Here is a 1096933-nt window from a genome sequence, read left to right as displayed (position 1 = left end):
GCTATTCATGAGAAGCAAACTGTGTGTCATTGATGAACCCAAAAAAATATACTCAAACTATTGTCCTTTTTTTATACACAGGATGAGTCCATCCAGGAGGAATGTGGGGAAAGTGGCAGGCAGGAGGAGACCAGGCCCATGGACAGCCTGGAGGAGGCCGGATTCACCATCATCCTGGAGGAGGCTGGGCCCAGTGTCAGGCAGGAGGTGGCTGCTCCCAGTGAGGTGGCTGCTCCCAGTGAGGTGGCTGGGCCAAGTGAGGTGGCTGGGCCAAGTGAGGTGGCTGGGCCAAGTGAGGTGGCTGGGCCCAGTAGGAGCCTGACCGAATCCCAAGTGCCTCCCCTCCACCTTCCCAAAAAAAGGGCCAGGAAGGGGATGGTCACACAGGACGCATCCCTGCGCCTCATGCAAGAGGCCACCCGTTTTTTAAGGAGCCCCCCCGAAGCGGAAGAATCCTATGGCTGCTACTTAGCCAGCAGGCTTCTTCAGATGAATAGGGAGCAGCGCCTCATTTGTGAGCGCCTATTTGGGGAAACAATCCATAAGGGGCTGCAGGGCACGCTAACACAAAACACCCAACTACATGAGGCAGCCCCCCCTCCTCCTCCTCCTCCTCCTCCTCCTCCTCCTCCTGCCACAACTGAAACACCAGAGCCACAGCCTCAAAAGAAGGCTACAGGGAAGGCTGCAGGGCAGCGTGGAGGAAAGGCTGCAGGGAAGAGAAGAAAATGATGACCTGGGTTCAGTCTGGTCTGACAGAAGACGCAGGCTGTTGTAGGACCACAGTCTGGGGACATCTAGATCATCTGCTGGTGCTGTTGATCTCTGGGATTCTTGGACCAGATTGTGCTCCCTCTTATATGGACTCCGCAAGATCCCAATTTTCTGGTACACCGACTTTTTCCAGCGTTGACTTCCTCTTTATTTTATTTTGACCATGAATAAATGGATCATTTTTTGAGTTTAGCAAAAGACTTTATGTTTTTTCTTTGAAATCATTGATTTTACACACAATGTTAAATTAACAAGGGACAACAATCTCATTGAGTTTGAAAAAAAACACACCAAAAATACATTACTAATGTTAATAATGTTCAAGTGGTAAGTCTTGAAAATCAAAAAATTTACGTAACCAAAAACGGTGCTTTGGGTTAACTTTATCTAAAAACTAAAAAATAATCACTATAAAAAAAAAAAACAGAATAATGGGTTCTTTGTGGTAACTTTACAAACCTAAAAAAAAAAAAGGGGAAAAAGTATTATTAATATGGAAACATTGTTTTTAAAATGCATACTATATCATTCATGAGATCAAAGAGAAAAAGAATCCAGAAATCAGTTTGGGAGAACTCTGATTATGAACAGCAAAACACCTTCGTTCTTTATAGAGCCTTCGTAAAGAAGAAATAAAATGCGCTGCATTCAACGATCACAGATTTTGCAGCGTGATGAATGTGCTACCTACAATACGAACACTAGTTTTACTAGACCGAGTGCTTCCGTTTAGTTTTTGCTTATGAGCATGCGTCGTTTTTTTGTCCGTCGGACTAGCATACAGACGAGCGGACTTCGGGGTCCGTCGTAGTTACGACGTAAAGATTTGAAGCATGCTTCAAATCTAAAGTCCGTCGGATTTGAGGCTAAAAAAGTCAGTTGAAAGTCCGGAGAAGCCCACACACGATTGGATTACCAGCCAGCTTTAGTCCGTCAGCGTCCGTTGGACTTTTGTAGACGAAAAGTCCGACCGTGTGTACGCGGCATAAGACTTACCATACCTGCAAAGCAAATACAAAAAAAAATAGTACAAAAAAAAAACATTTAACGCAACCTGTGCCTACCTAAAATATATATATGCCGAAGCAGGGGGGCATCCTCCCACAAAAGGCAGGAGCAAATCGCCCCTCCACCCACTGCTGCCCCCACGCTTCGGCATATATGCTGAAGTATGTAAATGTGGTGGTGAAATCACCTCCGACAGCGCTGGAGTCGCAGCTTTATATATCGTGGGAGCAAACGCTGTTGCTGTCAAGATAAATAAATCCGCGCTGCAGCTGAATGGCGTACCTGAAAACAAAAAAATGGTTAAAACACAGTAAATTATAAAAAAATTACATACCTGAAAAGCTAACATGATAAAACATAACAACAATAAAACATTGCAGAATAGAATACAGTAAAAAAGAGCAGAACAATAGAGAGAATATAGAGAGAGAGAGAACAATAAAACGACAACTATTTTTGTTTTTTTTATTTTTTTTTTATGTATTTTTTTTTTTTTTACATTTTTTTTTATAACTGTAACTTTTAAAACTGTAACGGTTACAGGTTTGGGTCTCTCAAAATGCGATGGCATCTTGGGAGACCCTGTGAAAGTGTGTCCTAGTCTGTGCAATGCTGTACCCTACGCTAAAACTCAACTAGTGTATGGTAGCGCTCAAAACATTCACCAATGCAAAGACCAGGATTGCCAGGACAGGAGGAACAATAATACCGGGTGTCACGCCTAAATCCGTGTTTTCTGCAGACACGACATTTTCTTTGGGGGGCTCGTTGGGTAGGGGTACTCGGGAGGACATATTGAAAATGCCTCTCATGCAGCCGGCTTACTGCATTTGGTTGGGAAAGGTGAGGTGGAGCACCGTCTGGAAACAGAAGGGCTCTGACGATCTCTTCCTGGAATGTAAGGAAGGATCCAGTCCATCCTGAAGCTCTGTATAGCACATGAGCGTTCAGCAAAGCCAATTGAAATAAATAAACAGACACTTTTTTGTACCAGCGTCTGGCCTTATGGGCAACTAGGTACGGCGCCAACAACTGGTCGTTGAGGTCCACCCCTCCCATATTTTGGTTATATTCGTGGACACAGAGGGGTTTCTCCACAACACCAGTCGCCGTAGTAATTTGGACCGTCGTGTCTGCATGAAGGGAGGTGAGAACGAAAGCATTCTTCTTATCCCTCCACTTCATAGCGAGCAAATTATTACACTGCAAGCAGGCTCTCTCCCCCAGCCTAAGACGGGAATCTACAAGCCGCTGGGGAAAGCCCCGGCGATTAGGTCGCACGGTGCCACATGCTCCAATCTGCTGATCAAACAAGTGACTAAAAAGTGGCACGCTCGTGTAATAATTGTCCACGTACAAGTGGTACCCCTTTCCGATTAAGGGTGACACCAAGTCCCACACTATCTTGCCAGCGCTTCCTATGTAGTCAGGGCAGTTTGTCGGCTCTACGTGACTATCTTTGCCCTCGTAAACCATAAAACTACATGTATAGCCTGTGGCCCTGTCACAGAGCTTATACATCTTGACCCCGTATCTGGCACGCTTGCTAGGAAGGTACTGTTTGAATGACAAGCGGCCAGAAAATTGAATCAGGGACTCATCAACGCAGACAACTTGATGGGGAGTAAATAAGTCTGCAAAACGTTGGTTGAAGTGGTTTACGAGGGGCCGAATTTTGTAGAGCCGATTGTATTCAGGGTCTCCACGAGGATGACAGAGTTCATTGTCGTTGAAGTGCATGAACCGCAAAATCTGCTCATATCGTGCCCTGGCCATGGAGGCAGAGAACACGGGTGCATGGTAAATTGGGTCAGTGGACCAATATGACCGCAACTTACTCTTTTTATTCAAGCCCATGTTGAGGGAAAGGCCCAGAAAGAGCTTAAATTCGGAGACCGTAATTGGTCTCCAATCTCTGGCAAGGGAGGACTGGGGATTAGCGGCGATGTGTTGACCAGTGTATAAATTGCTTTGGTCCACAATAGATCTATAGAGATCTTCGGTGAAAAACAGTGAATAAAAATCCAGTGGCGTAAAATCAACTGTTTCCACCTGAATGCCAGGTTGGCCAGTGAATGGGGGCAGTACGGGTGCTGCAGAAGTGGTGGGACTCGCCACGTCACCAAGTGTTACCAAGTGGATATACGACCAGGGTGTACTAGGCCGCTGGTGCTTGCCAGTTCACCAGAAGGAATAGCGGCGCTAGTACTTCTCTGCTCCATATGAGAGCCCTGCGGTTCTTGCACTTCAAGGACAGAAGAAGAAGATTGGGGTCTGGTACGCCTGACCTTAGCAGGGACCACAACTCCGTCGTCAGAGCTATCTGTCATGGAGCCGCTGTCCTCTACAGGATCGTATTCTGAGCCTGAATCTGACAGATGAGTGACTTCCTCTTCACTATCTGTCATGCTCAGAAACCTGTAGGCCTCTTCACTAGTGTACCTTTGATTTGCCATTTTGGGCTCTAAATTTAGGGGTACACTAGTGAGACTCACAGGCAAAAAAGCTCCTGACTGTCAGCGACTGTATCAAAACGCTACCAAAAAACTGTTAGTGATCGCAGGGATCAGGCCTGACTCTGCGAACGCTGCAGTTATGTGTGCTTATTGTTTTGTAAGTGTCAGTGATCGATCGATACTGCACTTGGGTGGGCTGGGCAGTGCTGGGCCGAGGGGCAAAACGCAGGTGGTAGCAGGTATCTGGGCTGATCCCGCTAACACTGTGTTTATGGGAACCCTAAACTACTGGGGACGCTAGTATAGATCTGATCGGATCAGATATCGATCCGCTCAGATACTATAGCACTAAGGGAGGTGTATGGTGCGTGCATGGGTGTTAGCGGTACTGGCGCTAACCTGACGCTGCCTGGGGCTACGCAGACCTTATCTGACCCTAAAAACTTAACTTATATCACCGCCGGGCAATTAGGGGGTTAAACCTTTATAAGGTAATAAACGGCGGGTGCCCTAAAACTATAAAAAACAAACTAACTAACCAACGTCACCTGTAACACTTATACGGTGATCGCTGGTGCAAGGGTTAACTAGGGGGCAATCAAGGGGTTAAAACCTTTAGTAGGTAGTATATGGGGGTCCCTGTCGCTATAAAACACTGACAGCGAACCTATATACTTACCTCCCTAACTAGCATCACCTGTGTCACTAATACAGCGATCAGAAAAACGATCGCTTAGCGACACTGGCGATGGGGGGGTGATCAAGGGGTTAACCTTTATTAGGGGGGGTTAGGGGGGTACCCTGGACCTAAAGTGGGGTACCCCAGACCTAAAAGGGGCTAACCTAACTGCCCTAACACTTATAACTGTCACAAACTGACACCAATGCAAAAAAAAACAACCTGCTATTGGTGTCAGTGTGACAGGGGGGACAGGGGGGTGATCGGGGGGTGATCGGAGGATTAATGGGGGGTGAAAAGTGTGCCTGGCGTGTTCTACTGTTAGTGTAGTGTTGGTGTAACTTACATTGATGTCTTCTCTCCTCGGCGCCGAAACGAAAAGACCGGCTCGAGGAGAGATGACATCACTTCCTCTCCCTCTGTTTACATTACAGAGGGAGAGGAAGTCTGTCATTGGCCAGGAGCGATCGCGAGGGGGGAGCCACGAATGAGTGGCCTCCCCCTCACCTTTGATTGCCCCTGACCTCAATCCGACCGCCGCAGGACGTACATGTATGTCCTTTTGCCTGCCCGTGCTGCTCTGCCGATGTACATAATCGTGCGGTGGTCGCCAAGTGGTTAAGAACAGAATAACTCAGTTCATGATACACGCAAAGACCGAAGCAATCTTACTTGACAATTTATCGAAGTATGAAGCCTTATGGAGACCATGGTTTGAGCATTTCCTACCTCCAGGATTTGATAATTCATTATTTCTTCTTTGAAGACATTATATGGACAACTTATAATGTTACTATAAACTATATATATCGTCTTTAATTAGTGGTTTTCTCTGGTAATTCCCCCATGTCCCACCCCCTTATCTCCTTACCCCCAACACTGTGCAGTTACTACCCCCTTCACTTACTACTTGACTTTCTTGAAGTGTGAATAACTAAAAATAGTTGGAAAGACTTATTTAAACTTCAGATGAAGCCAAGCCATATTGCAGGAACTTGGCCCTGGAACTATCTACTGATTCTTCCTCAACTATCTTACTTCCTTTTCTTTATTATACTTACTTTACCGCATCTTACCTCTCCCCACACTTCTTAATAAACTTATTCCAACCCTATTCCTCCTATACTTTACCTTTAATTTGTATAATTCTTGTTTTCTGTACTCACTTATTATGATATAAACGTTTATGATATATTGTGTGTTACTTTTCATACCATAATCACCTATGTGATACTTTACAATTGCCTGTTACCTTATATATACAAGAATGTTATTATCTTTCTTTGTAAACCTGAACTATATTTAACTCAAAACAATAAAATATTTTAAAAGGGTTGAAGAGTGTGCTATGTACAGAGTGCATGGTTGAGGTGTGAGTTACGTACAGAGTGCTGGGTTGAGCTACGTACAGAGTGCACGGTTGCGGGGTAAACTTTGTATAGAGTGTAGGATTGATGGGTGCGCTATGTATGGAATGCGGGGTTGATGGGTGCGCTACATATGGAATGGGGGTTGAGGGGTGCGCTACATATGGAATGCAGGGTTGAGGGGTGCGCTACGTATGGAATGTGTGGTTGAGGTGTGCGCTACGTATGCAATGCAGGGTTGAGGGATGCACTAAATATGGAATGCGGGGTTGAGTGGTGCGCTACATATGAATGCGGAGTTGAGGGCTGAACTTTGTATGGAGTGCAGGGCTGAGGGCTGTGTACATCCAAGTTCTCCATCCCCCTAAGTACAAAGCTCTCCCCCCAGATTCCAATTCAGAGCTCACCCCCATGCCCCCCCCCCCCCCACTCCAGTGTAGAGATTTTTTCCCTCCCCAAATCCTCTCCTAGCATCTAGAAAACATCACAGTCAGAGTGCAGATACAGAAGATCAACTAAACTTACATGACGTCCATCCGTGCAGGCTGCTTTACTAGGAGCTTCTGCCTGTGTACATTCCCCGCCCTCGCTCTCCCCTCCCTCCATCCTCGCTCTCACTCCTCTGCTCTCATATAGATATGTGTAGAGCGGAGAGGGATCGGAGCGGCCGCCGACAGACAGAGGAGCGCTATCACTTGTAAATACAGAAGCAGCACTTCTCTATATCTACAACTGACAGTAGTGACTAGTGAGCAGCTAACAAGTGGTGGAACTCCAGTGGGCAGCAGCGTGGGCTCAATTGGCAGCTGCTTTGGGTCCCCCAACAGTGATTCGGCCTTGGGCAGCTGCCCTATTTGCTCTGCACTAAAGAGGGCCCTGGTGTAGTGACATTTACAGATCTGTTCCCAGTAAATAAGGAAATATTATTTACAGTATGTTGCTAATGGTTGTAGTACATTTTTCAGATGTGTTCCCATTAAATCAGGGTAACTTTCCACACATCGGCATGGGTGTAGCAGCTAGCTTGTTTGAAAAAAAAGAAAAAAAGAAGAAGCAGGGTGCTACCTGAGAAAGATTTCCTGTTACAGGCCTGTAAAAGTAGTAAACATATTTTTTGGGCAAGTTAACAGACACCAAAAAATAGCAAGGCATGCATATATCTAACTAAAACTCTCTGTTGCTTAAAGTTGTCTAATACATGTGACTAGGGACAAGTGTGGCATGTTTATCTCCAGGGAATAGGAGCTTTGCTGTTGATCATTTCTCCTTAATGAAGCTCCTATTAAAGTAACAGCTGTAGTCACAGATACAACAACCTTAGCAAGACTATTATCTAATTCTGGGCCATTGACAAATTTGCTTCAGGGCTTCCTTGGTGTACATTTAACAGAGGTGCATTAATTTACCCTTCCTTGCCTTCCTGACCTAAACTATACTGGAAACTCAGATTATCTTTGAATATGGTTAAAGTGACATATATGCTCAATGCCATCACCCCTTAGGAACATACAATGGTTACATTTGTGAAATAGGATTTTTTAGGCATGCCGACTCCAACACAACATTATAATTAAGAAAATCCACATAATTTTTATTTTTTACATTGCAACGTACTTTTATAAAACTACTGACTGAAATATTGGTGTGTCATGGCAACATTTAATATTATACCCTCATATTCCCATAGCATTCCCATAGCATGAAATAAGATCACAATAACATAGCAGAAGCCTTCTACATTCTTGAGGAAATTTCCCAATGTGTTTCAAAATATATTCTTCCTCATGGGCTAGATGCAAAATACACTTACACTCACTTACAAAATGCATGACCTTTTAGTAGTTATCAGTCAAAAAAGGCAATTAAAACCACATTTCCAGTGGTGCAGATGCTGCCCCCACCATGGCAGTCAGATGAGACCAAGACATCCCAAAGGATCTAGCAGGGTTACTCAACAATGAATGGATCACACTATGTGAAAAGATTCCAAGACTCCCCACAATGGAAAAAAATGTCACGACCCCCAAATGGAGGAATACCCCCCTTTCCGGCAGCTTACTTACTTTAAAAAGGAACTGCAGTCCGCTCACATAATTTGTAATAAAAACATCTTTGCTATTCTAAAGCTTCCCTCCAACGACTGCATATTATTTTATATATACTGTGATTCTGTACTTGCCAAATATGCTGCAGAAATCTCCCTCCACTAAGATTGGCTTCATCCATTTTAACTGTGGGCAGCTGAAGCTGCTGCCTGTTCACTTCCTGGATTTACACAGACAAACAGAGGCACACCTCCAGCTCTGTAGCTTTCATTGACCCTCTTATGACTCACCCCCCTCCTTTCCTGGCAAACTCTCACGAGAGTTAGAGAGAGAGCTGTGCATGATGTCATAAGCCTAGGCTAATGATCAGACAAGAAAAAGGAAGTGGGCTGTATAAGGTATTTACTGTCAGAAAAAATATATATTTTACAATCCAAAGTTAAAACAACAAGGGCAGAAGGTTTAATAGTTGGAAAGATGAAAAAATGACTGAAGACAGCTGGGGCCTGCACTTATTCAGGGCTCCATTAAAATCCTTGGAGCTGCTATCTTCTGTACACTCACTGCCTGTATAGTGAGCCTACAAAGAACTGTATGGGGTCATCCCTAGAGAGTCTCCAGTTTCAGGACATGACCACATACAAGTTTATGAGCAATCAATGTTCAGACATGGAAAGTGATGAAGAGAATTTTAGCTGGAGAGGTGGAAAAGCCATGGCTTAGAGCAGGCAGTGGTTGTCTTCATGAGGTGAGTAATCAGCTAGGTTGATAAAGTTAAATAACAGTTACTATACTAGTCTTTGCTTTAAGACCTTTGTAGCGCTACCCCCGAAGGAGCCGCTGAGTATATTTGGTTCCATACTCTGCCTCTCAACCCTAAGAACAGTCTCAGCCCCTCTGGCACACCTGGCAATAGTGTAAGTGCAAGGACCAATGAAAACACACACGTTGTGATAAAACACAGAATTGTCTTTACTGTGAGGCTTCTGTGGAAAAGTAACAGACAGTAACAGTATGTTTTCAAATGAATTAACTGAAGAATAGTAACTAAGATCAAGAGCAATGTAACTCAATATATTATATCAGGCTGCTTTCAGGGGACTCCACAACTGCGAAAGGCCCCAATAGCAGAAGCAACATTTAAATAGCGACAAATCCCAACATGGCGACTTTAAATCAGATTAGCCACCACTACTTAAATTTGGCTCTATGAGTCCAGGCAGAAGGAGAGCAGAAGAATGACCCTCTCTTATGTGAATCCTCTCTTCTGTCCTCGGACACCACGGGCCCAACTATAAACACTGCACCAATTTCAACATTCAGTGGTTTAACTCCCAAGTCAGACTATCCCGCACACCCACTACACACACACAGGACCCTGAGTATGTGTGTGCATGCCCCTATAACACCAGTAACTTCAGTCCCTTGGAAGAAGGATGAGGCCTTGGATGTTCGATTCTCCATGTAAAATCATCTTTCACATTATACAAAAAAATTGGGCTAACTTCACTGTTTAGGTTTTTTTTTAATGAATTGAAGTGTATTTTTTTCCCAAAAATTGCATTTGAAAGACCGCTGCGTAAATACAGTGTGACATAAAATATTACAGCGACAGACATTTTATTCTCTAGGGTCTCTGCTAAAAAAACATATATAACATATACATAAAATATATATGTTTGGGGGTTCTAAGTAATTTTCTAGCAAACAATACAGATTTTAACTTGTAAGTAACAAGTGTCAGAAAAAGGCTTAAACTTTAAGTAGTTACAGTGGGGACGGAAAGTATTCAGACCCCCTTAAATTTTTCACTCTTTGTTATATTGCAGCCATTTGCTAAAATCATTTAAGTTAATTTTTTTCCTCATTAATGTACACACAGCACCCCATATTGACAGAAAAACAGAATTGTTGACATTTTTGCAGATTTATTAAAAAAGAAAAACTGAAATATCACATGGTCCTAAGTATTCAGACCCTTTGCTGTGACACTCATATATTTAACTCAGGTGCTGTCCATTTCTTCTGATCATCCTTGAGATGGATCTACACCTTAATTTGAGTCCAGCTGTGTTTGATTATACTGATTGGACTTTAATAGGAAAGCCACACACCTGTCTATATAAGACCTTACAGCTCACAGTGCATGTCAGAGCAAATGAGAATCATGAGGTCAAAGGAACTCCCTGATGAGCTCAGAGACAGAATTGTGGCAAGGCACAGATCTGGCCAAGGTTACAAAAAAAATTCTGCTGCACTTAAGGTTCCTAAGAGCACAGTGGCCTCCATAATCCTTAAATGGAAGACATTTGGGACGACCAGAACCCTTCCTAGAGCTGGCCGTCCGGCCAAACTGAGCTATCAGGGGAGAAGAGCTTGGTGAGAGAGGTAAAGAAGAACCCAAAGATCACTGTGGCTGAGCTCCAGAGATGCAGTCGGGAGATGGGAGAAAGTTGTAGAAAGTCAATCATCACTGCAGCCCTCCACCAGTTGGGGCTTTATGGCAGAGTGGCCCGACGGAAGCCTCTCCTCAGTGCAAGATACATGAAAGCCTGCATGGAGTTTGCTAAAAAACACCCGAAGGACTCCAAGATGGTAAGAAATAAGATTCTCTGGTCTGATGAGACCAAGATAGAACTTTTTGGCCTTAATTCTAAGCGGTATGTGTGGAGAAAATCAGGCACTGCTCATCACCTGTCCAATACAGTCCCAACAGTGAAGCATGGTGGTGGCAGCATCATGCTGTGGGGGTGTTTTTCAGCTGCAGGGACAGGACGACTGGTTGCAATCAAGGGAAATATGAATGCTGCCAAGTACAGGGATATCCTGGATGAAAACCTTCTCCAGAGTGCTCAGGACCTCAACCTGGGCAGAAGGTTTACCTTCCAACAAGACAATGACCCTAAGCACACAGCTAAAATAACGAAGGAGTGGCTTCACAACAACTCTGTGACTGTTCTTGAATGGCCCAGCCAGAGCCCTGACTTAAACCCAATTGAGCATCTCTGGAGAGACCTAAAAATGGCTGTCCACCAATGTTGACCATCCAACCTGACAGAACTGGAGAGGATCTGCAAGGAGGAATGGCAGAGGATCCCCAAATCCAGGTGTGAAAAACTTGTTGCATCCTTCCCAGAAAGACTCATGGCTGTATTAGATCAAAAGGGTGCTTCTACTAAATACTGAGCAAAGGGTCTGAATACTTAGGACCATGTGATATTTCAGTTTTTCTTTTTTAAGAAATCTGCAAAAATATCAACAATTCTGTGTTTTTCTGTCAATATGGGGTGCTGTGTGTACATTAATGAGGAAAAAAATGAACTTAAATGATTTTAGCAAATGGCTGCAATATAACAAAGAGTGAAAAATTTAAGGGGGTCTGAATACTTTCCGTCCCCACTGTAAACTGACCTCATTTGCAGACCAAAGTTTATTCCTTTGATCTAAAATAAAACCAAATGGTACAATGGTTCTTTTTATCTCTCAGTGCTGTGCAATGTTGTGATAAACTTTGCCGGCTGCCTTTTTTTTCCTGACGGCTCTGCACTTGTTACACGAATTGTGGAAATGCCAGATTAAGATTGTGAGGGGGGTTGAATCGAGATTGCAATTTTTTAACAATTAATCATGCAGCTCTAGGACTTATACATGAATACCAAGATATTGATGAATGATATTTTTACAGGTAATACTTTACAGAACTTACTTTCAGGGTTTACAAGGCAATTCATCACAATCCAGTGGCTCCTGCAGCCACGTTCAGAAATAAAGACTATTGATGAGTCTAATGTCTCAGTATCTTATTCTTAAAGGTAAAGTCTAGTGTATTTTCAGTAAGTGTATATTTTATTGCAGCATGCAGAGTTATTAATGTAATGTTTCTCTTAATGAAAATTCTACAGATATATATTCAGGTATGGTGCTGCAAAATACTTGTTTTATATGTCTTAATTTAGTTTTTTTTCTAAGGCAGCAGCAGCTCCAGTAGAAATGCCTATACGGCTGCAGGAGACTGCAGATAAGGACTGCTCTATTGTTTGTGAAATCAGTGTTTCAACATGTCTGCCTCTTGAAAGTTGGTGAGGTACAGTACCTTCATTTAATTGCTCATAGCCTGCAGTTTATAACAAATTGCAGCTACAATACAGTACACATCACAATACATATACTAAGTATTTGCAAACATGAAAGATCAACATCACTACCAGACAAATTTGCTTTTGAAGCTTTGGATACAATAGGGAGAGATTAAAACTTGGTCAACATTCCAGCTGGGACAATTCCTGTCCTGGTTAAGGTTACACGGTCAACGGGTACATTTTGGAAATACTTTTTACAGGTGGCGGGTCTTACATTGCACTACAATATCCACTAAGAAATTATTTATATTTCCTTGGTAGATATAAGGATTCCTTTCCTAATTTGCCATATCATACACTGGCTTATTCAGTAAGACAGTGCCAAGAGCCAACGTAACATGTAAATATAGTAACCATTCACATCTCAGAACACTGAGGTATCATTTCTCTGCAGATCAATTTGCATTATTTCTCCTACAGCATTTGGGTATCACCTGCTCCTTAGTCTTATAAACATGTGCAGATCAGGTAACGATTCATTCAGGATTGAAGGACATTCACACGATCAATATTCTGGATAGCGGATAGCTTAAAAACTTTTCACATAAACTTAAAAATTTCAAGAATGGAAATTTCCTGTGAGCACAATCCAATGACATGGATTTATCAGTTAGATCAGGGGATTCAGCAAACAAACAGGAAGTTCAGCACTTCCAAGGTCCATGGAAGCTTCTTTATTTAGGACAGGCAAGGATAGGGCAGGAAGACACCAATGTGTTCTTGGATAAGGTCCTCTGGGAGGGGAAGGAAGGAAAAACGTGATTTAACTGGTTTGGGCTTCCAAAAAAAGGACACAGTGTTTATTTATAAAACTTATGGGAAACATTGAGGTGAGAGATAGGGGCACAATCTCCATGAGACTGGTTTACAGAAACTTTATATGTGTTAGTGTGACAGCTGGCTTATTTTTATATGTATCCTGCAGTTACTGCCCTAGATATATGTTGAAAAATACATAGATTACATTTTTTTATTGAATGTATAAGACAGATTGAATTTCTTCATTAAAGAGAACAACAGAGCTAATACAAATGTAGACCAAAACAATTAAAATATTATCGCCTAAATGCCCACCAAACCTGTGTCAGTCGGATGAGCATGTGAATAGAAAGAAGACAGACAAGATTGGCTTCTCAGGCTCTAGTACACTTCAACAAAATGGTGGCAATTTGCATACAGACACTGACTCTCTATGAATAAGCCCAAAAAAGGGCAAAACACTGCTGAAGACAATGGAAAACTACAGAGCCTTCCAAAAGTATTCACCCCCCCCCTTGGCTTTTTACCTATTTTGTTACATTACGGCATTTAGTTCCATGTTTTTTCAATCAGATTTATATGTGATGGATCAGAACGCAATAGTCTAAGTTGGTGAACTAAAATTAGAAAAATATATACATAAAACAATTTTTCAGAAATAAAAAGCTGATAATAGGCATGTGCGTATGTATTCACCCCCTTTGTTATGAAGCCCATAAAAAGCTCTGGTGCAACTAATTACCTTCAGAAGTCACGTAATTCGTGCAATGATGTCCACCTGTGTGCAATCTAAGTGTCACATCATCTGTCATACACACCTTTTTCAAAGGCCCCAGAGCCTGCAACACCTAAGCAAGAGGCACCACTAACCAAACACTGCCATGAAGACTAAAGAACTCTCCAAATAAGTAAGGGACAATGTTGTTGAAAAGTACAACTTTTCACATGCTGTGGGGATTTTTTTTTAGCAGTCGGAACTGGGAAACTGGTCAGTGTTGAGGGAAAGATGGATGGTGCTAAATACAGGGATATTCTTGAGCAAAACCTGTACCACTCTGTGTCTGATTTGAGGCTAGGACGGAGGTACACCTTCCAGCAGGACAATGACCCCAAACACACTGCTAAAGCAACACTTGAGTGGTTTAAAGGGAAACATGTAAATGTGTTGGAATGGCCTAGTCAAAGCCCAGACCTCAATCCAATAGAAAATCTGTGGTCAGACGTAAAGATTGCTGTTCATAAGCACAAACCATCCAACTTGAAGGAGCTGGAGCAGTTTTGGAAGGAGGAATGGGCAAAAATCCCAGTGGTAAGATGTAGCAAGCTCATAGAGACTTATCCAAAGCGACTTGGAGCTGTGATAGCCACAAAAGGTGGCTCTACAAAGTATTGACTTTAGGGGGGTGAATAGTTATGCACATTGACTTTTTCTGTTATTTTTTCCTATTTGTTGTTTGCTTCACAATAAAAAAAAAAATATTCAAAGTTGTGGGCATGTTCTGTAAATTAAATGATGCAAATCCTCAAACAATCCATGTTAATTTCAGGTTGTGAGGCAACAAAACACGAAAAATGCCAAGAGGGGTGAATACTTTCCAAAGGCACTGTAATACAAAGGTGAAACTGAATTTCAGCAGTAGTGGCCCTGCTACTTAACCACTTGCCAACCGCCTAACGCAGATATACTGCGGCAGAATGGCACAGGCAGGCAAAATCACATATCTGATACGTGATTTGCCTCCCGCGGGCGCACCGCGCCCCCCCATGCCCAAGGTGGTCGGCATCGTTAGGGGAGTGATGCATGCTGAGGGGGAGGCCACTCATTCGTTGCCCCCCCCTCGCGATCACTCCCAACGAATGACAATCTTCCTCTGCTGCTGTAATGTAAACAGCGGCAGAGGAAGTGATGTCATCTCTCTTCGTGTCGGTCTTTTTGTTCCGACGCCGAGGAGAGAAGACATCTAAGTAAGTGCACCAACACTACACTAACAGTAGAACACTCTAGGCACACTTTTCACCCCCTAATCACCCCCCGATCACCCCCCTGCTCCCCTGTCACAGTGACACCAATAGCAGTTTTTTGTTTTTTTTTTACTGATTACTGCGTTGGTGTCATTTGTGACCGTTATAAGTGGTAGGGCAGGTAGTGGTAGGCCCCTTTAGGTCTAGGGTACCCCCTCTAATAAAGGTTTAACCCCGTGATCACCCCCCGTCGCCAGTGTCACTAAGCGATTGTTTTTCTGATCGCTGTATTAGTGCCACAGGTGACGCTAGTTAGGGAGGTAAGTATACAGGTTCGCCGTCAGCATTTTATAGTGTCAGGGACCCCCATATACTACCTAGTAAAGGTTTTAACCCCCTGATTGCCCCCTAGTTAACCCTTTCACCAGGTGACGCTGGTTAGTTAGTTTATTTTTTATAGTGTCAGGGCACCCGCCGTTTATTACCTAATAAAGGTTTAACCCCCTGATCACCCGGCAGATGATACAAGTTAGGTTTTAGGGTCAGATAAGGTCTGCGTTGCCCCAGGCAGCGTCAGGTTAGTGCCAGTACCGCTAACACCCACGCATGCAGCATACACCCCCCTTAGTGGTATAGTATCTGAACGGATCAATATCTGATCTGATCAGATCTATACTAGTGTCCCCAGCAGTTTAGGGTTCCCAAAAATGCAGTGTTAGCGGGATCAGCCCAGATACCTGCTAGCACCTGCGTTTTGCACCTCCACCCAGCCCAGCCCACCCAAGTGCAGTATCAATCGATCACTGTCACTTACAAAACACTAAACACACATAACTGCAGCGTTCGCAGAGTCAGGCCTGATCCCTGTGATCGCTAACAGTTTTTTTGGTAGCGTTTTGATACAGTCGCTAACAGTCAGGAGCTTTTTTACCTGTGAGTCTCACTAGTGTACCACTAAATTTAGAGCCCAAAATGGCAAATGGAAGGTACGCTAGTGAAGAGGCCTACACATTTCTGAGCATGACAGATAGTGAAGAGGAAGTCACTCATCTGTCATTCAGGCTCAGAATACGATCCTGTAGAGCTGTGGTCATCAATCCTGTCCTCAGGGCCCACTAATAGGCCAGGTTTTATGTATTACCTTGGGGAGATGCAGACTAGAATACTGCAATCACTGAGCAGCAAATTATATCACCTGTGATGTATTTCAGTTATCTTGCAAACCTGGCCTGTTAGTGGGCCCTGAGGACAGGGTTGATGACCACTGCTGTAGAGGACAGCGGCTCCATGACAGATAGCTCTGATGATGGAGTTGTGGTCCCTGCCAAGGTCAGGCGTACCAGACCCCGAACTTCTTCTTCTGTCGTTGATGTGCAAGAACCGCAGGTCCCTCATATGGAGCAGAGCAGTACTAGCGCCGCTATTCCTTCTGGTGAACTGGCAAGCACCAGCGACCTAGTACACCCTGGTCGTAGTCAATCCAGCACTGCAGTATCGTGTGGTGACGTGGCAAGTCCCATAAGTGCAGTTCAAGCTGGTGAGGTGGCAAGCACAAGTAGTGTCCCGCTGCCACCAAGAAGGCGAACACAGGCCGATCGTGCCCATAGGGCCCTTCCTGCTGCATTCGCCAATCCTAATTGGGAACCCACCACTTCTGCAGCACCCGTACTTCCCCCATTCACTGGCCAACCCGGCATTCAGTGGAAACAGTTGATTTTACGTCACTTGATTTTTATTCGCTGTTTTTCACCAAAGATCTCTATAGATCTATTGTGGACCAAAGCAATTTGTACGCTGGTCAACACATTGTCACTATTCCCCAGTCCTCCCTTGTCAGAGATTGGAGACCAATTACGGTTTCCAAATTTAAGCTCTTTCTGGGCCTTTCCCTCAACATGGGCATAACTAAAAAGAGTGAGTTGCGGTAATATTGGTCCACTGACCCAATTCACCATATGCCCTTGTTCTCTGCCTCCATGACCAGGGCACGATACGAGCAGATCTTGCGGTTCATGCACTTCAATGACAATGAACTCTGTCGTCCTCGTGGAGACCCTGGATACGATCGACTCTACAAAATTTGGCCCCTCATAAACCACTTCAACCAACGTTTTGTTTACTCCCCATCAAGTTGTCTGAGTTGATGAGTCCCTGATTACGTTTTCTGGACGCTTGTCATTCAAACAGTACCTTCCCAGCAAGTGTGCCAGATACGGGGTCAAGATGTATAAGCTCTGTGACAGGGCCACAGGCTATACATGTAGTTTTATGGTTTACGAGGGAAAAGATAGCCACGTAGAGCCGACAAACTGCCCTGACTACATAGGAAGCGCTGGCAAGATTGTGTGGGACTTGGTGTCACCCTTATTCGGAAAGTGGTACCACTTGTATGTGGACAATTATTACACGAGCGTGCCACTTTTTAGTCACTTGTTTGACCAGCAGATTGGAGCATGTAGCACGGTGCGACCTAATCGCCGGGGCTTTCCCCAGGGGCTTGTAGATTCCCGTCTTAGGCTGGGGGAGAGAGCCTGCTTCAAGTGTAATAACTTGCTCGCTATGAAGTGGAGGGATAATAAGAATGTTTTCGTTCTTACCTCCCTTCATGCAGACACGACGGTCCAAATTACTACGGCGACGTCCACGAATATAACCAAACTATGGGAGGGGTGGACCTCAACGACCAGTTGTTGGCGCTGTACCTAGTTGCCCATAAGGCCAGACACTGGTACAAGAAAGTACAATTTATTTCAATTGGCTTTGCTGAACGCTCATGTGCTATACAGAGCTTCAGGATGGACTGGATCCTTCCTTAAATTCCAGGAAGAGATCATCAGAGCCCTTCTGTTTCCAGACGGTGCTCCACCTCACCTTCCCCAACCAAATGCAGTAAGCCAGCTGCATGAGAGGCATTTTCTTTATGTCCTCCCGAGTACCCCTACCCAACGAACCCCCCCAAAAAAGATGCTGTGTCTGTAGCAAGCACGGATATAGGTGTGACACCCGCTATTATTGTCCTTCCTGTCCTGACAATCCTGGTCTTTGGTGAATGTTTTGAACGCTACCATACACTAGTTAAGTATTAGCGTAGGGTACAGCACTGCACAGACTAGGCACATTTTCACAGGGTCTCCCAAGATGCCATCGCATTTTGAGAGACCCGAACCTGGAACCGGTTACAGTTACAAAAAAAAGTGTAAAAAAAAAAAAAAAAAAACCCCAAAAAATATATATAATAAAAAATAAAAAAAAATAGCTGTCGTTTTATTGTTCTCTCTCTATTCTCTCTCTATTGTTCTGCTATTTTTTACTGTATTCTACTCTGCAATGTTTTATTGTTATTATGTTTTATCATGTTTGCTTTTCAGGTATGCAATTTTTTTATACTTTACTGTTTACTGTGTTTTATTGTTAACCATTTTTTTGTTTTCAGGTACGCTATTCAGCTGCAGAGCGGATTTATTTATCTTGACAGCAACAGCGTTTGCTCCCACGATACATAAAGCTGTGACTCCAGTGCTGTCGGAGATGATTTCACCAACACAGTTAAAAAAAAGAGCATATATGCCGAAGCATGGGGGCAGCAGGGGCAGCAGGGGCAGAGGAGCGATTTCCTCCTACCTTTTGCGGGTGGATGCCCCCATGCTTTGGCATATATATATTTTAGGCACAGGTTGCGTTAAAAAATGTTTTATTTTTTACTAATTTTTTTTGTATTTGCTTTGCACGTATGGTAAGTCTTACTGTTATACTGTAATGTTACTTTGTTTTATTGTTAACCATCATTTGCTTAGCAGGTACGCCATTCAGTTGCAGCGCGGATTTATTTATCTTGACAGCAACAGCGTTTGCTCCCACAATACATAAAGCCATGACTCCAGCGCTGTAGGAGGTGATTTCACCACCACAGTTAAAAAAAAGAGCATATATGCCGAAGCATGGGGGCAGCAGGGGCGGAGGAGTGATTTGCTCCTACCTATTGGGGCGGATGCCCCCTTGCTTCGGCATATATAAATGGTGCATGTATGCCCATCATTAGAAGTGGGTGGATGAAGGGAGGTATTTAGCTAATTAACCTCTAGACTGCTTTTACAAGCAGTGGGAGGGAACACCCCTGCCCCCACCTTCTTCCATGTTTTTCTTTGGCTCTTCTGTCCCAACAGGGAACCTGAGAATGCAGCCGGTGATTTGGCCAGCTGACCATAGAGCTGATCAGAGACCAGAATGGCTCCAATCATCTCTATGGCCTAAGAAACCGGAAGCTCTGAGCATTTTATGAGCTAGATTTCCCCAGATGTAAACATCGCCATTGGGAAATTGGGAAAGCATTTTATCACACCGATCTTGGTGTGGTCAGATGCTTTGAGGGCAGAGGAGAGATCTAGGGTCTAATAGACCCCAATTTTTTCAAAAAAGAGTACCTGTCACTACCTATTGCTATCATAGGGGATATTTATATGATATTTATGATAAAAGAAAATGAAAGGAACAGTTTAAAAATAAAATAAAAAAGCATAAAAAATAATAATAAAAAAAGCACCCCTGTCCCCCCCTGCTCTCGCGCAAAGGCGAACTCAAGCGTCGGTCTGGCGTCAAATGTAAACAGCAAGTGCACCATGCATGTGAGGTATCACTGCGAAAGTCAGATAGAGGGCAGTAATTTTAGCAGTAGATCTCCTCTGTAAATCTAAAGTGGTAACCTGTAAAGGCTTTTAAAGGCTTTTAAAAATGTATTTAGTTTGTCGCCACTGCACGTTTGTGTGCAATTTTAAAGCATGTCGTGTTTGGTATCCATGTACTCGGCCTAAGATCATCTTTTTTATTTCATCAAACATTTGGGCAATATAGTGTGTTTTAGTGCATTCAAATTTAAAAAAGTGTGTTTTTAAAAAAAAAAATGCGTTCCAAAAATACTGTGTGAAAAAAAACAATTAAACACCCACCATTTTAATCTGTAGGGCCTTTGCTTTAAAAAAATATATAATGTTTGGGGTTCAAAGTAATTTTCTTGCAAAAAACATTTTTTCATGTAAACAAAAAGTGTCAGAAAGGGCTTTGCCTTCAAGTGGTTAGAAGAGTGGGTGATGTGTGACATAAGCTTCTAAATGTTGTGCATAAAATGCCAGGACAGTTCAAACCCCTCTAAAATGACCCCATTTTGGAAAGTAGACACCCCAACCTATTTGCTGAGAGGCAAGTCGAGTCCATGGAATATTTTATATTGTGACACAAGTTGCAGGAAAAAGACAAATTTTTTTTTTTTTTTTGCACAAAGTTGTCACTAAATTATATATTGCTCAAACATGCCATGGGAATATGTGAAATTACACCCCAAAATACATTCTGTTGCTTCTTCTGAGTACGGGGATACCACAGGTGTGAGACTTTTTGGGAGCCTAGTCGTGTACGGGACCCCGAAAACCAAGCACCGCCTTCAGGCTTTCTAAGGGTATAAATTTTTGATTTCACTCTTTACTGCCTATCACAGATGGCACAAACCCCCCCCCCCCCAAATGACCCCATTTTGGAAAGTAGACACCCCAAGCTATTTGCTGAGAGGTATGGTGAGTATTTTGCAGACCTCACTTTTTGTCACAAAGTTTTGAAAATTGAAAAAAGAAAAAAAATACATTTTTCTTGTCTTTCTTAATTTTTAAAAACAAAGAGAGCTGCACAATACTCTCCATGCCTCTCAGCAAATAGCTTGGGGTGTCTACTTTCCAAAATGGGGTCATTTGGGGGTGTACTCAGGAGAATCAGCAGAATTTATTTTGGGGTGCAATTCCACATATGCCCATGGCCTTTGTGAGCAATATATCATTTAGTGACAATTTTGTTCAGAAAAAAAAAAAGTTTGTCATTTTCCTGCAACTTGTGGCAAAATATAAAATATTCCATGGACTCAACATGCCTCTCAGCAAATAGCTTGGGGTGTCTACTTTCCAAAATGGGGTCATTTGGGGGGGTTTTGTGCTATCTTGGCATTTTATGGCCTTCAAAACTGTGATAGGTAGTGAGGAGTGAAATAAAAAATTTACGCCCTTAGAAATCCTGAAGGCGGTGCTTGGTTTTCGGGGCCCCGTATGCGGCTAGGCTCCCAAAAAGTTCCAGACATGTGGTATCCCCATACTCAGGAGAAGCAGATAAATGTATTTTGGGGCGCAATTCCACATATAACCATGGCGTGTGTGAACAATATATCATTTAGTGACAACTTTTTTAAAAAAAAAATTTTATCATTATTTAATCACTTGGGACAAAAAAATGTAATATTCAATGAGCTCAACATGCCTCTCAACAATTTCCGTGGGGTGTCTACTTTCCAAAATGGGGTCATTTGGGGGGGGGGGGGGGGGTTGTACTGCCCTGCCATTTTAGCACCTCAAGAAATGAGATCATAAACTAAAAGCTGTGTAAATTCCAGAAAATGTACCCTAGTTTGTAGACGCTATAACTTTTGCGCAAACCAATAAATATACGCTTATTGACATTTTTTTTACCAAAGACATGTGGCTGAATACATTTTGGCCTAAATGTATGACTAAAATTGAGTTTATTGGATTTTTTTTTTACAACAAAAATTAGAAAATATAATTAAAAAAAAAAAAAATTCGGTCTTTTTCCATTTATAGCGCAAAAAATTAAAACAGCAGAGGTGATCAAATACCATCAAAAGAAAGCTCTATTTGTGGGAAAAAAATGGACCCAAATTTAGTTTGGGTACAGCATTGCATGACCGCGCAATTAGCAGTTAAAGCGACGCAGTGCTAAATTGTAAAAAATGCTCTGGTCAGGAAGGGGGTAAATCCTTTCGGGGCTGAAGTGGTTAAAGGTGATTTGTGATTGATTGCCATGGGCTTGTATTCAGCTGATTAATTTTACCAAAAATTTTAACTTGGAGGAATAAAAAAAAAAGTTTTATGATTAATTGATTCGGTAAAAATATCAAGTGTAAATTCTTCCCTAATACCCTCCTATTTAAACACAAGTCTATATTACTAAAGACTAATTTGTAACAATTGAAACGGGCACTCTTGTAGCGTAAAACCTAAATAAACCCAAAAACTAATTTTGATATATTGTATCCTATAAATCATTGGATTTGGTGGTTGCATTTTTCTTTTTTTAAGCTTTTATTCTTTTATTTTCATCTGCTGATTGGCTAGTAGCACACCTCTTGTCTTAGGCCCCATTAACATTTGGCAATTTGGAATCACTGGCAGAATCGCAGATTCCAAATCACGGTAAAATGTATAAAGCACAATGCGCATTTGGATGCCATTCATTCTTCATGGCACTCAAAATGAGGTGCATTTTTGCTCTGATTGTCACACCACTGAATAGCACAGAAATCACGGCTAAACAAGCCCTTAAAAATCACACAAAGCTCATCACCCAAAAAGGAGCAGGAGTTTCTTTCTGGTGACAAATGTGCATTAATTTCAATGGGCTGCCCTATGCGTGACATGTGAAAACGGAGCCTTAGGGTGGCTACATTTACCCCATCCATTGTATCTATGGAGGAGTAACTAAGCCACCTTTGGACTTCTTGTCAATCAGTAGAGAGGGTATTTTTAGATGGACTAGTAAATTTAGATGGACCTTACATAAGTGAGTAATAATTTCAAGTGGTTCTAAAGCCTAAACATTTTTTACATTAATGCATTCCCTGCATTAAGGTTAAAAATGTTTAGGTAAAAGTATTGCCCCCTCACCCCCCCAATACTGATATTGAGTTCTCACTTGATCCAGCACTGTACCTGTCTGCAGTGACTTTCTGCTCTCACTTCCCGATCTCACAGGCATTGCTGAGGCAGTAAGAGCGATCGGCTGTCAGTCAGATCCTGTGATGAGGGAGCAGGGGATCAATTTTGCTGGTGTACTATGGGTCCTGTGATGTGTCCCATAAGACTGCGGGGCAAGGAGGGGGGTGAACTTACAGCTCAGATCACCGCTGTGAATCTGACCATAAGTGGGAGCAGGAACCCATCAAAACCAGATACCCACTCACCTCCAAAAAGTGCCAAATGCGGTAGTGGAAGGGGGAGAATGCAAACAAGTGGAACTTCCCCTTATGCTTTAAGTGCTGGCCCCACTTTCTATTTCCAGGATGGCTTCTATCCATAGCAGGGTCCCCTGGAGCAAGCCTTTCGTGCATGTTCCTGGGATTAAAGGGACGTGCTGATGCAGCCTGCTAACTCAACCTACATTCACAGGCAGCCAAGGATCGCTACATTAAAAAAGCACAGGGCAAGCATGTGCACTGGTGCAAAACATGATGGGATTTGTAGTCTCACTGAATGAGTTTGGGGAACAGTACTGATGTCATGAGTGCATTCTCCTCCACAAGAAGTTTGCGGAAGTGGCTCAAAGGACAGGAGGATAAGGGACTAATCTAGATGAAAGTGGGTGTTTATGACCTGATTAGGAAGCAATCATTTATTAGGCTTGATTAAGCTAATGAGTACTATAGAAAAAGGCTTTAAAGTGATAGTAAACTAGTAAACTTTCCTTCTATAGTTTTCCCCATGTAAAACAGTCTGAATTAAATTACATATCAGTGTCTTTAATAGCGTCCCAACCAGTGCCCTTTTGGAGAAATCGTTTGATGTTTACAGCAATGACGTCACCGGCACATGCACATTTTGGCCCCCATTGACAGCACGCTCAGTGTGCCATTAGTCCATTTAGGCATGCCTCCATCAACAGCACTTATGGCATTGCTTTGCAATCCTGCATGTTTGCTAACCCATCGAGAATTTCCTTAAACACCTCATGTGACAGGAAGTGTCCACATCTGTGCTACAGGTGTATTTAACTTGAATATGTGGGCCTAGGTTGCCATAGTAACTGTGTATGAAAACAAGGCTTGGCTAATGTCTGCTGTGCATGCGTGAGATTATGGCCAAGACGTAGGAGAAAGGGAGGAAGTAACAGACAGGAGCTAAGATGGCGCCAACTTCACTAGGATTAAAAAAAAAAAAAAAAAATAGATAGATAGAAAAAAAAACACTGGGAAAAAAATTAAAAAACATGCTAGGGGGATAATTTGGATTGTGGTGTGTTTGAAAAGCTATAAATTAGTGGCCTTATGGTTGTGGATAATTTGTGCACCAGAGCTTACTACTGCTTTAATATTACTTTAATTATTTTTTCTATTAAAATGTATGTATATTCAAAAATGTTCTTTATTGTTGGAACAAGTAGGAAAGGGTTAAAACCCCTGCCAGTATATTATTTTCTGTCTGTATATGGTTGGGAAAATATCCCTTCACCTCTTGTTTTAGAGACACTGTTTTACTGTAGAGACACTAAAGGTCACTAGAGGAATTTTGAGGAAATCTCCAAAAAACTTGGCAGAATTCCTTTCTTTGACAGTTGTCCACAGAACAGGTGTCCCCATTGTAGGTTTCTCCTTACCTTTTGATCTTGGGATAACTCTAAACTTTTGGGTTTCCTCTCGCCTTTTGCTTTGGTGATAATGGTCATCAAGACAAACAAGCGTGGTGAATCTTCCCATCAGGGACATAGACAGCATGGAAAAAAATATGACAAAGGCTCTAACTTCCCCATGCCATCCAAAACTAAAGTTTATCTAGCACATTTATCCATACACATTCACTACTTAAAGAGGAAGTAAACCCCAATGGGATTTACTTCCACTTTTGCTCCCCTCAAGGCCTGCAAATTAAAAGCATAATGGGCTAGTATGCATCGCATACTAGCCCATTATATGACACTTATCTGCAAACGAAGCCTGCGCTGTCCCCCGTGCAGGCCACGTCCATCTTTCCCCCTCTTCCTTCCGGGGCCGCGGACTCCGGCGCGCGGGAGCCGTCAGTTACAGCACACGCTGGGGAAGAAATGGCACGGTGGTCCGTTTCTTTACAGCACACGTGCTGATGACGATATTGGCGCACTACAAGTGAAATATCTCCTAAACGGCACACGTTTAGGAGATATTTCCACTATCTATAGGTAAGCCTTATTCTAGGCTTACCTATAGATAAAAGTAAGACAAAAGGGTTTACAACCACTTTAATGGCCCAGTAATCTATTTTTTTATAAAATAGTTTCTTACTCTGTTTTTCTGCCTCCTTGTAACAAGAACCCCTGAACTTCTCCTTTTTCCCCTTGCCTTCTATTTGTTTGGAATGAGCAGTGCACATTAGTTGTGGTCCTGTGCACTTTTTTATGCACACTACAAATCCCATAGTCCATCTCAGGTATAAGCAAGAGAGGGAGGCTTTGTTCCCATATACAGTGGGACCATGGGGAATGAATTAAGCCACCCTCTAACAAGAAGTCAGATCACAGCAGCAAAAAAAAAAAGGGAATGTGGAGATTTGGAGGAGGCTGAGAGCTATAGAAGGCACATGAGTAGGATTTTGTTTTGGACCAGAATTTGTTATCACTCTTATTAATTTTCCCAACTAAAAGTTGATGGCCGACATAAAGAAAACAGAATGCACTTTGTGATTTGTGCAGTTTTGTTTCCAGAACCAAGATTAAATTGTGCTTTGCTTTTGTTTTCTGGTCAAGAGTAAAGTTGTGCCAATTCACAATGCTGCTCTGATTCAGATATGTGTCACTATTAGGAGTCAAATATTCCTAAAATGCATTAGGAATAAATAACTCCCATATTAAAGTAAATCTCTAGCCAAAAAGAGTACTGAATGGCTAACAGCTTTGTCATTTTTTTAATGCTTTCTGAGTCTCATTGGGTGAATTCTCTTCACTTCCTCTGCTATTGACACACCAGGAAGTGAAAAAAAATCTCACAAAATAAAAAGGAAATTAGATGTCACTGTGATAAATATAAAATGTAGCATTTCCCGCACACAAGGAACATCAGGACAAATAGCGAGAGTTAATTACTCTAATGGGGGCACAGACTGCTACAAAAAACAGACGGAGATTGTAATGGTTTCCTTCTCTATTCAAAACTACAAAAATAATTCAGCTATAGATACAAAGTAAAGCATTTTGAAACAACTTCATCCTATATGTGATACTGTATGGCTTGCTCAGAACTGAAATTCTTTGCACAATAAATACAAGAACAAGCTGGATGCAGTGGACTGGAAACATTTACAGTGCAATTTCTATTTTTCCATTAATGCTAAAGACAGTCAATGATCCAGGAAAAAAGGTAGTAATATTCTGAAACAAATGGAGTAATCTGCTATATAACAACAAGAATCAGAACAGAGAAGGGAAAGAGAATAAAGAAATAGAGAGATTAGATTTCTTTGAATTATTTGAATTTAACACCACAGTGATTTAATAAAGTAACAGCTCCGGCACACTAGTATAATATGTATACATTGTGTAAAACTTGCAAAATGTCTAACATATATTATACATTATGACATTATATCATGGGATATTACATTACATTTTCAACATTATAACATTCCCTTGAGAAAAACACAGAGGATGCTGTAGCTGGCCTCGTGAAAAATGCTAGCTCCCTGGCTTTTATTAAGACCTTCTGAGTCACTGGCCTGGAATACATACAATGGATATAGAAAAGAATTCCCCCCTTTGAAATAATCACATTTTTTTGCTTTGCAGCCTGAAATGAAGACAGACACAGTTTTTGTTTTATCCAGATGTATTTACTCAGTGCAACTTATAACATCCAGTTGAAAGATAAAACACCTACATGTCTGAATTTTTTTTTTTTTAATTCAAAAACAGAATAACTGAGTTGGAAAAAGGATCACCCCCTTGTGTCAGTATTTTGTTGAACTAACTTTTGCTTTAATTACAGCCTTTAGTCTGCTGGGATAGGTCTCTACTAACTTTGCCCATCTAGACATTGCAATATTTGCCCACTCTTCTTTGCAGAACTGCTCAAGTTCAGTTAAATTTGTGAACTGTAATCTTCAAGCTATTCCACATATCTTCAATAGGGTTTAAGTCTGGGCTCTGACTAGACAATGCAAGGATATTCACCTTTTTCTCCTTCAATCACTGCGTGGTCATTTTTGCTGTGTGCTTTGGGTCATTGTCATGTTGGAAGGTAAACCTTTTCCACTTTGACAACTTTCTGGGAGAGGGCAGCAAATTTTCCTCAAGAATTTGATGGTATTTTGCCTTATCTATTTTTCCTTCTATGCTGATAAGTGCTCCAGTCCCTGCTACAGAGAAACACCCCCATAACAGGATTACCACCTCCATGCTTTACTGTAGGAATGGTGTTATTTGGATGGTGAGCTGTATTGGATTTCCGCCAGACATCGTTTGGTGTTGAGGCGCATAATTCAATTTTGGTCTCATCTGACCATAACACCTTTTTCCACGTGGCCTCAGAATCTACAAGGTGCATTTTGGCAAAGTTCAGTCGTGACTGCGTGTGGCCTTTTGTGAGGAGTGGCTTTTTTCTTGCAACCCTCCCATACAAGCCACAATTGTGGAGAATTTGTGATATTGTTGTTACATGCACACAATGACCACTCTTTGTCAAAAAATTCCTGTAACTGATTCAGAGTTGCTGTAGGCCTTTTGGTGGCCTCTCTGACCAGTTTCCTCCTGGCTCATTCATTCAGTCTGGAGCGACATCCTGATCCAGGGAGGATCTGTGTTGTACCAAATACCTTCCACTTCTTAATAATAGACTTCACTGTGCTTCTAGACATTAATAAAAGTTTGAAATGTTTTTGTATCCATCTCCTGACTTGTACCTATCCACAACTTTATCCCGGAGATCCCGGTGACAGTGCCTTGCCACCCATAGTTGATTGTTTGCTTCAGTTGCAATACCAGGGACTGAAATGCTCCAGGAAAGCGCTTTTTATGCTGAACTAATCAAACTGACCACAGCTGATCACAGCGGAATGTCAAATGGCTTTGCGTGAGAAGGTGATTAGTTACACCTGATTGAGTTTACAAGTCATTTTTCGGTGGAGGGTGATCCTTTTGCCGACTCCAACTTGAATGCTATAAGTGAATACAGCTGGATAAAACAAACACCGCATCTGTCTTCATTTCAGGCTGCAAAGCAACAAAATGTGATTATTTTAAAGGGGGCAATCCTTTTATATATCCACTGTATGCATATCAGAAAAAAAAGCAAAGTCAGAACATCTTATCTTTGTTCTTGTACTGGGTTAAGGACCCGAAACAATGAAGCCGGAGGATCTGTTTGGTAGCCAGGCAGTGGGAACTCAGCAATGCCAGCCTTTATGTCTGTCTCTGAAAGTAACACTGCTGCATTGTTTCGTGACATTTTATAAGATCAGTACTAATTGCTTACCCTGTGAATCTGAGCAAAAAGCATGCACTAGTGATCCTTGAAGACAGGTTTTAAAAAACACTATTTTAGATAAATCTTCTTTAGCAGTTGCATAATTAAAATGAAAACAAGAAATTTGGAATTTTCCTTAACCTTTTGTTGATTACTCAAGCTATATAAGCAGTGGCAAAAAAGTTGAGCTTTAATGCCCAGCCACCACCCATATACATTCACAGTTGCATGAGGTTATGTGCTGAGCGCATGCTTACTGCACACTTCCAGCACCCCAACTGAACTGTCAATGACAGTTCTCGGTCAAGGTGTCTGATTGGCAGACAGCTGGATATACTCCTGATCATGTGGGAGCCAATCACAGTTGTAATATAAGACAGAAGCCACATTGCCTCCCAGACATTAAAATCCACTTAAAAGGGTTTAAAGTGATTGTAAAGTCATATTTTTAAAAATTAAAGTGGTAGTGAACCTTGCATGGTAATTTTTCTTTTTTTTATTAGTTTTACCTACAGGTAAGCTTTATTATAGGCTTTCCTGTAGGTAAAACTAATATCTCCCAAACGTGAACCGTTTAGGAGATATTCACCCTGGGTGCAGCCAGTTATGTCACCAGCGCATGCACTCTGAAGGTCTGGCATACCTTGGCGGACCTTCAGAGCTTCGAGCCAAGGAGTGACGTCATCGCGGCTCTGGGCCAATCACATAGTTGGAGTGCGTGAACCCAGAAGAAAGACCAGGGGAAGATGTCAGCCCCCTCAGCGGTGATATCACAGCACTATTCAAGTTCCAAGGTGATTTTTTCATAATATACTAGCACATTATGCCATTGCCTTGCAGTTTTTTTTTTTTTTTTTTACTTCAACAGTCGTGGTTTACTACTGCTTTAAAATATAGAAGAGGTTTATAACTACCTGCTCTATGCAATGGTATTGCACAGAGTGGCCTCTTACTTCCTCCTTTGGGGTCTCCTGCTGGCGCTCTCCGATCCTTCACTTCTATGTATGCCCCATAGCAAGCCGCTTGCTCCACATGTGGGCGTCTACCTAAGCCAGGCTGTGTACATCCACAGACACACACAGCGTGGCTCAGCCCCACCCCGCACTCTCTCCTCACAGGATTTGATTGACAGCAGCAGTCAATGGCCCCTGCTGTTATTAGCAAAGCCTGTGAGACCAGGAAGAGGGGAGAGAAGACATGCAGCCGGGCACAGTGCTGGATCCATAAAGGGCTCAGGTAAGTGTTAGGTAGGGGACGGGGGAGGGGGTGTATAACAGGCAGTGCAAGGTTTTTACCTTAATGCAGAGAATGCGGACTTGAGTTTAGGGACAATTCTTTATTGGTAAAAGGTAAAGCTGGTCTAAAAAATTATACTGTTGCTGCATATTGTAACATGTCATAAACCAGTCATGGCGAATTATTCTATATTATAAAAAAAAATATTTTAAAAAAATGGTAGTAGTATACACATGTGACATGCATATCTAAAGTTTTTTTTTTTTTCAAAGATTTTAGTTTAGTTAAAGGTATAGAGACTAGATACATTAGATCGTTTATTTAGATAAGCTTTTAAGATATTTATAAAAATAAAAAATAAAAATAAAAAATGTACAACCAAATACAAAACATATGAAAATATAAAAACAAATAAATTACAAAAATTGGTACATTTTGAATCGTTATATATCTTGCATTTGTGGGATATGTCAAATAAATTAACAGAGGTAATTCCAGGTAATTCCAGAGATTAAATCTTTCCCACATATATATTGCTCATTGGTAGCTAATAGAGATTATCTTGGTGGGAGGTAGAGTGTTATAGATGGGATTTACAGGACACAATTTGGGGTGAGAATGAAGGTAGTAAGGTAAAGTGGCGTGTAGTGTAATGAATTCAGGAATCAGAGTGGAAGCAATAGCAGATGACAATCAATAGAGGGAGAAAAAAACTAAACATACATTATAAACAAAAAAAAGTATTCTAATCTCCTTTTTGCACTTTCTATTCCCTTTGACAAACCCTCCTCCCTTAGACAGATATGTTTTGCACTTATGTACAAAAAAAAAATACTTTTTCAATAAATATTGTTTGGAAAAAAAAAGAAAAGTAAATATATACACTATATTACCAAAAAGTATTGGGACACCTGCTTTTACACAAACATGAACTTTAATAGCATCCCAGTCTTAGTCCGCAGGGTTCAATATTGAGTTGGCCCACCCTTTGCAGCTATAACAGCTTCAACTCTTCTGGGAAGGCTGTCCACAAAGTTTAGGAGTGTGTCTATGGGAATGTTTGACCATTCTTCTAGAAGCACATTTGTGAGGTCAGGCACTGATGTTGGACAAGAAGGCCTGGCTCACAGTCTCTGCTCTAATTCATCCCAAAGGTGTTCTATAGGGTTGACGTCAGGACTCTGTGCAGGCCAGTCAAGTTCCTCCACCCCAAACTCACTCATCCATGTCTTTATGGATCTTGGTTTATGAACTGGTCCAAATTATTTGGTGAAGGGGGGGGTTATAGTGTGAGGGTGTGAGGTTGTCTTTTGGGGGTTGGGCTTGGCTCTTTAGTTCCAGTGAAGAAAACTCTTAAAGCGTCAGCATACCAAGACATTTTGGACAATTTTTATGCTTCCAATTTTGTGGGAACAATTGGGGATGGCCCCTTCCTGTTCCCGCATGACTGTGCACACTGGTCTGTACGGCTGTCATCCCAGAAGGAAGCCTCTTCTAAAGATGATGTGCAAGAAAGCCTGCAAACAGTTTGCTGAAGACAAGCAGACTAAGGACATGGATTACTGGATCCATGTCCTGTGGTCTGATGAGACCAAAATAAACTTATTTGGTTCATCTGGTGCCAAATGTGTGTGGCGGCAACCAGGTGAGGAGTACAAAGACAAGTGTGTCTTGCCTACAGTCAAGCATGGTGGTGGGAGTGTCATGATCTGGGGCTGCATGAGTGCTGCCGGCACTGGGGAGCTACAGTTCATTGAGGAACCATGAATGCCAACATGTGCTGTGACATACTGAAGCAGAGCATGATCCCCTCCCTTCAGGGACTGGGCCGCAGGGCAGTATTCCAACATGATAATGACCCCAAACACACCTCCAAGACGACCACTGCCTTGCTAAAGAAGCTGAGGGTAAAGGTGATGGACTGGCCAAGCATGTCTCCAGACCTAAACCCTATTGAGCATCTGTGGAGCATCCTCAAACAGAAGGCGGTGGAGCGCAAGGTCTCTAACATCTACCAGCTCTGTGATGTCATCATGGAGGTGTGGAACAGGACTCCAGTGGCAACCTGTGAAGCTCTGGTGAACTCCATGCCCAAGAGGGTAAGGCAGTGCTGGAAAATAATGGTGGCTAAACAAAATAATGACACCTTGGGCCCAATTTGGACATTTTTTTATTTAGGGGTGTACTCACTTTTTTTGCCAACGGTTTAGACATTATTGGCTGTGTGTTGAGTTATTTTGAGAGGACAGCAAATTTACACTGTTATACAAGCTGTACACTCACTACTTTGTATTGTAGCAAAGTGTCATTTCTTCAGTGTTGTCACATGAAAAGATATAATAAAATATTTACAAAAATGTGAGGGGTGTACTCACTTTTTTGAGATACTGTATGTACACACACACACACACACACACACACACACACACTATATATTTTTATAGGTTTTTTGTACTTGTTTTCCTCTGTAACATACACAGAAAAAATGTCATCATTTGTTTTTCATGGACTTGTGCATTACTTAGGAATCACAGAGACCAACATCATTTATACCCCTGTAATCAGTGGCAGAATTTGCTTTGATCCCATATAAAACAACATTTCCTGTGGTGTTTCTAAGTTTCTTTTGTTTACTCAGAGATAGGTCCCAGCACGTGCTAGCTGTGATATTTTCGTGGCCTTTTTCTCTTGCACTTGCAAATATTTCTGAGTTCAGACAGAGTATCTATTGATTGTATTTGTACCGCTTTTACTCATTCGTATCACAATTATAATACAGAATTTATTTTGTAAACTATTGACAGTAGATGTTACTGAATTGCTTGAATGCTATTGTGTCTTTACTTTCAGTCGATTTTATGAAAAATGCTTTTGAAGTGATAATTAAAAAAGCAAATAAATGTAGCTGCCCAGTTGATGCCTTCATAACACAGTACTGCTTATAGCTATCAACTATGAATGCTCCTTGTTGATGGATGTGTGTTACAGTGCGGTATGCTTGCCAAAAATGCTGCATGCGTGATTTTTGGTATGTTGTGGTGAGTTGGGCAGGTAATTCAAATAAATGGGCTGCCCTAATGCAACGCAGATTAATACCCAATGCATTGTGCGTTAAAGCTAGTGCGCTTAACACACCACAACAAACCAGGCTGGTATGAAAAGGCCCTTGATGCATGCAACACGTCTTAGACATATGTATAATAAGCAATAAAAGTATCTCCACCGTGTACACTAACTCTAACGCCTTGTACACACGGTCAGATTTTCCGACAGAAAATGTGCGATAGGAGCGTGTTGTCAGAAATTAAGGACCGTGTGTGGGCTCCATCGGACATTTTCCATCGGATATTCCGACACACAAAGTTTGAGAGCAGGCTATAAAATTTTCCGACAACAAAATTCGATCGCATCAATTCCGACCGTGTGTGGACAATTCCAACGCACAAAGTGCCACGCATGCTCAGAAGAAGTTACGAGACGGAACAGCTCGGTCTGGTAAAATTAGCGTTCGGAATGGATATAGCACTTTCGTCAGGCTGCAATGTTTAAAATTGTTTAATACAGTGCACTCTCTTCTTCTTTATAATGCTAGAAGAGTGAAGTCGTTTTGCTGCTGATATTCTCACAAACTTCTTTCTTTATTATTTATCGTGGTTTTATCTATATATTTTTATTTGTCACATCTGACAAAAAAGATATGGTTTTTTTTTTTTGGTTTGTATTGTTTTCAAGCCTGATCGTGTTTTTAATTTTTTTTATTTTTTGATTTTACATCCTGAATATTTTTGGGTGTGTTTTGTGTGTCAAGTTACCACCACACCATTATTATCTTGTATTATTTAATCTCAAGGAGGTTGCTTGGTGTTGGTGTCTCTTGTTAATTTCACATTGTATTTTTGAAATGTACCTGCCTCCTCACAAACAAACTGTCCTTTTTGATGGAAAACACACATAGGCAATTATAATTGAAACACAAAATCCTTTATTAAGGGATCAGAACCAAACACAGAGGGAGGCAACGCTGGAGAAACAGCAGAAATTGGCGAAGCCTTTGGCCCCCAGGGCACACATCAATTATTTTACTGCAAAATTGGTGGCCCGAGGAGTCCATATCTAAGGGAGTGCAGTCTGGTCCAGAAGTCCAAGAGATCCTGAATAGCAGCAGATGACATGTTTCTCCCCAGGCTGTGGTCATACAAGAGCCTGCATCTTTTGTCAGACCAGACTGAACCCAGGGCCATCACTCTCTGGTCTTCCTTCCACGCTTCCTTCCACGTTGTGGCTGTGGTGGTGGAGTTGTGGCAGGAGGAGGAGGAGGATGGTCCAACTCACACAGGTGGGTTTTGTGTGTGATTTCGCCCCTCACCCCCTTAGTTAGTGTTTTGTAAAGAATGTCCTCACACAGGAGGCGTTGACCCTCCTGCATGCCCTGCAGTTTTGTGGCAGCCATGCAGGCAAAGGCCTCTTCATGAGTGGGGAAGGCTCTGAGGGACGCAGAAGCCTCCTCAATCAGCCTGAGTGTTGAATCCTGCACGTTACTCTCCTTCCTGGGTCTTTTGGTTGGAAGGCGGAGGGGAGGAACCTGCGATTCTGTCAGGCTCCTACTGGGCCCGGCCTTCTCTTGGCTGCCACTTAGCCCCGCCTCCTCCTGGCTTCCACTAACCCCCACCTCCTCCTGGCTGCCACATTCCACAGCCTCCACTTGTGTGCCACATTCCACAGCCTCCTCGTCCTAGCTGAGGTCTTCCTGTGTATGAAAAAGGGAAATCGTTTTAGTTTTTTATTCATCGATCACACACAATTTTCACCTCATGACTGTTGCAAATTGAATGTTAACAAATATAACTGGTGATCATTCTGAGCCCAGCATTTTTCATTCTTGTCCCAATTATTTTTGGCCACTACTGTCTATTGATATGTAAAACACTTTATTAAATCAGCAATTAGTGATCAATAATAACATCTAGTAAGCATCATTTATCATTCTGTAGAACAATACTATACCTGCCTCCAGCTGGGTTCCTCCACTTCTTCCTGGCTGGAAGTCCCAGGTTGGACATCGGAAGCCTCAGCTGGGGTGAAAGGAAGAGTGGAAGGAAGGGTTGAGAGGGATTCCCTGACTTCAGTGTGGTCTGACAGAAATCGCAGTCTCTCATAGTACCACAGCCTGGGGACATAAACATCATCTGCTGCAGCTCCGGATCTCTGGGAATTCGTGACCTTCTTGCCCTCCCTAAGATAAGTGCTCCTCAGGCCACCAATTTTGGCTTTTAAATAGGGGATGGTTGCTGTGGGGACCACCGGCTTCACCAACTCCAGCAGTTTCTCCAGTGCTGCTTGCCTCTTTTGTTTATTATTGTATTGGGGGTGTTTGACCTGCCACATACAGGGCAGCTCCCTGTATTTGTCTATGAACAGGGGGAGGAAGTTGTGGTCATTGAAGCCATCCATTTTATCTGCAAGACACAACACAAGACAAACCCTAATGTCAGGCAAAACTCTCCTAATCTTGTTACAATATAGGCCTCAATCTAGAAGCAGTATAGGCCCAAGTTTAGATCTCACCTTCGTTAACACGATCGGCGCCTCTGATACTCCTTCCTCCGCTCACAGATCGTACGTACTACGCACGCGTGTTACGCTTTATATACACTGCACATGCGTGAAACTCCGCCCGCCCCTGACGTTCTTTTTAGACTATTTCCCGCCCCTTCTCGTTCGACGCAGTGGGGGAAGAGCACATGGTGGAGACACAGCAGGTGCGTGCTAATTATAGCAAGGAGGAGGAGGAGGAGAAGGAAAGCCCGGAGCCAGAAACGTCCTGATCCCGGAAGAGACGATTTAAGGCCTCAAATATTTCCTTTGGGGAGATGTTGGAGATGGTGGACATCCTGAAGAGGGCCGACTATGAGTATGGACCTTACCCCAACCCCAATGTCAGAAAGGCCAAGATCATGGCCCAAAATTGTTTGGGCCATATGCATTTGAATAGATTTTTCTAGCCTACTTCTCTTAAAATAATTTTGGAGTCTAGATGTGTTTGCAACTAGAATGTAATTCAAACTAGATTCTGTGTAAGGAGAGGACACTCAGCAGCTGTTTACACATCTGGATGCTGGAGCACTAGTGGGGGACACCAGAACATCCTTTTTATTAGGGGGCCCACACAGGTGCTCTAGTGTATACTATAGGGGTGTCTCCATCTGTGAAGCTTGTACAAAACAGGTAAGTATTCAAGCTTGACAAAGGAAAACAATATTTCTTCATCTTGGAACTCTGCCAAAATAGACAATTATACCCCACTTCCAAGCAATGTTTCATATTCCTCTTTCTGTCATCAAATATGTGTGTGCTAAGTATACCTATTTTTTTTACATAAGGGAGAAAAGACTCAGAGGACACCACTCAGCAGAAGAGACAACAGATCCCCCACTTCATGAAGAAGGTGAAATCCCCCAAAGCCAAGCAGAGGAGGAGGAGGAGGAAGGAGACGTGGTGGAAATAGTCACCGCAACAGGTGAGTGTCTGCGACCACAGGCTCAGGTAAGAGATGGATGCCGGCATATTTATAATACATGGTGTGTTTTTGTTTCTCTATTTTTAGGTGATCGTGATGTTGTGGATCCATGTCATTTCACCAGTGAAAGTGCACAGATCCTGATCGGGGAGATCATGGGATGTAATAGGGACTTGGAAAACATCCAGAAAAACATCAATGATGTTAAAAACAAAATAAAAAACATCATTGATGTTTTAGGGAGAGCTTAAAACACCTCCAAATCCCTTCCTTTTTTGTGGTATTTGTAAAGTAAAAATATTTAACATTTTTTGCCATTTTATAGAAAAGCCAAATTTTGAAGATGCACACAGTGCGTCAACATGTGCTATCTGCCATCACGGGAGATCAATGTAGGCATTTTGGGGGTACAACCCCTTCCTCAATAATAAAGTAGCTGAGAGAAAGGGGTTGCACCCACAAAACATGTCCCTTGATCCCCCATGATGGCAGCTAGCACATATTGACATTCGCAAATTTGTGTGCATCTTCAAAATTTGGCTTTTACAGGGGTGACTTCACCCCATCTGAACGCAATATCAAACACAGTTTCTAAATACTCATGTCTGATATTGCCTTCAATTTCTACAAAAGTTGAACTTTGTAAGTTCCATATTTTGTGTATTTCTTGTTTGTTTGAAACATGCCTGTTTTACCTTAAATGGACATTTCAATATTTATTAATGTTACCGAAAAAATTGTTATACAACAAACATGGTGGTTTGTTTTAAAAACCTTTTAGAAATGCACATGTGATTGTGCTGGTATTAAAAAGATTGATAATCAAGAATGTGTGGATTATTGTTTCAATGCTCCTAAAATTTTGTTAAGGTAAAATTGGTGTTTTCAGTGGCAATGGGGGTTATTTCCTAAGGGCAAATCCACTTTGCACTACTAGTGCAGTTTCAGTGCAGGCTCAAGTGCACTTGTAGTGCAAAGTGTATTTTCCTTTAGTAAATAACACCCAACAGTGCTTTTTAAGGTTACACAATCACGACATTTTCAGGACTCCCCACATTTCTGTCAGGGTCAGCTAAAAGAAATACAAGCAGTAAATGTCACCGAAGATTTTAGTAGTTAAAATTATTTTTTTATTTTAAAAATGTTTCAGACATTGTCTGGCATATTGATGGCCCCCCTACCCCCAAAGTAATCAAGGTATCTAAGATGGACCTCGCAGGCACTCGGGGGGGGGGGGGCAAGCCAGGATGGCCACTTTCAAGCACCGTCAGGGTTGGTTCATTTACTTGAATTCTGGCCTCAGGCCCAACTGAGGCAGCATAATTGGCAGAATTTCACCTTAAAAGTTGTGGAGAACACAGCACGCCAGGATGATATGATTCAGTTTATACTCCACCATGTGTATGGGTGTAAGAAATAGGCGGAACTGGCTGGCCATGATTCCAAATGTGTTCTCCACCACTCTTCTGGCTCTGGCCAGCCGGTAATTAAAAACCCTCTGGTCCGGGGTGAGAGTCCTCATTGGGAATGGCCGCATAAGATGGTCCCCCGGCGCAAACGCTTCATCAGCAACGAAGACGAATGGGAGTCATTCCACATTGTCTTCTGGAGGTGGCAAGTCCAAGCTGCCATTCTGGAGATGCCTGTAGAACTCCGTCTGGGTGATGACTCCACCATCGGACATCTGGCCATTCTTCCCCACGTCCACATACAGGAACTCATAAGTAGCCGACACCACTGTCAACATCACAATACTATTGAACCCCTTATAATTATAATAGTATGACCCCGAGTTGGTTGGTGGGATGATGTGGACGTGTTTCCCATCAATTGCCCCTCCGCAGTTAGGAAAGTCCCACCGCTGGGCAAAGTGAGAGGCCACAGTCTGCCATTCCTGTGGGTTGGAAGGAAACTGTGGAGTTAAACAAGAAAAATAAATTAATCATTTTGCATATAAACAGGGAAAGCAGATTAGACACAAACATTCTTGGCCAACATCAGTATAACATTTATTTTAGGGAGTATTTAAAGACAAAGGTATAAGGTCCACCTATCAGATCCCCCCCCCCCCATGGGCCATTTGTAAAATTTTATGGGGGGAGATGTTTTGGACAGGTAACCATCTCCACTTCATTGAGAGATGAATGCCTAAATAATGTGTATAACTTTGGCCAGCCCCTCCTTACTTTACACTATTGGCAGCCCACTGGACAGGTAAGAAGTGTCATAATACAAAGAGATAAATACACACTGTACACATTTTTGCACATTTTTACATTCTGCTATTACCTATCAAGATAATAATAGGATACAAAAACTTTAAACAGTACCATTTGAAAGTATACAGGCAGGCCCTTGCACTACATGCTTTGGGGAATGCATCCATAAATCTGACCACTAAAGAGGTGGGTATAGTGTGTATGGGTTTGGCAAAGTCAGCAGATAGAGGATTGTTATCAGCTGAGTTAGCAGTTGGGGGGAGGGAGGGTTCCAAATGATTTTGGGACACCAAAAAAAAGCCTCTGCCACTCTGCCTGAATTTAAAGCACAAATCACATTTTTACACATTTTAGGGGGTGTTTGGGGTAAAGCACTACTATGGAGCTGACAAAATACATTGTTAAGTGACTACACAAGGTGAATATAGGGCCAGGAGAGCATGCTGGGGAGGTAAGTGATGGCAAATATGTATGAAGGACAAAAAATTGTTTAAAAAAAAAAACAGCATGCATGAGGACAAAGGGGACATTCACAGCATATTACAATCATGGTAATTAGGGAATGAGGAAAGAAATACAATATATTAACAAACATTATATACAATAAAATGTGATGTTAAAGGATAAATCTTATCTTAATATACTTCTTCTGCAGAACCTGGATGATGGCAGAACAGGTCTCTGGGATAATGATCCCCAGAGCCTGGGGGAGATGCCTGTCGAGAACTTCAAGTCCTGCAGGCTTCTCCCCGTTGCCAAGTACCGCAGGGTGGCGACTAGACTCTGCTCCGGAGTGATGGCTTGCCTCATGCAGGTATCCTGCCTGCTAATATAAGGGGTCAGCAAAGCCAACAAACGGTGAAATACGGGGTCCGTCATCCGGAGAAAGTTCCTGAAATCATCAGGATTATTCTCACGGAGCAAAGGCATATGACAGAACTGGTCACGCTGGAGCAACCAATTCTTGGTCCATGAACTCTTCCCCACCCTGTTCATGGACTGGACTTGTGTCAAGGTAAGGACCCCAACACCAAGCCCCCGCACAGTACGAACTCTATGAGGAGTACGTATACGCAACATGGCTAGAAAACGGTCGGCTGCTCAGAACGAAGTAACAGAACGCACTGAAGAACAGCAAGGCCTGTGAAGAGCGACCTGAAAATCAATAACGAACGAACACGAACACAACGACAAGTCAATTGTACTCGCTGCACGCACTGAAGACCAGATACAAACTCACAAGCACAAACTGAACAGTAGAAAATGATCTGAAAACCACGAGTCTGAAAAAGCGCGAATCGTCTCTCACCAAACTTTTACTAACACAAGATTAGCAAAAGGAGCCCAAAGGGTGCCGCACTTGGTACTGAACTGCCCTTTTCTAGTGTCGTCGTACGTGGTGTACGTCACCACGTTCTTGGCGATCGGAAATTCTGACAACTTTGTGCGACCGTGTGTATGCAAAACAAGTTTGAGCCAACAAAATCCATGGATTTTGTTGTCGGAATGTCCGGTCAATGTCCGATCGTGTGTACAGGGCATAAGATGCTTTAAAAGTTTTGTTAAACTGTTCTGTCTGCAATGAGTGAATATGGGATGTCTAGAGAGCCAGTCACACATTATATTTTATTTTAGTGTTACACAGATATTATCATATGGCCCAACAATTATATATACAACTCACACAAGTGTATCAAATTTAAGTGCAAAAAAGTCCATTGTCAGTCTATAGTGGTAAATAAACAGCCTTGCCTGGTCTGTCCAACCTCCACTCCTAAGTAAGTAAATCTCCTGCGCTCAAAGAGAAAATAATATCTTAATCCGTATTGTCAATGCCTAGAGTTGTTGCCCTCTCAAAGACAATGAGCCAGTGGCTCTGAGGAAGAGGGTTCTTCCTCGAAACGTGTAAGACTAGCCATCACAGATGTCACCTGGTCTCCTTGCACGTTTGGAGCTTTCTAGCAGTCTTAGAGATGATAGGTTCACATTGTGTTTGACATGCCTTTTTACTACACACGTTTGTAAGTATTCTGTGTATCACTTTTTATCCTTGAATAAATGGTATTAATTGTATTGCACTAGGTCGGTGCGCCCTTCTCTTGTTTTCTTTGTCTTTTCTAACCTCCACTCCTATCATATGAAAGATTAGATAATCATTACATAGGGAAGAAGTGTTAGTTTTGTAAAAAGGCCTGAAATTTGCCTGGATAAAAATCCTAACAAATTTGATACATATATTAATATTCATATGTGAAGAAACATATTCTCTAAACCAATAGCCACCGACCAATAAAATTTTCCTGGATAAAAAGCTTAATACAATTGATACATATATTAATGTTCATATGTAAGGAAATGTATTCTCCAAACTAATAGCCACTGCCCAATCAAATTTGCCTGGATAAAATTCTTAATACATTTAAAACATATAATAATATTCATATGTGAGGAAACATTCTCCAAACTAATAGCCACGGCCTAATCAAATTTGCCTGCATAGAAATCTTAACAAATTTCATACATATATTATTATTTATATGTGAGGAAATGTATTCTCTAAACCAATAGCCACCACCCAATCAAATTTGCCTGGATAAAAATCTTAACACATTTGATACATACTGTATATATGAGGAAACGTATTCTCTAAACCAATAGCCTCTCGCATATACAGTGCCTTGAAAAAGTATTCACACCCTTAGAAATTTTCCACATTTTGTCATGTTACAACCAAAAACGTAAATGTATTTTATTAGGATTTTATGTAATAGACCAGCACAAAGTGGCACATAATTGTGAAGTGGAAGGAAAATGATAAATGGAATTCAAATTTTTTTACAAAAAAATATCTGAAAAGTGTGGCGTGCATTTGTATTCAGCCCCTTTTACTCTGATACCCCTAACTAAAATGTAGTGGAGCCAATTGCATTCAGAAGTCACCAAATTAGTAAATAGAGTCCACCTGTGTGTAATTTAATCTCAGTATGAATACAGCTGTTCTGTGAAGCCCTCAAAGGTTTGTTAGAGAACCTTAGTGAACAAACACCATCATGAAGGCCAAGGAACACACCAGACAGGTCAGGGATAAAGTTGTGTAAAAGTTTAAAGCAGGGTTAGGTTATAAAAAAATATCCCAAGCTTTGAACATCTCACGGAACACTGTTCAATCTATCATCCAAAAATGGAAAGAGTATGGCACGTCTGCGAACCTACCAAGACATGGCCGTCCACCCAAACTGACAGGCTGGGCTAGGACGGCATAATTCAGAGAAGCAGCAAAGAGGCCCATGGTAACTCTGGAGGAGCTGCAGAGATCCACAGCTCAGGTGGGAGAATCTGTCCACAGGACAACCATTAGTCGTGCACTCCACAAATCTGGCCTTTATGGAAGAGTGGCAAGAAGAAAGCCATTGTTGAAAGAAAGTCATAAGTAGTCCCGTTTGCAGTTTGCAAGAAGCCATGTGGGGGACATAGAATACATGTGGAAGAAGGTGCTCTGTTCAGATGAGACCAAAACTAAACTTTTGGCCTAAAAGCAAAATGCTATGTGTGGCAAAAAACTAACACTGCACATCACCCTGAACATACCATCCCCACCGGGAAACATGGTGGTGGCAGCATCAAGTTGTGGGAATGCTTTTCTTCAGCGGGGACAGGGAAACTGGTCAGAGTTGATGGGAAGATAGATGGAGCCAAATACAGGGCAATCTTAGAAGAAAACATGATAGAGTATGCAAAATACTTGAGACCGGGGCGGAGGTTCACCTTTCAGCAGGACAACCAGGGCCGGACTGGCTTACCGGGAAATGTCCCAGTATCCCGGTAGGCTGCCTGCCCTGGGGCCGCTTTGATCTATGCTGTGGCTACAGTGCTCCCCTCCCTCCTCCTCCCCCTCCTCCTGCCTCATGGAGCTGAGTGTGAAAAGTCCGGCCGTGCTGTGAAAAAAGTCCCGCCCTCCTTCTAGACCAACTCGTGTGATAGACAGAACACTGCGTCTATCACACGAGTTGGTCTAGAAGGAGGGCGGGACTTTTTTCACAGCACGGCCGGACTTTTCACACTCAGCTCCGTGACACAGCTGGAGATGGCCGCTGTGCGTAATGCATGCACTGACTGGTGAGGCTGCAATGAGGGTACAGTAAGGCTGCAATGATGGTGAGGGAGGCTGCAATGAGGGCACAGTAAGGCTGCAATGATGGTGAGCGAGGCTGCAATGAGGGCACAGTAAGGCGGCAATGATGGTGAGGCTGCAATGAGGGCACGGTAAGGTGGCAGTGATAGGCACAGTGAGGCTACAATGATGGGCATCTGAGGCTGCAATGATGGGCACAGTGATGCTGTATTGATGGGCACGGTAAGGCAGCAATGATGGGCACAAAGGTGGCAATGATGGGCACAGTAAGGCTGCAATGATGGTGAGGCTGCAATGAGAGCACATTGAGGCTGCAATGAGGGCATGGTAAGGCGGCAAGGATGGGCATGGTGAGGCGGCAATGATGGACATGGTGAGGCGGCAATGATGGGCACGGTGAGGCTGCAATGATGGGCGCATTGAGGCTGCAATGATGGGCACAGTAAGGCTGCAATGATGGGCACAGTGAGACTGCAATGATGGGCACAGTGAGGCTGCATTGACGGGCACAGTGAGGTTGCATTGATGTACGAACAACCCTAAACATACAGCCAGAGCTACAATGGAATGGTTTAGATCAAAACATATTCACGTGTTAGAATGGCTCAGTCAAAGCCCAGGCCTTTGCCAATATCTTCATGTCGAAATAAAAGTATGATGCATTTCTTAAAAACAAACCTAACAAATTAAAATTATTCAAGAGATATATAGATTACATTGTAATGTTATGGTAGGGGGTGAAGTGGTGGAATTATCATAAGAAGTGCATCTAATTTTTGGATCTGAAGATATGTAGAGATATCCAGAGAAAAGGATAAACAAATTACTATTTCCTATTTTAGGACACAGATTGCAGTGGTTTATCTAGCTGTCACCATCCTATTTGGTTATATACAATCTTAAGGGCTAGTTCCCTAGGATGAATGTCAGGGCTGTGCTCAGCCCTTCCTTCTCTGAGCTGGCCGCTCAGCTGTTGGCTAATTGCCAGCTCCTATCTCTCCACAGTGACTCACCTGTTGATGATATCCTGCTTGCCAGTCCTGCCTCTCTGAAGATCTGAAAATAATTGTTGCTCTACATAAAGATGGCCTAGGCTATAAGAAGATTGTTGAGACCCTGAAACTAGGCTGCAGCATGGTGGCCAAGACCATACAGCGGTTTAGCAGGACAGGTTCCACTCAGAACAGGCCTCGCCATGGTCCACCAAAGAAGTTGAGTGCACATGCTCAGCGTCATTTTCAGAGGTTGTCTTTGGGAAATAGATGTATGAATGCTGCCAGCATTGCTGCAGAGGTTGAAGGGTCGGGGGATCAGCCTGTCAGTGCTTAGTCCATACGCCGCACACTGCATCAAATTGGTCTGCATGGCTGTCGTCCCAGAAGGAAGCCTCTTCTAAAGATGATACACAAGAAAGCCTGCAAACAGTTTGCTAAAGACAACAGACTAAGGACATGGATTACTGGAACCATGTCCTGTGGTCTGATGAGACCAAGATAAACTTTTTTGGTTCAGATGGTGTCAAGTGTGTGTGGTGGCAACCAGGTGAGGAGTACAAAGACAAGTGTGTCTTGTCTACAGTCAAGCATGGTGGTGGGAGTGTCATGGTCTGGGGCTGCATGAGTGCTGCAGGCACTGGGGAGCTACAGTTCATTAAGGGAACCATGAATGCCAACATGTACTGTGACATACTGAAGCAGAGCATGATCCCCTCCCTTTAGAGACTGGGCCGCAGGGCAGTATTCCAACATGATAACAACCCCAAACACACCTCCAAGATGACCACTGCCTTGCTAAAGAAGCTGAGGGTAAAGGTGATCGACTGGCCAAGCATGTCTCCAGACCTAAACCCTATTGAGCATCTGTGGGGCATCCTCAAATGGAAGGTGGAGGAGCGCAAGGTCTCTAACATCCACCAGCTCCGTGATGTTGTCATTGAGGAGTGGAAAAGGACTCCAGTGGCAACCTGTGAAGCTCTGGTGAACTCCATGCTCAAGAGGGTTAAGGCAGTGCTGGAAAATAATGGTGGCCACACAAAATAATGACACTTTGGACCCAATTTGGACATTTTCACTTAGGGGTGTACTCACTTTTGTTGCCGGCGGTTTAGACATTAATGGCTATGTGTTGAGTTATTTTGAGGGGACAGCAAAATGACACTGTTATACAAGCTGTACACTCACTGCTTTACATTGTAGCAAAGTGTCATTTCTTCAGTGTTGTCACATGAAAAGATAGAAGAAAATATTTACAAAAATGTGAGGGGTGTACTCACTTTTGTGAGATGATGTATATATATATATATATATATATATATAGTACAAAGGGATCACGAGTGAGATATTTATCATCACGTCAGTTGCTATGCCACAACCGGGAATAATGTTATACACGTATGGGCACACCCGGTCCTGCTGTTGTTGATCCAGTTATTGTTCCAGCATCATCTTGTTATTGGCTACATCATACTTTTATAGCACACCGGGGTCAGTTTACTAAAACTGGTGCACACTGAATGTGGTACAGCTGTGCATAGTAACCAGCATGAAAGAAGGAAAGCGCCACTAAGTGTAGTAGATTTAAAACATGTAAACATGTAAGGCATGTAAAGGCTCATCTGGTATAGTGGTGCTGGGTACTGTAGTCAGTCTAGCATCACAAGCGCTGTAGCAGCGTGGAGAGGATATGCTGAGGCCAGGAGCCGGAGCCGGGTGTGCGCTGAGACCTGAAGATCCAGGTGGACTGCAGAGTGAAATGCAGCATGGTGGGAGCGGCTTGGAGCAGTGCTGACGCCACAGATCACAAAAGGCAAAGCGGCGCGTTTCGGAGCATGCGCCTGTCAACCACAGACACCTACAGTGCTAAAGACTACATCAGTAAGCAAGTATCCATCCCAGTCTTTCTGCATGGACCAGCTGACTGCTGATCTTAAAAACACTGTTCTCATACCTGGACCTCAAGGCTCCAGGTTCTTGGAGTACAACCTGACTTTTCACTTGTGCCACCTATCACAAAAACACAACTGCACATACTTCTTTATTCTACCTCTATACCAAGATTCACCTGGAGCCCAGCTGGACCATCAGGTAGATGTGAGAATCACCAACAAAGTCCTTCCTTACCTTTCACATTCACTTTATAAATAATCATATGAATCACAATTTTCATTACGGTAGTATACTGTTTATTTATGAGGAAACTTTATTTTTTAAATAGATTAACTAATTATTACTTACAGAGTAAGTAATTAAGTTACAGGATTACAAAGTATTAGTTACTGAGTAAACCTTACATTAATAGAAGACCTTTGCCATGAATAGATATAACAACACATTCTGATAAAAGGTTTCATAAGCAGCTTCTCAGGAAATGGCCCACTGCCATGGTGCTATACTTAATCATACAAATACTGGCCTCTTGATGGAGTAAAAAGAAGTTATGTGATGCGTCATAGGTGGATTATGTTCTAAACCTTTTCACTAACGTTTTACAATCAGCAGCGTCCTACATGCTCCCGTCACTTTGTAGGAGCCATGAAAAAATTAAAAAACGCTACCATTTTTTCAAACACAGTAAAATCACTTATTAAAAATGTGGTAATAGGGAGCATCAATAATCGTAGAATATCAACAATATTCAGTAAAGAAAAGTAGGAGTTTACAGCTCTCTGAGTGTGGGACCTGGAACAAATTGGATAGAATAAGGTGAGTATTGGTCCAATAATTCAGGTGATAGGTGATAAGTGGCTTGTGGTTCAGGCGATAGTTTTGTTTTCAGAGAAAGGCTAACTCTTGCCAGAACTTTGTATTTCATTTTGAATAGAGTGAGGAAGAGTATAAGCTTCTTTCAGGTTTTTATTGTCACCTTATGGTAGAAATTTCTCCACAGAACTTTTTTCTTTTATGGGCATCACAGGGGCTGGAAATGAAGATACATTTTCCTAATGGTCACACACATACAATGCCTTGAAAAAGTATTCATACCCATTGAATTTATCCACATTTTCTCATGTTACAACCAAAAATGTAAATGTTTTTTATTGGGATTTTATGTGAAGGACCAATACAATGTGGCGCATAATTGAGACGTGGAAGGAAAATGATAAATGGTTTTCAAATTTTTTTACAAATACATAACTGAAAAGTGTGGAGTGCATGTGTATTCAGCCCCCTTTACTCCGATACTCCTAACTAAAATCTAGTGCAACCAACTGCTTTCAGAAGTCACCTAGTTAGTAAATAGAGTCCACCTGTGTGTAATTTAATCTCAGTATAAATACAGATGTTCTGCGAAACCTTCAGAGATTTGTTAGAGAAACTTAATGAACAAACAGCATCATGAAGCGCAAGAAACACACCAGACAGGTCAAGGATAAAGTTGCAAAGAAATTTAAAGCAGGGTTAGGTTATATAAAAATATCCCAAGCTGTGAACATCTCACAGAGCACTGCTCAATCCATCATCCGAAAATGGAAAGAGTATGGCACAACTGCAAACCTACCAAGACATGGCCGTCCACCTAAAATGACAGGCCAGCATGGGTAGCATTAATCAGAGAAGCAGCCAAGAGGCCCATGGTAACTCTGGAGGAGCTGTAGAGATCCACAGCTCAGGTGGAAGAATCTGTCCACAGGACAACTATTAGTCGTGCACTCCACAAATCTGGCCTTTATTGAAGAGTGGCAAGAAGAAAGCCATTGTTGAAAGAAAGCCATAAGAAGTCCCATTTGCAGTTTGCGAGAAGCCATGTGGGGGACACAGCAAACATGTGGAAGAAGGTGCTCTGGTCAGATGAGACCAAATTGAACTTTTTGGCCTAAAAGCAAAATGCTATGTGTGGCAGAAAACTAACACTGCACATCACCCTGAACACACTATCCCCACCATGAAACATGGTGGTGGCAGCATCATTTTGTAGAGATGCTTTTTTATTAGCAGGGACATGGAAGCTGGTCAGAGTTGATGGGAAAATGGATGAAGTCAAATACAGGGCAATCTAAGAAAAAACCTGTTAGAGTCTGCAAAAGACTTGAGACTGAGGCGGAGGTTCACCTTCCAGCAGGACAATGACCCTAAACATACAGCCAGAGCTAAAATGGAATGGTTTATATCAAAGCATATTCATGTGTTAGAATGGCCCAGTCAAAGTCCAGACCTAAATCCAATTGAAAATCTGTGGCAAGATTTAAAAATTGCTGTTCACAGATGCTCTCCCTCCAATCTGACAGAGCTTTAGCTATTTTGCAAAGAATGGGCAAAAAATTCCACTCTCTAGATGTGCAAAGCTGGTAGAGACATACCCAAAAAGACTTGCAGCTGTAATTGCAGTGAAAGTTGGTTCAACAAAGTATTGACTCAGGGGGGCTAAAATGCACTTCACATTTAATACATATTTATTTGTAAGAAATGTTGAAAACCAATTATAACTTTCCTTCCACTTCACAATTATGTGCCACTTTGTGTTGGTCTATCACATAAAATCCCAATAAAATACATTTACTTTTTTGGTTGTAACATGACAAATGTGGAAAATGTCAAGGGGTATGAATAATTTTTCAAGGCACTGTAACTAACTCTAATTACTATCAACCACTACCAATGCCTCTACTAAAACATCCAGTTCCGTTTACCTCTAGGGCTGACTTGGATTAGGCTCCTATATTTCCTGTTAACATAGTGCTCATTAAAACCAACTTAATTGTAATAAATGTTGGTAAATAAAGACTTGTGGACTGCTGTAATGTGCATGATGAATCACATACTTATGCAATGTGCTCCATGTGAGAATAACATAAATCAATTTGTTTTCAGTATTTGATGGAGTGCAGTAGAATCCCCTGTCAGGTTTTTATTATCAGAAGAAAGTGGAAAAATAGTGATGGACCTGTAAGGTTATATTATTGTTTTTGCTATCTTAACCACTTCAGTCCCAGAAGGATTTGCCCCCTTAATGACCAGGCCATTTTTTGCGATACGGCACTCTGTTGCTTTGACTGACAATTGTGCGGTCGTGCGATGCTGTACCCAAACAAAAATGACATCCTTTTTTCCCCACAAATAGAGCTTTCTTTTGGTGGTATTGATCATCTTGGTGGTATTGGAGGTATTGATCATCTCTGCGGTTTTTATTTTTTGTGCTATAAACAAACAAAGAGCGACAATTTTCGAAAAAAAAACAATTTCTTTTTACTTTTTGCTATAATACATATCCAAAAAAATAAATAAATGTATTCGTCAGTTTAGGCCGATATATATTCTTCTACATAGTTTTGGTAAAAAATCGCAATAGGCATATGATTGATTTTCGCAAAAGTTATAGCGTCTACAAAATAGGGAATAGATTTATGGCATTTTTATTATTTTTTACTAATAATAGCGGCAATCTGCGATTTTTAGTCTGCTACATTGCGGCGGACAGATCGGACACTTTTGAAACTTTTTGTGACCATTGACATTTATACTGCGATCAATGCTATAAATACAGTGGGGATGGAAAGTATTCAGACCCCCTTAAATTTTTCACTCTTTGTTATATATTTGCTAAAATCATTTAAGTTCATTTTTTTCCTCATTAATGTACACACAGCACCCCATATAGACAGAAAAACACAGAATTGTTGACATTTTTGCAGATTTATTAAAAAAGAAAAACTGAAATATCACACGGTCCTAAGTATTCAGACTCTTTGCTGTGACACTCATATTTAACTCAGGTGCTGTCCATTTCTTCTGATCATCCTTGAGATGGTTTTACACCTTCATTTGAGTCCAGCTGTGTTTGATTATACTGATTGGACTTGATTAGGAAAGCCACACACCTGTCTATATAAGACCTTACAGCTCACAGTGCATGTCAGAGCAAATGAGAATCATGAGGTCAAAGGTACTGCCTGAAGAGCTCAGAGACAGAATTGTGGCAAGGCATAGATCTGGCCAAGGTTACAAAAAAAATTTCTGCTGCACTTAAGGTTCCTAAAAGCACAGTGGCCTCCATAATCCTTAAATGTAAGATGTTTGGGATGACCAGAACCCTTCCTAGATCTGGCCATCCGGCCAAACTGAACTATCGGGGGAGAAGAGCCTTGGTGAGAGAGGTAAAAAAGAACCCAAAGATCACTGTGGCTGAGCTCCAGAGATGCAGTCGGGAGATGGGAGAAAGTTGTAGAAAGTCAACCATCACTGCCTCTCCTCAGTGCAAGACACATGAAAGCCCACATGGAGTTTACTAAAAAAAACACCTGAAGATCTCCAAGATGGCAAGAAATAAGATTCTTTGGTCTGATGAGACCAAAATAGGACTTTTTGGCCTTAATTCTAAGTGGTATGTGTGGAGAAAACCAGGCACTGCTCATCACCTGTCCAATACAGTCCCAACAGTGAAGCATGGTGGTGGCAGCATCATGCTGTGGGGGTGTTTTTCAGCTGCAGGGACAGGACAACTGGTTGCAATTGAGGGAAAGATGAATGCAGCCAAGTACAGGGATATCCTGGACAAAAACCCTTTCCAGAGTGCTCAGAACCTCAGACTGGGCCGAAGGTTTAGATTCCAACAAAACAATGACCCTAAGCACACAGTTAAAATAACAAAGGAGTGGCTTCACAACAACTCAGTGACTGTTCTTGAATGGCCCAGCCAGGTCCCTGACTTAAACCCAATTGAGCATCTCTGGAGAGACCAAAAAATGGCTGTCCACCAACGTTTACCATCCAACCTGACAGAACTGGAGAGGATCTGCAAGGAGGAATGGCAGAGGATCCCCAAATCCAGGTGTGAAAAACTTGTTGCATCTTTCCCAAAAAGACTCATGGCTGTATTAGATCAAAAGGGTGCTTCTACTAAATACTGAGCAAAGGGTCTGAATACTTAGGACCATGTGATATTTCAGTTTTTCTTTTTTAATAAATCTGCAAAAATGTCAACAATTTTGTGTTTTTATGTCAATATGGGGTGCTGTGTGTACATTAATGAGGAAAAAAATGAAATTAAATGATTTTAGCAAATGGCTGCAATATAACAAAGAGTGAGAAATTTAAGGGGGTCTGAATACTTTCCGTCCCCACAGTAGCTACTGATTACTGTGTAAATGTGTAAGTAAAAAGTGTAGCGCTGAAAATGTGTAAGGTAAGTAAACCCGGCCAACCTTAAAAAAGGCTATATAATCAAAAAAAAGGGGTTGTGGTGTAAAAAATCTGTCTCTTCCAAAAAAGAGCACAAAATAAAAATATCACACAGTGAGTATATAAAAAGGACGTTATGCGATAATGAGTCACAAGAGAGTCGCAAACAATAAAATTTACTAGCAAGAGTGATGTGATATTAGTGACTAATTGTTAGAACCACAGTATCATATACAAATACTCAATAGGATAAACTCATGTGTAGTCATAAATCAAAACATAAATGTGATAGCATGAATAATATAATATTAGTGACCAATTAATCGTATATAGATGTTCAAAAGACAAACCCATGTGTGACCATAGATATCTGGTAAAAAAGCAAACCCAATACTAATTGTAATTGTGAAAGAAACTGATAACGTGATAGTCCATGAGGTTAAGACATCAGAGGTAAACAGTGACGTATGATTGTATTAACCACTTGCTTACTGGGCACTTCAACCCCCCTCCTGCCCAGACCAATTTTGAGCTTTCAGCACTGTCACACTTTGAATGACAATTGCGCGGTCATACAACACTGTACCCAAATGAAATTTTTATCATTTTTTTCCCACAAATAGAGCTTTCTTTTGGTGGTATTTGATCACATCTGGGATTTTTATTTTTTGCTAAACAAACAAAAAAAGATGGACATTTTTGAAAAAAAAAAAATCATGTTTAATAGTTTGTTATAAAATTTTGCAAACAGGTAATTTTTCTCCTTCATTGATATGCGCTGATGAGGCAGCACTGGTGGGCACTGATAGGCTGCACTGATGGGCAGGGATAGGCACAGATAAGGCGGCACTGATGGGCACAGTTAAGGCGGCACTGATAGGCACAGTTAAGGCGGCACTGATGGGGACAGATAAGGCGGCACTGATGGGGACAGATAAGGCGGCACTGATGGCCACGGATGGGTGGCACGGATGGGTGGCACAGATGGGTGGCACAGATGGGTGGCACGAATGGGTGGCACGGATGGGTGGCACGGATGGGTGGCACGGATAGGTACCATGGATGGGGGGGCACTGATGGGTGGCACTGATGGGCACTTATGGCCACTGGTAGGTGACACTGATGGGCACTGATAGGTTGCACTGATGTGGGTGCTGATGGGTGGCACTGATGTGGGTGCTGATGGGTGGCACTGATGGGTGGTACTGATGGGTGGCACTGTGGGCACTGATGGGTGGCACTGTGGGCACTGATGGGTAGCACTGTGGGCACTGATGGGTAGCACTGTGGGCACTGATGGGTGGCGCTGATTGTTGGCACTGTGGGCACTGATGGGTGACGCTGGTGGGCACTGGTAGGCAGCACTGCTGCCTATTGCCTTGTGTTAGAAGATCGCCGTGATCGGGACTGATGTCCCGATCACGACCGCCGGTGATCGGGTTTTTTTTTTCCTCCTCGCGCTGTCAGCGCGAGGAGGAAAAATAGCCGATTACCGACTCTGTTTACATCACATGATCAGCTGTCATTGGCTGACAGCTGATCATGTGGTAAGGGGTCGGGACCAACCCCTTACTCTGATCTGTGATCAGGCGAGTCTCATAGACTCGCTGATCACCGAGCGCGCCGCGCGCGCCCTGCAGGGGGCGCGCAGGCCGCTCATGCACGGGACGACGTCAATAGACGTCGTCCCGGCAATTTAGATCCGCGCTTTTGCCGTCATTTGGCAATGGCCCGGATCTGAAGCTGTTAAGAAGAGAAGCTGTTGCTACAGATGTCTGACAGTCATGGGTAGATGTGATGAACAGTGGATAAATACACCCGGGAGTGCTTTCACCTTCCAGGAATAGGGGAGAGAAATAGGTACTCTTACCCGAAGTAGCTGACCCAACTCACCGTACGGTGGTGGATCTGTCAGGCATGGAACCGGAGACGTAGAGTCAAGCTCCAAGGACGAACCATTTGATCCCCTCCTCTGTAAGCCGGTGAAAAATCCAAAATGCCAGTAATTATGGAAATGGTTAAGGCTTCGAACAGTGGGAGGTTGTGAACACGTCTCTCCAAAATAAGTCCCCTCCAGATGACAGTATTATATCCAAGGCTTAAAAAAGAGAAAAAGCCTCCACATAGCGTAAATCCAAATGATGGGATTTATTGAAGTAAAAAATATCCAAACAAATGAGTATTGAATAAAAACAGTTCAATTGAATAATAAAAAAGTGCAGTGTCAGGTGGCTTGTGTAAATGTCACTGGCAGGGAAGGGGTTAACACTAGGGGGCAATCAAGGGGTTAAATGTGTTCCCAAGGTGTGTTCTAACTATAGGGGGGGATGGGCTGCCAGAGACATGCCAGCGATCACTGTTCCTGATCACTGAGAACAGTAAATCCCTGTCATGTCTCCTGTCAGAATGTGGAATTACCTTGTTTACAAAGGCAGTTCCCTGTTCTGCCTCTGTATTAGGCGATCGCCAGTTCGCCGGCGGACATCAAGTACGAGCAAAGCTTCGGCAATTTGCACAGAAGAGCCGACCTGCCACCGTTTATCGACAGCAGCTGGTAGGCAAGCGGTTAAAGTACTGATGTTGATGTAAATAATCTGCTTATGGTTTGTCAAACCAGCTGCTAACAATGCCTATGGTTGTAATCACACTGGAAGACATAACAATAATCACTTACCTATTGGACACTTATACCCATATTGGTCTTTGTGAAGGTTATGGTGGCAGTCATTGAAAATTGATCACACCTGATGTACTGATGGCCTATCTCATTTCTTGAGACCCTAACAAGCCAGGACAGTACAGATAAATGAGGCCTTTTTGGAAAGTAGACATTGCTAGGTATTGTAGTGTAGTGGCACTAATGGCACTGTAGGGGCAGTGATGGTACTCTAATGGCACTGATGGCACTGCAAAGGCACTGCAGAGGCACTGCAGTGGCACTGGTGGCACTGTAGGGGCACTGTAGTGGCACTGATGGTAATGTAGGAGCACTGATGGCACTTATGGTACTGTAGTGGCACTGATGGCACTCTAGGGGCACTGATTAACACTGTAGGGGCACTGATGGCAGTGTAGTGGCACTGATGGCACTGTAGGGATCATGCCAACTCACGCTGATGCGGTGTTTCTCTCTCCTCTCCTCTCCTCATCCCATACAATGTATAAGGAGAGGAGAGACAAACACCGCAGCAGCGTGAGCTGAACCAGGCATTATTCCAGGTTTGTTGACAAAGAGATTGCTCCATCATTGGACAGAGCAATCATGTGGTAATGGGCCGCTGTGATTGTCCCTTTACTCCGATCTATGATGCGCTTGGTCCCGCGGACCCAACAATCATGAACACTTCTGGATGCACGCCCCAGGGGGCGCTCGAGAAGCGCGAGCATGAGACGTCATCATATGAGTGCTGGCTACTATTTGGATTCTACAAAAATGACAAATTCCACATTTAGGCAATAAATCATAATATGAAAAGCAGCTCCCACAATATGTTGACATTTAATAAGGTATAACATGTCAACAAAAAGTGCTGTGCTATACCTTTAGGCTCGGTTCACACTGGGGCGACTTGGGATCCGACTTGTACGCCCTCAAGTCACCCCAAGTCGCCCCAGAAATAGTTTTAATGGGAGTGAACGCTAGCGTCTTAATAGACGCTACTGAAGTCGCTCCGACTTCAGAGCGTACTCCCTGTACTACTTTGATCCGACTTGGTAGGCGACCTGTACCATAGAAATCAATGGAAGTCGCCTCCAAGTCGGATCTCTCTGTAAGGTCAAGCGACTTTGCAGGGAAAACCCCTCCCTCCCCCCCTCCCTCCCAGAGAGCTGATTGGCCACAGGCGAAGTCGCCTGTCATGGAGGCGACTTCAAGTCGCCTTGTAATTTGCTGAAGTCACGCTGAACTCGCGCTGAAGTCGCGCTGAAGCCGCGTTGAAGTCGCGGTACAAAGTCGCGCTGAAGTCGTGTTGCCCCAGTGTGAACCGACCCTTATGCAAACAGATATATACCATAAATAATGTGCAAAACAATCAAACTGCACAATACAAATAAATAAATAAATATTAAAACAGGGTGTGATGCCAAACTGAATTAATCTGCAACAGGTGTACAATGCTGTAGGTTAGTTAAATTTGGGGTCACATCCTGTTTTAATATTTATTTATACTGCACAGTTAGCTTGCACATTTATGGTATACTGTATATTTGCCACCCATAAGTACTCATCAGTGCAGCCTTTCAGTACCCATCTGTATCGCCTATCAGTGCCCATCAGTGCCCACCAGTGCCACCCATGAGTGCCCATCAGTGCCGCCTATCAATGCCCATCAGCGCTGCATATCAGTGCCACCCATCAGTGCTGCCTACCAGTGCCCATCAGTGCCGCCTATCAGTGCCCATCATCAGTGCCCATCAGTGCCACCTCATCAGTACCGCCTTATCAGTGCCCGTCAGTGCCGCCTTATCAGTGCCCATCAGTGAAGGAGAAAACTTACTTATTTACAAAATTTTATAACAGAAACAAAAGAAAAACTTTTTTTTTCTAAATTTTCGGTTGTTTAGCAAAAAATAAAAACCGCAGAGGTGATCAAATACCACCAAAAGAAAGCTCTATTTGTGGGAACAGAACAATAAAAATTCTGTTTGGGTACAGTTTAGCATGACCGCGCAATTGTCATTTAAACAGCGACAACGCTGAAAGATGAAAATTGGCTTGGGCAGGAAGAGGGTGTAAGGGCCTGGTATAAAAGTAGTTAAAGAGTAACTCCACTTTCATGGAAAAAAATAGCAAATAACGAAAAAATAATCTAGCATATACAACTGCTACACAAGTCATATTGTAATTAAATGTTATTAAAAATTAACTTTCATTTTCAATCTGCAGCTCTGTAATTTTCTGTAAAATGCAATGCAATATGGCTACCTGGAGGTGTTCTGTACCCACATGCCGACAAGCCGCCGTCATTATACTGCGGCAAGGTGGCTCGTTCAAATCACTGTAGCTGTACGTCAGCTCGCTTTTGTGGGCGCACGCATGGTCCCATTGGCCAACAGGGGAGCCAATCAGCGGTTGTTCCCTGCAGTGACAGAACGGGGATCTGCTTGTGTAAACAAATCTCCGTTCTGACAGGGGAGATCACACAGATTCTGTCTTTCTGCTATGCAGGAGGACGGATCTGTGTGTTGTCCCAGTGAGCCCATCCCCCATACAGTTAGAACACACAGTGAGGGAACACAGTTAACCCCTTGATCGCACCTGATGTTAACCCCTTCCCTGCCAGTGTCATTAGTACAATAACTGTGCATATTTTTAGCACTGATTGCTGTAATAATGTCACTGGTTCCCAAAAAAAGTGTCAAAAATGTCAGTTAGGTGTCCGATCTGTCCGCCGCAATGTCGCAGTCCCACTAAAAATCACTGATCGCCACCATTACTAGTAAAAAATATAATAAAAATGCCATAAATCTATCCCCTATAACTTTTGCGCAAACCAATCAATATATGCTTATTGCAATTTTTTTTACCAAAAATATATAGCAAAAACCACAGAGGTGATCAAATATCACCAAAAGAAAGCTCTATTTGTGAAAAAAAGGACATCAGTTTTGTTTGGGTACATCGTCGCACGACCACGCAATTGTCAGTTAAAGCAACGCAGTGCCATATCGCAAAAAATGTTCTGGTGATGAAGTGGGTAAATCCCTCCGGAACTGAAGATATGTAATTTGCTGCTTGTGTGATTGACTTACTGATTTTCCCAGATGTCTACACTAAGGTACAATTCAGATTTTGGGTATGCCCTGCAACAAAAGCATAATATTTGGTGTTACTCCCAAGGGGACATCATGTCTAATAGGATGCAGACCCTGCCGCTTTCCTCATTAGAACCCTGCTACTGCAGCAGCTGATAGGTAATTGTAAAATCAATCCCATTAGTTTTACTTTCCACATGGGCACAGAGAAACAAACAGCTTTTTCTTCAGAATAGCAAAAGGTAGGAATATGCAACAGTTTATTAAAAATTCTTTCCATATACATAGATCACCTAGAGGGGAATGTTTTTTTCTCAACAACAGTGGAGTTACTCTTTAATATCACTTTAAAGTCCTAGTTTTATAGTGCTGCCTTTCAAAATACGAGGATGATGGATGGCAGCAGAGCTTCACATCATTCACTCTCTCTGGGTAAAATCCCCTTGCAAAGTGAACAGTTTATTTGCCTTTACTAAATCAACTCCATGAGTTCCCTCTAGCCGCTAATTTGCATTTTACTATATTGCAATAAACAAAGTATGGAAGAATAAAAATGTAAAAGATCAAAGTCACATTCAAAATGACTTCACGTAACCTTCAAAATAAGTGATCACTAAACATACTCTATACTTTCTATTTTGGTAGAAGGTAAATTGAATATATTTCTGATTCACCTAGCCTCTGCCGTTGCTGAGTACCTTTACATATGAATCATGCTGCCCATTCATTAAAATGTATTAACGCAAGCTACATTGCACAGCACCACATGATTGGATATTGTTCAGCTATTTTCCTGCTGGATTGTTTTTAGGCAAATAAATGACATGCTCCTGGAATATAGAAGCTGCACATTAATTAATCTTTGTATAAGCAAGTAGGATTCATGTAATGCAACCTTTATCTAATCACTAGACCTTTCTCTTCTTGTACTCTATCATTAAAATAACATGCTTCAGGAGAAGAATTGGTGAGATCATAATTAGCCCCCATGAAAGAATGAAAGCACAGTGACTAACAAGCAAATATTTACTGTTCATTACTGGCAGAGTTGAACAGTTTATAAGGTCCTGTAATGTGAGTGAACAGTGCCACCATGTGGTCTATTGAGATCATCACTGTCTGTGAAGTCTTTCATTGTGTCAGCCATCCATAGGGAAGAGAAACATACCCTATTCCTATTCTATTTATACCCTTTATTGACAGGCCAAATATATTTTAGGGACAAGGTTTTTAGAACGTGTAGACTCTTTAATCAGGTTTGATGATTGAAATGATATTTTCATGAGTATATATCTAAAGCTAAAGTTTAATAATTTATTTTTTTCCCTACAGCAGCAGTCACATCACATTATGATCATGGAGTTGGGGAGTCAACCACCTGAAGCCAGCACCTATTAATTGGCGGAGCAGGGGTTAACCATCTTGAGTGGCGCAATATATTTTCTCTGCAGTTACATCACCTACCTGTAATGAAGTATGTCACATGTTCTATAGACTTGCGCACAACGGAAAATTTCATTTAGTTTCGGTTCATTGTCATTCGTAAAATACATAATTTCGTTCTGTTATATTCGTTATGTTACGTTAATTTGTTTTTCGATAATTCGTTACTTCTGTAAAGTGTCGATATTAGTTATACTGAATCTTGAATCATGTTGAATTCATTCATTATATCCGCTATAATTTCTTTCGTATTAGTTGAAATTCGATATATATGTATGTATATATATTCGTGATAATGATTCGTAGTTTCGAAAGTCGTTTGTTTATTGAATCTTTTAACACACACAATGACAAAGGGGTCTATTTACTAAAGGCAAATCTACTTTGCACTGCAAGTGCACTTGGAAGTGCAGTCGCTGTAGATCCGAGGGGGACATGCAAGGAAAATAAAAAACAGCATTTTAGCTTGCACATGATTGGATGATAAAATCAGCAGAGCTTCCCCTCATTTCAGATCTACCCCTCAGATTTACAGCGACTGCACTTCCAAGTGCACTTGTAGTGCAAAGTGAATTTGCCTTTTGTAAATAACCCCCAATATCTCTTCTTCTCTGCTCAATTACAATACAACACCCTTCTCACTCAGTTCTCAGGAATGCACTTTGCCAGTAATCCAACCTCCAGCACAAAATTAATCAGCTGATTGGACTGTAAGATTTACTTTGAGTTGACCTTTTGTTTCATTAGATCTTTAACGATCTACCAAATCATGTCGAATTCATTAGTTATATTCGCTATGATTTCTTTCGTATTAGTTAAAATCTGTTATTTTTTTATTCGGACATTCTGATGCATCCTGATGTCTGAAAGATGCAAAATTCGGCCGAATTTCCATTCGTTCCGAAACTAATTGCACATGTCTAATGTTCTATCCTATGCTCCCTCACTTACATCTTCAATCTCCCCCTCTCTAATGGCATCTTCCCCTCCCCTCTAAAACATGCCCTGATCAATCCCATACTTAAAAAGCCATCACTGGACCCCACCAGCTTAAACAACTTAAAGTGATCGTAAAGTCTTTTTTTTTTAATAATAAACATGTTGTACTTACCTTCTCTGAGCAGTGGTTTTACACAGAGCAGCCCAGATCCCCCTCTTGTTGGGTCCCTCTTCACGGCTCCTGGCCCTTTCCTCCTGTCGAGAATCCCCAAAACAAGCAGCTTGCTATGGGGTCACCTGAGCCAAGCTGCAGTTTGGCTCGGGTGCCCCCACCTCCTCACTCAGACACGAAGCTGCCCTTTCGGCCCCGCCTTCTCCATCCTGATTGGCTACCTGACTTTGATTGACAGCCGCGGAAGCCAAAGGTGCGGGAGCAAAAGGTGTCGCTGCTGTGTCTCAGCCAATCAGGAGGAGAGTCCGGGACAGCTGAGGGACTCGTGGACATCACTGGACAGAGATGGGGCTCAGATAAAGTATTAGGGAGTGCTGGGGGGGGCTGCTACACACAGAAGGTTTTTATCTTAATGCACAAAATGCATTAAGATAAAAAAATCTTCTGCCTTTACAACTCCTTTAAGACCCATCTCCTTGCTCCCGTTTGCATCAAAACTTTTAGAACGTTTAGTCTACAACCGTCTGAGCTCCTAACTCACTGACAACAACCTTTTTGACCCCTTACAGACAGGCTTTCACTTACTATACTTCACTGAAACTGCCCTACTGAAACTCACAAATGATCTACTAACTGCTAAAACCAATGGTCACCACTCCATACTCATACTACTAGACTTCTCTGCAGCCCTTGATACTGTTGACCATCCCCTCCTCCTCCAAAAACTCTACTCTCTTGGCCTTCAAGACTCTGCTCTCTCCTGGTTCTCCTCCTACCTATCACAGTGCTCCTTCAGTGTTACCTATAACTCTGTTTCCTCCTCTCCACTTCCTCTTTCTGTTGAGGTACCTCAAGGTTCTGTCCTCGGACCCCTCCACTTCTCCGTTTACACCTCCTCCCTTGGTCAATTAATAAACTCCCATGGCTTCCATTACCATCTCTATGCTGACAACACACAAATCTATCTCTCTACTCCTCACCTCACTCCTTCAGTCTCCTCTCACATTACCAACTTACTAACTGACATATCAGCATGGATGCCACACCACTTCCTCAAACCTAATCTTTCTAAAACTGAGCTCATAATTTTTCCTCCGGCCCGTGCCCCCTCCCCTGACTTCTCCCTCAAGATCAATAATACAACCATCAGTCCCTTCCCTCATGCCAGGGTGCTAGGTGTAATCCCAGACTCTGACCTGTCCTTTCAGCCCCAAATCCAATCACTGTCCAAATCCTGCAGACTTCACCTCCAAAACATCTCCAAAATACGCCCCTGACTATTAAAACCACTAAGCAACTTATTCACTCCCTCGTTATCTCTCGCCTTGACTAATGTAACTCCCTCCTCATTGGCTTACCTCTCCGCAAGCTATCCCCTCTTCAGTCTATCATGAATGCCACTGCCAGACTCATCCACCTTATCAACTGTTCAGTGTCTGCCACCCCTCTATGCCAATCCATCTACTGGCTTCCAGTGCTTTGTTTATACTGTATGTAACATGGTCTCTGAATGGTGGAGAGGATCCTGTCATTCAACCAGCTCTACACTTTTCACACATCGTGTTACTTTCAGTGCCGATCTGTGCTCTGTATAATGTGATAGCTGTAGCCAGTCACAGCAATTATAATATTAAACAATGAGTCATAAATGAAAGCCATTCATGACAGTTAAAACAATTATTTTTAAGCAATTATAGTGTGAAAAAAGAGTAGACTCTACACTATTCTGGTGACAGTATGTAAAAAAAAATAGCAAAAAAAAAAATCACCGCTGCCCCAGTCGCAGTGTCCCTGATCACTGCCGTACCAGTCATATTTTCCGTAATCACTGCCACAGCATTTACAGTGGTGTCCCTGATCACCACCACAGCAGTCATTGTGTCACCATAAGGACTTGTTCACATAAGCGATGCCATTCATGTTCTGAACGCTCTTCAGAGATCATTTCACAGGCAGTGAGGAGGCATTGTATCGCCTCTTCATCACCTACTTTAACTCCTTGGATCCTGTACAAGCAATATATTTAGTTGAATGGGACATGATCAGGGGGAATAGTTGGTGTGTAATTCCTTCCACAGCTGGAAAGCAAAACATCACAGCCATAGCATGTGTAGACTCCCAGCTGCTGCCTCTGCAGCTAAAGGGGGTAGCGGCAGAGGGGTGGTTAAGCCACCAGGTGTGAATGAATCCTAATATTGCAGCAAGTCACAGTTCTCCAATCACCACCACACCAGCCACAGTGTGACCAGACCAGTGTAGCTAGTAGGGATGAGCCGAACACCCCCCTGTTTGGTTCGCACCAGAACATGTGAACAGGAAAAAAGTTTGTTCGAACACGCGAACACCGTTAAAGTCTATGGGGCACGAACATGAATAATCAAAAGTGCTAATTTTAAAGGCTTATATGCAAGTTATTGTCATAAAAAGTGTTTGGGGACCTGGGTCCTGCCCCAGGGGACATGTATCAATGCAAAAAAAAGTTTTAAAAACTGACGTTTTTTCGGGAGCAGTGATTTTAACCACTTGACAACTGGGCACTTAAACCCCCTTCCTAACCAGACCAATTTTCAGCTTTTGGTGCTCTCACATTTTGAATGACAATTACTCAGTCATGCAACACTGTATCTATATGAAATTTTTGTCCTTTTTTTCACACAAATAGAGCTTTATTTTGGTGGTATTTAATCACCACTGGGTTCTTTATTTTTTGCGCTATAAAAGAAAAAAGACCGAAAATTCTGTAAAAAAATAAATTTTTCTTCATTTCTGTTATAAAATTTTGCAAATTAGTAATTTTTCTTCATATATTTTGGCCAAAATTTATACCGCTACATATCTTTGGTAAAAATAACCCAAATTGGTGGATATTATTTGGTCTTTGTGAAAGTTATAGCGTCCACAAGCTATGGTGCGAATATCTGAAAATTGATCACACCTGAAGTACTGACGGCCTATCTCATTTCTTGAGACCCTAACATGCCAGAAAAGAACAAATACCCCCGTAATGACCCCTTTTTGGAAAGAAGACATTCCAAGGTATTTAGAAAGATGCATGGTGAATTTTTTAAAGTTGTCATTTTTTCCCACAATTCTTTGCAAAATCAAGTTTTTTTTTTTACTTTTTTTTTTTTTCACAAAATTGTCATATTAGCAGGTTATTTTTTACACACCACATATGCATACCACAAATTACACCCCAAAACACATTCTGCTATTACTCCCGAGTACGGCGATACCACATGTGTGAGACTTTTACACAGCGTGGCCACATACAGAGGCCCAACATGCAGGGGAGCACCTTCAGGCATTCTGGAGTGCCCAGGCCAATTCTGACATTTCTCTCCTACATGTAAAAATCATCATTTATTAGCTAGAAAATTACATAGAACCCCAAAACATTATATATGTTTTTTTAGCAAAGACCCTAGAGAATACAATGGCGGTCGTTGCAACTTTTTATCTCGCACGGTATTTGCGCAGCAATTTTTTTAACGCGTTTTTTTTGGAAAAAAAAACTGTTTTGTGCTTTACAAAAACCAAAACAGTAAATTTAGCCCAATGTTTTTGCATAATGTGAAAGATGAAGTTACGTCGAGTAAATAGATATCTAACATGTCACCTTTTAAAATTGCACGCGCTTGTGGAATGGCGCCAAACTTTGCTACTCAAAAATCCCCATAGGCAACGCTTTAAAATTTTTTACTGGTTACATGTTTTGAGTTACAGAGGAGGTCTAGGGCCAGAATTATTACTCTCGCTCTACCGATCGCAGCGATACCTCACATGTGTGGTTTGAACACCGTTTTCATATGTGGGCAGGACTTACATATGCGTTCGCTTCTGCATGCGAGCACACAGGGACAGGGGTGCTTTAAAAATTTTTTTTTTTTTTATTGTTCATTTTACTTTATTTATTTTTGTTTGATGCTTTTTTACAAAAAAATTTTTTTTTGACCACTTTTATTCCTATTACAAGGAATGTAAACATCCCTTGTAATTGGAATATGGCATGACAGGTCCTCTTTACAGTGAGATATGGGGTCAATAAGACCCCACATCTCACCTCTAGGCTGGGAAGCCTGAAATAAAAAAAAAAAAAAAAAAAAACGATCCTGGCTTCGATCGTAGCAGTGAGTCAGTAGAAGCAGCGGAGTGCGGCGGGAGGGGGGACATCCCCTCTCGCCTCCCGTAAGAACGCTCAAGCAGTGGAACAGCCGCTATGATCATTCTTATGGTGTAGGGAATCGCCGGCTGAAAAAGCTGATATCTGAATGATGCCTGTAGCTGCAGGCTTTATTCAGATATCCCCGCACAAAGTCAAGGACGTTGTATGACAGCCGGCGGGCGGGAAGTGGTTAAAACGCATTTTTTTTTTTTAACACAAAGTTGTCCATTTATACAATATTTCTAACACATAACATGTACATACCAAAAATGACACCCCGAAATAGATTCTCCTACTTCTCCTGAGTACGGCGATACCACATGTGTGAGACTTCCACAGCCTGGCCACATACAAAGGCCGAGTACAGCCGAGCATGGCTCAGCATGGCAGGGTATGGCTGGGTATGGCGGAGTATTGCAGAGTATGGCGGGGTATTGCAGAGTATGGCGGGGTATTTTAGAGTATGGGGGGTATTGCAGAGTATGGCAGAGTATGGGGGGTATTGCAGAGTATGGCGGAGTATGGGGGGTATTGCAGAGTATGGCAGAGTATGGGGGGTATTGCAGAGTATGGCGGGGTATTTTAGAGTATGGGGGGTATTGCAGAGTATGGCAGAGTATGGGGGGTATTGCAGAGTATGGCAGAGTATTGCAGAGTACGGCGGGGTATTGCAGAGTATGGCGGGGTATTGCAGAGTATTGCGGGGTATTGCAGAGTACTGTGGGGTATTGCAGAGTATTGCGAGGTATTGCAGAGTACTGTGGGGTATTGCAGAGTATTGCGGGGTATTGCGGAGTACTGTGGAGTATTGCAGAGTATTGCGGGGTATTGCAGAGTACTGTGGGGTATTGCGGGGTATTGCGGGGTATTGCAGTGTACTGCGGGGTATTACAGAGTATTGCGGGGTATTGCAGAGTACTGCGGGGTATTGCAGAGTATTGCGGGGTATTGCAGAGTATTGCGGGGTATTGCAGAGTGTTGCGGGGTATTGCAGAGTATTGCGGGGTATTGCAGAGTATTGCGGGGTATTGCAGAGTACTGCGGGGTATTGCAGAGTATTGCGGGGTATTGCAGAGTACTGCGGGGTATTGCAGAGTAATGTGGGGGTATTGCAGAGTAATATTGGGGTATTGCAGAGTAAGGTGGGGCATAGCAGAGTATTGCACAGCATTGCAGAGTAATGGGGATGGCTGAGCATGGATGGATGGATGGCTGGATGTCTCTGTGCAGCGCTGTGGGCACTACACATCCAGCCCACAGCGCTGCAGCCATCCATCCATCCCCCTCTCCTCCACAGTGTACCGATCGGTACACAGGAGGGGAGGAGAGGAACCGGCGTCATCAGACGCCGCCGGTCTGTTTACATGTGATCGCGCCGTCATTTGACGGCGCGATCACATGGTAAACGGCCGCGATCAGAGGCCATTTACCGGGATCCGTGATGCTGAGGACCCGGCGGTCACGGATGTGTTCGGGTGCGCGCCCCAGGGGAGAGGGGAATTCTGAAAGGACGTCATATGATGTCCTCCCAGAGTTAAGCAACCGCCCTGCAGCCGTCATTCGGCTATGGGCCGGTTGCTAAGTGGTTAATAATGCTTAAAGTGAAACAATAAAAGTGTAATATCCCTTTAAATTTCGTACCTGGGGGGTGTCTATAGTATGCCTGTAAAGGGGCGCATGTTTCCCGTGTTTAGAACAGTCTGACAGCAAAATGACATTTCAAAGGAAAAAAAAGTCATTTAAAACTACTCTCGGCTATTGCATTGCCGGTCCGACAATACACATAGAAGTTCATTGATAAAAACGGTATGGGAATTCCCCACAGGGGAACCCAGAACCAAAATTAAAAAAAAAAAAGACGGGGGGGGGTCCCCCTAAATTCCATACCAGGCCCTTCAGGTCTGGTATGGATATTAAGGGGAACCCCGGCCAAAATTTAAAAAAAAATGACATGGGGGGTCCCCCTAAATTTCATACCAGACCCTTCAGGTCTGGTATGGATTTTAAGGGGAACCCCGCGCCGAAATTTTTTTAAAAAACGGCGTGGGGTCCCCCCAAAAATCCATACCAGACCCTCATCCGAGCATGCCACCTGGCAGGCCGCAGGAAAAGAAGGGGGAACGAGAGAGCACCCCCCCTCCTGAACCGTACCAGGCCACATGCCCTCAACATTGGGAGGGTGCTTTGGGGTAGCCCCCCAAAACACCTTGTCCCCATGTTGATGAGGACAAGGGCCTCATCCCCACAACCCCGGCCGGTGGTTGTGGGGGTCTGCAGGCGGGGAGCTTATCGGAATCTGGAAGCCCCCTTTAACAAGGGGACCCCCAGATCCCAGCCCCCCCTGTGTGAAATGGTAAGGGGGTACAAAAGTACCCCTACCATTTCACTAAAAAACTGTCAAAAATGTTAAAAATGACAAGAGACAGTTTTTGACAATTCCTTTATTTAAATGCTTCTTCTTTCTTCTATCTCCCTTCATCTTCTTCTTCTGGTTCTTCTGGTTCTTCCTCCGGTGTTCTCGTCCAGCATCTCCTCCGCGGCATTTTCTTCCCTTCTTCTCCTCGGGCCGCTCCGCATCCATGGCATGGAGGGAGGCTCCCGCTCTTCTCTTCATCTTCTGCTCTTCTTCATCTTCTTTTCTTCTTCATCTTCTTCTCTTCTTCATCTTCTTCTCCGGGCCGCTCCGCATCCATGGCATGGAGGGAGGCTCCCGCTGTGTGACGCTTCTCCAATTCTGACGGTTCTTAAATAACGGGGGGGACAGGGCCACCCGGTGACCCCGCCCCCCTCTGACGCATGGTGACTTGATGGGACTTTCCTGTGACGTCACGGGAATGCCACAGGGAAGTTCCGTCATGTCCCATGTGTCAGAGGGGGGCGGGGTCACTGGGTGGCCCCGCCCCCCCATTATTTAAGAACCGTCAGAAGAGGAGAAGCGTCACACAGCGGGAGCCTCCCTCCATGCCATGGATGTGGAGCGGCCCGAGGAGAAGAAGGGAAGAAGATGCCGCGGAGGAGATGCTGGACAAGAACACCGGAGGAAGAACCAGAAGAACCAGAAGAACCAGAAGAAGAAGATGAGGGAAGATAGAAGAAAGAAGAAAGAAGAAAGATGAAGCATTTAAATAAAGGAATTGTCAAAAACTGTCTCTTGTCATTTTTAACATTTTTGACAGTTTTTTTGTGAAATGGTAGGGGTACAAAATACCCCCTTACCATTTCACACAGGGGGGAGGGCCGGGATCTGGGGGTCCCCTTGTTAAAGGGGGCTTCCAGATTCCGATAAGCCCCCCGCCCGCAGACCCCCACAACCACCGGCCAGGGTTGTGGGGATGATGCCCTTATCCTCATCAACATGGGGACAAGGTGTTTTGGGGGGCTACCCCAAAGCACCCTCCCAATGTTGAGGGCATGTGGCCTGGTACGGTTCAGGAGGGGGGGCGCTCTCTCGTCTCCCCCCTCTTTTCCTGCAGCCTGCCAGGTTGCGTGCTGGGATAAGGGTCTGGCATGGATTTTTGGGGGGACCCCACGCCGTTTTTTTTTTAATTTTGGCGCCGGGTTCCCCTTAATATCCATACCAGACCTGAAGGGCCTGGTATGGAATATAGGGGGACCCCCCACATCATTTTTTTTTAAATTTTGGTTCGGGGTTCCCCTGTGTGGAATTCCCATACCGTTTTTATCAATGAACTTCTATGTGTATTGTCGGACCAGCAATGCAATAGCCGCGAGTAGTTTTAAATGACTTTTTTTCCTATCAAATGTCATTTTGCTTTTAGACTGTTCTAAACACGGAAAACATGCGCCCCTTTACAGGCATACTATAGACACCCCCCAGCTACGAAATTTAAAGGGATATTACACTTTTATTGTTTCGCTTTAAGCATTATTACAATCACTGCTCCCGAAAAAACGGCCGTTTTTAAAACTTTTTTTTGCATTGATCCATGTCCCCTGGGGCAGGACCCAGGTCCCCAAACACTTTTTATGACAATAACTTGCATATAAGCCTTTAAAATTAGCACTTTTGATTTCTCCCATAGACTTTTAAAGGGTGTTCTGCGGCATTTGAATTTGCCGCGAACACCCCAAATTGTTCGCTGTTCGGCGAACTTGCGAACAGCCGATGTTCGAGTTGAACATGACTTCGACTCGAACTCGAAGCTCATCCCTAGTAGCTAGAATCAGTGTTCCTGATTTGCCTGTTTATTGACCATGTTTCTGCTTGTTGCCTGGACTGAACCTTTTCCTGTATGCTGACCATGTCTCTGCCTGCGCCTGAACTGACCTATCTGCACGTCCAACTGACTATGTTCCTGCAAGACACCAGTCCCAGCCATCCCTGTGGACAACTGCACTCCTGGAACCACAGGAGCTCTTTAGCCTCCTGTACTTCCTAGCCAGTGAACAAGACATTCCTGGGGAAGCCACATGCCAATAGTCTAGGAATGCTTGTCTTATAGAAACAGAGACTGCTATAGGTGACACTAAACTAAGCTATATTCCCTGACCACCGACAAGAGGTGACCGTTACAGTACATTGCTTTTGATACAATTGGATGATTTGTGTGATAAACAAGATACAATGTGCTCCGCTCATAGAACCAGATCACATGCGGTATTTAGGTGTTTTCCCAAATACTGCATGCAAGCCTAAAAATGTCAATTCACTATTGCTTTATGTGATATTTACGCTGTAAATATCACATAAAACAGGAGTGAAAATCAGTTCACAAAAGGAATAAAAAAATGCATGCGGTAAATAAGTAGTAGTCCTGGCATGTGATATTTATAGAAACGGTAGCCGTCGGCATCCTTAACAACCAGTAAACAACATGGTTGTTAAGGAGTGGGCGGCCACCGTGTCTGACGACTGCTGACAACTAAATGTAAAGGGAAAAAATGCTGACAATGAAAAATTAAAGTGGATGTAAACCCACCCCTCACCCTGTATCAACTAATGGCACAGTATTAATCTATGCATATATAGAAGCCTCCTACATGTATCCCTTCCTTAGCAATGTCACCCCCTTCATCTGTAGGAGACCCTCAAAATGCCGGAATTAGTAGGCAGGTCTCTTAGCCAGAGCTTGGTGGGCAAAGTCGTGATGTCACACAACTCCCCACCCACCTCTACACTACCCTTGACCAGGCAGCGTCCTGAGGCTGAACCTCATGCCTGTAGAGTGAAAAGCGCGGGCACAGCAGTAGGAGATCGCTAGCACAGCAGCAGAAGAGCGCGCTCACGGCCCCCTGTCATATACACTCCTTTCTGCGCATGTCATACACTCTGTGCCAGAGGATTCCTGTATAGTAGCTTTGAGAGATCATTATCTCACCCCTGAAAATAGCTCAATTTTACGGAAAAAGAGAAAATGGTGAGGCAATTGATCACACCACTTACAAGTCTCTGTGAATATATGCATACATTTTTTTTTTTTCTTTTTTATTGAATGCTAATTTCACCCAATTGTATTGTTGCTGCCACTGTATTCCTGAATCAAAAATGTGTGTTATATGATCCTCAGTGTCCACTCAGCCCATTAAAACTAAGGCTGCGTTCACAGCCAATACTGGGAGAGCTTAAGAAGAAAGGAGGAGGAATGTAAAGCTGGAATTGTAGACACTCTCTGCTCTCATGCTCGTGCATGAGATAAAGAAATCAGATGTCAGTCATAGCAGTGGGGGCAGGGCTGGAACTAGGGGGTGATGCATCTAGGGGGGTGCCGACCCCTACCCGCACTGGGAACCGCTGCTCTAAGGTTTTCACTGCTGCCCGATCAAGTGTTATGGATAGGCAGGTCTCCCTCCTGGTCCTGCTCATTGTCCAAACAGCCTATGTCTTTTCTGCGTGAGGCATCCCAGAGAAGGGGAGGCTACAAAGAAGGCCCTGGACTGGGGGGTGCAGAGGAGGCCCTGGACAGGGGGTGTGCGGAGGAGGCCCTGAGCTGTGGGGTGCAGAGAACGCCCTGGGCTGGGGGATGCAGAGGAGGCCCTGGACTGGGGGGTGTAGTGAAGGCCCTGGGCTGATGGGGGGTGCAGAGGAGGCCTTGGGCTGATGAGGGGTCACAGGAGGCCTTGGGCTGGGGAGTGCGGAGAAGGCGCTGACCTGGGGTGGGGGGTGCAGAGGAGACCCTTAACTTAGGGGATGAAGAGGAGGTCCTGACCTGGGGGTGGGGGGTGCAGAGGATACCCTGGACTTGGGGGATGCAGAGAAGGTACTGGGCTGGGGGGTGCAGAGGAGGCCCTGGACTGGGGGGGGGTGCAGAGGAGGCCCTGGACTGCTGGACTGGGGGGGTGCAGAGGAGGCCCTGGACTAGGAGGGGAGTACACAGGAGACCCTTAACTGGGGGGCGCTGAGAAGGCCCTGGACTGGGGGATGCAGAAGAGGCCCTGGACTAGGAGGGGAGTACACCGGAGGCCCTGGACTGGGGCTGTGTAGAGGAGGCCCTGGACTTGAAAAGTGGGGTTGATAAAGGACCTGGATTCGGAGAACAGGGTGCAGAGGAGGCTCTTAACTTGGGGTGGGCTGTAAAGGAGGCCTTGGACTAGGAGAGGAGTGCAGAGGAGGCCCTGGACTAGGGGGGTGGGTGCAGAGGAGGCCATTGACTAGGAAATTGTGTTTGGTGTGGCAAAGGCTCTTGGATAAGGGGGGGTACAAGGGAGATACTGGACTAGGTGAGGGGTGCCTGGAGGTCCCAGATTAGGAGAGGTGGTGTCTGGAGCCCCTGGTCTAGGGCAGAAGGTGTCTGGAGGCTCTGGACTATGAGAGGGGGATCGTGGAGGCCCTCTGGAGTAGGAAAGAGGGTGCCTGAAGGACCTTCCAGCTTCAGGGAGAAAGAACCTGGATTTAAAGCCTGGGCTGAGGAAGTGCCTGCCTGGGCCCTGGAGGGTGAGTTCACAACATAAATGGGGACATTTATCAATTGTCGCAAGTAATGTCAAACAGGAGCACAGAGACGGGTCGTGTGATAGATTTAATAAAGGAGAAATACAGCCAAAGCCTGTTTGTTTGTACGTATCCTGTTGATCACATCAGTGCAGATTGTTTTGCACTCCTGTTACCCATTTTCAGCTGAGAGCGGGCTTAAAGGGGTTGTAAACCCTCGTGTTTTTTCACCTTAATGCGTCCTATGCATTAAGGTGAAATAACACCTGGCAGTGACCGGCCCCGGTCAATCAAATCCAATGACACGAGCTCCGGGGGGCGGGGCCGAGTCATACATTCGGCAGCTATGGACGCCGAATGATGGACTCGGGAGCGTAACCCCCTGGGAGATACACGATACATTAGTGTGATGGTCAGTGAGAAGAATGCACTTACACTTGTGGTCATTGGGAAGAATTACCCCCTTACAGATAGCTAAAAAGATCAATAGTGTCAGTGGGAATGTATCTGAGAGGCAGACATTGCTCACTGCTCAAGGAACTCCTAACAGATTCTAGAGCAGTGATATGCAATTAGCGGACCTCCAGCTGTTGCAGAACTACAAGTCCCATGAGGCATAGCAAGACTCCGACAGCCACAAGCATGACACCCAGAGGCAGAGGCATGGTGGGACTTGTAGTTTTGCAATAGCTGGAGGTCCGCTAATTGCTTATCCCTGTTCTAGAGGAACCCTATGGTTCCACAGAACACTGGATGAGAATCCTTGCTCTGGAGCTTTCAGAGTTGGATTGCAGAGGAGATCTTATTGTTGGTATTTCTGTAGAGCCTTCTTGTACAACCTGGGCAGACCTTCACCTCTTATTTGGGAAAGGTCACAGTAATATTTGGGAACACCAGCTGCGATGACTCAAATCCTGTCGCCCCTTTGGCGCGGTGGAATACCCCTTGACACAGAGATTGTATTCCTTCTGGAGTTAGTTGTGTCCAGCTGTCTATGGGAACATCTGAACCACAAGGCCTAGAGCATGCGCATCCCTGTTTCCAACTCTGGGGCGATACTTCAGAATCGGAACCCAGATAGAGCAGCCAACCTCCGGTGCTCTGTAGCATCTAGCTTGGCCGTGGTGAGTACATAGGTTAGTGGGTTGTTGTTTGTCTTGACCACAAAGTCTGCACTATACAGGTAGTCTTTTAGCTTGTCTACTAGATAGGTGTTTGTTTCTATCAGGAAAGAGTTTTGTTTTGCCCCAGGAGGGCAAGGATAAACAACTGCTAAGGTATCGAATGTCTTTGTTTTCATGACTGTGGAAGGACCGAACATCAGTGGGACTGGAAGGTACGCATGATATGGGAACTTCTGCGTTCCCATACCCCAAATCTCCAAAATCTCCAAATCTTACAACTTCTGTAGGGATATATGTTTTAGATACTTGTCATAAATGTCTCAATACTGTAATGTCACTTGTGCCCTCATGTCCAGAAGAGCCTTGGTGTAGACCCCTTCTACTGGAATTAGGACTATAGGCGAGGTACCCAACAATTGATCAGAAAACTTGTTCAGAGTGGGCTCAGCAGTCTGCACTTGCGCTCTTCTCTTAGTTCACATCTTTTTACCTCTCTATTCCGTGGCGATCCTAAGGGGATGGTGTGCATTGGCTTCCTGTGCCTATCTACCTGAAAGCAAAAAATGCTGGGCCTCTAGTCAGGAGTCACAGGGGAGGCTTGTTTTGGTACTTTGGACTCCCATGGTAACTGCTTCACTTATTTAGCTTTGGAGCTCACTGAGATGGATGGTCTTTCAGGTGGCTTCCTTGAGGCCCTTTAAAATTTTCCTCTGGCTTCCTAGGGAACAGTTTCCGTAATGCTTTCTGAACTTTAGCAGTTATGTCAGACACAGTCTCTCTGTTAGGGCGTTGTGCCCTGAAATGTGCAGCTTCCCTGCAATAATAACATCTTGGTGATAACATGTCCTCTTGTTTGATTCCTTTCTCTAGAGTTATGCCCCATACACACGGTCGGACTTTGTTCGGACATCCCGACAACAAAATCCTAGGATTTTTTCCGACGGATGTTGGCTCAAACTTGTCTTGCATACACACGGTCACACAAAGTTGTCGGAAAATCCGATCGTTCTAAACGCGGTGACGTAAAACACGTACGTCGGGACTATAAACGGGGCAGTGGCCAATAGCTTTCATCTCTTTATTTATTCTGAGCATGCGTGGCACTTTGTCCGTCGGATTTGTGTACACACGATCGGAATTTCCGACAACGGATTTTGTTGTCGGAAAATTTTATATCCTGCTCTCAAACTTTGTGTGTCGGAAAATCCGATGGAAAATGTGTGATGGAGCCTACACACGGTCGGAATTTCTGACAACAAGGTCCTATCACACATTTTCCATTGGAAAATCCGACCATGTGTATGGGGCATTAGAGTAGACACAGTCTGCTTCATATCTGTCGACTTAGATGTGGTTGGCTGTTCAGCTTCTAACTCCATCATTAAGTCATTGTTAATCATTCGACACTCGTTCACACACAGCATACAATGCCTCAATATGTTCCAAGGCTACACAGTCCTGCTTACTTGGCTCTCTGCATAGAAGTCTATGGGCTTGCTTTGCTTTAGCTCTCCCCCTGCTGGCCGGAGGAGGATGGTGCAGCATAACATCAGTATCTCAGTAAAGGGATAGAAGAATAAAGGGCAAAGTCTTAATTGTTTTATATTGCAATAGTCCAGCACCTGTCTACACCAAAAATTTAATAAATTGCAGGTTACCAATCTTTATATGTGGTGGCTGCATTGTTTTTTTTTTAGGCTGTTTTCACGTGGTGATCTGGCCAGTAACATATCCACTCTGGATGAAGAAGCACATGGGGCAGATTTGGACAGCTGCATCGTCAGTCTGGGAGAAGGACAGTGTTAGATGTACTAGAATATTTAAATACACTAACACATTGAAGCCAAACTCTAGCTAACATTTTATATGCAGTTACAATAAACAGTTTTCTTCCATTTGGGGTAAAGGTTATACATAAATAAATAAAACTGAGCATTGTAGGCACCTCTGCCAGTGGTAAATGGTTTGTCTCAGCCATCTAACTACTACATCTGCAGGAGAGCTTGTTCTGTTGAAAAACAGCAGGGTCACCAGGTGAAAATAAATTAAAGAAAACCCAAAAGAGAAAACAAATGCAGCCATTATATCCAAGAATTGCTAATCTGCAAAATAAATGTTTACTTTTGGGTTTAATACCACTTTAATTTCTCTAGTACATAACGCGCCCCCCAATTGATATATATGTGGAAGAAGCTACATAGGCTAGGACAGTGGTAATAACTGAGGATTTTAACCACCATAAAATTGGCAGTTGTAAGGGCACAGCTGTTACTGCAAAAGGTCAAACATTTTCTTGACTTACTAAAGGGTAATTTTATAGACGCCCCAGCTTCAAGCAAGGTACAGTTTATTACAACTGTACATATGAAAGCATATTTGAGATAAAGTGACCGTGACTTGATTTCATTTAATCCAAGCTAATGTTTCTCAACCAGGCTGCTGTCTGGGTTTTCCCGAGTGCCGCAAGTACAGGACCTTGTTTTCCCTGGATAAGCATCATGAGTTGCCATGGTGTGGGTAGTCCGGTTGCCGGCACCATAACAAACAATATAAATGAATAAGAATCCTGCAAGCTACCCTAAAACACCCCTAGCTACAAACAACATCAGGTGTGATAAATACAAGAAAGAGTAATAAGTGTCAATTCACAGCTGCTATGCAACAATCTCAATCCCCATGCTATGTGAAACCATATACAAAAATAACAAAGAATATGCAGTGCTGTGCAATAATATCCTTATTAATACAAGGATACTAGTACAATAACATCAATAATCCGTAATATATTAATAAAATACAAAAAAAACAAGCAAGTTCACAGTAAAAAAAATTTTTGCATTGGTAGCAAGTGTCCAAAAAAAATCTTCAAATCCACAAATATTAAAGTGCATATGTGCAATAATATTCCATAAAGTGACCCTTGTGATGAAAACATCCTGGTTGATACGAGGGTGACTTTACACACGTGCTCCCCCCTTTACCGTGGGATCCTGCTGAATATATCTGTACTCAGAGCCCAGGAGTGGCTCAAAAGTTTATGTGGACCAAACTTAGTTGTGTGGTCACACAGGTTGAGGTGAGTGCAATTACACAGGGGGGAGCACGTGTGTAAAGTCACCCTCGTATCAACCAGGATTTTTCATCACAAGAGTCACTTTATGGAATATTTTTGCACATATGCACTTTAATATTTGTGGATTTGAAGATTTTTGAGGACAAAGTTTTGTTTTGGACACTTGCTACCAATGCAAAGATTTTTTTCACTGTGATCTTGCTTGTTTTTTTGTTGTTGTATTTTATTAATATTTTACAGATTATTGATGTTATTGCACTAGTATCCTTGTATTAATAAGGATATTATCGCACAGCGCTGCATATTCTTTGTTATTTTTACCATAACAAATAATGACACTCTAACCACTTCAGCCTCAGAAGGATTTGCCCCTTTATTGACCAAGCCATTTTTTGCGATACGGCACTGCGTCGCTTTAACTGACAATTGCGCAGATGTACAATGCTGTACAAAATTGATGTCCTTTTTTTCCCACAAATAGAGCTTTCTCTTGGTGGTATTTGATCACCTCTGCGGTTTTTATTTTTTGCGCTATAAACAAAAAAATAACGACAATTTGGGAAATACAGAAATATTTTTTACTTTTTGCTCTAATAAATATCCCACAAAAAAATATCAAAAAACAAATTTCTTCCTCAGTTTTTAGCCAATATGTATTCTTCTACATATTTTTGGTAAAATAAAATCACAATAAGCGTATATTGATTGGTTTGCGCAAAAGTTATAGCGTCTACAACTAGGGTATATATTTATGGCATTTTTATTATATATTTTTTTTTTTACTAGTAATGGTGGTGATCAGCTTTTTTTGGGGGGGACTGCGACATTGCGACGGACAGATCAGACACTTTTGACACTTTTTTGGGACCATTGACATTTATACAGTGATCAGAGCTAAAATAGCCACTGATTACTGTATAAATGTCATTGGCAGGGATGGGGTTATCACTAGGGGGCGAGCTCAAGGGGTTAAATGTGTGTCCAAGGGAGTGATTCTAACTGTGGGGGGATAGGACTGCCAGGGGGAGGAGACTGATCATTGTTCATACTTAGTATGAACAACAGATGTGTCTTCTCACCCCTGACAGAACGAAGATCTGTCTGTTTACATTGACAGTTCTCCGTCCAGGAGCGATCGCAGGTGCCGAGCGGACATAGCGGTCTCCGGGAACGCACATTGGCTCTGTTGTCGCTCCATGGGCGCGCATGGGTGCCCCGTTGTGGTCTTAAAGTGGTCACTGTATAGCTACGATGATTTGCCCCGGAGAGCCAACCTGCCGCAGTATAACTGTGGCGGCTGGTCCTCTAGTGGTTAAGTGGAGATATCTGAATGATGCCTGCAGCTACAGGATTCCCTGTAAAGTAAAAGCTCTCATAGTGGTTTAGCCACTTTTACAGGCTCTTCCCGGCCCGCCGGTGCGATCAGTGAGCCGGAGAATGAAACTGCCAACAGCGGTGGTTTACCATAAAGCTGGCCGTGGACCAGATGGTCCCCCGCCAACTCTATGACCCTTGGAGGCCGGAAACAATGTTTTGACATCACTTCCTGTGTTGGCAGATGTAAACACTGGATTTTTTTTTTTTTATGCTGGGAAGTCTGAGATCGATTTTTTTTTATCTTGGGCTTTCCAGCATAAAGGAGAGATCTGAGGACTTATAGACCACAGATCTCTCCATAAAGAGGACCTATCATGCACTATTCCTATTACAAGGGATGTTTACATTCCTTGTAATATAAATAAAAGTGATCAAAAAAAATTATTTAAGGAAAAGTTTAAAAATAAAAAAATAAAAGCACCCCCATCTCCTTGTGCTCCCTCGCAGAAGTGAACGCATACATAGGTCTCACCCGCATATGTAAATGGAATTCAAACCACACATGTGAGGTATCCCTATGAACGTTAGGGTGAGAGCAATAATTCTCGCAGAAGACCTCCTCTGTAACTCTAAACTAGTAACCTGTAAAAAAAAATGTAAAGCGTAGCCTATGGAGATTTTAAGTACCGAAGTTTGGCGCCATTCCACGAGTGTGCACAATTTTAAAGTGTGACATGTTAGGTATCTATTTACTTGGTGTAACATCATCTTTCATATTATACAAAAAAATTGGGCTAACTTTAGTGGTTTTTTTTTAATGCATGAAAATGTTTTTTTCCAAAAAAATTACGTTTCGCAAAAATCGTGTGACATAAAAAATTGCAACAAGTGCCATTTCATTCACTAGGGTCTCTGCTAAAAAAAATATACATAATGTTTGGGGGTTCTAAGTCATTTTTCTAGCACAAATACGCTGATATATGAGAGAAATGTCAGAATTGGCCCAGATGGCAAGTGGCTAGGACAAGGGTGCACAGCATCATTTGTTGCTACAGTGCTGGTGACTGGCTTGCTGCACCATGGCAACACATGACTCTGATGCAGGACAGATGGTATGTAGGGCCACCCCCAGCATTCAGGAGAAAACAGAAATTAAAATGGGACTGTGTGATTGGGGGACACTGTGATGGGGGGGGGGCACTGAAGTGACAGGGAGGCTCTAATGTGATGGGGGACTTATGTATAGGAAGTCCTTAATTTATAGGGGCAACTCTTATGTAATGAGGGACTCTTATGTATAGGAAGCTCTGATGTGATGGAGGGCATATGAAGGGGGGTTTCTGAAGTTGAATTTATCAAGCTGGTTGTGTGTTCTAGGCTTAGGCTTCCAAACGGATAAGTAAATGTACTTTTTTTTTACATTTTATACGGGGGGGGGGGTCATGTTTTTTGCATACTTTTAAAGGGCAAACATTTTCTTGACTTACTAAAAGGTAATTAGTAAGAAATATTGAGTCTAAGCTTTAAAAAAAAAAATATACACATGAAAGACAAATTGCTTTAAGGTCTGATGGATGCATTGTGACACATAGAAAGAGACGAAATATGGGAGTGTCTGAGATCAAGTTTAAGTAAATTATGGACAATTTATTCTTATGAGTAAAAAGTAAAAAAGGCCAAAAGCAAAATTTTATTGAGTTACTTAGCAAAAAAAAATAAATAGTACTGAGAAATAATAAATACTGAGAAAAAACAGTACAAATATACATCTGAAGGAACACTTCCCATGTTTACATTTTAAAACTCGACCATGAAAGCTGGCAAACGAAAATCAGGTTTGAAAGAAATTAAAATGAAAAGTGGATTGACAAAGAGAGTAAGAACAATTTTAAAAACATATTCAAATATGATAATAGCAAACCAGAAAGGTCAAGCTTGTCACTGAGGACAAGAAGAAAGCATATTTATTACAAGAAATCTGTACTGAGAGAAGTATGTTTGTTGCCATTGCTATCCTTCTTAAAATGATAGTTGGCTGGCTGTGTCTAGCTTCAGCATCTTTCAGTCACTAATTCAGGATATGTATGCGTCCAGTGACACCTGATAAGTACACTAATTCCAGATAGTAAATCACAAAGTATTATAACCAAAATAAAAATATACAGTGCCTTGAAAAAGTATTTATACCTCTTGAAATTTTCTACATTTTTTTTTAAACTTTTTTTACAAATTAATATCTGAAGTGTGGCATGCATTTGTATTCAGCCCCCTTTACTCTGATAACCCCTAACAAAAATTTAGTGGGACCAATTGCCTTCAGAAGTCACCTAAGTAGTAAATAGAGTAATATAATCTCAGTATAAATACAGCTGTTCTGTGAAGCCCTCAGAGGTTTGTTAGAGAACCTTAGTGAACAAACAGCACCATTAAGGCCAAGGAACACACCAGACAGGTCAAGGATAAAGTTGTGGAGAATTTTAAAGCAGGGCTAGGTTATAAAAAAATATCCCAAGCTTTAATTATCTCACAGAGATGTTCAATCCATCATCATAAAATGCAAAGAGTATTGCAAACTGCAAACCTATCAAAATGTGGCTGTCCACCTAAACTGACAGGCTGGGCAAGAAGAGCATTAATTAGAGCATCATCCAAGAGGCCCATGGGAACTCTGGAGGAGCTGCAGAGATCCACAGTTCAGGTGGGAAAATCTTGACAACTATCAGTCATGCACTCCACAAATCTGGCCTTTATGGAAGAGTGGCAAGAAGAAAGACATTATTTAAAGAAAGCCATAAGAATTCCCATTTGCAGTTTGCAAGAAGCCATGTGGGGGACACAGCAAAGATGTGGAAGAAGATGCTCTGGTCAGATGAGACCAAAATTGAACTTTTTGGTCTAAAAGCAAAATGCTATGTGTGGCAGAAAACTAACACTGCACATCACCCTGAACACACCATCCCCACCCTGAAACATGGTGATGGCAGCATCATGTTGTAAGGATGCTTTTCTTCAGCAGAAACAGAGAAGCTGGTCAGAGTTGATGGGAAGATGGATGGAGCCAAATACAGGGCAATCTTAGAAGAAAACCTGTTACAGTCTGCAAAAGACTTGAGACTGGGGCAGAGGTTCACCTTCCAGCAGGACAACGACCCTAAACATACAGCCAGAGCTACAATGGAATGGTTTAGAACAAAGCATATTCATGTGTTAGAATGGCCCAGTCAAAGTACAAACCTAAATCCAATTGAGAATCTGTGGCAAGACTTGAAAATTGCTGTTCACAGACTCTCTCCATCCAATCTGACAGAACTTGAGCTATTTTGCAAAGAAGATTAGGCAAAAGTGTCACTCTCTAGATGAGCAAAGCTGGTAGAGACATCCCCAAAAAGACTTGCAGCTGAAATTGCAGCGAAAGGAAGTTCTACAAAGTATTGACTCAGGGGGGCTGAATACAAATGCACATCACACTTTTCACATATTCATTTGTCCAAAATTTGGAAAACCATTTATCATTTTCCTTCCACTTCACAATTATATGCCACTTTGTGTTGGTCTATCACATAAAATCCCAATAATATACATTTATGTTTTTGGTAGTAACATGACAAAATGTGGAACATTTTAAGGGGTATGAATACTTTTTCAATTCACTGTATTGCGCTCAGTACTGGTGCAGAGGTGAAGATGTACAGTTTGAGAATTGTTTTGGAACAAACTACAGCTAAGGCCTGGAGACAGCCTCTTTGAACCTTATGGAGATACTTCAGAACACATCTTGCAGCAATACCCCATATCTTGGGCAATTATATTCATAAATTATTACCTGTGCATCCTTTGGGCTACCTGCGCACTGACTGATACATAATCACACCCCTTCATTTTAATTTCTTCTCAATCCATGAACAACCATATCCTCAGGTCCATTTGCTGGCTTTGGTCCATATCATGTAATGTTGTATACAAACCCCTTGTTCACCTCTATTCAGCATACTTGGTGTGCTATAAGTTATATAATGTACAACACTGTGCACTCCATTTTGATTGTACAAAATCTTTAAAAAATATAATAAAATATGTGTGAAAGACAATTGTATTGGCACAACTGCAAATGCATCACAGCTCTAGAACAATTCAAAATGGTAAATTGATTTGCTTAACTTGGAACTTTACCCACAACAGTTTGATAACAATTAAAGGGGTTGTAAAGTCTCATGGTTTTTCACCTTAATGCATTCTATGCATTAAGGTGAAAAACCTTCTGTGCTGCAGCTGCGCCCCAGACCCCCTCCCTTTTTCTTACCTGAACCCGATGGTTCCAGCAAGGAGCACAAGCCCAGTGGCTCCAGCCACTGTCTCGGGGCCTCACTGGATAAATTGATAGCCGCAGGAGCCATAGGCTCCCGCGGCTGTCAATCAAATCCAGTGACACAGGAGTGGGGCCGAGTCCTGCTGTCTGTGTCAATGGACGCAGCAGCGGGACTCGTGAGTGCGCCCGCACAGGTGCTCTCATGGAAAGCGGCTCTCCATGGGGGCTTCTGATGAAGAGGAAGAGCCCGGAGCACTGCTGGGGCACCCCAGAAAAGGAGGATCGGGGCTGCTCTGTGCGAAACCCTTGCACAGAACAGGTAAGTATAACATATTTTTTTTTTTTTTTTAAATAAACCTTTGCAGCCACTTTAATGTTCTTTGAATCAAAACTTTTTTATTAATAAATTGCTCATTCAATGCATACAATAATTGCATTGTAGGTAAGAGAGTATACATATTTAACAGATTGTATCGGACATCCATAGAACATGAGCAATGACAGAAGGTAATACAGATATTGTGATTTACCAACTAAAACACCAACTAGCACTTTCGATCCAATGTGTTATAACAATATTAGACACTTCTTCAGCCAACGGATTATGCGGATTCTAGTGCTTTTCCTTTGAACATGACATAACCTATTCCCCTTACCTCCTTCCCTCTCTCCCTCTCCCCCTCCCAGGTACAGCAGCCTGGTTATCATGTAATACATTCCCTTTGGGTACATCCCCTCGTCAATTGCCCCTAGCAGGTTTACCAGGGGGTTCAGGGGTACAGTTCTCTGAGTCAATCTTTGATGTTCTTTAACAAAAGAACTTACACTACTGTTTAAAAATTTTAGGCAGGTGTGAAAAAATGCTGTAAGAATGCTTTCAGAAATAGAAGTTTTAATAGTTTATCTTTATCAATTAACAAAATGGAAAGTAAATGAACAGAAGGAAAATGCAAATCAGATCAATATTTGGTGTGACCACCCTTTGCCCTCAAAATAGCATTAATTCTTCTAGGTACACACAGTGCTTGTGCACACAGTTTTTGAAGGAAGATCTTCTGTGGATTTTAATCTGCTGCATGGTTTCCTTGGCTGACCACTGCGTCTATGGTCCTCGATGTTGCCTGTTTCTTTGTGCTTCTTACAAAATCCCTGACTTTGTGCAAGTGTACAAAGTGTGGAAATGTAATGCCCCGTACACACGGTCGGATTTTCCGATGGAAAATGTCCGATCGGAGCGTGTTGTCGGAAATTCTGACCGTGTGTGGGCTCCATCGGACATTTTCCATCAGATTTTCCGACACACAAAGTTGGACAGCAGGAGATAAAATTTTCCGACAACAAAATCCGATCGCGTCAATTCCGACCGTGTGTGGCCTGTTCCGACGCACAAAGTGCCACGCATGCTCAGAAGAAATTCCGACACGGAACAGCTCGTTCTGGTAAACTTAGCGTTCACAATTGATACAGCACTTTTGTCACGCTGCAATGTTAAAGATGGTTTAATACAGCGCAATCTCTTCTTCTTTATAATGTGACAAGAATATAGTAGTTTTGCTGCTCATATTCACACAGACTTCTCACAAACTTATTTCGTTACTATTTATCGGGATTCCCTCAATATATTTTGATTTCTCACATCTGACAACATATTTTTTTTGTATTTTTTTTTTTTTTTCGCTTTAATGTAGATTCTTTTTTTGTGTTTGTATTTTTTTGAAGGGTGTTATTTTTTTGGTGGGAATTTGATTTGTACTCCCGAAAAGGTTTGTGTGTGTTTTTTGTGACAAGTTCCCACAACACCATTGATATGTTGTTCTATTTAATCTGTAGGAGATTGTTTGGTGTTGTTGTCCTTTGTTAATTTCACATTTTATGTTAGAAATGTACCTGAATCCTCACCAACAAACTGTTCTTTTTGGATGAAAACACACACAGGAGAGTAGAATTTCCCTAAAAAAATTTTATTAAGGGCTCACAACTAAACAAAGAGGGAGGCAACGCTGGAGAAACAGCAGAAGTGGGTGAAGCCTTGGACCCCCAGGGCACACATCAACTATTTTCAAGCAAAATTGGTGGCCTGAGGAGTCCTTATCTAAGGGTGGGCAGTCTGGTCCAGAAGTCCCAGAGATCCGGAAAGCAGCAGATGACATCTGTGTCCCCAGGCTGTGGTCATACAAGAGACTGCATCTTTTGTCAGACCAGACTGAACCCAGGGTCATCACTCTCAGGTCTTCCTTCCATGCTTCCTTCCACGCGGTGGCTCTGGTGGTGGAGTTGTGGCAGCAGGAGGAGGAGGAGGATGGTCCAGCTCAACCACGTCGGTCTTGGGTGTTAGTTCCCCACTCAAAGGCCTCTTCAGGAGTGGGTAAGGCTGAACGCAGAATCCTGCACGGGACTCGGAGTCGTCTTCCTGGCTCTTTTGTATGGAAGGCGGAGGGGAGGAACCTGAGATTCAGTCAGGATGCGACTGGTCCCAGGCTTCTCTTGGCTGACACTTAGCCCCGCCTCCTCCTGGCTGCCACTAATCCCCGCCTCCTCCTGACTGCCACATTCCACAGCCTCCTCCTGGCTGAGGTCTTCCTGTGTATGAAAAAGGGACATAGTTTTAGTTTTTTATTCATCAATCACACACAATTTTCACCTCCTGACTGTTGCAAATTGAATGTTAACAAATATAACAGACTATCATTCTGAGCCCAGCAGTTTTCATTCTTGTCCCAAATTTGGGTGCCCACTACTGTCTATTGATATGTAAAACACTTTTTTCAATCAGCAATTAGTGATTAATAATAACATCTATAGTAAACATCATTTCTTTATTGCCCAGAAATCTGTAGAAGAATGCTATACCTGGCTCCAGCTGGGCTCCTCCACTTCTTCCTGGCAGGAAGGCCCAGGTCGGACATCGGAAGTCTCATCTGGGGTGGAAGGAAGAGTGGAAGGAAGAGTAGAGAGGGATTCCCTGACTTCAGTGTGGTCTGACAGAAATCGCAGTCTCTCATAGTACCACAGCCTGGGGACATAAATGTCATCTGCTGCAGCTCCGGACCTCTGGGAATCTGTGACCTTCTTGCGCTCCCTAAGATAAGTGCTCCTCAGGCCACCAATTTTGGTTTTTAAATAGGGGATGGTTGCTGTGGGGACCACCGGCTTCACCAACTCCAGCAGTTTCTCCAGCGCTGCCTGCCTCTTTTGTTTATGGTTATAGTGGGGGTGTCTCACTTGCCACAGACAGGGCAACTCCCTGTATTTGTCAATGAACAGGGGGAGGAAATTGTGGTCGTTGAACCCATCCATTTTCTCTGCAAGACACAACACAAGACAAACCCTAATGTCAGGCCAAACTCCCCTAATCTTGTTACAATACAGGCTTCCATTTCGAAGCAGTATAGGCCCAAGTTTAGATCCTACCTTCGTTATCACGATCGGCGCCTCAGATGCTCCTTCCTCCGCTCACAGATCGTACGTAAGACGCACGCGTGTTACGCTTTATACACACTGCGCATGCGTGTAACTCCGCCCGCCCCTGGCGTTCTTTCTAGTCTATTCCTCACCCCTTTTCGTTCAGGGCAGTGGGGGAAGAGCACATGGCGGATACACAGCAGGGTCGTGCTAATTGTAGCAACGACGAGGAGGAGGAGGAAAGGCCGGATCCGGACACGTCCCGATCCAGAAGGAGATTTAAGGACTCAAATATGTCCTTTGGGGAGATGTTGGAGATGGTGGACATCCTGAAGAAGGCCGACTATGACGGGAAGTATGGACCTTACCCCAACCCCAATGTCCGAAAGGCCAAGATCATGGCGAAAGTGGTCAGGAGTCTGCACCGGAATTTCGGGGTACGACGATCGAAAGATCAGCTCAGGAACCGGTGGTCAGACCTCAAATTACGAGAACATGAGCAGTACAGAAAGATCCGGAGAGTGCTGCAAAAAAGTAAGTAGTTGTCCTGTGTTCCTATTCTTTATGTTTATTACGTTCGTGCTGCTCCATGTGCTTTTAGGAACTGTTGTACAGTTTAAAATGGCAACTTTCATGTTCATGGGCACATTATTCGTTCGTATCAAACATTTTTCTTTCCGACTCAAAAATACCATTGTTTAGGCCATATGCATTTGGCCACCATTTTTACGCCCTATACTTGTCGTAAAAAAATTGGATTGTGTAGATGGCTTTGTTACTAGAATGAAATGCAAACTAGATTCTGTGTAAGGAGAGGACACTCAGCAGCTGTTTACACATCTGGACGCTGGAGCACTAGTACGGGACCCCAGAACAACATTTTTATTAGGGGACCCACACAGGTGCTCCAGTGTATACTATGGGGGGGGGGGCTACATCTGTGAAGCTTGTACCAAACAGGTAAAGTATTTGAAGCTTGACAAAGGACACAGAAAATACTACATTTTGGAACTCTGCTAAAATTGACAATTGTACCTCACTTCCAAGCAATGTTTCCTATTTCTAGTTCTGCCATCAAATATCTGTGTGCTAATTATACCATTTTGTTTGACATAGGGGAGAAAAGACTCGGAGGACACCCCTCATCCGAGGAGACCAGAGCCCCCCCTCTGGAAGAAGGGGAAATCCCCCCAACCCAAGAAGAGCAGGAGGAAGAAGACGTGGTGGAACTAGTCACCACAACAGGTGAGTGTCTGCGACCACAGGCTCAGGTAAGAGATGGATGCCGGCAGATTTTTGATACCTGTTTTTGTTTGGTTGCTCTCTTTTTAGGTGATCATGATGTTGTGGATCGAGATCCTTTCACATCAGAAAGTGCCCAGATCCTGATCGGGGAGATCATGGGGTGTAATTTACAATTGGAAAACATCAAGAAAAACATCAATGATGTTATTCCAAAAAATAAAAACATCATTGATGTTTTGGGGCGAGTTTAAAACCCCTCCAAATCACTTTCTTCTTTTGTGTGCTACAATGTGCAAAATGTTTTTGTGATTTTTCACAAAGCCAAATTTGGAGGATGCACACAGTGTGTCAACATGTGCTATCTGCCATCACGGGAGATCAATGGACGTGTTTTGGGGGTGCAACCCCTTCCTCAATAATAAAGTAGCGGTGAGGAAGGGCTTGCTCCCCCAAAACACGTCCCTTGATCCCCCCGTGATGGCAGGTCGCACATGTTGACATTGGTAAATTGCTGTGCATCTTCCAAATTTGGCTTTTCCTGGGGTGACTTCACCCCATCTGAACGCAATATCAAACACAGTTCCTAAATACTCATGTCTGATATTGCCTTCAAGTTCTACAAAATGTGACGTTTGTAAGTTCAAGATTTGTGTCTTTCTTGTTTGTTTTACACATGCCTGTTTTATCTAAAATGGACATTTCTATTTTTGATAATGCTACCCCAAAAATTGTTATACAACAAACATGTTGGTTTGTTTAAAAAACCTTTGGTAAATGCACATGTGATTGTGCAGGTATAAAAAAGTTTGTTAAGCAAGAATGTGTGGATTATTGTCTCAACGCTACAACACTTTTGGGGTGATGTCATTGGTGTTTTCAGAGAAAATGGGGGTTATTTACTAAGGGCAAATCCTCTTGGCACTACAAGTGCAGTTTCAGTGCAGTTGCAACTGCACTTGTAGTGAAAAGTGTTTTTGCATTTAGTAAATAACAGCCAACAGTGCTTTGTATAATAAGGTTACACAATCACGACATTTTCTGGACTCAACACATTTCTGTCAGGGTCAGCTAAAACAAACACAAGCAGTAAATGTCCACAAAGATTTTCTTTGTTTTTTTTATTATAAAAAGGCTTCACACATTTGCTGGCATATTGATAGCCCCCCTACCCGCAAAGAACTCCAGGTAGCGTAACCTTTACATCACGGGCACTCAGGGAGGGCAAGCCAGGACGGCCGCTTTCAAGCGCCGTTAGTGTGGTTTCATGTATCATTCCGGCCTCAGGCCCAACTGAGCCAGCATAGTTGGCCGAATGTTTCCTTAAAAAGTTATGGAGAATACAGCACGCCAGTATAATATGGTTCAGTTTATACTCCGCCATATGGATGGGTGTCATAAATAGGCGGAACCGGCTGGCCAGGATTCCAAATGTGTTCTTCACCACTCTTCGGGCTCTGGCCAGCCGGTAATTAAAAACCCTCTGTTCCGGGCTGAGGGTCCTCATCGGGAATGGCCGCATCAGGTGGTCCCCCAGCGCAAACGCTTCATCAGCAACGAACACGAATGGGAGTCCTTCCACATTGTCCTCTGGAGCTGGCAAGTCCAAGCTGCCATTCTGGAGACGCCTGTAGAACTCCGTCTGGGCGATGACTCCACCATCGGACATCCGGCCATTCTTCCCCACGTCCACATACAAGAAGTCGTAATTAGCCGACACCACCGCCAACATCACTATACTACTGAACCCCTTATAGTTGAAATAGTACGACCCCGAGTTGGGTGGTGGGACGATGTGGACGTGTTTCCCATCAATTGCCCCTCCGCAGTTAGGAAAGTCCCACCGCTGGGCAAAGTGGGAGGCCACAGTCTGCCATTCCTGTGGCGTGGAAGGAAACTGTTGAGGGAAAAAATAAAACATTACTATTTTTGCTCAGAAACATGGCAAGCAGATTAGGCACAAACATTATGGGTCAACCTCCAGATAGCATTTATTAAGGGGAATTTAACAACGCCAAAGTATAAGGTACACCTATCATATTCCCCCTCCCCCCCCCCCCTCATGGGCCATTTCTAACATTATGGGGTGTGTGGAAATCTTGGACAGGTAACCCTCTTCACTTCATTGAGAGATGAATGCCTAAGTAATGGGTATTACTTGGAACAGCCCCTCCTTAGTTACACTATTGGCAGCCCACTGGACAGGTAAGAAGTGTCATAATACCAATATATAAATACACATTGTACACATTTGAGGACATTTGGACATTCTGCTATTACCTATCAAGATAATAATAGAATACAATAACTTTAAACAGTACCATTTGAAAGTATACAGGCAGGCCCTTGCACTACATGCTTTGGGGAATTCATTCATAAATCTGAGCACAAAAGAGATGGGTATAGTGTGTATGGGTTTTGCAAAGTCACCAGATAGAGGATTGAGGATAGATAGAGAATTGGGATCAGCTGAGTTAGCAGTTGGTGGAGGGAGGGTTACTAAAAATTATTTGGGGACACCACAAAAAAAAAGCCTCTGGCACTCTGCCTGAATTTAAAGAAAAAATAACATTTCAAAACATTTTAGGGGGTGTTTGGGGTAAAGCACTACTATGGAGCTGATAAAATACATTGTTAAGTGACTACATGAGGTGAATATAGGGCCAGGAGACACCATGCTGGGGAGGTTATTGAAGGGCAAATATATATGAAGGACCTAAAATAATAATTACATAAAAATCCAGCATGCATGAGGAGAAAGGGGACATTCACAGACATATTACAATCATGGTAATTAGGGAATGAGGAAAGAAATACAATATATTAGCAAACATTTAATATAATAAAATGTGATATAAAAGGATAAAAATCTTACATTCATATACTCCTTCTGTAGGACCTGGATGATGGCAGAACAGGTCTCTGGGATAATGATACCCAGAGCCTGGGGGGAGATGCCTGTCGAGAACTTCAAGTCCTGCAGGCTTCTCCCTGTCGCCAAGTACCACCGGGTAGCGACGAGCCTCTGCTCCGGAGTGATGGCTTGCCTCATGCAGGTATCCTGCCTGCTAATATAAGGGGTCAGTGAAGCCAACAGACGGTGAAACACAGGGTCCGTCATCCTGAGAAAGTTCCTGAAATCATCAGGATTATTCTCACGGATCTCACGGAGCAAAGGCATATGAGAGAACTGGTCACGCTGAAGCAACCAATTCTTGGTCCATGAACTCCTCCCCACCCTGTTCATGGACTGGACTTGTGTCAAGGTCAGGACCCCAACACCAAGCCCCGCACAGCACGAACTCTACGAGGAGTACGCATACGCAACATGGCTAGAAAACGGTCGGCTGCTCAGAACGAAGTAACAGAACGCACTGAAGAACAGCAAGGGCTGTGAAGAGCGACCTGAAAAACAGTAACGAACGAACAAGAATACAATGACTAATTAAAGTCACGCGGAACTTGCTGCACGCACTGAAGAGCAGATACAAACCCACAAGCACAAACTGAACGGCAGAAAACGATCTGAAAGCCACAAGTCTGAAAAAGCGTGAATCGTCTCTCACCAAACTTTTACTAACATGAGATTAGCAAAAGGAGCCCAAAGGGTGCCGCGCTTGGTTCTGAACCGGCCTTTTCTAGTCTTGTCGTACGTGGTGTACGTGACCGCGTGGTTGGCGATCGGAAATTCCGACAACTTTGTGCGACCATGTGTACGCAAAACAAGTTTGAGCCAACATCCGTCGGAAAAAATCCTAGGATTTTGTTGTCGGAATGTCCGAACAAAGTCCGACCGTGTGTACGGGGCATAAGAATTGATGCTGGTTTGAATCCAAAGGGGTGTGACACCAAATATTGATTTGATTAAGATTTTTCTTCTTTTCTTCTGTTCGCTAACTTTGCATTTTGTAAACTGATAAAAAATAAGCAATTAAAATACATATTTTTGAATATTCCTCCGTATTGAACAATACTGGACCACAAAACCCTATGTACTGTGACAAATAGACAAAAGACTTTGGCTCTGACCCACAGCCAGGTGACTGGCTTAAAATGTGGGAGGCCATGTTTAAATCTTCTCGGAATGTCCTGGCTCTTGAAAATTCTTTCAAAGTTATGTCTCAATGGTATTTTACCCCAGCTAGGATCGCAAAATGTCTACCATCGTACCCATCCAACGACTTCCGAGGTTGCCCCAAAGTCCGGAGGTTATGGATTAGGGTATACACTTTGGTCGATACGGTTCTCCACGTGAACATACAGAGAGATCCATGGGAAGCACTTTTGCACAAACCTATTGCAGATGCTACTCGTCGGGAGCGCACTCTAATTACTCATATTTTTAGGCGACGAACCAAACTATAGCGCGGTCATGGAAGACACCACTTCTTAGCTTTGAAGAGGTTAAGAACCGGGTTCATGGCACACTCATTAAGGAAAGATTAACAGCAATTCTTGAAGACAAGTATGACAATTTCCAACTGACTTGGCAGCCCTGTTTAGACCATTTCCTGCCTTCTCGAAGGGCCTCCTGATTTTTAGAACTGTAAGAGTTCCATGTGGTACAGCTCCAAAACCCCTGGGGTACCCGTCTTCCTCTCTTCTCTATATTCCTTCCCTCCCTCGCTTTTTCTCTCTTCTTTATTTCCGTTGCCGATTGCCCTTCTGTGCTTCCTTCCCTCATCGTTGAGCTCCTGTAGGCATCGAATGAACAGTATTGGCCAATTGCCATCTATATTATTCTCCCCCCTCTTTTTTTTTGACCAAGCCTCTCACTCATATCTTCCATTCGAGCCTTAGAATCATGAAGACATCAGTGGTTCGGACTGCATGATATTGCCTCAATTGCCTGGATGTTGTTTTTTTGCCATTTTCCGTGAACAAATTAACCTTATGTCTTAGGTGCTCAACTTATTCTCACAAATTAATGTTTCATTTGTCTTGCCTTATCCGTGATCTGTTACAGTATCAGATTGTCGCTGCTCTCATTTTGCTTTTGGGGAGCAAAACTTGTACAAAGTGTACTGCTATTTTATGGGTACACTTTGTTTCTGTACTGCCTTATTTCTCTTGTTATACTGAAAAAACATTGTACATTCCACATTAATAAGTAGGCTACCAAAATTAGTGTGTGCTGTATTTTGCCTCCAGCATTGCTACTGTTTCTTCTTGCTAGAGGCCACCATTTTGTTGAAGTCCATAGCACTAATTTTCTTATTGGAAACTCTCCTCCTCTCCTTGATCGCAAAAACTATATGTCACTTTCTTCAATTAAAATATGTATATTTCCAGGCTTGATTGTATGCCTTGATTCAATTATAGAGAGGAAGGCTTTACAGTGCTGACGTTCACAGGCTGTGAATGAGGAAGAAAGGAGAGAGTATCAGGAATACAAGATAAGACACTATCCTTGAAAGTTTAACTCTTTTGTGTCTCCTTGGCAGCAGAGTTTGTCCCGTCACCTCTCCTACTTTTATTTTATTTTCTCCTAACCCAATCTTTGTTCCCTTCGCACAATCTGTGTCTTTCCTGTTTCCTCCCCCTTCTGCAGCAGTAAATCTTAAAGCTCTCAGCTCTGATTTTAGGCACAGTGTCGAGAATAGAGAGCAGCTGAATGTGGGCAGAGCAGGGTGAGACAGCGCACTTTCACTACAGTAGGGTGGCCCGGCCGTGTGAAACAACATACCGGTACGTTGTCTCCATCTCGAGGTCTGGGGCGCGTGCACGCACCGCCGGCAACCCGACAACTCGTGATTGCACACAGTGAGAGCCAGTCAGTGGGTCCGGAGGCCGCGATGGCCACTGGGACCCACGATCGTTTACTGGAGAGGCAGAACTGTCAGAGAGGAAAAGAGAGATCTTGTGTTTCTGCTAATCACTGATCTCTCTCTTCCTCCAGTTAAACCATCCCCCACACAGTTAGAAATCACACTCTAGGAGCACACTTAACCCTTTGATCACCCCTGATGTTAACCCCTTCCCTGCCAGTGTCATTTATACAGTAAAAGTGCAATTTTTTTTAAGCACTGATCACTATATTGGTGTCACTGGTCTGCAAAATGTGCCACTTAGTGTCCAATTTGTCCGCCGCAATGTCGCAGTCCTAAAAATTGCTAATCGCCCCATTACTAGTAAAAATAAAAATGCCAAAAAAATATCCCATAGTTTGTAGATGCGATAACTTTTGCGCAAACAAATTAGTATACGCTTATTGGCATTTTATTTTTACCAAAAATATGTAGCAGAATACATGTTGGCCTAAATTGATGAAGAAATTTGATGTTTTACATTTTTTTATTGGGTGTGTTTTATAGCAGAAAGTCAAAAATTATGTTTTTTTTTTTTTCAAAATTGTCAGTCTTTTTTTGTTGAAAAACCGCAGAGGTGATCAAATACCACCAAATGAAAGCTCTATTTGTGGGAAAAAAAGGACATACATTTTGTTTGGTTACAGTGTCGCACGACTGCGCAATTGTCAGTTAAAGCAACGCAGTGGCATATCACAAAAAATGGCCTGGTCAAAAAATGGCCTGGTCATAAAGGGGGTAAAACCTTCCGGGGCTGAAGTGGTTAAACAGTAAAGGGACTTATTTTTAACATTTTACTTAGCTATACCTACAAAAGGGGCCAGCCTCAAGTGATCTAGCAGGACTTAATTTTCTGACTAAAGTTCCACTTTAAAGAAAGCATATAATGACCGGACTTGGAATGCAAATATTCAGCATTCATTACAACTGTGCAGGCTTACTTTATAATGATTTATATATCCCTCCTATTGAGCCTCACAAACTCTGTCCAAGGCCAACATTTCAGCAGGTCTCAGGGACAATTGTGGCTCTTCAACAGCCAGACTTCACCCAACACTCTTAGAATTCTACTACTAAACTAAACTAAACTAACTGAATAAATGGCAAATTAGATTTAGTGGGAATACAACTTATGCATTTGGAAGCTACAATTATGTATGCTTTACACTATCTTATTGGCATGGATTGGTAACACTGGGTATACCAATGACAGAGAAGAATTTGTTGATCCTTGTATAGCTTAGACTCAATACCAACCAGCAGGGCCGAACTTACTATAGGGCTTGAGTGGGCTTAAGCCCATGGGCCCCGCCCAATAGGGGGCCCAGCGGCGCTCGCGCTATAGAGCGGACGCCAATTGCCGGGAGGGCATCCCTGGCCATCCTCCTGTATACTTCCCCTCTGCGCGCCGCCACGGGCGTGCATCGGGGAAGTTCTGTGTTGGCCGTGTCCCTTGGACACAGCCAATCACAGATCGTGCTAAATGACCAATCACAGCGGCCATTTAGGACTCGTCCAATGAGAGGTGATCTCATATGAGATCATCTCTCATCGCCGGCTCTCCCTCCTCACACAGAGACATCGTGTGAGGAGGGAGAGCTTCCATGCTGCAGCGGTGAGTGAACATTCACATTAATTACAGTTACACAACACTACACAACATAGTGCCATCTGTGCCGACTCCCCAGTGCCACCTATCAGTGCCAAATGTCCCCAGTGCCACCCATCAGTGCCACCTGCCTACAGTGCCACCTGCCCCAGTGCCACCTGTCAGTGTCACGAGTCATCAGTGCCATCTGTCAGCAGTGCCACCTGTCCCCAGTGCCACCTGTCAGTGTCGCGTGTCATCAGTGCCACATATCAGTGCCATCTGTCATCAGTGCCACTTGTCCTCAGTGCCACCTGTCAGTGTCACATGTCATCAGTGCTGCGTATTAATGCCATCTGTCATCAGTGCCATGTATTAGTGCCATCTGTCATCAGTGCCACATATTAGTGTCATCTGTCATCAGTGTCACGTGTCATCAGTGCCACGTATTAGTGCCATCTGTCATCAGTGCCACGTATTAGTGCCATCTGTCATCAGTGCCACGTATCAGTGCCATCTGTCATCAGTGCCACCTGTCCCCAGTGCCACCTGTCAGTGTCACGTATCAGTGCCATCTGTCATCAGTGCCAGATAGACATAGAAGGTAGGGCCCGAAAGTGACTCAAGCCCAGGGGCCCCCACCACCCTATGTCCTGCCCTGCCAACCAGCCATATCAATCTGCAACTTCCAAAGCTTGCACAATGCTCTCCTGCCTTTGAGTGAGACACACATTCAAGAGAAGGAATATTTATAAAGCAGTGAATCTGCAACTGACCAAACATTCTCTGCAGGTAAATATTCTGGATGTGTGAATGTTAAATGACAGTGATTGATTCACCATCAGTATGAAATTCACATTCACTGTTTCATTAATATGTCCTATAGTGTTGTAGAAAGCATTAGAAGGGCATGCTTTAAATAAACAGTTTAATTTTGGTGGTAGTAACATAACTACAAATGCGCCACAATGGGCCAATATTGTACGATGTTTAGTGATTAGACAAAAACAAGCTAAGTCTACTAAAGTGTCTTCTGAAAAAAGAAATAGCTTTTGGACCATCCACAATATGTACATTGACTTGCTTGAAGAAAACCTATGATGCCTGGACAACGAATGTTCTTAGTGTGGGTTTTTCAACGCCTAAACACAAGTGAGTAATAAATATTCCCCAAGTGTTTCTAGCATGTAAAATGTTGGCAAAACTTGAGCCATTTTGGTAAATTGCTGCCATTTCAGCTAAATCCATTGATGTCAACGGTGAGAGTGTAATTAGGGCTTTTTTGGGGTGGTTTTTAGGGGTTCAATTGGCTTTATGTGGCTCCTTAGGAATAAAGGAGCTGCTTTCAACAAACTTGCTAATGGCCCCTCATTAGCTGGTAACATGTCACCAATGGCAGATTGGTATCCCACTGACAGATACCCTATTTGCATTAGGTGTTGTGCGTATATACCCCAGGGGGCATAGGACAGGACTGGAAGATAATGGTAAAAGGCAGGTCATGTAGCCTCCTGGGGCATCAGCTCTATCTGGTAGTAACCCAGAGATATGACTGATGACATGATTCCAAAAGTAATGGACAGAATTAGTGTGATACCCACTACAAGTGCCTGGCACACACTGGCATTTGTCTGGGGCCTGTTTTTTTCTGTGGATTGTTAAACAAAAGACGCCCCTTATTTGGAAGCACAAAGTATGATTTTACACATATCTCCAGGGTAAACTTTCAACACATATACTAATTTATCACAAATAAAAGCATTATTTATCAACAGGTTTTTAGACTGATAGTCATTTCCTCAGGATAGGCACTCACATAAGGGCATATCCACATCATCCAATCTAAAGTTGCAAAAATATCTCAGTTTCTAAACAAGGACTAATATCAATTACTCCAGCAGGGCACTAATATATATTGTGTAGCATCTGTATTGCATATACACACAGGGGTATACTAGCATTGCCAACCGTCAGTATTTTTAATGGCAGCCTGTAAAAAATTTGCACTTTTCTCCTGTCAGTAAGTTCCGGTGAGAGGAAAAAGGTTGGCAGTTAAAAATATGGCTATGCTGCTCAGCTCGGAATAGTTCCTGCTACAGTGTGTTCGGGTGGCACCAGCGGGAAGTGGGTCTGGCGGAGGCAGCGCCTGAGCGTGTTGTGTGAAGTCATGGTGCAAGGGAGCCGAGCAGAGCAGCCAGAGCCTAGTGTGCGGTTCTACAGGATGGGAGCAAGGCAAGCCGGGAGCGGGAGTGTCAGTGCTGTTTGGACTGGAGTGGACTGAAGGGACTATCTGGCATAGAGATAGACTGTTACTGTGACTCAGGAGGGGACGTGTCATGTTGATGAGATTTTATCATCATCTGTGCTGCTGTCAGTGTCACTGTGAGAGTCAATGTCATGTGTGTGTGCCTGTCCATTCTAATTTCTTACCCTCCAGACTCCTGTCCCTTAGCTACTTATTTAATATATCAAAAATAAAATAAGAAATGATTTTTGCCTCATTATCCAGCTTTAATCACATTGCTAATTGCACATTGTACTTGCTTGTAGCCTAAATACTAAAATTTATACTTAAAATTTTGGGTGTCATGTAAATTTCAATCTGGTAGGTTGGCAAAACTGGGGTAGACCAACACTGTGGGTATTTGTAGCTCCCCTACTCAACCCTGATAACAAACTCTATATATCTGGATCCAGATACTGATAGGAATATTGCAATATGGTCTGCACAGTGTAATGACTAAATAGGTCTAGGTCTCCCCTCAGCCAAGCAAGCCTCCTGCTGGGAATGGCAACAGAACTTTTATTTTTGCTGAACACTTTTTTGACTCTACCAGAAATAGAGATTAGAGTTATTTTTTATCTGTGGACCCTCACCTTATTTGAGCGCTATGTTTTCCTCCTGGAATTTGACCACATACTTGTCATTTACCATCACTTCTGCATTTCATAGAGGCTGAAAACAGTGCTCATGCAATACTCTACCAGGATGGCTATTTTGGCTTCACTCTCCCCTTTGTGTCTGAATCATCACTGAACTGGTATCTACCAGAGACCCTCATCAGAACCCTGAAAGGATGAGAAGTGGCAACAGTCTTAGTAGATTGAGACAGGGGTCGGAGGAACCTAAGCTAGCATGGGCAGGGGGATATTTGCATGGTAAAATTATCCAAGTTTCTGAATGTCTTATTGCATGATTATTTCAACTAATTGCACTTTGTGAAAAAGTGTGGAGTCTCAAAAAGCGCATCATCATTTAAGAGTGCATAAGACACACTTTTGTCTAAATACAGCCTTACCTTATATGACTAGTATAATTTATTTGGTCGCAATGGGGTTGTTGCATTTTACAACTGATAACTGCACAGTCCACTACAAGTATGTTTGGATTGCCCCATCTCTTTTCAATCTTTCTGCCCCAATCTTTCACTATATATATATATATATATATATATATATTGAGAGAGAAGGAGAGAGAGTAATGTGCACTGCCCCTTTAAACACAAGGGGTTTTCTATTAATGGGCAGCTTCTCTCTGTGGTCTTCTTATTCTATCAAATCACAGAGCCCTTGAAGTATTCTAATGGAGCGATGTTATGCTTTCAATGCATCGGAAGTAATGAAATGCTTCTGGCTGCATATGTGCGCCATTGATTCAAGATAATGAACTGCTGTTTAATGTTAGATCACAGTAATGAAAAGCTGCTAAGCACATCTTCCCTCCTGGTCTATTGACACTGGCTATGGGCTGTTTACCAATTAACCTCTTGCTTGCCACTACCTTCTAAGGCTGATGCAGAATTACAGTACTGTCTGCCTGTAGCTGCAAGGCAATACACAGGCACCTTTTCACCATTACCATTCCATGATCGGATAACAGAGATCTCATTCTTTACAGCAGTACTGGGAGGATTTAGTTTGATTACTGTTATTCTTCTCATATAATGGATTTGTAAAATATGAAGCTTATCTATGAACACAAGAAAACGGTCAGAGTCTATGTCCATTGAATGATAGTGCCAAAACATCACAACATCTAAGCATGCATATTTACAGCATGTTCCATGCAGATGCTTCAGTACTGGCCTTATCTTAGAGGAGCAGACAGGCCTAGTGATGTTTGCATAGGACAGAGCCTCTTGGCTGCTGGTATGTGCAAATATCTGGGAGCACATCATAAAAAGTTCATGGCATGATGCCTCTAAGGGGTTAATTTACTAAAACCGGAGAGTGCAAAAACTGTTGCAGTTGAGCATGGTAGCCAATCAGTTTCTAACTTCAGCTTGTTCATTTCAGCTTTGACAAAAAAAATGGAAGCTGACTGGTTTCCATGCAGAGCTGAACCAGATTTTACACTCTTCAGTTTTAGTAAATCAACCCCTAAAGGTCCATGCACACTAGCTTAAAGAATGTTGCTTTTACAGCAGTTTTGTGTTTTGCATGTAGAAGCAGTTTAATTTTATTCTATGTGTCCATGCACATTAGGACGTTTAGATGCATGTTTTAAGCCTTAGAGGAAGGAAACATTTTTTTTCTTTCTGGATTGCGTTTTTAATTGGAGCTTTCTGGCAGAATAAAACACTAAACACTCCTAAGCTCCTGTACAAAAATGCTCTATATGAGCGTTTTTTTTTCCGCCAAGGAAACTGGCGTTCTTTTGAGCGCAGTGTGCATGGAGCCTAATAGCACATCCTGGTTTATATATCATGAGGTAACATTTTTAACCACATGCTGACCACTGCATGCCAATTTATGTTGGCAGAATAGCACGGGCAGGCAAAAGGGCGTACCCGTACATGCCTTTGAAATCCCTGCCTAGCGGGCGCGCTGTCATCGGGAGCAGTGATCTCTGTCATGTTGTAGTAAGCTCATGCCCCCTACAGTTAGAACACATCTAAGGAACACACTTAACCCCCTGATCGCCTCCTAGTGCCAGTGACATTTATACAGTAATCAGTGGCTATTTTTAGCTCTGCTCGCTGTATAGATGTCAATGATCCCAAAATAGTGTCAAAAGTGTCTGATCTGTCCTCCGCAATGTCGCACTCACAATAAAAATTGCCGGTCACTGCCATTACCAGTTAAAAAAAAATAATAAAAATGCCATAAATCTATCCCCTATTTTGTAGAAGCTATAACTTTTGCGCAAATCAATCAATATACACTTATTGCGTTTTTTTTTTACCAAAAATACGTAGAAGAATATATATCGGCCTAAACTGTGGAAGAAATGAGCTTTTTTATATATTTTTTGGGGATACTTATTATCGCAAAAAGTAAAAAATATTGTTTTTTTTTCAAAACTGTCACTCTTTTTTTGTTTATAGCGCAAAAAATAAAAACCGCAGAGGTGATCAAATACCACTTAAAGAAAGCTCTATTTGTGGGAAAAAAAGGACGTCAATTTTGTTTAGGTACAACGTTGCACGACCGCACAATTGTCAGCTAAAGTGACGCAGTCCCGAATCGCAAAAAATGCTTTGGTCAGGAATGGGGTAAATCCTTCCGAGGCTGAAGTGGTTAACCAGTTGCTGCCGCCCACCGTCATATGACGGCGGGGGGTGCAGCTCTTGTTCTGGGCCGCTGTATGACGGCGGCACAGAACGGCCGCTCTTGTGCACCTGCGGGGGCACGCACCGCGGCCATTGTGGCCGCACCATGTTACTGCTGCATCCACGGCTCTTTAACCATGTGATCGGCTGTGTCCAATCACAGCTGGTCACATGTAAACATGGAGATGCTGTAAATCGGCTCTCCTCGCCTCACACTGGCAGAGTGCGAGAAGAGGAGAGCCGATCAGCGGCATCTCCTCACAGGGGGACAGCTAGGGAAGTAATCAGGGCACTGATCATCAGTGCCCTGATTACAAGATATAAATAAAGTGCCACTAATAAATAAAATGCCATGCCCACCAATGACAGCATACAGTGCCCACCAATGCCAGTGATCAGAGCCCACCAGTTGCAGCAATCAGTGCCCACACTGCCCATGCCAGTCAGTGCTGGCAGATAGTGCCGCCTATCAGTGCTGACCATCATTGCCCATCACTGCTGTCCATCATTGCCCATCAGTGTCGCTCATCAGTGCCTGCCACTGCCGCCTATCAGTGCCCACCAGTGCCGCCTATTAGTGCCCATCAGTGCCAACTAAGTGCCCATCAGTGCCACCTAACAGTGCTCATCAATGCCACATATCAGTGCCACCTATCAGTGCCCATAAGTGTGGCATATTAGTGCCTCCTCATCAGTGCCACCTCATCAGTGCCCATAAGTGCCGCTTCATCAGTGCCCATAAGTGCCACCTCATCAATGCCCACCAGTTCAGCCTATCAGTGCCCATCAGTTCCGCCTCATCAGCGCACATCAGTGAAGGCAAAAAATTACTTAGTTACAAAATTTACTGACAGAAAAAAAGTAAAAAAAATATTTTTTTTCAAAATTTTTGGTCTTTTTTTTTTTTTTTGTAAAAAATAAAAAAACCAGCAGTGATGACATACCAGCAAAAGAAAGCTCTATTTGTGTGAAGAAAATGATAAAAAATTTGTTTGGGTACAGTGCGGTATGACCGCGCAATTGTCATTCAAAGTGCGACAGCGCTGAAAGCTGAAAATGGCTTGGGCAGGAAGGGGGTGTTCGTGCCTGGTGGGCAAGTGGTTAAACAAATGTACAAACAAAAAGATTGGCACTTTAGTGAAAGGAGACCTGACTGTATCACCCATTATCCTTAGACCCCTGTGAAGCAGTGGTTAACAAAAGACCGGATTCTAGTTTGAAATGTTGGAATTTATTAATTCTTTCATTTATTCAATTTATACATTTATTTTCATTGCAATTGAACAAATCAGTGCCAAATCTCCATAGTCTTAGACCCTTAACTTTCAGGAAATTAAGAACCAGGTTAAGGGACAGTTAATTACGACAGCAAAATTATGACAAGTAGCAAAAAGAATGACCAATTGGACCCCTTGAGTCAAACTTTTCCTCAGCCCTACCTTAATATTTAATGTTGGTAAAATATTCAGGTAGTTTGTGCAATGGCATTATAGCCAATAGAGTTTACAGTTTTTAGGGTTTTTTTTATATTTTAAAGTTGCACTTCTGTTTGTCAAAAAAACAATATTTTTTTATGTTTATGTTTATTTTTAAAATTGTTAAACAGGCTAAATCTGTATCTGTAGTGCATGTTCAAACTTTAATACCATAAATAATAACATGTTGTTAGATTATTAATCCAGGAGTATATAATGAGTTTGTCAATTCTAGAGAAATGCTTAAATAATGCATTACAATTTAACTAAACCCATTACATTTTAGTCGACTAAAATGTACTGAAGATTTTAGTAGACTAAAATATGACTAAAACTAAAACAATTCAGATGACTAAAATATGAATAAAACTAAAATTACATTTTAGTCAAAAGACTAAAATACAACTAAAGCTAAAATGGCATTTTAGTCAAAAGACTATGACTAAAACTGAATCGAAATTTGACGTCAAAATTAACACTGCGCATCAAGTGTCTTTGCCTTTTAACTATTTAAAGCGGAGTTCCACACAAAAATGGAACTTCCGCTTTTCGGAACCCTCCCCCCCTCCGGTGTCACATTTGGCACCTTTCAGGGGGGAGGGGGGTGCAGATACCTGTCTAAGACAGGTATTTGCACCCACTTCCGGCATAGACTCCCATGGGAGTCTACGCCTCTTCCCGTCCCCACCGCGCTGTCTCCTGGGAAACACACAGCTCCCAGGAGAGAGCGGGGACCACTTACGATGCGCAGCGTGACTCGCGCATGCGCAGTACGGAACCGGGAAGTGAAGCCGCAACGCTTCACTTCCTGATTCCCTCACCTAGGATGGCGGCGGCAGCTCCCGAGAACCAAGTGGGTTCTCGGCGTCGCCTGCCGACATCGCTGGACCCTGGGACAGGTAAGTGGCCATGTATTAAAAGTCAGCAGCTGCAGTATTTGTAGCTGATGGCTTTTAATATTTTTTTTTTTTGGCGATGTGGGTGGACCCCCGCTTTAAGGACCAGCTGCCGTTGTTATACGTCTCTACTTTGACGTTAAGTACCGTTGTTATGGCAGCAGCTAGCTGCCATAACCCTGGTATTTTTAAAAACGGCAGACTGTCCTCTTTGAGATAAAAGTGGTCTCAGCGGCAGATTCGCCGTGAGATCACTTTTATCGGGGGCAGGATAGGTGCCACCCCCTCTCTCGCTGCGCCACTGGAGCCATCGGTAGTGGCGGCCACTTCCCTCACTGCCAAGTGAGGGAAAGATGGCCCCCGCTTGGCTCCATAGCATTGGAGGGCAGAAGCGACGTCAAATGTGACTTCTGCCCAATGCTCTTAAAGGGGAAATTTTTTCTTGTTAAAAAAAAATGAAATTTCATGTTTTTAATTTGTTTTATTGCATGTCAGTGTAAATATGAGATCTGAGATCCTTTTGACTCCAGATCTCACATTTAAGAGGTCCTGTCATGCTTTTTTCTATTACAAGAGATATTTACATTCCTTGTAAAAGGAATAAAAGAGACCCACATTTTGTTTTTTAAAAGGACAGTGTAAAAATAAAAAGTAAACGCATATATAAGTCGCTCCCGCATATGAAAACGGGGTTCAAACCACACATGTGAGGTATTGCCGCAATTGCTAGAGCGAGAGCAATAATTCTAGCTCTAGAGCTCCTCTGTAACTCTAAACATATAACCTTTAGAAATATTTAAACATCGCCTATGGAGATTTTTAAGGGTAAAAGTTTGTTGCCATTCCACGAGCAGGCGCAGTTTTGAAGCATGACATGTTGGGTATCAATTTACTCAGCGTAACATTATCTCTAATATAAAAAAACTGGGCTAACTTTAACTTGTCTTATTTTTTAAGTCAAAAAAGTGTATTATTTCCAAAAAAAATTGCGCTTGTAAGACCGCCATTTTAAGCTCTAGGATGTCTGAAAAAAATATATAATGTTTGGGGGTTCTAAGTAATTTTCTAACAAAGAAAAATGATTTTAACTTGTAAACAAGAGTCTGAAAAATAGGCCCAGTCCTTAAGTGGTTATTAACTAAGTTGGCGTCAGAGATCCTATGGATCGATAAGCAGACTTAGGGCTGGTTCACACCAGATGCAGTCCAGTGTGTTTTTATTATGCATAAAAAAATGCATCAATGGTTTTTACCATGTATTCCAATGCCCTAGTTCACACCAGTGCAGTATGTTCCAATATAGTCAACTACATTAGAACATGTTGCATTTTTTTCTGTATAGAACGCATCTGGAACATGGCAAAACTCAGTCAAAATGCACGAGAACACGTCAAAAATGTGCATGCCAAAGGATATCCTCAACTCAGACGTATCAGCAGGCTGGGTAACGGGCAGCGGCTCAACAAGCTGGGTAACGGGCACTGGCCCAGCAGGCTGGGTAACAGGCACCAGCTGCAGCAAGCTGGGCGACGGGCACCAGCTTAGCAAGCTGGATGATGGGCACTGTTTTAACAGACCAGGTGATGGACACCGGTTCAGCAGGCTGGGTAGCAGGCACCGGCTCCACAGGCTGGGTAATGGGCACCAGCTCCGCAGGCTGGGATACGGATACCGGACCTTCAGGCTGGGATACAGACACAGGAACTTCAGGCTGGGACACGGGCACCAGAACTTCAGGCTGGGACACGGGCACCGGAACTTCAGGCTGGGACATGGGCACCGGAACTTCAGGCTGGGATACAGGCACCGGAACTTCAGGCCAAGGCACGGGCACTGGAACTTCAGGCTGGGATACAGGCACCAGAACTTCAGGCTGGGACACAGGCACTGGAGTTTCAGACTGGACAGCAGGCAGGGAGTTGGCAGGGTTAGGTGGGTTTTTAGGTTCAGTACCATCAGAGACTAACTTGACCCCATTGGTAATCCTGGAAGTAGACTGGAGCAGGTCGGCCTGTGCGGAAGCAGGCTGGAGCAGATTGGCTGGTGTGGAGGCAGGTTGGGATAATGGCAGGATCGTATGGGTCGGGAAAAACTTCAGTTTTTTTTTTTGGTTTAGCCACTGAAGTTTTGTAGGTGACTGTAGGGCTGTAAGTAAGGGGTGTAGCAGATTGAAGAGAAGGGCTGGAATACGGTAAGGAAGAGGGAACAGTGGCTAGGGGAAGCTTTTGTTGGGTTGGGAGCAGAGAAGAGGCAGGTGGATTAAAGGCAGGATAGGTGCAGCGAGTAGAAACAGGGTATTGATATTTGGTTGGAAGCAGAGTATAATGGGCTGAGACTGAGGTTGCCGTGGGTGATGGGGGAAAAGACTTTTGAGCAGGCAGGTGTCTGGTAGTAGAAATGGATTGTTGTGAGCTGACAGAGGCTGAGTGCAATATATCAGACCATGCTTGGAGTACTGGTTGAACAAAATGCGGTTCACATGCTGCCTGTCTGATAAGGGACTGCACTGAGTTAACACATTCTACTAGCACCTGATGGGAACAAGCTAAATAGTGCTCAAAAAGTATGCAGAGTCATCCTCCAAAAGCCACACTACCCGACTCAACCTGATCAACACTGAAAGGGGGAGAAAAATCATCACTGCCCTTTGGAATACAGGACAGGGCTAGCCCTGCACACATCTGAATCAAAGGCTGAACATCCCCAAACAGCATATAGCCCTGGTCAACTAGGGAATGAGCTAATCGGATACACTCCTTCAATACCAGACAGCAATAGTTATTATCCTCTGTTACCAGTGATGCAAGATAAACAACTATTTCTGACTGCATTTTCACAATGGCTTCTCTGTGCAGCCACTTCTGGTCAGGGATGGCCTTGGTATTCTGTCATGAACAGGTTTGACCAGAACTGCGTGGACTGCAACAGAGGGAGCAAAACGCATGTAAAGTGAAATAATGTAGTTCATTAAGGTAAAGAAGTATAGATGCAAAACACCTCCAATACAACACAGTGCACAACGATCCAACAACCAGACAGAGACCCACAAATAACAGACTAAATAAATATATACAATAGATGAGGAATACCAGAATCGTAAACGTAGCCAGGCCAGGGTCATGCATGGGATATCAGCAGATGGGGGTAAGGAGCAAACAGGACAGGGAGAAGGTGAACGGGATCAGGCTGTAGGGCAAGGGTACGGGATAACAGGATCACAGGAGGGACAGGTTCAGGAACAGGTTCAGGTTCAGAGGATCACAGGTACAGGTCAGGGCTCAAGGACAATACCAAGGCAAATGTGTGAATGTTTGCCGGGTATAAGTACACATCTCCTGCAATTAGCCTCAGGTGACGCTTGATCGCAGGAGATAATGTCGGCTTCACACTGCCAGGAGACACCCGCTGGTAGACTGCGGCCCAAAGATCAGACAGCAGGTGAAACCTTTTCTGACAATAAAACATACTCATGGTAACTCACATTGCCTGAGCAACTTCATAGTTCTCTGAGCTCCCGTTTGCTTGTCACTTGTATATCCTGGTCCTGACAACCCATGTACTGACCCCAGGTTTGTTTACTATCTGTACTTGTTCGCTGCCTGCCATGACCTTGGCTTGTCTCCTGGATTTCCTGTTGTCTCCTGCTGCTTGTACTTTGCACACATGTGTTGTCTCTGCATCCTCAGCTGGGCTTACCTGGGGGCCACGACTGGGTTCCAGCTTGCTGCAAGTCCATCCCCACTCAGGGACTCTGGTGAAGAAGCAGGCTGGGGCTTAGACTTCACGCCTTGGGGAACCCTGAGTTGGCGATCTACAAGAGCTCACTACCACAAATGCTTGACACTGGAACAGGTGCAAATTAATTCTACCAGTGGGGTGTCAGCCTTTGTGGCAGTTATGCCAGGATTTCAGTGGAAGATATATGTGAGACGGCTAGCGTAAGTTCTTGTGCATCCTTCTTTCGACTTTACAAGCTAGATACGCAGTCAACGAGTTTTGTAAATTTTGGGACAAGAGACATAAATTGTAAGTGTTTCTTTTCATGTGTCCTCTCCCACCTATTTATTCTGTTAGCTATATCCCGATGTGTGCTGACGTGTGGTAGGACCAGGGAGGCAGAACATTTTCTGGTTTATACTCACATCATTTTTTTTAGTGTCGCGGGCTAGGTTATCGAACACTGCAGTTTGGAAGGGGCTGTCTTTTATTTTGGAAGAGGTGATCCCGTGTGTCCCAGAGGAGGAGTTAACCCGTGGTGTGCTGACGTGAGCCTAGGCCAAGAAAGGAATATTACGGTAAGTATCTGATAACAATTTTCTGATATATACAATATCTCACAAAAGTGAGTACACCCCTCACATTTATGTAAATATTTTGTGATATATTTTCATGTGACAACACTGAAGAAATTACACTTTGCTACAATGTAAAGTAGTGAGTGTACAACTTGTATAACAGTGTCAATTTGCTGTCCCCTCAAAATAACTCAACACACAGCTATTAATGTCTAAACCGCTGGCAAAAAAAGTGAGTACACCCCTAAGTGAAAATGTCCAAATTGGGCCCAATTAGCCATTTTCCCTCCCTGGTGTCATTTGACTCATTAGTGTTACAAGGTCTCAGGGTTGAATGGGGAGCAAGTGTGTTAAATTTGGTATTATCGCTCTTATGCCCCGTACACACGGTCGGATTTTCCGATGGAAAATGTCCGATCGGAGCGTGTTGTCGGAAATTCCGACCATGTGTGGGCTCCATCGGACATTTTCCATCGGATTTTCCGACACACAAAGTTGGAGAGCAGGAGATAAAATTTTCCGACAACAAAATCCGATCGCGTCAATTCTGACCGTGTGTGGCCTGTTCCGACGCACAAAGTGCCACGCATGCTCAGAAGAAATTCCGACACGGAACAGCTCGGTCTGGTGAACTTAGCGTTCGCAATGGATACAGCACTTTCGTCACGCTGCAATGTTAAAAATGGTTTAATACAGCGCACGCTCTTCTTCTTTATAATGTGACAAGAATTAAGTAGTTTTGCTGCTCATATTCACAGACTTCTCACAAACTTATTTCGTTACTATTTATCGTGATTCACTCAATATATTTTGATTTCTCACATCTGACAACATTATTTTGGTGTAATTTTTTTTTTTTTGGCTTTAATGTAGATTTGTTTTTTTTGTGTTTGTATATTTTGTGTATAAGGGTGTTTTTTTTTTTTTTTTTGGATTTTTATTTGTACTCCCTAAAATTTTTGTGTGTGTAAAATTTGCGAAGCCTTGGACCTCCAGGGCAGACATCAATAATTTTCAAGCAAAATTGGTGGCCTGAGGAGTCCTTATCTAAGGGAGGGCAGTCTGGTCCAGAAGTCCCAGAGATCCGGAAAGCAGCAGATGACATCTGTGTCGCCAGGCTGTGGTCATACGAGAGACTGCAGCTTCTGTCAGACCAGACTGAACCCAGGGTCATCACTCTCAGGTCTTCTTTCCACGCTTCCTTCCACGCGGTGGCTGTGGTGGTGGAGTTGTGGCAGCAGGAGGAGGAGGAGGATGGTCCAACTCAATCACGTCAGTCTTGGGTGTTAGTTCCCCACTCACCCCCTTAGTTAGGACTTTATAAATCAGTTGCTCACACAGGAGGCGTTGACTCTCCTGCATGCCCTGCAGTTTGGTGGCAGCCATGCAGACAAAGGCCTCTTCAGGAGTGGGTAAGGCTCTGAGGGACGCAGAAGCCTCCTGAATGAGCCTGAGCGCTGAATCCTGCATGGGAGTCGTCTTCCTTGCTCTTTTATATGGAAGGCGGAGGGGAGGAACCTGCGATTCTGTCAGGCTGCGACTTATCCCAGGCTTCTCTTGGCTGACACTTAGCCCTGCCTCCTCCTGGCTGCCACTAATCCCCGCCTCCTCCTGACTGCCACATTCCACAACCTCCTCCTGGCTGAGATCTTCCTGTGTATGAAAAAGGGACATAGTTTTAGTTTTTTATTCATCAATCACACACAATTTTAACCTCCTGACTGTTGCAAATTGAATGTTAACAAATATAACAGACTATCATTCTGAGCCCAGCATTTTTGTTTCTTTTAACAATTTTGGGTTCCCACTACTGTCTATTAATATTTAAAACACTTTTTTTCAATCACCAATTAGTGATCAATCATAACATCTAGTAAACATCATTTCTTTATTGACCAGAAATCAGTAGAAGAATGCTATACCTGGCTCCAGCTGGGCTCCTCCACTTCTTCCTGGCTGGAAGGCCCAGGTTGGACATCGGAAGCCTCAGGTGGGGTGGAAGGAAGAGTGGAAGGAAGAGTAGAGAGGGATTCCCTGACTTCAGTGTGGTCTGACAGAAATCGCAGTCTCTCATAGTACCACAGCCTGGGGACATAAACGTCATCTGCTGCAGCTCCGGACCTCTGGGAATCTGTGACCTTCTTGCGCTCCCTAAGATAAGTGCTCCTCAGGCCACCAATTTTGGTTTTTAAATAGGGGATGGTTGCTGTGGGGACCACCGGCTTCACCAACTCCAGCAGTTTCTCCAGCGCTGCCTGCCTCTTTTGTTTATTATTGTGTCTCACCTGCCACAGACAGGGCAGCTCCCTGTATTTGTCTATGAACAGGGGGAGGAAATTGTGGTCGTTGAACCCATCCATTTTCTCTGCAAGACACAACACAAGACAAACCTTAAGGTCAGGCCAAACTCCCCTAATCTTGTTAAAATATAGGCTTCCATTTCGAAGCAGTATAGGCGCAAGTTTAGATCTTACCTTCGTTATCACGATCGGCGCCTCCGATGCTCCTTCCTCCGCTCATAGATCATACATAAGACGCACGCGTGTTACGCTTTATACACACTGCGCATGCGTGTAACTCCGCCCGCCCCTGACGTTCTTTCTAGTCTATTCCCCACCCCTTTTCGATCTGCGCAGTGGGGGAAGAGCACATGGCGGATACACAGCAGGATCGTGCTAATTGTAGCAACGAGGAGGAGGAGGAAAGCCCAGATCCGGAAACGTCCCAATCCAGAAGGAGATTTAAGACCTCAAATATGTCCTTTGGGGAGATGTTGGAGATGGTGGACATCCTGAGGAGGGCCGACTATGAGGGGAAGTATGGGCCTTACCCCAACCCCAATGTCCGAAAGGCCAAGATCATTGCGAAAGTGGTCAAGAGTCTGCCCCGGAAATTCGGGGCACGACGATCGAAAGATCAGCTCAGGAAGCGGTGGTCGGACCTCAAATTACGAGAACATGAGCAGTACAGAAAGATCCGGAGAGTGCTGCAAAAAAGTAAGTAGTTGTGCTGTGTTCCTATTCTTTTGATGTTTATTACGTTCGTGCTGCTCCATGTGCTTTTAGGAACTGTTGTACAGTTTAAAATGGCAACTTTCATGTTCATGGGCACATTATTCGTTCGTATCAAACATTTTTCTTTCGGCCTATAAAACACCATTGTTTAGGCCATATGCATTTGGCCACCATTTTTACGCCCTATACTTGTCTGAAATGAATTTGGTTGTGTAGATGGCTTTGTTACTAGAATGAAATGCAAACTAGATTCTGTGTAAGGAGAGGACACTGAGCAGCTGTTTTCACATCTGGACACTGGAGCACTAGTGTGGGACACAAGAACACCATTTTTATTAGGGGGCCACACAGGTGCTCCAGTGTATACTATAGGGGGGGCTACATCTGTGAAGCTTGTACCAAACAGGTAAAGTATTGAAGCTTGACAAAGGACACTGAAAATGCTACATTTTGGAACTCTGCTAAAATTGACAATTGTACCCTACTTCCAAGCAATGTTTACTATTTCTAGTTCTGCCATCAAATATCTGTGTGCTAATTATACCATTTTGTTTTACATTGGGGATAAAAGACTCGGAGGACACCCCTCATCCGAGGAGACCAAAGACCCCCCACCTCTGGAAGAAGGTGAAATCCCCCCAACACAAGCTGAGCAGGAGGAAGAAGACGTGGTGGAACTAGTCACCACAACAGGTGAGTGTCTGCGACCACAGGCTCAGGTAAGAGATGGATGGCGGCATATTTTTGATACCTAATTTTTTTTGGGGTTCCTCTCTTTTTAGGTGATCATGATGTTGTGGATCCAGATCCTTTCACATCCCAAAGTGCCCAGATCCTGATCGGGGAGATCATGGGGTGTAATTTACAATTGGAAAACATCAAGAAAAACATCAATGATGTTATTCAAAAAAATATAAACATCATTGATGTTTTGGGGCGAGTTTAAATCCCCTCCAAATCCCTTTGTTTTTTGGTGTGCTACAATGTGAAAAATGTTTTTGTGATTTTTCCCAAAGCCAAATTTGGATGATGCACACAGTGTGTCAACATGTGCTATCTGCCATCACGGGAGATCAATGGACGCGTTTTGGGGGTGCAACCCCTTCCTCAATAATAAAGTAGCTGAGAGGAAGGGGTTTCTCACCCCAAACACGTCCCTTGATCCCCCGTGATGGCAGGTTGCACATGTTGAAATTCGTAAATTGGTGTGCATCTTCCAAATTTGGCTTTTCCTGGGGTGACTTCACCCCATCTGAACGCAATATCAAACACAGTTCCTAAATACTCATGTCTGATATTGACTTCAAATTCTAGCAAATGTGAACTTTGTAAGTTCAAGATTTGTGTCTTTCTTGTTGGTTTTGCACATGCCTGTTTTATCTTAAATGGCCATTTCTATTTTTGATAATGCTACCCCAAAAATTGTTAGACAACAAACATGTTGGTTTGTTTGAAAAACCTTTGGTAAATGCACATGTGATTGTGCAGGTATTAAAAAGTGTGTTAACCAAGAATGTGTGGATTATTGTGTCAACGCTAAAACACTTTGGTGGTGATGTAATTGGTGTTTTCAGTGAAAATGGGGGTTATTTCCTAAGGGCAAATCCTCTTGGCACTACAAGTGCAGTTTCAGTGCAGTTGCAAGTGCACTTGTAGTGAAAAGTGTCTTTGCATTTTGTCAATAACACCCAACAGTGCTTTGTATAAGGTTACACAATCATGCCATTTTCTGGACTCAACACATTTCTGTCAGGGTCAGCTAAAACAAACACAAGCAGTAAATGTCCACAAAGAATTTCTTTTTTTTGCTTTTTTATTTGAAAAAGACTTCACATATTTGCTGGCATATTGATGGCCCCCCTACCCGCAAAGAACTCCAGGTATCGTAACCGGACATCACGGGCACTCAGGGAGGGCAAGCCAGGATGGCCGCTTTCAAGCGTCGTCAGTGTTGTTTCAGGTATCACTCCGGCCTCAGGCCCAACAGAGCCAGCATAGTTGGCCGAATGTTTCCTTAAAAAGTTATGGAGAATACAGCACGCCATGATGATATGATTAAGTTTATACTCCGCCATATGGATAGGTGTCAGAAATAGGCGGAACCGGCTGGCCAGGATTCCAAATGTGTTCTCCACCACTCTTCGGGCTCTGGCCAGCCGGTAATTAAAAACCCTCTGTTCCGGGGTGAGGGTCCTCATAGGGAATGGCCACATAAGATGGTCCCAGAGCGCAAACGCTTCATCAGCAACGAACACAAATGGGAGTCCTTCCACATTGTCCTCTGGAGCTGGCAAGTCCAAGCTGCCATTCTGGAGACGCCTGTAGAACTCCATCTGGGCGATGACTCCACCATCGGACATCCGGCCATTCTTCCCCACGTCCACATACAAGAAGTCGTAATTAGCCGACACCACCGCCAACATCACTATACTATTGAACCCGTTATAGTTGACATAGTACGACCCCGAGTTTGGTGGTGGAATGATGTGGACGTGTTTCCCATCAATTGCCCCTCCACAGTTAGGAAAGTCCCACCGCTGGGCAAAGTGGGAGGCCACAGTCTGCCATTCCTGTGGCGTGGAAGGAAACTGTTAAGGAAAACAAAAATAAATGAGTATTTTTGCACATAAACATGGCAAGCAGATTAGACACAAACATTCTTGGCCAACCTCCAGATAGCATTTAGTAAGGGGAATTTAACAACGCCAAAGTATAAGGTACACCTATCATATTCCCCCCCCCCCTCTCATGGGCCATTTCTAACATTATGGGGGTGTGGAAATCTTGGACAGGTAACCCTCTTCACTTCATTGAGAGATGAATGCCTAAATACAGGGTATTACTTGGAACAGCCCCTCCTTAGTTACACTATTGGCAGCCCACTGGACAGGTAAGAAGTGTCATAATACAAAGATATAAATACACACTGTACACATTTGAGGACATTTGGACATTCTGCTATTACCTGTCAAGATAATAATAGGATACAAAAACTTGAAACAATACCATTTGAAAGTATACAGGCAGGCCCTTGCACTACATGCTTTGGGGAATTCATCCATAAATCTGAGCACAAAAGAGATGGGTATAGTGTGTATGGGTTTGGCAAAGTCAGCAGATAGATGATTGAGGATAGATAGAGAATTGGGATCAGCTAACTTAGCAGTTGGGGGAGGGAGGGTTACTAAAAATGATTTGGGGACACCACAAAAAAAAAGCCTCTGCCACTCTGCTAAAATAACATTTCAAAACATTTTAGGGGGTGTTTGGGGTAAAGCACTACTATGGAGCTGATAAAATACATTGTTAAGTGACTACATGAGGTGAATATAGGGCCCGTAGAGCATGCTGGGGAGGTTAGTGAAGGACAATCTGTATGAAGGACCTAAAAAATTAATTACATAAAAATCCAGCATGCATGAGGACAAAGGGCACATTCACAGCATATTCCAAACATGGTAATTAGGGAATGAGGAAAGAAATACAATATATTAGCAAACATTAAATACAATGAAATGTGATATTAAAGGATAAAAATCTTACCTTCATATACTCCTTCTGCAGGACCTGGATGATGGCAGAACAGGTCTCTGGGATAATGATCCCCAGAGCCTGGGGGGAGATGCCGGTCCAGAACTTCAAGTCCTGCAGACTTCTCCCTGTCGCCAAATACCGCAGGGTAGCGACCAGCCTCTGCTCCGGAGTGATGGCTTGCCTCATGCAGGTATCCTGCCTGCCAATATAAGGGGTCAGCGAAGCCAACAAACGGTGAATCACGGGGTCCGTCATCCTGAGAAAGTTCCTGAAATCATCAGGATTATTCTCACGGATCTCACGGAGCAAAGGCATGTGACAGAACTGGTCACGCTGAAGCAACCAATTCTTGGTCCATGAACTCCTCCCCACCCTGTTCATGGACTAGACTTGTGTCAAGGTCAGGACCCCAACACCAAGCCCCCGCACAGCACGAACTCTACGAGGAGTACGCATACGCAACATGGCTAGAAAACGGTCGGCTGCTCAGAACGAAGTAACAGAACGCACTGAAGAACAGCAAGGCCTGTGAAGAGCGACCTGAAAAACAGTAACGAACGAACAAGAACACAATGACTAAGGCACGCGGAACTTGCTTGCACGCACTGAAGAGCAGATACAAACCCACAAGCACAAACTGAACAGCAGTAAACGATCTGAAAGCCACGAGTCTGAAAAAGCGCGAATCGTCTCTCACCAAACTTTTACTAACACGAGATTAGCAAAAGGAGCCCAAAGGGTGCCGCACTTGGTTCTGAACTGGCCTTTTCTAGTCTCGTCGTACGTGCTTGATGTCACTGCGTTCTTGGCGATCGGAAATTCCGACAACTTTGTGCGACCGTGTGTACGCAAAACAAGTTTGAGCCAACATCCGTCGGAAAAAATCCTAGGATTTTGTTGTCGGAATGTCCGATCAATGTCCGACCGTGTGTACGGGGCATTACTCTCTCATACTGGTCACTGGAAGTTCAACATGGCACTTCATGGCAAAGAACTCTCTGCGGATCTGAAAAAAGAATTGCTGCTCTACATAAAGATGGCCTAGGCTATAGGAAGATTGCCAAGACCCTGAAACTGAGCTTGCAGCACAGTGGCCAAGACCATACAGTGGTTTAACAGGACAGGTTCCACTCAGAGTGTTGCCAGCATTGCTGCAGAGGTTGAAGGGGTGGGGGTCAGCCTGTCAGTGCTCAGACTATATGCCACACACTGCATCAAATTGGTCTGCAAGGCTGTTGTCCCAGTTGGAAGCCTCTTCTAAAGATGACGCACAAGAAAGCCGGCAGTTTGCTGAAGAAAGGCAGACTAAGGACATGGATTAGTGGAACCATGTCCTGCGGTCTGATGAGACCAAGATAAACTTATTTGGTTTGGATGGTGTCAAGCGTGTGTGGCGGCAACCAGGTGAGGAGTACAAAGACAAGTATGTCTTGCCTACAGTCAAGCATGGTGGTGGGAGTGTTATGGTCTGGGGTTGGGAGTGTCATGGTCTGGGGCTACATGAGTGCTGCCAGCACTGGGGAGCTACAGTTCATTGAGGGAACCATGAATGTCAACATGTATTGTGACATACTGAAGCAGACCATGATCCCCTCACTTTGGAGACTAGGATGCAGGGCAGTATTCCAACATGATAACAACCCCAAACACACCTCCAAGATGACCACTGCCTTGCTAAAGAAGCTGAGGGTAAAAGTGATGGACTGGCCAAGCATGTCTCCAGACCTAAACCCTATTGAGCATCTGTGGGGCATCCTCAAATGGAAGGTGGAGGAGAACAAAGGTCTCTAACATCCACCAGCTCTGTGATGTCGTCATGGAGGATGGAAGAGGACTCCAGTGGCAACCTGTGAAGCTCCGGTGAACTCCATGGCCAAGAGGGTTAAGGCAGTGCTAGAAAATAATGGTGACCACACAAAATATTGATACTTTGGGCCCAATTTGGACATTTTCAATTAGGGGTGTACTCACTTTTGTTGCCAGTGGTTTAGACATTAATTGCTGTGTGTTGAGTTAATTTAAGGGGACAGCAAATTTACACTGTTATACAAGCTGTACACTCACTACTTTACAGCAAAGTGTCATTTCTTCAGGGTTGTCACATGAAAAGATATAATAAAATATTTACAAAAATGTGAGGGGTGTACTCACTTTTGTGAGATACTGTATATTTATAAATTCCATTTTTTCTTGTTGTATAAGTCATCATTTGACCTCTGCTCTCAGCTGCATAAAGGGCTTAGAGAGGGTGGGGGTAGAGACCGCAGGGCGGGCATGTCAGCAGAAGGCAGAGAAAGAGAAATACATTGATCGTCCCAGTGAGGAGTTGTGCAGGGGACATGTCAGCAGACATCTGACCACTGAAGGACAGGTAGGCAGTTCTCTCTGCACAGTGAGAAAAAACTGACCGCACTGGGATGGATGTGCTTCTATGCCTAGCATGATCAGTTTGAAATAGGAAAGCAGGAGGACTGGTAGGATCACCAGGTATGTCACACAAAGGAAGCAATGCAAAGAGAACAGGAAACTTTTTAACATAAGTACATGGTACAGCATACACATATCAGAAATATGAAATGTTGGGGTAACAAACATTTTAAATACAGTTGCTGTGTTTATTAGATAGCAGTAGCAGTTCACTGAATGCTTTACTTATGCAGAAAAACTAGTAGCTCAGCATACATAGACTAAGACATAATTTCAGGGCTACATTTGACAGTAGCTCCTAATTGCATACAAGATATATTTTTTATGATAGGTCTGCTTTATCAGACAAAGCAGTTTATGAGATTATCCATAACATCTCTAAAATGACTGGGAAATCTCTTCTATTCATTGTTTGAACAGTGCACATGGATGACTAAGATCCTGATTATCTCTATACACCATTGGCAGAAAAATAGGGCTAGCCACACACACACACTGACACCAGAGCTAACAAGACCTAATAAAATGTTTTCGTAAATTGCTTTTACTGCCATAGTCAGCACAGGATTTGTTAGAAAGTTTCTTTAATCTAATATCTAATATTTATCAATTAACAAATATTAACCACTTCCATACCGGGCCTATTCTGGCACTCCTCTCCTACATGTAAAAATCATCATTTTTTTGCTAGAAAATTACTCAGAACCCCCAAACAATATTTTAATCTGACGGTCATAGAGATGACTGGTCACTGGAAATCTCTATGGTTGTCATCCGGCGGCGGCAGATTCTTTGTCCGGCTCCCCAATGGCACAGGAGAGCCCGGAGAAGCACCGGATGACGGCGGGAGGGGGGTTGTCCCCTACCGTCACCTGTAATAATGATCAAGCGGTGGAACCGCCGCTATGATCATTCTTATGGTGCACAGAATCGCTGGCTGAAAACTAGGATATCTGAATGATGCCTGCAACTGAAAGTCAAAGACATCATATGACGTTTTTGGGCAGGAAGTGGTTAACAAATGAATAAATGGATTCGATCTTTATAAAATAATTGAGTTGTATATATATATATATATATATATATATATATATATATATATATATATATTTATATCTTTTAGTTATGGAAAAGGTGAAATGATATAGACTCTTATACTTGTAAAGGTATACATATTGTTATAAGCTTTATAAGCATTTCTTTGGAGAGCTCACATATGGTAACAATTGGTTCTTACATCCCCCATCACAGATGGAGAAGGAAGGATTCACATTTCTTAAGATTTAAAAGTTTATGTTTTAGTTAAGATTATACGTAAGTTCTTTATACTACAATATTTCCTTATTAGGATGTTAATAAAAACTTTGGGTTTTCAATGGATATAATATACATACTGATTTATGTAGTATTTGATTTAGATGTTATAGGAAACTTATATTGTGTACGTTAAATGGTTTCACACATTGTTCTTGCCCACTCCTCAGGAATGCCAATGCATAGAGACGGAGAAACTCCCATCATTAAGTGAGGGGGTTTAAGCCGTAGTTTTCTGTAGAACTGCAAGACATATGAGAACCTTAAACCAGCCCTTTTAAAGATAAAGTGGGGGTCAGATTTTAGGAGTAAAAGCTAGAAACAGATGCACAGTTGGCAGATTGATTCAGGCAGACAATGAAGGAAGCTGCCACAGCTTCACACACACACAAAGACACACATCTGATTCAATCTTCATCTTAAGAAATAATTACATTATTGATGTTATTTTTCACATTTTACATTTTGATATTGTTCTTGTAATATTTTGCTATTTTATTATTAAATCTATTTTTGAGTTTTTACACGGGAACTGAACGGATTTTCTTTGAACTTTCCTCATCAATATAATTTACAGAATATCGATATTAATACCATAAAAACTGTATTTTAACCGAGGCGAGCCTCAGCCAGTTTCATTTTGTCCAAATATTGAACATTTTTGAATTATTTCTCCTTCCGCTTGAAGAGAGGGAAGATAAGCAAGACAAGCATTGATTATGCAGTCAAGCTTCCAGGAGAAATAAAAACAGCGAATGAACTTTTGGCATCATCGAATGATCCTGGAATCATAAAATCATCAAAATTGCATGTTCAATGAATGCTTATAGGCTAATACTAAGATACAAAAAACAAAATTTACTTTTAAGATATTCAGCAAACAGCTTAGACGTGATAAAGTTAGTTAAAGTTTTTGATACAATGATATTAAGAGTTCCTAAAAGGAATGTTGTTTGTACAAAAGGGAAAACAAAGACTCAGCAGGATAACAGTGTATATGTTAATTGTCTGATTTTCACTGAGCGAATAGATGATTTGTGTAAGTTCTAAAGCACAGTCAAGCAAGTTTAGAGATTAATGATAGTGCAGACTCTAAACAGAAGTCATTTGTACCAGATATGTGATCTATAGAGAGTGATGACCAGGATCATGAAGTTTTGCTTAAAACAAAATTAATGAATTAAAGATGCAGTATGCACACAAAGTTTAGACAGACAAAAGCAAAATGGCGATCAGAGAGTTGCCACGTGTATGGCCACACCCAGATATGGCGAGATACATGTCACAGGCAGAACCAGAGTTTTAGAGCAGACAGGAAATGTTATTTGCTTACATTGTAAGAAATGTAGCCATGTACAGAAAGAATGTTTAAAATATAAATTAGATTCACAATGAAAAACTAGAATTAGAAAATGAGGACATTTCTGAGCAATTTATTCATCCTTGTCCAAACAATAGGTTGATTGATTTGCCTTATGCCTCAGAAGTCAAACACATCAGTTCACTGACTGTTAATGACAGTTCAATCAGTATGGCAAGCAATGCTGTCAATGAGAGAGATGGATTACTTCCATTGCCAACATTGGGAGTAAAAAAAAGTATTGACTTCTCCAACATTAAATTATGTTGCTCCAATTGTCGCTGACATGTCTTCAGATTATAATTGGCCACATACAGGAACCAATCTTGTATTGGAACAATTGGTTCGATCACATAAAAGTCTTTGGAGTCAGATCAAAATTGATAAAGGTTTGTTTAAAGATATTGAAATAGAAATTGAGGGCAGAGAACCTGAACCCCAAATTCAATATAAGTTGCCACAAGAATCAATAGGTCCAGTTTCGGACATTGTACAAGAATTTTTACAAGGAATATTAAAGAAAGCACAATCAGTGGTAAATTGTATTTGGCCTATCAAGAATGCTGATGATTTGTATTCTTTATCAGTTGATTTAACATCACTGAATAAATGCATTACAAATAACAAACCTATTGTTCTTAATTTAAATTTAAAGTCACACCTGGATGCCAAGGCCAAAGTATTTTCTGTACTGGAAATCGCCAATAGTCATTTTTCTATATGATTAGCTAGAAGCTGTCAATATAAGCTTGCCTTCAGCTTTAATAAAGAAACCTATGCATTCACTAGAATAATGCCAGGATTGGACAATAGTGACGGTATAGTGCATGAGTGTTTAAAGAAAGTATTATCGAAATTCTCTAGACCAAAATGTATTTTCCAGCATGTGGACAAGTTTTTGTTGTCTACACAGAGTATAGAGGAACATGTCACTCTTTTGTCTGAGTTATGTTACAAACAGCAGGGCTGAAACTGAACCATCGGTACTGCCTCATCAGTGACTATCAGCACAGCCCTATCAGTGCCCATCAGTACAGCCTCATCAGTGCTCATCAGTGGGGAACCCCTCATAATGAGCACAGCAGGTGTTCAGACTTGGGAACTAAGCACAAGGATGGTGGGAACCCCTCATAATGGGCACAGCAGATGTACAGACCCAGGAACTCAGCACAGGAATGGTGGTAACCCCTCATAATGGGCACAGCTGGTGTATAGACCCAGGAACTCAGCACAGGGATGGTGGTAACCCCTCATAATGGGCACAGTGGGTGTACAGACCCGGGAACTCAGCACAGGGATGGTGGGAGCCCCTCATAATGGGCACAGTGGGTGTACAGACCCGGGAACTTAGCACATGGATGGTGGTAACCCCTCATAATGGGAACAGCGGGTGTACACTCAGACCCGGGGACTCAGCACAGGGATGGTGGTAACCCCTCATAATGGGCACAGTGGGTGTATAGACCCAGGAACTCAGCACAGGGATGGTGGGCACCCCTCATAATGGGCACAGTGGGTGTAAAGACCCAGGAACTCAGCACAGGAATGGTGGGGACTCCACATAATGGGCACAACGGGTGTACAGACCTGGGAAATCAGCACAGGAATGGTGGTAACCCCTCATAATGGGCACAGCGGGTGTATAGACCCAGGAACTCAGCACAGGGATGGTGGTAACCCCTCATAATGGGCACAGTGGGTGTACAGACCCAGGAACTCAGCACAGGGATGGTGGGAGCCCCTCATAATGGGCACAGTGGGTGTACAGACCCGGGAACTCAGCACAGGGATGATGGTAACCCCTCATAATGGGCACAGCGGGTGTACACTCAGACCCGGGGACTCAGCACAGGGATGGTGGTAACCCCTCATAATGGGCACAGTGGGTGTATAGACCCAGGAACTCAGCACAGGGATGGTGGGCACCCCTCATAATGGGCACAGTGGGTGTACAGACCCTGGAACTCAGCACGGGGATGGTGGGAACCCCTCATAATGGGTACAGTGGGTGTGCAGACCTGGGAACTCAGCACAGGAATGGTGGGGACCCCTCATAATGGGCACAACGGGTGTACAAACCTGGGAACTCAGCATAGGGATGGTGAGAACTTCTCATAATGGGAACAGCAGGTGTACAGACCCAGGAACTGAGCACAGGGATGGTGCAAACCACTAATAATGGGCACAGACGGTGTACAGACCCCTAGATAGGAGGGGGCAGCATTTATATGAACTTATTGGCTGTACTTTCGTCCTGCAGTCGCTGACTGCTGGAAGAAGGGAGAGGAGGAGAAGACTCCTTTAAGATGCTACAAGTGAAGGAAAATACAGCCTAGTTCTAGTTAATGCTGAATTAATATCAGAAGTAACCAGGAGAATACATAGGGACTGGTGGGCAGCAGCCTGACCTGTAGGCAATGTTTTCTATGGGTGGTCACCAGCAGAAAAAAAAACATAAAGAGAGCCCACACACTAACCACCCTGTACAGCACAAATATCAGCTCCAGTAGCAATTAATAACAGCATGTTGTCTACCAGGACCAGGCACTCACCTACATCCTCTGCTTCCAATCTGCCGTGCTGTGATCTATGCATTGTGACCGGGGAGGGGGACATTCCAGGGAGCTCTGGGTTATCAGGAGGAAGAGCTGAGTTGAACGATGGTCATCCCGAAGGAACTATTTACTGTCCTATAATGGGGGCGGCTGAGTGAGTACAGAGTGCAGTTTGCAGAGCAGTCAGTGTTGCATTTAGGGCGGCATTTACAAGCATCAGTCGGCTGTATTTTTCTCCTCCTTATACACAGGATGTGCAGCTCCCCAGCTAGGACTTTACCAGTGTGTGTGTCAGTGTCGGAAGCTGGTGAACACACTTCCAGGCCAGGCTGCTCTGTGTATTGTTGGTAGGAGGGGAGTGCAGATCTCTCTCATACAGTGCGAAGCAGCTCTATCAAAAATCTTCTGCTTTCCCCAATGACTGAGCCACGCCGTCTACGCACTCCTCCCCCCTTCTCGTGTTTGTCAAACCTCTCAGACCCGGCTCTACACACAAGGCTCTGTCATCTCCTCACCAGAGAACTGTGTACACAGCAGCTGAAGTTGCGCCCTAGGTGGCAGTGCGCCCTAGGCTGCCTAGTCCGCCTAGTGGTAGCACCAGCCCTGCTTGTACAGATGTATTCAGAAAACCTGTAAATGGGGTTTTTAAAACAAGTGCCTAGAGAGGCTTTGAGCCAGTATTTGGTAGTGCTATTAAGAGTCATTCAGCAGGTCTTTCTATGTGTTACCCAAAGAATGGTTATGCTATTCAGCAAAAATTCTACAGAAAATGCTGAATTGGAAGATGCCAAAAATTAGAGTACAGCACGCATGACTCTAAATCTTAAAGAGGAGAAGTGAATGGACACAGTTCACTTCAGTCTTTTGGGTTGTTTTGAAACCTTTCTTTGTTTGTGATAACGAGATTTAGAATCATGACTAAAAGGAGAAATTGCGTCCTGTTATAGTTAAAATACACAGAATAATAGCATAATAATAGCATAAGTATAGGCCAGTTTAAGAAAAATAGAGGTAATAGAGAATAAGGTAATTATAAATGTTATTAACAAAATATGTCTTTCATGTCATAATATAATATTAGAATTGTGGTATGTAAAATGAATAAGTAAATGAAGGTATATTTTGCATTAGTAAATTCAAAATAATGATACTGCATTCTGTTTAAGGATCTGACTTGTAAGTCCCCAAAAGAAGAGAAATTTAATATTTCTAGACCTTCCAGATGAAAACAAACCCTTGAAGCTTAAGAATATCAGTTCTGGGAGAAGATTTGACACAAGAAATTCATTTGTCATAATTATTGTTGTCTTTTAATGTTCAGAGAAACGTCTAAAAACAATTGACTTTTGACTACTGATAAAATAATTTATCCATCAGATATATTGTAGTTTTATATATATACATTTTTATGTGACGTGATATGTTTATCATATCAAGATGAGATATTTTTTACACATCAACTTTTACAATCACATATAGTGTATTTTGAAAGGGTTAAATCTCTTTACAATAGAGTCACTTTAGTTAGGAGGAACATCTGGTGTTAATTAAGATAACAGTACATTTTTTCCTAAAGTACATATAGGCAAGTTAGGACTAACTTTACATCGTAATATGTATTTATTTTTTAAATCATCTCACATATATGAATGAAACATATCTTAAGTTCAGATTTTGACAAGGTTATTTGAAAGGTTTTATGGATTATAGATTTATGCTAAACACAATTAGAGGGAAAGTATGAAACATACATTTCTGAAGTGACATCCATACTTCAAAGTATTGTACAACAATGTTACATTTATGAATTTATGAATATTAAGGGGATTGATTAATTTGGTAAAAGAAAAAGAAAATATATAGAGGTGAAAATATTGTTATGGTATTTGAAGCAAAAGGTTTAATACGTTCACTTTTCCTTATATAGAATCAAAATTGAAAATATATTCAAATCAATTATCTTAAGATCTAAAAGCATGTATGGATATGAATGAGATGCGGTTGTAAATGGATTTAGATAAGAAAATGATTTAATCTATCATTTTGAGAGGGAAATGTTAGAGTTTCTTTAATCTAATATCGAATATTTATCAATTAACAAAAATTAACAAATGAATGAATGGATTAGATCTTTACTGTATATATATATATAAATATATATACATTTAGTTAATTCCATAACTAAAAATATATATATTTTTAGTTATGGAAAAAGTGCAATTATAGAGACTCTTATACTTGTAAAGGTATACATATTGTTATAAGCTTCATAAGCATTTCTTTGGAGAGCTCACATATGGTAATAATTAGTTCTTACCTCCCTCCATCACAGATGGAGAAGGAAGGATTCACATTTCTTAAGATGTAAAAGTTTATGTTTTAGTTAAGATTATAAGTTCTTTATGCTACAATATTTCTTGATTATGATATTAATAAGAACATTGGGGTTTCAATGAATATAATATACATACTGATTTATGTAGTATTTGATTTAGATGTTAAAAGAAACTTATATTGTATACGTTAAATGATTTCACATATTGTTCTTGCCCACTCCTTAGGAATGCCAATGCATAGAGACTGAGCAAGTCCCACCATTAAGTGAGGGGGTTTAAGTCGTAGTTTTCTGTAGAACTGCAAGACATATGAGAACCTTAAACCAGCCCTTTTAAAGATAAAGTGGGGGTCAGATTTTAGGAGTAAAAACTAAAAACAGAAATACAGTTGACAGACTGATTCAGGCAGATGTTGAAGGAAGCTGCCACAACTTCACACACACACAAAGACACACATCTGATTCAATCTTCATCTTAAGAAATTATTACATTATTGACATTATTTTTACATTTTACATTTTGATATTGTTCTTGTAACATTTTTCTATTTTATTATTAAATCAATTTTTGAGTTTTTACACGAAAACTGAACGGATTTTCTTGGAACTTTCCTCATCATTATAATTTACAGAATATCGATATTAATACCATAAAAAATGTATTTTAACAGTGATGAGCCTCAGCCAGTTTCATTTTGTCCGAATATGGAACATTTTTTAATTATTTTTCCTTTTAACAGTACAAATGGTATTTTGGCAATACTTTGACAGTGTAGCTTCTTTTACAGTTGTCACAGCTAGATTACAATTTCCTTACTATATAAACTGTTTGCTTTGCATTTATGTGTGATGGTTTATACACCAAAGTTTTAGAATATAAATATACTTGATTCTATCTATCTATCTATCTATCTATCTATCTATCTATCTATCTATCTATCTATCTATCTATCTATCTATCTACACTATATTACCAAAAGTATTGGAAAACCTGCCTTTACACGATCATGAACTTTAATGGCATCCCAGTCTTAGTCCATAGGGTTCAATATTGAGTTGGCCCAGCCTTTGTAGTTATAACAGCTTTAACTCTTCTGGGAAGGCTGTCCACAAGGTTTAGGAGTGTGTCTATGGGAATGTTTGACCATTCTTCCAGAAGCGCATTTGTGAGGTCAGCCACTGATGTGGATATGGCCTGGCTCGCAGCCTCCACTCTAATTCATTCCAAAGGTTTTCTTTCGGGTTGAGGTCAGGACTCTGTGCAGGCCAGTAAAGTTCCTCCACCCCAAACTAGCTCATCCATGTCTTTATGGACCTTGCTTTGTGCACTGGTGCACGGTCATGTTGGAATAGGAAGGGGCTATCCCCAAACTGTTCCCACAAAGTTGGGAGCATGAAATTACCCAAAATGTCTTGGTATGCTGATGCCTTATGAGTTCCCTTCACTGGAACAAGGGGGCCAAGCCCAACCCCTGAAAAACAACCCTACAACATAATCCCCCTCCACCAAATGATTTAGACCAGTGCAAAAAAGCAAGGTCTGATTCATTTGAGTGTAAATTGGAGCTTGAGCTATTGCTGCTTTTTTAGCAGAGCAGGTAAGACTAGTTTGACAAACATTTGAAAAGGAGCCCACATCTTCCCCTGATGGCTGAAAATTAAAATGCCAAATATTTGTATGCAGCATTTAATATTCGCTTGACAAAATATATTTCATTTTTTTAAAATCTGAATAACTAATAAAGAAAACATTTGATGAAAATAGGCACATATCATTTTAGTGGGACTGTAATTGAAAAAGTAGAGTTGGGTCCAACACCCCCTCAGTTCAGTTCGTGCCAGAACTCTTGTCTGGAAATATCACAAAAGTGAAAAAGCCCCTAACCCCATTGACATGTATGGGACTCAAATTTGAAAACTCAAAAGTCCCCATTTCGAAGGCTTATATGCAAGTTATTGGCCTTAAAAAGAGCATGTGGGCTTGGGTACTGCCCTGGGGGACATGTATCAATGCAACTTTTTTTTTTTAAAGATAATTTTTACAGGAGCAGTAATTTTAATGATGCTTAACCACTTTCGGACTGCCCACCACACATACTGCAGCAGGGTGGCCTGATTGCACGAACCGGCGTACTGTACGTCGGTCCCTGCATGAGATACAGCGGGCATGCGCGACTCGCCGGAGGACTCAATGTCAGCCGGCCACCCGCGATTGCGTAAAGAGAGGCAGAATGGGGATCTGCCTATGTAAACAAGGCGGATCCCCATTCTGACAGGGGACAATACTGAGATCTGCTGTTCTTAGTGATCAGGAACAGCGATCTCTGTGTTGTTCCAGTAAGCCCATCCCCCACACAGTTATAACACACTCAGGGAACACAGTTAACCCCTTGATCGCCCCTAGTGTTAACCTCTTCCTTGTCAGTGTGTCATTTATACATTGATGTCAGGGCCGGGCTCAGCCCTTCCTTCTCTGAGCTGGCCGCTCAGCTGTCGGCTAATTGCCAGCTCCTTTCTTTCCACAGTGACTCACCTGTTGATGATATCCTGCTCCTCAGTCCTGCCTACTTAAGCCGTCCAGCCCAGATGATCTCTGCCTTCGCCTAGGTCACATCTCTAGAGACACTCTCCTGTGTTCCTGTTAAATACTTGTTTGGTTGACATTCCTTCTGGCTCCAGATCCTACTTGCTGTTCTACTACGCTCACCTCTGGCTTCCTAACGTTTTGGCTTGTCTGACTATCCATTCCGGTTCCTGAACTCTGGCTATGTTTTCACTACGTTTACTCTGTTTACCTTTTTTTATTATTATTAAACAAGTGAAATTTAACTGTACTTCTGTCTCAGTCTGATTCAAGGTTTCTGACAATTGATCAGTGCATTTTTTTAGCACTGATCACTGTAACAATGTCACTGATCCCCAAAAAGTGTCACTTAGGGTCAGATTTGTCTGCCGCAATGTCGCAGTCACGCTAAAAATCGCAGATCGCTGCCATTACCAGTAAAAACAATAAAAAGTAAATAAAAGTTCATAAATCTATCCCATAGTTTGTAGACACTATAGCTTTTGCGCAAACCAATGCGATTTTTACCAAAAATATGTAGAATACATATTGGCCTAAACTGGTGAATACATTTTTTTTTTATATGTATTTTGTTATTTTTTCAAAATTGTCAGTCTTTTTTTTTTATAGCGCAAAAAATAAAAACCGCAGAGGTGATTAAATACCACCAAAATAAAGCTCTATTTGTGGGAAAAAAAAGGACATCAATTTTTTTGGGTACAATGTCGCACCACCATGCAATTGTCAGTTAAAATGACACAGTACCGTATCGCAAAAATGGCCTGGACATTAAGAGGGTAAATCCTTCCGGGGCTGAAGAGGTTAAAGAAAAAACAATAAAAAATGAAAAATTCCTTTAAATATAGTGCCTGGGGGGGTCCCCTTAGTGTCGGTTCACACTGAGGCAGCACGACTTGCAGCGCGACTGCCTCAGGCAACCTGGACACGACAGGAGCAGCGACTTGCAAAACGACTTCTGTATAGAAGTCAATGCAAGTCGCCCCCAAAGTCATACAGGAACCTTTTTCTAAGTCGGAGCGAATTGCTTCGCTCCGATTAGAACGGTTCCATTGTACAGAATGGGACGCTACTTGTCAGGCAGCTAAGTCGCCTGACAAGTCGTCCCAGTGTGAACCGGCACTTAGTCTGCCTGTAAAGCGGTGCATCTGTACTGTGTATAGAACCTGCTGCAGTAAAATGGATAATTATAAAGGAAAAAAATGACATTTAAATTGCCGGTGTTCTATTGGATAGTGCCCTCTGTCGAGAAATGCCCGAGCCACGCTGCGCATGCGCATTACGTAACTGCACTCCAGCAGCGTTGCCGATCAGCTGTTGTGATGATGCATGCATAAAGGGCACTATCCAATAGAACACTGTTATTATCAGACTGTGCCCCGCGCTTGTGGGGCCTGTTCAGTATGCTGAAGGGCGGGTTTTAATTTGTTGATGGACAGGTTCAGTGCTGCAAAGGGACAATGTTATTCCCTCTGCTCTCATACTCTGCTAAATCCACTCTGCTAGTCAGCTAAGTATGCCCTGCAAACCACTGAACCGTCCATCAACACAAAAAAACCCACCCTTCAGCACACTCAACACGAACTGCAACCGCCAAAATCAGGGAATAACTGCAGCACTGAACCCGTCCATCAACGGATTAAAACCTGCCCTTCACCAAACTGAACATGCCCCACAAGCGCGAGGCACAATCTGATAATAACAGTGTTCTATCGGATACTGCCCTCTGCGCATGCGCGTTGGGGACGGGGTCACTCATTTATGTAAACATGACCCCGCCCCCTCTGACAACACAGGGAAAGCCATAGGGAACTCCCCGTGCGTCAGAGGAGGGCGGGGTCACTGTGTGGCCCCGCCCTCCGTTATATAAGAAGTGTCAGAAGAACCGAAGCATCACACGGCGGAAGACTCCCACTGAGGCAGATCGTGCGGACGAAGCAGAGAAGAAGCAGGAGGAAGATATGGGACAAGAAGAGCTGAGGAAGAAGAAGGTGGAGAAGAAGAAGAAAGATGGAGGAAGAAGAACACTAAAGGAAGATCAGAAGAAAGAAGATGAAAGAAAAAGAAATTAATAAAGGACTTTTCAAAGACCGTCTCTTGTGTTTTTTTAACCTTTTTCACACTTTTTTTGTGAAATGGTAGGGGTACCCCATTAACAATTCACACAGGTGGGTCCGGGATCTGGGGGACCCCTTGTTAAAGGGGACTTCCAGATTCTGATAAGCCCCCCGCCCGCAGACCCCCACAATCACTGGGCAAGGGTTGTGGGGATGAGGTCCTTCTCCCCATCAACATGGGGACAAGGTGCTTTGGGGGGCTACCCCAAAGCATCCTCCCAATGTTTAGGACATGTGACCTGGTATGGTTCAGGAGGGGGGGCGCTCTCTCGTCCCCCCTCTTTTCCTGCGGCCTGCCAGGTTGCATGTTTGGATAAGGGTCTGGTATGGATTTTTGGGGGGACCCCATTTTTTTTTAAATTTTGGCGCAGGGTTCCCCTTAATATCCATACCAGACCTGAAGAGCCTGGTATGGAATTTATGGGGACCCCCACGCATTTTTTTTTTTTACATTTTGGTTCAGGGTTCCCCTGTGGGGAAATCCCATGCCGTTTTCATCAATTAACTTTTATGTGTATTGTCGGACCGACAATTCATTATAGCCGCGAGTAGTTTTAAATTACTTTTTTTCCTGTACAAATGTCATTTTGTTGTCAGACTGTTCTAAATACGGGAAACAAGCGCCCCTTTACAGGCATACTATAGACACCCCCCAGGTACAAAATTTAAAGATATATTACACTTTTATTATTTCACTTTAAGCATTATTAAAATCACTGTTCCCGAAAAAAACGGCCATTTTTAAACCTTTTTTTGCATTGATACATGTCCCCTGGGGCAGGACCAAACACTTTTTATGACAATAACTTGCATATTAACCCTTAAAATTAGCACTTTTGATTCCTCCCATAGACAATTCACTATAGCTGACACTGCTATTACTTCATGACTTTTTTTTCCCTTTAGAAATGTCATTTTGCTGTCAGACTATTCTAAACACAGGAAAAAAGCACCACTTTACAGGCATACTATAGACACCCCCCAGGTATGAAATTTAAAGGAATATTTCACTTTTATTGTTTCACTTTAAGCTTTATTAAAATCACTGCTCCTAAAAAAACATCTGTTTTTAAATTTTTTTTTGCATTGATACATGTCCCCTGGGGCAGGACCCGGGTCCCCAAACACTTTTTATGACAACCCCATGCATATAAGCCTTTAAAATTAGCACTTTTGATTTTTCCCATAGACTTTTAAAGGGTGTTCCGTGGCTTTCGAATTTGCCACAAACACCCCAAATTGTTCGCTGGCGAACAGCCAATGTTCGAGTTGAACTCATGTTCGACCGAACATAAAGCCCATCCCTAGTCGTGGCGCCACATGGAGCGGTGCCACCAGGTAACATTGGCAGGTGGCTCCACCCCTTACCTATTTAAGAACTGTCAGATGCAGAGCAGGCAGATAGCGGTTAGCCTTCATCACGGGCTGGACTTTTTTCTTTTTTCGGGTTCGGCAGTGGCGGCGGGCGTCATGCTTGACCATGTATCTGTTTTCACATAGACTTTTTGGAACCTGAGAGAGTGTGTTGATATATATTCATTGTCAGGTTTTTCCTTTTCAGATCATATACACGTTGTGTTTGAATTGCATTGTTTATTTTTTTGATTATACACATACAGTCTTAAGATATTTTGTATATCCATATATGTTACAGGTCAATCCAGACCACACACCTGTTTCCAATTTACCCATTGTGTCCACATTGGGCAACATTATTGTGCATTATATTTTATACCACTGTGGGTTTTCCCACCCTTTATATAGAATCAGTGCACCTTTACACTTTCAATTTAATTTGCTTAATTGGCATTGCAGTTTTGTGCATGGTGCTATTTGGGTAGGTAGTGCACGCTCCTTTTTTTTCAGTGGGTTTTTTCTGCTCCTCTCCTTGTTGCAGCAGCCTTTTCCAAGATGGCCATGGCTGTACTTCCACCCATGTGTAACATCACTTCCAGTTTTGGAGCCAGGATCGGATCCCTGCTTATGCTCAGAGAAGGAGTGAGCGGGCATTGCTATGAAAATGTCAGGTCATCTAGAGGTGTTCCCAAAACATGTGGAGATTTTTTATTTAGTGTCTAGCAGACGCAGAGGTGCAACACTCCTTTTTGCTGTCTAGCAGCCTGCTTTATTTTCTGGTCTGTGAAGGTATGTTTGAGTTTTTTTTATTTTGAAAACTTCACTTTCATCTCTGCCTGGCTACATTCTTATCTGTCTTTTCTCTGTTAGGTAGCCCTTCTACCATGAGCCTGCCACTTCCTGAACCAGAGGCACTGAAACCACAAGTTTAGATGTAGGGGGCCTTTTTTTTCTAAAAAGGAGTGTGGGATTTAAACCTAGTGTTTCAGATTCTGTTGTTTGGACTGTTTGTTGGGGAGAAGATCCAGTTCAAGTTCGCTACGGGGAGCTTTCATCATTCTAAAAGACACTCGCACAGTGGAAGTCACTGGAGCTCTTCACACACCTAGCTCTTCCCACTGTGGCAAGTGCTCATGATCTTGGCCCCTAGACCAGATCTTCACCTCGTCAGGTGGAAGCAATGTGTTGGTATTGAGGAGCCCTAGCACTACCTTCAAAGCTTGCCTAAGCTTCATGCCTTAAAAAAGGTGACACAGAACAAAGATAAGGACTCTGAGAAGGTCCTTAGCTACATCTGTCAGATGATAGCAGAAAGTATGAGGAATTTGGTTACCTCAACCCCACCTTTGGAAGGTCTGTGTGATCGGATGGTGGTCATGCCTCAACTTCAGTGGCTCCACCACCTGGGGAATAGGAGGAAGTTCAAGAGCAGAAACAGACTGAATTGGAAGAAGCTAGACAGTGTTTCTGGTTTACTAAAATTGTAGAGTGCAAAATCTGGTGCAGCTGTGCATGGTAACCAATCAGTTTCTAAATTCTGCTTGTTTAACTCAGCTTAGACAAAAAACCTGGATTGGTTTCTTTGCAGAGCTGCATCAGATTTTGCACTTACAGTTTAAATAAATTAACCCCAATATTCTTTGGACTTTGCATTGATCCCTCTTTATGTGTCAGCAGTATAAAATGTGATAAACTGAGAGGAGTAGATTGAAATTCTTGAGAAGAGCCACAAGTATTACCCATGCTTGGAGTAAAAGTTTTCCTCTTTCCCTTTTATGGCCAAAATTAAGGAATTAAGGCGAGTGGCAAAGTTTGGAGAAGAAATCTGACCTCAGTGGCTAGAGCCTTAAAGAGGTGGACAGATAATGTTGACTTGGCCTGACTTGGGAGTTGACAGTTTAAGAAGGCAGTGGAAGAAATTAGACATTGGACTTCATGGCCAAAGCACCTATAGAAACAGCTCATTTCACATTATGGCTCATTTGGTAACAGCAAAGTGGGTACTGAGGTTTGGACACTGGTCTATGGATGCTTCCTCCAAGAAATCGGCACCATCCCATTTAACAAAAAGGTCTTTTTCTGGAAAACTCCTGGATGCGGCCATCCAGAGGGTGACAGGTAGAAAATCAGGGCTGACTCCACAGGCAAAGGTGATCTTCAAAGCCTACAGAGAAATCGTTCCGATGGTCTGCCTGCTCAGGTTCATCTAGTGGGGGCAGGTTAGCTCTATTTTTGGGGGTCTAAATGGTCAGGGAATTGAACCAATGGATTTTGGACTTCGGTGAGATTCCAAAGAGAAAAGGAGGTCATTGCTATCATAAGTTCAAGAATTGCTGCAAATATATAAATGCATTTTGTACAGTGCAGCAGAAGTGAGCAGGTTTTTACGCCTCAATTTTCAAGGTAAAAAAGCCTCCGGGCAATTCAGACCAGTGCTGCATTTGAAGAATTTGAATTGTTTCTTTCATACAAGACCTTTCTTCATGGAGTCTGTGAAGACAATCATTTCAGTGGTTTCCATCGATCTGGGGAATACATATTTACACCCACTAGCAACTTCTCACCAAAAGTTTATTTGCTTTGCAATCCAGCAGTAGCATTACCATTTTTGCTCTCTCCCATTTGACAACCACTTCCTGGACATTTACTAAAGTGTTGCAAATGGTGATAGCCTGGTTTCATCTGCAACACATTCATGTTTTCTATTACCTAGATGACAGCCTCCATCTAACAGATTCTCCTGTTGTCTTAGAAGCCCACATGAAGATAGTTTTACAGACCCTGTTGAAGTTTGAATGGCTTATAAATGGTCATAAGAGCCAGCTCATCCTGGCTCAAAAGATGGAATATCTAAATCTGCCATTTGACACAGCAAATGGAAGGGGGTTTCTCCCTTCAAGCAAGATAGTGGAAGTCATGAGTCTTACCAAATTTATGATGACAGCAATCATTATGGTGGGGAGATGTTGAATGAGTTTTCTGGAAAACTGTGGCGTTCCTTGGGAAAGATGGTATTGAAGGCAGTTTCAGGTATCCTTTTTGCAACAGTGGAACCACAGGTCCCTATCCCAATGTATTTTTTTTGTTGCTACCACTGATTCCGCGGGTTCCACGATGGTGATCAGATGCATGGAATCTAGAGAAAGGAAGATCTCTTAATCCTGACTCACCAATTATCCTTACCTCAGAAGCCAGCCCAGAGGGTTGAGGTGCCCATTGCCTAGGGTAACATGTTCAAACGAAGTGGAACCTCCATAAATTTCAAATCTGTTGGAACTAAGAGTGGCCCTCAAAGCCTTCAGCTTTTTTTTCATCCCTGTTGGAAGGGGAATGGGTGAACATCATAATAGATACCAAGACGGTGGTATCTGAAGCCTTCCCCTTCTTTCCATTGCTGCAGAGATTTTCCAGTGGGAGGAGGAACATGTCTCAGCCTAAACAACTGCTTACCTTCTGGGGTCAGAGAACCAAGTGGCTGATTGTCTAAATTATGTGGCTCACAATGACCGTTCTCTGCACTGGTGTTACTTTTAGAACATTTTGTTAACATAGGGAACGCCATAGATGGATATGATGGCTAGAACCAACAGTGCTTGAATGCTTGTCTATCTTTGTGTCCCATTTCGAGAAACGTCAGGCACTGGATGCTTTTTTTTTTTTTTTTTCAAATATATTTTATTAGTTTTGTAATAGTTTTGACAGCTGGAGTAGTTAACAAACAAGGTAGTCAGATAACGTATACAGTCTCCGCAATGATAATAACAGCCATTGTTACATGGAAGGAGCATTGGAGAAGAAAAGAAAAGGGAGCAGCTAGGGGTGAGAGGAAGAAAGGGAAGAAGGGTGTGAGATGGATCAAAAAGGAGCCACCGACTTGGAACAGCCGATAGCTGTCCCCCTTCGGTGGTCCTAGGTATAACTCTAGGGACATATATATGGACTTTAGAAAAATGAAAACATCAGTTTATCTAATTTGTAGATCCTAATAGACAACGGATTAATTCAAAAGTGAAGTTGACCAAGCAAAAATTACCAGTTTTTTTCTCAGGGAAAGAAAGCTCTTGGTGTCGAGGCTTATGGAGAGGGTAGGCATGCCTGCTTGTGAGTAAGGTGTGAAGTCAGGATGTGATTTTGTTCGATGAGAGATAGTGATGTCGAATATAGGTGATATTTTTCTGAAGGTGTCAGACAGCAGTCGATAAAGGATGACCATTTTCTTGTGAATTTGTTGTTAGGACATTTGTGTTGGATCATGGCATCCAATTTTTCCTGAAAGAGTAGTGATTTTAGGGGTCCAATCGTTCCGGATACTGACGGAGGAGTGGTAGTAATTCAATGATTGAGGATGTTTCTGCAGGCTATGAGCAGCGTGAGGAGGATCCATGGACGGTTTTCTTGAGGTAGCAAATTAGATGTGTTTGGGTAATCCGATTTTGATGTGGGGTATCCGAACAGGAGGAGCATAGGGTCTTTCTCGGGTTGCCAGTTAGTCACTTTGTAGATGAATTTGAGGATCGAAGACCAATAGGCAGAGATCCTTGGGCAAAGCCAGAGGTGGTGGAGTAACGATGGTTTGCGTAAGGAGCACCAAGGAGAAGATGGACCAATTGTGGAGGGGTCATTAGAAGAAAAGGGGAAGTATGCTCTGTGCATTAGCTTGAATTGTGTTTCCCTCCAAGATTCATTCGGTGTAATCCTTCTGGTGACCTTGTAGCCCATGAGGATGTTTTCTACATTGACCTGACCCGGTAGGTCTGTTATCCAGGAGTCTGTTATCCAGGATCTGAGCGAAGTGTCGTGCAAAGGTATTGCAAATTTCCCATTCAGAGGGTGGTACAAGTCCGAGAGTATCTGTGCTCCTCAAGCAGAGTATCCAAGAAGGATAGTTGGAATCTGTTTTTACTTGGACAGGTCTTGCTGATGAAGTCTGAGAATTGCGAGACTGGAAGGAAATGGTGGTTGGGAAGTTTGAATTCTTTCGCTATGAGGTGAAAAAGTTTAAGGGCACCATTTGCACAGTGGTACAGATGATAGGCTCTGGTCAGCCCTTTGTCTTTCCATTTGGAAAACGGTTCATATTGTAGACCAAGGGGGAACATGAGGTTGCCTTGGATTGGGAGGAATTTGGATAAATGGGGTGAGAGGCCTAATTTTTTCCTTACTTCTCTCCATGCTAATATCGTATCTCTAAACATCAGGTTTTGCTTAATGTGGCCTGGGATTTGTCGTAGAGAGCTATGTAGTAGTGCTGACAAATTTATCGGGTGGACCATGGCAGATTCCAGTTCATAGTTGGAGTATTTCGATGATTGTGATAGCCAGTCCATGCCTGATCTCAATAAACATGCAAGATTGTATACTCTAATGTTCGGGAGGCTGGCACCCCCTTCACTCTTTGGGAGAACAAGTTTTGTCAAAGCTATTCTCGGTTTACCCTTTTTCCATAAAAAGGCAGAAATTGCCTTATTTAAAGCCTGTACATCTTTATGTTTAGGCAGTAGAGGTAACGTTTGCAGTGGGTATAAAAGGCAAGCAAAACCATTTTGAAAAGTGCGCATCTCCCAAAGAGTGATAGTGGAAGGTTGGACCATGCCTCCAGTTCGCCTATAATTTTTGAAATCAGAGGAGGGTAATTGAGGTGGTAAAGAGAGGATGGATCCTTCCCTATTTTGATACCCAAATAGGTGATATGCTTCTCGTTTATGTTAAAAGGGGAGGAGGACAACCATGGTCTGAACGTTGGAGCACCCAGGGGAAGGATTTCACTTTTGGCAAAATTTATTCTTAGGCCAGAACACTTGCGGAAGGAGTTGAAAATATTTTGTATGGCTGGAATATCAGTTTGGGGGGAAGTCGTGAATAACAAAATGTCATCCGCAAACAGGGCGGCTCGCAATTCCTCATGTCCAAAAGTGATTCCTTGAATGAGGGCTGTGGTGTTAAGGTATCGTGAAAGGGGCTCAATGGCCAGGTTGAATAGCAGGGGAGAGAGGGGACAGCCCTGTCTGGTCCCTTTGTGTAATCTTATGGAGTTAGATTGTATTCCTGAAGCTATTACTGTGGCTGACGGGGATGAATACAGGTTTTGTATGAAGTGGTAAAAGGGGCCTGATATACCAAACTTTTGCATTACTAGGGAAAGCCATTGAAAACTATCGTTGTCAAAAGCCTTTTCGGCATCTAAAGTTATAATTGCTGGGGGTGTTGTTTCGCATACTCTAAGGCGGCTAAGACCTTTCATAGGTTGGAAGCAGCCGATCTGCCCTTGGTGAACCCTGACTGCGCATGGTGGATAAGAGAAGGCATAATGTTTGCCAAACGGGTAGCTAATATCTTGGATAGTATTTTAGAGTCAATGTTTAGCAGTGATATTGGGCGGTATGACCCTGGATTCTGAGGGTCCTTACCTTTTTTTGCAATCAGTTTTATGTTTGCTTGATGTCTTGTCGGAAGGTATGGGCCTCCGTCCCATATCCAATTATACACCGATAAGAGAGAGGGGATGATTGAGTCTCTGAGCATTTTAAAGAATTCGGGAGTGTAGCCATCGGGGCCAGGGGCTTTACCGTTCAAGAGGCCGTTGATAGAGACCTCGATTTCCTCTGCGGTAACAGGGGCGTTTAAAGTTTTTAGCATGTCAGGTGTAATCTGGGGTAGGGGCGTAGCATCTAGCCAATTTGCTGCTTCAGTAGGGTCTATTGATTCAGGGGCATAGAGGTTGGAATAAAATGATTCCAGAGTTTCACCTTTGGTGAGCCTAGCCAGTAGCTTCCCTGCCTTATTGCCATATTTGTGGTATTGTAATTGGGTATGGGACATTTTTTTTGTACAAAGGGTTTTATTGATCAGATAAATCAACATATTAGTACAGATAGACAATGAAGGACACATTATGTGTACATGCTCAAGTAGATTATAAAATTACAAATATAATGATCTAAGACACTAGGATCTGTATCAGATCACCAAATTACAGTTGGAATCTTATAAAATCAGCAAGCACTAGTAACATGGCGAAACGCTGAGTTCCGCCAATTTACAGATATAGTTGCAGAACTTAGTATAACATTTGTGGTAAGAACACAGAACAAAAAGATAAATGTAAAATATGCCTCATTAATGCGGAAATAAAGAAAGCCAACAAATATTCGCAGTTTGGTTCATAATATGTGTCTAAGCCCAACAGGGCATATCCTGTGGGCTATAAAGCCTTAGAAAAGAGAAGGTAAAAAGAAGGAATAATAGGGGAGAGGACCAGAAATAGGATGAAATAAGAATGTAGGATATAAAAGAGGGAAAAGAAACAGGGAAAGGAAAATGAAGAGAGAGGGGAGTCCACGGGGTGGGGAGGATGGAGATATACTAGAGGGAAAGTAATGCGGAATCAAACCGGGAGGGGTGGGAATACGCTACCCACGATTGCCAGGTCCGAAGAAATTTATTGTGCATATCTGATGCCACAGCCGTCAGCTTCTCATTAACCATGATATAATTTACACGATTTTTAACTGCCTCAAAGCTGAGAGCCAGAGTCTTCCAAGGCTTTAGTATGGTTAATTTAGTTGCAGTAAAAATGTGAGATGCCAAATGGCGTTCTGGTCTTAATAATTCTATGATCGGTTTACCCAAGATAGCTTCAAAAGGATCTCTTTTTATATTAGTATTGAAGAGGTTACGAAGCAATGCATAGACTCTGACCCATAGTCTACATACCTTGGGGCACTGCCACCAGATGTGTGCCATCGTACCCTCTCGAGAACACCCACGAAAGCACAAAGGGGAATATGTTGGGATAAAACTGGCTAATTTGGCCGGGGTGTAATACCATCTATAAAGCACTTTATAGGCGTTTTCCAAAAAAAGTACATTTTTGGAGCATTTGGACAGCGTGATAGTCATGACCTGCCAATCTTCTGGGTCCAACCTCCTCCCCAATTCCGCCTCCCACTGAAGATGGTATGGTCTCAGGGGTAGTCTTAGGTATGGGACATTTTCATACGTTCTAGGTTGTGTGCCCAGGAGTCAAAAAAGTCCTTCACTTCCTGCCATAACTTACGGTTTTCAGGGGTGTTTTGATCATTTAGTCGTTGTTGGGCTGTCCGTAGTTAGTCACTGGCCTCCAAATAATGTATTTGGGTGGATTTCCTGCGGGCCGATGCAAAGGATATAATCCTTCCCCTGAGGAACGCTTTCCCTGCCTCCCAAAGTAGATTGGGGATATCCGCATGTGGGTTATTGTTGTGTGAGTATTCCAACCAAGCCTCACGTAGCATTGTTTTGAATTTGACATTTTGGGTCAAGTGACCCAGGAACCGCCACTGTCTGTATTCTGGGCAGGACTGGAGAGCATCTATGGTGATTGAGATGGGGGAGTGATCTGAAATTGATGTCATGTATAGAAGAGTCCCGAATTCTGTTCAAAAGGGCTGGGGTGCATAGGAAGTAGTCGAGTCTGGCAAGGGAGTCATGGGCTGGGGAGAAGAAAGTGAATTCCTTAGCTAGGGGATGTTGCAGTCTTCACGTATCGATCAATTGAAGAGCGTTAACCATGTGGTAAAAGTGGATGAACTGCTCACGTAATGACGGTCTTGATCTGTAGTGTGGGCTAGATCTATCTTCGCTGTTGTGTAAGACTGAATCGAAGTCCCAACCTATAAGGTGAGGTATGCTGACCTCTTTCGCTACTTGGGAAGTTAAATTTGTGAAATAGGACTTGTCCGGGGAATTGGGTGCATATATGTTAGTTATCCTCATCTTTCTCGATTGCAATTTCACTTGGACTGAGATAAACCTGCCTTCCTCGTTTTTGTCAACTGAGACTAAATCGTATGCTAGTCTTTTATGTAGGAGTATAAGCGTACCTGCCTTGCGTCCCTTGGAAGCTGAGCCTCACACCTACCCAAAGATTTTGCATTCTGGAGAAGTCACTTTCCTCCAAGTGCGTCTCCTGAAGCAGAGCTATGTCTGACTTTAATCTTTTTAAGTGCCTGAGGATCTTCATTCTTTTTATCGGGGAGCGAAGCCCTTTAACATTCCAGGATGTAATTTGACAAGAAGCCATAGGTTAGGAATGGGGTGGATAGCGAAGGTGGTTGTATGTGGGAATTACCTGGATCGTGTGAACGGAGTTAAATTTCTTGCAAAGTAGTGCTGAGTTCTGGATTTGTGACGGGGGAACCATCCCTTCTTTAGAGAGATGGGTACATAAGAGGGAGTGGGAAAAGATAGAAAGAAGAGATTAACCACAAGAGGTAAACAAATACGCGACTTCACTTTTTTCCGTATGCTATTTCACCACCGGCCAAACCGCCATCCCGCAGGCTGTAAAGGAGTGGGGTCGAGTGCAAGCCCCCACCCCCCCCAGACTGCCTGAATTGAAGAGGGGACTTGTCATTTAACTTTAATTTGTGGGGAACTAGGTGGGGTAGAGCAAGTGGTGAAGGAGCAAAACTTCCTCTCCTGTGGGAGGGATCAGGGCAAGAACTGTTGCCCGAAACCATGCCAGAGGGTCTAACACATAGTAAATTTGTATGTCATACTATTTAAAACAGTGAAAGATAAAACAGCACAACATGAACGGTTGCAGTAAAAAGAGCTCAACTAACATGGAGTGTGCGATATCCTTAGGGCAACACTCCCTTGAACCTTTCAAAGGTTAAAGACTCCTGAGGAGTAGAGACTGGTATGAAAGAATACTCTCTTCACTCACGTGTGTGAGATAACGATCACATGTTAACGTCAGCGAGGTTCTTGCTGATCATGTAGAGAAGTGGGCTTCAGACATTTGGGGGGGTCCTTCCTTGGGCTCCTTTGATCTCTGGGCCCAAACTTCACTTTTCTGCGTGCGTTGCAGATGGGTTTCGCTCGGATGAAGATCAGAGTGAGCGCAGGAATGCATTCGCCTTTTTCGGCGATTGGAAGGTGAGCTGTTCTCCATCCAGAGCTTGTAGGCGGAGAGTTGCTGGGTAGGCTAAAGTGAAGCGGATGCTTCTTTTGTAAAGCTCTGCACATACAGATTGGAATTCTTTGCGTTTGCGTGACACTTCGGCGGAGTAATCCGCGAAGATGAGGAGCTTGTAGCCCTCCACCATGACGGATCTAGCTTTTCGAAAGCTTTGTAGAATGTCCGTGCGATCTGCGCAGTTCAGATACTTCACTATGATTGGTCTTGGGTGCTTGCGATCATTGAATGGGGCCCCGATCCAATGGGCCCGTTCCACGGTACATCTGCGGTTCATGCCGAGGGCTTCCAGAATGATGGAGGTGCATAAGTCAAGGAGCGAGCCTGGTTTATAGGATTCAGGGAGGCCGATAATCCTCAGATTGTTCCTTCTGGAACGGTTCTCCAAGTCCTCCATTCGATCGTGTAGGTGCTGCTGGGCTTGGGAATATTTTTCCATATCTGCACTCATATGGTATTGATCATCTTCAATGGAAGAGATTCGCTGCTCTACCTCTATCAGCCTCTGGGAGTGTTCTCCCAGCTCCTTTCTCAGCTGCAATATGCCTGTAGACACTGCTCTGTCCACTGCAGCTGTTATAGTGGGAGAGAGAAGAGCAGCTACAGCCTGAGCGATCTGTTGATGTGTGCTGTGTGACTTTTGGTTCCCCTGAGCACTGTCCTCCATGTCCACACAGGGGGGTTCTTGAGTGCAGGGAGTACCTGATCGCTGAGGCTGGTGTGCGCTCTGTGGAGGAGATGATGGACCTGGTGCTGCGGCCATTTTAGGTTTCCCTGAGGGAGGAGACATGTCCCTCGATCATGACCCGAAGCGGGACCGCGGCTGTGTGAGGTACCGCTCCATGCACGGTGTTCCTGAGCGATCGCGGGGAGGCTATTCCGGGGGGGTGAGGTCCGCTTTAGTGCCTTTATATGCCGATTATCCTGCGGAATGAGCGGAGCCGCCGGTCCCTCCGACTCTCGCATACGGCGCTGGACTGGATGCTTTTTTAATACTGTGGAACTTTTAGCTGATTTCATGTTCCCAGAGGGTTAAGTGTACCACATAACTGAAATGCCCAAAACCTTGCTCAAATTTATGTTTAAACAGCTTTTTTTCCTTCCTCAATAATATATTTAAAACGCAATACCATATACTTACTACACTTAATGGACTTTTTCTTCTCTGTTGGCCTCCTGTTGTTATTTTACAACTGTTTATTTGGAAACAATATGCAAGGCTGCTAGTTGGATTATGGCTATGACTTTCATCAGGCACTATATGGTAGATATGTTAGATATGTCACCCAGGGCCTCTCTCTCCTTTGGATCTGCAGTTCTTATAGCTTCCCTTCTTCCTGTATATATTTCTTTGAGCATTCCATTTTGCATTTCATGTGTGTTTTTTCTTCTATTTTTCTTCTATTGCTAGCTACATCCCATGAGGAAGCCAAGAAAACTGAAAATTGTTGTCATTTACTTTCCGTTATTTTCCTTGCCTGGCCAATCCTTATTACAGTATAGGTTTCCCTACCATTTAGCCTGTCATGAGTATTTTGTATTGAACACTTTGGGATGTGCCTGCTTTTCTTTTATAGTCTAATTTGGTGGTCCTAAAAGGGTCAAGAGGGTGGAGTTGACTCTTGTTGGTATGCTGGGATAAGGATTGGCCAGGAAAGGAAAATTACGGTAAGTAAAGGATAATAATTTTCAGTTTTCTTTGAAAATGTTTGAAAAGCTAAAAAAAACTAAAATTCTCTAAAAACCATAGGAAGTAATCTGATGTTGTATAGCATTCTGCTTAGATTTTAAACTGCTGGAAAATAAAATGTGCTTTACTGTTTTATCAAAGACATAAATGTTAGGTATTACAGCTAAACCAAAGCTTGATGCTTCTCCCCTGGTAAAGATTTTGGCACAGGGAATTGGGCTGTTTTCCATCAGATGTAGTTAGGTAAAGTTATGCCGTTAGGTGGTAGGAATTGTATTATATATTGTTGATTTGCCATAATTTACCAAGTCTTTAAAGTGATTCTGACTGGTCTAAAAAGTGTCCTGGTAACAAAATTCATAAAGTGCAGTCAAGTACAAAAACCTGTGCTAGCCTGTAAACTGACACCATTTTTCTGTTGATCCTAAACCCAAGCTGTATGTACAGCAGACCTCTCTATGACAAAAACAACTATTGCAAAATGTATTCTATTTTAAACTGTATGCAGTAAATTCATAAAATTATAGCATACAGTATGCCAGCCATTCTTAACCAGAGTTCTGTGGAATGCTAGGGTTCCTCCAGAGGTTGTTAGGGGTTCCTTGAGTTATGGTTGTTTGGTCTCTCATTTGATGGTGCCTACACAGTTCCAGAACCAGCACCACATGACAAAGGCGTGGCACTAATTATCTTTTTAGCTGTCTGTAAGGGCTATACCACTACAAAGTATTCTTGTCTACTGACCATAAATGTTTAAGGCATTTTTGCTATAGTCCTCTTTTGAATTTAGGTAAGTGTTCCATGACATCTGGCAATTTTGGGGTTGTTCTGGATTAAAAAGTTGAAGAAAGGCTGCCGTAAAATAATTTATTTTTACAAAAGATACACTGACAGGAGTTGGACCAAACTATACAATTGCCCTTGATATTTGAGTTGGTAAAGCAATACTTGGAAAAGTAAAATCTAAACCATATTATTGAAAAGTGATGGTTTTAACTCAAGATTAAAGTATATGTAAAGACAAAAACATTTTTTTTTTTCATTTTAAATGGAGTTTAATTGCTGTCTGCCAGGAAGGTTCACCCTTCCATATAGGCCCTATTAACCATTTTCACCAAGATAGAATGTGAGGGGAAAATCCTTATTTTCCAGAGCAATAGGTGAGGGCAAATGTTCCAGCACATTCTGATGACAGCTGTCTACGAGGGAAATACCACTGACTCTGGAGTGATTTCCTTCTACTTATAAGAAGTAAAGGAAAATCTTCATATTGGGACTTTTCACCCATCTATCAAACTAAAAATTGATTATTTGAACACACATGTCAACTTCCTAGACACTACAGTATACATCAGGGATGACAAGCTTCACGCGTCAATATACAGAGAACCGACCTACCAGTGCAGCTATCTTCACAGTTCCAGTTTTCACCCCCAACACTCTAAACGGGCCATCATACACAGCCAGGCCATCAGATATCACCAAATTTGTTCAGCCCCAGAAGACAGAGATAAACATCTCAGAACACTGGCAGGCTCCTTCCATAAGAAAGGTTACAAAGACAAAACCATCAACAACAGCATAAACACAGCCTTGAAAACCCAAAGAGAAAATCTCCTCCAATACACAGAGAAAAAAACAAATAACCGAGTACCTCTAGTCACCACATACAACCCAGCACTTGAAGGGATCAAAAAGTAAATCAAAGATTTACAACCCATTATAACAGAGGATGAAACTCTGAAAGGAATATTCCAACAACCCCCATTATTGGCTCTTAGACAACCACCCAACCTCAGACACAAACTAATCAGCAGGAAACTTCACTCTGATTATGAAATCACAAATAATGGAAGCAAACCCTGCAATAAAAAACGCTGCAAACTATGCAACCAGATCAATCTATCCAAAAGTGTCACACACACAAATGGGACCTTCAGTATCATGGGATCTTACAACTATACCTCCAGTAATGTTGTGTACCTCATCCAATGCAAACGGTGCAGCAAAGGATCTTATGTTGGTGAAACAGGACAGAATTTGCAAGTGAGGATGAATTTGCACAGATACCATCCCATCAAGGAACATAAAGAAGACAGTTTATGCACATCTGTGGGACATCACTTCTCACAACAGGACCACACTATAGAAGACCTCATTGTTTTAGTTCTTAAAGGGAATTTCAGAACTATCGAGGAAAGGAAAACGTTTGAACTAAGAATGATAATTCTTTTTGACACAAAAAATAATGGCCTAAATTTAGATATTGGTTTCCTTACCCATTATACTAAAGTTTTACGACCCCCTCTGTGACTATCATCCTCCTCCATTCTATAGCTCTCCCTCTGTCTTATCTCACTAAATCTGCTGCTATCTTTATTACCATTGATTTGTATGTGTTTGTTTTTCTCTTTTTTTTCTCTCTCCTTTCCCTCAGAGAAGTGTTTTTATTTTTTTTAACATTCTGCTTAAAAATTTGTGAATCAGTACTGCTTGGACCTTGAAGAAGGGGACATACCCCAAAAGCTTGTCCTGAAAAATTGTATGTTAGTGCAAATAAAAAAAGTATCACGGACAGTACTCAATTTTCTCTGTTCATATTGGGACAAAGACAGGGGAAAAAATAAACTGGTAGGGGTTTTAACACTTCCACATTCTTTTTAAAACTAAAACAAATGTTTTAGCTTTACATACATTTTAAACTCTTAGGTATAACAGCTATTAATGATGGGTCAGGAGTTAAGCTTTACACGGACAGAAGAGAAGTTCCCATTTACAGCCAGGGCCCTGGATTTGATATGCACTGAAAGACAGAGATCGAGCGGAAGACTAACACAGGTATGCAAAGGCAACATTCATTGCTACTACTTTAGAATTCCTTTAGTGATGATCATTTTTACTATATTGATGTCAGTATGTTTCAGTGACTACAGTGGTAAAGTATAATTTGTGTTTGCTTTTGGATATAAAAGGAAAGCACTAAAACCTCTGCCAACTTTTTTTTTTCAATTTTTCAATTTGTGTTCTACTTGGGAGATCTCCCTTCACTTTCTGTCCTTTAAATTTCACAGGAAGTGAGTGAAAGACTACAAAATAAGGACAATCCCCTTTCAGGAACAGGTAAGAAAAGGGACACAGACATTAATTAAAACCTGACAGTGCTTCTAACCTTTCCCTTTTATGTCCAAAATGAAAAACTGTTTAGGATTGATATATACACTGTACCATTAGGGACTGGAGATATTTTGAGTTTAAAGGGTACTTCTATCTCTTGTTGACTCATAGATATTTATTTGTACATAGCTTCTACAAATAGTAAATACCATGTTTTAGTAAATGGATGGGCTGGTGTCTTTATTTAAACTAACCAACCATTTAACTATATTGTAAAAGAAGTATTTTGGTTAATTACAGTTATTAGTTTTCTTTTTTTGGAAGTAAAGGGAGATCCCCAAATTGGGACGAAGACAGGAAAAAATAAATCTATTGAAAAAAGACAACACGTTCAAAGGTTTAACCATTTTATTACACACACTCTTGTTGGCTGTAGCCACTGGGAGTGTATATATATCTGACAAACTGCCAGCTTTCAGATTACTATTATTATTATACAGGATGGAAGATGAAAGTGATTTGGTAGCCTGATCGCTTCCAAACCCCCTGGTAACAGCCCCCAGGCTCTGAGAACCCAGTGGCATGGCCAGAACCAGCGTGGAGAGTGCCACCGGGTAGAGGGAAGGGAGCGAAGTGGACATGTGTTCATTCTCCTCCTCTTCTTGCCAACCTGGAAGTAACATGTAAAATGTCACTTCCAGGCCACATGTGATCCTTGGAGGACAGGGGTCTTTTAGAATCTGTCACTAAAAAATCATCACATAGGGGAAAAAAAAAAAATAATAATTTGCTACTATTTTATTCTCTGGAGTGTCTGCTTTCAGAAAATATAAACTTCTTAAATCCTACACATGCTATTAAATCTGGATTTAGAATAAATCAAAGGTTTACATTAGAAAAAAATATAAAAACATAACTTTAATTATTGATTCACCAAACGTGTTCAATATTTCTAGTTGTATAGAGGATACTTGTCCTTATTTTAATATACATTAACAGTTGCATATATGGAATTCAGATCCCTTAGTACTAGGTCTCCTGACATTGCAGAATAATTTTAGCATGCAGTATTACTAATTAACCTAATAGCAGTGGCTGGTGTACATGTGTTTGGAAGGTCTGTCATTAGGCAACCAAAGATCTCACGGATATAAGAATGTAATGAATTCTCCTCTTTGTAGGTGCTGTTTAAAGCTGAATGTTTTCTTGTTGCTAATAAACTGTACATATACTGTATTCTGTATATAATATTCAAAGTATATCTAATCCTTAGATGAACATTTATTTTGCCAAAGCATATTGTATCATAATTAAAGTGAATGTAAACCTGATTCATGAAATTTTAGCTTGGCACATACAACACTGTGAAAAAGTATTTACCCCCTTTCATATTTTTTATATTTTTGCATATTTGTCACACTTAAATGAATCAGATCATCAAACAAATTTTATTACTACACAAAGATAACCCGAGTAAATACAAAATGCAGTTTTTAAATGATGGTTTCAATTATTAAGGCAAAAAGAAAGCTATCTAAACCTGCCTGGCTTTATGTGAAAAAGTAATTGCCCCCTAAACCTAATAACTGCTTGTGCCACCTTTGGCGGCAACAACTGCAATCAAGCATTTCCGATAACTGGCAATGAGTCTTTCACATTGCTGTGGAGCAATTTTGGCCTTCTCTTCTTTGCAGAATTGTTTTAATTCATCCACATTGGAGGGTTTTCCAGCAGGAACGGCCTGTGTAAGGTCATGATACAGCATCTCAATTGGATTTAAGTCCAGGCTTTGACTAGGCCATTTCAAAACTTACATTTTGCTTTGTTTATACCATTTGGAGGTGGACTTGCTCTTATGTTTCGGATCATTTTCCTGCTGCATAACCCAAGTGCACTTGAGCTTAAGGTCACAAACTGATGGCTGGACATTCTCCTTTAGGATTTTCTGGTAGAACTCAGAATTCATGGTTCCATCAATTATGGTAAGTTGTGGAGGTGCTAAAGCTGCAAAGCAGCCCCAGACCATCACGCTACCACCACCATGTCTGACTGTTGGTATGATGTTCTTGTTATGAAATGCTGTATTCGTTTTATGCCAGATGTAACAGGACGTACACCTTCCAAAAAGTTACATTTTTGTCTCATCAGTCCACAGAATATTTGCCTAAAAGTCTTGGGGATAATCAAGATTTTTTTGGTAAAATGTGAGATGAGCCTTTGTGTTCTTTTTGGTCAGCAGTGGCTTTGGCCTTGGAACTCTCCCATGGATGCCATTTTTGCAGTTCTGCAGTTCTTTAGATGTTGTTCTGGGTTCTATTATGACCTCCTGGATGAGTCGTCATCATGCTCTTGGAGTAATTTTTGTAGGCCGGTCACTCCTGGGAAGATTCACCACTGTTTCAAGTTTTCTCCATTTGTGGATAATGGCTCTCCCCGTGGTTCACTGGAGTTCCAAAGCCTTGTAAATGGCTTTGAAACCCTTCCTAGACCAATACATGTCCACTACTTTGTTTCTAATATGTTCTTGAATTTTTTTAGATTGTGGCATGATGTGTGGCTTTTTGTGATCTGTTAGCATGCTTCACTTTGTCAGTCAGCTTCTATTTATGTGATTTCTTGACTCAACAGGTCTGGCAGTAATCAGGCCTGAGTCTGGCAAGTGAAACTTAACTCAGCTCTCCAAAAAATAGTGGTTAATCACAGTTCATTGATGATTCAGCATTAAAGGGGGCAATTACTTTTTCACATAGGGCCAGGCAGGTTTGAACAGCTTTTTCCCTTAATAAATGAAATAATAACTTAAAAACTGCATCTTGGATTCACTCTGGTTATCTTTGTGTAATATTAAAATTTGTTTGATGATCTGAATCACTTAAGTGTGAGAAATATGCAAAAAAATAAAAATTCAGGAAAGGGCAAATACTTTTTCACAGCACTGTATATCTGCAGTGTTTTCTTATCTCTCTTCAAAGCACCAACTCCTGTAGCTTTCTCCTGCCCCATTCTGACAAGTTCTCCGACACAGGAGATAAAAGCAGCCTGAGTTTTGTGTTAGGGAAGACGCTATAAATAGATTAGCAGTGTGCTGAACTATTCAACGAACAGCTCTGAAAGTCTCTACCTATGAGGAGAGGGGGTGTGGGCCTTTCCTCCAATCAGCTGTCTTGGCTGAATGCCCAGGCTTCACTGCAGTGCTAACCAGGAAGAGAAGATCTCCTAACACAATCTGAACTTTCTAAAGAATATATAAAGCTGAAGACAGCACATATGCATGTAAAACATATGTAGGGAGATTTGTTTCATCCCTGTGTATCATCTGCGACTGTTCACTTCACTGGGTATATGTGACGGTTTATATCCACTTTCATTTCTATGCCTTATTTTTTTTTTAAATATCATTGCACCATTTTTTAAATAGTTTCCTTCTTTTTTTCATCTCAGTGCTGCCAATCATCTCTAACCTATTTCAGCTACTTAAAGGTGTTGTAAACCCTCGTGTTTTTTCACCTTAATGCATCCTCTAGGCATTAGGGTGAAAAAACTTCTGACACTGACCAGCCCCCCATTTTACTCACCTGATTCCCTTGGCGGAGATGCGCTCCACCTCTCTGCCCATTGTCTCGGCTCTTGATTGGATAGAGTGATAGCAGAGGAGCCATTGGCTCCAGCTGCTGTCAATCAAATCCAATGACGCAGGCACTGGGGGCGGGGCCGAATCCGGCATTCTGTGTCTATGGATGCAAATGCTGGACTCGGGAGCGCGCCCACACAGTAACCCCCAGGGAGAGCGCTTCTCCTAGGGGGTTTACTGATGTGGGGAGGAACTGGGGACCCAGGGGACCCCAGAACAGGTGGATCAGGGCCACTCTTTGCAAAACTAACTGCACAGTGGAGGTAAGTATGACATGTTTGTTATTTAAAAAAAAAAAAAAAAACAAAGGTTTACAACCCCTTTAATTTGCATTCACGCCACCATTGGTAGCATTATTGCTCTGGTCTGGCTTCCTGATTGGGACAATAGTGGACCGTCACTGCACAATGGAGGTGGAGCCGGACACTTGTAGACTCCACCAGAGGTGCATGTGATAGGCTAACAAAACAGGAGCTCAATCAGGGGACAATTGTCACTCTATAACAAGAAGTACCTAAACACAGACTTTGATGGCTGGATCACCAGGTATTATTTTATTTAAATCTGCAGATTCAAATAGACTGAACAACAAATTAGAAATTATATTATGTTTCAGTGCTTGGGATTATATGTACTTTAATACGCAGTTTTTTTTAGTTTTGACTAAAGTGAGGAAGAGTCAGAATCTAAGTCAGGTTGAAAAGATGTTTGTGTCCCTCACTGCTTGTTGTGGGAAAACCTCACAAGCAGGGACTCTGCCACCCATTAATTACACAGAATGTGAGGAAAAATCCAACTCTAAAAAAGCTGGAGTTGGGCTTTAAAGCTGCCATTTGATTGCTGCCCCATTATAAATACATTGTTCTTTCTTATGCAAGCCCATTAGGATAAAACAAAGCATTTTATTCCTTATGAAGTACATAAAGACCTGTGGTCATGGACGTGGCATGGTAAATTGTGGTTCTGGGGGTGGCTGTCAGAGAACTCACACAGCAAGCACCCGTCTCCGTGCAGCAGCTGCCAATCCTCGTTCTGCTAATGCCAATGTGCATGCACGGAACCATAGCCAGAGACAAATGAGATCCAGGGTAGGCATGCACAATGGCACCTCTATGCGAACGTGCTGGATTGTCTTCAGCTTGTTCCTGTGTTCCTGTTGTTACTCTGCCTGATTGACCTTGTTCCTGAAAACCCGGCTATCTTCTGACCATTCTCTTGGATCTCCCCTGCCTGCTGAACCTGCCTCTACCTGCAATACTGACCTTGGCTTGAACTTATGATTACGGCTCTGCCTCCTGATTCTGTACCCCGCTGCCCGTCTGTTGCCAACCTCTGCCTGTTTCTGACTACGGTTTTGCCTTCTGACTTGGTACCCCGCTGCCAGCCTGTTGCCGACTCCTGCCTGTTCCTGATTCTGCAGTTGATCCTGATCTGGCTCCCGCTGAACAAGTTTGGTGATCAGTCTCCACATCTCCTCAGCAGAGGTTCCTGTACCTCCAAGTTCCAGCCTCCTGCCTGCAGGCACCTGCACCCTTTTGTTGCCCTCACACTCCCTGTACCCACCACCAGGGGTGCTTGGACCGGAACCGTGCAAGAGGCCACCCTCATCATTTCGGGCTCCACTGTAAGGGGGGCCTCACCCATGGATGCACTGTGCCAACAGATCGCAGCCCTTACCCAGGCAGTCCAGGGCCTACAAGATGGCTATTGTCAACTTGAACAAAGAGTAGAGTCGCTATCTCCAGGCACCTCAGCACATCTGACAGCCATGGCACCTCCACCCTCTGTTCCTGCAATATCAGCATCGGTCCCCACAATAGTGGTGCCACCTCCAGAACCTCGGGTCCCCACTCCTGAGAGATTCTCGGGAGATCGCAGCAAGTTTCGTGCCTTCAAGAATGCGTGCCGGTTATACTTCCTGCTACAACCACGCACCTTCTCTTTGGAAAGCACTAAATTGGGGTTCATCGTCTCACTACTCCAGGATGCACCCCAAACATGGGCTCACCGCTTGATGGAATATAAGCCAGCCCTCTTTTGAATTATATGGACTCTTTCCTGGATGAAATGGCTAAGTTGTATGATGACCCCCAGCGTACCACAATGGTGGAAGCCAGCCTTCACGCCCTCCAGCAGGGTCGCAGGCCAGTAGAAGACTATGTAACTGACTTTAAGCAGTGGAGTTCTGATACACAATGGAATGATGGCGCTCTCCACTACCAGTTCCGTCTGGGACTCTCTGAAGCACTTAAGGATGAGCTGGCTCGAGTTGGGGTCCCCAGTGCTTTGGAAGATTTGAACCAATTATCTATCCAGATCGATTGTCGCTTAAGGGAACGAAGATCTGAGAGGACCAGCCAATTTCGTCCCATGTGGATGCTGCCCAAAGTACTTAGCAGTCCAACTGTTCCTGCTTCCTCACTACCTACCGCCACTACTGAAGCCCCAGAGCCAATGCAGATAGGCCTGCTTCGCTCTCTGCTGTCACCAGAGGAGAAGCAGCGTTGCTGTCAGAATAACCTCTGTCTGTATTGTGGGGGAGCTGGCCACTATGCAAGCATGTGCCCCAGCAAGACCCGTAAGTGTGACTCCCCTCCTTACGATTCTTGTGTATTGACTTTGGCCAGATCTGCTCACATTGCTGTTCCTGTCTCACTACAGCTTCCAGAAGGGGCACTCCGGATCCAGGCTATAATGGACTCAGGCGCCTGCAGCTGCTTCATCGACCATACCTTCATCCAGCAGCACAACATTCCTCTGCAACCCAACAACAGCGACTCTCCATACAGCTAGCTGATGGGTCAGGCATCAAATCAGGACCTATTACCCATGAAACTCAACCTTTGTCCGCGGACATTTTGCCAGATCACCAAGAACTGTTATGCCCTGATGTCATCTCCTCCCCATTATTCCCGATCATTCTGGGAATGCCCTGGCTGCAAGCCCATAACCCCCAAATTAATCAGGTTACTGGCCAGGTGATTTTCCAGTCCTCCTACTGCCTCCAGAACTGTCTCAAGTCCTCCCACCATGTAGTTCCAGTCATCGGCTGCTTGAAATCCATATCTGAAACCCGTAAACTTGTCCCATCTGTATACCATGACTTCCTGGACGTGTTCGACAAACAGAAGGCAGATACCCTTCCCCCTCACCGGGTTTATGACTGCCCAATTGAACTGTTCCCTGGGGCAGAAATCCCTTTTGGAAGGATCTTCCCTCTTTCAGAGCCTGAGCTCCTGGTCCTTAAAGAATACATCAACGAGAATCTTAGGAAAGGGTTCATCCGACACTCCTCTTCTCCAGCTGGCGCAGGAATATTTTTAGTCGAGAGAAAAGATCATTCCCTCTGCCCATTCGTAGACTACAGGGAAATGAATAGAATAACAGTCAAAAATCGCTATCCTCTTCCTCTGATCCCAGAGCTTTTTCAGAGACTCCGTTCTGCAAAAATATTTACAAAACTAGACTTACGAGGTGCCTACAACTTAATCAGAATCCGTGAGGGGTATGAATGGAAGACGGCTTTTCGGACACGTTTTGGTCACTTCGAATATCTTGTTATGCCATTCGGACTTTGTAACGCACCAGCCACTTTTCAGCATTTTGTTAATAACATCTTCAGGGACTTCCTAGACTTATTCATAATTGTTTATCTGGATGATATTCTGATATTTTCAATTTCTCTAGTGTTACACTGTAGCCATGTGAAGCAAGTTCTCCACAGACTGAGACAGAACGGATTGTACGCTAAAGCCGGGAAATGTGAATTTGAACGTCAGACCATTCACTTTCTCGGCTTGGTAATATCAATTGGGGGTGTGGCAATGGACCCTCAGAAAGTCTCAGCTATAATGTCCTTTCCACCTCCAACGGACAAGAAAGGGGTACAATGTTTTATTGGATTTTCCAATTTCTACAGAAAATTTATCAAAAATTTTTCTGGTATCATAGCACCTATTACACAACTCACAAAGAAACAAAACCATTTCCAATGGACTGAGGCAGCTCAAGCTGCTTTCGACAAGCTAAAAGGACTATTTACCTCCACTCCAGTATTAAAGCATCCTTATCCTGCTTTGCCGTACATCCTGGAGGTGGATGCTTCTGAGAGTGCTGTAGGGGCCATCCTGTTCCAGCGTCAAGGACCTAAGTCTTTAATGCATCCCGTGGCTTTCTTCTCCAAAAAACTAGGGTTATCGGAGAGGAATTACGATGTGGGGGACCGAGAACTGTTGGCGATAAAATCAGCCTTGGAGGAGTGGCGGTACCTCTTGGAGGGAGCAGCACACCCAATATTGATCTTCAGGGATCATAAAAATTTAGAATATCTCAGAACTGCCAAACGCCTCAGACCCAGACAAGCGAGATGGGCTCTTTTTTTTTCACGCTTTAACTTCCATATCACTTATCAGCCAGGGTCCAAAAATGTCAAACCCGATGCGTTATCCCGCATGTTCACAGAGACCGAAGTTTCATCAGCATAAAAACAGTAAAAACAAGGCTTGGGGGTTACTAAGACCGCTGCCCATTCCTGAAAGACCATGGGATAAGATTGCAATGGATTTAATTGTTGAGCTTCCTCCTTCTGAAGGATTTTCATCCATCTTTGTGGTGGTTGATCGTCTTTCTAAGATGGCACATTTTATCCCCATGAAGGGGACTCCATCAGCAACAGAGACGGCCAGGGTGTTCATCAAAGAAATTGTTAGGCTTCATGGAATTCCTGGTGACATTGTTTCTGATCGTGGGGTACAGTTCACGTCAAAGTTTTGGAAAGCATTGTGTGAAGCCCTGGGTATCAAACTCAGTTTCTCCTCAGCCTACCACCCCCAGACCAACGGGCAGACTGAATGTACCAACCAAATGTTGGAGCAATATCTATGTTGTTTTTCCTCCTTCACCCAGGAAGATTGGGCCTCACTACTGCCCCTGGCAGAATTTGCATTCAATAATTCCACCCACTCTACCACAGACCAGTCACCCTTCTTCTCCAATTATGGGTTCCACCCCTCTTTTTTGCCAACACTAGTGCCGGACTCTGCTTTGCCAGCTGTCCAGGATAGACTAAGCTTCCTTGTTACCAACAATCAGGTGTTGAGCGAAACCATCTCCAAGGCACAGGAAAATAGTAAAAGATTCTTTTATAAAAGAAGAAGTGGGAACTGGACCTGAAAACTGGTGACCATGTGTGGCTTTCAACAGCAAACCTGAAACTGGCATGCCCTTCCAAGAAACTGGGACCCAGATACTTGGGACCCTTCCCAGTTAAGAGGAAGTTTAATCCAGTAGCATTTGAATTTGAACTTCCTGACTCATTTTGGATCCATCCTGTGTTTCATGCTTCGCTACTGAAGCCTGACGTAGCGAATCCCTTTCCGGATCGTGAAGTGGGACCCCCAGAAGCTATAATGGTGGATGGAGAAGAAGAGTTAGAGATTGAAGCTATTTTGGATTGTAGGAAACGACAGGGGCAGAACCAATACCTGATCAAGTGGAAAGGTTTTGGCCCGGAGGAAAATTCCTGGGAACCTGAGACCAATCTCCATGCTCAGAGACTGATACAGGCCTTTCATCGTTCCCACCCAGAGAAGATGGCTCAAATGGGCATCCGGAGGCTGCCCCTAAGGAGGGGGCAATGTCAGAGAACTCACACAGCAAGCACCCATCTCCGTGCAGCAGCTGCCAATCCTCGTTCTGCTAATGCCAATGTGCATGCACGCTACCATAGCCAGAGACAAATGAGAACCAGGGTAGGCATGCACAATGGCACCTCTATGTGAACGCGTGCTAACGCGCACCCGCGAGTGCCAAAGCGCTAATGTGCTAACGCGCATGCGCCAATGTGCTAAGGTGCTAATGCGCATGCGTGTACGCACGTACGCTGGCGTGAATCCTGGCACACAGCACCCTATATAAACAGAGAGTCTGCCTAGCATCAGTGCTGGATTGTCTTCAGCTTGTTCCTGTGTTCCTGTTGTTACTCTGCCTGATTGACCTTGTTCCTGAAAACCCGGCTATCTTCTGACCATTCTCTTGGACCTCCCCTGCCTGCTGAACCTGCCTTTACCTGCAATACTGACCTTGGCTTGAACTTATGATTACGGCTCTGCCTCCTGATTCTGTACCCCGCTGCCCATCTGTTGCCAACCTCTGCCTGTTTTTGACTACGGTTTTGCCTTCTGACTTGGTACCCCACTGCCAGCCTGTTGCCGACTCCTGCCTGTTCCTGATTCTGCAGTTGATCCTGATCTGGCTCCCGCTGAACAAGTTTGGTGATCAGTCTCCACATGTCCTCAGCAGAGGTTCCTGTATCTCCAAGTTCCAGCCTCCTGCCTGCAGGCACCTGCACCCTTTCGTTGCCCTCGCACTCCCTGTACCCACCACCAGGGGTGCTTGGACCGGAAACGTGCAAAAGGCCACCCTCATCATTTCGGGCTCCGCTGTAAGGTACGTGACAGTGGCACAGTAACCCGTGGTTATGGAGTTGGCATAGTAACCTGTGGACATGGGTCATATCAATGAAATGCACTAGTTATTAGTGTACAGTTCCCTTTTCCAACAACAGGGAAATATAGAACATTATTGTAACATGTGCCAAAAATATTGTCAGGTTCAGGTTCCATTGTTTTCCCATAACTCAGTTATCCTAGTTTACTTCCTTTACAACCATTTAATTGTTCAGAGCATTGTGACTGGGAGCTTGAAGTGAAAAAATGCGTATAAAGCAAGGACCACCATAGACCCTGTATATTAAAGTGAATTAAATGATTGCAATAAACAACCAACAAAGTAAAAGAACTCATACTAACCTATTCCACTGCCTTCACTCTCCTGCTGAGCAAAGCAACTCACATAATCTTCAGCATCTGTTAGGGTTCGCTTATTGGGCTGCCATGTTACTACTGTGTCCCTGAACCACATTACTGAATTAGGGGACACAGGCATCCAACTCACTCAAAAGTGTATTTGAAATAAATTCTCCTCACTGCTCAAACCCTTTCAGCTGACTCCAATCTAAAGAAAAGCTGCTCTCACTCTTGTTGTATCACCAACACAAATTAAAAATCAATATATAAGCAAATAGTGTAATGCTTTTCCAAAAATAAAATAAAAACTTAAATGATTTCAAAGTACATCTCTACATACAGGCACATCTAGAAAAGCATGTGGTGACACTAGATGGCGTGGATATTTAAACAAGGCTCTATGTTTTCCTTCACTGGAGGAGGAATTTTGTGTGAAGATTCGCATTACTGGATATAATTGGGACATATTTTTTTGCACACGGAACTTTATAACATATTTATATTGGACTTGGACAATATATTAGATTGTAAGCTTGCAGGAGCGGGGCCCACCTAACCCTCTTGTATTGAATTGCATTGATGCTGTATTGTCTCCCTTTATACTGTAAAGCGCTGCACAAACTGTTGATGCTATATAAATCCTGTATAATAATAATAATACACACTTTATCACATTTTTTGAGCTATTACTATGCAATAGCACTGTCAGTTTTATAATCTTTTTATGAATATTTTTTCTTGATTGTGGTACTTTATATTTAGTGGGATTTTGACACTATATACAGTGGGGAAAATAATTATTTGATCCCCTGCAGATATTGTAAGTTTGCCCACTTATAAATAAATGAAGGGTCTATAATTTTATCATAGGTGTATTTTAAATGATAGAGACAAAATATCAACCAGAAAAAACACATAAAACAAATGTTATAAATTGAGTTGCAATTCAGTGAGTAAAATACGTATTTGATTCCCAAGCAAAACATGACTTAGTACTTGGTTAAGAAACCCTTGTTGGCAAGCACAGAGGTAAGACGTTTCTTATAGTTAGTGACCAGGTTTGCACACATTTCAGGAGGGATTTTGGTTCACTCTTTTTTCCAAATCTTCTCTAAATCCTTAAGGTTTCTTGGCTGCCACTTGGCAACTCAAAGTTTCAGCTTCCTCCATAAATTTTCTATAGGATTAAGGTCTAGAGACTGGCTAGGCCACTTCATGACCTAAATGTGCTTCTTCGTGAGCCACTCCTTTTTGCCTTTTCGGTATGTTTTGGGTCATTGTCATGCTGAAAGGCCTATCCATGACCCATCCATGACCCATCTTCAGTGTTCTGGCTGTGGGAAGAAGGTTCTCATACAAGATTTTACAATATATGGCCCCATCCATTGGCCCCTCAATGCAGTAAAGTCAGTCTGTACCTTTAGCAGAGAAACAAAAAGCATAATGTTTCCAACTCTTTACTTGACTGTAGGGATGGTTTCTTAGAGTCATAGTCAGCATTTTTCTTCCTCCAAACAGGGAGAGTCCCCCATCTCAAGAAGGCACATGTACAGTCATGCCAACGAACATCTAAATGATTAAGAGAAGGATCAGGAGGAAGTCCTGTGGTCAGATTAGACCAAGATTGAGCTCTCTGGCAATAACTCGACTCAAGAAAAAAGGAGGAAGAAAAATGCTGACTATGACCCTAAGAACACCATCCTTACAGTCAAGCACGGATGTGGAAACATGATGCTCTGGGGCTGTTTTTCTGCTAAAGGTACAGGCCAACTTTGCCGCATTGAGAGGCCAATGGACGGGGCCATGTATTGTAAAATCTTGGATGAGAACCTTCTTCCCTCAGCTAGAAAACTGAAGATGGGCCATGGATGGGTCTTCCAGCATGACAATGACCCAAAACATACCACCAAGACAACAAAGGAGTGTCTCAAGAAGAAGCACATTAAGGTCATGGAGTGGCCTAGTCAGTCTCCAGACCTTAATCCTATAGAAAATTTATGGAGGGAGCTGAAACTTTGAGTTGCCAAGAGACAGTCAAGAAACCTTAAGGATTTAGAGAGGACCTGTAAAGAAGAGTGGACCAAAATCCCTACTGAGATATGTGTAACCTGGTCACCAATTACAAGAAACGTCTTACCTCTGTGCTTGCCAACAAAGGTTTTTTCACCAAGTACTAAGTCATCTTTTGCTTGGGGATCAAGCACTTATTTTACTCACCAAACTGCAACCCTAATTTAAAGCATTTGTTTTATGTGTTTTTTTTTGGATTTTTGGTTATTATGTCTCTATCATTTACAATGCACCTATGATAAAAATTATAGACCTTTTATTTATTTGTAAGTGGGCAAGCTTACAAAATCTGCACTAATTTTCTCCACTGTATACGAATGTAATTTTTTTTTTTACACTTTGATATTGCTTATGTTTTTTTTATTTTATTTTAGGAAAAGCGCTACACTATTTGCTTATACACTCAAAAGTGTGTCAGATGCTGAGCATGTGGACGGTGATGTGTATATGTAATTCCATACTAACTATCCTAAATCCATTTTATTGCAGAAAAATCCCTAATGGAAAGGTTATTGGCTTAAACAAATGAACATGTGTACATATTTAGTACATATCATCATTATTACCCACCCTGGAATAGTGGTTTAGTGGTTTCATTTGTAGCATGGCTCATATTTTGAACAACTCAGTAAGATTAATTGTAATATTCTGTGGCACTCACATTTTAGACTATTCAACCAGAGGTCCATGCAGTTGCTGACATGAATCAACTTCAGGAAACTATATGAATAAAAAAAAAAAATAAATATAAATGTATATATATATATATATATATATATATATATAGTTACTGTTTTCCCTGCCAAAGGATTTTACAATTCTATATAACCAACAATGTACAGCGAGGCAGGTGACATCTGTATTTCCTGGTTCAACAATGCAGCCTGTTCATTGATTGGATAGTAAAATGAATATCTTTCCAATTAGCAGAGTGGTGTCCAGGAAGCAGTAAAGCTGAACCAGGATGCAGTTAAGTGATTTTCCAATGTGTACAATGTGGGAAATTTCATTTGTCAAGCGCAGCAAAACCCCTTGCTTTAAACCATGACTCTACATTGGAAATCATAATTTTGTAAACCCAACGTTCTTCATCAGGATAGGTCAGTAAAAGTGAAATATCCCTGGTTCCTAAGACACTGACAGTTCCATTCTTATCGATGTGACTTATCTTTGGTAAATTATTATTAAATTACATTGTCTTACCAAAAATTTGGTTCAGTCTTGACCATGGCTACCTGCACTGTGTGCAGATGACAGGTTCTCCTTTTATTCACACAATGCACACATAGTATTTCCTCCAGCAGCACAAATGACGATAGTTATGCCACCTGAGAAGGATTTCCAACCTTCATGAACAGGCCAGAAGGATAAGTGACAGACAATATTTCTAATCGTCTTGAGGTACATAACAGATGAACAACAGTTTATTTTGTACAAAACAGATGCCTAGGCATTGAAGCTGGGCTATTAGTGACATTAAAAAAAACATTTTAGGATGCACATATTCTTTGTATAGCAGTAAGATCCAACACGTTTAATTTCTTTTTTGTTTACATAAATAAAATATTTAAAAATACTTTAAAAATGCCTTTTTCCATTTTTTATTTCTCCATAAATATTTTTTTTCTTATAAGGCTCAGTGTTTTCTGACACTTTTTTTTTTAGTTTTCCTTTACATAAAACTTTTACACTTGTTTGACAGTGCCAAACCCTTTATAACAGAACTGATGAGACAAAACATTTGGAAACAGTAGCTAAATAACAGACCTCTTTGTTCTGACTTGAATTAAACCCTAGAAGTAAAGTCAAGGATTTTTTTGGCTTAGAACAAGAAGTGCAGACCAACTTTCTTTCCTGTGTCCTAAAAAAATCACAATGATATAGATCCATGTACATTTCCACCTGTGTTTGTTTCGCTTTGCGCAATGAAACAAAAGTAAACTCAAGTGTGGCATCATGCAGAACTTATTGTAGCTACGAGAGATTATAATAAGTTCCCTGAAATGTAGCTGCAAATAATATAAACAAGCATTAATAAACAGAGACATGTAAAAAGATAAAATAATGAGAAACACAAGTACAAGATTCAATAATACAGAGGATGTAGCTTAAATAAAACTCTTTTCTGTGTTATATTATATGTAAGCATTATATTTACAAAAGGGTGCTTGTATCAGCCATGGTTTGCAACAAAACATATGAGTTGGGAGTTTTCTTATATACAAGAGCCAGTCATCAAAAGGTGCAACCATTCTTACAAAAATAAGCTTTGCTCCATTGCAGGCTCTATTTTATACACATACTCTGCTTTACCTCTCTCACATTCAGTTAGAAAGATGAGGTCTGTGCTGCCTACGTGAGGATATGGACAGTGAAGCTTGAAAGAGACATCTTGAATGTGGGCCACGCAAAACACAAAATGGCTGACATGGTTATCAATTACACACGTGGTTGCTTGCATGGTGTAAAGATTTAGCTGATGTATATTGTTTTACTTCAGAATCTTTATGCCTAATGTCTTTAATAGTCTACACACATTGTGAAAGCTTGAAGATGTGGTGAAACTAATACTAGAATGGTTTTAGAATGTGTAGATTGCCTTGACCTTAAAATTCTCCTTGCCCTCTTTGAAGGACGTGTTGCCTTATGAGTTTATGTGAAATCTCCATTAATAGCTGTAAAATATTGTAATTAGGAATATATATCATTTAGCTTGTATCTATGCAGGCCGGAAGATAGCATCTTCACACATATCTCTGAGAAGACCAGACAAGATGGGGCCCAGGCTTTTGTGTACAAACAATGGGATTCAAACCTCATTGTTATACACAAACTCACTTCAAAGGATCCCATGCTGGGATATGCAATGAAGCAAGGCCAACCAATAGTGAACTTCCCGGGAAAATTCAAATCAATCTCGGGCTCACAAGGATTTGCATTAAAGGGGGCTGACTTAGGCAAAGTATAGGGAAGCTAACCAATCAGAAGTCACGCTATGCTGACCAATGAGGCATCAGCATGTATTGATATACACAGACTAGCTGGGAGGAAAGGCTCTCTTTTGGGGAGACCAGCCATCAGGATGGAACCTTGGTAAGAAAGGGTAATTATGGGAAAGGTATGCCCTTTACTGCTGTTTGTATTTTGATGAATATACTCTGTATTCTTTTTTTTTTAACCTACTATTTCCTCCTTTGGTATAAGACTATAGATAGATGTTTGTGTATTAGATAGATGCTTTCAACTACTTCCTAATAAATATTATTATGTTAAAGCTTTCACTCTAAGTCAAAAGAACTCTTATTTAACCCCACATCATATCTTTGAGATATTAAAGCTTAAATATAATAAATGGGTAACAGATGTGTGTTAATAGCTCCAGCAAAGCATTACTACACCAGTAGACAGAGAGAGATTGTTCTTTTGCTGTTAGGAAAGCTGGTAAATCAACGATTGGTGGCAGTCATTGAGCATCCCCAGGGAATCAGAGGGGAGGAGAGACGCATCTAGAAGGCTTTGGCACTGGTAGAATAAGTCTTTGGATGGATTAAAGACCATGCAATGATGAGGCAGCGACAGGTGAGTAGAGTCCACACGGGAAGTTCTCATGGCACACAGATGAATAAAGTGTTTTCAATTACTTGTGCAGGATTTACTTTTCACTAGTGGTTAGTAAGTTATGCTGCAATGCTTTTATACCCACCACCTATGTGCCTCCTCAATGTCAGCACTAACTATCATTTATACACACTAAATTTATTTATTTCAGGTACTTATATAGCGCTGTCAATTTATGCAGCACTTTACGTATAAATACCTACTTATACAATCCTAGGTACATTTACTGGCTGCTGTAAAAGTAAAAAGTCTACCGATCACCATAAATAGTGAGGGAAGTCATTTTGTGGCACAGAGACCTATTACCTTTGTATAGAGGGACTGCTAGTGTCAAAGAATGATCATGACAAGTCAACGTGCCAATACTTTGCATCCCAAAAAGATTTAGAACCCAAAAAAGGTATATTCTCTAACCTTGGCAACCCCAAATACAACTCTTAGGTAGCACCTCTGGAATAAACCAACACTCATAGAAAATTACTACTTTGCTGTGGCATGAAGTGTAAATGTTTTAATGAAACATTTGCCTTTCCCACAAAATGTATATTTAGATAAAGGGTAGTACTCTAGGGTGCAATAGTGCTAGGGTACAATAGATTGTTATTCAGGAGAAATGGAAGGTTCCTTGTATCCTGGAACCTGTTAATCAAACACGAGTTTGGTTAACAGCTACATGATTGTTAAAAGGGATTTCAATGCAGAATACGCCTCATGTATAAGACCTGAATTTTTGAAGTCAGACACAAAAATGCAGTATAGGACTTCTGAAAGTTTACATAAAGTCTAATCTAAGTGTGGTTCTTGTACTGTACATCATATGAAAGAATGTACAGAACACTAAAACAAATGATGACATGATGTGTGTGTACACCAAACTCTGTAACTTAGTGATCACATGAAGTAAATAACTGACCAGTCCAAAAGAACTGCACAAAATGTCTGCAGAGTCTTCTTTAATTCTATACAAGATGACATGCTACTGTCATAAATGTTACAAACGGAACTGTTCGCACTAATGCCTTCAATTTCCTGTAAAAATGATTGATTTCCTATTGTATTGTTTTGCTTAATTTCAATTTGCCTGAATGAAAACCTTTCTTTAAACCAACCTCACATTATGAATGCAGGCACCATCAGAAGCTACTGGTCCCTCCTGTGGTCCCCATGAGCCCCCAACTTTAAGGCCCATTTTTAAAAAAAAAACAAAAAAAACTTGTCTTTAATTAGATGCTGAGGCACATTTCCATAATTTCCCTTAAGACAGTAAAGGTCATGCACTGGCTTATCTCTCACTTAGAGAAAAGTTGGAAATTAAATACTGCACATGCCCCAAAGTTAGGGTCTTTTGGGACAATTTTTGAAAGCCAGTGGTGTGTACTGGCACATGATGCTGCCACTCTATAAGGCCATTTTCTAGGGTGTGTTTTTTTTTCTGTTTATAATTTTTTTTTTAATAATGCCAGGTATGCGTTAAATTACCAACTTGTGCAATGGTTGACTGAACAAGTTGCAGGATCTTTTCATACTAGCTCTAAATATCTGCTGCCTCATGAGCAGTACCACGATCCTTTGCCAGCCAGAAAATGTAGCTCTACAGCCACAAGTTACCATCATATGCTCTATCGGTTTTTAAGACTCACGCAGAGTTTAACAATAATAGTATTTGTGACTGACGAGTCATAGTAAATGCAGAAGCAAATGGAGGGTGATTCAGTGGTTTACTAGTAATAATGTGAACTAACAGTTAAAAATAGCACCAAGTTTGGATAAACACCCTGCTTCCTTATCATACTGTACAATAACTTTATTTTACCCTGGTGCAATATTCTTTATTTTTAATGCAATTAAAATAAGCTTTTCGGCATGGATTCTCAAGGGATCATTTAAAAGTACAAATAATCCAAATGTAGCTGAGTACTAGGGGTTCAACCCCCAGCTTTTCCCTGTATCGGTAATATGTGGCACAACACTGTTTTGGCACATTAAAACAATGGCTTCTCTGCATTTTTATAAATAGGTTAGACATAAGTAGGTACAATTTTATACAGTATGGCACAGATCTATGACTTATTGAGTATAAAGGCTACTGTACACTAATGGCGGAGCATCCTGACTCTAAAAGGAGATGTTTTTGTAGCAGCAAATAGGGTGAAGCACTGCAGTGATGCAGATCCTTGTAGATTGCTTGAACAACGCACTACTATCCTGCGTAGTTTAAACACTTAACTCTTGGAATGATTGATTAGGAGAAGATGCACTACACTCCAGCAAAGCAAACATGTAATAGTCCTCTGTCACTATACTAACAGATTGCACATTTCATTAAGCTATTCGTAATGGGCAAAACCAGGGCCATCATGAGACATTTTATGGACATAGTTTTGTACATGCGGGTATTGCAATTTATCCACAAAAACATGTTGCAGTTTGTTTATTGTCTAAAGTAAAGAAAAGAGACCTAGACTTAGGTTGGTAAAATGGGCAGAACATGACAGCCCAACCTTTTGAGAAACAATTTTACATGATTACCAGGGATATAATATAGGTAGGAAAATAGGCTGGATAGTTCATATAGCTGTCTTCCATCACTACCAGCAAATCAGTAGTAAAATACTCAAAAGACACACACATTAAAGTTGGCACTCATCTGTGTCTTACAATTTGGAACAGTCTAAGGTAAGCAAATATGTTACTGCAATAATGTGTAAGGTCTTCACAAAAAGATTGTGTTACCCATCACTATATAAGCGTGATGTCAGATGAAAGAAACTGAACTAAATTACATTCTCTACTCCAATTTTGAACTGAAAAATCCAACATTCTTACAACACGGGTTCTTGCATGTCTTTGTAACATAAGCTTGAAGGAGAAGGATCCATAGCAGAGAAATGAAATAGACGACAGAGCACCAGCATGCAAAATCCTTACAAGCCTCCTCTTCAGAGTAGAGAACATAGGGCTTGATTTACTAAATGCAAATCCACTTTGCACTACAAGTGCACTTGGAAGTGCAGTCGCTGTAGATCGCCGTAGATCTGAGGGGAAGATCTGAAGTGAGGTGAAGCTCTGCTGATTTTATCATCCAATCATGTGCAAGCAAAAATGTTGTTTTTTTATTTTCCTTGCATGTCCCCCTCAGATCTACAGCAACTGCACTTCCAAATGCACTTGTAGTGCAAAGTGGATTTACCTTTAGTAAATAACCCCCATAGTTAATTTAAATATAAGAGGGCAATCTCTACTGCACAACAGCATCACATTTTGGCACTCCTCTTGGTCTGTGCTTATGAAATATATGATCATGAGTTTCTATGTAACTTCTGCCCAAAGCATAAAAGGATTTTACACACTAGTGCTAGTCCTCTTACATTAATTCTTTACCATAGTGTTTCCCTGTTAGCATTGTATTACTTTTTTATAAACACACCTTAACATAACTTTCAGTAGCACTATCCACAATAGATAAAGCTGAACACAGTACTTTTTTGAAGTGGATCCCTCTTCCCCGTGCTGAAAGGCAAACTATAGAAACTTGCTGAGCTGATCACATTTTGCAGCTCAGAGAATAAAGTAAATTATATAAACTTAAACTATGAACATGTAATTACCTTGAATGGATTTTTATGCCCCAGACAACCCCATTAAAACATCTATTCTATTAATTTCTTAAATCTTTTGTTTTTAGTTTTGGATAGAGTAACCGAGGGTTATAACCTCAGGTCAGGTTTAAATGGTATTGTGTGACCCCACTGGGGAGATTTTTGCTAACTTCCTGACCTGGCAGTAAGAAGAACAAGAAATATCTCTAGGAGAATAGAGATAGCAACAAAAACAATTGTATTTTAGTAGAGCAGGGAAAGGTTAGAACCTTTTTTGTGGCTTTTATTGCTGTCCATGTTTTTCTGCTCTGGCCCCTGTTCCCATAATTTCCCTTATGGGTTCACTGAGACAAGAAATGAGCAGAGCATATTCTCACTAGTGTTATCACAAACAGCAATAAAACCCAGACAGAGGTAGTGACTCTTCCCAAACTAAAAAAAAAAAAAAATAAAAAATAATAAAACTTTTGGTTGTAGTTAGGCTTTAATGGATAAATCAAACAGAAAAAAAAAAAAAAGTTATAGCTGTGACCTTTTTCATACTCTAAATTTAGCAATATTTAAATGGCCAAGTTTTAAACTGGAGAAAAAAAATAAAAAAATAAATATAACAGATTAAAATCCCTGCCTAAATATAAAATTTGATTTAGAACTGGTCCTAAAATGTAAAACGTGTAAACACACACGTACTCTGAATCCAACACCAGACAGAGAAACCCAAGGAGGTAGAAAGTCCAGATATGCATATTTCCATGAAAGCTAGGTGTTGCTACCAGGAAGGTGCATTCATTCTTACCGCATACTAGTAGAGCTTAACCTGTTAACATCCATTTACAAAAGATTTACTGATCTTATTGCGCAATCAAGTTATAAAGGCTTTACATAGCTTCCAGGTATTGAGAAGTAGGGCATAAACATAACCTTTGTACATAAAGAGAGGCACAGTTTCAAGAAGAATTGCACATGGCCTATAATTTTATTTTATCGCAATTAATGCAGGCTCAGCACTGCAATCTTCATGCTCTCAATTTCAACAGTTTCAACAGATGTTGAATTGTATTTTGATTCAGTATATAGTTGATATACCGCAATGTAAAATTGACAAGGATTAAAAAATAAACATTTTTTTTTTAAATTAGTTGTGCTATATCTGGACAAAAAACATTTGTTGTTATTCCCTGAATAAGGAATATGATACAAGCTTACCACTGCAGTTTTTGAAATGTAAATACTACAGTGTAGTTCCCTCTGTTGGCTATAGCCACATTACATTCATTGTTCATTCTGTTCATATGATTGTCACAAGTTCATTGGGTGTAATACGCCAATGAGTAGATATCAGTGCACCTATTATGTGTGTTCCTATGCACTGAAATCGCTTAAAGTAAGTTACATATTACATTGATCCCTTTCCATCCAGAAAACCTCTTTTTTTAGGTAATAGGATGCAGCTTGTAGACATGCAGCTCGTGCCATAAAAAGCTTTATCATCTCTCAGTCTCTGCACGAGACAAAAACAGGATTCAGAATTGATATGTCATGTATTTAAATCATGTGAACAAAATCCAATGGACTTGTTTAGTAAGGTAGTGCAAGGAGCAATGCTGATGTTTAAAGTGCAGTAACCCACTGCAACCAATCACATTTACCTTATTTCCATTTCAGACTGATTGTACGTTTTTATGGGTTATTGCCCTTTTTATGTTGCTCTTTACGTTGTCAAATAAACTCACAAGTATGTATTTATGATAATGGTAATAATATAACACAAAGTTGTTAGCTACAAAGAGTGACGCCATTTTTAACTAATAGTAAGAGTGGATGCACCTTCATATCTTGTGAGTTAAGCTTCCGATTCCTGCTGATGGTCCATAAACTGCCAGTCCCAAGGCACCTGACACAGTATCATTTAGCACAGTGAGAGGTGGGTACAGCTGGCAGTAGTGTGCTAGCAGACTAGACTCAATCATCAAAGTGTTGTATATGAAGTGTAGCAGAACGATGAGTGAATGTAAAAACCAGCCAGACTCTACAAACAAAATGATGGGAGCACCTTGGGAAACCAATGTGAGAGATGAAACAAAGGCAACTGTTTAATAAGCTCTGACACTGTCTTCCTCTTTACTCTGGGGGAAAGCAGACCCATTTAAATGAATGCGCCTACATCGTTCTGCAGCATGGAAAGAGGCACTACACTGAATACTAAATATGAGAGAAAGAAGAAAAGGAATGGTGCAGAGGGATTATACAAAAGGAGACCTAAAGTGTTCATATATTTACACTTAAATAATGTAGCTACCAATGAAGGAAGAGTGTGAGATGGGTAGAAGGAATGATTCTTAAATAAAAGGAACAGAGGTTAAAGGGCAGGGAACATGGAAAAGCTAAAAGTACTTGTAAATGGCAATGTACAAGGAAACCCAATGACTTGCAATCAGATGCAAAGAGAATATGTAATACTTGTCACAACATATTAGACCTCAAGCCAGCACCAGGACTGTAAGCAGTTTTTTTTTAGTAAGCTGCTTCCCTTTAGGCTAAAGTGCTCTGCTGAGCACATGTGGAGCCTTAGGGATTTTACACCATAGACATTATTGCCATTTGGACAAGGAAGTATAGCACTAACCACTGCCTCTCCCAAGCAAGCATGGCTTCAGGCAGAAATGAGGATGCAGCATTGAATGATCACCAAATGTGTAAGGATATCAAGCAGCAGATCTTTCTCATTTCACATGTTATTTTAGTTACAAAGCTCACAGTGACCCCAAAGAAAAATAACAGTGACTGGCAGCAAAAAATAAACGTTGCTGCCGATTTCTTCACTCAGACAACTGAAGTGACAGCATTCACTAACCAAAAAAGACAAAACAATAATACCCATACTCTTTGGGAAGAACAGGAAATAAATATCACAATGTGATAAAAGTGTAACAAGCGATGTTTTATCCTTATCTGAGAACATTTACGGAATAGTTAAAGCAATAGAGGGACTGCACAGTAGCTAGCAGACTCACTGGGAACTACAAAGCTCTGCTACAGCTACAATAGTGGAGGATCACCAGGTGAGCAAGAAGCTAAATTTCTACTTTTCCTGCTTCTTTATACCCTGTGAACAAACAGAGATTCAAACAATAAGAGTATTTAATAATGCACAACTAGCGTAGGGTGCTGTCCCTCTGATCCATTTCCAAACACTGTCCATCTAGGTTAACACATCTTTTACCTAGCCTATGCATTCTATAAGCTTCCCCTGTCATTTCTTGTGCAGCAGTGCTTAGTTGAGAATGTGACCACTTTCAAAATGGTTGCTCTTGAGGAATGAATGAAAATGAGGCATGGGCAAACCTTCCAGCACCAGGGGGACTAGCAGCTCTTTGGCAGTCCCACTGGGTCTGCAGGCATGGGAATGTATGTTGATGAATATTATGAAATGAAAGCAGCTTGTAGGTTTTGTTTCAATGATTTCCTTTAACCACCGTGTTTCCCTCCTGAATCAGAGAGAATGTTCTTTTAAACAAAATGTGCAATTTCCACTGGAAACCAGGCGACTCAGAAACGTGAGTGGTCACTAACATGGAAAGCGAGGAAGGTCCCAGAGTCTGAGAAGAGAAACGGTAAAAGTCTTCTGATTGTGAATGAAACTCTACAGAGAGAGAAAATGGTTCATGGGGCTTTTCAAAGCAGAGCAGTTCCTGATGTCCGACGGGGGAAATAAAATGAAATATTTTAAGGAGTAAAAAGTTTTTCGTTTTTAGTTAGTTTTCTTTTTTTGGTCCTTTCATAGAATAATTGCAACAGTGCTTCTCCGAAAAAAGGTCCATCTATAAATATAATTTATTTTTTTCTAATTTTAATACTCCTTTCTCAATAGATATTTATATATTTAAATTTCTGTATTATTTTTTGAAAGGCGTCAACCTGCTGAAGTTTTGCCAGAACGGGGATTGACTTCTTCTAGGTTCAGTGAACTCAAAAACTTGTGGTTGTGAAATGCCGTCGGTCACCATATACTGTCCTTGGATGGCCCCTGGCTCCTGAGGCGGCGGATATGCTGGAGGTACTGAGCGAGGGCAGCTGACACCAGCTGGAAGAAAAAGACATAGTCAGAGATTTCACATTTTTAGAAAGAAGTAAAAGCAAGTTGTACATTTGCAATTAACCCATGCAAAATAAAGACTATTTGCTTGAACTATCGACTTATCACGTTAACACCAAACTTCAGAAAAATGTGTTTTGTTTTTTTTTTGAGCTTTGGATAGAAAGGAGAATGAACTGCTGCCTGTTTTTTATTTCTGCTCATGTGCTCTTCGGAGACATTTTCCCTTGCTTCTTGATGTGTTTGCTACCTGCATCCTAATCTGGACTTGATGGGAAATCCCTCCAAAAGGGGCACAAAGAGCAATAAAAAAAATGTAAATAAAAAACATAAACCTAACAGGGCTAAATTTGGGTCTTTACCTAGGAGCTGAAAAGGTTATAAAGGGTTATGTTGCATTAGCATTTTCATTTTTTTCCTTATATTAACAAGTTATTTCAGTTTATTTTTTAGGACATTTGTAGTTTGCAATTTAGTTAAAGCTTAAAATATAAGGGTTGTATCCATGCAGAAATCTGATTTTGAATATTTCCTGTATTTAGATCCAAAACTTTGTTTTGCCTTGGCCAGAGTATGTAATGGTTAAAGAGGAAGTAAACTTCAATCTTTAAGTTTTACCTATAGGTAAGCCTATAAAAAGGCTTACCTATAGGTAGTGTAATTATCTCCTAATCATACATCGTTTAGGAGATATTTACTATACATGCAGCCAGTGACATCACTGGCGCTTGCGCTCTGAAGGAATGGCCACCCGTGATGTTTCTTCGTTGCCCAGTGCCGTGACAGGCAGCTCACACATGCATGCGAGTGATGTCATCGCGGCTCCCACCATGTACAGAGGTAGAGTTGACGAACCCAGAAGAAAGACCGGGTGAAGATGGGCTTTGTTTTGAGGTAGGTTTCACATAATGTGCTAGTATGCAATGCATAGTAACACATTATGCCTTTGCCTTGCAGGCAAGAAAAAAAGTGCAGCAGTGTACAACCGCTTTAAAACCCTGGCAGGTTTTGTTGCCACCTGTGTCCCTTCGGGGAGATTTCACTTTGGCTTCTGTCCTACAAACACAACAGAAAGTGAGAGGAAAGTTCTCCAAATTAAGGAACATACATTATTGGAGAGATGACACCAAAAGAAGCGTCCCTATTGGAAGATTTTTCCACTTCTCCTTTTAGTAACTCAGAATTTGGGATTTTCTCTTACTTTCAGTCCCAGTGACAATGGACAAATATTATCATCCTTAACAGGGGCTCAGAGGGCAATAAAGATCTATAGACAAAATAGTAATAAATGAAGGGCTCCTTATAGTAAAACACCCAAATAACTCTGTTATAAAAACATTACATCACTTTATTACATGTATATAACCCATTTAAAAACATCAAATTACCACCATAAAAAAAAGTTCTTACCCATACATAAAAATTGTTACTTAACAACCAACTCACATACAGTACATTCACATATTTCAATACACAGTGTATACAGTATATATTATATCTCCATGTATCAAAATGTTATTGCTGGAGCATTTTAGTTTCTATGTATCCAATAGTGGAAATAACATAACAAGTGCATTTAACTTTCAAAGAAAATAGCTTCTGTTATTGATAAATCTATTGCAAAAATCTTAACAAATTTATCTTGGTACTGTTTGCAACAAGCGTAAAATAAGAAAAAAACAAAAAAAAGAATTAACAATTTTCTCAGATGCAGACATATCAAAAATGGCCAGATGCTTAGTGGAATAGTGAATTCCACTGCATAGAGCAGGTAAGTGTAGACCTGTTTGTTATTAAAAAAAAAAAAAAAAAAAAAAGCATTTACAATCGCTTTAAGGATGTCCACATGATTTGCATGTAAGAAACTAGAGAGCATATATGTGTGTCTTTTGAACATATTTGTATGGTAATATTTGGTCAATGATGAGAGCCAACATCCACAGTCTTTTGTTTACTTTTAGCTGCTGACCAGGGGTAGGGGGCAGATGCCCAACAGCCTGACAATCACTTTTGGCCTGCTAAAAACTTGAACCTTGTCCCTAGAACATCTGAGCAAATACAGCAGTCAGTTTAATTATGGTTGCTATTCACTTGTGACATTTCTTTGGACATTCTTGCAAAGTTTTACTGGCAAATGCAGAGAGCCCATAAACTGCACTGTTGCATGATATTCACTAGTTTTATCTGGGGTTAAAGTGATTGTAAAGTCTCGTAACATGTTCTACTTACCTGCTCTTTGTAGTGGTTTTGCACAGAGCAGCCCAGATCTTCCTCTTCTTGGGTCCCTCTTCGACTCTCCTGGCCCCTCCCTCCTGACGAGTGCCCCCACAGCAAGCAGCTTGCTATGGGGGTACCCAAGCTGAGCAGCAGCTCCTTGTATCAATTCAGACACAGAGCACCAGCTAGGCCCCATCCCCTCTCTCTCCTCATTGGCTCACTGACTTTGATTGACAGCAGCGGGAGAGAATGGCGGAGGAGGAGAGTCCTGAGCAGCCAAGTCTCTCATGCAACATCGCTGGATAGAGAGGGGGCTCAGGTAAGTATTAGGGGGGCTGCTGCACATAGAAGGTTTTTGATCTGAATGCATTAAGATAAAAAAACTTCTGCCTTTACAATCACTAACTGCTTGCCGCCCACCCCCCTGTCAAATGACGGAGGGATGGTGCGGCTCTCGTTCTGGGAGGACGTCATATGACGGTGCCCCAGAACGGGCGCTATTGCATACCCATGGGGGCACGCAGTGCTGCGATCCTGGCCACGCCGTGTTGTTAGGATCCGGCACGACCCCGAACTCTGTAAAGAGCTGCGGCTCTTTAACCATGTGATTGGCTGTGTCCAATCACCTCCTCGCAGGGGAGACCTGGCCAGGTAATCAGGGCACTGATCATCAGTGCCCTAATTACAGGAAAGCCCCAGCAGTGCCCATTAGTGCCACCAATCAGTGCCTATCAGTGCCACCAATCAGTGCCCCTAAGTGCCATCAATCACTGCCCATAAGTGATGCCAGTCAGGGCCTCCCATCAGTGCCTGCTCATCAGTGCTGCCCATTAATGCCCATCAGTGCCTCCCATCAGTGCCCATTAGTGCTGCTCATTAGTGCCCATTAGTGTTGCCCATCAGTGCCCACCAGTGCCACCTATCAGTGCCTACCAGTGCCACCTATCAGTGTGTATCAGTGCCACCTAATCAGCGCCCATCAGTGCGGCATATTAGTGCCTCCCCATCAGTGCCGCCCATCAGTGCCACCTAATCAGTGCCCATAAGTGTTGCCTCATCAGTGCCCATAAGTGCCACCTCATCAGTGCAGCCTATCAGTGCCCATCAGTGCACATCAGTGAAGGAGAAAAATTACTTATTTACAAAATTTACTGACAGAAACTATGAAAAACTTTTTTTTTTCACAATTTTCGGTCTTTTTTCTTTTTTGTAAAAAATAAAAATCCCAGCAGTGATTAAATACCACCAAAAGAAAGCTCTATTTGTGTGAAGAAAAAAGCTAAAACAATTAATTTGTCTACAGTGTTGCATGACCGCGCAATTGTCATTCAAAAACGGCCTGGGCAGGAAGGGGGTAAAACTGCCCAGTATTGAGGTGGTTAACTGCTGCTTTTTTATATGATGGTCTTTCCTATAACCCGTGGAAATTCACACACTGTTCTTTTGTTACCAGTGTATGTTTTCATCACTTACACGTTAGTGCAGAGTCCTCCCTCATATTTTTTTCTCTTCTGGTTGAATGTTGTTAACCTATTGTTTTAGGCTATTTTGATCATTGCTTCACCAAACAAATGAGCTTAGTTCACCTTGTAAAACAATCAATTCAGTTTAAAATTAAAACAAAAGGCATAACATTTGTGTTTTTGTTTTCGGCTCCCTCTGTTCCCAGCTGCATAAGAGCTGAGGGGAGGAGAAGCAATAGTACACGGAGCTTCCCATTGAATGGCTGTGCAGGGGATGGGCATATCAGGAAAAGTCTGATCATTAAAGGAGAGCAGGCTGAGTTCCCAGCACAGCTAGAGAACTGACCACGCTGTGCTCTAATGTCTAGTGTGGTCATTTTTTTTATAGGAAAGCAGAATGACCAGCAGGAACACCAGGCATTTCACATAAAGGAAGCAATACAAAAAGAACAGGATACTCTCTCATACAAATACATAGTACAGCAGGCACATATTAGGAATATGAAATGCTGGGGTAACTTCCTGCCTGTTATCATTATACAGCAGGTGTTGGTGTCCTACCTGGGCTTTCATCAGTCCCATGTACTTCTTTTTTTAAAAAGTCAACGCTGGAGCCCATACATACTCTGCAGAGTTTTTTAAATTAACAATCAGGAGGTCCAGCATACTACAAAAAGCTAATGTGTTTTAGCTTACAAATCCTTACTCAATTGGCCAAAAGTTCTCAGACTATTGTGTTATGCTACTTACTTTTCTGGTCGAATGTTTTTAGGTTATTTTCTCTTAGGATCAAAATGTTAGGGACTGTTACATTTACCATGTGAAAGACAACTTGGGTAACAGAAAATAACATATTGCACATGTTAAAAATATTATGGGTATTATTCATGACTTTTGCTGCATAGCTATGTTACAGTTTTATTAACACATGCCAAGTTAAAAAAGAGTTGATAAGATGTGTTCTGACTTTCGTCATTAAGGGGTTAAACTAAAACGTAGTGTTGTTTTTTTTTTTACTATAGCTCTTTTATTAGGAAAAAGTTTGTTTTATTTTTTTTTACTTATTATGTGACTTTTCTTCTATCATTGGGTATAACCAGAGGGCAGCATAGATATTGGAGAAATCATCTGGGAAATGAGACATAAAGGCAACATAATAATGAGACATTATGAATGTGAAATTAATTATGTTTTCTTAGCTTGGAGTGTGTGAAGAATTAGTATCTATCTTAAACACCAGAATAGATGCCGTACTTTATTGCGGCACCTGAAAACCTGCTAAGCTCATGCAAAAAAGATGCAATATGATGGACCACTCCATTGCAAAACTGCTACCTAGCACTAGAAATGATAATCTTTTGTTAGCACAGATGATCACATCTTTTCTGTTCCTGACTTCTTAATTCAAGGGCAAAATAGAGAGAGCTTATCATTTTTTAGAACACTAAGAGATGCTTAAAGACAAGAAGAAAAAATGTTAGTATTCAGCTTGCCAGTCTCTAGATGTGGTGGCTGCATTAGCTTTCCTTTTTAACACTTTTTCCTATACTTTAACCTGGTAATCCTGCCACACAGGACACAACACAGGATCCTGAACACAGGATTTAGAAAGAAAGTGTGTAAGGACTATTTAACAATGTGTTAGGACTACATAACATTTCACTCTCTTCTCCAAAACAAGGGGAGGTGTTTTGTAGCCCAAACAGCTGGAAAAAATGCTAACTGATATCTGTTCAGAAAGCACAGCAAAGCTTACAAGATATCTGGCTGCATGAACAGCTCTGGTTGCAACTCTTGCACTTGTCAAACAGATATACTGTAATAAAATGTTTTTAAAAGTATATGTAACAAAACAAAAGGGAGCAAACACAAGGAATTTATTATTAGAGTTTATATTCACTTTAAAGGAGAACACCATATAAATCACAAGGACCGATCATGAATACATAACAAGGTAAGCTATTTATCTCTGTCAGCATTTACTGTGTGTGTTTGGATGTACTATTTGTGATTAGCATATTAGAAAAGTTCTGCCTGAAACTATGGAAGAACAACGCATAAAGAGACTGGGAATTTTTGCTTGACTTAAAGGCAAATAGGTTTTGCAAGAGAAAGGCGAAGACCTGCCAATTTCCATCATTCAATTGTGTGCAGACAAAAATCTTTCATGTGACTGGTGGTATTCTTTGCAAAGAATGACAAATATCTATTAGCAGTGTTTTTTTGTTTTGTTGTTATTTACTTATTTATTTCTGCAGTATATGATACAGGATATACTTCAAAGCCCCACTCATGGGTGGTCATAGATGGATGGAAATTTGGCCGGTTCAGCAGGGATTGGCTGAATTTCGATCCATGCGTGGCCGCTCCTGCTCAACAGAAGTTGACCTAACAATGGACTTCTGAGAATGGGCTTGTTGGAAAGTTTTTCTCAGCCACTGAGAGTCCCTGATATCAGAATACAGTGTCTCAACAGTGAAGGATTCATCTATCCACCTACGGCCAGCTTTATATATTACACAGTACCTCTACTCTACACAAACCTGGCAGCAGTTTAACACTAGGTTCACACCTATGCATTTCTGAGGGTCGCGTTTGCGAAAGCACGGCAGCCCATTCAAATGAATGGGCTGTTATGACTGCGTTTCCACAAAAAAAAAGTTGCATGCACCTTTTCAAAAACACGGCAGCAGGGAAATCGCATGGTCTGTTTGACCATACGATTTCCCTGCAGTTCCCGCACCTGCACACGCACTGCGATTTTACATGTGTGGGGGTGCCATTCAGAATGCATGCATTTTAGCAGAGCAGTACGTTTTCACTATGGTTCCTGCACACGCAATCACGCGCAGAGGTGTGAACCTAGCCTTTAATCATGTTCAAAGTCTAACAGAGACTTGTGATTGCAACGCCCGGCCAAACTGAGCGATCGGGGGTGAAGGACCTTAGTTAGGGAGGTGACCAAGAACCCGATGGTCACTCTGACAGAGCTCCAGCATTTCTCTGTGGAGAGAGGAGAACCTTCCAGAAGAACAACCATCTCTGCAGCACTCCACCAATCAGGCCTGTATGGTCAGACAGAAGCCCCTCTTCAGTAAAAAATATATGACAGCCCACCTGGAGTTTGCCAAAAGGCACCTGAAGGACTCTCAGACCATGAGAAACAAAATTCTCTAGTCTGATGAAACAAAGATTGAACTCCTTCACCTGAATGGCAAGCGTCATGTCTGGAGGAAACAAGGCACCACTCATCACCTGCACATTACAATCCCTACAGTGAAGCATGGTGGTGGAAGTATTATGCTGCGGGGATGTTTTTCAGCGGCAGGAACTGGGAGAATGGTCAGGATCGAGGGAAAGATGAATGCAGCAATGTAGAGAGACATTCTTGATGAAAACCTGCTCCAGAGAGCTCTGGACATCAGACTGGGGCATAGGATCATCTTCCAACAGGACAATGAGCCTAAGCACACAGCCAAGATAACAAAGGAGTGGCTACAGGACAACTCTGTGAATGTCCATGAGAGGCCCAGCCAGAGCCCAGACTTGAACCCGATTAAACATCTGGAGAGATCTAAAAATGGCTGTGCACCAACGCTCACCATCCAACCTGAAGGAGCTTAAGTGGTCCTGCAAAGAAGAATGTGGGAAACTGCCCGAAAATAGATGTGCCAAGCTTGTAGCATCATACTCAAAAAGACATTAGGCTGTAATTGGTGCCAAAGGTGCTTCAACAAAGTATTGAGCAAAGGCTGTGAATACTTATGTACATATAATCTTTTTTGTTTTTTATTTTTAATAAATTTGCAAAGACTGTAACATAACAAAATGTGGAAAAAGTGAAGCGCTGTGAATACTTTCAGATGTAATATATTTGCAGTTACTAATTTTATTTTTTATTATATGAAATATTAATGTTTCCAGAGAGTATAACTAGGACAGTCTCCTAGAAAGAAAGGAAAAAAAAAATCCTTCCTAAGTGATGCCATCTTTTTTTTTCCAGTAGGAAATTAAAGTTTCATTTAATACATTCCGTGCTGCCAAGTTCCTTGCTGAACATGTGAGCGCCACGTGCCTCCTGTTTTCATGCAGCGAGCAGCTGCACTGAGTATTTCTCCCTAATAAATATTGCAGGCTGTTCATGTGTCTGAGAACACATCACGGAGGCAAAAAAAAAAGGACAACTACAGCTTACACCACTGGGATTGTCACCCGTACAGGAATATACAGTGCATGCTGCTGCAATACAAATATATGATGCAAGCTTGTAAACTGGTTTCAACACATCCTAATGGATTTAGGTAAACACAAATTTAGATATTCTCTTACTTCTCTATATTAAATGTCCACATTTGATTATTATTAAACTATGGAAATATAATCCATCCCCGAGCTGTCATCTCCCGACGTCGTTGTCTTCTTCCACCACCCCCTCAGGTCGTCACCGCCGTCGTCTTCTTCTTCCTTGCTGTTGCCGCTAAAAAACAAAAAAAAGCTGGTCTTCCTCCATTGTTATGTTCCCCGCTCTCTGGCGCCTCTTATATAGGCATGGGGCGTGGCCATCCAATAACGTCGCATGGAGAGCCCGCCCCTTGTGACATGTGACGTCACATGTCGCAAGGGGTGGGCTCTCCGGGCGATGTCACTGGATGGCCACGCCCCATGCCTATATAAGAGGCGCTGGACAACGGGGAACATAAGAACGGAGGAAGACAGCTTCGTGAAAAGACCAGCTTTTTTTGGTTTTTTAGTGGGTAACCGGTGACGGTAAGGAAGGAAGAAGAAGACGGCAACAATGACGCAAGGAGGAGGAAGAAGACAACGACACCGGGAGATGACAGCTCAGGGAGAGTACGGCGTCGGAAAAAGGCGAGGGCACCGGGAGAGACCACACCGGGAGAGACCACACCGGCAGAGACGATATCGGGAGAGACAGCGGCTCAGAGCTATTTTACTAATAAAGGAATTATCAAAAACTGGCTCTTGTTTTTTAAACTTTTCACTGCTTTTTTGGTGAATGGGTAGGGGTACAATGTACCCGATACCCATTCACATAGGGTGGGGGGCCGGGATCTGGGGGTCCCATTGTTAAAGGGGGCTTCCAGATTCCGATAAGCCCCCGCTGCCCACAGACCCCGACCAGCACCGGGCAAGGGATGTCAGGAAGAGGCCTTTGTCCTCATCAACATGGGGGCAAGGTGCTTTGGGGTGGGGGGCACAGAGCCCCCCCGCCCCAAAGCACTTGTACCCCCCCATGTTGAGGGCATGTGGCCTGGCATGGTTCAGGAGGGGGGGCGCTCGCTCGTCCCCTCCCTTTCCTGACCTGCTGGGCAGCATGCTCAGATACGGGTCTGAGGGTCTGGTATGGATAAGGTCTGAAGACTGGCTAGGCCACTCCAGGACCTTAATGTGCTTCTTCTTGAGCCACTCCTTTGTTTCCTTGGCCATGTGTTTTGGGTCATTGTCATGCTGAAATACCCATCCATGACCCATTTTCAATGCCCTGGCTGAGGGAAGGAGGTTCTCATCCAAGATTTGATGGTACATGGCCCTGTCCATTGTCCCTTTGATGCATTGACGTGGTTCTGTCCCCTTAGCAGAAAAACACCTCTAAAGCATAATGTTTCCACCTCCATGTTTGACGGGGGGATGGTGTTCTTGGGATCACAGGTAGCATTCCTTCTCTTCCAAACACGGCAAGTTGAGGTGTTGCCAAAGAGCTTGATTTTGGTCTCATCTGACGACAACACTTTCACCCAGTTCTCCTCTGAATCATTCAGATGTTCATTAGCAAACTTCAGAGGGCCTGTACATTGCGGGTGCTGCAGGATTTCAGTCCTTCGCGGCGTAGTGTGTTACCGATTGTTTTCTTGGTGACTATGGTCCCAGCTGCCTTGAGATCATTGACAAGATTCTTCCATGTAGTTCTGGGCTGATTCCTCACCATTCTCATGATCATTGAAACGCCATGAAGTGAGATCTTGCATGGAGCCCCAGACCGAGGAAGATTGACAGTTGTTTTGTGTTTCTTCCATTTGCGAATAATCGCACCAACTGTTGTCACCCTCTAACCAAGCTGCTTGGCCATGACCTTGTAGCCCATTCCAGCCTTGTGTAGGTCTACGACCTTGTCCCTGACATCCTTGGACAGCTCTTTGGTCTTGGCCATGGTGGAGAAATTGGAATCTGATTAATTGATTGCTTCTGTGGACAGGTGTCTTTTATACAGGTAACAAGCTGAGATTAGGAGTACTCCACTACCAGGCCATTTTTTACACTATACAGCACTGTGTAACTTTAATTGACAATTGTGCGGGCGTGCGATGCTGTACCCAAATTCAATTGATGTAATTTTTCCCACAAATAGAGCTTTCTTTTGGTGGTATTTGATCACCTCTGCGGTTTTTATCTTTTAAGCTATAAACAAAAGAAGACCGACAATTTTTAAAAAAGAAACTTTACTTTCTGCTATAATACATATCCAACAAAAAATGTTTAAAAATACATTTCTTCATCAATTTATGCCAAAATGTATTCTGCTACATATTTTTTGGTAAAAAAAATCCCTATAAGCGTATATTGATTGGTTTGCACAAAAGTTATAGCGTCTACAAACTACGGGATTGATTTATGGACTTTTAATATTTTTATTGTTTTTACTGGTTATGGCGGCGATCAGCGATTTTTAGCGGGACCGCGACATTGCGGTGGACAAATCTAACCCTAAGTGACACTTTTTGAGGACCAGTGCTAAAAAAAAAATGCACTGATCATTGTATAAATTACACTGTCAGGGAAGGGGTTAATTACAGGGACGATCAAAGGGTTGAATGTGTTCCCTTAGTGTGTTTCTAACTGTGTGGGGTTCTGACTACTAGGAACAGACAATCTCCATGTTCTCCCCTGTCAGAACAGGGATCTGCCTTGTTTACATCTCCGTTCTGCCTCTGTAAAGCAATTGCAGGTGGCCGGCGGACATCGGGTCCGCCAGACACACACATCAACTCCTCCTCTGTACAGGTATGTTGCTTCGCACAACAGAGCTGCCCTGCCACAGTATATATATGGTGGGTGGTCCTTAAATGATAAGAGAGTGCTCCTAATCTCAGCTCCTTACCTGTATAGAAGACACCTGGGAGCCAGAAATCTTGCTGTTTGATAGGGGATCAAATACTTATTTCACTCATTAAAATGCAAATCAATTTAAAACTTTTTTGAAATGCGTTTTTCTGGATATTGTTGTTGTTATTCTGGCTCTCACCGTTAAAATAAACTTACCGTTAAAATTATAGACTGATCATTTCTTTGTCAGTTGGGAAACATACAAAATCAGCAGGGGATCAAATACTTTTTTCTCCCTCACTGTATATAGGTAATCCTTTATTCAGTCCATCATGAATGTTGCAGCCAGACTCATCCATCTTATAAACCACTCAGCATCTGCTACCCCTCTCTGCCAATCCATCCATTGGCTGCCACTCACCCAACAAATAAAATTCAAAATACTAACAATAACTTACAAAGCCATCAACAGTTTGGCCTCGAGCTACACCACAAACCTAGTTTCAAAATACAGACCAAATCATTTTCTTCGTTCCTCTGAAGACCTCCTGCTCTCTTTTTTTTTTTTTTTTTTTTGTGCACCGGTCCTGGAGGTACTGCAATACCAGGTCGATGCGTGGAGTGGACAGAGCAAGCTCTTCTTCCATCTCCCTGTTCTAAAAATCCATTTAATATATGGTCCCCAGATAGGGGACGTATCAGATATTAAACTGATAAGAACAGATACTACACTTGATCTTAGCCAAAAGGCCGAGAAGCGATGACCTCCTGCTCTCTAGTTCCCTCGTCCCCTTCTCTCATGCTTGCCTCTGGGACTTCTTTCGAGTCTCTCCCATCCTATGGAATTCCCTACCCCAATCTGTCTGCCTATCTCCTACTCTGTCCACTTTTAGGGGATCCCTGAAAACTTTTCTCTTCAGAGAAGCCTATCCGCCTCCACCTAACAACTGTACTTTTATTTTCTCCATCAGCCCATTCCCCAAAGCTATTACCTTTTGTATCACTTGACCCTCCCTTTTAAATTGTAAGCTCTAATGAGCAGGGCCCTCTGATCCTGCCTGTGTTTAATTGTATTGTAACTGTACTGTCAGCCACATGTTGTAAAGCCCTGTGCAAACTGTTGGCACTGTATAAATCATGTATAATAATAATAATAAATGAAAGGAAATCCAAAGTGAGGGGGAAATTGCATCAGTTCATTCACAGACCACTCTTGCTAGGTCACCGAAACAGTACCATTACAGCCCATGTCTATGTCACACATATTATCTACAAGGCCACTCTCACTTTTTATTGAATTGTAGGAATTCTAATACCTCGAAAGGACAGATAATGTAATTCTGGAATAGTTGTTGGTAAAAAATGAACATTAACATTTTACACTGTTGGGAAATGTAACAATAGCTCACAGCAAAACTCCAGTTAAAAAGGTAAAGGCTGCAGTAACTACTTGCCTTCAACCCAGAGCTGTCCCCTGCAGTACGCCTTTTCTGCCACTTGATATCCTCAGCTCTCTAGACTGAATGATGTCTGGCATCATTCAACCCTCTGAGCCCAAGCGGTCATGGACCTATCCCAAGCTGGACTTGGCCAGCGAAGAAGCAGCAGCACAGTTAACACGACTTAATGCTGTAATTCCCCTATAAGCATGTTTATTGTCGTCACATGCATAAATTGGCTTGTGAAGCTGCTTCATTCTCTCCCATTCTAAGCTCTGCTGTACAGAGGCTGGTACCAAGTCAAGTTCAGGTACACTGTTTGCATTTAAAAATACATTTAATAATATGTTCATGAATGCAGAATTATATTAATTTGTATCTTTTTCATTTGCCTTTTTCATTTGCTTAAGCTTAAGTTCAGCTTAAACACCAACATAAAGACGCTAGTAGTCCTAAATAAACTATTTATACATTTATACGTTATAATATTTGCTAAAATAAAAGACAAATGTGCATAGACTCCAATTTAAACAATGCCCCCCTGTTCTACATATTTATAGGGATGTTCTAGCTGTCTGGCGATTTACAGAAGTACTGAACCCTAGACAGAAGATCTCATTACATTGTGTCTACCAAGAGTAGCTTAGATTACAGCTGCAGTCAGGAGAAAATTAATCAGCTTTAGCCAAAGGACTTTCCCCAAAGATCCCAGTTGTACAATAAAACCAGCATGTATTATTACCAGCAATATGCTGTCACGTGTGTTCACTCAGAGGAACGTTTTGTGGTTTGCAAGCAGAGTTCCCTTGCTTCACGCATCATGCGTGTCATTACACTGCAAAGTGCTGTCTATACAGCTGATAATACTTAAACCCTTTAGTGCCATAGGGACATGGAGTTCAACTTAAACAGTTAATCTAACAGAATGCTTCCTTAGAAGGTGATGACATAAGGGATAGTTACACTGCAAACATAATGGGAAATGTAGCTACTACTGAGACTTGTAACATATAGCTGACAGAAGGTTCCTCTGACCTTAATTGTTTAGATTGAATCTATACCACCACCAGCAAGGAATTACAGCTGAAAAAAAAGTAAAACCTAATGTTTGATTACACAAACCTATTCGCACAGCCACAGCATTAAAGTCCAGCTGTGTTCACCCCCACTCTTTCACTAAAGGCCACCACTACATTGAAGCACCCCTGGCACACTTAAAAAATGACAAACTTACATTTTTTTAAAGGTGCCTTTGGCCAGGTCCAATGACATCAAAGGTCATCTTTGTCCTCCTTTTTTATCAGGCAGGGGAGTGGTTAAAATGTTGAAGCATGTTTCCTATGAGTCCAGGATGGAGGGTAATGCCTTGATGCACTGGGCTCATAGAAAGTGGGTTGAAAGATGCTGGGCATCACTCAAGCTGAAAGAGATCAGTAAGGATGAGTTCCGGCGTGTTCGCACACCCCACATGCAGAGCCCGCCAGGAAGTCGGCACTGCGCTGCGCTAATCACAGGCATTGAGACATTTCCCGATCTCTGCAGCCACACAATGGGGACAATGGGGGTTATTTACTTAAGGAAAATCCAATTTTGCGCTGCAAGTGCACTTAAAAGTGCACTGAAAGTGCACTTGGAAGTAAAGTCGCTGTAGATCCGAGGGGGACAAGGAAAATAAAAAACAGCATCTTAGCTTGCACATGATTGGATGATAAAATCAGCAGAGCTGCCACTCATTTCAGATCTACCCCTTAGATTTAGAGCGACTGTACTTCCAAGTGCACTTGCAGTGCAAAGTGGATTTGCCTTTCGTAAATAACCCCCAATGTCTCACTGCCTGTGATTAGCGCAGTGCCGACTTCCTGGCGGGCTCTGCACGTGGGCTGTGCGAACATGCCGGAGCTCATCCTTAAAGATCAGTAAGTCTGGACTGGTCACCAGGCAAGTAAAGCATGTAGAGCTGCTTTTTTTTCAGCTCCGGTCTGAATCTTTTTATAGGTTAATTGCCCAAACTATAATTAGGCTTTAAAGCAGCCTTTCTCAACCTTTTTAACACAGAGGAACCCTTGAAATAGTTCTCCAGTCTCAGGGAACCCCTGCTAAAAATTAGAAATCTACAACTCATGATACATTAGTGTGATGGTCAGTGGGAAGAATGGTCCTTACACTTGTGGTCATTGGGAAGAAATACCTCCTTACAGATAGTTAAAAGGATCAATGGTTTCAGTGGGAACTTATCTGAGAGGCAGAAATTGCCCAATGCTGAAGGAACCCCTAGCAACCTCTGGAGGAACCCTAGGGTTCCACGCAACTCTGGTTGAGAATCACTGCTTTAAAGTAACCCTTTATATTTTGAACGTTTACAAAAACCATTGTCAAATATGAACTATTCTACTTATTAACAACCTATCACTTCATAATCAATGAACAAAATCCTCCTGCCTGATTGCATCCAATATGCAATTATTTGTCCAGTGGGTGTATACAATTTTGCTTCACACAGCACAGAGAAGGTAAAGATAGACTGGTGATCATAGCATGCACTTCAAAGACACCTTGGCCTTTACTATGACATGTGACACTGCTGAATGCATGGCAGCAAACATAAATGCTATGTAAACCATAATACCCCTTTCACACGACCGTTCTGATCAGGTCCGCCTGTCAGTTTTTCAAGAAGACCTGATCAGATGGTCCATTCACCCCTATGTCTGTTTAAACCCGCCTACCTCTGATCCAATCCAGTCCAATAAAAACAAATGGAAGGGGATACGTTCTTCTCCATGTAGGTGAATCAGATTGGAGGTAGTCGGGTGTAAACGGACAGCGTCCATTTACACCCAGCTGCCTATAGAGCAGAACGGGCTCTGTCTGTGTCAGCTCTGCAGAAACTGAGTGGACATGGACCTGTCATCTGCCCAATCTGCTCAGATCAGCAAGGGATCAGCTAACAGATCTGCTGAACAAAACGGAAGGCGCCCATGTGAAAGGGGTCTAAAAATGAACTTACCCTATTTGCTCCCTTTTGTCTGTTAAATATATATTACTGAAAAAGTCTGTCTATTGTATATGTGTTGGGTGAAATGAAAAAATATCTGTAGACCTCACCACATTCTTATAACCTACATTGTTCTGAAGACTACATGGCCAGGTCTGTCTATGTTTGGCAGCCCACAGACGAGTGTTTTTTTTTTTTTGTTAAACCAGTGGCTTGAATGCAAGAAAAAACTGACTTGGTTCTCCCATCCACACACTCGTGAGCTATCTTCCCTGCTGAGCTATTGTATTCTGACAGTGGGGAGACTTTCTCCTTATCAGAATACACTGATCAGCATTGCAGGCTATAGCCTGCAGCTCTGATCATGCAGGGAAAATCTGACAGTGGACATACAAAAGTTGATTGGCAGATCGACTTCTGTACAACCAAAGTGCCCATACATGAATTGAAATTCAGCTGGTCCCTACTGAAACGGGAAAATTTAGATCCATGTATGGCTACAGTTTAAGGGACAAGAGGATAGGAGAAGTTTTCAGTAATCCTGTCCTGTTTCTGTTGTCCTTTTCTATTCCCCACACCCCTGGGAAATGCATGATTAATGTTCACACCCTCTAAAAAATAATATCACATTTGAGGTTGAAGAAGAGGAAGGTGATGGTTGCACTTACAGTGCCTTGCAAAAGTATTCACTCCCCTTGGCATTTTTTGTATTTTGTTGCCTCACAACCTGGAATTAACATGGATTGTTTGAGGATTTGCATCATTTAATTTACAGAACATACCCACAACTTTGAAGATGTTTTTTTTATTGTGAAGCAAACAACAAATAGGACAAAATAACAGAAAAAGTCAATGTGCATAACTATTCACCCCCCTAAAGTCAATACTTTGTAGAGCCACCTTTTGCGGCTATCACAGCTCCAAGTCGCTTTGGATAAGTCTCTATGAGCTTGCCACATCTTACCACTGGAATTTTTGCCCATTCCTCGTCCTAGCCTCAAATCACACACAGAGTGGTACAGGTTTTGCTCAAGAATATCCCTGTATTTAGCACCATCCATCTTTCCCTCAACCCTGACCAGTTTCCCAGTCCCGACTGCTGAAAAACATCCCCACAGCATGATGCTGCCACCACCATGTTTCACTGTGGGGTGGTGTTCTTTGGGTGATCTGATGTTTTGGGTTTGCGCCAAACATAGCTTTTTTTTTTTTGATGGCCAAAAAGTTCAATTTTAGCCTCATCAGACCAGAGCACCTTCCTCCATACATTTTGGGAGTCTCCCACATGCCTTTTCGCAAACTCAAAATATGCCATTTTGTTTTTTGCTGAAAGTAATGGCTTTCTTCTGACCACTCTGCCATATAGTCCAACTCTATGGAGAGTACGGCTTATTGTCGTCCTATGTACAGATACTGCAGTCTCTGCTGTTGAACTCTACAGCTCCTCCAGGGTTACCTTAGGTCTCCGTGCTGCCTCTCTGATTATCGCCCTCCTTGCCCGGTCCGTGAGTTTTGGTGTGCGGCTGTCTCTTGGCAGGTTTGCTGTTGTGCCATGTTCTTTCCATTTGGTTATGATAGATTTTATGGTGCTCCTAGGCATCATCAAAAATCTGGATATTTTTTTATAACCTAACCCTAACTTGTACTTCTCAACAACATTGTCCCTTACTTGTTTGGAGAGTTCCTTGGTCTTCATGGCAGTGTTTGGTTAGTGGTGCCTCTTGCTTAGGTGTTGCAGCCTCTGGGGCCTTTCAAAAAGATGTGTATATGTAATGACAGATCTTGTGACACTTAGATTGCACACAGGTGGACATTCACAAATTATGTGACTTCTGAAGGTAATTGGTTGCACCAGAACTTTTTATGGGCTTCATAACAAAGGGGGTGAATACATACACACATGCCAATTATCAGATTTTTATTTATGAAAAATAGTTTTATGTATATATTACATATATATTACACAGTGGGGACTAACCACCTAAAATACTGCCCCCCCCCCCCCAGCTGAGGCCGGGAAAGGGGTACACCAGTGATAAAACTCAGCTATGAGTTTGGAATGGTCCCACCCCTTAATGACAGGGTGCTACCATGCACTGAACCCCCATGCGGCGGTGGAGGGATGAATGTAAATTGGCCGCTTCGAAACGCACGACATGCCCTGATCTAAGGAAACCCAAACTAGAGAAATGAGAACAAACAACCAACCCACAAAACAACAACACCCCTACGTACCTGACAAGTATGAGGATGTAAGTGCAGAAATGACAAGACCAACAGCGCATGAATGTGAACTTAATGCTGACAAAACCCGTAGTGTATGTAGTGAGCAAGCCCGAGCAACCTGCAGCGCCAAGACAGGTAATTAAAAAGGAACACTCAGGGCTGAGGTACCCGCAGACCGTGGTGGGTAGTAGTAAAGGTGTAATGGTGAACGTGCACGTATGACGTATGTTATACAGGTGAGAAGATTGTGGGACGACAATCAATGAAAACGAAATCTCAGCCTGTATGGGTCCGAAGGTGTGACAGACCCAGGATGTGAGCCCTAGCTAACAGAAATGCTACGAACAAAATGTACAACAGGAATGCCATGAACGAAATGCAGCGCCCGAAAACAGACAGGTAGCAAACAAACCCTCAGGGCTAGTGTACCCACAGACCGTGGTGGGTAGACGTACAAGTGTAATGAAATGAGCATGCATCGTATGACGTATGTTATGGGGGTGAGAAGGTTGTGGGACGACAATCAAATAAACCAAAACCTCAGCCCATATGGATCAGTGGACGCGACAGATCCTAGATGTGAGCACTAGCTGACAGAAATGCTACGACCCCAAAAGCTATGAATGAAATATTACGGATGAAAATTGCTATGACAGGAAACTTACGACAGAATACGAAGACCGAAAAGCTACGACGACAGGAAAATGCTAACGCTACCACCGGAAAAAGATACAAATGAAATTCTACGGCAGGGAAATGCTGTGACAGGAAAACAAACGCTACAAATGAAATGCTACGACAGGAAAATGCTACAAATGAAATGCTGCGACAGGGAAAATGCTACAACAGGAAAATGCCACGACAGGAAAACGCTACGAATGAAATGCTACGACAGGGAAATGATACGACAGGAAAAAACGTTACAACCGGAAAATGATACGAATGAAATGCTACGACAGGAAAATGCTACGACAGGAAAATGCTACGACAGGAAAATGCTACGACAGGAAAATGCTGCGACAGTAAAATGCTACAACAGGAAAATGCTACGACAGGAAAATGCTATGACAGAAAAATGCTACAACAGGAAAATGCTACGACAGGGAAATGCTGCGACAGGGAAATGCTGCGACAGGGAAATGCTGCGACAGGGAAAACGCTACAACCAGAAAATGCTACAACTGAAATGCGACGACAGAAAAATGCTATGACAGGAAAAATGCTACGAATGAAATGCTACATCAGGGAAAACTCTACAACCGGAAAATGCTATGAATTAAATGCTATGACAGGGAAATGCTACGACAGGGAAATGCGAAAGCTATGATAGAACATGCTACCGACAGACCCGTTATGGCGAAACACGCTGCTGGCCGAGCTGTTGCCAGAACCCGCTAATGACATAACTGCTATGACAGAAACATGCTGACGGCAGAAACTGCTATGCTAGAAACTGCTATGACTGAAACCGTTATGACAAACATGCTGCTGACCGAGCTGTTGTGACAGAACACGCCAATGACAGAAACCATGACAAACACGCTAATGACAGACACCGCTACTGAGGGAACATGAAATGAGAGAAACACTAATGAAAGAGCCGCTACCGTAGAACACGCTACTGAAAGAAACACGCTATGACAAAACATGCTGCTGACAGAACTACTACAACAGAAACAAAACATGTCATGTGAACATAGACAAGGAGTGGGTTAAGCCACACAAAAACCTGGTATTCCTGTTTACTTGGACTAAACACATTGTGAAATCTAGGTAAGAACTGCCCCTACCCTGCTGTGCTGCAAGCAGCCCCCCCCCCCATCCATACCAGGACAAAACAGCTACCCCCCCCCCCCACCTTGGGGAGAAGTGAGCAGGCAGTACTCCCTCTGATGATAATTAAATGAACACAAACCTTCATATTTGGTCATACAAAAACTGTACATACACATAAGCATGCTGGCCAGGATAGAGAGCTGCCAGACACAGAGGGACAGCGGCAGGAGGACCCAGACCGGCCGCAGAGCAGACTGAGCATGGAAACCCCCCTCCCACAGACCAGCAGAATGCACCATGTCAGGGAGCCAGATCCCCAGGAAAAGCGGGAGGGCGGGCGGCCCCCGTGGAATCACCCCCCCGGCGGGCGGCCCCCTCGTGGAGCCAGAAATGTGCAAAATAGAGCAGCTGGCGGGCGGCCGAGTCACACCCCCCAGTGGGAACATCGGGAGAAGCGGGCGTGGAGCCAGATCTGCACAGGCCAGGTGAGCCAGCGGACGAATCCCCCCCTCCCCCGGCTGAACACCGGGAGAAGCGGGCGTGCAACCCCCGTGGAGCCAACCTGCACAAGAGAGGAGCTGGCGGCCGATTCACCCCCCCCGGCGTGAACATCGGGTGGGAGGCCCCCTCATGGAACGGGGTGATGGGAAGGTGGGTGGGCAGATTCCCCGGGAGTGCCTGACGTGAGCACCGAGAGAGCAGCCGACCGGCTCTCAGCAAGGACCGAAGTGACGTGTGTCGTCATGACCCAGAAATGAGACAACAAAGGATCTGAAGGAGGAGGAGGGATATAAAGCCCTCAGACTCCTCCTACAAATTCAGGCTAGCCTGTGGCCAGCCTTCCAACATGCGTTGTTCAAATTTCACGTCAGAGATTTACAACCACTTTAACTGTGCTTTAACCTCCCAGGTGGTATTCCCGAGTCTGGCTTGGGGTGAATTTTGAGTACCAAAAGCGGTAACCCTGAGCCAGACTCGGGATCGCATCGCAGGATCCATGTAGAGGTTACCTACCTTGTCCCCCGGATCCTGCAATGTCTCCCTGCTGTGATCTGCGAGCCGTCGTGTCTCGTTCGATCCACAGTGCCGAGCTCCGTTCCCTGCGAGCGTTGCGACGCACGGGGACGGAGTTCGGCGCCAAATCCAAAAAGTAAAAAACACAGTATAGATACATAAACTAAAAAGTTCTGCGCTTAGGACAATATTTAAAAGAGAACTGCAGCCCCCCCAGAAAATGGAAAAACACCGAGGTGAAATCCAAAAAATTAAAAAACTCTAGTGGGGAATGTGGCGCTGTTCAAAAGTGTATATTAATAAGGAATGTGTGGTGACAATATGTGAGAAAAACTATGAACCGATGTTAAATGAAGCATGTCATGTGTATACCATAAATATAAAACGTCACATAGTATAAAAAACAAAAGTGCAAATGCGTTGTAAATAATCATAAGAGAAATACATGCACTCAAAAAAGTAAAATATAACCAATATATAAATGTGCGTAATATTGGCGTGAGTAAACAAAATTGCAAGAGAAACACACAAAAATGTCTAAAAAATATACAAATAGCATCAATGGTGTAATAAATAATTAATGTGATGGTGCACCAAAATTTTCAAAAATCAAGTCCAAATGGTGTAAGTGTCCAAGCAAAATTAAAATTCTACATCAAGAAAAAAAGAAAAACGGTGAAAAGTGTCTTGGCAATCCAAAAAAATCCCATGAAAATTATTGTGATCGTTGTGTAAACTTTTCTTCTGGAACCCCCACTTGTGTCCCCACTCACCGGAAGACCCAACCCCTGCAGGGGTAATGGGCAAGTGAAAATAAATCCACTGATAGGATTCGATCGGTGTCCCCCTCTATGGATCCGCGATCTCCTTCCTGTTTGGGTTGTCACTGGTCCTGTTGCTCATTTTTACCTAAACAGGTTCTTCTACCAAACACGTGACATCTGCAATCTCCTCAGCATGTCTGACACAGATAATCAACTAGTATTTTGTTTTTCCACATTACTAGTTGATTATCTGTGTCAGACATGCTGAGGAGATTGCAGATGTCACGTGTTTGGTAGAAGAACCTGTATAGGTAACAATGAGCAACAGGACCAGTGACAACCCAAACAGGAAGGAGATCGCGGATCCATAGAGGGGGACACAGATCGAATCCTATCAGTGGATTTATTTTCACTTGCCCATTACCCCTGCAGGGGTTGGGTCTTCCGGTGAGTGGGGACACAAGTGGGGGTTCCAGAAGAAAAGTTTACACAACGATCACAATAATTTTCATGGGATTTTTTTGGATTGCCAAGACACTTTTCACCGTTTTTCTTTTTTTCTTGATGTAGAATTTTAATTTTGCTTGGACACTTACACCATTTGGACTTGATTTTTGAAAATTTTGGTGCACCATCACATTAATTATTTATTGCACCATTGGTGCTATTTGTGCATTTTTTAGACATTTTTGTGCGTTTCTCTTGCAATTTTGTTTACTCACGCCAATATTACGCACATTTATATATTGGTTATATTTTACTTTTTTGAGTGCATGTATTTCTCTTATGATTATTTACAATGCATTTGCACTTTTGTTTTTTATACTATGTGACGTTTTATATTTATGGTATACACGTGACATGCTTCATTTAACATCTGTTCATAGTTTTTCTCACATATTGTCACCACACATTCCTTATTAATATACACTTTTGAACTGCGCCATATTCCCCACTAATTTTTTAACAGTATAGATACAGTATACTGTAATCTTACAGATTACAGTACTGTATCAAATAATTACACATCCCCTTTGTCCCTAGTGGTTTGTCCAGTGCCCTGCATGCAGTTTTATATTATAAATACTGTTCTTTCTGCCAGGAAACTGGAGATTGTCCATAGCAACCATAAAATGTCCCTTTACGTCAAAAGTGGTTTTAGACCAGCTAGAAAACAGCGATAATAAATTAGAATCACTTGCAGAATTGAGCGATAGTGATTTGTGGGGAGATCCGTCATCAAATACTGTAAGTAATGACAGCGACAATTCTACAACTGAGCACATTTCAGTGTTTTTGATTTGATAACATTATTGAATAATTTTTATTATTATTATCTGTTATAATTATTTATCTCTTTCATGACTAATCCTATTTTTGAAATTTGGTGTTTACAAGTTAAAATCCGTATTTTTTGCTAGAAAATTACTTAGAGCCTCCAAACGTTATATATATTTTTTTAGCCGAGAATCTAGAGAATAAAATGGCGATTGTTGCAATATTTTATATCACACGGTATTTGTGCAACAGTGTTTTAAATGCAACTTTTTGGGAAAAGGGACACTTTCATGAATTAAAAAAAACCAAACAGTAAAGTTACCCCAATTTTTTTGTATAATGTGAAAGATGATGTTACGCCAAGTAAATAGATACCATACATGTCACGCTTTATAATTGCACGCACTCGTGGAATGGAGACAAACTACGGTACCTAAGAATCTCCATAGGCGAAGCTTTAAATTCGGTCTAGTACTAGAATTATTGCTCTCACTCTGATGATCGTGGCGATACCTCACATGTGTGATTTGAACACCGTTTACATATGCGGACGCGACTTCCGTATGCGTTATCTTCGCTGCGCGAGTTAGTGGGGACAGGGGCGCTTTAAAAATTTATTTATTTTTTCTTATTTATTTTATTTATTTTTATATTAATAAATTGTGTTTTAAAAACAAAAAAAATGTGATCACCTTTATTGCTGTCACAAGGAATGAAAACATCCCTTGTGACAGTAACAGGTGGTGACAGGTACTCTTTATGGAGGGATCGGGGGTCTAAAAGACCCCCGATGCCTCCTTTGCACTTCAAAGTATTCAGATCGCCATTTTTGGAGATTCTGAATACTGTATATTTTTCTAAAACCTGCGCCATTGGCAGCCGAGTCCGTGTTTACAACTAGGGGGCTGGAACGAAGTCGTGAGCGGCTTCGTTCCAGACTGTCACTAGCCGCTGGAGGCGGCGGATTGGCCATCGGGCCTCCCGATGGAACAGGAGGCCCAGTAAGAGCGGCGTGAGGTGGCGGGAGGGCTCCTCCAGTATAACAGCCAAGCAGCTTTTAGCCGCATCGGTTGTTATACCAGGAAAGCCGATCGGCGGCTCTAAAAAACAGTACTGGGATGATGCCTGCAGCTGTGGGCATCATCCCGGTATAACCCCTGAAAGCCGAGTACGCACATCTACGTACGCTCGGCGGGAAGGGGTTAAAGTTATTTATTATATTATAATTTTTTATTTTGCTTTTCAAACTTTATCATACCCGGGATGTCTACTAGACTCTTGTTTGGACAGATTTAAGTGAGTTGTTCCTAAGAATTACAGGCCTACAATATAAAACGCCAAATTTACATGCAAAATAATTGTACCACTTTCAGCATCAAAAATCTGAAATAATCATACCGCCAGGGAGGTTAAGACATTATATATAATCATTTACACAATGTACTTTATAGTGATTCATTTTAGTATAGTAGGGTTTAAAGTTTTATTCATTTAATAAATAGAGTGACACTTTTTCACAAATATACAGTGCCTTGAAAAAGTATTCACACCCCTTGACATTTTCCACATTTTGTCATGTTACAACCAAAAACGTAAATGTATTCTATTGGAATTTTATGTGATAGACCAACCCAAAGTGGCACATAATTGTGAAGTGAAAGGAAAATGATAAATGGTTTTAAATTTTTTTTACAAATAAATATCTGAAAAGTGTGCTGTGCATTTGTATTCAGCACCCTTTACTCTGATAACTAAAATCTATTGGAATATATTGCCTTCAGAAGTCACCTAATTGGTAAATATAGTCCACCTGTGTGTAATTTAATCTCACTTTTTGGCCTAAATGCAAAACGCTATGTGTGGTGGAAAACTAACACTGCACATCATCCTGAACACACCATCCCCACCCAGGGCCGTTTTTAGCGCAGGGCAAACGGGGCACTTGCCCAGGGCCCAATCTTTGTTGGGGGGCCCGCGCTAGCCGTGAATTGGGGCCCCGATGACAGCTTTGCAGAGCGCACAGAGGACACGGGAGGATGTATTCCTTGCTAGCCAGCAGTGAGGGGGCGGGGCCGGGAGCTCCACTGACGCTCTGACCCCGCCCACGTGCAGCCTGTGTACTCGGAAAAGAGCTTCTGTAGTGAGAGCCAGTGATTGGAGTGCGAGTGTCAGTGGAGCTTCCGGCCCCGCCCCCTCTATACTGGCTGGTGAATACAGAGGTCCAGGGGCGGGGCCGGGAGCTCCAATGACACTCCCACTCCGATCACTGGCTCTCACAACAGGCGCTCTATTCCCAGTACATAGGCTGCACGTGGGCGGGGTCAGAGCGTCAGTGGAGCTCCCGGCCCCGCCCCTCTCAGCTGGCTAGCGCGGAATACATTCTCCCATGTCCTCTATGCGCTCTGCAAAGCTGTCATCGGGGCGACCATTCACGGGTGACGCGGGCCCCCCAACAAAGCATCAGTGGAGCTTCCAGCTGCTTTAGTAAAAGCAGAGAGTGGAAGCCCCGCCCACAGTCCTGAATGCATGTAGTAAGTTTGGCTGGCCAGGTATGTCCTTACAACCATAAAATGCCTGACTGTTTAAACCCTGAGCTGTGTTATTTAACTGTAAAGCTGTGCATTGCTGAAAGTTCTCTGACCATCACCTGTATAATGTCTGCAGCCTCTGAGTGTCTCCTGCCGTATGTCCGCAGTCTCTGATTGTCTCCTGCCGTATGTCCGCAGTCTCTGATTGTCTCCTGCCGTATGTCCGCAGTCTCTGGTAATCTCCTGCAGTATGTCCGCAGTCTCTGGTAATCTCCTGCAGTATGTCCGCAGTCTCTGGTAATCTCCTGCAGTATGTCCGCAGTCTCTGGTAATCTCCTGCAGTAAGTCCGCAGTCTCTGATTGTCTCCTGCCATATGTCCGCAGTCTCTGGTAATCTCCTGCAGTATGTCCGCAGTCTCTGGTAATCTCCTGCAGTATGTCCGCAGTCTCTGATTGTCTCCTGCAGTATGTCTGCAGTCTCTGGTAATCTCCTGCAGTATGTCCGCAGTCTCTGATTGTCTCCTGCAGTATTTCCGCAGTCTCTGATTGTCTCCTGCAGTATTTCCGCAGTTTCTGATTGTCTCCTGCAGTATGTCCGCAGTCTCTGATTGTCTCCTGCAGTATGTCTGCAGTCTCTGGTAATCTCCTGCAGTATGTCCGCAGTCTCTGATTGTCTCCTGCAGTATGTCCGCAGTCTCTGATTGTCTCCTGCAGTATGTCCGCAGTCTCTGAGTGTCTCCTGCAGTATGTCCGCAGTCTCTGGTAATCTCCTGCAGTATGTCCGCAGTCTCTGATTGTCTCCTGCAGTATTTCCGCAGTTTCTGATTGTCTCCTGCAGTATGTCCGCAGTCTCTGATTGTCTCCTGCAGTATGTCTGCAGTCTCTGGTAATCTCCTGCAGTATGTCCGCAGTCTCTGATTGTCTCCTGCAGTATGTCCGCAGTCTCTGATTGTCTCCTGCAGTATGTCCGCAGTCTCTGAGTGTCTCCTGCAGTATGTCCGCAGTCTCTGGTAATCTCCTGCAGTATGTCCGCAGTCTCTGATTGTCTCCTGCAGTATGTCCGCAGTCTCTGTGTGTCTCCTGCAGTATTTCCGCAGTCTCTGATTGTCTCCTGCAGTATGTCCGCAGTTTCTGATTGTCTCCTGCAGTATTTCCGCAGTCTCTGATTGTCTCCTGCAGTATGTCCGCAGTCTCTGATTGTCTCCTGCAGTATTTCCGCAGTCTCTGATTGTCTCCTGAAGTATGTCCGCAGTCTCTGATTGCCTCCTGCAGTATGTCCGCAGTCTCTGATTGTCTCCTGCAGTATGTCCGCAGTCTCTGATTGTCTCCTGCATTATGTCCGCAGTCTCTGTTAATCTCCTGCAGTATGTCCGCAGTCTCTGAGTGTCTCCTGCAGTATTTCCGCAGTCTCTGATTGTCTCCTGCAGTATGTCCGCAGTCTCTGAGTGTCTCCTGCAGTATTTCCGCAGTCTCTGATTGTCTCCTGCAGTATGTCCGCAGTCTCCGATTGTCTCCTGCCATATGTCCGCAGTCTCTGGTAATCTCCTGCAGTATGTCCGCAGTCTCTGGTAATCTCCTGCAGTATGTCCGCAGTCTCTGATTGTCTCCTGCAGTATGTCTGCAGTCTCTGGTAATCTCCTGCAGTATGTCCGCAGTCTCTGATTGTCTCCTGCAGTATTTCCGCAGTCTCTGATTGTCTCCTGCAGTATTTCCGCAGTTTCTGATTGTCTCCTGCAGTATGTCCGCAGTCTCTGATTGTCTCCTGTAGTATGTCTGCAGTCTCTGGTAATCTCCTGCAGTATGTCCGCAGTCTCTGATTGTCTCCTGCAGTATGTCCGCAGTCTCTGATTGTCTCCTGCAGTATGTCCGCAGTCTCTGTTAATCTCCTGCAGTATGTCCGCAATCTCTGAGTGTCTCCTGCAGTATGTCCGCAGTCTCTGGTAATCTCCTGCAGTATGTCCGCAGTCTCTGATTGTCTCCTGCAGTATGTCCGCAGTCTCTGAGTGTCTCCTGCAGTATTTCCGCAGTCTCTGATTGTCTCCTGCAGTATGTCCGCAGTTTCTGATTGTCTCCTGCAGTATTTCCGCAGTCTCTGATTGTCTCCTGCAGTATGTCCGCAGTTTCTGATTGTCTCCTGCAGTATTTCCGCAGTCTCTGATTGTCTCCTGAAGTATGTCCGCAGTCTCTGATTGCCTCCTGCAGTATGTCCGCAGTCTCTGATTGTCTCCTGCAGTATGTCCGCAGTCTCTGATTGTCTCCTGCAGTATGTCCGCAGTCTCTGTTAATCTCCTGCAGTATGTCCGCAGTCTCTGAGTGTCTCCTGCAGTATTTCCGCAGTCTCTGATTGTCTCCTGCAGTATGTCCGCAGTCTCTGAGTGTCTCCTGCAGTATTTCCGCAGTCTCTGATTGTCTCCTGCAGTATTTCCGCAGTCTCTGATTGTCTCCTGCAGTATTTCCGCAGTCTCTGATTGTCTCCTGCAGTATTTCCGCAGTCTCTGATTGGCTCCTGCAGTATTTCCGCAGTCTCTGATTGTCTCCTGCAGTATGTCCGCAGTCTCTGATTGTCTCCTGCAGTATGTCCGCAGCCTCTGTGTGTCTCCTGCAGTATGTCCGCAGTCTCTGATTGTCTCCTGCAGTATGTCCGCAGTCTCTGATTGTCTCCTGCAGTATGTCCGCAGTCTCAGATTGTCTCCTGCAGTATTTCCGCAGTCTCTAATTGTCTCCTGCAGTATGTCCGCAGTCTCTGTCTCCTGCAGTATGTACACAGTCTCTAATTGTCTCCTGCAGTATGTCCGCAGTCTCTGGTAATCTCCTGCAGTATGTCCGTAGTCTCTGGTAATCTCCTGCAGTATGTCCGCAGTCTCTGATTGTCTCCTGCAGTATGTCCGCAGTCTCTGATTGTCTCCTGCAGTATGTCCGCAGTCTCTGATTGTCTCCTGTAGTATGTGTATTAATGTGCCCCTTTACTTGCTCAATTATTTGGGATTGCTCCACTGCTCAGTGAGAGGTAATGATGTGCATGAACCTCTAGCAACCAATCAGCAAACAAGTAGTGATCTGCTTTAATCTCTAGCAACCAATCAGTAAATGCTAATGATGTGCTGTAACCCCTAGCAACCAATTAGTGAGCGCTAATAATGTACATTAACCTCTAGCAACCAATCGGGAAGCAGAAATTATGTGTTGTAACCTCTAGAAACCAGCCATTGAGCAGTAATGATAGGCTGTAACCTCTGGCAAACAATTGCAATCGCTGCCTGATCTGCTGCAGTAAACTGATTTTGAGTCTACCTGCTATTTTTTGTATGTCTCAGAATGGAGGGGGGGCCCCAAGAAAATGTTTGCCCAGGGCCCAATCAAAATTAAAGATGGCCCTGTCCCCACCGTGAAACATGGTGGTGGCAGCATCATGTTGTGGAGATGCTTTTCCTCAGCAGGGACAGTGAAGCTGGTCAGAGTTGATGGGAAGATAAATGGAGCCAAATACAGGGCATTCTTAGAAGAAATCCTGTTAGAGTCTGCAAAGGACTTGAGACTGGGGTGGAGGTTCACCTTCCACAGGACAACGACCCTAAACATACAGCCAGAGCTACAATGGAATGGTTTAGATGAAAGCATATTCATGTGTTAGAATGGCCCGAACAAAGCTTAGACCTAAATCCAATTGAGAATCTGTGGCAAGCAGGGGCGTTGCTAGGTCTGAAAAAGATCTGGGGCTATAGCCCATAGCAGCGGTCACCAACCGGGGGGGGGGGGAGGGGGTGCACGCTGGTGGTAAGCAATTTTTTGCGGGCAAAAGAAGGCTGGTGTTGGCGTTTCAATCTTCATGGCACCATGGTTGATATGGTGTCAGGGTGATCAAAGCGCATTGTTTCTATTGTTATATTGTAATATATAATGAAGTGGTTCAACTCACCATAATGCAGAATCAGTGGGAGCCCTGGGCGTGTCACTTGCCACATCATCTGCCACCATTTGCAGATTGTCACTTGCCACCCATTGCAGATTGTCACTTGCCACCATTTGCAGATTGTCACTTGCCACGTCACCTGCCACCATTAGCAGATTGTCACTTGCCACATCACCTGCCACCATTAGCAGATTGTCACTTGCCACGTCACCTGCCACCATTAGCAGATTGTCACTTGCCACCATTAGCAGATTGTCACTTGCTATGCCAGCCAGTGCCACTAAATGTGCATTCTCGCTGCATTGGTGGCAGGCTGGCAGCACTGGCCCATTTAGTGAGGGCAGGAGAGCGGAGATGCAGGGCGCGCAGTGAGAGATGATGTAATCTCTCTGCTCCCCACCACACCTCCGACATTGAAGAGATCCATATAGTGAGGGCAGAAGAGCGCTGATGTGTGGCAGGCAGTGAGAGATGACATCATCTCTCTGCTCCCCGCCGCACATCGCTCCCACATTGAAGTCCCAGCTGTGAAAGCGGAAGATTGGTGACGGGTGGGCGGAGAGAGATGATGTCATCTCTGCTTGTCCGCCTGCTCGTCTCCAGGGCTGGACTGAGACAAAAATTTGGCCCTGGACTTCATCCAGACCGGCCAACTTTGACAGGTCTCACCCATGCCGGATCTTCTGGTCCCCCTTGCTCCTGTGGTCCCCCTGTGCTTCTCTGGTCCCCCGCATTCTGCTCTGGTCCCCAGCACTGCGCTGGTCCCCCTGTGCTCCTCTGGTCCACCACGTGCTGTGCTGGTCCCCCTGTGCTCCTCTGGTCCACCACGTGCTGTGCTGGTCCCCCTGTGCTCCTCTGGTCCCCCGCGTGCTGTGCTGGTCCCCCTGTGCTCCTCTGGTCCCCCGCGTGCTGCGCTGGTCCCCCGCGTGCTGCGCTGGTCCCCCTGTGCTCCTCTGTTCCCCAGCATGCTGCGCTGGTCCCCCTGTGCTCCTCTGGTCCCCTGTGTGCTGCGTTGGTCCCCCTGTGCTCCTCTGGTCCCCCGCGTGCTGCGTTGGTCCCCCTGTGCTCCTCTGGTCCCCCGCGTGCTGCGTTGGTCCCCCTGTGCTCCTCTGGTCCCCCGCATGCTGCGCTGGTCCCCCTGTGCTCCTCTGGTCCCCCTGTGCTCCTCTGGTCCCCCTGTGCTCCTCTGGTCCCCCGCTTGCTGCGCTGGTCCGCCTGTGCTCCTCTGGTCCGCCTGTGCTCCTCTGGTCCGCCTGTGCTCCTCTTGTCCCCCGCATGCTGCGCTGGTCCGCCTGTGCTCATCTGGTCCGCCTGTGCTCCTCTGGTCCGCCTGTGCTCCTCTGGTCCGCCTGTGCTGCGCTGGTCCCCCGCGTGCTGCGCTGGTCCGCCTATGCTCCTCTGGTTCGCCTGTGCTCCTCTGGTCCGCCTATGCTCCTCTGGTCCGCCTATGCTCCTCTGGTCCGCCGCGTGCTGCGCTGGTCCCCTGCATGCTCCGCTGATCCCCCGAATGCTGTTTTGGTCCCACATGTGCTCTGCTGGTCCCCCCCCCTGCTCTGGTCCCCGTGCTCCTCTATTCCCCCCCCCCATGCTGCTCTATCCCCCCTCCCAGCGCTCACCTCCTCTCCCTGCTTAGATAGGCATACAGACATGATCCTAGGAGTGGACACTGATAAGCTTATTGTACGATCCAGAAGTCATGCAGCCGCACACAGCTGTGACATGAACCTCCTCGGCACTCGTTCTCTTGTTCTTTCCTTCCCCCGCTCTCATCTAGATTCTCCGTGACAGCAGACAGGATGAAGAGCGGGGGAAGGAAAGAACAAGTGAACGAGTGCCGAGGAAGTTCATGTCACAGCTGTGTGCGGCTGCATGACTTCTGGATCGTACAATAAGCTTATCAGTGTCCACTCCTAGGATCATGTTTGTATGCAGCCACGCTGCATAAGCAGGGAGAAGAGGTGAGCGCTGCGGGGGGGGGTGGCGGTCCGATGGCTCAGTGCCTGTACATGCCTGATCGTCCCTCCTCCACCTCCAATGCCGCCCGCCACAGCAGCGACCCGCCGGCTCTTCTCTCCTCCACAGTCCACACCCGCTGAGACTCGGGGCTATGAGCTCCACATTCGGGGCTCCAGCCTCGATAGCCCCCCCCTGGTGACGCCTATGGTGGCAAGACTTGAAAATTGTTGTTCACAGACACTCTCCATCCAGTCTGACAGAGCTTGAGCTATTTTGCAAAGAAGAATGGGCAAAAATTTCACTCTCTAGATGTGCAAAGCTGGTAGAGACATCCCCAAAAAGACTTGCAGCTGTAATTGCAGCAAAAGGTGGTTCTACAAAGTATTGACTCAGGGGGGCTGGATACAAATGCACACCACACTTTTCACATACTTATTTGTAAAAAAATAATTGAAAACCATTTATCATTTTCCTTCTACTTCAAAAAAATTGCCACTTTGTGTTGGTCTATCACATAAAATCCCAATAAAATACATTTACATTTTTGGTTGTAACATGACAAAATGTGGAAAATTTCAAGGAGTGTGAATACTTTTTCAAGGCACTATATATATATATATATATATATATATATATATATATATATATATACAGAGACAATATTAAATCTGAATGCAATTTAACAAAAATCCAAACAGTCTATTTTAAATGTTTTCACAGAAGATTCAAACAACTTCACAGATTAATCTGCTGTTAGCCATGACAATCAGATTACTGTTTTTGCTACTGTATAGTGAAACCACTAAGCCCAGTAAGTTTAACAGCTTCAGCCCCGGAAGAATTTACCCCCTTCCTGACCAGAGGGTTTTTTGCGATTCGGCACTGCGTCGCTTTAACCCGACAATTGCGCGGTCGTGCGATGTCATACCCAAACAAAATTGACGTCCTTTTTTCCCACAAATAGAGCTTTCTTTTGGTGGTATTTGATCCCCTCTGCAGTTTTTATTTTTTGCGCTATAAACAAAAAAAGAGCATCAAATTTGAGCATCAAATTTGAAAAAAAGCAATATTTTTTACCTTTTGCTATTATAAATATCCCCAAAAAATATATAAAAAACAATTTATTTCCTCAGTTTAGGCCGATACGTATTCTTCTACATATTTTTGGTAAAAAAAATCGTAATAAGCGTTTATTGATTGGTTTGCGCAAAAGTTATAGCATCTACAAAATAGGGGATAGATTTATGGCATTTTTATTAATAATTTTTTTTTTTACTGGTAATGGTGGCGATCAGCGATTTTTATCATGACTGCGACACTATGGCGGACACATCGGACACTTTTGACGCTATTTTGGGACCGTTCACATTTATACAGCGATCAGTGCGATTAAAAATGCATTGACTACTGTGTAAATGTGACTGGCAAGTGAAGGGGTTAACCAGGAGGGGGCGCTGCAGGGGTTAAGTGTGTCCTAGGGAGTGATTCTAATTGTGAGGGGGATGGGCTATGTGAGACACGACACTGATCACCGCTCCCGATTACAAGGAGCTGTAATCAGTGTCCTGTCACTAGGCAGAATGGGGAAATGCTTGTTTACATTAGCATCTCCCCGTTCTTCCTCTCCGTGAGACGATTGCGGGTATCCCCGCAGACATCAAGTCTGCGGGACCCGCGGTCGGACTCACGGAGCTCAACAGTCTAGTAGGATCACTTTACAGAATAGGTGAACCTTTAAATAAGCATTCTGCCCCTGCAGCATTTTTTTTAAATAATTAAAATGTCTAAAAGATGGATTTCAAACTGTTCAAACTGTTCAACCAAGCTGATATATTATTTTAGGCCTCTGGCCTTCCTTGTGTTCTTTTTGCAAGTGCAATGGGTTAAACCACAAAGACTGATAGCTGACACCAAAGAAAACGATGGCCATTACAGATGCCCGTAGCAAGTTAGAGACATGAACAGTTATACTCTAAGGCAGTTGTCTCCAAGCTGCTGATCATGGGACAGATGCAGCCCTTAGGGCACTCTTCCTCCCCTTGACACCAATGATGGGGCACTATTCCTCTCACTGAACCAATGATGGGGCACTATTCATTTCGCTGACACCAATGATATGACACTACTTCTCCCTCTTACACCAGTGATTAGGCATTATTCCTCTCACTGACACCAATGATGGGGCACTATTCCTCCTTCTGGCACCATCAACAGATCACTATTCCTTCCACTAGCACCAATGGTGGGGCACTATTCCTTTCACTGACACCAACATTTGGGCATTATTCTCCTTCCTCTAACTACAGGCAACACAGGATGTTTTAATCACATTGCTCACCAACCATGGAACATTTTTTACACCAGACCACTGACACCATTTTATACTCTTACTGGCCAATATTTTGCCCCCTCTCAAGGTCTGAAGGACAGTAAATTGTTTACAAAGTTTGACGACCCCTGCTCTATTTTATCTCTTGGCACATGTGCTGGATTGGGAAGTAGCACTGAGAAACCAGAGGCTTGGAACATTATTCTACCTGGACAGACCAAGAAGAGAGCAGGGATGACCTCATCAGTGTACTGCTGCTCCTTGATTGCCCAATCAGAAGGCAGAGGCACTGCAATTTTTCTTACAGTGACTCAACCGTTGGATGTGTGCCACTATTATTATTTCTGGTGGGTGAAGAGTAATGTTGAACTGTGCACATGAATGACACTGGCAGCTATAACAGTATGTAAATTTGGATCCTCAGATTATGATATACACATGTAGTCCTGCTTTAAATATATTTCTAAATGCCTCACATCTTGGGGACAAAGGCACAATAAATCAATCATTGATAATGTGCAGTATGTAGAGTCAAATTCGATGTTACAATTGACTTGATCCAGCAGCTGCTTTATACAGAGGTAATACCTTTCTGCTTGCTCACTTTACGCACAGTCATTGCCGCTTGCCTCTTCTGGTATTCTGAGATTTCAAAACCTGAAAAAGAGACAACTAATTTCATAATTACAAAACCACATATGACCCTCTAATAACTTTTACAGAAATGTAAATGCAATGTTAAAGAATTGACAGATGCATTTTCATTTTTACAATGTTTATAACAAGCCAGTGCAACTGATCACGAACATCTTCACATGAATTAATTTCACACCACATTCTTGAGAATACATATACAGAATTGTGCAAAAGTTTTATGCAGGTGTAAAGAAATGCTGTAAAGTAAAAATGTTTTCAAAAATATATATTGTATTTGTTTATTTTTATCAATTTACAAAATGCAAAGTGAGTGAACAGAAGAAAAATCTAAATCAAATCAATATTTGGTGTGACTATCCTTTCGTTTCAAACAGCATCAATCCCTACACTTGCAGACTTTGTACACTTGTACAAAGTCAGGGATTTTGTAGGATTAGAGTCAGGTGTATGGTTAACCAATTATACCAAGCAGGTGCTAATGATCATCAATTTGAACACAGTCATTAAGTGAAACAGAAACAGCTGTGTAGGAGGCTTAAGACTTGGTGAAGAACAGCCAAACTCTGCTACTAAGGTGAGGTTGTGGAAGACAGTTTTATGTCACAGGTCTTACACCATGGCAAGACTAAGCACAGCAATAAAACACAAGGTAGTTATACTGCATCAGCAAGGTCTCTCCCAGGCAAAGATTTCAAAGCAGACCCCCCCCCCCATCTTAAAAACCCCAATATGGGCTCTTTTGAAGAAGCACAAACAAACAGGGAACACTGAATACCGCAAATGCAGTGGTTAGCCAAGAAAACGTAATGCAGCAGATGAAAGACGCATCATGTTTACTTCCCTTTGACATCAGAAGATGTCCAGCAGTGCCATCAGCACAGAACTGGTGGAAACCAGTGGGACCCAAATACATCCATCTACTGTTTGGAGAAGTCTGGCCAGAAGTGGTCTTTATGAAAGAATTGCAGCCATAAAGCCATACCTCCAATGTGAAAACAAGGCTAAGCGACTCAACTATGGATGAAAACCTAAGTGCTGAGGTACAGAAGAATGGCAACAAGTGCTCTGGACTGATGAGTGGAAATTTGAAATATTTGGCTGTAGCAGGAGGCAGTTTGTGCGCCGAAGGGAAGTGACAAGTGATGGAGGTTCCTTGCAAGTTTGGGGCTGCTTTTATGCAAATGGAGTTGGAGATTGGGTTAGGATCAATGGTGTCCTCAATGCTGAAAAATGTAGGCAAAGGGTCATTACAACAAATAATAATTTGATTTGAATTTCTTTTATGTTCATTTACTTTTCATTTTGTTCATTGATAAAAATAAAATATTAACACTTCTATTTCTAAAAGCATTCTTAATTTACAGTATTTTTTCACACCTGTCTAAAACTTTTGCACGGTTTATATATATATATATATATATATATATATAGCGGAAGCACAAAAGAAATTTGCTTGATTTCCCCATCAACACACACAGTGTTGATGCAGGAATCCCTCCTGTCGAGCCATTGTCTTCTCCTGAAGTGGGAGCAGGGGAAGCTAGGGGCTAATCAAAGGCAAAATCCAGCATGCTGGATGTACCAAGTTGATCGATCGATTGATCAACTTGGTACATTCAGCCTGCCCATACACAGTTCAAATTCATACCGTGTATGGCCTTTCTAAGTAACACACACAGACCTTGTTCCTCCCCCAGCCTGCGATTAGAGAGTAAAATGACAAGCAGCACACTGATGAGCTCAGAGCTCATCAGATGGCGCTCTGCTGTACAGAGAATTGCAAAAGACTTGCTTGCATTTAAACAAATGTAATTCAAGTTGTATTAATGAATAGAGCGTGTCATTAATTTGGGTATTTTATATCTGCCTAGATTTCAACTTTAAAAGGATTTATGGATATCCTGATGTTTTTCCTTTTACAAAAGCACTAAAGCATTCAATATTCATATGTGCAAGGTCTGAAAGTGTATCCTGCACGGAAAAAACAAAACAAACTTTTTACCATATATTCAATTTAATCCCTTAGCTGTGTAAATTAAGTGTGATGCCTAAAAACATTACTTGTATTATGCCAGTAGAGAGAACAGTCTGGTCCTGTCCCTACATGTTCATGACTACATTATGAAAATCTTAGTGTTAGATAGTGCTAAACTCCTGGAGTGCTGATGACGTAATGTGTGATATCAGCAATCTATTTTCTAGCTCTAGACAACAGGTCCAGTTTATTTAAAGCTCTGTGAGACTTCACAATCTGTGCAAGAGAGAAGAAAGAGGATATACTCTATGTTTATGCAGTGTGCGAAAAAAAAAAAAAACAGATGATGGCAATTGCAAACCTGGTAAGTAATTACATTAAGGCAAAGGGGGATTATATTAAAAGAAAGTGTTTTTTTTAAATGAGATTATATTGTAGTCTGTTTACACTTTAAGAAATTAAATGCGAAACAATATTATCAGCCTCAAACAGAGTGCATTTGTAATAACATAGCTTTCATCCTCAAACATTTACAGCCAATAATAAAACTTATAACTTCTAAATTAGTATTGACCATCAAACAGGTAAAGTACCCTCCTCGGTTGAATTACAAATGCATTTCAGTAGATGTGGATAAAAAACCGGCATTACTATTATCCCACTAAATACCTCTACCATACATTTCCAGTTCAACATAAGGCCTACTTTCTCTTGTGTGCAATGCATAAAGTCAGTATAGAAGGTGTTGTAGAAAAAACTCACAAGAGGAACATGGAGGCTGCTAACTTCTCCCAAAATGCATTATGTCTTAGCTGTACACATCCCCTGGCTTTATGGCTTTTTAACCAAATGTCTCAAAAGAAAAAATATAAAAATTAGGAGTTCTGACATCACCTGCTGCAAGATTGTTCTGGGCCAGCGACTCAGAAAGTCTTGTAATCAGAGGGTCATTAGGACAGCCAAGTAACTAATAGTTTCAGAAAAAGGATAGCAATGAATGCAAACCACTTGAAGAAGGTAATTAATATTACCACATCAATTTGACCAAATTCTGCTACACTCATAATAATACAAAGAAGATTTACTTGTTGTTTACTGCATGCATATATTTTTAATTTCATAAAAAAGTATGGTTTCACTCTAAAATAAGTTCCTCATCTTATTTGTATGCCCAAATGTAACTATGCCCTTACCAATCTTCTCATCTTCCTGCACCATCTTCCTCTCTTCCCTGAAGGCACGCAGCCACCTCAGCTTCTCTTCTAGCTTCTTGGCAAAGTATAGGTGCATCTCTTCTGTCTCCTTGTTATGCAGCTTAAAGGCATTCTTCACGCTGACATTAAAGTCCTCATCACGCCCATCATCCACCTCTATAACGTCATATTTGTCCATATCCAAGCGACCTTTATAATAAAGGATGTCTCTCCGAATCAGGTCCTGGTGAGAGAACAATAAATGGATGAAACACATGAAAAATATGAATTATTACAGAATGGCCAAACAATGTTGCCATCTAAGACTGGAAAAAACAAGGATCCAAATAGGAGCTCTCAACCTCAATAATAGTTATTACAACAGAAACACTAAAACAGCATTATCTATTTTTTTTATTTGACTACATAGTATGACATCAAAACATACATTTGATTAAAAGTGCAATACTACGTTCCCTTTTCCTTTTTCTTCTTTTTTCATCTCCCACTATATAGATACTTATAGAATAGGTATATTATTCTACATGATTAAAATATTAATTTGCTTTCTACAAATGTATATTAATGGTTGGTTACACAAGGTGGAACTTTGTGCATGTGTGTGTTGGGTACCACTGTTTAATTTACACTACTTAAATTGTAGCAGTGGTATATACAGTACTGTTAGGCTTTGGTTGATGAGGAAAGTTTGGAGGTTAAATTATACCCTTTATTAGCCAACTTAGAGCAGCATTAAACCCTAAAGCAAAAATGTATTATTTTGCAGGTTACCAATTCTTAGATGTGATGGCTCTATTAGTTTCCTTTTTTAGGCTCTCTAGCTTCAAATTTTATCTGGTGATCCAGCCAGTAAGCCTGTTGTTTTTCAACAGAAAAGCTCTCTTGCAGTTACAAGGATGACACAGACTAACAATGGCATGGGTGCTTAAAACAACCAGCTTCTATACAAAATCCTTTATCTCAAAAGAAAATATCTGATAGCAGTAACTGATTATAAAGTATTAGCTTGAGTTCAGCTTCAATTTGTTAATGTATTTAAATCTGCTAGTACTTTTAACACTCCCCTCCCCCCAGCCCAACAATAGTGTTGTCCACATCTTCCCCCTGTGCTCATTCATCCAGAATGATGTCTGTATAATACGGGAGGTGTATAGACCTAATACAGGAGATGTGTTACTGGCCAGCTCACCAGGGGAAAAGAGAGAAAAAAAAGCCTAAAAAACAAAACAAAAATGAATACAGCCACTAGAGAAAATGATTGATAAGCTGCAATATATTACATTTTTGGTTTGGGGTTTAATACTGCTTTAAGCAATTAAGGATGAAAGGTTTCCGAACCTGTTTGGTTCCTTTCACAGGCATTATGGAATTCTAGAAATGGTTCTGAAAACTACCTGTTCATACAAAGAGCATCAAAGAGAACTAACTGGATCCAAAGAAAACTAATCCATGCCATAAACATGGGTTGCATCTCATGTTTATGGCAAGTCAAAGAAAATATAAAGCAGAGAACTAGTCAAACATTGAAAAAACTGGTTATACAATCTCTACAAAATCTCCTTTAGATTTACCAAATTATATAATGTGAAGGGCTGCCTAAACAATCTATTTGATGTCTATTTACCAGATTAAATAAAAAATGTACAATTATATTGTAATGTATATTGCCATGAAGAGGTTTGTGGGGTCAACTAAACTGTACAGTCAAACAAAAAAAAATGAATCTATTATTCTTTAAATAGGAGCATGTTGCAAGAATACCTAGGTTAAAAAAGAGTAAAATACATAGCTATCACCCACTGTTTTGTATCGAACCTAAAAGTAGTACTATATATGTTACTTGGACTGCATCAAGCCTTTTTTTTGTAGTGTTTCAGCTGATGAAACAAGTACAAATCTTTTTATGGGTAACATCTAAAAACATTCTATTCCCACTAACCATATTCTTAAACATATTTTAAACATGTTTTACTTTTAGGAGTTTGATTTCATACTGTTTACATGGCTCTCCGCTCTCCACATCCATCAGTCAATGGGTTAATTCCTTATTATCTGTGCTTATAGCAACAATACACTAAAACAAATTGTTCAGAAGGGGGAGGATATGGAGAAAAGTGAAGTAAACATAGGGCAGCCAGTGTGCTTTAAGTGAATGATGTTACAGCCATCTTATTATTGTATATTTAGCCTGCCACAACCCCCTAGTAGGCCAATCTACTATACCTGTTTATAAAGCAAAACGAAGCATTCAAGTTGTTTTAAACATTAATTCACATGCACTTTCAGACTCAAGAGAAGTGAGTACGACAAAACTTAACTGCAGGATATTTATGAATATGTGGTTTCACAAGTGCTTCCAAGAAACCTCCTCTTTTTTTCTGCAGGAGGGGCAGCTGGCTGTTTAGTTTTTGCTCTTAGCTATGGATGTAATGTAGTCATGATTACTGAGCCGTTGATCCAGAGGACACTTCATGGATAAGCGGCAAGCACTACGATACTTATGCCCTTGGCCTCAGCAGACCATCACTTCCTACAGGGACGTACACTGTGCATTGTGTCAATAGCTGCTGAGAATCAGTGCAACAGGATGTAAAATTCCAGATGCCATACTGTACAGGAAAACTGCTGAAACAACTCCTGCAATTATTTGGAGCATATCCAGATGGTTGCAAGAGACCATCTGGAGAAGTCGCTTCTGCAGGTCCAAACACAAACAGGGCGCAGAAGGTTCATGAGATAGCAAGGTGGGTAAGTGACAAAGAGCAAGAAATAATCAACAAAGATATCAATATTAAATGCAAATGCATTAGCCAGCACTGGACCGAACAATACTATACATTAAATACTTCATCGCAGACAGATGAAATGATTTTATCAAGTTGTAGCAAAAGGTCATCATCTGAAGAAAACATGCACGTTGCAAAATACATTGTATCACGTAAACTTGCTCATTAAAGCAAATATACAGACAGAAAATCTTGTGGATGCAACCTGTACACACCAAAAGTGCTAGACATAAGGGTATCTCTAAAACACAAGGCAAACCTTTAGATCAGCAGAAGACCACAGAGTGTTCTACTAACATCAGTTAAAAACAGGAACATTAGTATACAATAGGCACACGATTACAAAGCAGCAAAACATTGCTGGGTCTGAAGAACCTTGATTTCTGCTGTGTCATACAAATTGCAAAGTCCCAATTTAATACACAGCATGAATCCATAGTGCCATACTGTTTTATACCTTGCGCCAACAGCTCAGGAAGGTGATAGTGTAATGGTGCTCAGAAAGTTTTCTTGGCATACATTGGAATTCCTAATAAAAATGAGAAGCTGTTAATTATAAAAATATATGTCAGCAATGTTACCGACTAGGCTCAACTTTTTATAGCCACACTCATTTTCCAGCAACATAAAGCACACATCATCTCAAATATGTTCCACAAACATGACAAAATCTTTCATACAATCCAGTAGCCAGCATAATCTCAATAAAATACAACAAAATTGTGAGGAAGCCAGATAAAGGATAGTGTAACTGATGGGAGCTGAACCCAGCACACATGTAGGTCTAAACAAGAATTCTATCTACTTAGCCACCATTACAGGCGTGGCATGTTATTCTAGTTTATTCAGGCTGTTTTGGTTGTTAATATTAATGTTCTTTTCAATGTTTCTCAGAAAGATTAGATATATATGAAGAAACATATACAAGGCGTTAGAAAGAGTATAGTCTAGTTGCATGCACATGGAAGTGCCATTACTTTGCTTTGACAGTTGAGCGTCAGTAAGTTTGATCATTTCATGATTTCATTCCTCTCCATGCTGCATTTCCATCTGCTGTTTGCGTTTGCTTATTTGAAAAGAACTTCACTCTGTAAATAAATATGGGGTCTATGTTTCCGATCCCCAACGTCGACCCCCCCCCCAATAAAGTTTGGCCATTTTTTTAGGTTTTTTTAGTCTTTTTCTGTTGCCCCATTGCCATTCTATCTCTCCACTGCCCCGCCTCCCCACCCCGTCCAACCAAAGAACGCTTTGCATATCATTCAGAATGGCATCCGTACCAATCAGCCAAACCTCCTGTGTTCAAAATGACGCAGGGCGGCCACTGGGCAAGGGACCAGAAAGCAAGTGGAGATCACTGAAGTAGTTGTGTCATCAGGTATATATTGGTCCAAGCTGGATCAATGTACCTATGTATAAAATATCCACACCTGGAATTGCCATCAAGCAATGGCCTTCAAAAGGTGCCTGGCAATTCTTTGAGAAAAAAACCTGATGATGGATGTATGTAAGTTGAAATTAATTTTATGATTATTTTTCTGATGAAAAGCTGCCTAAGTTATTTAGATGCTGCAAATATTTCTTATGTGCGTTTAATGAAGGAAATAAAGTCACGCTGGTTAAACATAAACTGATGTGTGGACCTCTCACTGCCTTGATAAAATTCTTCATTTAATGCCATCTACTCAAGAGACTGTGAATGTAACCCTGCATCAACACACTTCCTACATTTTGGCCTCATGATTTACACTCTGTGTTTAACTTCTATCCTGTTGTGCTTAAAGGGTAAGTTCACCTTTACAGAAAAATCTGTAAGGTGAACTTACACAGGACCCCCTCCTCACCCCCCAGTCCCACTGACCTGCAGCGCGGCTATCTCCCATTCTGAGCCCCAGTATACTGTAGCTGCCTCATGGCTCCGGGGCTTAGAAATCCCTGAAACGTAATCTCCTAAATGTACCCCATCAGGAGGAATGTTTAGGAGCATTCTAATTGGTTGGCACCGTCATATGGGTGGCGCCAACCAATCAGAACCCGCATAGCCCATCCTCTTAGCGGGGAAGAAGAAAAGTAAATGCAGAGGGGATTTCTAAGCCCTGGACCCATGAGGCGGCTATAGTGGGGCTCAGAATGGGAGATCGCCGCACTGCAGGTCGGCGGGGCTGGGGGGGGTGAGGATGGGGGTCCTGTGTAAGTTCACCTTACAGATTTTTCTGTAAAGGTGAACTTACACTTTAACCTTGTCTTGTAATTGATTATGTTTGCCTTCCATCTACCTCTTCCAGTTTCCACTGGCACAGTCTGTTTTGTGCTGTGTCTGCTCTATGTGTTAAGAAGCTGTGCAGATATGACTCTTACCAGTCAAGATGCTACTGGACACATGGCTGTGCCCTTCTTGTTTTCAATGAAAACAAAAGGAACACAGAAAAAGGAAATAACATAGTTGTGTAGTTTTACTAGAAATTACAATTAATTAAGAATAACACTACTACCCAATGACTACTAAATCATTAGTATAATAGATAAGAATAGTTGTTACGCCTATGTCTGTATGAACAGCATGCTCACGCACCCACGAAGCAACAATCATATTTTTATGTGTATAAGATGCTACTTTTTTCTAAAATCGTTAGACTGAAATTGAGGGGCGCCTTATACATAGTCAGCCTGGGAGAGAGCCATGCGGGTGCATAGCTGCCCATAGCTTGTCAAACAGGCTTCCTCCAATCACGAGCCGTATGTTACTGGCGTCAGCTGGAGGTGGAGAGTGCGCTTATGTGATCCCGTTGGAGGTGGAAAGTGTGCAGATGCAACAGGGACCAGAGCGTTCACAGCCTAAGATATCAGAAAATAAAAAAATAACCAGTAAGCGATAATCAAACTGAATGTAGTCAGCTATGCAAAAAAACATGGAGAGAGACTGTTTGGACCTCCTCCCACTGGTCAGACAGTGGAGAAAACAGGAAGAACAACTCCTTAAGATGCCAAAAAAAGAAGGCGGCTTTAAGAGGAAAACCAGCAAAATGGCCAAACTTGGAACAGGGACTTAAGACTTGGATTATGGAGCAGCGCCAGAGTGGCTTATGTGTATCAACCAAGCTTATTCAATGTCAGGTAAGAATGTTTGCAAGCAAAATGAACATTGTTTATTTTACAGGAAAGGCAAATTGGTGCTTCAATTTCATGAGGAGAGGTTGGCCATGAGAACACGAACACAGTTAGCTCAGAAAATGCAACTAGTTTATGAGGATAAAATCCAACAGTTTCACTCCTAGGTCAAACAACTTAGGAAAAGATATGATTTTGAACCAAGTCAGATTGCAAACATGGATGAGATGCCTCTCAATTTTGATGTGCCTTCCAACAGAACTGTTGATGTGAAAAGGAATTAAAACGGTGGCAATCAAAACAAGTGGCCATGAAAAGGCACACTATACTGCTGTGCTTTCATGCTGTACAGATGGTACTAAACTGCCTCCTATGCTTATTTTTAAGAGGAAATATCCTAAAGAGACCATACCACATGGCATTATTGTGCAAGTTCAAGAGAAGGGATGGATGAATGAAAACCTTATGGCCATTTGGTTTGCAAATGTCCAGAAGACCTGGAGGGCTCTTAAAGAAGCCAGCTCTGCTGGTCTTTGATCAATTCCGAGCACATTTACCAGAAAAGACAAAAAGGGTTGTATCACACCTAGCAATTATTCCTGGTGGACTTACAGGTCAGCTACAGCCACTAGATGTTTCAATCAACAAGCCATTTAAAGCCCTGATGAGAGAAGAATGGAATAGTTGGATGCAAAAAGCAGGTGATAACTTGACACCGACAGGAAGAGTGAAAAAAACAACCATTACTGAGGTCTGCAATTGGGTCCTAAACTCATGGTATGTCGTCAAACAAGAGGTGATTGAAGTCCTTAAAGAAATGTGAATCAGCAATGCCATGGACGGAACTGAGGATGATCTCACATATATAGACAGTGACTCAAAAGAAGTTGCAGAAATTCTGTCTGGAACTAACAGTGATGAAGAAGAGAACAGTGATGCAACAGAGGCTGAATAAAGTGATATGCTGCATAATGTACTTTTATGTAAACGTTACCTGCGGTAATTACTAAATAAAAATGTGTTCTGTTTTATGTTTAAAATATTGATTTCTTAATTTGGGGTTGGAAAAAGGGGGGGGGGGGGGCAATTACGGGTACTTTTCAGAGAAGTCCAAACTTCTTTCAAAGTTCTTCAAACTTTGGCTTTGGTAGTGGCTTACTTTCACACCTGAAGTGAAGTGACATGGCAGCTCCTATATCTAAATGTGTAGTAGTTGCAATGTATCAAAGTGCCTCCATTGTTTGTCTGTACTGTCCATTGTTCAGTAGAAGAGCATCCGACTTAAGGTGGGCTGCTTCCATTGGTGTATCTACCTAGCTTGGAGCTGGTCTTCACCTACAGCTTTAATCCACATTCGCTTCTCATGAACAGGTAGCATTGATATTTCTTCCCATGATGATGTCTCAGACTGTAGCATTGTACAAACCATCTATGACAAGCGTTTAGCCGGGGTACCCTTATTGGATGTTGCTGATTTTCTGATTAATGTTTCATGTGGTTAAAATTCTTCAGTTCAGTTGATAAATCACCACTGACAATTTCAGTGATGTTCTGTTCCTTTTCCTGCAGTACTCATGGTACCTCTTGTTCAGGTTGTTATTCAGACAATGCTGACTGTGTTACTTCATGAGGTCTTTGACACATATTGCAAGTGTTGTATGAATAATTATACTTCTGCTGATTGTTACCTTATTGGTATTTAGATGAACAATGCTTTAACCCTTTTGAGACTCTGTGCAGCTGACAAATATACCTTCCTTAGCACAAGTTTCCCATTGGGTATGCTTTTCTTTTGTAATATGTATGTATGCTCTGCTTGCAAAGATTTTGATGTGTTTCATGTCAGACTTCTTTCCATTCCATAATGCATATGGAGATTTCTCTGTTGCTTTTCCAGGTAAGCAGTTTTGGAGATAGCAGGCCATCATAATTGCTTCTCCCAGTAAGTTGTTGAGATGTTTTTATCAAAAAGCAGTTCATGTGAAAGTGATAGAAGCTGTTCATTCTCTCTGCAACACAATCTTGTTCTGTATTGTATGGTACAATAGCTTGTGTTTTACCACTTGTGTATTGAAGTTTATCTGAAACTGTATGTTTACTGTGTAGCTGGTAGAGCACAACCCTGAGTACCCATAAATGAATGAGAGAAAATACTTTTTGTTTCTTGGAGTCTGAGTTTTCATTAGATCACATAGACCTAAGATAATTAAGTCCAGGGGCTGTCAGGCTCTACTGTTGCTACTTTGGGGAGAATATTTCCTGGTAATTTTTCAATTTATACAGCTAGTACACTTCATTATTTGACTGCATGAGTTCGTTTTTATGTCACTGGCAAGTTTATCTTCAGCAAGCCTTTTTATAGTTCAGGATTCCTGTGCCCAAAATGAAAATGCCTACATTAAATACAGTTTAAATGTCTTTCCTCTTTGACAGTGTTAACCACTTCACTACACTTTAGCTGATACAGTTCATCTGTAATTTTTCCTTTTGTGATAAAAAAGCTGTTACCTCTAATGTCACTAGATGTATGAATATACGCTTATTGGGTTTTCTTTACCAGAAAGATGTAGCAGAATACATATTGGCCTTAATTTATGAAGAAGTTAGATTTATTAAATTTTTTTATTGATGTGTTTAATAGCAGAAAGTAAAAAATATAGGTTTTTTTTTTTTTAATGGTCGGCCTTTTTTTGTTTAAAGCACAAAAAAAAAAAAAAAAAACGCAGTGGTGATCAATTTCTACCAAAAGAAAGCTCAATTTGTGGGGAAAAAAGGACATGAATTATATTTGGGTACAGTGTTGCATGACTGTGCAATTTTAAGTTAAAGTAACGCAGTACCGTATTGCAAAAAATGGCCTGGTCATGAAGGGGGGTAAATCTTCCAGAGGCCAAGTGGTTAAGTACTCTGGCTGCAGCTGGGTCCACAACATATAGCCTCTTGAAAAGCTGCTGCAGATATGACTCTTATCAGTCAAAATGTTGCTGGATACATGGCTGAGCCCTTCCTGTTTTGGTTGAATACAACAGGAGAACAGAGATGGGAAACTACATTGTAACCATGTAGTTCCATTAAAAAGAACAACAGACTGGGAATGACACTACCACCTAGTGTCAGAACTATACTGTATATACTCGATACTGTACAAACAGCATACTAACACTTTGGGGTACAGTGAGAGGGTACAAAATATCTCTGCATAGAAACCAATCAGCCTCCAGTTTTTTTTCCAAAACTTAATTGAACAAATTGAAGCTAGGAGCAGATTGGCTACCATGCATACCTGCACCTGATTTTGCACTCTCCAGTCTGTCTCTACTGCCACTGTTCCTGTTTTACCATAGCACCATCAGCTGGTTGAGTGTTTTTCTGAGCTAACTTGTACTCCAGTTTCTATTTACCTGCATAGATTGTGTACCCGTATTCCAGTCCCTGTGATATTTGTATTGATAACCAGGTCCCTTCACCAAAAGTCCTCAAAAACCCATAAATGGCCCTATTTTTTATTAAATGAATAGTGCCTTCAAGTTGTCTTGACTTACCACACCAAACCCCCTTATTCATTTGAATTAATTTTCAAATCACTATGTGGAATTCTATATTAAATCATCCATATTGTGCTTTCCTTTTATAAACAGTGCTTAAGGAAAAATAAATGTGCTAGCTGAACTACATATTACTTTCTACTACAATCTGTTTAAATAGTAGTAATGAATGGAACACTGCATGTTGCTCACCAAGCATTACAGGCTTTATATAGCGTAGGTGTAATTAATGGGGTTCATATCTGCCTTAATGGTGCATTGTGGAATGCTGGCATAAACGTTAAGAATGTTTATCTGATAATTACTAACACAATAATGCTGCTTTACCCGTTTAATCTCATAATGTTTCCTTTATAGTCTTTAAGGTATTTGATATTACAAAGAAATATAAGACATAAACTGTACAGTATATTGAAAATAAATAAATAAGTGTACAGCAAAATATAGGATTATTATTTTTATTTCTTGAAATAATCATTAAGTCTGTTATATAACATGTTGCTTTGTAAAGTATGGGCTTAAAGAACAGTTTCAAAATAACTTCAAATAAAATGCTAACAACTTACTGTGAATGAAAGTGTCCATACACAATAGGACATAGCTTCTCTACTTCAAAAGGTGTACAGTGCATCCGGAATATATTCACAGCACTTTACTTTTTCCACATTTTGTTCTGTTACGGCCTTATTCCAAAATGTATTAAATTCATTATTTTCTTAAAAATTCTACAAATAAATCCCCATAATGACAATGTGAAAGGCGTTTTTGAAATCTTTGCAAATTTATTAAAAAATAAAATAATCACATGTACATAAGTATTCACAGCCTTTGCGCAATACTTTTGGTGAAGCACCTTTGGCATCAATTACAGCCTCAAGTCTTTTTGAATATGATGCTACCAGCTTGGCACACCTAATTTTGGGCAGTTTCTCCCATTCTTCTTTGTAGGACCTCTCAAGCTCCATCAGGTTGGATGGGGTCCATCTGTGCACAGCCATTTTCAGATCTCTCCAGAGATGTTCAATTGGTTTTAAGTCTGGGCTCTGGCTGAGTCACTCAAGGAAATTCACAGAGTTGTCCTGTAGCCACTCCTTTTTTATCTTGGCTGTGTGCTTAGAGTTGTTGTCCTGTTGGAAGATGAACCTTCCCCCCAGTCTAAGGTCCAGAGCGCTCTGGAGCACGTTTTCAACAAGGATGTTCTGTACGTTGCTGCATTCCTCTTTCCCTCTATCCTGACTAGTCACCCAGTTCCTGCCGCTAAAAAACATTCCCACAACGTGATGCTGCTACCACCATGCTTTACTGTGCATTGGCCAGGTGATGAGCGATGCCTGGTTTCCTCCAGACATGGCACTTGCCATTCAGGCTAAATAGTTCAATCTTTGTTTCATCAGACCAGAGAATTTTGTCTCTCATGGTGCCTTCAGGCGCCTTTTGGTAAACTCCAGGTGGACTGTCATGTGCCTTTCACTGAGGAGTGACTTCCGTCTGGCCACTTTACCATACAGGCCTGATTGATGGAGTGCTGCAGAGATGGTTGTTCTTCTGGAGGGTTCTTCTCTCTCCACAGAGAAACACTGGAGTTCTGTTAGAGTGACCATCGGGTTCTTGGTCACCTCCCTGACTAAGGCCTTTCTCCCCCGATCACTCAGTTTTGGCCGGGCAGCCCACTCTAGGAACAGTCATGGTGGTTCCAAACTTCTTTCATTTAGGGATGATAGAGGCCACTGTGCTCATTGGGACCTTCAATGTTGCAGAAAATTTTTGTACCCTTCCCCAGATCTGTGCCTCAAAACAAACCTGTCTCGGAGGTCTACAGACAATTCCTTTGACTTCATGGCTTGGTTTGAGCTCTGATATGCACTGTTAACTGTGGGACCTTATGTAGACAGGTGTGTGCCTTTCCAAATCATGTCCAATCAACTGAATTTGTGGACTCTATTTAAGGTGTAGAAACATCTCAAGAATGATCAGTGGAAACAGGATGCACTTGAGCTCAATTTTGAGTGTCATGATAAAAGCTGTGAGCACTATGTACATGTGATTTTTTCATTTAAAAAAAAAAAATTTGCAAGGATTTCAAACAAACTTCTTTCACGTATTGTTTGTAGAATTTTGAGGAAAATAATGAATTTTTGCTATAAGGCTACGGCCGAAGCATGTTAGCACTTTAGATGTCGCACTGCTGTTAGTGCTCAATAAAGATTTAAGAAGAACCAATCGAGTTGCCAGCATTTCTTGTTATTTTGATGTTTATGGGACACAACAAGCCTGAGCACCGTTTCTAAAGATGCCCATGACTTGTAATATCTTGAATGAACATTCATATGATAATTCCGATTAGTAGATTTAATGACTTGTCGAATGTCATTCAAAAGTACTTCCTTACATCACTTACAAGAAACTCTTGTTTTTTGTCATTCAGTTTTGGAGTAAATGCACTTTCCCAAACAAAATCTACATTCACTGTTATGCCCCGTACACACGGTCGGACTTTGTTCGGACATTCCGACAACAAAATCCTAGGATTTTTTCCCACGGATGTTGGCTCAAACTTGTCTTGCATACACACGGTCACACAAAGTTGTCGGAAAATCCGATCGTTCTAAACGCGGTGACGTAAAACACGTACGTCGGGACAATAAACGGGGCAGTGGCCAATAGCTTTCATCTCTTTATTTATTCTGAGCATGCGTGACACTTTGTCCGTCGGATTTTTATACACACGATCGGAATTTCCGACAACGGATTTTGTTGTCGGAAAATTTTATATCCTGCTCTCAAACTTTCTATGTCGGAAAATCCGATGGAAAATGTGTGATGGAGCCTACACACAGTCGGAGTTTCCGACAACAAGGTCCTATCACACATTTTCCGTCGGAAAATCCGACCGTGTGTACGGGGCATAAGAAATTTGTTCGTTTGAAAAACACTTTCCATCCTTCTTCCTCAAATTTTCTCATCACTGCAGTTGAAAACACATGTCAATTTGACCTCACTAGCAATTAGAAAAGACAACGCTCTTTTGGTCCCACATTTCCTGGGGATCACAGGAGTGTGCTTTTTTTGCACTTGTATGTGTTTGGTGTGTTTGCGTATTCAGTCTACTTCACTTACCCATTCCAGACTCTGGAGAGATCCTGACCTTAAAGTGGAACTTCAGTCATTTTTTCATCTTTTCATCTATTAAATCTTCTGCTCTTGTTGTTTTAACTTTGGATAGTAAAACATTTTTTTTTTTGCCAGTAAATAACCTTATACAGCCCACTTCCTGTTTCTTGTCTGGCAATTAGCCTGGGCTTATGATATCATGCACAGCTTTCTCTCTCACTCTCATGAGAGTTTGCCAGGAAGGGAAGGGGGTGAGTCATAAGAGGGCCAATGAGAGCTGCAAGGCTGCAGAGCTGGAGGTGTGTGTCTGTGTAAATCCTGGAAGTGAACAGGCAGCAGCTTCAGCTGCCCACAGTTAAAATGGTTGCAGCCAGACTTAGTGGAGGGAGATTTCTGCAGCATATTTGGCAAGTACAGAAGCACAGTATATATAAAATAATATGCAAAGTGGTTGGAGGGAAGCTTCAGAATGGCAAAGATGTTTTTATTACAAATTATGTGAGCAGACTTCAATTCCTCTTTAATGTCAGGGTCCGCCCAAATGCCTGACCGGCAGATGGCTGAGCCAGCCACCCCCACCCACTCCATAGCCCAGCACTCCAGTGAGCGCTGGAGGGGCAGAGCAGAGAGCCGGCGACTGACAGTCAAGGGCTATCTGTTCACCGAAGACCGAGAACTAAGTGATCAGTGGTCTGTGATTGCTCAGTTCTTGGTGCAGAGGCAGCAGGGGACAGATGCTGTATCAGATGGATGTCAGCAGAGCTTCTGCTCATTTACTAAGCTCTGGAGCAACTGCACTTGCAGAGTGCAGCTGCAATTTGCAAAGTGCACAGTCTATTTGCCTTTAGTAAATCAACCAATAAGTGTCAGCATGCCAGCTGCAGACTTTTTCTGGTATATATCTATGTGTATTGATGTTCACCATTTGCTGTAAATTCTGCCTAGATCTTCTCCCTGTTTCAGTAAAAATGTACATAGTGTCCGTGGTTTAGAATCTGCTTTAGTCTGGCTAAATGAACTGTGGGGTGGGATCTTGTGCATGTATGATAACATATTGGTATATCTTTATATGATGCTTCTTTTTCAGTTATTTGTATTGTAAAATATATTTGTCTTTTGTTCTTAAGCTGAAAAACCTTCTGTAGTGCTGCAGCCCCCCCCCCCTGTTTTACTTACCTGAACGCTGTCTTTCTCCGCCTGGGAACAAGCACACCAGATCTAGCTGTTGTCTTGTGTCCTAATTGGATAGATTGATAGCAGCGCAGCCATTGGCTCACGTTGCTGTCAATCAAATCCAATGATGCGGGGGGGGGGCGGGGCCGAGTCCTGCTTTCTGTGTGAATTCACGCATAAGCAGGACTCGGGAGTGCGCCCGCATGGGTGTCCACCAAGGAGAACGCTTCTCCACTAATATTTTTAGTGCCACATGCGATGGTCTCAAAATAATATAGAAAACTACATTAGCTTCCATCAGTCACATAATTTGCAGACACATATTTGGAAACTTTCACCTTTTTACAGAGAACCAACTGGTGATCAAATAGGAAGAATACTCTCTGTTGCTGGCGTCCATACGGCTGGTAGACCCACTGCATCTCTCCAGTGTAGATAAGTTCGGAACTTCTGTCCAGGATATCATCTCCCTGTAAAATGCAGATACAGGTTACCTGACAGTAAATCAATCCACATTGCAGCCCAATTCACATTGTGCATATTTTAATATTACCAAAGGGAAAGTACAATGGAAACAGATTTTTCATATATGGGTGAATGGTACCTACTGGCATTTTTGTATCTTGAGGGGACTCTGGTAGTACCAGTTCTTTACACCTCTATTATCCTCTTATTGAATTTTTCATAATGTAAAAAAAATGAGACGGAAACCACCCAAAGTATTATATCTGACAAATAATTGCGTACCTACATTTACTCTGCAACAATTATTCCACAACACAAAGGCCACACAAATATTGATGTTTGTTTGATAGCAAGTTTCTCCCCAAGTACAGTTTTCTTTTTCTTCACTTGGTTCAGCTGCCTTTTCTTTTCTGCCCTAGAATTTTCTCTTTCTTCTTGGCTACTAAAAAATCTATTTCCTGTGTCTTTTGTTACTAATTTGGTGAACAACTACTTTATCGTACCTGCATGCAACTTGATATAAGAACACCCGTGCACCTCAGGGATCACCAATATATAATAAGCACCTTATATTAGGATCCGAACACGAATGCCTCGTACACACAATCGCACATTCTGACAACAAAATCCATCAGATTTCTTCAGATGGATGTTGGCTCAAACTTGTCTTGCATACACACAGTCACACAAAGTTGGTCGGAAATATTAAACGTCAAGAACGCGGTGACGTACAACACTTACGACGAGCTGAGAAAAATGAAGTTCAATAGCCAGTGGGGTTCTTCTGCTAGATTCTGAGCATGCGTGGCACTTTGTGCGTCGGTGAATTGTCTACACACAATCGGAATTTACGCAAACGAATTTTGTTGTCGGAAAATTTTAGATCCAGCTCTCAAACTTTGTGTGTCGGAAATTCCAATGGAAAAAGTCCGATGGAGCCTACACACGGTCGGAATTTCCAACAACAAGCTCTGATCGCACATTTTCCGTCGGAAAGTCCGATCGTGTGTACAGGGCAACAGACGGACTGAGAGCAGTGGTGCAACTTACAGTTACCACAATGCAAAGTCCCTGTACTGCCATCTGTTAATGTGACCCACAGACATTGTATTGTTTACTGCATGGGGATGCCACAGTTTAATAGACTGTATGACCCTATGTTCAGGATTCCACAGAAACATATAGCCAACCAACAATAACTACTGTTATAAAGGACATCCCAAAAGCAAAAAGCCAATGCAACCTGCCAAATACTGCTGAACTGCATATACAGCACGTAGTTTGATTTATGCACAAAAAGTTTTTTAGTTCGGTTCAGCCAGTGTTGTGATTCACACACCTCTGCCACGTGTATAGCTGGGCAGGTAACACCTCTGGTTCAGTTTACCAGCTTTCTGTGACAGTTGTCTGCTATCTGGACAATGATTTATGAATGTGACAGGGCTGAAAAATTACAAGATGCTGAGTGTGGCGGGTGGCAGAGTTGTCTGAATCACACACCTTTATGAAGAGAAATCTGCTGGCATGTAAAACAATCTGCATACTGTATATCGATTGACACATGTTTTAGGTTTTACCCTGATTTCCTGTAGATTTGCTTTAATGTTTTTGGGGTGTAATGCATGGGGGTTGATTTACTAAAGACCAATAGACTTTCAATAGACAATCTGCAAGTGCAACTGCTCCGGAGCTGTTCCGGAGCTTAGTGAATGAGGTAAAGCTTCACTTTACAAAGAACACCCAATCACATGCACATGATTGGATGCTGGAAGTCAGCAGTGCTTCTGCTCATTTTACTAAGCTCTGGAGCAACTGCTCTTGAAGAGTGCAACTTTGCAAAGTGCACAGTGTATTTGCCTTTAGTGAATTAATCCCATAATGGTTACAGTTATTTGGCAGGTAAAACAGTTCATGTGTCTCTGTTTCGCTATTTGACTGGAGATCTCATTTAAGATCACCGGACAGTAGAACTAGAACAGCTGGTTAACTATGTAGGGATTCCTCAACACTGCATATCTGTTTCACAGCAAACATTGTTGGTCTAAGCTAGGTGTCTTCTCTTTTCCCCATTATGTGTCAAAGAAGGGTAAGGAATCTGGTAGCCAGATATCCAGAATTTCAGCTTATACATTTTCTATTATTTTGTGAACCAGCCATGACAAAACTGCAGCAAAGAGTAGAGTAGAGTAGAGTAATTTGTCCATGGCTGCCCTAGTGGTAGTGTACAGTGGTGCCATAAGACACCTCAATCACAACTCTCTGTTTTCAGCAGCCCTTTGTATAGATAGTCGAAGATGTTTAGTTAACATCTTCTTCTTCTATCAATTGGGGTGGAAGAAATGAGTTACAAAACACCTAGTTGAGTCAGCTTGAAGAATGATTACCATTCGGCCTGAACTACATGATTTGTGCTGAACAGTCTGTGGTCAAATAGACTGATACACCTAGGTGGACTACAATGTACTTGTGAAAAGATTTATTCTTGCTACAAACCGGATTTCTGAATTATTCTTTTTGTACAGTATATTGTTCCATTGCTAAAAACAATCTATAGGTCTATAAGTGCTTCATTGTGTCCCATGCCTTTAACACAGATAAAAGCATAATCCCAAGATGTTGGAAATGAAGATATCCCCCAACCACAACTAAATGAAATCTCATATTAGAACCTATGAAATAAATTGAGTTACCTCACTAATACCCCCTTCCACTTTCTTTTACATTTAATCTGCATCGGTTTGCCTTCTACCAACAGATATGTATGATATGGAAGCTGGTTAATGCTTCACTGTAAGTAAAACAACTTACTCATACGTTTATGAGCTCACTGAATGTTGTAATATTCATTGATAATTTACCGTATATACTCGAGTATAAGTCGTTCCGAGTATAAGTCGAGGCCCTAATTTACCACAAAAAAATGGGAAAAACTTATTGACCCGAGTATAAGATGAGGGTGAGAAATGCACAGCTACTGTAAGTGGAAAAGAGGGTCAACAATGCCCATTTGCAGCATCACTGTGCCCATTTGCATGCCTCACTGTGCCCATTTGCAGCCATAGGTCCCCTGAACTTTAAACTCGGTGGTTAAGGGTTCCTAGATGCCCCCTAGCTGCAGCCAAAATTTGGGGTCTCTGAACCCAAAGGGTCCCGAAATGACATTGCTGCAGATGGACACAGTTGACCGAATTTGGGGCCCCGTATCTCAGGGCCACTTAGTGCTAAGAACTCCAAATTTGGTGTGCAAACCCAGTGGAACTAGCACCATAAAATTTCCAAAGCTGGGGTTTCTAGCACCAAGTGGCCCCGAGATACAGGGCCCCAAAAATCAGTTCAGAAAATGTCAAGAACTTTTCTGTAGCAGAGAATGACATTTTCCAAACCGGATTTGGGGCCCCGTATCTCAGGGCCACTTGGTGCTAGGAACCCCAGCTTTGGATATGTTATGGTACCAGTTCCACTGGGTTTGCACAACAAATATGGGGTTCCTAGCACCAAGTGGCCCTGAGATATGGGGCCCCAAAGTCGGTTCAGAAAATGTCAAGCACTTTTCTGCAGCAGAGAATGACATTTTCCGAACCGAATTTGGGGCCCCGTATCTCGGGGTCACTTAGTGCTAGGAACTTCAGCTTTGGATATGTTGTGGTAGCAGTTTCACTGGGTTTGCACACCAAATTTGGGGTTCCTAGCACCAAGTGGCCCTGAGATATGGGGCCCCAAATTCAGTTCGGAAAATGAAATTTTTTGCTGCAGAAAAGTGCTTGACTCGAGTATAAGTCGAGGGGGGCACTTTCAGCACAAAAAAATGTGCTGAAAAACTCGACTTATACTCGAGTATATACGGTACCTAAATTTCAATAATTACAAAAATGCATAAAAAAGGAACCATGCTTCAGACCCTGTAAAGCCAATTTCTCAGCTTGTAGTAAATGTTTTCACATCAGAGAGTAGTGTAACCAACAAACAACACTTCATGTTAGTAGGTATTCAGGATCCACATGGCTGTAGAAAATGGTGCAGAGGGAGTATGTTGGAATTTGGACTGTCACTGTTCATCTACACTTGCTTGAGTACCACCCAAGAGGTGGTTGTATTAACGCCCTGCAAGTAACAGCTTGGTAAATACAAAGAACTAAACCATTAGAAGATTTCGATTGCTAATAACACTGTTCAGGCACATTGTATGAAAGGGAGTTATTTACTTGTGGAGTGGGTGCAGTAATTCCTGATTTAGTGAGTGGCAGAGCTGTGTTCTAATTAGGGACTCACAGACTGATTAGCACTGCAGGCAAGGGGGAGATCAGACGGGAGGGAAAGCAAAAGCAACGTTTCTCTTTTTTTTTCCACAAGGCTCCCTTTTTGATGCTTTCTGTTGTTTGAAAACCCTGTTGTAGTCTCTGACTTTATTTTCCTCAAGAGATTTGCTGATCAAGCTGGCCCTGTCTCCAGAACAGCATCTTAACGGCACGATGCACGGTTTTCAGCCCAGCGTTTGATGTGAGAAGGCATGAAAAAAAGGGCTTTTAAATGTGAGTTTCAATGCCTTGCTGGAGAATCTGAACACACATGAAAGCATCTGAGTTGACAGCTATGTAGGCAGTTGTTCTATTATGCACAAAACCAGTTAACCTTTTTGCTGCTGGAAACGGCAGCTGAACTCAGGGATGGTAAGGCCCTTGACTAGACATTGATCTTGCTGCTTTGCAAAAATGCTCCAAGGACTATATGGTGGATGGATAAATATATACAGTATGGGAAGGCCTATATCACTAAGCAAGCATGCTCTGCATTAACAGCTATCAAAAAACTGAAAGACACATCTTCAAGAAACCATCTCTAACTCACAAACATTATAACCACAAAACTCAGTGTTAATATAATCAGCCTGACACAAGGCAACCAATAATGCACACCCATTGCACTTGTTTTTGCAGCAGAGTATTCAATTTGGTTTCAATTAGGTTCTCCGGGTCTCTTAGCTGCTAGTCATTGCTCCCTATCAGCTCTGCAGCGGATTATTCGGGGCTCACTGAAGCACACAGCTGTGACTCCATATTTAGAGGGGAATGGCTCAGTCAGATAACAGATGCATCAGGGAATACGTCATGTATACAAGCCTGGCAATGCCGTGGTCTTCCAAGGAGAAAATAATTCCACACTGGTTGTTGTATTAACCCTGTAAATGTATTTAGCAAAAAATGTGTTTAGGGCAGATGTTATTTTTTTATGTAAATGAGAAAGGAAGAGATGCTGCCATTTTTAAATAACTCCAAAATACACACCAGGTCATTTAGGGTCCATGCACATTGGGATTGAAAAATGCTGCTTCTACAAGAGTTTTGCTGTTTTTTTCTGCCTGTAGAAGCAACTCAATGTTATTTTATGTGTCCATGCACATAAGGACATTTAGAGGCATATTTGCAACTCAGCGTTTAGAGGTTAAAAAAAACCCTTGTGGATTGCGTTTTTGAGAGGAGTTTTCAGGGAGAAAAACTGCTAAATGCGCCTAAGCGCGTGTACAAATATGCTCTATGTGAGCACTTTTTTCTGCCAAAAAAACATTGGTGCTTTTTTTTAAGCCCAGTGCACAGAGATGCTTAAGCCCCTTTCACATGGGTGGACCGTTCAGGTCCACCTGTCAGTTTTTCAGGCGGACCCAATCGGAAATTCCATTGCTCTTTATGGAGTGGCCGATGTCAACAGATATCTGTTTGTTGACACCCGCTGACATCTGATCCGATCCTGTCCACTAAAAACATATAGATGGGGATCCACTCCCCATCCATCTTGCAGATCGGATGACAGTTGGATGGAAACGGACAGGTGGCCCATTTACATCTAACAGCCCATAGAGTACAGAGGGCTGTGTTTGTTTCTGCATCAGTGGAGAGGACACGGACCTGTCATCTGCTTCCTCAGCGGGGATCAGAGGAGAGATCCCCTGCTGAGCAGGTGGATCCGCTGGCGGACTCCACCAATGTGAAAGGGGTCACAATCTTCATAACTTTTGATGACCAATGTTGTGTGCTGCCCTGTCCTTAAAGCCCAAGTTTTAAGTTTTAGAACTCAAGAAGAGTAAATACTTCAAGTCAAGTTTTATATAGCTGTACATGACCCTGTTGGGGAAATTGGTTTTCTTGTTCTTGTGATAGCAGACAAAAAAATCAGGAGAGCAGTAGTCACTGCGAAAGAAAGGCACTCAGCAGGACATGAGGATAAAACTATCTACTGGGGGTACAGACTACAGTAAAAAGCTACCAGGGGTTCTTTCCCTACCTAACTCTGTGCAAAAATGCACATGCTAGCCAACATTTGTTGGTGGAAAGTCCGACAACAATTGTCCGATGGAGCATACACACGGTCTGATTTTCCACCAACAGCCTGACATCCAACATTTCCCATCGGAAAATCCTTTTGCATGTACAGGGCTTTAGAGCCAAAGACAGTGCCTAAGGGCATTAGTGCGTTTGGGTACTGATATGTTCTAGGGAGTCAGTTAAAAACATAGCATGTCTGTAGTTTGTGTCTCTGTCTCATTTACAAAAGTCTACAATGAAGGTGTTAGTCCTTCGTGTTGAATTCCCAAACTGTTATTTTATATTACAAAGAAGTGTAAAGCCATTATTTGTTTTACTAATGACAGAGAAAAATGCGTGAAACAGGAATATTCATAGCAGTTATCTATTGAGTTGTGAAAAGTTGCAAGTCTCTCTAAGTTAGTCCCTCTAAGTCAGATCTGGGCAAATTGTGGCCACAGGCCCCATCGTACTCATTTCAGCTAACAAACCTTTCCTTATATTGCTTAATTGATTGGCTTAAAATTATATAAAAATGTTTATTACATAAATATATAAATATAAAAACAGTACATCTAGATATGCTCCAATCTGCGTAACCACCTACAATATGTTGAAGCACAGCTCTTTATTGCACTACATGCGAAGTTTGGATTTATTTTTCAAATATCAGAATATTTTTTTTTTGAGGTGGGATGGTTAGGAACATTTTCAGCACACACTGAAATGTCCTTGGGATTTATTTACATTTCCTGAATGACAGAGAGGAAAGTCCTCATCCTCTTTTTTTCACATAGCGGTTGCTTATGGTTAAATAAAATAGGAAAGTGAAGGTATGACCTCTGAAAAGGAAGAAGCCTGTAATTTAGGGAGTATGAATATCAATCAGGCAGCTCCACAGCTAGCGCAGGTGACAGCCACCTATCGGGGTCACCTCTGTTCTGCTATACAGTACAATGAAAACTAATCATCTCAGAATTGATATATATCCATTTTCTCCAATAGATTTACTGCTGGCTTTCAAAGGCCTCTTATAAAAATGCTTTAAATCTCACATAACTCATAAGGAATAATGATTCAAGCCAAACTGTCCTATAAAAATGTTTTCACTAGGAAATAGCTTTTCTTTATCCGTGCAGTATGATATATATTTTAAACTTGCTTGAAAATACAACCAAAAAGCATGGAGTAGTAAAATTATATATAGCCACCTGCAACACAACTGATTGATGTCACTGGTGGCTCACGTTATTCGCTTTCTTTCTTGGGTCCCAAAAACATGGCTGACCACAAAACTAGAGGTATTAACTGACGAGATGGTGGTTGTTTATTTCATGAAAATCTCCAACATTTATTGTAGCAATGGTGTTCTGTTATCTTCTACATCATTGGTATGCTGTATATGTTAGGTAGCCACCTACAGATCTGGATATCCCATGGAGTCTCACAATCAACTTTGCAGGATTTTAAGAATATTATATATGATTTCACTCTACTTTTGCATTTTAAGACACAACCCTATCTCATTTTGTAGAAATTGTCAACTGTCTATGAACAATGATAAACTTTAAAAAATGTAAAGTGGCCCTTGGGCCATAATAAGAGTGCAAATTATCTCTGCTATCGACTGATAAATCTATATGTAGTATTAAAGAAAAGAATGCTGCCCAGACTAATGATGAATCTGATGATGAATCATGAATGATGAGTCATTATAGATTTATTTTCTGCTGCAGCTCAAAGGTACATACAGGTAAGCACTTTGAACCTGTGAACCTGATGAATGTTTGGGCACACCTGAAATTTTTTCCTTTTGCATATACCTTTAACTTTTGTTTGCACTGCACTGTAAAATAAATATATTGTGTGGATTTGCCATTTGGTAGTGCAACATCCTTTTCTTGGATACTATTTTGCATTCACTAAACATGTATTACTTTACTTTCCCAATCCAGCTCACCCCTATTCTGAAAAATAAATTATATATACAGTGAGGGAAAAAAGTATTTGATCTCCTGCTGATTTTGTACGTTTGCCCACTGACAAATGGTCAGTCTATAATTTTAATGGTAGGCTAATTTTAACAGTGAGAGACAGAATAACAACAATATCCAGAAAAACACATTTCAAAAAATTTATAAATTGATCTGCATTTTAATGAGTGAAATAAGTATTTGATCCTCTATCAATCAGCAAAATTTCTGGCTCCTAGGTGTCTTCTATACGGGTAACCAGCTGAGATTAGGAGCACTCGGGAGTGCTCTTAATCTCAGCTTGTTACTTGTATAAAAGACACCTGTCAACAGAAGCAATCAATTAATTAATCAGATTCCAATCTCTCAGCCATGGCCAAGACCAAAGAGTTGTCCAAGAATGTCAGGGACACGATTGTAGAACTACACAAGGATGGAATGGGCTACAAGACCATCGCCAAGCAGCTTGGTGAGAGGGTGACAACAGTTGGTGCGATTATTCGCAAATGGAATAAACACAAAATAACTGTCAATCTCCCTCAGGCTAGGGCTCCATGCAAGATCTCACCTCGTTGGAGTTTCAATGATCACGAGAATGGTGAGGAATCAGCCCAGAACTACACGGGAGAATCTTGTCAATGATCTCAAGGCAGCTGGGACCATAGTCACCAAGAAAACAATTGGTAACACACTATGCCATGAAGAACTGAAATCCTGTAGCGCACGCAAAGTCTCCCTGCTCAAGAAAGCACATGTACTGGCCCACCTGAACTTTGCTAATGAACATCTGAATGATTCAGAGGAGAACTGGGTGAAAGTGGTTTGGTCAGATGAGGCCAAAATCAAGCTCTTTGGCATCAACTCAACTCGCCGTGTTTGGAGGAGGAGGAGAAAAGCCGCCTATGACCCCAAGAACACCATCCCCACTGTCAAACATGGAGGTAGAAACATTGCTTTGGGGGGGGTTTTCTGATAAGGGGACAGGACAACATCACCGCATCAAAGGGACGATGGACAGAGCCATGTATCATCAAATCTTGGGTGATTAACCTCCTTTCCTCAGCCAGGGCATTGAAAATGGGTCATGGATGGGTCTTCCAGCATGACAATGACCCAAACTACATGGCCAAGGCAACAAAGAAGTGGCTCAAGAAGTAGCACATTAAGGTCCTTGAGTGGCCTAGCCAGTCTCCAGACCTTAATCCCATAGAAAATATGTGGAGGGAGCTGAAGGGTCGAGTTACCAAACATCAACCTCAAAACCTTAATGATTTGGAGAGGATCTGCAAAGAGGAGTGGGACAAAATCCTTCCTGAGATGGTGGCCAACTACAAGAAACTTCTGACCTCTGTGATTGCCAAGGGTTTTACCAAGTACTAAGTCATGTTTTGTGAAGGGGTCAAATATTTATTTCACTCATTAAAATGCAAATCAATTTATAACTTTTTTGAAATGCGTTTATCTGGGAGGACTGATAGTGGTGGTCTGGAGGGGTAGAGGAGAGGGGGGGGGACGAGTGTTATGAGGGTACTCTTTTTTTTTTTTCTGGTGTTTTTGTTTTCTTTGTTTGTTTGTCTGACTGTTTGGCTGTCTGTTTGTTTTGTTAGGGATGATATAATGGTATTCTGGAGATTATCTGAAACTAGAGAAAGGTATTGTAAAGAAGTAAAATGTATAATCTGCAGAAAAAGTAATGCAATTTGGCGATCTTTTGTAATGTTTGAAAACTTTAATTAAAAAAATTAAAAGAAAATTAAAAATTGCGATTATCTGGATTTTTTTTTTTTATTCTGTCTCTCGCTGTTAAAATAAACCTACCATTAAAATTATAGACAGATCATTTCTTTGTCAGTGGGCAAACGTACCAAATCAGCAGGGGATCAAATATTTTTTTCCCTCACTGTACATACAGTAGGTAAACCCAAATACAACACAAGAAAAGAAAAAGTGATTAGAGCACCTAGAACACCACATCAAGCCTTTCCCTGTGCACTATTATTTATTAACCACTTCCCTCCCGGCCTATAGCAAAATGACGGCTGGGGATGGTTACATTATCCTAACTGGATGTCATATGACGTCTTCCTGGATAACAGCCAGCATGCGCCCGCAGGGGCGCGCAGCGCTGCAATCGATGTGCGGCGTATCAGTATGACACACCGCAACATCAATCTCGGTAAAGAGTCTCTGACGGAGACTTTTTACCACGTGAACAGCTGTGTCCAATCACAGCTGATCACGGTGTAAACAGGCTGAGCCGTGTATTGGGTTTTCCTCACTCGCGTCTGACAGACGCGAGTAGAGGAGTGGCGATCGACTGCTCTCCTGACAGGGGGGGTCTGTGCTAAATGCCATCAAAAGAAAGCTCTATTTGTGGGAACAAAATTATAAAAATTTGATTTGGGTAGAGTGTTGCATGACCGCGCAATTGTCATTCAAAGTGCGACAGCGCTGAAAGCTGAAAATTGGCCTGGGCAGGAAGGGGGGAGAGTGCCTGGCATTGAAGTGGTTAATGTAGCAAGTATCAAAAATGTAAAATATACAAAGATGTTCTTAAGTGTGCCAAAATCAAAAACTTGTCCCTCAATAACAAAATCAGGACAATATTGCCCCTAATAACAAAACCCCATGACACTACTTTACATTGTAGCAAAGTGTCTTTTCTTCGGTGTTGTCACATGAAAAGATATAATAAAATATTTACAAAAATGTGAGGGGTGTACTCAGTTTTGTGAGATACTGTACATACAGTGGGGACGGAAAGTATTCAGACCCCCTTAAATTTTTCACTCTTTGTTATATTGCAGCCATTTGCTAAAATCATTTAAGTTAATTTTTTTTCCTCATTAATTTACACACAGCACTCCATACTGACAGAAAAACACAGAATTGTTGACATTTTTGCAGATTTATTAAAAAAGAAAAACTGAAATATCACATGGTCCTAAGTATTCAGACCCTTTGCTGTGACACTCATATATTTAACTCAGGTGCTGTCCATCTCTTCTGATCATCCTTGAGATGGTTCTACACCTTCATTTGAGTCCAGCTGTGTTTGATTATACTGATTGGACTTGATTAGGAAAGCCACACACCTGTCTATATAAGACCTTATAGCTCACAGTGCATGTCAGAGCAAATGAGAATCATGAGGTCAAAGGAACTGCCTGAAGAGCTCAGAGACAGAATTGTGGCAAGGCACAGATCTGGCCAAGGTTCCAAAAAAAATTTCTGCTTCACTTAACGTTCCTAAGAGCACAGTGGCCTCCATAATCCCTAAATGGAAGACGTTTGGGACGACCAGAACCCAAAGATCACTGTGGCTGAGCTCCAGAGATGTAGTCGGGAGATGGGAGAAAGTTGTAGAAAGTTGTAGAAAGTCAATCATCACTGCAGCCCTCCACCAGTCGGGGCTTTATGGCAGAGTGGCCCGACGGAAGCCTTTCTTCAGTGCAAGACACATGAAAGCCCGCATGGAGTTTGCTAAAAAAACACCTGAAGGACTCCAAGATGGTGAGAAATAAGATTCTCTGATCTGATGAGACCAAGATAGAACTTTTTTACCTTAATTCTAAGCGTTATGTATGGAGAAAACCAGGCATTGCTCATCACCTGTCCAATACAGTCCCAACAGTGAAGCATGCTGGTGGCAGCATCATGCTGTGGGGGTGTTTTTCAGCTGCAGGGACAGGACGACTGGTTGCAATTGAGGGAAAGATGAATGTGACCAAGTACAGGGATATCCTGGACGAAAACCTTCTCCAGAGTGCTCAGGACCTCAGACTGGGCCGAAGATTTACCTTCCAACAAGACAATGACCCTAAGCACACAGCTAAAATAACGAAGGAGTGGCTTCAAAACAACTCCGTGACTGTTCTTGAATGGCCCAGCCAGAGCCCTGACTTAAACCCAATTGAGCATCTCTGGAGAGACCTAAAAATGGCTGTCCACCAATGTTTACCATCCAACCTGAAACAACTGGAGAGGATCTGCAAGGAGGAATGGCAGAGGATCTCCAAATCCAGGTGTGAAAAACTTGTTGCATCTTTCCCAAAAAGACTTATGGCTGTATTAGATCAAAAGGGTGCTTCTACTAAATACTGAGCAAAGGGTCTGAATACTTAGGACCATGTGATATTTCGGTTTTTCTTTTTTAATAAATCTGCAAAAATGTCAACAATTCTGTATTTTTCTGTCAATATGGGGTGCTGTGTGTACATTAATGAGGAAAAAATAAACTTAAATGATTTTAGCAAATGGCTGCAATGCAACAAAGAGTGAAAAATTTAAGGGGTCTGACTGTATGTAGCTGTATGTAAAAACTGCAAATATTGTCAATGTGATATCAATAGTCCATGTAGTCTTTAGAGATCTGAATACATTATATTCATCACATAGATAATTAGCCTGTTTAATGTGTGATTCTGAAGCACATAGTATATCAATATGAAGTTCAAACACCATAAATTGCACATACAGGTCATCACAGACATTATCTCGAAATTATCATAGCTATGAATCATAAATACTCTCTAGGATAAGTCAAACTGGTGGTGGGTCCGTAGTGCCTTAGTACCTTTCTACATGTATCAGTGGATATACTTTATGTTCCATCGTTCTCATATTTTGGCACTGATGATGGATATTATTTGTGCTCTTCTTGGCTTACCACTTTTCTCCATCAGCTTATATAAAGAGATTAACCAGAAATAAAATTTGAAGAGGCTTACTGATAATCATATAGTTGTCCAGTTAAACTATTTTCTAAAAAATCTATTTTAAATCTATTAAATCTATTAAATCTATTTTAACTGAAGCTTTCCATGATGAAAATCCTTTTTAGTTAGTTATTGGACATTCCTATTTGGGAATTATAGGGAAATAATCACTTCGGGTTTCCATCTTTTTTAAGTTCCCAATAACTCTACAGCCTGATTGTCTCCTTTAAGTCTGCTCTTTTATTTGACCTATGGCCTAACAACACATATTTATCTCACTGATCAACTTAGTTTATCTAATAACCTATATAGATTAACATGATTAATAATAAAACTTTTCTTATGTCTGTCATGTGTTAAAGGTTTTTTGCAAAACATTTTTATATACTGGATAATATACATACACACGTGTGTATAATATACATACTCACTGTATATATCCTAACCTAAGGGCTCATTTAGAGGGATGCAGAGGCCCATACAGCATTAGGAGTTGTTTGTTTATGTTTTCTGAGCAGCGTGAATTTGCACACAGGCAGGCCATATTATTCAATGTAGATACAGCCGCTCAAATGTACACACCTGAGTTTTTTTACAGGCATGCAGGGATAGCTGTGTGTCCCAGACACTGTATGTTTTACCACAATGGTAACATATTGTGTTGTGGTGTTATTCATTTTGATTTGTGAATTGGCACCCCAATCCACAAAGTTAGTAAGTGCCAAGGGTTCGCACTGCAGCACACCAAAACCTACGTGCCTTGTGGTACACTGCATTAAAAAAAAGGTGCAGGTCACATTTTTCTGTTGCCATGCATTTACACAACAGTTGTACGGTCCAGTGACAATTTTCAATGACCAATGAATCCATGGCCCTGTGCTATAGGATTCGTAATTGGATCTTCATTAGTCTTGATCAATCAAGAATAAGATTTCACAAGCAGAACAGGGAAACATGCTACCTAATGGTTATTACAGGCTGGTGCTACATTTTAGAGTAGAACTATAAAACTTTTTTTCATTTTGGATAGAGTGATACAGTAAAGGAGGCTTATAATCCCTGTAAGGTTTATTTTTGCGAGCTGTGTCCCATTGGGGAGATTTCCCCCTTATTTCTTGTCCCATGGGCAAAACAGGAAGTGGGAGGAAATCCCTTTAAGAAAATCTCTCTGGGACCCCCAGGTCACCAGAACCAAAGTCCCAATTGGAAGTTTTTCCCTTCTTCTCCCAGTACTGTTCTGGGGACAACTCAACATTTTGGATTTTCCTTTACTTTCACATTCAATGATAATGTTAAACAGGACAAATAGAGAGAGTGAATTCCCTAACAGTGACAGAGACAGCAATAAAAACCTGACAGGTATTCTAATCCATCTCCACTCTATCCAAAACTAAAAAAGAAAAGTTTTGCGTTTAGGTATACTTTGAATAAGAAGCATCATTTACTTTGCCCGTTTTCACTCAACATTTTTTTAATCCTTGTAAGAAAAAAGTATAAGATAGATAAACACTCAATAAGGAAATAAGATTATATAAAGGCCTCATAATAATAATCCCACAAACATTTAAAATGTTTTTACAAACCTCCCAGTCTAGAACTGATGCTTGCCACTGTGCAATTTTGTCAATATTTTCCAGTCTCCTCTTCCGCTCATTGATCTGTTGGGTGACATTCCTCATGACAGCAAGAGCAGCTGCCACATACCTGTAATCACTGTGGATACAGAAACAAACCTTATTCAGGAATGAGATATACAACATTTTTCTTTTGGTGCAAAGAAAGGTTCTGACATATATTAACTAGAGACTGCTAACATGACACTGCTGGTCAGATGTGCAAAATTGAGTATTGTATCTGTACATCACACTAGGTGGAAACAAGGATACCTAAACATAGGTCAGATGCCCAAAATCCTAAGGCCTTATCCACATGGGCAGAAAGAAAAAAGCTGATTTTTAAGGAATTTTTCATATTTTTTATGCCTCTGAATGCAGCTTTATTTCAGCCAACGCATTAATGCACATTGTGGCATATAGAATCCTGTTTTAGAGCAGCGTCCAGGGCCTTAAAGAATAAACGCCCCAAACCTGCATTTGGAGAGGAGCTTACTGGCATAATTTATGCACATAAATACGAGTGTATGCACCTAAATTCATTCTAGCAGTTAGAATAAATGAATATTCATTTACCAGTCAAAGCGAGCATTTTTTATGCTGGATTGTACACGTACACGCAACCTAAAGCTGCGAATATTCTCAAGCGTTTTTGTGTGAAAGAGGTATGTGACCTCACTATTTTTTATTATCAAGTGCAGAAGTGGTTTACCTTTCCTACAGTGGGGATAATCTTCAGTACCAGTTTTTGGTCCCTGATATATTCAGGATTTAAACTTGAATTGGGGTTCCTCCCAGAGAGGAGTTATGTGTTAAGTCTAGTACACACAATTGGAAGAAAAATACTGCTTTGAAAGCAATCATATGATAACCTGATCATTAGCCCAGTTTTTCGAGAGCACAACATTTCATCTGAAATTATCCGAAGGGACAAACACGGAAATTCTTCTCATACGATACTACATCATACGATTTTGTTTAATCAGGAAAATATTTGTCCGAAAAAACCCAGAAGAGCAAGACCACGCATGCTCAAAAATTAAGGAATATATTACAATACAATATAACACATTACATCTTTTCCAAAGTTGTATTCTATTGTACAAGAATTTTTGTAGGTTTAGTAACGCCCTCATTTTAGTTATGAGACTAGCATGCAAAAAAAAAAACATAACGGACAATCATTCGTCCAATATTCTCATGCTGTGTATGAGGCTTTAGGCATCTTGTATATTTATCTGTCTGCTGGCGGCCCTAGCTGTCTGCTCTTGGCTCCCAGGGATAGCTTGCATCCCAGTTGCTAGGCAACTGGACTCTCCTAGAGGTTCTTGTCTGCTGCCTTGTACTTTCCCTGACTTCCATGTGAGCTGTCATGTAACTAGTCTGGTCACATGCCCCCAGCTATTAAATTAGTAAATGGCCCAGGCAGCACCTCATTTAGAGTGCCCAAGCCTGTGCCTCTGTGTTTGTGATAACCTTTCTTACTGACCAACTGCACCTGACTAGATTGTTTACTCCTGTTGCTGACCTTTGCTATGTTCTTGAATTCCTCTACTCTATGCCTTGACCTTTGCAAAGGTACTGGACACCTCTACTGGCTGCTGTCTGTCCTAACTATTGCTACATTCTTGGATTCTGTTATTGCCTGCCCTGACCATTTCTGTGTTACCTGGCACTTCTACTTATGGCTGCTTGTTCTTACCATTGCAAGATTTATGGATTATGCCTGCTGCCAGCCCCTAGTCCCGACAGAGTGCCTTTCATCTTGTTTCACCCATCACTCTGCGTCTACTCTCTTGTACCTTGGGTCTACAAGCAGCATTCTAAGCCACATTTAATTACATAGTTTCTTGTATGAACTCCTGGGGCAATCTATTACTGATATGACTGCTTGGCCTAAGGGAAGAGGGGTTGCTAAAAGAGAACCTATACTTCCCTGCATCTTGCTCTGATTGGGATGTCTGTACTTGGACCTTACATTCTATGTCTATGGCTGTCAATAAGCTGTCTTTATCATCACTATTCTGTAGCTAAATAAAGATTTTGATATGGATGTGCGAGTTGCCGGCTCTCCTTATCTATCTACACAGAAGGTAGGGATATATCTCCTCAATATGGACACAGGGAACAATAAAAAATGACTAAGTTCTAGCTCTTACCCACTAATGGAAGTGTAAAAAAAAAAAGTTCTGGCTGTAGTTGGGCTTTAATGTAAGTTACTGGATGGACAGAATTGCCCAAGTGCCTAATTCCAGAATAACAAACAAAAACTGTAGGTTATGTTAATCCAACTTTTCAGTTCTTTAACCTGCTTAGCCATGCACTTGCATATCATTTTTATTTCTCAGAGCTGTCAGTTCTGAACTGCCACTTTGCTGTGGAGATAGATCTGCCACTGCCACAGAAGAGACTAGTCATACTCTACATCACTAGGACACTGCAACGTGACAACCTGAACATTGGGTAGTCTGACTTGAAGATGATCTTCCAGATAACCCAAAGCTGCACATCAGTAAGGCAGTCATGGAGTAGCTGTGCTTCCTTCTTTAATAAATGCCCTAAGAAGCCTTACCTGTTAAAGACAGTTGTTAAACTGTGTCAGGCAAAGATACATTATTGACATTCATGCCACGAATGGACGAAATGTGTTGAGGTGGATGTGAAGTCAGATGCTAGCTGAACCCGGAAGCATCAAGTATTTCTTTGTATGAGACCTTACTGGATAGGTTGGCTTTTGTAAAGAACGTTTATGTAAGTAGTCATTTGTTATGAAAAAATGCTTTTTTTTAAACTCTTGCACTATGGAGTTTATTTGTTTTTAAGTACATATAATGATGAGCAGAGAGGGGAGCTGCACTAGTGACCCTTAATTGGAGAAGTAACTGGAGAAGAAAAAGGCACTGGATGTGACCTGGTCTGTGATTTATGACCTACTTAGAAATAGGAGGTCATACATACCTGGTGAGCCCTGCACATGATTGAACAAACTGTGAAGGAGGAGATTTGTTATTCACAGTGATACATTGACTTGTATGTACATTCACAATGATTTGTGGACTTTATTATATGTTTAATGAGATAATTTGTTTATGAGGAATGAGCACATTGTTTGGATTGTAAGTTTATTGCACATGTCCCACTTATGTGATTGATTTATTCATGATTATAGGATAACATAGGTCAGAAGTATTGTTTTTTTCTTTCTTTTTTTGTGAAACTGACAATCTCTAATCCAGAGGCAGTGAGGAACAAAGTCAGTTTTTCTGCACAATTTGGTCTATGAGTGCTTGAGTCCCCATAGGGGCTATGAGATGAGGCTCCCTTCAGCAGGTAGGACAAAAGATATTGTATCCTTTATGGCAGTAGTCATTAACCCTGTCCTCAGGGCCCACTAACTGAAATACATCACAGGTGATATCATTTGCTGCTCAGCGATTGCAGTATTCTAGTCTGCATCTCCCCAAGTTAATACACAAAACCTGGCCTGTTAGTGGGCCCTGGGGACAGGGTTGATGACCACTTCTGTATCAGGATAGAGCCAGACACTTCGGCACAGACAAAGTGGAGCTGAGATCTTGGCTGAATTCAAAGCACCAGATATCAAAGAAGAGTTTCAGATTGTTCAGAGTTTATGATGGGCAGAGGAGCTATGATGGGCAGAGGAGCTCATGGCTGCAGGTCTCACTAGAAGGAGAGTAGAAGATGCATGGAATTGCTGAGACAGATAGTTCTGCATGGGCTGTGTTTTACTTGCTAGACTGCTGAGACTCACAGGGGTAGAAGTAATTTCCTGACAGACTCCATGGCAGTCTACGTGAGGGTTAACCCCACCTCCTCTCCAATGCTATAGGACCCCATTCCCATAAATTTGAGCTCACCGCTAGAGACTGCGTTCCTTTTTTGTCCTCCACCATGGACCTACATCGCATGTACTCATGTTTGTTCCTGTACGGCGTCCAGTCGGGATGACCCCTGAGTCTGGCAAACCAATCATGCGGTGCAAGCCCAGGGCCCAGCCATGGGCGGGTGGCTTTCAGGCACAGGATACCCCAGTGGTGATGGGGAGGCTGCCTATGTATGCCGGAGATGGACGTCTGGCAAATACGACTGGCTGGCAAGGTCTGCTGTTTCGACTTTACATGGCAGCCGTTTATGTTATGTTATCTTTTTTTTTGTCCTCTGTCATGTGTCTGCACCATTTGTCCTCCCCTGTTAGCCTTTCATCCTCTCAAGGCACCTGGAATGCTCCTGCATTCCAGGACGCCACAGTATTTCCGAGTTGTGGCCGCCACAAGCGTCTGCGCATGTGCGAGGCCATGGTAAATACGAGTCTTGATTCGCACATGCATGGATCGGCAGAGCACCCAGCGGCCTCACAGGCGCCGTTCAGCCACTCTCTACGGTGCAGGCACAAGGTGGGGGGGAGGCGGGAACGTCATCTGGGCGGGGGATTCAAACAGCTGTCAGGTTGGTAATTCCTGTGGGCAGTGAGCGGCACACATTTCAGGGAATCGTTTTATTGAGAATCGGGAATAGTTTTATTGGGAATGGACAACACCGCATCGGTCTGCTATGTGAAGAGGCAAGGGGGCACTCGGAGCTCCACCTTACTCCAGGAAGTTGAGCCTATCATGTCCTGGGCTCAGAAAATCCTGGTCAATATTTCAGCGGTCTTCGTCCCTGGAGTCCAGAACGTCCAAGCGGACTTCCTGTCTCGCACACAGTTAGACAACAATGAGTTGTCTCTTCATGTGCAGACATTCGAATGGATCCTGTCCTTGGGAGTCAATCCCAAAGTAGACCTATTTGCATCCCCGTGCAATTTCAAGAAGTATTACACTCGGGGCCCTTGCAGCCAGGCCTTCGGAATAGATGCCCTGACAGATCAGTGGAGCTTCAGCAGGGCATACACCTTTCCCCCACTCCCGATCATCCTCAGGTTTTTACGGAGACTTCAAATGGAAGCGCTAGAGCTGGTGGTGATAGCGCCTTACTGGCTGAACAGGCCATGGTTTCCCCTCCTGACCCAGCTCAGCTTCCGGGACCCGGTGCCTCTTCGTCTCAGGCAGGGGGGCAGTCTTGCACCCTTGTTCGGCATTACTGAGACCAATTGTCTGGTTCTTGAGAGGGAGAGGCTGGAAACTCTCAGGTGCGCGTCAAGAGTGATTTCCACTCTCATGAGCTCGAGAAAGGCAAGCACGAATAAGGTCTATGGGAGAATATGGTCCAAGTTTGTTGAATTCACATCCTCTACGGGCAGATCGTTCAGAGACCCAGGAATCCAGGATATCCTCAGCTTCCTTCAATCCGGCCTAGATCTGTCTCTATCCATCAGCTCCCAGGGTCCAAGTCTCAGCCTTGTCGGCCTTTTCCGGAACATCATGGGCCGTTCACCCTCTAATCCGGCAGTTCTTCTGTAGGGCGACAAGACTCAAGCCCCAAAGAAGACCAAGATTCCCCAAATGAGATCTTCCCCTTGTTCTAGGCTCACTGACTGGACTCAGTACCACAGGATCCGCTGCGATTTCTATCAAAGACCTTTCTGCAAAAGTGCTGCTTCCTAGTTGCCATCACTTCGGCCAAAAGAGTTTCTGAGATTGGGTCCTTAGGTCATGAAGAACCACTCCTGTCTTCCTGGACCGAGTGGTCCTCATCGCTATGCTCGGCTCAAACCCGAAAGTTACTTCAGTGTTCCATGAGAAACAAGAAATTGTCCTACCTGCATTCAGGGCCCCGGTGTCCACTGAAATCCCTCTGGATGTAGGCAAAATACTGAAGGAATACCTAAAAGTTACCTCCTCCTCTGACTACCTGTTTAACTTGCACTCCGGCAATAACAGAGGGAAGTGAGCTTCAACTAGAACGATTGCGGCCTGGATCGTCCAGTCCCTCCAGCAGGCTTATAGGACCAAGTGCTTGGCTCCTCCAGAGGCGGTGACGGCACATTCCACCGGGGGTAGCAGTCCTTCATGTGGCTCCAGATGCCATCTGCAAAGCAGCCTCATGGGCCTCCATTAATACCTTTATGTCACATTACTGCATAGAACCTGCTTCTCTATCTTCTGTGAACTTTGGTTTAAGAATCCTGTCGATTGATGGGCCAAATGAAATTTTTTTTGATCAGCAAACCCACCCGTGTGGTCTGGCTAATTATTTCCCACACGTAGACTGCCATGGAGTCTGTCACGTACCTGGTCGGAGTCTGAAATGACAAGGTCAGCCTCTCTTGTATCTCCGGCCCCGGTCCAGCTGAGAGTGGACACAGATGGAACCAAGGGGCAGGAGGAACACAAGTATCTGCAGATGTAGCCCTGGAAGCCTGAAGCAGACGATGCGACTCTTGGAAGGCAGAAAGTCGCAGCATGTCACTGGAACGAAGTTGCAGATACCCGGGTTGCAGAGTAGAGCCAAACAGGAGACAGGAGCGTAGTCACAAGGATAGCCGGGTTCGGTAGCAGGTGGGCAGCAAGGTACAAAGACATCAGGCAGGAGCAGGGTCAAATAGGAAGCCGGGATCAGGAACTGATAATCAGAAGTATAGGGGAGTCCAGCAGCAAGATCAGGGAAAGCCAAGGTTCAGCAACAGGTAATAGGCAGGTAACAACAGGATACAGGTACAGGAACAGCTGAAGATCAGTCAGCATCTGTCTGAAGTCAGTGTGCCCCTTAAATAGGCTGTCTGTTGCCAAAGGAAAGCGTGGAAGCGCTCCTCCGGACGTGCAGACTCCTTTGTGCATGCGCATTGGCGCATCTGCGATCTGCTGAGTTCTTTATGCGCGCGTGCGTGCGCCCGGAGCACAATGACAGTTCTCATACAGAGTCTGTCATTAAAACTGAAAATTTATCGTCAAATACTTACCGTAATTTTCCTTTCCTGATGGGCTCCATGGCATTCCATCGGTCAAGAGTTGGCTAGTTATGGAACGCAGTCTCTAGTGGTGAGCTCAAATTTATGGGAATGCGGTCCTATAGCATTGGAGAGGAGGCGGAGTTAACCCACATGTAGACTGCCATGGAGTCCATCAGGAAAGGAAAATTACGGTAAGTATTTGACAATAAATTTTCAGTTTCCCTCCTGGCCCACATGTAAAATATGAACTAGGACTTTGAGGTACTTTATATTTAATCACTCATACGGTACACACAAATAACACTTATAATACTTATAATAATAGCAACCGTGATCATGACAGTTTGTGCTAACTGATAAACACACCATGATAATACTTCCGTTGGTGCAATGAGGGAGAATGGAACATGCATTTCTATATCACAGTCTCAGCTCTACAGGTGTTATGAGCCTGGTTGTGGCTGTCTCCCATGCTATGCTGTTGCTATGCCACTGTACTAATATTATAAAGGGACATATGTGATTCTTCAAGTAGTGGTGAATTGCGGGTAAGTATGGTCAGTACCCTAAAAACACTAGGAGTATACAGATAGAATGGTGCTCGTCCACTGTCGTCCATAGACTGATACAATCAACAATGGAACAAGGTTATTGTTATCAGAAAATGTAGGAGGGAAGAATGTCTCAACATTATTGTACAGAGTTCAAAATCTAAAGAAATGTAAATTGTCTTTAAAGAGGCAGTCCCATAGTTCCTCTCTCTTAGTAAAAGTATAAAGATAAAAATAAAGAGGTTGATAAAATGAGGCGAAACATTATTATAATAAATAGTTTGAGCCTGAAAGCCTTTTTACGTTTCAGAATCAACATGGTAACATAAAGAGAGATAAATCTAAGTGATGATCCACTAATGCCAGTGCTCTTGCTGCTAGATGATGCTTAGGAAACTCTGGCACAGCACTGTTACATAGTTAGCCACCTAGTTAGTCAGGTCAAAAAAAGACACAAGTTCATCTAGCTCAACCAATAATAAAAAAAAAAAAGAAAAAACAACCATGCAATCCCATATACACAATCCTATACCCACAGTTGATCCAGAGGAAGGCAAAAAAACCCTACAAAGCACAATCCAATTTGCTATAGCAGGGAAAAAAATTCCTTCCTGATCCCCCGAGAGGCAAGCAGATATTCCCTGGATCAACTTTACCTATAAATTTTAGTATCCAGTTATATTATGTACATTTAGGAAAGAATCCAGGCCTTTTCAAAGCAAGCTATTGAGCTGAACAGAACCACCTCTGGAGGGAGTCTATTCTATGTTTTCACAGCTTTTACTGTGAAGAAACCTTCCATATTTGGAGATGAAATGTATTTTCCTCTAGACATAAAGAATGACCCCTTGTCCTCTGTGATGACCTTAAGGTGAATAACTCAACACCAAGTTCACTATATGGACCATTTATGTATTTGTATATGTTGATCATATCCCCCCAATCTCCTCTTCTCAAGAGAGACTAAATACAGTTCCTCTAATCTTTCCTCATAGCTGAGCTCCTCCATGCCTCTTATCAGTTTGGCTGCCCTTCTCTGCACTTTCTCCAGTTCCCCAATATCCTTTTTGTGAATTGGTGCCCAAAACTGAACTGCATATCCCAGATGAGGTCTTACTAATGCTTTGTACAGGGGCAAAATGATATCTCTTTCTCTGGAGTCCATACCTGTCGTAGCCTCCCTGGCGGTTTTCCCGAGTGTGGCTCGGGGTTAAAATTCAGGACCATTAGCGGTAACCCCGAGCCACACTCGGGATTACATCGCAGGATCCTGGTGCCTCCTTACTTACCTTGTCCCCGGGATCCTGCGATGTCCCCCGCTGTGTCTGCGGGCTCCGTCCTCCTCCGAAGCCTCTCCGTGCCAGGCTCCGTTCCCTGCGAGCGGCGCGACGCACGGGGGCGGAGCCTGGCGGCAAATTCAAAAAAAGTGTAAAATCATAACACATACAGTACTGTAATCTTACAGATTACAGTACTGTATGAAATGATTTCACATCCCCTTTGTCCCCAGTGCTTTGGCCCATGCCCTGCATGCAGTTTTATATTGCATATACTGTTCTTTCTGCCTGGAAACTGGAGATTGTCCATAGCAACCAAAAAGTGTCCCTTTACGTCAAAAATGGCTTTAGACCAGCTAGAAAACAGCGATAGTAAATTAGAACACTTGCAGAATTGAGCGATAGTGAATCGTGTGGAAATTAATTTTATTACTATTTATTTTTATTTTTTTTAATTATTTATTTTTTTTAATTATATTATAATTTATGTTTTTGTGTTTCAAACTTTATCATACCCGGGATATCTACTAGACTCTTGTTTGGACAGATTTAAGTGTGTTATTGTTAAAAATTACAGACCTACAATATAAAACGCCAAATTTCCATGCAAAATAATTGTACCGCTTTCAGCACCTAAAATCCGAAATAATCATACCGCCAGGGAGGTTAATACAAGAAAGGACTTTGCTCACTTTGCAAACCGCAGCTTGGCATTGCATGCTATTATTAAGCTTATGGTCTACTAAAACACCCAGATCCTTCTCCACTATGGATTCCCCCAGTTGTACTCCCCCTAGTATGTATGATGCATGCAAATTCTTAGCCCCCAAGTGCATATCTTTACAATTATCAACATTAAACCTCATCTACCACATAGTTGCCCAATTAAACATTGCATTGAGGTTGGCTTGTAAATTAGAGACATTCTGTAAGGATGTTATTCCACTGCATAGCTTGATGTCATCTGCAAAGACTGAAATTGTACTTTTAATCCCAGACCCTAAATCATTTATAAAGATATTAAAAAATAAGGGTCCCAACACTGAACCTTGGGGTACACCACTGATAACCTTAGACCCTTCAGAGTATGATTCATTAACTGCTACTCTCTGAATTCTGACTTTTAGCCAGGTTTCTATCCATTTACAAACTGATTTTTCCAAGCCGATAGACTTTACCTTACACATTAGCCACGTGTGGGGAACTGTGTCAAATGCTTTTGCAAAATCCAAGTATAATACATCCACAGCCAACCATCTGTCCAAGGTTTTACTTACCTCTTCATAAAAAGAAGTCAGGTTTGTTTGACAATGTCTGTCTTTAATGAATCCATGCTGTCTGTTGCTTAAAATATTTTTTTACAGCAAGAACTTATCTATGTGGTATAATATTACATAATCTTCCTGACTATAGAAGTTAAACTAACAGGTCTTTAGTTACTTGGTAAAGACTTTGATCCCTTTTTAAATATAGGCACCACATTGGCCCTACGCCAATCCAGTGGTACTATTCCAGTCATTTACGAGTCCCTAAAAATTAGAAACAATAGCTTTTAAATGACAGAGCTCAATTCTTTAAGGATGCATGGGTGGATGGCATCTGGTCCAGGTGTTTTATCCGCTTTTATTCTGGCTAAATATTTCTGGACCATACAATGTCAATACCATCCCCATTATAGGCCATGCTCCTTTGTATACACAGAGCTGAAGAAAGTATTTAATACATTTGCCTTCTCTTTGTCCCCAGTCACCCGCTCCGGATTATTTTGTAGAGGGCCTACATGCTCAGATCAGATCTTTTTACTATTAAAATATTTGAAGAATTTTTTGGTGTTTGTCCTACTATCTTTTTTTTTTTTTTTTAATCTGTTGTTCGTTATGAATTTTTGCGTCCTTGATTTCCTTTTTACATTTTCTGTTATATTTTTTATAACAGTTAAACAATGATAGTGTTCTTTCATTTTTAGATTTTTTAAAAGCTCTTTTCTTATTATTTATAGCTTTTTTAACTTTGGCTGTGAGCCACATAGGTTTTATTTTTAGCCTTTTAAACTTATTGCCCATGGAAATATACTTTGCAGTGAGTTTGCATACATTCTTTTGTTGTTTTTAATCTACACATTACTAAAGCTACTTTCACACTGAGGCGCTTTACAGGCACTACAGCTCTAAAAATGGCATCTGTATAGAGCCTGTAAAGAGACTCTCCTGTCTCTCCAGTGTGAAAGCCCAAGGGCTTTTACACTGGAGTGATGTGCTTGCAGGACGGTAAAAAGGGTCTGAAGTGGTTAAAGAATACCTGAGCTTTCAGTACAGATCTTTTAGCAGTTACAACCCCACAGCCAATATAGAACCTTCATTTGGAGAGATGAGTGTGCTCTACTAACTGTAGCTTCTACTTACACCTTGCCATTCTGAGGAGAAAAATGCTACCTGGAGCAACTAGAGGGAGCTTGGGGCATCAATCTGAATGGCAAATCTCTATAGTGGCTCTAGGGGCAACTACTTAGTTAGCATAACAGAATATACGCAGAAGCTGGGACCTGCCGATTGAAATGTGGGGAATGCACTTTTCTTTTTAATGCTGAAAGAACAATTATCCTTCAAAGCACACTTCTTACTATACAAAATGTGACAAAATGCTCTTTGAATAATGAATAATAATAATAATAAAGGGAAACAGACCAACTCCTGGGCTGGAAGTGAGAAGAAATCATAGGAAAACAGACAAAAGAACCTAACAGAGATTCTAACCTTTCCCCATAAACCGACAGGAAGCAAGGAGAATTCTCCCCAATGTGCAAACTGGAAGCAAAAAAATCTGTGGGGTTGCTAACCCTTCCAGACAAAACAGAACATTAAAGTGTTACTAAACCCACAACAGTAAAATCAGCCTGTATATGCAGTAAAGCATGCTTGTTATACTTACTGTAGAACATAAAGGGTTAATCCTCTGCATTGTGTAAAAAGGATGTTTGATCCTGGCTTCTCTGATCCTCCACTCCTTCCACTGACTCCTAATAATTTCCTGATAACACAGAGCCTATGGAGTCAGGCTGCACATGCTCAGTTTGGTGTGTATTGCTAGAGGTGTTTTTTTTTTCTTGGGAGGATGCATGTGATCAGTACAGGGCCAATCAGCACTGTCCAGACAGAGGTTCAGGGGTCCTGCAGTCTCATGGGACAGTCAGAAAACTCCTCCTACAAGCTTTAACCAGTGGACACGGATAGAAGTCACAAAACTGCTGATGAGAAAAGGTATTTAGAAGTTTATATTTACTAAAATAATTGCATTTCCGTGTTCTGTGAACTGTGGGAGACCAGATACAGCGAATGCAGGGTCCTGGGTTTAGTAAAACTTTAGGGCCAAGAGCGGCCCTCTTTACCTCAGTTTTCTGTTTTGTCTGTATTTATTGGTTATGAGGACCACAGAAAAGATGGGAGCTGGTAAAGTCTCATAAACAAGCTCCCATTAAACGTTCTCTCATGCGGCAATAGTAATGGCAGTGTGTTTTTTTTTTGTTTTGTTTTGTTTTTTTGAAATATCATCTCTAAGTACCTTTTGCAAGGAGTGTTTCTGTGCAGTCACTTGATTCCTGGTCAGAGGGACTGCGGTGGGAGGGGCTGATTTTCCTCTGCTGATGAATGTAATTACATCAGTAGAGGAATCTCTACACTCTGACCTTGTGCCCACACAGCACTAATTGGCGCTGTGCTGGTCACATGTCAAAGAAAAAAAAATAGTGAATCAAATGAAATAAACACCCATATATGTTTTCAAACGTCCTGCATTTATACATACATGTGTCATTCAAACTGTATGATTCTTTTTTAATAAGAGGTTGTGGGTAGAGTTATACATGATAATGTATGAATCTATTAACATGTCGTTTCGGGTTCTTCTCCTTGGCATCAGAGGGGAGGAGCAGCTGCAGGGGAGTACTAAATCTATCCAGGAGGGGAGGGGATCGGATTCACACAGACCAAGGAAATTGCAGGGAGGGGGGAGAGAGAGAGATACAGTCATGCTGTAGAGAGAGCAGGATGACAGAAAGACGTAAACTTATCACGCTATCATGCATCAGCAACCATGATTAGCGTGGTCAGTTTACTGACAGGAACAGGCAGGTATTATATTATATGGAAATGCAAAAGCACTATGCAGTATACTGTGCCGTAAAGAGACAGGAACATGATTTTTTCTTTTTAGGGTTACAACCACTTTAAATTTGATTTATTAATTATTCACCTTCCCCTTGTTTTTTCTTTTATTATTGTTTCCATGATTGGTAACCCTTCCACTGTTTATTCAAAACAAAAAAACAAAATCAGTTCTGGCTGGAAAGGTATTCTACACAAATAATTTGTATTTTTTTTTTTTTTTTTATATATATTGGCTGATTTTAAGTGGAAAAGCTAAAATATAACTTCAACTTTATATGTATTAAAATGCATTTAAATACAAATTTTATAAAAAATAAAAATATTACTTCAACAAGCAAAGAGTTTTGTTGAATACATTATGAGGGGACTCTTACTAAGTGTTCTATAGTAGAAGGAGTGACAAGGAATGAATTCACAAAAACATTCACCTTCATGTGACTGTTTACTTTACCTGCCTTTCTCAAGATTTGTTCTAATTCTCAGTATAAATACTGGATTCCCAGCACACCAGTGGCAGATGTCACCCACCACTCACAGGCGGCACCCCCGTCCCTCCCCTCCCATCGGTCAGTCATCCCATCTTGGGCGGCGGCTTCTCTCCGGGCTGTGGGCGGCTGCTTTCTCGGTTCCCTTGCGTCTCCTCCCTCCCCTCCTCCTCCTGGCAGCCAATCCAATTGGATCTCCTTTTGGCCAATTGGGTGGCAGGTCTCAGGACCCACTTCCTGATTGCCTCTGTGCCCCGAGCCCACCCTTTCTTGAAGCCTAAACTCTAATCTCGTGCTTAAAAAAAAACCCTGATTGGAATCCATGCGTCTGACGCCATGTAGATTAGGGGGCCGGACACATGTATAGGGGGGACAGCACCCGTGCACCCCTAATAGATGGGCCGCCACTACAGCACACTATGGGAAATCACAGCCACACACACACAGGTAGTGTGAGAGGAATAGAGGATGGAACACAAAAGTCACTGTGGCAATGGAGGAAGGTTGATGTCAGTGCACAAACATTTTTGTAGATTCTATTTACTATACATTTGAAGCATAAAAATGGAATAAAAGATAGTAACACAATAATAGAAAAAGAGCTATCAGTGAGAGGCCTACCTAGTGCAAGAACTTTTAGGGCAATACATAAAGGGTCTTGGAAAAGCTCTTTAGAATTCCGTTGGGGCACAGAACCAAAAATATCAGTGCTTCTGCCCAATTCATGTACCCGACAGAGATAGATACATGAATCTGTGTATGTCTGCACTGCAGTCACAGTATCCACTCCTTGCACTCCCTCTCACCCTCCCTTACTAGGGTAGGCGGAGCCTGATGGGGAACTAAAAGACTATTTCCCCATCAGGTCTGCTTTATTTTTAATTGACAGTGCACGGCAGTGGAGTAATTCAAAGCTCCTATTCAGCCATGCACTGTCTATCAAAAGTAAAGCAGACCTGTTGGAGAATTATTTTCTCAGGTCCCCATCAGGCCAGCCCACCCAGTGACATGCCATTTTCCAAAAATGGGCATTGCTCATATTTGGGTAATGATATCATCTACGTCCCCATTTATTTTTAGCTTTTGGTTAAGGGGTTGTAAAGTCAGAAGGAGTTTTATCTTAATACATTCTATGCATTAAGATTAAAAAAACTTTAGTGTGCAGCTCCCCCCTCAGCCCCCCAATACTTACCTGAGCCCCATCTCTGTCTAGCAATGTCCACAAATGTCTCAGCCCTCCGGGACTCTCCCTCCTGATTGGTTGAGACACAGCAGTGGCGCCACTGGCTCCCGCTGCTGTCAATCAAAGTCAGTTAGGGAATTGGGAGAGGGAGGGAGTGGTGCAGCTTGGTTCAGGTGCCCCCATAGTAAGCTGCTTGCTGTGGGGGCCCTCAACAGGAGGGAGGGGCCAGGAGTACAGAAGAGGGACCCCAGAAGAGGAGGATCTGGGCTGCATAGTGCAAATCCACTACAAAAGAGCAGGTAAGGGGGAGCATGCCCGGCCGCGGACCAGGATGGCTGCCTCTCTACGGCAGTGATATTCAGCGACACAATGCAACAATTTCTTCCCCTCTCCCTCGTTCTGTGAGGGGAAAGACAGTGGGACACACACAGGCATGTCTAGGAATCCACCGCTACAACCATGCCACCTGACACAGTATTTCGGCCCCATAAAGCCGCAATCTAATCAAAATGGCGCCGGCAGAGAGTCTCCCTCAGCCGCTGCACGAGGCCAGCAGCACAATGCACAGCAGCAGCGAGATTAGATATCCGTGGGCTAAATGAACTAGAAGACATGGACAGTCTCCACCTCCAGCCCTAGATGCTGCAGAAACATCATCTGACAGAGGTAAGAGGATTGCCTCATTTCCTGCAAACTCCCCTAACAAAACTCAGCTGGCCTAAAAAAATTCACTGGGCTGATTCAAACTCCACAACCCAGCCCCTCTCACATATCCACATTGGCTACCATGCCAGTCACTGACAATGCAGTGTCAGAGAGCATGTTAAAATCTATGCTACTCATGCTGCAAAAAGACCTACATAGAGAATTGCAACCATCTCTCTCCCAAATGCATGATAGGCTTTAGTGCCTGGAAGAGAGAACGGATGCAGAGGAGGAACACATAACTGAAATGGGCAAAGCTCATAATGAACTTCTTGATGCACATGCCCACCACTCTGACGAGATACAGAGAATTAATTTGAAGCTCCCAGGTCCAGAAGGAACAACATAAAATTTAGAAGTATCCTGAAGTCAGTACCCCCCCAACGAGCTGAAAAAATACCTACAACACCTCCTTGTCACTCTACTTCCTAACCTGTCTCCTTGTGACATGCTTATAGATCGGGCGCACAGAATCGCAAAACCTGACCATTTACTTGCAGAAACCCCCAAGGGATGTCCTGGCCAGAATACACTTTCCACATAAAGGAACAAATTGTTTACACCGCTAGAGCCACTAAGCCTCTACCTGCACCTAAGAGCCCTTTCACACTAGGGTGGTTTGCAGGCGCTATTGCGCTAATAATAGCGCCTGCAAACCGATCCGAAAGTGCCGCTGCTTTCATTCCAGTGTGAAAGCCCCGAGGGCTTTCACACTGGAGCGATGCACTGGCAGGACGGCAAAAAAAGTCCTGCCAGCAGCATCTTCGGAGTGGTGAAGGAGCGGAGTGTATACCGCTCCTTCACCGCTCCTGCCCATTGAAATCAATGGGACGGCGCAGCTATACCGCCGGCAAAGCGCCTCTGCAGAGTTTTGGAGGTGGCCTCTGCAGAGGCGCTTTGCGGTGGTATTCAACCCTTTTTCGGCCGCTAGAGGGGGGTAAAACCGCCCCGATATCGGCCGCATACCGACGGTAAAACGCTGCTAATAATAGCGCCGTTTTACCGCCGACGCCGCCCCCGCCCCAGTGTGAAAGGGCTCTTACGCCAAAATATCTCTCTTCGTGGATTTATCACCCTCCACAATGGAGTTACACAGAGCATATGCTCCAGTTATGTCAATCCTACAAGAACATAAAATTGTATATCGCTGGGGGTACCCCACCAAACTTCTGGTTACCTATTAGCAAAAAAATCATCCTAATCCTGTCACCTAAAGACAGCTACAAAAAAATAGCCAATTGGGGCCTGCTACCCATCCCTGCTGCCTCTCAGTCATCACGCAGCCGTTCCATCTCTTCGTCTCCTCCACAACCACCTCCAAAACAGGTTGAAAAAGGTTAACCATAACATTAAGCTATATGTCCCAAGCTTAGTTATATCCTGCCTGGGCACACTCTTGGATTTCCACCTTACCCCCAGCTGAATAGTGTGCTAAGCACACTCAGACGGACATTCTACAACACCATCCACAATACGTATATTCTAGCTTCTTTTTTTTTTTCTTTTTTTTACTTCTTCTCATTTGTTTTGTGTGTGGGGTGTTTCTATCAATCGTTCATATACTGTATTATTTGAATTGTTACTAAAGTATAGCAGTTGTGTTTTTTACAAGCAGTGTTTGTTGCTACTCTGTCCTAGTTCTCAGAACAACAGTTAAATTATCTGATTTACCTTAACTACGTTACATAAAGTGCTATAGTCCTGCCCAACCTTATTAATCTAATTACCAAAATCTAAAAATATGTCTCTCAAAATCACTTCCATTAATGCCAAAAGGCTTAACTCTCCATCTAAAGCAATCTCCCAAAAAGCAGACTTTGTGTCCAAGAGACCCATTTTTCCAGCACTAAACCTCCATCCTGCACACATAAAAAATACTCCCACTGTTTCTTTGCCAATGACACTAAGAAAAAGTGTAGAGTGATGATAGCTATAAGCACAAAAGTCTGCTTTATTCTACACCGTGTTGACACAGATGACGAGGGCAGATTTATAATTTTATCGGCCACTATTGATAATCATCCCCTGACCCTATTAAACATTTATGCACCCAATACTGCCCAACGAAAATTTTACAAAAAACTTTGAAACAAACTGAGTCCCTCCAAAAATACCCCTATTAGTCATCTGTAGTGACTTTAATGACATAGTGGACCCCTCATTAGATTCTTCCAACCCTGACAGACGCAGGTCATCAGCTCTCTCATCATTCATTGACAATGAAGATCTATACCATCCCTGGAGGTGTATGCATGATGTTGAGCGCGACTATACCTTCTACTCTCACTCCAATGCCTCCTACTCTCGGATTGACCTTTTCCTTACAACTAAGGAAACCCTAATGACTACTTCTGAAGCCCAAATAGGCCTCATTACATGGTCAGACCACGCTCCTATATCTGTTAAATTGTTCCCCCAATCACAGCCGACCAATCACTCCATCTGGAGACTGAACTCATCCCTCTTGACCAATCCTCAATATGAGGACCTAATCCAATCTGAGCCTAGGAACTTCTTCAAAGAAAACTGTGAATCCATTACTGATCAATCTATGGTATGGTTGGCCCACAAAGCTTTTATGCGAGGTCTGCTAACCAAATATGAGGCTCAAGAGTGCAAGTGGCAATCAGCTGAAATAGATTTGTTATTGCACCAGATCAAAATTCTAAAACAAACTAACAAGGTTTCGCCCACTCAGACTATCGCTAATACACTCAGGGAACAGCGATGCAAATTAGGAGAACTCTTACACCATAAGTTTGACTATTATGTCAAACGATTAAAGCTACACTCCTATTCCTTAAGTAACAAAGCTGGGGCGTTTTTGGCCAGACAAATTAAACAGCGACAGATCCATACTAAAATTCCATTTCTCCTAAACCCACAAGGGGCACGTATGACTAATCCTCTGGATATAGCCAACACTTTCGCCACCTTCTATGCCAAACTATACAATTTACAGGAATCAGATCCTACCATTCCACCATCTTCAGAATTAATCAAAGCCTTTCTATCATCAATCAATAATCTATCATCAGCTTCCCTCACTCTCTCCCTCGCAACTAACATCTCTGTCGACCCCTTTCACCCAAGTTGAGGTCCGCAAGGCTATCAAATCTCTCCCACTGCACACAGCTCCGGGACCAGATGGGTTTTCCAATGAATATTACCGACATTTTAGTGATATCATCTCCCCTCACTTATGTACAATTTATAACCAACACGCAATCACAGGGAAAATCCCTAAAGAATCTTTGGAAGCCTTAATAGTGACCATCCTCAAAACAGGCAAATCAACAGACTCCCCAGCCAATTATAGGCCCATATTCTTATTAAACACAGATACGAAACTATATGCAAAACTCCTAGCCCTCCAACTATCCTTGGTCATGCCTCATCTTATACATATAGATCAAGTTGGTTTTATACCAGGTAGACAAACCTCGGATGAGACCCGACGCTTTATTGATATCATTCAATGGGTGGAACACAGTCAAACTCCTTTTCTGCTCCTCTCTTTGGACGCAGAGAAGGCGTTCGACAGAGTACAATGGACTTTCCTGGAAGCTGCCCTGCGTAAGTTCGGCCTGTCGAGTGTATTCCTAAGCCCCATACTAAGTTTATACTCAGCTCCCAGTGCGAAAGTGTGAACGTCGGGTGTAGTATCTGATCCTTTCAACATTACAAATGGCACGAGACAGGGCTGTCCCTTGTCATCATTAATCTTTGCCATGATTATGGAACGTCTGGCTCAAATGATCTGTTCTGCACCCCAGGTCAAAGGTATAAACAAACATCAGAACCACAGAACACAAAATTGGCTTATACACGGATGATGTCATAATTTCCCTCACAAATCCTGAAACATCCCTACCCAAAGTACAACACATTCTCAAACAATTCAGTGCTATATCCCTCTACAAAGTAAACCACAGTATATCATTCATGCTAGCTATAGGCCTGGACAAGCCTACCAGGCTAAACATCACAAAACATTCCCCATTCTCATGGTCACAAGACTCATCTCTAACCTACCTAGGAATCCGCTTGACCTCACCCAGTAAACATCTCTTGCACTTTAACCTAACAGACCTCGTAGAAAAGCCAATGACCTGCATCATTCTTTTGTATCCTGGGCTGGTAGAATTGTTCTAGCTAAGATGTTTATGCTTCCACACGTTTTATATATCTTTCGCACCCTACCAATACCATTTCTTCCTGCACAAATAAGAATTCTGATGACGCCAACACGGATAGGAGGATTGGGAGCCCCCAATGTACCCTTCTACTACAAAGCAGTCTTGTTGGAACAACTTAAACTCTGGTGAACCCCGTTCACACATTCAAATTAGAAAGAAATAGAATTGGTGGTACTCACCAAAGATCCAAAATTGTTCCTGGCTGCCTCACTTTTATCCCACACTCCTAAGTACTTTCCTTTGGATACAATAACCGTCTCCCTGAGAGTGTGGACAGCTATCCCTAAGATCCTAAAAGTTATACCTCACTCCATCTTGAAATACCTGCAAATCGAAACCATTGCATGCATACTTCCAGTTCTACAAGTAAAGCCTGGGACAACTGTAAGTATTCTTACCACAGGAGATCTCTTTACTTCATCAAACTTGAGGTCTTTTACAAACCTCCAAGCCACATATGACTTTTCACCTAGATCATTCCATGTTTACCTCAGGATCAGATCCCTGCTTTCTAAAATAAAATGGAGTACACAAGACGATATCCTGTCCCCTCTACTACATAACAAACTACTCAAAGGCATCTTGTACATCTATGGTCTCTTCACAATAATCAGGAGACTCCATTCAGACTCAAATATTGTAATGGCTCACACTTATACCCTCTGCCCCATCACCGGACCAATGGTGCAAAGCACTATCACTACCTTTACGGCTTTCTCATTGTACCACACATTGGGAATCTCTACAAAAATGTTTTCAGCAATGGTACTATACTCCTACCAGGCTTGCTAAAATGTACCCTAATACTTCTCATTTATGTTGGAGAAATTGCGGCCTTTCAGGATCTCTCTTCCACATGTGGTGGGAATGCCCAGACATTAAAGGCTTTTGGACTCAAACAAAGAATCTAATACAGTCAGTCATCCCTATGATAACCAAATTATCATCGTTGGATCTCTTATTTGGCTTAGAAACAACTACATGGCCTAAACAATTCCAAACCATAGCCACCCATGTCCTCATTGCTGCACGATTGGCATTGGCTAGGAAATGGAAATGTCCTCAATCACTGACCATCCAAGATGTGATCATAATACTTAATAATCACTTCAAAATGGAATATTTCTTCTCTAAAGCCAAACTCACCACTAAGAAATTCTACGAAGTCTGGGACCTCTGGCTCAAAGACTCCAGAAGCATAAATTTCGACTAATCCCTTGGTCTCTAATACCCTATAGTACTTTGTGTCTTTCTAGTTCAACATTCAACATTCACTGGTAACACACAAATTACTGCACTAAGCACCTAGTAACGTTACATGATGATTTAGATCGACATGTGTGATTGCCAGTCAGTTCAAATTTTTTAGTCAAACCTACAATAAGTTCTCAATATAGTCTAAGTATTGTTTACCTTTCAATCTGTTACGCCTAAAAACCTTTGTATATGTGCAAAACGATAGCTTAACTTACATGTATTTCTATACTTATATTCTATACTTATTTGTTCTTTGAACTACTCAATATTCACACATACTATAATTTGAGAGTGTATTGTCTTACTCTCTTTGTTGTTTCCTGTATTTCTTTGAAACGCAAATAAAGATTTAAAGTACCAAAAAACAAAACAAAAAACAAAAGAGCAGGTAAGTATAACATGTTTGTTATTTTTCTAGCAAAAAAAATGAGACTTTACAATCACTTTAAGGAATCTCCTGGCTGATAGATGACTACGGCCAGGGCCGATCCTGGACGGGGTGCATGGGGTGCAGTGCACCCGGGCGCCACAGAGGTGGGGGCGCTGAAGCGCCAGAGTGCTCCCCTCCCTCCTCCTCTTCCTTGTCCGTAGGCGGCTCTCTCTGCTGGTCGCCACCTCGACCTGCCGAGTGCCGAATCCCATCCCCCCTCCCTCCTCCTGTCAGAGGAGGAGAGTGAAATGAGATTGGAGTGGCTATATCTGTCTGAGAGACCAGCCGCGCAGTGACGTCACTGGGGGGGGGGGGGTGGTGGCCCGTGCCCGTGCCCAACGTGTTCTAGTTCTCCTCCTCCGACCTCCTGTGTCTCACTCCCGCATGCTGCCCAAGCCTGACACGCTCCACCTAGGCGGCGCGGCTGCACACTGTCCTCTCCTCTCCAGTTGTCGCCCAGTTGTTTTAAAATAACCTAATGAGGGGGGGTGGTTTGTCCTGGGGGGGTCTATACTAATGTAGGGGGGTGGTTTGTCCTGGGGGGAGGGGGGTCTATACTAATGTGTGGGGGGGTGGTTTGTCCTGGGGGGGTCTATACTAATGTAGGGGGATGGGTTTGTCCTGGGGGGTCTATAGTAATGTAGGGGGGTAGTTTGTCCTGGGGGGTCTATACTAATGTAGGGAGGGTGGTTTGTTCTGGGGGGTCTATACTAATGTGGGGGGGTGGTTTCGTCCTGGGGGTCTATACTAATGTAGGGGGGGTGGTTTGTTCTGGGGGTTTATACTAATGTAGGGGGGGTGGTTTCGTCCTGGGGGGTCTATACTAATGTAGGGGGGGTGGTTTTGTCCTCGGGGGGTCTATACTAATGTAGGGGGGTGGTTTGTCCTGGGGGGGTCTATACTAATGTAAGGGGGGGTAGTTTGTCCTGGGGGGCGGCCCGTGCCCAACGTGTTCCAGTTCTCCTCCTCCGACCTCCTGTGTCTCACTCCCGCATGCTGCCCAAGCCTGACACGCTCCACCCGGGCGGCGCAGCTGCACACTGTCCTCTCCTCTCCAGCTGTAGCCCGGGTGTTTTAAATTAACCTAATGTAGGGGGGGTGGTTTGTCCTGGGGGGGTCTATACTAATGTAGGGGGGTGGTTTGTCCTGGGGGGTCTATAGTAATGTGGGGGGGTGGTTTGTCCTGGGGGGTCTATACTAATGTAGGGAGGGTGGTTTCGTCCCGGGGGGTCTATACTAATGTAGGGAGGGGTGGTTTGTTCTGGGGTGGTCTATACTAATGTGGGGGGGTGGTTTGTCCTGGGGGGGTCTATACTAATGTAGGGGGGTGGTTTGTCCTGGGGGGGGTCTTTACTAATGTAGGGGGGTGGTTTGTCCTGGGGGGGTCTGTACTAATGGAGGGGGGTGGTTTGTCCTGGGGGGGTCTGTACTAATGTAGGGGAGGTAGTTTGGCCAGGGGGGTCTGTACTAATGGAGGGGGGTGGTTTGTCGGGGGGTCTGTACTAATAGAGGGGGGTGGTTTGTTCTGGGGGGGTCTGTACTAATAGAGGGGGGTGGTTTGTCTGGGGGGTCTGTACTAATGGAGAGGGGGTTTGTCCTAGGGGTCTGTACTAATAGAGGGGGGTGGTTTGTTCTGGGGGGGTCTTTACTAATGGAGGGGGGTGGTTTGTTCTGGGGGGTCTGTATTAATAGAGGGGGTGGTTTGTTCTGGGGGGTCTGTACTAATGGAAGGGGGTGGTTTGTTCTGGGGGGTCTGTACTAATGGAGATGGTACAGAATACAGATCCGGGCTCTACCCAACGGAGTCGCCACGGGCAATTCAGAGTGAGCTGACTCCAGATCAGAGGAACCGTTGTTGTTGTATCACTGGGTCAGGTGAGAGGGCCGATCGGCCATTATCTACTAACGTTCATAAGAACTGCAGTCTCTGACCATCTCTTGTAACATGTCTGCAGTCTCTGACCATCTCTTGTATTATGTGCGCAGTCTCTGACCATCTCTAATATTATGTCTGCAGTCTCTGACCATCTCCTGTACTATGTCTGCAGTCTCTGACCATCTCTTGTAACATGTCTGCAGTCTCTGACCATCTTCTGTAGTATGTCTGCAGTCTCTGACCATCTCCTCTATTATATCTGCAGTCTCTGACCGTCTCCTGTAGTATGTCTGCAGTCTCTGACCATCTCTTGTAATATGTCTGCAGTCTCTGACCATCTCTTGTAATATGTCTGCAGTCTCTGACCATCTCCTGTACTATGTCTGCAGTCTCTGACCATCTCTTGTAACATGTATGCAGTCTCTGACCATCTTCTGTAGTATGTCTGCAGTCTCTGACCATATTGTGTATTATGTCTGCAGTCTCTGACCATTTTCTGTAGTATGTCTGCAGTCTTTGACCATCTCTTGTATTACGTCTGCAGTCTCTGACCATCTTCTGTAGTATGTCTGCAGTCTCTGACCATCTCTTGTAATATGTCTGCAGTCTCTGACCATCTCTTGTATTATGGCTGTAGTCTCTGACTATCTCCTGTACTATGTCTGCAGTCTCTGTGCATCTCTTGTAACATGTCTGCAGTCTCTGACTATCTTCTGTAGTATGTCTGCAGTCTCTGACCGTCTCCTGTAGTATGTCTGCAGTCTCTGACCATCTCTTGTAATATGTCTGCAGTCTCTGACCATCTCTTGTATTATGTCTGCAGTCTCTGACCATCTCCTGTACTATGTCTGCAATCTCTGACCATCTCTTGAAACATGTCTGCAATCTCTGACCATCTCCTGTAATATGTCTGCAGTCTCTGACCATCTCCTCTATTATATCTCCAATGTCTGACCGTCTCCTGTAGTATGTCTGCAGTCTCTGACCATCTCTTGTAACATGTCTGCAGTCTCTGACCATCTCTTGTATTATGTCTGCCATCTCTGACCATCTCCTGTATTATGTCTGTGGTCTCTGACCATCTCTTGTAACGTCTGCAGTCTCTGACCATCTCTTGTGTCATGTCTGCAGTCTCTGACCATCTCTTGTATTATGTCTGCAGTCTCTGATTATCTCTTGTATTATGTCTGCAGTCTCTGACCATCCCTTGTAACATGTCTGCAGTCTCTGATCATCTCTTGGAACATGTCTACAGTCTCTGACCATCTCTTGAAACATGTCTGCAATCTCTGACCATCTCCTGTAATATATCTCCAATGTCTGACCGTCTCCTGTAGTATGTCTGCAGTCTCTGACCATCTCCTCTATTATATCTCCAATGTCTGACCGTCTCCTGTAGTATGTCTGCAGTCTCTGACCATCTCTTGTAACATGTCTGCAGTCTCTGACCATCTCTTGTAACGTCTGCAGTCTCTGACCATCTCTTGTGTCATGTCTGCAGTCTCTGACCATCTCTTGTATTATGTCTGCAGTCTCTGACCATCTCTTGTAACATGTCTGCAGTCTCTGACCATCTCTTGTATCATGTCAGCAGTCTCCGACCATCTCTTGTATTATGTCTGCAGTCTCTGACCATCTCTTGTATTATGTCTGCAGTCTCTGACGATCTCCTGTACTATGTCTGCAGTCTCTGACCATCTCTTGTAACATGTCTGCAGTCTCTGACCGTCTCCTGTAGTATGTCTGCAGTCTCTGACCATCTCTCGTAACATGTATGCAGTCTCTGACCGTCTCCTGTAGTATGTCTGCAGTCTCTGACCATCTCTTGTAACATGTCTGCAGTCTCTGACCATCTCTTGTAACACGTCTGCAGTCTCTGACCATCTCTTGTAACATGTCTTCAGTCTCTGACCATCTCCTGTACTATGTCTGCAGTCTCTGACCATCTCTTGTATTATGTCTGCAGTCTCTGACCATCTCCTGTACTATGTCTGCAGTCTCTGACCATCACTTGTAACATGTCTGCAGTCTCTGACCGTCTCCTGTAGTATGTCTGCAGTCTCTGACCATCTCTTGTAACATGTCTGCAGTCTCTGACCATCTCTTGTAACACGTCTGCAGTCTCTGACCATCTCTTGTAACATGTCTGCAGTCTCTGACCATCTTCTGTACTATGTCTGCAGTCTCTGACCATCTCTTGTAACATGTCTGCAGTCTCTGACCATCTTTTGTATTATGTCTGCAGTCTCTGACCATCTCCTGTACTATGTCTGCAGTCTCTGACCATCTCTTCTAACATGTCTGCAGTCTCTGACTGTCTCCTGTAGTATGTCTGCAGTCTCTGACCATCTCTGGTAACATGTATGCAGTCTCTGACCGTCTCTTGTAGTATGTCTGCAGTCTCTGACCATCTCCTGTAATATGTTCGTATTCTCTGACCATCTCCTGTACTATGTCTGCAGTTTGACCAGTCTCTGACCATCTCTTGTAACATGTCTGCAGTCTCTGATCATCTCTTGGAACATGTTTGCAGTCTATGACCATCTCCTGTACTATGTCTGCAGTCTCTGACCATCTCTTGTAACATGTCTGCAGTCTCTGACCGTCTCCTGTAGTATGTCTGCAGTCTCTGACCATCTCTCGTAACATGTATGCAGTCTCTGACCGTCTCCTGTAGTATGTCTGCAGTCTCTGACCATCTCTTGTAACATGTCTGCAGTCTCTGACCATCTCTTGTAACACGTCTGCAGTCTCTGACCATCTCTTGTAACATGTCTTCAGTCTCTGACCATCTCCTGTACTATGTCTGCAGTCTCTGACCATCTCTTGTATTATGTCTGCAGTCTCTGACCATCTCCTGTACTATGTCTGCAGTCTCTGACCATCACTTGTAACATGTCTGCAGTCTCTGACCATCTCCTGTAGTATGTCTGCAGTCTCTGACCATCTCTCGTAACATGTATGCAGTCTCTGACCGTCTCCTGTAGTATGTCTGCAGTCTCTGACCATCTCTTGTAACATGTCTGCAGTCTCTGACCATCTCTTGTAACACGTCTGCAGTCTCTGACCATCTCTTGTAACATGCCTGCAGTCTCTGACCATCTCCTGTACTATGTCTGCAATCTCTGACCATCTCTTGAAACATGTCTGCAATCTCTGACCATCTCCTGTAATATGTCTGCAGTCTCTGACCATCTCCTCTATTATATCTCCAATGTCTGACCGTCTCCTGTAGTATGTCTGCAGTCTCTGACCATCTCTTGTAACATGTCTGCAGTCTCTGACCATCTCTTGTATTATGTCTGCCATCTCTGACCATCTCCTGTATTATGTCTGTGGTCTCTGACCATCTCTTGTAACGTCTGCAGTCTCTGACCATCTCTTGTGTCATGTCTGCAGTCTCTGACCATCTCTTGTATTATGTCTGCAGTCTCTGATTATCTCTTGTATTATGTCTGCAGTCTCTGACCATCCCTTGTAACATGTCTGCAGTCTCTGATCATCTCTTGGAACATGTCTACAGTCTCTGACCATCTCTTGAAACATGTCTGCAATCTCTGACCATCTCCTGTAATATATCTCCAATGTCTGACCATCTCCTGTAGTATGTCTGCAGTCTCTGACCATCTCCTCTATTATATCTCCAATGTCTGACCGTCTCCTGTAGTATGTCTGCAGTCTCTGACCATCTCTTGTAACATGTCTGCAGTCTCTGACCATCTCTTGTATTATGTCTGCCATCTCTGACCATCTCCTGTATTATGTCTGTGGTCTTTGACCATCTCTTGTAACGTCTGCAGTCTCTGACCATCTCTTGTGTCATGTCTGCAGTCTCTGACCATCTCTTGTATTATGTCTGCAGTCTCTGACCATCTCTTGTAACATGTCTGCAGTCTCTGACCATCTCTTGTATCATGTCAGCAGTCTCCGACCATCTCTTGTATTATGTCTGCAGTCTCTGACCATCTCTTGTATTATGTCTGCAGTCTCTGACGATCTCCTGTACTATGTCTGCAGTCTCTGACCATCTCTTGTAACATGTCTGCAGTCTCTGACCGTCTCCTGTAGTATGTCTGCAGTCTCTGACCATCTCTCGTAACATGTATGCAGTCTCTGACCGTCTCCTGTAGTATGTCTGCAGTCTCTGACCATCTCTTGTAACATGTCTGCAGTCTCTGACCATCTCTTGTAACACGTCTGCAGTCTCTGACCATCTCTTGTAACATGTCTTCAGTCTCTGACCCTCTCCTGTACTATGTCTGCAGTCTCTGACCATCTCTTGTATTATGTCTGCAGTCTCTGACCATCTCCTGTACTATGTCTGCAGTCTCTGACCATCACTTGTAACATGTCTGCAGTCTCTGACCGTCTCCTGTAGTATGTCTGCAGTCTCTGACCATCTCTTGTAACATGTCTGCAGTCTCTGACCATCTCTTGTAACACGTCTGCAGTCTCTGACCATCTCTTGTAACATGTCTGCAGTCTCTGACCATCTTCTGTACTATGTCTGCAGTCTCTGACCATCTCTTGTAACATGTCTGCAGTCTCTGACCATCTTTTGTATTATGTCTGCAGTCTCTGACCATCTCCTGTACTATGTCTGCAGTCTCTGACCATCTCTTCTAACATGTCTGCAGTCTCTGACTGTCTCCTGTAGTATGTCTGCAGTCTCTGACCATCTCTGGTAACATGTATGCAGTCTCTGACCGTCTCTTGTAGTATGTCTGCAGTCTCTGACCATCTCCTGTAATATGTTCGTATTCTCTGACCATCTCCTGTACTATGTCTGCAGTTTGACCAGTCTCTGACCATCTCTTGTAACATGTCTGCAGTCTCTGATCATCTCTTGGAACATGTTTGCAGTCTCTGACCATCTCCTGTACTATGTCTGCAGTCTCTGACCATCTCTTGTAACATGTCTGCAGTCTCTGACCGTCTCCTGTAGTATGTCTGCAGTCTCTGACCATCTCTCGTAACATGTATGCAGTCTCTGACCGTCTCCTGTAGTATGTCTGCAGTCTCTGACCATCTCTTGTAACATGTCTGCAGTCTCTGACCATCTCTTGTAACACGTCTGCAGTCTCTGACCATCTCTTGTAACATGTCTTCAGTCTCTGACCATCACCTGTACTATGTCTGCAGTCTCTGACCATCTCTTGTATTATGTCTGCAGTCTCTGACCATCTCCTGTACTATGTCTGCAGTCTCTGACCATCACTTGTAACATGTCTGCAGTCTCTGACCGTCTCCTGTAGTATGTCTGCAGTCTCTGACCATCTCTCGTAACATGTATGCAGTCTCTGACCGTCTCCTGTAGTATGTCTGCAGTCTCTGACCATCTCTTGTAACATGTCTGCAGTCTCTGACCATCTCTTGTAACACGTCTGCAGTCTCTGACCATCTCTTGTAACATGCCTGCAGTCTCTGACCATCTCCTGTACTATGTCTGCAGTCTCTGACCATCTCTTGTAACATGTCTGCAGTCTCTGACCATCTTTTGTATTATGTCTGCAGTCTCTGACCATCTTTTGTATTATGTCGGCAGTCTCTGACCATCTCCTGTACTATGTCTGCAGTCTCTGACCATCTCTTCTAACATATCTGCAGTCTCTGACTGTCTCCTGTAGTATGTCTGCAGTCTCTGACCATCTCTTGTAACATGTATGCAGTCTGTGACCGTCTCTTGTAGTATGTCTGCAGTCTCTGACCATCTCCTGTAATATGTTCGTATTCTCTGACCATCTCCTGTACTATGTCTGCAGTTTGACCAGTCTCTGACCATCTCTTGTAACACGTCTGCAGTCTCTGATCATCTCTTGGAACATGTTTGCAGTCTCTGACCCTCTCTTGTATTATGTCTGCCATCTCTGACCATCTCCTGTATTATGTCTGTGGTCTCTGACCATCTCTTGTAACGTCTGCAGTCTCTGACCATCTCTTGTGTCATGTCTGCAGTCTCTGACCATCTCTTGTATTATGTCTGCAGTCTCTGACCATCTCTTGTAACATGTCTGCAGTCTCTGACCATCTCTTGTAACATGTCTGCAGTCTCTGACCATCTCTTGTATCATGTCTGCAGTCTCTGACCATCTCTTGTATTATGTCTGCAGTCTCTGACCATCTCTTGTATTATGTCTGCAGTCTCTGACCATCTCCTGTACTATGTCTGCAGTCTCTGACTATCTCTTGTAACATGTCTGCAGTCTCTGACCATCTCCTGTAGTATGTCTGCAGTCTCTGACCATCTCTCGTAACATGTATGCAGTCTCTGACCGTCTCCTGTAGTATGTCTGCAGTGTCTGACCATCTCTTGTAACATGTCTGCAGCCTCTGACCATCTCTTGTAACACGTCTGCAGTCTCTGACCATCTCTTGTAACATGTCTGCAGTCTCTGACCATCTCCTGTACTATGTCTGCAGTCTTTGACCATCTCTTTAACATGTCTGCAGTCTCTGACCATCTCCTGTAGTATGTCTGCAGTCTCTGACCGTCTCCTGTAGTATGTCTGCAGTCTCTGACCGTCTCCTGTAGTATGTCTGCAGTCTCTGACCATCTCTTGTACTATGTCTGCAGTCTCTGTGCATCTCTTGTAACATGTCTGCAGTCTCTGACCATCTTTTGTATTATGTCTGCAGTCTCTGACCATCTCCTGTAATATGTTCGTATTCTCTGACCATCTCCTGTACTATGTCTGCAGTCTGACCAGTCTCTGACCATCTCTTGTAACATGTCTGCAGTCTCTGATCATCACTTGGAACATGTTTGCAGTCTCTGACCATCTCTTGTAACAAGTCTGCAGTATCTGACCATCTCTTGTAACATGTCTGTAGTCTCTGGCCAAATCTTGTAATATGTCTGCAGTCTCTGGCCATCTCTTGTAACGTCTGCAGTCTCTGACCATCTCTTGTAACATCTGCAGTCTCTGACCATCTCTTGTGTCATGTCTGCAGTCTCTGACCATCTCCTGTACTATGTCTGCAGTCTCTGACCATCTCTTGTATTATGTCTGCAGTCTCTGACCATCTCCTGTACTATGTCTGCAGTCTTTGACCATCTCTTTAACATGTCTGCAGTCTCTGGCCGTCTCCTGTAGTATGTCTGCAGTCTCTGACCGTCTCCTGTAGTATGTCTGCAGTCTCTGACCATCTCTCGTAACATATATGCAGTCGCTGACCGTCTCCTGTAGTATGTCTGCAGTCTCTGACCATCTCTTGTAACATGTCTGCAGTCTCTGACCATCTCTTGTAACACGTCTGCAGTCTCTGACCATCTCTTGTAACATGTCTGCAGTCTCTGACCATCTACTGTACTATGTCTGCAGTCTCTGACCATCTCTTGTAACATGTCTGCAGTCTCTGACCATCTCTTGTAACATGTCTGCAGTCTCTGATCATCTCTTGGAACATGTTTGCAGTCTCTGACCATCTCCTGTACTATGTCTGCAGTCTCTGACCATCTCTTGTAACATGTCTGCAGTCTCTGACCGTCTCCTGTAGTATGTCTGCAGTCTCTGACCATCTCTCGTAACATGTATGCAGTCTCTGACCGTCTCCTGTAGTATGTCTGCAGTCTCTGACCATCTCTTGTAACATGTCTGCAGTCTCTGACCATCTCTTGTAACACGTCTGCAGTCTCTGACCATCTCTTGTAACATGTCTTCAGTCTCTGACCATCTCCTGTACTATGTCTGCAGTCTCTGACCATCTCTTGTATTATGTCTGCAGTCTCTGACCATCTCCTGTACTATGTCTGCAGTCTCTGACCATCACTTGTAACATGTCTGCAGTCTCTGACCGTCTCCTGTAGTATGTCTGCAGTCTCTGACCATCTCTCGTAACATGTATGCAGTCTCTGACCGTCTCCTGTAGTATGTCTGCAGTCTCTGACCATCTCTTGTAACATGTCTGCAGTCTCTGACCATCTCTTGTAACACGTCTGCAGTCTCTGACCATCTCTTGTAACATGCCTGCAGTCTCTGACCATCTCCTGTACTATGTCTGCAGTCTCTGACCATCTCTTGTAACATGTCTGCAGTCTCTGACCATCTTTTGTATTATGTCTGCAGTCTCTGACCATCTTTTGTATTATGTCGGCAGTCTCTGACCATCTCCTGTACTATGTCTGCAGTCTCTGACCATCTCTTCTAACATATCTGCAGTCTCTGACTGTCTCCTGTAGTATGTCTGCAGTCTCTGACCATCTCTTGTAACATGTATGCAGTCTGTGACCGTCTCTTGTAGTATGTCTGCAGTCTCTGACCATCTCCTGTAATATGTTCGTATTCTCTGACCATCTCCTGTACTATGTCTGCAGTTTGACCAGTCTCTGACCATCTCTTGTAACACGTCTGCAGTCTCTGATCATCTCTTGGAACATGTTTGCAGTCTCTGACCCTCTCTTGTATTATGTCTGCCATCTCTGACCATCTCCTGTATTATGTCTGTGGTCTCTGACCATCTCTTGTAACGTCTGCAGTCTCTGACCATCTCTTGTGTCATGTCTGCAGTCTCTGACCATCTCTTGTATTATGTCTGCAGTCTCTGACCATCTCTTGTAACATGTCTGCAGTCTCTGACCATCTCTTGTAACATGTCTGCAGTCTCTGACCATCTCTTGTATCATGTCTGCAGTCTCTGACCATCTCTTGTATTATGTCTGCAGTCTCTGACCATCTCTTGTATTATGTCTGCAGTCTCTGACCATCTCCTGTACTATGTCTGCAGTCTCTGACTATCTCTTGTAACATGTCTGCAGTCTCTGACCATCTCCTGTAGTATGTCTGCAGTCTCTGACCATCTTTCGTAACATGTATGCAGTCTCTGACCGTCTCCTGTAGTATGTCTGCAGTGTCTGACCATCTCTTGTAACATGTCTGCAGCCTCTGACCATCTCTTGTAACACGTCTGCAGTCTCTGACCATCTCTTGTAACATGTCTGCAGTCTCTGACCATCTCCTGTACTATGTCTGCAGTCTTTGACCATCTCTTTAACATGTCTGCAGTCTCTGACCATCTCCTGTAGTATGTCTGCAGTCTCTGACCGTCTCCTGTAGTATGTCTGCAGTCTCTGACCGTCTCCTGTAGTATGTCTGCAGTCTCTGACCATCTCTTGTACTATGTCTGCAGTCTCTGTGCATCTCTTGTAACATGTCTGCAGTCTCTGACCATCTTTTGTATTATGTCTGCAGTCTCTGACCATCTCCTGTAATATGTTCGTATTCTCTGACCATCTCCTGTACTATGTCTGCAGTCTGACCAGTCTCTGACCATCTCTTGTAACATGTCTGCAGTCTCTGATCATCACTTGGAACATGTTTGCAGTCTCTGACCATCTCTTGTAACAAGTCTGCAGTATCTGACCATCTCTTGTAACATGTCTGTAGTCTCTGGCCAAATCTTGTAATATGTCTGCAGTCTCTGGCCATCTCTTGTAACGTCTGCAGTCTCTGACCATCTCTTGTAACATCTGCAGTCTCTGACCATCTCTTGTGTCATGTCTGCAGTCTCTGACCATCTCCTGTACTATGTCTGCAGTCTCTGACCATCTCTTGTATTATGTCTGCAGTCTCTGACCATCTCCTGTACTATGTCTGCAGTCTTTGACCATCTCTTTAACATGTCTGCAGTCTCTGGCCGTCTCCTGTAGTATGTCTGCAGTCTCTGACCGTCTCCTGTAGTATGTCTGCAGTCTCTGACCATCTCTCGTAACATATATGCAGTCGCTGACCGTCTCCTGTAGTATGTCTGCAGTCTCTGACCATCTCTTGTAACATGTCTGCAGTCTCTGACCATCTCTTGTAACACGTCTGCAGTCTCTGACCATCTCTTGTAACATGTCTGCAGTCTCTGACCATCTACTGTACTATGTCTGCAGTCTCTGACCATCTCTTGTAACATGTCTGCAGTTTCTGACCATCTTTTGTATTATGTCTGCAGTCTCTGACCATCTTTTGTATTATGTCGGCAGTCCCTGACCATCTCCTGTACTATGTCTGCAGTCTCTGACCATCTCTTCTAACATGTCTGCAGTCTCTGACTGTCTCCTGTAGTATGTCTGCAGTCTCTGACCATCTCTTGTAACATGTATGCAGTCTCTGACCGTCTCCTGTAGTATGTCTGCAGTCTCTGACCATCTCCTGTAATATGTTCGTATTCCCTACCATCTCCTGTACAATGTCTGCAGTCTGACCAGTCTCTGACCATCTCTTGTAACATGTCTGCAGTCTCTGATCATCTCTTGGAACATGTTTACAGTCTCTGACCATCTCTTGTAACATGTCTGCAGTATCTGACCATCTCTTGTAACATGTCTGTAGTCTCTGGCCAAATCTTGTATTATGTCTGCAGTCTCTGACCATCTCTTGTAACGTCTGCAGTCTCTGACCATCTCTTGTAACATCTGCAGTCTCTGACCATCTCTTGTGTCATGTCTGCAGTCTCTGACCATCTCTTGTATAATGTCTGCAGTCTCTGACCAATTCCTTTATTATATCTCCAGTCTCTGACCGTCTCCTGTAGTATGTCTGCAGTCTCTGACCATCTCCTGTAATATGTCCGCATTCTCTGACCATCTCCTGTACTATGTCTGCAGTCTCTGACCATCTCTTGTAACATTTCTCCAGTCTCTGACCGTTTCCTGTAGTATGTCTGCAGTCTCTGACCATCTCCTGTACTATATCTGCAGTCTCTGACCATCTCCTGAACTATGTCTGCAGTCTCTGACCATCTCCTGTACTATGCCTGGGGGCTCTTTCTAACACTCTCTCTAACAGAAGCCCTCTTTGTGTGCATCAGAGAGACTCCCCTCCAGGTCTCATTAGTGTACGCTCTTGCTGTATTTGCTTTATTGTTAAGAGATCATGGGAGGATCCCAGGGTAACGAAGACTTCTTAGGGGAGCATCTCTGTGTTTGAGTCATTGCCATAGAAACATTTGTAAAAGGGGAGGAGTTGGTAAGATGACCACGCCCACATGGGGGCGCCAGAAATATTTCTGCACCCAGGCATCTGTGACCCTAGGATGGGCCCTGACTATAGCCAGGAATCACATTCATGAGAGATTCCTAGCACAGGTGGGGTCCGCTCTGAGCATTGTAGTACCTCTGTACCCCAGCTCAGAGTTGATTCATTACTGCCAGTTTCTTAATCTGAGAACTGGTGGCAATTCTTTAAGAATTTGTCGCTGCCAAAGCAACAGATTCTTATCATGGCAGTCGGAAGAACTACCTGAATTTGCTGCATGTTTAATGTTACCGACACTGGTGCAAATGCTTGCCTGAAATAGGCACAGGTAGCTCTTGAGGGAACTACTGACAGAAAGTTTCATTATGGCTGTTTTGAATTGCCCTGTTTATGACCCAAACAGTAGTTCAGTAAAACCTTGGACTGCAAGCACAATTCGTTCGGAAAACATGTTTGTAATCCAAAGCACTTGTATATCAAAGTGAATTTCCCCATAGGAAATAATGGAAACTCAAATGATTTGTTCTACAAACATTTATTCACAAGTCCTTCAGTTTATAGTCTATATAAAAAGATTATAGCAATGTGACCAGGTTGTGTAACCATAAAATGTCCATCCACAAATGGAAGCCTCCACAAGGGGATTAGAAGCAAAATCCAGTAGGAGCTACAGAGTATAAAAGGGAAGAAAGGTGCCTCTAAGTGTAGCAATATGGTTACATTTATTGAAGATACAACATTTTGCAACTCACATGGTTGATGATTAAAACAGGCACATCAAAGTATGCAGGCATCCGGGGTAAAGCTGTCCACATAGACCACCCTCTGCACCACCAGCTCTCACCACTGTCAGACTGCAATAATGACCAGAAAGACTACCCTGCAGTAGAGTGATCTGAAAGCGTGGCTTGAAGCGCTCGTGGAGCGCAGCGTGGAAGGGATGACGTCAATGGCAGTGCGCAGCAGTGGTGGTGCGTTCATAAAGGGCGCAGGAGCACCGCCCCCCTTCTGCACCACTCTAATCACCAGAGATAGGTTCATGCATGGCATGAACCTATCTATGGTCGCTGCTGACATCCCCTATTCAGGTGCCCGGACAATTTTCTGAATTACACCAGCGGGGGTGTTTTTGGAAGCAACTGATTAGAGCCACAGGCTCTAATAGGTGCCCAAAAATGTGAGAAGCGGGCGCAACGCTGTGCGTTCGTTTCTCACTTAGCTGTATGTTAGCAAAGCAAAGGAATTCACTTTGCTAACATTTAACCACCTCTCAGCCAATCAAGTTGCCGGGTCAGTGTTACCTGTCACCTGATTAGCTGAAATGACAGGCGCTGTGATGGGACACCTATCAGGTGTCCAATCATACCAGAGGACGAGAGGAAGAGCGGGCAGGAGAAGACATCGGGGTCAGGGAAGAAATGGAAGACAACGGACACTGCTGCCCACCCGAGACAAGGTAAGTGCCGGGCAGATGGCGGGGGCACAGTGGCAGCACTTGGGGCACAGTGGCAACATTTGGGGCACAGTGGCAGCACTTGGGGCACAGTGGCAGCACTTGGGGCACAGTGGCAACATTTGGGGCACTGTGGCAGCACTTGGGGCACTGTGGCAGCACTTGGGGCACTGTAGCAGCACTTGGGGCACAGTGGCAACATTTGGGGCACAGTGGCAGCACTTGGGGCACAGTGGCAACATTTGGGGCACTGTGGCAGCACTTGGGACACAATGGCAGCACTTGGGGCACAGTGGCAACATTTGGGGCACAGTGGCAGCACTTGGGGCACAGTGGCAACATTTGGGACACAGTGGCAGCATTTGGGGCACAGTGGCAGCATTTAATGGGCACAGTGGTAACATTTGGAGCACAGTGGCAGCATTTGTGGCACAGTGGCAGCGTTTGATGGGCAAAGTGGCTGCATTTGATGGGCAAAGTGGCTGCGTTTGTTCGCACAGTGGCTGCATTTGATGGCACAGTGGCTGCGTTTGATGGGCACAGTGGCAGCATTTAATGGGCACAGTGACAACATTTGGGGCACAGTGGCAGCATTTGATGGGCACAGTGGCTGCATTTGATGGGCACAGTGGCAGCAATTGATGGGCACAGTGGCAGCGTTTGGCACAGTGGCTGCGTTTGATGGGCACAGTGAGGCTGCAATTGATGGAGGTTTTTTTCAGAATTTTTCAGTTTGTTTGCGCCCCCCCAAAAATTTTGAGCACCAGCCGCCACTGATGAGGAGGAGGGTCTATGTGGACAGCTTTACCCCGCATGCCTGCATACTTAGATGTGCCTCTTGTAATCATCAACCATGTGAGTTGCTAAATGTTGTACCTTCATTAAATGTAACCATATTACCACACTTAGAGGAGTCTCTCTTCTCTTTTATACTCAGTTGTGACATGACACTACTTGTATATCAAGACATCACTTGTAAATCAAGTCAAAATTTATAAAAAAAATTAGCTAGTCTTGCAAAACACCCTCACTCCAAAGTTTCTCTCAATCCAATGTTTTACTGTATAAAGATAAATTGCGTTGCATAAAAAAAAAAAACAGGCTAAAAATCTGTTATCTAACTGGCAACAATTATTTCATGCAGAAGCTTCACTTGAAAAGCAGCTGCATTAAAAATAAAAGGCAGACAGCAGGCTTAGTCAGATTTTATGAGCACTATTACATGCAACCGTACAGCAATCGCCAATAAATAAAACGCAATCCAAGAAGGTAACCTGATATAACACAGGAAAAGTAATAAAGACAGGACAGACCTATTACATTGTATTCCTGTTGTCTTGCATTGTAATAAAGAGAAACAAAAGGTATTGGCTCTAGGAGCTGGTAGAGATAGGTAATCCATCTTCTCAAAGAGATACTGCAGCCACATTATTGATTTCAGCCTTATGTATTCATTTTACTCCTCCGGACTTCAAAGCTTGTTAATTAGAAGAATGCATTGGGATGAGTGCCTTTAGTGTATGATTAACTAGCAGCCAACACAGCCCTCTAATGAGTGGCAGGCAGCTAGTAAACCACAATAAAGGCTATAATAAAGTAATAGTGAGAAGGGTGAAGTAACCCCATTTCTAAGGAACACATACATTGTCATTGTGAATGCTAGGGATCTGATGATACAAGCTATCAAAATTCTAGCTATCTGAATATGGAATAGGACATGCAGTAATACATATAGCAAACTGTAGAATGCTAAAACTTAAATAGGCTAAAAAAGTAAGATATAAAATGCATTTATTTAAAGCCAGTTTTTGTTCATGAATGGTACCTGTGGTCCTGTGCTGTGTACTTTAGTAGCTCAGCCAGCTGAAGCGGATACTTGCAGATCTTCTGCACAGGTGTCAGAAGGAACCCATCGATGGCAATGTCAATCATTTGCTGCAGTAGTCGGCACGCTTCAAAGAAATGCTGGTACCTGCCGTCCTTCATCAGCTTGGAGAGTTCCATGCAGGCGTCCAAATGATTATTACAGTACTCTGAGTATATCCAGAATCCATCTTGCTGCAGGAATAGTAGAATACATGCATTGATATCAGAATCAGAACTTATTTATTTATTTATTTATTTCAGACCTATCATTATTCTAAACAATCACAATCAAATAATTATCAACTATTGTAACATTTTTTTAAAAATCACTTGGTAGGGTTCTACGTTTTACCAAACCCTTGTATGAATGGCTTACTGCTTCAATATGTCATAGACTACTTTGATCCTAACCTCCTATGTTTTTTTTCTAATTCCTCTAGTTTGGAACATTTTAGTTTCAAGTCTATCTCTAGCAGAACATTTCTTAGTTTTGGATAAAATAGGGTATAGAGGAAAATCCCAGTTAGTTTTTTTTTTTTTTTTTTACTGTCTTTGTACAATCTGAAATATAAAGAAAACACAAGAGGGTGCAAATGCCTAGAGTATTACCAGAGATTTTATCGTAGAAATGTAAAAAGGACAACATGAATACTTACAAAGGTCTTAGCTCTGAGGAAAGGAGTACGCTTCCGAAACATGTCAGTTAGCCAGCGTTGAGGCATTGCATCAAATCTCAGTCACACAAACCCCACACTGGATTGTGCCTAGAGTTTATCATGTTCATTTATCTTCTACCTTTGTGAATATTCATATTTGTCCTTTTTTACATTTCTACAATAAAATCTCAGGTAATGCGCTAGGCTTTTGTGCTGTCCTGTGTTGTCTTATGAGTTGCCTACTGGATAATATCCTGACCCGTGGAGGGCTGCACCGGCTGAGCATTTCTGACAGATGTCCACTTGTTGCTACCTATGGCTTGTTGTATCTCAGGACCTCTGGGCAGTATTTTAACTGCTGGGAGTGTTTGTGTGTTTTGTACAATCTGAAATATGCTTATGACTGATTGCATGTAGGTATAGTTTCTCAACTCCAGTCCTCAGGGCGCCCCAACAGGTCATGTTTTCAGGATTTCCCTCAGATGAAACAGCTGTGGTAATTACTAAGGCAGTGAAACTGATCAAATCACCTGTGCAAAATAATGGAAAGCCTGAAAACATGACCTGTTGGGGCGCCTTGAGAACTGGAGTTGAGAAACATTGGGTTAAACATATTGAAACCTATGACCTGCATACTGTTTCGACTCAGCAATGGCATCTCCTATATAGTTAGCCCAACAAATCATTTTAAAGGAAGTCTATTATATATTTAAATCTAGTATGTCCATACGAACAGCTTTTATATAATCAATATCTCTGTGTACAGTTTGTAAATTTACATGTGCATGAGCCTGGTATTTTGTATTTATAACATGTCCAGGTTGTGCTTACTGCTCAGTAATGCTGCACGTTGGCTGTGGTTTGCAGTTTCTACTGTCTCATGGCAAATTTGCTCACGCTGAAAACAGGTGACCCTCTATGAGGCTATGCTTTATTAGCTATACAGACAGCATCCCTGCTGAACAGCTGCAGGGATAAGCAGGTGGCCACAAGAGGGAGTAGCAACAAATCTCAATATAGAAAATGAAAAGGTCTTTTTACTTAAAAATATACTATATCTAAAACAGAACTATTTTTTATTTAATCTGGAGTGGAGCATGGATTGTGCCCTCTCTGATCAGTTTGATCTTCTCCACATCTAGTCCTCGAAAGAGAAGGGCTTTGCTGAAACTGAACTTCCTGCTTCCCCTCTCTGATATATATTCCCATGGAGAATCTGCCACCCACACGGTTGGTTGCACAGAAATGCTGCAAATGTATGCTTCAGCAGTTCCTTGTCAGCAGCCTGCTTTCTATGTCTCTATAGAAATATGGAAAATACAATCCATGAAAAGAGGGAAGCTTGGCTCACAGTTCTGGCCGTCACAGCAGGACTGAGACTTAGCTGACATCTTCCCACTGGGGTCACTTGCTGCAGAAAATACATGACAGTGCCCTACTCCATTCCAAACTGCAAGCATTTACTGAATGTGAAAATAAAGGATAACATGCCTGATAAAAATAAAACTAATGTAGTCACCAGTAGTATATTACGTTTTTTTGATAAACTTTAAAGTTGAACCCTGAACCCCAGGGAGATATAAAAATAACATAAATTCAGAGTCATTTGTTCAATAAAAATAATTAAAAAATGTAATGCAACTAGTGAAAGTGCCCTAATTTGACCTCCCATCAGCTTCATGCAGACCCTATACAGTGTAAGTCAGATTGAAAGAGGGAGGGGTAGTACTAGGGCCAATCGGGTGTGCTGCAGTGCACATGTGCTGACAAGAACATGCTCACAGGAGGAGAGAACAGTATATGCAGAGGGGGTGACCTGTTGCTGACCCTTCACTGTCCAAACACAGGCTGGTGGGAAAGAAGGTGGTAAGGCTTTACTGCCTTTTACTAATGTCTGTAATACTCACCTCTCCTTCAACAGTCCGAGGCGCCTCAACAGCATCTTAAATTGGCTTGTCTACATGCTGGGCTATGGCCATCTTCACTTGTTGGTGCAGGATGCCGTCGCTTTTATGCATGCGTCGCGGCTTTGACGGCTTTCACACTGCATCTCCGCCCGAGTCCCAGCAGTCATGTCTCCTCCTGGCCAATTGGATCTTAGGACTCCCGGCCAATCGGGCCTCAGGACTTCCGGCCAATAGGGCCTTAGGACTCCTGGCCAATCTGGCCTTAGGAGTCCCAGCCAATCGGATCTCAGGACCCGCTTCCTGATTGGCCCGGAAGGAGAAACAGGAAGACATTAGCGAATATTAATTTGCTAATGTCACACAAGTGGGTGGGCTTGGGGCAAAGGGCTTTGCACCCCAAGCCCACTCTTTTTGAAGCCAATTAGAGCCTCAGGCTCTAATCATGTGCTTCAAAAATAAAAAAAACCCAATGAAATCCATCCATCCCTGAATAGAGATTAGGGGTGGGACGCATGTATTAGGGGGATTCGGCGCCCATGCACCCCTTATGAGCGACGGCCACTGGTCCTTTCACACGGGCTGTCCGATCAGGTCCATCTGTCAGTTTTTCAGTTCGCGAAATCCAGGCGGATGGTGGTCCTATTTTCCATCTGTCTGGCGGATCGGATGAAAATGAACAGGTGGTCCATTTTCATCCTATCTCCCCATAGAGGAGAGTCGGACTGGGTCTGTCTCCGCTTTGCCCAGTAAGTGTAGATGGCCCTGTCATCCACCGGCTCAGTGGGGTTCAACGGAGTGATCCCCCGCTGAGCAAGCAGATCCTGCAAAATGGAGGCACCCGTGTGAAAGTGCCTTTAACTGAAGACGTTTAGCAAAAAAACATCAGGTCACCAACCTGGCTCTGCTGTGTCCTAGCACTGTGTAGATCTCAGGATTGGATGGACAGAAACACCAATTCTTTGATGTGTAAAACAGGCACTATATCTAAGTTTGATGCTGTATTTAGCGGTTTGGTGGTTCAGCCTTATTTATCATTATTCATTAAAATTTTGTAATGCATCCATTAACATATTAACGTAATCTTCACCCAGCAGTTCAGGAAAATGTGCCCATGATTGCCACAATTAATACAGATATATTATATTTTTTAAGTTTTGCACCTGGTAACAGTTTGTATTCAATAAAGTTTGAAGTGTTATTTTGTCTCAGCAGTAATTATTGAGAGTCAGTAAAAATAATGTCCTTGTATTTCTGCCCTCATAACACAGTAGACCCACTTTCAGTCCTCTAAACAAATAAATAGGAAAAGGGAGACACTTGAAGGCCACTTGTTCAAAGCAAAATAGCTTAGGTTTCCAGTGATATTAAGGAGAATGATCTGTCTTTCCACCATCAGCTAATACCACATAATGAGGCACATTGATTAAATGCAAATGGCTTGACCTGTCCAGTCCCTGCCTGTCGTATTCTCCTGTCAGCATATGCAACCTGTCTCATCAGAATGAAAAATGAGACCTAATGATCCCTCATTAAGAACTATTGCCACTTTTTGCTCAATTTAGTCCTATTTCATCTCTGAATATTATTGCCTACACCTGCCTAGAAAATGATGATAATGTTTGGTAAGTGTAAGTACATTTGACTATTATGTAGCCAGGCACTGCTATAATAAACAGAGAGAGGGGGATTCCTGTCTGGATCAGGACTGGTACAGAATGCTGAATGCAGTTTGGACATGTTTCTGTATAGCCATTCAAAATCCATCTTTCGTGAGCTGCCATTGTGGAATGGATAAATCTCTTCACTGGATATATTGACCTGTGTGTGACAGGAGATAATTCTCTGACATTCTGTATATAGCAATCATTTCTCAGCTTGGAAATAGGAAATCTCCATATATACAGCCAATTCACAGACAGGCCAATCCATATATGGATATGTCCATTGCTTTGTACATTATTACCTTAAAGTACAGTATACATCAGAAGTGTTATATTACAATCACTACACTAAGAATATACTGCAAGAGATTTACTTGACTCAAAAGCAAGTATAAAGTTAATATTGTTATTGCAAGAATGTACTCTGCCTACACCAAATAAGATCATGGGTCCAGGCCTTATGGTCTAAAATTTCAAACCACCAGGCCAGAAAAGGTCCTTATAATCCTTAAAATTACCAGAGGGCCTCTACATACTGCTATTTAGAAATGATCTTGACTTTTATGAAAGTTGAACTAAGCACATACTGTATATCTGTAGTGTTTACTTATCTATCCCCAAAGCTCTAAGTGTCATTTCTCTCTGGTGCTTCATTCCTCCGTTATCAGCATGAGTCACTTCTGACAAGTTCTCCAGCACATGAGATAACAGTAGCTGAAAATTTGTGTCGGGCAGGGTGCTTAGAGGGAGACAAGCACTGAGCCTGTCTATTCTGACTACATCTCTGCATGCTCCTTTATTCCTCTGCCTATGTGGAGGGTGTGTGTGTGTGTGTCTTTTCTCCAATCAGCTCACACACAGTGTATGCCCAGACTCTACGCCCACCTCTATGTGCTGTTGAAAGAGAGAGAAAGATTTTTAACACAATGTGCCCTTTCTAAAGCATGTACAAAGCTGAACACAGCTATACATGTAAAACTTATGTAGGCGGGTTTGTTTAATTTCTGTGTATCACCTGAGGCTATTCACTTCACTGGGTATAGTTGAGGGTTTACATCCACTTTAAGCTGACTAAAGATGGTTCGAATCTCGGCTGGTTCACCAGGGACCTGCTGAAATTCGAACCATCTATGGGCAGTTTGACTGATTGATGGATCAATCAATGGATTGACTTGGGAACAACCAGCTGGTTGGATTTTCTAGATGCCAGAACAAAATAGCTAGGAGGAATAGGGTGATTTTCCTTTCCTGAAAATCACACTATCTATGGCCAGATTTAGAGTAGAAAAAATTAATACCAGTCCTAGAGAGCAATAAAACTGGACATATGGGGGTTGATTTACTAAAGGCAAATAGACTGTGCACTTTACAAAGTGCAGTTGCTCCAGAGCTTAGTAAATTAAGTAGAGCTTCACTTTGCAAAGAATACCCATTTACATGCAAGACAAATTTAAAAAACAGCATTTTGCCTGTACATGATTGGGTGATGGAAGTCAGCAAAGCTTCCCCTCATTTACTAAGCTTTGGAGCAACTGCAAAGTGCACAGTCTGATTGCCTTTAGTAAATCAACCCCATAGTCAAAAGTGGGCTTTAAAGACTGATTTAAATGGGCTTCCTTACAAACTAACACATACCAAAAAAGATGCATGCACTATGCTTAGCAATGCAGTGCACCACATAGCAGGGTTTTGTATTAACCATTCATTACCGCAACACACTTGTGTGAATCCAGCCTAAAGGAACCCCATCTTCCGAATGGTAGAAATGAATTGAAATAGGAAACATGTTCATTTAGTATGGTTACTCTGGATGAACAACAAGGCAAATCTGTTTTTATATCTAAGTGTGTGTATCTGTCTTTCTCTGAACTTTAAAATCATAGAACTCATACAGAAAGGAAACTTGTATTGAGAGAAATATTGAGGGAGAAAATGGCTCATCCCCTTCTAAGAATACTTATTGCTAGGCTGTCTCTGACTTCCACTGACAGAACAAGAATTCTGGCTACTACTTGTAGTGGCTAGGCAGAGGGTGATGGCACGATCCTTCTGCAAAGATTTTGGGAACGCTGAGGTACACACGATCCGAAAATCGGACAACAGATTGTCCGACTTTTTTTGCTTACTAGTCACAAGTAGAAATTGAATAGGTTACTAAAGTCACAAAAATTCTCGGACGACAGAAAAAAAAATCGAGAGTGATGTAATGTGTTGTAGTATATTTGTATTGTATTTTCGGACGACAGCTGTACTGACTAAATGAAAACTGTACAATCTGTTATCGTACGAGGAAAAATTTTGTGCTTGTCCGATCAAATAATATCGGATGAACTGTCGTGATCGGCTCTTGAAAGCTCCGATTATCGTACGATCGTGTCGAAAGCGATATCTTTCGCTCGATTTTCGGATCGTGTGTACAGGCAATAAGACTGCATTCACACTTGAGCGTTTCAAAGTAGTTTTTACTGCAATTTTACCGGGATTTTGCCGCGATTTTGTTCAGGTCACCAATGTGAAAGGCCTGTAATCTGCCCCAAAGAAGCTCATATTCTTTTTTGAGCTTAGGGCATTTTTCAGGCGTTTTGCTTCAGGTGACAAAACGCTTATGCCCTGTACACACGACCGGTTTTGCCGTCGGAATAAACTGTGAAGGTTTTTCCGATGGAATTACGCTCAAGCTGTCTTGCATACACACGGTCACACCAAATTCCGACCGTCTAGAACACGGTGATGTACAACACGTACGATGGGGCTAGAAAACGGAAGTTCAATAGCCAGTAGCCAATAGCTTCCGTCTTGCACTTGCTTCAGAGCATGAGTCGTTTTTGGTCCGTCGGAATAGCATACAGACGAGCGGTTTTCCCGATAGGAATTGGTTCCGTCGGAAATATTTAGAACATGTTCTATTTCTAGGTCCGTCAGAATTTTCGAAAAAATAAGGCATACACTCGATCGGAATATACGATGAAAAGCTTCCATCGGACTTTCTCTGGCGGACATTCCGCTCGTGTGTACGCGGCATTAGATGTGAACAGGTGCCATTGAAATGAATGGGATTTTGCTTGTTGGGCAATTTTCAGGCGTTTTACGAGCGTTTTATGAGCTGAAAATGCTCAGGTGTGAATGCAGCCTTAAAGCGGTGTTCTGCCCCCCCAAAAAAATTAAAAGCCAGCAGCTACACATACTGCAGTTGCTGGCTTTTAACAATAGGACACTTACCTGTCCTGGAGTACAGCGAAGTTGGCACCGCAGCTGATGTTTCCATCAGCTGTCGGGTGCTGCCGCTGCCATTGCGGGTAAGGGTACCCGGCAGTGTAGCCTTATGGCTTCAAGCTGGGAACCCTACTGCACATGCGCGAGGCCCCGCTCCTCTCTCCTACTGGCCTGGCGACAAGGAGAGGAGGAGGGAGCCCCGCAGTGATGACACGGGCCACGGCCCGGACTCCCGGAAGTGGGAACAGAATAGCGTGTATCCTGTCCCCCCTCCCACCCGAAAGGTGCCAATTGTGGCACCGGAGGGGGAGAGGAGACAAATGAGTGGAAGTTCCACTTTTGGGTGGAAGTGCGCTTTAAGGTTTAAGATATGCTGTGTTCTCAGGATCTCACTGGAAGGATCGTGTTGTCACCCCAATCAAGCCAGTGGTAATCTATATATATTTTCTCATTTATTTTCCATAGATTTTTACCTGATGTGTTGTTTTACGGGCCACAATTAAAGTAAAGGTGGGGAAAGTCTGATTTAATAAATGGTCCTTTCAGTACAAGATCCACTTTAATCTGACCTAACGCTTCATTAAATATAAAATTAGCAATTCTAAAATACAAAATGCAGACAAATACAATTCTTTTTCCTAACATCATGTATCTTTAGATAAATTAAGTTTAAGAAATAATACAGGATCATAAAAATACTGGTGATTGACATAGATAAACATAGAAAAGTAACAGCAGAAAAAGACCGAGTAGTCCATTAAGTCTGCTCATTTATTTATTTTTTTCCGTTAATTTTATTGTCTGACTATACCGTAGATCTATGTTTGTCCCAAGCATGTTTGAAGCCATCTACTGTCGACTGTCTCACTACCCCTGCTGGAAGTTTATTCCAAGCATCAACTACCCCTGCAGTAAAATAATAAAACTTTCCTCCAGTTAGTTTGAGGTCATGTTCCTGTGTTCCTGATTTTCGTTTTATATTGAAAGAACTGCCCTCCTTCACCTTATTCACCCCCTTGATGTATTTAAAGGTTTCAATAATGTCTCCGCTTTCCCTTCTTTCCTCCTATATGCTTTGTCCCCCAGACCTTTCACCGTTTTTGTTACACGTCTCTATACTTGTTTTATCTTATCAATTTCTATTTGTAAGTGAGGTCTCCAGAATTGGACACAGTATTCTAAATGAGATCTCACTAAATATCTATATGGAGCAGTGGTTCTCAACTCCCTTCCTCAGGATCCACTAACAGGCCAGGTTTGCAAGATAACTGAAATACATCACAGGTGATATCATTTGCTGCTCAGTGATTGCAGTATTCTAGTCTGCATCTCCCCAAGGTAATACTTAAAATCTGGCCTGTTAGTGGGCCCTGAGGACAGGAGTGGAAAACCACTGATCGAGAGGAACCTGAACCTCATTTCTCCTGCTGGTGATCCCTCTAGTGATGCATCCTAGAATTTTATTTGCTTTTCCCACTGCCTGGTCATACTGTTTGCTCATTTTGCAATCATCTACCCCAGAAGCTTTTTCTTCTGTAGTGCTGGTTAACACTGTACCCCCGACGTTGTACTCTCTCAAGGGATTCTTTTTCCTTAGGTGCATTATTTTACGTTTAGAAACATTGAACTTCCAATCTTCCGGCAATGCCAAATCATATCAATCAGGGATATCAACTCGATTACGCGCCTTTGTGTCATCAGCAAAAAGACATACTTTGCCCAACAAACATTTAGTTATATCACTTACACATAGGTTAAATAGAACAGGACCCAGTACAGAGCCTTGTGGTACACCACTAGTGACTGGTCTCTGTTCTGAGTGAATTGACAAAGGGTATATGTGGAAAACTGTACCATTGTGGAAATCCATTGGAAACTCCTAAAGCCTCATACACACGATCGGATTGTTGGCCAACAAAACTGTGGAATTTTGTCCGAAGCGCGTTGGCCCAAACTTGTCTTGCATACACACAGCCACACAATTGTTGACCAACAATTACGAATGTAGTGACGTACTACGTTATTTTTCAGCTCTTTAGTGCCACCCTTTGGGCTCTTTCTGCTAATTTCGTGTTAGCAGAAGTTTGGTGAGTGTTGATTCGCACTTTTCATTTTGCACTTTGACATTACTTTTTTGGTTGAATAATGATTTGATTTTGTAAATTTTCTATATTTTTGGATGCATAGAATGCACTTTTTGGTTAAGTTCTATTGGGAGATAGCATGTCTAATTTTATTTGTTTTCTTTTTTTAATGCACAATAAAAAAATTGTGTAGAATAATACCTAGCTATGTGTTTTACTTCAAATGACAGTTTGGGAGTAGGCAGTTACATTTAAAAAATACAATGTAAAATTGACAAGGGACACCAACATAGTTGTATCTTTGATCTTAAAAACTATGGGATAATGGTGTTGTGGTAACTTGCCCAAATAAAAAAAAAAAACCATAATAATATTATTCCTGATATCACTAGGAAAATAAAAAAGCCTTTGAAAATTTGTTTGCAATAACTCCATCAGTATCACCAGCAAAGCAGCTTCATTATTATCCCATTAAAGAAGAAAAGAATATGCGCTGTATTTGGAAATTTCATAATTTGCCATGTCACGAATGTTAATTCTCCATTACAAACGTTAGTTTACAAGAGCGACCGCTTCTGGTTCGTTCTTGCTTCCGAGCATGCGTGTTTGTACTTTGGACTTTTGTCTGATGGACTCGGAAAATCCAACAACAGACATTTGTCTGCGGAAAATTTATAAACCTGCCATCCAACATTCGTCCACAGAAAGTTGGCCAACAATTGTCCGATGGAGCATACACACGATTGGATTTTCCGCCAACAGCCTGACATCACACATTTCCCCTTGGAAAATCCGATCGTGTGTATGAGGATTTAGTGTACATTTCTATAACACATAGCATGCAATCTTTATTTTAAAAAGAGCTATATATAGCAGAAATCCCATTGCATTCTATACAACATCTGAACAAAGTCTCTTCTCTGCAGATTCACACTTAATATTTCCATGCAGTGCATCAACTTACTGCACCATTCTCTTCTTATAATCCAATATCCCTTCTCTACTTTCTTATCAGCTTTAATGAAATCTCTACTGAACGCTTCACAGATCTGTCATCAGAACCGCAGTGGAAAAAAAAAAAGTCAACTCCATTCTAAGAAGTTGTCACTTTTTTTTCCCTCTAAGAAGCACTTTCCAAAACAATTGCTGCTACGTACTGCACATTTTCTATTGTCCAGACATAGGTTTGTACTGTGGTCAGCATGCAAGTCATATCACTGGACTACAGGAGATGAGGCAGAGAACACACGTGTTTAAAAATAAAATTCCATGCACTGAATGCAGACTGCTCTTGTACAACAGGACTGTGCCCAAAAGGCTCTTACATAATAGTGGTCTATTCATTGTAGATAAAAATCTAAAAGAGGGGGAATAATAATTTTCTTGACATTCCCTGACATATTCACAGATGATGAAGGCCAGACCTGTGTGGCTTATGTAACGGCACATTAAACTAGGCTGAAACCCTCGGGCATTTAGTCAACTGAAGTGTAATGTTCATTCTGCACGATGGACCGGCGCATTTTACTGCTCAGCTGCTGTCATTTAGGCAGTGTCAAGAAAGCAGACTCAAAGCCATTTCCAGCAGCAGCAAAACCTGTGTGGATCTTTAACCCCTTTTCTACCAGGTTCATTGCTCCTCGTCAAATTTCCAGCACTTGAAATTTCTGTTTCATCATAATGACAGCTAATACAGCTACTAGATTCAAATGTTTCCACTGAAAACAGTCAAGCATCCAACATCTACGATAAACAACCTTACCAAGAAAGAGTTCCCGTTGTGCATTTATTACACAGCACATGGATGTTTAGACATTTTAGGCTAGGAGCACACAGCAATTTGTAGAAACAAGATCATGTCACTAAAACTTCTGCAGGTTAATCGCTAGTATTAGTGGTCGCTAACTACATCAGCACACAAAATACATCTAGTAGCTTGCAGTAGTGATTACTCACACACATTGGTGCATTGTGTGATGATTAGCAATTAATACTAATACTAGTGATTTTAGAAGTGTGATCTACAAAAAATTGGTTGTGTGTTCTTAGCCCTAAAGTGAACCTGTCAGACACATCAAAGTTTCCAAGTAACAACACTTGCAAAGTGCAGGTATAAAGAACCTTTGTTGATCCTGTAATCAACTTTTGCACACCTTGAAAAGCCCCTAAATTTAAGATGCACATTATATAAAGGCAGACCATCCAACATGACCCACCAGTAGATACAAAGCACTCTGCTCCTAATCAAGTTGTCTCTATATTTTTTATTTCAACCACCTAAATATATTCAATTAACTCTTATGAAGGGTTTATTTGACTACTATTTGAATAGTTTGTCATTGAAATCATAAAAAATCATTGGATTATCAAAGGTACTTGCATTAGATTGGACGCTGATAGATTTACTTTAAGCTTATGTAACTAAAAGATACAATGGATCGCACTCAAGCATAAAAATTGCTTGCATCACACATGGTATACAATTGGAATTTTTGTATTCTAACCTACTCTATAATAATGACAGCTTAAATCCAATTAATAGCCATAATTGATTGTAGCATAATACTTTATATATGGTTCATCGTCAAACATGAAAAAGCAAGTCATTTAGTGCCATTTCACACATATGCAATGCGGGAACCAGCGCGATTCCAGTGCCCATTCCGGCATTGCATAGAACTCGCAGGCAGTTCACACTTCCCTATGCGAACTGCAGGTGTCAATACAAAGTTAATGACAACCCAGATCAGTTCGCATATCGCAATACGAACTGTGAATTCGGACAGGAATCGGATCGGATGGGTGTGAACACCGATCCGATTCTGGTACGGACAAAAAAAAAAAAAGAGTCTTTCCACGATTTTGGTCCAAATGCGATGCGAATTCAGCCATACAAGCTGTATGGTTGAATTCACATTGCACAGTCATCACATGTGATCTGCACAGCAGTGCGGTTCGAATCACATGCAATGTCTGACATCGCACTGGTGTGAACCGGCTCTTAAGACAAGTTAAGCCACAAAAGTCCCACCATAAGTTCACTTTGCAATTATGATTTATATTCTTATTTCAACATGCATAAACCTTTAGATAACATGTGGCATAATTTATGGCCTGCTATAAACAAAATTCACAGGGGTTATTTGATGGTATAAATGCACTAAGATGAAGGCCATAAGGACATGTGTGGAAAGCATCAGTTTGAGACGCTTCTGAGATCATTCAGAATTCTTTGACAGGTGCATTTGACCTGCAATTGCCCTTCTGATGACCTGCATTTGACCTGCTTTAAATTGGTAGTAACTCTGCTTTATGACTTGTATATACAGGTAAGCCTATAATAAAGATTACCTGTTGGTACAGAGAATGTCTCTTAAACATGTATCGTTTAGGATATATTTACATTTGTAACAGCTGGTGATGTCACTGGCACATGTGCAGAGCGCTCTGAATGGATGGCACACTGGTGTACACTGTCCATTGAGAGTGCTTTGCCATGACCATGACTCCCATGAACATGCATGGGAGTGACGTCATCGCGGCCTGGCCATTAAAATGACCGGAGAGTGTGAACCTGGAAGGAAGCCTGGGTAAAGAGGGAAGGACAGACAACAGTGATAGCACGCGGCTGGAAGGCTTTGTTTTAAGGTAAGTCTGTCACAATGTGTTAGTATGCATCGCATGCATTAAAAACCTTGTAATGTACATAGATCACCCAGAGGGGAATGTTTTTTTCTCAACAAAAGGGGAGTTACGCTTTAAAGCAGTGAAATTCACTGCTATAAGCAAGTATAGTATGAAAAAAAAAAAATCTGATCAACTCTCCAAAGTGGTACAGTGTTATTATGGTAACACTGTATTGCTCTGGTCACAGTATTAAAAAGGAAAAGAAAAAAGATTAAAAAAAAAAAGAAAAACAAATTATGATTTTTTTTTTTTTTTTTTACATACTGTCACCAGTCAGTGTCTCTGGTCATCGCTACGTCAGTTATATGATGACGCTGTACTGCACTGGTGACAGTATGTAAAATAAATAAATAAATACATATATATATATATATATATATATATATATATATATATATATATATATATATATATACACATACACACACACAGTTGTGCTCATAAGTTTACATACCCTGGCAGAATTTATGATTTCTTGGCCATTTTTTAGAGAATATGAATGATAACACGAAAACTTTTCTTTCACTTATGGTTAGTGTTTGGCTGAAGACATTTATTATCAGTTAACTGTGTTTACCCTTTTTAGATCATAATCACAACAGAAACTACCCAAAATGACCCTGTTTAAAAGTTTACATACCCCAGTTCTTAATCCCGTGTATTGCCCCCTTTAACATCAATGACTGCTTGAAGTTTTTTGTGGTATTTGTGGGTGAGGCTCTTTATCTTCTCAGATGGTAAAGCTGATGCTAAAGCCATTCCTCCTAGCAAAAAGCCTCCAGTTCCTGTAAATTGTTGGGCTGTCTTACATGAACTGCACGTTTGAGATCTCCCCAGAGTGGCTCAATGATATTGAGGTCAGGAGACTGAGATGGCCACTCCAGAACCTTCATTTTATTCTTTTGTAGCCAATTACAGGTCAACTTGGCATTTTTGTTTTGGATCATTGTCATGTTGGAATGTCCAAGTACGTCCCATACGCAGCTTCCTGACTGATGAATGCAAATGTTCCTCCAGTATTTTTTGATAACATACTGCATTCATCTTGCCATCAATTTTGACCAAATTTCCTGTGACTTCGTAGTTCACACATCCCCAAAACATCAGCGATCCACCTCCGTGTTTCACAGCAGGAATGGTGTACCTTTCATCATAGGCCTTGTTGACTCCTATCCAAATGAAGCGTTTATGGTTGTGGCCAAAAAGCTCAATTTTGGTCTCATCACTCCAAATGACTTTGTGCCAGAAGGTTTGAGGCTTTTCTCTGTACTGTTTGGCGTATTGATACTTTGTGGCATTTGCATAGTAATTAATTTCTTCTGGCGACTCGACCATGCAGCCCATCTTTCTTCAAGTGCCTCCTCATTAAGCATCTTGAAACAGACACACCATGTGTTTTCAGAAAGTCCTGTATTTCACCTGAAGTTATTTGTGGGTTTTTCTTTGTATCCCGAACAATTTTCCTGGCAGTTGTGGCTGAAATTTTAGTTGGTCTACCTGACTGTGGTTTGGTTTCAACAGAACCTCTCATTTTCCACTTCTTGATTAGAGTTTGAACACTGCCGATTGGTATTCTCAATTCCTTGGATATCTTTTTATATCTCTTTCTTGTTTTATACAGTTCAACTACCTTTTCCCACAGATCCTTTGACAATTCTTTTACTTTCCCCATGACTCAGAATCCAGAAACGTCAGTGCAGCACTAGATGAAAGATGCAAGGGTCCGTCAGGAGTCCAGAAACTCATTGACCTTTTAGACACACACACACTAATTACAAGCAAACAGATCACAGGTGAGGCTGGTTACCTTTAATAGCCATTCAAACCCCTTTGTGTCAACTTGTGTGCATGTTATCAGGCCAAAATCAACAGAGTATTAAACTTTTAATCAGGGTCATTTGGGTAGTTTCTGTTGTGATTATGATTTAAAAAGAGTAAACACAGTTGATTGATAATAAATGGCTTCAATCAAACACTAACCATCCCTGAAAGAAAAGTTTTTGTGTTATCATTCATATTTTCTGAAAAATGGCCAAGAAACCATAAAATTCTGCCAGGGTATGTAAACTTTTAAACACAACTGTACGTATACCATCATTTGTGGACTCTATAACTTTACTACAGACTAAATAATATACACTGATTTGGGGTATTGTAAAAATGTATAATGAAATGTAGCAGAAAAAAATTATTTGTTTGCAAAATTGCATAACAGAAACGGAGAAAGGCGTGTTTTTTTCAACATTTTTGGCCTGTTTATTTAGCAAAAAAATAAAAATCCCAGTGATGATTAAATACCACCGAAAGAAATCTCTATTTGCGTGAAAAAAATGATAGAAATTTCATATGGGTACAGTGTTGATGACCGCACAATTGTCATCCAAAATGCGACAGCGCTGAAAACTGAAAATTGGCCTGGGCAGGAAGGGGGTAAAAGTGCCTGGAATGGAGGGGGTAAAGAAGGTTTTGCAAGCTGCTTGAAAAAGTTTCTGACTTGTCTTGGACGCATGCGGTTCCAAATTTCACACATCTGAGCCTCTATTGAATGGATTCAGAACGCAGCAGAGAAAGCCAACTTATGCATGCATTGTTGATTTATACTGGGTTATAAATTATATTTGGTAAAAGGTGGATGATCAGAAATTTTCAGTGTGTTGTGAATTCATCCTTATCTATCAAAATTATTGTTTCACTAAAGTAGTGCTGGGGCAATGCTTGCTTGATTATGTAAGAAAATACTCTATGCAAGATGCGGAATACATGAAAACACCATATCCATCATGTTACACTGTAACTAGCTTAGTGAGTGGAACATTATTCCCTAACACCTGCTTCTGGCAACAAATGAATATGTTCGGGCTAAGAGTAAAGATTGAGTGAGCTGTAATGGATGATGCACAGTATCCCTATGGATGTAGGAACACTTAAAAAGCAGTTCTAGATAGCAAAAGGTTCATGGTTATTTCATAGAAGAAGGATTGAGTTAAAGAGTCCTTTAGTGCATGCTGATGGTTATATCTACTGCTATGTAAGAGGTTGCTTGTTTTCATTTGAGGATGTGGTACATGAAGGGAAGGTAAACTCATGCACCCCACCTCCTTTGCATAAAGTAAGAAAGTGCTATTAATCACCACACACCATAAGCCTATAGGGCAAATTCACTGATCTGTAGGAGTTATTGTAGCTCCGATCTGTACTGTATCTCTTATGAATTTTGTATTTAATTTCACAAAGTATTATCTCCATCAAAAATCCTTTTGTCTGACTTACTCAATAGTAGGGATGAGCCGAACACCCCTGGGTTCGGTTCGCACCAGAACCTGCGAACGGACCGAAAATGCTAATTTCAAAGGCTAATTTGCATGGTATTGTCCTAAACAGGGTTTGGGGACCCGGGTCCTGCCCCAGGGGACATGTATCAATGCAAAAAAAAGTTTTAAAAATGGCCGTTTTTTCGGGAGCAGTGATTTTAATAATGCTTAAAGTGAAAAAAAAAAAGTGAAATATTCCTTTAAATATCGTACCTGGGGGGTGTCTATAGTATGCCTGTAAAGTGGCGCGTGTTTCCCATGCTTAGAACAGTCCCTGCACAAAATGACATTTTTAAAGGAATAAAAGCCATTTAAAACTGCCTGCGGCTTTAATGTAATGTTGGGTCCCGACAATATGGATGAAAATCAGTCAGACAAACGGCATGGGTACCCCCCCCCAAGTCCATTACCAGGCCCTTTGGGTCTTGTATGGATATTAAGGGGAACCCCACACCCAAATTAAAAAAAGGAAAGGCGTGGGGTCCCCAGGCCCTATATACTCTGAACAGCAGTATACAGGCGGTGCAAACAACACAGGGACTGTAGGTTTGTTGTTAAGTAGAATCTATTTGTAATTTTGAACTGGTACATTTTTAAAGTGTAGCTCCAGCCAAAAAATCTATTTTTAAGCTTTTTGGAACACATGGTGAAGGGTTATTACCCCTGTGACATTTGTTTTGCTGTCTGTGCTCCTCTTCAGAAAATTTCACCTCACTTTCTGTCCCAATGACAAATGTTTTTAGAAAATTTGGGGTTTTTAGTGAAACAAGGATTGGTGATAAAGCATCAGTGGAAAGGAGAAACGTTTTTCCCATATTAACTCTTACAAGAAAGAATTTTCCTTCCTAGGGGTAGATTTCATCTCACTTCCTGTTGTCTCCTTTCATTTGCAAGTTGGAGTCGTTTGTAAGTAGGATGTTTGAAAGTAGGGGCCTGCCCTATATACTCTGCAGAAATTGTGGCCTTAGGTGTTGGTGTTGCCACAACACTGTAAGCCCTCACAGGGCCCTGCTGTATAATATTAGATCAAGAATTGTAATTACATGCCCCTGTTGAACAGGGGCAGAAAAATTGGGCCTTTGGTGATGGTGCTGGTGCCACAACACTGTAAGTCCTCACAGTTACTCTTGGTGGACGCTGGAACGGGCCCTGCTGTGAAATATTAGATCAAGAATTGTAATTACATGCACCTGTTGAACAGGGGCAGAAAAATTGGGCCTTTGGTGGTGGTGGTGGTGCCACAACACTGTAAGTCCTCACAGTTACTCTTGGTGGGCGCTGGAACGGGCCCTGCTGTGAAATATTAGATCAAGAATTGTAATTACATGCACCTGTTGAACAGGGACAGAAAAATTGGGCCTTTGGTGGTGGTGGTGGTACTGGTGCCACAACACTAAGTCCTCACAGTTACTCTTGGTGGGAGCTGGAAAGGGCCCTTCTGTGAAATATTAGATCAAGAATTGTAATTACATGTCCCTGTTGAACAGGGACAGAAAAATTGGGCCTTAGGCACTGGTACTGGTGCCACAACACTGCAACCCCTCACAGATACTCTAGTTGGAGCGCAGGAACGAGCCCTGCTGCAAAGCATTGCATCAAAAATTGTAATTACACGCCCCTGTTAAACAGGGGTTGAAAAATTGGGCCTTAGGCACTGGTGCCACAACACTGCAACCCCTCACTGATACTCTACTTGGAGCACAGGAACGAGCCCTGCTACAAAGAATTGCATCAAAAATTGTAATTACACGCCCCTGTTAAACAGGGGCTGAAAAATTGGGCCTCAGGCACTGGTGCTGGTGCCACAACACTGCAACCCCTCACAGATACTCTAGTTGGAGCGCAGGAACGAGCCCTGCTGCAAAGAATTGCATCAAAAATTGTAATTACACGCCCCTGTTAAACAGGGGCTGAAAAATTGGGCCTTAGCCACTGGTGGCGGCGCCCAGAAACAAAAATATTCTTACAAGCTATCAGCATGATCATTGAGGAGGAAGAGGATAGTCACTCAGCATAACAGGATAGTCACTCAGCATCAGCATAGGCAGTCTTGAAGGGATCTGACATTTCAAAAAAATGTATTCGGTTACATCAGCATCAGGTGCTTGGTATCTTGGTGGTGATCCAAGACTGATTCATTTTTATGAAGGTCAGTCGATCGACTGAGTCGGTGGACAGGCGCACCCTGTGATCGGTTACAAAGCCTCCAGCAGCACTGAATGTGCGTTCCCAAAAGAACGCTGGATGCAGGACAGGCCAGTAGCTCAATTGCATACTGTGCAAGCTCTGGCCAGTGATCCATCCTCAAGACCCAGTAACCCAGAGGATTTTCGGTAGGAAAGGTGTCCAAGTCAGATCTTGCCCCTAGGTATTCCTGCACCATGTAAAACAGACGCTGGCGATGGTTGCTGGAACCAATCATACCTTGGGGCTGTGGACTAAAAAATTGTCTGAACGCATCGGTCAGACTGCCACCTTCTCCACCGCTCCTTCTTTGACTGACCGAAGCCTCGGCAACACGTTGTCCAGGAACAGGCGTTTGTAACCTCCCAGTCTCTGGAACGTGTTGCACAGACCTTTCTGCAAAGCCTCCCGAAGATGTTTCATCCTCTGCTCCCTCTGCAACGTCAAGATAAGGTCTGCAACCTTACTCTGGTAACGTAGATCAAGGAGGGTTGCCAGCCAGTAACGATCCCTCTCCTTGATACCAAGAAAACGAGGATCCTTCCGCAGGCTTTGCAGGATCAGGGAGGCCATGCAGCGTAGGTTTGCTGAGGCATTCGGTCCGGAGTCCTCTGGGTCACTAAGGACGACATGATCCGCAGCCACCTCCTCCCAGCTACGTACAAGTCCATGGGTTTCTTGGGACTGTAAATGATCCCTTAAAGACTGCTGCTGATGCTAAGTGCCAGGCTCCACCTCCAATCCTCCTCGTCCTCTTCCTGTGTGATTGGCGGGCACACAGGAACACTGTCTGGATAAAGGGGGCCTTGAGTGCTAAGGAAGTCCTCCTCTTCCTGCCTCTGTTCTGCCTCAAGTGCCCTGTCCATTATCCCACACAGCGTGTGCTCCAACAGGTGGACAAGGGGGACAGTGTCACTGATGCATGCACTGTCACTGCTCACCATCCTCGTGGCCTCCTCAAATAGTGACAGGACAGTGCATGCATCCCTGATCATGGCCCACTGGCGTGAGGGAAAAAAAAACAAGCTCCCCTGACCCTGTCCTGGTGCCATAGTCACACAGGTACTCATTGATGGCCTTCTGCTGCGTGTGCAGCCACTGCAGCATGGCCAACGTTGAGTTCCACCTGGTGGGCATGTCACAGATTAGACGGTCCTTGGGCAGGTTAAATTCCTTTTGGAGGTCTGCCAGTCGAGCACTGGCATTATATGACTGGCGGAAATGCACGCAGACTTTCCTGGCCTGCCTCAGGACATCCTGTAAGCCCGGGTACCTGCCCAAGAACCGCTGCACCACCAAGTTAAGGACGTGAGCCAAACAGGGCACATGGGTCAGTTTTCCCTGTCGGAGGGCGGAGAGGAGGTTGGTGCCATTGTCTCAAAACACCATTCCTGGCTTAAGTTGGCGTGGCGTCAACCACCTCTGAACCTGCCCCTGCAGAGCTGACAGAATCTCTTCCCCAGTATGGCTCCTGTCCCCCAAGCACACCAGCTCAAGCACCGCATGGCATCTTTTGGCCTGCGTACTTGCGTAGCCCCTTGAACGCCTACAGAGCACAGCTGGTTCCGAGGACAAAGCACAGGAAGAGGCCATGGAGGAAGAAGAAGAGGAGGGGGTGGAGAAGAGAGGTGTGTCAGAATCACCAGTAGTGGCATTTTGGAGGCGTGGTGGCGGAACAACCTCCAACACTAGTGCACCTTGTCCTGCATCCTTCCCAGCTGCCAGCAGAGTTACCCAATGCGCCGTGAAACTTAGGTAACGTCCCTGTCGATGCCTGCTGGACCACGAGTCAGCGGTAATATGCACCTTACCGCTGACCGCCCTGTCTAGCGAAGCCAAGACATTGCCTTCCACATGCCGGTAGAGAGACGGAATTGCCTTCCATGACAAAAAGTGGCGTTTGGGAACCTGCCACTGAGGAACTGCACATTCCACAAACTCACGGAAGGGGGCAGAGTCTACCAACTGAAAAGGTAGCAGTTGAAGTGCTAGCAATTTTGCCAAGCTAGCATTCAACCGCTGGGCATGTGGATGGCTGGGAGCGAACTTCTTTCTGCGGTGCATAAGCTGGGGCAGGGAAATTTGCCTGGTACAATCTGACGTCGGTGTACTGATAGCAGATTGCCCGCAAGTACTTGGCTGTGACACACTTAATTCTACACCTTCATTCTCATTCAGGTCTCAGAGAGGACTGAAGGTATAGTGGGGTTGGAGATCCCAGCTGGTGAGGAGCAAGGAGAGGTCCTCTTTGTTCTTTGGTGTGGGTTTTTTAGGTACGCTGGCCAATGAACTACATGGCAGGTCAACATATGTCTGGTCAAGCATGTGGTGCCCAAGTGGGAGATGTTTTGGCCACACGAGATACGCTTGAGACATATGTTGCAAATAGCAGCGGTGGGTTCTGATGCACTCATCTCAAAAAAGGCCCACACCAAAGAACTTTTGGAATAACGCGCAGAGACAGCAGCGCCCTGCACATGCGGAGTTCTGCGATGTGATGCAGTCAGTGTGCTGCCCTTAGGCTGGCCCCTGGAGGGCATCCTGCCTCGTTGGTGATATGCTTCCTCCTCTCTCCTATCAGGCACCCACGTGGAGTCAGTGACCTCATCATCCCCTCCCTCCTCATCACTGGAGCAAACCTGGCAGTATGCTGAAGCAGGGGGAACATGACTGCCAGATTGCTGCCCTTCTTGGGCACCCCCTCTGTCTGGACGCACGTTACTGCCTTCCTCTAGCTGAGTACCATCATCGGAGCCTTCAAAACGCTGGGCATCCTGGAGCATGTACCCAACACTGTGGTCAAACAGTTCGGGGGACTCTTCAGGAGGACATGGTGGGGCTAGGGAAGGAGTCAGTGATGCCATTGAGCCGAGGGAAGAGGCCGCGTTGGCAGATGCTTTGCCAGACAAAGTACCCTGAGCCTGGGTGAGAGAGGATGAGGAGGATGAGGACGGATTGTTCGTCCACTTGACCAAGTCTTCCGCATGTTGCGGCTCAACATGGCCAGCTGCCGAAAAAAAGGCCAAGCGTGTCCCACAGCCACGTGCTGATGAGGATGCACCGTGTCCACGACCAGCACTGTTGCCTCTAGGCACAGAGCCTGCTTGCCCTCGTTTATTGGCTTGTGACTGTCTGCCTCTCCTTGTTGGCCTTCCAGACATACTATTGGCCTGCAGTGAGATGTAGCTGCACAAAACTGAGATGTATATATACCGATTATACTGCAGCTAGCGGAATCAACTGCCTGCCTGTAGTATTATTAGTATGAGAACACCTGCACTTGTCTTCAGGTAGCTATACTGTAGGTGCAACTGTGCAGGGTACACAGTACAGTAACTGGAAATATGTCAAGAACCTGCACAAGCACCTGGCTTCAGGTAGTTATACTGTAGGTGCAACTGTGCAGGGTACACAGTACAGTAACTGGAAATACGTCAAGAGCCCACACAAGCACCTGGCTTCAGGTAGCTATACTGTAGGTGCAACTGTGCAGGGTACACAGTACAGTAACTGGAAATATGTCAAGAGCCTGCACAAGCACCTGGCTTCAGGTAGTTATACTGTAGGTGCAACTGTGCAGGGTACACAGTACAGTAACTGGAAATACGTCAAGAGCACACACAAGCACCTGGCTTCAGGTAGTTATACTGTAGGCGAAACTGTGCAGGGTACACAGTACAGTAACTGGAAATACGTCAAGAGCCCACACAAGCACCTGGCTTCAGGTAGCTATACTGTAGGTGCAACTGTGCAGGGTACACAGTACACTAACTGGAAATACTGTAAAAACACCTGCCTGCCTGTCAGTATATTAGGAAGAGAAGAAGAGGATCTAGCTAAACTGAATACAGTATATATATATATATATATATATATATATATATATATATATATATACACACACACACAACACCTGGGATGCATATATATATATACACAATACACTGTAAGTGCAGCTAACTGACTCAACCTGCCTACTCTATCTAACTTAAATCAAATGACACTGTCTCTCTGTCTATCTATCTCTCTCCAGTCTCCACTGCAACACACTACACAAGGCCGCCATGGAGGCGGCCTTATATAGTGTGAGGCGTGTACTAAACCCCCTGAGCCATAATTGGCCAAAGCCTCCTTGGCTTTGGCCAATTACAGTTCTCTGTATACACAGCGCTGTGATTGGCCAAGCATGCGGGTCATAGTGCATGCTTGGCCAATCATCAGCCAGCAATGCACTGCGATGCCGCAGTGAATTATGGGCTGTGACGCGCCACTCGAATTTGGCACGAATGGCCCATACCGTTCGTAATTCGGCGAACGACCGAACACACGATGTTCGAGTCGAACATGCATTCGAATCGAACACTTAATAGAATTTACAATTCTTTTCAACCAGAATTTTAATGTAAACATTTCCTAATGAAAATCCATGAATTTCCATTGCTGACCTTCTAATGAAATGTTGGTTTCCTCGCTATTTAGGTTTACCCACTAGATTCCATAATTTCTGAGTAACTGATTTGGAAAAATACACAGACCAGGAGAGTCGGAAAGTCCTGATCTGCATACTTGCTATAAATCAGTGACTTGGCATGATCAGTGTTATTGGTATGACAGCCATGTAACTGTTGCAGAATGAGAAGTCAGCAATGGTTTCTCTATGTTCTTAAGGTTCTCTGAAGAAACATTACTTCTAAAGTGCAAGTTTGGTCAAAAACAAACATTTGGCTTATGCTGAAAAGCCCATTCTTCAAATCCCTCTCTTTGTCTAGTTTTTTACCTGGTGACCCTGCCAAACAACAGTCCTGGGTGACTTCCTGCCTATGTGTGACAATGCTGTAATATGCCTATGGAAAAAAATGTACACAACTGTCACTCTTTACACATTTGGAGTTCAATGTATGTAGTCATGCAGCCACTATAGGAGAAGTTGTCCACTTCCATACTGAGTAGAATCGCTGTCAGCTCCACTGCACTCTCTGCTGGCAGTTAGCACTAGCAGGAGATGCTATTGTGCTGACCAAAAACCTGAAGTAATGTACCCTCAGTGCTTTTTTCTACCCACAGCCTAAGATATTAACATAGAGAAAGACAGAGATAATAGTCATGTGATCGCCGAAAAACAAATGTATTGAAGGTACTGGTTCTAAGGAAAGTTTTGGCAATATGGAAGGTTCTGCTCCTGCCCTACATGCATATGTTTATGTACAGCATCTGACTTCTGCTATGGGGCACCAACTGTACTGTGTGATTTGCAATTCCCCAGAAAATGCATACATCGCTATATATTCACATGCTCCTGCCTAGCTGATTTAGTTATGTACGGCCACATTTGTTGCAGAAACCCACAAATAAGTAGAGGGCACCAGTCAAAGTGAGAGAAAGATGTGGACTATGTAGGAAGCACTGTAAGAGATGTTCAATTTTTCCTCCTTCTTCTAGGATCTCAAAGCAGGTTATTTCGGCACTAAAACCTCAGAGTGGCATGTTTCCAGGGTGAGACTTGCATTCAACTGAAGCAGAGGCTGCTGGTATAGGATGAGTATGTGGCAACGAAAAAGGTTACTTATTAAAGCTTAGAGTATGGATTAGGTTATGGTTAGGATAAGGAGCTCATTGGTTTAATGGTTAAACCAGGGAGGGTGATTTAAATTTAACGGGTTAGGTCCAGAGATAGGATTTTTGGGGTTAAGTGTTAAGGGTGATGTTAGGGTTTGTAGTGTGGAATTAGGGGGCCAGTAAGTGTTAACGATTCATTTAAGGTTAGATGTTAATGTTTAGGTAAGGGAAAGTTATATGTTAGGAAGGCAATTTTCACTTGTACATGACACAGAGGGCCTTCTACCAAAAACTATCAGCATCAGATTCCCAGGACAAAGAACAAATGGTTTGTGGATGTTCTCTAGGGTGCACAAAAAGAGGCAAGTCCAAACAATGGAACAGGAAGTGGTGACAAAATTGTCTAATCAGGATATAGACTGCAGCAAAACATCTTTTTTTTCTATAAAATAGGAAAGGGTTAGAACTTTTATCTGATTAGTATTACTGCTGGTACATTCCTGTACAAGTAACAACTACTAACCGATTATTTGTCTTGCTATCACATCGCAAGAAGTGAGCTTAAATCTCCTAAATGAACTCACAAACAGCAATAAAAACATAACAAAAGAATTTACCTTTCCCAGGTTTTGGCTGGAGTTGGCCTTTAACTAAATTGCGCATTGTATAAAGCAGTGCAGAGTATATTAAAAAATAATAATTCTCTAATGGGGACAGACAGGTGCTGCTGGGATGCTGGGGAACTACCAAAGAGAATAATCTTAGCCCCAGTCTGCACCTCATTATTCTCCACTGCAGTTCCCTGTCATTATTTCAATGCAAGCACTCAACTGTGTCCTCAAGAGTCTCAGTGGGATAGAGTGCAGACTGCACAGCAGAGAGCAGGTCTTTATAGACCCTAAAATTTGTGTTTTTACATGGGTTAGTATTGCTGATGACAGGCTTAGAATATGAGCAAATGTTTACCAAACTGCACTTAGTCGTTATATTTTGATGGCTATACAGAAAAGCATTTTTAAACTGAATATACATCTGAACCTCCTTATTCAAGCTATGCTAAACATTCTAACAGATCATTTAAACCTACGTGTTCTAGAAAACATGGTCCTATTTCACTGAGATGTGGCTCCTCGTTATTGTACTGCTTCTCAAGGTCTCTAACAAAGCCCATCTGGAACCGGTAGATGTCTTCAATGTTTCCAAAGATAACCTTCAACTGTTCATCACTGAACATGTCTCTGCGCTTCCTGCATTGCTTTAAATAACCCTGTTAAAGAAATAAAATGAAAAAAATTACAAAAAAGGAATATAAACACACAGTAAAGAAGATCTAAATAAGCAGACCGCAACTGAAGCAATAACAGTAATAATAGGTCATGACTAGTTTGTAAATTATTTCCAAGGCTATTCTAGGTTACAAGAAAATATTTTGTTTAGACTAAAAATTCTGTTTGGTACAAATAGTACATTTCTATTCATTCTTGCAGCTCGAAAGTGTCTGGCTTGTCTGGATGGTCAGTTTTAGGTGATGTGTCCTTGACTTTGTACAAACATATAGGATGAGCAAATCTGTCGGGTTTCATTTCTAGCTAGTTTTACAAATTGTCCTCAAAATTTGGAAAATCCAAACTTTTCCTTGAAAACATTTCCAAGTCTGCAGGGAGCAAATCTTGATAATCAATTTGGTCATTTTGTGGTTTTAATAAACAAAATATTATCAAAAAATAGGCATAGGAAGTTAGGCACTGCCAAAGGGCTGTGCACCTGTACCAATAAAAAAAATTAACATTGAATGGAGAGAGGGACTTTTTTATGTGGCTTCAAGGACAACGTAGAAAATCATTTAGAGTACATTAAAGCAATAAGTGGTGTCAAGAACAAAAAGGCACATGTGCCCCACCTCAAGTTCAAGTGTGCAGCCCTACCACCACTATGCTTGGATATATATATATATATATATATATATATATATATATATATATATATATATATATATATATACAAATATATACATACTACACTAAAGCCCCAACAACCAACAAGTAGACCACTGGCTCCTTCAGGGTGGCAGAGGGATGCCAGCTGCTGAGACAGTCTCTGCATTTCTGCACTTGGCACTGAAATTAGGCCACGAAGACAGTAGATGTATAGTCCTGGCTCATAGGCATCAGAGAGAGAGTGGCACGGAAATGGATGCTCTAGTACAGGGGTCTCAAACTGGTGGCCCTCCGGCTGTTGTGAAACTACAAGTCCCATCATGCCTCTGCCTGTGGGATTCATGCTGGAGGGCCGCCAGTTTGAGACCCCTGCTCTAGTAAGTAAACACTGAGTGGACTGCCAGTCACCAACAATGTAGGGTGGGAGGGATGGAAGAACAGCACTACCACTGACCATCAATGCAGTTGATTGAGCTAACAACACGGCCACTGATCCCTAAATGAAGAGTGTTTGAAATAGCATTATTACTGACCACCAGGTTTAACAGATTCCATCCAAGTGTAGCGCTGGTAGATTTGCGATCTACCATCTGATAGGTAAATTTAGTAAATTGCTCGTTGGGGAAGTTAGATTTGCCTCTGTTCCAGCTTGGCTGACGTTGCATCTGTTTCCATACTGGGCCAGTGGGTGTCGTTGTTACCATCGGCTAGTGTTGGAAAGGCAATGTGTCAAAGCGTATGGATGCACTTCTGTCCCGGAGACAACTCGGTGGAGGTGGTCCTCCGAGTTGCATTCTGGGAGAGGGTATTTATGGGACAGACGCCATGTTCTAGGGTCGTTTTACAGCCACCTGCTGGCCCTCCTGGCCGACAGGTATGCGTTAGAGTGCTACCTCGTGGTCCTCCATTCCGGAGGCCCACGTCGCTGCGGAGCATGGGTGGGCCCAGAAGCTTGTCTGGGGCCTACTACAGCAGCCGAGGAATGGTCCTGAGCTGTCTATCCAGAGTGAAGAAGCTGGACAACCGAGGAGATCCCAGGGGAGGACCCGTCATGGAAGGATTATGCAGAGTGCTAGTCTGGAGAGGGGCCTGGTGACTCGGTTGGAGGACGTATCCTAAAGTAACTTTACAGCATGGTGCTGCTGGGTTGGCTTAAAGGTTCAAGCACTGTGACTGACATTCACTGCAAAACCAATACATCCTGTGGCAGAGGATCGTACGGGTTCATCCCAAGCAAGTCTGTGGCAGAGATTTTTGTTAGTGCTACGTACTGGCTGCTAGGCAAGTGAAAGAGGCCTATCCAGGCGAGCAAGGAGTGTGTCCCACAAGGGGAGCGCATTCTACTGTAATATTCAACTCTAAGGAACATTTGTCAAGAATCCTACAGAGAGGTATTTGAGCTTCCCTGCAGTTTCCCTTCTGCCTCTTTCCTGCTATTTCCTTCGTTAATTGTTCAAATAAAGCATTGAAAATGCACTCAAGTGTTGGTGCTTGTATCATCCAGAGGTAAACTCAACGGAACCCTAGACCTGGTGCCGGTGAAACGGAGGGAAGGAGAGTGAAGGTAACAAGCCCGCTTAAACCAGCAGCTCCACCGAGAGTTATTGCTACACAAGACATATTTTTATAATTGAATTCAAATGGGAAAATGTGTTAATCCCGACTAAGAGTTGCATAAAAACATTTATAAATAGCAGAAAGTCAATGAAAGACAAAGGAACTAAAAGAGGTGGCACAGAGGGTAGCAAACAAGCACACTTGCTGCTGATACAGAAAAAAAAGAGTCTTAGGAAAAACAGTTGGCTCTATGAAACTGTGAATATGGGGAGGTACACAAGGGTATGTATCCCACCACACTGCAGCCAAATGTATAGCACTTGTAGAGAGGCGAGCCCGTGCCACTGTTTATTTTGGCAGTTTGGTCCAGGTTTTGCAGAAAACAGGCACACTAATGATACAGGTGTGTGCTGGGCTTATGTTAGAGCCAGAATTAGAAGTGAATGACCCCACCCTCCCAAGGTGGAGAAAGGGAGCTGTGAGGAGCACGTTGCTCCATACTGTTTATGCAGAGACAATGAAAGGCCAAGCCTGTGATGATGTAGCAGCAGGGAGCTGCAGGAGAAACAGTCAGACCTGAGGAAGGTTCAGCAGTTAGTGAATGAGCACAGGGACTGTGTGTTTGACGGTCTGGAGGACCAAGGAAGGAGGCCTAAGCAGAGATACTGCAAAGAGCCACGGCTGAGTACTGTTTGGGTATCACAATGATGGTGACAACCCCTGCAAGGGAAACTATTCTAATGTGAACTCTTACTTTGTTTTCAATAAAAGTGGGCAGAAAAAGCCCTAAAACTGACTTTTGGAGTGGAGTAAAATACCACAGATCATCACACAGTGTATATAGCACTGTATTTCTTGCTATACTGTCCCTACATAGATTTGTCAGCTTTCCCTAACATGCTTTAACGCACACTAATGGCTATTGGAAACCTATTCTTTTAAAGGGTGGAGGCTGTCTTGTCCCTTCCTAGAGATTATTTGTTCTTAGAGACCCACCTGACCAGGGGCAAGGGCTATGTGGTGCATAATTTCTGAAATATGCTGAACCAGGAAATTTGCCTCTAACCCAAGGTGATTTTAAAACTGAACTTTATCTCTTACTGATAGAGGGGGTGCTAGCATAAGTTCTGGCTTGGGCAATAGAAGTAGAACCTGTTGGAAGAGCTGGTATAATATAGGAAGAAAAATAATGACCAGGATACTGACCACCAGCACTGAAAGGCAATATCATCAGTTTGATACAGCACTCTCCTGACCCTCCACCAACACAGAACAGTATGTGACCACAGTCAGGAACAAACCTGATGTGCATTCAAAGTTGAGGATGAAGCACCAAAATTAACAGTAACAATGGGGGTACAAACAGAAGCACTGAGCAGGTACAGTAGGTTGTTCCCCTTGTTTAAATGTTTGAGCCTACTTTTCATTGTGTATTATATTTACCTATAATACACAAATTATAAAATGAACATCAGAGGCACAGCTAAACTCCTTTGGGACTTAATGCAAAAAGTTAAACAGCACTTGCAACAATTCATTATGCCTAGCCTTACCATACATACAGTTGCTTTACGAGACACACTTGTGAATATTATTAGAAGCTCTTTCACACTATGTAATTACATTTTTAGGTTTAACGTACTTTGCACTGTACTGCTGAGTGACAACTAATATGGTTTGTAGCAGCATTATTAATATATACCACAAATATTACATCTATGGAAACTTTTGGCAATATACTGTAGCTATACAGTGCCTTGAAAAAGTATTCATACCCCTTGACATTTTACACATTTTATCATGTTACAACCAAAAATGCAAATGTATTTTATAGGGATTTTATGTGATAGACCAACACATAGTGCCACATAATTGAGAAGTGAACATAAAATTATAAATGGTTTTCAATTTTTTTTTACAAATAAATATGTGAAAAGTGTGGCGTGCATTTGTATTCCGGCAACTTTACTTTGATACCCCTAACTCAAATCTAGTGGAACAAATTGCCTTCAGAAGTCATCTAATTAGTAAATAGAGTCCACCTGAGTGTAATTTAATCTCAGTATAAATACATGTAGCGCTGGTAGATTTTCATCTACCGCTTATATGTAAATTTAGTGGGTTATCTGTTTTATACATAGTCAGATTTAGCCTCTGTTCCAGTTTGGCTGTGTTGCATGTAGTTTCACACTATGCCTGTGGGTGTCGTTATTGCCATGGGTCGGTGTTAGAAAGGCAACGCGCTGAAGCGTATGGGTGCTCTTCTGTCCCGGAGATAACTCAGTGGAAGTGGTCCTCCGAGTTGCATTCTGGGAGAGGGTATTTATGGGACAGACGCCATGTTTTAGGGTCGGTTTTCGTTCCACCTGCTGGCCCTCCTGGCCAACAGGTATGTGTTAGGAGTAGTACCGCGTGGTCCTCCGACCGGGAGGACCAGGTTGCTGCAGCGTGTGGGTGGGCCCAGAAGCCTGTCTGGAGCCTACCACAGTGGCGAGGGAATGGTTCTCTGCTGTCTGTCCTACGTGAAGAAGCTAGAAAACTAAGAAGATCCCAGGGGAGGACCCGTCATGGAAGGATCATGCAGAGTGCTGGTCCGGAGAGGGGCCTGGTGACTCAGTTGGAGGACGCATCCTAAAGTTAACCTACTGCATAGTACTGCCGGGTCGGCTTAAAGGTTCTAGTGCTGTGTTTGCTGTCCATCGTAAACCATTACATCCTGTGGCAGAGGATCGGACGGGTTTCTATTCCATTCAAGTCTGTGGCAGAGACTTTTGTTCGTGCTGCATGCCGGTTGCTAGGTTAGTGAGAGAAACCTATCTGGGCGGGCAAAGATTCAACTCTAAAAGGAGAGTACATTCATCTACAAGATTTCAATTCATAATACTACATCAAGAAAAGGTATTTGAACGTCCCTGCAACTCTTCTTCTACCTCTTTCCTGCTACTTCCTTCAGTTACTCTTTATTAAAGCATTGGAAAAAGATACTCAAGTGTCTGGTGTCTACACTGTCTGGTATTAAACTCAACGGGACCCTAGACCCGGTTCTGGTGAAATTGAGGTAACAAAGGTGACGGTAACAGCCCACTTTAAACCAGCAGCTCCACCGTGAGTTATTGCTACGTGTGAAGTATTTCACCGGGAGTTTATGTTAAAAGAGGTTTCTGGACTTTGTCACTTTTTTCCAGGAAAAGAAGGGGTTAAATTACAGGACTTTATTTCTGACTGCGTAGGCTGTGGGTGAGAAGTAAAAGCCCAGGCGCTACGTGATCAGAAGAACAAGTGGGAGGAGCTTAACCTACTTGTTACCGCGTGGGACGCGTGTGTGTTGGCGCCAAAGGAGAAGAGGGGCCTTGTGATCGTGCTGAGAGGATTAGAGTACAGCCATGTCTTCTTTTCCATTGGTACCGTCGACTGTGGGGTCTAAGATGTTCCCTACAAGTGCCGCTGCGGGTGCTATGCTGACCAGAGCCCTGCTGACGGATACCGGCATTCATTTGAAGCTGCAGGGGAGGTTTGTGCTATACACTGTTGGAGATATCGAAGGGCTGGGCATGCTTTGCCGCAAGTGTGAAGGACTGGCCATACATCTCCGTCCATTCGTTCGCTGTATGCAAGGCAGAGAATATTTGTTCACGGTAGAGCAACCTACCATGTTGCCCCGTGCTTATCGTGTGGATTGGGCTACAGGAATTGCCACAGTGGAAACTACTGCCATTGCTGCTGGAGAGCAACAGACTGTGATCTTGTCTGCTACCGTGAGTGCTTCCGAGGAAGATGTTGCTGTTACCGCTTCCTCAGCGGACATCACCTTTATTTCCACGTCTACTACACCTATCCGCCTTGTACCTGTTCCAAAGTAGGTGGGATATGTGAAGGCTTCCCATGGCTGTGGTCGAGGCCTACCCCAGAGACTGCCCGAACCGGAGCCGGAGAAATACATGGATCCGGATAAGTCCACGTCAGGAATAGGTGAGAGTTCAAAGGGGAACATATCTGGGACTCTTTGTATTTGCCAGCAGAAGAGTTGAGAGACTCGGAGATAGATTCTATGTCGGATCTCTCTGGTGATGATGATGTGTTTGAAACAATGTCACAGGAACTGTTGTGGGCCCAGGGTGAAGATGTTGCTTCTGTTTTAACCTTCTCAAAGTGGACAGCCCTGAATTCTGGGAAGACATCACCTTGTGTGGAGCCGCACAGTACTACCAAAGAGACATTGTCTAAAGTTGCCAGTTTGCTTTCGACACCCGTCGGATCTATGGTGAGTAAATCACCAAATTTTTGTGTGCCTCCTGGTTTGGGGAAAAATAGACCTTTGCCTAAACTTGCCCGTTTACAGAGAGTGCTCACCAAGCGAGTTGCTACAGAATATGGTCTGGAATTTCCCTATGTTACTCAGGACATTATGCAGGAAATTGAGGCCAACCGGGAACAGTGGTACTATGAAGCTGTTTGGGACTATTTGTCTGTGCCAAAACCTTTCCAGAGAGCTGGGTATTCTGTTGCCATGGATGAACGCTTCAATGGATGTTTCCTACAGTGGAACTATGGTCGGCACATCTATGCTGACAAAGTGGTCATTTGCAGACCCGGAAAAGATGATGTTGTGTACTTTATCACTACCGTGGATAAACTAGGAAAGAAACTGACATTGCCAGATCCTCGGTTTTATTGGTGATTATGAAAAGTAACTTTGGGGTGTGTAGTTAGAAAGTGTCAGTGTCTAGAGATCTCCGTGGTCAAGAGACAATATTCATCTCAGCGTTTTCAAATCCAAAGATTCTTCGTTAGCTGGACTTTCTTTATTGAAAGGATGTAATCCACTCAAAGATAGGGATGGACTTTTCAAGTTATTTTAGTTTGTTTCCATTAAAAGGAAAATATGTGGGAAGAGAGTGTCATTCTTCTTTGGGAATGAGGCTTTGCTCCTAAACTGTTTAGTGACGATACTGTACATATCTAGAGTGTGTTTAACTTTGTTTTTTTTTCAGGAACAATTGGATCTCCTATCAAGCTGTTAGGCTTTTTAGCCAGATAGATAGTGGGGTTTGTGACAATTCTAATGTGATTTCTTTTGCGAATGTGAACATGTTGTTGTATAAATGTTGAAACTGTAATATTTCTATACTGTCTTTTCTTCTTCCTTATCCAAGTTTTAAGTTCAAATACCTACTCTCAGGCTTGGGAGTTATCTTGTCAGACGTTGAGGACAACGTCTATTGTAGTGGGGGGAGTATGTACCGCTGGTAGATTTTCATCTACCGCTTATAGGTAAATTTAGTGGCTTATCTGTTTTATACATAGTCAGATTTAGCCTCTGTTCCAGTTTGGCTGTGTTGCATGTAGTTTCACACTGTGCCTGTGGGTGTCGTTGTCGCCATAGGTCGGTGTTGGAAAGGCAACGCGCTGAAGCGTATGGGTGCTCTTCTGTCCTGGAAAAGGGTTGGTTTTCGTTCCACCTGCTGGCCCTCCTGGCCGACAGGTATGTGTTAGGAGTACTACAGCGTGGTCCTCCGACCGGGAGGACCAAGTTGCTGCAGCGTGTGGGTGGGCCCAGAAGCCTGTCTGGGGCCTACCACAGCGGCGAGGGAATGGTCCCGTGCTGTCTGTCCTACGGGAAGAAGCTGGACAACTGAGAAGAACCCAGGGGAGGACCCGTCATGGAAGGATCATGCAGAGTGCTGGTCTGGAGAGGGGCCTGGTGACTCAGTTGGAGGACGCATCCTAAAGTTAACCTACCGCATAGTACTGCCGGGTCGGCTTAAAGGTTCTAGTGCTGTTTTTGCTGTCCATCGTAAACCATTACATCCTGTGGCAGAGGACCGTACAGGTTTCTATTCCATTCAAGTCTGTGGCAGAGACTTTTGTTCATGCTGCGTGCTAGGTTAGTGAGAGAAACCTATCCGGGCGGGCAAAGATTCAACTCTAAAAGGAGAGTACATTCATCTACAAGATTCCAATTCATAATAGTACATCAAGAAAAGGTATTTGAATTTCCCTGCAACTCTTCTTCTACCTCTTTCCTGCTACTTCCTTCAGTTACTCTTTATTAAAGCATTGGAAAAGATACTCAAGTGTCTGGTGTCTACACTGTCTGGTATTAAACTCAACGGGACCCTAGACCCGGTTCTGGTGAAATTGAGGTAACAAAGGTGATGGTAACAGCCCGCTTTATACCAGCAGCTCCACTGTGAATTATTGCTACATACAGTTGTTCTGTGAAGCCCTCAGAGATTTGTTAGAGAACCTTAGTGAACAAACAGCATTATGAAGGTCAAGGAACACACCAGACAGGTCAGGGATAAAGTTGTGGAGAAGTTTAAAGCAGGGTTACTTTAGGTTATAAAAAAAATATCCCAGGCTTTGAACATCTCATGGATCACTGTTCAATACATCATCTGAAAATGGAAAGAGTATGGCACAACTGCAAACTTACCAAGACATGGACGTCCACCTAAACTGACAGGCCGAGCAAGGAGAGCATTAATCAGAGAAGCAGCCAAGAGGCCCATGGTAACTCTGGAGGAGCTGCAAAGATGCAAAGTATACTCAGCCATCTGTGTTCTCTTGCCTCCTCCCTATTCTGTTGGAGCCCTCTCATTATTACAGAGTAGGACATCCAAGTATGGGAGAGCATGTGACCTCTCAATGCACCAGTTCTCAGACCTGAGTGGCAAATTGCCAATTTTGTGTGTGTGTATGTGTGTATGTGTTGGGCAACAATGTCTTGCACCCAGGTCAGACCTAGTTTGCAGAAATAACAGTCTGTGCTCTCTTGGAAAGCTTTGCACAAAATTTTGCAGTGTGACTATGGTAATTTGTGCCCATTCAACAGAAAGAACATTTGTGAGATCAGGTGCTCATTATTGTGAGAAGACCTAGTTTGCAGTGGGATTTCCAAATACTCCTTGTTCAGTTGGGTTCAGGCCACTCAAGTTCCTTCATACCAAACTGGTCAAACCATGTCCTTTGGAACTGGTTTTGTGTCCAGGTGAATAGTCATGCTGGAACACAAGAGGGCCTTTGCCTTTATTGAAAACACCTCAATCATTTTGGTGTTGTCCGCATGCTTTTGGCTATGCAGTAAATTTGTAAAAATTCCACACATCATAAAATCTAGGACAGACAGTAATATAGCAGTTTAAAAAGCCAGAGACAAGGCAGAAATTCTGCGCATGAACGATTGCAGACTGGATCAGAAACTTCTGGTCCACTTCTTATTTATTCAGGGTAGAAACCCTGAATATTTCTGCCAGCAACCCAATATTAGCAGCAATGAAGCAGCATTCGTTTCAGTGTCACTAGGGATCAGGCTCAGTGCTATTTTGTCCTGGAGACATTAACTTGCAGCTACTCTGACCTCTGCAGCATCTTTTAATTACGGTGGCTGCTATTTTGTACTTACATATGACAACAATGCAGGCGCCATTAGATCTCATGGGATCCCCGGGAGCTTATGAGACAGGCAGAAAAAGCTTAAGAATCAGGAGGAGCCTGGGATAGTCCAGAATAATATGCATAATAAGCTTTCTTTCTCACATAATCACACCAGAAAATGTGCAGCAAAAGCTTCAGAAAGAATATAGGCAAAAATTATTTTAATTTTACTGTCAGACACTTATTAAACAGGACATTTAGCTTTTATGCAATATGCCTTCAAGGGAGATAACATTTTGTAAACTTCCCAAATGTCTGTGTAAAAATGTATATACCATGACAGAAATAAGCTGTAAAAACCTATGCACTAACCAATTTTCTCAAATGGGGAAAAATATCCTTATGTAAAATTAGCATTTATCTATCAAGACTTAAAGCAGTTATCAGATAAAGGTAGCACAACTGAACAAGGAACATAAAATGTCGGACCATCTTCATTCAGTCCAAGGCTGTTATATTTATTGGACGCCTGAAGCAGAAGCACTAAATCTTATTTTTAAAAGGTAGTGGAGGGTCCCTTGAGTGATCTTTGACCTGGGCACATTTATATTTTAAACAAGTCACATGCTGTATATCAGGAGGTCCATATTTAGAAAAAATGCCTCCCATGGCTTGCTGCCTTAACAGCCAGATTTTAAAAGTGTTTCAATGCAAAGCTGCCCTGTCTAAAATGGACATTGACGACTCATCTTTCATGGGACGGTCAAATTAATTCTGCAGCAAAATTTTACTTAAAAAAGAGCAATAATTTTAAAAACGACGCACGTCAGAAAGTGTCATATTGCAGCAGTTTCGAAGCTTCAGTGTCAGTTTGAAACAATCACTAGATTTAAAGCTATAGGCAGCTGATAAAATCAAATCTCAGCTTCTAATGTAAAAGGTCTGCTTAGACACACCCCTTCCTGGGTCTTTCTATTGGACGTTTATTGTGAAGGATGGCCTTACAGACCAACTGTTATAAAAAAGGAAATATTTATATGCATAAAGGAAAGTTGAATCACAACACTTGCATTATTAACGTTTTAGCAATATTTTTGTTTGCTGAATCAGCATTCTAGTTCATTATGACCCAGGGAAATAACCATGGAAATGACAGGATAGATTAGCCACTGGATCGAAGGGTTTATAAAACCCATATAATTTATTCTGTAACCAAGCTGGCAATCACTCATTTGTTTATATTTTGTGTAAAAGTAAAGTCAATACAAGATATCAGCTTTTGTCAAGGACAGCAGATTGTAAAATGTGCTGTGTTCAGGTTTTATCTTTCATAAAGAGTACAAGGTTGTAAGAACATATTAAAAATAGAAACAAAGGCAAAAAAAAAATTACCATGCAAAATGTACTACAAATAAAGTGAAAAATAAACAGCAGCAGCACACAATCAGGTACAGGGCATACAATAAAGACATTGAATATAATCATATAAAAAGAAGTGCAATATTTAAACATAAATTAAATAAATAGTATTACATAAAGTAGAAATATTAAACAATTGTTCAAGCAAGAGTGAAAGGTTCATGTTGACCAAAGTGAAAAATCCTCTTTTACAAAGAGAAGTGCTTCTTTGGTAAAATTTCTATGGTTTGCCAGTAAAGATACTCATGGGGGTTGCCAACCCAAGGGTGTGATTCAAAGAATGTGACAGATTATGAGGACACATAAAACAGAAGACAGAAGGACCATAATTAAAGAAAAAGTGTGCATGATGGCAAGAGCATGTTTCCAGGGAGCTATGGTTTGATTAAGGTGCAAGAGAAAAACAACATTATAGAAAACAATTTAAGAAAGGGCAGGTATGATAGGGGGCATTAGAGGGAAGATGGGAGGGCATAATGGTGTCATTTAAAGTGGTTCTAAAGGTGCAAGGTTTTTAAACTTAATGCATTCTATGCATTAAGGTGAAAAACCTTCTCCAGGAAGCTGTTCCCAGCCCCCCCCCCCCCCCAATATTTACCTGATCCAGCGTGTACAAGAGCAGCATCTCTCTCGGATACCTCTCTTCTTATTGGAAAGGGAAGCTGGAGCCATTGGCTCCCACTGAGGAGAGAGCGGGGTGGAGGGGTGGGACCGAAACCGTGCTCTGTTGCTCTGTGTGTCAACGGACACACAGAGCTGGATCAAGAGTGAGCAAATATGAGTGCCGTCAAGGCAAGCAGCCTGCTATGGGGGCACCTGGCATGACAGAGGAGCCAGGAGTGCTGGCAGGGGACTCCAGAAGAAGAGGATTGGGGCTGCTCTGTACAAAGCCAATGCACAGAGCAGGTAAGTATGACATAAAAAAATTGCCTTTACTATATAATTACTTTAAAGAACACCATGTTAACCAAGGCTGCAAAGTGTCCCTCTTTTTAAAGTTATAAAATGTAGATATTTATAATAACCTGTTGTACAGAAGGAGTTCTGCATCTAGAGCATTAGAGGGCACTCACCACATACCCACATATTAATGCACACTGTGAGATTCTTTAATATTCAGAAAGGAAAACCTCAGATACGCACTGATGCTGATAGGCATTAACTTACGTGAAAAAACACTATTTAGTTATTAATGCATTTTGTGCACTAGTTGTTAGAAATGAACCTCATGCAAATTATACTATCCAAAAAGAGAAATGTTGTCCAGGTTCAAACTGCCTCTGCATGACAGGCCTGTAAAGTGTATACTTTAACTACTTATTTAGAGCATCACATGATCTTTGCTACTTTAGAAAATGTACTCTTTAACAGTGTTTTTTTAGCCTTCAAGGCTTCATAAATGCATATAGAGCTGGCATCAGATACATAAAACGTGTGACACCTACAATTAACTGGCTTGCAGATACCAGTCTATGCAATTCAGAGGTTGACACAAGAGAACCCACTTTCTAGCCATATGCACAGTCTTAGATCTCAGTACTCACCAGCTAGTAGTTGCAACTCAAAACTCATTACAGGGGCATTCATGACTCTCAGACATGGACATTCATGACATATGAAACCCTTTACCACATGCTTCAGAGGCTAAAAACATTTAAAAGACTGGCCAGCGACATTTTCTCATGCCAGTTGCAAGTAAAAAAATGTACACATTGCCCATCTTCATCATTACATACACCAGATAATGTGTGACACTCCCCTTTGACACTCCCCTTTGGGAACAAGATCTTAAAGATCAATACCTCTTGAGGACTGACCTGACAAGACCTGGTCCAACATACCGAAATGCACCTTCAACACCACTATACTTAAATCTGCTTACAAAGTTTTTCTTTTGATGGCACTAGAAATTAATATTAAAAGCCCTCCAGTCCTAGAATGACAAATCCCAGGCTTGCCCCAAATTGATCTTATTTTGGCCAAGAATATTTTAGATTAAGGTAATGCATGAATGTATTACTTTCTATTGGAGAACACCCTGCTCAGTGTGATAATCCTGATTTTGTTATGCACTCTTCTGCCTGGTCCCATATACTATCAGCTTCAGTATTTGTAAACACCCCTTTTCCGTCATAGTTAACTTTAAGCCCCATGGGGGAGCTACTACTCCTATCCCTCCCAACTCTCCTTTTGCTTTCCCTCCCTGCTTCCAGTCATCTTATGTTTCCCTTCCTTTTTTCCCCACTTTTATTCTTAGATGGTACCAGCGATCAAGTGCCTACACCTTTGGACATCTTCATAGTAGTACCCCCTTCTGGGACACCAGGACCACCTTTTATAGACTTCTGTTGTAATTAGACTGCCCTCCCTGTTTGTCTCTCTTGTTTGTTTCTGGCATATACAGCTATTTCTAGTATGTAGTCCCTGTGTTTTATTGTATACTTCAAAATCGTAATACAATAAGACTTCGGCAAATGACCATTCCTGGTGCAAGTTGCATAGTTTCTGAAGAGTGTATAAGGTATACACTGCCTACTTATTTAGCGCATCAGGTGACCTTTTCTAACAGAGCTGTTCAGCCTTCTAGACTTCATCAGTGCAGGCACCACCAGCATCAGACACTGACAAGAAGGGGGGATTGTATAGGGGAGGGGCACATAACGGGACATATGGCCTCCTGGTGCTTCTCTATGGTGCTAGCTCTGAATACAGAGGCGGAAGTTGCAGTCAGCAGAAGTGAATTTAATAGAGCTCCAATTGCAAATCAAATATATATATATATATATATATATATATATATATATATATATATATATATATATATACAGATATATAGGTATATATAATAAAATGTGTGCGACTCAGCATCTCCAAAGAAAAAAATAACAACTGGTATGTGGTATTCTTACACGGCAAGCCTGTAAAGCAATGTCAATCAACTGAGTTTTCCAATGAGGCCAAACTAGTATCTGCTTGCAGAATTTATTCATTCTAAACTAAGAAAAAACATTTGGTGGGATCGAAGTACACAATTTCCCTAGGCTTGTTTATGTTACAAGAAATTGTAACATTTGGAAATTTATTTGTAATTTATAGAAGCAAAAGCTTGTGAAAGCAACAGACGTGAGGATGAATTTCATGTATGTAATTATATTGCTCATGGCAGAATTCCCTGGAGCCCCTTCATATAAAATCTGAGGGCAAGGCATGAGTGAACTATATTCAATGCCTTAAACATAATAGAAGGAATACAATTACTCACATCATTAAATAAAATGAGCCATTATTTACATTATGCCCAAGGAAACAATTCAATGATAATATAGTGAGACAACATTTCTAGTTGCATTGCCATGTACAGAACTTTAACCGGGGGCTTGTAATGGGCTCAACCATTCACAATGAGAAACAAATGATCTACAGTAATGATGTGACTCACATAAATAAAGATGGTGCTGCCCTGGCTTTGCATCTGGCTATATAAATGGTGGTACTTGCACAAGCGTATATTAGGTTAGACATTGTCCATTATAAATTATGAGTTTGATGAACTAACCAGTGGTTTAAGCTATTCACTAGTTGTAGTAATGGATTAAATAAACTTTTATGACATAACAGGAACAACCAAGATACTAGTATAGTAAAGACTACACCTCTCCTGTACCCCCCACCCCAACTGTCTCTACTTTTCACAGGCAGCCAAATTTCAATATAACCTAAATACATACATAAGTATGATTATGATAATGGTAACTTCTTCCTTGATGCAAGACATATCTTCCCTCAAAATTTGGAACTATTGTAGCTCCTTGTTTATGTCTAAACCCAAAAATGGAATATATTGCAACTTAATAGTCCTTGCTGTGGTGGCTGCATTCATTTTCTTTTTTCAAGCTTTTTCTTTCAAGCTTTTGCTTTATCTTCAAATGGTAATCCTGCAAAAACACACTTTCTGTCCTTTGGGGGCTATGGCACTCCTTCAGTGTATCTATGGAGGGAGCCATGGTTTTTACCCTAGGCTTCTAGGACTACAAACACATCTGTATCTCTTCATTTCTATTAGGGATGAGCCAAACACCCCCTGGTTCGGTTTGCGGCAGAACATGCGAACATACAAAAAATTTGTGCGAACACCGTTAAAGTCTATGGGACTGGAATACAGGCATACCCCACTTTTGAGTACACAATGGGGTTTATTTACTAAAGCTGAAAAGTGCAAAATCAAGCTCACTTCTGCATAGAAACCAACAAGCTTCTAACCTTCGTTTGTTCAATTAAGCTTTGGTAATAAAATGTGGAAGCTCATTAGTTTCTATGCAGAAGTGGGCCTGATTTTGCACTTTCCAGCTTTAGTAAATAAACCCCATTGTGTACTTAAAAGTGGGGTATGCCTGTATGAAAAATCGAAAGTGCTAATTTTAAAGGCTAATATGCAATTAATTGTCATAAAAAGTGTTTGGGGACCCGGGTCCTGCCCCAGGGGACATGTATCAATGCAAAAAAAGTTTTAAAAATGGCCGTTTTTCAGGAGCAGTGATTTTAATAATGGTTAAAGTGAAGCAATAAAAATGAAATATTCCTTTAATGCCTGTAAAGTGGCGCATTTTCCCATGTTTAGAACAGTCCCTGCACAAAATGAAATTTCTAAAGGAATAAAAGTCATTTAAAACTGCTTGTGGCTGTAATCTAATGTTGCCCCCCCCCCCCCCCAGCCCATTACCAGGCCCTTTGGGTCTGGTATGGATATTAACCCCTTCCCACTGAGCGTACGCAGATGTGCGTACTCGGCTTTCGGGGGTTATACCGGGATGATGCCTGCAGCTGCAGGCATCATCCCGGTACTGTTTCTTAGAGCTGGCAATTGGCTTTCCAAGTATAACAACCGATGCGGCTAAAAGCCGCTCGGCTGTTATACCGGAGGAGCGGGAGGGGACGTCCCCCCCTCCCGCCGCCTCCCGCCGCTCTTACCGGGCCTCCCGATCCCCCGGGAGGCTCGATCACCAATCCGCCGCCTCCGGCGGCTAGTGACAGTCTGGAACGAAGCTGTAAGCGGCTTGGTTACAGCCTCCTAATAGTAAACACGGAAGCGACGTCATGACGTCACTTCCCGTTTACTCGGCTGCCAATGGCGCCGGTTTTAAAAAAACATACAGTATTTAGAATCGCTGAAAACATCGATCTGAATACTTTGAAGTGCAAAGGAAGGATTGGGGGTCTTTTAAACCCCCGATCCCTCCATAAAGAGTACCTGTCACCACATATTACTGTCACAAGGGACGTTTACATTCCTTGTGACAGCAATAAAAGTGATCAAAAATTATTTTTTTTAAACACAATTTATAAACATAAAAATAAATAAGAATTTTTTTTTTTTTTTTTTTTAAAGCAACCCCGTCCCCGTGAGCTCACGCAGCAAAGAAAAAGCATACGGAAGTCGCGCCCGCATATGTAAATGGTGTTCAAATTACCCATGTGAGGTATCACCACGATCGTCAGAGCGAGAGCAATAATTCTAGCACTAGATTCTCTTTAACTCTAACCTGGTAACCGTAAAAAAAATTTAAAGCGCCGCCTATGGAGATTTTGAGGTACCGTAGTTTGTTGCCATTCCACGAGTGCGTACAATTATAAAGCGTGACATGTTCTTTCACATTATACAAAAAAATTGGGCTAACTTTACTGTTTGTTTTTTCTTTAAATTCATGAAAGTGTCCCGTTTCCCAAAAAGTTGCGTTTAAAACACCGCTGCACAAATACCGTGTGATATAAAATATTGCAACAATCACCATTTTATTCTCTAGATTCTCTGCTAAAAACATATATATAATGTTTTGGGGCTCTAAGTAATTTTCTAACAAAAAATATGGATTCTGACTTGCAAACACCAAATGTCAAAAATAGGCTTATGCCGCGTACACACGGTCGGACTTTCCGGCGGACTTGGTCCGGCACACTTTCTGACGGACTTTGTCCGCCAGGTGCGCCGGACTTTAAAACGGACGGACTTGCCCACACACGACTGGACTTTTCCGGCGGGCTAAGTCCGCCCGTCTTTCCGACGGACTTTCGCCGGAGGTACGGCGGAGTTTCAGAATGAACTGACTTGCCCACACACGGACAAGTCCGTTCATTTTGAACGTGACTCATGTGCGACGGGACTAGAAAAGGAAATCAATCTTGCCGCTTTTATCGGCAAGATTGACACCTTGCGAGCCCCGTCGCGGGGCATACCAGGCCCTTAGGTCTGGTATGGATTATGAAGGGGAACCCCCTATGCCGAAAAAACGGCGTGGGATCCCCCCTAAAATCTATACCAGACCCCAATCCGAGCACGCAGCCCGGCCGGTCAGGAAGGGGGGTGGGGACGAGCGGGCGCCCCCCCCTCCTAAACCGTACCAGGCCGTATGCCCTCAACATGGGGGGGTGCTTTGGGGGAGGGGGGCGCCCTGCGGGGCCCCCCACCCCAAAGCACCTTGTCCCCATGTTGATGAGGACAAGGGCCTCTTCCCGACAACCCTGGCCGTTGGTTGTCGGGGTCTGCGGGCGGGGGGCTTATCGGAATCCGGGAGCCCCCTTTGATAAGAGGGCCCCCAGATCCCGCCCCCCCACCCTATGTGAATGAGTATGGGGTACATGGTACCCCTACCCATTCACCTAGGGAAAAAGTGTCAATAATAAAACACACTACACAGGTTTTTAAAATAATTTATTAAAAAGCTCCGGGGGGGGTCTTCCTCCGGCTTCGGGGGTTCCTCCGGTTCCTCTTCTCCCGGCGTCCGGTTGGTTCTTCTCCGCTCTCTTCTCCCGGTGTTCCAGTTCTTCGGCCGGCTCCTCTGCTGTCTTCAGGTAGCTCTCTTGCCAGCAGAGGTCCGGGCTTCTGGGCTTCTGGGCTTCTTGGCTTCTTCCCTCTTCTCTTCTCCAGATGTTGACACGACGCTCTCTCCGGCTGGACTGCTCTCTGAGGGCTCCGTTGTGACTTATATAGGCGAAGACCCCGCCCCCTAATGATGTCACAGTCCCTGGGCATGCTGGGACTGTGACGTTTTAGGGGGCGTGGTCACGGGGCGATGTTGACCACGCCCCCTAAAACGTCACAGTCCCAGCATGCCCAGGGACTGTGACATCATTAGGGGGCGGGGTCTCCGCCTATATAAGTCACAACGGAGCCCTCAGAGAGCAGTCCAGCCGGAGAGAGCGTCGTGTCAACATCTGGAGAAGAGAAGAGGGAAGAAGCCCAGAAGCCCAGAAGCCCAGAAGCCCAGAAGCCCGGACCTCTGCTGGCAAGAGAGCTACCTGAAGACAGCAGAGGAGCCGGCCGAAGAACTGGAACACCGGGAGAAGAGAGCGGAGAAGAACCAACCGGACGCCGGGAGAAGAGGAACCGGAGGAACCCCCGAAGCCGGAGAAAGACCCCCCCGGAGCTGTTTAATAAATTATTTTAAAAACCTGTGTAGTGTGTTTTATTATTGACACTTTTTCCCTAGGTGAATGGGTAGGGGTACCATGTACCCCATACTCATTCACATAGGGTGGGGGGGCGGGATCTGGGGGCCCTCTTATCAAAGGGGGCTCCCGGATTCCGATAAGCCCCCCGCCCGCAGACCCCGACAACCAACGGCCAGGGTTGTCGGGAAGAGGCCCTTGTCCTCATCAACATGGGGACAAGGTGCTTTGGGGTGGGGGGCCCCGCAGGGCGCCCCCCTCCCCCAAAGCACCCCCCCATGTTGAGGGCATGCGGCCTGGTACGGTTTAGGAGGGGGGGGCGCCCGCTCGTCCCCACCCCCTTTCCTGACCGGCCGGGCTGCGTGCTCGGATTGGGGTCTGGTATGGATTTTAGGGGGGACCCCACGCCGTTTTTTCGGCGTAGGGGGTTCCCCTTCATAATCCATACCAGACCTAAGGGCCTGGTATGCCCCGCGCTCACCGCAATAGGAAAATCTGTTTTTCCTATTGCAGCGAGCGCGAGATGCAATACCCTGCTCTCGCGTCGTATCTGGTCCGTCGGACCAGCATACACACGAGCGGGCTTTCCGTCGGACCAGCACACAGACGAGCGGACTTTCCGCCCGAAACTGAGTCCGGCGGATAAATTTAAAACAGGTTTCAAATCTTGGTCCGGCGGACTTTGGGGAAAAAGTCCGCCGGAAAAGTCCGCTGGTGCCTACACACGGGCGGATTGTCCGGCACACTCTGGTCCGCCGGACCAAGTCCGCCGTAAAGTCCGACCGTGTGTACGCGGCATTAGTCATGAAAGGTTTAAGGGAAACACCGCACCCAGATAAAAAAAAAAAAGGCGTGGGGCCCCCAGGCCCTACATACTCTGAACAGCAGCAGTATACAGGTGGTCCCCGGGTTACAAACAAGATAGGGACTGTAGGTGTGTTGTTAAGTTGAATCTGTTTGTAATTTGGAATAGGTACATTTTGTAAGTGTAGCTCCAGCCAAAAAATCTATTTTTTAAGATTTTTGAATAACATAGGGAAGGGTTATCATCACCCCTGTAACATTTGTTTTGCTATCTGTGCCCCTTTTCAGAAGATTTCACCTCACTTTCTGTCCCAATGACAATTGGATTTAGAAAATTTTGGGTTATTAGGGAAACAAGGATTGGTGATAAAGCATCAGTGGAGACACCTTTTTCCCATATTAACTCTTACAGGAGAGAATTTCCCTTCCTAGGGGTAGATTTCCTTTTACTTCCTGTTGTCTCCCTCCGTTTCTAAGTAGGAGTCGTTTGTAAGTCGGATGTTTGAAAATAGGGGACTGCCTGTATATACTATACGGCCTGCCCTATACACTCTGCGGAAAATTGGGCCTTACTGTAGGTGTTGGTAGTACCAGAACACTATAAGCCCTCACAGTTACTCTTGGTGGGTGCTGGAATGGGCCCCGCTGTGAAATATTATATCAAGAATTGTAATTACGCGCCCCTGTTAAACAGGGGCATAAAAATTGGCCCTTAGGCAGGGTGGTGGTGGTAGTGGTGGCAGAAAACTGTAAAGCCTCACAGATACTTTTGTTGAGTGCAGGAACAGGCCCTGCTGTGAAATATTAGATCAAAAATTGTAATTACGTGCCCCTGTTAAACAGGGGCAGAAAAATTGGGCCTTAGGCAGTGGTGGTAGTGGCACAACACTGTAAAGCCTCACAGATACATTTGTTGAGCACAGGAACAGGCCCTGCTTTGAAATTTTAGATCAAAAATTGTAATTCCCCCCCCCTATTAAACAGGGGCAGAAAAATTGGGCCTTAGGCAGTGGTGGTGGTGCCCTGAACCGAAAATATTCCTAGAAGCTATCATCATGAAGATTGAGGAGGAATAGGATAGTCACTCAGCATAATAGGATAGTCACTCAGCATATGCAGTCTTCAAGGGATCCCACATCCATAGAAAAATCAATCGGTTACATCAGCATTAGGTGCTTGGTAGCGGGTGATCCACGACTGATTCATTTTTATGAATGTGAGCCAATCAACAGAGTCTGTGGACAGGCACACTCTGTGATCAGTTACAAAGCCCCCAGCAGCACTGAATGTGCATTCAGAAAGAATGCTGGATGCAGGACAGGCCAGTAGCTCAATTGCATATTGAGTAAGCTCTGGCCAGTGGTCCTTCCTCAAGACCCAGTAACCCTGTGGATGTTCTGGTGGAAAGGTCTCCAAGTCTGGTCTTGCCCCCAGATATTCCTGCACCATGTAATTCAGACGTTGGCGATGGTTGCTGGAACCAATCAGACCTGGGTGCTGAGGACTGAAGAATTGCCTGAAGGCATTGGTCAGCCGGCCACCTTCTCCACCGCTCTTTCTGTGACTGAACGAAGCCTCAGCAACACGTTGTCCAGCACCAGGAAATTGTAACCTCCCAGACTCTGGAAACGCATTGCACAAACCTTTCTGCAAGGCCTCCCGAAGATGTTTCATCCTCTGCTCCCTCTGTGAAGGCTGGATAAGTTCTGCAACCTTACCCTTGTAACGTGGATCAAGAAGGGTTGTCAGCCAGTAATGATCCCTCTCCTTGATACCACAAATCCTAGGGTCCTTTTGCCAACTTTGCAGGATCAGGGAGGCCATGCAGCATAAGTTTGCAGAGGCATTCAATCCTGAGTCCTCTGGGTCACTAAGGATCACATGATCCTCAACCACCTCCTCCCAGCCATGTACAACTCCATGGGTTTCTGGGGACTGCAAACGATAACTTGAAGACTGCTGCCGATGTTGAGTGTTATCCTCTACCTCCATGCTGACACAATCCTCCTCCTCTTCTTCTTCCTGTGTGATCGGCTGGCCTGAAGGAATACTAGTATCTGGATAAAGGGGGCCTTGAGAGGTAAGGAAGTCCTCCTTTTCCTCCCACTGTTCTGCCTCAAGGGCCCTGTCCATTATTCCATGAAGCGTGTGCTCCAACAGGAAGACAAGAGGGACAGTATCACTGATGCATGCACTGTCACTGCTCACCATCCTCGTGGCCTCCTCAAATGGTGACAGGACAGTGCATGCATTCTTGATCAGTAGCCACTGGTGTGGCAAAAAAAAGCCAAGCTCCCCTGACCCTCTCCTGGTGCCATACTCACACAGGTACTCATTGATGGCCCTCTGCTGCATGTGCAGTTGCCGCAGCATTGCCAACGTTGAGTTCCTCAGGAGATCCTGTAAGCCAGGGTACCTGCTCAAGAACCGCTGCACCACCAAATTCAGGATGTGAACCAAACAGGGAACATGGATCAAGTGTCCCTGTCGGAGGGCGGAGAGGAGGTTGGCTGGCTGAAGCTGGCGTGGTGTCAACCACCTCTGAGCCTGCCCCTGCAGAGCTGACAGAATCTCTGCCCCAGTGTGGCTCCTGTCCCCTAAGCAGACCAACTCAAGCACTGCATGGCATCTTTTTGCCTGAGTGCTTGCATAGCCCCTTGCAGAGCACCGCTGGTTCAGAGGAGAAATCTGCAGAGGAAGAAGCCATAGAGGAAGAAGAAGAGGAGGGGGTGGAGGATAGAGCTGTGGCAAAATCACCACTAGCATTTTGGAGGTGTGGTGGTGGAACAAGCTCCAACAATACTGAACCCTGTCCTGCATCCTTCCCAGCTGCCAGCAGAGTTACCCAGTGTGCCGTGAAAGAAAGGTAACATCCCTGTGCATGCCTGCTGGACCATGAGTCAGCAGTAATATGCACCTTACTGCTGACCGCCCTGTCCGATGAGGCCAAGACATTGCCTTCCACATGCTGGTAGAGAGCCGGAATGGCCTTCCGTGAAAAGAAATGGCGTTTGGGAACCTGCCACTGAGGTACCGCACATTCCACAAATTCACGAAAGGGGGCAGAGTCTACCAGCTAAAAAGCCAGTAGTTGCAGTGCTAGCAATTTGGCCAAGCTAGCATTCAGACGCTGAGCATGTGGATGGCTGGGACCGAATTTCTTTAGACGGTTTAGCAACTGGGGTAAGGAAATTTGCCTGCTAAAATCCGATGTTGGTGTACCGTTAGCAGATTGGCCGCAAGTACTTGGGACACCTATTTCTATACCTTCATTCCTCCCAGGGCAGGTTTCTGAGAGGACTGGAGATATAGTGGGGTTGGAGATCCCAGCTGATGAGAAGCAAGGAGAGGTCCGCCTTGTTCTTTGATGTGGGTCTTTAAGTGCTATTGTCATATGTCTGGTCAAGCATGTGGTGCCCAAGCAGCTGCTGTTTTGGCCACGCTTGATACATACGCTTCAGACATATGTTGCAAACAGCAACAGTGCGATCTGCTGCACATGTGTCAAAAAAGGCCCACACCAAAGAACTTTTCAAAATATGTGGGGAGTCAGCAGCGCCCTGCACCTGCTCAGCTCTGCGGTGTGATGCAATAGGGTGGCTGCCTTAAGCTGCCCCCTGGAGGGCATCCTGCCTCATTGTAGATGTGCCTCCTCCTCCTCTCTTCTATCAGGCACCCAAGTAGAGTCAGTGACCTCATCATCCCCTCCCTCCTCATCACTGGAGCAAACTTGGCAGTATTCTGCAGCTCGGGGAACATGACTGCCAGTTTCTTGACCTTCTTGGGCACCCTCTCTCTCTAGGCTCACGTTACTCCCTTCCTCAACCTGGGTATCAGCATGGGAGCCTTCAAATCACTGTGCATCCTCCTGCAGCATGTACCCGACACTGTTCGAATAGTTCGGGGGACTCCTCCGTGCATGATGGTGGGGCTAGGGCAGGAGTGACTGTTGACATAGAGCCGATGGAATAGGCCGGTTTGGCAGCTGCATTGGCAGGCAAACTACTCTGAGCCTGGGTGACAGAGGATGAGGAGGATGAGGACGGCTTTGTTACCAACCAACTCTTATGCATGTTGTGGTCAATAACAGGGCCAGCTGCAGAAAAAAAGTACAAGCGTGCCTCACGGTCACGTGCTGAGGATGCACCGTGTCCACGATCAGCACTGTCGACTGTAGACACAGAGCCTGCTTGCAATCTTTTAGTGGCCTGTGAGCGTCTGCCTCTCCTTGATGGTCTTCCGGACATGCTGTAAATCTTGTTTAGCAAAACCACACTACACTGTATTGTGTACACCCCAGAAAAAGTAGTAGCAAGTGCACTAGGGGTGCACGGTACTGTGTACACCAACAGAAGTGTAATAACAACTATGGGTGTACTGTATGTATTATGTACTGTGTACACCACCAGAAAAGTAGTAGTAAGTGCACTAGGGGTGCACAGTACTGTGTACACCAACAGAAGTGTAATAACAACTATGGGTGTACCGTATGTATTGTGTACACCACCAGGAAAGTAGTAGCAACTGCACTAGGGGTGCACAGTACTGTGTACACCAACAGAAGTGTAATAACAAATATGGGTGCACTGTATGTATTGTGTACACCACCAGAAAAGTAGTAGCAACTGCACTATGGGTGCACAGTACTGTGTACACCAACAGGAGTGTAATAACAACTATGGGTGCACTGTATATATTGTGTACACCACCAGAAGAAGCACCACCACAAGAAGAAATTGAGGGCTTGGTTGGTTGTATTTTGAAATCAATCGTGGCACCATCGGATCAAAAAACATAAGAAATTTATGGTTTTTGAAAGAAAATGAGTTTGGATTTCGACCCTTGTACGGCCTACATAAGTGTTTCAGCATCAGAAAAGGTGTTCCAAGATTATATGATCATCAAAGATAATGAGGTGGACAGGTGATTTACAGCTGTGCCTGGATACAAAAAAAAACACGTACTAACCAGGTAGGCAACAGGTAGACTGTACCTTCATGTTTTAAAAAGCCATTTAAATCTGCAGCCAACTATGATTTTTTTTCTTTAAGGCCCCATGCACACTAGCATTTTTTAAGCTCCTAGAAACTGTTATTTCCTTTTTTTCTGCTCCTAGAAGCTAAATAGTGTTATCCTACGTGTCCATGCACACTACTTTAGGCTATTAGCATTTTTTGGGCTACAGCATCTAGGAGCAGAAAAAAAAAATCTTTGGAGTTTTTTGGAGCGTTTTTCCAGCAGAGAAAAAAGTTGAATGCTCCTAAACGCTCCTAAATGCTCCTTACTGCTTCTAACTGTTTTTTTTAGCTTTCTTTTTTTTTTTTTTTTTTTTGGTACTGCAAAAACGCTAATAAAATGCTAATGCTCCTAAAAGCTAATAAAATGCTACTAGAAGCTGGCAAAAAAATGCTATTATCAGCACTTTTCATCCAGCATTTTTTTCTAGCGTTTTTTCAGCTTATACTTAAAGGGGTTGTAAAGGTTTTTTTTTTAAATAACAAACATGTTATACTTACCTCCACTGTGCAGCTCGTTTTGCACAGAGTGGCCCCGAACCTGGTCTTCTGGGGTCCCTCGGCGGCTGTCTCAGCTCCTCCCCGCAAGAACTAAACACCTTCATGCGAGCTCTCTTGCGTGGTGTTTAGATCTTGCAGGCATGCTCCCATGATACAGCCAGTGGCTATAGCCGCCGACTGTATCACTCAGGCGCGCCGCGTCATTGGATGTGATTGACAGCAGTGCGAGCTAATGGCTGCGCTGCTTTGAATCCATCCATTCTAGCCAAACAATGGCCAGGCTGAGCGACGAAGAGGATGTCGGGAGCAAGCGCGGGACTTTCGAGGGGTCAGGTAAGTAAAACGGGGGGGCTGGGGGGGCCGGGGCATTGTTGGATGTTTTTTCACCTTAATGCATAGGATGCATTAAGGTGAAAAAACGTGAACCTTTACAACCCCTTTAAAACAGAATATATGCATGTGCATGGAGCCTAAACAACAAAAGTGGTGTAAAACTTTGGGGTTTATTTTAACACCCATGATTCACACAATTTTTACTTAGAATTCAAATTCTCAACAACTACTTTAAGCATCTGAGCTGTACTAAAACAACAAATTTGTAAAAAGTTCCCACTTATGTACTTAGAAAAACACATCAGCACACACTGTATATCCACTCGAAAATCTTAATATCCAATCACTAAAGCGTGTGATGGACAGTTGCTGTGATTCTTGCCAGCCACAGAGTAGAAGTCAATTCATCCACAGCTCAAAGCATCATGACCAGCAAATCGTTTTCACTTCTGTGGATCTTGCATGCCAAGCAAATTCCCTAATCCTTCTTGTTCCAAGTGCTTAGAAAAAGGCTCAGAAGCTAAATAGTTACACAGCAAAAGGCTGGCGGGAATCTACACTCACAACATGTACGTCAGAGCGTAGAAAAAATTCCCTTGTCTACGCACTCTTGTACGTACTAAACAGAGACTGTTATTTTAGCCTTTCAATACATAACTCCGTCACACTCATTCTGTGTATTTGCGCCTCTGCTATTTGACAGCTCAATGAGCTTCTCCAAGAAGGGCTACCTCCCTTGTCCGTCCTTCATTCAGGGCTGATTCTCTAATACACACCTGTCTGTCTTAGACAATGCAGGGCATACTTAGCAAAAGAGGCACAACAATTGTTTATATATCTAAGCTGTAACTGCTCTACGCAATAGAATTATTCTGTTCATATGTCTGGTACATTTTCCTTGACACATTTAAAATGACTGCATTGTGCTTACATTTTGCATTTTAGTACTAAACTGAAAACACATTTTTCATATTTCACATCTACAACTTAAAAACAGAGGGAAAAGAAACTGAATGTGTGAACCTCCTTTACACTGAGACTGATTTACACCACAATTTTCCCAGGTCAGTTTTTACAAGACACTTATGTCACTACTTTTGGCTATTAAGATGCTCCAGCTAGCTATGTTAACCTAAGGCACTTTGGAACATTAGATAGCTGTGATATCCACAGGTTCAGATGACAGTCAGACTGTCTAAAGGGCAATGATAACCTTTGGAAAATCTTTGCTAGAAACGGTTTTTATTGACTAGGTTGGAAAGTTTTGGCTTTAGACCAGTGGTCTCCAAACTGCAGCCATTTGCATGCTTTTATTCAGCCCTTGGGGCAATATTTCATCCACTGATACCAACAATGGGGCATAATAAAGGGGCACAATTCCTACCAATGACACCAACGATGGAGCACAATTATTCCCAGTGATGGGGCACAATCTCTCCCAGTGGCATCAACAATGAGGCCCAGTGACACTAATGATGGGGCACAATTTCTTCCAATGACACCAATGATGGAACACAATTTCTCCCAATGACACTAACAATGGGGCCCAATGATTCCAATGATGGAACACATATCCTCCCAATGACACCAACCATCAGGGCCAGATTTAGACCTGGTGGGGGGTTGGGCAGTTCTGGTTTAGGGGCCCCTCACACACAGAGCTGGTTTACATTCTCAATGACAGTCACACATTTTCAAAATGCATGACAGCGTCAGTCTGATCGCATGCCTGCACACACACACATGCAGACATAGGCTACCTTCCTTAAGGGTGTAAGAATTCTACAGTGCCTTGAAAAAGTATTCACACCCCCTAAAATGTTCCACATTTTGTCATGCTACAACCAAAAACGTAAATGTATTTTATTGGGATTTTATATGATAGACCAAGACAAAGTGGCACATAATTGTGAAGTGGAAGGAAAATGATAAATGGTTTTCAAATTTTTGACAAATAAATACCTGAAAAGTGTGGTGTGCATTTGTATTCAGCCCCCCTGAGTCAATACTTTGTGGAACCACCTTTTGCTGCAAATACAGCTGCAAGCCTTTTTGGGGATGTCTCTACCAGCTTTGTACATCTAGAGAGTGACATTTTTGCCCATTCTTCTTTACAAAATAGCTCAAGCTCTGTCAGATTGGATAGAGAGCATCTGTTAACAGCACTTTTTAAGTCTTGCCACAGATTCTGAAATGGATTTAGGTCTGGACTTTGACTGGGCCATTCTAACACATGAATATGCTTTGATATAAACCATTCCATTGTAGCTCTGGCTGTATGTTTAAGGTCGTTGCCCTGCTGGAAGGTGAACCTCCACCCCAGTCTCAAGTCTTTTGCAGACTCTAACAGGTTTTCTTCTAAGATTGCCCTGTATTTGGCTCCATCCATCTTCCCATCAACTCTGACCAGCTTCACTGTCCCTGCTGAAGAAAAGCATCCCCACAACATGATGCTGCGACCACCATGTTTCACGGTGGGGATGGTGTGTTCAGGGTGATGTGCAGTGTTCGTTTTCGGTCACACATAGCGTTTTTCTTTTAGGCCAAAAAGTTAAATGTTGGTCTCATCTGACCAGAGCACCTTCTTGCTGTGTCCTCCACATGGCTTCTCGCAAACTGCAAACGGTACTTATTATGGTTTTCTTTCAACAATGACTTTCTTCTTGCCACTCTTCCATAAAGGCCAGATTTGTGGAGTGCACGACTAATAGTTGTCCTGTGGACAGATTCTCCCACCTGAGCTGTGGATTTCTGCAGCTTCTCCAGAGTTACCATGGGCCTCTTGGCTGCTTCTCTGATTAATGCTTTCCTTGCCGGCCTGTCAGTTTAGGTGAACAGCCATATCTTGTGAGGTTTGCAGTTGTGCTATACTCTCTCTTTTTTGGATGATGGATTGAACAGTGCTCCATGAAATGTTCAAAGTTTGGGATATTTTTTTATAACCTAACCCTGCTTTAAACTTCTCCACAACTTTATCCTTGACCTGTTTTGTGCGTTCCTTGGCCTTCGTGATGCTGTTTTTTTCACTAAAGTTCTCTAACAAACCTCTGGGGGATTCACAGAACAGCTGTATTTATACTGAGATTAAATTACACACAGGTGGACTATCTTTACTAATTAGGTGACTTCTGAAGGCAATTGGTTCCACTAGATTTTAGTTAGAGGTATCAGAGTAAAGGGGGCTAAATTCAAATGCATGCCACACTTTTCAGATATTTATTTTTCACAAATTTGGAAAACCATTTATAATTTTCCCTACACTTCACAATTATGTGCCACTGTGTTGGTCTATTACATAAAATACATTTACGTTTTTGGTTGTAACATGACAAAATGTGGAAAATTTCAAGGGGTGTGAATACTTTTTCAAGGCACTGTATGTGTGGTTCGCTTGAGCTGACAAAATTAGTTTTTTTTAAATGATACAATATACCAGTCCAGAGTAAAAACTTTTACAGATTATGATGGCAAGTCATGATGTGGGAAGGAAAAGGAACAATTATGGAGGAAGATGAGAGTGTTTTCCTCTATCCTTTCCCCTTAATATCACAAAGATTATTTTTTGTGGCACGATTTTTGAGTTTTTTTTCACTTTATAAACACATGTAGTAAGGGGAGGTTGGGAGTGATAGAGGGGGAGAGGGGGAGAAGAGAAGGGATGAGGGAGTGAGGATGTGAAAGGTAAGGACTAGATAGAGAGACCTGTGACCCTTAGTCCTATCTGGGGGAAAGATCATCCGGACTATTTGTATTTAGATATGGGGAAACTCCACCTACCATGATGTCTCTTCCCTCCTCTTTGGGGAATAAAAATAAATATGATATACTGTATATGGTTGATATGATAAGGATATACATTTTTTTTATGTTTGTATAGTATGTATGTATTGTGTAGGAGATTTAAATGTTTTTTTCTTTTTTTATCTTTACTGTTTATTGCATGAGTGTTGTCTTATGCCCCGTACACACGGTCGGACTTTGTTCGGACATTCCGACAACAAAATCCATGGATTTTTTCAGACGGATGTTGGCTCAAACTTGTCTTGCATACACATGGTCACACAAAGTTCTCGGAAAATCCGATCGTTCTAAACGCGGTGACGTAAAACACGTACGTTGGGACTATAAACGGGGCAGTGGCCAATAGCTTTCATCTCTTTATTTATTCTGAGCATGCGTGGTACTTTGTTCGTCGGATTTGTGTACACACGATCGGAATTTTCGACAACGGATTTTGTTGTCGGAAAATTTTTTTATCCTGCTCTCAAACTTTGTGTGTCGGAAAATCCGATGGAAAATGTCCGATGGAGCCCACACTCGGTCGGAATTTCCGACAACAAGGTCCTATCACACATTTTCCGTCGGAAAATCCGACCGTGTGTATGGGGCATAAGTCTTTAATGTGATGTATGGTATTTGTAAATCTCTTTTCTAAAAATGAATACAAAGTATTTATACGGATGATGGCAAGCAAAATATTACTTCCCAAGATACGTTTAGTAAAAGAAAATAATTTTTTATTAATATATAGTTTATATATTATTATTTATTTCATATAATTTTTATATTGTTTTATATTATTTTTATACAGGGGGGGAGAGGGCCCTTCTGTCAAGGGGGCCCAGGGTGGCTTCCCCTTTTGCCCCCTTATTAATCCAGCACTGCAAACAATGGGGTCCAATGACACCAATAATGGAACACAATTTTTCCCAATGATACCAAAGATGGAACACAATTCCTCCCACTCTCTCCAATGATGGGGCACAATTCCTTCTACCGACACTACAGATGGGGCATTGTTTTTTCCCACTGACATCGGAACCTTTTCTACTTCCAAAAGGCACAGTCCGGGCCCCCTAAAGTCTGAAGAACAGTAAACTAGCCCTTTGTTTAGAAAGTTTGGAGACCCCTGCTTTAGACTATTAGTACAAAAAATAAAAGCACTGAAAAGTTAGGTTCACTTGCATATTCATAGTATAATGGAATCAATGTATAAATATACAGCACAGTATTGCTGGGTGTGTTTGTGTGGGTTAAAGAAAATTAAACAATTCATGGTAGAAAGTTTTTTCAAAGCTTTTTTCCTGGAAAAAGTTTCCTATCCATTTGCCTTTTTTTAAATCACTGGGCTCATTATCTCCATGTTAATTATGTGCTCTTTACTTGTTCATTTTAACAGTTAATTACCTAATTTCCTGGAGAGGGCTGACAATGCAGCAATGCAGATGCGGAAATTCCAGAGAAGTTGTCACCCTCGCCCTGCAGCATTTCTTCTAGGACTAAAATTGTGTTTAGTTACATTGGCACTACCTAAAATGTACAGGCATAGGAAGTGCCAACACTGCTGGGCAATAAATCTCTGGGGGCATGCAATAAGCATTGTGGGAGAAAATGATTTTCCAGCACAGATAAGTACATGGCCCCAGCCACTGCTGCACTAGAAATAAACAGAGCCAGAGCAGCAGTGTGATTGATAAAAGGGAGAAAAAATGCATTTGTACAGTGTTTTTTTCTTTTGATCTTAGTGTACTATTTATTGAGCTCTACACTGACATAGCATTGGTAATGAGCCTTTCAATGCTTTTTAATTTCTAGCTGCTCCTAGATCCCCTTTATGCAGGAAAATCTTGCACAATTGAAACAATATTTGCAGATCACTGATTCTTTTTACCAAGTCTTTTGGACAGAACAACGTTTTTGGTGGCAAAGTCTTTTTACCTATTCCACTCTAATTAACAATCTTTTTGACTATACATAGATAGGTAGAGACAGGGCCGGACTTACCATTGGGCTTGACTGGGCTCAGGCCCATGGGCCCCAGCCAATAGGGGGCCCCCGTGGGCCCCGTCCGTTTCGAAAGCCGCCGAGAGCGGCTCTGTATCTTGGTGGCGCCATGTTTAAACTGAAAGGCTGCAATGACAAGGCAGCAATGACACTGGAGCAAGGCTACACTGACAAGTCTGCAAATGACACTGGAGCAAGGCTACACTGACACTGACAAGGCTGCAGATGGACACTGATAAGGCTGCATTGATGGGCATTTAAATGTAAGTTTTTTCCTTAAACTTCCCTCCTAAAAGTTTTTTTCCTTAAAATTTCCTCCTAAACTTGGGGTGCGTGTTATACGCCGGCGCATGGTATACACCGATAAATACGGTAATTATCATTTTATCCATTTTTATTGTTTTTATTAATCGTGGACCCAGGACGAATACTAGTACAGTATCCCCCACTTATACGCTTATATATTATCTACTTTTGTGAGTAGCCATTTGGCTGTTTTATCTTGTCCAATTAAACAGAAGTTCTTTAATGCTGCACTGCGTCTGGCGCACCTTGTCCTTTTCTATTTCTGTTTTATAGAGCTGTGCATATGTATAGAAGGGTAGGGCCCGAAAGTGACTCAAGCCCAGGGGCCCCCACCACCCTAAGTCATGCCCTGGGTAGAGAGCTATTTCATGTACAGAAACAAAAAATATCTGTATTAGTAACAAGGTTGATCTCTGCATATAGCTGTTTCTTTTTTGCCATTCACTAAGTCTGTGGCAAGTTCTAAGTGTCAAGGAAGATTATGATGCCATTTTCATTGCTCACAGGAAACAGAAAAATCTAAAATTAGTTCACAGGGAACCTCCATAAAGGGAAGAAGAATAACACACATGGGCCCATGACTCTTTACCAGGGTTGCAGGGTGTGTTGAAGTTCAGGTTCTGTTTGGCCTTGTACATACTTAATAAAGAGTTATATTTTTTAAACCCAAGACAGATTTCTACTATTTTCTTCAGTTTCGCATATAATAACCTAGTCTTCATTACAGAGCTGTCTAGCAAGCTGTAGAACTACCTACAGTAATAGAGTAAAAAGGGCTTGGGGCACAAAATATAAAAGAAAAAACACAGGTAACAACCAAGAATTAACAATGTTGATTTAGATATTGTTTTATTGTTGGAGACCTTTTTTTCACTCTATATATATATATATAGCTCTGAACACCTGTCAATCACTAGTTCCTTACAGTTTGTTATTGATGCCGCAAGCAATGATACACTGTAACGTAATCATGGCAGAAAGAGCAAAGAAGGTGGAGACGGATATTGCATTGCGTCACTGCACTGTTTTCCTGCTTAGAAAAGCCTTTGGAAAATGATTATCTGTTTCTGACAGTGCCCCATATAATGCATACTCACATCCAGCAATAGGCTCAAGATTATACATTAAAATTGTATGATGAACCTATCACAACCCCTTTAAGGGCAAAAATAAACGCAGGAATATAGCATAGGAAGTAATGAAAATTTAATTCAGCCAATACATATATTAATATAAAAATAAGATTTTTGTACTCATCATAAAACCCTTTTCTCTCAGCCCATTATGGGACACAGCTTGGTGATAATAATGCAACCTAAGGTTATACTGCTGGCTACAACAGAAATGAACACTACACCCCTCACATTTTTGTAAATAATTATTTTATCTTTTCATGTGATAACTTTGCTACAATGTAAAGTAGTGAGTGTACAGCTTGTATAACAGTGCAAATTTGCTGTCCCCTCAAATAACTCAACACACAGCCATTAATGTCTAAACCACAGGGCAACAAAAGTGAGTATACCCCTAAGTGAAAATGTCCAAATTGGGCCCAATTAGCCATTTTCCCTCCCCGCTGTCATGTGACTCGTTAGTGTTACAAGGTCTCAGGTGTGAATGGGGAGCAGGTGTGTTAAAGTTGGTGTTATCGCTCTCTCTCTCTCTCTCTCTCTCTCATACTGGTCACTGGAAGTTCAACATGGCACCTCATGGCAAAGAACTCTCTGAGGATCTGAAAAAAAGAATTGTTGCTCTACATAAAATGGCCTAGGCTATAAGAATGTTGCCAAGACCCTGAAACTGAGCTGCAGCATGGTGACCATTACAGTGGTTTAACAGGACAGGTTCGACTCAGAACATGGTCTACCAAAGAAGTTGAGTGCATGTACTCAGTGTCAAATCCAAAGGTTGTCTTTGAGAAATATACGTATGAGTGCTGCCAACATTGCTTTAGAGGTTAAAGGGGTGTGGGGGTCAGCCTGTCAGTGCTCCGACCATACGCTGCACACTGCAGCAAATTCTTCTGAATGGCTGTTGTTCCAGAAGGAAGCCTCTTCTAAAGATGATGCACAAGAAAGCCCGCAGACAGTTTGCTGAAGACAAGCAACCTAAGGACATGGATTACTGGAACCATGTCCTGTGGTCTGATGAGAACAAGATAAACTTATTTGGTTCAGATGGTGTCAAGCATGTGTGGTGGCAACCAGGTGAGAAGTACAAAGGCAAGTGTTTCTTGCCTACAGTCAAGCATGGTGGTGGGAGTGTCATGGTCTGGGGCTGCATGAGTGCTGTCGATACTGGGGAGCTACAGTTCATTGAGGTAACCATAAATGCCAGCATATTCTGTGACATATATAAGCATAGCATGATCCCCTCCCTTCACAGACTGGGCCGCAGGGCAGTATTCCAACATGATAACGACCCCAAACACACCTCCAAGATGACCACTGCCTTGCTAAAGAAGCTGAGGGTAAGGGTGATGGACTGGTCAAGCATGTCTCCAGACCTAAACCCTATTGAGCACCTGTGGGGCAAAACAGAGGGTGGAGGAGCGCAAGGTCTCTAACATCCACCAGCTCCGTGATATCGTCATGGAGGAGTGGAAGAGGACTCCAGTGGCAACCTGTGAAGCTCTGGTGAACGCCATGCCCAAGAGGGTTAAGGCAGTGCTGGAAAATAATGGTGGCCACACAAAATATTGACACTTTGGGCCCAATTTGGATATCTTCACTTAGGGGTGTACTCACTTTTGTTGCCAGCGGTTTAGACATTAATGGCTGTGTTTTGCGTTATTTTGAGGGGACAGCAAATTTACACTGTTATACAAGCTGTATACTCACTACTTTACATTGTAGCAAAGTGTCAGTCTTTCAGTGTTGTCAGATGAAAAGATATAATAAAGTGTTTACAAAAATGTGAGGGGTGTACTCACATTTGTGAGATACTGTAAAAACTGAAGGCCTGCCCCTTTATGGCTATAACCCTTTCCACCTAAAAACTGCTCAGTTGTAGCAAGCAGTCCAAAGACAGAACAATAGGATATGAGAGGAGGGAGCTGTATCCCTAAAAAACAACCCAAAAAATACTTTGAGAGACAAAGCTTGATTATAATTAACCATTCTAAGGAAAAAAGCAATCCAAATAGAGGGGCAGGCAAACACAAAACATAGGTAAATCAACTGAACAAGAGAAAACCAAGACACAAAGGAAATCAAAGACATTACCCAACCACTTACAGAACACCTTAACCATAATTATCAATTGCCAGGGCAGATAAATTGACCATATACTGTGGAACATAGAGAGTATCTATACAGAAGACTAGGTCATATTCCAACAGATTTGCGGCACAAAGGCCCAAAGACGATGTGCAAGCACTCACTGCCCTAGTAAAATGAACTTAAAGTGTAGGTAAACCCTCCTATCATTTTCAGCCAAGGAAGCTGCCATCTTTGCCTCTGTTTAATCTAAAACTGCCATGATGCTGCACATGTGGTCAGTTATGACACCAGCCATTGGATGGTTTGACAGAACACAACCAATGGGAATGTTACATTTCCGGCACGTGCCGGAAATGAAACTGTTTTATGGATGGGTTTACTTCCGCTTTAAACTATAAAAGAGGCATGTAAATTGCAACTCATAGACCTGTGCAAAAAGCTGTTGAAGCGACTGAGAAATAGTGAATCTGGAAGGTACAGAGAATCTCTTTTAGGACCTTCTTTAAAAACAAACAGGAAATATGTTTGCCTAAGGAAGCAGTGACTAAGATCTGATGACCCTCACCACATCCAGGCAATGCAGAGATATCTCCTTGGGGTGAACCAGTGCAGGGAAGCTCACATAATATCCTCACTGAGGTGGAAGGCAGAGACCACTCTAGGTAAAAAGTAGGTCTGTGGTCTCTATGAAAGATCATATAGGGCTCTGTACAGAACAACGCTGATGACATTGAAACCCCTAAGACCTCAGTGAAGGCCACATGAAGTACTGTCACACAGAATAATGTCAAGAAGATGTTACAAACAGGTACAAAAGGAGGGCTTAGTAACAATGACAATACAAAATGTAAAACCCACAGTTAATGTGCAAGCCTAACAGGGTAAGCAACATGTGTAACCCCTTGTAAAGTACAAATGATTAGCAAGAGGACACTGGAAAGAAAAGCCACCTGACTTATGATGGGCCTATAGACCAAATATGGGTCTTCCTCAAACTGGAAGAAAAAAGGAACACAGCCCAATAAAAAGTTATGGGGAGAACTCACACGAGTGAAAATAATTCTTCCATGTGCGATAAACTTGCGGGAAGAGGACGTATAAGCTACAAACAGTTACATAGTTGGTCTGGTTCATCATAGTTAGTCATGTTCATCCAGTTCAACCCAGAGAAAAAAAAAACACAATCCTATACTTACAGTTGGTCCAGTGGAAGGCAAAATACCTCAATAAAGCATTATCCAATTTGCTTCAGCGGGGGGACAAATGCATCCCTGATCCCCCAAGAGGCAATTGGATATTCCCTGGATCATTTTTACCTATAAACATTAGTATCCAGTTATTTTATGTGCATTTAGGGAAAAATCCAGGCCTTTTTTAATACAATCTACTGAGCTGGCCAGAACCAGCTCTTGAGGGAGTCTATTCCACATTTTCATAGCGCTTATTGTGAAGAAGCCTTACCGTATCTGGAGGTTAAATCTATTTTCCTCAAAACTTAAAGAGTGCCCCATTGTCCCTTGTAAATACCTGAAAGTGAATAACTCTACACCAAGTTCACTGTATGGACCACCTACAGTATCTCACAAAAGTACACCCCTCAATTATTTTGCTTCGCATCTTCCACGTCTCAGCAACATCAGACTTCCTTTCATCTGATCAGAGATTGCTGTACTTGAGGGGGTTATCGTTTTCCATTCCCCGAACTTTTTAGGGGTCTTTATCTAAGCCATTTTTACAGTTTCAAAGCCCGAAGAAAATGTTCAAGCCATTTTGGACAAAAAACTCTAAAAGCCTTCAGACTTATTATATCCCTTCAGAGGGGAGGCTTCTTGACATCTGTCTACATGAGGGATATATATTTACATATTGCTGTCCTCCAGGTCCTCAGCTGAGAACTACCAAACCTCTTCTTTTCCCCATCACTTCTATTTGGAATGAGCTTTGCATGTTACTTGCAGTCATGTACCTGGTGGAGAATCCTGAAAAGATGGAGACGGACTATCTTACAACTCTGGATCAGGGTCCCTGGTAAAGTGAACAGGCAATGCACAGGCACAGAGTGGCACAAGTGCCTTTTTAGTTTTTGTCAGAAGCTGAATTGGTCAGTGTTGAGTAGCTTCCTCTCAGGAGTAAATGGACAGGAGACTGGACACAGGAATATCATACTTGAACTCCATAGCAGTGAATAACCACCACAGTAACAGCAAACAGGTGGCTGACTGCTGTAGAGGCAGAGACCTGTGGCAAGTTTGTAGGCAGGAGTGCCTGAGAGACTGCAGGCAAAGGATTACCATGGCACAGAGACTCAGAAGTGGTGCAAAGTTAGACAATCTGGGTCAGCAACTGTAGGCAAAAGCATAGTTGGAATGTTGCCCTGATTGAGCCAGGATACAAAGTACATACTAGATGGTACTTAGTGCCAGAGCACCAGTCTAAAATGTATCCCGGAGAATCATCCTCGTGCTTCAGGGGTTGTGGCCAGGCGGGCACAACATTGCACATATGGTGGACATGGCCCAAGATTCGCCGCTTTTGGATGAGGTTTCATTAATTCATATTTTCAGTCACAATGGTTAATATCGTTAAGGATGAAGGTAGCTCTACTGAATAAACCAGTGGAAAATGTACCCCGACACACCCAGTCACTGATCCATTTTATGTTCTTAGCAACCAAAATTGCAATTGCCACGGCAACAAACAGTGAGTGTTCTACGTGACAAACAATCCCTTTTCGATAAAATATGATCCCCCTGGTTAGCCTACTTGCAGGCCCCTAATACATAAAAATATTTTGTTTTTCTTTTTTATATGTCGGACGACGGGAGTTTCCTGATTGATTTTACCTTCTTCTTATTCCGTTTCTCTCTTTTCATCTCGCTGTTCTTTGCCAATCTTGGCACTGTGTGTGTGTGTGTAGTCCTTTTTCTGCAACCCAGACTCTCCTGGGCATATTTTGGGGAATAGGATCCCTCATATGGGATAATGGCAATGGTGTTGGTCACAAGTGCCTTAATTAACGTACAATGTAAGTAGGAGGCAATGATGACATCAATACTACAGTATTTCATTGTGATTGAACTATAATAATTAAATGCTTCCAAGTTCATGATCTTTCATATATATATATATATATATATATATATATATATATAAATATATGCTTCATCGGGGGGGGGTTAACCTGGCGGTAACCCCCTCTCATTTATGTTATTATGTTATTCAAACACCCTAGTAGTTGTACATAATAAGTTGATGTACGCTATGTACTTATGTACGCTAGAGGGCCCCACAATGTCTCTTACCTATGTACTATGGTCCTCACCACTTGCATTTGTAAGTTTCCCCGTTACATATTTGGAGCAGACAAGGATTATTCGCTGCTCCACTAAATGATCTTTTCATTTAAACAATAATAAACTATTGAAACAGAAAAGCATAGTTGGAGTTCAGGCCAGAGTCAGTAACAGGGAGCAACTCAGAAACAGAAGGAGCAGGCAAAAGTATAGTCCAAGTGCAAGCCAAGGTGGGTACAGGCAGATACCAGGAGCTGGTCAAAGTGAGCCAAGGCAGCAATGAGAAGTCAGGTACCAAGTCACAGATCGCAGGTAATGCTTTAGACAAGACAGCACTGGCTATATGCAGTTGATCAATTTAAATAGCCCGTTTGGTGCTAGCAATAGTGACAGGCATGCATGCATACCAGGGACGTGCGGTAAGGTCAGTGACTGGAGGGGCACTGGCTAGTATCAGAGCCAGATACACACAAGTTACATACGCCTCGAACATTAGGGCGAGAGCAATAATTCTAGTACTAGACCTCCTCTGTAATGGGCCGTACAAACGATAGGATTTTCCGACAACAAATGTTGGATGTGAGCTTGTTTTCGGAAAGTTCGACCGTGTGTATGCTCCATAGAACATTTGTTGTGGGAATTTCCGCCAACAAATGTTTGAGAGCAGGTTCTCAAATTTTCCGTCAACAAGAGTTGTTGGAAATTCCGAACATGTGTACACAATTCCAATGCACAAAAGTCCACGCATGCTCAGAATCAAGCAGAAGAGCCGCACTGGCTATTGAACTTAATTTTTCTCGGCTCATCGTACATGTTGTACGTCAGCGCATTCTTGACATTTCTGTGACCGTGTGTATGCAAGACAAGTTTGAGCCAACATCCTTCGGAAAAAAATCCATGGTTTTGTTGTCGGAAAATCCTATAGCTTAACTCTAACCATGTAACCTGTAAAAAATTTTAAAGCGTCGCATATGCAGATTTTTAAGTACTGATGTTTGGCACCATCCCACAACTGTGCGCAATTTTAAAGTATGACATGTTAGTTATCTATTTACTCGGCGTAACATCATCTTTCATAGTATACAAGAAAATCGGGCTAACTTTAGTGGTTTTTTTTTATTCATTCAGTTTCTTTACAAAAAAAAATGCGTTTAAAATATTGCTGTTCAAATACCATGTAACATAAAAAGTTGCAACAGCCACCATTTTATTCCCTATGGTGTCTGCTAAAACAATATATATATATATAAAATATGTTTGGGGGTTCTGAGTAATTTTCTAGCAAAATAATTATGATTTTTACATGTAGGAGAGAAGTGTCAGATTTGGACTGGGTGGCAAGGGGTTAATTACCATACGTAAGCAATATACAAATAATTATTAAATATTGTTTTTTAAGGTAATTTACTATATTTTTAAAAACTGTACTCAAGCAGGTGGCTTAACCGACAAATTACTGAAGTTTGAAGTTATAACTTCCAATCAGGAATTTCACAGTAAATAGATAAATAATAAATTATTATCTTATAACATATAGCATAATAATATATGATTTAGCTTGTACCTTTTCAGCAGCAGCAGCAGATTCTCATTCTCCCTCTTAACTGTGTGAGAAAAACATGGGATTGTGGGTAAATCTTACACACATAAACACATGTTTTTTCCTTGTAGTTAAGAGGGCTGAGCTGGAAGGGAGCATTTGTCTTTTAGACACATGCCCCCTTCTATGACACTGCAGTGAGAGACGTGCCTCCACTGCAGCATTTTTATTGGACAGCTTGGGCTAATGGTACTTTACTATTGGTCCAAGACTCCAAGCTGTCTATTGAGCTCAGTGCCTCCGACAAGAAGTGAGGAGAGACACTGTGAGCTCATCCTCTCAGTCTGCTGCAAACGGTGTGCCAGCTTGTATTTAAACTGGCCGCTCTGTATGTAGCTTCTGACAAGCTGCACAAGGAGCCCCATATCTCCAGAATCATAGGTCTCTGTGCCATGGTAATCATTTGCCTGCAGTCTTTCAAGCACTCCTGCCTACAAACTTGCCATAGGTCACTGCCTCTGCAGCAGTCAACCACCAGTTTGCTGTTCCTGTGGTGGTCATTCACTGCTGTTGAGTTCCAGTATGTTATTCCTGTGTCCAGTCTCCTGTCCATTTACTCCTGAGAGGAAGCTACTCAACACTGAGTAATTCAGGTACACCTGTCTACCTGTACCAGCTTCTGACAAAAACTAAAAAGGCACTTGTGCCACTCCACCCCCATGCATTGCCTGTTCACTTTACCAGAGACCCTGATCCAGAGTTGTAAGAGAGGCCGTCTCTATATTTTCAGGCTTCTCCACCAGGTACATGACTGCAAGTAACATGCATCACTCATTCCAAATGAAAGTGATGGGGAAAAGCAGAGGTTTGGTAGTTCTCAGCTGAGGACCTGAAGGACAGGAATATATAAATATATATCCCTTATGTAGACAGAAGTCAAGAAGCCTCCCCTCTGAAAGGAGATAATAAGTGAACAAACCATCTGAAACCTTAGAGGGTGCGTTTGAAGGCTTTTAGAGGTTTATGTCCAAATTGGCTTGAAAGTTTCCTTCAGGCTTTGAAACTGTAAAAATGGCTTAGATATAGACCCCTAAAACTCTATTTTGTAACCTTTTAATACTGTGTACCTCTTGCACTGATTGTCAGTTATGGAAGCTTCCCAAAACTCTGCAAAAGCCAACAGCCCCCTGATGGAGCTGATGGGAATGGACATATCTGCAGGTTTTGATCGTTTGGTTTGCTTAGGACGTTTTGAACCCCCTGAGCCTAAGAGGATTGAAGAAGACTTGTGGGTCTGGGAGCCGGAACCTGTCATTAAAATTCTGAAAGAAACATTTTGATGTTGGGTAGGATGGTGTCAACCTGCATTGTTCATCCACAGCTTTGCATAGCTGGGGTAAGTGAGTACGCCTTTAAAGTGGAATTCCAGGCTCTAACTAACTAAACCTAACACTGCTCCCCCCCCCAACTCCTATTCAAACTACCCTGTAGAAGCATACTTACCTATTCTTGGGGTGCTCTAGTCCAGTCACGTGATCTCTCCAGTGGCCAGAGGAGAGGAGAGAACACCGGTAATGGATGGAATGCCTGAGCCATGGTGTCACCCATAGGCTTCTTATGGGGCACCTGTTGTCAGCTGTCCATCCTCTCCCCTGAAGCTGCTGCTGGGTGCAGATCACATGACTGGATCAAAGCACCCTGAGATTAAGTACGTATAAGTATCTTCCTTCTGCAGGGTAGATAGTATAGGTGTTAGGAGGGGTGTGAGAGCAGTTTTAGGCTTAGTTAGAGCCCAGAATTCCACCTTAAATCTAAGTAATCTATAGATTTGAACAGAATAAAGAATTACACAAGACATAATCCGTTTCCTCCACTCGCATCCAATGCTATATAGCACAAAAATTACAAGGCAATGATCATCCCGTCAACGCAATCTGCATCTGCTAGATCCCTGGATTCAGTACAATGAGCTAAGTATGGACAATGAGTGCACCTGCGCAACAGAGGCTGGGTATATTATCTGAGCTGTTCAGCCATTCTGCATGCCATACATTAATGATAGAACGTGAATATCACCAATAGGGGCAACAATTCCATGCTTCTGTGCTATGTGACAATTATCAGGCTGTACACCAACCCTAACTGCTGAAACACTGTCTGTCAGCACAGCACAAAATATGATGACTGCCCAGGTTTTTTTGCCAATAATGAGTGTTGTGGGTAAACCAGTTACTTAGCTGGCAGAGTAGACTGCCTCTGAATCCAAATAAGATCTGTGCTATCATGTTGGTTGTGCAATAACTGTTCAGGCATGAATACTGTTTAAATATAAAACACACGCATGCCACCAGTGCAACTTAGTGCAGCTGTTGTTCCAAACCAGTAAGGTTGTGTAATCTACAAAAATGACTGACAGGAGTGTTAGCTCAGTGTGTATAAACAGTGCTTGCAAATCCAAATCAAATGAATACATTATGTACAATTCTCTATGGTGCAAATATTCAATTCTCAAACAAAAACTATGATTACAAATGGTGAAAAATATTAAAAGTGCTCAGTCCCAAATAATTGTGATGACACGTCCTTTCAACATGTGTTGGAGTGTCTTATGATTTCTTCAGCTGCAGTATCCACTTTAGTACCACCAATTCACCATGTGTGTGATGTAGATCCCCACTCACCAAATGGAGTTGACTCTCTTGTATAACAAAAAGAGTAAAAAAACACTTAGTGGTCACCCAGACCAGGGATATTCTCCGGCCGCTCTTCGATATCCTTTCCTTGTGGTAGTGTCATCAGTGGTTCCGGGAGCAGGATTGTTAGTGGAGGAGAAAGAAAGAGAAGGGCGGGCTTCTTATAGTGTAAAATGCTTCAAGTTTAAAAAAAAAATATCTGTAGCCGAAGGACTTCTGAAGGCGTTACGTAGTGACGAACCACGTCAAGTTGGAATGTACGGTGCATAGGTTCACATGCAAGTGGAACGCTTGCTGGAGTCTAGCGGCCCACGGCTTCCATTGTACTAATGGGAAACCTATGTTTTTAATCCTTTTTTGTATGTACATTGGCTACAGATATTTTCTAAAATAAACTTGAAGCATTTTACACTATGAGAAGCCCACCCTTCTCTTTCTTTCTCCTGCACTAACAGACCTGCTGCTGTAGCCACTGGTGACATTAACACGAGGAAAGGATACGTTGAAATGACTTGTCATGTTATACATCACAATTATTTGTGACTGAGCACTTTCATTATTTTTCACTATTTGTAATCATGGTCTTTGTTTGAGAATTGAATATTTGCACCATAGAAAATTATACATAATTTATTCATTTGATTTGCATTTGCAAGCACTGTTTATACACATGGAGCTAACACTCATGTGGGTCATTTTTGAGGATGTATACTGTTTGGTGCATGTAACATGGCTGGTCAGAAGGCTGCTCTACCTGCTGATCATATATTAGTTGTTCAGGTAACACAACAGAGAAAGCAAAAGCTTTGCATGCACAGATTATGGTAGTTCAGGAGCTACTGGCTGCTGTCTATATGGATCCATAGGAGGGATTTATATATAAAGAGGTTTTCTGCAGGATTCTGCATGACAACAGGATGAGAAAGTATTTACTCTGAAGAAATGGCAACAGGTACAGAAATAAAGATGGCTGCTCTACTACTGAGGCATTTACCATGCCAGGCTGCCTTCTCTTTTGTACAGGAGGACCACCAGTCAGGAATCTATGGCACCGGGTGCTGAATGTAAGGAGGCTGCTCATTGCATGCCTGCTGCAAGAAGAAGACACAGCACCAGTGCAGACAGATGCCACTCAGTCTGCAAAAACAAGCTTATGTCAATTCTCCACAGATATCGGACATGGGCTGACAGACTGACATGGCTCTAGTCCAGATAACTATGCAAGGAATCCCCACAATTCGGGCATCAACAGGAAAAGCTGAACAGTCAATAGAGTCAATAAATTCTGACCACAACCCTGTTTCTTGTTGATTTCTGCTCACATATGTTTAGTATTTTATACACAGTAAAAGTCTGCACCAGATTCTGTGTCACCAGTTTTAGTAAATATTCCTCTTTCAGTCCTAGGATGACCACACTTAAGCGGCATACACACGAGCGAAATGTCCGACAGAAAAAGTCAGGCGGAATCTTTTCATCGTCTATTCCGATCGTGTGTATGCTTCATCGGACTTTCTTTTTCGAAAATTCTGACGGACCTAGAAATGGAACATGTTCTAAATATTTCCGACGGAACCAATTCCCATCAGGAAAACCGCTCGTCTGTATGCTGTTCCAACGGACCAAAAACGATGCATGCTCTGAAGCAAGTACGAGACGGAAGCTATTGGCTACTGGCTATTGAACTTCCTTTCTCTAGTCCTGTCGTAAGTGTTGTACGTCACCGCATTCTTGACGGTTGGACTTTGGTTTGACCGTGTGTAGGCAAGACCGCTTGAATGGAATTCCATCGAAGTTCCATCAGAGAAACCTTCGGAGTTTATTCCAACAGCAAAACCGGTCGTGTGTACGCGGCATAACTCACCCTACTGTATCAGAACAACAGAAACAAAATAGGACTACAGAACGTTGTCCCTCCCATTCTCCATAACATAGAGGGGCAGGGTTCTGTAGCTACAGGAGATAACTAAAAACAACATAAAAAACAGTCAACGAAGGTAGACAGTACAGGAAGGTATTAGCTCACAAGTTTTCTGGTAAGATCAACAGTGATATTTTAGAACTTATCAAGCGGATTTATAAAATTTCAATGGTAGGTTTAACCAAAAGGGACTAAACAAAAGAACGTGATTCTTATGCCGCGTACACACGGTCGGACTTTTCGTCTACAAAAGTCCAACGGACGCCGACGGACTAAAGCTGGCTGGTAATCCGATCGTGTGTGGGCTTCTCCGGACTTTCAGCAGACTTTTTCAGCCTCAAATCCGACGGACTTTAGATTTGAAACATGCTTCAAATCTTTACGTCGTAACTACGACGGACCCCGAAATCCGCTCGTCTGTGTGCTAGTCCGACGGACAAAAACCCATGCTAGGGCAGGTATTGGCTACTGGCTATGAACTTCCTTATTTTAGTCCGGTGTACGTCATCACGTACGAATCCGTCGGACTTTTGTGTGGTCGTGTGTAGGCAAATCCGTTCGTTAGAAAGTCTGCTGCAAGTCCGCCGAAAGTCCGCAGGAAGTCTGTCGGACAGGCTGTCGGACTTTTGAAGACGAAAAGTCCGACCGTGTGTACGCGGCATTAGAGTTCAAGAGATAAAAGGATATGCTGCATTGTATTGTTCAATGAGTGAACAATAAAATACAGTCACTGTGCAGGTACACTAAACACACAGCCTGCATGTGTAATAAGTGATTACAGCTGCCTTTGCATACAAATATCACAAATCACTGAGACTATTTACAATAAAATAATAATTCCATATATTGTATGTCTAAAAAGTCCCCAATAACTCCAAATTCCCATGAATAAATTCACCATTTCTGAACATATTCTAAGATACATGCAAAAGGTTTGCATAAGAGTTGAAAATGAAATTACATTTTTTTTGCCACCTTAGCTGATGCTATTGTTTCCAAATAACATAATTAAGTAACAGTTTTCTCGCCAGCTCTCTTATATTGGCCAAATACACATTTGAAGAATGAACCTGATCTGTCCAAGCTTTATAAAGCTGTCTGCTCGTGCCTATAAACAACACAATGCAAGAAAAAACTCCAGAGTGGAGGACATCAGTATTACTTACCCTATTAATACCCTTAATACCCTTAAATCAAATACCTAGAATACCTAGAAACTATGGTGGACATTAGAAATGGAAACAATTTAACTTGTTTGGAGGCCAATGCTGCCGACACAGATACATCAGTACAATGTTCTATAACACTCCATTTATGATACCATACCATGTGTTGATATCAGTCTATAGATGCTCAGGTGAAACCACACTCCCGAGCCCAGATAAAATGCTGGGGGACATTTCCATTGTCCAGATGGCATGAAGCTCCTTCCCACTCATTTACCAATTGTGTTGCAGCTATTGAAGAAAGGAAACGTGCGCTTAGAGAAATATGTAGGCCATTATTGCTGACCTTCTTCTGAAGATGCCCATTGTATGGCTGTCATACTAATCCCAGCACCTTCAGTACTTTCTCTGTCACTGACCCCTTCACTTGCTGCTTGCTTTTTTCAGGTCCATATGTAATGACGTTGTTGGATCAGTCAGGCAGCTAGGATTTACTGCTGTATTCAAAAAAGTTTGAAAAAAATCATTTGAGTTCAATACTTGTGGCAAACTTTTTCACTGATAAAAGCCTGGTTAGGTCAAGTTCCAGACTTCTTGTGGTCACTTAGGGGATTCTTGCTTCAGTAAGATGATTAAAGACCAGTGGCGGCTGGTGCTCAAAATTTTTGGGGGGGCGCAAACGAACTGAAAAATTCTGAAAAATGAAAAAAAAAAAAAAACATCAATTGCAGCAACTGTGCCATCAAACACAGCCACTGTGCCATCAAACACAGCCACTGTGCCCATCAATTGCTGCCACTGTACCATCAAACGCAGCCACTATGCCCATCAATTGCCGCCACTGTACCATCAAATGCAGCCACTGTGCCCATCAATTGCTGCCACTGTGCCATCAAACGCAACCACTGTACCATTAAACGCAGCCACTGTGCCATTAAACGCAGCCACTGTGCCATCAAACGCAGCCACTGTGCCCATCAATTGCCGCCACTGTGCCATCAAACACACCCACTGTGTCTGCAGACGCAGCCACTGTGCCCACCAATTGCTGCCACTGTGCCATCACACACAGCCACTGTGCCCATCAATTTTCTGCCACTGTACCATCAAACGCAGCCACTATGCCCATCAATTGCCGCCACTGTACCATCAAACGCAGCCACTGGGCCCATCAATTGCTGCCACTGTGCCATCAAACGCAACCACTGTACCATTAAACGCAGCCACTGTGCCATCAAACGCAGCCACTGTGTCCATCAATTGCCGCCACTGTGCCATCAAACACAGCCACTGTGTCATCAAACGCAGCCACTGTGCCCACCAATTGCTGCCACTGTACCATCAAACACAGCCACTGTGCCCATCAATTGCCGCCACTGTACCATCAAACGCAGCCACCGTGCCCATCAATTGCTGCCACTGTGCCATCAAATGCAGCCACTGTACCATCAAACTCAGCCACTGTGCCATTAAATGCAGCCACTGTGCCCATCAATTGCCACCACTGTGCCCATCAAACGCAGCCACTGTGCCCATCAATTGCCGCCATTGTGCCATCAAACACAGCCACTGTGCCATCAAATGCAGCCACTGTGCCCTAAAACACAGCCACTGTGCCATATCAAATGCTCCCACTGTGCCCCATCAAATGCTGCCACTGTGCTATATCAAATGCTGCCAGTGTGCCCCCCGCCCGTCATCTGCACTTACCCTGTCTCGGTGGGACAGCTCCTTGATGCTCCTCAATGTCTTCTCCCATCCTCTCTTCTTGTCCTTGCTATGATTGGACGCCTGGCGTCCAATCACAGCGCCTGTCGTTTCAGCCAATCAGAAGGGTAACAGCACCTGAGCACCTGAGCACCTGATTGGCGGAGAGGTGGTTTAGTATTAGGAAAACGAATATTAATTCGCTTTTCTAACACTGCTGAGTGACCTGCAAGCGCCCAGCATGGCGCTCGCAGGTCACCTTTTTGATGCCTATTAGAGCCTATGGCTCTAATCAGGTGCTTAAAAAAAAACCTGCAGCTGTAATTCAGGCACCCTAAAAGGGGCCGGGCACCTGAATAGGGGGTGGCAGCGGCGGCCATAGATAAATTCATGCAATGCATGAATCTATCTATTGGTGCTAGAGGGGATGGCAGGAGAAAGGGGGCAGCGCCCATGCGCCCTTATGGATGCACCGCCACTGGTCAGGAGTATAAAGCCTCGGCATCACAGGACAGAGTATACAGCTCCAGCATCACAGATCAGGGTATATAGCTCAGCCACACAGATCAGGGTATACAGATCAGGGTATACAGCTCAGCCTCATAGACCAGGGTATACAGATCAGGGTATACAGCTCAGCCTCACAGACCAGGGTATACAGATCAGGGTATACAGATCAGGGTATACAGATCAGCCTCACAGACCAGGGTATACAGATCAGCCTCACAGACCCGGGTATACAGACTAGGTATACAGATCAGCCTCACAGACCAGAGTATACAGACTAGGGTATACAGATCAGGGTAGAGCAGTCTTACAGACTAGGGTATACAGAACAGGGTATACAGATCAGTCTCACAGACCAGGGTATACAGATCAGGGTATACAGAGCAGGGTAGACAGAGCAGGGTATACAGAGCAGGATATACAGACCAGGGTATACAGAGCAGCCTCACAGAGCAGGGTATACAGAGCAGCCTCACAGACCAGGGTACAGCAGCAAACACACCCCCCTGCGGGCCGTCCGGTCTGGCCACACTTACCACTGGGACTCTCCTCCTCCTCTGTGGCGGGGCTCGCTCTTCTCCTCCTCTGTGGCGGGGCTCGCTCTCCTCCTCCGTGGCGGGACTCGCTCTCCTCCTCCGTGGCAGGGCTCGTTCTCCTCCTCCTCTGCTGAAGCGGCAGCTCTTGTATCCGCTTTGGCCCCCAGGATTCCTCCTCCATGCCTCCTCTTTCGCCAAAGCGCTGCTAAGCATCCAATAGGATCGCCTGATGCTTTGGCCAATCAGGAAACAGATTTCACAGACCTGCCTCCTGATTGGTGGGAAGGAAGGTTGGTGTAAAAATAGCGAAAATTCATTCAGAGCACTGCATCCCGATCCCACCCTATTTTGAAGCCTATTAGAGCCTCTGGCTCTAATCACGTGCTTCAAAATACACACCTCCCGTCTATCCCCGCCATAGTAATTCATGTGGATAGGGAGGGCGGTGCCCATATGCCCACAATGCACAGGCCGCCACAGCTAAAGACATAATCGCTAACATCTATTTTCCACAGCAATATTTTTGTTGCAGCAGTGATACATAAGAGCTGGAACCTTCAAAGATGGGCTCCATGTTTTGGGACACTTTTGAAAGGACCCACACACTGCTAAGTGACATAAGAGTTGGTGCCTTAGCAGGGCATCCGCATATTGACAGTCCTTTTGCTATGGGGGAAAAAGTGTGTATGCTTGGTGTAGAAAGGTAGTATCCTTTAGTGGAGGGGCAACAAAGAAATTAATGGATCATCCAGTGGACCCCCTTTTGGCAATTTTTTGTTTGAATCTGGTATGCTACTGATATCTTAAATTGGGACATATGATTTGGCAGTGCCATCTACCATTTCACCCCAGCACCCCTTTATGATTGGGTATGATTGCTGTATGGAACACACTGGATTTTTTATATGTTTGAATCTTTACCCTGAGCACACAGGGGTTGATTTACTAAGAAAGGAGTGTGCAAAATCTGGTGCAACTCCGCATAGAAACCAACCAGCTTCCAGTTTTTTTGTTAAAGCTTAATTGAACAAGTTGAAGTTAGAAGCTGATTGGATACCATGCACAGCTGCACCTGATTTTTGCACTCTCCAGTTTTAGTAAATCAACCCCACAGTGTCTTCTTATATTGCTATGGATAGTTAGGTGATTTTATACCAGATTTACTTGTTTTATTGCATACTTAGATTTTAAAACCCATGTGTTTTAAAAATCTAAGGCTCGCTGTCTGATATGCAAATAAACCAGTCGGATTGGTTTAGAAGCTAAGCAAAGGACAGGATATGATGTAAGTGCAGGTTGGGAGGGCTTAGTATTGTGAAAGAAGCATGTGGTCAGACAAAGGAGAATTGGTTTTGGAAGACAAAGCAAGACATGGCTGCTAGAAGATGGAGGACTTTGGAGAAAGTTGTTGGACTCTGAGCTTATTGCATTCATATTGTACATGCTTATTTTGCTAGAAAGGATAATTGGCTTGTGCATGTTATAGGCATATTTTGTAACTATGAACTGTGTTTTGTTCAGTTGTATGTGCGGCTTTTCTGTTTAGTAAAAGCACTGATACACTACAGAAGTCTAAGATTCCTTAGCTTGTACAGCAAAGAACCTTTTAATAGATACAAAGCAAATCAATTGGGGCTCGTTGCCGGAATTTGCGCTAAAGATCAACTGAAGCAGACCTGTTTTCTGTGGTGTGTTTCGTAGCTTATGACAAAGAAAAATGCTGTGTACACTGTTTAGGAAGAGTTATGCTGCGTACACACGACCGGACTTTATGGCAGACTCTGTACTGCGGACTTTTCGACGGACTTTACAACGTATTTTCCGAATGAACGGACTTGCCTACACACGATTAACCAAAGTCAGACGGATTCGTACGTGATGACGTACGACCGGACTAAAACAAGGAAGTTCATAGCCAGTAGCCAATAGCTGCCCTAGCGTTGGTTTTTGTCCGTCGGACTAGCATACAGATGAGCGGACTTTTCGACCGGACTCGAGTCTGTCGGAAAGATTTGAAACATGTTTCATTTCTAGGTCCATCAAACTTTTGGGGAAAAAAAGTCCGCTGGAGCCCACACACGAACGAATTGTCCGACGGACTCCGGTTCGCCGGACTAAGTATGCCGTAAAGTCTGGTCATATGTACGCGGCATAAGGCTGCAAAGGTTTCTAGTGTCCAGGAGGAGAGGGCGTGTACCCTTCCTACCTGGGCTAGAGATAGTCAATGTCCGTTGCAAAGGAGCTTGCTAGATATGCTTCTCATTTGAACAGAGCTTGGGGGGTTGGAGTCTCAGATTTTTCATCAGATTTTAGTCTCAAAAGTTTTGGGTTCAGTAAGGGAGAGATGCAGGCAGTTGCTGTGTTTGGTTTGCACTTCCTGCATGCTCTAGTTAGAAATAGAAAATAGAAATAGAAATGAAATAGCTTCAAAGTGTGTTCAAACCACGGCAGGCAGAACTGAAGATTTGAATAAGCGGTGTGCAGCCCTCATAAACAAGTTTAATGATGCCCTAACAAAGGACATAGGCCTTAAGCCTGCAAGCAAAAGTAGGACGTGTGCCACTGTTACTTCTCATAAGTGGGAAGCTGGAAATCTGGTCAGCTCAAATAGAGATGGCCGAGTTGAGACAGATAACAAGAAGGCAAGGCCTATGGTCTTCAGGAGACACATGTGGACTGATTTACTTAAGGTGGGTGTCCCTTAAGAGGAAATAGATGGGATTCCAACACCAGCATTCCATCAGAAGCGGAAGCAAGCTTCCTTGGCTTGTACCGCAAAGAACCTTTTGATGGACACGCAGCAAAACACTTTGCCACCAGTTCCTAAGTGTAGTTTTCTGAGCTAGTATTCCTGCTGTGATTGGGAACTGGAAAAAGGTATTGCTATAACTGGGCTGCTGATTGGTAAAAAAAAAACATGGCTCACAGAATCGTAGAATACCATCATACTCTACGTTGTTATAATTATTAACCTCCCTGGCGGTATTCCCGAGCCTGGCTCGGGGTGAAATTTCAGAACCAAAAGCGGTAACCCCGAGCCAGACTTGGGATCGCATCGCAGGATCCAGGAAGAGCTTACTTACCTTGTCCCCTGGATCCTACGATGACTCCCCGCAGTGTGAGCGGCTCGTCCTCCGCTCGATTAATCACGGAGCCGAGCTCCGTTCCCTGCCAGCGCTGTGACGCACGGGGACGTAGAAGGCGCCAAATTCAAAAAGTGAAACACACACAATACATACAGTATACTGTAATCTTACAGATTACATTACTGTATGAAATTATTTCACATCCCTTATGTCCCTAGTGGTTTCTCCAGTGGCCTGCATGCAGTTTTATATTATAAAAACTGTTCTTTCTGCCTGGAAACTGGAGATTGTCCATAGCAACCAAAACCGTCCCTTTACATCAAAAGTGGTTTTAGACCAGCTAGAAAACAGCGATAATAAATTAGAATCACTTGCAGAATTGAGTGATAGTGATTTGTGGGGAGATTCGTCATCAAACACTGAAAAGTAAACACAGCGACAATTCTGCAACTGAGCAAATTTCAGTGTTTTTGATTTGATTACATTATTGAATAATTTTTATTATTATTATATTATTATGTGTTATAATTATTTATAGTTATTTATTATATTATAATTTATGATTTTGTGTTTCAAACTTTATCATACCCGGGATGTCTACTAGATTCTGGTTTGGACAGATTTAAGTGAGTTATTCCTAAGGATTACAGGCCTACAATATAAAACACCAAATTTCCAAGCAAAATAATTGTACCGCTTTCAGCATCAAAAATATGAAATAATCATACCACCAGGGAGGTTAAAGAAACCATGCTGCAGTGTGAAGGGACCACGGCAAACAAATATTGACATTAGACCAGTAAAGGTTAGGCATTTTGATCCCAATTACCTGTACTTGTTTTCTTTGCTGTGTATGTTCACAATCTATGATAACACCCAGATAGTTTGAAGACAGCATGACCACAGACTAGTCATACTGTGCCTACAATTAGGCTTCATTACAGATGAATTCTATCTATTGCTGAAGGACAATTATGGTACAAAACATATTTGATATTGTGATTGCAGAGAACATAAAATTTGAATTAATTTAAATTCTTCCCTCCACAGCTGGAAGACTAAAGAAGCATGAAAAGCACCTTGAGACATAAAGTATATTAATACAGTGTTTTTTTAGGACATTACAAACCAATGATCTATATTTTGATGCAGTGCACACTTGAATACAACATCAGTAATAACTTGTCATTTTAAAATGGCGTTGAACCCAAAAGCAAACATTTATTATATTGCAGCTTACCAAATCCTATCCGTGATGGTTACATTTGTTTTCTTGTTTTAGGCTTTCTTTCCTTTACTTTCACTTTGTGATCTGGTTTTTCAAAAGAACAAGCTGTTCTTCTGATTTAACAGTTACAGGGTTTAGACAAACCATTTATTAGGGACAGGAGTGCTTACAATGATCAGCTTTTATTTATGTACAACCTTTATCCCAAATGGAAAAAACTGCTAGCACATCTAACAATCCCCCCCCCCCCCCCCCCCCCCTGATTAAGAATTCTGCTGTCCAAAAGTGCCCCTAGTGCCCCCTTTAATACATGCAGGGCCAGTGCAAGGATTTTTGTCTACTTAGGCGAATGTGCATTTTTCAGGTGGGACAGGGGAGCCCAGTGAACATGGTGGGGGGAGGGGGGACATTGCGGCGGTGGTGGAAGTAAAAAACCTTCAGCATACACAACCACTTTAATTATTCTCAATATCTATCACATTGCATTTTATTGTCGATGACTTCTGTTTTGTACCCCCTTACTTTGCTCTGTCTCCATGTACTCATCTCCGACTGCCCCATCTCTCTATGTCCCTTGCTCTGTCCCTATGTCCCCTTTCCTGTCCCCATCTACAGTATGTCCTCATGAAAAGCAGACAGCGAGAGACAGAATAAAGCACCTTGCCATACCTGCCACCTCTGATCCCTCCATGCTATTCTAGATCCTGAGCCCTCCCTTGTCTCACACACCTCCAGTTCAGCAGGGATTATCTCCCTGCTGGAATGGTGCTTCTGCTACCGCTGAGGTGGGAGGGAATTTTTATTCATTGCTGGAGTCTGGAGGGAGAGAAGCTGGTGGAGGTGGGTGTGGAAACCAAAGGAAATCGTCTCGTCTGCGAGAGAGGAGGAGGGGCCGGGAGAGCCAGTGGAAGATAGTACGGAGGGCTGGAGGCATCGGCTGATGATCGAAGCATTGAGATAGCCTGGGGCTGTGCTGGCCGTCACCGCGCGCCATGTTGACCCATGCAGTACTCAGCTAGCTAAAGATAGGAGCAGGGTCAAGGCCAGCACCAGCATAAGCATTTCCTGAGGGACCCCTGGCTTTAACTCCCCCCGTCCTGCCGCTCTAAGGTGGTTGCTTAGGTTGCCTTATGCTGGCGCTGGCCTTAATTACATGAGGTATGTTACTGGCCAGATCGCCAGGTGAAAACAGAGTGAAAAAAGCCTAAAAAAACTGATGCAGCCATCACATCTAATGACTGGTAAGCTGCAGTATATTACATTTTTGTTTTTGGGTTTAATGCAGCTTTTATACAAAAAAGGGCTTTGTTTCCTTTGTTTTCATCTGGTGAATTGGCCAGTAACACACAGCCTGTCTTGAGGTGTCACCACTCTGGATGGAGGAGCAATAGAGACACCTTTGGACAGCAGCATTGTCAATCTAGGGAGAGGGTAGTGTTAGAGGCACTAGCAGACTTATTTGGACTTGACTAATGCCGCGTACTAACGGGCAGACTTTTCGACCGGACTGATCCGATGGACTTTCCGACGGACTTCCGACGGACTTTTGAATGAACGGACTTGTCTACACACGATCACACCAAAGCCCGACGGATTCGTACGTGATGATGTACACCGGACTAAAATAAGGAAGTTGATAGCCAGTAGCCAATAGCTGCCCTAGCATGGGTTTTTGTCCGTCGAACTAGCATACAGACGAGCGGATTTTTCGACCGGACTCGAGTCCATCGGAAAGATTTGAAGCATGTTTCAAATCTAAAGTCCGTCAGATTTTCCACTGGAAAAGTCAGCTGAAGGTCCAATAAAGCCCACACACGATCGGATTGTCCGCAGGCTCGGTCCGTCGGACCAGTCTGGTCGAAAAGTCCGCTCGTGTGTACGCGGCATTATAATTTAAAACTGAACTCCATGTAACATTTTTTTAAAAAGATACAGCCACTGTTTTTTTCTTTTTGGGATAAACATTTTATGGTACAAAAACTAATAAAAGCAGACAATAGTAAGCACCCCAGCCAGTGTTACACTTTGTTTCAACACTCTAACTGCCACTGTTGCTTGATAGCATGGTCTGTTAAAGAAAGCTGAAAAATAACAATTACTGACTGGATCAACAGCTGAAAAGAAAGAAAAAAAACTACAGAAAAAAAAGAAAACTATTGCAGTCACCACATCTAAGAATCATTTAGCTACAATATAACAATTTTGTTATTGGGATTAGAAGCGCTTTATAGGACAGGTACAGTACATGAAGGAGTATTACACATTGATCTACGTACTTATCCATTTTCTAATGTTTTCGTGATGAAGTGGGTACCTCAAATTGTAATTTCAAGCATGACTATCTCAGCAACAGGACATTAAAAAAATACCTGCAAGAAGATGACACTGGCCAAGTTTTTTTTTTTTTTTAAAGTCACCTTGTCCCCAAAGGTATTATCTCTTTTACTGAACACAAGTATGGGAACTGCCATTTTTATTGTTTCCTTATCCATGCTTCATTGTTTAGTAAGTTGACCGGAGTAAGAATGTGCATATTAGCTATCCTGCCTCTAAAACCTAATACACACGGGCCGAATGTCGGAATAGAAACCGGTTGACATTCGGGGAGTGTGTATGGCAGCCGGTCCGACAGGGTCTGTCGAAGGGACATGACCAAAAAACATCTACCGACCTGCTCCCCGATCAGTGCTCTTAGCCAGTGGCTGACAGCGCTGACCGAAGTGTTCTGGCGGGGGCCCCTGTGCCCCTGTCAGAAAACATAAGCACAGCAGGGGAGATTGCTGTACCAACATCGGATTGTTAGTAGTGTGTACGAGGCTTAACTCTGGTAACAATTAATTTATTGGTAACTGTTAACTGTAATTTGTGCAACTATAACTGTTCATCTGTGCAAACCTTATCTCTGCCTGTTTTCCATCTTCAGCTATTCCACCCTTACCATAACCAGCAGGATGATTTCAGCAAGCATAATTATTCATATACATGTAAAAGTTATGGGAATAGCTGTAATAAATTAAAAAGAACATAATAAAATCATTATAAATTGTTCTCTCAAAGGTATACAGGGTCTATGGGTTAATTTGTACTGCTTTATTTTGCAGGGCTGACATGCTTCTTAACTTAAATGTACTAGGGCCAGAGACACTAAGTGATGAACAAAGGATGTAGAAGAAATTAAGTGCAGAATGCGCTTGGTTTAGATAAAACAATGTTAGACATATTATGTTGCACCCTACTCCTTTTTAAAACAGTCTGACAAGCAGATGTTACAGGGCTGTTTGCTCAGTAATAAATGAAAAAGAGTCCGTAGAAAGTGACAGGCTGTCCTCATGCAGTGCTAAGTACCATTCTATGTACTCCCCAGAGAACAAAGGAATCGTCCACGATGTTAAGTGCTAAGTTTACAGTGTATGGGTGTTGAGTGCTTATTACTTGTTGGTGAAGTTAAGTTTGTAATACCGCAAGACATAAAAAAAAGTTTTTTCTAGTAAGCATATGTATTATTCATAATTTATTTTAGAAAAACTGTCAAGGTTTATATACTTCCAACAGACCATTAGAAAACAGCCAAGTAGGCATGATTAGTGATTTTGAATTGCAAGTTTAATGATGCAAGGCATCCCTCAATTCCATCGCATAGTTCTTTTCTATAAGGACTTGTTATTTTACCCATTATTTCTTCTTCAAAGAACATGAACGTTCTTTTCCTTTAATTTTTCCTCCAGAGAGGGCAAAAGATTCATATTTTCTCTACAATACATTTATTTGTACTATTTGAGATGCACAGAACAGTGCGTCCATAAAGACCTGGGATCAGTGTGTTTAGCACAATAAGTGACCTGTAAAAAATATGAAACTAAACAGCTGGACCTGCCCACAAAGAAGGTCTTGTCAACACCCCAATTTTAGGAATACAGGGCAGTCAAGAGTACAAAGATAAAAAGAATACATCTTACACTCCCTCAGTAGATTTAAATCTAGACAGTGTATTACATATTTTTTTGTAAAGGCTTCATTTATAGCTCACAGAGTAGGATGCTGGTTACAAGCTGATCAGGCAATAGATTGCAGCGCGCTGTAGTCTTTGTCAGAATACAATAGCATAGTGGGAATCATTCTACATCCACCTTGAATGTGTGGATGGGGGAATTGGTTCAACTTTTTTTGTTGAGCCTGAAAAAGCTGAAACATATATGGCCAGCTTTACAGTAAATTTCATAGTATAGAAACAGTGTTAATTGACATAATTGTTTTGTTTTTTTTAATTCCGATTTTTTTTAAATTTTTTATAACAAAACAACATATACACAAAAGACATAAAGGTCATAACACAAGTAATCATATTAAAGCAAAAAATCCACAAACCAGACACACGCGCAGCTTTGGGGTGCACACCCAAATGCAATAGGCTGCACACACCTATGTGAAGGATTGGACCAACTTCAAAACTGCAATGCCAATAGAGATCAGTTACCTCAGGGTAAAATGTAAGGAAAAGGGACAAGGTTCTGTACTACCTAGATAATATTTTATAGCTTGTCCCCTAAATGTTTATGTATATGGAGGATTTTAAAGAGAAGTGTAATATTCTTTATCATTTTAAGAATTTAAGGGTCAGTTGGAGGTCTGTCTCCCAAACATTGAGATAGAGTGGTTTATAGTCAACTTAAGTTGCAAAAGTAATGTGCACAGTATATAAAGAGAATGTCTCAAAGGGTCATAGGTGTGTGCAGCCTATTGCATTAGGGTGTGCACCCCAAAGCTCAAACACATATGCACGAGTGTGCATGTGCATATATACGGAAGGTGTCAGTAGAGCAGTGAATGGTGTCAGTAGGGCAGTTACAATATCATTTTAATTATTTTTTGCAATTTTTCAGGAGAAAAAAAAAGAGATTTTTTTATTTTATTTGGTGAAATATCATTAAGGCCCCTGATTTTAGAAATTCATTTTTAGGTGGGACAGCTTCCATGTGTGTCACATTCACCCAAAGCTTCGGTAGGGAGATATGGGGACTGGAGAGGGATAAGAGAAGGTCATCAGCATTGACTGATATTTTATGTTGAAAGTCATTTCATGGGAACCCTTGAATATTTGTTTTTTTTTCTAACTATACATTGAAAGGGTTCAAGTGACATGCGCCATGGCCTTGGCAGTTGCCAATTGTAATCGAAAAAGGATTGGAGAAGACTATGTTAACTTTGACTATCGCAGAGGGGATTGAGTAGATCTTGCTGATCCATTTTAAGAAGTTGGTTCCCAATACTATGTAGTGTAAAACAGATTCCATAAACTGCAATTTACTCTATCGAATGCTTTTCTGTGCCAGCTGCCAGAAGAAAGCAGGGGTTAGGGGAAGAGTTGGCCATGTGACTCAGGTTTTAATGATGTTCTCTCTAGCTTCATGAGATGAGATAAAACCTATTTGATCTAAGACTATAATGTGGTTGGTAGTCACGATGAGGTGATTTTTCCAAAATTTTCATCAGGAGTTTCAAGTTTATATTTACATGTAAAATTGGATGGTAGTTAGCACAAGAAAAAGGGTATTTTCCCTACTTGGGGATACCTGTTCTATGGGACCTAAAAGTGTCTACAGAGAATCATAAGTGTTGAGTTAGGGAGCTGAGGGCTTTAAAAAAATGAGGGGCTAGTTGGGGAATTAACATTGAGATACATAGCGAAGAAATGTAAAAAAGAATCCCAAACATTGTTTTAAATATACTGTATTATTAGTAAAAAGGCAAAGCCAGAGCATATTGGTCTCATAAAGAATAGTATGGGGAATTTGGTCATAAGTGACTAAGACAAGGGGAAGTTAAATATATTCTTCTCGGCTTTTACTAGGGAAAAGGAGGGGTATAATAGACAAGACAATATTCATAAAGAAAAAAAACTATGCTTTTACTCCGTGCTGCCAATTGTAAAAATCTACTTATTAAACTTCAAACCAGACAAAATGTGCCAAACCAATATTTCAAATAACTAAATAAACCTAATGAGCGGCTACAAACATAAATCCGTGTTCCCACAATGACAACAATATTATAAAAGATAAATATGTTGTGCCTCCTCCAAATCAAAAGAAAACAATCAAAAATCAATATAATAAACAAATGTGTTATAAACTAAAAGATCTAGAATTATTATTCTCCATATGGCCACAATATTACATGCAATTGGTATATAACCATGCTCAATATTAATTTAAATGTTCCATAAAAAATGTCCTATTCAAAAAGTTGCAAATAAACAAAATAAATATACAGTTCTATAAATTCTTCACACCGTGCTCTAATATAATTTCCAATCCAGTGTTTTATGAATCCTGCTATCTGCCGTGCCTACATGCTCACCTCTATAGATGGACCTGTATAGGTCATAAGCGCCTTCCCCGTTGGGGAACATTCCTGATCACTTTCTGCCAAAGATGTCAATAATACTCCTCCTCATACAATCAAAGATGGTGGGTTTTGGTATATAAATCCTTGCGCAGAAATAAGAGCTTGTGGCCCCCTTTAAGAAATCGGCCTCACCGCATCCTCCAGACTCACAAGACATATGTAGTATGTTTTATAAGATGGTACTATTATGAACACAGCATGGAATGTTCCCTTATGACTAACTGAAGCCAGTGTTCAAATAATACTGGAAAAACTAAATGTGAAAAAAATCACCAGGACCAGATGGCTTACACCCGGGAGTCCTCAAAGAACTTAGCCAGGTTATTACTAGACTATTATTCCTAATCTATAAGGAAAGCTTACTGACCAGAATGGTAACAGGTGACTGGTGAAAAGCTACTGTGGTACCAATATTCAAAAAAATACATTCATGGTAACTACAGATTCGTCAGCTTAACATCAATAGTATGTAAACTATTGGAGGGAATGATCAGGGACTATATGCAAAAATGTTCTGATAAAAATAGTATCATTAGTAGTAACCAGTATGGATTTATTAAGGTTTCTTTTTGCTAGACCAACCTTTTAACATTCTATGAGGGGGTAAGCAGTAATCTGGATAGAGGAAGGCCTGTGGACAAGGTGTATCTAGATTTCATCAAAGCATCTGATTACAAAATGAGGTTGGCTGGCATTGGCTGGTATTGGTGATAGTGTATGTACCTGGATAGAAAACCGGTTACAGGAATGCCCTGACGTTGTGAGTTGGGTGCCTCAGGGCTCTGTCCTGGGACAAATTCTGTTTAACTTGAACATAGATGATATAAACGTTGCAATAAATAGTGTTTGGGGATAACATAAAGCTATGCAGGGTAACAACCTCACAACAAGATATAACTACAGGAAGACCTTAATAAAATAAAGGGGTGAGCAACTGCATGACAAAAGAGGTTCAATATTGATAAATGTATAGTAATGCACTTGGGGACTAAAAATATGAATGCAAGTTGCATGCTACAGGAAGAACCTCTGGGGGAATCTAGGATGGAAGCACAGAGGAGAACCTCTGGGGGAATCTAGGATGGAAGCACAGAGGAGAACCTCTGAGGGAATCTAGGTTAGACCACAGGCTTAGCAATAGCATGCAATGCCAAGCTGCAGCAAGCAACGCTAGCAGACTATTAGCATGCACTGAAAAGAGTATTTATTCAAGAGATGAGACTATAGTTTTTTCCAATTACAAAACTATGGTCTGGCCACATCTTGAGTATGATGTCCAGTTCTGGTCACCAGTCCCCAGGAAGGATGTGCTGAAACTTGAGAGAGTCCAGAGAAGGGCAACAAAGCTAATAAGGGGACTGGAGGATCTCACTTACGAGGAACTATTACAAGCAATAAACTTATTCTCCCTGGAGAAGAGATGCCTGAGAGGAGATATGACTGCAATACACAAATATAAAAAAGGGCGATTCTAGCATAGGGAAAAAACAATTCCGTCTCAGCTCGCTTTAGAAGACATATGGCCACTCAAATCAGTTGGACAAAATGCAGTTTAACCATAAACCAGGGTGTTCTTTACCATTCTCTACACAGCCAGGAAACGCCAGGGATCTCTGTGAACACAATAGTACAACTGAATCACAGACATCCGTCTCTACCAGCAAGGGGTTATCCTTGTGAGCTTTGATGGATCGCTCTAAGGCGGCTATCGGATCTGCTCCCATCCATCTAGCTGCAAATGTTTCAGCTTGCACCCCAGCTATATGGGATTGAATCTTCAAACATCTGAAGCTATACCAATATACTTTGGAAGTGCAGCTCAGCAAAATCTAAGACTTGATGTTTCGCCTTTCCTATTGACTTGTACTGTTGAATATAAAACACAGAGTTAAATAGAACAGCATGCTTTCTTGTAACTTGCTTTCTTGTAAATATACACGTCAAAAAATCCCCCCTCGTTTTCCGAAACATGTTGGGAATCTTGGCTTACACGCCCCATTAGCTTGACGTCCAGTCTTGATCTGTGGTGTGTCCCAAGTTTAGCAGCTGTTTTATCTATTTGCTATGTGTTCTATCTATCTACTTTATATTTTTATTTGGTGCACCCTACTTGTACTTCCCTCTGTATCCGCAATATCCCTGGGGCAAACCTTTTTCTCCATATATTTCTTTGGGATGTGACACAGAGTGTTGGGTCCCCCAAAATTCCTGGTTGGCTTTCACCTCTTCCCTTTTCCTTATTCTTTACCATTCGATCAATTAGGATATGGAATTCCCTTCCACAATTGATGGTGTTAGGAGGAAGTGTTGATAATTTAAAAAACTCTTGAATGGGCATCTTAGCAAACACAATATACAGGGATATAGGAAATGCTAGAGACATAAATACATTCACACTCATAAACCTACACATGTTAAACTAGATGGACTGATGGACTCATAAACCTACACATGTTAAACTAGATGGACTGATGTCTTTATTCAACCTCATCTACTATGTAACATCTTGCAGTATGATAGGGTCAGGCCATCCAGCCCAGGAGATTTGCCAGGGTTGGTGGACCCAATAGCTGTTTGAAGCTTTTCCAAGGAGATGTTTGAGGAAAGGCATGTGTGGAGGTTTACAAAATTCTTTTTTTATGTATTTAGTAGGTGCAGCTTAAAAACCTTGGAAACACATTTTAGCATTACCAGTCTAGCTAGATTTCCTCCAGGTACTCCAGCTTCCTGCCACGCTCCAAGGACATGCTGGTCAGTTAATTGGCTCCTGTATAAATTGGCCCTAATATATGTTTAAAAAATGGCTATGCACTTGTGTTGTCACATTCTGCATGCTAGTCCCAAGCCTGAGCAATTGGGGAGTGTTAAGAAAAGACCTGGCATCCTATCTAAAAAAAAGTTTCAAGAAAAATCTAAGGAATGTATCAGACATGGTGCTCAGAAAGCTGGCCCATAGAATCACCATGAGTTGGATACAACTGAATGTATATATACATAAATACCTACATACAAGTCAGGGTTCCCTTTGGCTGGTCACAGATTCCAAACCTTTTCCATCTTAACAAAGATATATTTCTTTCAGTCTGATATAGGCTTTATCCAGAGTATGATTCAAAATGTTTCCAGTTTAACAAAGAGATTGTTATTCCTCCAATCTGTCTTAGTTCAGGTCAATATCCAGGTTTGGAATGGCAGGAGCAGCTGCAACAAAGCCCTCTAAGAAGAATTTTTGTAAGATACTTAAACCACCCCTCTTCGCTCTTCTAGGTTTATTAGTCTGCCTGGTATGTTGCTTAGGTAACAAAGTAAAAGCATAGATGGTAGCTGTAATAGAGATGCTGTTTAAAACCACAAAATTGGAACAAAAAGTTTATTATGGGAGGAACCCGGGGTGGCATCATGACTACATAACACCTAAAAAAATACAAATGATACCTCCTCTTTATTAACTAGAAACAATCATTTATATATGTCAATCATCTCACTAAAAATAAAGAGAGAGACATATTAAAAGCAAAAGGTGCACATAATCAAGTCCCCTAATAGCAGATTAACGCACACAGACAGGCAGGCACCTTAGGGAGGCAGCATGGGGGGGGACTTGATGGGGATTTGGATTTTTAAAATACTTGTCCCCAAGGGTGCCGGCAGAGGAGGAGGTCAGGGTTGTGGAGGCTCCCTGCTGGTTGCTGGAGTTGCCGTCACCACCGGAATTCCTGCTGGAAATATTCTCCTACCTGCACGGTACACAGCTAACCCTCCTGTGTTTGGTGCTGCAGGACCGGTGAGTTGTGGGGAGATTGTGTGTGTGATGGGGAAGGGGGTAATGGGGGTGTGATCAAAGTGGACAGATCTGGTGGGGGATCTGGAGATGTGATCAGAGTGGAGGAATGGGGGGGCAGGTCTGGAGGTGTGATCAGGATGGAGGGTTGAGAGGGGGTGTGATGTGTGATCAAAGTGGAGGGATCTGGTGGGGATCTGATCAAAGTGGAGGGATCTGGTGGGGTATCTGGAGGTGTGATCAGAGTGGAGGGATCTGGAGGTGTGATCAGAGTGAAGGGACATGGGAGAGGGATATGGAGTTGTGATCAGGGTGGAGGGATAAGGGAGGGGGATCTAGGGGTGTGATCAGAGTGGAGGGATCTGGTGGGGGATCTGGGGGTGTGTTCAGATTGAAGGGAATCTGGGGGTGTGATCAAAGTGGAGGAAATCTGGGGGTGAGATCAGAGTGGAGGAATTTGGGGAAGGGCTGTGGGAGAGGGTATGATTTGAGTGGAGGAATTTAAGGGAGGGTGGTATCTGGGGGTGTTTTCACAGTGGAGGGGTATCTGAGCGTGTGATCAGGTGGGGGGTATGTGGGGGGTGTAATCAGGGTTGGGTGTGATCATAGTGGGGGTATCTGGGGGGTGTGATCAGAGTGGGGGGTATCTGGGGGGCTTGATCAGGATAGGGGTATCTGGGCGTGTGATCAGGGTGGTCCGGGGGTTGGGGGCGCAAATTACTTGCCTTGCAGCGGCTGCTGACAACCCACGCTACGCCACTGAGCGCAGGTACCGCAGCGTTTGAAAATAGCCAAGATAGATGCAGCAAAGAACTGAATGTTCTGGGTGGCAGGATACATATTCAGCAATCATGTGATACCGCACCCTAGCAAAGGTCCCCACAGTTTTGGTGGTTTAACCTGGGTGCTCGATATATAAAATTTGTTTGTAAATCTGTGGTGAATCTAGATGTATTTATTTTACGTATTATATAATCAAGATACATCTCTTAGCTATTCCTGTATTAAACCTTTTTCAAAAATCAACAAAGTACCTTCAAATTGAGCACAAGGTCTCGGGGGGACTTGCAAAGCAAACAAGCATCAAAGATCCCACTTTAATTTGATTGAATTTGCCTTATCAGCAGAAACTGGGCCAGTTTTAAGCAACCTAATAGGAAGGCTTCACAGTTTAAGTCTGTCGGGATTTAGTGTACTTATTCCAAGAAAGGCTGAGCTCATTATATTTTAAGTCGTGAATGACGTGATCCCGAAGGTTAAGAAAAAAGGACTAAAGATATATATATATATATATATATATATATATATTCAAAAAGAAGACAGGAAGAGGCCAGAGACGGCCAAACCTTTATAATCAAAAACACATGAGACCTGGCAAAAGAAAAAAAAAAACAAAACGTAAGTCGGATAACACTGACTTACCATATGTACTCGAATATAAGTCGACCCGAATATAAGCCAAGGCACCTAATTTTACCACAAGAAAACTGGGAAATATTGACTCAAGTATAAGCCAAGGGTGGGAAAATGCAGCAGCTACTGGTAAACAATGCCCATCTGCAGCCTCACTGTGCCCAGTTGCAGCCATACCTTTTATTACTAAAACAGCACGTGTCTCCCGCTGTGTAATGCATTCTGTTCAGCCGTCCATTGAAACAAAGCCCGCCTCCTCCTTGTCTGTCCGTGATAGAGGAACACTGATACGAAGCTGGGAAACTGTATGAATGTTCTGCCTATCACAGACGAGGAGGTGGCAGGGCGGGCTTTGTTTCAATGGATGGCTGAACATTATGCATTACACAGCGGGAGACACACGCTGTTTTAGTAATAAAAGGTACGGCTCACTCAAATATAAGCCGAGGGGCAGTTTTTCAGCCTAAAAACTGGGCTGAAAAACTCTGCTTTTACTCCAGTATATATGGTAATGCAAACAGTTACCCTTTACTCAAACATCAGTCTAATGCTAACATCTATGCTAACATCTTGCTGATATGGGTAAATAAAGAATATCAGTTGGGGTGAAATAATTACTTTAAGGTCTCATTCAGACTTGCAGTTGGGGGGGGGGGGGGCAGCAAAGGCATGGTTGACAATATCAACAGCCGGTGGGAAGTTCTGGGGAAGGTGCATCACTGGATTCAAGGTGAGAATAGTTCAACCTAAAGCTTTGACAAAACAAAACTTGGAAGTTGATTGGTTTCTATGCAGAGCTGCACTGGATTTGGCACTCTCCAGTTTTAGTAAATAAACCCCATTGCATTGAACACAAATTGCTTGCTTCACAGCAGACAATTTACTGACTACTATGTTAGTTGTTTGGTTTTATAATTACTTGTCCTCAAATGTATAATCATTCTGTATACTTGATCTGTGAAGACCACATCTGTTGAATTTATTTATGATACTGAATAGCTGTTAAGCTGTTGTCTGTGTGAGATTTGGATTAACTTTATTGAATCTCTCCATTTATCTACTATCATGCCTAGCCATCTACACCCATCTATCTATTCTGCCCTTGAGCTTCACTATCTGCCCTAATCATCTACTTTAGCCCTGGTTCACACTATGAACCTCATGTGAATCACACAGGAACAGCACCGCATTTTCAGAATTGTATGTACTGTGGCCAAGGTAATTTAATTAGGATAGCCCCATGCTTTAAAGTAAACAGCCGCAAGACACTGCAGGTTGCATGATTCCAGTGACTGCACCCATACTTGGCTTTCAACAGAGTACCCAATTAATCCTGAAATCTAAGAGGGTAAAACAAGTAGACTCAAAATCCCCCATAGTCTCTGTGTAGTCTTCCCCTCTTGTTCTTCTCTCTTCCGGTGCACTTTCCAGGGTCTGGTAATCATTGACAAATAGAGCACCCTTATAAGACAAAATGGTTCATTTTTCTCTTACCTCACATATATCTTTCAAGTGTTTGATGTAATGTCTTTCTGTGCTCATGATTTCATTGATGACATTGGCTCTCATCTGATCCCGGTTCTGGAGGGTTCTGCCAATACATAGGCAGTCGGAACTTGGGTCCAAATGCCCATTTTGCACTTCGCTGGGGCCCTCCTCCACTCCATCTTCCTGATTTACCCAAAGCTGGAAAACAAACCAAGCTGCTTTAGAAAGAAAATATTTGAGCCAGAATCAGTAATCTTCAAGACTAGCACCATTTGCTATCTACCTACAGTATATGTGTATACAGTATATATCTGAGTATCTCTCTCTCTCTATATATATATATAAATATATATACACACACATATATATATATATATATATATATATATATGTTTTGCGCGGTTTGCATGTTTGTATGTCTGTATGTACAAATATACTGTGCATGCATACATGACATCTAAATTCCAAATTTACATATATTATTACAAGTATTATTTTGTATGTATAAAAAAAATATATATTCTTGTGATAGTCACTAGGAAAGCATGATGTACTGTATACATTTTGCATATGTTCAACCTCTGAATCAAAGTTACCAAGTACAATATAAACTATGTTGCAGAATAAGCATGGCAGCCTTTGAAGAATAACTTCTGTGTATGGCTGTGCATATTAATTCACAATACTGGTTGCCCCATGCTCAAACACTAGCCATATGCACACATCCCAACTTTTTGAGATGGGACGAGGGACACCTATTGGCAAAAGTATGTAGGCATAGGAAACACCCCCTGCCACGCCCCATTAAAAGAAAATTATACAAAAAAAAAAAGGTTAATGTCACAAGTGCTTTTTTACCATTACTATTCCTTTGGATTGTCTTTTGCCATTTACAAATGCAACCATTTAGAAAATGGATGAAAGGTTTAGCACTGGGAAACACTTTTTGACAGATAAAAATGTGCATTTTATATCCAACTATATAGATCAGACCAAAATGAAGGACAAATGAGGAGGAAAGAGGGACAAAGGGACATTGCTCCAAATGAGGGACAGTCCCTCCAAATCAGGGACAGTTGAGAGCTATGCATATGTGCCACAGCCAGACATAAGAGCAGAGAGCAGACGAATACCTACCTGGTCAAAGTCTGCGTTATGAGAAGTTCAATGCAAAACTGATAATAAAACCAACAGGAGGGAACAAAGAAAAACTGAAACCGATACACAAAAAGTTGAAAAGATAAAAAGTAGAGTGTGTTGCTCAAAGCTACTATTTGTTGTTCTTGGCAACACTCGCATAGTCCTAACTCAGGTTTTCTACATGTGGATCAACGTAAGTAAAGTCAACAATTAAACAAAATACACTGGGCACTATTCACTTTTGGAGTTTTGCGTTCTTTGTAGAGCTTCTTCTTATTACTCTAATTTAATATCTCTATATCCAGCGAAGTTGCAGCCTTTTATTTAACAAAAAATTTTTTTTTTTTTTTTTCTAAATCCTTATGAATAAACACAAGAGGTCACTTTACAGACCATATTCTTCTCCCAAAATAATGAGCTTCTTCTTTCATGTTTCATGGCTTTGCAAATACTGCAACATCTTCTACTATTAATTCAACACTCTAGATGGTTGGAACACTCTTAATGGGAAGGTCTGAATATTCAGTAGTCTCAGCTCAAGGAGGGAACAATCAGTCCTTTTCTTCAAACACAGAGTAAGCCAATCTCTGCCGCACATTCCTGCCAAACCCACTCAAAACACACACAATGGTTTTCCAGTGTCATGCCAAACCACAAGACATGGGGTCAACAAACGTCACATCTGGATTGTCCAGTCAAGCGCTAATTAAAGGAAACCTGTAGCCAAAGAAACATTTACACTGAAATTACTTTTGAAAATTCTGTTTTCCTGGCTATCTCTAGCTTTACTCCTTCCTGAGCCATTAACCACCAACAAGCAGGCAACAAGTGAAGTTGAAGCAAAGTCAGAACTTCCTATGTGTGCGATCAAAGTATTTAGTAACTCAATGGGGGAGATTTACTAAAACCGATGCACACACATTCTGGTGCAGCTGTGTATAGCAACCATTCAGCTTCCAGGATTTTTGTCAAAGCTTAAGCCTCATGCACACTCGACATTTTTACAGTTGCTGTTTTTGGCTTCAGGCGTTTTTTTTTTCTGCAGCCATTAAACTCCCCAGCATGTTATCCTATGTGTAAAGGAGAGCCAGGAATGTACACGGCAGGTACCGGCAGGGGCCAGCACAGGGGCGGGTGGAGACAAAGAGGTGCAGGCACTAGCAAAGAGTAGATGGGTGACAGTCAGGAAGGGTAGAGGGGGAAGTGCCAGGGAGGCCGATCCAGGACTGGAGCATCCCAATAAGTACGCTCCATTGAGTGACATTGGTGAAACCAGTCAGGGACCAGCACTGCTCGAGCTGAGGGACTCTCCTAGCTGCCGGGGGAAGAACTCCTCCAGTGAGAGTGGGGGGGGGCAGTGAAGGGAAAGGAAAGACAGATTCTGGTGGTAGGGGACTCAATTCTTAGAAGGACAGAGAGGGCAATCTGTAACCAAGACCTGAAGTGCCAAACAGTATGTTGTCTACCGGGCGTTCGGGGTCCGGCACATCACGGCTCTTGTGGACAGATTACTGGGAGGGGCTGGGGAAGACCCAGCTGTCATGGTGCATGTTGGCACCAATGACAAATTCAGAGGCAGATGGAGTGTCCTAAAGCACGATTTTAGAGACTTAGGAGCTAAATTGAGGAAAAAGACCTCCAAGGTAGTATTCTCAGGAATACTACCGGTACATCAAGCCACACCAGAAAGGCAAAGGGAGATTAGGGAAGTAAACAAGTGGCTGAAGAGCTGGTGTAGTAAGGAGGGGTTTGGGTTCCTGGAGAACTGGGCCGACTTCTCAGTCGATAAACGGTACTATAGAAGGGACGGACTGCACCTAAATGAGGAGGGTGCAGATCTGCTGGGAATGAAGATGGCCAAAAAGTTAGAGGGGTTTTTAAACTCGGTGATGGGGGGGAGGGTCCAGAGGTAGAGATAGTCAGCGCGGAAGATATTCCAGAGGGTAGTATTGGGGGCATTAGTGGTAGGTTGACCAAAGCACAAAAACACAAGGTAAGTATAGTAGCAAGTCCTAGTTGCAATCTCGAAACACCCAATACGAGGATAATATGCGACCGGTCTAAACTATGTGGCATGTTCACCAATGCCAGGAGCATGGCAGACAAGATGGGTGAACTAGAGATACTGTTGTACGAGGAGGATTTGGATTTTGTGGGAATTTCAGAGACCTGGTTCAACAGCTCTCATGATTGGCTGGCAAACATTCAAGGGTATACCCTTTACCACAAGGATAGAAAGGGTAAAAAAGGGGGAGGGGTATGCCTATATATCAAGAATAATGTACAAGTGAATGTGAGAGATGACATCACTGAGGGAGCTAGGGAGGAGGTGGAATCCTTATGGGTAGAGCTCCAAAGGGATGAAGCTAAGGGGAAAATAATACTGGGAGTATGCTATAGGCCCCCTAACCTGAGGGAGGAAGTGGAGACAGATTTCCTATCACAATTTGGATTAGCAGCAAGGATGGGAAGTGTTATCATAATGGGGGATTTTAATTATCCAGACATAGACTGGGCGGAGGGAACCGCGCATTCATTTAAGGTTAGCCAGTTCCTCAATGTCTTGCAGGACAATTTTATGGGTCAGATGGTAGACGCACCAACTAGAAATAAAATATTACTGGATCTACTGATTACCAACAATACAGACCTGATCACGGATGTGGAAATACAGGGCAATTTAGGTAACAGCGATCACGGGTCAATTAGTTTCAGTATAAATCACACAAATAGGAAACATAAAGGGAATACAAAGTCACTGAATTTCAAAAGTGCCAACTTCCCTAAACTACAAACCTTGCTAAAAGGCATAACTTGGGATAAAATATTAGGAACAAAGAATACGGAGGAGAGATGGGTTTGCTTTAAGAGCATATTAAATAAGGGCATTAGCCAATGTATCCCATTGGGTAATACATTTAAAAGAGCAAACAAAAGTCCTGGATAGCTTAACTCCAATGTAAAAATGCATATAAAAGCAAAGGAGAAGGCCTTCAAAAAATACAAGGTTGAGGGATCATCCTCAGCATTCAGTCTTTATAAAGAATGCAACAAGAAATGTAAGGGTGCAATTAGGACGGCTAAGATAGAACATGAAAGACACATAGCGGAGGAGAGCAAAAAAAATCCCAAGAAATTCTTTAACTATGTAAACAGTAAAAAAGGAAGGACAGACCATATTGGCCCCATAAAGAATGAGGAAGGACATTTGGTTACAAAGGATGGGGAGATGGCGAAGGTATTGAATTTCTTCTTCTCCTCAGTCTTCACGAGTGAATCGGGGGGCTTCAGTAACCAAAACTGCAGTGTTTATCCTCATGACACAACACAGGAAGCACCTCCATTGTTAACAGAGGACAGAATTAAAATTAGACTTGAGAAACTTAACATTAATAAATCACCAGGACCAGATGGCTTGCATCCGAGGGTACTTAGGGAACTCAGTCAAGTGATTGCCAGACCGTTGTTCCTAATTTCTACTGACAGTCTACTGACTGGAATGGTACCAGCTGATTGGAAAAAAGCCAATGTAGCACCAATATTTAAAAAGGGCCTAAAATACATCCCTGGGAATTACAGAACAGTTAGCCTAACATCAATAGTATGTAAACTCTTGGAGGGGATGATAAGGGACTATATACAAGATTTTAGTAATGAGAACGGTATCATTAGCAGTAATCAGCATGGATTCATGAAGAATCCTTCTTGCCAAACAAATCTACTAACCTTCTATGAGGAGGTGAGTTGCCATCTAGATAAAGGAAGGCCCGTAGACGTGGTGTATCTGGATTTTGCAAAAGCATTTGACACAGTTCCCCATAAACGTTTACTGTACAAATTAAGGTCCGTTGGCATGGACCATAGGATGAGTACATGGATTGAAAACTGGCTACAAGGGCGAGTTCAGAGGGTGGTGATAAATGGGGAGTACTCGGAATGGTCAGGCGTGGGTAGTGGGGTTCCCAGGGTTCTGTGCTGGGACCAATCCTATTTAATTTGTTCATAAACGACCTGGAGGATGGGATAAACAGTTCAATCTCTGTATTTGCAGATGATACTAAGCTAAGCAGGGCAATAACTTCTCTGCAGGATGTGGAAACCTTGCAAGAAAATCTGAACAAATTAATGGGCAACTACATGGCAAATGAGGTTCAATGTCGAAAAATGTAAAATAATGCATTTGGGTGGCAAAAATATGAATGCAATCTATACACTGGGGGGAGAACCTCTGGGGGAATCTAGGATGGAAAAGGACCTGGGGGTCCTAGTAGATGATAGGCTCAGCAATGGCATGTAATGCCAAGCTGCTGCTAACAAAGCAAACAGAATATTGGCATGCATTGAAAAGGGGATCAACTCCAGAGATAAATCGATAATTCTCCCACTCTACAAGACTCTGGTCCGGCCACACCTAGAGTATGCTGTCCAGTTCTGGGCACCAGTCCTCAGGAAGGATGTACTGGAAATGGAGAGAGTACAAAGAAGGGCAACAAAGCTAATAAAGGGTCTGGAGGATCTTAGTTATGAGGATAGGTTGTGAGCACTGAACTTATTCTCTCTGGAGAAGAGACGCTTGAGAGGGGATATGTTTCTGGCTGGAAACCCCCCCCCCCAGAACTAGTGGGTTTCAAGAGAAGTTTTTCAGCTGTAAAAATGCTCTAACTCAGATAAAAATGTAAAAACACTGAAAAACGTGGCTTTTCTGTGTTCATCAGCGTTTTTGAGCCATAAGCTTTTGTGGGAATGTAGTTTTGTTAAAACACACTAAAAATGCTAAAACCGCTTTTGCAAAAACGCAGCAAAACTAATTCTACAGCTACAGCTTTCTACAGCTAACGTGACTGGTGATTGTAAAAGATAACCTTGTAAAACAACCCATTCAGTTTATAATAGAAATGAAAGTCAAAACATTTTTGTCAAGATAATAAAAAACATTATAAATACCTTTTTTCCCTTTTTTTATAACTGATCACATGCCCTTGCTGCATAAGATCTGGGGGGAGGAGAATTAGCAGTACACTGAGCTTCTCAGTGAATGGTTGTGCAGTGGGGGTGTGTCAGGAAAAATCTGATCATTAGAGGAGAGCACGCTGAGTTCTCAGCATAGCTAGGGAACTGACCACGGTGTGCTGTTCTACTTAGTGTGGTCAGTTTTTAATAGGAAAGCAAGGGACTAGCAGGAACACCGGGGATTTCACATAAAGGAAGCAATACAAAGAGAACAGGATACTTTCTACATCAGGCACATATCAGGAATATGAAGTGTTGGGGTAACAAATGCTTTAATTAAACAAGCTGAAGTTAGAAGCTTATTGGCTACCATTCGCAGCTGCACCAGATTTTGCACTCTCCAGGTTTTAGTAAATCAACCCCATGGCGTCTGACAACCGGAAGCATTGGAGTTGATTCATTTATAGAGCCTGCTGACTGTATTCTTCCTAGTCAGACAGCCCTTGTTTGACAGACTTTCACTGAAATGATAGGCATGGTGAAAACATTGTGCAACACTACTATGCAGCAAATAAGAATGTTCTATATATATATAAATACTTGTAAGCTATATGTAGAAAGGAAAATGTTAAAAACAATAAAAAAAAACCTATAAGATTACTTAATTATTTTTATGTTTTTTTATATTTATATAAAAAAATTATTTTCCTCAATTAGCAAGCAAAGATTGGCATAGCTTATACCTGGGCCAGGTAGGATCCTGAAAAAAGTGATATCCTGATGTCGCAGGACCTGAGAAACAGTAGCCATGGTACTACTGTAAAATGGAGAAAAAAAAGCTAGCTGTCAGACTGCGTTCATCATAAGTGGATGAAGAGCGCAGGCCGCTGGGACCAGAATACTGCAGCTGATAAGCACTCTCTGCGGAGGAGAGATATTCTCACCACCACATACAGACCTGAGTATTTTTCACTTTGTGATTACAGCAGGATTTGTATTCATTCTTACGGGGACCTTTTCCATGCAGATTTTGTCTTTCCTAAACTTTAGGGAAGGTCATCTCGGTAGACCCTTTTTTTACATACTGTAATAGTAGTATAGAATTTTATTTCATTGCTGCAACTCGTAGATGGATTTGCTAAAGGTTTTCAAAGTACTAATGCTTTGTTTAAGTTGGCATCTTGGCACAAGACAGGTTTCCCCACTGTAGGGATTTATTACGGTGAGTAGGTTTTGTTATGTAATGGCTCTCATGGTTGACAGATTAATCTGCCAGTTATCACATTCAGAACACTTCTGCTCATACCTGGCATTTTCACAAAGGAAAAACTATCACAGAATTCCTGTCCTTTCAACCAAAATAATCAAACCTAGAGTATGTAAACCCAACATTTCATATTTCTGACATGTGCCTGCTATACCATGTACTTGTATGAGAAAGTGTCTGGTTCTCCTTGTATTGCTTCCTTTGTGTGAAATCCCTGGTGTTCCTGCCAGTCCCTCTGCTTTCCTATTAAAAACTGACCACACTAAGCAGGAGAACACACTGTGGTCAGTTCTCTAGCTGTTCTGGGAACTCAGCCTGCTCTCCTCCAATGATCAGCGTCCCCCACCCCGTGCACAGCCACAGCCTCTTCTGCAGCTGGGAACAGAAGGAATGTGATCACTTAAAAAAGGAGAAAAAAACGATATTTATAATGTTTTTATATCTATACATAAATGTTTTGACGTTCATTTCTATTTAAAACTGAATGGGTGGTTTTCTAAGGTGAGGGTTTACAATCACTTTAGGATTGAGGACAGAAATAAGGGTGCTGTCACCACTGACCTGTTTTGAAAGATTTAGGATCCAGGGCTGTCATCCTGATCGTGACTTTACCACCTAGTGAATCACTGACCGAGAACTAGTATTCAGCTAGTCTAAACTAAAAAGACTAAACTACTATCCTGCATGCCAAAAGAGAGCCTGCATCACCCCAAACCCCTAAAACAGCCTCTCCAGAAGTCCACTGCTCAGGGTGAAGGTCTCAGGGGCTTGTCTAGGTTGGTATGTATATCAAAATCAAAAAAGGAGGCCACACTCCACTAGTAAGTTTATTGTGTATTGCTGGCTGTTGACGCAGTCCCCATCCTTAGGCCAAACCCCTCTGACACGTTTCTTCCCTCTTAGGGCTTAATCAGAGAGGTACCTCTCTGATTAAATTGGTTGTAAAGCCTCAAAGTTTTTCACCTTAATGCATTCTATGCATTAAGGTGAAAAACCTTCTGTCCTGCAGTTCTCTCCCCCTTTTTCTTACCTGAGCCCAATCCGATCCAGCGATGTGCATAAGCCCAGTGGCTCCAGCCACTGTCACTCTCCCCATTGGACAGATTGATAGCAGTGGGAGCCATTGGCTCCCGCTGCTGTCAATCAAAAGCTGTGACAGGGGAATGGGGGGTGTGGCTGTGTCCACCTGTGTGTGTCAACGGATGCAGCAGCGGGACTCGAAAGCGAGCACGCACGGGTGCCCCCAAAGAAAGCGGCTTTACGTGGGGGCACCCAGAAGAAGAGGATCAGGGCTGCTCTGTGCAAAACCATTGCACAGAGCAGGTAATTATAGGCATGTTTGTTATTTTTATAAAAAGAAAATCGAAGATTTAATATCACTTTAACTCCTAGAAGGGGGCGAAAAATGTCAGAGGGGCGTGGCCTTGTTTTTAGATTTTGCTACTATCCTGCATGTTGGTAAAAATGAGTCTCACTATGAAGAAAAGGTAAAGTTTGATCCCACTTTGGGGAATCCCCTTTTTGTGTGGTAGCTAGAGTAAGAATGAGGGGAACTCTTCCCCAATAGGGACATAGATGCCAAAAAATAAACTGAGGTTTAACTCTTTTTCCACTCCAGCCAAAAAAAAAAAAAAAAGAAAAACTATTGTCAAGACTTTAATTTTAAATTCTGAATATGCTGTTGTATGCAGTATGCATTATGTTCCGAGCTATCATTGGACTACAGAATCCACCAATCAATACCTTGTGCGCCTGAACCTATAAGGCACAAAAAAGTCTATAAGGAATCTGAAGCTATCCACCATGGGATCAGATAACGAAAAATGTAATTTAAATGGGCTAAGGAGTTCAATCATTTTATATAAGATATGTTTAACCTTCAACACTAGACTAGTACAGCCACCCGGGTCATACGTTTAGTTGAACTTTCTGCACAGTTATTAATACAGCTTGAAAACCATCAAAGTAATTGGGTTCCTTAGATAAGTAGAATTGCCTTGGATACTGCATGCAGAACCCATCTGGGAAACCTAATTTTTATATTCTCAGAATCAATAGATTTCATCATTAAAATACATTTTGAACCCAATAAAAATGTCTGCTGGTTTCAGAGAGAAGTAATAAAGCGTGTTAAGCCTTTGCACATAATCCTGTCTGATTAGGTGACAGAGCAATTTTTTTGTCTTCTTTTGACTTGTTACTTAATGACAAGGCAGCTCACTGTCATTCACTCACCCATAGCTCTGCTGCAGGAATCTCACAAAACGCGATCACAACTAGCCTATTAACCCTGTCACTGATACACAGGACACCAGCATCGCACAGCGCATCAAAATGACAGTACAAATGGACTGAGTCTAGACACCGTGTATATATTTCTACTGACATGATTAATAACAATTACTTCTTTATACAAGAGCAATGCAATAAAACAGAAAACTATATTTTGGATAGGATATTGCAGGTAGAAGCTCATAATTATGAAAAGAGATATTCCTCTAAGGGCTTTGTTATCACTCAAAGTCTCAAGACCAAGTTGTTATATAACAGCACATTTCTACAATATAAGGAATGTCATCCAGCTGTCGGTTCCTTTACCATCCTCTATTATATGTTTTGATTCAAGAAACAGGGTGTGGAGAGAGAACCGTGTGACTCCAAGAACTTACAATTTTCTTCTTGGAAGTGCAGATGTGTATATAAGGTATTGTATTAATGGATCAAAAGTGAGTCTGAATTGAAGCATGCTGCACCCTTAAGGCAGACCTTGAAAGTCTGTGCCTAGGCACAATCACTTGGCTGTGGCTCAAGGTCTGCTTTTTAACACTTAACACTTTTAACACCTGTCTGAACCTTCATCAGAACAGAAAGCGAGGATAAATTGCAATGGGATCACAAACAGCGACAAAAAACTGACAGAGGTTCTAACCTTGTGCAACTAAAGGCTCCATGCACACTAGTATTTTTTTTATGAGCTCAAAAAACGCTACAAAAACGCTGGATGAAAAATGCTGATAATATAGCAATTTTGTGCTGGTTTGCAGTAGCGTTTTACTAGCTTTTATAAGCTTTTATTAGTGTCTATCAGCATTATCCCGCTTACACACAATCGGAATTTCCGTCAGAAAAAACTTGGACGGTTTTTCCGACGGAATTCCGCTCAAGCTTGCCTTGCATACACACAGTCACACAAAAGTTCTCGGAACTTTCGACTGTCAAGAACGAGGTGACGTACAACACTACGACGAGCTGACAAAATGAAGTTCAATGCTTCCGAGCATGCGTCAAATTGTTTCCAAGCATGCGTGATTTTTTGCGCGTCCGAATTGCATACAAATGCATTTTCGGATAGGAACTTTTCCCAAGCGAAAAATAGAAAACATGCTCTAACTCTTTTTCTGTCTGGAATTCCACCAGCAAAAGACCGATGGAGCATACACACCGTCGCATTTTCCGACAAAAAGCTCTCATCGGAGTTTTGCTGGTGGCATTTCCGATCGTGTGTACGCGGCATTAGAGTGTTATTAGCATTTTTACAGTACATGAAGAATGTACTTCATGTGCACTCAACTTCTTTGGTCGACCATGGTGAGGCCTGTTCTAAATGGAACCTGTCCTGTTAAACTGCTGTATGATCTTGGCCACCGTGCTGCAGCTCAGTTTCGAGGTCTTGGCAATCTTCTTATAACCTAGGCCATCTTTATGTAGAACAACAATTCTTTTTTCAGATCCTCAGAGAGTTCTTTGCCATGGGGTGCCATGCTGAACTTTTAGTGACCAGTATGAGAGAGTGAGAGTGATAGAACCAAATTTAACACACCTGCTCCCCATTCACACCTGAGACCTTGTAACACTAACGAGTCACATGACACCAGGGGGGAAAAATGGCTAATTGGGCCCAATTTGGACATTTTCACTTAGGGATGTACTCGCTTTTGTTGCCAGCGGTTTAGACATTAATGGCTGTGTGTTGAGTTATTTTGAGGGGGCAGCAAATTTACAGTGTTATACAAGCCGTACATTCATTACGTTACATTGTAGCAAAGTGTAATTTCTTCAGTGTTGTCACATGAAAAGGTATTATAAAATATTTACAAAAATATGAGGGGTGTACTCACTTTTGTGAGATACTGTACATTCATGTGAACAGTAAGTAGTAGATATAACAATAAATTAAAGAATATTTTGACAATCTGGGCTGGTATATATTACAAAATATTTTTGAGTAATAACAGATAATAATAAAAATAATAATCATAACAGCAACAGTGAAAATTGTATTGTACGCTCACTATTGGTGAACAGTGAAGTATATCTTAGACCTCATGCACAGAGGACATCTTTGTAGCTCCCCTGGAAGCCTATGCTCCAGGGGAGGAAAAAGCAGCATTAAAAACCTGCCTGAAGCCATGTTTTGCTAACACTTTTAGGCATGGCAAGGCATGGCAATATTAATTTATTCTGACCACTGGAATGAACGAATGCTCAAGCGCTAAACATGCCTACCATTTAAGCACATTTAGACACGTTTATACACGATTAAGCACATCAGTTGTTTTTTGCTGCAATGCAGTGGCTCTGGGTATTTTTTTTCTTCCTCTAAACATCTATGTGTGCAAGGACACATAGGCTAACATAGAGGGGCATTTAGAGGCAGAAAAAAAGGCATAGGTCCTTTAGACTGGGTTCACACCTATGTGAATTGGATGCAGATTACACGGCATCCAATTCACAAAACTTTTTAAAATCTATTTGTTTCAATCAGTCTGGTTCACATATGCAGTGCGGAGAGAATTGCAGGCACATATTCTTCTATTGGAACGCATCTGATTCGCAGATGCGTTCCGTTGTGAACAGGCATTCTCTCCCCTTCCTCACTACACCTCCTCCCTCTCCCTGCTCAGCTGACCCGCAGATACAATGGAGAGGCAACGCTGAACAGCTGCTTTTTCTCTTCGCAGAGAAAACAGAGCTGGAATTCGCCCTGGACCAGTGTGAACCCAGCCTTAACCTCCCTGGCGATATGATTATTTCAGATTTTTGCATCTCAAAGCGGTACAATTATTTTGCATAGAAATTTGGCGTTTTATATTGTAGGTCTGTAATTCTTAGCAATAACACACTTAGATCTGTCCACCAAGAGTCTAGTAGATATCCCGGGTATGATGAAGTTTGAAACACAAAATCATAAATTATAATATAATAAATAAATATAAATAATTAAAAAAATATATAATATATTAATAATAAAATAAATTTCCCCACGATTCACTATCGCTCAATTCTGCAAGTGTTCTAATTTACTATCACTGTTTTCTAGCTAGTCTAAAGCCACTTTTGATGTAAAGGGACACTTTTTGGTTGCTATGGACAATCTCCAGTTTCCAGGCAGAAAGAACAGTATATATAATATAAAACTGCATGCAGGGCATGGGCCAAAGCACTGGGGACAAAAGGGATGTGAAATAATGTCATACAGTACTGTAATCTGTAAGATTACAGTACTGTATGTGTTATGATTTTTTTGAATTTGCCGCCAGGCTCCACCCCCATGCGTCGCAACGCTCGCAGGAAATGGAGCATGGCACAGAGAGGCTGCGGGCGGAGGACAGAGCCCACAGACACCGCGGGGGGACATTGCAGGATCCTGGGGACAAGGTAAGTACACTGCACCAGGATCCTGAGATGTAATCCCGAGTGTGGCTTGGGGTTACCGCTAATGGTGCTGAAATTTAACCCCGAGCCAGACTCGGGAATACCATCAGGGAGGCTGATATGGTGTTTTTGATGTCCTGTGTGTATGAGGCCTTAGATTGGTGGCCAGTAGGAAAAGAACTCTTGACAATGGTTGTCAGTGGGAAAAGGGCCCTCATACACTAACAGTCAGTGGAAGAAAGGCCCCATTACATTAGTGGTCAGTAGAAAAATGCTCCTTACATTGGTGGTCAGTGGCAAGAATGCACCTTACATTTGTAATTAGTAAGAAGAATGCTCATTACCCTGGTGGGAATGTTCTTTACTGTACTGGTTAATGGGTAGACTGCTCCTACAATGTTGGTCAGTGGGAAGAATGCCCCTTACAGACAGCAAAAAAGATATTTGGTATTAGTGGTTTCTTATCTGAGAGTCAGAAATTGCTTATCGCTCAACGAAACCTGGGCAACCTTTGAAGGAACCTTGGTTGAAAAAAGGTTTCACAAGCCTACCAGACGTTTGATAGGCATACCCTACCCACTCTTGCTTCTGATTAATTGATTGCAGAGATGATGTCCGCAGTATTCAGGGTTTAGAAACAGAAAAAGCTATATAATAGATGATACAGTGTACCTGAGAAAAGTGCAGCTACAGAATGACTACTGTTAAGTGCCAGATGCACTTTCATGGGAAGTAGTAAAGCTAAACTAGGAAGAAGTGGAATGACATTTCAGGCTGTGCAGTGTGGGGGACATGTAAAAACCACAAGGATCACTGAACTAAACTGCAAATCCTTTGGTAGGAAAAAAAACCTTCAAGTGATTCATTTAGCTGGTTGCCAGGAGATCCACTTTGATTATGTTTCCTAATATACAGATGACCACAAGAGGGAGCATTTAGAAACCTGTGAACAGAAAACTCGACACTTGTTAAAACACTGATAACTGCAATACAATCCATATTGTCATTGAATGCTTGTGTGATCTGTATTGTTTGGAAAAAACCTCAAATAGTATTTCTTTCTTCTGAAAGGGTGCTTCTTTACTCTACAAAACTAGACTTTCACGTTTAAAATAAGGGCAAGAAAAAATGTGAAAGTAATGTTAATGCATTTTACTAATATTGCTTGTATGTTTCTTCAATGTGCTTCTGTTCAAGCACTCAGGTCAAAGGCAAAAACACATACTTAAAAGAACTGTTTTATTAAAATTAGCACCACCTTTAAAGGAGAAGTATAGCCAAAGTTATTTTGGCTATACTTCTCCTAGGGATCACAGGAGTGATGTTCGTTCTGCATTCCTGTGACCTGTTTTCAGCTGACATTGGGCTAAAGTTCGCTATAGGCTGATGTCACTCAGCAGACCCAGGCTCGGAAAAGATCCTAACTTTACAGTCGGGATCCACCCACATGCCTGGATCAGCAGCTGGTTCAGCCTCCCAGCAAGCCACTAAGAGCCTGAGCCAGCCGCTTCCTCCCCCTCTACAGCTCAGCATTCCAGTGTGTGCTGGAGGGGCAGAGCGAGCAGAGAGCCGCTGACTGAAGACTGAGAACTGAGCAATCAGCGGTCTTTGATTGCTTGGTTTTCAGTCTTAAAGCCAGCTGGAGACAGATGCAGCATCGGAGCGGTGCTGCATCCATCTAGGTGTGTATATATTTTTTCCCAAGCCCATACTTCTATTTTTAACTTTAACTCCCTTTATACATTTTTTTTCTAATGTCTTCTAGCCCATCACATAACATTTTTGGGTCTTCTTCCTCTCTCCTGTCCCTGCTTTGGTGATTAGTAATCTTCACAACTGAACAGAGTGGCGCTGATGTTATTAATACAGCTCTCTGCAGTATTGTACTGTGAGCCAAGGACAACATAACAAAGCACCTTTCAGGAAGTGAGCCCATAGCAGCCTTTGCTTAGAGGAAGTGGGTTAAATTACTATGGCTGCCATTTAACCGAGAAGAGGGCTGGCACCAGAACAGAGTTTCTGCTAGGGACATTACTGGAAAGAGTGGAGTTTGGTTTTAATGGAGAACTCCAAGTAAGCCACTGCTATCCTGAATCTTTCCCCTTATATGTGTTAGAAGCATCAAGGGGCTAAAGATGGGACTTTTAAGGCACAACTGTAATACACTACAAAAAATATGTAAAAAAGTTGAATTTTATTAATAACATACAAAGAACATGGGAAATGGACATGGACATTTAAAAACATCAGATATAGGCATACAACACATGTAATAACACCATTAAGGATCCTATCCTGCAGTCTCCTAAGTGATTCTATATATTCTTATCAATACATTCACTATCCAGATAGGAAAAAAAAGGGTAGACTTCCCCTAAAGAGTTTGAGATTGAGGGAGCGCTGCAGGTCTGGTATTCCAGAGTGGTGTAGTCTCCAATTGCTCTACATGTTTCACGTTAACAAAGAACGCTTCTTCAGGAGCTAGAGGTTCTATTAAAAAATACATACAAACAAAAGAAAACATATATCAAAATCACAAAAAGAAAATTGTTCTCAGTAGGTAAACTGTAGGAAAAGTGCGAATAACCGCTTTATTAGAGAAGATAGAAATGTCCACCCCTAGTGGCCAGGCATGGCAAGGGCCCTATAAAAGATTGAGGTCCAGCACAGACCAGCGGGCCAGGACAGCCCATAAAAAGGGAAGTCTCTGAAAACATTGGGCATCATCATTAAAATTAAAATTTGGAAAGATGAGTGAGTACGCAGGGGGTGATGGTAATGCATGGTCATGGGGTTGGGTACTTAAACACAAGACTGAAGAGAAAAGAGGAAAAAATAATAACTTAACAGACACGGGGGGAAAAAAGAGAGGGGGGGGGGGAGGGAAAGGAGAGGAGAAAGGGAAGGAAAGAGCGGAAGGGGAATTAGAAAAGAGGAAAGGAAGCAGAGGAAGGGAAAGGAAATGAAGAGAGAGGGACTGGGTAAACAAAGTTAATAAACAAGGAGTGACTTACCGATTAAATATAAAAGGGAAAAAGTGTATTCACAAAGGTGGACTTGCTTAATAGATCGCTGAAAACGATCAAAAGTAAAGATGTCTCTGAAAAAAGATCAGACTGGCAGCAAACAAAGACCAAGGCATCCCAGATAGATATCAGATCAGGTAGTTGCAGGTAAGGGGAGAGCTTGTATAGGCTGCAGTTCTGGTATATAAAAGAGACATAGATGCAGATGACGGTCAGAGATCAATGCTGAGGGCAATATATATTCATGTACGGTAACCTTGTCAGAAAGACAAAAAAGCAGCGAGCAGCCTGACTTACCCCACAATAGGTAACAGAGGAGTCTGGGAGTGCACAGCTCAGCTGAGTTGCCGCCTGTTGTATGTCCCACCAAGGTGCAGAAAAACCGCCCCATATATAGGGATATCCCGACCGAGAGCAGCCGGTCCGGGTGACGGTGCTGGTCGGCGCACGCGCAGCTGCCTGCTTTGGGGCCGGGAGACACCGCTCTGTATAGACCGGCTGCTCTCGGTCGGGATATCCCTATATATGGGGCAGTTTTTCTGCACTTTGGTGGGACATACAACAGGCGGCAACTCAGCTGAGCTGTGCACTCCCAGACTCCTCTGTTACCTATTGTGGGGTAAGTCAGGCTGCTCGCTGCTTTTTTGTCTTTCTGACAAGGTTACCATACATAAATATATATTGCCCTCAGCATTGATCTCTGACTGTCATCTGCATCTATGTCTCTTTTATATGCCAGAACTGCAGCCTATACAAGCTCTCCCCTTACCTGCAACTACCTGATCTGATATCTATCTGGGATGCCTTGGTCTTTGTTTGCTGCCAGTCTGATCTTTTTTCAGAGACATCTTTACTTTTGATCGTTTTCAGCGATCTATTAAGCAAGTCCACCTTTGTGAATACACCTTTTCCCTTTTATATTTAATCGGTAAGTCATTCCTTGTTTATTAACTTTGTTTACCCAGTCCCCCTCTCTTCATTTCCTTTCCCTTCCTCTGCTTCCTTTCCTCTTTTCTAATTCCCCTTCCGCTCTTTCCTTCCCTTTCTCCTCTCCTCCCCCCCCCCTCCCCTCTCTTTTTTCCCCCCGTGTCTGTTAAGTTATTATTTTTTCCTCTTTTCTCTTCAGTCTTGTGTTTAAGTACCCAACCCCGTGACCATGCATTACCATCACCCCCTGCGTACTCACTCATCTTTCCAAATTTTAATTTTAATGATGATGCCCAATGTTTTCAGAGATTTCCCTTTTTATGGGCTGTCCTGGCCCGCTGGTCTGTGCTGTCCTTCCATCTGAGACCTCAATCTTTTATAGGGCCCTTGCCATGCCTGGCCACTAGGGGTGGACATTTCTATCTTCTCTAATAAAGCGGTTATTCGCACTTTTCCTACAGTTTACCTACTGAGAACAATTTTCTTTTTGTGATTTTGATATATGTTTTCTTTTGTTTGTATGTATTTTTTAATAGAACCTCTAGCTCCTGAAGCGTTCTTTGTTAACGTGAAACATGTAGAGCAATTGGAGACTACACCACTCTGGAATACCAGACCTGCAGCGCTCCCTCAATCTCAAACTCTTTAGGGGAAGTCTACCCTTTTTTCTCCTATCTGGATAGTGAATGTATTGATAAGAATATATAGAATCACTTAGGAGACTGCAGGATAGGATCCTTAATGGTGTTATTACATGTGTTGTATGCCTATATCTGATGTTTTTAAATGTCCATGTCCATTTCCCATGTTCTTTGTATGTTATTAATAAAATTCAACTTTTTTACATATTTTTTGTAGTGTATTACAGTTGTGCCTTAAAAGTCCCATCTTTAGCCCCTTGATGCTTCTAACACATTATCGGGGACGTTGGCACAAGTGACCTTTAAGTACCTACAGAGTCACCCTGTATATTAGGTACTTCTGTACTAGGATCTCTCTTTTGCTTTCCCCTTATATGTTTACTGGTAGGAATAACCAATCTGGAGAATCAGTGACTCTAATTTTCTAATTTGTGGAGAAATTTTATAGACCATTTACAAACAAACCTGTGGTGAACTTTCCAAACAAACCAATATCATAATAAGTAGACTTCAGCTTGGTTATATAGAGAACTTATTAAGAATTCCAAGACATTACATATTAATGGACCCAGTTCTGTTTTCTTTTCAGGTTCCCCTAAAGGCTTTTTCTGTCATTTATCATTCGAACATAAATATCACTGGTTTGCTTAAATAAGTCCCGTCCTTTATCGAAGTAGCTTTTCTTTGAACACTCTTATTATGCATTACTCTACAGTTACGTTCGTTGCTGTAAAGTTCATTGAGCCCTCACTGCCGTCACAGTAAAATGGTGTTGCCTGTGTAAAGGTCTGCTTGCAAGATTGCATTGCTGCCTCCATATTTTAACCTTTCATACTGGTTTTCCCAGCTGATGTTCATAAATAATGCACTTTTTTCTTCCATTGCTGATTACAATGCCTGCACACCAGCAAACATCCAGCTGTCCTTTCTCCATGAGTACTTGATTTCTCAGGATTCAAATCTCACCGCGGGGGAATTGAATTCTGGTTTGGGTAGAGTGGAAGCATGGATTATTTTTAGAACATAATAAATCAAGATATGAAAGAAATGGGAGCAACATTATGAAAAGGACGCTTGGTTCTCTTCATTTGTGTTTGATTTTTATTAAACAACTTTAACCATTACTACCCAAAGCTACATAGAGACTCAATCAGTATTTTTTTCAGAAGTTTCTTCAGGACACTTCTAGATCAAGGAAATACGTCAAGGGAAAAATATGGAGGTGCCATGCCTATTTCTGTGAATACATTGTCATTGACCTGGAACGAGTATGCTACAAGTAAAGTCAAAACTGCTCATCTGTATACTGATTTTGGGTCAGTGGCTCAGAATACATTGAAGTTAGATGACCAGTATTATAGCCCAAAGTAGCAATGGCCCCCCTAATGTTTCTGTCATGAAGGGTTTCCTTTGGAAAGGTACTTTTCACTGGTGTGTATATTAAGCTAACAGTCAAGGCCGCCGATAAGGGGGTACCCCTGGGCCTCCTGTAGAGGTCCTGTGCCATTTAGTTTGACAGGGGGGCTTGGCCAAGTTCAAGTTTCATAATGCCACTCACTACTGTCACTTATAAACACAGAAGCTTTACATGCGCTATTTTTAGCACTAAAATGCCTGTAAAGCGCCTTCAGTGTGAAAGGAGTCTTAATCTTAATCCTACAATGTAGTAAATAAGTATGAACTCCAAAGATCCCTTTACTAATTCACTGGAGCAAGGGAAATACCACTTAAATGTTCCCACAAGGGCAGATGAATTCCCTGTTGAAAAGTGGGCCAAGCACTCAAGTGCTACAAGGTTAGCCACTTTGCCACTGAGGTGGCCTGGTTAAATAACAATAAGTCTTTATTATATCTCTCCAATGTATCATAGAGATTGTAAACTACTGGGACTGTAAGCTTCATTTTTTAAATGATGGTGTTATCTTATTCTTTACTCATTGATGTAAGAACAGGAGTTGGTGAAGTTGAAAATGGCTCAGAAAGACCCCTCTTGCAAGCCTCTGTTCCAATGCCAGACTCCCAATTCTGCCCTGTTAGTCACACTGTCTGCATTTGGGGACACATACCCACACGGATGTCAAATTGAGGCACAGCAGCTGTGTCCATGTAGCTGCTGTGTCCCAACCGATATCAATGTGACCATCTAACGGGGATGGATGGGACTCCTGTGCATCCCAGTCCAGGTAAACATGGCCCTGCAGAGGCATACAGTATACTACGCCCTGGTGAATGAAAAGAAGACTTGCTATCTAGCTCAGTAGCTCCTCCTATTCTTTACAAGTAAAGTGCATTAGATGCCAGTACACATGCTTTCTTTATGACAGTTGCAAAAAAATAAAGTTCTGAGTTGAAAAAAAAAAACATGTTTGAAAGTTCCAGCTGACCTATATGTAGGCTTTGTATGGCTATATTATACAGCGGGGATGGAAAGTATTCAGACCCCCTTAAATTTTTCACTCTTTGTTATATTGCAGCCATTTGCTAAAATCATTTAAGTTCATTTTTTTTCCTCATTAATGTACACACAGCACCCCATATTGACAGAAAAACACAGAATTGTTGACATTTTTGCAGATGTTTTAAAAAAGAAAAACTGAAATATCACATGGTCCTGAGTATTCAGACCCTTTGCTCAGTATTTAGTAGAAGCACCCTTTTGGTCTAATACAGCCATGAGTCTTTTTGGGAAAGATGCAACAAGTTGTTCACACCTGGATTTGGGGATCCTCTGCCATTCCTCCTTGCAGATCCTCTCCAGTTCTGTCAGGTTGGATTGTAAACATTGGTGGACAGCCATTTTTAGGTCTCTCCAGAGATGCTCAATTTGGTTTAAGTCAGGGCTCTGGCTGGGCCATTCAAGAACAGTCACAGAGTTGTTGTGAAGCCACTCCTTCATTATTTTAGCTGTGTGCTTAGGGTCATTGTCTTGTTGGAAGGTAAACCTTTGGCCCAGTCTGAGGTCCTGAGCACTCTGGAGAAGGTTTTCGTCCAGGATATCCCTGTACTTGGCCGCATTCATCTTTCCCTCAATTGCAACCAGTTGTCCTGTCCCTGCAGCTTCAAAACACCCCCACAGCATGATGTTGCCACCACCATGCTTCACTGTTGGGACTGTATTGGACAGGTGATGAGCAGTGCCTGGTTTTCTCCACACATGCCGCTTAGAATTAAGGCCAAAAAGTTCTATCTTGGTCTCATCAGACCAAAGAATCTTATTTCTCACCATCTTGGAGTCCTTCGGGTGTTTTTTAGCAAACTCCATGTGGGCTTTCATGTGTCTTGCACTGAGGAGAGGCTTCCGTTGGGCCACTCTGCCATAAAGCCCCGACTGGTGGAGGGCTGCAGTGATGGTTGACTTTCTACAACTTTCTCCCATCTCCCGACTGCATCTCTGGAGCTCAGCCACAGTAATCTTTGGGTTCTTGTTTACCTCTCTCACCAAGGCTCTTCTCCCCCGATAGCTCAGTTTGGCCGGACGGCCAGCTCTAGGAAGGGTTCTGGTCGTCCCAAACGTCTTCCATTTAAGGATTATGGAGGCCCCTGTGCATTTAGGAACCTTAAGTGCAGCAGAAATTTTTTTGTAACCTTGGCCAGATCTGTGCCTTGCCACAATTCTGTCTCTGAGCTCTTCAGGCAGTTCCTTTGACCTCATGATTCTCATTTACTCTGACATGCGCTGTGAGCTGTAAGGTCTTATATAGACAGGTGTGTGGCTTTCCTAATCAAGTCCAATCAGTATAATCAAACACAGCTGGACTCAAATGAAGGTGTAGAACCATCTTAAGGATGATCAGAAGAAATGGACAGCACCTGAGTTAAATATATGAGTGTCACAGCAAAGGGTCTGAATACTTAGGACCATGTGATATTTCAGTTTTTCTTTTTTAAAACATCTGCAAAAATGTCAACAATTCTGTGTTTTTCTGTCAATATGGGGTGCTGTGTGTACATTAATGAGGAAAAAAATTAACTTAAATGATTTTAGCAAATGGCTGCAATATACGAAGAGTGAAAAATGTAAGGGGGTCTGAATACTTTTCGTCCCCACTGTATGTTGTAACACATGGGATGTGTGTGCACTACCAACTATATAGCTAACCTGCCATAGCCACCAGCCTTGTTGGCTCTCAATCCAGGCTGTCACTGACAGCTTCTATCCCCATTAATAAAAGGGAACAAATCAGAGTGTTTCCCAATCATGTGATCACTATGACATAGGCATCACATGAAGGTTTGAGGCAACCTATAGACTGCTGTGATATATGTAAAGCCATCTATTTATTACTGTAACTGTCGGATAGAAATGCTGACTCTTACATGAAGAGGAAATGTATTAAAAAAAAAAAAAAACATTTTTGCACATTTGTCAGCGTATAATATTCATACAGTTATTGTCACATTAACTGACTCATGCTGACACTGTTAACTTGCTCTGGGCATCTAGGCCTTAATGACCTCTGGTCAGAAAAGGGTTATTATCTGTAATGAGAGTATTTAGTTTGAGCATTCCCTTTTATTTGAGGGGTCTATATTTGTCTTTTTCTCCACTTTTACGAGCATGCCATGCTGTACAGAAAAAGTGACAGCTAATACAAGGATTGTGACAAATTATTATACTGACTGCGGCGCTAACAGCGGTCAGCAATTAATCACAAGATTTACATTTTTTTAAAAAGGAAAAAAAGTTGCACCTGTAAATGCTTAAAAATGTTCACTGGAGCTGGGCTTTAATTTATTTGTTACTAAAAGTCCATCTAAAACTATTTTAGCAGGATTGCTAAAACTATGATATTTTTTTATTTTGCCCATAGTTCCAAGATTGTCAAAATGCTAGCCAGATGACTTTAGTTAAATCACTGTGAATCAAACAATTGCCATTTTTTTCTAATAATATACTGGGGTTGATCTACTATAACTGGAGAGTGCAAAATCTGGTGTAGCTGTGCATGGTAGCCAATCAGCTTCCATGTTTGCTGGTCAAAGCTTAATTGAACAAGCTGAAGTTAGAAGGGCTGATTGGCTACCATGCACAGCTGCACCAGATTTTGCACGTTTAGCCCTGGTTCACACTGGAGCGTTTTGACATGGCGTGAATGGCACCGTCCTAATCTGCGGCACTGCACTGATTTCAAAAAGTAGTTTCTGTACTACTTTTTGCGATTTTGGGCTGCGATTTACATTGACATCTGTGCGGAAACCTGCACAGATGTCTCTGAAATCGCGACCGAAATCGGAAATGACATGTGGGAGTGAAATCGTGCTGCTTCATTCCCGCAGCTCAGTGTGAACCTTGGCTTAAGTAAATAAACCCCACTGCTTTAACCTTTTTTCTTCCTTACTTGCTGTCGCAAACCCCCCCCCCCCCCCTCCCAGCATTTCCTAGCCACTCATCCCAGCATTGGCTGCATTTCATTATTTTGAATCAACTATAGCGTGGTTGTGGAAATCTCCCACAATACTCTTTGATCTGATTAACCGGTTCAATACAGGGCATTTTCACCCCCTTGCTTCCCAGGCCAACTTTTAGTTTTCAGCGCTCTCGCATTTTAAACGACAATTGCGCGATCCTGCGACGTTGTACCCAAAAAAAATTGACGTCCTTTTTTTACCCACAAATAGAGCTTTCTTTTGGTGGTATTTGATCACCTCTGCGGTTTTTATTTTTTGTGATATAAACAAAAGAAGAGCAACAATTTTGAAAAAAACTCAATATTTTTTACTTTTTGCTATAATAAATATCCCAATTTAAAAAAAAAAAAAAACAAATTTTTTCCTCAGTTTCGGCCGATACGTATTCTTCTACATATTTTTGGTAAAAAAAAAAAATCGCAATAAGCGTATATTGATTGGTTTGCGCAAAAGTTATAGCGTCTACAAAATACGGGATAGATTTATGGCATTTTTAAAAAAAATATATTTATTTATTTTTTTTACTAGTAATGGCGGCAATCGCGATTTTTTTTCGTGACTGCGACATTATGGCGGACACATCGGACACTTTTGACACATTTTTGGGACCATTCACATTTATACAGCGATCAATGCTATAAAATTGCATTGATTACTGTGTAAATGTGACAGGCAGGGAAGGGGTTAACCACTAGGGGGACACAAGGGGTTAATTATGTTTCCTAAGGGAGTGATTCTAACTGTAGGGGGCGGGGACGTACAAGGGGAGGAGACCGATCAGTGTTCCGCTGTACTGGGAACACAGATCGGTCTCCTCTCAACTGACAGGAAGTGGATCTGTGTGTTTACACACACAGATCCACGGTCCGGCCCGGTTAACGGGCAATCGCGGGTGCCCGGCAGACATCGCACACGCACCGGGTCCCGAGCAACGCAGCGGGCGCGCGCGCCCCCTAGGCGGCCGGGAAGCCCAGGCCATCATATGACGTCCACCCAGAATGGGAGATCCCATCTTTGGACGTCATTTGACAATGGCCTGTAAATCTGAGGGGTAGATCTGAAATGAGGGGAAGCTCTGCTGATTTTAACTTTAACATCCAATCATGTGCAAGCTAAAATGCAGTTTTTTATTTTCCTTGCATATCCCCCTCGGATCTACAGTGACTGCACTTCCAAGTGCACTTGTAGTGCACTTGTAGTGCAAAGTGGATTTGCCTTTCGTAAATAACCCCCACAGAGTCTGAGGACGTTCCTGAAATATTGGTATTGAGCTTCTCCATTGCACAGAGTTCTCTAAATACTCTTTTTTACCCCTTTCTTTTAATTCCTATCTATCTTGGAGGTGAAGTTTTGCACCCCTGCCCAGACTAGCTATTTGGAAAATGATCTGATGAGTAGCAGAAATGTTACTATCATGGGGGTGTAGAAGTAACATTCCTTTATAGGCCTTTTATTATTTTGAATGTTACCATTGGCTGATTAGGTTGGATAATGTTTTTTTCAACCATTTGTAACTGTTTTACATGTAACATCTGAAATCTGTCAATAAAAATTATTGGAAACAAAAAAAATTTAAATAACATTAACATGCTAAAGCTTATATGAGTTTTTAGAGATAGGGGCTAGATCTGTTTCAATTATGGACACTGCGTGAGCTGAAATGGCCACCCTAGATTTAAAAAGGCATAAAATACTGTAACTGCAAATCTACAATTCTAATAGAGCTTTGATATAACCATTTAGTTATGAAGGATAAGTGGGCAGTGCAATATCCTGACGAGGAAACAAAAATAAATATGGAAATCCTTGGGTAAATCCTTAGAGGTTTCCAAAAATAGAACTTATTCCTTTGAGATTTGGCAATGCAGAAGCTTAACCAGGTCATTGCTACAGAAGGTAAATGAAGAGATGGGAGCAGAAAATGATGCTTTTACTATTGCTCAAAAACATCCAACACCATCTGTACTGTTACGTTTCTGCATACAGAGAGGGTCCCTGAATGCTGGCCTGGTCTTTAGCACTTACTGTATGTATTTTAAAAGCAGCTGTGCAAAAAATATCAGACAATGGAGAAATGAGAAACAGCAAATAAATAATCAATGCCATTGTGTGTATATAGATTCCATTACATATGGACAGGCAGGGCCTATGACCAATTTTTAAATCTATGCTGCCCATTAAACAAATTTTGGCAGCATTAATGTCTAATGTCGTGTACACACGATCGGACATTCCCACAATAAAATCCTGGATTTTATTTCAAGTTGGCTTAAACTTGTCTTGCATACACACGGTCACACAAATCTTGTCGGAAATTCCGAACGTCAAGAACGCGGTGACGTATAACACATACGACGAGCCAAGAAAAATGAAGTTCGATAGCCAGTGCGGCTCTTCTGCTTGATTCTGAGCATGTGTGGAATTTTGTGTGTTGCAATTCTGCACACACGATCGGAATTTCCGACAATGGATTTAGAACCAGCTAACAAATGTCTGATGGAGCCTACACACGGTCGGAATTTCCGACAACAAGCTCAGATCGAACATTTGTTGTTGGAATTTCCAACCATGTGTACGCTGCATAACACTTGCATGCTTGCCTACAAGCGCAGGTTTTTTTTTAAATTTTTTTTTTACAACCAAAACATACGGAAAGGAAATTACCAAGACTGACTCAGGGAAAAATCTTTGAGTTTTTGTCTTACGACTTGCATGGAATTTATAACAGCATTTCATGCTAAATTAATTTTCGTCCCCCTGGCACTGCTGTTCATGATGCCAGGCTTTCGCTGTCGATAACAATTGTAAGTTAAAACATTTTCAAAAAACTCCCTGACCTTAAACCAATAGCCAGTTGTTAACCTGACCTTAAAACCAAACTAAAACCCCTAAATAAACGCTTAACCTGAACCCTTACACTTAAACCGACATTTAAAATTAACTCCTAAAGGGGAACTCTAGCATTTTTAATTATTATAGATATACGTGACAGAAATCAATTTAATGTAAAAGATCTTGCTGATACTGTATTTGTTAATTGTATTTGTTAATGTATTATATGTATTATATGAAATTTGTACTCGACTATTTATTTAGGGGCAGCCTTTTGATTTTATCTCTTTGCTGATTTAAAACAACAGAATTTGTGCAGTAATGATTTTAAGTCAAAGTTAATATGGCTGAAGCTGGAAAGTAGGTAACAGTGGGGAGAAAGGTGTGTTTTCTAAATGTAAAATAAAAAAATTAGGAGCCCAATAAAGTCTTTATGAAACAATTATTGATCCCACGTTCACACTGAGGGTAAGTTTGAAATTGTCAGAGTTCAGCTGAACCTGCATTTCAGTGCGAGTTCGAGGACGATTTGAAAGACATCTGTGCGGGTTCACAGATGTCTATTGGAATTGCCCCCGAAGTAGGCAAAAGTAGTGCAGAAACGACTTTTGTGAATCAGTGTGGTGCCGCAAAGTCGTCTTCGCACCGATTCGGACGGTGCCGTTGCTGGCAATAGGCTTCGATTTGGCGAGAAAATCGCATGTCAAATCAGCCCGATCTGAACGGGGGCTTACAATTCATACATTTACTAACCCCTTGCCACAACCCTAATCATTAAAGTTGAACTCGGAAAAAAATATTTTTGGACATTAGCCATATAAAAATAAATGACCTCTATTGATGGCTGTCCCATGTCTGAATGGTGCTATGTTAGGTTAATTCATCCTGGACATTACTGTAAGCACCAAACTTCCAGCACTGAAACTGAGACTTTAGTATAGTGAATGATAATGAGTCACTCGCTCCCCACCTTCCTGTCACCTAGAATTTATTTTTCAGGCTTTTTTCCTTTATTTCCACCTGGCCAGTAACACACTTCCTCTCTTATGCCTAGTACACATGGGCCAAATGTCGGGAGACATTGTCCGGATCAATAAAAATGTACGTATGTCAGCCGGTCCGACAGAAGCTGGCTTCTAACAGGCGAGCATGCTGGAAAAACAGCAGCCGGCTGGCTCCCAATCAGAGCTGTCAGCCAATAGCAGAGCGCTGATCGTAGTGTTCTGGCGGGCCCCTGTCGGAGCACAACAGCTCAGCGGGGGAGAGCGTGTACTAACGTTGGATCGTTAGTACAGTGGCCCACTGGGTTGAACTAAAAAGAACTATTAGTGTGTACAAGGCTTTAGTGTGACAAGACTCGTCTTCTCTGTACATCCGTGGGGGAGCAGCATTGTCACCCTTGACTGTCCCCCCATGTTTTGAACTGCATAAAGATGTAATGATGCCTACACCTTCAGCCTGTGTCCTAAGAAGGAGCTAATCTAACATCATCAGTAAGGATGCAGGTGCATGAACAGGAAGCAACCTGAAGAAGAAGCTGATTTCAAGTAATAAAAAGGTAACTATAAAACCTGATGTTTAACAGAAAAATGAAAATCGTTGCTGTAAGAAGAGTAATAAAACATTGGCAGGGCGTCTTTGTCTAGGGTTCAGTGTTACTTCTATTTTTTTTCTATGTGTTCCCAATGAATTAGTATTATACGCATTTGATTTATAAAGCTGTGGTAATGTCCTTTTGATATGCTTCTAGTGCATAAGCTAGATTTTGTCCTGTGCATGCCTAGAATTGCTGTATAACAGATAAGTTGCATGATTTAAAATACTATTTTTTATTTAAATCTTGGTGCAATAAAAAATTTCAAATTTAAGTTAGCAATAGGCATAAAATATACAACAGCAATATAAAATTAGCCTTATTTACATTTAAATGCCCCTCAGTGTAACTTTTAGGCAAATATATTTTCTACACAGAACAGCAATAAAATAATCCAATACCAGCTCAGTCATCTTTGCTTAACACTGATTTTCTGATACAAAGAGGGAGCTATATATTTTTGTGGGCATCAAAGAAATTTCCATTAGGCACTCTATGTACCAAAAATGGCAGTATGGCATACAGTGAAAAAATCCACCCTTTCTATGTAAATGAAACCTACTTTTTATAGCTTTAACAGTCAAGAGCACATAAACTTACCTTTGCTGTTCTGTGCTCAATGTTTAAAAAATAATTACAGCTCCAAACCCATTGGATTTCTTAAAAAAGAAAATGCCCAGGATTCCTTAACATTGCCTTTGAATTCTAATAGCTATAAACCTTTTAACACCTAACTCCATATGTTATCTTATTTATATCCTCTGCAATGTCGGACTACCTATTTTACAGCTATTGACAATATTGACAGCTATGGACAAACTATTTCAGCTATTACTAGACACACTTTGTCGTTGGTTTACTAAAGGTAAATAGGCTGTTCACTTTGCACTTTGAAAGGAAATTTGCCCCAGTGCTTAACCAGGCCGGGCGGTGGTTCCGTTATCCTGACTGGAAGCGGTCGATTGGTGATGCGGTGTGTCAGTCTGACACACTGCAACACCGATCTAGGTAAAGAGCCTCCGTCGGAGGCTCTTTAACATGTGATCAGCTGTGTCCAATCACGGCTGATCACAGCATAAGTGGGAAAAGCCGTGTACCAGCTTTTCCTCACAGACGCGAGTAGAGGTGAGAAGATCGGCACCTCTCCCGACAGGGAGGGTCTGCACTGATTGATTATCAGTGCAGCCCCCCCCTGCAGATGTCCACACTGGACCACCAGGGATGCCCACAATGGATGGCCACCAGGTATGCCAGCCTGGACCACCACGGATGATAGTCAGTGCCCGGACAGATGCCAATCAGTGCCCAAAGAGATGCCAATCAGTGCCCAGACAGATGCCAATCAACGCCCATCAGCAATGCCTGACCATGCCATCAGTAATGCCTATCAGTGCCATCTGTCAGTGTCCATCGGTGCCCATCAGTGTCACCTATCAGCGCCCATCAGTGAAGCCTATCAGTGCCAGCCATAAGTGCCCATCAGTGCAGCCTTTCAGTGCCCATCAGTGCCTATCAGTGCCATCTATGAGTGCCCATCAGTGTCGCCTATCAATGCCCATCAGTGCTGCATATCAGTGCCACCTATCAGTGCTGCCTATCAGTGCCCATCATCAGTGCCCATCAGTGCCACCTCATTGGTGCCACCTCATCAGTGCCCATCAGTGCAGTCTCATCAGCGCCCATCAGTGAAGGAGAAAACTTACTTATTTAAAAAATGTTATAACAGAAACAAAGATAAACATTTTTTTTTCAAAATTTTCGGTCTTTTTTATATGTTTAGCAAAAAAAATAAAAATAAAAAACGCAGAAGTGATCAAATACCACCAAAAGAAAGCTCCCTACGGGGGAAAAAAAATGATAAAAGTTTTGTTTGGGTACATCGTAGCATGACCGTGCAATTGTCATTTAAAAAGTGACAGTGCTGAAAGCTGAAAATTGGCCTGGAAGGGGAAGTGGTTAAAGAATGCAGGGAAGTTTTATTTTGCAAAGAATACCCAATCACATGCTAGGAAAATTTTTTAAAAAACTGCATTTTTGCTTTTACATAATTGGATGATGTAAATCAGCAGGACGTCACCCTCAATCACTAAACTCTGGGGCAAATTCCCTTACAAAGTGCAACTTCCCTTACGAAGTAAACAGCCTTTAGTAAACTCATTTGCATATCATTCAAAGGTACCTATAGCCAATGCATCCAACATGGCTGAGAGGGAAAGGCAAGAATTCTTATTTGAGTCTACAAAAAGGTGTGCAAAAAATTCCCTGTCTGTTTTTTTCATTGATTCCTCCTTTTCTGCTGTGAATGATTCCTTCTACTGCTGGATGCCAAGAGTGGGCTACATTTTTGCATACTGAGTCACCCACTTAGTTCTGGCCAATGACTTCTAAGGAGAAGAGCGCTAGATTTGGTGGCTGGCTGCACATGACAGAGTTGGGAAGAAGAACGCTGAGAGGTTGAGCTTGCCTGCCAGTACTTCACAAGGCACTCCAGTATCTCTATAGAACTATGCAGTGCATTTTGCCTAGAAAGGAAATCAAGTGCTACTCAGTCACTCTCTTAACAATGATGAGGGACTAACTGGCCACCAAGATAATGGGTGCTACTAAACAGGAGTAAAATATGCCAGTGGTTATTATAAAAGGTTAAAAACGTATAGCTTGACAGGACACTGGCTAAAAATGAGACTACTTTTAGGGGTGCAATATACATTGCTAGCCACCAGTGGAAAAGGGCAGCAAAAGTATATGAAATGCACAGGTTGCTAGCTACCAGTTTAAACGGGGCAGCATTAATAGTTGCACAATAGGCCACTAATCATCAATGTTATAGAGGCACTTTATTGGGTTGATTTACTAAAGGCAGCATAGATGCTGTTCACCAATCGCTTAGGCAGCTTCTATCTATCTTTAATAAACCAACCCCTTTGTGTTTAGTTGGCCACCATTAAAAAATGCTGGAAAGAGAGACTGCCAGGAGAGGGGCTGTGACAGATCCCATCAAAACTTTCCTGCGGGACAGCCAGATTTAAATTTACGTCCCTGGGGACTGAATTTCTCTGTTGCCAGATTTCTCAAAACCTAGGCGCCCCTAATTTCTGTTGTGATTCTCTGAGCAGCTGTATGTCTTCCTGATTTATGGACAAAACAGACAACAAAAGGGCTGTTTTAATGAAGGAGCCATTTTTATCTTAGCATGATTTCCCATTAAAAACCCAATTATATAATTTTCCCTTAGTCCTAAATCTCCTAGGATGGCATCAGTAAGAGAGCTGCTTATATCCATATTGTCAGCTCTCCGAAGCTAAAAATCATCCACACAAAACTACATTCAGAGATTGTAACAGCTCACTCTATTAACTTTTATTAACTTTTAGAGTGCATTTCTTCTTTGACACCCTACAAAATATTTTTATTCCATATAAAGAGACTGATCTGTATTTTAGCACACAAAGTGTTTGTGGTTATGAAAAGTAACAATATTCTTGATGTTGAAATGACACTGCTGTGCAGTTTATACATTCTCATAATCGAAATATTCTTGTTGTATTTTGTACATCTCAGAATATAAAATTTATTTCATTACATAGCCTCAATGATTTGGGGTCACTTACCCTCACAAAGCTGGCAGGAAACCATCCTTCCTCATCATCAATCTGACCCCACCACCAATCCTTGTTGGAAGCATCTAGGACTTTGATGACGTCGCCGGCTTTAAATGCCAACTCCCGGTTGGCCATGGTGACGTGATCCCATGCTGCCTCAGCACTTACAATAGATCCACCGCTGATTAGCTGTATAAATTAAAGAGGAAATCGCTGTTAGTCATATTAAGTCATTTGAGCTGCTGCGATTAAACAGGGTGATCACAGTCCAGCACACAGAAAAGGGGACTAACAGAATACAAAAAACTCCACACAGAAGACAGGTAATGAATGATTGCATCAGCGGCACTGCTCAGCCTGATTCAATCCACACCACCACAATCCCAATCAGCCTGTGCTGTAACCCTAACATCATGTTACAATCAGAACCTGGGTACATTCACAGACACAAAAAGGACACACTGAAGTGCATCAAAATTGGAATAAAGCACCATTGACATAAAGGCAATCAGGTATATTTTTATGAATCACACATTGTTCTTAACAATTCATTTCTTGCCATTTTGGTAATGTGACTGAGCGTCTAAAAACCACCCATGTATCATACTCTAAATCTAGAGCTGCACGAATGCTCTGTATTCCCCAGGATTACTCCCAAAAGGACGGTGACTTAACGCCCAGCAATGCAGAAGACGGAGGTAAGGTAAAATAAAATATTTTTTCTTTAGCGGTAAATTTTACACGTACTGCAGGTGGTATTTGCAGGGGGGCCAGGCAGTATATGTTGACCTTGCATTGTATTGCAAGGTTTGCAATAAAGTGGTTGTAAAGCCACTTTTCTTCTTCCTATAATCCCCTCTGCGTTCACGTGGCCGCTGTCTTCCCTAATTCAACAGCTACAGCGGGCGGGGCTGACAATACCCAGCTGACGTCAGTCGGAGTAGGGGAGGAGGGGCGCAGAGCTGCAGGAGGTCACGTGAGCGCCCAGGGGCACTCTGAAATTAGGTATGAAGCAGCATTTTTTTAATAAATAACATGCACTGGGGCACATACTGTTATATAACACTGGGGATTATAGGAATAAAACAATGATTTTTTTCAGCATGATTGGAGTGATTGGCATTGCCATGCTGATAGGCAGGAAGGGGAGGGGGGAGAGGATGGGGAGAGAGGGAGCAAGGAGACACAGCCGATGACGGAGGCACATAAACTGACCATGGTGTTAGGGCTCAGCAGCCATGATAAACCGTGGTCAGTTTACAGGAGGAGAGCATAACCAGGCAGGATCAGCCAGGTATTTTAGGTGATACGGGGGGCCAAATTACACAGCAAATGCACTGTGCTGTTATTCATGCTCTAAGGGAACAGGATCTATTTTTATTTTATTTTTTTAGGGTAACAAACACTTTAAAGTAGCAAGAATATGCACTGCTGACTAAAGTTCTGTTTCAGTGCTGATGAAACTGATTATAGTAACTGGATTCAGGGGACCAGAACTAGTTATAAATAGTCAATACCTTAAGAAAAATCAATACATAAAGCACCATAATTGTCTTTACACATACAATACTTTTCTCTTCTACATACTAGCAAGACTGTAAGCACATCAACTACTCCCTAATTGAAGGCACACATTAAATGATATATAATTAATTGGTAAACAAGTTACATTGTACAATAGCATATGTCGCCAAATTCAAAATATAAGTCACAGTAAATTTGTAAAGCAGTAACAATGAACATTTTTGTTTGTTATTAAAATTATTTTAGTCTAACTTATAAAAACTGGTTGAATGAAAAGCCAGGTCACATCATGAATCACACAGGAGCATGCTGTGCGTTCCTGTGCGATTCACATGCCACCCAGGTGCAGTGTCATTTCAGCGCATTCATTTGAATGGGCTGAAATCGCACAGGACCGCAACACTGCATGCACTACTTTTGAAAATGCACTGCTTTTGCAACTTGCGTTTAGGGTGTGATTAAGTTAACACTGACACCCGCTGCAGATCGTAAGTGCGGTGCATTTGGAACGCGTTTCGGGAAACCTGCTTTTCCTGTACCACATTCTGGTGTGAGCTGGCCCTTAAGGAGTAGAAAATGTTCACTTAGTGAATAAAGTTAAGCTCTGTTTAGGAATGAGATTCAAGCTCCCCTCAACCTTTTTTTCAAGGTGAATACTTGGTATTTTCATTTGCAACAATTCCCAAACTGTTGGATAATACATTTGGGAGTTTGCTCCAGAGATTAGCAACAATTCATAATGCACTGTTTAACCTTTGCCTCTGGTTGCTTAAGTCACAAGAGACAATTATATGAAGGAATATATAACCCTGTCCCCTCACTATGAATGGGTGGACTCACAGCAGCCATATTGTCAGTGGGCGTTGGAGCTGTCAGGGGGAAGCTAACAATACTGTGTAGAGAGATATTCTGTTATGTGCTTTCCAGTGCTATAATGTGGACTGCAGTGGTGGGCTACATATCCTTTGGTACCCAATTGTGTAACACCATGTACAGCTTTAAGGCATGCCCAAGTCTGTACTTTAAAAGATTTGTGTATTTCTTTTCAAAAATGTTTATTGAAGTTTTCAAAAGAACAGGTAAGTCAGGTAATCAGTAGAATAAAACCCATACGTAAACAGTAGGCCTTCTCAAAACCCCTCACCATTTATCTAGTGATGAAGTTGCATCGGACCAACAATTATTTAGAAGTACCAATGTCTAAAAAGAAAAGATGGACAGCAGATTTGCGTATTTCAATGCTGCCATTGAATCCACATTAAAAGGTCCTCTCCCCACTTTTCAACATTTATAAAAAAAAGAATGTTGGCATTGGTACATGTCTCTTATGGCAGCACTCAGCTTCCTATGCCTTGTGTGTGACAATGGCTTGTTTATTAGCAAATGCCCAGAATGGTATAACAAGATTCATCCCCCATAGACTTCAATGAGGTTCACCACAAATTCATTGAACTTTGAGCAAATTTAATAAAACAGTTGATGAAACAAACTCAGGCCTGTTCAATCATTACAATCATTATTTTATTCATTTAGTTAAAGCAGATCTTTGGCCACCTCCCCCCATTCGCCAAGACGAATGACGTGCAAGAAAGAAAAAAAAAAGACAGCCCTATTCTGGCAGAGGAGGGGAGGAGAGGTGGAGAGGAGGGAAGTCCGCTTTAAGTAAACATTCTCTATTCATTTATTAAATCAACCCCATTGACCTTGCTGCAATGGTCTAGACACATCCTACTGGTTTATATAATAAACGTAACAGAGCTAAAATTGATAGTAGTACTTTTCAAGCCTAGAAAACAAATGCAGAGCACAGTAAGTATGAATGAAATTATATGCCCATGGGAAAGTGAAATAAAAAAAAACACTTCTCCACAACTACCAACCATAACATTCAAACAAGTAAAACTTATCCATTTCCTTGCCACTATGAACTTTCCTTGATGTGTATGTGTAGCCAAAACTTTTAATATATATTTTTGGGTAGAGCAGGAAATGGCTAAAACTGCTATCCATTTCTTTTTCTGATGTCTGTGCCCCATTGGGAAGATTTGCCTTCATATCCTGTCTGGAAAATTCCAACAGCAACAAATGTTTCTATCAGGTGAATTCTCAAGGGAAGGAGAGAACATTAATCTACCCACCAGGAACACAGACAGCAATAAAAATGTGACAGTGGTTCTAATCCTTCCCTACTCTCTAACATGGAACACTCTCAAAGGTGGGACTGAAATTACAAATGCAATGTATCCTGTATTATTGTCAGATACAAAATAAACAGTAGCTGTTGGTGAATAAATATAGGTAATGCATAATCCAATTCCATAATGTCACAACTTAATAGAATTGGGGATTTTAGTACATTTCAATCCTTTATGTACCTTTGTGTTTATATGATTACATTCTCCCCTACAAAACTATCAGATGCAAGATCCAAACTCTTCAAGTCAACAATGCAGCAGGAAAGGAACAGTCTTCCAGACAAGGCAGTGCAGCTGAGCAGAGATAACTATCCCTAATGCCCTGTACACACGACCTGTTTTGCCGTCAGAATAAACTCCGAAGGTTTTTCCAACGGAGTTCCGACAGAGTTCCGCTCAAGCTGTCTTGCATACACACGGTCACACCAAATTCTGACCAACCAGAACGCGGTGACATACAACACGTACGACGGGACTAGAAAACAGAAGTTCAATAGCCAGTAGCCAATAGCTTCCGTCTCGTACTTGCTTCAGAGCATGCGTCGTTTTTGGTGCATCGGAACAGCATACAGACGAGCGTTTTTTCCAATAGTAATTTGTTCCGTCGGAAAAATATAGAACATGTTCTCTATCTAAGTCAGTCTGAATTTTTGACGGAAAAAGTCCGATGGGGCATACACACGGTCGGAATATACGATGAAAAGCTCCCATCAGACTCTTTCTGTTTTAAATTCCGCTCTTGTGTACGCAGGATTAGACAGAAGACAGCACTGGATAATGTCACAAGCCTCCAAAACCTCTACTATCTGTTAAAAAGGGTTGGGACCATGGAAGATGCAACTTCAATCTGGTTCATCCCCCAAGAGCTCTACCACATGATACTATGGTAAATAAAAAGTAGAACTATAGGCAAAACTTTTTTTTTATTATATTGGATAGAGCAAGGGAGATTTTTCTTCACTTCCTATCCAATAGTCAAACAGAAAGTGAGAAGAAATCCATGCAAAGTAAGGGAATTCCTTGGGGACCCCCAGGTCTCCAGAACTACTGTTCCCATTAGATCCCCCCCCCCCCCCTCTTACTTTTCTGGGGACAACCAGAATTTGGGGATTTTTTTAAATTTCACTTTCAATGATAATGTTAACAGGACAAATAGAGAGGATAAATCTCCTTAATGGGGGCATAGACAGCAATAAAAACTGACAAGCCTTCTAATCCCTCTCCACTCTATCCAGAACAAAACAAAATTGCCTTTCGTTATACTTTAATGTTTTGCTCAATAGCAAGCACAGTAGCTAAATAAAATTTTACAAATAGTTTATTACAAAAAAGTTGATATACCATAGGCATGATAAATAACTACAGGCATATCCCACTTTTAAGTACACAATGGGGTTTATTTACTAAAGCTGGAAAGTGCAAAATCAGGCTCACTTCTGCATAGAAACTAATGAGCTTCCACGTTTTATTACCAAAGCTTAATTGAACGAGCTGGGGTTAGAAGCTCATTGGTTTCTATGCAGAAGTGGGCCTGATTTTGCACTTTCCAGCTTTAGTAAATAAACCCCATTGTGTACTTAAAAGTGGGTTATGCCTGTATACGTGCAAACAAAAAAGCACACATATAAAGTGGGCTTACTCAATAAAACAATACAACATTGTTCCCATAATCAAAATCCATCTTGCACTGTTCTGGCTTCAGTAATATGAATTTTAAACTATCACTGTGTGTTACTGAACTTTGTATGTTTCACATTGCATTGTTAAATGCCAAAACTTCTCAGTTCCCAAGGACAGCTGAAACTTATTCATAAAATAAAGTATTGTAAAGTACCATAGCAACTTAGCAAATAGTAAGAGTCCTTTGTGATTTTTTCTTTGGGCAAAAATGAGCTTTGTTGCTCTTAAGATAACCACTATTATTATTATGTTTTGTTCCACATTGCTTAAATGAGCGATAATTTAGGATAAGGCATTTCCATTCTATGAGCAATAAAAAAAGCTGAGCCAAAAAAGTATATCAAATCTCAAAGAAGGTTTAATCTTCCAACAAATGTCAAAACTGTCTCTTTGGGTAGGCAGAGGTTGGGGTTCATCCTGGGTCGACTGTATTGCTTTACTGCTGTGTGGTCTGCATGGAGACCCAAGTCCTGTCTGTGCTGTCTGGGCAGGGTGCCTTTATCACAAGAATGACTGAGCAGAATCACAAATCTTTTGGTAGCTAAAATTGTTTACTAATACATATTTCAATTGTGCACTTAGATCTTTCACTTAAATCTTTGCCTGCTATTTAGCTTTAATGAGGTAAGCTTAGTTAATCCTATATTAAGTCAGTTGGTTTCAGTCAATGCCAATGATAAACAACCTCTAATGTATTCATACTTGTTCACTTAGTTTTTATAAAAAGTAGTAATCAGGAGGAAACACATCTGGCATTTTTAAAGTGCAACTATGGCTGCCCCACTGTATAAAAATATAAAAAAATGATTCACAGAAACAAGATGCCAAAACATCACTATCCTCTAGTCTAGTACAACAGTCTCCAAACTGTGGCCCTTTGCTTGCCTTTATCTGGCCCTTGGGGCATTATTCCATCCAATGACACCAACAATGGGACATAATTCCTGTCGCTAAAACCAACATGGGACACTATTCCTCCCACTCACACCATTAAAAGGGTACGATTCCTTCCACTGACACCAACGATGGGGCACAATTCCTCCCACTGACACCAACGATGGGCAGAATTCCTCCCATTGACACCAACGATAGGGCAGAAATCCTTTCACTGGCACCAACAATGTGGTACTATTCCCCACTCTGACAATAAAGATGGGGCAGAATTCCATTGACACCAAGAATGGGGCACTGTTCCACTCACTGACACCAAAGATAGGGAATTGTTTACTCCCACTGGCCCTAGTCCAACCCCTCTAAAGTCTGAAGGACAGTAAACTGATTCTCTTTGTCTAGAAAGTTTGGAAACCCCTGCTCTAGTGCAAGAAAAATGAAGGTACCAGAGCTCAGACCAATAAATATTTTTTAAAAAAAGGCTAAAAAATAATTGGCATGCCTCCCCCTCCATTTATCAGGCAATGCAACCTGACTCATTGTTTAAGCAAGTTTGAATGATGAATTCATGAATTTGGGTGTTAATATAAATCAGATTCAGATTTCCAGGTGATTACAGAATATTCTTTATAACTTTATTAACTTTATTATTCCTCACGTTGAGGAAGAGCTCTCTTCATTCTTTCTCATGTAAGCTACTGCAACCAAGCAAGGCGCATTAAGAAAAGTGTGGCGTACTAGTGTGACCCTAGCCTATGGCAGAATATATTTTGGATGTCCTTGATGATGCCCTGGAGGAGGGGCGAAACGCAATGACGTACTTCCGGTTCGTGTTAACCATTGACGCAAATTTCCATCTCCGTGGAACGCCCGCCATTCAGTGGCGAACTCAGAGTATTTTTTTACCGATGCCTGTTTTTGCCAAAAATCCTGTAAGTTGCGCATTGAATGCGCTTGATAATTGATGCCAAACGTTATTTCACTATTGGTTTTCTCTCTGTTTCCCCATCTATGGAGTGTGGTATATCCTTCCTGTCTTAAAACGTCCCCCGGCAAGATTTTACTGAGGAACCATCCAGTATATTCCCAGATCATCTGATCAATGCCTTTTTGATCCCAGACTGCGAAGCTGAGGATCCAATAATTTTGGTGAGTGGGGACACCAAAGGGGGAGCCGATTCACCAATTCAAAAGTTTTGGAGCACCGTTGCATTTTTCACTGAAGCACCTGAGCACTTTTAGATTTTATGTTTTATGTAACATTGATAGATTAGGCAGTTTATTAGGATGTATATTGCTTGATATAGGCTGCTAGCGCTGTTTTATATATTTTTTTCATTTTTTATGACAGAATAGTACTTAGCATGCACTATGAGCATTAGAAGTCTACTAGAACCTCATGTAAACCATACGCATTTCATGCTGGCATGTGCACCAGGGTCTCTACATTGGAGGGGTATGACTATTTATTACTACCAAACATGTTACTTAATCTCAGTCCAGCCAACCCCAATCCCGTTATTTTTAAGAGTCCAAGAAACATTTTAGCTTTAAAGAGTATAATTATATTGTCAAATGTACGTTTAACACTAAATAACATTGTAAGTAATTCTATCCCGTTCTGTCCAGACTTTGTCATGCTTCATAATAAAAGAGGCATAAACTGATGGCCCAGGACACACAGAGAAAAGGCCAGTGAAAGGAGCACGGAATGTGTAATGAATACTTTCCCATGGTCGAGCCTGCAGGCTGGAGATAAGGGCACTTATACTGCCAGACCATTGTGAAAACCGTCTGCAACACTAACCAAGTGTGTTGGGCTGAGAAAACAAGTCAGCGCCAGCACTCAGCAAGATCTAGTCTGCAACATAGCTGACACCTTTACTTTCCTCTTACTTCACTTGCGTTGTCCTAATTCTTAAAAAGAGCACATGAAATAAAATAACGCTGTGGCTAGAGGCGTAATCTTATAATACTTACTCAGCATCTCAAGGTTGAGAACATACAGGACATTTCCAACAGTTCCCAATCTGAATTTTAAAGGAGCATTAACCTCAAATAACTTAACTGACTTATCATGTCTAAGTACATGCGGGTTGTGACTGCTTGCTTTTTCTGTGCTCCCCTCCTTTGTGAGCAAAGCCACAGTTCAGGTTCTACCTCTATACACCTTCATTACATATATCGGTTGGAGCCATACTTTAAATCTTTTTTGGATGTAAAAAATTGTATTTCTTGCTAGAAAATTACTTAGAACCCCCAAACATTATATATTTTTTTTAAAGCAGAGGCCCTAGAAAATAAAATGGTGGGTGGGGGCTGCAATTTTTATGTCACGCAGTATTTGCGCAGTGTTTTTTCTTCTGGAGAAATTCAACTTTTTTTTAATTCAATGCAGAAAAAATGCAATATAATACCCAATTGTCTCTGGTAACATCTAAAAGATGATGTTACGCCGAGTAAATACCGTACTTATTGGCGTATAACATGCATTTTTTTCCCCCTGAAAATCAGGGGCAAATCATGGGTGCGTGTTATATGCCGACCGACAGCGTACCTCACCGAGCCGTCATCTCCTCTCCACTCGGCTCTCACATCACACACACACAGTCCCGCCTCCGTCACTGGCATTGGACCATGTTCTGCCTATCACAGGAGCTGGTCCAATGCCGATGGCGGAGGGGGGACTGTGTGTGTATGACCTGAGAGCCGAGTGGAGAGGAGATGGCGGCTCGGTTATTTCCTGATTCAGGCTGCTTTTATGAGAGATGGTGAGGCTGCAAATGACAGTAGTTTAAAAAAAAAGTAATTAATCAGGCTGCTTTGAGGACTTTATTTAGCCTGCATTGAGGACATTAATCAGGCTGCATTGATGCATTGATCAGGCTGCAGATGGATATTGATAGGCACTGACCCTTAATTTGCTTAAAAGTTGTTTATTTTAAAAATATGTTTTTTTCCTGAAACTTCCCTCTTAAAATTAGGGTGCATGTTATATGCCGGCGCATGCTATATGCCAGCGCGTGTTATACACAAATAAATACCAAACATGTCACCCTTTAAATTGCTCATGTCCATGCAACGATGACAATTAGCATACATTTTACTATCTATTTGCAACGCTCTTAAAAGCCTTTACAGCTTACATTAGATTTTCATGTATGCTCATTGCTTCCGATTTCCTACATCACAGAGGGGATCAGAGCCATTTCGGTCTCTGATTACCTCTATGAGCAGCCAGCAGAATAGCCGGCTGGTCACTTGGGTCTCCTGGTAGGATGGGAGAGCACAAGAAAGCCGTTGAAGGTGGTGAGGGGGAGGGGCACATCTCCTCCCGCTGCTTGTAAAAGCAATCCAGTGGCTAATTAGCCGCCAGGATTGCTTTTATAAGAAAGTCGACATCAGCTCTAAAAAACATTACTCATCATCCAGGTATAACCACTAGGTACGTCGCTGAAGCTAAAGTGGGTATAGGTTGCCATTTTCTCAACCTCTGAACGTGCTAGTTGCCTGGCTGTCATGCTCATCCTTTGAGTTCAGTACGTTCCGTTCCACTGACAAGGGACACATATATGGAAGTGCTTTATCCTCTTCCATTCACCTTTAAATAGGATTGGGGGGGGGGGGGTGTGTAAATTACTGACAAAACAGACAAATAGAAAAAAGCATCCCAGAAAGGTTGCTTATGCTGTGCTCTTCTTTCACTGTGCTCTGCCCTCTGTTTCAGTTTGTGAGGACAGTAATATATATTTTAATGGATTCATAGTCAAGTACCAGTTTCCACTGACTACCTTATTTATCAAAGTATTTTAAGTCATACATGCTCATTCTTAAAGTGACTCTGTCACTTAAAGCGGTATTAAACTCAAGAGTAAACATTTATCATATTGCAGCTTACCAATTTTTAGATGTGCTGCCTACATTAGTTTTCTTATTATTAAGCTTCCTTTCTTTAATTTTCATCTGGTGATTTAGCCAGTGAGGCTAGCCATACATTATGCAACTTTCTTTCCTTCAACGACGGGTTATCCCAAAAGGAAAAAACTGTTTGTTGAAACTAATTATAAAGTATGAGCTTCTATTTGTTAGTATATTTACATTTTCTAGTACATCTAACATATCCCTTCCCCCAGACTGAAAATGCTGCTGTCTGCTGTGCCTCCTGTGTGCATTCATCCAAAGTGGCGTCTCTCTAATTAATAGGCGTATTCCTAGCCAGATTACCAGGGGAAAACATATTACATTTTTGATTCTGGGTTTAATACCTCTTAAACAACAAAAAAAAAGCTGCTCTAAAGTACTGCCATCTAGAGATAGTCTTGCGTACTAAAAGAAGCTTTCATTACCCGCAAAATGCTTTCAATGGCATATTTAATAGATCAAATGGTAGGTAAAAAGGGACGTTCATTGTTAGTGTTCACATTCCCTTTAATTATCAAGAGTTTTTGGGAATGCTAGTTTCAGAAAGGAAAAACATCATCATCATTATCCCTGTCTCATTCCAGCCAGAGTAACAAGTTGGTGCTGGAGAGGACAATAGAGTCAATAGAAAGCATGGGCTGGTCTTCCTCCTCTTCTACCTCTGGCCAATAAGGACAAGTGAAACCAGAGGGAAAGGAGACCCCTATATGCAGCTGGTTGGAGGCCTGGAGTAAATGTAAGGAAGGCAGATTGAGCTTTAATACATCACTGTTATTTTCATTAGCTGAGTATTGTCACAATTCCCCTGCAGGTTACAACTGTAAAAACACCTATATTGTAGCCCTATACCTAGTGCCCCTTTAAGCACACCATTATTATCGCCACCGTTCACAAGGGCAATGGTGCCCCCTTTCACTCTCCTCCACCTTCCCAAAATCCCAGGCACACAGATTTCTAAATGTTCCCACATATAGCAGTGACTTCAGTGTGCTTGTAAGATTTGCTTTGAACCTTGCTGCTCTTTAAGCATTGTGCTTGCTGTACTACATTTGTAAACCTTCTATGTAAATTTAAGAATGAACTTGCAGTGATTTGCAGATAATAACATCTGCTTATCACTGGTAAGGAAAGCTTGCTGTGATCAGTCACCATTCTCTATCACAGGCTAATTCATACATTGCCATGTCATCTCACTAGCCGTACACTTGTTTAAGACACTATCTAGGAGATGCATAGCGTACCGGGGTAGGACAATTTTTGCCTGCAATCCGCTGGAACACATAACTGGGCCTAATACATCATTTAAGCTTTGCCAGTGATTTGCTCCTGAATTATTGTATGCTCTGTAGGAGATTTTCAGGCAACTGCTGCTGTGTGAGTCACTGATTGTGATTCCTCCTACGCTCCCATCCTACCCTGATCTATATTTAGAAATTCAGGCCAAGAAAGTTAGAGGCTTTAACCCTTTTTTGTACAACTAACTGTGAATATGAAAGTGCTGCAAACGGGGTCATGAAAATGTCAGAAACTGCATGAGAAAACGAGCTAGTATAATTAGAATTTAAGCACTCAACCAGGCAAACACACGCTCCAGAAAAGGTTATAAAAAAAAAAAATTATATTTGCTTGTACTGCATAGAACATCAATAAATCTCCAGACTTGCAAAAGACATAAAACTAGTGCTAAACAGACACATACAGTATGAGAATGATTTTCCGCCAACAAGCAAAAAGCTCTTTTCTATTGTATGCTTGGACATATATATTTTGGTATGATGGACATCAGAGGCGATACTCAGATACAATCTAATTGCATTGCAATTTTAATCTAGGCTTTTTATCTACTGCACAGTCCCCCTGTGGGTTTATGTTTTGGCTGATAGACCTCAATACCGGAATTGTATCATTGGTAGCATATTCCTTTATATACCGTATTTATCAGCGTATAACATGCACTTTTTTCCCCTAAAAATAGGAGGAAAATCGCGGGTGCGTGTTATACGCCGACAGCGTACCTCGGAGGGGAACGAGTGCCGCCTGAATTTACTGAGCCGTCATTTCCTCTCCACTCAGCTTTCCATTTGGCTCTCACGTCACACACATCCTCCTGCCACCTGCATTGGACCAGTGTTCTGTCTATCACAGGAGCCTATCCAATGCCGATGGCAGAGGCGGGACTGTGTATGTGACTGCCGACTGAGAGCCGAGTAAACAGGAGATGACGGCTCGGTGACTTCCTGCGAGAGATGAGAGATGGTGAGCTGCATTGATGGGGGAGATGGGCGCAGATCAGGCTGCAGATGGGCGCAGATCAGGCTGCAGATGGGTACAAATCAGACTGCACTGAAGTTGCAGATGGGCACTAATCAGGCTGCATTGATGCTCACTGCCCAATTATTTTGCTTCAAAGTGGTTAATTTTTTAAAAAGTTTTTTTTCCTGAAACTTCCCTCTTAAATTGGGGTGCGTGTTATACGCCTGTGCGTGTTATACACCAATAAATACGGTATATACAGTATATATATATATATATATATATATATATATATATATATATATATACACACACATAAATACACACAGATACCAGTATCGTTGCCGATACTAAGCATTTACAAGAGTACTTTTACTCGTGCAAATGCTCCAATACTAAAGCAGATATCTTCAAGTCCGGGTTCTTGTGCGGTGCAGTGTGAATTTTTAAAGTGTATGACACTGGAAATCGCATCTGAATCGGACTGAAAATCATACCTTACTTTTTTTAAATCGCACTGAAATGACACTTAGGCCCTCACACGGGCACCTCCGTTTTGCGAGATCCACTTGCTCAGCAGGGGGATCGCTCTGCTGATCCCCGCTGATCCCCGCTGAGCAGGGGGGTGACTGGCCTGTCTCAGCTCACTGTGCAGAGTGGACACGGACACTGTCCCGGACACTGTCCTCTATGGGGAAATCGGGTGAAAACGGACCACCTGTCCATTTTCATCCGATCCGCCTGATGGATAAAAAAAATAGGACCACTATTCGTCTGGATTTTGCAGGCAGGATCGGATCAGATAGTGGCAGATGGACATCTGCCGCTCCATAGGGGTGAGTGCAAGGTCTGACCAGGCCTGCCTGAAAAACTGACAAGCGGACCTGATCGGACAGCCCATGTCAAAGGGGCCTAAAAATTACATTAAAATAGATATCAACGAGCACTTCAGAAAAAGTATTGGTACTCATTCTTAAAAACTAGTATAGTTGCATCCCTAATGTATATATTTTTATATTTATTAGGGATGCATCGATACTAGTTTTTAAGACCGAGTACCAATAATTTTTAATATTTTAATATATATATTACACCTATATCATTGTTCTATATATGGAGAGATTTCAGTAGACTCTACATATACAGGAAACCGAAAGTATCAATAATCATATTAACCTGTGACACAATGGACTCAAACCTCATCTTTGGTAGCCTAGGTGCAGATGGATGCCTTGTGACCACTGGAGTTGACCAGTGATCACAAATTCCTTTCTTTGCTTTTTAAAATGTAAAAAAATCTAGAAGTCAAGCAACATAAGTAAAAAAAAAAAAGAACAGTTACTATAGGATCCATATCTGTACTGTGCCCTGAACAGTGCAGCAGTTTCCAAGGTAATTTTGCAGCTAAGCTAGTGCAACCAAGCTTGTCATGTTTGTCTTGAAGGACAACGGACCATGATATCCCCGGAGATAATAGTCTGGTTGTCTGGTTTAGGAGATCAGTTAATTTGCGTATTAGCATTCATGCCATTGTTAACAAAGATACAGCATTTTGTATAGATTAAAGAGACACTGGGGTTGATTTACTAAAACTAGAGAGTGCAAAATCTGGTGCTGCTTTACATGGTAGCCAATCAGCTTCTAACCTCAGCTTGTTCAATTATGCTTTGACATAAAACCTGGAAGCTGATTGGTTTCTATGCAGAGCTGCACCAGATTTTGCTCTCTCTAGTTTTAGTAAATCAACCCCTGTGTCATGGGGGAAGTAGCTAAATTGCTGCAGGAGCAAACACTAGGCAGCTACAATTGCCTGTGCCTTGCCGAAAACCATCCTGCCCATGACAAATCTCAAGCTGTTTTGACAGGGCAAGGTTCAACGCTTCCAGATAATGTTAGTGTTTGCCACTTAGACCCACCTTTCTACCGGCCTATTGCTGTGATGAGTATCCTTTTTAGCCAATAGGAATATGCAGGAAGCAAAAAAGGACAGGCAAGCTTTGGAATTATGAGGAATTGTTAAAGCTTTGCATTGGCTGTGACTCAAAAGTTTGGAACTGTGCTGTAGGTATGTTCACCTGTAAGTGCCTGCACTTTATACTCGCAGCAGTTTTTTTTTTCTCTACTGACAGAGTATTTCTATTAGAAATGACAGTAACATTTTTGTTTAGGTTAAAATAAGAGTGAGTTCTTATGATCAACTTGGCCAATCATAAACATAATGAACAAATCTAGGGAGTCACATTTTCCAGGAAAAATCCTCAAACATAGGAAAATATTTTTTAGCTTAGTTTTTCTTCCTGTCAAGTCATCAAGGTGTTTTTGTTTTTTTTGTATGTAATTTTTATTGTTTTCCAAGAAACTACAAAATAATATAATCAAACAGAAAGTAAAATAGGAATATAATAAAATTACAAAGGAAAGGCTATAATAAGCAATCTGATACAAATACTAAGATAAAGTGGCTTATGTTTAAATGGAGGAACATTAAAATGGTTAGGTTACTGATCATGGTTGCAATTATTTAAACGGAATAATCATGTTGCAATATATATATAACTAAGAAAATCCCACAGAGCACTGTCTTTGACCTTTAGTGTATCAGTTTAATGACTGAGCCCACTCATTAGTTGACAACATGCCTACTTTCCATACTGTCAAACTGCAAGCTACTCTTTCTCTGGTGTCACTGGGAATAACTGATTGGAAGCAGAGAGCCTCTTTGCTGCAGCGTTGGATAAATATGAAGTGGCAAGAGCGCAGCTCAAAAATACTAGAGTGAGGGGAAAGCTGTCAGAGCTGCTGGGCTTGTGACAAGAGCACCAGGTAACGCTTGTGACAGGCCCATCAAGTTGTTCCAAGATCATTCACACATCAGCTGTGTGACCCTCAGCTTTACTTGTGTTTAAAGGAGTTTCCCAACTATCAGAGGCTTCAGGGTTATGACCACAATGGGGCAATGACTGCCCACCATACATGTAGAAGAAGATCTAGCTAGGCTAAGCACCTCCACACTTTGTACAGCTCTGTACAAAGAGATTGCTTTGGAAAATGTTTGCTATTTTATTCCTTCATAAAAGGAAGCTGGTAAAGCAGTATTAAACCCAAAAGCAAACATTTATTATATTGCAGCTTACCATGCTTAGATGTGATGGCTGCATTTGTTTTCTTTTTTATGCTTTCTTCTATTTTCATCTGCTGATCCCGCAAGTCTGTTGTTTTTTAAAAGCCCAAGCTCTCCAGTAGCATGTATCAGTTTACATGGATAAGACAGGCCATTTAACAATGGCAGGGGTGCTTAAAATGTTCAGCTTTTATTTATTCATGTAAAACCTTTATCTCGAAGGGGAAGGGGAAAGGGAAAGAGATGGGTTGGGGCAAGGGGGGGGGGGGGGTGTGGACTATGGAAGATTTTTCGATCAATGGTTTAGGAATAAATACAAGCTACAATCATCCTTTTGCATAGATCTTACTTTTCATCTTTCATCCGCAGCGGTTCCTCATTTACATCTGTATGGGGAAATGTACTACTTAATAAATTTAACTTAGGAGCAACATTTATTTTCAAATGGGGATTTACTAAAATTGTTAAATACAACCAATTAAAAAGTGTATGTGTGGTCGAATTTTGAAATCGTATATTAATGTCCACATTGGATTTCAATTATTTCTAGCCTACTGCTATTACTCTGAACGATCTTAAAGTTTGTAAACGTACTTTGTGAAAATCACCACATTTATTTTGTTGAATTCTGTGACACATAATCACTATGCCCTGTAAAGAAGAGTCTCAGGGGGCAGAGTCAGTACAGGAATCACTGCTTGCATGCAGCAAGGTACCATGGGATATGGAGTCCTTGGAAATTGAAAGTAAACAGCAAAGGAGAAGCTACAAAGCATGCAGGGAATCCAGGAAGTTGTGGAAAGAGATGGTCAGTAGACATACACATGAAAGGAGATTTTTCAAAAAGCTTATATTGGATTGTCAAAAATAACTATTGTTTGTGTTGTATTACAATGATGATGTTATATAAATGGAAGCTGTGATGATATGACTCCTGTATCTCCTTTCCTTGCAATGAGTGCGTATTTATTATAGAATCCGTGAATTGGCACCCTGAAATATTTAGTGTCTATGCCCCCCCCCCCAATAGATCATGCCAACAGACAGCAAAGTTTACACAAAGTAGTAAAGGGAAAGCCTTAATGCATCAAATAGGCTGACTGATTTTTTGTTCCCAGTTCAGTCCAACATAGCTATAGTGGTAGGCATGGCCACATACAGTAGCAAAAATGTAAAACAGAAGTATGGCCAAGGCTTGTTTGCTCATACTTCTCATGCGGGTCACAAGAGTGCACTTTACTTTTGCATTCTTGTGATCCAGAATCAGCTGACAGCAGGCTAAAGTCCACTGCTGGCTGATGTCACAGCCTGGCAAAAATATTGGGATCCACCCAATGCCTGACTGGCAACTGACTCAGCCCCTTAGCTCGCTGCAGCTCCCACCCTCTCCCCAGCCCGGCGCTTCAGAAAGTGCTGGAGGAGTAGAGCGGAGAGTGGGGACTGGCAGTCGCAGCTTTGTGCTCAGGGAGGACCTGAGATCGTCCAATCATGTGCCAGGGAAATAAAAACAGAATTTTTTCTAGCACATGGTTGCTTTTTCAGTGCGAACACAGCTCTACCTTAATCACTAACATTCACTTTGCTAGATGTTGAACATCTATTATTTTAGTAAATCATCTCCATTATGTTCCTCTAGTCAACGGGCCCTTTATGTGCAACGAGTACTTGGTGCTAGACAGTAGCACACATGGATTTCTTCAGAAGAACAAAAAGTAGGAATCCACAACAAAGTTTGTTATAATCCTTGCAATGTACATAGATCACCCAGAGGGGAATGTTTTTTTTCTCAACAAAAGTGGAGTTACGCTTTAAAGGAACAATGCACCTATTTGTTTGAATGATTTTTATCTTGTATTTTTTTTTTTATGCATGAAAACACTTTGTTTGCAACATGAGCAGTTGACTGCAAAAACAACTGGAGGACTGGCCTAAAATATAGCTATATTGCTAAATCTTCATCAGTATGAGCAACATGATCTTTATGAAATTACTTATGCAGAGGCACTGAAACCTTTTTACATCACCAAAACAAATCCTTACTGTTACTGTCTTTTCCGGACCATGAAGAGCAAAGAGATATGTTCCACATATAGACGACCTTACTGATTTTTGGTTAAGGTATACTTAATACCATAATTCCTAACATGATTTCCAAAGACTTTTGGATTCCATTGCTGTACCTGTAGACCAAAACATTGGCCAAAAACCAAATACATTTGGCTAGTTTTGTTTTTTGAGATGGATTACTTTAGCATTGACGTATGATTGAGAAGGCCCAAAAGTTTTTGTCCCTTTTTCTCATCTTAAAAAATTGAGTTACACTAGAGTTGAGCATACAGTAATGTGGCTGCCTATTTTTTAACATCCACTATAAAAAGGATCCAGATTGTACCCAAACTATAGAAACAGAACATCTATGTGTGCTAACTATATAGTAAGTTAAGTAACCGCACACAAGCTGATGGTTGTCCAATTACATAATTCTCTAGTCTGTATATACAACCCCTGGCAAAAATGATGGAATCACCAGTCCCTGAGGATGTTCCTTCAGTTGTTTATTGTTGTAGAAAAAAAGCAGATCACAGACATGACCAAAAACTAAAGGCATTTCAAATGGCAACTTTCTGGCTTTAAGAAACACTAAAAGAAATCAAGAAAAATAATTGCGGTGGCCAGTAACAGTTAGATTTATAGAACAAGCACAGGGAATAAATTATAGAATCACTCAACTCTGAGGAAAAAATTATGGAATCATGAAAAACAAACAAACAAATTAACACTCCAAAACATCACTAGTACTTTGTTGCACCACCTCTGGCTTTTATAACTGCTTGCAGTCTCTGAGGCATTGACTTAATGAGTGATAAACAGTACTCTTCATCAATCTGGCTCCAGCCTTCTCTGATTGCTGTTGCCAAATCATCTTTGCAGGTTGGAGCCTTGTCATGGACCATTTTCTTTAACTTCCACCACAGATTTTCAATTGGATTGAGATCCGGACTGTTTGCAGGCCATGACATTGACCTTATGTGTCTTTCTTCAAGGAATTTTTTCACAGTTTTTGCTCTATGGCAAGATGCATTATCATCTTGATAAATGATTTCATCATCCCCAAACATCCTTTCAATAGATGGGATAAGAAAAGTGTCCAAAATTTCAATGTAAACCTGTGCATTTATTGAAGATTTAATGACAGCCATCTCCCCAGTGCCTTTACCTGACATGCAGCCCCATATCATAATTGACTGTGGAAATTTGCATGTTTTCTTCAGACAGTCGTCTGCATAAATCTCATTGGAACGGCACCAAACAAAAGTTCCAGCATCATCACCTTGCCCAATGCAGATTCGAGATTCATCACTGAATATGACTTTCATCCAATCATCCACAGTCCACGATTGCCTTTCCTTGGCCCATTGTAACCTTGTTTTTTTTGGTGTTTAGGTGTTAGAGATGGCTTTCTTTTAGCTTTTCTGTATGTAAATCCCATTTCCTTTAGGCGGTTTCTTACAGTTCGGTCACAGATGTTGACTCCAGTTTCCTCCCATTTGTTCCTCATTTGTTTTGTTGTACATTTTCTGTTTTCAAGGCATATTGCTTTAAGTTTTCTGTCTTGACGCTTTGATGTCTTCCTTGGTCTACCAGTATGCTTGCATTTAACCACCTTCCCATGTTGTTTGTATTTGGTCCATGTTTTAGACACAGCCGACTGTGAACAACCAACATCTTGTGCAACACTGCGTGATGATTTACCCTCTTTACCTATATACTAACAAGCAGATTTAATCTGATGCAGCTGTTAGTGTTTGTAATGAAAATTTACAGGGTGATTCCATAATTTTTTCCTCAGAATTGAGTGATTCCATAATTTATTCCCTGTGCTTGTTCTATAAATCTAACTGTTACTGGCCACCACAATTATTTTTCTTGATTTCTTTTAGTGTTTCTTAAAACCAGAAAGTTGCCATTTGAAATGCCTTTAGTTTTTGGTCATGTCTGTGATCTCCTTTTTTTCTACAACAATAAACAACTGAAGGAACATCCTCAGGGACTGGTGATTCCATCATTTTTGCCAGGGGTTGTATATAAATATGACAGCTGGATGGTGTTTTTAGTTAAAATGCAAGCAAAAGACAACCTAAATCTAAACGACTGACCAAAACATATAGGATGGAAATTCACATTTTTATCACTTCTTGCCATCCATTTAAAGTTCAGATATATAGCTAACAACAAAGTTCACTATTTGTGGGGTGTTTACAGGACCTAGAGTGGCTGCATGTGCTGGGTTCTTTATAGATAGATCCTAACCATAAACCCAGAGTACCAATCGATGATATGTTCAGACATATGCATTGAAAGCTGCTCATTCAAGGGTGTCATAGATACCATGGTATTGTGTTTAACATAGCATGTAGACAGTGAGCTTCTAAAGCCTACAGTATCAAAGCCAGACAGCTTGAAGTGGTTGTAAAGGTAGAAGTTTTTTTTTACCTTAATGCATTCTCTAAATTAAGGTAAAAAAAAAACATTCTGTGCACAGCCCCCCCCCCCCCCCCCAGGACCCCACCTAATACTTACCTGAGCCTGATCTTGATCCAGTGCTGTGCCCGAGGGCAGCAGCTCTCTCCTCACTGGACATGGAGGCAGCAGTGGGAGCCATTGGTTCCTGCTGCTGTCAATCACAGTCTGTGAAGAGAGATTGGGGGGCAGGGCCGAGCCACACTGTGAGTGTTTATGGACGCTGTGGGGGGAGATTTACTAAAACTGGCGCACTCAGAATCTGATGCAGCCATGCATGGTAGCCAATCAGGTTCTAAATGCAGCTTGTTCAGTTAAGCTTTGGCAATAAAACCTGGAAGCTCCATAAAAAGACATAGTGCCAGACAGCAGATGTAAACACATTTCAGCCTTGTGGGTCTTGTTATTATGAAATAAAACCTGGAAGCTAATTGGTTTCTATCCAGAGCTGCACCAGATTTTGCACTCTCCAGTTTTAGTAAATAACCCCCACAGAGCATGACTCATGATTGAGCCCGCCCAAGTTCTCCCATAGCAAGCGGATTGCTATGAGGACACTCAACAAGAGGGAGAAGCCAAAAGAGCTGGTGGGGAACACCAGAAGAGGAGGTTCGGGACTGCTCTGTGCAAAACCACCGCCCTTGACAGACGCTCATTTCCCCCCGCTGGGCCGGCTGAGATGGCAACATCACATGCTTGCCGTGATGACGTCAAAGCCAGACGACGCACGAGAAGCAGGGGGCGTGGCGCCGATGCGCTGTGGGAGAAACCACCCCCCGCCTCCCAAAGGCAAAGCACAGGGGGCCGGAGGGAACAGAAACACGCAGAGCGCATCGCAGCTCCCGGCAAGGGACAGAAACAACCCCAGCACATACAACCTCAGAAAAAAAAAAAAAAAAAAAGGGAAGTGACTCAAAGCACAGTAATCTGTGCTGAATCCTCTCACTGATATGCAGAGGAGACCAGTGTCTCTAAAGCATAAGCCCAACCAAAAATGATCGAATGTGCCGGGCTTGATAATCTCACACCTAGGTGACAGAGAAAAAGAGGGACTGTCAATCTAGTCTATGGACCTCCATCCCTAATATCAGCAAACAATGGGAAGAATAAAGGACAATAAAGGAGAAGCAGCGGGCTAGTGAGCTCATCTCTAAGTCACTCTGCCCTGCCCTCCTATTAGAATGTTCTGTGTTACTATATGAGCAATGCATCACAATTGATTGGCTCCTTTTGATGCTTTTCTCTCTCCTAATCTGTGTCCTGCTGCACGTGGGATTGTAAAACTCTGAGGCTGATTTACTGAAATTAGAGAGTGCAAAACCTGGTGCAGCTGTTCATGGTAGCCAATCAGCTTCTAACGTCAGCTTGTTCAATTAAGCTATGACGAAAAAAAAACCTAAAAGCTGATTGTTTTTTATGCAGAGCTACACCAGATTTTGCACTCTCCAGTTTTAGGAAAATCAATCCCATTGATACCAAATCAAATTCAGATACTTAGGCTGGCCATACACTCTGCAATGTTCCTATTCAATTGCGTACACATTGAAAGTGTTTAGGTTTGACCTCATATTATATGGTTTTGGTAAATCTAAAAGAAAAATTAAATAAGAAAATTGTATATAGTTTTATGATTTTTGAAATACACCTCAGTAATGCACATATACCTGAACAAATTGGTACTTTATAGATCTGTCAGCGGTTCAGCTTTAATCAATATATATATATATACCACAAAAATAAACTTTCTCCACACAATTTGAGGTTTGGTGAGCGATAACAAGTAGAAGCCTAAGTTTAAGACTCGTTTAGCACTACAAATGCCCAGAATAACAGCTGTTAAAGCTAAAAACTGCTATGATATAGCAGAAGTCTTATTTTACCTCCTGTAATTAACTGTCTTTTCACAACACGTTTAACAAAATGATCATCACTCTGAAAACATGACCATGTGGATTGATTTTATGCCGGCAGCCCCGGAGGCAACAGAGCCAATAACCGTTCTGTATTGTCACGCAAAACCATTTACAAGAGCGTGCTGGAATTCAATCTGTGGCTTATACTGTGGGAAAGACAATGATTGGCGACATTTGCACTCCAGGTTTCATTTTATATAAACACACACCTTCTATTCTGCCTCCTCTATCAGAGGGGAATGATTAGCGGTGCACACTGTTATGGTTTTATTGTGGGGGCTGAATATTTAATATATATATATTTTTTTTTTTCGTCTGCTGTGCTGGTTTATGAAAGAGACTTTTCCCTGTTGTCCTGTGAGCGCCAGCTGGTCGTTTCAAATGAACACATTTTCTCTACCTAAAAGTGTCATTTTTCTACGAAGGTGCTATTTCATTTATACAGTGCCAAGAGAACATACAGCATCTAACATGACAACAAAATACAGGAGGAAACCACATACAGTAGTTATATTACATAGAAGGATTCCCTTTTAATAGGCATTATAGAAAAGCTTGTATGCAGAATACGCATAATTGACTCAAATTATTACCCTTTTGTTGAACTCTGTTTTCTTTTGCTAGTCACTGTATGCGAAATGCATTTCTATTATAAGGACTCATGTCCAAGAACCTTATGCATAAGCATTAAATTCTATACAATATATCACTACCTCCATCGCCTTCAATTCGTTCTTAAAGTGGAAGTTTTTCAGCCAAGGAAGCTGCCATCTTGGCCTCTGTTTAATCTTCAGCTGCCATAACACTGCATATTAGACATGTGTACAACAAAACAATTTTTGTTTCTTTACGTTTCCGTTGATTCGTAACGATTCGTAATTTGGTAAGTTTTTTCATATATTTTATATTCGGACTCGTTCGTATTTTTATAACAGATATATTTTAGTTGATACGAAAAGATTCGCAATCCTGTTAGTCTAACGATTCGTAATTTCATAAGACACGAGGTTTCATATTCGGACTCGTTCGTATTTTCATAACAGTTATATTTTTTTAGATACAAAACGATTCGTAATTGCGTTAGTCTAATTTTCTTTGATTCGAAATTCGTAATTTTGTTAGATAATAATTTTAGTTTATTTGGTACACTACTTGTAATTTAGTAATTGTTACTTTTGTTAGACTGCCTTTTTCGTTGATTCGTACTTTCGTAGGAAATGAAGAATAATAATCCTATGCTTGCTTTTCTAACCAGTCCACTCCCTCAGTCACGAGACCTGACTCAGTCTCCTCCTCAACTGAATTTAAAAAGATTCAGGAATGCGGTGTGACTCAGACACAAAAGGGATAAGCTGATTGGCTAAAGATATTAAGTAAGATACATCACTCACTAATACACTGTCCATTCGAAAGAACGATTCGAGAACACGAAATCACGAACATACATATTAAGATACACTTACACTGTCTATTCAAAAGAACGATTCGAGAACACGAACAAACGAAATTACGAACAGACGAAGAAACCAAATTACGAACACACAAATGAAAATACGAACATACAAAATTACAAACAAAGGATTGAAAATACGAAATGTAAATCATTCGTTATAGATGTCATTTTCTTTCTTTTACTGTTTCGGAGTTTCATATTTTTGTAAGTTTGTCCGTTCGTAAGTTCGTATTTTCGCATGTTCGTTATTTTGCTTATTCGTAATTTTGTAATTTTTGTATTTTGGTTCTTTCAGCTATTTTGAATTGATCTGAATGTACGAATACTAAAAAACTAATACGAAAATCTATCCGAATCGCACATGTCTATTGCACATGTGATCAGTTATGACACCAGCCATTGGATGGTTTGACAGTATGGTTGAGAGCACAACTATTGTGACAGTTAGCATTTCCGGCATGCCAGGAATGTAATTATTTTTTGAAACTATAAAATCGATGGGTTTACTTCCGCTTTAAGCTAAGCAAAGATGGGTAGAATTTCGAACGAAACTTGTTAGGAAAAGAATATTCTAAGAAAATTCTTTAATTTTTCTAATCAGTGGGTCAAATTGAAGTTCATTTGCGACTGCAGGGATGAGAAGGAGCAAGATGAAAATTTCTAACAGTGTACAGTATTTCGTTTATGTTTGGTAATGTCCTTGTAATGGTAAAAGCAAGCAAAAATCTTTTGAACAACATTTGAATGTTTTTAGATTTTCATACAAATTAAGATTTTTCATATATAAAATTCTACCCATCTCAAGCCAGCTTTATATTTCCTAAACTGACTCTAGGGGGGGAGGTTTTTGCAATACTGGCTACATATAAAGTATTTTCCTAATGCGTTTTCATACTGGATTGTAAGGCTCCATTCACACCATGACATTACGCTTTGTGGGTGAAATCAGCGCGATTCGGAAATGCCACAAATAGCGGTATGCCCTTGCGATTCCTGCTATTTTGAATGGCACCAAATCGCGGCATGGTTTTAACACGATTGTCACCCAACGAATCGCGGTATAATCGTGGTAAAAACACGCAAACAGAATTGCGGGACATCCGAAAGAAGTACAAGAACTTCTTCTGGGTGCCTGGCACCCTGCGATTCACCGGGCGTCCAGCGATTCGCTGCGCACCACGTTTTGGTGCCATTCAAAATAGCGGGGATCCCACGGGCGTCCCGCGATTTGCAGCGTTTCCGAATTGCATGCAGAATCGTGGCGACTCCGCCCACAAAACTGAATGCCATGGTGTTAATGGAGCCTAAGACTTCTTGGGTAAGGGGGTTTTCTTAACATTCTATGTAGTCTAAAAGCTTAAAGTGATTGTAAAGTCTTTTTTTTTTTTTTTTTTTTTTTAAATAACAATACAAACATGTTATACTTACCTGCTCTGTGCAGTGGTTTTGCACAGAGCAGCCCAGATTCTCCTCTTCTCGGGTCACTCTTCTGTGCTCCTGGCCCCTCCCTCCTGTTGAGTGCGCCCACAGCAAAGCAGCTTGCTATGGGGGGCACCAGAGCTGAGCTGCAGCTCCCTGTGTCCATTCAGACATTTCATTCTCTCTCCTGATTGGCTAACTGACTTTGAGTGACAGCAGTGGGAGCCAATGGCCTGGCTGCTGTGTCTTAGCCAATCAGGAGGGAGAGTCCCGGATGGATGAGGGACTTGTGGAAATCGCTGGACAGAGATGGGATACAATAAGTATTAGGGAGGCTGAGAGGGGGGGGGGGGGGGCTGCACACAGAAGGCTTTTTATCTTAATGCACAGAATGCATTAAAATAAAAAACCTTCTGCTTTTACAACCACTTTAAAGGATTAGTTGTTTGTAGCATCTGGGATCAGAATGTCAGCAGAAGGCGAAAAAACAGCAGCACACTGATCTTCCCAGTGATTAGCTGTGAAGGGAGGCATGTCAGCACAAATTTTGGCCATTGAGGACATGCAGACTGTGCTCCCAACCAGAAAAATGACCACGCTGCCTGGATGTGCTTATATGTCTAGTGTGGTCAGTTTAAAATAGGAAAGCAGGGGGAATGACAGGATCACCAGGGATTTCACACAAAGGAAGCAATGCAAAGACAACAGGATACTTTTTAATACAAGTACATGGTGCAACAGATATATATCAGAAATATTAAATATTGGTGTAATATACACTTTTTAACACACACCTTCTTCTGCCATCCCTGCCATTCATATTGCTTCTAATACTACTTTCACACAATGAAAAAAAAAAATGTCATTATTTATTAATTAATATCTAGCTGCAATAGGCTAACAGGTGATTTTTGCCACATTAGTAATGCCAGGAATTAAAATTATATTAAACCTTTGCTTTTTTTTAAAACAACAATAACAGACATGTTATACTTATCTGCTCTGTGCAATGGTTTTGCCCAGATCCTCCTTTTCTGCGGTCCCCCGCAGGTGCTCCAAACCCCTCCTCTTCGACCACTTTCCCTGTGGGCACCTATGTGTGCTCACTCCTGAGCATCTATTGACACAGACTGGGCGACTGTGCCCTGCCCCCCCCCCCCCCCTCTCGTCACAGCATTTAATTTACAGCAGCGGCAGCCAATGGCTGCTGCTGAAATCATTCTGCCCAATGAGGAGAGAAACAGGGAGCGGAGAGAGCCGCTGCTCTTGTGCACGTCGCTGGATCAGATCGGGCTCATGTAAGAATAAGGGGGGCGGGGAGGCTCTTGCAGCACAGAAAGTTTTGTTATCTTAATGCATAGAGTGCAGTAAGGTATAAAACCTTGAGGTTTCAAAACAACTTTAACAACGTTTTTTAGTTAGCGATGTATTCACTAGAGTTGCTAGTGATTTGCCACAGCATTGGCTACAAATCATTCTCCTTCAGTGATTTGTAGCTAAGCATAGCGAATGCTGCAACATTTCATAGAAATGCATTAAGAGTGATTGTCAATAGCAATCTTGCCACCAAGCTGAAACACGAGCGACAAAACACTTCACTGTTAGTGATCCCCAAAAAAATCATTATGATTTTATTATTAAAAATGGCTGAAACAAAATGTGTGCGTGTTTGTGTGTGTGTGGGGGGAGGAGATAATCACTGCAAGCAAATTGCCAGTGTGTTGTCACCCTTAATGTGTGTGTTTTATATCTGCTTGGACTTCAGCCTTATATCCAAATAAGTAACCAAGGATTTAAACATTCTGTATATAGCATAAAATCGAATATTAAATATACAGGTTGTAGTAGCCAACGCAGAGATTTTGGGTAAAAACAAGGGACTTTAATTGCCTGTACACACAATCAGAAAATCATATGAAAAATACCACTTTCGAGTGTGATCGTGCGATAATCTGATCGTTAGTACAGAGCTTTCAAGAGACGATCATGACAGTTCATCCAATATTATCCGATAGGACAAGTGTGAAAATTTTTCTCATCCGATTTTTATCTCATCAGTACAGTTTTCGTCCGAAAATACAATACGAATACAATACAATACATTACATCGCTTCCACCAGATTTTTGTTCTGTCGTACGAGAATTGTTTGTAACTTTTTATAACCTCTTCATTTTGGATATGAGATTAGCATGCAAAAAAAAAAGGGGCGATCATTTGTCCGATAATCTCATTGCGTGTACTGGGCATTAGATGCACCCAAAGATTGTGTTCCCCGAGGTCAGCTTGTCAGTGTTTCTAAGCATAATAATGCATGCTAAATTTTTGCTAATGCTTTTTTCCTTAACCACTGGCTGTCTGGGGCAATGTTGACATTTCTCACATACTGTACACGTTAAGATTAACATTATTATTTTTTTGGGCTAGAAATTTTATTTTTGTATTCAGCTTCATTGCTATCACAAGGGGTGAACACCACCCCTTGTGATAGCTTAGGCAGTGACAGGCACTCCAGGGGTTTATTAGACCCCTGTACTCTTCTCTACTCTCCAATGCTTCTTCCCTGGCCTTACCAGTCAAGGAAATCCTGTCACTTCCGGCTTCATTCATCACAGAGGAGATCGGGGAACCTCTGTGGCACCCAAAGCAACTGCTCATGGTGGCAGGCAACAGCAATGGGGGAAAGGGGTTAATTCTGAGCCCTGTAAAAGGGCTGTAGAGCTGCTCAGATCACTTTTACCTGAGATCCATCAGCAACTACTGTATATAGTATAAGGGCCTGCCTAATTGGATACAAATTCCAAATCCTATAGACCACTAAAATAAAGCATTTTGCTTTTACATACCCTTTATGACTAGGTAGAAGTTTTAGGAGTTTTGCTGATCACCAGTTCTAAAAAACGATACCAGGAGCATGGCTGCAGCTGGTATAACCACTTGCTCCTGAGGCCATAAATACAGTATATACGACCTAAGTGGTTAAAACTTGCTGACCAGGCCTTGACTGCTGAGGCCTAGGTCCCAATTAAAGTAACACCATGGGATCAAATCCCCCACCACCCTTGCCCTTTAACACATTAAATAAGGTTGGAAACAACTATTAGGTTGGAAATGGCAAGGTCACAGCTTAATTAACGCCAACACATAACATGTAAACATATTTAACCAGTGCCAGTCACAGTTGTGCTGTGAGCACTCAACCAAAAGAAGGAAGTAGGGGCCTGTCTTTACCATAAGTGCTGGACAGACAGCCTACTTCCAATTTTCCATCAAGGGCATAGCCCATTACAGCAACATTAACTGCTGGCAAGGTCAAGAAAACCGCAGCAAGCTGTGACATACCATAACAAAAGAAAAGAGGAGTGGGAGGGTGGGCAGCTCTTCCAACGACTTCTCCGAAAGACCCAGAATTCCCTGGGGGCACATGTTCCCTGAGCTCAGGCCCATCCCATCCCCCATATTTTAACCAATCATTCTCCTTGTCCCGGCACCTAGCCATGCCCCCATCAGTCAAGGCTCTCTTTCCCTAGGGAGGGCTCAAGAGGCCTTCATTTTCAGGCATTCTTTGTTTACAAGTAAAAATCTGTATTTTTTCCTAGAAAATTATAGAACCCCCAAACATTATATATTTTATTTTAGCAGAGGCCCTGCAGAATAAAAAATACACTTCAATGAATAAAAATAACAAAAAGACAAAACAACATATACAGTATCTCACAAAAGTGAGTACACCCCTCACATTTTAGTAAATATTTTATTATATCTTTTCATGTGACAACACTGAAGAAATGACACTTTGCTACAATGTAAAGTAGTGAATGTACAGCTTGTATAACAGAGTAAATATACTGTCCCCTCAAAATAACTCAACACACAGCTATTAATGTCCAAGCTGTCAACAAAAGTGAGTACACCCCTAAGTGAAAATGTCCAAATTTGGCCCAAAGTGTCAATATTTTGTGTGGCCACCATTATTTTCCAGCACTGCCTTAACCCTCTTAGGCATGGAGTTCATCAGAGCTTCACATATTGCCACTGGAGTCCTCTTCCACTCCTCCATGACAACATCACGGAGCTGTTGGATGTTAGAGACCTTGCGCTCCTCCACCTTCCATTTGAGGATGCCCCACAGATGCTAAATAGGGTTTAGGTCTGGAGACATGCTTCACCAGTCCATCACCCTTACCCTCAGCTTCTTTAGCAAGGCAGTGGTTGTCTTGGAGGTGTGTTTGGGGTCGTTATCATGTTGAAATACTGCCCTGCGGCTCAGTCTCCGAAGGGAGGGGATCATGCTCTGCTTCTGTATGTAACAGTACATGTTGGCATTCATGGTTCCCTCTAAGAACTGTAGATCCCCAGTGCCGGCAGCACTCAGGCAGCTCCAGACCGTGACACCCCCCACCCCACCACCATGCTTGACTGTAGATAAGACACACTTGTCTATGTACTCCTCACCTGGTTGCCACCCCCAACCTACGCTTGACACCATCTGAACTAAATATGTTTATCTTGGTCTCATCAGACCACAGGACATGGTTCCAGTAATCCATGTCCTTAGTCTGCTTGTCTTCAGTAAACTGTTTGTGGGCTTTCTTGTGCATTATCTTTTGATGAGGTTCCTTCTGGGACGACAGCCATGTAGACCAATATGATGCAGTGTGTGGTGTATGGTATGAGCACTGACCGGCTGACCCCTCACCCCTTCAACCTCTGCAGCAATGCTGGCAGCATTCATATGTCTACTTCCCAAAGACAACCTCTGGATATGACACTGAGCACGTGCACTCAACTTCTTTGGTCGACAATGCGAGGCCTGTTCTGAGTGGAGCCTGTCCTGTTAAACCGCTGTATGGTCTTGGCCATCGTGCTGCAGCTCAGTTTCAGGGTCTTGGCAACCTGCTTATAGCCTAGGCCATCCTTATGTAGAGCGACAATTCTTTTTTTCAGATCCTCAAAGAGTTCTTTGCCATGAGGTGCCATGTTGAACTTCCAGTGACCAGTATGAGAGAGTGAGAGCGATAACATCTGCTCCCCATTTACACCTGAGACCTTCTAACACTAACGAGTCACATGACACCGGGGGGAGGGAAAATGGCTAATTGAGCCCAATTTGGACATTTTCATTTAGGGGTGTACTCACTTTTGTTGCCAGCGGTTTAGACATTAATGGCTGTGTGTTGAGTTATTTTGAGGGGACAGCAAATTTACACTGTTATACAAGCTGTACACTCACTACTTTACATTGTAGCAAAGTGTAATTTCTTCAGTGTTGTCACATGAAAAGATATAATAAAATATTTACAAAAATGTGAGGGGTGTACTCACTTTTGTGAGACACTGTGTATACCCATTTGAAAGATGATGTTACGCCGAGTAAATAGTTAGCAAACATGTCATGCTTTAAAATTGTGCATGCTCGCGGAATGGCGCCAAACTACGGTACTTAAAAATCTCAATAGGCAACGCTTTAAAAAGAAATGACCAGTTTAGAGTTACAGAGGAGTCTAGTGCTAGAATTATTGCACTCACTCTGATGTTATCAGCGATACCTCACATGTTTGGTGCAAACACTGTTTACATATGTGGGCGTGACCTATGTATGCATTCACCACTGCACGCGAGCACAGGGGGACGGGGGCGCTTTAAAAAGAATTTTTTTTTTTTTAACTTTTTTTACGTTTTTACATTGTCCCTTTCAATCACTCTTATTGCTATCGCAAGGAATGTAAACATCCCTTGCAATAACAGTACAGCATGAGAGGTCCTCTTTATGGAGCGATCTGGGGTCCAAAAGACCCCAAATCTCTCCTCTACCCCTTTTTTTTTAAACAGAAAAAGTTTTATTGACAAAAGCAAAAAATACAAAAACATCATCATAGTAACAATCTTTAAAATTGCACGACAATATACTTCACAAATAAATTTCCAAGGTAAACGCCAGCCCTGGACTATACATCATACAAAAGAAAACATTCACCAATATATCTAGAAAATAGAGGTAAATCTCTCAGACAGGACTACACCACTCATTATGTAGCACCTAGAGCAGATGGCTGAGGGATTTAGGGATAGGACATAAGGGGGAGGGAGGGACAAATTGGGAAGGGAAGGGGTAATGGAAAGGAAGGTGAGCAGAGGGAAGGGGAGAGGGGGAAAAAGGGCAGAGTACCAGGGATGAAGCGATCAGTTAAATACACTCAGTGTCAGCTGCAACTTGTTCAGGAGTGAGCTCTTCTACCCTTAAAAGGAAAAGATCAAAAAGATTTTATTTTGGTCTTTTGGTTAAAAAAAAATGGCCTTGTTTACATGGGGCAGGGACTGTAGGTGACATCATGACGTTGCTCTGGTCCTCCTAGGCCATAGAGATGACTGGAGCCCATCTTTCCTTCGCTCATCCCTGTGCTCAGCCGCCGCCAGTGCCAGATCGGTTCCTGGAGCTACCGATCACCCAGGTAAGCCTGGAAACCACCGGAAAGAGGAACCCCTCCCACCGCTTTCAAAAGTGATCCAGTGGCAAATGTGCCCCTCGGAACACTTTTATCAGAAAGACCGGCGCCCGAAGGAAGAAATAATACCAGGGTTATGGCATATAGCTACAGCCATAACTCCGATATTAAACATCAAAGTAATGACATATTCTCCTAGGTAGGCGGTCGGCAAGTGGTTAAATTAATATACTGGTGTAAACAGCCTCTAAATATCTGATTAACTAGCCATTTACACAAACATCATATACTCAGTAAGATTAAAAGAAGTCAAGATAGAGGTGCTGGAATAGGTGCTTACAGAGCTCTGAAAGAGGGTTCCTGTAGTACTGTGTGTGCTACAAATGCTGCTTCAATTATCAAAAATAAGGCAACACTTTTACTACACATATCACAGCAGAAGTTTGTCCCACTACAACAATGACATCTCAGTCGTCCCCAAACATAAAAACATAAGGTAAAGGGCATTATGCAAAAAGGTCTAAAACACTGCTGTGAAATGAAATACTCTACCAAATCCATTAGAAACACAAGCTTTTTCAAAACAATTTCCATTGACGTGTCCCCAGAAATAGAAATATCTTTTGTTCAATAGAACAGCAAACAATGTTATATTTTCTATATCAAGAGGTTAAGACGAATAGACACATATATGTATCCTAATTTCCAAGCATTATATCACTACACGGATTCTAAATTTTCTACGATATCCACAAAGTCTGATAGAGGATTACAGGGTAAATGCTTATATGACTAGGCATCCAAAGGTAATTGGTTATCATTCTTAAAGCACAGCAAGCATCGCTAAGCTGATAACACTGTTTCACCATAAACAAGCTGGAGCAGAGAGGGAAACTGGCCTACTTTGTATGTTAGACATAAGAAAATCTGAATTTGCTGATAACCACTGTGTACTTAAATGTTTAAAAAATACATTATTGTTGCCAGAATTTTTTAATCAAATCACTTTAATGCACATTGCTCAAAAATGTATAAAGTAAGCCTGCATTATTAATGCAACAGAATGTCTTTAAATATAAATTAAGAAGATAGTGGAGGCAGCCATTTTTTGGACTGAAAGAATATTTACCCAATCAATTTCCTAAAACTGGAAACACAACGAGGCATGAAACACAAATTCCACCAAAGCAAACTTATTTTATGGCTATGAAACACAAAAAATTGTGTTTCAATATTATGAAAATGTGGTGCAGCCTAAATAGGTTTGTATTTTTTTTTTAATTCTTTATAAAGAGAAGTTTGAACATTCAGATGTGAGGGTCACTGCTACAAACATAAGAGATGGTATATAAACAGAGGTACAAACCTACATTATGACAATAGTTATGAAAGTTGAGACATTGTACAAGAGATATAACAAAGACCTAAAACTAACACTGTACAAACTGGGTTGTATTTTTCCTACCTCTCTAACCCACTTATTGGTCAGTGAGGCTGCTTGTCACATTAAGAGGTGCTTTACTTCTATGCACTGTGGCAAAGTGTTTTTTAGCATGTGTGTAGTGCCTTCTAGCAGCAGTTGATAATCCAGATCCCGCACTATGGAGCCTAGGTCAGGAACTTCTCTGCTAGGAACATAGGAGACCTCATCCCAATCGCTGACTCACTTTTTATAGCCTACGAGCCAATCAGGGCCCAATCGCTGGCTCATTTATTATGGTCTATAGGCTTATTAGGGAACCCCCAATCCACTAGATTCACATAGTTAACAGGGTCCTATCTCCTGTGGTTGCCAGCTTGTTATCTTCAGGGTTATGCCAACCACCTGGCCTCAAGGTTGCCAAGCTACCGGATACATGGTGCAGACAGGAGACCTATCTCTCCAACATGCTGACCAACCCAAGTCACCTGGACACCACGGCCTCTCACTGAGACATGTTCCAGACAAGCTTCCTCAGGTATAGGCCACCCACCTTAATTGGCAATAAAGAGACTGGCTCCATGTTCTTCTTTTTTTCTTGTTTTACTGAACACGAACTTGCATAACACAGGTTAGTAAAATAAACAGGAAACTCTTCAAAGTTGCATGGAGTCATCCTTTGCCCACTCTGCAACAGTCTCTGACAAATAGTCTTCAACTTTTCTGGTCTAGCCCACTCAGGGGAAGGAGAATTCCCAACGTCTCCAAAAGGTAATACTGGTGTCTGGTTTGTTACATAGTATTTAATGTTGAGGCCCTTTGATTTCCATGAGGGAATCAGGAGCACACTGTCCTCTCCGATTTTTACAAATGAACAGCTAACTCCTCCCAAATCCCCTATTTATATCTGCTTCACCAAGAATTACCACTCAACCCAATAAGGGGTGCTACAGCAGGGTATTTGGGCCATATTGCCACACCGCAATTTTAAAACTACATACAGCAACCTGCCTTCTCTCACATCTGGGCCTGTTGGCACCATTATAAAATAACAAAGGAATGCAAACAGCTCATGTCTTAGATTAGAGTGTTCACTGGGGGGATCTGTCTGGTACAGTCAATGCATTAGGTGTAATGCCCAGATCCATCAATACACTTTGAGAATTGGGGGATCTGTGGAGGCATTCTGTCAGCAACTGGTGTTTCTGGCTGGTGCGCGTGGATAAGAGTTAGAGGAGAGAGACACAATCCAGCATTCCATCTATATTTCCACCCTCATTTCCTTCCTCTTCCCACTTCCCTCCCCTTTTTTTTTTTTTTTTTTCTTATGCATAACCTAGACTTCTTTGTGGCAACCCTAGGTAGGTAAGGCATGGAGAGATGTGATATTATTATGGATGGGCCCTTTGCAGTACCTTTTGGAGCAAGATCATATGCTTACCTTCACCCAGAAGGCCATTCCAGGGAATCACACACTGTTATTGCCTTACTACCTTATTTATTATTTTTATTTTGTTCTGTTTGTTTAGTTTGCTGCCTTTCTTTTTCTGTTGGATTTTGTCCATACTTAAAAATGTATAGATATTCGAAACCGTTGAGATTTGACAATTTTTTCAATAAAAACTTATTATGGAACAAAAAAATTTTGTTCTAAGTGCAGCTCCAAAACTGGTAAAATCAAATGTAATGGATGAGTGGTATTTTACTTTTGACTACAGGTATTTTTTTACATTTGTATCACATTATCTTATTGTCCATGTAATTACAATATTGTTGATCTGGAAAATTATTAAGCATGCAACATAAACCAAAGGTTGTTGCTTTGTGTCTTCTAATTTCTCCTTTACAAACTTTCAAGAAAAGAATGTACTTCTAATAGGTTCCATTTCATCATTCTGCCACAAATTAACAATCAGTCTTTAATAATTAATTACCCACATGAATTAATTACCATCACAAGTAACCAAGTTTTGAACATGAAGCCAGACGCAGTTTCATATAATTAAAAGCCAGGAAAACATTGCCAATAGGTTGATACACACATATGACAACTATGAATTTTAAACAAAGCATAAAATGCAGATCTACGGTAATGCTTAGCTATAAGTAAGGACATCACACTGCCCTTGTTATGAAAAGTCAGAGTAAAGCCTGGTACACACTGTCAGTTTTTTCCTTCAACCCAGTGGATTGAAGGAAAAAAAAAATATCTGACAGATCGCCGTACAACACAAGCTATGTTGGTGCAGTGATTTCTCCGGCTGTGCTATTGTAATCCCCCCCACCAGAATACATGGATCGGAGCTTGCAGCCATTGGCTGTGAGCGCCAATCGCATGCTGGTTTTCCAGTATGTCCTTTTGACAAAAGCTGGTTTCTGTTGGAAAGACTGCTGTACAAACTGACTGATATTTGGATAGTGTGTACCCAGCATTAGAGAATGTGGCAGCCCATGGCAAGCATCAAATATCAGTTTGATTAGTTTATATAAGGACAGATGTGGCCACAACATATGCAGAAAATGCATCTTCAGAGTGTTCCCCTACCTATTGGGGTCTTTCCATAAAGTCTGAGTTTAGTTTTTAGTTTTTTTACCACTCTTGAATAACAAGTCTAAAACAACACTATTTGTTGAGTGCATAACCAAAGGGGAGTGGAAACACTGATTGCACGCGGTGTGGTGAAAGCTTTGAAGATTTCACATCAGGATAATTTTATCTTCCGTTTGAGACATGCTGGTCTCATTTATGGACTGTTTAATCACGGACTTTATTATTATTTTTAATTTGTTCACTAATGTATTTGTTTTCAATCATTATCACCTGTCACTGGGTTTATTGATTTATAGTGTTTATTAAGTCAGCGCTACTATTTACTTTAACTCATATTGTAAATATTTTTTATATATTATCTTATTTTAAAGTAGCCGCTTTTGCACATTTAGGGTACTCCTGGCGCAGTGGTGATACCTAAAAAGTGGGTGTACAGATCTTTTGGACCAACTGTTTTTATCAAAACATTTACTAGTGGGGTTTTATTCAAGTCTGGAATAAGAGGGTTTAGTTTCACTTTTAGGGGTAAGATTGAGATTAGATTTTTGGAGGTTACTTAAAATGAATCTATTCCCAGACATTACACACAAAAGTATTTGCCTATTCTGAATAAGCAGTAAAGCCCCCATTGACACCTACAGTTATAGGCATTGTGGAGGAATTAATCTTCAAAGTTCAAAACAGAGGTACTGAAATATTTGTTTTTCCTTTTACTTTCTGGACCTTATTTATACAGGCTGTTGGTGGCAAAAAAGGTGCTTGAGCTGTGTTTTTTCGGCCCCAACCACCTACGTAAAAAATACTATAATGCCTGGAGGGGGCTGTGCATATGCCACAGCTGCAATGCTTTGCTTGTTGAGTTTGTGAGGCATCTACCCCATCAGAAAGCAGTATTAAACCCCAAAGCAAATATTCATTATATTGCAGCTTATCACTTTTTAGATGTGATGGCTGAATTTGTTTCCTTTTTAGGCTTTATTTCTTCTATTTTCATCTGGTGATCCTGCCAGCAGTTCTTTTCAAAAGCTCAAGTCCTCTAGCAGAATGTTGACATGAAACCGCATGCCAATGTGTAAAAAAACACAGCACAAAGAATCCGCATAAAAATGCAAGTTGAATGTAACAACACACATGCCTTTTGGATGTGTTCCAGTGGGTTTCTAGGTGCAATATGGTGTGAAGTGACCCTTAAAAAATACTTTCAAAAGATAGGTTTTCTTTTTTTTACATTTTTTTTTAGTGTAAATATTATATTTTTATATTATTATTGGTATTCATATTTTTAGCTGCAAATGCTGAAAAAATACCTTTTGATCATCCAAAAATACAGCAAGCTCCTGTGTGCATGTTAGCAGAGATGTAATATTTTTTTTTTCATTGGTGTATAAACTTATAAACTTTAAGGGCTCACTTTAGATGTTAGGTTTAAATTTAGAGAATCTACCAGTACTAGATTTCTGCATTCAAAAAAACTACTGGCAAATCCTAGCTCTGTGTACATTCAAAGAGCCTGTTTAAAAAGTACTTAACAAAATGAACTTATTTTAGTGTATTTACCCCATTTCTGTACTCTATACTTGCAAAACCAAAGACATTGGGGTTTTGACTCTGCAGACTAGTGTTAACATAAACCAGTGAAAATGGAAATTCCAATTGTGTGGTGTATGTGATCTGATTCGGTGAATGTAAAGGCAGTATGTGCTGTATATCTACAGAGAATGATCCAACGGGCAATGGTGTGCAAACCTGCTTCATAAATATGCAAATACATTTCATCTGTTTTGCCTCTTGTTTATAAAAAAAAGTTTGACATTTGCAATGTCAAAGAGCGGTGTAACTGAAATTAATAGTCTGGTGGTGTAAGTTGGTGAATTTTAGCAAAGCACATTTTTCAGCTTTAGGAAGGCCTTATACATTGGAAAAATCTATCCAGAAAATAGATTTTACTGAATATTTTTTACCTTTAGATGCCCAGAGGAAATCTAGAAGCAATGGAACCTGTCATTGAACTTATCTCTGTAACTAATACTTTTAACTGACAGTGGGTTGGTGAACTACAAACACACACCATTGCACATTCCTAGTTTTCCGCTGCAAGGTTTATTAATGTTCTCCAGGCAGGGCAAGTGGAATTTTACATTTGGATATAGACAGTTGTATTACGTTTTCAAAGGGGCTAAATAGTAGGTTGTTAAAAGCGTGTATGTATAGCGAACAATGAGGTTAGTTGTAGGTACGTACAAGTTCTGCCTTGGTACACTGCATGTGTACAGAACATACAGTACATGTAGTGACCCCATTAAGCTGAGTGGGGCATGGGCTGCTGTACTCTTTATAACCTTGGCAGGGAATTGTGGATCCCAGTTCATTTTTCATGTGCCTGCAGAGCCTCCAGCTGATTACAACAGTGTTCAGCAAATCACGTTTTGGCACAAAATCATTAAATTTATAAATAATAGTTATGATAATAGCCTGGAGTTTTAAATTGCTGAAGTCTTCAAAAATTAAATTTACCTACTAGGAAATATTCAGGAGAATCAATCAGTGATGAATCGACAATTCTCCTAAAGTATGCCTAGAACTCAGTGTCAATGGTAGAAAGAAGAAGAGTGCACTCCATACGGTTTTCAGCACAAAAATATGAGGGTTGCAGTGGAAAAAGTGGATGATACAGTTTACCAAAGATCTCAGAACATTGAACCTTACTAGCACATGATAAGCTTAAAATAGAGCCCTTTATTATTCATAATACTTGCAACATTTTGGAGCACTTTGCCCCTTTATCAGTGGTCACTGTTTTCATAATGAAGGGGCTGAGTTCTCAGAAAAGTTGAACATTTTGTGTTTTGAGCTTATATTGTGCTGGTGAGATTAAATGTTTTCAATGTGAAGGGAAATGTTGTCATAGATAAAGCAGAGTGATGACATCATCATATTATGTCTTATGATGATGAAGCTCTCCTGGGCCTGTTAGTGAAAAGTTCCATTTGTTACATTCTCACATGCGAGAAATATATAGGACTTTTTTAGATCTACAGTTGAAGCTGGTTTATATACGATTCTTCTCTTCCTCCAGGTAGAGCACTGACAAAACTACAACATTTATGCAGGTATCTTTTTTGGTCTCACAAACCCCATACAGTAAATAAAATCCCTTAGTGGACATCCATTGTATTATGTGGAGGTAATGCCAGCATCACAGAAGCCCTTGCTCTCCTATTCTTTGATTCAAGCAGGATTCCTCTAACAATATAACCTTTCAGTTTGCTTCATTATTGCAGGTACATGCTGTGTTAGAGGCCTATGGCTCTCCTTACAAGAACTCCCAGGTATCGTGCTGTGCCAGGATTGCTGCAGAGCTGTCCCTGCCCAGCAGATTTTCCCCAGGAGTCTTTGTTGCTACTGTTTTTCATTATCTAACAGTTCATTGTTGTCTATGTATCAAGCAGATCTGTTGTCAAATTGTAGTAACAGCAATAAATCCTTGTCAATGAGTCAGTGCTTACTGTTCTGGCACCTGTCCGATGTCTCGTGTAGCTGCTGCTGCACATGTTTTATGAAGGAAAAAATAATCTATGCAAACTGCTATGAACATTACATTGTTTTATGGGATCCATTAAAAAAAAAATTGACATATGAAATCTTGCTGGATTTAATGCTGTTATGTTGAATCAGTCTAGATTTGATCCTGTAACCATTGTATTTGTGTCCACTCTATTACCTACTAACCTGCATCTCTCCAACTATAGAGTCTATCAGTTTTTGAACCCAAGAGTCACACAACTTTTACCCAAGATTTACCCCTTTTTCAAAAATATTCAATTAGAAAAAAAAGTGTGAATATTATGTGAAAGTTGCGAGAGTCTTAGGTGAAAACATTCATTTATGAACCCCTGTAAATCTTCTTCTCCCTTGGATCTGATCTGCCCCCCGGAGATTGGATTGGATTGTTTCCATTCCAATCAAAGGAAACTAGCACTGCCCCAATGTAAAAAAAAGTCTAATTGTGTCATTACCAGGTGAATACTGTTTCAAGTCAGAGAAAAATTTATTTCTTCAGACAGTAAACTTCCGTCTGTCTTACGTTAGCACAATATTAAAAGATTTATAAGTGATACTGTGCAATAAGAGAGCACACTGTACATATAATCTAATATTAATCTCCTTCTTGAAGATGGCATAGGGCTCTTTCTGTCTCTTGCTAAGATTTACCTTCAGATACGTGTCACTAATTGACATATAACTCTGCAAATGTGTCACTCTGTATTACACAATCCAAATGGATTTCATTAATATATTTGTAGCTCCAAATATAGCACAAAAAGATTGATGTCGTTACATGACTGCTATTGTGAGAGATGTGTGTGGCTGCTTCTTGCTCCTGATTGACACATAATCTGTACAAAATTATGGTGCAGTTCTTACACTGGTCTGGCATAATGATGAGTGTAGATCACAGGAACCAAAGACTTGTACCTTGTATCCCCTAAAATCAGTGGATTCACATTTACACCACCACTCTTTGCAAAATGGCATGTTTTGCTATCACTTAAATAGCTTATACACACAGGGGTTAATTAAAACTGGAGCGTGCAAAATCGGGTGCAGCTCTGCATTGAAACCAATCTGCTTCCAGGTTTTTTTTTTGTCAAAGCTTAATTGAAAAAGCTGAAGTTAGAAGCTGATTGTCTACCATGCACAGCTGCACTAGATTTTGCACTCTCCAGTTTTAGTAAATCAACCCCATAGTCTTGATAGGCTTTACCCTGTAATGTTGGTATGCTCACAGTTTCCTTGTAGATACATAGGGGTGGATTTACTAAAGGCAAATGGATTGTGCGCTTTGCATGTACAGTTGCACTCATTTTCCACAGAGCTTAGTAAATGTGGCAAAGTAATGCCCAGTACACACGGTCGGATTTTCCGATGGAAAATGTCCGATCGGATCGTGTTGTCGGAAATTCAGACCGTGTGTGGGCTCCATCGGACATTTTCCATCGGATTTTCCGACACACAAAGTTGGAGAGCAGGAGATAAAATTTTCCGACAACAAAATCCGATCGCGTCAATTCCGACCGTGTGTGGCCTGTTCCGACGCACAAAGTGCCACGCATGCTCAGAAGAAATTCCAAGACGGAACAGCTCGTTCTGGTAAACTTAGCGTTCGCAATGGATACAGCACTTTCGTCATGCTGCAATGTTAAAAATGGTTTAATACAGCGCACTCTCTTCTTCTTTATAATGTGACAAGAATTAAGTAGTTTTGCTGCTCATATTCACACACACTTCTCACAAAGTTTTATTTTTGTTTTTTTATTGGGATTCCCTGAATATATTGTTATTAGTTGTCACATCTGACATAATTTTTTTTTTATTTAATTTTTTGGGGGATTTTAAGCCTTTTTTTTTTAATTTAATGTTTGTATTTTTTCAAAGGCTGATCTTTGTTCAATGTTATTTTTATTTTTACTCCAGAATATTTTTGTGTGTGTTTTGTGTGTCAAGTTACCCCAACACCATTGATATCTTGTATTATTTAATCTCAAGGAAATTGTTTGTTGTTGGTGTCCCTTGTTCATTTCACATTGTATATTTGAAATGTACCTGAATCCTCACAAAAAAACTGTCATTTTTGAAGTAAAACACATAGGAGAGTATAATTCAAAACAAAAATCCTTTATTAAGGGATCATAACCAAACAAAGAGGAAGGCAACACTGGATCAACATGAGAAATTAGCGAAGGCTGGGACCCCCACGGCAGACATCAATTCTTGAACATCAAAATTGGTGGCCTGAGGAGTCCATATGTAAGGGAGGGCAGTCTGGTCCAGAATTCGCAGAGATCCAGATAGCAGCAGATGACATGTGTGTCCCCAGGCTGTGGTACCACAAGAGGCTGCATTTTTTGGCCGACCAGACTGGATCCAGGGTCCTCACTTTCTGGTCTTCCTTTCACGCTTCCTTCCCGGCTGTGCTGTTGGAGATGTGGCAGGAGGAGGAGTAGGACCTGGAGGAGGACTAGTAGGACCTGGAGGAGAAGGAGAAGGAGGAGGACCTGCAGGAGGAGGAGGAGGACCATCGCAAAGGTGTGTCTGAGCTGTAATTTGGCCCCTCATACCTTTGTTAAGAGCCTCCAATATGAGGGACTCACACATGACTTGTTGGCCCTCCTCCATCCTCTGCATTTTATATGCAATGACGGCAGCAATGTCCTCCTCCACGGTCTGTCGTGCTCCCAGGACCTCTGTAGCCCTCCAAAAGAGTCCTCTGGTAGCCTCCTCTAGGGCACTCCTCCTACTGCCACTTTCTCTTTCCCGGGGGGGTGGAGGGACCTGCAGATCAGCCAGCCGGCTCGGCCCGGCCACTTCCTGGCTGAGACTTCCCTGTGTATGAAAAAGGGACATGGTTTTAGTTTTTGCTTCATCAATCACAATCCTAAATTAGTACTCCCAACTAACATCTAGTTAACATCATTGATTGGACAACCAGCAATATTTAGAGGAATGCTATACCTGGCTCAATCTGGGCTCCTCCAAATGTGGCCTGGAAGGCCCAGGTTGGGCGTCAGAAGCCTCAGCCAGGGGGGAAGGAAGCGTGGAAGGAAGACTGGAGAGGGATGGCCTGGGTTCAGTCTGGCCTGCCAGAAAATGCAGCCTGTCATAGTACCACATCCTGGGGACATAGATGTCATCTGCTGCTCCGGATCTCTGTGAATCCTGGACCTTCTTGCGCTCCCTTAGATATGTGCTCCTCAGGCCACCAATTAAGATCTTTAAATAGGTGATGTCTGCCGTGGGCATCACCTGCTTCACAATTTCACACAATTGCACCAGTGCTGCCTTCCTCTTTGCTTGGTTCTTGAAATGGGGGTGTTTAATCTCCCACAGACATGGCAGCTCCCTTAACATCTCTAGGAATACTGACATGAAGTCATTGTCTTTCAGTAGCATATCCATGTTCACTGCAAGACACAACACAAGACAAAGCCTAATGTCAGACAAAACTCTCCTAATCTTGTTACAATATAGGCCTCAATGTAGAAGCAGGATAGGCACAAGTTTGTCTCTTACCTTCGTTCTTATGATCGGCGCGTCCAATGCTCCTTCCTCCGCTCACAGATCGTACGTAATACGCACGCGTGTTACGCTTTATACACACTGCGCATGCGTGTAACTCCGCCCGCCCCTGACGTTCTTTCTAGTCTATTCCCCGCCCCTTTTCGTTCGGCGCAGTGGGGGAAGAGCACATGACGGAGTCACAGCAGGTGCGTGATAATTGCAGAAACGAGGAGGAGGAGGAGGAAAGCCCGGATCCGGACACGTCCCGATCCAGAAGGAGACGATTTAAGGCCACAAATATGTCCTTTGGGGAGATGTTGGAGATGGTCGACATCATGAAGAAGTCCGACTATGACGGAAAGTATGGGCCTTACCCCAACCCCAACATCAGAAAGGCAAAGATCATGGCGAAAGTGGTCAAAAGTCTTCACAAGAATTTCGGGGTACGACGATTGAAAGATCAGCTCAGGAAGCGGTGGTCGGACCTGAAGTTAAGAGAGCCAGAGCAGTACCGAAAGATCCGGAGAGTGCTGCAAAAAAGTAAGTAGTTGTGCTGTGTTCCTATTCTTTCTGTCTTTATTCCGTTCGTGCTGCTCCATATGCTTTTCTTAATTGTAACGTTTAAAAGGGCAACTTTAATGTTCATGGGCCCATTATTCGTTCGTATCAAACATTTTTCTTTCGGCCTCTAAAACACCATTGTTTAGGCCATATGCATTTTCCCACATTTTTTTTGGGCCTACTTGGATGCCAAATATTTGTTTGTGTAGATGGGTTTGTTACTAGAATGAAATGCAAACTAGATTCTGTGTAAGGAGAGGACACTCAGCAGCTGTTTTCACATCTGGACACTGGAGCACTAGTGTGGGACCCCAGAACACCATTTTTATTAGGGGGGCCACACAGGTGCTCCAGTGTATACTATAGGGGGGTCTCCATCTGTGAAGCTTGTACTAAACAGGTAAAGTATTGCAGCTTGACAAAGGGCAATAAAAAAAGACATCTTGGAACTCGGCTAAAATTGACAATTGTACCCCACTTCCAAGCAATGTTTCCTATTTATAGTTCTGCCATCAAATATCTGTGTGCTAATTATACCATTTTTGTTTTACATAGGGGAGAAAAAACTCGGAGGACACCCCTCATCCGAGGAGACCACAGACTCCCCACCTATGGAAGAAGGTGAAATACCCCCAACCCAAGAAGAGCAGGAGGAGGAAGAAGATGTGGTGGAAATTGGCACCACAACAGGTGAGTGTCTGCGACCACAGACTCAGGTAAGAGATGGATGCCGGCAGATTTTTGATACCTGTTTTTGTTTTGTTTCTCTCTTTTTAGGTGATCGTGATCCAGATCCTTTCACATCAGAAAGTGCCCAGATCCTGATCGGGGAGATCATGGGGTGTAATGTAGAACTGCAAAACATACAGCAAAAAATCAATGATGTGATTAAAAAAAATAATAACATCATCGATGTTTTGGGGCGAATTTAAAACCCCACAAAATCACTTTTTACATTGTGGTCCAATCTTTTAAATATTTTTGCAATGTTTTGAAAAGCCAAATTTGGAGGATGCACACAGTGTGCCAACATGTGCTATCTACCATCACGGGAGATCAATGGACGCGTTTTGGGGGTGCAACCCCTTCCTCAATTAAAAGTAGCGGTGAGGAAGGGCTTGCTCCCCCAAAACATGTCCCTTGATCCCCCCTGATGGCAGCTAGCACATGTTGACATTCGTAAATTGGTGTGCATCTTACAAATTTGGCTTTTCCAGGGGTGATTTCCCCCCATCTGAACGCTATATCAAACCCAGTTCCTAAATACTGATGTCTGATATAGCCTTCAGGTTTTACCTAATGTGAACTTTGTAAGTTCAAGTTTTTTGTCTTTCTTGTTGGTTTTACACAGGCCTGTTTTATCTTAAATGGACATTTCGATTTTTGATAATGCTACTCCAAAAATTGTTATACAACAAACATGTTGGTTTGTTTTAAAAACCTTTGGTAAATGCACATGCAGGTATAAAAAAGTTGGTTACTCAAGAATGTGTGGATTATTGTCTCAACACTACAACACTTTTGGAGTGATGTAATTGCTGTTTTCTGCAAAAATGGGGGTTATTTCCTAAGGGCAAATCCTCTTTGCACTACAAGTGCAGTTTCAGTGCAGTTGCAAGTGCACTTGTAGTGAAATGTGTTTTTGCATTTAGTAAATAACAGCCAACAGTGCTTTGTATAATAAGGTTACACAATCACGACATTTTCTGGACTCAACACATTTCTGTCAGGGTCAGCTAAAACAAACACAAGCAGTAAATGTCCACAAAGAATTTCTTTTTTTTTTTTTATTATAAAAGGGCTTCACAGATTGTCTGGCATATTGATAGCCCCCCTACCCGCAAAGAACTCCAGGTAGCGTAACCGGACATCACGGGCACTCAGGGAGGGCAAGCCAGGACGGCCACTTTCAAGCACCGTCAGTGTGGTTTGATGTATCATTCTGGCCTCAGGCCCAACTGAGCCAGCATAGTTTGCCGAATGTTTCCTTAAAAAGTTATGGAGAACACAGCACGCAAGTATAATACGGTTCAGTTTATACTCCGCCATATGGATGGGTGTCATAAATAGGCGGAACCGGCTGGCCAGGATTCCAAATGTGTTCTCCACCACTCTTCGGGCTCTGCCCAGCCGGTAATTAAAAACCCTCTGTTCCGGGGTGAGGGTCCTCATTGGGAATGGCCGCATCAGGTGGTCCCCCAGCACAAACGCTTCACCAGCAACGAACACAAATGGAAGTCCTTCCACATTGTCCTCTGGAGCTGGCAAGTCCAAGCTGCCATTCTGGAGACGCCTGTAGTACTCCATCTGGGTGATGACTCCACCATCGGACATCCGGCCATTCTTCCCCACGTCCACATACAAGAAGTCGTAATTAGCCGACACCACCGCCAACATCACTATACTATTGAACCCCTTGTAATTATAATAGTACGACCCCGAGTTGGGTGGTGGGACGATGTGGACGTGTTTCCCATCAATTGCCCCTCCGCAGTTAGGAAAGTCCCACCGCTCGGCAAAGTGGGAGGCCACAGTCTGCCATTCCTGTGGCGTGGAAGGAAACTGTTGAGGAAAAAACAATAAACATTACTATTTTTACTCTGAAACATGGCAAGCAGATTAGACACAAACATTATGGGGCAACCTCCAGATAGCATTTATTAAGGGGAATTTAACAACGCCAAAGTATAAGGTACACCTATCATATTCCCCCTCCCCCCCATCTCATGGGCCATTTCTAACATTATAGGGGGTGTGTGGAAATCTTGGACAGGTAACCCTCTTCACTTCATTGAGAGATGAATGCCTAAATAATGGGTATTACTTGGAACAGCCCCTCCTTAGTTACACTATTGAAAGCCCACTGGACAGGTAAGAAGTGTCAGAATACAAAGATAGAAATACACACTGTACACATTTGAGGACATTTGGACATTCTGCTATTACCTATCAAGATAATAATAGGATCCCAAAACTTTAAACAGTACCATTTGAAAGTATACAGGCAGGCCCTTGCACTACATGCTTTGGGGAATTCATCCATAAATCAGAGCACAAAAGAGATGGGTATAGTGTGTATGGGTTTGGCAAAGTCAGCAGATAGATGATTGAGGATAGAGAATTGGGATCAGCTGACTTAGCAGTTGGGGGGAGGGAGGGTTACTAAAAATTATTTGGGGACACCACAAAAAAAAAGCCTCTGGCACTCTGCCTGAATTTAAAGCAAAAATAACATTTCCAAACATTTTAGGGGGTGTTTGGGGTAAAGCACTACTATGGAGCAGAAAAAATACATTGTTAAGTGACTACATGAGGTGAATATAGGACCAGGAGACACAATGCTGGGGAGGTTATGAAGGACCTAAAATAATAATTACATAAAAATCCAGCATGCATGAGAACAAAGGGGACATTCACAGCATATTCCAATCATGGTAATTAGGGAATGAGGAAAGAAATACAATATATTATCAAACATTCAATACAATAAAATGTGATATAAAAGGATAAAAATCTTACCTTCATATACTGCTTCTGCAGGACCTGGATGATGGCAGAACAGGTCTCTGGGATAATGATCCCCAGAGCCTGGGGGGAGATGCCTGTTGAGAACTTCAAGTCCTGCAGACTTCTCCCTGTTGCCAAATACCGCAGGGTAGCGACGAGCCTCTGCTCCGGAGTGATGGCTTGCCTCATGCAGGTTATCCAGCCTGCTGATATAGGGGGTCAGTGAAGCCAACAAACGGTGAAACACGGGGTCCGTCATCCTGAGAAAGTTCCTGAAATCATCAGGATTATTCTCACGGATCTCACGGAGCAAAGGCATATGAGAGAACTGGTCACGCTGGAGCAACCAATTCTTGGTCCATGAACTCCTCCCCACCCTGTTCATGGACTGGACTTGTGTCAAGGTCAGGACCCCAAAACCAAGCCCCCGCACAGCACGAACTCTACGAGGAGTACGCATACGCAACATGGCTAGAAAACGGTCGGCTGCTCAGAACGAAGTAACAGAACGCACTGAAGAACAGCAAGACCTGTGAAGAGCGACCTGAAAAACAGTAACGAATGAACAAGAATACAATGACTAATTAAAGTCACGTGGAACGTGCTGCACGCACTGAAGAGCAGATACAAACCCACAAGCACAAACTGAATGGCAGAAAACGATCTGAAAGCCACGAGTCTGAAAAAGCACAAATCGTCTCTCACCAAACTTTTACTAACACGAGATTAGCAAAAGGAGCCCAAAGGGTGCCGCGCTTGGTTCTGAACCGGCCTTTTCTAGTCTCGTCGTACGTGGTGTACGTGACCGCGTGGTTGGCGATCGGAAATTCCGACAACTTTGTGCGACCGTGTGTAGACAAAACAAGTTTGAGCCAACATCCGTCGGAAAAAATCCTAGGATTTTGTTGTCGGAATGTCCAAACAAAGTCCGACCGTGTGTACGCCCTATTACACTTTGCAAAGGATACTCAATCAGATGCAAGCAGTGCAGCCATCAGAAGTTTTGGGGCCCCTTACACAGCTTTAGGCCTGTGCCCCCCGGGGCCTGACTACCAACATTCCCCAGGGCCCGCCCACTGGCCGTCCCACCAAATCAGCCCACTGGCCATCCCACTGAGTCCTTCGGTGTGGTGTGATACATGAATCAATCAATATAACAACTCTTGACTGACTAAAGCACAATACCTTTATCCCCATCCACGGCCAGCATCCTGCAGAAGGATGGGTGATGCTGGGTGTGGGTAGGGATACATTGTGGAGACTGGAGGGATGGGTGATGCTGGGTATGGATGGAGATACAATGTGGAGAGAGGGATGGGGGATGCTGGGCGTGGATGGGGATACATTGTGGAGAGAGGTATGGGGGATGCTGGGCGTGGATGGGGATACATTGTGGAGAGAGGTATGGGGATGCTGGACGTGGATGGATGGGGATACATTGTGGAGAGAGGGATGGGGGATGCTGGGCGTGGATGGGGATACATTGTGGAGAGAGGTATGGGGGATGCTGGGCGTGGATGGGGATACATTGTGGAGAGAGGTATGGGGGATGCTGGGCGTGGATGGATGGGGATACATTGTGGAGAGAGGGATGGGTATACATTGTGGAGAGAGGGATGGGTGATGCTGGACGTGGATACATTGTGGAGAAAGGGATGGGGGATGCTGGGTGTGGATGGGGATAGATTATGGAGAGAGGGATGGGTGATTCTGGGTGGGGATGAAGATGATGGAGTTGCAATGTGAAAATGGATGAGGATGACTCTGGGTGGGGATGAGAGTTACATAGTGAAGAGTATGTAACTATCATCCCCACCCAGAGTCATCCTCATCCATTTTCACAATGCAACTTCATCCAGCCAGCTTGGCAGCCTCAGGTAACCCATCCAGGAGAAGGATATTAAATAAAGTCCAAATATAAAGCACAGGGGCACAGCAGCGCACACTAACTTTTTGTGACTTACCTTCCATGCAGCTCTCTCGTATCTGCATGCACCTGATGGTGATGAACTGACCACACCCCCTGCCCGAGTCCCAGCCAAACATGTTGCAAACTATCCTAGCAGCCGCTAGGGGCCCCTTACAGGAGTACTGCCTGTACCCACCTGATGGCGGCCCTGGATGCAGATGTAGCACCTTGGAGTTTAGGCAGGGTTGTTCCTCACAAATTTACTTGCCAGAAATAATTATTCTGGTTTATTGTTAGAGATCTATTGATTCTCCCTAAGTTTGGCCTTGTTGCACTTTTCTCTTTTACCACTAGGTGGCCGGGTACTTGGTGGTACTAGATAAGACAAGGGCAACGCAAGGTCAGGTTATGGGTATATGGGGTATCTTCTTGAATCCATTGGCCTGCTGTGAGGGCCTATATATTTGGGTGGAGTCAGGTGATGTGTTCTGTGCCGCCTGGATGGCTGTTTGGGTGGACGTGTGTTGTACTGCCCAGGCTGCTAGGCCGGAGATGGGGCCTGTTGTTTACAAGTTAAAATTATTTTTTTTTTGCTAGAAAATTACTTAGAACCCCCAAAAATTATATTGATTTTTCTAACACCCTAGAGAATAAAAAAACGGTAGTTGCAATACTTTCTGTCACACCGTATTTGCGCAGCGGTCTTTTTTTGGAAAAGATACACTTTTTTTAATTAAAAAATAAGACAACAGTAAAGTTAGCCCAATTTTTTTTATATTAAAATATTTATATTTTATATTATTTAGATGTTACGCCAAGTAAATTGATACCCAACATGTCACACTTCAAAATTGTGCCCGGTCGTGGAATGGTGACAAACTTTACCCTTAAAAATCTCCATAGGCGATGTTTAAAAACTTCTACAGGCTACCAGTTTTGAGAGACAGAGGAGGTCTAGAATTATTGCTCTCGCTCTAATGATTGCGGCGATACCTCTCATGTGTGGTTTGAACACCGTTTTCATATGCGGGCACTACTCACATGTGTTTGCTTCTGCGCGCGAGCTCGTTGGAACGCGCAGAAGCACATTGGAGCGCTTTAAAAAAATTTTTTTTTTTTTACTTATTTATTTTACTTTTAATTTTTTATTTTGACATAGTTTAAAAAAATAAAATGTAAACTAAACATCTCTTGTAATAGAAAAAAAGCATGACAGGACCTCTTAAATATGAGATCTGGGGTCATATTTACACTAACATGCACTAACATGGGCAGAAGTGATGTTTGACGTCGCTTCCGCCCTCCCATGCCATGGAGCCGACCAGGGGCCATCTTCCCCTGAATCAGCAGCCATGCATCCACAGAAGAGGACGCCATCGAGACCACTTTTATCTTAAATAGAAACGCACAGCGTTCCCAAAAATACCGGGGTTATGGCAGCTAGCTGCTGAAGAGAGGTCTGAGAGCTAATTAGAGAGAAGAGACACACCCCCATCCACACAGCATACAAGAACAGAGCTAAGGCTGTCAATCTGCTGGAGGTACCTCCCCGTCACCATTTCTCTCTTGGTGTCAGGAAAAATTGTCAGAAGTGACTTATGCTGATAGCAGAGGAACAATGCAGCAGACAGTAATGACACTTTGTGCTTTTCCAACCACTTTAAATATGGTGATTTCATTACAAGAATGTGTCATGGTGTGGCATTCATAGCTTTGTACCAATCAACATTCTGGTTATGGATTATTTCACCAAATCATGAAGCTTTCTTTTACAAGCTCATTTGTTGTTTTGCCATAACCAATTCAGTATTATAATTCAGACTGAAATATTGTCAAATGTTTATTTTCTTTTCTTGCAAGAAATCTATTTAAATACATCTGTAACTTAGCAAAATTGGAAATGTTGAAGGTTTTTAAAATAATATATTGAGACTTTACTTGTTATTTGTCTCCCTTGGCCAAGCCTTTCAGCCTAATTTGCTTCTCATTCCTACTGCGAATTCTTAACAATTACATGCAAGGTGTGGATTTTAAACTGACAGCACATCAATTCCAAGGGCAGCTACTAGTAATATGTTTCCTTTAGTATACTAATCGACATTCATTTTGCATCTCTTGAATCTTAAAGATGTAATTCATGTTCCCTGCATAGCCGTAAGGCTCACCAAGAACTGCCTTTCTATTTGTCATATTCCCCATCCTTCCTTGTAATGCTTTATTACCATAGAGGTAATGTGATTTATCAACAGCTTGAGAGCCCTTGGCTCTCCTAACAAACCTTTTCACTTCTGGATGTGATAAATCGTCAGGGGCAAAATTACCTTTGTTATAGCAGAACTGCCCTGTTAAGCTATTTTTGTGTAATGAATTAGAAGAGCCTTTACCTTCTTGACACCAGTGTCCTCATAGTCTTCCTATTGGAAGCCCCAGGATAATAAAACTTGGTAAGTTATTGCTTTCTTAAATGGAGCAAACAACCACAGAAGGCAAGCATGTTCTCATATGATGCCTTAATTCAGGAATAACAGTACCCAAATTTATTATACATCATGGATCCAATACTTTTAACAGGTTCAGAAGAAAGCTGTGCTGTTTTTGGGGTAGTTTCTCCTTCAAATAAATTTGAATGCTACAGAACAGGGGGCAAAAGGTGACATTTGGATTGAAAACTTTGCAGCTGATAGCTTATTGTGTAAGGAAAAATTTGTAGCCATGGGTCTCTGCAATTCACATACTTAATCTCAAACATAACATAGAAGTATTACATGAAAACGCAGTGAAAATGGGCAAGGAACAAAAAATATCTTTTAAAATGTTAATGGTCAATTTAAACTGCAATAAAGGTCTATGGAATAATCAGAGGAGTGAAAGAACTTTTATCACATCTGCAACAATAGTCCTACTGGCTAGCACACACACACACACATTGAAGAAAGTCCCACACATAGACTACTCATGTCTTAAAACAATTAGCCAAAAAATTGGAAAAGTGGGAAATAACTTTTTTTCATACTTTTGTCAGCAGTTTGGTTATTCCCATTTAACTTTTAAGTCACTCCTTGATGGCTTATTATGACCCAAAAGAAAGATGCTATAAAATGTCATATGTAAAAATATATCAAATATCAAAACGGCCATAAACCCAAAAGTCCACAGGGCAGGCTATTGTCATATCTTTATACTAGCTCTATCCCATCAAGAAATGCGGTAGCATAAGACATTAGTGTCCATTTGATGTAGTGATAAGATGTTTAACATAAATTAAACAATTTCTAAAGAAATATATTATACAGTTGTGTGAAAAAGTATGTGCCCCTTTTCTGATTTTTTTATTTTTTTTGCATATTTGTCACACTTAAATGACTCAGATCATCAAACACATTTTATTATTACACAAAGATAACCCGAGTAAATACAAAATGCAGTTTTTAAATGATGGTTTCATTTATTGAGGCAAAAAAGCTGCCCAAACCTGCCTGGCTTTATATGAAAAATGAATTGCCCCCTAAACCTAATAACTAGTTGTGCCACCCTTGGACTGCAATCAAGTGTTTGCAATAACTGGCAATGAGTCGTTCACATTGCTGTGGAGCAATTTTGGTCCACTCTTCTTTGCAGAATTGTCTTAACTCAGCCACATTGGAGGGTATTCCAACATGAACGGCCTGTGTAAGGTCATGATACAGCATCTCAATTGGATTAAAGTCCGGGCTTTGACTTGGCCACTCCAAAAACTAAATTTTGCTTTGTTTGAACCATTTAGAGGTGGACTTGCTGTTGTGTTTCGGATCATTGTCCTGCTGCATAACCCAAGTGCACTTGAGATTGAGGTCACAAACTGATGGCATTCTCCTTTAGGATTTTCTGCTAGAGTTCAGAATTCATGATTCCATCAATTATGGTAAGTCGTCCAGGTCCTGAAGCTGCAAAGCAGCCCCAGATCATCACGCTACCACCACCATGTCTGACGGTTGATATGATGTTCTTGTTATGAAATGCTCTATTAGTTTTAGGCCATATGTAACCGGAAACTTAAATTTTTGTCTCATCAGTCCACAGAATATTTGCCTATAAGTCTTGGGGATAATCAAGATGTTTTTGGTAAATGTGAGATGAGCCTTTGTGTTCTTTTTGGTCAGCAGTGGCTTTGGCCTTGGAACTGTCCCATGGATGCCATTTTTGCCCAGTCTCTTTCTTATTGTTGAATCATGAACACTGTTCTTACCTAAGGCAAGTGAGGCCTGTAGTTCTTTAGATGTTGTTCTGGGTTCTTTTATAACCTCCTGGATGAGTCAACGTCATGCTCTTGGAGTAATTTTTGTAGGCCGGCCACTCCTGGGAAGGTTCACCACTGTTCCAATTTATCTCCATTTGTGGATAATGGCTTTCCCTGTTGTTCACTGGAGTTCCAAAGCCTTAGAAATGGCTTTGAAATCTTTCCTAGACGATACATGTATATTACTTTGTTTCTAATCTGCTCTTGAATTTTTTTAGATTGTGGCACGATGTGTGGATTTTTGTGATCTGTTAGCATGCTTCACTTTGTCAGACAGCTTCTATTTATGTGATTTCTTAATTCAGCAAGTCTGGCAGTAATCAGGCCTGGGTGTGGCAAGTGAGATTTAACTCAGCTTTCCAAAAAATTGTGGTTAATCACAGTTCATTCATGATTCAGCAATTACTTTTTCACAGTCAGGTTTGAACAGCTTTTTCCCCTTAATTAAATAATAATTTAAAAACTGCATCTTGGATTTACTCGGGTTATCTTTGTGTAATATTAAAATTTGTTTGATTATCTGAATCATTTAAGTGTGAAAAATATGCAAAAAAAAATCAAAAATCAGGAAGGGGGCAAATACTTTTTCACACAACTGCACAACTATATATACAGTGGGGACGGAAAGTATTCAGACCCCCTTAAATTTTTCACTCTTTGTTATACTGCAGCCATTTGCTAAAATCATTTAAGTTCATATTTTTTCCTCATTAATGTACACACAGCACCCCATATTGACAGAAAAACACAGAATTGTTGACATTTTTGCAGATTTATTAAAAAAGAAAAACTGAAATATTAGATGGTCCTAACTATTCAGACCCTTTGCTGTAACACTCATATATTTAACTCAGCTGCTGTCCATTTCTTCTGATCATCCTCGAGATGGTTCTACACCTTCATTTGAGTCCAGCTGTGTTTGATTATACTGATTGGACTTGATTAGGAAAGCTACACACCTGTCTATATAAGACCTTACAGCTCACAGCGCATGTGAGAGCAAATGAGAATCATGAGGTCAAAGGCACTGCCTGAAGAGCTCAGAGACAGAATTGTGGCAAGGCACAGATCTGGCCAAGGTTACAAAAAAATGTCTGCTGCACTTAAGGTTCCTAAGGGCACAGTGGCCTCCATAATCCTTAAATGGAAGACGTTTGGGATGACCAGAACCCTTCCTAGAGCTGGCTGTCCGGCCAAACTGAGCTATCGGGGGAGAAGAGCCTTGGTGAGAGAGGTAAAGAAGAACCCAAAGATCACTGTGGCTGAGCTCCAGAGATGCAGTCAGGAGATGGGAGAAAGTTGTAGAAAGTCAACCATCACTGCAGCCCTCCACCAGTCGGGGCTTTATGGCAGAGTGGCCCAACGGAAGCCTCTCCTCAGTGCAAGACACATGAAAGCCCACATGGAGTTTGCTAAAAAACACCTGATGGACTCCAAGATGGTGAGAAATAAGATTCTTTGGTCTGATGAGACCAAGATAGAACTTTTTGGCCTTAATCCGAAGCGGTATGTGTGGAGAAAACCAGGCACTGCTCATCATCTGTCTAATACAGTCCCAACAGTGAAGCAAGGTGGTGGCAGCATCATGCTGTGGGGGTGTTTTTCAGCTGGAGGGACAGGACGACTGGTTGCAATTGAGGGAAAGATGAATGCAGCTAAGTACAGGGATATCCTGGACGAAAACCTTCTCCAGAGTGCTCAGGACCTCAGACTGGGCCGAAGGTTTACCTTCCAACAAGACAATGACCTTAAGTACACAGCTAAAATAACGAAGGAGTGGCTTCACAACAACTCCGTGACTGTTCTTGAATGGCGCAGCCAGAGCCCTGACTTAAACCCAATTGAACATCTCTGGAGAGACCTAAAAATGGCTGTCCACCAACGTTTCCCATCCAACCTGACAGAACTGGAGAGGATCTGCAAGGAGGAATGGCAGAGGATCCTCAAATCCAGGTGTGAAAAACTTGTTGCATTCTTCCCAAAAAGACTCATGGCTGTATTAAATCAAAAGGGTGTTTCTACTAAATACTGAGCAAAGGGTCTGAATACTTAGGACCATGTGATATTTCAGTTTTTCTTTTTTAATAAATCTGCAAAAATGTCAAAATTCTGTGTTTTTCTGTCAATATGGGGTGCTGTGTGTACATTAATGAGGAAAAAAAATGAACTTAAATGATTTTAGCAAGTGGCTGCAATATAACAAAGAGTGAAAAATTTAACGGGGTCTGAATACTTTCAGTCCCCACTGTGTATAATATATATATATATATATATATATATATATATATATATATATATATATATATATATATATATATATACACACATACATACACACACACACACACGTTTTCATTTTTTTCCATGCAAGTGCTAATACTGCTAATATCACTAAAGGGCCTTTCTGAACATTCTCCTAGCTGATCAACCACATCACACACAAGTTCATCAGTAAGTCACAAGTAAGCCACACATTCCTACCTTCTTATATTAAAATCACTTTGATCCAATGTTTGCACTACTACCATAAGGCAGAGGTAGGCAACCTCGGCCCTCCAGCTGCGGTGAAACTACAAGTCCCATGAGACATTGCAAGACCCTGACAATCACAAGCATGACTCCTAGAGGCAGAGGAATGATGGGAATTATAGTTTCACCAGAGCTGGAGTGCCGAGGTTGCCTACCCCTGCCATAAGGCTTCATATACACTAGCCTACACTGGCAGCTCCTAAACTTGAGTTTAGGAGCTTTTGGCATTTTTTTTTGCCAAAGCTCATAAATTCAACTCCATACAAGCCTACGTGTCAATGTACACATAGGCTTTTAGCAGAGTTTAGGAGCTGCAGAGTTTAGGTGAGCTTCAACTTCCTTCTGAATGCAGAAGAATCGCGTTCAGGATAGGAAAGTTTTGACCGCGGCTGCGGGAAAACACAAAACGAAGTAAAAACATAAAAAAAGTAAACATAAAAACGATTGTACCGCATTTTGCATTCTACTGTGGCTGCAATAAATGTAGGCCTGTGTACATGAAGCCTAAGGGCTCCTCCCACCTTAAATTAGCAAACCGTTTAAAGTGGAAAAAACAAATAACTTTGCGCTAACTCAAACGTGTAAGCTGCTGACACTGCAAATAGAATTTTTGCTGTAAACCATAGAATATATAAATAAGTGCAGCGCTATAATTTATATAAGTGAAATAACAATTGTGAATATCAACATATAAAAATCCTAAAATAATAAATGTCCATTATCAATAAATCAAAGTCCATTTTGTTGTTGTGAAAAAATGAAAATCACCACGTGGATATATGACTAAAATAGTGATTAAACAATCCCCAAAGTAATGGAGGCGTACCATAGATTTTGGACCTAAAAATAGCATATGCTACATAGGTCAACACAAGCCTTTATTGCCCAATGGCAATGGTACAGAAGATGAGTACCAAAGGAAGATCAACGGTCCTGGAAGTTTACTCAGGGATTTGTGCAAAACCACACTTGTGCAAATACCACCACCCATATGAATGGAGGCTTACCGAAAGGTTGGGACCCAAAACAGCATATGCTGAATGAGTCAAACAGGCTTAGAACTGCCCACTGGCAATGGAGAGGGGATCCCAATGGTACACTGGAGAAGAGATCCTGGGGGTGCCTCACCGGGGTACTTTCTCCATGTGGAAATTAAAGACGTCCTCGAACATGCCCCACATAGGATAAAAAAGGGGCCATATAGTGTAATTCTGTAAAATTGTAAATTTTATTTAAAAAGGAAAACACTTACATTTAAGAAGTAGTCAAGCGCTTGTATACAATAAAAATGGCGGCAGTGGAGTCCTCCCGACGCGTTTCGTCACATAGGACTTCGTTTAAATAACCGTTTAAAGTGGACCTCAGCCCAACGTTTGTTTTTTTAGTTTTGGACTGAGTAGGGAATGGCTAGAAACATTTTTATGTGGTATTACCAAATTCTTGTAGGCCACAGTCTTCTGACTGGCAGAACATAAGTTCTAATGCTATGGTTCACTTGCAACAGAAATTGTCACAATTGTTTTGTAAAAATTACTTAAAGTGGTTCTAAAGGCAGAAGTTTTTTTTATCTTAATGCATTCTATGCATTAAGATAAAAAACCTTCTGTGTGCAGCAGCCCCCCTCAGCCCCCCTAATAATTACCTGAGCCCCCTCTTGATCCAGCGTTGCACAAGAGCCATGCAGTTCCGGGACTCCCCCACCTGATTGGCTGGGGCACAGCAGCAGGCGCCATTGGCTCACGCTGCTGTCAATCAAAATCAGTGAGCCAATTAGGAGAGAGAGGGGGCAGAGACGAGCTGCGGCTCCGTGTCTGGACACACAGAGCAGCGGCTTGGCTCAGGTGCCCCCAGAACAAGCTGCCTTGGTAAGAGGGAGGGGCCAGGAGCACTGGCGAGGGACCCAAGAAGAGGAGGATCTGGGTTGCTCTGTGCAAAATCACTGCACACAGCAGGTAAGTATAACATGTTTGATATTTTTTAACAAAAAAAATAAAATTTTAGTATCACTTTAATTGAGTGCTTAGAGAATAGGATGTACCTCAGCACATGTGAAATGAACGCCCGCTCTCCTTTACAATGATTCTGCATATGTGACATGTCCAACAATGGCCACAGGTAGGCTAGATTATAGATAACTGTCAGGTCACCTGAGTCTAGGTGACAGATGCACACCATTGGAGTCAGGAGTGCACCGCTAAGGTAGTGGACCCTACGGCTGACTGCTGCGGATAGAACTCTGGGTGGTTCAGGAAGGCAGGTCCACTGAAGCACTAGCATGGATCCCACTGGGAGCTAGAGCATAAGATTCCCCAGGGCGCGGAGTCTAAGAGCCAGCAGGTGTTCACCAGAGCCTCTAGTGATGAGGATGGACTGCGCTGCAACTGGCTCCAGGTCGCGGCCCCCAGGGTCTCCCAGCTCACGCTCATGGTAAGCTACAGAAGGATAGGGAGGAAGCAGCAGCCCAGGACTACAAGGGATAGTAAGGAGATAAGCCAAAGGTTGGGGCAACTAGCAGACAAGGATAGACAGAGAACACGCCAAAGGTCAGAGTCACAAGCAGGCAGGGATAGTCAAGAACAAACCAAGATCAGTAACAGAGACAGACGTAGAGCACACGGCAAGCAGGAAACAGGAAACCAAACACACAATATTGCTCGGCAAGGCAGGCTTGGAGAACATGGTGTTAAATAGTAGTTCCTGTTGAGGCTAGGGTGGAGCCACACTGAGGGAAGATTACTTAACTATGCAGGTGTGAGAGTGCAAGCCCTAAGGCTGATACACAGACCAGGTAAGGGACAGACAGGGCATGAAAGTATTACTGCAGAGTCATGACAATATCCCTATCAATGCATCTATTACATTACCTGTAAAAACATCCATCGGCTTTCAAAAAAAAAAAAAAAAAAATACCTCTAAAATCATAGTTATACATTATAATTGAATTAAAATCATAGTGTCATGACAAATGGCAGTAAAATTGATAGTGACATCTAAAGTATGCCAATCAGTTTGAATCATAGATTTGCTGAAAGTGACGGGTTAAACTTGCTGAAGTAAATGCTATTATCAACGGGTGGAAGCTGCATAATGAGCTTGACTGATCTTGCATGAACAAGTGAAGTGCACAAGGGTGTCATATAAATGCTGGAAGCATCAGAGCACAAACAATTCAAAACATTTAGCTGAGTCTTCATTTTTATCACAACTTTTATTTTAAGAAATCAGATTTAGGGTAAGCTCAGACAGAACGACTGAGCACTGTAACTTACAATTACAGTATGTTACGTAAATGTAACTGAACACAATCTGTGTTATTTAGAATTTTTTGTTGTGGTCTTATCATAATGTATTTTTGCAGCATTTTATGAGCTTCATGGAACAGGGCTTGAGTAATTCCCATTTATTAGCGTTGTACAGAATCTGTCAATAGTATGAGGGATGCCATATTGAGATGCTGAGTGTCTTTAAAAAATGTATAAAGCAAAGAAAACAAAATGGTCCCTCTGTATGGTGTGCTCCTAACCATAACCTATGGGAGTCTCCATATTGGAGCATATACTGCATATCAGGGCTCTTTTTCAAGTCCTGAGATACTAGCCAGGCCTTAAGAGTTACTCGTCACCAGTTGTCCCACCCAACCCCTACCCTGCCCCACCCCTGATTCCGCCCCTAAACAAACCCTCATATATTATCTCATGAAATTACACTGTTAAATGATTTATGCAGAACTAAGTTACAAAAATAAATATTAACAACAACTTGATCAGTGCCCATCAGTGCAGCCTCATCAGTACCCATTAATGCAGCCTATTGGTGACCATCAATGCAGCTTATCAGTGCCCATAGCATTGGCTCATCAGTGCCCACTCATCGTTGCCCATAAATGCAGCCTCACCAGTGCTCATCAATGCAGCCTCCCCAGTGCCCATTAATGCAGCCTCATCAGTTCCCATCGATGCAGCCTCACCAGTGCCCATCAATGCAGCCTCACCAGTGCCCATTAATGCAGCCTCATCAGTGTCCATCAATGCAGCCTCACTGGTGCCCATCAGTGCCGCCTCACCAGTGGCGATTAGTGTAGCCTCACCAGTGCCCATCAGTGCAGCTTCATCGGTGCCCATCAGTGCAGCCCCATCAGTGCCCATCAATGCAGCCTCATCAGTGCCCTTCAGTGCAGCCCATTCAGTGCCCATCAGTGCACCCCGCTCAGTGCTCATCAATACAGCCCGATCAGTGCCCATCAATGCAGCCTGATCAGTGCCCATCAATGCAGCCTATCAGTGCCCATCAGTGCAACCTGATCAGTGCCCATCAATGCAGCCCGATCAGTGCAGCCCGATCAGTGCCCATCAATGCAGCCTGATCAGTGCCCATCAATGCAGCCTGATCAGTACCCATCAGTGCAGCCTCAATGCAATGCAGTGGAATTGAAGGCATAGGTATGGGGGGAGGGGATTGGTGTAGAATTGGAGGCATAAGTATGATTCAGACCTATGCGTCCAATTAACCCCCCTTTCCTCCCAGCACACATATTGTTAAATTCCCCATTCAATGCCTCCAACCCCCTCAAGCACATGTGCTGCTTTCAATTACAGCACACTGACAGTTACCTTTCTCCTATAGCCGAGGGGTCAGGCATTGTGTAAACACTGAGGGCAGGGATCAGCGGCAAGAGGGAGGTGGAGACAGGTGGTCCCAGGCGACAGACTGCTCCTTCTGAAATGCTCCTCGCTGTGAGCCTGTGCGAGGGGGCGGGGATGAGCGGCATGAGGGAGGTGGAGAGGGCCAGTCCAAAGCGACGGACTGCTCCTATTGAAATGCTCCTTGCTGTGAGCCTGTGCAAGGGGGCGGGGATGAGCGGCATGAGGGAGGTGGAGAGTGGCGGTCACAGGCGATGGACTGCTCCTATTGAAATGCTCCTTGCTGTGAGCCTGTGCAAAGGGGTAGGGATGAGTGGCATGAGGGAGGTGGAGAGTGGCGGTCCCAAGCAACGGACTGCTCCTATTGAAATGCCCCTCGCTGCAAGCCTGTGCGAGGGGGCAGGGATGAGTGGCATGAGGGAGGTGGAGAGGGGCGGTCCCAGTGGACGGACTGCTACTATTGAAATGCTCCTCACTGCAAGCCTGTGCGAGGGGGCGGGGATGAGCGGCATGAGGGAGGTGGAGAAGAGTGGTCCCAGGCGACGGACTGCTCCTAATGAAATGCCCCTCGCTGCAAGCCTGTGCGAGGGGGCAGTGTTGAGCGGCATGAGGGAGGTGGAGAGGGGCGGCCCCAGACAGCGGACTGCTCTTAATTAAAATGCCCCTCGCTGCGAGCCTGTGCATTCCTGGGACAGCACAGCCCTGTCCATACTCGCATTCCTCATAATTTCACTCGCCAAATGCGAGCAGGCGAGTTGAAATTTTGAGGGCTGCTGTATATGTATATCAATGGATACATTAAAGCAGGCATGCCTGGAGGGAGCCCATTTCCACTTAAAGGTGCAGGGACACACAGACACCCCAAAGAGCACAATGGCATCAGAATGATCTAATAGGCACCCTCCACGCATACTACCTGCCATTAATGTATACATTGACAAGTCAGTGTGGCACTAAAACTTAGCTAGTATATGTGCTGGGAAATAAATTGGGGAAGTTTACAAAAACTGGAGCAGTCCGAATCTGAAATAGCAGTGTAACCAGTCAAATTCTAGCATTAGAGCCCATTCACACAGGGGCAACTTTGGATCCGACTTCAAGTCGCCCCAAGTCGCCCCTAGTCGCCTCAAGTCGCGCTACACGAAAAAATCAATGTAAGTGAATGGATCTGTCTTAATGCACACTACTGCAGTCGCTCCGACTTCAGAAAAGGTTCCTGTACTACTTCAATCCGACTTGAAGGCAACTTGTACCCATTGATTTCAATGGAAGTTGCCTCCAAGTCTGATCACTGTTCATACTGAGGCAACTTTACAGGAAGCAGAAAAGAAACAGAAAGTAATTTCCTCCACTAAATAGCCAGCCCCCTCCTTCTCACACACAGCTGATAAGCTCTGATTGGCCACTTGTAAAGTTCCCTGTCCTGGAGGCGACTTCAGGTTGTGTTGTAAGTTGCCCCAAGTCGTGCTGTGATTCATACTCAAGTCGTGTCCAAGTTGCCTCCCAAAGTCGTGCTGGAAGTCGTGTTGCCCCTGTGTGAATGGGCTCTTAGGTTGTTCAGCTGAGCTTTGAAAATATAGTCTAGAAGCTGATTGGTTGTTATTAACAGCTGATCCCGATTCTGGCTGCTCCAGTTTTGCTTAGTTTGCTTTAAAAAAATGCATTTAATAAAATGCTCATGTGTCAGTATGTTGGATGCATTTACAGTGTAACAAATTAGTAAAAAAAAAAAGCAAAAAAAAAAAAACAACAAAAAACTTTTAACTGTTTGCTTACATCACCCATCATTACCAAACCCATCAGCACCAAAAAAGTTCAGTTTGAGTGATGCTGTGAAATCTTTGTAATTTCATATAAAACCGTGTACCACATTCCTTGTGCTAAACCTCCGGGAAATCAGCTGAATGAACAGCAAACGAGTCAACTTTACAATTCACGACAGATGAAAACAAAAGCCTGAGATTAAATGTAATCAGGTCTCCTTGGGTATATACAGAACTCCTATAATTTAATTAGTAATAAATATATTCTTATGCCCCATACACATGGTCGGATTTTCCGATGGAAAATGTGCGATAGGACCTTGTTGTCGGAAATTCCGACCGTGTGTGGGCTCCATTACACATTTTCCATTGGATTTTCCGACACACAAAGTTTGAGAGCAGGATATAAAATTTTCCGACAACAAAATCTGTTGTCGGAAATTCCGATTGTGTGTACACAAATCTGACGGACAAAGTGCTACGCATGCTCAGAATAAATAAAGAGATGAAAGCTATTGGCCACTGCCCCGTTTATAGTCCCGACATACGTGTTTTACGTCACCGCGTTTAGAACAATGGGATTTTCCGACAACTTTGTGTGACCGTGTGTATGCAAGACAAGTTTGAGCCAACTTCCGTCGGAAAAAATCCTAGGATTTTGTTGTCGGAATGTCCGAACAAAGTCCGACCGTGTGTACGGGCCATGACAGTGATATTCCACATAAGTAAAGAATTAGTGGAAGTAAAATCCAAAGCAACCAATCAGAGATTCCAGTTGACAACAGTAATGCAAGTTTGAACATAAAAGAAAAATATGATTGGGAAGTATGGGAAAAACTTCTAATGGTCTTTTCTTTACAGCTACAGAATGTTTACAAAGATGTGCATCAGGTTGATATACACATAAGTTACTAACCATGAAGAAATTCACAAATACATAAAAATTAAGATTAAATAAGGATGTCTGAAAAAAAGAAATACCTATATAAAGTATTGATATGGATATTATTTGAAAATCTCCTAACAGTGACAGAACTCAATAAGGCTACATGTATAGTAGCCTACCCTGACCATGGCCGCGTGAAAATGCAAAATGCTCATTTGCCGCATTTTGCACTTTCCCGTGACTGGTGGTCAAAACATTCCTATCCTGAACACAATTCTTCCGCATTCAGGAGAGAGGCTTACCCTCACCTAAATGAGGCAGCTGCTAAAATCTGCTAAAAGCCTATGTGTACATGGATACATAGGGGTTGATTTACTAAAAGCAAATAGACTGTGCACTTTGCAAAGTTGCATTCTGCAAGTGCAGTTGCTTCAGAGCTTAATAAATGAGATAAAGCTTCACTTTGCAAAGAATATCCAATCATGTGCAAGGAAATTTAAAAAAACTGAATTTTTGCTTGCACATGATTGGATGATGGAAGTCAGCAAAGCTTCTGTTTATTTACTAAGCTCTGGAGCAAAAGTTTATATGCCTTTAGCAAATTAACCCCATAGGCTTTTACAGAGTTGAGTTTAGGAGCTTTGGCAAAAAAAATGCCAAAAGTCCCTAAACTCAAGTTTAGGAGCTGCCAGTGCACATGAAGCCTTATGCCGTGTACACACGAGCGCAATGTCCGACAGAAAAAGTCAGATGGCAGCTTTCCATCGTCTATTCCGATCGTGTGTATGCCTCATTGGACTTTTTTTTTCGAAAATTCTGACGGACCTAGAAATGGAACACGTTCTAAATATTTCCGACGGAACCAATTCCTATCGGGAAAACAGTCTTTATGCTGTTCCGATGTACCAAAAATGGCGCATGCTCTGAAACAAGTTCGAGACGGAAGCTATTGGCTACTGGCTATTGCACTTCCTTTTTCTAGTCCCGTCGTACGTGTTGTACGTCACCTCGTTCTGGACGGTCAGACTTTGGTGTGACCGTGTGTAGGCAAGACCGCTTGATCGGAATTCCGTCGGAGCTCCGTCTGAGAAACCTTCGGAGTTTATTCCGACGGCAAAACCGGTCGTGTGTACAGGGCATTAGTCTCAGAACTCTAGCAAGATTGTGATGTCAACCTAACTGAGAATTCCCCCTATAACAAATGTATCTTACCAAATACATTCAGATTTAAATCAATGTTCTTTTCATATCCCCAATGGTAAAATCTCAGTGCTTACATTCCAAAGTCTGTATAATTGTCATAGCCTGCTGGAATTCTAAATGTGCTTTATACTATAGAGAATGCAGTAGAAGTGGGAACAACCCAAGGTGGGAAGGAACACTTAAAAAGTTGGTTAATTGGGCCAAAGCTGGACTCGGGCAGGAATTAATAATGTTCCTGTGTAACAGCGTACCCTTAAATTAGATTTGCATACCAATTTGTAATTTGGGCAGCAGACATTGATCAGAGCCTCTGTAAGGATGTGCTTCATTGGGGTCACTTTCTTCAGTATCCTGTTTATACAGCCAGTCACAGGTGCATCCTCTCCTTCAGCAGTGTGACATGTGTGTCAGAGCCCCAAGTATTTTGTTTGCACATCATTAGGGACAAGCTGTTCTAAAAACCCCCTTGCAAAGTGAACAACATATTTGCCGCTAGTGAATCACTCCCAAAGTCTCCTGTCTCTCATTGGCTTGATTGGTGAAATTTCTGAGTTTGGGATTTTGGGCATGCATTCAAGTTTGTGGCTTGTTGATTTTTTTGTTTATTTTATATTATTAAGAATGCAACATTGAAGTGCTGGAACACACAAAGATGGATGGAGGGACACCTAATACCACCCATTCCAAAGCAATCCAAGGTGGGCAGAAACACAATCACAAATTTTAGCAGAAATATGTCACTACTAGAGTATCCAGAACATATTAAAATCCAAGAGCTGGCTCACCTAACAGCTCCATTTTTAACTTAAACATCACTTTTATGTGGTCTGACCCTTTAAAATTAGAGAAGCAGAGTCAATGCGTTTTTCACTGATTTAGTGTCAGCTGTCTATGACAGGACACCTTCCATCAAACAGAATAGCTCTAACCACATAGTTACTGAAAGGGTCTTAACTCTTATCTGGTAAAATCAAAGTCTGTCCTTAACCACTTGCTTACTGGGCACCTAAACCCCCCTCCTGCCCAGACCAATTTTCATCTTTTAGCGCTGTCACTCTTTGAACAATTGCGCGGTCATACAACACTGTACGCAAATGAAATTTTTATATTTTTTTCCCCACAAATAGAGCTTTCTTTTGGTGGTATTTGATCACCTCTGGGTTTTTTATTTTTTGTTAATAAATTTTGCAAACAGGCAAATTTTTTTCCTTCATTGATGTATGCTGATGAGGCTACACTAATGGGCACTGATAGACTGAACTGATTGGCACCAATAGGCTACACTGATGGGCACTGATGAGGTGGCACTGGTGGGCACTGATGAGGTGGCACTGGTGGGCACTGAAGTGGCAATGGTGGACACTGATAGGTGGCATTGGTGGCCACTGATGGGTGGCACTGATGGGCGGCACTGAAGGACTACATTGAAGAGCATTGATAGGTGGCACTGATTGGCACTGATAGCTGGCAATGATAGCTTGCACTGATGGGTGGCAGTGATGGGAACTGATCGGCACTGGTAGGTGACACTGATAGGTAGCATTGCTAGGTGGCACTGATGAGGCACTGATTAGCACCACTGGTGGGCATTAATAGGTGGCACTTGTGGGCACTGATAGGTGGCACTGATTGCTGGCACTTACTACAGTGGCACTGGCAGGCGGTACTTGTGGGCACATATGAGGCAGCTTTGCCTCTTCCTCTTCTAGACCGATGTCCCTTCAAAACAGAAGCCAGCAATCGCCTTTTTTTCTTCTTGCGCTGTCAGCATGAGAAGAAAAAAAAAACTATTATCAATCTTCTGTTTACAGCCAATGACAGCTGATCACGTGGTAAGGGGTCGGGATCGGCTCCTTACTTGGATCTGTGATTACCCGAGTCTCATTGTGATCACTCGGGTGATCACAGCGTGCGCCACGCGCCCCCTCCCGGGGTGTGTGGCTAGCTTGCAAAGGGGAGGACGTCTATTGACGGCCTCCTGGCAAAGCAGATCCACGCTGTAGCTGTCATTCGGCTATAGAGTGGATCTGAACAAGTTAATCTAGCCCACAAGAATATTTAGGAAATACTAAAGGATACAACCACCACCAACACACACAATTGTTACTAAAATTTTGGAAGGTAACAATGGGAGAAAACTAAAACCATTGGGATGATTTGAAAACAAACATACAAAATAAGATAAGAAAATTGTCCAGTTGTCTAAAGAGCAGTGATGTTTGAATTTTCATTACTTACTTTGAATTACAAGAACAGCAGTTGTAATTTGGTTGCTATAGACAAGAGACATGTTTCTTTCTTGTTTTTAATGAAAAATCTACTTATAAGTATTGATGTTCTCATCTCAAACAGCATCCTGGTTCTTCACTACAGTCCACCTATTATGGTTGACAGATGCCAGAGTAGACTGGCCTACATAATAGCCTTTAAAAATCAGCAAGGCTACTACAGCCAGTGGGAAATGCTGCAGGTGAGTGTGGCTGTTTTGATTTTCATGTTGCTAGGCAAATCATCCTAATAGTTTTAGTTTTTTTCTCATTGTTACCTTATTATTATAGTAACATTTGTGTTCCCTCTGTCATCTAAGACAGAATTTTGTTCCCTTTTTAACATGGCTACTAAAAATGAATTCGTTCCTCAAATGAAAAAAAAAATAATAATCTGCAAGTAATTGTAAATATAATTTGTGTCAAATGGGACATTTGTTGTGACTGCAAGTGCCTGTATAAGAGGCTCCTTCGAGTCCTTGACAGCAGTGAAGCTGAGCCTTTTCCAGCTCATTGTGGGGGACATTACTAGCATCCAGTCATTCAGACAGTAGAAAAAGAAAGAGTAGGAGGACAGACCACCAGGGAGGCTCTCTAAAATTTGGACAAAAAAGTCAGGTACTAGGGGTGCAGTTGGGAATATAAAGGACCTTTCATCATGGGGGACTATTGCAAATGTCCTTATAATAAAATGTCTGTGTCTCCCCCCGGTTTTTATACCCATATCCTCCTGTCCACTAGATAGCCTTGATATCACTACTTAAAATTTGTTGTTGTAGATAATCAACCGCTACATGTGTGTGGGTGACCTAAAGTGGCGTTCCACCCAAAAATAGAACTTCTGCTTTAAGTACTGGTGACCCCCTGACATGCCACATTTGGCATGTCCTTTTTTGGGGGGGGAGCAGGTACTCAGTTTTGACAGGCACGCAGCCCCCACTTCTTCCCCTGGCACCGCGGCACGGGAAGGAAGTTCACCTCTCTCTCTCTCTCCTCCCGCCCTGCAATCTTCTGGAACACATCACAGGTCCCAGAAGATTGCCCGGCCATTCACAACGCGTGGTGCGCACCCGGCTGTGAAGCTACAATGCCGGCGCCGCAGAGAGGAGGAAAAGAGGAGCGAGGCTTCGTGCGCCCGCATCGCTGGACCGTGGGACAGGTGAGTGTCTGTTTAATAAAAGTCAGCAGCTACACTTTTTTTAGCTGCTGACTTTTAAATGGGTGGAACTCTGCTTTAAGCTTTGATGACCTATGGAGGAGGCCCCTTCTGGACTACCCCATCAACCAAAGAAGTTGGCAACAGCTAGTCATAGAAAATAATGTTTGATGCTGTTTATGCTGATGTTTATATATACTGAGGTATGTGGAGTGCCTACATCTGACGCTTCATACGCTAGTCTAAAACGATATTATTGATATTGCTAACTGTATATTCTATTTTAGAGCTTGACTGTAACTTGCTTTCCTGAAGAAGCAGTCAGCGACCTATGAAACGCAACTGTGTCAGAAGTCACAGCAAGCCATTCATCACCTGATCTCAATAGGGTTGATGATTCAGTCTCATACTGTGTAGCACAAAAACTATTTACATATGGAATTGCATGTCATGTTATGTCTTGAATATACGCTTCAATGATTTTGAAACTTTACACAATATATTTTTGACTTTTTTAACTATGTGGTACCGGTCCTTAATACCAGTCCATAGGGTCTTTTTTGCGTAACTCACTCAGACAGTAGCCAAAGCTTTTGGAGGATGGAAGTTGCTTCCTACAGGATGGGTATCACCAGCCATGGCAAATGCTTTTTAAACAGCTTGCCTTACTAGTGCAAATCAGCTCTTAACAGTGCATGCAAAATGTTTTGGAAATACAAGGTAGAAATGGGGTAAAATCCCTTTAAACACTGGGTCAAAGAAACAATCTGTAGTCTACAAATCACATTATGGAAGTACCTTGTATATTATTATTTTTTATTTAATCGGAGTTTTAAAATCACTGATTCCAGACACTATTTCAACAAGCTGCAAAATGTACTCCAAAAGCTTAATAACTTTTCTAGGATGAAAAATCGAAAAACAGACTGTTTTGTATTAGCTACCAGGTTTCAACGCAATAAGTTTTCTGAAGAGACAGCTGAATGAGTATGAGCATCAATGAAATGATTATGAGAGCCTCTCGTGGCAGTACACAGATTGTACACTGCACAGGAATCTATAAAACAGTGCACTGCTAAGTCACCAAGTGTCCATACAGAGTTCAACTCATAATGAGTTTAGCTGCTTGCTTGATAATCCAGATACACAAGAGAAATAATATGATCTTCTCATAAAAGCAACTCAGAAATGTGAACGTTTTGGAAAGTGCGTAGGCACATATCCGTGAGGCTGCATGTCTCTTGGGCGCTGCTTACTACAGGAGACTTGATAATGAAACATCAATGGAAATACAGTAAGTGGGTCAGATGCACATGCATTTACATCATCAAATGGACTGCTAGTTCATTAGCTATAAAAATTAGACACACAAATGTTACAGCTACTGCTCAGTGAAAATTTGTTTTGTGATGTTGGTCAGGCTGCCATTTTATGAAACTTGGACATGCACAGCTGTTTGTTAGGGCTTGCTTGTAAGTAAATCCTGTAATCAAATGCAGTTTATTCCTTAATCTCATTAGTTGAAAGATTAGCAACCCAGATTATTTAATTCAATTAAGTGGTTAAATGGAACTGACATTGCAGAAGTCTAGGTATAGCTAAGCATTTTAAAAATACTCTCTCTTTTCACCCTTGTCTACATTTACTTCAAATTTCTAACCAGGTTAAAAAGAGTAAAGAAAATTGGTTTTTCCATCATCCTGATCAGGTACAGCTCTTACAGGATCAAAGTAGAAAAAACATTACATGATTAGAGCTGAGCTGTACCAATGATGAAGAGGGGCCTGTCCCAGGCAAAGGCTCATATTTGTGTACATTGCGTACAGAGATATAAGGACTTCACACACTGTAACTGAAATTGAACATATTTTTAGTTTTAGATAGTGTAAAGAATAGTTGGAACCCCTGTCAACTTTTAATTGATGTCTGTGTCCCTACTTGGGAAATTCAACCTCTCTATTTGGCTTTGTGACCATTGTCGCTGGGACAGAAAATTACGGGAAATCAAAAATTCTACAGTTGTCACCGACATAGAGGGTGCAAGGAAATCTTCCAATGGGAATAACTGTCTAAGAGAGAAATGCCACTCATTTTGGAAAGCTTTTCTTTAGGTTCCTAAATTCCTGTTATACCCCTAGGCTAAAAAATAAAGAGAATTCCCTCAATCAGGAGAAATAAAGAAAAAAAAAAAATGCTAGGGTGCTAAGGGAGATTCTTTAAAGTAATGACTACAGTGTTTCCCCCGAAAAAAGATCAGGTCTTATATTAATTTTGCCTACAAATAACACACTAGAGCTTTATTTTCAGGGGTTGTCTTATTTATTTACGGTATGTACAATAATCTACATTTATATAAATACAGTCATGTCATCTTCTTCTGGAAAAAAAATATATATTCTGATCCTTTAAATCAGGGGTATGCAACCCAGAGCCCTCCAGCTGTTGTTGAATTACATTTCTCATGATGCATTGCAGGGCTGGCAGTTACAATTACTCCTGTAGGCATGATGGGACTTGTAGTTCTGCAAGAGCTGGAGGGCCCTAGGTTGCCTACCCCTGATTTAAAGCATGATAGACAGCACAGTGCTTGTGCTGTGTCATCTGTGTTCTAATAAACCTGGAATAAAACAATAAAATTTTTTTTAAAAAAGTTCCTGTGTCCCCTATCCTCCCTCCCCCTATCAGCTCAGAAGTCAGCATTATGAAATTCTATAATCCCAAAACCTTGGTTAACCACTTCAGCCCCGGAAGTATTTGCCCCCTTAATGACCAGGCCATTTTTTGCCATACGGCATTGCGTTATTTTAACTGACAATTGTGCGGTTGTGTAATGGTGAACCCAAACAAAATTAATGTTTCTTTTTTCCCCACAAATAGAGCTTTCTTCTGGTGGTATTTGATCACCTATGAAGTTTTTATTTTTCGCGCTATAAACAAAAAAAGACCGACAATTTTGAAAAAAATTTTTTTTTTTTTTGCTATAATACATACCTGTGTACCTGTGTATTGTCTTGTTGTGTACCTGTGTATTGTCTTGAGTATTAGTGCCAGGAAGCTAGCTGTTAGGTAATTTGGACAGGGTAAAATCCCCAATCCTCACTAAATTTAATAGGTACGATGCCCGGCGGGCGTGGAGAGGCGGCTCTTTGTACATCTTGCCGCATGTATGCATTCCTTGATCATCCGATCGAGGGCGAATACTGCTGTGCAAAATGTAAGCACATTGTTTCCCTGGAAGCCCAGGTTCTGAATCTGGGGAAGCAACTGTCAGCACTGAGAAGTCCCTCCATACTAAAGGTGAGCCAGGAACGTACATGGCAGGTGCCGGCAGGGGCCAGCACAGAGGCGGGTGGAGACAAAGAGGTGCAGGCACTAGCAAAGAGTAGATGGGTGACAGTCAGGAGGGGTAGAGGGGGAAGTGCCAGAGAGGCCGTTCCAGGACTGGAGCATCCCAATAAGTACGCTCCATTGAGTGACATTGGTGAAACCAGTCAGGGACCAGCACTGCTGGAGATGAGGGACTCTCCTAGCTGCCAGGGGAAGAACTCCTCCAGTGAGAGTGGGGGGGCAGCAAAGGGAAAGGAAAGACAGATTCTGGTGGTAGGGGACTCAATTCTTAGAAGGACAGAGAGGGCAATCTGTAACCAAGACCTGAAGCGCCGAACAGTATGTTGTCTACCGGGCGCTCGGGTTCGGCACATCACGGATCTTGTGGACAGATTACTGGGAGGGGCTGGGGAAGACCCGGCTGTCATGGTGCACGTTGGCACCAATGACAAAGTCAGAGGCAGATGGAGTGTCCTAAAGAACGATTTTAGGGACTTAGGAGCTAAATTGAGGAAAAGGACCTCCAAGGTAGTGTTCTCAGGAATATTACCGGTACATCGAGCCACACCAGAAAGGCAGAGGGAGATTAGGGAAGTAAACAAGTGGCTGAAGAGCTGGTGTAGTAAGGAGGGGTTTGGGTTCCTGGAGGACTGGGCCGACTTCTCAGTCGGTAACCGGTACTATAGAAGGGACGGACTGCACCTAAATGAGGAGGGTGCAGATCTGCTGGGAATGAAGATGGCCAAAAAGTTAGAGGGGTTTTTAAACTAGGCGATGGGGGGGAGGGTCCAGAGACAGTGATAGCCAGCGCGGAAGATATTCCAGAGGGTAGTATTGGGGGCATTAGTGGTAGGTTAACCAAAGCACAAAAACACAAGGTGAGTATAGTAGCAAGTCCTAGTTGCAATCTTGAAACACCCAATACGAGGACAATATGCGACCAGTCTAAACTATGTGGCATGTTCACCAATGCCAGGAGCATGGCGGACAAGATGGGTGAACTAGAGATACTGTTGTACAAGGAGGATTTGGATTTTGTGGGAATTTCAGAGACCTGGTTCAACAGCTCTCATGATTGGCTGGCAAACATTCAAGGGTATACCCTATACCGCAAGGATAGAGAAGGTAAAAAAGGGGGAGGGGTATGCCTATATATCAAGAATAAGGTACAAGTGAGTGTGAGAGATGACATCATTGAGGGGGCTAGGGAGGAGGTGGAATCTTTATGGGTAGAGCTCCAAAGGGATGAAGCTAAGGGGAAAATAATACTGGGAGTATGCTATAGGCCCCCAAACCTGAGGGAGGAAGTGGAGACGGATCTCCTATCACAAATTGGATTAGCAGCAAGGATGGGAAGTGTTATCATAATGGGGGATTTTAATTATCCAGACATAGACTGGGCGGAGGGAACCGCGCATTCATTTAAGGCTCGCCAGTTCCTTAGTGTCTTGCAGGACAATTTTATGGGTCAGATGGCAGACGCACCAACTAGAAATAAAACATTACTAGATCTACTGATTACCAACAATACAGACCTGATAACAGATGTGGTAATACGGGGCAATTTAGGTAACAGCGATCACAGGTCAATTAGTTTCAGTATAAATCACACAAATAGGAAACATGAAGGGAACACAAAGACACTGAATTTCAAAAGAGCCAACTTCCCTAAACTACAAACCTTGCTAAAAGGCATAAATTGGGATAAAATATTAGGAACAAAGAATACGGAGGAGAGATGGGTTTGCTTTAAGAGCATATTAAATAAGGGCATTAGCCAATGTATCCCATTGGGTAATAAATTTAAAAGAGCGAACAAACATCCTGGATGGCTTAACTCCAATGTAAAAATGCATATAAAAGCAAAGGAGAAGGCCTTCAAAAAATACAAGGTTGAGGGATCATCCTCAGCATTCAGAATTTATAAAGAATGCAATAAGAAATGTAAGGGTGCAATTAGGATAGCTAAGATAGAACATGAAAGACACATAGCGGAGGAGAGCAAAAGAAATCCCAAGAAATTCTTTAAGTATGTAAACAGTAAAAAAGGGAGGACAGACCATATTGGCCCCATAAAGAATGAGGAAGGACATCTGGTTACAAAGGATGGGGAGATGGCAAAGGTATTGAATTTATTCTTCTCCTCAGTCTTCACAAGTGAATCGGGGGGCTTCAGTAACCAAAACTGCAGTGTTTATCCTCATGACACATCACAGGAAGCACCTACATGGTTAACAGAGGACGGAATTAAAATTAGACTTGAGAAACTTAACGTTAATAAATCACCGGGACCAGATGGCTTGCATCCGAGGGTACTTAGGGAACTCAGTCAGGTGATTGCCAGACCGTTGTTCCTAATATTTACAGACAGTCTATTGACTGGAATGGTACCAGCTGATTGGAGAAAAGCCAATGTAGCACCAATATTTAAAAAGGGCCCAAAAAACATCCCTGGGAATTACAGACCAGTTAGCCTAACATCAATAGTATGTAAACTCTTGGAGGGGATGATAAGGGACTATATACAAGATTTTAGTAATAAGAATGATTTCATTAGCAGTAATCAGCATGGATTCATGAAGAATCGTTCTTGCCAAACCAATCTATTAACCTTCTATGAGGAGGTGAGTTGCCATCTAGATAAAGGAAGGCCCGTAGACGTGGTGTATCTGGATTTTGCAAAAGCATTTGACACAGTTCCCCATAAACGTTTACTGTACAAAATAAGGTGCGTTGGCATGGACCATAGGGTGAGTACATGGATTGAAAACTGGCTACAAGGGCGTGTTCAGAGGGTGGTGATAAATGGGGAGTACTCAGAATGGTCAGGGGTGGGTAGTGGGGTTCCCCAGGGTTCTGTGCTGGGACCAATCCTATTTAATTTGTTCATAAACGACCTGGAGGATGGGATAAAGAGTTCAATCTCTGTATTTGCAGACGATACTAAGCTAAGCAGGGCAATAACTTCTCTGCAGGATGTGGAAATCTTGCAAAAAGACCTGAACAAATTAATGGGGTGGGCGACTACATGGCAAATGAGGTTCAATGTAGAAAAATGTAAAATAATGCATTTGGGTGGCAAAAATATGAATGCAATCTATACACTGGGGGGAGAACCTCTGGGGGAATCTAGGATGGAAAAGGACCTGGGGGTCCTAGTGGATGATAGGCTCAGCAATGGCATGCAATGCCAAGCTGCTGCTAATAAAGCAAACAGAATATTGGCATGCATTAAAAGGGGGATCAACTGCAGAGATAAAACGATAATTCTCCCGCTCTACAAGACTCTGGTCCGGCCGCACCTGGAGTATGCTGTCCAGTTCTGGGCACCAGTCCTCAGGAGGGACGTACTGGAAATGGAGCGAGTACAAAGAAGGGCAACAAAGCTAATAAAGGGTCTGGAGGATCTTAGTTATGAGGAAAGGTTGCGAGCACTGAACTTATTCTCTCTGGAGAAGAGACGCTTAAGAGGGGATATGATTTCAATTTACAAATACTGTACTGGTGACCCCACAATAGGGATAAAACTTTTTCGCAGAAGAGAGTTTAATAAGACTCGTGGCCACTCATTACAATTAGAAGAAAAGAGGTTTAACCTTAAACTACGTAGAGGGTTCTTTACTGTACGAGCGGTAAGGATGTGGAATTCCCTTCCACAGGCGGTGGTCTCAGCGGGGAGCATTGATAGCTTCAAGAAACTATTAGATAATCACCTGAATGACCGCAATATACAGGGATATGTAATGTAATACTGACACATAATCACACACACAGGTTGGACTTGATGGACTTGTGTCTTTTTTCAACCTCACCTACTATGTAACTATGTAACTATGTAACATATCCAATTAAAAAATATACTGTATATAAAAAACATGTATTTATCAGTTTCAGCCGATATATATTCTTCTACATATTTTTTGTAAAAAAAAAAAAAAAAAATTGCAAAAGGCGTATATTGATTGGTTTGAACAAAAGTTATCACAAATCTCACCCCAAATTACACTTTTTTGGGACCAGTGACATTATTACAGTGATCAGTGCTATAAAAATGCACAGATTAATGTAAAAATTACACTGGCAGGGAAGGGGTTAAGACTAGGGGGCGATCAAGGGGTTAAGTGTGTTCCCTGGGTGTGTTCTAAGTGTAGGGGGGATGGGCTACTAGGGACATGACAGATATCGCTGTTCCCGATCACTGGGAATAGAAGCTCTCTGACATGTCATCCGGCAGAATGGGGAATTGCCACCTTGTTTACATGTTTACTTGTTTTCCCAGAAATCTGCCTAAGATACAAGTCAGATTTCAGGCATACCCTCTAACAAAAATTTCATTTTTGGAGTGATACTTTCTAAAAGGATGCGGCCCCAGCAGATTCACTCATAAATGCTCTGCAGCTGCACAGCTGACAGATAATTATGAAACCACTCCCATTACATTCATTTTCCCATATGGGCACAGAGAAACACAGAGGGATTTCTTCAGAATAACAAAAGATGGGAATATGCAACAAAGGTTGTTATAATGCTTGCAATGTACATAGATCACCCAGGGAGGAATGTTTTTTTCTCAACAAAAGTGGAGTTACGCTTTAACAAAGATGGAACTGCAACCATCTCATAGAGACGTCCAGGCTGTCCACGGAAGTTAACACCTCGACAGGAGCATCTTCTGATGAGAAAGGTTGAAGTAAATCACCATGCAAGTTCACTGCAGTTAGCTAAAGAATTAGAAAGCCAAACTGGGGTGATTATTTCCTGTGACACAATACGGCATACACTGCAGAGGAATGGCATGCATGGGTGTCGTCAACAAAGGAAGCTTCTCCTAAAGCCCATTCGCAAAAAAGCCTGCCTAGAATTTGCCGGGGCCCATGCTGAAAATGAAGAAGACTACTGGGACTCTGGAGTGATGGGATCAAGATAAATGTTTTTGGAACTGATGGCTTCAAAACTGTATGGCGTTGTGTCCTTTGGATATATTGGACCTAACCAGGGTCTTGATCCTGTGTTAGGACCTTTCAAACAGTAACCATTTTAATGAATGTGTTATCTTATTGATAATCACTACTACTAGTACTCGGTATGTATGAATATGTACCCCTCTCCATCCTATTATGATATATTAGAAAGTGCTTTTCATGTGACAACACTGAAGAAATGACACTTTGCTACAATGTAAAGTAGTGAGTGTACAGCTTGTATAACAGTATAAAATTGCTGTCCCCTCAAAATAACTCAACACACAGCCATTAATTTCTAAACCGCTGGCAACAATAGTGAGTATACCACTACGTGAAAATGTCCAAATTGGGCCCAAAGTGTCAATATTATGTGTGGTTGCCATAATTTTCCAGCACTGCCTTAACCCTCCTGGGCATGGAGTTCACCAGAGCTTCACAGGTTTCCACTGGAGTCCTCTTCCACTCCTCCATGCTGACATCACTGAGCTGGTGGATGTTAGAGACCTTGCGCTTCTCCACCTTCCATTTGAAGATGCCCCACAGATGCTCAATAGGGTTTAGGTCTGGAGACATGCTTGGCCAGTCCATCACCTTTACCCTCAGCTTCTTTAGCAAGGCAGTGGTCATCTTGGAGGTGTGTTTGTGGTCATTATCAGGTTGGAATACTGCCCTGCGGCCCAGTCTCTGAAGGGAGGGGATCATGCTCTGCTTCAGTATGTCACAGTACATGTTGGCATTCATGGTTCCCTCAATGAACTGTAGCTTCCCAGTGCCGGCAGCACTCATGCAGCCCCAGACCATGACACTCCCACCACTTGTCACTTGTCTTTGTACTCCTCACCTGGTTGCCGCCACACACGCTTGACACCATCTGAACCAAATAAGTTTATCTTGGTCTCATTATACCACAGGGTATGGTTCCAGTAATCCATGTCCTTAGTCTGCTTGTCTTCAGCAAACTGTTTGCATCATCTTTAGAAGAGGCTTACTTTTGGGACGACAGCCATGCAGACCAATTTGATGCAGTGTGCAGCATATGGTCTGAGCACTGACAGGCTGCCCCACCCCCACCCCTTCAACCTCTGCAGCAATGCTGGCAGCACTCATACGTCCAATTCCCAAAGACAACCTCTGGCTATGACGCTAAGCACGTGCACTCAACATCTTTGGTCGACCATGGCGAGGCCTGTTCTGAGTAGAACCTGTCCTGTTAAACCGCTGTATGGTCTTGGCCACCGTGCTGCAGCTCAGTTTCATTGTCTTGGTAAGCCGGAGGGAGACACTGCATTGTGGCCTAATCTGTAAGCCTGCCCTTGCATTCAACTCCATACAGTCTTTGATTGAAGTTTTATCAGCATATCCTTCATACAGACAATCAGAATACTCATACCATCAATGACCTCAATTGTCCCCCTATCAGCCCTCTATGGCTATGCCTAACTGACCCCCCTGGATGCGGTGTTGTGGGGCGTAGGTAGGGATCATGGGTGCAAAATTTGTACAGGTGGTCTCAGTAAAAATCAAAAATTAAAAATCTTTTGCACATCCCCTGAGGAAGCTATAAAAGGGAAACATGTCGGGTTAATGTGCAATATGCCCTGCTGCGACTTACTACTCACCTGTAACGATTCTTGACCACCAATTGCTTATAATTATCCAGTGCTTTGTAACAATATGTTTATTTTAACTATGTCATGTTAATAAAAATTGTATTTTATTTATAATACGGTAATTGCGCATTCTTAAATTTTGACACCGCTAAAATCCCTTCAATGTCCTTCCCCCCTTGTTTTGTATTCTTATAGCCTAGGCCATCTTTATGTAGAGCACCAATTCTTTTTTTCAGATCCTCAGAGAGTTCTTTGCCATGAGGTGCCACGTTGAACTTCCAGTGACCAGTATGACAGAGTGAGAGCGATAACACCAAATTTAACACACCTGCTCCCCATTCACACCTGAGACCTTGTAACACTAACGAGTCACATGACACCGGGGAGGGAAAATGGCTAATTGGGCCCAATTTGGACATTTTCACTTAGGGATGTACTCACATTAAGCAGTTTAGACATTAATGGCTGTGTGTTGAGTTATTTTGAGGGGACAGCAAATTTACACTGTTATACAAGCTGTACACTCACTACTTTACATTGTAGCAAACTGTCATTTCAATATTCACAAAAATGTGAGGGGTGTACTCACATTTGTGAGACACTGTATATGATATTCATAATAATACTGTTATTCTATCTATATAGCTCTTGGTGGCTTTTTTGCCTGCTCCCACACTCACCCTGGGGGGAACCTTATGACCTCCCATGTATGAGGTTTTCCATCTGTGGTGCATTAAGTATCCAGTGTAAGCAATTGGATGTTTACTACAGCTCATTTTGCTATTTAAATGTTTATATTTACTTTATCAGTAACATATTTGTATGTTATAGGATTACTGTCCCCCCATTTCTGCGCTCCTGATGAAGCAGTTCTAACTGCGAAACATGTCGAGTATTGGCTAACTGTAGATATCATCTGTACTGTATATTGTGCTCAATAGCATGGGTAAAATATTATAGTCACAGTGAAGTCACTGTAATGGTTCAATTTTAATTATTGATTTTATCATGGAATATTTGTATATCTTTTTCAGAAATGTAGTAAAGATATTTTGATCCTATGCTATTGTAATGTTCTTAATGGTAGCAAGAATGTCCTCCCTGCCCCCCCCCCCCCCCCTCTTTTTGCCTAATGGCTTAAAACATATAAAATACTAGATGTAGTCGTTTTTGTTGTGGAGTGTATTCATTTTTGCATCAAATAATTTGAATAAGGCCCCTTTCACACGGGACGGATCCGTGTTGATCCGCCCCGTGTTTATCCGCTGCTCAGCGGAGATCGCTCCGTTTTCCCAAGCTGAGCAGGCAGATGACAGGGCGGGACCGCCCTGTCAGATCTCCGCTCTCCCCTATGGGGGATCGGAGGAACACGGACCGTCTGTCCGTGTTCATCCGATCCGCTCTGCAGACGGATAGAAAAATAGGATTTTCTTCTGTCCGCAGAATCGGATGAGAGCGGAGCCGGACAACATCGGGTGTTTGCGGATGTACATCCGCTGACACCCGCTATCCCATAGGGATGCATGTATGTCCGTATTTCATCCGAAAACGGATGGATGAAATACGGACATACTGTCCGCATGTGTGAAAGGGGCCTAAAACTAAAGATTTTGTAATCGGAGTTATATTATTGCCCTTACTTTCATGTAATGAGCTAAACCAATGTTCTATAAAACTCAGTTTTGTCAAAATTTTGGAAATTGTTCTTGTGTTCATTGAGATATTGATTAAAATCTTCCTTTTTAAAGGGGGTGTACTCATTTATGCTAAACACTGTAACAAGCAGTGATTGGTAACTGAATAGGTAAGCACAAGTGAGTAGCAGCTAACATCTGCAATCACTGTGGAAACAATCGGTAAACCTCTAGAAATGGTAATCGACCTCAGTCATTTTTTCTGCATTATTCTGCGCACACAATGCATACTGTGGTCTGTATTTCATTATTTTTTGTACATTTAATTCCTGTCTGTTATTAAATAAACAAATTTTAAAATAGAGACGGTTTCCTTGGAAACTTGTACTTGACTCAGATCTAGACTATGAAAGTTTTAATAAGTGATTAAAGCATTCTAATTCTGTTCCAGGTTGGCAGAGGGTAAAGGCGCTTCCCCAGTAATTCTTTTTGTGGTCAGCTTCAGGAAGTCTTCTCTTATTGTCTAACTCAGCTTATTGTGCTCTATCCTAAAGAAAGAGGGCCCTCTAAAGAGGAAATGAAGGGAAGGAAGGGTTACTGCGGAAATGTCTTTATTCCACAAAAGGAATAACCACTGCTACATTTCATTCCACAAAAATATTTTCTTCGATAAATCATATCTGCATAGATGTCTGCAAGTTAATTGTTGTGTGTAAGTAAAACAAACACACACATCGTATACTATATAAATGAATTTCCTAAAGGATAAATGTGGCATTTCAAACATCCCAACCACATCCGAACATAACAAATCATCTATTTTATTTAATAACACATAATATTTTATTGAATGTTTCTTTCTTACTTACACACAACAGATCCTTCTATTTTGTGAGCTCATCAAATATCATAACACCATAACCAATCATTTTTCTTAGAACTCTCAAGATCTGCATTTATTTTAGCTATGTGTTTATAAACCCTGTTACACCACTTGTACCTACAGGTAAGCCTATAATAAGGCTTACCTGTAGGTACTGTAAATATCTCCTACACCTGCAGTCATCGGCACATGCACACTGAAGAAACGGCTTGCTCGTGCCGTTTTTTTCAGCAGCGTGCCATGACCTGCGGCTCCTGCGCGCATGAGCGGGAGTGACGTCATCGTGGCTACGACCAATCACATCGCCGGAGCCTGCGAACCGGGAAATAACTCCGGGAGACATGCCGCCGGTCACAGCCGTGTGTGGGGCCACTGCAACAGCTTCGATCTAAAGTAAGTATTTCATAATGAGCTAGTATGCGATGCATACTAGCTCATTATGACTTTGTCTTACAGGGTTTGTTTTTTTTGTTTGTTTTTTTCAGGTTTAAAACCACTTTAAAGAATCCTTAAATATATTCAATAACTCAGTCCGTTTTTATATTAGTTGCTAACAGTGTTGCCAACCGCCCATAGATTTACGGGCAGCCCGTAAAAACAAGGCATTTTTTTCCCGGTGTCCGTGAAAGCCCGTAGTAAGGGAAAAGTGCCAGTAAAAATGGCGGCGAACGGCTCGGGTCAGAACTGCGCATGCGCAATTCCGGAAATCCCCAAGAAGATCCGGCCTTCTTGAGCTGCCACCGAGGCCGAGCGCCGCCGAGTCTCCTCGAGTCCTCTGCTCTGCCCAGCAATAGCCCAGCCCACCCCCCACCCGCGGCACAGCCAGCCAGAGCCAATGAACTAAGCGCATTTTCGTGCCAACACGGCCGCCAGCCCCATAAACAGGCAGAGCCGAGCGGGCAGACTGAGCCTCTTGGAGTGAGACCTGAGCAGCCTCGGCGGCGGGGGGGCGGACCGGACCGGATGGGGAGAGCCCATTGACGGAGAGGACGTCACGGATTCACGGGACGGGACCGTCTGTCATCACCCACCACCACCAACACCCGTGACCCGAGCAAGCAAGTGTCGGAGCCGGAGGCCCCAGGCCAGCCTGCCCGCCCGCCCCACTTTTGCCGACTCCCCGTGTGCCCGGCCCGTGCCTGGTGTCTCTCGAGGCAGGTGAGTGTCAGTCAGTCACTCTCTGTCTGTCTCTGTCAGTGTCTTACTTCCGGGCCCCAGGGGCCGGGCGGGGGTTGTGGTGGTGGCCGCCGGCACGGCGCTCAGGGCAGGCCCAGACAAAGCCCCCCAGACTGTTGGCCATGATGACCCTGTGTCTGTGAGTGCTGCAGCTGCTGTCTGTGGCTGTGCTTGCTCCCTCCTCCACAGACAGTGAATGCACTGCACTCAGTAAGTAGACTGTGGGAGATGCATGTTATAATGCTTGCTGCTGCAGTACTAATACATTTTTTTGCTGGCTGGTGCCTGTGGGACCCTGGGGTGGGGGGGTTAAGAAAATTGGGTTGGACAGCCATGGAGCACTGTGATTGGTCTGATTAGAGTACCTGAGAGAGGCTGAGCAGAGAGACTGGTGGTGCTGACAGTATACATTGTGAAGGACTATCTCTCTGGTCTCTGGGGCCCGGGGGGCAGCATAGCACCACAATCTGTTTGTGTGGGGGGGAGAAACAGTCTCTCTGTGGTGTGATCTGCGTTGGAGTTGGGGACAGCCTGTTTCATGTTGATTTTCCTCTTCTCCCCACTGTGACCAGCCTGCTCCTTCCAGCTGCTTTGGACCAGCCTGCTCCTTCCAGCTGCCTTGGACCAGCCTGCTGCTCCTTCCAGCCACCTTGGACCAGCCTGCTGCTTCTTCCAGCCGCCTTAGACCAGCCTGCTGCTCCTTCCAGCCCCCTTAGACCAGCCTGCTGCTCCTTCCAGCCGCCTTGGACCAGCCTGCTGCTCCTTCCAGCCGCCTTGGACCAACCTTTTGCTCCTTCCAGCCGCCTTGGACCAGCCTGTTCCTTCCAGCCGCCTTGGACCTAGTTTTACTGCCCGGGGGAAAGGGTTGCCTGCAAATACCACAGCTACAGATTATGGTAAATACACAACTTCATTTGTGTGTGGGGGGGTTTTAATCACTTAGCTGTTTTTCTCATTTTAGGTTTCCTCTCTCCTGTTTTTTTATATAGGTAGATTTTACCAAACTTTTCTTCTTGGACCAGCCTGCTCCTTCCAGCCTTCCTGGACCAGCCTGCTCCTTCCAGCCTTCCTGGACCAGCCTGCTCCTTCCAGCCTTCCTGGACCAGCCTGCTCCTTCCAGGTCAGCCACATTGGACCAGCCTGCTCCTTCCAGCCGCATTGGACCAGCCTGCTCCTTCCAGCCGCCTTGGACCTAGTTTTACTGCCCTGGGGAAAGGGTTGCCTGCAAATACCACAGCTACAGATTATGGTAAATACACAACTTCATTTGTGTGTGGGGGGGTTTTAATCACTTAGCTGTTTTACTCATTTTAGGTTTCCTCTCTCCTGTTTTTTTATATAGGTAGATTTTACCAAACGTTTCTTCTTGGACCAGCCTGCTCCTTCCAGCCTTCTTGGACCAGCCTGCTCCTTCCAGCCTTCTTGGACCAGCCTGCTCCTTCCAGCTGCATTGGACCAGCCTGCTCCTTCCAGCCGCATTGGACCAGCCAACTCCTTCCAGCCACCTTGGACCAAGTTTTACTGCCCTGGGGAAAGGGTTGCCTGCAAATACCACAGCTAAAGATTACGGTAAATACACAACTTCATTTGTGTGTGTGTGTGTGGGGGGGGGGGGTTTAATCACTTAGCTGTTTTCTCATTTTTTTCCTCTCTCCTGTTTTTTTATATAGGTAAATTTTACCAAACTTTTCTTCTTGGACCAGCCTCCTCATTCCAGCCTGCTCCTATCAAGTTACTCCCCTGGGGAAAGGGCTGGCTGCAAATATCACAGCTACAGATTACGGTAAGTACACAGCTTAATTTCTGGTGGGGGTTTAATCACTTAGCTGATTTCTCATTTTACTTTTCCTCCCTCCTGTTTATTTTTATATAGGTAGATTTTCCTGGACTTGGCTTTTTTCTTTTTTTCCTTACACTCAGATCAATTTTGATTTTGAAGTTTTTTCCTCCCATAGAAATCAACTTATTGAGAAGATGTAGACCACGCTGTATGGCTCTACAGCCAACACCACCACCAGATTAGAGAAAATGAGCTACTAAACTGTAAGTGTTTTGGTATTATACTAGCACCACACACATTTTAAGGAAAATGGGCAAGATAGACTACATTATTTCTTTTGTTTTTGTTTTTTTGTAGACAACCACCTGCAGAACTTCACATGTGATGCCTCTGAGTGTTAAACTTTCAATAAGTTCCTGTGATCAGTTTTCATAGCTATTGGGTTTTTCTCAGGCAGGCATCTGCAGCACACAAGGCAGTTTTCTATTAGTTCATGGCACATTCTTTTAAGATTTGTTCAAAGAAAGTTTGTACCGTGACCTTGTAATAAAACACTTTTTTTTTTTTTTGAGTTTGCCGTAGGTTGCACTGTCTGTACTCTGCAGTTCTGCTTTAGACATGATGGAAGAGGCACCACAACCCCGTGCAAAAAAACCTCACAAAGTTAGGCTTTGTTCTTTTGTTGCTGCTTGGCTGACAGACGTTGAGCTCAAATTCTGGTTAAGAACAGATGCTGAATCAAAACATAATGCAAAGTGTGCGTGGTGCAAAAAAGTCTTCAGCATTGGATATGTTGGTGTTCGTGATGTACGCAGTCATTGCACAAGTTCAAAACACAAGGCTATTGCTGCAGCTAGGCAAGCCAGTACTGGCATTGTTAGTTTTGCTAAGCAAACACTACCAGATCCAGTAGTGTTGGCTCATAAGAAAAGGACTTTCGAAAGTGAGCTACAAATGGTAAAATTTATTGCACAAAAAAATTTAGTATTAAGCCTGTTAGATGATCTTAACCATAATGTCACTGACTGGTTTCCAGACCCCAAAATTGCAAAAGCCATCAATTGTAAGCAAACTAAAGGTTCCATGTTGGTTAAGAATGTCATTGGCAAGTGTCTCAAAGAGGAGTTGTACAAAAGGCTTACATATTGTCACTTTTCCTTACTGATTGATGAAACTACTGACATATCAACAAGCAAAAAATTAGCTATGGTTGTCATTTATTTTGATGAAGAAGCTGGTAGACCCAAATACCAGTTCTACTGCCTCCTTGATCTCACTGAAGCAACTGCTGATGTTATTTTTGAGAAGATTAAACAATCTTTTCTGGAAGATGGTATACCCCTAAGAAATGTAATGGCTCTTGGTGCAAGTGTAATGGTTGGTCCTAGAAACTCTGTACTGTCCCGCTTCAAAGTAGAGCAGCCTTATATTTTTCACATTCATTGTACCTGCCATGTTGCTGCCTTGTGTGCTGCAAATGCCTGTAAAGCCATACCAAAAACTATTTAGCAACTTTGCAGAGACATACATAGCCACTTTGCACATGGTTGTAAACGTTTACAGTTGTATCATGAATTTCAGGAATTTGTAGATACAGATTGTCTAAAGATTCTACAACTTTGTTCTATCAAATGGCTTTTAATGCTTGATTGTGTCAACCGCATTCTGAATCAATATAATGCCCTCTTAAGTTATTTTCAGTCAAGTGATGATTCAGATCGCTTGGTAACTGTTGACAGAATAAGCATTAAGCTACAGGATCCTATCACTCAGTGCTACTTTTTGTTTCTTCAAGCAGTTTTGCCAAATTTCACACAGTTCGATAAAATTTTCCAGAGCAATTCACCTATGTTACCTGACTTGTACTTCAAGTATTGCCAACTGCTGAAAAGTCTCATGGGCTACTTTATCAGGCCAGACCTGTTAGTTTCCATTCACAATGATGCACTGATTCGATTTGACCACACTAATAGTGCAAACTTCAAATCGACAGATGGCATTTTTATTGGATACCAAACAAAAGAAAATTTGTCTACAGTAGATGATTTGTCAGCTGTTCACCAGTTCATGGTGCAAGTAACGACATTTTACACAAGAGCTGTAACTGCAATTAAAAAACGAATGCCTATTGGAAACCGAATTATGCAGCTGTTGGCTTTACTAAAACCTTTAAACAGGTCTACTGCAAATTCTGGGAAAATTTTAGAACTTGCCAAGCATTTTCCTCAAATTGTTCCCCCATCTGAATTTGACGCACTGCATACTGAATTTATAGAATACCAAGTGACAGATTTTAGTGATCCTGAGACTCACACTTATGATTCTTTTTGGCACATGGTAGGACAAAGCTGCAGTATGGATCCGGACAATCTGAAAGTACCTAAATTCCCACATCTGGTTAAATTTGCAAAAAATATGCTTTCCCTTCCCCATGGGACAGCTGAGGTAGAACGTGTGTTCTCTAACTGTAAAGTTAATGAAATCCGTCATAGGAATAAACTTTCCACTCCAATGTTGGAAGGACTGCTGTCAGTAAAGAGTGGCCTAGGAAAGATTACTCAGCAAATGATTGAAAAGGCTGACGTAACAATGTATGACCACAAGGTTGAAACTTTATCAAAACGTAAACATAAGCAACTGTGTGTGTCTTCTGCTGCTGGCAAGGACAAAGATGATCTGGTGGTGGTGGTGGAGAAAGAGGAATGACTACAGAAAAATGTGATTTCTTTCTGATATAATTGTACAACACATTTTAGACAGGAATTTTCTATTCTGTTACATTTAAATTATTTTCTCACATGGATTACTGTTGTGAAAATGATGGGGGTAACTGTTTGTCTCCACAAAAGCTGCTAAATGTGTCTTTACCAAAAAAAGTAATTTTGCTTCAGTTTTTGGAAGCTGTTCGTCACTGTTAGGAAAGTTTACACTTTGTTGTCAAAGGGACAAAATTACGAATTTACTAAATAGCAGTTGTCAGTGGAACTGGAGGTGAAGCCAAACCTTCACATGGGGACGCCTGTTCCATTGTCCACTGCTGCAAGGTTGAAGTAAATTCTTTCTCACTTTGGTAAAAATGCATTTCTATTTTGCCAGTTATGTTGAAAAGACTGTTTGTTTTTATTGCTGTCTGTGACAGTTAGGGGGGTTATTCTCTATTTTTGTCCTATTTACTTCTATCACCATCATCATCTTTTATATTGTAAAGCGCTGCGTAAACTGTTGGCGCTATATAAATCCTGAATAATAATAATAATAATCACCAAAAGAGAACTTGATTCCAGAGCATAAATAGAGGTGAATGTTCAAAATTTTGTGTGACCATATATGGTGTATTGAAAAGAATAAACTCTCTTTAAATTCACATTTTGTTGCTTAGTCTGAAATGAAGACAGTCAGTTTTCATTTTATCCAGCTGTATTTACTCATAGCATCCAAGTGAAGGATATAACACCAACATGTCCGAAAATAAAGCAAAAACTGAATCGGTGAGTTGGAAACTATCACACATACCCTTGTTGGAGTCTAAAATGTGCAATGTTAGTAGAGACATATCCTAACAGACCAAAGGCTGGAATTAAATCAAAAAAGGTGTTTCAACAAAATGCTGACAAAGGGTTGTTTTCTTTTCCAACTCAATGCTTCTGTTTGAGTTTTTTTTTGGTAATATGTTGGTGTTTTTGGCTGACATGTTCTAAGAGGGGCTCCCCACTGACAACCAATGTAAGGATGTTATTGGGGCTCCCCATTGACAAGTTCAACCAGTGTATGGTACTGGAGTTTTCCCACTGACAGCCAATGTAGGGATGTTACTGGGGTTTTCCCACTGACAGCCAATGTAAGGGGAAGTTACCGGGGTTTTCCCACTGACAGCCAATGTGAGGGGATATTACCGGGGTTTTCCCACTGACAGCCAATGTAAGGGGATGTTACCGGGGTTTTCCCACTGACAGCCAATGTAAGGGGATGTTACCGGGGTTTTCCCACTGACAGCCAATGTAAGGGGATGTTACCGGGGTTTTCCCACTGACAGCCAATGTAAGGGGATGTTACTGGGGTTTTCTTTATGTAAGAGGAAACTTTAATGTAAGGGATGAGTGGGGACTCTAATGTAAGGAGGACGCATACAGGGACAATGATGTGAGTACTTTGATGCAAGGTTGGACTGGATGCTGATGTAAATGGATTTTTTTTTCATTTTTCACTTGGATGTTAAGATGCACTGAGTAAATGCAGCTGGCTAAAACTGCATCGGTCTTCATTTCAGGCTTTTTTTTTTTTTCAAGGGGTGGTGATTCTTTTCTATACCCACTGCAGGTGACAAAAATATGAGTTATATTAACCCGCTCTACCTCTAACGCTCTTACTAATTAAAAAATAAAAGAATATTTTATCTTGAAATCTCCTCTATATTACATTGGTTGTTGTTTGTTGTATTTTGTAGCATAAATACTAAAATTTGCATCAAAAAATGTAATTTTTGTACGTTTTGGAAATGCCAGTAAAAATTTGGTTTTGCCAGTAAAATGTGGGTGTTGTGTCAGTGAATTTTATTCTGGTAGGTTGGCAACACTGGTTGCTAATAAACCGCTGTTTAGCAGGATTCAGTCTGGAAGTGGGTAGCACTCTTAAAGTGCTGTATTTTACATTGTTGTCACTGTCTAGTGACCTCATCATTGTTCTGCTGCTCCTTCTCTATCCACTCATAGGCTGAAGACCGTCGTCTTGCTCTGATGACAAGTGAAGTCAAAAGCTTAACTGTGCTGTCTGGCAAGGGTAAAAAAAACCTCAACCTGCAATGCCTGCTATCACAGAAATGTTAAATAGTGCTAACGTAGATAAAATATCATAACATTATAGCCAATCATTGGTCTTGGAGCTCTTAAGACCTGCATTTATTCTAGCTATTTATTTATTAAAACACACCAACATAAATGCTTACATGACCGGTAGGTGACATTTAAGTGAAAAATTAATAGTAGAGAGAGTGGTATTTGTTCAAAAGTAAAATAGTAAAGACAAAATCCAGAGTTTCTCTAACATTTCTCTAAATAAAAATTAGCATATCCTATTCTTGTTGATTTCCTTTCATTATGGGGCTTAATTATCAAACAGTTAACTTTCAGATCAGGCTGTGCCCCATGCTACCTAGAAACTAAAGAGAAAACTAAACTGTTTCCAGCTAAAACAACTAGAGATAGTCACTTCCTTTTAAGCGTTATACCATCTCAATCTTCAAATAAACTGTATATAGGTCTAGGTTTAGCAATTTTAATATCCAACACCACAGACACTGCTCTATATTAGGTATTACTGCTCTCTACTCAAGTAGAAAAACTAGGGTTTGTCTATAGACATTAGGTTTTTTAACTCCAAATGGTCACATGGTCCTCCAATAGCTACTACTGCAAAACTACTGCATGACTTCAGTATTATCACATCATTATTATTTGATTTTTCAAACTGAGCAAAAAGGGGTGAAGCCTTGTTTTCCTTGTGTACACTCTTACAACATAAATGATAAACAGGGATCTCCCTTTTACTTGCTTTTGTTTTACGTTTAACATCACTCCCCCCCTCCCCCCCTTCCTTGCTAGCTGACCACCCTATATCCTCAAGACTCTAGAGCTTCTGTTCTATGTTTTTAAATATTTATGTGTGTGTGTGTTTTTATTTCTAGAGTAACATCAATTTTTTTTGTGACTGAGTAGGATGTACTATGTCCTCCACCACCACCAGGCCATCAACATGGGGACAAGGTACTTTGCCAGGGTCTTATATGGTTCAGGAAGGGGGGCAGCATACCTGTTCCCCCCTCCTCTATTTCCCTCTCCTGGCCACCCAGGCCGTGTGCTCGTATAAGGGTCTTTTGCATGTTTTTTTTAATTTCCTCCCTAAAATCCATACCAGACTTGATGGGCCTGGTGTGAATATTTTTTTTTGGTGGGGGGGGGGGCCTCACACAATTTTTTTTAACATTATGCCTGCTGTGTACATTCACCTGTCAGTGTAGAGTCATTGTAAGGATTCTGACAGGTGCAAATCCCTAATAACCAGGAGGAGGCTGACACATTTTGCAGTGGTAATAATAATTTCACTACCAAATGTTTTGCTTCACTCTGCAGCTGGAGGTTCATTCAGCCAAACACCCATTTGTTCGCTTGTTTGAACAAGATTCTCCATAAACGCAGAAGTCTCCCTCATTTTATCTTTCCTTCTGGTTGAATGTTCTTAGCCTCAACTCTCATGGTCAAAAGTTCTTAAACTATTGTTCTGTTAGAATTGAATATTAGGGGCAGTTACATTTACCTGCTGAAAGGTAAAAAGGAAACTATAACACACATATTACAAACATTATGGGAGTTATTTTTTTATGCTCGCACAAATGTTGAGACATTCACAAACTGCATTTTTTAACAATTGGCCCCTTACTGTCATCCTTACCCCCTCTCTGCTTGGCCCCTTACTGTCATGTTTACCCCCTCTCTGCTTCTGGAGTTGTTCATGTATACATTCTTTTTGGCTTACCTGTCTGACAATATTGACTTACAATTTCTCAAACTGTCCTGACTCCTGACCAATGCTCTTATGGTTGCTGTGATTGAACTGTGCAGTTTACATGAATGCCCTTTAGTTGGACATTGAAAATTAGATGTCTCTAAAAAGCCATCTCACACTGAAACATAGAACAGTTTTCTAAGACCAAAAATAAATGACCTTTAATTTTTGGCTGCTAAATCTGATTATTGTGAAGTCTTAGAAAACATTCTCCCTAGGTAAATGATCAACTAAGGTTTTATGATCAATGAAAAACTCAGGGGTATACTCAAGGAATCCTATCCTGAGGATCACACTCTTTCTATGCTCATTCACATCTGTAAAATAATAATTTGTCCTCCTTGCATTTCCTTCTTTTTCCACTTTTTTCTCTGGATCTACACTTAAATAACATATCTGTAGTTTAAAAATCCTGATTTAAAATCTTTGACATTAGCTGGTCATTCCAATTCTCAGTTATCATATAAGAGTTATGGAATGTCCTCTCTCACAACATGTCTTCCTAATGGTTGTGACACTTGCACCAATAAGCTTCTCATTGTCAGAGCTTTGGATGACCTTCAGTGGTCTACATGTCCAAAGCAATTTTTCATATATCCAATGGATTTTTTTAGGAGTACAGGCATACCCCACTTTTAAGTACACAATGGGGTTTATTTACTAAAGCTGGAAAGTGCAAAATCAGGCTCACTTCTGCATAGAAACCAAATGAGCTTCTAACCCCAGCTCGTTCAATTAAGCTTTGGTAATAAAACCTGGAAGCTCATTGGTTTCTATGCAGAAGTGAGCCTGATTTTGCACTTTCCAGCTTTAGTAAATAAACCCCATTGCGTACTTAAAAGTGGGGTATGCCTGTATGTTTTTCCTGTTAAAATTTCTCTATTTTCTTAATGTATGTATTTCATACATATTTTATACATAAATGTAATAAAAATATTGAACTCAAATATCTAATCATATTTACAATCATGAACACAAGCTACAATGAAAGCTTATTTAGCAAACCAGCCCCAATTTTAGAACAAATATTTGTCTACCTGCACAAATTAGTCAAGCATATTCCTCAGTCTTTATACTGGGGAGGTTAAATTAGACCTTTTAGCTCATTCTTCTACTGTATTGGCTGTCCTTCCTGATTAACATGTCAGACCAAAAATAGAAAATTAACATATGATGCTGCACAAGCTGATATGTAGGAAGTGTCATAGTAAAACAATTTGCTATTTGTCAGGCAGGTGGTAAATAAGAAATTAACAGAAGCGCAAGCAGAAACATCACATTTGCAATCTAATCCTGCCTCCTTAAGACGTAATACTTTATGTGCAACAATGCAGTATTAACAATTCTAAAACAAAATTAGTAGTTCTTATGAGAGGCTGCCCAGCTTTAACTATCCATCACCCCAGACAATTAACAGATGCACAAAATTTTGTAGGTAAAAGCAATAATCAGCCTAAATATCTTAAGTAAGTTATGACATCATTTAAATGCAAATTATTAGGACAATTGCACCATTCAGAAGAGCCAGCAAGCCCCACACCTCAACCTCAAAAATTATTATATAAATGCATGCCTCAGATCTTGCTAAAAGGCAGGTTTCTAAGCATGAACTGCTTTTGCCCAGCACAGCTTTTACTCCCTTGATGCTGCATTTTCTATATACAGCACCGTGCATTCACTGGGCATATTGCCATTATTCTCTAGGGTCTTCCCAGTCATGGGATGTATGTGGAATACTTGGCACCAAAAGAGTTAAGGGCTGTGCATGCTATTATCAATGCATAAACTGAGGGGGCTTTGCTATTATTTTTTAAGGCACAAAGAATAAGTGCATTGGAAACATTGTAACACTCTAAAACAAGTCTGCCAAGAAAACTTCAGCCCTTTCCCTTTCTTTTGCTGTCTCTCAAGAGATCAACTATCAACTATCACTAGAAATTTTAGCCTTTTGCTCCTGATATGATGAGAATTGTCCAGAAATCGAACTCAGAATAGAACGCACCAAAACAAGGTCAACATTTAGGAAAGTAAGCTTCAGTAGTTCTTCTGTTTTGAACTTACAGTCCAGTTACATAAATCTTAATCAAATACTGGGTTCAAATGTCAGTATATAAAGTATATGTAAACCCTAACCAACCATTGGAAGTATTTTGTTAGATCTGTTTGAAAATTAAAAAGATTCCACCTCCCATCCTATCCCCAACACTTTCACACTCATTCGCTCTTTGGGATGGCCTGAGAAGCAACAACCAACTGACATCCCCCACGGAACTGCTACAACACTTATTCCAAAATCCAGCATTCCCCCCGGGTCTTAAGAAAACAGCCTTCAAGTGGTGGCTCAACAAAGGGCTTTACAGAACAGGACACTTCCTTAGACCTCTTGGTGGCCTGGGAGGACGATTTGTCCCAACACTGGAAACTGGAAACATGGCATAGGAATTTCTCCCAATCTTACAAAGGCATTCTCAATTCCGGCCTCATGGAAGCTAGTGTAAAAGCGTCCCTTTGAAGCTGGCAAAAATATTACCATTGGCATATCCCCTTTGTTTTCGGGGATGAGACCTAAGGGGCGATATGCTACATATATGGTGGACTTGCCCCAGAATACGCCAGTTCTGGTACAAGATCTTCTCATGGATCAGTAAAATCACCACAATCTCTGTCCAAGTGTCCCCCCTCATAGCGCTCCTTAACTTCCCAGTGAAAGAGGCCTTCAGGTATGCACAACGCCTCATTTTCTTTATCATCCTAGGAGCCAAGCTTACACAGGCCAAAGCTTGGAAAAAAACATCTGTTTCAACACTTCTATCAAAAAGAAAGATCTCCTGGATTATGAACCAAGAGAAGATAGCAAGTGTAATCCTGGATCGCTCTGACAAATTCAAACAAATTTGGGAACCCTGGGCAATGTTTGTAGGAGTTACCCTTTGACAATGACCTCGAAATAACTTCTTCTCAATCATTTCCCTCCAGGCGACTCCTATTCTTCTTCTCCAACTCCCATTTCATTTCTTTCTTCCTCCTTTCTCTTTCTCTTACTTCTTTCTGTTAGTTCTTGGACTTTGGCCTTTATCCAAATAGGCCTAGCCAAGGCCAGGGTCAGACATCATCCCAGTTCTGGTCACAACTTATGTCTATATATACAGACGCTTCCTGGTGACCCAATACCCAGCTATATATTCCAATTGTATCCATCAGTGTTTACTAAGTAGCCTCTCTTGTACTAGACTCGAAGTTGCTCTTTCACTCAGGAGCCATTTGACATGTTTAATCACTTAATGTTTTGGGCCTAGTTAGAGTTTTTTTTACAAGAAAGAACAACTCTTGGAATCTCTCTGGGCGGGGGGGCGCTGGGAGATGGGGAGCCCTGCCACAGTATGATCCCTATCGGGGTGGCGGAGCCTTCCCCTCCCTTCCCCTTGTCATTTCATACGACAATGACATTATATGCTGGACACTAAGAGCGTAATTGCAATCCGGAAACTCTGATCAATTTGCACTGCAGGTTTTGTTTGATATGTGTATATATATTTTGTATAACCCTCCTTGACTGATTTGTTGTCCATGTGACCACGTTGGTTGACTCGGGCTTATGGCCCGCATTGTATCTTTACTTATTGATGTCTTCTTTTCTTTTTTGAAAATAAAAATATATTGAAACTAGAAAAATAAAAAGATTCCAATTGATTCTGCTGGAAATGTAGTGTTGTCCTGTGCACTCTGCATTAATATCCCAAACAATATCATGAAGAGACATTCTGGCCGAGAGAACACACAGTGATCATTGCTAGCGGGGCTATAGCTGGTTGTAGGCTGGTTGTACCGAAGGTGTGTCCTATGCCTACATACTTTGCTAATAGGTGTCCCGTCAGAGTTACGGGAATTAAAGTGACCTTCTGAAACATGGATATTACACAAAAGCAAGAATGACAATGAGAGGGTGAAAAAAAAAACACCAAACTCCCATTATGGATGGTATCTCATTTGTATTCCACATGTTTGTTCAAGGTCAGTGACTAAATATTCATATAAGGATTGTAAACCCCTTTGTCTTACTTTTATCTATAGGTAAGCCTAGAATAAGGCTTACTTATAGGTAGTGTAAATATCTCCTAAATGTGCGGTTTAGGAGATATTTCACTTGTAGTGCGCCGATGTGGTAATCGGCGCATGCGCTGTGAAGAAACTGACCACTGTGCTGTTTCTTCCCCAGCGTGTGCCGTGGCTGATGGCTCCCGCTCGCATGCACGGGAGTGACGTCACGTGGCTTCGGCCAGTCACAGAGCCGGAGTCCGCGGCCCAGGAAGGAAGAGGGGCGAAGATGGACGCGGCCTGCACAGGGGACAGCGGGGGTTTCGTTTGCAGGTAAGTGTCACATAATGGCCTAATATGCGATGCATACTAGCCTATTATGCTTTTAATTTACAGGCCTTCCGGGGAGCAAAAGAGGAAGTAAAACGCATCAGGGTTTACTCCCTCTTTAAGCTTGCACCTTTAAAAACAAGCCAGCAATGGCAGCTCCTATATTTTTGTCTTGGCTTGTTCCCTTTAAGTAGATCAGATTGGAACTACATGATTTAGTCATGCATGACACAAAAAGTAAATGTGTAACACGGGTACATGCTCTGCTAAAATGGATCTTCAATATACATATTGTAAGTACATTTTTCTGTGACAAAAAAAAATGACAAACTGCTTTTCTAATGTGGTACAGTATGCCTGAGATCTTTTACTACTTGTCTGACAGCCTTTGTATTAAAATTAATTTTTGTATTAAATTTTGAAACCAAATATACATTATACTGTATCATTAAAGTTGCTAGCTTCTCTTCTGACATCTCATTGTTTCCTAATAGCAAGAGTAGCATGCAGCTGCTACATTTATGATATGGTGTTGTACATAGCGATGAGCTGAGTGTGCCTGGGTTTGGTTTGGGAGGGGTTTTACCAACTTTACTGAAGTTCAGGTGCCAAATCCAAACTACAATGAAGTCAGTGCCAGCTGTTCCAAAGCAAAAAAAAATGTTTTAAATTCCTTTTGGCAGAGAGCAGCAATTTTAATATTGCTTAAAGGGCAACATTAAAATTGCAAAATTCCTTTAAATATCATGCCTGGGGGATGCCCTTAACCTGCCTATGAAGTGATGTCTCAGTGCGATATATACAACCTACTACAGCACAATTGAAATTTACAAAGAAAAAAAATGCAGTTTAAATTGCCAATAAATTACAGCTTCTGGATGCTTCCTTCCAGTTTGTAAACAAAGCGACTAGGGAACTTCTTCATCTATCTCAGGCCCTTATCCCTATTTTAATAAATAAAGCGTACATAGTACTCAATCACAAAAAAAAAAAAAAAAAAAAAGTAAATAAAAACATAAGCATTTAGACAAATCATTAATTAAAAATAAAACCCCCAAAAATGCCCCATGATGTAAATCCATCATTAATCGTCCAGTTATGCAGATCCTCATCAATCAGTATAAATGATGCACCTCCTCCAGTCACTAGAGAAAAAAAACACCAACCTGCTGATAAATCTGATCCCATTGCTAATTCTAAGCAAATGACAGCTTACACTGTAGACAATATGTCTAGTGAAGGGTTACCATGTGGAACATTTTGGGGTTTTTAAATGTATGTGATGTATACCTTTACATGAGAGCAGGGCAGTATCTGGGGGTCTCCTTATTTGTAAAGGGGGCGCCCAGATTCCAAAAAGCTCTCTGCCGTCAGACCTCTAACGACTGGACCAGGGAGGTGAGAAGGAGGCATTTGTCCTTATCAACATGGAGACATTGTGCTTTCGCAAGGGGGTCCCTCTGGCAGGGTACCCTCCCCATTTTAAGAGCGTGGCTTGGTTCAGGTGGGAGGAATGCATGCTCATCCCCCCTTTCTGGCTGCAAGAATAAGCAACTGATATTGATTTTGGAGGGGACCCAATGCTTTTAATTTAGGGTTTTTTTGCATGAGGTTTTTCACCTAAAATGCACACCAGAATGGGGAGGGGGGGTCAAAGTTGTTTTTTTTTTTTCATGGGGCGTCTTTATATTACACCTGAAGGGTCTGCTATGAATTTTTTATTTTTTTTGGGTGGGGGCAAGTTGTTTTTTTACACTATCCCAGCTGACAGCTGCATGGGCTGGGCAGTGATGGCCCACTGGTTGTTAGGACAGCAGCAGCCCTGAGTGGGAAGCGGTCACATTTAGCAGTGGTAGTAATACTGCGGCTAAATCTTTTACTTGCTGTTGCGGCCATTTGCTGGATCTCCAAACAAGCAAAATTCTGTCCGAACGTGGGTTTGTACCAAACCAGGCAGATATTTCAAGTTGTACAGACATTTTAAAGAGAGCTTAGATAAAGTCAAACTAAACTAACAACAGAATTAAAATGGTAACCTTTGAAAAGCTTTGAAGAATTAATCAAACAATAATCAGTTTTTGACAAGACCTTTAAAAAAAAAAAAGAATACGTCCCACAATGTAAATGTATCATAAATCATGTCATCCATGTCAACCACAATGCCGATGCACGCCTACCCACTGAAAGAAAGAGCCCGCCAACATGTCTGAACACGTTGCATGACATGCTCTGAATGACATCTCCATGTATCCTTAAAGGATGGGAATTCCCAGCTTACAGCTCAATGTGCCAGGCAGGTATAAGTCACTGGTTGTTAGGACACTGGCGGATGCCTACTCCCCAACAGCCAGGAAGTTTGCCTGGCTGAAAACCCTTTTTTATTTAATCATTCGCACAGGAATTTCCATTGACTGTGTACACCGTTTCCCTCATATTATTTTCCCTTCTGGTTGAAGGTTCTTAGCCTTTAACGTTAGGCTATTTTCTATATTAGCCACTTGCTGACCACTCTATAGCAATTTTACTGCTACAGGGCGACAGCTGTGTGTAGGATCACGTATACATAAGTGAATCTGTATTTCTGCCTGCAGAGGACACGCGTGTGCTGGCGGGCCACTTCTGCTGTGATTCTTCACAGCAGAAGCTGATCTGCGGGTGCCGGGCACTCAATGTCCTCTGGCACCAGCTGATTGTCGGTAAACAACACAGAATGGGGATCTGCCTATGTAAACAGGGAATGGATTCTGTGTTCCTGCAAAGCAAGGACTAGAATCTTTTTTTTTTTTAAAACAGCGAACCTCTACAACCCATTTAATGTCTGTTTTACCTTAGGATCAAATGATAAGGGAATGTTACATTCACATTTACAGTTGCAGTGGATAAAAAAAGTCTACATACCCCTGTTAAAATGTCAGGTTTCTGTGATGTAAAAAAATAAGGCAAAGATAAATAATTTCGGAAATGTTTCCACCTTTAATGTGACCTATAAACTGTACAACTCATTTGAACAACAAACCAAAGTGTGCACACCCTTAAACTAATACTTTGTTGAAGCACCTTTTGATTTTATTACAGTACTCAGTCTTTTTGGGTATGATTCTATCAGCATGACACATCTTAACTTGGCAATATTTGCCCACTCTTCTTTGCGAAAACACTCCACATCTATCAGATTGCCAGGGCATCTCCTGTGCACAGATCTCCTCAGATCACCCCACAGATTTTCAATTGGATTCTGGTCTGGGCTCTCGCTGGGCCATTCCAAAACTTTAATCTTCTTCTGGTGAAGCCATTCCTTTGTTGATTTGGATATATGCTTTGGGTCATTGTCATGCTGAAAAATGAAGTTCCTTTTCATGTTTAGCTTTCTAGCAGAAGCCTGAAGGTTTTTCTGCCAATATTGATTGGTTATAAAAAAAAAACCCAAGATAGAGTCGAAGCTGCGCTCAGACTAAAAACATGTGTATAAACAATGGTGTAAGAGAAAAGAGCTGCCAGCACCTATAAAAGTCCCGTATCTGACTCTCAAGATATAATAAGCAAAAAAGGATGCAGCGCTATATATATAAATAAAACATAATAAATGAGAACCCACCAAGTGACAACATATCGAAATAATCGATACATAAGTGGAATCATATAAGCAAAAGGAACTTTAACATGTGAAAAAATTATTTTTTAAAACCAGTGATATGCAATAGTCCAAAAACTTATTAAAGTCCATAGACAGAAAAGGAAAAAAACCCTCATCCAGGAGAGGTGTGATGAAGAGTAGATAATCCACCAAAAAGTGTATAAGTAAGGCCTGCTTACCAAACAGCGATGACTACTATTACAGCAGTCTCGCCCAGCACAGGGATTAAGGTCTCCCTAAACCACAGGTAAAAAGCGGGACCAATGTCTTTAACCCTCGACCATAACCGGAAATAAAAAACAGAACAGATCCATAGCGCAATAACGTATGATAAAAGATTGTTTAATTGAGATAAATAATTGCACTTACAATATAGCTGAATCAATGAGGCATAAAAGGCATCGATAAACACTGCAGCGGTGTCTCTGTGTGCCGCGGATCGCTTCCTGTATTGCAAAGCCCGTCTACGAACGTGATGACGTCACCGTCGTAGGCTCCTCCCTACGCGTTTCGTCACGAATGGACGTCGTCTGGGGATTGGCCGGATGACAAGTCATCACGCTTGGGCTTATAAATACATGGGAGACGCCATATTAACTGTTGGCAAAAATGGTATATCTAATGGAGATGAATCCAAAGGAGCCATATTGACTTCTGGCCATTGATATTAGAACCATATGTATAAACAGGAAATGACAAAAAAACAACATCGCCATCTTGTGGAAATAAAAGAGATATACGGACAAGGCTTTGTATAGGAAGCAAAACGAGGCACAAACAGATAAAAATAGACAAATTTATATCTAATCAATATAAAAAAAATTCTAATAAGGAAGAAAAAATAATATAAATACTAAATGAAAAAATTTTTTTTATAATAAATGAAAAATTTAAAAACCTCAAAAAATGACAAAATAAATAATAAAAAATACAATAAAAAATATAAAAAATATTTTTATAGAAAAGGAGAATTTATTTTAAACAATGTATAACTGGGATGAATGTGGAAGGTAACAATGTGGAAGGTAACAAGAAACCGCCCATCATGCATTATTGATGAAGCAGTTTATATCCCACTCCACATTTAACCCTTGTGGTCTAGAGGATAACATGTTAAAGATCCATCTGGTTTCAAGTCTGGAGATGGATCTGACCATGTTAGTTCCTCTCCAGTGTGGACGTACTCTGTCAATGGCCAAAAACAAGGTACCTTGTAATTTTTTGTTGTGATATTTGGCGTAATGCCTAGAGAGGTTGTGTTTCGTAAATCCTCGTTTAATGTTAGCGACATGTTCTGAAAGGCGCACATGTAGCTCACGTTTGGTGCGTCCAATATACTGCTTTGAGCAAGGGCATTGGATTAGATAAACAACATACTGAGTAGAGCATGTTATAAAAGACTCTATGTTATATACCTTGTTTGTGACTGTTGAACTGAAGGTTTCACATTTTCTACCCCTGAAGGAGTTAATCTGGCAGATTTTGCATCTGCGACAGGGAAAAAAACCCTTCATATTTTGAAAAAAAGAGACCGTTCGCGGAGGATCTACAACATTTGAAGCCACACTATGTCTCAGAGAGGGAGCCCCTCTATAAATCAGAACTGGTTTATCTGGAATAACTGTACGGAGCACTGGGTCATTCTGAAGGATGCCCCAATGCTTCCGAAAAATTTTTTTAATAGAATAATGCTGATTAGAGAAACCCGTAATCATGGACCATTCAAATTTATTAGTAGGCCCCGGATTACGCTCTCTATCTTGATTCAGCATCTGAGATCGATCCATAGTGGCAACTTTATTAATAGTGATGTCGATATCATTCTCCAGATACCCTTTGTCCAAAAACCTTTGTTTTAGTACCAAAGCTTGTGAGTGGTAATCTGAAGTATTAGTGCAATTCCGTCTTATACGTTGAAATTGGCTTAGAGGGACAGAGTTCAGCCATGATGGATGATGGCAGCTGGAGAGCGGTATGTAAGCATTTCTGTCCGTCTCTTTGAAGTGTGTACTGGTGAAAAGACTACCATTAGCAACCATGATGTTTAAATCGAGGAAATGTATTCTCGATTGACTAGCCTCAAACTGCAAAGAGATACCCCTATTGTTAGAGTTAAGTTGGGAGAAGAAGTTCTCTAGAGATGGCATATCTCCGTCCCACACAAGGAGAACATCATCGATATATCTTCTCCATAGGCGGAGTTCCTTGGGGGGATTGGTGTCGATGACTTCTTTTTCCCACCTGGCCATAAATAAATTGGCCAGGCTGGGCGCAAATTTAGCGCCCATAGCCACTCCACATATTTGCAAGAAGAAATCACCCCCAAACCAGAAATAATTATGGCTTGTGGCGAAATTGAGAAGCGCCATAATAAATTGTTTCTGTATTTCCGGTAAGGTGGGGTCCAAATCGAGATAATAGTTGACAGCCTCAAAACCCTGTTGGTGGGAAATAATAGTGTAGAGAGAGGCTACATCCGCTGTAGCTAAGATGTAGCCATCTCTCCACTCCAAACCCTCCAATAAATTAATAACTTGGGTAGTGTCTTTTAAATATGAGGGAGTCAGACCTACTAGGGGTTGAAGGAAGTTATCTACATACTTTCCAATTCTCGCTGTGACAGACTCAATGCCACTAATGATTGGGCGGCCTGGTGGGTGAGTCAAATTTTTATGTATTTTTGGTAGATAGTACATAACTGGTACCCTTGGAGCTGAGGGGACCAGGTATGCCTTTTCTTTTTTGTTTAAGATTCCCTGCTGATATCCTCTATTAATAAGGTTCTGCAATTCTCTCTTAAATTTGGTTGTGGGATTACATGCTAGTGGCGAGTATGTAGTACGATCTGACAAAAGTCTATGCATTTCCTCCAGGTATTTAGATTTATCTAAAATTACTACCCCCCCACCTTTATCTGCAGGGCGTATAACTATCTCATTACGTTCGCAGATTTGTTTAAGGTGGTGTTGAAGGTCATTATTAGTATTATTACTTGAAATATTAAGTGCTCTGAGATCTCTAATGACCATTTCCTTAAAGACCTGTATGGAAGGGGCGGTAAAACCTGGGGGATTAAATAGCGAAGCATTAGAAAAAGTGGTATGTCTGATGGAACTGTCAATGGTGTTTATTAAAGAATTAGAATTAGGAGGGGGTATGTTGGTGGAAAGAATCTGACTTCGATTACCAACAGGGTTAAGGATAAAATGTCTTTTGATGTTAATCTTCCTTATGAATTTGTGTATATCAATGAAGGTTTCGAATTTATTCAACCTGTGTGGGGGTGCAAACTTAAGACCCAGGCTCAGAACCCTCTGTTCTCCTTCAGAGAGCTGAACCTGGCTTAGGTTGAAAACTCCACTGATATCTACTGTTTTCTTTTTTTTGGACCTGAGCCTCCTCCCCCCTCTGATGCCTCTCTTTCGTCGTAACCCCTTTTGGTTTTGTAATTGCCCTGGGGAAAAAAACGACGAGTCTGATGGGCTTCTGTATAGTTGTGAGGGGAGTCCTGAGGAGTGTCTTGATAGTCATTTCTAGAAGGACCTGTAAATTGGTTAGGATGTCGAGAGATAACTAAGTTATCCTCGAAATAAGGATCTGAGTATTGTGAAAGAGGTGCAAACCTGTTCTGTAAGGGGATCTGCCTCTCCTGAGGATAATAATAATCTTGTGAAATGGATGGAGAGTTAGCATATGTTGCCCTATTACCATAAGAATTCTGGTAATAATCTCTAGGGTCACCTCGGGAATCTCGTGATCCCTGTCGGGGGTAGTCAGTGCTGGGATTTCTCTTATGAGGGAAAGTCCCTTGACTGTAACCCCTGAAAGGTGGTTTTCTATGTTGTGATCTCTGGGGGGTGCTTTGAGGGGGGTTCCTATATGTCATAGGTCCCTCATTGTTTCTGAAAGTCTTGGGCCTACTGGTGGACTGTCCTCGCTGATTAGCCCGAGGGGAAGAAATATTATGGGGCCTCCCTCTGTTATTATCAACCAGAGGTGGGGGCCTTACATCACCATCAAAAGAGGGCGGTGGAGGTTGTAATGGAAAGGGGTGATGGTTTGCTATTTCAGTATCACCTGTGGAATTCCCTATAAGGGTCTGCCATTTGAAAACTGTTTTGTTGGAATAATCAGCAAGGTCACGGTTGTATTTTTTCTTTTTTTTGTTTTTTTGATCATTATCCTCCTTTTCAAGCGTTTGTCTTAAATGATCCGATTTTTGTTTATATATTTCATGGTCCTTATAGGCCATGAGTTTATCCTTAACTGCAGAAACCTCATCATTTAAATTTTTAAGTTTGATCCGTTTCTTATCCAACAAAAAGCATAAAAATTTAATACCAGTGTCATTAAAATAAACAAACCAGCCTTCTAGATCAGTTTCCCCCTTCTGGGGATTAACCTCCCATCTGAGACTGCGGGGTACCATCTTTAATGCAACATATTGTTCAAGGTAAGCTACATCCCAGCTAGTGTGTAGTTCTGATATAAGTAGGTTCTTAAGTCTGAGAAACAGACCACTTAATTCATCCGTCTGTTCTATCTGACCATTAAAAACTCCCTCAGTGTTGATACTGTGTTGGGATCTGTATTCGAAAATATCCATGACAACTGTCTAGCAGCAGCTTTTTGATACAAAAAAGTGTAAATTATAAAAAAAAACCCAAGATAGAGTCGAAGCTGCGCTCAGACTAAAAACATGTGTATAAACAATGGTGTAAGAGAAAAGAGCTGCCAGCACCTATAAAAGTCCCGTATCTGACTCTCAAGATATAATAAGCAAAAAAGGATGCAGCGCTATATATATAAATAAAACATAATAAATGAGAACCCACCAAGTGACAACATATCAAAATAATCGATACATAAGTGGAATCATATAAGCAAAAGGAACTTTAACATGTGAAAAAATTATTTTTTAAAACCAGTGATATGCAATAGTCCAAAAACTTATTAAAGTCCATAGACAGAAAAGGAAAAAAACCCTCATCCAGGAGAGGTGTGATGAAGAGTAGATAATCCACCAAAAAGTGTATAAGTAAGGCCTGCTTACCAAACAGCGATGACTACTATTACAGCAGTCTCGCCCAGCACAGGGATTAAGGTCTCCCTAAACCACAGGTAAAAAGCGGGACCAATGTCTTTAACCCTCGACCATAACCGGAAATAAAAAACAGAACAGATCCATAGCGCAATAACGTATGATAAAAGATTGTTTAATTGAGATAAATAATTGCACTTACAATATAGCTGAATCAATGAGGCATAAAAGGCATCGATAAACACTGCAGCGGTGTCTCTGTGTGCCGCGGATCGCTTCCTGTATTGCAAAGCCCGTCTACGAACGTGATGACGTCACCGTCGTAGGCTCCTCCCTACGCGTTTCGTCACGAATGGACGTCGTCTGGGGATTGGCCGGATGACAAGTCATCACGCTTGGGCTTATAAATACATGGGAGACGCCATATTAACTGTTGGCAAAAATGGTATATCTAATGGAGATGAATCCAAAGGAGCCATATTGACTTCTGGCCATTGATATTAGAACCATATGTATAAACAGGAAATGACAAAAAAACAACATCGCCATCTTGTGGAAATAAAAGAGATATACGGACAAGGCTTTGTATAGGAAGCAAAACGAGGCACAAACAGATAAAAATAGACAAATTTATATCTAATCAATATAAAAAAAATTCTAATAAGGAAGAAAAAATAATATAAATACTAAATGAAAAAATTTTTTTATAATAAATGAAAAATTTAAAAACCTCAAAAAATGACAAAATAAATAATAAAAAATACAATAAAAAATATAAAAAATATTTTTATAGAAAAGGAGAATTTATTTTAAACAATGTATAACTGGGATGAATGTGGAAGGTAACAATGTGGAAGGTAACAAGAAACCGCCCATCATGCATTATTGATGAAGCAGTTTATATCCCACTCCACATTTAACCCTTGTGGTCTAGAGGATAACATGTTAAAGATCCATCTGGTTTCAAGTCTGGAGATGGATCTGACCATGTTAGTTCCTCTCCAGTGTGGACGTACTCTGTCAATGGCCAAAAACAAGGTACCTTGTAATTTTTTGTTGTGATATTTGGCGTAATGCCTAGAGAGGTTGTGTTTCGTAAATCCTCGTTTAATGTTAGCGACATGTTCTGAAAGGCGCACATGTAGCTCACGTTTGGTGCGTCCAATATACTGCTTTGAGCAAGGGCATTGGATTAGATAAACAACATACTGAGTAGAGCATGTTATAAAAGACTCTATGTTATATACCTTGTTTGTGACTGTTGAACTGAAGGTTTCACATTTTCTACCCCTGAAGGAGTTAATCTGGCAGATTTTGCATCTGCGACAGGGAAAAAAACCCTTCATATTTTGAAAAAAAGAGACCGTTCGCGGAGGATCTACAACATTTGAAGCCACACTATGTCTCAGAGAGGGAGCCCCTCTATAAATCAGAACTGGTTTATCTGGAATAACTGTACGGAGCACTGGGTCATTCTGAAGGATGCCCCAATGCTTCCGAAAAATTTTTTTAATAGAATAATGCTGATTAGAGAAACCCGTAATCATGGACCATTCAAATTTATTAGTAGGCCCCGGATTACGCTCTCTATCTTGATTCAGCATCTGAGATCGATCCATAGTGGCAACTTTATTAATAGTGATGTCGATATCATTCTCCAGATACCCTTTGTCCAAAAACCTTTGTTTTAGTACCAAAGCTTGTGAGTGGTAATCTGAAGTATTAGTGCAATTCCGTCTTATACGTTGAAATTGGCTTAGAGGGACAGAGTTCAGCCATGATGGATGATGGCAGCTGGAGAGCGGTATGTAAGCATTTCTGTCCGTCTCTTTGAAGTGTGTACTGGTGAAAAGACTACCATTAGCAACCATGATGTTTAAATCGAGGAAATGTATTCTCGATTGACTAGCCTCAAACTGCAAAGAGATACCCCTATTGTTAGAGTTAAGTTGGGAGAAGAAGTTCTCTAGAGATGGCATATCTCCGTCCCACACAAGGAGAACATCATCGATATATCTTCTCCATAGGCGGAGTTCCTTGGGGGGATTGGTGTCGATGACTTCTTTTTCCCACCTGGCCATAAATAAATTGGCCAGGCTGGGCGCAAATTTAGCGCCCATAGCCACTCCACATATTTGCAAGAAGAAATCACCCCCAAACCAGAAATAATTATGGCTTGTGGCGAAATTGAGAAGCGCCATAATAAATTGTTTCTGTATTTCCGGTAAGGTGGGGTCCAAATCGAGATAATAGTTGACAGCCTCAAAACCCTGTTGGTGGGAAATAATAGTGTAGAGAGAGGCTACATCCGCTGTAGCTAAGATGTAGCCATCTCTCCACTCCAAACCCTCCAATAAATTAATAACTTGGGTAGTGTCTTTTAAATATGAGGGAGTCAGACCTACTAGGGGTTGAAGGAAGTTATCTACATACTTTCCAATTCTCGCTGTGACAGACTCAATGCCACTAATGATTGGGCGGCCTGGTGGGTGAGTCAAATTTTTATGTATTTTTGGTAGATAGTACATAACTGGTACCCTTGGAGCTGAGGGGACCAGGTATGCCTTTTCTTTTTTGTTTAAGATTCCCTGCTGATATCCTCTATTAATAAGGTTCTGCAATTCTCTCTTAAATTTGGTTGTGGGATTACATGCTAGTGGCGAGTATGTAGTACGATCTGACAAAAGTCTATGCATTTCCTCCAGGTATTTAGATTTATCTAAAATTACTACCCCCCATCTTTATCTGCAGGGCGTATAACTATCTCATTACGTTCGCAGATTTGTTTAAGGTGGTGTTGAAGGTCATTATTAGTATTATTACTTGAAATATTAAGTGCTCTGAGATCTCTAATGACCATTTCCTTAAAGACCTGTATGGAAGGGGCGGTAAAACCTGGGGGATTAAATAGCGAAGCATTAGAAAAAGTGGTATGTCTGATGGAACTGTCAATGGTGTTTATTAAAGAATTAGAATTAGGAGGGGGTATGTTGGTGGAAAGAATCTGACTTCGATTACCAACAGGGTTAAGGATAAAATGTCTTTTGATGTTAATCTTCCTTATGAATTTGTGTATATCAATGAAGGTTTCGAATTTATTCAACCTGTGTGGGGGTGCAAACTTAAGACCCAGGCTCAGAACCCTCTGTTCTCCTTCAGAGAGCTGAACCTGGCTTAGGTTGAAAACTCCACTGATATCTACTGTTTTCTTTTTTTTGGACCTGAGCCTCCTCCCCCCTCTGATGCCTCTCTTTCGTCGTAACCCCTTTTGGTTTTGTAATTGCCCTGGGGAAAAAAACGACGAGTCTGATGGGCTTCTGTATAGTTGTGAGGGGAGTCCTGAGGAGTGTCTTGATAGTCATTTCTAGAAGGACCTGTAAATTGGTTAGGATGTCGAGAGATAACTAAGTTATCCTCGAAATAAGGATCTGAGTATTGTGAAAGAGGTGCAAACCTGTTCTGTAAGGGGATCTGCCTCTCCTGAGGATAATAATAATCTTGTGAAATGGATGGAGAGTTAGCATATGTTGCCCTATTACCATAAGAATTCTGGTAATAATCTCTAGGGTCACCTCGGGAATCTCGTGATCCCTGTCGGGGGTAGTCAGTGCTGGGATTTCTCTTATGAGGGAAAGTCCCTTGACTGTAACCCCTGAAAGGTGGTTTTCTATGTTGTGATCTCTGGGGGGTGCTTTGAGGGGGGTTCCTATATGTCATAGGTCCCTCATTGTTTCTGAAAGTCTTGGGCCTACTGGTGGACTGTCCTCGCTGATTAGCCCGAGGGGAAGAAATATTATGGGGCCTCCCTCTGTTATTATCAACCAGAGGTGGGGGCCTTACATCACCATCAAAAGAGGGCGGTGGAGGTTGTAATGGAAAGGGGTGATGGTTTGCTATTTCAGTATCACCTGTGGAATTCCCTATAAGGGTCTGCCATTTGAAAACTGTTTTGTTGGAATAATCAGCAAGGTCACGGTTGTATTTTTTCTTTTTTTTGTTTTTTTGATCATTATCCTCCTTTTCAAGCGTTTGTCTTAAATGATCCGATTTTTGTTTATATATTTTATGGTCCTTATAGGCCATGAGTTTATCCTTAACTGCAGAAACCTCATCATTTAAATTTTTAAGTTTGATCCGTTTCTTATCCAACAAAAAGCATAAAAATTTAATACCAGTGTCATTAAAATAAACAAACCAGCCTTCTAGATCAGTTTCCCCCTTCTGGGGATTAACCTCCCATCTGAGACTGCGGGGTACCATCTTTAATGCAACATATTGTTCAAGGTAAGCTACATCCCAGCTAGTGTGTAGTTCTGATATAAGTAGGTTCTTAAGTCTGAGAAACAGACCACTTAATTCATCCGTCTGTTCTATCTGACCATTAAAAACTCCCTCAGTGTTGATACTGTGTTGGGATCTGTATTCGAAAATATCCATGACAACTGTCTAGCAGCAGCTTTTTGATACAAAAAAGTGTAAATTATAAAAAAAAACCCAAGATAGAGTCGAAGCTGCGCTCAGACTAAAAACATGTGTATAAACAATGGTGTAAGAGAAAAGAGCTGCCAGCACCTATAAAAGTCCCGTATCTGACTCTCAAGATATAATAAGCAAAAAAGGATGCAGCGCTATATATATAAATAAAACATAATAAATGAGAACCCACCAAGTGACAACATATCAAAATAATCGATACATAAGTGGAATCATATAAGCAAAAGGAACTTTAACATGTGAAAAAATTATTTTTTAAAACCAGTGATATGCAATAGTCCAAAAACTTATTAAAGTCCATAGACAGAAAAGGAAAAAAACCCTCATCCAGGAGAGGTGTGATGAAGAGTAGATAATCCACCAAAAAGTGTATAAGTAAGGCCTGCTTACCAAACAGCGAGTCTGAGCGCAGCTTCGACTCTATCTTGGGTTTTTTTTTTTTTTATAATTTACACTTTTTTGTATCAAAAAGCTGCTGCTAGACAGTTGTCATGGATATTTTCGAATACAGATCCCAACACAGTATCAACACTGAGGGAGTTTTTAATGGTCAGATAGAACAGACGGATGAATTAAGTGGTCTGTTTCTCAGACTTAAGAACCTACTTATATCAGAACTACACACTAGCTGGGATGTAGCTTACCTTGAACAATATGTTGCATTAAAGATGGTACCCCGCAGTCTCAGATGGGAGGTTAATCCCCAGAAGGGGGAAACTGATCTAGAAGGCTGGTTTGTTTATTTTAATGACACTGGTATTAAATTTTTATGCTTTTTGTTGGATAAGAAACGGATCAAACTTAAAAATTTAAATGATGAGGTTTCTGCAGTTAAGGATAAACTCATGGCCTATAAGGACCATGAAATATATAAACAAAAATCGGATCATTTAAGACAAACGCTTGAAAAGGAGGATAATGATCAAAAAAACAAAAAAAAGAAAAAATACAACCGTGACCTTGCTGATTATTCCAACAAAACAGTTTTCAAATGGCAGACCCTTATAGGGAATTCCACAGGTGATACTGAAATAGCAAACCATCACCCCTTTCCATTACAACCTCCACCGCCCTCTTTTGATGGTGATGTAAGGCCCCCACCTCTGGTTGATAATAACAGAGGGAGGCCCCATAATATTTCTTCCCCTCGGGCTAATCAGCGAGGACAGTCCACCAGTAGGCCCAAGACTTTCAGAAACAATGAGGGACCTATGACATATAGGAACCCCCCTCAAAGCACCCCCCAGAGATCACAACATAGAAAACCACCTTTCAGGGGTTACAGTCAAGGGACTTTCCCTCATAAGAGAAATCCCAGCACTGACTACCCCCGACAGGGATCACGAGATTCCCGAGGTGACCCTAGAGATTATTACCAGAATTCTTATGGTAATAGGGCAACATATGCTAACTCTCCATCCATTTCACAAGATTATTATTATCCTCAGGAGAGGCAGATCCCCTTACAGAACAGGTTTGCACCTCTTTCACAATACTCAGATCCTTATTTCGAGGATAACTTAGTTATCTCTCGACATCCTAACCAATTTACAGGTCCTTCTAGAAATGACTATCAAGACACTCCTCAGGACTCCCCTCACAACTATACAGAAGCCCATCAGACTCGTCGTTTTTTTCCCCAGGGCAATTACAAAACCAAAAGGGGTTACGACGAAAGAGAGGCATCAGAGGGGGGAGGAGGCTCAGGTCCAAAAAAAAGAAAACAGTAGATATCAGTGGAGTTTTCAACCTAAGCCAGGTTCAGCTCTCTGAAGGAGAACAGAGGGTTCTGAGCCTGGGTCTTAAGTTTGCACCCCCACACAGGTTGAATAAATTCGAAACCTTCATTGATATACACAAATTCATAAGGAAGATTAACATCAAAAGACATTTTATCCTTAACCCTGTTGGTAATCGAAGTCAGATTCTTTCCACCAACATACCCCCTCCTAATTCTAATTCTTTAATAAACACCATTGACAGTTCCATCAGACATACCACTTTTTCTAATGCTTCGCTATTTAATCCCCCAGGTTTTACCGCCCCTTCCATACAGGTCTTTAAGGAAATGGTCATTAGAGATCTCAGAGCACTTAATATTTCAAGTAATAATACTAATAATGACCTTCAACACCACCTTAAACAAATCTGCGAACGTAATGAGATAGTTATACGCCCTGCAGATAAAGGTGGGGGGGTAGTAATTTTAGATAAATCTAAATACCTGGAGGAAATGCATAGACTTTTGTCAGATCGTACTACATACTCGCCACTAGCATGTAATCCCACAACCAAATTTAAGAGAGAATTGCAGAACCTTATTAATAGAGGATATCAGCAGGGAATCTTAAACAAAAAAGAAAAGGCATACCTGGTCCCCTCAGCTCCAAGGGTACCAGTTATGTACTATCTACCAAAAATACATAAAAATTTGACTCACCCACCAGGCCGCCCAATCATTAGTGGCATTGAGTCTGTCACAGCGAGAATTGGAAAGTATGTAGATAACTTCCTTCAACCCCTAGTAGGTCTGACTCCCTCATATTTAAAAGACACTACCCAAGTTATTAATTTATTGGAGGGTTTGGAGTGGAGAGATGGCTACATCTTAGCTACAGCGGATGTAGCCTCTCTCTACACTATTATTTCCCACCAACAGGGTTTTGAGGCTGTCAACTATTATCTCGATTTGGACCCCACCTTACCGGAAATACAGAAACAATTTATTATGGCGCTTCTCAATTTCGCCACAAGCCATAATTATTTCTGGTTTGGGGGTGATTTCTTCTTGCAAATATGTGGAGTGGCTATGGGCGCTAAATTTGCGCCCAGCCTGGCCAATTTATTTATGGCCAGGTGGGAAAAAGAAGTCATCGACACCAATCCCCCCAAGGAACTCCGCCTATGGAGAAGATATATCGATGATGTTCTCCTTGTGTGGGACGGAGATATGCCATCTCTAGAGAACTTCTTCTCCCAACTTAACTCTAACAATAGGGGTATCTCTTTGCAGTTTGAGGCTAGTCAATCGAGAATACATTTCCTCGATTTAAACATCATGGTTGCTAATGGTAGTCTTTTCACCAGTACACACTTCAAAGAGACGGACAGAAATGCTTACATACCACTCTCCAGCTGCCATCATCCATCATGGCTGAACTCTGTCCCTCTAAGCCAATTTCAACGTATAAGACGGAATTGCACTAATACTTCAGATTACCACTCACAAGCTTTGGTACTAAAACAAAGGTTTTTGGACAAAGGGTATCTGGAGAATGATATCGACATCACTATTAATAAAGTTGCCACTATGGATCGATCTCAGATGCTGAATCAAGATAGAGAGCGTAATCCGGGGCCTACTAATAAATTTGAATGGTCCATGATTACGGGTTTCTCTAATCAGCATTATTCTATTAAAAAAATTTTTCGGAAGCATTGGGGCATCCTTCAGAATGACCCAGTGCTCCGTACAGTTATTCCAGATAAACCAGTTCTGATTTATAGAGGGGCTCCCTCTCTGAGACATAGTGTGGCTTCAAATGTTGTAGATCCTCCGCGAACGGTCTCTTTTTTTCAAAATATGAAGGGTTTTTTTCCCTGTCGCAGATGCAAAATCTGCCAGATTAACTCCTTCAGGGGTAGAAAATGTGAAACCTTCAGTTCAACAGTCACAAACAAGGTATATAACATAGAGTCTTTTATAACATGCTCTACTCAGTATGTTGTTTATCTAATCCAATGCCCTTGCTCAAAGCAGTATATTGGACGCACCAAACGTGAGCTACATGTGCGCCTTTCAGAACATGTCGCTAACATTAAACGAGGATTTACGAAACACAACCTCTCTAGGCATTACGCCAAATATCACAACAAAAAATTACAAGGTACCTTGTTTTTGGCCATTGACAGAGTACGTCCACACTGGAGAGGAACTAACATGGTCAGATCCATCTCCAGACTTGAAACCAGATGGATCTTTAACATGTTATCCTCTAGACCACAAGGGTTAAATGTGGAGTGGGATATAAACTGCTTCATCAATAATGCATGATGGGCGGTTTCTTGTTACCTTCCACATTGTTACCTTCCACATTCATCCCAGTTATACATTGTTTAAAATAAATTCTCCTTTTCTATAAAAATATTTTTTATATTTTTTATTGTATTTTTTATTATTTATTTTGTCATTTTTTGAGGTTTTTAAATTTTTCATTTATTATAAAAAAATTTTTTCATTTAGTATTTATATTATTTTTTCTTCCTTATTAGAATTTTTTTTATATTGATTAGATATAAATTTGTCTATTTTTATCTGTTTGTGCCTCGTTTTGCTTCCTATACAAAGCCTTGTCCGTATATCTCTTTTATTTCCACAAGATGGCGATGTTGTTTTTTTGTCATTTCCTGTTTATACATATGGTTCTAATATCAATGGCCAGAAGTCAATATGGCTCCTTTGGATTCATCTCCATTAGATATACCATTTTTGCCAACAGTTAATATGGCGTCTCCCATGTATTTATAAGCCCAAGCGTGATGACTTGTCATCCGGCCAATCCCCAGACGACGTCCATTCGTGACGAAACGCGTAGGGAGGAGCCTACGACGGTGACGTCATCACGTTCGTAGACGGGCTTTGCAATACAGGAAGCGATCCGCGGCACACAGAGACACCGCTGCAGTGTTTATCGATGCCTTTTATGCCTCATTGATTCAGCTATATTGTAAGTGCAATTATTTATCTCAATTAAACAATCTTTTATCATACGTTATTGCGCTATGGATCTGTTCTGTTTTTTATTTCCGGTTATGGTCGAGGGTTAAAGACATTGTTCCAATATTGATTGGTATTTGGAACTGTTCATAATTCCCTCTACCTTGACTAAGGCCCCTGTTCCAGCTGAAGAAAAACAGCCCCAAAGCATGATGCTGCCACCACCATGCTTCACAGTGGGTATGGTGATCTTTTGGTGATGTGCAGTGTTGTTTTTGTGCCAAACATATCTTTTGGTCTCTTGTTAAAAAAAAAAAGCATATCTTTTGGAATTATGGCCAAAAAGTTCAACCTTGGTTTCATCAGACCATACCACATTTTACCACATGCTTTTGGGAGAATTCAGATGTGTTTTTGCAAAAGTTAGCCTGTCTAAGGTGTTTTCCTTTGTAAGAAAAGGCTTCTGTCTTGCCACTCTACCCCATAGCCCAGACATATGAAGAATACAGGAGATTGTCACATGTACCACACAGCCAGTACTTGCCAGATATTTCTGCATCTCCTTTAATGTTGCTGTAGGCCTCTTGGCAGCCTCCCTGACCAGTTTTCTTCTCATCTTTTCATCAATTTTGGAGGGACTTCCAGTTCTTGGTAATGTCACTGTTGCGCCATATTTTCTCCACGTGATGATGACTGTCTTCACTGTGTTTCATGGTATATCTAATGCCTTGGAAGTTCTTTTGTATCCTTCTCCTGACTGATGCCTTTTAACAGTGAGATCCCTCTGATGCTTTGGAAGCTCTCTGCGGACCATGGCTTTGACTGTAGGATGTGACTAAAAAAATGTCAGGAAAGACCTACTAGAACAGCTGAACTTTGGGGTTAATCAGAGGCACTTTAAATGATGGAAGGTGTGTACTGACTCCTATTTAACATGAATTTGAATGTGATTGCTTAATTCTGAACACAGCTACACCCCCAGTTATAAGAGGGTGTGTACACTTATGCAACCACATTCTTTTATTTTTTTTATTTTTTACTTCCCTCCCCCTGTAAGATTTCAGTTTGTTTTTCAATTGAGTTGTATAGTTTATAGGTCACATTAAAGGTGGAAAAAGTTCTGAAATGATTTATCTTTGTCTCATTTTTTTACATCACAGAAACCTGACATTTTAACAGGGGCGTGTAGACTTTTTATTAGTCGTTGTACAGCTACATTTCGACCAGTGAAAGCAACAGATTGAAACTGACATTGCACACATTTTACAAACATAACGGGTGTTATTCATTACTTTTGCGTGAATAATAAGACATTCACGAAGCAAATTTTTTAATACATAGACCCCATTTGCTTGCACTATTGGGAAAATTTGATTGCTGTTTGGATGGTTTCGACTGCTTATTATTGCCCATGTATTTCAAATAAAAATGTTTTTAGTGAAATGTGCAGACTATTCCTGTGACATTCTGCAGAATGTGCATAGAAGTAAACCTCTGAATATGAAATGGACCCTGCTTCTGCTCCAATAAGAAACTACTCTACAGATTTTTAGCACTGCAAATTATTTCTGCTGCAAAGGATGATCCATGAGGGCTGTGAGAAATAAACGGATTTATTTATAATTAACAGCATCTGTCGAGTTTCCTGGCTGTCTCCCTTCTCCATAGATAACAGCCCAGACACTTTGTGTTCTGTCTTTTAGAGGGACATTTTTACATCGTCTACGTGTGTCACTGCAACTCTATTCTAATAATCTTCTAAATGAGGATTGTCTTAGAACAAATTAAGACACACACAAAAAAAGAAGCCGCTTTTCCTTGACAATCCATCACTTTAGTCTTATTTTATCACCTTAACACATCTCTCTTCAAATTGGTTGCTACTTTGTGCGGAAATTAGATGATTTTTCAATTTAGAAAAAAAAAAAAGGTAACCGTCATTGCATGCATATTCTCTGTGTAATCAGAGAGACAGTGAAAATGAAATCAGTTTGATTGTTCTAATTGCAGCAAAACATGGCAGCAATCAGAAATATTCTATTAGAATGAGTTACCATAAAATATGCGGTCTTACGACATAAAAACTCATAAACTCTATAATCCAGGTAACCTAAAATAGTTCAAAACAATGGGCTGGAAGTATAAAGTGTAGCAAGGGTGACATTTGTTTCCCATGCCAACTACATATAATGACAGAGGGTCTGACGGAATGGCACTGGAAGAGCCAGCTCAGGGAGAAAAGATAGCCCATTAGAAGAGTCCAGGTTGGTTTTGAACATAAATGGGAAGAATCGCGAGGATAGGTTCGGAGCGCATGTCCAGGATTGGCTAACCTAAACAGACAGGCATCTAAATGAGAGAAAAGCTTAATATGAAAGCTAGGGACTGTCAAGAGGAAAGGAGGGTCTCTGTGTGAACAATGAATGGGCAAACATCTGAAAGAGACTCAAAAGGGGTGAGTTACTAAAAGCAATTAGATTACACTTTGCAAGTGCAGTTGCTCCAGAGTTTAGTAAATGAGGTATAGTTTGCCCATTCATAGTAAGGAGCCTCCATCAGAGGCTCCCTACCATGATCGGAGATGCGGTGTGTCAGATTGACATGCCGTACTAGCAATCGCCACGCGCCGCCATGTTATCCTGAAAGACGTCATGTGACGTCCAGTCAGGATAACGAAACCACTTCCCGGCCATCAATCTTCTATAGGCCGGACGGGCAGTGGTTAAGCATTTCTCTAGAATTTCCAAACTCATTATATACTCCTGGAGTAAAAATCAAATAACATGTTATTATTTATGGTATTAAGCAGATTTAGCTGTTGTATAATAATGTATTATAATATATATAACCAGTGTTGATTGCTGCACACAGAAGGCTTTTTATCTTAATGCATAGAATGCATCTTCTGCCTTTACAACTCCTTTAAGAGCGCTAGTTGGGAGGACGCTATGGAAGGGACCCTTCCTGTCTGTAAATGAAGAGTACATGACGAGGAGTTGTAAAGGCAGAAGATGCATTCTATGCATTAAGATAAAAAGCCTTCTGTGTGCAGGAGCCCCCCTCAGCCCCCCTAATACTTACCTGAGCCCCCATCTCTTTTCATCGATGTCCACGAGTTCCTCAGCCTTCCAGGACTCTCCTCCTGATTGGCTGAGACACAGCAGCAGCACCATTGCCTTCCGCTGCTGTCAATCCAAGTCAGTTAGCCAATCAGGAGAGAGGGGGGGCTGAATGGACCCACAGAGCTGTGACTCAGCTCGGGTTCCCCCATAGCAAGTTACTTGCTGTGGGGCACTCTACAGGTGGGAGGGGCCAGGAGAGCCAAAGAGGGACCCAAGAAGAGGAAAATCTGGTCTGCCCTGTGCAAAACCATTACAGAGCAGGAACATCTGAACATTACGGTATCCTTCCTGGTCACGGTCCTTGGCTGATAAGTTTGGCGATTGCATGCTGACCCCCCAGACGGGTTCCTCTGGAGATTTCTTGTGTCCCTACATTTGATAAAGGCCCTGGCTGGGTATAGGCCGCAAGCATCATTTGCTTGCCATCTGGTAAGCAAGCATTTCTCTCAGCACTAGTGGTGTGGTGGAGGTTGGAGTATTTACCGTGGGCCATTAATCCTGTTATTTTCTATACACATATATGAACTTTGTGTCACCATTTTGATATATGTCGCTTAATCTTTTCATCGTGGATTAAGAAGATGGACTATATAGGTCTATTCTGACCATCAGTGATTTATTGAGTGCTTTAATAATTTTACACCAATCTTTGATTATTCACCTTTGATTATTCACTTATCAATTTTATTTAACTTGGGGGATTAGCGCTGCTTTTTATTGTTTATACACATCCACTACCTAATGGCCATGTAATCTATATTTCATGGTTTGTGGCCATGTTCTTTTGCCTCCTTGTTATTGTGCAGAGTATTGAAATTATGCGCTGGAAGCTTCTTGGATACAGCAAACGGCTTTACTTTTATGGATAATTACATTGCATGTCTTACAGCATGAGAAACATGAACAGGAAGAAGGAGCATACAATTACATGTACTGAGATAGACAATACATCCTGTTATAATCATAGAAAACATGAACTATACACTATAATACCACAGTACCATCTGCTGCATAGATAGGTATAATGCATACAGTATTGTCAGTTTTTTAGCAACTTTATATTACATGCTGTTGTTCTTTCAACACCCCTTCTCAACAGCATCTGCTTTGGTAAATTATATTCAGCTTCTTCTGGAAATAACTATGATGTTCCTTTAACAAAGGCTTGGTGAGTGCATTAGCAGCCGTCTCCTCTGACGGGCAGAATTGAATGTCAATAACACCTTGCTCTTGATTGTCCCTCAGTAGGTGATACTTGACATCCATGTGTTAGGTCCTAGGATTGACCCTTTCTGAATGTGTAAGTTTTATACATCCCTGGTTGTGTCCAAAAATAGGAATTGGTTCTGACATGTCTATCCCAATATCTACAAAAAGACCCCCTTCCCCATACTGGAAGCTGAATCCACTTGTAAATTCCTGGTCTGTGTAGTCCCCAGCCCAATCAGCATCCACATATCTGACCAGTTTTGGATCTGATGTTGCTGGTAACCATAACTTCATCTGAATTGTTCCTTTGAGGTACTGCATCACTCTTTTATTGCGTTCCAGTCATGCTGACAGGGAACTGAGATTTTCCTGCATACTATGCCCTCTGCTGCAGCTATGTCTGATCTTGTCACAGTGGCAACATATAGCAGCTTACCTATTGCTCTGCGATACATGTCATTGTTGGGTAGCACGTTTTCAGCTTCATTGCTCCTTTGATAGCCTGTTTCCATAGGAAACAGGCTATCCATAGGAGTTTTTGCTTCCTTTGCATCTTGCATATGGAAATGTTTCAAGATTTTGGAGCTTTTCTGAGATTGGTTGAGAAGATAGGTGTTTCACTTGCATGCCCTTCCCGGCTGCAATGCTAAGAAGCGCTCTGATGGTGGAGTGTTTCCCTTCTGCGTCTGACTTTACTTTGAAAGTTCACTTACTTACTATAGTTTTGCGGTTAGGGTGGAGCTCTGTGATCATCTGACTTCAGACAGTTCAGCAGGATCTGGTGGGAAACTTGATTTAGGCAATGTGAGTTCCACCTCTTGTTCTGACTCCTGCACAGGTTCAGATCGACCCTTTCTTCTGGTTTGCTGGGCATATCCACTTAACAGCTTTCAGGGATCAGTGTTTCTGGTGATAGGCTCTCATCAAAATAAACACTAAAACAGCTTATTGTCACTTTGTCAGTCTTTGGGTGTAGGTTTCTGTAACCCTTTGTTTTCTCACTGTAGCCCACTAGAATGCCCTCTATGGCTCTGCTCTCCATCTTGGATCACTTTTCACTTGGAATATAGGCATATGCTTTACATCCAAACACTCTGATGTGCCCTATGCTAGGCTTTGATCCATGCCACATTTCAAATGGAGTACTTTTAATGGCTCTTGAGGGTAGTCTGTTCTGTAGGTAGGTCAACCACAGGACAACTATCAGTCGTGCACTCCACAAATCTGGCCTTGATGGAAGAGTGGCAAGAAGAAAGCCATTGTTGAAAGAAAACCATAAGACGTCCCGTTTGCAGTTTGTGAGAAGCCATGTGGGGGACACAGCAAACATGTGGAAGAAGGTGCTCTGGTTAGATGAGACCAAAATTTTACTTTTTGGCCTATAAGCAAAATGCTATGTGTGGTGGAAAACGAACACTGCACATCACCCTGAACACATCATCCCCACCGTGAAACATGGTGGTGGCAGCATCATGTTGTGGGGATGCTCTTCTTCAGCAGGGACAGGGAAGCTAGTCAGAGTTGATGGGAAGATGGATGGAGGCAAATACAGGGCAATATTAGAAGAAAACCTGATTGAGTCTGCAAAAGACTTGAGACTGGGGCATAGGTTCACCTTACAGCAGGACCACGGCTCTAAACATACAGCCAGAGCTACAATGGAATGGTTTATATCAAAGAAATATTCTTGTGTTAGAATGACCCATCAAAGTCCAGACTTAAATCCAATTGTCTGTGGCAAGACTTGAAAATTGCTGTTTACAGATGCTCTCCATCCAATCTGACAGAGCTTGTGCTATTGTGCAAAGAAGAATGGGCAAAAATGGCCCTCTCTAGATGTGCAAAGCTGGTAGAGACATCCCCAAAAAGAATTGAAGCTTAAATTTCAGCAAAAAGTGGTTCTATAAAATATTGACTCAGGAGGGCTGAATACAAATGCACACCACACTTTTCACATATTTATTTGTAAAATATTTTGAAAACCATTTATCATTTTCCTTCCACTTCACAATTATGTACCACTTACCACTCCCAATAAAATACATTTACGTTTTTGGTTGTAACATGACAAAATGTGGAAAACTTCAAGGGGTATAAATACTTTTTCAAGGTACTGTATAGGTGATCATCCAGTCTTCCTTATTACTGTGAATTGTGCATTCATCACCCTGAAATTTAACTGTGAGATCATTGTTTGCAAGACTTTTCACTGATAGAAGGCTGCCTTCTAGTTCTGGAATATACAGCACTTTCTTTACCAGGATACTCTGCTTGCCTTCTTGTGGTTTAATGTAGTTCAGGAAGCCCTGGCCTTTACCTTCTGAAGTGATGCTTTTCCCGTTTGCTAGGAAAACTTTGTCTCTTGCACTGTAATCAATGTTTGTGAATAATGTCTCATCTCTAGTCAAGTCATGTGGCTTGTCGCACCTGAGTCTATGCACATGGTGCGTGGCTTGCTGCTCTGTGTCACTGTAAAGGTGCCACTCCATGATGTGTCTTCAGTTTCTTTTGTGGCTGCTTTGACTATTTTTGTGGATAGCTTTCGCAGATAGAACAGTCATTTTTAAGTGACCGGTCCTTTTACAGCGAAAACAGGCTCTGCTTTCTTTGCTGTGCATTGTGCCTTTGTACATCTTAAGAGCTTTGTCATCATGATGCATATTTTCTTTCCTTCTGTCATATTCATCGATTAATTTCCCTTTGACATATTCTAGTGTCAGCTCCTGCTCAGGTCGGGTTTCTAAAGCGTCAATAAGAGCAGCATATGTCTCTGGAAGGCTGTAAAGGAGGAGGGCAACAATATGGTTATCTTTGATGTCCTCTCCAATGGCAAGTAGCTACTCTATGATCTCTAGCATAGCTTTCACGTGGTCACACATTTGCTGGTCTCCTTCAAGTCTCATCTTATACAGCTTGCTTAGCAGAAATAACTTGCTGTTTAGACATGAACGCTCATGCAGTTTCTGTAATGACGCCCACATACCTTTGGCTGTTTTGCTCCTGTTCCTATGTGGATAAGCTGGTCATCTTCCACTAATAAGCTTATAATTGCTTTTGCCTATCCGTCCTTCCTATCCCATTCCTCTGTCTCTCCGTCTGTGGGTCTGTCTGTATTCAGCACTTGCAACAAGTCATCCTTGTTCAGAAACATTTCTAGTTTAAACTTCCACAGCTGGTAATTGGCATTGTTCAGCTTTGCAATTGCAAACTTCACATCTGAACACTTGCCATCTTTCAGTTGTTTTTTTTACAGTACTCACTGATTCAATGTAGAATTCTTTCCAGTGCCTGGGCTTGCAGTATCCTCTCCAATGCCTGGGTGCCTGGGACCCATAAACCTATTGTGCAGAGCATTGAAATTATGCGCTGGAAGCTTCTTGGATACAGCAAATGGCTTTACTTTTATGGAGGATTACAATGCATGTCTTACAGCTTGAGAAACATGAACAGGAAGAAGGAGCATACAACTACATGCACTGAGATAGACAATAGATCCTGTTATATCCTAGAAAACATGAACTATACACTATTATAACACAGCGCCACCTGCTGCATAGATAGGTATAATGCATACAGTATTGCCAGTTTGTTAGCAACTTTATATTACATGGTGTTGTTCTTTCAACACTTGTAACTTCCTCTGTCAGCTCCTGAACCTCTCCTCCTTTCCACTCACTTTTGTTAGTTTGGAATGAACACTACAAGTCCCATAGTCCATCTCGTTAGTAAGCAAGAGAGGGTGGCTATGTTCCTACATACAGTAAAGAATGAACCTAGCCCCCCCTCAAACAGGTCCAATAACAAAAGCGGGAAAAAAAAAAATTTTTGAGATTTGTAGGAAGCTGAGCACAATGGAAGATAAAATTAAAGGAATTGTAAACCCTCAAGGTTTTTCACCTTAATGCATTCTATGGGGGCTAAAACCCCTCTTTTTCTTACCTGAGCCAGATCGTTCCAATGACAGGGATGAGCACAGCAGCTCCAGCTGGCTGTCTCGGGTCCTCATTGGAAAGATTGATAGCAGCAGGAGCCATTGGCTCCCACTGCTGTCAATCAAATCCAATAACACGGGAGCCGGGGCCGAGTCCTGCTGTCTGTGTCAATGAACGCAGCAGCAGTACTCGGGAGCGTGCCCGCACGAGAGCCCCCATGGAAAGCGGCTCTCTGTGGGGGCACTTGAAAAGAGGAGGAGCCAGGAGCACCACCGGGGGCACCCAGAAAAGGACCGTTCTGTGCAAAACCCTTGCACAGAGCAGGTAAGTATAACATGTTTGTACTTGCACTTGCACTGCTTGCAATTAACCACTTGCCGCCCACCCACGGTACATTTACTGCAGGCGGAAGCTACAGGCTAGGAAACCTATCTGTACGTCGCTGCCTGTTTAGGGGTTTCTGGGCACATATGCGCGCGCTTCCTGCTGACCTGTGCTGTGACTGGGCACAGCACAAGTTTGTCAGCAGATTTAAACAATGATTTTGGCTCTATACCTGCTGATCGGCTGTAGCCAATCACAGCAGAGAGTTATGTGTTTACAAAGACACAGAATTCTGTACGCAGACAGTAATCTGGCTGTTTCTTCTTGCTGAAATCAACTCTGAGTTCAGGGAGAAAAAGCAGCCAGATCTGTGAGTAAAAGCAGCACACATTACACACTTTACACTTGTTATGCACACAGTTAACCCCTTGATTGTCCCTTGATGGTAACCCCTTCCTAGCCAGTGTCATTAGTACAGTCCATGTACAGTACTATCACTGATCACTGTATTAGAGTCACTATCAACATCAGTGTCAATTAGTGTCCCTCCCAGCCAGTGTCCATTAGTGCCAGATTGCTCTCCACATTATAACAGTCACACTATAAGTCGCTGATAACCGCCATTACACGTACAGTATCAGATCAGTATCTTGATCATGATCAGCTATACTAATGTCCCCAAAGGTACAGTGTGCCAAAAAATGCAGTTTGGTTTTTACCAAAGACATGTAGCAGAATGGATTTTGAAGTAAATTTATGAAGAAATTTGATTTTCACTGAATGTGTTTCATAACAGAGAGTAGAAAATATTGTGATTTTTACATATTTTTAGCCTTTTTTCGTATATATAATTAAAAAAAATAGAATACCCATGGAAACAAAAAAAATAGAAACCCAGTAGGGAACAAATACTAAAAAAAAGCTCTATTTGTAGGAAAAAAACATAATAATGTTCATTTGCGTATTGCATGCATGTTGCATGACCGAGCAATTGGCAATTAAAGTAGCACAGTGTTGAATAGCAAAAAAATGCCCTGGTCATGAAGGAATAAAACCTACTGGAGGTGAAGTAGTTACACAAATACATTTATTGATGTATTTGACATAATTAAATGACAGAGTTGCAATATTTGTGTCTTTTTTTCTACCTGGAGTTGGCATTAAATCAGCTTTAATAATACCTGATATGTACAAATGCCTCATACAATGTATCCATCTTTTAAGCACATAAACCTCATTTGGGTAATAGAAAAATCAAGATAATACTTGTGATGGTGTAAACCAGGGGTCTTCAAACCTACTAAACAAAGGGCCAAATGTCCTTCAGATTTTAGGAGGGGCCAGACCATGACCAGTGGGAGAAGAAAATGTCCTGGCATCAAGTGGGAGTAAGCTATACCCTATCTTTAATGTCAGTGGGACTAGTGCCCCATTCTTGACATCAGTGGGAGGAATTGTGCCCCTTCGTTGGTGTCAGTGGGAAGAATAGTGTCCCATTTTTGGTATCAGGGGGAGGAATGGTTCCCCATTGTTGGTGTCAGAGGAAGGAATAGTGCCCCATCGTTGGTGTCAATGGAATGAATTCTGCCTCATCGTTGGTATCAATTAAATTAATTCTGCCCATTGTTGGTGTCTGTGGGAGGAATAGTGCCCCATTTTTGTTGTCAGTGGATAGAATAGTGCCCCCAAAGGTCAGGTAAAGCAAACAAAGGGCCACATCCGACCTCCAGGTTGCCCTTTGGAGACAGCTGTTGTAAACAAACTTAAGCTTTCTAATTTATCATCATAGAAAGACTCCGAGCTGGTTATTCCCACTTTTACCATTGTGACTCTGATTAAGTGCAAGAAGCACTAAACATACACTATATTGTCAAAAGTATTGGGACACCTGCCTTTACCTGCACATGAACTTTAATGCCATCCCAGTCTAATGCCCTGTACACACGATAGGATTTTCCGATGGAAAATGTGTGATAGGACCTTGTTGTCGGAAATTCCGACCGTGTGTAGGCTCCATCACACATTTTCCATAGGAATTTCCGAAACACAAAGTTTGAGAGCTTGCTATAAAATTTTCCGACAACAAAATCCGTTGTCGGAAATTCTGATCGTGTGTACACAAATCCGACACACAAAGTGCCACGCATGCTCAGAATGAATTAGGAGATGAAAGCTATTGGCTACTGTCCCGTTTATAGTCCCGACGTACGTGTTTTACGTCACCAGAATGATCGGATTTTCCGACAACTTTGTCCGACCGTGTGTATGCAAGACAAGTTTGAGCCAACATCCGTCGGAAAAAATCAATTGGATTTTGTTGTCGGAATATCCGATCAATGTCCGACCGTGTGTACAGGGCATTAGTTTGTAGGGTTCAATATTGAGTTGGCCCACCTTTTGCATCTATAACAGCTTCAACTCTTCTGGGAAGGCTGTCCACAAGGTTTAGGAGTGTGTCTATGGAAATGTTTGACCATTCTTCCAGTAGCAGATTTGTGAGGTCAGTCAGTAATGTAGGACGAGACGGCCCGGCTCACAGTCTCTGCTAATAATTAATCCCAAAGGTGTTCTATTGGGTTGAGGTCAGGATTCTGTGCAGGAGAGTCAAATTCCTCCACCCCAAACTCACTCATAGATGTCTTTATGGACCTTGCTTTGTGCACTGTTCCAAATCATTTGGTGGAGGGGGGATTATGGTGTGGGGTTGATTTTTAGGGGTTGGGCTTGGCCCCTTAGTACCAGTGCAGGGAACTCTTAAGGCATCAGCATAACAAGACATTTTGGACAATCTCATGCTCCCAACTTTGTGGGAACAATTTGGGGATGGCCCCTTCCTGTTCCAACATGACAGTGCACCAGTGCACAAAGCAAGGACCATAAAGACATGGATGAGTGAGTTTGGGGTGGAGGAAGTTGACTGGTCAACACAGAGTCCTGGCCTCAACCCAATAGAACACCTTTGGGATGAATTAGACTGTGAGCCAGGCCTTCTTGTCCAACATCAGTGCTTGACCTCACAAATACGCTTCTGGAAGAACGGTCAAACATTCCCATAGACACACTCCTAAACCTTGTGCACAGCCTTCCCAGGAGGGTTGAAGCTGTTATAGCTGCAAAGGGTGGGCTAACGCAATATAGAAACCCTACGGACTAAGAGTGGGATTCCATTAAAGTTAACGTGCGTGTAAAGGCAGGCGTCCCAATACTTTTGATAATATAGTGTAGATATGTTTTCTATTGGTCAGCCCAGAACAAAGCTGTATTGTTAGGAAGTCTGATGATAAGATTTCTTTGAAAATACCATTTTCAATGGAAATATGCATTAATATTCTGAAAGAGCAGATAACAAAGACAAAATTGTTTCGCCACAGTCTTGCTGCAAACCATCACGTGTAAAACATACAACACAGAAGCTACATTTTATTTATCCAGAGAACGTGAGTAGAGACATGCTGTGTGGATGGCACTCCCCCTGCACCGTACAATGACGCTTTGTTACAATTCCTCTTTCCTTTCTCAAAGCAGAAAAAGCAGTAAAGGCTGCAATTGAACTGCGTCTAATATGACTGTCATAAAGTAACAATGATTTAGTGTTGGACAAATGGTTTTTAGATACTACGTCAAGGGGAGATCAATATCGTATGAGGGCGTGGAAATAAAAGAACGTATATTACACAGCCTGTCATATTAGCTTCTCTGACGTTTGAATATTTGGTCAGAATAAGAGATGATCACACAAAGTAAGCATACCGCCATCTGCCAGAAAACGCCAGAGATTCCCCAGGAAGCAAAGCACTGCAGATAATAACTGACTTAAGTCAGCAAAAGAGAGACAGAAATAACAAAGCATGTGTGAAAGGCAGCTTGTCTGACATAAAGCCATTTCATGTTTCCAATTGGTGTAGTGCAAAAGGAAAACAATTACAAGATTCTAAACCTATTGGTCCCAGTTTTCCAAATGTATTGTGGGTATAAAAGTACTGCCACACATAGTGATCATCACTGCTGATCAGATCATTTTATTGGATGTAGGGAAACTCTAGATGATTGCACAGTACAATTCATATATGAACATTTCCATTTATTGTGGGCAACAAAAAACAAATCAGTGGCAAGGACTGCTGTTTTACCACATATGGATGTCAATGTAAAAAAAAAAAAAAAAAAAAAAAAACATGTCATACTTCCCTCCACTGTGCAGCTCGTTTTGCACAGAGTGGCCCCGAACCTCGTCTACTGGGGTCCCTCGGCGGCTCTCGCGGCTCCTCCCCACATGATAACCCCCTGGGAGAAGCGCTCTCCTGGAGGGTTACCTTGCGGGCGCGCTCCCGAGTCCAGCATTTGGCGTCCAAAGAGGACGAATGCAGGACTTGGCCCCGCCCCCCCACGTCATTGGATTTGATTAACAGCAGTGAGAGCCAATGGCTGCGCTGCTATCAATCTATCCAATCAAGAGCCGAGAACCCCGGGCAGAAAGACGTGTGGGACAAGTTTGAGGGTTCAGGTAAGTAAAATGGGGGGGGCTGGGGGCCGGTCACTGACAGGTATTTTTTCACCTTAATGCATAGGATGCATTAGGGTGAAAAAAACACGAACCTTTACAACCCCTTTAAGCACTCTGATCTATGCACATGAGGTCAGCATAAAGCCTATTAAAATTAATATTTTTTAATGTAAGCATATAATATCTTTTGGAAATCTGTATACTGAAATAAATATTAACTTATTTTCCTGCCAAAGGATTTGGATTTAATTGCAGCCACTCTTTTGACTCAAACATTCCTGCCAGACAGCACAACCTTGATCAAACACAAACCAGCGTTTCTGATTGGACAATGAAGGAACAGAGGCACGTTTGCTCTCTCTACTCTCTCCTCATCTTGGCATGTTCCCCGTCAGCACATGTGCACTGCAACAGAGGCTGACTGACACTTAAAGGGTAACTCCACTTTCATGGGGAAAAAAAAAAAGCAAATAAAAAAGAATAATAATATAGCATATACAATTGCGACACAAGTCATATTGTAATTGAATGTTATTAAAAATTACCTTTTCCCCTTTCAATCTGCAGCTCTGTAATTTTCTGTAAAATGCAATGCAATATGACTACCTGGAGGTGTTCTGAACACACAATGTGCACAGAACGCCACTTAGATATATAATTTCCTGCTTATTTGATTGCCTCACTGACTTTCCCAGACATCTATATTAAGAGCCAAGTCAGATTTTAGGCAACCCCTGCAACAAAAATGTAATTTTTGGTGAGATACTCCCAATAGGAAATCACATCTAAAGGGATACAGACCCTGAAACCTTCCTCATTAGTGCCCTGCAGGTGCAGCAGCTGATTGATCATTATGAAACCACTCCCCACATGGGCACAGAGAAACACAAAGGAATTTCTTCAGAATAACGAAAGGTAGGAATCTGCAACAAAGTTTGGTAGAAACCTTGTAATGTGCATTAATCACCCAAAGGGGAATGTTTTTTTCTCAACAAAAGTGGAGTTACGCTTTAAGGCCCCTTTCACACGGGCGCCTCCACTAAGCGGAATCCGCTTGCTCAGCAGAGGATCTCTCTGCTCATCCCCGCTGAGCAGGTGAATGACAGGTCCTGTCCGCTCCGCTATGCAGAACAGGCACGGACACAGTCCCGCTCTCCTCTATGGGGCAATTGGATGGAAAAAGACCGCCTGTCCGTTACCATCCAATGCAATCTGCCGGATGGATGGGGAATAGGTCTCCTATCCGTCTGTTTTTGGTGGACAGGATTGGATCGGATGGCGGTAGGTGTCAGTGGACATGTGTCCACTGACTTCTTTCGCTCCATAGAAGAGATTGGAGGGTCTAATCAGGCCCACCTGAAAAGCTGACAGGCGGACCTGATCGGACAGCCCATGTGAAAGTGCCCTAAACCTACCTCTTCCATCTACTGCTGTAAGAGATTGGAGGACACTGATATCAAGGCATATTTAGACACTAGTTGCTTTTAACCACTTCAGCCCCGGAGGGTTTACCCCCCTTCATGACCAGGTCATTTTTTGCGATTCGGCACTGCATTACTTTAACTGATAATTGCGTGGTTGTGCGACGCTGTACCCAAAAAAAAATCGATGTCCTTTCTTTCCCACAAATAGAACTTTTGGTGGTATTTTATCACCTCTGCGGTTTTTATTGTTTACACTAGAAACAAAAAAAGAGCGACAATTTTGGAAAAAAAACATTATTTTTTACTTTATGCTATAAAACATATCCAATAAAAAAATGTAAAAAATAAAATATCTTTATACATTTAGGCCAATATGTATTCTGCTACATATTTTTGGTAAAAAAAAAATCCCAATAAGCGTATATGGATTGATTTACGTAAAAGTTATACCACCAACAAACTATGGGATATATTTATTGAAATTTTTTTTTACTAGTGATGACGGCAATCAGTGATTTTTAGCAGGACTTCGACATTGGGGCGGACAAATCTGACACTAACTGACACTTTTTGGGGACCAGTGACACTAATACAGTGGTTAGTGCTAAAAAAAAAAGTACTGTCACTGTACTAATGCCACTGGTAGAGAAGGGGTTAACATCAGGGGCAATCAAAGGGTTAAATGTGCTCTTAGGGAGTGCTTCGTAACTGTGTGGGGAATGCTTAGACTGGGGAAAGACAGAGGTCCGTGTTCCTGCTTAGCAGGAACACAAGATCTCCATCTTCCCTTCTCACAGAATGATGGTCTGCCTTGTTTACATAGGCAGACCGCGTTCTGCCTTTTCTGAGAACGATTGTTGTATCCCGGTGAACATCACGTCCGCCTGACCCGCTGATTGGCTTGCATGTCCCAGACCCAGTGTACGAAATCACAAACAAGTACGTGATTTCATGCAGGAGGGCCGCCCTGCTGCAGTATATCTGTGTGGGGCAGTCCATAACAGATTAACCTCATGCCGACCAGCCGCCGCAGTTATACTGCGGCAACATGGCTCGGCTGCGCAAATCGCTGTAATGGTACGTTGATACCATAGACGGCCACTAGGTGGCGCGTGTGTGCCGCCGGAGCTGCGTGCGCTCCCCCTGCTCACCCACGGAGCCGATGCTCCCGCGATCACTCGGGGCACACGGAGAACTAGGATCTGTGTGTGTAAACACACAGTTTCCGGATCTCTGAGGGGAAAACAGATAGATCGTCTGTTCATACAGAGTATGAACAGACAATTTGTTATCTTCCTTGCACAATCCCATCCCCCTTCAGTTAGAACACACAATAGGACACACTTAACCCCTTCACTGCCCCCTAGTGGTTAACCCCCTCACTGCCAGTGACATTTTTACAGTAATCAATGCAAAAATGACAATGGTCCCAAAAATGTGTCAAAATTGTCCGACGTGTCCGCCATAATGTCGCAGTCCTGATAAAAATCACAGATTGCTGCCATTACTAGTACAAAAAAAATTAATAATAAAAAAGCCATAAAACTATCCCCTATTTTGCAGATGCTATAACTTTTGTGCAAACCAATCAATATACGCCTATTGCCAAAAATATGTAGAAGAATACATATTGGCCTAAACTGAGGGAAAAAATCATTTTTTTATATATTTTTGGGGGATATTTATAATAGCAAAAAGTAAAAAATATTGCTTTTATTTCAAAATTGTCGCTCTTTTTTTGTTTATAGCGCAAAAAATAAAAACCGCAGAGATGATCAAATACCACTAAAAGAAAGCTCTATGTGTGACTATGTCAATTTTGTTTGGGAGCCACATCGCACGGCCGCGCAATTTTCAGTTAAAGCGACGCAGTGCCGAATCGCAAAAAGTGCTCTGGTCTTTGGGCAGCCAAATGGTCCGGGGCTGAAGTGGTTAAAGACATTTTGGGCCTTTTTACACTTGCCCATTTCCCTGCAAGATTTTACTGCATTAAATTGCATTTCAAGTCGAAATCATACTAGTTCCAACGTGACTGGTTTACATCTCTGCGCTACAGTTTAGTGTGTTTTTTAAAGAGAATCTATAAGGGCCCATTCACACCTACACATGTAGGTTTACACTAGGTGCGTTTAGCTTTGAGCATTAATGCATTTCAATGGTCAGATAAAATTATTATTCTGGCCAGTGAAATGAGTTAACACCAAATCGCTTGGCCAGCCTAAACCCGTTACACACCTTTACAGGCGTCAAGTGTTTTTTCTGCTAAAACACTGCTGCCAGGAGGAAAGGATAGATAGCAAAACGTCCAGCGTGCATAAGGCCTTACAGTTATGATTGAAGGCCTAAGAAAAATAAAATCCCGTATTTTGAGTTGACACCAGAACTGTAATAGAGGAAAATTTTCCAATGGAGATACTAGTTCTGGTGACCCTGGTGCCATTCCGGGATTCCCTCACTTTGGAGGGATTTCTTCTTACTTCCTGTTTTGGCTATGGAAGGAAGTTAAGGGAAATTAACCTTTAGATCTATTTTGAATAAATATATAACTATTTAAATTATAACTATAAATACAGTATAAAATTATAAATATATGTGGACATCTATCACAAAAGCCTTCAAGACGGTTCGTATAGCGTAACTTTATTTTGCACAGTTATAACCACCGTTTAAAAAACTCCACAGATTCCAAAGAAAAATGTTAATGTTTTGAGAGTGTCCTAAAGAGGATGTCTGTCATTGCATCACATGTAAAGCACACCCAAACTACTGCGGGCATAAGCAAACTGCAAAAGAACAGATCTGAAGTGAACAAATTAGGCTGACTTTTCTAAAGCAGTAGAAAATACTTACTAAGAAAAGTTAATGTTCATTTAGGGATCCAGTTATGAGGAAGTGGTGTGGCCTTGCCATGGCCATACTGCTGGTTTAATAAAAAATTAACATTTAAAAACACTGTGGTGTGCTTAAGAACTGTGTTAAGAATGGGAGAATAAAAGCTGGGAGGCAGAGAGTCCAGTTACATGACCTATCAAAATCCTGTGACCAGCCTCTTCTCCAATCATGGAGTGGTTGTGTTATGCAGACAGCACAGTCAGTGCATAGTTCTGCACAGAGCAGCCCCAATCCTCCTCTTCTGGGGTCCCCCACCGACACTCCTGGCTCCTCCCCCCTCTAAATGGCTTGCTATGGGGGCACTCATGTGGGCTTGCTCTGGAGCTTCTATCTATTTGTCAAAGGACACGCCCCTGCTCTCTGCTCACTGACTGTGATTGACAGCAGCAGGAGCCAATGGCTCTGCTCTTGGGTACAGTGCTGGATCAAGATTGGGCTCAGTTCGGTGGAAGGGGGTCTGGGGGGGGGATCTGCACATAGGTTTTTTACCTTAATGCAGAGAATGCATTAGGGTGAACATTTTTCTACCTTTAGAACCACTTTAAGCACTACCATCCCTTCTGTTCTGTGAGCAAGGAACCGACCTAGGCAGAAAATGCTAAACCAGAAAATAGCCAAGCAATAATTCTGACTAGGAAAGGTGTGCGTAACATAAGAATTGTTGGTCAACATTTTAAATCCATTGGCACATAAAACTATAATACACGTATACACTATATATAGTGGAAAAATTGGCTGGTACTCTTCCAGGGGGAAAAAAAAGGCTCAATTTTCTCTGAAATAACATGAAAGTGACAAAAAGTAATTGGCATCAGCAATATTTCTGTCACATTTAATAAAAATTAGACTTTGCTTTTGATATCTAATTTAACATAATATTTTAAATAATAAAACAGATAAAAATATTATGGACAAAAATGAAGGGTCCCCTAACCTAACATTTTGATGCACAACCTTTAGAGGCAATCGCTACAACAAGAAATTCCTGTAGCTCTAAATGAGACTTCTGCACCCGTGAACAGGTATTTTATTACACCCTTCTGAAACAGACTGCTCTAGCTGTCTCAAGCCTGAAGGATGCCTTCTCCAGACTACATGTTTCAGCTCTTTTTCCACAGGATTCAGATAAGAGCTCATAGAAGGCAGCTTCAGGATCATCCAATGTTTGGTCCTTTGTCTATTCTTTGGTGCTTTTTGTTTGTCTTTTGGGTCATTATCCTGTTGGCGTAGAGCTTTCTGACAATGGGTAGTACATTTCAATCTAGAATTCCTCAATAGTCTTGAGATTTCATTGTGCACTGGACATATTCAAGACACCCTGTGCCGAACGCAGTAGAGCAGCCCCAAAATATAACTGAGCCCTCTCCATGTTTCTCAATAGGTATGGTTTTTGCTTAAAAGCTTTATTTTTTTCTCTGTAAAGTTTGTTGATGGGAATTGCCAAAAAAGATCCAGTCTTGTTTCATCTGTGCAAAGGATATTCTCTTATGCATTTATGGAATACAAATTCCAATCTGCCTTTTTTCCATTTTTCTTTCAACATTGAAGTCCTCCTGGGTCTTCTTCCTTTGGGCCCACAGTCACTCAAAAAGTGATGAATGGTGCAATCTGACACTTATGTACCTTGATTGTAGAGTTCAGCTTATATATCTTTGGAGGTTTTCCTTGGGACTTTGTCTACCACTCGAACTATTCCTCTGTTCAGTGTTAAAATTCTTAATAATGTTTGCACCTGTATTCACAGGAACCACTTGTCAAGTAGAAATGAATTGGCTACACATTGATGCCATATCAACACTGTAAAACCAGCTATACTATATTAGTTTGGGGCAAGTTTGGAATGGCATAGCTACTATTGATTCCACAAACCATAGTCACAAGAACACCAAGCGTCTTGCAGATGGGCTACATTTGACATCCTGGTCTATTTATAATCTTTTTTAAGGGTACTCACAAATATGCCCAGGCCATTTTAGAATATCTTTGTTACAGTGAGCAATAATTGATCTCTTTTTAAACTTTTCTTGCTTTACTCTATGACATAACCAAGGGCCTGCAGGTATGCATGAGACAATTAGTTTCACTTTTTCAGGATGAATGAAGAATGTTTTATTTATCTGCAAGGCTACCTAAAAAAATCAGCCTTATATTTTAATATTAGTTGAGGTTCGAAGCCATCTGGGGTTTACAGCGAAACTCTTAATTTATGGACAAAAATTTGCTCCATGCTTTTAAATGGAGACACGCATCATTCAAAGCATCTGCTGCTGCAATTCTGACCTTTAAGAAGTGTCTTTGACACTTGCTGTCACTCCCAGACAGGAATGTAGCAGAGTTTTTGTCACAGAGATAAAGATTGTTTCATTTCTGATTTGAGGCTTCAGAGATTCAGCTTAACGATTTTAGCAAAATGTTTTAATGAAAATAAAATGCAATAAAATATTTACAGAACAGATATACCAAACCAGAACAGGCAACAGCAATCTAGACAGGGTTAAAAGTGAAAAATACTTAGCCAAGTGGCCTGGTCTTTGGTTCCATGCAGTGCAAGTCCAGTCTCATATATCAGAGACACTGCCTATCATAAATACTAGGAGAAAGCTACGGAGTTGCAAATGCAGCCATATTTTCTTTGGTCCCTGAAGACATTTACAGAAACAACATAACCAATCAGATGGTTTGAGGGGTATGCTAAGGGAGCGTTTAAGAGTTTTACAATATTCAGCAGACACACCCGTAATGCCAGTTTTTCTAAATGCATCTATATTTCCATCAGACAAGGTTTTGCAATCTGACAATCAACATATTCTTGCAAAGTATAAAATGGAGATCATTTGAGACCAAATATAGTATAAATCAATTGCACATATTGCTTAGGAAATATAATGTGTTTTTTTAGCCTTCTTCTTGTTATACCAGCATGTTTGGTGTCTGACCATTATTTTCCAATATAGCGTAACCACCAGTGTAAATTTTGCCATCAAATTTTGATTTCGTTTTAGTCACAGTCTTTTGACTAAAATGTCATTTTAGTTTTAGTCATATTTAAGTTCAATTGTAATGCACTATTTAAGCATTTTTCTAGAATTGCCAAACTCATTATATACTCCTGCAGTAAAAATTGAATAACATGTTATTATTTAGGGTATTAAGGTTTGAACATGCACCACAGACACAGATTTAGCCTGTAAGCCTGTGTTTAGTTACCCTGTAAACTCTTTTGGCTGTAATGCCATTGCACATATTACCTGAATATATAACCAACATCAAATATTAAGAAAAAAAATAAGAAAAGCCTTTTTCTTAATTTTTTTCTTTCAGCAGCAGTAGATGCCCCCTACTTATTCTTACGTGGCAGTGCAGTATTAATTTTGACATCAAATTTCGATTTAGTTTTAGTCATAGTCTACAGTCAAGTCTAAATGCCATTTTAGTTTTGGTTGTATTTTAGTCCTTTGACTAAAATGCCACTTTAGTTTTAGTCATATTTAAGTCATCTGAATTGTTTTGGTTGTATTTTAGTCAACTAAAATAATATGAATTTAGTCGACAATAATATTTTTATTAATGAGATTAACACTGGTACCACATCCTATGATTGTAACTTCATAATAACCGGAATCATACAATATAAACCAGTTTGAATTAAAAAAAAATCCAAGCCAGAATGTTTATTGCTATAAACTACTATGCCAGACTATTTATGACAGGACAATTTTTATGAGAGGACCTTATTATCTTTTGAGGCTATGCAGACCCTGGCTAAGTAAGATTTATGATAGTTATTTATTCTCTCTAACTTATCTGCTAAACATTTTTATTATTGTCTTGTGCATTTTGCAGAAATGAGGGTTGTACTGTGTTCATTGTGACTCTTCCATTTTCCCCACTTAGTTTGGGGTTCATCAGACCTCATTATCGTCACCAGTAGAGCAGACAGTTGTCTCTTAGCATTACTAATGTTCCATTTTTCCTTTCCTCCTCTCTGAGGGCATTCGTGAACATCATGCTGTTTAATAACACCACATACAGCTTTAACATATTATTAAAACCAGTAATGTATATGACTTGTACATCTTTAATTTAGCCCTCTCCAGGAAAAGGACCTCTCCCTGCTGTTAGTTTTTGCTATTGGCATTGGTACTGCTCCCATGGCAGTGCGAGGCTTCTTATTCCTCTTTTTGACAATAGTTTGTTTTTAACCCCTCAAAAAAAAAAATCTAATTATCAAGATTCACCCCTCATAGTCTTCATTGAGGTTCGGGGAAAAATCCTTACCTGAGCTCCCTTAGATCCAGCAATGTTCATGATAGCCTCGGCTGTCCTGGAACTCTCCCTCCTCATTGGCTGAGACAGCGGCGGGAGCCCATTGGCTCCCGCTACTGTCAATCACAGCCAGTGAGCCAATGAGGAGAGAGTGGGGGGGGGCGAGTCACAGCTCCATGGGGGTTATTTACTAAAACTGGAGAGTGAAAAATCTGGTGTAGCTCTGCACAGAAACCAATCAGCTTACAGGTTTTATTGCTAAAGCTTAATTGAACAAGCTGAAGTTAGAAGCTTACTGGCTACCATGCACAGCTGCACCAGAGTCTGAGTGCTCTAGCTTTAGTAAATCTCCCCCTATGTGTCTTATGGACGCGTTGAGCAGCAGCCTGCATGCAGCAGTGCCCTCAGGGCAAGCGGCTTTCTCTGGCGGCACTGCTCGAGGGGGAGGAGCCAGGAGTAATGGTAAGGAACCCAAAAAGAAGAGGATCAGAGCTGCTCTGTGCAAAACCACTGCACAGAGCAGGTAAGTATAGCATGTTTGTCATTTTAACAAAAACAAAAAAAAAATTCAGTTTAGAAACACTTAAACACTAGGTGCGTTTAGCTTTGAGCATTAATTCATTTCAATGGTCAGAACAAAAAACAAAGCTTTAATACCACTTTAAAATCTGACTTTTACAAGTGTATATCAGTCCATGCAATGAACTGCTCAATCAAGTTGGTCACTGAAGGGTTAATGCACTTTGCCTGTTTCTCGGTATCTCATATGATAAGCTCAGTAGTGATAAGCACTATAACATACCAGTTTTTCCTAGACTGCATTAAATAAAGTTAAAGCTAAAATTGTCCATGTGACAATAAGGTATCCATGGAAATGGATCTACATGATCGTTCTTTTTTATACTATGTCTATTCCAGTTCTACAGCAGCTCCCTCTATAATAAAATGGTCCTCATAAGCCCATAGCAACCAATCAAAAGGCAAATTGTAGCACTTGTCTGTTTGCTAGGGAACACTGAATGTTGGTTACTACTGATTACTTCACGCCATAACTTTTTAAGATAATATTTAAAATCTAGTCCATACAGCATATCATTCATGTTCTGTTACCAAGGCTGTCAGATTTATTGCAGTAGACATCAGAGGTTGATTTACTAAAACTGGTTTTATTAAATCAACCCCCAGTCAGTTTTTATTTCAGCACTTTCATTTCATGGCTGCATTGACGGAATCGAAAGTCAGAAAAGCTAATTAAACACTTACTGAATACATGGTTACCAACTGCACTAGAAACCGCTACTAAGAAGTCACGTCAGCTGGTCGCATGTTGGCCAGAAATCTTTAGAGGAGTGCATTCAAATCCACTGACCTTTATTATTGCTCCAAAGAGTGATCAGAGAGTCTAAAACACAGTTAAAGGAGAATAGCTTAAAAAAAAATACAAGGTTCTTGTCAAAGCCAAGGATTGTAGCGAATCCCAGAATGGCAGATTTGGTGCATTCTATGCTCCCCTGCGCAGATGCTGTGAGCAGTTCTCCAGCTACCTTGTATTGCAGTGTCTATAGGGAGATGCAAATTGCCATGGCAACAGGTTTCAGTAAGAGAAAAAAAAAAACTGTACACATTTCCTTGAAAAAAAAAAAAGAGAACTTGTGGCAACATTCTAACTCCAGCTCTTAATGTATACTCTCATCTGTAACAGAAGAGGTTAAAGCTTCCACAAGCTCATTGTTATTTTTATCAGCAATAACAGCGGCCACATGGCTAAATGATTACCAACTGTCAGCCTTTGGCTAAATGTGAAAAAAACACAAGAAGAAAATATAGAAAAAACCAAGCACTGGTCAATCCAACATAAATTGATCCCAAATGATAACAATTCATTATATTTCATCAGCTCTGAAACAGCCAAACTCCTAGTGGACAACCTTTGGTACTTGTTGTGCGGCCTGCAGTCCCAGCAGTCAGTAGAGGACTTGTAAAAGAACTGTGTTGGCATTGTTCTCTACCAGTCTCAGTGTGCCCAGTCTCTGACTGTCTCCAGTCGGACTGTCTCCAGTCTCCAAACACCCCTGTAGCATGTTCACAGGCTGTGACCATCTCGTGTTATGTCTGAACCCCCTGGCTATCCGCTGCAATATTGTAATATGTGTGCCATCTGCGACATTCTTCTGTAGCATTACATATACTGAATATTTCATGAGGCATCTTGGTAAAATCAGGTGCCCCCTATATCTTGTAACTTGACTATCACTGACTGAAAAGATCTGACCACACACTGATGACGCTGAAGAAATACAACAGGTTTATATACACAATGGGGTTGATTTACTAAAATTGACTAAAATTAGAGAGTGCAACATTTGGTGCAGCTCTCCGTGGAAACCAGCTTTCAGGGGGTTTTTTGTCAAAGCTTAAAAGAGATGTATGGGATTTTTTTTTTTCAGAATCATATTTACCTAGGTGACGCTCTGTGACATAAGCAGACAGCGGACTTCAGCCCGCTATTTGCTGAATCTGGGCCACAGGAGCGCAGAACGAACTGCAATTCTGTGATCCATAGGAGGAATACAGCCAAACTCCCCTTTAATCGAACAAGCTGAATTTGGAAACTAATTGGCTACCATGCACAGCTGCCTCAGATTTTGCACGCTCTAATTTTAGTAAATAAACCCCAATTAGTAACCTAAGCCCCAAATTAGCTTGACTAGGGGTGCTCAACCCGTGGCCCTTGGAGCCCTCTGATGTGCCCCGCGACCTCAAACTAGAGAAGTGCATGTCCATGTTCTGCGATGGTGGGTTGGCAAGCTTATATTGCGTTCAATGGGATGCTGACCCGTCATACCAAAGCTTCAGAGAGCATGGTGCCAGTGCCAGCAGCGGAGGAAGCAGGCGGCCACAGAGGGAGCAGGAGCCGCATAAGCCAATACTTCCATTGTGCCAAGGGGAGTGATATAAGTACACTTCGCCTGGGACCTCTCTAGCAGCCTGGGGAGCAATGCAGAAGCATTGCTCCCAACGTACAAATGCATGAATGCAGAAGTTTTGGTGCCCTTTCAGAAAGGGCACCACACCTGCAAGATTTAATAGAAGTCTATGGCTCAGTGAAGCTAACCCGCAGGAAAGTCGTAGGTGCAATGTGTTGCACCTGTGGTGCAGGTAAACCGCAGCTGTCAGGAAAGGCATAGCCGTGCAGCAGGAATTGTACGGCAGGCACGCACGTTCACAGTGCGTTGGTGCACACGTGCGCCTGTCACCAACGTTGGAGCCAAAGGGGCTATTAAACTGAGTGCACCAAAGACTCTTTGCTGTTTGGTCTGTAGCTTCTGTGTGTCCTGACCTGTTATGTGTGCTGACCTCTGATCTTATCTGGCTTGTTCTTTTTAACGCTATCTGCTTGATACCCCAACTCCGGCTTGCTTTTGGACTTCTCTTCTGTCTGCTGATCTGCCTGAATGTTACCGACCCGGCCTGCCTGACCCTGCATCTGCTCTTCCAGTCTGCTATGACTCTGCTCTGTGGATCGCATTCGGTTCCTGCTCCTGCTGTGATCCCAGCCTGCCACAGTTCTGGTCTGCCTAACCTTTACCGGTCTGCCTGCTGCATATCCAGCCATGGACAACCAGCCATACTGAATACTGGACTGATCCTAGGCACTCCTATGTCACTGTGCTTCTGTGGCTGCTGTCTCAACCTCAGTGGCCCACAAGAGGCTCTCCTCTACACGTCAGGCTCACAAAGCAGGTACGTGACAGCAGCACATCACTGTGAAAGCAGCCTTATAGGGGGTTCAGGATAGTAAGGGTTAGTTTACATTTGCGGTTTGGAGGGTGGTAAAACCCCATAGTTCATTGTGGTTATCAAATCACTTAAAGTGGATGTAAACCCAATTCATGAAATTTGAGTTGGGCACATATATCTGCAGTGTTTTCTTATCTCTCGTCAAAGCACTATGTTTCATGGCTGTTTCCTTCTCCATTCTTCTGTTATCAACATGACAACTTTTGACAAGTTCTCCATCAACTGAGATAAAAGCAGCCAGAGTTTTGTGTTGGGGAGGATGCTATAAATAGATTAGCAGCGTGCTGATCTATTCAATCAACAGTTCTAAAAGTCTGTTGATTGAATAGTTCTAAAAAAGTTCTAAAAGTGGAAAGGGGGGGTGTGCCTTTCCTCCAATCAGCTGTCTTGGCTGAATGCCCAGGCTTCACTGCAGTGCTGACCAGGAAGAGAAAATCTCCTAACACAATCTGAACTTTCTAAAGAATATAAAAACCTGAATACAGAAGATATATATGTAAAACTTAGGTAGGGAGATTTGTTTAACCTCTGTGTATCATCTGAAGCTGTTCACTTCACTGGTTATATGTGAGGGTTTATATCTACTTTAAGTGGCCCTTGCTCTTTGAAAGGTTGAGCACCTCTGGACTAGAATATGTCACCAATATATTAGTGTGCAAAAGGAAAATAAATCTACCAAGTTCTATAAGAGATGCCTCCAAAAGGAAGGAATATAACCAGAGAGCATCCCATTTCATGAGGCTCCTTGGTAAAATCAGGGCCTCCTACATCTTGTGTAGCACCCACCTACTTAGGTGTGTGCTAGATTAGATAGTTGGGTTTAAAGTTAGGCTAAATTACCAGTGTTTTACCCTGTGGTGTAAGCTGATGGGTTTGATTGGCATGGGAGGTTGATTAGAGTAGAGGAAGGTGTGACCACCTACACTTTGCCTGTGTAGTTTCCTTAATTTTCCCTGACCTGATCTGGAAAGTGGGAGGAATACAGGAATAGAGTGGCAGGTAGTTTTCTGGGGACCCCTCTGGACCAATCATTAATTTGCTTGGGAAGAGGCGAGACTTCTATAAAAGACAAGGTCACATGCTTCTTGGGGTGGTCTGTGGGAGTTCGGAGATCCAGAGAGGAAGGATGTAGAGAATGGTACAGCTTTGGTGCTCTCCCCTGCGGGGGAGGGGGGAATATGCATGTGGAGAAGAGACGGCAGGAGATTTTACATGGAGGTCGCTACTACTGACAGATAGGACTGGGAGACGATCTTCTGTGGAATCATGGATGGTCGCTCGGTAACACATGTGAGTGTAACCCAGGGGAACAGTGCTTCTAAGAGACTTTAAAGGGGTTAGAGTGCGGGTCCAGGAAAAGGAATAGAAGTAGGCCTTAGAGAACTAACACCCTGGAGGAATCCAAAAAGTCACATCTCTTGGACTTTATTCAGAGTATCGTCCTTGAAGATTAAATTAGAAGTGCTGTGCAGTCAGGAAATAGTGATTAACAGAAGGAAAGAAAGATGCATTACATATTTGGAACCAGTGCAAGATGGAAGTTCTATCAGGAAAAGGCTTTACATATTCTGGATGGAGTGATGTATTTCCATTGCCTAAATGTTTGGGAGTTATTCAGTGGCTTTCAATGCAATCCAGCAATGACTACCAGAAGCAAAATAAAGTTCTAAAGTTTAAATGTTCATGGACTGTCTGTCGTGTCAATATGTGAGGGAAAGGGGGCAACGGGATCACACTTCAGGAAAGAACGAACTCCCCAGCAGCTCCTACGGGGGTAAGGCGCTTCACTTGTAACTTGACTATCACTGACGGAAAAGATCTGACCACAGACCAGACTGATGATGTTGAAGAAATCCAATAGGTTTAGTGAGCATGCAGAGAGAGCACAAAACACACACTAAAGAGCTTCCCAGGCTTGGCCTCAGGTAAGAGTTTTTTCTTGGTGTGTTCAGGGTAGTGGCAGCCCGTAAAGCAGGGCTCAGTGGCGCCACCCCCCTATCCATGCGTCTGGCCCCCTAATCTACATGCATGGCGCCGGACGTATGGATTCCAATGGGGGTTTTTTTTTACGCACGTGATTAGAGCCAGAGACTCCAATAGGCTTCAAAAAAGGGTGGGCTGGGGGCGCAGAGCACTGCGCCCTGAGCACACCCATAGCAAATAAACATTTGCTGTTGTAACACTGATTCTTCTCCCGGCCAATCTGGAAGTGGGTCTTGAGAGAAATTATCCTATTGGCCTAGGAGGAGGAGGGAGGAGGAGGGTGGAGATGCACGGCCGCCGTGAGGAGACGCAGGAGAAGCCGCCGCCCGGAGGGTAGCGCTGCCCACGCCATAGGTGGGGTAAGTGAGGACCAGACTGACCGGGGGGGGTGGCTGTGGGTGCATCGTTTGCCCTCCCCCCTTAAACAAACACCAGCTGTTGGGTGTCCTCTCTGCATGCTCCCTAAACCTATTGGATTTCGTCAACATCACCTGTGTGCAGCCAGATATTTTCAGCTTGTGCATTATGTGGAATGGAAGCCATCTACCAGGCTTCACCTTTCCACAGGGTACTTTGGAGCAGTGGCATCACACATGGATCAACTGATTATCACTAAGTTAGGGGCCATTTACACTATATACATTGGGCTCCACTGGCAAGGTTTTTCAAAGCAGTTCAACACATAGACAAGGCATTCTATCCTACCATGTCAGTTCACATCTATACACTGTGCTGGTGTGTGCTGAAAAAAGAGTGCGACATGCTGCAATTTTACACAGCACAGTGCTGTAACATGTTACACCGCACTGCAACACACTGTGGTGCATAAAGATGAATGAAATCTCATTTTTATATGACATTTCGATAAAGTCTAAAACAAACAAACAAAAAAAACTAACAATGCACTGCAGCCCTTCAAAGTGCTCACCAGCAGCCACACAATATACAAAATAAATTGGCCCTTAGAGTATTAATTATGCACAATTACATTCAGTGATGAGTTTTTAATAAAGGGAAACCCAGTTTTTATACACAAAGGCTTGACAGTGGACTGGCTTTGTGCTGTGATAATGCAGGTTATATATACAGATTCTAGGGTTTTCAGGGTGCCGCTAAGAGATAGGCAGGCGCTCCCTGTGTACTAGCCTGTACAGATTTTTTATAGCAGAAGCAAATATTTCTTTTTTTTATTTTAAAGCAAATGCAAAGCTCGATATTTCGCTACATTAGTGATAACAACATGGTATATTGCTAGAAATACAGCTACTTGACAAAAAAAACGCTAATCTATGCCTTCTTTTATCCAATTATTGCATGCAAACCAATTTCTGTTATTCCATATTTCTTATGGCATATGAAAGCCTTTAAAGGACAATACAATATATTTGCACGTATAAATATTTTGGATCCTGATAGACAGAAGGGGTAGCCATATCGAGAGCCCATATGAGCTGTTTTTGCTCCATAAATGAAACCAATTTTGCTATAGGCAGAATGGCCAGCCTGTGCCTTGGCACCTTTAAAAATCAGACAGTAAGGGGACATCTCCCCATTGGTGACACAGAAAGCAGTTGAAACCTGCCAAAGATTATTTCTAGAGATCTCTCTCTACTGAAAACCAAAAAAGTTTTTTTCCCGAGATCCACTTCAAGCAATGCAAGAGGGCACACTGCCAAATACTTTCAGGATTTAAAGTGATTGTAAAGTCTCTTTTTTCTATAAAAATAACAAACGTGTTATACTTACCTGCCCTGTGCTGTGGATTTGCACAGAGCAGCCCCGATCCGCCTCTTCTCTGGTCCCTCTTCTGTGCTCCTGGCCCCTCCCTCCTGTTGAGTGCCCCCACAGCAAGCAGCTTGCTATGGGGGCACTCGAGCTGAGTCACAGCTCCCTGTGTCCATTTAGACATGGAGCTGTGTTTCTGCCCCGCCCCCTCTCTCTCCTGGTTGGCTAACTGACTTTGATTGACAGCAGTGGGAGACAATGGTGCTGCTGCTGTGTTTCACCCAATCAGAAGGGAGAGTCCCAGACTGCCAAGACACTCATGGACATCGCTGGACAGAGAGGGGGCTCAGGTGAGAATTAGGGGGTGCTGGGGCAGCTGCTGCACACAGAAGGTTTTTTTATCTTAATGCAATTATCTTAAAGCATTAAGATAAAAGATCTTCTGACTTTACAATCCCTTTAACCTCTTTATGGTTAAGACAAAAAAAAAAAAATCCATGTACCTGTGTTTAGAAAATGGGAGTGTCTTGAGAAAATTGGGACAGTTGATGACAAAAATGATCATTCATGATCATAATTGATACAGGGAGCTTTGAAGAACACTGCAGGTACAGAAGAATATCTACAGCTCAGGATACTAATACATTACCTAAAGCCTTGGACAAGAAAAGCGAGGATAGTGACTGACTGTGGTGTGATGAGAATCACAATGAATGAATTCACTGCAGCACCAACAGCTGTTTTTTTTTTTTCAAATTTAAAGTAAGCCTATCGCAAATCTGGGAAATTAAAACTGAACACAGAATGAAAATAAAAAAGTATAATCAGTGATTACCTCTAGTAAAACTGCATGCCAAAATGTTCAGTGAATCAAGAGGTGAAAATATCTTAATTTTATGCAAATCTAAATTTTTCAGGTAAAAGTCTAATTTAACCCTCCCTATTGGTCTTCTAATGTGATGGACAGGCTAACTGTCCAATAGGGAGGCTCAGGAGTGAGGAGGGTGGGACTAAACTCCCTTTTTACAAGAACCCTTGAGATTTGCATGCAGCACTCAACTAATATTCATGATTGTGAAACCAAAGCCATCATTACATACCAATGATACAATCTACAACGAAACTGCCACTAAAAACAAAATGCTTTTCTGACTTATCTGAACCATAAAAGTGTCTGTTTAATTCTGGATCTTGCTTTCTTTTCCTAGTCTAAACTATAAAAGCAATAGCAAAAATCAGACAGCTGCAATGGGCAATACTTTCAGTTGTGTTTTTTTTTCCTCCATTTTTTTTAAAAAACAACCCGCTCTATCATGCATTGAAAACAATGTCACAATAATCGATGATACATGACGATTTAAAGAATTGTCTGCCATAACTAGATAAGAGCATTAGTCCAGGCAGATTTACCTTTGAAGCAATTCATACATCACGTGCTTGGGGAAAAAAAAATAGGATGACCTATTTATGTCTGTTTTTTTGTGTGAACCATTAAAAATGCTAAATTAGGAATCTCATTCCAAACTATTTAATTTTATTATGCAATAAAAACATTGGAAAAAAAAAAAACACGGAGGAAGACTAAATCTCTGCATCAATGCTACTCTGCATGTGATTCTAGCTTATCGAGAAACAGACAGTTTGCAGTCAATATATGTTAAAATGCCTACATACCTTACTGTGTTTAACCTGTCTGCAATCATCAGCTCTATGACCTCTTTGAATCACACAGCCATATGGTTTTCAAAGTATCGCTGTGGTTTCAAAGCAGTTAAAATATTGAATACTTGCCTGCCGCAATCTGACTCACGGAGAACATCAGGTAACAAGAGTCAAGATGCAGTTGATTATAATTCTGCTGAACACTTTTCAGATCAGGTAGCTGGCAACTTATTACCATGACTACAGTCAGCTAACAAAACCCAAGGCCTGGCTGTATCTGCAATGGCTGCTGTCCTTAATGGCGAGTAAAAAATAGAAAACGTAAAGCAAACTAAAATCCACAGCTTGTGGGCAGACTCTTTATCAATTTGCTTTATTAGCTACAACCTAACACAGCCACCACATGTGAAAATGTTACTACTCGCCTCTGTCGCTTGTATAAAGCTTATCATATTTAATTTGGTACTTCATTTTCAGGGAAATCAATATAAACCAAGTAAGACTAAAGCAAGCTTTACAAGAGTGAATCGTAGCGCCGTGAGGCATAAAAATAGCTTACAATGGTATGGTTTTCAAAACATCTTCTTCCAACTTGTTATTGCATATATTTAAGCCATATATTCAGAGCAACTGCTGCACTTAGCTACCAATGTAATGTGTTTGAGCTATGCTGCAATCATATAGGATATCCTTACCCCTGATTAGTTATCTCCTCTTATTTTCCGCTAAAAGCTAAACTCCGGACAGATAAAAAAATAAAATAAAAAAAGAATGCAGCTTTATTTTCATTAATACATCATTAAATGACTATTTTATATGTGAACAGTGTAAGTACCTGAATTTGACTTGTTATCACCCTTCTGCAATCCCCTGTATAGCAGACAGGGCCACTAATAAGGCAGTACAGCCAGCCTCCCTGTACTGGGCCTGAGCTCCATCACTTTAAAAGGGGGGGCCTGGGCACCTGCTGCGCAAGAGGCTTGACTGTATTGTCTTATTAAAGACACCGATCTTCTGCCTCCCCCTGCAGCACTGCCCGCTTCTACTCTTCTTTCCCCCTTCTGGCTGCACTGCAGGGGGATTGGTTCTAGCACATGAGCCCCTTCCATCTGCTATCTGGGCCCCAATGTGTGCCCCCCCCCCCCGCAGTGCTGCCACCTTCCCTTCTCTCCTCTCTCATCGGCAGCTGCTGCAGGCACACAGAGGGATGGTTCGGGATAGAGAGCAGGGAAAGAGAGTAGATATGTCAGGTTACTGGCCCCTTTCTTTCTTGAATGAACATCGGTACAATCACTCCTGTGTTCATTCATCACTGAAGCATAGTAAACTGTGTTTACTATGCTTCCGTTTATGAATGAGCAGGAAGCCTCGGAGCGCTTCCTAATCATTCACCTGTGCAGCTGAGGCTACAGGGAAAGGGACTGATAAATCTATGTCCGCCATCACTTTCAGCCAGGGGAAGGGGGCCCTGTCAGGTAAGCTCTATGGGGCCCCATAATTTCTAACTGTAGCCCTGATAGCAGAGCCCAGACTGGGACAGAAAAAAAGTAGCTTAAGGCCAGCCATGCACGGTGCGAATTTCATTCCTGCAACCATGGGTTGCAGGAATGAAAATTTGCATGATTTCCCCATCAACACAGACAGTGCTAACAGGGGAATCAGCAATTGTCGTGATTATTGCTAGCGGCTATAGCAGCCACTAGCGATTATCGGAAGTGAATCCAGCAGCCTGGTTGTACCCAAGTTATCGATTGTACAGTCAGCCTGCCCATTAACGGTTTGAACCGGCCCAGATATGAACTGTGTATGGCCCCGGCCTTAGGGACCAGTCAGTTTTGTGCTGCAGTGCTCATGTGCTATCAAGGTGCATGCTATTACCAGGAGGGATTTGTGTGACAGAGAATAATCCAATCAGGATGCTGCTTCTCCTTTACTGTCCAGTCACAGACTGGGGGAGGGACAAGACCTGTAAGCAATACTTAAAGTTATATCCTTATTCTCCCAAAAAATCCATACTCAACCACTACTTAAAAGGATTCTAAACCTTCTTGGTTTTTACGTTAATGCATTCTAAATTGCCCTTTTCCCTATGATTTCTGATTGTTTGGAATGAGCAGTGCAAGCTAATTCCGGTCATGTGTATATATATAAATATATATATGTACTTCTTGTGTGTATTAAGCTGTTTGCCTGGAGTTCAATGAATGAGGAGGGAATCTGCTATTGGGCTCTGTATGCTACTGTATCCAAATGGATGGCCATAGTCTAGCAAGATAGTAAAAACTACCAATGAAAAAGCAGGGGACTACTTCTTTGGTGAAAAAATCTGAATCTGTCCTAATTCAAAATGGGCATATCTTAAAATTTAGCATAGTTTGCAATAAACAAAGGTTATCTAAGTTTTGTTTGAGATTTCAAAAAGTGAAGGATGGCAAATATGGAAAGTATATGGACCTTTTTGGATACCGAGCTGTAGATGCAAAGTAATAGACTTTTTTTGTCAAGTTTTGATGTACTTTTTAGAAGTCTTTATTTCGACCCCCAACAGCCTAGGAATCACCCTTATTAAAGAAGATGTATAGCCAAAGCTCCTTCCATTTTCAGCTGACAGCGGGCTAAAGTCCACTGTCAGCTGACATCACTCTGCGGGTCCAGGCTTGGGAAAGATCCTGACCATATGTTCGGGATCCACCCAGATGCCCGGACCAGCACCAGGCTCAGCCTCTCGGTGATCTGCTGAGAGCCTGAGCCAGCCGCTCCCACCCCCTTGACAGCCCAGTGCTCCAGTGAGCGCTGGAGGGGCAGAGCAGAGAGCAGGTGACTAAGGCTGACCATACACGGTCAAATCAAACCGTTAATGGGCAGGCTAAATATACGAAGTTGATCGATTGATCAGCTTGGGTACAACCAGCCTGACAGATTCTCTTGCGATTATTGCTAGCGGCTGCTATAGCCGTTAGCGATAATCCCTGTCTTTCCCCGCTGGGAGAAAACAATTGCTGATTCCCCTGTCAAAACTGTGTGTTGATGGGGGAATCATGCAAATTTTCCATGTTTGCAGGAAAAAATTTGTATGGCCTGCCTAACAGTCATGGCTCTCTGCTCAGAGCGGAGGGGGAGAACTGAGTGATCAATGGTGTTTGATCACTCAGTTCTCACTGCAGAGGCGGTGGGGGACAGATGCAGCATCTGAATGATGCTGCATCCACCTAGGTGAGTATAAATGTTTGTTTTTTTGTAAGTCCATAATTCTCTTTTACCTTTAATGTGACAAACATATTACTGAAAAATACTGTCTAAGCACAGAATATTGAAACTATTAAAAAATATGAAAATCACAGGTGTCAAAATATATTAGTCTCAAAGGCAAATGATGAAAAACATACGCATACATGTCAATGAAATATATATTTAGTCTTACTACAATAAACAAGTATGCAACCCTCACCTTTGGCTTTCTGTCGAAACCAAAACTTTAATAAAATGGGTTCTATAAAACAGTGGTCTCCAAACTGCGGCCTGTGGGCCGGATGTGGCCTTTTGCCAGCCTTTACCTGGCCCTTGGGGCACTCCCATTGATATGAAGCATTCCTCCCTTTGACACAAACAGTGGGGCATAGTTCCTGCCACTAAATCCCAATGATGGGGCACTATTCCTACCACTGACACCAACAATGGGCCACTATTTCTCCCACTGACACTAATGATGGGGCATTATTCCTACCACTGACACCAACAATGGGGCACTATTCCTCCCACTTTTACTACTGGTAGTGAACTATTCTTTCCCTACTACCAGTGATGGGGCATTATTCCTCCCACTGATACCAACAATGGGGCACTGTTCTTCCCACTGACACCAGAGATGGAGCACTATTTCTCCTACTGATACTAATGATGGTGCACTATTCTTTCCTCTGACATCAATGATGGGGCACCATTCTTTCCACTGACACCAATGATGGGTCACTATTCCTCCCCCTGACACCAGTGATAGGGCACTGTTTCTCCCACTAATACATGTGATGAGGCACTATTCCCCCCACTAACACTAGCGATGGGGTACTATTCCTCCCACTAATGCCAATGATGGAGCACTATTCCTCCCACTAAAAGCAATAATAGGGCACTATTCCTCCCACTAATACCAATGATGGGGCACTATTTCTCCCACAAATACCAATGATGGGGCACTATTTCTCCCACTAATACCAATGTTGGGGCACTATTTCTCCTTTTACCGACCACAGATGCTATGAAATTTTTGTACTCCCAATGACCACCAAGCCTGAAGAATTGTTTTCTCTCACTGATGCTCTGACATATTCAACTCCCACTGACCACAAGCCCCTAAAGTCTGAAGGACAGTAAACTGGCCCCCAAAGTTTGGAAACCCCTTCTATAATACATACAGTACATACTGCCAACTCTTGGCCTTGATTATACCTATATGCACAATTTTAAGTAAGTCAAACGGTTTCTGCTGTCATATAATGATTTATATATTTAACACAGCTAAAGCATTCACATTAAAAAAAGAAATGCTGTTTAAGACAATCTTTTATGGTCTTGTCAATGGCTACAAGAAGACACATAAAACAAGAAACTGTGGCTGGCACTGGCAGCTTAAACCATGTTTATACATTCACAGAATACCCCAGTACAAGTCAATCCTTTTTAAAAGGCCATTAAGACTAGATAGTTTAGGCGCCACCTTATACGATACAAAAGGCAGAGCAAAGAGTTGGCGGGGGTGCTGATAAGGCTTGCATTTCGGATTCGAGTCACAGACCCTGCGCAGCCCCGCTGTGTCCTGAGCTAAGATAAAGCTCTGCACTGCTTTTCTAAATAAAAACACAATTCCAGATCCAATCACCTCTGACTGATAAAAACACAACGGCCCTTTATCACTGGCACCCAGTCTCATTCTCTATATACTATGAATTCAGGGCAAATATCTACAGACATAATTCTTGCTTCTTTCTCTTCTATTGCATTGCTTAAATATTATACTTATTACAATTATGCCTTTCTACCCTTCAAGATGCCACCATTTTCTCTCATCTCTATAACTTTTTTTATATGCTCCCTTAAGTCTCTCTTGCTTGTCACATCTCAATTTACTATTAACCCCTCAGAGTCCTTCCAGTTTATTTTATGACGCAAAATACAATCTGAAAAGTGCAGAAACACATGGTAACCAAGCAAATACCATTTTTCACTGTTCTAGAAGCTTTCCTCTGATGAAAAGCACATTTTGATTGGCTGCTACGGCTTACTGCACTTCACTCATTATCAAAGCGGTTAGCACAGTCCTATTAAAATGATTTTTTCAGCATTATAATTCTACTTTGTATTGCTAAGAAATATTTTCTAACAGGAGAAGACGATGCAGAAGACGATTACACATAAGATTCTTAACAGCAACATTCTAACAGTCTAAATAACCATTTAGGACACGTTGATTAAAGAAATGATTTTACCATTTAAAAAGTAAACGTAAAAAAGGTAGAATGACTAAGTATTTCCAACATTCTTTAGTCCTATACTACGCATGGAACACCGAGAACACTGAGACTTTACACTGGTCAGAAACATTAACCCTCACCACCAAAAGGGTGACGATGCATTGCTAGGCAATGTGCTGCAAGGCCCCTCAGGCAGTGAAAGGGTTTAATAGGACACTAAAAAAAAAAAAAAGATTTAGGCAGAGATAATATAGCAACGTCATACATATCACAGTGAGTCCATGATGAGGCTCAGTTGCAATGCGAGCTCGGTACTGTATTGTGCTCTCTTGCAAGCTCCTGCCGATGGCTCGGAGGGAGAAATCCGTTCAACGAGTGCCCAGGAAAAACATAAGAATCACGTTCACCAGCAGCAAGACCACGATCACAGCGAATACCACCACAGTTTGGACATCCAAGGTCATAGTGCAGTGCAACACATTGTAATGGTCGAGGCGGGGGGCTGGAAGATTTGGAGGTGTCAATCTTTGCTCTGCAAAACTGTCCATGCATCCACCATGATAGAGTAGAAGGGGGACACAAGGTTTCTCTTTCCCCCTTCACTGTAATTTGTTCCCCCTCTTTAATCTTAATTCAGATTTTTTTTTTTTTTTTTCACGTCTTTGCTCCAACCACTTATAGAGGGAAAAGAGGGGGGGATGTCTGCTGGGACTTGAAAATGCAGAAATCTCTAGCAGAAGAAAAGAGAAGAGAGTAGAGCTGCGTGTGTCTCAGTGTCTCTCTTGCATTTTAATTGGATTCCGTGCAGATAGGGCTGTGCATGAGCTGAGCCCTCCACAGATATAGAAGCTGCTTCTGGTGCTGCTGCGGCTCTGTGAGAGAGGCAGTGGCAGTGTCATGCGAGGCGGGCTGGACGCATGCTAAGCAGGAGGCATAGGGATTTAGCTGTCAATCAGGAAGCTGCGACCAAGGATGGCGATTAATCCTTTTTTCAAGGCAACAGTGGGCTTGATAAGATGGATGAAGCTTCTGCAATGCATACAAAGCACCTTTTTATATGAGCTGGGGGGAACAAGGGCACTAAAAGAGGGTGCAGGGGATGACAATGTGTATTGGGGCAAGGAGTAAAAGCAGTTGTCTAGGGTAAAAGGAACATAAACAAGAAAAGACCAGGGAAACGAGGGACATGTGTATGATTGGGGCCAGAATATAGATGAACATCTCGGGGCTGTTTTATTAAAGGAACATTTGTGGAAATGCATTAAAATGGGTACATACATGGTGTCACAAAAATGTATATACAGTTTAAATGAAATACTCAGTATTTTTTTACCATAGAGTTCATTTTCATATTTAAAAATAAGATACATAAAATGAATTTTTTTTATAGTTAAGCCTCGTACACACAGTACGATTGTTGGCCAACCAAGCGTCTGATTTTTGTCTTAACCTCCCTTGCGGTATGATTATTTCAGATTTTTGCGTCTCAAAGCGGTACAATTATTTTGCATATAAATTTGGCGTTTTATATTGTAGGTCTGTAATTCTTAGCAATAACACACTTATAGCTGTCCACCAAGAGTCTAGTAGATATCCCGGGTATGATGAAGTTTGAAACACAAAATCATAAATTATAATATAATAAATAAATATAAATAATTATAAAAAATAATAATATAATAATGATAAAATAAATTTCCCCACAAATCACTATCGCTCAATTCTTCAAGTGTTCTAATTTACTATCACTGTTTTCTAGCTGGTCTAAAACCACTTTTGATGTAAAGGGACACTTTTTGGTTGCTATGGACATTTTCCAGTTTCCAGGCAGAAAGAACAGTATATATCATATAAAACTGCATGCAGGGCATTGGACAAAGCACTGAGGACAAAAGGGATGTGAAATGATTTCATACAGTACTGTAATCTGTAAGATTACAGTGTACTGTATGTGTTATGAATTTTTACTTTTATGAATTTGCCACCAGGCTCTGCTCCTGTGCGTCGTGACGCTCGCAGGGAACGGAGCCCGGCACAGAGAGGCTTCGGGCGGAGGACAGAGCCCGCGGACACAGCGAGGGCACATCGCAGGATCCTGGGGACAAGGTAAGTATACCGCACCAGGATCCTGAGATGTAATCCTGAGTGTGGCTCGGGGTTACCACTAATGGTGCTGAAATTTAACCCCAAGCCAGACTCGGGAAAACTGCCAGGGAGGTTAAGGGCGTGTGTCAGGATCTTGTCTTGCATACTAATGTTACACAATTGTCGTGCCACAAATACGAACGTAGTGACGTACTACGAGGAATTTCAGCTCTTGAGCGCCACCCTTTGGGCCCCTTCTGTTAATTTCGTGTTTGGTGAGCATTGATTCCGAGCATGCGTGTTTGTACTTTCGACTTTTGTGTGACGGATTTGTGTACTGACCATACGAAAATCTGTTGTCAAACCGTTGTCCGCCGAAAATGTACTAGCCTGCCATCCAACATTTGTTGACAGAAAGTTGGACAACAATTGTCAAAAGAAGCTTACTAACGATAAGATTTTAGGACAACAGTCTGTCAACAGACAATCTCCTGCCAACAATCGTACCGTGTGTACGAGGCTTTAGTGTCTGGTTCAATCAACCGCCACAATTGCACTTAATGGGCACCTCAGAATCTGCACATTATGGAGTAACTTCGTGTTAATTTACCCGGAGTAATGGTGTGGTGTGGCTTGTCAGGGCATGGAATGATTGGACAATTATTTTTTGATGGTACTGTAACTGGTGTCATTTACTTGAACTTGCTGCTGGAATCTGCCATCCATGTATTCAAGAAGATTTTGGAAATGAGGACTTTTATTTCCAACAAGATGGGGTGCCCCCAAACTACCATTGTGATGTAAGGGCCTATCTTGATGAGAATCTGCCGAATAGATGGATTGGGTGAAGAGGTTCAGTAGAATACCCTCGGTGCTCACCAGACCTAACGCCACTGGACTTTTTCTTATGGGGATTTTTAAAAGATAAAAAGTTTATGCTAAAAAACCAGCAACCATGGACGAATTATGAGTAGTCATTAAAAGAGAATGTGCCCAAATAGCAAACAAAAAGATTCTTGATGTTTGCGTTTCAGTGCTTCTCAATGTCAGCAATGCCTGGACCAGAATGCTTATTGGTTTGAGAACAGGCGCTAATCAAAAAAAAAATACATTTATGTCATTGATTTTAAAATTTGAAAGTTAAAGAGGAAGTAAAGTTTTCCTCTTTAATTATACCTACAGGTAAGCCTATAGTAAGGCTTACCTATAGGTACTGTAAATATCTCCTGAACTTGCACCGTTTAGGAGATATTTACTATATACGCTGCCACGGACATCATCAGCGTACTGAAGGAACGGTCCGCTTGTGCCATTTCTTCAGGACCCGTGCCGTGACCGGCGGCACCCGCGCGCATGCGCGGGAGTGACATCATCGCGGCTCCGGCCAATCACAGCGCCGGAGCCGTGAACACGGAAGTAACTCCGGGAAAGATGACGGCCATGGGAGTGGAGTGCGAGCGGCACTGCAGGGCATCGTTCTAAGGTAAGTATTTCAGAATGAGCTAGTATGCAATGCATACTAGCTCATTATGCCTTTGTCTTGCAGGTGTTCTTTTTTTTGTTATCTTTATTCGGTGAGTTTCCAACCTCTTTAACTGTATGGTAATACATACTGACTTTATAATCATTCAAACTGTGTATCCATTGTTTGGGACACTCAATATTTTTAAAAAAATTGTATCAGATAATTTTACCCATTTTTACAAATATCACTGGCATAGACCTAACAACATTCCATAATATGGCTTCCTGGGCAAACTAAATTCCAATCATCAAACTGAAATAATAGGAGGGGCTACATGATACTTGGAAATACTAATGTTAGGTGGCAAATAGAATAGACTAGTTATTGTTTTACAGGCACTGTCAGCACTTAGTTCTTTCCTATAAAAAGTTGGTGATTGTTCACTAAATTTTAAGCTGCACCCTTATGTAACAGCTGTGCACTACACAATGGGGTTGATTTACTAAAACTGGAGAGTGCAAAACCGCGTGAAGCTCTGCATAGAAACCAATCAGCTTCCGGGGGAGTTTTTTTGTCAAAGCTTAATTGAACAAGCTGAACTTAGAAGCTGATTGGCCACCATGCACAGCTGCACCAGATTTTGCACTCTCTAGTTTCAGTAAATCAACCAAATTGCCATTCAGCACATTACAGTCTTACAGTATTACAGTCACTACATAGACTACGGGTCTTCAGTAAGTCAGACCAGCTATAGAGCATATTTTAATGGGGGTAGTACTAAAATCATTGAAAAAAATTATGTATATAAAATAATGTATACAAAACAATAGAATGGAAGGTCCCCAGTCCACTTTCTAACAAGCCAGCAAAGTAACCCAACTAATCTGTCTTACAATGGTTCCAAATTCTACATGTTTTTTACCGTAGCCTCCCTGGAGGTATGATTATGTGCGTCTCAAAGCGGTACAATTATTTTGCATAGAAATGTGGCGTTTTATAATGTAGGCCTGTAATTCTTAGCAATAACACACTTAAATCTGTACAAACAAGAGTCTAGTAGATATCCCGGGTATGATAAAGTTTGAAACACAAAATCATAAATTATAATATAATAAATAAACATAAATAATTATAAAAAATAATAATATAATAATAATAAAATGAGTTTACCCACAATTCACTATCGCTCAATTCTGCAAGTGTTCTAATTTACTATCGCTGTTTTCTAGCTGGTCTAAAACCACTTTTGACGTAAAGGGACACTTTTTGGTTGCTATGGACAATCTCCAGTTTCCAGGCAGAAAGAACAGTATATATAATATAAAACTGCATGCAGGGCATTGAACACAGCACTGGGGACAAAAGGGATGTGAAATGATTTCATACAGTAATGTAATCTGTAAGATTACAGTGTACTGTATGTGTTATGATTTTTCACTTTTTTGAATTTGCCGCCGGGCTCCGCCCAGTGCGTCGCGACACTTGCAGGGAACGGAGCTCGGCACAGAGAGGCTTCGGGCGGAGGACAGAGCCCGCGGACACAGCGGGGGGACATCGCAGGATCCTGGGGACAAGGTAAGTAACCTGCACCGGGATCCTGCAATGCAATCCCGAGTGTGGCTCGGGGTTACGGCTAATGGTGCTGAAATTTAACCCCGAGCCACACTCGGGAAAACCGCCAGGGAGGTTAAAGCAGTATTAAACCCAAAAGCAAACATTTATTATATTGCGGCCTAATAATTCTTAGATGTGATGGCTGCATATTCATTTTCTTGTTTAAGCTTTATTTTTTCATTTTTATCTAGTGATCCAGCCAGTAAGTCTGTTGTTTTTCAGCAGAACAAGCTTTCCTGCAAAAATCCTGTAACCGCTTGTGTAACTGCAGTGTGAGCTGAGGTTTGGGTTCAGTTCTTTAGTGTATCTAAATCTGGTAGTACATCCAACACTCCCCTCCCCCAGACTGACAGTACCGCTGTCACCCAGAGTGGGAGCACTCTAATACAGGAGGTGTTGTCTTAGTGGCTAGATCACCAGGTAACAACAGAGGGAAAAAAGCCTAAAGAAGAAAAGTATTGTAGCAACACCTAAAGACTGATAAACTGCAATATATTAAAAAGAAAAAAGAAAAAAAATGTCCATGAAGACTTCTGGGATGTATGATATCATTTTGGCCTAGGCCAGAAACCAAGAAGCAGCCAAAAAAAAAAGTTTTAAACAGGTAAATATATAATACCTTTCTATTAACTAATGCTAGCAGCATAAGGATTTAAAACAGTGAATGCTGATTTAGAGAGTTTAGTTCCACTTTAAAAGTAGAGCACCACATCAGAAGACCAGACATAACCTTTACAGGGCAGCTGAAGACTTTCAGGGGTTGATTTACGAAAGGCAAATCCACTCTGCACTACAAGTGCACTGCAAGTGCAGTCGCTGTAGATCGCTGCAGATCTGAAAGGAAGCTCTGAAATTAGGGGAAACTCTGCTGATTTTATCATCCAATCATGTGCAAGCATAAATGTTTTTTATTTTCCTTGCATGTCCCCCTCCGATCTACAGCGACTGCACTTCCAAATTCATTTGCAGTGCAAAGTGGATTTGCCTTAAGTAAATAAACCCCTAAGACCCCTTTCACACTGGGGCGTTTTGCAGGCGCTACGGCGCTAAAAATAGCTCCTGCAAACCGCCCTGAAACAGCCGCTGCTGTCTCTCCAATGTGAAAGCCCCGAGGGCTTTCACACTGGAGCGGTGCGCTGGCAGGACATTGAAAAAAGTTCTGCTAGCAGCATCTTTGGAGCGGTGAAGGAGCGCCTTCACTGCTCCTGCCCATTGAAATCAATGGGGCAGCGCGGCTATACTGCTGGCATAGCGCTGCTGCAGCGGCGCTTTGCGGGCGGTTTTAACCCTTTTTTGGCTGCTAGAAGCCGAATAGCGCCGCTAAAACGACGGTAAAGCGGCACTAAATATAGCGCCGCTTTATTGCCGACACCGACGCCATCCCCAGTGTGAAAGGGGCCTTAGTGTGTGTCTGCACTAAATAGGAACAAGCAACCAAAGCAGCCAAAGCAGCCACTCAGATCAGTTTATACCTAGTGGCAGGTTTTGGCTGAGGGATGGGCTCAGGCCTGGATTCAATCCAATACTATGTTCAGCTGAATCCAGAACCCAATCATATGGCCGTATTAAATCAATGACGTCACAAGCATATCTGCCCCTTTTTTGTTTTTTTGCAGCTGTGTGCAAGGGAATTCCCTCACCGCAGCTGATTGGGTTGGCAACCGGATGACATGGCAACCCTAGTTGGCACTTATAACCCAAGTCCATCCCCGTTTGAAACCTTAACCAAAAAAAAAAAAAGGCAATATACAACACAATACAAAGGTGGACCCTGGTACACTTTCTTTCAACTAGCCATCAAAAAAAATACTAAACAGAGCTGACAATATTTTATATATATAACACAGTATATACACAGCATATCTAAGAGAGAGAGAGAGAGAGGGGAGCTATGGGGGGGCATACATTTATCTTTTTTTTCATTCAACTACAGTCGGCGGCATTCCCGAAAAACCCAACAGGCAGGTTGTACAGAAGTCGATCAGTGCAACAAGCCTGCCCATATATGACTCAAAATTCGGACAGTCTCTGCTGAGCCGGCTGAATTTCGATCCATGTATGGCTTCAAGAATGAGTTTGGTAAGGTGAGGCTTTAAGACTCTGCAATAACAGCTTGCAAATGCATGGCATTTTTTTCAAACCTTGTTAAGAGTTCACCATGCACTGACAGCACAAGTTAAAGCGGAACTTTAATCAAAAAGACAAACAGTGGCATTGCTAGGGGGTGGCTATTAGGGCTATAGCCCCAAATCTGGGGCCCACAGCCCTGAGTCTCTTGCCACAGGGTCCCTGCCTAACCAGCGGGCCGGAGCTGTGGCGGGCGTGGGGGCTGCATGAGAGAGGCGGATGAGAGAAGAGAGCGGATGGATGAGCAGAGATGACATCATCACTCTCCGCCCGCTACACATCAGCAATCTTTCGCCCTAACAGCGCCGGGCCTCTTCAATGTCAGGAGTGCAGTGGGGAGCAGCGAGATGACATCATCTCTGACTGCCCATCCCGCATCACTGCTCACCTGCCCTTACTAAATGGACCAGTGCTGCCAGCCTGGCACCAATGCAGTGACAATGCACATTTGATGGCACTGGCTGGCATGGCAAGTGACAATCCACATCATTTGGCAAGTGACAATCCACATCTTGTGCCAGGCGACGTGGCAAGTGACAACCCACATCTGGTGGCAGGTGGCATGGCAAGTGACAATCTGCATCAGGTGGCAGGTGACGTGGCAAGTGACAATCTGCAAATGGTGGCAGGTGACGTGGCAAGTGACAATCCGCAAATGGTGGCAGGTGACGTGACAAGTGACAATCTGCATCTGGTGGCAGGTGACATGGCAAGTGACAATCTGCAAATGGTGGCAGGTGACGTGGCAAGTGACAATCTGCATCAGGTGGCAGGTGACGTGGCAAGTGACAATCTGCAAATGGTGGCAGGTGATGTTGCAATCTGCAAATGGTGGCAGGTGACCTGGCAAGTGACAAACCACATCTGGTGGCAGGTGACGTGGCAAGTGACAATCCGCATCAGGTGGCAGGTGACGTGGCAAATGACATTCTGCAAATGGTGGCAGGTGATGTGGCAATCTGCAAATGGTGGCAGGTGACATGGCAAGTGACAATCTGCATCAGGTGGCAGGTGACGTGGCAAGTGACAATCTGCAAATGGTGGCAGGTGACGTGGCAAGTGACAATCCGCAAATGGTGGCAGGTGACGTGACAAGTGACAATCTGCATCTGGTGGCAGGTGACGTGGCAAGTGACAATCTGCAAATGGTGGCAGGTGACGTGGAAAGTGACAATCTGCATCAGGTGGCAGGTGACGTGGCAAGTGACAATCTGCAAATGGTGGCAGGTGATGTTGCAATCTGCAAATGGTGGCAGGTGACCTGGCAAGTGACAAACCACATCTGGTGGCAGGTGATGTGGCAAGTGACAATCCACATCTAGTGGCAGGTGACGTGGCAAGTGACAATCCGCATCAGGTGGCAGGTGACATGGCAAATTACATTCTGCAAATGGTGGCAGGTGATGTGGCAATCTGCAAATGGTGGCAGGTGACGTGGCAATTGACAAACCACATCCGGTGGCAGGTGACGTGGCAATCCACATCTAGTGGCAGGTGATGGTGGCAAGTAACAAGCTGCATCTGGTGACAGGCGACGGTGGCAAGTGACACTCTGCATGTGCTGACAGGCGACGGTGGCAAATGACATGCTGCATCTGGTGACAGGTGAGGGTGGCAAGTAACACGCTGCATTTGGTGGCAGAAGATGTGGCAAGTGACACGCCCAGGGCTCCCACTGATTCCGCATTATGGTGAGTTGAACCACTTCATTATATATTAGAATGTAACAATAGAAACAATGTGCTTCAATCACCCTGACACCATATCAACCATGGTGCCATGATGATTGAAGTGCCAACACCAGCCATTGCCTGCGTAAAATTGCTTACCACTGGCGTGGCCTACCTCCTCCCCCCCCCCCCCCCCCGGCCTGCAAAAAGGTTGGTGACCGCTGCTATGGGCTCTAGCCCCAAATCTTTTGCAGACCTAGCAACGCCCCTGAAGACAAGTACCACTGGTTTGCTCACTACATGCAATATCCAAGATGGCTGTGCCGGGAACCTGCAGCAGTAAGAAGAGACGTACCGGATTTTTAAAAATCAGCATCTACAGTGTTTATAGCTGCTGACTTAAAAAAAAATGAAGATCCTTTTTAAAGCCGTTCACATCAATAGTGAGATAGTGAACTGCTGTCCTCAGTTTGTTGCTGAATGAAATGTTCATGACTTTGCCAACTGCTGCTTTTTAGACAATATTGCCATAAAATTCTAGATTTTCCAGCATACTGAATCATTTCTAATGTGATATACAATAAACGTATATCACATTAAAATCATGTTTTTGATACAACCCACACATTAACAGTCATTACAGAGAACATGAAAAGCTGCACTGTGTCAACAGAATAATGATTTTGTACATGACCAAAACTAGAGATATTGGCTCACCGAACTATATATCAGCAAAGGCAAAGGTAATGAGCTTATAGAGCTACTTATGTAATATCAGAGCTTTAGAATAATTAAATATATTTGGAAGTTGGCTTCTTTTAGCACAGGTTGTTAAATACAAGATTTTTAGAAAACGAGTTCTGCCATTCTTCATACGTACCCACAAAGGCTTTTAATTACGTTATACGCGTTTTACATTTTTAGCTGTAGTGGGTCTAATCTGAAAATTCTTATCTTGTAACAAATCCTGCCGCAGAAATACACTAATTATATTCAGTGTTTCTCTTTGGCAAAGCACTGCATATAAAATAACTAGTAACAGGGTTGGGGACAAGAACTACAGCTACAGCAGATCTCTAATCAGGTTGCCTTTGTAGGCCAAGTAATGAGAGAGGGGCATGTTCCGTAGAATTGCTGCATAGACAGGTTTTACACAGTCAGCTCATAGGCCTGAGAGCAGAAAGCAGGTCAGTCAGTGTAACAATGCATGTTATTTATTTGGCTCTCAGTATACTGGGAAAAAACCTGCTGTTTTATGTCAAGACACATCATTCTACGTCTGATTCCAGTCGGTGTACAGCATTGTGCCTAACTATATGTACAAAGCAGAGTTCTGACAACATTTTACAGTTGTTGTTAGAGGTTTTCAAAGACACGTTATAATAATTACTGATGCCTAACGTGTATCTAGGGGCAAAACTGTTTTTTTTATTTTGAGTAGAGTGCGGAAGGAATAGAGCCCCTCTCAAGTTAAAGTGGGTCTGAAGCCTTAAAGTGTTATTAAACCCACAACAGTAAAATCAGCCTGTATATGCAGTAAAACATGCTTGTTATACTCACTGTAGAACCTCTGCATTGTGTAAAAAGGCTGTCTGAGTCTGTCTTCTCTGATCCTTCTCTTCTTCCACTCTCCCCAACCCATCTCCTTATAGAACAGATCATAGTGGACAAGCTGCACACGCTCAGATTGGTGCGCATTGCTAGAGAGTTTTTTGTCTTCTTGGGAGAGTGCATGTGATCAGCACAGGGCCAATCAGCACTGTCCAGACAGAGGGTCAGGGGTCATGCAGCCTTATAGGACAATGAGGGGAGAATGAAAACTCCTCCTACAAGCTTTAACCAGACACTAATAGAAGTCACAAGACTGTTCTAACTCCTAATGAGAAATGGTATTTAGCAGTTTATATTTACTAAAATAATTGCATTTCCATGTTCTGTGTACTGTGGGAGACCGGATATGGTGAAGGCAGTGTCCTGGATTTAGCAACACTCTAACATTTTTCACCTTAATGCATTCTATGCAATAAGATGAAAAACCTTCTGTGCTGCAAAATCCCCCTCTTATATTTACCTGAGCCTGACCTGATCCAGCGATGTGCATGAGAGCAGCGGCGCATCTTGCGCATCTTCTTCCTCCCTAGGCAGATTGATAGCTGGGGCAGCCATTGGCTCCACCCACTGTCAATCAAATGCTGTGCCAAAAGAGCGAGCCGCGCGCTCTGTGTCAATAGACGCAGACAGGGCGCCTTGGGAGCAAGCATGCACAGGTGCCCCCGTGGAAAGCAGCTTTCCATTGGGGCACTTGCTGAAAAGGAGGAGCCTGGAGCGCTGGCAGGGAACCACAGAAGAAGAGGATCGGGGCTGCTCTGTGAAAAACCATTGCACTGAGCAGGTAAGTATACCATGTTTGTAAATTTAATTTAAAAAAAAATGAAGATTTAATGTCACTTTAATATTGATGTGTCCCAGCTAGGTAAATTCACCCTCCCTATTTGTCCTGGTGACCATTGTCATGGAGAGAAAGAGATGAAAAACCCCAAAATTGCAGTTGTCACCGGAACAATTGGTGAGGAGAAATCATATGATGGGAACAGCTGTCCTAAGGACAACTCTCTATGAGAAAAACCTCATACGGGAGTTTCCTCTAACTTTCTGTTAAATCTCCAGGACAGGAAGTAAATTAATTTCTTCCAATCAGGATATGGACCATAAAAAAAAGACATTGCCTACTCTCTTCAAAATATAAAAAAAAAAAGTTTTGTCTTTAGATATAATTAAATTATTGATCTTTCCAGAACTGCATATTCCATTAATGATTGCTGGAAAAACTCTAAACAAAAGTCTAAACAAAATGTTGGGAAAAAATTGTGATCAAGGTACATTAAGTCACAAACCATTTTCTATTTCATAATGTGCGTAAATGTAAACCTCTGTTGTACCCATACCTAGTGTATAAAAAGATATCACATAATCTAATGGGCAGTCATAGCAATAAAAGGCCTGTGATATTGGGTCTATTTAAAAAACAAATGGAGAAGAGGAGCCCGGAACAAAAACACATTTTTGTACATACAGACCAATTCGATTGCTTGTGTAATTTTCCCACATAGTAGATGAAACCTGAATGGTCACTCTAAACCAGTCTTTCTCAACCTTTTTTCCATAGAGGAATAATTTTCTGGTCTTGGAGAACCCCTACTCAACCAATATTGGAGGATCAGTGGCAAAAATGCATCTCACATTGGTGGTCAGTGGAAGAATGTCTTCTCTTACAGGAATGGTCAGAACCACCCTTATGCCGCGCACACACAGTCGGAATTTCCAACAACAAATGTTTGATGGGAGCCTGTTGTCAGAAATTCCGACCATGTTTAGGCTCCAACGGACATTTTCCGTCGGAATTTCCGACAAACAAAATTTGAGATCTGGATCTCAAATTTTCCGACAACAAAATCCGTTGTCGGAAATTCTGATCGTGTGTACACAATTCCGACGCACAAAATTCCACGCATGCTTGGAATCAAGCAGAAGAGCCGTACTGGCTATTGAACTTCATTTTTCTCGGCTCGTCGTACGTGTTATATGTCACCGCGTTCTTGAGGATCGGAATTTCCGACAACATTTGTGTGACCGTGTGTATGCAAGACAAGTTTATAAACAGGAATGTATAATCATTGTAATGAAAGTGGAGAGCTAGAAAACAGGGCAGAGTTTATTTTTTTTACGAACACAAACAAAAATTCCTACGCATGAAGAAACCCAAAAGCACACTATCTGCGTGAAGTCTGAATAATCTACAAAGGTTTGTAGGATATTCTACAAGTAATATGGATTCATACTAAAAGAAAAAATAAACACATTGGGAGGTCAATGAACAATTGCCCAACCTGGCCCTACATTGTGTGCTAGTCTGTATGACTTTACCTGGGACAATTGATTGTAAGCTCCTTTGAAGCAGTGTCTGATGTGACTGATTCTCTAGAGGGATTCATAGTCATGTTGCCTTATTTGAAAAATGTTGTGCATTTAGGATCAGTTTGGGCTGTTCAGACCTTCTTTTGACTTACATTTTGGAATTTCCATTGATTTGTATGGGGAAAAAACACTTTAGCCACATTAGAGTAGAACATATGGTTTTTACCAATATGCAAAGCAAGTAATTCAAATGTAGTAAACACAAGACTCCACATGATTCAACTTGAAATTCAACTTTTGACATTGGTTCACATACACAAGTGAGAAACACAAATAATGCCCTGAGTTGGAAAGTTAGTTACTAGAAGGAGAAGATGACTGCTTAGGCTTGAAAAATGCACATTTTCAAGCAGTTTCATATGTTTTTTTCAGACTCTACAACTAAAGTTTATGGACTCAAAAGCCTCATTCTGCTTCAAGAGTAGCTCATGCACCTTTCCTAGCTTTAGAATTTGAGCTACAGGCACCTGAACACTCATGTACAAATGGGTCAAATTGAAAAACATTGGACTTTGTTTGTTGAGCATTTTGGAGCTTAGAGCTTTAAGCTACAAAACACTCAGGTATGAATCAGGGCTTAACATGAGTGTAAACCCATATATATATATATATATATATATATATATATATATATATATATATATATATATATATATATATATATATTTTAATAACAAACATGTCATACTTACCTGCTCTGTGTAATGGTTTTGCACAGAGCAGCCCTGATCCACCCCTTCTCGGATTCCCCACCAGCGCTTCTGACTCCTCCCCCCTGCCAAGGGCCCACCATAGCAAGCAGCTTACTATGGGGGCACACATTATGGGTGTTGAATTTAATCTCGGCATCAATGCATCGCGATTCAGCTGTCCGCGATACGGCATTAATGCTACAACCGGCATAATAGATTTTCAGATGACGTTATCTGCACGCCCTGCCTCTGATCTGAAAGCAGCCGAACGGAGCCGAATTGAGCTGTGGGCGTTAGCCGCGCCCTCTTTTCCTGCCTCCCGCTGACGTCATCCCTAGCTGCCTGGCATCGCCGTGTGTTGGGCTGGCTGCTGTAGGAGAGGAGACGAGACACATGGAGCGAGTGTCCCCAGCTCCTGGTCCCCAGATAGTCCTCCTCCTCGGCTCACTGTCACACAGGCTGCTGCGGGATAGAGTCTGCGTGCCGCGTTTGCCCTCCGCCCTCCTCACAACAGGCTGCTGCGGGCAGCAGGAGACCTGAGCAAGCCAGGCCAGCATCCTAAGTGGATTACTCATAGGCTTGTCCTCCTCACAGGCTGCTGCGTGCAGCAGGAGACCAGTGCACAGTCTGTCATCTTCATCAGGTACTTAAAGAGGAACTGCAGTCTGCTCACATATTTTGTAATAAAAACATCTTTGCCATTCTGAAGCTTTCCTCCAAACACTTTGCATAATATTTTATATATACAGTGATTCTGTACTTGCCAAATATGCTGCAGAAATCTCCCTCCACTAAGTCTGGCTGCAGCCATTTTAACTTTGGGCAGCTGAAGCTGCTGCCTGTTCACTTCCTGGATTTACACAGACACACACCTCCAGCTCTGCAGCTCTCATTGGCCCTCTTATGACTCATCCCCCCTCCCTTCCTGGCAAACTCTCACAAGAGTGAAAGAGAGAGAGCTCTGCATGATGTCATAAGCCTAGGCTTTTTACCAGACAAGAAACAGGAAGGCGCTGTATAAGGTATTTACTGGCAGAAAAAAAAAAACTACTATCCAAAGCTAAAACAACAAGGTCAGAAGATTTAATAGATGGAAAGTTGAAAAAAATTACTGAAGGTCCGCTTTAAATTAGTAAACATCCGATGCACCATTATGTGCAAATTTGCCAAATTATGACCGTAATAAAATAATAAACATGATGGTGAATTGATTGTGGACCTAAACATTAAAGTGACCGTGTCATTTCATTAATTATGATTTATGTATGTGTTATTGTCTTAGTAGTTGATTCACATCACAACTTAATTGATACCTTTTCTTTGTATGATTTATGGTTTTTGTCATGCATTGCATGTGTGGGGCAGTGATGAGCAAAACCATAAATCATACAAAAAAAGGTATCGATGAAGTTGTAATGTGATGTGAATCAATCACTAAGACATACATAGACCATAATTAATTAAATGGCATAGGTTGTCGTTTTGGGGGATGTTATGGGGACACTATCCGCAGTCTCTGACCATCTTTTGTATTATGTCCGCAGTCTCTGACCATCTCTTGTATAATGTCCGCAGTCTCTGAGCATCTCTTGTATCATGTCCGCAGTCTCTGAGCATCTCTTGTATCATGACCGCAGTCTCTGACCATCTCTTGTATCATGTCCGCAGTCTCTGACCATCTCTTTTATCATGTCCACAATCTCTGATCATCTCTTGTATTATGTCTGCAGTCTCTGACCATCTCTTGTAGCATGCCTGCAATCTATGACCATCTCCAGTAGCATGTCTGCAGTCTCTGTCCATCTCTTGTATCATGCCCGCAGTCTCTGTCCATCTCCTGTATCATGTATGCAGTCTCTGACCATTTCCTGTATAATGTCTGCAGTCTTTGACCATCTCCTGTATCATGTCTACAGTCTCTGACCATCTCTTTTATCATGCCTGCAATTTATGACCATCTACTGTAGCATGTCCACAGTCTCTGTCCATCTCTTGCATCATGTCTGCTGTCTCTGTGCATCTCTTGTATCATGTCTGCAGTCTCTGACCATCTCCTGTATCATGTCTGCAGTCTCTAACCATCTCTTGTATCATGTCTGCAGTCTCTGACCATCTCCTGTAGTATGTCTTTTAGTCTCGGACCATCTCTTGTACCATGTCTGCAGTCTCTGACATGTCTTGTACCATGTCTGAAGTCTCTGTCCATCTCTTGTATCAAGTCTGCAGTCTCTGACCATCTCTTGTATCGTGTGTGCAGTCTCTGTCCATCTTTTGTATCATGTCTGCAGTCTTTGACCATCTCCAGTATCATGTGTGCAGTCTCTGACCATCTCCTGTAGTATGTCTTTCAGTCTCGGACCATCTCTTGTACCATGTCTGCAGTCTCTGACATGTCTTGTACTATGTCTGAAGTCACTGTCCATCTCTTGTATCATGTCTGCAATCTCTGACCATCTCCTGTATCATGTCTGCAGTCTCTGACCATCTCTTGCATCATGCCTGCAATCTCTGACCGTCACCTGTAGCATGTCTGCAGTCTGTCCATCTCTTGTAAGAGATGTCAGAGACTGCAGACATGGTACAAGAGATGATAAAGACTGCAGACATGTCTCTGACCAACTCCTATATCATGTCTGCAGTCTGACCATCTCTTGTACCATGCCTGCAATCTCTGACCATCTCCTGTAGCATGTCTGCAGTCTGTCTATCTCTTGTATCATGTCTGCAGTCTCTGTGCATCTCCTGTATCATGTCTGCAGTCTCTGACCATCTCTTGTATCATGTCTGCAGTCTCTGACATCTCTTGTACCATGTCTGCAGTCTCTGACATCTCTTGTACCATGTCTGCAGTCTCCGACATCTCTTGTACCATGTCTGCAGTCTTTGACATCTCTTGTACCATGTCTGCAGTCTCTGACATTTTTTGTATCATGTCTGCAGTCTTTAACATCTCTTGTACCATGTCTGAAGTCTCTGACATCTCTTGTACCATGTCTGCAGTCTTTAACATCTCTTGTACCATGTCTGCAGTATCTGACTATCTCCTCTAGTATGTCTGCAGTCTCTGACCATCTCCTCTAGTATTTTGGGGGGAGCCTGGAGATCCTCTATAAGTTATCTGCTGTGTTTAGACTTTGCTACATGCAGAGAGTGTTGTCCTTTTTTAGGAAACAGATAAAATTTAAAAAATTTAGTTCTTCTGACTGCTTGAATTTTTTTGATGAAAACCATGGGCAGTAATCGTGATGCATCGTTGAATCGAATTGAATCGTTGACAGGATAATCGTAATAGAATTGTGAGACCAGTGAAGATGCGCACCTTTAGCACACATGTGGGCTCATTCATGAGCCACGTTCTGTCACTGAACCTATGAGGAGTGGAGATGGGGATCTAGATGGGGCCCAGGTAAGTATAAGGGAGGGGGGAGAGGGGGTGCTGCACTCAGAAGGTTTTTTACCCGAATGCACAGAATGCATTAAGGTTAAAAACCTTCAGCCTTTAGAACCACTTAAAGCGGAGTTCCACACAAAAATGGAACTTCCGCTTTTCGGAACCCCCCCCTCCGGTGTCACATTTGCCACCTTTCAGGGGGGAGGGGGGTGCAGATACCTGTCTAAAACAGGTATTTGCACACACTTCTGGCATAGACTCCCATGGGAGTCTACGCCTCTTCCCGTCCCCACCGCGCTGTCTCCTGGGAAACGCACAGCTCCCAGGAGAGAGCGGGGACCACTTACGATGCGCAGCGCGACTCGCGCATGCGCAGTAGGGAACCGGGAAGTGAAGCCGCAACGCTTCACTTCCTGATTCCCTCACCTAGGATGGTGGCGGCAGCTGCCGAGAACCGAGCGGGTTCTCGGCGTCGCCTGCCGAAATCGCTGGACCCTGGGACAGGTAAGTGGCCATGTATTAAAAGTCAGCAGCTGCAGTATTTGTAGCTGCTGGCTTTTAATTTTTTTTTTTTTTTTTGGGCGGTGTGGGTGGACCCCCACTTTAAAGGGTTAGTGTTAAAATAAATTAGGAAAAGTAGATATTATTGATAATAATTATGATAAAATATAACTGACAATGCTACAGCTGTAAGGTTTTTTCTGTGTTTTTGTTATAATTGTACATTGCCTTAAGTAAGACAGATATAAATGTTCACAAGACTATGAATAGTCCATTCAATGGTTGTGAGCCAAGAAACACATCTTTTCAGTGAAATAAAACTCTATTATGTTCATCAAACATGATCCATCCCTAGACACACCATATCATCATTACACACCACAAAGGGCACCTTTGCCATTTCGGACCATTGATGTGTTTTTTTTTACCTCCCCCTATCCAGCAAGTTTACCACCTGCCTGAGAGCCCCTCAAAGGATCTAGGATCAGGACCCCCAAGGTATCGAGAACGACCAGCCTGAACCTGCATGGAGACAGGGGTTTTCGCCATTTCCGTCTCTGGAAGGTTGCATATCTCACCCTTCAGGGTAACTGCAACCTCACTAAATGTATGGTATTTCATTTCCTTTTTTCTGCCTGCATTTTCTTTAGTTCATCAATATAGTACAGATACACGCTACATTATAAAGGCTCTCCCACCTTCCTGCTTTCTTTTTCCAGTGAACACTCTGAACCATCTGACGGGTTTTCATTTTGCCCTTTCAATTTGAACCCTCAGACCTTTGAAGAGCACCACCCTTTGTATCCCAAACCCAGTCCCTACACTGCAAGGCAAGAATGTTAGCCACCACATAGCCCTAGGATACATTTTACCATTCACTCACGTCTGTAGTATTTATTGGAAATATTTTTCAAATTTGCATCCTTTTTAAAAGTTAAAGCAGGCTTTTTAGAATGTTACAAGTCTGCCTGGTTACACTTCTGAATGCCTCAGTATCTACCAACAGCATAATGTTTACTCTTTGACCATTTACCACTAAAGGCCATCTTTACAGGGGGGTGACTGGGGCCACATGTTTGCAACGTTCCACTGTAGATGTTTGTTTTCTTTTGACAGTCCTGCATGACCAAAATTGGGGCCAGCTGTGGCCTTCCTATTTTTACAATTTGTTTTTGTATTTTTATACTTACCTAAAAATGCATAAAAAATAGAACCCCCCTCCCCCCAAAAAAAAGCCATCTTTGAACTTTAGTCTTGTGACTGTTCCGAGACTTGACAGATAAAACCTGGAAAAGTTAAGCATTGTATTCTCCTCTCCCAGCCATCAGTTACACAGACTGTACATCCTAGCTTTGTTACAAGGTGAACTGGGAAGGGCTGAGGAAACTGGCAGGATCATTGGAGGGCTGATGAAAATGGCAATACGGGGGAGGTCCCCTCATAAGGGGAAAATGGACCCACTGGAAGATTTCCTCTCTATTTCTGTTCTGGTGGCAACTCAAGTTTTAGGACTCACCCTCACTTTCACTACCACTGATATTGCTGATCAGGACAATTAGAGAATGGAACCCTCTAACAGGGACAGCAATAAAAACAGTGGTTTTAACATCTTACCACTCTATCGAAATCTTAAAAAGTTTTGCCTTTAGCTATACTTTATCTTAGTAATTTAACAGCAAGAATACTTGCTGACATTCTCTTCACATAGAAAAACAGCAAAAATAAGGAAAAAAAAGTTTTTCAAAGTTTGTTATGTAAAAACCTACAGCATTTATAGAATTAGAATAAATGAGGCATATCTCTTGATAACAATAGATGAGCTCCCAGGGATGAACACTAGATGAATCATGTCCCAGCTTAGTCACAATTTAAATTCAGACCATCTCAGTAAGATATAAATCTTAAAGGAATTAATCTTGAAATGAAGCCCCACTTCAAAATGTTTGAGACCATATCAGGTTTATTCCAAACTTTATTTGGGTACAAAAGCCAACACCTTTTCGGCTTTTGTTTGGAATAAACTACATTTTGGACTTACAGTCAGACATTTCAGTGTGGTGCTTCAATTCTAGATTCCTTTCACAACCCGAGGTGATTTTTTGTAATCCTTTGGTGTGCAGAAGCTGCCTACCTATCATCCAGATGCCAAACATGTGGGCATCTCAGGTTCTAGTGCCATTAATCTACTACCTAAAGCAGATACAAATCTGATTGCAGTCCACACGTAAACTCTTCTAATCTACTTCCCCTTCAATTCCTCTCCAGCAGGGAAATTATGTCCCTTCAAATATGATTGAACTAAAGGTTTAATGCTCTACTGAATAGTTTGGTAAATGGTTACACAGAAAGGCTACCAGTTTTCTGCTACTGAATTTGCATACATTTGAGGGAGCTTCTACTCAAGCTCGTTCCGGATCAGCCAATCACCAAGTAGTGAAAAGAATTTAACAGCTCTGGAACCTGTAGTGTAAAATATAAGTCAGCAATGACAAGGCTCATAGTTTTACTCCCACAGATTCCCTTTAATGTTTTAATAAAAAACATATATGCTAAAAAAGTGTGTTTTTTTTTTCTCATCAGGTTTAGATGAAATACAAAAAAAAAAAAAATAGTATTCACCCACTGGAAAAGATTAACTATACCAAGTTCCTTAACAAGATGTTTGCCTTTACTGAAGTACGTTAAGTGGACAGTCAGCCATGTCTGAACAAGTTACAACAGTTCTTTCGATATGGAGGAAAAGAGGGAGATGAGTTACAACAATCCTCAATGGAGAGAGATGAGAATTCCTGTGTCACACCACCAGCAGAAAGTATCTCAGCCATCCTAATGAGGAGGGATGCCCGCTATTCAAAGAGGGGTAAATCACAGTCTAAACTACCCAATAGGTTCTTTCCTGTGCAGGACCAATATAAAAAGGAAAAATATTTTCTGTTCCCTTCTATAGCACCAGAGGGTTTCCACATTTCTCCCCTTGGGCTCTATCGACTTGGCCTTATATACACTTGACCACAAAACTCATAATTGGTAAGGAGCACTGCCCAGCAAACATAGGGTGATATTATTCCTGAAAGGGTACTATACCGTGGCCTATACCACTGTACCAATATAGCATACATACTATACCAGTGTACCAAGGTCCTGTGGGGATATCTAGTAGATTCCTGTGGAACTACACCAGGATTAACTGTTGAGTCAAGCTATCATTCACTCCACAAATGTAATTGTTAAATAAATCCTGCTTTCTTTCCATACCTTATATCAGACCTGACCTTGGTGCTTCTCTATGCAATGCAGTCTGGTGGAATGGACCAACTGAATGCTGTACGTCACTCCCTAAAAATATCCCAGCACCCTGGCTCTACTCTTCTCAAGAGCCTTTAGCAATGATTCAAATGGTGGGACGCTCTTGGTAGGGACTATACAAATATTAAAATGCCTTGATGGATGGATGTCAGTCTGTAAGAGTAGGCATTTCTAGGCAAGACACATTTGCATGCAGACCTTTCTAGGTTAACTCCAACATATGATGCTGAGACTCCATAACCGAAAGAACTAATACACAATGAATAAAAGGGGTGGGCCAGGATCAGTAAGGCTGGCGAGAAAAACCTAGATGATGCTGGATGCCAGGAAATTAGGTGGGCTCTAGCCAAGAAATGAGGCGAACTAGCTGCAGCTTTAAATGCACACTGTAAGAAGCTCATAGTATGCATTGAAATCAGACTAAAGGAGAGGAAACTGTACGACTGTGTAGAAAGGTAAGACAGGGGATCTGCTTTAAAATGGTTTTACACTTCTCTAGAATCCCCAAGTTCACAAGAAACGTTCTGTTTTGTATATATTACAATGGGCTCCATTCACAAAAGCATCTTCCATGCGATATTTAGGTGTCCGGACACATTTTCCCTAAATATCACATGCAATCCTGAAATTGTCAATTCACGATATCGTTTTGCGATATATTTAACGCAAAACACTCAAAACTGTCAGTAAATACCGCATGAAAGGGAGTTAAAGTCAATTCACAGAAGGAAATAAATAATTAAATGCATGCGGTAATTAAGTAGTGGTCCAGGAATATGGTATTTATGGAATGTAAATACCATATATAATAGCCAGTTTTTGACTAGTCTCTGCATTTTTGGATCAGTTCTCTCAGCAGTAATGCATAGACCGAAATATGGAAATCATTGTGGTCCCTTTACATAAAGTATAACTAAAGGAAAACTTTTTTTTTTTTAGATCTAGATAGAGTGGAGGTAGATTAAAACACCTGTCAGGTTTTTATTGCTGTCTATGCCCCCATTAGTGAGATTCACCCTCTCTCTCAGTGATTGTCCTGTTTACCATTGGTATTAAAAGTAAAAGAAAATCACAATCTTTGGGTTGTTCACAGAAAAGTAATAAAGGGGAAAACTTCCAATGGGACACAGATGGCAAAAAAACAAAAAACTGACAGGGGTTATGCTGCACACAGAAGGTTTTTATCTTGATTGCATATAATGCATTGAGATAAAAAAAAAAACCTTCTGCCTTTACAACCACTTTAAGCTGAATAGATTGTGCAATTTGCAAGTTGCTTCAGAGCTCAGTAAATTAGATAAAGCTTCACTTTACAAAGAATACCCAATCACATGTAAGGAAAATAAAAAAATACAAAAAAAAAATAAAAAATGATTTTTTGCTTACACATGATTGGATGATGGAAGTCAGCAGAGATCCCCCTATTTACTATGCTCTGGAGTAACTGCACTTGCAAAGTCCTCAGTCTATGTCCCTTTAGTAAATCAACTTTACATGTAGTGAAATATATCTATTTTCTTTGGTCATTTTGCCAGATATTTGGAGACTTTTGTTGTGAATATACAAGCATATCCATCATCTGCTGCAAACATCCCAATCACTTCAAACATAACACAATTTACATGGATATCACAATGGTCTAATCCCTTGTTAGAACATATGTCATATGGAGTGGCGGTCCGTCCATAAGGGGCGCAATGGTGCCGCCCCCCTAATCCATACTCCTGGCCCCTAATCTACATGCAGGGCACTAGACGCATGGATTTCAATGGGGTTTTGTTTTGTTTTTTTAAGAGCACGTGATTAGAGTCAGAGGCTCATATATTCACAAGACAGAATGGGATTATGAATAAACAAGTATTCTTACAAAAGGTGTGGAACTTGAGCTGTAACAGAGGGGTGTCATCAACTTGAAGGTTTGACAGATGGATACCAGAATGACACTTTCCAGAACATCAGAGAATTACAATGGCTGTTCTCTAACAAGAAAAAAATGACCTGTCCAAAGATATAGTAATGGCTTTGTCAAATATCACAGCAAAATTGACTATAAAGCAGGGTTTCCCAACCAGGGTTCCTCCAGAGGTTACCAGGGGTTCCTCCAGAGGTTACCAGGGGAAAATAGTATCAGAAATTACACACATATATAAATACCTTTCTTCCATCAATAAAAAAGACACCGTTGTAATTTTGTATTGGTGGAATTTTTTATACTATTTTCACTCAATATTTGACATTTTTAAAGATAATTTACTTACCTAATTGAATTAATTGAATTAATTTACTTACCTAATTGAACTGTTGTTTTTGATACACCATGTGGGTCCTGTGAAAACAGCTTCTCTTTGAGTTCCAGTCACCTTTTTTCTTTTGATTTAAAAGAAACCTTGCACCAATATCTAATAATTGTGCTAATTAAGCTGCTCCCCAAAGTGCTTTTAGAATGCCTACTGTGCAATGAATGAGAAGTGATAGTAGGGGGCGCTGTGACTATTGACTAAATAAATAATTCCTATGTGTACCAATTCGTGAAAAGATGCAGTAATACATAATATATATCAACATATAATCAGTGAAATTATATAAATAGTAAAAATGAACATATAATAAAAAATAAAAATAAAAATAGTCCATAATTCTCAGTGAATTTTCCAATAAAAAAACGTGATTGATTCAATCAATAAGTGTAGATATCCTCCACCGCTTGTAAACATCCAACACCCAACGTGCTCTTGTAAAATAATCTTTAACGAAAAAGGTGGTCAGAATTTGCTTGTGCTGCAATCTTGCAGCCTGGGGTGGAATCTTGAACTATCCAACACTGTGCTCTCCTCTCCCCCACAACAGGTACATGAGTTGAGAAAAGACAAGGAGGATCCAATAGTGTAATATTGCTTAGTTTAACAAAAAATGTAAGAAATAAAAATTGCCTGCTTACATTAATAAGTGCCCGTGTCCTGGCACTGGATGGTAAAGCATTTGTGGTCAGATGGATGCTGCGAGCTGGGAATTGGCGTGCGTTCGACCATCGCTAGAGACAGAACTGGAAGCTAGGACCCAGAAGTGATGTGACCAGAAGGCGCTTTGACGTACGTTTCGTATCGCTACGTCATCGGGAAGCGTTCCGGTCACTAGGCAGGAAACTCGAAAATAGCCTGATAGTGGATTGTGATTGGCAGAGATGGCAACCTCCCGCCCCTCACAACCCTACAAGCTAATAGCAGCTTACTTTTGTTTGTTAAAAAGGCAAAACATAATGATCTACATACAGAAAAACTATTGAATAAAATAATGACCATATGTGTAATTAATACGAATATTAAAACATATAAGAAATTATTATTTTACTATTAAGCTAGAACCACAATATGAGGCCACTAATAAGATATAGGTGTGTATTTGATATTGGTCATATTCTCTACAGTGGACAATTACAAATTTTTGCTAGATTGAAATAATAAAGAACAAACTAAACTGCAAGAATTCAATAGTTGGTTAAAAAACTAAATCTAAATCAATGTTCATACCGGCTGGTTGCAAAGTGTCCAGCTGATATATCCATTTAGTTTCATTCTGGGACACCGCCCGTTTAAGGTGGGTGCCCCTCCAATGCTGTGAAATCATATCTATACCGAAAAAAGTAAGTAACTTAGGGTCCTGATTATGATGTGTTTTGAAGTGTCTCGACACACTGTTTTGGGAACCCACTTTTGATGTTGGTGATGTGCTCATTGATTCTTGTACTTACATGTGGTCCTACCCACATACTGCATGGGACACGGGCATTCCTACACATATGCAAAGTGACATATTCACGTGATCAGGGGCGAATTTTATATTCGCTCTGGGTGGCTATCGATTGAAAACTTTCAATTTTTTTTTTGTCTTTCTTTTGATAGTGTTACATACTTTGCACCTAGTGCAATAATGGAATCCTGTTCTATCTAGAAACTTACTAACTTTTTTTGGGGGGGGATCTGGAATGTAAGGTGCTATTCTACTTCTGAGCCCTGGAGCCCGCCTATAGTTAAATTTGTATTTGTTTGGCAGAATCTTTTTGAGGTCTCTATCTTTAAGGAGAATTGGCCAATGTGTTTTAAAGATTTTTTCCACTTCCTTATATTGCCGATGGAATGCCGTAATGAATGCTAGGTCACCCTGAAATGTATTTTTTGTAGTGGTAGTTAGAAGGGTTTCCCTGCCATATTAAGCACTATATTTTGGCAATGGTTTAATTTTATGGGACTATATCCCATTTCAATAAACCTGTTCGCAATGACTTCCGATTGGGTATTATAATCTTTTAAATTATTACAATTTCTTCTCACCCGCATATATTGGCTTTTAGGGATGGCTTTTAGCCACTGTGGGTGGTGACAACTTTTGCTGGGCACATAGCCATTCCTGTCAGTTACTTTAAAGTATGTTTTAGTTTCAATTTGGTTACATTTTTTTTGTTAGAACTAAATCTAGACAACTAATTGTTTCTGATTAATTCTAATACCAATACCAAAAAAGAAGACAAACCCCCCCAATAAACCTAAAAATCAAGCTAAAAATCCCAATCCCCAACCACGAGCTCCCCAGTACTTGGTCCCTACCCACAATAGGTATGCACCGTTAGGGAATAGAACACCCGAGTACAATGGGTATTATGACTATGGGCGTAATCACTATCCACCTAGACCTCCAAGAGGTGGATATAGAGGCAATTTCAGGGGCAGACTGCCAATCTATCACAATTATTACAACCGGGGGGGGATGGAAAGAACCTTACAGAATTCCACCTCCACCACCCCAAAAGTACCATAGAGACCACATAGAAAGAGAGGGGACAGAGGAGGAAGGGGAAAGAAAAAGAAAACGGGACAATTAAATACAGGGATATTTAATCTAGCAGTGGTCCAGTTCTCGGAGGAGGAAATGGAGGTCCTAGCACAAGGTTTATAATTTGCACCAGACAATAACCTTCATAAATTTGAGGTTTTTGTAGATGTAGAAAAATACGCAAGAAAATTAAATATTTAAAAACATGATGCAGGGTTCCCACCATCCCTCCTTTAGATCCAATAGCTGATGAATTTTCACACAGTGGCCTTAAAAATAAATCAGTGTTTAATACTAAAAAAGGCACTCATCATTTTATTGAAGTATTTAAAAACATAATTCAAGGGGAGATTAAAAAATTAAAAATAAAGACATATAAAAAAAAATGTATGTATATGGGAAGGAATTAAAATATTAGAAGAAAACAGATTGTAGTTAAACCTGCAGACAAGTGGGGGGGGGGGGGTCTAGTAGTACTAAGTAAAGAAAATTATAACTAAGAGGTGCAAAGACAATTAGCTGATACTACCACATATCAAAAACTTAAATCTAATCCTATAGGCAAATTTAAAGAGGAACCTACCGATTGGGTAAAAAAGGGGTTAAAAGAAAAAAATATTGGACAAAAAGGAAGCAAAATATCTTATTCCACATACTCCAAAAACACCAGTTATGTATCTAGTTCCCAAAATACATAAATCCAAGGATCACCCCCCAGGATGGCCCATTATTAGTGGGATTGATTTCCTCTACTCCAGAGAAGGTGAATATTTGGAAATCTATTTAAAACTTCAATGCTGCGTACACACGATCGGAATTTCCGACAACAAATGTTCGATGTGAGCTTCTTGTCGGAAAGTCCGACCGTGTGTATGCTCCATCGGACATTTGCTGTCGGAATTTCCGACAACAAATGTTTGAGAGCTGGTTCTCAAATTTTCCAACAACAAAACTTGTTGTCAGAAATTCTGAGCGTGTGTACACATTTCCGACGCACAAAAGTCCACGCATGCTTGGAATCAAGCAGAAGAGCCATACTGGCTATTGAACTTCATTTTTCTTGGCTCATCGTACGTCACCACGTTCTTGACCTTCGGAATCTATGACAACATTGGTGTGACCGTGTGTATGCAAGACAAGTTTGAGCCAAAATCCGTCAGAAATAAATCCACGGTTTTGTTGTCGGAATGTCCGATCATGTGTATGCGGCATTAGTCATACAAGGGAAGTCTTATCTCAAAGACAGTAGAAAAATTGATCGAAATGTTGCAAAAAAATGTTAAAGAAGATGCTATATTTGTAGTAGATATTGAATCTCTGTATACTAATATTAAACAAACTGACGGCCTCAAAGAGGACAAATGGGTCTTGAATAAACAATCATCATTAAAAGAAGCACAAATTGGTTCCATGACCAATTTTATAACCAAATAAAGGGGGTAGCTATGGGGGCACGCTACGCCCCCAGCATAGCTAATTTAGTGCTCAATAAATGAGAACATGAGATTATATACAGTAAAGATATAAGATAAGGGAGATAAGGGTCTTCAAATTTTACAAATGCTACATTGACAATGTTATTTTATTATGGGATGGTCCCAAAGCAGGTCTAGAGTCAATCCTTAACTTGCTTAACACTAACCCCTGTGGTCTCAAATTCATAGCCAGTTGTCACCCAGAAACAATTAGCTATCTAGATTTAGTTCCAACAAAAAAATTTAACCAAATTGAAACTAAAACATACTTTAAAGTAACTGACAGGAATGGCTATGTGCCCACCAAAAGCTGTCACCACCCACAGCGGCTAAAAGCCATCCGTAAAAGCCAATATGCGGGTGAGAAGAAATTGTAATAATTTAAAAGATTATAATACCCAATCGGAAGTCATTGCGAACAGGTTTATTGAAAAGAGATATAGTCCCATAAATATAAACCATTGCCAAAATATAGTGCGTAATGTGGACAGGGAATCCCTTCTAACTACCACTACAAAAAATACATTACAAGGTGACCTAGCATTCATTACGGGATTCCATCGGCAATATAAGGAAGTGGAAAAAATCTTTAAAACACATTGGCCAATTCTCCTTAAATATAGAGACCTCAAAAAGATTTTGCCAAACAAACCAAAAATTATCTGTAGGCGGGCTCCAGGGCTCAGAAATAGAATAGCACCTAACATTCCAGATCCCCCCAAAAAGTTAATACATTTCTAGATAGAACAGGATTCCATTATTGCACTAGGTGCAAAGCATGTAACACTATCAAAAGAAAGACAAGAAAAATTGAAAAGTTTTCGCTCGATAGCCACCCAGAGCGTATATAAAATTTGCCACTGGATCATGTGCGATTCTGAATATGTCACTTACGTATAGGAATGCCCATGTCCCATGTAATATGTGGGTAGGACCACACGTAAATTGCGTACAAGAATCAATGAGCACATCACCAACATCAAAAATGGGTTCCTAAAACATAGTGTGTCGAGACACTTCAAAACACATCATAATCAGGACCCTAAGTTACTTACTTTTACGGAATAGATAAGATTTCACAGCATTGGAGGGGCATCCACCTTAAACGGGCGGTGTCCCAGAATGAAACTAAATGGATATATCGGCTGGACACTTTGCAACCAGCCGGTATGAACATTGATTTAGATTTAAATAGTTTTTTAACCAACGACTGAATTCTTGCAGTTTAGTTTGTTTTTTATTATTTCAATCTAGCAAAAATTAGAATTTTTATATAGATTTCAATAAATTCAAATTTCAATCATAACATAGTAATTGTCCATTGTAGAGAATATGACCGATATCAAATACACACCTATATCTTATTAGTGGCCTCATATCTTGGTTTCTAGCTTAATAGTAAAATAATAATTTCTTATATGTTATAATAATCGTATTAATTACACATATGGTCATTACTTGAGTCGATTGTTTTTCTGTATGTAGATCATTATGTTTTGCCTTGTTAACAAACAAAAGTAAGCTGGTATTAGCCTATAGGGTTGTGAGGGGCGGGAGGTTCCATCTCTGCCAATCACAATCTTCTATCAGGCTATTTCGAGTTTTCTGCCTAGTGACTGGAACGCTTCCTGATAATGTAACGATACGAAACGTACGTCGAGGCACCTTCCGGTCACGTCATTTCCGGGTCCCAGCTTCCGGTTCTGTCTCTAGCGGCGGTGGAACGCACGCCAATTCCCAGCGTGAGCAGAGCATCTCGCGGCATCCATCTGACCACACACGCTTTACCATCTAGTGCCTGGACACAGGCACTTCTAAATGTAAGCAGACAATTTTTATTTCTTAAATGTTTTATTAAACTAAGCAATATTACACTATTGGATCCTCCTTGTCTTTTCTCAACTCATGTACCTGTTGTGGGGGAGACGGAGAGCAAAGTGTTGGATAGTTCAAGATTTTACCCCAGGCTGCAAGATTGCAGCACAAGCGAATTCTGACCTTCTTTTGGTTAAAGAGGTCATGGCTGTCTGGTGAGCAGATTATTTTACAAGAGCACGTTGGGTGTTGTTGGATGTTTACAAGCGGTGGAGGATATCTACACTTATTGATTGGATCAATCACATTTTTTATTGGAACATTCACTGAGAATTATGTATTATTTGTATTTTTTTATTATGTGTTCATTTTTACTAATTATAGAATTTCACTGATTATATATTGATATATATTATGTATTACTGCATCTGTTCGCAAATTGGTACACATAGGAATTAATTTATTTAATCAATATTCCTTAATTTATTTAATCAATAGTCACAGCGCCCCCTACTATCACTTCTCACCTTTTTTTTTGTATTAACACATATGCTCATTGACCGCACTGACTTAGTGAGTTGGCATATTTCTACAGTTTAAGCCATTTTACCTCTTTATTAGCAATAAAAACTGACAGGGGTTCTAATTCTTCTTCACTGTATCTATCCCACTGGACATTGTATGAGATATACCACATGGTTTCATGAGATAAATACAGCATATTTCGATAAAATACTGCATGTGATATTTTAGTAGCGTTTTTTGTGAACTGGAATTTTTTTGGGGAAAAAAGGCTATGATCTCTTTTACCACAAATTTTAAAGAGGAAAATACCACCTTGTGAATGTAGCCCTATATCACCCTGTCTGTACTTTGGAAGTAAGGAAATTTTGGAGGCCAGCACAAAATGACCCCTTTAGTAAATAAGCCCCTTAATACATGCATTTCTACGATAAGATTCAAAGCACCATGGTCCTTCATACATGTGACCCAAATTGGAACAGGCATTTATTCATGCTTAGTATGTCCTACATAAGCACAAATGCCTATGTGAATAACCTCATAATATCACAGAACCGTATTATCCCTTGAGGCATATTTATTAATGTGCTTCACAAGGTTACAAAAATGCATGCTGCAAGACAAAGTATCCTTCTTTACAATTCTCTTAAGGATATGGTTTACCAACATCAGATATATCAAATCTGTTAGGCTAGTTTCACACTAGTGCAGTGCGATTTTGATCCGATTTTCAATGCAATTTTGTAGTGCAGCAGCAGTACGACTTGGTGAGTTTTTGATATTTTTTTAGGCCTGGTTCACACCTATGCATTTTTTCATAGTTTTCAGTTTTGCAGAAACACACTACAGTCCTATTAACATGGTTTCCTATGGATGTAGTTCACATCTGTGCCTTTTATGGAAAGCGCCAGGGACTTTTTTCTGGTTTTTGGTTCCATAGTCTTCAATGGATGAAAAGCATGTATTGAAAAATGCAAAATGCACTTGAAATATGCAAACTGCAACCTGCATAAGTGTGAATCGGGCCCTAATGCAATTCTTACTAATGCAACTCATTCCTGTTGTCAGCAGCAGGGATAAAGCATTGGTTTTTAAGGAGCTGGCACCTGCCACTGTCTTAACAAGGATGAGTCCCCCATGCTATCAGTGCAGGATTGGGTGCACAAAAGAGCCGACATAAAAAAAAAAAAAAAGTGTGTGAGTCCCCCCAGTTCCTACCAGGTCCTTCCGATCTAGTATGGATTTTGAAGGGGACCACACAGCAAAAAACAAATATTAAATAAAAAAAGATGAAGTGGGTCCCCCCAAAACCCATAGCAGTCCCTTATCCGAGCATGCAGCTTGGCAGGCCAGGAAAAGGGGGGAACGAGTGAGTGCCCCCCTGAACCATATCAGAATATCAGACCACACATCCTAAACATGAGATGGCACTTTGCTGTGGGGGGGTCATTTAAAATGTTTTAAAGAAAGAACTTGCCAAAAGCTGTCTTGTGTTTTTTCGATAACTGTTGACATTTTTTGGGTGAATGAGTACTATGTACCCCATACCCATTCACATGGGGGGGGGGCATTGATCCAGGGGTCCGCTTGTTAAAGGGGGCTTCCAGATTCTGATAAGCCACCCCCTACATCCCCACAACCACTGGGCTAGGGTTGTGGGTAAGATGCCCTGGTTCTCATCAACATGGGGACAAGGTGCTTTGCTGGGGGGGGACCCCCCATGTTGAGGGCGTGTGGCCTGGTATAGTTCAGGAGAGGGAAGGCTCATTCGCTCATTCCCCCCCTCTTTTAGGCCTGCCCGGCTGCAAGCTCAGATAAGATTCTGGTATATATATTGTCATTTTTTATGGCATGGGTTGAGGTTCCCCATAAAACCCATACCAGACCAGAGAGATTGGTATGGATTTGGGGGGGACCCCACAAGTTTTTTTTTTATTTTTTGTCGTGGGGTCCCCTTTAAAATCCATATCAGACCCGTAGAGAGTGTACCTACATTTTTATGTCGGCTCTTTTGTTTGCATTCTGCTGTCAGAGGGAAATCCCCTACTGACAGCAGGGATGATTCATTCTGCGGGTGCCGGCTCCTTAATAACCAATGACTCATCCCTGCTGCTGATGTCGGTGGATGCTTGCTCCTAACAACCAGCACAAACTGCACACAAAAGTGGGCTGTGGACCACAAAATCACACTGCATAACACCAAAGTAGCACAAGACCGTTCCCCAAAGTTGCTTTGCAACTGCGCTGCATTGATGTGAATGGGCACCATTGGCAGCCATGTTATGTCCATTGTCATGAGTTCAGTGCAACCCAAGTCACATCTTAAATCGCATCAGTGTGAACCATGCCTTAATGTTATTGTACAGAATGACAGTCACATATAAGATGAACAGTGTCTCCTAGAGTCCTGGCAGTATGGATTCAAGCGTGACAGCATCAAAATATGAATATGCATGAAGAATAGACTTATACAACATAAATATGATTGTAACTCTGCCAATATTTGCTGCATATCCCATGGACCATATTTACTATGACAAGAGGGCTCCACAGCAGGCTTTCTTAACCTGTTCAACACAGAGGAACCCTTGAAACTATTTTATCTCTTGGGAAATCCCTGCTACATTATCATATCTACAATTCAACATAAACAAGCACGTTCAGCAAGTTGAAGATACAATATAAAATAGTTGTAAATCTGATATACCAGGCATATTAGACACACAGAGCAAATTGTTTTTATTAACACAATCCTGCTCTATAGTACAAAACTGTATAGTGTTTGGCCAGATTAACATTGGCAGCCAGTGGAGAAATGCCCCCTTACATTGGTGGTCAGTGTAGAAATGCCCCCATTTTAATGAAGGTCAGTGGAGATATGCCCCCTTACATTGGTGGCCATTGTAGAAATGCCCCCTTACATTGGTGGTCGGTGGAAAGATGCCCCCTTACATCGGTGGCTATTAGAGAATAGCTCCTATACATTTGTGGTCAATATAGTGGTCTTTTAGATTACATTGTTGGTGTAATGGAAGATTGTCAACCTCTGAGACAGCTAAAATGTTATTGGTGTTAGCGGTTACTGAGAAACAAAAATGTTCATTCTTCAAAGAACCCTATTAATCTTTTAAGGAAACCCAGGATCCCACGGAACCCTGATTGAAAATGATTGCTCTAGAGCGACCTTTTTCAACCAGGGTGCCCAGGCATCCTGGGGTGCCTTGAGGTTTCTTCAGGGGTGCCTTGGCAAAATGCCTAGAAATTGATTAAAAATTGTATGCAAACCAGCAGGTGGATCAAGCCTTCCTTTTAGTTACACAAAGCCAAGGGTTTTCATTATGCACCATTATGACTTTCTAGACACTGGCATCCTAACAACCAATGATGTCATCAGTTAATAAGGATGTCTGTTGCCTCCACAACATCCTTGTTTGTCCCTCCTGTGCCCCTCTCCCTCAGCACTGGGGTGACATTAGCTAACTGATGGAGAGAAATTGAGGAAGAAGAGAAACATTGGAATACTAGTCAGTACCAGTGTGCAAAACTGTTTGCTTTGGAAGAATAAATAACCTCTAACGTTGGGTGTCCTATGTGTGGGTGTTGCTGCATTATGTAAAGCTATTAGAATAGTTTTTTTACATTTTAGAATGGGGTATCTTGAGACTGTCCTTAATTTTAAAGGGTGCCTTGAGATTGTCTATAATTTTAAAGGGTGCCTTGACTGAAAAAAGGCTGAGAAACACTGCTCTAGAGAAATAGCAAAATACAACATTTTTCTTTTTTTTCTAATTATGTTGGGCAACATCTAAACTTGTGTTTAAAGAAGATTACGCAAGATGTGTATGTTTGTACATAGTTACATTGGTCCAGTTTGGGCTTGTTTATACCATACCTGTGGGATCCCTCCAGAAGTTGGAAGTCACTGTACTAGGCACCGCTACCTCAGTGATTTCCACTAGCTTCTGTGCCCCGTGGCTGCCCTTCTGCATTGTGAACACAGGAGGCTGCCTGCCCATCACAGGTGCCATTCAGAGATCGCTTTGCATTTTCTTAATGGATGCAAAACATTCTCTGACTGGATGAGGTGAAGAGTAGGGGCAGTGATGTCACTCTCTACTGTGTCCAGTCAGAGAATGCTTTGCATTCATTGAGAAAATGCAAAAGTTACATGCTGCACCAATGGACCCAAGTAAAAATACAGTATCTATGCATGAAATTCCTCTTTGACCTCCAAAACTAAGAAGGGAGTCTAGGAGCTACTTAGAGGAACTGGCCCACACCCTGTAACTCAAGAACTGTGGTCATATCTCATGGGTAAGTTCTGTCCATACTTGAAACTAAGCACCACATTCTATTGCAACTTTTCTTCCTTAGCAGTGAAATTATAAGGTAATTTTTCCCACTATTAAACCTTCTCAGGTGGGGAGAGCCAGCCCTTTAAAAGTTTGTAACAGAGGCAAAACAGGGGCTTCCTGGTCATGTGGTCACTGTGATTGACTGTCATAGTGAAGACATGACTGGGAGCCTTTCCCCACTGGCTCCCAGTTATAAACAGGAAAAAAGAGCTGCAGTGACAGCTAGGTCACAGTGTTCAAGGCACAGATTGAGAACATTCTATGGACTCTATGGGCAAAATCCCTGTGTTTGCGTTCCTGGGTCTACACACTTAATCTGGTCATTATGGGAGGTTTCTATTTTTTTCTTTTTTATGTTTCCTAAAATGAGGGAGGTGCTGCAACACACAAAAGGTGGGCTGGAACACCCAAAATCCCAAGTGGCCAAAAATTGTATGTGCATTTTTCATGCGGTTTTAGGTGTGATCCTATTGACTTCTATTAGACTGTGCCTTTTCTGAACGTACATTAAAAATGCAACATGCAGGACTTTGATGCACTTTCTCAAAAATACACATTCTAATAGAATTCAATGGGATCACACCTAAAACCATATATGCATGCAACCTCTCTGTGTTCAGATCACCGTGAACCCGGCCTTAATAAAAAGATTTAGGGACACTGAAAGCATTGTTCCCACAAATAAACAGTAGGAGGTATTATCCAGCGTGCTGACAATTGAGGTTTTTCTCTTGGCTTGCTTAGACATTTTCCAAATAAGCAGAAAATCATGCATCATCGGTTATAGATATTGTGACTATACAAGTGCTATATTGTCAGAAAAACATGGTGTTGCAAAACTGTCAAAACACCATCTCAATACAACTTCCTAAAAACTGACTGAACATTTTAAAAGGTATTTTCAACTAAAATTTTTATTTCAGTGTTTGGCAGATGTTGGTTTGAATAAGTGTTTTTTGGTTTCTTTTAAACACTGGTGGTTGTGGGTTCCTGTTTTAATTCCACAACCTTAAGGTCTCACCTCTCTTGCTGCATTTAACATAATATGCACTAAATGAAAAATAAACATGGATCTTGTAATAATCGACAGGTTGGAGGAGCCAACTTTGGAGTTCCCAGCAACCATAAAGGGAATCAGTTCTTCAGGATCATATCAAAACTAAAACATCAATAGTGAATGGACTAAATGTTTAAATGGTGAACTTGTTCTTCATGTATCCGATATTATTTGACAATACACCGTTGATCCTGGTGCTGTCTATGTCACTGTTGGGAGTGATCTGTCAGTCTAGAAAATCTTAGCAAAGAGTCATTGTTTTATGCTGATTCGGTAGAGATAATATGTATATATGGTGTAACATTATACTATCTACAATGGAAAGCGGGAAAAGATCTGAATAAAATATGTACATGTCAGGGGAATTATGGACATGCTGCGGGTCTAATTATTTGGACACAAATGATCATTCTTCTCGGTGTATGATCATTATCAAAATTACTGACTGGGCACTCTGGGTTACTGTATACGTTTAACATTTGTACTGGACCATGCAATAAAAACTCAAGTTTATTTAGCTAGTGCAATATTCAGCAATCCACAACCAATCAGGTCCAGATGGTTATATTTTTGGTCTGTTCTTCTCTTCAATATATTATAGCTAACCAAAAAAAAAGCGTCATTCCCATGATGTAGTGCAGACTCACCCCATTCTGTTCAATGAAAACTGTATTGTCAGTTATCATAATAAGTGAAGGGGGTGGGTACACACACAGTATTTGTCAGGGTGTCAGACACTGGACTGCATATTGGAAGATCTCTCTCTCTTTGCCATAAAAGTTAATTAAGTATGGTAAGAAATAGCATTAACACCATATTTCAAAATGATCTTGTCCATGTAAATGCCCAATGAAGAAACCTAAACATGCTTTTTCAAAAGTTTGCATGTTTAAAATGAAAGTTGGCCAACAAAGGGTGTTACTTTAACATCAAACCTTCTATTATAAAATAGGCCAAATCATAAATATAGTAACAAAATGCTGTGCAGGATATCTGCAGATGCACTAATATGATGGGCACATTGGCAAATCCCAGCGGATTATTCACACATCATTTTGTGCAAGATCCGTACAATCCCATACACAAGGGATTATTTTATCAAACCAATAAAGCGTATTATGGGCTGAAAATAGCCACGTCTTAGGAATCCATATGCAGCTGCTATAAAGCACATATCACAGCACTTTGTCATCAGAAAAGATCACATCTTTTAATATTATATTACAGCGGGTATTACACACAAATATCTTAAATGTCTAATAACCACTATGGTACTTGTACTGAGAAACATCCCTGATTTATAAAGCCCCCAGCTCATATCTGTGTCTTACCTATCCTAGGCCGATGAGGAATGAGGTTTGTATGCTGGTAACACCATTATATAGGATTGAGGACCAAGTACAACTAGACAACAAGCTGATGTGCAGTAAGCATCCCAATGGTGCCACAACAACGAAAACTGAGCTCAAGTATGGCATCGTTGGATGACAACAACATATCTCTTGATCCTTGAAATGATTTTTTGTTCCAGAACAGAAAAAATGTTGGTCTACATGGAAAACTCAAGAAGGGTCCAGCCGTAATCCTGCTTTGCTATATCTAATGCTGGTAGTATGGAGGCACCTTGTAAGCAGCCTGCAGCTGAACTGCTGTTGAAGTATCAGCATTATAAAAAAAAAGTAAAAAAACACAGGACTAATGCCAGACGTTCCAGTCGGCAAGCCTGGGCCTACCAATAAAGGAAACCAGTACTGAAAATATTTTTTGTCTCTCTCTGGTTTCAATACTTCCTAAAACACCGGCTCAGAATAAGCACGTAGATTAGGAAAAACAATGGTGAAATCAGAGCTCCCGACCTACTTGTTCCAGTAAGTACCGGAACTAGCATTTTCAAAATTAGAGTTCAGCTATGACAGCCCCATACCTCCTCACTACTGGTTTCCATGAACAATAATTATTTCCTGTGTTTCTTTCCTGTTAAATGTAAAGTCTATATTATGTATTCATGAGCTAGACAAAGTTAAATCCCTGGCTTGGAACCTGGGTGATCTGAACTGATGCTGGAGGGCCAGCTCACTGTACACCTTTGGTCTGTTTGTCAGTGAAGATGGCTTTGTATTAATCAAATGTGTCATCACATTTTGTGGCTGTTTAATTAGAAGCCCTAGGCTCAGAAGACAACACAACACTTAGTTTACCTGAAAAAACACCACCGCTTTCTTTTATGATCAGGTAAAGTGAGAAGTAATTGCATCAGTCACTAGCATACCAGGCCATGACCCTTCTACCAAGAAAGCTATGGTAACGCTGAAATTAGTGATGTACTGCAGGGAAGCATTTTCCTCCTAGCAACAGATGTTTCAACAGGAGGTCATGCTATGAACTAAGGCAGGCAGACACAGACTATGTGTGAACAAGGAGACTGTTGTCTACAGAGGTAGTACATACATAGCTCTGATAATTGAGGGAATCACTTAACACGCAGTCTTCATTTTAACTAGAAGCTAAAATCACATTCTCCACAGATAAGGGCTATGTGGTGGTTCAGGCCCCTGATCTGAACTTAAGATGATAACTCTATTCTAAATGCATTACCTGCCCAACTAATACAAGATTGTATTACTGCATTAAAGCCCAACTCCGGGAAACCTAAAAATGATCCCTTCTTCACTGGGGTTGAGTCCGCACTGCAAGGCTCATTTGGTCTAAAGCAGAGATCTCTAAACATTCCAAATAAAGGACCAATTTATTTTCCTTCATACCTTAAGGGGGCGTGACTGTGGTCATTGGGAGTAGAAAATGTCCTGGCATAGGTGGGAGTAGACCATGTACCATCTTTGATGTCAGTGACAGGAACTATGCCCCATTGTTGGTGTCATTGGGAAGAATTTTGCCCCATCATTGATGTCATTGGGAGGAACTGTGGCTCGTTGTTGGTGTCATTGGTAGGAATTATGACCTATCTTTGGTGTCATTGGGAGGAATTGCGCCCCATCGTGGTGTCAGTGCATGGCATAGTGCTCCAAGGGCCAGAAAAAAGCAAGTAAAGGGCCACATTTGGGTCCTGGGCCGCAGTTTGGAGACCACTGATCTAGAGGAGAGGTTCTGCACTTTAAAGGATAAGTTCACCTTTTGTAACATGTTACATGTTACACTTACATTCAGGTAACATGTTACAGATGCAGCAGCCCCCTCCCCCCCATCCCCCCCTCGCTGTCACAGCGGGGTATGTTCTGCCCACACTCAATGTCACAATTTAAAAAAAAAAAAAGCGACTGTGCAGGGCTCCCCCAGCCGGCAATGTCATTCATTCACAGAGTTCTGTGAATGTGAGAACTACATGTACCAACAGTCTTTGTGGCTGTCGGCTTGTATTTCTAAAGAACTACCAAGATATTGTTAAGGGCTCTAGGTAGTTCACTGAGTCTTCCTGTTAGTCTGTAACTGCATGCTCATACAAGCAAGCAGTTACAAGGTACAAGCAGACAGCTTAAACTGACAGTCTGCAAGAGCCCTGTACCTGTGATCTGTTAAAAGCAGGTGAAATGCTTTGCAGGTTCCTAGTAAAAAAAAAAGTACTTTTTTTTACCTGTAAAAAGATGCGCATTTATTATATTTTTACAAAGGTGAACTTATGCTTCCACTCCTTCCCAGCATATGAGGTTCCCTACACTCTGGTGGTGGACTGTTTCTCGACCTCATCACTATGGACCCTGCATGGGTCTGATGGCATCAGGACCTTAGACCGCTGAAGCATGAAGAAGAAGACGCTATGGGGACCAGCCTAGCAGCTTGGAGGAAAGAATCAGGTAAGTAGATCTTCTTTTCTATGTCCCCCAAAGCAGTGGTTCTCAACATCAGTCCTCAAGTACCCCCAACGGTCCATGTTTTCAGGTTTTCTTTTACATTGCTACTTTATCTAAGGGAAGTTCCCAAAACATGGCCCGTTGGGGTTACTTGAGGACCCACATGAGCAATTAACCCTTAAATTATGGGATGATTTTTAAGTTTCCTAGAGTTGGGCTTTAACGTGTATGTAAACATTTCAGTCTATTTATTACAGGTACTTATATAGCACTTTAAATTTACATATATATTATGCATTCATATGAGTCTCTGCCCTCACGGAGCTTAGAATCTAAAGTCCCTAACTAACATGCATACATGTACTAGAGCCAATTTAGACAGGAGTCAATAAACAACCTGCCAGCATATCTCAGGAGTGCGGGAGGAAACCAGGGCACCCCTATGCAGGCACAGGGAGAACGTGCAAACTACAGGCAGGTACTGCCGTGGTTGGAATCTGAACCAACAACCCTAGTGCTGCTAGGCGGAATTGCTAACCACTTAGCTACTGTGCTGCCCTAGACCCAAAAAAGTCTAAAATATTCATGTTTACATTCTTTAAACATGCTATATTAATTAATTAATCCAAACTACACTACCATGTGATGGCTATACCCCTTCTTTTTTCCTGAGCGGAGTCTCCTATTGATGATCTCTGGCAGGATCCACTGTCAGTCAGGCTTTGTAGGGCTGGGCTGGGGGTGTGTTAACCTGCAGGCTGACTACTTGCGCGCTGTGCGTCGGCACGTTGTTCTGTAGTTCCTATGGGAAGAGGAAGGGATGCAAACTGACCACGCTAACATGGATCTGCTTCTATGGATTGGATGGTCAGTAACCACAGGAAGCCTTGCACTGAGAAAGGAATGGGTACTTAGTTTAGATTATGCATAAATAAAAGACTACTTTTTTTGAATGGCAAATTTTGAACAAATGTAGTGATACATTTTGTAATTTTAGGCTTCTATTCACTTTAACTACTGGGCTGGTCGGATTATCATATCTCATAAAAAATATTTGACTTGCATATGACATTGTGCGACAGTATACAGACATGCAATGGTCAGTCAATGTACAAGTTTACCAATTTCAGTGCACAGTACATAAATTCCTTTACAGATCAATAGGATTCACCATCATGCAGCAAAATGTTATCTCTTATGTTCATAGAAAATAATTTGTTACCAAATCAACTGTCCTTAGCTACATTTCCATAGAAATATCTATTGATTTATTAAAATCTGCATTTCTAAACAGCACATTGATTTGCTGAATCTCATTATATGAAAACCTTAAAGCCTACCCAGCCTTTGCTACCTTCCCCATTGCAACATCTATTAACCCTCCATGGTGTATGCTGCTTCACACACACAGCACCAAAAGCCAAACATTGCCAGAAGCCCAGTAGAGCCGGGTCTATTTTTAGCTGCAGCTGTCAGTTTTACGGCTGTATGAAGCATCATCCTTTGGCTGAGCAGTTAGTACAATGGGAACCGGTCCCCTCAAATAGTAGAAGAACCCATTCAGATCCACGGGAGGCCTGTAGCACCGGTACTAAAGGAATTACTGCAACAGGAGCACACAACAGACAAGCAACATAGCAGGTGCAGGTGCCTAAACATAGCAAAGTATTCTTACATTGCTGCATGCTCTTGATGCCTCAATATGGGATGTAGAGTCTAGCAACCTCCCTCTGCAAAGAGATGCATCTCCATGTTCTGTAGAGCCAGTAATGTTGTATATAAAATGGCTGGAGCTTAGCCCCGTAGATCTGCGCTGCCTCTCAGAGAGAAGGGTAGAGATAGCAGCAGCTACCTGGACTCACCATCCCCTCTCTTCCGCTGGTCCATGCAAGGTTCTGCCGATCCATCCTGAACGATGCTTGTAGCCCTCTACTCCTGGGTTTAACCCCCCTGTGTGACAGCTGCAGTCTCACATCTGTCTCCTTCAGCGATATCAGCACATTGGCTCCTAGCTTTGGGGGGGTTCTTGGATGGTTGAAGGAGACCCTTTTGCTTTGTGTCTCTCACTCTCTCTCTCTCTCTCTCTCTCTCTCTCTCTCCCTCACACACACACACACATCCCCTCCCCCTCTCTCTGTCTCGCTCTCTCTCCCCTCCTTCTCACCCTCTTTATTTCAGTCTTCAACATTTACATTCGTTCCTGCATTCCCTAACACTTTTCATTGTGAACAGCATTTACACCTTTATTTTAATTCACCTTATTTTTTTTGTCTAACTATTTTTATTCCTTAGCCTACCATAATGTTCTATAAGCCATTCTTTATTTGACTGTCCATTAATCATACTCTGGTATTAAATGAAGTCCTGAACTGTTAAGTTGCCTTATTCAAAATAAAAAGCAAAATCAATTGCATATTTATAATTTTTTTAGGTGCCAAGAATTTAGATAAAATAGCTAAAAGTTTACAAAAAAGATAATAGTAAATACATATGTCTCAAAATGTTTCTAACAACTTTGCAATATTTGAATCCACAGGTGCTCTTTGTTGATGGGAAATTGCACCTGATCTCAGTTGTCCTGCATTCTTGAACATAAAACTATTAAGAAAGATGTATTTATTCTTTCATTAACTTGATTATTGATTTGTTCATACATTCCATTAAAATATTTAAAAGTCCCTGTGCAGATGTCGGCTTTGCTCTTTCTGTTCCAGATAGTTGTGAGTGTCCTCCCCACAAGAATCCCAAAATTCAGGTGAAACAGGTGTCAATGCAATTGCAGTGAGCTTTTTTTTTCTTTTTGTAGGTTATTTTTATTTGCTGATATAAAAGTGTTAAAAAAATGTGCATGCCTGGCTTGGAAAATACAAGTATAGAAGCACTAATACTCAATAATAACTTTGGGAGTCCTTATTGAAATCCAAAGTAGCTTAAAGGGTAACTCCACTTTTGTGGGAAAAAATATTGCAAATAAAAAAAGATTATATAGCATACAGAATTACGTCACAAGCCATATTGTATTGTCATTTATTGTATTTAAACATCAAATTTCTTTTTCAATCTGCGGTGTTGTAATCTTCTGTAAAATTCAATGCAATATGGCAAACTGGAAGTGTTCTTTACAGAGTTGGTGTACAGAACTTCTCCAGAAAACCTTGCAATGTACATTCATCACCCAGAGGGGATTGTTTTTTGTCAACAAAAGTGGAGTTACTCTTTAATGTCTATACCTTCTGTGAGAAGTAGGAATGAGCCGAACACCCCCCCCCCCGTTCGGTTCACAGCAGAACATGTGAACAGGCAAAAAATTTGTTCGAACACGAGAACACCGTTAAAGTCTATGGGACACGAACATAAAAAATCAAAAGTACTAATTTTAAAGGCTTATATGCAAGTTATTGTATTAAAAAGTGTTTGGGGACCCGGGTCCTGCCCCAGGGAACATGTATCAATGCAAAAAAAAAGTTTTAAAAACGGCCATTTTTTTGGGAGCAGTGATTTTAATAATACTTAAAGTGAAACAATAAAAGTGAAATATTCCTTTAAATTTCGTACCTGGGGGGTGTCTATAGTATGCCTGTAAAGTGGCGCATGTTTCCCGTGTTTAGAACAGTCCGAGAGCAAAATGACATTTCTAAAGGAAAAAAAAGTCATTTAAAAGTACTTGCGCTATAATGAATTGTCGGTCCCGGCAATACACATAAAAGTTCATTGATAAAAACGGCATGGGATTCCCCCACAGGGGAACCCTGAACCAAATTTTTGTTTTAAATGCGTGGGGGTCCCCCCAAATTCCATACCAGGCCCTTCAGGTCTGGTATGGGTATTAAGGGGAACCCTGTGCCAAAATTTTTTTTAAAAATGGCGTGGGGTCCCCCCAAAAATCCATACCAGACCCTATTCCAAGCATGCAACCTGGCAGGCTGCAGGAAAAGAGGGGGGATGAGAGAGCGCCCCCCCTCCTGAACCGTACCAGGCCACATGCCCTCAACATGGGGAGGGTTATGTAACCGGGAGGCCCTGCCCCATCTGACGCTACGAGAAAGCCATAGGGATGTCCCCGTGCGTCAGAGGGGGCGGGGTCACCCAGTGACATCATCATGTGGCCCCGCCCTCAGTTATAAAAGAGCTGTCACCTGAGAGGTCGGTCATTACGGCAGGGGTCTCCCATGGAGGCAGATCGTAGGTGGCATGCGGCTTTTTTTTTTCTTTTTCTGTCAGTCGGAGCGAGAGAAGAAGAAGAAGACTTTGTGGGACAGTTTTATTTTTTTATTTTTTAATAAAGGACTTGCCCCAAGCCGTGTCTTGTGTTTTTTTTTACCATTTTCACACATTTTTTGTGAAATGGTAAGGGTACATTTGTACCCCATTACCATTTCACACAGGGGAGGTGGGATCTGGGGGTCCCCTTGTTAAAGGGGGCTTCCAAATTCCGATAAGCCCCCCGCCCGCAGACCCCCACAACCACTGGGCAAGGGTTGTGGGGATGAGGCCCGTCTCCCCATCAACATGGGAACAAGGTGCTTTGGGGGGCTACCCCAAAGCACCCTCCCCATGTTGAGGGCATGTGGCCTGGTATGGTTCAGGAGGGGAGGCTCTCACCCCCCCATCTTTTCCTGCAGCCTACCAGGTTGCGTGCTCAGATAAGGGTCTGGTATGGATTTTTGGGAGGACCCACGCCATTTAAAAAAAAAAAAGGGCCTGGTATGGAATTTGGGGGGCCCCCACGCATTTTTTTTAAATTTTGGTTCGGGAGTTCCCCTGTGGAGGAATCCCATGCCGTTTTTATCAATGAACTTTTATGTGTATTGCCGGGACCGACAATTCATTATAGCCACGAGTACTTTTAAATGACTTTTTTTCCTTTAGAAATGTCATTTTGCTCTCGGACTGTTCTAAACACGGGAAACATGCGCCACTTTACAGGCATACTATAGACACCCCCAGGTACGAAATTTAAAGGAATATTTCACTTTTATTGTTTCACTTTAAGTATTATTAAAATCACTGCTCCCGAAAAAACGGCCGTTTTTAAAACTTTTTTTTTGCATTGATCCATGTCCCCTGGGGCAGGACCCAGGTCCCCAAACACTTTTTATGACAATACCATGCATATAAGCCTTTAAAATTAGCACTTTTGATTTCTCCCATAGACTTTTAAAGGGTGTTCCGTGGCTTTCAAATTTGCCGCGAACACCCCAAATTGTTCGCTATTCGGCGAACACCCGATGTTCGAGTTGAACTTACGTTCAACTTGAACATCGGGCTCATCCCTAGTGAGAAGGTGCCAACTGCAAGCTTAAGCTGTCATCAATGCCAGCATTATAGCTAGTGGGCTTTACTGCAGCATTATAAAACTTTAACACATTGCAATTCTTTATTAAAGTAGAGCTCTACTTTAAGTTAAACCTAACAAAGGATCTGGTAATATGTGTTGCCTGTCCTCAGCCTGTTTTATAATGCTCAGCAGTCAGTGAGGATTATAGTATATTATCTGTGCATGCCTCCTTAATTACAGCTGTAAAATGCAGAGGAAGAAGAGTGGCTCCTAAATTTTCAACTCTCCCATGTGTATTATAACTGCTAGCGCCACAAGCTTTTTGTTTCATCATGTTCAATGTTACTTCCTGTGACCAGTTGAGGTGTACATTTGTTTTAGATAGCAATGATAATTTCTCTCCACATTGTATTATGTTAGGCTCACAAACCCGCGACCGGCATGTCTTTCCTGATGTACATTTAAAACACACTGCAGTTGCGATCTGCAGCACGTGTCAGTGTTAAGTTAATGACACCCCAAACACAGATTGCAAATGCAGTGCATATGCCTGCAACAGGTCACATAGTACAAAAGTACCATGTGATCCGGTTGCAGTGCGTTTCCAAAAATAGGGCATGCACTACTTTTGGTGCAATGCAGTGCGATTTGAGCCTATTCAAAATTAATGGGCTCAAATTGCATCGCACTGAATTGCACAGGAATGCGCTACACATTCCTGTGCGATTCATAGTGTGAACCTGGATTGTTACACTTTATTTTTATTTGAAAGAAAAACTGCTACTTTTTAATGAAATTCTATAATACTGCATTCTGCACCAGAACTAGCTATTGTTATAAAATATAAAACTTATCTGGCAGGTTTTTATTTATAAATGTCAAAAATACATCAATTTTGTGTGCACCGAGGAAATCATTATTTAACTGCATTGGTCAGGACAAATTAATCAAGATCACTTGCCAAAATATAGACTGCTAATTTTTTAAGGGAAGTAATCCATAGTAACCAATCAGAATCCACTCTGCTTTAGACCTGTACAAGGTGAATTTTTATTGGTTGCTACAGGTTACTGCACATAAGAATCCGCCTCCCCCATTATATGCTTCCTCTACCCACCTTACCATACTACCATGAAAACTCAAATCCCTCTTCTGCATTGGCAACATTCTTGATGTAATAGGAACAAAATATCAGAAGTGACAAGGATCTCGGTTTCCCAGTGCTCAAATGGAAAAAAAAGTTATTTTTAGCACTTCCAGCCGCTATTATATAATCAAAGGTCTATATAAAAAAAATTACTCACTTAAAATAAGAAAGCATTAGCAGCGCTTTGTATGAATAAAACTATTCACCAATATGATATCTCATATAGTGCCATGATCACCTATTCAAACTCAAATCATATCACAAAAGTGTCTATCAATCCTTTAAAGTTCAGTGATGGTGCTGGTCAAAATGTAACAATATAAAAAAAAATATATATATATATATATATATATATATATATATATATATATATATATATATATATATATATATATATTGAAAAAAGTGGTATAGCACGTCCTTCTATTGCTAATTCCGTGCATGCAACTGAAAGCGATTAAAGTGGGCTTCTAATCCAAATGAAGTGCATAAACCATGGGCTGCTACACCTTCACCGAACCACCTCGTGATCACCCTCTTGTGTATTTGCTTACCAGAGGTAAGTGTTAGCAGAGCCTGTAAAATCCTTCCCAGCATTAGTCTGCACCTCAGTCACTGTAAACCTCAGCTCTCCATAGCAGGAACGATTCAGCACAGTGGATGTGTCATGCAGGAATACAAGGGGAGGCTTTCCATAGTGTTATACTGTTTATTATAAAAGACCATCCCCCCAATACAAGTTATGCTTACAAAAAAGAGGTTAAAAAACAGCCTGTCACGGTGTCAGCCTCTGAAGACGGAATTACGAAACGCGTCAGCATTCCTGCTATGGAGAGCTGAGGTTTACAGTGACTGAGGTGCAGACTAATGCTGGGAAGGATTTTACAGGCTCTGCTAACACTTACCTCTGTTAAGCAAATACACAAAGGGGTGATCACGAGGTGGTTCTGTGAAGGTGTAGCAGCCCATGGTTTATGCACTTCGGTTGGATTAGAAGCCCACTTTAATCGCTTTCAGTTGCATGCATGGAATTGGCAATAGAAGGACTTGCTATACCACTTTTTACAATTTATATATATATTTTATATTGTTACATTTTGACCAGTACCATCACTGAACTTTAAAGGATTGATGGACACTTTTGTAGTAGGTGTTGCACTGTTTCAATATGATTTGAGTTTGAATAGGTTATCATGGCACTATATGAGATATCATATTGGTGAATAGTTTTATTCATACAAAAGCGCTGTTAATGCTTTCTTATTTTAAGTGAGTAATTTTTTTTTTTTTTTATATAAACATTCTTGACGTGATGACAAAATCTTTTCTACCTTTTGCAAACCTTCAGGACAGATATCAGTTAGATTTGCAGGCTCTACTCAGCTACCTCCAAATAAAACACTTTGCACAATCTGTCGCACCATGATTAACGTTCTCCCTCCTCACTCCCTTTGAAAAGCTTTGCATTACAGGTGCAACTGGTAGGGGACTAATCTCATGCATCTATAAGCTCTTGATGACCCCACAATCTGAAACACCCCTGAAATACAACTACGTGACTAGATGGGAACAGAAACAAAATTTTCGTTAGAAGAATGGAATGCAATATGGATGTCCGGCCACAGAATTTCTCTTTGTGTGGTTTATAAGGGGAACCAATTTAAAATTCTATATCATTGGTACCACACCCCTGCCTTCCTACACACTTTTAGCCTCAACATACGAGATCACTGGTGAAGGTGCCTCAACCAATTAGGAACACTCTATCACATATTTTAGATTTGCCCAAAGATAAGGCTATTCAGGCAAACAGTGGAATCTATTGTCCATACTCTTTTACAATCAGTTGATCCACACACATACTTGCTGGGTCTTTCACCATCCACAGTGCCAGAAAATCACTTCTGCATATACTTACTGCCACCAGATGTTCGATCGCCTTTCATTGGAATTGGACACATGGTTTTACAATACCTTATTCTCTCAAATTCAATAAGTCAAACTCATAGAAGGAATAAATAACACTTTTACTGCTTTTGAATGGATGTGGGATCCTTGCTTTGATGCCTCTGTGCAAAAATAGATTCTGGCTAGCTGTGGTGCTCTTTTCCACCTCTCTATATTTCCCCCTCCTCTCTCTGGTTTTCCTCTACACTCGAAACTCAGGTTTATATTTCTGTCCTCACTGTACAGATTTCCCCTTACTTTCATCAAGGTGTCAGCTGTCAGACAGAACAGGAAGTGAGGGGAAATCTCCTCAATAGGCACACCAACAGCTTTTAAAATCTCATTTAAGTTCTAACCCCTACCAGTCCAGCAAAAATTAACAAAATGTTTTGGTTTCTATATTTCCCTCAGCATAGGTTTTCTTTAAACAAAAAGACCTTAAAGTGGTATTCCTAAATTAAACGAATCTAATCTTAAATCTGATTCTAATCTAATCTTAAAACTGCTCCCACCCACCTTTTAACACCTATATTACCCACCCTGTAGAAGAAAGATGCATTTACACCTATACCTATTCTCAGGCTGCTCTAGTCCAGTCATGTGATCGTCTCTTCTCTCTTAGATAGCAGGGGCTTCAGGAGAGAGGAGGGGGCACCAACAATGGATGGCCCAAAGTAAGCTCATGGGTAACATCACCGCTCAGGTATTCAAGCCATTGTCAGAGCGCTCTCCCCTCTCCCCTGTAGCTGGCTGACAAAGATGAGATCACGTGACCGGCCTCAGAATAGGTAGGTATATGCATTTTTCTTCTACAAGGTAGTTAGTATAGGTGTTAGAAACGGGGTGGAAGCATTTTTCAGATTAGATCATTTTATCTCAGAATTCCACTTTAACTCAAAAAGTGAAGATGATCTATCTTATCTCTATTGTTTTGAATTCATCCTGAAAAAAAACAGCACACTTCCTATGTCTACAGATTCCTAGCCACAGTATATACAGTATATCTGCAGTGTGAATCTAAAGCAATGTTCCAGTGGCTGTTGGTCTCATAAGATTTTAAATGAGATTTAGTGATGTCACTACTGTGTTGCTTACTGTTCTCTTTGCTGACAATGAAGCTGTACCCGAGTACTCAAAGTGCAAAGATCTCCCTGCTTCTGATTTAGTAGTTCTGAACTTTCTCCTCCTCTCCTGCTGCACTTTATATATTTCCATCAGTGATCAGATCACAAGACATCAAGGTGCATCCCTAGCATAAGGAAGCAAAGCCCTGCTCCTCTACTAATATGGCCGTCACACAGAGACCGTGCAGAATAAGTTATGGTAAGTCAATAATGGGGACAATGTCAGCATCAGGGAGCCTACAGGCAATACTGGTGACTAGTATTTGCCTTTTTGGGCACAGCTTCCATGGTACAAATCCTCTTTAAAATATAGTAGTGAACATTCTGGCTTTAACACAGTTAAATATTGCATTGATAGCAGTGGCACTTTACTCATTTAATTTACTTGATTTCTCACACTGATCTGTAAACTGCCAGTCAAATATACTATATTAATAAAAAAAGAAATAGTCTGTGCAAATTTAATTTAAAATAAACACAAAGCAAAAGAGAACAAATAGCAGGGTCAGGCTCCTCAAAGCCAGTGGATCAGTTATAGGTGGACACTGGAGGGCCAAGGGATGAGTTTCTGGATCTTATATTTTTTTGGTAACTTTAGTGGAAAGATATATGTTCCTGCCTACTCTGTAATTTAGAGCTTGCTGCTAGACCTGTGGTTTTCCCATGACCCCTTTTGCATTCTTCATAGTAGGAAATAAATTAGAAATCCAGGCTGGTGTTTACTACAGTGATTTTCAGTTTCTAGAGGGATCTCACAGGTATGGTACAGTGAGGGGAAAAAGTATTTTGATCCCCTGCTGATTTTGTACGTTTGCCCACTGACAAAGAAATGATCAGTCTATAAATTTAATGGTAGGTTTATTTTACCAGTGAGAGACAGAAGAACAACAAAAATATCCAGAAAAACACATTTCAAAAAAGTTATAAATTGATTTGCATTTTAATGAGTGAAATAAGTATTTGATCCCCTATCAATCAGCAAGATTTCTGGCTCCCCGGTGTCTTCTATACAGGTAACGAGCTGAGATTAGGAGCATCCTCTTAAAGGGAGTGCTCCTAATCTCAGCTTGTTACCTGTATAAAAGACACCTGTCCACAGAAGCAATCAATCAATCTCCACCATGGCCAAAGAGCCATCCAAGAATGTCAGGGACAAGATTGTAGACCTACACGAAACACAAAATAACTGTCAATCTCCCTCAGTCTGGGGCTCCATGCAAGATCTCATCTCGTGGAGTTTCAATGATCATGAGAACGGTGAGAAATCAGCCCAGAACTACATGGGAGAATCTTGTCAAATGATTTCAAGGCAGCTGGGGCCATAGTCACCAAGAAAGCAATTGGTAGCATGCTGAAATCCTGCTGCGACCGCACGGTCCCCCTGCTCAAGAAAGCACATGTACTGGCCCGTCTGAAGTTTGCTAATGAACATCTGAATGATTCAGAGGAGAACTGGGTGAAAGTGTTGTGGTCAGATGAGAGCAAAATTGAGCTCTTCGGCATCAACTCATCTCGCCGTGACCCCAAGAACACCATCCCCAATGTCAAACATGGAGGTGGAAACATTATGCTTTGGGGGTGTTTCTGCTAAGGGGACAGGACAACTTCACTGCATCAAAGGGACGGTGGACAGAGCCATGTACCGTCAAATCTTGGTTGAAAACCTCCTTTCCTTAGCCAGGGCATTGAAAATGGGTCGTGATGGGTATTCCAGCATGACAATGACCCAAAACACGCAGTCAAGTTAACAAAGGGGTGGCTCAAGAAGAAGCACGTAAAGGTCCTGGAGTAGCCTAGCTAGTCTCCAGACCTTAATCCGATAGAAAATATGTGGAGGGAGCCGAAAGTTCGAGTTATCAAATGTCAGCCTCGAAACCTTAATGACTTGCAGAGGATCTGGAAAGAGGAGTGGGACAAAATCCCTTCTGAGATGTGTGCAAACATACAAGAAACGTCTGACGACAAGAGTTTTGCCACCAAGTACAAAGTCATGTTTTGCGAAGGGGTCAAATATACTTATTTCACTCATTAAAATGCAAATCAGTTTATAACTTTTTTGAAATGCGTTTTTATGGATTCTTTCGTTGTTATTCTGTCTCTCACTGTTAAAATAAACCTACCATTAAAATTATAGACTGATCATTTCCTTGTCAGTGGCCAAAGGTACAAAATCAGCAGGGGATCAAATACTTTTTTCCCTCACTGTATATACATAGTGTGACAGCAGGCAGGTAAAATCGGCTGGTTGCATCCAGGATGGCAGATATGTGTGTCCTAGATTCAGGCTTTATGCGGAGATTTATTCCACTACGGGGAAGTGCTGAGTCCTTCAGTGATGAGGTAATGAGCCCAGCTGAAGCAAGTTGGCTCATTAGGGCCTCTACAAAAGTTCCCAGCATGCTTAGGGAGTTGCTCCATCCTGGAACCAGTACTGTGTAGATTGGGGAGCTTGATACCTGTCCTGTGTGGTAAAACCTCTAAAACAGGGAGATAGGTGCTGGGGGCAGCACAAGGCTGCACCTAGTTGACAGATAGGAAACCTGTGTGTTTAGTAAGTGGCCAAGTTAGCAAAGATTTATTTCATGTTTCTTTTTGTTTTGCTGTTATTTGTCCATTGTACAGAATGTAAAAAAACCGAACCTTTGTTTTTTCACCTTCATTGCTGTTTGCTGTGCCTAATTTTTGTGTAGTGAACTCATCCAGGGGGTCACACACACGTGCTGTGGAGCTAACCCCCCCTCACGATAGTTACAGTGGTCCAAGCTGGACCAATGAAACTATGTAAAAATACCATACCTGTAATTCTTCTTTGAACTCTCTATTCTATACAATGTGAAAATAAATTGTTTTGAATTTAGATACACTTTCATTTTCAACTTCAAGTTTTTAAAGCTGTTTGAGCCCCACCTGGATCACGATGCATTCAATGCATTTGAATAAACCCCCCCGCCACCAACTGCTTACAGGATTTATTGGACCTTACAAGCAGCAGTTCCATTGTGTGCACAAGCTCTTGGCTGTTGTGTTGATCGCTGTACAAAGTAGTTCATTGGGACCGTGTCCTGCGAAAATCCTTTGTACTACACAGTACTGAGAGGCACTCTCTGATGGTCTTTAGTGTCCATATACATGTGTAGCGCCCAACTTAGGTGTGTGCTAAAATATTAGAGAGGCTTAGACTAGTGTAAATTTCAGGCATTACCCTGTTTTGGTATTTGCCTGACTGGGTTTGATTTATTGGGGAGGAATGATAGTGTAGGATGGGGAGGTGTGACCACCTGCATTCTGTGACGCCTAGTCTGACCAGTGAGAGGTGCTGGGGGACAGGTTGATGTGATACAAGATGTAGTTAGTGGTATAGGTCATCCCTAGCCTATCATTAATTTGCATGGGCAGGGACTAACAGGCCTATATAACTTAACTGTGGGTCACATGCTTCCTGTCATGCTTGCTGATGGGAAGAGGACAGCAAAGGAGTGCAGAATGTAGTCGCTGATACAGCTCAAGAAACTCTACCCTTTTGGGGAGAGGAACCTGCCTTAACAGGAGAAGAGATGGAGGAAACAGTTATGGGAACCTGCACATCTAAAAAGAAGAGGCTGCTACCCCCAACAGAAGAAAAGGAATGGGAGAGGACCTTCTTTTGGCAAACATGGATGGTCGCTCGAATGTACACGTGAGTGCATACCCAGAGAAACAGTGTCTTCAATGGCTGAGGGTGCTAACGATCACCTGGGGGGAATTTCCATCAGTCTATCCAGGAACTCTATTCAGAGTATTGTTCCTGGGACTTAAGTTGAAGATACTGTACGGTTGGGAAGTAGTGGTAAACAGGAGGGAGAAGATGTGCAATCCATTACAGAGATGATTAAGGCAGCTCATATCTCTAAAAGACTTTGTTTCACATTCTTTCTGCAACGTGCTATGGGAAAGAATAAAGTTACTGTTCTTCTTGATCTAAGACTGTTTGCTGTGTGATCCTTGCGGGGAAGTGGGGGGGGTAATGGAACCAACTGGGAGAAAGGAATTAACTATTAGCATCTCCTACGGGAGTAGTGCGCTTCACATGTACCCATCAGAAGGCAAATGATCCCAAGCCAAAGCAGACAGCCTACAAAGATCTATGATCATAAGGGGTGGCATTTTAAAATGTCTCCCAGAAATGTACAGAACTGAAATAATAAAAAAATAGAAGCACTTAAGATGTAACCATCTCACACATATAAATCAGGGTTCTCACAGTTCCCTGTAATAACTGCAAGTCTGAGTCACAGTTAGCCTCATGTGTTTTTCTACCAATGGTGAAATCATGGCCATCTGAATAAGAGGACCACCAACTAAAGGCTTCTCTAATTACTATCGCTGTATGCAGCAAACCTTTGTATCGCTCAGAAAATCGGACGAGATAGGTGGTCATGGAGAACAAGCTGACAGACCTCTTTAGAGCTGCAACAGCAGTGAGTCAGCTGCAGAGCTCCAACAACAACAAGGAGAAATCCTTGAGTCAGAATCCCCGGCCTTCCTGAAAATGTGCAGAGCTATCAAACAGGTTGTGTGTGTAAGTATGTTACCATATGTGTATATTGAATTTTACAGTGTTAGCAGACAAAACAGAATGCATAATGGAGAAGCGCTCTTCAGATGCCATCATACACATAAGGGAAAAAGGAGCTGCTCGCAGCCAAATGATTTGCACAGGCTAGTTGTTTATAGTTTGCCATTGTTATTCCAAGTACACACATTTTTTTTCTACAGTTTGATTGAACTATACCTGTTGGAATTGTTAGTGATCAATATTGAGAATAAGCTACATACTAAATTAATTATAAGGTGAAAATGAAATAAAAATGTTTGTTTCATTAACACGCATTCGTTTACATGGTAAAATATTACATTCACAAGAATACAAATAATAAACATATTTTAAAGTGATGCTCTAACTTGTGTGAATCCCTCTATCAGACTTTCTTCATGCAGAAATTTAGAGCAGTCCATTGTGGTTGAGAAGAATTGACTGGTACCCAAGATGGGGTAAAGGCACACAGAGACCAAGGAAGGTGGAACCATTATTATATGGTTAATTAGAAGTAAGAAATAACACATGGAGGACAGTGGCAAGGTGATTACTTATTAGTCCCAAATAATATGGCACCAGCGACTTGATACCAAAAACAACTCGAGCACAGCAGTTCTCCGCAATGTTGGCAGTCCTATAACACAGTCCCAGCAGCTGAGATTTATGTATTTATTACAGGTACTTATATAGCACCATGAATTTATGCACATATTATACATTTACATAAGTTCCTGCCCTTAAGGAGCTTATAATCTAAGGTAAGTTCAACTTTACAAAATGTGCACCAACTGCAATGGGAAAGGGCTATTTATTATCTTTGCCCTTACTAAAGATGGCTGCCAAGGTCAACCAGTGTTGAAGCATCCAGTCAGACAGCTACTCTCCAGATGACACCTGCAGAGGCTTCAGAGGAACAAAGGCTTCTTTCAACCTCCATTCCCTCTGTACAGTGGCCAGTTAAGCATAGCCACATACAGAGGGGAGGATAAACTGCACCTGCCTACACCCAGCTCCTCTTTGTTCTACAGGTTTCTCTTATGTAATAGTAACTTTCTGTTGTATTTCTTCCATCATGGACTATGGCTGTCTATTAAAATCTAAGAACTTTCATAGAGCCTCCTTATAGCTGAACTGATAAGTTGCAACAGCAGTATTCACCTGCAAAGATACAGATGGTGATATCCAATACTGCAGTTTACAACCCTTAAAAGTAGTCTGTAGTTTGTAAGAATGGATGGTACCATTAGTGACCTCTCCTTTAAAAATAATTGTTTTCTAGCTATCATACTGATCCAGTGGTCTAAAGGGAAGGCTGGGCACCAAGCATTTTCAAAATGAGGTCATCAAGAGAAGTCCATGTGTTTCTTCCATAATGGCTCTTACACATGGATCATTTGGCTCATATAGCATAAACAATGGGCATTTTTTTGGGACATGGGAGGCAAAGGTGCAGTATACAGACTGGTGCCAGTAGCCTTTCAAAATCAATGACAGGCTAAAATATGCAGCTGGATGCTATTCCAAGCAGTACTCACATTTATGACTTTATGCATTCAGGCATGTATTCCCCAGGAGGCACAAGGGCAGCAAACAGCCCACTGCCAGTAGTCTTTTAAAATCAATGACAGACTGAAATATGTGGCAGCTGTAGAACCTGTATACTGTCCCATACTTCCCTGTATGCATATATCCCTTAAGCACGAGTACCGCTTGGAACAGCTTACAACAGCAACGTATTTCAGTTTGTCATTAATTTTGAAAGGCTACTGGCAGACTGTATGCTGCACCTGTGCCTCCCAAAATGCCTGATTTCTATGCTTTATGAGCTAAATGGCCCATAAGCATGAGTCCATAGGTGACCTCCTGTTGCTTCATGGAGATCACTAATTAATGTTCACTATATCTATAAGGTGGATGACTCCTCAATGTAGAACAATAAGCACCACAAAATATACAGAATACAGGTGAAATCTTCCAATAGAGACAATTGTTCTGTCGACTAGTGTCTCATATAGGAGGCATTTTCTGTCATGTCTCCAGTGTAGGGAATTAGGGGGAATTCTTCCAAACTGGACATATGATTGCCAAATAAAAGGGGTGTAAATCTTTGCTTACTCTACACAGAACTGAAAAAGGTTTTGGCACTAGATATTCTTTAAACTAAACTTGTACTAAAAGAAAAATAGTGAATACTACTGCTGAATTCATTCTAAGAAGTTCATTTGACATACTAATTCAATGGCTTTAAAAGAGAATTATGGGAATCTGGGTTTTTAGCAGATTCATACTCAATTAGCTGTATGCAGCATCGGTCCGATCCCGGATAGTGAGCAATTGAGCTGCAAGTTTGAAAATGACTTGCTAAGCTACTGCTAGACTTGCCAGGCTTCACAAGTTTGTTGCACAATTGCAGCCAGTCTGTATTGCATGACTCCAGATCAACTTTCTTTGCAAACATTCTCCAAGTCTGGTTCAGTTATGTTGTGCAATAGTCATCCCACCACAGGGGTCACTGTGACTTGCAGAGCTCTTGCTGTAGACTCGCCACTGCAACTTTGCTCTTGCTAGAGACTTGCCAGCAAATTAGCTACAAATTAGAAAAGCGTCAACTAGAACTTGAGCTTCAAGTGCTCTGCAAGTGCACAACTTGCCAGTGAAAATCTGCAGCAAGTTAATAGGCTTACATTTCAACACTGCTACAAATCTGTGGCAAGTTATCCCTGCTATCTGTGATGCTGTATCTGTCCCAAGCTGGCTCCAACACTGAGAACCGAGCGATCAAACTGAGCTCGGTTTTTTATAGCTCCCTGAGCAGAGAACTGGTGACCAGCTCTCTGTGACCCCCCCTCACTGGAGCGCTGTGGCAGGGGCAGGAGCAGCCGGCTCAAGCTCTCAGCACCTTGCTGAGAGGCTGAGCTGGGTACCAGTTCAGGCATGTGAGTGAATCCTGACAATATAGTCGAAATCTTGCCCTAGCTTGGACCGGCTCGTTGATGTCAGCTGACAGCGGGCGTGAGACCACTGCAACAGGTGAGCAATAGCAGCAGCCATACTTCCTCAGTAGAGGTTTGTTTTTAGTTAAAATAATAGCTACACAAACTAACCCAGTCTGCTGTATATCCACAAAAGATTATGTTTCAGACAACCTTCCAGCGTGATACCTGAGCAGAAAAGAGGACTTTCTAGCATATCTCCATGCCTTCAACAAGGAAGCAATAAATGCAGTCATAACATGTTAAAAGATTAGTATTCACAGTTCATCCCCAGCAGCGGCATTGTCACTCCTATTTTAAGTAGATTCCTGTAATATGGATTTGTTTTTTTGGACAGCACATGGTCTAGTATCAGCCACCTCAGGCTCATGAGCTGCCTGTTTTCATTGTAGGCACTTGTTGAAAATTTTATCAGATGGAAAGATTTAAAAATTGGCTCTTTTGCAACCTTCTCACTAGCAAGGAAATCCATGATCATGGGATGCTCAATCAAGACTAAAAACTGCAACACTGGAACATACAGTATATCTTCTTCCAAAACAAAATAAAAAGGAGACAATTAAATCTTACCAGTACTACTGGCAATATTAATTTTCCCTAACACAATGCTACTGAATTAAGTGTATCTACAAACAGGAAATCTTATAGGCTATGGAGCTGTTTTTGACTGGCATAGCATTATGATCTGACAAAAGCAAACATGACGATGTCTGTTAAGGGAGCCCAGCAGACTGATACTTTTATTCAATCAGTATTGCTGGAACAAATCAGAATGTGTTACATAATTTAGACATGCCTCTGTATCTACAGTGCAGCAGCCCAATACTTTCACAGCATCCTATGTACAGGTTTGTTATATGAAAGCATATTATAGTTTTTTTTTTTTTCCTGTATATCACATGATAAAAGCACTAATTGTATCTGGTTGCTTATAGCTCAGAACTGTCCATCTTTAGAACCAAATTCATCTGTCTTTCTTCCTTACTTGTCCCTCTTTTTTGTCTTATGTGCGGAGTTTTAAACATAAATATACTTAGAGCTGTTTTATTATACTAAACATTTAATTTAACATTTTAATTTCTTTTTTTTTTTTTTGTAAATTACTTTTTATTGAGTTTTTTGACATATAACAAACAATAATCTGCATAAGCGGAAACAGACACTGGTTACAGCATAAAAAACATCCCAGTGTAAAACAATAAAAAAGAGAAAACAAAAAAATAAATAAAAACACCCCCACAACAAATACAAAAGGGTAATAACCCAGTCCTGGTACAGTCTTGCCTAGACAGAAATGCCCACTACATTACCCTCCAGCCGGAGGTGTGATTTACAGTGGTTCTGTGCAGTGACTCTCCTTTCTATCGTACAGGAGAATGTCTGCTCATGTGGTCCTTCCCTCCCAGACTCCCCCATTCCCCCAGCAGGAGCAACAGTAACCTCTAAGTATATGAAAGGTTCATGTATTGAGAAGAGCTTTACATTGGTCTCCAGCTAGCCCGCACTCTTCTAGCACTCCAAAAACGATTCCTTCAGAGCACTGCAGGAAACCACAGGATCAGTGAGTGTAGCTGATCATGTAGTTAATCCGAGACTGTGTCCACAGAAGCCATCCACCCTCCCCAAACCTTATTGAACTTGGCTAGAGCCCCTCTGCTCAAGTAGGTGGCTTTATAAAATGGCATTGCTTTGTTGACCAGGGATTTCCAGGTCTCCAAGGTTGGGGTAGACGAACTCCTCCACGATAGGACAATTAGTTTTTTAGCATAAAACAATAATAGGGTGAGAAGAGTTTGTATAGCCCTAGTAGTGGCCAAAGGTTCAACCAAATGCAACAAGCACACTTCAATGGACAGGGGGATTGAAATAGAGGTGATCGATTTAATACAGTGGGCTATAGCTTGCCAGTATGTTTTAATATGAGGACAGTCCCAGAATATATGCATGAAATTTGCCATAGGCGTGGAGCATCTCCAGCAAAGAGACTGCTGGTTCCCAAACATTTTCGCTAATCTAGCCAGAGTTAGGTATATTCTATGTAGGAATTTGTAGCGCATTAAACGGTCTCTGGTAGAGACTAGGTATTGAAACGTTAATTTCTTTTTTTATTTTCAACTGTAAGAAAGCAGTGGTGAAAAGGCATCAGCAGGATTATACAATTGCTTTTTGCACATTATTTCTTCATAGTCCATGTAAGTGGGAGCATGATAGGCCTATATACTTTGCTTAATTGTATGGCTTAAAGAGAAGTATGGGATTAATTCTTATTTTGGAGTCATACTTACCTAGGTGGATGGAGCATCATGCGGGCTCTAACACTGAGAACCAAGCGATCAAACACCACCGATCGCTCGGTTCTCAAAGCTCCCTGAGCAGAGAGTTGGTGACTGTCAGTCACTGGCTCTCTGCTCTGACCCCACATGCTCACTGGAGTGCTAGGCTGTGGAGGGGGTGGGAGCGGCCATCTCAGGATGAGCCGGGTGCCTGTCCAGGCTCCTGGGTGGATCCTGACCACATGGTCGCAGTCTTTGCTGAGCCTGGACCGGCTCGGTGACATCAGCTGTCTACTAAAGACGGGTCACAGCAGTGCAAAAACAAAAAAATGCACTCCTGTGATCCACAGGAGAAGTATAGTCAAACAAGCTTTGGCTGTATTTCTCCTTTAAAGGTGATTTTACATTAAAGTGGTAGTATAGACAAAAGCTAACAAACTCCAAACCTACTTCCACCCCCGTTCTAGGTCTAATAGATTGTTATACTTACCTATTCTGCAGTCGCTCTGGTCTGGTCTCAGACTGAGCTGTCACCAGCGGCTTCAGTGTGTAGGAGAGGCAGCCAACAATGGGAGCCCCATAGTAAGTCTATGGATGACGATCCTTCCCACCCAACAAACACGATACCACCTACTTAACTCACTGGATACATAAGTGGCTGCCACATCAACCAATACATACCAGATGATCTAATGGGGATCCTCCATCACCCTGGGCAACCATCAGGATTGTTTTTTATCATCATTGTTGTGTATTGTATTGTGTTGTTCAGTTTTTGGAAGGTTTGACAAAAATATACATGGATATTATTCCATATACAATTTTAAAACAAATTTTCATGAAACTTTTTTCATACTACACTGCTTGGTCTTAACTTGCCTGCTTTACACAGTCTGTACTCCACAGCTGTTTTTTCTTTAAAGTGTATCTCCACTTTTGTTGAGAAAAAAACATTACCCTGGGTGATCTATGTACATTGCAAGGATTATAACAAACTTTGTTGCAGATTCCTACCTTTTGTTATTCTGAAGTAATCCATGTGTGTTTGTCTGTGCCTCTGTAACGAGTGGGTCTAATGGGAGTGGTTTCCTAATTAACTGTCAGGTGTGCAGCTGCTGGGCACTAATGAGGAAATCTGCTGGGTCTGCATCACCTTAGACATGCTCCTATTGAAAGTAGTGCTCCAAAAATGACATTTTTGTTGCAGGGGATGCCTGAAATCTGACTTGTACCTTAGGCAGACTTAAGGAAAAATTGGTGAGCCAATCACACAAGCAGGAAATTGTTTCTGGGGAGTGGTCAGTACACACTCTGTGTACAGAACAACGCCAGGTAGCCATATTGCATTGCATTCTCATAAAATTACTATTTTTTTGCCCCACGAAAGTGGAGTTACCCTTTTTAATTAATCCTTGGTCTGGACATAGACCACACCCAACAGGTGAGCCAGTGAGTAGTTAACCCCTCTCATTCTGGGCGACATTCATCAATTTTTCTGTATTTAGAATTTCCCAGCCTGCACACAGAGACAGAGGGCGCCACTGCAGTTCAGACATGAGCGGCTTCAGAACAGGTAAGTATAGTGCTCTGCTGCACTGTAGACACAGAGGCATCTCTAATTTATGTAACACAATCTGATTTGTTCCAGCAATACTGATTGAATGAAAGTATCAATCTCCTGGAGGCCAGTATCTCCCACCTGTGACACAGGTTCTGAAACATTTTTGAGTATAGGGACTGTTTCCCTGGGTCCAAGCACTGCTGACTGAGGTTGCAAACAGGGCTGGAGCATGGACTTCTGCCTAGGCTAGACTTTTTACTACCCCTCTTGCCTTTCACTGGTGATTTATGTATGCCACTACTGTGGTATTGTCCAACTGGTTCCTGTTTGGATGATCCTCCAGTCGAGCCATCCAGTGTTACTGGATAAACAAAATAGCTTGTACCATCACCTTATACCTAGTTTTGAGTGTCAAGCGAGTCAGATTGTCAAAGGATTGAACAGATTTGGCCCACGACAAAAGCATGCTGTGTTGTTGGGCTCTGGACTTTAAGTGATATTAAACGCAAAACCAAATATATAATATATTAATGTCTTTTATAAAATGTTCTCGCAATGCACCAAAAAGATGTCCACTCTCAAAAGGCATAACAACTATTTTTACATTGCTGTTCTGCAGACCAACATTTCAACCACAGAGATCTTCAAATTTTGACAGACAGGAGACTCACTAGAGACATAAGACAGATGATATCAGTGAAACCATTCATACACTAAATGAAGGGCTGAGGGCAAAAGCATTAACCGCTTTACAGTAAGGACTGTAGCTGGATCCAACACACATCAGTGGAGTCCACTTCCTTAAGGTCTGACAGATCGACATTGCTATAGCAGGTTGCATATTAACGCCTACTAGCAAAAACAGAGATTTGGAAATGATTTCCAGACATTTAACAGTGGGATCCTAAACCACAGGAGCATTCTTAATAGTTACAGTCAAGTGTTTTGTTAAGGTGGGATATCGTTGGATCCACAGTGGGGACAACCCACTTTTTCAGAAAATCCTCATCAACTGGTCAGCAGTTTGGGAGAAGAAACAATGTGTCAGGGGTGTCTCATTCTCCATATAAACCAGGCTGAAGTAATTAGTGTACCAAGAAAGTTTTGACAGTTTAGGCCCTTTAAGGGATCCTGTCAAACACCCCCCCCCCCCGCCATCCAATTAGAGAATGCGTTGCATTTATTCCGAAAATACAAAGTATTCTTTAAATGGCACCTGTGTACTCAGCAAAGGACCCAAAAGCAAGTCGAGGTCACTGGAGTAGCGATGTCTACTTTAGTGATTTCCAGCTTTCAGGGGGAACGGCCAGGTATGGTATATGCATAGTTGCATAGTTACAAGCTAGATATCAATACCTAGAAGTCTTCTTTAATTGTAAAATTTTATGTGCTGGTTTACTTTCAATTAAATACATTAACAGCATTTTTTTTTAGCTGCCTATTTGATTGTCTTTTACTCTTTCTGGTGATCCTGGGTGGTGATCTTCCTATCACTGGTTAGAAATAATATGTTTCATTGCAGTAGCAGCTTTTTTACCCTGTAAATTAAATTGCACTTCTGAGAACTAAAGGCTTTTGTGCCAATACACAGCATGCTTGTGTCTACTCAATAACGCTTACTATTCCTTCTCTAATGCCCATGCTGCATTGAGCAACAGGGATTCTGAGGGCTGTGAAACTGCTATTATGGTATGAACTCTTGCACTAAGAAGCTGTGTGTCATAGCCACTGGAATGTGAATGGTGCACAAGTAGAACAGCCCAAAAGTAATTTTAACCGCTTGCCGACCAGCCGCCGCAGCTGTACTGCAGCAACGTGGCTCAGCTGCGCTAATCACCGTTATGTTCCCGCGATCGCTCGTAACACGGTGAGAACCAGTATCTCTGTGTGTAAACACAGAGATCCCGGTTCTCTGAGGGGAGAAGTGACAGATCGTCTGTTCTTATAAAGTATGAACAGCGATCTGTCATCTCCCCTAGTCAGTCCCCTCCCCCTTCAGTTAGGACACACACTAGGGAACACAATTAACCCCATGATCGTCCCCTAGTGTTAACCCCCTCACTGCCAGTGACATTTTTACAGTAATCAGTGCATTTTTATAGCACTGATCGCTGTATTAATGCCAATGGTCCCAAAAATGTGTCAAAATTGACCAATGTGTCCGCCATAATGTCGCAGTCACAATAAAAATCGCAGATCGCCGCCATTACTAGTAAAAAAAAAAAAAAAAAATAATAAAAATGCTATAAATCTATCCCCTATTTTGTAGACACTATAACTTTTTCGCAAACCAATCAATATACGCTTATTGCGATTTTTATTACCAAAAATATGTAGAAGGATACATATCGGCCTAAACTGAGAAAAAAATAGCTTTTTTTTTTTTTTTTTAAAAATGGGGATATTTATTATAGCAAAAAGTACAAAATATTGTGTTTTTTTTTCAAAACTGACGCTCTTTTTTTGTTTATAGCGCAAAAAATAAAAACTGCAGAGATGATCAAATACCACCAAAGGAAATCTCTATTTGTGGGAAAAAAAGGACGTCAATTTTGTTTAGGTACAGCGTCTCACGACTGTGCAATTGTCAGTTAAAGTGACGCAGTGCCGAATCGCAAGAAGTGCTCTGGTCAGGAAGGGGGTAAAATCTTCCGGGGCTGAAGCGGTTAAAGTGCGCCTGTGAATGGACATATAATCATTTTTGCATTCTTAACAAACAGGAAAAGAGCTTTAAATCAAGCCATCCCTGTCTAGCTGCTTGTAATGTGAAGCAACGCATTCTCATAGTATGGATCAATAGGTTTCTAAAGCTCAAAAATAACTGGTTGCTTACATTGGCAAGCTGCCACGAGTCTGGTGCATTATAAAGTAATAAGAAAAAAACTTCTGTGCCTTTGTTATGAATTTAAGGATAAACTCCTCCACAATATCCACAGCCACAGAGATGAATTAGGGTTTTTACTGCCTGCTCAATATATTGAAATACTCTGGTGTTCTTAAAGTGGAACTTCAGTCATTTTTTTCAACTTTCCATCTATTAAATCTTCTATCCTTGTTGTTTTAACTTTGTATAGTACAACATTTTTTTTCTCCCAGTAAATACCTTATACAGGACACTTCCTGTTTCTTGTCTGGTAAAAAGCCTAGGCTTATGACATCATGCACAGCTGTCTCTCACTTTTGTGAGAGTTTGCCAGGAAGGGAGGGGGGATGAATCATAAGAGGGCCAATGAGAGCTGCAGAGCTGGAGGTGTGCCTCTGTGTGTCCGTGTAAATCCAGGAAGTGAATAAGCAGCAGCTTCAGCTGCCCACAGTCAAAATGGATGCAGCCAGACTCAGTGGAGGGAGATTTCTGCAACATATTTGGCAAGTACAGACTCACAGTATATATCAAATAATATGCAAAGTGGTTGGAGGGAAGCTTCAGAATGGCAAAGATGTTTTTATTACAAATTATGTGAGCAGGCTGCAGTTCTTTAAATTAGGCAAAGATTCAAAATGTTTATTGAACCTAATACAACATAAACATTTTTAGCAAGGGTTTTAATACTAATTTAAGCCTTTATTTTTGTACCAGTTAGGCTTTCCTTGGATTTCCTTAAAAGTTATGCATAGTAATATTAAAAATACTTCCTTCTTTCTTGGTTTGGGCTGAAAAAAAAGTTGAAAAAATATAGCTTAATAGCTAATCAGACAGAGCAAACTAAAAAGCAGGAAGGTACTGGTATGCTGTCTCCAGAAAACCTATAGTGCTCAGGTAATCCTTTGTCATATATTTGTAAAATAGAGATTGTTTTACATTGTATGCATACTGCTACAGGAGTTCTAAGGATAACAGACTGTTGGTGAGTTGCTACCACTTGTATATATGTTCTAAGATGTTTAATAATGATGTTAAAATTGCTAGCCTAAAGAAAACCTTTTCTGAAAAAGTATGTAGGCTGCCATTACTGATCTCTCCTGACCTATAGAATGTATGAGTCCTGGATTTACTCTGATTTCAGGTGCTAAAGTAGATCTTAAACTTAATACTTATATATATATTAAAATCATCATCATTAACATACATTGGAAAGGCACTGATACTGTAACATTACAACACAATGTACCACTACCCTGCATTGATTTTTTTTTCTTTTGATATTTCTTTGTGCAAAAATAATCTTTTAATTTGATTTCCATTTAAAGTGGTTGTAAACCCTTACATACTGTATACTGAGTGAAGTGGCTGGCCTCAGGTGATACACAGAGATGGAATAAATCCTCCTACATAACTTGTACCTGTTAATATGCTGTCTTTTGTTCTCTACATCCCTTCAAAGTGCAGAATTCTGTACGGCTTGTTTGTGCATCCAGAAAGCAGGGGGTGGGGAGCTGAAGTTACACTCTGCAGAGCTCAGTGAAGGAATCTTTAAAGGATGATTGCAGGGGAGGGAAGGGACACCCCCCCCCCTTCACACTGCACACAGGAACAGAGCTGAGGCCCTCCCCTGTCACCTTTTTTTTCTTGGTGTCAGGGAAAACCTGCCAGAAGTGACTCATGCTGAGGCAGCAGAGAAAAATTACACTCTGGATTGACACGTACACACTATAGAGGGATACGCTTTGTTCAAGTTTCATGTCTAATGCCGTTTACACACGGAGGACTTTTCGGTCCGACGGTTAAAGGTCCGATGGTCTTTCCAACGGACTTTCAACGGACTTTTGATGGACTTCCGGCGGACTTCTGAACGAACGGACTTGCCTACACATGATCACACCAAAGTCCGACGGATTCGTACGTGTTGACGTACGACCGGACTAAAATAAGTAAGTTGGTAGCCAGTAGCCACTAGCTGCCCTAGCATCGGTTTTCGTCCATTGGACTAGCATACAGACGAGCGGTTTTTCGACCGGACTCGGAGTCCGTCGGAAAGATTTGAAACATGTTCCAAATCTAAAGTCCCTCTGATTTTCGACCGAAAAAGTCCGCTGCAGGTCCGATGAAGCCCACACACGGTCGGATTGTCCAACGGATTCGTCCCGCCGAACCAGTCCAGTCGAAAAGTCTGCCCGTGTTTACACGGCATAAGGTTTAAAACCACTTTAATAAAAAAAAAAAAACTTCATTATAGAAAAGAGACAGTGTCAACTACCAATAGCTCCAATGACTGCTCTACCTAAAGGACACCAGTCAGTCTTTATTTTCTCAGAATAGTTCCTGTTACCTGTGATAAAGTTGCTAATGTCATTATAATTGCTCAGTGCTTGTCATCATACTTCTGATAAAGTCAGTCTGACTGACTTGGATAAATAAACTGTCCTTTTAAAATTAATGTATTCTCGTGTTACATAAAAGTGACATGTATATTACGGGATAGTTTTATTTTCTTTCTCCCTATACTGCCATGTGCTCACTCACACAATAGTGCTGCAGGAGGGATTCCTCCATCAACACTTACTGGGAATCAAGCAATTTCCTTTCCTTCCATCCATGGTGGAAGGAAAGAAAATTGCTTAATCTATGGCCTACCTAAAGCCGGCCATAGATGGTTTGCATTGAAGCATGTATGTGCAGGCTGAATGTACCCAAGTTGATCGATCAACACTGTGTTCTGCTGGCCAGGACTGCACCCCCCGACCCCAAATTTCTTTCCTGTAATCTTTGGTTGCTGGAAAGAAATTTGCTCTGTCTATGGCCAGCCTTAGATCCTTTGAGTAGTTTAGTAAAACACAAATTTGTTGGGCTGACACCACTCAATCCACAAAAATGCTCTGTGTTGCCAGTCCACAACAGGATTTAGAAACGGAGTACATTCAACAGGTATGTCTCTACATTTGCAGGGTCTTTTAACACCTTCCCGCCCAGCCTACTGTAGCATGATGGCCAGGCAGGAGCACTGTTGTTCTGGGAGGTTGTCATATGACGTCCTCCCAGGATCATGTTGAGCTCCAGCGTGATCTGTCATGCGCTGTGTGCACTGGATTAAATACCACCAAAGGAAAGCTCTATTTGTATGAAAAATGATTAAAAATTTCACATGGGTGCAGTGTTGCACGACCACACAATTGTTATTCAAAGTGTGACAGCGCTGGAAGCTGAAAATTGGCCTTGGCAGGAGGGGGTAAAAGTGCCTGGTATTGAAGTGGTTAAAGGATAAAACATGGAAAAGTGTGCATGTGACTCTCATATTTATATAAATATCTATATCTAGATCTAGATATCTATATAGAGTGATCAAGGTTTATTATAACGGTGAACCAAGCTGTTCTTTGCAGCAGTGAAAAAGCTGATGTCCAGAATTCTCTCTTGATCCTCATCTAAGCCGGTAAACACACACAATCTTGCTGTGCATATTGTGTAGGATGGTGATTTTCTCTCCAGAGAGGCTCTGCTCATAAGGTTGTCTGGAGTCCATACCTGCTCCATAGTGATGGAATAATGACCCAGCTCTGGTGTCAGACCTACCAGATGTGATCTAATAGTGCCTCCCTGATAATAGGTCCAGAGAAATTATCTTTTCTCCTTTGGAAATCCAAAAGTAACCCTCTCTGTGTTCACAAAAAAATCCCCAGCTCAGAGTAAATCAAGCTGATAATTGTAGCCAATTCATTTGGCAACATGCCTGTTCCTAATGCCTTTTACTGCCAATACGGCCAGAAACACACAAGCACATATCTCCCAGTTTAAATAAAAAACATGATAAGACAAACGAAGACTAAAAGTGATATAAAAATAAATGCAAAGAGATGCAATTAAAAATACCATTATCTAAACCCAAAAAGAAAAATGTATTATATCGCAGCTTACTTGTCTCTTTCAGGCATTTTTCCCTTTAGGGCTCTTTCACACGGAGGATCCGTATGTCCGTTTTTCATCCTTCCGTTTTCGGATGAAAAAGGGACATACATGTATCCCTATGGAGCGTCGGATGTCAGCGGTGACATGTCCGCTGACATCCGACTCGCTCCGCTCCAAAAAGTGTAACGGAGGAAAACCCTACTTTTCCATTCGTTTTCGGATCGGGTGAGGACAGACTCTACGGTCCGTCATCATCCGATCCCCCATAGGGGAGAGCGGCACTCTGACAGGTCCGTCGCTGCACAGTGTGCAGCGACGGACCTGTCATTTTCCTGCTCAGCGGGGATCGGCGGAGCGATCCCCGCTGAGCAAGCGGGTGTTCACGGAGCGGATCATCACTGATCCGCCCCGTGTGAAAGAGCCCTTATTTTCACCAGGTAAACCTACCAGTAACACACTACCTGTCCTGGGGTGACAATGCTCACTTGCTGCACAGCACTGTCACCCATTACATAGCGAGGAGGTGTTTTACAGTTCTCAGAAGATAGCTGAGAAAGCTGAGAACATTGTTTGAGGTTTCAGTTTAATGTACAGGAAGTTACAAGGACAACGGTTTTGCTAACAGTGATAACAGTTAAAAATTGTTGTACATGCTGAAATACACTATATTATCAAAGGTTTTGGGATGCCTGCTTTTACACACACATGAACTTTAATGGCATCCCAGTCTTGAGCCGCATACACACGATCGGATTTTCCAACGGGAAATGTGTGATGACAGGCTGTTGGCGGAAAATCCAACTGTTTGTACGCTCCATCGGAGTTGTTGTCGGATTTTCCACAGACAAATGTTGGATGGCATGCTTTAAAATTTTCAGCAGACAAATGTGTGTTGTCGGATTTTCCCAAGCGTGTGTACACAAGTCCGTCGGACAAAAGTCCAAAGTACAAACATGCATGCTCGGAAGATAGGATGAGCCAGAAGCGGTCGCTCTTGTAAACTAGTGTTCGTAATGGAGAATTAACATTCGTGACATGGCAAATTATGAAATCTCGAAATGTAGCGCACAATTATCTTCTTCTTTAATGGGATAATAATGAAGCTCCTTTGCTGGTGATACTGATGGAGTTATTGCAAACGTATTTTAAAAGGCTTTTATTTTCTAGTAATATCAAGAATAATATTATATAATTATTATGTTTTTTTTCTTTTTTTGGGGGGGGGGGGGAGACCACAACACCATTATCCCGTAGTTTTTAAGATCAAAGATACAACTTTGTTGGTGTCCCTTGTCAATTTTACATTGTATTTTTTTTTTATGTAACTGCCTACTCCCAAACTGTCATTTGAAGTAAAACACATAGCCAAGTATTATTCTCCACAATTTTTTTTATTGTGCATTAAAAAAAGAAAACAAATAAAATTAGACATGCTATCTGCCAATAGAAATTAACCAAAATGTGCATTCTATGCATCCAAAAATATAGAAAATATACCAAATCAAATCATTATTCAACCAAAAAATAAAATAAAAGCCTCATGCATGTGTCCGGCTTCTTAATATAGGGGGTCAGCAATGCTAAAAGTTGGTGAAAGCAGGGATCCGTCATCCGGAGGTAATTCCGAAAATCATCCGGATTATTCTCCTGGAGCTCCCGCAGCAAAGGCATATGACATAATTGGTCACGATTAATAAAGCAACCAATTTTTGGTCCAAGAAATCCTCCTCCTCCTGTTCCTGGACTGAACTTGGGTCAAAGCAATAACTCCAAGGCCAATAATAAATAACACGTTATCTCCTCCGATTCCGCAATATGACTGGTTGACGAACGGCCATTTAGAAACAAACGGAAAAGCACAAAATGAAAAGCGCAAACTGAAAAGTGCTAAATGAAAAGCGCAAAATGAAAAGCATGAATCAACACTCACCAAACTTCTATTAGCAGAAAGAGCCCAAAGGGGGGCGCTAAAGAGCTGAAAAACCATGTAGTACATCACTACATTCGTGTTTGTTGTCCGACAATTCCTTGCCGTTTGTATGCAAGACAAAATCCGGGCACACGACTTCGGACAAAAGTCTGATGTTTTGTCTGCAGAAAATCCGATCATGTGTATGAGGCTTTGGTCTGTAGGGTTCAATATTGAGTTGGTCCACCCTTTGCAACTATAATAGCTTCAACTCTTCTGGGAAGGCTGTCCACAAGATTTAGGAGTGTGTCTATCGGAGTGATTGACCATTATTCCAGAAGCGCATTTGTGAGGTCAGGCACTGATGTTGGACAAGAAGGCCTGGCTCGCAGTCTCCGCTCTAATAAATCAGATTCTGCCATGAACATTTAGAGCAGAAGCTCTTATGTTTGACTCTGCCGACATGGGGATATTTGCCAAAAGATGGGAATCATTTGATATTTGCTGATATTTATATCTTTTAATAAGTGATCAAGATCTCATAAAATTGATATGCTGGAAAGCAGAATTGTAAAAAAAAAAAAAAAAAAAAAGGCTAGAATCATATTGCCTAGGGCCTAGGCCTTGTATAGACTGTGGCGTTTTCATAAAATTGATGATCTCGATTCTAGCTCATTTCAAGCTCCAGTTGCACATTGCACACAACACAGGAAACCCTTGCAATTTAGAAAATCAAATGTAATCTGGGGCTTTTGTCTCTGCTTTCTAGATGTGCATTTCTTCACATCATTTACTATGTGTAAGATTTAGACGGATTCAATGTGCTGTAGCACTGATCTAATGTAATGCTTCTTCCAAGCCAATGGTCTTGAATATCATATAATGGGCTAGTATCCTCTGCACTTCAGACTAATATAAATTCTGCCCATTTTCTTGCAAGAGAATACAAAAATGTCTTTGTACAGCACTTCTGAAAATTGAAATGTGTGATTTTTTTTTTTATTAGTATTACTAGCAAAAGTGTACATTCTCACTGAATTTGAAAAAAATAAAAAATGTTTATACAATATAGTAAAATAATGTAGATATACAGGTCTTAAAAAATGAAGTGATTGCACTTGTCGTGGCAAATAAACACAATGCATATATAAAACAAATATAAAATGTCATTGCATGCCTGTTTTCCTAAACGTCCCTTGAACCTTCTGTCACAGGGTTGCTGGATCCTCAGTGCCAGCATTAGGGAGCAGAACTTCCATCAAGGTACAACCTTGGTGTGTCAGGACTTCATCAGAGCCAATCAAATGGATGTTACACTGCTAATAAACTGAAGGGAATCACACAGGACAGCATAATTATGACAAACAACTAGCAGGCCAAGAAAGTGCAGTTTGGCATTGGAAACAGTGTAGACAGACAGGCGGATGGTCAAGGTAGGTGGCAATCAAAGGCAAAGGCAAAACACAGTTTAATGTCAATATCCAGAAAGGTGTTGAACACAGGGTAGCCAGCCAGATTACAGACGGCCAGTTCACACCAGATCGCGCGATGCTAGAGAGGTGCAATCTGTGCGTGTTTTCCCGAACCATGCTAGAACATACTGCCTTTGCAATCTGCTGGGAGGTGCCAATTCAATTTTAATGGCACCCCAAATGCAGACTGCAAATGCAGTACATTTGCATGCACCAAATCCCATTTGATGAGGCACATTTTTTTTTATTTCAGTCATATAAATTTCAAATGAATGGGTTGCAAAATCACACCATATGGGTGCATGTGGGAATCGTACAGGAGCGCGTGCCGACGGGGGTGAAACGGTGTGAACCAGCCCTGACAGAATTTTTGATCAGCTGCAGTCGGAATGCCCTGGCCTCAATTTTAAGATGGTTAACGAAGTCAGGTGTGAATCTGCAGCATCAGCATACTGCGGTACTGAAGCGTATCCAGTAGATGTCAATGGGAAGCACAAGGCCCAGAACCTTTACCTCTTTCTCTGTACTTCAGGAAAGTACTGCTGCCCTGGGGTCCTCAGTTTAAGACCCCTTTCACATTGAGGCAGTTTTCAGGTGTTTTAGCGCTAGAAATAACGCTTGTAAAGCGCCTCAAAATTGCCTCCCATTCATTGCAATGGGTGCTTTCACACCCAGGGTGGTGCCCTTGCGGGATGTTCGGAAAAGTCCTGCAAGCAGCATCTTTGGGGCGGTTTGGGAGCGCTGCATACAGCTGTTTCCCAAAACGCCCCTGCCCATTGTAATGAATGGACAGTGCTTCCAAAGCACCTGAAAAGTGCTTCGGAAGGACCGCAACATGGGAGTTTTTAACCCTTTTTTGGGGTTAAAAGCGCCCCGCTAGCGGCCGAAAAGCGTTGAAAAAGCGATGCTTAAACATCGGTACAGCGCCACTAAAGAAAGCAGTGCTTTACCGCTAACGTGAAAGCAGCCTTAATCCTAGCCAGGACACTATCTGCATTAAGTTTGCATCTCTTTGTATGCTAGCGTGAGTTTTCCCCAGGTACTCCGGTTTTTTCCCACACTGCAAAGACATGCTGGTATGTTAATTGACTTCTGTCTACATTGGCCCTAGTATGTGTATGCATGCGTATGAGATTGGGACCTCAGACTGAAGCTCCTTGAGGGCAGGGACTGATGTGAATGTGCAATATGTAATGCACTGTGAAAACTGCCTATAGAAAATTCTGCAGACTATACATGGGTCGAATTCTGAACAAATTTCTTTTGAAAATCAGACATTTTATGTGTTTTGTGATCAGATGGTGTCACTATTGATTTAGAAATTCCAAGCCCTCAATTTTACCTCATGTTGCTACAGAAAATAATTTTCGTGGCCAGGAATCTTTTTTTCTTTCCAGGTCACAGTTCACGCGCATTTCTTTTTCGATTATATTCCTTGCACAGTTCTCCCATCATTAATTAGAAATTTGTCTGTTTTTCAAAAAATTTACAACATGCCCAATCACTTAAAATTTACTGTGGCCCACTGATTGTGCAAAATTCGAATGAAAATTCTTAGTTATGCTTTTCGAAAGAAAATTCTTTTGGAATTCGACGCATGTATGGCCGGCTTAAAAAACAATACATAACTAGCTGTCTTTGATTTGTGAACACAGTGCAGCTGTGGGTGTATTCTTATATCTCATAACCTTAACCCTTAAAATGTTAATATACCATGGAAAGCATTTTATTACAAGTAAAAAAAAAAAAAAAACTGTTAATCCAGTGAGCTTCATAGATGGGGAGGTGTTTTGTAGTCCTAAAACTTAAGCACTTTACTTATAATTAATCCCTGAGTGCATCTTAACCCCCCTCCAAAAAAAAAGTATACAATATATAGTGAGTACACCCCTCACATTTTTTGTAAATATTTTATTACATCTTTTCATGTGACAACACTGAAGAAATGACACTTTGCTACAATGTAAAGTAGTGAGTGTACAGCTTGTATAATGGTGTAAATTTGCTGTCCCCTCAAAATAACTCAACACCTAGCCATGTCTAGACCGCTGGCAACAAAAGTAAGTACAACCATTAGTGAAAATGTCCAAATTGGGCCCAATTAGCCATTTTCCCTCCCCGGATTCATGTGACTCATTAGTGTTACAAGGTCTCAGGTATGAATGGGGAGCAGGTGTGTTAAATTTGGTGTTATCGCTCTCACTCTCACATACTGGTCACTGGAAGTTCAACATGGCACCTCATGGCAAAGAACTCTCTGAGGATCTGAAAAAAAGAATTGTTGTTCTACATAAAGATGGCCTAGGCTATAAGAAGATTGCCAAGACCCCGAACCTGAGCTGCAGCACGGTGGCCAAGACCAGACAGCGGTTTAGCAGGACAAGTTCCACTCAGAACAGGCCTCGCCATGGTCAACCAAAGAAGTTGAGTGCACATGCTCAGCGTCATATCCAGAGGTTGTCTTTGGGAAATAGACGTATAAGTGCTGCCAGCATTGCTCCCAAAGTTGAAGGGATGGGGGGGGGTCAGCCTGTCAGTGCTCAGACCATACACTGCACACTGCATCAAATTGGTCTGCATGGCTGTCGTCCCAGAAGGCAGGCTCTTCTAAAGATGATGCACAAGAAAGCCCACAAACAGTTTGCTGAAGACAAGCAGACTAAGGCTGGCCATACATTATACAATTTTCTTGTGCAACTTTCCTTTAGATTTACCAAAAACATCTAATAAGAGTTCAAACCTAAACACTTTCAATTTGCATGCAATCAGGCAGGCCAGTCTATTACACAGTTGAAGTTAAATCTAAAGAAAATTGAATAAGAAAATTGTATGGTGTATGGCCAGCTTAAGGACATGCATTACTGGAACCATGTCCTGTGGTCTGATGAGACCAAGATAAACTTATTTGGTTCAGATGGTGTCAGGCGTGTGTGGCGGCAACCAGGTGAGGAGTACAAAGACAAGTGTGTCTTGCCTACAATCAAGCATGGTGGTGGGAGTGTCATGGTCTGGGGCTGCATGAGTGCTGCCAGCACTGGGGAGCTACAGTTTATTGAGGGAACCATGAATGCCAACGTGTACTGTGACATACTGAAGCATGGCATGATCCCTTCCCTTCGGAGACTGGGCTGCAGGGCAGTATTCCAACATGATAACAACCCCAATCACCTCCAAGATGACCACTGCTTTGCTAAAGAAGTTGAGGGTAAAAGTGATGGACTAGCCAAGCATTTCTCCATACCTAAACCCTATTTAGCATCTGTGGGGCATCCTCAAACGGAAGGTGAAGGAGCACAAGGTCTCTAACATCCACCAGCTCTGTGATGTCGTCATGGAGGAGTGGATATATACAGTATATGTACTGTATATTGCAGCTTGCAAGTCCTCAGCTGTGGTTGCTACATTTGTTTTCACTTGAGACTTTGGACATTTTCTGCAAGTACAAAAAAAACAAAACCTGTTGATCTTGCCAGAAATACAGTGTCCTGAAAAGGAAGCACAAAGAAATGTATTGTGTAAACTACTAATCCCATCAATCCACTGTGTAATTGTGATGAACAAAGGCAGACATGTTTAAAGTTTAGCCAACCATGGCTGCCCCTATAGATACAACGGAGAAAGAAGTGTAGACCTTAAGGAACATGAAGTGTGTTATTTACAGGATTAACAGGTAAAAATAACATTTAAAAAATCCTTTAAAAAGAAACAATTGCAGCCACCATGTCTAAGAACTTGTAAACTTAGGTTCACTTTACTAGTAGCCTTAGAGCAAGATTTTCTGCGAAGGTCAGTAGCAAGGGTAAAAGGGCAGCAGTTTTCTCTGCAGTGAGCAATTCTTGAAATAGTGACAGAGATAACTTAAAGTGGTTGTAAGCCTTTACATATACCCAGTGAAGTGACTGGCTTCAGGTGAAACACAAAGATGAAACAAAGCTTCCTACATAAGTTGTACCTGTTTATCTGCAGTCTTCTTTCCTCTACAGCTGTTCAAAGTGCAGAATTTATAAACCTTTTCTAAGAGTTCAGAAAAAAAGGGGAGGAGAGCTGAAGTTACACTCTGCAGAGCTCAGTGAAGAGAACTGATAGCTAATTGGTGGGAAGGGACACACACCCCCTTTACACAGCACACAGGAACAGAGCTGAGGTTGTCAATTAGCTGGAGCTCCCTCCCCGTCACCTTTTTTCTCTTGGCGTCAGGAAAACTTGCCAGAGGTGATTGATGCTGCTAGCAGAGGAAGAAAGTAGCAGACAGAAATGACACTAATGCCGCGTACACACGGGCGGACTTTTCGACCGGACTGGTCAGACGGACCGAGTCCGGCAGACAATTCGATCGTGTGTGGGCTCCATCGGACCTGCAGCAGACTTTTTCGGTTGAAAATCTGACGGATTTAGATTTGGAACATGTTTCAAATCTTTCCGACGGACTCGAGTCCGGTCAAAAAGTCCGCTCGTCTGTATGCTAGTCCGACGGACAAAAACCGACGCTAGGGCAGCTATTGGCTACCGGCTATCAACTTCCTTATTTTAGTCCGGTCGTACGTCATCACGTACAAATCCGTCAGACTTTGGTGTGATCGTGTGTAGGCAAGTCCGTTCATTCGAAAGTCCATCGGAAGTCCGACGAAAGTCCGTTGGAAAGTCCGTCAGACCAGTCCGGTCGAAAAGTCCACCTGTGTGTACGTGGCATTAGTGCTCTGGATTAAGACACATACACACAATAGAGGGATATGATTTGGTCAGATGTCATGTCTGAGGTTACAACCACTTTATGCTTGCAACATTTTTGTGGAAACTACATAAAAGAATTTGTCCCGGAGGCATATGTTTCATATTGGACAGGGCCTACTTTTGGTCAGCAGAGAGAGAGAGTTGCATGTTACTAGCAAAAAATAATTCTCATAGTAAATCTACCTCTATCTCAAATAAAATTCTGTATCTTTTGGGTACTGTCTCTCTATGTGTCTTAGTTGATAAATCAGCCCCTCCAAGGGTCTTCATGAAAAGGAATAGAATGTTAGCTCTTAAATGTAATAACAGATCTACTACATAGGTTCAAATAAATCAAAAACATATACAGTATTTAGGTTCCTATTGTAACAGAATAAAAAATAAATACACAAAACACATAAAAAGCTATGACCTGCTTTTTGTTGGAACTGACCCCCACTAGAATTGGACTGCTTTTTCTGGGGTGAAATGAACTAAGATGAACCAAATCCTGAAGCTTTTCATGTGTTTTTGGAATGTGGATGATTACACTGCGCTATACATACTGCGTTCCGACACATACTGAATGTAAGTGATTTTACTTCATGCAAGCACTAATTATTTTGAATGAATTTCTGTATATCATAAAGCATTTAACGTGGTTCGAAAGGTACAAGTTTTTTTTACCTTAATGCATTCTATGCATTAAAGGATAAGTTCACCTTTAAAAAAAAAAAAAAAATTAATCTTTTTGCAGGTAAAAAAATTTGCTTTTTTTTTTTTTACTAGGAGCCTGCAAAGCATGGTACGCACAATCAGCAGATCACAGGTGCAATGCCGGACTCTTGAAGACTGTCTGTATAAGCTGTCTGCTCGTACCTCGTGTGAACAGGCAGTTACTCGCAGACAAGAAGCATCAATGAACTACCTAGAGCGCTCAACAGTGCCCTGGTAGTTCATCAAGAACTGCAATCCAACAGCCGCAAAGCCTGCCGGTACCTGTAGTTCTCCCATTCACAGAACTCTGTGAATGAATGACACAGCTGGGTGTCTAATTTTTTTTTCAAATTGTGACAGTGAGATCAGATGGAAATGGATGGAACGTGTAACACAGGGCTAACTCAGGAGCGAACAGGCACGAGTGCCCCCAGAGCAAGCAGCTTGCTGTTGGGGCATTCAGTAGGGGGGGGGGGGGGGGCAGGGGACCCAATAAAAGGAGGATCAGGGCTGCTCTGTGCTAGCATGACAAGTTTGTTTTTCATTTTTTTAATTATGACTTTAGAAACACTTTAATGAACAGAAATAATAGACTAAACAGAATCAATACAATGACATCAACCAATGCTCAGATTCAGCAATGACCTAAAGTCAAATTGTAGATACAATCCTATGGAGAAAAGAAGCTGTGGAGTCTTTGCAAAAAATTAGCTGTAAATGAGGACTGCAAAGCAAAGAATGGCTATATTGGGGTTCTACAGCAGTTCTCTGTCTAGAGTGATCTAGAATATGTACAATATTTTACATATTTCACTGAAACCACAAGGACCAGCTACCACTATATATTAAATATATGATAAAATACTGCAGTGCAAATATAATCTATATAATCTATTTGTAACGTGCCATAAGCTTCTCCTATCTTGATCATCCCAATCTAACAAATATCATATAATGTCTCACAGTCTTCACACAATCAAGCTGGCCATCCATTCCAGAGTTAATAGTCAATATATCAAGATGGTATTAATTCCAGACTCCAGCCATAGATGGTTCGAATCTCGGCCGGTTCAGCAGGACTGATCGATCAACTTGGGTACAACAGGCCTGATGGATTTTACATATAATTATTGCTAGCACATTGGCGTTCGCTTCATTAGGGGCGTTGCACCCCTAATCCATGCGCCCAGCCCCTAATTTACATGCAGGGTGCCCGAAAACATGGATTTCAATGGGGCTTTTTTTTGTTTTGTTTTTTTAAAGCACATGATTAGAGCCTGAGGCTCTAATTGGCTTCAAAAAGGGTGGGCTCGGGGCACTGAGCAATGTGCCCCGAGCCCACCCAGTTGTGTGACAATAGTGAATTAATATTTGCTTCTCCTCCCGACCAATCAGGAAGCAGGTCTTAAGACCCGATTGGCCAAGAGGAGAAGCGACCGTATTGGCCAGGAACAGAAGCAGGGAGGAAGCCACTAAGGAGGAGATGCAGGGGGAACCCGCCAAAGCTGCCTCCGACCTGGATGGGGTAAGTGCGGGGCTGGGGGGGGTGGACGGTGAGCGACGGGGGGGGGGGGGTGTTCGCTGATCGACCAAGTGACGGGGGGGCCAAGTGGTTTGTTAGCCGCCCCACTAAAAAATGGAGCACAAGCCACCACTGCGCTAGCAGCTGTTATAGCTGCTAACAATAATCACTGTGTTCTCCCGGCGGGAATGGCATTCCCTGCCCCCCAGCCAGAAGAACACAATGGCCTGGTGGGAGGGATTCCCCTTTCAGTACTGGCTGTGCTGATGCGGGAATCTTTCCGGGTTGCCGGAAAGAAATTTGCTCCGTCTATGGTCGACCTAAATTTCTGGGAAGATAACTCTGTATAATTCAAACCAGCTGCCTTTAGTCTTATCAAACTTGTAATTACTGATAGTGAATTTAGTTATGATAGACATTATCACCTGTTTTGAAAAAATGAGTCCCACAAAATTAAACACAGTAGTCCACTCTCCCCCCTTTGTCTTCTTGAGCCAGTGTCGCTGGTGAGATTGTTCCTAGTTATACATATGAACTTTGCTCTGGGCTTATCATCTGTATGCCACACACCAGTAATCATGACTGGATTGCTCTTCTTCTACCAGCCTCATTCTTACTGTGTAATATCATTAAGGTACACTATTGCACTTGGCATTTTATGGAGTACTATATTACACTCCACAACCACACTTTTAAGCAGCCATACTTCCCTCATGCATACTGTATGTGGATTACCATGTTTAAATTTCTGGAACTAATACTGCCTTGATGTATTGCAAATAAACTCTGCTGAGGATGGTTGATGTGGAGCTTTATATTGTATAATTGTATCATTATTGTTACAGTAAGATGCAGTGTTTATAGCTTATTGCAAATATATATTGTTTGAAATAAAGTTCTACGGTAGTTTACTGTGGTTTTTATGAAATACAGTTCTATGGTTGCTAAAAAAGGAAAAAGAACAATTATTGGAACACCTCATAGGTGTATTTGGATAAGCAGCATTTCCAGCTCTTTCTACTTTCATAGCATGCCGAGACAGTAGAGACCCGATTTTATGATCGCTGATGTACAATATAAAGGCCACAGAGGAACCTTAAAATTATTGTGACAATGTATTGCAGCTGTTCTTGAAACACAGCTATATACAGATACTGTTAAAGAAACCTGCACAACTTTAAACAGCAATAGTCAGCATTACATGGCAGTGATCTTACACTTCTTTGGCTTCCTAGTGCTAAAGCTGACCACATAGACAGATCACAACTGACCAACACTGACCATTTGATGTTCTCTTACATTGTTGCTGGATTTGAGTTTATCCCAAAATTGCTATGCCACATGTAGAATTTATTATAATGCTGGAATATCTGGAATTAGAATTTGTCTGGCCAAGCAATGCTTTACAACATAAAGCAAAGGCCCACTGTCCCTTAGCCCACTGCAAGTGATTTCAGCAGCTGGATAGCAGATACAAACAGTTGACATTTGCTGTTTTATCTTATACATATACAGCCAAGAGTGTCACATATTTACATTTTGAAATTACTCATTCTATTACAACTCACAGCTGTATTATGATCTAGGTGATTTGACTATGTTCAGTCACCAAAGGACACTTTCACATAGATGACATTTTGATGGAGGCTTTTCCTTTGGTCCACTTAGTGTACGCCTTGATATTGCTCCCTTCAAAATCTCCACAATTCTACTGTTGTCAATGCTTCTAGGTCATGCTGTAGTCCCATTCATGGTATTCAATCACAGGCAAAGCAAGTGTAACAATTGGTCTGGCAGTTTATCTAGTTCCAACATTTTGGCAAGAATAGGACAACTTGTGTTGAAAGAGTAATGTTTCTTTTTACAAAGTGAGTGTTGTTTTGTACTTAAAGGAAATCAGTACTAATAGATACATGTAGGCTGTCATTGCAGACCTTCTTCTCAAATTGCTAGTTGCCTGGCCTAATAGTAGGCCACAGACCTGGAACATGCATGAATGAAGTCTCATACGTTAGTGCTCCCAATCTGCATACTTGCTCCAGGTTAGTGAAAAGGACAGTACTGAAGCCACAGGATCAGCATTGAAGCCAGGAAACTAGTCTTTTTCAGAAGGGGTTTAAGCAATCCACCACACTTATTCAGTACAGATTTCTTTACCTTTATGCATTCTTTGCTCCTCTGCCACTGCTATTTCCCTGCATGTCTTCCTACATTCCTTCAAACCCCTTAAAGTAGAAATATAGGCAAAACTTTGGGAGGGTTGTAACCCCTGTCAAATGTTTTGCCATCTGTGTCCCACTGGGGAGATTTCCCTTCACTTCCTGTCCAAAAGCCAAAACAGGAAGTGAGTGGAAGTCCTTCCAAAGTGAGGGAATCTCTGGCTGTCACCAGAACTAGTGTCCCCATTGGAAGATTTCTCCTCTATTGCTGTTTAGGTGATAACCCAAAATTTGGGATTTTCTTTTACTTTCACTTTTGATGATAATTGTAAACATGACAAATAGAGAGGGGGGAATCTCCCTAACGAGAGCACAGACAGTAATAAAAATTGACAGGTGTTCTAATCCATCTTTACTCTATCCAAAATTTTAAAAAAAGTTTCTCTACATACTATTTTGTTTTCTATATTGCTTTCTTTTCTAGAGTACTCAACTTATCATTTTTATCTCAGTACTTTATCCTTCAACTGAAACAGCACCCGAGGGTGTAACTGCTTTTGTTAACCATGTCCAATGTCTTTTGGCCATAGGAACTGTCGCATGGCATGGCTCAGGAGCACCTCACAGTCTGAACCCAATGGCAGCAAGCCCCACAAAAGCATTCTGTGAGCCTGTATATATTGCCCAAATTATGACAGTACATACATTTCCTATTGAATACATAGAGTTGGTAAAGCAAGGAAGAAGTGACAGGTAGAAATTCATTAAGATGCACTTCGCCTAAAAGAGAAAGAACTGTGCAAGCTGTATAAGCAATGTCTGCACTTGCCTTTAGGTGGCCATTCTAGTATCCTGACTGATCCAAGAGCTCTAAAAATGTCATCAAGTCTTACTACCTTCTCCCCCCTCACCTGGCTTCTGCATGTTTGTACAGATCACTAATGCTACCCATCATATAGATAAGCCAATAGGAGTGTGTAGGATGTAAGAAGATGGCCCTTGACACTACCATGCTCTTGACACAGCACCTAGGCCTTCAAACAGTGCCTTTTAGATTTTGCATGGTATAGCACTCTTGGACTAAAGGCACCAGGAACAGTGCTTCAAGTGGAGATGGCATCTATATGTATGTTCAGGCAATTCTAGGTTCCTAAACTGTAGTGCTGCAGCCTATTTGTAGCCTTTTGGAAATGAGAGGTTTACGTTAAAGTAGGATAACATTAGAAAATGCCTTAGGGACTGTATGGATGGGCATCTGGCTTGTGTTGACTGCATCAGTTTGACATCAGGTTGAGATGCTTGTGTGATCATTTAGAAATCATTTCCAGGTGCATATGACATGCTATTGACCTCCTTTGACTCGAATTTGTCCAGCTTCACACGGGTTTTACATAGACTTGTATGTGTATGTAGACCTGGACTTGTATGTGGATGGAAAAGCCTGTGGGCACAGACCCTATTGTGATGCAAACCTTCCAAATTTTAAAGGAAGAACAGAAATTAAAAAACATTTCAATAAAACAAACAAATTGGCTGTTTTCTAGTCGTTTCCTTTTTAGCTAATAACTATTGTAAGAAAATAATGTGTAAAATGTAGTACTATATACATGCAAATGTTATATTTACATATAAGAATACATTTTTAGTTGATCATGAAAATTACATTTGTAAAATCAGAATTCTAATATGAAAAGAGAATGCAGGAAAATGGCTAAGACATTGGGGTATGGTGATGTAGCCTAGCCTGTGAATCCAGTTGTGCTGTTTTTGTTCAGCATTAGGATCTCAAGGGACAAAACACCAAAGACAGCTGTGTTTTATTTCCCCTTGAAAGAATTGCATGCTGACTGCGACTACCCACACACAGATATTTCTCTTTACCTGCCAGATGCTCCCTTTCCCCTCCCACCTTCAGTCTCTGCATCTTTCCAGTTCTATACTGAAATGTCCTACTGTGCAGCATCCACAGTAAGGGATGAGCAGGATAACGAGGAGCCCATGATGTGACGTACTACAGGAAACTCCATGCAGGAGAGAAATCCCAGGAAAACCTGCTCACTACACTGTACCCCACACTCCCTCCCCCAACCAGGCTTTAGCCACAGGCCAACAAGGAAGGTTTAATTAAAGCTGAATTGATGGGTTATTGCAGCTTTCACCAATCTGGCAGCTGGCTTGTTGTTTTTTTAACCCAATGAATGCTAGAAAGAAAAACCCCTTGAAATACAATGACAAGTGCTCCCTCCTCCCAACACTGATGGAATAAAGATTAACTGCAGCACATCTCTATGAAATGTCTCGGCTCTGCAGTTTCCATGGTGATAGATCACCCGTTGCCAGAGTGGTACCCACGCTGGCTTCCCATTGGCTGTTAAGCAAACACACACTGTTGCAATGCAAAGAGCGTGAGAGGCAACAGGGGGTCAATTGATTCCCAAAACCTTCAGAGACACCTTTGTGGGAGGACTTAATACTCTACAAACAGGAGCTTTATACGAAACAAGGTGTACAGAATCATAATGCTTGCTTTCCTGCAGGACATGTAACTTTTGCCTGTCAACTGGCAATGAGAAGCTGGGTGACCCACTTGAAAGGTCTGACAAATCAGAGGGTATATTGGCTTAAATCTACTGGAAAAATCTGGTACTAGACAATTATAAACCTGGATACACAAATTAATATGGGAAGGGGATTTAACTAGAACTATAGAAAACTGGAATCTCGCTGTTTCTCATACAGATATATGGATAACTATTATTTAACATTCAGTAGCAGAGTCCAGCTATGTCAGCAGCATACAAAAACACAGGGCTCAAATTAAGTGGGCATTTCTTTACTTTAGGTCTGCTTTTCTCCCCAAACAAGTCAATAGGAATGCAAAAGGCACATTAGAAGCAGGTCATTAGAAGTCCAGAAGAACCTGGATAAGAATGATCTCAGATGTGTCTCAAACTGATGTTAAAAGAACACTCAATGCACCAGAAAACATCCTGCATTTTCACAACTACACAAACTCTTAAATTAATGGAACTGCAGATGCTTAGATCTGTTTGTTCTTCTATTAAATGTAGACTCTGAGAGCCTGACAGCTCTAGACTCCAATGAGTTGGCACAATGTCACTAGTTTAGCTTCAACCCTCCTAATCATGACAACATAAATGGAGATGTACCATAGTAGGTTTCTAAGGAAACAGACTCCATTCATTACCGATGTGTTGATTTTTAAAAAGCACTGATAAAATCAGTAAAATTAGACCACATTTTATGGTAACCTGGATCAGCTTCCTAAATGGAAGTCATGACTTTTTATAGAAAACACAAAATCAGTATCAGAACTCGAAAGAAATTCAACTGACCTTTCTATTACTGTAATTATTACCCGGAAAATATGACAAGTATAGAGAGCAAATAAAACAATCAAGGAGTTGTGGACTAAAACAGTTATCCCTCTTCATTTCCAAAAGATCCAAGTCACTGCACTTCTATGCTCCCAATCTCACCTTTATCCTTTTCAAAGGGTTATATAAATTCATAAAGTAGTGAATGTGATATTCACTTAACATTCGCTGTAGGTAAATCTTCCTGGTGCATGTGTTTTAAAATACAATGATTGATTTACCTGCAGTTAATTTTCAGTGAATATCACATTTGTGCTTTATAAATATGCCCTTAACCACTTAAGGACCAGCCTCGTTTTGGATTTTAGGTGTTTACATGTTTAAAACAGGTTTTTCTGCTAGAAAATTACTTAGAACCCCCAAACATTATATATGGTTTTTCTTCTAACACCCTAGAGAATACAATGGAGGTCATTGCAATACTTTTTTTTGCACCGTATTTGCGCAGTGGTCTTATAAGCGCACTTTTTTTGGAAAAAATTCACTTTTTTGAATAAAAAAATAAAACAACAGTAAAGTTATCCCAATTTTTTTTTATATTGTGAAATATAATGTTACGCCAAGTAAATTGATACCCAACATGTCATGCTTGAAAATTGCGCCCGCTCGTGGAATGGCGTCAAACTTTTACCCTCAAAAATCTCCATAGGCGACGTTTAAAAAATTCTACAGGTTGCATATTTTGCGCTACAGAGGAGGTCTAGGGCTAGAATTATTGCTCTCGCTCTACCGGTCGCTGTGATACCTCACATGTGTGGTTTGACCACCGTTTTCATATGCGGGCGCTACTCGCGTATGCGTTCGCTTCTGCGCGTGAGCTCGTCGGGACAGGGGGGGTTTTAAAAATTTTTTTTTTTATTTTTATTATTTATTTTAAAATATTTTATTTATTTTTACACTGTTTAAAAAAAAAAAAAAAAAATTGTGTCACTTTTATTCCTATTACAAGGAATGTAAACATCCCTTGTAATAGAAAAAAGCATGGCAGGACCTCTTAAATATGAGATCTGGGGTCAAAAAGACCTCAGATCTCATATTTACACTAAAATGCAATAAAAAAAAAAAAAAAAGTCATTTAGAAAAATGACATTTGAAAAAATATGCCTTTAAGAGGCGTGGACGGAAGTGACGTTTTGACGTTGCTTCCGCCCAGCAGTATCATGGAGACGAGTGAGCGCCATCTTGGCCTCACTTGTCTCCAGACACACCAGGCAGAAGGACGCGATCGCCTCCACCGCTACCGACGGCTCCGGTAAGCGGCGGAGGGCACCGGATCGCGGCGGGGGGGGGGGGCCCTCTCCCGCCACCGATAAAAGTGATCTCGCGGCGAATCCGCCGCAGGGACCACTTTTATCTGAAACCTGGCCGCCGCACGAAAACGGGGATACCGGGGTTATGGCAGCTAGCTGCTGCCATAACAACAATATCCCCGTTCAAACTTAGGACGTATATAGTCGTGCGGCGGTCGGGAAGTGGTTAAGTGTGGCTTTAAAATCGCACTGCTGTGGCGCAATTTCAAAAACGCACATCAGTGCGATTTGCACTGCCAATTTAATTGCGGCTTGCAGATTCATTTAACAGAAGTTTATGCAAATCGCAATGAAATTGGAAAAAAGTAGTGCAGGAGCCTTTTTCATAGTCACTGTGACTCATGAATGGTTCCATTGCCAGCAATGGGGTTAGGGTTGCCACCTCATCCCTTTAAAACCAAACACATATTCATTACACAGGTTCTGTGGCTGATTGAGGTGGTAATTAAATTCACTTAGTGCCTTACCTGCATTAAACTAGCCCCAGAACCTGTGTAATTAATACTGTGTGTTCAGTTTAAAAGGGATGAGGTGGCAATTCTAAATGGGGTGCCATTTAGACTTTCTTTTTTAAACATTACGATGGCTGGTTTCAATAGACATGTTATGTTTATATTGTTATTATTCATGTCATGTTTAAATCAGCAAGAGCGCCAGCAAAGAAGGAACAGCAGACCACAACAAGACTAGAAGTGAAAAGGGATTTCCTGCTCAGAAACAGATTTGGGTATCACAGGACTACTAATATTATCTTTTTAATAACAATAATTTTATCATTTACAGGAGTAAAGGAGACCAACTCAGAATAGTTGAGAAGAAAAAATCAACAGTGACTGAGACTGGGTTCACACATGTCCAGCTGCGGTTTGCGGTCTGGAGTCTGGTGCGTTTCTGTTCACCGGTTCAGGTGCTATTCAGGTACGAATTTTTCCCTGAAATCGCACCTAAACCAGACCCAAAAACACACAGGACCCTTTTTCAAACCGCACCACAGCCGCCCTGGACGTGTGAACCAGCGTCATTGAAAGCCGTTCACATTCACATGTTATGTGAGCTGGATGCGGTTAAAAATGCATTCATTTTGCATGTATGTGAACCCAGCCTGAGGAGTTGGAATTAGTAAAAAAAAAAAAAATCACACAGAAAAACGTAATTTATCTACACAATAATTTTGTTTACGGTTGGTTCAAGGTTGAATTAAATCCTGAATGACAGAGATGCGGCTAATCTTCTCTAGACCCCAATACAAAATGTGGGGAAAAAAATTCCCCCGACATCCCATTATTAAGGCGTAATAATTTTAATCTGCTCCCTACGAAATCCTGGCAGTTTTGGACATACTAAATTCTTCAGAAGGGTGGCTAAGTGGTACTTTAGCTGCTAAAAGCTTTGAACAATGAGACCATCCACAGACAAGCAGATCACAGAGGGAGAAAGATTTCGAGACATCAGCCTTCTCTGTGAATGACTTGTAGGGCTTGCCTTAATCCTCCATCCATTCCAGGTGATGAATAGATGTAGTATGCACAGAATACAAGCTTTATACCTTTCTCCACAGAAAAGGAAACAATTAACTACAGGGACTGTAGCCTCAGCCTCCAATCCCAGTTGAGGTCTGTTCAGGGGAAACGCATTGGACAAGGAGCTAGCTACATGGCGTGTTAGAGTACATACCACACTACAGGCGGTCATGCTCACACTATTGTGTTATTTTTTTTCCAATTTTATGCAAGTGCAACTTTTTATTAAACTTTTATCTGTTTAAAAAGTGAATGCACTATGAGCTTCTTTCTACCTCTCCGACAGGCTTATTGTTGAGCACTTCAGGCCGGTGTCTAATGTGAATCCCAGCTACTGATCATAACAAATTACATAAAATAATTACCCTGGTGGGAACACACATACAAGGATCCTGTTGGAATTTCTTCAGCAGCAGGTGGAGTCAGTGTTCAGCCTGAATTCCAGCAAGTGAACATTAACATCTGATTTCCCATTGTGGAGACACGTGCATATAGATCCTTTTAGGATCTTTGGATCTGGTAAGCTGCCATCTATTTATTCCTTAGCATGGTGATTATGCATTTTTGGATATGTTTGCACTGAACCTTCACTTTGTATTGTTTTCGATGGACATTTTTATTGGATCTAGCAGTTGATTCACAGATGGACTAATTTTTATGCACACAATTTTTTGTTAAGGTTGTTCTTAATATAACCATAATTTTGAACTTACCTAATTTTTATTTCATTTCAGGACTCTTGTTTTTCAGACTTTGTTCCACTGGTTTGTTTCATTTTTTTTTTTTTTGTAATTTCTTATCAATTGTTTATACACATTTGGTATTTGCATGAACTTATACATTTAGTTTTGACTTTTTTTTTTCAGTGCTGCAGTCTTTCACTACATTGGCCAAGTGCACCCTTTTTAAATTGTACAATTGACTACTGGATGATGCAACATGTTTTGAAAAAAATTTTTTTTCCTTTTTTTTTTTTTTTTTTTTTTTTTTTTTTTTTTTTTACACTTACAATAGGTGCCAATCATTACCCCATTTTTTTGGATGTAGAGTGAGTGTTATATGTGGCCACAAGTTGGTAAAACCCATCACATAGCTTGTTTTTACTGGAATGTGGATCACCATCCTTAAAGAGGACGTAAACCCTGATGGGTTTACGTCCTCTTTATTCCCCTGCAAGGTAAAAGCATAATGGACTAGTATGCATTGCATACTAGCCTGTGATGTCCCCGCTGGTGGAAGCATCCATCTTCACCCCTTTTCCTTCCGGGGCCGTGGACTCCAGCTCTGTGACTGGCCGGAGCCGCGTGATGTCACTGCTGCATGGGAGCTGCCAGTCAAGGCACACGCTGGGGAAGAAACGGTGCACTACAAGGTAAATATCTCCTATACGGCGCACGTTTAGGAGATATTTTCAGTAGATATAGATAAGCCTTAATTATAGGCTTACCTCAATGTAAAAATGTCTCAGGGGGGTTTACAACCACTTTACAGTAGAAAGCATAAAATTACTAGTAAATTTGCAATATATTGAGTTATATCATCATGCTAAATAAAACGGTATACTTTAGATCTGTGAAGTTCTGAAAGTTAAAATTCTGTTCCCAGCAGGTGTGGGGGATATCTGGAATCAAGGCATGTGTAAATCTGGATGCGTCAGCTGTTGACAATTACAAAACACCCAATGGCAAAAAGAAAGAAGGAAATCAGCTTCCAAATAGGCCTCTGTCTGGGTAGTAGGCTTCATTATGTAGAATATTACTATTTCTGCCAAACAGATTCTGATTCAGAGCCAAAGAGTTCACACATGTCTATGCATTCACCCAGTTTATGCATTGATAATTTATGATATATGTCGCCTGCTGGTTGCTTTTTTGCAAACTGTGCTTTTCCAGGCTGTCACCTTCATTGTACAGCTTTGATACTTTGTTAGCCACTGATCTGAAACAAGCAAGGAAAAGACAGGTCAGAACTTTTGAAATCATTGGCCCTTGCTCCAGTGACCCATGAAGTGATGAAGCTGAAAGAAGAGGACAGCTAGGAATCTTGCCGGCTTTAAAACAAGTCAGCAATGGCAGGTTTCCTCAGCCCAGAATAGACTCATACAGCCATATGGGCACAGGGTAAAGTGTTGCTTCCAAGTGATTCTGATGTAGGATGTGTCTAAATCTCATGAATTGCCTGGGTGTGATCTGTGTTTGGAAACAGCCACAACTACTTTGTTTTAGTAGACCACTATTCTTTCAACCTCACCTCGGCTGCTTTCACTACTCCCACACTCTCTTTAATTAGAAGCTGGTTGCTAAGAAATGCTATCTGTTGCTACAGCCCACAGCCCGGTCCTAACACAAAGTTACAAACGCTTCTGCACGCGTTCTCTTCCACGCTAAGACACAAAAAGACATTTACTGCTTTAAAAGGATGGTGAATAATAAAATACATTTCACTCTCCCAGGGATATATGGACAAAATATTGGAAATACCAGATAAAACCACAACAGTAAAATCAGTGTGAATATTCAGTAAAGCATGCTTGTTATAGTCACTATAGAACCTAAGGGGTTAATCCTCTGTAGTGTGTAAAATGGCTGTTTGATCCTATCTTCTCTGATCCTACCCTTCTTCCACTGTCCCCTAACCATCTCCTGATATGACAGAGCATTTGGAGTCACTGCACATGCTCAGTTTGTTGTGTATTGCTGTAAGGTTTTTTTTTCTTTTCTTGGGAGGGTACATGTGATCAGCACTGTCCAGACAGAGGGTCGGGAGTTATGCAGCCTCATAGGATAGTCAGAGTAGAATGAAAACTCCTCTTACAAGCTTTAACCAGACACTGATGGAAGGGTATTTAGCAGTTTATATTTACTAAAATAATTGTTGTTCTGTGTACTGTGGGAGACCAGATATAGTGAATGCAGGGTCATGGGTTTAGTAACACTTTAAGTAAATAAATCACATTTACAAACACATCTTCTAACATCAGCCATATTAGGTTGATTTCAGGTTAGCAGTAGGTGTTAGGTATAAAATAGGGGGACTCTCTTTCTACAAAATAATAATAATGCTACTAATTCAGATCTTCTCCACTTTGAATAAAAAATATGTCCCAAGTAGCACTTCCTTGTATGTTTCCCCTTCTCTCACTTAACAGCACAATAAAGCTGCTTGCAGTCCACATATTTTCCCATTATTAGTCAGTACAATATATTCTTCATATCTTGTGCTCTTGCCTCTCTACAAATAAAATGTTTCTGATCACAGTCAATATGATGAACTATCTTGTGCTCTTGCCTCTCTACAAATAAAATGTTTCTGATCACAGTCAATATGATGAACACAGCACCTTCACTGCTGGTTTATAGACAACACTGTGACCCAAAGTGTGATATAAACTGCACATGTAGTTATGTTAATCTCCACTATGCAGCACTAAATGCAATAGATAAGTACGATTCAAAAATATAGTGCAATTTAAAATAAATAATTTGATCATCTCATAAAAAAAAACAAACAAAAAAAAACAATAGTACTTATTTATTTATTTATTTATTTTATACATTTGTGAATTGCACTTTATCTATTGCACTTAGTGCAATATGATGTAAATTAATATATAACAGTCTCAAAAATAACAACAGCATGTGTTATGCATCCAAATACTACAACTACCCTATATACAAAAGTAACAGCAGCTGCAAGTCCCTCATTAACAGAGATAGACACATATTGGGTCAGTAGATAAATGCCCTACAGACTACTGTCCCCTGTATGCTGCAGCACATACCACTGATCAGTGGTGGCTGGTGCTCCAATTTTTTTGGGGGGGGCGGGGGTGTCAAAACCGCAACCCCCCCCCCCCCCCTCCCCGGTCGGTCGGCCTCTGGCTCTAATCCCGTGCTTCTAAAAAAAAAAAAAACCCTATTGTAATCCATGCTTCCAGCACACTGCATGTAGATTAGGAGCCGGACGCATGCATTAGGGAGGTGGCCCCTGCGCCCCAAATGGATGGGCCGCCACTGCTACTGATCCCTGTACACTGCCATACATACTACTGACAACTGTATTCTGCCTTACATACTGCTGACCCCTGTACTCTGCTCTACAGACTACTGAACACTGTACACCGCCCTACTTACTGCTGACTCCTCTACCCTGGCCTACATGCTACTGACCACTGAACCCTCTGTTAGAAATGACTGACCTCTGAACTCTGCATTACAAACTAATGACCTTTCCCCTTACAAGCCAGAAATCAAAGCAGCCAGTCAGACCAGAGCTCAAACCAAACAGCCAGACCCAAACTGAGGGCAGCCAGGGCAGAACTCAGCCCAGGCCAGGCTTAAAACTGGCCAAACAAGCCAGCTAGCAGTACAAGTTGTTCTGCCTTCATAATCAAACTTGGGTGACCAATTACTCTAGAGAAAAGAAACAATTGTGAATGAGAGTGAAGGTCAAGTTTCTCACTGAAGCTAAATTGTAATGTATGCTATTTTTTTTACAGTGATTTTTATTTTATTGTATTTCTCAAAATTTTTGCACCCTGGTGATTTTTGATCTCTTCCATGTTGCTCAGGTAGCTGACCACCTCTCACAGTTTACTCTATATTTATTCTCCTTCTCTTCTTCTCCAACAGCTACATAAAATGTTATGTAGGCAGGGGAGGGACAGAGGAGTTGCCACTTTTTGTCAGTCTAATGGATCCTCCTTGCCCCTAATATACTTCAAATCTTCACATCTATGACCACTCGTTGCAGCACTTTGTCCTTATGGTAGGAGTGCTTCATAAAAGCTTAGTTCACACTCAAAACTCTTCACTCAATCTGTAGTGTTTACTTATCTCTCCCCAAAGCTCTAAGTGTCATTTCTCTCGGGTGCTTCGTTCCTCTGTTATCAGCATGTCTCACTTCTAAGAAGTTTTCCAGACACATGAGATAAATTTGTCACAGGGGAGGGAGCTCAGCACATAGTTTGCCTATTCAGAACACAGCTCTGTATCTTTCCTTTGCTCCTGTGTGCTGTGTGAAGGGGGGGGGGGGGTGCCTTTCCTCCAATCAGCTCTCACACACTGTAACTGCAGCTTTCCATCCCCTCTGTGCTCATGACAGATGAAGCAGAATTTTAACATGATTCTGCCCTTTTGAAGGGGTGTAGGGAAGAGAAGACTGCAGATAAACAAGTAAACCGTAAGCCTAGTACACACTACTAATTTTTTTTCCTTCAATTCAGCAGGGCTGAATGAAAAAAAACTAATAGCTCAGGAGGAGCGGCTGTACTAACCATGCAATGTTAGTACAGTGATCTCCCCTGTTGTGCTATTGTGTTTTGACAGGGGACAGCCTCCCCAACAGAAAACTCAGGTCAGCACTCTCAGCCAATGATCAAGAGCTGGTCAGCAGACCTTTTTCGGTCATGCCCCTATAACAGAAGCTGGCCGAATGGCTAGCTTCTGTTGGTCCGGCTGCAGTACACACAGGCCGAATGTCGGAAGGTTTCTATTGAACTGGCCAATGCTGCCCAACATTCACCCACTGTGTACTAGGCTTTATGTAGGAGGGTTTGTTTTATCTTTATGTATATCTGAGGCTGTTCACTTCACTGAGAATATGAGAGGGTTTACATCCACTTTAAAGTCAAATAGGCAGCACACTTTGCAATGGAATTTGCCGAAGATCATAGTGAGTAAGGTGGAGGTCTGCTGACTTTCGTCATCCCATCATTATTATTTTATTTTTTCTTGAACGCTATTGGGTATGCTTTGTGATGCAAAATTTGATCACCTTTACTAAGCTCTGGGACAAGTTCCCTTGCAAAGTGCAACTTCCTTTACAAAGTGAATAGCCCATTTTCCTTTAGTAAATAAACCCCAATAAATATGCTCTTTTGCTCCTTGAGACACTCTTACTGGCCAGGAAGGTGATTGGTGGAGTTTATCTCCTTGGGGCATGGCATAGTACCAAACTGGGAGAACATGATTCCTTAGAAGAAAGACGAAACCAGAACCACAAAGAGTCTTTTCCGGTTAAAAATGCAACACGGGGACCCTGTGGTGCTTTACTGTTAGTTACATAATACATATTCGAAAACCTTTGACCAGTACAAGTTTATTTCATATTTGGGGATGGAGTTCTTCTTTAAGTGCAACCATGGCTTTTTTTTTTCCAGTCACCACAATGTGATTTCGATTTTTTTTTTTTTCAAATAAACTGTAGCAAGTTTAGCAGTAAGCAGTGTGTTTTATCTTCATTTATTAAGGGATCCAGTGGCTGCTCATGAACATGTTAAAGGATAAACAGTCTGTTGGAGGTATCAGTCATTTCTGTAAAAAAAAGCTTTTCTCTTCGGGCTCACCCACTTGTCTCTTAGGTGCCCCTGTCAGTTCTCACGGCTGACTATAGGGTGTAATAGCCCATGACAAGCTGAAACAACGCAAAGGAAACCTTTCACCAAACATCAACTTCAATTTAGAGGCCTGATTTTGAAGGCTGGAAGACACATGTCAAACAACAGAATCTTTGATATTCAATAATTTGCAAGGCTGGTGTTTGACAAGAAAAGATGATTAGCAAGCCGCAGTCTACAGATGGAACTTTTCTATAGTTTTTGATAACTGAGCTGTTTGGTTCTCTAACATAAACCATTAAAGGGTAACCACTTTCGTGGGGAAAAAAATAGTAGCAAATAAAGGAAAAATATATAGCGTATAGAAATGAGACACAAGTCATATTGTAATTGAATGTTATTAAAAATGACCTTTCCTTTTCAATCTGCAGCCACTGTAATTTTCTGAGAATGCATTACAATATGGCTACCTGGAGTTGTTCTGTACTCAGAGTGTGTACTGACCACTCCCCAGAAACACAATTTCCTGCTTGTGTGATTGGCTCACCAATTTTCCCAGAAGTCTGCCTAAGATACAAGTCAGATTTCAGGCATCTCCTGCAACCCAAAGGGATGCAGGCCCAGCAGATTTCCTCATTAGAGCACTGCAAATGATAGATAATTATGAAACCGCTCCCATTAGACCCACTCATCACTGAGGCTCAGAGGAACATACAGGGATTACTTCAGAATAACAAAAAGGTAGGAATCTGCAACAGGTTGTTATAATACTTGCAGTGTACATAGATCACCCAGAGGGGAATTTTTTTTTCTCAACAAAAGTGGAGTTACTCTTTAACAATTGTGCCCAGTTTCTAAAGCTGGGAGAGCTGCTAATATGTAAAATAGCTGATCTAAGATAGACACCCAGAATAATTTGTCTGTTTCCACTCTGCTTTAAGATCACTTAAGTAGGAGGCATGCATATATGTGTGCCTGTTCACACCACTGCCAACTATCATTCACTTAGGAGAAGATGACTCACGCACGGCTCCTGTTTTGTAAAATTATTCCATGTTTGTAGAACTTTTGAGGGCACAGGGGTCCCATAAATAGTATGTTTCTTCGTTCCCCAAGCACAGAGTTACTTTTTTTTTCTGAAATTGCACTGGCTATCACTGCATGGTCAGTATACAGACAATACAACTGACCAAGGGTTTTTACAAACTTTGGTTGGTGAAACTGCTGACCTCTAGGTGTTTGCTCTTTAGTACTGTCTTATACAATATTTTGTACTGCTGAAGAGATGGCTGAACATTTTAAAAACATCAACTGATTTGACATCAATATTTTCTGGTATTTTAATGGAAACTGGTTCTGAGAGAAATATGTATGCTGTGGATGCAGATATCTCTATCCAAAAATGCCTGAGTGTTATGCTGATGTAGTGGTTTTACTACTCTCTGAATCACTAATTTCAGAATTGAAATGAAAGATGACCAGGGAACTAGCATTCTCAGAAAGAAGAGCCACAGTGGAAGCCCCATACTTCCTTTAGTACATCATCCCTTTAAACGATAGGTATGTGCAGTGGTTGTACTGCTCGGTGACCTCTGGTGACCATAAACCCATGTTTTCTCCATGCATATCCACTTGCTGATGTGCTATGCAAATGCAACCCGGACATAAATCATGACTTCATACTGTACATAGATAGGTCTGTTGCTCATGTATCACTAACGATTTATAAGATGGCCCCACAAACACTGATAGCAAGTATGTAAAACTTCATCAGAGAATTAGGGGTTAAACTATTTGTGCCTAGCAAACCAGCTCTTGTAATGAGTTCTTTCTGGCTGTACCGTGGATATGAATTGTCAGATTACATCTCTGGATCAGGCTCACGCCTCCCCGCCAGTCACTCTGGATTATCCCTCTTTTGTAGAGGAGATAATTTCTCCTCCATGCCCGTTCAGCACTTTTGTCATTAAAACAGCGCCTGGGGCAGGTACCTTGCGTGGGCTGCAGTAGAGACAATGCAGGCTGAGAACAGCCACAATCTCGCAGGTCTGTGTGACTGAGCCTGGGATATATCTTCTCACTCCACTGTACTGCCCATGCTTCTTCCATACAAAATGTCAGCAATAATTAGAAGCATTCAATAACACGTACAGGAAATGCTGTGGAAAACACATTTCTGCTTATTCATCCAAAACAATGATATGCAGCCACCAATAGCAACCACATTTTGGTTTATTTGAATTAACCACTTAAAGGGAATGTAAAGTCATTTTATTTTTTTTTTTTTAAAAAGGCAAGTAAGATCAGATGGATATCATTTATTAAAATAATTAATATTAAAAACAAAAATCTTCTTTGTATGTTCAGTTTGTAGTTATATTTGTAGATGGGGCAGCCGAATTTGCTCACTATGTATACAAGCTCTGCTTTCTGCTTTTCAGTTCTCAGGACTAGATTTCTGAACAGCCAACAAAGGCTGTGGCTTAGGGTGGCAGAGCTGCCATGGGCATCACACAGTCACCAGTACGACTTGTTGCTGACTGCCAATAACAAATTCCAAAGTAAGAATAAGAATTCTGACAGCTGCCGTGCCTGCACAGTTTAAGCATCTTTGCAGGTGAAGTGGTGGATTGGTGTACTGGGTCCAGTGTCCATACTCCTTGAACTGAACTTCAAGCAGGATACTGTGACTGTTTGTGGGTGCAGATCTTGATGGTAGAAGCAAATATTAAAATTGCAATAATACATAGATCAGTTGGTCAGAGATCTAATCATCGGTTCCAGTTGCACTAATGCAGAATTGATATTATCCTCACCCCCTCTGCCCTCAGCCTTGGTATGCTTTTTCTGGTTATGATATCTGATTTTGGTCAATGTGACCATGAGGCTGGCTAGTTGATTGGGAAGGGAGGTATATGACATCTGGTCTGTTTCTTCACCACAACGCAAGTTAGTGAGTTGGCCAATTTATTAAAAATAAAGCACCCACTTCCTGGGAGGCTGAAAGAGGCTGGGTCAGATACAGAGCTCCCTCTAGTTATTTATTTTAGAATGTATATGGCTCGGTTCACACTTTCGTGACTTGAGATCCGATTTGTGAACCCCAAGTCGCATGACATGTGAAATCCAATTTTAGTCAATGAGAGCTGTCTTAATTAGCACTGCTGAAGTTGCTACGACTATAGAAAAGGCTCCTGTACTACTTCAAGGCAACTTCTGACTTGTGCCCATAGACTTTAACGGAAGTTGCCTCCAAGTCGGATCCTCATCTTAATTGATGTTATTTGTATACGACATTACAGGAAGATTACATAGGCATTCCCTAAATTTGCCTCAAAAGTGCACCAAAGTCGCGATGAAGTCACCTGGCAAAGTTGCACTGAAAATCTTGCGACTTTCAGGTTGCGGCAGTGTGAACCAAGCCTTAATTGGAATTCATTAACAGAAAATGTAATTTTGACTGGCTGATATGAGTTACTGCACTTAGCAATTTGACCTCTACCTAACTGATTAAAGAGGTTGTAAACCTCCATTTTCAAGTTGTACCTATGGGTAAGGCTTACCTATAGGTACAGTAGATACCTCCTAAACATGCGCCGTTTAGGAGATATTTACTTTGTACTGCGCCGCAAAATCCAGCGTTGGGTTTACACAGTAGCAGTGCGTCCATTAAGGGCGTACGGACGCGGCATCCTCTGTTTAGAATGGATAGATTCATACATAGCATGAATCTATCTATGGCCGCTGTAGCCACCCCCTATTCAGGCGTCCAACCCCTTTTCAGACGCTGGGTGCCTGAATTCCAGCGGCGGGAGTGTTTTTTTTTAAGCACCTGATTAGAGCCATAGGCTCATAGGGTCACAGAGGCTGCATATGATGGGCACACAGGCTACATATGATGGGCACAGGCTGCATATGATGGGTACAGAGGCTGCATATTATGGCCACAGGCTGCTGCATATGATGGCCACAGGCTGCTGCATATGATGGCCACAGGCTGCTGCATATGGTGGCCACAGGCTGCTGCATATGGTGGCCACAGGCTGCTGCATATGATGGGCACAGAGGCAGCATATGATGGGCACAGAGGCAGCATATGATGGGCACAGAGGCAGCATATGATGGGCACAGAGGCAGCATATGATGGGTACACAGGTTGCATATTATGGGCACAGAGACTGCATATGATGGCCACAGGCTGCTACATATGATGGGCACAAAGGTTACATATGATGGGCGCAGAGGCTACATATCATGGGCACAGAGGCTGCATATGATGGGCACAGAGGCTGTAAGAAGGGCAAAGGCTGCATATGAAGGGCACAGTGGCTGCATTTAATGGGGCACAGTGGCTGCATTTTATGGGCACAGTGGCTGCATTTGATGGCACAGTGAGGCTGCAATTGATTGTTTGTTTTTTTTTTTGTTTTTTTTTAGTATTTTTTTAGAATTTTTCAGTTTGTTTGCGCCCCCCAAAAAATTTTAAGTACCAGTCGCCACTGGGTTTACATATTCAAAACTTTAAGTGGGTATGTGTATGTGTGTAAAAACTGTGCAAAGCACAATGGGAATTCTCCTGCAGATCTTTGCAAAACTGATGTGGACTGCTTCCCATGTTTGCAGGTGCAAGGCTTGCAAACACATGCAAAGCCTATTGTATGTAATTTGTAAATTAAAAGACAGTTTGATTTAATCTAGATTGTTGCCTGGTTCTGCCTGTAATAGGCTTGAGGTTTTTTCCTAAGTGAACTGAACATTAATTTTGGAAAACAGCTCTTTCTGAAAAAAAAATGGTTGTTCCTTTTTAGACATGCACATATTAAATATTTGCTTGCAAAATGAAGATTTTTAGCTATGTGGGCCACTACTTAAAATTCAGGCAGTGAAGTGGAGTTGGGAACTTAAGTAAATGTAGTCCTGTGAGTTCCTTATCTGCCAAATGACAAACCTCAATTTACATGACAATCTGTGCTTTTAATCCAACCAAAGAGTATTCAATCTCTTACGTAAACCAGTTGTGAGACAGAATATTATAGCACATGTTGATTTTAGATTTCAGCTGAAAATGAATGTACAATTTTTTATGCTGGGGGGGGAATAATGTGTGAATAATATACATTTAAAAATGTGTTCATGAACAACGGAAATCATCTGCAGTCATAGCAGTTTCAATGAAGCAGCAACAACCATCAGTTATCAAGGAAACATTCTGTGATCCCTGTAAAGCCTATACTTCTGACCACTAATTCCTCTGGCCTTTAATTCTTCATTGAACATCATTTTGTACTAACAGGAGCTGACAGGTCTGGATTCATATCACTGGCACCCATAGCCATCAAGCTTTGGCACACCAAACAAGCATTTTTACAAATGTTTACTGTGTAGACATGCTAGATCCCATTGGGTAAAGCAAACCCCAGCACTAGAATAAAGTAATCAGTAAAGAGGCAAAATATAAAAAAAAATATAATCTGTGTTTGTGTAAGAAAAAGTATGGGAACCCTGTGGAATGAACTGGTTTTCTGCAGTAATTCGTCATAAAATGTAATATGATCCTCATCTTAGTCACAATAATAGACAAAGACAATGTTCTTAAGCGGATAACGCACAAACAATTCTATTTTCTCATGTCTTTATTGAACACACCAAATAAACATTCACAGCCTACTGGAGGAAAAAATAAGTGAACTCATCGACTAATTACTTCAACGAGAGCTAATAGGAGACAGTAGTTTGCACGCCTGGAGTCCAATTAATGAAATGAGTTTGGAGGAGCAGTTAGACTACTTTGATAAAATCAAATCAAACTTTTTAAGATTGCTATTCATAAGAAGCATTAGCTGATGTAAACCATGCCTTGCAAAAAGGAGCTCTCTGAAGACATACACTCAAGAGTAGTTGATCCTAAGGCTCCTTTCACACTACCACAACTTCAAAGTCGCACAATTTTGCCACAATTTTACCGCAATTTTGACGTGATTTTTCCATGATTTCAGGGAATGCCTGTGTAAACTTGAGGTCTATGGACCTCAACTCGGTCCAAAGTAGTACAGGGGCTACTTTAAAGTCAGCACGACTTGAAGTCACACATATATGAATGGTTATCTTTGGAAATCATGGGGAACGACCTTTCATGCGACTTTGCAGTCCCAAGTTGCAGGACAAGTCGCACGAGTGTGAAAGGGGCCTAATAAGGCTAGAAATGGATACAAAGTAATCTTAAAGTATCTAGGCATCCATCAGGTGACAGTTCAAGGTGTCAGAATACACATTGCATTGCAGCTTTTTGCATATTGGGCTGTGTAGTCACAGACCGGTCAGAGTGCCCATGCTGACCCATGTTCACAGCACATAAAATGGGCATGTGAACATCAGAACTGGATCACAGGAGCAATGGAAGAAGGTGGCCTCATCTGATAAATTAATGAACGGTTTGAGGAACACAGCATTGAGTCTGAGCTGCTGACGTGGCCTCCAACTTCTACAGATCTAATCCACTCGAGCATCTGTGTTATGTGCTATAAAAACAAGCCTGATCCACAGAGGCCCCATATATATAGAACAGAATAGGTAATCTGCCAAATGATCACATCGTTATTAACTGTAACTTGCAGTTTACTAGACAAGTGTAAATTCAGCAGCAAAAATGCAAAGAACTTACTGCTTGCTATTATCTTCAGAGACAGAGTCCCCCTCAGTAAAGTCCATGTTAGCTCTGGTAAAACAGGTAACAGTTGGAGGGATCCAAAGGGCCAAAGACAAAGGACCATCCCACTAAAACCTAGTACACACAGTTTTTTTTTATTCATTTAACCCGGCAGGGCTGAACAAAAAAAAAAGTTGACAGCTCAGGAGGAGCCACTGTACTAACTATCCAACATTAGTACAGTGATCTCCCCTACTGTTCTATTGTGTTCTGACGGGGGGTGGCCCCCTCACCAAAACACTCCGGTCACCACTCTGAGAGCCGATCGGCAGACCTTTTTCAGTCATGCCCGATCGACAGAAGCCAGCCGAACGGCCGGCTTCTGTCGGACCGACTGTAGAGCACATGGTGAGAATGTCGACGTTTTTTTATTAAACCGGCCGATGCCATCCGACATTCGGTCCCCGTGTACTAGTCTTAAAAGTGTAGTATTCAATTAGCAATCAGCAAGGAGTTCCCCAGAGCAGCTTGGTCTTCCAGGCTGCCTTAGGCTCCTGCCTGGCTGCTGCATGCCAATTGTAACAATAGAGAGCCTCTCATCTGGCAGATCACTTCCCCTGCTACCTCAGATGTGACCTCTCTGAGCTCCTGAAGAAGGTGCCCTGAGGTATTTATACTCCCTGGGTATGTTTAAGAACCCAAGCAGTTGTGGAGGAGTCAGGCTGGCCATACGTGGCTCCATTTTTTTTTCATTTAGCCATTAGGCTGAGTGAAAAAAATGAACCGATGCCCCCATCCACGTATTTAAGGTAGATGCGGGAATCCTCCCCGCTGTGTCATATTATTTTGACAGCGGATGAGTCAGCTGGACTCCTCCACTGTTACGATACACTGAACTAAACTTTTCCAGCAAGGCCGTTTATGAGCAGTCGATTCATCTAAGGCTGGTCCTGTTCAAGAGCAGCAGATCTATCCGCTGCTCTTGAACAGGACCAGCCTTAGATGGATCAAAATTCAACCAGTCCCTGCTGAGCCAGCCAAATTTCAATCCATCTATGGCCACCTTTAAAGATGCCTGCGTAAAAAGTGTTAGTGGTCCCGTGCTTATGGAAAATGGACAAAAAGGAGAACTGCTGCCCATACCAGAACACCCAACAAAGTGGAATTTAAAAGCAAATATTGGATTAGGGAAGTGTATTACCGTTTTAAAAGTTACATTTATTATGCATAAAAAGTGGAAACGTACTCACATTTAGTTCAAGTAAATAGAGCTTTGAAAAATACAGGATGCCCTGACAATTCGCGTTCCACGGCTCAAAACCGGAAGTGATGCAAAGACGCTGGAAGCTCTTCCCAACGCGTTTCGCCACTAAGACGTCATCTGACGCTTTTTATGAACAAAAAAAGTAACTTTTAAATGGTAATACACTATGGAGATGTCTCTTTTCTACATGTGGAAGATGCGGAGGGAGATTTAAAGGAGAATCACATTCCTTATACCGCAAGCACGGAAACAAACAGCTGATACAGTGTAAACAATATTTTGTTTTCTGCACAGTGGCAGATACTGTGAAAAATGAGATACCCCTGCGTGGGGTGAATGGTTCCAGTGAATGCAATACCTATAGGGCACCTATAAGAAGCACTGAGCACAGATTTGAAGAGCACCTGTCACTTTTTTATTCATACATATTTTTTATGATTTTATTATTTTTTCTTTTAAAATAAGCTATGGACTATTTATAAGCGCAGTGTATATATAACATATTTTTTTTGTTGAGACTGATGCATAGGAGTAGCACTCAGGCACGAATTTGAAGAGCACCAGTCACTTTATGTAAGGGTTTATTTACATATATTTTTAGAAAATGCACTGCGGATTGTGTATATATTTTTATTTCTTTGTGCATGATATTGACTTATATGAGCTACACTGAGACAACCGTTTGTAGAGCATCCGTCGCTTTAAGTAGAAGTTTATCACATTGCTGCACATGTGCATTGGTAGTGCTTGCACAGGTTTACACTAAGCACAAGACACTTTAATTTAATTTTTGAACTGTTGAATCGGGACTTTTTGAGTGTCACACAGGGGCATGTACCATTGCACCCTAGAACAGCGCCACTTCTACCTTCCCTAATCCAACAATTAAAAATGTGCCTGCATCTAAGCACAGTGATCTGAGCATGCATCTGAACACTGGGCACTCTACTAAAGTATATATGTCATCATTTATGAGTTAGTAGCTGATTGATATCCAGTAGACGTTTCATTTCTGAAAGGTAACAGTGAGTTGTTGACACTGCACAAACTGTTCCTGAGTACAATGGCTCTACTTGATTCTGCAAAGCAGCCCCCTGTTGTGGCTCACAATAATTTCACAATAGACTATTGGAAGACGCAGCTTGAATGTGTTCGACTTAACAGGAAGTCAATAGTACACAAAAAAATATATTCCCTTTTCTGTTCTATCTTTTGCATAACTGAGTATGTTTACTAATAAATCAGGAAAATATACTGTATGTGTGTAGGTAAGAATTGGAATGAGCAATGCAGCAATGAGCAAGATGAGGAAGGGGATTTAAATGTTCTTACAAAATACAGAAATAGTTAAACAATGCCTACAATATTATTCCACACACATCATTCCACTTAAACTACAATTCATTATTTACAGTTAATTATACTTATATAAAGTAATTTTATAGATTGTTTTCTTCTGATTCAGCCATGCCACTACATTTCTATGTATCAGTCCCTCTGATAACTGAAAGGGTATAACAATATGCTCCATAAGAGGAATAATAAAGTAAATCACATTTATTCCATAATCCTCATTTAGAAATATGCATTTTCCAGGTGATGGCTCCAAGTACCTCTATGCTCCTGGCCTGCTGCTCTGTAAATGGGATTTCAGCAACAAATTGGGTCACTACAGAGAAGTAGGTGGAGGGAACTAGAGCCAGGAGATACTAATTTCAAGATCTGGGTACAGAGATTAGACATTGACTTCACTGTTTACTTCTACTTCTAGACTAAAAATGTTTATTGGAGTAAGGCCAAAGAAATCATTCACCACATGAAAATACATAAAACAATAGTGATTGGTCAAATTTTAGCAGTGATCTTATCACCAGCACTTTGAAACTGAATAGTCAAATCTTACTTTACTAACATTGATAGTCTTTTGCTAAAAGTTATAAGTTCAAGCCTATATGTGTTTCTTTGAACAAAAGAAACTTGTAGGCAGAAAAGAGATATATTTTCACCAAAAACAATAACAAAAGCGGTTGATCAGTGCTGAGACAAGAAGAGGATAACAAAGTGCACCCCCTCCCGAGCTCTTTAATTTAACATTACAAAAAAAGAAAAACACTTATTTACAACATTTATATTTAAATAGTATAAAAAGGCTTAAACAAACTAGGGTTAACTAAAAATGTAACTACAAATTTTAAGGATAAAAAATAATTATGGTTAGCTGCAAATTTTATTCTGCAATTTTTTTTACAAATGCAATTGAATCATGTTTCTGTTACAAAACATTTTTTGTAAAATTCAGCGCGACACATACTGATGAACACAAATTTTAAAAGTTTGCATAGAAAGATAAAAAAAATCAGTAAAAAAATGAAAGATAGGAATGAAGGAGTAAATAAAAACGAATTAGGGTTGGGTTAATGAAGGGCTAAAATTTTTTGTTAAGTCTTTTTGTTTCTATTTTTTCATTTACACACAACAGTCATTTTTAAATAAAAATTTTATAAGTTAAACAATAGTATCTTTTATTCATAAATGAATGCCGAGCATGTCACAAGCTGTTAAACTGATAGCTGGTCTGCAGATTACACAGGGAGAACAGTTTTCACTATGTAATCATCAAAGCTCTGCGACAGCAGAGCTCTCTTTACCAGGGGTGCACAGAGCTCCTGATGCAGAGCAGGCAGCTGTCACACTGACAGCGAAGTTGAGTACCGCTGGTTACACAGGCGGAGTCCCACTAAGCATGACGCCCAAGGCAGGTGCCTCTTCTGCATCTGCCTTTGCCCAGCCCTACTGCACTGACAGTTAAGAAGTGAAGGCATCTGCATGTATCTACAGCAGCTTTTAGTAATTCCTTCCTTTGCCTAAACACTGGGCCATTCTGAAGGGTCAAAGTTCTGACTCTTGTGGGTAGTTTTCCCCCCATATATTGCTACTGGCCCGATACTATGATAGACTGCTTCAATGGCCAATAGGAATGTGTGGAAAGAGAATGCGGCAAGAAAAATTGTGCATAGGTAAAAAAGCTTTACACAATCCTTATCACCCAGAATTCTGGCCAAGCAGGGGGTACAAACGACTTATGCTGTAGTCATGCTCGCTTTTTTCTGTTCAGTATCTGCCAATCTAAAACTGTTCACAAACAACTTTGCATCAACATTTGCATAAAGAAAAATCAGCCTTCCCCTCCACACCAAAAGACCATCAGATATTTAAGTCTATAATTACATTGGATGAGCTGTAATTACATTGGGACTTCCCAATCCCTGAAAGCTTAATCCTAATTATAAAAAAGCTTTCAACATCTTTTTTTGCCAACAAGAACAAAACAGGGGGCAGATAGGCAGCACAAGTTCAACTAAAAATAAAAAATAAAAAAACCCCAAAATAATACAACACCGTCCCATATTAATATAAATATAAATACATATCATGCACCTAACAGAATTGACAATGTTAGAGAGAAATATTCTAATGATACAATACACTTTAGATTTCATGCTGTGTCAGTATTTAATCATATGTCATATTTTAATAAACTTTTAAAAATATTTTTTATACTGTAAGGGGTTTCAATCATGAATCAATGAATTAAACTGCTCCTTCCCACCATTCTATATACAGTAGTATAGCGTGAATGTTTTTATGTGGCTGCCATCATGAACATCCCATTCTGATGACATGGATGCTGATCCTGCACTGTATGTTTGGGGAGTGGTGACACAGCTTTGGGAAATTACTTGTCGCAACCAGAACCGGTGGGAAGAAAGATGGTGGGACTGCCAATTAATGTAGCATCCATTGATAGGACCTACGCTACAAGTATATATGTGCTTTGGGCTGATCTCTAAAGGCAAATTATCATCAATAGAATCCCCATTGTTCCTCATTCTGGGGAACCCACAGTTTGTACCAGGCTTGCGGAAGGGAACCTTCGGGGAATTCATTTATCAGGGGCTTTTGCAGGCCTCTCATTTTGCGACACTGGAATCCTGGCCTACCTTGCAAACGTTGACATCTGGATCTAGTCCTTACCAAGTGGACTTCTGGCGAGCGGCACAACTGAGTAATTTTTTTCATACTTTTATCTCCTTCCTGCAATTTTGTGCGTAACTTAACTTTATTTGAAGAATATTGGGAGAGGACTGCTCTCTCATACTCTCTCGAAGATATATGCTCTTTTGGCTGCACTTCCAGAGGACTTCCAACTGCCATTTTTGTGTAGGTTTGGAAGTGGACTTGGATAGAACCTTTTCGGAGGAGCAGAGTTCCAACATAATATATCTGAATCCTCAATTTGCACAAAAATGCAGGAAACAATTTTCAAGATTCTTTCTTATTGGTATTGGACGCCGGTCCTTCTTCATAGATTTTTACTGTATGTTCCTGATAGCTGCTGGTGCTGTCGGGAGGAACGTGGAACACTATTGCACATCTTCTGGTCTTGCTACAGAATCGAGGGCTTCTGGAGAGAGGTCCGGAGGATTACTCAAAAATTTTGTGACCGAGTGATCCACGAAGACCCGACTTTTCTTTTTTTTTACTACATGACTCTAAAACTCCGGTTAAGATGTATACAAAATCTATTCTATGTTGCCTTCTGAATGCGGCCAAAACTTGTATTCCTCTTACTTGGAAACAGAAACAACCCCCTTCAGTGGGATTGTGGCTCAAGAAGGTCGAGGAAGTGAATCATATGGAAGGTTTGACCTGGACAGCTCGGCAGAAATGAGAGATATGCTTGGATACATGGTCTTCATGGAACCTTTTTATTAATTCTGAGGAGGGAAGAACTCTCATAGATGTGAGTTTCATTAGTTGAAGTAATGGAGTCCTTGGGGCTCTGACTTGCTCTTTGGTGGAGTGAGCCCCTGGTGGATGACTCCTGGGGGGGGGGGGTTTGATGGGAAGGAGCTCCCCCCTTCCATTTTTTTTCTTTCTTCTGTTCTGTCTTGCTTTGTTTTGTTGTGGTTTTTTGTTTTTATCCTTTTTCTTTTTTGATAAAAAATAGGAGGGAGGAGACAGTTTGGTATCTTTCTATCATGTGCAGTGTCTGCCCAAGGGTTGTGGTTGAGCTCCACCCAAAAGAGGAAGCTCAGCTTGTTCGCATCCTCCCTCCCCCCCCCGCAACATTTTGCCCCTTTTTTTGGGGGGGGGGGGAGCGGGTACCTGGTTTTGACAGATACCTGCTCCCACTTTCGGGTAAGATCGCCGCACAACGATTGACAACATATCTGGCCTCTCCACCTTCCCCCCACTGACCTGTGTGTGTCCCAGAAGAAGGCGGGACCATTCATAAAAGCTTAGTGTGACTCACGCATGCACAGTAGGAAACTGGCTGTGAAGCCTGAAGGCTTAACTGCTAGTTTCCCTTTACTTACAATGCCAGTGCCTGCACCCTGAAGCCTATGGACGAATCAGCTTGGGGTGCTGACATTGCGGGATCCCTGGACAGGTAAGTGTTCTTATATTAAAAGTCAGCAGCTAAAGTATTTGTAGTTGCTGAATTTTATTTATTTATTTTTTTAATACGGAGCTCCGCTTTAAGGTGAATTTTTCAGAAAAAGCTTCTTTTTATTACATATTTAATATATCTTGGTATTTTTGGCTGGAGTTCTGCTTTAAATACTGGAGACTGTGCTCTCAATGGATAAGTTTACGGCCAGATGGCTGTGTGATGAATAAACACTGCTGGCTGCCCACCTAACCTCTAGTGTGATTTACATGGTGCTTCAAGGCAGAACAGACACAGGAACTGCTGCAGAGAAATAACAGAGTTCAGTCTGTTGGGCTGCATGATAGAGAGGACATAGAAACCTGTCAAACAATTGGGACTGATCATGTACAGCGGACTGCTAGTGTGTTTTCGGGTTCCCCGATTGCTTTTTAAATTCCAAAGTGGCTTTCCTCCATCCTTTCTATACCATATGCTGCAGGAGCCATACGAGTTATCTAAGAGTTGGGAATCTGGGACTGTGTATTTCATATAAATCGCCCTTAGGCAGGGAGAGGGTTGCAGCAATGATATGGAGCATTTTGTCCTGACACTCTTCATTTGTGAATGGCCCATTCTATTGTTTATGTCTGTGCTCGCTGAATGCTGCTAAACAAAACTAAGAGACAACACAAATGTTACAGCGCTAAAGCCAGAGCAGAGTGTGAAAGAAAGCAGCCAATAAGAGATTTGCACCCACACAGATGACGAAACGCCAGCATCTGACAAAGAAAGGGGAGGGAGCAGGGAACCCTGTGATATTATTTCAGCTCTAGGGCAAGCTTGCAGGAATGATCCTGCTGTGTTCCTGGGCTGCTTTTTACAAGCTCTTGTCATCTTTCCTTCCAATCCTCTCATGGTTTTATGAAACTGTTTAAAAATTGACCAGGCTTCTTATCCCCGACTTAGCAGGGACATGTCTGTACATCCCGTTTGGCACAAAGGCCTGGAAGGATTCCCCAGGAAAACACAGAAGTTACTGTAAATTGAAAGCAGTACTGTGTGCTCTCTCCCTCAAGTCTGACTAGAGACAAATGCAATGTAACCCACAGGAGACATGATAAGGCGCTGCCAAGTCACTACAAGGAGAAAACATTCCCTTCTGCTTTCTGACACGGCAGATCTCATGGGACTTCTCAAGTGATTGCCAAGTACATGATCCTGCCATAATGCCATCATGACCTTCCCCCCATGTATGCATAGCTCCCTCCTGTCCATCATCTGGAGGGACTGTCCTTATTTTGGTATTTTGGTCCCTCTTTTTACTTTAATTGTTCCTCCTCTTTTATCTTATCTATAGATCTCAATATAAAAAAATTTTGTTTAACCACCAAAAGTTTTAATAGTGCAATTTTGCAGCTTACCAATCCCTAGATGTACAGGCTGTGATAGTTTCCCTTTCTTAGGGCTCATTTACACTTGCTTTGGCTTTAACACACATTAACAGCTAGTTTACACTTGCTTCAAAACATGGCTTCAGACACGCTTTGTTAAAGCTCTCTGAACGCCAGTCAAACTTCCTGTCACTAAATAAAATGGTTAGCTTACAGTACTGTTTACACCTTCCTTTTGCTTTTGCTTTGGCTTTGCTTGAAAAATTATCCCCCACGTTTTAGTCGTGCTTTAAAGTGTCCTCAAATCCTCTATAGAAGTCTATGGCAAAGCTTGCTTGAAGCCTTACCGAAGCCCCTTCGAAGCTCCATCAAAGCCTCTTTGAGGCCCCGCCGAAGCCTCATCGAAGCACCAAGCAAAAGCAAGGTGTAAACAGGACTGTAAGCTAACCGTTTTATTTAGTGACAGGGGCTTTAACTGGCATTCAGAGAGCTTTAACAAAGCCTGTCCAAAGCCTTGTTTTGAAGCAAGTGTAAACTAGCCCTTTTTTTTTTTTTTTTGACTAGGTGACCTGATGAACCAGCCAGTAACACACTTCCGGCCTTAAACCTAGTACACAAGGGCCGAATGTCAGGCGACATGGGCTGGTTCAATAAGAACCAGCCGACATTCGGCCCGTGTGTAGGACAGCCGGTCCGACAGAAGATGGCCATTTGGCCGGCTTATATTAGGCGAACATGCTGGAAAACCAGCAGCCGACCGGCTCCCGATCAATGCTCTCAGCCAATGGTCCCCATGTCAGAACACAAAAGAACAGCAGGGGAGATCTCTGTACTATTGTCGGATCATTAGTACAGCGGCTCTGACCTAAGCTGTCAGTTTTTTTCGTTCAACCCACTTGAATGAATTGAATGAAAAAAAAATAGTGGCGTATACCAGGCTTTATGGTGTCTCCACTCTGGACGGAGGAGCATCAGAGCCACCTTTGGACAGCAGCATTGTCAGTCTGGGGGGAGAAGAGATTTAGACTAGTAGAAGGACTTGACTAACAAATTAAAGCCGAACTCCAGCTGATACCTTTTAACTGATTCCCGACTGCCCCACGCAGATATACTGCTGCAGGTCTACAGCACATATTTGATACATGATCAGTGCTTCCAGGTAGGGGCGTGTGCGACCCCTGCCCGCCTGTGCTGTGATATGTTACAGCACAAGCCGATCGGTGGGTGCCAGCCAATAATTGATCACCAGCACTCGTTGATCGGCTTCGTCAGTCAGGGAACAGCAACACATAGCTCCAAACACTGACAGGCCATCTTGCTGTCTTTTTATTCCCTACAAAGCAGGGAAAAAACAGCAAGATCGCTTAGTAGAAGCAGCACATAGCACACACACAGTAAACATTGTTAGGCACACATTTAACCCCTTGATTGCCCCTAGATATTCCCAGCCAGTATCATTAGTACTGTGACATTGTATACTATCAGCACTGATCACTTTATTGCGTCACTATTGATGTCTGTGTCAGTTAGTGTACCTCCCAGCCAGTGTCAGCTAGTGTCAGAATACCTGTCACACTATCAGTCCCACTATAAGTCACCGCCATTACTAGTATAAAAAGGACTAAATAAAAATTCCAGTATCTTTACCAGACGCTAAAACTTCCACGTAAATAAAATAACAGACACTTATTGGTGTCTAAAGAAAAATAAAGGAAAAAAAGCCTAAAAACGAAAATGACTGCAGCCACCACATCTAAGAATTGCTAAGCTGTAATATAAAACATTTGTGTTTTTGGGTTTATTAACACTTTAAGGCACAGTCACTTGATTGTTCTGATCGGGGTCCTCCAGGTGTCCACAGACATCTCAAGTCTCCCGCATTTGGCTGCGGGCTCACGGACACGCGCGAGCGACAGACGATCTCCCGGATATGCATGCCCATGGGGTGTGCCGAGTGTGCCTTGGCACATCCTAATCATCTGCCCGTGTTGATTTTGTCCCAGCCTGTGTCCCAATTTCCAGCAGCGTGAACAGCTGCAAAATCCCTGCCCATGACATTCAATATGTGTTGGGTCCTGAAGCTCCTCCCTCCGCCTCTGTCTCCCCCTGCAGCAGTCAGCAGTGTTCTGCATTGCAAGTATAAAGTGCTCTGCTTGCTCCGCCTCATCATCTGCCTCTGTTCCACCCCCAGCTCCACCCCTCCATACTAAGTGAACTGTAATGTACTGTGGCTGCTGCAGAAGGATTGCTACTGGGGGAGGGGGTGAGTGTGCAGGGCGGGGGCATGGTGGAGTGAACCTGCAGAATGTTTAGGAGAGGGGATGAATGTGTGGGGAGCCAGCCTGGAGCCCTCCTGTGTGCCATTGCAGCCAGCTGCAATTACTGCTACTGTATATGTCACTGCATTGCCAGAGCTGAGGGTCCAGTGAGACCACCTCTACCTCCACCTGACAGATATCACCTGCCATTTTATACTGCACCCTCTACCTCTAAGGGCTCTTTCACAAGCGAACAGTGGGGCGGTTGACCTGTGCTTTTTACAGTTCCCTGCTTATGCACCCAAATCCTAACCATCCAGCCGCAGCTGTCGTATTTTTACCTGAGTCAGCCGAGTTTGATTGGCAGAACTGCCTGTCAAATGTTGTTTCTACATGTGACATATATGAGAGGAGGTTGCTGGTAACCAGGAGGAAGGAGTTGTTCTTGATCTGCATTTTAAGCCAAAAAGTTGCCACGGAAAGGAGGAATCACAGGAAGATCTCTTAAGCTGTTAACATTTACTACAGGCTTTTATAAAAAGCCCTTAGGGTGAGGGTACATCTGGTGGAGGGCTATGCTAGGATTGTGTGTGCACTGCATGAAGGCACCAGCACCACTTTTATCTATGTTTTTAAGATGGACTGTCAAAGAATCTGATTCAACATATATATTAACCGCTTGCCGACTGCCGCATGTACTTTTACAGTGGCAGAATGGCACGGCTGGGCAATTGGGCGTACCTGTACCTCCCTTTGAATTTGCCGCCGTGCCATCGGGTGCGCGCCACCAGCGGCGCGCACACGCTCCCGCCGTGAGTAGGATCGCAGGTCCCGCGGACACTGCGATCGTCTCACGGAGAGGAAGAACGGGGAGATGCTAATGTAAACAAGCATCTCCCCGTTCTGCCTAGTGACAGTGTCACTGATCATAGCACCCTGTAATCGGGAGCTATAATCAGTGATGTGTCACACACAGCCCCTCCCCCCCACAGTTAGAATACATCCCTAGGACACACTTAACCCCTCCCTAGCCCCCTAGTGGTTAACATCTTCACTGCCAGTGTCGTTTTTACAGTAATCAGTGCAATTTTATAGCACTGATCGCTGTAAAAATGACAATGGTCCCAAAAATGTGTCAAAATTGTCCGATGTGTCCGCCATAATATCGCAATCACGATCAAAATTGCAGATCGCTGCCATTAATAGTAAAAAAAAATTATTAGTAAAAATGCCATAAAACTATCCCCTATTTTGTAGATGCTATAACTTTTGCGCAAACCAATCAATAAACGCTTATTGCGGTTTATTTATTTATTTATTTATTTATTTATTTACCAAAAATATGTAGAAGAATATGTATTGGCCTAAACTGAGGAAAAAAAAAATATATATTATAGCAAAAAGTAAAAAATAATGAATTTTTTTTAAATTGTCACTCTATTTTTGTTTATAGCGCAAAAAATAAAAACCGCAGAGGTGATCAAATACCACCAAAAGATAGCTCTATTTGTGGGGAAAAAAAGGACATCAATTCTATTTTGGAGCCACATCGCACGACCGCGCAATTGTCAGTTAAAGCGATGCAGTGCCGAATCACAAAAAGTGCTCTGGTCTTGGCCAGCAAAATGGTCTGGGGCTTAAGTGGTTAATGATATTGTGCAGTACAACGAGCACTTGCACTTTATTTTGGACATTATAAATAATTGAATGTTATTTGCATGGTTTTGTTTTTGTTTCACAGGATATTTTTATCATTAATTTAATATATTAATTTATTTAACATTTTAAGTAGATTTATATATTTTTTTATAGGACTCTGCAGGCCAGGCAAGTTCCTCCACCCCAAACTCGCTCATCCATGTCTTTATGGACCTCGTTTGTGCACTGGCCCAAATCATTTGGTGGAGGGGGGATTATGTTGTGGGGTTGTGCTTTAGGGTTTGGGCTTGGCCCCTTAGTTCCAGTGAAGGGAATTCTTAAGGCATCAGCATACCAAGACATTTTGGAAAATGTCATGCTCCAAATTTTGTGGGAACAGTTTAAAGATGGCCCCTTCCTGTTCCAACATGACCGTTCACCAGTGCACTAAGCAAGGTCCACAAAGACATGGATGAGCGAGTTTGGGGTGGAGGAACTTGACTGGCCTGCACAGAGTTCTGACCTCAACCCGACTGAACACATTTTGGATGAATTAGAGCGGAGACTACGAGCCATGCCTTCTAGTCCAGACCAGTGCCTGACCTCAGAAATGCACTTCTGGAAGAATGGTCAAACATTCCCATAGACACACTCCTAAAACTTGTGGACAGCCTTCCCAGAAGAGTTGAAGCTGTAAAAAGGTGGGCCAACTCAATATTGAATCCTACGGACTAAGACTGGGGTGCCATTAAAGTTCATGTGTAAAGGAAGTCATCCCGATACTTTTGGTCATATAGTGTATATTGAAGTATTCCTGTGGCATTTCTCTGTCCATGTCATCCACCAAATCAGGGATTATTTTGGGTTACATAAATTAGCAGTAAATCAATGCTATGCTCTCTGGCCCACACAAGCATCTTTTCACTGTAATTGTATGTAACATTACCTCTGTAATTGAATGACAGCAGAATTTCTGCACAGTTCCAGGATAATGGGAAAATGCTACTACACTTAGTACAAGAATGAGCAGACTCAGCACTATGCATCGCTGTAACCTTATTCTGAAATGAAAAGTCAGATAAAAAATGGTCCACAGAATTGTTCTGTTGGTGAGAGAATGAGAATACCATATGCCCTTTTACACTAATGATAGCATCTGATGCTTATAGCTGCTGACAGCCAGTGCCAGTGCCTTATGCTCTTGGAATATATTCTTGTTGTATAATTTTACTAACACCCTGATACACTAAGTGAAAAACTGAATAGATGCATACAGCAGGGATGTGAATGTCCTGTACTATGCCTGGCATAGAAAAAATACGTTTATTGTGTTACAATCATTTTAAGGAGCTATGTTGTTATATCAAGTCTGATGAAGTGGCAGGCATGTGAAGCAGACTTTCGGTTAGTACATCTTCTATTAGCTCTTGGTAACTTGCCTATTCACATTTTTCATAACTCCATTACTAAGCCCACCAACTACAGTACTATATCCCTATCCAATGACAATGGGGTTGATTTACTAAAGGCAAATCCACTCTGCACTACAAGTGTACTGCAAGTGCACTTGAAAGTACACTGAAACTGCACTTGGAAGTGCAGTCGCTGTAGATCTAAAGGGAAAATCTGAAATGAGGGGAAGCTCTGATGATTTTATCATCCAATCATGTGCAAGCTAAAATGCTGTTTTTTATTTTCCTTGCATGTCCCCCTCAGATCTACAGGGACTGCACTTCCAAGTGCACTGGCAGTGCACTTGTAGTGCAAAGTGGAGTTTCCTTTAGTGAATAACCCCCAATGTCCTCAACAGCCTAGTAAGGCAATTGATCGGCTGTTGGTGGAGCTTCAGAAAAATTCTTTCCCCAAGTAAAACAAAATCAGAGAAGATGATATTCTAGTCAACAAAATGAATAGCAAGCATTCTGTGGTGTCTGCTTTCACTTTTAAAAGTTTTTAAAATTGAGTACAGACTCGCTATCCCAAGTGTGTATGTCTAGTTTTGAACACAAAATAAAATAGGTACATTTAAAAAGTAAACCAAAGAGCAATAATGTAACTTGTATCAGGGAAACTATATATTTTCCTGATATAGATAGGTGTGATTTTTACAACTGGTCCGGCAAAACATGGTTTTCCACTGCAAAACTGTGCTTGACTTGAGGTACATATAAACACTCAGCATGCAATTGTGTTCCCAGGAAAGTAATGCAATTAAAGACTTACAACAGTCACATAAATAACATACAGCTGCTTTGTCCCCACCCTGCCCTGCACTGGATCACCAAAAAGTGAGATGTTAACCTTGCCTACCCAATCATATCTAGCCATACAATATCCAGCACAAGGGTTAATGGATGATTATCAATGGGTGCAGCAGCAGTGAAAAAGTCGTATAGAAGCCTGTATTTTGTTTGCATTTTGTACAAGAAAAAAAAATGTAATAAGGGCCCGTGCACAGCACAACTTCTCAATTCCGCATGCATTTCTGCACACAAACTGTACACACATTTCTAAAGCGTTTTTGATGCCTTGCAATGCATTTTTCCCCTCTTCTTTTTTTTTTTTTTCTTTCATCTCAATTCAGGACATGTGCGATCCGGTGCATTTACATGTGTTCTGGTGTGTTTTTCATGCATTTTGCCACATTTCTTATGCTCCATACAGAAAAAATGCATCAAGTTCTACTTTTGTTGACTGCACTGGAAACCACTGCACTGGTGTGAGCTAGGGCCATTGTAATACATGGAAAACACTATGCATGCATTTTTGATGCAGATTAAAAAAATGCATTGGACTGCATCTGGTGCAAACCAGAGCGTAAATGTAAAAGGTAAACCAGAAAAGAACACTGGGGTAGATTTAATAAAGTTGGTGCACTCAGAAACTGGTGCAGCTGTGCATGGTGGCCAATCGGCTTCTAACTTCAGTTTGTTCAATTAAGCTTTGGCAATAAAACCTGGAAGCTGATTGGTTTCTATGCAGAAGTGAGCCTGACTTTGCACTCTCCAACCTTAGTAAATAGATCTTACTGTGGCAGTGTTCAGATCTTGGTGATCTTTCGGTCAGTAGATGATCTACTCTTCAATGGACAGTATTAGTTCTATCAACCTTAACAACAGTAGCCAAGGCTAACTAAATTTGCAGTTGCAAAGATAGCAGCATGCCCTTACACCTAATCAGAAATCACCTTGTGTCCCACCAAAGCCCATCTACAATGTATGCTCTGTATCACCTGGAAACGAAGTAGGGACACAGACAACATACATTTCACAGTGGTTCCCGCCTTTCTCCACTCTACAAAGAAAAGCTGTTTTCAATACAGTTTTCATCTCCATTGGAGATATTTCCATTCACTGGTAAATGTCCACCCAATGGGGATATATACAGCAATAAAATCCCTTCCTCCATCTGCCTATAACTTAAAGCCTTCATTTTTTGCTGTCGGAATAACCTAATCTGGTGTCTCCATAGTTTGGATAGCCATATCCCTCTTTCCTTACTATCTGTGCAAGTTCAGGCTTTTGGTATAGATCTTTGATGTTTTTTGAATCATGGGTTTGTATTAGTCCTGAAAAAGCACAACCTTCATTGCATAAAATCACAGGCGGCATGTGCTGGTGCAAATGAGCTTCTCTGAACGTATGCCTTTGCAGTAATGAAATGCAGGCACCAACATGCCAGCAGATTAAGCAATTTAGCAGTGTGATGCTATATTTATTCTTCTCATGTGTTATAAAGTAACAGTAACATTATTTTTTCTCTCTCATATTCGATTGGCTTCTGAAAAATTACTGTAAATCGGCGGTTCTTATTTTACTGTGTGTATACATTTGTCAATCGAATGTATCTTTAAAGTGATTATAAACGTGTTTTTTTTTATTTTTTTTAAATAACAAAACATGTCATACTTACCTGCCCTCTGCAATGGTGTAGCACTGAACAACCCCGACTCTTCTCTTCTGGCCCCCCCCCCCCGCCTCAGCCCTGCCCCCTGCTCTCTCCTCACATACTTTGATTGACAGCAGCAAGAGCCAATGGCTCCCACTGCTGCCTCCCTGTCCAGTGAGCAGAGCGAGCGGAAAGAGGCACTGCTCTCGGGCACGGCACTGGATCGAGATCAGGCTCAGGCAAGTATAAGGGGGGCTGGTGGGGGGCTGCATGCAGAAGGTTTTTTTACCTTAATGCAGAGAATGCATTAAGGTAAAAGAGAAAAATTCTGCCTTTACAACCACTTTAAATACACTAGAGAAAACTTATAATAATTGTCAGAATATTCAATATGGCAACAATAAACATACCATAAAACAATTATTTACATGAGATTGCTTATTTTCTTTGAATGCACAATTTGTCAAAAAAAATTTAAAACTATTGAACCACATCTCATTTTTAGTCTTTTATACCTCCAAAGGCCACAAAGGTTTCTGGACCATACTGATGTGGTTGTTAATCTAAACAGGCTGTGTAACCTACAGGAAGTAGAAAGTAGACTCATGCCAGTTCAATGATGGTAATCAGTAAAGCAGCTAGTAACTGGAGCTGCTGGAGTTTAACATTTTATACAAGGGTTTGGGAAACTGGAAACAAAGGGGTTCTTTTTATGGTCTTCATTGAAGTTCATGTTTTATTATCATATGGCCCTTTTTATCAAACTGTTTATAAGAGGAACTGTTCTTTTTGCCCATAGCAACAAACCAGATTCTCCATTTTAATCTGATATAATTTACTGGAGGCCTTAAAGGGAAATAATTCTGAGTGGTTGATATTAGCAGTTGCCTTGCAGGTTCTTTCGTACTTAGAGCTTCCTGTGCTTAATTACTACCCATTTTAAAAAGTGTTTTTGACCATAACTTTATTTTCTAGTTTTTACAAAGTACAGAGCAGTTTTTTATTGCTATCTTTGTTCCTTCTGAGGAAGTAACGGGAAGCGATCAGAAATGCTATTGCTATGCTTTACAGGTGTCACTACAAAAAGAGGTGGATGGAAAGTCTTTCAATTAATGCATGTGTTCTAGTGATTGTTAACTGAAAAAGGATTTCCCCTAACTTTAGTAATATTTTCATTTATTTCCATTTAGTCTCCAGGACAAGAAGTAAGGGGAAGATTCCCCCCCCCCCCAAAAAAAAAAATGTCAGGGGTTCTAATTGTTCCTTACCCTAGTAAAAACTAAAACAGGTTTTGGTCAGAGATGCTCATTAGCAGACTTTCACAATGATGTGGATAGAGTTCATAAGACCTGTAGTATCCATTGGCACCATACCTTAAATGACATTATTGCGGCTTCTCTAAGGTGTGCAGTATGGCTATACAAATGTAATATGTAAAAGCATTCAGAAGGTTCCAGTAGCAGAATGGTCACCTCCTGGTTCTCTTCAGCAGCACAGATGTTAGGCAAATTGACTCCATCCAACTGCAATAGCTTAGTAGTTACTCTCAGTGTATTTGATGTAAGCTGTAGTGCTTCATAAATAACTGTATTAAAACTACAATACATGGCCAAACATATTTAGATATTTGGACATACTTGCAAAGTATTGAGTTCAGGTGCACAAGGTCAGGTATATAAAGACATGAGTTGCAGAGTTTTATTGTGGATAAACTAATGCCACTTACACACGGGCGGACTTTTCGACCGGACTGGTCCGAGAAACTTTCCAGCGGACTTTCGACGGACTTTCGACGGACTTCCGACGGACTTTCTAACGAACGGACTTGCCTACACACAATCACATCAAAGTCCGACGGATTTGTACGTGATGACGTACACCGGACTAAAATAAGGAAGTTGATAGCCAGTAGCCAATAGCTGCCCTAGCGTCGGTTTTTGTCTGTCGGACTAGCATACTGACGAGCGGATTTCTGGGTCCAGCGGACGTAACGACATAAAGATTTGAAGCCGGTTCCAAATCTAAAGTCTGTCAGATTTTCGACTGGAAAAGTCTGCTGAAGGTCCGGTGAAGCCCACACATGATCAGATTGTCCGCCGGATTTGGTCTGTCGGCGTCCTTCAGACCAGTCCGGTCAAAGTCTCACCGTGTATACGCCCCATAAGGGTGATCAACTCAACACTGTTAGGGTTGAACAGGAATGCTGATTGCAAGCTAGGTATTCTCAGCCAGACAGTACTTGACCTTTAGAAATTCTCTTCTGGCTGGATGGACCCACATTCCTATACACACACTACAAAATCTTGTGGAGAGTATACCAGCAGAATGGATACTGTTATAGCTGCAAATGGGTTAACTGCAAATCGATGCCCACAGTTATGGAATGTGATGTCCAACAAGCTCATGAACAGGCATGTACTGGCCATTGGGACTACAGGGAGTTTCCCGGTGGGCCGATGGCTCAGTGGGCCGATTTCAGTGACAGTGGACCGCTGCCTCCCTCCAGTCCTCTGTCCCCCCCCCCCCGCAGTGCTCACCTCCTCTCCCTGGCTAGTTATGCAGCGCGCCTGAATACAGACATGATGCTCAGGAGTCAACACTTAGAAGCTCATCATACGATCTGGAAGGAGGGCGGCCTCACTTTCCTGCCTAATCTTGTTCCATTGGGGGGGGGCGCCAAACTGATTCTTTGCCCCAGGTGAAATAATGTCTAGCTTCCCCACTGATACTGCCTATAAGAGAAATAATGTAGAACGGCTAATAGCTAGTGGGGGGGGGCTTGGGTGGCAAGCCGGCATGGGAGAGACCTGTCAAAGTGGGCCAGTCTGTGTGAAGTCCAGGGCCAAATTTTTGTCCCAGTCCAGCCCTGCTCATGAATGTGTGATGGATAGATGTGCACAAAGTTTTGGCTATATAGTGTATAGGTGACATCTTCTAGATTTGGTTAAAATAAAGAACATGCTTCTAGATAAGCTTTATCATCAGCCACCTTCACAGGCCATGTTTCAAATGTAATTAATGTGGTGTTCAACCCCTTAATAACCATGAATTCTCTACTCTTCTCAACACCACATGAGAGGTCCCCAGAGCTGTACATAGTGTATTTGAGCAGTACACTACCTGGACCATATGATTAAGTATCCTGGACTTTTATTTCTTTTCTGACCCCTACAACTTCTACTACTTTCACATGATCTGATTTGAAAGATCTGCTTCTGTTAGAATTATTATTATTATTATTATTATTATTATACAGGTTTTATATATCACCAACAGTTTGTGCAGCACATTACATTAGTTGCTCATACAATCTGACAAATAAGTTATGATTTTCTTTTTAGTAAAGTTCTATCTCAAATACTGGATGAATACAGGCAAAATTAAAACATAGCCACAAAAATGAAAAACAACAAATGTTAGTGTAACTTGGTTTAGTCAATTCTAAATCTATATAAGAATGCAGCTAGGCCCTCTAAATCTAATTTTGGAAAAAGATTATACAATATTCCAATAATACATTGTGTGCTCATATTTACTTCATGGGAATAAAAAAATACTGTATCTCTCAAATAAATCAATTTTCTTTTTAAAATAAGGAACGTGTATCAGATTTAAAACTGTGCACCTGTCAGGAGAAAAAGGAACGCTTCTAAGGGATCATTTCACAAATTCTCTTGCATTTGTCAGATAAATACTTGAAAATAATCACACCACAATTATCTTTCAATTTAAAGTGTGATTGAAGATCTTTGATAACAGAAAAGGCAAGAGGAAAAATAGCTGAAGAGCTGAAGTTTATTTTTTTCTCCTTATAAATTTACAAAAGGGTTTTGAGAAAGGTAACATAACTACTTCACGTAAGATGGACAAACCATTGAATTTGATACAAACTGCTACACATTGGATTTAAGTGCCTGTTTTGTCAAAATGTTTAAATCAATATATAGAATGTCGAATACTCTTTGTTATATTAATGGTCGTATCTGATTGTTTTTCTCGTTTAGTGTTTAGAAGACTGAAAAATTCCACTCATAAATCAGTGGCTGTTTTGGGGAAGTACAGTAAAACCTTGGTTTGAGAGCGTTTTGCAAGACAAGCAAAATGTTTTAATAAATTTTGCCTTGATATACAAGCGATGTCTTGATATAAGAGTAGCGTCATGTCACAACTGAGTATAAAAAAGAAGAGAGGAGCCTATAAGTTTAGCAATATGGTTACATTTAATGAAGGTGCAACATTTAGCAACTTATTGCTACACTTAGAGGTGCCCCTCTTCTCTTTTATACCCTGTAAAGAAAATGCTTTGATATACAAGCATGTTTCTGGAACGCATTATGCTCGCAAACCAAGGTTTTACTGTACTGGGATAACCATCATTGATAAGGTTCTCATAAAACCTGCAGCATTTCACATATGAAACATCTAGTAAAGAGTTTGTTGTGGAAATTTTATGAAGATGTATTTTAATATGTATTGTCATAGTGTCTCCCAGTGTTAGTTCTCCCGCAACCTGCTCTAAAGAGCTGACTGGGGCAGACTGACGCTGGTTGAGATCCGTTAGGTAGTGGAAAACTTCCTGAGGTTGGAGAGAGGTGTTTGCAGAGTGAGGATATGTCTGCCGGCGAAAGGGCCCCTGTGCAATGCACAGACGTTCGTCTGGGGGGATGTGTTCGCTCTGCAAACACATTATCAGTTTAATGGATGTGCGCTCGTGTCAACCCTGTATGCCTGATCAACATATTTGAGGTGCCATGACATACACCTGCAGATAAGCTCCCATCAGCAGTTACAGTAGTCATTGGTTGTTGTATAAACTCATATCCTGTGTTGACATTCACATCCTGTGTTGTCACGTCCTGTGTTGTCACATCCTGTGGAGGAAGCGATTGGCTGTTTGGGCCCGGGGCTTCCTCTTGGGACTTCCTTTTTGTGTGTGAAAAAAAGAGCCAGTGCACTGCTCAGCAGACAGTCGTGCTGAGATGAGGACGTAAGCTGTGGTCATGTCTGCTTCATTGGGGATATGCGGGAAATAGAGTGATAGGTAAGATGTATTATAACATTATGCCCTGTACACACGGTCGGACTTTCTGACGGAATATGTGCGATCGGAGCTTGTTGTCGGAAATTCTGACCGTGTGTGGACAATTCCGACGCACAAAGTGCCACTCATGCTCAGAATAATTTAAGAGATGAAAGTTATTGGCTACTGCCCCGTTTATAGTCCCGACGTAGGTGTCTTATGTCACCGCGTTCAGAACAATCGGATTTTCCGACAACTTTGTGCGACCGTGTGTATGCAAAACAAGTTTTAGCCAACATCCATTGGAAAAAATCCATGGATTTTGTTGTCAGAATGTCCGATCAATGTCCGATCATGTGTACAGGGCATTAGACTAAATGGGCGCTTATTAGTGCAAAAGAGTTAGGAGATTACGCTGCTTCAATCTGCACCAGAATAACTACAGCTACATGGTTAAAGTGAATGTAAGGCCATTTTTTTTTAGTTTTGAATAGAATTTGAAAGTGTAAAATAACTGTCATTTTTTTATTTCTGTCTGTGTCCCCCTGGGGAGAGTCAATCTTCTATTTGTACTGGTGATAACTATCTCTGGTCCCTGTTACAGAAGCAGGAAGTGATGGGAAATTTCCCACTGGGGAAATCTGTTCTAGTGACAGCTATCTTGCTTTTGGAGAGATTTCCTCTTACTTCCTGAAGTGTCTGCGACAGGACATGAAGGGAAATCTCCCTGATAGGATTAGAGACAGAAAAAAATGACTCTATCCAAAACTAAGCCAAAAAGATTTGATCTTACAATCACTTTCATTGTTAAGGACAATATTCTTGCTCTTCTTCCCTGCAGTTTCCATACATTTTTATATGCAAAAGAGAAAATAATTTGTGTAAAAACACCACAACCAATTAAACGTGGAGCTACAGAATAAAAATGAAGCTACCGGAGAAGAAATTGAATTCCCTACATCATTCTTCTTAGCTATAGCTATAATTGGACAGGTATAGCACAGTTCCACTGGATCACGGCGCTCAGTGTGTAACAGTGGGTTACGGTGAAGCATGACAAGGATCCCCTGCTGCTCTTTCACGTGCTTGGGTTTCCTTCTATGAAAAAGGGGCTGTGGGACATGATTAGAACCAACGAGAGTCATAAATCATCAATGACACAGAATTCACTCTTTTCTGTAATCAGGTCATTAACGCCCACACTCTACAAGTTAGTATAATAATTCCACTGGGGTCTGTCCAAGTCCTGGAAACACAGATGCATCTAGTGTAAAACAATGTGCAAGAGAATGTACCACATCTTATTAGGCACACCACAGATTTAGACAAGAGACTGGGGGGGGTTATTTACGAAAGGCAAATCCACTTTGCACTGCAAGTGCACTTGAAAGTGCGCTTGGAAGCAGTCGTTGTAGATCCGAGGGGGACATGTAAGGAAAATAAACTGCATTTTTTTGGTTCACTGATTCTCCAAAAATTCTCAATAAAGTTTGAAGGGCTTTAAGAAAAGGTAATCTTCTAATCATGGGCTTAAATTATCCTTTGTGAAGGAATGGTGTTTTTTAAAGAGACTCTGCCATGGAATCAAATCCAACACTACTTCTGGTATATGCAGGCACCTAGAAGTGCTTTTATATACCCGACGTGGCCTCCTAATCCCCTCTGTCATTGCTGGGGGCCAGGCTATGGCACTTTTTGGTGAGTGCTGAAGCTTGCCCACCCCTTCTAGCCCTCTGCACATTCCAGTTGGCCAGTAAAACAGCCCATTATGGAGATGGAGCAATAGGGATGGACAGAAGTAAGGTTCAGTGGCAATCTCTGACCTGTCAGAAATGTTAAAACTTTGCCTGTCAGAACAGCCTGCATCTGGCCATGACTGGAAGGTTTAGGAAGTTGCTGCAGGTACTTTGTTTTCTTTTTTTCAGGACATGGTCACTTTTACTTGTAGAAAGCCTTTCAAAAATGAAAAAAATATCAGCAACCTGCCAAATCATAATTTAATTGTATTTAATTCAGGCACCTAAGTTAAATGTGTGCCCATTTTATTTGAAGAGGTTGGAAGGTGTGCTTTTAATCGGATTAGAAGCTATCATAACTCTAACCATAGATTTAGGATTTTATGGCACAAAGCTGTGAGGATAGGACATGAACATGGAAAGAAGTGAGTGTAGAGATTAGGGCTAGTTTAATGGATGGCCTAATGTTTCATTGGTGTTAGGGTGAGGGATTAGAAGGTGTTGTTGTAATATAATATCTAAATATTAATTTTTGGAAAGAGGTCAAGTGGAAAGAGGTTAGAATAAGGTTAGAAATAAGTGTCAGTAGTAAAGATTAAAGGTAAAGGTTAAGAGCTTTGTGTTGGAGGGGAGTATAGGTTAAGTGGTGCAGTTCAGGTAAAAGGAATGTTGGGGCAACCTAAGTGCTGGAGTGCTTTAGCTGTTAGTAGTGTTTAAAGTGGTCCCTGAACTAATATGTAAGGTCTGCTTATCTGGCTATCCCTGCTAACAAAATGCAACATCACAGAAATAAAAAAATAAAACATTTGGGGAAATGTACATAACAAAAAAAACTTCCTAACTCCCAGGCTTCAAACAAGCTAGGTGATGGTGACAACAGTGTTCCTTCTATCTGGATCCTGGGAAAGTTGGGGGCCCTTAAATTCCATGAGAAGAAGCTCCTGTACAGTGCTTCACGAGAAATGGGATCATAAGCTTTCCCAAGATCTCCCTCTGAGGCCCAGTGATGTTAGAGAGAGGAAGAAACTGGAATATGGGAGTTATTTTTCATGCATTTTTTTTTTTTTCATGTACTTTTTTTTTTTTTACGCAGTGTTTTGTTAACAAAGGATGAGGATGCTACATCTGTAGACCTTGTATTTTAGTGCAGGGTCTGTTTTAAGCAAGCTAAAGGATTTCTATATGTCGTTGAGGTCAAAAGCACCCTGCTGAAAAGTACCGACCTAAAGGGAAAGTATTTAATTCCACATTTCTGCTGACAAGTCCACAGGTGGTTAACAACTCTATGACAGCCAAACATACTGTACAGTATCTAACTTGCACATGGATTTTGCTAGCATACTAGATTGCATCAGTGCAATAAAGTGGAGAATGCCTACTATGAAGCATGGTTACGTGTGCAGCCATAAAGAATAAATGATAAGACGTGGGTACGGTGGCCTCCAGGGAATCAAAAATCCAACTGTACACAAATAGCTGCTCTTCAAAACATCATCTGTGAAAAGTGCTCAGTTCAGGTATGTCTAGAATCTATTGTACTCTGAGATTGATCAAGAGGAAATTGACTATTTATCAAAATCCACATTCAGAAATAAATGCCCTGGATTTTCGTATGGAAATACTTGGTTGAAGCCACTTTCTTAATTGATCCCTTTTTTGTGTTTGCCCAATTAACTGGAAATCATAACTGCGACTTGAGCTCTGAGTCATTGCTGCAGTGTTTAGAAGACATGGCTAAAATTCAGCTATCTTCAAAGCATAGTTATCTTCAAAGGATTTTATTTCTCTCTTTCACTTAGAGCACTCTGAAAAGAAAATGCTGAAATAATTTGATTTTATGTTCATAAACCTGTCTGCCTGGCTGTGCACGCTGTGCAATGTGCAGCCCGTCCATGCACTAGAGTTAATCTCTTGTCTCACACCCACACTACAGTGCACCTGATCTATATGTACGCAGCTGAGATTCTGTTTGATGTAGTTATCGCAATGGTTTGCCCCCTTAGGATGTGTCACTCTAATCGCTCTCAAAAATAGCTTCTCCTCACCCCAGCTTTATGAAGGTTCAGCACTTCTACCCCACAGCTAGTGGGAACCCAGCCGTACAATAATTTGCTGCCGACCACAGCAGCTGTCTACTTAACCATTTCACTTCTGTAAACATATCCTAAGCACATCCTCCTGTGATACTGACTGGAAGCAAATCTTGCTGCTTTACAAAGGGCCTGACATTTTGTACTAAAAAATAAACAATACAATTATACATCTTGTTCTACTAGATGCTCTTTTTTGGCTGCAGACATTCTAGAGTATCAAAGCAGTGTTCAAAATGCCTTGTCAATGCATGCAAAAAGGAAAGAAATAGTGGACATTATTTCTGCAAAGTTTTACTTCTGTTGGTTACTGGAAAAAAGCCTGAAAAAGAAAACGAATGTAGCCACCACATTTAAAAATGAGTAATTTGCAATATATTACATTTTTGTTTTGGGTTTAATACCGCTTAACCACTTGCTGACTAGGCTTTTACTGGCACTTTTTATTTACAAGTTTAAATCAGTATTTTTTGCTGCAAAATTACTTATAACCCCAAAACATTATATATTTTGTTATAGCAGAGACCCTAGGGAATAAAATGGCGATCGTTGACATTTTTTATGTCACATAGTATATGCACTTTTTTTAAATGCAATTTTTTTTTTTTAAAATACACTTTCGTAAATTAAAAACAAACACAATGTATACCCCGATTTTTTTTGGAAAATACAAAAGATGATGTTACGTGAGTAAATAGATGCTTAACATGTCACGCTTTAAAATTGTGCACGCTCGTGGAATGGCGACAAAGTACAGTACTTAACCACTTCAATACAGGGCACTTAGACACCTTCCTGCCCAGACCAATTTTCAGCTTTCACTGCTGTTGCAGTTTGAATGACAATTGTGCGGTCATACAACACTGTACCCAAACTAAAATTTTATCATTTTGTTCCCACAAATAGAGCTTTCTTTTGGTGGTATTTGACCACCTCTGCGGTTTTTATCTTTTGCTAAACAAATAAATAAAGACCGAAAATTTTGAAAAAAATAAAAGTTTTGCTTTTGTTTCTGTTAAAAAAAATTGTAAATAAGTAAGTTTTCTCTTTCACTGATGGGCACTGATAAGGCGGCACTGACAGGCACTGATACGGCGGCACCGATGAGGTGGCACCAATGAGCGGCCACTGACGGGCACTGACGATGGGCACTGATATGCGGCACTGATGGGTGGCACTCATATGCAGCACTGATGGGCACTGATAGGCGGCACTGATGGGTGGCACTGGGTGGCACTGGTTGGCACTGATGGGCACTGATGGGCGACACTGATTCGCAATGAAAGGCGGCACTGCTGGGCACTGATAGGGTGGCGCTGATAGGTGGCACTGCTGGGCACTGATGGGCACTGATATGTGGCACTGATGGGCACTGATACGCGGCACTGATGGGCATCCCTGGTGGCACTGGCACTGGTAGGCATTGAAGTGGGCACTGACTGGCAGCTGCCTGGGCACAGATTGGCAGCTGCCTGGGCACACTGGCATTTCCCTGGTGGTCTAGGGGCATACCTGGTGGTCCAGTGTGGATCGCTTCTCTGGTGGTCCTGGGCGGCTTCCCTGGTGGTCCTGGGTAGGATCTGAGGGGGGCTGTGCTGATAAACAATCAGCACAGACCCCCCCTGTCAGGAGAGCAGCCGATCGGCTCTCCTCTACTCGCGTCTGTCAGACGCGAGTGAGGAAAAGCCGATAACCGGCTCTTCCTATTGACAGCCGTGATCAGCCATGATTGGACACGGCTGATCACGTGGTAAAGAGTCTCTGTCAGAGACTCTTTACCTAGATCGGTGCTGCGGGGTGTCAGACTGACACACCGCAACAACGATCACCGCGATGCGCGCCCCGGGGGCGCGCAGCAGCTCAATATCCTGCGGACGTCATATGACGTCCAGTCAGGATTTTGAAACCACTTTGCCGCCGTCATTCTGCTATATGGCGGGCGGCAAGTGGTTAAAAATCTCCATAGGCAACGCTTTAAAAATGTTTATAGGTTACCTGTTTAGAGTTACAGAGGAGATCCAGTGCTAGAATTATTGCTCTTGCTCTAATGTTTGCGACGATACCTCACGTGTGGTGCAAGCACCGTTTACATATGCATTTGCTTCTGCGTGCGTATGTGGAGGAGGGGTGGGAGCACTTTAAAGAAAAAAAGATTTCCTTACTTATTTATCATAAAAAAAGTGTTTACTTCTACGTTGGACTGGAAGTGACGTCATGACGTCGCTCTGGTCCTCCAAGGTCATAGGGGCAATCAGACACAATCTGTTCTGTCATTGCCTCTGTGACCAGCTGGCTGAACTTTCAGATCATTTCTCGGTGTAAATGGTAAGCTCAAGAAATGCCGGCGAGCAGCCGAGCGGGTGGTGGGGGGTGGTCTGTGTGGATTAGGTCGTCATCCCCTCCAGCCGCTTCGGATATCAATCCAGTGGCTAACAGGCCACTTGGATTGCTTTCCTGAGAAAACCAATCGCCAGCTGAAAAAAATGATACCAGGGTTATGGCTGATAGCTTCAGCCATAACCCCGGTAAACCACTTGCAAACCGCAACGTATATATACGTATTGAGGTTAGCAAGTGATAAACAAACTGCTAGCCGTGTATCTGTTTCCAAAATACTGTGGCCATTTTTATCAAGTGCATACACTTTTGAGCCTTTTACCTTAATTTTGATGCTTATACATCTATTTACACAGTGCTTTACATAATATACATTCACATTAATCCCTGCCCTCAAGGGGCATCCCTTTAGACAAGGCTGCTGTTATAAATTACGGGGCTCCATACAGCCTACCCACACCCCCGAAAATATCAAATTATATTGTCGCTAAAATGTCATGGTCCCAATGCTATGCTTTTGCAGATATGGCAGAGCTGATGCCCTTGTTACCGCTGCCTGTTGACATCTGTTTTGTTTTAAACTTTTTTGAAATTTTTGCTGAATGGCAATTTTACTTTGCAAGATCGTGCTGCAACTGTGGCTCACAGTTGCTGAGAGGTCCCATTGAACTCAGTGGGCAGTTTGATAGGTGGTGCTGCCTGTCAAACTCTGCAGCCTGCATTAAAAATGCAGCAGCTTTGAAGTAAAGCATCACAGCCACGGCACACGCATTCATGTTTGCTGTTTCCTGAACAAAGTGACAAAGTGCACAGGAAACATGCGTTTTGAAGTGCAATTCAGAACTTCTACACACACACTCACCCCCTCCAGCAGAAGCATTATTCCATTTAAGCTTTGCAGCCAACACTGGAGTTTACAGTGCACAGAGCACAGTGTAGAGAGAGGCGGAGGGGGTCAGGACCAAAGGATGAGGTGGAGCAGGCAGAGAACTTCCTTCCTAGATCATTCAAAAAAAAAAAAAAAATTCACAAAGATTTGGCAGCCCTGGCTTGATATAGCAGACTACTTTTGGAAGGACATTCCGCTCTCACAACCATAACCGACCATGGTCTCCCCTGGACAAGTTTTGGTGTCTATGACAGGCCGTTGCCTCAGGGTTGGCTCGCCTTTTGGTTACCACAATTAAAGGGGCAAGGGAGGTGAGGCTGGACTCAGTTTGTTTCTTTGTGTGAAAGTGTTGATGTGTGTGTGCGTGGCGTGAATGTTGTGTGAACAGAAGTATCTCCACTGTTTATTGCACTAAGATCTACGGCAGGTGGGCCCTATGTGGCCCACATTTATTAACCTCTTATACCTAATGGCAAAAGTTTATTCCTCCGTTGAGGAATCTTGAAATAAGATATACAACTATATCAGTTGGCCCCGTTTGGCTATTGTAATTTCTTTTCTATTTTATAAAAGAGATTTGTTTATGAATACCTCTGTAATGTATGAACCTGTATACTATTTTCTATCAAAATAAATAAAAACAATAAAAAAAGTTTTAAAAAAATTGATCACACTAAGCAGGAGGGCACACCGTGATCAGTTCGCTAGCTATGCTGGGAACTAAGTGCACTCTCATCCAATGATCAGACTTGTCTTGACAGGCCCCTGCTGCACAGCCATTCACTGGCAAGTTCAGTGTGCTGCTGCCTCTCCTCCCCCAAGCTCTTATGCAGCTGAGAGCAGAGGGGATGTGATTACTTATAAAAAAGGGATAAGGCTGGGTTCACACTGGTGCGACACGACAGCCGTCCTACTTTGGATCCGACTTTGCCCTGCGACATGAAGCCGGCATGTGTCCGACTTTCAATGAACGGGGATCCGACTTGGATCCCCGCCAATGCCGGCACTGTGTTTGGTATGAATCTTTAGGGGGGAACTCCGCGCCAAATTTTAAATAAAAAACCGGCATGGGTTCCCCCTCCAGAGGCATACCAGGCCCTTGGGTCTGGTATGGACCTTGAGGGGAACCCCCTACGCCGAAAAAACGGCGTGGGGGGTCGCCCCCAATCCATACCAGACCCTTATCCGAGCACGCAGCCCGGCCGGACAGGAATGGGGGTGGGGACGAGCGAGCGCCCCCCCCCTCCTGAACCGTACCAGGCCGCATGCCCTCAACATGGGGGGTGGTGCCTTGGGGGAGGGGGGCGCGCTGCGGCCCCCCCACCCCAAAGCACCTTGTCCCCATGTCGATGAGGACAAGGGCCTCTTCCCGACAACCCTGGCCCTTGGTTGTCGGGGTCTGCGGGCGGGGGGCTTATCGGAATCCGGGAGCCCCCTTTAATAAGGGAGCCCCCAGATCCCGGCCCCCCACCCTATGTGAATGAGTATGGGGTACAGCGTACCCCTACCCATTCACCTAGGAAAAAAGTGTCAATTTAAAAAAAAAACACTACACAGATTTTTAAAGCATTTTATTAGACAGCTCCGGGGGTCTTCTTCCGACTTCGGGGGTCTCTCCGGTTCTTCTCCACGCTCTCCGGATCTTCTGCCGGGCTCCTCCGCTCTCTTCTGCTCTTTTGCCGCTCTTTTGCTAAAGCGGAGGAGCCCGGTCTTCAATCTTCTGCCTTCTGCCTTCTGCCCTCTTCTCCTGATGTTGACACGACGCTCTCTGGGGCTAGAATGCTCTCTGTGCGCTCTGCTCTGACTTATATAGGCGGTGACCCCGCCCCCTTATGCCGTCACAGTCCCTGGGCATGCTGGGACTGTGACGTTTTAGGGGGCGTGGTCATGATGACCACGCCCCCTAAAACGTCACAGTCCCAGCATGCCCAGGGACTGTGACGGCATAAGGGGGCGGGGTCACCGCCTATATAAGTCAGAGCAGAGCGCACAGAGAGCATTCTAGCCCCAGAGAGCGTCGTGTCAACATCAGGAGAAGAGGGCAGAAGGCAGAAGATTGAAGACCGGGCTCCTCCGCTTTAGCAAAAGAGCGGCAAAAGAGCAGAAGAGAGCGGAGGAGCCCGGCAGAAGATCCGGAGAGCGTGGAGAAGAACCGGAGAGACCCCCGAAGTCGGAAGAAGACCCCCGGAGCTGTCTAATAAAATGCTTTAAAAATCTGTGTAGTGTTTTTTTTTTAAATTGACACTTTTTTCCTAGGTGAATGGGTAGGGGTACGCTGTACCCCATACTCATTCACATAGGGTGGGGGGCCGGGATCTGGGTGCTCCCTTATTAAAGGGGGCTCCCGGATTCCGATAAGCCCCCCGCCCGCAGACCCCGACAACCAACGGCCAGGGTTGTCGGGAAGAGGCCCTTGTCCTCATCAACATGGGGACAAGGTGCTTTGGGGTGGGGGGCCGCAGCGCGCCCCCTCCCCCAAAGCACCAACCCCCCATGTTGAGGGCATGCGGCCTGGTACGGCTCAGGAGGGGGGGGGCGCTCGCTCGTCCCCACCCCCATTCCTGTCCGGCCGGGCTGCGTGCTCGGATAAGGGTCTGGTATGGATTGGGGGGGGGACCCCCACGCCGTTTTTATCGGCGTAGGGGGTTCCCCTCAAGGTCCATACCAGACCCAAGGGCCTGGTATGCTCTTGGAGGGGGAACCCATGCCGGTTTTTTATTTAAAATTTGGCGCGGAGTTCCCCCTCAAGAACATCTGAGCACAAGTCGCGTGCCAAAGTCGGATCATGCAAGACGGCAATCCGACTTTGATCCGACTTCAATGATAGTCAATAGACTGAAGTAGGATCAAAGTCGGACCAAAGTAGTACAGGGAGCATTTCTAAAGTCGGAACGACTTGTGTCGGACCAGTTAGGACGGCTCCCATAGGGAAACATTAAATTTCACACGTCATGCGACATGAGCTCCCAATGTCGGAGCGTTTGTCGGACCAGTGTGAACCCAGCCTAAAAATGTATTTATGTTTTTTTATATCCATACAAAAATGTTTTGCCTTTCATTTCTATTTTAAACTGAATATGTTGTTTTACAAGGTGGTAGTTTACAATTACTTTAATGGTATTATGTTGGGGTAGCATAGGGGTCACCGCTTATTTAAACACTTCAGCTATTTATGCCATTAAATGTAATTCTGCGTCAGTGTTTTCACTTCTTTGAACATAGCTGTAAATGGCTCCCTTTACATGCAAGGTGTCCCTGTGAAAAACCATGCAACCTTCCATCTGTTACAAACCTGTCAAAATAAGCAGATCTGAAATGTACAAACTACACACATTAGCGGCAGGCAGCACTGTCACCATTAAAATAACATCAACACCAGAAAAGCAGTGTTAGGTTTATCTGACCATAAAGCATCATGGTGAAGTTGGCGGCTCTCATGACTTTTGGTAAATACTATAAATAGCCAGCCTCATCATTGTAGGAAGCAGGCACATTTTTAATCAAAATTGAAAATCTTGAAAAAAATATAATTATCCCTGCTCTCATTATTATTAGAAAATGTCAAGACTAACATTTTCTATAGAATATGGAACATCTAAAAACACTAGAACAGAGTAATTTACAATCCGTTATATCAAGGTGATCCTCACAAAAACAATTTTCCACACAGTTGTTAAGAAAATGTATAATTCACAGGATATCCTGCATAATACTCAAACAGCAGTCAGCTATACACAATAATCCAGTAAAGAGGCTCTTAATTTCTCACTGTATCTCATCATTGAGCACCTCTCTGGTGTCACTGAAGGATCCCTCTTGGTCATAAATTAATTATGAGCACAGGAAGAATAAATAAATGTTTTGTAATGCAAATCTGACTTTTCTTTAACAAATACTGACACCAATGGTATTTTCTGGGAAATATGAGTTCACGAAGTACAACAATTAAACTAGAGAATTGTTAATTAATAAGAAACCTAAAGCAGATATTGCAAGGAATGTTGAATATAATTAATGTAAAAAGCAGAGAGAAAGAGAGAGACTACAGAAATGCACACTACTGTTCATCCAACACTGAGGCTGCATTCACACTTCAGCATTTTGAATTGCCATGATTCTTCCCATGTTTTGAAAGCGCCGATGTGTGAATGACATATTTTGGGACTTGCATTTGAGATGCCATTCATTTGAATGACGCCTAAAATCAAAGTGCGCGTCTGCCGCGATTGTCGCACAATAAACACATTCAGGAGCTACTTTTGGGCGACATGCTTCCTGCAATGCAGGTTGCCACGATTGCAGCGCAGTTTGTTCAGTGACAATCGTGACAGACCTGCACCGCGATTGCAGGTGTCAATCAAATGTGAGTCACACATCTCTGCTTTCAAATCGCAGGCAGAATCGCGTCAAATCTGCCCATGATTCAAAACACTGAAGTTTGAATGCAGCCTAATGCCCCGTACACACTGTCGGACATTGATCGAACATTCCGACAACAAAATCCTAGGATTTTTTCAGACGGATGTTGGCTCAAACTTGTCTTGCAAACACACGGTCACACAAAGTTGTCGGAAAATCCGATCATTCTGAACGAGGTGACGTAAAACACGTACGTCGGGACTATAAACGGGGCAGTAGCCAATAGCTTTCATCTCTTTATTTATTCTGAGCATGCGTGGCACTTTGTCCGTCGGATTTGTATACACACGATCGGAAATTCCGACAACGGATTTTGTTGTTGGAAAATTTTATAGCCTGCTCTAAAACTTTGTTTGTCGGAAAATCCGATGGAAAATGTGTGATGGAGCCCACACATGGTCGGAATTTACGACAACAAGGTCCTATCACACATTTTCCGTCGGAAAATCCGACCGTGTGTACGGGGCATTAGAGTTTCCTGGGAGGAGATGAATAATTATCTAATCATTATTCTACTGATTTTTATCAACCAATCACAGGCTAGGACAAATCCTTGGAAATACAGGTCTGGTTATGCTGTCTGGCAGGGGTGCATGAATCATATGCATGCAGCTTTCTTGGTCAAGGTAAAATATTTCTCAAGTATGTTTTTAACTGTATATTTACATGCTTGGGGTCCCGCTAAATATTTAATGTATTCCACTTTTTACCGCCACGTAAGTTTACACTGCAGCGCCATGGAGGGTAGTGGCATTACCCTCCATGGCGCTCTGATGCCTGGGTGTCACCTGTTGAACAACACAAGCTGTCTGATGGCGGTCCTGGGAGCTTATTAGATAGCTCCTTGCTGGGATAGGATCAGAGCTCTATTGCAGCCATGTTAGTCAAGATCTATTTTGTGCCAGGTTTACAAGCAAGTAGCTGATTTATGCTGTTTACAAGACCTGCTCACCTGTATTACCCTACAAGATTACAGTCTCTGGATTCCCTTATGCACCTTGGTCATTGGAGGCTTTGTCTCTGAAGGCATGGCTTTTTAATTATCCATAACCTCTACCTGATCTGAAGACGGATCCATTTACTCTGGCTGGTAACCCAAACAAGCTCCTGAAGAAGCATTCAAATTTGCGAAACATGTAGAGCCATACCGAGCTATATCAGTTTGAGGTTATTTAATGGGAACGGAAGGGGTTTATCACTCCCTCTGGTATAGGGGCTATTCCCCGATCCGTTCTCATACATTTATGTAGTGACATATAATACCAATTTCCGCAATGCACTGCGTTTTTTAAAAAATGTTTACGTTTATGTGATTCTGTTTTAAATTTGTGTATAAATAAAAGTTTACATTGATTTTTATGATTGGTGCCTACAAAGTCCATCTGTTTCGTTCTCCTGGGTATTTTTACCCCCCCCTTCCTTTTTTTTTAAAGGGCCAAGAGACAAGGTTAGACATGAGACATGGGTTGTTACTGCTGCTACCGTGTTTCCCCAAAAATAAGCCCGGGACTCATATTTATTTTGGCAACAAAAGACCCAGTAGGGCTTATTTTTGGCGTAGGGCTTTTCATGTGCTGTCTTCTCTCCCCATCTCCCTCCCTGCCTGTCAGGATACCCCAGTGGCCAGTGGAACTGAGTTAAAAGCACTTAAAATCCTAAAATGCACTGTATTACAGTATTATATCATGTAAACTGTGCATGTTTCTGTAATCTATTTGTGACAAATACCTTCTTATAGCGCCCAGTGACCCATCTGATCGGTCTTCCCACTCCGAGCACTGCAGAGGGAGGGGGGCCCGAGATCCCCCGCTGACAGCTGGCAGAAGAGGTGAAGAGGAGAGCAGCGGGAGATCAGCTGAGTGCCGCTCAGCGCTTCCATGGCCCACCTGATTGGTCTTCCCCACTCCGAGCACTGCAGGGGGGGCCAAGATCCCCCGCTGACAGCTGGGAGGAAAGGAGGAGAGCAGCGGGGGATCAGCTGAGTGCCGCTCGGCGCTTCCATTGCCCACCTGATTGGTCTTCCCCACTCCGAGCACTGCAGGGGGGGCCAAGATCCCCCGCTGACAGCTGGGAGGAAAGGAGGAGAGCAGCGGGGGATCAGCTGAGTGCCGCTCGGCGCTTCCATTTACTCGCCTGATTGGTCTTCCTCACTCCGAGCACTGCAGGGGGGGGGCAAGATCCCCCGCTGACAGCCGGGAAGAAAGGAAGAGAGCAGCAGGGGATCAGCTGAGCGCCGAGCGGCACTGTAACGAACAGACATACACAGTTTATATTATATAATAAAGTGCATTTTAGCATTTCACAACCCTTTTAAACTAGGGCTTATTTTCGGAGTAGGGCTTATATTGCAGCCCTCCCCAAAAATCACAGTAAGGCTTATTTTCGGGGTAGGTATTATTTTTCGGGGAAACACAATATCTTAGTTGCTGTGCCACTGCAGACTTACAAAGAGAAATGGTGGAATGAAACTGGTTAATTTTTTTACCTTTACTTTTTATATGACTGAGACTTCTGCAGTATCAAAGCTGCACTACGATGCTATAGAAAGAAACTGAACATTCAGATTAACGGTAATTCTAGAAAGACCTCTGGGTTGCCCACTATGACAAAACAGAGATCGCCTGGTTATTCACATCAAAGCCTGCAACTGGCTCATGAGCAGCCTACATTTGTACTACTGACCCTAGGAAATGTGTCACTGCTGCTCCTGGGGGAGAACCACATTTTCATTCAGTGACATGTAAATATAAGCCTTCAGTTTCTTTTTATACCTTTTTTTTTTTTTTTGCCACCACACTATAAAATGCATTTAAAATGTAAGCAATTTAGCGAGCCTGTCAATATGATAAAGAAGGTAATCCGACTTGGTCCTAAATCTGGGGCCTGCTACTCCCCATGGAACCCCACAATACAATGTGCATTTCTAAGCAATCTAACGAGAGGCATGAATATGTACATATTGCACTTCAGGAGTGCCAAGGCGAGTGGCGAAGTTCCAGCTTGCAGCCTAAGGCCAGGTTCACACTGGTATGACATTTGCTTCGACGTTGGGACCACATGTCACATGACGTGTGTAAATCAATGATTCCCTTTTAGAGCTGTCTTAACTGGTCCGACTTTGAAAAAGGTTCCTGCACTACTTTGGTCCGACTTTGGTCCTACTTCAGCCCATTGAATATCATTGACGTTGGATCAAAGTCGGATCCTTGTCCTAACCATCTGACTTGTGACATCAGACATGGTGATGACAGCAGCAGTAAAAGGAATTTATGTCACATTGGGATTGTTTTGATTGGTCAAAGTACAAGTCAGACTATCTCAAAGTAGGAGCAAAATCTTATCCTGTTCATTCAAGTCAGATGGAAGTAGGACCGATGTTGGACCAATGTCGCTGGGCAAAGTAGGATGACAGTCGTGTCAAACCAGTGTGAACCTGGGCCTAAGTCATGATCTGCATACAGCATGCCAGGGTTCTAGGGTGCCCAGGATGCAGAATCACATTTCACAGCTGCCTGCTATTTGTCAGCTGTACCAGATTAACATCGTTTGATGGTGAACTGTTCACTTTAAAGTAAAATAGGAAATTTTACTAGCATGATACCTGACATTTTTTGTATTGTTGCGTTAGCCACACCAGCTGATAAGGTTTTCCGAGGGGAAGAGATTAAAAACTTTGCAATATTTAAATGTGAATATGAGGGTGAATGATACAGGACTTACTCCCACAACCTCATACCTGGTGCACTGGCAGCTGGTGTGATCCAGGATGTAAAGCCTTCCATCTGCTTCTCCCCTTTCTGCTGTCTCTGCGGCCCTCCAACGTTTTTGAACCTAGATCACCCTCTCCTAAAACAAAATAAATATTTCAAAGAACTCAAATAAGTTTCTTGTGCAGCCTCATCTGCCAAAATATCTGAATCTTATCTGTCTCTTACACTAGTACTATAGTAGTCAACCTAAGCCTGTTAAGGATGAAGGGTATATTGAAGTGTTAGTTTTAAAGTAATATTAAACCCTCACAATTTTTTATCCTAAAATATTGAGCTCAATAAAATTAATATTTTCCAGTAAACTATTAAATTATTTACCCCAGCACTTGCAGTTTACAAGTTTTTAATGCTGCTGGCTCCTGCGCTCTGAGTTGCTTCCTCAAAATTGCAGTCTTCATAGAAAAGAGTTTACAGTTGACAGTGGAATCTGGGGCCAGTCTGTTAGCTTGGAGAGGGATGGGGGGCAGAGCAGAGGTGTGCCTTGCCATCCTAAGCCACAGGGCCAAAAATGGGGCAGTGTAGCTCAGACTAGCTGCAAACGATTCCTCATTTTACATCCTGTTTGCTACATAGCTGACCCCTGCTACTACAAAGTCGGAAGCTGCCCGTCAACTTATGCTCACCTGGCAATCTTATATTGATTAATTAATCTCCTGTATGCATTTCAATTGTTTTTTAAATACATTTTACCTTATGCATTTATCATGTCCACAAATGTAATGGCATTTTTTTTGTTATTTGTATTCTTCTATTTAAAAAAAAAAAGTTTAAACTAAGCACAAGAGTTAGACCCTCCTGCTCTGCTCTAAAACTACAGGGGAATTTTGATCATGAGAAAACAATGGCAGATCTTTCATTGGCAACAATAATAGATACAAGAAAAGCCTGTTTTTCATAGTTATCAACAAGACTGTAAGTCAGTTTTTCCTAAGGCTCGGTTCACACTGGGGCGACTTGTCAGGCGACCTAGTCGCCTGACAAGTCGCCTCCCGTTCTGTGCTATGGAACCGTTCTAATTGGAGCGACGCAAGTCGCTCCGACTTAGAAAAAGGTTCCTGTATTACTTTGGGGGCGACTTGGGGCGACTTGCATAGACTTCTATGCAGAAGTCGTCTCGCAAGTCGCCCCGCAGTCGTTTGCAGGTCGCCTCGCTGAGGCGACCTGCAAGTCGTGCCGCCCATGTGTGAACCGAGCCTAAGAGAAATAGGAATGGGCTTAGCTATTATGCTGACCTAGTGGTTTCAATACATACCAGGGTAAATTCAGATGTCCTTATCTCCATGCTTGTTCCCAGTCAATGCATCAAAATAGTGAAGCTACAGAGTCAGCATGAATGTGAAGTCAGCAGTGGCAGACTCCATGTTTTTCTAAGAAAAGTTTCCCCCTTAATTTGCTTTATGAACCATATAAAATGTATCAGCGTATACAAATAGATCTACTGTTAGCTTACAATTAATGTCATTCTGAAGTCGCGTACACACGAGTGGAATGTCCGAAAGAAAAAGTTAGATGGAATCTTTTCATCGTATTCCTATCGTGTGTATGCCTCATCTGACTTTTTTTTTTCGAAAATTCTGACGGACCTAGAAATGGAACATGTTCTAAATGTTTCCGACGGAACCAATTTCTATCAGAAAAATCCCTTGTCTGTATGCTGTTCCGACGGACCAAAAACGACGCATGCTCTGAAGCAAGTACGAGACGGAAGCTATTGGCTACTGGCTATTGAAGTTTCTTTTTCTAGTCCCGTTGGACGTGCTGTACGTCACCGCGTTCTGGGCGGTTGGACTTTGGTCAGACTTTGGTTTGACCATGTGTAGACAAGACCGCTTGAATGGAATTCCGTCGGAGAAATCTTCGGAGTTTATTCCGACGGCAAAACCGTGTGTACAGGGCATCAGTATTTTTTTAGAAAACATTAACTTTATTTTATTGTTGGAAATCAGCACAATACAAAGATCATATTTGTGACATGGTGCCTTACTTTTTTTCTTTTGCTTATCTGAATGTAGGAATATTCATCCCCTGGATAGCCAGCACAGTCACTCACCTGTACTCATTAGCTTCCTTTTCATCCATCCTACTTGATCCAGTCCAGATGGAGTGCTCTGCGAAAGAGGTAGTGACATGCATCTATCCAGAGGGAACTTGAATGAAGGTGGCACAGTAAGAGGAGTGGGAGGTAGTCGCAGAGGCTGGAGAAGATCACAAAGACAAGAGATCATTGGGCCTTCATTTCTCATACAGTGTCATCAACTTTGATACAATGATATTACAAATTTCACTGCACCATTAAAAACACTATTGGGCAATTCAAAAGCTTTGCAATTTTTGCAATAGTGCATATTTAGAGAAATTATTTAGAGAACACGAAAGAGGGACAGAAGTGAAGCTATTTTCCAAATAAGGTTTAACCTTTTATTTTCTGGAAATATACAAATAAATAGTTTGGAATGGATGATCTTGGAATCAGATTCTCAAAAAACATATATCTATCTCCTTATCTATTTGTTGATCTTTTGGTCTCTCTGCTCATACATATATCTATCTCATGCACAGATCACAACATCTGGAACACTTACTGGGAGGATACTCCGATCTTTCATAAAAACACCAGGGGATGTAGGTATCATCTTCCCAGACCCTTCGCTCTTTTGGTCTGTATCAGAGTCACTTGCATTGCTGGTGCCATTATCTAGGACATCGGCAGCATCAGGGTTATCTTTAGTAGAGACAATTTCATCATCTTCATATACTGTTTGCATGTTCTCCCTGATCTGTTCCTCTGTGAACTCAGAACCTCCATAATGCACAATTGCTTTCTCTTCTCTGGAGATATTGAGAAGTCCATCATGCCACTGTTCCTGGGAAAGAAGAATTCAGAGCTGAAAGAGGCATTTGTCGTTGATATGCAGTAATGTTTGTCTGTCAGCTTAACTTTCCATGTGTTCAGCTTAAGAGGCCAGCCACTCTCACCTAGCTGCTTAAGTAATCTTTCCTCAAAGCATGGCTCCACCCCAGCCCCTATCAGGGAACTCTATATTAACCTGTGCACTGCAAGCCAGCACTGCTGATCAATATTGTGTGTTTGGCTTCCGTGTGCTACTTGCTGTGTGTTCCACATCTGGTTCCAGTTACCTATCTTGGCTTGTTCTTGACAATCCTTACCTGCTTGTTACCCTGACCTTTGGCTATCTCCTGACTATCCTTACCTGCTTGTTGCCCTGACTTTTGGCTATCTCCTGCCTATCCCTTGTTGTCGCAGTCTGCTGCTTCCTCTCTACCTCCCTGTAGTCTACCTTGAGCGTGAGCTGGGAGGCTCTGACAGTGGGAGATTGGTGATAAAATCCATGGTAATGTGAGACCAGGGCTGCTTAGGAATGGGCAAGGGCATGAGAAGACCAGCAGTGGCTTGTGTGGAGGATTTAGACTGAGCACAGACATGACAAGTGGAGATTAGGCCACCAGTAGTGATGACTGATGAGCAGGAAGGAACGGAGGAACCCAGCATGACCTTCCACCTTGGAATCCTGTCCCCAACTAAGGATCTTAGCTCTTAGCTCAGTGGGGACGCAGGTCTTGCCAGGAGAAATTTTTGACTCCAGGGTGGTAGAATGGGCAACAATGCATGAGGTCGGAATGATCAGCTCAGGTTCAGGGGTGGACTCCTTGTCCAAAGTGTCAAATGACCTAGAGAGCGCATCAGCCCGACCATTGCAGGGATAAGGTTTGTACGCAATTGTGAGATTAAAACGGGAAAAGAAAAGACTCCACCTGGCCTGGCCTGTCTGGGATTCAGACATTTAGCATTCTGTAGGTACTGTAGATTCTTGTGATCAGTAAAAATCGTTATGGAGTGAGGGGAACACTCCAAGAGATGATGCCACTCCTCTAACGCTAATTTAATTGCAAGAAGCTCCCGATCACCGATAGCATAATTTCTCTCTGAGAATTTTTTGCGGAGAAGAACGCACATGGTTGACGTCTCTTCTCAAAGGATTGTAGAAGCACAGCTCCCACTCCCATTGAAGAAGTGTCCACTTTAATAAAAAATGGATCCCCAGGATTAGGTCTCCTCAAGAAAGAAACAAACAAAGGCCTGTTTCAGGTCATTAAATGCAGAGCTTCAGGAGGCCAGTCCTAGGCATTCGCACCCTTCTTGGTCAAAGCAATAATAGGCGCAGCAATGGGTAATTCCTTATGAACTGCCTATAATAATTTGTAAACCCAAGAAAGCGCTGTGTGGCCTTGAGGCTAGCAGGAAGAGGCCAGCTGGTAATGGCTAAGACCTTTCCAGGATCCATACGAAGACCCAAATTCAAGACAAGCATCCCAGAAACAGGACCTCAGAACAATAAAAAGAACCTTTCTCAAGCTTGGCATATAGATTATTCTCTCTAAGGCGCTGAAGTACAGTGCGGATATGGTTTCTGTGGACAAGCAGATTTTCCAAAAAGATGAGAATGTCATCCAGATAGATGACAAAAAACTGGTACAGCAGACCCCTGAAGATTTAATTGACAACATTTTGGAACACAGCTGGGGCATTACACAAACCAAAAGGCATAACCAGGTATTCGTAATGCCCGTCTCTAGTGTTAAATGTGGTTTTCCATTCAGCACCTTCCCGTATCCGAATCAGATTGTATGCACCTCTGAGATCCAACTTGGTGAAAATGGAGGCACCCTTCAACCTGTCGAATAGCTCAGATATTCGAGGTAAGGGGTATCGGGGGTTTCTCGCGACATAAGTAAGGGGTTTCTCGCGACATAAGTAAGGGGTTTCTCGCGACATACTCTGGGCCTGGGTCTCTGGGATGGACAGAGGGTAGGTACGACCCCTGGGCAGAGTTGCTCCAGGGACAAGGTCAATAGCACAGTCAGAAGACCCGTGGGGAGGAAGCACCTCAGCTGATTTCTTACAGAACACATCCCGGTAATCGCTGTATGCAGCGGGAAGATCAGAAGATACAGATGTGGTAGCATCCAGAAGTCTCTCCTTGGGGGCCACCTTGAGAAGGCAGGACAAGAAACATGAGGGACCCCAAGCCAGGATCTGCCCAGAGACCCAGTCCACATGTGGAGAGTGGAGTTGTAGCCAAGGAAGGCCCAATACAATGGGGATAGAGGCCTTGGGTAGAATGAGGAAGGATATCCACTCCTGGTGGAGTATCCCTGCAGACATCTTAATAGGTAGAGTCTGGAAGCAGATAGGGCCCCCTGGGAGAACAGTGCCATCAATTACCGAGACTACCAGTGGCGAAGAGAGGGGCGAAAGGGTAAGTGTCATGGAAGAAGCAGTTCTCCAGTCCATAAAATTGCCAGCAGCCCCGGAATCCAGATATGTAAAGATCGATTGAGGAGAAGCGCCTACATGAAGGAACACCGGAAGAAGAAGACAAGAAGGTGATGTTTCTGGGTCCAATACTCCACCTCCCAGATGTATTAGACCCGAGTGTTTTCCGGACGAAGCGAGCAGAAGTCACAAAAATGACCCTTGCCCCCACAATAGAGACACAAGCCCAGAGTTCTGTGCCTAGCACGTTCTTTCGGGGGTTAGCCTGGTCAGGCCCAGCTGCATAGGTTCCTCAGCAGGCAGAAGATGCTCCACGGAGCGAAGGGAGGAGAGCTCAGACTGGCTAGGACCCAGGGAGTGCTGGCGTCTTTTTTTTTCTAGGGACCTTTCCTGAAAACGAATGTCGATCTGTTTACAGAAGGAAATGACATCGTCCAGACCGGCAGGGATGGCTCTTCCCGCTAATGTGTCTTTCACTCGGTCAGAGAGGCCATGTAAAAAGGTTGCAACCAGGGCCTTATTGTTCCAGCTCAACTCAGCTGTGAGGATACGGAACTGAAGAGCATATTGTCCCACTGAAGAAGTTTCTTGGTGAAGATGTAAAAGGGCACTGACCGCTAAAGAAACCCAAGCCGGCTCCTCGAAGATGTTACTAAAGAGCTTCAAGAAGTCGGACAGGCTGGAAACCACAGGATCATTATTCTCCCACAGGAGGGCAGCCCAGGCTAAAGCTTCACCGGAGAGGAGGGAAATGATATAGGCTACCTTTGCTCGATCAGACAGGAAGTTTTGAGGCTGGAGCTCAAAATGAATGGTGCATTGGCTGAGGAACCCCCTGTAGGCCTTGGAGTCCCCAGAGAAACGGCACGGAGCTGGCAGTTGTAGTGAATGTGTGGCTGCGACTGCGATTGGAATAGGTGCAGCCGCCGATTGTACTTGAGGTTGCCAACTCTGGGTTTCCAAGGAGACCTCAAGCTGCTCGAAGCGGGAAGCCAGATCACCTGAGTCTGATTCGATTCCTGGGTCTCAAGTCTGCGGACTATGCCCTGCAATGGATCTTCTGCGGGTAGCGGCACGTCAGCCAGGTCCATGGCTGATCAAACTGTCAGGTCACCTGTGTCCAGTGACAGAGCGCACTGCGAGGTAGTGGACCCTACGGCTGACTGCTGCGGATGGAGCTCTAGGTGATACATGAGATCAGGTACTCAGTAGTACCAACACAGATGACACTAGGAGCTAGAGCATGAGATTTCCCAGGACACGGAATCTAGGAGCCAGCGGGTGTTCACCAGAGGCCCCTAGTGGTGGGGATGGATTTAGCTGCAGTCTGGCTCCAGGATGCGCCCCCTAGGGCCTCCCAGCTCACACTCATGGTAGACTACAGGGAGGTAGAGAGGAAGCGGCAGACTGCGACAACAAAGGATAGTCTGGATATAGCCAAAGGTAGGGGCAACAAGCAGGTAAGGATAGTCAGGAGATAGCCAAAGTTCGGGGTAACAAGCAGGTAAGGATAGTCAAGAACAAGCCAAGATCGGTAACTGGAATCAGACGTAGAACACACAGCAAGTAGCACACGGAAGCCAAACACACAATATTGATCAGCAGGGCTGGCTTGCAGTGGACAGGTTAATATAGAGTTCCCTGATAGGGGCTGGGGTGGAACCATGCTTTGAGGAGAGATTACTTAAGCAGCTAGGTGAGAGTGGCTGGCCTCTTAAGCTGAACACATAGAGAGGTAAGCTGACAGACAAACATTACTGCATACCCATGACAGTATTGCTGTGAGTCCCTGTGCAAGGAAGAGATCAGTGGTATCAATATGTAAAGGGGAAAAATGGGTAGGGATGCGGAGAACTGGTGGATGGGGTCATCTGGGCCCATGGAGCAGATAATCTATCTTTGCACTGGGATTTCATTACATTTTTTTTATACATTTGGAGTAGCACAATACATCCACACACAATAGCCATATTACTTTAACCAGTCCATCTCAAGTTAAAGGTGCAGTATCTCTGCTTCCAGATCATTACACTTGCATGCAGCATTGTGACTCTCAATCTCAAATACAATAACTCATTTTATCACACCTACTGGTGATCTATTTTTTTCTACACATAGAGCTTAAAGTGGATGTAAACCCTCACATTAACCCAGTGAAGTGAACAGCCTCAGGTGATACACAGAGATGAAACAAATGTCCCTACATAGGTTTTACGTGTATATCTACTGTCTTCCCCTTTATATACAATGCCTTGCAAAAGTATTCAACCCACTTGGCATTTTTCGTGTTTTTGTTGACTCACAACCTGGAATTAATATGGATTGTTTGAAGATTTGCATCATTTAATTTACAGAATATGCCCACAACTTTGAAAATGTTTGTTTTTTTTTTTTATTGTGAAGCAAACAACAAATAGGACAAAATAACAGAAAAAGTCAATGTGCATAACTGTTCACCCCCCTAAAGCCAATACTTTGTAGAGCCACCTTTGCAGCTATCACAGCTACAAGTCGCTTTGGATGAGTCTCTATGAGCTTGCCACACTGGATTTTTGCCAATTCCTCCTTGCAAAACTGCTCCAGCCCCTTCAAGTTGGATGGTTTGTGCTTGTGAACAGCAATCTTTAAGTCTGACCACAGATTTTCTATTGGATTGAGGTCTGGGCTTTGACTAGGCCATTCCAACACATTTACACGTTTCCCCTAAACCACTCCTTAAACCACTCACACACATTTATATGGCACAGTGTCATGCTTTACAAATGTTTATTGGGTTTTCCTATTGAGTGTATTAAAATGACTGAATTTTAAAAAAAATTGGTGAGGCAAGTCCTCTCCAGTCACTAAATATTCTCTTCAACCTTAAGCAGCGATAACTCTATGGTGCACTGCAGGCTCCACACCGCAGCCTGCATTTTATGAATGGCATATAAAATAGAATGGAGTAACACTGCAGTGACCAGAGGATAGCAATATCTGCTCTTCTCCATTAATATGCTCCATAGTACATGAAAGTCATTGAAGATAGAAAGCTATCTACCATAATGATTGTATTTTTAAAATGTTTACCGTTATATATCTCAGTGCATATTTATCCTATCTGTAGAACAGCAAAGAAAAATAAGTTGCAATGTGGCTTAAGTACAAAAAAAAAAAAAAATCATTCTAAAAAATAAGAACACAGCAAAGAAGAGGAGAAAGCTCCACAGTGATACAGTAGGCATCTTACAAGCGTGAATTATTTATAGCTCATATGCTATGGAATTTAAAGTGTAAAATAAGGAGAAAGTAAAATATTTAGAGCAATTTAGACTGCTCTTTGTCTAGGTTATTGGAAGATGCATTACATAAGTATTTATAGTTATATAACAAACACTTTCCACGCTTGGCATGCTGCATTCCTATAAATAGTTGAGTGAGAACATACATCTTCAGGTCAGCACCTCTATCTACCTATCCTGACAAGAGCAACGAAAGATGAAGTGAGTGCTCTGGGGCTGTGGGACCTTTTCTTAGAATATATATATAACTACAGTTCAATCCTGCCCTCAGGCTAGAAAGATAGTGCTAGCATCTCCAAGCATCATCTCCAGTTAACAGACCTATTCATGTCATCTATTTTAGGTAAAATGAAACACTTTAAAGAGTGACAGCAATCAAATTGAAAATAAACTATTTTGTGAAGAAACAAATTTCCAATTGGCTACGTATAAAAGTATCACCACAACTTAAAACTGGTTGTTGAACAGCTGGTCAGGGGAGACCATGTAATTATTTACTGCCAGAATCGCACAGATGGACACCAACATCCCTAAATTCCAAAAAAAAACAACCCTGTATGGGACTTTGAGGATGCCCAAATATGTATATAGTATACACCACTGCTTAACGTTCATACATTTATTCAAGTTCTACTAAAACATTAGAAATATATCACATTCTAGCCAGACACGGCTCATTTGTGAATCAATGACATGTTCCACAATAAAACATTGTTTCACAGTATATCGTTGAACTTCCCACCCTACTATAAAATGCTTGTCAAATCATACCATGTTTATCATAATAATAAACTTATTTTATGTGAAGAAGATTCATATATATATATATATATATATATATATATATATATATATATATATTCTCGATCGATCGCTAGAGATATATATAGATAGATAGATATAGAGATATAGATATATATATCTATATATATATATCTATCTATATATCTATCTATATATATATATATATATATATAATATATTTTATTTTATTTATTTCAGGTACTTATATAGCGCTGTCAATTTACGCAGCGGTTTACATATACATTGTACATTCACATCAGTCCCTACCCTCAAGGAGCTTACAGTCTAAGGTCCCTAACTCACATTCATACATACTAGGGACAATTTAGACAGGATCTAATTAACCTACCAGCATGTCTTTGGAGTGTGGGAGGAAAACGGAGTACCCGGAGGAAACCCACGCAGGCACAGGGAGAACATGCAAACTCCAGGCAGGTAGTGTTGTGGTATATATATATATATATATATATATATATATATATATATATATAAATATATGGCAGCTCATAATAATGACCCCTCCGAAACTATTTTTGTGAGTATTAATAGATTTATCCCATACTCGAAGGGAAGTGCCAGTAGGAGGGAAATTTCTAAGATGGAGACCAAATGGATGTTTACCATAAAATCCTATACTCCCACGGGTTCAATGTGGATTAGGACGTTAATTCTTTTATTGTTAATGCCTAATACTCCCTTTGTCCCTAGTCCCAAAAGGTGTATGTTGTTAAATATACAATATTACCCATTGGTTTATATGTGAATTGGTATTTTTTGATAATGTAAGTAAATAGTGTATAACAGCGTGAATTCCTGTGCTAAACAAGTGATTATAAAAAGAATAATTAGTGATAAGAATAAAATTAAATATAAGTGATTGCTAACATTCAAGGTTGCTGCTCTCAAAGTGCATGTGCCTTTAAAAAATGTGAACAAGATAAGAGCGCCACCATATACTATACTAATACATCACCAAATAAATCATAAAAATTAATATCAAATATAAAATAACAATATGTAAAGTCCATAAATTCCAGTGAACAAATAAATAAATATATAAAGTTCATGTAAATCTAAGGAGGTTTTTCCAGTGCCACTTCAACTTAATCGGATGTGCAGTATAAAGTGCCAAGTTGTCAGGGCTGTGCTCAGCCCTTCCTTCTCAAAGCTGGCCGCTCAGCTGTCGGCTAATTGCCAGCTCCTTTCTCTCCACAGTGACTCACCTGTTGATAATATCCTACTTGTCAGTCCTGCCTACTTAAGCCGTCCAGCCCAGATGATCTCTGCCTTCGCCTTGGTCTCATCTCTAGAGACGCTCTCCTGTGTTCCTGTTAAAGACTTGCCTGCATTCCTTCTGGCTCCAGATCCTGCTTGCTGTTCTACTACGCTCATCTCTGGCTCCCTGACGTTTTGGCTTGTCTGACTATGCGTTCTAGTTCCTGAACTCTGGCTATGTTTTGACTACCTTTTACTCTGTTTACCTTTTTTTATTAATATTAAACAAGTGTGAATTAACTGTACTTCTGTCTCAGTGTGATTCAGGGTTTCTGACACAAGTGCCAAGACAAACCTCAGTGCAAAATTTGTACTCCCCTCTGTGTGCCCTCTCACTCACCAGAGATCCAGGACTCCCGTAACAGAAGTCTGATGCGCTTTGAGAGTGTGGCTGGGCTTAGTAGGCCCACTGAGCAATCAGAAATCCCAGAAACCCATTGAGAAGTGTGCAAACGTTATGAGGACTGCTGGGCTCTGTGGTCCCACAGGCTGTAACTCCAGCTATAAAAGGTGTTGTCCTTAACGAACCTCCAAGGATGGGTACAAATGGCAAAATAAGCTATATAGAGTAATTCTATTTTTTTTAATTGTATAAAATCGAAAATTCCAGGTAATCCACTCATATTAAAACATTAAAAACAATTTAAAACCAGAACCGGAAGTGGCCGGCTGGAAATTACGTCACCACCTGTGGTCACCTGACCAGTTTCATCCCACCCACAGGTCGTTTTCAAAGGATCCTTTTTGATTTTATACAGTAAATATACAGAATTATGCTATATAGCTTCTTTTGCCATTTGTACCCATCCCTGGAGGTTAGTTGTGGACAACACCTTTTATAGCTGGAGTTACAGCCTGTGGGACCACAGAGCCCAGCAGTCCTCATAACGTTTCCATACTTCTTAACAGGATTTCTGATGGCTCAGTGAGGACAACGCAAGCCGCAGTGACACAGCCAGTGGGACTACTAAGCCCAGCCACCCTCTCAAAGCGCATCCGACTTCTGTTATGGGAGTCCTGGATCTCTGGTGAGTAAGAGGGCACACAGAGGGGGGCACGAATTTTGCACTGATGTTTGTCTTTGCACTTGCTACTTTACACTGCACATCCGATTAAGTTGAAGTTGCACTGGAAAAACCTCCTTTGATTTACTTGAACTTTATATATTTATTTGCTCACTGGAATTTATGGACTTTACATATTGTTATTTTATATTTGATATGGTACTTTTTGATGTCAGGGTCCCTTTAATTTATTTTTTTCCTGTATGTGGTCATCGTTTTTTGTTTTTTAGGTATTTCCATTTTCCAGGTTACCAACACTGTTGTTTTTGTAAGTTTATGACTTATATTTTATTGTAAATTTTAGTCATATTTGTATTTATTGAAAAAATTAGAGGATAGAAGCGGGACTTTGTGTGAGGCATGTTGGTGGATGTGTCCACTTGGGGATATGCTATGGTAAGATGTCTCGGGTGATTCCTGTACATAATAATAATATCCACAGAGAATATTACAAGGTAATAATGGTATAAAAGTTTAATAACATTATACCATAATTACCTTGTAATATTCTCTGTGGATATTATTATTATGTACAGGACTCACCCCAGACATCTTACCATAGCATATCCCCAAGTAGACACATCCACCAACATGCCTCAAACAAAGTCCCGCTTCTATCCTCTAATTTTTTCTGCATCTATTGGGATGGAGGTATGTCGGTGCAAGCTTTTAAAAGTGAGTGGACAGGTCACAGCCCCATTTTTTGTTATTTGTATTTATTGTTTCCTCGTTTAACCTGTTCTGCATTATATTGTTGTTTATTTTCCCACTAGAGGGAGTTTGACTATCCCATTTGAGTGTTCCCTTGATTGCCCGCTGTTATGTTTTTCCACCTTTTGTTTAAAATTAGTTTTGGTATACAATCGAGAGTGAGACTTAAATCACTCCAAAACGAGGTTCGGTCAATGTGGGATGTTCTATGCAACACAGGTAAAAGCGAGGTTTGGTTTCACCTGAACTTGTATATAAGGCAATGATGCAATACCTCTAGTTCGTAAGCTCTAATGAGCAGGGCCCTCTGATTCCTCCTGTATTGATTTGTATTGTAAGTGTACTGTCTGCCCTCATGTTGTAAAGCGCTGCAAACTGTTGGCGCTATATAAATCCTGTTTAATAATAATAATAATAACATGGTGTCTGTGCCCCAGAAGAAGTCCTATGTGATGAAACCGGCAGAGCTACATGCTCATGTAAATCAGAAGTTATGGTAAAATGCCATCTTTGCCAGCTGGAACTATTGCCTGATTGCGCAATTGATTTTAACAATTGTAAGTGTTATTTTAAGGCTCAATACATTTGTTTTTAAGGGTTTTACACTATATGGTTTGTTTCTTCCCTTCATGTCCATAATTGGTGGTTTGGAATGGTCTAGAGCTCTATAAGTATCGCCAACGTGCATGGAATGTTTAGAGGATCACATGTAAACCATCCCGTCTAACCTTACTTTTACCAGAAGGTCCCTGATTTATGGTAAGTGTACATCTGATTCCTCTTGGTGGTGGCTCTGATTTACCACACTTTCATTCATTTGAAGGAAGGAGTTGGACTTTTCTCATTTGGAAGATGTTTTTTTCACATGGCGGTTTTCACATAAGGACTATATTCACGATTTCACTATTTTATAAACGCAGCATGTTATTTACATATATAATAAATCATATGAATTGTTGTTATATAATTAATTCACCAAATGTAGACTTATGATGTTTTTATTAGTTTCACAGAGCCTGAGGAAGTGGGATATTTGGGACCCACAAAATGTGTCTTGTAATGACTGTTGAAATCCCCCCCTGCTATTGCCATCCAAAATTTTGGAAACCATCTGGCTTGAATATAATAAAGGATACAAGCATTTTATAGTAGTAGGAATGTCAATGATATACTGTGAAACAAAATACTTTTATTGTGGAATATTTGGTGGATTCACAAATGAGCCGTGTCTGAATGGAATGTGATGTATTTTTAATGTTCTAGTACTGTGCTTCTCAACCTGGGGTCAGGACCCCCTCAGGGGTCAAATGATGATTTGCCAGGGGTCGCCGAATCCTGGGCGGTTCCTGAAGCCTGCACCGCTCTCCCAGCCTTTATGCGGCAGCCAAACAGGGCTGTCCCTGGAGCCTGTGACCGCCCAGGGGCTGTTCCTGGAGCCTGTGGCCACCCACTCAGCCTCTTCGCAACCGCCCATTTAGTTCACGGCATGGCTGGGGGGCAGAGACTAGAGGTCAGCTGACTGGTGAGGAATGTGAAGTGGGAGGGGCTGGAGGAGACCCTATCTTCTGATTTCGCCATGGGTGTCACTGCTACGAGACCCCACAAAGTCGGAGACACAGTGAGTAACACTACCTGTGATTATAGTTGCCATTAAAAGTCCACACTACAGTTCTCAGATGACCTTGCTCAAGAGCACCTAAGTTGGCTGATCAGAACTCCCCCCAGCACTGCCACTGATCCCAACTCCCCATCAGCACTGCCACTCATCCCATTCCCCCCACTCCCCCACCAAGGAGTAAGAAAAGGAATAAAAATAGAGCCTACATGTAAGGAAGAGAAAAGGAGGGGGAGGAACAAAGAAAAAAGGGAGAGAAAGAATAAGAGAAAACAAGAAAGACAGCTAGAGAGAGGGATAGGGGAAAAAAAGAAATTAGGAGAGAGAGAGAGAGAGAGAGATAAAAGGGAAAGAAAGGAGAACAAAGAGAGTGGTACATCCTAAAATGTACCATAAGGGGTCTTAATACTTTACGAGTGGAAGGGTCTCAGGGAGCACTAAATATCTGTGGGTTAGGGGCGCAAATTACTTGTCTTGCCTTGGGTGCTGACAACCCATGCTACGAAAATAATTTTACTGTTAGTGGTCCCCACAACTTGAGAAATTTTATCAAGGGGTCACGGCATTAGGAAGGTTTAGAAACACTGTTCTAGTAGAACTTGAATACATTCATGACATTTCAACAGCGGTGTATACTATAGCCCCGTACAGGGTTTATTTATTTTTTTTAGTTGGTTAAGGCAACAAAAGTGCCCAATCGGGGGGCGGTGAGTGTACAATAAGGCTTGGCAAGGGAACAATAGTGCCAAGCTGAGGGTATAGGGGAACAATAGGGCACATTGGGAAGCTAACATAGTGCCCAGTGGGAGATGGGGAACAACAACAGTGTTCCGCAGGGGTTGGGAAGAATAATAGTGCCCAGCGGGGAAATGGGGTATAACACTTAGCCACATAGTTTGCCGACACTAGGGTCCGAGTGCTGAAACAAATGCTGCCGAGCTTGGATTTCGAACACAGTCCAGATCCATGGGATGTGTTAAAGTCCCATCCAAAGATCTATTTTATTTGCACTGTGTTTGTGGTGGAATTTTATTTACCCTGGGTAGCCCATACTTACTGTATTGTGTGCCCCTCCCCTTCTGCCAGCCATTAACCAGACATAAATCAGGCAGCTGTCACCTGGATTTAGTTCCTTTCACGTCGTCGGCCACCTTGGTGAGGCTCTAGTAACTCTTTAAAAAAGCTTGCTTGCTAGCTGGAATCACCTCCTCTAACAACATCAGCAGCTCTGCCATCTTCTAGCCCTGTGCATCTCTTCCTTGAACACTGGAGTTTTTACAACTGAGCCCAGACATGCCTGTCTGCTATTCTGAGGAGAGACTAGCTGGCCGCTTATGTTGTTGTGAATGATGGCGCATCCCCTGCCAGAAATGAGGGTTGTCACCTCCCCCTCTCTTAGCTGTCACTCAGACATCATTATAAATGTCTCTCCTGCTGAGCAGCTTGGTTGAACAGTGGTGGGGGGGCTAGCTGTCAACTATAAACCACAGCATGAAACAAAATGGGACCAAGTGCTACATGCACTTGGTCCCTTGTGGGGTTCAGCAATTCTTAAATTGTGAAGATACTTCTTTAAAGAGGAAAGTTTAGTCAAATTCAAAAAGTAGGCTATTATTTTAAAAATAAGAATTTAATGAAAACGGTAAATTAACACTTTTCTCTACACCAAACTTATGGAAAGGCAGCTTATATGCAGTTCAGATACCAGGGCATTAAAGTCTATCCTTGGGGCCTGTGAATCCTATCATGCTGTCATAAGCAAATTTTGACACTTCCTGTCGATTTCAAGAGTTAGACGATCTCCCCTGCTTTCCTACTGGCACATCACTGTGGCCTTACTGGCTAAAAGGGAAGCACAGGTGGTGGTAAAAAGCAGGCCAGTCTTACTACAGATCACCAAAAGGATTAGGCAGATTCACAGATAAATATGGAGTATGAAAGTTTGGGCCAAAGTCCATTTTCACAGAAAAGGTAGAGATTTCAATATTAGTATTTATTTATTGTTTATTTGCTCCATTGTTATTGCCCAGTTCTGTTTACTGCAAATTCAAACTATACAACAGTATACACAATAAAATATATGAAATAAGCCAACAAGATGCTGGTAAAAGTTTCCTTAGGGTGCAACTGTTGCCTTACACAACCAAATAAAATGAGTTACCTCAACGGTTATTTCTTTTTTATCCTCACATACTGTTTGCATGTTCTCCCTGATGTGTTCCTCTGTGAACTCAGAATCTCCACCATGCACAATTCCTTCGTCTTCTCTGGAGATATCAAGAAGTCCATCATGCCACTGTTCCTGCAAAGAATATAATGTTGTAATAAGCAAATTCTGACACTTTCTTTTGGATTCAAGAGTTAGACCATCTCCCCTGCTTTCCCACTGGTTGATCACTAACGGTCTTACTGGACAACAGGGAAGCACAGGTGGTGGTAAAAAGTGGGCCAGCCTGTCAACGTTACTACAGACTATCTGAGGTGATAAGCAGGTTCACAAATAAAAAAAGAGGTATAAAAAGGTTGATTTGAATATCAGTACTCATTTACTATTTTTATGCGCAATTGGTATTGCCTAGTTATGTTTTCTAAATTCCAACTATACAATGCATTTTATTAGCATGTGTAACAAAATAAATGAAATAGTACATTCAACAATATCTAAGCCACTAAGTAACCAAGATAGTTTACGTGTGCCTAACTAGATGTCCCCATCTGAACTCGAATATCAGTTATTTGCAGCCATGGTAAACTCTAGGAATAAGAAAAAAAATTCCCCCTGCAAGGCAATATCATAATGTACTAGTATGCACCGCATACTAGGCGCACTGCCACTACTGCAGAGGCTCCCAGCTTCACCTGGTCTTCTTTTTCGGGTTCGCGGACTCTGGCTGTCTGACTGTCTGAGTTGCAATGGCGTCACTCATGTGTGCAGGAGTCTCAGCCTTGGCACACAGCTATGAAAGGAAGGGCACGGGTATGCCGTTCCTTCAGAGTGCATGCGTTGGTGACGTCACTGGCTGCTGCTGGGTAGAATATCTCCTAAACGGTAATAAATAAAAAATAAAAGCAGAGGGTTTACTACCACTTTAGGCCATTTATTTCCATCTTGCCACCACAACTAGTTTTCATTTTCAGTTTTGAGTACTTCAGAGAAAACAAAATCAAGATTTATATAATCACACACATAGGTTAGACTTGTTGGAATTGTGTCTTTTTTCAACCTCACCTACTATTTAACTTTGTAACACAGGGACATGACCTCAAACTAACTGGAGGAAAGTTCAAAACTAATCTTAGAAGTTATTATTTTACTGAAAGAGCAGTTGATTCTTGAAATGAACTTCCAGCAGAGGTAGTGAGCCAGTCAACTGTAAATGGCTTCAAACATGCTTGGACAAACATAGATCTATTCTCAGGCAAAAAAGTTAAAGAAAAAAACCCCACAAAAACAAAAAAACAAAAAAAAAATAAAATATGGAAAAAAAACGGGCAGACTCAATGGACTACTCAGTCTTTTTTCTGCTGTCACTTTTCTATGTTTCTAAAACAGAACCGTTTGCAAATGCGTGCTAACTAAACCCCTGTTTTTAACGCAGACTGTAGGACTGGTTAATCTGGTTGGTCAGCAGACTGGTTGGTGAGTTGAGCTATGAAATGTTCTGTTTTTGTCTTTTATGTGCTTGCCCTTCCATGTGCTCCTTGCTGTGAAGGCCAGTTATAGGTGGGGGCAGGGTCCATTTGTTTGTTACAGGTGTAAATATGGTCCGGGGACACACTGGGCACCTCCGCTGCCACTGTGCTATGTGCTGGGTTCCAGTGTGCTCCTGTTCCTTTAACCCCCTTCCAACCAGCTGCCACAGTTGTACTATGGCAGGTTGGCTCCCCTGGGCGAACCGTTGTAACTCTACCCATGATTGCTCCACACAGAGACAGAACGAAGATCTATCAATGTAAACAGACAGATCTCTGTGCTGTCAGGGGTGACGAGAGTGATTTGTTGCTCATACTAAGTATGAACAATGATTGGTCTCCTCACCCAGTCAGGCCCTCCCCCCACAGTTAGACTCCCTAGGGAACACCGTTAACCCCTTGATCGCCCCCTAGTGTTAACCCCTTTCCTGCCAGTGACATTTACCCAGTAATCAGTGCATTTTTATAGCACTGATCGCTGTATAAATGCCAATGCTCCCAAAAATGTGTCAAAAGTGTCCGATCTGTCCGCCATAATGTCACAGTCTCGATAAAAATCACTGATCACCACCAATACTAGTAAAAAAAAAATAATAATAATAATAATAGTAAAAATGCCATAAATCTTTCCCCTATTTTGTAGATGCTATAACTTTTGCGCAAACCAATCAATATACACTTATTGCAATTTTTATTACCAAAAATTGTCACTCTTTTTTTGTTTATAACACATAAAAATAAAAACCGCAGAGATGATCAAATACCACCAAAAGAAAGCTTTATTTGTGGGAAAAAAGGATGTCAATTTTGTATGGGTACAACGTCGAACGACTGCACAATTGTCAATTAAAGCGACACAGTGCCGTATTGCAAACAATAGCCTGGTCATTGAGCAGCCAAATCTTCTGAGGCTGAACTGGGTAAGGGGGACTGGGCTGCCTCCAGGCCCACCTGCCCCTCATCTATCCATTGAATGCATGTGCTCTCACTGTGGCTCATAAATTCAGTAGCGTTTAGGACTGCAAGCATACACAGGGAGCCGTGAAGAGGCCTTGCAGCTTACGCATAATGCCCCCCCTCCCAAGAAAAATTGAGCACCAGCTGCCACTGCAAGGCATCCTTTAAAAATGATGGACAATCTTGAGGCACACCGTTCTAAAATGTAAAAGCTATTCTAATAGTTGTACATAATGCAGCAATGTCCACACATGTAGAACACCCAACGTTAGAGGGGATTTATTCTTCCAAAGCAAATACACTTTTGGAAACTAGTACTGACTACTATCCAATGTTTATCTTCTCCCTCAGTTTTTCTCCAGCTAATGTGATCCCAACACTGATGGAGAGGAGCAGGAGAGGGGGATACAAGGAAGCTGTGCAGGTAACTGACATCCTCCATATCAACTGATGATACCATTGGTCATTAGGACACTGGTGGCTAGAAGGTTGCAATGGTGCACAATGAAACCTGTGGCTTTTTGTAACTAAAAGGCAACCTTCATCCACATGCTGGCTTGTATACAATTTTTGGGCAATTTTTAGGCATTTTGCCAAGGAACCACTGAAGAAACCTCAAGGCACCCTGGTTGAAAAAGGCTGCCTTATGCCGCGTACACACGGTCGGACTTTTCGTCTACAAAAGTCCAACGGACGCTGACGGACTAAAGCTGGCTGGTAATCCGATCGTGTGTGGGCTTCTCCGGACTTTCAACTGACTTTTTTAGCCTCAAATCCGACTGACTTTAGATTTGAAACATGCTTCAAATCTTTACGTCGTAAGTACGACGGACCCCGAAATCCGCTCGTCTGTGTGCTAGTCCGACGGACAAAAACCCATGCTAGGGCAGCTATTGGCTACTGGCTATGAACTTCCTTATTTTAGTCCGGTGTACGTCATCACGTACGAATCCGTCGGACTTTTGTGTGGTCGTGTGTAGGCAAGTCCGTTCGTAAGAAAGTCTGCCGCAAGTCCGCCGAAGGTACGTCGGAAGTATGTCGGACAGGCTGTCGGACTTTTGTAGACGAAAAGTCCGACCGTGTGTACGCGGCATTAGAATACTACTGTTGTCTTACGTCAGTGATTCTCAACCCTGTCCACCCAACAGTTCATGCTTGCAGGTTTTCCTTTATCTTGCACGGGTGCTTTAAATCAGGGTCAATGGCTTGGTATTTTGGACAGCTATTTTATCTAAGAGAAATTCCCAAATCATTGCCTGTTGGGGGTACTTGAGGACAGGGTTGAGAACCACTGCCTTACACAACCAAACAAAATGAGTTACCGCAATAGTTATTTGGCTTCAATGCCCACAGTGTTTTTACTGCAGTAGAGATAATGACCTCAGGTGGGGACTAATGTGAATGGTCCTCATATTGCTTAAACAAGTTTATATGCAAGTCTCAACATATCTTGGCACCAGTCCAAGTTTTGTTGGCCCTCAGGTATGGATATTTTTTTTTCTTCTTTCAACAGGTCTACTAAGATTTCTTTGATTGTGATACAGCAAAGTAAGAGGCTGTTTAATGCTATGGTGGCAGGCAAACAAGTAGTGTGCTCTAGAGATGTACAAGGTGTACATGACTACAGGTTCCAGGTCACCACACAGCACACATTTACAGATAATGGTGACCTATGAAAACATACAAAGGAAAGGAAAAAATACACAAGTACATCATACTCTATAGAATGCATAATTAGATATATGGTATACTATGCATTTTTTAAGGTGTGAGAAGAAAAGGGTAGCTTTCTTTGCATTAAATGAACTCTGCTATAGCCCTAGTAATATCTGGGCTATCTCTGCTGACCTCCTAAAAATACTGGTTGCTAGACTGTTATATTGATTCAATAGGTTCATTACCTTTAGTCACTGACCTGGAACATATGCTGCTCGGAAGTTTTGATTTTACTCTGACTTCCTTTGACTTGACAGCCTTGTATCCCTGATGTATCCCTGATGACAAGTTTCCTTTATCATACTTGTATACATAAGATTATATTGATCATTATATTAAGGTAAAGTGGACAAGCAAGTTCAGCCCTGTATGTGGAGCCAATTTAAGGACACATGCTGCAGAGACACCAGGAAAATGAACCACCAAAGGACTTGTAAGTCATGGAGACGTGATAGTAACGATGTAAAGAAAAACTCAGATCTTGATGCTGAAGCCAAGAGAATTTTTGTTTTAAAGAAAGCAATGTCATTGTTCATACTGAGTTTCACAAACAAGATATGACAGAGTAAACGGTATTCAATATAACAGAAAATCATTGTCAAATATTATATCTCACCTTACCAGCCTTGAACAATTTCTATTATACCAGTATATTCACATTGAATTATCTTTTTTTATTATGATATAGACGTTTTGTTGTAGCCAATGTGCTTATATAGTTGTCTTTAATGCTATGATTCACATTAACCAGCAGGTGGTGCTAACACACATATTTTTAGGTAACACAAAGGCGCTAATGACTGTGAGTGTTATTTTACTAGACATTTTCCAGTTGAACACATTAAATCTCTCTATGGCAAATAACATTATGACACTGACCATTTTGCTGCAATGTACTGAGGACCTCACATGCACATAGTGATCAAAAAGTAATTTGTACAGCTACATCCCTGCACTGTGATTCCTCAACACATTAGTTCCCCATAATAACAAAATGGACAGTTTATGTCTGAGGACATTACTTTTCCTTCTGCAGGTACAGCATTAAAGTGAATGAACCTTTAGGCCTCCTCCAGGTTACTCCTTATTGTTATTGTAAATGTCACATTGCAATTTCCTATAACACTATACAGCTACAAAAAAAAGCCAGTGTACAATACTGGATGCTGTCTTGAGAGCTGTGTTACTTTTTACTGTATTTACATGGTCAATCCACCTAAAACTGTTTTAGGGGAGTCTTTGAGGGATTTTGTCATTTTTCCCATTCTAGGTTAAAGTGACAAGTTCCCCTGAAAGAATACATCCCCCCTTTCCCCCACCACCTCCACTGATACCTTCCCTGTGCCCTATTCAAAATGAAAGGGATAGAATGCAAAAAAGATTAGTAGGCAGGGCTGACACCACGTACTTAAAAATTTAGAGCTGTGTTGTCATATGAAAGACGAAGGTAGGAGCACACTATATTTCTGGTACATAAAGTTATTTTTTAATATTTGCAGCATATTTAAATTGATAGAACAGTGGGAATTGTGCATGTTTTTTTGACATTTACTAAATAAATATATATATTTTTTTATGTGGCCTTGACATACAGTATGCTTAAACCCCAATTCCAGGCACAAAATAAAAATACCCCTGCTGTGGGCCTCCAGAAATGTACTAAATATATATATTTTTTTAAATGTGCCCTTGACATACGCTTTAAACCCCCCCTCACCCCCCCCAAAAAAAATATCCTCGCTGTGGACCTCCAGAAATGTACTAAATATATATTATTTTTTAAATGTGGCCTTGACATACGCTTTAAACCCCCCCTCACCCCCCCAAAAAAAATATCCTCGCTGTGCACCTCCAGAAATGTACTAAATATATATTATTTTTTAAATGTGGCCTTGACATACGCTTTAAACCCCCCCCTCACCCCCCCAAAAAAAATATCCTCGCTGTGGACCTCCAGAAATGTACTAAATATATATATTTTTTAAAGTTTGCCCTTGACATACACTTTAAACCCCAAATCTGATCTGCAGATCTGACCAGACTTTCTGATTGCTCTGACAGTGTTAATACAAAAAACTAATGGTACCGAAAACTAATGGTACCATTATATGGGTGGTGGTGTATATAATGCACAGAAAAATTAAATAATAGGAAAAAAGTTTAACAGGTCTAGATAGCAATCAGTCTATTCACAATGGCACACAACTGAATTAAAAAAAACATTTATATTTAGAATTGTACACAAAACCTACACCCCATGAAAGCTGCACTCCAGGCAAACAGATAGGAACTTATATGGGAGCTGTTTTACCCAGTAAATGATTTGTAGCTCTATTTAATTAGTCCTGTGATTTACAAAGTGCTTCCACAGAGCAACTCCAGCCTGGTGACCTGACTTTTCTCTGCTTCAGTAGAGCTAAATATCTCACAAAAATACAATTTTCAGCATATGTTATATAATAAAGGCTGCATTCACACCTGAGCAGGGCAATTTTAGGGCTTTTTTAGATGCTTTTATTTGAGAATTTTTACAATCATATATACGCGTTTTAAAAGTGTATTGTATTGTATACACATTTTACATGTGTATACAAGCTTCAGGCATTTGTGATTCAGCCAATGAAAAGTACTAGTGGAATGCCTAGAATTAAATGCTTTAAATTCTCCAGAATAAAAACCTGAAAAAAGCTAAAAAAAGAGACCAAAAATGCCCAAATTTGCCTCAAAAGAAGCGTGTGTAGCTTTTGGAGCTTCAGGCATCAGAGCACTTGTATATGAACAGTCACCCTTACAATACATGGGACTTTGGATGTTGAGCATTTTTTAGCTTTGAGCTACAAAACGCTCAGCTTACTGATCAACTGATTACAGTCACTGACTACAAATAAAATCTACAAAAAATTCAAATAAAATCACCTGTTGTAAAAAAAAAACAGATGTCTCTGTCCAGGGGCAGTTACTGCTTTCGAGAGACTGGAAGCCCCTTTAGGCCGTGCAGTGGCTCTGCAGCTTACGCATGTATTTGCAAATGTGTGCAAACTAAACCCTGTTTTTAACGCAAACTGTCAGACAGGACAATTCGGTTGTTTGCAGGCTGGTCGGTGAGTTGAGCTGGGAATTTTATTTCATTTTGTTTGGAAGCCCCCTTAAAGTGGATGTAAACCCTCACATATACCCAGTGAAGTGCAGAGCCTCAGATGATTCACAGAGATGAAACAAATCTCCCTAGATACGTTTTACATGTATATCTGCTGTCTTCAGCTTTTTATATTCTTTAGAAAGTTCAGTTTGTGTTAGAAATGTTCTCTTCCTGTTCAGCACTGGGAGTGTAGTCTTGGCATACACTGTGTGACAGCTGATTGGAGGAAAGGCACACACACCCCCTCCACATAGGCTGAGGAAGGAAGGAATGTGCTGTGAATAGACCGGCTCTCTGCTAATCTAGTTATATCACCCACCCCAACACAAATTTCAGCCTGGTTTTATCTCGGTTGTCGTAGAACTTGTCAAAAATGATCATGCTGATAACAAAAGAACGGAGCAGCGGAAAGACACGGGACTTAGGGCTTTGGAGAGAGATAAGAAAACACTGCAGATATATGTGCCTAGGTCAAATTTCATGAATCAGGTTTACATCCAATTTAAGGTTTGAAAGACACACAAAGTTGCTAAGATGCTGGAAACCCCCCCCTCCTCCATTCATCTCTTTCCTGCTGCTTGATTGGACAGCGCAGCCTGAGAGGAGAGAGGAAGTTGAAATGTAGTTGGCCGCATGGACTTGACCATCCCCACCCTTGTGAACAAAGGCATGGCAGAGAGAGTAGCCCAAGAGCATGGAAATGAACCGTGGAGCCGCTAACAACTGCTGGAGGGCCCTGAGCTCATGGACAAGGCCAGCGCTGGGACTGAATTGAGGAAGGGATGGGGCATCAATGTAGGATAACTGAGACTGGGTGGTAAGTGGTGATGGAGCCTGTGCCTTCTGCCCCCCTCTGTACTGCCACCACCATTATCAGAACTCCTGGTAGGAAAAAGCTGCTTAAAGCGGAGGTCCGCCCACTGCTGCAAAAATTAAAAACCAGCAGCTACACATACTGCAGCTGCTGGCTTTTACTAATAGGACACTTACCTGTCCTGGAGTCCAGCGCTGTCGGCACCGCAGCTGATGTTTCCATCAGCTGTCCCCCTGGGAACCCTACTGCGCATGCGCGAAGCCCTGCTTCTCTCTCCTACTGTCCTGGCGACAGGGGGAAGAGGAGGGAGCCGAGCCATGACGTCAATATCTGTGGCTGTGTTTCCCGGAAGTGGGAACAGGATACCTGTCAAAGACAGGTATCCTGTCCCCCCTCCCCCTGAAAGGTGCCAATTGTGCAATTGGGGGTGAGGAAACAAATGAACGGAAGTTACACTTTTGGGTGGAACTCCGCTTTAAAAAAGTGCCTAAAGCTATGCATTGCGCATGCATTTAGGTGTGTCTATTGTTTGCGCATTAATGTATTCTATTGGCTAGAATTTTTTTTTCTGCCCATTGTAATGCATTAAGACTCAAACGCTAGATGCACCTAGCGTTTAGGTGTGTTTAGACGCGATTAGGCGCATCTAGCACTTTTTTTCTGCTCTTCAGCTCCTCTCCTGAACATGCCTTTGGTGGGTTTTAACTTCAGCTTGTAAACGTTCCTCTTCTAATGCCGCGTACACACGAGCGGACTTTTCGACCGGACTGGTCCGACGGACCGAGTTCGGTGGACAATCCGATCGTGTGGGCTTCATGGGACCTTCAGCGGACTTTTCCAGTCAAAAAATCTGACGGACTTTAGATTTAAAACATGCTTCAAATCTTTCCGACGGACTCGAGTCCGGTCAAAAAATCCGCTCGTCTGTATGCTAGTCCGACGGACGAAAACCCATGCTAGGGCAGCTATTGGCTACTGGCTATGAACTTCCTTATTTTAGTCCGGTCGTACGTCATCACGTACGAATCCGTGGGACTTTGGTGTGATCATGTGTAGGCAAGTCCATTCGTTCAAAAGTCCGTCGGAAGTCTGTCAAAAGTCAGTCGGAAAGTCAGTCGGACCAGCCCGGTTGAAAAGTCCGCCCATGTGTACGTGGCATAATACGCCTGTAAATGCCTATGTGTGCATAGGCTTATAAAGAAGTGCTTTTAAAGGCTGACACCCCCCCCCCCCCCCGCGCGCTAAATGCTTGTAACAGCAGCGTTTTTTAAGCTCAATGTGCATGAGGCCATACTGTAATGTGTGTAGAGAAATATGAGTAAGGCTCAGCATATCACAGAGTGGTATGAAGCACTACGTGTTATAAAGCTTCATAGCTTCATACTCTTGTGCACCCCTGGAGCCCAATTTCCAAGATGTCCATTATGTATATTTTAACTGCTTCCTATGGTCAATAACCTGCGTATGTCTCATTACTGACTAGCAAAGTCACATATCATAGTGAAGTTCCAACCTTAGCTTGCAAAAAAAGACTGTGAAGAGATTCTATGATGTTATAAGGTGGACAAATAACCGCCAATACTCACAGCTAAAAACACACTCAAAAACACTCCATGCTTTTTAAAGGATGGAAGAAAAAGTGAAAGATACTAGAATGTAAACAAACCCTTTATAAGTTATTAAAAAATACTATTACACACACCAGTTTGTCTAGAGAACATATTATACAAATCCTTGAGCTATTTAAAGATAACGTTTTCTGTAAATTTATATTATAGATAATTTTATCAGGTAACTTTCACATTTTTTACATCTTTGTTCCATACTTTATGGTTTGAAAATTTATATACTCTCTCTCTCTAATAAAACATGACTGCATTTTCACTCTCCAATGACTAATATGCCAAATGTATGTAGTTTAGCATCCTTACTAAAAGACTGCTGTGACTTTCAAAATCAAAACATGATTACCGAAAAGAACCAGCCTGAGCCAAATCGCAGACTTGCACTGAGAAAGGACACTAGTAAACCACACCAACACAGCAGCACTACTAAGCAGAAAATGTAGATGCTCCATGCACATACAGTATCTCACAAAAATGAGTACACCCCTCACATTTTTGTAAATATTTTATTCTATCTTTTCATGTGACAACACTGAAGAAATTACACTTTGCTACAATGTAAAGTAGTGAGTGTACAGCTTGTATAACAGTGTAAATTTGCTGTCCTCTCAAATTAACTCAACACACAGCCATTAATGTCTAAACCACTGTCAACAAAAGTGAGTACACCCCTAAGTGAAAATGTCCAAATTGGGCCCAATTAGCCATTTTCCCTCCCCAGGTGTCATGTGACTTGTTAGTGTTATAAGGTCTCAGGTGTGAATGGGGAGCAGGTGTGTTAAATTTGGTGTTATCGCTCTCACTCTCTAATACTGGTCACTGGAAATTCAACATGGCACCCCAAGCAAGGAACTTTATGAGGATCTGAAAAAAAGAATTACTGCTCTACATAAAGATGGCCTAGGCTATAAGGAGATTTCCAAGACCCTGAAACTGAGCTGCAGCACGGTGGCCAAGACCATACAGTGGTTTAACAGGACAGGTTCCACTCAGAACAGGCCTCGCCATGGTCGACCAAAGAAGTTCAGTGCACATGCTCAGCGTCATATCCAGAGGTTGTCTTTGGAAAATAGACGTATGAGTGCTGACAGCATTGCTGCAGAGGTTGAAGGGGTGGGGGGGTGTCAGCCTGTCAGTGCTCAGACCATACACTGCACACTGCATAAAATTGGTCTGCATGGCTATCGTCCCAGAAGGAAGCCTCTTCTAAAGATGATGCACAAGAAAGCCCACAGTTTGCTGACTGCAAGCAGACTAAGGACATGGATTACTAGACATGTGCACACTGAAATATTTCATTTCGGAATTTCGTTTTCGTCCAAAAAATACATTAATTTAGTTACTCCCGAAATTCGTTTTTATTTATCTAGTTTTTCGTTAAAAATTGCATTCGTCTGAAAATCCAAATTGAGGTCAAATCTGTCATTGAAGGCTTATGGTGTCTGTCGAATGTTCAAAGAAGATTCGAAGGAGCAGCTAAACTGTACGACACCGTATAGTTTACCTGCTCCGTCGAATCTTCTTAGAACTTTCAACAGACACCACAAGCCAAAGTACAAGTGTACTTAGTTCTAGCTATTTTACTGCTCCTCCTCTTTGGTTACAATCAGCCAATAACATTCATCATCATCATTATTTTTATTTATCTTTTCTCCCCTACGTTGAATCTTTTCTCCCCTACGTCGAATCTTTTCTCTCTATGTCGAATCTTTTCTCTCTATGTAGAATAATCTTGGGCTAACAGAGTTAAGGTTAGGCACATTCGACCACAGGTTTGATGGACACAGATTGTTATTGTCATCATCATGTCGAATCTCCTATCTATATCGAACTGTTGTAGCAATGAAAACGAAAATAAAGCATTTGCTTATGTCGGATCTTTCCTTTTTCGGATTCTGCACTTTCGTTATCATTTGTTAAAACGATAACGAAAATACCTGAAATTCGGACGAAAATGCATTCGGACGAAAACGAATGCACATGTTTATGGATTACTGGAACCATGTCCTGTGGTCTGATGAGACTAAGATAAACTTATTTGGTTCAGATGGTGTCAAGCGTGTGGCGGCAACCAGGTGATGAGTACAAAGACAAGTGTGTCTTGCCTACAATCAAGCATGATGGTGGGAGTGTCATGGTCTGGGGCTGCATGAGTGCTGCTGGCACTTGGGAGCTACAGTTCATTGAGGGAACCATGAATGCCAACATGTACTGTGACATACAGCAGCAGAGCATGATCCCCTCCATTGAGAGACTGGGCCATAGGGCAGTATTCCAACATGATAACGACCCCAAACACACCTCTAAGATGACCACTGCCTTGCTAAAGAAGCTGAGGGTAAAGGTGATGGACTGGCCAAGCATGTCTCCATACCTAAACCCTATTGAGCATCTGTGGGGCATCCTCAAATAGAAGGTGGAGGAGCACAAGGTCTCTAACATCCACCAGCTCCGTGATGTCGTCATGGAGGAGTGGAAGAGGACTCCAGTGGCAACCTGTGAAGCTCTGGTGAACTCCATTCCCAAGAGGGTTAAGGCAGTGCTGGAAAATAATGGTGGCCACATAAAATATTGACACTTTGGGCCCAATTTGGACATACTCACTTAGGGGTGTACTCATTTTTGTTGCCAGCGGTTTAGACATTAATAGCTGTGTGTTGAGTTATTTTGAGGGGACAGCAAATTTACACTGTTATACATACTGTATACTCACTACTTTACATTACAGTAAAGTGTAATTTCTTCAGTGTTGGCACATGAAAAGGTATAATAAAATATTTAAAAAATGAGAGGGGCGTACACACTTTTGTGAGATACTGTATATAATTGCAAACTCTTTCTCTCTCTCTTTATGTATACTGTATATTGTACAGCAGGGCTCAAAATTTCAAGTGCTGAGCCGTTAGCCAGGCTTTAAGAGTTACTCGCCACCAGTTGCCCCAACCAACCCCTACCCTGCCCCACCCCCAAGTCCCCCTTTTAACATGGCCTCATCGGTGGCCATCAGTGCAGCCTCATCAGTGCTCATCAGTGCAGCCTATTAGTGCCCATCAGTGCAGCATATCATTGCCCATCAGTGCAGCCTATCAGTGCCCATAAGTGCAGCCTTATCAGTGCCCCTCAATGCAGCCTATCATTGCCCATAAGCGCAGCATATCATTGCCAACCAGTGCAGCCTTATATGTGCCCATCAATTCAGCCTATTATTGCCCTTAAGTGCAACATATCAGTGCCCATATGTGCAGCATATCAGTGTCCATCAATGCAGCCTATCATTGTCCATCAGTGCAGCATATCATTGCCCATAAGTGCAGCATATAATTGCCCATCAGTGCAGCCATATCAGTGCCTATCAATGCAGCCTATCATTTCCCATAAGTGCAGCAGGGAGGAATCGGGAGGATCGGGAGGAAACTATCAGAAGGATCTGGCAGCCGGGTGACACAGAGGGGGGATCTCCCGCTGAGATGGCTTCTATATGAATAGCTGGCCGCTGCCAAATGAAGTTGCCTCCTGGACCGGAATTTGGAGGCTCTGAGTGATTTTGGGTGGGAAAAGCCTTCAAACCTGACTACAGGTATCTTGGTTCTGTGAGAGGCTGAAAATGGCAGGAAGCAGTCAGCGGGTTTCCATGAGGTGTGGTTTGGAGCAGGGCATACCTGTTAAATAAGCTGTGTGCTGTTTGGTTACTGGGACACTGCTGAGCTGTGCTGAACTTTTCTTTGGACCTCTGAAGCAGGTGTGGACCTATTTAACATGTTAAGGGGCAAGTTTATGCTGGTGGTGAGCCAAGGTTTTGCTTTGTTCCAGAGACTGATGAACTGTTTTATTTTCTCATACTGACAAATAAGCAGTTTTTTGTTTGCCTTTTTGCTTTTACAAGACTATATGTCAATATATATATATATATATATATATATATATATATATATATAGATCTATGTATATATAAGCACACCTTTTCTACTTTGATACACGTTTGACTATTTACTTTGTGATGATACTTTTTGATGTAAACTTGCAAACATACATGTGTTGAAAAAAAATGCTAGAGTTAACTGTAACTATAAGAGTAAGAAGATTACCTCTTCACTGGATGAGACTGAAGATGACAAACTAAACTGAGATTCACTACATTCAAATACATCTTCATCTTGGGTATCATTCAGACTTGACATAAATGTGGTTTCAGGATTTTTCTCAAATGCTTCATCCAATTGAGACTTATTTATAGTTTGTGTTTGAGAATTTTCATCAAAAGTATCTAAATTCAGACTGGGAACATCATGGCTTCCATTTTCCTCAGGTTGTGACAATTCAAACATTGCTTGTGTTGGTTTTTGGGGAACTTCTTCCACACAGGAAGTATTGTTTAAATATGATGTGTCATCATCCAATACTTTTGGAGTGTAAAATTTTGCATTATTTGTGTCTTCTTCTGTTTTGATGGTGGGTAAAATTTCCTGAACTGGTGCATTATCCATGAGATGGTGATTCTCCCACACGCGAGAATCTGTAGACCGAGAAAGAAAAATCAATGCATTCTCATTTTCAATGACTAAAGGTTCTTTGATAAAGGAGTTCTGCATTCTAGGAGTTTGTGGAGTTGACTGAGAAACCTGATCATCTGATGTAGATGACCTAGTGGAGCCTCTCCATTTCCTAGCTGCTTCTGCCACGTTGCTGAAAAATCTAAATACCCCACCAAAGTTTTTTGATTTCCCACTGCTTCCAGTGTCAGGTGTTTTAGTCACATTGTCCTGTAATCTTTGATCTTTTTCAGCAGCAGAAATACTATCACTTGTGTCATCTGCATTTTGGAATGTACTGCCTTGAAATTTCTCAAATCCCTTTGCATCTTTTGTAGCCACTGATAGGCCCTTTATGTAACTCCACATATAAGAGCTCCTTCCTCTGCGATGTTCTGATGCCATTTTAAGTCCTCGCCTTTGGATTTCTCCTTCAGCAATAGTTGAGCTCTTAGTGTTAACCAATGGCCATCTACGATTGCTGCCAAAATTTTCATTGTCCATAGCTTCAGAATTTCCATTCATTTCACCATCTATGTCCCTTAACCACTTGTTTTCACTAGGGAAACATTCAGAAATGCTAATGTTTAACTCTACATCTTCAAATGAGGTATCAAGGTCATCAATGTAGCCTGCATAAGAATGTCTGTATGGTCTTTGGCCATCAGCATATTTCCTTGTCCTAAATAAAGCACTTGGTATGGTAAGTTCTATGTCTTCTGATGGTTGACTCTGGACCTTTGCTTTGGAATTACGATGGACAGAACTCTTGGAAAAAGTTGCAGATCTCAGTCTTTTAAATGATCTCACTTTGTCCATGAAAGACAGTTTAGGCTTGGGCTCACTGATCTCACTTGTGAGTATCATAGACTGAGGCCTTTTACTACGCCCAGAATTAGCTCTCCGTCTACTGACAAACCTCCAGATTCGAGTCCCTTTTGCTCTCTTCTCATATCTGTGTGTAGTATCCTCCCCTTGAAGCTGAGTGGAAACCCCACTGACTTCACAGTGGTGAAGCTCACAAATTGCCATAGTGCCTGTCTCGTTCTCCTTGGGACTGGACTGAAAACTTTTGTTCATGTACCCATTGAAGATCACATCTGAGTGGCTGTTAAGATCGCCATTCACAACTTCCATTGCTTGCTCTCCAGCCTTCACCACATGCCTTCCCTGTCAGGCGATCAGGCTGCAAGAGTAAAACATGCAAATTAGGACAGAGGTCTACAAATGATATTATTACCAATTTAAATGGTAACAGGACAACAAACTATTTATCTTTAAGTCTAAAATTTGATTTTATCAGTATTTACCAAAATACAGCTAACCAAACATATGAACATTTAGTATTATTATAACACAGAATTTATATAGCGCTTTATATTACAGGATTTATATTACAAAATAGAGGCAGGCAGACAGTACAGCTACAATACGATTCAATACAAGAGGAATTAGAGGGCCCTATTAACGAATTCTCCTATAGGAAAAACATGTGGAAAAAAAAATAAAAACTGAAAGTGAAGTACCTAGAGGTGAAAGGAGTCTGATCAAACAATACAGTGAGCATTATTTGGGCTATCTGGCTCATTTGTAGACTATACTGTATACTTCACATATGCACAGACATGAGATCACTCACTATACTAAACTCTGTACTTATAGGCTCATCTATATGCTTATAGGCACATATAACCACAACAACAATAAGGACAGTTTAATTTAATTTCAAAAACTCTGCTGCCACTTGGTTAGTACAGTCATATTTATAATTATTTCAATTGATTTAACTAGGCTTTAAAAATACTGAACTTTGAACCCCACACTTCAGAGCATAGACCACTACAAACTCAAAAGATGGGAAATGGCAGCATAACCAGAAACTAATAGAAGCTGGAGTTGTAAAAAAGAACTGTTTGACTCAGTGTTTATCAACACAGTTCAGATGTGAAATAGAGAGATACAAATACAGAGTTTTGCCCATTGGGACTTTAGATGAAGCGCCACACAGTCAGTAGTAAAAACATAGTATAGATCTATTGAATATGCCAGCAATAGGACAAGGAAAAATGTCAAAATGCCAAATAGTTGGCCCAAATATACATATCCATTACATAGTTAGATACAGACATCAAATAATCCATAGTAGGTGTGTCATAGCATCTATGGTGACCCAGTATGTTTCATGAGTTCAGTCTCACTCTTCAGGGGTTGATGCATAGACATGATCTATAAAGTAAAATAGTAACAAGAAATAACAGTAAAGAACATGGAAATATGTCAAATAAATTAAACACTGTTACCTTGTCCAAAGGACTCAGCTGATCACAGATTGGGGTAAAGGGCCAATCACAGCGGCCCTTTACCACGTGATCAGCAGTGTCCAATGAAAGCTGATCACAGATGTCAACACAAGTTGATTATCAGCTTGAAGAAGAAAGACAAAAATCAGCTTGTGTTAAAGGGACAACAGCACTAATAATCAGGGCACTAGTGCCCTGATTATCAGTGCAGTCCCATCAGTGCCCACCAGTGCTGCCAATCAGTGCTTATCAGTGCTGCCAATCACGGGCTCCTCATCAGTGTCGCCTATCAGTGCCCATTAGTGCCGCTTATCAGTGCCCACCAGTGCTGCCTATCAGTGCTCATCAGTGCCAACGATCAGTGCCAATCAGTCTTACCTATCAGTACCCATCAGTGCCGCCTATCAGTGCTGCCCATCAGTGCCTCCTCATCAGTGTCACCTATCAGTGCCCATCAGTGCCACCTATCAGAGCCCATCAGTGCTACATATCAATGTCCATCAGTGCCACCTATCAGTGCCCATCAGTGCCACCTATCAGTGCAGCCTCATCAGTGCCCCCTTATAAGTGCCCATCAGTGTCACCTATCAGTGCTCATCAGTGCCACCTATCAGTGCCCATCGGTGCTGCCTCATTAGTGCCCATCAGTGCAGCCTATCAGTGCAGTCTCATCAGCGCACATGAGTGAAGGAGAAAAATTACCCATTTGCAAAAGTTTATGAAAGAACTATGAAAAAAAAAATTTCGGTTTGTTTAGCAAAAAATAAAAAACCCAGTGGTGATCAAATACCACCAAAAGAAAGCTCTATTTGAGTGAAAAAAATGATAACAATTTACTTGTTGCATAATCACAATTGTCATTCAAAGTATGACAGTGCTGAAAGCTGAAAATTGGCCTGGGCAGGAAGGGGGTAAAAGTGTCCAGTAGGCAAGTGGTTAAACAGTTTGTTTGGGCCAAGTTGGTGTGCTTTTTGGGCATTCATTCTATAGTAACTGAATGTAGCCTTAGCTACATACAATATACAGCGCTATGAACAAAATAGAGTCGGGCTGAGTACTGCCCATCCTTTCAAATGGGAGCTTTGTATTTTATTAATTAATTCAAAGCTTCCTCTGATTGGTTGAGGCAAAGTTCATAATGCCACCTACATACAGTTAATACAGCACGCCCAGCAAGCTTGGCCCATGGAAATATTTAAAGGGACATTAAACATACAGTTTGGCCTATTTGCCTTAGCTATGGAACCCCTTGCCATATGCATCCGTAGCTCCCCTTTAATCAGAGGTCTCCCCATTGGTACTATAGAGGAACATATTTCTTTGTACACAGATTACACTTTAGTATACCTGGCTGACCCTCATGATTCCCTAAAAAAATCTTTTGTCTGAAATGAATACCTTTGGAGATTATTCTGGCTTTTGGATGAACTGGGACAAATCCATTCTTTTTCCTGTAGACCAAGCTGCTATACCCTTAGTTCACCCGGACTTCAGACTACAGGTTGTCCCCTCATGTAGATATTTGGGTATAGTAGTTCAATTACCTCTATCTTCGTATATTAATAATAACTTGTGTCCCTTGCTGTCACAATTGCAATTACAAACTAAACAATGGATGGATTTGCCTCTATACCTCACGGGAAGGGCCAATGTCATTAAAATGATCTATATCCCCAAACTGTTCTATGTTATGGCCAATTCCCCCTGCAAGATTCCAAAATCAATTTTTAAACATATTGATACAATATGCACAGTGTTCTTATGGAATGGTCGCCCTCCCAGAGTAGCACTTGAGATGTTATGACTCCAATTTGACAGGCTTGGCTTTCCCTAACTTTTATTTGTACTACTTGGCATCTCAACTTGTCCACATACACGACTGGCTGTATCCAGTTTCTACTAATGCTTGTGATACTACAGAAGGGGCTATTGCCTCCTCCTTGGAAACCCTCTATAATATTATCTATAGGGGCTGTGTTCCGGCCTATCCAGGTACGTTAATTTTACGTACATCTCTCTCCCTGTTTCAATCCATAGTTGCAAAAATTTGTGAGGACTTGAGGTCGACATCCCCCAATAATCCATTGGGGTTTAACCCTAACCTTCAAGAATTATATTCCCTACCTGATCCACAGCAATGGTCTTCTAAACAGGTCAAATATGTATGTCACCTCTACACTGCACAAGGTTTTAAGTCCTTTTACCAATTGCGTGTGGACTTAGACTTGCCACGCACCTACCCATTTTACTATTATCAACTTCGGCATGCTGTACGTGGGCAATTTGGTTCTTTGGATGACCCTATCTAGGTGTCGCCCCTAGAGAAATTGTTAAGACACCCAGACCCTACAAAACTTGTATGCACCTATTATGCTGCCTTTATAACAGACACTAATCCTAGATTCTGGGCTGCGCTAGTGAAGTGGGCTTCCCTGGATATACACTTCACGGAGGAAGACCAGTCTGAGTTTGGTGACACGTTTAAAACCTCTGTCATTTCCTCTAGAGACCATGTTATCCATCTTAAGATCTTTCACCACTCTCACCTTACTCCTGCTAGATTATATAAAATTAGGTTGTCTCCCTCAGCTGAGTGCTTTAGAGGTTGCAGTCAAACTGCTGACTTTTTCCATTATTTTTGGACCTGTCAGGATTTCTGGGTGAATATAGGCTCCTTTATCTCTTCTGCATTGGGTCTGCCAAATATTGTAAATCCCAAAAATTGTCTTCTGGGCATCTTTGGTGACTTGACCATCCCTTCCTATGCCAAGAGACTGCTTTGCATCCTTTTTTTATGTGAAGAAGTCCCTTAAAACATTTCATAAAATATGGGGTAGATGGCTGGCCAGTCCCCTAACTTTAACCCCTGTACCGCCATGATTAGCTGTATCCCTATGCATAGTACTGGCCTGGCACCCCGCTCTGGTACATGTTATGTTCGATTGAGTTAGGTTGTCTGTGTATATTCCTTATACATGTTTCCATGATCACAGGAGACGTGTGTGACAATTATATAAGCACTGTTTATTTCTTATGTACAGTTTTTTCTCTGTACATTGTGTTAGGTTTATTGTGTTTTTTTCTATATGTTTGTCTCATTAAACTCAATAAACATATCTTTAAAAAAAAAAACATAGAGTTTGGCTTTACAGCAACCTGAAAGGTTTTTAAATTTGTCTATTTAATGCCTTTTTAACATTTTGTTTATCCTAATCGGCACTAATTAAAGCAGACCTTCGGTAGTTTTTTCAACTTTCCATCTATTAAATCTTCTGCCCTTGTTGTTTTAACTTTGGATAGTAAAACATTTTTTTCTGCCCGTAAATACCTTTTACGGTCCACTTCCTGTTTCTTGTCTAGTAAAAAGCCTAGGCTTATGACATCATGCACAGCTCTCTCTCTCACTCTCGTGAGAGTTTGCCAGGAAGTGAGGGGGGGTGAGTCATAAGAGGACCAATAAAACCTGCAGGGCTGCAGAGCTGGAGGTGTGCCTCGGTGTGTCTGTGTAAATTCAGGAAGTGAACAGGCAGCAGCTTCTGCTGCCCACAGTTAAAATGGCTGCAGCCAGACTTCGTAGAGGGAGATTTCTGCTGCATATTTGGCAAGTACAGAATCACAGTACATATAAAATAATATGCAAAGTGGTTGGAGAGAAGCTTCAGAATGGCAAAGATGTTTTTATTACAAATTATGTGAGCAGACTGCAGTTCCTCTTTAACTGTTTCTTCCCATTCTCCCTTCAGCTATTATTTTCCTGTCTTTTTTTAATTTCTTTTTTATTAACTTTTAATATTCAAGTTTTGTTTTTCATTTTTATTTGTTGTGTTTGTTCATTTTTTTAATAATTTTTTTGTGTCGCATTTACAAAAGCGCTAAATTGAAAAAAAAAACACATTTTTATTTCAATTGTAAATAACTTTGCAATGCTTTGTACCAAAATCATAATTTTACTGTAATTTTAAACAAGACAAATTATAGAAAATATTTATACTTTTATTATTACTTTTTTATTTGAGCTATTTTTTTTAAAGAACACTATTTAAAAAAAGCGTGCATTTTTTTTCAATACAATACCACAAAAAAGAAATATCAAATATCATATCTTATATCTTAAGTAATGTCAAAGTTTTTGCCAAATAAAAAAAGTTCATAGAAGAAATGCACAAACTGCTCTGGTCCATAAGGGGGGTTACAGGTGTAAGAGGGAAAATGATTAGGAGGCATATTTAAAAATGTGACATTCATCAAACATTCACTGCAGGTGTACCTTGCTGGTACATATGTTTCAAATTACAGTGATATATGTAATGTCTTCTGCCAGCCAGTATCAATTTTATAAAATAAATACTTTGCTGGAAAAAATGCCATCTTTCATCCTGGATTAACCGCTTGCTGTCCGTATAAGTACATATACGGCAAGATGACTCTTCTGCACTGGATCACATACCTAGCACATGATCCAGCACTTCCGGGTTGGGGGCATGCAGGTGCGCCACCGCTGGCTAGCTCCCACTGTGATTATTCAGCGCAAGCTTGATGTCTGCCGACACCCGACGAATGTTCGTTACACAGGCAGAAAACAAGGCAGATTGCCGTTCTGTCAGCGGGGAAGGCATTGATTCTGTGTTTCTGCAAAGCAGGGACACAGATCTATGCCTTCCCCTAGTACAAGCACCACCCACCATTTAGTAAAACACCGGCTAGGAACACAATTAAGCCTTTTATCGCCCCTGATGTTAACCCCTGATGTTAAGCCAGTCTCATTAGTACAGTGACAGTGCATATTTTTAGCAGTAATCACTGTATTAGTGTCATTGGTCCCCAAAAAGTGTCAAAAGTGTCAGTTAGTGTCCCGACTGTCCACAGCAATATCGCAGTTCCGCTATAAGTTACTGATCACCGCTATTACTAGTAAAAAAACAAATAAAAATTAAATTAGAAATATCCCATAGTTTGTAGACGCTATAACTTTTGCGTAAACCAATCAATATGCACTTATTGGGAAAAAATATGTAGCAGAATACATATTGGCCCAAATTGATGAAGAAATTTGCTTTTTTTTTTCTTTTTTTTTTTTTTATTGGAGAAGTTTAATAGCAGAAAGTAAACGTTTTTTTTCCCAAAATTGTCGGTCTTTTTGTGTTTATAGCGTAAAAAATAAAAACCGAAGAGGTGATCAAATACCACCAAAAGAAAGCTCTATTTGTGGGGGGGAAAAAAAGACTAAATCTTATTATATTATATTGGGTACAGCGTCACATGACCGCGCAATTGTCAGTTAAAGTAGCGCAGTGCCGCATCGCAAACACCGGCCTGGTCTTGAAGGGGGGTAAATCTTCCGGAGCTGAAGTAATTAATAAGTACAAGTTATAAAATAACAGTTGATAGCTCTCCCATTCTCTACGGTGTGGATAAATGGCAATACAAAAAATGTGTTCCATGAAATTTGGAACCATTACTTGATTGTGATTCTCCTGGCCTTATAAGAATCATGAAACATAGGACTGCGCCCTAAATTATCACAAAGGGCTGTCAGTTTTTTTGTGGTCACCCCATAAGGGAGATTACCTTTATTTCCTGTCCAAGAACTGGTGTCCCCATTGGAAGATTTCCTTCTATTACTGATCTGATATCAACCCAAAATTTGGGATTTTTTTTTACTTTCACTGACAGAATCTCCCTTATAGGGGCACAGACAGCAATTAAAACAGACAAGTGTTCTAATCCTCCACTGGATGAATTTCAGTCCGTGTGTACCACTGTCTGTTCAACAGATGTCAAAAAGTCATGCTGGAAAACCAGCATTTGATCAGCACTTTCTGCCAATGGCCACAGTGCTGATCTGTGTATTCTGATAAGGAAAGGGAGGGGTGGGGTCCCCTGCTTGTCAGAATACAATAGAACATTGGGAGAGATCCCTGCATCAACATCATTTGTATAGATGCAGGGAGCTGTCAGTTGAACAAAAAAAAAATGAATATGTGTACCTTGCTTTATTCTTTGCATTACTGTTTTGATCAGAGGAGGCAGTCATTTAAAAACCTCCTTCATCCCATATCATTTCATTCAAGTGATAAACTACTCCCTCTCGTCCTTTGTTCAAATTGGGAATACATTTCAAAGTTCAGCCCCACCTTTAACTTGATCAAATTAAATGTTTTCAAAGCAAACCTAGATTTTTTTTCCACTTAAAGCAATACAAGATGCAAAAGACATTTGGACTGAGAAGCAGCAAAATATTAGAGTATGCCATATATTTATTAGACATGCCGAAAAATTAGCTGGTTTTTGTTCTTTTCCGTAAATTCGAAACTTCGTAAAAATTTGTAAATTCAGAACTTCAAAAATTTGAAAATTCGTAAATTCTAAAATTCTAAATTCATAAATTCGGAAGTTTGGAAATTCGGAAATCTGAAAATTCAGAATTCGAAATTTTGAAGATTTGAAAATCCAAAAATTTGAAAATCCGAAAATAAGGGAGGAAAATCCAAACATTCGAAAATTCTAAATAATAACTAACAAACTAGTAATAACTAACTATTAAATTAAAGGTATTGGAATTTCCTTTCAAATTTGGCTGTTAGGCCCCTTTCACACTGGGGCGGTTTGCAGGCGTTATTGTGCTAAAAATACCGCCTGCAAACCGCCCCTAAACAGCCTCCGCTGTTTGTTCAGTGTGAAAGCCCGAGGGCTTTCACACTGAAGCGGTGCGCTGGCAGGACGGTAAAAAAAGTCCTGCGAGCCGCATCTTTGGAGCGGTGAAGGAGCGGTGTGTTCACCGCTCCTTCCCATTGAAATCAATGGGACAGCGCGGCTATACCGCGGCTATAGCCGCGCTGTACGAGCGGGTTTAACCCTTTTTCGGCCGCCAGCGGGGGTTAAAACCACACAGCTAGCGGCCGAATACAGCCGCAAAAACGACGGTAAAACAGCGCTAAAAATAGCGCTGTTTTACCGCCGACGCCCCCACCGCCCCAGTGTGAAAGGGGCCTTAGTGAACGTAACAAATACAAATTTATCTGAAGTTACGAATTATTCGAAATAACGAATGCTACATCTAATCAAATGGAACAGAACGAAATAATAATAATACGTTTTTATTATTATTATTATTTATTATTATTAATTTGTTACATTCCATTTGTTTAGATACGGCATTCGTTATTACGGATAATTTGTAACTTCGGATAAATTTGTATTCGTTATGTTCACTAACAGCCAAATTTGAAAGGGAATTCCAATAACTATAATTTAATAGTAAATGTTCAGCTATTATTAGATGGTTATTATTTCAGATTTTCGAATTTTCGGGTTTTTGAATATTCTGATTTTCGTTCTTATTTTCGGGTTTTTGTTCTTTTGAATTTGCGGATTTTCATTCTTTTTTTGGATTTTCGAATTTCTGGAATTCCGAGTTTTTCGAAATTTCGAATTTTTGAATTTTGAATTTCTGAATATTTGGAAAAGTTCGGAAATTCGGATATTTCCGAATTAAAGAATTTCGATAAAAAACGAATTCAGAACTAAACTAATTGCGCATGTCTAATATTTATTGGTAGAGAGGTTCATTTCCTTGTTGTATCAATCATTCTTTTAATTAATGCAGGTCAGTTAACTTAAACTAAATCATAACGAATGTATACAATATATAATAACCCTATTATGGTGAAAAATAAAATAATTCCTATACTAATAACCACATTCTCCCTTAATAATTATAACTCCGTTGTATGTTATTCCTGTAACATAAGGGATGATTTCCACGTTTGCTTACAGTTAGTAATATAAAATAGATTTAATTTAAAGGAAGAGTAGCAGATTTTCAAAAATTATAATTTGATATTATATGGCTGTTTAAAGTGGAAGAAAAGTGGCATTTGTTGCTTACAAGTTATAATCAGTATTTTTTGCTAGAAAATTACTTAGAACCCCCAAACATTATATATTTTTTTAGCAGAGACCCTAGAAAATAAAATGGCAATTGTGGCAATATTTTATGTTACACTGTATTTGCGCAACGGCCTTTCAAATGCAATTTTTTTGGAAGAAATAAACTTTCATGAATAAAAAAAAACAAAAAAAAAACAGTAAAGTTAGCCCATTTTTTTTGTATAATGTGAAAGATTATGTTACACCAAGTACATAGATACCTAACATTTCATGCTGTAAAATTGCGCACCCTTGCGAAATGGCGACAAACTACAGTACTTAAACATCTCCATAGGCGGCGCGTTCAATTTTCTACAGGTTACCAGTTTAGAGTTACAGAGGTATCATAGTGCTAGAATGTTTGCTCTTGCTCTAACGATCGCGGTGATACCTCACATGTGTCGTTTAAACACTGTTTACATTGGTGGGCATGACTTACATATGGAAGTACGGGGGGGAGCCGTGACAGCGCTGCGCTAGAGGGCTTCATTTTCAGGTAAGTCTGTCATAATGTGCTAGTATGCAGTGTATAAAACGTAAGCTTATATTTTTTTTCAGGAAGTCCTGTTACTTCATTTGAATCTTAAAGGGGTTGTAAAGGTATTTTTTTTTTTTTTTTTTTTTAAATAACAAACATGTTATACTTGCCTCCACTGTGCAGCTCGTTTTGCAGAGTGGCCCCGAACCTGGTCTTCTGGGGTCCCTCGGCGGCTGTCTCGGCTCCTCCCCGCAAGAAATAAACACCTTCATGCGAGCTCTCTCGTATGGTGTTTAGTTCTTGTGGGCGCGCTCCCGTGATACAGCCAGCGGCTATAGCCGCCCACTGTATCACTCGGCCCCGTCCCCCGGCGCGCCACGTCATTGGATGTGATTGACAGAGCTGCTTTCAATCCATCCAGTCTAGCCAATCAATGGCCAGGCTGAGCGGCGGAGAGGATGTCGGGAGCGAGCGCAGGACTTTAGAGGGATCAGGTAAGTAAAACGGGGGGGCTGGGGGGGCCGGCATTGTCAGATATTTTTTCACCTTAATGCATAGGATGCATTAAAGTGAAAAAACGTGAACCTTTACAACCCCTTTAAAGTAGTAGTAAACCGCCACAGAAAAATTGGGCCCCCTGCTGGTTTAAATCATAATATACCAATACATTGTGATTTAAACCTACAGGAGGCCCAACTTTTCTGTTTTTTTGTGGCGGTTTAGTACCACTTTAAGATTCAAATGAAGTAACTGGAATTCCTGAAAAAATATAATGTTTTTGCTATTTTTATTATAGCACATATTAAAGAATATCAGTTTAAAAGATTACATTTTAAGCACTTGTTTTATTTGCATAAAATTCAATGTTACAAATGCACATTTAATCAGGCATGTGCAGTCAGGGGAGGCAGGTGAGGCAGAGCCTTGAACATAAAAAAAAAAAAAAAAGAGAGAAAGAAAAAGAAAACTGATCAACTTCGAGGGTTGTAGCTCGGCGACGTAGGATCACAGAGACCCCAAATTTGGGGGGTATGTAGCTGAAGTCCTACCCCACCACTGGTCACTGGGGCTCCTATCATCTATGGTTCCGGAGATACGGGGCTCTTTGCACAGCCTGTCAGAAGCTATATACAGAGCAGCCAGTTTAAATACAAGCTGGCACACTCTGCAGAAGACTGAGAGGATGAGCTCACAGTGTCTCTCCTCACTTCTTGTCAGAGGCTCAAAGGATAGCTTGGAGTCTTGGACCAATGGTAAAGTATCATTGGCCCAAGCTGTCCAATAAAAATGCTGCAGTGGAGGCACACCTCTCATTGCAGTGTCATAGAAGGGGGCATGTGTCTAAAAGATACATGCTCCCTTCTAGCCCAGCCCTTTTAACTACAAGGAAAAAACATGTGTTTATGGGTATAAGGTTTACCCATAATCCCATGTTTTTCTCACACAGTTAGGGTCCATGCACACAGCCATTTTTGGGAGTTTGGGCGTTTTTTTTTAACAGCCCATAAACTCCCCTCTATGTTATCCTATGTGTCCATGCACACATGGACTATTTGTGAGTTTATCAGCAGTGGAGTTTATGGGCTGTTTTCTCAACAATGTCCTAAAATCGTGTTCAGGAGCTGTTTTTCTGACCAAAAAAAAGCTTAAAAACGTTAAACGCACATAAACGCTCAAAAACATGGCTCACCAGTGGTTTTTAACATTTTTGCTCCATTGAAAAAAAAACGCTAAAAAATGGTAATAAACTCTATTGGCTGCAAAAGCTACTCACTGCAAAGCTACTGGCGTTTTTATAACATTATTTTAACGTCCAGTGTGCATGGAACCTTAAGAGGGAGAATGAGAATCTGCTGCTGCTGAAAAGGTACAAGTTAATCATATATTATTATGCTATATGTTATAAGATAATAATTTATTATTGATCTATTTACTGTGAAATTCCTGATTGGAAGTTATAACTTCAAACTTCAGTAATTTGTCCATTAAGCCACCTGCTTGAGTACAGTTTTTGAAAATATAATAAATTACCTTAAAAATAATATATAATAATTATTTGTATATTACTTACTTATTGTAATTAACGCCTTGCCACCCAGGCCAATTCTGACACTTCTCTCCTACATGTAAAAATCATCATTTTTTGCTAGAAAATAACCCCCAAACATTATATATATTGTTTTAGCAGACACCCTAGGGAATAAAATGGTGGTCATTGCAACTTTTTATGTTACAGGGTATTTGCGCAGACACTTTTCAAACGCATTTTTATTTAAAGAAATTGTTTCATGAAAAAATAAATAAAGAAAAAACACTAAAGTTAGCACGATTTTTTTGTAAATTATGAAAGATGATGTTACGCAGAGTAAATAGATACCTAACATGTCATGCTTTAAATTGCGCACACTTGTGGAATGGCGCCAAACTTCAGTACATAAAAATCTCCATAGGCAAAGCTTTAAATTTTTTTACAGGTTACATGTTTAGAGTTACAGAGGAGGTCTAGTGCTAGAATTATTGCTCTCGCTCTAACGTTCGCAGCTTATGTAACCTGTGTGTATCTGGCTCTGATACCAACCAGTGCCTCACCAGCCACTGACCTCACTGCATGCCCCTGCATTTAATGCAGGGGGCTCACATGCATCAGTGTGTGCAGTGCATGCTGGGCTGTCTGGTTAGAAAGCCCAGAAATAGCTCTGTGCATACTGATTGCTTTTGCACACTGACTAAACAGAGATTTTTTTAGTCATTTCTCATTTAACAAATAGAAGGAAACAGTTCAATCAATCACTATTCCTAGTAAAACTTCCTCCTAAACTCTTTGATTCACCATTCTTTTTAACATTTAAGAAAACCTGCAATTCCTAAACCTCTTCAGAAAATGCCATTTGCCCAGCCTTTATACTGACATTCACTGACATAAGGCAAGTATAGACATCAGAAAAGTCAGCGAAAAGTTCAAAGTCTTGATCTGAATAGTTGTTTCAAGTCAGTGACTGAAAGTTTTAAATTGAAGGATCAACTTCACAGCCAGGCAACTAGCATTTCTAGAGGTCAGCAATGCCAGCCTCCAAATTTCACTCATGACATATTTCTTTTAATAAGATAGACTCAGAAATACTTGCAAATGAAGAAATATATTCAGGCTGCAGAATGGTATGTCAAAATGCTACTGTGACCTCTATTATAACATTTCTACAAAAAATGTAGAAAGCTCATTAATCATCACTAGGAGATGACAGTAAAAAGAATCATGCAGTACACCTATGACCAGCATCTGCTTGGCATGGTAATTGTCTTTCCCACATGGCATTAGGGGAGGGTAGGGTATCAGATCCAGGCTTATAGAGGAATACTTTACGGTGCATCTCTAGACTTGTAAAGAATGAAAAACAAGACAAAGATGCACAGATATGATAAACTCCTACATTATGAATTTCCAAAGACAAAAGCAGCAAAAGATATCCGCATATGCTTCGTTTTTTATAAATCCTATTATCTATTATATATTGCCAGTTTTTTTACATAGGTTGTTTGAACATTTTTAAGAATACATAAAGCATTGTAATAAAGCACACTGTTAAACATCAACAAGAGTGGTTGACACAGAAGTATAATGAAACATTAGGGGTGTAGGATGAGGGACCCATTATATAGGAGGCAGAGTGTATGAAGAGAAAGGACAGGGGGAATTTTAAGCAAAGGTAGGTGTGGTGATATAAACCCCCCAGAAAATATAACTGAGTCCAAAATGTAAAGTGGGTGGGTAAGAATGGGGTTTAGGGCTTTTGGGCAATGGGACAGAGGAAGCCAGGGAAGGACTGATTTTGGCATCAAGTGAAACTCTATCAAGTCCAGGGGGAAGGTCTTGTATGGCGTGAAGATGGTAAGGGGGCAATATTTGCAGCTACGTATAACTGAAAAATGTTGGGCACCGCTAAGCCTCCTGCTTGTTTTGGGACGAATTGCATATGCCTATTAATTCTAGGCCTGGACTTACCCCAAAATGAATTGCAAAAGTGTAAGCAGTTCAATTCAGAGAATTTGAGTGAGGATAGTAACTGAGATAGCTCTAAAAGCAGCTTGGGAACATATGTAATTTTGTCTGTATGTATTCTACTGAAGTATGAAATAGCAAAATATTGCAAGGATTCAAGGAACCAACCTGGTTCTTCTTAATCATTTGGTAAAGAAAGGTATTAAAAGTCCAACACATATGGATTGCCCATGCAGGAGTTCTTCTGCAAATACAAATATAGGTGTTCGGCCACTCTTTCAGAGCCTTCCAGACCTCCTCCAGCCCCCCTGGACTTGCTAGCCGCCTCAGCTTTATCAACCTCCCAGACTCTTTAAAAACAAAAAAACACCGCTCTAGGCAGACATCTCATAATGCATCCCACCTGCTAATGGAAACAGGTGCTGGCTCTGCATGTAGGAATGAATCGAAGAAAAGACTGGACAGACGCACTCTGTTGACACCTTTATTGAAGACGGTTTAAAAATTCTTCTGATACAAATACATCAGAGGCACAGGATCAAAGAAAAGCTGACAAGCTTACCACTATGGGGTGCTTAGTCAATTGTACCAAAATAATTTTTAAACCGTCTTCAATAAAGGTGTTAACAGAGTGCGGCTGTCCAGTCTTTGCTTCGATCCACTCCCAGACTCTTTCTTGGACTCTGAGGCCCATGTAGCAGTCCTGACCTTCCCAGTCCTTTGAGCAAGAAGTCCCTTTGACAAGGGATGCGGTCTCTGATAGGAATAAGCAGGTCTCCGGACAGGGGTCTGTTGCCAAACGGTAGCAACTGCACTGAACTGTGCTCAGATCTAGCTTTTATTGATCCTGCACACCTGTGACCTCACACAGGCTGCAAGCAACTAGCAAAGCCTTCCCACCCAAAGCACTTTGGAACCTTCAGACTCTAGGCCCTGAGCCGGAATTAAAAAATCCAGGGAAAACATAGAGCCTAGTTTTCTCTGTTCACTATAAACATGTCCGAGCTTCTCAAACTGCACCTTTGAGAATCCTGTGTCCTTGTTATACCAATTTAGTAAACTCGTACCATGGCAGGGCCCAGCACTGTCACAAAAAAAAAAAAAAATATATATATTAGTACTGACCATAATAAACAATTAAAGAAGTGATGTACTCTACTGCTTCATTTCCCTTTAATGTGCTGGCTCAATTCTAAAAAAAATAATTCTTAAAAAAATAAAAATAACATGGTATATTTTCATAGGGGCACATGGATGTTACGTAGCAGTATTTTATGTGAAGCCACACAGGTTAACATTTATTCTTCTTCTGTCTGTTTAGAGAATAAGAAACGTGACAGTGTACATTTTGTCTGTAGTCTATAGTAAGTCTCGGCAACATGTTCCATGCCCCTCAGTCAGTAAATGGGTTAATGATGTCAGGAATCCATCAGTTCTGTGCCTCAGACAGTCAGCAGGGTAAAACCACAATGATGTGTGACAGCACCCACTGTTTGCACAGTGACCTTTTCATAGCCATGCATTGGGCTTTATTCACTGACACGCTTGTCTAACAGGATCTGACTTTTGCTTTAGAACAGTTAAGTCAACAAGCATCCCATGCAACCAGTAGATTTATTCCTATTCAGAAATAGCAGTTGAAGTTGATATACACATCATAGATGTGGATGTTCTGGCACAACCTAACACTGCAAATAGCCATCATAGACAATTGCAGTTTGGTGTGCTGGGGGAATCTGATGCAGACGAATGGCACACAAGGAATAGTTTAAACCAGGGATAGGCAACCCTAAAGAGGTGAAGATCTACCTGAACAACATGGGAGACATCAAAAATCACTGGGCACGGTGTCACCTTCTCACAATGGATTTAGGCCTCATGTACACTGCTGCTAAACAGACGTTTAGGAGCTATTGAGCATTTTTTTCAACTGAACTCTCCTCTATGTTATCTTATTAGTACATGTACACAGGGTCATTTACAGTCGTTTCTAGGCAGTTGAGTTTAGATGCTTTTTTGGAACGCAAAAAAATGGGTTCAGAAGCTGAGTTTAGAGGCATTTCAAGCGCCAAACGCTTCTAAATGCGGCTAAACACGGTAACTTGGGTTTAGCCGCATTTTGTTAACAGGCGTTTTTTCATTTTTGGCTATTTTGAAAAAAGAAAAACGCTGCTAAACGCGGCATGTAAACGCGGCAGAACAGACGTTTTAAACGTGGGTTACTATCTGTCAAGTTAAATCGTTCAGGAGAGGTTGTAAAAACGTCCCGTTTACATGAAGCCTTAAACCTCTAATTGCTGTACTACCGTGTTGTAACCTCATGCATTGCACGGCACTCATGGGTTAAATCAGGTGGTGAGGAGGCAACATATTGCCTCCTCACCATCAATCAAACACACTCAGATCGCTTTTCAGAGGAGAAGCAGTGCCTGCTACACTTGTGAATGTGCCCTTAGTTGCATTCGGCAGCAGCATCCTTAGGGCTTATTCACGTGCAAAGTTGGGGGTGGTAAAACTCTGCGGTTGATTGGCAGTTTTACCGCCCCCGATCCCTACACCCTTTAGCTGCTGAGGCAGCAGCCAAAGGTGTACACATGCTGCAGCAGGAATTAAGCCCCCTGTTGCTTTTGACATGTGCTTCCGCCTGCCAATCGCTACCTATTCAAGTAAATGGGGCCACTCTGAAAATGCCTCGCAACTGCATGCTCCTGCAGGGTCCAAGGGGTTAAAATAGGTGGTGAGAAAGCAACACAACGCTGCTATTATGCCCAGTGTATTGCTTCACACTGACCTGAAGATCTCTTCTTTCCAGCTGCTGGCACCACTCTGGAGACCGCCAGCCGGGATAAGAGATGGAGTGCAGTTGGTATCACTCCGCATGGGACAGGAGCCAGCACTACTACACTTGTTCCCTACTACAGCTCCAACTTTACAAGTAGTCCCTCTGTATTGCACACTGTTTGATGCTCTGAAATGACAGGTCAGCAAGACCAGACCGCGATCTACTAGTCACCTGTCCGCGATCTACTGGTAGATCACGATCTACAGGTTACTGACCCCCAGTTTAAACTGAGGCCCATTTCATGTATTTTTTAATTCCTTGTTCAGTAAAATTGAGTGGACCTCCACAACTCCCAATCAATATAAGGTTCACCTAAAACTCACAAACGACTTACTAACAGCAAAAACCAATATACACTATTCTTTATTCCTACTTCTGGACCTTTCGGCTGCCTTTGATATGGTTGACCACCCCCTCTACCTCAAAAAACTTTACTCCTTTGGTCTCCATGGTTATTCTCTTCGCTGGCTCTCATCCTACCTATCCCACCGCATCTTCAGTGTCACTTAGAATTCTACTTCCTCCTTTCCTCTTCCTTTCTTCGTCAGGTTCCCCCAAGGTTCTGTCTTTGGACCTCTCCTGCTCTCAATCTACACCTCCTCCCTGGGTTAGCTGATAGCCTCCCATGGCTTTCAATATAATTTCTACTCTGACACCCAAATCTATCTCTCTACCCCTCATTTCACAACATCCGTCTCGTCACGCATCACCAATTTACTAACAGACATATCAGCCTGGATGTCCCACCACTTCCTCAAACTCAACCTGTCCAAAACTGAGCTCATAATATTTCCTCCCCCACGTGCCCTTTCCGCTGACTTCTCTGTCAAAATCAAACCCATCCCCGCATGCCAGGGTCCTAGGTGTTATCCTGAACTCTGAACTTACCTTTTGGTTCCACATCCAATCACTTTCCAAAGCTCGCCACCTCAACCTCCGCAACATCTCCAAAATACGGCCTTTGCTAACCAATGACACCACAAAGCTCCTAATTCACTCCCTGGTTATCTCTCGCCTCCAATACCACAACTCCCTCCTCATTGGCTTACCTTTAAATAGGCTATCACCTATTCATTCCATCATGAATGCTTCTGTCAGACTCATCCACCTTATCAACCGTTCAGTGTCTGGTGCCAATCCCTCCATTGGCTGCCACTCACCCAGCAAATAAAAATTCAAAATACTAACAATAACTTACAAAGCCATCCACAACTCGGCCCCCAGCTACATCACTAACCTAGTTTTAAAATACCAACCAAATTGTTCTCTTCATTCCTCTCAAGACCTCCTGCTGTCTGGTTCCCTTGTCATCTCCTCTCATGCTTGCCTCCAGGACTTTCCCCAAGCCTCTCCCATCCTTCTGTCCGACTATCTCCTACTTTATCCACTTTTACGCGATCCCTGAAAACTTTTTTTTTCAGAGAAGCCTATCCTGCATCTATCTAACACTGTACTTTTATTTTCTCCATCAGCTCAACCCCCACATTTACTACCTTTTGTATCACTTGACCCTCCCTTTTAGATTGTAAGCGCTAACGAGCAAGGCCCCCTGATTTCTCCTGTATTGAATTGTATTGTAACTGTACTGTTTGCCCTAACATTGTAAAGCACTGCGCAAACTGTTGGCACTATATAAATCCTGTATAATAATAATAAAGCTGGGTACATACACCAGCAGTTTGAAGGAAAAAAAAACTGACAGATCCCTGCATCAACACAAGGGATGTTATTGCAGGGATCTCTCCCGCTGAGACTTTGTATTCTGACAGGGTGGATTAACCCCACCAAACACCACCACCACCAGCACCATTGACTGCAAATGCTGATTTCCAGCATAACCATTTGATAGAAGCCAGTCATTAGCTGTACATATGGTCTGAAGGTTGGCTGGTTCCTGCTGAACTGGATGATTCTTGACCCATGTGTATGGGCTTAACAAAGGCTCTAGAAGCTGATAATGGAACAGAAAAAACAGGTGTGGAGTAAAGAGAAATGTGACCTGTAAGCAAAGAGCTGTCAAATATATTGGATGTTCTGCACATAACACATCTCCCACAACTGAAAAAAACAACCTGATCCAAGAAAGTACATGTCTTTTTCGGAGGATCAGCAACATTCTGTGCCAGTTTCAACCGTAAGGTGGGGGGTTGGCACAAATGAACTGAGGTCTGCTGGGTAGAATTTTAGATAGATCATTGTCTTTTAACAGAAGATGGCAATATTTGGAAATGATTTTTTCCACCTGTCTATGTTGGCAGGTATAGCCAGTCATAAAAGCGATACCAAAATCCCTCTCAGTGACCGCCTTTTTCTTGAACAGATCGTCTCGATTCATACTTCTTACAGCTGATAGCACCTTACATTTCCTTCACTTTGGATTGGAGCAGCTTTAGTCACTTTATTTGGACTTTATTTTCACCTATTGTATTTTGGACTTTCTTTTTGGTCAACAAATTTTCACTTATTGTGTTTGCGAGCACTATATTTATCTTTATATGTTTTTCAAGTGATTAGCACTTTGTGTATAGCAGCTGCAATTTTTTTGTTGTTTGATACACCATTAGCGCGAGCGTATATATTTAGTATATATATTTTCATATGTTTTATATTTTAGGTCTGTATTTCTTATTAATAACACACTTAAATCTGTCCAAACAAGAGTCTAGTAGACATCCCGGGTATGATAAAGTTTGAAACACTAAATCATAAATTACATTATAAGAAATAACTATAAATAATTATAAAAAATAATAATATAATAATAATAAAATTAATTTCCCCATGATTCACTATCACTCATGTCTGCAAGTGTTCTAATTTACTATCGCTCTTTTCTAGCTGGTCGCAAACCACTTTTGACGTAAAGCAGTGGTTCTCAACTCCTGTCCTCAGGACCCACTAACAGGTCAAATTTTAGGTATTACCTTGGGGAGATGCAGACTAGAATACGCAAATCACTGAGCAGCAAGTGATATCACCTGTGATGTATTTCAGTTATCTTGCAAACCTGGCCTGTTAGTGGGCCCTGAGGACAGGAGTTGAGAACCACTGACGTAAAGGGACACTTTTTGGTTGCTATGGACAATCTCAAGTTTCTAGGCAGAAAGAACAGTATATATAATATAAAAGTGCACGCAGGGCACTGGACAAAGCATTAGGGACAAAAGGGAGGTGAAATGATTTCATACAGTAATGTAATCTGTAAGATTACAGTGTACTGTACGTGTTATGAATTTTGTACTTTTTGAATTTGCCGCCAGGCTCCGCCCCTATGCATTGCGACACTTGCAGGGAATGGAGCCCGCCACACAGAGAATTGGGTGGAGGACACAGCACTCAGACACAGCGGGTGGACATCGCAGGATCCTGGGGACAAGGTAAGTACACTGCACCAGGATCCTGAGATGCAATCCCAAGTGTGGCACCCTGGTTGAGAAACGCTGTTGTGAGAAGCTCAATGTGCGTTGAAATCAAAGTAAGCAAATTCAGTACATGCCTGTACAAGTGCACAAGACTAATGCCGCGTACAGATGATCGGAATTTCCGACAACCAAACCGTGGATTTATTGCTGACGGATGTTTGCTGAAACTTGTCTTGCATACACACGGTCGCACAAATGTTTTTGGAAATTCCGATTGGCTAGAACATGGTGACGTACAGCACGTACGATGGGACTAGAAAAAGGAAGTTCAATAGCCAGTGCGCCACCCTTTGGGCTCCTTCTGCTAATCTTGTGTTAGTAGAAGTTTGGTGAGAGACGATTCGCGCTTTTCAGCCTCGTGCTTTTCGATCGTTACTGCTCTTCAGTTTGTGCTTGGGGGTTCGTATCTGGTTTTCTGTGAGTGTAGTCAGTTCGCATCTGGTTTTCAGTGCGTGTTATTTCTAGTACGTATCTGATTTTCAGTGTGTTCTTGTCCGCTCGTTTCTGATTTTCAGCACGTTCTTTTCAGGTTCTTTCTGATTTTCAGTGCGTTCTGACCAGGCAACCGTTTTGAAGCCATGTTGTGGGTACGTACTCATCATTGAGTTCGTGCTATGCGGGGGCTTGTTTAGGGGTTCTTACTTTGAAACAAGCCCAGTCCATGAACAGGGGGAGGAGGAGTTCATGGACCAAGAATTGGTTGCTCCAGCATGACCAATTCTCGCACATGCCTTTGTTGCGGGAGATCCAGGAGAATAATCCTGATGATTTCAGGTATTATCTCCAGATGACGGACCCCGTTTGTCACCGTCTGTTAGCTTTGCTGTCCCCTTATATTACCAAGCAGGACACCTGCATGCGGCAAGCCATCACTCCCGAGCAGAGGCTAGTCGACACCTTGCAGTTCTTGGCGACGGGGAGAAGTCTGCAGGATATCAAGTTCTCAACAGGCATCTCCCCCCCAGGCTCTGGGGATCATTATTCCAGAGATCTGTTCTGTTATCATATAGGTCCTGCAGAAGGACTATATTAGGGTAAGTTTTCTCCTTTAACATCACATTCTATGTATGTAATGTTTGCTAATGTATTGTATTTATTTTATTATTCCCTAATTACCATGAATGTAATATGCTGCGAATGTCCTCTTTGTCCTCATGCATGCTTGAATTTTTTTATGGTCCTTTTTCATCCTTCATGCATATTTGCCTTCACTAACCTCCCCAGCATGCTATCCTGGGCTCATGCACACCTAGCCTAGTCACTTAACAATGTATTTTGTCAGTTCCATAGTGGTGTTTTACCCTAAACACCCCCTAAAATGTGTACAAATGTTATTTTTGTCTTTAAATTCAGACAGAGTGTAAGAGGCTTTTTTTTTGGGTCCCAAACTCATTTGGAACCCTCTCTCCCCCCCAACCGCTAAGTCAGCCGATACCAATCCTCTATCTGCTGACTTTGCCAAACCCATACACACTATACCTACCTCTTTTGTGGTCATATTTATGGATGAACTCACCAAAGTATGTAGTGAAAGGTCCTGCCTGAATACTTTCAAATGGTACTGTTTAAAGTATTGTTCTCCTATTATCTTGATAGGTAATTGCAGAATGTAAAAATGTGCTTCAATTTGGACAGTGTGTGTTCATATTTTTTTATTATGACACTTCTTACCTGTCCAGTAGGCTGCCAATAGTGTAAGTAAGGAGGGGCTGGCCAAAGTAACACACATTATTTATGCATTAAGCTCTCAATGAAGTAGAGAAGGTTACCTGTCCAAAACATCTCCCCCCCTCTAAAATTTTGAAATGGGCCATCAGAGGGGGTGAGGAATCTGATAAGTGGACCTTATACTTTTGTCTTTAACCACTTGCCGCCCGCCGGCTGTCATATGACAGCCAGGCGGCACGGCTCTCGTTCTGGGAGGGCGTCATATGATGCCCTCGCCTTCCCTACCCACCAGGGGGGCGCGCGCACCGTGTCACTGGGCACCCGATGCACGTGCTCGGCGGCCGCGATGTCCGCCGGGCACACGAGATTAACCGGTAACACGGCAGGACATGGATCTGTGTGTGTAAACACACAGATCCACGTCCTGTCAGAGAGGAGAGGAGACCGATATGTGTTCTCAGTATAGAGCAACACCGATCGGTCTCCTCCCCTTGTGAGTCCCCTCCCCCTTCAGTTAGAAACATTCCCTAGGAACACAGTTAACCCCTCGATCACCCCCTAGTGTTAACCCCTTCCCTGCCAGTCACATTTATACAGTAATCAGTGCATTTTTATAGCACGGATCTCTGTATAAATGTGAATGGTCCCAAAAGTGTGTCAAAAGTGTCCGATGTGTCCGCCACAATATCGCAGTCACAATAAAATCGCAGATCGCCGCCATTACTAGTAAAAAAAAATAAATAAATAATAAAAATGCTATAAATCTATCCCCCAGATGTAGATGCTATAACTTTTGCACAAACCAATCAATATACGCTTATTGTGATTTTTTTTTACCAAAAATATGTAGAAGAATACATATTGGCCTAAACTGAGGAAGAAATGTATTTTAAAAAAAAATGGATATTTATTATAGCAAAAAGTAAAAAATATTGTCTTTTTTTCAAACTTGTCCCTTTCTTTTGTTTATAGAGCAAAAAATAAAAACTGCACATGTGATCAAATACCACCAAAAGAAAGCTCTATTTGTGGGGAAAAAATAATAACAATTTCATTTGGGTACAGTGTTGTATGACCGTGCAATTGTCATTCAAATTGTGACAGCGCTGAAAGCTGAAAAATGGCTTGGGCAGGAAGGGGGTGAAAATGCACTGTATTGAGATGGTTAAATACTCCTTAAAATAAATGTTTTATACTTATGTTGGCCAAGAATGTTTGTGTCTAATCTGCTTGCAATGTTATGTGCAAAAGTACAAATTTTTTTTCTTGTTTCACTCCACAGTTTCCTTCAACGCCACAGAAATGGCAGACTGTGGCATCCCAATTTGCCCAGCGATGGGACTTTCCCAACTGCGGAGGGGAAATTTATGGGAAACACGTCCACATCGTGCCACCCCTCAACTCAAGGTCATACTATTATAATTACAAGGGGTTTAATAGTGTTGTGATGTTGGCGGTGGTGTCGGCGACATATGAGTTTCTCTATGTGGACGTGGGGAAGAATGGCGGGATGTCGGATGGTGGAGTCATCGCCCAGACCGAGTTCTACGGACGGCTCCAGAGTGGTGGCTTGGGCTTGCCACTTGCAGAAGACAACGTGGCTGGTCTTCCATTCGTCTTTGTCGCTGATGAAGCATTTGGGCTGGGTGATCACCTGATGCGGCCATTCCCGATGAGGACCCTCACCCCGGACCAGAGGGTTTTTAACTACTGGCTGGCCAGAGCCAGAAGAGTGGTGGAGAATGCTTTCTGGATAATGGCCAGCTGGTTCCACCTGTTCCTGATGCCAATCAAGATGGTGGAATATAAACTAAACCATATAATACTTGCATGCTGCATTCTACACAACTTTCTCAGAAGAAATGCTACAAACTATGTGGTCTCAGTTGGGCCTGAGGCCGGATTTCCAGAACAAACAACAACCCTGACGGCACTTGAAGCTGGCTGTCCTGGCTTGCCCCCCCAAAGTGCCCGCAAGGTCTGTCAAAAATATATGGAATACTTTGCGAATAGGGGGGCCATTGATATGCCAGCAAATGTTTGATAAACATTTTTAAAATAACATTTTTGGTTAAAATGAAAGAATATTTCGTTTGATTTACTGCTTGTGTTTCTTTTAGCTGTCTCTTAGGTTCTCCAATGGGCTTTTCTTTTTGGCCATTTTCTTCAATAGTGCAAACGTAATTTAGTTGATGCATGAGGTGACAATCTCTTCTTCAGTTATTATGTTGTGGGTCTGCTACACACACACAATGTTTTTGTTGTTAATGTATGTAATGCATTAATGATAAAAAAACACATCCTTTTCAGCACCATGTAATTGTTTTGAGTCTGATCTGGCCTGATTGGGGCAAATTTTTGAGCACTGTGGGGGTTATTTACTAAAGGCAAATCCACTTTGCACTACAAGTGCTGTCAGAGAGCTTACCTGATTGGGCATCGTCGCGCGCCGGGGCGCGTTGGTGCGCGCTTTCCTGCAGGTGCTCGGGCGCCTGCTTTTATGGGCACTGGTGTTGGCATGCCGGCTGGCCATGGTGGACGCGGTGGTGCACGGGCGCGTATGCCTATGGGCGCTGCTATGCGTTCACCTGGTGGCGCTGGTGTGCATGCCGCTGTCCGGGGGCGCGCTCGGGCGCGTGCAGGTGCGCGGGCGCCTGTGCGTAACGGTGCGTGCACGAACGCGGCGTTTGGCGCCAATCAGCCTATTTAGGCTTGCTTCTCCCTCTGATCAGTGCTGCCTGATCAACAGCTCCGTGCCTAGTTCCTGTTTCCTGTTTCCTGTTCCTAGTTCCTGTGATTCCTGTGTTCCTGATCTGTTGACGACTCGGCTTGCCTTTTGGACTCTCCTGACCTCCGCCTGCATTTGACCCCGGCCTGTTTTGACTTCGCTTCTGCCTGCTCCTTCTGTACCTCTGCTGCCCGCCTGTTGCCAAACCCAGCTTGTGCACTAACCTGTCTCCTGCTCCTGCTCAGCATCTGTTGTCTGTGCCGCTGACTATCATCTGCTGTTTGAAGACTGCTAACCTCCGGAACACGGACTCCTACACAGGCTCTCATACCACTCTGCACTCGTGGGCCTCCTGTCTGCTCTACCAGGGGTCGCGAGTCGGATACGTAAGGGAGCCTACCCTCTGCCCAAGTGGACTCTCCGGTCTGGTAAGTGAGAGACCTGACAGTATCAGGCAGCCATGACCGAGTCCGGGCAGGGGGCCTCCCCCATGGATGAACTTTGTAGGCACCTTGCAGGCCTTACCCAAGCAGTCAAGAGCCTACAAGAAGGCTACACCAGATTAGAGGGTCAGGTCCAAGCCCTCTCAGCTGCTCCTCCCCCCCAAGGGGCACCATCTGCCGGACTCTCCTCAGCACCCTCCGTAGTAATGCTCCCTCCGGAACCCAGGGTACCCACACCTGAGAAATTTACTGGAGATCGTCGCAAATACCGGGCCTTCCGTAACGCCTGCGAGCTTTACTTTGCGCTACAGCCTCGCACGTTCTCTCTGGACGCCACTAAGGTGGGATTTGTCATTGCACTGCTGTCCGGCGAGCCCCAGACTTGGGCTCATCATTTACTGGAGCAGAAGTCCAGATCCTTAGATACCCTGGACGCTTTCTTCCTGGCAATGTCCCAATTGTACGAGGACCCTCAACTTACTACTACTGCTGAGGCAGCCCTGCATTCCCTGCAGCAAGGCCGCAGAGCAGCCGAAGACTACGCAGTTGAGTTTCGTCGTTGGAGCTCTGATACAGAGTGGAATGACCCTGCCTTGCGTCATCAATTTCGGATGGGGTTATCTGATCCCCTTAAGGATGAACTGGCACGTGTTGGGATACCCCAAACTCTGGATGAACTTATAAACCTATCTATTCAAATTGACCGACGTCTGAGAGAAAGATGCTCTGAGAGGTCCCCTGGTCACCCTCGTCCTATTTGGATGCTCCCTAGAGTTCCCAGTTCTCCCAACCAATTGCCTCTCTCCTCTACTTCAGCCACGGAAGCTCCCGAACCCATGCAGCTTGGTCTGCTCCGGCCATCCCTTACCCCGGAAGAGAAGATGCGCAGACGTACGCACAACCTATGCCTGTATTGTGGGGAACAAGGACATTTTGTGAGGACTTGCCCTAACAAGATACGTAAGTGTCTGACGTCTTCTTCCGCTTGTGCATCTGTTTTGCCCAAACCTGGTAACCATTTGACTATCTCTGTTGTGTTACAGCTTCCCGGAAAGAACATCCCGGTGTCGGTCATTATTGACTCTGGAGCATGCAGTGGCTTCATCGATCAAACCTTTGTCAATAATCATGGCATTCCTCTTCAACCTAAGACCCAGGGTCTTGCAGTATTCCTAGCTGATGGCTCTACCCTTAGTTCAGGTCCAGTCACCTGTGAGACTGTTCTGCTACTGGCCACCATAGGCCCGGAACATCAGGAACTCTTAAGTTTGGATGTCATCTCCTCCCTTCTCTTCCCAGTCATTCTCGGAATGCCCTGGCTACAGGCACATAACCCCAGCATTGACTGGTCCACAGGAAGAATCCAATTCTCATCTGACTACTGCAGGCAACACTGCTTACGTGGGACCCCCGTCTCACCGACTCAATGTCTTTGTTTGGATTCGGATACCAAACTTTGCCCATCTCTTCCCGAGGCCTATTGGGACTTCCAGGATGTCTTCAGTAAGAAGTTCCAGTTCACAGGCCTTATGACTGCCCAATAGAACTTTTACCTGGAACCGAAGTTCCCTTTGGAAGGATTTTTCCACTAACTGAGCAGGAGCTGGGCACCTTAAAAAACTACATTGACGAGAACTTAAAGAAAGGGTTTATCCGCCCTTCCACGTCTCCAGCCGGTGCAGGCATTTTCTTTGTGGAGAAGAAGGACCACACCCTACGTCCCTGTATCGACTACCGGAAATTAAACAAAATTACTGTAAAGAACAGATACCCGTTACCCTTAGTACCTGAGTTATTCCAGAGACTGGGAACCACAAGAGTTTTCACCAAGCTGGATCTCCGCGGGGCATACAACTTAATTCGCATAAGAGAAGGGGATGAGTGGAAAACAGCTTTTCGTACTGATTCGGGCACTTTGAGTACCTTGTCATGCCCTTTGGCCTATGCAACGCACCAGCCACCTTCCAGCACTGTCAACGACGTATTTCGTGACTTCTTAGACCTCTATGTCATAGTCTATCTGGACGATATTTTGATTTTCTCCGCCTCTCTGACCGACCACCGCAGGCATGTGCGAAATGTTCTCACCCGACTTAGGCAACATGGGCTCTATGCAAAACTTGAGAAATGTGAGTTTGAGCTTCAATGCATTCAGTTTCTGGGCCTGATTATCTCCCCTGAGGGCATCAAGATGGATCCCCAAAAGGTATCTGCTATCCTGGACTGGCCTGCACCTATTGATAAGAAAGGGGTACAACGTTTTATTGGCTTTGCCAACTTCTATAGAAAATTCATAAAAGGGTTCTCTTTGATAATCGCTCCTATTACTGAACTTACCAAACAAGGAAGTCGGTTTTGCTGGACTCCTAAGGCGCAGTCGGCCTTCGAGGAACTCAAGGCTCTATTTACCTCAGCCACTAAAACACCCCAACCCAGCTCTACCATTTGTGTTGGAAGTTGACGCTTCCGAAATTGCAGTAGGGGCCGTACTCTCACAATGACAAGGTACCAAAGCTCTTCTGTACCCTGTGGGGTTTTTCTCACGAAAACTCTCACCTTCCGAGAGAAACTACGATGTGGGTGACCATGAACTCCTAGCTATTAAGGCGGCCTTGGAGGAATGGCGTTACCTTCTGGAGGGTGCTGCTTATCCCATACTGGTCTACACGGACCATAAAAACCTGGAATACCTGAGAACGGCTAAGAGGTTAAGACCCCGGCAGGCCAGATGGGCACTTTTTTTTTCTCGATTCCAGTTCCATGTCACCTTCAGACCCGGATCCAAAAATATTAAATCTGACGCACTCTCACGAATGTTCCATGATTCGGAAGAAACCGCACCTCCAGATACCATCCTTCCCCCTGGGAATTTCTTGCTTCTTCAGGAAGATCTAATCTCTCGAATCAGACGGGCTTCTATGGGGGCGACGCCGCCTGCTGGGGCCTGTACCAAGGATGGCCTATTTTGGCATGAAAACAAGATTGTGGTCCCCGAAGAACTAAGGGTACAGGTATTGGAACTGTGTCACGATCACAAATTAGCTGGACATTTCGGCTCACGAAAAACGAGTGATCTGGTACTACGTACCTTCTGGTGGCCTCATCTCATCAGGGATTGTAGAAGGTTCATTGATTCCTGCAATACTTGTGCTAGAAGCAAAACCAGCCGGGCCAGAGCTTGAGGACTGTTAAAACCTCTTCCAGTCCCAGAGAGACCATGGAGCATGATCTCAATGGATTTTGTCGTTGAACTCCCCCCATCAGAAGGCTTCTCCTCCATCTTTGTGGTGGTAGACAGATTGTCTAAAATTGCTCATTTTCTCCCAATGAAGGGTACCCCATCGGCCACGGAGACGGCTGATATGTTTATTAAAGAAATTGTCAGGCTGCATGGAGTTCCGAAGAATATAGTTTCTGACCGTGGTGTCCAATTCACCTCCAGATTCTGGAAGGCCCTCTGTGGTTCCTTGGAAATTGAGTTGGCATTCTCCTCGGCCTACCATCCTCAGTCCAATTGGCAAACTGGGAGGACGAATCAGACGCTGGAGCAGTATCTCCGCTGCTTCTCCGCATTCTCCCAGGACGATTGGGCCCCCCTACTCCCTATTGCGGAGTTCTCTTATAATAATTCCTTGCATTCAGCCACCAACCAGACTCCATTCTATGCCAACTATGGCTTTCATCCGACCTTTTTACCTGGATCAATACCTGAATGTTCTGTTCCTGCAGTATCTGAGACCCTGAATTTCTTCTCGGTGAATAAGCTGTTACAAGATACCATGGCCAAGGCCCAAGAAGGTTATAAGAAAGTGTTTGACAAAAAGAGGCGTGGAGAACTCGTGTTGGAACCTGGTAACCCAGTATGGTTATCTACCGCCAATCTGAAACTGGCATGTCCATCCAAAAAACTAGGCCCTAAGTTCCTGGGTCCCTTCCGGGTAAGGAGGAAAATTAATGATGTTGCCTACGAGCTTGATCTGCCGAATTCCCTGAAGGTGCACCCGGTCTTCCATGTATCTCTCTTAAAGCCGGTTATCCCCAATTCTTTTGTTGGCCGTACTGTCGGTCCACCCAAACCCATACTTGTAGACAACGAGGAGGAATTTGAAGTAGAGGCAATATTAGACTGCAGAAAAAGACGAAATCAAACCCAATACCTCATAAAGTGGAAGGGATATGGCCCTCAAGACAATTCATGGGAACCAGAAGATAATTTGCATGCCGGGGAACTCCTGCAAGCTTTCAAGGACTCACATGCCTCCAAGTTGGCCCAATTGGGCATCCGGTGTCTGCCCTTGAGGAGGGGACACTGTCAGAGAGCTTACCTGATTGGGCGTCGTCGCGCGCCGGGGCGCGTTGGTGCGCGCTTTCCTGCAGGTGCTCGGGCGTCTGCTTCTATGGGCACTGGTGTTGGCATGCCGGCTGGCCGTGGTGGACGAGGTGGTGCACGGGTGCGTATGCCTATGGGCGCTGCTATGCGTTTACCTGGTGGCGCTGGTGTGCATGCCGCTGTCCGGGGGCGCGCTCGGGCGCGTGCGGGTGCGCGGGCGCCTGTGCGCAACGGTGCGTGCACGAACGTGGCGTTTGGCACCAATCAGCCTATTTAGGCTTGCTTCTCCCTCTGATCAGTGCTGCCTGATCAACAGCTCCGTGCCTAGTTCCTGTTTCCTGTTCCTAGTTCCTGTGATTCCTGTGTTCCTGATCTGTTGACGACCCGGCTTGCCTTTTGGACTCTCCTGACCTCCGCCTGCATTTGACCCCGGCCTGTTTTGACTTCGCTTCTGCCTGCTCCTTCTGTACCTCTGCTGCCCGCCTGTTGCCAAACCCAGCTTGTGCACTAACCTGTCTCCAGCTCCTGCTCAGCATCTGTTGTCTGTGCCACTGACTATCATCTGCTGTTTGAAGACTGCTAACCTCTGGAACACGGACTCCTGCACAGGCTCTCATACCACTCCGCACTCGTGGGCCTCCTGTCTGCTCTACCAGGGGTCGCGAGTCGGATACGTAAGGGAGCCTACCCTCTGCCCAAGTGGACTCTCTGGTCTGGTAAGTGAGAGACCTGACAAGTGCCCTTGAAACAGCAATGAAAGTGCACTTGTAGTGCAAAGTGGATTTGCCTTTAATAAATAACCCCCACTGTCACTGTAAACACCAAATTACTCCAAAAACTGGTACTGAGTATTGAAAGAAGAAGCCACACATTGTTGAGTATAAAACATTTTACTCAAAGCACATTCACATGCGTGTTAGAAAAGGTTTTTTAAACAAACCAACATATTTGTTGTATAACATTTTTAGGTTTGACAGTACAAATAGCCTTTTTTGGGTTAAACAGGCATGTTTAAAATCATAAACATATACAAATCAGGAACTTAAAAAGTTCAACTTTGACAAAGTGAAGGCAATATCAGACATTAGTATGTCTAAACTGTGTTGATATTGCCTTCATCAGATGGGGTGATGCCACCCTTGTGAAAGCCAAATTTTGAAGATGCACACAAATTGGGAGTCAAAATGTGGATTTCCCTCCTGATCCCATGCCTAATGTCAACATGAGCTAGCTCCCATCATGGGGGACCAATGGACGTGTTTCAGGGGTGCAACCCCTTCCTCTCATCTACTTTAGTTGTGAGGAAGGGGTTGCACCCCCAAAACGCCTACCTTGATATCCCGTGATGGCAGATAGCACATGTTGACACACTGTGTGCATCTTCAAAGTTTGGCTTTCTAAAAAATATTTAAAATGTGTGAAAATAATAAAAATACAAACAAACTAGAAGAATTTTGGGGTGTTTTAGATTCTGCCTAAAAAATAAATGATGTCTTTGAGTCTTTTTTCCACATCATTGATGTCTTCCTTGATCTTCTGTAAATCACGATTGCACACCATGATCTCCTCGATGAGGACGTGTGCACTTGCAAAATGAGATTCTTCTTCCACAACATCCACATCACCTAAAATAAAAAAACACAACATGTATTATAAATATGCAGGCATACATTTATTACCTGAAGCTGTGGTCTCAGACACTCACCTGTTGTGGTCACTATTTCGCCCATTTCATAAACCTCTCCTCCCTCCACATCCTGAGGTTGTGGTGTTGTCAGTTCCCCTTCTTTCGGAGGTTGGGGGTCCCTGGTGACCTCAGACGTCTTTTCTCCCCTATGTGAATAAAAAAATAGGTATACTTAGCACACAGATATTTGTGGCTAGAAATAGGAATATGAAACATTGCTTGAAGTGAGTTCCAAGCTGAAAACAAGATGTTTTTGCCTTTCTAAAGCTGGAATACTTACCTGTTTTGTGCAGGTTTCACACATGGAGACACCCCTAGTATCCACTGGATCACCTGTGTGGGACACCATAAAAAGTTTGTTCTGGTGTCCCACATGAGTGCTCTTGTGTCCAGATGTGTGGCAGGTGAAACACCCCTTTTATAATAATAAAAGAAAGAGGAAGTCAGCGCTGGATCAATTGCTGGAATTTGTGAAGCCGCAGATCCCCACGGCAACCATCCCTTATTTGAAGGCCAAAATTGGTGGCCTGAGGAGCACTTATTTTAGGGAGCACAAGAATGTCCAGGATTCCCAGAGATCAAGAGCTGCAGCAGATAACATTTATGTACCCAGGCTGTGGTACTATGACAGACTGCGTTTTCTGTCAGACCAGACTGAAATCACGCCATCACTCTCCATTCTTCCTTCAATGCTTCCTTCCACCCCAGCTGAGGCTTCCAACGGTCAACCTGGGCCTTCCAGCCAGGAAGAAGTGGAGGAGCCCAGCTTGAGTCAGGTATAGCATTGTTCAACATATTTCTTGTCCAAAAATTAATGATGTTAACTATATGTTATTATTGATCTCTAATTTCTATTTAACAAAGTGGTTTACATATCAATAGACAGTAGTGGCCAAAAATGATTGGGACAAGAATAAAAAATACTGGGGTCAGAATGATAGTCTTTACTATTTATTAACATTCAATTTGCAACAGTCATGAGCTGAAAATTGCATGTGATTGATGAACAAAAAAAAATAAAACTATGTCCCTTTTTCATACACAGGAAAGCCACAGCCAGGAGGAGGCTGTGGAAAGTGGCAGCCAGGAGGTGGCAGGGCCCAGTAGCCTGACCGAATCCCAGGTCCCTCCCCTTGAAAAAAAAAGGCCCAGGAAGGGGGAGGAACCTGGAGGAGGCAGCACTTGGGTTAATTCGGCAGGCTACTGTGGCCCTCAGAAACCCCCCCCCCCAATCTTCAAGAGGCCTATGCCTGCATGGCAGCCTGCAAAATGAAGGAAATGGAGGAGGGCCAACGCCTCTTCTGTGAGGAAGTGATCTTACAAGCCCTAAATAAGGGGTTGAGGGGCGAGCTCACAAGCAAAAGCCATGTTTGTGAGTTCGACCATCATCCTCCTCCACCTCCTGCCACAACTCCAACACCAGAGCCACAGCCTGGAAGCAAGCGTGGAAGGAAGACAAGAAAGTGATGGTCTGGGTTCAGTCTGGTCTGACAAAAGACGCAGGCTGTTGGAAGACCACAGCCTGGGGACATATGTCATTTGCTGCTGTTCCTGATCTGTTGGAGTCCAGGACCGGATTGTGCTCACTATTGTATGTAATCCGACCAGATGTGCTACTGGCGCAAAACTAAAAATATACTAGTTTGCTGCAATCATGTAAGCCTACACAAAGATGGTAGAGTATCAATATAATATAAAAGTGGATTGCGCTAACTTCTGTGTATGATACCACTGCTGAAATATGCAAAAATAGGATATCTATTCTATGTAGCGTGCTTTTCTGTTTCAATTAATATTGTGTCAAAAATATACTGTCCACTTAGTGTTTACTAGTGACAAAATAATATTCCAAAAAACTGTTTAAAGTGCTAAAAAATATAAAATATGACAAATATTAAAAAATGTGCAATGTGCCAATATTACTTAGTGACCATCAAATATCACATATCAACATGCATATATACTACATGCTGCAAAAAATGTCCTCAGCATGTGCAAAAACACTACAGCCCACTAGTGTCCTCCGTGGATAATTACTTCTGTGCAATGACGTAGGTGCTACTAAAAGCTATTTAAAAAAATTATTAATACTAAACAATGTGACAATATTACTAACAAAAGATCACATATCATCATGCATATGTACTGCATAGTGCAAAAAAATATAAATATATGTCCTTGACATTTGCAGAAACACCACAGTACACTGGATGTCTTCAGTGAGTGATCACTTCTGTGCCATGACGTTCCTTTTCAGTATATTGTGCTCCTAATTCACCACTTATCATGACTTCACCACCACCTCATGGAATGGCCACTCACCAGATGTTTATAAGAATAAAAACCTTTGGTTCATTAAGGATAACCAATCCGTTTTGTGATGGGTCCAATAGCAGCCTTTCCAAGCAATGTATTAGTATCTCTGTGCTCATAAAGACATATGGATAGCCATCATGGTATAGTATGTAATTTCATTTTATTAAAAAAGTTAAAAACATGGTTAAACTCACATGTTATGGTGCCCTTAAGCCGGCACCAAGCTAATCCAGCAGTGTTTATGGAGAGAGGTGTCTCAGTTTGTTTCCCCTCTGTTACTGTGTCTCCTCACAGCAGCATGCGTTCCAGGCCTCACTCTCGTGCAACTGGAAGTGATGAGAAAGTTCCCAGCAGCCTTTACGCGTTTTGCAATGTAATTTGCGTCATCAGGACTCACTATTATATGGACTCCTCAGGCTACCAATTTTGCCTGTAAAATAGTTGATGTGTGCCCTGGGGTACAAAGGCTTCTCCAATTTCACCAGTTTATGCAGCGTTGCCTTCCCCTTTATTTTGTTATGACCCATAATAAATATCTATTTTTTTTCACAAATACTTGCCTATGTGTTTTACTTCAAAAAGGACAGTTTGTCTGTGAGTAGGCAGGATGTACATTTCAAAATGACAATGTCAAATTAACAAGGGACACCAACACCAAACAACCTCCTTGAGGTTAAAAAATACAATATAATAATGGTGTTGTGGTAACTTGACACACAAAATGACAAAAAATATTATGGAAATCACTAGAAAAAAAATAAAAATTAAAAAAAAAAGGGGGATCTTGATAAAAAAAATAAATAAAAAGAGATCACTATAAAAATAAATTCTAAACATTATTATGGAGATCTGAAGAAAAAAATAAAAAATATTATTCAGGAGATCACGACAAATAATAAAGAAATCAGTTTGTCAGAACTCTGTGTGAATATCAGCAGCAAAACAACTTCATTATTCTAGCATTCTAAAGAAGAAGAGAATGCGCTGCATTAAAAGATGTGAAAAACTTTGCAGCGTGACGAATGTGCTATCTCCATTACGAACGATAGTTTTACCAGCCCGAGTGCTTCCATCTCGTACTTGATTCAGAGCATGCGTGGAATTTTGTGCGTCGGAATTGTGTACACACGCTCGGAATTTACGACAACGGATTTTGTTGTCGGAAAATTTGAGAACCAGCTCTCAAATTTTGTTGGTCGGAAATTCCGACAAAAAATGTCCGATGGAGCATGCACACGGTCGGAATTTCTGACAAGCTCACATCGAACATTTGTTGTTGGAAATTCCAATCGTCTCTATGCGGCATAAAAGTAAGGTGAGAGACCAGCTTTACCTACCACAGCTTAAAGGACTACCACCATCTGATATCTTTCTGTCCTCTCTACTGTCCTGGACATGGTCACAAGAGGAAAATCAACTCCAGATCAAACAGAAGGATAGTGCAAATGGGAGACAAAATGTCAAATCGCATGCCAAATCGCATCAATGTGAACCAGGGCTTAACCACTTCAATACAGGGCATTTTCACCCCCTTCCTGCCAATTTTCAGCTTTCAGCGCTGTCACAATTTGAATAACAATTGCGCGGTCATGCAACGTTGTACCCAAATTAAATTTTGATCATTTTTTTCCCCCACAAATAGAGCTTTCTTTTGGTGGTATTTGATCACCTCTGCATTTTTTATTTTTTGCACTATAAACAAAAAGGGTGACAATTTTGAAAAAAACACAATATGTATTACTTTTTGCTATAATAAATATCCCAATTTTTTTTTTAAAAAACTATTTTTTTCCTCAGTTTAGGCCAATATGTAATCTTCTACATATTTGTGGTAAAAAAAATCCCAATAAGCGTATATTGATTGGTTTGCGCAAAAGGTATAGCGTCTACAAAATAGGGGATAGATTTGTCATTTTCATTATTACTTTTTTTTTTTTACTACTAATGGCGGCAATCTGTGATTTTTATCGTGACTATGACATTGCGTTGGACAGATTAGACACTTTTGACACTATTTTGGGACCATTGACATTTATAAAGCCACCAGTGCTATAAAATGCACTGATTACTGTATAAATGTGTAGAAATAAATATATGTGGCGCTCACTAACAAAAATAAAACAAATAACTGCAGTAATAAGCCAACTGCAATAAATATATCACAGAATCCAGTGAAAGAGTGATACTCAGCAATAAAATCCAGTAAAAAAGTGATATACAGCAATAAAAGACCATCAAAGGTGTGATGAAGTGTAATAACACTAAAAATTAATAAATAAATGCTAGCGCACAATCTAAAGTGAAACAAACTAGTCTCAAAATGAGTCTTCAGAGTTGCAATAATGAAGCATATAACTGGTAAGGTGCAGGAAAATGTATGTATAAAGTGACACTGTGCAGGAAATTATGCAGGAAATTATTAATAAATCTACAACATTCCAATATAATATAAAATAACTGGTAAGGTGCAGAAAAAAGTAAAGTGACACTGTGCAAACAAAGAACCGTGACACACTGACAAACCAATGTGTGTAATAAATATCCCAAATGAACAATAACGATCATAAAGTAATGCTGCAAAATCCAAAGATTAGTGCAAGTTCCAAAAAGGTGCGACTTCCAATAGTAACGAAATCCAATCTTTTTGAAGATGAACACAGAAAAAAGTAGAAGTGCAAAAGAAAGTCTCTGTGATGCAAATGTGTCCCGAATACCAGGAAGTGGTCAAATAATATTCCAAAGTGCGATAACTGTTTCCCCCAGCCTCTCACCTGTAGTAGCGGCCCCCAATGGGCCAAATCAAGCGTGAGCCAAAGGGTGAAGTACAAAGGATCTGGTGATAATTGCAGCACATGGGGACACTCGATATCTGGTTCGCAATCAGACTCCTCCACTCTCAATATATGCCATCGGATATATGGTGATAGAAAAGAATGGGCTCCATAGTGTAGTATTCCGAGTTTATTAATAGTAAAAACAAGTAGTAACTTACATGAAGGTAAAAAAACAACAGTGAATGAAAGTGATGCTTCTGGGTTTGGCCGTACCCGGGAAGCAGCGGCACCTGACTCCTCTCTGACGCGTTGCGTCAACACCACGTGACTTTCTCAAAGGGTCAAGCATATCATGGATCCTCCAACAGGATAATGAACCAAAACAGACAGCTGTACACACAACTGGCTAAAAACAAAATATTGGACTACTCTATCAGCCTACTACAACTATCAGTCTCTCAGTAAGAAGGGTCGCTGGTTCGAATCCCAACCACGACACTACCTGCCTGGAGTTTGCATGTTCTTCCTGTGCCTGCGTGGGTTTCCTCCGGGTACTCCGGTTTCCTCCCACACTCCAAAGACATGCTGGTAGGTTAATTGGATCCTGTCTAAATTGCCCCTAGTATGTATGAATGTGAGTTAGGGACCTTAGATTGTAAGCTCCTTGAGGGTAGGGACTGATGTGAATGCACAATGTATATGTAAAGCGCTGCGTAAATTGACGGCGCTATACAAGTACCTGAAATAAATAAAAATAAAATAAAATACCAGGGTATTAGCTGTAATCCTAGACTCTGACCTTTCCTTTCAGCCCCAAATCCAATCACTGTCAAAAGCTTATCATCACTCACAGTTACTACATTTTGTACCACTCGCCCCACCCTATTAGATTGTAAGATATTATGCGCAGGATCCTCTTAACCCTCTTGTGTTTTATTGTATTGTAACTGTACTTCTCCCTTTATATTGTAAAGCGTGGTGCAAACTTTTGACGCTATATAAATCCTGTATGATAATAATAACTACTCTGAAGTGACCTTCTGATCCCTGATCGGAATTCCATCAAATATCTATTAAAAGATCCGAAGTACACAGAGCACGCTTTAAACCTGAGACAGCTAGAGACATTTTCTTAACCCCTTGGCGCCAGCTCCCACCGGCCCTTTAGGGGTCTGGCAATCCGGAAGGCAGGGCATGTGACCGCCGTGATTGGCTGTAACTGCAGTCACGTGATCGGAGATCTCCAGATTGTAGGAAGCAAGTGGGAGCATTCCGTGAGCTGCCAGTTGTCGTGCCGGGAGCACGCAGGGCACGAGCTCTCAGCACAGCTCTATCGGCGCTAATGCACGGAAATATACAGCCCCTCATCGCTAAAGCCCAGCCACTGAGAAGCCGCATATTTGCGTGCAGACGGCGCCTAAGGGTTAAGGAGCATGTGAAAATATTCCTTTTGGCAGGTTTTAAAATCTAATTGAGAGCTAATGAAATTGCTTGTTTACAGGGATTGTGCACTAAATATTGTGCAAAAACTATTTGATTAAGGGACCCTTCATTTTTGTCCATGCCATTTTCATTTGTTTTATTATTTTACAAAAAATATTCTGTTGAATCAAAAATCAAAAGTCTATTTTTGTTAAATATGAAATAAAAAATTACTTTGTTTAGTTTCAAGTTACAGTATTTCAGAAAAAAAATGTGTTTTTTTATGGAGGGGTACAAACAAATTTTTTAGATCTGTAAGTATGGTTTGGTAATAATACATTTTGTTAATTAGGTTTAATAGCACTTTATTTTATTTAGCCTTGGGGGTGGATGCTATTTGGGCCATGTACAATAAACACTATATTGTCAAATGTATTGGGACACCTGCTTTTACACGCACATGAACTTTAACTGATTAAGGACCGTCCCGCGTACATACAGGGCCGTTTGAAGGAATTTGGGGGCCCCAAGCAAAATGGACATGGAGGCCCCCCCTTCCCCCCGCACGCATGCACGCAAAGCCTACAGGAACACAGCATAGCGATACTGTTTAAGTTCACCAACACTTTATATAAATAAAAAAGGTTTACAGTGCAAATACTGCTGTTGCATATAATGTGCTTAAAATTGAACATTTTCAACAATTGAACATTTGCTTTAGCATAGAAACAATTTCCATAGCTTTCTTTCCATTTTCTTTCTTTACCATCCCATTTCCATCTTATTGCTTATTTTTTAAATCAGGTAATATGTATTAAAGCTTTTTGCAAAAATGTACAAAGCAGAGAAAAGACTCTACTGTAGAGTATTTTCTCAGCGTTGTAAATTTTTGCAAAAAGCTTTAATAAATATTACCTGAATCAAAAAAGAAGCAATAAAATGGAAGTGGGATGGTAAAGAAAGAAGAAAATGGAAAGAAAGCTATGGTAATTGTTTTTATAATCGTCAGCAAGCTACCATATTTTTTTTACTAAATGGGTCTTGATGACTTCCTCCCCCCCTTACTACTCCCCCCCATGTTCTTTTTAACCCCCCTCCCTACCTCGTACCGCGCGGCAGGAGATTCAGTTTTCTGTTCCCGGCCGGCCGGACTGAAAGGAAGTGAGCACTCAGTGTGTGCACTTCCTGTCAGTCCGGCCGGGAACAGGAAACTGAATCTCCTGTACCCCGCAGACTGCAGGAGGAAGGAAGAGGAGCTCGGCCACGCTACAGGCTGCAGCTTATAGGAAGCGGCGGCTGGGGCCCCAGGCCAGCTCGGGGCCCCAAGCAATTGCTTGTTTTGCCTGTCCTGTCACGACGGGCCTGCGTACATATACAGGGTGGCCCTTAAGCGCAAAATCACGTACCTGTACGTGATTCCTTTCTTTAGCTCTGGGGCGCGTGCTGCTAGAGCCCTGCTCCCACTGTGATTGGACACAGCGGGTGTCAACCAGCGAGTCCGGTGGACCCAATGTCCGCCAGAAACCCAGCGATCATTCGGAGAGAGGCAGATCAACGTTCTGCTATTAAGAAAGACAGAGATCTTGTGTTTCTGCTAAGCAGGAACACGGATCTCTGTCTTTCTTCAGTTAAACCATGCCCCACACAGTAAGAAAGCATTTCCAGGTAACACAGTTAACCCTTTGATTGCCCGTGATGTTAACCCTTCCCTGCCAGTGTCATTAGTACAGTGGCAGTGCATTTTTTTTAGCACTAATCACTGTATTGGTGTCACTGGTCCCCAAAAATTGTCAGTGACAGATTTGTCCGCCACAATGTCGCAGTCCTGCTAAAAATCGCTGATCACTGCCATTACTAGTAAGAAATAATAAAAAAAAAGAAAAAGTCCATAAACCTATCCCATAGTTTGTAGACGCTATAACTTTTAAGCAAACCAATCCATATACGCTTATTGTGCTTTTTTTTTTACCAAAGACATGTAGCAGAATACATATTGGTCTAAATAATGAAGAAATTCGATTTTTACATTTATTTTTTATTGGATGTGTTTTATAGCAAAAAGTAAAAAATATTGTTTTTTTTCAAAATTGGCATGCTTTTTGTGTTTATAGCGCAAAAAATAAAAAAACGCAGAGGTGAATGAATACCACCAAAAGAAAGCTCTATTTGTGGGAAAAAAAGGACATATTTTTTTTGGGGCACAGTGTCGCACGACCGCGCAATTGTCATTTAAAGCAACGCAGTGCAGTATCGCAAACAATGACCTAGTCAGGAAGGGGGTAAAACCTTCCGGAGCTGAGGTGGTTAATGGCATCCCAGTCTTAGACCCCTTCCACACAAGGCGGATCCGCTCAGCGGAGTCCACCAGCTCAGCAGGAGATCTCTCTGTTGATCTCTGCTGAGCCGACGGATGACAGGTCTGTCTCTGCTCATTGAGCGGGGAGGAGCCTGTCAGAGCGCCGCTGATTCTATGGAGGGATTACACGAAAATGGACAGCATGTCCGTTTTCATCAGATCTCATCTGATCCGATCCGCCAGGACGGATGCAAACGTATCGCCATACATGTGATTTTAGCGGATCAGAGCGGATCGGATGTCAGAGGACATGGTCACCGCTGACATCCGTCGCTCCATAGACCTGCGTGGACCGTCCTTTCAGGTTCGCCTAAAAAACTGACAGGCGGACCTGAACGGTCCGTCCCTGTGAGAAAGGGGCCTTAGTCTGTAGGGTTCAATATTGAGTTTGCCCACCCTTTGAAGCTATAACAGTTTTAACTCGTCTGGAAAGGCTGTCCAAAAGGTTTCGGAGTGTGTATATGGGAATGTTTGACCATTCTTCCAGAAGCGCATTTGTGAGGTCCAAATCATTTGAAAATATTGTTGGCAAGAGGCCAATATTAATAAAGATTACATCTTGTTTCAAAAACAGACTGAAATTATTCTGAGCTACTTCACTGATTTGCTTTAAAAGACAACTAGACAGCGGCACTACATGGTAATGCCCAGAGGGTATGTGAGTTTGGTCAAACGTGGCTCCTACATTGAGCTCCCATCTAGAATGTTCTAACAATAAAGACAGTATTTATTTCTTTACTGATTTGGAATTTAAATGCAAAATGCATCAGAAAGATTAGTGCAAAATGTATGTCTGTGTGCGCATTATCTAGATACCAACTGGAACTGTAGCAGGCAGGGAGTAGGATGCTGATTAACATCTGTACTTTACCTAAATTAAAGACCTGTACCAAGTGTGCCCGTTTCTACTGCCCCATCTTTCTGGCCAGGTTTCCACCAGACCATGAAATGGATACTGTCCTTCAAGTGTACAGTAAGCCATCTATCCCTTCTCACTTTGTGTCTGTGGGCCTCTTGCCAACAATGCATCTTTCTTGTAGCTCTCTGCAATAGATATCAACCCCCCTTTTTGGAGTACTCACAAAACCTCCAATCCTGGTTATATTTTATGGTTGGACAGAGTGTTCATTGACCACACAATCATGGTAAACTTAATTAGTATTAGTATTGACCACCCAACCCTCCCCCTCTTACACTTACCTGAGCCCTCACCCAATCCAGTGCCCATTTGTAGCGGCTCTCTCTCTCTGCTCTCACAGGCTTTGCTGAGGCAGTGGCACCCACTGGCTGTGGCAGTGGCACCCATTGGCTGTCCATAAAATCCTGTGACAAGGGAGTGGGAGGTTGGTCCAAGCTGCGCAGCCTGTGTCTATGAACGCAGCCATTGCAACTTGGGATCAAGCCTGCAGATGTGCTACAATAGGAAGCAGGGATACTAGAAGAGGAGGATCTGGGTCGTTCTGTGCAATTCCATTTACAATCACTTTAAGGAAAAAAGGTAAGAGTAATGGGAAGATTGCAATGGGGAAAGCAGAAATAATTTGAACTTTAAGGGTATATCTTGTGTAGTACAGGGCTTGTGTAGTTTAGGGTTCTTATGGCATCCTGCAAGCAGCTTGTTTCTGGATTCCTGGATTTCACTGGAACCAAGAGGTTTGTGTGCTATGGGAAGGATCCAGTCAATTTGGTTTTCTGTAAGGGAACAATTGAGTTTTTTTCCCCAAGATTCAAATATAAGGTGATGGGGAATGGATGTCTGAGTCCAATAAAGCTTCCTGAAATAAGTAATAACCTGAAAAAGCCTTTCATAACGCTGTATCGAGCAGAGGAGATGAGAAAGTAGTAGTATACACCATTCACCCAACTGTGAGCCAAACTGTGTTTTAAGGAAAATGAACTTCTCCAACTCCAAAAGAGCCTGTTCAAGCCAGAAAGAGAGCATCAGAATGTTCTGGGACAAAAGCAGGCGTGTTTAGTATGGGAGTGAGTAGGGAAGGGAGTGATGATATCTTAGAAGGTTGGAAAAGTTTATGAGACATGGCACAAGTAATTAAAGAATGGTGTATGAGTTCTGGTGGAAATTACGTAGGCCTCAATAGTAGTCCTCTCAGGGGGAGAAGAGTAAAGTATTGTTCTAGTCTGACCCTTGGTTTGTGGTGGAAGTATCATATATAAATTAAAAGTTAAACAAAGCTTTACAATATGTACTTACACCATGAACATATATACAGTATATAAGTATACGAAAAATATAGCTACCCTGTTTAACTTTTTATTGCTTAACATGTTCAGTGAATAAAATAAATATTGTGCAAAGGCAAATTACACTTTCTTTCAAGAAGCCTAACTATTTACAAGTTAAGGATGTCCTGGCTGAGTTTCTGTGTATCCATTTTTCTTTAGGACAGGAAAAAAGGCAGGAAGTGAGAGAATAAAGAAAGAGCACATGAGTCTTGCAGAAGGTCCACTTAACTCTCTAGGCAGTAGTTCATCCAACAGCACGTTTCATGTGTTTGTGGCAGAGAAAAAAATATGCCATACAATAATGATGTCATCCTGTGAGGTGGAAAAAACAGACAACTTCCGTCCTTACAAAGCGAAGAAACTCGTTTCCCATGGCAGGCAGGAAACCAGCACTAATGGTCTGGCCGCCTCCACCTTCTGGAATCAGGGCCAGCAGAAAGCGGTGTGATAAGGATATAGTGACTTAATGCGTTTACAGCCCAAACTTTTACATAAGTTTACTAACACAACTGAAAATTATATTGTCTCAGAAATAAATGAACGGTATTACTTGCCAATAACAGAAACTGCACATGAAAAAAGCTAGGATAGCTTATATTAGCAGTAACATTATATTATATTTCACATTTATATCAGAAAAGCAAAATTAAATATATTTTTCCAATTTGATTATAATAAACTGAAATCTGATTAGTTAACATGGTTTAGAATCCATCACCATGTACAATACTATGTAAGAATTATTCAAATAACCCCCTGCAAAAGGAGAAAGGATTTCCTGGCAATGCCATTTACATATTTTGTTATTTTTCTTTTGTTAAAATGGAGTTTTGCTATATTGTTCTAAAATGTACAGTGCCTTGCAAAAGTATTCACCCCCTTGGCGTTTTACCTAGTTTGTTACATAACAGCCTTTAGTTCAATGTTTTTTTAATCTGAATTATATGTGATGGACCAGAACACAATAGTCTAAGTTTGTGAAGTAAAATTAGAAAAAAGTATATATATATATATATATATATATATATATATATATATATATATATATATATACATAAAACTATTTTTCAGAAATAGAAAACTGATAATTGGCATATGAGTATGTATTCACCCCCTTTGTTATGAAGCCCATAAAAAGCTCTGATGCAATGAATTACCTTCAGAAGTCACATAATTAGTGAAATGATGTCCACCTGTGTGCAATCTAAGTGTCACATGATCTGTCATTACATATACACACCTTTTTTAAAGGCCCCAGAGGATGCAAAACACCTAAGCAAGAGGCGCCACTAACCAAACACTGCCATGAAGACCAAGGAACTCTCCAAACAAGTAAGGGACAATGTGGTTGAGAAGTACAAGTCAGGGTTAGGTTACAAAAAAATATCCAAATCTTTGATGAGCCCTAGGAGCACCATCAAATCTATCATAACCAAATGAACGTGGCACAACAGCAAACCTGCCTTGAGATGGCCGCACACCAAAACTCACGGACCGGGCAAGGAGGGCATTAATCAGAGAGGCAGCACAGAGACCTAAGGTAACCCTGGAGGAGCTGCAGAGTTCCACAGCAGAGACTAGAGTATCTGTACATAGGACGACAAAAAGCCCAACGCTGTATAGCGTTTGGCTTTGTGGCAGAAGAAAGCCATTACTTTCAGCAAAAAACAAAATGGCACGTTTTGAGTTTTGAAAAGGCATTTGGGATACTCCCAAAATGTATGGAGGAAGGTGCTCTGGTCTAATGAGACTAAAATTTAACTTTTTGGCCATCAAAGAAAACGCTATGTCTGGCGCAAACCCAACACATCACATCACCCAAAGAACACCATCCACAGTGAAACATGGTGGTGGCAGCATCATGCTGTGGGGATGTTTTCAGCAGTCGGGAATGGGAAACTGGTCAGAGTTGAGGGAAAGATGGATGGTGCTAAATACAGGGATATTCTTGAGCAAAACCTGTACCACTCTGTGTGTGATTTTAGGCTAGGATGGAAGTTCACCTTCCAGCAGGACAATGACCCCAAACACACTGCTAAAGCAACACTTGAGTGGTTTAAGGGGAAACATGTAAATGTGTTGGAATGGCCTAGTCAAAGCCCAGACCTCAATCCAATAGAAAATCTGTGGTCAGACTTAAAGATTGCTGTTCACAAGGGCAAACCATCCAACTTGAAGGAGCTGGGGCAGTCTTGCAAGGAGGAATGGGCAAAAATCCCAGTGGTAGAATGTGGCAAGCTCATAGAGACTTATCCAAAGCGACTTGATGCTGTGATAGCCGCAAAAGGTGGCTCTACAAAATATTGACTTTAGGGGGGGGGTGAATAGTTATGCACATTGCTTTTTTCTGTTATTTTGTCCTATTTGTTGTTTGCTTCACAATAATGAAAAAAACAAAGTTGTGGGCATGTTCTGTAAATTAAATGATGCAAATCCTCAAACAATCCATATTAATTCCAGTTAATTAGGTTAGGTTGTGAGGCAACAAAGGTTAATTAGTTAATTAGGTTAGGTTGTGAGGCAACAAAACACGAAAAATGTCAAGGGGGGTGAATACTTTTGCAAGGCACTGTGTATATATATATATATATATATATATATATATATATAAATGCGCCTATTTTTGACCTAGCTAAGTGGAATTTCCAAACATTTCGACAACCCTATAATGAGGTCCTAAAACAGTTTTTGGTGCAGGTGCATGGTATCAGAAGATTTTATGACCACAAAGAATACTTCCAAAACTAACTTTATACATTTTTATACATTGTTGACATATTCCATGGCACTTGGGACAATTTACATATCTGTCCTGTCCGCAAAGGATCTAAGAGTCTAATATATTTTCCACAGTCAGACATAACAAATACTAGGACTGGTTTGGTTGGACACCAAAACCAAAACGAAGTGAACCTCATGTTGGCAGTGTCCCTGGTGGAACCTGCACATAGGAACCTTGCACTATAAGACCAAAATTCTAACTGGAAGTCATAGATAATTATGTATAAGTTTATTTAGTTGTGTGGCAATAACTATCTGCATTTGACGCAGTGGGGGAGATTTACTAAAACTGGTGCACTCAGAAACTAATCAGCTCTTAACTTCAACTTGTTCAATTAAGCTTTCACAATAAAAATTTGAAACGGGTTTCTATGTAGAGCTGCACCAGATTTTGCACCCTTCAACTTTAGTAAATAACTACCACTGTGTCACCCTATGTGAGGTGAATCATTGAAATCTAGTGCCGAGGTCTGCATAGGTGCAACAGTGTCAGTGCACCAAGTCATGTTCCTGATATTTATTTTAATGTGCTTGACCTTTGTTCAAACACTAGATTTTAACTTCAATATTAGTGAAATACATTTCAAAAGAATCCGCAGTTCTTAAAATAGAATCTGAGAACATCAATCTTCATAGAAGGTGACGAATATAAAGTAATCAAAATTCATATAGAATCCTCTACGCTTTAGCATCTGGAGGAATGCTCAAAGCACACAAACACTATTACCATTTTGTACAGAACTCTATAAATAGATACCTATTTAAGGCTATTGTTCTCCTAGGTTAAAAGAATACCCTCGAGTTTTCCTTTTGTTTTACAATGCAGAGCATGCAGTCTGCCCAACCTTTTAACCTTTATTTTTCAAAGCCCTCTGGAGTTTTTGCGAACTCCTAGCTAGCAAAAACATACATTTAGGCATTGTAAATTTGATATAAATATATTATTAGAAACATTTTTTAATCACCTATCAAAACTTGTTCATAGGTTAGATAAAGTAAGCCTATACAATACCAAGATGAAAAAAAAACAATGCCATAAGGTGATTGTTAAAGTTCTACAACAAGGTGGATGTTATCAGAGATGGGTCAACATACATTCTGTAGTGGGTGGGTGAAGTAGGATTGGACCATGTCAGTGAATATTGATGTGTGGAAGCTTGCCCGTAGTTCCACGTAGTACCTCCCTTAAGACATGGAAGTTTTGTGGAAACAGGTCAGGAGCACTGTATATAAAGCATTTGTCCCACAGACATGATGTGAATATTGAAACACTTTTCTCCCGAGTCTCAATACCAAGCTATAGAACTAGTTTTCTACTAATGCCCTCACAAAAAGCCCTGAAGAAGAGGGTGTCCTTTATCCCCTGAAATGTGTTGGCATCGTCTATGAACTTTTGTTTACCAATAAACACAATGTTATCTTTTAACACCATGCACGTTTTAGGACATTTTACTTATGGTAATTCTCAACTAGCTCCATGGCACAGGACATAATAAAGGTGTGGTTAATGGGTAACAGAACAGTACAATAAGGGAAAGTTGACTCTGGATAAGGCATTAACATACTTCCCTAGCAGGTCTGGGTTTTGTGTGTGAATCTAATCTTAGGCACTAACCGCAAAGAGTTTGTAAGTTCTTAGTGTAACCTTGGAATGGCCAGGGACCAAGCTCAGGTAACCCTTACCCTTTGTGGTTAAAGCTCTCAATGAGGTGTGTGAATTTCCCTTGAGAACAGACCCAATGCTGCTCCTACTAGGTATAATGGAAGATGTTGTAGTAGGCAGCTATGTTCAATTGTTCATCTTCCACGCTACATTTTATGAAAGGCGGGAAAGGCGGGAATATTAGCGCGTTGGAAATTTCCTAGTCCGCTTACTCTGACTACCTGGCAAAATACCATTGATAACGTTTTTCCACTGTATAAGGTAACTTATAAAAGTAGGAACTGTCCAAAGAAATTTGACAAGACCTGGTTAGCCTGTATTTATGCTCAGGGTAGCTAATACCTTGATGTGGATGATCAGTTCCTGGCTTTTCCTAGTGCAGTCTTCGTTTCTTACCCTGGGTTGGAATTGATCTTTCCCCTCTATTGTGCCCATTATCACTAACCCCCCCTCTCTATTCCCTTTCCTTCCCTTCTACCTATGTCTTACTCCTTGCAGGGCAGAAGGCTTTTCCCCCCTTTTCTGATACTTGTTAGAAGACACCATATTTCTCTTATCATCTCCTGGAGTTTTTTAGTTTTTTTAGATGCCTTGTATGGGATTGATATGCCTCTCCTCAACATCATGCAAGTTACTTTGAGACCTCTCCCTCTGAGCACTTTGTATATGTAAGCTTTATTTAATGGAATGTAGATGATCTCGCTGTGTGTAATCTGGTATGCTGCTTTGCTTGTTTACTGACTGACACTAGTGATCTTGAGCAAATATTAATAAAACTTAAAAAGATGCATCTGTTTTTTGTACTTTATAAAATGTTAATGTGGGACTCACCAGACACGAGGACTCATGGCAAAGATGGTGATTGTACATATTTTGGTCAAAATGCAAACTGATACCTCATGATTTTGTGTGTTTTGGTCTTTTAGGGAGCAAGTGCAAAGATGCATTTAAAATGCCAACCCATCTACGCAATAAAGGGCAAAGGTATACCTAAGAAGTTGCTAACAGGCATTCTGCATCCACAATTTAGTTCCCTGTTTGTTGCACTTGAGTTTGTAAGTTCTACCTGTGCTTTTTTGGGTTTTCTCCCACAACTTAAAAAACATGGGTAGGTTACCTAGAGACCTCCAAAATTCTCTCTAGTGTAAGTATCAGTGTGGTAGGGAAATCAGATTTAAGCAGATTCAGGGAATAGTGACTCTAGCGAATAAACTTGTACACTTTGTATAGTGTTATATGTTGATGCTACTAGAAATCAGTGTCAAAAGCTCAAGCTGTGACCACTTTGCTATTGCAGAGGGTCGTCATAGGGAGGTCACTGATACCATGCTTGTAGATGTACACAGTGTAATTATCAGGGGTCACAGAAAAACGTACCTATGCACAGGGACTATGCCAACTAGCCATATAGATACATTATAAGATATTGTAAGCGCTATCCTAGACCAGAGCCCAGGTCCCATCTGGATTAGTTTGAGATGCTTGGAAAAAGCAAGTGAAAACGCAAAAAATGTCCAAAAAACTGGCTGGGGGATCACAGCTGAAGTTTTTATTTCATTGGCAGTGTTCTTTGTTGTTATGGAAAATGATAACAATCTATTAAGCTGTGCTTTTGCATCCAACTTATACTGTGCGTAAGCACCTATTTGTTCTTATTGATGGTCTGTAGACATGGTGGCTACCATCTATTCAGAGGAGTATGGCTCCAGTCACAAGAATGAATGAGCCAAGTCACATACATGTGAAGTAGGAGCTAGCTGCACCTAAAACTTCCTTCTGCAAAGGCTGTGCAGCACTGGGCAGAATCACACAGTGAAGAACTCGACAGTGAGGCTGAAGTTATTTTGGTAGGTAAATACCACTCAGGCTACATTCACACGTAAGTGTAGCGCATTCAAGTAATTTTAAATGCCTTTTAGTTGTTTTTTTTTTTTTTGCACATTTTTTTCATGTGTCTTAGCAACAATTTGCTGTACAGGAGCTTCATTGGAGCAGGATTGTGCATTTTTGGTCCCTAGACATTTACTATGGGGGCAGGTGAAAAAAGTTCATAATGTGTTTTCGTGCATTTTTCAGGCTTTTCTATCAAAGTCTATGGGCCAAAAAACACCCAAATCTGCCTGAAAACACGCTCCTGTACTTTTTTCCAGCAACAGGCACCTGAGTGCTCAGGTGTGAACAGGCACAGTTTAAAACATGTTTTATTATATTGTACTGTATTTAATGGCATTTTTAATGTTGCACATTTTGTAGCTTTGATCTACAAAACAGTCAGATGTGAGTGGGGGCACTGAACACATTGCACACTGAAGATCAGTCATTGGAGAACCCTACTGTCCTCCTATAAATAGTGAAAATAAACAGTAAGAAATAATAGTATGACTTTTGGTCATCTTTTACACTCCACTACCAAATTTGGCCCCAAAGAAAGCTGCAATGAAGTTAATGACTGCTCCACAGACTTTTCTTAGTGTCCCACTAGTCAGCTGTCTGGTGAGATAAGTGGAGACTGCATAATCCCAGCTATGCACTTTGTGTGACAGGGGACATCAGGTCAAGCAGATGAATTCACTTATGTATGATTTATTCTTTTGTTCTTCCTGTCTGATAGAAACTAGCTTGGAGTTCCAGGCACTCACATAGACAAACACACCACACATTGAAATGTGGGAGCCCTTTTATCTTCCGGCTTCTCAGGTATGCAGATTTTAAACACACTTCACACATCCACATGTTTAGAGGTTCTAACATTACATGGCTACAGTCTCTACAGCTGATGGAGCTTTTATCAGTCTCTGCAATCTTTACATCTGCAATACAATATACCATATACTGCAAGAACCATTTAGCAATGATAATATACAATCTATATTTTGTGAGGTCTTACTACAGCTTTCAATGTAACACAAAGTTACCATTGGATTTAGTAATGCACAAAAGTACATTTTTAGTTTTTTGTTTTTTTAACAAGACAGTACAAAGGGCAAAGACATTGTGCAAAGTACCATATCAAGCACTCAACAACCATATTTACCAGATTAATAATCTGAAATCTATTTGGCTACTCTCAGTTAGAGTTTTTTTTTTTCCCAAAAAACATACCCTTATGTATTGTTTCATCAAATAAGGCAGTTGGTGTGCACTTATATAAGACCCAGTGGTACCACCCACAGCTACTTGTACTGTTTTTGGATAGAGGGGGAAGGGTAAAACCCTCTGTCACATTTTGTATTGCTTTCTGTTTTTCTGCTTGGGAGATTGAGCCATTTGTCCTGCTGACCACTGTCACCAAAACAGGAAGTGAGAGGAAATCCAATGTTGTAGAGTTGTCAACAAAGCAAATGGTGAGAGTAAATCATCCAATAGGGACAAATGTTCTGTTGTCATCTATCTACAGTAAGACAGGAATCCCCTCACTGTGTGGAGATTTCCTTTCATTTATTGCTAAGTCTCCACAACAGGATGTAAAGGGGAATTCACCCTACAGACAGAAAAAGAAAGACCTGATAGGATGTCAACCTAGCCCTACTCTATCCAAAACGACACAAAACATTTTTTTTCATACATAATCAGAAAAAAGAAAGACACAACTGGAATTTACCAGGCTTCTATATTCATCTGTATACCAAACTACTGACTAAACTATTAAAATACTGTCCAGAGATAACTGTTATCCATTGGTTATGTTTTAGAGATAACTATTACATTTATGTTGCTCCAAATCCAGCAATTCAGTAAGGTTTTGTTCAGATGTGTGCCAGCACCTTTAGTTTAGGCTACATCCCTCAACTAAAAAATGAAAGGAGCCAAGTGGAATATTGTTGGCTAAACAACACCTTACATCCAGTTGCAGGAACTGTTCTGGCATGTTGACATGTCAACATACAATAACTGCAGCAGGAGATTCATTTATCCACACTGTGTAGTGTTCAGAGAAGAATCTATTTGGCGAGATAAATAATGATGATGAATATTCATCTCGCCAGAGGAATCTGATTTTTTTCTAATCTATATGTGTATGGCTAGCTGACTGTCAGATGGCAGCAGACAGGCTTTTCTACACAGCATGTGTCTTTTTTCTAAAAAACATGAACTGTAAAACTTTGAACACCTTTCATTTTGATGCACCTGAAATGCATTTAGAACCGGTTCACACCACAAAAACACACACCACTCCACTTTTTTTTAAATTATTGATGCACTGTGTAGTGTGAACTATGCCATTGGAACCCAAATAATCTAATGTCCATGTGTTTTTAATGCAGAAAAATAAAACTGCATCTGCTGATATAAATTGGCTTTTAAGGAAAGAGGTAGACATCTTACCAGTACATTAAGCATGCTGTTGATGGTGTCCTAACACACCCAGCATGGTGTCAGTGACACTTAGTAAGACATGTGTTTACTAATAAGCACTTACATTTGCCTCTAAACTGTCATTCATTCTGGCCGCTCTGCAAGTCTCTGCACGATCCAGATACAAATCAAGACACGCTTCTTGTTAAGGGGATGAATGTATCTCTTAACATGAACAACATTCCTCCCAGAACATGACTATAGGATTCGTCAACTTACGGTCCTTGAATTTATAATAAAAAACACAACACTGCGTGAGGTGGGTTTAAACAGCCACAGCAGCCCTTTTATTAACAAATTAATAAATAACAAAAACAAAACAATTTTAACACAAGGAGGGGGTCTTTGGGTGTCCTTAAAGCAAATTTTTGACTATTATCGACCATTTATTTTTTTTATTAGAAAAAACATGAAACACCAGAATTGTCCCCCACCCAGACTACACCCTAAACCCAGAATACAGGATGGGAGGGAACTCTTCACATCAACTGAACTTTCCGGAATGATTACTCATCAGCTCTTGCTCAGAAAAAACCCTTGTGGCTCCACCCTGACCATCTGACCCCTAATCCACCAATCAGGTAAGCTACGCCTCTACCCCACTAACTACTGATTTCTTTAACCCTTCTCAGACCTGTTCCTCCTTTAGTCATGCCGACCCTGCGACTATTTTCTCTTCTCCGGGTCGCACCTGACTATAGGATTCATCAACGTACGGTCCTTGAACTTATGATGAAAAAAACAACACTGCGTGACGTGGGTTTAAGTAGCCACAGCAGCCCTTTTATTAACAAATTAATAAATAACAAAAACAAAAAATTTTAAAACCAGGAGGGGGTCTTTGGGTGTCCTCAAAGCACATTTTTTACTATTATCGACCATGTCCTCAGCAGCACCCCATCTGGCTCAAAGACGTTGTGACTTCCACATTTTGACTTTCCCCCAGGGGGCCTAGCTCCTGGGAGAACCACTAACATCCAACTAGGTGGGAGCGCCATACCCTAGATGGGCCCCCAATTCTTTAACAATCTGGTTAATCCTTGACCCCCTGACCTGTCACGCGAGCCTGAGTGACCCCTTACTCAAGCGAGTCCCTCCACACCTGAAGAGCACTCTGCACCCCCTCCTGTAATCCCAAAAAACTGAAATCCATGCCCACGACATTCAAGTGAACACCATCATCCCTCCAGTAGCAAATGGTCAGATCTTCCAGATCCCAGTGCCGAACCACCAAGCCCGGGAGACGAGACAGAAATCGTCCTAACTCCCTGTTAGCTTTAATCCTGGCTTTATTCAATGGCTCAACAGAGCGAGCATGACGCCAACTATGTCGGGCCACTATGTCCGACCACACTATGAGAACACCGGGAAATCGCGCAACAAGTGCAAAATGTCAAATCTGACGTCTCTAACGAGGTCCCTCGCGGCACGAACTCCCATGCCATTCCCTCCCACGGAGAGCACCAGAACATTAGCTGGTCTGTCAATTTTGGAATAATAGTGGAATTCAGGAAGAACACGGTCTCACATCATGTCCCTAATACCCAGCCATTTAAAGACAGCTTCCGCTGCGTGCATCCACTCTGATCTCAACCCGGAAGACGTAAGAGTCTCCCAAAATCCACACAAGGCCCTGAGGAAAACCTGTAATAAGAAAAACAAAAGAAAAAACATAAGAGCCAAAAGAAAAAAACACCAAAAACAAGTACAGAACAATGAACAACATTACAGCATATGTGGGCGGACATAAATTTTAAAATGGTCAGACTCCCACCTCCCTATACGTCTCACCACCTGCTGACTAAAACCGCAGCGAGCCACCTCCGTAGCTGTCCCCACTTGAAAGGAATGAGTATTAAACTGGGAAGCTATTCTGTTCGCCTCAACAAAACAACGCTTGAAAATCGCCACAAACTGAAAACGCGACAGGGATGAGCCATCCACATGTTGAAAAAAAGGCCCCTCCACTCCCTCCCTGACTTGCACATAACGCTGTACAGCGAGAACTTGACACACCGTCTCTGGAAGCACTTTGAACACATCAACATTCTTGCCCAACTGGTCAGTTTTAGATCTGCTGATATGGAGTTGGACACTGTTGGCAGCGACCTGTACATCTGAAAACATAAACCCACCCACACCACACTTGTTCTTGCTCACTAACTCCCCAATCCGCAGGGCCCCAAAAAAGGCCAAGGCAAAAGCCACCATAAACAGCTGCACCTCATAAGGGGAGGTACAAACCCTGGGCAAGATCCCTACCAGCTCCTGGAGCAACTCAAATGACACCAGTCGCCTGGTATCTGGTACCACACGCCCGCACCAAAACCCTTTCATGGCCTGTCACACCATGAAGTCTTTGGTAACGTCACCCAGGCCCTTTAGCTTGAAAAGGAAATCTAGAGCAGCCAACCTCCAGTTCATTTTGGATATGGATGCGCCCACTGTGAACTCTGTCCCGATAACATACAACAGCAGGGAAAGTCTGTCCTGATCCGAAGAGCAACCCCCAATGGAATTTACGAATCTGGACCATTCCCGCCAAACTGACGAATACGCTGCCCAGGTACCCTCACTCACCGAGCGTTGCACCAGGGCACCAGCTTTTCCAATGCCACAGATGTGCGGGACAATGAACCGCCCACTGCTCCGCCATCAGCGCCAGCTTCCAGAACCTGTCCCACTGAAAACGAGACAAAGCATCAGCAATTGATATATGTATAGTTGACCCTGGTGGTGTGTATGTTGCATTGCCATCATCCATAATATTTATAGAAGAACTACATAAACCTCTAAAGGGATTTTTAAGGCAATGAAAACTATAATTTTAAATTTGGATAAAAATATATTTATTACAAGTATAAATTTAATTACATAAATACAAAAAGTAGAAAGAGTTTGGTGAAAATATCACATTTCAGGATGATTAAAAGAGTGCATTCACATAGAGAAAAAGGAAAAAATTGGAAAAAAGTGATACATCACACTACACGATACAATCACCACAGATGAGAAACCGTGGCATCGAGTAGTGGAATTCCAACGCGTTTCAACATGCTTATTTCAGAGAAAAGTCTTCTTCAGGGAAATGTATCACAATTTAAAGGAAATCAAAACAGTAATGTTATGAGCTGTGTGAAACTATAGTCACTTTTTTACAGTTTTTTTCCTTTTTCCCTATGTGAATGCACTCTTTTAATCATCATGCAATGTGATATTTTCACCAAACTCTTTCTACTTTTTGTATTTATGTAATTAAATTTATACTTGTAATAAATATATTTTTATCCAAATTTAAAATTATAGTTTTCTTTGCCTTAAAAATCCCTTTAGAGGTTTATGTAGTTCTTCTAAGCATCAGCAATTTAATTCTCTATTCTCGGGACGTGAACAGTTTTCACAAATCTGTTCAATTTTAACAACGAAGAACAAGATAACGCAGCAAGCGCACTACTGGTGGAGATGAAGCAGACAGACTGGGCACAACCACAACCACCCCCATGTTATCACAATGAAAGCAAACCCGGCGATTCTGAAACTGAGGTCCCCAAATATATACCGCCACCACAATCGAGAAAAGCTCCAATAATACCAGGTTGCTCAAAAATCCCGGGGCTTGCCGTTCCTCTGGCCACGCCGCTGCGCACCACGCCCCCTGACAATATGCCCCAAACCCAAGCTGCCAGCAGCATCGGTATTCAGATCAATGTCAAAAGCTGACACCACCGGGGCCATCCACAAGGACCTCCCCTTATAAGAGGTCAAAAACTCCTCTCACACCCGCAGATCAGCCTTATGCTCGCCCGAAAGTCTAATGTAGTGATGCGGCATCTCACCCCCGAAGTAGCAGCACTAAGGCGATGGCAGAAAATGGGCCCCATAGGTATGATGCGGCAGGCGAAGTTAAGCTTACCCAACAAGAATTGCAACTGTTTCAGCCTAACTTTCTTCGCCTGCAGGGCCACACCAACCATCAACCGCAGGTCCTCAAATTTTTTAATCGGCAAGTGACACTCCATTGCCTGCGTGTCAATGATGATACCCAAGAATTGAATCTCTATGGAAGGACCTTTAGATTTTTCAGGTGCAAGAGGGATTCAGAACCGCTGCGTGATCCCTTCCAAAGTCTGCAACAGGACCGTGCAAACCTTGGACTTCGGGGGTCCGATACAAAGAAAATTGTCAAGGCAATGCAGAACTGAGCGCATTTGCAATTCCTCTCATACCACCCATTGCACAAAAGTACTAAAAGTCTCAAAATAGGAACAAGAAATGGAGCAGCCCATGGGTAGACGATCAACAAAAAACTACCCACCCCAAAAACAACTCAGCAATGGTTGGCTCTCTGGATGAACTGGCAACAGACGAAAAGCGGATTCAATATCCGTCTTTGCCATTAATGCTCCCCGGCTATACCGCTGAACCCAACTGACCGCCGTATCAAAAGAGGTATACACTGAAGTTAAATCAGGCTCAACCGCATCATTCACCGAAGTTCCCTTCGGATACGACAAATGATGTATCAACCTAAACTTGTTGGGTTGTTTTTTAGGGACCACCGCCAAAGGTGACACATTCAACAAAGGTATGGGTGGTTGATCAAAAATTGGCCATTGGCTTTCGGATTCCCTGTTCTTTACCTATGACTGGTACTTCTGTGCCCAGGAATTTAAAATCCACATTTCGGTTTCTGCAGGTTGTGACTGAGAAATTGGCTAAGGAGGTTGAAATGGGCAGGATGGCCGGCCCTTTTGATCAACCACCCATACCTTTGTTGCATGTGTCACATTTGGCTGTGGTCCCTAAAAAAAAAAACAACAAATTTAGGCTGATACATCATTTGTATCATTTGTGTCAGCCTTGGGCTGTATCAGCCCAATGGCAAAGCCATCGGCAAGGAAAACTGCCGCCACTCTCCTGGGATACCTACTTAGGTAACATCGTGAAAAGGTTTACTGGGATCCTTCCTTTTTGAAGTGGACTCCCTGGATTGTTGCTTCCTTTTTTAAAGCACCTGCATAACTGTGAGAGCCCCCGCAGCCGGAGCACTCATGGTGGAAATGACAGGCCACGCTGAAACGGCACATTCCCCCGTTGAACTCTGGGTTACACTTTACAAAAACCTTTACACAACCATTTGATACTCAATACACATGCTATGCACTGCTTGTGCAGCAGCTCTGATACTATGAATACATAAAACAAATAACATTTACATGAATAAATGCAGATCTTTTATAAGGAAATGGAAAAGCATGCATCCAAACTGTGTCTTAGGCCTCATGCACATTTGAGCTCCTAAACGCCTGGCTTACAGCCGTTTTACTTTTTACTTTTTTTTTCTGCCCCTAAGCCCTCATGCACACAGGCTGTTAAAATAACGTTATGAAAACGCCAGTATCTTTGCAGTGATTTTTTTAAGCTTTTTTCAGCGTTTTTGCAATAGCGTTTTTGAGCGTTTTTGAGCGTTTTTCCGCATTAGTGTTTTTTAGCGTTTTTTTGAGCACAGGAACATCCAACGACAGGTTGGGGGTAAGGAGGTGACCTAGCTATATTGCTTAAAGTGGTTGTAAAGGCAGAAGATTTTTTTTATCTTAATGCATTCTATGCATTAAGATAAAAATCCTTCTGCGTGCAGCAGCCCCCCTAATACTTACCTGAGCTCCACTGCAATCCAGCCATGTTGCACGAGAGACTCGGCTGTCCGGAACCCCCCCTCCTTATTGGCTGAGAGAGCAGCAAAGCGCCATTGGCTCCCCCTGCTGTCAATCAAAGTCAGCAAGCCAATGAGGAGAGAGGGGGTCCCCATAGCAAGCTGCCAGGAGCGCCAAAGAGGAGCTCAAGAAGAGGAGGATCTGGGCTGCTCTGTGCAAAACCACTGCACAGGGCAGGTAAGTATAACTTGTTTGCTATTTTTAAAGGAGAAGTCCAGCCGGAGCTTTTTAGGCTGGGCTTCTCCTATAGGTCACAGGAGTGCAATTCGTTTTGCACTCCTGTGATCCGTTTTCAGCGGAGAGCGGTCTGAAGTCTGCTCTCTGCTGACGTCACTGCCATCAGTGGAGGCAGTGCGTCATCCCGACTTCCAAGTCTGGATCCGCCAGCTGCCTTGATTGATGGCAGTCTCAGCGTCTTAGCGAGCCGCTGAGATGGCCTCTCCCGCCCCTCCACAGCTCAGCGCTCCCATACATTTCAGCCATGTATTTAGCCGCTTGCCTGGAGTTCAATTTGTTTTTAGAATATTAAGTAATACCTTGACTTCAGAAAGATTGTTTGACCAGCACCCCTGACACTATGGTGTCTCTAAAGCCCCGTACACAGGATCAGACTTTCCGCCAACAAAACCGTGGATTTTTGTTCGAAGGTTGTTGGCTCGTCTTGCATACACACAGTCACACAAATGTTGGCCAACAATTACGAACGTGGGAACGCGGTGACGTACCAGTCGTATGACGAGCTGAGAAAGAGGAAGTTCAATAGCCAGTGCGGCTCCTTCTGCTTGATTCCGAGCATGCATGAACTTTTATGAGAAGGACTTGTGTACACACAATCGGACTTTCCGACAACAAAGTTTTGTTGGCGGAAAATTTGAGAACCTGCTAGCAAACATTTGTTGGCGGAAAGTTCGACAGCAAATGTTCGATGGAGCATACACACGGTCGGACTTTCCGACAACAAGCTCACATCCAACATTTCCCGTCGGAAAATCCGACCGTGTACGCGGCATAACACATAACTCTAACTGCCATCAATGTCTACACAATTGTAGATAAAAAAAGCCTTGTGTCATCCTTATGTCAGTCACATGTCAGTCACTGGCTGGACTTACACAGGGCTAATGACGTTCCTACATAAGCAAAGTGACCCATTTACTTTACATAGACCCTGTCACTAACTTTACCGATTGCATGTAAAATCACAGTATTTTAAATGTTTACTTGTGGCAGTTTTCCTTTCCATAAGGCCCCTTTCACACCAGCGGACCGATCGGGTCTACCTGTCTGTCTTTTCAGGTAGAGCCAATCGAACCACCCATTGTTCTCTATGGTGCGGCGAATGTCAGCGGACGCATGTCACCCACAAGCATCCGACTTGGTGAGCTAAAAACAGACGGATGGGGATAAGTTCGGCATCCAGCGGATTGGATCGGATGACAGTGGGATGGAAACGGACATGCAGTCTGTTTCCATCCGCCCGACCACCCCATAAAGAACAGCGGGTTGTGTCCATGTCCGTTCTGCAACATTTTTAGTCCCCTTTCACATGGAGCGGAATTTGGCCAAGCGAATCCCCCGCTGAGCAGGTGGATCCAGTTGGACAGATTCCGCCCCATGTGACTACTCCAGGAAACAGACCCTCCTTGCATAGCATAGTTCTCTCCTGTTCTAGAGGTGTCTAATTACTGTCTGTGTTGGCCCAGCTCCTCCTTTCGCCCCTCTACATAACCTTTTATTTTATGTAAGCCAATGGTTTTTGATGTTTTTTTACAAGTAAATCGCATGCATAAAATATGTTAAATGCACATATGGAAAGGCTGTGTTGAAATTGGGCAACACAGTGGCTAAGCAGTTATCATTTCCTTCTAGCACAGTGGTTCTCAACCTCTCTCCGTGACCCCTTGATAAAATTTCCCAAGTTGTGGAGACCCCCAACCATAAAATTATTTTCATAGCGTGGGTTGTCAGCACCCAAGGCAAGTCAAGTAATTTGCGCCCCTAACCCATGGATATTTAGCACTCCCTGAGTCCCTAACACTCGTAAAATATTAAAACCCCTTATGGTACATTGTAGGATGTACCACTATTTCTCTTTATTCTCCTTTCTTTCCCTTTTATTTCTCACTATCCTAATTTCTTGTTTTTTTTCCCCCCATCCCTCTTTCTAGCCGTCTTTCTTGTTCTTTCTCTTATTCTTTCTCTCCCTTTTTCTTTGTTCCTTCCCCTCTTTTCCTCTTCCTTCCATGTATTCTCTATATTTATTCCTTCTCTTACTCCTTTGTGGGGGGGTGGGGGGAATGGGATAAGTGGCAGTGTTGGCGGGGAGTTCTGATCAGCCAACTTAGGTGCTCTTAATCAAGGTCATCTGCTGATCTGAGAACTGTAGTGGGGACCTTTAATGGCAACTATAATCCCAGGTAGTGTTACTCAATGTGTCTCCGACTTTGTGGTGTCTCGTAGCAGTGACACCTATGCCGAAATCAGGAGATAGAGTCTCCTCCAGCCCCTCCCACTTCACATTCCTCACCAGTCAGCTGCCCCCTAGTCTCTGCCCCTCAGTCATGCCGTGAACTGAATGGGCGGCTGCGAAGAAACTAAGTGGGCAGCTGCGGGCTCCAGGGACAGCCCTGCTGGGCGGCCGCAAAAAGGCTGGGAGAGCGGTGCAGGCTTCAGGAACAGCCAAGGATTTGGTGACCCCTGGCAAATAATCATTTGACCCCCGAGGGGGTCCCGACCCCCAGGTTGAGAACCACTGATCTAGCAGCACTAGGGTCACTAATTTGAATCTCAACCAAGACACTACCTGCCTGGATTTTCCATGTTCTCCCTGTGCCTGCATGGGTTTTCTCTGGGTACTCTGGTTTCCTCCCACACTCCAAAGACATGCTGGTAGGTTAATTGGCTCCTTTCTAAATTGATGGATAAAGAATACCGCACCAATCAGAAAGATTAAACAGCAGCCAACACTACAAATTGACCAAATTGTGCAAAGTATTTAAATGTAAAAAGTGTAGCGCTAAAGTGCAAAACCTCTATGTGAAAGAAGTTACAAAATAATAAAGCAATTCAACACTTAAGTGAAAAGTAACTGTATCCAGTCTCAAAACTATACAAATAAGCAAACTCAATTCTAAATGTATAGTCTGATAGCATGTAAAACGCTCATTCTTGGATAGTAAGGGAAACGTGAGCAATTTCAAAGATATAGTAAATAAACGTAATCAATCGTTAAAAATATATAAAGTAAAGTGAAAAAAGGAATATAGGTGAAAAAAAATTTTGTTATAATCCACTGGGTAATAATTAGAATGTCCGCCTTATAGATGGAGAAAAAATGCAGCAGATAAACATGGCGGTGATAATAAAATGTCCACAAATCTAATAGGAGGTGTAGCCATCAAATGGAGCATGAAATTTGTCTAGTCCCAGTATTACTTCATGTAAATAAAGTGAATTCAATATAATGCAGATGATACTTTGATAACTCCTCTGCAGTACTCCGAATCAACATAAGGGATAAAGCACTCTTACCGACTTGGGTGGACTCACAGGCCGTCGGCGGTGAGTCAAACAGGCTTGCACTGTCTTAAGATAAACGACAGTATGGGAGTGGACCGTGCACTGGTGGACTTCCTCCTCAGATGGGGGACCCGGATCCTGCCCAGATGGTCCAAACGATCACCGGCCTTGTCAGCATTGATAAACCATGTATAGAGAAAAAACAACAAGGAGCCTCCACATGGTGTAAATCCAAATAGATCAATTGCCGTTTATTTGATCAATTACGATCATCAGAAAATCCATAAAAACGTATAAAAACGGTAGAATCGATTCCAACAGTAAAAAGTAAGCGTGGTGTAGGTGGCTGGGTACAGCAAGGAGACCCGACGCGTTTCGTCTGAAGAGACTTCGGCTGGGGTATATGCCATCCCGCCACCACCACGCTTTTATACATGTACTAAAATTAATGACCCATAAACAGCTGTTACAGCATCATGCGCTTTGACTTCCTGGGTACCTAGCGTGCGTTCCAATAGGAACCACGTGTTTCCACGTTGAGCCAATTAGAATAGTTAAGACGCCTCTACCAACCAAGCCTCCTTTCTAAATTGGCCCTAGTATGTGTATAAATGTGAATTAGGGACCTTAGATTGTAAGCTCCCTGAGGGCAGGGACTGAATGTATAATATATATACTGTATTTATCGGCGTATAACACACACTTTTTTCCCCTTAAAATCAGGGGAAAATCGTGGGTGCGTGTTATACGCCGATCCCCGCAAATTGTGATCTACATTCACATAGCATGTAGTTTTAAATATGGCGTTGCGGAGTTCGTAGGGACTCGGCGGAGCTGAACGAGCGCCGCCGAAATCACAGTGACTGGGCGGAGCCAAGATACACATAGTCGAGTGTTCTCGGCTCTTTCCGGCGCCGCTCACAGTCATGCCCAGTCCCGCCATTGGACCTGTGTTATGTCCATCATAGGGCGGGACTGGGCGGGACTGTGAGCGGCGCCGGAAAGAGCCGAGTACACTCGACTATGTGTATCTCGGTGGCGTTCGTTCAGCTCCGCCGAGTCCCTCAGAACTCCGCGGCGCCATATTTAAAACTACATGCTATGTCTATGTCGGTGGCGATCTGTTCAAGCATGGACACTGGGGGCAAGGCTGCACTGACCACTGGGGCAAGGCTGCACTGACCACTGGGGCAAGGCTGCACTGACAAGGCTGCACTGACCACTGGGGCAAGGCCGCACTGACAAGGCCGCACTGACAAGGCTGCACTGACAAGGCTGCACTGGGGCAAAGCTGCACTGACAAGGCTGCAATGGACACTGGGGCAAGGCAATATGTTCTGAGGACCGGCGTTACAGCTGTAAAAACGTCTGACACTGCTAAAAGCTGCTAAATGCAGCTTAACGCTGGATACGGCATTAGGCTGCGTCAAGCGTTTATTTATTTTTTTGACATGTTAAAATCAATTGTTCCCTATGAGAGCCCATTGATTTGAATAGAAGTCGCATCCAAGTGGGATCATGATGATCCGACTTGTGGTGCGACTTGTACTCTGATGATCTTGAAAAGGAACCCCTCACCAAAAAAAAAAAAAAAACGGCGTGGGGTTCCCCCCCTAGACCATACCAGCCGCCCACCTGCAGACCCCCACAACCACTGACCAGGGTTGTGGAGAAGAGGGCCTTGCCCCCATCAACAAGGCCCATGTTGAGGGCGTGTAGCCTGGTATGGTCTTCGGGGGCCCTTGCTTTCAGATTCCGATATTCCCCCGCCAAGGTCCAAGGCATTAAAAATATAGCAATAATTATAGCAAAAATATAGCCATAATTAGTAATATAGACTGAATAGTGTTTACGTTATTCAGTCTATATTACTAATTATGGCTATATTTTTAATACCTTGGACCACTGCCTTGGTACCGTGACATTACATTAAATGAAATCCAACCTATAATCTAAAATTACTCTGGTAAATGATTAGACATATACCCTTGACATGCCTCACTTAAAGTCCTGTCCAAATTTCCTTCTTTGATTCCATACAAATTAGGGATGGAGGCATGTCATTATTTACATTTAGGCTGGTACAGGTCACAAGCCCCTTTCTCGCTGCTTAAAGCTAGCGCGGCTAAATGTGTAATAATGCCAATACCAAGAGCTACTAAAAGCACGTATGTACAGCTGCTTCCTGGCGTTGGTAGTGGATTTGCAGCTCCTTTTTTCTAACGCCCCGTGTGCATGAGGCCTTAATCTACAGAAAGGACTGTACAATGTGTATGCTATATATATGCTATATGAATAGGTAAAATGAATAACTACTGATCTGGACTTTGTTTTCAATATCTTAACACTACCAGCTGCACACAGCCTAGCTGAATCTGACAAGGGTCCAGCCAAGATTTAAAGGGAGATAAGAGAAGATTCTTCATGGTCATCTGATAACACTTCCCCTCCTGACCCTGGAATTCCTCTCTCTATAACAGCGGAGAATAGAGTGATTTCCCATCCCCCCAGACATTCTGGCTTTGAAAAACAAAGATAATTAAAATAAAATAAAACTGCCAAAATGTTATTGGAATGGATGTTATTAGTATCTGTTACTTTATACATCACTTAAAATAAATATAGTGCTCCTGAGAGGTACAGACATTTAACATCTACAGTAATGATACATACTATATATATACTAACTAGCATACATTGATCATTCACTGTCATACAACATGACCTCGAGTCAATTTCTTTAACTTATAATGTTGTGTAAGATAATTAAAATGACTATATATTTCAAAGTACTTTGTCCAGTCTGCTGCAAAACCGGAATGTAATCTATCACTGAACTGATGTATTCCTATCCTTGGAAACCTGGCCTCTACTTGAACCAAAAAGATAGACATAAGTGGAAGCTGACACCTGAAACTGCCACTAAAGAACAAAGTTAAAGCGGAGCAGCTGCTGACTTTTACTGTTAGGTCACTCATCTGTCAAGGCATCCAGTGGTGTCCTCACCTGAGCCGATTCTTGAATCGTTTCTCGGGTGCTGGCGCCGCCATCTTTGTGGCTTTATAGATGGTTTCCTACTGCGCATATAGGAATCGCGCTGTGCTCTGTGAATGGGGCCGACCTTCTGGCTCACTTAGCCACAGCAAACTCTGCCCGAAGTGGGAGCAGGTACCTGTCAAAACCAGGTACCTGCTCCCCCGCCCTCCCCCAAAAAGTTGCCAAATTTGGCAGTGGGGAGGCTGACAAGTGGAGCTCCCCTTTTAGGGTGGAGCTCTGCTTTAAGATAGAGTTTCCAAATACAGGGGTTCTCTGTATATATCTATAAATCCAAATTCTGAATATGATAAAAAATTATTTATTATAATAAATTTATATACCGTATTTATCGGCGTATAACACGTGCCAGCGTATAACATGCACCCCAAGTTTAGGAGGGAAGTTTAAGGAAAAAACGTTTAGGAGGGAAGTTTAAGAAAACAAAAATTAAAACTTACATTTTAAATGCCCATCAATGCAGCCTTATTAGTGTCCATCTGCAGCCTTGCCCATCAATGCAGCCTTTGTGGGCAATCTTGAGGGCCGTGACCTGGCACCAGCCTGCAGTGGGCCACTAGAGCTCCAGGAACATCTCCACCATCAGGAACTCTTGTGAAGACCAGCTGGTGCTTTGTGCAACGGGTAATTCTGCGTCACTTGCACAGGGGGTGTTCCCATAACAATAAGCAGAGCAAGAAGTAAGTGGCAAACTCAATTCTAAAAATACATGCCGTCTTACTTTTTTTAATGAAAACTTCCTTCCTGGTATTTTTTATTGTACTTTGTTTTAAACTGCCTTCTTTTGTGTGTATTGGTTTAGGTATAGTTTTTGCTATATCTGTGGGTTTATTTTAATCTGTGTACTGAAAACAGTAATAGCCTCAGAAAGAATCCAAAAAGCCAAAGAAAGAGTCTTTCCCAGGAAATACTAAGAAATTCTGAAATTATATGTGAATGTAATTTTCAACTCCTATGCCCCGTACACACGATTGGACATTCCGACAACAAAATCTATGTTTTTTTCCGACGGATGTTGGCTCAAACTTGTCTTGCATACACGCGGTCACACAAATGTTGTCGGAAATTCCGTACGTCAAGAACGCGGTGACGTACAACACGTACGACGTGCCGAGAAAAATGAAGTTCAATAGCCAGTGCGGCTCTTCTGCTTGATTCTGAGCATGCGTTAAATTTTGTGCGTCGGAATTGTGTACACACGATCGGAATTTCCGACAATGGATCCCATCGAACATTTTCCGTCGGAAAATCCGACGGTGTGTACGGGCCATTAGTTGCATTCAAAATAAGTAGAGGTGCACCGAATGGGAAATTTTGGTGCCGAAACTGAAACCAAAAATTCAGGATGCACTTGGCCGAAACTGAATTTTTAAAAAAAATATATATATTTTTATATATACCATAATTGTATTGTATTCGACTTTTTAATTAATATTATGAATTTAAGTGAATATGAATCTGTTGTCGGCCATTATCGGCACCTCAAGAGAAATGGACGCCTTTAAATTCCATGTATGTCTTCACACTGGTCCATTGCGCTTCCATTGTGGTGTTAAAAATCTTGCTTGCTGCTTTTTTGGTCAGTTAAAAACCGCACCAAAAATGCACCTCCCCGTTGTAATGCATTGAAAACACATCAATAACGCACCCATGTTACATTTTGGATGCAGTTTTTGAGTCACATGACCTATGAAAAACACCATAAGCACAGCAAAATCACAGTAAAATCGTGGCAAAATCTTGTGCATTTTTGCCGCCATTATCGGCACCTTTTTCTCTATCGGCAGAATGCCGAAAACACCATTTTCGCCCAATTTATTTCCCCAAATTTTTGGTGCATCTCTAAAAATAAGTCTGACAGTCTGCTACCGTTTTCATAAGTAGATTTTAACTGCTTTTTAAAATCGTTCCCCGCAGTCTTCGTAGGCCCTGAACATTTCATAGACACTAGCCACAGAGGCCAAAGGGAAACACAGCTGTAATGTTCTCTCCAAAATTAGATTTTCAGCTTGGTGAAACAGACAAATTGAAGCCAAACTCCAGCTCATACTTTATAATCAGTTACACCAAAAACATTTTTTTCCTTATGGGATAAAGGTTTTACTTGAATAACTAAAAGCCATTTATTTTAGTCATCACTGCTAGTGTTAAGTGGTTTGTCTCTTCCATGTAAACTGATACATTCTGCTGGAGAATTTGTGCTGTAAAAAAAAAACAGACTTGCTGGCTTGATTACCAGATAAAAATAGAAGAAAGAAAGCCTAAAAAAGGAAACAAATGCAGCCATCACATTTAAGAATTGGTAAGCTGCAATATAATAAATCTTTGCTTTCATTTAACCTTTTAGCGACCACCCAGTGTAGATATACTGCGTGGCAGCCGAATTGTGCCAGATCACGTACCTAGTACCAGGTCTGGGGCAGGCCTGTGATTGCACACAGCGGGAGATAATCAGCGGGTCCGGAGGACGCAATGTCTGCCGGCACCCGCTGATCATTCAGGAAAAAGGCAGAATGGCACTCTGCCTATGTAAACACGGCAGATCGCCGTTCTGTGAGAGGAGATTGTGCTGATCCTGTGTTTCTGCTAAGCAGGAACACGGTTCTTTACATTCACCCAGTCAAAGCACCTCCCCTACAATTTGTAATCACTCCCAGGGAACACATTTAACCCTCTGATCCCCCTGATGTTAACCCCTTCCCTGCCAGTGTCATTAGTACAGTTATGCCCCGTACACACGGTCGGATTTTCCGATGGACAATGTCCGATCGGAGCGTGTTGTCGGAAATTCTGACCGTGTGTGGGCTCCATCGGACATTTTCCATCGGATTTTCCGACACACAAAGTTGGAGAGCAGGAGATAAAATTTTCCGACAACAAAATCCGTTGTCGGAAATTCCGATCGTGTGTACACAAATCCGACGGACAAAGTGCCACGCATGCTCAGAATAAATAAAGAGATGAAAGCTATTGGCCACTGCCCCGTTTATAGTCCCGACGTACGTGTTTTACGTCACCGCGTTTAGAACGATCGGATTTTCCGACAACTTTGTGTGACCGTGTGTATGCAAGACAAGTTTGAGCCAACATCCGTCGGAAAAAATCCTAGGATTTTGTTGTCGGAATGTCCGAACTAAGTCCGACCGTGTGTACGGGGCATAACAGTGCATTTTTTTTTAGCACTGATCACTGTATTAGTGTCACTGGTCCCCAAAAGGTGTCAAAAGTGTCAGTTAAATGTCCGATTTGTTTGTCACAATTACTAGTATTACTAGTAAAAAAAATAACATTTCCCCCTGTATCCTATCTCTGATGCTTCTGGTATTTGTAATAGGAGACCCACTAATGCCGCGTACACACGGTTGGACTTTTCAGCTACAAAAGTCCGACAGCCCATCCGACAGACTTTCGACAGACTTTCAACGGACTTTCTAACGACCGGACTTGCCTACACACGATCACACCAAAGTCCGATGGATTCGTACGTGATGACATACACCGGAATAAAATAAGGAAGTTGATAGCCAGTAGCCAATAGCTGCCCTAGCGTCGGTTTTTGGCCGTCGGACTAGCATACAGACGAGTGGATTTCTGGGTCCGGCGGAGTTACGACGTAAAGATTTGAAGCAAGTCCGTCAGATTTGCGACTGGAAAAGTCCGCTGAAGGTCCGGTTAAGCCCACACACGATCGGATTGTTCGCCGGATTTGGTCCGTCGGCGTCCGTCAGACAAGTCCGGTCGAAAAGTCCGACCGTGTGTACGCTGCATAAGAGTCATGAAGACTTGATTTACTGATGCACTCCTTTTTCAGTATATGATGCTAAATGCTTTATACCAGATATTGTTGAATTCAGGGTAAATGTCTACTATCGATACCTTCCTTCTGTATTTTCTTGTCACGCAAATTGAAATAATTGTCACTATGATGCTGTTTGTAGTGTTATTCATTGTTCAATAAAAACTTTCTGTTAAAAAAAATATGTATATACCATAGTTTATAGACGCTGTAACTTTTGCGCAAACCAATCAATATACACGTATTGGGATTTTTTTTACCAAAAGTATGTAGTAGAAAACATATGGGCCTAAATTGATGAAGAAATCTGATTTCTTTAAACATTTTATTGGGGATGTTTTATAGCAGAAAGTAAATTTTTTTTTTTTTTTTTCAAAATTGACGTTTTTTTTTTTTTTTTGTCTAGAGCACAAAAAATAAAAACCTCAGGGGTGATCAAATACCACCAAAGGAAAGCTCTATTTGTGGGGAAAAAGGGACATAAATTTTATTTGGGTACAGCGTCGCACGCCCACGCAACTGTCAGTTAAAGTAACTCAGTGCCATATCGCAAAAGAATGGCCTGGTCATGAAGTAGGGTAAACCTTTCGGAGCTGAAGTGGTTAAAGCGGAAGTCTGCCCACCACTGCAAAGATTAAAAGCCAGCAGCTTCACATACTGCAGCTGCTGACTTTTAATAATAGGAAACTTACCTGTCCTGGAGTCCAGCGATGTTGGCACCGTAGCTGATGTTTCCATCAACTATCGGGTGCTGCCGCCGCCATAGCCAGTAAGGGAACCCGGTAGTCAACCATTACAGCTTCATGCTGGATCCCTACTGTGCATGCGCGAGGAACCCACTGCAATCTCCTACTGGCCTGGAGACGGGGGAAGGAGGAGGGAGTCGAGCGGGGATGTCAACGGCCATGGGCGAAACTCCCGGAAGTGGGGACAGGATACCTGTTAAAGACAGGTATCCGCTCCCCCCCAAAAGGTGCCAAATGTGGCACTGGAGGGTGGGAAGAAGACAAATGAGCGGAAGTTCCACTTTTGGGTGGAACTCCGCTTTAAGCAAAGTGCAGGTAAGTCACTGACCTAGAACAAGCATGTAGAAAGTGAACCAAGAGAGAGGTTGGAATGCAGACAGGAATTAGGTAAGGGAACCGCTGAAGCCAAAGGATCAGCATGACAACCAGGCAATTGCAGATCCAGAAGTAGAGGTCAGCAGTGAAAGTTGATGTATTACACACAGTACAGGCTTTTGTTACTATCACCTAGTCCACAATGTCCTCTCCCAACTGGCTATTATTCTTGCCTGGAGAACAACACCATTCTTTTCATATCATCCTTACAGTTACTCACAGAATTTGCTATTTTCTTATAGGCAGATTTATAAAGGACAATAGTTGTCCTTTTCAACCTTCCTAACAATTATATCGTACATTGTTGGCACGTTATAAACATTGGTTAACAATATAACAAAAATACAGCATTGAAAAGTTTTTGAATGGAAACAATGAACTACATAACCAAAGGTAGCAAAAGTAAGTAAACACATGGCCTGTCCTGTACCGAACGGTTTGTGAAATTAATCTTGTGCCGCAGATAAAAGTTCCGCTACACAAGAGGACATGTAGTGCCATTGCCTATTAACTAGCTTCAATTAGGTATGGTAAGGGCTCTCCTGTTACATCAGGGCAGCAGGTGGCAAACAATCAGCTACAAGGCACATTACTGATGTGACATGGGCTGGAACGCTGACAAAAAACAGACTCCCGAAACACAGTAAAACCCCCAAACGAGATGTTATCTATGATTTACAACAGCTGATGTTTTTTAAGCTGAAGAGCTATTAACCATGTAGATAGAATAAGGAGGTCTGCAACTGCCAAGCAATGCCAAATCCAGTTCAGGATTCAGGAAAAAATACAAGCATTACCTATTAAGCCTGGTTCACACCTATGAATTTTTTAGTGCATTTTCGGTTTATAAAAACACACCACAGTTCGTTTAGCATGGTTTCCTCTGGATTACGTTCATATCTGTGCATTTTATGGAAAGGGCCAGGGACTCTTTATCTAGTTTTAGGTTCCATAGACTTAACCACTTTAATACCAGGCATTTTCACCCCCTTCCTACCCAGGCCAATTTTCAGCTTTCAGCACTGTAACATTTTGAATGACAATTGCACGGTCGTGCGATGCTGTACCCAAATGAAATTGTTATCATTTTTTTTCTCACAAATAGAGCTTTCTTTTGGTGGTATTTGATCACCGCTCTGGTTTTAATTTTTTGCGCTATAAACAAAAAATAGCAACAAGTTTGAGAAAAACACAATATTTTTTACTTTTTGCTATAATAAATAAAAAAAAAACACATTTTTTACTCAGTTTAGGCCGATATGTATTCTTCTACATATTTTTGGTGAAGAAAAATCACAATAAGTGTATATTGATTGGTTTGCGCAAAAGTTATAGAGTCTACAAAATACGGGAAAGATTTATGGCATTTTTATTATTATTATTTTTTGTACTAGTAATGGCGGCGATCTGCAATTTTTATCATGACTGTGACATTGCGGAGGACAGATCGGACACTTTTGACACTATTTTGGGACCAGTGACACTTATACTGCAATCGTTGCTATAAATATGCACTGATTACTCTATAAATGACATTGGCAGTGAAGGAGTTAACACTAGGGGGCGATCAAGGAGTTAACTTTGTTACCTAGGGAGTGATTCTGTGGGGGGTGGGACTGACTTGGGGAGGAGACAGATCAGTGTTCCTATATACTAGGAACACACGATCTGTCTCTCCTCTCCCCTGACAGGACTTGGATTTATGTGTTTACACACACAGATCCACGTTCCTGCTCAGTAACGAGCAATCGCAGGTGCCCGGCAGACATCATGGCTCGGACACATTGGCCCCTGAGTGACGCGGCATGCGCATGCCCCCTATACCGCCACGAAGCCGAGGACGTCATATGGAATCCGCCCAGGATGGGAGATCCCACCTGCAGACATCATATGACTATACGTGGGTAATGAAGTGGTTCAATGGAGAAAATAATGTGCATTGAAAAACGCAAAATGCACCTGGAATATGCAAACTGCAACCTGCATAGGTGTGAACCAGGCCTAAAAGGACATTTCCAGGAAATCTGGAATACTTTTCTGTTCTGAGCCCCTCTGTGCCCTAACGCAGAAAGAAACCCATTTAGGCTTCTTTCACATCTATGCATGTTGCTTTTGAGCGTTTTTGCAGTGCTTTTTGCGGTGCTTGCAGCGTTTTTGGACACGTGTTTTTACAGCAATTTTGCCACGATTTGCGTTTTTTTTTTTACACTGTAAATAGCTGGTTGCTAAGGAGGGGGCTGGGAAGCCGGCCGCCGGGACCGTAACAACCGATGAGTCATCAGCTGTCAGCAGGATTCCCTGCTGACAGCTGAATGTAAAAAAAAGAATTGCTGGCTAAAAAAATTGTGAAAAAAAAACAGCGTGGGGTCCCCACAGGTCCATACCAGGCTCTTGGGTTTAGTATGGATTCGGAGGGAATCCCCCACGCCAACATTTTTTTTTAAATGGCGTGGGGTCTCCCCCAAAATTCATACCAGGCCCTTATCCAAGCATGCAGCCCAGCAGGTGAGGAAAGGGATGGGACGAGTGAGCGACCCTCTCCTGAACCATACCAGGACGCATGCCCTCAACATGGGGGGGTGGGTGCTTTGTCGGGAAGAGGCCCTTGTCCCCCCCGTGTTGAGGGCATGCGGCCTGGTATGGTTCAGGAGGGGGGGCGCTTGTCCCATCCCTTTCCTGACCTGCCAGGCTGCATACTCGGATAAGGGTTTGGTATGGATTTTGAGGGAGACCCCATGCCATTTTTTTTACATTTTGGCATAGGGGGTCCCCTCTGAATCTATACTAGACCCAAGGGCCTGGTATGGACTTGGGGTGAGGCACCCCTCGCCGTTTTCTTTCACAATTTTTTTTTTGCCAATTCTTTACAATTCTCTTTTTTACATTCCACTCTAAGTGGGGAAGCCCGCTGACAGCTAATGACTCATCGGTTGTTAAGGACGCAGCGGCCGGCTTCCCGGCCCCCTCCTTAGCATCCAGTTATATACAGTGAATGTACAGCTAAAAAAAAAAAAAACACAAATCGCAAAAGGCAAATTGCGGCAAAATCGCAGTAAAAATACTTGTGTTTTGGATGCGGGTCCATTTAAGTCTATTACATGCAAAACGCTGCATTTTGCGGGAAAAAACTCTGGGAAGATGTCAGGGGTGAGTAGCACTCCATATTAAATACTAGGGATGAGGCTCCGCCATTACCATGGGTTTCAGGCAAATCCTGCGGTTTCAACAAACCTGTACCTGACAAATTTATGTGCACAAATTTATGAGAATTTTTTAAAACCAACAGACTGCATGGCCTTTGAACTATAACTAGCAGGGATAGAAGAGCCAATAAGGGGGTTTTGTTTAGGCCAGACCCCTCACTATAAAAAGTCGGGCAGAGAGCAGCCATATTTTGGGGGGTATATTAGTTTTTTAATTGTACATCGATAGGGCCTTAGTTTAGGTTAAACTGCTTTTTTTTAATTTTTTTTTTTTACAGCAGGTCTTCTCTTTAACTGTTATGCTGCATTCACACGGTCGGAATTTCCGTCAAATAAAGTGTTATGGGAGCATTTGGTCGTATATTCTGACCCTGTGTATGCTCCATCCAACTTTTTCTGTCTGAATTTCCGTCAGCAAAAGATTGAGAGCTTGTTCTCTATTTTTCCGACGGAAAAAGCTCTTGACGGAAATTCCGTTTGTCTGTATGCAATTCCGACGCGCAAAAAACACGCATGCTCGGAAACAATTTGACGCATGCTCGGTAGCACTGAACTTAATTTTCTCAGCTTGTCGTAGTGTTGTACATCACCACGTTCTTGACGGTCAAAAGTTCAGAGAAATTTTGTGTGACCGTGTGTGTGCAAGCCAAGCTTGAGCGGAATTCCGTTGGAAAAACCATCCAAGATTTTTCCGACGGAAATTCTGCTCATGTGTACGGGGCATAAGAATTCCATAAGGTTTTACCCCCCTCATGACAAGGGTTTTTGCTATTTAGCACTGTGCTACTTTAACTGGCTATTGCGCAGTCATGCAACACTGTGCGCAAAATTTCACACAAATAAAGCTTTCTTTTGGTGCTATTTAATCACTACTGGGTTTTTTATCTATTATTATATAAGCAAGAAAAGACTGAAAATTTTGAAAAAAAATGATATTTTCTACTTATTGTTATAAAACATATCCAATAAAAAATAAAAAAATAAAATTTCTTCATAAATTTAGGCCAAAATGTATTCTGCTACATGTCCTTGGTAAAAGAAAATCCTAATAAGTGTATATTAATTGGTTTGTGTGAAAGTTATAGAGTCTACAAAGTATGGTATATATACTGGATTTTTTTACAGCTCTAGATGCTATACTGTAATTAAGGAGATTAGCGACTTATAGTGTGACTGTGATAGGGTGGCAGACAATCTGGTACTAACACACACTGGCTGGGAGGGTCACTAACTGACACTGATGTCGGTTGTGACCCTAATACAATGATTAATGATAATACTGTACATTGACATTGATAATACTGTACAGTGACAATGGCCGGGAAGGGGTTAACATGTGGGGCAATGAAGGAGTTAACTGTAAGCCTTACAAGTGTAATGTGCGTAATGTGTGCTGCTTTTACTTACTAATCTGGCTGTTTTGCCCTTTGTCTCTAGTAAATTTTGGGCCAAGCTCTCAAGAGCCTGTGGCTCTTCCCCAGCTAAAACCTGGTTGAAGGGTAGTGTCATTTGGATCTGGTACTGTTCCTGTTATGTTAAAGGAACAGAACTGGGCAATAAATTCAATTATCATTATTATTTTTGCTCCACACGTGACGTAGGCTGCAGACTGGGATTCGGCGGCCATCTTACTGGTTGGAAACGCTGGTCGTTTCCATATGCCTGCTTGCTTATTTACAGCTCTTATCATGTGAGTGTATTAGCCTTTTATATTCAATAAAATGTTTATTTGGCTGCCTGCGCAATGAGCGTTCCCTTCTTTGCATCCCTGTGATTGCCAACGTTGATGCTGGAGTCCGTCCATTGATTCCCTGGCTGAGTGAAGGTGGTCTCTTGAGCCCTGATATCCAATCCTGGGAGTGGATTAGTGCAATCTTGGTGGAGTGGATCTATTTTGTGCAGGAGGTGCTTTTTCATTCATCGCTTATATCCCTTTTTTTGAGGGTAGGAGTCAGTATTTTTGGGTGCTGGTGGTGGCTGTTCTATCCATTATTCCTTGATTGATCTTGGGGTGGACTTTGATTGGATTGCTTTACAACAGCCTATTACTGATGAACTTTATTTATTTATTTTCTTATGAGCGCTACACCTACTCTACTTATCTATTCTTGTTGTACCCAGTAATATAGTGTTAGCTGCTATTTTTTTATTATCTTAATAGATTTGTATGTTTCAGCACTTCCAAAGCGCCTGAAAAGCGATTCGGAAGCACCGCAACACGGGCATTTTTAACCCCTTCAGCTGCTAGCGGGGGTTAAAAGCGGCCGGCTAGCGGCCGAAAAGCACCGCTTAAACAGCGCCAAAGCGCCGCTAAAACAAACGGCACTTTAGCGCTAACGCGGCCACGGCTCGGTGCGAAAGGGGTCTAACTCTGGCCAGTGAATCACAGGAGGTGGTTTTTGATGGGGTAAGTCTCCTTTAGTTAAAATAAAGAGTAGAGTATTTTGTATTTATTAAAGCCATAGTGCAGTCAAACAGGTTTAACTTATAGTAGGATGTGTTCCTTGTGCTGATGCCTCTTCTATTAGGCTGGATTCACATCTATGCATGTTGCTTTTGAGCGTTTCTGGAGTTTTTTTTGTGATGCTTGCCACATTTTTGAGCAGCGTTTTTGCAGCGTTTTTATAGCGTTTTTGCCACGTTTTGCGGGTTTTTTTTTACAGTTTTTTTAGACTGTACACAGTCTATAAAAAAAAGCGCCAAAAATGCAAAACGCATCAAAAACGCTGCAAAAACGCTGCACTTGCGTTTTTGATGCTGGTCCATTGAATTTTATTACATGCAAAACGCTGCATTTTGCATGAAAAAAAGTCCCTGACCCTTTCCAAAAACGCAGAGGTACAAAAAGGCATTGATGTGAACATGTTCCATAGGAACCCATGTTAAAAAATTCCCATGCATTTCTGCAAAATGCAAAATGCACCAAAAAACGCTCTAGTGTGAATGGAGCCTTAGGTGAAATCCTCCTCCATCGATTCCCCCAAACCCCACTACCATAATCTTCTAGTTCAGCGGGGGTTAATAGAACTGTGGAAGCTTCTCATCATGGGAGCCTGACTATGTCCACCCTCCTCCTCTATTTATAGAAGCCGGTACTACAGCTTCTGTGGATGAAAAGTGGTCTAGCAATTGGGGGGCAGACCTTTCAATCATTAACTGGTCCTCCATTTATGGATCATGTTTCATTCATAGTGCCTGTAACAGCCCCCACAATTCAATTAACCTCCACTGCATCAGAAAATTGTGGGAGATGGGGGTATTGATGGAGGAGGATTTCTCCTAACAGAAGAGTCATCAGCACAAGGGACACAAGGGACTATAAAATGCCCCTTGTGCTGATTTTTTTGCTTTTTGAATTAACTGCACTTAGGATGTAATTATTTATGTTTTACTAGTTTACTTGTGGAGGGGGTTTAAATTTTCATTCAAACAAGGACACTGGCTGGTAGAAGTACACTGCAACCTAATCAACTTTTTTAGCTGTAGTGATACCAGCCCGTATGCATGCATGCCAAGGTGGTGTCTCTGGGTGGAGTACACATTTTGTTAAAAAATAATAAGAAAAGTAAAAACAGAAAAATGATCCTGTAATAACACAGCACTGGAAATCTCATCAGTGCTTCTGAACTATTCTAAGTCCAGTAACTGGCCAAACCAGTAGCTAACTCAGAATGCAGGATTAGTGCTACTTGTAATAACTGCTGAGTATCACATGTAATTTTTCTATTACCAAATACAAATGTTTTCAAAAGTTTTGCTTCCCAATAACCTTTTGGTGATTATTATACCCCTTCAAACTGAACACAAATATCGTTTCAGAATGATTGTATCAGATGGGATTCTTGAAAAGTATGAAATTATTTTTAAAGTTTCTGACATGCTGCATGCTAAAAGTTTTTTGCTGCTGATTTTGAATTGTACTCAGTGTTTGCTGCATCTTGCGGCAGTTTTCAACAATAAGAAGCCAGCACTGGATGGAATTCAGTTACCCTGATTAGAAGACATGTTTTTTCCAGGAAAAAAAATGGAATTTTGGAAAAATTTTAAAAATAAATACAGTGTGGAGTAGTTTTACAAATTGAAAGTCATTTGTTACACTGGGAACTTGAAACGCAGTGTATAGCTTGAAATAAAAGTACAGCTTATTCAGTAAATAAACTAAACTTACTTTTTCAAATATTATTTTTTATTCGAAATTGAACAAGGACTGTGTATGTTAAGAACGGTTCAACTATATATGACAACAAGTAACCAACCTCCTCTACCTCATAATAATTAAAAAACTTCCTGCCCATATGCATTATCAATTACTGGCAATGCTGATCCAGAAGCATATATAACTCTTGGAAGAGCTTGATGTTCTCCAGATTTTCAGGTGTCATTTTCTCTATAAATGATATTGTGTTTATTTGGGAGTTTGTGGTTTGCAACATTTCCTTACTTGAAGCTGCTGCTGAAGAAACATTTTGTGATAGCCTGCAATGAGAACTCTGGAGGGAAAAGCTCTTTCATCATTTAACTTAGGGATTGACTTTTGTCGGTCCATTCACTGCTGACATCAGCTTGCATGCTCCAAGCTGTGCAGGTCTTGAAGGCGATCCCTATCCTAAAAGGGGTGGGCCTTCCATCTTCTGTGCTTGGCCGAGCTGTGTAGCTGATTGGACAGGATCGGGTGTGTCCCCTGTCTGGGGGGCCATTCAGATGTGGGCCATGTGTGGAGGTGGGCGGCTCTGTCTTAGTCGGATAGTGCGGTGTGTAGCAGGCTGTCAGCCAGGGGCGGACTGACCATTCGGCCACTCGGGCACTGCCCGAGGGCCCCGGGCCACTAGGGGGCCCCATTAGGGTTGCCAGCCTCAGTAAAACCAGGGACAGTGTGTAAAAATCTGTGTTTTTTTTACATCTGTCTCTGAAATGTCCCTTACCGACATCCTTTTGGTCTAAAAATCCAGAGATTATAGCTGCCCCGCCTCTCCAGTACCTTCTCAGCCAATAGAAACATGTCTGTGTATACTGTGTGTACATGTATGTGTATACTGTGTGATTGTATACTGTGTGTGTGCGTTTGTGTATACTGTGTGGCCCCATAATCTCTGATTGCCTGGGGGCCCCATAATCTCCTATTGCCCGGGGGCCCCATGAGTTGTCAGTCTGCCCCTGCTGTCAGCGTTCTGTTCTTGGGGTGATGGGTAATTGAGCTGGAGGAAGACGGAGCACCGCCACCCAGGGCTACATGGTAAGCGCCCCAGGACAAATCAGCTGTTCCACACACCCTGCACCCTCTCCGCTATGTATCCCAGGCTCCGCTTGCCCATCTGAGGGCACGGGACTGGCATAGCCAGTGTCACTGGGTAAAGGGGAGGGAGAAGAGCTGAGCTGCTTACCCGGAAGTGTATGACATCACTTCCGGGTCCCCGTGGACAGTATCCCCAGCTATCAAGGATGGGAAAGAATGTAATGCAGTGTGATCTGCATTGCATTACACTCGAAGCACAGGGGAGACATCCAGGGTCTCATTAAAGCGAACCTGTCACCAAAAAAATCATCACACTTTGTCCCCTATGTGATGGAAAAAGAAAAGTAAAAAAAAAAAATGTTTTCATTGTAAAAATGTAAAGTTACACCCAAGCACATAAAATCGCCCCCCTCCCCCTGAAAAAAAAATCGAGGCCTCCCACCCCCATATATATGCACGTACAAACGTAAACGCACTCATTAGGGCACCTACGCCTGAACGTCTATTGCGATACACATTACATATTGCATATTGAGGGCACATTACATATTGCATATAGAGAGCAATAATTCTAGCACCAGACCTCCTTCATAAGGCTAAATAAAGCTTTGTTAAAAAACTGGCTTCTAACTTTTAGCTGGCTCCTAGATTCAAAGCAAATTTGTCAAGCCTTGATTTAATTCCATAAAGTATTTTTGAGTGTCTTCAAGGCATCTCTGGCATGCAAGGATGTGTTTAATATTTTAATAAAATATTTTTTTTCTCACAATATTTGCAAATTGCAGCTTTGCTCTCAGAAAAAATTGCACTGTGGAAATGCCCTGACTGGGACAAAAAATTTAGACTGAGCAGCCCATGGCATATTTACTGGGAGGCACGGAGAGCATGGGGGGGTGGAAAAGATGGGAGAATGTGGAGAGCACTAGGGGGGCTAGAGAGCACAGGGGATGGAGAGCACGGGGATGGAGAGCACTAGGGGGAGCCGGAGAGCACAGGGGGGCTTGGAGAGCACTGAGGGGGATGGGGACGATGGGGGCTGGAGAGCACAAGCCGGGGCATAGAACATGGGAGGTGAAGCGCACAGGGGGGGCAGAGAGAACAGAGGGGCTGGAGAGCACTGGGGGGTCAGAGAGCACTGAGGGGGCGGGGACCATGGGGGGCAGGAGAGCACAAGCAAGGGCAGAGAACACAGGAGGTGAACAGCACAGGGGGGGCGGAGAGCACAGAGGGGCTGGAATGCATAGGGAGCTGAAGAGCACTGGGGGGGGCTGGAGAGCACTAGGAGGGGCTGGAGAGCCCAGGGGGGCCTGAGAGCACTGGGAGGGGGCAATGAGCACTGGGGGAGGCTGGAGAGCACAGAGGGCTAGAGAGCACTGGGGGGGGGCTGGAGAGCATGGGGGGGCGATGAGCACTGGGGGGGCTGGAGAGCATGGAGGGCTGGAAAGCATTGGGGGGCTGGAGAGCATGGGGGGGCGCTGAGCACTGGGGGGGCTGGAGAGCATGGAGGGCTAGGGCACTGGGGGGGGCTGGAGAGCATGGGGGGGGCGATGAGCACTGGGGGGGGCTGGAGAGCACGGAGGGCCGAAGAGCACTGGGGGGCCGGAGAGTACATTAGGGCTGATTTGCACTGGGAGGGGCTGGAAAGCTCTGGGGGGCCGGAGTGTACAGGGGTTGGAAAGTAGGGGGGGGGAGTTGGTGATCACTGGGGGGGGGGGGGGCTGAAGAGCAGTGGGGGAGCCAGAGAGCACTAGGAGGCAGTAGAAAAAGCTGGATGGGAGAATCAGCTGCATACACAGTTGAAGAATCCATCTCTTTATTTTTCTCCTACAGCCTCTGAATGCCCACAGGAGGGAGAGGATGAGAAGCAGGCATTCGGAGGCTGTAGGAGAAAAATAAAGAGATAGATTATTTTACTGTGTATGTAGCTGCTTCTCATATCCAGGCACATGCATGGGGAGCCACACTCACTTTCCCTCTGTCCGGCGGCCGCATCTCCCATAGATCCCCTCCCTCTTCATGGTCACAGGTAATGTGACCTGTAGTCTCCGCCCCCCGGCTGAACTGTATGCTGCGATGGTGGAAAACATTAATAGGAATCATTTAAAGGTTATAAAGATAAACTAATTTGTCAGACAAATGTATCCTCTTACCTGTCAATTAGGGCCTGAGAGGACAGAAACTCTCATCTACTGTATCCCAACAATCACCCAACTGTAGGAAGTACAAGAGGGAGCCCTTGTTTGAGAAATGCATTGAAAAGTACAGTATTACTTGAGCTGTATTCCAGGATTTGCTTGTCTTCAGCTGAGAGGACTTGCAATAATTTAAGATTTTACATAAAGTGTCTAAAAACTTTCAAGGTCTTCATGTTATATAGTTTGAAAACCATGTCATATACTGTATATATTACATATCATTGTAAAAGAACATATTCCACACTTCTTTTTTTCCAATTCTTCAAGAAAAAAAAACCCCTTTGAAAAAAGAAGGTAAAAAAAAACTTTTTTTCCCCAAACGTTTCCATTTTTTCTGTACTTTCCCATCTCTGACCCTGATACAGTTTTTCCATTGTGGCAATGCCCTGGTGTAACCTTTTACCATGTCTGTCACAGATTGCGCCTAGATTTTTGTGAAAGAAGTCCAAATGTGAATCCAGAAAATGAATCTTCAGTGAAATGTTGTACTTCATGGTCTTGTCTACTGTAAGAAGTTTGTCAACCAGCTGAATGTAGTTTGGTGCTCTGTAGTTGTCAAGAAAATTTTCAACTACATCACTGAATGCTTTCCAGGCAAATCTCTAACAGATCTTCTAAACACTTGTCATTGATAGCATACTGTATGTGATCTCTGGACCATCAAAAATGCATTCCCTAATCTTGGCATCGGTTATACTTGGAAACATCTGTGTCAAATAACAAAAACCTTTACCTTGCTTTATCAAGACTTGAACAAAATTTTTCATCATTTCGAGTTTTATTTGCAGTGGAGGCAAAAATATCTTTGTCAGGTGGTTCATGTGCCATGTTTTTCTGTCCTAAAACCAAGGTCATTTGGATAGGCCATTCTTTTTAATGTAATGCGACTCTCTTGCATATGTAACAACAGTACTTAGGATATCTGAGCTAGATTCCTAGCAGCAGAGCCACTACGTTTAAGTCTCCACAGATAGTTCAGTTGTACTTGGTGTACTTGATGTGTTTCAACAACAGTTCCAGGTTTTAATATGTTTCTTTTATGTGTGCGGCATAGCCAATAGGTATTGCAAAAACAGAATATTTTCATAGAAGGTATGTGGATAGGCTAAAATAGCAGTTATGTTTGTGATTAGCAGCCAAATATCTATGAGACACAAAAAGTGTTGTGTAAGCAAAATCTTTGTTGTAAAGTAAATGAATCAAGTGATTAATAGCAAACAATGCTAAACAATAATTACATCAAGAATATGGGGATCTCATGTATTAGGCCTTAGTATATTCATTAGCCCATTCTGAATCTGACAGTAATAAATGTGCACTTTTATGATTTTTGTAGGGACATTTGATTAGGAGTTCCTCTTGGTGAGATGCTGCATTGAATGCATTCATATGAATTCGATAGAGTCTTTAACCGCCTTCCGTCTGCTGTATAGACAAACGATCCCTGGGACACGGCGCAACCCCGATCTCGGCAAAGAGCCAATGGTGCGGCTCTTTACTCATGTGATTGGCTGTGGGCTCTCCTCGCCTCATACTGCATATTAGTGCCTTCTCATCAGTGCCCATCAGTGCCCATCAGTGCAGCCTATCAGTGCCCATCAGTGCAGCCTCATCCACACACATCAGTGAAGGAGAAAAATAACTTTTTTACAAACTAAGAAACTTTTTTTTATTACAGTTTTGGTCATTTTTGATCTTTTTCAGTTTTTTAGCAAAAAAAAAAAAAAAAAAACAGCAGTGATTAAATGCCACCAAAAGAAAGCTCTATTTGTTGGAAAAAAAATGATAAAAAATGACTGCGCAATTGTCATTCAAAGTGTGACAGCGCTGAAAGCTGAAAATTGGCCTGGGCAGGAAGGGGGTAAATGTGCCCTGCAGGCAGGTGATTAGACGCTGAGGTTAGCAGTTATTATAAGCAGTACTGAAAAAAAGTAGGATACATGGAAAGTTCTAAACAAATTGCTTTCTCAGTTGTCTAGCACAGGAAAGTAAAAATATCACAAATGTCACACCAAGCATAACACATATTCTTCAATTGTGGAACTCCTTGCAATCACATTTATCCATTGTCAGGACTTTCTGCCCAACCTGTAACACATCTTCTTTTTTCCTTCATCACCATCACCCAAGTTGTCTGCTACTATTCTCACCAAGGTGTGCAAACACTGCCCATTGTTTGAAAATCATGCAACATATTGAAATCATGCCATGTAGAGGCAAATTCCAGCACTATAATAAACCCTGCAAACAACAAACGTGCTAGTTGCTGGGGTTGTATTCCTGTACCCCAAAAGAGAATGTGTACTCAGACGTAGGCCTCATTAGTTTTAAACTGTGAAGCCTGGTGTTCAAAAAAGTGAGGACTGAAAGGAAATCTGAGGTCACGCTGTTGATATTCAAGTTTTACAAAGTAGTTAAATATGTATGTATGAAGTTTGTATGAAGTTTATAACAAGTCCTCTCTAACCTTTGTAGCCACAGGCACCGAGGAGCAATTAATCCACAAATATCATAACAGAGGTACTGAAATCTTCCAAGTTGTTCTCTCAGCAAATCAGCTCACCTTGCTTCTCTCTCCCAGTCAGGGCTGCTGATAGGAAGGTACAGACATTATTCCTATACCAGGCCCCATCAGGTTAGCAGGGGATGCCGGTGGGCATTCTCAGTGCAGCATCCACAACTTGGTTTAGGGACACCTGCCCCATGGGGTTGAGACCCAAGCCAGCTCCCCCATCTATAGCCATTGGTTGGGATGATGGAGCTCTGGTTGTGGAGATGTTACTCAGGTTAGGAATCTGGGCATTGTGGTGGGCGTAGCACATGAAGCTACCGTAGTGATTGCTGTAGTCACTGCACACTGACAGCAATGGCGTCCCTGGGGGGGGCAGAGGGGGCCCTGACCCCCCCCAACATTATGCTGTGCCCCACCATGTGCCCCCCCCAATAAAAAAAAAAACATTTTTTATTTTTATTTTTTTACAAAAAATCAATGTCTAAGAGGGAGAGAGTCCCCAGTCAGCTCCTGCGCTTGTCCCCCCCCCCCCTCCCTCTGCTTGCTGACACTGCATAATGCAAGCGCTCACACAACCACGGCCGCCCAATCTGCTCCTTCCCCTGCATCCTCATTGGCAGGGAGAAGAGCGAGTTGCAGGAAGGACTCCACCAGGACTCTCAGTTACTGAAAAAACAGACTGATTTCTCCCATCCTTAGGACAGGAGAACCAGCCTGTAAATTCCAAGAGATGCAGATCCAGAGCAGTCAATAGCAGGGGCAGGACAGCAAGAGGAGGCTGGGAAACCCCACAGTGACAGAACACCAGGGCCCGGAGGCAAGACAATCTTTGCAACCCTGATAGTTCTCCCACTGCTTTGGATCCTTACATTTTCTTGGTATGCTGGTGACATATATCTCTTGTTTTCTGCCACCCTGGGGGGCCCAATACAGTAGGGCGGGAGCTCACTGCAGAACATGTGAAAGGGCCGTTGTGGGGTCGTAGTAAAGGGCCCCAGGATACATATATATGGGTTTTATAGTTGCCCCCCTACTTTTGTCCCTGTCCCCCCATGTGCCCCCCTAAATATGAAAGCTGGAGATGCCACTGACTGACAGATGGGAGGAGCTGGGGAAAGGTTGCAGATGAACAGAGGTGGCCGAAGCAGTGGTGGTGGGAGACCTTTACCTTTGAAGTGTGAATGGTAACAAGACAGCAGAGTGTATAACTGTGCTTACACCTTTTCCAAGTGCATCCTATATTGAGGGCAAAGTGCAGTGACTCACTACTTACTCTGTTCCAGCAGCACTAAGGCTCATACATCTATAACCCAATTTTCCATGAGGACAAACGTGTGATTAAAAATCCTTCTGAGACATGGGTGTCCACCACAGTTTACAGCAGTACTCCTGTAGGGTGGTGCCCTAAAGCTATCACAGATAAGACAGTTTTCTAGCCCTGGCACAGACCACTATGATTACTGGCGTTTCCTAAACTGAAAACTGGTGGTAATTCTTTAAGAATTTGTCACAGCCATAGTAACAGTTTCTTAAAGTGGTGGTAGTAATAACTACCTGCATTTGGCGCACATGTTGGAGATGTTACCAACACTGGTGCAAATGCTTGCCTGAATAAGGCACAGGTAGTTCTTATGGGAACTACTACTAGAAATCTGGTCTTAAAGCCAAATTTAATTCCCCTGACTGACTTCAGCGTTTCTGCTGTGATTTGCTTAAAGGAGAAGTGCAGCCAAAGCTTGTTTGGCTTGACTTCTCTTGTGGATCACAGGAGTGCAGTTCGTGCTGCACACCTGTGACCCCTGTTCAGTAGACAGCGGGCTGAAGCCCGCAGTCGGCTGACAACGCAGAGCTGGTCCAGGTTCTGGCAAGATTGCGAGAATGGAGTCGGGATCCGCCCACATGCCTGGACTGACACCCAGCTCAGCCTGTCAGTGAGCCGGCCGCTCCCTCTCCTTCCACAGCCCAGCACTCCAGTGAGCGCGGGGGGGAGGGACAGAGCAAGAGAGCTGCTGACTGACAGTCACCAGCTCTCTGCTCAGGGAGTTGTGAGAACCGAGCGATCAGGCAGTGTTCGATCACTCAGTTCTCAGTGTTAGAGGTGCCAGGGGACAGATGCAGCATCGGACCGATTCTGCATTCACCTAGGTAAGGTACGATTCTAAAGAAAAAACCCCATTCATCTTTTTTTAATGTTGTGTGCAGGTACATATATCACAATAGCCTTTTTTCAAAACATATTTATTGCTTGTTACGAACAGGGCCAGGACAAAGGGTGGGAGGGAGGGGCGGCTGGGGGAGGAGATTTGTGTTGGAAGAGGAAATGTGGGGGCCAGCAGGGGGTAAGTATTGTTCTATGAGGGGAAATTTTATGGGGGTGCTAAGAATGGTGATTTAGGTGGATTTGTGTTGGGAGGGGGAAGAAGATTTGTGCTAGAAGGGGGGATTTTGGGGGAGGGGAATTGTGCTCGGAGGGGGAAATTTCAAGTGGGGCAGAAGATGTGTACTAGTAGGAGAGGAACTTTTAGGAGTAGAGGATTTGTGCTAAGAGGGATGAACTTCTGAGGGGCATATGAGCTGGGTGATTTGGAGGAGATTTGTGCTGAGACAATTGGGCAAAGATTTGTGCCGAGAGGGGGTATATCAGCAGGGGGTGGATTTGTACTGGGAGGAGGGGAATTAATGCTTAGGGAGTAAACATGCAGATTAGCGTTCAGTGTTTTTGTGGGGGGGATTTTTTCTGACGCATAATGTGCATACATCTTGTGGGGGGGGGGTACAGTTTGGAATGTTCGCCCTGGGTCCTAGATGACCTTGTCCTGGTACTGGACAAATGAACAACATCAGTTATTCGACTGTTTTCAGACATTTTCTTGGTTTATTCAACACTCTGCTAGCTGTGTTCTTGTTTCTTTGAGACATTCTATTACAAAAGATTATCTGCAAGTAAATATTTTATGTTGGTGTTCCTTTAAGTATACAAATCATACTGCCCTGTGAGGTTGTAGAAGCTGCTTACAGAGGCAGCGTTAAGATGGATTTGGCATCGAAAGAAAGCAGTGTCATCACCTGAAACAGATTTTCTCTTTCTGCCTGCCAAAGTCAGGTTCCACTGGCACATTTGGATGCTGAAATGAGCACCAGGCCAAAAACTCAAACAGCTATTAAGAGCAGGGTAATAATTGCAAGAGGGACTGGGGGCAACCTGTGAACGAATGGAAGGAAATAAGAGCACAAAGCTTATGTAGAAAAAAGAAAAAAAGCAAGCCTTGTACTCAATTTCTCTCATACAAAAGGATTTTTACACCTAGAAAGCCAGATTTTGAGCTTTTAATATTTATTTACTGTCTATCTTATGCATCAAGATATACAAGATAATAAAATAATCTAAATCTAAGCTCAAAAGAAAAAAGGATTTATAGTGCTGTTTTACAATTAACCAGGCCCTACTTAGAAAAATATTTTCTTAAATCAGGTAAATATTTTATGATATTTGTATATCTATTTTTAGCTAGCAAGCTAAGCTCCGTTTTAAATGTTGTTGTCTATTTCTTTACAACTTAAAAAAAAACCTGTTGTTTAAATACCACAATACCTCAAGCTAAAATTTACACATACTCTAAATTAGAGCTGCGCAAAAAATCTCGGTTTAACACCCCCCCCCACGATCTTAATCTGGAATTTGCACGATTCATGTAACAACTGCAGAGCAGTTCTCTGCTCAGAGCTTTTAAAAAAAAAAAAAAAAAAGCTGGCAAAGTCTATCACAACATTTCTCAGCACTGAGAGATAAAAAGAAACATTGTATCATTTGGTTCTTTTAGATCGAAGGGATAAACTTCAGTCTGAAATGAGATCAGTTTAACCACTTAAAGCGGTAGTAAACCTGCAGATTTTTTTTTTTTTTTTTTAAACCTGTAAGGCAAAAGGCATAATGAGCTAGTATGCACCGCATACAAGCTCATTATGAAATACTTACCTTAGAATGAGGCGTCGGCAGGTGATCTCGGTCCATGCCGAGGGAGCGGACATTTTCCCTCGGCGTGTCTTCTGAGTATAGCGGCTCCGGCCGGCGCTATGAGTGGCCGGAGCCGCGATGTCATCACTCCCGCACATGCGCCGCTGAACCTTTCAGCCGGGAAACTCAGAGCGCATGCGCCGCTGTCAGCGGCTGCATGCGAGGGGAATAACTCCTAAACCATAGAGGTTTAGGAGATATTCTTTTTACCTACAGGTAAGCCTTATTATAGGCTTACCTGTAGGTCAAAGTGAAAAAAAAGGGTATACAACCGCTTTAAAGAGTAAGCCTTTTTCTGACACGTGTTGCTTACAAGTTAAAATCTGTATTTTTTGCTAGAAAATTACTTAGAACTCCCAAACAGCAGAGACCTTAGAGAATAAAATAGCGGTCATAGCAATATTTTATGTCACACTATATTTGCACAGCGGTCTTTCAAACGCTTCAATGAATTAAAAAAAAAACTAAACAGTGAAGTTAGCCCAATTTTTTGTATAATGTGAAAGATGATGTTAGGCTGAGAATCAAGAGAGAATTGTGATCTTTATTCTAAGCAAGAAAATTGTGATTCTCATTTTTTTCAGAATCGTGCAGCTCTACTGTAAGTGAATGGTAATTTAAATGTACTAATGCGCAAACCAATAACTGTCACTAGTGAGTATCTGCCAACATGAAATATGTTCCCACACATATCTACTGTAAGTGAATGTCTCACCCAATGACTTATCTCTTATCAGACACAGTTAGTCCACAGTTTCAGTCAGATAAGCCATGCTTCCAAGCAGGCAGTGTCTGTTGTGCTGCATCTCTAGAAAGTCCATAGAACTGGGAATATTTTTCATGCATTAAATGTTTATCGGTAAAACAGATAAATCTCCTGATGGAGGGCAGGGACACCTGAAAATGTGATCTATGCCCAATGGAAGAGTTGCCTTTGCATCTGCCCATCCTTGAATCCATGACAAAACCACCAGAATAAGCCATAAACATAAATCCTACTTTCCACAGAAAAAAGGAATGATTTTCTAATAACCTCTGATAACATGTGGCCCTATTTTCACCCAGTTGTCGTAAGAGATGTTTATATCAAGTGGAGCACTTGCAGAAATGGGCCCTAAATGATACATGAAAAAGTGTTGTCATGAGAAGATAACGAGCAGATAGACCAGTATGTCAGCCAAATTACTTGCTATTGGGGTCTCAAGGGCAGCCCCTGACATTACCAAAGGGCCACACATAATATTTAGTGAATGTAATGCCCCAGTGGTGGTTAACTTACTTGTCATAGAGAGTTGCAGGTTCAGCCCCTGACATCAATAAGGAGGAGTACATAATATTCAGTGAATGTAATGTTACAAAAAGCTGTTCTAGTCTGCAGTCAACAGGAGATGGTCAGAGATTACAGGCATGGTAAAGGTGATGGTCCAAGACTGCAGAGATGCAAGAGAAGGTGGCCTGAGACTCCAAACGTGATACTGTAGTTGATGGAGACATGCTTCAGGAGGCAACCACAGACTGAAGAAGCATAGAATACTATAAATCACCACTATCACCGCCACCTAAAAACCCACGATTTAGCATTTTTTCTCCATCTAGCCTCCCCCTCCCCAAAAATGATTTGTGCCACATATATTTTAATTCTTTATTTAAAGGTTCTCTGAAAGAAGACAGATAATATAGTTACAGTGCATCCAGAAAGTATTCACAGCGCTTCCCTTTTTCCACATTTTTTAGGTTACAGCCTTATTCCAAAATGGATTAAATTCATTATTTTAATCAAAATTCTACAAACAATACCCCCATAATGACAACGTGAAAGATTTTTGTTTTAAATCTTTGCAAATTTATTAAAAATAAAAAACGAAAAAATTCACATGTACATAAGTATTCACAGCCTTTGCTCAATACTTTGTTCAAGCACCTTTGGCACCAATTACAGCCTCGTGTCTTTTTTGAGTATGATGCTGTCACGGAACGTCCCACACTCCGCTTGAGTGCTTCCGTCATATACCGCTTCCTAAGTTCTGGAACACGAGTCCAATGGATCTGGCTATAGGAACCCCAAGAACTAGACAACACCAGTCTTGGAGTACATCAGAACTAACTTTTTATTTGAGATCTCACACACATTTATACACCAGGATGACTCAAAGCTAACCTAATTAACATGAGCTAATTTACTACAAAATGTACCCAGACCAGATGACAGACTTGTGGGCACCGAGCTTCACACATTAATATAAACACAATAGCTGGAGCTAATTACAATTAACAATACAAACAACAATCTACCCCCTCCTCAGCCTAGACCATTCGTCTCCTAGCCAGGGCTGGTGGCTAATATGATCAGCTCTCTCAATTAACATAAACACAGGTTGATGACACCAGCATCTCCTCACAGGATGTGTCCCAACAGAATGAATCAGTCTTATCAGCAGGGGGCTGCTGGAAGAACCCCCCTCCCTCTTCAGGGACACAGATCCACAGCAAGGAGTCCCCAACAGAATCAAACAACAAACAATATATACATATATATACGACTGAATCCGATTAGTACAGTTCAGACCGGACCTCCAATTCACCCCACAAAGAGCACCGTTCCATTGAAAATCCAGGGCCCATAATCAAAAGGTAACAGGCTTGCATTCAGTCCTCTCCAACAGCCTCTGTCCCGGCTAGGTCTGTGACAGATGCTATAAGCTTGGCACAACTATTTTTGGGCAGTTTCTCCCATTCTTCTTTGCAGGACCTCTCAAGCTCCATCAGGTTGGATGGGGAGCGTTGGTGCACAGCCATTTTCAGATCTCTCCAGAGATGTTTAATCGGGTTCAAGTCTGGGCTCTGGCTGGGTCACTCAAGGACATTCACAGAGTTGTCCCGTAGCCACTACTTTGTTATCTTGGTCGTGTGCTTAGGGTCATTGTCCTGTTTGAAGATGAACCTTCTCCCTAGTCTGAGGTCCAGAGTGCTCTGGAGCAGGTTTTCATTAGGAATGTCTCTGTACATTGCTGCATTCATCTTTCCCTTGAGCCTGACTAGTCTCCCAGTTCCTGCCGCTGATAAACACCCCTACCGTATGATGCTGCCATCTGCTTCACTGTAGGGATGGTATTGGCCAGGTGATGAGTGGTGCCTGGTTTCCTCTAGACATGACGCTTGCCATTCAGGTAAAAGAGTTCAATCTTTGTTTCATCAGACTGGAGAATTTTTTTTTCTCATGGTCTGAGAGTCCTTTAGGTGCCTTTTGACAAACTCCAGACAGGCTGTCATGAGCCTTTTACTGAGGAGTGGCTTCCATCTGGCCAATCTACCATACAGGCATAAGTGCTGCAGAGATGGCTGTTCTTCTGGAAGGTTGTCCTCCCTCCACAGAGAAACACTGGAGCTCTGTCTGAGTGAGTGACCATCGGGTTCTTGGTCACCTCCCTGATTAAGGCCCTTCTTCCCCAATCGCTCAGTTTGGCCAGGCGGCCCGCTCTAGTTAGAGTCCTGGTGGTTACAAACTTCTTACATTTACGGATGATGGAGGCCACCATGCTCACTGGGATCTTCAATGCTGCAGAAATTTTTCTGTACCCTTCCTCAGATTTGTGCCTTGATATAATCCTGTCTGGGAGGTCTACAGACAACTCCTTAAACTTTATGGCTTGGTTTGTGCTCTGACATGCACTGTTAACTGTGGGACCTTATATAGACAGGTGTGTGTCTTTCCAAATTATGTACAATCAACTGAATTTACCACAGATAGACTCCAATTAAGTTGTAGAAACATCTCAAGGATGATCACTGGAAACAGGATGCACCTGAGCTCAATTTTGAGTGTCACGGCAAAGGCTGTGAATACTTATGTTCATGTAAATTTTTCATTTTTAATTTTTAATAAATTTGCAAATATTTCAAACAAACTTCTTTCATGTTTTCATTATAGGGCATTGTTTGTAGAATTTTGAGGGAAAAAGTGAATTTAATCCATTTTGGAATAAGGCTGTAACATAACAAAATGTGAAGCACTGTGAATACTTTCTGGATGCACTGTATCTTATTAAATGGACAGAACTGAGATTACACATACACAAATGTATAAAAAAAGATGCCAAGTGAAGATGTTAGGAAATTCCCCAAGAGCATCCATGCCCCTAGTGAAGGTACATCATCATGTGTAAAGGGTTCAGTTCATATGGGGCAGGGTAAACTGTGAGGTCAAACAAAAGGGGAGCTGAGGGTCTGCTTAATAACCAAGCAGCTAGCTATAGGACATTTTGATGGGGTATTAGAGAGTTTTGACAGCAGATCATTGGAGGTGACGGCAGAGAAGGGGAAACAGGGAACGGAAGAGAGAAAGAAGAGGGTAAAGAAAAAGAAAAAAAGGGTCCAGAGGAGATGAGCATAGCCTAGGCAAAACTTCTGAGACAAATCTTTCTCATATGTATTGCAAAGTTTCAGTGGAGTATCGGAATTGTTCCCAATAGACCCATCTGGATGTGTGTTCTTATTCATGAGGATAGAGGTGAGGTTTCCATAGTCTGTATATTGTTCACCCTGGTAATCCATTGGTTCAGCGTTGGTGAGCTCAATTGTTTAGAAAGGCTGGTGATAAAGGCCCTGGCAGGAATGCAGTTATTTCTTATAACAATTTCTTGACAGTGGTGTCAAGTTTAAAAGGACAGCCACAGGGTTGTTAGTAAGAGAGAAAACATTAAAGGGTTACTGAACCCGCGCTAGTAGCTCCTCCCCACATTTAGTGCCCCGTCGGAGAAGCGCTCTCCTATTGGACACCTGTGCGGGCACGCTCCCGAGTCCTGCTTCTGCGTCCGTGTCATTGGATTTGATTGACAGCAGTGGGAGCCAATGGCTGTGCTGCTATCAATCTATCCAATCAGGACACAAGACACCAGCTAGAGCTGCTGTGCTCATCCCCGGGGAGAAGAAAACTAGGTTCAGGTAAGTAAAACGGGTGAACTGGGGGGATGCAGCACTACAGAAGGTTTTTCACCTTCATGCATAGAATGCATGAAGATGAAAAACCACGAGGGTTTACAACCCCTTTAAGCCGTGTTATAATTTGGGTGACCTGTTACCAGAAAGGACCCTACTTGTGCTGCATTTGATATTTCAATTTTCAAAGATCTGACGAAAAAACATAAAAAGACAAAAGGGATGGACAGCACAGAAAAAATTAAGTGTGGAAAAACAATACCAAACCACCCAGGTTAGAGACTGAAGATTTTTTATTCCACTCCCTGGATTGAGTAAGCAACAAAACACAGACTACTGCCTGCAAAGATCTAGAAGGCCGCACAATAAATGCAAAAAGTCTCCATGCGGCCCCTGGGCCACATTTTGAGCAATAGAAAAATAGACATTTGCTTTAGACTGCACATAACTGTGCTCAAACGTGATTTAATTTTGTATTGTAAGATTATTTTAATGAAAATAACGTGCTCTAAAAAAAGGTATTCCAAGCTTTCCACAGGGAATTTTTCTCCCAGCAAAACAATGTTTTTTTCCATGATATTAAAGGGAGTGCCCTAGTTCTACTTAGTGATTAGAATGTATTTACACTTTCCTTTAGACAGGAGCTGAGGCCATGACACACCAGAGATAGGAAAGCTGCACTAAATTCATAACACATGAGATTTTTTTCTACAATACATATATTCAGAAGGACCTACTGAAAGGATTTTGAGGCCAGAATGCAGCTCTGCTATCCTGAACCACAGGACCACTAATAACACATTTGGGGTTTTGTACATCCAGCAAAATCACAAAAAATTTTAAGCAGGACAGTTACTAGTTTTGGATAGAAAGGAGAATGTTTTTTAACCTTCATTATGCCAAGCTTCAAGTGCTTTCTATGTCCCCAAAGAAGAGATTCCTGGCTTAGTATTCTGTCATTGCCACCATTTTGAAATAATTAGGACGCAAGGCTTGAAGGATCTGGGAAAAAACTGGGGCAAGTTAAGCGCACCACCTGCTGGACTCATGAGGGCACGCTTTGAAAGTGCGAGCTGACAAAAAGTAGGTCTGGCTTCACAGCATATGACTTGTAATGCCACCTATTTTCACCCTATGCTTTACTATGTTTCAGGTAAAATAGAGCCTTGGGGTACACTGTAAAAAAAGTGGAACTAAAATAAGTCCCATTCTTGGTGTCAATGGGAATAAAATAAACCCCAGTTTGGTGTGAGTGGGATAAAATAAACTGCATAATTTTGTTGTAAATAGAATGAAATACACCCATTTTAGTGTCAGTAGGAGTAAAATAAACTCCATATTGTTGATGACTGAAGGAGCAAAATAAATGCCAATTCATTGGTCTCAGTGGGAGCAAACTATACAACTCAATGGTTTCTGGAGGAACACAATATAACCTAAATTGTTGGTGTAAGTAGGAGCAAATTAAGTCCCAAATCATTTATGTCAGTGGGAGCAAATCATTGGTGTTCAGCGATACCTACCTCGTCCTTGACACATGTGCCTGTCCTGCTGCTCTTCCTTCTGCTGGATCGAACCAGAGACTGATTGTAAAGTGTCATCAGTTAATATGTCTAATTCATGGCAATCATTGTTTATTTTCCCATAGTTCAGCATGGGAAAAGTAAAGTAAAAATATTAACATAAACTGTGACAACCTATCAACTTCTGGCTGAAATTCGGGCTGAAATCGGACCTGAAACGGTGAAGCAGCACGCCCCGGACCCCAGCTGTGAGCTGCATGCGGCACACATGTGAACCGAGACTAAGACAAAAGAGGAAAGGAAATCCCTCCGATCTGGAATATATACAGAAATAATGATTCTGAGGGGTAATAATCCTCCCTTCTCCATCCTAGAGGCTAGAGTTCTCAAGCCTATTACACACGGGATATTGGGATTTCTTGCTGGTCCACAGTTATTGTCTCTTTTTCAAGCGCTTGTATTCCTATTGGCAAATGTAAGTGTAATGCCTATGATTTTATCTGGAATAAATATCCTATACAGTATTACGCTATGTGCCCTATCTCTTTCCTTTATCTATGGTTTGGCTGATTTGCATCTGCATGTAAGCTGTGTCTACTCTGCTGAATTCAACTGAACGTCCATCCAGACGCTGTATTCCATACATTGAATTGGTGCCTGTACAAGTCCAATCTTTCTGGTAAGAGACTAGTACTTTTGATGGTGGTCTTTTCATGGTTATTCACCATTCACTTTGATGTCTGCTCAAGATTTAATGATCGTCACATGCTTGTTTTGGATCACTCAATACAGGAATTCACCATTATATGTGGTCCCTTTTCATCACATATGGACATTTATTTTTATTGATCTTTATACTGGTCATATGTCACTTTATTTACTGTATATTTATGTCACTGTTCACATATTATTTCACTTCTTTTATTGTGACATCATTGTCGACAATTACATTCTTGGTATTTATTTGTTTATAGCGCTGCACTCCCCCTCCTTTTTTTAACCATTTTATTACACACGGGCCAAATGTCGGGCGGCATCGGCCGGTTCAATAGAAACTGGCCAACATTCGGCCTGTGTGTAAGGCAGCCGGTCTGTTGAAGGGTCGTGGCCGAAAAAGGTCTGCCAACCGGCTCTCAATCAGCATTCTCAGCCAATGGCTTTAAGGTAATTAGAAATACAGATTAATGAATCTATATGTAATAGGATAACTGAGTGGCCACAGGAAGCAATAGTCAAAATTGCCTTCTCAGCGTTAACATTAACAGAGAAGCATTTTCATGAATTGATTGGTTCAGCTTCTACAATATTTGAAACAGGAACCCAGGAATGTGACTTTTAATTTAGCTTTAAAATGAAAGCTCATAACAGGTTTTGGCTTGTAGAACAAAATGCTTAGAAAAATGCTAACGTTCTTTAAGAAAATCATTCTAATGATCTACTCAAGTAATAATGACATTCCCAAGAATTATATTATCACTGTTGTAATATTAATAATTTATCGGTACCAATTTTCCTTTTCTGTTTGCTGGTCTATTTGCAAAAAAAGGAACAATATATACCGATGCCCCCCATGACAACATAGTTATATTTAAAAAGATTACTCATGAAAAAGTTTGGCCTTTATTCACGTCTATATGTGTTACAGCTGGGGGTTTATAACTGGGCTGGTGTAATTTTTAACTGTTTCATGAGTCAGCAGATTTACTATGTAGAGTTGGTGGCGCTCAGAAGAGGCTATTGACATCTCCAATACTCCAATATAGATTACACTATATACAACATTATCTGACACCAGATATGAAACCAGGACCAGAAGAACTGAATGTACCTAAGAACAGTACCAGACTTGTCTGTATTGAAATCACCAGTAAACAGCTGGTCTTAAAATTAACCACACAGGAGCTTGCTCTGGCCAATCTTTAGCTCAACCATCCTCAAACCACAGCCTGAAGACCAGATACAGCCAGTGGGTTGCATTAATCCAGCCCCTGCAATAAAAAGTCCCTGCACCCAGGGCTTTTCCACTGCAAGCTAGAGGAAGCTGCTGTATCCAGAGTGGTAGCAAGTGCTGGGCTGTGGAATGCAGAGCATTTTAGTACCTGGAAATCTATCAGGCATTACAGGTCAGAGTCAGAGTAATCTACTACCTGATGGTGCTTGTAGGCCTCGTTTACATGGGTGGCAGAAGGGTGGTGGAAATAGGCGATGGATCTACATTATTTACTGTTCCTACCCCATTGGCAAGTTAACATTGGCAGTGCCACCTTTTTTTAGATTGCCTCATTTGTCAAGCAGTACCACAGCCAAATGCGCCCTATGCAAGTGAATGGAACTGCAATGCAATTACATCTAATGCAAGTGATGTGGTGGGATTTCTCCGCATTCATTAGCAGATTAATTGCCTGAAAGCTGCCTCTCAACCAGCTCTGAAAAGTGACCCATCACAGATCTCCTTTTAGAGCTGTCAAAAACAGCCACCTGTGTAAACAAGGCCCAATAGTCTGGGTTGTTTTTCTACTCCCACTAATGCTGGGTATTCTTTTACTCCCACTGCCAGGGCATATTTTTTAGTTTGCACTGACCATCTACTAATTTTACTCTGATCTTTGACCCGTGGTTGCAGGAAAGAAATTTGCTCTGTGTATGGCCAGCCTAAGACCTACATATCTTATCTTCTTCTAAAAGCAGTTCTGGCCTCCTTCCAAGAAGAATGCTAGCCATACCCACTTTAATTTATCTTGGTTAGCCCCATAAGCTGAACAAGAGAAATCAGTAGATTTCCCCACCCTATCTGAACTTTCACTTCAGTTAAAGCTGAACTCCATGATCTAAATTGTATACTTACATTGGTAACATTACATAAAAGTATGCATGACTCAAACCCAAGTGACCACTGGGAAAGCTGGCAATCAACACAGTAGTTGTCGCTAGTAAAGTGATCACCATAATCTCTTGGGTCCTGTGACAAGCAGCTACTCCACTACATAGTACTGCCCCCATTCACAGAACGCCTTGTATTTTTTCAATGTATACAAGGCATTTTTTTTTGGATTAGGCTGAGATAGTGACATCACCGCCCCCTTCTCTCCACCTCGTCCAATCAGAGAACAATCAAGGCATCCTGTCAAAGACAGCAGCCACTCAGCACAGAACCCAAAAGATTGCGGTGATCACTGTAGTAGCACTGACTACTACAGTAATTGTCAGCTTCCACTGCAGTCTCTCAGGTATGAAATATGCATACTTGCATAGGTGGACCAATCAATGTATGCAAATAAGGTAATACCTGGAGTTCAGCTTTAATCACCCTAGTGGTTGTATTTGCATTATTGTGCTGCTATCTCCTGTGATTTTTGGTCCATCACACTAATTGGCGGATTTAGTCACTTTGGCTGTCCTGATCAGATCTGTATGATATGGCCAAAATTTAAGCTGCATAAGACTAGTATTAATTGCTACTTACATTGCGATCGCACTTCATATTTACAGCCAAGTCAATGTGGATTGTAACCAGAAGGCATCCTTGACATATTGTACAATACACCAGATGCACGGACACAAATAACCAACGTGAAATGGGCAAGAGCAAACAAATAGTGTTAATGAAAAATTTGCACCTAGGTTATACAAAAACAATTCTGCAATTTAGCAGCAAGCAAATACCAGAATCGCCAAATGGCTAACTACCTGCCAATACGTACCATACTGAAAAGCACTGGGCTTGATTTCCTAAAAAAAAGTATAGGCTATTCACTTACCCAGTGAATCTTCACTTAGCTTAGTGCATGAGGTCAACCTGTGCTGACCTTTTTCATCCAATCATGCGCAAGCAAAAGTCTTTTTTTTTTCTTAATTTTATTTTGGGTGGGTATGATTGGTTATTCTTTGCAAAGTGGATTTTCACATAACTTCGCCTCATTCACTAAGCTGAATGAAAATTCATTCCGCAAAGCGAATATACGCTGTTCATTTAGTAAATCAATCTCATTAGCACCAAATCAGAAGACCACATGAGTTTTTTTACATGTTTTCTTTTTTTTATAAAAGTTCAGTTCATAAAAATGAATACTGCATTGTCAAGAAATAGTTACCTAACAGATCTGAGTGAATTTAAAAAAAAAAAGTTTTGATTGACAAATTAATAAAACACGCTTTAGGCTTTCGTAAGTTACCACTATTGTCCATATACACTTGACTTCCACTTCCTGACACAACTTATTGTTCTGCTGCACACAGGAAAGGACCCAAATGAGTGGCAGCCAAGGACAAAATGATGTCAGCTAAGTCACTTTGTATTGTGTTACTCATGCATAATTAAAAATATATGTACATATAGTCATATATTTATGTAATTTCTAGTTAAGCCCAAAAACAAATTATAATTATTTATTGCAGCCTACCAATCCTTGGATGCGTGGCTGCATTCGTTTTTTTTTTTCCTTATTTTTACTTGGTGATCTGGCCAATAATTCTGTTATTTTTCAAACTTACTTTAACAGACCAAAAGTCTTGCAAAAGTTGCAGTTAGAGGGTTGAAACCAACCACTTCATACTGACAGGGGTTCGTACAATATTAAGCTTTTATTCCAAAAGGACAAAAACAACTGTTGCTTAAACTGTAACTGCTTAAAAAGTGTTAGCTGGTGTTCGGCTTTAATCTGTTTGTCAAGTCCATCTAAATCTGCTAGTACAGATAGTAAATCTGCTAGTACATCTAATGGTGGCCGTACATGCTTCGATAAATGATCGACTTCTTTTTCTGATCAAACTCTTCTGATAGGAATAATTGTACTATAGTCAACAGGTCATGTGATCTAAGGGACACAAACAGGGAAGTGGATTAGTTAAGCTCTGATCTTAAATTACATTCCTGAATTATTGATGACATATCTGTTTTCATCATGCAATCCCTAAATATGATCGATGGAAATAGGATCGTATTCATGGACAAAGTATCTCAGTACTGCAAATTGATGCCCTGGCCCATCAACTCAGAATCCAATCAAAATCAAGTCTAAAATCTATTAGAAGGGAAATTAATGCTATTCGACTGGTTGTGGATTCGACCATTTTAATCAATTTACACATTGTGTGGATAATAAGAACGAAGCATATATGGCAACCATACCACAACCCTCTCCCCAGATTGACAATGCTGCTGTCCATGGATGGCTTTGATGCTCCTCACATGGAAATGAGCCTCTGTAAGACAGGAAGTATCCTGATCACCAGAAGAAAAAAGGCCCAAGAAAAGAAAACAAATGCAGTCACCACATTTACAGGCTGGTAGAGTGCAATATAATACATTTCTCTTTTTAGGTGTACTACCACTTTAAATATTTAAATGCATTACATTTCTGCTTTTTTAATTTATATATATATATATATATATATATATATATATATATATATTTTTTTTTTTTTTTTTCAAAGTATTAGTATTTATAGTTTTGAACACTTGAGATCGTTACAACGTGTAGGGGCGGAGCCGGCGGCAAATTCAAAAACATACAAAAAAAATTACACACACCATACATTGTAATCTGTAGATTACATTACTGTATCAAATTATTTCATCTCAGTTTTGTCTCTAGTTCTTTGTCCAGTGCCCTGCCTGCACTTTTACCATTCTTTCTGCGTGGAAAATTGAGAATGTCCATGGCAGCGTCGCTGTACATCAAAAGCGGTTTTAGACCAGCTAGGAAACAGTGATAGTGAATTAGAATCACATGCAGAATTGACCAATAGTGATTCGTGGAGAAATTCGTCATCAGACACTGAAAGTAAAAACAGTGATGATTTTGTGACTGAGCTCAGCGATGTGCGAACTTGGTGCTCTATTGACTGTTGTACGGATCACGCAGCACTGAGCTCAGTCGCTGTCTTCACTTTCAGTGTCTGATGACAAATTTAAGTGAGTTATTCCTAAGAATTACAGGCCTACAATATAAAACAACAAATTTCCATGCAAAACAATGTACCACTTTGGCATTCAAAAATCAGACATAATCATACCGCCAGGGAGGTTAAAGTGTATCTAAAGCCTAACTATTATTTTAGTTTTGGAAAGAGAGGTGAGAGATTAGATCCCCTGTCAGGTTTGTTATGTTCTCTGTTGGAGACTGACTTTCCCTCTTTGTCCTGGCGACCACTGAGACTGAAAGTGATAGAGTATCCAGAAAAGAAGAGGGGGTAATCTTCCAATAGGGAAAATTATACTAGAGACAACTGTCCTTTTGTGTCTACAGAACAGGAACTGAAGAGAAATCTCCCCAATGAACCAATCATGGCAAAAACAAGGGGTTTAAGCCTAAAAAAATGTTTTAGGTATACTTTAAACTAAGTATAGTGGGAACAGAAAGTATTCAGACCCCCTTAAATTTTTCATTCTTGCAAGTCCAATCAGTATAATCAAACACAGCTGGACTCAAATGAAGGTGTAGAACCATCTCAAGGATGATCAGAAGAAATGGACAGCACCTGAGTTAAATATAGGAGTGTCACAGCAAAGGGTCTGATTACTTAGGACCATGTGATATTTCAGTTTTTCTTTTTTAATAAATCTGCAAAAATGTCAACAAGTCTGTGTTTTTCTGTCAATATGTGGTGCTGTGTGTACATTAATGAGGAAAAACAAGGAACTTAAATGATTTTAGCAAATGGCTGCAATATAACAAAGAGTGAAAAATTTAAGGGGGTCTGAATACTTTCCGTCCCCACTGTATATAGCTTTATAACTTTATGTCAAAAAGCATGCATGTGTTGTATCTGGCTCTCATTGTGGTACACCCCAATGCACCTCCAGATTGTGCCTGTAAATGTGAATTTGACTTTCTAATCCAATGTGCTGCAACGAGTGCATCCTAGTGTTCATGAGACTTTAAGGAGATTAACCACTTGCTGACTGCAATACGTATATATATGTTGCAGTTTGCAATTGTTCTTCCGGGTTTATGGCTGAAGCTATCAGCCATACCCCAGTATTTTTTTTTTTTTAACCCGCGGCTGGCTTTCTCATGAAAGAGGTCAAAAGGTTCACTAGCCGCTGGATTGCTTTCAGAAGTTCACCAGTGTTTCTCAGGCTTACCATTTTTACTGGTGCGCCCACGAAATAACGGTGCGGCTGGCTGGTCACAGAGGCGGACAGAGACCAGATTGTCTCTGATCGCCTCTATGGCCTTGGAGGACCAAAGCAACATCATGACGTCACTTCCGTTTTTGATTTTTTCCCAAAGCAAAAGATGAAAAACAAATTTTTATAAGTAATTTTTTAGCAAATAATACTGATTTAAACTTGAAGACAAAAAGTGCCAGAAAAGGCTTGGTCTTCATGTGGTTAAGAGGTTATTCTTTCCACCCATAATGCACCAGTAGTATAAACTTGGATATTAGCTACTTATGAACATTACCTTAACTTAAAATGGGGCTTCACCAATTTACTCCTTGCCTCTTTTGCTTATTGCCTTTGTAGCCTCCCTGACGGTATTCCCGAGTGTGGCTCAGGGTTAAATTTCAGCACCATTAGCGGAAACCCCGAGCCACACTTGGGATTATATCTTAGGATCCTGGTGCAGGTTACTTACCTTGTCCCCAGGATCCTGCGATGTCCCCCCGCACTGTCTCTGCCCGAAGCTTCTCTGTGCCAGGCTCCATTCCCTGCGAGCGTCATGACGCATGGGGGCGGAGCCTGGCGGCAAATTTAAAAAACTGTAAAAAGCATAAAACATACAGTACTGTAATCTTACAGATTACAGTACTGTATGAAATCATTTCACTTCCCTTTTGTCCACAGTGCTTTGTCCAATGCCCTGCATGCAGTTTTATATTATATATACTGTTCTTTCTGCCTGGAAACTTGAGATTGTCCATAGCAACCAAAAAGTGTCCCTTTACGTCAAAAGTGCCTTTAGACCAGCTAGAAAACAGCAATAGTAAATTGATTCACTTGCAGAATTGAGTGATAGTGAATCGTGGGGAAATTTATTATATTATTATTATATTATTATTTTTTTTTATTATTTATATTTATTTATTATATTATAATTTATGATTTTGTGTTCCAAACTTCATCATACCCGGGATATCTACTAGACTCTTGGTGGACAGATATAAGTGTGTTATTGCTAAAAATTACAGACCTACAATATAAAACGCCAAATTTCTATGCAAAATAATTGTGCCGCTTTGAGACGCAAAAATCTGAAATAATCATATCGCCAGGGAGGTTAATGGATTGTCCTCTGACCATCCCTATGAGCTTCCTGTTCACATGAAACAGAAGTTTACAACAAGAAAGACACTATTGGCATTAAACATTCTCAGAAGGGTAAAATGGACCCTTATTAATTTCTTTTCAGGATTGTATTTTCTAATTCTGTTCAGAAATATCCTTTTAATATGCATCTACTACACCTGTGACTAATAGAATATATATAACATGCTTCTTTGTGACAAACTTGGTAGTAACAACAGTGTTGAAACTTAAAGGATGTTTTTTAACCCATGAAACACAGCGATTCAAGACCAAGGATGAGGCTGGATTCACACCTATGCAGTTTTAGTGCTTTTTGCATTTTGAAGATTTGCTCTACAGTCAATTTAATATTGTTTCCTATGGAACACTTTCTGTAGTATAAATCTGCAAAATGCAAAAAGCACTAAAAATGTATAGGTGTGAATCCAGCCTAATCTTTTATATAAAACACAACTGACAGATTCCCTATGATCAGCATTCTAATTAAAAAATCATTGGTTGTTTATGGTAATCTGTAACTGGACATGGCTACAATCTATTGATAAATCAGATATGTTTGGACGTTACCCTTTTGAAACAGGTTGTGTTTTTAAGCTGTACTCAAAACAAATACAAAAATCAACATCGAGGACTTATTCACATCATGAGGTACATCCAAATTCCTGTGTGTTTGCACGGGCCACGTTTTAGGGAAACCCATTAATTTCAATGGGCTGCCCTACATGCATGAAAAGTCCAAAAATCACACCACACCATGGTACTGCGATACAATGAGCCTTGGCGGGCACAAAAATATGGGCGTTTTCCCAGACGCGTAGAGGTGCCATTAAGAATTTATGGCACTCACACACATCTGAAGAAGGCAGCGTGTTTTTGTGCGATGCAAGAAAACATGTGATTTTGTATGAGTTCCTCCACCACACCTGGTGCGAAAAAGGCCTCAGTTCAGTTATTGCATATTTTCATTACAATGTTTAATGAATACATTTAATATATAGCTAGTATAGGAACCTATGTGGAATTTGCATGTTCTTCCTGTGTTTGCTTGGGTGTTCTTTGGGTAGGTTACTTGGCTCCAGTCTAAATTGGCTATTATCACACTCTTCATGCCAGTCCCAAGGCCCGGTGACCCACCTTTGACAAGAAGGTTCTACAGAAAAAGTATTTTAGGTGTGTTAGACATGGCACTTACAGAGCAGGCCCAAAGAATTATTGAGCGTTGGATATCACAGTACGGATATATATTGTACTCAGACATAAGTACCCTAATTATTTCTTTATATTAGTTTCATGTAATTTCAAGCACAGCCAGAATCAAACTGGTAGATAAATCAACACTCTGAGCCAATGAAGCCTATGTTGCTTTGCACAGCCCTGTCAGTCTATACTGAGAATATGCTTATAGGAAGGAGAGGACAGAGATGACCTCATCCACACATTGCCTGCTATTTTTTTATCATTCAATTGTGCATATATACTATTCACAAACGTATCCCATGTCCTTGTTTCAAAACACACAGCACAATGGAAAGCCCAAATTATTCATTACACCACAGAATTAATAGTCTAAAATATGTGTCACAATACAGAAACTATGCCTAGCAAAATATGAAGTTCCTGGCTGTGTAGTGGTAAAAACATTCAGTGTGATGCAGAATCAACAGTTCACTGATTATAATACTATTGCGTCTATTATGGCATTGTCAGGGTCTGAAAGAGAACTAAAGACCATGTGAAAGATGGAGAGCTTCAGCTTAAGGCATGTGTGCTGCAGTGTCATTCATTCTTGATTACACCCCAAACAGTCAAAACACATGCGCTACGTAAATTGTACCACAATGCATGGTAACCTATTGATATGCACTTTACTCTGCACTCTGTGTGTAGTGCACCCCTGAACGCTACACTCTGTGTGTAGTGCACCCCTGAACGCTGCACTCTGTGTGTAGTGCACCCCTGAACTCTGCACTCTGTGTGTAGTGCACCCCCGAACTCTGCACGCTGTGTGTAGTGCACCCCTGAATTCTGCACTCTGTGTGTAGTGCACCCCTGAACTCTGCACTCTGTATGCAGTGCACCCCTGAACTCTGCACTCTGTGTGTAGTGCACCCCTGAACTCTGGACTCTGTATGCAGTGCACCCCTGAACTCTGCACTCTGTGTGTAGTGCACCCCTGAACTCTGCACTCTGTATGCAGTGCACCCCTGAACTCTGCACTCTGTGTGTAGTGCACCCCTGAACTCTGCACTCTGTATGCAGTGCACCCCTGAACTCTGCACTATGTGTGTAAACCCCTCCAACTCTGCACTTTGTACGTAATGCACTCCTGGTATTTAATGCCCCTTTACACCACTTTTACCTACAGGTAAACCTATAACAAGGCTTACCTGTTGGTACTGTGAATATCTCCTAAACTTGCACAGTTTAGGAGATATTCCATATATGCGCTGCTGCCAACGTCATCGGCGCATGCGCACTGAAGAAACGGGCCACTGGTGCCGTTTCTTCAGTAGCCATGCCGTGAACTGTGGTTCCACGCGCATTGCGCAGGATTGACATCATCGCGGCTCCGGCAAATCAGAGCGCCGGAGCCGTGAAGCCGAAAGTAACTCCGGTGGAAGATGTCGGGCCTGTATTCGGAGTGCCGACTCCGATTCAGGGCGTTGTTCTGAGGTAAGTATTTCATAATGAGCTCATTATGCCTTTGTCTTGCAGGGTTTGTTTTTTTTCTGAGGTTTACAACCTCTTTAAGACCCTTCCACTGTTAGTGAAATATACTACACCCACTATTTGCAGTTCAGAGGGTGTGTGTGGGGGAGGGGGGTTTTGGGGGTTCATGGTTGAGTTCCTGCACCTATTTTCTGAGAAAAAACACCTAAAGATGAAAATTCAGGGTTCATAGGTGTGAATGAAAGCCTTAGTGCCCTTTTACATGGGCTTTTTTTAAACATTTGTTTAATAAAAAGTCAATGTGAATATTAAGCTATTTGATGCAACCTGAAGAAATTCATTGAGTAACAGAGAATGGGAAATCAAAACGATTCAAAGCAACTTAGAAGCGCCTCAAAGAATAAATAACTTCAACATGCTCCTGAGTGTCACAGTCCAGAAGAGGGAAATTGGGGTAACAGTGGTAGAAGCAACCTCACAGGACTAGAAGCTGTTTAAGCATTGGGTTTTGTAGGGTAATGCAGTTCACAAAACACAACGCATACTGGTTTCTGAATCACCTTTGCTGGTTGTCAGTCACCAGCCAGTACTGTGCAAGTCTACAAAATATTTTGTGAGTTCTGCTTTACCCTGGAGCAGGGTAGGAAGTTTGGACAGAGACTGCCATTCCGCCATATTACCATCATTCATTTTAATCTACAGTTATTAAAGTGTATGTGAAAGCAAAACTTATTTTTTTTTAATTTTGGATAGAGTGAGGAAGGGTTAGACCCTCTGCCAAGTCTTTTTTGTGGTCTGTGTTTTCACTAAGAAACTTCACCCCTGAACTGTCAAAGATACAGAAAATAAGGGGAAATAATACATTTTTTAGTTCATATGAGGAAGAGGTGAAGGAAAACCTTCCAAAGTTCTGGTGCCAAGTACTGTCCAATATGAGGAAGAGGTGAAGGAATACCTTCCAAAGTTCTGGTGCCAAGTACTGTCCAATATGAAGAAGAGGTGAAGGAATACCTTCCAAAGTTCTGGTGCCAAGTACTCCAAGGTGAAAATTTCTCAGTATTCTCTGCAGAACAAGTTCCTATTTCAGGACTCTTTTTTTTTTAGGTATGGTAAGAGGAAAGTATGGTCAGAAAGTGTATGGAGAATGTTTTCTCTGCTTAAACGGGAACACCAGGTTAACATAACAGATAGGAAAAGCTGAATGAAATGTTCTAAAAAATAATGATAAGATAAGAAACATGATCATAAATCAAAACCATGGATCTCTTCCAGAGAAAAAAAATTAACAAATATCTCTAAAACTAAACTTATTCCTGGAAACAAACCAATTGTGCAAATGGGTAAACTTTTAAAACATTATAAGTGATTTAAGGTGAATGATGTAACTTTAGGTGAACCCTTTAAAGAAAAAAAAGTTACTCAATACCGGTTTACTTTGTTCTATAATGGGAAAGTTCCTCCAACAAAAGGTGCAGGCACATCAGTAAACATTAAACCCCAGACCTAAACAGAGGTCCCCTCCATGCTGATGGATTGCAGTCCTGTGTCTTCTTCTAGCAGTAATCTGCTCAGGAATGTGCAGAGACTGGCACAGCGCACCAGAGCATGCCAGCATTCCTCCAGCCAGACAAAGAGTACCAGGGCATGCCAATCCGCCAGGCACAGAGTACCAGTACATGTCAGCATTCCTCCAGCCTGATACAGAGTGCCAGGTCATGCCATCAGCCAGGCACAGAGTACCAGGACGTGTCAGCAATCCTTCAGCCTGATACAGAGCACCAGAGCATACCATCAAACAGGCACAGATTACCAGAACATGCCAGCATTCCTCCAGCTAGGCACAGAGTACCAGAACATACAATCAGCCAGGCACAGAGTACCAGGACATGCCATCAGCCAGGCACAGAGTACCAGGACATACAATCAGCCAGGCACAGAGTACCAGGACATACAATCAGCCAGGCACAGAGTACCAGGACATACAATCAGCCAGGCACAGAGTACCAGGACATACCAAAGCCAGGCACAGAGTACCAGGACATGCCATCAGCCAGGCACAGAGCACCAGGACATGCCATCAGCCAGGCACAGAGTACCAGGACATACAATCAGCCAGGCACAGAGTACCAGGACATGCCATCAACCAGGCACAGAGTACCAGGACATGCCATCAACCAGGCACAGAGTACCAGGACATGCCATCAGCCAGGCACAGAGTACCAGGACATGCCATCAACCAGGCACAGAGTACCAGGACATGCCATCAACCAGGCACAGAGTACCAGGACATGCCATCAACCAGGCACAGAGTACCAGGACATGCCATCAGCCAGGCACAGAGTACTAGGACATGCCATCAACCAGGCACAGAGTACCAGGACATGCCATCAGCCAGGCACAGAGTACCAGGACATGCCATCAACCAGGCACAGAGTACCAGGACATGCCATCAGCCAGGCACATATAATCGATGTTGCTCTCAGTAATGACACACACATTACCTCCCAGAAGTCAGGCAGTAGATCCAAGCACAGTCAGGGCAGAGTCGGCATGTTTGCTGTCAATCAGACAGGAGGGATCCAGCCGGGGCTCATAGTTGCAGTGCTATCCCCTGGTGATCCATCCATCCATCCATCCAGGGTGTGTAGTCCGGTAGGCTCCCACGTGTCCGGTGCAGAGGACAGACTGACATGCAGTGGATATGTTCTCTCTCCCAGGGCTGGGCTGAGATCAGACACATACCCCTCACCTCCCCAGTGCTCATGTCATCACAGCCTAATCAGGAATCTCCAACTGCACAGTCAAAACTTCCTGCCAGAAGAATAAGCCCGAGCTCTTTGTTATTTTTTTTTACAATTCAAGCTGGTGACACAACGGCTACTGTCGGTCATTGTTTTCAACAAGATGACTTTTCAATCGTTTTTTTTTTTTTTGTATTATTTATGGCCCAGCCGGTAGTGGTGTATGTGTGATCACTGTGTACACCATTACAGTACTATGGTAGTTGTATGATCCTCAATGCAGAATGACTAATCAGAGTTTATCGAATGTTTACTGACATTAAATAACCATAGTAAATAATCGTGCCATATCGGCTTGTCATCGGTGCCCATACACTCTTCAATTTTATTATCCGATAAATCTGCAATTTAATCAAAACAATCCAATCAGAAACAGCAAATCTAGCCACAAATTCCCTTTCCCATCAATTTAGACTATAGGCGGCCATTCCTGAATTGAAATTTGGCTGCTTCAGCAGGGACTGGACAAATTTCAATCCATGTGTGGGCAGGCTGGTTGTACAGAAATTGATCAGCAGACCAGCCTGTCGGATTTTTCCCAAATGATCAGTGCCACCTACTATACTCGGCAACACTGACCAATGTGTTCTGACAGCATAGAAGTCTTTCCACCATCAGAACACAATATCAGGAGTGATCCATCCACCTGGAATTTGTGGATGGGGGAATCAGATCATTTTTTGTTTTGTTCAATTCTGCTGGTTGAATGAAAAAAAAAATGAATAATATATGGCTAGCTTTAGATTAAATCAAATTTGATCAAACAGAGTCAATCAGCCTGGGCAGAAAATTAGTGATTTGTTTGCATCAATCAGCAGCACTGAGATACTTTCTTTGTAAATGCAGTTATATTTCAGTTGAGCAGATTATGAGATTGTATGTTGGAAACAGAAAACTTATAATAGTTAAGATATGATCGTAACTTACAATCAATCAAAAGACACTTCCCTGTGTGTCGCAGACCACAGATTGATTATTCCTATTGGAAGAGATCAATCAGAGAAGAATTTGATCCCTTATCAAAGCAACCACTATTGGCATTAGGCCACCAATATCAATTGCAAACAAGCAAATCATCATCGATAAGGCTCGGTTCACACTAGTGTGGGCCATGCATTCAGGTTGTGGGTGCAAAATCGTACAGATTCCCACACCTGCAACCACCCACAGCTGAATCGCATTTCACTTGCGAGACGCGCTGGGCTGCCATTAATTCGGAATGGCACCCCCTTGCATCTCAGCCCGCAGTGCAATCGCAGGTGCGGGAACCGCAGAGAAACTGCATGGACAAAAAAGACCATGCGGTTTCTCTGCCGACACGTTTTTCAAAAAGGCGTATGCACCTTTTTTGTGCGTTTCACGCACAATGAATGGGCTGCCATGCCCAAGCAAATGAATGGGCAGCCGTGCCTGAGCAAATGCCGGCCGCATAGCCCACACTAGTTGGAACCAAGCCTTAAAGGGAACCTTAACTCACTAGATGCACTAGGCATCATTGTTCTCGCTACCCCCCACAACTGCAGCCCCCATAACAAAACGGGAAAAAAAAATTATCTTTACAGTCCAGCCTGCCCCTAGGCAAGAATGACGCCTCTACCTCTCTGAAGCCTTTTGGGTTGTGCCTATCACATATCTCAGGGTGCTCACAGCAGGGGTCCGCAGGGCCGTCTTTAATAGTGATTGGATCCTGGGCAAACATTTACTTGCCCCCGCCCCCCATGCAATCTCGCTCTCCACCTGCTCTGAGACATACAATAAATAGCAGCTAGGCTCAAAGTCAGTCTACTGAATCAGATCAGGCAGCGATTGCGATTGGTTGCCAGAGGTTACAGTGTATCATTACTGCTTACTGACTGGTTGCTAGAGGTTACAGCACATATTACGGCTCACTGGTTAGTTGCTAGAGGTTACAGCACATGCTTTCTGCTTGTTGATTGGTTGCTAGAGATTGCTGTACATCAATACTGCTCACTGATTGGTTGCTAGAGGTTACTGCACATCATTACTGCTCACTGATTGGTTGCTAGAGGTGACAGCACATCATCTCCTCACTGCCTGCACACCATGGACTGGGGTGGTGAGGGGACCCATCAATAGACAGAAAACTCCTAGGGATTTTAGAACTCCTGGGATCAATGGCAGTGCTGGGGAGGGGAGGGTGTGATCAATGGCAATGCTGATTTTTTTACCGACTACCAATATAAAGAGGAGTTTCAACACTGACCACCAATATAATAGGGGTTTATACTGACCACCAATGTAATGGAAGCATTTACAGTAACCGCCAATGTAAAGAGGGATTTACCAAGCCCCAATGTAATGAAAAGATTTACACTGACCACCAATGTGACAGAGGCATTTAGCCTGCGTTCACATTTGTGTGTGTCAGAAAAGCATGCAAAATCACTTTCCTGACACCACAGAACGTCCTGCCCTTTAGCAGATACACAGCAGTGCCATTAATTGTTATTGACACCCTCATGCATCTTCTGACCTCCCCAGTGGGTAGCATTTGGTATAGGTGATGGTGGATATGACCTCAAGGGGGCATGATATAATACATAATAATGCCGCCTTTATTTACATATCAAAGCCGCCGATCAGTGGTTATTTACATATGAATGCCACCGCTATTTACATATCAATGCAGGTTATTTACATGTAAACAGGGTCTGCAGGTGAGTCATCTGTACACAACAATAGGGCAGAGCTGGGCAACATTAGTAGCAGCACTTCACACTGAGATATCGGGACACAGCACAGGACTAAAACTTCAAGGAACAAGGGAATTTGAAATGGGATAGTTGGGAAGTATGAGGCAGCTGCTTTGGGCCCCACAACAATGACAGGGCCCAGGGCAGCTGCCCCTTTTGCCCTGCCTTAAAGACGGCCCTGGGAGTCTGGTGCATTTCCATTCACCATTTCAGGTCCGATTTCAGCCCCGAATTTTGGACTGAATTCGGACCTGAAAGGACCAAAATACGCACAGGGCTACTGTGCAATTCGCACTGGAGCCGCTGCAAAGATGTGTGAACCAACTCCATAGAGAGCCGATCACACATCTCCTACTATGCAAATTGGATGCGGGGAAACCCACATCCAATTCGCAATAGTTTGAACACAGCCAAAAATATTGAACAATGCAACCCATATGGCGTAGACAGAAAACACAACTTATCTGAAATGATCTATGAAATAATCATGTAATCGGTCTGTGTTACAATCAGTTCTCTTAAACATAAGCAGATACTTGGTCAATTGATCAAAAGCGATCAACAAAATTCCTGGTTGCCAGAGTCCCAAATCAGTGAATATCTCATTAAATTACTAAATCGATTGAGTCCCGGTTCACACTGGTGCGATGCAGGAAACCCTGCGATTCAGTGCCAGTTCCCGCATTGCACCTGAATCGCACACTGGTTCACACTGACATCTGCGAACCACTGGGGGTGTCAAAGTAAAGCCAATGAAACCGCGAGATAGGTTCGCAGATCGCAGTGCAAACTGTCAAATGGTGCAGGAATCGGATTGCATAGGTGTGAACACCCATGTGATCCAATTCCAGTGCAGACCAAAAAAAAGTGTCCTGCACCATTTATTTTGGTGCGTATGTGCTGCAATTTCAGCCATACAGTTTGAATGGCTGAATTCACATCGCACAGACATCGCATGTCATCTGCACAGCAATGCGGTGCAAATCATATGCAATATCTGTCATCGCACAAGTGTGAACCCAGCCTTAATGATGGGTCTGGGTTTTTTCCTTCACACATAATTAAATATTTCAAATAAGGTTCATTTTATTTAATAACATTCTTTTTGCAAAATAAATGTATACTTTGGTTCACTTTATTTACTAACATTCATTTTGCAAAATAAACATTTACTTTGCTAGGTGAGCAGCCTTTACTTCTTTCTTAAAGAGGAGTTCCAGTCTCCTGTGAAAAAAACAGCAGCTACAGTTGTACAAAGACAGTCGGTCTTACCCGCTGTCTTTGGTCCCCGGTTCCAGCATCTTCACTATGGACAGCCGGCTGTGACAGCTTGACTCTTCAGAGTCGGGCGCCCACTGCGCATGCGCGAGTCGCGCTGCGCATCGGGAATGGTGGATGCAGTCTTCTGGGACCTGTCAGTGTCCCAGAAGACTGCACGGGGGTGGGAGGGAGGAGAACTTCCCTTTCCAAATGCCACAGTGCTCGTAACGATAGTGGGAAGCAGGTACCTGTCAAAATCGGGTACCTGCTCCCCTCCCCCCGCTTCTCAAAAGTGAAAATTGTGCAAGAGGAGCGGGGGACGAGTCCTTAGAGCGGAACTTCTCCTTTTGGGTGAAGCTCCGCTTTAACTCAACCCCACTGTAGTTTTATCTACTGTCACCCTTCCCTTGTTCTTTACAGTTAAATCCCAACCATGGGAAAAGTAGAGAACCTCCCTTTCAGCGGGCCTGCCCCCGCACTGCAAGGTTTAAATGCTTGTCTAGGTCTGAGAGACGGGGAAAGCAGTTTTACCTAAAAGTAAAGTCTTATTTTTTCCTTGTGCCTACAGGTAAGCCTATAATAAGGCTTACTTGTAGGTACTGTACTTGCACAGTTTAGGAGATATTCAGAGTACATGCAGCCAATGACATCATTGTCGCATGCGCTCTGAAGGTCCTGTATACCGTGCCGGACCTTCAGAGCCCGTGTCGTAAACAGCGGCTCCCGCACGCATGCGCGATACTGACGTCATTGCTTCTCCAGCCATTCACAGTGCTGGAGCCCGCGGACCCAGAAGAAGCACCGGGGAAGATGTCAGCCATCTCAGCGGTGTGTGGACACCACTGGAGGGCTTTGTTCTAAGGTGCAATGCATACCAGCTCATTATGCCTTTTGCCCCGTACACGCGAGCGGAATTTCCGTCCAAAAAAGTGTGATGGAGAGCTGGTTCTCTATTTTCCGACAGAAAAAGTTCTTGACGGAAACTCCGTTCGTCTATATGCAATTCTGACGCGCAAAAAAACACGCATGCTCGGAAACAATTCGGCACATGCTCAGAAGCATTGAACTTCATTTTCTCAGCTCATCGTAGTGTTGTACGTCACCGCGTTCTTGACGGTCGAAAGTTCAGAGAACTTTTGTGTGACCGTGTGTATGCACGGCAAGCTTGAGCGGAATTCCGTTGGAAAAACCATCCAAGATTTTTCCGACGGAAATTCCGCTCATGTGTACGGGGCATTTGTCTTACAGTTTTGTTTTTTGTTTTCAATAGGGCACTTTTACCCCCTTCCTGCCCAGGCCAATGTTCAGCTTTCAGCGCTCTCAGAATTTGAATGACAATTGCTCGGTCATGCAACACTGTACCCAAATGACATTTTTATACATTTTTTCACACAAATAGAGCTTTCTTTTGGTGATATTTACTCACCACTGGGTTTTTTATTTTTTGCTAAAAAAAAAAAAAATAGATTGACAGTCTGAGAACCAACATTCTACTAAAATCAGTGACTTTATGCTCAAAGGGCACACTGGGTGGCTGGGAGAATTTTGAAGAACATGCTGTACAGCTCTTCACTTGAGCGCTGAGGTTCAGGTAAGTACATAATATTAGCAACAAGCTCAGTGCAGGGTGGGGGCCTGTACTTATCTTTTGACTAAAGGAATGTTGAACCTACAAGACACTATCCTATGCATCTCCTGGAACTAGCAAGCTGCCTCGGGTAGGGAGTGAAAGTGCCAGGCTAGGATCCAGAACATGCAGTCAGAGTTTAATGCTGACCACAAAGCATTATAAGTATGTTTTCATTTCAAAAGCGAGCCAAGATAACCAGGAGCATTTTCTAGACAAAAGTGTTTCACATTTTTTATGTCCCTTTTAAACTACTTAAAAGTCTGTAGTAATGGAAGTCAGTCAAAGTGAAATTTGTAACAAGCATTTGCAGCTAAATTATAACTAAATGCATTTTTTTTTTTAGTGTTGGACAGAGTGGGGAGGGATTAGAACACCTGTTGTGTTTTTATTGCTGTCTGTGCTCCTGATTCACATAAAATCTATTTGTCCTGATGACCACTATCACCAAGATGAAAGATGATCCCAAATTTTGGGTTGTCACCAGAACAACTGGATGGTCTTTATTCAACCTTACCTGCTACTATGCAACCAGAAAAAAAAGGAGAGATCTTGCAATGGGGACACTAACTCAGATGACCCTGGTGAAAACAAGGCATTCCCTCATGGGATTTACTATTACATCCAGTTTTGGCTATGGGACAGGTAGTGAAGGAAATTCTCTCCAATGGGACACAGATGACAAAAAGAAAAAAAAACTGACAGGGGTTATAACCCTCCCTTACTCTATCCATAATGAAAAAAGTTCTTTAGTCCTGCTTTAAGGGCTCACGCACACAGTCACAAAAAGGGCACTATTTTTATCTGATGTGTTTGGGGGATCTGAAAACAGTTATATAGCTTACTATGGACCCATGCATACCACTGTTTAAAGATCATTAACATCCCTGGCGGTATGATTATTTCGGATTTTAGGTGCTGAAAGCGGTACAATTATTTTGCATAGAAATTTGGCGTTTTATGTTGTAGGCCTGTAATTCTTAACAATAACACACTTAAATCTGTCCAAACAAGAGTCTAGTAGATATCCCGGGTATGATGAAGTTTGAAACATAAAAACATAAATTATAATATAATAAATAAATATAAATAATTAAAAAATATAATAATATAATAATAATATAATAAATTTCCCCACGATTCACTATCGCTCAATTCTGCAAGTGTTCTAATTTACTATCGCTGTTTTCTAGCTGATCTAAAGCCACTTTTGACGTAAAGGGACACTTTTTGGTTGCTATGGACAATCTCCAGTTTCCAGGCAGAAAGAACAGTATATATCATATAAAACTGCATGCAGGGCATTGGACAAAGCAATGGGGACAAAAGGGATGTGAAAAAATTTCATACAGTACTGTAATCTTACAGATTACAGTACTGTATGTGTTATGGTTTTTAAATTTTTTTGAATTTGCCGCCAGGCTCCGCCCCCGTGCGTCACGACGCTCGCAGGGAATGGAGCCTGGCACAGAGAGGCTTCGGAGGAGACAGAGCCCGCAGACACAGCGGGGGGGGGGGGGACATCGCAGGATCCTGGGGACAAGGTAAGTAACCTGCACCGGGATCCTGCAATGTAATCCCGAGTGTGGCTCGGGGTTACCGCTAATGGGACTGAAATTTAACCCCGAGCCAAACTTGGGAATACCGCCAGGGAGGCTACACTCATGCTGCATTTTAATGCATAAAGGAAAAAAGGTCCATATTTTACACTGCACGCAGGTGCGTGTTAGTGATAATGTTTTCATTCATCCAGTGTAGAGTGCAAATGCACCTTATTGGAGCCACCTGCATCCATTCAACAGGGGGCTGTATACAGTTCATACAACTGCAGCAAAAATGATGCCACTTTTGGTACAGAGTGTAAAAAAATATTTTTTACTATTTTAAAGTGATTGTAAACCTCAGACATGAAATATGAACAAAGCATATACCTCTATAGTCAGGGCTGTCTTTAATATGGTTTGGACCCTGGGCAAACATTTTTTTGGGGCCCCCCTCCCCCCAATGCAGTTTTGCTCTTCACCCCAACATCTCAAAAACCAGACACACACATAAATTATCTAAAAAAAACTTTGCATACCCAATTCACAGCAGTCTCACAGTGTCCTTTCATGTCACAGCACTCCATTACATTGCAGCCTCTTCACATCACAGCGCCCCATTACATTGCTGACATTTCCACATTATAGTTCCCCTTATCACATCACAGCGCACCCTTCATTTCATAGTGCCCCTTTACACATCACAGCACCCCAGTTACATTACAGCCATTGTCACATCACATATTCACATGTAGGTGTTTTGGCGGCCCACATTTGCGCAGGCACAGCAGCCGATTCATTTGAATGGGCTGCTATGCCTTCGTTTCCTGCAGAAAAAAAGGTGCATGCAGCATTTTAAAAATGCAGTGGCCTTGAAATCCATTCTGCTTTTGCACCATGCGACTCACCTGCAGTTCCTGCACACACAAATGCACTGTGTTTTTAAAAGTGTGGCCTAAACATCTAAAAACGCAGCAAGTTTGCCGGTGCAGGAACGGCAGGTAAATCACATGGTGCAAAAGCAGAATGGACAGACAGTGCTGTACTTCACTGCTTGATGGGCATAGGTGTGCGCAGCCTATTACATGATGCATGCACATTTGTTTTTGCAGGAAACGCAGGCATGGCAACCCATTCAAATGAATAGGCTGCTGTGCCTGCACAAATGTGGGCCGCCAAAACACACACATGTGATCCACCCAGACCCAAAATAAGCGTATCAAGCAGTTAAATACACTAATGCTATCTATGTGCTGTAATGCTGTGTGCTCTGTAATAAAAAATACAGCCACAGCCTCACTCAGCCTCAGTGGCGGCTGGTGCTCAAATTTTTTTTTTGGGGCGGGGGGGGGGGGGGGCGCAAAATTTCTTTGAAAAAAAATCATCAAATGCTGCCACTGTGCCCATCAAACGCTTCCACTGTGCTCAACGCTTCCAGTGTGCCATCAAACGCTGCCACTGTGCCCATTAAATGCTGCCACTGTGCCCATCAAACGCTGCCACAGTGCCATCAATTGCAGCCACTATGCCAAACGCTGCCACTGTGCCCATTAAATGCTACCACTGTGCCATCAAACGCTGCCACTGTGCCCATTAAACGCTGCCACTGTGCCATCGAACGCTGCCACTGTGCCCATTAAACGCTGCCACTGTGCCATTGAACGCTGCCACTGTGCCCATTAAATGCTACCACTGTGCCATCAAACGCTGCCACTGTGCCCATTAAACGCTGCCACTGTGCCATCGAACGCTGCCACTGTGCCCATTAAACGCTGCCACTGTGCCATCGAACGCTGCCACTGTGCCCATTAAACGCTGCCACTGTGCCATTGAATGCTGCCACTTTGCCCATCAAACACAGCCACTGTACCCATCAAAAGCAGCCACTATGCCCATCAAACGTTGCCACTGTGCCATCAATTGCAGCCACTATGCCAAACGCTGCCACTATGCCAAACGCTGCCAGTGTGCCCATTAAACGCTGCCACTGTGCCATCAAACGCTGCCACTGTGCCGTCAAACGCTGCCACTGTGCCCATTAAATGCTGCCACTGTGCCCATTAAATTCTGCCACTGTGCCATAAAACGCTGCCACTGTGCCCATCATATGCTGCCAGTGTGCCCATTAAATTTAAAAAATTTCTAGTCTGTTCCAATTCTACACATGGGGTGCGGCGTGGGAATCAGGGAAGGAGAAAAAAAAAACCTACCTTGTCCTCCTGTCCAGCTCAGCTCCGAATCCGCGCCGCGGTCTGACTCCTCCTACCGAGGCATCTGCGCTCCTCCGAGTCTGATCAGGTTCACGTACACACACTTGCTTGCAGGCAGCATAGCAAGGGGTGGGGCCAGAGTGTCAGTGGAGCTCAAGGCCCCGCCCACCCACAGCCCGCTCCTTGACACTGGAACTGCTGCACTGTGTGTGCGTGCTGCTGAGCAGCTGATGCCGGCTGATGTCTGTCTGTGACAGACAGACTGTGTGGGATCTTCAGTGCCGATTTGCGGGCACCGCATGGGCTTAGGGGGCAACTCTGCTTTGGGCCCCAAACAGTGAAAGGGCCCTGGGCAGCTGCCCCGTTTGCCCCGCGGTAAAGACGGCCCTGTGTATAGTGTGTACTTGTCTCAATTAAGAGAACTAAGTGTAATTTCTGTCTGCTTCTTTGATCCTCTGCTATCTGCATGAATCACTTCTGACAAGTTTTCCCGACACCAAGAGAAAAAAGGTGACAGGGGAGGGACCTCAAGCTGATTTACAGCCTCAGCTCTGTTCATGTGTGCTGTGTGGAGGGGGGGGGGGTCTCTTCCTTCCAATCAGCTTTAAGGGCTCTGCAGAGTGTAACTTCAGCTTTCTGTCCCTTTTTTTCTGACAGCTCAGACTAGCTTTAAAATTCAGCAGTTTGAACGGATGTAGAGAAAAGAAGACAGCAGATAAATAGGTGAAACTTATGCAGGCTGATTTTTTTTATCTCTGTATATCTCCTGAGGCCAAGGCCAGTCACTTTAGTGGGTACAGTGCCTTGAAAAAGTATTTATACCCCTTGAGATATTCCATATTTTGTCATGTTACAACCAAAAACGTAAATGTATTTTATTGGTATTTTATTTATGTGGCACATAATTGTGAAGTGGAAGGAAAATGATAAGTGGTTTTTACATTTTTTTACAAAGTAAATATCTGAAAAGTGTGGTGTGCATTTGTATTCAGCCCCCCTGAGTCAATACTTTGTAGAACCACCTTTCGCTGCAATTACAGCTGCAAGTCTTTTTGGGGATGTCTCTACCAGATTTGCACACTTAGAGAGTGACATTTTCGCCCATTCTTCTTTGCAAAATAGCTCAAGCTCTGTCAGATTGGATAGAGAGCATCTGTGAACAGCAATTTTCAAGTCTTGCCACAGATTCTTAATTGCATTTAGGTAAAAAATAAATACTGCGCTTACACTGATTAAAGAAAAGCTGCGACTAGAAAGTAGTAAGCTGAAAATAGTGTAAGTCAAAAAAAGTCGCGCTGAAAACTAAAGTGACGAAAGGCAAATGCCTGAAAAATGATGTGAATGTGGAGATTGAATGTGGGTCATTGAGTGGAAGTGTCAAACACTATGAAAGAAATTAAAAATGCTATTAAGTGAATAAAATATAAATGAGAATAATTATGTATATGACAAAAAACAAATATTGCATATCACAATCAATAAACAATATGTACCTCTAGTGTCAATATATACATTAATACAGCTTAACTGTAACCACAGAGCTAAACCATAGTAGTGTAACAACATAAGAAACTGAAAAACTAAAGAAAGTCCATGATTCAAAAGAGCAGTATTAAATAAAGTCCATCCATATTACATTGACATGCATAGATTAAAACTGATCTCCAGGTGCTCTGTGAGGTAATGTAACAGGATCTCGCTGTGATAGGATATAAGGTGCGTAGATAAACCTCCACCTCCAAGAAAAATTGCTGCCTCTTACCAGATGGAAATGGTCTCTAAATTACAGGAGACCCAGGAGGCAGATGGCTGTACCCCAGCCAGGGATCCTTAAGCAGGCACTCAGCGTACGGGACCTGGGACTCACTCCACACAGCCTCAGCATTTATGGAAATATTGCCATGTAAAAGATAAATTGCTCCACATAGTGTAAAATCCAGCGATTTATTGTATAAAAAGTATAAAGGTTGCACTTACAAAAGCATCGTAAATTGCAGGCATGTAAAATAGAAAGCCGGCCGGCTCCAAGAAAACCCGTGTCCTACGAGTCTGTGTACGTAGCTCCTCCTCCCTACGCCGTTTCGTCACAACAGGACGTGACCACGTCCTGTTGTGACGAAACGGCGTAGGGAGGAGGAGCTACGTCCCGACGACACCGCGATACACAGACTCGTAGGACACGGGTTTTCTTGGAGCCGGCCGGCTTTCTATTTTACGTGCCTGCAATTTACGATGCTTTTGTAAGTGCAACCTTTATACTTTTTATACAATAAATCGCTGGATTTTACACTATGTGGAGCAATTTATCTTTTACATGGCAATATTTCCATAAATGCTGAGGCTGTGTGGAGTGAGTCCCAGGTCCCGTACGCTGAGTGCCTGCTTAAGGATCCCTGGCTGGGGTACAGCCATCTGCCTCCTGGGTCTCCTGTAATTTAGAGACCATTTCCATCTGGTAAGAGGCAGCAATTTTTCTTGGAGGTGGAGGTTTATCTACGCACCTTATATCCTATCACAGCGAGATCCTGTTACATTACCTCACAGAGCACCTGGAGATCAGTTTTAATCTATGCATGTCAATGTAATATGGATGGACTTTATTTAATACTGCTCTTTTGAATCATGGACTTTCTTTAGTTTTTCAGTTTCTTATGTTGTTACACTACTATGGTTTAGCTCTGTGGTTACAGTTAAGCTGTATTAATGTATATATTGACACTAGAGGTACATATTGTTTATTGATTGTGATATGCAATATTTGTTTTTTGTCATATACATAATTATTCTCATTTATATTTTATTCACTTAATAGCATTTTTAATTTCTTTCATAGTGTTTGACACTTCCACTCAATGACCCACATTCAATCTCCACATTCACATCATTTTTCAGGCATTTGCCTTTCGTCACTTTAGTTTTCAGCGCGACTTTTTTTGACTTACATTAATTGCATTTAGGTCTGGACTTTGACTGGGCTATTCTAACACATGAATATGCTTTGATATAAACCATTCCATTGTAGCTCTGGCTGTATGTTTAGGGTCATTGTCCTGCTGGAAGGTGAACCTCCGCCCCAGTCTCAAGTCTTTTGCAGACTCTAACAGGTTTTTTTCTAAGATCGCCCTGTATTTGGCTCCATCCATCTTCCCATCAACTCTGACCAGATTCCCTGTCCCTACTGAAGAAACGCATCCCCAAAACAGGATGCTGCCACCACCATGTTTAACAGTGGGGATGGTGTGTTCAGGGTGATGTGCAGTGTTAATTTTCTGCCACACATAGCTTTTGCTTTTTTTGGACAAAAAGTTCAATTTTGGTCTTATCTGACTAGAGCACCTTCTTCCACATATTTGCTGTGTCCCTCACATGGCTTCACGCAAACTGCCAATGGGACTTCTTATGGCTTTCTTTCAACAATGGCTTTCTTCTTGCCACTCTTCCATAGAGGCCAGATTTGTGGAGTGCACGACTAATAGTTGTCCTGTGGACAGATTCTCCCACCTGAGCTGTGGATCTCCGCAGCTCCTACAGAGCTACCATGGGCCTCTTGGCTGCTTCTCTGATTAATGCTCTCCTTGCCCGGCCTGTCGGTTTAGGTGGACAGCCATGTCTTGGTAGGTTTGCAGTTGTGCCATACTCTTTACATTTTCAGATAATGGATTGAACAGTGCTCCGTGAGATGTTTAAAGCTTTTTATAACCTAACCCTGCTTTAAACTTCTCCACAACTTTATCCCTGACCTGTCTGGTGTGTTCCTTGGCCTTCATAATGCTGTTTGTTCACAAAGGTTCTCTAACAAACCTCTGAGGGCTTCACAGAACAGCTGTATTTATACTGAAATTAAATTACCCACAGGTGGACTCTATTTACTAATTAGATGACTTCTGAAGGCAATTGGTTCCACTAGATTTTAGTTAGGGGTATCACAGTAAAGGGGCTGAATACAAATGCATGCCACACTTTTCAGATTTTTATTTTCCTTCCACTTCACAATTGCCACTTTGTGTTGGTCTATCACATAAACTCCCAATAAAATACATTTTGGTTTTTGGTTGTAACATGACAAAATGTGGAAATTTTCAAGGGGTATGAACACTTTTTCAAGGCACTGTATATGTAAGGGTTTATAACCACTTTAAAGGAGTTGTAAACCCTTGAGGTTTTTCACCTTAATGCATTCTATGCATTAAGGTGAAAAACCTTCTGTGGTGCAGCTGCCCCCCAGAGCCCCCTTTTTTTTACCTGAGCCCGATCATTCCAGCGTCGAGGACGAGCAGAGCAGCTCCAGCCACTGTCTCGGGTCCTCATTGGATAGCTTAATAGTAGCAGGAGCCCTGCTGCTGTCAAACAATTCCAGTGGCACGGGAGCAGGGGGGCAGGGCCAAATTCTGCTGTCTGTGTCAACTGACGCAGCAGCAGGACTCGGGAGCGTGCCCGGACGAGTGCCCCCATGGAATGCGACTCTCCATTGGGGCACTTGATGAGGAGGAGGAGCCAGGACCCCAGAAAAGGAGGATCGGGGCCGCTCTGTGCAAATCCCTTGCACAGAGCAGGTAAGTATAGTCATGTTTGTTATTAAAAAAAAAAAAAAAAACAAGCCTTTACAATCGCTTTAACTAAACAAACCTGGGTGCAAAAAATGCACACAGAGCTTGAAAAAATGCTTACTTTGGGTCTAACAATTAAGTTTTAATGAAGTTCCTCTTTCAGGTAGACTCAGACAAAGTATTACCTCTTTGTCCATATTCTGTTTTCTTTTATAAAACTAAATCTTAAAGCATAGTTCCACCCAAAAGTGGAACTTCCGCTTTAAGTACTCCTCACCCCCTGACATGCCACAATTGGAATTTCATTTTTTTGGGGGGGGGCTGGGTACCTGGTTTGGAGTGGGACTTCCTGTCCCACTTCCTCCTTCCGACTTCTGGCCACCTAGGCGACTCCTAGGCGGCCCCTCTCTCCCGGCAATGTTGTGGGACACGTCACAGGTCCCAGAACATTGCCTGGCCATTGACAGATCGCAGCGCGGCTCGTGCATGCCCAGTGAAGCTGCTGTGAAGCTGCAAACTATCACAACAGGGCACACACACTCACAATGTCGGCGCTGCGAAGAGGAAGGGGAGAGAACGGAGGTTTCGGGCGTCCGCATCGATGGACCGTGGGACAGGTGAATGTCTGTTTATTAAAAGTCAGCAGCTACACTTTTTGTAGCTGATGACTTTTAACCACTTGAGGTCCGGGCCATAGCCGAATGACGGCCACAGCACGGACCTCAATTTCCGGGAGGCCGTCATAGGACGTTCTCCCCTGTGCATGCGCCCCGCGCGCACCCTGCAGGGCGTGCGGTGCGCGCGCTGTGATCACCGAGTCACAGAGACTCGGGTGATCACAGATCTGAGTAAGGGGACAGCGTGAGGAGAAAAAAAAGCCGATCACCGGCTTATGTTAAAGGGACATCGGTCCCGAAGAGGGAAGGAGGCACACCTGCCTCATCTGTGCCTGCCAGTGCCACCTGCCATTGCCACCTGCCAGTGCCCACTGTGCCCAGCAGTGCCACCTATCAATGCCCACAAGTGTCACCTATAAATGCCCACCAGTGGTGCCAATCTGTGCCACCTAGCAGTGCTGCCATCAGTGTAAGCAATCAGTGCCCATTATTGCCACCCATCAGTGCCCATTCACTGCCACCCATCAGTGCCCATCACTGCCACCTATTGGTGCCCATCAGTGCCGCCTCGTCAGCGTACATCAATGAAGAAGAAAAATTACCTGTTTGCAAAATGTTATAACAAAATATAAAAAAATATAAATTTTTTTTTTTTAATTCTATTTGTGGGGAAAAAAATGATAAAAATTTCATTTGAGTACAGTGTTCTATGACCGTGCAATTTTCATTCAAAGTGTGACAGCGCTAAAAGCTGAAAATTGGTCTGGACAGGAGGGGGGTTTAAGTGCCCAGTAAGCAAGTGGTTAATAAACTCAAAAACCAGTGGAACTCCGCTTTAAAGTTTATGTGTGTCTGTGAATCTCTCACTTAAATTATATTATATATTATATTATTATTATTATAGTAGTTAGAAGTAAGAAGTATTAGGTGGGTACAAGGACTGTGGCATACATGTGCAGAGTGTACTGTGAGCAAGCTTAGACTATATTTAAACATGTTTCCTTAGGCAATGCCAAATATTAACACAATTTAGCCACATATTTTCTCTTTTGCAGGTCATCCCTGGTTGTCTTGAATTCTAAGATTGGGAGGTATGATAAAAGTAGTAGCTAAAGTAATCCTCTATTCTTGTAATCTGCTACCTGCATGCCTGCATAACCCACAACCCTCTCCCATCCCCTTCTTTCACACATACAACATATCTCCCAGCTTTCTGAAATGAAAAAGAAGGGTGCTTTTTAGCTCAGCGTATGTAATCAAAGCACGTACCCCTGCCACTTCCCCATTATGTGTATTATGAAGAATTAGTGTGCAAATATGATTGGTTAAGTGTTTGCTTTTGTTACCGCTACTTTTCCTTTCGGCCAGTTCATACCAGAACTGTGCGACTCCCATGCTTTCCTGTATGGTCCATTTTGACAGCCCATTCAATTTATAGACTGAATTTATTGAACGCACTAGAACGCATAAAAGTTAGTCCTTGCACAACTTCTTCAAAAAGCACTACATCAAAACCACATGGTTCTACGTTTAGCGTGCCATTAACAATTGGCACCCAAATGCAGGGCAGCACAGTGGCTAAGTGGTTAGCCCTTCTGCCTAGCAGCACTAGGGTCTTTGGTTCAAATCCCAACCACAAAACTACCTGCCTGGCGTTTGCATGCTCTGCCTGTGTAGGTTTCCTCCCACACTCCAAAGACATGCTGGTAGGTTAACTGAATCCTGTCTAAATTGGCTCTAGTACAGGGGTAGGCAACCCCCGGCACTGGTGCCGCAAGTGGCACTCAAAGCCTCTTTTGCCGACACTCGACTCCCTTCCCAGCAGTGCAGGGAGATGTCAGTGAGACACTAATGTATTCCAATTTAAGAATTCCCCACGCTGCACCTGCACTGAGGGGGAGGCACTTTTACACATTGTATAAAATGGGAAACATTGTTTGGATCTCTAAGTTTGCTGTAGCTGCGATCGTCAGCTTTTGTGATGGGGAAGAGATTGGGTGCAGTTCTGCTGGAGGGGGGTCCCTGTTTCCAGGAGGAGGAGGACTGTCATTGGCCACTGCTAAAGCCAACGCCATTCCTGCTAGCCCCGCCCACCATCTGGAGGAAGATGACTCCTTTGGTTGCCACTACCAATCTCAAAAAAGGGATTTCACTGTGATTGAGAAAACCACAATCAGGTGACAGTTTGTGGAATTACTGTTGAGCTTCTGGGAACTTTGTTGAAATTATTCCTGAACCTTTGCATCACTTACTACTGAACCCTGCACTCTGTTTCCCTTTAAAGTGGTTGTAAACTCCCCTGCCCAACTTTACCGCATGTAAAGCGTTTTGTAATCACTTACTTGTAGGTGGCTTTAAAAAATTTTAAAACTGCGCTGTTTAGGAGATATCGCCGGTATCTGTTTTAGTGATGTCACTTGCACACACGCATTTTGTCTCTCATTTACGGCACACTCAGCAAGACGCCAGTCTATGCATCTATGTGCCATGCCTCTGATAGCAGAGCTCCATGGCATCACAATCCCATGAGATCCCGGTGTTCTTGAAACACCCCATGTGACCAGCTACATCCCAGGGGGTGTGAACAAGGACATTCACGTTTAACACTGAGAGGATATTTGCATGTGTGCTCTTATTGGTTTGCCGGGCCGTTGCCATGGTAACGGTATACTAAAACGAGACTTGGTTAATCTTTAGTCAGCATGCTCAAGATACTGGTTTTGACAGAGAGGAAAGGGCGGAAGTACAGATGAGGCTGGAATCGGAAGGCAACCGCAAACATGGCGCCAGCTTAGGCAGGAACAGATAAAAAAGAAACCAAGCTGCAGAAACAGTAAAAAATATCCTAAAATTCTAATTCTTATTCTGGTTTATAAATGCTATACATAGTGGCCATATGATTACTGGGAATATTTCTTCTGAGTTTACTTCCTCTTTAAGCCTCAGCCAGTATTCAGCGCAATGAAAATCACACCCAACTTTTGCTGCAGCGCAGTGGTGGGGCAGATGAGCAGATAAGTTCAGTGTAAGGACAGATGATAAGATGGTTCAGCAGTGAGACAGAAGAGCATCGGAGTACGGCGGTGGAGCAGATGTGCAGGGAGGTACAGTGGTGGGGCAGATGATAAAGGGGGAACATTGGTGGGTCAGAAGACCAGGGGGTTACAGTGGTGGGATAGAAGAGCAGGGGGTTACAGTGGTGGGACAGAAGACCAGGGGGTTACAGTGGTGGGACAGAAGAGCAGGGGGTTACAGTGGTGGGACAGAAGAGCAGGGGGTTACAGTGGTGGGATAGAAGAGCAGGGGGTTACAGTGGTGGGATAGAAGAGCAGGGGGTTACAGTGGTGGGACAGAAGAGCAGGGGGTTACAGTGGTGGGATAGAAGAGCAGGGGGTTACAGTGGTGGGACAGAAGAGCAGGGGGTTACAGTGGTGGGACAGAAGAGCAGGGGGTTACAGTGGTGGGACAGAAGAGCAGGGGGTACAGAGGTGGGGCAGATGTACAGGGTGGTACAGGGGTGGGGCAGATATGCAGGAGGTTACAGTGGTGGGACAGAAGAGCAGGGGGTTACAGTGGTGGGACAGAAGAGCAGGGGGTTACAGTGGTGGGACAGAAGAGCAGGGGGTACAGAGGTGGGGCAGATGTACAGGGTGGTACAGGGGTGGGGCAGATATGCAGGAGGTTACAGTGGTGAAACAGATTAGCAGGGGGGACAGTGTTCTGAGGTGTGAAGGTGCATGAATTGGGACTGATCTGAGGCGTGAGTGCAGGATATTAATTTCTCACTACAGCTCAAGTAGTTTACAGCATTTACTTTATAAAAAATCCTTTTCGTGATTGAGAGTGTGAAGTTGACATTTTTTTGTTATAAAATCAGCGCACTCAATTTCTTTGAAAATATTTTCACACTGTGCTCAAAAGGTTGCCTACCCCTGCTCTAGTATGTAAGTAAGGGACCTTAGATTGTTAGCTCCTTGAGGGCAGGGACTGATGTGAATGTGCAATATATATGTAAAGTGCTGCATAAATTGACCTGCAATACATAAATGCAGATCCCAAGGACAGCACGTTCACCTGCATTGTGGGAAACAGGCATGGAACTCACTTTTCCCCCACCGGTTTTTGGTGTGAACCAATCCTTATACAGGCTTTTTCAAAATAAATAATTTAGGTTGTATAAAATGTTTAGTGCAGTATAACACTTTGGTTACCTAAAAAGTTCACATATAATAGAGGTCTATACATCAGACCAAAAAAGAGGGAAACTTGAGGAGGAAAAACGGACAAAGATATTTGACTCCAAATCAGGTGCAGTTGGGAGCTATGATTGCAACATGATATGGCAGTCTGCCTGCCAAGGTTTTTCATTGGCTATTGCCTGCTGCAGGAGGTGGGTCTGCTGTTTCCTGGGTCAGAGAAATAATGGGGAGACCCATCGATGTGGTGATAAACACACACATGCTTCACAAATAGAGTAAATTATGGATATGCAGATAAATATTGGCACAAAGCAAACTGTCTGGATTCACCACAAAATCAATTCATTCTCCTATGCCTATTGATATCTAAAGTTTTATATATCAGTTTTCCGATGTCCTTCTCCAGTCTCATATATTACTCAGCATTTCACTTGGCATTACAGGGACAGAAAGAACAATAATTGAAGGTGTTAAAGTTATAGGTGTGTCAGTTAAGTTTCTAGTACTAATGCTAAGTGGCACCTTGTGAGATAGGTTGAGGTTCTGAGCTTGCCACAACCAGCATAATGTCGGCGCAGTTCACCTCACCCAAACTCCTAGGCTGAACATGTCAGAAAATAGGCCAAGCTTGTAAAATCTCAGACGTAAGTACAGCACTTTCAGCGCTATCACCTCATTGTCCTTTCTCTCATTATAATTGAAGCAAAATTTTATGTGAGATCATCTTATTATTGCTTTATTGCATCAATTAAATATTTTTAGACTGTAGGGGTGTATGCTTTGTAAGATATAATATTATTATTTTGACTAATAAAAAGCCAGTCCACCTTAAAGTGTTATTTTACCTATAGGTGGAGTTGGATAGGGTTTGTAACTTGCAAGCTTCGTATTCAGAGGAAAATATTCCCTCTCTAGTTCCCACTCCTCCTAAACAAAATGAACAATCCAGCAGGGAGGTTTTGATAAATTGCAATAACAGGTGTACAAGCCTGTAATTTCAAGTGTGATGATCTCTCCTTTGGGTGCATTGACTCCCCAGCGTCTACCAAAAAACTAAAATGTAATTTATGGTTGGACTGACCCATCTTGTGCTTTACCAATTAAAAGAGTGTGTAACACCCTAGTCATGTTCTAATACAAAAGACATGCACAGGGTAATTCTGATCTTCTTCCCGAGTGGGAGTAGACTCCATACTGGCCATGTGGGATGGCAGCTCAACCCCTGGTGCAGGGGGGGGAGGCCATCCTGGAAAGGTGGCTTTGGCGGGGCTTCAGGATTTTTACCGGAGTTTTGGCTGTAGTTGTATCTCTGACAGCAGGGGCAGCCATGGGTACATCACCAGGACTGTCCTCGCTTGACTGAGGCTTTTGGCTGCCCCAGCATGCCAGCACAAGACAGAGTCTATAACTGGCTGAATCTATGATGGCAGTATCCAGGATTGGCATCTTTAGGGTGGACTACAGGTCCCAGCAATCCCCTAGGTTGGAGACGTATCCTGAGGATGAATGTACATTAGTTGGCATTCCAATCTTGGCATCTCAGCAGGCTAGCAGGACGGAGTAGTGCTGGAGATTACATGTTTGGTCTTGCCTGTGTCTTTCCTTCCCATGCAGACTATATGGGAAGAGCCCTCCCCCTATTATTAACAGCACAGGGAGAAAGGCTGAGCTCAGAAAAAAGTATGGGAAATAGTTTAACTGTTTCCCTCCTGGATGGGGCAGCATCTAGAACTCTATATGCCTACATGCTAGCTAGGGACAGTACTCTTGGTGCTAGGAAGAGGTTCCAGTCAAGGAGGGACAGTGCAGGGACACTCTGCCTGACACTCGGCTATCTGGGAACCCTAGAGAGTTGGAATGAGAGCCTGCCTACAAGGTACCTGAATTGGATGCAAGCATCAAGGCTTTTGGTGATACATCCTGATGGAATTCTAAAGGATGTCTAAAACACCCTTTATGAATTCACCAGTCAGTTCCTTGTCTATATCATCTGACAATACACAGCATGTCTGGATTTGAATGCTTTTGTGTGAACACACTTTTATTATATCTTTATGGCAGAAGGAAGTTTTCTGAAGAAGTGATTTTTAACACAGAGCCTTAAGTGATAAGTCAGTGTTGGTCTAAATGGAAGTTGTAAAAAAAAATCACTAGTAAGTGACCATCTACTAGTAGAATTGCTGTATATTATTCTCCAACACTAGTGCCAGGCAGTGCAAAATGAGGAAATGCTTCCATCTACCTGCAGCAGACTGATGACATCTTTCTGCCAGACTGCATCTCTAAGTATAAGCACAGTTACTTGTCTTGAGCTCAGTGATTAATTTTATGTGATAAAAGGTACAGCCTTTTTAATTAATAATAATGTTGCTGTACACTGTGTAATATAAACTCTTACTACCAGACTGAACATATTGCTTGTTTGTATTATTTGGAGACAAACGCATAAAAACCTAAAAAATTTCACAAAAGTAAGTACACCCCTCACATTTTTGTAAATATTTTAATTATATCTTTTCAAGTGGCAACACTGAAGAATTGACACTTTGCTACAATGTAAAGTAGTGAGTGTGCAGCTTGTATAACAGTGTAAATTTGCTGTCCTCTCAAAATAACTCAACACACAGCCATTGATGTCTAAACCGCTGGCAACAAAAGTGAGTACACTCCTAAGTGAAAATGTCCAAATTGGGCCCAATTAGCCATTTTCCCTCCCCGGTGTCATGTGACCCTTTAGTGTTACAATGTCTCAGGTGTGAATGGGGAGCAGGTGTGTTAAATTTGATGGCCTAGGCTATAAGAAGATTGCCAAGACCCTGAAACTGAGCTGCAGCATGGTGGCCAAGACCATACAGCGGTTTAACAGGACAGGTTCCACTCAGAACAGGCCTCACCATGTTCGACCAAAGAAGCTGAGTGCACACGCTCAGCGTCATATCCAGAGGTTGTCTTTGGGAAATAGACGTATGAGTTCTGCCAGCATTGCTACAGAGGTTGAAGGGGTGGAGGGTCAGCCTGTCAGTGCTCAGACCATATGCCGCACACTGCACCAAATTGGTCTGTGGGGGGGCCCAGAAGGAAGCCTCTTCTAAAAATGATGCACAAGAAAGCCCGTAAACATTTTGCTGAAGACAAGCAGACTAAGGACATGGATTACTGGAACCATGTCCTGTGGTCTGATGAGACCAAGATAAACTTATTTGGTTCAGATGGTGTCAAGCGTGTGCGGCGGCAACCAGGTGAGGAGTGCAAAGACAAGTGTGTCTTCCCTACAGTCAAGCATGGTGGTGGGAGTGTCATGGTCTGGGGCTGCATGAGTGCTGCGGGACTGGGGAGCTATAGTTCATTGAGGGGACCATGAATGCCATCAAGTACTGTGACATACTGAAGCAGAGCATGATCCCCTCCCTTCGGAGACTGGGCTGCAGGGCAGTATTCCAACATGATAACGACTCCAAACACACCTCCAAGATGACCACTGCCTTGCTAAAGATGCTGAGGGTAAAGGTGATGGACTGACCAAGCATGTCTCCAGACCTAAACCCTATTGAGCATCTGTGGGGGATCCTCAAATGGAAGGTGGAGGGGCGCAAGGTCTCTAACATCCACCAGCTCTGTGATGTCGTCATGGAGGAGTGGAAGAGGACTCCAGTGGCAACCTGTGAAGCTCTGGTGAACTCCATGCTCAAGAGGGTTAAGGCAGTGTTGGAAATTAATGGTGGCCACACAAAATATTGACACTTTGGGCCCAATTTGTACATTTTTACTTAGGGCTGTACTCACTTTTGTTGCCTGCAGTTTAGACATTAACCACTTCATGTACGTTGGCAGAATGGCACGGACGAGCAAAGGGGCGTACAGGTACGTCCCTTTAAATTTGCTGCCGTGCCATCGCGTGCGCGCCGTCGGCGGAGCGTGTGCCGGCCAGAACCTCCGCGAGTCGGATCGCGGGTCCCGCGGACTTGATCGCCGCGGGGATACCCGCGTTCGTCTCAGGGAAGGAAGTACGGGTAGATGCCAATGTAAACAAGCATCTCCCCGTTCTGCCTAGTGACAGAGTCACTGATCTCTGCTCACAGAGATCAGTGACATGTCACACACAGCCACGCCCCCCCACAGTTAGAAACATGCCCCAGGACTCACTTAACCCCTACACTGCCACCTAGTGGTTAACCCCTTCACTCAAAAATCGCACAACTTTTACATATTTACACAACTAAACTATTCCTATATAGTTTTCTCATCTCCCGCTTATTCATTAATTCATTTTTCTCCCTTTTTTTAATTTTTTTATTTTATTTTATTTTTAGAATCATTCCATGATGTATGCTCCTGATGAACGGTTGCAATACCGCGAAACGTGTAGAGCCTTGAATTATTACCATTTCTCCCCAATCATGGAATATCAAGATTTTAATGACTCTATCTACACCCATAATTATTATGGCAAAAAATTATTTTTTATTATTATCTTTTGTTTTATTTACCAAGTAAATAAACAAAAGAAGCAGCGCTATAAATCAAATATGTGATACTAAACCACAATTAGTGATTAATGGTATATAAAGTTCATGTACAATCAAGTGACACAGTAAAGTTCAATCAGTGAATGGAAGTCTTCAAAGGTGCAATGGATGAGAAACCAGACAACTGGGTCCCTTGTTAGGCAAACACAGATGGGACTGGATATACCTTCACCACACCACAGTGTTATGAATAAAATGGACGCTTACCAAATGGCAAGCTTGAAAAAGCTTGTGACCTTAACCCGGTCGGGGCCTTTTCTGAGATGGAAACACCTTTAGACCACTCTTCAGACCGTGGATGGCTCACTATCCTCCACATAAGGAAACCAGGATACAGGGAATACTATACTCCTATCTTGGAGTTGTTCTCACAAACATATTCCATTGGATTCTTCATTATAGAGGGTAAAGTGTCTATCCTTCTTGTTGGATTCCCGGGAATGCTGTGTATCATACTTACAGAGCCATTCATGTGGAATGACTATAGGTTCAGGGATGCATGGTATCCTGTCTTGAGGATAGTGAGCCATCCACGGTCTGAAGAGTGGTCTGAAGAGTGGTCTAAAGGTGTTTCCATCTCAGAAAAGGCCCCGACCGGGTTAAGGTCACAAGCTTTTTCAAGCTTGCCATTTGGTAAGCGTCCATTTTATTCATAACACTGTGGTGTGGTGAAGGTATATCCAGTCCCATCTGTGTTTGCCTAACAAGGGACCCAGTTGTCTGGTTTCTCATCCATTGCACCTTTGAAGACTTCCATTCACTGATTGAACTTTACTGTGTCACTTGATTGTACATGAACTTTATATACCATTAATCACTAATTGTGGTTTAGTATCACATATTTGATTTATAGCGCTGCTTCTTTTGTTTATTTAATTTGTAGTGTGTGTATCTCACCTTTAAGCGGCTGCTCTTTTTTCAATTGTTCCTTATTTACTTACTTGATTGTGTTAATTGTGTATAGTATATAGCGCGGTGGTTTCCTCTTTTATTTGCTTTATTTACCAAGGCCATTCTGGGCCTAACCACAGCATCAAATGTATAAACACGTATTTACTGTCATCTGTGCTTTATATGAACATCGGATTATTACTTATTGTGTAATTTATGTAAAATTAATCCATGGTTTATTATATAGAGGCTAGATGTCCATAGCATTTTTAGAGGTTGGATGCCCAAAATGTTTTTTACATACAAATGAATGTTTTAGTCACTTGACTTACTCCTGTACTGCTGTGTGCTTCATTTAAAGTCCCACTTCTCTCTTTTTCATTTGTTTTAAACCATTGACTGGGATGGAGGCGGGCATCCCTTTGATGCCTACCTCATTTAAAGTCCCAAAATGACTTTTCCTATCTTTGCCATGTCATGTTGAACTTCCAGTGACCAGTATGAGAGAGTGAGAGAGCGATAACACCAAATTTTACACACCTGCTCCCCAATCACACCTGAGACCTTGTAACACTAATGAGTCACATGACACCGGGGAGGGAAAATGGCAAATTGGGCCCAATTTGGACATTTTCACTTAGGGGTGTACTCACTTTTGTTGCCAGTGGTTTAAACATTAATGGCTGTGTGTTGTTATTTTGAGGGGACAGCAAATTTACACTGTTATACAAGCTGTACACTCACTACTTTACATTGTAGCAAAGTGTCATTTCTTCAGTGTTGTCACATGAAAAGATATAATAAAATATTTACAAAAATGTGAGGGGTGTACTCACTTTTGTGAGATACTGTATATATATTTATATATATCATATATAATATTACCTATACTGTATATTATTATATTGTTTTTAGTCATGTAGAAGCTCTGGCAAACCTGTAATACTGAATATTATCTCTTTTCATGTTAAGGTCTTAGAAAAGATATGTATACAATATTTGGAAATTTTGCAGTTTTAGAGATAATTCCCTTGCTGTTTTGTTTTCAGGTTTTATTGGATTTCCATTGTTTACAATATCTACTTTTCTCCATACTCTCTTTCTGTATGTCAGTAAGGATACCAAAAAAAGCAGACATAAAAACACAAAGACATAAAAGAAGTAGAATTCCCAGAGAGAGGAAAGATGTTGGAATTACAGGAATTCTTTAAACCAAACAAGCCGTGTGCTCTGCCCTGCTCCGCAGCGTCCATTCTTCTGTAGACAATGTGACAACTTCCTGTTTCATGTCTGCTCTAAGCAAGGGAGAGGCAGTCAGGGATTGCAACACTGCAAGTTAGAAAAATGTCACCCAACTTAGGCAGCCTGCAAGAATATTGTAAGACAGGTCTAGAAGTACTGTGACAACAATCAGTAAAATAAAACACACATAAGATATATGAAGAAGAGGGCTTGCAGACGTTTTAGTTCCATAATATGTTTATTCAAGGGATGAAACATGTACAACCAATAACATGTACAAAATTTGATCAAGTCAATATCATTGAAAATAAAATCTAGTAAATCCAGAATTGGCTGACTGGTTTAAGTCCAATCAAGTGTATACTTTGATTTTCATAAGTGAGCAGAATGAATATCACATAGCAGTCATTTTATTAATACATATTCACCCACTTGGGATGAGGGATTGTTCCTGGACTTGGTTTGTGGGGGCAAACATCAATCCCATCACAAAGTCCAAAAACTGAAAATGGAAATGTGAAGCCTATTGAAGTCTATGAGGGTGATAATAAATTCTGGCCATTTTCAAGGTTAATAGGCAAGAGATTATCAAAGTGCATGGGGAGCTGAGCACTGTCATGGGAGACATGTATGATTGCAAAAAAAAAAATTTGACTCCGAAGGTAACATGGAACAAACACAAATCCTTTCAATTACGTGCCTGGGAGATGCCTGTAAGTTGTATGCAGTTGTATGGAAAAGTATGGTTCTCATGGACAGCATCAGGGACACCATAATCTGGCATCATGTATTTTGCATATGTAATAGTTTTTATATTTTTATATTATTGCTTGGCCTAAATTCAATCTGATTCATTACAACATGAAAAATATAGCTGAACTGACTGGTGGAAGCAGCAGCCACATCAGATCTACAAACTATAGGAAAGTATACAATTAAAAAAAAAAAAAGCTAAAGTTCTCAACTTTGTACAAGTTGGCCCGTCACAACACAGTTTATTAGTATAAATTGTGAACTTCTTTTTACGTAGTACCACACTACATTGTCTTAGAAACTGAAAAAAACAGAGTGCACAAAAAACATACAAAACCGCAAACGCACATTCTCTGAACTCCCTCCTATTCTTATATCCGCAATTATTCCCAAAACATAAATATAGATGTCAGGTATACATTAAGTAGATATTAGCTAGCGTCACAACATTTTGTGAGCACTTGTGTGGGCCTTTTTTAATGTGTCTGCTGTCAATAACACCATTATGCTCTACAGCCCCGGGTGGCCTGCAGCATTTCAGCCATGGTAAAAGTAACAGTCATTTGACTAATGTATAAGTGAGGAAACACATAACTCTGCACCAAAGACCTTGATGGGAGCAGCACCTCATTGGGAAAAGTAAGCAGCATAAGGGCACTCCTCAAGGGTGCATTTGCCTCCTTCTTCCCTAGGGCACATAGCCATTTTTGTTGGGCATGCTAATGCATCCTTTTCCTTCTCCTCCTTCTCAAGGGCACAGAGCAGCCTGTTTTTTTTACTACACTGCTCACTGAACCTTTTCCTCCTTAAGAGTGCAGAGCAGACACTTTTTACTGTGCTCCGTCTCCTCTTCAGTTAATCCAGCTATAACTTCAGAGCTTGTCTACAGACCTCTACAGTGCTACTGCAGAAGCATACGGAAAAAGTTCCCCAAATTATTCACATACCCAGCATTTCTGTGCCAGCTTTGCCTAATACACTGTTTATACTTTGTGGTTTGTACTATACCACAGTGCTAGTACTCCATTATTTTCACAGATCATATGCTACCTGCCATTACTTTGCACAGAAGGTCATCCCTGCAATCTACCAGCATTTGGAATGTCATGAGACAGCAGGAGGCAGAAGAGAGATTGGGGTTGGGGGCAAAGCAGATTGAGGGTTGGGAAGCTGGAGGTGGAAAGAAGAGTTGGAGTGCTAGCGTTGAGGAGGAGGGTTCGCTAAGCACCTGCCCTGCAATTATTAGTAGTGTTTTCAGGCTGATGTATGTACTCCTAGAGATTGCCATTAAGCGGCCTATCAGGTCACACATATGGAAGCCCAATGGGTAACACAGCTGGCATGGTACCCTGACAATGTTCCTGTTAATTGAAGGGTGGTGGCTTAGCGCTGCCAGCCTGTAACAGGAAGTGCTGGTATTGGCAGGATTTTCAATTAAAAAACTTTGTAACAGATTAAAAAAACAGTTGCTTAAGAAAACCTCTTCATTTGGTGCAGGAAACACTTTAGGGTAAAACATAGTCCTTTGTGAATGACTTTTTAAATTGATATCTGTTATCCCGCTGTTACTGATTACAATAAAGCATGTTGTGATGTTACTTGAAAGTTATTTTTGGACAATCATTGTCTTACTCCCCTCCTCCTCTTCTCTTTCTAGTATCCCCTTTTCCTGTTCCTATGACTCGCCCTGAGCCTGTATAAGGAGGAAATATCTTCAAAGCATGTATGGAAAAGCATGTTTATTTAATGCAGCTACGAAAGTAACGAAATGTACTGTACTACTCTTGCTAGATTAAAGTGCAATATGCACTTAAAAAATAGAAATACATTTATAGCTAATAATACTTTGTAAAGCTAAGCAATAATGTACACAATAAAATAAATGTATGTATCCATATAATGTATTTATCCATGTAATCTATCTATCTATCTATCTATCTATCTATCTATCTATCTATCTATCTATCTATCTATCTATCTATCTGCCTATCTATCATGCCCAGGCTTATCCTAAACCTTTTGTAAGGAATAACTTCTGCAGATAAGCAATGTGTAAATAAGCATTTCACAGAATTAGTAACAGAATTAGTGACCCCCCCCCCCCCCGAATTACTGAAAAAGGAAAAGAAAATTAAAATTATTCTTCCAATTTTTGTTTTTTATTTTTCTTTTACAATTTTAAAAAATATTTACAGTGTATTTTATACATTTTTTAAACACTTTTTTTTTTGAAGGGCTGGATGTAATATCAGGGGTCAAAACAGAGAAGGGAATTCAGATTCAGACACAGATTCTTCAGTTCCTTTCTCTGTAGCCTCAGCTGCACTGAAGATGAATGAACAGGAGACAGAGGTTCTTGTTCATTCATAAACTGAAGCATAGTAAACACAGTAGGGTAAAGTCAGCAGTGCTGCCGGGGTGGAACGAGAGGGGAGCCGGGCACACAGGGGGAAATCTGATGTGGACAGCACAGGGAGAGGGATCGGTGCAGCGGGATGGGAGGACAATTACAGAACGATGCACTGTCTGTGTCTCTCCTTCCAGCAGCTGAAAGCCAGTAGCAGGGAGAGGGGAGAAAATGGCTTTCAGCGGCTAGAGGGAGAGACACAGGCACAGTGCATCATTCTGTAACTGTCCCCCCCGTTTACCCTGCTGTCCAGACCCCCCTGTGTGCCCGAGCCCCCTACAGGAGGCCTGGTGGTACCCCCCTATCGGCGGCCCTGCTTTCCTATATGTTTTAGTGAACAAATGGTTGTTTCTGCTGCAGTGCTAACATTTAAAGGGGTGTTTCACTTTTTTTAGATCCCTGTTAAAGAGAGCAGTGGTCCTACTCCCTGTCAAACAGCTCAGAAGAGCCTAGATCAGGGGTCGCTAGAGTTTTAGTATAAGGGTCACATTGCATATTTTACAAATATTTGTGGGATGAAAAAGTTTTATAAAGAGTCCCGCTTACATCCAGAAGTGCTTAGCAGAATTCCTACTTATATCCATGTTTGCCCAGCAGTATTCCCCCTTTCATCCAAGTGTGCCCAGCAGAGTTCCCCCTTACCTTTCATGTGACAGAGCAGAAGGGCAGAAACTGGGAGGTGGAGCAGGTCTGGACGGAGGAAGTCCAACCTCCTGTAAATGTTGGGGGAGAAGGAATCACCAGCAATCCTAGCAACCAGGGACCGTGGCAGGAGGGGCAAAAATCTGCCTTAGGGACTGAGGGAGGGTCATAGCTGTCATGACTATTACAATACACAAACTGGCACATCCATAATGCTAATAAGTTGGTTGTAGTGGGTACAGAGATAGCAGATATGGACTTAAGGTGCCCAAGGTTCAAACGTTAAAGGTTAAGATGTATACAATATTATTAAGTAACAAAATTAAAAAGTGTGGAAAAACCGTACATATTAACAATGATTTTTTTTAAAAACTCTACAATAAAAATTCTCCCATTTTAGCATAAGGAGCCCTGCATACAATCATACGGATTTTAAGAGATATTATATTAACATGACTGCTCTTATGTTAACCACTATCCATCAGCTTATCAGGGGGGTCCTGCTTTTCTCTGTCTCTACACGTTTCATGGGAGGCAGACCGGCTTCCTCAGGAGGTTATATTTAGGAGAATAGAGAATTAGGCTCAAGACCAGCACCCTTTACATAGTTACATAGTAGGTGAGGTTGAAAAAAGACACAAATCCATCAAGTTCAACCAAAAAATAAATAAAAATACAATCCCATATACACAAACCTACAGCCACAGTTGATCCAGAGGAAGGCAAAAAACCCCCAGCAAAGCATGCTCCAATTTGATACAGCAGGGGAAAAAAATTCCTGCCTGATCCCCTGAGAGGCAACCAGATTTTCCCTGGATCAACTTTACCAATAAATGTTAGTACCCAGTTATATTGTGTACATTTAGGAAAGAATCCAGGCCTTTTTTAAAGCAATCGACTGAGCTTGCCAAAACCGCCTCTGGAGGGAGTCTATTCTACATTTTCACAGCTTTTATTGTGGAAAAACCTTTCCGTATTTGGAGATGAAATCTTTTTCCTCTAGACGTAATGAGTGCCCCCTAGTCTTCTGTGATGACCTTAAAGTAAATAACTCAACACCAAGTTCACGATATGGACCACTTATGTATTTATACATGTTGATCATATCCCCCCTTAATCTCCTCTTCTCAAGAGTGAATAGATTCAGTTCCTCTATGAGTCAAGGCTGTGTTAAAGACCTCCTCCACTGGTGAGCGCAGGGGGCTCAGGTAGAACAGCATGGAAGATATATAGGGTAAGTATATATGGTGCTTAAAGTCCGTGGTTGGTGCTATGAATCTCACAGTAATAATCCCAAACAGATTAAAAATCAATTCCATCCAAGGATGATATAGGAAGACCAGCTGGCCTCCAGACCACTGTAAAATGTCAGCAGCACAAACAACACCTCTCCACATAAGTACCAGCCATATGGCTGCAAAGTCTGCAATGTTTTACAGACATTTGCTACAGGCAGGATAAAATCTTGTAGTGGGCTGGATGTAGTCCGTGGGCAATAGTTCTAGATTACTGCTTGCCTTTTTGTGATTCTTTGCACCATTATCCCAAGTTATCCTAGTTTATTTATTGTAATATAAGCTGTATGTCCAAAATGTGGAGCTAAGATACTTTAGAGTTAGAGATCATACTTTGCAGAGGTTCCTTGACTAGGAAGTATGTCTTTGCGTGTATTTAAAAATGCATGCAACAAAAACCTCTGTTTTTAACCTAAAATGTTGAAACAGTTTAAAGAGGAACTTCACTGGAGTGTGTGAAAATTAAATGTCAAATAGGTTGTTTTTGTGCTGAATAGCGTGGGAGTGTGCTCTTGAATTTTAATTATTTTAAATATACACTAATGGAAGTGAAAAGTGAACAATGGCCCTGTTACATGGGAGAAGGCTATACTTCCATTCACACCTGTGCATTATAGTGTGCATTAAACATACACCCTCCATTGGAATGAATGAGAATGAATGTCAAATTCATGTAAACACTTGAAGAATGCTGAAGAAACACTTGAAGAAATCTAAAAAGCCATGCACTGGATTAAAAACATAAAGAAGAAAATGTGGCCTGAGCGCTGAAATTCTATGTATGATGTTTCAGATTATAAAGATGTTCTAGGTGGTGCAGTACAGTGGCTTCTTGATTAGTACCAGTGGCGTCTGGTGCTCAAAATTTTTGGGGGGGCGCAAACAAACTGAAAAATACTGAAAAAAAAACATCAATTGCAGCCACTGTGCCATCAAACGCAGCCACTGTGCCCATCAAATGCTGCCACTGTGCCCATCAATTGCAGCCACTGTGCCCATCAAAGGCTGCCACTGTGCCATCAAACGCTGCCACTGTGCCATCAAACGCTGCCACTCTGCCCATCAAATGCTGCCACTCTGCCCATCAAATGCTGCCACTCTGCCCATCAAATGCTGCCACTCTGCCCATCGAATGCTGCCACTCTGCCCATCGAATGCTACCACCCTGCCCATCTAATGCTGCCACTCTGCCCATCCAATGCTGCCACTGTGCCATCCAATGCCGCCACTGTGACCCCCCCCGCCCGCTCGCCGTCTGCCTGGCACTTACCCTGTCTTGGTGGGGCAGCGGGTGATGGCGGTGAGCAGTGTCCTCCATGTGTTTCTTTTCGTCCTCTCCTCCCAACAGGCGTCCAATCACAGCACCTGTCATTTCAGCCAATCAGGTGACGGGTAACAGACCCGAGCACCTGATTGGCGGAGAGGCAGTTCAGTGTTAGGACAGCGAATATTCATTTGCTGTTCTAACATACCTGGGTGAAATGCGAGCGCCAAGCATTATGGCTCTAATCAGGTGCTTCAAAAACAGCTGCTGTGATTCAGGGGTCAGGCGCCTGAATAGGGGGTGGCAGCGGCAGCCATGGATAGATTCATGCAATACATGAATCTAAGCATTGGTCATGGGGGGGTGGCTGGAGAGAGGGGGCGGCGCCCGTGTGCCCTTATGGACACACCGCCACTGGTTAGTACTCATGCCGTGCAGCATTGGGGGCACAGGTTCAAATCCTGGTCACGATCATGGGTGTTCGCAGAACTTTTTTCAGGGGGGGCATCATTTTAGGTCACCCATGCTCCACCCCTTTTTGACAATGCCACGAAGGGGAGGGGCTTAGTCATCATATAAAGCACAGGCATGCAACGGTTTGAGAAATCAGTGCAGCCTATCATTGCCCATCAGTGCAGCCTATTATTGCTCATCTGCGCAGTATATCAGTGCCCATCAGTTTAGCCTATCAGTGGCCATCAGTGCAGCCTATCATTGCCCATCAGTGCAGCCTATCAGTGCCCATTAGTGTAGCCTACCATTGCCCATCAGTGCAGCATATCATTGCCCATCAATGCAGCCAATTATTGCCCATCACTGCAGCGTATCAGTGTCCATCAGTACAGCATACCATTGCCCATCAGTGCAGCGTATCATTGCCCATCAGTGCAGCATACCATTGCCCATCAGTGCAGCATATCATTGCCCATCAGTGCAGCATATCATTGCCCATCAGTGCAGCATATCAGTATCCATCAATGCAGCTTATCCTTGCCCAAACGTGCAGCCTCATCACAGCCCAGCAATGCATCAGGGAGGAATCAGGAGGATCTGCCAGCCGGATGACACAGAGCGGGATCTCCAGCTGACACATGGCTTGTATATGAATAGTGGCCGCTGTCAAACAAAGTCCCCCCTCCTAGACCGGCTACTCTAATAGACAAAACACTGGTACAATGCCGGTCCAGGAGGCGGGACTTTGTTTGACAGCGGCCGGCTATTCATATACAAGCTGCATCTCAGCGGGAGATCCCCGCTCTGTGTCATCCGGCTGCACGAGCCTTCTGACAGTTTCCTGGCTGATCACTTCTGGTAGAAGTGGTACGTGCATGTGCCCCCCATGTGGACGCCCATGGTCAGGACACTATCTGATTGAAGTTTGAATGTTTCACTTTCTGTGGGTTTTCTGACACATTTCAAGGACATGCTAGTAGGTTAATTGACCCGTGTGTGAGATAGGGAGCTTAAAGTTCACTTAAGGAATAGGAATTGTTAAATTGGTTCAACTTTGACCCCATCCCAGTGGAATCTGGATATCACTGCAGTGATTGCTACTAACTATTGAGTCCCATGCCAAGCAGCTGCCCTCCTGCTTACTGGATAAAATGTATGTCAAGGGCGCTCAGAATGTCAGGACCAGGCAGTTAGTGTCTTTGTTGGATTGATGAAGTGGTCTTCAAACACTTAGGGCTGCACTCAAAGAGGGAAGCAATCTCTAATAGAAAACAAATAAAAGAAAAAAATGGCGCCTCTAAGTGCAGAATTAAAACTTTTAATATCCCCAAACAAGATTAAAAACACTTACAGAATCAAGGATAAGAAGAGGCATAACATGGATGTATGAAGCAGGTGAACCAGCATCAGGAGGTCCCAGTGTATCACAGCTTCCCAGGGATAACGATATGCAGCAGCAGAAGGCCCCAGGATAACCAGCAGGTGAACACCCCAGGCTCTGGGAACACTGATGAAGCAATCGTGTCGTCTGAGTCAGCATGGAGCATGAATTCTGGAAATGACATCAGCGGGAGGGGACAACAACCAGCATGGACCGCAAACAGGAAATATGTCATCAAAATGGGACGCGTTTCGGAACTACTGATTGGTTCCTTCTTCAAGCCAATAGCCCTGCTGCTTTCTGAACACAGGAGATCACTTGCTTTTCACAGGTGCCATTCAAGCACTTTCTCAATAATGCAAAATGTTCTCTGATTGGACTAGGTAGATTTTTACCGGAACTAGACTCCCTCCCCTTCAGCAGAGCAGCACAGGGAGATGTCAGTGAGACACTAATGCAACTTAAGAATTCCCCATGCCGCACCTGGGGGAGGCACTGTGCACATGTAAAATATGGATAACATTGTTTTGCTCTCTAACTTTGCTGTAGCTGCGATCGTCAGCTTTTGTGATCGGGAAGAGATTGGGTGCAGTTCTGCTAGCGGGGGGGGTGGTCCCTGTTTCCAGGAGGAGGAGGACTGTCATTGGCCACTGCTAAAGCCAATCACAGTCCTGCTTGCCCCACCCACCATCTGGAGGAAGATGACTCGTTTGGCTGGCACTACCAATCTCAGAAAGAAGGGATTTCACTGTGATTGAGAAAACCACAATCAGGTGACAGTTTGTGGAATTAGCCTCAGTTCACACTGGGATGACTTGTCAGGTGACCTAGCCGCCTGACAAGTAGTGTCCGGTTCTGTACAATGCGTCGCTCCGACTTAGAAAAAGGTTCCTGTACAACTTTGGGGGCGACTTGCATTGCCTTCTATACAGAAGTTGTTTTGCAAGTCGCCGCTGAGTCGTGTCCAGGGTCGCCTGAGGCAGTCGCGCTGCAAGTCGTGCTGCCTCAGTGTGAACCGACCCTTACTGTTGAGCTTCTGGGAACTTTGTTGAAATTATTCCTGAACCCTTGCGTCACTTACTAGTGAACCCTGCACTCTGTGTCCCTTTAACCACTTGCTTACTGGGCACTTAAACCCCCCTCCTGTCCAGACCAATTTTCAGCTTTCAGCAATGATGCACTTTGAATGACAATTGCGCGGTCATACAACACTGTACCCAAAGGAAATTTTTATCATTTTTTTCCAACAAATAGAGCTTTCTTTTGGTGGTATTTGATCACCTCTGCAGTTTTTATTTTTTGTTAAAAAAATTTAAAAAGACCTATTTTTTAAAAACTATTTTTATATTTTTTTATATTTTGTTATAAAATTTTGCAAACAGGTAATTTTTCTCCTTCATTGATGTACGCTGATGAGGCGGCACTGATGGGTAATGAAAGGTGGCGGTGATGGGCATTGATGGGTGGCAGTGATGGGCACTGAAGGGTGGCAATAATGGGCACTGATCGGCGCTGGTTGGTTACACTGATAGGCAGCACTGCTAGGTGGTACTGATTGGCACTACTGGTGGGCATTGATAGGTGGCACTCATGGGCATTGATAGGTGGCACTGGTGGGCACTGGCAGGTGGCAATGGCAGGTGGCACTGACAGGGGATACTGGTGGACACAGAATTGCCTCTTCCTCTTCGGGACCGATGTCCCTTGCACATAAGCCAGGGATTACCGAGCTTTTGTTTATTGACTGACAGCTGATCACATGGTAAGGGGCCGGGATCGGCCCCTTACTCAGATCTGTGATCACCCAAGTCTCAGTGACTCAGTGATCACAGCACGCGCCGTGCGCGCCCTGCAGGGGAGCGGGGAGCATGCAAAGGGGAGCGTGCAAAGGGGAGGACGTCATATGACGGCTTCCCAGAAATTCAGGTCCTCGCTGTGGCCATCATTCGGCTATAGCGTGGACGCCAAGTGGTTAAGCCACAGACAGTATTCAGCGCAATGAAAATCACACCCAACTTTTGCTGCGGCGCAGAGCGCCACACTTTTCCTCGGGGGGGGGGGGGCAACTTATGATCCTGCCCACAGGAAATTTCAGAAAATGCCCCTGACCTAAGCTCATCGATGCGCATCCATTCCATATGCTTCTATGTGACATCACATACACTAGACTAGATCCCATACATCACATACAAGCACGTGGGCTGGATGCAAGATGGATCAGCAGGATGAGTGTGCCAGGACAGGTAGATGTGTCTCATTTCTGCTTCCTTTCACCACTCTGCATATCACGCATATCATAGGTGAGAAGAGGGTACACCAGTGGGGCAGATGAGCAGGGAGGTTCAGTGTTGGGCCAGATGAGAAGGGGGTTTAGTGGTGTGACAGAAAAGCAGGGGGTAGAGCAGTGGGGAAGAGGTGAAAGGGGGTGTATTGGTGGGGCAGATGAGCACGGGGTTACAATGGTGGGTCAGGAGAGCAGGGGGGAACAGAGGTGAGACAAATGTGCAGGAGGTACATTGGTGGTGTAGATGAGAAAGCGGGTTACAGTGGTGCGGCAGATGAGCAGATGGGTTCAGCGTTAGGACAGATGAGAAGGTGATTCTTTAGTGAGACAGAAGAGCATGTGGGTACGGTGGTGGAGCAGATGTGCAGGGAGGTACAGTGGTGGGGTATCCTATGCATGAAGGTTAAAAAACACCTGGCAGTGACCGGCCCCCTAGCCCCCTCCCCCCCCATTTTACTTACCTGAGCCCCGTATTTCCCTCAGCGAGGACGCGCTGTCCCTCTCTCCACGGGTCCCGGCTCTTGATTGGATAGATTGATAGCAGCACAGCCATTGGCTCTTGCTGCTGTCAATCAAATCCAATGATGCAAATGATGGACTCGGGAGCGCGCCCGCAAGGTAACCCCCTGGGAAAACGCTTCTCCTAGGGGGTTATCTGATGCGGGGAGGAGCCACGGAAGCTGCCGAGGGACCCCAGAAGATGAGGTTCGGGGCCACTCTGTGCAAAACTAGCTGCACAGTGGAGGTAAGTATGACATGTTTGTTATTTAAAAAAAAAAAATAAGCCTTTACAATCACTTTAAGGAGATACAACCTCTCTATGTGTCCTGTTTACCATTATCATTGAAAGTGAAAGTAAAAGGGAAATCACAAATTTTAGGTTGTCTCCAGAAGAGTAAAAAAGGGGAAATCTTTCAATAGGGACACTATTTCTGGTGACCTTGGGGTCCCCAAGGAATTAGCTAAATTTGCAGGGGTTTCCTCTCACTTCCTGTTTGGCTATGGGACAGGAAGTGAAGGGAAATCTCCACAATGGGATACAGATGGCGAAAAAAAAAAATCTGACAGGGGTTATAACCCTTCTTTTGCTCTATCCAAAACGAAGAAAAAGGTTTTTCCTATAGTTCTACTTTAAAGCATTTGTTACCCCAACACTTCATATCCCTGATCTTTGCCTGCTGTACTATGTATTTGTATAAGAAAGTATCCTGTTATCTTTGTATTGCTTCCTTTATGTGAAATCCCTTGTGTTCCTGTCAGTTCTCTGCTTTCCCATTAAAAAACTTACCACACTAAGCAGGAGAACACACTGTGGTCAGTTCTCTAGCTATGCTGGGAACTCAGCCTGCTCTCCTCCAATGATCAGACTTGTCCTGACCCTGACATGCCCCTGCTGCACAGCCATTCACTGGAAAGCTCAGCGTGCTGCCAGTTCTCCTCCCCCAGCTGTTATGCAGCTGAGAATAGAGGAAATGTGATCAAAAATGGAAAAAAGCTATTTATAATGTTTTTTATAACTATACACAAATGTTTTGCATTTCATTTCTATGGTAAACTGAATGGGTTGTTTTACAAAGTGATTGTTTACAATTACGTTAAACCCTAAACCTTATTAATAAACCCTCTTTTTCTTTAAGATCTTGCATTCCTTTTAGTTGAGATGCTCCAAATATTGCCTCAGATTCCAGGTTCAGGTGACCCTTACATCCGTGCTCCCTGAAGAGAGACTGCAAGCCAATGCTATGATGCTGTCTGTGCCAACATGCAGAGGCAGTTAGGGAGGACATGTGCAGTGGTGATGGAATTATGGGATATGTATTCTCAAGGAAGAGGGACACAGCCAAGGAAGAAATAACAAAGCATGCATGCACAGTGGCTACAGTGAAATTATGGGACATGTAGTCCTAAGGAGGGGAATGAGGGGGACTTTTCATAAAGTGATGAGCGGGAGCACCCCAACTGGAAGTTCAGTAAAGCATCATACAAGAACCCGGAGGCTGCATTGGTAAAGAAGCAAAATGTAAGTGTTTCTGGACTTTTCTTAAAGTGGATGTAAACCCGATTCATGAAATTTGAGCTGGGCACATATATCTGTAGTGTTTTCTTATCTCTCTTCAAAGCACTAAGTCCTGTGGCTTTCTCCTGCTCCGTTCTTCTGTTATCAGCATGATAACTTCTGACAAGTTCTCCGACAACCAAGATAAAACCAGCCTGAAATTTGTGTCAGGGTGGGTGCTATAAATAGATTAACAGAGAGCTGCTCTACTCACAGGACAACTCTGAAAGTCTCTGCCGATGTGAAATGGGGGTGTGTGCCTTTCCTCCAATCAACTGTCTCCCAGTGTAATCCAACTTTACACTGCTGAACGAGGAAGTGAAAATTCTAACAGGACGTGCACTTTCTAAACAGTATATAAAGCTGAAGACAGCAGATATACAAGTACAACTTATATAGGGAGATTTGTTTCATCTCTGTGTATTATCTGAGGCTGTTCACTTCACTGGGTATATGTGAGGGTTTACATCCACTTTAAGGTAAGCATGTATTTTCCTCAGAAAAGAAGGAGAGTCGCTTCTCCAAATAAGCTCCATGTGGGAGTAAAACATGTTAGGGTTTGAAAGCACCAGGTGGCATAGTGCATTGGATCATTCAATAAACCCACACTTTGGCTTTTATTCCGATAGGCAGCCCCCCTTTATTTGTAAGGATCTGAGTATGATGCATTTGGAGCAGGTAGTGACTGCTGTGAGTCTGCCCCCCGCTGTTGAAGGAAAAGAGTTTTTTTTTTTTTTGCCTGCAGTGGAACATGTCAGCTTCTAATATATTTTCCTCTGCTCAAATAGTTTATAGAAATGTAATGAAGGTAATAAACGTGAGGCTTAAGTGCTACTATAATTCTATCCATAGCAAGTTCAACGCTTTGCTCAAATTTCTACATTATATTTTAACCTCCCTGGCGGTATGATTATTTCAGATTTTTGATGCTCAAAGCAGTACAATTATTTTGCATGGAAATTTGGCGTTTTATATTGTAGGCCTGTAATTCTTAGGAATAACACACTTAAATCTGTCCAAACCAGAGTCTAGTAGACATCCCGGGTATGATAAAGTTTGAAAAACAAAATCATAAATTATAATATAATAAATAACTATAAATAATTATAACAAATAATAATATAATAATAATACAAATTATTCAATAATGTAATCAAATCAAAAACACTGAAATTTGCTCAGTTGCAGAATTGTCACTGTCATTACTTTCAGTGTTTGATGACGAATCTCCCCACAAATCACTATCACTCAATTCTGCAAGTGTTCTGATTTATTATTGCTGTTTTCTAGCTGGTCTAAAACCCCTTTTGATGTAAAGGGATGGTTTTGGTTGCTATGGACAATCTCCAGTTTCCAGGCAGAAAGAACAGTATTTAGGATATAAAACTGCATGCAGGACACTGGAGAAACCACTAGGGTCAAAAGGGATGTGAAATGAATTGATACAGTACTGTAATCTGTAAGATTACAGTGTACTGTATATGTATTGTGTGTTTTACTTTTTGAATTTGGCAGCGTTCTCCGTCCCCGTGCGTCGCAACGCTCGCAGGGAATGGAGCTCGGCTCCAGGATAGATCGAGCGGAGGACGGCTCGCTCACACAGTGGGGAGACATCGCAGGATCCAGGGGACAAGGTAAGTAAGCTGTACCTGGATCTTGCGATGCAATCGCAAGTGTGGCTCGGGGTTACCGCTTTTGGTACTGAAAATCCACCCTGAGCCACACTCGGGAATACCACCAGGGGGGTTAACCTCCCTGGCGGTATGATTATTTCAGATTTTTGGTGCTGAAAGCGGTACAATTATTTTGCATGGAAATTTGGCGTTTTATATTGTAGGCCTGTAATTCTTAGGAATAACTCACTTAAATCTGTCCAAACCAGATTATAGTAGACATCCCGGGTATGATAAAGTTTGAAACAAGAAATCATAAATTATAATATAATAAATAACTATAAATAATTATAACAAATAATAATATAATAATAATAAAAATTATTCAATAATGTAGTCAAATCAAAAACACTGAAATTTGCTCAGTTGCAGAATTGTCGCTGTCATTACTTTTCAGTGTTTGATGACGGATCTCCCCACAAATCACTATCGCTCAATTCTGCGAATGAGTCTAATTTATTATCGCTGTTTCCTGGCTGGTCTCAAACCACTTTTGATGTAAAGGGACGGTTTTGGTTGCTATGGACAATCTCCAGTTTCCAGGCAGAAAGAACAGTTTTTATAATATAAAACTGCATGCAGGGCACTGGAGGAACCACTAGGGAGAAAAAGGGTTGTGAAATAATTTCATATAGTAATATAATCTGTAAGATTACAGTATACTGTATGTATTGTGTGTGTTTCACTTTTTGAATTTGGCGCCGTTCTCCGTCCCCGTGCGTCGCAGCGCTCGCAGGGAACGGAGCCCGGCTCAGTGATGAATCGAGCGGAGGACGAGCCGCTCACACTGCGGGGAGACATCTCAGGATCCAGGGGACAAGGTAAGTAAGCTCTTCCTGAATCCTGCGTTGCGATCCCGAGTCTGGCTCGGGGTTACCGCTTTTGGTTCTGAAATTCCACCCCGAGCCAGACTCGGAAATACCGCCAGGGAGGTTAATAGAATGATCGGGGCACTGTAAAGAAGTTAAGTGAATGAGTGTAGAATATGTATTTGTGAGTGAGAATTATTTCTGTGCTAGGAAATTGTATTGCCTGTTTTGCTGTACAAAGGAGTAGCAGAGTATTGGTAACTGTAAGCGCAAACACACAAGTCCATATATAACAGGATATATAAAGGGCTGAGCAACTTAGTCCATAGGGGACAGGCTGGAAGTTCAAGGGTTAAGTGGTAACCAGTAATGTAATGGTTAAAGTAGGCTGGTAGGCTAGGCGGCTGCTGTCCTCAGAGAGCTGGCTCTGTGATGGATGAGAGAGGGGTAGAGAAGAAAGCGCCACCTGAGTGTAGTATTAACAAATGATGTTTAATGACACCAGATAAAAACACACTTACAGGATAAAAACATATAAAAGGCTCATCTGTATAGGTATGTGGTCCTCGGTGTTCCCTCTGATCCTGTGGTGGTGACGCTGCAGGGATGCTGGCCTGCAGAAGGTGGATTACCAGCCGGGAGCTCCTTCTGTGGCCATCAGGAAGAGACTAGGGGCCGGCGTGGAGCGCATGTGGAGCGTGCATGACGTCACAGGTCGTTCGTCTGCTTCTGGGTTCGGTATCCAGGGGAGGGATCGTCCAGGGAGGAGGGCTAGCAGGGAGGTTGAGAGAAGGCTACGCGCTCGGAGCCACTGCTCCTTCAATAGGCCTAATAGGGTAATATCCACCTTCTGCAGCCCAGCATCCCTGCAGCGTCACCACCACAGGATCAGAGGGAACACCGAGGACCACATACCTATACAGATGAGCCTTTTATATGTTTTTATCCTGTAAGTGTGTTTTTACCTGGTGTCATTAAACATCATTTGTTAATACTACACTCAGGTGGCGTTTCCTTCTCTACCCCTCTCCTGTACAAAGGAGTATGCTGGACAATGGGGCCTTTGCAGGCCCAGAATGCAGGGCAGACTTGGTCACATTTAGGCCCAATTCACTCCAAACATGAATACATGTTGGGATACTGCACATTTATGTAAGTTGCACTGCGCACATACAACATGAATAAAGCCCTTTCTGTGTTGTCTACTGCAATCAGACATACTTGTGGCCCCAGTTGAAATTATATCAGTTAAGCAGACATCAAATATTGCCGGCTTTTGGTATATCAAACCAATACTGAAAGTGAATCTGGAGCATGCTAAATGTGTCAAGCTGTTGATCAGGTTTTTCTGATAAACAGACTGCGTTGCCTTCAGGGAAGCTTAGTTTGGCTCCAATCTGTAAACTGCTGATATTACTGTTATGCAAGAGAAGTGGGGTGAACAGCAGAGAAGGAGATGCTGCCTGGGGCTGGGGAGGGACCTGTGCTAGTCTCGTGTACACTGACTGTTCACACATTTTCATGATTCTGCTTTAGGCTTTCCATAGGTGTGCCCCCTTGCATGAGCTGGAGTTATAGCTATAATATAGGTTTCTGTAAAGAGGACAATTGATGGCAAAATCATCAAAGTACAGAATTATGCAACAATGTTTGTAACACAAACACACACAGGTGTGGCAACAAGTAATCAAACCTGTGAACAATTTTATTTCATTTACACCAAAAGGAAAGAAGGATGAGTTGAAGAAATCACCTCCTTAAAGACTGTATCAAGCCATTGGCTCATTCCTAAAGAGGAAATTTTCCACTAGGAATGTCAACAGATGTGTCTTATGGTAGTACATTATCTGAATGTACTCTGGGCTAAATGTATAGAGTTTTATATATATAAAATGATATTATAATAATAACAAATATATATAAAGTACTGTCCAAAAGTTTTAGGCAGGTGTGAAGAAATGCTGTACAGTAAGAATACTTTCAAAAATATATTTTTAAATTGTTTATATTTATCAATTTACAGAATGCAAATTGAGCTAAAAAATCTAAATCAAATCAATATTTGTTGTGGCTACCCTTTGGCTTAAAAAAAAGCATCAATTCTTACACGTGCACACTTTGTACACTTGCACAATATCAGGGAGTTTGTAGGATTAGAGTTAGGTGTATGATTAACCAATTATACCAAGCAGGTGCTAATGATCAATTTCGTATTTAGGTTGTCACACAGTTGTAACACAGTCATTATCTGAAACAGAAACAGCTGTGTAGGAGGCTTACAACTGAGTGAAACAGCCAGACTCTGCCACACGATCTGATTTTCATCAGGGAATTGTGTGATGACAGACTGTTTGCCTAAAATCCAACCATTAGTACGCTCCATCAGACAATTGTTGTCCAACTTTCCGCCAACAAATGTTGGATGGCAGGCTAGTAAATTTTCGGCGGACAACGGTCTGTTGTCAGATTTTCATATTGTGTGTACACAAGTCCGTCACACAAAAGTCCAAAGTACAAACACGCATGCTCAAAATCTAAGCTCACCAAACACGACATTAGCAGAAGGTGCCCAAAGGGTGGCGCTCAAGAGCTGAAATTCCACATAGTACATTACTACGTTCATGTTTGTTGGCCGACAATTGTGTACCGATTGTATGCAAGACAAGTTCCTCGTTCACGCCCTTCAGACAAATATCTGCCGCTTTGTTGGCCAACAATCCGATTGTGTGTATGAGGCCTTAGACTGGCCATACAATATACACTTCTCTTGTACAATTTTCCTTTAGATTTACCAAAAACCATATAATATGAGGTCAAACCTAAACACTTTCAATTTGTATACAATCAGGCAGGCCTTGCACTACATAGTTGAAGGTAAATCTAAAGACAATTGAATAAGAAATTGTATAATGTTGGCCAGCTTAAGGTGTTGTGGAAGTCAGTTTCATGTCACAGGTCATACACCATGGCAAGACTGAGCACAGCAAGAAGACAAAAGGTAGATCTACTGCATCAGCAAGGTCTCTCCCAGGCAAAAAAATGAAGGCAGACTGGGGTTTCAAGATATGCTGTTCAAGATCTTTTGAAGACACACAAAGAAACGGAAAACATTGAGGACCATAGACGCAATGGTCGGCAAAGGAAACCTAATGCAGCTGGTGAAAGACACATCATGCTTACTTCCCTTCAACATCAAAAGATGTCCAGCTGTGCCATCAGCACAGAACTGGTGGAAACCAGTGGGACTCAGGAACAGCCATCTAATGTCTGGAGAAGTCTGGCCAGAAGTAGTTCTCATGGAAGAATTGTGGCCAAAAAGCCATACCTCTGACATGGAGACAAGGCTAAGGGGTTGGTTTACTAAAGGGATAAAGACTGTGCACTTTGCAAAGCGCAGTTGCCCTCAGCAAGAGAAGTTGCTCCAGAGCTTAGTAAATGAGCAGAAGCTCTGCTGACTTCCATCATCCAATCATGTGCAAGCAAAAATGCTGTTTTTTTAATTTTCCTTGCACAGGATTGGGTACTCTTTGCAAAGTCAAGCCTTACCTCATTTACTAATCTCTGGAGCAATTGCACTTGCAGAGGGCAACTGCACTCTGCAAAGTGCACAGTCTATTTGCCTTTAGTAAATCAACCCCTAAGAGAATCAATTATGCACAAATAACATAGCAACTGGGGTGCAGAAAAATGGCAGCAGGTGCTCTAGACTGATGAATCAAAATGTGGAAATATTTGGCTGTAGCAAGAGTCAGTTTATTCGCTAAAGGCCTGGAGAGTGGTACAATAATGAGTGTCTGCAGGCAACAGTAAAGCATAGTGAAGGTTTCTTGCAAGTTTGGGGCTGCATTTCTGCAAATAGAGTTGCAGATTTGGTCAGGAATAATGGTGTCATCAATGCTGAAAAATACATGCAGATACTTAGCCAGCATGCCATACAATCAGGAAGGCATTTGATTGGCCCCAAATTTATTCTGCAGCAGGACAACAACCCCGAACATACAGCCAATGTCATTATGAACTATTATCAACATAATGAAAAACAAGGAGTCCTGATAATGATTTGGCCCCCACAGAGCACTGATCCCAACATCATCGAGTCTGTCTGAGATTACATGAAGAGACAGATTTCAGCTTGCATCCACAAAAGATTTGTAATTAGTTCTCCAAGATGTTTGGAACAACCTACCTGTTGAATTTCTTCAAAAACGGTGTACAAATATACCTAGAAGAATTGATGTTGTTTTGAAGGGTGGTCACATCAAATTTTGATTTGATTTGGATTTCTCTTCTGTTCCTTTGTGTTTCCATTGTGGTAATTGATAAAATAACCCATTAACACTTCTATTTCTGAAAGCATTCTTAAATACCATATTTACTGGCGTATAACACGCATGTTTTCCCCCTGAAAACAGAGCACAAACAGTGCCTGCGTGTTATACACCAATACTATGTTTTACCAACAGGGGGCAAGGATCGGGCGGTCCGTCCCGGGAGCCACCAATTGGGGGATGTCAGGTTGTCTGCCCCACCTCTCTTGGCCCTGGGACAGTGCTACCTTCATAGTCTAAAGTCCATTAAAAAAAATCACATGCCAGCCATTTCTCCTGCACCGCTCCTCCTGTGTCAGTGTCATTATAAAACAAAGCTTGTAAATATCTCAATAGCTCATTTTTTTCTGGCTGCTCTCCTCCTCCGGCTCCTCCTAGCTTTAGCTTTAGATTGGAGGAGGAGTGCGGTCACATGACCATCTATGTAACGTCAGAGAGAGCAGTCATGTGACTAGGTCATTGGAAAAAAACAGAGCTATTGGGATATATGGAAGCTTCATTTTACAATAGGAGTGACACAGCAGGAGCAGTGTGGAAGGGGCTGGCAGTGATTTTTTCTTAACTGTAGAGAATGCTGGCAGTGCTGTCGAAAGGAGACTGGGAGTCTCCTGGGAGTGCAGGGGGAGGGGGGCTGTGTACTGGGGAAGGGGGCTGTATACTGGGGAAGGGGCTGTTTACTGGATGGGGGTCTGTGTACTGGGGAGGGGGGCTGTATACTGGATGGGGGGCTGTGTACTGGATGGGGGGGCTGTGTACTGGATGGGGGGCTGTGTACTGGATGGGGTGGCTGTATACTGGATGGGGGCTGTGTACTGGGGAGGGGGGGCTGTGTACTGGGGAGGGGGCTGTATACTGGATGGGGGGCTGTATACTGATGAGGGACTGTGTACTGGATGGGGGCTGTGTACTGGGGAGGGGGCTGTATATTGTACGAGGGCTGTGTACTGGATGGGGGCTGTATACTGGGGAGGGGGGCTGTATACTGAATGGGGGGCTGTGTACTGGGGAGGGGGGCTGTATACTGGATGGAAGGCTGTATACTGGATGGGGGGCTGTATACTGGATGGGGGGGCTGTGTACTGGGTAGGGGGCTGTATACAGGATGGGGGCTGTGCACTGGAAGGGGGGCTGTGTACTGGGGAGGGGGCTGTGTACTGGACGGGGGGGTTGTGTACTGGGGAGGGGGGCTGTATACTGGATGGAGGGTTGTATACTGAATGGGGGGGGCTGTATACTGGATGGGGGGCTGTGTACTGGGGAGGGGGCTGTATACTGGATGGGGGCTGTGCACTGGATGGGGGCTGTGTACTGGGGAGGGGGCTGTATACTGGATGGGGGGTTGTATACTGGATGGGGGCTGTGTACTGGATGGGGGCTGTATACTGGATGGGGGACTGTGTACTGTGGAGGGGGGCAATATACTGGATAGGGAGCTGTGTACTGGATTAGGGGCTGTGTACTAGGGAGGGGGGCTGTATACTGGATGGGGGGGGGCTGTGTACTGGATGGGGGGCTGTATACTAGATGTGGGGCTGTGTACTGGGGAGGGGACTGTACACTGGATGGGAGTCTGTGTACTGGATGGGAGTCTGTGTACTGGGGAGGTGGGCTGTGTACTGTGACGGGGGAGGGGGACAGTGTACTGTAAAGGGGTCTGTGAAAACATATTTTCCTTAAACTTCCATCCTAAAATCGGGGTGCGTGTTATACACCTGTGCATGTTATATGCCGATAAATACAGTAATTTAAAGCGTTTGCACAGAATGGTATATATACAGTATATATATATATATATATATATATATATATATATATATATATATATATATATATATACACACACACACACACAGTATCTCACTAAAGTGAGTACACCCCTCACATTTTTGTAAATATTTTATTCTATCTTTTCATGTGACAATACTGAAGAAATGACACTTTGCTACAATGTAAAGTAGTGAGTGTAAAGCTTGTATAACAGTGTACATTTGCTGTCCCCTCAAAATAACCCAACACACAGCCATTAATGTCTAAACCACTGGCAACAAAAGTGAGTACACCCCTAAGTAAAAATGTCCAAATTGTGCCCAAAGTGTCAATATTTTGTATGGCCACCATTATTTCCAAGCACTGCCTTAACCCTCTTGGGCATGGATTTCACCAAAGCTTCACAAGTTGCCACTGGATTCCTCTTCCACTCCTCCATGACGACATCACAGAGCTGGTGGATGTTAGAGACCTTGCGCTCCTCCACCTTCCATTTGAGGATGGCCCACAGATGCTCAATAGGGTTTAGGTCTGGAGACATGCTTGACCAGTCCATCACCTTTACCCGCAGCTTCTTTAGCAAGGCAGTGGTCGTCTTGGAGGTGTGTTTGTGGTCGTTATGTTCTAATTCTGCCCTGCGGGCCAGTCTCCGAAGGGAGGGGATCATGCTCTGCTTCAGTATGTCACAGTGCATGTTGATATTCATGGTTCCCTCAATGAACTGTAGCTCCCCAGTGCCGGCAGCACTCATGCAGCCCCAGACCATGACACCCCACCACCATGATTGACTGTAGGCAAGACACACTTGTCTTTGTACTCCTCACCTGGTTGCCACCACACACGCTTGACACCATCTGAACCAAATAAGTTTATCTTGGTCTCATCAGACCACAGGACATGGTTCCAGTAATCCATGTCCTTAGTCTGCTTGTCTTCAGCAAACTGTTTGCAGGCTTTCTTTACAAGAGGCTTCCTTCTGGGATGACAGTCTTGCAGACCAATTTGGTGCTGTGTGCGGCGTATGGTCTGAGCACGGACAGGCTGACCACCCACCCCTTCAACCTCTGCAGCAATGCTGGTAGCACTCATACATCTAAAAAAGGAGAAAGGGGTTTTGAGTTGCAGCAAAAAAATACAAAAATTGAGTTACAGCAAAAAACTCAAAAAATTAGAAAAAATATATAATTTTATTAAGAGGAAGTAATAACATCAAAAAGACATTTTATGTTTATGTTAAAACATGAGCTCCTGTTTCTAACATAAACTATGTCTTTTTGATGTTATTACTTCCTTTTAATAAAATTATATATTTTTTCTAATTTTTGGAGTTTTTTGCTGCAACTCAAAACCCCACGGGGAACCTTTCTCCTTTTTTGATGCTACATTAGGGACATGCAGCATTCTTTTCCTCATCACCATATCATTTTCCATTTTTCTAGCACTCATACATCTATTTTCCAAAGACCACCTCTGGATATGACGCTGAGCACGTGCACTGAACTTCTTTGGTTGACCATGGCGAGGCCTGTTCTAAGTGGAACCTGTTAAACCGCTGTTTGGTCTTGGCCACCATGCTCCAGCTCAGTTTCAGGGTCTTGGCAATCTTCTTATAGCCTAGGCCATCTTTATGTAGAGCAACAATTCTTTTTTTAGATCCTCAGAGTTTTTTGCCATGAGGTGCTATGTTGAACTTCCAGTGACCAGTATGAGAGAGTGAGAGCAATAAAATCAAATTTAACACACCTGCTCCCCATTCACACCTGAGACCTTGTAACACTAACGAGTCACATGACACTGGGGAGGGAAAATGGCTAATTGGGCCCAATTTGGACATTATCACTTTGGGGTGTACTCACTTTTTAGACATTAATTACTGTGTGCTGAGTTATTAGACATTAATTACTGTGTGCTGAGTTATTTTGAGGGGACAGCAAATTTACACTGTTATACAAGCTGTACACTCACTACTTTACATTGTAGCAAACTGTCATTTCTTCAGTGTTCTAGAAAAGTAAAAACAAAAATTGCGCTTACACTAATATATATAAGCAGCGACTAAAAAGTAGTAAACCATAAATCATATATATATCAAAAAAGTCGCGCTAAAAATTAGAGGTAAAAAACTTCATAAAGATATGAAGGTGAATAGTGATCATTAGGTAGATGAATTTCATAAGAGTGCTGAGCAATGTAAATACACGCTTTAAAAATAAATGCTGTTGGTTAAATAGGACACAGAAATCATTGACTATGTCCGTATGAAAGGATCAATATTGCATGACCCAATCGGTGACAAGTAAATATCTCAAATAACTGTAGGGATAATAATGTGACAAATCTGTGACTAAAAAACTGAACCGTGATGAATGAAGAAAAAAATATAATATAAATGAATAAAAAAATAAAAATACAATAAACCCAAAATAAGTCCGTGACTCAACAAAAACAATAATAATGGAAGTCCATCCGTGCTAGATTGATATGCAAAGAAAATAACTTGTCTCCCAGTGCTCTGTGAAATAATGTAACAAAATCTTGCTGTGGTAAAAATTAGAGTGCGTAGACAGACCTCCACCTCTTGGAAAAATTGCTGCCTCTTACCAGACAAAAATGGTCTCTTAATTACAGGAGACCCAGGGAGCGGATGGCTGCAACCCCAGCCAGGGATCTTAAAGGCAGGCACTCAGCATCCAGATCCAGGGACTCTCTCCCACCAGCCTCCGCAAACAAGGAAATGTCACCATGCAAAAAACAGAAGTGCTCCACATAGCATAAAACCAGCGTTTTATTGAATATAAAAATTAAAGGTTGCACTTACAGAAGTATAGAAGTAAAACACGTAAGAAAAAGCCGGCCGGCTTCAAAGTAACCCGTGTCTTCCGGGTATATGGATCGCGGTGTCGTCGGGACGTTGGGACAGGGAGGAGGAGCTACGTCCCGACGACACCGCGATCCATATACCCGGAAGACACGGGTTACTTTGAAGCCGGCCGGCTTTTTCTTACGTGTTTTACTTCTATACTTCTGTAAGTGCAACCTTTAATTTTTATATTCAATAAAACGCTGGTTTTATGCTATGTGGAGCACTTCTGTTTTTTGCATGGTGACATTTCCTTGTTTGCGGAGGCTGGTGGGAGAGAGTCCCTGGATCTGGATGCTGAGTGCCTGCCTTTAAGATCCCTGGCTGGGGTTGCAGCCATCCGCTCCCTGGGTCTCCTGTAATTAAGAGACCATTTTTGTCTGGTAAGAGGCAGCATTTTTTCCAAGAGGTGGAGGTCTGTCTACGCACTCTAATTTTTACCACAGCAAGATTTTGTTACATTATTTCACAGAGCACTGGGAGACAAGTTATTTTCTTTGCATATCAATCTAGCACGGATGGACTTCCATTATTATTGTTTTTGTTGAGTCATGGACTTATTTTGGGTTTATTGTATTTTTATTTTTTTATTCATTTATATTATATATTTTTCTTCATTCATCACGGTTCAGTTTTTTAGTCACAGATTTGTCACATTATTATCCCTACAGTTATTTGAGATATTTACTTGTCACCGATTGGGTCATGCAATATTGATCCTTTCATACGGACATAGTCAATGATTTCTGTGTCCTATTTAACCAACAGCATTTATTTTTAAAGCGTGTATTTACATTGCTCAGCACTCTTATGAAATTCATCTACCTAATGATCACTATTCACCTTCATATCTTTATGAAGTTTTTTACCTCTAATTTTTAGCGCGACTTTTTTGATATATATATTTCTTCAGTGTTGTCACATGAAAAGATATAATAAAATATTTACAAAAATGTGAGGGGTGTACTCACTTTTGTGAGATACTGTATATTGAGACAAGAATGGTGATGTAACTTGGGGCAGAGTTGTAAATGGCTTTGTATGCTGTTGTTAGTATTTTGAATTTTATTCACTGGGCAGTTGGAAGCCAGTGGAGGGATTGGCAAAGAGGGGCAGTGGGCACTGAATGCCTGTTAAGGTAGATAAGTCTGGCAGCAGCATTCACGATAGACTGAGATGGGAGACCATAGGTAGGTCCATGAGAAGGGAGTTCCAGTAGTCGGGGTGGGAGATAACAAGGGAATGAATAAGTAGCTTGGTGGTTTCATTGGTTAAGAAGGGGTATATTTTGGAAATGTTGTGGAGATTAAATCCATGAGATTTTGACAGTAATTTAATTTGGGGCTGAAAGGTGAGGTCAAAGTCCAGGATTACACCTAGCACCCTGGCATAATGGGAGGAACTGATTATAATATTAACCTTGAGGAAGAGGGCACTAGAGGAGGGTATGGGGGGTGGAATTTTGTGAACTCAGTTTTAGAAAGATTTAGCTTGTGGAAGTGTTATGACATTCATAGTGATATGTAAGTTTGTAATGCAAGAGGAGACTGAAGGATTGAGGTGAGATGTAGAGATATACAAAGTGACAAGTTACTAAAGCGCTGATATGGATAAAATGATCTCAATTATGTGAGATAAAATATTAAAAGATGCCCAAATAATATAGCTGCAATTAAATATGTGACCTAATACACAAAAATAATCAAAAAATGTAAATTGATAATTGCGCTGATATTAACCTATTAATATTGCACCGTGTACCTTCAAATAAGTAAATAACATAAATTGTTGAACTATCAAAAATACACTGAAATAAAAATAATAATAAATTCTTCGGTGAAAAGTACTGAATACATTCACACACAAAATTAAAATAAATAGAATCCACTTAGTGCACACCAGAAAGTCTCTAAAAATAGGTTTGCGGGACTAGATAATCCAAGCCTGAATGAGTGACAGATGCTTCTTTCAAACAAATCCACTGCTGATTCCTACCGATTAAATTCCCGGCTTTCAGCAGGCTTCCAAGTCATAAAAGACAAAAAGGAAAACAAAACCATTGCGCAGGTAACGTGACAAAGTGATCCCTATGCAGTTAGGGTGAACCTCACTCACATTTCCCCGTAGATACGATCGCATATGAAATGATCAGCTGCATACAGCGTGACGCTGGAGACTCCTCATCCACCACCAGTGCACACAAACACACTGCTGGATACGTCACAGGCTCCTCCTCCCGACGCGTTGCATCACCAGACACGTGACGCAATGCGTCGGGAGGAGGAGCCTGTGACGTATCCAGCAGTGTGTTTGTGTGCACTGGTGGTGGATGAGGAGTCTCCAGCATCATGCTGTATGCAGCCGATCATTTCATATGCGATCGTATCTACGAGAAGTGTGAGTGAGGTTCACCCTAACTGCATAGGGATCACTTTGTCACGTTACCTGCGCAATGGTTTTGTTTTCCTTTTTGTCTTTTATGTCTTGGAAGCCTGCTGAAAGCCGGGAATTTCATCTGTAGGAATTAGCAGTGGAATTGTTTGAAAGAAGCATCTGTCACTCATTCAGGCTTGGATTATCTAGTCCCGCAAACCTATTGTTAGAGACTTTCTGGTGTGCACTACATGGATTCTATTTATTTTAATTTTGTGTGTGAATTTATTCAGTATTGTTATTTTTATTTCACTGTATTTTTGATAGTTCACCAATTTATGTTATTTACTTATTTGATCGTACACAGTGCAATATTAATAGGTTAATATCAGTGCAAGGGTCAGAGACAGAGGCTTGGGGCATGGGCGTAGCATAAGGGGTTGCAGAGGCCACAATCGCAACCCCGCCCTTAGCTCCAAGGGGCCCCTGCAGCTTCCCTGTCATATTATCATATCCTCCACAAAGTCCAACTCCGATCTGCCCTAGGGCCCCACAACCACGCTCCAGTACTGGGCTTCCACTTTGTCTTCCACAGTCCACACCCCTCTGTTCTCACTGGCTGGGGAGAAGCTGTGAGCCATTTCCTGAATGGAGAGGAGCATGGTGTGAGAACAGCCCAGGATTTGGAAGTGTCTGTGCTGGCAACATGGAATGGTAACCGAGCTCAGCGAATTAAGAGGAGGAGAGTGCCGTCCTGTAGCCACGATGGGACCGATGTCACTGGTGAGGTAAGACACCTCTTAGTGTCTTCTAGTCACTAGCTGGGATTCTCTGTACCTCCCCCCCCCCCACGCACCTCTGGGAGGTGACCTTCCCTCAACACCTACCAACACTGACAGAGAAACCTTCAGAAATTATTAAAACAAATCCCTTAACACCTCCTGAGAGGCCCCTGAGGGACTGCAGGCTCCAGATTTCATGTCCCGTGGCTTTGCCCCCCCAGATCTAATTTTTGCCCCCCCCCAAAGCACCCTGACCACCCCCTCCGCCCTGGATGCTATGCTGGCTGCTGAGCTTCTTTCCCATTACAGCACTCTATACTGCTCCTCCTCCGCAGGGCTAAAATCACATTCCTTTACAACACAGCCGATCAGCCATGATTTGCACAGGGTGTATTTGCCTACTGCAACTACACTGTCGTTCCGACCAGGGGATTTCACAGGTCAGAACGGCAACATAAAAGCCAGATACACCCTGGGAAGGCTGATAGACTGTGTATAAAGGAATGTGATTTCAGCACTGTGTATTGGGGGGGGGGGGGCTGTATACTGTGCTGGAATAGGAAAGAAGCTCTGCCAAATGACCTGCCAGGGGTCCCTGTCCTCTGATTCTCCAGTGGTGATCCCTGTCCTCTAATGTAAGGAGGAACTCTGGGAACTCTAAACTTAGTGCTTAGAATATGGGGCACTCTAAAGGAGACATACTGGGTGCATTAACATAATGCCCACATGGGTGCCCTGCCAAGGACATGGCAATACATGGGGAATCATACCAGAGGCATGCTGATCATAAAGGGCAGGGCCCCCTGCCAAATAAATGCTGAGTACAGTACTAAGGACTCTCTGCCAAAGACATGCAAAACACATGAAGCACTTTGTTTTTTATATATGCAGCTTCAGGTATACTGTATGCTTATCAATTTGTCAGGGACATACTGACCACATCAGACATGTTCCCAGGGGCTGCCAAGGACATGTTGAACACACTGATAACTCTTCAAAGGACAAGCCGAGACAATCTTCTAGCAACATTGTAAATATACTGAGTTCCCTGTTAAGGACATGCTATGCTCACTGGTCCTCATGCTGAACTCATTGGGCACCCTTCCAGGTATATGATGAGCATATGGGATATTCTGCCAAGGACGTGTTGTGCAGAAGGGACGCTCTGTCATGAATGTCCTGGCCACAATGCGTACTCTGTCAGAGACATTCTGACCCTATGGTGACTCTCCTCAAAGATCACGTTCAGCACAATAGGCACTCTGCCAAGAACATGATGTGCATTTAGAGCACTGCCAGGGTATGCTGATCACATTGGATCATCTACCAAGTACATACCGACCTTATAAAACTCTGACAGGACATGCTTACAACATGGGATTTTTACAATGACATGCTGACCATATTGTGTTCTCTGCAAGGGAATTGCAAAATACAATGATAACTTTGCTAGGACATATTAAGCACTGAACGATCTGAGAGGGATGTGCGTGGCATAAAAGATATACTTCCAAAGATATGGTTAGCAAAAGGGGGTGCTGTACTAGGGACATGCACAGCATATGCAACTGTATGCTATGAGCATGCTGATCACAAGGCCGATTCTGCCAAGGACATGATGAGCACAAGCAGAATATTGTCAGGGACTTTCTTCCCACATCAGCACTCTACTAATATAGTACATGGGGTGTTTTAACATAACAGATGAGGTACTGTGAAATATTCACATGTGACTGATGATATATTTTGTGCTATAACATACAGATGTATTTAGACAGTACAATGCAATGTCATATTTCAGTTGACTTATTCTTAACATAGTTTCTACATTTTTGCTTTCCAAAAAAACAGGCACACATTTTCTAGCAAAATATGAACTATTTCATAAAATATTTAAAAATCATGGTTTTCTGCCAATGGTCACCAAAAACAAGACACAAATTCTGGTAAACAGCTATCCTTGTATTTATTATTATATTGTCTTGTTTTTTGTGTCTTCCCTCAAGTTGTAGTTCCAGTTCAGTAACTGACTCACTGCTTGACCTCAGCCAGTGGTAATCCCTCTTGATGCATGTAATATTATAAACCACAAACCTGACTTATCATACTTGTTGTGGCTAAATGTAAGCCACCGATTAACTCTGAGGCAGTGTTGAGATCACCGTGAACAAATAAAAGCGGGACAAAAATAGTCTTTTTTTAATACACAAGCACATACAAGAACATTAAACACTTGTTTCAGCTTGTATTTACTGATGTCATTTTGACCTCTTATACTGTATAGTTTCCTAAAAGTAAATGTTGTTTGTTTAAGTGTATGCCTAGAAGTTTAAAATGGGCATTGTGCGTATGATAGAGCTTTGTAGTCTAGACACTAAAAAAAGAACTTCCTAACTCTGGAAGTAGCTTCTTGGTTATTTGTTACTGGTACACATCACACGAATAGGAATCCATTTACAGTATGTTGCAAAATTCCTTAGGCAACTTTCTTTTTTGTTACAAGACAAATTCCTTGGTAATAATGGTATAGCTGAGATGACGTGATTCATAGTTTGTTGTGTGTTTTCTGTCTTAGCAACCCAACTTTTCACTAATTTTCTAAGCAATACAAGAATTGTTGTACAAGGATGTACTCGATTGTTGTTTTCTTGGTCCTAGCATAGATTAGTTACAGAACTAAAAATTTACAAATTGTAGATGCTACACCTAAACACATTTCAAATATTACAAGCATTTAATGTATCAATCAGTAGAGTTGACCGTAGCAAACTGTAATTTTTCTACATCTTAGTTAGCAAAAGGGAGAATGTAACTGGCTGTTGCAAGTAACTGCCTGATAATTCCTTCAGTCTGGGTTTTTTACATTTGACTTCGTTATTCACTGGAAACCATTGGAAGTCATGTTAAACGAGGCACTTCTGCTTTGAGACCAAAGTGACAATTGGCTAATTTAATTAATTAGATAGCTGTTAGATAAATGTGAATAGTTTAATGTGCTGGAAGATGGTTTATTTTTATTGCCTCATAGATTTTATGTGTCGGGGAATACACTTTAGGTTGCTCACAGGCCACACCTGCCCTATAAAACCATGCAGCTTGACCTTCCAATAACAGTTAGGACATAAATCCCTGTACCACTGAGCCTCTGGGGACAGTTCAATGAGTAGAAACATTCCATCCATGCCAGTGGATAGACCACTCTACTAGAGGCTGAGAAATAGTGTGAGGAGCTTTGCTAGGTGTACAGCAGCAGGCAATAGTTTAAGTATTGAAATCATAGGTAACTATGGAAACTTTTGTAGAAACTGAACTCATATTTGGACAACATTTATCACCACAGATGAAAAGCAGCAATCACATATGAACAATAAGCAGTCGGTTTCTGACCCTTGCTCTGTAAAGAGTTGACCCCCCCATAAGTATTATATTTTTTAGGTACAACTCGGCCCCTAGATTCAATTTTGTCTTGGATATTCCAACAGTAAGATATCCCTGCCATAATTCATGGCTCTCTTCTCACCCATCTCAAAGGTTGGAGTATTCACACTCAATGCTTTAAGCTCCTTCTGTTGCATTCTCCATAACCAAAACAGATAGAGTGGGGCCCCTTTATAATGACGTTAAGGTCCCTTTCACACCAATGGACCAATTGGGTCCGCCTGTCCATTTTTCAGGCGGACCCAATCGGACCACTCATTGTTTTCGACGGGGAGGCAGATGTCAGTGGACATGTGTCGGGAACAGTGATCGCTGTCATGTCCCAGTAAGCCCCCCCCCCCCCCCCACAGTTAGAACACACAGTCAGGGAACACAGTTAATCCCTTGATCGCCCCCTAGTGTTAACCCCTTCCCTGCCAGTGATTTACACAGTAATCAGTGGTTATTTATAGCTCTGATCGCTGTATAAATGTCACTGGTCCCAAAAAAGTGTCAAAAGTGTCCGATCTGTCTGCCGAAATGTCGCAGTCATGATAAAAATCGCAGATCACCGCCATTACTAGTAAAAAATGAATAATAATCAAAATGCCATAAAATGCCACAAAAATGCCATAAATTTATTCCGTATTTTATGCCATAATTTTTGCGCAAACCAATCAATATACGCTTATTTTTTACCAAAAATTTTTAGAAGAATATATATGGGCTTAAACTGATGAGGGAGTTAGTTTTTTTTTTTTTTTTTTTTTTTAAATGTGGGATATTTATTATAGCAAAAAGTAAAAAATATTGTTTTTTTTACAAAATTGTCATTCTTTTTTGTTTATAGTGCAAAAAATAACAACTGCAGAGGTGATCAAATACCCCCACAAGAAAGCTCTATTTGTGGGGAAAAAAAAGACGTCAATTTTGTTTGGGTACAGAGTCGCACGACCGCGCAATTTTCAGTCAAAGCGACGCAGTGCCGAAACGTAAAAAATGCTCTGGTCATTAAGGGGGTAAAAACCTTCTGGGGCTGAAGTGGTTAAGCAAAGAAACCTCACCACCAGAATCCCTGAAAGAAAAAAAAACTGTCAGGTGTTGCAACACTCCAGAAAGTACCTTAAACTGAAATATCAGTTTTGGAAGAAGAAGCCCTGTAAAAAAAATTTATGTCATGTAATATAGGGGTTGATTTACTAAAAGCGAAAAGACTGTTCACTAAGGGAAAAAAAAGTGCACTGAGCTTAGTAAATAAGGAGAACCTGTGCTTACCTTAAATACCAGATTATTTGCAATGGAAAAAAACATGATTTTTGCTTGCACATGATTGGATGATTGAAGTGACCACAGATTCACCATATTTACCAAGCTCATGGAACAGTCGCAGTGCAAGACCAGTATTTACTTTGCTAAGTGAACAGTCTCCATTTTTAAATAATAATAATATAAGGGAGAAGGGCTTTCTTGTGTAGATGATAAGCTAAATTCTTGATTTAGGCCTTTTGGTACCATACCCTATTTGAAAATTGATCTGGTGTATGTGGAAATATAAATTTCTCAGCTTGTTCACTTCTTCAATTTTATCAGTACGGGGCATTGTTACAAGACAGAGTGAAGCTAAGAGGGACAATCACAAATCAAGTTAGTATTTATACATATGTCCCAACTTTCTGAGATGGGAATGAGGGACACCTATTAGCAAAAGTGTGTAGGCATAGGACACACCCCCCTTGCCACGCCCCACAAAGGAGAATTGTACAAAAAAAAACGATTGGTTAAATCCACAAGTACTATTTTACCACTACTATTCCTTTACATTGGCTTTTGAAATTTACAAATGCAGCAATTTAGAAATTGGATGAAAGGTTTAGCACTGGGAAACACTTTTTGAAAGATAAATAGTGCAATTTATATACAACTATATAGATCAGACCAAAATGAGGGACAAATGAGGAGGGAAGAAGGACAGAGGTACCTTGTTCCAAATGAGGGTCAGTCCCTCGAAATCAGGGATAGTTGGGAGCTATGTTTATACTGATCTTGTAATCTATATGTCATTACACGAGTAACCTCTGTGATTGATGTACATGATCTGTTCTGATCTCTAATACTGACTTCACAATCACAGAGATACATTTCAACTTAAAGGATTTCTATTATACTTAGGGTCACTAAACATATATCACCTAATTCCCATCAAAATGATTTATGTAAACATTTTTTTTTATAATGTTCAGATATAATGTATTTTGTGAACGTATTGGATGATTGATAGAACACAGGATACATAACAAGAAAGTGAAAAAAGTGAATTCAAACGCGCAGCTGATTTCTTGTCCAGGAATGATATAGAAAAAAACTGCCAGCTGTCATTGTGCAGTTTTATTTTACTATCATGTAAATTCTCCTAGAGCAATAGGCTACACATTAAAAGTTATTTCTAAAGGATAAGAGCAGCAATAGGTTTTTTGCGAAGGAAACTTGTGTAATGCCTAAGGGTAAGAATTAGCAAATGTCCGCTGGTATTAGTTATGAGCAGAAATGCTTGGGGCTCTTGGAGCCTTTATTGACCATTCACCTCACCCCTACCAATTCCTAATATCTCATTGGGATACAGGGAATGGGGTCTGTGACTTACTATACTTTATGTGCCATAAGCCGGTACATCATATACCTCACCTCCTCCTATCTCAACTGCACTCTTTACACAGGTGGGGCTTAAGCCCCGTACACACGATCAGAAAATCTTACGGAAAATACCGCTTTTGAAGCGTTTGTGCGATAATCGGATCATTAGTACAGAGCTTTCGAGAGCCGATCAGGACAGTTTATCTGATATTATTCTATCGGACATGCACATGCAAAATGTATTCGTACGATGCCAGATCATACGATTTTCGTTTAATCAGTACAGCTATCGTTCGAGAGTGCAATACAAATGCATTACAACGCATGACATCACTTCCAATTTTTTTTTCTGTCATGCGGTAATTATCGTGACTTTAATAAACTCATCAGATTCGATCTGAGATTAGCATGCAAAAAAAACCGGAAGATCATTCGTCCGATAATCTCATCATGTGTATGGGGCATTAGGGCGATTGGAGCTGTTATGTGGTTGCATAAGCAGAGCAGCCAATTCTAAAATTAAACTACAGCGGTTATTAGCATATTCTAACCTTTAGCCCAGTATTAAGTTGTTTTCCAGTACAATGCAAAAAATGGTATAACCATTCTTTTAATATCATGAGGGTTTATAGTCATGTGTTAAATGTGGGTACTTTAACATTATTGATATACAATTTATTAGCAGCTTTGCTGATGTATGAAGTATAATTTTTTCATAATTTTAATATATTTATTTCGCTTTTCTGGGCCATAGTGGTATTTAAAATTATGAATACATACACAATCACAATTAAAATCTAGAATGGGTTACATTTATAGTAGATATTTACCATATGTCTCTTTGTTGCCATAACCTGTGTGGTTATATTGTCTCATTGGGGTTGATTTACTAAAACTGGAGAGTGCAAAATTTGGAGCAGCTCTGTATAGCTACCAATCAACTTCCATTTTTTTTTGTCAAAGCTTAAAGTGGAGGTCCACCCTGAAAAAAAAGATGCTCAAAAAAAAACCTAAAAAAAAAAATGGAGGAAAAGAAAAAAACAAAACAATTTTTTTACTTACGTGAAATGGCTGTTGCAAGGCAGTCTTCCTAATCTGCCTCTTCCTACGCCCCGGTGATGTTGTCTCTTCTCCTCCCCGCATTGTATTCTGGGGAATGGGGCACGGTGTGTTATGCGAACTGTGTGTGTCCCACAACACATCGCGCCCCATTCACAAAGCGCTGCGCGAGTAGGAAACGGGCAGTGAAGCCATAAGGCTCCACTGCCTGTTTCCCTTAGTTAGGATGGTGGTGCCGGGACCCGAGAGCCGAGGGACGGGTCGGCCTCGGGCGGCCGACATTGCGGGCACCCAGGACAGGTAAGTACTTATTTAAAGTCAGCAGCTACAGTGTTTGTAGCTGCTGACTTTTAATTTTTTTTTTTTTTTACGGCCGGAATCCCACTTTAATTGAACAAGCTGAAGTAAGAAGCTGATTGGCTACCATGCACAGCTGCACCAGATTTTGCACTCTCCAGTTTTAGTAAATCAACCACGCTGGGTCTCAAGCCCTATTATATATAAGCCATGGTTTGCATACACTGCACTGATGATAGCCAAAAAGTCTGAAACAGCTGTATGCAATTTGGCATAAATGCCTCTATGATTTTAGTCTGTATTTGCACTATACACCAGTGATTCCAGATGGGCATCGGGTCAATAAGGTGTAAAGCATTTATTTGCATGATTCTGCCTATTGTCCTGAAGTAAAGAATAATTCTCTTATATTTGGGATATGTGATGCTATAAGAAATGTGAATACCTTCTGCTCTAAGAAGGCTTTACTATGCTATGTACTGATTAGAGGGAGGGCTCTTTCAATGTGTTGGTCCCTTCTCACCATTACCTGTATGGTTATACTGTGCAGTAAGATTTAAAACAATATTGTTGAATATTTCTCAGTAGTTTTCAAATAAATGTATTTTTTATTTTTATCAGCATAGTTATTGGTACAGATCCTCCTTCTTATCTAAGGATTTTTTTTACAATTGAAGTGCTTTATGACTCATGTTAGAAAATTTTCATGGTTTAATGTCATCCTGCCTAGATTATATGAGCTTTGCCGTACAGCAAATATTTGCTGGATTATCATAAACTCTATCTACCTATCTACCTAATTCAGCATCACAAAATAATGTGTTACATAGCTGTTTGTTTACTGTTATTTTCACTTAAGAAAGTGAAATCTTTGGTAATGAGGTCTGTGTTTTCACATTAATAATTTATATCTCAGCATTAGATACAACCCATGTAAGTGTGTATGCATTCCATGTAGTCTTTAGATCTGATCTTTCTCCCTGAGCCATGCAGATGTTGAGGAACTGGAAGATCGGAGTGCGTGGAATTCGGCAGACACCTGATGCTCAGCATGCTCAGCATGTGGAGACTTGAAGTGTCACTGAGCCCGCCATTTGCAACTTTAAACTGACTATAACCAGTTCACAATTTAGGCTGCATATGAAAGTTGAAATGAAATTTCGCGGGCCGTCCCCAGCCGCCACTGCTGTGTATATACAGTGGGTAAAAAAATGATTTGATCCCCTGCAGATTTTGTAAGTTAGACTCTTCATTTCTTTGTAAGTAGGCAATCAGTTTTATCATAGGTGTATTTTAAATGCTAGAAACAAACTAACAATATATATATATGTAGCCCTAACCCCCGAAGGAGCTGCTAAGCTATTTTGGCCTGTACTCTGCTTTGTTTCCCCTTTGAATATCTCAGTCACCCTGACACAGCTGTGGTGTAATAGTGTGCAGTCAAGACAAAACTTTAAGGAAAAGTTCACAGTACACAATGTGATATACCTGTCTGTAGTTACCTTACCCTCCTCTTGGCTGGTGATGAAGAGTAAAACAACACTCACACAGCTATACTTGAATAATAACCTTATTTACTGTAATTGTTTTAGAAGGTTTAAACTACAATGGTTGTACTGTCAGACCAACATAGTCTGACAGTCAACTGAACTTTATATTACAAAGATACAATACAGGTATAATATGTCTGGAATAATATATAAGTGGTGTATCAAAGTAAATAGGATAACCGTCAGAGTGAATTTGTCTCACTATGAGCACTATCCTATTTCCTGCGCGCTTTATTACTTTACTAAATCAAAGACTAACTGGATAAAGTGTAGTACAACAATTATTAGAGAGCTCTCTATTTAGTATCACACTACCCCAATATAGTAAAGGGACACAAGGCCTTGTGTTTTACTAAGCAGTCCTTCCTTTCTTCTTTTCTTCTGCTAGCAAAAACAAAGTAGATTTGTAATCCAAGGGTTAATGACTCCTGAAATATGAAAGCAAAGTTCCAGTGCCGCCGCACTATAACTAATTTTGATGTCGGGGATTCAGTACTAAATCCTCTTGACTGTGTGTGTGGGACTATGGGTCCCAGCAACTCTGCCTCATGTAGACGGATGTATGAAAGTGCATCAAGAAACTTTTGGGCAACAGCCCCCTCACCCAACCAGGACAGTGTTGCCAGAAGACTCCGTTCTGATGTACAGGATTCTGTCTCCGCAGTATCTCAGTTCATTCGCTGTGGCCACGCCGTCACGCTGTACCACTTCACAGACGACCGGGAGTCCTCGGTTACCTCCTTCAAGGGTCTCTGGAACGATCACTCTGCAACTCCAGCACGCTGTGATCTAAGGCAGGATCGCTGGCTGCTGTTCTGCTCCGCACAGGGTAGGCCGCAACTCTGTGGAACACAAACACCCACAGAGCCCTGCTGGCAGGCCACGCGTCCCAGGAACAAGAGACCTAAGATGGCTGCTCCCAGCCTTTTTATAGTCTTCCCACAATGCAGTTCTGTTCCCTGAGGTTTGTGGGACTTACTGAGCATTGTGGATAGGTCAAGTTAATGTCTAAATGTAAACAATCAGAACACTTCCATGTCAAACTTCTGAACAATAAAAGAAATAAAGATGCAGTACTTTTATATTTTGGCCGCTAGATGGCGCCAGATGATACCATATAACATAACATTAAGTTACATCAAAAATGTCCGCCGCAGCTAGTGGCAAGTGGCAAGTTTTTTGGCAAGTTTTTTTTATAACCAGTGATTATCTTTAAAGTAAAACTGACCCTCACACCACTGCCAACCATCTTTCCCAGGCTCTCCTGTTCTACTCGGGGAGCCCAGGACCAATGTAACTGACTGCATCAGTTGCACTGTGAAGAGTAGAAGAAATGGAAGTTCCTTTCCCCCCCTTCTGTGACGCCAAAAACTAGAAGTGACGCGCAAAACCGATCTCTTTGGAGGACAGAGGAGAGATCTGGGGTCTAATGGACCCCAGGTCCCTCCAAAAAGAGGACCTGTCATGGTCCAAGCTATTACGACTGATGTTGTTCATCCCTTGTAATAGCAATAAAGTTGAGCAAAAAAATATTAGTTGCAGTGTAAAAAAAAAATGTAAACATATAATAAAAGAAAAGAAAAAATGTAATGTGCCCTGTACCTCCATGCTCACTCGCAAATGCGAACACGCACGTGAGACACACACACATATGTAAACAATGATCACACCACACGTGAGGTATCGCTGCGAATGTCAGAGTGACAGAGTAATGCCGCGTACACACAGTTGGATTTTCTGATGGAAATGTTGGATGTGAGCTTGTTGTCGAAAAGTCCGACCATGTGTATGCTCCATCGAACATTTGCTGTCGGACTTTCCGCCAACAAATGTTTGATAGCAGGTTCTCAAAGTTTCCACCAACAAAACTTTGTTGGAAAGTCCGATCGTGTGTACACAAGTCCATCGCACAAAAGTTCACGCATGCTCGGAATCAAGCAGAAGGAGCCGCACTGGCTATTGGACTTCCTTTTTCTCGGCGTTCCCACGTTTGTAATTGTTGGCCAACATTTGTGTGACCGTGTATATGCCAGACAAGTTTGAGACAACAACCTTCGAATAAAAATCCACGGTTTTGTTGGCGGAAAGTCCGATCGTGTGTACGAGGCATTAGAGCAATAATTTTAGCACCAGGACTTCTGTGTGACTCTAAACTGGTGTAATTTTTGGTGAAAATTTGTATATGATAATCAGCTGCGCAAATTTCGCGTAACATAAAAATTGCAACACCTACCATTTTGTTTTTCAGGGCCTCTGCTTAAAAAATATTAAATCTTTGAGATTTTAAGTAATTTTGTAGCAAAAAATGAAGATTTTTACATGTATGAGAGAAATGTCAGAATTGGCCTGTTTTTGTAGCATTAAACTCATTGCATCAAAACCATTTTTCCACTGCTAATCCCTAATTAGCAATAGCAGCATGAAGTGACTGCTACCTTATGCAATGAACTTATTTTAGCTGAGATGGGTTAAATTGGATATAGGTGTCTGTAAAAAAACAAAAAATTTAAGTAGAGAGAAAATGACTATGTGATCAATTATATTCCAGTTTTTAGACACGTAAACATAGAGCTGCTAGTCTGAAGAATAGATCCTCTTAATCAGGATATGATGTGACATCACCTGCTCTTGCAAATTAGATCAAGACAAAACACGTGTACATCGACATTGCCCTGCAGGATATTTTCCTTTTCTTTCTTAACTACTTTTTGATATTTAATAATACGTACCTAACTTGTTAATGCCTCCATGACTAATTTTGCATACATAATAATTTTTGAATTTTTGCTTAAGGACATAGTATTTATGACCTGCCAAAGCACCTCCCACCCACTTCACCCCTTTTGCTCAAAGCACATTGCTCCCACCTCTCCCCCCCCCCCTCCCTCTTTACAGTGCCTCCTACCTACCTCACTCCTATGCTTTGCCACAGTGCCTTCAATACCCCATATCACCACTGCCCCACCACAGCACCCACCCCCCTGGTAATAGTGCCTCACACCCACTTCAACCCCACCACCAAAGTGCTTACATTTTTGTTGGTACACCATCTTTGTCTCAAATAACCCCCCACCTAACCAGAACATCTACAGTCCATCTCACAGCACCCCTCATTCATACATCATAGACCCCTGCTCTACTACAGTGCCTCCAACCCACCCACTTCACTATCCCCCTCCATAGCACCCACTCCACAGCTTCATTCACCTACCTGCCTCAACTTCCTGGTCAGAGCATCCCAACATATACACCACTGCGCATTCCACCCAAATCACCCCGTGACCACAGTGCCTACCACCCACCTTGCAGCACCACTGAACCACCAACTTCCATGTCCCAGTTACCCTGCCTTCCATGCAATTAAAGCCCCCAGTCAAAGCATCTTACACCCACTTCACCCCCAATCACCACAGTGCCTACCACCCAAACCACCTCCTACCACAACAGCACCAAACACTGACCACATAGTACCTCTCAACCTCCCCTTCTTCTGCCACAGTGCATCAGACTCCCCCCCAATGCAGCACATCCTCCATCACAATGTGTACCATTCACCTCAGGGCACTCCAGAACCATCCAGATTCTACACAAGGCAGCTGCTTCCACCCAAATCACCCACATTACAGAACGTACCACCCTCCTCACAGCACCCCTCAACCATCAGCCTCATTGCTTACCTCTGTTCTGCCAAAAGGCCCTGACCTCCCCACTACTTCAGCACCCTCTGCCACAGCCTCTACCTCACAGGGCCCTTTGCCCACCCACCTCACCTCCCCTGGTCAAAGCGCCTCCCGGTCACCTCCCCCCTATGCCTCCTACCGCACCTCAAATTCACCAGACCCTATCAAAGCACCACTTTCCCACCCACTTTACCTCACCCCCTGGTGAGAGCATCTCACACTCACTTCACCCCCTTGCTAAAAAAAAAAAAAAACTGATCCACCTAACCCCTACACCACTTCACCCTCCACCCAAATCAACCCCCCACCACAGAGCCTGCCACCCACCACTCAGCACCCCTCAACCACCACCCCCACCCTCCCAGTTACAGTGCCACCCAAGCACTTGAACCCACCTGTGAAAGCGCTTGACACATACCTCATGTTCCCTGCACAAGGCCTTCCACTCAAATCACCCCCTCTCCACCACAGCTCCAACTCACCACATCCTGCACCACAATGTCCACCATTCACCTCGGAGTGCTCCTGAACCTTCCACCTGACCCTCCTCTGGTCACAGGACCTCCCACCCACCTCACTTTGTCTCACTTATCTCCCATTTCATCCTTTTTTCTCACTGAATTTTCCCCCTCCCACTCAAAGTGCTAGCCACCCACCTTATCCCCCAACAGTTCCACCTATCCACCTCAACCTCCCCACCTCACTACCCCTGTCACAGCGCCTTGTCCCCCCCCCCAGTCATAGCGCCTCTTACCCATTTCATCCCGCTGAGCAAAAGTGCCTGTCAGCCACCTCACCCTCACATCATCAACAGTGTCTTCCATCCAAATCACCCCTCCATCACAACACCTACCATCCACCTCACGCAACCCCTTAACCACAAGCCTCACCCCTTACATTGCCCCAATGCCTCTATCAACTCCCCCACTTCACAACAGATCCTACCTTATAGGGCCCCTCACCCCCCTGGCCAAAGAACCTTCCAACCCTCTCGCCCCCACAGCGTCTCCTACAGCTCATGCAACTCACCAGACCCTGCCACAGTGCCCCTTCCCAACCAACCTCACTTCCTTGGTCACAGGGTCTCCCACTCACTTCGCCACCCAGTAAAAACATCTGCCATCCACCTAACCCATCCTCAGGACCTTCCACCCAAATGACTCCTTTACCACAGGGTCTAAAACCTACTTCTCAGCAATCCTCAACCATCAACCACCATCCACTTTAACCACTAGTCAAAGCCCCTAACACCCATGTCACCCCCCCCCTCCACCACCACAGTGTCTCCCCACTCAAATCCCGCTTCCCTGATACAGCTCTCTCGTCCACCAAAGCACCTCCCACCCACCTCACCCTTTTTGCTCAAAGCATCTGGAATGCACTTCACCCCCTCCCCCCTCATCACCCACAGTACCTCCTACCCACCTCATTCCCATGCTCTGCCCCTGTTAAAGTATCCACACTCAATGCCCTCCTGTTCACACAGCGTCTTTGTCACACAACTCCATCCCACCTCAATGTCTACAGTCTACCTCACATCACTCCCTAACCATACAACCATCCCCTGCTCTGCCACAGTGCCTCCAACCCAGCTTCCTCCACAGCACCCACTTCACAACACCCCTCACTCGCCTGCCTCAACCCCCCTGTCAAAGCATCTCCCAACCCCTCACACATGCACTACAGTGCATTCTATCCATACCACCTCTCAACCACCAACCTTCACGTGCCAGTTACCACACCTCCCATGCAGTTAAACTCCCAGTCAAAGCGTCTGACATTCTCTTCACCTGTGTGCCTACCACCTAAACAACCCCCTACCACAACAGCTCTGACCTCTGACCTCACAGTACCTCTCAACCTCCCCTTTTTCTGCCACAGTGCCTCCAGTTCCCCCAACTCACCAGATCCTCCACCACAATGTCTACCATTCATGTCAGAGCACTCCAGAACCATCCACCAATCAACCTTCCACCCACGGAAGCTCCTTCCACCCAAATCACCCCCACCACAACACCTGCCACCCTTCTCACAGCACTCCTCAACAATCAGCCTCACTGCTCACTCTTGCTCTGCCAAAATGCCTTGACCTCCCCATCACGTTAGCTTCCACCTCACGGGGCCCTTCACTCACCTCATCCACTTGGTCAAAGCGTCTCCCAGCCACCTCACCCCTTCCCCAACACATCTCCTACAGCATCTCCAATTCACCAGACCCTGCCACAGTACCTTACTTCACCCCCCTGATCACAGCATCTCCCACTCACTTCACCCCCCTGGTAAAAAAAAAAAAAAAACTGCCATTGACCTAACCCATACACCATGGTACCTTCCACCTATATTAAACCTCCACCACAGAGCCTACCACCCACCTCATAGTACCCCTCAACAACCACCCCATTCCCCAGTTACAGTACCTCCCACCCACTTCAACCCACTTACCCACCTCACCTCTCTGCTTTGCCACAGCACTTCCAACACTGCCCCGCCACAGCAACCACCTAATAGCACCTTTCACCCCTGGTAATATCGTTACCCATCTACTTCATGCTTCCAAGTCAAAGCACCCAATTCTCACCTCAACCCCATATGTACAGCATCTTCAACACAAATCCCCCACTCCCCCGATCTCACCTTACAGCACCTCTTAACCATGCACCATACCCCAATACTTTGCCACAGTGCTTCCAACTCACTGACCTCACTAGCCCCCTGCAACAGTGCCCACCTCACAGGACCCCTCACATACACATCTTAACCCTTTGGTCAATGCACCTCCCAGCCACCTCACCTACCCCTACAAGCATCTGCAACCCACCTAACACCTCTACTGTGGCACAGTGTTTCCAACTTCCCTCACACACTACCACAGGCCCCATCAACCACCCCCTTTTCTGCCACAATGTGTCCAATTCCTCCACCTCACCACCCCCACCACATAGCCCACACCATCTCTCACAACTCACCTCTCACACCCTCTGCTCTGCAACAGTGCCTACAACATCTCCCACCTCATCATCCCCCTACCAATGCCCACCTCACCCCTCTAGCCAAAGCACCCCCCAGCAACCTTACCTATCTCCACCAGGTTCTCCTACCCAGATCATCCTCCTAATCTACCATAGTGTCCCCAACTTCCCCTACTCATCACAACTAGCATCCTTCCCTATCCACCTCACCTACTGGTCATGGTGCCTCTGACTCACCTCACCATCTGGTCGAAGCACCTGCTAGCCATTTCACTCTTCCACCACAATGCCTTCCATCCAAATTTCCCCACCATCGAGCCTTACAGCACCCCTCAACCAGCAACTCCCAAGTTAAGCCCCTCTACCCACTTCCACTCAACCATACAGCCCTACTGGCCAATGCACCTGGTACCTACATTACCCCACACCCCAGCACATCCAACCACATTAACCCTCCCACCACTACATTAAATTCCCTGCTCCAAGCATCTGCCATCACCTTATCCCCCCCACGGTACCTTTAAAACAGCATTTCACCAACCCTCTTCCACAGCGCCCAATTGGACCAGGCCAGGCTCCAGCTCACCAGCGGACCAAGAAAGGGATGGTGTCATGTGTGTTGGAGGTAGATGAGCTGATGTTGGGAAGGGGTTTTTATGTGTATGTGTGTGTGTGTGGGGGGGGGGGGGGGGGCAGTACGGAGGGCAGAAAGGTCGGAAGAATGGCTGCAGGACTTATTTTCCAAATGCTGTGATGTTCACTACGACGTGTTCTTTGTCAACTTGGGTTTATTGGCTTGTTTATTCTCTTTTTTTTAGTATTCATGGCAATTCATTCTGTACTCTGGAAAGGTCCTGCTGTCTGCCCTCCACAAAAGGGTACACCCTCACCCCACAATTTATAGTCAAACACACAGATGTAAAGTGTAGAAAAAATTACTGCACTATCTAGAAGAGAAAGCGGCTACATATGAATGTGACAAAATTCATGAATGGAAGTGGGTGTAAATGTAGCACTAGATTTACACCCACAAACACACAGATGAGTCATCAGTGAAGAGATATACAGAATATATTAACTCATATTCACTCACTGTCCAGGAGATTGCTAGTCACTTCAAAAACAAGATTGATACAATCCATGATGAAATCTTCACTCTACAGATATCTCCCCCAGTTAAGACCCCATGTCAACAGGTACAACTGACACTCCCCTTATTCAAATCTGCTACTACAGATGAAGTTGCTAAACTCCGTTCTATCGCCCACCTAACCACCTGTCCCCTGGACCCCATTCCCTTTCAAATGCTACGGTCACCCTCTGACTCCATCCTACACTCTCTTACCCACATCTTCAATCTCTCCCTCACCTCTGGCATCTTCCCCAATGCTCTAAAACACGCACTGGTCACCGAGAGAAAATTTAAAGTGTGGGTGTGGCGTTGTTCTAATTGAGAAAACAAAGTGAAAAAACAAAGTGAAAATAAATTGGAATAGATATATGAAATTCCAAAATACTACTGTTTTATTAAGCAATAGTCACTTATCTCACCCATCCCCCACCTCCCTTGTCCCTCCCTCACCCCCTCACCCCCCCCCCCCTTTTTCACGTTGTTTTTGAATATATTCACCAATGTATGCCATGCTAAACTTGTATCATAGTGGAACACATTATTTTTACACATGGTAGTAATATTCACCTATTTAGATAGCCTGTAAGTACAATTTCATTTTATTTTATATTTTTTATCTGTTATTTTATTATCATATTTTTTATTATCATTTTGGGTTCGCCTGCATTATCTGGTATTTACCTCTGAGAAACAGATCCAAACAATTTCTTTTTCACTCACGATTGAATACATCATGGTACTATAGAACCCTATATACGTTACAGGATTATAGGAATTTCATATATCTATTCCAATTTATTTTCACTTTCTTTTTTCACTTTGTTTTCTCAATTAGAACAGCGCCACACCCACACTTTAAATTTTCTCTCATCCAGCGTCTGCCACTTTGGTGGCGATCGCATCTGTGGAGGCAGCAGTTTTAAACTAAATTTTTACCCATCTCCCTTGCGTGGGTTCACCACTGTTTTCCCCACGCACTGGTCACCCCCATACTTAAAAAGCCGTCCTTGGACCCTACCAATCTTAACAACCTACACCCTATCTCCTTGCTCCCCTTTTCCACTAAACTCCTTGAACGCCTGGTTTACAACCAAATGAGTGACCACCTTATTAAGAATAACCTTCTTGATCCTCTCCAATCTGGATTTCGCCCTCAACATTTCACAGAAACTGCTCTTTTAAAAATCACAAATGACCTGCTATCTGCAAAAACCAACGGACACATTTCTGTACTCCTACTTCTGGACCTTTCAGCTGCCTTTGACACGGTTGACCACCCCCTCCTCCTCAAAAAAACTTTACTCCCTCGGTCTCCGTGACTGTGCTCTTCAGTGGCTCTCATCCTACCTATCCCATTGCACCTTCAGTGTCACTTGCAATTCTACTTCCTCCACTCCTCTTCCCTTCTCCGTCGGGGTCCCCCAAGGTTCTGTTCTTGGGCCTCTTTTATTTTCAACCTACACCTCTTCCCTGGGTCAGCTGATACCCTCTCATAGCTTTCAATATCATTTCTACGCTGACGACACACAAATCTATCTCTCCACCCCCAACTCGCTCCATCAGTCTCCTCACGCATCACTAACTTACTAACTGACATATCTGTATGGATGTCACACCAATTCCTCAAACTCAACTTGTCCAAAACTGAGCTTATCATATTTCCTCCCCCACGTGCCTCTTCCCCTGTTTTATCTGTCAAGTGCAATGGCACAACCATCCACCCATCCCCACATGTCAGGGTGCTAGGTGTTATCCTGGACTCTGAACTCTCCTTTAGGCCCCACATCCAATCACTTTCCAAAGCTTACCGCCTCAACCTCTGCAACATCTCTAAACTACATCCCTTTCTAACCAATGAAACCACAAAGCTCCTGATTCACTCCCTGGTTATCTCTCGCCTTGACTACTGCAACTCACTACTCATTGGCTTACCTTTAAATAGACTATCCCCCTTCAGTCCATCATGAATGCTGCTGCCAGACTCATCCACCTTACAAACCGCTCAGTGTCTGCTACCCCTCTCTGCCAATCCCTCCATTGGCTGCCACTCACCCAACAAATGAAATTAAAAATAATAATGATAAGTTACAATGCCATCCACAACTCTGCCCCCAGTTACATCACTAGCCTAGTCTCAAAATACCAACCTAATCGCCCTCTTCGTTCCTCCCAAGACCTCCTGCTCTCTAGTTCCCTCATCACCTCCTCTCATATCCGCCTCCAGGACTTCTCCCGAGCCCCGCCCATCCTCTTGAATTGCCTACCCAAATCTGTCAGACTGTCTCCAAATTTATCCACTTTTAGGCGATCCCTGAAAACTTTCCTCTTCAGAGAAGCCTATTCTGCCTCCATCTAACAACTGCACTATTTTCTCCATTAGCTCATCCCCCACAGCTATTACCCCTTTGTATAACTTGACCCTCCCTCCTAGATTGTAAGCTGTAACGAGCAGGGCTCTCCGATTCCTCCTGTATTGAATTGTATTGTTATTGTACTGTCTGCCCTAATGTTGTAAAGCACTGCGTAAACTGTCGGCGCTATATAAATCCTGCATAATAATAATAATAATATATTGTAGTCCCAAAATGGTCTGTCTACAAGCTCTTTTTAGCCACTGTAACAATGTAAAATATGCCATACCTAGAATTTTTCATTAAAAAATATATTTTTTCCTTTTCAGGTGAGCTCTGATGAAGAGGAAGTGTGTGAACCTCCCAAAATGCATTAATGATTTTATATTATTGACCATCCAATAAAATATCTAAAATCTATTACAATTGGTGTAGCGCCCATGGCTCACTTAACATACAGTATCTGGATATTTCTGAAGACCCCTTTCTCTATTTGGAGGTGCTTTTGTCACATGGGAGCTGCCTTACCAAAGCCACAATCTTAGACATTAATAGAAGGAGATCTATCACCTTTTATGCATGAACTCCAAGTGCAGAAATCCAGCTGTTTTTCTTAGATCAGTTGGGGGATAGCTTGGGTCACATTTTTAAGATTTAAACTTTTTTCTTTTTTTTTTTTATAAATGCATATCCTGCCTTTGTAATGATGACATTTTCCATCTATTCTGATGCAGGACTATTGTGACCTCTGATGTCCTTTCAATGAACCTAGCTGCCTTCCTTTCGATTTAAAAAAAGATTTAGGTTTGTATGAAGGAACAAAAGTAAAACATTGCAATGCATAACAAAGGTAGCAATAGATGCAAACCTATAAATAACCTATACTGTGCCATGCAAACAAATTCAAACACTGCGATACCCGCCAATCAAAAAAGGCCTCACAAACTCCCAAGTACACCAACCTTAAATCTTATCTAAACTCAATAACAAAAATGTAACATATTGCCGAATACCAGCAATAGGTGTGGTGGCTGCATTCGTTTTCATTTCTTTTTCAGGCTCTTCCTTTATTTCCTCTTGGTTAACTTTTTAGTAACATACTGCATGTCCCAGGGTAAAAAACACTCACTGTAGTATATGTCAAAGAACAACAAACAAACATTCCTAACTTATTACCAGCCAGCCTCTAATAAACTGAATTAACCTTGTCTAATAGAAGCACAAAAAATCTGCGCTTATGGAAAGGAGAACTGCAGCCCCCCTAATTGAGAACACCACCTGAGTGGGGTCCTAAAACATAAAAAAAACTCTATTCAGTGGAATGGCGCTGTTCAAATAATAAATATAAACTATATATGAATCCAATCCACTATTATGAATGTTACCAGCTCTACGTATGAAGTGAAACAGTGTTACAGGTATATATAAAAATCTGCACACAAAAAACAAAATATTAAATAAAATATATGATAAGGATATGAGAATAATATGTGTGTATACACAACCTTGGTCAACTCAAAAGATTAAAAATGGCATATAAACATGATGCAAATAAGCTTCATAAAAAATTAGTAAAAATAATAAGTGTTAGGTGCAACATAACACAATAACTTCAAAGATAGGAGTGTAATGGAAATTTGTAAGTTCTGTATATAATTGTATTGTATTTTGTATGTATTGCACACTGCCCTCACTGTGCACACGGCACTAATAATGTTTTCAGTACATGTTTACATTCTTTCGAGTCCTGATTAGAATAAGCCTGCCTATGTAACGCCCCTTGTTACAATAAATGTACAATTGTAATAATAATGTGATACCTACGTAATCATGTGCATAAAAACCTTCAATTGCGTCATAATAAAGCAGAACAGTAATTTGGAAAGATGCTGAGCGTATCTTTTGTGTCTGTTCCCTACTGCAGTAGTTATTATTAATTTGGAACCACTAATCAATATGAGGATAGGAGTTGCCTATCATCAATTTAACCGAGTCAGCATGGCGAGCTTTGCCTTAGGAGGGGATTCCAGGTGACCCTGAGTATCCGAAACGAGGAGCTTGAGACGATCCGGGAATTTCTGATAATCAGCCGGCTGAGGTAAGCCTTTTGCTTACATTTGAGTTATCAGACTTCCTTGATCGGTAAGGCATTTTCGGGACAAAGGGTACCTATTTTACTCCCCTTAATCGAACTGTATTGATTGGTGGTTATATGTTATGTTGTCCCTGTCTATTGTCCATTGGAGTGCTATAGATAAGAAAGGGAAGAATAGTGCTGTTCACAGGTATATGTAGTAAATCTGCTAGATAAAGTAATTTAGAGGCAAGAGGGTATAGGCACACATAGAGAAGAGAGAAGACTGGCCAGTCATTATGGGCATTGAATTAAGTAAGGGAATGAAGGGTAAGAGACCCTCAAAAATGCCCAGTGCAAGAGGAGCGCTATATATGAACCAAAGGTGCGGTTCCGCCTATACTGAGCCCCTAGATTAATGGTTAAAGTGGACAGGGATCCACAATGGGTAACTGGGTTACCAAAGGTCATAGGGACTAAGAATCATGCAGAGTAAACAGCTAGAGAAACAGCTATGTGAGCAGGATGGATCAAGGGTGACATTACCACTAGACAGAAAGGGACGTTTTCATGTTAAGTTGTGGGATGAATTTGGGATCAGGCACTACAACTAGTAAAAGTCAGAAACAGAGAAATGAGAGGTAAAACAGAATACTTTATATGTTGTCAGAGAGGGAAGATGGGATGAGCACTCTGGCTGCCCATCTGATCATAGAAGCTAGATATAAAAGATATCTGAACAAAATAAGGAAAGCAGAATTTATGCAGGGAAATATTAAAGAGTTAAAAGAAGGTGAGAGAATGATATGCATGTGTTGTGTACAAATGGGAAAATGTAAGCGATTTTAGAGAGATATTGGTGTGTGTGCGAATGCTGGGACCTTTAGTTCTATTGCTTGTGTGTGTCATGTACGCAGATGTGACCCCCTCCTTTGTGCTCTCATGAAAGAAATGTGGCTGGGATGAGAGGTTAGTGATAAGCTGGAAGGACACCATGCCAATTTCTGTTTTTTAGACAAAACATTTATAACAAAATGTGCCGGGTTAACGAATCTAATGGTAAACAATGTGATCACAATTATTTTTAATCTGTTTTCCAGACATGGTAAAATGAAGGTTACATTTAACCGTGTATTACACAAATTGAATATCCTTTGATAGTGGATTTAAAAAGGGAAATTAAGTAAAATTAAGTAATAATGAGTATTAATTTCTAATATGAGTTTAACAATTATATAGATATATTGAAACTGGTTTAGACAACCTTTGGTTGGAAATGAAATCCAGGTTATTGGGGAAATTTGTAAAAATTGGATTAGTTTAGATTAAGATAACAAGTCTGTAATTTTACATTTATACAATAAGCCCTTATTGAGAGAAAAAATGATTAAGATGAGGTTGTTATTTTGAATAAAGCTGCCATAATATTTAACAAAGCCAAGATGGATGGAATACATAAGAAGTTTTTCTACAAAAATGATATTGTAAGGTTTTTGATGATAACTTGATGTGCGTTCCATGATGTGAGAGTAATAATAAATAAAATACTAGAAAAGGTACAATTTCTGGGGAAATTGTGAAAAGTGTTCTTGCCTCTACAACTGGAGTGGGCGGAGTAACTGGGTGGGGTGGAGTGGCTTGAGTAACTGTGAAAAGTGTTAAAAAGCTTAATATTTTAAAAAGTATAAATAGTAGTAAAAAAGTTCCATCATTCGCTGAAAGAGCTGAACATTTTTTTCAAAAGTAATTTTTTTTTTCAAAAATGAATTTTTTTTAATCAAAAATGATTTTTTTTTCTTCAAAAATGATTTTTTTTTTTCAAAAGTAATTTTTTTTTTCAAAGGTAATTTTTTTATTTCAAAAATAATTTTTTTTTCGAAATTATTATTTTTTTTAAAGTAATTTTTTTTTCAAAAATAATTTTTTTTTTTAAAAGTAATTTTTTTTTCAAAAATATTTTTTTTTTCAAAAATATTTTTTTCTTCAAAAATATTTTTTTTTTTTTCAAAAATGATTTTTTTTTTTTCAAAAATTATTTTTTTACTTTTTTCAAAAATTTTTTTTTTTTTCAAAAATATTTTTTTTTTTACATGGGGCGGTCATAATGTTTTGGCTGATCATGGGGTGGTCATAATGTTTTGGCTGATCATGGGGTTGTCAGCTTTTGTCACTTAACACTCTAGTTTTGAACATTTCGCCATTCATTCCTATGGGACCAATTTCGCCGCAAAAACGTCATTTCGTGGACCATTCGGCAAAATATTCCACAAAGTAATAACACACCAATCGGGAACAATCCGCTCGTTTCGGTATATTATTTGCCTCTGTAGTGTGAAAACTGTGGGAGGAGTCTACAAGCGTTATCAAGTCTAGCAGATGAAGTCACATGCATTTGGAGTGTCTCAGCATCTTGTGTTTACAACCACTGTTTCCTAGCAACGCTCATGCCCTGTTTATGCTTCCCAAATACTGCTTCATCAAAACTGCCCCATCAGAATTACCCCATCAAAACTGCCCCATCATATTCCTCTATTATAAATCAGTACATGGTGTGTCTGTCCCCTCCCCCGGGCTCTGTAATCAGCTGAGATGCTCCAGCCACCTTCCCCCCTGTGTATAACAGAAGCTTTGGTAACCATGGCAACAAAACAAACACTAACAGTACACTCTGATTAATGGCTAAAATTTCCTGAAATGACCTCTAAACAAATGGCCGTATTTTAAAAACTATACATCCTACAGCGAAGATCTTTATATTGTGAGAATCACAAGACCCAGACCTAGATTTTGATGTATACTATGTCTCTGAAATATTAAAAATGAAGGCACGGTCGCAGTTTAGAAATTGCCCTTCAAATTTGAAGGGGCTAGAGTGTAGTTTCAATGAATGTCAATGGACGGCGTGAGTTGCAAACAAATGGTCATATTGTGAAAACTATCAGGACTATGGCTTAGCCGTGGACATGTTTAGTGGAAGCAGGGGTAGCTGAACGTTTTGATATAAGATTTGTGTAGGTGGGCTTGAAAATGAGGGAGTGGCGGCAGTTTAGAAATCATGTTCTGATTTTCCAGCTTTTGTCACCTCCCACTCTAGTTTCCCCATTCATTCCTATGGGACCAATTTCGCCGCAAAAACGACGATATTTCGTGAACCATTCGGCGAAACGTTCCACAAAGTAATAGCACACCATTCGGGAACAATCCGCACGTTTCGGTATATTACTTGTCTATGTAGTGTAAAAACTGTGGGAGGAGTTAGGGTGGTAAATTTGGCTATAATAATAATAAGAACTAGAAAAGGTACAATTTCTGGGGAAATTGTGAAAAGTGTTCTTGCCTCTACAACTGGAGTGGGTGGAGTAACTGGGGGGAGTGCCTGGAGTAACTGTTGTGTGGTTGGAGTAACTGTGGAAAGGTTGAACTGGGCAGATGGGCAGAGTAACTGTGTGGAGTGTTTGTAGTGAGTAAAGATAGTAAACATTACACTAACCAATTGATTGATCAAATTTAAAAAGTGCACAAGTGCTAATGATGTAGAAGGTAGAAATATCGGTAAATGACTTTGTCGGACACAGACTTAAGGGTTACCAGGATTTATTCCGCCCCAGCCAAAGCATAGCACCTGACGGACTCTCGTCCCAAAATCAAGTGTGTCAAAAACAGTTTACACAGTGTACATATAATTTCAATATATTGCATCACAAGCGAACTGGCGGTATATTTCCGTTATACATTAACATTAACATTAACATTTTGAACAGTCAACTTTTTGAACTTTTTGGATACAAGGCAATTCATTAAAGCATATACTTTAAACCCTTACAAATTTTCAGTTTCTCTGCAGTTTTGCTCCTTGCTGTTTCTTTGTCTTACTAATCAGCAAGCAGGCTATAGCACAGGAAGGAGAGGGTGAGTGTGATGAGGACAGTGTGATAGGGCGAGCTGACGTGCTGCATCTACCGTCTGTAGGACGGGTGATCGTTTTAGCCAGCCGGCTTCTTATGCTTATTTGAATCTGCTACACTGTAAGTGTTATTTTAATTCTTTTAATAAACCTCAAAACCAGGATTACGCTATGTTGTTTCCCTCTCTTTTCCCGGGGTACCCCTAAATGAGAACAACCCCCCAGCTAGGAGTCTTTTATTAATCTCCATGATAAGAGTGATTTCCTGTGACTTGGTGGACTAGTGGTATCATCACCCTTTGGCTGTATGAAGTGGCATATGTCGTTTCCTAGAAGCCCATCCAATGAAAGGCCCTGACCGGGTTAAGGTCGCAAGCCCCCTTGTGCTTGCCGTTTGGTAAGCGCGCATTTTATTTTCAGCTACCACCGTGGTGCGGTGGAGGAATTTTTTCTATTTTACATTTCCTGCTTTAAAAAAATGGGGTCTGAGCCTATGTATTTTCACAACATTTATTTGGACTTTATTCACTGTGTTAGGACTGTCCAGTGAACACTTATTGATTTAGGTTTCAAGAACTGTGTTAGTTATTTAATTTGGGTTCTAACCAATTAGTCCTATTCAACACTGGTACTAGTATTTACTCCTATTTACAGCGCTGCTATATTTGTTATATTGTTGTATTAGTGTGTGTATCTCACATAGAGTGGCTGCTTTTGTTATTATGTAGTTTTTTGTAATTTTTTTTCACTAAGTTATTTTCATCACTATTTTGGTTATCCCCTATTTGGTCATTCACAATATTTCACGAACAGGTACCCTTTTTGGGTGCACTACAGCGCGGTATTCCTCTTACTATATGATGAGGACAGATGTCTGTGATGGATGGGGGGGAGTAAGTGAGTTCAGTGTCTAACAAGTACACCGAACATGAAATATAGAGAATGATGTTTAGCTAATTGTAAATGGTCCCACATAACTATGGCCACGTAAACTGACCCTCATTGCCACTTTATCTGTTTGATGACCACTGTCTCACAACCACTGTTTCCTGGCAACACTCATGCCCTGTTTATGCAGGCTCTAAGCGTGTTCACAACCACTGCTCAAAACACAATACACAGGATAATGGTAGCTGTAATAACTGTGCAGTACTCCTGACTGGAGACACTGCTGCACCCTGGAGATGTAAATGTGATCCAACAGTGTGTTTTTTTCTGTGGTGGCTGCCCAGACCAGTTGAGTATATCCTCTTGAGTGAAGAAGGTCAGATATTGGCTTCTTTTCTCTGCACAGAAAATCTTCATTGAAATCTCCACAGAGTATTATAGGTTGGCAATCCATTATTTCCAAAGATTCCAAGAGGCCCAGCAGGTTAGTAAGGAATTGGCCAATACTGTAATCCGGTGGCCTGTAAACGACAGCGATCAAAGCTTGTACAGGGGACTCCAGTTTGACAACCAAGAACTCCAAGTCAGTCACATTGTGATGATACTGCTTTTCATAGGCCTTGAAATGGTTTCTGACATACAAGGCGACACCTCCGCCACTTTTACTTGCAATGTCAGGAAGGTTTGTGTACGAGAGGTGTCTGTTGCGTTTGAACAGGTTGTAGCCCTCCAGCTGGAGACTTTCAGCAACAGAAGAGCCTGAGAGATGAGTTTCAGTGAAACATAAAACATCTCCAAGTGTCAACTCATGGTGAGATTTGATATCTTCAATGTGAGCTGGTAATCCTTCCGTGTTGTGATGGATAATTGTTAATGTTTGCTGTTTGTCTGTTGTCTGTAGAAACTTTAAGAGGGGCATAACACTTTCCAGTGATGCATTCTTCATTGAATCCAGGGAAGCTGTGATTTCAGGATCAGCAAAGATCTTCTTCTCATCAAAGTCGGTTATGTACAGTCCTTGTAGTGTAGCCGTTCTACTCAGAGCAACATAGGCCATTCCCGGTTGGAAGACCCGTTTCAATGAGACCACTGCCGACTGTATCGACATCCCCTGACACTTATGAATCGTACATCCAAAAGCCAACTTCAGGGGGAACTGCCTGCGAACAACTCCTTTCTGTCTCAGGTTTTCCTCTACCCTTTCTATGTACACCAAGTTGTCAGCATCACAAGACGACTTGTTACGGTATCTCTGTCCTGCATTTGGATTGTCCAGCACAAGCCCAAGCTTGTTTACCGTAGTAGCACCATTCTCAGTCTGGATGATTATTCTTGCAATCTTGCCAAATGTCCCGTTAACAAGCCCGTCTTCTACATCAATGTTTCTTGTGACCATGATACGGGCACCTTCAGCTGCTTGCAGTGTGTCAATCAGATTGTCTTTGTGTCCTTTGAAAGGTTGGTGTTGCCTCAGCATCACTCCTGTCTTAGGGTCTTTTCTGTAATCGTCGGCATCTATGTTGGTGACGTTTGAATGGAGAACAGACACAGTTGCAGCATTATGTTTGTGAACCTCTTTGTTGGTGGCAAATATGTGTAGCACGTCATTAGGGCAGTGGGTGGGATCTGTAAAAGCCTGAGCAAGCAGAGCTTTGTCATCATTGCTTAAGGTGCCAGTCTTCTGCTTGACTCTGATTCTATTCAAAAGCTCAGCAAATGAAATGTCTTCCTTCTGTCGCATGATCTCTGTCAGCGTGATCATCTGAAAGTTGTCTTTCCAGACGTCATTGGTATTTTCCTCAAACACGCAGAGTGGCTTACTTTTTCCCAGCGGGGGGACCTGGTAAAAGTCTCCTACTGCTAGTACTGACATACCACCAAAAGGTTTCTTACTGCCTTTGATTTGCTGTAATCTCCAGTTGATGTAGGCAAACAGGGGCTTTGAAATCATTGACACCTCGTCAATAACAATGATCTCCGCATTTGACAGCTGTGCCCTCACTTCATCTATTAGGTTTCCAAGTCCTTGGTAGGGTGGCTTCAAGCTTCTTGGCAACTTCAGCAGAGAATGCAATGTGTTGCCTGAAATGTTGAAAGCTGCTGTTCCTGTAAATGCAGTTAGTAAAACGCTGGGCATGGATATGTCTGCTTCCTCACGTAGTCTGGTAAGTTTACAGAGTATCTTTGTCGCCTCAGCATAGATGCACTTTATCAGGTGTGATTTGCCTGTCCCTGCACCACCAGTGACAAAGTAATAGAATGGGTCAGGATTTAGGCCACGCACACGGTTAGTGCACCAGTCACAAACTGAGTAGAATGTCTGAGCTTGTGTCCGGTTAAGGTTTCTGTACATTTTCCGAAGGAAATCAGGGCACATTTGTGGGGCTTTCACAGTAAGCGCAATTCCACCTGTTTGTTTGTGACGTGTATACTCCGGAACATTATCTTGTTCATTCTCATGAAGTGGCTCCCCTTCTTTGCGTTCCTCTACACATTCCAACCTATCCAACTCAGCTTCTGGGGCAAAGGTGTTCCAAGCATCTTCAACAGGTCCGTTTTTTACAAAGTCATCCAAGACTTGTTCCACAATTTTGTTGTGTTGTTCGAACTTCTTTTGGTTGCTGGTAACAATTGCAGACACTGCTTGGATTGCTTCTTCTCCTGGTAAGCTCACACAGGCGCCTTTGTAAAAATCCTGGTGTGTTGGGAACCTTACAGTTTTCAGTGATGACTCTGAACGGTGGGGGAGGTACAGTTTAAGCAGTCTGCTGTAGTAGTTCTCAGGGTCCTTCTCTGAGAAGCGTGCGTACCTGATGATTGCAGGCTTCCCTCTCGTGCGTTTTTGAATCATTCCCATTTCATTCAATAGGCTGACACGCTTGCTGTCTTCCTTTTGCTTGCCATCTTCCTTCTGCTTGCCATAGACAACCCTGTAATGGGATGCAAAGTCTGCCAGACACATGGACTCAAACTCTGGTGTTTCAGGTCTGGCTCTGTATTTGTCGACAAAACTCGTCATCCACACATTAAGAGAATCGGCTGGTTTGTTCTGCAATGCACTGAGCGGGAGACTCATTTTCAGTGCGTTGTCACCAGTTGGCAGAAAAACAACCTCACGTGAGCAAGACTTCATTTTCAGGCTGCACGTACGGGCCACAGACTCCTGGGCGCTGACCTCTCTGTGTTTTGAATAAGCCTGAAGAACCTCTTTCATTTCTTCTCGTTCTGTCGCTGTTTCTGGGCTCATTTCTTTGACTATTGTTTTGAGATAGTCACTCAGCTCCCGTTCTGGCTTGGATATGTAGGACAACATGTACATGATGCAACCATACTCATCAAGAATGTACTGGATGTCCATGTTGGCGTTCCAGGCCGTCAGCAAATGTGGATTATAGTTGTTCACCCAGCAGTCCTTGACATCACGCTTCATTAGAATCACGCTTGAGGAGGTCAATGCCTGAATGTAGGAGTTGTACTGATTCAAAGTCATATCACACTGTGCCAGTAGCTGTGACATGTCTTCAAGCTGCACTTTTGGGTTATTAAGCAAATCCCAGACTGGTTTCAGTTTGTTTTTGGCTGCTTGTGGTTTCATTGCACAATCTCCTTGTTCTTCTGGCATCGGGTAAGTTATCCTCGTTTTTCTAATAGGTGGCTTTGGAAATCCAAATCTGCATACTCTGTTACCTTTCTTGCATGATTTTGAATGAGATCTGCTGTGCATTTGAAGTTCTGTTACAAATCTGTGAAGTAAGGCCTGTTTGGCTTCATCAGGCAGCTGGCATGAGATGTTATGATCTATAAAGGCACACACCTTGTCATCACTGTCTTGTCCAAATATAGGAGCTCCTGCTACCCAACAGAGGCAATGTATATGAGGGCTCCCTCTCGCCTGAAATTCAACCCGGTAAAAGTAATCGATAACTTCACCAATTGGCTGTGCAGGACCCAACAGCAGCTCTCGCATCAGAGCATCAACCCGTTTGTCAAACATGCGCATGGTGGTCACTGGGTTGCCTCGAAGAATGTCACACTTTTCAGCCCAGTCTAGCCCCGCAAAATCCACCTTTTGACCTTGTTGTGCCTTTATTGCCGTTATTACCTCTGGCCATCTGAATTCTGCAGCAGAGAAGGTAAGAAAAAAATGTTGGCTTACCCAATTGTCTGACCATGGCTAGCAAATTCTTCAGATTTTTATCCCAGTAAGCTGGACTCCCTCTCAGTGGTTGCATGAACCTTGTGGCATCTCGGTTTCGCACCAACCTCTCAACCTCACACTTGTCCTGTAGCAGCTTGTTGGATATTTTCCGTCCATCCCTGGTATTAGGTTTTCCTTTCCTTAACTGGATGGACATGCTGCTTTTGGCCATGTGTGTTTCTGTGACAAACTGCGCAAAGAAGAGGTAGCTTGTGTCTCTTGCAAAACGAGTATCAACACAAAAAAGCCTTGCATTGAAATACATGCTCGGGGACAGTTTGACTTGTCTTGCCTGGTCCAATGTATTCTGTCCAGTAGGGAACTGAACAGGGAAAGCCATTGCCTCAAGCCTAGGAACTTTAAAGAAGCTGACAGGTGTGTTTCCTTGTGCAGGTGCAATGCTGAATATTCCATCACCGTGTGTCAGTGCTTCCTCTCCAAGGTCAGATGGCTGCAAACAACTGTCTAGGCCAATTCCAGGTCTTAGTGTATCCTTCTCATCCTCTGCATTGGGAGGTTGTTGGTCATGGCCTTCCTGTTGCTCAGAAGCAGCCGGTAAACATGCAGACTGTACCTCTGATGGATCACAATTTTCGATGCGTTCAAGTATCTCCATCATTTCAGTTTCGTCACAACTGTCGAGTTCCATCCCATCATCATTATCATCATCATCAGCGATTGTCTCATCCACTCTAATTGAAATGTCACTGTAGTCGGGGTGTGTGTCAATGAGTTTTGACAGACCTGCTACTACATTTCCCATGTTGACATAATGAAACAGCTGGTGGCCTTTGTAAGTCAGACGTCTTTTCAGCTTGACTCTGTGTAACTGGGATTTGCTGTGCGATCTTGGTAGAGTATTGACCGTGGTTTCCACCTCGGATGGCACACACACTACAGCGCCATGTATAGCTGCCTGTCGACCTTTGGGAAGTGTGATGATCTTGGCAAATGGCAGTATTTTGGCCAAAAGTTGTCTTTCCAGCACATTCAAATCGCAGAGCTCTGGGGGAATGGGCGCCAGCTCCATGTTGTTAGCTACAGCGATGGATGATTTGTGTCCTGCTTTTAAATGTAAATCACAGTTGTGACAAATCCATTCTTTGGTCCTTTCATCTGGTACGGTGCATTGTTCAGGTCCTTGACAGTGATTGTTGCACACATGGACATATTTCCCTGTCAAACAGGCAGCAACAATGTGTAGATTCTTCTTGTAATTGCTGTGAATGCAATGTTTCACTTGGTTAGGGAAAAGGGTGCGATGACACATCGTGCACACAAATGTTGGCCCAGCTTTAATGCATTCATGGAAAGTGGATATAGCTGTCTGCATTAGGCTGTTGTCCACTGGTTGACTGCATTCCCGCATGACACGAGTCCATCGTCTGTATTTCATTCTTATTTTGAAGGCACATTGCATCTTATGGGTTATGCGAAAATCTGCTTGAGTTTGACGCTTCATTTTCATGTAACTCATGCAATGTTGCAAGTGACGTTTTCTGAAAGCAGGATCATTATGATATTTTCTGGTGATGTATTGCTTCTGCTTCAACTTGAAATCGACATTTGTGGCATATTTTCTGGTGATGTATTGCTTCTTCTTCAAGTTGTAATCTGCATTTGTCGCATATTTTCTGGTGGTGTACTGCTTCTGTTTCAAGTTGAAATCTGCATTTGTCGCATATTTTCTGGTGATGTATTGCTTCTGCTTCAAGTTGAAATTGGCATCTGTTGCATATTTGCGAATGATATATTGCTTCTGCTTCAACTTAAAATCAGCATCTGCTCTGTATCGGCTGGTGATGTATGTCCTTTTCTTATTGGTGACAGACATCTTTGTAGCCTTGAAATCACGCCTTCTTTCATTTCTGTGTCTTGTCTTCAGTTTTTGTCGTCTCTGTGCATTTAATTTGGACAATGCCTTACTGTCCTTCCATATGCCCTGTGAGGATTTCGCATCAACTGACCGTGGAGAATGCTTGCTGGCTGGGAATCCAGTGTGTGTTACATCTTTGGTCATCTGTGTCACTTTGTTCTCCACATGCTTTGCATTATGTGGTTTGTCAGATTGCACCAGTGGGGACAGCAAACCATCTGACAGACGTCTTGCACGATGAAATGAGACTGGCATGAAGTCATACTGCAGTCCATCAATAGGGCCTCTGGTGTCTGTAAGGAGCAATTCATACAACTTATAAATCCTTGCCCCCATATCACTCAAATGTGTAAAAGTGATCATAACAGCTTTTCCTTTTCCAGTGGCAGGAAGTCCATCCTTATTTCGACTATGAGAATCAAACAGTCCATATCTCCCAGACTTGTCTCTGAACAATGCAATGCAATATGGCACTACTATAAAAAGTGCATGTGTAACATCTGCATTGAGGCACTGAAGTCTTGTGGAGAGGTCAACAAACCAACCTTGGTTGTCACCGTCTACCGTGTCTCTCATACATCCCGATAACACTGGAGATTTAACAACGTTATACTCATATTTGTCAGTGTTGACTCTGAGGGGCACTTCTTCCATTGTCAAGTGTTGATGCTGATAGACATTTCTTTGTTTTAGCTGTTTTATTGTTGAGCCATACAAGCTGTTGCCCTTCTTCAGTATTTGATCAAGATCACCCTTTCTCACATCATCAAGCTCACTGTGGTATGCCAAAAATGTCAGAGCCATGCATGTACACTGTTTGTTCCTTAACCTTCCATAGCCATGATGACCCTGATGAAATGATGCCTGCACAGAAATCTCACTTGGTACACATGGTTCTTGCATGCCATGGTTTTCAGAAGTGCCCATCACACTGTCACTGTGCTCTTGAACTTGACACTGAGTTGAACATGAAAATGACACCACAGGTTCACTATGTACCTCCTGGGCACATTCACTGTCACAAACCTCCATATCCACTATGCTGCTGTGGGGCTCCGGATCCAGTTTAGTCCAGCGTATCTTTGCAGCTTTAGATCTCTTTCCTTTAGATGGCATGATGATATTTGTGGAAGGAGCTATAATTCTCCTCAGAGCTTTGTTCGAAGAGCTATAATTCCCCTCAGAGTTGTGTTGGAGGAGGAGCTATAATTCGCCTCAGAGCTGTGTGGGAGGAGCTATAACTCCCCTCTGAGCTGTGTGGGAGGAGCAATAATGCTATAATTCCCCTCAGAGCTGTGTGAGAGGAGATACAATTCCCCTTAGTGTTGTGTGGGAGGAGCTATAATTCCCCTTAGAGCTGTGTGGGAGAAGCTATATTTCCCCTCAGAGCTGTGTGGGAGAAGCTACATTTCCCATCAGAGTTGTGTGGGAGAAGCTATAATTCCCCTCAGAGCTGTTTCAAAGGAGCTATAATTCCCCTCACAGCGGTGTGGAAGAAACTATAATTCCTCTCAGAGTTGTGTGGGAGGAGCTCTAATTCTCCTCAGCTGTGTGGGAGGAGCTATAATGCTAAGCTGTAATTCCCCTCAGAGCTGTGTAGGAGGAGCTATAATTCCCCTCACAGCGGTGTGGGAGAAACTATAATTCCCCTCAGAGTTGTGTGGGAGGAGCTATAATGCTAAGCTATAATGCTATAATTCCCCTTTGAGCTGTGTGGGAGGAGCTATAATTCCCCTCAAAGCTGTATTGGAGGAGCTATAACTTCCCTCCAAGCTGTGTGGGAGGAGCTATAATGCTATAATTGTCCTTAGAGCTGTGTGAGAGGAGCTATAATTCCCCTCAGAGCTTTGTGATTTTTTTTTTCAAAAATGATTTTGTTTTTTTGTTTTTTCAAAAATGATTTTGTTTTTTCAAAAATGATTTTTTTAAATGATTTTTTTTTCAAAAATGAAATTTTTTTTTTCAAAAATGAATTTTGTTTTTTTCAAAAATGATTTTTTTTTAAATTTTTTTTTTCAAAAGTAATTTTTTTTTCAAAAATATTTTTTTTTCAAAAATATTTTTTTTTTCAAAAATTAATTTTTATTTTTTTCAAAAATATTTTTTTTTTTACATGGGGCGGTCATAATGTTTTGGCTGATCACGGGGTGGTCATAATGTTTTGGCTGATCATGGGGTTGTCAGTTTTGTCACCTCCCACTCTAGTTTTGAACATTTCGCCATTCATTCCTATGGGACCAATTTTGCCGCAAAAACGACGATATTTCGTGGACCATTCGGCGAAACATTCCACAAAGTAATAGCACACCAATCGGGAAAAATCCGCACGTTTCGGTATATTACTTGTCTCTGTAGTGTGGAAAATGTGGGAGGAGTCTACAAGCATTATCAAGTCTAGCAGATGAAGTCACATGCATTTGGGGTGTCTCAGCATCTTGTGTTTACAACCACTGTTTCCTAGCAACGCTCATGCCCTGTTTATGCTTCCCAAATACTACTTCATCAAAACTGCCCCATCAGAATTACCCCATCAAAACTGCCCCATCATATTCCTCTATTATAAATCAGTACATGGTGTGTCTGTCCCCTCCCCCGGGCTCTGTAATCAGCTGAGATGCTCCAGCCACCTTCCCCCCCTGTGTATAACAGAAGCTTTGGTAACCATGGCAACAAAACAAACACTAACAGTACACTCTGATTAATGGCTAAAATTTCCTGAAATGACCTCTAAACAAATGGCCGTATTTTAAAAACTATACATCCTACAGCGAAGATCTTTATATTGTGAGAATCACAAGACCCAGACCTAGATTTTGATGTATAGTATGTCTGTGAAATATTAAAAATGAAGGCACGGTCGCAGTTTAGAAATTGCCCTTCAAATTTGGAGGGGGCTAGAGTGTAGTTTCAATGAATGTCAATGGACGGCGTGAGTTACAAACAAATGGTCATATTGTGAAAACTATCAGGACTATGGCTTAGCCGTGGACATGTTTAGTGGCAGCAGGGATAGCTGAACGTTTTGATATAAGATTTGTGTAGGTGGGCTTGAAAATGAGGGAGTGGCGGCAGTTTAGAAATCATGTTCTGATTTTTCAGCTTTTGTCATCTCCCACTCTAGTTTCCCCATTCATTCCTATGGGACCAATTTCGCCGCAAAAATGACGATATTTTGTGAACCATTCGGCGAAACGTTCCACAAAGTAATAGCACATTCGGGAACAATCCGCACGTTTTGGTATATTACTTGTCTATGTAGTGTAAAAACTGTGGGAGGAGTTAGGGTGGTAAATTTGGCTATAATAATAAGAATAATATATATGTGAGATAACAGTAAGTGGTCTTGCTATGCAAGAACACTTAAATATAACAGACCCATCACATCAAGTCCACACACCCTGTTAGGATAGATGCCACCTGCAGCCAGTTGTTTTATAGTTTTTGATGCTTTCTGGTCCATCATACAGATTGGTCCTTTTGTTTTTATTTATTTTTATTTTTGAAATCCAAAGCAGAATGTGTGGATTGTGAAATGATGTGCCCCTTTTCCTTGTAAGTACAGTGGTATAAGCAGAAGAATATTTTGGATTTATGGGCATCTCTCTATGACCGCAGGGTATTGTTATCATTTATTATAATATTGCCAGGAAGAAGTTGTCTTTTGAAACATGAAACTGGAGTTCTTACACAAACAGTGTGATAGAAAACCAGCCATTGTAATATATTTATGCAAGCTGGACCCGGTAATAAATGGTTCACCCCGATATATCAGAGCTGTAGCTTTTATGCAAAGGTGCTATTAGACAAAGTTAGATATTGTTTTGGTCAAACATTTAATTTTTAATGGTCCGACATTCTGCGCAGCAAATATACAGCTATCGAAATGTTTGTCTAATGAAAGGTTTAAAATATGAGTTTGTTTATGTACAAATATAACAATGAAAAATGTGTACATTTGAATCCAGCCACCTTATTGCCTCTATTGGAGGAGGCTGGAGACAAAGGAAGACATGTGTGTTAAATTGATGGTGTAGAAATCAGCTGCTGTGAGCCCAGTGCAGGACACACTCCCTGAAGACCCAGATATTACATTTTTTGTAGATTTGAGTATGCAGTTTATCACCCAGAAGGATATTCTGTATTCAAAGTCATTGGATACTTTTTCCCCAGCTCAAGAAGCAGAGCTCCATGTTTTAGCAAAGCCTGTGAGCTATAAAAAGAGTGTATATTTATATAGATATTCGAGATATAGAGAGCTTTTGGTTCCATTTGAAGGGCCAGAAGTTTGTTTTTACTTCGGCAGGTAAACCAACCAAGCATGCCAAGTTAATTTGACTGGCTGTTTTCAGCCTTCCAGGTTCTTGCTGAGGTAGCCATATTAACTTTCACACATGGAAGCAGACAAGGTGACTAAGGATGCTGCATTTACAGCCCCGGACACTTGATGGGTCTGTGCAACTCACAGATTCCACCCTAGTTCTGGCCCAGTATAGCTGGGATTAATAATTCAACTTTAAGGACCCCAGAACGAGAAGAACAAGTGGTCCACAGGGGGCAACTTCTTATGAAACAGGACTTTGGAAAAGGTGATCATTTATGTCTGCCAGCCACTCTTTTCCCTCCAGCTTGACACATGGACTGTGTCATCAGTCACAAACAGTTATGGCTGCCTTAGTAAATGAGCGTGGGATAGAGCCAGGGTTCACCACAGTTGTTTTACTAACATACCACTTCTTGTTTTACCTGTTACCAAAGGTGTTACCAAAAGCTGAACATCCCTTCCAGAGATTACAAAAAAGATATATCCAGATGCCCAAGTCAGGATCTTACAAGTATGCATTTTGTCTGTATGGACATGTTTTTTGGATGTCCAGTGGCAAATGCCACAGTAAAAAGTGTTATCAGAAGTAGTTTGTAAGTACAGAGGGCAGAAAGTACAGTGAGTAACAGAGGAAATCATTTTTTATAGGAGAGTCCTTACTAGAAGTTTTGAGGTTTTATTTTCACACCCCCTACTGTCTACAATGTAGCAGACAAAGTAGAGTAAGAAACTAGAAAACTTTTGCCTGAATGTTTTCTTATATTTTATGAAGCCCCTAAGGGGGATCTTGGACTCTCTCCCTATGGGATTTGGTTTGGGAGTGTGTTACTCACTTGCTTATATTTTGTCTCAGCAGCTGAAGTCCTCCATTCGGATCTCACAGAGAATGTTGCTGATCTTTTAAGGTTTTTGACAAACTCATTTATGTGTTTTCTCCCCAATTCCAGATCCTAAAAGTTTGGAAGGATCTAAAACTAAAGCCAGGTGACTTGTGGATTGTTAAGAGAGATTTATATATAAGGAAAAGTTTGGAGACTCAGCATCTATTTCATGTACAGTTTTTGCAAAACGTGAAGAAAAAGTCACCTGGATCCACACCAGACACTGCAAAAATGACTTAATTAAAGAAATCTCTGTGTTTGATTTGTTTCCCTCTTGTCATCACAATCTAGGGTACTTTTTGATTCAATTACTTTAATTGTAAGGGATATATATATATATAGATATATATATATATATATATATATATTTGAAAAGTAGTTTAGCTATGTTGAAGTCATATTTTGTCTTTTGTACGTCTTCCATTTTATGTAGAATTGTCTGTGTTTACATATGCTGATAAGTCAGCATGCCAACAATTCAGCTAGAAGGCCATTCTGGCCACAGGAGTGTACAGCCAGTACTCTGTAAATATGTCTTATCAATCATTTGTTTTTCACAATGAAAAGTCATTTTGTAATGAAAAAGTTGCTCAGCTATTATTTTCTCCACAATGGAGTTTTTTGCCTCTTTGGCCCGGACTACCTCCACCTAAGCGTGTGGAGGTTCCAGGTTAAAGGTGATAGCAGGTATGGTTAGTGATCAAAATATTGATCAAAAGAGGGGAGACTGTAATGGAAATTTGTAAGTTCTGTATATAATTGTATTGTATTTTGTATGTATTGCACACTGCCCTCACTGTGCACACAGCACTAATAATGTTTTCAGTACATGTTTACATTCTTTCGAGTCCTGATTAGAATAAGCCTGCCTATGTAACGCCCCTTGTTACGATAAATGTACAATTGTAATATTAATGTGATACCTACATAATCATGTGCATAAAAACCTTCAATTGCGTCATAATAAAGCAGAACAGTAATTTGGAAAGATGCTGAGCGTATCTTTTGTGTCTGTTCCCTACTGCAGTAGTTATTATTAATTTGGAACCACTAATCAATATGAGGATAGGAGTTGCCTATCATCAATTTAACCGAGTCAGGAGTATAATATGTGAACGTAAAAAACCATTATAAAACGTCAACGGCTATTAGTGATCAACTCATCAAAATAAATAATTAAAAAATATATTACATGTATTATAAAAAACATATGAAAGGATAAGTGTTCCGTGCCAAAAAAAAAAAAAAAAAAATATATATATATATATATATATATATATATTTTTTTTTTTATGGTCGTGGCCCTAAGACCGAGACAAATGTGGATCACATAAACACGCGACAAGACTCACAACATAAATAGACCTGAGGTGTGGCTTTTGGTCGTCTGGTAGGTATGGCAAGAAAAGGGGCCATACCCAAGATAAGTAATGGATGATTGTGGAGGAGAATTTGCTGAGAAGTGCTGTAAAAAGGGGAATGGGAGGGAGGGTATCGTGCACTGAAACTGACAAAGAGGAAGGGGAAGTGGTCAGCTTAAATACCCTCCGGGCTCCTCCCATAAATTCAGGCCAGCACACTGGCCTTCTAACTTATGGTCGTGGCCCTAAGACCGAGACAAATGTGGATCACATAAACACGCGACAAGATAAATAGACCTAAGGTGTGGCTTTTGGTCGTCTGGTAGGTATGGCAAGAAAAGGGGCCAAAAATAACCAGGTAGGGAAGTATCTTTATTGCCTCTAACCTCATTGAGTGAGCTTGGAGAAAGGGCCATCTTGAGGGAATATATATCTGGTAAAGCAGGCAGACTTTCACCTGCCTAGCTTCTTGGTCACATGGTCCGGTACTCCTTGCTGAGATGTGGCTGAGGCTGCGCCGATCCAAAGGAATATCCAGAATACCGCCCGGGGTCTAGGCCTAAGTTGACCAGTAGGACCCAAACATGTTTAATAAACTGATTTTCACTCAGGGGGTTGACCTGAAAAGGCAGTAACGGGTTGGAGACTGGCTGGGTAGGTGAAAGAGCAGACGGTCAAAAGATCGTTGCTGGGCACCAGGCGTTGCTGGTTCGAAAGAAGTTTATATCCACTCCGGGTCCGGTTTGTTGCGTTTTCCATAAGATAAAGGACATAGTGGCTTGGATACCGGCCAGGTACAGCCTGATAGGGGTATGAGGGAGAGCCAGCTGTGTGTGGCAATAAGATATAAAGGCTAGGACATGGGTGACGTCATCTACTGTGGTTCCGGGACAAGTGGCAAGGAACCTACGGTAGGTGTACCAGGCCGTGGGATAAGCCTTTAGTGTGTTGCTAGACAGTGAGTGGTTGATGAGCCGGGTTGCATCGGCAAGGTGTGGCTTCAATCCATTGTTAGTTGAGACCAAGGTGGGATAGGAGTGGATGATGGGTCGGCTCCGGGTTCCTGCTGGAAGAATGAGACAAAATTGGAGCGGGACAGTGCATCGGCTGCGGTATTGCACTTGCCAGGGATATGCTTACAGTAACTGTTAAATTTGGTGATGTAGTGACAATTGCAGCAGACTGCGCAGGAAGGACATGACGGGGAGCGACTTGGATCTACCCTTATTAATGATGTCAGCTGTAACCTGGTTGTCTGGTGAAGAGCTCTGTCTGATCTGTCCACGTGTGGCCCCAGACTTGGGCTGCTGCCGCGATGGGGTGCAGCTCGAACAATGACAAAGATCGAGGGAAGCCAGGAATCAGGCAGATTTCCGGGGGCCAAGGTCTGGAAAACCAGTGATGGCCAAAAATTGCAGCAAAGCCAGTGGAGGCTGCAGCATCTGTGACTACCTGGGGCGACTGAGCTGATACTGAGGGAAAAACATTGATATGTCATTCCAGTTGAAGAGGAACTCGTCCCACAAAGCCAAGTCTGCTATTGCTGCTGGGTCTAGTCTGAGGACTTGGTTGGGTCCTGCACTCGGGCAAGAAAGACTAAGAGCCTTGAGATGAACGGCCGCCCCTGAGGAATTGTTCTCATAGCGAAATTGAGCATCCCTATCAAGGACTGCAGCTGTCTTTTAGTACATTCCTGTGACCGGGTAAACTCTTGAATGACCAACCTAACACAAGCTAATTTGTCAGAAGGCAGGCTAGGCTGCATGGCATGCGTATCCAGGACGATGCCTGAGAAACTTATGAAATGTGTTGGGCCTTCCACTATGTGTCCATTGAGATTGTTGAAGACCTCTTAGCTTGTCTAGATCTACCGGGGGGGGGGGGGGGTGTATGTCTAGGTGTTCGATAAGCAGAAAATCGTCCGGATTATGGATAACCCTGTGACATTGGGCCTGGTGTGACAGGTTCAAGTGAGGGATTGGGCAAAACCGTCAGCTTTGTGAGCAAAGTGGCGACAAAAGAGTTCCGTGTCTGTGAGGCTCCAGTCAGAGCTTATCTGGAACTGGGCAAGTCTCGCTGCTGCTTTGGCTGAAAAATGGCCGATGGTCGTAGACGGCAAAACCTCCATATTTGTAAGCAACATCTGTCACTGCATGAAGGTATAAGTCCCGCTCCTCCCTCCTGCTGAGGGTGGCTGAACAAAGTACATCTCTGAACATCCCGAAGGTCAGGGAGAACTCAGTGGCTGACAGCTTACGACTGAGGCTGGGGTCTCTCGACCTGACAACCACTGAGACATCCCCCCAGGCGTATGATTTGTTGTCCGCCAAGTCATGGACTGAGATGAGCAGGGATGCCAAATGACATCTTTTCCCTCCAATATATCCTCCCTGATGCTGGTCGGGACAAGATGAACGGGGAGGACGATAGGTGCAGAGCCTGGTGTACCTGCAGAAGGAGAAGCTGTCATTGGGACCATGACCAGGTCCGGGAGGGCCATGGATGGGCGAACTTTCAAAGGTGTGACTCTGGTCTGGACGTCCGAACTGTTGCGGCTAAGGGGGAGACCAAAGAGTGCAGCTGGGCCCCATGGATGGATTGTAGGGATGCCTGTTGGGCCCAGCTGCAGCTGGAGGCGGGAAGAGGAGCCTGAAAAGCTTTGCCATCCTGGCCGTTAGCAGGAAAGGGAATATCCCTGCGACTCAGCTATGAGTTTGGGGATGTTCCGTCCCCTGAGGGACTGCAGGCAGCCATGCTCTGAGCCGTTTGGGGGGGGTAACAGAGGGGCGGGTGTGAAGTACTCGCTGCCAGAAGACAAAAAGGGGGCTGGGTGCTCATATTTAAGAGGAGTCAAAGCCATAGGATAGAGAGCGGAGTGGTAAAGAGAAAACTCAGAGAGGAGGAAAAAAGGAAGAAGTACAGAAAAGGGAATGATAGGCATAGGCAGGAGCTGACAGAGTTCTGTTGTGCAGAACTTATGTTGAGTGGAAATTTAGAAAACTCAGAAGAGTGCGTGGCAACCGAGGTGGGCCAGGAGGTGACTGGCCAGATAACCGATAGCTCGGGTGCCTGTCTGTGGCAAGCACAAACCTGAAGACCAGAAGCCCAGGGCGTACTGGGGCGAGAAGTAGAAGTCTGGTACGGCCTACGTAGGAATGTTGCGGTCTGTAGGGGGTGACGTGTGCTCGGCCTGCTAACACTTGCCCTGCCAGCAAGTCTACTGTTAAGCGACCTTGTCTGCGAGGTGAAGGGTCGCCCTTCGAAAACAGAGTGTCATGTATAGACATATGTGACAGAACTAACGCCTGGAGATCACGTCCAATGATGTATGTGAAGTAACAGTATAGTGAAAGGGTGCTGCAGAATGATGTGATAGAAAAGCCCATGAACTAGACCCTGACTGACGCTCTAGTAGCGAGGTCCTGGTTATGATCGAAACTCGGTCGACCGGGAACACCTGCAGTAGGGGTGACATGAGTGCAACAAGATTTCTTTACTTTTTTTTCTTTTTTTTATGTGTCCCCCTTGTATCCCTGGTGAAGATGCAAACATAGCGTTTTTTTTTTTTTTTTTTTTTTACCTGGGAAATAACGTCCAACCTGGTACAGGATGGAACCTGAACTTGACTGACCTGAGGGAGAAAAGATAGACGAAAACAATGAGTGGCTCGTATGAATGCCACTGGAGACGAGTGACCGATTAAGTGCCACTAAAAAATGAAGTGGGCTGTATGAGCACCACTGAGTGTGCTTGCAGGGATTGCAAGGAGTATATGTTGAGATGCATGTTTGCAGCGATTGCAAATGGGTATATGCTGAGATGCGTGTTTTGCAGTGATTGCAAAAATGGGTAAATGCTGAGATGCATGTTTTGCAGCGATTGCAAGTGGGTAAACACTAAGATGTGTGTATTTGCAGCAATTGCAAGTAGTTTATACTGAGATGCATGTTTTGCAGTGATTGTATACGGGTAAATGGTAAGATGCGTGTATTTGTAGCAATTGCAAGGAGTTTGTACTGAGATGCATAATTTTACAGAGATTGCAAAATGGGTATATGCCGAGATGCGTGTTTTTTGCAGCAAATGCAAGGAGTTATGATGAGATGCGTGTCTTGCAGCGATTGCAAGGAGTTATGATGAGATGCGTGTCTTGCAGCGATTGCAAGGAGTTATGATGAGATGCGTGTCTTGCAGCGATTGCAAGGAGTTATGATGAGATGCGTGTCTTGCAGCGATTGCAAGGAGTTATGATGAGATGCGTGTCTTGCAGCGATTGCAAGGAGCTATGATGAGATGCGTATCTTGCAGCGATTGCAAGGAGCTATGATGAGATGCGTATCTTGCAGCAATTGCAAGGAGCTATGATGGGATGCGTATCTTGCATCGATTGCAAGGAGCTATGATGGGATGCGTGTCTTGCAGCGATTGCAAGGAGCTATGCTGAGATGCGTGTATTTGCAGCTACTGCAAGGAGTTTGTACTGAGATGCATGTTTTGCAGAGATTGCAAAATGGGTATATGCTGAGATGCGTGTTTTTTGCAGCGATTGCAAGGAGTTATCATGAGATGCGTATCTTGCAGCGATTGCAAGGAGTTTATACTGAGATGCATGTTGCAGCAATTGCAAAAATGGGTAAATGTTGGGATGCGTGATCTTGCAATGATTGCAAGGAGATTATACTGAGATGCATGTTTTTTGCAGCGATAGCAAATGGGTAAATGTTGAGATGCGTGATCTTGCAATGATTGCAAGGAGATTATACTTAGATGCATGTTTTTGCAGCGATAGCAAATGGGTAAATGTTGAGATGCGTGTTCTTGCAGCGATTGCAAGGAGTTTATACTGAGATGCATGTTGCAGCGATTGCAAATGGGTAAATGTTGAGATGCGTGTTCTTGCAGCGATTGCAAGGAGTTATGATGAGATGCGTAGCTTGCAGCGATTGCAAGAAAGGTCACCTACTGGTGGGCGAAAAAGAAAAGGATAGCAGAAATTGTATATGTAGGAAGGAACTGCGAAGTGGCATATGTAACGAATCGTAGATTTGTTATAGGGACTGTTACGTATTGGTGTGTGGGATACTCGTGACGCGAACCGTTGTGCCGCTTGTGCGACTAGGTTCGGAGTGGACTGTGATGCATGTAACTGCTGAGGTGATGTGAATCGGACAAAAAATAAATAATGAATCGTAGGGTATGGTAAGAACCACTACAAATTGGTGTGCAGGATAAGACCGATGCAAACCATTGTGCCGCCGAGGCGACTAGGCTTGAATCCGACTGATTCGTATGACATGAAAGCAATACGAAACAGTCAGTAGAAAATTACATAAACAGCGAACCATTTGTGGGGTACAACAGGGACTAATAAGAATCAGTGAGCGGGATGCATCCGATGCGAACCGTTGTGCTGCCGATGCGACTAGATTCGAATCGGATTGTAGCAGGTATGCAATATGAATCGGTTGTAAAGAGATGGCACTGATACAAATCGGTTGTAAGATGTATGAAGTGAATCCAATACAAATCGATTGCAGCGTGTATACCACACCTTACTTCTAAAACCGAACACATTCCAACCACCCAGCCCCCCAGGCTAATCAAAGTGCAGACAAGGCCCCATGTGGGTCTAATTACCACCCCAATCAGACACAGAACCCATGCAAATAATCCATGCTGATCTCCAAATGGATGAGATGGCAACCCCATAGACAGTGAATCCTATGAGAAAATGAAGCCTGTATCGAGTGATATCAGAGAACAACCGACAATGGCTCAGAGCCTTGGATTTACGAACGAATCGTATGTTTGTGGATAGGATGACAAGCAAGGCAGAGCGAGCCTGCAAATCCAAGTTTGCAAGTATAGGAAACATATCCAATGGTAACATTGCATATGAACAAAAAGGTTTGAACCCTACCTGCAACAGCAAGCGAGAACCGCCGACGAAGACGCCGCAACCCACTTGTAATCGAACGCACAGACTTATGAACACAAGGTAAGCTGGGAAGAGTCAGCACAGTGACATGTAGTATCGTGCACTGAAACTGACAAAGAGGAAGGGGAAGTGGTCAGCTTAAATACCCTCCGGGCTCCTCCCATAAATTCAGGCCAGCACACTGGCCTTCTAACATATACTTTTTATATATATATATATATATATATTTATGTGGACTCAATTTCAAAACAGGCGTAGTAGCTGTATTCCAGTGATGTCATCCCCCTCTTTTATGAGGTGTCCCCTCGAATCCGTGCGGCTGTATTCCACCTCTCCAGAAGCGGCATTAGGAATCCCCACCGACGGGCATTCCCATGTGTAAGGAAAAAGATGAGACTTATAGCGTAAATCCGTGAAAAGAAAGTGGTACTTTATTAAAAAAATCTCATATAAAGTGTAGAAAGGAGCTACAATGCTCCGCTAGTATAAACAAAGCAGCACTGCCGCGATCGCTGGTGTGGTTAGGGCGTGCGTTCCACCACCATTCCCCTGAACACCACCACCACCATTCCCCTGAATAGAGTTTTTTTAACCTTGTCTAATAGCTCAAGTTAAAAACAAGGGGTTTAGTTTGCACTCATTTGTAAATACCATATTTATCGACGTATAACATGCACTTTTCCCCGCTTAAAATAGGGGGTAGATCGGGTGTGCGATTTATACACTGATATAGGGATGCCTCGGAGGGAACGAGTGCCGCTGAAATAGACAGAGCCGGATCTCCTGTGTACTCAGTTCGGTTCGCAGTCATGCCCAGTCCCGCTCCCTGGATGGCTGTTAGCATTGACGTCCCCACATTGGACCGGTGTTATGTTCATCGTAGGAGCCAGGCCAAGGGGTGGGACTGGGTGTGACTGCAGGCCAAGCCAAGTACACAGGAGATCCGGCTCTGTCTATTCTGGTAATGTCAAGGCTGCAGATGGGCACTAATTAGGCTGCAATGATGGGCAAGGCTGCAGATGGGCAGTGATCAGGCTGCAATGATGGGCAAGGCTGCAGATGGGCAGTGATCAGGCTGCAATGATGGGCAAGGCTGCAGATGGGCAGTGATTAGGCTAGAATGATGGGCAAGGCTGCAGATAGGCACTGATCAGGCTGCAATGATGGGCAAGGCTGCAGATGGGCACTTATCAGGCTGCAATGATGGGCAATGTCAAGGCTGCAGATGGGCAATGGCGAGGCTACAGATTGGCATTGATCAGGCTTCATTAATGGGCAATGGCGAGGCTGCAGATGGGCACTGATAATGCTGCATTGATAGACACTGACCCTTATTATGCTTCAAAATCCTTTATTTAAAATGTAAGTTTTTTCCTGAAACTTCCCTCTTAAAATATCAACTTGTGTTATACGCCTGTGCGTGTTAAACGCCGATAAATATGGTACATGCGTAAGATGCAGCGGCCGCGTCACAGCACCCCAGTGTATTGCAGTTCTAACTCTATAATTTTGAGAGAGTCTCCTGTTTTGGAGCATACATATAATAATGGATAGATTAAGGGCAGGTATGCCTGGAGGGAGCCCACTCCTCCTTAAAGGTATAGGGACTGGACACCCAGCAATAGCACAATGGCAGTGAAGGTATCTAGTGCGTACCCTCACCAATTCAAGAACAGTACAAACAAAAGGCAACCACCCCAACCTACAACCTACCCTTTGCAGCATCGCCCTTCCATGTGGTCACTTGTAATGTACAGTTGTGTTTATAAGTTTACATACCCTGGAAGAATTTATGATTTCTTGGCCATTTTTCAGAGAATATGAATGATAACACAAAAACTTTTCTTTCACTCATGGTTAGTGTTTGGTTGAAGCTATATATTATTAATCAACTGTGTTTACTCTTTTTAAATCATAATCGCAACAGAAACTACCCAAATGACCCTGATCAAAAGTTTACATACCCTGGTGATTTTGGCCTGATGACATGCACACAAGTTGACACAAAGGGGTTTGAATGGCTATTAAAGGTAACCATCCTCACCTGTGATCTGTTTGCTGGTAATTAGTGTGTGTGTATAAAAGGTCAATGAGTTTCTGGACTCCTGACAGATACTTTCATCTATCATCCACTGCTGCACTGATGTTTCTGGATTCTGAGTCATGTGGAAAGCAAAAGAATTGTCAAAGTATCTGTGGAAAAGGTAGTTGAATAAAACAGGAAAGGGATATAAAAAGATATCCAAGTAATTGAGAATGCCAATCAGCAGTGTTCAAACTCTAATCAAGAAGTGAAAAATGAGGGGTTCTGTTGAAACCAAACCACGGTCAGGTAGACCAACTAAAATCTCACTGCCAGGAAAATTGTTCGGGATGCAAAAGAAAAACCCACAAATAACTTCAGGTGAAATACAGGACTCTCTGAAAACATGTGGTGTGGCTGTTTCAAGATGCACAATAAGGAGGCACTTGAAGAAAGATGGACTGCATGGTCGAGTCGCCAAAAGAAAGCCATTACTACACAAATTCCACAAAGTATCCTACTTACAATACGCCAAAAAGCACAAGCCTCAAACCTTCTGGCACAAAGTCATTTGGAGTGATGAGACCAAAATTGAGCTTTTTGGCCACATCCATAAACTCTTTATTTGGAGAGGAGTTAACAATGCCTACGATGAAAGGTACACCATTCCTACTGTGAAACACAGGTGTATCGCTGATGTTTTGGAAATGTGTGAGCTACAAAGGCACAGGAAATTTGGTCAAAATTGATGGCAAGATGAATGCAGTACGTTATCAAAAAATACTAGAGGAACATTTGCATTCATCAGCCAGAAATCTGCGAATGGGACGTACTTGAACATTCCAACATGACAATGATCCAAAACACATGACCAAGTTGACCTGTCACTGGCTACAGCAGAATAAATTGAAGGTTCTGGAGTGGTCATCTTGGTCTCCTGACCTCAATATCATTGAGCCACTCTGGGGAGATCTCAAACGTGCAGTTCATGCAAGACAGCCCAAGAATTTACAGGAACTGGAGGCTTTTTGCCAAGAGGAATGGGCAGCTTTACCATCTGAGAAGATGAAGAGCCTCATCCACAAAAGAACCTTCTAGAGAGCTTTAGAAAGAGGGAGGTCTTGATGATGCTGCCTGTGAGTCACTCAGCTTCTACCCTGAGCTACTCCCAGCCCAGATCAAACAAAAACAAACAGGCCTGGCTGCCAGCCAGGCCGGCCTAAATTTACCTACACTAACAACTCTCACTCTAGCACCTACACTACTAGTGGGTGGTACAATTTCTGTAAAAAGTATGTGTGGGAGAGGAGTGCAGAGTGTATGGAGGTGAGTAGCATGTACAGAAGAGGGGTATGGAGTGTATTGAGGTGGGTAGTATGTGCAGGAGAGGAGTAAGGAGTGTATGGAGGTGGGTAGTATGTGCAGGAGAGGAGTGTGAAGTGTATGTAGGTGGGTAGTATGTGCAGGAGAGCAGTGCAGAGTGTATGGAGGTGGGTAGTATGTGCAGAAGAGCAGTGCAGAGTGTATGGAGGTGGGTAGTATGTGCAGGTGAGGAATGTGGAGTGTACAGTGGTGAGTAGTATGTGCAGGATGGTGTCAGTAGGACAGTGGACAGTGTCAGTAGTTCTTTATTTTTTTATTTTACAATTTAATTTTTTAGTAATTTTTTTCAAAATGCTTTTTTGGGACCAGTGGATGGTGTTAGTAGAGCAATGGACAGTGTCAGAATTTTTTACAATGGACAATGGCTGGTGTCAGTAGGGCAGTGGACGGTGTCAGTGGGGCAGTCAACGGTGTCAGTAGAGCGGTGGACAGAGTCAGTAGGGCAGTGGATGGTGTCAGTGGGGCAGCGGACGGTGTCAGTGGGGCAGCGGACGGTGTCAGTAGGGCAGCGGACGGTGTCAGTAGGGCAGCGGACGGTGTCAGTAGGGCAGTCGACGGTGTCAGTGGGGCAGTCGACGGTGTCAGTGGGGCAGTCGACGGTGTCAGTAGAGCGGTGTACTGTGTCAGTGGGGCAGTGGACGGTGTCAGTGGGGCAGTGGACGGTGTCAGTGGGGCAGTGGACGGTGTCAGTGGGGCAGTGGACGGTGTCAGTAGGGCAGTGGACGGTGTCAGTAGGGTAGTGGACGGTGTCAGTAGGGCAGTGGACGGTGTCAGTATTGTTTTTTTTTAATTTTCTATATATATTTTTTTACACTGTAATTTGTTCCTAATTTGTTTTTCACAATCCTTTTTGGGGGCGGGGCTTGGGTCTCTGGACTGTGTCGGTATGGGGGGGGGCAGTTGTGGTGTCAGTAGTTTTTAATTTTTTTTACAATTTTATTTTGTAATATTTATGTTTCTTTTTTTATCAGCCCTGTTGGGGGCTTTGGTGAGATATCAGGGGTTTAAACAGAGACCCCTAACATCTCTCATTTGAGACAGAGCAAGGGACTGAGGTCACAGATTCCCCCAGCCTTTTTCTCTGCACTGAAGATGAATGGAGAGGAGACACACAGGTTACTCTGCTCAGTTATCACAAGACACAGGAGCGATTGGTAACAAACACTCACTATGTCCCATTCAGAAAAGAAAGGGGTCGGTAAATGACAAACCGGCCCCATTCTCCACTCTCCATCCTGACAGATCTCCCCCCGCAGCCCGCGGGAGAGGAGGGGAGCCGGCTGCAGAGGACGAGGGGAGGCAGAGGGGGGGGGACAGGGAAGAAAAGGAGAATACGGCCGCTGGATGAAGAGGAAGATACAGAGGACAGTCAGGGATGATCAGTGCAGCGGGGGACAGCTGTGAGCGCCGATCTCCCTGCATGGTTTTTCGTCGCTTCTCATTCTCTCCCTCCCGTGGCTTTCAGCTGAAAAAACATGCAGGGGGATCAGTGCTCACAGCTGTCCCCGGCGCACCGATCATTCCCAACTGTCACTGGACATCCATGTGTGCAGAAGTGCAGGGGGCCGTGAACGCGCTCTGCTTTTACCCAGAGCACGCTCTGCCTCTCCTGTGCGCGCTCTGGCCAAGGAGAGTGTAGAGGTGGGCGGGGAGTCTGCTGGCGTCACGACTCTGCCACTGAGCGCCAGCTAACAGACCCACCCACTGAATCTGGCGTTTTTGGGGGCCCCAAATAGAAAAAGGGGAGATATTTGAAAGGTAATGATACATGCAGGAGGCATGTATATCCTTATAGTTCAGCACTATGGCAGTAATTTATAATTGAGAGTGGGTTTACATCCACTTTAAATAAAAAAATACAGCATTATGCCCACTAGATGGGGCTGGTTATCAGGGTAATAGTTAATGATTAATTATACATTTTTACTATTGTGAGATTGTGGATATATGAATTGAATACTATTAGTATATCTTATCGTGGATATATGATTTGGACACAATTATTACACATTATTGATATTGTGTATGTATAGATTCTAGGGAAGGAGTAGCGCCTACTTTTATATTATATATGATAATTAATGATGCCTGTCTGCATTTATTAAAAAAAAATCCACAAGCAATTTTTTTATATACAGACTCCTTAGTGTGACTCCGGTGGTAAGCTCTCTTCGCTGTAGTTCTCATGCGTGTTTCTACCACTCTGAAATCATATTCTTTTTTTTTAATAAAATTTTATTGTTTTTAGAGACAAGGCACGATCCCAACCCCGCGATAGCGATCCCCACCCACCAATAAGAGCACCTCATATTCTGATTGTGCAAGTCCGGGGGGGGGGGGGGGGGGGACGCTGGTTGCCCAATGTTGGGAAAAGAGGGGAGTCTCTAGTGGAAAGGGACGTTGTCCGTATAATTGTCAAGCCTGCGTGGAGGGTAGTGCCTATTATCGGGTGGGATTTCAGAGCAGAAGGCAACTGGTCAATACACCACATGGCCCCTTTCAATGGAACCTCAGTCTGGGCTTGTTCCAGTTGCGTTCATAGTTTGGTCTTACCGTGTCGGTTCCAGTCAATAATTCTCCCTAGGTGTACCGCCAAATAGTATTTTTATATGTCAGGGAGAGCTAGACCTCCGTAATGTTTGGGTAGAATAAGGTAGCGTCTCCGTAAGCGAGGTTTCAAGTGTGCCCAGATAAATTTAATAAAAAGTGAGTGCAACTGTTTGAAATAATGTGGCAAAATCTTGATCGGTAGTCCTTGAAAAAGAAACTTTGGGAATATACACACCTTGAGGAGGTTGCATCTGCCAAACCAAGAATGTAGGCCTTTGTTCCACTCCTCTAACAAGCGGGTGTTGGCTAGCAGAGGCGGGAAGTTAAGTTCATAGGTGCGTGTCAAATCATTAGGAATGAGGGTTCCCAGATATTTGAGGGCGCAGTCTGACCATTTGAAGTCGAATGGGGTTTGTAAGGATTTCAATGTCTATTTGGTGCTACATTAATCCCCATTGCTGCGGACTTATGTTGGGTGTTGGGTTAATCTGTTGGCTAGTATCTTTGTAAAAAGCTTGAGGTCTATATTCAGAACAGAGATGGGTCTATAGCTGCTGTAGGCGGATGGGTCTTTACCATCCTTATGTATAAGGGATATGTGGGCTTTCAGTGTATCTCTGGGAAAATGCACCCCCTCACTGAGTGCATTGAACAGCTTCACCATGTAAGGGCCTAGAAGTGGTAGAAGGGATTGGTAATACTGTAGAGTGAAACCATCAGGGCCTGGGGCTTTGCCCAGTTTCATCCCTCCCACCGCTCTTTGCAATTCATCTAGGGTAATGGGGGAATCTAACTCCACACCTACCTCAGCAGAGAACTAGGGGGAGGTGGGATGAGGTAATATAGTCCTCCATTACTGCTTCGTTGGATAATCACGTTGGGAGATTGTTAAAGGACGAGTAGTAATCCCTGAATTCCTTCTGGAGAGGCATGACCCTTTTCTGGCCCGAAGGGGCTATAATTTGGGGGACATATGTATTAAGTCTGTGATTTCTAACTGCTTTCGCCAAGAGTTTCCCGCATTTATTACGCAATTCATAAGAAAGCTTCCGGCAGAATTGTAGCGCCGCTTTAGCTCTATACTGTAGTAAATCTACACTTTGCTTTCTAAGAGATAACAGTTCCATTTCCAAAGAGGCTGCAGGTGTGCGTTTATGTCTTAGTTCAACTTCATGTATCTTATGAAGAAGCTTAGGCAGTTGTTATTCTCTTTCACGTTTAATGTGCTCCCTGTGTTTGATGAACACCCCTCTTATAATGCTCTTGTGGGCTTCCCATAGGGTACTGGAGTCTGCACTGTCGTTAGTTTGGAAATAGTGCTTTAGTTCAGTCGTAACGTCGGTCAGAACTGCTGGGGTCTGCAATAGACTTTCATTTAGTTTCCACAATCTAGGTCTGGTGGTCAAGACTGTAGAGAGGGTATATCGCATTGTAATCGGCGCATGATCCGACCATGTGATATTCCATAACTTTGGATCGTGTACTGCCTCCAATTGACCATGGGGAACTAGAAAGTAATCTATCCTTGAGTACACTTTGTGGGGTGAGGAGTAAAAGGTATAATCCCTCTCCCCAGAATGATGGAGCCTTCAAACGTCTATCAGTTGGGCCTTGTGTAGGTCTTATGTGATGCGTTTATGGACGCCAGAGCGGACCGAGGAAAGACCGGACGATGTGGCCACCATGGGAGACAGGGGTATATTAAAGTTGCCCCCTACAATCAGCTGACCCTCTGCAAATTATGTGAGTTTATTCAGTATACAGTGGAGAAAGGCATCTTGCCTATCACTAGGAGCATAGATGGTAGCCAACGTTACCTGTGTGCCCCCATCAATCCTTTAATAAACACATTGCGGCCATCAGCATCTACCAGAGTATCGTGACATGTCCAAGGTACCTTACCTAAGAGGAATATAGACACTCCTTTGGATTTGGCCGATATGCTGGTAGCATTTATAAGTCAAAGGATAATATTGATTTCTAAGGCATGGAGGACTACCTGTTCTGAAGTGAGTCTCTTGTATAAACGCCACATCAGCGTGGGCTCTTTTAACCACTTCCGGACCAGCCGCCACAGTTTTACTACGGCAGGTTGGCTCAGCTGGGCAAATCGCGTTACCTTACGTCGCTTCGCCCTTTGGCCACTAGGGGCGCGCGCCCACAGTGTGTGCCCAGAGGCGATGCGAGTGCCCGGCAGGCGCGATGACCGCCGGGCACCTGCGATTGCTCGTGACAGAGCGAGAACCGGGATCTGTGTGTGTAAACACACAAATCCCAGTTCTTTCAGGGGAGTAGAGACAAATAAATAAATATCTCTGCCATTACTAGTAAAAAAAAAAAAAATAATAATACAAATGCCATAAATCTATCCCCTATTTTGTAGAAGCTATAACTTTTGCGCAAACCAATCAATATACGCTTATTGCGATTTTTTACCAAAATATGTAGAAAAATACATATCGGCCTAAACTGAGGAAAAAATGTGGAAAATGTATTGTAGCAAAAAGTAAAAGATATTGGGGGTTATTTACGAAAGGCAAATCCACTTTGCACTGCAAGTGCACTGAGAGTGCAGTCACTCTAAATCTAAGGGGTAGATCTGAAATGAGTGGAAGCTCTGCTGATTTTTATCATCCAATCATGTGCAAGCTAAAATGCTGTTTTTTATTTTCCTTGTATGTCCCCCTCGGATCTACAGCGACTGCACTTCCAAGTGCACTTTAAGTGGATTTTCAAGTTCACTTGCAGTGCAAAGTGGATTTTCCTTTTGTAAATAATCCCCATTGTGTTTTTTTCAAAATTTTCACTCTTCTTTTGTTTATCCATTGCAATACTCCCAATGCACACGTACCTGCACAAACGGCTTTATCTTAAATTGGGTGCTGAAATGACCAACGACTGGAACCGACTGCAATCATGAGAAGGAAGTATCACCAGCACACCGGGATCTCCAAAATTGGGGCCAAAATTTTAATCACATAGTATTTCAGAACCACGCAGGACCCTTTCATCAGGCATGTGACAAATTGTGATACAAACTGTCCACCATTTAAAGAACCATTCACCAATCAGTGCAAAGAGGAAATAACCCCCAGCCCGCCCCCTGACATCCAATGACATCATATCCCATCCATAAACCTGTGTGTTTGCTTCCTATTTACATAAAATAGCCATCAGGCTGTCATAACCACTTTGGCCAAAGTGGATCAGTGTACTAATATTCTGTTCATACTAAAATGAATCCTATTTGCACAGAGAACTAACCTGCAATTACAGCCTCATCAAACATGTCTGTTCCTTTCCTTAATTGTGTACTTCCACCTGGCCGTTTACTACCATTGCTAGGTGACTATTAGGGGCTTGCCTTTCTACTCCAATCTGGCGACGCCCTATGCACATGCGCCCTAGGGGATCAATACCTCAGTGCAGATGGCGACGGTCTGCAATTAGATAGGGAGCACTCTGGGGCTAAGTGAAAAGAAGAAGAAAAAAAAAAAAGGAAAAAACGAGTGTGAAAGTGAGTCATGGCCGCTGCACCTCGAAGATATGGAAAGTGAAAAAAATCCAAAAATTTAAATAAAATATAAAAATAAAGGAAAAGAGAAAGAAAAAAAGAATAAGAAAAAACTAAGAGAAAAAATATACAAGTTATAAGAGGGAAAGAAAAAAAAATGAAAAATGAGAAAAATGAAAAAACGAAAAATAAAAAATGAAAAAAGAAAAGAAAAAAAATCCCTGTGCCAGCTGCCATGATAGACAAAGAAGCAGAACAGCTGCAAAATAGATGCGCAAATAAAGTATAGAATAAAAAATTAACATTGTTGATACATTACAACCGTAAGCAACATCACAATCCAAATGATCTGTCTTCAAGAAAACACAGATAGGATAGAGTGGTATTAAGGCCCCCTGGCTGGACTGTGCCCAAGGTATATGTCCAGTATGCCTCACGGCGAAGGAGGAGACGATCGCGGTCTCCCCCCCTCACTGGTCGTGGTATTTGTTCAAGGACCATGTCCCTTAATTCGTGTACTTGATGCTTCCTAGCGACAAAGTGTATTGCTACAGGTTTATTTAAATCGGGGGTTTCACCTTTCAGGGCCCTCTCAAGCGCTGAATATAAACAAAAAAGTCAGTACTACTACCCATACATCACATAGAAAACAGAGATCCCGGGTTCTCGATCCACAGTCGCCCTCTCAAGCGCTACTCATTCCTATGTTTCTGGAATCGCCAATTAAAAAGTCCAACTGTTTTCCCTACATACACTAATGAGCAGGGACATTTCAAAATGTAGACACAAAACTCTGTGTTGCAGTTCATATATCCTTGTATGCGATATTGTCTGCCATTATGTGGGTGGGTGAAATGTTCACCACATATAGAGTTGCAAACGTTAGTTACAATTATAACATCGGTAACAAACGCTTTTTTGTGAGATTCTAACCTTTCACTTAACATATTTAGATCTCGGTTCTGCCTGTACCAATATGTCGCTCAAGGACCTACTTCTTTTGTGGACTAGTAATGGTGGATTCTTGATACTTGCAGTTAACGTACCGTCAGCTCTCAAAATGTTAATGTTGCGTGTGGTCGCCTGCTTAATACGATCTGATTCCTGGTTAGAACCATGTACAGTCCCTGACAAAAGTCTTGTCGCTTCTCTATTTTGTAGAAACTCCTGCTATTACCTGACTTTTAATTAATCAATTGGTGTTAGAAATAGCTCATATAAAAAGCTAAAGCCCTCCCAAATGATGTTTAATGCACTGAAATAAATTAGTTTCACTGAAAAAAGATTTATCATTTAATCAAGACAGACAGGTCAAATTTTGGCAAGACAAAAGTTTTGTCGCCTATACAGAAATTGAACATCTTTACTGAAAATCCAAAAATATGTCAGCAAATTAAGTAGTGGTGCTGTGAGATCCAAATTTAATATCTTGTATGACTTCCATGAGTTTGAAGGACAGCATCCATGCGGTTTGGCAAGGATTCATACAATTTATTGATGAAGTCATCAGGAATAGCAAAGAAAACAGTCTTGCATGCCTCCCAGAGTTCATAAATATTCTTTGGTTTTGTCTTCCATGCTTCATCTTTCATCCTACACCACATATGCTCAATGATGTTCATGTCTGGTGACTGGGCTGGCCAATCCTGGAGCATCTTGATCTTCTTTGCCTTAAGGAACTTTGAAGTTGAGATGGAAGTATGCGATGGAGCACCATCCTGCTGCAAAATTTGGCCTTTTTTATGGTTGGGAATATAAGAGGTAGCTAAGATTTCTTGGTATTTTAGACTATTGATGTTGTCTTCCACCCTGCAGATCCCTCGCACACCCCCATACTGGATGTAACCCCAGACCATGATTTTGCCTCCACCAAACTTCACTGTTTTCTGGGTAAATCTCGGCTCCATGCGGGTTCCAGTAGGTCTCCTGCAATATTTGAGGTGACTGTGGTGTAATTCAACAGAAGATTCATCTGAAAAATCCACCTTCTGCACTTTTCCAGAGTCCATCCTTTTAGCAGGCTGTGGCCCTTGGCAAATGCCACACGGTTTTTCAATTGTCTTTTGTTTAGTGCTGGCTTATGGGCACTGATTCGACCATGGAGGCCATTTTGAGACAGAATCCGACAAACTGTTCTGGTTGACACAGGGACTTCAGGTGACCAGGTCTCATGGAGCTCTGCTGCAGTGGAAAATGGGCTGGCCTTTGATTTTCGAGCCAACAAACGGTCCTCTCAAGCAGTTGTCCTGCGGGGTCGGCCTGACCTGGCCTTGTCCAAAACATCTCCAGTCTCTTCAAATCTTTTTTTTATCCTCTGAACTTGATGCTGAGACACATTGAAGGTGTCTGCCACATCAGCAGTGGATCTGGTCTTCAGCCTCTTGATAATCAAAACTTTAGTCTCCGGGTGTATCTTAGGCATGTTTGCAGAGGTCTAGTTGCAGTTGAGAAGGTCTAGTGTACTGGTGTTCTTTTTATACACACCTGAGACCTAATTGATCCATTATTAGTCATAGGTGAAGCTCATATAACAAGGCGACAACACTTATGTCTTGGCAAAAATTGACTCAATGGGCTTTACCAAGCTGTGAATATTGGAATACTTTTTGTCTGTTTCATTTTAAACTGAAACATTATTACAAAAGCTGTTGGGATTAAAATGACCCATTTCTTGTAACAAAATCTTGATTAGAAATATATTTTAGCGGCACTTCAGGTCAATTTTTACACAAGCGACAAGACTTTTGTCAGGGACTGTATGAACAAAGTCCCATAGGCTGTTTTATTAGTTTTAACCGAACTTGAAGTGGCTCTGCTAAGCGCTTTGTCAAGTGTTGTGATAGGATACCCTTGCTCAATGAATTTCCCGTACATGGCCTCTAGTTGTGTATTCCTCTCACTTTCATCAGAGCAGATATGCATTACCCTTTTAAACTGAGAAATGGGTAGGCTATCACGGAGATGTTTTGGGTGTGCACTCTGATAGTGTAACAACGTGTTCCTGTCAGTTGGTTTTGCAAATAATGATGTATGTAATGTACCCTGTTGATTGGTAATTCTGACGTCCAGATAGGTAATACTATCCTGGGAAATTTCTGGATTAAATATTATGCCCTGGAATATCCTTCTTTTGTTTATAGCGCAAAAAATAAAAAACGCAGACGTGATCAAATACCACCAAAAGAAAGCTCTATTTGTGGGAAAAAAAGGACATAATTTTTTTTTGGGTAGAGCGTCGCATGACCCCGCAATTGTCAGTTAAAGCGATGCAGTGCCGTATCGCAAACAATGGCCTGGTCATTGAGGAGCCAAATCTTCCGGGGCTAAAGTCGTTAAGGTCATTCAGTAGTATACGCCGCTTTTCGGGTGTATTCAGACCCTTCGCGTTCAGCGAGAAAATATTGATCAAATCCATCTTCACCGGGTTCTAAGGGGGGGGGTGAGGGAGGGAAAGAAGGTAGGGAGGGGGGCGAAATGGAAGAGAGAAAGATAAGAGCAGGGCCGTCTTTAGCGCAGGGCAAACGGGGCACTTGCCCAGGGCCCAATCTTTGTTGGGGGGCCCGCGCCAGCCGTGAATTGGGGCCCCGATGACAGCTTTGCAGAGCGCACAGAGGACACGGGAGGATGTATTCCTCGCTAGCCAGCTGTGAGGGGGCGGGGCCGGGAGCTCCACTGACGCTCTGACCCCGCCCATGTGCAGCCTGTGTACTCGGAAAAGAGCTTCTGTAGTGAGAGCCAGTGATCGGAGTGCGAGTGTCAGTGGAGCTTCCGGCCCCGCCCCCTCTATACTGGCTGGTGAATACAGAGGTCCGGGGGCGGGGCTGGGAGCTCCAATGACACTCCCACTCCGATCACTGGCTCTCACTACAGGCGCTCTATTCCCAGTGCATAGGCTGCACGTGGGCGGGGTCAGAGCGTCAGTGGAGCTCCCGGCCCCGCCCCTCTCAGCTGGCTAGCGCGGAATACATCCTCCCATGTCCTCTGTGCGCTCTGCAAAGCTGTCATCGGGGCGACCATTCACGGGTGATGTGGGCCCCCCAACAAAGCATCAGTGGAGCTCCCAGCTGCTTTAGTGAGAGCAGAGAGTGGAAGCCCCGCCCACAGTCCTGAATGCATGTAGTAAGTTTGGCTGGCCAGGTATGTCCTTACAACCATAAAATGCCTGACTGTTTAAACCCTGAGCTGTGTTATTTAACTGTAAAGCTGTGCATTGCTGAAAGTTCTCTGACCATCACCTGTATAATGTCTCCAGCCTCTGAGTGTCTCCTGCCGTATGTCCGCAGTCTCTGATTGTCTCCTGCCGTATGTCCGCAGTCTCTGATTGTCTCCTGCCGTATGTCCGCAGTCTCTGGTAATCTCCTGCAGTATGTCCGCAGTCTCTGGTAATCTCCTGCAGTATGTCCGCAGTCTCTGGTAATCTCCTGCAGTATGTCCGCAGTCTCTGGTAATCTCCTGCAGTATGTCCGCAGTCTCTGATTGTCTCCTGCAGTATGTCCGCAGTCTCTGGTAATCTCCTGCAGTATGTCCGCAGTCTCTGGTAATCTCCTGCAGTATGTCCGCAGTCTCTGGTAATCTCCTGCAGTATGTCCGCAGTCTCTGATTGTCTCCTGCAGTATGTCCGCAGTCTCTGATTGTCTCCTGCAGTATGTCTGCAGTCTCTGGTAATCTCCTGCAGTATGTCCGCAGTCTCTGATTGTCTCCTGCAGTATTTCCGCAGTCTCTGATTGTCTCCTGCAGTATTTCCGCAGTCTCTGATTGTCTCCTGCAGTATTTCCGCAGTTTCTGATTGTCTCCTGCAGTATGTCCGCAGTCTCTGATTGTCTCCTGCAGTATGTCTGCAGTCTCTGGTAATCTCCTGCAGTATGTCTGCAGTCTCTGATTGTCTCCTGCAGTATGTCCGCAGCCTCTGAGTGTCTCCTGCAGTATGTCCGCAGTCTCTGATTGTCTCCTGCCGTATGTCCGCAGTCTCTGGTAATCTCCTGCAGTATGTCCGCAGTCTCTGATTGTCTCCTGCAGTATGTCCGCAGTCTCTGATTGTCTCCTGCAGTATGTCCACAGTCTCTGTTAATCTCCTGCAGTATGTCCGCAGTCTCTGAGTGTCTCCTGCAGTATTTCCGCAGTCTCTGTCTCCTGCAGTATGTCCGCAGTTTCTGATTGTCTCCTGCAGTATTTCCGCAGTCTCTGATTGTCTCCTGCAGTATGTCCGCAGTCTCTGATTGTCTCCTGCAGTATTTCCGCAGTCTCTGATTGTCTCCTGAAGTATGTCCGCAGTCTCTGATTGTCTCCTGCAGTATGTCCGCAGTCTCTGATTGTCTCCTGCAGTATGTCCGCAGTTTCTGATTGTCTCCTGCATTATGTCCGCAGTCTCTGTTAATCTCCTGCAGTATGTCCGCAGTCTCTGAGTGTCTCCTGCAGTATTTCCGCAGTCTCTGATTGTCTCCTGCCGTATGTCCGCAGTCTCTGATTGTCTCCTGCCGTATGTCCGCAGTCTCTGGTAATCTCCTGCAGTTTGTCCGCAGTCTCTGGTAATCTCCTGCAGTATGTCCGCAGTCTCTGGTAATCTCCTGCAGTATGTCCGCAGTCTCTGGTAATCTCCTGCAGTATGTCCGCAGTCTCTGGTAATCTCCTGCAGTATGTCCGCAGTCTCTGATTGTCTCCTGCAGTATGTCCGCAGTCTCTGGTAATCTCCTGCAGTATGTCCGCAGTCTCTGGTAATCTCCTGCAGTATGTCCGCAGTCTCTGGTAATCTCCTGCAGTATGTCCGCAGTCTCTGATTGTCTCCTGCAGTATGTCCGCAGTCTCTGATTGTCTCCTGCAGTATGTCTGCAGTCTCTGGTAATCTCCTGCAGTATGTCCGCAGTCTCTGATTGTCTCCTGCAGTATTTCCGCAGTCTCTGATTGTCTCCTGCAGTATTTCCGCAGTCTCTGATTGTCTCCTGCAGTATTTCCGCAGTTTCTGATTGTCTCCTGCAGTATGTCCGCAGTCTCTGATTGTCTCCTGCAGTATGTCTGCAGTCTCTGGTAATCTCCTGCAGTATGTCTGCAGTCTCTGATTGTCTCCTGCAGTATGTCCGCAGCCTCTGAGTGTCTCCTGCAGTATGTCCGCAGTCTCTGATTGTCTCCTGCCGTATGTCCGCAGTCTCTGGTAATCTCCTGCAGTATGTCCGCAGTCTCTGATTGTCTCCTGCAGTATGTCCGCAGTCTCTGATTGTCTCCTGCAGTATGTCCGCAGTCTCTGTTAATCTCCTGCAATATGTCCGCAGTCTCTGAGTGTCTCCTGCAGTATTTCCGCAGTCTCTGTCTCCTGCAGTATGTCCGCAGTTTCTGATTGTCTCCTGCAGTATTTCCGCAGTCTCTGATTGTCTCCTGCAGTATGTCCGCAGTCTCTGATTGTCTCCTGCAGTATTTCCGCAGTCTCTGATTGTCTCCTGAAGTATGTCCGCAGTCTCTGATTGTCTCCTGCAGTATGTCCGCAGTCTCTGATTGTCTCCTGCAGTATGTCCGCAGTTTCTGATTGTCTCCTGCATTATGTCCGCAGTCTCTGTTAATCTCCTGCAGTATGTCCGCAGTCTCTGAGTGTCTCCTGCAGTATTTCCGCAGTCTCTGATTGTCTCCTGCAGTATTTCCGCAGTCTCTGATTGTCTCCTGCAGTATTTCCGCAGTCTCTGATTGTCTCCTGCAGTATTTCCGCAGTCTCTGATTGGCTCCTGCAGTATTTCTGCAGTCTCTGATTGGCTCCTGCAGTATTTCCGCAGTCTCTGATTGTCTCCTGCAGTATGTCCGCAGTCTCTGATTGTCTCCTGCAGTATGTCCGCAGCCTCTGTGTGTCTCCTGCAGTATGTCCGCAGTCTCTGATTGTCTCCTGCAGTATGTCCGCAGTCTCTAATTGTCTCCTGCAGTATGTCCGCAGTCTCTGTCTCCTGCAGTATGTACACAGTCTCTAATTGTCTCCTGCAGTATGTCCGCAGTCTCTGGTAATCTCCTGCAGTATGTCCGCAGTCTCTGGTAATCTCCTGCAGTATGTCCGCAGTCTCTGATTGTCTCCTGCAGTATGTCCGCAGTCTCTGATTGTCTCCTGTAGTATGTGTATTAATGTGCCCCTTTACTTGCTCAATTATTTGGGATTGCTCCACTGCTCAGTGAGAGGTAATGATGTGCATGAACCTCTAGCAACCAATCAGCAAACAAGTAGTGATCTGCTTTAATCTCTAGCAACCAATCAGTAAATGCTAATGATCTGCTGTAACCCCTAGCAACCAATTAGTGAGCGCTAATAATGTACATTAACCTCTAGCAACCAATCGGCAAGCAGAAATTATGTGTTGTAACCTCTAGAAACCAGCCATTGAGCAGTAATGATAGGCTGTAACCTCTGGCAAACAATTGCAATCGCTGCCTGATCTGCTGCAGTAAACTGATTTTGAGTCTACCTGCTATTTTTTGTATGTCTCAGAATGGAGGGGGGGCCCCAAGAAAATGTTTGCCCAGGGCCCAATCAAAATTAAAGATGGCCCTGGATAAGAGAATAGAAAGCAGAGACAGTAGGAAAACTGAAAATGGACAGTGGAGTACTGACCTCCTTACTATTAAATGCACCAAAAATTGTGCAGAAAAGCAGACCCCGATTTTCACCCAGTGAGGTGCTTTAACCTAATGGGGAAGAGGTTAGACCGGACCGAGAGGAGTCCTCCCAGCCGCGCCCAGCCCCCCCAGCTTGGAAGCATAAAACAGAGGCGTAGTAACTCCATAGCATCTATTAACTCCAGAACAGAGATGTAATCAGCCCAGGAACTAAAAATATTGGAAAACATTGGAAACTCTAATGGCAAAGGTAAACTCCCCCCCCCCCAGAGAGCTACTAGAATCAGTCTTGAAAACATCTAGTACACTGTGATGCTGTCTAAACCTCAGGTATTGCCCCGTACTCCTGGGCTCACTAAAGTCATCTCCTCCAGATGCCCAGGGGTAGCAATAATAAGGATAAAAAGTTAAACATAAAGATCAAAAATAAAGATAAATGTAAATACCCCCTGGCTTTCTGCAAGACGTGGGGTGTGCCTGTATATCTCTAATATACATAGTTGGTTCACCACTTGATGGACCAGATTCCTGCCCCTCATTCCTAGGCGTCAGGGTCAGCCCCAGCGCGGGAGACGTATAGATCCCACCGCCCACATGTCGGAGACGACTGCCAAGAGGCAATCGTCTCCCCTCAGTCAAGGAGAGGCGAGTGGACCTCCCGGCCCCCCTTGCTTATGCTAGGGGTGTGTCTAAACTTCCAGTGGCATGGTCAGAGCCATCAATGTCCCTATCAGACTAAACTCAGCTGTATTGATTCCCTCATGGGGAGCAGGTGGGCACACACTTGCCGTTAATAATTGTATATGGGCATATAATGCCGTCCAGCACAGGGCCGGACTGATAAAAAAAGGGAGGATAGAAAAATTAAGGCATTAAAGCCTTCGTTCAGTGAGACTTTTAGTGCATGGCGACCCGCTCCTCCACAGTGCACAGTTCTCTTCAAGAAACATCATCACATTAGGTATATATTTACATGCTGAATCCCTTATTGGGCACAACCCTCTCTTAGTATTTGAGAACTTTCTGTATAAAGATTGTGATCCCCCCGCCATATTAAGGTACAGTATCTATAGGTGAGATATATATTTCCAAAACATTAAGGCACAAAGACCTTTCCGGTGCAGCAGGAGGGGCCCAAACATTCTGGAGAGATGCAGTGTCTGCCGGCCAGGTAGGTGTACCCCCTGTTTAGTCAGTGTCCGCACTTGCGATGCCAGGGACATCAGCCCAGTAGTTTCCGGATAGTTAGTAAGGTTCCACAGAGGTGTATAGAGGCCATCCCATAAACGCCTGACACTGACAGTCCAGGGGAGCTGCGGGACATAATGGGACCCATATGGATGAAGCATGTTTGGTGCATGGTAAAGTCACCTCCCGCACTGGGTTATCCCCCTCTGCCTGTCCACCATATGTTATGGGGTCTGGGTGGAGAACCGGCCTTCCAGTGGACAACTAGGGGGATTGGAGGCAGAAGACAGGAGATGGGCAGACCCGGGGCAACATAATAAAATGTATATACGGCAGCTTACTCTACTGTTAGCAGCTGTTAGAACTCCCGTGCCTCTTCAGGTGAGGTGATGCAGGATCTGCGTCGGCTCCTCTGCCGTCTGGGTGAACGGGCTCTCCTTGATCTCGGCACGCCAGGACAGTGAGTGAAGCGCTGGAGCATCTGGAGCCAGTTGGGTATCTCGATGGAGTCGACCAGGGTACGCTCCTCCAGGGTATGAAGAGTGAAGAACTGCTGAGCTTTCTTGAAGGTAACAGAGATGGGGAAACCCCATTTGTAAGTGATTCCCGATTGTCGGGCCATCTCAAGCACTGGTTTCAGCAATGCTCGCCGCTGTAAGGTTGCCCTGGACAAACTGTGTAGGATCCGTAGGGCAAAGTCTATGTCCCCCTTCTCCCAGGCTTTTCGCAATGTAAGTTCTTTGTGGGGATTGTGATGTACATGGCAGATTACATTTCGCAGCCTATCCGGGTCCAAGGATTGGGGACACAGGGCTCTGTGTATCCAATCAAAGTTCAGGTTGGTAGGGAAAGCTTCCCTCGCTATGTCCTGAAAGATAGCCAGGGTTGATGCCACTAAGTTCTCAGTCTCCGTGGCTTCTGATAGGCCTCTCAGCCTCAGATTGTTCCTCCTGCTGCGGTCCTCATATTCCTCCAGCTGAAGTTGCTGGGTGAGTATCGTGGCCACCTGGGATGTCTGATGATTCTCTACTGCTAGCATCCATCTTTCCAGCGCTGCCACCGAGTACTCACCCGACCCCATCCGATCTGAAAGCAGTTTCACTTCTTTCCAGACCGATGTTATGTCTTTGCGGTGCGATGCCTCAGACCAGCTAACCAGGGCCTCGATGTCTGACTTCGTGGGCAAGGCCTGGAGCAGTACCCTCAGTTCGATGTCAGCTCTCAGGGTGAGCGGCATATGTTGTGAGCCCTTTGGCTCCGATCAGAATACTGCCAGGGTGTCAAAGCCTGTCTCCGAGGCCATCGAGGCCGTTAGGGAGGTAGAGGGGTCCTGGGATGGTTGGCCCTTGTGGTGACTGAGCAGCATGGGATCTGCCATCTTGGTAGCCGGAGAGGCCTCCTGTGTGTTCGTAAAGAAACGCTGGATTTTTATAGGCTGGGTTTTAACCTGGTTTAGGCTGAGAAGGGCCGGAAGCTCCACAGACACACTTCCTCACTCGGCCATGTCCAGACCACGCCCCCTCAAAATCATATTCTTTCTGCTACAACAGGGGTGTGCCAAGTGCTCCTGTTAAATTTTAAATAATATTAAATTAGTTTAAATAATAACATAGTGAGTGTTCTTGCCCTTTAGACTAAGGAGCAGTTAAATCTAAATGACCATTTTACTCATCTAAATTGCCCCAGTAATAAGTCTTCTCTATTTTGTTGTGTGTGTGACATGGACACTTTCTATTGGCTGTCCTGTGGCAGAGTCTGCTAAGGATCCAGAAGAGAGCGACATCAGTAAAGAGGACCAGCCAGGGTGGATACATCTCCAGAGCTGGATTACCATCATCCCCGAGTATCCGGCACTGGTTTGGAACATGGATGGCTGAATAAGATAAGTATTAAATGCTTCAGAAGATTAAAAGAAAACATGCTCAAGGCTTGCCCAGAAATGGGAATTAGCAACACAAATTAAAATGATTAACTACTGTATTTATTGGCGTATAACACACACTTTTTCACCCTGAAAATTGGGTGCAAATAGTGTTTGCGTGTTATACGCCGATACTGCCATTTGGGCTGCCTAGGAGGGAACGGGGAGGTGGGCGGGACGAGCGCCGTCAGATTACATACAGCGAGAATCTCATGTTTACTCAGCGGCCTCTGTAATAGTAAATCCTGTCTCCTGGGCCAGCATTGGACCAGTGTTCTGTCTATCATAGAAGCCAGTCCAGGAGGTGGGACTTTGTATTAAAGAGGCCGCTGAGTAAACAGGAGATTCTCACTGTATGTAATCTGCCGGCGCTCGTCCCGCCCCCCTCCCTGTCCCCTCTAAGGCAGCAGTAATCTGAGGTGAGGCTGCAGATGGGCATTGATCAGGCTGCATTCATGGCAATAGTGAGGCTGCATATGGGCATTGATCAGGCTGCAGATGGGCATTGATCAAACTACATTGATGGGCAATTGTGAGGCTGTAGATGGGCATTGATGTGTAATTGTGAGGCTGCAGATGGGCATTGATCAAGCTGCATTGATGGGCAATTGTGAGGCTGCAGATGGGCATTGATCAAGCTACATTGATGGGCAATTGTGAGGGTGCAGATGGTATTGATCAGGCTGCAGATGGCATTGATCAGGCTGCAGATGGGCAATGGTGAGGCTGCATTGATGGGCACTGGCTTTTATTTTGCTTCAAAGTTCTGAAACTTCCCTCCTAAAATGAAGGTGCGTGTTATACACCTGTGCATGTTATATGCCGATAAATACGGTAAACAGTGCCAGTTTATTCTGCCTCATTTTTGAGAAGTATGGACCTCTGCAAAAAAGCTAACCTCTAATGTACCTACAAAATGCATACCATAAGAGGTTATGTGAACCCTCAGTGTCTTTATAAGCTAGTGTGAATTCCTCTTGGGCATGAAATCTAAGAAACATCTATCCTGTTCCAGGCTTTGCTGCACGATGCTTCCAGGTGTTGCCCTCAGGCATACTTCATTGGCTAAAAACACCAAACTAAAGTACCAAAAGAAGCAGAAAAGAGACTATTCTTAATAAAGGCTAGACTTGGGGCTGATAGTGTTCAGGTAGGGTTGAAGCACAGGGCAAGCAGCACCTAAAAGACAGATTGGAATTATAATTAGAAGATCTACAGGGATCATGATTTTAGTAGACCGTGTGCCCATTATGGAGACTATCCCCTCTTGTCCCAGTGACCACATCGAAAGAGGATATCTCGCAGACAATAAAAGTGCTATTCTAATCCTCTACTACTCTACTAAAAAGGGATTTTCACTCTGTCTATGTTCCCATTGGAAGGGTTTCTTGTAATTTTTTTTCTTGGTCATCACAGAGGGAGTATTGGAAAAACTTTAGGATGGTAATAAAAGTTCAACATTGATTCTAACCCTTCTGCACTGTGTCCAGCACAAAATAAATATTATGGCTGGAGATAAGGGTTCTTTGTAAGAGTCATGCATATAGTCATCATTTGCCTGTGTCATCTCTGTTGTGCTTCAAAATAAGAAAAATCAGCACCTTAGTAGACCAGAGACAGAGCTCTTGGTCTGTCAAAAATCCAAGATGATCTTCTTTTCAAACCTTGAAATTAGTGAGCCTCACTTGAAGTTCACCCAGTCTACTATCACATCTTAAGATCTGCTGATTTATCTTAAAAAAATAAAGTAAAAATGGTGCATACTAACCCCATCTTATGACTGAAACACACTGGGAAAATGGATTGTTAACCCTACAACAAGAACGCTGGTGGGAATATCCCCTGCAATAGGCCTCTTAGCATCAGGTTGATGTTTTAAAGAGGGACTTAACACTGGAAGCTGTGCCCAGAAAAAAATACAGGCAAATGGCAAAGGACTAGTGAACAGTATTGTCTCTGTTGTTCATTCCTATCACTGATTTACCATGCCTTGTGCTGCAATATGGGTGTTATTTACGAAAGGCAAATCCACTTTGCACTGCAAGTGCACTTGGAAGTGTAGTCACTCTAAATCTAAGGGGTAGATCTGAAAGGAGTGGAAGCTCTGCTGATTTTATCATCCAATCATGTGCAAGCTAAAATGCTGTTTTTTATTTTCCTTGCATGTCGCCTTCGGATCTACAGCGACTTTACTTCCAAGTGCAATTCAGTGCACTTTCGAGTGCTCTTGCAATGTAAAGTGGATTTTCCTTTAGTAAATAAGCCCCTATGTCTCTGTCTGCCAAGGCACACTCACATACTAGGAAGAGCGCTGCTATTTTCAGGATGAATTTAGGACAAAAAATAATTATTTCAGGGTACTGCTTAGGCACATTAGCATTTCTTGATGTTCCCTGTAACATAGCAAATATTCACTTTTTGACTTCAGGTCCACTTTCTGAGGGAAGGGATATAAAAATACAGCATGGAATCCCATCCTCAAGCACTAGTCTGGTGCTTAAACCAGAAAGATGTGTAGGAATTGGGAAGGGGTAAAAGGACAAAATAGAAGCACAGTAAGTTTAGAATGAGTTTTTGATTTGTGAAAGATTTATTTTTTTATTGTTAAATTGAATATCAAAAGTATAAAGCAATTTTTCGAGGGTAAGGCATGTTCTATTAACTTTGTAAGTTTAAGCTTACTTAAAAACATTAAAAAAGAGAAAAAAGAAAATGGCCAATTGTAAAGTTAAAACTTTGTACATTAAAACTTTTCTCCACACAAGTGTGCTAACACTGACTATGTAATCCTTTACCAAGAAAGCCTATTTGTAATGTTGTTACAAAGACACCATATTTTAAGGAACAAATAACCCCTAGTTTTGACAGTTAGTTGGGATTATCCTTCCAATAGAAAAGGCTCCCTTTGAGCTACCTGCCATGTAGAGTCCTGGGAAAGTTCAAAGCTGCTTTTTCCCTATTTTCTGTGACTTCTTTTATGATTTGTTTCTGTCTCACTAGGTGACCTGATTGTATTGATTCAAATCCAGCAGGAGGAACGGGTCGTATTCATTAAATGTGTATCAAGGAGGGAAGTCGCAGGATTTCTTTCTGTGAGACATGAGGAGGTCACCTTGAGAAGCAAAGAAAATTCAGATTATCCTTGTGCTTGTACTGTGATTTAAAGACAAATGCTGCATAACAATGCACAGTGTTTAGTCTCTATGCAGTTGCTGGGTGGTGTTGAAGCATATTATAAGTAATAATTGATAATTAGGGATATTAAAATTAATTTGAACACTACAGTACACATTCCAAGAACTGCTGCATGCAGCAAGTAAATATAAAAATATCATTGAACAGCTAATGGTATTCAGGAAACACAAAATCATAAATTCCACTTGGTTCACTTTAACCACTTCAGCCCCCGAAAAGATTTTCCCCCATAATGGCCAGGCCATTTTTTGCGTTACAACACTGCTTCGCTTTAATTAACAATTGCATGGTCATGTGACGTTCTACCCAAACAACATTGAGGTCCTTTTTTTCCCACAAATAGAGCTTTCTTTTGGTGGTATTTGATAACCTCTGCGGTTTTTATTTTTTACGCTATAAACAAAAACAATTTTGAAAAAAAAAGCAATATTTTTTACTTTTTGCTATAATAAATATCCCCCAAAACAATGTAAAAAACAAATTTCTTCATCAGTTTAGGCCAATATGTATTCTTCTACATATTTTTGTTAAAAAAAAAAAAATCGCAATAAGCGTATATTGATTGGTTTGCGCAAAAGTTATAGCGTCTATAAAATAGGGGATAGATTTATGACATTTTTATTATTTATCTTTTACTAGTAATAGTGGCGATCTGCGATTTTTAGCGGGACTGCGACATTGTGGTGGACAGATCGGCCACTTTTGACACTTTTTTGGGACCACTGATATTTATACAGAGATCAGTGCTATAATTAGCCACTGATTACTGTGTAAATGTCACTGGCAGGAAAGGGGTTAACACTAGGGGGCGATCAAGGGGTCAAATGTGTTCCCTAGGTGTGTTTCTAACTGTGAGGGGATAGGACTGACTAGAGGAGGTGACAGATCGTTGCTCCTACTTAGTAGGAACAGATGATCTGTTTCTCCTCCCCGTCAGAACCGGGATTTGTGTGTTTACACACAAATCCCGGTTCTGGCTCTCGTGCCCGCGATCGCGGTGGCCGGCGGTGATTGCGCTCGCCAGCCATGCGCATCAGCTCTGGGGACACGCTGCGGGCACTTTGAAGAGCCGATGTACCATGACGGCGATTCGCGCAGCCGTGCCAACCAGCCGCAGTGTAACTGCGGCGGTTGGTAGGCAACTAGTTAATATGATTCTAAATAGTAAAAATCCAACACAACCAGATTGAAACATCTACTCAAACGGGGGTTTGGTGTGTGGAGGGTGGGCAATGCTGTGGTGGGCTTGGAGAGGGTAATGCTTGAATCTGTGAACATATAGTACCTTTAAAAAGCATTCATACCCCTTGAAATTTTGCACATTTTGTTATGTTACAACCAAAAAATGTAAATGTATTTTATTGGGATTTTATGCGATAGACCAACACAAAGTGGCTCATACTTGTGAAGTGTAAGGAAAATGATGAATGGGTTTCAAAATATCTGAAAAGTGTGGCGTGCATTTGTATTTTGACCCCTTTACCCTGATACCCCTAACTAAAATCTAATGGAACCAATTGCCTTCAGAAGTCACCTAATTAGTAAATAAAGTCCACCTGTGTGTAATTTAATCTCAGTATAAATACAGCTGTTCTGTGAAACCCCCAGGGGTTTGTTAGAGTACCTTAGTTAAAAAAAACAGCATCATGAAGGCCAAGGAACACACCAGACAGGTCAGGGATAAAGTTGTGAAGAAGTTTAAAGCAGGGTTAAGTTATAAAAAAAAAATCCCATGCTTTAGACAAATCACGGAGCACTGTTCAATCCACAATCCAAAAATTGCAAGGGTATGGCACAACTGCAAACCTACCATGGCCATCTACCTAAACTGACAGGCTGGGCAAGGAGAGCATTAATCAGACAAGCAGCCAAGAGGCCCATGGTAACTCTGGAGGAGCGCAGAGATCCACAGCTCATGTGGGAGAATCTGTCCACAGGACAACTAATTTAGTTGTGCACTCCACAAATCTGGTCTTTATGAAAGAGTGGTGAGAAGAAAGCCATTGTTGAAAGAAAGCCATAAGAAGTCCCATTTGCAGTTTGCAAAAAGTTATGTGGGGAACACAGCAAACATGTAGAAGAAGGTGCTCTGGTCAGATGAGACCAGAATTTATCTTTTTGGCCTAAAAGCAAAATGCTATGTGTGGCTGAAAAATTACACTGCATATCACCCTGAACACCCCCCCCCCACATACTGTGAAACATGGTGGTGGCAGCATCATGTTGTGGGGATGATTGTCCTTAGCAGGGTCAGGGAATCTGGTCAGAGTTGATGGGAAGATGGATGGAGCCAAATACAGGGCAATCTTAGAAGAAAACTTGTTAGAGCCCCCATGCAACACCCCATGTCCACAGACACAATCATTACTTCCCTCATTCAACCCTGCTACTATTACTGAGGTTGCTAAACTTTTATCTAGCACTCATCTAACCACCTGCCCCCTGGATCCTGTTCCCTCGCAAATGCTACGCTCACCCTCTGACTCGATTCTACACTCTCTAACTCACATTTTCAACCTCTCCCTCTCTTGTGGCATCTTCCCAAACTCTCTAAAACATGCGCTAGTCACCCCCATACTTAAAAAGCCCTCACTGGACCCCACCAATCTCAACAACTTATGTCCCAACTCCTTACTCTCCTTCTCCTCCAAACTTCTTGAAAGACTGGTCTACAACCGACTAAGCGACCATCTGACCATGAATAAACTTCTTGATCCCCTTCAGTCCGGTTTTCGCCCTCAACACTCCACGGAAACTGCTCTCCTTAAACTCTCAAATGACCTACTAATGGCTAAAGCCAATGGACACTATTCTGTACTACTTCTCCTGGATCTCTCTGCTGCCTTTGACACAGTGGACCACCCCCTCCTCCTCAAAAAACTCCACTCCTTTGGTCTCCGTGACTGTACTCTTCGCTGGTTCTCATCCTACCTATCCCACCGCTCCTTCAGTGTCACTTACAACTCTACTTCCTCCTCTCCTCTTCCTTTCTCCGTTGGGGTCCCCCAAGGTTCTGTTCTTGGACCTCTCCTTTTCTCAATCTACACCACCTCCTTGGGTCAGTTGATTGCCTCCCACGGCTTTAAATATCATCTCTACGCTGATGACACCCAAATCTATCTCTCCACCCCCCAGCTCTCTCCATCTGTCTCCTCACGCATTACCAACTTACTAGCAGACATATCAGCCTGGATGTCACATCACTTCCTCAAACTCAACCTATCCAAAACCGAGCTCATGATATTTCCTCCCTCAGGTGCCACTTCCCCTGATTTCCCTGTCAATATCAACGGCTCAAATATCAACCCATCTCCCCACGCCAAGGTCTTAGGTGTAATCCTGGACTCTGAACTAACCTTTCGACCCCACATTCTATCACTATCCAAAACTTGCCGCCTCAATCTCCGCAACATCCCCAAGATATGCCCCTTCCTAACCAATGTCACCACAAAGCTTCTAATCCACTCCCTGGTCATCTCCCGCCTCGGCTACTGCAACTCCCTCCTCATTGGTTTACCTCTAAATAGGCTATCCCCACTTCAGTCCATCATGAACGCTGCTGCCAGGCTCATCCACCTCACAAACCGCTCAGCGTCTGCTACACCCCTCTGTCAATCCCTCCATTGGCTGCCACTCAGTCACCGAATTAAATTCAAGATACTAACTATAACTTACAAATCCATCCACAACCTGGCCCCCAGCTATATCTCTAACCTAGTCACAAAATACCAACCTAATCGTTCTCTTCGCTCCTCCCAAGACCTCCTGCTCTCAAACTCCCTTGTCACCTCATCCCATGCTCACCTTCAGCACTTCTCCAGAGCCTCCCCCATCCTCTGGAATGCTCTTCCCCAATCCGTCCGATTTTCTCCTACTTTATCCACTTTCAGACGATCCCTGAAAACTCATCTCTTCAGAGAAGCCTATCTGGCCCCCACCTAACAACTGTACATTTATCTTCTCAATCAGCACATCACCCACAGTTATTACCTCTTGTATCTCTTGACCTTCCCTCTTAGATTGTAAGCTCTAAGGAGCAGGGCCCTCTGATTCCTACTGTATCAAAGTGTATTGTATTTGTACTGTTTACCCTCAAGTTGTAAAGCGCTACGTAAACTGTTGGCGCTATATTAATCCTGTATAATAATAATAATAATAATAGAGTCTGCAAAAGACTCGAGACTGGGGTGGAGGTTCACCTTCCAGCAGGACAATGACCCTAAACATATATATAGTTACCTAGTTAGTTAGGTTGAAAAAAGACACAAGTCCATCTTGTTTAACTAAGAAAAAAAAGAGGCCAGGAAAAAAAAATATATATAAAGCCAGAGCTACAATGGAATGGTTTAGATCAAAGCATACCGTATTTATCGGCGTATAACACGCACTTTTTTCTCCTTATAATCAGGGGAAAATCATGGGTGCGTGTTATACGCCGATCCCCCACGATCTCCGCTGATTGTGAGCGGAGCGATAGCGCCGAGATACACATAGCCAAGTGTACTCGGCTCTTCTCAGCTCCGCTCACAGTCACACCCAGTCCTGCCATTAGACCTGTGTTATGTCCATCATAGGGCGGGACTAGGCGTGACTGTGAGCGGAGCCGAGAAAAGCCGAGTACACTCAGCTATGTGTATCTTGGCTCCGCCCAGTCCCTGCGATCTCGGCGGCGCTCGCTCTGCTCCGCCGAGTCCCTCCGCAGCGCCATATTTAAATCTGTGCAAGGTTGCCCTGGGGCAAGGCTGCAAGGCTGCACTGGGGCAAGGTTTCACTGACAAGGCTGCACTGAGGCAAGGCTGCACTGACAAGGCTGCACTGACAAGGCTGCACTGGGGCAAGGCTGCAATGGACACTGCGGAAGGCTGCACTAACAAGGCTGCACTGACATGGCTGCAAGGCTGCACTGGGGCAAGGCTGCACTGACAAGGCTGCACTGAGAAGGCTTCAATGACACTGACAAGGCTGCAGATGGACATTGCTAAGGCTGCATTGATGGGCATGTAAATGTAAGTTTTTTTCCCTTAAACTTCCCTTCTAAAAGTTTTTTTCCTTAAAATTCCCTCCTAAACTTGGGGTGCGTGTTATACGCCGGCGCGTGTTATACGCCAATAAATTCATGTGTTAGAATGGCCCAGTCAATGTCCAGACCTAAATCCAATTGATTTTCTGTGGCAAGACTTGAAAATTGCTGTTCACAGACGCTCTCCATCCAATCTGACAGATCTTGAGCTATTTTGCAAAGAAGAATGGGCAAAAATGTCATTCTCTAGATGTACAAAGCTGGTAGAGACATCCCCAAAAAGACTTGCAGCTGTAATTGCAGTGAAAGGTGGTTCTACAAAGTATTGACTTAGGGGTGCTGAATACAAATGCATACCACAATTTTCAGATATTTATTTGTAAAAAAAAATGAAAACCACTTATCATTTTCCTTCCACTTCACAATAATGTGCCACTTTGTGTTGGTCTATCACATAAAATCCTTTTACGTTTTTGGTGATAACATGACAAAATGTGGAAAATTTCAAAGGGGTATGAATACTTTTTCAAGGCAGTGTACGTACAAGACTTCTCAGTGGAATAATATTTGGGTCTTTCAGAACATGTGGCTATTAGCAAGCACAATGATTTACCTAGTGGGACAGTGAGCTACATAGGATGAATGTAAGAAATAAAAATTAGGGGCATTCAGCAGGCGGACTTTGTCTATTAGCTAGTTTAACACTTCTCCACCTGCAGGCTGGGTTTTAATGTTTCTCATGATGATGCCATTACTGGTGGAATGCTAATCTATATTCATTTCTACAGCTAGGAGCAGCTAAAACCAATAATTAATTAGTGTTGTTCCTGATCATGTGTCACCTACGTGTATGAGGAACCCGAGATGACAAAGGAGGCCCCTAGCACAATTCCTGTCCCAGCACCCCTGGAAGTTGAGATAGGGTCTGCAGGGGCGGTGAAAGGGCACAGGTGCCAGGGTGCAGAAACTGAAGACTGGGACTTAGGAGCACTGGTATCAGAAAGGCAGGAGCACAGCTGTTCAAATACCAAAGATAGACCAAATTCAGTTAGGAGAGGAGTCAAGTCAAAAACCACGTTCTGTAACAGCCGAGCAGGAATATACCAAATCATAGGCAGAATCAAAGTCAGGAACAAGCAGAGGTTGGCAACGTGCAAGCAAGGAGTCAATTGGAAGATAAGAATTTTTTTAACAGATGTAATTTCTTTCTTTGTGCACACTTCCCTTGAAGAAGACAGCACTTTGTTTTATTATTATTATTATTATTAATAATAATAATAATAATAATAATAATAATAATAATAATAATAATAATTTTTTTAAAATTAAACTTTTTTTCAAACAATTTTTTTTAATTTTACTTTTTTGTCCACTTGTGAGTTTATTATAAGAAACCTGAGCAAGGTTTTTATAAAAATAATATACCAAGGCGCATGCGCGGCGGCTCCTGACATGGACGCTTAGTCAGGGAGCTCCGTCCCGCTTCAGCAGATCGGGCCTCCACAGCAGCACTCTGACCGGCGATAGACACCTGGATTTACCCCCCACGGCCGCCGCAAGACTCGGGGACTCCCCCGATGTACTCGGGAGCGGTAAAACGAAACCTTAAGCCTGCATTTGAAGCCGCCCTGTCCCGTACTGAGACAGCTAAGATGGCGGCCGTCCCTCATCGCTCTGCAGACACACACTCTCCCTGTGTCCAGCACGCAGCCTCCCCATCCCTGCTGCAGCAAGACTCCCTCACAGGTAACTTTCCCCTGGATCCAGCTTCTCCAGCATCCACCGCATCTCTACTAGAACACCCCCTGGCTGGGCTGGAGTACTCCCCCATGGATGCCGGCCCCCCCAGGCTCACCAGCTAATACAGCCCGGGGATTTAGGCCCACTACAGCCGGCCTCTGTAGCTGAAATGTTTGCCAAGTTTGCTGATTTACTGGACAGAGGGCTACACAATACAGCCCTAAAAATCACAAGTGACATTAAAGCGGACCTACAGCACATAGGCACCCGCATGGACCTCATTGAGTCCAACTTTGATTCCACCATTTCAAGAACAAACCAGAACACTGCTTGTATTCAGTCCCTTCAGGAGCAATTAGCCACTTGCCGACCACCGCACGACTATATACGTCGGCAGAATGGCACGGGCAGGCAAAAGGACTTACAGGTACGTCCTTGCCTGCCCGCGGGTGGGGGTTAAGATCGGACCCCCCCCCCGGTGCCTGCGGCGGTCGGCAAATCTCCCCCGGCATCGGTGGTGAGGGGGAGGCCATCCATTCGTGGCCCCCCCCTCGCGATCGCTCCCAGCCAATGGGATCATTTCCCTGCCTCTGTATTGTACACAGAGGCAGAGGAAATGATGTCATCTCTCCTCGGCTCGGTATTTTCCATTTCGGGCCGAGGAGAGAAGACTGTAATGTGAGTGCACCAACACACTACACACACAGTAGAACATGCCAGGCACACAAAACACCCCGATCCCCCCCCCCGATCGCCCCCCGATCCCCCCCCAATCACCCCCCCCGTCACAAACTGACACCAAGCAGGTTTTTTTTTTTTTTTCCTGATTACTGTATTGGTGTCAGTTTGTGACAGTTACAGTGTTAGGGCAGTGAGTGTTAGGCCCCCTTTAGGTCTAGGATACCCCCCTAACCCCCCCTAATAAAGTTTTAACCCCTTGATCACCCCCGTCACCAGTGTCGCTAAGCGATCATTTTTCTGATCGCTGTATTAGTGTCGCTGGTGACGCTAGTTAGGGACGTAAATATTTAGGTTCGCCGTCAGCGTTTTATAGCGACAGGGACCCCCATATACTATCTAATAAATGTTTTAACCCCTTGATTGCCCCCTAGTTAACCCTTTCACCACTGATCACCGTATAACCGTTACGGGTGACGCTGGTTAGTTTGTTTATTTTTTATAGTGTCAGGGCACCCGCCGTTTATTACCGAATAAAGGTTTAGCCCCCTGATCGCCCGGCGGTGATATGCGTCGCCCCAGGCAGCGTCAGATTAGCGCCAGTACCGCTAACACCCACGCACGCAGCATACGCCTCCCTTAGTGGTATAGTATCTGATCGGATCAATATCTGATCCGTTCAGATCTATACTAGCGTCCCCAGCAGTTTAGGGTTCCCAAAAACGCAGTGTAAGCGGGATCAGCCCAGATACCTGCTAGCACCAGCGTTTTGCCCCTCCGCCCGGCCCAGCCCAGCCCACCCAAGTGCAGTATCGATCGATCACTGTCACTTACAAAACACTAAACAAATAACTGCAGCGTTCGCAGAGTCAGGCCTGATCCCTGCGATCGCTAACAGTTTTTTTGGTAGCGTTTTGGTGAACTGGCAAGCACCAGCCCCAGGCAGCGTCAGGTTAGTGCCAGTAGCGCTAACACCCACGCACGCACCGTACACCTCCCTTAGTGGTATAGTATCTGAACTGATCAATATCTGATCTGATCCGATCAGATCTATACTGGCGTCCCCAGCAGTTTAGGGTTCCCAAAAACGCAGTGTTAGTGGGATCAGCCCAGATACCTGCTAGCACCTGCGTTTTGCCCCTCCGCCCGGCCCAGCCCAGCCCACCCAAGTGCAGTATCGATCGATCACTGTCACTTACAAAACACTAAACGCATAACTGCAGCGTTCGCAGAGTCAGGCCTGATCCCTGCGATCGTTAACAGTTTTTTTGGTAGCGTTTTGGTGAACTGGCAAGCGCCAGCGGCCTAGTACACCCCGGTCGTAGTCAAACCAGCACTGCAGTAACACTTGGTGACGTGGCGAGTCCCATAAGTGCAGTTCAAGCTGGTGAGGTGGCAAGCACAAATAGTGTCCCGCTGCCACCAAAAAGACAAACACAGGCCCGTCGTGCCCATAATGCCCTTCCTGCTGCATTCGCCAATCCTAATTGGGAACCCACCACTTCTGCAGCGCCCGTACTTCCCCCATTCACATCCCCAACCAAATGCAGTCGGCTGCATGAGAGGCATTTTTATGTCCTCCCGAGTACCCCTACCCAACGAACCCCCCAAAAAAGATGTTGTGTCTGCAGCAAACGCGGATATAGGCGTGACACCCGCTATTATTGTCCCTCCTGTCAATCCTGGTCTTTGCATTGGTGAATGTTTTGAACTCTACCATTCGCTAGTTGAGTATTAGCGTAGGGTACAGCATTGCACAGACTAGGACACACTTTCACAGGGTCTCCCAAGATGCCATCGCATTTTGAGAGACCCGAACCTGGAACCGGTTACAGTTATAAAAGTTACAGTTACAAAAAAAGTGTAAAAAAAAAAAAAACACAAACAAAAATATAAAATAAAAAATAATAGTTGTCGTTTTATTGTTCTCTCTCTATTCTCTCTCTCTCTATTCTCTCTATTGTTCTGCTCTTTTTTACTGTATTCTATTCTGCAATGTTTTATTGTTATTATGTTTTATCATGTTTGCTTTTCAGGTATGCAATTTTTTATACTTTACCGTTTACTGTGCTTTATTGTTAACCATTTTTTTGTCTTCAGGTACACCATTCACGACTTTGAGTGGTTATACCAGAATGATGCTTGCAGGTTTAGGTATCATCTTGGTATCATTCTTTTCAGCCAGCGGTCGGCTTTCATGTAAAAGCAATCCTAGTGGCTAATTAGCCTCTAGACTGCTTTTACAAGCAGTGGGAGAGAATGCCCCCCCCCACCGTCTTCCGTGTTTTTCTCTGGCTCTCCTGTCTCAACAGGGAACCTGAGAATGCAGCCGGTGATTCAGCCAGCTGACCATAGAGCTGATCAGAGACCAGAGTGGCTCCAAACATCTCTATGGCCTAAGAAACTGGAAGCTACGAGCATTTTATGACTTAGATTTCGCCGGATGTAAATAGCGCCATTGGGAAATTGGGGAAGCATTTTATCACACCGATCTTGGTGTGGTCAGATGCTTTGAGGGCAGAGGAGAAATCTAGGGTCTAATAGACCCCAATTTTTTCAAAAAAGAGTACCTGTCACTACCTATTGCTATCATAGGGGATATTTACATTCCCTGAGATAACAATAAAAATGATTTAAAAAAAAAAAATGAAAGGAACAGTTTTAAAATAAGATAAAAAAGCAAAAAAATAATAAAGAAAAAAAAAAAAAAAAAAAAAAAAAAAAAAAAGCACCCCTGTCCCCCCTGCTCTCGCGCTAAGGCGAACGCAAGCGTCGGTCTGGCGTCAAATGTAAACAGCAATTGCACCATGCATGTGAGGTATCACCGTGACGGTCAGATCGAGGGCAGTAATTTTAGCAGTAGACCTCCTCTGTAAATCTAAAGTGGTAACCTGTAAAGGCTTTTAAAGGCTTTTAAAAATGTATTTATTTTGTTGCCACTGCACGTTTGTGCGCAATTGTAAAGCATGTCATGTTTGGTATCCATGTACTCGGCCTAAGATCATCTTTTTTATATCATCAAACATTTGGGCAATATAGTGTGTTTTAGTGCATTAAAATGTAAAAAAGTGTGTTTTTTCCCCAAAAAATGCGTTTGAAAAATCGCTGCGCAAATACTGTGTGAAAAAGAAAGGGCTTTGTCTTCAAGTGGTTAGAAGAGTGGGTGATGTGTGACATAAGCTTCTAAATGTTGTGCATAAAATGCCAGGACAGTTCAAACCCCCCCCCAAATGACCCCATTTTGGAAAGTAGACACCCCAAGCTATTTTCTGAGAGGCATGTCGAGTCCATGGAATATTTTATATTGTGACAAGTTGCGGGAAAGAGACAAATTTTTTTTTTTTTTTTGCACAAAGTTGTCACTAAATGATATATTGCTCAAACATGCCATGGGAATATGTGAAATTACACCCCAAAATACATTCTGTTGCTTCTCCTGAGTACGGGGATACCACATGTGTGAGACTTTTTGGGAGCCTAGCCGCATATGGGACCCCGAAAACCAAGCACCGCCTTCAGGCTTTCTAAGGGCGTAAATTTTTGATTTCACTCTTCACTGCCTATCACAGTCTCGGAGGCCATGGAATGCCCAGGTGGCACAAAACCCCCCCAAATGACCCCATTTTGGAAAGTAGACACCCAAAGCTATTTGCTGAGCGGTATAGTGAGTATTTTGCAGACCTCACTTTTTGTCACAAAGTTTTGAAAATTAAAAAAAGAAAAAAAAAATTTTTTTTTTTTGTCTTTCTTCATTTTCAAAAACAAATGAGAGCTGCAAAATACTCACCATGCCTCTCAGCAAATAGCTTGGGGTGTCTACTTTCCAAAATGGGGTCATTTGGGGGGGTTTGTGCCACCTGGGCATTCCATGACCTCCGAAACTGTGATAGGCAGTGAAGAGTGAAATCAAAAATGTACACCCTTAGAAATCCTAAAGGCGGTGATTGGTTTTCGGGGTCCCGTACGCGGCTAGGCTCCTAAAAAGTCCCACACATGTGGTATCCCCGTACTCAAGAGAAGCAGCAGAATGTATTTTGGGGTGCAATTCCACATATGCCCATGACCTGTGTGAGCAATATATCATTTAGTGAACTTTGTGCAAAAAAAAAAATAATAAATTGTCACTTTCCCGCAACTTGTGTCAAAATATAAAATATTCCATGGACTCAACATGCCTCTCAGCAAATAGCTTGGGGTGTCTACTTTCCAAAATGGGGTCATTTGGGGGGGGTTTGTGCCATCTGGGCATTTTATGGCCTTCAAAACTGTGATAGGTAGTGAGGAGTAAAATCAAAAATGTACGCCCTTAGAAATCCTGAAGGCAGTGATTGGTTTTCGGGGCCCCGTATGCGGCTAGGCTCCCAAAAAGTCCCACACATGTGGTATCCCCATACTCAGGAGAAGCAGCTAAATGTATTTTGGGGTGCAATTCCACATATGCCCATGGCCTGTGTGAGCAATATATCATTTAGTGACAACTTTTTGTAATTTTTTTTTTTTTTTTTTGTCATTATTCAATCACTTGGGACAAAAAAAATGAATATTCAATGGGCTCAACATGCCTCTCAGCAATTTCCTTGGGGTGTCTACTTTCCAAAATGGGGTCATTTGTGGGGGTTTTGTACTGCCCTGCCATTTTAGCACCTCAAGAAACGACATAGGCAGTCATAAATTAAAGGCTGTGTAAATTCCAGAAAATGTACCCTAGTTTGTAGGCGCTATAACTTTTGCACAAACCAATAAATATACACTTATTGACATTTTTTTTACCAAAGACATGTGGCCAAATACATTTTGGTCTAAATGTATGACTAAAATTGAGTTTATTGGATTTTTTTTAGAACAAAAAGTAGAAAATATCATTTTTTTTCAAAATTTTCGGTCTTTTTCCGTGTATAGCGCAAAAAATAAAAACGGCAGAGGTGATCAAGTACTATCAAAAGAAAGCTCTATTTGTGGGAAGAAAAGGACGCAAATTTAGTTTGGTTACAGCATTGCATGACCGCGCAATTAGCAGTTAAAGCGACGCAGTGCCAAATTGTAAAAAGTGCTCTGGTCAGGAAGGGGGTAAATCCTTCCGGGGCTGAAGTGGTTAGAGACTGCCAATGCCAAAATTGATGACCTCGAAAACCGAAATCGGAGGTACAACTTTAGAGTCAGGGGGCTCCCTGAATCCTATAAGGACATTCCTGAAACTATACAATCTTTTATTAAGGACTTACTCCCAGATACACCTCAGCACAGACTGGAGCTGGATAGGGCTCATAGAGCTCTCAGACCTCCTAGAGCGGACGGACTCCCCCGTGATGTTGTGGTGAAACTGCACTTCTTCTCAGTCAAAGAGGAGGTTATGAGGAAATCAAGATCCATGACTAAAATAGTGTTCCAGGGTCATCAACTGCAAATATTTGCTGATTTATCCCCCTCCACCATCCAAAAAAGGAGGGCCCTAAAGCCACTTCTTCAAATCCTGATGGACAGAGAAATTAAATACTGGTGGCTCTTTCCATTCCAACTTAAACTAATCTTCAAAGGCAAAGCGCACACCTTTGGAACCCTACAGGAAGGAGAACGGCTGTTTCTACAACTGGGCCTCATCAATCAGGATCCTAATGCCCGTCAGTCGGGGCCTCCACCACACTCTGCAAAAAGACATATGCCCACCAGTCCCCCGAATCCGGTTTGGGAGAAGGCCAGATCCAAGAAGTCCAAAGAAACCATCCCTCCATGACTTCCATCACCTGCTTCTATCCAAGGACTTCCTTCTTTTGCTTCCTCTTCCTCTCAGCTACCAGCTGAGATGACGGTGCCCCCCCACTTGTGATCCCCGAGACGGGTTTTCTGTTTCCCGTTTAGATACCCACACGCCTCGGCTGAGGCGGTTTCGGGGAGTGCTCAACTTGGGGGGGACACTGAATAGGATTTTTCATTTTATTGATCCCATTGGGATGCTCCATTACTGCCCCTGGGCGGGAGTTGAGGGGAGTACTTATGGCACCTGACTAGTCTCAATGAACTTTTCCTACAATCCACAATGTGTTGAGGAGCCATACCCCATCGCCCCCCCCCCCCTCCCCCCTTTTTTTTTTTTTTTTGCTTCCCCCTCCTGTACACTCCATGCCCTTAGTCACAGCTCACCCTCACATATCCAGGTCAACATTTATTTATTTGTTAGCTGTTTAACTACTACAAACATTATCGGTTAACTGATGCACCTCCACGTTTTTCTTAAGATACAGCAATGTTAGCAAGGAGGGTACTTAGTTAATGCCTTTATCATATCAATCACAAGCCATATTAAGCGGCCACTCTGCTGAAGTGGTGTTCATGCGCCCCCTCCTGTCTAGTGGTTCAGGTAATTTACCCTACCATGGACAGGACCATTCCCTGCCTTCGGGAGGGACTTCAGTGTGACCCACACTCTCCGATGGAGGATTCTGTCCCCTCCATTCTACGGGAGACTCTCTTGTCCCCCGTCTTTCTTTCATGCTTTTCCTTTTTCCTTCTCCAACAATGTTCTGTTTTACTTGTACCCACAGAAGTCGGCTGGGGAGTTTTATCCGGACTACAACAGGACGTCTCACCAGTCTTCGCCCACTATGCGGGATGTATTGGTATCCGTGGATGTCAGATGGTAAGTGCTGCAGATTTCCTAGCCATGCCCCCTCCACTGCTCGATGGCTGATGACCCACCAGTAAATGCACCACTTAAAATAATATCACATAATGCTCAAGGCCTGAACTCACCGGCAAAAAGGCGCAAGGTCTTCCAATACCTACATGCTCAAAAGGCAGACGTAGTTCTCCTCCAGGAAACGCATTTCCCCAAACGCTTCTGCCCATCTTTTATACACTCCAAATTCCCCTTCTTCACCCTAGCCAATGCGGAGGACAAAACTAAGGGGGTGGGCATTTTTATATCTAAAAGATGCCAATTTACTCTCAAATCTGAACACAGGGACCCTGATGGGCGCTATATCCTCATTGTGGGGGAATTAGACAACCAACTATATTCTTTGATTTCGTACTATGCCCCCAATAGGGGCCAACTAGCTTTTTTTCAGCGCCTGTTTACAACACTAATGCCCCGTACACATGGTCGGATTTTCCGATGGAAAATGTCCGATCGGAGCGTGTTGTCGGAAATTCCGACCGTGTGTGGGCTCCATCGGACATTTTCCATCGGATTTTCCGACACACAAAGTTGGAGAGCAGGAGATAAAATTTTCCGACAACAAAATCCGTTGTCGGAAATTCCGATCGTGTGTACACAAATCCAACGGACAAAGTGCCACGCATGCTCAGAATAAATAAAGAGATGAAAGCTATTGGCCACTGCCCCGTTTATAGTCCCGACGTACGTGTTTTACGTCACCGCGTTCAGAACGATCGGATTTTCCGACAACTTTGTGTGACCGTGTGTATGCAAGACAAGTTTGAGCCAACATCCGTCGGAAAAAATCCTAGGATTTTGTTGTCGGAATGTCCGAACAAAGTCCGACCGTGTGTACGCCCTATTACTCCTCTGCTGGAGGGCACAGTGATCTTTGGAGGCGACTCTAATTCGGCCTTTGACCAGGGCCTGGATAAGTCTCGTCCCCCTGGTAAACGCCTCACCAGACCCACCAAACAGAGCCTACGTATCGCCAAACTAATCTTTCAACAAGGTTTAGCTGATATACGGAGGGAGTAAATCCCACCCTACGAGACTACATGCACTTCTCTAACCCCCATAGATCCTTCGCAAGAATTGATCATAGCTTCATCGCCTCAGCCTCTATTCCACTAACGAACAGGGCATATATCAAAGATGTAGTCTGGTCGGACCACTCAATGGTGATCCTTTCCATTCAGCGCCCGTTGGGCCCTAAACCATACAGGCATTGGAGACTTAATGAGTCCATCCTGAGTGATCCGATTAGAACCAAAGAGATCGAAACTAATATCTGTAATTACTTCACCACTAACGATCTGCCAGAAACTAGCCCCTCATGCCTTTGGGCAGCACATAAGGCCGTAATTAGAGGTCATCTGATTCAAACTGCCTCTCAGATTATTAAAGCCAACAAAGCTGACATAGATAAGTTAGATAAGGATTATACAGCCTTAATTAAAAAACACAAGGCCGACCCAAGAGCTGTTCCCATCATCAAGCTGGACACAGCTCGCACAGCATTAAACCTCGCCCTGACCACAAGGGCCGAAAAATGGCTGCGGTGGAATAGATGCCGATTCTATCGCCAAGGCGATAGAATTGGTTCTATGCTTGCAGGCAGGCTATCCCCAAAATTTAAATCCCCAGCCCTTCCCAAAATCAAAATCCAGGGCGGCACTCTGTCCCAGAACCCTAAACGAATCATGGGGGAATTCCTGACCTTCTACAAATCCCTATACAGTGGTGAGAACAGTCCCACTACAGAAACGGTGGACCACTTCCTAGACAACATTCAACTCCCCAAATTAGAGGACAGACACTGCCAGAAACTAGACTCCCCTATCTCTGCTGAGGAAGTATGTGCAGTTTTTAAACACTTGAAATCCCACTCAGCACCTGGCCCAGATGGTTTCTCCATACCATATTACAAAGCATTCTCTTCCACTCTTGCCCCATATATGGCCCGATTCTTTAACGCACTCAGGCAGGGTACTCCACTAGATGCCTCACTTAACACGGCCTACATTACGGTCATACCTAAACCTGATAAAGATGCCAGCTCGGTTAGTAACTATAGACCAATATCGCTCATTAATAATGACTTAAAGATTCTGACCAAGATCCTTGCAGACCGCCTGGCCTCCTTCATTAGCTTATACATTAACAAAGACCAAGTGGGCTTCATCCCAGGGAGACAGGGACCTGACCAATCCAGTCGAGCGATTGATATAATATCTCTTCTCAATTCTAACTGGGATGGGGGCCCTTCCAGACAGGGATGTTTACTCTCTCTGGACCTTCAAAAAGCTTTTGATACTGTCCAATGGCCATATATCTTCAACACTCTTCAAAGGTGGGGATTTGGGAATTCATTTCTTAATGTCATGCATGCCCTTTATTCAACCCCCTCGGCTCAGGTGCGTCTGCAGGGATTTTACTCGGAATCCCTCCCCATAGCTAGAGGCACAAGACAGGGATGCCCCCTATCCCCATTAATCTTTGCCATAGCAATTGAATCCTTGGCGATAGCCATCAGAAACAACCTGAATATCCAGGGCATTCAATGTGGCTCCAAGTGTCATAAATGCGCATTATTTGCGGATGACATCTTACTATTTGTTGCTTCTCCACTAACATCACTCCCCAACGTATGTCATCTCCTTGATGAATTTGGGGCAGCATCGGGCCTTAGGGTTAATTATGATAAATCGCAGGCTCTCAATATTAACATCCCAGACCCTCTTCTGGCCAGACTCAGGGAAAGCTTCCGATTCTCCTGGAGCGACTCCTCCATTTCATACCTGGGGATCAAACTGACCCCCAGGATAGAACTCCTACACCAAGCCAACTACCTTCCTCTTTACAAAAAACTGGAGGAAGACCTCTCCCGATGGTCCCAGCTGTCCCTGTCCTGGCTGGGTAGACTCAACACGATTAAGATGACCCTACTCCCCCGCATTCTCTACTATTTTAGGGCCCTCCCGATTCCTGTAGACAAAACTCGCCTAAAACGACTCCAAGCTAAAATCGTCAAATACATTTGGGGCAGAGGGAGACACAGATTCCCCAAGGCAGTCCTGTTCAGATCTAGAACTGAAGGGGGCTTGGGACTTCCAAATCTGCTTTGGTACTTGCAAGCTGCTCATCTAGCTCAGATCTCGGCGGTATACTCACGCTGGAAACAACCAGACTGGATTCACATAGAAAGGCAGGCAGTCCCTCTCCACACTCTAGACTACCTCCTTTGGAGCCATAGAAAACTCAGACCCTCCATACTCTCCCCAACCCTCTCGCACACCTTCGCACTTTGGGATAGCCTGCGATGCAACCAACTTCTAACTTCCCCCACAAAACCATTGCAACACTTATTTCGAAATCCTGATTTCCCCCCAGGCCTTGACATATCAGCATTTAAATGGTGGCTCGACAAAGGGCTTTACAGAATAGGGCACTTCCTTAGACCTCTCGGCCCACTCTCCAAAGCATTCTGTGTTAACAACCTAGACATGCCTATCTCTGAATATTTCAGATTCTCTCAAATCTCAAACTTCTTACACAAAAGGTACAAAACACTCCCGAATGGGCCCCAAATAACCCCCTATGAAGTATGGTGTGGTCAGGCCGGTGAGCAGAGGGGGGGCATCTCGGTAATCTAAACAGCTCTGGCCTCCGCGCAGTTCAAGACATCCTACATGCAGGCTTGGGAAGATGACCTTTCCCAACACTGGACATTGGAAACGTGGCACAGGAACTTTTCCCAATCCTACAAAGGTATCCTTAACTCCAGCCTCGTGGAAGCTAGTCTAAAAGTGCTGACTAGATGGTACCTGGTCCCTTCGAAGCTAGCTCACATGTACCCGTCTGCATCTCCCCTCTGTTTCCGGGGTTGTGGTCTTAAAGGCGATATGCTCCATATATGGTGGACCTGCCCCAGAGTTCGACCATTTTGGCACAAAATATTTTCTTGGATTGGCAAGCTAACCACAATGCCTATCCAAATGTCCCCCCTCATAGCGCTCCTTAACTTTCCAGTAAAAGAAGTCTCCAGGATTACTCAACGCCTTATATTCTTCATCATCTTAGGTGCCAAACTCACCCTGGCCAAAGCATGGAAAAAACCTTCGGTTTCATCACTTCTAGCCAAAAGAAAGATCTCTTGGATTATGAACCAAGAGAAGATGGCAAGTGTAATCCTTGATCGATTGGCCAAATTTGAAAGAATTTGGGAACCCTGGGCTACATTTGTGGGTGTTACCCTCTAATTATCTCCTCATGGATGTCTCCTTCCGGCTCTCTTTCCCCCCAGCCGACTCGTAATCACCTCCTTTATCATTTATCTCTTCTCCTTTTTTCCTCCCTTTTCCTCCTTCTCCTATCCTTTTTCTCTCACATACATCATTCAGTCAGTCTTGGGCGTTAGCCATTGACAGACTGGTTGTGACCGGGGCCGGGGTCGAGAATCACCCTGCTCCCGGTCCCAACTCCGATTAAAACCTAGATTCTTACAGACATGCCACTGAACTAATTCCCTGTTATAAACACCATGTGTTCCCATGAGTGTGTCTTTTTTTTGTATTATACTGAGAAGTCTGTCTTTCACAGGACTCAAAGTTGTCCCTTTGTCCAGAAAACTTTTGACTAGTTTATACACTTACTGTTTTAAAACCAGTTTTTAATACCCGATACATTTTCTTTTTCTTTACACATGATACAACATTCGCTTCATTATTAATGATGAGGGGAGGCTGGGAGGGGCGGGAAGCCCCGCCACAGCTTGTGCCCAGTTGGGGTGGCGGGGGTTTCCCCCCTTCAGCCCCCCTCGTTGGATGAGGCTCCTGTGACCATATTTGTCACAAGGGGATTCCAATCAATTCACGTGACAGGTTATGCTTGTTTTATACAGAAATGTTTTGTAATAATAACCTTGATTAACATGTTCTCCACATGACCGTGTTGGTTGCCCTATGACGGATGTCTCACGTTGTATCTATAACATGTGATGTACTCTTTTCATTCACTTTTGACAAAATAAAATATATTGAAACACATAAAAATAATTTACCAAATAAAGGTCTTGTATGTCTCTAAAAAATGTAAAAATAATTTAAGTAGGCAAATTGGTCATGGTGTTATTGCAAAAGTTAGTTGAGACATGCTGATGCTGCTAAATTTATTTTAGGCATGTAGATATCAATGACCTCTGGTCACAGAAGGGTTAAGGTAAACCTGGAAGTTGGCCTTGCCTAGTGCACCTACTCACCTTTCAGTTGTGTAGTGCTACCCCTGAAGGAGCCGCTGGAAATTACTGAGATTCCTTTTGCCATTAACTGCCTGGGAGCCAGGAACACAATTACAGTCACTCTTTAGCTCAATAACAAGTTCAGGTGTTCTTTTTGGTGTTTTTATTTTTGGGGCAACTGGGATAGGGTTGGGGGAATTTGGTGGGATACTCCAAAAAAGATCTATGTACGGGGGGGGGGGGCGTGTCCTGGTGGTGAACCTGTGAGGACGTGCTGACTCTGAGCTCTCCATACCCAGGGCTAATCCGCCGCCATCCGCAGCCCATCCTTGCCCTGGAGAGTTTCAGGTTCGCATCTTAAGGTGCCTGGACTCTCCCCAGCTTGATCCAGAGGGCCCGGTTCGGCGGCGCCAGACTTAACAGCGCGGCGGCCCCCGCCATCTTGGGGCCTACGAACGGTCTGGCGTCCTTTTGCCTCCGACGGCAATAATCCACCAAAGGAGCGGGTACCCGGACCTTAGCTGTGGGCTACCCCACCCCCGGAAGATAGTGGCCACAGGACCAGCTAAAAAACGGAGCTAGAAACCGCTCCACGGCCGAATGTTTCCTGGAGGCCTCCGGCCTCAGCTACAGTCATACAGGCCTCCCCCCGGATCGCAGTGAGTACCATCGCCCCCTGAGAGACAACCTTAGAGGTATCTGTCCCCCTGTGCACTGACATCTGTCCCTGGCTGGGGGTTTTGGGCCTAAACGGAGCGGACCCTGCACATCCGGTGGCCGCTCCTCAGGAAAGACCGCGGCTTTGGCCTACTCCTGGAGGGTGGTGGCCATCTTGGTACTCCAGGGACTCCCAAAAATATTTCTTTTTTTTTCTTTTTTACTGAGACTCGGCTGCCCTCTTTCTCATAGAACTTAAAATAGCATTTGCCCTAATTAATCACCCCCTTACAAGCACTACATAGGCCCACAAGGCTATTGACCAAAAAAAATTTTATCAAGTTTAAAGGAGCCCTTTCTTTTGCAATGTAAGACACTGTTCAAGAGGGGGGCATACGCGTGAGCGAAGGAAATGGATGTTTGATTCCTTCGCTCCGCGCCGTCGGAAACTACTACCCGGCCTAATCTGACATAGAAGTAACGAGAGAGAGACCACTTTACCCCAAAGGATAGAGGAATACCTGGAGCTGCAAGCGGTAATGTACCGCTCTACAAAAACCAAGTTAAAAAACAGGCAGAGCAGCAACAAATCCCCGGCCCCAGGCAAAGGCAGATCTAAAATGGCGCCCGAGCCTGCAGAACCTGACGACGATACACAACTTTCGGATTTGGGACATGGTTCTCCGGCTGAAAGCCTTCATCTGTTCCCCACAGATCGCATGCGTCCCCATCCTGCTGACCCTGATGCCTTGCTAGCCAAATTCCGTAGCATTGTAAGAGATGAGATAACGGCTGCCTCCCGAAAGCTTTCCTCAGACTTGGTCCGAGGCCTTAAAGAGATCGGCCACCGCACAAACCAATTGGAACACCGCATGGACTTGGCTACTACCGTGTTGGAGGGCCATGAGGAGGAGGTGGATAAAATGTCCGCAGAATTGGACGCTCTCAGAGATAAGCTAGAGAACGCGGAAAACAGGGCCCGCAGGGATAACCTTCGTATCCGCGGACTCCCTGAAACGATCACGGACCTACAAGGAACAGCCACCGCTTTTTTTCAAGAACTGGCCCCTGAGATCCCGGTGGAAAGGCTAGAGTTTGACCGCATTCATCGGTCATTGGCCCCTAAGCCTTCCGAAGGACCCCCACGGGTCGTAATCATCAAATTCCACTACTATAGGACCAAGGAGAAACTCTTACAAGCTGCCCGAGAACAAAGGGATATCTCTTTTCAAGGCAACCACCTTCAATTATTTGCAGACCTCTCGCCGGTCACTATTGCCAGGCGCCGAGGTCTCAAGCCTTATCTCCAAGTTCTACAATCCAATCAGATCAAGTACAGATGGGGGTTCCCCTTTAAACTTTTTTTCTCCCACAAAGGTCGTCAGTTCCATGCCTCCTCCCCATCAGGCCTAAAGCAACATCTCCAGGATCTGCAATTGGACATTCCTCTGTCTCAACCTGATGCCCAGGTTTCCAATTCTCAACCAGGTCCCTCTAGGCCCCCTCGTAAACCTCCTCAAGCATCACAACGATCACAATCAGGATCCCAGGCACTGCGTGACCTGCAGGCCCAAAGATTCCATCAAGCTAATAATGGATGAAAAATCCCATTTTTTTCATGATGTGCAGTTCATCTTTCTTGGCTGTTTGGTTCGGTGTGTCACTGACTGACTTCTAATTTCCAACCTAAATGGAGGTTTTCAATTGCTTCCTTTGGAGGTCGTCCCCCTGCCGTGCTTTTGCCCACTTGAACTGACTGTAGAATTGCTGGGAGGGTCGTTGCCCTACTGTAGGCTGCCCCACCTGTGAGATGGCGGTCTTGGGCATGGACCAACCCACATGAGACTCCCTGAGGGGTCTCCGACAATAGTTTGCCCCCCGAACCACCTCTACATTGCTGATGGCCCTCATGGAGAAGAGGGTTCATCAGACATAAGCAAACTACTCTTAAACCCTGGTGGGGTGGGGGGTAAAGGGTATAAGGTTTTTGGCTGGGGACAAGCCTCCACTGATGGTTATTCAGGTTGTGTGTTTGTTTTGTTCACTCGCCGGGTCCCCTTGCTCCTGTTTAGTGGGGTGAAGGGGCTGGCGTATTGACTTGGGTGTGGGGTCTCGCCCCGTCTTCTGGGGGGGGCAGTCTTGTGGCTGTCGGGACCCCTGCATCCACACCCTCAAATTGCCAATATTGCACTGAGGTTTTCATACTGTAACTCATTTAACGTTGTTTGTTTTGTTGCTATCTCTAAGTATTGTTTAAATTTTATGTCAATTTTACATAGTCTGTTTGAATTATCTTCATTATAGGCCGGTGGTTCCGACGGACCACTGCTCCCCCCATGGGATGGCACATGGCTAAGATATTTGTCTTGGCTATGGCCCCACCCCATTGTGGGCCTTGCCGCCCACGGCGTGATACGTCAATGTATTCACTACGTTCTCTAATTAGAGTTCTTCTCGGTATTCTCATACCTTATGTTCTTTCTTGCTTTTACTATTTTCCTCTTACTTTTCTTTCCCCCTCCCTTTCCCCTTTCCTTTGGCACCTGGGGTGTGCGGATGGAGTAGTCCATAGCGTTATAACTCAGTCCCAATGACTCTTCACTGGCTGTCCCTGAATGTTCAGGGTATGAATTCCACACAAAAAAGAGTTAAAGTTTTTAAATACCTCAAGCAACAAAAGATAGATATAGCCTGTTTACAGGAAACTCATTTTTCTTCTTCTTCCTGCCCCAAATATTTCGCAGCGAATTATCCCCAAGTATATTTAGATAATGGTCCTACTAAACAGAGAGGGGTTCTTATAGCTCTACGAAAATTGGTCCCATTTATCTGCAATAAACAGATAGCTGACCCTAATGGCAGATATCTTCTCTTACAGGGTTCTGTTCAGGATAACGAAGTAACCATTATGACCTATTACGCCCCGAACGAAAATCCGGGCCCATTTCTGTCTCATGTTTGTTCCTTGTTACAGGTCCACCAAAAAGGCACCCTCCTTTTGGTGGGTGATTCGAATGTGACGCTTAATCCGGCCCTTGATAAGTACCCGGCGGACCACAAAGCCCCCCCTCCTGCGGCAAAAAAATTCTGGCGGGCCCTACAAGATTTGGACCTAGTAGACCTATGGCGAGAGTTTCATCCCATGGGCAGGGACTACACCCACTATTCTCATCCCCACCATTCTCACTCTAGAATTGACCATACGTTTATGTTACGGAAACACCTTCCTTTAATAGATTCAGTATCGATCCTAACAGTCCCTTGGTCTGATCATGACCCAGTTCTAACTGTTTGTCGTTCCCTACTCAGCAAACCACAACAAGCTCCATGGGTGATGAATGATTCACTTTTATCATTCAAACCGATCCTCAATGAAATCAAAGAAGCTTCTATGGAATACTTTAGACTTAATGCAGGTTCGGTCTCGTCCCCAATAACATTATGGGAGGCTTATAAAGCAGTCCTCCGGGGTCGTGTTATTCGAATAGCATCTCAGCGTAAGAGAGAAAGATTTCAGGCACAACGCAAGTTAGAACAGATCTTAGAGGATTGCTCGACGACCTTCAAACTAACCTCCACCCTTGCTAACCGCAGAGCTTTAGACAAAGCCCGTACAGACTTGGATCTATGTCTGACAGATGAAGCGGACCGTACTTTACGTTGGGACCGCCAGAAATGGTATTCTAAGGCAAACAAACCTAATGCGCAGTTGGCTAACAGATTGCGAACCTTTATCCCGAAATTTACTCCCATAAGCCTGCACCCGTCATAATATCCTTATGGGTAATCCTCAGCGGATTCTGGAAGAATTCCGTTACCGACTTACTAAACTCTACTCCCCCCTAAATTATTATTCAACACAGGGCCTGAATGATTTTTTAGATAAGTTATCTTTACCTTCCCTATCAGAACCCCATATCTCCCTAATGGACTGAGATATACAGGTCTCTGAGATACTCCAGTGCATTAAGGAACTGAAAGTGGGCAAAAGACCAGGTCCGGATGGCTTCACTGCTTTGTATTATCAAAAATTTGCAGAGATCCTGGCCCCACACCTAGCGACTATGTATAACTCGGTCAAAGGAGGTCATTCATTTACGCCGGACTTGCTAACTGCCAACATAGTGATGATTCGTAAGCCAGACAAAGATCACTCCTCCTGGGCAAATTTTCGGCCAATCTCTTTAATCAATATTGACATGAAGATATTGACGAAAATTCTGGTCAACCGTTTGAATTCTTTCCTACCGCGCCTAATAAAAAAAGACCAGGTGGGATTTGTCCCCCCGCAGACAGGCAAGTGATGCCATTCGACGACTCCTCCAAATCCAACATATAGTGCATGAAAGGTCCTTGGGTACAATGTTTCTTTCTTTAGATGTTAATAAAGCTTTCAATACCTTATTCTGGCCCTATTTGACACAGGTCCTTACACACTACGGTTTTGGCACTTCCTTTTTGGGCTGGGCCTCAGCCATATATCACTCCCCTCAGGCTAAAGTGCGTTACTATGGATATGAATCGCCTACTTTCCCTATTAAAAGGGGAACATGGCAGGGGTGCCCGCTCTCCCCCCTTCTATTTATACTAGCACTTGAACCCCTGGCGGAGGCCATACGCTCTCATCCAGATATCTCAGGAGTAGAAATAGCAGGCAACGCGCACAAATTGTCCCTGTTTGCGGATGACACTTTATTAACCATTACTAAACCCAGAATCTCCCTCCCCAATTTATTCTCTCTCTTAGACTCCTTCGCCTCATTTTCGGGCCTTTCAGTTAATCCGGCAAAATCTAAAGCGATGTCTATTAATCTTCGGCCCCCGGTATTAGAAGCCCTGCAGTCGGCATTTTCGTTTCAGTGGTTAACCTCTTTACCCTATCTGGGTATTAAACTTACCCCAAAATACTCGGGATTATATCAAGCTAATTTTCCTCTGCTCTTTCGAAAGCTGGAGGCTATGCTAGCCTCTTGGTCCACAATCCCGATTTCTTGGTTCGGCAGAATAGCGACGGTACGAATGACGTACCTCCCCAAATTGCTCTATTATTTTAGAGTTTTGCCAGTTCCAGTGCCTCCCCATATCATTCGAATACACCAACGTAAAATTATGCAATTTATATGGGGCCAAAAGAGGCCCAGGATCAAGAGACAAGTGCTTTACGCGGCCTTTCAGTTCCTAATTTGCAAGCATATTATATAGCAGCGGGTATCACCCCACTATCTCACCTTCATGTAACGTAACAAATGCCCCTATGGGCCACCATTGATTTGATCGACGCACACTCAACACCTCTAGCTTCTCTTCCTTGGCTTCCTAAAGCACATTGCCCCCCTACAATAGGTCCCTGTTTAGCTCATTCCCTCAAATTGTGGGATGCGGTCAAGTATTCAGCAGGCCTAATTTCTCCCCATCTCCCACTACTTTGTATCCTCCACTGCCCTTTATTTCAACCAGGTTGTGATAATCCACTGCAATTTAAGTGGTGGTCCGATAATGGCTTCATAGATATCCATTCGTTTTTCACCCCAACCAAGATTATCTCTTTCGCTGCCTTACGTTCTTCACACGATATCCCCCTTAGGGAGCATTACAGTTACCTGCAAATTAGACATTTTCTCTGACAGCTTACAATATCTCATTCTGCCCCCTTTGTCATGACACCATTTGAAAGCCTTTGTAGATCACGCCCCCAATCCTCGGGTTTGATTTCTCTAATATATACCGCTATAAATAATTCCAAGACAATACCATTGAGACCCTATCATCTCCAATGGGAGGCTGAGTTTGGGAAACAATTAGATCCAGAGGACTGGCACAGCATGACTACAGCGCTATCTAAATGTTCCAAGAATGTTCTTTTTTTAGAGAACGCGTATAAAGTCTTCTATGGATGGTATTATACTCCGGCTAGATTAGCAAGTTTCATCCCATCTTACCCCCCCCTCTGTTTTCGCGGGTGCTCACAGGAGGGCACGATGGCGCATATTTGGTGGACCTGTCCCAGGGTCTGCAGACTATGGGTTAGAGTATATGCACTATTACGTAATCTTTTTAATACCAACATAAAGCGGGACCCTTTTGAGGCCCTTTTATGGAAACCAATTGCAGAACTTCTTCGTCCTGAACGTCAGTTAGCAGCACAGATTTTCACTGCAACTAAACTCACCATAGCAAGGGCCTGGAAAACCCCGAACCTTAGTTTTGAAGCAGTTAAAAATAGTGTGAATGATATCATGGTAAATGAGAAACTTACGGCCATATTGATGGACACTCATAATAAATTCCTCAGGATATGGCAACCCTGGGTGACTTACAATCGACCATCAAGATTTGATCAAACGCTCTTTTCCCTATAACAAGCCTCCGTTCCCCCCACCCCAGGGTCCTTCCCTCCTTTCTACCCCCCTCCTTTCCCACTTTCAATTTCTCTCTCCTTCTCCTTATTCAGGCCCTCGGGCTTGATTCTACAAGGACCGGAAATTTAATATAATACACAAATTAGTACATTCAGAGGTATTTTATCCTCTTTATCTGACTTTAGTATTGGTTCTTTTATGTTTTCTCTTTATTTTATATTTTTATTTTTTATTTTATTTTTTTTTTATTTCTTCATGAAACGTTATGTATTGCAACAACATCTCGTTTAGAAATCTTAGTTATTCATGTATGTCTGCAATCATATTAATATGTGCTGATACCATACCAATACGCCAGAATATGCGGGATGAGAATATGTCTTAGTATGTCGCCTGGCCTCGGCATTGTATCGCCTGAGTCCAGGCTTAAATTTTTGAATAATAGTTTCACCCGCCGGATACCGGCAGTCTTATACCTGTTAACTCATGATGTATCCATCACCGTTTTGTACTTATTTGTTGATGTATATTTTCAATAAAACCTTTTGTACAAAAAAAAAAAAAGATCTATGTACAAGGACAGTAAACTTCCTTCTATAGAGCTGAAGCAAAAGTCATTGCAAAAGCAAACTGTGGACTTGGCTTGTAGTAGAAGCAGTTAAAAGCACACAAGGTCCTCCTGTTAAGCAACAAGAGCAGAGTCCCTGCACAAAGTACTAGATAGACTGAGCTCTTCAGGACACCAGTCAATGTCCCCTTTTCAAAAACACACAGCTGACTCTCCGGCACCAAAGGGGTGGCAGTAACCCAAAAGTCTCTAAGATCTCTCGCAGCAGTCTGTACTCACAAATGTCCTAGGAAAAGTTGGTTGCCTCCTTTCAACATCCATGTGACATGTTTCTCCTGTGGAACCAGACTAGATCTTCAAACAACGGCCCCTCGGTCAGCTCTCTGTAACTTCAGCATCCAGGCCCTCAGGTTGCCCAGCAGAGGCCTCACAAGCAACAAACACATAGCAGCACTGCCCAGAGGGCAGCAAGACCTCCAGGCTGGACTTCCCCTTTCCAGGAAAAGACCCATAAGCTCTGTGTCTCAGAGTAGTTATACAAAATCCCAGCAGTCTTCAGGGCCACCCTCCCTGGTTTTGGCCAGGGCTGTAAAAAATATTTATGCTGCTAATTGTATTGCTCCAGGCCTACAGTATCTCACAAAAGTGAGTACACCCCTCACATTTTGTAAATATTTTATTATATCTTTTCATGTGACAACACTGAAGAAATGACACTTTGCCACAATGTAAAGTAGTGAGTGTACAGCTGGTATAACAGTGTAAATTTGCTGTCCCCTCAAAATAACTCAACACACAGCCATTGATGTCTAAACTGCTGGCAACAAAAGTGAGTACACCCCTAAGTGAAAATGTCCAAATTGGGCCCAAAGTGACAATATTTTGTGTGGCCACCATTATTTTCCAGCACTGCCTTAACCCTCTTGGGCATGGAGTTCACCAGAGCTTCACAGGTTACTACTGGAGTCCTCTTCCACTCCTCCATGATGACATCATGGAGCTGGTGGATGTTAGACATTGTGCTCCTCCACGTTTCGTTTGAGGATGCCCCAAAGATGCTTAATAGTGTTGAGATCTGGAGACATGCTTGGCCAGTCCATCACCTTTACCCTCAGCTTCTTTAGCAAGGCAGTGGAGGTGTGTTTGGTGGTCGTTATCATGTTGGAATAATGCCCTGCGGCCTAGTCTCCGAAGGGAGGGGATCATGTTCTGCTTCAGTATGTCACAGTACATGTTGGCATTCATGGTTCCCTCAATGAACTGCAGCTCCCCAGTGCGGGCAGCACTCATGCAGCCCTAGACCATGACACTCCCACCACCATGCTTGACTGTAGGCAAGACACACTTGTCTTTGTACTCCTCACCTGGTTGTCGCCATACACGCTTGACACCATCTGAACCAAATAAGTTTATCTTGGTCTCATCAGACCACAAGACATGGTTCCAGTAATCCATGTCCTTGGTTTGCTTGTCTTCAGAAAAACTGTTTGCGGGCTTTCTTGTGCATCATCTTTAGAAGAGGCTTCCTTCTGGGACGACAGCCATGCAGACCAATTTGATGCAGTGTGCGCCATATGGTCTGAGCACTGACAGGCTGACCCCCCACCCATTCAGCCTCTGCAGCAATGCAGGCAGCACTCATACATCTATTTCCCAAAGACAACCTCTGAATATGATGCTGAGCACGTGCACTCAACCTTTTTGGTCAACTATGGCGAGATCAGTTCTGAGTGGAACCTGTCCTGTTAAACCGCTGTATGGTCTTGGCCACCATGCTGCAGCTCAGTTTCAGGGTCTTGGCAATCTTCTTATAGCCTAGGCCATCTTTATGTAGAGCAACAATTCTTTTTCAGATCCTCAGAGAGTTCTTTGCCATGAGGTTCCAGTGACCAGTATGAAAGAGTGAGAGCAATAACACCACATTTAACACACCTGCTCCCCATTTACACCTGAGACCTTGTAAGACTAATAAGTCACATGACACCGGGGAGGGAAAATGGGTAATTGGGCCCAATTTGGACATTTTCACTTAGCGGTGTACTCACTTTTGTTGCCAGCGGTTTAGACATTAATGGCTGTGTTTTGAGTTATTTTGAGGGAACTGCAAATTTACACTGTTATACAAGCTGTACACTCACTACTTTACATTGTAGCAAAGTGTCATTTCTTCAGTGTTGTCACATGAAAAGATAAAATAAAATATTTACAAAAATGTGAGGAGTGTACTCACTCAAACTGTCATCTGGGAAGAAGGGGAGTAAGTCACATGGATGGTCACTATTTTTTGGAAGTACCAGGTACATCTCTTTTCTCCTGATGGCCAAATAAAGCCGCTGGGGTGCAAAGGGAAGATGAATATATGTAACTGGGGATGGAAGCAGTTTAGGTCCCATTCACACATGCTCTGTTTTAGTGTGCGGACAGCTGTCAGTTTTGGCCTGCAAGGGAGACAGAGGGCAATGTGATGCTTGTTTCAGTGTATCACACAATTCCCCTTTTTGTCAACTTTATTTGTTTGAAGTGAACAAAGTGACACTTCATTTACGTCCCCACACAGAAGTGCGGAGCATTGTGCTACTGTGCGGTGACGTGTGGTGCCTCTGTGATAAAATTAGATAATTGCAACTCACTGCGCTTCACCTCAAGGATGTTTTGCAGTACGAACGGGTAACATAGAAATACGTTTTTTTTCTATGTGCCCTAGAGGTGACTGGTGTTCTTCTGGTGCGGAGAAATGCCAGTCACTGCGCTATGTGTTAACGAGCCCTTATCCTGCATGGGCAAAACACAGGTTCACTTTAAATTCAATATTTTTCTGTTTGAGAGGAGTGCACCTATAAATAAAGGTTATTCTCTGTGATTAATGTAAATGCAATTTGGTGTGAGGAATCCAGAAATACTTGTTTCGAAAATAATATGCTGACAGGTTACTCACCATGTCAACAATAAGTGTTTTGAACTGTACCTCCCTCAGTAATACACTCCTGAAAATCATAGGTAATGCAGCATATACATGCCAGGACTGTATCTGACTGATCAGCCATTCAATATCCATCTCTGGATTGGGCAGAGGACAGAATACACAGCCTAACAATGACTGCAGTATGGACAAACCAAGGCCTCAGTGCATGAGGTTCTAATGTTTTAGGTGTGGTGGAAAGACTGACTGAAATTTACTGACACCACACCCAACATTTACTGGCACAGCCACGTTTTTACTGGCATTTCCAAAAGTTACAAAATTACAGTTTTAAGTGCAAATTTCAGTATTTAAGCTACAAACAAGTACAATATGCAATTAGCAATTTGATTTAAGGTAAATATTAAGGCAAAAAATATATTTCTTATTTTATTTTCGATATAGTAAGTAAGTAGCTCAGGGACAGGACTCAGGAGGACAAGAAATTAGAATGGATGCACACACATAAAATTGACTCTCACAGTGATAGTGACAGCATCACAGATGATAATGACACCTCACCGACATAGCACATCCCTTCCTGAGTCACAGTGACATTCTCTCTCCACGCCAGGTGGTCCCTTCAGTCCACTCCAGTCCAAATAGCGCTGACAGTCCCGCTACTGACTGTCAGCAAAAATACTGACAGTTGGCAACACTGGTGAAAAGCACAGGTGCACCATCCAGCCCCACTGCCGGCAGCCTTTCAACAGATGGGCATTCTTGCATTCTGAGCATTTGTAACTGGGTGTATACTTCCCTAAATCTTAGTACCTTAGTGGCACCATCCAGCCCTGACCAGCTGTAGCAGCTTTTAGCTGATCTATAGTGTTTTACAGGTTGCCGGCAGGGGGGCTAGATGGTGCATCTGTCTGCCTAAATGCTAGAGCCTCATACAGGGAGGCTAAACAGCTATGTGCATCAGTGGATTCTTGCCAGCAAGTTTTAAATACTGTCTGCGCACACTGAGTGCCAACAGATGCGGCTGTCATATATGTCAGATACATACTCTGTACCAGGGCTTTTTTTTTCTCAAACAATAGGTGCTGAAACTCAACCACGACCCTCCAAAACCCCTCCAGCCACACACACCGTCCATATCACATCAAATAGTGGGTGTGGTCAGTCAAATTTCATTAACAGTAGGAGGGTCTTAAAGGGGCATTAAATACCAGGATTGCATTGCATACAGAGTGCAGAGTTCAGGGGGGTTACACACAGTGCAGAGCTGTCACTTGTAAATGCAGAAACCGGACTTCTGCCCCCCCCCAAGGGTCTGAGCCAGAGGTGGTGGAACTGAATTCCACCAAGTTCCACCTAAAAAAAAGCCCTGCTCTGTTCAAACCAACGGCCGGTGTTCACATGTAACCACTAATTTGAACCCCTGACCAACCCTGGACACAGCCAGTGTGTATCCATGGTTGGCCCTTCTGTGGCATTTTGTATGCACACAAACTGGCTGCAGCTAATCAGCTAGTTTGTATGCGGCCAGAGCACAGAGTGTTGCTACATCCAGAGGTGGCATTTAGCTGTTTTTGAACCCAGCAAACTACATGCACACCCTTGTAAGGGCTGGTTAGTATGTAGATAGATAGATAGATAGATAGATAGATAGATAGATAGATAGATAGATAGATAGATGACTTTACTTATTTTAAATGTGCAATGTGCTTCTTGGATACAAGACATAGGCAGCTTTTCTTAAGCCAGTAAAACAAATAGTTCAGTTCCTCTGCAGAGTTGAGAAGATGTAAGATGCAGACACACTTCTGCTGTGTGATATGTGAGTGATGAATGTTACATACAAATACAACCTTGACAGTCATATCCTTCCTGAGACACAGTAACTGACACTCAGGAACACTGCACAGCACACAAACACATCCCACGCCCATATACCCATGACTGTGCGCTCACAGGGGACCTCTGCACACATGCCTACACACAACCGCGCACATTCCACACGTACACATGTCAAAGCAGTACTTCTGTATTTTTTATAAAACACGAATCAACATTACATAAGTCAGTAATAATTAAAATGCAATACCATTCATTTAGGACAGCCACTGTACTTCCATCATTTGGGTTGATAATAATAAAAATGGATCAGAACCATAATTCATTTTGAAGTCAGTTTCTACTACACCTTCACTGTTATTACTCCTCCTGATTTTAATATTATTTTATCACTGGTGATACTTATATACTACTACAAGTCAGCAGAGGACGCAGGGTTATTTTGTATGAAAAGTCATAGCAGTCTCAACCGCTCAGGTAGTATTATAAATAGGCAGATACTCAGCTCTCCAAATAGGAATTAATCTCCCCTTCAGTCCATTAGGGGCGCCCGGGCGCCACCCCCTCTCTATCCTCGTCACCCCCTATATGATTATTCCTCGCCACCCCCATTCAGGCGTCCGGCCCCTTTCAGGACGCCGGGCGTCTGAATTATAGCAGTGGGGGTGTTTTTTGATTAGAGCCTGATAGGCTCTAATGATTAGAGTCATAGGCTCTACTAGGCTTCAAAATAGGGTGAACTCGGAACGCAGAGCATTGTGCCATGAACCTACCCAGGTGTTACAACAGCGAATGAGTATTCACTGTTGTATCACTGATCCTCAATCCGGCCAATCAAAAGCGGTGTGAGACCCATTTTCTGATTGGCTGAAAAGAGAAGACTCCCGATTGGCTGCCAAGAAGGAGGGTGGAAACGGAAGCTGCTGCCACCGTGGAGACCCGGGAAGAGCATGGGAACAGGGAGCCGCCGCCGAGCATGGGAAGCCACCATAGGGTAAGTGTGACTGACCGTCCCACCGACCGTCGGGGGGCAGGGGTGTTGGTGGCATACTGTTTGCCGCACCCCCAATAAAGAAATTCCACTGGCTGCCACTGCCCCTGATCGTTCTTCCCTAATAGGAATAAAGGAATCAGAAAATCTTCAGGAAAGTCTTGTGACAGTTTTCTTGCTATTTCTGACCTATGGGATTCATTCTGGTAGTAGAAGTAAATAGGACCTCATCCATGTCGGAAGTAAACCGTGTTGCACTTATGTATTGTGTCACAGACAAAATTCTACAACAGATTCATACATGCCTTTCTGACAGAACATGACTCTGACATGTTGTGTTATTTGTTGCACAGACGCGAGACAGATTTCTAAGTGTCTATGACACTCATTATAAATTTTAAGGATTGTGTTATGTAGACAATTTAATACTCTTGTATGTGTTTTTAGCTTAAAATATAAAGTATGTCATTAACCCCTTGAACTCTGTAGAGTTACAATGAGTAGAGAGAGTATAGACAGACAGTAGAAGCTCCTTGCCCACTTTTCTTGTGGGTTACTAAGTAGAGAACACTTTTCAGCTAAAGCAACACTGCCCTCTACTGGTACAAAACATGAAAGACAAGCACTGAAATTTGAACGTACAGAAAGGCGAAACTGCTCAACTGCCTCCTTGTCAAGTTTAAAAATGTGAAACATTTTACTTGGCCTTTCTCTACAGTATGAGACACTGTACTCGTTTTTATGTAAAAAAAAAAAAGAAAGAAATATGAAGGCACACTTAGGGGACATATAAATAAGGCAGTGAAGATGACTTTCACTGGTGTTGAACCGATCTCTATCATTTAAAGTACATGCACCAAGAATATTCACCTGTAATGAATGTTTGGTGATTATCATAAAACAGTTGTAGAAATATTTTTCTTAGGCATGCTTAGATACATTTTAACTCCTTCCCATCCAGTCTAGGGCATGCCTTTAACAGGCTCCCTATGACCAGGGGGGACTGCTTTATGACTTGGCCACTGTGATTGGCTACTTGGCTGTCACAGTAGCCACATGATTGGGAGCTAGTCCTGTTGGCTCCTGATCATTAATAGAAATTGGGTTCTGTCTATGACAACGTTTTCACTGCGCTGTGCTGATATGGAAATAGTTTGGGTGTTAAGACCCACCCACCTTGCTGCTGCACATATGCATTATGACATTATCCTTCTCCATACGCCTTGACTGTTTAAGTAATTCAGTTACACACTGACGGGAACTTTCAATGAACTGCCACGGCACTGTAGCACAGTGTGGTAGTTCATTGAGAACTACAACCTGACAGCTGCAAAGGCTGTCGGTAGTTGTAGTTTCCCATTGATGCAGGGGCAGCTGCAGCACAAACATGTTACACTCAGAATATGGGTGTAACATATTAGAAAAGTTGAACTTATCCTTTAAGGCAGGGGTGTCAAACTCAATTTTGAGTCAGCAGTGCGGTTGCTCTCAAAGGGCTGGTTGTATCTGGGTCGCACTACGTACAGAGGGCAGAGTTCAGGAGTGTGCTACGTACAGAGTGCAGGGAGTGAGGGGTGCGCTACGTACAGAGTGCAGGGAGTGAGGGGTGTGCTACGTACAGGGTGCAGGGAGTGAGGGGTGTGCTATGTACAGAGTGCAGGGAGTGAGGGGTGTGCTACGTACAGAGTGCAGGGAGTGAGCGGTGCGCTACGTACAGCGTGCAGGGAGTGGGGGTGCACTACGTACAGAGTGCAGGGAGTGAGGGGTGCGCTACGTACAGAGTGCAGGGAGTGAGGGGTGTGTTATGTACAGAGTGCAGGGAGTGAGGGGTGTGCTACGTACAGAGTGCAGGGAGTGAGTGGTGTGCTACGTACAGGGTGCAGGGAGTGAGGGGTGTGCTACGTACAGAGTGCAGGGAGTGAGGGGTGCGCTACATACAGAGTGCAGGGAGTGAGCGGTGCGCTACGTACAGCGTGCAGGGAGTGAGCGGTGCGCTACGTACAGCATGCAGGGAGTGGGGGTGCACTACGTACAGAGTGCAGGGAGTGAGGGGTGCGCTACGTACAGAGTGCAGGGAGTGAGGGGTGCGCTACGTACAGAGTGCAGGGAGTGAGGGGTGCGCTACGTACAGAGTGCAGGGAGTGAGGGGTGCGCTACGTACAGAGTGCAGGGAGTGAGGGGTGCGCTACGTACAGAGTGCAGGGAGTGAGGGGTGCGCTACGTACAGAGTGCAGGGAGTGAGGGGTGCGCTACGTACAGAGTGCAGGAAGTGAGGGGTGCACTACGTACAGCGTGCAGGGAGTGAGGGGTGCGCTACGTACAGAGTGCAGGGAGTGAGGGGTGCGCTACGTACAGAGTGCAGGGAGTGAGGGGTGCGCTACGTACAGAGTGCAGGGAGTAAGGGGTGCGCTACGTACAGAGTGCAGGGAGTGAGGGGTGCACTATGTACAGCATGCAGGGAGTGAGGGGTGCACTACGTACAGAGTGCAGGGAGTGAGGGGTGCGCTACGTACAGAGGGCAGGGATTCAGGGGTGCACTATGTACAGAGGGCAGTGATTCAGGGGTGCGCTAAGTACAGAGGGCAGAGTTCAGGGGTACTCTGTGCCCAATGTGCAACATCTCACTTCCACCCCTCCTCCTGGGTTCTGACCTCTGCACCCAGCACTCTGCCTCCATCCCCCCACCTCTAAACACATCTTCCTATACACCTCCACAGCCCCCCCCCCCTCCCACCTTCCAAACCAAACCTCACATCTGTACTCTCTCCTGCCTGGTGTAAGATGGCATTTACAAGAATGCTTTCATGGCCAGTACTGCTTCAAGTCCTCAAAACCCTTCCCTCAAGATGCAGCCACTGGATGTAGAATGGAATACACAGCTGGCGGAGCTGTCAGGTACCTCTGCCAATGACAGGCTATGCTGGATCGACAGCGCTCAGCTACATACACACAGCCGGTGCTGCTGGGGAGACTGAGGAGGAGAGTGGAGGAGGTGTTTACTCCGTTTGCCAAGAAGACCTGTTTGTGACAGCGGAAAGCAGCTGGTGAGAACAGGAGGTGGAGACTGGCCGCCGCTGTGCGGGCCACATGACAAGACCTGGCGGGCGTTGTGTTTGCCATCTGTGCTTTAAGGGCTTGTTCACACTTGACTAAATTTCTAACGCTTTACAAACACTCCTATAGCGTTAGAATGGGCGTTAGACTTGGGTTGATGAGCTTTAGTATGGGCTTTAGACTGGCAATTTACAAGCGATAAGGACGAGTTAAAAATGCTCCTCAAATGCACTATGGGCAGTTTTGAAGCGTTTGATGAGCGCTAAGGCACGTTAAAACTGCTCCACAAATGCCTATTCCATTGCAGTAAATGAATGAATCTTAATGCCCCACAACAGATCCACAACTGCCTGCCAGGGCATTTGCGAGGCGTTACCATAGACTTGAATGGGAAGCGTTGAGAGGTTTTCTGACTGGACATGAGGCTTCCATTTTGAAGCAATGCCTATGTGCCATCTATTGTATCTTGATCATAATAACCAAAGAATGTCCAGCGCTCTGAATGTCTCATAAACAGTTACCAGCAGTCCAATAATAAAGGTTAAGAGATTTAATGTTTGTGTGTGATAAAAACACTGTAATAAAAACAATAATGAACAGTATGTCATCCTATGTTAATAACACTGTAGGACACTTAAATAAGGAAGTTTCTGACAGCCAGAAGTTCCAATCAGCAGCAGGCAGTTTAAGACTGGAGATCCATCCAAAAAACCTAACCCCAAGCTGGGAAGCAGATGGAAGAGAGTTGGAGGGGAGATGGAAGCCCCATCCCGCCAAACTCAGGGGATCCACAATGTAAAAATCAGCTTAAGATGGAGAGGCTCACCGATTCCGGAGGACAGATCTGTGAATGTGATGTGAAGGCAGGCTGTGAATCCACCGGGAGGGAAAGGTCTCGCAGACGCTCTGTGTCAGGGGATGATGACGTCAGCCCAGCTGGAAGATGAAGGCGCGGCTTCACACAGGGGAACCGCCGGAACAACAGCTGATAGCGCTGGGCAGCTGCAATGCCGGTCTGTGTCCCCTCTGACTGGAAAAACCTCAGTGAGAGGCAGTGACACTTGGTGAAGCCGTAGTGGTGATGATAAAACTTATCAAGAGGTGACAAGGTGGACAGGAAGCCACCAAGGGACAGGCTGGGGGCATAAACCAATGAGTCTGCCGGTTTGTGTCACCTCTGCATGGAGTAAACCTCAGGAAAAAGTGATGGCAATCAGGAAGTCTAGTGAACCACATGGGCTGCCAGCCAGAAGTAGATAGATGGAATTGGCAGGCGAATGGGAAAACGCTGTGTGTGGACCATATGAGGCTCCCACGGGTGGGTAAAGGAGAGGATGGATTCACCGTGGCGTGGTGCTGAGTGGAAACTCTGTTAGTAGTTGCCTTGACGACGCGTTTCGCGCGTTTGCGCTTTTTCAAAGTCAAGGGTTGAGGCAACTTGCAAGGTTTAAATACAAAAATATTGGGTGGGGGAAAAAGGAGGGAGGGGGAGAAAAGCAGGGGGAGGTGAAAGGAAGGGGGAGGGACACTACAGAAAAAGGGAATTACAAGACAAAAAAAAAAAAAAAAAAAAGGGTCATGTTTAAAATAAGGGCGGGAGTGATTAACCCATAATGAGAACAAAAATAATTCTATCTCCAGTCTAAAACCCCTGCTACCCAGCAGACACAACGGCAAGTCACACATATCACAAGTAACACATACATTGGTATATACATCAATACAACAAGAACAATTCTACACAAAACTGCATGTCTCGAGTTCCTCATTTAACCCCTTAGGGGCAAGTGAGTCAAACATGTATATCCAAAATACCTCCCGTTTGCACAGTAGAGAAAATCTTTCGTTACTAGTCAGTGTGCCTTTTGGGATCGTTTCAATGGCATAAACTTCTAACACCCTGAAGTCCTTATTGTGGAAGCGTAAGAAGTGTCGAGGGACACTGTGTTCATCGCTCCCCTTAGAAATCAATCTACGGTGATCGCCCACTCTGGCCCGTAGGGCCCTGATGGTCCGACCAACGTAAAAGAACCCACAGGGACACCGCAAGACATAGATCACAAAGTCTGTCGAACAGGTAATAAATTGCCTAATCTCATATGTTTTGCCTAAATTAGTCATGATGTTCTTGGTGCCATGTGCAATAAATTGGCATGTGAGACATCCCCTTTTCTTGCACTGAAAGATCCCCTTTCGGTCATTAAAATATGACCTGATGTCAAATGGAGATTTAGATGTTTGGTTGGTTACTTTACTAGGTGCTAGTAGGTTCTTAATAGTACGAGCCTTGCGGAATGTCACTTGAGGAACCTCAGGTAAAACTGGAGCTAAACGTTGGTCCAGTAACAAAATATTATAGTGTTTCTTAATAATTCTGGATATAGATTTAAAACTGTCGTTGAAAGTAGAGATAAATCTAACTATCTGGCTAGTTCCTACGTCTTCTTTTGGAGCTTTCATTTTAGGGAGAGGGTTCATGTGGGAGAGGTAGGCGTCATTAATCAAATTACATGGATAGCCCTTCTCTTGGAATTTCATTTTCATCGTGGTTCCTTGTTCAACATAATCCTCTACTCTAGAGCAATTACGTCTTAGTCTGTTGAATTGGCCACCTGGGATGTTACCTTTCCACGATGGATGATGGCAACTTTTAAAATGGAGGTAAGAGTTGCCACTAGTTGGCTTGACATGGTTTTTGGTGAAAATCTTATGTTGATCATGGGCCAGTATTAAGTCCAGGAAAACAAGTTCGTGGGGGTCTATGACATGGGTAAAAGACAACCCCAAGGGATTAGAATTACAATGGGCTACAAAGGAGGAGAACAGATCCGGGCTCCCACTCCAAATGAGCACAACGTCATCAATATACCGCCCATAATAGACAATGTGCTCAGCAAATGGGTTGCCAGCCCAGATACTGCACTCCTCCCAGTACCCCATGGTAAGGTTGGCATAGACTGGGGCGAAATTAGCTCCCATAGCAGTTCCTCTACGTTGCAAATAAAAGCGATCACAAAAAGTAAAATAATTGTGTTTGAGACAAAATTCTGTTGCTTGAACCAAAAATTGAGATTGCAAGGAATTATAGTCTCCACTTTTCATCAAAAAATGTTGAACAGCTCTCAAACCAACCTCATGTGGTATTGAGGTGTACAGGGAAGACACGTCAAGGGATGCCCACCAATAGCCCTCTTCCCATTGGTAGCTTTGCAAGGCTTTGATGACTTCATTGGAATCTTTAATGTAAGACGGTAGTTGACACACAAGGGGCTGTAGACAAAAGTCAATATACATGGACAAACCATTAGTAAAGCTGTTGGTACTGGCCACAATAGGTCTACCAGGGGGATCAACCAATGATTTGTGGACCTTCGGGAGGTGGTAAAAGTATGGGGTGCTACACTCGGATGGTAAAAGAAATTGTCTCTCTTTGTTAGTGAGTACTCCATTATGCCAGGCTTCCTGTACCAGAGACCTTAGCTCTAGCTGAAATTCAGGTAAAGGATCAGATTGTAGTTTCAAATATGTGTCGGTATCTGCTAGCAGCCGACTTGCCTCCTTAATATAGTCCGTTCGATTCTGTATCACTAGACTCCCTCCCTTGTCGGCTTGCCTAATGGTAATGTTGGTATTAACTGTTAGGTCTTTCAGTGCTAGATTTTCATCTTTACTTAGATTGTGATCTTTCCGCGTTTTTGGACTATCGCAGAGTCGCAAGAAGTCCTTGTAAACTGCTTGGTAATAAGTTTCAATGTAAGGGCCTTTTGAGTTAGTAGGGAAAAAAGTTGATTTGGGTCGGAAGGAGGTATGTAACACTGGTGGATCTAAGCTAGCAGTGGGAACATAACCTTCTGTGTGGCCCTCAGCCCATAAGTCTTCCAATGCCTGTAGTGCCTCTTCGTTTAATTCAGTAGGTGGTGTATGCTCAGATTTCGAAACTAATGTGGAACTAGCTTCTTTCATCCCTTTTTTATGTACAGCTAGAGGATTAGGGGCGTAGTGGCGTTTTAACGTTAGAGAACGTATAAATCGGTGTAAATCCTTAAAGAGACCGAATTTGTTTGGGCCTATGGAGGGGGAGAACCCCAAACCCTTCTGGAGTAAAGACTCCTCAGAGGGAGTCAGAATGTGTGAGGATAGATTATATATCCCCCCCCCTCCCCCATTTTAAGTCTTGTCAATCTACTCAGTACATGTTATATGTCACATGGATGACTGACTATAAGGTATATGGTATACATTTGTATTATTTGTTTATTTTCTACATGCCTTGATTGAGGTCCCTGGGTTTACACACATTGGCACTGGATTAGTATTGTGTTTTTGCTTATTGTTTCCTGGTTTTTCAGCAGCCTTTGTTTGGACACCTGAGGGCACACTTGAGGGGGCAGTCCATAGTGTTAAGAGTACTCTCAATATAGAATTTTAATTTTAGCTATAGGTAATTCTCCAGGGCGGGAAATTTATTTATTTATTTATTTATTTATTTATTTATTTATTTTTTTTTTTCTCCATCATGAGTACTGATAGAACACATCGGCTACAGGCCATTTTTGAGAACATCGGGAATAATATTAACAACCAATCAACACCTCAAGATGTACCCATTGGTATCTCTTCCCAACGACCACATACGGAAGCTTTTGAAATCCGTATGAGGAAAGCTTTCTTTCGTTGGCAAAATGCCAAACAGTATGAGCAGGTACAATGGTGGGATCTGGCCTTTCTCAAGAAATATATAGAATTAGGGATTACCCCCAGAGGACTCCGCATCAAGAAGCGATGTAGCTTCCTGGATGAAGACCTCCACAAGGAATGGAGATCTCTAGCAGAGTTCTGTACAATTAAATGGATCAAAATTTTGATCTCACAAAGAGAAAGGAAACTAGAGCTAGCAAAACAACAAGCAATAGAGAAGGAAACCATTGCCCAGGAATTTAGCACTTCCTGCTTGTTTCCCAAATGGCTTCAAGTTCTTGACAGAAATGTCAAGAAGGACGAAGATGCTTTGGTTTACAAGAAAACAAAGAAATTAGAACGGGATCTCTTTGATTATGGGAATGGCCAGGTCTTTGATTGGCAACACCATAAACAAGAGACCAATGAGATATCAACACCAGGAAAGACAAGTAATAATAAATCTAAATCTAGGAATATGAAGTTTAAAAAGCATAACGCCAAAAAAACTGTAAATTCTCTACCTATCTCTAAAGCAAATTTGCATTTGCGGGACAGATGTGCTCCCAAACCTATTATTTCCAAAGCCGCAATATCTAAAACAGCGACTACGGTAGACACCTTACCGACCACCACCATTTTGGATCTGAACCCCTCTCCCCTGTTGTCCTCCGCTCCTTTGATGACACCCCTCATCCCCTCCATTGCAAGGCAGGAAGCTACCATTATTTCACCTCCCATTATTCAATCCCAACTGACCTATAATGTTCCCATTCAAAATAGTTTTAGTCCTCTGTCTCGTGACTTAGAGGATTATATCCTATTGGGTGCGAGGCCCAAAGTCCAGAATGATAGTGAGGATCACAATCTACAAGGCTCGAACTGCTTATTACCATCCCCAAAGAGTCAAAATTTTCAGTCTTTTCCTCCAAAGGGAGCTTTAAAAGAAAAAAGAAAACTCGAAGAGGACGAAGAGGAGGTGCTACTAGGAAGAGCAAACAAGAAAGAGAGGTCAGAATCAATACAGGGGACAGTACAATAAAAATATATAATCTATCCTCACACATTCTGACTCCCTCTGAGGAGTCTTTACTCCAGAAGGGTTTGGGGTTCTCCCCCTCCATAGGCCCAAACAAATTCGGTCTCTTTAAGGATTTACACCGATTTATACGTTCTCTAACGTTAAAACGCCACTACGCCCCTAATCCTCTAGCTGTACATAAAAAAGGGATGAAAGAAGCTAGTTCCACATTAGTTTCGAAATCTGAGCATACACCACCTACTGAATTAAACGAAGAGGCACTACAGGCATTGGAAGACTTATGGGCTGAGGGCCACACAGAAGGTTATGTTCCCACTGCTAGCTTAGATCCACCAGTGTTACATACCTCCTTCCGACCCAAATCAACTTTTTTCCCTACTAACTCAAAAGGCCCTTACATTGAAACTTATTACCAAGCAGTTTACAAGGACTTCTTGCGACTCTGCGATAGTCCAAAAACGCGGAAAGATCACAATCTAAGTAAAGATGAAAATCTAGCACTGAAAGACCTAACAGTTAATACCAACATTACCATTAGGCAAGCCGACAAGGGAGGGAGTCTAGTGATACAGAATCGAACGGACTATATTAAGGAGGCAAGTCGGCTGCTAGCAGATACCGACACATATTTGAAACTACAATCTGATCCTTTACCTGAATTTCAGCTAGAGCTAAGGTCTCTGGTACAGGAAGCCTGGCATAATGGAGTACTCACTAACAAAGAGAGACAATTTCTTTTACCATCCGAGTGTAGCACCCCATACTTTTACCACCTCCCGAAGGTCCACAAATCATTGGTTGATCCCCCTGGTAGACCTATTGTGGCCAGTACCAACAGCTTTACTAATGGTTTGTCCATGTATATTGACTTTTGTCTACAGCCCCTTGTGTGTCAACTACCGTCTTACATTAAAGATTCCAATGAAGTCATCAAAGCCTTGCAAAGCTACCAATGGGAAGAGGGCTATTGGTGGGCATCCCTTGACGTGTCTTCCCTGTACACCTCAATACCACATGAGGTTGGTTTGAGAGCTGTTCAACATTTTTTGATGAAAAGTGGAGACTATAATTCCTTGCAATCTCAATTTTTGGTTCAAGCAACAGAATTTTGTCTCAAACACAATTATTTTACTTTTTGTGATCGCTTTTATTTGCAACGTAGAGGAACTGCTATGGGAGCTAATTTCGCCCCAGTCTATGCCAACCTTACCATGGGGTACTGGGAGGAGTGCAGTATCTGGGCTGGCAACCCATTTGCTGAGCACATTGTCTATTATGGGCGGTATATTGATGACGTTGTGCTCATTTGGAGTGGGAGCCCGGATCTGTTCTCCTCCTTTGTAGCCCATTGTAATTCTAATCCCTTGGGGTTGTCTTTTACCCATGTCATAGACCCCCACGAACTTGTTTTCCTGGACTTAATACTGGCCCATGATCAACATAAGATTTTCACCAAAAACCATGTCAAGCCAACTAGTGGCAACTCTTACCTCCATTTTAAAAGTTGCCATCATCCATCGTGGAAAGGTAACATCCCAGGTGGCCAATTCAACAGACTAAGACGTAATTGCTCTAGAGTAGAGGATTATGTTGAACAAGGAACCACGATGAAAATGAAATTCCAAGAGAAGGGCTATCCATGTAATTTGATTAATGACGCCTACCTCTCCCACATGAACCCTCTCCCTAAAATGAAAGCTCCAAAAGAAGACGTAGGAACTAGCCAGATAGTTAGATTTATCTCTACTTTCAACGACAGTTTTAAATCTATATCCAGAATTATTAAGAAACACTATAATATTTTGTTACTGGACCAACGTTTAGCTCCAGTTTTACCTGAGGTTCCTCAAGTGACATTCCGCAAGGCTCGTACTATTAAGAACCTACTAGCACCTAGTAAAGTAACCAACCAAACATCTAAATCTCCATTTGACATCAGGTCATATTTTAATGACCGAAAGGGGATCTTTCAGTGCAAGAAAAGGGGATGTCTCACATGCCAATTTATTGCACATGGCACCAAGAACATCACGACTAATTTAGGCAAAACATATGAGATTAGGCAATTTATTACCTGTTCGACAGACTTTGTGATCTATGTCTTGCGGTGTCCCTGTGGGTTCTTTTACGTTGGTCGGACCATCAGGGCCCTACGGGCCAGAGTGGGCGATCACCGTAGATTGATTTCTAAGGGGAGCGATGAACACAGTGTCCCTCGACACTTCTTACGCTTCCACAATAAGGACTTCAGGGTGTTAGAAGTTTATGCCATTGAAACGATCCCAAAAGGCACACTGACTAGTAACGAAAGATTTTCTCTACTGTGCAAACGGGAGGTATTTTGGATATACATGTTTGACTCACTTGCCCCTAAGGGGTTAAATGAGGAACTCGAGACATGCAGTTTTGTGTAGAATTGTTCTTGTTGTATTGATGTATATACCAATGTATGTGTTACTTGTGATATGTGTGACTTGCCGTTGTGTCTGCTGGGTAGCAGGGGTTTTAGACTGGAGATAGAATTATTTTTGTTCTCATTATGGGTTAATCACTCCCGCCCTTATTTTAAACATGACCCTTTTTTTTTTTTTGTCTTGTAATTCCCTTTTTCTGTAGTGTCCCTCCCCCTTCCTTTCCCCTCCCCCTGCTTTTCTCCCCCTCCCTCCTTTTTCCCCCACCCAATATTTTTGTATTTAAACCTTGCAAGTTGCCTCAACCCTTGACTTTGAAAAAGCGCAAACGCGCGAAACGCGTCGTCAAGGCAACTACTAACAGAGTTTCCACTCAGCACCACGCCACGGTGAATCCATCCTCTCCTTTACCCACCCGTGGGAGCCTCATATGGTCCACACACAGCGTTTTCCCATTCGCCTGCCAATTCCATCTATCTACTTCTGGCTGGCAGCCCATGTGGTTCACTAGACTTCCTGATTGCCATCACTTTTTCCTGAGGTTTACTCCATGCAGAGGTGACACAAACCGGCAGACTCATTGGTTTATGCCCCCAGCCTGTCCCTTGGTGGCTTCCTGTCCACCTTGTCACCTCTTGATAAGTTTTATCATCACCACTACGGCTTCACCAAGTGTCACTGCCTCTCACTGAGGTTTTTCCAGTCAGAGGGGACACAGACCGGCATTGCAGCTGCCCAGCGCTATCAGCTGTTGTTCCGGCGGTTCCCCTGTGTGAAGCCGCGCCTTCATCTTCCAGCTGGGCTGACGTCATCATCCCCTGACACAGAGCGTCTGCGAGACCTTTCCCTCCCGGTGGATTCACAGCCTGCCTTCACATCACATTCACAGATCTGTCCTCCGGAATCGGTGAGCCTCTCCATCTTAAGCTGATTTTTACATTGTGGATCCCCTGAGTTTGGCGGGATGGGGCTTCCATCTCCCCTCCAACTCTCTTCCATCTGCTTCCCAGCTTGGGGTTAGGTTTTTTGGATGGATCTCCAGTCTTAAACTGCCTGCTGCTGATTGGAACTTCTGGCTGTCAGAAACTTCCTTATTTAAGTGTCCTACAGTGTTATTAACATAGGATGACATACTGTTCATTATTGTTTTTATTACAGTGTTTTTATCACACACAAACATTAAATCTCTTAACCTTTATTATTGGACTGCTGGTAACTGTTTATGAGACATTCAGAGCGCTGGACATTCTTTGGTTATTGTTTTAAATCTGTATCTATCAGTTACGGTTAGTCCAGCTGCACTGATTTCCCTTTCCCCAAAACCCCCCCCCCCTCCCCCATTTTAAGTCTTGTCAATCTACTCAGTACATGTTATATGTCACATGGATGACTGACTATAAGGTATATGGTATACATTTGTATTATTTGTTTATTTTCTACATGCCTTGATTGAGGTCCCTGGGTTTACACACATTGGCGCTGGATTAGTATTGTGTTTTTGTATCTTGATCATAGGCGTTTGGGGGGGCATTTTTTAACACTTCTCAAACGCCTGATTTTAATGCCAGTGTGAACTTAGCCTAAGGCAGAACTAAACCAATCAATTTCATGGTTTCCCAAAACAGTTACATTTAAGGCATGCTGTGAATGATAACTGCAACAGTTGCTCATGACATTTCAAGAAAGTTCTGTGATAAAAGTAAACAGTGTGATGAGCCACGCTCATACTGTCTCCCAGCAAACACCAGCGGACATAAGATTAGCTTGGATTACTGGTGTGAGTGTGAGAATAAATGACTACATCTGTGTCGGAATTCCTCATCAGTTAGAAAACACAGAAGACAAACAATAAACATAACGGGCAGGCAACCAACTTACTCAAATGTGCGCACATGGCAAGAGTTAACTGCTCATTCGGGAGAAGAGAAGCATTTTTATCTTACCTGATCCTCTGCTCCCCCAGCAGATGGCGCTCCCCAACAACTCCAGAGGTGGACTGTCCCTTGGGAAAAAACTGATGATGATGAAATGATGGCAACTGATGCAGCCACCACATATAAGAATTGGTAAACTGCAATATAATAAATGTCTGCTTTTTGTCTGCTTTTGAATTTAATACCGCTTGAAAAGATACCTGTCACAAGACAGATCTGAGAGGTAAAAAAAGTAACAAATCCAATTGCTTCACTGAAATCTTTATGTGTAAGCTCTTTCCTTTGCAAAATAGTAGCATACCATTCACAAACTAGTAGTGTAGTCAGACGTTCACATCGCTCTCTGTCACATACTTACCTTTTCAGGTCTTCATTTAATCTTCTTTCAAGTCAAAGCTGTAAATGTTAATTGCCTGGCTGCTTCTTGGTTTTATTCTTTCTGGGCCCCTGACATGGAACAAGCATGCAGTAAGTGGAACAAAGTAAAGTGTTCAGATCTGCACACTTGTATCGCACCAGAGACTCAGAAACTTTTTCTCTTTCGATAGTTTTCCATTAGGTGGAAATGAAGGTCACATTTATTGAATTTACTAAGAGCCAGGATGCAGGAAGATTGATCTCATATAGTGGCATAATGTAATCCATAGTTCAACGACTATGGCAAAAAAAAGCGATCCATGTAGCCAATCAGTTTTCCCAATGCTCTATATACAGTATACCATAAAACCTTGGTTTGAGAGTAACTTGGTTTGAGAGCGTTTTGCAAGCAAAATTTTTAAATACATTTTGACTTGATTTACAAGCGATGTCTTGATATACACGTAATGTCATGTCACAACTGAGTATAAAAGAGAGAGGCGCCTCTAAGTGTAGCAATATGTTTACATTTATTGAAGGTACAACATTTAGTAACATATTGCTACACTAAGGGCGGTAGGGGGCGTCGGCGCTATTTTTAGCGCTGTTTTACCGCGGTATTCGGCCGCTAGCGGTGCGGTTTTAACCCCCCGCTGGCGGACGAAAAAGGGTTAAATCCACTCGTATAGCGTGGCTATAGCCGCGGTATTGCTGCGGTATAGCTGCGCTGTCCCATTGATTTCAATGGGCAGGAGCGGTTTAGGAGCAGTGAATACACCGCTCCTTCACCGCTCCAAAGATGCGGCTGACAGGAGATTTTTTCTTCTCCTGCCAGCGCACCACTTCAGTGTGAAAGCCCTCGGGCTTTCACACTGAACAAACAGCGGAGGCTGTTTTGGGGCGGTTTGCAGGCGGTATTTTTAGCGCAATAACGCCTGCAAACCACCCCAGTGTGAAAGGGGCCTTAGAGGCGCCTCTGTTCTCTTTTATACTCTGTAGCTCCTTCTGGATTTTGCTTCTAATCCCCTTGTGGAGGCTTCCATTTGTGGATGGACATTTTATGGTTACACAACTTGGTGACATTGCTATACAGTGGTACCTTGGATTACGAGCATAATTCGTTCCAGAAGAATGCTTGTAATCCAAAGCACTCGTATATCAAAGCAAGTTTCCCCATAGGAGTCAATGGAAACTCAGATAATTTGTTCCACAGTGACTGCTGTTGTATGCAGTACCGCATGTGGCCAGAGGTGGGGGGGGGCATCTGAGACACTCGGAAACATTTGGACACTGCTCAGATGCACTCAGAGAGGCTTGGAGACGCTCTGGAACATAGTGTTTCCAAGTGGCTCTGCAGCTCTGAGTGCATCCGAGCAGCTCCGAGTGTCACCGCCACCCATGCACCTCTGGCCAAATGCGGTTCTGCACACCCCATTGGCTTGAATCCAGCTCGTCTTGGGAGATAATGCTCACAAACCGAGTCAATATTTTTTTTTAAATAATAGCTCGTATGTTTTTTTGGTGCAGGTTACCACAACATCATTATCCCGTAGTTTTTAACCACTTCAGCCCCGGAAGGATTTACCCCCTTCCTGACCAGAGCACTTTTTCCAATTTGGCACTGCGTCGCTTTAACTGCTAACTGCGCGGTCATGCAATGCTGTACCCAAACAAAATTTGCGTCCTTTTCTTCCCACAAATAGAGCTTTCTTTTGATGGTATTTGATCACCTCTGCCGTTTTTATTTTTTGCGCTATACACGGAAAAAGACCGAAAATTTTTTAAAAAAATGATATTTTCTACTTTTTGTTCTGAAAAAAATCCAATAAACTCAATTTTAGTCATACATTTAGGCCAAAATGTATTTGGCCACATGTCTTTGGTAAAAAAAATGTCAATAAGTGTATATTTATTGGTTTGCGCAAAAGTTATAGCGCCTACAAACTAGGGTACATTTTCTGGAATTTACACAGCCTTTAATTTATGACTGCCTATGTCGTTTCTTGAGGTGCTAAAATGGCAGGGCAGTACAAAACCCCCACAAATGACCCCATTTTGGAAAGTAGACACCCCAAGGAAATTGCTGAGAGGCATGTTGAGCCCATTGAATATTCATTTTTTCTGTCCCAAGTGATTGAATAATGACAAAAAAAAAAAAAAATTACAAAAAGTTGTCACTAAATGATATATTGCTCACACAGGCCATGGGCATATGTGGAATTGCACCCCAAAACACATTTAGCTGCTTCTCCTGAGTATGGGGATACCACATGTGTGAGACTTTTTGGGAGCCTAGCCGCATACGGGGCCCCGAAAACCAATCACTGCCTTCAGGATTTCTAAGGGCGTACATTTTTGATTTTACTCCTTACTACCTATCACAGTTTTGAAGGCCATAAAATGCCCAGATGGCACAACCCCCCCCAAATGACCCCATTTCGGAAAGTAGACACCCCAAGCTATTTGCTGAGAGGCATGTTGAGTCCATGGAATATTTTATATTTTGACACAAGTTGCATGAAAGTGACAATTTATTTATTTATTTATTTATTTTTGTTGCACAAAGTTGTCACTAAATGATATATTGCTCACACAGGTCATGGGCATATGTGGAATTGCACCCCAAAATACATTCTGCTGCTTCTCTTGAGTACGGGGATACCACATGTGTGGGACTTTTTAGGAGCCTAGCCGCGTACGGGACCCCGAAAACCAATCACCGCCTTCAGGATTTCTAAGGGTGTACATTTTTGATTTCACTCTTCACTGCCTATCACAGTTTCGGAGGTCATGGAATGCCCAGGTGGCACAAACCCCCCCCACAAATGACCCCATTTTGGAAAGTAGACACCCCAAGCTATTTGCTGAGAGGCATGGTGAGTATTTTGCAGCTCTCATTTGTTTTTGAAAATGAAGAAAGACAAAAAATAAATTTTTTTTTTCTTTTTTTAAATTTCAAAACTTTGTGACAAAAAGTGAGGTCTGCAAAATACTCACTATACCGCTCAGCAAATAGCTTGGGGTGTCTACTTTCCAAAATGGGGTCATTTGGGGGGGGTTTTGTGCCACCTGGGCATTCCATGGCCTCCGAGACTGTGATAGGCAGTGAAGAGTGAAATCAAAAATTCACGCCCTTAGAAAGCCTGAAGGCGGTGCTTGGTTTTCGGGGTCCCATACGCGGCTAGGCTCCCAAAAAGTCTCACACATGTGGTATCCCCGTACTCAGGAGAAGCAACAGAATGTATTTTGGGGTGTAATTTCACATATTCCCATGGCATGTTTGAGCAATATATCATTTAGTGACAACTTTGTGCAAAAAAAAAAAAAAATTTGTCTCTTTCCCGCAACTTGTGTCACAATATAAAATATTCCATGGACTCGACGTGCCTCTCAGCAAATAGCTTGGGGTGTCTACTTTCCAAAATGGGGTCATTTGGGGGGGTTTTGAACTGTCCTGGCATTTTATGCACAACATTTAGAAGCTTATGTCACACATCACCCACTCTTCTAACCACTTGAAGACAAAGCCCTTTCTGACACTTTTTGATTACATGAAAAAATTTTTTTTTTTTGCAAGAAAATTACTTTGAACCCCCACACATTATATATTTTTTTAAAGCAAATGCCCTACAGATTAAAATGGTGGGTGTTTCATTTTTTTTTTTTCACACAGTATTTGCGCAGCGATTTTTCAAACGCATTTTTTGGGGAAAAAACACACTTTTTTACATTTTAATGCACTAAAACACACTATATTGCCCAAATGTTTGATGAAATAAAAAAGATGATCTTAGGCCGAGTACATGGATACCAAACATGACATGCTTTACAATTGCGCACAAACGTGCAGTGGCAACAAAATAAATACATTTTTAAAAGCCTTTAAAAGCCTTTACAGGTTACCACTTTAGATTTACAGAGGAGGTCTACTGCTAAAATTACTGCCCTCGATCTGACCGTCGCGGTGATACCTCACATGCATGGTGCAATTGCTGTTTACATTTGACGCCAGACCGACGCTTGCGTTCGCCTTAGCGCGAGAGCAGGGGGGACAGGGGTGCTTTTTTTTTTTTTTTTTTTTTTTTTTCTTTATTATTTTTTTTCTTTTTTATCTTATTTTAAAACTGTTCCTTTCATTTTTTTTTTTTTAATCATTTTTATTGTTATCTCAGGGAATGTAAATATCCCCTATGATAGCAATAGGTAGTGACAGGTACTCTTTTTTGAAAAAATTGGGGTCTATTAGACCCTAGATTTCTCCTCTGCCCTCAAAGCATCTGACCACACCAAGATCGGTGTGATAAAATGCTTCCCCAATTTCCCAATGGCGCTATTTACATCCGGCGAAATCTAAGTCATAAAATGCTCGTAGCTTCCGGTTTCTTAGGCCATAGAGATGTTTGGAGCCACTCTGGTCTCTGATCAGCTCTATGGTCAGCTGGCTGAATCACCGGCTGCATTCTCAGGTTTCCTGTTGAGACAGGAGAGCCAGAGAAAAACACGGAAGACGGTGGGGGGGGGGCATTCTCTCCCACTGCTTGTAAAAGCAGTCTAGAGACTAATTAGCCGCTAGGATTGCTTTTACATGAAAGCCGACCGCTGGCTGAAAAGAATGATACCAAGATGATACCTAAACCTGCAAGCATCATTCTGGTATAACCACTCAAATTCGTGAATGGTGTACCTGAAGACAAAAAAATGGTTAACAATAAAGCACAGTAAACGGTAAAGTATAAAAAATTGCATACCTGAAAAGCAAACATGATAAAACATAATAACAATAAAACATTGCAGAATAGAATACAGTAAAAAAGAGCAGAACAATAGAGAGAATAGAGAGAGAGAGAATAGAGAGAGAACAATAAAACGACAACTATTATTTTTTATTTTATATTTTTGTTTGTGTTTTTTTTTTTTTTTTTTTTACACTTTTTTTGTTACTGTAACTTTTATAACTGTAACCGGTTCCAGGTTCGGGTCTCTCAAAATGCGATGGCATCTTGGGAGACCCTGTGAAAGTGTGCCTAGTCTGTGCAATGCTGTACCCTACGCTAATACTCAACTAGTGAATGGTAGCGTTCAAAACATTCACCAATGCAAAGACCAGGTTTGTCAGGACAGGAGGGACAATAATAGCGGGTGTCACGCCTATATCCGCGCTTGCTGCAGACACAACATCTTTTTTGGGGGAGTTCGTTGGGTAGGGGTACTCGGGAGGACATAAAAATGCCTCTCATGCAGCCGACTGCATTTGGTTGGGGATGTGAATGGGGGAAGTACGGGCGCTGCAGAAGCGGTGGGTTCCCAATTAGGATTGGCGAATGCAGCAGGAAGGGCATTATGGGCACGACGGGCCTGTGTTTGTCTTTTTGGTGGCAGCGGGACACTATTTGTGCTTGCCACCTCACCAGCTTGAACTGCACTTATGGTACTCGCCACGTCACCAAGTGTTACTGCAGTGCTGGTTTGACTACGACCGGGGTGTACTAGGGCGCTGGCGCTTGCCAGTTCACCAAAACGCTACCAAAAAAACTGTTAACGATCGCAGGGATCAGGCCTGACTCTGCGAACGCTGCAGTTATGGGTTTAGTGTTTTGTAAGTGACAGTGATCGATTGATACTGCACTTGGGTGGGCTGGGCTGGGCCGGGCGGAGGGGCAAAACGCAGGTGCTAGCAGGTATCTGGGCTGATCCCACTAACACTGCGTTTTTGGGAACCCTAAACTGCTGGGGACGCTAGTATAGATCTGATCGGATCAGATCAGATATTGATCAGTTCAGATACTATACCACTAAGGGAGGTGTACGGTGCGTGCGTGGGTGTTAGCGCTACTGGCACTAACCTGACGCTGCCTGGGGCTGGTGCTTGCCAGTTCACCAAAACGCTACCAAAAAAACTGTTAGCGATCGCAGGGATCAGGCCTGACTCTGCGAACGCTGCAGTTATGCGTTTAGTGTTTTGTAAGTGACAGTGATCGATCGATACTGCACTTGGGTGGGCTGGGCTGGGCCGGGCGGAGGGGCAAAACGCAGGTGCTAGTAGGTATCTGGGCTGATCCTGCTAACACTGCGTTTTTGGGAACCCTAAACTGCTGGGGACGCTAGTATAGATCTGAACGGATCAGATATTGATCCGATCAGATACTATACCACTAAGGGAGGCGTATGCTGCGTGCGTGGGTGTTAGCGGTACTGGCGCTAATCTGACGCTGCCTGGGGCGACGCATATCACCGCCGGGCGATCAGGGGGTTAAACCTTTATTCGGTAATAAACGGCGGGTGCCCTGACACTATAAAAAATAAACGAACTAACCAGTGTCACCCGTAACGGTTATACGGTGATCACTGGTGAAAGGGTTAACTAGGGGGCAATCAAGGGGTTAAAACATATATTAGATAGTATATGGGGGTCCCTGTCGCTATAAAACGCTGACGGCGAACCTAAATATTTACGTCCCTAACTAGCGTCACCAGCGACACTAATACAGCGATCAGAAAAATGATCGCTTAGCGACACTGGTGACGGGGGGTGATCAAGGGGTTAAAACTTTATTAGGGGGGGTTAGGGGGGTATCCTAGACCTAAAGGGGGCTACCACTCACTGCCCTAACACTGTAACTGTCACAAACTGACACCAATACAGTAATCAGAAAAAAAAAAAAAAAACCTGCTTGGTGTCAGTTTGTGACAGGGGGGGGGGTGATTGGGGGGGGATCGGGGGGCGATCGGGGGGGGGGATTGGGGTGTTTTGTGTGCCTGGCATGTTCTACTGTGTGTGTGTGTGTGTGTTGGTGCACTCACATTACAGTCTTCTCTCCTCGGCCCGGAACGGAAAATACCGAGCCGAGGAGAGATGACATCATTTCCTCTGCCTCTGTGTACAATACAGAGGCAGGGAAATTATCCCATTGGCTGAGAGCGATCGCGAGGGGGGGGGGCCACGAATGGATGGCCTCCCCCTCACCACCGATCGCCGGGGGAGATTTGCCGACCGCCGCAGGCACCGGGGGGGGGTCCGATCGGACCCCCCACCCGCGGGCAGGCAAGGACGTACAGGTAAGCCCTTTTGCCCGCCCGTGCCGCTCTGTCGACGTACATCGTCGTGCGGCGGTCGGCAACTGGTTAAGATCAAAGATACAACTATGTTGGTGTCCCTTGTTAATTTTACATTGTATTTTTTAAAATGTAACTGCCTACTCCCAAACTGTCATTTGAAGTAAAACACATAGCCAAGTATTAATCTACACAATTCTTTTATTGTTCATTAAAAAAGAAAACAAATAAAATTAGACATGCTATCTGCCAATAGAACTTACCAAAAAGTGCATTCTATGCATCCAAAAATATAGAAGATATACCAAATCAAATCATTATTCAACCAAAAAATAAAATTAAAGCCCCATGCATGTGTCCTGCTTCTTTAATATAGGGGGTCAACAATGCCAAGAGTTGGTGAAAGCAGGGGTCTGTCATCTGGAGATAATTCCAAAGTTCATCTGGGTTATTCTCCTGGAGCTCCCGGAGCAAAGGTATATGACATAATTGGTCACGATTAATAAAGCAACCAATTTTTGGTCCAAGAAATCCTCCTCCTCCTGTTCCTGGACTGGACTTGGGTTAAACCAATAACTCCAAGGCCAATAATAAATAACGTGTTATCTGCTTCGATTCCGTAACATGTCTGGTTGACGAATGGCCATTCAGAAACTAACTGAAAAGCAGGAAATGAAAAGCACAGAATGAAAAGCGCAAACTGAAAAGCACGAAATGAAAAGCGCAAATCAACACCCAAACTTCTACTAACACGCAATTAGAAGGAGCCAAAAGGGTGGCGCTAAAGAGCTAAAAAAAAACACGTAGTACGTCAATACGTTCATGTTTGTTGGCCGACAATTCCTTGCCGTTTGTATGCAAGACAAGTTCCTGGCCTCGCCCTTCGGACAACAGTCAGCGGTTTTGTCGGCGGAAAATCCGATCGTGTGTATGAGGCTTTACTGTAACCATTTGGATGATGGTTTTACAGGCAAAAAAAGACAAGTAATAGTATTCTGCTAAACAAATAGATGATTCGTAAATGCACCAACTTAAGACGAAAGTGAAGTGGTTTTGTACATATTCTCCTAATTAGGGTAACAACTAAAACATTTAAAACATTTTTCCCTTTTATTTTCCAGTTAGGTAAACTTATAATATTGCACACTAATTTTATGTAGCTTTCTACCTGTCCAGCAGATGGAGCTCTAATCTTCTTTTAAATATTTATCTTTTTTACTTTTTAGCTGTGTCAAAAGAAGCATCTTGATTACAGAACACCAATGGACTGTCACATTAGAAACTCATCCTTTGTTAAATGGCTCAATAAGGACCTGGTTACATCTATGGGCTACACGTGTTGTGGTGTGTTGCAGGTCCATTTATTTTCAATAGCACCCCAATGCACCAAGGCAATATACTTGCATTGCAACTCATCATATGGCATGGTAATGCACTAACCTGTGTTGTGAAAAAAGGAAGGTGCCTTTTTTGCCTGTACTTGTGCTTTGGTATTCCAAATATATGCAAATATGTGGGCTGCTTTAACCACTTAAGGACCGGGCCTCTTTTTTAAATGTGTTGTTTACAAGTTAAAAACTGTTTTTTTTGCTAGAAAATTATTTAGAACCCCCAAACATTATACATTTTTTTTCTAACACCCTAGAGAATAAAATGGCGGTCGTTGCAATACTTTCTGTCAGACCGTATTTGCGCAGCGGTCTTACAAGCGCATTTTTTAACAAAAAATACACTTTTTTTAAATTAAAAAATAACACAACAGTAAAGTTAGCCCAATTTTTTTTTAATATTGTGAAAGATAATGTTACGCCGAGTAAATTGATACTAACGGCTAAAACCAGTGGACACTATTCTGTACTACTTCTACTGGATCTTTCTGCTGCCTTTGACACAGTGGACCACCCCCTCCTCCTCAATAAACTCCACTCCTTTGGTCTCCGTGACTGTACTCTTCTCCGGTTCTCATCCTACCTATCCCCGCTCCTTCAGTGTCACTTACAACTCTTACTTACTTCCTCCTCCCCTCTTTTTTTCTCCGTTGGGTTCCTTTCTCCAAGGTTCTGTTCTTGGACCTCTCCTTTTCTCAATCTACGCCTCCTCCCTGGGTCAGTTGATTGCCTCTCACGGCTTTAAATATCATCTCTACGCTGATGACACCCAAATCTATCTCTCCACCCCCCAGCTCTCTCCATCTGTCTCCTCACGCATTACCAACTTACTAGCAGACATATCAAGCCTGGATGTCACATCACTTCCTCAAACTCAACCTATCCAAAACAGAACTCATGATATTTCCTCCCTCAGGTGCCACTTCCCCTGATTTCTCTGTCAATATCAATGGCTCAACTATCAACATATCCCCCCACGCCAAGGTCCTAGGTGTAATCCTGGACTCTGAACTAACCTTTCGACCCCACATTCTATCACTATCTAAAATTTGCTGCCTCAATCTCCACAACATCTCCAAGATACGCCCCTTCCTAACCAATGTCACCACAAAGCTTCTGATCTACTCCCTGGTGATCTCCCGCCTCAACTACTGCAACTCCCTCCTCATTGGCTTACCTCTAAATAGGCTATCCCCACTTCAGTCCATCATGAACGCTGCTGCCAGGCTCATCCACCTCACAAACCACTCAGCGTCTGCTATACCCCTCTGCCAATCCCTCCATTGGCTGCCACTCGGTCACCGAATTAAATTCAAGATACTAACTATAACTTACAAAGCCATTCACAACCTGGCCCCCAGCTACATCTCTAACCTAGTCTCAAAATACCAACCTAATAGTTTAATTCGCTCCTCCCAAGACCACCTGCTCTCAAACTCCCTTGTCACCTCATCCCATGCTCGCCTTCAGGACTTCTCCAGAGCCTCTCCCATCCTCTGGAATGCTCTACCCCAATCCGTCTGATTTTCTCCTACTTTATCCACTTTCAGATGATCCCTGAAAACTCATCTCTTCAGAGAAGCCAATCTGGCCCCCACCTAACAACTGTACATTTATCTTCTCAATCAGCACATCACCCACAGTTATTACCTCTTGTATCTCTTGACCTTCCCTCTTAGATTGTAAGCTCTAAGGAGCAGGGCCCTCTGATTTCTACTGTATTAAAGTGTATTGTATGTGTACTGTCTACCCTCAAGTTGTAAAGAGCTACGTAAACTGTTGGCGCTATATAAATCCTGTATAATAATAATAATTGATACCCAACATGTCACGCTTCAAAATTGTGCCCACTCGTGGAATGGTGACAAACTTTCACCCTTAAAAATCTCCATAGGCGACATTTAAAAAATTCTACAGGTTGCATGTTTTGTGTTACAGAGGAGGTCTGAGGCTAGAATTATTGCTCTCGCTCTAACGATCGCAGTGATACCATGTGTGGTTTGAACACCGTTTTCATATGCGGGCACTACTCACGTATGCGTTCGCTTCTGCGCGCAAGCTTGTTGAGATGGGGTGCGTTTTAAAAAAAAAAATGTTTTTCTTATTTATTTTACCTTTTATTTTTTATTTTTACACTGTTTTAAAAAAAAAGTGTGTCACTTTTATTCCTGTTACAAGGAATGTAAACATCCCTTGTAATAGAAAAAAAAAGCATGACAGGACCTCTTAAATATGAGATCTGGGGTCAAAAAGACCTCAGATCTCATATTTACACTAAAATGCAATTAAAAAAAATGTTAAAAAATGAAAAAAATGGCCCTTTAAGAGCTATGGGCGGAAGTGACGTTTTGACGTCACTTCCGCCCTGCAGTGTCATGGAGACAGGTGGGGGCCATTTTCCCCTCACTACTCTCCATGCACAGCCATGGGAAGGATCCGATAGCCCCGGATTGTGGCGGGAGGGGGCCACCGCCGATAAAAGTGATCTTGTGGCGAATCCGCAGCAGAGACCACTTTTATCCTGTACCGGATTGCCGGCCGAACATGGCAATACTGGGGTTATGGCAGCTAGCTGCTGCCATAACACCGATATCCGTCCTCAAAGTGAGGACGGATATTGGTGTGAGGCAGTTCGGAAGTGATTAATGTGGTGGATGTTAACACACTGCATCATGTACCTTAAAGTAGAAGGAAAGGCTAGACAATAAACCTAATGTTGCCTCCCCATTGCCTCACATACATTTTAGCATAAATCACACTAAAAATACGATTTGTCTCAAGTTTTTCTATGCTGTTACATGACCGCAAAGCTCTCGCTCTCTGTGTAATGGTGAAGGGCCAACCACAGGATTGAATTCCACAGAGCTGTAAAGACACCCGCCAGTATCTCAGTATCTACTGCTCTAGGTGTTGGTGGGAGAGCGAGTGTATTCCCACCAGCCACACATTTACCCAGAGGAGCCAAAGCTTTGTGGTCACATGACAGCATAGAAAAACTTTAAAAAAAAGCATTTGTATAAGGATTTTGGCAAAAACGTATGTAGGGCAATGGAAGACAACATTTTAGGGTACATTTATTAGCCTTTCCCTCTACTTGCACTTTGGTTGCAACTGACTAGAACACAAACAGGTATTAATAATACAAAATAAGCTGTAGGCAAAGCTTGTTCACTGTACTGTCTCAGTAGTTAACCCGTAAAGCTTTGAGAATTATATATCATGTTTTATATATATATTTATATATATATATATATATATATATATATATATATATATATATATATATATATATATATATATATATAAAAAATGTAAAAGAAAGTTTTGCGCTCAGTACAACCCAACTTGCACTTTAATCCCAACTTTAATTATTACAACAGAAATGGAAAACTGTACAGAGAGTACAACTTAAACAGCTCTAGCACCTGGTTCCTGTCCCTGCTGGGTTCACCTGTTAGCTAGGAAATTCTGCACCACCGTTTCCAAGATAATATTTTGACCTATGTGGATGCTGAGTGGCTAGGCCTCCTGGCTAGAAGATATACTGGGAGCTGGTCACTTTGGAAAATGCAGGGAAAGTTCTCAATCTGGACACTCAGTCTTGCTTACTGTTCCGTCCCACTTATATGTATTTTTTCTGTGTTGTATTGAACTGCACCAGGTCATTCTTGTTCTGTAGTTTGCTGACATCTTGTGGCGGTTTTGGGCTACTACAACTTGTTTACTTGCTAGCTCATTCTGTCCTCCCCTCCTGTTTAGTGCTAGTTAGTTTAGTCATAGCTACTCCCTGTTTCGTCCATGTTTAGTTCTTCACAGAGAAAGGATAGGGAAAGTTATTCTCTTCTTACACTGTAAAAGACCACAAAAACAGCTGCTGTACTGCAATTAGCTAAAGTAAAATTGTGTTTTATTCAACTTCTTTGTCTTATTATAGAGTTAAGCTATCCCTAGATGGTACCAATTCAGCAGGTCACCATAATGTCTGGAAAGACTGGGTCTATGGAAGTATGTTAATACGTAAAGTGGCATTTAACAAAGAACACTGACAACTTCTGTCTTCAGCAGCCACCACAATGGCTGAACCCCTAATTCCCACATAGCACTACTATTGTGCCAATGCTCACTTCTGTGCTAGTTACTATTGCAATGACCCACACTTTTGTATTGAGAGAAAGAAACTGGGTTGAGAAAAAGAGGGAGAGGCCTTTAAAATATGCTTTTAGATTCCATTTAATAGCATCGTTGGACACTTATAGTGGTATGAGGACTTGTGGATAAGATTTTGTAGATGTAGCTTGGATATATTAGAAATATTTAAAAACAATCACTGGAACCTTCATAGGAGGCATACCTGGGGATAGGGATGTCAGTCTCCAGAAGTAATGAAATGAAATGCAATATTAGCTGCAGTTATGACTTCTGAAATTTGCCATACCACATGAATCAGTTGTAACAGAGAAGGATTCCAAAGACACAAAATACCAAAACACAGAAATATATACTGATTGATACACATACCATTAAGGAGTGATACATTTCTTGCTGAATTGTAGGTCTTGACTGGAAGCTAACAAGAAGTAAATACCCCATGCATTACATTCATTTAAACCCCAACTCCATCAAAATTGCTTTATTTTGTGTTGGTTAGCCCAATGCACCTACTGTAGGCATATTGCTAAAGAAAAAAAGTGAAATAGTACCACTTTAGGCTTTTCTCAGCTTCACTGACTAGCTATGGGCTCTAAGCCCACCACAGAGGCCATTCTTTTCCACTAAATAGTCCAGCAAGAGAAAAGTATACCCCCCTGTATCAGCAATAAACAAAGCTGTGCTATTCTGGGTCACTCACGTCTCCTTATTTCGGGCCTTAGTCATATGGGTTGTAGTCTAGGCAGCTTGTTGCCTCTCTCATATAAAGTGTCTGATTTATCAAAATGTCCCTTCAGCTAAGGAGGAATTGTGAAAAAAGGAGTGTTCATATATTTTATCTGTTTGCCGGAGTTATACTTTAAAGATTTTATTTCCAGTGGCTAAGATGCCCTCAAGATGATATGTCCACCCAAACACATCTATTGTCAGCTCGCACCAAGACTTTTTTCTGTCACCTGTGTCCAATTAATTTTTTTATGGTGGAAGGCATGTAAGACAAATATTTTCCTAATCATGCCAGATATGCAAATCATACCCTCCAACATTAGTCAAACATAGTCTGGAACCATGCAGGTCAAGGTAGGTAATTACATAGGTTGTCCAATATTGTTAAGAGAAAGCAGTAAGCATGCCTTGAGGTGAGAACGTTTTGTGTAGGGGAAGCAAGGAGATGGTATCAAAATGTAATTGTGGTAGTCCCACGATGGCTTTTAACTACAATATTTTATATTTTTATGGATACAGTGAAGAGACAGTAATACTTAATAAAAAAATTTTTAAAAGCCTAATGTGTATTTTTGTTTAATTTATTGCAATAATTATGAGAAATTGTAACTTGTACATTATACAATAAGAATTAGATCCTTATTAGTATAAATCCCTTGAAATCCAGACACGATTCAAATAAAAATTCACAGATCTTTCAGAATTCTGATCTGCTATCTTCCAGGAAGGCATTCATTATTTTCTATGTGCTTTTATAGCTGCTGCTGCAAGGCAAGGAGTGGGTGGAAGATGTATAACAATGAAGCTACCATTGGAGGGTTTTAGATGAGATTAGATGGATCAGTATACTTATGCTATAAATGTATTCGCAGTCATGACAAACAGGAGATGGGTTATACTGCAGGCAGGTGATTGGTACTACAGATCTGTAAACCAACAATACATAGCTACTATAACATTAGCTCATTTTTTTATTGATGTGCACTCTGTACTCATAGTGCTTTGAATAATACACTGTAGCAGATATGCAAATAGAAGTGGGCAGCGGGGGTTCTGCTCTCAAATCTGAATAGGCAGTGGAGGCTGGGTACAATTATTCTTTGATAAAGAACAAGACAAGCATATGTAAAAATCCACTTTGAGGGGTAAGATCCATGCAGCCTAGCCAGAATGACCAATACACCAACAGCAAGATGGCATGGTTTGTCAGCGTGGTGCAGACCCTGAGATTACCCAAATGATGGTCAATATATGGAGTGGCCAAGGATGCACATAGACAACAATAAGCTGGAAATGTTCTCACATCACGGTGCAGCTAAATGGATACCCATATCAGGTCTGTAAGAGTCCCTGGTGGTGGAGTTGGATTGTGGTCCTTGGTCATGAGTCAAGTTTATGATCAGGGTCATGCCAAATGTCATATCTAGCCAGGGTGGAGACACAGCCAAGAATCAGGAAGAAGTAGTCATGATTAAGTATTGCCAAAGCTTGTTTTGAAGAAAAAGAAGAGCCCACTATCAAAACAATGTATGTTATTTAAGGAACACACAAGGGTTTCAGGGGGTGCTCAAGCAAAGTCATCACTTCTACTTCTACTTATAACCTTAGCTCTTGTTTTTGGTATCTCTGTAGGACTGTGTATCCATGAGCAGGGCTCCATTTTAGTACAAGAGCAATCCATTGTTGGGCTTTTCTTGCTGTTTTTTGAGCTTGTGCTCTGATGACATTATCAATGCAGTCCCAAACTGGAGTGGATGGTTATACTTTGATTGTTGTAGTTCTTTCCAAAGGCAGTTATGAGTCTTGAATTGAAACCTATGGGTATTTTTATTTTTTTAAGTTAAAGCTTTTTTAAACCCAAAAACAAAGTTTAATACATTACAGCTTACCAATACTTAAATATGGTGGCTGCCTTATGTAGCACTAACTCTCGGTGGAGCTGCTGGTTTAAGCAGGCTTGTTACCTTCACTCTCCTTCCCTCTGTTTCACCGGCACCAGGTCTAGGGTTCCGTTGAGTTTACCTCTGGACGATACACGCACCAACACTTGAGTACATTTTCAATGCTTTATTAAACAATTTACTAAGGAAGTAGCAGGAAAGAGGCAGAAAGGAAACTACAGAAGAAACTCAAATATCTTATTGTAGGATTCTTAACAAATGTCCTGGTAGGGATTTGGATATTACGATAGGATGCGCTCCCCTTGTGGGACACACTCTTTGCTCGCCTGGATAGGCCTCTCTCACTTGCCTAGCAGCCAGTACGTAGCACGAACAAAAGTCTCTGCCACAGACTTGTTTGGGATAAACCTGTACAATCCTCTGGCACAGGATGTATTGGTTTTGCAGTGAATGTCAGTCACAGTGCTTGAACCTTTAAGCCAACCCGGCAACCCTATGCTGTATAGTTACTTTAGGATACGTCCTCCAACCGAGTCACCAGGCCCCTCCCCAGACCAGCACGCTGCGTGATCCTTTCATGACGGATCCTCCCCTGGGATCTCCTCGGTTGTCCAGCTTCTTCACTCGGGATAGACAGCTCAGGACCATTCCTCGGCTGCTGTGGTAGGCCCCAGACAAGCTTCTGGGCCCACCCCTGCGCCACAGCGACGTGGGCCTCCGGAACAGAGGACCACGAGATTGCTCTCTAACGCATACCTGTCGCCCAGGAGGGCCAGCAGGTGGCTGTAAAACCGAACCCCACAATATGGCGTCTGTCCCATAAATACCCTCGCCCAGAATGCAACTCCGAGGACCACCTCCACCGAGTTGTCTCCGGGACAGAAGAGCATCCATACGCTTCAACATGTTGCCTTTCCAACACTGACTAGTGATAACAGCGACACCCACCGGTCAGTATGGAAACACACACAACGTCAGCCAAGCTGGAACAGAGGCAAACTTAACCTTCCTAATGAACAAGTTACTAAATTTACCTAACATATGGTAGATCGCAAATCTACCAGCTCTACACTTAGTTTTCTTTTTGTTTAAACTTTTTTCCCTTTATTTTCACTGGTGATCCTGCCAGTAAATCTGTTTTTCCTTTTCAAATTCCTTGAAAAGACCAAGCTGTCCAGCAAAATTGTGAGTTAAAGGCTTGAGATAAACCAATGAATACTGACAGGGGTGTTTACAATGGTCATCTTTTATTCATTGTTAAAACCTTTATCCTAAAAGGTAAAAAAAAAACTGTTTCTGTAACTGCTTAAAAAGTGGTAACTGGAGTTGAATTTCCAATTTTTTTAGTCACGTAATTTAGGCCTATTGAGATCTACTAGCCCATTTAACACTACCCTCTTCACAGGTTGCCAATGCTGCTGCTCAAGGGTGGCTATGTTATTCAGATAGTGGCGGACTTAGCATTACCACCCTGAGGTGGGAAATGTGTTACTGGCAGGATCGCCATGTGTAAAATGGGCGAAAAAAAGAAAGCTAAAGCAGCCACCTGATCGAAGGACTGGTAAGGTACAATATATAACACTTTTGTTTATTTTTTATTTAGATTTGTTTTAGGTACTGAATGCTTACATGCAATTGAAAAGCATTTTAATAACACCAAAGCGGCCCTTCAGATGGCCTTACTTCAATAGCAAATTGGCAATTTAGGGACATGAGCAAAACATATTTATACCATTTAACAAATACTGGAGCTAGACATGTAGTAGTGGAACTGTAGAAATAGCAGATGGTGCAGCTTTACCTGGCCCCGAGGATAGGTAGGGCCCAAGTTGCCACATCCAATGAGATTTTAGGATATGTGCCTGTTGTTGCTCTGCCTTTAGACATTCTATGAGAAAATAAAATACACTGTACCATGTAAGAAAAAATAAATTTCCTATAATTGTTATACTACAATATATAAGTAATGTTTCAAAACAGGAGATTTGTACATTTGCTATCTGGCCATTTATTAATAAACTGTGTTGCCAGGCATGTTTGGCATCAAAACCTCTGAGAAAACCCTGGCTGCCCAGTGTGGAGTGAAATTTCTATGAGCTCTTCACTTTGGCATTGTGTGGGTAATCTGTTTTTCTTTGCCTTTAATTAAATCACCCCCCATGCACATAGCAGCTGAGTCCGCTGTGGCCTGTCAGTGTTTGCCTATTTCTGCAGCCAAGCTCAGCAATAGCCGTTTAAGTAATCTCGCTACCAAGATGGTAGAAGCCAGGTCCTCGGTGCAGCTGGTCAAGTGGATAATTGTAGGCTCTTTGTGAGCCGTATTTTCATTCAGGGCATTGAATAGAAACCCAGGACTCCTGTTTAATCCTGCCATAATTTATCTTACAGGATATCTTACTGAACAGACAGGGGGCTGCAGATTCTCTCTTTATTTGGATTCACTGCAGAAAATGAACAAGAAGTATCCGGTATAGAAGATGGTGCTTCCACATGGACATTGCCCTGCCAATTGTATAAAGGAACCCCACGTTCAGCACTAAATAAATACATTGAAGATGAAGAATGTTTTGTCTGGTCTGCTTTTTGTTGGGGAAAAAAAAGTTAGACCCCTTGGGAGAAAACAAAGTCTGTGTCAGACAATGCCCTGATTCTGTTGATATTGAGCAACAAACTAGACATTACATTTAATGCAGATTGATCCAAAGTGAAAACTCCTCTCCTTATGCTGGCCTCACACTATACGAAAAATCGTCCAAACCCATTTTCAAAAAACGAACATTCGGCCATGAGAGCAAACGATAGTGCCATCATGTAACGAGCTATAAATCATTCAGTGGACTTAAATGAATACATTTTTGTTTGTTTTTTTACATATACCTAGTGCAAACAGTTCGGACAGGAAACACATTAACCTTTCAATTTATCGTTCGTTCGGCAGAAAATTTCCAACCTTGTCCTTCGTTTTTTCGGCCCAACGATTATCGACTTTGTGCCCATTAAGTGGCCGAAAAACGAACAAACTAGCCAAATGACGGAATTTCGGCCGATTTTTTGAATAGTGTATGGCCGGCATTACCTTTTTCTAGGTTAGAAGCACTTGGGTTTCAGCTGCTGTAACAATTCAAATGGAAGAACAGGATAGCCTCTTATGGACAATAGCAGGTAAACAAGAACTGACATCTACATTGTAAAAGCGGAACTTTACCCAAAACAACTGGATAAAAATTGCAAGAAACATATATTCCACAGACAGTGTGCATTCCAGCCCATGCACCCGCATTGATGTGAAAGAGGGCACAGTGGCAGTGTCTATTCCCCAATAGATATCAATGGGACTGCCTGCATAGGGGATGCACTCAACACCTGTGCATGCCAGTGCAGGAAAACATGGTCTTCTCATAGGGCATATATTTTTACACCCATGTGAACAAGGTCTTTTAAAGAATTTGCATAACCCAGTGCAAGTGCATGTACATTCATTTTGTATGAATGGGGCAAGAGCAACTATAAATAGGCTATATCATGTGCTGTTTAAATGTAAATAATTGATTTTAAAATACAGCATTTGGTTGCTAGATGAAGCAAAGTATTATAGGAAATGTATATGACACTTAGCACCATCTAGTGGCCCAAAGGAATATTTTCCATTTTGAATAAAAGGTTTACATTCAAACAGCACAAGATATAGCCTATTTACATTTGTGTTTTTTTTCCTTCATTCGCATAGAACAAATGTGCACGCACTTTCACTAAGCAAATGGCTATGCAAATCTATAAATCAACCCCATAGACTGAGATCAGGTGTCTCTAGTGTAGACTCTGGAGCAGGTGTCTCCAAACTACAGCCTGAGGGCCACATCTGGCCTGCTACATGATTTTTTCAGCCCTTAGTAATTGTCCATAAAAATATACCAGCTGGCTGGCAGTGGATGCATCTGTCTGTATATCACAATAGCCATGACAGCTGTGACCTTCCCTATTGCCCGGGTGCAGATTTTCTCCCACCCCTCTCTCCACTGCGGTTGGTTGCTAGGGCTGCTAATGTCCTAGCAACCAATGACAGAGGGCAGGGCAATTACATAATTGCCCTGCCCCCTGCATTTACAGGAGGACCAGAACTCTGCCTCTCAGCTTCCTTCCTGCTGCTCTACTGCCTGGAGAACTCTGTTGCACACATCTGGATGTATGGGGGGGAAACTCAGTTGAGCCTTCCTGGATGTAAGGGAGGACTCTGTTAGGCACACCTGGGTGTAATGGGGCACTCCTAGATGTAAGCGGGGCTCTGTTAAGCACTCCTGGATGTAAGGGGGAGACTTAAAAAAAAACCAAACATATATATATATATATATATATATATATATATATATATATAGTGGCTTGCGAAAGTATTCGGCCCCCTTGAACTTTTCAACCTTTTGCCACATTTCAGGCTTCAAACATAAAGATATAAAATTTAAATTTTTTGTGAAGAATCACCAACAAGTGGGACACAATTGTGAAGTGGAACAAAATCTTTTGGATTTTTGAAACTTTTTTAACTAATAAAAAAATGAAAAGTGGGGCGTGCAAAATTATTTGGCCCCCTTGCGTTAATACTTTGTAGAGCCACCTTTTGCTGCGATTACAGCTGCAAGTCGCTTGGGGTATGTCTCTATCAGCTTTGCACATCGAGAGACTGAAATTCTTGCCCATTCTTCCTTGCAAAACAGCTCGAGCTCAGTGAGGTTGGATGGAGAGCGTTTGTGAACAGCAGTTTTCAGCTCTTTCCACAGATTCTCGATTGGATTCAGGTCTGGACTTTGACTTGGCCATTCTAACACCTGGATACGTTTATTTGTGAACCATTCCTTTGTAGATTTTGCTGTATGTTTGGGATCATTGTCTTGTTGGAAGATAAATCTCCGTCCCAGTTTCAGGTCTTTTGCCGACTCCAACAGGTTTTCATCCAGAATGGTCCTGTATTTGGCTGCATCCATCTTCGCCTCAATTTTAACCATCTTCCCTGTCCCTGCTGAAGAAAAGCAGGCCCAAACCATGATGCTGCCACCACCATGTTTGACAGTGGAGATGGTGTGTTGAGTGTGATGAGCTGTGTTGCTTTTACGCCAAACATATCGTTTTGCATTGTGGCCAAAAAGTTTGATTTTGGTTTCATCGGACCAGAGCACCTTCTTCCACATGTTTGGTGTGTCTCCCAGGTGGATTGTGGCAAACTTTAGACGAGACTTTTTATGGATATCTTTGAGAAATGGCTTTCTTCTTGCCACTCTTCCATAAAGGCCAGATTTGTGCAGTGTACGACTGATTGTTGTCCTATGGACAGACTCTCCCACCTCAGCTGTAGTTCTCTGCAGTTCATCCAGAGTGATCATGGGCCTCTTGGCTGCATCTCTGATCAGTCTTCTCCTTGTCTGAGCTGAAAGTTTAGAGGGACAGCCAGGTCTTGGTAGATTTGCAGTGGTCTGATACTCCTTCCATTTCAAAATGATCGCTTGCACAGTGCTCCTTGGGATGTTTAAAGCTTGGGAAATCTTTTTGTATCCAAATCCGGCTTTAAACTTCTCCACAACAGTATTACGGACCTGCCTGGTGTGTTCCTTGGTCTTCATGATGCTCTCTGCGCTTTCAACAGAACCCTGAGACTATCACAGAGCAGATGCATTTATACAGAGACTTGATTACACACAGGTGGATTCTATTTATCACCATCAGTCATTTAGGACAACATTGGATCATTCAGAGATCCTCGCTGAACTTCTGGAGTGAGTTTGCTGCACTGAAAGTAAAGGGGCCGAATAATTTTGCACGCATCACTTTTCAGTTTTTTAATTGCTAAAAAAGTTTAAAATATCCAATAGATTTCGTTCCACTTCACAATTGTGTCCCACTTGTTGGTAATTCTTCACAAAAAATTAAAATTTTATATCTTTATGTTTTGAAGCCTGAAATGTGGCAAAAGGTTGAAAAGTTCAAGGGGGCCGAATACTTTCGCAAGCCACTGTATATTGTCATGCAAATTATACAATTAACAAGAGTTTGGAGACCCCTACTCTGGAAGGATCATATGGTCTAGATGGCTTAAAGCATAGTTCTACTTTTGTTGAGAAAAAAAATTCCCCTCTGGCTGATCTATGTACATTGCAGGGATTTCATCAAACTTTGTTGCAGATTCCTACCTGGTGTTATTCTGAAGAAATCACTGCTTGTTCCTCTGTGCCCCTGTGTATAGTGAGTCTAATGGGAGTGGTTTCATAATTGTCAACCAGCTGCTGCACCTGCAGGGCTCTAATGAGGAAACCTGCTGGGTCTACATTCCTTTGCTATTGGGAGTATCTCACCAAAAATGACATTTTTGTTGCAGGGGATGCCTGAAATCTGACTTGTATCTTAGTGTAGCCTTCTGGGAAAATCAGTGAGCCAATCACACAAGCAGGAATGTATGTTTCTGGGGGACATTCTGTACACATTCTGTGTACAGAACACTTCCAGGTAGCCATATTGCATTGCATTTTACAGAAATTGCAAATTGAAAAAGAAAGGTAATTTGTAATGTAACACCCTGATGTTTAGGCGGGGTTTCTATCAAATTTAGTTGCCAGGCGATAGTTGCCTTGGCTAATTGTTAGGAGATCAATTGATTCCTCTATAAATCTGGACTTGTTGCACCCTTTCTCTTTTGTCACTGGGTGGCACTATGCTAGTGATATTAGATAAGACAGGGGCTTTACAGGCTCAGATATGAATGGATGGGGTGTCTCAGCCAATGGGCAGGGATGTTCTTTGGTCCCTTGGCCTACTGGGAGAGCCTATTTATTTGGGTGGAGTCAGGTGATCGGGGTTCTGTGCCACCTGGATGGCTGTCTGGGTGGACGTATGTTGTACTGCCCCGGGCTGCTAGGCCAAGCCTGAGGCCTATCCCGGGGACATCTGGCTGCTAGGCTGTCTGAGGCCTATCCAGAAGCAGGAGAGCAGCGTAGAGTTGGGACTGCTGGCTTGCAGTCCAAACAGAAGTAGCAGTTCAGCCAAACGGGGAACCAGCTGTGTTTGAAGGTAGAAGGGGAAGCTGTTGTCACTAAGGGACCAACCACCTTGTTACCGGAGACCACTGTCTGAAGCCAGTACCAGAGCAGTCTTCTCGCCAGCCGGGGATGGTGAAGAAGTGGGAAAAGCGTTAGTGAGTGCCAAGCCAGGGACCCAGCGGGACAACAGAGGTAATGCTTGCGGAGCATCAGTGGGTGCCAAGCCAGGGACCTAGTGGGTCAGCAGGGGTGACACTTGAAGAATATCTGTGAGTACCAAGCCAGGAACCCAGCAGGGAAGCGGGGGTGACGTTTGAGGAAGATACTGAGCACTAAATTGGAAGAGCGCAGGGGATCCAGTGGCTATTGAATCCGAAGTCTAGTGAAAGACTTGGAGTTCACTGAGTAAAGACCCACAGTGATTGACTGTGGAGAAAGCAGAGAACTGTTTGTGTTGCCAATAGTTGATTACAACTACTGTTAGCAACCACTACAAGATTGTTGCCATAAGGGGACAGCGATCCTACCTATACAGAAGTGGTGTCCAGCTGGAGGCCTTCACCTGTATAGCTGTCTACCTATAGAAGTCTCCGATGCTGCCAAGTATCATTGCATCTACTCAAGAGTGCCCTGGCCCTAACCCTCTCTCCCACAGTTGTTTTCAAGAGACGATAAATCTCTTTGTATTCAAAAAGTGTCTGGTGCCCACCTTTTCATCTTGCAGTACACCCACCATGCTTTGTAACCCACTCTACACAGAAGGATGTCAGCTGTCCCTGACTCTGGAGGTCACCATTAGGCCTCTAGGAGTCCCAGACTTGGCTACATTAATAACATTCAATTACATATTACGCTATATATATTTTATTTATTTTTTGTAATTTTTTCCCCATGAAAGTGGAGTTACTCTTCAAGTTTCATCCACTAAAAGATAAAGAGAGAGCAACTTCTGGTCTCATCCTAACTAGCTACTTCCTATGCTTCAGAAACAGAACAAAACAAGCTGCATGTTATACTGCAATGTTTCTGAAGAGTGTAAATTAAAATCGAATTGATTTATCACGCCACATATCTTTACTACTTGGAACTGCCACTGACTGATAACGTTGTCATATTTCAGTATTTCCCAGCAGAACATTTAACAGGCCTAACACAAGGCCAATTCAAACTGCAAGTGGGCCACAGAGACCTTATCTAGCAGCATGCTGCCAACAGAATTCTTATTTTAATGAACATCTAAACCTGCCTAACTGATCCACGTAGTAAAAATGAATAGCTGCAGTGCAAGTGTACCAGGATGAAGGCATTTTGTCTATAATTAGTCAGGAATCACAATACCGGATTTCAGAAACATGAACACATGCTGATGTTATTCAGTCACATCTCTTGTTTCAGGTGTACATGTGAAAGGATAGAAGCCATGAAATCAGCCATTAAACTCCAACTCCAGAAGTATAGGCCTGTACAAGTCTCTAGGAAGCCTCTTTATGCATGTTGTTTCTCTTGAATACAAACTGAAAATAAAAGACGACATTGCACTGGGAAAAAGTCGGCTCGGTTTATCTCCCTTGTGTCCCACAAAGAGTTTTCTGACTCATCAGAACATCACAAGCCAAAAGCTGCCAGTGTCACAATAAAGTCAGCCCTTCCTCCATCGCAGTGCCCGTCTGTAAGATGAAATGGCTTCAAGCAGCCGCTGTCAGTATGATGTGGAGCACACACACACACAAAAAGAAGCTCCCATTTAGATGACTTCTCTTGTGAAGGCTTTTGATTTTTTTTTCAGTAATCTTTATATGGGTATCTCTGAAAATGACTATTGATGGGAGATGTCACTTGCAATAAAGAGTTGCTATAAATAACAAGAAAGTAACTTAAAAGTTTCAAAAACACAGAAACCTGGGTGTATATTTATTAAGATCCTTTACTTTCAATATGCTATGCTAGTGGCCAGCACTGAACAGTAAAAAATGACAGAAAATCAGACATCCCAAGTTTCCCGCGAGGTGCGGGAGCCTCCTGGATTTTGGGGGCGGCTCCCGGACACCCGCAAGTGCTGCACCGATCATCCCCAGCTGTTCCCTGTGTCCTCCTCCTCCAGCCCCCCTTTGTGTCTTCTGTGTTCTTCTACAGCTCCCCTCCGTGTCCTTTACAACCCTTCTTCTCCGGCTCCCTGTCCTCCTCCTCTGCCCTCCCTTGTCCCCCACAACCAGCTTCCCTCCTCTCCTTTCCCGCCAGCTGTTGGGATCTGTCAGGATGGCGAGCGGAGCAAGGTACTGATCATTTACCGGCCCCTTCCTTTTCTGAATTGGACTCAGTGAGTGAGATCGCTCCTGTGTCCTGTGAAAACTGAGCAGAGTAACCTGTGTGTTACGCTGCTCAGTTTCTGAATGGACAGGAGCCGCTGTCTCCTGTCCATTCATCTTCAATGCTGAGAAAGGGACTGAGGAATCTCTGTCCTCAGTCTCTTTCTTTGTCTCAAAGAGGAGCTCTCAGGGGTCTGTTTAGACCCCTGATATCTCACCAAAGTTCCCCTCCCCCAACAGGGTTGATTAAAAAAAAATTGCAAAATAATAATAAAAATAAAGAACTACTGACACCTTCCATCCTGCACATACTACTCACGGCTGTACACTCCACACTCCTCACATGCACATTATACCCACCTACATACACTCCACACTCCTCACATGCACATTATACCCACCTACATACACTCCACACTCCTCACATGCACATTATACCCACCTACATACACTCCACACTCCTCACATGCACATTATACCCACCTACATACACTCCACACTCTTCACATGCACATTATACCCACCTACATACACTCCGCACTCCTCTCCTGCACATACTACAATATGTAGCACGGTTGAAGCCACACCCACCTCCCTGCAATGAGTTTGCCACCTCCCTGAAATATTTTTGCAGGTTGGGATGTCTGGAAAATGAAAATGAAAATGACAGAATCCAGACAAAAATAGCTACCCGGACCGTGCTACCCACACAGCACTAGGCTCTGTCCTGATACTGTAAGCTTACATTCTGCAGAGTTGCTGACAGTTTAAAAGATCAGTTCACCCAAAATTTACATTTTTGGTAGATTCTGGACAATTAAACCACCTGACAAATTATTATAGCTCCCTATTGGTGAGGCATCTGTGCTTGAGTATTTGGGTCCACACACATGCTGCAGCCATCATGTGGAGATTAAAGAAGTCAATGTGATTGTAAAGGCTCGTTTTTTGCTTTTTTTTAAATAACAAGCATATCATACTTACCTCCACTGTGCAGCTCGTTTTGCACAGAGTGGCCCTGAACATCCTATTCTGGTGTCCCCTGGCGGCTCTTGCGGCTCCTCCCCACATCAGATAACCCCCTAGGAGAACCGGCGACCCGCGTCATTGGATATGATTGACAGCAGCGGGAGCCAATGGCTGCGCTGCTATCAATCTATCCAATCAAGAGCCGAGAACCCCGGGCAGAGGAAGAGCGCGTCTCCGCCGGGTGAAATTCCTGGGCTCAGGTAAGTAAAACGGGGCGGGGGGGGGGCCAAGTCACTTTACACCACCATGGGAAAGACCCAAATTGTGTTACCAACATCCCTTGGATTATGAACAAAGGAAGGGTACCTTGTGGGGACTTTAGAGGCAAACTCCTGAAGAAGGGATACACATTTGCTCCTGAAACGCATCGGAAATAATGAGAAGAGACCATTACATCATTTATCATCTCTATATGAGCCCCTGTACATCTTTCTGTTTTATGTAATCTATTGTGTATTAATAAACTTTATACTTTTTTAGACAATTAATACAAATACTTTGAGTTTGCCTCTAAAGTCCTATCATGTGGGGATTGGACTTTATACTTATTTTTATTATTGACATAAAAGGCAATGCTGGACCATGCAAAAGTGGGTGCGAACACCCAAATTTCTTGGAAAGACAGGAACAAAATTTGAATAAAGCATAGAACATTCTGTGAGCCTCCACAAACTAGAAACTGCCTAAATGACATTGTAAATCAGCTACAAGCGTTAAACACGTCTCATAAAGTCATGCAGATACAAGCAACTTAAATATATAGGCTGCGCTTCCAAAATACAAAATAGACTACACACTATGCATATGTAATGACCCAAGTGCATAAAAACATGTGAACGTCATAAAGTGATAAACACAGTCTCTGCCGACTGTAGAAAGTGACAATAGTGCAACAAATGTATAAAAAAAATAAATTGATAAATAAATAAACATATAAAGAAAAAAAAATCAATTATAAAATATGTAAAAAATATATATAATAAAGTGCTGACGTGCATCCAAGTGGTTAACTATTATACCACTTTCTATAGTGTCCATAGGATCATATATAAATAAACGTTGATCCCACTATTAGATTAAACATAAATAAAGGTGCTCCTGTGTGTGTATGTGACATCCGACTGTGTCAATTCAAATGTGCCCTCCGGGGACAGGACGGCACGTTAGGCAGGTGATCTGCTGAGCAGGAAGCACATACCATCCCGATACCAGTCCGGTATTTTTACCCGTTTCCACTTGATGTAGAGTGGCGCACTGACGCGCCTGATCTATGTGAGTACCCCATATGGGGGGTTTGCTTTGATTAAATAAACTGTTCAAACTTTATTACACTATCAAGTCCTTTTTTCTACTAACATACCGAGGCATTGCGCTGAGTCCTGGATTCCGGTAACACTGCAGAGCCCAGAGGTGGTTCACAGGCGTGTATTGACTAAGCTTAATTGCAAAGTCACACGCTCTGAGGTGAGCGTTTAATAGCTAGGGGGGAGCACCTGAGTGAGGACACTACGGCATGCTTTGGATCACCCACACAGCAGTTTCAGAATCGCGTGGTCTTTAAAGCACATTTGAATTGACACAGTCGGATGTCCAGGGCAGGACTTAGGGTGGTGGGGGCCCCTGGGCTTGAGTCACTTTCGGGCCCTACCCTTCTATACATATGCACAGCTCTATAAAACAGAAATAGAAAAGGACAAGGTGCGCCAGACTCAGTGCAGCATTAAAGAACTTCTGTTTAATTGGACAAGATAAAACAGCCAAATGGCTACTCACAAAAGTAGATAATATATAAGCGTATAAGTGGGGGATACTGTATTGGTATTTGTCCTGGGTCCACGATTAATAAAAGCAATAAAAATGGATAAAATGATAATTACTGTATTTATCAGCGTATAACGTGCACCCCAAGTTTAGTAGTGAATTTTAAGGAAAAAAACTTTTAGGAGGGAAGTATAAGGAAAACAACTTACATTTAAATGCCCATCAATGCATCCTTATCAGTGTCCATCTGCAGCCTTGTCAGTGTCAGTGTAGCCTTGCTCCAGTGTCATTTGCAGACTTGTCAGTGTAGCCTTGCTCCAGTGTCATTGCTGCCTTGTCATTGCAGTCTTTCAGTTTAAAAATGGCGCCGCCGAGATACGGAGCCGGCTTTCGGACGCTCTCGGTGGCTCTCAGCTGCTCTTGCCGCCTTTCGGAATGGGCGGGGCCCACGGGGCCCCCTATTGGCTTGGGCCCATGGGCTTGAGCCCCGTCAAGCCCAATGGAAAGTCCGGCCCTGCGGATGTCACATACACACACAGGAGCACCTTTATTTATGTTTAACCCAATAGTGGGATCAACGTTTATTTATATATGATCCTATGGACACTAAATAAAGTGGTATAATAGTTAACCACTTGGATACGTCAGCACTTATATATATTTTTGACATATGTTATAATATATATTTTTTTCTTTATATGTTTATTTATTTATCAATTTTTTTATACATTTGTTGCACTATTGTCACTTTCTACAGTCGGCGCAGACTGTGTTTATTACTTTATGACTTTCACATGTTTTTATGCACTTGGGTTATTACATATGCATAGTGTGTAGTCTATTTTGTATTTTGGAAGCGCAGCGTATATATTTAATTAACAAAATTAAAATATGTGGCAAAGAGATCTTGTTTTTGGACTATTCAAATCTTGTAAGACCCAGATGTTGATTCATCCACCAGGTTCCATCTTTAGCTCAACGAGGCGCTCCAGTCATCTTTGTGTTTATTAAAAGTCCACAGCTACAAAAACCGTAGCTGCTGACTTATAATAAACAGACACTCGCCTGTTCCAGGATCCAGCGATGTGTTCACCCGAGCTGTTCCTTCCCTTGATCTTCTGTCCCCAGTGCTGCCATCTCAACTGCGGGCACCAGGCTGTGACAGCTTGTGGCTTCACAGCCGGGTGCCCACTGCGCATGCTTGAGCCGTGATGCGCTTTGTAAATGGTTCCGTACTCTGCTGGGACCTGTGACGTGTCCCAGCAGACTGCAGGGTGGAAGGGGGAGAGGAGAACTAGAGGAGTTCCAAGCAAAAGTGGAAGCGGGTACCTGTCAAAACCAGATACCCACTCCCCCCCCACACAAAAGTGCCATTTGGTGAAGAGGAGGGGGGAGGAGGCCTTAAAGTGTAATTTCCCCTTTTGGGTGGAACTCCACTTTTTAATATAATTCACAGGGACATTGATGCTGAAGTGGCATACCTAAGGCCTACCATAGTGCCCCTGCTCTTTTTTGGAAATGTCCAATATTGGCTGCCAAGATGAGTGGGCTGCCTTAACACAATGCTAGTTAAAGCAGTTAGGGCTCTTTCACAGGGGGTGGATCAGTGATGATCCGCCCCGTGAACACCCGCTTGCTCAGCGGGGATCACTCTGCCGATCCCCGCTGAGCAGGAAAATGACAGGTCCGTCGCTGCACACTGTTCAGCGACGGACCTGTCAGAGCGCCGCTCTCCCCTATGGGGGATCGGATGATGACGGACCATAGAGTCCGCCGTCACCTGATCCGATCCGAAAACGGATGGAAAGGTAGGGTTTTCCTCCGTTACACTTTTTCGGATCGCAGCGGGTCGGATGTCAGGGGACGTTCATCCACTGACATCCGCTATTCCATAGGGATACATGCATGTCCGTTTTTCATCTGAAAATTGAAGGATAAAAAACGGACATACGGATCCCCCGTGTGAAAGAGCCCTAAGGCCTCATGCACACTGGTTTCTTGTAAATGCTGTTTATCCTGACAGGAGAAGATCAGCGTTATAAACTCACCTAAGCTGCATAATTTCAAACCAGTTTAGCAGCGTTTGGTGGTCAAAATTCCCCCTCCTAAATGTGATTTTAGGGCATTCAGAAAACATCCTCTAAATTCCCCTGCTACTAAACATCCATGTGTGCATGGACACATAGGATAACATAGAGGGAAGTTCAAGGGCAGAAAAAAACTCACAAAAACATGAGTTTAATAGCAGCAGTGTGCATGAGACCTAATAAACCCAATAACAAAAATGTAATATATTGCAGCTTACCAGACCCCAGATATGGTGTCTGCTTTAGTTTTCATTTTTTAGACGTTTTCCCGTTATTTGACTTGGTGATCCAGCCCGCAACACACTTCCTGTCTCAGGGTGTCTGCATTCTGGTTGAAGTATTAGGCTGGGTTCACACTAGTGCAAATTGGATGTGGTTTTCCCCGCATCCAATTCGCATGACAGGAGATTGTGACCAGTTCTCTACGGAGCCTATTCACATATCTCCGGGGCGGTTGCGGAGAGGATAGCACAGAGGTCCCGTGTGTCTTTGGTTCTGTTTTAGGGCTGAATTCAGGCAAACATTTGGCCCTGATTCGTCCCTGAAACGGAGAACAGGGACGCACCGGACCCCTGCTGCGAGCCGCATGCGGCTTAGATGTGCAGCCAGCTTTAAAGCAGACATCTTTGAACAGCAGCATTGTTATTCTGGGGAGAGGAGAGTGTTAAGGCCCGTGCACACAATACGAAAATCGGAAGTAAAATTTCGTCTGATGAGTGATCTGCCGATTTTCGGATCATTAGTACGGTGCTTTCGACAGCCAATTCCGATTTTACGTCTGACAAAAGCTCGATGTGCAGACTATAAAATTTTTGTCGTACGTGAACTCAAAGTCCGATTTTTGTTTAATTAGTACGGTTTTCGTCCGAAAAAAAAAATCGTAAGAGCAAGACTACGCATGCTCAGAAACTAAAGAATACATACAAAACTATTCAACACATTACGTCACTTCTGAAGTTGAATTCGGTCGTACGAGTAACCTCTTCACGTTCGACATGAGACTAGCAGGCAACAAAAAATGGACGAACGTTCGTCCAAAAATCTGATCGTGTGTACAAGGCTTTAGACTAGTAGATTTAGACAGACTTGGCTAACAAATTAAAGCCAAACTCCAGCTAACATTTTAAAAGTAGTTACAGTGACTGATTTTTTTTTACATAAATAAATAAAAGCCAATCAACCTTCTAACTGCCACTTTTGCTGGACAGCTTGCTCTGTTAAAGGAAGTTAAAAAATAACAGACTTACTGGCTGGATCACAGGGTGAAAATAAATAGAAAAAACCTAAAAAAAAGAAAACAAATGCAGCCACCATAGGCGTGCGCAGAGGGTGTGCCTGGGCACACCCTAATCCCTGCATGCGGTGCCGATTCCCCCTACTGCCTGGGCTTCCCCCTCCCGTGTTGGCCGCACAGTACTGCTGGCTTCCCTCCTTTCCCCCCGGCTGCTGCAGAGGGGTGATTCAGGATGGACAGTGGGGGAAGGGTCTAGTAAATATGTAATTTACTGACCCTTCCTTTTCTAAATGAACACAGTGACTCACTGTGTCCATTCATAACCGAAGCATAGTAAACTGCTTACTATGCTTAGGTGTATGAATGAACAGGAAGTAGCTCAGCACAGAGCACTTCCCATTAGTTCACTGTCTAGTGCAGCTGAGGCTTCAGAGACAGGCATGTGTGTTTACCTCTTTAATGCGAGTGTGGTAACATGACGCTAAGATGTTCATAAGCCATAAATTGGAACAAAACCATTGATTGATTAACTGTTTCCCAAAACAGTTACATTAAAGGCATGTCATGAATGACAACTGTCACACTTGCTTGTGCTCTCAGCTGAACTATAAAACCATCAAATGGCTGGTGCCATAACTGATCGATGATGTGCAGCACCATGGCAACTGTAGATCAACCTAAACATACTGCAGCTGCTGGCTTTTAATAATAGGACAGTCACCTGTTCTGGAGTCCAGCGATGTCGGCACTGCAGCTGATGTTTCCATTAGCTGTCGGGTGCCATTGCAGGTAAGGGAACCCTGCAGTGTAGCCTTACAGCTTCACGCCGGGAACCCTACTGCGCATGCGCGAGGCTCCACCCTCCTACTGGCCTGGCGGCAGGGGGAGGAGGAGGGAGCCCCGCAGTGACATTATGGGCCGCGGCATGGACTTTCGGAAGTGGGGACAGGATACCTGTCTAAGACAGGTATCCGCTACCCCCCCCCCCCCCCCCCGGCACCAGAGGAATCAGCGGAAGTTCCACTTTTGGGTGGAACTCCGCTTTAAGTCAGGAACTCACAACACTGTATCACGAGATGATGGCACATAACAGTGCCATCTCTAGGTGACTTTTTGTGTTGCCTTAATGAGTTCTCCAGTGGACACCACATTCATCAAGTGCATTCTGCACATTTTCCATTGGCATTTGATTCATACTAGCCATTTGACATGTAAGATTTCCTCACATTAGAACCTCAAACTATTAACTTTTCTCACATTTACTGGGAAATGGTCTTTATGCAGTTATCTGATCATTTGCAGTAACTTTGTGTACATAATAAATATATTTCTATGAGATTATTAACTCCTTCGGTTATTGCACACCGACAGCTCCCCCCACTCCATCACCAGGAGCAACATTCGCATTTCAGGGGGCAAAAACGAAATAAATATATTTTCTCAGACATGACTACAAAATTGATAGTTTTCACTTTTGAGCAGATTTTATCCCTGATATTATAAACTATTACAAAAGCAATAAAAGGCTAAAGCTGAAAAGAACTTATTTTGACAATAGCTCTTCTAATAGAAATGCTGGAAGATTGTAGCCTGAATGCAAGTTGACAGCCGTTACAAATGTAAGACCAGTCACAGCCTTTTCTGTGCACTCAGATCAATTGCAGTGATTACAGCTGAGATTGAAAATGATGTTTTGAATGTATTGTTTATGTGCATCAAAATGACAAGTTCCTTTTGGTACCGATAAATGGAAAATGATCAGTGTGTTAGTTTACAGCTCGTTTGATACATGTGTACGGGTTGATTCTATACTTACGTTGCACTTTGTTTTTGACATTTGTGAGAGCTGAAAAATGTCATGTTAATATAGCATCAACATTTCATTTTGAAAGAGATTTGCCGCTTTTACTGGCCTTTTTTTTTTTTTTTTTTTTTTATGCCAGGTCACAATGCAGGGATGATAACTAATCTAAAAGGGTATGCATACAGAAAATCCAATAAAGCTGTAACAACACTTTAAAGGGTAAGTTCACCTTTGTTTATTTATTTTTATTTTGTTCTAAATTCCAACTCCCCTATGCACCAATATAGCATTCATGTACTTTATTTTGAAAAATATCAAAGCTTTCCAATAAATCTACAGTCACTTACTTTTCTTGTCCTAATCCACGTTTCCAGATGTTTCCATTAGTAATATAAAAATATAAGTGTGACAGCGCTGCAATAATAATATAATAATATAGCAAAATACAACTTTCCAGTGATAATGCAAATATAGAGAATCCGAAAAAAATGATAATGCAAGAAAGTCCCACAAAAAACAGTATGAAAAAAAAAATATGATAGCACTAAAATGATGATGCTGCAATAATAGATAATATACCAAGAACAAACTTTCCAGTGATATTGCAGTATGTGAAAAAAATATAAAAATAAATTGATGCAAAAAGTCCAATAATCAATAATGAGAAATCCTCCACAGTGATGATTCTTCTAACAAAGACTTTATCCTGAGTGCTCCCACCACCACATGCAATGGCCGCTCACCTCACCTTAGTGCCAATATGGCTTTCAAGGGATCCTCTGTGATCTTTAATCAAACGACACCATCAATGGCCGACATAGGTCTCATCAGCTGTAAGGAAGATTGTGTAAATGAAGCTCATCTATTCTCCCCTCTTTGGGCATCCAAGGTGTTTGTCTCCCCCCAGAAAGGAAGGAAGGGAATGCCGTACTTTCCTATGGTGTGTACCCAGCAAGGAACTGGAGACTTCCGTGTACAGCACTGGAGATGGATTTGACGTCACTGATGATGCGGCTTGGGTGGCTTACCGTTTGTAGAGAGATGAAGGGGCAGAAACCTTTTGCTCGCCTATACAGAAGTTGTCTGAGGTTCCCAGACCAAGAGGTGAATGGGCTGCCCTATGTGTGATGAGTGAAAATGCTCCAAAACGCCCCCCCCCCCGCTAAAAACCCCCCCAGAAAACCAGAGTTCCCGCTATGCAGAGTTGTGAACGGGGCTTGACAGCTGAGTGTTTCTGTCCACTCCCTTCTATGTACTTGTATAAAGATGGCCTTACACTATGTAATCTGATTGTTTATTGTGTATTTAGTGAGAAAGGTGATCAATGATTGCATTTCATTTTTAAAAAATGTGCAGCTGGGAATGGGAGGGTGGACGATGCAGGGTGTGTGCTAATGAGATCAACTGGTCAACTCCTTCCTGTGTCATGACCTACAGTCTGATCAGGAAGAAGACATTACTAATGGAAACGTGGATTAGGACAAGAAAAGTAAGTGACTGTAGATTTAATGGAAAGCTTTGATATTTTTGCAAAAAAAGTACATGAATGCTATATTGGTGCATAGGGGAGCTGGAATTTAGGGGGGAAAAAAGTGTACAAAGGTTACCCTTTAAGAACCTCCTGCACCTAATTCAGGCAAGCATGTGTGCCAGTAACATTATTGACATGTGCAGCAATTTCAGGAATTTCTTGCTACTGCCACTTTAACCACTTCAGCCCTGGAAGAATTTACCCCCTTCCTGACCAGAGCACTTTTTGCGATTCGGCACTGTGTCGCTTTAACTGACAATTACGCGGTTGTGCAATGTGGCTCCCAAACAAAATTGACGTCCTTTTTTTTCCACAAATAGAGCTTTCTTTTGGTGGTATTTGATCACCCCTGCGGTTTTTATTTTTTGCGCTATAAACAAAAATAGAGCGACAATTTTGAAAAAAACGCATTATTTTTACTTTGATAAATATCCCCCCCAAAAAAATAAAAATATTCTTTTTTCCTCAGTTTAGGCTGATATGTATTCTACTTATTTTTGGTAAAAAAATCGCAATAAGCGATTATTGATCGGTTTGCGCAAAAGTTTTATAGCGTTTACAAAATAGGGGATAGTTTTATGGCATTTTTATTAATAATTTTTTTTTTTAAATGGCGGCAATCATCGATTTTTATCGTGACTGCGACATTATGGTGGACACATCGGACATTTTTGACACATTTTTGGGACCATTGTCACTTATACAGCAATCAGTGTTAAAAAAAAATGCACTGATTACTGTGTAAATGACACTGGCAGTGAAAGGGTTAACCACTAGGGAGCGGGGATGGGGTTAAGTATGTCCTAAGGAATTTTCATTAAAAACAATAAGCTGCGCTATATATCAAACTTGCATGAATCTTATGAGTCATGCCAATACACATATGTATGAAACAGTGTTCAATATCACCCGTGATGAGTGCACAAAAAAAGAAAAAGTGAAAAAATATCAAAACATAAGATGTCTGGAACGGTCCTGGCATCTTAAGCCAGTCAAAGGGGAGAAAAGACTCAGACAACAGTCAGAGGATCCCAGGACCCCACAAACTCACCAGCCCGAATTGGGAATTACCCCAAGCCCAAGACCACGCCCACCCGAGGATCTGGAGGAAGGAGAGGTGGAGGAAGTGTGTGAGATTTGCACCCCACCAAGAGAGAAGCTACGTATACATAGATTGTGGAGACCCAAACTGTTACAGCTATTTAATCTATATTGGGGGAAATTTTTCTGGCGCTGACAGCTACCACAACACCCAAGGCTGGGTAAAAGCCTAAGGCATGTTGGGTCTCTGTGAAAGGAGACCTAGGGAGCTGGTAAGCGGCAGTAGTATCTGTGGTGGAGGCACCTTTTGTTCCACATATCCTCACACTCAATACGTCCAGTGTTGGAACTGCATGTCACTATCCATGAAACGTCTTTAATCTATTCTCTGGGAGAGTGTCAGCTTCAGTGGACTTATTGCTTTTTTGAAATAATAATTCAATTTTTTTTTTTTTTGTGTGATGGACTTATACGTATAAATAGAAGCTTTTTAGAATGTTTTGATATTTTTTCACTTTTTCTTTTTTTGTGCACTCATCACAGGTGATAATGAACACTGTTTCATACATATGTGTATTGGCATGACTCATAAGATTCATGCAAGTTTGATATATAGCGCAGCTTATTGTTTTGAATGTTATTTTTAATGCGTGTGTCTTGCATTTATTAGTTGCAGCTAATTCACAGATATTGAATTCACAATATTATTTATCAATTTTTACCTTTGGGATAGCGCAGTAAGGAAACCTTTGGAATGTCCTAAGGAATGTTTCTGTCAGGGGGTTGGGCTGTGTGTGTGACGTCACTGTTCTCTGCTCCGATTACAGGGAGCAGAGAACAGTGACACTGTCACTAGGCAGAACGGGGAGATGCTTGTTTACGTTAGCATCTCCCCGTTCTTCCTCCCTGTGAGGCAATCGCGGGTATCCCCGCGGCGATCAAGTCCGTGGGACCCGCGACCCGACTCACTGAGCTTGCCACGGGTGCGCGCCCGCTGACCGCCTCTTAAAGGGGAACGTACAGGTACGTGGTTTTGCTTGTACGTGCCCTTCTGCCGCAGTATATCTGCGTGAGGCAGTCAGCAAGCGGTTAAGAACCTGTCACTAAGGCAGCAATGAATTCTTAAAGAATTACCGGCAGATACACCAAGCTCAAAGTGGGGATGTCTGTGCTGGGAAGCTGTCATGATTGTGTCAGCTTCCTGCACAGAGCTCTATCCCCAGCCCTATTCCACTGTCAATCCCCAGCCAAAAGCTAAATGTAAACAAAGAGGCCGGGATTAGTGGTGATGTCATTATCCAAATACAACAACATTTAGGAAATGACTGGTCATTGGGTGAAAATGACTGCTCACTTTTGATTGACAGCACATGGCAGTGGGTGGATTCCAAAACCACTTTTACACTGCATAGCAGCTATGGATCCACCCATTGTCATGCACTGTCACTCAAAAGTAGACGGCCCTGATAAGGAACTAGTTTCTTAGTTTCTCATCAGGCTCTGCCCACCTCCATAGAAAATTCCTCCATATGCCTGTCAGTGTGATAGGTGCATTGGACATGGAGGGGGTGGATGCACTGAGGAAGGTGTGCCCAGTATGGACACTCAGACCTCAGTGTGGGAGTTAAAAAGAAAAGGCATAGGGGGTTAAAGTTCCCCCGGCCCCTTTTCTGATGGGAATGTGGCAGTTAATAGGTTTCAAGGCTCCCCTTTAATAAGTAGGTCAGGGTGCCTAGAAACAGTTAAGTGGGTGAGCCTGGAAACTCATAGAGTAGTGCTTAGAGGCTTCTAGAAGCCTGAGAAGACCCCTATATAAAGGGGGTCCCGTGATGGGAAAAAACAGAAGCCGAAGGGAGAGAAGAATGGATCAGAAAATGCCTTGCCTTACCGGTTGGGATGGAGGCAGAAGAGGAAGGCGGACCACGTGGCGCCGAAGCGAGCTGAGGCGGCGGACTCCCAGAAGCGGATGCCTGTCCAGAAGATTTCGCTCCGGAAGATGAAGTGCTGCTTCCAGTTCCAGATCTTTAGGGTCAAGACGCGGTATTAACTAGCGACACAGGAAGGCGGGCTAGAAGAAAATGAAAATTCGCACAGGCCGTAAAGCCCCCCAGAGGTTGTGAAAAGAAGTGACATGAGGAGATCGGCTTTGACGAAGGAGCGGCAAGACAGAAGAGACGTCACAGGAGGCGTGACTCAGAAGAGGTGGAGTAGGGGCAGAGCGGAGAACAGCGGCGTGAGTCAGTTGCTGAGGAAACCAATGACGCCGGAGAGAGATTCACTTCACAGAGGCGGTATCAACGCTTGAACAAGCATTCCAGCCAGCCTCAACAGATGTTTCATATCTGCTGCAAAATTGAATGATGATCTCCTTGGCTGCAGTGAGATGCCAATGTTTGCTGCTGCCACTAGTATTGAGTTCTGTAATTCTGCCTTGATGCTTAATTTGACTTCTTCTATATCACAATTAGTCTCTTCTTTAGCACAATTTAAAAATTCAAACACACATGTTATTCAAGATGTATCTAGTGTTTGGGCAGTACCGGAACAGAATAAGGGAAATGTATCACAGGTCATAGTAGATAATGCGGTTGTTGATAATGTTAAAAGATTGGATCCATATAAATCTGTGATGCATACAGTTCCTGAAATATGTTTAAAAGAAAGCATGCCGAGGGAGGGACCGGATGTGGACGCCGATCTGGAGCCGAGGCTGAGCCCGGGAAGCCCGTAAGACTCCCTCCCTGAGATGGTCAACTAGGGGAAGGCCGTATCCCATCTCCCGATCCTGTGCTGCCTCCCCCCCTTGTGCCTGCTCCCGCTGCGGGCGGGTCCCATCACCGCTACCGCTGCCGGGACGAGTGGAAGATTCCCATTCCTCCAAAGCGCCGGGCACGCGCCTGTTACCATGCGCACTCAGCGTCCCTGGAGAGCCGAGCTGAGTCTATATCCCATTAGATGGGATATGGCATCTGACCCTGGGAGCCTACACAAGCATAGGATCTGAGTGGAGTGTCACCTGTGATGAGGATCAGAGCTGCAGGAACGGCAAGTAATATGAGTAACTGATTGTATCATGTGGGACTTGTAATAATACAGTTAAAGAACACAGTGACTGACACAGGTGTAAAGATAAGTGCATGCCTGGGTGAAAAAGGTATAAGGCATGGTTACAGATGGCCACCGATATGGATATAGACTGTTATGGTCACATTGATGGTAAAGAATTGTAGGTGTCTTTCCAATAATCTCATTGGGCTACCTCTGTCGCTTTTGGAGAGAGAATAAAACCGAGCTGGGACAACCGGAAAAGAACAAAATAACAGGGAAAGAGCCACGGGATTTAAGCAGGAATACAGAGCCTCGCCTACATATGAAAATTGGTCGGAGTGCAAGGGGGTATTGAGGTGCGAAAAAACGATAACTACATAGTCTTGCCGTGGGCATATAGGCCTGCAATAATTACCCGGATTCTATAATAAACTACTATTCTTTTATAATAAACTAGACGGTTTGGTGTTTTGATTGGGCAGCGGAAATAAAACTAGCCACCCCCCCTTTATCGGGGAACAGAAAGATGGAGGAGTGAGGGTTTATAAAAAAAAAAGAAAAAAAAAGGTGGTGGGCTGCCTGTCCAAATTGCTTAAATTAAAAATGCCCTTGTTAATAAGAAATGAGAGGTAAATCAGTGAAAGGGGCTGCAGCGAACGCTCCCAGGTTAAGTGCTAGCCCAAGAACCATCAAAAAATATATGGTACAAGAAGGGAGCAAAGAAAGACCAGGTAAACAAATGGGGGCCAAAAGTAAACCACCAGAAAGCAGATAAAAAGGCCGGATCGAGAAAACAGTTCGAAGATGCACAAACCCCTATAGTAAGCAGCGGGTTACCCATTGCACCAGAGGAAGAAGCTATAATGGAACCTAAACAAAAGAAACAGCTACCAACCAAGAGTGAAATGGCAGAAATGTTTGCGAGATTGGAAACATTCATAAAAGGAGAAATAGCAACCCTCCATGAAGATATGAATCACATAGTAAAAAGGGTGGAAGAGACGGAAGTAAGGCTGGACATGCAGGGAGAGGAGATTAAAAAACTCAAGGAACAAATAAATGAGATGCAGAAAGATCAGAGGAATATATTATACAAAATCGAAGACTAAGAAAACAGGAATAGAAAGAAAAATCTACTGATCAGAGGTCTTCCGGAGACACAAGGAGAAAAGGAGGAGTTGCAGGAAAAAATGGATAAAATCTTTGGGCATAAGATTAATACATCGAGTGCAAGTAGTAAAATTAAGTTTGAAAGAATACATCAGATCAGAAAACCCACAGAAATTGCAGGGGATGTCCCAAGAGATGTTATCGCAAGATTTCACAACTATCAAGACAAAGAACAGATTAAGACTTGCCTAAAAAACAATCAACCAGCGAAATTTGGAGAGACAACGCTGCAGATCTTCCCAGACCTGGCAGCAGATACTCTGGCCAGGAGAAGAACCCTGAAACCCCTGCTTGCCCAGCTTAAAGCGTTTAATGTCCAATACTCATGGGGTTTCCCAGCCTGCCTAATAGGACGCAAAGAAGGCTGCTCTGCAACGTTAAGATTCCCAGAAGACACACCAAAATTCTGTAATCGCTCAAATGTGCCAATAGTTGAAATCCCGGGTTGGTGGGAAAAAATGGCAAATTTAGAAAGTCCTGAAGTATCGCAAGCATGGCAACCCATCTTTAAAGCAAAACGATCAGAAGGAAAGAAGAAGTAAAATTTTAAGGAACTGGGGCAAAAGGGAAAAAAAAAAAAAGACCCGGAGCTTAAAATGTGTTTGAAAAGGCTATATTGGGGGGGGGGGGTCTTTGGTACGGGGGGATGGTCGGGATGCAGGGAAGGGGACTGGGGGGAGGGGAATGGGTACGGGAACCCCCATAAATTTGGGGGGAGCAATGGTTCCGGCGGTGGCTGACCGAGGTCCAACCTCCTAGGGGGCTAACCGAGGGACCAGGTGGAGTAAGTGGGGACTCGGTTTGTTGGGCCATGGGAAGGCCTTTTTTCCCCAAGTGGGAGGGTGGGGGGGGACATTGGGGAAGGGAGGGGGAGGAGGGTGTGGGAAGGGTTGGAGGGGGGAGGGAGGGGGGATAGAGAGGGTATTTATGATATCGACCCCTACTCCTATGGGTGGCTTGGAACCAAAAACTCATATTCATAGTAGGAAAGGATGTCTAGCCTGAACATAATTTCATATAATGTACGGGTTTTGAATTCTACCATAAAGTGTTCTAACATAATCGGTGAATTGAAACATCTTAAAGCAGATGTAGTATTACTGCAGGAGACACATTTCTACTGCGGTAAGAGTCAAAAAAATTTTTCAAAAAATTTCCCAGTTTGGTATTATGGAGACTTTCCTATTAGTCGAGCAAAAGGAGTTGCCGTAGGGTTTGCCAGGGGGGTAAGGTTCGAGTTAGAGGAGAGAATAACTGACCCTGAGGGGCGTTATCTCTTTTTGAGAGGAAAACTAAACGGATTTGAATGCTCCCTGACAAACATTTATGGCCCTAATAAAAATGCAAATAGATATCTACTGGGAGCTTTAGAGAAGTTGATGGAATTTAAGAAGGGGGGGGCTATAATAGCAGGGGACTTTAACCTCTATTTTGAACCAGGAAGAGACAGTACGTCCCATGCACGGGGGACAGGAGGAGTATGGATGAACAAATTGAAAAAGAAACTACATCAGTACCAACTTGTAGATGCATGGAGGATGCAACATAACAACGTAAGGGATTACACATTTTACTCCCCCGTGCATGTGACGTATTCTAGATTAGATTTTTTTCCTGGTTGAGCACTGGCTACTAGAGGTTGTGACTAGCACAAATATAGGAATAACGACCCTATCAGATCATGCGCCCGTGAAACTACAAATTAAAATTGGGGAGAATCAAAAAAAGAGTAACATATGGAGGTTAAATGAGGACTTTCTATATGACAAAGAAATTGAGAAGCGAACAAAGGAAGAACTAGAACTGTATTTTAAAATAAATGCTGCAGTGGACATCTCAGAAGCTACTGTCTGGGAGGCTCACAAAGCCTATATCAGGGGTATCCTAATTATGGCTGGATCGGAGAAAAAAGGAACTAAAAAAGATAAAATAGTCTTAACAAAAGAAATCTCTGAATTAGAACAACAACATAAGATAACGGGGGATGGGGTGGTGTTGTTAAAGCTATATAGGAAAAGAGAGGCCATGCGGATTCTAGTGGAACAAGAAACACGTATGGCATACAATTTAACCAAAAAAGAAAGATATATAGGAGGGAACAAACCGGGTAAATTCCTGGAAAAGGTATTGAAAAAAAAGAAAACTATCAACTGTATAGAAAAAATAAAGACAAGGACAGGGGATTTTGGATATAGATCCAGAGATATTGCTAAAATTTTCCAAGACTATTACGGGGGGTTGTATGCAATAAACAAGGACACCCAAGAAGACAATCGAAAAAAACAAGAGAAAATAAAAGCTTTCTTAAAAGATATAAGATTAATTTAAAATTGCAGAAACTAAACAGAGCGCTTTAGAGGCCCCCATAACAGAAGAGGAGTTTAAAAAAACGCTGCAGGAAACATCAGCGGGCAAAAGCCCTGGTCCCGATGACCTGACGGTACTATACTACAAAAAAATTTCAGGACCAATTAAGCCCCAAGATGTGTTCATATATGAACGGTATTGGGGACAAATGGGAGATGAGGATGGAAGCATTGGAAGCCAATATCACTATTATCTTGAAAGAAGTAAGGATAGCACACTCTGCTCCAGCTATCGGCCCCTTTCACTTTTAAATGCAGATACAAAACTATTTGCTAAAATCCTTGACCCGATAGGATGAAAAAGGTAATAAATGAGATCGTACAACCAGATCAGGTGGGGTTTATACCAGGAAGAGAGGGGAGGGATAATGGTATCAAAACACTCTTGGCAGTGCAGAAGATTAAAGACAGTGGAGCCCCAGGACTTATCGTGTCAATTGACGCAGAAAAAGCTTTTGATAGGGTGGACTAGGGCTTCATGCAGGGCACGTTGGAGGAGATAGGGCTCGGGGAAAATATGATAAGATGGATAAAGGCTTTATATACCTGACCCACAGCGAGAGTGAAGGTAAATGGCTTACTCTCTGAGCCATTTGAAACGTTTAATGGTACAAGACAGGGGTGCCCACTTTCCCCATTACTGTTTGTGCTGGCGCTTGAACCCCTTCTAATAAAGATAAGGCAAAACCCAGATATTAGTGGGATAAAAATTGGTGAAGAAGTTCATAAACTGGCCGCCTTTGCAGATGACATTTTATTCTATGTCACCTGCCTAAGGATTACGCTACCAAATCTGATCACAGTCTTGAAAGAATATTGGAAGTTATCTAACTTTATGGTAAACCCAGCCAAATCTGAAACGTTAGACATTAATAACAGCAAACCAGGGGAAAATACTTATCAAATGGACTTCCCATTTATATGCTGGAAAAAAGAACTTAATTATCTAGGTGTCAAAATAACCACATCAAGGGAGACATTATACCAAGCTAATATTGTGTCACTCCTTAATGAGATCAAAAAAGAGTTTAATAGAATTACAAGAGGCCAGCTATCGTGGGGGGGGAAGAATCAATATATATATAGGATGGTTATACTACCCAAAATTATATACAGTATGCAAATGCTCCCAATCTCACTTCCACAAGTCTATCTTAAAACACTGCACACTATGTTTTTAAGGCCTCATGCACACGGACGTTTTTACAGCTGCTTTTTTGAGCGTTTTTTGCAGCTTAAAAAGGCCTGTCTATATTAGTCTATGGCTTCATGCCCACCTAGGAGTTTTTGAGCTGCAAATGGCATAGGCGTTTTTAAGCTGTAAAAAAAACCCAGGACCAGAGTGGGTTCTGAGAGACGTTTTTCAGCTGTAAAAACGCTCTAACGCTGATAAACGCTCAAAAAGGCTCAAAAACGCTCAAAACCGCCATTCACCAACGTTTTTTAATGTTTTTGATCTATTGAAAAAAAAAAAAAAAATTTTGAAAAAAAAAAAAAAAAAAAAACGCTAAAAAAACGCTCAAAACGCTAAAGCAGAAAAACACTAATAACCGCTAAAGAACGCTATTGCAAAAACGTTGAAAAAAGCTGAAAAAAGTTTAAAAATATCACTGCAAAGATACTGGCGTTTTCATAACGTTATTTTTACATCCTCTGTGCATGAGGCCTAAGGTTCATTTGGAGAGGGAAAAAACCTTGTATAAGTTTCACACAGTTAACCACTTCAGCCCCGGAAGGTTTTACCCCCTTCCTGACCAGAGCACTTTTTACAATTCGGCACTGCGTCGCTTTAACTGCTAATTGCGCGGTCGTGCAATGCTGTACCCAAACGAAATTTGCGTCCTTTTCTTCCCACAAATAGAGCTTTCTTTTGATGGTATTTGATCACCTCTGCCATTTTTATTTTTTGCGCTATACACGGAAAAAGACCGAAAATTTTGAAAAAAAATGATATTTTCTACTTTTTGTTCTAAAAAAAATCCAATAAACTCAATTTTAGTCATACATTTAGGCCAAAATGTATTCAGCCACATGTCTTTGGTAAAAAAAATGTCAATAAGTGTATATTTATTGGTTTGCGCAAAAGTTATAGCGCCTACAAACTAGGGTACATTTTCTGGAATTTACACAGCCTTTAATTTATGACTGCCTATGTCGTTTCTTGAGGTGCTAAAATGGCAGGGCAGTACAAAACCCCCACAAATGACCCCATTTTGGAAAGTAGACACCCCAAGGAAATTGCTGAGAGGCATGTTGAGCCCATTGAATATTCATTTTTTTTGTCCCAAGTGATTGAATAATGACAAAAAAAAAAAAAAAATTACAAAAAGTTGTCACTAAATGATATATTGCTCACACAGGCCATGGGCGTATGTGGAATTGCACCCCAAAATACATTTAGCTACTTCTCCTGAGTACGAGGATACCACATGTGTGGGACTTTTAGGGAGCCTAGCCGCGTACGGGGCCCCGAAAACCAAGCACCGCCTTCAGGATTTCTAAGGGTGTAAATTTTTGATTTCACTCTTCACTGCCTATCACAGTTTCGGAGGCCATGGAATGCCCAGGTGGCACAAACCCCCCCCAAATGACCCCATTTTGGAAAGTAGACACCCCAAGCTATTTGCTGAGAGGCATGGTGAGTATTTTGCAGCTCTCATTTGTTTTTGAAAATAAAGAAAGACGAGAAAAAACATTTTTTTTTTTTCTTTTTTCAATTTTCAAAACTTTGTGACAAAAAGTGAGGTCTGCAAAATACTCACTATACCTCTCATCAAATAGCTTGGGGTGTCTACTTTCCAAAATGGGGTCATTTGGGGGGGGGTTTTGCCACCTGGGCATTCCATGGCCTCCGAAACTGTGATAGGCAGTGAAGAGTGAAATCAAAAATTTACGGCCTTAGAAAGCCTGAAGGCGGTGCTTGGTTTTTGGGGTCCCGTACGCGGCTAGGCTCCCAAAAAGTCCCACACATGTGGTATCCCCATACTCAGGAGAAGCAACAGAATGCATTTTGGGGTGTAATTTCACATATTCCCATGGCATGTTTGAGCAATATATCATTTAGTGACAACTTTGCGCAAAAAAAAATAAAAAAAATAAAAAATTGTCTCTTTCCCGCAACTTGTGTCACAATATAAAATATTCCATGGACTCGACATGCCTCTCAGCAAATAGCTTGGGGTGTCTACTTTCCAAAATGGGGTCATTTGGGGGGGTTTTGAACTGTCCTGGCATTTTATGCACAACATTTAGAAGCTTATGTCACACATCACCCACTCTTCTAGCCACTTGAAGACAAAGCCCTTTCTGACACTTTTTGATTACATAAAAAAAAATTTTTTTTTGCAAGAAAATTACTTTGAACCCCCAAACATTATATATTTTTTTAAAGCAAATACCCTACAGATTAAAATGGTGGGTGTTTCATTTTTTTTTTTCACACAGTATTTGCGCAGCGATTTTTCAAACGCATTTTTTGGGGAAAAAACACACTTTTTTCAATTTTAATGCACTAAAACACACTATATTGCCCAAATGTTTGATGAAATAAAAAAGATGATCTTAGGCCGAGTACATGGATACCAAACATGACATGCTTTAAAATTGCGCACAAACGTGCAGTGGCGACAAACTAAATACATTTTTAAAAGCCTTTAAAAGCCTTTACAGGTTACCACTTTAGATTTACAGAGGAGGTCTACTGCTAAAATTACTGCCCTCGATCTGACGTTCGCGGTGATACCTCACATGCATGGTGCAATTGCTGTTTACATTTGACGCCAGACCGACGCTTGCGTTCGCCTTAGCGCGAGAGCAGGGGGGACAGGGGTGCTTTTTTTTTTTTTCTTTTTTTTTTCTTTATTATTATTATTTTTTTTATCTTATTTTAAAACTGTTCCTTTCATTTTTTTTTTTTAAATCATTTTTATTGTTATCTCAGGGAATGTAAATATCCCCTATCATAGCAATAGGTAGTGACAGGTACTCTGTTTTGAAAAAATTGGGGTCTATTAGACCCTAGATTTCTCCTCTGCCCTCAAAGCATCTGACCACACCAAGATCGGTGTGATAAAATGCTTTCCCAATTTCCCAATGGCGCTGTTTACATCCGGCGAAATCTAAGTCATAAAATGCTCGTAGCTTCCGGTTTCTTAGGCCATAGAGATGTTTGGAGCCACTCTGGTCTCTGATCAGCTCTATGGTCAGCTGGCTGAATCACCGGCTGCATTCTCAGGTTCCCTGTTGAGACAGGAGAGCCAGAGAAAAACACGGAAGACGTTGGGGGGGGGGGCATGTAAAAGCAGTCTAGAGGCTAATTAGCCGCTAGGATTGCTTTTACATGAAAGCCGACCGCTGGCTGAAAAGAATGATACCAAGATGATACCTAAACCTGCAGGCATCATTCTGGTATAACCACTCAAAGTCGTGAATGGCGTACCTGAAGACAAAAAAATGGTTAACAATAAAGCACAGTAAACGGTAAAGTATAAAAAATTGCATACCTGAAAAGCAAACATGATAAAACATAATAACAATAAAACATTGCAGAATAGAATACAGTAAAAAAGAGCAGAACAATAGAGAGAGAATAGAGAGAGAGAGAACAATAAAACGACAACTATTATTTTTTATTTTATATTTTTGCTTGTGTTTTTTTTTTTTTTTTTTTTACACTTTTTTTTGTAACTAACTTTTATAACTGTAACCGGTTCCAGGTTCGGGTCTCTCAAAATGCGATGGCATCTTGGGAGACCCTGTGAAAGTGTGCCTAGTCTGTGCAATGCTGTACCCTACGCTAATACTCAACTAGTGAATGGTAGCGTTCAAAACATTCACCAATGCAAAGACCAGGATTGTCAGGACAGGAGGGACAATAATAGCGGGTGTCACGCCTATATCCGCGCTTGCTGCAGACACGACATCTTTTTTCGGGGGGTTCGTTGGATAGGGGTACTCGGGAGGACATGAAGAAAATGCCTCTCATGCAGCCGACTGCATTTGGTTGGGGATGTGAATGGGGGAAGTACGGGCGCTGCAGAAGTGGTGGGTTCCCAATTAGGATTGGCGAATGCAGCAGGAAGGGCATTATGGGCACGACGGGCCTGTGTTTGTCTTCTTGGTGGCAGCGGGACACTACTTGTGCTTGCCACCTCACCAGCTTGAACTGCACTTATGGGACTCGCCACGTCACCAAGTGTTACTGCAGTGCGGGTTTGACTACGACCGGGGTGTACTAGGCCGCTGGTGCTTGCCAGTTCACCAAAACGCTACCAAAAAAACTGTTAGCGATCGCAGGGATCAGGCCTGACTCTGCGAACGCTGCAGTTATTTGTTTAGTGTTTTGTAAGTGACAGGGATCGATCGATACTGCACTTGGGTGGGCTGGGCTGGGCCGGGCAGAGGGGAAAAACGCAGGTGCTAGCGGGTATCTGGGCTGATCCCGCTAACACTGCGTTTTTGGGAACCCTAAACTGCTGGGGACGCCAGTATAGATCTGATCGGATCAGATATTGATCCGTTCAGATACTATACCACTAAGGGAGGTGTACGGTGCGTGTGTAGGTGTTAGCAGTACTGGCGCTAACCTGACGCTGCCCGGGGCTGGTGCTTGCCAGTTCACCAAAACGCTACCAAGAAAACTGTTAGCGATCGCAGGGATCAGGCCTGACTCTGCGAACGCTGCAGTTATTTGTTTAGTGTTTTGTAAGTGACAGTGATCGATCGATACTGCACTTGGGTGGGCTGGGCTGGGCCGGGCGGAGGGGAAAAACGCAGGTGCTAGCAGGTATCTGGGCTGATCCCGCTAACACTGCGTTTTTGGGAACCCTAAACTGCTGGGGACGCTAGTATAGATCTGATCGGATCAGATATTGATCCGTACAGATACTATACCACTAAGGGAGGCGTATGCTGCGTGCGTGGGTGCTAGCGGTACTGGCGCTAATCTGACGCTGCCTGGGGCGACGCATATCACCGCCGGGCGATCAGGGGGCTAAACCTTTATTCGGTAATAAACGGCGGGTGCCCTGACACTATAAAAAATAAACGAACTAACCAGCGTCACCCGTAACACTTATACGGTGATCAGTGGTGAAAGGGTTAACTAGGGGGCAATCAAGGGGTTAAAACATTTATTAGGTAGTATATGGGGGTCCCTGACGCTATAAAACGCTGACGGCGAACCTAAATATTTACGTCCCTAACTAGCGTCACCAGCGACACTAATACAGCGATCAGAAAAATGATCGCTTAGTGACACTGATGACAGGGGGTGATCAAGGGGTTAAAACTTTATTAGGGGGGGTTAGGGGGGTACCCTAGACCTAAAGGGGGCTACCACTCACTGCCCTAACACTGTAACTGTCACAAACTGACACCAATCAGTAATCAGAAAAAAAAAAAAATACTGCTTGGTGTCAGTTTGTGACAGGGGGGGTGGTTGGGGGGGGATCGGGGGGCGATCGGGGGCGGGATCGGGGGTGTTTAGTGTGCCTGGCATGTTCTACTGTGTTGTGTGTAGTGTTGTGCACTTACATGTCTTCTCTCCTCGGCGCTGGAACGGAAACTGCCGAGCCGAGGAGAGATGACATCACATCCTCTGCCTGTGTGAAACTATACACAGGCAGGGGAGGATTCCGATTGGCTGGGAGCGATCGCGAGGGGGGGGCCACGATCGGATGGTCTCCCCCTCGCCTCCCAACGCTCCCAGTCACAAGCCGACCGCCGCTGGCACCGGGGGGGGGGTCCGATCGGACCCCCCGCCCGCGGGAGGCAGATCACGTACAGGTACGTGATTCTGCCTGCCCGTGCCATTCTGCTGACGTATATCTACGTTAGGCGGTCGGCAAGTGGTTAAGTAAAGACAAGGAGAAGGGGGGGGGGTTGGGGGCACCAGATATTAGCAAGTATTATGAGGCAATTATTCTATCACGAATAATAGAATGGGTTAAAAATAATGAAGAAAAACGATGGGTCAAAATGGAAAGCACAATTTGTGAAGCCACAATGGGTAAGATTATATAGATGCCACCACAATTTCGGAAACTTAGCACGGAAACACAGGACATCACTAGACATGTACTTACAATTTGGGATAACTTACATAAAAGGGAGCACTGGGTATTTAATTCACCTTTAATTCCACTTAAGAATACAGAATATTTTGTACTGGGGATAGAAGACTTGTGTGGGAAGTGGATACTAGAGGAGGATGCACAACTAAAGGACGTTATGAATCAGGGCAAATTATGCACATATCAGGCATTAAAAAATAAAGACGAATTGGTGGTTATTGACCCATGGCGATATGGCCAATTGAATCATTTTATTAAAACACTCCCGCAGCCCATCAGATCTGCCAAAGACCTACGGCCCTTGTAGAAAATCTGTATGGAGAAAACGGGGAGGAGGGAGATCTCTAAGATCTATAAAGTGTTAATAGAAATAAAGGGGATGGAGATCCCACCATTTATTAAGAAATGTGAGAAGGAACTAGATATTAAGTTTGAAGAGCCTGAAATTTGGCAAATACTGAGGAGGGTCAACGCCACGTCCGTTAACTGTAAGATGCTGGAGTTAAACTACAAGTGTTTGGCGAGATGGTACATTACCCCCGATAGAGAACATAAATATCAGAGTGAAACATCGCAATTCTTTTGGAGGGGGTGTAAAGAGATTGGGACAATGGCGCATATATGGTGGCAATGCCCTGAAATAAAAAAATATTGGGAGGAGGTTAGGCGAATCATCAGTGAGATTACTAATATTGAAATTCCAGATGACCCGGGGGGGGGGGGTGCTTATTTCATGGGATCAGAATGCCCATGAAGAAGTATCTGAAAACGTTAATACCACAGCTCACTGATGCGGCCAAAAGCCTTATACCTAGATACTGGCAAGAAAAAGGAAGACCCACATTACGGAACTGGTTCAATAAAATAAAGGAAATTCAAAGCCTAGAATACCTAAGATTCAGTGAGGGGATGGGAATGGAAGACTTTGAAGAGAAATGGAGGGACTAGGCAGAGTATAAGTGTTCAATGAGGTGTGCCGAGATGATGGGTACATAGATTAAATAAAGATGGGAGGCCCCAAGGTAGCTAGACTGACCGTATCCAAGTAGGAGAGAATAGTGGAGAATAGCCCTGATAGGAGTAAAGGGCAGGAGGAGTTGGGTAAGAAGTGCGTGGGTGGGCGGGGTGCAGGCCCGGACTGGGACAAAAAATAGGCCCGGGCATTTTAGACTGAGCAGCCAATTTTTCCATGGACCGGGGGGGGGGGGGTGTATCGGTCCTCCACGCTGTAATGTGCAGTAACACTGATATAAATATAAAGGGGACTGCACTATAATGGTTACCCCCCTTACATCAGAGTCCGCACAGAGGTCCCTTACATCAGATTCCGCACTGAGCCCCCTTACATCAGATTCCGCACTGAGCCCCCTTACATCAGAGTCCGCACTGAGCCCCTTTACATCAGAGTCCGTACTGAGCCCCCTTACATCAGAGTCCACACTGAGCCCCTTTACATCAGAGTCTGCACTGAGCCCCTTTACATCAGAGTCCGCACTGAGCCCCTTTACATCAGAGTCCGCATTGAGCCCCCTTACATCAGAGTCCGCACTGAGCCCCTTTACCTCAGAGTCCGCACTGAGCCCCTTTACATCAGAGTCCGCACTGAGCCCCTTTACATCAGAGTCCGCACTGAGCCCCTTTACATCAGAGTCCGCACTGAGCCCCCTTACATCAGAGTCCGCACTGAGCCCCTTTACATCAGAGTCCGCACTGAGCCCCTTTACATCAGAGTCCGCACTGAGCCCCTTTACATCAGAGTCCGCACTGAGCCCCCTTACATCAGAGTCCGCACTGAGCCCCTTTACATCAGAGTCCGCACTGAGCCCCTTTACATCAGAGTCCGCACTGAGCCCCTTTACATCAGAGTCCGCACTGAGCCCCCTTACATCAGAGTCCGCACTGAGCCCCTTTACATCAGATTCCGCACTGAGCCCCTTTACATCAGAGTCCGCACTGAGCCCCTTTACATCAGAGTCCGTACTGAGCCCCCTTACATCAGAGTCCGCACTCAGCCCCCTTACATCAGAGTCCGCACTCAGCCCCCTTACATCAGAGTCCGCACTGAGCCCCTTTACATCCGAGTCCGCACTGAGCCCCTTTACATCAGAGTCCGCACTGAGCCCCTTTACATCAGAGTCCGCACTGAGCCCCTTTACATCAGAGTCCGCACTGAGCCCCTTTACATCAGAGTCCACACTGAGCCCCCTTACATCAGAGTCCGCACTGAGCCCCTTTACATCAGAGTCCGCACTGAGCCCCCTTACATCAGAGTCCGCACTCAGCCCCCTTACATCAGAGTCCACACTGAGCCCGCTTACATCAGCGTCTACACTGAGCCCCCTTACATCAGAGTCCGCACTCAGCCCCCTTACATCAGAGTCCACACTGAGCCCCCTTACATCAGAGTCCGCACTGAGCCCCATTACATCAGAGTCCGCACTGAGCCCCATTACATCAGAGTCCGCACTGAGCCCCATTACATCAGATTCCGCACTGAGCCCCATTACATCAGAGTCCGCACTCAGCCCCCTTACATCAGAGTCCGCACTGAGTCCCCTTACATCAGAGTCCGTACTGAGCCCCCTTACATCAGAGTCTACACTGAGCCCCCTTACATCAGAGTCCGCACTGAGCCCCCTTACATCAGAGTCCGCACTGAGCCCCCTTACATCAGAGTCCGCACTGAGCCCCTTTACATCAGAGTCCACACTGAGCCCCCTTACATCAGAGTCCACACTGAGCCCCCTTACATCAGAGTCCGCACTGAGCCCCCTTACATCAGAGTCCGCACTGAGCCCCTTTACATCAGCGTCCACACTGAGCCCCCTTACATCAGAGTCCACACTGAGCCCCTTTACATCAGAGTCCGCACTGAGCCCCTTTACATCAGAGTCCACACTGAGCCCCCTTACATCAGAGTCCGCACTGAGCCCCTTTACATCAGAGTCCGCACTGAGCCCCCTTACATCAGATTCCACACTGAGCCCCCTTACATCAGAGTCCGCACTGAGCCCCCACTTACTGTAAGGGGGAGCTCTGTGGACTCTAATGTAAAGGGGAACACTGATTTAAGGGGGTCTCTGCTCACCAAAGTCCCCCTCTTGTATCAGAGTCCACAGAACACCCCTTAAATTAGTTTTCTATACACATTGGAAGGCTGGAGAGAGGGTGAGCTTACTCACCCCAGGATGAGGCTCAGGAGCGGGCTGCCTGCAGCTTTTAAATCTTTTCTTCCTTCACCCCATAGATGTGTGGACGGGGCAGACGCAGGGGGTGTGGGCGGGGCAGACGCAGGGGGTGTGGGCGGGGCAGACACAGGGGGTATGGGCGGGGCAGACACAGGGGTATGGGCGGAGCAGATAGAGTAGAGGGGCGGGAAGAGGAGGAGCAGTGGAACTGTCAGCGTTGGCTGAGCTGTGTGTGAGAGAGACACACAGCTCAGCCGCTCAGCCAATCAGCCGCTATCGTAGTTGCGCCAGAGCCCAGAGATGACACAGGCACGGCCGCATAGCGGTGGGTGAGCGGCGGCCGTGGCCTGTGTTAACCCTGTCCAGGCCGCGGGCGCCGCTTACCTCCCGCTGTGCGGCCTGATCATCAACAGGCTATGGAGCTGGAGGTCCCAGCCCACCGGGCAAATGCCCGGTCTGCCCTATGGCCAGTCCGGGCCTGGCGGGGTGTGCGGGGGGGAGTGGGGGGTATGGGGATTCTTATTGAGTTTAAATTTTTCCTATTTGTGTTCTAAAGGAGGATGGAAATTGTAATAGAGTGTTTCTAATATATTATGAATGATTCAGTAAAAATTTGAATAAAATGCCACAATGATGTGAAGACGAGTAGGGACGAGATTGAACTGGTAAGGTGAAATAAGTCTCTCGGAAAATTTTGCTGAAGTGGCAAAAAAAAAAAAAAAAAAAGAAAGCATGCCATGCAAGTCATCTCCTTTAGGTTTCCATTTAGCTATTACTGTGAAAGAAAAAATATGGCGTGATGAATTTATTGATATATTGTCACTACACCCGATGAGTAAAGAATTTCTTAAACAAGAAAAAGACAAAAGTGAAGAGGAAAGGAGACGACCTGTTGCTAGAAATTTTTACAGTTGGTTACAAGTGTGTATTTATGCAAGCATAATTTGCTAAAAATTTCCAGAGCGCAGTGTAGGTTTGTTTCATCATATTGACACTATTTTGGAGGCTTATAAAAATTTTGGAGGTTTCGGATGGTTCATATATGATGAATCATTCTGACAAAAATTGGTGGTACACAAGAATCTTACATGGGGGAGTAAAGATGTTAGCCTTTGGTTGAACCTGTTAGTTCCACAAAAATCTATGATGGTACGCCCCCAGAATGTACAAAGTAATACTGCAAATACATCTTATAAAAAAGGCATCTGTTTTGCCTTTGATAATACCCAATGCAAATGGGCTACAAATTGTAGATATCGCCATGAATGCGCTTTTTGTTCAGGTCCACATTCCATAAATAAGTGCTTTAAAAAAAATGGCATCTTCGCAAACACACATTGAGGATTCCTTTCTTAAAAGCACCATCTCCAGTGAGCATAACAAGCATCATACCATGGCTTCACAGGTACCCAGATCCACAAACAGCGCTCATGCTTTATAAAGGTTTTGCAGAGGGTTTCATTTTGCCTTCATTTATGGAAAAAGGTTGTAAGGGTGTTAAAAATCTAAAATTGGTGGATACATTAAAGGACATAGTCAGGGATAAAATTAACACTGAAATAAGTGAAAAATTAATAACAGGTCCTTTTGATATTCCACCGTTTTTAAATTTTCGAATATCTCCATTGGGAATAATACCTAAAAAAGAACTTAATAAATTAAGAGTAATTCACCATTTATCATTCCCAGGCGGTAAGTCTCTTAATGATCAGATACCAACTGATCTGAGTTCAGTAGAATATACTTCATTTGAAGATGTTTTACCATTAATTAGGAAATTGGGCACGAATGCTCTGCCAGCAAAAACTTAAACTTAAAGCTTTTAGAATAATGCCTATACACCCAAAATGTTTCTACTCATTAGGTTTTTATTTTGAAGAAAAGTATTATATTGATAAATGCTTACCGATGGGGTGTTCTCTTTCCTGTCGGTATTTTGAAGCATTTCCTACTTTTTTAAAGTGGGTGATTAAAGATATTTCAAGTCAATTTATGTTTTGCACTATTTAGACGACTTTTTATTTCTGGGTTCATATCAGTCTGAAGATTACATGAACCTTCTAAAATTATTTATCGATATTTGTGAACATTTTGGGATTCCATTAGCCAAGGAGAAAACGGTATTGCCTACAACTTGCTTGTAATTCTTAGGGATTACCATTGATACAGGTAATATGGAATTTCGTCTTTGTCAGGATAGATTAGAAAATATTTCAGAATTACTCATTAATTCAATTACAAAAAAGAAGATTTTGTTGAAAGACATGCAGAAATTATTAGGTTATTTAGCATTTGCTACCAGAATATTGCTGGTTGTAAGAATTTTCTCAAGGCGTCTATATTTTTCCATAGCAGGATTCAAAAGCCCTTACTCGCACATACACATGTCCGCGGATATGCGAGAAGATATCTTGTTTTGTACAAACTTTTTGTCACACTTTAATGGTAAAACCATATTGCAACATGAATTTATTTCAGACAGAGATTTTTGTTTATCTACGGATTCGGCTGGATCTGTAGGCTTTGCTGCGGTATGACAACATCATTGGTGCGCTGAAAGATGGCCTATTCGGTGGAAGACTTTAGGTTTCTTAAAAAATAGTGTATTGTTAGAATTGTTTCCAATTGTAGTGGCAATTGAAATCTGGGGGAAATATTTCAGTAACCATCACATACTAATCAGTACTGATAATAAAGGAGTAATGTTTTCAATACATTGTTTGTCATCTAAATCTCCACCGGTTACAATATTACTACGATATCTGGTATCCAAATGTCTTAAATTGAATATTTGGCTGAAGGATAGATATATTCATGAAAAAGATAACATTGTAGCAGATGCTCTTTCTCGATTGCAGATGAAAAGATTTTTCGATCTACTACCAGATGCAGATAAAATAGGTATGGAATGCCCGCAACACCTTTGGGAAGTGATCTAATCTACGGAAATATAAAAAATTCTTTAGCTCCGAGTACATGGCAAGGATATAAGATGGCTTGGTTTGCATGGCTAACATTTTTGAATATAAATCAGTTAGTCGGATCTGCGCTGACTGAACAAATAGCACTTTCTTTCCTTAATACATTGATGGAGAAGGAATATTCATGGTCACATGTAATTAAGATTTTATGTGGAGTATCCTTTTTTCTAAAACTAAAGGGATATCAGTCATTATTCAGTTTGTTTTCCCTTAAACAAGTTATGAAAGGATATAAAAAGAAAAAAATTGCAGTAGATAAGAGACAACCAATAACCCCAGAATTACTTAAAAAACTTTGTGTGAATACGGAAAGCATATGTTTTTCCAAATATGAGGCTATACTTTTCAAGGCTGCATTCTCTATATGTTTTTTTGCTGCTCTGAGAATTTCAGAGTTAGTACCATCTAATAAGAAAGGTTTAACTGGGCTAAGCGATAAAAGCTGATGATCAGTGCATTAAAATATTTTTGCAACATTCCAAAACTGACCAATTGGGCAAAGGTTCATGGATTAATTTATATGTTTGTAATGATCGGGTAATTTACCCAGTTAGGCTTCTAAATGCTTATATTAGTGTAATGGCCCGTACACACGGTCGGATTTTCCAACGGAAAATGTGTGATAGGACCTTGTTGTCGGAAATTCCGACCGTGTGTAGGCTCCATCACACATTTTCCATCTGATTTTCCGACACACAAAGTTTGAGAGCTTGCTATAAAATTTTCCGACAACAAAATCCGTTGTCGGAATTTCCGATCGTGTGTACACAAATCCGACGCGCACAGTGCCACGCATGCTCAGAATAAATAAAGAGATGAAAGCTATTGGCTACTGCCCTGTTCAGAGTCCCGACATACGTGTTTTACGTCACCATGTTCAGAACGATCGGATTTTCCGACAACTTTGTGTGACCGTGTGTATGCAAGACAAGTTTGAGCCAACATCCGTCGGAAAAAATTGTAGGATTTTGTTATCGGAATGTCCGATTAATGTCCGACTGTGTGCACGGGGCATTAGATCTACAGGGCAGGATCTATTATTTGTATATGAGAATAATTCCCCACTAACAAACTTTCAGTTTACAGGAGTTTTCAACAAATGTTTGCAATTTCTTCAAATAGATAGATTCCCATTGTCCTGTCATTCCTTCAGGATTGGAGCTGCAACTGAAGCAGCTAAAATAGGTTTAGACAAGGATAGGATAAAAAGGATTGGTAGATGGAAATCTAATGCTTACATTTTATATATTAGACCTAATTTTAAAAAAATTGAATTACAGGGGTGAAGAAAATTATATGGATCGTGAGACACTCCTTTGTGTTCTGGGCTCATAAGAGAGCAGTGGCAAGAGTTTATGGAAGGAATTTGGATTTGGATCTGCAAAATTGTCAGATTTATTGGTTTGGTAAGAGGGGAATGGATTGGAGAGAACTGATGACAGTTTTGGGAAAATTAACGTATGGTTGGCCTTTAACAGATGTATTATTAATTCATCTGGGGGGAAATGATATTGGTAAGTTAAAGACATTGAATTTAATTTTTCAGATTCAAGATACTATTCAGCAGTAAAAACTGTATCAAAACTGAAATTGTTTTCTCCGAGGTTATCCCCGCTTAGTTTGGTTAAATTCTGAAGTATGTTCAGTTTTTGAAAAAATTAGAGAAAGAGTTAATAGACGTATAGAGAATTTATGTCTTTAGGATATGGGACATAATTTCGTCATGAGGAACTGGAGGGAGGAGTACGAGGCCTATATCGGAAGGATGGGATTCATCTTTCTGACATACTGTAGGTTTGGATATACTGAATTTAAATTTTCAGACAGCAATTGAACAGGCCACGGGCTGGGTGTGTTAGGCAGGAGGCTGAATATGGTTCCTGCCTTTGTGGGACAATATATTATTAAGTTTATGATTGTATAATACAGCTCAAGCTATAAAAGCTGAGTTGTTTCATTGCAATATTGTAGTAAAGTTATTGATGAATTCTGCTAGAAAGTTATTATAAATTTGTTTAATGGTATTTAATATCAATATGTAAACCAGTAAATAAAGCAGCGGCCAATAAAATTATTTTATTAATCCAAACGTTGTACAAGTTTATTTATTATAATAGCTGTCTGAAAATAATTTAACTGCCTACAGTCCCATCAACAGATTCCTGAACCTACCCCTGATAGGTACATGAATCTGGTACAACTGCCAACATTTCGGTGCTGAACCAAAGGGATTGGAAAGGGTGTGTATGACACCCTCAATGGATTCCCCCAATAGTCATTTCTATGATCTTTTAGATATGTGTTAAAGAGATCACCCTAATGTAAATAATGTTATCAATGTGTGTTATTTTTTTATTACTTAGCCTTTTATTTGTGTTATATAATTAAAGGAGAAGTAGGGCTAAAGCTAAAGCTCTGTTGGCCCTACTTCTCCTGTGGGTCAAAGGAGTGCACTTTGTTCACTCCAGCACACTTCAGCTGACAGTTGGCTAAAGTCCACTGTCGGCTGATATCACTGAGCTGGCCCAGGCTCTGAAGAGATCCCGACTTTAATTTCAGAATCCACCCAGATGCTTGGACCAGCAGCTGGCTCAGCCTCTCTGTGAGCCGCTGGGAGACTCAGCCAGCCTCTCCCACCCAAACAACAGCCCAGCGCTCTTGTGAGCGCTGGAGAGGCAGAGTAGAGAGCCGGTGACTGACAGTCACCGGCTCTTTGCTCACTGAAGACTGAGAACTGAGCGATCAGTCTTCTTTGGTCGCTCAGTTCTTGGTCCTCAAGGCAGCAGGGGGACAGATGCAGAAACGGACAAATCTGTGTTTGTTTTTTTAAGCCCATAGGCACATTGAGTCAGCCATATTTGCTCATTACATACTTAAGCATTGCTTCCTGCTTTTGCATTACCTTTATTGCTCTTACGAAGCAAACCAGTGAGTCAGCCATCCAACTGATAATGTTACACTCCATGTTCAATGAGTCAAAAACAAAGCTCCCTCTAGTAAATAATCTACAAACCTCTAAATGTAATACAATAGTGAAACTAGGAAAGCGCACAAATTTAAAAAAGTGAAAGCCACATGAAAAATGACTGAAGTAAACGCAATAATACCATAATAATATCACAATACCATATTAATATAATAACAATTTAAAGAGGAGCTCCGGTTCTAGTCCTCTCCCCAAAAATTTAAATTCAGCAGCTACAAATAATGTAGTTGCTGTCTTTTAAAATAAGGACACTTACCTATCCAAGGAATGATGAAATTGTAGTTCTTAAAGGGGCACTGCACCATGTTTGTCTATGGAAGCTGGAAGGCTGCAGGCTTTAACTTCCATGAATCACTGCACATATAGGAGGAGAGCTTCAATGTTTTCCTGGGAAAAATTATCCTAATCACAGCAGTCCAGGGAAGGGAGTGACGGTACAGACCTGCAGTCAGGGTCTGTACTTTACCTCCGAGGGATTGGAAGCAGTAGAGAGAAGCTAAGTGCACCTGTTGCCGTGCCTGTTCCCCCATGTCAGGGAGAGGGCACGGACCTTCACCCGAGCCTGATAGAGCTGCCTTCAGAGACTAAGTTTGAGAGAGAGGGGGAGAGAGACACTGCGCCTTCAGGACTGGAGCTGAGATACTGCCTGTGTAAGGGACCGAGACCTGATCGCTGAGGACTGCTGATCGCCAAGCCATTGGGACCAGACTAGTCACTTGCAAAGGAGTGGTGAGCTAAACTACATGTTCTAGGGGGCGTGTCCAATATGGCGAGGTGAGCAGTCGCCTGTTCTGGAGCTCCGCCGAGGCCTACTCTAATATCCGCAGCCATCGGCACACAATCGGCACATAAAGTGTACCCTGAGGCCAGCTAAAAGATTGTGCACCAGACAAGCTGCTCCCTGGACCCTGAGGGGCTCGCACAGGGGCGAACAGCCGTCCGATTTATAGAGGCCCGGTCCTCGGGCTTGGTGGACTCTCCGGGGCCTACTGCGGGACAGCACAGGGAGCCTGGAGGTCGGTGGGGGCACCCTGCTAGCGGACGCTCTGATCCCCTCTCCCTCCCACCCTGGCCGCCGCCGGTCTGACATCCGCCGGACCGGACGTCCCCTTGCTGTGGACGCGGGGCCTACGATTCCACTAGGCCCCGGTTGAAACCGCGGTCTCGATTAGAGGAGCGGCCGGGACTATCAGTGGAGGAAACCGGCGCTGAGGGCTCTCCTCTCCCTCCCGTCGCGGCCGCCGGCTGGCTGCCGTCCCCCGGACTTGGCCCTCCCTTGCTGTGGACGTTGAGGCCTACTTCCATTAGGCCCCAAGTGAAGCCGCGGTCTCGCCTAGAGGGGCGGCCGGAGCCGCCGGTGGAGGAGGCGGAGCTGATTGCAGGACCCAGGGAGCCCTCTCTCATCCTGCCCCAGCATCACCAGGGACACTCTGATTGGACCTGATTGGACCTCCAGGCGCAAGGGACCCCAGCGGATCCTGAATGAGGCGACGCCAGTCGGGCGCAGCGGCCGGTAAGGGGAAAAAATATAAATTCCCTCCCTCCCCAGAGATACCCCCCCGCACCCAGCACCCTCACAAGTACCCAGACCCACACGCAGTGTACACAGGGCCTCTCAGACTGCACTGATGGAGGCTGCTGAGGCCAGACCCCCTGGCTGGCAGAGGTCATGGCAGCTATAGCCACATGCCAATCCACGCTCACTGCAAAAATAGACGCAGTACAAATGGATGTGGGCCTCTTACGACAGGATATGGACAGGCTCCGTTCCAGGGTGACAGAAACAGAACAGAGGGTCAGTGACGCAGAAGACACAGTCGCTCAACACAGCGCAGCACTTCATACTCTCCAAACTAAGGTTAAGGCCCTGGAGTACAGGGCAGAGGACGCGGAGAACAGGAACAGGCGCAACAACCTGCGCATTGTGGGATTGGCGGAGGGGGCTGAGGGCAACAACCCCACATGCTTTGTGGAGGACATGCTGCGCAACCTTCTACCGGAGGCTCGTTTATCCCCCCAATATGCAGTGGAAAGGGCGCATAGAATTCCACCAAAACCTGGCCCTCCAGGGGCCCCTCCTCGTACTTTTATTCTTTGACTTCTCAACTTTCGAGATAGGGACGAGATCCTGCGAGCTTCTAGGAATGTGAGTGACCTACGGTATCAAAACAACAAATTGATGATCTTTCCTGACTACTCGATAGAAACACAGAAACTCAGGAAGTCATTTGACCATGTGAAAGCGGCATTGCGGGCGCGCAACATCCGCTACAGTGTCTTATTTCCAGCGCGTTTGAGGGTTCAGGATGGTGAATCAGTCCGCTTTTTTACCTCCCCCAGAGAGGCATCCGCCTGGCTTGACACACTACCCCAGGACCGACAACCGAGAGCTTGATATGGAATTACTGTCTGTTCATGTTTGAATACACTGGGCCCTGAGTATTAATATGAAGCAGTTCAGCTTCACCTGTTTACCAGATCTTAAATGTGACAGCCTCCATGAGGGACCCACAACTAATAAGCCAGTGCCCCTGGTGGCGTACACCAGGAGAACTTTTAAGTTGGAAGTAGTAATGTTCCTCTCCTACAGGGACCTCAGGGAACCGGTTCACCACACACATTCAGATGGCGGAATTACCCCTCTTTTTCTTCTTTTTTTCTAAAAAAATCTTTTTGTTTCACCATTTTTGCCTTTTCCTTTTTTTCCTTTTTATTTTTTATTATATATATGCAGGGACAAGCCCAGCCCAATGTTAAATTGACTTGTTTCAGTTACCCTCCGTATTGTGGGTCCCCCCGAAAGATTTGGTGGTGCCCCGGCGGAGCCCCAAGTTAGAGGACAGCGACTCGGCTCACCTGAGACCCCCAAGGACTCTTGAGGGGTCGAATCGCCTTTTGCACAGGACCCCCCTTTGCAGCCGGCATGCTGATTTTTGTTGGGATGGAAGCCTGCCTCAGTTTCAAGGGGTTGGGTGGGGTGGGGGGAGGGGTTAGTGGCCCCATAAGGGCAGAGTTATTGTTTTGGGTTAAACTTTTGTTTTTGAAAAGTTTGGTTTTGCAAAAACGGGTTATAAATGCATTGCAAATGTCAGTAATGTATGGCTTTATGTGTTGTATTCTCCGGGTCGGGGTGGCAGCCTCGAGGGAAGAGTATCCTTGTAATTTGCGCATCCCCAATATACCGTACAATTATGGCACCCCTTAGTATTTTGTCCTGGAACACCAGGGGTCTGAACTCTAAGGTTAAGAGATCACTGGTGTTCCAATTCATCAAAGCTCACAGCCCACATGTCTGTATATTACAGGAAACCCACCTAGTGGGTAGGAAAACTATGGCCCTAAAGAAACCCTGGATTGGATATCATTATCACTCCACATACTCTAACTTTGCGAGGGGCGTAAGTGTCCTAGTCCATAAATCTCTCCCCTTTAGGCTGCTGAACCTGGTACTTGACCCGGAGGGTAGATATGTGGTGGTTCACGCTCAGATACATTCTATGAGATGGGTAATAGTGGGGGTGTACTTACCCCCCCCCGGCATCGATACCTCTCCTGCACCAGGTAGCCACTAAGATAGTGGACTTTCAAAGTGACAATATAGCTATTTTGGGTGATTTTAATATGGCCCCCGATCCGGAGGTGGACAGGATGTCCAGTACTGGGCACCCCCACCCCGGCTTAGCGGACTGGGCGGAGCTATACGGTCTGACGGATGTGTGGTGATGGAGGAATCCTCACCGTAGGGCCTACACCTGCCACTCACCCTCACATAGATCCTTTTCCAGGATCGACTTGGCCTATGTGGACCGTTCCGCCCTGTCTAGAGTTAGAGACATCATAATCCTTCCCAGGGGCGTGTCCGACCATGCACCACTCCTCCTGACACTGGAACTATCTCACACTCCAGGATTATCCCTGTGGAGACTGTCCAGATTCTGGGTGTCGGATGAGACGGTGGATGGACTTCGGAGGGGCTATGAGGGAGTACTGGGATACCAATTCTGGCTCGGCCAGTGCAATGACGGTTTGGGATGCCTTCAAAGCATACACCAGAGGGAGATACCAGACTATTATAGCCAGGGTTCGTAGGGAGAGGCGAGCGGACTTATCTGACGCAGAGAGGAAGGCAGACCTGCAAGAGGCACAGTTCCTTAGGACGAAGGACCCTGGTGACTATGACACGCTTCAACTTCTGACCGGGGAGGTTGTCCGGATTCGCATTTCCCTCACTCGAAAAAGCCTTCTCGCCCAGACACAACGCATATTCGAACAGGGGGAGAGGTCAGGGAAGTTATTAGCCTGGTTGTCTAGGGAACAACAGGGGGGGATGTGCATACCACACATTCAAGGACCTGACGGACGTCTCACATACGACTCCGACGAGATAAACGATAGCTTCGCCTCCTTTTATAGGAAGCTCTATGGCACTAGGGTCACATACACTAGGGACGAACTGACCGATTGCTTGGAGCCCATTGACTTCATGTTCCTGACGGTAAAATATCGTGACAACCTTGATGCCCCCATTACCACAGACGAATTACTTAAAGCTCTTAAGTCACTCCAGTCGGGCAAATCTCCGGGTCCGGACGGGATACCCGTCGAGTTCTATAAACAGTATGCTGAGGAGCTGACAGGGAAATTACAGGCTATGCTAAAGGAGGCGCAACGACTGGAGACACTTCCAAACTCATTAAGTGAGGCGGTGATTGTTGTAATCCCCAAGCCAGGGAAAGATTCGTCTCTATGCTCATCTTATCGCCCCATCTCCCTAATAAACGTTGATGCTAAGCTCCTGGCCAAGGTGTTGGCCATGAGACTTAACACAGTAATAACAGCCCTAATACATCCGGACCAAACGGGGTTCATGCCGGGGAGGGGAGCGGACATCAACATCAGGAGGCTTTTTACCCATATGGATAGGGCGCAGGCGGAGTCAGCGGGAGTGGTGGTCTCCCTTGACGCCGAGAAGGCCTTTGACTCCGTAGAATGGGTCTTTCTATGGGAGGTCCTCTCGAGATTTGGATTCGGGACGAGTTTCCTAAAATGGTTACGGATGCTCTACGCCAACCCTACAGCTAGGATTCGCACTAATGGAACCCTCTCTGATTCTTTCCCCCTGGGTAGGGGCACACGTCAGGGTTGCCCTTTGTCGCCGGGGCTTTTCGCCTTGGCGATAGAACCCCTTGCCATCGCTTTGAGGGCGGAGGCGAGGGTGAAGGGAATAACGGTAGGAACAATTGAAGAAAAAGTGTCCCTGTACGCGGACGACACATTACTTTATCTTGCTGATCCCAATCAATCGTTGCAGGAAGCTTTAAACCTATTTGAAAACTTCGCCCGATTTTCAGGTGTCCGCATAAATTGGGACAAGTCGGTCTTGTTTCCGCTTCATCCCATGCTTCCCAGGGTGGACACTGCCACCCCACTTCAGTGGGTGGACGAGTTCACGTATCTGGGTGTAAAAATCAGAAACACTACCCACGAATTTTTGGAAAAAAATCTGCAGCCCCTCATCTCCCAACTCACAGTAAAATGCACGGCCTGGCGTTCCTTACCGCTCACCCCCGTAGGCAGAATTAATTTGCTTAAAATGGTATTTCTCCCGAAATTTCTGTATTTTTTCCGTAACACACCATCCCACATACCCAAGTCCTTTTTTAGACGTCTAGAGGGGATTTTGACCGCTTTCATCTGGGCTGGGAGACCCCCCCAGAGTGGCAAAGAGGGTGCTTTACCTTCCTTTATCAGGAGGGGGACTTGCCCTGCCAAATTTTTTGATATACTATTGGGCCGCTGTACTGGTTACGGTGCGCTGGTGGTTCTCTCAGCCCAGACAAAATCCTGCAGTTAGACTCGAGGCTGCCATCTTGGGCTCCTACGCGGCCCTGTCAAACCTAGTGTACAGGGGTTCCAAGGCACCCTACCCTCTGACGACCCCAATGAAAACTACCATTAGAGTGTAGAGGGAGGCCAGGGCAATATATGCTGAGCTAAATCGCATATCTCCTCACACTCCGCTTTGGGGTAATCCTACCCTATCCCATCTCTATGATATTCCAGATCCCTCCCAGTGGGCTACACGGGGAATAACCACTCTAAAACATGTTATAACCAATGGTAGGCTAACGTCCTTCAACGACCTTAAACGACAGTACTCTCTCCCACGAACTTTTGAGTTCAGATACTGGCAATTGAGACACGCAATGAGGGCGCAATTCCCGGATAAACTGACTCTGGAACCGGACTCAGTTGAGCGACTTTTGACCTCAAGTGCAATGGGGAAGCCCCTATCCACATTGTACCTGTACCTGACGGTAGCATATGACATTAAGCCCACCCGTACTTTTGACAAATGGAAGGAGGATATTCAAGCACTGGGGGAGGAGGAATGGGAGGATTGTGTCTCGACCTACATCCCAACTGTGATGGCAGCTAAGGACAGGTTCATGCAGTTGAAGTTTCTTCATAGGGCCTGCTTCACTCCGCATAGGATGGCAAAAATTTATCCCCATGTCGATCCATCATGCCCTCGGTGCAGGAGCGGAGAGGGGACATTTTGGCACATGGTGTGGGCGTGCCCGAAGCTCAGACCATACTGGGAAGGGGTTACAGGGGTGTTAAATGACATATGTGGAACTGAGTTATCACCTGATCCCATGCTGCTTCTGTTGAGCTACTTGGGTGATGTTGAAGGGGACAGATACACTAAACTTTCTATAACATTTATGCTGTTCTATGCAAGGAGAGAGATAATGCTACATTGGAAGTCAGCTGACCCCCCACCCTCGGGTCCTGGAAGAAGGAAGTAGATTCAGTGCTGCCACTGTACAAACTTACATATGAAAGCAGTGTCCTGCTAAATTTAATAGGGTCTGGTCGGCCTGGATGGCTGCGCGTGGTTGAGGGACTGGGAGCTGGGGACCGAGTGACGGATTCCCCGGTCTTGGCTTTGGGCTTGCCCCTCCCTCGGACACGGGTGGTCGTCGGGTCGTGCCAGATGACGATTATATTTAATCGGAGGAAATCTTCACACATGTACCGGATCTTGGGGGGTAGTGAACACGCTACCTGCTGATACTCGGAGCTGGCTCCAGATAGGAATATCCTACGATCTCATTGGGGGAGGGAGATGGGGAATAAGCGGATGAAGACTAAAGGGGAATTACTAATAAGGCTGCCCAATACTTGGATGTAAGTTGGAAATAGGATAGAATGGGTTATATGTAAAATGCGCAATATTGTTGTTCCATTCTCTCTATATGTTACAAGATATACAGGAAGCTAGTAAATATGTATTTGTGAGATCCTGCACTGTTTCCTTAAAGGGATGCTTTACCATAATGATGTAATGACTGAATACTAATTGTCGTACACTGATGATTTTGTAATGCTGATTTGTTAAATAAAAAACCTTTACTGTTAAAAAAAAAAAAAAAAAAACTACATGTTCTAAATGCCCATCACACACCATGTTAGCCCAAATAGAGCCTGCTCCTGCTTAGCAGCCTGTCTCCTATCATCCACCCAGACTCTTAAAGGGACAGTGCACCATCTACAGAAAGGCCTCACTGAAAGCCAGCCTACGTTAATTACTGGGTGGCAGGTATTTTCAATGAGCTCTGGGGGTACCACCACACCCTTTCTATTCTTCTGAATCAATGAATGCAGTTTAGAAACTCTAGTTGCCTTGTTGTAGTTAATTAGTAGTAGTAGTAGTAAATTTAACCTTGCTATAGTCTTTTGAGCGCCAGTTAGTGGGCCATTGACCATAGTGTCCTTCATTCTGTGTAATTATCTTTTTTGTGGTTACTTTCTGACATCGCAATCATTGTGAGATCAGGTGAGTATTGGATAAATAGCTCAATCAATTTTGTCTAAAGGTCTGATTATTTATTTCTAAAAAAAAATAGCAATAAAGACGTTTTATTGGGAGGAGCTGAAAATACTGTAATTAGTCTGCCTGCAACCTGGACCAAGGTCTTGGCATCCAAGACTGTAACGGTAGCAGAGTGCAAGCAATTCTACATACATAAGTGGTTAAAAATGGAATTTAAGAAACAAAATTGGCTTACTTTTTAGAAAAATAACTATTGTGTTAAATTGGTTGTTTTTAAAATATTAAATACACAAGTACTTAAAGTGTATTCTGCATAAAAGTCAATATGAAGGACAATGGTCAGTAGTATTTTGCCAAGTGGTTGTGGCTTGAAATAATGTCATGAAAACTGCATTGAATGCATGAAGGTATAAAAACCTTGTGCCTTTACAACCACTTTAACCAGTTCCCGACCAGCTGCCGCAGTTTTACTGCGGCAGAATGGCACGGGTGGGCGAAATTACGTTACCTTACAGTGGCCGCGACAATCGGATTCGTTTCAGAACCGATCAGTCTCCAGTCCCAGGCCAATGATTTCTGGCCTGGACCTGCTGATCGATTCAGACAAATGAAATGCTTCCCCTGCCTGAAAGTGTAAACACAGGCAGGGGAAGTGATGTCATCTTACTCCCTGGAATTCTTTTCCGTTCCAGAGAGAGGAGAGAGGACATCCAAACGTGAGTTGCACCAACACTACACTGACACAGTACACGTAGGCACACATTTCACCCACCAATCACCCCCCGATCGCCCCCCCCCCCCCCAGTGTTCATATTTTTCTTTGATCACTGTACTGGTGTCATTTGTGACACTAATCAGCATTAGGTTACTTAGTAGTAGGCCTAGATAGGTCTAGGGACCCCCCTAAACCCCCCTAATGGTTTAACCCCTTGATCACCCCCTGTCACCAGTGATCACCGTATTAGTGTCATGGGTGACGCTGGTTAGTTAGTTATTGTTTATAGCATCAGGGCACCCACCTTACATTACCTATTAAAAGGTTTAACCCCCTGATCACCTGGCAGGTGATAACAGTTAGGTTTTAGCTTCAGTTAGGGTCTGCGTCGCCCCAGGCAGCGTCAGATTAGTGCCAGTAGCGCTAACACCCACGCACGCACCATACACCTCCTTTGGTAATATAGTGTCTGAATGGATTGATATCTTTGATCTGATCAAAACTATATTAGCGTCCCCAACAGTTTAGGGTTCCCAAAAATGCAGCGTTAGTGGGATCAGCCCAGATACCTGATAGCACCTGCGTTTAGCCCCTCTGCCCAGCCCAGCTCACCCAAGTGCAGTATCAATTGATCACTGTTACTTACAAAACACTAAACACATAACTGCAGCATTCGCAGAGTCAGGCCTGATCCCTGCGAACGCTAACAGTTTTTTTGGTAGCGTTTGATGCAGTCACTGACAGTCAGGTGCACTTTTTTTCTCTGTGAGTCTCACTAGTTGTACCAGTAAATCTAGAGGCCAAAATGTCCAATCGAAGGTACACTGGTGAAGAGGCCTACACATTTTTGAGCATGATAGATGAGAGTGAAGAGGAACTCACTCATCTGTCAGATTCAGGCTCAGCATACGAACCTGTAGACAGCAGCGGCACCCTGACAGATAGCTCTGACGATGGAGTAGTGGACCCTGCCAAGGTCAGGCATACCCAACCCGTTCTTCTGCTGTTGTTGAGGTGCAAGTACCGCAGGGCTCTCGTATAGAGCAGAGAGCCAGTACTAGTGCCGTTCATCCGTCTGGTGAACTGGCAAGCACCAGCGGCCTAGTACGTCCTGGTCTTACATCCAGCACTGCAGTAACACTTGGTGACCTGGCGAGTCCCGTAAGTGCAGTTCAAGCTGGTGCGGTGGCTAGCACTACTGTCCTGCAGCCACCAAGAAGACAAAGACAGGCCCGTTGAACCCATAGTGACCTTCCTGCTGCATTTGCCAATCCGAATTGGGAGCTCACCACTTCTGCAGCACCCGTACTTCTCCCATTCACTGGCCAACCCGGAATTCAGGTGGAAACAGTTGATTTTACGTCACTTGATTTTTATTCACTGTTTTTCATGGAAGATCTCTATAGATCTATTGTGGACCAAAGCAATTTGTATGCTGGTCAATTCATCGCCCCTAATCCCCAGTTGACCCTTGCCAGAGATTGGAGACCTATTACGGTCTCCGAATTTAAGACCTTCCTGGGACTATCCCTCCTTATGGGCATAACTAAAAAAAGTGAGTTGAGGTCATATTGGTCCACTGAGCCAATTCACCATATGCCCGTGTTCTCTGCCTCCATGACCAGGACACGATACGAGCAGATCTTGCGGTTCATGCATTTCAATGACAATGAACTCTGTCGGCCTCGGGGTGACCCTGAATACGATCGGCTCCACAAAATTCGCCCCCTCGTAAACCACTTCAACCAGCAGTTTGCAGCCTTCTTTACTTCCGATCAAGTTGTCTGCGTTAATGAGTCCCTGATTAAGTTTTCTGGCCACTTGTCGTTCAAACAGTATCTTCCCAGCAAGTGTGCCAGATATGGGGTCAAGATGTATAAGCTCTGTGACAGGGCAACAGGCTATACATATGGGAGGGGTGGACCCCAATGACCAGTTGTTGGTGCCATACCTAATTGCCCGTAAGGCCAGAGGCTGGTATAAAAAAGTGTCTGTATATTTATTCCAATTGGCTCTGCTGAATGCTTATGTGCTATACAAAGCTTCAGGACGAACTGGATCCTTCACAGCCCTTCTGTTTCCAGATGGTGTCATGGCCCAACTTCCCAATCCAAATGCAGTGAGCCGGCTGCATGAGAGGCATTTTCCGTATGTCCTCCCTGGTACCCCTACCCAAAGAACCCCCCAAAGAAGATGTCATGTCTGCAGAAAATGCAGATATAGGCGTGACACCCACTTTTATTGTCCCTCCAGTCCTGACCAACCTGGTCTTTGCATTGGTGAATGTTTCGAACGCTACCACACACTAGTGGAGTATAAGCGTTAGGGTACAGCATTGCACAGTTCTAGGGCACACTTACACAGGGTCTCGAAAGATGAGATGGACATCACATTTTTAAGAGACCCTAATCTTGAATGTTTACAGTTTATATAAAAGTGCAAAAAAAAAAACACAAAAAAAAAAAAAATTAAAAAGCCAAATATAGTTGTGGTTTTATTTTTCTTCTCTCTCTTATGTCTGCTCTATTATTTGCTCTCTATTGTTCTATATCTATTGTTCTCTCTCTCTCTGTTACTGTATTTTAGAACTGTAATGTTTTATCCTTACCATAATTTATTGTATTTGCTTTGCGGGTATGGTATGTCTTACTGTTAATGTTACTTTGTTTATTGTTAACCATAATTTGCTTAGCAGGTACGCCATTCAGCTGCAGCACTGGTTTATTTATTCTGACAGCCAGCGTTTGCTCCCATGATGTGTTAAGCCATGACTCCAGCTCTGTAGGAGGTGATTTCACCACCATAGTGGTGAAAAAAAGAGCATATATGGCAAAGGATGGGGGCAGGGTTGGGGGGGCGATTTTCTCCTAACATTAGGGGCGGATTGCCCCCATGCTTCGGCATATATTTTTTAGGCACAGATTGTGTTTAAAAAAATCAAGTTGTTTTATTAAGTTAATGTTTTATCATTACCGTTGTTTGCTTTTCAAGTACGCAATTCAGCTGCAGCACTAATTTATTTATCCTGACAGCAACAGCGTTTGCTCTCACGATATGAAAATCAGCGACTTCAGCGCTGTAGGAGGTGATTTCATCACCACAGTTAAAAAAGAAATGGTGCATGTATGCCCATCATTAGAAGTGGGCGGATGAAGGGCGGTATTCTAATGGTGGGTATACCCACCGATCAATCTCTTTTTTTCATTCAGCCCACAGGCTGATAGCGCCCCCTATCATTACACACCCCAAACCAGATAAAGCTAGCACTATTGCACTTTGAGGGGAGCAGCTTATATATATTCACAATTATGTAGAAATAGTTTATTTAGCTATTCCATAGCGCAAGGTTCTTCTATTTTTCACCCCAAGGTATTTGCTAAGAGGCATGGTGAGTATTTTGCAGCTCTCATTTGTAATTGAAAATGAAGAACGAAAAAAGAAAAATGTATATATTTTTTTCTTTTTTCAATTTTTAAAACTTTGTGACAAAAAGCGAGATATGCAAAATACTCAATATGCCACCCAGCAAATAGCTTGGGTTGTCTACTTTCTAAAACTGGGTCATTTGGGGGGCGGGGGGGTTGTGTTATCTGGGCATTTCATGGCCTCCGAAACTGTGATAGGCAGTGAGGAGTGAAATCAAAAATGTACGCCCTTAGAAAGCCTGAAGGCGGTAATTGGTTTTCGGGGTTCTGTACGTGTTTAGACTGCCAAAATGTCCCACACATGTGATATCCCCATACTCAGGAGAAGCAGCAGAATGTATTTTGGGGTGTAATTCCACATATAACCATGCCATGTTTGAACAATATATTATTTAGTGACAACTTTGTGTAAAAAAAAAAAAAAGTATTTTCCCGAAAGTGTGGCAAAATATAAAATACTCCATGGACTCAACATGCCTCTCAGCAAATAGCTTGAAGTGTCTTCTTTCCAAAATGGAGTCATTTGGGGGGGTGGGGTATCTTGACATTTCATGACGTCCGAAACTGTGATAGGTAGTGAGGAAGTGAAATCACCATTTTACACCCTTAGAAAGCCTGAAGGTGGTGATTGGTTTTCGGGGTCCTGTACATGGCTAGGCTCTGAAAAAAGTCTCACACATGTGATATCACTGTACTCAGGAGAAGCAGCAGAAAGTATTTTGGGGTGTAATTTCACATATGCCCATGGCTTGTTTGAGCAATATATCATTTAGAGACAACTTTGTGCAAAAAAAAAAAAGTTTGTAATTTTCCCGCAACTTGTGGCAAAATATAAAATATTCAATGGGCTCAACATGCCTCTCAGCAATTTCCGTGGGGTGTCTACTATTTAAAATGGTGTCATTTGGGGGGGGGGGTTGTACTGCCATGCCATTTTAGCACCTCAAGAAATGAGATAGGCAGTCATAAACTAAAAGCTGCGTAAATTCCAGAAAATGTACCCTAGTTTGTAGAAGCTATAACTTTTGCGCAAAACCAATAAATATATGCTTATTGACATTTGTTTTACCAGACATGTGGCTGAATACCTTTTGGCCTAAATGTATGACTAAAATTGAGTTTATTGGATTTTTTTTAAAACAAAAAGTAGAAAAAAATAATTTCTTTTCAAAATTTTCTGTCTTTTTCCATTTATATTGCAAAAAATAGAAATCGCAGAGCCAATCAAATACCATCAAAAGAAAGCTCCATTTGTGGGAAAAAAAGTACACAAATTTTGTTTGGGTACAGCATTGCATGACGGCGCAATTACCAGTTAAAGCAGTGCAGTGCCAAATTGTAAAAAGTGTTCTGGTCATTGAACAGCCAAATCTTCTGGAGCTGAAGTGGTTAAGAAAAAACATTTTTTGTTTTTTACTGTATTTACATATTTTTCCAGCATGCTTGTCCATCAGAAGCCGGCCAAACAGCCGGCTTCTGTCAAATCGGCTGCCATACGCACAGGCTGAATGTCGGACAGTTTTTATTGAACTGGCCGATGTCGCCCCACATTTGGCCCGTTTGTACTAGGCTTTACAGTCAGAGGCAGCATTGACTTAGATCTGACACTGTAGATATTACAGCCGTGAGGCCATCAAACAGGAGTGCTTGGGCACAGGAAGTGCACTGCTGTTTTCCAGGAGGAATTAAAGAAGTGTGGCCAAAACTCTTTTAGTCAGACTTCTCCTGTGGGTCACAGGAATGCACTTAGTTCTTCACTCCTGTGACCCAGAAACAGCCGACAGTGGGCTAAAGTCCGCTGTTGGCTGATGTTGCAGAGCCAGTCCAGACTTGGTGGGGAAACCGCCCGGATGCCTGACTGGCAGCTGGCTCAGGCTCTCAGCATGCTGCAGAGAGCCTGAGCCATCTACTCCCGCTCCCTCCACAGCCCGGTGCTCCACTTTGTCACTAGGGGACAGAAGTAACTACTGGTAAATATATATATTTATATACATATTATAATATATTATATCATTCTAAAAATTAACCTTTCTTTCTGCGTAATCTTGTAATATATACATATACTGTAATATATATGGGATGCAATGCGTCGGGAGGAGCCAGTGACGTCATCTGATGTGCCCTTTCGCTACACATTCTATGTGGTGTGAGGAGAGGAATCGCGGTGAGCGTCTGACTGTTCACGTGCGCTGTTCATGTGTGCTAAGTTCATGTGAGTGGATTCACTTATGCTTTGTATGGATGTGGATAGTTTTTTGGTTCATTGCGCAATGATGTTTTTTTTTATTGCATGAATGAAACATACCACTGGAGGAATTAGGAACAATAGCGTGGGGAAATTAGCAGAGGAGGATCCTACTGTGCAGATCGCTGACAATGATTGAATAAACATACCGGAATTGTTTTGGTTTTTCATTTGCTCTTATTACAATTTAGGACTTTCATGGACTTTGGTTATTTGTACATAAACCTCAGAGGACTGCAATATGCCCTAACTCTGATGTTTGATCTCAGTTTATATTGAGGGTTGGCTGATGTGTTTTTTGTTGTCCTCTTGATATCTGCCTATAACACTTAGCACTATACTTATTTTTGAATTTATAATTATCGTTAGGAAGTTAATTTTTAGCGCACTATTAATTGTTGCTTTTTACTATTCACTTTAGTGGTGTCAGAACACTTTCACATAGTTGCGGCTTGATTATTTAGTTATTTCCTATATTGATATCCTTTATTGATATTGATATTCCATACTGATATATTACACACCATTTTAGCGCTTTAGTACACTATTGTCTTATATCTTTAAGTCACCTGTCATGGGATAAGTTTGTTCACCCAATGATAGAGGTACTTTACCGCTCATACGGTGTGTGTGCCGGTGTCCTCTCTCCTCGTAATCCCCTCCATGGGTCTGTCACTGATCTCAAAGCATGGGTACCAGTGTGTAGCCGGCTATGGCTCCGCCTATGCTGTCGGCTTTTTGCCGTCCATGATTGGATGTCTCCATGTGTTGTCAGCGTCCTCAATGCTAGGAGCTTGGTAAGGGAGGCGTCACATGACGGAACGATGATGACGTCAATGCGTTTCGCTATAGTAAAAAATAGCTTCATCTGGATGATGATTGGACGGCAGTCCACACTCCCTTATATCATGAATTTCTTCATGCTGGATGCCACCCATCGATGTAAATTTAAGGGAACCACTGTCCTGTTCACAGTGTAGTGATTGATGAACTTCAAAAGAGGGCCAATGGACACCGAAAGTTCACTGACAGCTAGAATCATGATTTGATTAGCGTCATTTGTATAGGCTATCGGCATTTAAAGGGGCAAGTTGTGATTTAATAAGAGTAGAGAACGGGAAAATAAAGAAAAGAGAAAAGAGAAGGAAAGAAAATAAGTAAGAAAAAGTGTGAAATAAAAGACAGAGAATAGGTAAATTAGAACATATAAAATAAAATATATATATTTTAACATTAAGATGTACATATATGCATACATATGTATATATACATATATGTAGGGGGAGGGGGTAATTATTCAGACCTGGATATTTAAACATAGATAGATTTATTTAATGCCCCTCTGTGTGGGGTTCAGATCCTTTTGGGAAGGTCTTTCACCTGTGCAAATGTATTCCACAGGGGAACCAACCCATTAATAGTAATTGTTTTGGTTGAGTTGGTCAATGAATATATGTAGGTCCTCCAAGCCACCATTCCAAACCATGAGTACATCGTCGATGTACCTTAACCACGTGTAGACATGGTCAAGGTACAGCGTTGAGCCAAATACCTCCTCCTCCTCCTCCCAGAGTCCCAGGTGGAGGCAGGCATAGGCCGGTGCCCAGGCCGCCCCCATCGAGGTACCTTTGATCTGCTGATAGTTTTGTTTGGAGAACTGATAGAAATTGTTAAGTAAAGCAAATTCCACTAGACAGGGTTGCCCATTGCCCCCCTTCCTATTTGCCCTGGTGATGGAGCCCCTGGCCACCGCATCTTCTGGGGACGTACAGGCAATAAAAGTGGGTACAATTCATGAGACTTTGGCTTTATACGCTGACGACATGCTCCTGTTTCTCAATGACCCGGGTGACACGCTAAAGGCGGTCCTGGCAATCTTAGACGAATTTGCCAAATTTTCGGGGTTAAGGGTGAACTGGAGTAAGTCGTCAATGCTCCCATTTGACGTCAAGGCCAAGGCGAGAGCTGATCCAGATCTACCATTGCAATGGGTTGCATCTCTCAAATATCTTGGGATGAAAATTACAGCAAACGTGCATGAATACTTACCCCTAAATGTACTTCCGTTGCTGACCTTCCTCAAACAAAAAGTACAGGCCTAGACCAAATTGCCACTGTCATTGCTAGGAAGAATGAGCCTGCTTAACCGCTTGCCGCCTGCCGGCTGTCATATGACTGCCAGGCGACGCGGCTCTCGTTCTGAGCAGGCGTCATATGAAGTCCGTCCATTTAAACAGGGAATGCACATGATCGGTGGTGGTGTGTCATGGAGACACCGCTCAGCTGTTACAACACGATCAGCCGTGATGAAGTCACGGCCGATCACAGGTGGTACTGCCCCACTTTACACGGCACATGCGTGTGATCGCGAGCGTGATGCGCGTGCATGTCGGTGGTGGGGTGTTCCCAGGAACACTGCTCGTCAGTGTTAAACCGCATTTTTTTTTTACACAAAGTTGTCAATTTATAAGATATTTCTAACACATAGCATGTATATACCAAAAATTACACCCCAAAATACATTCTGCTACTCTTCCTGAGTATGGCGATACCACATGTGTGAGACTTTTACACAGCCTGGCCACATACAGAGGCCCAACATTGAAGTAGTACCTTCAGGAGTTCTAGGAGCATAAATTACACATCTCATTTCATTCCTACCTATCACACTTTTGAAGGTCATTGAGTACCAGCCCAGTGGAATTACCCACAAAATGACCCCATTTTGGAAAGAAAACACCTCTCAAACTTGGGGTTTGGAATATCAGAGGTATCCTCATTCTCATCCAGGAGGGAGTTCAAAATTTCCAGGGCCTTTTGGTCATCCGCATCTAGGTCTAGTCTTTCCTCTCATACAGAGATCTCAAAGACCTTCCGAAGAAAAAGTGTTATGTCTTTATAGACAGTGAACTCGTCCATATTGCTGACTGGTGAGAATGACATACCCTTTTGTAGAAGGCTAATATGTTATGGGGAAAGGGGAAAATCGGACAGATTGACAACCTGCATGTCTTTTCTGTCCTCTTTTTCCAGGGAAACGCTGTTTATGTCTATTGTCTTTTCTGACTCCTTGTGTGCAGACGCTCGTTGCTTGCTTTTATGTATTTTTCTTTGTTTTGTATTCTTGGTTGGGTCTTGGTTTTTGAGGTGACTTTTAAGGGTGGGGGTATGATCGGTAGCCTGCTCCAACCCCTCTTTCTCTAAAAAAGTCTTAGTATTCTCCTCATCTGTATCACTGTTAGAATATCGTACGCCTAGATCTTGACTGTTGGTGTGATCCACCCCAAGATCTACTCGTCGGATAGTGAGATCAAAAACTAGATCTTTTTCAAAATCGGTAATGTCCCTTTTAAATTTACTCTGTTTTGTAGTTTTTAAATTAAATTGAACTTGCTCTATCTCTTTTTTTAAGGATTTTGTTTTGTTTAGAAAACTCTTCAGTTTCTTTGTACCCTTCTAAACCACATACACTGTCCTCAATCAGTTCTTTAATCTCTGTTAGCTGAATCTTTTCCTCATCAACTATTAGGTCCATCACTGCCAGGCCATGATTCCTTCCTTCAAGATTCCAGGCCAGAGTTCCTTCCATTTTGGGAGGAATCTCTCCATGTGTAAGTGTTCGGCTCAGACAATTCTATCTCTAAGTCCTCTTGGTATTATTTTATGTTCAATATAGGTTTCCAGTGAAGACACGTCCCATTTTCTATTCAAATGTATTATCAGAAGTTTTTTATGTTCTTTAAACTTAGTTTTAATCTCTTCCTCCTGATCAAGGGATTGGGATGTGTCTCTCTGGAAAGCTGTTCTGATCTCTTGGTCTATATCCTCCCCCAGCATAAAAGCCACCCCCTGTCAAAAAATGCCCCAATGTGTGAAGCTAAAAAACAAGTAATAGTGTGTGCGCCCACCGGAAATGATCAAAAGATGATCACAATATAGGCATAAAGAAAACAACAAAAGGGCAGTCTTGGCACATATATATCCACCTCAGCAAGTGGGGTGGTCACTCATGGATCATACACCATGTAGGGTGCTCTTACCATAAATGCAGGCATATATAAAAAACAGAAAGTCGGGTGTAAAGCACCAGAAAAGAGTTACTAATGGCAACAGTCCGATCCTTTTAAGAATATCAAAAATTTACATTTATTGTAGTAATTAAGACAGCCGAATCATGAGCCAATTATCAAAAAAAGAGCAGCTTCATAATACTGGCCAGTAGAAAATCACGGTAGTAAATGATGCATCACACATACACGTAAACAAATACACTACAAATAATAATTTGAAAGAATCATCCGCACGCCGCATATGTAAGATGTATATTCTGCTTGTTTTGGTTGAGTTGGTTGAGTTGGTCAATTAATAAAAGCCTTTACAGGTTACCACTTTAAATTTACAGAGGAGGTCTACTGCTAGAATTACTCAGTCTCTTCCCCATCCCTGATACATCCAACTACCGCAGTCATCAGAAAACTTCTGAAGATGGCAAGACTCTGTTTGGTAGCTGAAATCAGTGGTGGAGACAGTTATTTTTCCTCAGAATGTTCCTGATCTGAGGAAAAATATGGTGGAATGAGATGGTGGATAAGCCCACAGGAAGTGAATTAAAAAGACATCACTTTCCTACAGTCCTTCTCTTTTCTCTCTATTGGGAAGGAGCAGACAGTGAAGGACAGACTACTTTACGGAACACTTGTGTAAACTAATACACCAAAACAAAATTAAAAAGTCACTATACACCAAAAAGGGGTTGTATAAAAAAGGGTGACTTTGTTTTTAATATTATATATTATTTCAACCTTTGGAGTTCATATTACAGTTACATAGTTACATAGTAGGTGAGGTTGAAAAAAGACACAAGTCCATCAAGTCCAACCTATGTGTGTGATTATGTGTCAGTATTACATTACATATCCCTGTATATTGCGGTCATTCAGGTGATTATCTAATAGTTTCTTGAAGCTATCAATGCTCCCCGCTGAGACCACAGCCTGTGGAAGGGAATTCCACATCCTTGCCGCTCTTACAGTAAAGAACCCTCTACGTAGTTTAAGGTTAAACCTCTTTTCTTCTAATTGTAATGAGTGGCCACGAGTCTTATTAAACTCTCTTCTGCGAAAAAGTTTTATCCCTATTGTGGGGTCACCAGTACAGTATTTGTAAATTGAAATCATATCCCCTCTCAAGCGTCTCTTCTCCAGAGAGAATAAGTTCAGTGCTCGCAACCTTTCCTCATAACTAAGATCCTCCAGACCCTTTATTAGCTTTGTTGCCCTTCTTTGTACTCGCTCCATTTCCAGTACGTCCCTCCTGAGGACTGGTGCCCAGAACTGGACAGCATACTCCAGGTGCGGCCAGACCAGAGTCTTGTAGAGCGGGAGAATTATCGTTTTATCTCTGGAGTTGATCCCCCTTTTAATGCATGCCAATATTCTGTTTGCTTTATTAGCAGCAGCTTGGCATTGCATGCCATTGCTGAGCCTATCATCCACTAGGACCCCCAGGTCCTTTTCCATCCTAGATTCCCCCAGAGGTTCTCCCCCCAGTGTATAGATTGCATTCATATTTTTGCCACCCAAATACATTATTTTACATTTTTCTACATTGAACCTCATTTGCCATGTAGTCGCCCACCCCATTAATTTGTTCAGGTCTTTTTGCAAGATTTCCACATCCTGCGGAGAAGTTATTGCCCTGCTTAGCTTAGTATCGTCTGCAAATACAGAGATTGAACTGTTTATCCCATCCTCCAGGTCGTTTATGAACAAATTAAATAGGATTGGTCCCAGCACAGAACCCTGGGGAACCCCACTACCCACCCCTGACCATTCTGAGTACTCCCCATTTATCACCACCCTCTGAACACGCCCTTGTAGCCAGTTTTCAATCCATGTACTCACCCTATGGTACATGCCAACGCACCTTATTTTGTACAGTAAACGTTTATGGGGAACTGTGTCAAATGCTTTCGCAAAATCCAGATACACCACGTCTACGGGCCTTCCTTTATCTAGATGGAAACTCACCTCCTCATAGAAGGTTAATAGATTGGTTTGGCAAGAACGATTCTTCATGACTCCATGCTGATTACTGCTAATGATATCATTCTTATTACTAAAATCTTGTATATAGTCCCTTATCATCCCCTCCAAGAGTTTACATACTATCGATGTTAGGCTAACTGGTCTGTAATTCCCAGGGATGTTTTTTGGGACCTTTTTAAATATTGGTGCTACATTGGCTTTTCTCCAATCAGCTGGTACCATTCCAGTCAATAGACTGTCTGTAAAAATTAGGAACAACGGTCTGGCAATCACCTGACTGAGTTCCCTAAGTACCCTCGGATGCAAGCCATCTGGTCCCGGTGATTTATTAATGTTAAGTTTCTCAAGTCTAATTTTAATTCCGTCCTCTGTTAACCATGTAGGTGCTTCCTGTGTTGTGTCATGAGGATAAACACTGCAGTTTTGGTTACTGAAGCCCCCTGATTCACTCGTGAAGACTGAGGAGAAAAATAAATTCAATACCTTTGCCATCTCCCCACCCTTTGTAACCAGATGTCCTTCCTCATTCTTTATGGGGCCAATATGGTCTGTCCTCCCTTTTTTACTGTTTACATACTTAAAGAATTTCTTGGGTTTTTTTTGCTCTCCTCCGCTATGTGTCTTTCATGTTCTATCTTAGCCATCCTAATTGCACCCTTACATTTCTTATTGCATTCTTTATAAATTCTGAATGCTGAGGATGATCCCTCAACCTTGTATTTTTTGAAGGCCTTCTCCTTTGCTTTTATATGCATTTTTACATTGGAGTTAAGCCATCCAGGATGTTTGTTCGCTCTTTTAAATTTATTACCTAATGGGATACATTGGCTAATGCCCTTATTTAATATGCTCTTAAAGCAAACCCATCTCTCCTCCGTATTCTTTGTTCCTAATATTTTATCCCAATTTATGCCTTTTAGCAAGGTTTGTAGTTTAGGGAAGTTGGCTCTTTTGAAATTCAGTGTCTTTGTGTTCCCTTCATGTTTCCTATTTGTGTGATTTATACTGAAACTAATTGACCTGTGATCGCTGTTACCTAAATTGCCCCGTATTTCCACATCTGTTATCAGGTCTGTATTGTTGGTAATCAGTAGATCTAGTAATGTTTTATTTCTAGTTGGTGCGTCTACCATCTGACCCATAAAATTGTCCTGCAAGACACTAAGGAACTGGCGAGCCTTAAATGAATGCGCGGTTCCCTCCGCCCAGTCTATGTCTGGATAATTAAAATCCCCCATTATGATAACACTTCCCATCCTTGCTGCTAATCCAATTTGTGATAGGAGATCCGTCTCCACTTCCTCCCTCAGGTTAGGGGGCCTATAGCATACTCCCAGTATTATTTTCCCCTTAGCTTCATGCCTTTGGAGCTCTACCCATAAAGATTCCACCTCCTCCCTAGCCCCCTCAGTGATGTCATCTCTCACATTCACTTGTACATTATTCTTGATATATAGGCATACTCCTCCCCCTTTTTTACCCTCTCTATCCTTGCGGTATAGGGTATACCCCTGAATGTTTGCCAGCCAATCATGAGAGCTGTTGAACCAGGTCTCTGAAATTCCCACAAAATCCAAATCCTCCTTGTACAACAGTATCTCTAGTTCACCCATCTTGTCCGCCATGCTCCTGGCATTGGTGAACATGCCACATAGTTTAGACCGGTCGCATATTGTCCTCGTATTGGGTGTTTCAAGATTGCAACTAGGACTTGCTACTATACTCACCTTGTGTTTTTGTGCTTTGGTTAACCTACCACTAATGCCCCCAATACTACCCTCTGGAATATCTTCCGCGCTGGCTATCACTGTCTCTGGACCCTCCCCCCCATCGCCTAGTTTAAAAACCCCTCTAACTTTTTGGCCATCTTCCTTCCCAGCAGATCTGCACCCTCCTCATTTAGGTGCAGTCCGTCCCTTCTATAGTACTGGTTACCGATTGAGAAGTCGGCCCAGTCCTCCAGGAACCCAAACCCCTCCTTACTACACCAGCTCTTCAGCCACTTGTTTACTTCCCTAATCTCCCTCTGCCTTTCTGGTGTGGCTCGATGTACCGGTAGTGTTCCTGAGAACACTACCTTGGAGGTCCTTTTCCTCAATTTAGCTCCTAAGTCCCTAAAATCGTTCTTTAGGACACTCCATCTGCCTCTGACTTTGTCATTGGTGCCAACGTGCACCATGACAGCCGGGTCTTCCCCAGCCCCTCCCAGTAATCTGTCCACAAGATCCGTGATGTGCCGAACCCGAGCGCCCGGTAGACAACATACTGTTCGGCGCTTCAGGTCTTGGTTACAGATTGCCCTCTCTGTCCTTCTAAGAATTGAGTCCCCTACCACCAGAATCTGTCTTTCCTTTCCCTTTGCTGCCCCCCCCACTCTCACTGGAGGAGTTCTTCCCCTGGCAGCTAGGAGAGTCCCTCATCTCCAGCAGTGCTGGTCCCTGACTGGTTACACCAATGTCACTCAGTGGAGCGTACTTATTGGGATGCTCCAGTCATGGATCAGCCTCTCTGGCACTTCCCCCTCTACCCCTCCTGACTGTCACCCATCTACTCTTTGCTAGTGCCTGCACCTCTTTGTCTCCACCCGCCTCTGTGCTGGCCCCTGCCGGCACCTGCCGTGTACGTTCCTGGCTCACCTTTAGTATGGAGGGACTTCTCACTGCTGACAGTTGCTTCCGCAGATTCAGAACCTGGGCTTCCAGGGAAACAATGTGCTTACATTTTGCACAGCAGTATTCGCCCTCGATCGGATGATCAAGGAACGCATACATGCGGCAAGATGTACAAAGAGTCGCCTCTCCACACCCGCCGGGCATCGTACCTATTAAATTTAGTGAGGATTTGGGGATTTTACCCTGTCCAAATTACCTAACAGCTAGCTTCCTGGCACTAATACTCAAGACAATACACAGGTACACAATACACAAATACTAACGATCCACACACACTACTCAGACAACACTCAGATACTCACACTACACAGGTACTATGACCCCTGTTATAACCTCCTGTTTTAAACTCTTGTTTTTAACTCCCACTTAATCCAGCTCCACTTACACCAAGCTCCACAGCTTCAAACTGAGCACGCTCAGACTGAGTCCTACAACCAGTTAAATAGGCACCTGTGAGCAATTAACCACACCCCTTAATTGATAGACTGATGAAACCAGGAAAAAAAAATGTTCCATGTTAGCAACCAGCAAGTGGGACAGGATTAGTGGAAGCTCAATGATCCACATTCACTCCAATCCCAGGTCATGCATTATTAACGCTCATCTAGACAGCAGGTGGCATGGGGCTGTTATGCCCATAACCTGCAGACGGGACAGACCTCACTGCTATGTTTCAAGGATATAGGCCTTTAAATATGGTCTTGACTTCATATACTGTATAATCTGGCCACCTCATCACGTTATAATTTTAATGTAACACCTTTCAAATGCTGTTAGAAAGTATAGAATGGTAAGTAAATGGGGCATCCTTGATCACAATAACACGTGCAAATTACAGCGAAGATTTGTTTTCCAAAGTAGAATTTAAATAAAAAATGAATTAAAAAGATTAAGGCCGGGTTCAAATACAGTATATGCGAATTGGATGCGGCTTTCCCTGCATCTAATTCGCATGACAGGACAGTGTGACCGTTTCTCAATATAAACAAAGTATTTCTATGTTTTTCCATCAGTATCAGCTCTGGGTCTATCATCCTTATAATATACAGTCAATGGGGTCAGCTGTACAAACATAGCTGCAGGTCCTAATTTGACAGGCATGTGAATGCAGGTATATGGCCTCAAAACACTGACAGTTTGTATTTGGGGAAACTCACCCACACCTGTCAAATTAGGACCGGCAGCTGTGTTCGTATAACTGCTGCGTCCTAATAGTGTAACAGGCAGCTCCAGCCGCACAAACAAACCACTCATTCAATTTAATATTATTTTTTACATTTTTAATTATGTTTTACAATTTTTTTGTTACAACTCTAAACATCTAAACCAGGGATCTCCAAGCTATGGCCCTCCAAGCTATGGCCCTACACATCCCATGAGGCATTGTAAAACTCTGACATTCACAGACATGACTAGGCATTATGAGAATTGTAGTTCCTGAACAACTGGAAGGCCATAGTTTGGAGACCCCAGATCTAAACAGACCCCTGACATCTCACCTTTGAGACAGAGAAAGGAATAGAGGACACAGATTCATCAATTCCTTTCTCTGCAGCTTCAGCTGCACTGACGAATAAACAGGAGACAGAGACTCCTGCTCATTCACAAACTGAAGCTTAGTAAACACAGTTTACTATGCTTCAATTATGAATGGACACAGGAGTGACTGGTACTAATCACTCACTGTGTTCATTCACTAAAGAAAGGGGCTGGTAAATTACATATTTACCGGCCCCTTCCCCTGTTCTCCATCCTAAACGCCCCCCTGTGTGTCCGCAGCAGCCGGCAGGAGAGGGAAGCCAGCAGTTCTGCAGGAAGGGGGGGGCACAGCAGGGGGGATCAGATATGGACAGGCAGGGTGGGGGATCAGTGAAGCAAGGGGGCAATTACAAGAATGATGCCCTGCGTGTCTCCCCCTGCAGCAGGTGAAAGCCAACGGGAGGGAGATGGGGGGAAACCAGATATCAGCTGCTGCAGAGAGCTGCACAGGGCATTGTTCCTGTAATTGCCCCCCTTGCACAGATCATTCTCCCTGTCCTGCCCACATCTGATTCCCCCTGCTGTCCAGGGCTCCCATGTGCGGCTCTGCGCAGCATGCTAAGATATGCTGTGTTTAGGTGACCTACTTATCGTGAGTGAGCAGGCAATGCACATTTTCACAGAAAACATTATACATGTTTTTTTTTTTTTTTGGAGTGCCATTCAGAACGAAAAGCAAGAGAATACCCTGCACTGATATGCCTGTGCATTGTGGTAACACACTATAAAATAAAGTATGTTTTACTGCATGTTACCTGAATGCACCAATGTGAATGGGGCCTAACCTTGTTTGCAGGGGGTTGTTCAGATCCAATGTTAAAGATTTGTAAGATTGTAATGGAAGTCCCGGCTGTCACTTTAAACAAGGTTTCGCCAGACTTCAATATTCTTTAACAAGTTCTTGCTAAAGCCACTAAGGCCTGCCATAATTTTGTTTAAGGCCAGATTCACATATTTGTTATTTAAGTTACTGCATGCAAGCACATCCAGCGTTAATGTGTGTTTCATTAGGGCAGCCTATTTGAATTGCACCACAATAAAGCACAAATCATGCATGTACCATTTTCTCTAGCACAGTGCACCAAAACACATAGAAGTGCATTAGAAACATGTGTTGGGGTGATTGAAAGGCACTGCATTGTAGAAAACGAGTGACTGCAGCACGCTGGTGTTAATGGCCCCTGCTTTAGTACCATGCAGTCAATGCAAGAAATATTAACTAGATTCTTTCTAATGTGAGAAATGTGTTTCTTTTTCTGAAAGTGTCAGTGCTGTACAGAACAATCAATCAGACTCCAGAACTGCAATCCAGAAAATGAAACGTGTTGAGGGTCAGGTGAGTTTCTTTTGCATTTGTATAAGCAATGGGGCCACATTATAAAGGAATGTGGTGCATAAAACACACATTATTAAAATCAACAATGACACACATTAAAAGCTGGAACATATTTCCTGCAGCAGACACAGAATGGGAACGGCCCCTTATTTTAAAAAAAGGGCCATTTTAATAGCAATAACAGAATGTTTTCTTGCCATTAAAATTGGCATGGGTGATAATATCTAGCTGCTCAGAAAAATCATCTCAAGGAGAAGCACTGTGATACTAGAGTAAATGTTGGCTTGAAGTGTTCAGCAAATTATCCTCTTATAATCAAAATCATAAAGTATAATTTTGATGATAAATTCAGAAGCTTGATTATGTATGAAGAAAGTGACCTGATTAAAAACTTCAATATTTGTCCATGCCCATTAAAATATGAGCTCATTGATTTCCCTCAGGAGTAGAGGAATTGAGCTTCATGGCAAAGTTACAAAATACTGCTATTAGCTGAGTACAAGTTAAATTGACCATATATGCTTTATTATATGCAAACTCATCAAACAATTGGCTCAATATCACAGCATGAAGGCAGAAAGCACCTTATTTATCTCTTCCTTGTAAATGCGGATTTAACCTGGACTGTAGCTGATAACTGCTGCAGAACCTCTTCGCTCCTTACTTGTATTATCCTTCTGCAGTGTGGACTGGGTTGTGCTGAATATTCATTAATGCAGAAGTGCAGCAGCAATGTTTAATTAGACTATTTTGCACCATTTGTCTATGGAGTGTCTCCAGTGCAAGGGGCAACCATCGCAGCTGGGTCTGATTAGATCCTGGATGTGATTGGCTGATGCAAAAGAGCAAGGAGAAATGGATTGGCAGGCTGGTGAGGAAAAGATGGAGGATTGTCTGGAGGAAAGCAGATGTGTGGAGAAAAGACTAAGCTGCTGCTGCTGGCTGAACAGAACCCTGTCATAGCTGACCATGGTCAAAGAAATTTTTATCCTTGTCTGAGAATTTGACTGAACCAGAGCATGTGGCCAGAGACCCAACATTGTACAATTTCATCTGTTGTCTGCTGGGAACTATTGTGCTTTCTTCAAAGGGCCCCAACTTTGCCAGACATTTTTTCATCACTCACTGGCCAGTGGGATAAAACTAGGACTGTCTTTAAACTGTTGCTAGGTAAATGCACTTCAGTTCTTGTAATTACTGTTAGTCAGAATACTGCAGGTGTTTAACCTTATCTCTCAGAGTAGCGTTATTGTCTTATTGATTGTTTCTATAAGCTAATACTTTCTCCTTTTAGGCGTTTCTTGGCCTAATAAATTATTTGAAATATCCTAAGATGTGTCGGTGGGTGGGCAAGGTGTGTCAGCTGCAGGTGTGCAGAGAAATCACAAAACAATTCAGCAGCTCGTCCTGGGGGTAGAAAAACGTCATTAGCCTATGTGCCACTATTTTGGAATTACTTTTCAAACAAAGGGCCGGTTTATTGTCCTTCACACTTTAGGAGGGCGGGTTGTGGCTAGCAGGGACAGAAAATGTCACGGGCTCAGCATCAGTGAACATAAATATGGCCTCAGGTTTGGTGGTCAATAGGAGGAGAAGTAGTGACCCTATTAGTACGAGGAATAGCATCCCATCTTTGGTATCGGTGGAAGACATAGTGTCCCATTGTTGGTGTCAGTGGGAGGAATAGTCCCTCATATTAGTGGGAGGAATAGTGCCCCGAGGGCCAGAAAAAGGCTAGCAAAGGGCCACATCTGCAGTTTGGAGACCCCTGGCCTAGGAGATTAAACTGACTACAGAGCAGACTGGTGAGTTTTTATCCAGGTTTACCAGCAGTGAGGACAAATCAGTCAACAATCGTTAGCCTGAATAGCTTAAAAAAAATATCAATTTCCTGCACTATGTGGGTTTAGATCACACACCCCCATTAAGGCTCTCTTCATCTGTTTGTGTGTTTTCTGCCAGTAATGGGTTGGCAGTTTGAGCCCAGCAAAGTATAGAATATGGTCATTCAGACTTGTTTAACATGTTTCAAGAGAAGTCTTAGAATATCTAATTGCTATCAAAAGACATAAAGCTGCCAGGCACTGGTCTGTGAGGGCTCACAGACCAGTAATTTGCCAGTTGCTGTGACTTTTATGGTATTAAAACAAATAAGGCAGCTTGGCAAAAGCAAGCAGAAGTGCAATGAGCACAGCTCCAAGGACTCAGATAATTTGAATGTCTGTTCCGAGTAACCAGTCGAATATCTTCTGATAAATTGGTTTAGTTCACAACATATATAATATATAATATATAATGCCATTGAACAACAGATTGCCACAATCATGTGGCACAGGACCCAGGCAACAGCTTATATTATTTTCAAACAACAAAACAAAAATTTGCCAATAAAATCTACAGGTTACATTCAGTATATTATAGTGTAAGTAAAGTCAAAAAAGTTTTTTTCAAGTTTTGCACCCCCACAACTAACGCCCCAGGGCTTGTGGGGAAGAGGCCCTTGTCCCCATCTGCACGGGGACAAGGTGCTTTTCCAGGTACTGTGCAAAACAGATGACAGTCTGTCTCCCACTCCCTTCCTACCTCCTGTCCAGACTCCAGAGCCTCCTCATGTGCCAAAAACAATGTCCCTTCACAGGTGCGCTCGAGCATTCTGCCCTGCCCACTCTGCTCCTGCCTCCTGCTGTATGAGGCCGGACTCGCAGGGCCCGGGAGGCTTAACAGTAAACTCAAATTCCTTATCCTCCCTGGGCATAGTTGCCAACATTGTAAAAAAATTTATAGGGAGACTTTTTTTTGCAAAGCGCGCCGCTGCAATGAATTGGCGTGGTTTAAGCGTAATATTGGGCGTGGCTTAAAGGAGCATGACTCAAAGGGGGTGTGGTTAGAGTCTGAGATGAACGAGGGATGGAGGCAGAAACAAAGGAAGAAAGAGAGAGAGAGAAGGAAGGAAAAAAAGAGGGATGGAGGGACAGCAGGCCCAGATCCTACACCACAATAGAAATATGTGTATTCCAGAAAGTTTAACAATAAGCAGATAAAGATACTCCAAACATCTGGTGTTAGCGCTTCAATCATCCCAGCACCATGGTTGTTATGGTGTCAGGATGATTGAAATGCATTATTTCTATTATTACATTGTAATATAAATTGAAATAGTTCAACTCACCATAATGCAGAATCAGTGGGAGCTCTGAGGGTGTCACTTGCCACCAGATGCCATCAGGTGTCCCCAGCAGAGTGCCTCCTTACATCTCAGGTGTCCCCAGCGGAGTGCCTCCTTACATCTCAGGTGTCCCCAGCGGAGTGCCTCCTTACATCTCAGGTGTCCCCAGAGGAGTGCCTCCTTACATCTCAGGTGTCCCCAGCAGAGTGTTTCCTTACATCTCAGGTGTCCCCAGCGGAGTGTTTCCTTACATCTCAGGTGTCATTGTCCCCAGCCAGCAGAGTGCTTCCTTACATCTCAGGTGTCACTGTCCCCAGCCAGTGGAGTGCCTCCTTACATCTCAGGTGTCCCCAGCGGAGTGTTTCCTTACATCTCAGGTGTCACTGTCCCCAGCCAGCAGAGTGCTTCCTTACATCTCAGGTGTCACTGTCCTCAGCCAGCGGAGTGCTTCCTTACATCTCAGGTGTCCCCAGCAGAGTCTTTTCTTACATCTCAGGTGTCACTGTCCTCAGCCAGCGGAGTGCTTCCTTACATCTCAGGTGTCACTGTCCCCAGCCAGCAGAGTGCTTCCTTACATCTCAAGTGTCCCCAGCGGAGTGCTTCCTTACATCTCAGGTGTCACTGTCCCCAGCCAGCGGAGTGCTTTCTTACATCTCAGGTGTCCAGAGCGGAGTGTTTCCTTACATCTCAGATGTCACTGTCCTCAGCCAGCAGAGTGTTTCCTTACATCTCAGGTGTTCCCAGCGGAGTGTTTCCTTACATCTCAGGTGTCACTGTCCCCAGCCAGCGGAGTGCTTCCTTACATCTCAGGTGTCACTGTCCCCAGCCAGCGGAGTGCTTCCTTACATCTCAGGTGTCGCTGTCCCCAGCCAGTGGAGTGCCTCCTTACATCTCAGGTGTCCCCAGCAGAGTGTTTCCTTACATCTCAGATGTCACTGTCCCCAGCCAGCGGAGTGCTTCCTTACATCTCAGGTGTCACTGTCCCCAGCCAGCAGAGTGCTTCCTTACATCTCAGGTGTCACTGTCCCCAGCCAGCGGAGTGCCTCCTTACATCTCAGGTGTCACTGTCCCCAGCCAGCGGAGTGCTTCCTTACATCTCAGGTGTCACTGTCCCCAGCCAGCGGAGTGCCTCCTTACATCTCAGGTGTCACTGTCCCCAGCCAGCGGAGTGCTTCCTTACATCTCAGGTGTCACTGTCCCCAGCCAGCGGAGTGTTTCCTTACATCTCAGGTGTCACTGTCCCCAGCCAGCGGAGTGCTTCCTTACATCTCAGCTGTCTAGAGCGGAGTGTTTCCTTACATCTCAGATGTCACTGTCCTCAGCCAGCGGAGTGCTTCCTTACATCCCAGGTGTCCCCAGCCAGCGGAGTGCTTCCTTACATCTCAGCCCCCCCCCCCCCTCGATTGGAGCCCTTCTATATCCCAGCAGCGCAGGAGACTCTGTTGGAAAATCTGACAAGTTGGAAAATATGACAGAACACTGCCATTACTGAAGCCTGAGGGGGAACAAAATAGAGGCGGAGACGGCCAGCTACAATAGAAATTGAGCTGCGGCACCGCCCACCCTCCACCCCTTTCCACAAGAGATGACAGACAGGCCGGGGGCGGGGGGTGGGTGGCGCCGCAGCTCTATTTCTATAGTAGCCACTCGGCAGGCTCTGTTTGTCAGTTCTAAGTCAGCTGGTCTTCAGGAAAATGGTGGCCGGCGGAGACATTATCTCTGCCGGCCATGAAAACGAAAAATCAGTAAAAAAGGAATTCTATTGGCAACTATGATGGGGCCCCATTCGGCTGCGGGCCCCATAGCGCCCGTGTGGCTTGCTATGGCGGTAGTTCCGCCACTGCCCTAAGACAACAACAAAAAAAAAAACCTGCAAGACAAAGGCATAATGAGCTAGTATGCATAGCATACTAGCTCATTGTGAATTACTAACCTGAGACCAAAGCCCCTGCAGCTGTCCTCGTACACCGCTCCGGCGGCCGACATCGCTCCCAGAGTTACTCCCGAGTATCACGGGCTCTGGCGCTGTGATTGGCCGGAGCCACGATGACATCACTCCTGCAAATGCGCGCGGGAGCCGTCAGTAACGGCACACTCACTGAAGCAACGGCACATACGTGAAATTGCTTCAGTCTGATGACGTCGGCAAATGCAAATACAGGGGAGAACGGTTTAGGAGATATCCAGGGTAGCTACAGATAAGTCTTATTATAGGCTTACCTGTAGCAAAAAGTGTGTTGGAAGGGTTTACAACCACTTTAATAAGTAGGTGCGGTCTGAGAAGGATAAGTCACCACAGTGCTTAGAACTTCTACCTTGTAGTATTGGGGTCTTCACTGTAATTGCAGAGGTTTCCTCTGGGTATTGTGGTTTTCTCCCACACTCCAAAGACATAGGTAGGTTAATTGGCTCCTGCCTAAATTAGACCTAGTATATGTGTGCATGTATGTATGTATGTGAGATAGGGACCTTAGATTGTAAGCTGCTTGAGGTCAAGGACTGATGTGAATGTACAATATGTCAAGTGCTGTGTAAATTCTCAGGGCTATATAAACAAATGAGTGACATAAACATGTGAGATGAAATAAAGTGATAATAATCAGTCCATAGGATTTTCATATAGAAATAAATGTGATAAATTGTTGCAACACGTGTCCAAAGATAGTGAGCGACCGTACACATAAGTGTATCTTATAAGTACAAGATGTGCCTTTACCAGATAGCTAGACTCCACGTTATAGGAGCCTAGTCACACATGGAATCACACATCATGAAGGAATTTGGGTGTACGGTCGCTCATTATCTTTGGATGCGTGTTGCAACGAATTATCACATTTATTTCTATATGGACTTATATGGAAATCCCATGGACTGATTATTGTCACTTTATTTCATCTCATATGTTTGTATCACTATTTATTTAGCGCGGCAATTTTGTTTTATATGTATTTTGACACAATTTGTTCTGTTGTGTAATTGCCAGCTGCTTGTTTTTTTCCCCATATTTATTCACTTTCACCTGTGCAAATGCAAACCCCCCCTTTTCCTTTAATAAATAAATGAGGAGTCTGCTCTGATGACTTTTTCCAGCCCTGTAAACAAAGGGTCAAAAGAAAAAAAAATTGATGTGTTCCCTCATCCTTGTTAAACATGTGGATGCAGTAATTTTCACTGCCAGCTATTATAATCAGACACCCACAGCTATATAAAAACAGTGGCACAGCTTAAAGTGTGTTCCACCCAAAAAAAAAAAATGCATAAATGTGCCTAAAAAAAGAAACATTTGGAAATTTTTTTTTTTTTTTACTCACCTCTAAATGCCTGTTGCTAGGGGGTCCCTCATAGTCTGCCTCCTTCAGTGCCTGGGCTGGTGACATCACTTCCCCTCGGCACAGGAAGGGCTCAGCTCTGCCCCCTCCCTCTTGTCAATCATATGGGACACGTGACAGGTCCCATATGATTGTGTGGCGAATCACGGCACGCGGCGCCGCTCACGCATGCGCAGTGGGTGCCCGGCTGTGAAGCCACAGCCGAGCGCCCACAGTTGCAATGCCGGAGCCGCTGAATGGAGGGGGAGACGAGCGGGGCTTCCATTCTACCGCATCGCTGGACCCTGGGATAGGTAAGTGTCCGATTATTGAAAGTCAGCAGCTGCAGTATTTGTAGCTGCTGACTTTTAATTTTTTTTTTTTAGCGGGAACTCCTCTTTAAGTGACTGCATCTGATAGAAAGCAGTCACTGTTTGGCCAACAATTTTCCACCAGATTCAGTTGACTTTTAAAGTGACTTTTGTTCAGCTGTGTGGTGCTTGCAGGGCTACCCACAGCTTGAATTTCAGCCAGTTTAGCAAAAATTGGTGGAAATTCGAGCTGTCTATGGTTAATTTTAAAGCTGAAATAACAGAAAATGTGATACAGATACTAGAGCTTGTAGCTTTATAAAGGCCTATGTAGCGCTAACCCCATGGGAGCTACTTGGTATGATGGTTTCTTCATTCTGTCAGGACTCTTTAAGCTGCTCAGTCAATCTAGAAGAAAGGGTTTTGGGATTTTAAATGAGGCAATTGACAGACAGCTCAGTATTATATAAAACCTTGACATATTTATTGTCATAAAAGGTCATATAGCATTAAACAGTAAATACATATGTATCCATAGTAAATCCATTTCATATATATCCATAGATAATATACAGTTCATACATATATATATATATACATAAAAATGGTATAGCAGCGCATTCCAGTAACCGGATGTAAATATATATAAAACTCTATTAGAGAAAATTGTTGAGATAACGGAAAAAAATTATTATGGCATGCATGCAATAATAATGTATAGAAAGAGCATGGTTGCATCCTATAGTGCTCGATGCATTTTATGGTATAAAGCCACTTCTTCTGGAGCTGAGGCATCCACTTGTCTGCAAAGAATACAAATACCAGACAAACTCTGATTGTAACGCAAGAAAGGGGGATTAAATAAACAAAAAGAAAGGGAAAAAAGGAAATTCCTAAACTCACTTGGAGCTACGGTTAACAAATGTGTGGCACAAGGGCCACTAGGATAATTGCTGCTCAGTCCCCATTGACACACCTGTGCAACTTAATGTAGTATGCTGCCACACTGTAATAATATACAGAAAACAAGCCAGAAGCAACTAGGTAGAAGATTAATTAGATGTAGTATGGCAAGGCAAGTTGGACAATGCATTAATCAGTAAAAAGGCAACTGAACACATTTAAAGATGCTGTACTGGTTAAGGTAAACACTGGCTTTTAATGTGGCAATTAACTAACTGCAATAAAGTTAAACCACATTACAGATGTTAGAAACATTGGACAATATAACAACATCAATAACCCAAAGAAAATGTCCTCGACTGCATTTTATGCATTACATCCTAATAGCGGGTGGGTGTATACGTTCTTGACAAAGGGTACCCCTGGAGATGGTTATAAAGTACCTGGAGCCTATTTAGCAGTATTAAGCCGGGTATTATGGGGCCTATCTGTAAGGTGGTGCACATAAAGCTGTCCCTTTAGGACCGTACTCAATAGATGGCTAAAGGGCTGTTTGGAGCAGTCTCCCTTGGTGTTTACTGTGCATAGTAAGGGATTAAGCTTGATAATTCTGTGCACCACTCCTGGTATGCACAAATCCAGTCCATAACACTTGGCGGTCAGCTCTCCCAGAAAGCTCAGTCCTTATGATCAGGTCTTCTCTGATGTGGGCACAGGTTTCCCTAGTTCAGGTCCCAAGGCACTCTCTGTAGCTCAGTCTCTCAGCTCTCTAGGTGCTCAGAAGAGCTCAGTCTCCCATGTGTAGGCACACACAGATCCAGTGTCTGTTCAGCTCTGGGAACTGCACACAGGCACTAACTATGACTCAGTCCCTGCCTCGGTTCTCCGCAGCAATTCTGCCCTTTCTCTGGTGTAGTGTACAGACCCCAGCAGCATGTCTGTACTCTCTGGCTCCATGCACTAGACTTCCCAGACTTATGGTGAATTGTCCAGGAAAAGCCCTGCCCTCTCCTCCTCTGTGTGCAGAGATCTCTGCATAGTGAAGTCCACAGCCCCGTAGCCTCCATTGTGCAGTGTACCTGCATACATATCCCATGACTCTCAGCAGCTGCACAGCACATCCCTCTGCCACTGTTGATTGGCTTAAATACTGCTGCCGGGAAGGAGAGGCAAGCAGGGGATCATACACAGCCACTCCAACCCACAGTGCAGCATCTGCAGCGGGGGGGGGGGTGTCACAGACCTAGCCAGAACCGAGGATGTTGGAGAGGACTGTATGCAAGCCTGTTGCCCACCGATTATGGGCCCTAGCATTTGGGGGAATGGTGCTCTCTGTGAGCTGTATGCCTGGGGACCCTGGGGTTGGTGTTACTTTGGATTCAGCTCCATGTCCCCCTAAAACACACAGACTCTGGAACCCGTTATATGCCATATTAGAATGATAAGACTGAATTATACTGTTGGGACACATACTGTGAGGAGATGCTAATGTCATCATCTCCACTCACCTGTCTGATGTCAGCTATAATGGGTTTAATGTAAATAAGTTTAGTCTAGGTTCTAAAGGTATTCAACTCATTGTTGTTTGTTCTAATTAACCCTGTGTTGATGTTTATGGTAATGTGTGTTAATTGAATGAGCTGATCACATTGTCCTCTATACAATGTAGGAGACGGGACGACTCCTATTGGAGCTCATGTTAATTAGGTTAATTAGGTTATGTTTGTATTGTTAATTGTAATTAGCTCCAGCTATTGTGTTTTATATTCCTGTGTGAAGCTCGGTGACCACAAGTCTGGGCGAAAGGTCATGTCTCAGCCACCTAGGCTGTATAAAGGATGAGATAATTAGCTCATGTTAATTAGGTTAGCTTTGAGTCAGCCTGGTGTATAAATGTGTGTGATATCTCAAATAAAAAACAGTTCTGATGTACTCCAAGACTGGTGTTGTCTAGTTCTTGGGGTTCCTATGGCCAGATCCATTGGACTCGTGTTCCAGAACTTAGGAAGCGGTATATGACGGAAGCACTCAAGCAGAGTGTGGGGCGTTCCGTGACAGGGGGTAACAACGGAACCAAACCAGGCAGTAAAGGCAAACTTAATATATTGCTACCAAGTTTGGTTGGTAACCAGGCAAGCTTAAAATGGATTAACAATGGTAATTACACAATTTAATGTGCAAAGTGATTAACAGAAAGGATTAGGCATAAGATGACACGTGGCGTTCAGATCAGCATAAACAGTAGCAAGACCACCTCAAGTGCAGCAGAGAGCAATATTAAAGTTTAGTTTACTGAGTGCTGGAATTATACTGCCGAAGCGCATTTATGGCAGCGATGCTAGTTCTAGACCGAGTGTCTTTATAGGTAAAGTTGATCCAGGGAAAATCCGATTGACTCTTGGGGGCTCAGGAAGGAATTTTTTCCCCTGCTGTAGCAAATTGGAGCATGCTCTGCTGGGGTTTTTTTGCCTTCCTCTGGATTAACTGAGGGTATAGAATTGCGTATATTGGCTTGTACAATGTTTTTTATTTTATTTATTTATTTTTTTTTTTATGGTTGAACTGGATGGACTTGTGCCTTTTTTCAACCTGACTATGTAACTATGTAACCAACTGGGTATGCACTGTCCAAAAGAAAACAAGGATGGTAGCGGAGGGGGCGGGGGAACCTATGAGGCTTTCAGAATAATTATTATTGAAGGGACAGTCCTTTGAGATGTTCTTTTGCCAACTAATGGGGCCCTTTCAGAATGTTGGCGCACTTAAAGTGGAACTTTAGTAATTTTTTTCATGTTTCCATCTATTAAATCTTCTGCCCTTGTTGTATTAACTTTGGATAGTAAAACATTATTTTTTTCTGCCAGTAAATACCTTATACAGCCCACTTCCTATTTCTTGTCTAGTAAAAAGCCTAGGCTTATGACATCATGCACAGCTCTCTCTCTCACTCTTGTGAGAGTTTGCCAGGAAGGGTTGAGGGATGAGTCATAAGAGGGCCAATGAGAGCTGCAGAGCTAGAGGTGTGTGTCTGTGTAAATCCAGGAAGTGAACGGGCAGCAGCTTCAACTGCCCACAGTTAAAATGGTTGCAGTCAGACTCAGTGGAAGGAGATTTCTGCTGCATATTTGGCAAATACAGAATCACAGTATATATAAAATAATATGCAAAGTGGTTGGAGGGAAGCTTCAGAATGGCAAAGATGTTTTTATTACAAATTATGTGAGCAGACTGCAGTTCCTCTTTAACAACAGTCCCAGTTAAACTGCATGCAGTATAGGTACAGTTTTGGTACGGTATAGTCTCGGCACTGGTGCAAGGTGGATGTGGTTCAGATGCTGTAAAGATTTGTTATAATGCAGTATAGGTGCAATCTAGGTTTGGAAAAAGTGAGGTATAGAGTGCAGTACAGGTGTGGCATGGATTGGGTACAATGGCTCTCAGTGGCTCAGTCCCTGTTAACATTATCAGCAATGGGCGAATATCCCTCTCACCAGTCAGACTCCTGCCTGTCAGGTGAGAGCCGTCAGGTGGCTCCGCTGCCGCCCGATCGCTCGCACGCACCCCCAGTACCGGCGCTCCCCCCGCCGCGGTGCCCCTCCATGCTTACCGGGTTCAGCTTGCCCATTAGCGAGCCTAGGATCTCCATGACGGATGCCAGCAGGTAGAGGAGAAGGAGAAGAGAGGACACACGTTACACTCCCCTCCACTTCTTCTTGTGACCCAGAAAGCAATGTCTCTGATGTCACTTCCAGGTCAAGCTCTCGGTGTCCCCAGCTCAATTTGCCGAGAAAGGTTGTTTTGCAATGCGATCTGCATTGCAAAACATCCAGTGGAGTACAGGGGAGACATGAAGGGTATTTTAGACCCTGCATATCTCAATAAAGAGAACCTGCCACCTAAAAATCATCACATAGGGGACTGTTTGTCCCTTATGTGATGAAAAAAAAAAGTAAGTAAAAAAAAAATTATTTTTTTTTTGCATAAAAATAAAGTTACACCCAAGCACATAAAATCACCAACAATTTTTTTTTTTGAGGCCCCCCCACCACCACATATACACACACACACGCACGAACGTAAACACATGCAGTGGGGCGCCTAAGCATGAAAAAGTTGATTGCAATACACGTTACATATCGCCACATATGAGAGCAATAATTCTAACACCAGACGACCTCCGTAACACTAAACTTATACCTATAGGGGGCGTTTGAAGCGTCGCCTATAAAAAATATAGAGTACTGAAGTTTGTCACCATTTCACGGGTGCACGTAAATTTAAGGTTTGACATGTTGGGTATCTATTTACTTGGTGCAACCTCGTCTTTTATATTTTAACAAAACGTTGGGTAATTTATTGTGTTTGTTTGCCCTAAAATTCACGTTAGTGTACTTTTTACTGAAATTTTGGGTTTCCTAGACCTTTGCATGAATATTGTGTGACAGAAAAAATTGCAACTACCACTATTTTATTCTCTAGGGTATCTGCTTTCAGAAAATATATAATATCTGTGGGTTTTGTGTAATCTTCAGGCCTAAAATGATTTTTCAAACGTGTGCAAAAAAACGCAAAAAATGGCCCTGGCAGCAAAAGGGTTAATAAAAATCAATGCTTCACTACTCCTACTGCACAGTGCAAATTGGGATAGTGTAACCATTATAGAGTAGTCATTATATGGCTGCCGTTTCAAACTACAACTTCCAGGATTCTCAGCGCCGGTGTTGTCAACCCCCCCCCCCCCCCCCCCCCCCCCCCCAATGAAATTTACTGGAAGGACGCCAAAATTTACAAACGGCTCCAATTTTTTTACTGGCAAAAAATCATGACATTTACTGACAGAGCCACATTTTTTACTGGCACAAAACTGACATAAAATGGCAATTTTCAGTGCAACACAGTGCAAATATCTATATTTAAACTATAAACATTTAGCTTGTGCTATTAGCAAAGTATTAAAGTTAACCACTTGCCAAACAGCTCACGCCAATATACGTTGTTAGAATGGCTCTCCTGCGTAAACTGACGTACCTGTACGTCAGTCCGTAAAAGCAGGAAGCAGGACTCAATGTCTGCCGGTGGCCCGCGATCGCGGCGAGGCAGAAATGTAAACAATTTTCCTGGTTTGCCTAGTGACATGACAGGGATCTTCTGTTCCCAGTGATCGGGAGCAGTGATCTCTGTCATGTTTCAGTAAACCTTTCCCCCCTACAGTTAGAGCAGGCTGAGGGAACACACTTAACCCCTTGATCGTGCCCCATTGTTAACCCTTTCCCTGCCAGTGTCATTTTTACATTGATTGGTGCATTTTTATAGCACTGATAAATGTAAAAAAGGCACTGGTCCCCAAAAAGTGTAATTTAAGGTCAGATTTGTCCGCCGCAATGTCGCAGTCCAGCTAAAAATTGCAGATCACCGCCATTAACAGTAAAAACAATTAAAAAAAATGAAAGTCCCTAAATCAATCCCATAGTTTGTAGACGCAATAACTTTTGCGCAAACCAATCAATATACGCCTATTGCACTTTTTTTTACCAAAAATATGTAGAAGAATATATATCGGCCTAAACTGATGAATACATTTGTTTTTATATATATATATATATATATATATATATATAATTTTTTTTGGATATGCATTATTGCAGAGAGTTAAAAAAATATGGATTTTTTTTCCAAATTGTCGCTCTTTTTTTGTTTATAGCCCAAAAAATAAAAATCACAGAGGTGATCAAATACCACTAAAAGAAAGCTCTATTTGTGGGGAAAAAAGGACGTCAATTTTGTTTGTATGCCGCACAACCGCGCAATTGTCAGTTAAAGCGACGCAGTGCCGTATCGCAAAAAATGCTCTGGTCATTAAGGAGGCAAATCCCTCCGGGGCTGAAGTGGTTAAAACAAAAGTCAAAAAAACATATTTCTCCATTAACATGAAGGTCAGGTTACTATAACCCAGCCAGCACAGATTTTCCCTATACATCAGAGTGTGCAGGATTCCCTCTTACAGTGCAAGGCGAACTCTGATGTAAAGGGGAATGCTGCAGATCATGATCTAACGGGGAACTTTATTTTAAGAGCGCCTCTGGTGACCAGAGACCACCTTATATCAGAGTCCACTGCTTTCCACTTTACATCAAAGTTCCCACTTATATTAGGGTCTGCAGCATTGTTCTTTACATTAGAGTTCCCCTTTACATCTGGGTCCGCAGAGTTCCCCCTTGTACTGTAAAGCCCCATACACACTATCAGATTTTCTGCTGATTTTTGTCTTTAGATTTACCAAAACCATGTAGTGCAAGGGCCTGCCTGATTGCATACAAATTGAAACTCCTAAGGTTTGACCTCCTATTATATGGTTTTGATAAATCTGAAGGAAAAAAATCAGCAGAAAATCTGACAGTGTGTATGGGGCTTTAGAGGGAATCCTGCAGACTCTGATGTAAGAGGGAATGCAGGGAACTCTGATGTGAGGGGGGGACTCTGGTGACCAAAGACCACCTTCCGCAGAGTGAATACACTAAGGCAAGGGGGGGGGGTTACTGATATAAGGGGAACACTTATATCAGTGCCCCCTTACATTATTGTATTCGGCTCTGGTTTTACCCCATAGTCTCCTCCCCATTGTCCACACACATTTGACTCCTCCACGTGACCCCCATCACAGCAGTGCTCTAACTCTTGACTCCTCTCTAGGCTCCCCCTCAGAGACTGCAGACATGATACAAGACAAGAGATGGTCAGAGATTGCAGACATGATACAAGAGATAGTCAAAGACCGCAGAAATGATACAAGAGATGGTCAGAGACTGCAGACATGATACAGGAGATGGTCAGAGACTGCAGACATGATACAGGAGATGGTCAGAGACTGCAGAAATGATACAGGAGATGGTCAGAGACTGCGGACATTATACAGGAGATGCGCACGCACAGTTCCAAGCCGAGCTGATCACAGCCATTTTTACTGGCACTTTTCTCCTGCTACGGGCTTTTACGGGCAGGAGAAAGGAGCCCTGTTGTTACGAGCTTCCCGTAAAAATACGGGCGGTTGGCAACACTGCTCAGTGTTCTTCATAGAAGTCTATGGACTCGCTTAGCTCCAGCTCTCCCCCTGCTGGCCAGAGGAGGACGGTGCAGCACATCTGTATCTCAGCAGAGAAAGAATAGAGGGCAATGTCTCTATCTCCATATTACTGTAGCCCAGAACCTGGCTACATACAAAACTACTTTACATTCCCTTTATGGCTTTAAAAAAGCTGCTTAACCACTTGCTTACTGGGCACTTAAACCCCCCTCCTGTCCAGACCAATTTTCAGCTTTCAGCGCTGTCGCAGTTTGAATGACAATTGCGCAGTCATACAACACTGTACCCAAATGAAACTTTTATCATTTTTTTCCCACAAAAAAAAGAGCATTCTTTTGGTGGTATTTGATCACCTCTGCGGTTTTAATTTTTGTTAAAAAAAATTAAAAAGACCGAATTTTTTAAAAAAGAAATTATATTTTTTTATATTTTGTTATAAAATTTTGCAAACAGTTAATTTTTCTCCTTCATTGGTGTACGCTGATGAGGCTGCACTAATGGGCACCGATAGGCTGCACTGATGGGCTTCACTGGGCACTGATGGGCTGCACTGATGGGCAACGATGGGCTGCACTGATGGGCACCGATTAGGCGGCACTGGTGGGCACTGATAGGCGGCACTGGTGTGCACTGAGAGGTGGCACTGATGGGTGGCACTGAAGGGCATTGATAGGTGGCACTGGCGGGCACTGAGAAGTGGCACTAAAAGGTGGCACTGATAGGTGGCACTGATAGCTGGCAGTGATGGGCATTGATGGGTGGCAATAATGGGCACTGATAGGTTACACTAATAGGCAGCACTGCTAGGTGGCACTGATGAGGCACTGATTGGCACCACTGGTGGGCATTGATAGGTGGCACTCATGGGCATTGATAGGTGGCACTGGTGGGCACTGGCAGGGGGTACTGATTGGCACAGATGAGGGTACTGATTGGCATCCTCTTCGGGACCGATGTCCCTTGCACATAAGCCAGTGATCAGCTTTTTTTTCTCCTCACGCTGAGAAAAAAAGCGATTACTGAGCTTTTGTTTACACATGTGATCAGCTGTCATTGGCTGACAGCTGATCACATGGTAAGGGGCCAGGATCGGCCCCTTACTCGGATCTGTGATCACCCGAGTCTCAGTGACTCAGTGATCAAAGCGTGCACCCTGCAGGGGGCGCGTGGGGAGCGTGCAAAGGGGAGGACATCATATGACGGCCTCCCGGAAATTCAAGTTTGCGCTGTAGCCATCATTTGGCTATAGTGCAGACAAGAGGTTAATGATTGTTAAATATTTGTTAAGCTTGAAGTTCTTCCAGCTAGCATTTAAAAGCTAATATTAAACTTTTTTGTTTAGCACCTAAATTTTCAATTCACAAATCAGTCAGTTCCTGAAGCCAAGAGTTTGTGTAAAGTAGTAATAAACCCTCAAAAGGGAATTAATCAAAACTGGACCCTTTATCTTGTTCAGTTAAACTTTGAACATGAAAGAATTTGATCTGTTGCCATGTACAGTGGATGCTCCAGTCACCCTGTGGTGGTTGTGCAGGTGCTGTAATGTGGGCAGTGCTGCGCTGTACAAGTTGCCAGGTAATTGTAGCCACCTCCAGGGTTTCCCTTTGTCAGGAAAACATACACCTACTCATTACTGGGGCTTTGTGCACACAAGGGCATTTGTTTTTGGGTTAGTTAAAGTGTTACTAAACCCACAACAGTAAAATCAGTCTGTATATGCTGTAAAGCATGCTTGTTATACTCAGGGCTTTTTTTCTCAAACAATAGGTGCTGGAACTTAACCGCGGCCCCACAAAACCCCTCCCCCTACACACCCTCCAAATCATAGCAAATAGTGGGTGTGTTCAGTCAAATTTCACGAAAACAGTAGGAGGGTCTTAAAGGGGCATTAAATGCCAGGATTGCATTACATACAGAGTGCAGAGCTATCACTTGTAAACACAGAAACCAGACTTCTGTGTTTACAAGTGATTGTGGTGAGCAGGCACCAAAGGGTCTGAGCCAGAGGTGGTGGAACTGAGTTCCACCAAGTTCCCCCTGAAAAAAAGCCCTGGTTATACTCACTGTGGAACCTAAGGGGTTAATCCTGCACATTGAGGAAAAAGGCTGTTTGATCATGTCTTCTCTGATCCTCCCCTTCTTCCACAGTCCCCAATCTCCTGATAGTACAGAGCCTTGAGGGCGCTCTGCACATGCTCAGTTTGTGTATTGCTAGAGAGTTTTGTTTTGTTTTTGGGAGGTTGCATGTGATCAGCACAGGGCCAATCACCACTGTCCAAACAGAGGGTCAGGGGTCATCCAGCCTCATAGGACAGTCAGAGGAGAAGGAAAATTGCTCCTACAAGCTTTAACCAGTTCTCGGCTGGATACTGATAGAAGCCACAAGACTGCTAAATACTGTTGATGAGAAAAGGTATTTAGCAGTTTATATTTACTAAAATAATTGCATTTCCATGTTCTGTGTACTGTGGGAGACCAGATATAGTGAATGCAGGGTCATGGCTTTAGTAACACTTTAATACTTTTAACCCTGTTTGCATCAGTTAAAATCTGGTTTAGCATTACTACAGTTAAGTTGATTGCCATTGCATAGGTCGGTGTCACTTCCTTGCTATATTACATCCATTTCATCTACCAGCCAGTTGCTTGTGGCCTATTTTCTGTGCACTATTATAGAGTGGTAGCATTCCAATGCTTAAATTACACAGGTGTGAGTGGCCTTTAGCCTATGGTCAGGGTGTCAGTGAGGGCTTCCCATATCCCTGTATATTGGTTATGCTAAGATGTCTATCTAAGCATTTTTTTATATTGTTAACACTTCCCGTTGACACCACTGATTGTGGAAGGGAGTTCCACATTCTTACCATTATAACAGTAAAGAACCCCTTACACAGTATAAGGTTAACCACTTCAAGCAAAACGACGTAGCCATACGTCAGTACTTTGACGCTAAATACCGGGGTTATGGCAGCAGCTAGCTGCCATAACCCCGGTATTGCCGGGGTTTAAGATAAAAGTGGTCTCTGCGGCGGATTCACCGCAAGATCACTTTTATCAGTGGTGGGAGAGGTGCCCACCCCCTCCTGCCATGCTCCGGTCATCTCCATCGCTTACCAGACCCGCCGGCAGCGGCGTAGACAATCGCATCCTTTCCCATGGATGCCTGGCTGCTGAGTCAGGGGAAGATGGCCCCCGCTCGGCTCCATAGTATAGCTCTTAAAGGAGAATTTTTATTTATTTTTTTTCAAGTGACTTTTTTTTTTATTTTTTATTATTATTGCATTTATGTGTAAATATGAGATCTGAGGTCTTTTTGACCCCAGATCTCATATTTAAGAGGTCCTGTCATGCTTTTTTTCTATTAAAAGGGATGTTTACATTCCTTGTAATAGGAATAAAAGTGACCCAAAACTTTTTTTTTTAAAAAGACAGTGTCAAAATAAAAAAATAAAAAGTAAAATAAATAAGAACATTTTTTTTTCTAAAGCACCCGTCCCCGACGAGCTCACGCACAGAAGCGAACGCATAAGTGAGTAGCGCCCGCATTTGAAAACGGTGTTCAAACCACACATGTGAGGTATCGCCGCAATCGTTAGAGAATTCTAGCGCTAGACCTCCTTTGTATCTCAAAAGTGGTAACTGTTTAACCACTTGCCGCCCGCCACATAGCAAAATGACGGCGGCAAAGTGGTTTCAATATCCTGACTGGACGTCATATGACGTGATCAGGATATTGAGCCGCTGCACGCCCCCGGGGGCGCGCATCGCGGCGATCGTTGTTGCGGTGTGTCAGTCTGACACACCGCAACTCCGATCTAGGTAAAGAGTCTCTGACAGAGACTCTTTACCACGTGATCAGCCATGTCCAATCACGGCTGATCACGATCTAAATAGGAAGAGCCGGTGATCGGCTTTTCCTCACTCGCGTCTGACAGACGTGAGTAGAGGAGAGCCGATCAGCTGCTCTCCTGACAGGGGGGTCTGTGCTGATTGTTTATCAGCACAGCCTCCCCTCGGATCCCACCCAGGACCACCAGGGAAGCTGCCCAGGACCACCAGGATGGCCACCACACTAGACCACCAGGTATGCCCCCTAGACCCCCAGGGAAATACCAATATGTGCCCAGGCAGCTGCCAATCTGTGCCCACTCCAATGCCTACCACTGCCAGTGCCACCAGGGATGCCTATCAGTGCCTCATATCAGTGCCGCGTATCAGTGTCCATCAGTGTCACCTATCAGTGCCCATCAGTGCCCAGAAGTGCCGCCTATCAGTGCCCATCAGTGCCGCCTATCAGTGCCACCCTATCAGTGCCCATCAGTGTCGCCTATCAGTGCCACCCATGAGTGCCCATCAGTGCCGCCTATCAATGCCCATCAGTGCTGCATATCAGTGCCACCATCAGTGCCGCATATCAGTGCCTGCTCATTGGTGCCACCTCATCGGTGCCACCGTATCAGTGCCTGTCAGTGTCGCCATATCAGTGCCCATCAGTGAAAGAGAAAACTTACTTATTTACAAATTTTTTTAACAGAAATAAGAGCAAAACTTTTATTTTTTTCAAAATTTTCGGTCTTTTTTTATTTGTTTAGCAAAAAATAAAAATCGCAGAGAGGATCAAATACCACCAAAAGAAAGCTCTATTTGTGGGAACAAAATGATAAAAATTTAGTTTGGGTACAGTGATGGATGACCGCGCAATTGTCATTCAACCTGCGACAGCGCTGAAAGTTGAAAATTGGTCTGGGCAGGAAGCTGTATAAATGCCCTGTATTGAAGTGGTTAAACATTGTTTATGGAGATTTTTAAGGGTAAAAGTTTGTCGCCATTCCACGAGCGGACGCAATTTTGAAGCATGACATGTTGGGTTTCAATTTACTCGGCGTAACATTATCTTTCACAATATAAAAAAAAAATTGGGCTAACTTTACTGTTTTCTTATTTTTTAATTCAAAAAAGTGTATTTTTTCCAAAAAAAAATGTGCTTGCAAATATGGTGGAACAGAAAGTATTGCAACGACCGCCATTTTATTCTTTAGGGTGTTAGAAAAAAAAAATATTTATTGTTTGGGTAGTAGTGTCAAAAAGAGGCTCGGTCCTTAAGTGGTTAAACCGCTTCTTGTCAAACTTCTTTGAGTGGCCAGTGTTCTCTTGAGTGACCTGAGACTGAACAGTTTTCTCTCTATGCTAGAATAACGATTTAAATATTAGTATATTGCGATCATATTCCCTCTAGAGCGTCTCTTCTCCAGGGAAAATAAGCTTTCAGTATGTAGCATTACCTGAACTGAGGTTCTCCAGTCCCCTTATTAGCTTTGTTGCCCTTCTCTGGACTCATTCAGTTCCAGTACATCTTTCCCAAGGATTAGTGACCAGAACTGGACAGCATACTCAAAATGTGGCCGTACCAAAATTTTATAAAGTGGTAGAATTATAGATTTATCTCTTGAGTATATGCCCTTTTTAAAGTAATTGTAAAGGCAGAAGTTTATTTTTATCTTAATGCATTCTATGCATTAAGATAAAAAGCCTCCTGTGTGCAGAAGTCCCCCTCAGCCCCCCTAATACTTACCTGAGGTCCATCTAACACCAGCAATGTTGTAGGAGTGTCTCGGCTGCCCAGGACTCCTCTCTTCACTAGCTGAGACAGCAGCACGCTCCATTGGCTCCCATAGATGTCAAAGTCATACAGCCAATCAGGAGAGAAAGGGGGCGGGGGCGGCCCGCGGCTTCGTGTCTGAATGGACACATGTAGCTGTGGCTTGGCTCGGGTGCCCTCATAGCAAGCTGCTTGCTGTGGGGGAACTCAACAGGAGGGAGGGGCAAGGAGCACCAAAAAGGGACCTGAGAAGAGGGGGATCTGGACTGCTCTGTGCAAATTCACTGCACAGAGCAGGTTAGTATAACATGTTTGTTATTTTTAACTTAAAAAAGCTAGACTTTACAATCACTTTAATGCATGCTAATAGTCTGTTGGCCTTTCTTGCTGCAGCTTGGCATTGCATGCTGTTGCTGAGTCTGTCATCAACTAGGACTTTCAGATCCTTTTTTCTTCCTTTATTTCCTCAGGGGTTCTCCCCCTAGCGTGTAATTTGCATTTATATTTTTAGCTCCAAACTGCATTACTTTACATTTATCGACATTAAACCTAATTTGCCATGTACTTGCCCACCCCTCTAATTTGTTGAGGTCTTCTTGTAAAGTTTCTATATCTTGGTGAAAAGTTATTACACTGCCTAGTTCCATATCATCAGCAAACACAGAATTGAACTATTTACACCAACCTCTATATCGTTTATGAACAAATTACTCAGAATTGGTCCCAGGACAGAGCCCTGGGGCACCCCACTCACAACTACAGACCATTCAGAAGATACGCTGTTCATCACCATCCTTTAGACATGCCCCTATAACCAGTTTCTATCCAGCTACATATACTATTGTCAATGCCAAGAGACATCAATTTGTAAATTAAGCCTTTGTGGGGTACCATGTCAAATGCTTTGGTGAAATTTAGATACACTACATCCATCTGCCTTTTTTTATCCAGATTACAACTCACTACCTCATAGAATGTTCACAGATTGGTCTGACAAGAACAATTTTTCATTATCCCATGTTGGTTACTACTAATGATACCATTTTGGGCAGAAAATTCTTAAATATGGTCCGTTCTCATCCCTTCCAATAGTTTACAAGCTATTGATGTAAGGGCTGACTGGCCTATAGTTTTCTGGTATGTATCTCGGTCCTTTTTTGAATATTGGTACCACATTAGCTTTCCGCCAGTCTGCTGGTACCATTCCAGTTAGTAAGCTGTCCTTAACCACTTCAGCCCTGGAAGATTTGGCTGCTGAATGACCAGAGCATTTTTTGCGATTTGGCACTGCATCGCTTTAACTGACAATTGTGCGGTCGTGCGACACTGTACCGAAACAAAATTGACGTTCTTTTTTTCCTACAAATAGAGCTTTCTTTTGGTGGTATTTGATCGCCTCTGCGGTTTTTATTTTTTGCGCTATAAACAAAGAGCGACAATTTTGAAAAAAAAAAAAAAACACAATATTTTGTACTTTTTGCTATAATAAATATCCCCATTTTTTTTTAAAAAAGCTAATTTTTTTCTCAGTTTAGGCCGATATGTATTCTTCTACATATTTTTGGTAATAAGAATTGCAATAAGCGTATATTGATTGGTTTGCACAAAAGTTATAGCATCTACAAAATAGGGGATAGATTTATAGCATTTTTATTATTATTTTTTTTTTTTTACTAGTAATGGCGGCGACCTGCGATTTTTATCGTGACTGCGACATTATGGCGGACACATCGGACAATTCTGATACATTTTGGGACCACTGGCATTTATATAGCGATCAGTGCTATAAAAATGCATTGATTACTGTAAAAATGTCACTGGCAGTGAGGGGTTAACACTAGGAGGCGATCAAGGGGTTAACTGTGTTCCCTAGTGTGTGTTCTAACTAAAGGAGGAATGGGACTAGCTAGGGGAAGAGATAGATTGGTCTTCATACTTTGTATGAACACACGATCAGTCTCTTCTCCCCTCAGAGAGCTGGTTGGCAAGCGGTTAAAGATTAGGAATAATGGTCTGGCAATGACTTGGCTTAGTTCTTTGAGGGCTCTTGGCTGTAAGCAATCGGGTCCTGGTAATTTTTTCACATTAGGTTTTTCCAGCCATTTAAGAAACTAGCTTCCATTGGCCACACAGGTGCACTCCTTACTGTGTTGGATATATACATGGGGTTTGCCCTGGGACTTTGAGTGAGGTGAATATGGTCAGTCAAAAAACATATCATGGAGGTAAGAAGCTAGATTTATTACAATTGTTGTGCATCTGAAACACAACAGCAATAAATGCAGGCCGATAAAATATGCATACAATGTGAACATGGGACAATCCACATACATGGTAAAACAGTGTATACCAATATACAAACATCAAAGAAATGTGCAAGCATCAGTAGTACTCGACGACATTTCGCAAGACCGCGCTCATTCTTCAGGGGTAAATACTTTGCTATATCTGTAATACAAGACGCATCGATGTCATTATAATTTTAGAAGATATCCACACTGTGTCCCTCTCCACTGCTTCCCCTAACTCCATAGTCAGGAAGTACGCAATTTACAAATGGAAATGATCTGATGTGTTGAGTTTACATGTATGCTGACCATAATATACACGTGTGCCCTAAGCATGGCAATGAAGCTACATATATCATTACAGTTCCAGTCAATAGCATGCACATCAAGGTGGTTACACTGGGCTTCCAGAAACCCTGCAAGATAAAGTAGCAGAAATGGAATACACCAATCATTTAAAGGCTCATTATGATACACACAAAAAGGGGTCAGAAAAAAAAATCAATGATATAAGGTATGCTGTCAAATGTATTAATTTTTTTTTTTTTTTTTTTATCATGGATGTTTTCATAACAATTTACGACAATTCTACAACAGTTTGTCCTGAGTTATTTTATGCTTGCTTCTAATGCCATTTTGACATATTTTCTGAATGTAGATGAACTAAGTTCCAGATTTCCATACTTCATAACTATGGTGTGGCAAGATTAAACTATCTCCATTATTGCTTCAAAGCTTTTTGTTGAACAAAGAGATCAATTTTGTTGCTGAAACAAAAACTAGATCTAATGCCGCGTACACATGAGCGGACTTTACGGCAGACTTTGTCCGGCGGACTTTGACGGACTTTCCGAATGAACGGACTTGCCTACACACGATCAACCAAAGTCCGACGGATTCGTACATGATGACGTACGACCGAAATAAAACAAGGAAGTTCATAACCAGTAGCCAATAGCTGCCCTAGCGTCGGTTTTTGTCTGTCGGACTAGCATACAGACGAGCGGACTTTTCGAGTCCGTCGGAAAGATTTGAAACATGTGTCATTTCTAGGTCCGTCGAACTTTTGGGGAAAAAAAGTCAGCTGGAGCCCACACACGATCGAATTGTCCGCCGGACTCCGGTCCGCCGGAAAAAGTATGCCGTAAAGTCTGGTCGTGTGTAAGCGGCATAAGGATCAGTTGGTATATAATATAACACAATGTAAGACTTTCCCAGTGGGAAATATGTAAACAACTCTACCCTTTCCACAATGGTATAATCAATAGTTTCTGCATAATGACAGTGATGTACTTGCAACATTTTCATGATGGAGCTAAAAGGCACTTGTTCTTATTGACCCAAATCATACTAATGAATGAAATGTATGGGAACGATCACTCTTCAGCATAATACATTTAGTTGAAATCTTTACCCATCATCTCTGTGATTAAATGGCCTCCATTACTCTTTGACAGCAACTTGCGATCTTTGGCCTGCTCCCTTTATCTCCTTGTTCCTCCTGCTTTTGGCCAAATTGAATAACATCTAATCAGACAGGACCAGTCAGTGAAACAATTGGCTGGTTTGGTGCCCCAAGAGGGTCTGAGGGTTTTTATTAGTGATGGGTTATTAGTTTCACTGCCTGTGGCAGGTGCTAACTTTACTTAATTAGCCTTCCAAATACATCTGAAAGCAAACAGCATGACAATATGTGTGTCAGAGACACCGCCAGTCCTCCCTATTCTTTGTTGGTGTTATTTATATTCTGAGTTCCTGCTGAGCTAACAAAGCATTATATGGCAGTTGAAGAAACTGCTTCAGTCGTTAAAGCTTCCAGTCATTCTGCATATGGACGGTTTCTATGTTTCTTGAATGTCATGTGCAAGTGTTCAAGATTTGATGTATGCGAATAAAGAAGACCACTGACTATAAAGTTACAAAAGATTAGGTTCACAGGGAACTACTTTGTAATTTTTCCAATCAATTTAATAATTTTAATAGCTGAAGACAAAACAGATTTATTTATTTAAAAGCTATTCTGCAGTAATTACTCTGAACACAGATGAAAGGAAATATATTATGAGCTGGCTTTGCTCCTATTCATTGCAATAATGCAATGCTTCATTTACAATGTAGAAAAAGCACACCAAAGCATGGTATAGTAGATGCCGATGGACCCGCACTGCAGTCTATCACACACTGTTTTCGAAAAAGTGTTCAGGTCCAGTTTTAGATTATTTGCAAAGCATTGGCAGCCCATATTAATTGCACATTAAAGCTGATCTCTAGGCTCCATCAACCTCCTCTGATTAATCACTAACATCAAAAAGGTGGATTTTTGACTTGGCTGTACATTCCATATCTTGGAGTACAGCACAAGACACAGGCTGAAAATTCATTGACCCTGTCTTATAGACTCGTACCTTAAGATAACTGGACACTGGCAAACACATGAGGACACACCCCCTGGGAATCACCCCTATAACCGTAACCCACTTTGTGAGGTCTTGTAGCAAGCAATACAGAGTAACCAAGGATTAGAAGGGAAAGTGGACTGTAACCTGTATCGTAATCCAAGATATGGAATTTACAGGTAAGTCAAAATTTCTCTTATCTTAATCATACAGTAAAAGACACAGTTTGAGTATTCATAGATCCTGGGACATCCTCATCTAGACAAACAGAACTGTGATAACAGGCCCAACAACAGCAAAGGTCAACATACCCACCTTCAGAGCGCTGCTGCAAGAACCTTGCAGCCAAAAGCTGAATCCACAGAGGATTGGACATCCACCTGGCAGAACTTTTAAAAAGGTATGAACAGAGAACCAGGTGCCCTACAAAGCTGGGTTACAGACCCCTGGTGACTTCGCTGAAAGCCCAGGAAACTCAAAACAACTTGGTGGAATGGATGTGTTAAAGCAAGGGAGGAGATTTGTCCTTCAGAGTTTCAGCTTTAATGATCAGATGTCTTATCTATTAAGCAATAGTGGACTTGGAAGCAGGATGTCCCTTGAGAGGTCCTGATTAAAAGGACAAATAGGTAATCTGTCTTCCTGATTGAAACTTTTGTTTTGAGGTGGACTCTTACTGTGTGGCTCAGACTATGTCCAGGCAATAGAGAGCAATTTTCTTTGGGTGCATTGGAGCACAGCACAAAGATGGTAGGACTGTCTTCACTGAGGTGGAAGACTGATACCAACTTAAGAAGAAAATAAATTCTTGGCTGTACCAAAAAGGCCACTATGCAATATAGGTCATCTAATGAGATATCCCTGATGGGTTCAAAGAGTGGTTTCTGCAGGGCAGAGAGAACCAAGTTGGACTCCCTAGTTAGGGGGGCTTGATGCAAGATACCCCTTTGAATAAAGACTTTGACAAGGAAAAGCAAAGCCAGAGGTTTTTTTTTTTTTAAAGAATGGACAGGGCCAAAATCTATTCTTTCCAAGTGTTTAAAGTGGTTGTAAACCTCTGACATGAAATATGAACAAAGCATATCCCTTTATAGTGTGTAATTATCTAAATCCAGAGCATTAAGTTTAATTTCTCTCTGTTGCCTCGTTCATCAAGAGGTAAAAAAGGTAACAGAGGAGGGGGCCCAAGCACGCAGCCTGTATTTGACAGCCTCAGCTCTATTCCTGTGTGCTGTGTGAAGGGGGGGGGGTGGCTCTTCTCAAGAGATTGATACAGATAAACAGGTACAACTTATGTAGGAGGATTTGTTTCATCTCTTTGTATCACCTAAGGCAAGTCACTTCACTGGGTATACTGTATGTAAGGGTTTACAACCACTTTAAGGCTGGATTCTGGTCAATACCTAATCATAGGAAGACCAGAATGCAAGGTAGGAATCACAGACACAACTACCAATCCGAATCCAGAGACTGAGAAGCCTGTTGGGAAAATCTATTAACACTCTGAGTTTTTCCGAGTACATGTTTCTTCTGGACCAGTTGAATCAACAGCTTTTTCTCTTGCTCCATCTTGTGGAGCAGACAAGGCAGAATTCGCACTGGGGAAGGCATATATTAGCCTTAACTGGGACCGGCAGATTATGAAGGCATCCAATGCCAGTGCTGAAGGGTCCTTGGTCCTGTCGACAAACTTAGGTAACTTGTTGTTAAAACTGGTGGCCAGGAAGTTCACATCTGAGGTCCCCCATTTCTGATAAATCAGGTTCAAGATGGCTTGGTTAAAGGTCCATTCCCTTTGATCCAGGTGTTGGCAGCTGAATTAATCCACTTTCCAGTTGTCCACTCCTGGGATGTGGACTGCAGAGATCACTGGACAGCAAGTTTTGAGAGCATGTTATCTGGCTTAATAAAGTATAACTCCCTCACAACCAAAAAAAAAAAAAAAAAATAATAATAATAATAAGGTAGCAGCTAACAAGTTGTCTTCTAGGAAACTTGGGTACAAGTCCCTTTAAGGTTGCCTAATATTCATGTGGCCATGTTGGGTCACAGGTGTTCAGAAACTTCAGTTCCACAAAGCACTGTCTTGTAATCACCAGTCAACTCCAAGGAGGATGGACTACACTTTGCTCCCCCGATGACAAGTCATGGCTCATGGTGTTAAAGGGTTGGTTTTGTGGTCCCAGCCTTGTGCTGAAAGGAAAGGCTGAACTTTGAAATTGAATCCTGGGTACATCCGTTAGGTGCTCTACATATGGAAGAGGTAGTAGAGGCTCCTGGGGAGGGGGGTTTTGAATCCTCTGCTGTGGAAGTAAAACATTCCCTCTTAGTCTGAACACATGAAGAGAAGGGCCTCAAGAAATGTGATAGGAAGTCAGCTGCAACATTTATGCACTTTGAAAGCCTGAAGGTGCTCCTTGGATTTTGGACCCCTCTATGCATCTAGACATATAAAAAGTCTCACACTTGTGGTATCCTCATGCTTGGAAGGAGTAGAAGAAAGTGTTTTGATGTGTAATTTCGTGTTGACCATCCCCCCCCCCCCCTCATTCTGTGAGGTGATGACATCTAACCAGATAACATATCTAGACCTGTTGGTCATCAAGCCTTTTTGACCTGTATGGCATATGCTATTTCAGGCCACTACTTCTGGTAAGCCTCCACAGTTTCTGGTGATGGTCCTGGCACCGTTTTCAAACTTCCGTGCACCTCTGGTCTTCCATGGTCCATCTTTCTACTAGACTACCGGGTCTAATTAAATTTTCTGCACGTACAAGAAAACACCTGTTCATCATTTCGCTGTTATCACAGACTTTTATATATTTTTTTTGTGTGTCATGGACTTTATATATGATATCGTCTTTGATGTTTTTTTGAATTGAACACATATATGTACTACTACTATTTTGCTCACTAGTCACTGTCACATGTGCTCACGTGGCATTCTTCTTTTTTTTGTTTTTATTGTAATGTTTTGATGCTACTCAAACGTTTAGTTCTTTATATCTTATACACAGAACAAATAGCGCCACACTTTGAATTTTTGATGATCCTGCAATACACGAACATGTTGGTTGTTCATTGTCCTAGCCCAGTTATCTGCAGTTTAACATAGTGAAATTTAAGCGGGAGCTGGCTGCTGGGCTGGGCCTGCAAAAGTCTTTAAGAACATCTCAAACTTTTCTATCTGCAGAATCTTTGAAAGGGACATCATCAGTTGTTACAGAGAGATGTTTGTTTAAGGCTGAGATGGCAGGATCAACTACAAGAACAGTTCACTTTGAATAGAGTTCAGCAAAGATTTTTGAAAGAGTGAAAAAACTTTTCTGGAGTGTTCCAATTGTCATAGACTGCCTATTCTATTTATTATTGAATGGGGAAGGTCTTTATAGTGTAGATTTTGAAGGTCTTTTTGTACCCAAAAGGGCATGGCAAGATGGAGGAGAATAAGTTGTGACAATGCCAAGGCTTTTGCACACAGTAGTGGCCAGGTGAAGAATTCCTCTTTTTGTAGGACTTTTTAAGGGCAACTAAAATATACCACCAAATGATTTTATATAAAGAGTATACATTTTTATTTATCACATTTTAAAAAATACCTCCATGAGGCTCAAACATGTTTAAAAAGCATGAATTTATTTGCATTTTTGATCATTTCAAATATTTTGAGCATTTTTTACAATTTTTATTTTTTTTAATCATTTCCATGTTTTTTATTCCTTATTTTTTCACTTTATCAATATTACACACTATGTTCAATTACCAATGACATTTTTTGCATCTAGGGTTTTTCTGGACACTGTGTCCCTTGGCTCCTTTTTCCATATACATGCCATCTTGTTTGGTGGGTGTCCTATGTCTTTGTAGGAGGAGGATATTTTCTGGACACACTCTTAGACATTGGCACATTAGAATTTTATGTAAGTACATCTGCAATTTTGTAGGAAGATAGAGATGATAACTGATGTATATTCAATTTATTGGTAGCTTTTTCTACATTTCAGGGTGGCGATATATATCCCTGATGAAGATATTTTCAAAATGCATTGGCTGTCCCTTTCCACATTAAAACTGTCATTGAAACCTACGTGTTGTGCAGTGTTATTTGGTTTTCAACCACCGTTGAATCAATGTGTGCTTACATTCATGCTTTTTAAACATGCGTGAGCCTCCATGGAGGTATTTTTTAAAAAGGTGATAAATAAAAATGTATAGTCTTTATATAAAACAATTTGGAGGTATGTTTTGATTTGCGTTATAAAGTCCTACAAAAAAGAGGAATTGTTATGACCACAAGGATGATGGCAACCGCTGTCCATAGCTGGTTGAGCACTCATATTTTTGAAATTGCACACAGAAGTGAGCACATCTACATTAGTAAGCATGATACATGAAGCTGCAGCTTCAGATGTAAAAGGAATGTGGGGGTGAGGAATCCTCCACAGCCTCCTCTAACACTGCCTCTGTGTCCTCTTTGTTCCCTTCTATGTCCATCGAAGTTGGACATACAGGGATTTGACCTATACAGAGACAGAGGAGCTGTAGAAGGGGTTTGGTGTTTTGTATCCCTGGACAGAAGTGGCTGTATTAAAGCCATTAGCTGTCAGAGGAATTGTGACTTATATGCAGAAAAATCTGCTTTTGTTAGGTAGGCCATATGCTGCATGTCTGAAATGGAGATAGAGCCGGATGCAGAGATCAGAGTTAATATCAGGTCCTGCAAAGTAAGCATTGTCATTCTGAGGTCTGAGTGTTGTGGGGCACTTCAGCAGTGCTAATGTTCACCTAAGAGTTTGCAAATGCTCAGTTTCTCCTGCCTACTGCCATTACCGACCTTCATCTAAAATGCTAGGTTCTTGGTCTTTATGTTATAATTTTAACTCAATTTTGTTTGTAAAGCATTCACATACATTTTTCTCTCCATGGAAATGCACTTACTGCCATCCCACTCCAATGCTCTAATATGGCATAGATGAATAATAGCTCAGCACAGGTAGAGAGTGATAGGTGTCCCGGAAGCCACACATCAAGTCAATGCCTGCTGTGTGATAGTGAATTTCAGCCTCAGACTGGACCCCCACCAGGCCACGCCCCTAACACATTTCATTTTGCCGACTGCTTACTCATGGGCCAACCATGAGTTAACATTCTCATGATATATACATCCTTTTAGGTTTTTATTTACAATCCTATAAGGGTAATAAAATCACGTATAGGTAGTTTTAATTAACTTTCAGGCTACTTTCACACTGGGGCATTGGGGGCGTCGGCAGTAAAGCGCCGCTATTTTTAGCGGCGCTTTGTCATTTTTTCAGAGGTTTTCGGCCGCTAGTGGGGCGCTTTTAACCCCGCTAGCGGCCGTAAAAGGGTTAAAACCACCCACAAAGCGCTGCTGCAGCAGCGATTTGCCGGCCGTACTGCCCATTGATTTCAATGGGCAGGGGGCGCTTTAGAAGCGGTGTATACACTACTCCTACAGCACTGCAAAGATGCGGCTTGTAGGACTACCAGCACACCGCTCAAGTGTGAAAGCCCTCTGGCTTTCACAGTGGAGTGAGAGGAGAGGCTCTTTCAAGGCGCTTTGCAGGCACTATTTTTAGCGTTATAGAGCCTCAGGGTGAAAGTAGCCTAAGACAAGCTTATCCTAGAATGTGTAGGGGTATGTGTAAAAGGGATATTAATTTGCTAATGTCCTGGGGGCAGGTACATATATGAATGGCCCAATATTTTCTCTACATAACTTAACAAAAAAATGACTAACAAACTGCCATCAACGCTATACAAAAGTGCAAACTGTTGCATTAATTTACATTATCTGCTGTGGCTAGCTGTGAATATATTTATCATAAGAAAGTCAGCATTAGTGAGGCCGGGGAATGAAGAATGAGACTGATTGCAGTTCTGAGATTTCTTTCAGATAGTCATAATAGAATATTTATAAAGAAGTTTTTTTTTTATTTCACTAAAATAAATGCATTTAGTGAACATCCTTTATCATTTGAAGCCCTTTAACTGAATAACTCCTGAGTTAGATATAATTGATAATGCAGTGAGATATTAGTGTCTTTGTTGCCTAATCAATACAACTTTAATTTCTAAATTTAGTGATTTGGGAAATTAGATCCCAGAGGTGGGCTAATCTGATTCATAAGTGACAGTTCAGATACTAATTTGGCAGCTTGTCATGCAGCACAGCTAATTAAGTCTTGACGTTTTACTTCTTCTTCATCTCCATCTGCTTTATTCTCTTGGGACACGTTAGGCTGCAGTGCAGGTATACCAGGCATTTATACATGTGTTGGGCAAAACTGGTAGTCTAAGCGGGGCAGAAGAATAATTAGCTTGGTAAACAATATTCATTACCTATTTTATGAAATAACAAGTAGAGATATTTGCATATTTCCTGTACCCAACTGAAAATACATTATTAGCATTTATACTGTACATCAGGGGTCAGCAACCTGTAGATCGGGGCCAGGTGACTGGTAGATCACAGTCGGGTCTTGCTGACCTGCCATCCCAGAGCATCAGAGTGCAATGCAGAGGGACTACTTTTAAAGTTGGAGCTGTAGTAAGGAGCAAGAGCCGCATAAGCCAATGTCTCCTCTGTAGTGCCGGCTCCAGTCCCATGAGGAGTGATACTAACTACACTCCATCTCTTCTCTCAGCTAGCGGTCTCCAGAGTGGTACCAGCAGCAGGAAAGAAGTGATCTTTAGGTCAGTCTGAAGCAATACAATGGGGCATAATAGTATAGGGCTGCTTTCATACTGATGCAATGCAGTTTACCCATACCACGGGTGCAGTGCACCTGCAGGTTTTCTGTGCTTAGCTATAGCCTGGTGATCTTTGACTACTCTCCTGTTGTTCAGGCATATCACCACCCCTTTAAGGTTGCCTACCCCTGCTGTACATTTATATCAGTTCCTGCCCCTCAAGGAGCTTGCAATCCAAGGTCCCCATCTCACATGCAAACACACATACTAGTGGGGAATTTAGACAGAAGCTAATTACCCTACCATCATGTTTTTTGAGTCTGTGGGAGGAAACCCACACAAGGATCGGGAGAACATGAAAACTCCACGCAGTGTCCTGGCTGGGATTTGAACCAGGGGCCCAAGTACTTTACGATAGAAGTGGTAACCACTTAGCTAAATTTTGTTTGCTGTAACATGGGAACTATAGAAAAACACCATCATGCTAACCTTTACATACTAATAAAAAATGTGTATATATATATATATATATATATATAAAAATATAAATAAGCAAGCCTCCTAAAAACCCTAGTTACCTGGGTGTCGATCCAATGGTTGAATACTTTGTGAACCAGAACTACAAGGTCAGGAGTTCGGACTTCTTTGGCTGTATTCATGTGCCACATCAACAAGACCGAACTGAAGCAAGTTTATCTACATGACAGTAAGGCAAAAAACATTTTTCAAGTCAGCAATTATGGCCTCTATTTCTCAACCAGATGATGTCAGTGAGAGACCCTGGATCTGACTTAGACTTTGTTCCTCGGTGTGAAAATAAGTCAAATACTTTGGAGCACAATGACTGACTAAGCAGCACGCTAAGAGCCCTTGCACACTGTGGCGGTTTGCAGGCGCTATTGCGCTAATAATAGCGCCTGCAAACCGCCCCGAAAGTGCCGCTGCTTTCACTCCAGTGTGCAAGCCCCGAGGGCTTGCACACTGGAGCGATGCGCTGGCAGGACGGTAAAAAAAGTCCTGCCAGCAGCATCTTCGGAGCGGTGTGTATACCGCTCCTTTACCGCTCCTGCCCATTGAAATCAATGGGACGGCGCGGCTATACCGCCGGCAAAGCGCCTCTGCAGAGGCGCTTTGCGGTGGTATTTAACCCTTTCTCGGCCGCTAGCGGGGGGTAAAACCGCCCCGCTAGCGGCCGCATACCGACAGTAAAACGCCGCTAATAATAGCGGCGTTTTACCGCCGACGCCGCCCCCGTGTGCAAGGGCTCTTACATGAAGGGCCCTCTAGTGAACAGTGTAAGGTGTAAGTAGAAGAATGCCACACCCATAGGAATAGAGTCCAAATGAAAGCTTCTGCAGGTATGCCATCTGCTCTAAAGGCTAGGTTCACACCTATGCACGTGGCTGCATGAATCGCATCTGTTCCCACATCCTCACAGCCAAATCGGACTGCTCTTCGGAGATGCACGGGGCTGCCAATTCACCCACGCATCTCAGCACGTTTGCGGAAACAGCAGGGAAAGCACATGGTCTATTAGACCATGCACTTTCCCTGGGGTCGCGATTTTGAAAAAGGTGCATGCACCTTTTTTTTGGTGGAAACGCAGCCACAGTAGTCTATTCATTTGAATGGGCCGCTGTGCCCACGCAAATGCACCTCACAAAAAACGCAGGAGTGTGAGGAGTGTGAACCTAGGGTTATACTTGGGGTTTTTTTTTTTTTTTACATCCAAAAATGACAATCTAAAAGTTATAAAAGGTGATTATATGGTCTAACAAAAATTAACATTTACATACAGCATAAACTTTCTGCTAAAAGTGATGAAAACCATTCAAGAGATTAGTTGACCAAACAGGTGGTACAGCATTACTATGTCAATAGGAATGTAGCTACACATAAGTTTACATAATAAAACTTTTTTTTATTTTTTCCTAAAAGCTAAATTCCAATTATTTTTTTTGCTGTTATGTTTGCCTGCAGACGATTTTCTCCCATGTGCGATTGTTTTTATCCACTGCAAGCAGCCATTTGGCTTTTTTTTTCAATAAAAGTTACATAAACAGTATCACTATTGGAGCGCTCTTTTATATGGTCCACCTCCTGTTCTTGGCCGGCTTGGATATCCCACTGTGAGGGTGATTACATTGGAGAATGTACCTCACCAGCAAAAGTGTCCCAGAGGCTTCCTGGTTTCCAATACTCTGCAGAGGTTTTTCTGCCTATTTGTCTGACCATCCTAGCAATAGGTAGTCATCACCATCTGGTAAGAGTCCCTGAGTGTGGGGTGCCACATAAGGCTCTGCATAATGTTTTGGTGGTGGAATATCTGTTTAATTGACTTTTTGGGTATGTATATATATATATACACATACATACATACACATATACACACATACACACACACACACATATATATACACATATATACACACACACACACACACACACACACACACACACACACACCATAAGGATTCACTCTTTGCACAAACTGATTTATTTTTGTTTTTTGCATCTGAAATTATTAGGATGTTTTTCATGCACTGTAAGAGAATGCCTTGCATTTTTCTCAATTATTGCAAAGCATTTACTAACTGGACAAGGTGGCGAGGGAGGGCAGCGACAATACTCGGTGTAGGACGCAGAAAACAGTAAGGATCACTGAAGTAGCAGCAGCTGCTACAGTGGTTCTCTGCTTCCACAGGGATCGCAAGGTATGGCACACAGCCACACACCCTGGACCCATGTAACTGCAAAAACCATATCTGGAGTTCAGTTTAAAAAGTATATTTGGTGAAAGTAATTTTTGCATCATTAGCAAGGATTAACTGTATCTTGAGAGAGCCCTTAATATTAGTAAATCAGTGCCAAAATACACAACACGGTTTTCTCATTCAGTTAAAGAAAGAGACTGTCCCCTCTTTACATAAACGACATATGCTCTACTTACAGTTGTAAAATAATCCACTGTACATATGGACATGAAACGAAAAAGCAGGTGGGCTTAATCCACTTAAGAACTAAAACCACATAATGAATGGTAGCAGTCTGCTCTCTGGAGGATAACAAATTGGATCACTTTCACAGAGGACCTCCTACCAACATCCCATGTCTAAAAGAAGCATGGTCAGCCATCTAAGAGCTTATCAAATAATTCCAAAAACAGACAAGTGGCTGGAAGCAAGTTTTATTGTTTTCAGGTTCCACCATCATTAAAAAATAACACCAGTAATAAATTACACATCCATCTGTACAACTCTATCTTTATATACTGTATATATAAAAAAAAACAAAAAAAAACAAACACAAATATTAAGTGTTACCAATTTTAGATGTGAAATATACCAATGTGGCAAAGAACGGACACCAAGATGTATCCTGTGAGCAACATGCTTTGAAATAAGCAGCTTTAAACTTAATATAAAACAGAAAATTAGGCATTCCTTTATTGACAAACCTGAATATACTGAGAGGTATTTCAAACCAAAGAAAAAAAATTGGGTGGATTCCTTATTAGCAATTGCCGTTTTTTAAACAAAACAAGGAAGACAGCCAAGATGTGATAAGATTGTCTGGGAAACTTGTTTTTTAAATCACACTAGAATGTCCTATAGCAGGGGTAGGCAACCTTTTGAGCACAGTGTGCCGAAAAATGTTTTGAAAGAAATTAAGCGTGCCAATTTAATAACAAAAAGTCAACTTCACACTCTCAAATCACAAAAAGGATGTTTTTATTTTTATAAAGGAAATGCTGTAAACTACTTTAGTAGTGAGAAATTAACATCCTGCACTCTCACGCCTCAGATCAGCCCAATTCATGCACCTTCACACCTCAGATCATCTACCCCACCACTAACACCCTGCTCTTCTGTCCCACCACTGTAACCCCCTGCTCATCTGCCCCACCAATGTTCCCCCTGCTCTTGTCTCACTGCTAAATCATCTTCTCACCTGTCCCGACACTGAACATATCTGCTCATCTGCCCCACCACTGTAACCCCCTGCTCATGTGTTCCACCGATGTATCTCCTTTCTCCTCTGCCCCCCCTCTGTAACCCCCTGCTCATCTGCCCCATTCACTGCTTCTCTGTCCCACTGCTGAACCCCCTTCTCATCCCTCCCACCACTGTACCTCCTGCACATCTGCCCCACCACCGTACCCCCTTGCTCTTCTGTCCCAACACTGAACCTCCCTGCTGATCTGGCCCAGCACTGAACCCCCTTCTCATCTCTTCCACCACTGTACCTCCATGCACATCTGCCCCACCGATGTACCCTGTTCTCATCTATAATATGCGTGATATGCCGAGTGGTGAAAGGAAGCAGAGATGAGACACATCTACCTGTCCTGGCACACTCATCCTGCTGATCCACCTCTCGCATCCAGCTCACGTGCTTGTATGTGATGTAGTGATATGTGATGTCACATACAAGCATCTGGAATGGATGCGCAATGAGGTCAGGGGTATTTTCTGAAAGCAGTGGGCAGGATCATAAGTTGGGCCCCCCGCAGCTTAGAGGAAAAAGTGCGGTGCTCTGCGCCACAGGAATAGTTGGGTGTGATTTTCATTGCGCTGAATACTGGCTGTGGCTTAAAAGGGGCACAGAGTGCAGAGGTTCAGTAGTAAGTGACAAAGGTTCAGGAATATTTTCAACAAAAGCTCAACAGTAATTCCACAAACTGTCACCTGATTGTGGTCTCCCCCCCCCCCGCAGAACTGCACTTAACTCTTCCCCATAACAAAAGCTGAGGATCGCAGCTACAGCAAAAGTTAGAGAACCAAACAATGTTTTCCATCTTTTACAATGTGTGGGGGCACAGTGCCTCCCCCTCAGTGCAGGTTCAGCATGGGGAATTCTGAAATTGGAATGCATTAGTGTCTGACACTTCCCTGCACTGCTCTGCTGATGGGGAGGGAGCCGAGTTCCGACAAAAGAGGCTTTGTGTGCCGCAGGTTGCCTACCCCTGTCCTAGAGCAAAGGAAAACCTCATGTTTAGTGTTTGTTGAAAAACAGTATTGTTGGTCTGGGAATTACGGTAAATTGAGGTCATATAAAAATGAAATACATGTGAACTGGTCAGTGCCAGTAGCATATACTTAAAGCTGAACTCCTAGCAAACAGTTAAACACCCAGATATATAGAAGCCGTTTTACATGCCAAAGGATTTGTATTTCTGTCCATCCAGTTTTGAGATTTACAAAGCTCCACCAGAAAGCACAGTTCTGTCCAGCAGGGCAGATGTAAAATTCCAGACATTTTGCTGCGCCTGGGGAGTCCCATACTTCCCGTTATAGGAGTACATAGTTTTATGCAGCCGTACTCTTATTGCTGATGCATGTTGTACACACACGCACTGAAGCATCAGTATTTACACAAGTATGTCCGCATATAGACCTAAACTTGTATGGCAGGCTGTAGGCAGCACCTGCAGCTCCCCGGGTGTGGGAATTATATATGCAGCATACTTTCAACCTCTCCCCATCTGTGTGCATGAGGCCTTTGTTCAGTAACATTTAAAGGTCTTGTCCCTACACGCAGCCCTTGAATTCAAAGTTAACCACATAAACCCCGGAAGATTTGCCCCCTTAATGACCAGGCCATTTTTTTGCGATACAGCACTGCGTCGCTATAACTGACAATTGTGTGGTAATGCGACGCTGTACCCAAACAAAATTTACATCCCCCCCCCCCCACACACACACACAAATAGAGCTTTCTTTTGGTGGTATTTGATCACCTCTGCGGTTTTTATTTTCTGCGCTATAAAAACAAAAAAATTGTTTTTTTTTTAAAGTGACAATTTTTGAGGGGGGGAGATCGCAATAAGTGTATATTTATTGGTTTTCACTAAAGTTATGGCGTCTTCAAAATATGGGATATCTTTATGGCATTTTTATTTATGTTTTTTTTTTTTTTTACAAGTAATTGCGAAGATCTGTGATTTTTATCGGGACTGCGACGTTGTGGCAGACAGATCAGACCCTTTTTGGGACCAGACATTTAAACAGCGATCAGTGCTAAAAACAGCCACTAATTACTGTATAATTGTCATTGGCAGGGAAGGAGTTAACACTAGGGGGCGATCAAGAGGTTAAATGTGTTATCTAGGGAGTGTTTCTAACTGTGGGGGGATGGGACTGCCTGGGGAAAACCAATCGTTGTTCCTAAGCAGTAGGAACAACTGATCAGTCTTCTCACCCGACATAACGGAGATCTATTTACATTGAGACCTCCGTTCTGTCTCAGGAGCGATCGCGGGTGCCAGGGGACATCGCGACCAATGGGCACACGCATCAGCTGTCGTCGCACCACCGGCATTCGCACGCCCCCTAGTGCTCTTAAAGCGGGCGACGTGCATCTACGACGGCTCACCCAGGGGAGCCAACCTGCCGCAGTATAATGACGACGGCTGGTCGGCAAGCAGTTAAAGTACAATTCCAGCTAAAGCCCAACTAGTCCTAAAAATGCTTCCAACCCCCTCCTAACTAACCTGTGCAAAAAAAGATGAATAAGTCTGGGTCAGCAAGCAGAAGCTGCA

At 42.5% G+C, this 1096933-nt stretch overlaps 2 protein-coding genes, 1 long non-coding RNA gene and 1 other non-coding gene across 5 annotated transcripts; 1 reads left to right on the top strand and 3 right to left on the bottom strand.

The window, feature by feature from the left end:
- Positions 1-155171: 155171 nt before the first annotated feature.
- Positions 155172-808425, bottom strand: ARHGEF9 (Cdc42 guanine nucleotide exchange factor 9). 2 transcript variants are annotated; one of them, XM_073599469.1, is made up of 15 exons: positions 808143-808425; positions 701718-703347; positions 687850-687990; positions 674225-674506; positions 673693-673837; positions 671609-671718; positions 389895-390074; positions 358849-359040; positions 293469-293648; positions 268082-268314; positions 230837-230966; positions 216140-216271; positions 202058-202301; positions 198821-198889; positions 155172-165263 (listed from the first exon to the last, which is right to left on the bottom strand). In XM_073599469.1, exons 2-15 carry the CDS (start codon positions 703296-703298, stop codon positions 165076-165078), a joined length of 3807 nt encoding a protein of 1268 aa, XP_073455570.1. In that variant the 5' UTR covers positions 703299-703347; positions 808143-808425; the 3' UTR covers positions 155172-165075. The 2 variants fall into 2 exon arrangements, with proteins under 2 accessions (XP_073455570.1, XP_073455571.1); XM_073599470.1 differs by lacking the exons at positions 671609-671718; positions 673693-673837; positions 674225-674506; ... (1 more) ...; positions 701718-703347; positions 808143-808425 and adding an exon at positions 577988-578265.
- Positions 176589-176779, bottom strand: LOC141109189 (U2 spliceosomal RNA). The gene has a single exon (XR_012236176.1). It is a non-coding gene; the product is annotated as a U2 spliceosomal RNA (small nuclear RNA).
- On the bottom strand, positions 537811-538336 carry LOC141108161 (uncharacterized). The gene has a single exon (XM_073599471.1). It carries the CDS (start codon positions 537988-537990, stop codon positions 537811-537813), a length of 180 nt encoding a protein of 59 aa, XP_073455572.1. The 5' UTR covers positions 537991-538336.
- Positions 808426-961361: 152936 nt separating the features above from the next.
- LOC141107261 (uncharacterized) lies at positions 961362-992709 on the top strand. Its single transcript, XR_012235846.1, has 3 exons — positions 961362-961494; positions 974642-974741; positions 992572-992709. It is a non-coding gene; the product is annotated as an uncharacterized lncRNA (long non-coding RNA).
- The last annotated feature ends 104224 nt before the right edge of the window (positions 992710-1096933 follow it).

The sequence above is a fragment of the Aquarana catesbeiana genome, linkage group LG09 (genome assembly GCF_042186555.1).
Source record: "Aquarana catesbeiana isolate 2022-GZ linkage group LG09, ASM4218655v1, whole genome shotgun sequence".
Taxonomy (NCBI): domain Eukaryota; kingdom Metazoa; phylum Chordata; class Amphibia; order Anura; family Ranidae; genus Aquarana; species Aquarana catesbeiana.
The sequence above is the reverse complement of the archived record's forward strand: the minus strand, read 5'-3'. Positions and strand labels throughout refer to the sequence as shown.

Bases quoted from the DNA above. Each gene is read 5' to 3' on its own strand.
- LOC141108161 (XM_073599471.1), bottom strand. From the start codon at position 537,990: ATGGACAGTTTTGCAGAGCAAAGATTGACACCTCCAAATCTTCCAGCC.
- ARHGEF9 (XM_073599469.1), bottom strand. From the start codon at position 703,298: ATGGAAGTTGTGAATGGCGATCTTAACAGCCACTCAGATGTGATCTTC. The intron at 673,838-674,224 runs GTAAGTGTTCCA...GATCTTCTCCAG, and splicing joins AAGATCGGAGTATCCTCCCA to CCTCTGCGACTACCTCCCAC. The intron at 230,967-268,081 runs GTACCATTCATG...CTGTATCCACAG, and splicing joins TACACAGCACAGGACCACAG to TGATTACAGGTATGTGGCAG.